At 36.4% G+C, this 1153433-nt stretch overlaps 5 protein-coding genes, 2 non-coding genes and 1 pseudogene across 12 annotated transcripts in view; 6 read left to right on the top strand and 2 right to left on the bottom strand.

Moving 5' to 3' along the window:
- The first annotated feature begins 85179 nt into the window (after positions 1 to 85179).
- LOC149077314 (TGF-beta receptor type-1-like) lies at positions 85180 to 654952 on the top strand. 5 transcript variants are annotated; one of them, XM_089245085.1, is made up of 10 exons: positions 85798 to 85882; positions 420402 to 420482; positions 527626 to 527758; positions 610281 to 610435; positions 636451 to 636687; positions 636797 to 637027; positions 643770 to 643937; positions 649868 to 650149; positions 651503 to 651633; positions 652929 to 654952. In XM_089245085.1, the coding sequence occupies exons 2-10, from the start codon at positions 420476 to 420478 to the stop codon at positions 653052 to 653054; spliced, it is 1470 nt and encodes a 489-aa protein (XP_089101211.1). In that variant the 5' UTR covers positions 85798 to 85882; positions 420402 to 420475; the 3' UTR covers positions 653055 to 654952. The 5 variants fall into 5 exon arrangements, with proteins under 5 accessions (XP_089101208.1, XP_089101210.1, XP_089101211.1 ...); XM_089245082.1 differs by lacking the exon at positions 420402 to 420482 and having other exon boundaries at positions 85180 to 85882; XM_089245084.1 differs by lacking the exons at positions 85798 to 85882; positions 420402 to 420482 and adding an exon at positions 85180 to 85651.
- Positions 243502 to 243608, top strand: LOC149077315 (U6atac minor spliceosomal RNA; annotated as a pseudogene).
- Positions 654953 to 676994: 22042 nt separating the features above from the next.
- Fkbp14 (peptidyl-prolyl cis-trans isomerase Fkb14) lies at positions 676995 to 688621 on the bottom strand. The gene is made up of 4 exons (XM_089245087.1): positions 688263 to 688621; positions 685674 to 685819; positions 681026 to 681156; positions 676995 to 677763 (listed from the first exon to the last, which is right to left on the bottom strand). Exons 1-4 carry the CDS (start codon positions 688454 to 688456, stop codon positions 677596 to 677598), a joined length of 639 nt encoding a protein of 212 aa, XP_089101213.1. The 5' UTR covers positions 688457 to 688621; the 3' UTR covers positions 676995 to 677595.
- On the top strand, positions 685241 to 685312 carry TRNAA-UGC (transfer RNA alanine (anticodon UGC)). Its single transcript has one exon. It is a non-coding gene; the product is annotated as a tRNA-Ala (tRNA).
- Positions 688622 to 692776: 4155 nt separating the features above from the next.
- Positions 692777 to 704256, top strand: LOC149077318 (2',5'-phosphodiesterase 12-like). The gene is made up of 7 exons (XM_089245088.1): positions 692777 to 693672; positions 695964 to 696103; positions 696977 to 697139; positions 697517 to 697649; positions 700820 to 700975; positions 703293 to 703413; positions 703913 to 704256. The coding sequence occupies exons 1-7, from the start codon at positions 692921 to 692923 to the stop codon at positions 704173 to 704175; spliced, it is 1728 nt and encodes a 575-aa protein (XP_089101214.1). The 5' UTR covers positions 692777 to 692920; the 3' UTR covers positions 704176 to 704256.
- Positions 704257 to 714039: 9783 nt separating this feature from the next.
- Positions 714040 to 758675, top strand: LOC149077319 (MAGUK p55 subfamily member 7-like). The gene is made up of 15 exons (XM_089245089.1): positions 714040 to 714234; positions 732710 to 732837; positions 734900 to 735018; positions 738054 to 738122; positions 739226 to 739303; positions 740782 to 740913; positions 741025 to 741106; positions 742129 to 742214; positions 745604 to 745860; positions 748437 to 748504; positions 749465 to 749551; positions 750103 to 750183; positions 751987 to 752189; positions 753331 to 753471; positions 757543 to 758675. Exons 1-15 carry the CDS (start codon positions 714155 to 714157, stop codon positions 757723 to 757725), a joined length of 1794 nt encoding a protein of 597 aa, XP_089101215.1. The 5' UTR covers positions 714040 to 714154; the 3' UTR covers positions 757726 to 758675.
- An 18149-nt stretch (positions 758676 to 776824) lies between these two features.
- LOC149077320 (uncharacterized) overlaps positions 776825 to 1153433 on the top strand; it is a 418271-nt gene continuing 41662 nt past the window's right edge. Inside the window, exons 1-4 of one of the 2 annotated variants that reach the window (XM_089245092.1) lie at positions 776825 to 777195; positions 971953 to 972308; positions 973280 to 974022; positions 1096036 to 1096149. In XM_089245092.1, the coding sequence (XP_089101218.1) occupies positions 777146 to 777195; positions 971953 to 972308; positions 973280 to 974022; positions 1096036 to 1096149 (1263 nt within the window). In that variant the 5' untranslated portion in view covers positions 776825 to 777145. Of the gene's footprint in view, positions 777196 to 891578; positions 892016 to 971952; positions 972309 to 973279; positions 974023 to 1096035; positions 1096150 to 1153433 lie in introns of those variants that run through there. The other variant, XM_089245091.1, reaches the window with a different exon arrangement.
- TRNAT-GGU (transfer RNA threonine (anticodon GGU)) lies at positions 1044012 to 1044085 on the bottom strand. The gene has a single exon. It is a non-coding gene; the product is annotated as a tRNA-Thr (tRNA).

The raw sequence follows: 1153433 nt of genomic DNA on the forward strand, positions 1-1153433 counted from the left end.
CCGCTACGGACCGTCGATCCTAGAGGCGTACATCGAATTAGAACAATAGAATCCAAATAACGCGTGAGCCTTAGCTGCGTCATTCATATTGAAAGGTGTCGTATTTATTAAAAATAAAGAAATAAACTTTTTATACCATGTGTGCTCAAAAACCGAATTAGAAAGTTACTGTCACTCTGTTTTTCTCCTGGGGCCAAAAAAAAATTCTACGTTTCTAAATTCAATATTCCCTGAGATATTTGAATTCAAAAATCGGTGGAAATTTGGTATAGAGCCTCATAAACGAGGGAAAGAAGCATTGTCCGTTAGTTTATGCTGTTGTCTTCCAACTTCGCTCCGATTTTTGTATTCCAATATCTCAGCGAATATTAGAAAAGATGAATGTTTTTTTTTGGCTTCAGAAGAGACAGAAAAGCTTTCTTATTAGGTTTTTGTACCGTTTGTAGGTCTGTTGCTCGCTGTGAAGGGGAGATCGGGAGAAATATTTAAAGGGAAGATCGGATCGTGTTCACGCCGTGAAGTTGGGAACCACAGGAAACCAACTTCAGCCGATCACCACTGTGGCGACGGTGGAGTTCGAACCCGGGGCCTTGTGATGCGAGTCCGTCACTATGACCACTCGATCACCACAGTGGCTACCATACCACCTGCATGCTATATGCTGAAGTTAATCAAGAGGAGGCTACTAATGTCTCTACTTACGCTGAAATAAGGAAGGCAGGGCCGTGTCTCCAGTGGCGGCGAAGCCGGGGTTGATGTGGGTGAACGGGCACCTACGATAATTTATAACTCGGGAATTGGCATATGAATTAATTGAATTGAATTTCCTACTCAAATATGTAGACTAGAACCCACACAAGCTCCATACGCTTCCGACGCCCCTAAGTATTGTATATGGTCGCACACTTGCCGTGTCTGCAATAAGACCTGGGTTCAATTCCCGGCAGATACTAGATGATTTTTTTTTTGTCCGACTTCATTTCTGCAAAATATTCACAGACGTATGTTTCCTTAAAAAACATGGAACTTCAGTAATGTCTTAATGAGGAGAGCGAAATAATTTTCAAAGTGTCTTCGAAGCAAGAAAATCTCCCCATAGCTTTGGGTACAGAATCAGTGTTCGTAAAAGTTTCACGGTAAAGTTCGTTATTGTAAACTCAACGTTATACTCATTAGTGTGAATAGGTAAACATGAATGGGGGTTGTCGTGCTGGCGATGTTCAGGTAACTCCATGTACGCTTCGATCACACGTTTGCGAAAAAATTTAGCATTGGCATGAGCACTAAAATTTAAGTAAAAATGACACACTAGGGGAGACTGCCAAAACATCGACTTGATCTTCTCTCTGTCAAATTCTTTCCCACCACTTCATTAACACGTGCTTTATCTCTCATATCTTTCGGATGGGTAGATTGCTCAGAAAACACACCGACTTTAATTATACACAACGTTTACTTTAGTACTTGACTTGAATTGTAATAGACTAAGAGCAGAATATATCCACTAACATCGCTTCAACTTGTTAGTGAATATTCAAATTTAAATACAAGAAAAGTTAACCGGGCGAATTGCACTTAAAGCAAAGCTGGTATTTTTCTGCGTATTAGTCACATACCCGATGCCCAAGACTGACAATGCGTTACTTGCGCGACAATGCGAACATTGATTTGTTGGAATTTTCAAGATGTTTTTGCATTTTTAATACTCAAAAAAATTCAAATCTTTATTTTTTTTCTGTTTTTTTCCTTCAAACTTTCAATTTATTCTGAAGAAATATTTCCCTTCGTTCAAATTTTTTCAGCCACAATGTGATGCAGGGTATATTCATCTCCACATAATTTTTTTTTCAGGATTTTAGTGCAAAAGTTTATGTAATAAATCACACTTTTCCCGGAGGCACTTTCTCGTGCAAGTCATCTTAAGAACACCCTGAAAGTTGAGTTTCAAGTGTTGCCCCACGCGTCTGACGAAAGCTCCCCTAAGTTCATAATCATCATACTTATACCTCAAAACTTACGTAATCCTTTGAAGCCCCGTTCGCATGTGCAAAGATTGTGATGTGAACGCGGCTTAAGACAAGGTTTACCTCCTTGAGATCAAGAGAGAAAAAAATTCAGTGAGAAAAATCAACCCACACATTTGGGCCACCGGGTCCGAAAGGGTTAGAGTACCAGGTTAGTGTTTAAAAAAAATAGTAGCACTCTGCATAAGGAGTAATATATTACCAGAGCATAAGGCAGGGCCGTAATTAGGGCAAACATTATTTTGCCGCCCCCACAATCTTAAAATTCGATGATTTCATAACGGTGTCATTTGTTCCCACCTAAAACTGCACATCCCCCCCTACGTAGTTTTGGCCCCACATAGGGTATATGCCACTGTATTTGCAAAATATAGCATAAGAAAATTATGGAAACATCTACGTTGCGCTGTACCAGGAACATCCGATAAAAAAGTACGTCCCTTTATCTTATAACTTCTGTATAGAAAATATCACGTTAATATATCCGTTAAGAGAACATCATGTTATAACTATTATAAATACACAATAATATTAAAAAATTGAATTGTTAAATAACAACGATGAGAAAAAAGCGACCGCCTTTTTTTTTTTTCTTAGTTTCCCACCATCGATATTGCCAGGAAAAATTTTAACAATCTGTTACAAGTTTGCCCTTGAAGTTGTGTCCGAAAGTTGTCGACTCTTTTGTGGATTTTCTCATCAAAGTGTCGAGCAACGAACATAATAACGAATACATGCACAAGAAAAATTTAATACAGATATTTCTAGACGAGAGGGGCTCTCTTCCGAACTTATTTGACAAGCACATCAGCTCCGGCGACATGTAAAATATATTTTTTTAATAAAATTATGTTTTTTGCCATCTATTGTATTCGATTTTTGAAATAGGATGTTTTAATTCCCACGTCAACATCTTCCGGCACATGTCAGATTGGAACATTTTCCGCATAGTTTCACCGAGTAAAACTAAAATACAATTTCGAATTTTTCTTCAGATTTCTATGTGTATCGATTTCCATTTTTATTACCTCCTTTTTCTTTCCTTGCTATAAAATGGCATTTTATCGTGGTTTCATTATCTCTTCTTCCAAAAAGAGTTTTTTTTACATAACGATGGAATCGGAGATAAACCAAGGCCACATACGAAGGTTTTTAATAACTGGCTGATGCGGAGATATATTTAGGAAAAGGAGAAAATTCATGCTGGGAATCGAACCCACGTCCTCTGTGTTGCTGGGAGAGTGCTCTAGACCAGTGGTTCTCAACCATTTTTTGTTCATGGCCCCCTTTCAACCATTTCTCATTCCTGTGGCCCCCCTTGCGAACATGAATAATTTTCAACTCCCCCTTCCTTTCTCCTCCCCCCCCCGTTTTCCCATTAGAAGATAATTATTCAAAAATTATCTGAAGTGTAAATATTTTTGAATTTAATTTGATTAATTTTTAATTTATGAAAATAACGAAAAAGCAGAATAAACATAATAGAATACAGTAAAAACAGAATAAATCCCTTGGGGTCACAAAGGGTCTGTATCATCGTAATGTTACTTTTTTGTGAAGTTTATTATTTTGTGTTTTTCTCAGTTTGATTTGTATGTTTTATGTGTTGTGTCAGTCCAATTAAAAAATATATATTTTTAATCAATGTAAACTCTGCGCTTGAAGACGGCACAATGTCATCAAGTTACTCTTTACTGGATGAAATTTTTATTATTTCCAAATTAGTTTTTTTGTGTAAAAGATTATGGTTGCATCGAGAAACGTCAGTTGTAGCTTCCAAAATAAGCATTCTTATAATGATAAAAATCGCAAAAAGTGGTAGCAAGCAGTTTTGTTAATTTTATTCTCTTCATGCGGATAAAAGTAGTAATGCGGGAGTAGCCACACAAATGAATCCCAATTGAAAAGTTCATCCTTCCACATCGTTTTCAACAACAATACATGTATCAAGGATATAGGTTCATGTTGTAACCCTACTATGAATTTAAAAAAATGAACTAAAATACGTGTGAAAATTTTTTAAATATTTGTTTGAACCATTCATTCCAGAAATATCATGTACGCAGTGACAAAACTGTTCGTGTGAACATAATAATGATTCATTATCAGGATTTCAAGCCCAAATATAAATAATCAGATTTTCTAATAAGAAAATTATTAGTTTGTTGACTTCAATTTCGATACGTGAAAATCTGATATTTCATTGGATGACAAGCTACCTTCAAGTGGCTTTTCGGTTCATAATGTGACCGCTCTCGCAGGCGAACGAAGCAACATGCTAGTTGGCTTAAGCACAGCACAATATTTCACATAACAGTCCGTACCATATTTAATATACAGGGCACATAGGTAACGGGGCATATGGCATTTTTTACTGGCGAACCATTGGTCCTAGAGGCATACTTCCAGTTGGAAAAAGCACCCGAATAATGTGTAGTACTCAGATATTTGATTCATGTTGCCAGGGGTTACAGAGTTATTAAAATAAAAATGTTAACTTTTTATGCGGATACCCTGTGCCCCAAAACCCAATTGGAAAGTTGTTTCCCGGTCTCCCACAAAAAAATTCAACGTGTCTATCGATAAGTTCAAATTTTCACTTCACAATTCGAAGAAAGTTGGAAAAAAATAGCATTAAATGAGGGGAAACCATTTTACCCGCATTTAATGCTGTTTTTTCCCAAATTTCCTCAAGTTTTCGAATTCGCATATCTCGGTGAATATTGCACTTAGAAACGTGAAATTATTTTCATACGCCTTTTTAGAATTTTTTTTCTAATGTCCACACAACATTGTTCTTGTAGGATAGGACAATTGCATTGAAATTATTTAGGATGCTGCAGGCCTGTAGTAGGGCAGTTAAAAGGAAGCATTACAGTATCGATTAAAAAAACTTTAAAGATGTGGTGTCAATCTTGGAGGAAGTCCCAATACAGGGGCGGCTCGAGCTTACATGGCACCCGGGTGAGAAGCCTCATGTGCCGCCCCTACTGGCGACCCTGCCAGGAGGCTGATAGGGCTTCGGTGAAGGGCACCTGGAGATAAACCTGATTTTTTTTTTCAGAAGAAAGCAGCCCCCAGTCAGATTTCTCACGGCCCCTTCTATAGTTAATTTATAGCCTGAAAAAGCCAAAAAATTATGAGAATTATCCCGGGCTCTTGTGGGGGCCATGGGTGAGGGAACCAAAATGCACACATGGTCCTTGTAATAGAGTACAGGGGTGGCGCTTGGCCATGCGACCCATCGCGGCCACATGGGGCACCGCTTAAGAGGATGCTAAATCCGGGGTGAATGGGTAAAAAAAAAATTCCATTGGCCAAAAAAAACCAAACTGTCGGCTCTGGAGGGGTGCAAAATCCGTTGATAATTTACGCCAGTGATATTCATACCAGGAAACGATAAAAAAAAAAAAATTATCGTAGAAATTAACGTGAAATTCAACCACCGAAGAGAAATTTAAGAAAAGTTTCTATTCCAGAAGCGACATCTGTGGTTTTGGTGGAATACCGCAGCCAAACCTGTCCGGAAACTGTTGATTACAAATTAACATGCTTAATCTCGAAATCTCAAACAGATCTCAGTATCGCGAGACCTCCCACGCCATGCATGCACTGAGACATCGCTGACTAGGGTTGCCGGATATCAAAAATTGAAACACAGGACATATGTTTCTCGGAGAGCAGCTGACTTGAAACATAGATGGCAGCATTGCTAATAGCGTGCTTTTGTCGGAAAAATCGAGATTAAACATCTTGCCTTCCTATCTGCTACAGATGTCGTCACTACTCTATATATATATATATATATAATCTCGAACTCACTCTCCTTCCACATTCCTAAGATTGTTTTATATACATTAATTTACATCATTCATTACATTTTTTGTCCAAAAAAACCAACTAATGCACAGGATGACTACCTTTATCGCTGTCTAATAGCTATTTGCAAAAATGTTTTATTTAGAGATAACTTCTCTCCAATCAAACACAAATACAAAGCCACAACAGGCAAAATGTCCAACGAGAGGGGGTAGAGGCACCTCCTGTCCCTTTAGACCGATGTTTCCCAAAGTGGGCAATATCGCCTTTGAAGGGCAATGCTATGCCCCCCCCCCCTGCTGCGGACCCACAGTCACTATGCGGTCGTGTGGTCATCGTGTTGGACTGTCGTCCTGAAGATCCAGGTTCGAACCCCGTTGACGGCACAATGGTGGTCGGCTGGAGTTGGTGTTGTGTGGTTATCCATCTTCGAGTCGCGAATGCGAGCCAGTCTCACATTTGATAAAGTCTCTCCGCAGAGAGCAGGCAGACCTACAACACGATACTGACAAAACATGAAAAATTGAAGCATTTCCATTTTTGCTTATGTGTAATGCTTGTTATGTGTAGTGCTGCCATCTGCAATCAGTTTTTTAAAGTATGAGTTGGGTATGAGTATCAACTCATAGTGAATGAAGTGTAATGAATGAATAATTGTAACGGAAGTGTAATGAATGAATAATTGTAACGTTGTAGACCTCTTGCTCTCTACGGGGAGATCTGCTCGCATTCGTGCCTCGAACTTGGGAACCGCAGAAAACTGGCTTCAGCCGACCACCATTGCGGTGGCGACGGTGGAGTTTGAGCCCGAATCCTCGCGATGCGAGTCCGTCACTATGACCAATCGACCACCACAGCGGCTAGTAGTAGTAGTAGGGCCCCTACATAGTGAATTTACAGTGTGAAAAAGCAAAATATGATAAGAATCATCCGGGCCCCCTGGCTAGAGCCTTGCCAGTCCTACCTATGTGGTGGCGATGGAATAGATCAGGGGGCGATAGAAGCTGCGGGTATAATCCGTACAATCCCATGGGGATCACTTGAGTTGGCAGATCGGTGACAAAAAAAAATTCTGATGGTACAAAAAAGTTTGAGAAACTATGAACTTGAAATTTCTTTCGTCATTTCTTTCTTCATGGCCTAGCATTCAGCTCCCGAATTACCAGAATTATTCATAATTACTGAGCGCTGAAATAGTTTTTTTGGGTGCGAGACCACAACTAGATACCGCAATTGGGATCTTTGGCGGGGCCCCTGTATAGTAAATTTATAGTGAAAATTAAAAAAATAATGACGTTCATTCCGGACCTTCCGACTGGAGCACTGTCCGTCCCAACACTAGTTGTGTTCAATTTCTAAATTTTATAATTATCGAGTTCTGTTCAGATACAGGCAACCAAATATAAATTTACCCATGCATTTCTCTATTATTATTAGACGTATTGGGTGCAGACATAGATCTGCACCCGGGGAGTTCCGACAACCCATAAAACTCACTCTTCCCCGGAGCCAGCTTCTTGGTTTCCGCCTAGGTGATTGGTTGACGCGCGGACTCGTAGTTAAGATCAAATTAAATCGAAAACCAAGTTAACTTTGGACCGTTAGCTTCAGGGAACCGGGTTCAAACGTCCGAGAAATTATCACACGGGACTAAAGACACCTAATAGACGTCTTGACTCCCGGTGGGGGCCTCCACTCTGGAAACATCCAAAGCAACCCTTCAGAGCGAACCGTTAAGGATTCCTCTCTCAGGGATTGGGCGATGGTTAACCATCGCATGCGATTCGCCCTTTCGGCAACCATGCTAGTCAGTAATAATTACACAGGTGACTTTAGCAACCCGAGGACTTCCCAACGTAATATATCCCAAGTTCCACTACGCTTACGAGGCCCCGTTCCCTTCGTTCTCTAGGAACGCATCAACTGAATTCAATCTAGTGAGGAAACGAAGTCAATCAACCAAATGAACAGCCTATGTCATCAGAACTCCAGGTGCAAAGTTCCAAAGATTCCCTTTATATAAAACTTCTGACACTGTTGCAGCAGCAAGAATAGGATGCAACAACATGAGAAGGCCAAATTCTAAAGAATGAAATACGGATGATCTGCGCAACAATTGAACACGTTGCATGCGGAAGAGCATTCTTAAAATTCCGTCACTATGCGATAAGCCACAGAAGCAGACTGAGCTTTATGTGGGTTTACTCAGTTATTACTCAGCTATTCCTGCGTATCAGCAGAGGCACGGAGGCACTCTTGAGGGCCAGGAGCGTATGCGGTATCGATGTTTGTTGTGTGTGTGTGGGGGGGGGGAACACATAAGGAATTCTTTCCAGAGGAAATTCTGAGTGTATAACCAACCTGCAAAAAGCATTTAAATCAACAGAAATTGATTAAAATAGCACATAAAAGGTATTTTATTTCGATATTTATCCCCCGAGGGAGGGTCACGTCAATGAGCTACGAGTGGTCGAGAGATTCTCCAAAATAAAAGCTTCCAAATAAGAAATTCATTTTTATTTAAAAATGCGTCTAAACTAAAGAATGCCCTTATTATTCGGCTGAGCTAATTTTATCAAATTCTACTCGCACGATAATCAATATATCGGCTCCTTCATCCGTCATGCCAAAATCACGAATGCGCAATGTCCTTGCAAAAAAAAAAAAAAAAAAAACAGTGGCAAATGACGTTTGAATGTTTACTCTGCCCATGTTACTCTATAGAAGCTATTTTCCTAAAATGCTTTGTTACATTTGACTAGGGTTACACATTTGCATTTCATTCACAACTTAGATAGCAAAACGTGATAAAGAAAAAAAATACAAAATTTGTACATTCGTGGTATGCGGTGGACGATATCAACAGGCCAGAATTTTCGTTCGTGGGGGAGACCGATTTGGCCATCTTTCTCCTTTTCTCGGTAATTTTCTCACATTCCGGGGGGGGGGGGGTAGGGAAGACCAGACACCCCCCCCCCCCCACATTGGATATCAATTTAGTACTTTACAGGGTGACTTAGAGAGAATCACCCCGTTTCAAAATTGTATATTTCTTGAAAATGAACGTGAATAAAAATGTGAATTTACGGGGGAAAATGTGTATACGTTTTATGAAAAAAATTTTTAATGATCGATTTCAACTATAGGATCATTTTGAAATCGAATGATTCTTAATCACCCTGTGTACGAAAATCAAGGAGACCATACCCCTCGCTACACTTCCATGTTGCATAAGGTACTCAGCCAACGAATATCTCAATCTATTCTTGGAGCTCGTGTACATTGAACGGGACCATACACGGTAGGACAATTCAGTCCAAAGCTCACAATTGTTGACACTGCCATCAGATGTCGACTTATCCGAGGATGATGTCACTCCCCGCTATCCATACGAAGGTTTATAACAGCTAGCCGATGCGAAGATATACAGGGTGTTTCAAAAAGAGTCACCCGATTTGAAATGCGTATATTAGGAAAAATACTGAAAAAAGAGACACTTCAGATTAATTTTATATTACATGGCTAACCATACAGTTTTTTTACAAACAAAATTAAAGGTGATCAATATGTCCACCTTGGGATGCACGGCATATGACTATACGGCAGTCAAATTTGTCCCAAACTTTTGCGAGCATGTTTGCATGAACTGCTGCTGTTATGAGTATCTTCAGCTGGAAGGGGGGGAGGCACATGAACGTAGTCCTTTATGAGCCCCCGCAAGAAGAAATCGCACACTGTGAGGTCCATCGATCTTGGAGGCCAGTGATGTTTAACGGAATCGTCAGGTCCCGTACGGCCGATCCATCGTTTAGGAATGCGATTGTTCAAAAATTATCGAACGTCCAAGCTGTGGTGGTGTCCCGCGTCCTACTCGAAAATGAAGTCATACGAAACGGTTTCTAACTGTGGGAAAAGCCAACCTTGACAAACACTGAAGTGGCGGCCGAAGGAAGAGCGTTAGCGCTACCTGTCGGCAACTGCATTAAACTGGAGTTTTGCCCCTTTCCGACTTATACATAATTCGATCAAAACTGATTTAAAGCTGAATAGTTGGTTTATTTATGGATTATTAACAGTTTTGAAGTCCCCGTACCGATATTTTAAAGCAGACAGAAATAAATATGGACGCCTCACCTCCCCACAGCCTCAACCACGGAGTCTACTGATATAATGCTCATGCATATGAATTGGCATCATCATCATCATCATGCACCCCCCCCCCCTCCCCAACCTTTCAAGTTTTTTTCTGGCTATGGAAATAAACACGTTATTTCAAATATATGTTTTGAGTCATCTGCACAATAAAACTGAAGAATGGAGCTTTTAAATACGCAAGCGTTATATACGTACAGGGTGATTCCGAAATTCCCGTTGCAGCATTTTACTGGCAAACCGTTGATCCCAGAAGGCATATTTCCATTTAGAAAAAAAAATGTCCAAATGACGTATGTCAGATACGTCATTCATGTTGCAAGGGGTTTTGTACAGTTATTAAAATAAAAATGATAAATTTTGATACAGAAACACACTCTGTTCAAAAATCTAATTAAAAAGTTGTTGCCCTGTCTCCCCTGGAAATCAACAAAAAAACGTTTCTAAGTGCTATATTTGCAGAGGTGTTTGGTTTTAAAAACCGGAGGAAAAGGTTGGGAAAGAACAGCATAAATTAACTGACAACGCTTCTCTTTACCTCGTTTATACTGCTCTTTTCCAACTTTTCTCAGATTTTTCAATTCAAATACGTCGGTGAATATATGAGATATGCACTTGGAAACGTTTCAAAAAAAAAAATTGCGGCAAGAAGAAATATGGAGTCACCCTGTATATAAATCGTCACCAATCGATCTAATCACTCATTCGATCCAATCATCCGATTTTTACTATACCGGTGTTGAAACTGTTTTTTGTGCTCGCGAGTCTGATGAGGAGGTGTTTTTTCAGCAAAACATCCGCTGATTACTTCAGTAGATTGCATCGAGGCGATATATGACGGCGTTGCGTTTCGATACCCATCATTCTTTTAATTTTTGTTATTTTTCTAGAAAGATTTTCTTCATTATTTTAAAGAAAACAATTTTTTTTTCCACCTCTCAGTCTTTGTCCTTTATTGAAGAAATTCCTAGACTAGAACTTAACTTACATGTGCACGCAATAAAATAATAATGCCCATAAAGTTAGAGTCGATCCGATCATAAGCTTGATGTGGTGTCGGATATTACTTGATCAGAAACCCTGTTAGTGTGTGGAGACATCAAAACTTTTCGTGGATGGCGTTCTTCCCATTAAGAATTTACTGTGTTGGAGGGAAATCGTATGGCGAGATGAAAATGACGTTTAAAAATAAAAAGTAAGTCAGAATTTTTCAATTTTCCCCTTCAGTGATTATCAATATCGTTGTAAGCATCATACTTGACAGCTTATATAATCATTCGATATGGTTGTTTTCCGCGAAGCTAAATCGTATAGATGGAACGGGGCAAATTTGCTGAGACTTGGAATATTAATACTGTATAGTGGAGATACTGGCTAACAATTTTTTGAACAAAAACTAATGTTATTCAGAGTATATAGAAAAAGTATTCAGATTATATTGTATATTCTTCAACACATCGACATAAGAAAAGAGCAATAAACCAAGATGTCAACCAAAACGAAAAACTTTTTTTCAAACAAAATTGTGAACGAATCAAAACTCTCCTATATACGAGTAGAAATGCCCGAAATATATAATATTTATAACTTTTACAAAGATACAAACATTAGATTTCGCTGGAAGCTTTCAAAAGTGCTAAACGGTAAGTTTTTGTCGTTTTAGATTAACACTTGTATCTAAAGACTGCAAAAAATGCAAACGTTATGCCATAATACAGGACGTTTGAACGCAGCTCTTCGGACGGGGGACACTTGACGGGGATCATTACAATTGTTAATTGCGTCTTATTCATTTAATGTATATTCTTTAATAATAAATTTACGAACAATAAAAAATAGCTGTAATTAATTACGTCTTATTCGTTTACTGTTTACTCTAAATACATATATGCATAATAAAATGAATATCAAATAACAAAATTATGAGTAAAATAAAATATTTCATATCACGCACACACATGATCAGTATTACATATCATAATAATATTAATATTAAGTTATAGAATACTTTTATATAGGCCAAAGATTAGAATTTGATTTCGATTTCCTTCACTGGAATCAGCAATAAAGATGTCATGTATCCTTCGTTTCATTACAAGCATCGGCCATTGTAACACGTGTCATCATTGTATACTTCAACATGGCTGAGGTAGTGTTATCGGAAGAGTAGCAAAGAAATTTTTCCCGAAAAGTATTCTATGAAAGTATTTTCTAACTTAATGATATTATTATTTTGTTATTAATATTGATCACATTATATGACACTTTTGTTGATGTGTAAATGTGATTTGTAATATGACATGAATAAATATGGCGTGAATGATGAAACATTTTATTTTACTCATAATTTTATTATTTTATATTCATTTTATTACGCATACGTTTAGAGTAAACATTAAATAAATAAAGTAATTGTTTACAGCTATATTTTATTATTGGTAAATGTATACTATTAAAGAATACTCATTAAAGGAATAAGAAGTAATTAACGATTTTGTAATGATCCAACCTATTGTCCGGCATCCGAACATCCTTCGTCCAATCGTCCTCCTCCGTAACAATTACATACGAATGTATTTGAGTGGAGTTTTGTAACCATCAATAATCCCGGGGGAATGATGATCCTTAATACGAACTACACATGACTGGACACCAAGCGAAGATAATTGGGAAGATTGTAGAGTACGCGCCCGGAAAGTGCGAGGTTGGTGGTTCGATTCCCCACCGAGGAGAATGTGACTTTTCTCTTCCAATTATCTTCGCTCGGTATCCATTCATCTGTACTTCGTATAATTAGCGGAGAGGTTCATCGTTAAACTCTATGATCCTTAATGTTGAAAGTGTTTTCACACTCAATGTTCATGTTTGCAGAATTAAAGTTTGATCTCCTACCAAATATAGGTATTCATAGTCAAGCAGAAATTCATTAAAGAAAAAATAAACTATTGCAACATATATATATACACATTAGACTACAAAAGAATTTTCAAAAAAAGCATTGGGTTCCCCCCTCACACATGAATTTCGCTAAATCGATTCCCAATTCGACTTTCAAATTGGTTCAAGAAAAAAACTACGGGGGTGTAATTGAGTTTTACACCTTCAATTGTCTTCTACTATCTATACATTTTATTCAAATAAATAATTTTTTACCTTAAATTCGCTTTATTGTGTCGAATAAAGGAAACTAGTATTGAACTCAATGGATTTTCTTGTCAATGTGACAAGTTTCAGGAGATAATGGTAATTAACTAAAAAGAGATATAATGCTTTCGAGCTTATGCGCGAGTTCAATGACAGATTGGCTACTTGGTCGAACAAAATGGATTCTGATCCTTGTGCCATCCATTCTAAGACACGTGTCTTAAAACTTATGTAGTTATAAAAGTAAAATTTGAAACTATTGTGTATCGATTTCATTTAATTTAAATTCGCGCTTTCTCCACGTTGTCCTTAAACGAGGGCATTCACTTTTATTGTCAAGTAACGTGACTATAAGACATTGTATTAAAAAAGTAAATTCATGGTTATGGAATTGAAAAGGAGAAGAATAAAATATTACATCGGTGACTTCTAATAAAAGAGCTACTGGGTATTTCTGATGATTTTATTTCACATTACATCTACTGTTCAGAAAAGAATTTCGAATTCTTACGTCAAACTCTTATGAAAAATGCAGTATTGGTAATCAATTTATTATATCATACACGTAATGGATGGAAGGTAGTCACAGGTGTCAACCACAACTTCAGTGCATTCAATAGCTGCTGGAAATTGTGTGATTGAAGATTTTGTGGAGTGAACATGGTGATTTCTTGATGTGAATGCTATCAATCGAACGAGCTCAAACCTGGGAAATATGGGGGATGGGGGGGGGGGGAAGTACTGTGGAAAGTTTTGATCATGCTCTTTTAGCCGTTTTTCGCTTTTATTGTCCCTCGACATGTTCGTATCACTGTTCTAAAGTATCCCCTCACACCTTGTCGAAGGCAGTCAACATTTATGGATGCACCTATAAAAATTGGTTTATAACCGTATTGGTTTAGATTTCTCTTTAAGTTATGATTGAACCCACAGATAATGCACAAAAATATTCTCCGGACAATAATGATGAAATCATCTGATTATATTCTCCCCGGAGTGGTTGCACTGTGTTTGTTCTAGGAGATTCTTCGTCTAGTTCTGCAGTAGCCATCTATTCCTCTGGAGTATGCACGTGATTATGTATGTAAATGTACTCATCTTAGATGGCAAAACCTCCACACAACTATAAGTCCTATTTCGATACCACCAGGTGAATTACAGCCTCATATACCGATGCAACTAATTCATAATGGATACAGTGACAGTTCATGCATGTTAGAGTACGGTGTATAATTTTAAACTCTGAGATTGTTCGCTTGTGTGATCTCATGCGACATTTCAGACACAGATATTGAATACAGACCATGGACCAGGATCGCTAGTTTTCTTGTAGAAACTATATTGCTCGTGTAATTTAATTCTTTAAAAATTCCATACAACACTTTAGTGCCTATCTAGTTTCATTTGGACATGGAACTGATTCCGTAGAAAGTGGCATCATCTTCGGTCAGAGTGAAAGTGCTTCAAAGCTGACCGACGCAGTACAGATGAAAATGCATCGGTCAGCTTTGAAGCACTTTCACTTTGTCCGAAGATGATGCCACTTTCTACTGAATCTTCTTTCCTGGATTTAACTTCGCATGAGCCAGCTACTACTACTAGTACTACTTAACCGCACATGTACATCGTACACATTCCTCTACGGAATTTCTAACGAATCGACACATGCTGGAGAATGCGTATTCTGAGTATGGGTGTGGCCTTAACGTATTTATGTTGTCGAATTCCGCTTGTTTCGTGTTCGTGCTGCCATCTGCCTTCCATTTTCTGACGTGAAGATGGAAATATTTCCTTGTTATGTTAGTATCGTGTTGTTGTGGTCTGCCTGCTGTCTGTGGAGAGACTTTTTTAAATGTGAGACCGGCTCGCATTCGTGCCTTAAACTTGGAAAACTGCAGAAAACCAACTTCAGCCGACCAGGTTGGTTTTCGAGCAGCTTTCATGAGCCAGCTGTCGAAACCTTCGTATTTTTACTATAAATCAGTGGTTCTCAAACTTTTGTCACCCGTGGCTCCCTTGCCCAAGTCATGATTAATATGCGGCTACCCAGAATAGTTTGGTAGATATTTTCCCGTATAAATGAACATCTTCAAAGCACTTAAATAGACACACAAACCAATATCTCCAGCTCTCTACGACGCCTAAAGTTAAGCGACGCCGCTAAGAGCAGCGACGCACAATTTGAGAAGCACTGCTCTAGGCGGTTCCCTTCTGATACCATTCGAGATATGCGAGTTGATTTTAGTTACCATGCAATACAACGATAAAGTACACGCGGATGCTCGCAACAAGCACTTTATTTCACAGTTTCACGCTATTTACGTAAAAAATTTGGTCGCATTAACAGAACTCGACTGTATATATGAAAGTATACATACAGGGTGTTTCACGAGTAGCATCTGAGAGGGATAAAAATTTTGGGTGAATTTTAAAATAAACTAAAATGTGTAAACTATAATTATAGTTAATTAATAATTATAATACAAAAGGGGGGGGGGGAAATTCAGCTGTGGCATTTGCACCTCCGTGGAAAGATAATGAAGCAAAACATTCAAAATTTTCACTGAGCCTCCAATAAAAAAAAGCCGTTAATGGAAATTCAAATTAATTTATACAAATTATTAGAAAAATTATTCCCTTTTTTAGTACCAAAAGATTGATAGATAGAACCGCTCACAACCCCGGACTGATGTAAATCACCTTACTTCAGTTATCTCAAAAGAGGCAGAGTTGTGTCGGAAAAGTTAAAGATTTATAGTAGTGGCTCCCCTTGCTCGCAAGTATCGAATCACTCACGTTGTTCTCTCCATGAAGACAGCCATCAACTCGATGCAACGTACAAGCCATTTGACTTGTGGTGATGCTGTCGGCAAGAGTGTGTAGGTGTTGGTTTCGAATAGCATAAATCTGCCAACACCTCGTTATGTGTGCGCGCCTTTTCTTGGCCTCTCTTCCGCTGTTTGGGAGAGAAGGCTTTGGTTTCTTGCAGAGTAGAGATGTCTTTTAACTGTGTGTCCGTGTATTCTTATTTCGTATATATGTGTTAACGTGCCGTGTGTTTCTTCTAATTAATAAACCGTATATTTAACCGTATCTAGAATTGAACAGTCTTAGTGGAGTCAAATAAAATTTAACTATGGATAAATAGCTACTTCAATTTAAATGTCATTATCACCTCCGGCAACCACATATGGTGCCCACAAACTGGTGACTCAGGACTATCGGATATTACCTTCTGAAACCACTGTTCCAGTTCAGCCTCGTACGTTACAACGAATCATGAATACCTCTCTGCAACGTGGATTTTAATTTCAGTTTCGTGGTGAGTGAATATTTCTCTCTTTCGTAGGACTATTGCCGTCTTCATTCTTTCGCTATGGCAAATCCGCAAGCAACTGCTAGTCAGACTGAACTTTCTCTTTCGGGAACCGAAGTCTCACGTGTTTCATTCCGTGCGCCTCCATTTTGGGAAGCCGACGTTGATTTATGGTTCCTTCAAGTGGAATCCCAGTTTATCACGGCAGGCATTACCGCGGATAAGACGAAGTTTCATTCGGTGATTTCTGTTCTCGACACAAAAATCTTGTCTTACGTGAGTGATTTAGTAAGTAATCCTCCCACACACGATTTATATGAGACTCTAAAGAAACGTATTCTTTCCCGATTTGCTCAATCTGAGACTGCTCGCTTGAAATCTCTTTTTCATGAGTGCGAGCTAGGCGACAAAAAACCGTCCCAGCTACTTTGTGAGATGCGAAACTTGTCGAATAACACAATCAGTGATGATGTTTTGAGCACATTATGGCAGCAAAGATTACCCGTCAGTGTTCAACAAATTTTGTCGATTTGTCGGGATCCTCTTGACTCTTTAGCTCAGATAGCTGATCGCATATTAGAAGCTTCGAGTTTCAACGCTGTCGTTTCTCAGGTGTCTCAACCTCCTCTGCCTTCTTCAGAGTTGCATGAGCTTAAAAAAGAAATTGCATCGCTCGCTACACGAGTCGAAGAGCTCTCTCGTTCTCGAAACCAATACAGAGGTCGGTCGCGAAACAATTCAAAAACTCGTGAGCGGAAAAAATCTTCAGATCGCTCCGATCGACGCAAATTGTGCTGGTATCATGCTCGATATGGTGAAAAAGCACATCGTTGCATTTCACCTTGCCAACACTCGGAAAACTAGTGGGCAATCCTGTTACAGCGGCGGCCGGAGATTGCCACTTTCAAAGTCGCTTATTCATTTGTGATAGAAAATTGAAAATTCGTTTTCTTGTTGACAGTGGTGCAGCTGTGAGCTGTTTTCCTAAATCACTTGCCAAAGTTTCCAAGCCTGACGACCTTTCGTTATATGCGGCTAATGGCACTAAAATTCACACATATGGAACTAAGCATTTTGAACTTGATCTCGGACTGAGGAGAATATTCTCATTCAATTTCTTAGTGGCCGACGTCACAAGTCCTATTTTGGGTGCCGATTTCTTGGAGAGATTCGGTTTACTTGTTGATGTCAAGAATCGCCGGTTGGTTGATAATTTGACAACTCTATACTCTCTTGGTGTCGTTACCACTGGTCCTTCTCTCGGTCTAACTACAGTTTCTGGTGCCACTACATACCATAAAATTTTGACCAAGTTCCCAAATCTCACTGGTTCGGTCTTAAATTCTCAACCCAAACCACATGCCATTATCCACTTCATCGAAACATCAGGGCCTCCCGTCTTCGCAAAGGCTAGACGTCTTTCTCCTGAAAAACTTTTTGCCGTCAAGAAAGAATTTAACTTGCTTTTGAAGCAAGGCATCATTCGTCCTAGCAAAAGCCCTTGGGCTAGTCCTATCCACCTAGTCCCAAAAAAGACAGGTGGTTGGCGCATATGTGGTGATTTTCGTCGGTTGAATGCCGTAACTACTCCTGATCGTTATCCTATTCCCAATATTCAAGACTTTTCTTTCGGTCTGGCTGGAAAAAGAATATTTTCTAAACTCGATCTTGTAAAGGCATACCACCAGATTCCTGTGAAAGAAAGTGATATTCCCAAGACGGCTGTGATTACACCGCACGGTCTCTTTGAGTATGTTTTCATGACCTTTGGGCTCAGGAACGCCGCACAAACATTTCAACGATTCGTTGACAGCATCCTCTCGGATCTCGACTTCTGCTATGTTTACTTAGACGACATTCTTGTTGCGTCAGCTGATGAGAAGTCGCATGAACAAGATCTCGATGTGTTGTTCAAGAGACTAAGCGAATACGGTTTAGTTCTCAATCCTGACAAATGCCAATTTGGACTCAAAGAAATTCAGTTTTTAGGTCATCTTGTGTCAGAAAAGGGCATTTCCCCGTTGCCGGATCGTGTTACCGCACTTTTGGACTATCCATTGCCCAACACAATCGATGAGCTGCGACGTTTTCTGGCACTAATAAATTTTTATCATCGTTTCATGAAAAACGCTGCCTCTACGCAAGCATGTTTGCATGATCTAGTTAAAGGCAAACAAAAACGGGATAAAACAAAAATCGTCTGGTCTGAGGAAGCAAAATCTGCATTCGAGTCATGCAAGGAAATGATTTCCAATGCTGCTCTATTGGCTCATCCTATTTCAAGTGCGCATCTCCTTCTAGCTGTCGACGCGTCTGATTTCGCGATTGGCGGAGTTTTGAATCAAGCAGTTAATGATCAAACTCAGCCATTAGGATTCTTCTCGCGTAAGCTAACTTCAGCTGAACGCAGATACAGTGCGTACGATCGAGAATTGCTAGCGATATATTCAGCAATTAAATATTTTCGACATATGCTGGAGGGATCTGACTTCGAAATTCTCACAGACCACAAACCATTGGTCTATGCATTTTCCCAAAAAAGTGAAAAATGTTCACCTAGGCAGATTCGTCATCTAGAATTCATTAGTCAATTTTCAACCCGTATCAAGCACATTTCAGGCGATCGAAATGCAGTAGCCGATGCATTTTCAAGAATATCGGAAATTGAAATACCTCCTAGTATCGATTTCACCGAGATGGCTCGCGCTCAGGATGAGGAAGAATTGCGATTACTTCGTGAAATGGACTCAGGTCTCGAGTTAAAACCAATGACTTTCGGTTCTCCTGAAGTCACTCTACAGTGTGATGTTTCCACTGGTTCAATTAGACCTTACGTACCGTCAACGTTTCGCCGCGCTATTTTTGATGCAGTGCACAACCTCTCCCACCCTGGTGCCAAAGCTACTACTGAAATGGTTCGCAGACGATTCATCTGGAAATTTTTAGAAAGGGACTGCAAAGAGTGGTGCAAAACTTGCATCCATTGCCAGCGATCCAAAGTTGGTCGTCACACACATTCTCCTATTGGTGCATTCGGATTACCTTCCGCAAGGTTCTCGCATGTCCATATTGACATCGTGGGTCCACTTCCACCAAGTAAAGGAAATCGCTACGTTGTGACTTGCAGTGACCGATTCACCAGATGGCCGGAAGCTATTCCTGTACCCGATCAGACTGCTGAAACTGTGGCATTCGCTTTCCTGTCGAATTGGATCTCCCGTTTTGGCGTTCCAGAACGCATTACTACGGACAGGGGTTCTCAGTTTGAATCTGAACTCTTCCGATCTCTTGCGAAGTTGCTGGGTGTGGACAGGGTGCGTACTACCGCTTACCACCCACAAAGCAATGGAGCCATCGAGAGATTCCACAGGGACTTGAAAGCTGCCATCATGTGTCACGCCACTGAAAGATGGGTTGACGTTCTTCCTACCATTCTACTCGGGATACGCTCAAGTTTCAAACCTGATTTTGGTGCTACGCCGGCGGACATGGTCTACGGAACATCTCTGAGGTTACCAGGAGACTTCTTCAAAGATTCCGGTAAGCACACCTCAAAATCTGATTATGTCACGAACTTGCGTATGACTATGTCAAAGCTTCGTCCTTCGCCTTTGTCCAATCATTCCTCAAAAAACATTTTTGTGCACAAGGACTTGGCCAGATCCACACACGTTTTTGTGAGGGTTGACACTGTAAGGCGTTCACTACAGCAGCCTTACCAAGGACCTTATGAAGTTTTGAATAGGACTGATAAATTTTTTACTTTGCGTATCAATAATGAATCTAAGTGTATTTCTATTGATCGTTTAAAACCTGCATTTTTGTTTAATTCTCTCGAATGCAAAGAATCTAATGTTTGCAAATCATCTATATGTAATGCCCCAGCCTCGCCACAGGGCTTCGTCACGAGGTTCGGACGGAAAGTCCGTTTTGTAACACCTTATCAAGCTTAACGTCCTTCGGACTCGTGGGGGAGTACTGTGGCGATGCTGTCGGCAAGAGTGTGTAGGTGTTGGTTTCGAATAGAATAAATCTGCCAACACCTCGTTATGTGTGCGCGCCTTTTCTTGGCCTCTCTTCCGCTGTTTGGGAGAGAAGGCTTTGGTTTCTTGCAGAGTAGAGATGTCTTTTAACTGTGTGTCCGTGTATTCTTATTTCGTATATATGTGTTAACGTGCCGTGTGTTTCTTCTAATTAATAAACCGTATATTTAACCGTATCTAGAATTGAACAGTCTTAGTGGAGTCAAATAAAATTTAACTATGGATAAATAGCTACTTCAATTTAAATGTCATTATCACCTCCGGCAACCACATATGGTGCCCACAGACTGAAATGGACAGCTGAACCAAATGACTAAGGAGAAAAATTGCACGTTCGCCCAGTGGCACATAAGAGCCGGAGTCCGCAGCCTGGGATTCGAAAGAAATATGGAAAAGACTTGTGGGCAAGAAAGAAGAACAAGCTGGCACGTTGAAGTGGGAGAGATTTGAGTATGGTCTAAATACATAATATATACAAAATATTTATATACAGCGCCTCCACTGCGACGGGAAACGAAGAAACAAAGCCTCCGTCCACAGTGCTGGGCTTACTGAATTACTCATATACATTATTTTACATTACAAAAATTTCCCTTTTTTATACTATTGGGAATGTACATTAACATTACTATGAAGGTAATACATATTAGAAAAAAATATCACCAGCTCATAATACAAATATTCAAGGTTACAAAATTACTATCATACTATGAAATTGTATATACAAACACATTCATAAATTATACAGGGTGTATTGCTTTAATATTATGGTTTAGGAGCCTAAGTGCGCCACTCTATATTGAATCTGCATCTGTTTCAGATTCTACTTCCGAACCACTAGTGGATTGTTCACTACTCCCAGTTATTATCAAAATACTTTCTTTATTATTCATCAAATAGCCCAAGACTTGTTGTAGTTTTCAGTACCAAAAGAAATTTCCCTCCTTCTTTTAGTACCAAACTTTTGGATAAAATTTCGCCGAGATGTCAGAGATTGAAAATTTTATTTTTTGCAACGTTTCGTGTATTTTGAAATTTTAAAACATCTATTTATAGAAAGCAGAAATTCAAAGGTTTTGATGGCTGATCGTCGTATATTCATTCAAAAGTTACGGGATAATTCTGTGGTGTGTTGTCAGAACATGATATCTCCAAAAAATGGCTTTTTGATCTAAAAGTAGGTCTTGCTAATTATAACTAATTAGAAGTGAGATAAATGCACAAATACGTGTGTACAGCTAAACAACATGCTGACGTATGATAGTTTCATTTGTATTTGTGTGTATGATTTATTTTTGATTTTTAAATGACAATGAAAATGCTTCTACAGTCAAAACTTATGCTTATACAGGCAAAAACTCCGCGTATAGACTTTAAAAATTCATAAAAATCGGAAAAATAACCGAAATAAAAAACGGTTTCCACAGATTTAAAGCATCGCCTAGGTCACGGGAATTTTTTTTCTCAAAAGACAGGAAAAAAATTACTGAAAAACAGCCGATAGGTGGCGCTGACGGACACTAGTCAAAGAAAAGATACGCAAATAACGAACTGAATAGATGATAAGGTTTTCATCAACGTACAGAATGTCCCCAAATCGTTCATTACAGCATTATATTATGTGCTGCACATGACCACCATCGCCGGGGTTAACACATAATTTTTATAATGTGTGGTGGTCATGTGGAACACATACTGCTATAATAAAACGATTTGGAGGCATTCTTTTCATTATTTGTCTATCTTTTCTTTGACCTGCGTACTTCAGTGCTCCCTATCGGCCCTTTCTCAGTTATTTTTTCCTTGTCTTAAAAAAATCCCCGTGACCTAGCGATGCTAACCCTGCAAACCGTTTTTATTTCGGTTATTTTTCCGGTTTTTATCAATTTCTAAAGTTTCTACAGACTTTTTTTTGCCCACCCTGTATCTCAAAACTGCGATTTTGGAGTTATCACATTCTGACTAAACACCTCATAGAATTCTTTTCAGTAGAAATAGGCGTATATTTAACGAACTGAAATTATTTTTGGTTTGGGAAGCAGCGTAGAAATTTTTAAATTTATATTTCCTGCAGCTACCCTCTTATGGGAATGAAATACCATTTCCTTCGTTATACTAATTATTTCCCACATTATATTCTAATTTAAAACATCGACAGTGAAACTGCCATTCCCGGGACACTACGCAAACAAAAACCATGTATCAAAATACAAAAACTCATAATATTAGAATTATTTATGACGCATGAATAAAAATATACGATTATAGTTTAATTAAGAGTTACTTTATCATTAGTCATTGAAGTAATTAAGAAAACAAATTGAAAAAAACAACAAAATATCTAGTTAACTATTTATTATTAATTCTAATAGAAATGCTTCACCAACGGATCACGATTCATTTAACTCAACGTATTTTTATCCCCCCCTCAATCCTGAAGTTCCGGTATTTTACTCCATTTTCTCCGGTAACATTGTAACTCAAAGGACTAACAATAAATAAGAAAAGTGTCACGTACGGTACCTTTAGGAGGCAGGAACACTCCCGGATGTTACAAAATACATTAATTTATTTTTCCGACTTGTTAAGAGTAATTGAGACTAAATGATAGAAACTCTGTTCCATTCGATTCCGCTCGAGTTAATTTAATCAATTCGATGGCTGGTAAAAAGGAAGAATTCCTGGCCAATTGTTAATTTTGAACGCGGCTCTTTGAAAACTGTGCGATGTTGGTGGAATGCGCTGGCTTCTCTCTCCCACCTCTTGGGGGGTAAAAAAAAAATAAACAAATACTGCAATACATTTACTTTCACGTGGAGAACGGGTGCATCCAGTAATGCCAAGAATGCCGCTAAATGAACTCGCGTGTTTCTAATACCGATGAAGAATGTGTCGTGGGACCAAGTATCTAGAAGGATAGGTTCGTGGTGAAAGAAGAGGGTGTTTGTATCCATCTAATTTACTTACGTGATGTTGCACATGGTCTGAATTTTCTCAGTATAATGTTTCGTGATCTTATTACGTTGTCCAGTAATTTTGTGTCTTAAGCAACAGCAGGGTATAATACGTGAATATAAGTTTCACCGACAGAACATCCCAATCTAACGGTTTCATCAAAGAGGTTTTCCATGAAGCCACTATGAAAAGGTGGGTAAAGGTCAGATTAAAGTAACGCACAAACTCGTTATGTTGTTTTTCCGCACTTTTTCTTAGATTTTTGCACTGAAATATTTCAGCAAATATTGCAGTTAACAAAATGATTTTTTTTTTGGGCTCTCAAGAGAGACAACAACTTTCTAATTGCAAGTTATAGATACACTGTAATTTCAGTCACAAAAACCGTACAAAGTGATTTTTGAACACTTTTTTTTAGCATTTTCCAAATCGAAACCACAGTTTTACGACGAACGGTTGATAAGATAAAGGTCGAATTAGGACCCTGTATACAACTGCTAAATTACATAATTTTACCTGCACTTCTGGAATTCCCAAAGGACCATGTCAATGACTTCGATTATATTCGACAATATTAGTTCTTAGTTTCCCATCAATGCCATATAATCCACGCACGCACGCGCGCACACACACACACACACATCTCTGCCAAAAATAAAGTCGTAAAAGTTTTTCTGCACGTTCTTAGCACGCTTTAGAAAAAACTGTTCGTTTTGATCAGGGATTTTATGCTTAATATCCACATTTACCTATCAATGGATATTTACTTCCTTGAAGACGATGGCATACATCAATCTGCAAAAACTTGGTTTGAATTCCACGGAATAAAATTCGGGCACGTGAACTATTAAGTCTCTTCCTAAATCCAATCGACAGCCCGTGTGGCTTATTAGAAAGGAATCAGAGGATTAATTCTGCTCTTCTGGGATCCAACAAGAACCTTGGTGGAACACTGATGTGAATCTGGATAAAACAAATGGTGTGAAGACGCTGCATGACCTCATAAAATCAATGTCATGACTGGGTGGCCAGATGTCCCGAAAAGTGCTTTCGAGTCGACTGTTTGTCCCTGTTTACAATTAACGTGATCGAAGATCAAACAAATTATTTTTTGATATTTAGTTGGCAGAAACGTTTTGTTCCGAAATTTCAAACTACCCACTTGAATTTAGTGGACTACTACTTCACCAAACATCAACTCTGGCCATATCGCTATATTGCAATTTACTGCCATTAATGAAATTTAGTGGACTGTCATCAAACTCGAACATTATTCACGATATAGTGTCTTTTTTTTTTATTCGTCTCAACAATATAACTTCATGCTCATACAAAGTAGTTACACAATATTTCTATTGCATTGTAGGTTTGCGTTCGCAATTCGACACTGAACTGAACAAACCGCGTATAACAGCAGCACATCCTATAGATTAGATATTATTTACAGTGGGAGTATTATTTAATAGTTACAGTGGATATTATTTACAGTATGTGACAAGGTTTCATCACGAATAGACAATTTTATTCACTCGTTGCCGTTCAATTCATCATTAAATTTTCTCTCTGAGAAATATTTTTCAAGATGTCTCGGATTTTATCAAGGAATTAGCATTATGTCACGGTTTTTATAGACATTTGTTCCTGTTTCGCAGTTGCATGATCTGGCCACCCCAGTCATGACGATTGATGTATATTTTTTGTTGAAAATGATTCAACAAAATATAAGAGTGTGAGGCTTCAATTGTTTTGCCAGACTGTTCTGTCGTGTAATCATCGTCATGGACTCTCATCGCAAGGAACTAGGTTGGAACCATGTAAGTAGCACAGTGGTGGTCGGCTGAAGTTGGTTTGAAGCGGAAAATTAGAGAACCCGCTCCGATTTTTTGAAAATTATTCTCGGTAGAGAGGCGATTCAACACGATACTTATATAACACAAACATTCAACCACAGGTAGGTCATTTTCACTTCAAACTATGGAAGAAAGATTACTGTACCAGTATAACATGAAACAAGCATAAATCTGGCAACATAAATAAGTTCCAATACACGAAGGTATCGATAGTTAACCGATGCGAAGATAAATCTAGGAAAGAAAGTTCACCTGCTCCTGCGAGGAACCGAACCCACGTTCTTTCACTTGCCGGGTGAGCGTGCTAGACCCACTACACTACAAAGGCAACGGATCCTCTTTCCTTAGAGCTCGTTTACGCTAAACTATAGGCAGCCAGAAGTTACTCGGGCCATAGCTCACATTGCTGACATGATGGCGACTGGCCCGAAGATGATATCATTTTCGGATAAGTCGCGATCTGGTGCTCATCCGACAAGTGAGACGACGTGGGTTTGATACTCTGCTGAGGCAGTTGAATTGTTTTTACTGGATTTATCTTCGCTCAGCCAGGTGTCGAAACCTTCGTAGTTATTCTTTTTTTTTATTCACACAGAAGTGCATATAAATATCTCTGACCCACCAAAATGTTTTCTGTGGACAATTTTTCTATCAGTAGTCTAAGAAATATCTTCACTAAATCTAAAGATACATTATATCTATTTACGGGACAAAGTCCCCATGGGCCGACAGCACCCAAGGATATTCGTGATCCGGCATACAACTGAACCACGCAAATTCCACAAACACGACATCTTGAGTGGCTCCATCAAGAGAGTTCAGTCTATCTTGTCTTGAGATGACGAGGGATGAAGAACATCATCATGGAAGTTAGTTGTTAGTCGATAAAGTAGATGAATGAGCGATAGATAAAAACGGGTGCAATGTATCTTTATGTAATATAGCCAATTTTGTTTTTCCAAAAACAGTCCAGTCTTCAGCAAGATAAAAGCTCTCGCAGGAGCAACGGCTATTGAAATCTATTTGCTATCAAAGTGGATTAAGATGGTACATGGAAACCATTCAGTGTTGTCGGAATCGACAGCAGGGATATTGCACGCCGCACCTTCCCACCATATCACTGCCAGCAAGGAAACATCCAGTGGGATCATCCGTCCATCCACAGCTTCGCTGGTTTCTCATGGCATTGTGCTAGCAAACACGGTCGATAAGATGGAGATCTCAAGTACCAATGTGCCATTGCTTCTGCCAGAGGTTATATCCACCGGGAACTCCTACACATTCTCATTACTCAATACCCCCTGTTTATGGGTTACGCCACGGAGAAGCAGCAGTCAGCTTGGCGGGAGTAGGCCACCAAACACCTACCGTTACCTAAAAATAACCCAATAATTAATACCCAGAAAACTGCTCGGTTAATGCAGGGAAGAATAGCAGAAAACCGCAAAACGGTGGCAGACAAAGACTTCATGCGTGAGAATAAGTAAAATAAAAGGACTCATTAAATACTTACCGCGTATCTACCCATCCCGGCACGATATGCAAATATCTGTTAATTAACCTAGAGGATATTAATTAAGATCATTATCGTGAAAGGTCGTAAGACTAAAATGGTTACTGAACACCTTATCTCTATGGAACAAATTTCTATGCGCTTTCTATTTGGACTTTGATGCATCTAATATAATTCAAGCCGAACACACACTTTCATCATCGTTGAGAATCTCTAGCATAACGTATTGCTTTTTCCTCACGATTTGTGTTCCTGCAAGCGTATCCGCGCGAGTTTCTCAGTGTGGACACACACAGCGAGCGCCGAAACATTATTACATTATAATGAATTCATAACGCGCTGTTTGTAAAGCCGTCGGTACGGCAGCAATCATTCCAGACAACTATCTCAAATGCATGTTTGTTAGGAGATGATGGGAAAATAGGAAATGAGTAGGTTAAACCAAATGTTTAAATTGTTAATTCGACTAGATTCAGGTTATAGCTACAAACGATATATATTCATCCCAGGATATTATATAACCTTAATCGTATTCTCACCATTGGACATCCATATGGGACAATATACACTTTTCCAGTGGTTATATTTGGACGAAATCTATTATCTGTGAAATTTAATGAAAATAAGTTCATTTGATCATTTTTGTCGCACCACGGTCATTTTCTGCACACGAGGGCTAATTAGACTGGGACCTACAGTTTATGCCGATTCCGAACGGCAGGCTTGTTTTTTATACTCGTCGAGGGGTTGGCGCGCTAACCCCTCGATGGGGGACTCGCTGCGGTAGCAAATTTTTCTGTGGTCATGTCGCGGTTTCTGTTGTACCCCTGTGTCAGGAAAGTTTTCTGACAAGGACGAACCGGTTATCGAACTCGCGACACCTCTGCACATCCTTTGGTACTTTAGGCGAGTATCTTATCGACCTGGGCTATCGCGCCCATAAAAATAAGTGATATGTGTTTGCGTTCATGAAATAATTGTTTTACGGTAAACAACACACGTGAATACAAATAATGTACAAATTAAGAAAACAGAACAAAAACATGCATTCTGCCGCTCTTATCGGTCCGACCCAAGAGCATCCAATCCACGAGCGTAACCTCGTTGGGCATTTTGCCTGTTGTGGCGTTGTATTTGTATTTGTATTTTTGAGATAGTAATATTTCAATTTTTTGTATCGCTATATAAAAGCGATTTTTGGCAGTATCTTTATTTGGGTAATTTTTAAATGATATATCATCGACTGACATAAAATGTAGGATTTGGAGTTGAGGAACATTAACACATACAATAGATCTTTGTAAAATTACTTCCTTTTAACCGAATCGCTTAAACGTAAAAAGGGAGGGGGGGGGGGGGGTCATGTCACATTTTTTTCAATTTTTATTTTTTGATGGATTCGTGTAATAGAGACGACAACGCATCGTTTCATGGTAAAATGGGTCAAGTCTCGCCTCTAAATGCTGAGAAAAAATGAACGTTAGAAGTAAAAAGGTGTCTAGTCCAAACGTGACCCCTTTTTACATTTAGTTCTCAAGAACGCTAACAGATGGCAGCATCGTTGTCAGTTGAGTTACTTGCTTTTGTTTCGTTGTTTGTTGTTATTTGACATTATTAATAAAACGTAGTCGTTAGTGAATCATGTAAATAACATCAGACTGTTCAGACTCTTCTTTGTGTCAGGAGGGAAACGTCTCAAAGCAGGGGAAAGAATGTCCCAAAAGAAAAAAGAGGTTTATTTTTCTCTTACCAAATACTATCAGTTTTCTCTTCGCGAATATTTATCCCATACAGTGAAATGTACACAATACATCAATGGTATTAGCTCACGAATCTTCCTACTAAGAAGACCTAGTGTACCACTAATAGTACCCCACAGAAAGGCTTATTCATCAACATAACTTCCAATAACCAAAGGAAAAATGAACGACTTGGATAAAACAAAAAAATACATCCCAATATAGTAAAACGATTTTTGGGACCAGATTTTTAGTGCACCAACGATTAACTCATTAGAAAGGCAACCAGAAGAACGCATAGGAAGTAGCCAGAAATGTCGTTCGAGGGGAGGACCAAAGTGATAGAACAATAGATTTGGCCATCTTTTTCCATATTTTTTTCAGCCATTTTCTCACATTTCGGGGGGGGGGGGACAGACCTCCAAGTTCCCCCCTCGCTACGCCCTTGAGAAGAGGAGTACTTTTGATTCCTTGTCTAATAGAAACTTTGTATAGTATAAAAAGCTAAATAAAGTTTGTTTCATTGCGTGCATTTGTTTATGTGTTTTCCTGAGACTTTACACTAAGGAATTGGGCTCTAAAATGTTTAATTCTAAAAACGGGTCATGTCCATACCAGACTTTACTATCTCGTGGCTATTCTTAAGCAATTAAAATTTTAAATCCTCTCTCATGGCTGCATTAAATGTATTCGCAGTTTACAGACGCTACAATTAAATTTTTTACTAAAAGCAAATTATTCGACAAGATACACGTTTTTTGCTTCTCCTGAAAACTTGAGAAAATGAGACATGACCCCTTTTTACATTTAGTGATTCAACTGTAATTGCCATTACTACGGTAGAAATTGTGTATTTCTTCGGAGTTTGCGGTATATATATATATAAAGTTTTCAAGAATGCGGAAGTTAACAACATTCTGCATTCTTGAAAACTTTCTTTACAATGAAATACATATCCACAAGCAAATTAAAGGAATACCAATGGGGACCTGCTACTCGAGCGCCCTCTTGCCAACCTTTTTCTACACTTCTATGAACAAAAATCCAAATTGCAATACAACTTTGTTGGCTTTTGTTACATTGCATTTTCAATAAATGCAATTTTAGCAGCATTTTCTCCAACATCTATCCTGAAGAGCTTTCTCTGAAGGAAACGACAAAAGAATTCATAATAATGTTCCTGGATGTAAAAATATACAAAAACAGCAATAAATGGGAAACAGGTGTTTATGACAGAAGAAAAGCCACTGGCATTAAAACATCAACACCAAAATATTCAGAAACACACTCATTTCGCAAATTTGTAGATTCGGACACATTTGTAATAACAAACAGGAATTCAATACAGCACTCCTCAATCTTTTCAAAACTGCATCTGGCAACAGTATTGCAACCACCTTCTTCAACGACATTTCCAGAAAAATCGTTAAAATAACAATCTCTCCTTTCTTGCAGTATGTCTGGTGATTTTTTGACTACATTTTTTGGACTTTTTTTTTATTTATTTTTGACTTTTTAACTTGTTTTTGACATTTTTCATAATGCTTGTAAAAATATTCACTGTAATTACATTCCTGTAACTTTGTATATATTTTTTCCTCATGATTCTTTTTACGACAAGTTAATGGTACCAGATGTGCACCAGGAGTGGCGCAATGATAAGATGCTCGTTTTGCACAATAAAATTTACCGTCGAGGTCCATGGGTTCGTTTCCCGGCATAGAACGCCAGAGACAAGTTCTTCACCTACTGGGGCAACCACCGAAAAACCTGCGCTGGTCGGAAATATCCGTATGACGATATATGACCGGAAATGGCGCGCGGTAGAGTAGATACACTCCAGTGATCGTAAACATTCCCATAGGGAATTTGTAACGAATTGTGTGTGGGATTTTCATGCCAGAACATGTCGTGTGTTACGCTTATTTCATGATTTTAGCTTATACCGGTGTTGGCATCTGTCTTCCATATTCCGAAGTGAAAATGCCAAATACCTGAAATTTTCACGTTACGTAAATAAATATTGTGTCTAAGTGTATCTTCTTTTATGCCGATGACTTTTCCAAAATTGGGGAAGTGGGGGGGAGAAATCAAATATAAAATGCTGTCGAATTCGGCAAATGGGTAGAAGGGTGTTTATTGCTAACTAACTCCCAAAATGGCAACATGGCTCGCATTTGCGTCAGGAGAGTTCGAACACCTACTACTACTTCAACGCACATGTACCTTGTAAATATTCCTCTCTGCAGAACTTCTAAGAAATTGGCACGTATGGGCTCTGTACGTAACGTGAAGTTTGTTTCAGAAGAATGCTTAGTTATACGTTTTCAAGAAGTGTTGCCGTTAATCTTCCGTACTCGGGGTAAGCAACTCGTTAAGTTATTTTTGCGTGTGGTGTTATGTGTGTGTGAAACTTTTAAACGTTGTTGCTGCCTGATTGCTCTCAGTGGAGAGATTTTTTTTAATGAGAGATCGGCTCACATTTGAGACTTGAAGTTAGGAAAATCACAGAAAACCAGCATTAGTAAAAATTTCAAACCTTGATCCTCATGATGAGTTCAGAACGATGCCCATACGACTGCACAGTGGTTATCAGCAACGCACTAGAAAACAGTAACCATTCATTGTTTAAGAGATTTTGGTTTAAGCATGGAAAATGGGTCGGCATAATATAATCACACACACTCCAAAGCAGCTTTAAATTGAAGATCAAAGCCTAACCCTTTATTCGAACGTGTTGCTAGCAACACATGAGTTCTTCTTATTTTTCAAATAAAGACGTTGTATGTTTTGAGCTCGTTTCGACATTGATGCGTCAAAGCAACTCCTAAACATTCTATTTTAACTTGTGAGTTGTTCATGATGTTTCTATATTTACCAGCGGTATGTCTCAAAGGTACACTCATGTCTCTTATTTCTTGACAAGCCAAGCAATAATGAATTCTTACCCTTGCATTACAGCATGTGTGGAGGAGACATATTGCTGTGCAATCTTCAAAATTTATAGAAAAGTAAGTACGCAAACAATAAACGTAATTTTTTAACTATTCAAATCTATGGAAGAATCATACAAATATAGTGTGGCCTGAAGTGCAACATCCCAACTTTTTTCAAATATTCACAATACATTTTTTATTTTCTGTCATGTAACAACATTCAGGGGTGTCTCGTTTGCTTAATATAACTTCTCAAAAATTATCCTCCTCTGGGTATTCCATTCTTTGCCATTAAATTAAAGGGTTAAACGTAATAGTGGAAAATGATGTTTTCAAATTGAAATATTGATATTTTCGTACGAAAATATATTGTTCGATATCCATATCTTATTAAAGAATTTTTATTATATACGCGTATAATGGAATCTTTAACAAGTTTGAGTAACACTTTCAAATATTTATCCAATATAATAAAATAATTCGCACAAAACACTGTAGTTATAGTAGAAATATTAATAATTTAACGATTTTTAGTAACAAGCACAAAAATTCTAACCATCCACACAAACCATAACTAGGACGCGCCTGGAAAATATACTCCAACTTACAACAACAAGATGGCACTCCGGTAGTTTCAATTGTCTGTGGTATTTATCTTATTTCTTGAACCTAATGAAACACATGGATGCCTTTCCACTAAATTATATAATTCAATTACCGATTTCGTTCCATTGTTTCCCCCCTCCCCCCTCTCTCTTTCTGTGAATATATATATATATATATACTTATTTATTTTCATTTTTTTTTAACTCGTAAAAATGTTCGATTCCCTAGAGGAAATCGATAAAACAGATCCATGGGTGAAGGAGTATAAGTGAATAAAGCAAAAAGATTAAAGCTCATTTTTCTAACGAACAACCAAATATTTCATAGCTATCTAATTTCTCAACACAAAAGCCGATTTAAAGAAGGAAAAAAGAAGGATTATCATAAAATACCCCTCGTCGGAATCGATTGGAAGACAAGAAATGTAATTATCTAAGAAAAATTATTTTTTTACTTTTTCAAATTCTTTTACAGTGGGTTTAATTTCAAACGCAATCAACAGGGAATGGAAAAATTCTCGGATTTATATAAATCAAAGTACGTTTTTGTTCGCAAAAAATTAACGAATTATTCGTAAACGAAAGAAAAACGTTGCTGTTGCGGTTTATTCGATTTTGAGTATATTTTGATTGTTTTAATCATCTCATAAATTTAGACGATTTGATACCGCAGAAACTGTGCCAATAATCAGCAGAAAATTTGTATGTGTTTCGATAACTATTATCGAAGCACAGGCAATGCGTGTGACACTTGTAATGCAGTTTTGAAGTGCAATATTGTTCGATGAGTAATTAATGAAACTAAATTAACATACGAAAGCAATCTTTATTACCAATCTTTAAAATATATTCACACACAAATCTTACATATAATTATATTTAATGCTTGTAAATGTATATTTGGCGCCTGTGTGCATTTATATCTATGGTGGTAATATTGCAACTCGATTTAATCGCCATTGTGGAAATGAGAACCACGAGGTTTTCCAAATTGCCGCATATATATTACTTGGTTTTATTTCTCCAAATAACAACGATAGAGTGGTCCGAAGCTACAGAAATTCCTCTCTTGATACTAAAATAACAAATAACAGTAATATACGGTAAAATCTTGACAAGTTGAATACGCAGCAGCCCTAGATTATATAGAACACGAATCAAGCATAACTTCGACAATGGATACAATGATTCAGTTCAGCGTTCGAAATCATTAGTGGTTCGAGACCAGTGGTTAAGCAATCCGACCACCGAGAAAAAAAATGTGGTGGTCCGCTGGACCACAGGTTGCTAGTCAGTTTGACACCTGAAAATGTCTTGTTTTTTGCTGAATATGCTAAAAAAAATTCCACGCATTTATGTGACGATATTTTGTTTCAATTATTTCGTAATCAATGATGCTGTTTGAATCTTAGTAAAATAACTATTCAGTATCTTATACTTTCTTATTAGGAAATACCTTTTGTAAATCGTTTTTTGAAAATGTAATTTAAAAAGGTCTCTTCAAACCTCCACACTTGTTTATCGATAAAGCCACAAAATCAACAATAGTGGCTTCATGAGGTTTAACTACAGTTCTAATTGTTTTTTATCGCTTTCTCCACCCCTTGGTGGTTATACCACGCTTCTAAATGACAATATATTTGAAAAAATGCATTATTGTTCAGAAGAGATTTTTCTTTTAGCGGACCACTCATGATTTCTGTGGAGCAGTAGGTTCTCGTATTCAATGGTCCATGGGACAAGTGACTTTTATGCTTCAATTCTAACGCTGCAATGAATTAGAATTTCGGATATAATTATCAATCATTTATTTGAAATCCCGAGTCAGTCCCAATGCACATTAAATGGCGTGCACTGTAGTAGATCTAGCTGTATGAAAAAGAAACTTTTTTCAAACACTTCATACTTTTAAATGTAATTTTAAAAGTACCCATATCTAATCATTATATCTTAATACGTATAATATCTACAATGATAAATAATTCTAATTTTTAAAAAAATCAAGTAATAACGCGAAATTATAATCCAAAATATCATTAAAAAAACTACCACTGACATTTGCCATGATTCATATAGTTAAGTTAAGTTATATATAACTAATATAGGGTTCATTGGCATTTTTAATTTATGAACACAAGTAAAACGATACTTTCATAAATACAATATTATCCTTAATAGATATCTTAAACAAATTACTATTTAATAAGATGAAAAATGAAGGATATAATATTTTAACGCAATGAAGATAGTAATTTCTTTATCGTAACTCACATTTATCTTCTTGCCCGATAAAATATTCTCTCGAAACTTTCCCTTACATATACCTAACTAATGAGGCAATCATTGAGATGAGTACACGGGGGAGAAATTAAAAGTTTTTCGTTTCTGTTTTGGTTATTTAGTGGTAGAATAATTACACTAATATAAGAGGAATCTATTTTAACATTTGCCACCTGGAAATTCATTAACCAGAATACTTATTATTATTATTTTTTTACATTATCCGTTTTTCTCTGGAGTTTTTCTTTTTCCACCCGGCGACGAGCTGCGCTCACTCTACACGAGAGAATAATTATAATTGCCTTTTGCTCTGCCTTTTATTAGAAAGTATGTTACAGTATACTTCGAGATAACTTCAGACAGTAGTGTACTACAACACTCGAGTAAATAATGAAACCCCCCAAAAAAAAAGCGGGATTTGAAACATCCCTATTCAACATTCTTCTCTTTTTTTTCCAATTAATTAAGAATACTTTCCCCCTCCATGTCTTAATTTGGGTCACGCTCCGGAATTTCTTATATGCATAACGCGGCGTAATTAATTGCGGTACTGTACGAGAAAGTATTAGTTCTTGTTTTTTTTATGGGCGTAAGCGTGGTATAATAATTAAAATACGTGTTTCGGTTTGATCGGGGCGTTTTCTTCCGCCTGTTCTGTTCGTTTTTGGTGCTTCAGCTTATACCTAATATAAATTTTACTAGTGGTTATCTATAATTAATTCATTTATTTAAAATTATAAAATAATATGAATATCAAAAAGAAGTGCATGATAAACATGGGAAAATCGAGGAGCTATTCATAGATTAAGACAACCATAATCTTTCTGGGTTTGCGGAAAATGCACCGCCATGTAATTCAGCATTAGGAAAATTGACCGACTAACACTTCACAGACGCATCAAATCGACGGGTAACAGTTAACTAGTAAGTGAGGGAGGAATGACTGAGTGAGAGAGTCGGTAAATGATACAGAAGCTAGTGAACGAGTGACAGAGTGAGAGTGGCTAGTGTAACTGAGTGAGCAAACTAGTGAGTGAGCGACTTAGACATATAGTAATTGACCTAGTGAGTGGAACAGTGGTAGACTGACGGAACTAGTTAGTGAGCGAGTGACAGAATGAGTGATCTAGTGAGTAAATGTGTGCTTAACCTGGTGATTGAGCGCGTGTGGCAGAGTGAGTGACCTTGTCAGTGAGTGAATGAGTGACAGAGTGAGCGACCTGGTGATTTAGTGATAGAATGAGCGACCTAGTCAGGAATTAACAGAGTAAGCGGCTTAGTTAGTGAATGAGTAACAGAGTAAGCGGCTTAGTTAGTGAATGAGTAACAGAGTAAGCGGCTTATTTAGTGAATGAGTAACAGAGTAAGCGGCTCAGTTAGTGAATGAGTGACAGAGTGAGCGACCTGGTGATTTAGTGATAGAATGAGCGACCTGGTGATTTAGTGATAGAATGAGCGACCTAGTCAGGAATTAACAGAGTAAGCGGCTTAGTTAGTGAATGAGTAACAGAGTAAGCGGCTTAGTTAGTGAATAAGTAACAGAGTAAGCGGCTTATTTAGTGAATGAGTAACAGAGTAAGCGGCTTAGTTAGTGAATGAGTGACAGAGTGAGCGACCTGGTGATTTAGTGATAGAATGAGCGACCTAGTCAGGAATTAACAGAGTAAGCGGCTTAGTTAGTGAATGAGTAACAGAGTAAGCGGCTTATTTAGTGAATGAGTAAAAGAGTAAGCGGCTTAGTTAGTGAATGAGTAACAGAGTAAGCGGCTTAGTTAGTGGATGAGTAACAGAGTAAGCGGCTTATTTAGTGAATGAGTAACAGAGCAAGCGGCTTAGTTAGTGAATGAGTAACAGAGTAAGCGACCAAATGATTGAGTGTATAACAGTGTGAGCAACCTGATGAATTGGTGATAGAACCAGTGACCTAGAGAGTGAATGAAAAAGTGAGTGACCAAATGAGCAACCCATTGCCCGAAAGGGATATAACTCTATAGTTGGTTCTAAAATTAAATCTGTATGAGAAAAATTGTAAGTAATAATAGAGAAATTCAACAGCGATAGTCGCACTTCCGTAGAATGATAAAGTTGTTCAAGCTTAGAACTTAAATTTTAATACAGCCCCAATTAAAAGATGACAATCAATGAAATCTTTGTGTTTTTTTCACTAATAATAATTCACTCCGTGAAATTTGGATGAAAACACATTGTGAGACGACCGTGATAGAAAATTCTGATTTTTTTTTTCCACTTTTTTTTTACATTTTTTCAGTCTTGGAAAAATTTTGTGACTTGGTTATGTTAGCACGTTATAAGTGGTAAAAACTGAAAAGAGATAGTGAAAGAAATTTTCAGCCAAAGATATCTCAGTGAGTTTTTTCCCCCGTATACTATGGATAGAGAGAGAGAGAGAGAAGCAAAAACAAAATGAATCCGATTTTGTTTCTTCGATTTGAGAAAATAATAGGTAATTTTTTAATATATCATTTTAATTTTAGAGAATATATTACATATTTTTTCCCTTTTCGGAAGCTCTCGGTGAAACACCCTCTATATGTTTTGATAGAAAACAGTGTCCGTCTATATCGATGATTTTAAAATTCTAATTTGATTTATGATGCGGTATCGATGCTAAAATTTAATAAGACCTGCGGAGAACACTTTAACACTACAGAGATGGATCGGGAGATTGTACGTTGAAAGACGGGCAGAGATCTTGACCCAATCTCTGACCTCATAGCTTTCTCTGGCAACTTTTGAACATTTTAATATTTTAAAGCATGACATAATATTTTCATGATAGAACAGAGTTGTAATAAAGATTTGGTTGGTGTAACCATTGATCGATTAACACATTTTTATAATCATTAATTTTTAAAGTATTCTGTGCAAATGACCTCTCTCGATGTGCATCGGTGTTTAGGGCACTCGGGACTGGGCGATTTGTATTTCCTATATATGGAATGCGGAATTTCTCGCATTCCGCATATAGGAAATACAAATCGCCCAGTCCCGAGTGTCCTCAACACTGACGCATCGTCAGTGGATTCCGGTGTTATATAGCCTCTAGGTTTGCGACACGATCTCCCCGTTAAAAAATCTCGCCACAGAGAGCAACAGTCGTACAGCAATACAATTATTCAATCATTACAATTCACTCATAGTTAGGCAGATGGAAGCACTACAAATAACAAGCACATGACACAGAAACAAACTTCACGTCAGGTTTACATACATACACATTCCAACATGCACCAATTCGATAGAAATTCCGCAGAGGAATTATGGACAAGGTGCATGTGTGGTTCAATAGCCTTTAGGTTTTCAATAGGATCAACGAGTGTGATCTTGATATTTTTTTCGTCGAAGGAAGCATCTGACGATGCTCTTTCCGAAGTGTTTCAACTAAGCTTGTTGATTTCGATTTGAAAAAAAAAAAATTCACATAAAGTAATTCCAATGATGTGGGATCAGTATCTGTAAGCAATGAGTTTCCTCGTAATATATTTTGGGGCCCTTGCCGTCCTATTAACGAGGAAGTGTTCCACGATATTTCATTCACTTTCATCTGCAGTAGCTTTTTCGTTACCGATTGACGGGATATTATTGAAATATCGTATTTTTATGGAAATCAGTTTTCGTTTGGATGTCGGACCAGGTCCTCGTTGATGGCTTCGATGTGGTTTGCATTTACTGTTTCTTTTAGCATTTTGCTAAAAGAAGGCATTGTTCAGGCACAATTTCATTCTGATTCCCACATTCATCTATCCTCAATACTGTTGCTCAGGACCGTCTTAAGAGCATCATAGGCTCCCGGGCCATGTGATTTTTCCTCGCAAATTCTCGGAAATTTCAACTCGTGGTAATTGTTGTGAGGTCGCCATTCTCCCGAGGCCCCCGGGGCGTGCCCGGTTAGGCCCATGCGTTAAAACGGCACAGCTGTTTCTTATTCCATAAAGTTTTTGCCCGGAATAATTTTGATTCTTCTCAGAATTCTCATTACCAGCACCACTGCTTCTGGATTTTCCTCACGAAATGTTTTAAAAGTTATCTCTTCCGTGAACCTGCGTCTTTTTTTTTCCATTTCTACAGCAATCATAAGCACATGGATATTTCTATTTCTCAAAAGAAACAATTTATCGGACAAAATGACAAATGTACTTGACAACAAAAGCTGAGTCGCCTGCTGACCGACACCCACAGATAGGAATGGAGGTGGAAAAAGTCTTACGAATGGGGATTAGACCGTATTAGATGCACGAAGAGACTATCAGAATTTCGATCACATAAAAATCAATTGTGACAACGTTGATACTATAAGACTGCGATTATGTTCTGAAAGATTATTATGTATATTAATATTGAAAGCATTCCCAGAATATACTCGAGTTGTATTGTTTAAATTTCACGAAATCCGAAGTCATTTCACTTTGAACTATTATTGTACAACACATGTTTTGAATTTTTGATATATATATTTTCTTTTCCTATAATCATACTGCGTACTTCGCCGCTCACAATGGTGGCGAAACAACGTAATACAATTTTGTATTTATGATTATTTGTGTGTTTGAATTTATGTATATGTATATATATTTTTTTCCCCATGAAAAGATTGTATCAGTTTATAATTTTTTTTTCATGATCATAACCCCAGTATTGGCAGCCTCTTGGGTAGTGTTATTTTTGCGAATGTAACTGTTATTTAATAAAATAAATTGCAATTGAAAATTGAAATTAAAATTCTTTTTGGCTTCCTGGAAGGGCTTACTGTCTCTTGGGACCACATAGTGTATATTCGTTATATGTATACGTCTATCTATCTTTTTCTTTTTATTCCTTTTTTATTTGTTATTGCCCAGTATTTGTGTATTGTGTATGTATTTGTTTACAATACAAAAAAAAATATGAGAGGGTCAGTGTGACCCCGTTCCGTCTTTCTAGGTATATCCGTTCGTATCTCCATCGCTAAGAAAGATAATAAACAATGAGGTTTAGTACACAATAAGAACATGATAATTCAGGAAAAGTCGAGAAATTTCTAACCTTTTGGTTCATTCTTGCTTGAGATGTGGGAGCAGAAAGAGCACGTCGGGTCACACAGACCCCGTGCTAATTTTATTATCCCAACCCCCCACCCCCGATTTTTCTAGTGTTAATTTTATTTCTCTCGAAACTTTTTAAACTTTCTCTATTCTTCATAATTATTACAATTTTTCGATGACTGTAAACTTAAACCTATTTCAATTGTTGAGTTAATTCCGATTAACTCCATTTAGATAAGTTTCATTGGTCGTTTCATTTAGTCACTTAGATAAGTTTCATTAGTCGTTTCATTTAGTCATTTAGATAAGTTTCATTAGTCGTTTCATTTAGTCACTTAGATAAGTTTCATTAGTCGTTTCATTTAGTCATTTAGAAAAGTTTCATTAGTCGTTTCATTTAGTCATTTAGAAAAGTTTCATTAGTCGTTTCATTTAGATAAGTTTCATTGGGGGCGCGGTAGCCCGGTCGATAAAATACTCGCCTAAAGTACCGAAGGATGTTTAGAGGTGTCGCGAGTTCGATACCCGGTTTGTCCTTGTCAGGAAACTTTCCTGACACAGGGTACAACAAAAAACAGCGACTTGACCGCAGCAAAACATTGCTACCGCAGGGAGTTCCCCCCATCGAGGGGTTAGTGCACCAACCTCTCGATGAGTATAAAAACAAGCCTGCCGTTCGGAATCGGCAATAAATTGTAGGTCCCGGTCTAATTAGCCCTCGTGTGCAGAAAATGACCGTGGTGCGACAAAAATGATCAAATGATAAGTTTCATTTAGATAAGTTTCATTAGCCGTTTCATTTAGATAAGTTTCATTAGCGATTCCATTTAGATAAGTTTCATTAGCCGTTTCATTTAGATAAGTTTCATTAGCGATTCCATTTAGATAAGTTTCATTAGCCGTTTCATTTAGATAAGTTTCATTAGCGATTCCATTTAGATAAGTTTCATTAGCCGTTTCATTTAGATAAGTTTCATTAGCGATTCCATTTAGATAAGTTTCATTAGCCGTTTCATTTAGATAAGTTTCATTAGCGATTTCATTTAGATAAGTTTCATTAGCGATTTCAGTTAGATAAGTTTCATTAGTCTTTTCATTTAGTCATTTAGATAAGTTTCTAGTTTTAAGCAGCTTTTTCTTTGAAAAAAATATCCCTTTATTAAAATCACATTGAAATATATCTGATAGTTCAAGTTTCACGATTGCGTCATCTTCATATATTGTATCTGAAAATATCTCTTTTCTTTCTATACTTCTAATTTCTTTTTTTTCTAATTGAGAATTCTCATGTATTTATTTTTCACATAATTGAATGAAGTTTACGTTACGCAATTGTTGTCAGAGTAATATAAAAAAATGCATAAAAAATAAAATAATAAAGCCATAAATTTCGATTTACTCTCTATAACAAAAATTTTAACTTATTAACAGGTTTCGTAGCTCTTTTTCTTTTCAAGTACGTATTTATTTAAAAACCGATATTCTCAAGGGAAAAATTACAACCGTAAAAGCGAAAAATGCATTTCCGTGAAAAAAGTTAACACGTCATTTAAAGTGATTTATGGCCAAAGCATAAATATCCGATAACTCGAATTCATTATCGATCTTACTCTACTACTCTTGTCTTAATAGAAATTCTTAAATAACGAGCTCATTCGTGTTTTTCATCCCGTGAAGTTCGCTTTTTTTATGTCGATCATGATCTTGTTGTGTAATTTTGAATTTAGGAAGTATCTGATGAATTGTCTATGATTTATTCACGTGCGATTTTCTTTTAGAATGGCCCATTATTGAATTTATTCGACGGTAGATACAGATATTGGATACGAAAGACGAAATCTTTTGCGAATTAGAAGGTACGTAATTTATCATTTCATTATACTAATGATATTTACTTATATACTTGTTTATTTGTAGTGAGGGACGTAGTTGTGAAATTTTAAAAGATAAAAACAGATGTTTCATACACACATGTTAACGTGTATCAGCGTGGATAGTGATTGAATTGCATTTATCCTCTGTATCCATAGTGTGTCGAAATGCATTATGAATTTATTTTTCGGTGTATTTGCCTTTTCATTGTCTTGTCTTGCGTTTTGTGTTGTCCTGTTTTGTATTGTCTTGTTTTGTAATCATGATGAAAATTTACATATGAAACATTGGCATTATTGTGAAACTATGAATGAGAAAAATGAACCTCTGAGTTATTTGAACTTGGTAATGCTTTTATTTTAGACCTACTGACAATAAGAAAATTTTCAAGTCTAGCAAATCTGAGTGTTTGTGTACATGGATATGAAGCAATTTCCCTCAAATTTTGAATTTCCGATGCATGAAACGATAAGAAAAAAACTGCCCCTATTTTTCCCGTGTTGCGGTGAACTATCTCTTTTGATAAGATGTAAGACGTGATAACATTTCATAATAGAAAGACATCAACAGCTAGAAGAGAAAGATCAGAACTTGCTACGACCTAACAAAAAGTATCAATAAATTTTTATTAAAACTCTTCGCTTACATGAATTTTGAAGGCATTCATTCATGTACAAAAGAAAATTATTTGAATTTTCTCTCCGTTTTTTAATAATGAAAATTATTGCATCATAGCTAAAAACTAAATTCCAGAAAATCACTCATAAATGAAACATCGAACATTCATTTATGTATAACGCTTGAGAAACAGTCACGAATAAAAATGTATATGATCATAATACGGAACGAATGCATGAATTACAAATCCTCTCTCGTATGTGTTTCCTCAGTACACAACGAAGCGCCGTTCTATTGAAATAGCTCCACTTCATTCATTTCGTGAGAGGCTAACGTCATTAGCTTGGCTGACAGCGATTACGAGCACTAAACGGAGGATAAATCGGGAAAAACGGAAGATCGGGGGAAAAAAAAAAGATTTATCGCTGAAGGTGTTTCGAAACAGAAACATTGTATCGATAAACTGCAAGACTTGATGACCATCATCGATCCGTAACAAATCGATTCAGAGAGGCATTACTGAGACATAGTTTCAGAAAGACATTCGAGTGCCTCTTTGCCTCGCAAAACGCGTAGGAAGTTCGTTTTCGCTATTCTATTCAGTATTTCCTTGATGATGACAATATGTCTCTAGAGTGGAACAAATTCCTTATCATCAAATGGAAGAAACGCATTCTCCAGTGAACTATTTGCAGAACACTTTCTGAATTTCCCACAAATTTAATTACTAAGCATATATACTCTAATCATTTTTTTTTCTCTCTCCTTGTTCTAAATTAGGTTTTCCTCTCTAATTAGTTATCTTAAAAGTATTGAACTTTATTCCGTCCGCAAACTATAAGAAATAAACGGCATTTTGAGTAAGTTCGACTCTATTATATAAAACAAAATATTTTAATCAAATAACACACCGAAAATTAAAATGGTGAATCGGCGTTAATTAATTTTTCTACTACGAAAGCATTCAAGCCATGCTAATAATGAATAAAAATTGTGTTAAAACTTTATTTGGTTGAGAATGGCAACAAGTAGAGGCTATGTTATTGATTAGTAATAATTTTGCCGGCGTCACAAATGTTTTCCGAATTTTCAAACCAGCGCCGGTATATTTGTGTACCAAAAACGAGTACATGGCCTTCCTAAATGTGCAGCTTGTGAATATTCATGTTTTACAGTCCATCTCTCAAAAGTTTAGACACTATAGGTTTTTGAATGTGCCATGGGGATACCGTTTCACAAATTTTGATTTATTTTATTTTATTTTTGTTGTATTTTACAAAGCGGTGGAGCTTTAGGCTGAATTATATCATCAGGCATATTGTAGAAAAATAACATACTTTAATGTGGCAAAAACTATTATGTAAAATGAATTAAATACAGTAATCGTCAGATCGGCAAAACATCGTGGCAAGGGAAGTCAAAAGGTGAACATCAACAGACGGATGGCATTGACACATCTTGGCAAAATGATGTCTTTGGTTCAGACAAATCGTGGAAAATGGAAACGTCATCAATCAAATGAGAAAAGTTCATGCTTTAGAGAAACATCCTGCAATACCATCTTCTGAGTACTGTGTGGACTATCAATTATTGCTGCCTCCTTCTACTAAAGATTCGAGATGTCTAGAGACAGCTCCCGAACCTGCTGATGGTGGTTCTGCGATTGCTGCCAATGATTCAGTTGGGCATCCTCAATGCTCTGCAGCGGTTTCGAGTCAACCCTGTTTTGTTCTTCGTAGGTCGACACCGGTCGAGAGATTCATTCGATTGTGAAGGGGAAGAATGTTGTGAGAACTGACCCATTCTTCGTCCATCGACACCCCTCCCCCACCCAGAAGGCGATATTGTCCACTTTGGGAAACATTGATGTAGACCGTTGATGAAGCAAGAGAGCATTTGGCTTTGAACTATCTCGATAGCTCTGAAAGTACTGAATAAGAACGATGGCGGACCGTGATGGCACACTGTGATCTTATTATTCGTATTAAAGAAATCGATGCAATAGTCTGGCATGGAGAGTATATGTAACTTAATAATTATACTGACACTACTCCGGCCTATGTAGAGCTCGATGCGGTGGTCGTAGTTCATTGAAACTCGGTATATACGTTATTAGGATCATTGGGGGGGGGGGGGGGGTAACTGCGATAAGAAAGCGCTACTTTTTCACCTGGTAGTCAAAAAGTCAACTATTTTTACTGAATATTTATTTTCTCCCCCATGGTCCATATATCCTACATACAAAGTTTCATCAAAATACCTCCATCTGAATGGGCTCTACATGCGTCTGAGTAGTGTCAGTTTCTTTCATAACCAGCTTGTGTTAAGACCTCGCATATACACACACAACATTTTCCTGCATTTACCGATTCGTTAGAAATTTCGCAGAAGAATGTGTATCAGGTGCTTTGTAGGGTTGGGCAGTAGTAGTAGTTTTCTGAACCCCGCCTCCAGAATTTATTCAGAAATCCCCTATATACCAGTGGTTCTCAATCTTTGTTTACTCGTGAATCAATTTTTACTCTATAACTTCTACGGCAGAGTCTCGTAGGCCTCTTTTTTAATTCATTTATCAGATTTACTACTATGTTTTATTGCCCTGAAGCTGCCGCGGAGGTAAAGCACACGGAGCATGGGTTAAGAACCTCTGATCTGGAGAGTTTGCAAGTATGTGAGTGACGTAAAAAATGTGCAAGCATGTGGATGATTAAAAGAGCGACCCAGAGAGAGCAAGAGACCAGTTCGATGATTGAACAAAAGAGTTATCTAGGGAGTGTGTGAGCGAGGGAGTGACCAACATAGTAAGCCTGAGAGTGACCTAAAGAGCGAAGTACTCTGTGGGTGAGTGACCAAAAGAGTGGCCAAAAGAGTGGTCAAGAAAGTGTGCAAGCGTGTAACTGATAAAAAGAGTGATCAATAAAGTATGTGTGCATGGGAGTCACCTAAAGAACGAAAGACTGGGTCAGCGAGTGGCCAAAAGAATGTTCAAGAAGTTGTGCAACTATGAGAGAAACCAAATTAGCAGCGGTTCTCAACCTTTATTGACTCGCGGAGAACGTTTATATACTTTCTATGGCGGAACCCCGTAGGACTTTTTATTCTAATCAAATTTACTGATTTATTTAATTTCCTCGAGCGGCCGCGGAACATCGGTTGGGAATCCACTGACCAATGCAATAACAAACCGACTTATGCCACCCTGCATTTACGTGGTCTCACCCTGAAAATCTTATGTCATTATCTGTGAATAAACGAAACAAGTAGCTGAATAAATACATCTAGCTTTTTTTCCTCTTATTCGGATTTCTAAAATCATACCTCGTCTTATATTCAGGATCGTCCCATATGCGAGTAAATACGGTACATTTTGCAATAATCAGATACGAGACGCATATTGAGGAGAAACAGTTAATTGTCCCCTAAAAATGCTTTCAAGTATATGAAATCATATAATCGAATTTTCAACAAACTCGAAACATTTTGTTACAAAATTTAAAATTAATTACTTTTTAATACAAAATTAAATAAAGTTGTGTGAAGTTTTAAATGGGAACTTTATTTCCAAAACTTCAATTTTGGCATTATAATATTGTAAGTTTGGAAGTTCTCCCTGCAATAGATTGCAATTTTACCCTGTGCTGTGGAAATTGTCGTTGGTCACGATGGATTGAGACATTTCAGCTACCAGTTATTCTACACCTAAAAATTAAAATCATTCTACACATTGAAGCTAATATTATCTTATAATTTAGAAAGCTACAACGAGATCAATTAAGGAGTGTCGTCTTTTACCTCGTACAGCAACAACTTTGTCCCGATTTTCTTGTAAATTTTAATGGGTTTAATGAGTTTTTAATGGTTGAAACATCTGTTGGAATCGCAGCGGGATTTTTAACGCCAAACAGAGAGAGAGAGAGAGAGAGAGAGAGAGATGAGCCTGAGCCAAATGTTTTGAGAGAAATTAATTTGAGAGATTCTGGATTCTCTCTCACTACAAATTGAATTAGTTGATCAATATTATAAGAATAGAATTTGATGTATAAAAAAAAAAGTTATATAATTTCAAATATTCAAATTATTTATAGCGTTTAGATTTTTCTGGCAGTTATAATACATTGAACTAATATTTATATTTAATATTACTTATCCATAAAATATTTGAAACTATACTATGTAAATGTCGAATAAATACATGAAATGTGTGTGAGGTTCTTAAAATTTTAGGGATTTTGTACGCACACACGCACACACAAAAAGTGCAACACATCGCGGTTTATTCACATTAGACTCAGCTTTTATTTCGGAGGATGAACACGATCGATGTTTTGATAAATTAACGTTTCGCAAAACGCCGTTTTAAGCTACTAATCTCGGTGACAAAAGCTTTAATGCATTCAGAATAAGTCCAGAGTTTCAACCCTCGTGTATTGGTTTTACTATGATTCGAAAACGTCGTCGTGTGGATTTATCAAATTATTCGCAAATCCACAACCAAATAATACGGTATTACGCGGGATTCCAACGAAATAAACACTGGCGCGGCTCCATAATCCGGGATTCCTCTTTAATCCCCCGGAGGATTTTTGTGAACCGACTGAGAGAAAGAGAAATTAGATTTAGCGAAACGCAGATTTTTCGAAAGCGAATGAAATTAAAGTGTATTCATTCGATATAAAACTCCGGAGATTGCGGGAAAAACTCCAGTTAGGAAACCAAGGATGTATATATATGTATAGGTGAGAGAATTGATTTACAGAGAGAGTATAGATTTGACTAATGGTACGAGACCCCGCACATGCATCTTGTGCACTTAACTCCAATGGATTTCCTTAGGAATCGTTACATGTCGGAATGTGTGTTATGAGTGTATGTGTTTATGCGTGGTTGTATTTATTTTTTCGAAGCTGTACTTGCTTTACGTTCTTGCTGGTGCTGTGGGGGAAAAAAAAACACCATTATAAAATTATCGAATTTTAAAGTTGTGGGGGTGGCAAAAATCCTAGTTACGGTCCTGGTCTGAATATAAAAGATCTTGATGTACATATAAAAAAAAAACACACGTCATCAAAATGGAGCAATGTACTTTGTGGTGTTGGTCCAATGTTTATCTATATTTTTTTCATGGAAAATCTTGTCAACAGTTGTCCGCTATATTTTAATATTTAAAGTTGGAAAGCCATTTTATAAACACCCTGTATGCTTAAGAAAAAGTAAATTTATAAATTAGCTTAATTAATAAATTAACCATGTGGGACAATGACTGCTATTTTTTATTTCAAAAAGATTCATTGTGATTAACTGATGCAGTGCTGAAAAGAAGCAACAGTCAAATTGACTGCCGGTTTCACTATAGGTAAGAGATACTAACTCCCGGCCCGGCAAACATCGTTCGCCATACGGGGTTCCCCGAAGATAGCATTTATTTTCTCCACAAAAAAAAAAATCAACTTTATATATCTTACACCAGAGAGCAGCCATTAACAACTCGCGAGCAGCTATTTAGTGTCCCTGGGGTTTATAATAATTACTTCACTTAAGTATTACATTTTACATTGTAATTATCTGGCACTATAGGTATAAAGTATAGTCCGGCCCTACTACTGTTAAATTTTGGCATCTGTCTTCTGGTTTCTCTTACTCCTTCAAAAGAAAACAGTTTTTTCATTGTCAGCACCTGCCCTTGTATTGGTAATTGCATATGATATCTATAATGTTTTATGTTCGAGAAAAAAACAAAACTGAAAAAAAGAGTGTTTTAAGCTATTTCTATCTGCACTCGTGACTTATGTGAAAAAGGCAGCAGTTGATATTAATAAACTTTGACAGTTTGAAGCATTTACCGATTGGATACATTACAGGGTGACGGCTAAAAGCGCTGACCCGTTTTATATATCGGCATAAAATCGTACCATTGAATTGGAAGCAGTTTAAATCACCATTTATTTACTTACCACGATTCAGTGACACTTGCTGTATATACAGTAACCGATACGTGCACTCACATCAATATCTTCAGAGTCATATTTATTTGAAGGGATAAATCTCTCCGGACTGAGACAACTAGTAGAATTCAAGTAGCAGCGGTAATTCTGTTTCTCTGTTGTTACACAGTGCGCTGAAAGAAATTTCAGAATTTACAGCGAAAGAAAACAAGAAATCAATCTCGATAATGGTGACTTTTTTTTTTCCACGGATGTAGGTTGTCATCTCATCCTTTTAACATGGCGACAGCCGTTCAGACCGTATGACAGCTCATCGGTCAAAACCAACACCTATTGCGGGAACAGCTCAATAACTATAGAAAAGCACCGAGGATCCGGATTTTAACAATGCCCCGTCGATCGTGATGGATCATTGCTATTGTTAGACGGCTAATGATACAAGGACCTGCATTTATCCACTGAAATTCAGTAGCGTGGATCTGTGTGAAGACAGAGCGTTGGGAATCGGGAATGGCCGTTTTATTTCTGGAAAAAAAAACAACTAAAATTTGCGATCTATATAACATGTAAAATGACAATTCATTAAGATAATTACATAACTAATTATATATTAGAATATATTATTATATTGATACTGTAATATGTTATGCTAATTGATTAATCAACGGGGCCGCAACTAGAGAGGCATCCTAAAATTTAGGTTTGCGTGTGCTGAGTCAGAAAACAACAGAAACGACTTGGTAAGAAAACCACACGTGGATCAAAATGGTATACCAGCAACCCCGAAATTTATTCGTACCCACGATCGACTAGACCAGTGATTCCCGACGTGAGTGTTAACGTCTCCTTGGGTGCGATGGATGGTTCCAGGGGGGGGGGGGCGGTAGAAGCTACAGGTATAACATAGGATCCTAGGGGTTAGATTGCGTTGGGGGCGATGGCATGGGACAAAAAGGTTGGGAATTTATGGACTACACCATACATGTTCAACCCATGAAACGCGGGCCAGATCAATCACCTGATGTGGCTCGCGATCTCAAATCAAACTTTGTAAGAATGAACTAAAGTGGCACATTCTCAGATCACTTCAGTGAGCCGCAGCACATTTAAAGATCATTCAAGTGGCCCTCTTTTCCCCTTTTCACTGGCTTCATTATTTTCATCTAGCATTTGTATCTAGGAAAAGAAAACATACATAACATTTATATTATTGTACAATGTATTGCATAATATTTCATGGAGTTAGCTTCTCCGCATAGCTTTTCCCCGTGTGGTCATTTAAGTTTCAGTTGATGATCGCACCAATGATAATTGTTTCGTTTTAATCGCCATCTAGTGTCAACTTCATGAAGTTGGAGTAACTACATCTTCATGTTGACAGCAAAAAAATCACTCTACGGTGCGTGTTTCAAGGGAAAAACGATTGTGCCTCTATGGTATAATAGTAAGTGCACCTGTCTCTAGTATGCAAGAGGTCCTGGGTTCGATGAAGAGAAACAACACTTTTTGTCCTGTCCAGACCAGACCAGACTCAGAATTTTACGATGGTGTCTGGCCCTGGTGGTGAGGGCCATTAGCCAACAAAGGGACTGGGGCCCCTTGGGGACCCCCGGTGAAGGGATAGACAAGTGAGTATCTGTATGTGTGATGTGTTAATGTGTGTAAGTGAGGGGAAGGGGTGGCGAAAGGCTCTTTTTTTTTTTTTTTTAATTAATTAAACTCTTATAGCAAGATATTATAAGAGTGGTCGTTGGTCTGCGGTTATTGAAATCTCATAAATTCGTTGTCATCGTAAAGTTACGTTGCAATGCGACAGGTAAAATGGCGGCACAACCTCACGTGTTAGTAGTTAAAAGCGAAGTGAGATAGCGAAGAGAGCTGTGAAGAAGAAACGACATCTTGCTGAAGGTGATGCAATGCGATTGGCTTATTCATGGCAGGGCCATGATTGGTCGGTGGTGAAGGGTGAGGGAGAGAAGGAGAGAGAGCGGGGAAAAATCGTTAGTATGTTAGGGGAGGGAGAGAGGGTGGCAAAGGAAAGTAAGAAAGACAGTGGAGTACACAATGATACAAGAACACAAAAAGACAACAATATAAGTGGCCCGGTTGGGCGTCTCTCAAGAAGAAATGGGTGTTGAGATATCGGTTCATCTGAGGGTACGACAGAAGAGATGAGCATGAGGGAGACGTGAAGAGCTGCCATCTATCGGGCAGTTCGGAGTTTAAAGTCTTTCCCAGTCAAGATCGTTTATTTGAAGGGCTCTTCGATGCGTCCATTTTTCTGCCGGATCGTAGTCTATTATGTCCCGCAGATGTTGGTGTGCAGATGAGGCCATGCGTTCAAACTGGGAGTTATTTAATTTTTTGATATATGAGAAAAGATGGGGTATGTTAAGGTCAGCTCGAATATTAATATTGCGAATGTACCATGGTGCCCTGAGAAGCCTGCGGAGAATTTTGTTTTGTTGTTTTTGAAGGGTAGCGATGTTGCCCTTACGGGCGGGGGTCCAAACGGGGGATGCGTAGAGCATCGTGGGTCTCAATATCGATTTGTACAGTATAGTCTTATTGTTAATTGTAAGTTTAGCACTGGGGAAGGTAATTTTATTGAGCATTCCGAGTATCCCGTTTGTTTTATTTCGAGTTATGGCAATGTGTTCCCTGAAGAGCAATTTCTTGTCAAGGGTGCACCCAAGATATTTGACAGTGTCGGCCGGTTGGAGATTCTGGTTTCCAAAGCGAAGGGGAAGCTGTGGAAGCTTTTTCCTGTGCGTGAACCACATAAATTTACATTTGGAAAAATTCATGATGATATCTGATTCACGGCACCATTCTTCAATGTTCGCAGCCTCGTCTTGCAGGTTCCACAGAGCATATGCTGGATTTCTTGCCCCACAGAGGGCGACAGCGTCGTCGGCAAAGAGTGCAAGTTTTCCGTTTCGGGGCGAGGGAAAGTCGTTAATATAGAAGAGGAAAAGCTGCGGGCCTAGGACGCTTCCCTGCGGGACAGATGCACGAATGTTGCGCTTAGTTGAAAGGGAGAAGTTTTGTTTAACCTGGAATGTACGTCGAGTGAGGTACCAGAAGAAGAACACGATGAAGTGGGGGGGAAAATGGAGGTCGATCATTTTGGACAAGAGTGTTGAGAAATTGCACTTGTCGAATGCCTTGGATATATCGCAGAAAAGGGCTGCGACGGTGTCTTCGTAATTAAAGGCATTGGTTATATAGTCAGTGACCCGAAGCAGCTGTGTGACGCAGGAGTGCTCGGGGCGGAAGCCATGTTGGTCGGGTCGAATTATATTGTGGTCAGTTGTGAACTTGTTAAGCCTAAGGGCAACGACTTTCTCGAACAGTTTGGAGATCCCAGGTAGAAGGCTTATCGGGCGAAAAGATTGGGGGAGAAGGGGGTCAGTGCCTCCTTTGGGTATGGCCTTTACTATGGCGTGCTTCCAGGGTGTTGGGAAGTAGCTTGTGGTGAGACAGCGATTAAAAATATTTTCCATTGAGATGAGGATGGGGGGGGGGGAGAAGCTTAAGGGCTCTATTGCCGATACCGTCGACACCAGGGGCTTTTTTTTTTTCGAGTTTTTTAATAAGGGACAAGATTTCAGCAATGTTGGTGCGGGACATATGGTCAGGGCAGTTATTGATGTGACGGTGAATGAAGGCAGCGCTTCTTTTTCGGTTGTTCCGTGACGTCACTAGTGGTTGGATCCTATTGGGTGAAAATTGATTTTCGAAGGCGTCGGCAAAGGTTTCAGCGATGGCGTCATCGTCAAAGATGAGGTCGTGTCCCTTTTTAATTTTCGTTACCCGGGGAGCCCTGGGTTGACATATGCGCCAGGCTTTCCATAAGTTGCCGTTTTCGGCGGTGGCGTTGCTGACAAATTCAGTGAACCTGGTGTTGACAAAGTCGTCGACATCTTTTTTGATCTGTTTTTGTAGTCTATTAAGCAGGAGCTTGTCGGACCGGCGATGGAGGTTCTGCCATTTTTTGCGAATTCGGTTTTTAAATTTAATTTTTTCAAGAATGTCCCGGGGTAGGCCGTATCTCAGGTCGTTATGGGGAACTTCAGTGGTGGATTGTGTTATGGCGTCTTGGATGCTGGCGGTGAGTGTTTCTACTGCTGAGTCGATGTTAGAGGGTGTGGGGGGCGAGGGGTCAATGGGGGCGGCCGCTTGCAGTATATCTTGAAATTTACCCCAGTCTGTCTGTTTGACAATGCGTCGTGCTCTTGGGATGTTGAATTCGATCTCAAAGAAAACGGGGTTATGTGGCGAAGTGAGAAGCGCCTTCGGGTAAGTTGTTATGTTGAACAGAAAATTTTTGGAGATTCCGAAGTCGAGTACGTCGGGGTTGTGGCGTGTGTTGGAAGGAAAGTGCGTTTCGTTTATGGTGGAATGAATATCGAGGAAATTATTTAAGCAGAAGGAGCGAAGTTGGCGTCCTGCTGCATTTTTTTTTTTACTGAACCATAAGTGACTTTTTGCGTTCCAGTCGCCCCCGGCGAAGACTGGCGTAGTTCGGTTAAAGAGTGTGTCGAGAAGCGCAGTGTCTATTGGCTGGTTGGGCGGCTTGTAGACCGCGCAAAGGATTATGGGAGATTTGTTGATGTAAGCTGTAATGGCCGTGGCCTCGATGTGAGGGGAAGCGGGGAGGGGAAAGGGGTGACTAGAATAGCAATTTTTCAGTAGGATCGCTGTTCCGCCCCCCCGATTATGAAGTCGATCAGTGCGGGCAATGGTGTACCCGGGGAATTTAAGTTTATTACTCGGGAGTAGCCAGGTTTCGCTGAGAAGAAGAGCGTCGACTTGGTGTCTCATGGCTTCTGAATGAAGCTCACGTACTCGATTTTTCACTCCGTTACAGTTCCAAGCCATTATTGTGAACGGCTTGGTGGGGGCGCCGTTATTATCAATCTTTGTTAAGAAGGGTGGAGAGGAGGGCGATTAATGCAGAGATGGTCTCCTGGGATAAGGCAGAGAGCTGCGTACCAAGAGAGTTGACTAGAGGATTATTTTCTTTTGGGGGCGACGGATGGGTGATGGTTCCAGGCAGGGGGGGGGAGGGGGCGGGTTTCGCCGAGTTTGTGGGGGCTTCGCAAGTCTGGGGGGTGGGGGGTCTAACCGGTTCAGCTGCTTGTACTGGGGGGGGGGGGTTTGTTGTAGGGAGTGGTCGCTTTGGACAGAAGTGTTGACATCGCTTACGCCACTGATATTAAGTCTGGGCGTTTGGTATAGGAGTTCATAAATGCATATTTGGTATTTTCGTCGGGCTTCGAGGGTTTCGAGTTTCTCCTTCATTTCTGTAAGTGTGAGTGAGGGTTTCCCCTTCGCCTGGGGGGGGGCGCCAGGCCTGATTTTGGCGTGAAGTTCCGTCTGTTTTTTTATGAGGTCGGTGAGGTTGGAAGGGGGCGACTTTTGTTTTGGTCTGTCTATGTCGATTTCTGGTTGTCGAGTTGATCTGATTTCGATGGGGGCGGCACCGTGTTCATACGTTTCGTCGTCGAAGTCGATTAAGGGGGCGGTTTCAGATAGCGGGGGGAAATCCGCTGCCTGTGGGGGGGCAAGACTAGGGGGAAGCTTGGGTACAAATGTGCGACCGCCATTGCACAAGGCAGGGGGGCGGGCCGGGCAGCCTGGGAACGTGGCCGTGTGTTTTCCTTTGCAGAAAAAACAACGCAGGTAATTATTATTGCCCTTGTGGGTGCAACGGGACGTTTCGTGGCCCGCAGAGCAGAAGGCACATATGGGCAGATTTCGGCAAAAAAGGGCCGTGTGACCGGGGGCCATGCACCGCCTACATTGGATTGGGGAGGCTCCCCCTTGAAAGCGTTCGACCTCTATGGGGGCGCCCTCGATTTCAGTGACATTGGCAAAATGTTTGTTGTCGATATTGACTTCGACTATGAAGAGGGGGAGGAAGCGGCCAGTGGTGTAGTTCCTCATGTTGGTTATTTTTATTGTCTCGATTCCTTGTCCCTTGAGGGCGTCTTCGATTTCAGCTGGTTTTACATTTGCGGGTAGCCCTCTGATGACGAATTTGAGAGTCTGGTCCTGCTGCAGCCGGTACGTATGGTATTTGAAGTTTTTCGAGTCGAAAAACTTCGTGGCGGTTCTGTGATCATTTTCTGAGAAGGTTTTAAAGACAATGGTGCCCCCTGTTGGTTTTGCCTCTGGGGGGTGTTCACATTTTTTGCGGACAGCTGCGAAATCCCGGAGCCAGGTATCGCCCCATCGTGAGAGAATTATAGCTGGGATTTTAATTTGATTTCTTCGACTGGGGGCGGCTTGAACTGGAGTCGGTGTGGCCACAGGGGGGGGGGGCGCTGGTTTCTTTTTCCTTCTGTAGGAAACTTTGGTGAAGCCATCTTGGTCCATTGGGGCTGCGGTTGAGGAGGTGGAGGGTGGGGGCGAGGGGGCCAAGGTTGGTGAGGGCTGGGGAGTGGGTTCATCGGGTGATGTATCACTTGTGATGACCGGGGAAGGGGGGGAGTCTAACGGGGGGGGGAGCGTCGGTTGGGACGTTTGTTATGTCCGAATCGTGCTTTGGGGGCGAGTTGGGTGGGGGCGTTTCCTCGGTGCTGTCGGTTGATATGTTGTGGGAGGCTACTTCATCTGGAGCCAGGGTTGGCTCGGGGAGTTCTTCAGTGGTGGATGAGGACGAATTTGTGTCGTCGGTACTATTTTCTGTGGTGTCGGTTACGCCACTGGAGGTCGATTGAGTTGAGTCTGTCGATTGGGTACTGTCCTCGAGGGCAGTAGAGTTCTCTGTATGAGAGAAGTGAAGTGTGAAGTTGATCGATTCATTGTCGCCAGAGTGGTTTGATTCATCTTCGGAAATTGGGGGCGAATTTTTTTGGGGGCGACTTTTTTTCCTCTTTTTATTTTTTTTCGGAGTTTCGCTGGTCGAGGGTGAGATCCCTTCGATTGGGATAGGGGTGGAGATAATTCCCAATTTGAACGCGCGTGACGTTTTATGAGTACATGAGGCATCTTGGAATCTGTCGAAGAAATCCCTTGCCTCAGATATAAAATTTTCGATTAATGGGTTTTCATTTTTTTCGATTATCTCATCGATTTGATCTGGGCGATTAAGCGGAGTTAGCCTATTAGATAGCTCCGTGTAGCTTGTTGCAAGCGAAAGAATTGCTTCGTCGAACTTACAACTGTTGAACGATTGATAAGGTGACTTATTAATTGTATTCTCCTTGCCTTTGGCCCATGTTAGTAGGAGATTACCAAAATCGATGCGCTGCTCCCTTGTGAGCTCATCGAATGCAAACGATTGGCGCTGTAATTGCGCATAAATGACGTCATCCTCAGTGGTGGCGAAGGGACATAACACACCCATTCTCAAAATAGAGAGCGCTCAAATAAGACCACTTACCTTGTCTTTCAGTGTCCTAGAAAAAAGGTGTGTAATCCATTGCACATGGGGGGGGGAGAAAAACAAAAAGTCACTGGGGGAAAAGGGGGCGATGTAGAAGCGAAGTGGTGATTCTGCGGCTAGCGCACCGGAGAGCCTCGCGGACAAAGTCGCTGCGGCGGTCCCGAGCAGGTGTCACCAGCCTTAGTTCTGAACTACCGTTGGAGAGCGTCGATCTCTATTCGGTGTTATTTGAAGATCTTATGAGATCAACTTGTGGGACCCGTCCGGCCTTACTGTGGCCTAGGTCCCCGGTTTTTTCTCCCTTGGCCGGGCGGAACTTCCTTCGCACCCGGACCCCTACGGGAGAACGTGCGTCAGCAAAAAGCCGTGTCCGTCGGAACTAGCTGAAAAAGAAGAGCGTGACAGTAACGTACGGGTGTCAGCATGCGAATGATTGATTTTGTTGATTGATTTGACTTTTTGTCCTGTTCACCTCGGCATGAGACCCAGAAAGTCTATTGACTTACTGTGCACATTTTTAATTTAATGCAGAGCCAAGTTTTTTTTTGTTAAATGTCAATTCCGCCATCAAAAAAATTCTGACATGACCATTTAGTGATTTGATTTTTGTTGTCAATTGCGAGCATTTTACCTTGTGAGAATCTCCCTTATGTAATTAACTAATAAATTTGATTTTTTTAATCCTGTTAATCCCACTAAGCTTGCGACCAAAAATTATTGTTTCGTTTTTTGTACTTTTGTCATTCCTAGCCATTTTCTTTTCCTCTTCCCCTTTTTCAGGTATTCTTCGCTCTGGTGACAAATCCATTATTATTTAACATCACCTCTTAACAATATTTCACCACATGGTGCCGTGACCAGGATTTGAAAGGATTTTGAAAAATTAAGCCGATCACCCATTTCCTGCTCTGAAAAATATTTTTCAAACCTTAAATTATTAATTAAATATTAAATATTTTTTAATCCTTCCAAGTGGCCGACTGTTAAATTTAGCCCAGCTTGTGACAAGAAATCGTGAAGTGTTTCAAACATTTCCTAAAAAAAGGGCTACCTCGCGCCGAAGTTCGAACAGCAACGCCAGGACTTGACCCCGGGATAACCACCTAACTTCGGGGTGCAAAAGCAAAGTGTTGTGAAGGATGTACATGTCGTCACACAATAATTTAAACAACCTGTAGTTGGTAGGATTCACCTTGACAAAGTTGACAACCTTGACCGTTTCAAGAACGTTTCGCAAATTTGGAGGCAACGGTTTCGATGCAGGGATCTGTCTGTGCAGTGAGCCCATTTCATTTTGGGAGCGACTTCTGCCACGTGTGCACGACGGCCTGAGTAGCAACTTTCCGTGGATTTCCCTCCATCTGTTGTGAGACAATGCATTTTGACCATTGAATTCTTTTTTTAAGGAAATAATGATTAATTGCTCAAATACGTCTTTAGCAGTCGTGACATATAAAAAGATTTACTTTTCTCTTTCAAGTACTTAACAATTACAAGTATCACAGAATACTGCGCAACGTCGGTACTTTCGTCGACTTGGATGGGAAAAAAATATTTGTCAGAGGTATTAAACTCATTATAAGAGCACTTTCCTCTGCATCTGGCAGCATCTTTTCACCAATAGTGTGATTTTTTCCTCGTCTCGCAATACAATAGCTAATGTAGTTCTTCAGTGGTAGGAAGATTCAAAATATGTTTTCACGTTTACAGATGCAAGGTATTTCATTTTGGTGTTTCAGTCCGCTTCCGCACAGATCTAGTTTTTAGCCACTGATCCATAACGCAAATCACGTGAGTAGTAGGTGCTTGGTAGAAAAGTTGACGTAGAAAATTGTGGGACTAACACGCTCACGCCTCAATACAAACGCCCACAACAAAAGTTTAACACAAGACGAATTAATTCTTCACTTTTATGCACAGCCCGGCATGAATCAATAATGAAATCTCAAAATCTAAAACGCCGAAGAAAAGTGAGCCGAGAGGCAGGAGTTCATGAATCCCGATCATAGGTTGGGTGCGGGCGGGAGGCCGAACCTTCCAGCGGACGCAACCCCTCTGTTATAGAAGATTTCATTGATAAGGAAAGGTCAATATATTACAACTGACAATACCAGTAAAAACCTCTACCTACTTTTAAAATTTCTTTTTAATCTTTTTAAATTATTTTCTTCTTTTTTTAGATGGATGACCATCATTACCATTTTCTTTTCGCGTTCCCCCTAACGGCCTCTCGCGTACCCCCGGTTGGGAACCGCTGACCTAAGGCAGCTGTATACAAGTAACTAGAAATTCCACAAGTAAGAAATCAGCTGTAAGGGAGTCATGATTGGTTGTTTTTTTAGTGTCAAGTACGTAGGGTATATTTCCCAACTTAGTTCCATAAAATTTTCGAAGTTAAAGATATTGAGGACATCGATGTATGTGAAACCCATGAGAGATTTGATGTTTGGCGACAATTTTAGCTTAAAAAATGTAGAAAAAGTTTCACAAAGACATTAAAGAAGCATGTGCTCATGGACATACCCTTAATTTTTTTTTTTAAATAGATGCCATTAAAGTTAACTTTCTAAGATTATTTTCTGCCGAAAAATGCAGTTATTTTTTACTGTCGCCCTCTTTTTTGTTCCTCTTTCGTGAAAAAGTCATTCACTTTTTGCAAGCAGACCAATGAATTTGCTAAATTTTATTGCTAAATGCAAAATTCCGTTGATAAAGGCTAAATTCTGTTTAAGGAATATTTTGACACTAAAACACGGAAAAAGCTTTTGGACCGAGTGGAAAAACTTCGACTTAAACAGATATTCCAGTTATAAAAATTCGATTTATCGTGAATTGACTCCATATAGGAAATTCTAGCATATTTTCTAGCTATGCGGGGTGGCTTGGTAACATTTTCGGAACGGACAGAAAGAATGATGAAGCAAATAATATCTCCCGGGGACTGGAATTTCTACTATATCCTGGATGCTTTCTATCTCGCTCCCATTTGAAATTCAACAATAAAATGTCGCTTCCGGGATTTTATAGCTTGCATTTTTATTATTTTTTTTTTGTCATTCCACTTGCTGTGAGAGGTGCCATTATGTTCGAATTTGCAAATGTGCTTCCGTCACGTGGATCTCTCTCTCTCTTAATGCTTCAGATATCTCTGAAAAAAAACGTGAGTGTGAATTCGCATAAGAGCTATACACTTCATCTCTTCAATGAAACACTTCTTCTGTTCTGCAGTGCAGTTTTCTGATCGATGAGTCCCCGTATGTATCACTTTATAAAGCATTCCAAAAATTATGCGAAAGTACTAGTTTAAAACTCACATTTAATATCGATAATGATTTAGAATCTGAGAAGTCATTAGTGTATATAATGTAACTCAAACTGATATAGGAAAAGATTCCGATTGGATTTTCGTTGAGTATATGGATGGATTTCGATAACGTTACGCTTTGATTCTTTTTTGTCAGTGTAGATATAATTGGAGAAAATTTCATTCCGCATTGAACATTGTCAGAGTACACATCAGTATTCGTGCTTTGAAATTCAGTTCAATCAGTTTTACAGCAATTAACATTCATAGGATCAACCCGAAGAATTTCTGTAATTTTTCTCGCTGAGACTTTTAATTAAGAAATAAGTTACGCGCATATCTGTACTCCAATCGATTACTTTCCTTTAGTTCGAAAAGAAATTTCAAATACAGTCAAGTGCCCATACTTGGGTGCAGCGCCCAAACTTGGGGCGATTTGGGGCTTTTTGTTTCAATACACTGGTATCCATGACGGTTGATGCTGATTACGTTTAAAGCAGGTGATGACGTTTGTTTGTTGTTGTTGTGTTAGTATTCCGTGATTAGTTTTAGTAGTGTAGAACATATTTCGGTGGAAAGAAAGTTTTTCATGCGTTTGCCTGAAAATCGGCAAGTTTCTTTTGATGAACTAATACAAATACAAATGCAACGGTTACAACAGACAAAATGCTCAACGAGGTGGCTGAAAAACAATGCCCATAAAAAATATGGATGCCGAATATGTATCTAAACTACATCAAAAATACAGCAACCAAATAAGAACAATAAAAAAAAAACAATAATTGTGATAAAATATAAGTATACTTCCTAAAAAACATTGTGGTTCTCGCATCTAAGTATGAAGAGTGCTTGATTTATCTCAATATCGTATTTCTTTTTAAACGCGCCAATTGCGTTAGAATTCACGATCCCGGGAGATAAGCTATTCCATTTATGAACGGTTCTATTAGAGAAAAACTCTCTGAGACACCCCAACCTAGAATTTTCCTATCGGTGCTGATGTCTCCCTTGTCGAAACAGTTGATTTACGGTGTATTAATGACTCATGGTTGATTCTGTCTATCCCGTCGAAAATTTTAAACACTTCGAACATGTCATTCCGATATCTGCGCTCTTCCAATGTAAACATTTTCAAAAATACAAATACGAGGTTACAACAGGCAAAATGTTCATCGGGGTGGCTGAAAAAAAGTATGCAGTTTTCATGTGGGTGGGTTTGAACCCTTCCCATCTCTGACCAACCCACGTCTTATAACTTTACACGTCTTACCAACCCACCCACAACAGCACTAAAAATCATCTCTGCCTCTACGGGACTACACTAACCCCGGTTTTTCGTTTGCTAAACGAAGGCTCGACCCTTAAGCTATGGAAACAGCTTGTTTCAAAAAAAATCACTCAAAATTAGCTAAATATAAAAAAGTTTATTAAGTGTTAAAACTTTTGCTGCCGTCTAGTCATCTTAATTCGAAACAAAATCGCAACTATCGCTGTCTATATAGGGGTTTTAGTTCAATGGAATAAATGATGAAAATGGTGTGCGTGACCGTATCTGAGGAAAACAGTTCAACATGAATTCGCAATAGGTTATTTAAATATACTTTTTTGCTGAGAAATTTTTATTTGGCCGTAAAACAGGATGACGTGTTAAAGGGTTTAACTATATTCTTTTTCCACAGATAAAGAAAAAGAAAGCTCAATTTCTCTAGTTTATAAAGTTTGCTTAACTGCTTTGTTATAATGTGTATGTAGGAAAAAGCTGTTAAAACAAACATAGATCCATTAAACACTCGAACGCGAAATAAAAGAAAAGAAAAATATACTTGTATAACGTCAATGAATGCTATAAATGGCAACAGGGGCTCCGTTTAGACGGACATTAAAGCGCATAAAACCACCAATTCACTATGGATGCTAAAAAAAACAAAAAAAAAAACGAAACGTTGTCTTCATTATAAATGTTCTAGAAAGATCACAACCGTGTTGAAGCTTGCGATCCAAAGGTTTTTGATGACGGTGATCAGACGCCGCGACATTGTGATTTATGGGAGGTTGAATTCATTTTCATGAGTTTTTCGCTGACTCAGCTCAATAAGAAATGACAAAAAAAGAAAGTTTATGATTTTTACAACAAAGTTACAAATTGCATGTGGCCTAGTTTATCGTTTGAAGAATGGCTTCTTGACGATGCCGAAATCGATTTCGAGTGGACAACGTTGTTATTGATTATTGTTACTTGGCATTGATACCAATATAATACACAGTAAAACCTTGTTAAGCCGTCACCCTAATAAGTCATCACTCCGGTTAAGTCGTCGTTTTTCTTCAGGCCCTTCCAGCTTTCATAGACAAGACAACAATATTATCAAACCCTCGTTTACTCGTCGCTAATTTTAGTTAACTCTTCACTATGAAAAAGTTTGAGAGAAAGGAGCAGATCATTTTTATGGCTCCTATTGAAATAAACAAAACTTGTTAACAGGTTAACATCATTGTCATATGCTTAAAAGTCACCATAAAAGCCTATGAAACAAAACGGAACACTTTAAGTAACCGAAGTTACGCTGGGGAAGAAGTTCATTGCCAACTAAGGTTTTTAAAGCGTTAGGGACCATTCGAGCTAGATCTGATTTCTCCATGGGCCCCACTAATTTAGGGCTTCAAATTTAAACGATATATCTTTGTTGAAAAACCAGACATTATTTCCAAAGTTGAGGTCTTCTAATGTTTACGTTCCCTGCCCAGGGCTCCCCTCAAGTTATAAGTAGTTCCTAAATGTTCGAGATTACTTTGTAGTTGTATCATGAGCTACTGATGAAGAATTAAAACACTAAAATTTTAAATTTCATCTGTATGTAAAATTAATGTGTAATAGTTCTGTTGTGAAGAAAAGCTAACTGTTCTAACAGTTACTCTGATTAGCCTAAATTAAAAATTACTAGTATAAATCAAAGTGTACCAGTATATTTTACCACAGTTAAGTGATAAGAGCTCAAAAAGATAAAAAATTTCCTATTATTATCTTTTTTTTGTAATCTATTAATTTTATTAATATTGTAATTTTGATTCATATTTTAATAAATGTTATATTACTTTAAATAATTTATGATTTTCACAACATTGCGCATTTAAACTGATGGCACTTCGCTCAAGTCGTCACTCCGCTTAAGCTGTCATAATTGTTCGTTAACATGAGGTGACGACTTATCGAGGTTTTACTGTATATGCAGAACATTGAAAGTTAATCATTACAACGGAAATATTATCCATGAAAGTAACAACAATTTTTTCGCCAAAATATTTTATAAACAAATAACGAAAATTCAAAAAAGAATTGGATGAAATCAATACTTACATATATCATTTCATCTTTTTCGTTTTTAATCATTTTTACTCAAGACCAAATAAATGATTTCATCAGGTAAATGGAGAAAAATATATTTTTTTAAATTTTATTTCATTGATTTGTCTCATTTATTCCCTAATTAAATTTTGCATTTGATGGCATTAGGGAACATTTACAAATTTTGAATCGCATTTTTAAACATGTAAAATATTTTTCTAGAATAATAATAATGGAAATCAAATGCTGCACATTCAGTATGAACAGCATGCAATTGCTTGGAGCGTGCAATCCGAAGGTTTTTGATGACGGTGAGATCAGACGCCGCGACATGGTGATTTATTGGAAGTGGAATTCATTTTTTCATGAGTTTTTCGCCGATTCAACTCAATAAGAAATGAGTGAGTGCTCTGTGCTTTTCCTCCAACGTTTTTACAACTGCGGGCTGGCAAAAAGTAACCTAATAGGAGAAATAATATGAGAACTAACAGAAATTAAATAGATAAGAAGAATAATATGCGGACCGGCGAAAAATAAATAAATATATATAGGAAGAGCAATTTGCTGACAGGCAAAAATGCATAAAATAAATTAATTTGCGGACCGGGAAAAAATATGATACGGGAGAAATGACTTGCGGACATGCAATAAATAAAGAGAAAGATTAATTTGTGGGCTGACGAAAATAAACAAATAGGAGCAATAACTTAGGAACTGGTAAAAATATCTAAACAAAAGAAATAATATGAGCAACAAATACGAACAAGGGAAATATTCGAAGATTAGAAAAAATGCCACGAATAAAAGAAATAATTTGCGGACTGGCACAAAATACAAAAACACTCGAAGTAAAAGCATTCCACTACTAAAGATTGCACATTTCATCTACCATATCTAAACTAATGCAGCAGCTGTATGAATTGAGTGAAATGTTTCGCAGCGGTTGGAGAACACTTACCCATATTACACTCGACACGTAATAATAATAATGATAATAACAATGGGTACCGTGATTTCCTGTAATGATGTCACGGATTATCTAAACACTTCTGTTTTGATTCTAAGGTTATATTCTACTGATTTTTATTTATGTATTTCCTTTCACTCCAGTTAAAAAATTAAATTTTATGCTCCACGATATAGTCTCATGTATTTTCATTAATATTATAAAATTCCCAAAGAAAACTTGAAATGTAAGTTAAACGCAATTTAAACGTTTTCTTCAATGTTAGTGTTTTTAATTCCATTGTATGAACATTATGTGTAGCGTATGAAGAGTCACCAAAAAATATTCCTTCGATCATTTTTTTTTAATGCGGCATTATTTACCGGTAATTACAGTAATTCAGGTGAAAATAATTTTGTGAGATTTTATGAGAGTTTTAGATATCTCAGAAAACAATATTTTACTCCGAATACAGTCGCACCCGATATAAAGGACTCCGATTCCCCGAATTTCTTTCTTGAATTCTGACGAAAATAGTTATGAAAACGAATAAAGCCCTCCGATATATAAGGAACTGCTATTAATTTTTTTTCTTATTGCTCGTCATCCAAAAGCACAATCCGAATATTTGACTTCCCTGGATTTGACTCTCAGCAATTCTTTAGAGGCAAACAAAGAAAAGGGAGCAGAAATCTGTTGATTTTTTGTTATAGGCGTCATTAAAGTCATTTGAAGTAAGCGTAGGAAGGTTTCAGAGGAAAATTGGTGTACACCAATACCTTGAAACATTGTGTTGTCCGCATGTTAAATTCCAGTAAAGAAAAGTTACTTCAGGTTTGTTCTTGACAAGCAACGAATAGTTGGTCATCTTAAGAGAAAACGTTTTTCGGTTTGCGGAAACTATGGCAATTCCGAAAGAATTTGGTAAAAATGTTGGACGAACCAAAAAAACTTCCATCAAGCAATTTTCTCACATGCATCCTGACTATATATTCTTAAGTGTATATATATAAGAGGTTGAGTATTTCCTAGAAACAACAGTCATTAAACAGAAACTCACTTACTTTGGCCATGTAATGCGCACAGAAGGCTCAATAGAAATAATGGTAATGCTTGGAAGAATGGATGGAACGAGAGGAAGAAGCAGACTAAGCACCAGATGGATAGATGAGGTGTTGCAAAGCACTGGAATGAAGACCACCTTGGCTTAGAACAGACCACCTTGGAGAGCCATGATCTATAGAGTCACCAGGAGTCGAAGTCGGCTCGATGGTTCCTAACAAACAACAACTGAAGTGCCAAAAGTGATGGGATACCTCTTAATATTGCTGCACTTTTCGCCGGGTAAAAGGAGGCTCCCACTCGATATTAAGAGGTATCGCATGACTTTTGGCACTTCAGTGTATATATACACACACAAACACATATGTATATTTCAATTGCTGTCAGAAATAACTTGTAACACTTGCCTCAAAGAACGTAGTTTTAAAATTTGCCGTTTCGAGTGAGTTTATGCTCTTGATCAATTTCACCCTGATTTAATGATTTCTCGCGATTCGTTAAATCGGGGTTCGACGATATTGAAAAAAAAACCACTAGTATAGAGTGCATAATACTTTTTTCACTCCGTAGTCAAGAGCAAAAATGGGTTCTTCCAGAAAATTGTCTTGTGTGATTCGTGAAAATTTCAAAAACCTTTAACTCGTTTTGAATCGCATCTATATGTGAAGGAAATCCTTCCGAAACTCTCGCACTCTACAGAAACAGAGTGAGAATTAGCATAGAGCTATCGTTAACCTTTTGCAAGTCAGATCGACCGAATAACATCGATCAAAGTATCGAAAGAGGATTTGGAAGTTCATTCACCGCCGACCAACGTGAGTGTTTAATAAAGACAGGCTTTTCTCTCCTTATACCGTAAAATCTTCTGAGAAGAGTGTTATGGTGTGTGTGTGTGTGTCTGGTCCCTATACTTTGCGAACTTTCCGTCACCCAGTTTAGGGACATAAATCACGATATTTAGAGTAATTTGGATCAAGAAACGATAGTCTTGATACACACACATACCGAATGGACACAGAGACCATTACTTTAGATTATCCCGTACTTTAGAATAGATCAAAAATGTTTCACTTCAACATCGTGTCTTCACTGAAATTAGATCGATGGACTTCTATCGATGACGAACTTCATCAATTCTGAAAACCAACTTAAAACTTGACTTTTGAAATCGCAATCGGAATTGTGTGAGAGTTTATTTATTGTTTTGATGCCAAAATTGTTATAATTATTTTTTTTCTAATGTGCATTAAGAGGTTGAAAGGCAATTAACTATTCAAACCCCACAGTGGTGGTCGGCTGAAGTTGGTTTTCTGTGGTTCCCAACTTCAAGGCGCAAATGCGAGCCGATCTCCCCGTTAAAAAGTCTTGCCACAGAGAGCAACAGTCCTACAACGGTAAATCATTCAACCATAACACTTCACTCATAGTTAGTAAAACTGGGGGCAGATGACAGCACTATACATAACAAGCATTACACAGAAACAAACTTTACGTCAGGTTGCAGTACACGTACACGCACATTCCCGCATGTACCGATTCGTTGGGGGGTTCCGCGGGGGGGGGGTGCATGTGTGGTATAGCAGTAGTAGGTAGGGGCTCGGGGATCCATGATGTTCTTAAGTCAGCCACCTCGTTGGGCAATTTGCCTGTTGTGGCGTTGTATTTGTATATTTGTATCACATTGATGAACTATAACCACCTACGCCACCTATCAAATAAAATTGTTACAATTCTTCGATTGAAATTTGCAACCATGTTTTGATTAATAAATCTCATAAAAAGAAACCATATATGATATAAGCTAATATTTATAAGTAATATATTAATTAAATTGCCAAGTTTGTCTCGAAATTATAACAGTTGTTAGTTGTTGATGGTAAATGATTATCAGTAAAAACTCGCTTAATTAAATTAATTAAATATTTTGATTCCAAACTCGCATTCATGAGGCGAAAGATTGTGTACACTTAGCCCCAAAAGCATGCAAGTCATTCTACCAAATATGTGCTATGTAGCACCACGCTTTTCCTCAGCGAAACCCTGTCGTCAAACAAGTGCAACAAAATAAAATACTTAGGCGATATACCAGAGCACACAATAGTATATCAGAAATCATTACATAATGAAGGATTTGAACATTAAAACCATACATGACTATTTAGTCAAACTATGTAGAGGATATTTTAATAAGGTTGAAACATCAGAATATCAGCACATAAGAGACATCTCGCCTTATCCTGTGGGATAGATGTTGAGGTTTAAGCACATACTGGCTTGATATGGGTCAGTGAATTGGTTTAGTTTGGTAAAAAGTGTAAATAGTTCAAATTCTCTCTTCATTGGTAGAAGGTATAGTGTTGCATATATATCGCATTTAATCTTGTAGCATGGGCTGTGAATTTTGCTGTCTTTTATTGACACGCCCTTACACGCGTACAGCCATCTATCACATACAGTTTCTTAACTTCATCAGCTCGTACGGAGCAGCATGGAACAGGGAAGCTTATGGGAGTCTTAAAGACTCGGTACGCCCTGAGAAAATGTATCTACCTCAGTCAGTCAGGCGTAGGCTTCCTGTGATTGTAATCGAAAATATTATGAAAGTTAAGGATAGTCCTAAATCTTCTAAATATGACATAGTGGCCTCTGGGTTCCGACTGAAATTGGCAAACAGTACATACCCCTGAGTCATTCCTTAGCCATCCTGGACCAGTAGTGCGATTTCGCCGTGGTTGTATATTTTAGTCTTTTTTAAATTACTTAGAGTTTAATATTTGCCATATTGTGTTATTAATGTAGGGGGAAAAGAAAGCTTAAGCAGGCAGGAGGGGAAATAAAAATAAAGGAAGGCACTTAACAGGGCAGTGACAGAATGTCACTTCATCAGCCTGTTATAGCATCATTAAGTTTTAATTAATGTTTTTTTAACATTAATTATTCATCATAATGCATATATTACCATCATATTAGTAAATGCGATTATATGTTATTAATTGCGGGGAATTATGATTATTTGATTAAATATATATTATCTACAAGAGCTTGATATTTTGCAGTTGATCAAATTGTTTACACTATAAATATAGTTGCTTATATTTGTTTATATACATTTTTCACAATCCCGGTATCTTCGGTCTTTTCATAACCAAAACATTTTTGAGTCTGGAAAAAGCTGATTTTTCGGTTAAGTAGATATTTCCCTAAGATTTTGGTATTCTGACTCTTCAAGAGTTTGGAAGAGATTATTAGTCACCTTTTCAGCAAAGGTGTGTATGATGGGCATTCCTGTATCGTTTCTTACACTTCTATTTCTGATGAACCAATTGACTCCCAGCATAGCTCTTATTGTTTTGTTTTCATATTGCTTTAATTTAACCATGTGTTGATTGCTCGTGTACAGCCACACTAGTGCAGCGTATAAAAGAATGGATCTGATAGCCATTTTGTATACATTTAATTTGTTCTTGATAGTCAATGTTGATCTGCTTGCAAGTATGCGTTTTAAAGTGTGTTTTGCTACGTCCGCTCTTTGTATTACATAATTGCGTTGGTGCACAAATGTCAGTCGTTCGTAAATTATTATTCCCAAGTATTTAGTACTTATAACAAGTTCAATGAATTTCCCCTAGTGTTCAGTGCCATCTTAAGGCATGGGCCCACCCTCAAGCGAAGAGGGGCCTAACAAATATGAGATCTGGTTGAAATTTTCGAGTTGTTTGGTAGGGCCTCGGAAGAATCAATTGGCCCGGGGGCCCATGATACTCTTAAGACGGCTCTGCTAGTATTTAGTACTTATAACCGATTCAATGAATTCCCCCCGCCAACCACTATTCCGGCATCTGGTGGTTTACATTAAGACTGTCTTGTTTGCTAAGGATAATTGTTATTTGCGAGTTTTATTTATGTTATTTTACCACGCACAAATAACAACTGTTACAATTTTGAGGAAAACTCGATCATTTAACTAAAATAATTTTTTGTAAAACATATATCAACTAATTTCATATCTTATTGATTTTTCTCATTCGTACATATATCAAAATTCAGTTACTAAATTCAATGGAAGAATTGTAACAGTTTTATTCGATAGGTGGCGAAAGGGGTTCTACTTCATTGATGTCTTTTTCACGTGTAATGTATAATGCGGTACGGTATAATTTTTTTCGATATTTTCTAGAAGGCATATTTTTGCTGATGGACTGTTATTTTTACCTGTTTATTGGTTATGGACAAAAGTGCCTAAGAAAGGCACCATTTTTTTCATGGTGAATAAGTTTCTAAATTATGGCCGTTTAAAGTCTGAGTATACCTTCATGTACACAGAGTTTTTTGCTGAGCAGGAAAAAATTCAATGTACAGCACATGGCAGATATCGAAATTGTGTGAGTGAAATACAAGACTATGAGCCCCCCCCACTATCTGCAAAAAAACAGTTAAAGAGCACATTTAGTGTAAGAATAAATATTTTTTCTTCTTGCTGCGATCATCTCGATGCAGGAACCTCAGTTGAATAGAAGCATCCACGATAAGATCTGGCACAATGATTTATGATAACAAATATTTAAATTAGGAGGTTCTACCTATAGGCCCTCTTTCATTTCGCTTTAGGGCTATGATGTTGTTGGGACAGCAGTAGGGACACACGTTTTCTGGATGAATATTCAAAAATTTGTCCGAGTTCTGTAGAACACCCTCATTATCATCAAGGGTTCTGTGAGAAACTTTACGTTGGCAACCCCTGATATAAAGAACAGATATAGGTATATAAAAATGAGCAGTCCGGAGGAATGGAACATTCCGGAGCCGAAACAGCACCACACTAGAGATTCTTCTATTATGGTGTTGGCTGAAAGAGGTATTTCTCGGAAGATGAACAAGGAATCCAGACTTGAGCTGGAGGATTCGACTAAAGAAAGAAAGTCAACTAGAAAAATGTTGATAAAGAGCTAAAAAATCCTTGACAAAAAATCGAAGAGAAAAGGCCTAATATTTTTTTTCAAAAACAATCTTCTCTAGAGATAGGTGGCACTTTTTGGAAGTGCGAGAAATAAGGTGTGTTGAAATGAATTAAGCATTGAATATGCAAAGAGTTGAACAGAACATTTCAACACTGAGAAGTATTATATTTACTCGTGCTTATTTATCCACTCGCGCTTTCCTTTCAAAATTATTTCAATGCGCAAAAATTTTCGAAAGTGAAAACGTCACATAATAAATCTGTCATAAAAAATGCCGCCCATCGTTGCTAATCGTTGCTTCATGCCTTGCATCGGCCCTGTCAACATTAGAAGCCTGTGATTAAGAATCAGAGAGTGACCGTTTGCAGTTTGCCGTGTTCATTTTTGCTTCTTATTGACAATATTTTTTTATCATTTTCATTTTTCCCCCACTTTATTTTTAAATATTTATTTTCGCCAGAGAAGTTCATTTTTGTATACTAACTCTGTCAAAACTCCAGCCCTGTCATTATTACCCTGTACCAGTTTTGGGAGTGAAAATACAGTGTGCCATAAAATAAGAAATCTAAATTTAACACGCCCCCCCCCCCCCCAGTCATCCAGCTTCCAATTAGAAGGTGTTGCCCTGTATCTCCCGAAGCCAACAGAGAAAAACATTCCATGTTTCTTAGTGCAATATTCGAATACAAAACTCGGAGAAAAGTTGGGAGAGGACAGCATAAATGAGGTAAAGGAGCGTTGTCCGTTAGTTTTTTTCTGTTCTGTCATTTTTTTAAATTCAAATATTTTAGTGAATATTCCACTTAGAAACATGGAATTTTTTTCTGTTGGCTTCAGGAGATACAGGGCAACAACTTTCTAATTGGAAATTTGAGGACTGTATACAAATGTTTTTTTTATTATTTTGTCACACACTGTAGTTTCACTCTTAAAACTAGTACAGGGTAATTTTTGAACGCCTTTTGAGCATTTTTTAAATTGAAACAACTTCTAGAACTGACGGTTGATGAGATAAAAGCCGCATTATCACTTACAGGATATCCTGTATAATAGAAAGATACATTGCATGTTGCGGGAAAAATCACTAAACAGGAGTATAGAAACAATGGGGACTTAAATGAAAACTTTCGCTCATAGATAACAATAAAATTTCGCAATGATAAGAAACGAGGTAATAAAAAGAAGGGGGGGGGGGTGCTTGTATTAATTTCTTCCATTTCCGCGCGGAGGAGATGTCTCGTCCCTGATCGTTGAGAGGTTGAATTACGACTAAATTTCAGACGTTGGTTCATAACCTCATAATACACATAGATATTTAAGAACTTGAAAAACTAAATGTTTTTAAATATTGAAACAAAAATAGCATATACTTAACAGGTTAAACGCAATTTCAAACACATTTTTTTTTCTGTCAATTATAATACAACATTCGGATATACGCTTAACATCTCTCTCAGCTAAAGATTTTATTTTCAATATAGAAGTTGTAAACTCTTGATTTTCAGATAAATCAGAATGCAAACGATTTTTAATTGATATCCTCATAATACCAGTATACTCAGCTTTCAAATCCAAATATACTGTATGTGCGGTGTATACAAAACTTTTGAATGCCGAAATATTTTTTAAGGGATTATATTTTCGGTATGCGTCTTGTTAGCTGTATAAAATCATGCTTCAAGTAAGGGAAATTGTTGTACCTTAATCATAGTAAAATCTTGAATCACTTGAAATAGTTCTAATATAGTATCGCATTCCAGCTGATGTTTTTGAAGGGCAAGAGATCATAAATACAGAAGTATTGTTGAAAGGTTGAAGAACTCTGATGTGTAAAACTGTGTTTCGTCTTTCTAAATTTATAATTTCAATCTAAAATAAATTGGGAAATTATAAATTTAAGTACGGTTCGAATCGAACTCAGACTGTGGGCCGGATACAAAGCTCTCGTAGACAATATCTGACCCGTCGGCATCATTCTGTGAGATCTCTGAAGTACATTATACTCTTCTCGAAACATTTACCATTTTATATTAATGGTGTTTTGGCAATTTTGGAAATGATTCCACGACTGTGATCATTTTTGTCGCACCACGGTCATTTTCTGCACCGAATTAGATCGGGACCTACAATTTATTGCCGATTCCGAACGGCGGGGTTTTTTATACTCATCGAGAGGTTTGTGCGCTAATCCCTCGATGTGGGACTCCCTGCGGTAGCAATCTTTTTCTTTGGCCATGCCGCCGTTTTTGTTGTACCCCTGTGTCAGGAAAGTTTTCTGACAAGGACGAACCGAGTATCGAACTCGGGACACCTCTAAACATCCTTTGGTGCTTTAAGCGAATATCTTATCGACCTGGGCTAACGCGGCCTCCACGATTGTGTTCGTTCAAACGTGTGTAGATGTAATAACTGGACATGTCATGATAAGCATCACAGGAATTTGTGTATTTTTCCCCTTTTTCAATCAGGTTCCATTTCTATTGTTAACAAACTGATTTCTTGCGGTGGATTTTTCCTTTGAAATTGTTTTGCCGTCGGTATACATAATACAAAAATAAATTTTATACAGTAGGGAAAACTATTATACTTCTAGAACGGTAACCCTTGGAACACTTGAAAATACTATTAACTAGCTGATATTTTTGGAGTGCAATAGAGAAGGAGTGCTTTTTGGAATGTATAATATTACAAATATATAACCTTATAACTAACTAAACGTTGATTCAGCTTTTTGTCTTTAACATTGAGAAAGATCTCACAAGTAGGCGCATTTTAGTTAGAAAATTAGGTTCTTGTTTGTGCCGTGTTTCTTCTCAACATTGCAAGTTCAGCCACCTACATTTAGTGATTATTATCTATGCAGCCACCGGATGAGCCATATCAAGTGGTCAATTATACCAAACACTGTGAATAACAAGGAAACGTTTTCTTGATATTATGCCGAAGTGAACTCGGTAAGAAAACTCATCTGAAAATTCAACTTTCACTAATTTTCAACTCTTCTTTTTCTTTTAATGACAATTTATATTTGAAATGTTAGTTCTATGCTTTTCTCCTACAAAAACTTCAGCTACTCATTTTCATTTGCTCTTCATTTGGGTATCGCCTGGTTAAATCTGTTTGAAAAAATAAAGTTTACAGTGGAGGGATGCATCCAACGAAAAACGTTTACCAAGTGATTAATTTCCTTAGGAGGAGAGGTGAGAAAATATATTTTGTAGTTCACCATTGTATAATATTCCATTTTATAACATTGTGGACTTTGTATAATATTTCATCATGTATCTGTCATCATCAAAAGGCAGTTTGTGAAGTGGATAGACGAGAATAATGTACTGTCGGATAATCAGCATGGGTTCAGGAAGGGGAAGTCATGTGTAACTAACCTCCTTTGCTTCTATGATCACGTGACTAAGGCTTTGGGTAAGAGCAAAAATGTAGACGTTGTTTACCTTGATTTCCAGAAGGCATTCGATCGGGTCCAACACGGTAAACTCTTGAAGCGTTTACACGAGATTGAAATTGGGGGCAACTTGCTGAATTGGATAGAATCGTGGTTAAGAGATAGGTCGCAACGAGTTATGGTGAACGGGGAATTCTCTGGTTGGACAGGCGTCACAAGTGGAGTTCCTCAAGGAAGTGTCCTTGGCCCCATACTTTTTTCACTTTTTATCGATAAACTCGACCAGGGTATCGATGGGATAACTAGCAAATTCGCAGATGATGTGAAGCTAATGGGGGTAATCGGGAATCAAAGCGATAGGGAGTTGCTCCAGACCAACTTAAACAGGATTGCAGCATGGGCAAATGAATGGAGCATGACGTTTAGCGTTGATAAGTGCATGGTCGCTCATTTTGGTTCGAACAACCTATGGTTCTCTTACGAGGTGAATGGTGTCACTATCCCGGATGCAACTAGAGTCACCGATTTGGGAATTCTCATTGACGAGCGGCTTTCTGAACATTGTTCAGCGGTGGTCAAAAAATCGAATAGAATGCTTGGTCTCATTTTCAAAAAGGTCTCTTCGCGTTCTCCTAAAGTCATTCTTCCGCTTTTTCGAGGCTTAGTTCGTCCTGGACTGGAGTATGCTGTAAGGTTTTGGAGACCATACCTACAGAGGGACATAGACTTGGTTGAAGGGGTGCACAGAAGAGCTACTCGTGTCCTTATTGGAACACGGGGCTTGAGTTATGACGAGAGACTTCATTTCTTGAATATGTTTACATTGGATGAACAGATGTCGAGGAGATATGATCGAAGTGTTCAAAATTTTCTATGGGATGGATAGGATGGACCATGAACTTTTAGTAAACCGCTAATCGACTGCTTTTACAAGGGGACACCAGTATCGATTGGTAAGGGACAATGCAAGGTTATGGTGTCGCAGGGAATTTTTTTCTAATAGGGTTGTCAATAAATGGAATAGCTTGCCCCCGGAGGTAGTAAATTGTAACACAATTGACACGTTTAAAAAGAAGTATGATAAACATGTTGGGGTAAATCGAGAAGCTATTCATACTTAGAATAAGACAACCATAAGTATTCTTTATGGGCATTGTATAATGTTTTATCATGTGCATATATTGTTTATAATGTTTCTAATTACATTTTTAATTGGGTTGCTTTATTTTGGAAATATATGACATCCATATTTGTTATGGGCATCTTTTTCTCAGCCACCTCGTTGGGCATTTTGCCTGTTGTGGCGTTGCATTTGTATTTGATTTTACTTTCTACAAGTAAAACATATAATAATGATGCATTTCATCAACATGAATACGTTCCTATCTCCATTATGGTTACTTTTGAGCTTATTTATTAATGATTATATTTGTGTCATTATTTTGATATTTTTATTTCGATATATGATATGCGTTAAAAATACTCTCATTGTATTATATTTCCACAATATTCATGTATTTTTTTGTCTTCGTAATTTTGATCTGTTCCAAGGTGCAAGACCCAATGCTTGGAACATTTTAACCAGCTCTTTTCCCATTTGAACCCACTGTACTCATTTGAGTACACTTTAATAAGAAAACTATTGAACTACTGCAAATTTTTTCGGAAAAAAAAACACTCAACGAGAAAATACTCAAAAAATGGCAACAAATGAGTTAAATTTCACGTATCATGGTAATGGTGGAGCGGAAATGTAATTCTAATATCACCCGATTTCTCATACAGTATACAGATACTGAAAATGAAGTTGGTGAAATTTTACGGCAAAATCTGACATAGGAAAAAACCTTTGATTAATAATATGTTCCGAGGTATAAGTCTCCCTTCCTATGTAAGAATATTGAACTTACATTTGTATGTACCGTATTTTCATGCGTATAATCTGTGAATTATACTCGTACTTTAAGAACAACGTTACATTTTTTTTGGTGTGGATTATTCATCACATTGTTTTTGTCACTTTTGTTTCCGAGAGGTTCAATTAGACATAAATAATTTCAAAATTAATTTTTAAATTTTTCAAAAAAGATTTACGCATGGCGTATAGATGTGAGAAAAGTAAATATTTTCCTTTCCAAAAACGCGAATAATAATCAGTTCGATTTCGCAAGATTAAATTACTGATGAAATAGATTTTCATTCTCAGATCTTGTGCGACTGTATACGTAGGAAAATATACTTGACTTAATTGTCTTAGTAATCGTTGCAGCTCCGATATTTTCATAGTGAAATTATCTCTTGCTTTCTAACTATCTAAGAGACATTCGACATCATATCTCCGTTGTACTCAAGTTCAGTAACAGCTTCAAATTACGTCGAGGCTAAAGCAAATGAATTTGATAAAACAACTGTAATATTCCCAGTTATATATTTTTTCCCCTTCCATTAAGATCCCAACACCCGAAGAAAAGTGATCAGCAGCAATTTCACCGAAATACATTACCCATTAGTATCCTAGAAACATCGAGAAAAAAAACTAAAAGTAACAAAACACACAAGAAATAATGATAGAACATCTTTATATAATCACGCGGTGTTATTTATCTTCAAATAAATCCCAAAGTGTTTACACACATTTTGGTCGAAAAATAAATATTTGTAATAGATACTTTACAGAGGAAAATGGATATCTCCGAAGCGAATGAAACATCGCCAATTACTCTTAAGGTCACATAAAATCAATTAAGGCAGACATTAGTGGTAAAAAACTTCAGACAGGAAGACCTCTTCTTTGATAGAACTAACGTTTATACAGAAATTTTACCACTTAAAAAAATGTTCCTAAAGCTAATAAAACTTTGTTTGCCCGTGACATTTATTGCAGGTATATATCTTGTGTTATCAGTATTAATCCTTTTCAAAAGAAGAAGAGATCACATTTCCATACCCTAAAAATATTAAAAATCTCATATTTTCTTTTCACTTTAGGTAACAAAGTTCCCTTTCATTTTACTTGTATCATATTTCTTATTATCCGTAGGTAATGGGGGTTATTAGACTTATGATAAGACATAAATTTTTTATAGTCTCTTATTTTTCTCCTTATTGGAAATATAATCGCATTTGTGAAGACAATAGTGTTTTTCGAATAAAATGAATTATATATGATTCCAAATGTATATTGTTATATGAATTGCATATGTAAAATATAATCGTTTATGTAATGTGATAAATAAAAATCACGGAAAGTAATGCGATGAAGTAGTTTCATGGAATGCAATTATAGAATCTAATATAACGATTGATATGGAACTCAAATTATATAGAACGAGATTGATCAGATTATACAAATGCAGCGATACAACAGGCAAAATGCCCAACGAGGTGGCTGAGAAAAAGATGCCCATAACAAATATGGATGTCATATATTTCAAAAATCATATTTTTGAAATATATTTTATATTCTCTGAATAGGATCTAACATGCACAAAAAATTAAAAATTAGAAAATTAAAAATTCATTATTTTGGATGCTTTACGCTGTATATTTGTAATTATTACCAGGAACAGTAAAGATATAGATAAGTTAATGGTCAGAAAATAAAGAGAAATATTTTTTATTTCATGTTTTAAAGAGGGCCCATTCCATAAAATGTAAATACCCAAATTTACGACCTGTTCCGTGTAATTTTGGAACTACATGAATTTAAATTTTAGGACGAAAACAAAACCATTGAAAAAAAAAACAGAAGTAAAAAATTATTTCGTTTTTGTCATAAAATTTAAATTTCTATAGCTCTACAAATGCATGGAGGCGGTCGTTGAAAATTTGGGTATTGGTGTCTCAAATTCAAAGAAAATATGAGTCGGTCACATGCAACTGAGTTTAAAATGTTTTGGTCGATTGGTCGTGGAATTAGCCCTCTGAGAAACATGAGATAAAACATATTTATACTTCTGATTTTGTGACCTTTTACTCATGTCCATAGGGTTTACCTTCTCTAGTAAAAATTTCAAACAATATCGTGAAAATCGTTCAAGGTGTTGCATGTTTTAATTTACGATAATGTAGAATCATACTAGATCTGGATTGATGTAAAAGGTCAAATCGCTCCAAATGTGGAATACAAAAATTGCTTGGCTCATAAATCGAACAAAAAAAAAATATATATATATTTATACACAGTCGAATCTCGTTTTAACGAAAACTTTTCTAATCCTTAAATAAGTTTACATCGGAACAGTGTATCGTGAATTCCGATATTACGAAATGAAAAATGTTTTATAACGAATTGGAAAAAACTAGTTTTATAAAATCAGCAAAAGAGTACAGAACCTTGCGGAAATGATCTCGTAAAATCGGTTTCAGAGAATTAATTAATTAACTTGCTGAATTACAGAGGAAGGAGGCTTGTTCGTCTTTGACTTGTAGAAGTGTGGAAAGAAAATTTAACCAATACGGTGAGTGGAAAGAAAAAAAATGTGGCCCACACACGTTAAAACACGGCACATCTCCATCTACTCTGCCTACTTTTTTCGGACCAAGTTGGAATTTCCAATTCAAACAGCAGTCATACGATCATATGGAAAAAAGACTAGACTTTCAAATTTCCAAGATATCGACGTAGCTGTCTTTACAGGACATTCGTTCAAGATATTTTCCAGAAGCATACATAGTTTCAGGACATTCGTTCCCAAAATCTGCCAGTTATTATACTAGTCTCATATGAGAAAATACTTTGGAATTTGCATGCGCTTTTGGATGCGAAATATTTCAAGCATTTGTTCCAAGCATTGCACGGGTTTGAGCACGCGTATACTTCAGAGGAATACTTCGGAGGAATTTGTTGTTTCATCGCCTTCCACATTGTACAAATAAATAGTTTCAAAAACCATATTTAACAAATAAAACAACGGATTATTTCCTTCAAATATGTTAAGCAACTAAAGCTTATCCAAAAAAAAAGAAAAAAAATTCAATGCCTAATTTCAGTCAGTGATTTGAGTTTCTTTGAGTTAATTTTTTATTCATTCTTATACTAGCTAGAATGTAAATAAGTAATTTTTTTCTTAGAAACGAACTTCGCTACAACGATTTCTTCTTAAATGAATACAAAATCTAATAAATAAAATTCTTAAAATCGGAAATTCCTTCATAACGAAATTTCGTTATCACGAAAAGATTTCTTCAGTTCCTTGGAGTTTGTTATAACTGGATTCGACTGTATATGTGAAATAAAGATTTCCAGATGTCTTGTACTCCAAAGAAATGGCAGACACATGTCAGTACCTATACATTATTACATGAAACGCGTGTTTCACGTACTCATGGTACTGACTTCGCGTATTTGATTAATTAACTAATTAATCATTATTATTTTCTTGTTAAAGGGCATGATGACATGCAATACAGGGTGATTCAGAAAAGATGAAAAAAAAAATATACTTCAAGAGGTGATGGTATACACGCCAATACAAGCAATTGTCATCAAAGAATGCGTGGTCTAACATGAAGCGCAAATGCGCTTGCGCGTTTCGAAACCGTCCGAAAACGTGAAAACGACATTTCTGTTGAAATTTATCGGGAGGAGAAGAACACCTTGCATGCAAATGTGACCTGGGGAAGAAGAAGGAACCGTATGCAAATCTGCGTTCACAGTGTATAAAAGGCGCGGATGCATGCCCTGTGAAATTATTCCAGCGTGCAACCATTCGAACAGTTCTAACGTACGGGGTAATGACTCTCTTTAGTAATACTGAAAAAGCAGACATGCATTTCATTTACGGAGCTGCAAACGGAAGTACCACAGAAGCGGCACGAATGTACGGGGAGCGTTTTCCCTACAGGCGGTTGCTCGATCCGAAACCATTTGCGCACTTGCACCGGCAGCTGTGCGAAACGGGATCCTTTCTTGCTTCCCGATCCGATGCAGGTCGTACAAGAACCGACAGAACGGATGCACACGGTTTCTTCTTCTTCTTCCCTAAGTTACATTTGTATGAATGGTGTTCTTTTTCTCCCTATAAATTTCTACAGGAATGCGGCTTTAACGTTTGGGGTTATGCGGCTCATCGATGTTTACCTAAAATAGGTAAGCATCGATGGGGGGGGGGGGGTGTTTCCGATTTGCTGACTTTTGATGATAAGGGGGGAGGGGGGATTTGGAAAATGCTTACGTCATCAACCACCCTTTATAAAAAAATGAAATATTCTTGATGGTATCTTACTCGGTGCGCCAAATACGAGAAAAATCTGTTGATAGTTTGTAGGCAACTGAAATAACATTCTCCCTAATGATAAATCCCTTTTCACAGAGCCACTTCAGCTATATCTAAATGTTTCACGGATCCTTCAAGTGCTCTGAAAATGTTTCCGGGCCGTTTAAGTGCTCTGGAACTGTGCCACGCATCACTCAAGTGATCCGTAGTTATGCCACGGTTCTCTTAAGTAATCTGGGAATGTTCCGCGGGTAACTTGAGCGATGTAGCACCACACCGGGGGACCGCTTAAGTGCTCTAAAACGGTGCCACACGTCACTCAAGGGATCTCTAAATAAGCCACGGATCGTTTAAGTGTTCTGTAACTGTGTCGCGTGCTACTTAGGTGATCTTTGAATACGAAAGTGATCTTTGAGGCCTACCTGGATGACCTGAAAATGTGCCGCGGGCCACTTAAATGCCCTGGAATTGTGCCACGGGTCATTTAAGAGATTTGTAAATGTGCCGCTAAGTTCATTTTTACAAAATTAGGTTTGGGGGGGGGGGGCAAGCCACATCAGATAACCTTCAGGGCCACATTTGGGCTGCGGGTCAAGGGTTTATCATATATGGCTTAAAGGGTGGGTCGCAATGAATTTTTTAAAGAGAAATGTTTTGAGTTCTTACCCTTTAAATAGCATTGAAATTAACAGAAATTGATCATAGCATATAAAGGTACTTTCTTTAGAAATTTTAATTTTTTTAAAAATATTTTTTGCATTAAAAAATTATTATTTTTTCGTCTAAGGGGGAGGTGCACGAGCCCCCTATGCCCACCCCTCCCGCGTATATTTCTGATCCCACCATTATGCGTTAGAACGTAGGGGACAGTGATGACGAAATTTTGCTGACAAGGGGGGAGGGGATCCGAGTTTTGCTGACTTTTGCTGACAAGGAGGGAAGGGATCAAAAATGGCTGAAAAATTTGCTCACGTAATACTTGAACGGACCCTTTGCGGGGCGGCCGTTTCGAAACGCGCTTTGCGTTTCATATTGTACCCTGCATTCTTTAACGACAATTGTTTCTATTGGTGTGTGTCATATTGTTTTCTATATCACCTCTTAAAGTTTTCCCCATCTTTTCTGAATCACCCTGCATACACAAAACAATCAAAAATTTTTTTTTGATTTCATATTCAACTCTGGCTTAGGTATGAAGAATATTCAGAAATATATTTTTAAAAAAATGTCAAAATAATTAGCGGACAATTTCAGAATTTATCCGCTTATAAATAGTTTGCCTAGAAAAATTACATAAAATCAGACGATAAAACTAATTACGTAAAATTAAATAAAACACCTAATTTAAATTGATTAAATAACAAACTAAATTAAATTAAATTAAGTAACTAATTATATAAATTAGGTCAATGCCGAATTTAATTTCATTCCTAATTATTAATTAAAGAAATAATAAATCATTCAATTGAAAATAAATAATTTCCTAAATAAATGATAAATAATTTCCTAAATAAATGATAAATAATTTCCTAAATAAATGATAAATAATTTCCTAAATAAATGATAAATAATTTCCTAAATAAATGATAAATAATTTCCTAAATAAATGATAAATAATTGATGAATAATTGATAATCAAATGATAAATTAAATAACTAATCATGCCAGACAGAGAGCAAATGCTACCTTAAATAATACGAAAAATGATACGGAAATTTTTTTCAGCATTTCTGAACTCAAAAACATGTCAGGATTCTTATTTTAAAAGATGATAAATTTTGTATGCGAACAGCTTCCGCTGTTTGTTACGGCATTCGTCCTAGCTTCTGATATATGGTGCTCGTGTTTGAGTATTCAGTTCATGGACTATGTATCATGATTCCTGATATAACAACGGATCTCCAAGAAATGAAAATTTCATGTATTTGTTTTACACCGTTTCAAAAGTATTCTCAAGCAAAATATTTATCGATAAAAAATGGTGTTTCTACAAAAGATAGTAATGTTGTTTTAATGTTCACTGTTATCGCCGATAGTGGATATTTATAGGGACTTTATCGAATAATAAAACCAACAGGCCGGGATTACACTATGAAAGTTTAATAAAAGATATTTTACAAAACTAGGAAAAAATGGCCTAATATAATAATAAGCCTATTGTTACATTCGCTCGAATGTAACCGATACGCTTTCTGGTTGCGTTTTAAAAAATAATTTTCACAAAACTTTTAAAGTAATTCTGGGCTTACAAAACGTAGCAAATCCTCGAAGTTATTTTGAAAACGATATATTATCGACAGTATTGGAAATACACACACTATTTTTTGTGACTTTTCATTATTTCTGTACTTGAATCTGTGTTCAAAAAATTTAAAACATAGAAAATTTTGTTCGGGAGATATCGACGTTTATACCTAGAACGGCCAAGAGCAGCCATTTTTGACTGCTATATGCAAATTGTATATATTTTGTTCTTGTGGTGGGGGTTAATGTAAACTTTTGCTTTTAGGTTTATTCCCTACCATTCCCTGACGGCACACACACATAACACAACATATATTCAGGAGGAACATATCAATAAGAAAAAATAAATGAAATAATGCTATTTGTTTTGCATCGTGTTACTGGTCAATCTAAAATGTCTATTGGCAGGGGCAGTAAAAAACTATATATTATTTGGCAATAGCCTCCCTCTGTTATCAAAAAAAGTTGGGGAAACTTATATTTTATTTATTTATTTATTTTCTGATCATTCACCAGGCAAGCTAAGTTTTTGTTTTAATTTGACATTTCATAACTCTTCATGCCGCCATCTGCTTTGAACGCTTCCTAGGAAGCAGAAGTTCATTCACAGTGTGTAGAAATGGCTCTTAGAAAAAGGATGTTTTAGATGTTTCAGTACAAAATAGTCTAATTTTGTCAGTGCTGAATGATATTTCGAACAATAAATCTGAGACTGAAGAAACTCTGGAAAACGAAAATCATGATTGTTTTCTGCTATATCTACCCGAAAGGTGATCCCGTTAGTGATTGGTCTGTATCAGATAATACCATAGACTAAAGGTATACTATTATTTATGGGTAATACCGATGACAAAGAAAGACAAAGATGTATTTTTTTTTAATTGTATATTCTTAAGTTAATCTGTAGTATATGAAATTTCAATAGTGCAAATTTACGGTGGCATAATAGTATATGTTATCTATAGCGTGCGCGAACAACAAAATAAAGTGAATAAAAAGACCGCGATATACATATAAAAATGTGTACATCATCAAAATGAAGCAATGTACGAAGGGATGTAAATGCAATGTTTATCTATCTTTTTTTTTTCATAGTAAATCTCGTCCACAGTTGTCCTCTAAATTTTAATATTTATAGTTGGAAAGCCATTTTATGGTCACCCTGTATGCTTAAGAAAACTCAAATTTCTTCGAAATTAACAAATTAACCATGTGGAATGCCTGTTAGTTTTTATTGTAAAAATTTAGTGTGATTAAATTTATTGGAATAAAAAGAAGCAGCGGTCACACAAAATGACTGTCAGCGGCCCTTTTAGGTATAACGCATAGTCCGGCCCTTCTAGTGCTAAAGGGGGTATCCCCCCCTCCTCCTTTATGCCCCCTCACACGCCAATTCACCTCCCCCCCCCCCAAACGCTAATTTCCCATTCATAGAATATCGTAGGAACAAAACAGAAAAAAATTCTTCAAATTTTAACTTGGATCTATGCATAGGCACATGTAAAAGGACCCACTGAATCCCAGATTTCAGATCAAAAAGTAACTCCGTTGATAGTTCGGTGTTAAACGAACGTTTCCATTTATTTCGTAGAAATGTTTCAGTTGGTCTATAGGTGAATGCTTTCTCACTAGATGGCGCTTACTTGGATTCATACAACTCGACGGTGACTTAATAGGCGTACACTGACGAATAGAAAAATACAAATTCTTGATCCAAACTTCATATACTTGAATAATATTGTCATTAAAGACGTGCTGCATATCGCATACAAATTATTACGTGGCTTATTACTGACGTATTCTGGAAGAAACCTTGAAAATCTCGATAGCGGAAGACAATAATAAATACATACTCCCCTAACATTGCATATACAACATTTTCCCGTCATCAATCATGATTTTTAGGAAAAATGATGAGCACATGTCATACTAACCATTTCCCACGCACAATCATGCTACTGTTTTGCCCTGTAATAGCCTTTTAAAATATATATATGCTAACCGCTTGATCTTAATGGGATGTAGCGTATTGCACCGTCATTATCATCACCGTTACCATAATGATGACATAAATAAGGATTTAGCATTTTAAGAAATGTACCAAGCATAGGCTGGGTTTCTTTATTTGAAACCTGTCATTGTCATCAATCAATCACCACTGGAATTATTACGTTGCTTTGTATTATAGAAGTTTTAATAAAGTGTTAAAAGTTTACGCGAAAAATTTACAGGGCTTTTGATAGGCTCCACCATCTACGAATTTCAAACGGGCTCCTTCATTGATTTTCATCTGAATGTATAGTGCAATAAAAATTTAAGACCTAGTGGACTTGTGGGGAGACACGCATATTGATATTTAAGAACAGGGGTACACAACCTTTTCAGTCCGCGGGTCACTTGTGCATTGAAGATTGAAGGACCGGACACATCCCTCTTCATATACATTATGCTGTAATAGTTATGACTCAATCATAATTAATCATAGCCATTTTAATTCATTTGACGAATTTGTCAAACACATGCTTTTTTTGGTGAATTACTTGCTTTTGACGATTTTTTTGGCTATAATTGAAACAACACGGTGCCTATGTACAGGGGACATGGAAGAGGGGTTCATCTTACTGATCAAGTTCCCAAAGGGTAAGCCTCAAGGAACCTAAACTATAAAATGCAGACACAGAAGTACTAAGGCTGGGAATCGATTAAAGTTTTTTGATTAACCACTTGAACATTTTAATCGATTAATCGACCGATTAACTGAATATTTATTATAACTATATAATGTTAATAAATGCTATAAGTAATTATATATTTCATTCATTTAACTCAATTTATTCGGTAGATGTAAACGAATATAGGAATAGGTTAAGAAACTGAGGCTGCCCGCCTCAAGCAATTTAATATGCTGAACATAATTGCCATAACCTGTAATTTCTTCATTTGAATCTTGTCGTTTTTTTTTTTAAATCGATTATTTTTAGTTATTATTCACCGATTTCGAAACTACTTTCGATTACAATTACATTTAAAAAAATAGAGGAAAATTCAAAAGAAAAATCGAGACAGCAATTAGGAAAAATCAAGAAATTTGTTGAAAGAAAAATTAAGAAATGCGTTAGAAAAAAAAAATGAAGTGCAAAATAGACGAAAAATAAAGAGTGTACAATACAAGAAAATTAAGGAAGAATGTAAAAAATAAAGTAATTGAAGAAAATTTAAGATAGAAATTAGAGGTAAAACTAAATAAGAAATTTGAAGATACATAAAACGAGTAGAAGAAAAATTAAATGAGAAATTTGAAGGAAAAATAAATGAGAAATCTGAAGTGAAGAATAAACGAAAAATTAGGAAAAAACCAAATAAGAAATTTGAAGAAAAATTAAACGAGTAGAAGAGAAAAATTAAATGAAAATTTCGAGAAAACCTAAATAAGAAATTTGAAGGAAAAATTAATGAGAAATTTGCGGAAGACATAAATAAGAAATTCGAAGAAGAATTTAAGAAATTTGAAGAAGAATTTAAGAAATTTGAAGAAGAATTTAAGAAATTTGAAGAAGAATTTAAGAAATTTGAAGAAGAATTTAAGAAATTTGAAGAACAATTGAATGAGAGAAATTTAAGAAGAAGAATTGAATGAGAGAAATTTAAGAAGAAGAATTGAATGAGTGAAATTTAAAAAGAAGAATTGAATGAGTGAAATTTAAAAAGAAGAATAAACGAGAAATGTAAAGAAAAGTTAATTAAGAAATTTAAAGGAAAAATTAAGTGAGAAATTCGACGGAAAAAATAATTGAGAAACTTGAAGAAAAGTTAAATCAGAAATTTGAAAAAAAGTAAAATCAGAAATTTGAAGAAAAATTAAATCAGGGAAAATTAACAAAGAATTTTAAAAATAAACCTAGAATGTAATTAAAACAAATTAATAAGTAATAAAAATCAAGGAAAAAATTTCCAAAATTTCAAAGATAAATTTAATTCAAATAGGATCCCAGCCGATTCAAACACATCCAACGTTGACAAGCAACGTCTATAATGAGAAAATATATTCCTAACACTTACGAAAAGTCTATCCATAACGAAAAAAACAGAGGAAAAGAAAACAGGCCGTTTTTTCCCCCCTTCACCCTCTCCGATTACTCGCCAACGACAGCGAAACACACGCCAACGATTGGCGACAAACGACGCGAGAGTTATCTCTTCCGCCCTCCCCCCAACCAACTATACCTCCAACATCGCTAAAACGGGTGGAGGAGGGGAAAAAGCAATTGTGGAAAGTTACAATGTTATACTCCCCGGCGTTGGCAATACATCCACGCCGCACATTCCTCCTACCCAGCTGAGTAATAAATAATAATAATAAAAAAAATCGCGGAAACATCGCCAAATAAAAGAAAAAAAACAACGTCAGCGGCAACGGCGGCAGTAGCGTAGTGGCCTCGTGCTGCCAAACAAACTTATACAGTGTTGCGAATAAAGTCTCTACGTCCTGTACGACCTCCCCTAGAGAGTTATTGAACACAAAAAGAATAACAAAAATTGAATTATTTACGTTGTGGTATTTAGATGTTTCCGTGGCGGAATATTTCTTTTTTTACCATCCCCCACTCCTCGTGTGGTGGCGACAGTGGCGTACAAATAAAATTAAACTTTACCACGTTTCCCCCAGCTGAGTAGGAGTTTTATTTTGAACGTGCGATCGCAAAGTATTACCAACTAAACTATTCTGAGGTTTTTTTTTTGGGACACGTCTACGACCGACCGTCGTGGCTCGGCTCGTCGTGGTGGTGGTAGTAGTAGTAGTAGCAGCGGCACAGCAGCGGCAGCCAGCTGATATCAGCGAAGTATCTTTTTTGGGAGAATCAGCTGTTTTTCCGCCGAAGTATATCAGCATCAACATCATCGACTTGGACGATGTTAAGACAACGCGGTAATGAGAAAGTTCGGTCTCGTTATAATAATTTGTTGATGATCATGATGATTGGCGAAACGATTGTTGGAGGAATGATTTCGTGTGCTGTGTTTCTGTGATTGTTGTTGTTGTTTATATATATATTTTTTCCTGTTGGGAGAAAAAAAAAAAAAGTCATGACGTCTCTTGTGTTCAGCTTCCTCTGTGCTTGTGGATTATTTGTCTTCGGCTTACCGATTCTGCATACAGGTGAGTACTTATCTAAAATATTCGCAAGTGATTATTCCTGTTAATTTGATGAATTTATGCTATTGATGAATCGGTTTGAAAGACTATGATTGGGGACTCAAATTTACGGGTCAATTTACGAGTTGCCCGATTAATTTACGGGCTAACATTCGCAAGATTAATTCACAATTAACAACACAAGATTGTTGTGAAATAGATCGCATTGTTGAATTGAATTATACATTCAAGAAATTGACTGAATACCATTTGTCCCCCTAGAGAATTTGTATTTATATTGTTTTAATCTAAAATTAGGTCATTAGAATCCTATCTGAAGTATTTATAAACAACTGTTCATATAAATTTGATGAATGCTTGCCTTTGAGTAATTACAGTGTATCGTTGCGTATTACAATTAACGGGTTACTTACTGTCAAATTTACCGGTAAACGTTTCAAGATTAATTTACACTTATTCTTTTAACATGGGTTAACATTAATCACGAGAAAAAATATTAATTTAAGCGGTGATTTTTGTTGAAATGAAAAATACATTAAAGCCTGAATAACAGTCATCAATCGTCACCTCGGGAAACATTAGTTTTCTATTGTATTGATCTAAGTTATCAGAAACCAAAAAAGTAAATGATCGGATATCGAAACTTTAATTTAGTGAATTTGTATAAATTATTGTCAGATTATATTATGGCTGTGCATTTATATCTGAGCACCTATAAATTCGTTGATTGTATTATCTGGTACACGCCTCGGTTAGTATCTTTCATATTTAGGTTAAAACAGCAGTTCTTATTTTATTAGGGGGATCTGTGAAATGGTTTCGGGGGAGTTTATGAGCTTGGAGGAGGAAACAATCAACTAGTTGTTTTAAAGTCATTATGTTGTGAATATTTATGTTGTGTTATGTTTGTGAATATTATTCTTCGAAGGGGTCCGAGGTCTTCATATTATTGGCACAGTGGTTCCCTGACCATCTATCTTATAGGCACAAAGTTAAAAACCTATGAGTTAACCCTTTATCTACCATGTTAGGAAAACTATAATAAGAATAAAATGATAATGGATATAAATAACAATATATATGTAATGATAAATAACAAATTTTGGTTTTGTAAATTATTTGGTAGGTCATTTTAGTTCTAATTAAAGGGAAAAAACTGTTCTTCTAAAAATTAATTAGTGCATAAAATTATCTAACCTAGTTGAGTATCGCCGGTAGATAAATCGTTGTAGAGGCCAACAATGAATAATATTCAAAAATGGCAATAATGTCAGTTTCGTAGGCCTTTGCCTAAACAATCCGGAAACTGCATGCATTTCATTGAACGCCGGCTATGTGAAAGCCTATGAGAACATTTTAAAAATGATAATAGTTTCTGAAGAATGTTGAGCAGATCTTTTAATTTGATAACGGAGGATACATTTTATTTTCGTACAGTGTTGTAATTTTTGAGAAAAAAAATTAATTTAGATGAAAAATATTGAAAATTCACATTATTTTCTAAAATTATTTTCAAATTTTTGATCATTAACTTGATCATATGAGAGCCTACCTTATTCAAAATTGTAACTTATTTTGAAATAAGCATTTTCTTTTACTCTTTGACCATAGCAAAATATATGATTATACAATATACATATATATTAAGGTTATACAGCTGTAATTTTAGCTGAATGCCCATCAACTCATAAATTGTACTGTTCGGTGTAAGTGATGATTGATATCGTACTTAAATATGTTTAATGGGTGAATAGAAGCATAGTGATAGAAAGAAAAGAAATTATAGTTTCTGGAAAATGGTTAAATATCCGTTTTTATCTAATCGCAGTGGATAAGTTTATCTTAAAATGATAATTTTTGATATATTTTCAATTAAATAAAAATATTAATTTGCTAAATATATTGAACATTTTTTTCAAAATTTTGGTTGCTAATTAGGTCGTATAAATTATCTAAAAATTTTTAGTATACAAATATACAGCTTTTGGGCTTCACTTAATATCAAGATATATGTTTTAATCTAAGCACTTGTGATTTATAGTGGTATTGATATAGCTGAATGCTCATTAATTTGCAAATGACATTGTCCGGTGTGGGTAATGATAGATATCTTGCATAATTAACGTAGGTTTAATGAGTTACTGAAGGAATAGTAATAAAAAGAGAAGTGATAATATTACCTGAAGACATGCAAATTAAGTGTTTAGTAATGGTGGATAAATTTTATATCAGTAATTATAATATTTTTGATTAGGTGGAAATATTAATTTCACTGTGGAGAATTTATATTTCTTTTCTGAAATTATATTTCACCTTTTTATGCAAGAATTCGGTCATGCGAAACCTATCTTATTCAAAACTGTAATTTTAAAATGTAAATTTTCTATTTTCATTGTTTGGGCTTCATTTATCAGTAATGAATGCATATGTTCTGATTAAAACGAAAAAATTGAAGATTTGCATCAGTATTTATAGCTAAATTCCCATAAAGTGGTCAATTTTATTGCCTTGTATATATCGTGATTGATATTTTGCAAAATTAGGCCTAAAGTGTGACAGAAAGCCTAGTGAAAATAAAAAAGTGATGACACTTTCTGACAAATTTGAAGTAACTGTTCTCATCCAATAATGGTGGATACATTTTATATTAATAATATAATCCTTGAGAAGTTTTTAATTATAAGTCAAAATATTTATTTACTAAAAATATTGAACATTTACATTTCTTTTCCGGAATTATATTTCATAATTATTTTATGAATTGGGTTATGTAATCTGTCTCATTCAAAATTGTAATTAATGTTCACAAATATAAATTTTCTTCTTTTTATTATATTCTGCCTATTCTTATCTAATCAAATAAAAAAAAAGTTATACAATTTGTGTTAAAAAACAGTAAAAAACAAAATACATTGAAATTTATTGTATAGTAGAAAGATATTGTTAATTTTTTTTCATGTTTCTGTTCAATAACATATGAATAGTTTTCAATTGAAAAAAAATGCAATAAAAAGCCTATCTATTACTATTCTAATTCTAGAAGCTACTATTCTTTTAAATTTCCTATAAGATCTTATTTCAATGTTTTGTGCATTTCATTGTAGCGTCTAATAATTTATTTCAATTTTAGATATGACTTTATTTCAACTATTAATATTTTTATTCATCTCAGGAATATTGCCATGTTAACATAATTAATTTCAATTAAAGACAACTTGAACAAATTAATTTGAATGTTTATCTCGATTCTGCCTTTTTCTTGCAAAATTAATATATTTAATTAAATATAGTATTTAATAAATTTACATTAATTTTTAACGTCATCATCCAGAAGTTACCAATTTTTCTACATCGGTATAGAAAATATTATACATTAGTAAGTATTACCGATGAAATCTGATAATATTTTCACACTAATTTTTGAAAATGAATAACATTGAACGAATTGATCATTTTTACGCTGTAAAAGAAACTCTCACAGAAAATTTTAATCATACCTGAAATATACGATTTAATTCTTGTAATTACCTAAAAATATTCATTTCCATAATTACGGGAAAATCTGAAAATTAAAGATGTGAGAATTATCTGGAGATACCCAGAAACCAAATTGAAATTGACGATCAATTTATGTAAATTTCCGATAAATTCTGTTCGCACTCGGTTCGATTAGTATTGATTTTTTTTTTCTGTCTGCGAGTTGATATTATCTGTAGCCATGCGAAGCTTTTGCGCCATGCTTCCAATTAAGAGATGGCCTTGGTACAGCTGCCACCACTGCAAATGACGTAATGTCCAACATCCAAAAGCTAAACCCCTTCGCTTTAATTACGCAACCGACGACGCTCGGGAGGAGTCGAGTCCTTGAGAGCAGATGATAACATTTTAAGCACTTTCAGACACTTTGTTGTTTGTGCATATTCCATTCTTACACATGTGAAAAAAAATATATATATATTTTTTTTTTACTTTCTCATTTTTATCATTTCAAGCAAATATTGGGATAAGAAATGAAAAAAAAAAAGGGTTACCAAAACCAAATGAATATTAATGCAGATTTCTGATGGATATTCGTTCTTACATCACCGTATAGGTTATATTTTGATTCGTTTCTGAATAATCATGGATTTATAAATTTAAAAAAAAATTGCTGTAAATCTTTAATATTTATATTCTTATATTCTCGTGCTCTCTACGGGTTCTGCGACGATTATCAAAATTCTTACACTCGTTTTACAAATTTTTGTTTTTGTTTTATGGGAAATACATTATTATGTGGGAAAAATGATTATATATTCTTATATTCCAAAGTTCTTTGAGTTCGGGTAGAAATATTCAATTATCGCTTTCAGTGGCATTGACGAGATATCTCGCGTACTAAAAAAAACCTCTTATTTCAGATAGGCAAGCTTGGTCAGATATGTAAGCCATCGCGAGGTCCCGGGCTCGAACCCCAATGTCGCCGCAGTGGTGGTCGGCTCAAGTTGGTTTTCTGTGGTTCCCAACTTTGAAGTGGAAATGAAAGCCGATCTCCCCATTAAAAAGTCTCGCCGCAGAAAGCAACATTCCCACAACGGTAAAATCATCAAACATTACACTTCACTCATAATTCGAAAAACATGAGGTAGATGGCCGCACTATAACAACCATTACACAGAAACAAGCTTCACGTTAGGTTCACAACACGGACACACATATTCCAACATGTACCAATTCGTTAGAAGTTCCGCAGAGGAATATGGACGAGGTACATGTAAGGTTTAGTAGTAGTAGTAAACCACATAGGCTAGCATAGATATTTTCAGGGGTGGGAACTCTGCGCCAATTGCACCGCACTGCGCCAAAATTAGCATCTTGCGCCATCCTGCTCCAATAGTGTATTTTCGTATTTTTCTGCTCCAAATAGCGAATTTAGCTTCAATATGCCCGAAATTTTGGAAAGAACGCCGAAAAATTTTTGTTCCTGCTACTATCGCCTTATTTAAACTATCGGCCCTTCATCGGGCTTTCTATCACGAAACCCCGATAATATCCGTTATCGTGCAACTGAAGACGGTTTGCAATGGTTTTTCAGCTTTAAAGTGTAAATGTGAGTCAGTTTCCGCTTTCAAAAAAAAAAGTCGTCAGTCGAAGCAGCAGAAATTACTATAGTCGATAGTCATTGCGTCAAATCCCGATGTTTCGTGAAAAAAATTTTCATTCCGAGAGTAAAAAGAGCATGTCCGCCGAATCACGAATGTTAATTTAGAAACTTTGCCGAATAACGAGTGTTAAATTGCCAATATCGCCAAATATCGAGTGTCAGATCGCCAACCTTGCCAAATAATGAGTGCTGCATCGCCAAACATCGTGAAGATCCTTCCGAAATTCTCTCCCATATTGCACAGTTGTTTTATTTTGAAAAGGGGTGAGGGTTAACGAAAATATTCTTGTTAATTTTGCTGCTTCAATTTATAAATATCTGCTCCGAATCCTGAATTTGCTGCTCCAAAACTGCTCTGAATCCTGAATTTTCTGCTCCAAAACTGCTCTGAATTCTGAATTTTCTGCTCCAAAACTTATCCGAATCTTGAATTAGCTGCTCCGAATCCTGAATTTTTCTGCTCCAAAATGGACTTTCCCACCTCTGTATTTTGCAAACTTGAAATCTCAATGGAGTACTTTTTTTTTCCCATTCTTCATTTTGTTTCGCAAACTTCTTGATGTCACGGATGCAGATCAATCTTACACTGTAGCGAAAGTTAGTTTCGTGCCCGTCCCCAACTTCTAATAAAATCCAAAATGCGTATAATAATTTGCGTATCATAAAATATTGCAGCAATAAATTATCACGTCTACAGTATCAAATATGTCGTTCATGCAAGGGTAGTAAATGAAAATGATTTCGCAGACCCCTTACAAAGTAATCACGAACTAACAGGGGTCCACGAACCAAAAACTATACTCCTTAAATACAAAGGCCACAACAGACGAAATGCTCAATGAGGTGGCCTAAAGAAGATTTCCATAAAAAATGCTGATGTCAAATATAACTAATATACAGCAACCCAGTAAGAGGATATATGACGAAAAAAAAAACTATTAAAATTACTTAGGATACTGTTTATAAAAAAAGTTTATGGTTTTTTTATCTAAGTTCTTACCTGCACCTGCTGAAAATCGGTATAAAGCGTATTCGATCAAAAAATAAATGACATTATATAGGAGCTTTAGTGCTTTTTACTATGCCGAGGGTTTACTATGCCTATATAATTTATAAGTATAATATTTGAAATTTTCCCCTCATACCCAAGGGGCCGTTCAAGTATTACGTCATCATCGATGGGGGGGGGGGGGAATTGTGTTTCCGATTTGCTGACTTTTGATGACAAGGGGGGAAGGGGGGTTTGAATAATGCTTACGTCATCAACCACCCTTTATGAAAATATGAGTTAGGATTCAGAGGAGCAGAGCTGACGACGAAATTTTGCTGACGGGGGGGGGGGGGGTCAAAAATGGCTAAAAATTTGCTTACGTAATACTTGAACGGTCCCCAAGGGTGCCACTATTTGTAAAAAAAAAAAAACCATCTGGATATTCTTGAAAATCAGTAGTATCAACAGTACTGTAACTACCCATTCCTGTCAAGAATTAGCATTTAGGCTCATTCTTGAGCCCAGAATAGGCCTAAACGGGTCATTCTACCCTCCCACAAGTGGGCCCTGTGGGGGTGCACCTGTTGAACCTGCCTAGTTACGGCACTGAACATCAATAACTTTATTAATGGAAAAATTATGTTTAAAACAAACTGACTTTTCGGTACTTGATAACGGATAAATAATTCATACAAATTGCAATTGAAGGTTAATATTTTTCCTGATAGCATTCTAGAATGAATTTTTCTTCAAAACTAACTATATTCAGAAATTTACCAATAAATGCCACTATAAATTGAAAGATGGAAGGAGATTTTTTTTCTTCTTCTCTTGCTTGTATTTATTACCATTTTTATTAACTCCAGACATTTCCTCATGTTTATTACGCGGCTACATTTTCACACATTTTCCGCCAAAAAAGTTTCTCAATCGTGACGCATAAATGAGCGCTTTCTTCTTTATTCATTTCTTTATTCTCCGTCATGTGTTTCCATCGTTGCTTTAGTTTTTACGATGCACTTGAAAAACAATGTATGTATATCATTTTTACGCACGGACGCTTTTTTTTTTCTGCGAGTTGCAGCAAGATGTTTGTGGTATATACCTATACATACAGAGTGTCCTGTAAGTGCTGATGCGGTCGGCCTTTATCTCATCAACCGTCCGTCGTAAGGGTATGGTTTCAATTTAACTAATGTTCAAAATACGTTCAAAAATTGCGCTGTACCAGTTTTAAGAGTGAAACTATAGTGTGTAACAAAGTAAGAAATCTAAATTTTATCCGATTCCCCTCTGTCCTCTAACTTCCTATAGGAAGTTGTTGCCCTGTATCTCCTGAAGCCAACAGAAGCAAAATCCATGTTTCTTAAAAGTTACGAAAGATTAGAAAAAACGAAAGGATAGCACTCAATATATGCGATTAAAAATGCTTGTATGAAGAGGTGGTATTTTTTCTGCCTGAAAAGTGACTTGAAAAGTGTGTCTCTGGTGGTTAGCGCACTTGCCCGGTATGGAAGGGGATCCGGGTTCGGTTCCCGGAGGAGGCAAATCACTTTTTTTTCCAAATATCATTTTCGGCATAACATCCAGAAAATTTAGATTCTCAGTAAAAATGCTTGTTTACAGACGTCTTATATCGCCTTTTGAAGTTTCTGCCACGAATGAAGGATCACTCTGTAAATCAGCTCGCATTTGCGTCTCAAAGTTGGGAACCACAGAAAACGAATTTCAGCCGATCATCACTGTGGGGTTCGCACCCGAGTCCTTCACTATGATCACTCGATCACCATGGCGGCTCTATGATAGGCAGCAAATCTGCAAATGGAAATCGGCCGAAGGACAATGATTGGTCCTTATCTATATATCTCATCCCAGAAGTTGTAGCCGTGTATAATTTCTTTCCATGTGTATCATTACCGTAAACTGCAGTAACTTTAGGACAAGTATTGCTCTATTCCTATTATTGTATCCGTACTGGGAATGTTAGCAACATGATTTTTGGGGGAAAATATAACTACCCTCAGCTTTCTTACCATGCTCGATTATTTAAATTAATTAATAAAATAAATAAAAGGAGAGGCATAATTTATTTTCTACTCTGAAAGCCATATTAGTCTGATTGCTACCCTAATACTGGTCTGTAGAAATTTTGCAATGAAATACGTAAATTTTTTTGTTTGTTTCTAAAAATTCAGTTTTTCCCCAGTAAAGTTCTTTTTGTTCTTTTGAAGTTTAGGAACTAGACATTGCATTTTTATACAGCTTTCAATAATTACGTTAATCCTTTAAGCGGCAATACGAAATCACTAAACCCCCCCTTTCAAACTGACATGTTTTTTTTAATGAAGTAGGCTTTCTCTCCGATTTTCTGCAGGTACAAAACAGCACAGGGAAATGTGTTCTGTCGAAAAACAAACTTTAAGTAGTATCTGGACTCGTCAATGCTAAATTAAGGGGCTTTAAGTGAGGCGAGATATCTCGTCAATACCACTTAAAGGTTTGAAAATAAAATGATCTGTAATAAGAAAATAATATTCAGTCAAGTTTTAAGCTACTTTTTATGAAAAATACGGATGCTGGAAAGTTGTAAAAGATTAAAAATTCTCCACGTAAATTTACAACGTTTCATTGAAACAAACAAATCGGTAAAAATCATGCAAATAATTAATTAATTCAGATTATATTAAACTCTTATCGTCATGTTGATAAGGAAAGAAAATGAATCACTCTTCATGTTTTTTGACTACAAGAATTTCTTTTATCAAATTCGTTGCAGGGCATGTATATTTTCCTTGCCTTCTTCATACAAGTAATTTCGAATTCAAAGATCAGAACAAAATTGTTCTAAAATCACCAAAATTTGAAGAGCTATGTCTTAATGTTAACCCGTTAAATGTAATGTTTACATTTCATTTCGTAAAAAATTACCTAATTAACATACAGAAATAATTCAAACAGTAAATTAATCATCATAAAACTATAAATTGAGCAATTACATAATTTTTGTTTCCATTTGACGCAATTTTTAAGACGTTTTAACAAAGTTATTATAATCACTAAATACAAGAAACAAGGCGCCAACAATCAGAAACATCACTCAGAATATACTTGGACACCTCAGCGCATTACACTAATTGTTGTGAACAATTCTAGATCAAGAACGGAACGGTGACACGAAAACCTCAGCCCGCAAAATAATTTCAAATATGAAAATAATGCCTGTACTAAAGCTAATCCAGTTTACGGTTACGGAAGATGTTGAAATGACATATGCCGGAACGATGAAAAATGTAAATAAAAACTAGAAATTCAATTGTCCGTCAGCTTTCTGTGTGGGCACACTGATATCGAAAACCTCCCGGAATCCAGTTGGCAGTACTTCACCGAAAGATAATTAAATATTATAATTAACACTGGCCTCCGATTTAGGTGATGTGAATACACGGAGACTGAGGAATTTACTGCTCCGAAATTTAATTTGCTCTGATTTCAGTATCCGCTCAGGTCCGCAGTGAATAAATGATGGTGAGCAGCGGTAGCAGTAGCTTCGACCTTATTAGCTGTTTCGTAGTTCGTTACAAAGTAATTCGGAAATTTTAAAATTCATTGTATATTTATTCAAGCAAAATGTAGTCATGGCCAGAATTTCAACTTCAGAAATAACTAAGGAAGTAAATGATTTTGCAAGTTCTAAATATATTTTTTGTCCATTGGAATGAATCGTGTATTTATAGGCGAAAACCTAAACACGTTTCCGTAACCATGCCACGAGTAATCTATACAGTGCATATAAAATTGGTTGTCCGTGTATGTTCTCCATAGGAATCTACAATTTTAGACCGATCTTCGTAAAATTTTGCATATATACCAAACCGGGTCCTACTTGGCCGATAGGCTACTTTAAAAGTTAGTCATAGCCGGAGAAACGTCCGAAATGTGCTAGAAATTGTCGAGCAGCAATGGTTTTCTGGACTCAACAATAACTTTTAGAATGTTTACTTTGGTTACGGTCGTTCTTAAACCATCCGTTTTAGGGTGGTATTCACCGACATGGTTTAAACTATAGTAACAATTTTTGGATAAGAGATCGACACGGATTGGTTAAAAACTAGAATTTAACCAATCCGTGCCAATCTCTTATCCAAAAATTTTGATTACAATTTAAACCATGTCGGTGAATACGGCCGTACGTATTCACCGACGTTTATTTCACTAAAATGGTTTGTCATGGCTTTGATGCTCTCAGCATGGTGATAATCTGGCCAACGCTGGTAATTATAGCCAGTAGAGAAGTATTTTTAATACATTTATGGTTCTTTCTCATCATAATTAACACTGGATTTCAAGAAACTGCTTTTCCCTCTAAAGAGTTATTTTCTTCATTATTTTTCTTCATATTCTAAAATAAATTCAGTGAGTTTCATATCTATTTTATATGAAATTTTTCATCGATAATAACTTGCGGAATAAATCGTGTTTCATTACGAGGGAGATGTTTTTGTGACTATCATTTTTTTTTGCTTCACAAAAACATATGTCATATCAGTTATTATCGTGTTATACCAGCTTAACTGCATTCATGCCTTCTGGGGTTTGCATGTAAACAGACGAAAATAAATTGTTCATAGTCATAATAGAAACCGATAACAAATGAATCCCATCTCCTTATATAGCAAAAAAACATCTTTAAAATATTTCAGCTTAAAAATGCTCAAATGAAATTTACTCTTAAAATATTTGACTGAAATTTTGTATAAACCAAGATTAAAATGCAGATATTTCAATAACTTTCCAACATGTTAACTTTTTATCGAATGAAATGTTTTGGTGTATGGTATATAAATTAATTATTCCATTAATTTAACGTCAATTTAGTTTAATCTTGCAATAAATGCGGGAAATATTATGTATTTACCAATTCCCTACAAAGATGAATGTTACATACCTTCATGGTGATGAGAAAAAAAATGTGCAGATATCTTGAATTCTATCACTTAAGTATTCACACGAAATTTTATGTGAAAGAAACATTAACATCAACAAAAGGTAATTACCGTATTTTCCAATGTATAAGGGCTTTTTATATGCTGCAATTTTAATGTTTGTTGCTTTGTATACACCTCTCACATAATGTTCATTAAAGAAAGAAAAATTTTTGTAAGTCTGTCTTATATATATACACCTTACTGATTTTTTAGGAAGCTCATAATATCGATGATTAAATTTGGAAAATAAGATATACTCTTTTAGTACATACAGTCAAACTCGGTTATAACGACATCGAAGATTCCACGAAGTTTTGTCGTAATAACCCAGGTTGACGTTTTTGAGGTCTTTCATTTGTAAGAAATATGGGTATAATCCGATGCAATCAAATACTGTGCATGAAATTTTTATTTTGTTTTGATTATAGTGACCACACAATTGTAAAAAATACAGAAAATCGGTATAATAAATACGTTATATCACCGATTCTCATCACAAATATTGCCCATTGTCGGCATAGTTGCGGATATTGCTTATAAATAACGTTTAGTGAGAAAAACAGTGCTACAGCATATCTACTAAAATGTATTTTATAGAGAAAGAAATGTGGGATGAATATTTATATTCATATTCATTATGGCACAATTTTCAATGTAAATATTACCTTCATTTCCAATTCTGGTAAAGATCAGAACTTAAAGTAGGCTTCATTGAAAAACCGGCCAATTTTATAGGATAAATAGTCGGGAAGAGTGAAATATATGCGGAAATGTGATTCGTATACGCCGTGATCATGTCAATAAGCAAGTTATAATGTCTAACATGCAATAAATCTCTTTTTTCAACATAAGTTATATACAGAACAACAGTCGAACATTTCCTGGAAGTGATCAGGTCGTAGCTTAAGCATTTCTCGGAAAACGTCTTCGAAACGGGAACGAAAGCGATGAAAACTTCGTAAATATATACGAGCTGATTATTTTTCATCGATGTTATAAGCAATGTTTATTAACATTACTCTTTATGGAAATCAACCAAGACTGCCAATTACTTATTTATAGCAGAAGTGTCGTTACAACCAAGGTCGTTATAACCGAGTTTGGCTGTATATTAATAAAAAATTGCATTGAAATTTCTCAAAGTTAGAATGGCAGAAAAGAATTATATGCAAGACTTAAAAGTTAACTTTGAGATCTATATAAGCAGTGGCTTTATTAATCAAAAAACCCCGGTATATTCTACAGAAGTAACAAATTAATAATAATGGAGCTATTAAAATATTTGAATTATAATTCAAAGTTTATTTGATAAATATTGATGCAAGGAAATGTGTAATAATTGCATCGAGTATATATTACGGTATTAAGAATTTACTTTTGGATGCCAAACAAGGAAGGTGAGGTCCATAATCTGCTTCGAAGGAAAGTTCAAGGGAAACAACGTCATTATACGTAATATTCTTCCCGGAAGACTTCTTCTGAAAAGCTAATTTGAACAAACACCATGTTTCAGCTACTTTGAGTCGGAGGGAAGAGAAAACAATGGCCTCAGTTGTGGCTGGCTCCGAGGGTTAAAATAATAGCAAAAGAAAAGAAAATATACATACTTACTTACATTATATTTGAACTAACATAATAGCCAGCAGTAGCATTTGGATCTTGTTTTCTCAGGGCGGAAGAAAGTTTTAAGCAAATACGACAAGTGGCACAATGTGTTTGAAGAAAATACAAAGGAAGAGGCTCTTACATCTCATTTTGTGTCATCCCTTTAGGTTTTTAAATAATGTATCGATGACTTATTTTCCGGTGGTTATACAGAGAATAAACTTAATGATAATATGGTTTGTTAAATTTGAAAAGGGGTCATTCAAGTATTACGTCGGCATCGAGGGGGGAGGGGGTTTCGGATTTGCTGACTTTTGATGGCAAGGGAAGGAGGGGAGGAGTGGTTTGAAGGTTGCTTACGTCATCAACCACCCCTTTTTAAGATATGAAATATCCTAAGCTGCTGACAGGGGGGAAGGGGTCAAAAATGACTGAAAATCTGCTTACGTAATACTTGAATGGCCCAAATATATTCATTTGTAACACACATTTGGAGTGGATACATTTCTGAAACAATTACAATAAAAATTGCATATAGGAAGTATCATTTCATATCCCGTTAAGTATATATTTATGGAGCCGATAGCCCTTATATAATCCGATGAATCATTTTTGATAAACATTTCTTGTATCAGTTGCTATGCATCAAGACAGTACTAACAGTTTTTCCCAATACTGTTCTAGATGCATATTTCACGCATCGAAACTCATTTTTATACCCCTTCCGAATTTTTTTAAAGAGTGAAAAAACACCTAGTTTTTTTTTTTTGTTTTTTTTTAATTTTTAAAAATATGTGTGCGTAAAAAAATACATTGATTACGCCGGTGCTATTCCCACAAAGAATGCTGTAATACGAATATATGGGGTTTTAAGATACTGTAACTTTGAGTCACTTTGACGTCTCCTTACTTTCTGTGGAGATTGTTTCAAATGGGAAACAAACTCGCGTTCTTTCTTCGAGGAACTTAACCACTGTGAATTTGCTGGTGATCAAAATTTAGCGACGATCGGTCTGAAATTGTACTTGTAGATTTGTATAGGGAACTTACACTTATTACACACAGACACACAATCAATTTTATACGTATATAGAGATCACGTTTACTCTAATCACACACTGCATACTATTTTCTAGTTTATTTTTATACAATGAAATCCCGTTATAACGAACTCCAAGAGACTGGAGAAATCACTTCCTTATAACGACATTTCGTTATAAAGTATTGTTCCTATGTAAACTTATCTGGGAGGATTAGAAAAGTGTTCGCTAAAACCAGATTTTCGATATAACGGTATTCGTTTAAAACGGGATTCGACTGTGTGTAAATTTATTTTCTTTGTGCTTGTGTTCTCTATAGAAATATATAATTTAAGACCAATCTCCGCCAAACTTTGCCTACATACCAAAAAGGATCCGATTTGAGCGATTGGCTACTGCAGTCGAATCCCGTTATATCGAACTCCACGAGACCGGAGAAATCACTTCGTTATAACGAATTTCAGGTTTTTGTATTGTTCCTATGTGAAATTACCAGGGGGATTAGAAAAATGTTCGTTAAAACGAGATTTTCGCTACAACGGTATTCGTTAAAACGGGTTTCGACTGTATAAAAGTTCATCAGAGCTGGCGAAATTCCCAAAATGGGCTAAACACTGCCAGTCAACAATAGTTCCTGGTCTTCAAGAATGACTTTCGAAATTTTTACTTAAAAACAGTACGCGTTTCAGACATCTTTAATCCTTCACAATGGTTGTAACTTACGCAATGCTTCCGGTATATGGAGGTAAACCTGGGCCGGGTATTTCTGTTAATGCAGTAAAAACTTGTTTCCTCATCTTCTTCAGATTTCAAGAAGTCCATTAAATTGATTGCATGAATTGCAATGGCACGAAATGTGAGAAGAACATTCTAAAAACAATAATTAAAAAGAGTATTAAATATAAAAGGAATTTTAGGGAGACATTTTAATTTTCTAAATTCCATTTACTTTCCAAAATCATTTTTTCGCATAAGACTGTGTAACTACTAAACTTTCAAAATCGAATCCAATTTTACACTACAACCAATTTTTATCCGCTTTCTTATTGAGAGAAATGCACTTATTGTTAATTATTAAAATTTATTAAAATTCAATTCCATATCTGAATTTCATTTTCTCACCCTAAAAATCCGATACATAACGCGATGTAAATTCCATTGTCCACTTATTACCTATTCATGCTTATTTCTCATATTAATTGAATACAATGAGAAATGATCATTTCCTTAAGCAGAGAGCTATACAATACTTCTCCTCTGTCTCTCTATATATAATCACGTTTACTAATCACACACACTACACACTATTGTCTAGTTAATGTTGTATAAACTTGTTTCTCACCCTCTTCGTATTTCAAGTAGCCCATTAATTTGAATGCATGAATTAGAATGACGAGAAATGTAAAAAGAACTTTCTAGAAACAATAATAATTTAAAAAAAAATTATAAATAGGAACGGAATTAGAGAGACTTTTTTTTCCCCTTGTTCAAGTAATTCCGTTTCGATTTCATCTACGGGGAAAAATAATAGAAATAAAACAATGACAAGAACTAATGTTTCTGGTTCCATTACATTGTTTTAACTACTTACTGTTCTTCTTACATTAATCATTACGAAGTTGTTTCATTACGAACGAGTTCATGAAAAAAAAGGGGGGGGGGATTTTTTCGTAATGAAGCCATTAGATGGAAGAATCTTTATTTTAATATTGTGTGTGTGTGTGTGTGTATTATATGTACGTATTTAATGAAATGAATCTTGTGGAGCAATTCTGTATTGTCTTATTTGTATACGGTACACATAATTAGATTCCTACGCTAACGACTGCTAGACCGAAACTGTCTGAGTATGAAAGTGAATTGATGTTCTTATGAGAATGCAATGGAAATTATTTGTCTTTTTAGTTCTATGAATAAACGTACTATATTAATTTATACTGATGCACACACTTATTAAAATTGGTTCAGTTAAACGTATACTATTATATAATTTCAATTTCCCGTATTCCCTGAATTGCTTTTGTTTCTATGCAATTTAATATGAATTTAAATTTTAAATTGTGGAATATAGATTTTTTGAATATTGGTGTTTTGGAAATGTTATGGATATGTAGAGCAGGGGTGCGCACAACCTCCGGCTTGCGGGCCAAATGCTGCCCGGCAAAGTTATTCCCGTAGGAAAGTATCAATAGGCAAAAAAACGATATAATATAGGCTGAACATATTTTACCCTCGAAAAATCGCCAATTGGCTAGAAATGTAGAGCAGATGAAAATCTCAGTAGATTCATGGGAAAAAAACCGTTTAATTTCGTAAATATATGAAACTGGATGAATTGTTTATGATAATTGAAATCGTAATATCTGTATGCCGAAGATAAAGGGCACTATATCATTTTTCGTCAATATTAGGTTGATGCCAAATACAAATACAACGCCACAGCAGGCAAAATGTCCAACGAGGTGGCTGAAAGCAATAATTTGTTGTACTTTTGTTACGCTACACACGGGTATAAAGCACCAAGTCATATTTCAATAAATAATAGAGATATTCACACTTCATAAAACAGGCAAGCTTCATAGAAAGACATACTGAAATATATCTTTAAACGGCTCTCCTGTATAATTTCCCTTTTGTGACGTGCTGCCCTTTACCTTCGGCATACAGATATGATAATTATAATCATATTTATCATAATATAATTTGTAACATTTAAAAATAATCTTGATCCCTGATTTCAGTAAAGGATAGAAATTCAAAAAGTTTCACGTAAGGAAAAAGAAGTGACATTTTTTTCATAACAAATAATTTGAATTTACGGGAATGTCCCGTAAAATCCGAATCATATGGTCACATCATGCATACTGGTTTCTGGATCATTGATCATTGTTGTCGCACCACGATCATTTTCTGCACACGAGGGCTAATTAGACCGGGACCAACAATTTATTGACGATTCCGAACGGTAGGCTTGTTTTTTATACTCATCGAGAGGTTGGTGCGCTAACCCCTCGATGGGGGACTCCCTGCGGTAGCATTTTTTCTGCGGTCATGTCACCGTTTTTGTTGTACCCCTGTGTCGGGAAAGTTTTCTGACAAGGACGAACCGGGTATCAAACTCGCGACACCTATAAACACCCTTTGGTACTTTAGGTGAGTATCTTATCGACCTGAGCTACCGCGCGCCCCTGGTTCCTGGATTTTTAGCGTTGGCAATATCGCATATCTGGTCCACGGTCTGAAAAATGTTATATACTCGTGATGTAGACAATTTCCCAAATACAAATTATATCAGGATCGTAGTGGTATGATTCATCATGAATGCTAATCAACCGATGGAATGAATCGTCTTTTTGACTGAATCATACATTCAAAAAATAACATCAGTTCTCAATGGACTTGATTTACGACACTGGTTTGACATCCGTTAGCTATACATAAGATAATGGATGTGACGTATCCTTTCGGTATGGAAATAGACGTGGATGCCACTCGAAGTGGATCAACGCACTCCTCAAATGAACCCATGAATAAAATATGTAACTTAATAAGGAGCAGACACGAATCCCATTGCATACTTTATTATCCTATCATGATTTATCCACTTTCTTCCTTTTCTATTATTCTACGTTTATAATGAAGCTCCATAAATATATATTTTTTTCCATTCATTGTAGTCATTAGCTATATTATGAAATCTGAATTATCCGGTTTTTATATATATAACTCTCGAAACTTCTAGAAACTCGAACAACGAAGCCATAAAGTCATCTGTAAAGCAATTTATTAGGGATTCCAAAATGAAAAAAATGGGAAAAAAAGCATTATTATATGATCCGATTTCTGATGTTTTGCTTGTTTCGCGAACAAATTTGTTTTAAGTATCTTTTATGTTGCATTTTCATACGTACGCTAACAAACATGCACATAGACTTGTAGCGCAGGTAATTACAGTCTCATTAAAATTTCCTGACTGATGCTTCATTTTTAAATGTCTTAATTTCTTTCCCTAAAAATTCAAAGTGTCACTGAATTAAGAGTTCACGTATCCAACTGACGGCTATGGTTGAAGGTAAAAGCGGCTTACAGCAGTTAAAAATGCGGCGCGACAAGCAATCTGAACTGCACTATACAAAAAAATTATCCTAAATATTATTCCTATTTTGGGTAAATTTCAAATGATTACCAGCAAGGAATGAGGGAAAAAAAATCTCAACTCTTTTTATTTACTGTAAATGAGTGATTTGACTCATGTACATGTCATCATTTATGTACTACTGTTCACGTGAAAAATTCTTAGAATGTTGGCTTGAAAATGCTCAGGACATCCTTCAAAAGAGTTAAAACCACCTACAATGACTAACTGAAGTAATAGTATAGCTAATTTTATGCATTACACATTTTTCATCTCACGGCAAGCCTACGTCATATAAAATGAGGAAAAATTGCCATAGTTAGACATTCAAATTCTTATAACATCCATTTGCCGTAATTTCAATTATCTGAGTTCAGTTCATGTTTAATAATTCATGTTTTTAGAACATCCCACTTTGTAAGATAGAATTTCGGTCAGGCTTAGACTACGTACTCTTGTATGTCCTCTGCACTTACCTTGCAGTTCGTACAAATATGACTTTGTGAACAGAAGTAGTACAGATAAGACCGAATGCATTCCGTCTAATACATCTTTGGAAGGTTTTAAGACGTTATTTCAAAGACGCGTACGCATCCAGCATTTATTTTTGAATTCTTAGATACACAATCACACATGGCAGGTGAAAAGATGACAAATTGTATAATATGAATGGATAATAATCACATTTTATAACAGTAATTTCATACTTTGAGTTTACCAAATCAACTTGGAATGTGGATTAGAAGGTCTTCTTCAACACTTGATGGTATGTAAACAATTAAGATTGGGTTGCTGTGTGTGTGTGTGTTGTGTAAAGGCCAAGGGGTCATTTAAGTATTACGTCAGCATCGAGGGGGGAGGGATTCGGATTTGCTGACTTTGGATGACAAGGGGGGGAAGGGGGATTTGAAGGTTGCTTACGTCATCAAACACCCTTTTTGAAGATATGAAATATTCTAAGCTGCTGACGAAATTTTGCTGACAAGGGGGAGGGGGTCAAAAATGACTAAAAATCTGCTGCTTACGTAATACTTGAATGGCCCCCAATTGATAGTGAAAGAGTTCCTCTTTTCCAGTTGCTAAAGCCATTTACGTCCCATATTGTATCGTCACAAATCGTAGGTACGCCTCCGAACCAGCGCTCGCCAATAAGCATCTAGATGCGCGATTCATGCATCAAAAATTCTCCAAATTTCACTGAAGAGTAAATTTTAGGGTTTTTGTAATAGAGTTGTTTGTTTTTCTTTACATAAGAATATCCCTCTATATTTAACAAAACTATCCCTTAAAATTTTGGAGAGGATTGAAATTACAGTTCTCAAAATTATTTTTTCGGATAAAAATGCTCAGAACTGGCCCCCATAGTCAGCCGATCTCAACCCAATTGAACATTTGTAGGAAGAAGTTGAAAGGTATGTTAAAAGCTCCAAAACACAACCTTCTAATCTGAGACAATTAAGAGCTGCCACTTCGCAGGCATGGGCTAATATTCCTCCTCAACGATTTCAGAAACTTGTAAGTCCATGCCTAGAAGAATATCTGCTGTCATCATCGAAGGCAGGCTTTAACCCGCACAATATTAGTGGTGAGTATAGCAGGGTGTCCCTAATTTTGTGTACCCTGGGTGTGGTTCCGTGTGTATTACCATTGTCAAACATATTTTCCATGTTCCTGTACACATAAAAAGAAATGTAGGAATTTATTTGTAGACAATTTGCTTCCCCCGATTACGAAATCAAACTCATTCAGGTGATCTCAAGAACATTACAGTAACATTATCGGGAAAACGTCTTCCAAACTATGCATTCTTTTTTTTTCCTACTCTTACTGACTGACAATGGAATTATGAGATTGCTAGGATGAACTCAGTAGCCATGAAGCCTTTTAATCCAATAGAAAACCCTCCCGACATCCGTTCTTGTCGAGTTATTCTCTGAGACGAGTACAGTAACTCTTAAGGTATCAATTCATTCAAAAATAATATATATATATATATATATATTCTTCTCTCTGTAATTTCTTATCTCATCAGTTTCTTTCTTTCTTGAATTTCTGACCACTTGTTGTTAAGAAATTGTGACATAATTCTACTCTCGTATTGTCCCTCATATAATTTCGTTGTCAATGATGTCTATTTATTCCATCCATCGATGAGTATCTTTACCTCGTCGTATAATATTTTCTTTTCAACTTCTGGATCTCTCCTTAAAAATTGGCATTAAAGTGTATTTAATGATCACGATGACAGTGATAGCAATGCCAGGAAGAGCTTCCTCTTGCTCTCGTAATTTATTTATTAGTGTTTTTATATTTATATATTCCGTGTAATTCTCATGGGGTTAGTTTTTCCGCCATCATCATCAAACTGTTAGGCCAGGCGTAACCTTTTCCCCCTCATTATTCCAATGGTAAAGGTATAGAGCTTGGTGTAGTGATAAATACACGTTATTTCAGCTTTTAAGGTTTCTTTTTTCAGGAAACATTAAGAACGATGGGAAACTATTCATTGCGTGATTTAGTTTTCTTTATATACTATTTGAAAAAAAAGTCGAAAAATACCTCTGAAAAGTCTTTAAAAAGTTTATTCAGGAAGAGGAGGCAATTTTGTTACTTTTATTGCGAGATTTCTGCGTGCATTTTTCACTGATTGAAACGTCAAGTATATGTTTGGTTTGTGGAGCGTAAAATCTTGGACATGATCATGCTTTGAAACAAGAAAACTTACATTTTCCCAGTTTTATACGTTATTTCTCTGCATGGTACGTGCTGGTGTGAGACGAAGAAAAAATATGGCGTGTGCAAAATTGCAACAGTAAACTCTTGATTTGACTGAGTGAAATTCGAGGATGCAATGTGTGGTTCTGGTGTTCTGCTCTATCAATCATTATAAATACAGTCCACGCCACTCATTTCTATCAAATCGGTACCCAGAGTTTCTCATAATAATTGAACGATAACTATATCTGAAAAATTCCCGTTTTCAAGTACGGTGACTGTACACGTGTACTGGTTGAATGAGAGAATTGTTTTTCTTTGCACATAATTGGTTTCAAGTTCAATCGTTTAACTTTTTTTGAATTTTATTCTAAAACGGGACTTCTTTTTTTGTCTTTGAGTTAAAAATGCTGCATTTGTTCTTTATTCAGCCATTGTGACGCGTTAGAATGAAACTGTCTAATATGTATTGCCAATCACGATATCTTTTATAATGCACGGTACGTTCCATACGTACATTCGCTGGAAAAAGTTTCCCAGAAAAAAAAAAATTTGAATCAGGTCAACTGAAAGAAACTGATCGAAAACTGAACAGAAGAAGTTTTTTTTCTTTTGCCATACGTTTGCCTTTGCTATAAGAAGGGCCTTGCTGAAGCAGCTCCACACGTAATCCTACATGGATCGCGCGGTGAATACTACGGGCTGATTGCTTATGGAAATACGACATTAAGTATGGAAGTGTTTGTCAACGGGGGGGGGGGGGGCTGATAACGATAATTAACGGGGGAAAAGTAAGTTTGGCTAAACCTTACCTTCAGAATGAGCAAAAACAAAAAACTTTCGGTGAAAAAAAAATCGTAACATTATCCCAACTCCTTAATAATTATGAAAATTTTTTCCCATGTTATGATATTAGTCTGTTCTCTTCTTTACAAAAGTGACAACGGTATCCGAATGATAACAATATCCATGATTAATATAAGCGGCGTCGACTGTAGATGATTTTTCTCAGCCCGAATACATCAAGGAAAGAAACACTCTCGATATTAAGGCCCAGACGGAAACGTATAGAAAAATTTCATGATCACCGCCAGGAATCTGGCAAGCACACTGACAAATATACCACAGAGACATGGACATATCTTTCATTTTTCATATTTTTAATCACGTGGATTAGAAACAATAAAGGCGTAATGATTACGATTGGGACTAATAACACTGATAGAAAAATTAAATTTTGAAGAGGACGGCTCTCGCGGCGTCTGATCATCGGAGATAGTCACATGTCCTATTGGACGGAACGAAGTAATGAAACAGAGTATACCTTTCATTATATTACGCACAGTATTGCGACACGCTGAGTAAAAAGTTTTACAAATGCCCGTCGGATGGCGATAGCAGAGAGGAAATAGTGCCCGAGTGGTATGGTGGTAAGATGCTCGTCTACCATCGTGAAGGTTGTTGTCAGTTTCCCGGGTTCGAACCCAAGGGAGGATATAGATAAGATATTTTCCCTAACGAACTCGAGGCGTCCACCGATAGACAGCGCCTTCACTTCCAACCCATCTCACTAATGGCAGTAAATTGTAATATAGCGATATGTCCAGAATTGGTGTTTGGTGAAGTAGTAGTAGAGAGGAAATAGATTATTTTTCTCAACCCACATCAAGAAATGGGACTTTCTTGCCGGGGAGAACGCGGGAAGAAAAAGGTTCCATTGTCTGTCCCTGGGAATGGAACCCTGGCGTTCCGGGTTAGCGCACAAACAGTTATACCACTAAGACACATACTTCTTTTCTCATCTTCAGGCAGAGTGACATGATGTGCACTGAAGTAGAGAAATTCCAGCAGTCTTCTTCAACTTCAGCAAATGCCTGCCAGATGGCGGCAATAAAGATGGTTTTTTACAGAATTTTTCCCCTATATCAAGGAAGGGGATTTTTTGGATAAAGATGCCGAGACGAAATGTCGGATTGGTTAACGCGCTAGTCCGGATAGCAAGAAGATCGAGGTTAAATCTTACGCGGAGACCCTGAAACTTTTTTTTCCGAATTAATCTTGGCATTAATATTAACAGAAGACTCTTTCTTTAATTATTAGAACTCTCCAGTAATGTTGATCTGCTTGAAACGCATTTTCTTTACTTTGACAATAATAATGGTCTACACATATATCGCCACACGGCGATTTCCAACCAGTGGAAGTTGGGTGGGAAATTAGGGCGCCATCTATCGGTGGTTGCCCCAGGTCTGGTAGGTCAAGAACTTGATTATAATGTGTCTTTGACCGAATTCGAACTCTTCGAACTTGATAATTTCCATAGTGGAAGGCGAGTATCTTACCACTAGGGAGCTGCGTGGGTAGGCATTACTGGGTAGTGTACGTTGGTCGTATAAGTGATAGTGAATATAGTCATCTAGCTAGAACGAAACTTATAATTAGTTTATAAGTTTCACGTCAACGTTCGCGTTTCTTCGGCCTGTTTCGTGTGTTTTCACATTTTCGACTCTAATATGATGATTTGTGAACAGAAAGAGAAAATTGAAATATAGTATATCAGTTCGTCAGGGTGCCTTGGGTGATCCTTCTTTTTTGTCGAATATCATCAATCTGTGTGAAAAGGCGATCCATGGGCACGATCTAAAGACTACATAAGAGTGTTGTCGAGTTTCGAGCTGAGTTCTATTTGCTTTCTGGGCTAATTGCATGTACATGTTGAAATCGCAGAAGTTGAGACAAATGTTGTCAAAATTATTCGTATTGTACACATTGGGCTGCCACACACCATTATTCCCATGCTGCCATTTGTTCTTTTGTTACAGAACTTGTCTCTAGAATTTTCGGTATATCCCCGGAAGTAATTTCTTGCATGGTTTCTTTTATCGATTTCCCATGAAACATCAACTAGATAAGACGGAAAAGATGAAACTTTGCGTTGAGATGAGAAGGAAATACGTTACGTTAAGTGAAGTACCAAATGTCGAAATACACTGTTCTATATAAAAAAAAAGACATAGTGTAGGCCTATTCATAACGCACAGTTGATTCAGTGATAAAAAATTCGAATAAGTACAGTCAGGAAAGAAAAAAGTAGAAAGACTTGGAGTCATTTGACCCAAAGACGTTACAAAAAATGGTGCTTCTCGTAACGTCTTTTTTCAAGAAAGGAAAAGTTATAAAACAAGACGGTACGTGGATCATAGAATATTAGATAATGGAAGAATACGTTTAGTGACATAATATATTACTTGATATATACGAAATGATAGGATCGTTGAAAATCAAGAAACAAGCAAGACAATGCGTAACATGATCTGGATGAGAGAAAAAGATCAACGTTATAAAACCACAAGATAAGTAATTTAAACCGAATGGTAGAAGGAATGAAATAAAATACGAGCATGGTGTCTCACTTCAAGATGATAAAAAAAAAAAAAATACTGCGAATACCAGACCCAATACGTCTCGTTACGCATTATTAACATCAGCATAATGAGTTCTCGAAGACATGGAGGAATTAGAATAACGTCTCTGCGATCTCATTCAATTTTTCGCCAGTTTCCAATTGTATTATTTAGGTTATGCTTATTCGCTTTTGGTCTTTTTTCCTTCGTCAGCGATCGTGTTGTGTAATGTGATGCATATCGAAGTAGACAACATTGTTGTAGTTTCAAGTTAAGAATTTCTAGAGGTATAATGTTCCTAACAGTGCTAATGTTCCTAATTTAATGACAGTGATTTTTCTTTTATTGGATTTATCTGAGAACTTCCTGATAGAGAATGATATATTTTGATCGGCCTATCTCCGTGTGTCTTTCTTAAAGAAAAGTGTCTTTCATTCCGATAATGGAAGAACCATGAAAACTTCCGCGAGACAAAACCACTAAATTTTTTTTTGTTTAAATAGAAGAAAACAGCAGCGGGATTATAAAATCGCTGAAGAAAGTGTATGGTGATGATGATGCACTTCAGGTATTAATCAGGTATGCACACAGTCTCTAAAACTGTGTATTTGTAATGAGAAGTGCGAATTTTTATTATTTTTGAGGACAAATATCTGTAAAATAGGATCGTACGTGCTTAAAGGAAGTATCATGAGTAGTATCATGAAGTATCAAGTATTTATCCATTTAATTATTTGCATTTGATTGCATCATTTGCATTTCATCTCTTTCATGTTAAAGTTAATTTTTGAGTGTTAGTTTGATGATTTACATTGAATTTAAGTTACCGGCATGAGTGTTGTTGTAGAAGTTTGCGTTAGTAACCTTCGGGGTCTCTTGCACGGATTAGTTCATTTTGCATTGATTCGTGTGGAAGAAATCATTTCGGTTTACAAACGAACTCCACAAGAACGAATTAAGTTCTTAAACCGAGGGTCAACTGTATTTTTTCTATTATTAATTTTTAATAATAGAATGGGAACTTTTAAATAGAAAGAAGAAAAGTTCTCATTATATCATTCCATTCAATATTTATTTATTTGTGATTAATAAATGAAATCGACATGAACGAGAATGCCGTATTTTCAATATCCTTCATGCTAATTCTCTGGTTATTTGGAAGCGAAATAAAATGACAAAATATTTTTGATTTTGTACAATAAGCGATCCCCCCACGTAGATAACTTTTTTGGCTATTGGCCGAGTCTGAACACAACTTTCTTCACATGCCGTTACATGAACATTCATTTTATCCCTTTCGTTTCTTTATTCCATTTAAAGTCTATGGCTGGACACTCCGTCGGGGTTCCATTCGTGAATTTCACTGGCGTGTATGCAATATTGAAACAAAAGTATTTTGGTTTTGTTATTTCTTTTTTGTTATTCCTTTCTTGGTGTTTGTTCTATTATGTTTCCGCTTTTCCTCTTACTCCACGGAAATGTGATTGTTCTCGTCTTCTGTTGTTACTCATAAAATATTTGTATTTCTTTTTACACATATTTTTTTATCACTATTGCTGAAAGCCATTGTTTTATGGTAGTGCTCTAGAGAGTTATTTCATGCTACATACTGTCATGTCTCTATTTACATTTATAATGAACGAATAGCTGTTTTTGTCAAACCTCATATTTGCTCTTTTCAATATCCCCCTCTTTTCAATATTCACTATTTGAATAATGTTCGGAGGATAATTCTCAATATCATGAATAAAGAATCTACTTTTTATTAATGCGTTAACATTCATTCAGAACAAAAAACGATTGAGATTTCTTTAGCGATGATTTTTCAATGACTGTTTTCAATAAAGTGATGGTTCGGTGATCAATGTTGGATACGATATGGACTACTTCGACAAATACAGGGTGTTCTACAATGGACTCCCTGATTTTAACTAAGAAGTCTTAAAAATCGGATACAGAAGTTACAATTTTAGTTATAAATGTTTCCGATAGGTGATGCTGCACGCACAATCTCTTGCAATAGAAATGATTTCTTTGAACTGAAAAAATAATAGTTACAGAACAAACAGAGAGGAAAGAAAAAATATTTTCTGTGAAACTTTTTTTAAATCCACAAATGTATCTTTCTTGAACTTATTCTCGTTCTCCAGCTTTCCGAATGACACTTAAAGTTCAAATTCAAGTGCTGCCGTCTGATGCAAGCCCTCAAAGTTCATATCCACCATATTCCTAACTCAAAACTTGCACAATCTTTCATGTCACGGCTTTACTCCGTGCGGCCAAAAGAAAATATTCTACAGTGAGAAAATGAATCTCCACAATTGCGGCACCAGGGTCTGAAAGAGCATTTTCGAAACAAAGCATTTCAGTCTTCATAGTTTGTAATCCACAGGAGTGAATTGGTAGTTTAGGCCAATTATTAAGATTATTATAAATCATTATATATCCAAAAAAGCGAATTCCACGGGTTCTTCCGTGGAATTCGGATCAAGAACATCTAGATAAATATTGATTACAGTCGAATCCCGTTACAACGAACTCCAAGAGACCGGAGAAATCCATTCGTTACAACGAAATTTCGCTATAAAGGAATTCCAGGTTTTCACATTGTTCCTACGTAAACTTATTTGATTAGAAAAGTTTTCGTTAAAACGACATTTTCGCTATAACGGTATTCATAAAAACGGGAATCGACTGTATTTTGGAAGTGAGACATTTCCGATTTATTCTGTTTCCAGCATCGCTGGATGCCACATCAAAAATTCTAATTATTTTATGAGAGAATGTATCAAAGTCTCATGAATGCTATTTTATCGAGCATCAATATAACTTAACTTTTTCCCCCTTCTTTAGCGGCAAATAATAAAAATAGATGCCAATAGCCTTATTTTTTTCCAAGTTCATACCGAGCACTAAATGAAAACAGATAATATCTATTCACGGCCAGGGAAGAAAAATGCTCATTAGAATCCTATATAAAAAAAAAAGACTCCGGAACATTATCAAACTCATCATCGTTCTTGTTTGAATATAAAAATAAAATTCACAAAAGGTAGCGAATTTTCATCTCTCGCAGCCGAAATGATTTCTTTGAAATGAAAATAACAATAGTAACAGAGCAAACACAGAAGGGAAAGAAAAATAATAATTTTTTCTTTGAAACTTTTTGATACACAAATGTATCTTTCTTGAACAAATTGCCATTCTCCATCTTCCCGAATGGCCACTTAATTTCTCACCTGTGCTCAGGTGAAGAATTTTCTTTGAGTATTCTTTTATTTCTTCAATAGAAAAGCATGATCTTAATCAAGTTCAGCGAGGCATGTATACGGCACAATAGAGACAACTCATTCTCTTAGGAGCCATTTCCCAAAAGTTCAACATTGTACGGTTTCTTCCCATTCTTTTTCTTTTTTTTTAATAAATTTTATTTTTAACTTTTTCTTTTTCGACTTACTGTATTTCTTTTCGAGTTTTTTTTTCTTTCATTTTGTGCCAGCAAGAAATTTCTGGCGCAAAATCCGTAAAATTTCAAAAATGTAATTCGTGGAGTCCGTTTTTTTTGACGTGACTAGCGAAACGGTACTTTACGTTTTATGGCCCTGTCTCTGTGGAAGTTGCATTTTTAACATGCGTGAGGGTTTGGGAATTTTTGAAACGTTCACGTGTTGTTACATTGATAGCTTTGTATTGTCTTTAGCGCTATTTTAAGTCTGTGTATACGTATATGTTTGCACGCGCACATAGTTTAGTCATACATTCTAACAATGAAATGCACTGGAACCGTTCTTATTATACCCGGGTTGTCCCAAATTTTTCGCACAGCGGATATATTTGCATCCGCTGACTTTAGAAACATACTTTCAATTACGAAAATGACGCGCAGTTACTGAAAATATCTCACATTTTCCAAGGAGTCGTTTACATAAAAAAGGTAGAAAAATAACTCTTTATGCAGACCCTATGTGCTAAAATATCCAATAAGCGAAATGCAAATACGGCTCCGAGTAGTCATTTACAAAAGATTCATATTTTTAAAGGGGAAATATTTGACTTTGAAGTTTTCAGCGTGTGTAGTCAACGGGTGTGCAAAACGAAAACCTTCGCAAATTGCGAGAAATAGACTGAAATAAAAGTTGTAAAAACTTTGCAATTGTCAAAAATGTGATTGTTATTTATCGTGAATAAAAATATAAAATGGGTGGTTCCGTTCGGTTTGTATAGAAATAGCATGTGGATGGGCGCAACAATTCATTTTTTTAAATAAGTATAACAATAATATTTTTTGACAATTATTATTGTTCACAATATCCAAAAAATGACAATTCGAGCCAATGAAAACTTGCTAACACGTTTTAAGTTGCCAAAAATCATAGTGATTTCATATATTTGATATCTCGATGAATATTGCATATGAAAACATGGGTTTGTTTTTGCAAGTTATTTTTCGGAGCATGATCTACATTTCACGAATTGGAAGCTTTGCCACTTACGCACAGCTGCTGCAATTAAGTTTCAATCCGTAGCTTTGTGTTTTTAAGTACATAAAAATGTCGGCTTCGAAAAGAAAAAGTGAATTATTTTATTTTATTTATTTTTAATGTATATATATGTATATATATACGAGCCCTCGAACAAATTTTGAGATTGCACGTCATTTGAAAACTTTAACCGAAAGTGTCCCTCAAGTCAGCGGTGGCAGAGACATTCGCTGTGTAAACAATTTGTGGAACATCCTATACATTAACTCCTACAATGTATTTTTAACCCCATTTTGCTAGCTTTCACCAGACCTTTTTCGACCTCTGTCGAAAATGAGAAAAACGACTATAACATTACCTAAAACCAGCATTTATGACATCTGCATTTTTACGGTAATACGAGTAAATTAAATGACGACGTCACTATCCACACAAAGGTTTTTTGACAACTGGCTGTTGCGAAGATAAATTTCTAGAAAGAGAGAAAATTCAGCTGCCTTTGCGGGGAATCGAACCCACGTCCTTTCACTTTCCGGGTGAACGCCCTAGACCACTAGACTGCAGAGGCACCGAATACCTTAATCTTTCCTTGGAGCTCGGGTGCACAGAAAAGGACAGTACATAGACGACAACCTGACTCAAGCCAAGCTCACAACTGCTGACGCTGCCACCAGATGACAATTTACGAAAGAGGACAACGTCACTATCCGCTATCCATACCAAGGTTTTCTAACAACTGGCTGTTGCGAAGATGAATTTCTGGAAAGATGGCAATGCATGGATAACGGAGAGTGACGTCATCGTTTCATAAGTAGTCAGGTACGGCCCTCCATGCACGGTCCCTTTCTGTGTACAAGAAAGATTAAACTGTCCAAGGAAAGATTAAGATATTCGTTACCTCTGTAGTCTAGTGCGTTCACCCGGAAAGTGAAAGGACTTGGGCTCGATTCCCCGCAGGAGAGCAGTTGAATTTTCCCTCTTTACAAAAATTCCTCTTCGCAACAGCCAATCGTTAAAAACCTTCACTTACGAGTAACTACTCGAAAAGTAATTCATATCTTATCATTTATTTGTTCTGTTACTGTATCTTATGATTTACCGCATCTATAAAGAAATAAAAAACGATGGAATGAATGTATAAAAAAATGATAATTTTCTCAGAAATAATTGATTTCTGATTCGATTCTCTGACCACTTTTTCTTTAAATCACGCTCCATGTCACTTTCCTCGAGCTGCTAATTAACCCCAAGATGACAAAATGATGAGGAGGGAACTCTACTACTATTTAGGGTTTGTGAGATTTCATTCATGGGAACATCATATTTCGTGAAGTCACAAGTCGTATCAAATTTCAGGATCCATCGCCTAAGTCAGGATACGACCAGCTGATATGGGTAATCAGCCGGTTCTGAGGAATCACGACGTAAAAAATTAACAACAAAAAGGGATTCACTCGTTTTCGTATTTCATTATCATTTTATGAACAGACAAGTGGAACCTTACATTTCATTTCTTTGTTACGCCACTGTGAATTTATGTAAGCGAACGAGCACACCGAAGAGACAAATGCCCTGAAGGAAATATGGTAAGCCTAGGTATTTTTATTGTTTTGTGTGTTTTGATACGTTTCTATATGTACGCCTTTGTCAGGCCGGATAGAAACTTTTAGTAGGACGCAATGTGGCCCACGTGATAGGCAAACTTTTCGGTCCGGCGGCCAGATATGTACTATCGCTCGCGTGCCAGAAACTTGTATGTATAGTGCGATGACCATATTATGACCTGTATTTTAGGGACATTTCCGTGATTTTTGACGTCCCAACATTTTTGGAAAATTTCCTGTGTCCTCTTTTGTTTTCAATGAGGCTTACTTGAACTTTTGAAATCAATAATTAAGTTTTTTCACAACTTAATCATAATTATCATAATATAATTTATATCATAATTAATTTTTGTCATATAAAAACATATTCATCTCACATATTTCTCAAACGCATACGTTTTGTTTGGTCATGTTAAAATTTGTGGAAGTTCCGTACTTCCCATATTAACGATTTTTCAGCAACTTTAGTGATAGTTGGCAACTTTACTTCTTGCCCTTTTTTTGCATGTAACTGGTAACTTGTCTTATTTTCTTTGAAAATTTTTTGGCTGTAATTGGCAAGTTTGCTTTCCTTTGAAAAAAAATTTCATTAGTATGTATTCAGCAACTTAACTCGGATTTGACAAATTTTTTTGTCGATAATTTGTGATATTCCGTATGTTTCCCGATTGTCTGTCTTCCGTATTGTCATGAAGGAAATATAATGTCTAGGTATCTACCTGAACACCTTTGGCAGGTCGGATGGAAAATCTTGGTGGGCCGTATTTGGCCCGCGAACACTTAGTATGCATAATAACCAGTTATTTTGGTAGTTTTGATAAATTTCCATAAATTTATCACCGGTAACTATGCATACTACGAAAGCGTCGTTAGTAAATTTGATAAAAACTTAAAAAAATAACACATTTACCGGCGATTATATGCATAATACACACGCTCATTATTGAACATGATAAATTGTTCGAAATTTGTCACATTTGCCGATTTTTATACGTAATCACCATTTTGATTGGTAAATATGATAAATTGGACCCATTGCCGTGATAAGATTTATGATGCGAATGACCGAATGTGTGAGCTAGATCCAAATATATAATAAACTCTGATTTAATGAATTTTTCCAAACGCCCTGAAAATAATCCCTATTCCTAACCCCCATTTGGCGAATTCTTACGTAGGACCTGCATATAACGAACTCCTCTTGAGCAAATTTTACGATCGTATCCAAGATATAACGTAATATCATTCAACAAATTGTTTGATTTAACGAATTTCTAAAATTTTTTTGTGCGTATACAATCAGACCCTGATATGGCAAACACCTATTATGCGAATTCTACAATCAGACCCTGGTATACGGAACTTATATTCAATCAATTTTGTTATTATACCCCGATATAATTAACACTCTAATTTAACAACCTTTAACCAATCACGCCGCTTGAGTATCGTGTATAATCACTGGTAAAAACGATATTTTTTAGTGTTTATAAACTTCACCAACGACACTCGGGTGTTGCGCATAGTCACTGGTAAAAATGGTAATTGCATCAAGCTTACCGAGATGATTGATGATTATGTATAATAACCGATTTATCACATTTCCCGTAGCATATATATCAAAATATATATCCTCTACACATTAGAGAAATATTGTTTCTAACAAACTACATAAAAGAAATATGCAATCGCATAATAACACTGCACGGAAAATATATTTCGGTTTTTATGAGTGTTACATCAAACTCTTAATCACGTACATAATTAAAATAAACAGCAGTGCGATTTAACAATTGTCAAAAATTATGTGCATGTTTTTGTGGGCGATGTCATGCCCTGTAATTTATGGAATCCGGCGTACCTATGCGAAGAATAACACGGTTTATGTGTGTTTTCAAAAGTTCCCTTTTTTGTACTTCTTAAGACCCTGGCATGTGATATATACGCTCTCTTACGCCTTAAAAAACATGCCCCCAACAACATTAGCTAACCATTCTGTTTTGGTATATGCCATAACATTATTCTTTTGCTATTCATCTGCTACTTAACTCCTTTGGGCACACGCGGGTTATTGTTTTCTGTTTGCTGCGGCATAAAGCGGTTGAAACATCGTTGTTTGTTTGGAAACCTATTTTCCTGATAATATTATGAGAAAAAAAACCAAAACATAGTGATAGCGTCATCTTTGTATTATCCATGAGGAGATTACATATTCACTATATTTTCACGTGCCTCAAAACAATGTATCGATGCATAATTCTCCCTAACTTCCAAAAGTATATACAGTATTAATTTTTTATAGTTCTCCCTTTGTTTTTTAAAGACAGAACCACGAGAATCCGTACCAAATTGGAGATAAGTTTGGAATTCGAGGCATATGTAGCAAAAAACTATGGCGGTATAACATGAATATAAATTCTTTTAGCGGAGCAGAAGTAACGTGGCAGAAATTACGATAATGCACTCCATCGGTGCTGTTCGTAGTCTATGGATTATATTAATTTATATTTATAAAAAAACTGAATGATATCGACAAAAATAGACCCTGACGTTTCGCATAAGCCACCAGTCTATTTTATTTACTTCACGTACAGGCATTTGACAACAAATTCGGATTATCTCCATCTGACGAATCGGCGATAAATCTGGTAACCTTGTGCAACCTTAACAGCAGGTTAAAAAAAGGAAGCAGGGGAAAGAAAAATAGAACACAATTATTTGAAAAAATCTATAAAAGAAAAAAAAAACCAGTATAATGTATAAGTGGATAAAATAAAGTGCATTTTCCCGTCTCTTTTCATCCTCACTTTACGTGTTCACTTTCGCTCTTATATGTGAGGGAAAAATCATTAATAGGGAAAAAGAAAAAAACGTGGTGGAAAAATAAGAACTTCGGCTCTAATAGGGTTTCAATAAATCTTCGCGATAGTGAGGAGAGGGGAAAGAAAACACAGAGAACTGGATTTAATTTATTCCACTGGCGTGATCGTAATGGGGTTAATCTGTAATAATTCGATTATGATACTTTGAAATCCCAATTCAAAAGAACGAAGAGTGCTCATTAGTTATCATAATTGATTAATTAAGAATATCTTGAAAAAAGTTTTTTCTAGAAACAACATCTTTGCTTACCATTCACCAGAAATTGACGATGGACTAAAATCTGTAAAGTTCTCTTCCAAGCCCAACAGCTGCTTACGCTACAACTGAGATAATTATGAAATTAGCAGGAAAAGGGAAGAAGACATTTAAGTACTAATTGTTGCAGCTTAAGAAAGCCAGAGTCCTTTTTGCTACTCGATATATCATCTCGGAAATGCATTCCTTTTGAATCGCGCAAACTAAACAAAACAAATGCTGAAGAAAATGGGATTCAGTTTCAGTTTGGAAAAGGGGCAAAGCTGCTCACTTGTCGGGAAACTATCAATTTATCACAACGAGATGAACCATTAAATATGCGTATCCAACTCATGGTAAGGTTCAAGTGTCAGCATCCATCGTGGGATGCTCGTGGCGAACATAAACAGGAGAGTTTTCTGCTTCGTTTTGACGTTCCCGAGTTGCCATTTGTTTTGAACGCCAAGTGCCGTGATCATTACTCTAACCTTGACTGTTCCTTGGAAATCTTAGTGCCATTTGGTTCTCATTGGATAACACTGTTTCCTAATACGAATGGGCATCCTTCCGGCTAAACATACTGTACAGTGAACGAGAATTCATCTTATTTCTCTGGAGAAGTTTCTTAAAATGCAATATTTATTAAGTTATACATTTCTTTGTGTTTCTTCTATTTGATATTCACCGGATGAAGATATTTCCGGTGTATCGATTTATTTTTCTTTTATTATGCGTTTAAATCATGTTATAATGATAAAGTCTTGGCGTCCCCCCGGGAGTAGTTTAGATTTAGTAACAGCTCGTCTTATTTGAGCTCTTTTCCAATGTAGAATAAATTGGATTACTTTGCTATAAAGGCTTTGCTTTTGTTTGTTTGGCGGGAGTCAAGTAATATTTTCTTGTATTAAAAAAAAAAAGCGTTTTTGCATCATTATGTTCGAAATTGAACTTGAATTCAAGTCTTGGGCAAAAAGGTATAATTTTTTTGTTATGAGGTGTTTCAAAAAAAGAACCGTATATTGGTTCAATTGGAGTATATTTCTCTCTATTACGTAAATACATTTTATGCAATTTTTTCTTTCCGTTAGTATCAATCGTGAGTTGTCCTGATTAATGTATTAATGTTCGTTATTTTATCTTAGTTTTATTATTGAAGCAAACTGCATTATAAATCAATGAAAAGTGCATGCGGTAAAACATTTATTCACAACTTGTTTCATTGAATTCTGGCTCAATTTAAACTTCATTGGGGTTTGTGTTTCATTGAATTAAATGATTAATTCACGCTTCATCAGTAGATATTTCATTTAATTCATGCTTCATATTAGCTCGTTCACCCTGATGCGATCAAGCTCCTTTTTAAATAACTATATCATATCTACATGTACAATTAATATCAATTGAAAACCATCCGAAATGTTACATGTATTTGTTTTGGATTTACGTCTTTTAGCATACATATAAATATAATATGCTGTCGTTGTCATCATCTTGGCATGATGCCTGGTACACATAAAGGAAACAACACTCGTTCGTCATAGAATAATGTCAAGACCGGAGATACGAGTGTGAGACGTATTATTTGATGAAGAGCTACATGTTCGGGAATGGGAGGGTTACGAACTCTGTGTAATTGACGCCGTGGATACACTTTTATCAGTTTCTCAATAGGGTTACGACATTTTGTCTCGAAATGATGTTTGGTTTGAAGAGATAAACGCCTGCAGATAAGCTACTATATGTAGTTTACTCGTAGATATACAATTGTGTGTGCTCTACTCTTTATATATTTTCTCCTATTTTTGGAGATTTTCGATACTTGAAAACCATAAAGAGAAATAAGAACATTGCTTATTTTAAGCTTATCTCTTCATGTTTATTTTGAGGTAATGAATGTATTTGAAAAGGCTGAAAATTCAGATTTTTCTCATTCATTCAGCATTGTCTAGTGCGCAAATATTGGTGCTATTTACATTCAACTTAATTAACTTAATTTATATGCACTGATGTGCGTTCCCAGTGAAAGTTTCTGATAGTTTAAATATGAAATTTTCTGAGACTATGACGACTCATTAAGTTTGATGTATTAAAATTAATGCACGTTTTTATCGAAGTTCCCAAACTTATTTTTGCAGGTTTTTTTTGAGTGCCGTGCAATGGACCTTCTAATTAAAACTGTTCATGAAAGTTGAAGAATTCGAAAGTACCACTGGGAATTGAAAACGTTTCGTCCAAAAAAAATCGAATATGAATAATTAATTTTCTTCTAAAAAATTGGTATTGGAAAAATAAGGAACAATAGTTATTTAAATAATATTCCTTTGGAAATATCAATGGTTATTGTATTAACTATGACTATGGAAACTCGTCATGCTTCACGCAGTTTCCTTCAAAACTACTTGCTAATGATATTTATAATCAGTAACTAATTACAGTTGAGTACGCGATTCATTGTTTCTGGCTATGTTATGCTATATGTCCAATCCAGCTGTTCTTCAAAACATCCTTAAACTCAATCTGCACATCAAAAAAGCTTTCGGCCTTGTATTTTGTTTAATGATATTCTCTTGAATTTGGGATTGATTATTATTATAGTTACGCTTTAATTGTTGACGTATCATTAGATTTAGGCTTGATTTACTCGAAGTTTGTGTTTTATTGGATTCAGGCTGGATTCTATCTTTCATCAGTATGTTTTTTTTATTGAATTTAGTTTTAATATATGTTTTAATAGTTAATGTTTCATTGAATTCAGGCTTGATTTACGCTTCATCAGTTTGTTTCTATCAAATCCAAGCCGCATTGAAACTCCATCGGTTTACGTGTCACCATTATCATAATCGGTTGATTCATCCGGGAAACGTGCATTGCTTTACTCTATCAGAAGCAATTCGATCATCAACGGAAAAAAACACGATCTACCTTGTTTATACGTGACCATATACGTACATTTATTATTACATCATAACAATTATGGTATGTAGAGAAAGATGTCCTTTACAATTGTTAATGCACGATTTTCGGAAGACTGGCTATATCTGGAAATTATTTAGAAAAGAAAATTCATCTCTGCCACCTTAGAGCGTAGTAGGAAACATTCTATCTGTTTCCATAGCTTAGAGGTAGTAGAGCACTCGTCCATCATACGAGAGACTGGGATTCGAGTCCCCATGGGGGCAGAGATGGATCATCATCTCCAGAAAAACCAGTCTTCCGAAAATCTTGTAATTATGATACGGCTGCTATTGACACAACTGGCAAAATAAAATGAGCATTATGTTATATTTTCTTTATTTCTCTTAGAATGCTACCATACTTCCGTGAGAAAAATCTTAAATGATCATACACAAAGAAAAGAAAAGATTTTTTTTAAACGTTTTCCTTATTGCAATCCCATTGTCCTCGTTTATGGGATTCGGTCTGCGTCCATCAGCTAGGAGATCATAAACGGTAAAACGGAACTCCATCTTTAAAAAATAAGCATTACACTTAAGTACTATTGTATTTATTTATGTAACCGCAAAGAAGAGTTTCCTTATCGGTTGTAAAGGAAAAATAATTCCTTTTTCGAAGAACAGTTTTGGGAGAGAATTCCCTCTCCAAACGTTTAAGAAATAGCGAGAATAAACGCCTATGGATTATTACGTGAAGTTCAAAGTGCTGGTCACAGGCTTGGGAACACGTTGCTGCTTTCTTCCAAGTATTTGTAGCAAAGGGCCTGCTGATAAATGACGATATGGAAAAATTTGTAGTTCAAGAACTTTCTAAATATATTTCCTTTAATTTTAACCGTTGAGTCTTGAAGCAAATTTCCGATTTTTGACAGCTAATTGCTGGCACACCGCTCTTTCTCAATGCTAGGAATTTGTTCATGGGAAGTTGATATTTTTCCTCAGACCATAATTCGATACATTTTGTCACGACGTGATGTCGGAAATATCCTCCCCTTTTTGTGATTTCGTGAACAGAAAATAGGTCTAAAAAATTCTTCAGTGATGTACAAAATATTGAAATCGCAAGTTCGAGGATACAGTCATGAGCCATATTTTGAACACCCGAAATTCCATATTGAAAAGGAATTGTACATTTGATGATATTACTTCCAGCTGGGTACACAAATTATCATCTAGTACTGTTATTCTTTAGACCAGGGGTGGCCAACTTCTTTCTGTTTGCGGGCCTACATAATATAGCGTCGCGGGCCACATCAGTGGTGCAACTTCGGTGTATAAGCCGCTCCATTATTAATTGAATTAATTAGTTAGTTAAATTAATTTCGTCACTAGAAATGAGAAGTTTGTAAGGAGTTTGTTAATAAAGAAATCTGTTGTTGGAACCGATAGTTCAAATAATGATCATAAATTTAATTTTTTCACAGTACTTTTACCTTTTCATGGGCCACATGCGGCCCAGCTGTTAGCTACCCCAGCTTCATACAACAATACGTATCGGTATCAAAAAATATCATGAAATGTTCGCACATATTAGCTTGGAATTTTTCGCGAATATGTAGCTGATTTCATTATAGATAACTGCTCTCATTAATAATTCATTTGAATTAATAATTAATATTAAGTAAATACTTCATACTATTTATTTAAAAAACGTACTTGTTTTTTTAATCTAAAAAAATAACATTTTTTTGATCTTGTTGGGACGTCTTGGGCCGCCAATAGTTTTGTAGCGATACTTATTACCTACAATCAATTAGCAACCAATATCCAGTAGATGGCGTTAGTCATCCAGGATATCGCTGAGTGCTGGAAATGTATATTTATATATGTATATGTGTGCTAATTGAAAATAATGCCAGATTTGAAATCAGCACTCCAAAATCATCCTAAAAAAATCACTGTGTTCTTCCTGTCTATCCATGTTCTTCCCCATGATTAAACTTACGGGCCTGACGGCTACCTTCACGGTGGAAGAAGCGCTGTACCACTCGGGCACATATTTCATGTACTAGAGCTAATGATTTAGCGATATTTAGCGATATATATAACATTCTGTTTCCTGTGTTATATGGTCATAGAAATATAAATAAACTCATTTGAATGGATTTACAAAGACTTTTCACGAAAATTTGTTCAACAGTGTAATCGGTTATTTCAAATGTGTATCATGAAGATTATGGTAAAATTATTGGATTTAAAACGCACCCAATTTCATCAACTGATTCACGAAACAATGTGCTGAGCCCTAACTATTTTTGTCATGGTATACCCATATTTAAACTATCTGACTCTCAAAAGTCAAATCTGTGGCTTTATAATCGAAACCTGTGTATTCACTAACGAATCATCACTCTTTCAGAAGCAATGCTCGCTGCCGGACATTCATAGACTTTATTCATTTCCTTTGATGTTCATGAAATAGTCAATATTGTATGGTCTAGTTACTTTCATGAGTAAAGTATAGTATCGTTTCGAGGGTTTTGTAACAAGTATTCTGATTCTCAATCGCTTAGCATACCTGTAAGTTTCTCTGTATTATAAACTATATATATACACTTTACATCCATGTTGAAAAGCCAAGCCAGAGATTTCAAAATAATCAATTTATCAAGTGTATAAGAGGTTATTTGATGCCAAAAATATATTCGGTCGTCTCTCGCGTAGAGACTCTATCTCGTTTCAATGAACTCTAAAACTATGAGCAAATCATTAATCAGAGAGAAAAATGATCAGACTGAAAAGAGACTTGGAGAGGATCCATAAGTTTCTGGAGCAGATATAGCGGGCATATTTAGTGTGCGCTAATTGGGAGATGCACCATCCTCAACTTTGTCTCGACTTAGTTCATTTTAAAAATGATTTTCTTCTCCACCACGAGCATTGCGATTACAACATGCTGCACACTCTGATTTATATACTGAATACCGTAATACGTTTCCTGTTGGTTCGTTATGAATTCAGTTTGCTACTATGGAAAAATGCCTATATAACTGTAATTAGAGTCGAGAAAATTTATAACTTTTGACAAATTACTGTTCTCATTGTGTAATGACAGTGCTTATTCAAGATAACCTTGAACTCGGTAACTGGAAGAATGAAGAAGCTCATGTGCGTGGGTTGAGGAGACGAGTCTGTTTTTCACAAGGAATGGAGGGGGGGGGGTATATTATACAACTACGTCAGGAAATTTCTCATACACGTCGTCGATAAATCCTAAAGCCGGGCAGATATACTGCAATATTTTGTGGACAGTAACTCAACGGGCACCCGTATAGTAAATTTATAACACTAAAAAATCAATTAGTTCACATATTCGTTTCATAATGAAAACTGACAGTTCGTATCAATTATATACAGTCAACACTCGTTATAACGACCATGCGTTATTGCGTTTGTTCCATTATAACGACAGGTACGATAAGTACGATGATTCAATCATCACACTTCATTCCACTTCTGGAAAATGGATGATAGCACTGAAAAATCAGACGCAAGACTATGAACGCACTCAGACCGTTAGGTACACACACACTCACAATTCTGGCACATTTCACTCGGTAGTAAATGCTCATGGTGATAAACTGGAGTTGTGCTCGGTTTGAAAGAAAGGAAACTCCACGTGTGGGTTGTACTCTACATGGGACTGACTGATTACGACATTAAGTACGGAAATGTTCGTCAACTGGGAAGAGAACACCTTCTAGCCTCCTACATGGTCTTGCAACGTTATAACGATAACTTAGGGGGGGGGGAAAGAATAAGTTTTGCTAAACCTTATCTTCAGAATGCGTAAAAAAAAGCGCTCGACGGGGGAAAAAATTGATAACATAAACCAGAGTTCTGATACTAAAAAACGATTTTCTTCCATGTTATGGTAATGGAGCACGATCCCCTCTTCTTCCATTCTCTCCCAAATGCAGTGGCGGATTAAAGTCCGTTGAAGCCCCGGGCGCCGAAGAAAATATCGGGTCCCTTAAATTAGAGAAAGTGTGAAGTTTGAGTTTTTCGGGCCCCTTTAGAAGTAGGAGCCCCGGGAGCGCGCCTGTCGTTAAATCCACCTCTGCCCGAATGATAACATTATCCGCGATTTTAATAAGTGGCGTAGATTGTAGTAGCTAATAGACAGAATTACGATCGTAATTACTAATTCTGACTGCACTACCAAGTACAAAAATTCATCAAGACGTGAGAAGTACATTATGAAAAATAACTATAAGCCATTAATTCAACAATAATTCAAATGCTAGCGTGAGTTGTTTTTTTATTCTATTCGAAAGAAAATTCTCAAAAGCAATAATTTTGCAGTTATGACAATCGACAAAATATACTTTAAACAAAATATTTGTACGCGTATAACCGGAGACTGGTCCTTGTTTCAAATGTTGAAAATCTCCATTTAAAAATTGAGCCGCTCTATGGAGCTCACGTGCGAAATAACACTGGTGTGCAAAAATTAAGGACGAGGAGGTTTTTATAATGTAACGTCTCGCAAAAGTGTTCCAAATCGGCACAAATAATAGCATAAGATCTCCAAGACGTAAGAACATGGGAAAAGTAAACGAAAGTTTCCAAAAAAAAAATCCAAAGGATAAAAAGAAACTATTGATAAATTAGCTTCGAGTGCAATTGGACATAAGACAGACACGTCCATGTGACAAGTGACTGGCAAAGAAAATCCAGCTTTTATTAGGGGATACGATCACCCCTGACTCTGCTATGCAGGATTTACATCGTCCGCCCATGCTGAGTCAACGAGCTGTTGAGGCATTACTGCCCATTCGTGTTTTAGCGCCAATCGCAGCTCCGGAATCGTTGCTGGCGGCTGGTGACGTGCGGCCAAGCGTCTCCCTAGAACAGGAATCTTCAACCCGTTGCTCGCGAGCACCACGGTGCTCCTTGAAACACTCAGAGTGCTGGATGCTCATGTTAAATTTCGCGCTCGCGATCAACGTTACAATACATCTTGTACGAATTTGATTTCCAAGATATTAAACTTGCCGAAAGGGTGCTGTTCTTTTGATGATTTGTACATGCAGTGCTCGCGAATAGAAAAAGGTTGAAGACCACTGCCCTAGAGTGTCCCACACACGTTCGATTGGATTTAGATGCAGGGACCTTGCCGGCCAATCCATATGCGTTGGATATCTCCACTCTGCACCAGCTCTGTTCACTGCACGATAAGGTGTAGCGTTGTAAGCCATGAAGAGGAGCTGAGGACCCATAACACCTCTAAAAACCACGCACGTGAGGAAGGAGAACTTCGGTATAACAGCTGGTAACAGTAACTGATGAACCTTCTTAACTTTGAACCACCTTGAAAGATGTGCGAGCACCAACGTGACCTACGTGAGTGACACTCACGAAGGTCACGAGTGACACTCTATTACTTTCGAAGGTCACGGTACCAAGCATGATGCTCCCGAAACGAAAACTCCGCCACCTCCGAACCGGTCCTTTTCAGTGATGTTTGAGGGGTTATTGCGTGTTCACTGCTCTCTCCAGATGCGTATGCTTCCAGAATCGCTAGTAATATTAAATATGCTTCCATCCGTAAAGAGTACTCGACTCCACTTTTTCAGCTCCTTTCTTAATTTTTGCGCACCAGTGTACTAAATAACTTCCACCGAAGGAACTTGCCGCACTTTCACAAAGAGTGGTCTGTCTAATGGTTTTCCAAACTGTTCGTAATGGTTCTTCACAGCACTTTCAATCATGTAGAATCGTTACGGTGAGTAGGCCGACGAAGACTTATTCAGTCGCGATGAAAAATTCAGCGAAAATTTCCCATTAATGTCCTGGAAAGTTCAGTTGTATATATACTGTAATTTCGAGTCGATACCGTTTCTCACAGAAATGAAAAAAAAACAACAAAAAAACTGGGTCGAAGTCATTGAAACGTAAGAAGTAAATGATCGAATGTTCATCTTTTTCTCCGATGAATATCACTGTTTTTAATGGATTTCATTTGAGATTCGTATCTTCCATATTCAACGAATTTATTCTGGTTACAAAAAAATCCATAGATCATATAAAGCAATGCAAAAGTTATATTTCACTCTCATTTCTTTGACCATCTGTATGGTTGCAAGTTTTCTCATTAACAAGTATTTTTCAACTTGATGAAATTTTCAAGCGGAAGGAAAAAAAATGATTCCAGTTTTCATTGAAATATATATTCCTTTGATTTTTTTTTGTAAAAATTAAAGTTATAAGAAGAAATATAATTTTGTGTAGAGTAGTTTTACACACTCTTCTTCCAAATTATAAGAGATATTTTTTATGAAATGTTTGAGATGTTGTTCTTTATTAGTGAGAAATAGCTCTATAAAATAATTACCTAAAATTTAGTGTGATTAGTTGAGGAGTATTTTCACTCCTCAACGAAATTTGAAGGAGTAACTTTGAATCTTGATGTGGGAATCACACACGCATCTACATGGATATTGGCAAACGCTGGTGCAGTAGAAACTCTCGATAGCGGACACCCGTGGGACCAAAATTGTTGTCCGCTATTGGGGAGGTACGATATGCATCGGAAACTCTTTTATACGATTTTCACATTTATACGCCGTTTGGATACGCTTGTCATGTTACTGCAAAAGTGATACACACGAACACATACCGGTGGTGACGCATAATCACAAATTGTCTCGATAAAGGAAGTTTGATTAAATTTCTCTGCATTCACATTACTTTAACATGCGATTATGCATAATTACCAAATAAAAATGGAAAGTTTGATAAATATAAAAAACATTATAACCTTTCTTCTCTTCATTAAAGCAATTAATTATTTTTATCCGTACGTGATACGTGCACTACACGTATTTTCAATAAAAGTCGAATTAAATTAAATCCAAGTGGGAAGAAGATATGAACCGTTATCAGTCTTATAATATTGTCTTTCTTCACACGTATTAACATGTGCGAAAGAAACCAACATTATAAACCATTCGGAATCAGCATTCTGAACAACAGTATGTTCAGTTAATCACGCAATTATCTGTCGGATCATCATATTTTCCAATACGAGCTCGGAATTATACATTATTACCGTATTATATGATATGATAAATCTATCGATATATGATACATGATAAATTCTCGATTTATGATCAAAAATGAATAAATTACAGTTTGGGAAAAAAATTAGAACGTGCGATTTTACTGTCCGCTATCGAGAGTATCCTGTAACGGGGAGTGAAATATATTAAATATATTAAATTCTACGGGACCGAAGATCAGTAAAGTGTCCGCTAACGGGGAGGTCCGTTCGGGGAAGGTTCCAGTGTAAAAACATCAGAATTTTTATGTGTATAGATCAGCAATATATGAAATCAAACAGCTCTTGATTATTCAATAATTCAATTACGTTTCTTGTCTGAAGATCTAGTATTGGAATCATACGTACAGTGCACACTGCTCAATACGATCACATTGAGAATCGGGGTTTCAGATAACAATAACCGATTGATAACTATACCTGAAAAATTCCTGGTTTTAAGTTCTAAGACAAAATGCCCCATTTGGTGGAACAGGCCGTATCGAAACTGGACAGCTCCGTTTTTATTTCCGTACACAACATAAAGAATCATGAATTTTTTTCAATTGTTCTCTAAAACAGGATTTTCCCCTCTTTCAAGACAAAATCATTTTTTCTATTCAGAAACTGGTAGGAGTTGGAATGGAATTGTGTCTGATATGCATCAGAAATTACGATACTGAGTGTAATGCACGGTACGTTCCATAGATATTCTTGTGAAAATTTTTTCTGGCCGAAGAGATGTGAATGCGGTCAACTGAAAGAAATTGACCAAGAACTGAAGAGAGACTTGTAAAGTTACACATCCCTTCACTATGGTAAAGCCATTGTTGAAGCAGCGCTACGCATACATTGGATGATAACGGTTATTACGGCTAGATTTGGACATAGTGAACCTGAGTACGGTATTTTCATCAACAACCAGCCTTCTAACCTCTTACATAGTCTTTCAGATCGGTAACGATAACTTATTTGACGGGGGGGGGGGGGATCTCGTGCAGCTTCAAAAGTGTACAGAACAACAAGTACAGAAAACTTCAGAGAGACGGAAAAAAAATTGATAACATAAATCCTTATACCTATTACGGAATTTTTACCCATTTTAGGATATTGGTTCATTCCATACTTAGTGAAAATGATGACAACACCCGTGATTCTATAAACGGCATCTACTATACTTACTGATATTGTGAAATACTGTTTTCCACTGCATTTTATGTAAAAACATAAGATTTACTATTTGTATGGATCAGAAATGTATGGAATTAAACAGCTTTTGAATGTGTTCAGTAATTTAATTACGTTTTGTTTGGAGATTCAATATTGGATCCATACGTATTTGTTTATATGCTCACACTATCTATTTGACAAAAGGACCGCTAACGGTATAAGGTGATCAATATATCTCTCTGATATGAAATCAATGGCGGTATTTCTGCGAGCTATATGTATGTCAATAACGCCATTCCTATAAGGAAATATTTTCGAGTTTTCTCTTATGGATTTCCGTCATATCATCGGATAAAAACTATCTCTATTTACTCTGACACTATGACAGCAAAATTGACTGCGCAGTGACCTATTAACTCAGAAACAGAAAAATAATATTACAATTTTTGCCTTTGATCGTGACTAGACTTACATTGTACCTCAGCTTTGTGTTTAGGCCTTCAAACTGCGCAGCAGAAATCATCAAACCCTTTCAAAATACCATATCTTTTTTGATGAAATAGGCTTTGTTCTGATTTTCAGCATTTGCAAACTAAAGAGCGCAGGGAAATGTCTTCTATTGAGAAATACGCTTTAATTAATATCTGGGCTAGTCAAAATGCTAAAATAAGAGGCGAGTTATTTCGCCAATGCCGCTTAAAGGGTTAAAAATATACTACACTACAAAGAAGTATTGAAAAACAACTTTCTGAACTGAAAAAAAAAAACCTTATGTAAAGTGGAATGCGTGTATAAAATTCTACATTTATTATTATATAATAATATTCCGAGTCATGCAAACGAGGGTAGAAATCTATTTTTCCATGGATTATTTTTTCATTAAATATGAATTGTTACTGATTCTGAAATTATTTTTCTTCAAATGGGAATTTTCATGGATATATTGTAATTATTTTTTGATCAAATATGAACTTTCATGTACTGAGAAACTATTTTCCTATTATCTATGAATTTTCATGGACATTGAAATCATTTTTTCATTAAATATGAATTTTCATCTCAATCCGGAAATATTTTTTCACACAATGAATTTCCCTCAATTCTTTAATAAAATTCATTTTGTGTGAATCTTAATTTATTTTGGAAATGATTTTTCATTAATTATGAATTTTCATAAATTGCAAAATAATTTTTCCTACCAATTCTGAAATTTATTTTTTTAATAATTATGAAATTATTTTTTAATCATTATGAAATTATTATTTTTTAATCATTGTGAAATTATTATTTTTTAATCATTATGAAATTATTATTTTTTAATAATTATGAAATCTGATTTCTGTCATTAATTTTAAAATTATTTTCTGTCATTAATTTTAAAATTATTTTCTGTCATTTATTGATGAAAGAATTTCTCACCAATTCTCAGGTTATGCCTCATTTAATTCTGAAAGTATTTCTCATTTGATTCTGAAATTACTTTTATCATTGGGTCTATAATGTTTTCTGAAAGTAATTTTGACATTACGTCTTTCACCAATTTTGTAATACCTTTTTCCATTAGTTTTCCTCGGTACTTTTATGAATTCTGCAGCTATTCTGTAAGAATTTCCATCGGTGTTCCAAGACCGATTTCCATAGACCACGTGACCCGCGTGACCTTTAAAACCCCCTGACCTAAAGACCGCGATTTTTTAATAGAGTACAGGGGATTGGAAATAACTCTTGAACACAAGGATAATGATGGATAAAATTACGATTTTTTCAAATCATGAATTTATTCAGTTTTCACCGACATTAAAAACAGCCGCGTCCCAAATATTATATTTTTTGGTCTTTTTTTCTTCATTCGCTTCATGACGTTCAATTTCTCATTAAAAGTTTAAGCCTTACTATAAAAGCAGTGATTCCATATCCACGTGACCTGAATAACGAACGCTTATTCCATCATTAACAGCTGACATCACTATGTCTTGTTCGAAATTGTTCGTATATGATGTTTAAAGCACACACACACACACGTATAACGCGATTATTATTTATGCAAAATGCAGAGCATGACGTCTGTGATTTCAGGTTGAGCATCGGTATTATGGTTGACTACATTCTCGGCATGAATATAAAAACGGATAAAATGTTCAGACAAACAATGTTCCTGAAACAACGAAACTTTAATTTTGTTACAAATCGTTTGATGACGTGACTATCCGGGGAAACACGAAACACAACGAATGCGTGTTTAGACCTCATTAAAACACTGCCTTGTCCTAGACGAAAATAACTATATTCACCACTTCAAAATAATTTAAAAAAGAAAAGAAAAAAGATCATTACAAGGGGCAAAGCCGTATCTCTATTTGGGGCTTTGTAATTTTTCTTTGCCCGAAGTGTGATCCGCGACCCGCCTGGTATGTCATTGCAGACGAAAATACTCAAATAAGTAATAATCGGAAATCGATCTACAGGATGTTACGGATTACCTTTAGATTTATAAATAATGGAAAACAAGAACTGAAATATCACTTTGACTTCAATTGTCATAAAAAATTAATAAAATTTAAAAAATACAAGTAAAAATTGTGTGTGTGTAGTGTGTTTTAACCACATTCATATAGTAAAATGTGTTGTCATTTAGAACGTGGACTGGATGTGAAATTTCAAACTTCAAGGTACAGGTATCCCTCGGTTTATACACGATTTCGCTATAACGCGGTTTTTAAAAATTGATTTTAGGAATTCAAACTTGCAAAATTCGGCTTGGAGTTTTACTTTAATCTTGGGAATGGGCTTGCAAATTGAAGATATATACAGTTTATATAACGTAGTTAAATTCCTTGACGACGAAATATACGTTGGATTCGATGACATAGCTGAAACAAATATGAGAGAAATTATCAGATACAACTCGCCAGATGTCGCTGATGGAATTGAATCCGGAAAAAAAGCAGTTCCGGTGAAACTAGAATTTTCATATTTGCGAGAAATATGCGGCTTTTCTCTTGAAGTTTATATAAGGAGACGAAAAATGCTGCTTGTCAGACGAATCGCAACAATTTCATTAAGAAAAGTTATCAGACTAATCATCCCAGGCTGATAACTTTTCAGACTATTCAGGAAAGAAAACAACCACATTCACTGAAATCAATCAGAATTAAAGAGGGCTGAAAAGGTATTGATTCATTCATATTGCCTAAATTCATAGGATTCATTCATAATTTTAAATAATTAATTCATTAAAAAAAGATTCTTTTTTACGTGGTATTCAGTTGAATAAAACCAACCCCAACTGTGTGCTGCAACCCAATGTTTCCGCCGTTCAGACAGACTTTCGCATATTCCGAGTCAGGTATTCGCCATCTTCACTTCAAAGTATGAAAGACAAATAACATCATCGGTACAACACGAAGTGAGCTTGAGTAGCACAGTGGTAAGATGCTCGTCTTCCACTATGGAAGTTATTGTCAAGGTCTATGGGTTCGGAATCCGGGCATAGAACGTCAAAAACAAGTTCTTTACCTACCGAAATTGGGGTGACCACCGCGCAAACTCCACTGGTTGGATATTGCCGTATGACGATATATGACCAGAGTTGGTGTGAGGTTAAGGGCGGTATTTTTTTTTTCAACGACGTGGTTTAAACTACAGCGACAATTTTTTGATGAGATTGGTTTTTAACCAATTTATGTTGATCTCTTATCCAAAAATTGTGATTACAGTTTAAACCATGTCGATGAATACGGCCCAAAGTGTGACACAAAAACGAGCATAACTCTAACAACATGAATACGCTGTGGCCACACATGCACGCATGCTCAACTATAGTCGAATCCCGTTATAACGAACGCCAAGAGATCGAAGGAATCACTTCGTTAAAACGGAATTTCGTTATAAAGGAATTCCAGGTTACCTAGCATTGTTCCTAAGTAAACTTATTTGGGGGATTGTGGAAAAGTGTTAGTTAAAACGAGATTTTCGCTATAACGGTATTCGTTAAAACGGAATTCGACTATAATTGGAAAATCCATATAGGAATGTTTACGAAGTGCATGCACGGTGAATTAGTAGAAGTTCAATGTTTCGTGTCGAATTATAGCAAATGCATGTGTATCGTACATTTGCCTTAATTCAACATGCATATCGTAATCATGAAATGTATCACATGGAAATGATAAATACCAAACTTTATTCGGGAGAAAAAATCACACCCTTTACACTTTAGAATCATCTTAGAAACTTGCAAATTAATAATCTAAATAAGATGAAAACCGACTGCTAATTCTATTCCATTGGGTATAGTTCCTAAAAAATAAAGATTTTCATGGCAATACAAACTTGTTGATACGTCACCAAAAAACATGGTAGTCTTACATCTTCAATATCTAGGTAAATACTGTATTTTATTTAAAAATACGGGTATTAACATTATATACAGGCATAAATATTTGTGTCTTTAACGTAAACTCTATGTTGACTTCATTACTAAACCACGTCCATGGAAGTATCATATCCTGTATACCCCTTCTATAACACAATTACCGACTGATTCAGATGCTGCTGTACCAGAATCGGTTTTTCAGCTAATAATAATTTTTATTTTGACTTAGTGATAAAAATACATACAATGTAATGGAAATGCTTGACTCTTAAAGGAAAGACTACATAGTTCGGTCTACATAGTCCCTTGCCTAATAATGGTCTTAAAGATCGATATCAGAGATAATATAACCGATTGCAGGAAGGTCAATCCTCTTATGAGAGGAATCCAAGTTCTATCATTATCTGTGACCTTTCGGAATCAAATAAATATATATACTCCTGCCTTATATAATAAATCAACGTTGGATTAAGATTCCATAAAGTGGATTGTTATTTGTATTTTATGATGTATATAATATTATGGTAATGGAAAAAAAGAAAAAAGACCAATCTATTATATGGATCGTGAACGAAACATCTGATATTGTTCGTCTTTATTCGAAATTTCCGATTCGGTTGTTTATGGTGGAAAAAATAGCTATATCTCTGAAGGGAAAAAACCGTTTTCAAAGTGGTCCACATTTATTCGTAGTTCTCGTGCGTTAAAAATTTGAAACATAAAAATGCAAATTTATGTTATTCAATGGTAAAACGTACGTATTATGGAATCACTCTCTCTAAAACCATGTGTTATCAAGTACTTTATTTTTCTCCGCATGAATAACTGATATACAATACCAATGATTACACGTTACGTAAAAGATGAAACTTTGCATGATTATTTGTATAATTTAAACCTTCTTGTTTGGTAGAGAAAATGTCCTAGATGCTGAATAGCTCCAGAAACGATAGATAGTATGTAAGAAACCACCTTGCCATGTGCTCGAAAGTGTCGCATTCGTTCATTTTATGCTCCATTAAATGAAGCTTAGGGTCGAGGTTTCACACGCAATTGCGCTCGAATCACACGCCGTAAGAGTGTTGCCGTTCATTGATTAGATGACACGCTTTTCGTCTTGCTTGATGAGTGTAGTAAGGCTTTATAGACGACCCCTGAAGGATCAATGGCTCGATGCCAGTGACACACTTGGCCAATAAAACAGTCGGCTTGGTGCTATTTATTTTTATTGCGAGTTAGCGGTTTTATCATTCAGGATGTCTAGTCACATTAGAGTTGACTTCACTGCAGGAGGTGCTGGAGCTTCATTCTATCGGCGCAGCATGCGAGGATAGCCCTATTTCACCTCAACATAAATCATGTCATTACATTCGTTGACACTTTCGTTTCAATGTGGATGGTATACTGCATGCGATACAAGCAAATGTAAGATACTTCTACACGCTGATTAAAAAAAGATGGGCTGAATTTTTATGAAGGCGTAGTAGGACATGCAAAACGAAATGTTTATCGTCATAGTTACCTGTAAGAGTTGCTCAACTTTGCCCAGGAATATTAAGAAGACACCAACGATTTCGTTGGTGTCTTCTTCATATAGTTTACCTGGTCGGACATAAAGCGTGAAGGCTTAGACGGGCATAAGGGCTAGAGGGCGCTTACTCGTTGGAAACTTGCTCCATAAACTTGAAAGCGTCATTCTTGTGATTTTATGATTTGACGAAGACAACAACGTATGCCTATGACACTACCCTTAAATATGAAGAGGAGCTCATCACCAGAATTTCGGTCGCTGCTGTGAACTGTGTGGAGTACCTGGTGGGCTCGACAGACTTTTTACGTCTCTTACTTTACTTTTAGTACACCGCCAATCGACTGCTTTTACAAGGGAACACCAGTATCGATTGGTAAGGGACAAGGCAAGGTTATGGTGTCGCAGAGAATTTTTCTCTAATAGGGTTATCAATAAATGGAATAGCTTACCCCCAGAGGTAGTAAATTGTAACACAATTGACACGTTTGAAAAGAAATACGATAAACATTTTGGGGTAAATCGAGAAGCTATTCATACTTAGAATAAGACAACCATAAGTATTCTTTATGGGCATTGTATAATATTTTATCATGTGTATATATTGTTTATAATGTTTCTAATTGCATTTTTAATTGAATTGCTTTATTTTTGAAATATATGACATCCATATTTGTTATGGGCATCTTTTTCTCAGCCACCTCGCTGGGCATTTTGCCTGTTGTGGTGTTGTATTTGTATTTTACAGTCCCTCCATCGCCTCTTGTCAGGAACCTTTCATAAACACCGGTTAGTAAGGACAGAGAAATGCCGTCCAGTTTGCTAACCGGTCGTTGTCTTTTGTTAGTCATTGGGTCGGCTGCAATAGTGCCACCCGACGGAAAAAATCCGTCTTCCATCCTTTCTAATATGTATTCTTTCTTCAGGTTATCGTTCCCCACCCACGGAAAAAAGACGGTCGACATTTTTCTTGTCCGGGAAAATCCTGTGTGTGTGTCACAGGGGCCTGAGGCGTGTATTCAGATTGCTGGTCATTCTTTTGAGCCATTTCTGTAGCAGCTGTGCGGACGTGTCGGACTGTACTCTCGTCGCGAGGATACAGGTTTGAACCCCATAGAAGTGGTCAGCTGAAGTTGGGTTTTCTGCGGGTATCCAACTTCGAGGCGCGAATTTGAGCCTGTCTCGTATTTGAAAGTCTCTCCAAAAGGAGCAGGCAGACCTTCGGTACAATAATTCCAAAACGCAAAAATTCAGTCACTTGTCATTTTTCTCTCAAAAATATTGAAAACAGATGCCACCACCAGTATAACACGAAACAAGCATGACTCTGACAACATAAATACGACAGGGCCACGCATACACACACAGCACGTTCCTCCATGAACCAATTTGTTATAAATTCCTCAGACGAATGTTTACAAGGTGCTCGTATTGTTGGTAGCCATTCTTGTAATTATATTTTATTGAATTTCATTTTGAAAATCCCAAGTCCTTATGCTTTCACCTGATCTCATCGATTTTACCATTAAGCACACCCTGTAGAGCCTTTCAGTTTCATTTCCGACCCGGGAAAACTATGACGATAATTGGTGTGATTTGGTGTGTACTACGGTGTTTCTCCGAAAATGAGACCCGATCGTAATCTTATATTAATTTTTGCTTCAAAAAATGCTTTAAGGCTTATTTTCGGGGTAGGGCTTATATTAGGAGCGTCCTGAAAACTCACGTTAAGGCAAATTTTTTGGTACAATAACTCTATATTTTGAAGACGTATGATGTGTATGATGATTACACAAAAGAAATCGACAAAAAGTTGCAAACGCTGAACTTCATGAAACATTTCTTTTGCGCGTCGTGGTTTAAAATAAACAAGAATTTCAGTTTAAATTTTCAGTATCGAACGGAAATACTCGTCGCTTCATTCGATTCCCAACATCGAACTGTATCGGTTGTTTACTTACGGACGGAATTGCACTATCAAAGTTTGATAAAACATCTTTCACAAAACTCGAAAAAAAAACAACCAATAAGCCTATTGGTTCCATCAAATGTAACTGATAGATGTTTGATTGTATTTTTCACATTTTATCAAAGAGTTTTTGTGAAACTTTTATAGTGTAATCCCATTCTATGACAATGGCATTCATTGGTTAGCTGGAATGTGTTCGAGGCCGGGATTACACTATAAAGGTTTCGTAAAAGTACTTTTATAAAACTTCAAAAATACAACCAATAAACTGATCGGTTGCATTTGCTCGAATGTCAGCTTATTCGCTGTATTTCTCAAGTTTTATACAAACACTTTTACAAAACTTTTATAGTGTAATCCCGGGCTTTGGCACAAGTCCCAGCATTACACAATAAAAGTTTTATTGAAGTTACTTTATAAAATTAGGAAAATGCAACCAATAAGATGGTATTATTGGTTGTTTTTCACAAGTTTTGTAAAATATCTTTTATCAAACTTATATTGTAATCCTAGCCACGGGATGAGATTACACACTAAAAAGTTTTAGAAAAGTTGTTTTATACCAATAAGTGTTGATTACGTTCTAATCCAATACGCTTATTGGTTGAATTTTTCAAGTTTTATACAAGAAGTTTCTAAATATTTTCATCGTTTAATACCAGCCATATGTTGCTTCTTTATTCATCAGAAACGCTGTGAGTAGTAATTTTTTTTCGGTTTCGTTGATAAAATCAAAATCTCAAATGTATCAGTTTACGTAGGCGGTCACCTCTCGTCCAAGGAGGCCTACTTGGGTGTTAACTGAAATTTAATTTTTGAATATATTTTAATTAATTTCAAGTATAAATTTCAACGATATCATTTATTTATTTATATTTTTATTTGATAATAAATAATTAAACCATTTTATAATTTTATATACATAGTTTAATACATCCTTAATGTGTATCGCAACGACATGCTGAATACGTCATATTCACGATTTCAGCTACGGCCAATTTCAAGCGCGTTATTGCTTATATCAGGGGCATCCTGAAAAATCATGCTCGGGCTTATTTTCGGGGAAACACGGTATCACCTCGTAAAATTTGACTCATATTTTTTGAATGATCATGTCAGATAGAAATAAAATAAATCAGCATTATATGAATTTACACCGTTCATGTTGTGAAGTTTACGAGTTAACTCCGTAACTGCATTTAGCCTAGCAGTATCGAAGACCTCTTAGATTTTAGAATGACCGGAGACCGTTCCCATAATTGAAAACGAGACGTTTCGGCGTTGATATGTTGGAACTCAACATAGGACGGAGCTCAAGGGAGCATATCGTAGAAATGACCAACATGGCTAGCACATTATATTTCTGAATTATAAAAGCGACACATCTCTAGCTCCGCATAACGAGGCAAATGGAGTTTAACTAAAGACCACATAAGGCGACGTTCCATAAGACGCTATTGTGCATTAATTTCCCGAGTCCCATAATTGCTACTAAGTCGCGTTCCAACTCGTTAATTCAATCTGATTGCAATGAGGAATTCGTGTCAAGTGTCGAGCTGCCGAGCGCCAGTCTTGCCCCCTCGATTCCGGTGATTTACTGGGGCAAAGTCTGGAGACATTCTCCGTGTAGATCGGAGACATCGAATACACGCGAGGTTCAAATTTCAATGGGCGAGAGTTATTGTGTGCCTTCTATTACTTATCAACTGTATTGGCATATAAATGCACAAATTCAATGCCGCTTGTTGATTTTAATCAATTGTGGTAGTGATCGAGTATTGCTTTTTGAACAGAAAAGAGTTGGATGTTTTAAAAGTGACAGGAAATATTTTTATCGAAGAATACTTTGAAAGTATTCAAATAAATAGGAAAAAAGTATCCGAATAACGTTTAGTACTCAGATACGTCATTCATGTTGCAAGCTGTTGTATTGTTATTAAAATGAAAAATCACCTTTTTAATACGGGCAGCCTGTCTTATAATACAATAAGAAACCTGTTGCCCTGTCTCTTTGATGCCAAAAAAATGTTCATGCTTCTAAGTCCAATATTCGCTGAAATATTCGAAATAAAAAAAAAATCGTTGAAAATCCGGAAAGAACGAAGGATAAACGAGGAAAAGAAGCATTGTTTGTTACTTTAGGTCTGTGGGTACGGGCAGGAGAAAAGGTTAAGAACCAAAGTGTAATGCGGCTGACCTTCCCGCACAATTAAGTTTTTTTGTAATTAATTACATTAATTATCCATTAATAAATCTGTGTGTGTGTGAATTGCAAAAATTAATATATATATATATATATATATATATATTCTATAATATAAAATCACAAACAAACTCGAAAAGGGCCTGTTGCTAAGCAACCGAGTGACGGAAGTGGGTGAAATTTTTCAGTGACGGAAATCTGTTACGGAAGTCGGTTTCGATTCATATATCGATATTCACATTCATATATCGTACATTCATATTCATATATTCATATATCGATATTGGGTCGATATTCACATATCGGGACCCATTTGACCCATCGGGACCATGTTATGTGCATGTACCAAGAGGCTCCTACATCCTACAGCAGAGCCCTTAGGCTGGAATTTAGATTTCGAGCCCCCAAACCAGCTTTTCAGGGGCCCCTCTGTGATTAATTTATAGTGTGAAAAATCAAAAAGTGATAAGAATCGTTGTGGCCCCTGTCAGCCCTTCCTTTGTGGGGGGGGGGAGGTCCATGCCGAGAGGTATATATATGTATAATATACACACACAACAGCAGTGCTCCCAACACAGGGTCGGGGTACCCGGGGAAGATTTCACGTATAAGTAAAAAGTTTTCATTTCCAGGGGCCCTTGATGGATCTCATTGTTTTCTTGCTGCTTTAACGTTGAAAAATTTGCGATGGCGGAAGCAAAAGATATATCCAGTCTGCGGCCCCACCAAAAGTATGCGAATTGGTGTCCCGGGTAATTGGTTGGGGGTCCTGGATTTTATTCGTTGGTAAAACGAATACAAATGAAAATTTTTCATGGCACTGGCACCGGGGGATGACCGACAAGCTTCCAAGTCGGGGGCCCCATGTTTACAGGTTTCATTTTGGGGCCCTGGACGAATCTAATTCTTTTCTGTTGTAGAATTCGCAACAGCGGAAGCCCGAGATAAAGCCAGTCTGGGGCCCCACCAAAAGTATGCGAATTGGTGTCCCGGGTAATTGGTTGGGGGCCCTGGATTTTATTCGTTGGTAAAACGAATACAAATGGAAATTTTTCATGGCACTCGCTCCGGGGGATGACCGACAAGCTTCCAAGTCGGGGGCCCTATGTTTACAGGTTTCATTTTGGGGCCCTGGATTTTATTCGTTGGTAAAACGAATACAAATGAAAATTTTTCATAGCACTCGCACCGGGGGATGACCGACAAGCTTCCAAGTCGGGGGCCCCATGTTTACAGGTTTCATTTTGGGGCCCTGGACGAATCTAATTCTTTTCTGTTGTAGAATTCGCAACAGCGGAAGCCCGAGATATAGCCAGTCTGGGGCCCCACTAAAAATCTGCGTATTGTGTCCCCGCTACTGGATGTGGGGCCCTGGATTTTATTCGTTGTAAAATTGATAAAAATGAAAAATTCTCACAGGGGGGTGTCCGACAAGCTTGCAGGTCAGGGCTTCATGGAAATGTTGGCAGGTTGTAATTCGGTGCCCCTGAATGTATCTCATTGATTTTTGTGGTTTAACATTGTAAAATTTGCAACACATCGGTAGCCCAAGATTTATCCAGTGTGGGGCCCCACTGAAATTTAGCGAATTGAATCTGGGGACCCCCATGGGGAAGTTTTCTGGGGATACTTGATGAATCTAATTTGTTTTTTGTTGCATTATTATTATTTTCATTAAAATTCGCTTCTTCAGTAGGCTGGTGCTTTCACACGTCCCTTTCCCCTTTTCCATAGCACGCTGATGAAGTGGGACCAAATAAACAAGATATGTCCGGGAGAGAAGTGGGGGGGGGGGGGGTTGGCCGCCAAAGGCGGCTGGGGGGCAGAGCCCCCCTAGTATATATATATATATAGGCCAGTAATGAGTGGTCAAGAAAAATAGTAAAACAGAAGGGCAGCAGATATTTTATAGATCGCCAGTGAAACCATATACCATTCTCTTCCTAGAGAGCGAGGGACAGTGAGTGACGAGAACAGTTGCAAGCATGCGAGTGACGAAAAGAGTGACCTGAAGCGTGTGCAAGCCTGTGAGCGACGAAAACTTTGTGCAATCACCTAAATGATCAAAAATGTCATAGAACGTGTGCATGCACGTGCATCATTCACTGCCCGGTTTGAATAGGATATCAACAACAGCAGTTTGACTGATGTCAGGGCCCGGCGGTTGGGAAACACTCCCATAGAGTATGTATATAACCAAGAACATGGCCATATCAGTCGGAGAATGTGTGAGCATGGGAGCGACCTAGAGAGTAAGGAACCAGGTTAGTAAACACAACCAAATGATCTACCAAAAACAACCAAGAAAGTGTTTAAGCATGTGAATGACCGGAAGAGTGACTTGGGGGGACAGAAGCGTATTTGCAGGGCTAATTGAGCTATAGCCCCGGGGCGGAAATTTTGGCGCATAAGTGGTGAAAACTACAAAACAACAAATTCCCGTCTGTGTAATATGACAAAACATTCTGCGACAATTCGAGATATCGGAGACATCTTCAGTATTTGAAAACATTCATGTCTTTCTAATGAACGTATACCAGCCAGTTTAAATTAAAAATAAATCAAATTTTATTATTTTCCACATCATGCCTATCTTGTTCTGTAATGTATGTTGAGGTAATCATTTGATCATTTCCGTCACACCACGGCCGTTTTTTGCACACGATGGCTAATTACATCCGGACCTACAATTTATTAACGATTCCGAACGGCAGCTTTTTTATATATAGTCACAGAGAGGTTGGCGCGGTAACTGCTAGGTGTGGACTGCCTGAGTTGAAAATCGTTTTCTGTGGTCATATCAAGGTTTCTGTTGTACTCCCTATGTCGAGGAAATTTGGGTTGAAGTAAAGATGATCGTGTGATGTTAGTCATCATTTGTAGAAGCATATTTTTTACATATCATTTTATCCGACATTTCTATTGGACGTTTTACTTGATATTCAAATACAGTGGAACCTCCACTAACGGACACTCCCCATTAACGGACACTTTTTTGATCCCCGGTCCCGTGGAATAGGGCTTTGATGTATTTCAGTCCCCGTTAACGGAGACTCAATAGCGGACTGTAAAATCAGGTAAACTCTAATTTCTTCTCTAAACTTTTTATTTTTTCTATTTACTTTTCGTCATAAACCGAGAATTAATCATATTCAAATAAGATTATGTTTAATCCCAAGCTCGTGTTGGTGAATCATCAATTAATTACTTAATTAACTGAACATAACTATGATCTGGGATGGTGAATTCGAATGGTAATGTGTTGGTTTTGTTATGTTGATACACGTGTATAATGTTTTGTTATGAATGTTTATATCCTCTTCACACTTATTTGAATTTAATTTAATTTTTATTGCAAAATATGTGCAGTGCACGTATCAAATACAGGTAAAAATAACCAATTGGTTCAATAAAGAGAAGAAAGGTTATAAAAACTTTCCATATTTATTACACTTCCCAAGTTCATTTGGGAATTATGTGTAATTGTTGGTGAAAGTGATAAATGCAGTGAAATTCAATCAAAATTTCTTTATCTAGACGATTGGTGATTATGCATAACCACCTTTGCACACACACTGAGTAACATATACGTTTAGGAACAAATTGCTATTGAAGCCAAACGTTGTATAAACAAGTTTCCACTGTATATATCACCCCCACCCCATTAGCGGTCAAAATTTTTGGTCCCATAGGTGTCCGTTATCCAGAGCTTCTACTGTATTTTCTGAACATTTTTACTGAATGCAAATACAAGCGTGGATTTTAATAGTCTGTTTGCGTGATGCTCTATACACTTTAATTTCTTTTACTATTCCAAAGTCAAACTCTGTCATTATTTTGTGTGTCATCCTTCTCTCTCGTGTACCTTTTCGCTCATGAATAGGGAGGAAATATGTCACGTCACGCATGTTGCCAACTTTCATTGAGAGTTACTTTGTCGTGAAATCGCATTGTGCGCAACGATTATAATAAAAATGCTTTCGGGGTCATCGCTTGAATTTTCTCACTTCCTTCCTCTTTGAATAGGAAATGAATGTCATGTATTTTGATCATTTTACGGCCATTGCGTGCATATACAGTATATATGCTGTTATATTCTGTAGCAAGAAAATAGTTCATATAACGCGTATTGGGGTCCCGTGTGTTGTTCCTATTCCTCAGAAACCATACACACTCGATATAATGATAAACTTTGGTTTTGAAAAAATGTTAATTATAGATTTTAATACCGTGTATGACTCATGTTTGAATATTTTCCCCATACTACACAAATTTGCTTCTATTATACCTACTACAGACTGCTCAAGTACCACTTTCGCAACTTTCAGGGGTCACATGCATCTTAACATGGGGGAAAAGTTAAAATATCATTAAAAATACTATTTAACCATTGATTTATTAGAACTTTTTTCACATATTTTCGATTAAATATTTTATAATATGCTGGTGTAAAATTTTACACATCTCTGACATTCAATTTGTTCAAAAAATTTCAAAAAATACATTTAAAACATCTTGCGCGCATGATAAAACGGCTCATTTCACATAAAAATGAACTAAAAGATTGGAATTTCATTGACTCAATTCTTATTTAAAATTTTTTTTTTTTTATAAATCAAATATTTATGAAATAGATTTGAAATCTTTTTATTCATTTTATGAAAAATGAACCGTTTTCTTCATTTTAATTTCAATATTGTATGGTTACATTGAGATGTCATGTTATTTTATCATGCGCGCAAACTGTTTTTAATGGGTTTTTTTTAAGTTTTAAAAACTTGAGTATTAGGCTGGTATTAGAGTATAAAAGTTTGATAAAAATTCTTTCATAAAACTTGAAAAATGTAACTAATAAGCACATCTGTTACATTCGAGCGTACTTAAGTAATCCGCCTATTGGTTGCATTTTGATAAATTCAATTTTCAATAAGTTTCAATTTCTATATGTTACACTAAATGCGATTGCGTAATAACTGGTTATTATGCATAATCGCAGAACATTTTAGTGAGTATGATAAGTTTCACTTTTCACTTTCAACCGGTGAGGTAGGTGGTCATTGACAAATATGATAAATAGTAATATATGATATATGATATGATTCATACATGGGTAATATCGGGGTTCGATCGTAAAATTTTTTATCATTATATCGGGGTACGACTACGTTCATCATACATACCAGACTCATTTGGATTATTTTCCATATTTACCAAATGCATAATGACAGTGCATATGCACAATGCATAATCACAGATAAAGGTGATAAATTTTTCACTTTCACCGGTGAATATGCACAATAATCAAGCGTCGTTGGTAAATTTGATAAATATGACGCCTGGTTTAATAATAATCATGCGCTTGAAAATAAGATAGCATTTTGCATTTAAAAAAATCGTTAGAAACATTGTGGCTTTAACGTAAATTTGTGAGCACTTTGCGCTTTTAGCGAATGCGTTTTTTTTTACGTCACCATCAGCGCTTTCTTTACATGTTTACTTGCTTAATTAGACTGGAAAAGGAAACAAAGAAGAAATGCTGCGAATAGAATTTTCGTCGCTGAACACGCTTTACACAAAAAACATAATTAAATTTATAAATTGAGTATGAAAAAGGAAACATCCGAACTAAGTTAAATGGCAGGCAAAACGCGGTAAAGCTTTCTGATTTCTTAATAACTTTCTTGGTTTTTTTTTTTACTTTCTTTTCTTGCTGATTCGGATGCAAATTTCTCTACTTAGGCTGTGAGGGAAAATAAAATTTAAACGATATATTGTTATAATTTTTCAAATTTGTTAATTTCTAAAAACCACAGATAACTGTTGTATTTTAGGTCAATTGATTCGGTATATTTCAATCAGGATGGAGAATAATTAACATTTTACACGTGGATCTTGTTCTGTAACTTCGGCCGAAATTACACTATAAAATTTATATAAAAACACTTTTATAAGACTTGAAAAATACAACCAATAAGCTGATCGGTTACGTTTGAGAAAATGCAACTAATCAGCTTACCGGTTATATTTTGTAACTTTTATAAAATATTTTCAATCATAAAAAAAAGATAAATTATATGAATAAAAGATAAATTGTACATATGCATGAATATATAGCAGGGTGCATAGCAAACGGGGTATGGCTTTTTACTGGCGAACCGTTAAGCTTAGACGTATACTTCCAGCTAAAAAAGTTCCCAAATAACGTGTAGTATTCAGATATGTAATTCATGTTTGAAGTTATTCAAGTTATTTATAACTATACGGTTGTATAGTTATATATAACTTATAAAAAAATCAAATTCCTATACAGTCCCCGTGTGTCAAAAAATCGAGTTAGAAAGTTGTTCCCCTCTCTCTCCTGACGCCAACAAAACTCATTCCATGTTTATAAGTGCAATACTCACTGAGATATTCGAATTCGAAAAACGGAGGAAATGAAAAAACAGCTTTAAATGTGGATAAAACTGTTTCTTGGAAACTTTATATATATAAAACATGCCATTCGTTTTATTCTTCTACCGATCACCGCTCCTACCGGGTTATTCCATTTTAAAATCAAGGAGTCCTTTGTAGGACACCCTGTACATAGTAATTCACGTATGAATAAATGAAGCAATTTCTATTTCCTTCTAATACAAAACCGTGCATATTACGAAGAAAAGGAGGTGAAAATAAATATAAAACTTGTTTGGGAAACGCAAACTTCTACACGATATATTTCAAAGTCAATTATTTTTTTCCCTCCTTATACTTCGTGTCCTCATAACAGCCCACGTCCATTTTGTACTTACATTGTGTCGCGTATGTGTTATGAGCTGCAAAATAGCTGGCCACCCTTGACCCAAGAGCTCGTAAATCTTGGCGCAGTGGCCGTCGTGTTTTAGGAGAGTTATTAGCACGAATTTGCTTACGCCAGCGTATATATGCAAGTACTACTTACTCCATTTCTTTCCCTTGTAAAAGAAAAACGTGTTCTCTATTGTCAAGAGTGGAAAACTCGCGATTTTTTTTTCAAGGCGAGATCTTGGGAAGTGATACTTTCGGCACTTGAGAGCACTTCATGCGTGTAGCTTTATGGTCAACGGAAACAAGTTACAAGTCGTGGAAACTTAAACGCGATGACGTATTTAATGCGTTTATTTATCTTATTCTGCATCTTCTCTTCCGTTAGATGTCGTTTTTATTCGAAGACACATGAATTATTAATCGTAGGCAATAATCATTCAATGTAAAGGGTATACTAACCTATAAAACCTTTCGGGATCATAACTATAGTGTTAATCATATATTCAAGTTCCACTTCACCCTCTCGCTCTCTCTCTCTCTCTGCCTGATAACTCCTTAGTAATCTCATCCTAAAGTCTCCGACCGGAGGCAATTAATCTTTGTTCAGGGTCGTTATAGTATAATAATTATATATAGTATATATATTAGTAAGTATATATTATATTACTCAGACGCATGTACTAAAGACGTAAAAAATAATAGTTCAATTTTCGACCACCAGGTTAAAAAGTGGCATTTTTTTTATCGCAGTTATCTTAGCTCGGAGTAGTATCAGTATAATTTTCACTTGCTGGTGAAAACTTGAACTATTTGTTTTTATTGAATATTTACCATGATCCATACATCCTATATACCAAATTTCATCAAAATACCTCCATCAGAATGGGCGCTACATACGTCTGAGCAGTATCAGTTTATTTGTAGTCACCCTGTACATAGTTGATTACTACTATTACTACTGAACCACACATGCACCTCGTCCATATTCCTCTGCGGAACTTCTAACGAATTGGTACATGCTGGAATGTGTGTGTGTGTCTGTATAGCGAACCTGACTTGAAATTTGTTTCCGTGTAATACTTGAAGTGTGTGGGAAAGAGATCGGGGGAAAAAGTTCCGAAAGATGATTTGGTGATTATTTACTTCCTTATTATTTTAATAATAATAATTATTATTATTATTTTCGATTTACCTTACTACGAACAATGACCCCGGAAGAGAATATCATGTTTTCGTTTAAAAAATGGACCGTTCATTATATCTCAAATAGAGTAGCGTTTCAATAATTTCGAGCAATTATTCTAAAATAATATCTATGTCCTATTATAACCGTAACATCTTACGTCATTATTTACATTACCTTTAGAAACATTTGCTTATTTTCTCGAAGAAGAGTTTGTGGTACCTGAATTTGTAATGAAAAGCTTTTATCTCTCAATTCCTTCTAAATTTATCATTATTGTTTTTAATCATTAAATTTGGAAATCTCTCCATTCAGTGAGGATTTTAAACATGAAGTTTTCGCTTTTAGTGTTAATCGAATAAGTAAGCTAATTTTCTCCTATATTTGTGTGCTGATGAACTCGAGTTTTAAAGATGATATTTTTTTCAAAGTTCGCTGAAGTCCTTTTATGTAGTGCGTGACCAATACAATTCGCAATATATGGTACTGTATGAGTGTTTTCCTATTCCTGAGCTTTCACAATAGTGAAAGCCTCAGAAGAACGTTTTAATCAAGCTCGGTGCTGTACAAGTTGGGCTCATTCAAATTCATATATATACAGTCGAATCCCGTTGTAACGAACTCAAAGAGACCGGAGAAATCACTTCGTAAATAAAACGAAATTTCGTTGTAAAAGAATTAAAGATTTTTTGCATTGTGCCTATTTAAACTTATTCGGGGGAGGAATAGAAAAGTGTTCGTTAAAACGAGATTTTCGCTATAACGGTATATTCGACCGTATATCCTGCTATATATTTTTCCTTCTTTTTGTCACCTAATTCATTTCATGGCTTATACAAGGTAAAACTAACAGTAAGACTATGTATTCGGATCACAGCAGTTTTTAACAGGGGACTAACCACAGAGTTATCACCGCTTTTAGATGTAAAAAATATAGTGGGGGAGGGTTATTATTCTAAGGTTGAAAACGAATAAAAATGCTTTTTAAAGAGTTTTATAGTTTTATATAATTCTGGAGGAGAAATGTAATTTCAGTAATAAAGTCGAATCCCGTCAAAACGAACTCCAAGAGACGGAACACAACATAACGATATATAACGATACCATATAACGAAATTTCTTTGTAAAGGAATTCTAGGTTTTTGCAATGCTATCATGTAAACTTATCTGAGGGATTGGGAAAGTGTTCGTTAAAACGATATTTGCTCTACAACGGTATTCGTTAAAACGGGATTCTACTGTATCATGCTGCAAAAAAAAATCAAATCTGATAGTACTTCAGTTTATTTTAATATATTTTATATTTGTTTTTAAATATTTAATCAAATTTATTTATTTGAATATTTTTTAATTTATTTGAAGGGGTTGGCCCACGCTAAATTTTCTAATTTTCCAAAAAACACATTTTCGAATTTTTAAATTTTCAAATTCTAGACGTTTTTCTGCGTCTAACTGTGTTCAAGTTTTTGTTCTACCAGAACTAGAAATATTTAAAAATATTTTGATATAAACTTCTGGCAGGCATTATGTATGCTAAAGTTTTTCACTAAAATGATCTTTTCTCAAAACCTAGTTTTTTTTGTTAGATAAGGAACATTTTTTCGAACATCACTCACTCGAATATCTTGAAAGTTTGCGCGTCTCTCAACACTATGGTGTTATATACTTTAACACGAGGGTTTTTTTTTTTATAAAAATTGTTTAAGAAAAGCTTATGGCACAAAATATGAGAACACGTGCAAATAACATTTTCCATATTATTGAAGTTGAAATCCGAAAAAAATAATCAACAATTAAAATCCTAAATGGCCGTGTTAAAGTGTATAGAAATATTCGTAGTATTTGAGGGAAAAAATTAAGCAACAAGAGAAAGAGTGGATAAAATTTGCTTAAATGTTTCTTAACGGCAGGAGATTTTTCACCATAGGAAAGCATTTGAAGCCAAGATCGTGCATCACCCGTCTCCCCTCAAAAATAGGTTTTTTTTAATTTACTTTTTAAAATTATTTTCCATAATTTTTTTCAAAATTTTTATTCATTTTTTTAATCTATTATTTTATATGTGTTAATTCCAAAGCCAGGAATTTGCCAGTTCGTGGAGAGGCCAATGTCATTGTAAATTGACCCAGTCAGTGTCCGAATTTCGGGTTTTGTTCAGAATCCCTGGCCAAAGTCCGATAGCGAAAGGTGATGTGAGGGTCATCACCAACTTGGATTTGTTTTTCGTGATAATTATGTCAATGTTAGCTTTGACAACCTATCAAACAGCAGTCACGATACGGAAATCCTTTTTTCTTCAAAATTTGACAGACAAAAATTATAAGATATGACTTATATGTGTATATACATATATAGATAGAGAGATTCAAAACGTAACGTACAAAATTTTAGGGGAAATAGAAAACAAAACAGTGTGTGCGTGCGTGCGTGCGTGCGAGTGAGAGAGAGAGAGAGAGAGAGAGAGAGAGTGTGAAACTTAACGTGTATGCTGTCCTCGTGTAAAGTATCGCTAAATAAAGATTTTTCCCATCCCATTATTGGCTTGTCATTTCTGCAAGGTCTATTTTTGTCCTCCAGGTGATCTCATGTTGGTGTTTCCAGTCACACATTCCTATGTGATTCTACTTTGTTTTTGTGTTTTTTATCTACCCTAAAAGTTTGTACGTACGTTCAAGTTTTGAATCACCCTTTTTTGTATATATATAACTTTATATATAAAATATACTATAACTTATACATATGTTTGTATTATTATTTGTATAGTTTTTCCTGTCAAATTTCTCTTCTTTTTCCTCTCGTCACACGAAGTTAATCCGATACAGCTACCGTGTATACCCATGTATCACACATTAGCGATGAAAAGAAAACGAATTTTGCTCCTACCGTACTGGCTGGCCAAAGCTGAAATCATTTCTGAAAATCCGACTTCAGCCAAAACTCTTGGTCAACCGGTGCGCTTTTCAAATGGCCTGTTCTGTGGCAGAAACATATATATTTTTAACTACTCATATGTTTTAATTGTTACATATCTCAAAATTTGGAAATATCGCATAAGCTAATGAAATCATTTTCGTACTTAATGCGAACGTAGTTCCTGCTGAAAGGCGCATGAAATTAATACTGTCGGAGGGAAATGTATTTGAAAAATTTTCGAGGCAACCAAGTAATATTCTATTGAGAAAAAAGGTTACTTTGCGGGTAAAAAATTATGAATAATTATCTTATTCACAATATTTGTTTGTTGCTGATGTACTTAAAGTTGATTATCCCTGTGAGGATTTTTCTTAAGTCATCTCTAATGAAGTTCCGTAATGAGGTTCAATGTTCCTTTCTATTTATATCGATCTCATGGTTCTCTATGCTTGAATCCTCATACTCATATGGCTAAAAATGGTCGATGGTCCATAACATAGTTTCCCAATCTTTTTTGTCCCATCGCCCCCCAACGAAATCTAACCCATAGAATCCTGTTCTACTCGTAGCTTCTACCGCCCTCCTGCAACATTCCATCGTCCACGTTGGGAATCACTGGACCATAATTTAATCTCAAGGGTTATTTTTGAAAAGTGTCTCCAAAACTCACTTCTTTTTCAACATTTTTTTTGCTCGAGAAAGTGGACTTGTAGAGCCAAATCGATCAAATTTGATGGGATGACGTGTGATGTGGATTTTGCTGACAAATCAAAACACATGTCCGGTCATCATGACAATAGAGGAAAATCAATACAAGGAAGCCATACAAATCAATAAACTGAAACCAGAATTATCAAACGTGTCCGAAACGTATCGCGCTTTTTGATTTTTAAACTTTCTCAACTTTTAAATGCCCCAGATAATACAATCGTATCGTATAAAATCAACAAATCGAATGGCGTAGCACGACTCAGTTTTGGCAAAAGACACGATATTTTATTAATAACCGGAAATTTTCCTGCTAGGATAATTTCTTTTACCACCAATTGCTTTTTGAAATTAATCCTGCAGTTGGAAAATTTATTATTACAGATGGCGCTCTGACGGGGACAGAACTCCTGACGTTTTTATTAAATGCAACATTTGGAAATATTGAAAAATATGTTACTAAGATTAAAAAATAAATACACATTTGAGAGTAGGCACCGAGTTTTCAAGTTGTCTTCAACACCTACATTAAATTATTTTATATTTGTTCTTTGTTGAATCAATAGAGAGCACTAACTTTCCTAATGAAAAGCAAAAATGTCCGATTTATTCGAGAAGCTTTATTGATACTGAACCTTCGTCAGTTTTCAATATACAAACTACACTAACGTTGTAAAATGGCAATTGAATTGTTCTCCGCTTAATCGTACTTTCTGTGATGGAATCGTTGATTTCCGACTAAGCGGAGTCGACTGAATCGTTACAGCTAAACTATCTGTCGATGGAAAATGTAACTATTCTGGCTGTAAATGTTTCTGTTGTTTAAAGAGAAAAAAACCAATATATCATTGCATTCTTGTGAAAACAGCATTATTCTATGCTTTTTTGAAGTATTGATTTTTGTTTTCTCTTTTGTTTGCTTTACCTGTTATTGCAAATGTAACTGAAGCCTTAAATCACCGATGACGCGTCAGAGTTCCCTTAATTATCCGAAGTGGAGGAATTTCTACGACTTCTCTTCAGCGACATTGCGTAACTCTTGGAAACATTGATTTTCTATCGTTAAAGTATGTTATAGAGACACTAGTAAGGAAGTTATTTTGTAGCACTTTGACATTACGTAGCTTTATATTTTCCTAGTTTGGGAAGTAACAATATCTCAGTGTCAGAAGTGACTGACTTTTGAACCGTTGACGATAGAAAGGTTACAAAAAAACGTATATATATATAGTCTGTCCTAAATTGTTTGTTTAGCGGATATCTCTGCAATAGCAAATTTTAGAAATATACTATTATCAATTGCAGAAAGTTTGTAAATGTTGTGCGGCTACTCGAAATGTCTTAAATTTCCCAAGGGGTCGTAAAAAAAATATTGATATATTATATATATATATCAAGAAACATTGACTTTTAGCGAAATATTAATGTGACTCTGAGAAGTCATTCGTCAAAGAACTGCGTATTTTTAACTGACTATTTTAACTAGCGCTGACATACACAAGTCAAAGAAAAGATACGCAAATAACGAACAGCATGCCTCCGAATCGTTTATTACAGCAGTATGTGTTCCACATGACCAACCACCACAGGTGATAACACATTGCAGGTGAGTCACAAATCCTTCTCTCGCACTCAGCATCCTTGCTCACAAACACGGCTTACAACGGTGAACTAGTTGTGGATGAGCAGGGCAAGTTCTTATAACCGTCTAATTTGCATATTACCACCGAAGTTGCCCGGTACCAGCAACATCTATCGGCTGTTTTTTTTTTTTTCCCTGTCAAAACATTTCCCGTGACCCTGCATACCGTTTTTTATTCGGTCATTTTCTGGTTTTTATTCATTTTTAAAAAGTTTCTACGGACTTTTTGCCCACCCTGTACAATATTAACGGAGATATTTAACTTTGAAGTTTTCAGCGTTTATTGCCAATGATCGTGGTCGCCAAAGGTAATCGTGATTCACAAGTTGCGAAACGCAAATTGCATTCAATGTTGCAAAAATTCTGTAACTATCAAAATAATTGTCCAAAAATAAAATTGCCATTTATTGCGAATTAAAGAAAAAATAAAATCGTCACGTTCATTTTATTTGTATACAGTCCCTAAAAACGACAACTTTTGAAACCAATGAAAACTTGCCAACACATTGATAAGTTGCCAAGACATGATGATCTTAAATATTTAATATCTCGCCAAATATTTTTTTTTCGCATTTTAAAATGAAATGAATTACGAAATTTTTTGCAAATGACTTTTCAGAGCGGCATCTAAGTTTCAATAGTTTTATCACACGGGGACTGTAAAAAGTTTATTCATTTCTTTATGTATATGACCCTTCTTACAAATTTTATGATTTTAAGTAACTGCCATGTCATTTGAAAATTTTTTGTATTTAAAAGCATGCTTCTCTGAAATCAGCGGTTGCAGAGATATCCGCAGTGCAAACAATTTGGGACAGCCTGTATATACTGCCTTACTCTAATAGAAATATACTACTACTTCCCCTTCCCCATACACTAAGGCCTCCCATATCGCTATAGGTAATTTACTGCCGTTAAAACAAGTCATAGTGGAAATGAAAGAACCATCTGGTTGTGTTCGCCTCAAGCTCTATAGGGAATAATACCTTGTTGTCTACATTCTTCGCCCGTTTAGAACCTGGGCCCTGACTACAACTTTCGCGGTGACAAACGACCTTCTTACCACCACGCCACTCGGGCTCTAGTAAAAACATACTGTCATATACTGCCATTAGTAGAAGAAGAAATAATATATCGAATGGAGAAACGTTAATTCAATACTTTTTCTCATTGGAATTATATTTTTATCGCCAGTGCTTCAAAATATAAAAAGTGTGCGAGGGTGACTTTACAACCTGTATAGTTTCTTGTTTAATTTGCCCTCATAAAAACATAATGACCGCAGGGCGGAAAGAATGCACGGTGCATATTTTCAGAAGATGCAAATACTCTCAGAGAATAAAATGATTTTTTTCAAATAATATATTAAATCAATAAATGTATCTGGGCATCTTTTCTTCAGCATCTCGTTGTGCATTTTGCCCGTTATGGCGTTTGTATTTTTACTTGCATATAAAGATTGCCCTCCAGCATCACTAAATATTATTAAAATCGCATATCCTTGATACATACATATAGAAATAAAGAAACATATTCTAATGACCAAGTCTGTTTCAACAATTTGGTTTCCAGAACAAAGCGATGCAAATCACAGCGTAATTCTTGGCACGTGGTTCTCCCCGACATATTATTCACGAGAGGCAAGAAAAACAGATAACATCCCGTCTATGGAGACTTCAACACACTTACATACATCTGAATATAAAGAAGGAGACTTTATGGTCTCTTCGCTGCCATTAAAATGTCAAAGACGGAGAAGAAAATTAAAACACCGCTTTTTTCCAATAAATATGGATAAATCGCGGCTTCTCGGAAAGGATTCATTCGATTTGCATATTGTTCAAATGACAGGACAACAGATGTCGCTGAATAAACAATACACTATTACGTAGACGTAGAAATGTGCTGGTGTGTTTAGGGGGTTTATAAATATTTATCAACTGAACACAAGCTAGTTTTTCTGTATATTATGCATAGAGTTACTTTTTTAATATTATAATTTACTGTAAAAAAAATTATTAGACTTCTGTTCCGTCGTTGTTTTTTTATGGATTCATTTTGATTATTGGTCTTTTTTATTCAGAAAAAGTACTCGTACCCTTTCCTACTATCACGTATTTTCAATATTGACCTAGTTTGGTAAAGGGGTTTGAAGATTCTGATTCCAAAGCATGTTCGCTTCAGAAATATCCAATACTTATATGAGAGCTTTGAAAGCAAGAGAAAAAAAGATTAATATGATATCAATGAAATATGAGAATTTGTTAGAATTCCCTTGAAAAAGTATTTTCAGTTGTTTGCTGAGGATCTCGGTTCAAGAGAAGCTGATGCAACTCGTGTTTGTTCGGTTGATTTTATATAGTTCCTCTAGACAAATCTTTAAATAGACTATATAGTAGCAAATATTGAATCTATGTTCAGTAAAGAAAAAATCTATATATCACTTCTATATATGGCTTCACTCTTGTATCAAATTTTCAATATATTAGTGATCATAACTGGGACTCTGATATTGCTATGTGAGTGGAGCTAAGAATGGTACCTGCTTAAATTGATCCTCGAGATAGTATGGAAGGTACCTGCTTCATATGGATTCAGGCTTTTACTATATTCACTTCAAAATAGGGAAGAAAGATGGACATCACCAGAAACAACACAAAACAAGCACAACTCGAAATAGCAACTCGGACAGCACCAGAAACAACACAAAAAAAGCACAACTCGAAATAGCATAAATAAGTCAGGGCCATGCATCACTCGCACAACATATTCACATATTCTGACGTGCACCGATTTGTTAGAAATTCCTCAAAGGAATGTGGGCGAGATCCATGTTCGGTTAAGTAGTAGTTATAGGAAGAAGCAGAATATATATTATACTGGGTGGGCGAAAAGCCCTTGACAAATTTTAGAAATCACCAAGTAGTGAACATAAAATGTGCGGTTTGACCGAAATACTTTCGGCGTAGAGACTTTTTTTATGAATTGAAGAAGTAATTCCACATTTCACTTACAGATGCTGTTACATCAAAAAAAAAAACCCTCGATGCAAAGCATAAAAATCGACTTTGTGTGGTTTTAGATGGCACCATGGAAGGCATGATTCAAAGTATGCCTGGCTATTTGCAGGTGTGGTCCGGTTCTGATATCGCTAGTTGAGTAGCGGCTGGGTATAGAATTACATCTTTATTCTTTACTGCATACGGTAATTTCGCCATGGTACAATTTACAACCATTGAAATTGGATGTAAGAGGTCGTTCAGAATCGATCGCTCAATAGGGAGGTAAGGAATAGCAAACGAACGCGATTTTACATCGGGAAGTATAGTCGCAAACGTACATATGCTAAGTAGAGGGCGCTGTGTATTCTCAACTTCTATTCATCTGCAAAGTTGTCCGACTATTGCAGCCGGTCATTTTCTACAAGATGGCTTCACAGAAACAACATGTGTACGAGACTCCTTTGACCGTGGCATTATAGCACAAGTATCATCATGTTCTCTGTGGAAAGACTTTTTAATCATCGGCCCATCATCGCCTCGCTTGGAAGTTGGGCGTGAATGTGAGCAGAACGCTCAGTTAAAATGTCTCGCCACAATGAGCAACAGGCCTACAACGATAAATAATTAAATCATTACACTTCACTCATAGTTAGAAAAACTGGTAGCAGATGGCAGCATTACACATAACAAGCATTGCACAGAAACAAACTTAACGCCAGGTTTCATTACACGTACACACACACTCCAACATGTACCAATTCGTTAGGGGTCATTCAATAATTACGTCAGCATCGGCGGGAGGGGGGTTTCGGATTTGCTGACTTTTAATGACAAGGGGGGAGGGGGTTTGAAGGTTGCTTACGTCATCAACCACCCCCTTTTTGAAGATATTAAATATTCTAAGCTGCTGACGAAATTTTGCTGGGGGGGGGGTCAGTATTTTGCTGACAAGGTGGGGGATCAAAAATGTCTGAAAATCTGCTTCTGTGATACTTGAATGACCCCTTTATCCATGCCCCGTTTCGGGTCTGGCAAGGTTGAGAGGTAATTTAACCCAAGGACTTTAACTTAAAGGGTGGCCATGTTAGCGATGACTCGCATTGAGTCACGGTTTTTGCAATGGAAAAATGTCCCTAAAATTCCCTTTTAACTAATTAAATATCCCTGAAACGTTTTAAAATATCCCTTTTACATTTATTTTTGTACGGAATTAGTATCCGCGCGAAAACCTCCCGAATTCTCATTCTCCAAAGTTCGCAGCTATGCAGTAGCTATTGGTTGAATGGAATTGTCTTATCCTCCAAACCCAATTAGCGATTAGAAAGTTTTTGCCCTGTCCCTCCTGATAACCACAAGAAAAAAACTGTTTTCCACATAATGTCGGTGAGTTGTGGTTATGATATTTCCTTTACAATCAATTTGTTTTCCAGTGAGTAAATCCGGTGATAATATTTTCGGGCATATTGGTTCGAGCATCTATTAATCCAAGTTACATGCCCGACCGGGTATGTATTTATTTGGAGATTCGTCCCCAGCCCTGATGTGTGGCTTATGTGAAGAGACTTTCCTACGCAATCACAGGAAAGTTTCTTCATGCCGGAATAACTCTCGAACCGTTTGATCCTGGAAGAACACTTTCAATTAAGGAAAAGTATCTGAATAACGTGTAGACCAGTGATTCCCAGCGTGGGCGTTAACTCCCCCCTTGGGGGGACCGCCGCCCGGCCGTTGAGAAACACTGCATTACATTACTTGCTAAAAAATGAATACGTACATTTATATTCATTTGTTTTTTCTTTACAGGTAAGTCACTCCGTCACTTATAGAGGGAAACGTCCTCTTAAAGATACTGTAAGTTTTTTTTAACCACAAATCTCATTCATAAGAGAATATCATATTATTAAAACTTCAAGAATTTTTCCGAATCACTGTAAATTCAGAATTGATCCTGACATAATCGATAATGAAGATACAAAGATTTCCAAGATACGGCTAAAAGTCACGTGATTTTCTCGTACGAATACTAAACTTATAAATGACAGAAGGAAAAAAGAAGTTTAGAACACACACAAAAGGTGCTCAACCTTTATCAGAATGCAGACCACTTCATTGGTTTGTAAACGTGTCGCCGGCCACTTAAGTGATCTGCGACATTGCCACAGCTCACTTAAATGATCTGAAACTGCACTGCGGGCAGCTTAAGTGCTCCGCAACTGTGCCGCGGGGTCACTTCACTGATCTATAAATGTATCACGGGCCTCTTGAAATACCTAGAACTGTGTTGCGGGTAACTCAAATGATCTGTAAATATGCCGCGGGTCACTTAGGCGATGTCTGAACGAGCTGTGGCCGCTTGAGTGATCTGTAAATTCCCCCGAGGGCCACTTAAGTGTTCTAAAACTGTGTCGCAGTTAGCTGAAGTGATCTGTTAATATGCCGCGGGTCACTCAAGCGATCCCTCAATGAGCTGTGGCCACTTAAATTATCTGTAAATGTCCCGAGGGCCGTTTAAGTGATCGGTAACTGTGCCGCGGGTCACATTAGTGATTTGTTAATATGCCTCTGGTCACATAAGTGATTTGTTAATATGCCTCTGGTCACATAAGTGATCCTTAAATGTGCCGCTCAGTTCATTTTTACGAAATTCGGTTTGAGGTCGCAGACCCCCATAGAATGATTCCGAGGTCCACATTTGGCCCTCCGGGTTCATGGGTTTGGATACTGTGGTGTAGAACGCGCGTAAATTTTCCTCGTCTTTCCGAACAGCTACGAACATCTTTCTTTAGCCCTCCAATAAACGCTGATGAATCATAAATCTTCCCAATCCCAAATCTGTATCTGGCACATGACCAATAAAACTGAAAAAAAAACAAAAAATGTAATTATTTCAAACTACGTTTCCGTTCAACCTATCGATATCAAAAATCAATGAAAGAAGGTTTAATAATAGACGATGTCGGAAAGAATTCCATGTTTTTTTTTAATTTTTTCACTTATTTTTCAAATTATTAGAAAAAAATATCAAGGTTGTGAGAGAGAGAGAGAAGGAAAAAAAAACTAAACGAAGTCTAAAAAATGCAAATTTAAATAGCAAATGGGAGAATAATGTTAAAAAAAAATGAATTATTCGGCTCGAAAGCAACCAGCTCAGTTACCTGAGCATCGCTAATTGCTTTTGTGCTGGTTTTTCCTTTTTGCATGTTTCCTGTAATTTAATTTCGCCTTTTTTTTTTAAAGTGGTGGTTCAAATTTCCCATTATTTCTATTATTTTTTTTAAATTATCTGTTATTGTATCCACTGATTTTTGAAACCTTGTTGCAAAATTAAATGTTCTTTTTCCTCAATTTTCGTATTTATTTTTAATTCGAAGTTAGTGGAAAGAATTTTAGATTTTTAGTTACGGAGAATGATACACTGAAACACAACAAACGTGTGTGTGTGAGGAGGTGGAATAAGTATACAGGTTCCGCCAGTTCTATCTAATATTTGATGTTCTCAATTACACACACACACACAAAAAACAATTATTTTTCCTAGAAAAAATAACGTGCAAAAGTATTATTATTTTTCTCATTATGTCACGCAATACAAATGCAAAGGTCAGAACAGGAAAATTGCCTATCGAGATGGCTGAAAAAATATGCCCATAGAAAATATGGATGTCGAACGTTACCAAAATTCAACTACCCAATATAAAATCACCGAATAAAGAGTACTGCGGTCGAATTCTGTTTTAACGAATACCGTTATAGCGAAAATCTCGTTGTAACGAAAACTTTTTCTAATCTTTAAATAAGTTTACATAAGAAAAATTGATTGCTAATTCCTATATAACGGAATGAAATATCTGTTATATGTCGAATTAAAAAACATGTATATGAAAATAAACAAAAGCAAATACCACATTTTAAAAATGATTCTGCGAAATCGGTTTCAAAGAATTAACTTCTTGAATTGTTGGGGAAGAAGGTCTGAACTTCTATGGCTTATGAAGAGAGTTTTAACCAATAAGGTGCGGGAAAAAATGAATTAAAACATCTATAGTACGTCTTTTTAAACGTAGGAATTGTGCCCCCCCGAGCTATTCCGTTTATTCACAACCCTATTAGAGAAAAATTCGACACCACGACCCGGAATTGTCCCTTACTACACGTTACTATTGTCCCCTTGTCGAAGCAGTTGATTGACAGTGTATTAATAACTCATGGTCCATCCTATCCGTCTCGTAGAAAACTTTAAGCACTTCGATAACATCCCTCCAACACTTGCGTTGGAGGGATGTTATCGAATGCAAGAAATCAATTCTTTCTTCACAGCTCAAGCCTTGTGTACCAACACGAGCACACGCGTAGCTTTTCTCTTGCACCTCCGTCAACACAAAGGCTATGTCTCTCTGTAAGTATGGACTAGGAAACCCTACGACTTTACTCCAGTGTAGGACGAACTAAACGTCGGAAAAAGGGAAGAATGACTTTAGAAAACAGCGAAGAAGACGAATGAAACCGAACATTCTATTCGCCTTTTTGACCACCGCTGAACAATGTTCAGAGAACTTCAGCCTCTGAATAATTTTGTAGCTATTATTCACTTCGTATTTATGATAATAATTGTTGGTATTTTCTGTCTTGAGGAATTGCAGAGAAAATTGAAGAATACTAGCATTACACATGAAAAAATAATAATAATAGCATACCTGTTTATAGAATGAAATATCTGATATGATGTCGATGTAGTTTATGAGTGAATACAGTCTCTCCGCAAGACTCTCTAGGAAATATAGGTGATGATTTCATAAAATTCTGACAAAAATTTTGGAATAATGTCTACGCTTTAGTAGTAAACTGAATTGTGTTAACTTTGTTGAATTAAAGATATATGGAATGAACTACATATTGAGAGAAAAAATAAGAAGAAAAATAAATGAGTCGAACTTAAAGAATGAATGACTTAAAATTTAAGGTATGAGTTTAAAGAATGTTAATAGATTTCGAATCTACGAATGAATGGATTGAATTTGAAGAATAAATGACTTTAATTCCAATAATGAATTTATAAAATTTGTGAATAATGAAAAAATTACGTTTTGAAAATAAATGCATTAAATTTAATTCATTTAAATTTAATTCAAAATTAGAATGAATTAAATTTGAAGATCGAATGAACTAATTTTTTATATATTGACGAATGAGAAGGAAGAAAGTGTGGTTGGTTCCAAATTTCTCAATAATATCTCAAATGTTTACTCTTCCTTGGAATGTACTAGATTAATAATTTTGGATGTAATCAAATTCAGAGTATTTCTTACATAGAACAAAAAATTCAGATAAATTGATCAAACTTCTTGAGAAAGTAACGATGTAAATGGAACAGAAAAAAAAAATTTTAATAGATAAGATCTCGTAACATGAATGCGAATATTGTTGTGTCGAATATATAATTACTTTTTTTTTATCGTGATAAATATTCAGTAAATGTAATGCAAAATGCTAGTAAAATTTGTAATGTAAGTCAGAAAATGCAAACTACTGAAATGCATGCTTTTCCCGCCAAGACCAGGTAATTATGACGATACAGCAGAATTTTACCAATTCGGGCTTGGTTAATTCGAATTTTTTATAATTCGAACTATTGCGAACTCCCCTTAATTTTCTATCTAATTTAATGTTAAAATTTCTTGTTTAATCCAAACTTTTTGGATAATTCGTAAGTCAAAAAGTGCCTGTATTTGGAAGTTTTCATACGTTTGAAAATTCCCCCGAGCTCAGTAATGAGAAATCCAAATTTCTGCTCGATATTTAAGAAATTTTGTCTTTGCATGTTTGTCAAACGTATTGAGACTCTAACTGTAAAAGATAAGTCATATGTTAATAAAGAAGCCCTAAAGAGCTTTCTTATGAATGCAGTATGAGTTGCAGGGGGAAAAAATCATGTTTTTTGCATGAGCAAATTTGTTTGGGAAAAATTCTACTGGAAGCCAGACTTTTATTTTATTTCACCATGTTGCTAAACAATAAATTTTTAAAGACTAATTTTGTTTGAAAGTCCTGTTTTTCTTTACTATTTGTTTGATAATAATTTAATGCCCATTTTAACATTGTTCAGTGCATCGAGAATGTGATTTCCATATGTTAGTGGAAGTATATTTCCTTGATAGCATAAAAAGACTGATACGCAAAATTTGGGAAACGGTTCCGTAACGAATGATCGTGAGCCGTTTCCACAAATTAAGCTCTAAACATGGTCACGAAATTCTGCAGCGATGCTGATTCCAGAACAGTGGAATGCTATAGTAACTAAGATTAATTATTATAATTAGTAAAATTAATAAAATTTGGGACACAGCTTCATAACCGATGATAAAATTTTAATAATTGATTTCCTATGTGAATATTGCTGATTAAATTGTAGTAATTTTATAGATCTAGGATACATTAAATTTGGATAATTTGAATTTTGGATACTTCGAACTTTTTGGGCGAATTCTGACTTATAATTAACCAATTTCGACTGCATAGTCAACATGCTATGACATCTAAAACTATTATATCCAATACGTTTCGTCTGTTTTAGTTTTTATGAATGTATGACGTTTAAAAATTGTTGAAATGACGTCACTTACTCGGAAAAACAATTCCCTCTAAATGATACCAAAAAAAAAGAAAACCTCTTGACGTGTTTGACTGTAATTCGCTCGCATGGATTACGAGTATCATAACTATGAATGTAAGTGAAACTTATTATGTTAGCATCGTCGCATTTGTGGTCTGATTAGACTCGTACTTTGTGGGAGATTCTACTTTTTATTTCCTTGATGTTCTTTTTTGCTCGGGATGGAACCGAGCCAGCATTGTCTTCTGCAGTCTAGACTTAAGCCTTTGATGAGCCCTGACATGACTGGATGACACGAAGAAAATAAATAAAGGCGGGGTATATTGGCAGTGATTCATAAGAAATAATATGACACGCTTACTGACACGTTTAGGGACATAACTTCTATTTTTTTCTCATATCATGAGCAGAATTTCAAATGAGGTGGACATCTAATTTTCAAGATTCGATGAGACAATCGCCTGCTACGGCTTAGATTTTACATGCGTTGCATTGTTCTGTATAACCACCCCTCCTTCGATTTACGGATTTTCTAAGTTACGAACCGAAGTATCTTGTGCTCTTGGCGAATTGACCATGGGGATATTTGGCAGAAATGCTACAACAAGCTCCACATTTATCTCTTTCCCCGTAAATATTTTCCCCCTTTCCAATTAATGAAACCAGTTAAAAAGTTAGAAACAACAGAAATGAAACATGATTGAAAAAAAGAAGATAATACATTAATGTATGCAATGCACATCATAGTATGTATATTGTACTAATTATCACATCCACACGCGTTTGGAAGAAAATTTATCTTGGAATCATATTAGAAATAGCTTAGAGAAGCATCAATAGAAAATTAGAAACATCATGAGTATAGAAAATTGGATGCTGCTGCAGAAATGTCAAAATGAACAGCCAATAGACTGGATAAGGTCTACGATTGTTTTGTATCTGTCTCGCACCCTGCATTGGAGCAAACATTGAATTTCCAGTTTCTTGATTTTTTTAGTTATAAATATAATTTTTGAATTTTTACATAATGCCTACGTAGAGAACCGGCGATTCACACACACAAGGGCGCTGTTCTGAAAGTTAATTGTTTTTCGTTCATGTTTTGGTTCATGGAATGCGGTCCGCATCTGATTTACTGTAATTTTAGGTTGACTGGCTCTTCGCTCTTATCATTCGTAACGAGCATCTCGATGAAGGGCCCTCAGCCCTTTTGACCATTTATTTGGTCGAAAGAGCTGAGGTCAGTCGCCTATAATATTTGGTCAGTTCCCTATCGGAAATTAAAAACTCTCATATTATTTGCAATTTAAATTCAAAGTCTTTCAATTTACACTAAATCTGAAGATATTGGTGGAAAACTCGTGAAATTGGTGAATTTACCCAAGAGTACAATGATTCCACCTAATGACTTGGAATGGATTCTGTTCGTAAGTCAGAAAGTTCCTGTATTTGGAAGTTTTCATACGTTTGAAAATTCCCCCGAGCTCAGTAATGAGAAATCCAAATTTTGGCTCGATATTTAAGAAATTTTGTCAAAATTTTGCATGTTTGTCAAAACGTATTGAAACTCTAACCGTAAAAGATAAGTCATATGTTAATAAAGAAGCCCTAAAGAGCTTTCTTATGAATACAGTATGAGCGTAAAGTAGTGGGTATTATCAGATTACGCCATCGAAGAATGTAGGAGCGTGACGTCGTAGGAAAACAAAATAGAACGGCTCACGTTTTCTCATGCTGTGGCGATCAAGGATTAAAAATTTGGAGCCGCTGGAGACTAAGTATAATTTCTTGTGCAACTCTCCTACCTGTTTCTAAAACCTGTTTCCTTGCTACTTTCTTGGTTTATTTTTATTCAGCTTTCTTTCTTTTCTGTTCCATAAGTAATGGAAGGGAACAATGTATCTCGGTGAAGTTCATTGATTCGGGACGATTACTTCTTTTTCTTATGCATATACATGTACATACCGCATACCGGTATGTCTTCACGTCAGACCTTGGCGTGCTTCTCACCCCTAATAAGAATGAATGAATGCCCCGTGGGTTTAAAGACACCGCGACGGCATGGGAAATTTTCTTCTAGGCTTATGTCATATCCGCTAATGTATCTGATTCATACCTTTTGCTGATGTACATGTTACGGTAAATGCGAAAATCGGTTATTATGCGTAATAACCGGTTATTATGCGTAATAACCGGTTATTATGCATACTTACAAATGGTATTGGCAAGTTTGATAAATTTAACACTTTTACTCGCAACTATGTATAATAATACCCAAACGTCGTTGGTAAATTCGATAAATACTAAAATAAATATTTATTTATTTATTTATTCACGTCTCAATAGGCAAGGATTTCCCAATTACTGAGATGGACAAGAGAAGAAAAATACAAAAACACAAATACAACAGACTACAAAAAACAAATACGAGTGGAACAATAGAAATACATACGGAAAAGCATAATAACGAATAAACAATACTCACATATAACTTTTAAGAAATTCTCTCATAGCTGAATAAAATCTAAATTTTAACTGAGATCATGCATAATCAACTGTCATTGTAAATTTGATAAATACGGGGTGATCAAAAACTATCCCGACATATGGGCCCATAAATATCATACCATTCACAGAAACTGAATGAAATTTTGGCATAAGGTATTTTGAGGTATGCGCTCAAGAATGATATGGAAAACAACAGTGTCACTCTAACAGTTACAGTGAGAAAATTTCGAAAATATCAAATGGCAACACCAAGTTTTTTGTATTGGAATGCGATCTCCATACTGAAAAACACTAAATAGCGTTGGAATGGCACCTGTAGCACGAAAATCCCCGGAGCTAGGCAAGGAAAAAGGACTTTGCCGTGACTTTACCAGAGCATTAATGTTCGTTTCATTCGTCACTCCGTTTCTTCGGCTGAGATCCCAGCCTGATTAGTCCTCCACTAATATAGGTTAGGTCATGTGGAAAATTTGTGAAACACAATAAAATGCTTTATTTTATGCTGCTTCTCTGTCCTTATTGGTTGTCCTCACTTTTAGCCTATCTACCGCCGGTGATTTTCATGCTACAGTTGCCGTTCGAACGCTATTTAGGGTTTTTCACAATGGAGATCACATTCCAATACAAAAAACTTGGTGTTGCCATTTGATATTTTCGAAATTTTCTCACTGTAACCGTAACTGTTAGAGTGACACTGTTGTTTTCCATATCATTCTTGAGCGCATACATCAAAATACCTTATGCCAAAATTTCATTCAGTTTCTGTGAATGGTATGATAGTTAGGGGGCCCATATGTCGGGATAGTTTTTTTATAATCACCCTGTACTTCAAATTTATCGCTTTTATCTGTGATCATGCTTAATACCCCTAACGTAATTGGTGAATTTTATATGTATGGAAAATATTCCAAATGAGTCTAGTAATCAATGCAGTCGGACCCCGATATATATATGATAATCTGCAAGCTTGAGTCATACGTTGATATGAACCTTTCAACCCATTCCTTACCCATAACAAAATTTTGTAAGCGACATTGTGAGTGGTTTTGGAATTCAAGAATGGCAGTAAACACTATTAAACCACACATTCACCTCGTCCACATTCCTTTGCGAAACTTCTAACGAACTCGTACATATTAGAATGTGCGTGTACGTGTTGTGAACCTACTAAACACTTGTGAAGTACTGAACACTAGAAAGCATGGCACAAAATTTCCATTTTGTCAGCTGAGACCTTAGAAAACTAACGTTATAAGCGGGATGACGTTAAGAACCATCGACGCTATACTGAAATCGTACTGTACTATGGTGAATATTATTTTTTACTCTTATTACGGTGTTTTTTAGTTTCCATTCAGGGCTTCCATTCGTCCTACTTTTTGGTAAAATATCCTACTTTCTCGGTTTTGTCCCACACACACACGCACGCACGCACACACACTTACTTTTCCTACTTTTTTACCTATTCCTATCAATAAAATTCCGAGTAATTGATTTTAATTGAGCAGGAAATCATCAAACATTAAACATTTTGTAGATTAATGACTCCACCAAAGCAGAAATTGTGTCGTTTCAAGGTTATTTGAGGGGTGTATGTGGACCATTGGGTTTATTAATTTTTCATTTGCTTAGTTTGAGGGTGTAGCAAGTGGAGTAGTCATTAAAAACTTCTGTCTGCATGGGAAAAAAATAATTTTCTATTTACTACTTCATGGTCTTGGACAGTAACTAACATTCATCATGCGAAATTATAGTCCACACATTTTGTGTATTGGTTAAACAACAGTTTACGTTACAAAGCAGTTGGATACATAAGCCTATTCTAAGTTTGGTGATTATGATGCTACCCAATAGCATTCAATTTTCTTCTGTATTTTTAAGGCATGAAGAGGCATTAACAATATTTACATCGCTCAGCAAAACGCTAGAAATGAAAGTGCTTCATTTTTCAAAAACGATGACCCTAGTATTGGACAGTAAAATGTAAAATAAAAACCCTTGGGAAAAAGGATTGACAACACAGTAAAACCATCTGGTTCACCTTGACTTATTTACATTGGGCTTTGTAATTTATAAATTTTGCACTGTGCTTTTGAAAGTGGTCTCCAAAGAGCGTCATTGTTAAAAAAACTTGCATGTCTTCAGAATTTGCTGTGTGCATTGTCGAAGAGAGTTGGCACAGTGGACTGCGGGAGACTCCAAAACATGAATGTGATAATACTACATTCATGTTTATATATTGTCATGAGAGACAGAAAATCTGCGGTTGCTAGTACAATGTTTTCGCCAAAAATTGTTTTTGTAACCAAGTCATTTATGTCATTTTGCTTTGGATTGAATCAATCCTATGGGAGACTATGACAAAAAAATTAATCTAAATTTTTTTTAATAAAAAGAAGTGTATAGATATATTTTTTTTATTATGCTGTGATTTTATATTGCCTAAGATGGGTTCCCTCCCCTTCCTACTTTTTTGTCCTGATTTTTCCTACTTTTTCTATTTTTTTCAGTGGTGGGGGGGGGTCTGTTTTCATTGAATTTCTTCATGAAAAATCAAACTCTTTTTTTTTGATTCTGCTCTTCTTGGTTTCACTCAGAATTGAATCTCGGACCATTAACCCAGCAAGTTTCAAATGGTTATCGTGACTTATCCGAGAATTTCTTTATAGAAGGGCCTCTTCCAACTATTGCCTCTAGGAAAATGACTCGAAAAAGAATGTTTTAATAGTTAGGTAATATAATAATATTCTATTCAATTTTTTGTGATAAGAATTCTTTTAACTTGTATTATACAAATGATGCTTAAACGCTTAAACCTATATGTATCATACCAAGTTAGTATCATACCAACGGGTACACAAATTCGTAATGTAGCCAAACTTTTTTTTTTCATCTGGTATCATACAAAAAGATTTTTAACCATAAACTTTTATCCAAATAGAATATAATTATTTAACCACATTTATGTTATATCAAATGATATTTTAACTTGTATCATACCAAAGGGCTTCTAAACTTGCAACACATCACAAGATTTAAAAACTTCAATTGCACCAAGGTCTTGAACATTTTAATTATACTAAAGATTTGTGTACTTTAATCACGCCAAAGATTCATAAATTCGCATTATTATATAGAATTCATCAACTTATATCACAAAGAAAAAACACGTGTATTACAATGAAATATTTACCAGCTGAAGGAAAACTTTCCTAGGGATATATATAATACGTTTTATTTGCAAAAAATACATATCGAACAATTTTATGAACTCATACTACAACATAATCACAGGTGTTTTTACGTTGTATCGCATTAAATGATCTTGTATACACTAAACCTGTAATATAACAAAAGATTTTTTGTAACCTTTTTATTATACTAAATTACTTAAAATAACTTTTATCTTACCAAATAACTTCTAACGTTGTATCAGAACAAAATATATCTAAACTTTTACTTTGCCAAATGATTCATAAATTATTACCATCATTGTGCCATAAAAAATTACCCTCTGCCGATAGGTAAAATAGCAATCAATAGGAAAAAAACTAGGGTATCTTTATATTTGTGATTGCAGCCACATTTCTGTTATTGTTACGAATTTAGTGAAAGATAATCCAATTCAGAGAATACTAAACAATGAATTGTTGCCATTTAAAATAAATCTTGAAACACGACATAAGCCATTCACAAGTCACACACAAATAACATTGAGCACCACTTGCACTTTCAAAAAGATTCTAATGATCTCTCCAAACACATTTCAGTTACAGTCAGATCGATATTTTAAGTGTGTCCCCATTTTTCAACCGCAATCCTATTCAGCGTAAATCAAAAACGATTCAAACAAGTGGTTTTAATCCGCAACATCCAGGAGAAAAGTAATTGGTATCGCTACATACAAGCAAATAGCACAAGGGTGGTTTTACTTCTTTGAACTTGATTAGTTACATCATCTTTGAAAAATGGCAGTAATTATAAAGGACATCAGAACTGCTTGAATGATTCAAAGTGCTTTAAGAGCTTAAAAGTCCTTATTATCGACTAATTGATGAGACCTTCGAGTTTTACGTTGTATTTACGACGAAACTAATTACAGAAACGATACACGCATCCGCTTAACTTAAAATCCGTATTTATTCCAATACATACACATAATATATACGGAATCAAGTAATGTCACAGACGCGTTCCTCTTTATTCAAATTATTTGTACATTTAAAATAGAAATGCCGTTTGTTTCGATATGTGTATTTCCTCAAATTGCTATTCTTATTGTAATTTGGAAATGTTTCTAAAAGGAAGTTTTTAAAAAAATATATTGTCTAGAAGTTGTTATTTTATAATATTGCCATTTATTTTAACATATTTCCGTGAAATATATCAACTGATGATAATATATTCGGGAAATCTTATATTGATGAACATCGAATACATCCAATATCACTCAAGTCTCATCATTCATCATAATGAAAATTATTTCAAAATATTTTTAAAAATGTTCCTTGTTGCATCACTTCAATGTCGAATTATATTATTTACCTTCGTTGTTTCCCCCTTTAGTTTGTGCTCTTCATGAATGAACGGATTTTTGTGGTCAGTAGTGATAAGAAGCCTTCAGATATTATCATTTCCATTGAATTTTCTTTTGGAATTTTCTCATTTATTGAAAAAAAAGGTTACATTAAATAACGATGAGGAGAATATTAAAGAGTTTGGTAATAATTTTATATGAATATAATTATTTTTGTTTTCAAACAAGTTTAATAAATGAATTATTTTTGTTTTCAAACAAGTTTGATATGGATATATTTTCTCAAAGGATAATTTTTTGTTTTATAAACTGGTATATAATGCCACTAAAGTATTTGTAAATACTCTGTTCATACACAAGTTGTTTCCCCTATATTGATACAAATTTATAAATCCCCTGATTTGATAAAAGTTCAAACATCATCTGATTCGACATAAGTTTATGTCCCCAGTTTTGCGTGCGGCAAGTTGTTTCCCCCCCGTTTGGATTCTAGTTGCGTCCACTGTTTTGATAAAAGTTTAAATATCATACAGGGTTATATATTATATTATACATTGATTATATATTATACAAGATTATAAATCCTTCTCTTTTGATATAATTCTATATATATATAAGTCCAACTGTTTTGATACGAGTTTACATATCGTCTTTGCTTTAATACTGTTTTGAATGCCATCTTTCTAAAGTTTATAAATCGGCCGTTTTCTTAGGATTAAAATCATAGTATTAAAAAAAGTTTGGAACAAGAACTTCTCTAGAAAGTTTAAAAAAAATCTTCAGTTTTTGATATATTGAGATTTAAAAATCCTTCGTCAAGGTCAAATTATAGAAATATTCTTATATGATAGAATTGTTAAAATCGTTTGGTATGATACTTTGAAAATCATTGACATGTTGAAGGAAAAAATCCAGATGCATTCTAAAATTCCAACCTCACAAATGTTTTTTCGAAAAATGAATGAATGAATAAACACTATGAATTCAGTATAACCAATGATAGGTATTTTTTTCTCAGGCGGGAGGGGTTCTTCGACTTACTAGACACGAAGGGTCAAATTGAATCTTCCCACGAACCCCGCGGGACACAAACTGATGTAATTTAGTGAAATCGTAATACAAGGGGGTCAATGGAACCCTGAATTAAACAGTAATGAAAATAATATTAAAGACTTTCATTTATTCTAAAATTATTTCTTTTGTCAATTATCAACTTTTATTGATTCTGAAATGATTTTTTCTCACTAGTTCTGAAAACGTTTTTGATTAACTGCTGATTGAATTAATTAATTTTCAGATTAATTTTAATCTGAAATAACTTTAGACGATTCTTTAATTATTTCTTTCGGTAATTCTTCAATTATTTCCCTTCTAAATATACCTTGAAATTAATTCTTTCAATAACTATGCAATTCTTTTATTGATTGTGAAATAATTTCTACCTAAAATTACGAAATACTCTGATTTATAAGTTACTTTTTTTAAATAATTTTGAAATTTGTTTCAAATATTCAAAAATTATTTGTTTCATTAATTCTGAAACTATATTATTCCTTTCGTCAATTCCGAAATTACTTCTTTAATACATTCTAGAATGAATCGTTTTCCAATGTTTTCAGATGATGATCGGCGGACCACGACGAAAGCTTCTGAGGGCCAACTCTGGCCATGTATTGAATACCACTGGCCTATAGTTAATCGATTGGAAAAGGATGTTCTATAGAAATAAAATTTTGGGTCATACACGATATCCAATTGAAAATTTCTGGGTCGTGGGTTGATAGTACGTGCAGTACCGTCTTAACGCATGGGCCCACCCGGCTCAAGGGAAGAGGGCCTCAGCAAAACGAGAAGTAGTTGAAGTTTTCGAGAATTTTCCAGGTAGGGTCTCAGAAAAATCACTTCCCATGATTCTCTTAAGACGGCCCTGAGTAAGAGATCCCAAAAAATTAGTATACTCAGAGGCCTATGATGCTGTTGACGCGGCCCTAAACTTTTTATGAGGAAGCTGTTGGTCATAAAAATAAGCATATAGCATTTCGAAAAACCCAAATAACAGGTATTATTCTCATAAAATCTATCCGGCTCATTGATACAATCATTCATTTTATGACGTCGAATGTTAGGAAACGATTTTATAGAGATGTATATATTTAGTTTTACTACTAGCTTATTTAATTGTGTGCGTTTCTGTATTTTTATAGCTGGTTTTTTTTTTAAGTGTAGGAAGTAATCCGGTGTTTCTTTCCGAAAGGAAGTATTTTTCCACTGTAGAAGGCCAAAAAGTAGAACGAACAGAATCGGATATTCTCTCGCCTTCGAAATCTCATTTCTCACACAGAAGAGACGAAAAAGTTTTCAGTGATAGAAACGTGATCAATAATCAATCACGATGACGAAAAAAGAGGACTTTGCCCTTCTCACACTAAGTTCTTCCTGGGATTCAATGGGAGCATTACCCTGTCGAGATTCGGGAGCTCTGTATATTTATTACTTTTTACTGGATTCAGAACGTAAAATCCAGAAATTCAGTAACCCTGAGGATTCACGATGAAACCTTATACTAGCGTATCTCGACTAGGATCCGTGGAATCCGGAACATTGTTGGGGAGGGGTCTTCTCCTTCGTTAGAAATAGTTGATGGGTGTGTGCATGTCGGCAGTTGAAGTAACAAATAGAGTGTGAAGTACGAATTGCAGTAATGTTGCGAAGAATATTGCAAAGGTTCCTTGGAATATGGATTAGTGAGTCTATAACCGTTCTTCTCTCTTGCGCCCCCCCCCCCCGGGGTATTCTAAAAGACCACGGGTGAAAACCGAGTGAACAAAGAGCCGTGGCAGGTGATTAAGGGGGTTCCAGAGACCGGTGAGAAAAAACCGATATAACATTTAGTGAAGTACTGTGTAGTAGTAGGAAAAATCTATGACTAATACGAGTATAACGTAGAGTTCTGTTATTGCTCTAATGATTTTTTTACCCCCGATCAGGGTTCCTTAGATCGGTCTTGTTCAATTTGCACATGCTTGAACAAGACTGATCTGGGGGACTGATCACAAGGGACCGAATGAATGAACGCCAGGGTCTCTACCACCGGACTTGCCGAGATCTCTTCCAGCCCAGCTTTGTGGCAGAGTCTGGGACAAAGTGAGTGCACCTCACAGTCTGAGTGTATAGCTAGTGTTGTGTTTGATATTTCAGTGCTGCCATCTATACTTCAAATTGTGAGTGAAGTGTAATGATTGAATATTTGTAACATTGTAGGGGCCTGTTGCTCTCTGTGGCGAGACTTTTTAACGGAGCGATCGGCTCGCATTCGTGCCTTGAAGTTGGAAAGCGCTGTATTTTCACTTTATTTCTGCTAGAAACACATCTCGCGGTGTCCTCATCAACGTTTATTGTGAAACTCTGCTGTAATACATGGATATTCTTTCAAGAGTCCTCTAGAAAGGGTGGCAACGCTTATACACGATTCGCGGAACATAAATAATATTTCAAATATTCTTTAGGACATGAATATCAGTTCAAAGAGTTCCACGAATACCATTTCATTGATTCCAGTGAATATCATTTCAATGATTCCCGTGATTATCGTTTCAGTGATTCCTGTAATTAGGAAAAATATTTAGGACATGGATATATCAGATATTTCTTAGGACATGGATATATCAGATATTTCTTAGGACATTTATATCAGATATTTCTTAGGACATTTATATCAAATATTCCTTAGGACATGAATATCAATGGTTCCTTAGGGCATCTGAACATATTGACTCAATGGTTCTTAGAACACGGATATTCTCTAACGTGTTTCAAGACACAAGGAAAAAAAACTTGAGAAACGCTTTGATTACATGCGGAAAATTCAGAAATTATTTCAATTTTTTCCATCCACATTGAATTGTATGAGACCTAACTACTTGATTCGATAACAAACTGAATTTAGCCATAAAACACTGATAGAAATCTGGACTCGGAACAGTTTAAAATCCTTTAAAATCCATCAACATGGATTTTAAATAGTTCGCAATATCAAAGTTATATTTTATCGAGTTTTAAGTTTGAAACAGTTTCATGCAGAGATTATAAATATTCTAATTGCAGATATATTTCCAACACTCGGTTATCTTCAAAACCGTCTATCTTGCCCCTCTCTTTCTCTCCCTTTTAGTAAATGAAATGTCTCGTTGACGATTATTAAATGCTGGGAATGCGTTCGCGTTCATCTGTCTCCCCCTTATCGTGTAGATTTAGTTTAAACTTTGTCTGTGATTTAGTTGAGATACGTTGTTATTTGCATATAGAAGTAGTCTATTCTGCTTGCGTTAGCAAACTATATGTTACACGTGCTTGTATCGATATCGATTTGTGTTTTGGAAGCGGGGATAAACGATTTTTTTTTCACCTCTCCTCTCCGGCTTTAATAGACAAGCTTTTCATTTGGGAAATTACTGGAATTCCTGTCAAAGTATTGCAGACTAAACATGGCTCGATTCAGACCTGCACTATTTTCCATCGGCCGGAAACTGTCTTTTTTTATTTATTTTTTAATTACTATTATGAAATTTTATTTGATCATACACTCTTTGGTCATGTGATTCCATTAATTAAATGGGCTTTCAATGTTCGGAAGAAAAACCCTTTTAAAATGAAGCGTAATGGGGGTTGGTAGTGCAATGCTGAAAGAAGCGACAGACAGCATTTTATCCTTTTCAGATCCAAACATTCATTTTTCTTGGTACTTATTCGAATGTTTTTTGCATTTTTGATGCTCAAAAATGCATTAAAAACATAAATGTCATTACCAGCGAATTTCTTTTTTTTTCAAAAATTTGCAATTTCCTTAAAAAAATTTTTGTGAAGAAATATTTTTTTTCAAGTGCTTTTTTTTAAACCATGATGACGCAGGATATATATATATTCATCTTCACATATAATTTTTCCATAATTTTATCTAATAAATCACACTTTTCCGGGAGGAGCTTGCCCCTGGAACCCATCTTGGAAAACCCCTGAAAGTTCAGTGCTGTGTAAGTGCTGCTGCTCTCTGATCAAGGCCCCTAAAGTTCATATTCACCATATTTTGAACTCAAAACTTACACAATGATTTAAGTCAGGGTTTAACATACTGAGGTCAAGATAAAATTCTACAGTGAAAAAGAGGCAACCCACACATTTTTTGCACTAGGATATGAAAGGGTTATATAAGAAAGGTATGTTATTTTTTGCTACCGCCGTGCTAGTGTGTTTAGGTACAGTCAGACACACAAGTATTTGGCTTAAAGCTTTTTTTCAACTCTAACAAGAATCTACATATATCCACTTCGGGTTTTTTCCGGCCAATTTGAAACTCCCCATTTACTAAAAGGCTAGCTTGAAAATCGCCAAAAATTGCCAATCGATACACTAATACAATAAATTTTGGAAAAGATTTTTTCCCCCTTTTGTAATGCGCATATTTCATGTTTGAGGATAGTGATGTTTTCCAAAAATATGAATACTTTCAAAAAAATATTTGTATGATCACTAATCATCAAAGTTTGAAGAGATTATGCTGAGAACAAAAAATAGTTATTTTAATTTGCAATTTTAATGATACATTTTTTTTTTGTGTGACACATTATAAAAATTAAATTACTGTGCGTGTGTAAATTAATACATTATATGATAATAGAATAGCATAACGGTTGCTTTTTTGGCATAAGTAGAAATTTAATATTATAAATTATTTTTGCCCTTCTGGAACGACAAGCAATCCCTTAAAGATCACAAAGTGGGTGTATGTGTATGTCCATTTTTTTGGTATTTTTGTGTTGCCATCTGACTTTCGTTTATATTTTGTAACGCCTTCACTAATCCGGCAAATATCAGATCAGGGTTATGCCGGATTACCGAAATATCGCCAGATTACTGAAATCGCCGGATGGAAGTTGAAAAATAAGCCCGTTCATGTTTTACAAACTTCTGCTCCAATTTTTTCTCCTCTACACTCGAAAAAATTTGCCTGTATACGCCGGATTACTGAATGGTCTCTACTGGTGGACGGCCGGGTTATGGGGAGACTACTGTGTTTAGATTCACACTAACAAAATAACAATCATCATGTGTTACCAGTAAAGTCGTAACACCACATGTTCAGTGGCATAACCCCCTTAACGATAATGAACGAGGTTTTTCTTATATCTGTATATGGAAGAAATACACATTCCGAGCTCTATATCACTCTTCCTTCCTTCTTGACTTTCCATTGGTAACCCTGTAAAAGAAAACTGTCTTTTTTCTTTCCTCCACCCCTCAGCATTATCTTTCCATCTCCGCTACGGTTTGATGATTAAAAAAATAGATATTATACCATACATAGGGAGAGGGTCACTGGAGAGAGAGAAAGAACGGAAATCACACATACACACACACCTTTCCTATCATATTTTTTGCTTCATTTCCCCCATGGGTAAATAATAATACACTTTTTTAGATTTATCTGCTACTTCAACTACACGCCGTTTAAATTTTTCCCAAAAGCTTGTACGTAAATTAAATAACGCAGATTCGACCTTCAGAGGGGGAGCACAAAACATTTTGAGAGTGCGTTGGAAACACGGAATTTCCTCCAGAGGAATCTTGGAGTTATCAACCTTCAAAAAGCATTGAAAGTTTAGTCAATATGTGCTAGTAGAATAGACCTCAGATTTAGCGATTGACTAATGGGAAGTATTTTTTTAAAAATGTTGAATTTAGATTTTTGAAATTTATGTTTTTTCAAACTTTAAAAATTCATAAAATTCTAACGAATTGTCTGATATCGCAGTCCGAGGTCTATTCTACTAACACATATCGACTTAACTTTTCTGCGAAAATTCAGAATTTTTGGGGCAGTAGTTTTCTTTAAAACTTACGGATGAGCTGAAGAACTTAAATCTGAGAAAATAGCGTTCAAAATGTTTTTTCTAGTATATATATTTACATTATAATTCACACACACACAGTATTTCTTTCTTTAATTATGAAAGAACAAATTAACCGATTGACACGAAATTGTTAGTATTATATTTGCAATTGAATGAAATATTTTTTGAAGTCATTTTTGAAAATTAGACTTTTTTAAAGTCGAGAGAGTAGTGTGAGACCCCTTAAATTCACCTTGACATCCAATATTTCTTTCTTTGCTGAAATAAAGGGCTGCTGCAAATTGCAGTGGGCAAAGATGTATCTGTAAGAAAAACATTCGTCACATGGCTTGACCATATTTCATTAAGTAATAAACAGGAAGGTAGGATCTCAAATACGGCATAAAATACGGCAACATCGTCGATTGCCACCAAAAACATTGCCATAAGTGTTCCCAAAAACATGACCATAAATCAACAATTTCTGTAAACTTGCTGAAAAATTACAAATGCTTAAGAAATGAAGGACTATTAGAGATCGCTGTTAATTTAAGCGTACCATAACTATCATAATATGATTTATATAAACTATAAGAATTCTTGTGTGCCACCACATCTCGAGTTTAGTAAGCATTACAAATCCAAAATAAGCTTCGTAGCAAAAAAACGTTACTGGTGTATAAAATAGTCAGAGCAGCCAAAAATCTGGAAATTCTGACTGCCAGATCACCAGTCGAATTTTTACTGGTTCTTAGATTCAGAAAGGTTAAGAAACACATTGAAATATAGTATTTTCACTAAAATATTTTCATAAAACTAAATTATAATATTATAAAGAAATTCGTATATTGGATATTAAAATTTGACGCAAAAGATAAAAAAACAAAGCAGAAAGGTTCATCAAGTTACAGATTTCAGCATCGTCTCCTGAAACCCTAGCTTCAATGGAAAATGCATTAAAATGCCAAAAAAAAATGGAATTTCTATATATATACGCATAAAGTTATTCAGATTATATAATTGATGTTTTCTTAAGCTCGGAGGGCTGCAAAGAAAACCCTCCGAAAATGACAAATTGAACGTCCCTCTCTTTGTGGAATCTATAGAATAGAAATTATATTCTATTCATCCATTGTTGAAGTATTCAATGTAAGTGTCAACCAACTCAAAAATATCGCGATATTTGGAATAATTTCTAAGACGCTGTATAAGTTAAACTCGTCTTATCCATCCACGGATTATTTCTTGAATAAATTCCACGCAGTTCGAAATTTCCACGATTCACCATTTTCTGACCTCAGAATGATTTCTATGCATATTATAGTTAATATCATTTGAGGATGCGTTCGGTGTCTTGAATCGAATCAAAATTATTTATATGCTGGCCTGCACTCGATAAATTTTGTGAATTTCAATCCGGAACTGCGTGGACGCTTGAAGATCAGCGCTGTTAATAATGGAAAAGACCACTTTTGTGCGAGCATGCTAACTCTTAGAAAGTTTTAACATGAATTTCCATGCTATTAAATTGATACAGATCTAGGTAGAGATTGATTATCATTCATTGGTAAAATTCTATGCATACTTTGCTGTTTAACTGTCGTCATGTAACCCAATGTCAGAGTTTTCGATTAAGTTATCCAATCAGGGTAGATTGTGTAAAATATTTGAGTCGCCGTCCCTTATTGGACTAAAATGCCACTCAAAATATCATACATTCACTTTTATAAACTAAGCGTGTGTTTGATGAGTCGAATATAAAGATGAACGTGAGGAAGTTCATAAATATATATTCCATTGTATATGACTTATATATCATTGGTTCGATGACATCATCCTTATTGAGTTGCTGAACCATGTATATATATACTAAGGCACTTTTTTTCCCCGTCCTGAAAAAGGAATTCATCTAAATGTCATCGAAGAATCTTTGTCAGGATTTCCGGCTGTCACATACTCGGACGCCTGCCTGAATTACAAAAAGTTTCGATTCAGATACAAACAGTCAGATATTGAGAAGAAGAGTTTCAGAAACAGACATTTTATTTCGTACATTTATACGACAAAAATATATTAGAAAACACTTCTCTCATTTCCTGAACAGAAATGAATCTTATATGCAGTATAGAAAATGATTATTTACAAATAACTGTATACAGTTAACCCTTGGTTTACGAACACCTCGGGTTGCGAACAATTGGGCTTACGAACAACAAAAAAATGATTCGGTTCAAGAACTAATTTTGGTTGAAGAACACGCAAAATGGCCTAAATCCCGGAAGAAACATATTTCGGAAGTCTAAGATTACAAATGTTTTCAATAGAATATGGTTGAAGAACTATATTTTGTGAGTAATGTTCCTGTCACCAGATTCGGCTCCTCTTATCCAGCCCACGCATCAGCAGATCGTTTCAAACTTAACAAAGATTTGGAGGAAAATAAAGTTTTCAAAGATTTTTTGGAATAATTATCAGGCATATCTGTGTCTTTTTTTCTGTTGGCAACTTCAAGCCGTTTTTGTAGGTCTTGATACTTCAACAAGAGCATTTTATATATCTGTGGTGTTTGGTCAGAACATGATATCTCCAAAAAAATTGATTTTTGATCTGAAAGTAAGTCTTACCAGTTATAACTAATTAGAAGTGAGATAAATGCACAAATACGTGCGTACGGCTAAACAACATGCTGATGTATGATATTTTCATCAGCAAATATTAGAACTCTATTAAAGGTGGGCTTGCCTAACTGGTGCTACGGTCTGGTGGAATCGCCGGGTACTACACGAATCTGTAGCATCAACTTGTAGCACGCATGTTTCAATCATTTCATCGTTTTGGGACAAAGTAACACCCTAGGGCCAAAGTAGCCCGTCTTTATGGTAACGGTTGCACAGTTGTGGATCTGTGAAGGCTGTAGACTCGGACATTCCTTGTAGATTCGGGCGCATCTCGTCTCGGATGACAGATAAGATCGACCAAACTCTGAGTGTGATTGTCTCAAGTCCTTGAAGCGGAGCGCGAGGGGATATCCGTTTGCCTTTCGTACGTAAGGGGTACTATTTCTTTTGCAGATGGAGATCCCAGTACTTAAGTGTATTTCTTTTCTTCCGGAACAGGATATTGGTAATCTATGCAAATGAAAATGCGTGATGCCCATGACCATCATAATATCATCTAGCTACCTCGCTACCCGTATACCTATGATTATAAATGCAATGTCGGAGTGTGAATAATTCATACGCGAATGGAAAGTTAGTTACTATACCTCGAACATGGGATATTTCCATAAAAGAGTCATTTAGAAATGAAGGCGTATATAAAAACGCATGCGTGAAATTGCAGCTTAAGTAGGTTTTTCCACGCGAATCAAAGTGAGTAACTCGAAGAGATATAAGTAAATATTCCCTAGGAATAATGTTACGAGATACCCCAAAAAAATAAAAAAAAAGATGTTTTTAGTGAATTAGATGATTTAAAAATGGATATAATGTTGCAAAATATAATGTTACTTTATTATATTGCTTTTCATTTTTAATTTCCGTATCGCTTTTATCCAACGAGCAGTTGGTGCAAGGCGAAAACATTTCAAATAACGCATAATGTTTCGAAGAATTCGGGAAATTTGAATTAAATTAAGATTATATATATTTTATCGTTAGCTATAATATTTTCTTTGTTACCAGGGGAAATGATTTTAATGAAGATTTTTTAATACTGGTGTGAAATAGCATGCTTGATCATTTGAGTCGCACCACCAGGGCCGCCCTTATCAGACGCGAGCCCTGGTGCAAAACATAATTTCGGGCTTCTTAGCCCCGATATTAAATACTTCGTTGGGGAGCGGAATCGAAGTCGAAAAAGTGATGCATTACCACAGAATATATAGGAATGTTGAAAAATATCTCTACTCGCCAATAGAAATTCATAAATAATCAAAGTAAAAAATTCTAGACTTGATGAAAATTCAGAATTAATGAGAGAGAAAAGAATCCCCGGATGTTTTTGATGGAAACTCGGAAATAATGAGAGAAATAATTCCGGAACTAATGAAAATCCAAGGATCAAATAAGTTGAAAAAAAGATAAAACAAATGCATATGTGATATATGTAAAATATTTTTTCGCTTCTATTACCGTTACCCTTTTCTATTCGGGGTTAGTGCCCCCAAATCAATAGGCTAGGTGCTCACACACGCAAAGGGCGGCTCTGCACACAAGGGCTAATTAGACTGGGACCAACAATTTATCGGCGTTTCCGTACGGCAACGTTCGACTCCCTGGTAGCAATCTTTTTCTGTGGTCGTGTTGTCGCCGTTTCTGTTGTACCCCCGCTTCACGAAAGTTTCTGACAAGGGCGAACCAGGTATCGAACTTTCGAAACCTCTATACATCCTTTGGTACTTTAGGCGGGAATCTTATCGGCCTGGGCTACCGCGCCTCAATAGCTTGCATTTAATTACTGTTTCTGATGATGTTCATGCTACATTGAGATTATTGTAATTGATATTTTCAAAAAGTGACCCGGGAAGACCTGGTCACAAGAAGTACCATCTAGCTTCAGATGAATTAAAATAATTACAATGCCTCATCTGAAGCTAGCTGGCACTTCTTGTGACCGACCTTTGGAAATCCCAATTGTCATCTATGGGGTTCTAATGTCATTAAACTCCTGATTGTGGAGTGCGTCAACCCTATCCGAGGTGTCACTTTTGTGAAAGCGCTCTTTCGGAAATTATTGGGCTATTTCTTATTTGCGAATGGTTAAGTGGAAAATTTTTTTCTTAGTTTAAGCCGCTCAATATTTTTGTCGGCTTTGTTGACGTTTTAAACAAATCTTGGTTGGATGATTGTCAGGCATCTGTAACTCTGTGTTCACCCTACTGTCAAATCGTTCTCTAAATCTAACAAAAAGTTCGTTCAGTTTAAAAGAAAAAGCAGAGTTACGGTGGAGGGAAATGTAAAATCGACTTATTAAGAAAATTTGTATCGGGACAGGAAAGCACGACACAGACAGAGGCTTCCAATTTCTCTCTTCTATAGAAAAAGGATCGCATCTTCAACTACCAATTCCACACAAACGAAACCCGCCAGTACGTTTTTCATTCGAACCCTTGAAGAATATTTCATTTTCATTTTTGAAAAAGGGTTAAACTTCCATACAAGACGAGCAAGACGAAAATACCCTGGTTTTTATAACATTTTTACCTTGGTTTTATAACATTTAAAAATTTTCGAACATTTAAAACTTGAAAATGTTTTATAATATTTTGTGTCATTTAAATGGGTAGTTTTGTTGGAAATAATCATTAATCGATTAAGAAAACCTTGAGTAATCAATTTTCATGACATTTAGTTCCAATAACTAAAATTTGATTTTTTTTTTCTGCAAGAATGCATCAATAGTTAGACAGGAATCAGCCATGGCTCACTTTGCTTAATGAGTCGCTCCGCTTACGAGGTCATATTTTTTGTCCCTCAGCAGTGACTCATTAACGAGGTTTGACCGTATTTAATAAAAGTCGGGGAAAAATTCTGTGAAGGGATAAAAAGCAAAAATTCGAAATTTGGAAGAAAAATATTTTGAATTATATTTCTCTTTATGCGGGATGTCAGGGAAATATTTGAGTTCTGGTCAGGGAAATGATCAACCAGATTTTGTTGGCAACACTGAAATATCCATCAAAACATGACTGCTGTTAGTGACGCGGAATATAGACGTTACTTAGCTGGTGTTTAATGGGAGAATTAGTCTTATTTTCTATGAAAACCATGACACTAAAAATGGACAACGCTTCATACTCATACAGACTATTAGGTACATGTGCACACTCCCAGCACAACTCATTTCGGTAGTGAATTGCTTATGGCGATAGACCGGAGTTGCGATGCGTTTGAATGAATGTATAAAGATCATAATCAAAAGCATAGTCCATGCCGCTAATTGGTCACATCGGGACTCGGTATTTCTGATAACGATAAACAAATTATAACTATATCCGAAAAATCTCGTTTGCAAGTTCGGTGACTATACATCCCGCTTGATTGAACGGGACGTATGGTAAACGGATGTTGCTAAAATGTGGCAAATATTTTTCTTTCTTTTTTCAGCGATAACAATACTATGGACTGATTATGACGTTAGAAAGACCTTCTAACCTTCTGCATAGTCTAGCAGCCTGATAACGATAACTTATCAAAAAAAAAGTTTAGTTAAATCTTCAGAATGCGTAAAAAAACATTTTCGACGGGGAAAAAAATTGATACCATTATCCGAAATCCCGATAACTGCAAACAATTTTTCCCATATTAAGATGTTGGTCCATTTCATTCCTTGCAAAAGTAATAACAATACCCAAATGATAATCCTTGATTTCAATATGTGGCGTCAACTATATGTATACAGTCGAATCATGTTATAACGTACTCCAAAAGACCGGAGCAATCACTTCGGTATAACGAAATTTCGTTATAAAAGAATTCCAGGTTTTTGCATTGTTTCTATGTAGACTTATCTGGGGGGATTAGAAAGTTTTCGTTAAAACGAGGTTTTCTCTATAACGGTATTCGTTAAAACGGGATTAGACTGTATCCCGTTATCATACTTTTTTTGAAATATAATTCCCAAAAAGAAAATCATCAAAAATACTCGTTTTCCGTAAATGTAATGCAAAATTCGTTACAACTGGAGAAAATATTTTATAAGAATTCTTATTTTCAATTGCGAAGCTAAAAATCTGTGAGTGAAAATAATTTCTTAAAGTATTACGTAGGAATGTATTTTCCGATACATTTTCGTTATATAATACGCAAATGCGTTATGTTATTTTCACGCTTGTACGGAATGAAGCTTTTAGTAAAAAGAAAGCGCCTTAGACAGGCCAGGCGATCAAACACGGAATCTTGAATGTATAAAAAGTGTCTCGAAGTGACACAATAGTGTTGGGAGTGTCTTTCTACGATTTACATTCCGCATCAATAAGCCTTAAGAATATTCGAGGTTCCATGAATTTGACAGTCGGATGATTCCGGGAAATTTTGATTCCACGCCACTGGCAACAAAAAAAAATCATATAAAATGTTATTCTTTTGTGTTTGTCCACTGAATTCTCACTCATGTGGAATATATTCTATTTTTTACATGAATTTATTCCCTGATATGCATATTTTTTTTATATTCTTATTTATTTCTTTACGATATAGCGTCGATTCATCGATGTCTCGCTTAAGTCGAAGTTTTCACTTGGCTCCAGAACTTTGTTCCGCATTTTAGTGTCAAAATTTTCCCTCTACTCGAAGTTTACATCCCGTAAATCGGAGTTTTCGAGAATGAGAGACATTTTAGAAACAGTATTTAGCAACATAATTTTTAGCATTTGACAATAGAATTTAGTGCAGTGTTTAGTAATAGATTAGTATATTCAAGCATAGCATATTCAGCATTTAGCAATATAATTCAGTAGTTTCATTCGCCCGCTTGCAAAAAGTGAATCTGTTTGAAAAAAAAACCAGGGGAACAGTCAAAAATCATTGAATTTTTTGAGGGAAAATAATCTTCTATCTTATATATAAATGTGAAAGTATGTATGTATGTATGTATGCTCATTATACAAATCTACAGTTTTAGACCGATCGTCGCCAGATTTTGCATATATACCAAACAGGTCCGGGATTGAACCGTAGGCTACTTTAAAAGTTCGTCAGAGCTGGGAAATGCCCGAAATGGGCGAAAAACTGTCGGGCAACAATGGTTTTGGGGCCTCAACAATTACTTTCAGAACGTTTACTTTTGTTACCGTGGTTTCCAACAATGCGTTTCAGACGTGTATATATGCCTTTACAATGGGGTTTGTCACACCTTCAATTCTGTTATTATAACAGTTTACTCCTTTATAACGGTTTGTCACTTTTCCAATCCTCCCAGTAATTGAAGAAAACCCGGGAAGAGCGCCGGGTATTTCTGCTAGCCTATATACAGGGTATCCTGTAAGTGCTAATGCGGCCTTTATCTCATCAACCGCCCATAGTATAGGTATAGTTTCAATTTAGAAAATGCTTAAAACGCGTTTGAATAATATTCGCTGGACATGGGACGTCACTAATAGCAGAGAACAACAACTACGGTGACAAAACTGAGAATAAAAATGTTCAACTCCAGCTGCCAGTCGTTAAATAATTACTAAGCTATACATATATAATTTTTTTACGGGGCGGGCAACGTCGCCGGGTATCAGCTAGTATATATATATAATTCAAGATATACAGAAGACTGGATGTTGTGAAGATATTTAGTATTTGAGATGTTAATTTTTTAAGGAAGGAAAAAACTCATCTCTGCCTCTACCGGGAGTCGAACCCGGCCATCGTAGAGGCAGAGATGAGTTTTTTCCTTCCTTAAAAAATTAACATCTCAAATACTAAATATCTTCACAACATCCAGTCTTCTGTATATCTTGTATTAACAAGTGGAGAGCGACATTCATGTCATATATATATAATTGATTTTCTGTGTGTGTGTATGTTCTCTATACAAATCTACAATTTTAGATCGATCGTCGCCAAATTTTGCATATATACCAAATGGGACCCGACTTAAACGATAGGCTACTTTAAAATTTTGTCAGAGCAGGACAAATGCCCCAAATGGGCAAAAAACTGTCGGGCAACAATGGTTTTTGGGCCTCAACAATCACTTTCCGAACGTTTACTTTGGTTACCGTGGTTCCCTAGCAATGCGTTGTCAGACGTGTTTATGCCTTTACAATGGCTTGCCGCTTTTTCAATAGTCGTCAGAGTCATCATCAGCATCACTTTGAGGGACAGGCAAAGGATGATCTCATGGAAATCAGTTGTAAAATTGCCGATTTTAATGCAGAAATGCGGAAATTTAGTGGGGGTTTCCTGCCACATCAGTCATTTTAAAAATTGTATAGAATTCTCGATTTTTGAAATATTGAATTCGCTAAGAGATATACGAAGCCCAGAAGATTAAATATGAAGGAATTAGCCGGACCGGCTTTTTGAGTTGGATATTCGTACAATAACATTGATTTTTCAATTTTTTATTCATATTTTCTCAAGCATGAAAATTAATGTCTCCGTAATGTCTTTTGATTAAAATTAATTAATTAATGATTTTAAATTAATTATGAACCCGTAAAAGTACATCGAAACATTCCACAGCTTTAATTAAGCATTTTTGGAGGCTGAAAACAGGCAGATCTCGATAACTTGAAATTCGGGGTGGGGGGGGGGGGCATCAAAATACCTAACGTCCCTTAAAAAAGGAAAAAAATGTATTCATTTCTACGTTTCTGGATTTGTTTCTTTCAAGAGTCGCCATATTGGTTAACTTAGACACGGTTTGTATGTCCCTCAAAGAAAGAAGGGGAAATCGCGTGATCCAAAAAGCCTCACTGAAGAAAACCCGGGCAGCGCCGGGTATTATAGCTAGTCTTGTATATACTTAATTTGATTTGTTTCATATATACGAGTTCAGTCATGAATTCGTTTTTAAGAAGAAACCCCAAAGAAAGTGGAAAAAACTCAATTGTGAAATAAAAAGCGATATCGACTACATCCTATCTAATAAGAAGCATATGATCCAAGACTGTGGTGTTCTCCACTAATTCAATACAGGAAGCGATCATCGACTGGTGAGATGTAGAATAATGCTTAACACTGGAATGGAAAGAGCAAAACTATAACAAAAGACAATAACAAAAATACAAAAACCATCATCGATATTGCAAATTTTCAAGAACATCGATATAAATTCCGGTGGGAGCAGAAGAATCGATTTCATTTGTTATATAACACTTCTGAAGATAGGCAAGATGTAACTACGATGAACAGAATTTTAACCACCGCCATAAAAGAAGTAGCTAGAGAGAAAGAAACCAAACCCGTGAGGAAAATAACAGAAGAAACAAAGAAACAGATTTTCTCTCCGGAGAGAATTTCAGATTAAGAAGAATGACCCTTAATCAAAAGTGGAATATGCAGAGTTTTGTAAGACGGTACAGAAGCGGATTACGTAAGATGTCACGAAGTTTAATTGCAATTTTGTAAAGAACGCACTGGAACATAATAGGAGCTTAAAATCACCAAAACGAAAACTGTTTGTTGGGAGAAAGGACATCTTTGCACTAAAAAGGAAAGATGGGACAGTCACAAAAGATGGAAATGAAATTATTAGTATTGTTGAGGAATTTTACAATGCTCTATACAAACATGAAGAACAGGATCGGAACTGAGGAAAGAGAGCAGGAAGAAAAGAAAATGGAACAGAATTTATACAAGTAGCATCTGTGCTGAAAAAAGAGGTCTGCAAGGCTATGTAAGATGCATGAAAAAAGGGAAATGCCCAGGTGAAGATGGGATTTCAATAGACATTGTTAAAGAAGCAGAGAAGAATTTGTCGGTATGCTAGCTACTTTGTTCACGAATTGCCTCGTTAAATCGGATGTGCTTGAAGATTGGAATAACGCAACGATGGTTCTTCTTTACAAAAAAAGGCGAAAAACAGGATATAAAGAATTATCGACCAATCAGTAATTTATGGAATCTTCACCATAGTGCAGACATTGGAATACACATTGGACGAAGCCCAACCACAAGAACAAGCAAGTTTTCGAAGTGGATTTAGTGCAATGGATCACCCATGCGTGCGCCACCCCCTCCCATCCATACACACACACGTGCGCCACCCCCTCCCCCATCCATATACACACACACGCGCGCGCGTGCGCACTCATTGGAGGGCCGTAAAAATATTTGGGCCTTGTCAATCTCTCGAATTTTCGCGTGAGAAAATGAGACCCAAGAGGTCACCCGCTATTTATCATAGCAAATCGCTTATGTGGCCCGTGATACAATTCCAGATAATTTAAGCAGCCCGTAGCACATTTTCAGATCACTCAAGTAGGCCCGTAGCACACTCACAAATCACTTAAATGACCCGCGACACAGTTCCACTTAAGCGGTCCATGGCGCATTTAGTGATCCCTCGAGTGGCATGGGCACATTCCTAGATTACTGAAGTGATCCGCGACTTAATTACGGATCACTTGAGTGACGCGCGTCACAGTTCCAGAGCACTTTTCAACGTTACGGATCCGCAGCACATTTATAGATAAAAAGTGACTCTATAGAGAACTTATCAATAAGAATAATGTTAGTTCAGGTGGTCCACAAACCAGGGAAAGGTTTTTCTCGTTTTTTGGCTCGCCGAGCAGGACGCCATTGAGAATATTTCATATTTTCATAAAGGTGTAAGCATCACTCAACCCCCCCCCCACCCCCAGTCACCTAAAGTAAGCAACCGAACCCCCCCCCCCTCCATCGATGCCGACGTAATACTTGAACGCCCCCCTAATGGTAATAACGGAGACAAAAATATGGACTATTTTCGAGGTTAACGTATCTCATGATGGCAAGAAAGTTTCTAGAAAAAACATTATTAATGACCATGTGATTTTCCGCAGAATATATGGATATAAATTATGTACATGTGTTAGTCCTTTTAGGTTATTAATTGTTGCATTGACAATAAGTAATTAATAGATCATCCATTAATCAATGCCCACAGACACGACCGATAAAATAATATTGAATGGGAAGGTCTGAATCTCTCATACACGGCAGACGTATCACGTTAGATACTAATGATGATATTAAATACGCGAGAGAGGGTATATATATATATATATGTTCAAGCTATAAAACCATTCGTGCAAACGTTGGATACTTGGTTTGACCCGTTCTTCAAATTGTCCGGGTTGTAGGATTTAACTGCAGGACAGTCTGTGTGTACATGCAGGCCTATGTATTATGAAAGTATGCGGAACGTGCATGAAGCGTTTTGGAATCGGGAGTCAACGTGATTTTTTAAAACAGCAATTGAAGTTCAGTCCTGTTACGTGACGGGAATACCCTCGACATGTTTGAAACGGTATTGGAATCCTGTTCCTTGGAGGAATGTAATCTTAATATACAGTGTGATTTCAACACATTATAGCATTTTGGAAGAAGTTCTGTGTGTGTTTAAAATTATTAAGTATTCAGATTTTGTGTATATAAAACCAGCCTTTGTTTATCCATGTTTGTCTCATGACGAAACTCTAATGGATTTTTTTCCGCACCACGGTCATGCTAACGAGGTGTAATCGGATTCTGGCAACTGATGTCTTAAGCAGATCCTGAATCTGGTATGCTTCAGTGCCACCACAGCCGCCCTGGGGGGGGGGGGGGTGCGGACACCGTACGCACGGTTGATTATTGGAGGCTTTCCACACAATTCTTAAATTATTATTTTTTTGCATTAATTTTGAATTATCTTCAATTCTGGCATTTTTCTCATCTTAAAATCAAAGTAAAGAGAAGAGGAAAAGTTCTAAATATTTTTGGTGTCCCAGAATTGTACACGGGGCTCCGCTATTACTTTCGCACCGTGCCCCACGTCTGGTAAGGGCTACCCCTGAATGATACTTATTGGGATTCGGAATCAAAAGAGACTGGTGGATTAACCACTTGTATTCATATCGAATTTTTGTGACCTGGATTAGTCTAAAAATCAAGTTATGCAGGATTTCAAACGACACATGCACGGTTTAGTAGTAAGAACTAGCAAAGTCTACACTCGTTATAACCACCCTACCTTAGGGAGTTATAACGAGTGCAGACTGTATTACTACTAAACCATACATGTATCTCGTACAAATTCCTCTGGAAAATTTCAAATGAAATTGTACATGCAGGAAAGTGTTGTGCGTGTGATACGTGTTTATAACGTGCATATGCTGTCAGAGTTATGTGTATTTATCGTTATAGTGGTGCCGCCATCCACATTTTGCGGTTAAGATGACAGATTCTAGAATTTTCATGTTATGTTTGAAAGTTACGACACAATTTTGATTTAGGTCTGCCTGCTTTAATCAATATACATAATACTACGAAGACACAAATTTATTTTTTCTTATTAGAAGCAGAGTATCGTGACGCCCTAAGAAGAAACATTTCAGACTCCTTCAACTTCAGCGATAGCTCCCTTTCCTCATAGAGTTTGTGAAAACAATTAATAAACCGGCAAAGATTTTCTTTCAACTTTCTTGGATCAAGGGAGAAAAAAACACGCTTTTTCTGCATGAATAAGGGAAAAATATAATTTATGTGATCCCTATACGCGCGCCGTCAATTGTGTTTTCCAACCTTTCCGATGTCGTGGAACTGTTGTAGGGAAAGTAAATTCACTGCGATTCCGCCTCCTCCATAATATATTAAAAATATAAGTTTTGCTTTATAAACTTTACGGCACTCTATATGATACTTATAAAATGAAAGTGAATGAAAAGGATCTCGTAGGTCCTTGCTGGTTGAAGGCTCACATTGGTATCAACTCTTCTGGATTCATCTGTAAATAACAACAGACAACAAATTTCGAAATCAAATTTCTGCGTCCTGAATAAGAACAATCAATTTCTATGTGATTCGATGAGCTGAACGCGAATCTAACATTAAAAGAGTGGATGGGCTTCGGTTTCCTTTGTAATTGCACATTTAGTACATATACAGTACTACAGATATACGGTGAAAAACAATGGGAAAAATAATAAATATGCAAAACGACATAAACATATAGAAACCTCGGCACAATATTAATATACATAAAAACATAACAAAAAGAGAAGAAACATAACACAAATGTATAGATACACAAATATGTTATAGCTGTGTTATTACCTTAGCATGGTAATATGTCCAAATGAAAAGCCGATAGAACATTTACATAGCAATATTCGTGCTCAGCAGGTCTATACCATTCAGAATCGTGTATTTTCATGTCAGCCGCGTTCTCGCTATTGCCCACAGGCACCTCCCGTAAAAAAGTTTTTGCACACTTTACATGGTAATATCTTAAAAACAAAACTGAATAAAACTTTTTCATGGTAACGTTCGTGTTCCGCAAGTCAAAATCATTCGGTATTGTATATTTTCATGTCCGCGCAATCTCATTGTGTTGTCCAGTGTAATTAACTGTATGCAGTCCGAGCGTATTACTGAAGTTAATCAAGCGTACAATATCTCTATTTTATACTCTGATTAGCATGGCCAGCTGAGTAAACTCGACGCAGCTCGTTATGCTAATCTGCATGTGATAAGAAAAGATAAGTCCGTGTCTTTGTCGTGTACCGGGCAGGATTCTCACTGGATAGATTCCCAGCGGAGACCACCAAACTTGTCTTCCCGAGAGTTCGTTTCAGCATCAATCGTCCAGAAATACTCTTTCCACGATGCTAAAGAAAATCATCTCCCTCTTTTTTTAATTTTATTTCTATTGTCAAAAAAATTCTTAAAAAGAGAGAAGTGGATTATGTACGTGTCATGTTATTTCTAAAAAGTGTTTCCTAGAACAAAAGATGAGCACAGGAAACATTTTCTTTTCTCTATCCACCTCTATTAAATCCTTCAAGTGAACGATTTGTTAGCAGCTGAACGATCCGTTTCAACGCTCCGATGATCCAAGTAAGTCATCTCAAAAAAAATGACACTTCCATTTTTTGAAAGGGTATTATGAAAGTTGAAGGGGGGAAAAAAACAATTGCATAATGACATAGTAATGAATTTTTTTGTTCTTTTTGTGCAAAATAATGTGTTCTCTCTAATGCAACAAACTTTAAAAAGAAATCTTTGTCAGTTTATTAATCGGTCTAATAATAACAAAACAAATGTGATCGAATTAAAATGTAGTCAAGAAGAGATCTAAAAATCGGGGCGTGACGGCATTTTGCTTCTGCTAATGAAAAAGTGGTAATATTTTCCCTGAGTTTCCTCACGTGCCCGTAAAAACGGAATTTATAAATACATTAAAACCTCGGTAAGTGATGATGATAAGCCGTAACTCCGGTTAAGTAGTCATTTTTCTTCGGTCGCATCCAACTTTCATAGATAACAATGCATTTTTTTTTTTCCAAACCGTGCCGAGGTCTATCGCCACGGGCAATTTACTACCCATTCAGTTGTGCAAATGTGAATGTGTGTACCTAACTTCGTATCTAGTGGCGTGTACGATTTTTTTCAGTGCTGCCATCTATATTTCAGAAGTGAAACGAGTGAAGTGTAATGACTGAATATTTGTATTGTTTGTAGGTCTGTTGCTCTTTGTGGCGATACTTTTTAACGAGGACATCAGCTCGCATTTGCGCCTCGAAGCTGGGAACCACAGAAAACCAACTTCAGGCGACCACTACTGTAGCGACTTTGGGATTAGAGTCCCCCCCCTCCCCCTCGGGTGCGAGTCCGTCACTATGACCACTCGACCACCACTGCGGCAAATATTAAACAATATTTATAAATAAATATTAATATCTAACATTTATTAGAATTATATATTTATTAATTGTATATTTATTAACATAAAGTAGCTTACACGTCGCGCGTTGCTGCGATCTCAGAAGAAAGGAAATTCAAGGAAATGAAGGAAAGGAAAAAACAAAATACTATGCCAGAAACCACACACATCGTGGGAGTGTACTCAACAACTTCCCAAAGTTTAATGGCGATCATACATTCGTTTTTATATATACAGATTTCCGTTGGTCCCGGTTTCTCATTATCATATAATGCGAAAGCAATATCCCTATGTTGATATTTACATGCCATGTACTACATAACAGGAAAAAAAACTAACTTAGTTCTTCTCAGTGATTCAGCAGTTTCAGCAATATAATTAGCAAATTCTTCATAAACTCATGTTTTAGATACAATTATGTCCCGTATTTAGAATCGTATTTTTCCCGTATTTTTTGTTGACATATGGTTACCCAAAGAAGGTCTAATTTTCTATTTTAAACCATGAGTATATTCTTGTAGTAACAATTCAATAATTTTTCGGTCAGTTGGAATAAAATTACCAAGTCCACCTGCGGATCACCACCTGTGCCATCGTCGTAGACTACTTCTGTGTCGCGGACCATAGGTTGAAAAATGCTGCTATAGAGTATGTCTGGGATGCTCTTGGGTGTAGTTCTTGAACACCCCCCTCCCCTCCTAGAATGATCCAATAACTGAAAACAACGTTGCTGGAGGAATAGAAAGATCTTGACTATAAACGCATTATTATACAGGGTGTTCTGTAAGTGTTAATGCTGACTTTATCTCATCAACCGTTCGCCGTAGAGGACGAAAATGATCAAATGGTGTTAAAAAATTACCCTGTACCAGTTTTGAGAGTGAAAATACAGTGTTCTCTCATATATATATATATATAGTACTTATTATACAGGGTGGAAACTTAGTCCGTTTCATCTGAAATAACTCGTGAACCGTTGGTTATCGGGACATACTTTCATCTAGAAAAATGATCTAAATAACGTGCCCATTTTAAATTTAGAAAGACATTGGTCATTTATTTTTTAGGGTCCATATATATGTACTTAGATACAAAAAATTAGAAGTGCTGCATTTGCGCAACGCTCTGCTAAAAAAATTGCAATTAATATAAATACAAATTTTTAAATGAAATTAACATTTTTAAAGATCCAATCAGTGCCATGGTTTTTAAAATTTGTTTACAAAGAAATTTAATTTTCTATGACTTTTCATAAATTAAATTTTTGACAATTTTATCCTAATTTTTCATGACCATGAACAGAAATAATTTTTTTAAAAATAGAAAAAAATATTATTTCCGCAAATGTTTTTGTTACATGATACATGATGTTTCCCAGAATCATAATTGATAACTATTTTAATTAAATAATTCATATCTACTCTATAATATAAAATCACAAACTCGAAAAGGGCCTGTTGCTAAGCAACCGAGTGACGGAAGTTGGTGAAGTTTTTGAGTGACGGAAATCTGTTACGTTTTTGTGTTACGGAAGTCGGTTACTATTTTGGGTCGAGTTTTCATTTAACACCTGAGGACATCGGGAACCGCTTGATCTGAACATGATAAACTAGTGTCCAGTTTTTTGAAACTTCCCAAATATGTTAAAGTACCCGGTTACCATTAGGGCTGGTCTGATTTATAAATTAATCGATGAATTGTTAATCGCAGTTAATTATTTTAGTTGAGTTAATCGACTCGATGAATACGATTGAAATTTGCGAAAAAATTTTGTAATTCAACCTGATTTGTTTCACGAAACCGATTAATTGTCTTAAATTATGTACCAATATAACCTATAACATTTTAGATAAGTGATCATATTTCAAAATATTTGAATCAATGTTTTTTGATCAAATTTTTAAGCATAAGGTAATACGAGTCGATTAAACAAAAACTAGTCATGATATCAGTGATAACTATCATATCAGGAGCTGATGCTCCTTTCCCTCTAAGTACCATTCGAAAGGAGTTTCTAGCAAAAAAAGAAACAGCATAACTAACCTGAAATAATCGATTTTTAAAAAAAAACGACAATATCCAAGTAAAGAAATTCCAGGATTTTACAAAATATATGCTGAGTGTATAAAAATGCTTCAAACGGGCAGCATTAATTTCATGATCTAATCCTATATTTGTTAACATCTGGAAAATAGTTGCATGAAATTGCAACTATTGATTGAATTTTTGATTGAAATTTTTTGATTTAAGCTAAACTTTTTAATCGATTCGTAGCCCTAGTTATCATATGTATAAAAATAATTGTGCAAATCCGTCATTAATTGGAGGAGAGATCGAGAATGGGCCAATTATTGTTATAAAACCCAATTTAATTTAATGTACAGATTGAAAGAAACGTCACAAAAGAAATTATCACCAAATGTAAATGAAATAACCACAAAAATGACGCAGTAATGTATAGTATTCGTTCAATTCTTTCCCAGGAAAGATCTCACATAAAACCACCTTCAGACGTCTTTACCGAAAAACTCGGAATGCTTCTTCCATTTTCTTTTTGAACTCGTGAGTATCCTCTTAAGAACTAAGAAAAGGTTACAATGTTGCTCTTTACCATTTGAATACTAATACTTAACCAGACTTTCAAAAACATCACAAAGTTTGTATTATTTTACTTATCCATTTTAGTCTGGATGTCTGAGCTCTTTGTTTGCTTTTCAAAATACTCCACTGAATATATATCTTTATTCGTATTTTTTTATTTCTTACCTTTTCTCATAGAAATACATCATCTTCTTCAACTGAATCTTCTTATTTTCCATTTCTTCGAAGGAACAAATCTTCTTCCTCATTGTTTGAAAGTAGCGACAAGAATAAACAATTTGACAAAAAAAAAACAAAAAAGAATTCTTTTTCAGAATAGAAAAGAAGTTTTTGAGGTCACCTTTGGAATAGGTATTCCTTTTTCGTCACTATTTTCTTTCACTTTGTGACACCTTATAGCCAAGAGATTCTCAAAAAGAAGTGCTTTCTCTATTTGTACTTTTCTCCACATTACTTTTTACTTATTATTGCGAAAAAACAAGAAATTTTCTTTCTAAATGAATGCTGAGCGATCCATACTGAGATTTCCCTCCCCCCTTGTAAGATTCCTGTTTCCTTATGTACTTATAATTTCCGAAATGAGCGTTTTATACATTTCTATTCGCTCTTACAATTCGTGACCAAATCACCCAATTCTTTTTATGCAGGTTGTCCCATCAAGACCGCCCAAAACTCTGCACAGCTAGATTCCTCGCTTGGAATATATAATAATTTCCCAATACATAATAATTTCCCAAAGAACTGTACCCCTGTACGACCCATAGTTTTCCAGAAAAATGCGAAAGAAAAGTATGACATCATATCCGGTGCTATATCAAACGATGGCTTGACGTCCTTTCATGGCGCACCCATGTATGTCTCGATATGCGCGGTGGACATTTTCAACATCTTCCTATGTAAACATATGCAAATACTGATGTTCATGTTTCCAGTAAAGTTAATTTTTCCTTTGCACCGGATATGACGTCATATCTTTCTTTCGTCTTTTTCTCGAAAATTATGGGTCGTACAGGTACAGTTCTTTGGGCATTTTTTTAATGTATTCCAAGCGAGGAATCTGGCTGTACAGAGTTTCAGCGGTCTTGATGGGGCACCCTGTATATGATGACTGGCTACTTAAATAACAAGTTTCAAAAAATTAATTTCAATTTTTTGAAATACTATGACATTCATTCTCTGAGTTCCAAAAATTGTTCATTTCATGCAAAAATTTGAAAGAAGAGTGTTTGAATTTTTTTTGAACGAAACGTTGCGCTAATGCATCGTCAGCCAAAAATGGGTTGAGTCAAATGACGCTTAACACATTAGTTTACATACGAAAAATAGAGACAAGCCAACAACTTTATAATTGGAAGTTAGAGAACAGGTAGACCGTATAAATTTTTTTTTTTTTTAATTTTGTTACTCACTGTGTATTGTCACTCTCAAAACTGGTACAGGGTATCATTTTAACGCCTTTTGAGCATTTTTAAAATTCAAACTATACCTCGACGTATGCATTGATGATATAAAGGCCGCATTCACATTTACAGGACACCCTGTATATTACCAAAGAGGTGCCATACGAAGTATACTTTGGAACTATAATTATCAGAAAACTTCGTATTCTAATATTCTATATACTATCACCGTAACCATACATTCCAGTACGTAATTAACGTTCCCGCTGTGGTGGTCGAGTGGTTATAGTGCCGGACTCGTGATGCGAGGATCCGGGTTCGAACCCCACAGTGGTGGTCGGCTGAAGTTGGTTTTCTGTGGTTCCCAACTTCAAGGCGCAAATGCGAGCCGATCCCCCCGTTAAAAAGTCTCGCCACAGAGAGCAACAGTCCTACAACGATAAATAATTCAATCATAACACTTCACTCACTGTTAGAAAAACTGGGGGCAGATGACAGTACTACACATAACAAGCATTACACAGAAACAAACTTTACGTCAGGTTGCACTACACGTACACGCACATTCCCGCATGTACCGATTCGTTGGGGGTTCCGCGGGGGGAGGAGGGGGGGTGTGATGTAGCAGTAGTAGGTAGGGCCTCCAAAAAATGGCTCGGGGATCCATGATGTTCATAAGTCAGCCACCTCGTTGGGCAATTTGCCTGTTGTGGCGTTGTATTTGTATTGTATTGTATTGTATTTGTATTGTATTGTATAAAACACGCTTCGCTAAATATTTGTCAAAAAAACATTTTTTTAGACATATTTTATGGAGGTGTTTTCTTCGAAAAAATGTGTAAGAAAGTATCGAGTTTAAGTATGTCATTTGTTTTCACGATAGACTAAAATGCGTGTTGAAATTGAGTAAGAAGCAAAGAGAAAAGAAAGCAAAAAAAAGAGAGAAAAATTTCTAAATTTATGGGTCTGGTCTAGCGTTTGCAACATGTTGTCGCTTATAAATGCTACTATTTTCCCGATGGGAGCGCAGCAGGGAATCTTCTTCAGAGATAACGACACACAGTCACAGGCTGTTGGCGGAAATCCAAACGAGGCATCTCATGTTTTTTCCTTATTTGTACGTATTTTTGGAGGATAAATTTACTGTCACCTTTTGTCTAAGTGCCACACACACACAAAAAAAACAAAAAAACAGTGAAAACATTTTGTTTGATACTTATTACGAAACAGTTACGCGTTCGTCTCTGTTGTCTAGTGTCAAGTTGAAATGCTACAATGTTAATTAAATATTGTTAGCTAATTCCCCAATTAGATGTCTGGCATAAAAGCAAATGACGATGACTCGTCATAATACGCAGTGTCAAAATTTAATTTGGCTACAAAGGACGTGTGTTCATTTCTTCTTTCAGACGCTGGTGTGATTTCGTAACACGGAAGTTACAGTCTACATATCGAGGGTGCTCGAACTTTTTCCAGATTGCGGGCCGATTTATTGGTTTGGAAACGTGTCGCGGCCGTTTGAGTGATCTGTAAATGTACCGTGAGTCACTTAAGTTGTCTAGAAATATGCCGTGGACCATTTCAATGATTTGAGACTGCTGAAATGATCTCAGGTGTGCTGCGGGTTGCTTAAGTAATCTAGAAGTGTGCTGCGGGCTATTTGAATGATTTCGGACTTTGTAGCGGGTATGTGCTTTGGATGTGCTGCATATTGCTTGCGTGAACTAGAAAAAAGCCGTGGGGCCACTTAACTGATCTGGAAATGTATGTTGGACCATTTAAATGATTTGGGTATTTCGCTGGTATTATCTATTAAAACTAATTAATAATAGCGAAAAATTAGTCGCTTAATTATCTCAAAGTATACTGCGGGTTGCTTGAGTGATCTAGAACCGTGCCGCGGACCACTTAAATGATCTGGGACAGTGTCGAGATTTTCTAAAATCATCTGGAATTGTCCCGCATTTCACTTAAATGATCTAAAAATGTGTCAGCCACCATCAGATTCGGGAAAGGATTTGTAAATGTACCGCGTTTCAGTTAAGTACTCTGGAACTGTGCCGCAGGTCACTTAAGTCATCTGTAAATGTGCCGCTTAGTTTTGAGGAAGTTAGATCTGTTGTCACGGGGCTCCATCAGATGGCTGCGACGGCTAAATTTAGCCTTGCGTGGGTTGAGAATGTACGATCTGCATCAGTTTAAAGTTTTATAACTAGGGCTAGGATTTTTATGTCCCTAAAGATGAAACGTAATGATGATCGGTAAATTCAGGTTTTTCAACCTGTCAGCTACGACGTTTCATCTTTAGGGCAAAAAAATCCGAGTCCTACTAATAACAAACTTTTACTATCCATCACTACCATTAACCCTTACAGCGGCGGTCCCGAGAGTAATGTCTCGTCTTCTTGAAACCCTCTCATTTGGGCAATCCCGAGTCCAGCTAGCTCTGTTCACAGAGCTTTGCCTGATAACATGTCCCCCCCCCCGTCCTGTCAATCAACTGTCAGTGGGCGGAATCAGGTATTTGTTCAAAGATAGATGACGGATGACGGGAGAGTGACTGTTTCTTGTCACATCTTCCCGGAGTTGTATATGAATATGCATACAGAATAAATGACCGAAAAATAGATGGAACATTTATCTTCCTTGTCTTCTTCATTATTACTAGTGTCAGTTTCAGGAGGGAAAGCATTTATCACTACGCGAGAGATCGTCGGAAAAATATATTCTTCTTGAAAACAGGTTGCAATTTCTAGAAGGAAACATTCTGGATATTGTGCTGAGGCGCGAACTCGGAAAGAAAAGTCTTCCCAACTTCGCCGGAACTCGAAACCCGTCCTCTTGCACACCGGGCAAGCATGCTACCATCCACACTACTAGAGACACGACTTTTCCTTCCTTATATCACGAACTGTGACGTGAGGAGCTGAAGCAGAGACATTAGTAGCATCCGTTTATTTTAGGAAATGGCCACGTGTAGGACGGTAGAATGAGGTAGACATGGATTTTTTCACAGCTCAAAATATCACGGAAACAGACATTTTCTGGATATTATGATGAGGTGAACTCGGAAAGAAAAGTCATCTTGTCTCCACCGGGACTCGAACCCAGGTCTTCTTACATACTGTGGGAAAGCATACTACCATCTACACCACTGGAGACACAACCCTGCCATCCTTATTTCACGAACTGCGACGTGATTCGTTGAAGTAGAGGCATTAGCAGCCTCTTTTAACTTCAGCACATGACCCTAACAGGTGAGACGGTATAGAGAGACAGACGGCTTTTTTTTCTCAGCTCAAGATATTAAGGAAACATATTTTCTGTACATTATGCTAAAGTGAACTCGGAAAGGAAAGCCATCTGCCCTCCTCCGAGACTCGGCCCCAGGCCCTGTTGCATACCGGACAAGCATGCTATCATCTACACCAGTGATTCCCAACGTGGGTGTTAACGCTCCCTGGGGGCGATGGGATATCCCAGTACGGGGCGATAGAACCTACGGATATAACATAGGATTCTATAGGTTAGATTACGCAATGGTAGAGAGAAAAACTCTGAAGAAGGGGGCGATAGGACAAAAAAGGTTGGGAAACTATGATTATACACCATTGCAGACACGACCCTGTCTTCCTTATATCACGCGCTGTGGCATGAGGAGCTGAAGTAGAAGGTTTTAGTAATTTACACCATGGCAGTTATATATAATGCGGAGGGTTAGTTAATAAAGTGTTAGTTTTAAATGTGAAATTCACACAGCTGTGGCACATGAGTGTTTTACCTCAAAGTGCATTTAGATAGCTATCGATCGGTAGAAACAATGTAGGTCAACGCAAAAATATCTGAACATTTCGGAAGGCAAAATGGAACAGATTTTACTGAGAATATATTTCTTGTTGTAGTAAATATACGTCGGAGTTCTGAAAATTCGAGATTTTATTTGCGATGGCAGCAATGGTGAGAAAAAGCAAAAAAAATTTATACGTATAACTTTTTTTCGGAACGAAAAGACACGTGCATTCGTATTTCCATCAGTGGGGAAATATAGCTTTAGTCTTCGTTGTGAGAACGTGACATTGGTATTCCATCCACGAGGAGAACGATTTATGTTTCTTCAGACTTTATCTGATCATGGTTAGCGAAATGTAGTGTTAAGATCAAATCAAACCGGAGTGGATGATTCTTATGATATCGATGCATTTTCTTTTTTTTATCTTGATTTTATATCGATGATTCTCTTTGAAAAAAATCTCAGTGAATATTGTACCAATAGTTTTCTGTTTATTTCTGAATATCTGAGTCTGATTTCCCATTTTTTCGAAATTTTCAGAACAGGGCCAATCAAAATCAACGAATAATCATTTTGTAGACATCTTATATAACAGCTGAAAACACAATAAAATTATTTTAAACATCCCAGTGAATTCTAAATCCGATATCGAAACCGAAATCGTAATTTCACATTGATATTCTATAGTAAATACAATAAATTTGGTTATTTCGTGTAATAACCGATTATTGTTTATAATCGCCGACCATTTAGTAAGTTTGATAAATTATTAATCCAAATTTATCTTTTTTACCTTCGATTACGCATGATAAATAGGAGTTGTTGGTAATTCATCACATTTGCCAGTTATTATTGGGTAATCATCTTTTCATTCATAAATATGATAAACTGAATCCATTGCCGTGAAAATATCTGTTATTTATATGATCGAAATTATGAGCCAGAGTCTGAACCGGATATATTGCACTCTGATTTAACGAATATTTACAAACACTCCGAAATAATTACTATAATTTGCTCCTATTTTTCACAAACGTTCTTTATGATTATTATCATTTAATAAATTATTTTTTAACTAATTATAATAAGTTTTGTTTGTATCCAATCTGACTCTTATAATTAACGAACTCCTATTTGCGGAGTGAACCGGGATTACACTAAAAGTTACATAAAAGTTGATTTATAAAACTTATTAAATGATTATATTCTTGGTTAAACATTATAATTTAACCAATGAGGTTATCGGTTACATTCGAAAATGCAACCGATAGCCTTATTAGTTGAATTTTTCAAGTTTTATAAATGAAATTTTATGTAACTTTTATGGTGTAATACCGGCCTTACACACCTTTTACTACTGTAATGAACTGTCATTTAACAATCTTAACCATAACTTAACTATGAACAACGGCGACTGGGTAGTATTATGTATATTCACCGTTAAAAAGTTATAATTTTTTTAGTACTTATTAAATTTACCAACGATGCTTTGGCATATAATCACGTGGTCTGGCATATAATCCCGAATGGTGATTACGCATAATAACGGATTCATCGCATTTACCCCGGAACAGATACACTTGAAATATCATCAGACTAAACGCAGTTTTCCTTGTTTTCAGTTTTTAAAATAATTAAAATACAATTAAACATCATGTACAGATTGAAATGAACTCATACATTAAGAATAAAAATCATCGTATTTGTTTTTAATCTATTTTTTTCTATCGAGTATTATTTTTATACCATTAAAAAATTGTTCCAGTTTCTATATAAACCATATATTTCTTAATAAATACTTGAGTTGTGTCGACGTGTGTGTATGTGAATGGCTCAAACAGCAAATCAAATATTTACGGATAAGATATTTCCGAGCCTCAAGTGTAGATATCTCTCGAAATTATTTCTTACCTCGAGTACTTCTTGCGCTTCGGGTTATATTTGGACGGCTTGAGTGCGACATCAGAAGCTCAAGAAACACACACACTTTTTTGTTGGACAATATTTGCTTAAAAGCTTATTTATTGAATATTTTCGGAACTGATTTCGATACTTCTCTTATTTTCTTGTACCTATGGAATTCGTACCCAAGATCTCAAAACATCATCGAGATTATTATTTTTTCAATTAGTTTAAACGTTTTCAATTTTATAGATTTGGTCGTTTTGGAGACATTGAAGTCCATTTAAAATAGTTTATTTTGTTAAAAATACAAACCACACACAAAAGCCAAGTTACAGTTTGCATATATGATTACAAGATGAAGATAAAAACATGTATATACAAAATAAAAATTTAAATCAATGCTCAAATCAATTTAATGTTAATTAATAGTGGTTTTCAAATGGTACTCACATCACTTTTTTTGAGAAAAATTCTTTATAATAAATCAAAACAAATACACTCGGTTCCGCTTAATCGGATGTCAATGATTCCAGCAAACAATATCCGATTAATCGGGGGGCAATTCAACTCTATAGAAACTATTACGTGTTAAAAAGCTTCTATAAAGGATGTAAAAATAGCAGCCTGACGAAAGTGGGGCTGGTGGAAACAGTAAAATAATAATAACAACGATTAAATTACAAACTTTAAACCAAACTGCAATAATTATTTTATGAATTGGCATATTGAAAATAATTAGCGGTTTCGAGTTTTTTTTTTTATTTTCTATCCATCGAGTTACATTTTCATACCAAATTCTACATGTTTCAAAGAGCAGTTATTCATTTTCTTGTGACTGCAATTGGTGTTTATCGCGCTGAAATTTTGTTTTTTATGAAGTGTGAAAATTTATTGGTAAATTTATATTCCCCCTTTTTACAAGAAAGGATTTTTTGACGGCTTCGAAATTTATTTCAGCCTTCAGAATTTGCACACAATTTGGATATTTTGTCATCAGCATAAATGAGGGCAAAACACGTTTTACTTGAATTTTTGTGTTGTTTTTCCAACTTTTTCTTCGTTTCTTAACGTGTAAAACTGGGATACTTCATTCATGTTGCAAGGGATTGTGAAAATATTATAAAAAATTAAGAAAATTAAAATTATTATAATATAAAAATAGACTTTTTATACGGACACTGTTTCCAAAAACCAAATTAGAAAGTTGTTGCCCTGTCTCTCTTGAGGCAACAAATTTTTTCCACGTTCCTAAGTGCCATATTTGCTGAGATATTTCAATTAAAAAATCGGAGAAACTTTTTGAAAGATATAGCGAAAAATTAACGGACAACGATTTAAGGTCTCTTAAGCCGGGATTACACTATTAAAGTGTCATAAAAGTCCATTTATAAAACTGGAAAAATTTAACCTATAAGGTTGGATACATTCGAGCAAATTCAACCGATTACCTTATTGGTTGCATTTTACAAGTTTTATAAATGAAATTTCATGAAACTTTTATTGCGTAAATCCCGTCTTCAGGCCCATGTTGGGTCAAATATTTCGTCGACATCCCTTACCCATACGAACTTAATTTTTATTTAATATTTTACCACCAGAAAATTTGCTACTCCGTGTAGATTCGGATTTAAAAAAATACACAACCATCATAACATGTAAAAGAACAATATTTTAGGTAAAACATAGAATGGCTCATTTAATGATTTTTTGAATTAAAAAAAATAATTTTTAAATCGAAATTGATGTTTTTATTGAAATATTTGTAGTGTTTCTTTTTGCCCCTCGTTTAATCTGTTCTTTTGCAAATTTTCTCGGATTTTAAATTTAAATGTCTAAGTGAATATGGCACTGAGAAACGTGGAAACCTTTTTTCTTGTTGGCATCATTAGAGACAGGGCAGCATTTTTTAAAAATTGTTTTTGAGTGCAGGGTGTCCCTATGAAAAGTTGATGACCTATAACTAAATGAATGACTTATTCGAGGGGCACACGTTATTTGGATCCTTTTTCTAAATGGAAATATGCCTCTAGGATTAGTGGTGCGCAGTAGTAAGTAGTGGTGTTATTTATGCACCATGATGAGCATAGTATTATTTTTTCATAGAATGGTAATGAATGCCTTTTGGCAGCAATAGACCAATTCTATACATTTATGATGAGAATATTTTTAAAATAAAACATTGTACTAGAAGCACAGCAAACAGGGATTATGGGATTCCACTGCAGCATCGTTGATCCTAGAGGTGTACTTCCAATTAGAAAATGTTTCCAAATAACGTGTAGTACTCAGATATGTCATTCATGCTTCAAGAGGTTGTATAGCTATTAAAATAAAAACCCTAAAAGAAAGTTGATGCCCTGTCTCTCCTAAAGCCAAAAAACAAAAAAATCCACGTTTCTAAATGCAACATTCACTAAAATGTCATACCCTCCCCGTTTGCTATTCACCCTGTATGTATACATATAATAGAAATTTATATTTATAACATAATTCCAGTAAATGAAATCTATATTTTTAGATCCTTCGAAACATTAGTGAACAAACGTCGAACGTAAAATTTTAATTTGCAATCGTATCGAAAAAACATTGTGCTTTGAGAAATTCGAAAGTGTTGTTAATTTTTGTTTCACGAATTAAGAAGTGGACTTCCGGGTGTTATATCGACTTATAGAACTGAACAAAATCAATATTGGAATTCAATGACGTAGCTAGGACGGACCACCATCTTTGTTTATTTGTCAAAACCGATATCCGTACGGGACAATAATGTTATTAGGGATTGTATACGTCTAAATATAAATCTATATGCACATTTATGATAGTCAATTACATTCCCATAAGTGAAAACAAATGGACATGTTCGGATATAATACGCAAAAACGAAGAGATGGACGGAATGCGTTCAAATGCACGGTATTCATTTTTGCCATTAGATATGAATTTAATCGAAGGGATTTCACAGATGCAATACTGTTTTCTTTTGAGACTTCCAATAACTTTATTCGTTGGTAATCCTTACATTTTAGAAATAGAATCAATTTACCTCAGGCATTCCACGCTAAGCTTCAATTAAGTTTTTTTTTTATTTGGGTGAATCCATTTGATTGCTAATTTGCATTATACGTACGATTTATTTTTTTTTACTCAATTCCCTACATAAGCTTTTCCACTTGTTTTTTAAGATAACTTACATACACTTTAACACACTTTCAATATTCGGTAAATGTGCCGTGGTCGGCTAAAGTTATCTGTAAATGTGCCGCAGATAGCTTGAGGAATATGCAACTGTGCCGCGTCCGCTTGAGTGGTCTGTAAATGAGCCGCAGTTTATTTGAATGGTCACTGTGGTGGTCGAGTGGTCATAGTGACGGACTCGCATCGCGAGGATCCGGGTTCGAACCCCACCGCTGCCACACAGTGGTGGTCGGCTGAGGTTAGTTTCCTGTGGTTCCCAACTTCGAGGCGTGAATGCGAGCCGATCTCCCCATTAAAAAGTCTTGCCGCAGAGAGCAACAGGCCTACACAACGATAAATTATTCAATCATTACACTTCACTCATAGTTGGAAAAGATGGTATCAGATGGCAGCACTACACATAACGCGCATTACACAGAAACAAACTTCACGTCAGGTTTGACTACATGTTCACGCACTTTCCAACATGTACCAATTCGGTAGAGGTTTCGCAAAGGAATGTGGACGAAGTGCATGTGTGGTTTAGTAGTAGTTTATGTGAATGATCTATATGAATGTGATAGGGTCTAAAAATGTGTCGCGGATCATTTGAATGATTGATAAATCAGACAAATATGAGACATCCTTTTTCAGACATTTTGCACGAGAAACTTTTTCAGCCAACTCGTTGGCTGTTGTTCCTGTTGTGGCCTTTGTGTTTGTTTTGTTTATCGATTTCGATTTTAAAAATTCACATTTCTCATTAAAAATTCTATACACTCAGTTATGCGGGGTGGTTCAGAAAAACTCGCTAAACCAAAAAGGCAGTTCAGGCATAACGATAACAATCCAAAATCACATAGGAACATAAGTGCGCAAACGCCATCCGAAGCCGCTGCAGGAAGTTGTTGCGTCACACACTTTTAAAGCAATTCGGCATGCGTAACTCGCAATTCTGACAACATTAATACGTTGGGGGGGGGCGGAGCACGCATACACTCAGAACACACATTCTGGCATGTACCGATTCGTTAGAAATTCCGCATGGACTGCGTGCTTGCTGAGGGATCACTAACGAATAGGTGCATTTCGGAATGTGTGGTCCCTTACGGATTTATGTTGTCAGAATTGCAACTTACACTTGCAGAATTGCCGAGTTCTGGATTGCTTTAGAAGTGTGTAACGCAACAACTTCCGATAGAGGCTCCGGATGGCGTTTGCGCGCACATGTTCCCATATGATTTATTGTGTATTGTTACCGTGTGCCTAAATTGCCCTTTAAGTTTGGCTATTTTTTTTTCTGTGAATCCCTATGTATAATCTCCTAGTCTTTAATTTTTATAGCATTACCAGTATGACACGAAAGACGCGTAATTCTGATGACATAAATACGTTAGAGCCACACACTCAGAGCACACATTCCGGCATGAACCGATAAGTTAGGGATTCCGCAGAAGAATGTATACAATATGTATGTACCGTTAAATAGTCTTGTAATTTTGATGTCTTAGTACATAAAAGAAATAATATTCATGTTCCGATGAGGTGCGGTGAGCTTTCCTGCTCGAACACATATTCTGATGTAAGAACATTTAATTTCATTTGTAATTTTCTAGAAAATGTAAACTTAATTGAGCTGCTAAGTTTCTTTAACAGAACTTTCAAATTTATTTATATATATATATATATATATGCGAATTCGCCTAATTTTTTCAAAGTCTGCTTCACAAACTGCGAAAGGTAAATTGAATTTGTAGTTGTAAAAATTATGTAATTTTCAAAATAATTATCAAAAAAAGTATAAGTGCTATTTATTGAGAATAAAAAGAAAATCAAATGGTTGAGGATTTTATTTGTGTACAGTGCCTAAAAATGGCAACTTTTGATCCAATGAAAAATTGCTAACACTGTGATCAAAGAGTAGTGATTTTATGTATCAAATACCTTGATAAATATTGTATTTAAAACTATGACATTTTTGCAAATGGCTTTTCAGAGCAGGTTTTACATTTCAATGATCAGAAATTTCAGCACACGGGGACTGCATGAAAAATTAATTACTTTTATTCTTTTATGAATAAAACCCCTCAAACACATTTTGAAATTTCAAATACAAATACAACGCTACAACAAACAAAATGCCCAATGAGGTGGCTGAGAAAAAGATGCCCATAAAGATATGGATGTCATATATTTCAAAAATACAGCAACTCAATTAAAAATGCAATTAATAAAAATTATAAACAATATATACACGTGATAAAATATTATACAACGCTCATAAAGAATACTTATGGTTGTCTTATTCTAAGTATGAATAGCTTCTCGATTCACCCCAACATGTTTATCGTATTTCATTTTAAACGTTTCAATTGTGTTACAATTTATTACCTCCGGGGGGGGGGTAAGCTATTCCATTTATTTACAACCCTATTAGAGAAAAATTCCATGCGACACCAAAACCTTGTAAACCAGTAGCCACACATCATTTAAAAACTTTTGTAATTGAAAGTATGGCTGCAAATTCCACGGTTGCAGAGATATATGTTGTGCAAACAATTTGTGGCAAGGGCCGCAACTATATGTTAATACAGAAGGGGGTAGGCATGCCCCCCCCCCGGTTGAAACTCTTTGACAGCCTATGCGTATGATAATAATTATTCATAAAATGCATATACATAACATGAAATAAAGTTATCCATTTTGAATATTTTTTTATTAGGCATTTTATTAGCAGCTAGAATTTGATCTGATCATTTGAGTCGCACCACGGTCATTTTCTGCACACGAGGGCTAATTAAGACCGGGACCTACAATTTATTGTCGATTCCGAACGGCAGGCTTATTTTCTATACTCATCGAGAGGTTGGTGCGCTAACCCCTCGATGGGGGGCTCCCTGCGGTAGCAATTTTTTGCTGCAGTTATGTCGCCGTTTCTGTTGTACCCCTGTGTCAGGAAAGTTTTCTGACAAGGACGAACCGGGTATCGAACTCGCGACACCTCTAAACATCCTTTGGTACTTTAGGCGAGTATCTTATCGACTGGGCTACCACGCTCCCAGCTAGAATTTGAAATATTGTATTTAATAATATGTACTTTTCCCCCCGCAATCTAAAAGTTATCGAAACCTAAAGACATTGAGAAAGTTCATTACCTCAGACCTACTTTTAGTTCTTTTTCGTCTTGCATGACCTGATTCTTGTCTGTAAGTCATGGATCCTAACCCTTAATGGCGTGGAAGCGTGTACGTGTGTTCTGGGGGAATAGAGAAAACCACTCTTTTCATCAAATCATCGTTAGCACACAGGAAAAGGGGCTGAGAAATGTCTCTGGAGATGAATGTCCAACAATATAATGATGATGTTACCAAGAATATGTAGGTCGACAAATTTTTAATAATGAATTTGGCTGTAGGTGGGAAAACTTTCTTCTTTTTGAAAATTATTCGAGTAAGATAACGATATTTCTCTGCCACTTTTTTTACTGAAGTTTTATGCTTTTATCCAGAACAATAATAATAATAATAATAAGAGAAATCGGACAAAATTTCTTTTGATATTTCTCTCATTGATGTTCGCATCTTTCACTGAAATCATCAACAAGTTTTACGACATTTCGAAATAGGCCTGCGTCATATAGATTTCTAGAATGCAGGAAGATAACTGAAGATATGAATAATTACTGAATTCGATAAATAATTACTGAATTCGATAAATAATTACTGAATTCGATAAATAATTACTGAATTCGATAAATAATTACTGAATTCGATAAATAATTACTGGATTCGATAAATTGATAATCCTCTATATTTAGGTGTCTTAAGCCGGGATTACACTATTAAAGTGTCATAAAAGTCCATTTATAAAACTGGAAAAATTTTACTTATAAGGTTGGATACATTCGAGCAAATTCAACCGATTACCTTATTGGTTGCATTTTACAAGTTTTATAAATGAACTTTCATGAAACTTTTATTGCGTAAATCCCGTCTTCAGGCCCATGTTGGGTCAAATATTTCGTTGACATCCCTTACCCATACGAACTTAATTTTTATTTAATATTTTACCACCAGAAAATTTGCTACTCCGTGTAGATTCGGATTTAAAAAACTCATTTATAAAACTTAAAAAAATTTAACCAATAAGTTTATCGGTTACATTTGAGGAAATGCAACCGATTACCTTATTGGTTGCAGTTTCTAAGTTTTATAAATTAAACTTTTATAGCGGAAATCCTGTCTTCAGGCCCATGTTGGGTCAAATATTTCGTTGACATACGTACCCATACGAACTTTTTAATTTAAGAACTTACGAACTTAACAAATTTTTTTTAATATTACCACCAGAAAATTTATTATTCTGTGTAGATTCGGATTTTAAAAATACACAACCATAATAACATCTAGAATATTTTAGATAAAGCATAGAATGATTCACTCAATAATTTTTTGACTTAAAAACTAATTTTTAAATCGAAATTATTCTTATTGAAATTAAAGTTTTATTGAAATATTTGTTTATATGTTTTTTTTTTTGGAATAAGAATTTATTTTTCCGGTTAAATATATTTTAAGAAAAAATATTTTTGACGCAAAATTATTTTTTTCTATTACAACTGATTCATATAGTAGAATTATTTTTGGGACAAAATTATTTTTTAACGAAATTAAGTTTTATTTTAATTTTAATAAAATATTTTTTAATTGAAATTAAGATTGATTTTTTATTAAAATTTCTTTTTTTATTAAAATTATTAAAATTTCATTGAATGTTTTTAAACAGGATAAAAAAAATTATATTTTGGAACAAGTTAATATTTTAATTTTTATTATAAAAAGTTCCATGTTATTTTCATTCAAATCACGCGTTTGAAAAATGAAAATATTTAAAAAATAACCACCCTTATCAAAATTATTTTCCAACAATGAGCACCAAAAGTTGCGATTACACCAATTTCTACAACTGAATACATTTACAAATACAACGCCACAACAGGCAAAACGCCCAACGAGGTGGCTGAGAAAAAGATGCCCATAAAAACATGGATGTCATATATTTCAAAAATATAGCATATATTTTAAAAATGCAATTAACAATCAATTTTCTTCGATTTCGAAAATATATTCTCTCAGTACGTACTAAAAATACATAACTAATTAATACTAGAAAAATTGCAGGGAAATTTTAATTCATACAATTCATTCGCTTTCACCAACTGCAAGACCCACATCGATGTTAAGAGTAGAAACTTTTCATTATTTCTTAAAGGATTTTTTTAAGAGATAGGCATCAAAGGAACTGATTATATCTACGATAGTTTCTCTCAGTGCCCTGAATCGTTCATGCGTCTTGTGCAGGAAATACCGTGCAGATAATAAATCACCAATGCATTTAAAAAATAGCGAGAGACTGGAAAAGGTACGTGTTAACACGTATAAACGTCTCCGGAGTCATCAGTGAGTGTTAGGGATGGCTGTGGTATCATCTGGCTCCGGTCCAAGATTAGAATCGCGGAGGAAAAAGTAACGGTTGAGATGGTTAAACTTGGGTCAGACACATTCCCAAAGATATGTATAATTTTCTTTTTGCGAAAAACAAAATTGTTACTTCTCTTCGTGGGATACAGAAACTTCCATTATCCATCCCCCCCAAAAAAAAGCAGATTTCTTTTTTTTATAAGAACCTCTGACAGTTGGTGCCGTTTCATGGACCACGATGAGATGATGAAGAATGAAAAAAGGAAAGCATGAAAAACGAATGAAAACAAAAGATGAAAGGTGACAAAGAGAAAGAAGGATGTGGAACTTGTAACGCTCTCCAGAAAAGTCCCTTGGCTCATTAACTTCTACTTCCATCAATTTTTATTTATTTTATTTTTTTTATTTAGTTTCTCATTCCTCTTGCCTTTGTTGGTTTGGTTTTGTAGCCAATCTTTGTGTGACGAATAAAAAAAAGTATATAAGGAACAAAAAGATTGTTCGAATGCCTTGGAGTAAGTGTTTCATCACGGCGAAAATGGTGGAAAAAGATTTCGTACCTATCTCTCGAAGCCTGAAACTAAAAACACTATCTCTTAAAGTTCCATCGACCAAGTAATTAAAAGTTTAAACTTTCCCGTGTGGACCCGAGAAACATTCCCTGTAAACGAGCCAATTGCTGCTGTTTAATTTCGACGTCGTCGTTGATGTAAAGACTCTTTTAACTGAAGAATTTCAACCGAATTAATATGTTTTTAGGGAACTAAAAACAATTTGTTCTATTCTCGAAACAAAATCCACTGTTGTATCTACGATTGAAATGAATCTACACATATAAAATTACATCATCGCCGATCCGAAACCGCTGAAGTTATAAATATGAAATTTCGTCCGTAGTTTTATTTTATAATGTACAGCAGCGGTTATCAACCTTTGTTGACTCGCAAACTCTTCCTAGTATACACTGAGCAGGGACGTATATATATATAGGCCTCTTTTTATTTATTTTTAAAAAATAAAATTTACTTACTTACTTTATTTTCCTCGAGTAGCCGCGGAGCCCCTCGAATGTGCACATGGAGCCCCACGGGTTCCGTGGAGCACCAGTTGAGAACAGTAGACGTAGAGACTCGCAAAGAAGGAATTTTTAAAAATTCAACCCCCAAGGGAGCTGTAAGATGTAATTTTCAGATAACGAAATCCACGCGAGCGAAGCTGCGGGTGACAGCTAGTTTTAGTATTAATTAGTTATGTATAGGAAGCCACATGTGTGTAGTTCGTTCCGATTTCTTTGCTGAGAGATTTTTTGAATTAAATTTGAAGGATGTCATTCAGGTGCCAGAAAAACTTTCTAAAACTACAAAATTCATTTACTGCTTCAAACCATAGCTGTTGGAGATTTTGGCGAAATTAGTACGGTGACCATACATCCTATTTGGTCGAATGGAACATACGGTAAACGGATATTGGTTGAACGGGACAGCTCTGTTATTCTCTCCCACATAATTGGTTGTGAAATGATCAATATCGCTCCATTTCTTTTTATTCTATTACAAAACTGGATTTTTTCCCTCTGAGCTAAAATCCTCATTGTTATTCAACCATTGTAAGGCGTTAGAAAGTCTCTCGAGAAAAGGAATTTGAATCTGGTCAATTAAAAGAAACTGATCAAGAACTGAAGGGGAGGACTTATTTTTCGTCATCCATTTGCCTTCACTGTAGGAAGGTCATTGCAAAAGCAGCTTGACACACACATGAATCACGGGGAATACTACGGACTGATTACGACATTAAATACGGAAATGTTTATCAACAAGGGAGAGGGAAGAGAACACCTTCTAGCCTCCAAGATAACCTTGTCATCTGATAATGATAACTTAAAGGGGAAAAAATGATTTACTTATATACGTTAGCTTCAGAATTCGCAAACAAAACTCGACGGGGAAAAAAATTGATAACATAAACCAAAGTCCCAATAACTACAAACGATTTTTCCCATGGTATAATAGAGGTCCGTTCCGTTCTTTCGAAAAATGATAGCAATGTCCGAATGATAATATTATCCATGATTTCAATAAGCGGCCCCCGACTGTATCAATATTTAAATTGTAAAAAATAAATAGACTTTTCCTTCATATATGCAATGAATATTCCTACCGATTGTGAAACTGCTATTATTTTAACAACTGGTTTATATTATTTTTGAAGCAGATGAAAACATGCAACAATAGAGCATTGTTCTTAATCGTGTGATTGTACTCAACAAATACAATGTGTCGAATATCTTTGTTGGTGAAGAAAAATTATATTTTCCTGCTCAAAGACAGAGACACGAACTCATTTATAAACCATTAGTCACTCCGAAACTGAGTTCAAATTGAGGATTAAGCTGTGGATGGACTCAACGACTATCATCAGTATATCCTGTCAAGGTTTACTTAGAGATTCGAAATTGTAGCCCTTGCCTTTCAGTTCGATAATAGTACAATGTTTCAGTGAGATTTACAAAGTGTAGGTCAATTTACTCTCCCTCAATGTTGCAAGAATGACGGGTAAAATGTATAGGCTTCATCTCCATTACTCTTCCACGGCTGAAGCACTTCGGTCTCTCTCTGTGTGAGGGCAATAAATCTCAACGGGCGTTATACAACAGCGGCGGAACCAAAAGTTCTCACACATGTGTGTCATGTTGTTGGTTTCCACCAATACGCCCTTACACGTTGGTTGCACAAAAAAAAAAGTAGTGTAAAAGACAAGGTGGAAAACGATATTTATACGAAAAGAATTCAGGAAAAACGGGATTATTGTCTAGTTGCTCTATGACAGCGTTTTTTAACCGGTGTGTCGTGAGAGGATCCAGGAGAAAATAAAATAGGAACGTTTAAGAATCTAATGTAAAGTCAACGAGATCTTTATTGAAGAAAATTTTCAAAAGTTTAGGTTTCCATAGTAGGTTTTTTTTGTTGCACAGGTAGGGTATTTTCAAAGGTAGAGTTTTGACGATTTAATTATTAACAATAATATTTATCATCACGTATTATTATCACGATAATAATAATGTTTAACATATGAATCATTTAACATTTCGAAATAGTTTAAATTTGAGAGAAATGACAGATATAATGGCAATTAAACTATTAAGAATAGATATTAAATTGTGATTTAATTTGGTGAAAAATAGCTATAAATTTCGGAATCGAATAATGCTACATTATGAAATGTTGCAAAGCAAGCAGTTATTCTGCTGTTAACATCGCATTTATGTGAAACCAGTTTATATGTATAGTTAACACAATATTAAACATGAAAACCGATCATATTTAGATTATTTGGAGGGAAGCTGTAAGAGTGTTCTGTCCAAAAAAAAAAAAAATATTCCGTAAATTTGTCAAGCTCAGATATCTAATCTAGTTTTGTTTAATATTCAGGAATTTCAATTATTTTTCATAGTAATAGTTATCAACTCATGATAATAATAACTCATGATCTAGGGCAGTGATTCCCAACGTGGGAATTAACGCCCCCTGGGGGCGATGGAATAATCCAGGGGTGCGGTAGAAGCTACGGGTATAACATAGGATTCTATGAGTTAGATTGCGTTCGGGAGCGATGAGAGAAAAAAATTCTGAAGAGGGGGCGATGGGACAAAAAAGGTTGAGAAACTATGCTCTAGGGGCTAATAAAATTATGATACAAATTGTGGTACCCATCTAGTTAAGGGGCCTCATACTTTTTGACAAGTGAAAAACTATGCTGAATAGTAGAAATATTAAAAATGCTATTTAACTGTGATTTCTTTCAAATTTTTTACACATATTTTTGAGTATATATGCTATCCTACGCCAGTATATATAACGTTTTACATAACTTTAAATACTTAATGTTTTTTATTTTTTGCAACAGCTTGCGCGTATGATACAATAGCATGGCATCAATGTATATAAATAAAGGAAACTGTTCAGTTCGTGAGATGAAATTTTATTTGAAATTAAATTTTAAATTTAAAAAAAATTACATTTATAATTTAATTCCAGAAAATAGAGTCAATGAAATCTCAATCTATTGTTTCATTTCATAAAATAAACCCTTTTCCTTTATTTTGAATAAATTTTTATTCAATTACACTGATGGCATGCTATTTTATTTTTATCATGCGTGCAAGCTCTTTTTAATGTACTGTTTTCAGCGAATACCGCTATACCTAAATCTCGTTTTAACGCAAACTTTTTCTAATCCCCCTAGATAAGTTTACATAGGAATTATGCAAAAATCTTGAATTCTCTTATAACGAAACTTCGTTATTACGAAGTGATTTCTACGATCTCTTAGAGTCCGTTGTAACGGGATTCGACTAAGGTAAAGTTACGTAAAATTATATATATACACGCTTAAGATAGCCTATACATGAAAAAATATGGGTAAAAAAATATCTAAAGTAAATCAATGGCTAATATTATATAATTTTCAATTATATTTACAGCATAGCTTCCACCATGTTAAAAGTTATGAGACCTTCCCCCAACTTAACTGAAGGATCTTTATCAATGTCTTTCTAGTAAACTCACGATTTATGCAGCATTATGCATTACTGTTAGGATGTTGTAAATTTTAAAAACAAGCTTCAAGAGCATAAGAAGTGGAACTTTATTTGGGACTGATAACGCGTTAAACTTAAAAGCGTCTCAAAAATCTCAGTATTTCAACTTCCAGTACTCACTCGAGAGCTCTAATGAATACATTCAAGATGAAATTAGAGTTGTGCTCGAAAACATATTTAAATAATCCAAGTACCTTCTTATGATATTTGCAATTTTTAAGCAACGGTATATCACGATTTATGAACGTTGCCGAGAAACTATTCATTGCATGGTGATCCGTGATGTATCACTAGAAACATCTCTCCTCCGTTTGTTCTATCGACTCCATGAAATAAACCTTAGAATTTTTATACTCGGTAAAATACTCGCGCTGAAATACGTCGTATCCGATTCTGACACGGTTCTATTTCACGGGGAAATATCTGTCATAATGTTGAGTGTCCTTTTTTTAGAATCTTCCTGTCATCTTTGAGATTTGGTGTTGGAAACGTTGGAGACAGTTTACTCAGCGTTGGATAGACTGTATTTTTGGATCCGTGATTCAATTGAGAGGAAAATGATGTGAAACAGTTTCTCTAGAATTCTTATTTTTGACTTTGAAAAGAAAAAAAAAAACTATCTCGCACAATTTTCTGCATTTATGACAGTCCGAAGTTCGATGAGGTAAAAAAAATCAAAATATAGATTTTAAGGAAGAATAGCCATGAATGGAATGCAAAACGAAAGTAATATACATATATATATATATACACACACACACACATACCTCTGCGCCACCCCAGTGGCGCAGTGGTAAGTTGCTCGTCTTCCACTATGAAGGTTGCCGTCGAGGTCCATGGGTTCCAAACTAGCCAAAAGAACATCAGAAAAAAGTCCTTTACCTATCGAACATGTGGCGATCACTAAAAGATGGCGCCGTCATTTCCCCACCCAACTTCGCTAGTTGGAAATTGCTATTTGGCGTTGCATGACTGTGCGGTAAAGTAGCCAATGTCCGAAATTCGGTTTTAGCCAGTCAGTTCCCCATGTGGCTGGAGATCCCTGACCATAAAGAAAGATTAGGAGTCATCGCCAGATTGACGTTTTTTTTCGCGATAATTATGGTTATTTGTCATGGTTAGCTATGATGACCCTAACGATCCAAGGAATCGCAATATAATTACCTTAGAGGAGATTGATATCAGTATTGTAGGGATCTTCCACCGGTTTTTCGGTTAATGTATCGGGATTTGGTCATACCGCAGGGATTCTCAAACTTTTTTCCCAAGCGGCGCCCCTTTTTCCTAATCAACGCTTACTGGCGGCTTCCCAGAACAGTTTGACAAAGAGTCTCTTCGAAAAAACTTTGTTAGGGACGACGCTAAGTGCCACCCCTGGCAAAATTTGGCGGCGCACAGTTTGAGAGCCCCTGCCGTAAAGTATATACAGGGTGTCCTTAAGTCCTAATACGGCGTTTATCTCATAAACCTTTCGTCGTAGAGGCATGATTCTTTTTCAAAAAATGCTTAAAATGTGTTAGAAGATCACCCTGCACCAGTTTTGAGAGTGAAAATATAGTGTGTTGCAAAATAAAAAAAATTTTATATGGACTCCCTGTCCTCAAAAACCCAATCAGAGAAAGTTGTTCCCTTGTCTCTTCTAAGGCCAACCAAAAAAAAAAATCACTTTCCTTACTGATATATTTGAATTCAAAACTCGGAGAAGAGTTGGGAAAGAATAGCGTAAACTAACGAGCAATGATCCGATCCTTTATGCTGTTCTTTCCCAACTTTTCTCCAACAATTCCAATGTCTCAGCGAATATTGCACTTAGAAACGCGAACGTTTTATTATGTTGGCATCAGGAAAGGCAGGGCTACAACTTTCTAATTGTGTTTTTAGGACGGGGAGTCCATATAAAAATTCAGATTTTTTTATTTTGGGACACTCTTGACACTCTTTCTTTCTTTCAAACCGAGCACAACTCTGGTCTATCACCATCTATGGGCGATTTACTACCTAGTGAGTTGTGTCGGAAGTGTGTAACTGTGTGTGTGCGTAACAGTATAAGTGCGTGTGAATATTTCAGTGCTACCATCTATATCTCAGAAGTGAAGTGAGTGATGTGTTATGATTGAATTACATTTGTACTGTTTGTAAGTCCGTTGTGCTCTCTCTGGCGAGACTTTTTAAAGGGGAGATCGGCTCGCATTCGATTTAAATTGCTGTTCATTGGGGAAAAGGAAGGACTCAGCATGCAACTACTTGCAACTCAGTAATAGGGGCACACACTCATACTTCCGGCGCAACTCGATCGGTAGTAAATTGCCTATGGCGATAGACCGGAGTTGTGCTCGGTTTGAATGAATGAACTTAGGAATAATCCACTGGATAATTCGTAATGAATTGGTTGCGTACAGGAACCTGTGTGTGTGTGTGTGCCCCTAACTTTCCGTATTCGTGGCCCCAACGTATTTATGGTGTTTAAGTTACGTTTTTTTTTTCTCTTTTTCTTCTTCTTGTGTTATGCTGGTGCTGCCGTCACTATCCTGAAATGAAAATAGCAAATGCCAAAATTTTCATGTAATGTAAGTATCGTCTTGATGGTGTGCCTGCTCTCTGTGGAGAGACATATATATATTGATATCATGGATCTCTCTACGGCAGGGGTTCTTAACCTATGGGGCTCCCGAGATGGGTCGTTATCTAAATCCACTAAGAACCAGGGACTTTTAGATGGAGAATGCCGACTCAAACGTGATTCGCAGGGGAAAGGTCGTACGAATCCACAAAGCTAAGGGACTCGAGCTATGGGTTATAACACAGACTTGATTGGTAGGGGCTTCCGAGATGAGTTATAAAAATCCACTGACAGCCAGGGGATCCTGAGCTATGGGTCACTAATCGGACTTCCTTGCCAGTGGCATCAGAGATTGGTCGTACAAATTTACTTGCACAGCCAGGGATTCTTGAACTATGAGTCGCGCACCAAAGTTGTTGTGCAGGGGCTTGCAAGATATAGGTATATATCGTTCAAATCCACTTACAGCCAGGGGCTCTTGAGACTATGGATCACGAACCAAACTTGATTCCGCAATGAGTCGTAAAAAATCTACTTACAGTCCTGTTGTAAATGCGCTTATTGCGTCACTGTTTACTTACTGCGTCAAAGCAAAGTCGCATGAGTCGCGAAGCTGATCTTTTTTCTGATTTCGGGTTGCGGCTGAAAAAGGTTAAGAACCCCTGCTCTACGGAAACATGGTCCACTGCTGCTGACTTTTCCGACTTTTTTCACGCGCTAACGTAAGTGCAATTTCCTACGTATTCTTTTAAGGGGAGTCTCATACATTTTAACATGACGAAAAGCTATGCTCTAGTAGAAATAACATTAAGAGTAATATTTAACAATTGGTTTATTTCAGATTTTCTGTACGATTGTATATGCTTCCTTATTTGCCGGTATAAATTTCGCATATTTCTGGTACATAATTCTTTGCAATTCTTTAAAAAAAAAAAAAACATTAGCAACAGCTTGCACGCACGATAAAATATCATGACATCAATGTAATTGAATGAAAATATTGATTCAAAATATATAAAGAAAACTGTTCAGTTCACGAAATGAAGCGAAAGATTGAGATTTCGTTGACTCTCAAACTGGCTTTAAATTATTTTGAAATTTAAAACTTAATTTTAAAAAAGTTCGAGATTTACATATTTCGAATCAATTTTTATTCAATTACATTGATGCCATGCTATTTTATCAATCGCGGCGGCAAGCGGTTTTTAATGAATTGCTTTAAAATTTGTAAAAAAAGTTAGGTATTAGAGATACGTAAAACACTTTATATTGGCATTAGAAAAAATATAACAATCAAAAATATGTGCAGAAAATTTGAAATAACGGAATGATTCAATAGCATTTTTAATGATATTTCTATTAGAACGTAGTTTCTCCATATTTAAAAGGTATGAGATCCCTTAAGTTGACTCCACACAAAAGGAGAAAGTATACAAACCTCTAAATCTAAAGTATACAAACCTCTAAATCTAAAGTATACAAACCTCTAAATCTAAAGTATACAAACCTTTAAATCTAAAGTATACAAACCTTTAAATCTAAAGTATACAAACCTTCGAAATACACTATAGACGATTTTCCTTGCGATCTTCTTCATTTAACGTTGGTCAACATCTCCTTCTGACCAGATCATGGCCCGCCGCTCTGTCTCAATGAAGAGATATAAGCTGGTGGTCGAAGAAGACGTGGACCATGCTGGAAAATGTGTGTGTATATGATGCGTGAAGTTCGTTTCCGTGTAATGCTTGAATAGCGCTGCCATTTCCCATAATTTTTTTCAAACTATGCATGAAGGTTTTCAGCCACCTCGTTGGGCATTTTGCTTGTTGTGGAGTTCTATTTGTATTTGTATAAATGTAGTACGTGAAATAATTGTACTTCTGTGGCGACTTTTTAACGGGGAGGTCGGCTCACATTCGCTCCTCGAAGTTGGTGACCACAGAAAACCAACTTGAACCAACCGTCACTGTGGCATAAATCACCATTCCTGACAATTACAAATAAATTTACATATCTGACGGTACTGAAATTCAAATATAAACTTGTTCTTCTATATCAGTGTTTCTCAAAGTGGGCAATATTGTCTCCTGGTGGGCGATGGAATGGTCCAGGGGGGGCGATAGAAGCTACAAATATAACATAGGATCCTATGGGTTTGCTTGAGTCGGGGGCGGGGGGCGATGAGAGAAAAAAAAATTCTGAACAAGGGGCGATGGAACAAAAAGTTTGGAAAACTATGTTCTACATCTTAGGAGCAACATAATTTTTTTAAATACTTAATCAAATCTATATTTGTTATAATAACTGGTATCAGTTGTTTTTTGATTGAAGACAAAATGCAGAATTACATTATTTACATTCACATGACACCATTTCATCAGCAAATAAATTAAATATAAATAAAGTCACGAAATGGGAAAATTTAAAGTCTAAAAAGAAAAATTTTCCTAAATTTCCTCATCATTTCAAAACTGATTGAATTTCACGTCGAAATGTCAATAATTAGATGCATTAACACACTTTTAATACAATTTATTGGAAACTTACTTCAAAGCATAAAATTAAAATTCAGAAAAAATTGTTTGAAATTTTTTTGAAGGAAAAGAAAACAAACACATCCTCTTGGAGAAATACTTTCTCGACAACACAACACAAACCAAACACATTCCTTAAACGTCTGAGTTTATTTTCAAAGTTTATTTAGTTACTACGCGAAATCTCCGTTAATGATCTAAAAATCCTTATTTTCCCTACTCTTTCGAAATTTTTATTAAAAACTTACTGGAAGAATAAATCTTATAACAAAGGAATTTTGTATTTGTAAGATAATTTCGCTTTTTTTTTGTCTTCCTTTATTTGTATTTGCTATCTTAGAATGATATATGCTATCGAGAAATAAGAGCAAGTGGCGGATGTTTGAATTCCACGAGCGCGCTCCTGAAACATGGTTGCGTAAGAAAAGAGACCACGGAGCGCTTATTACTGAACGCCAGCGGGTGAATTCTTGTGTTAAGACGTATCTAGCCATGGATACTGGGATGAGAGAGAGAGAGAGAGAGAGAGACATGAATGATAGGAATTCTGTTGGTCGGTTTTATATTAAACATCTCTTCAAGGGCGGAGATCTTCGCTAAAAATGTGTGGAACGCGAATCCTTCACTATCAAGATACACGAGAGAGAGACGGGCGATTCTCCTTAAGTGAAATGAACGCGCTGTATCGGGAGGAACATCAAATGTCATGTCCTCGGTGCTTTCGAGAACATGAGGATACACAAAATTTGTATCCGATTGTGTGAGAAAAATATTGTTCTTGAATTTTTTTTTTGGTCGGAAATGGAACCAAAACCGAATTCCCTTCTGCTGAAATATTCCACACACAACCATCATCTATTCAAAAGGATGAATTCACGAGGGATTACTCCCTCTATACAGGGAATTTAAAGTAAAAAGGGACGTTCAAAAAAACGAAAATGACGTTCTTGTTTTTTTTTTATTACAGAAAAATATAGCGAAATTCGCGTAAAATATTTTTCAGAAATCCGCATTGAAATCTGTTTCTTAGCTATTTTTCTTCTGCGATATTTATAATTGAAAATTATGGTCTTGGACGGGAAATGATATTTTCCATTTCAAATTTTCTCCGGGTTTGTTTTTCGGCAGAAACTGATATTCAAGATGACACTTTGCGAACCAAATTTCACTCAATTTACTCGAAATTGTTCACGCTTGCTTCTCATGACCTATTTCAAATAACTAAGCATCCATTGTTTTTTAAATTCATCAATATTTACTACTAAAAATAATTAGTTAATTCTTTAAAAAAAACCAAAAAAAAGTCATTTAGTACGATTATATCTTTCAGTCTTTATTTTTTCCCCCACATACCGTTCGACACATTCTGCATATGAATGTTTGTATGAGTCCTTGGAAGCATGATAAAAAATATGGATGGATCTCATTATAATAGAAAACGCAGGGAACAGATATAGCTCATTTCAGTTTTGCAGTTGTTTTTCAATAAATTATTCATTAAACATAAAAGTGTTCCAAATAATTTGATTAGATTCATCAAAACGCACTTATTGTGTGTGTTTACATTATTTAAAAACACATTAGCTGAAAACATTAAGGAAATATAGTCTTTTGAACGTCCCTTTTCCCCCTTATTAACTACAGTCATCTTCGCAAACCGGGCGAGTGAGCGATAGACCGGTGTTTCTCAACCTTTTTCAGCCCATGACCCTTCTTTGAAACATATTTTCTTTACTGTTTTCTCTGCTGTTTTTTATCCAGATCCTCCAACTTGTATTCAAGAGCAAGGCCATTTTTCTTACTACTACAGTGGAACCTTCCCTAATGGGCACTTTTCTCATCCCCTGTCACGAGCAATAGGGCTTTAATAAATTTTACTCCCCGTTATAGCGGACAGTAAAATCAGGCGAACTCTTATTTTCCTTTCCACAAACTTTAATTTATTAATTTTTCGTCGTAAACCGAGAATTTATCATATTCAATTAAGATTATGTTTAATCCCAAGTCCGTGTTGAGAAATATGGTAAATCATCAATTAATTACTTAATTAACTGAGCATAACTATGGTCCAGGGTGATGAATTCCAATAGTGGTGATGGTTTTGATTGTTGATCTGTGTGAAGAAACCCAACATTACAAGGCTAATAATGTTGTTATGAAAGTTTTTATCTCCTTCACATTTATTTTACTTTAACTTAATTTTTATGGCGAAATATGTGTAGTGCACGGATAGAAGTAATTAATCGGTTTAGTGAAAAGAAGAAAAATTGAAAATTTCTCCATATTTATCAGACTTTCCAACTTTATTTGGGAATTATGCATAATCGTCGGTAAAAGTGATAAAGGTAGTGAAATTTAATCAGACTTACTTTATCGATGACATTTGTTATTCATTTTAACATTATAATGAATTACAACTGATGGCGACAGAAGCCAAATGCGTATAAATGCGCAAATCGTATAAACAAGGTTCCACTGTATAGCGCAGCTCCCCGTTAGCGGACAAACTTTTGGTCCCGTGGGTGTTCGTAATCGAGAGGTTCTACTGTACCCGTTATTTTCCCCTACATCATATCCCGTTCTTATATAAAATTGTATAGATAACGGAAACTTACATCCTCTCTCTCGGCCAATTGAAGCTTTTTCTATCGATACAGTTTCGCTACCATGAGTACAGTAGTTGCCAAACCATTCGTTTTTGAGGTTTTTCTTCCTGGTTTCACGGAAATGCAGTTTTAAACATCAGTCTCGTACCTCTCTTCTTCATGTGGATATTGAACTGCTTACTCTACTGTAGGATATCGTAAAGCGTACAATGTGTTCTAAGTCGATGCTTCCTCTCACATCAATGATACTCACTGCTCCTCCGTTTCACATTGGATATCGCAAAGATGTTACTTTTGTTATCGCTGTCCATTTTAAAAACATAGAATTTCATGACTGATACTTTATTCGACAGTAGAAATTTAATATCAATACTGACGATAGTTTATTGAGAGAGATATATACTATTTATCCATAACGGGGTTCATATAAATAATTTAAATAAGCATACCTATATTATATTTTGGTGAGACTACGATATGGGTGAGGAAAATTGGTTTTTGTTTCTAAAAAAAAATTGAACATTCCCTCAATACATATACAATTTATTTATTTATAGCGTATTTCTTATTTCTATACATATTTTATCGCTCATTTTAGACAAGGATCTTCAAAATAGCCATCACACGAGAACAAAATACCATTAATAAAATACGAAGTTACATTTATACAATGTCGTTTTTTTTGTATATACTTATAACCAAACATATCCGTCACATTATTTCCACGGTGTTTGCGTTTTTGTGAGTTTACATGTGCCAACACGCATGCATATATTCACGCTAGATAGATAGTATGGTGTTTAGAAGAGCATGATGGCCGTATCACGTGACTCAAATGAAGAACGTGTTCCACTTCCCAAAAAAAAACCGCATTATATTCCATGGATATCGTTACACAGTGTCTTTGTTGTTGTTTTCAACTCTATTTTTTTAAGCTTCTGTAAATACGTACGAGAACGTATTTTTATATACGAAAAATATGCATATATATGAAGTTCGAGAAGAGAGTTACTTCGTGGTTTCTCGTTTCAAAATTGCACGTGTGGTGCATATGTCTCACGTGAATAGTTACAACAATGTTTCGTTCCGTTAAAACGTGTTCTATTTATTTACTAGAGTTTTCACGTGCGATTTAAGGTGTATGTTATGGTGAATGTGATAAATGCGGTTATTGTATATAATAACCGGTTATTATGCATACTTACCAAACATTTTAGTAAGTTTGATAAATTTCCCTAAATGTATCGCTTTCACCGGTGATTATGCTTAGTTACCCAAGCGTCAAGTCGTTGGCAAACGTAATAAATCGTACTTCATGATAAACAAAACATAAAAATTCGCGTATTGTATCATTATATCGGGGGGTAAAATCGTGAAATTCTTATCATTATATCGGGGTCCGAGTAAATTCATCACACATACTAGGCTTATTTCGATTTTTTTTTCATACTTGTCAAATTCCCCAATTATACTTGGATATTATACATAATCACAGGTAAAGGTGATAAATCTCAAGTATTTATCAAATTTATCAATGACACTTGGTTACTATGCAGTCTCCGGTAAAAGAGATAATTTTTTTAGTATTCATTGAATTTACCAACGACGTTCGGGTATTACGCATATTCGCAGGTAAAAGCGATAAATTTATCAAATACAAGGCCACAACAGGCAAAATGCCCAACTTAACAAGACGATTCAAGACGACCAATCGTCTTGTTAAGTTGGACATTTTGCCTGCTGCGACTTTGCATTTGTATACATAATAACCTGTTTATCATAATACGCACACGTATTTTCTACCCATATAGCCGTAACACATATATTTTCTACCCATCATCTAGATCAGGGATTTTCAACCTGTGGTCCGTGAGTACATTGCGAGGGGTTCCGTGGTGTTTTCACTGTCTACTATACTTCTAAATTATTATATGCAAATTTAACCGGGGGGGGGGTGTAATTTGTAAGGGAGCGTATTTATGAGATACGCTATCTTCTTTAATCCTTTGCAGTACTATCCACCTCGATATAGGTACTTCATTATAATGGCAACCCGTTATATACGATTAAGGTACGTCCTTGTGTGTAAATTCGGCTTCTTAGCAGAATTTATAAGAACCAAAAAAAACGGTAAGGGACAACCGTCCAAGGGAATTCCTCATTGCGGGAGAGGAGCTATAAATTACGAAATGTCCCAACGAAGGGCCAAAAAAACCGCTAGACCGCGAAAGATTAAAATCCGCGTATCTCCTATATCGCTAATGGACGCACGCGCGTACCCGCTGGAAGGTTAAGAAAACAATGCATTTTAGACTTTATGGGTGGGGCAGCTTCGTGACCTACGGAAAGGGGGGGTTCCGCATCATGAAAGAGGTAGTAGAGGTCATTATTCTGGTCTATAGAAATATGATCTTCCACTATTTTGAGGCAAAGAAACCTATGCGTATTTCTCTGCTATCAGCGATACCATTGTACACAAAATACAATGCGTTTATATAAATGTATGTAAATGCAAGATCTGATACCACAGCAGGCAAATTGCCCAACGAGGGGTGACTGGGGACGAAAGAGAAATTTAAATGTAAAATTAGGTTAAAAAAAACCCTCATAAAATAGGGTTGTTTTTTCTTCTATTTTTTACACACGCGTTACTTTTTTCCATTGCTTATTTCCGTCGTCTTCAAATTGAGGCTTTTATGCAGCCGACGCCGCTTATTAAAATCACGGGTAATGTAAACATTTGGTCATTGTTATCACTTTTCCAAAGAATGTAACGGACTACTTACTATCATAACATGGGAAAAACCGTTTGTAGTTATTATGACTTTGGTCTATGTTATCAATTTTTTTTTCTCCCGTCTACTTTTTTTTTGCGCGCATTCTGAAGCCAAGGTTTACAACCAAACTAATTTTTTTCCCCGCAAGAGTTATCAGATTGCAAGACTATGTTGGAGACTCTAGAAGGTGTTCTCCCTTCCCCCAACTGACAAGCATTTCCGTATTTAATCAGTCCGTAGTATTGGCTGTGATCTATGTACGTCTAGAGCTGCTTTTGCAACGATCTTCCTACAGTGAAGGCAAATGTATGACTAAAACACACAGCCCTTTCCCTCAGTTTTTGATCAGTTTCTTTCAGATGACCGGATATCATTTTTTTTTCCCCGACAGGCTTTAAAATTAATTCACGACGTACAAAATACATTAGGCAGTTTCATTCTAACGCTTCACGATGGCTGAATAAAAATTTTTATTCGCTTGATTTTCGCTTGAAGGCGTGAAAAGAAACGTTTTATAGTAACAAAAAAGCTAGAATGGATTGAATATTTTGCAACCAATTAGGTAGGAAAGAAAAACAGAGTTGCCACGTTTTACCAATACCCATCCAATATGCATCTCATTTGACTGAACCGGACGTATGGTCACCGTGCTTGCAGTCGGAATTTTTTCGGATATAGTTATCATTCGGTTATTGTTATTAGAAATCTCGAGTCCCGATTTGATCGCATTGAAGCGGTGTGGACTGTATTTCGACGAAATGCCAAGAGCCGTGACGTACCACTTATTGTATAGAGGGCGCTTATTATTTTACATTTTCAAAATCGTACTGTAATTCAGAGCTTCCGAGATATGAGTAGGCATAATATGGAGATTTTTGATATTTTTAATGCATGGTAAACGCAGCAGTTGACCTCGTTCTTGAAACTGGTAATTGCGTTAACTAGTTTCAACATTTACTTGATTATTTAAACCGAAGAGAAAAAAAAAAAACACGACAAGAAAACTTTTTATACTTTTCATTACACTTGTTGGTAGTGAACAACGTTCGGGCACAAAGTTCCTGTAGATGATTCCTATCTTTAGTAATTTATTCAGCTGCGTACGTGTGAGCACCTTCTACAGCCAGAAGTCACACTTTTCCCTCCCTTCAAATCATGATATTAGCATTCAGATCTGCGCAATGCGAGCAAGTTACGCCGAAGGCGATTACAACGGCGCACAGATAGCCTGGTAGGCTGGAATCCCGATCTTTGGAAAATTTAGTTTGCTTTATTAATTAACTTTTATTTCATGTTGAAGTTAACTGAATAAATTTATTGAGAAATAGTTTTCACCAGTGCTGTTTTCACCAACACTACCGTTTGCAGAAACTATCAGTGCTGGTGAAAAATAAAAGTCTATCCTTTACATATCAAGTGCTGTACCTTGTGATTTGCTTTCTCACCAATAGATGTCAGGATATATATTTCTTGAGTTTTGTTTTTTAGTTTTATTCTGCTAACTATGGGCTTTCCGATATAAACGTTTCGCAGGATAAAAACAAAATTTAGAATTGGAATAGAAGAATTAGATCATCAATATCAATAAAAGGATTTTTTTTTCCATTCAAATTTTATAGTGAAACACTATCATGAATCACTGCATGAACCCAAGAAATCTATGCTACGACGTTACGCCTGCGTAATTCTTTGCTGAAAGTGAACCATTGAATTGTGAATTTTCTACGACATTCAATATGTATATATTCTGATATTCATGTATCAGGACTAACAAACTGCACACTTACACGGGGAGTATAAATGTAAAATTGGAGAACCGCTCTTAGGGGTGTGTGACAGCTGCGGTCGCACCGAGGCCTCGCACTTACGGAAATAATTTATTTCAGAAATTTTGTATTTTTATCCATTCTGGGGACTTCTGAATTTTGTTGTTTTATCAAGAAAGAAATAATTCTTGAATTGTTTCTTTAATAAATTCGGAATTTTCATCATATTTCTTTCATTTATTCTGAATTTTAATAGGCGCTGAGAGAATTGTTTTTATCTCTCTGAATTTCCATGGGTGCTGGAATTATCTCTGTGAATTATTTTTCTTATTTTCGATTCGTCGATTCGAAATAAAATTTTTTCTGGTAATTGACATTTGTGTTTATTTTCCTTTGCACGTGTTTTTCATTAATCGTGATTGTTGGTGTATTTTGAAATAATGTATGAATTTTTGGATGCCGGATCTACTCTCCCACGGAATATATGAAATCGGGACTAAGGGACCACAAAATTATTGAGACACTTCTGGCCCGCAAACATTTTCTCTCTGGGTCCCGCGTCTGGTAAGGGTGGCTCTGTGTAGTTGAAATTTTAATTTATTAAATGATTGTATTTTGAGATTCGCATGTAAAAATTACATTAAATTTAGATGCATACAATTGTTTACTTTACGTGAAGGCTCGGAAAATCGCCACATTTATAGGGGTTTTTTTTCTTCCAGTTTGTATTTTGATTCGCGTAATACCGCCAGCGGTACGTTCAGAAACTGTCGCGCCTCTTGTGATATTTGCCGGGGTTTCGTATTTCTGTGGGCGCGGTAGCCCAGGTCGATAAGATATTGCCCCAAAGTATCAAACGATGTTTAGAGTTGTCGCGAGTTCGATACCCGGTTCGTCTTTGCCAAAAACTTTCCAGACACACGGGTACAACAGAAACGACGTCATGACCACAGAAAATATTGCTACCGCAGGGAGTCCCGCATCGAGGGGGCTAGTGCACCAACCTCTACCTGAGTATCAAAAAGGCTGCCGTTCGGAATCAGTAATAGATTGTAGGTCCCGGTCTAATTAGCCCTTGTGTGCAGAAAATTACCGTGGTGCGACAACAGTGATCAAATAATCGTATTGCTGTGGATCAGTCAACGTTGCTCAATTTTGAGAGCGTCACAGGATGATTCAATGAGCAGAGGGGATTTCGCAGCTGGCGGTGAACATGATCGGACTACTGTGTCAGGCTACGCAGGCTGAAATTCTACAGATATTCTACTACATTCAACAGGTTATATGGTCTCCGTCTTTCACTGGGCCGTAGCTAGTTTTTTACTTAGTGGATTATAGATAACTTATTTTTGATAATGAGGGCAGTAAATTTTGTTTATGTGTTAGGCTTGTAAAGTCAATGCCGGACGTTTCTACATAAGAGCTTGGATAGTCTAATGTGGCAACGGGAGAACGCTTGCTTATGTCGAAAATAAAGCAGTATCTCCGTCTTTCTCTCTAGGGTCTCCCCCGCGCTTGTTTTATTACAAACAGAAAACACTAAACAATATGAATTGGCCGATTATGAAATCGCATCGAATGCTACCTGTATAGTCAGTTGGCTAATACGCATAGACAATTATCAAATACCGCCACGTATGGTACACATCTATAGTTGACTGACAACTTGCAGCGTTCGAGACCTTGGACTATCCATAATACCCCAAAGAAAGTTGAAATTATCAACCTTAAAATTCAGGATTTTTACGATTACATTACCAAATGACTATTGAAAAAGTAAATGCGTTACCGAAACCCATAGACCCTTGATTTGAATACGACTGAATAAAACCTGAATGCTTTGGTGGTATGCTATTGTTATCAGGTCTGTGATGCACACATATTTATAGCCGCATACATTAGGTACCGTTGACATTCCATATGAAAGTACCATTCATAAATATTGTCTTAAAAATATACTTTAGATAGTCGACGATAACTAAGGTATTTTAACTAGCTTCAAGAAAGCACTAAAGAAATAATTTGAACGTGATATATAAGGAGTATTAAATGCCACGTAAGGTTAAGGCAAGCTAAAAATAGGAAATAAAATAGAAAAACCCATTTTCTTTCTTGCGTAAAGATACGAGGATACAATGTCATATTTATATTCCACTCTTAAAAGTGTCAGGTGTTGCCATTTTGTGAGAGCGTAATTCTTCACTTCCTAGAAGAGAAACAACCAAGCGCATAAATTTCACCTTAGGAAAAATAAAGAAGTGCCTCTCTCTCTCGCTTCGTGTATGAGGTTGGACATTGTTCTTCTTCGAACGCTATTATATCCTCTTGCAAGTACAGTTACGTATACTGCGCGGTGCGAAATTATCTCCGGAGAAAAGCAACCGAATATTAATGAAAACAGTAAAGGGTGTAAATCACAAGATGGCGGGCTTTGCTACCTACGTCCTTGACGCTATTGACTTTGTGTGACTTTTATTTATTTATTTTTTTTCCTGAGAGTTATTTTTCTTTTTTTATCTTGTGCTTGTACTTGACATTAAGTATGCATCGATGGATTCATTTGCGTTCCCGAACTACTACCTTCTCTATTGAATCATTCGTTGATTTGGCAACCACAAAGAGTATACAATCGAGCTTGAGATTAACTTAGTTGAAAACACAAAATGTGATTTACGGAAAATTCACCGCTGAATAATTCACCGTCATGCAACCAACGGCAAGAATAATGCATCGATAATTCATAGACAGAAAGTTCTCCGACTAACAATTCGCTGACAACAGTTTGGCGCGAGTGAGTGAGAGAGTCAGCAAGTTGGTTAGCTACCTAGTTAGTGAGCGAGCGAGTGACAGATTGAATGATTGACCTTGTGAGTGAGTGAGTGAGTGAGTGAGTGAGTGAGTGAGTGAGTGAGTGAGTGAGTGATAAAATGAGAAAACTAGTGAGTGACAGAGTGGTTGAGATTGACTAAGTGAGCGAGTGACCCAGTGGGTGAGTGATAATATTTGCTACCTTAGTGAATGAGGGAGCTAGTGGCACAGAACGAGCCTCTTTGTGAATGAGTTAGTGGCAGGGTGAGCTACCTAGTTAATAAGCGAGGGAGTAAATGAGAGAGCTAGCTACGTAGTGAGTGTGTGAGTGAGCGAGAGTGAGCTAGCTCTAGTAACAGGCCGGTCATGCAGTCTCTCATCCATTTTCTGCGGTTCCCAACTCCGAGGCATAAATGCGAGCCGATCTTCCCATTAAAAAGTCTCGCCACAGAGAGCAACAGGTCTAACATATTACAATTATCCAATCATAACACTTCACACATAATTATAAAAACTGATGGCAGATGGCAGCACCACACGTGACAATCATTACACGCAAAACAATCTTCACGTTAAGTTTACAACACGTTCACGCACATTCCGGTATGTGCCAATTCGTTAGAAATTCCGTAGAGGAATGTGTACGAGACATGTATCGCTAAGTAATGGTAGTATTAGTGGTCTCTTCCCCCACTTCCTTACTCACTCAACCATTCTTTTGCTCACTCACTAACTCACTCAGCCATTCTCTTGCTCATTCACTAACTCACTTGATTACTTATTCACTCACTCATTCTCTCACTTGGGCACTGACTTGATCACTTTCTCAATTGTTCTATCGCCCACTCATTCATAGACTCAGTTGATTGCTCATTTCATGACTAACTTGATTACTCACTGACTCATTTGCTTTGGATAAAAAAAGTTGGGAAACTATGATCATAGTTTCCCAACCTTTTTTGTCCCATCGTCCCCTTCTTCAGAAATATTTTTCTCTCATCGCCTCCAACGTAATCTAACCCATAGGATCCTATATTATACCCGTGGCTTCCACCGCCCTCCCTGAAGCATTCCATCGCTCCCAAGGGGACGTTAACGCCCACGATGGGAATCACTGGTCCACGTTATCGACTCGATTCGCGTAAGCGCTTTTTCTGAAACTTCACTTTTCATGTCCCCGGAGCGAGTGTGAGAGTCATCTCTAACAAGGGGGTCGAGAGAGTTAATTTTTGGTTTAGGCGAACAACTTCTCTGATTGGTTGGACAAAACGCCTGACGACTGGACCGCGCTTCGTGACAGGTTCAAAAGTTAAAAAACAAAAAGCCGAAAAAGTGTTTTGAACGTGACAAATTTGGATTTCAGCAGCGATGATTGACTTGCCTGCGTCGTAGCAAGTTGTATCTGGTATAAATAAAATGAGTCCGTTGTGGGATTTCTGAGTGTGGGAAAGAAGGTGGGAATATGTTATCTTCTGATTTGTATATTTTGAGTGGGATTTTTAGAATGAATAGTTTAATGGCCGGGGAAGGAGAATTCATCACACCTACAAACGAACTTGCATGTCTTCAGGATTAAAAAAGTGCCTCAGTGGTGATACTCTGAGGGTTGTAGACCATCAATAATTGAAGGAATCGATAATTGTATTATGAAATGAATTTCGTGGCACAAAATATACAATGATTTTGAAAATTAAACACGGATGGAAAATTTTCAAAATATTTTTATCCTTTTTTTCATCGATTCCGGTGTTTATGGTATTGGTTTGGTTATATCTCCGAAGAATCTAAACATATATGAATTTAAAAAAAAAAAAACCATTTAATAACTTGCAAGCGGTTTCCGGGCTATCAGGCCGTGGTCTGGGACATTTTCTTCCTAACGTTTCGCCCACATCTGTGGCAAGCATCTTCTGAGGTTAAGCAGACGTACGTCTTCCCCTTCCGCGATAAGTGAGAAAGGACAGACAAAACCATTCAAGTTCAGAATTCTCTTTGACCTTAATCTTCACGTATATTCATTCAATTGCGAACATGTAATTGTATCTGTAATTGGAGATCTAAAGGACGTATGGTTATATATGAAAGACCAAAAGTATGAGTATAGGTCTTTTTTGCCTTAGTCTCAATGAGCAAAGACTAGCTCTCTCTAGAGAAAAGACTATATATTCAGGATAAATAAAAGTTCCTGGATGTCATCGCGGGGGAAAAAGTACTGCCTTGAATTTGTATTCCGGAAACGCAAAGAAACTATAACTCTGTCTCTCCTCCACTTATCCTGGATGCCAGCACTTGAGCCAAAGGATACACATTACATGTTGAAAACATGAGAGTTAAGATACGACGAGTAACAATGTTACGAAGAGATATGGATTTCTTTGTACAATAGAGGAAAGTGAAATGATTTTTGTTTGCTCGGATATCGTATAAGAAAATAAAAAAGGCTGTATTTTATTCCTGTGTCTTACCATACGTTTATGTTATTGATCATTACGAGGTAGCATATGTCTTATACTGAAGACAGCAACATGGGCCGATGTATACACCGGGTGATCCAAAAGTCAGTGAACATTTGTAAAATCATGAACGCACGTCAGATTGCGCGCTTGAAAATTTGGATTCGAGGACTGATGTCTATTAGACCCAATTTGTTTTAATGGTACTATACTAATACATGATGATGATTTTTTTTTCATTTAGAAGATACTTAACATTTACATTGTGTACGCCGCTCTTGTCAGCTGCTCAGTCACATTCCTAACTTCCAGTGAATGTCATGATCGCTGATAAGTCACCTCTCTTACTTTGGCGTTTACTTCTATTTCTTGACACCTCTTTAACTTGGTCACATTTTAATGGAATCGTCGGTGTCGAACTTATACAAATACAAATACAAATACAACACCACAACAGGCAAAATGCCCAACGAGGTGGCTGATAAAGAGATGCCCATACAAATATGGTTGTCATATGTTTCAAAAATACAGCAACCCAATTAAAAATGCAATTAACACAAGTTATAAACAATATATACACGTGATAAAATATTATACAATGCCCATAAAGCATACTTATGGTTGTCTTATTCTAAGAATGGATAGCTTCCCGATTTACCCCAACATGTTTATCGTATTTCTTTTTAAACGTGTCAATTGTGTTACAATTTACTACCTCCGGGGGTAAGCTATTCCATTTATTAACAACCCTATTGGAGAAAAATTCCCTGCGACACCATAACCTTGCATTGTCCCTCACCAATCGATACTGGTGTCCCCTTGTAAAAGCAGTCGATTGGCGGTGTACTAAAAGTTCATGGTCCATCCTATCCATCCCATTGAAAATTTTGAACACTTCGATCATATCTCCTCGACACCTGCGTTCATCCAATGTAAACATATTCAAAAAATTAAGTCTTTCTTCATAACTCAAGCCCTGTGTGCCAATAAGGACACGCGTAGCTCTTCTCTGCACCCCTTCAACCAAGTCTATGTCCCTCTGTAGGTATGGTCTCCAAAACCTTACAGCATACTCCAGTCCAGGACGAACTAAGCCTCGAAAAAGCGGAAGAATGACTTTAGGAGAACGCGAAGAGACCTTTTTGAAAATGAGACCAAGCATTCTATTCGATTTTTTGACAACCGCTGAACAATGTTCAGAAAACTTAAGTCGCTCGTCAATGAGAATTCCCAAATCGGTGACTCTAGTTGCATCCGGGATAGTGACACCATTCAACTCGTAAAAGAACCGTGGGTTGTTCGAACCAAAATGAGCGACCATGCACTTATCCACGCTAAACGTCATGCTCCATTCATTTGCCCATGCTGCAACCTTGTTTAAGTTGGTCTGGAGCAACTCCCTATCGCTTTCATTCCCGATTACCCCCATTAGCTTCACATCATCTGCGAATTTGCTAGTAATTCCATCGATACCCTGATCGAGTTTATCGATAAAAAGTGAAAAAAGTATGGGGCCAAGGACACTTCCCTGAGGAACTCCACTTGTGACGTCTGTCCAACCAGAGAATTCCCCGTTCACCATAACTCGTTGCGACCTATCTCTTAACCACGATTCTATCCAATTCAGCAAGTTGCCCCCTATTCCAATCTCGTGTAAACGCTTCAAGAGTTTGCCATGTTGGACCCGATCTAATGCCTTCTGGAAATCAAGGTAAACAACGTCGACATTTTTGCTCTTACCCAAAGCCTTAGTCACGTAATCATAGAAGCAAAGGAGGTTAGTTACACATGACTTCCCCTTCCTGAACCCATGCTGATTATCCGACAATACATTATTCTCGTCTATCCACTTCACAAACTGCCTTTTGATGATAATTTCCAAAATTTTCGAGAGGGAGCTCGTCAAACTCACTGGACGATAATTAGACACCACTTCTCTACTACCCTTCTTAAATATAGGAACAACGTTAGCCAGTTTCCAATCTCTCGGGACGATACCCTCAGCAACACTACTCCTGTATATCTGTGCGACTGGCCCCAACAATTCATTAGCACCTTCCCTGAGAACCCTGGGATAGATATCATCTGGTCCTGGTGCTTTGCTTGTACATACATTTCTTAGAAGATTTAGGACCTCCACGTCTTCCACTTGAATATCGTTGAGCGTTTTATTACCCCATGCAACACCCGTATATCGAATATCATTATCTCCATTAAAAACCGACGCGAAAAAGTCATTGAAAGCACTACACATGCCTACATTGCTCTCTACTTTTGAGCCTCCTATCGAGAGGGGGCCAACTGTCCCCTTACATCCATTATTGACGTATCGAAAAAATGATTTTGGGTCAGAGCCAATGTTATCTGCCAACCTAGATTCAACTTGCTTTTTACTATCCCTTATCGCTTTCTTCAACAGTCTTCTTTTATCAGTAAACAATGATAGGTCACCTCGTCCACTTTTATACTCTCTGAATGCTCTTTTCTTTTCAAGATAAAGGTTCCGCACGCTATCCGTGAACCATAGACAGGTTTTACTGTATTTTATTTTTTCGAGGACATCTCAGGTGCTCTGAGTACGTGACTCGCGTCGTGACCAAAATTAGTGTCGTTAATATGCCATCACAGTGTTTCCGTTTCGATGGCGGAAAAAAAAAATGCTTGTTCAAGGTATCGCCTTTGAGGTTTGCTACATTATTTTAGCAACACCCCGAGTTGGATATATATCCCAGTGCTCTTCAACCAATGATCCGTGAGCATTTCTTGCCGGTCCGCAAAACATTCCGACTAATAAGCTACATAATTTCAAATTTAATTAAATGTTATGCATCTTCAATATTAGATTTTATTTCTGTCTTAACTGTCAGTAGAGTGTGCGAATTATATTTATTAATTTTTTGTCCGCAAACTATATCTCCGATGTATTAATTTTGCCTGCCCTCAAATTATCTCTCTCATTTATTTATTTTTGCTGGTCCACAAATAATTTCTCATGTGTTTTTGTCGTTCTAAAATTATTTCCCCTATTTAGTTTCTTTTGCCACTTCTGACATTGCTTCTCTCATTTATTCATTTTAGTCCGCAAATTACTTCTCGCATTTATTCATTTTAGTCCGCAAACTATTTCTCCTATTCACTAACTTTTTTGTGGATGTTTAAATGATTTTCCCCACTTTTTTTTCTGTGTGATCCAGAAATTATTACTTCCATTTATTTTCTCTAGCCGTCACACAACAAATTATTCTTTCCATTTATTAAATTTTTGACGAACTGGGAATTATTTCCTCCCGTTTCTCGCTCGTCCGAAAATTATTTTTCTTATTCGTCCTTTTTTTCCCCGGTCCGTAAATTATTTCTCACATTTCTTCCGGTCCGCGAGAATGTTAAACTACTTTCACCGGTCCCCAGCTGTAAAAAGGTTAAAGAACACTGTTATATATACCTCAAGAACAATATAATAAAATCCAAATAAATAACGGGACAAGAGTCCCGTTTTTTTCGATGAAACGATAGGCACCAAAATACAGGGGTAACAAAAATATTCCACCTTCCCCAGAATTGTCCAGAATTCGTTATAGAAAAAGCAAAAAAAAAAAAAAAGGAACTTGTATCGAAATAAAAGATATTTCAGTCCCCACGAACAACCAATAAAAATTGGGGAAATGAACTAACTCCTATCCTAGCTTCTCCTCTTTTTCCTGGTTTAAAGTCCTGGTTTTATTATCTTCGTTATATCTTGAGAAACAGCACAAAAGATACGGCTTATTTTTTTCAACCGGGAAGAAACAATCCGGCAAAAGAAGTTTCTTCAAAAGTGCTCATTTTGATCCTTTTTCGCTTTCAACGTACGATTTTCGATGCTGGCAACAAAGTTGGAGGTTTTCTCCGTGCCGCCGTAAAATGGACGTTGTCCAGAGATGGTCGTTAAAGTCGGAAATGGAACAGAAAGCCTCACTGTTGTCTCGACAACGCAGCTATTCTCGGGAAATACATCCGGACTGGGTCATTATTTTATAGTGAATTCCGGCAAATTTTGTAGTATAAATTCCATTTAATAGGAAACACAAGAGTAATTTGACTTCTGAAATTTGACTATTCTGGGGGAAAAAAAATCTCATTATGCAACGATGTGTTCGTTGATTTTTTTCCATCATGTGTTCGGAATTTAATTTTTTTGAACGTCAATAAAAGCAATCAGAGAATCAAGAAAATTTCAATAACATTGCTCTTAGTTATGCTATTAGGTACGTATTTCCTGATTACTGTTGTATCATAGTACTTATGCAACAGAAAAAAAATTTTTTTCTTTGTCCTTGGGTAAAAGTTGTTATTTCTGTGTTTGGCTTGCCCTGAATAATCATGAAAATGATGGTAATTTCTCTCAAATATTGGTTTTATGGTGAGAGGATCGATATTATTGAATTGGTCATTTACCATTGGCTGATTGCGTGACTGGAATATTGAAGATAACAACAACAACAACAACAAAATTCCCACACTTAATAGTTTAAAAAACTCTAAATAACTTTTAGGATATATAATAAATCTCGTATTGAATGTTTCACAAAAAGAAATATTTATTTTAAATTTTCAAAAATGTTGGTACCTTTTCCATCTTTACTCCCACATGCACTTAATTTTCGCGTTTTTAGCCCTCAAAAGTAATTGACGTGATATTTTTTATGCGTTCTTCCATATGCAGGGTGTATTGGTAACGGCGTATGGCATTTTACTGGCGAACCATTGATTCTAGAGGCATACTTCAAATTACGAAAAATATCTAAATAACGTGTATTACTCAGACATAAGATTCATGTTGCAAGGGGTTGTATGGTAATTAAAATAAAAAAATAGCTTTTTATACCGCCCTCGTGTTTCCAAATACCATGATCTGGCCACGCTCAAATTTGGTCTCACCCTAAATCGGCTCCATCGGGTTGTATGGTTCCATAAACACCTGTAACTTGGTGACTTTTTGACGCTAACAGCGAGAAAAAATATAACTAGCGGTTCGACTAATTTTAAATTTCCGATGGGTGATCACTAGAGCTTGGATTTTTATGCCACGTCATATTTTTTAATGAAAAAATGACATATTTTCGGCATAAAAATCTCACCCTAGTTATCACATTAGGGGCCGTTCAAGTATTACGTAAGCAAATTTTTAGCCATTTTTGACCCCCTTCCCCCCTTGTCAGCAAAAGTCAGCAAAACGCTGACCCCCTCCCCCCCCCTTGTCAGCAAAATTTCGTCATCAGCTCTGCCCCTCTGAGTCCTAACTCATATTTTCATAAAAGGGTGGTTGATGACGTAAGCATTATCCAACTCCCCCCCCCTTGTCATCAAAAGTCAGCAAATCGCAACCCCCCCCCCATCGATGATGACGTAATACTTGAACGGCCCCTTAGTTTTAAATTATCGTATTTTTTATTTTTTAAAAATTATATCATTTTTGACATCTTATATCGATATTATATTATGTCTTTTTTCATGCAAATAAATCAGTTTGTTTTAAAATATTTTTTCAATTAAGTAAATCCAGTGATAATATTTTTCGAGCATGTAAAAAATTGTTTCATGCATCTATTATTTTGAGTTACATGCTTGGTCGGGCGTGAAAATTTTTGAGGATTTGTCCAGCAGTGGCATGCAGTCGAATTGTCAAGAAGTACATGAAAGTTGTAAAGATGATATTTCTCTCCGAGGTGTCTGAGAATAAAAATATCTGTCGAAGTAATCTTCGAATATTATAATTATTTAAATGATGGCCGTTAAGAGGTGTGAAAATTACATGAAAATAATATATTTCATGTAGCCAATAGTTCAGAAAAAGAAACTGTTTATGAAAAAAAAAAAAAAAAAAATCCGTGGACAATAACCAATTCAATCGATATTCAAGATAAAATGGAAGTATGATGTTGTAACAGCTGTGTCTGGGACGTCCGCAAATCTGCAGGAATTCCCCGAGCGAGCGGTTAGCGCACGAACACCTTGGTGAGATATTCCATGTCCGTGCAGTCATACGCCGGAGTTTATGGCACTGCGGGTATCGTTTTAATCCATTGGTAATGTTTTAGTGCCCCGATCATTTTGAAATGCATAAAAGTGTTTTCATTTGAATTTCTCGAAATTCTGATGCTGTAACCGTATAAGCGAGAGCTAGAGTTTTGTGTTCCTTCTCATTCTTGAGCACGTACTCGGAAATATTTGGAATTCAATTCGCATAAGTCGATTTTTGATGCCAATGGGTGCTCGTATATCGTCGAACTTATTTTATAAACACCCTGTATATAGATTTTACGTTCACGCACCAATGTTCGGAATTCTCTAATATTAAGTGGCAAAGTCAAACACAATTTTCGAAAAGCACTGATTTTGTAAATTTATTTGCGAAACAGCCGTTCAAAGCTGAGTTAAGACGTGGTATTGTGTTGAATAATCTTTGTAGGGCTAAATGAGTCCAGTAACTGTGATGCATATAATGATACAATACATACATGAATCATCATGTCAAGAAATTATTTAGTACGATTTGTCATGTTCAGCAACGACGCGATAGTTGGGTATTATGCGTAATCGCCGGTAAAAGTGATAAATACAGGGGAGATTTAAAATTCAACGTACAAACTTTTAGGGGGGGGGGGTAGGAAACACAAATACACAAAACTGAATCACATAGGAATGTATGACCGGAAGCAACAACCTGATCAGCTGGATAATAAACGAAGATGCAGAAATGACAAGCCAATAATGGATGGAAAAACTCTTTGTTTAGCTATACTTTACACGCGGACAGTACATGTACACGTTAAGTTTCACAAGTGCTCCAAGTTCTTACCATCCACAGTTATGGTGATTCTGTTTGCTCCCCTAAAAGCTTGTACGTTGAGTTGTGAATCACTCTGTACAGAAAAATTTATCAAAATGCTCAAAATAAAGGGCTCGACGAGAGCCGAGAGGTGTCTTGAGGTGCCCTCCGGAGAAGACGCCCAAATACCACTCTCTCCCTCTCCTAGGTGGGGCTCGAAGACAGCCGAAGATGGGGCTTTGAGTGCAGGGCACCCCCCCCCCCCATCTCAAAACACCGAAATGCTCGGCGGTTATGCATAGTTACCAGATTTATCAAATTTACCGCGCGTAACGGTTTACTTTATGAAAAATAACGCGATGAATAGGAAAAGAATAAGGCTTATCATAACGGTCGCAATAACGCATGGTCATTATAACGAGCGTCGTTAGAATACAGATATATTCGCCTGAAGATGGGGAAAAAAATTCAGTCGATATTTTTATAAGATGCTAAATAAAAATATCTAAAAAAAAAAAATCAAAAATTGACTTTTCCTCTAAATATTGCTTTATCATTCAAAAAATAATAATAATATTCAAATCCGTAAACTTATTACGGCTATAGTGACAAATATCTGTGGAATTCGGGGAAAAAATAAAGATATATATTCTAATCCTATCCAAAAGTTCCTCTGAGCTTAACAAAAGCAGCAACAGCTAAATTATAATCAGTCTGAACTTTAATTTCTTCGAAAATGGATGAATCGAAAATAGATGATTTTTAATTCGATTAGGAATAAAGGAGCTTAACGTCTTTTAATTAGCTTTAGACCGAAAAATCCCAACACAAAATACTAATATCACTGTGCCTCTCGGTTACTGCATTTAACTCAATTTTAATTTGGGTTTCACGATTCTGAGGTCGAAATAATATTTTTTTTTCTTTCTTTTCGTTTTTCCTTCTATTATTCTAGCAATTTAGCCTCGAATTCAGTGAAGGGAATTAGCCAAAATAATCCAATACAATGTAATTTCCCTTGAGAAAAATTGATTTTTTTTTTCGATCTATATATATTTCCTCCAAATTTAAAATCTCTTTTAATAACATTCTTTTGAGATTTATTGCCTCGGAAGAGAAAAAAAAGAAGAATATTTATTACAAAAACTTATGTTCGGTTGCAGAAGTTAATAAAATTAATGTATTGGAAAATTATTCGGAATATTTTAAGATATTTGGAATATTTTTTCGATGTATCATTTAATAAATGATGAATCAATTGTCCTGAAACTGTATCATTGATTTTTTTTTGATAGTAAATTTCCATATTTAATTACATTAGAACTCTTAATTTTAGAATTGTTGTGAAATATTCATTAAATTAGGTCAGTGTTTCTCTCTTGAATAGTTGATGCATATTTAATTAAATATTTTAGTACTGAATTGATATTTCATTAAGTTTAGGATACATAATTAAATTTGAATTATAGTTTGAAATGTTAATTTTTTTAATTGACTTCGTTGTGCTATAAAATCACTTAACTAATTGAGCTATATAATGAGCTCAAATTTTCTAAACCAGGGTATTTAAACTCATTACACACGTAAATGAATTCCACTATCCTAAATTGTCCTCAATATGCAGTGGAACCTCTACAACGGCTCTTAACAGACACTTTTTTTCAGTGTCGTTCTTTTTTCAACGCATTTTTCCTTCTGTTGACAGGAGTATAGAGGCAAAGAAGAGAAAGAAAGAGCAACTTCCGTAGAGATAGGATTACTATAAAGTTTCATGTGAAGGAAATAGAAAGAAAGCACAGAGAACTTGTTTGTGTTCCACTGGTGTTTGGACGTCATATTACGTCCGTGATCGTGAAGAGGTAAAAAAACGGTTCGAATTATGACAGATCAAGACAGAACATCCTGTCCAATCCATTGGTATAGACATTTAGGGTGCTACTGAAGTGACTTGAGATCGGGCAGATTGCGGCGAGACATTTAAAGTTGTAAAGGTTACCGCGACCTTCAAAGTTTAGCGAATCTCTGGTAATTCCGCAATTAATTGCACAGAATGGCCCCTAAACATTTCGCGCAATCAGACCTCAACGATGGTACGACCATGTCATAGTGGTGTTTTAAATATTTAACGAACAGAGACGAGGTATCTCGTCCTAATGCAATTGAAAGGAATTCATTCAAGCTCTCCCTGGTTTCTTCGCGAAGTTTTTTTTCGTAGCCTATGCACTTGCTCATAGTTGCTATGAAGCTATGAAGTTGCTCTGTTCCCTTCCCGTTGTTTCTATACTCTCCCACACAATATCATTTTCGACAATAGATTTATAAGACAGAGCGCAAAGAAGAAATAGAGAGGAGTGTATGGGAGAGAGAGTATTAAGAGATGAAAGAGAAATCTACTATATATATATATATATACTGCCACCCGCCCCTTCCCATATCTAACATAGGAACACTAGACCTTAACCACAGGATATTGTCTTCAGAAGAAGACTATTTGGCGCGATTGACGATCAACTTATCATTGCTTTTTTTTGTTTTATTTTTTGCTTATGTATGTTATTAATAATTGCACAACAATTTTTAAGAGGGTTGTTGCACGATCTTGGCTTCCCATGCTTTCCTTTGGGAAAAATCTCCTTCCTTTAAGGAACATTTAAAAATTTTATATGCACTTAAGGCACGCGATTTTTTCCCCAAATAAGTTGGATATTTTTATGCAATTTAACGCCAGCATTTAGGATTTTAATTGTTGGTTGTTTTTCCCCTCGAATTTTAACTTCGAATTTTATGCCATTTAATAAAAAAAATTCCCTAGTTAAAGTATGTAACACCATAGTGTTGAGGGACACACCGAGTTTCAAGACATTTGAATGAGTGGTTTTCGACAAAATGTTCTTTATCTAACAAAAAACTTCGTTTTTGAAAAATAGTATTTAGTGGGAAACATTAGAATATATATAATGCTTTCCCAGCAGTTTATATTAAACTATTTTGAAAATAGTTCTGGTACAGGTAGAAGTAAAACTTGAACACACAAAGACGCAGAAAATTTCACAGCATTTGAAAATTGAAAAAAAATCGAAATTTGTTTTTTGGGAAATTTGCGTGCACCAACGTCCTTAATGGGTAAAGTTTTTTTTTTAAATTCTATTTCTCCCAAATGTTGGTTTTGCAGCCCCTGGATTGGCGTTGGCTTAAAATTCTAAAAATCGCCAAATGTTTGTACGTAGAAAGATCGTAGCCCATATCTAACATGGTTACCATAAAACTGGGAGTTGAGAACTCTACTTATTAGACGGTGCGCAGGTCTAGGCATAGGAACAAAGAAACCAGTGTTTTTCAACTTACCACCGATACTTCAAATACACATCGTCCGAATTTATTACCAAAAACCTGTACTTGAAGGGGTCAATGGCTCGGGACAGAAAAGCCCTTGCACAAATTTTGGCTGAGTGGTGCGGTGGTAAGATGTCCGTCTTCTGCGATAAAGTTGACCGTCAGGGTCCACGGATTGAAACCGGGGAAAAACATTGAAAGTAAACTCTTTACCTACCGAGACTGGGGCGACCACCGATAGAAGGTGCCATCATTTCTCACCCGACTCCAATGATAGTAAATTGTCGTATGCCGATAAGACCGGAATTGGTGTGTGCGTTAAAGTAGTAGCCCTTGCACAGAAACAGAGTCTGACATTACAAATAAGCCAGAACTTTTCTCGGTTGGTTTGGTATGGTCCAAGTAATTCCGTATTTTACTTTCAGGCAAATCGGACTGAAACCCACTTGTGTTGTATGAAAGGGGAGAAGGTTATCCACTCCCCTTGACAAAGGCTGAAACCACAACCACCATCTGGATGATTGATGGCAATATAGTCATTTATCAACATTTTGGGGGAATGAAAACTCGCCAATACTTCGTAGACAAAGAAAAATGGAGAGATAGAGAAAAGTCTCCTGTTACATTTTGAAATAATGCAGTGATTATGCCTATGGGGAAAGCCTTATTTCGGACATAGTTAACACTTCAGTTTTTCACAAGTGTTTGTAAAACACTGGCATTGGGAGTATGATAACCCGCAACCTCTCTTATAATTAATAGTTTGAGTTTGCCGATTATATGTGACAGCATGAAAATAAATTGTTAGTGTCTTCATTAGCAATTTTCTATCCCAACGTCAAAATCTCGTAAAATTATCATTCTTAGCCTCAATTCATTCGACCCAATAATCGATCCGCAGCCAAGTATCAGATTCTGAATAGTTATAAGCACGGCGTGTATTGAGAAAATTTCAACGACAAATTCTCAGACATCAGTGATATCGTAACCAGCCGAATAGCCCGTTCAATATTGGGTTAATGGAAGTTATCTTGACGAGGCCTAGATTGAGAAATTTGGGAAATATCTGATTAATAAATTTGAATATACGCGCAGTGAAATGTTTAGTGACGGCTGCATTTTCGAGAAGTTCGTAGAGAGAAATGCATTCTTACACTTACATCATTTTACTAAAACAATGTCAATATTCAACGGGTTTAGCCATCTTACCAGCATTGACGAGATATTCGCCTTTCTAAAATGCTTTCATATTATAAATGATAAGCCCAAATACAGTGCACCTGCATGCCGCTTAATGTGATCACATCGGAACTCGTAGTTTATGATAACAGTCATGGGCACCCATATACTGCAACCGATTTTACAAAAACAAATACAACGCCACAACAGGCAAATTGCCCAACGAGGTGGCTGACTTAAGAACATCATGGATCCCCGAGCCATTTTTTGGAGGCCCTACCTACTACTGCTACACCCCCCCCCCCACGGAACCCCCAACGAATCGGTACATGGGGGAATGTGCGTGTACGTTTAGTGAAACCTGACGTGAAGTTTTTTGTTTCTCTGTAATGCTTGTTATTTGTAGTGCTGCCATCTGCCACCAGTTTTTCTAACTATGAGTGAAGTGTTATGATTGAATGATTTATCGTTGTAGGACTGTTGCTCTCTGTGGCGAGACTTTTTAACGGGGAGATCGGCTCGCATTTGCGCCTTGAAGTTGGGAACCACAGAAAACCAACTTCAGCCGACCACCACTGTGGGGTTCGAACCCGGATCCTCGCATCGCGAGTCCGTCACTATAGCCACTCGACCACCACAGCAGCATTTAAAATGAAATCATATACTGAAACTGGGCTGTTCTCTGAAAAACGGAAAACCTCATTCCCAGTGAAATAGTACATCTCTTAATGGTGTTCACGAAAGAAAAAAAAATACTTCTTAGTTTTTGCTTAAAAAAGTAAAAATGCATTTTTCCAAAAAACAATATATGTACACGTATCAGGAGTCCCATATCACGCCAACTGCACACGCCCCATACAATCACAGAGCCTCCACCAGCTTGCACAGTCCCCTGTTGACATGTAAGGTCCATGGATTCATGAGGTTGTCTCCATACCCGTACATGTCCATCAGCTCGAAGCAATTGGAACCGAGACTCGTCAGACCAGGCAACGTGTTTCCAGTCCTCAACAGTCCAATGTCGGTGTTGTCTGGCCCAGGCGAGGCGTAAAGCTTTGTGTCGTGCAGTCATCAAGGGTACACGAGTGGGCCTTCGGCTCCGAAAGCCCATATCGATGATGTTTCGTTGAATGGTTCGCACGCTGACACTTGTTGATGGCCCAGCATTGAAATCTGCAGCAATTTTCGGAAGGGTTGCACGTCTGTCACGTTTAATGATTCTCGTCTGTCACGTTTAATGATTCTCGTCTGTCACGTTTAATGGTTCTCGTCAGTCCCGTTCTTGCATGATCTTTTTCCGGCCGCAGCGATGTCGTAGATTTAATTTTTTACCGGATTCCCGATATTCACGGTACACTCGTGAAATGGTCGTACGTGAAAATCCAAATTTCATCGCTACCTCGGAGATGCTATGTCCCATCTCTCGTGCGACGACTATAACACCACGTTCAAACTCACTTAAATCTCGATAACCTGCCATTGTAGCAGCAGTAAAAGATCTAACAACTATGCCAGACACTTGTTGTGTTATATAGGCGTTGCCGACCGCAGCGCCGTACTCTGATTGGTTCCATATCTCTTTATTTGCATACGCATGCCGGTACCAGTTTTTTTGCCTCTTCATTTTATTATACGAAGTGTCTGAACGAAATAGAAAAATTCTACGATTGCTTCCAAAATAAATGATTACTAGTTGAACAAATGGCTTTGAATTATTGCGATAAGAAACAAAAACCTCAAATTACTTACTTGACATCATCTTCAGTAGCTGTCGAGTCATCTCCCTTTTTTTCTCGGGTATAAATAAGATAACTAAGGGCATCCAATCCTTTATATTTAATCACGTTTTCACACAATACTGTCGATACAAAACCAAATATCCGTCCTACATTTCTAGAATTTCAACAATTCTCCTAAACAAAGATAGTAGGAAGAGATCTCGATTGAAAACGTTGATAAGGATACATCCACGCATGTTTTCACGGATTAGCATATTCATATAATATTCTCCAAACAAGACCCCCGTTCATTGATTTCATTCTTCGCGGGAAGAACTTCGATTGAAAAAGAAAAATTCCGTTCCTGTCAAGCTGAAAAATATTTTTCTTGTTCTTCTCTATCCATATCTCTTTGGGCGTGAATAAATGTGAGAAAGTGCTGCATACATTTCTGTCTCGGAGAGAAGAGATAAAATGTATTCCTTAACACACACTCTCCGAAAGGCGATGCGCGGGAAAGAAAAGTTCTAACGAAACTTTGAAGGACCAAGAAAAGACAAACTTTTTCCTTAGATATAACGCTTACTTATTTATATACGAATCTTTTTTAAAAAGAGGAGATGATGATACTTGGATGGGCGAGTCATAGTGTACGAGGAAGAGAGAAATAGTTTTTGAAATGAATACTTCAAGTTACGTGTATACAATATGAATGTATAACGAGATTTTGACATGTTTTCATGCCTATCTATGACAGTCCGTGTTTCGTTTTTGATATAGTTTCCTTTATAATAGATAATCTCGGTGTTATTATAATTCGTTCGTAGGTGTCGTTCGCAGTAGATGTGATTGTCCGTATCATAATTTTCAGTGCGAATAACATTGGAGCCTCGCTATAATAATACTTTATATATAGCGATATACATGCGCAACCTATGGCCCGCAGGCTAAGCGTCACCCTTAGAGTAAACTGATGTGGTGACCCGCGACGTCAAAATCAATTCTGTAAATACGTAATAAGTTCCATATTTCTAGCTCACTCAAGTGTGCGGTGCAGTTCTACATAACTTGAGCTGCTGTGTCATACTCTCAGATCACTCAATGCCCGGCGGCATAAATCCATATCACTTACGTAGCGTTCGGCACAGTTTCGGAGCTCATAAGCAACCCGCGGCACATTTCCAGATCACTTGAGTGACCCGCGACACTGTTACAGATCACTCAAGCGGCCCGTAGCAAATTTACAGATTACTTGAGTGGCCTGCGATACATTTTCAGATAACCGCGGCACAGTCTCAGATCTTTGACCAGATGAGTGATCCATGGCCTATTGAAAGATCACTTGGGCGACTGACGGCATAATTACATATTACCGCGACACATTCTCAGATCATTTGAGTGACAAGGGCACATGCAAACATCACTTAAATAACCTGCGGCGCTGTTCCAGATCACTTTCAATTAAATGGCACGCGTCACGTTTTCAAATCAATGAAATGGCTCGCATATATATTATTTTGCCGAGAATAAATACTTATGCACCATATAATGCATTTTATGGTGTTATTAACGATGTCAATTCAGAAAAGATTGCCAACAGCATATTTTTTTCTTTTGCCCTAATGGTAATCCTACCTCTCTTTAAAGATAACCGTGCCCCCACCTGCCCCAATGACATTTCTTCTTGGTCTGCAGAGTAACGTTATATTGAAGTAGTTTCACCGTACTTCTAAGTGTTAGACTATGAAAAGAGAAGGTAATCGCAGTTAATGTGCACTGCTAGGCCACACACACACGCACGCACACAAATGGTACAATCACAATATATAAGTATTCTACAACGAAAGCCTGAGGAGGAATAATGAGCCGAGGTTTTTCATATTCTGGACGGCTTACGGCAATGTAAAGTGTCTGTTAGTTCAGCATTCCAGAGCTTAGATTGTAAAATGACGATGCCAAAATGCGTTTGTCGTGGACTGTGGAAAAATTGGTTGAAAAGGGGTGAATTAGAGCACTCAGATGGTCGATTATTAAGTACCGACGTGAATCCAACCGCGAGAGACCAGCCATTTCCAGAGAGGATCTGAGGAGTTATTGAACTCATCTTGGATCTCTCCTAGAATCTATCTAAAAACTACAGAAAGTAATGTTGAGATATTCCATGGTCTCATGAAATAAATGTCATGAGAGATGCGTCTGTAGTCTATGTTTAAGATGTTCCAATAAAATGTCAGTATGTGATTTTTATATTTTGTTTTGACCAGGCAGTGTACAAAGGAGTCTCCAACACGATACTTACATGATATGAAAATTCAAACATTTGCATTTTTCACTTCAAAATGCAAAAAAATCATACGAAAGAGTGTTCACATAACAATTCAAAATTTTTCTCAATTTTTTTTTTACATTGTATATATAATGTATGTTCTTTCAACTATTTGAATTATAACGTTTTATTCCTCTCTCTTTTTCAGGTGAGTCATACTTGCAAAGTCACGTGAATATCTTTGTTTTATTTCCATACAAGAAGTCAATGTGAGTTGTTTTACCTTTATTGACTCGCATTATGTAGTATACGATCTAAAAATTTCATTTAATTTTGATGGCAAATCTCTTGTTTTATGTATCATACACATAAATCAATAATCATATAACATCAGTATTCATAAATTAGTTGTATTGTGTGGTTCATCATCATCAATGCTCATTTCAATGAATGATAAAATATATAAATTACATTAAAAAGTTTTGTTCTTTTCCGTACTTGATACCATCCCCCTTGATATATATCAATGATTAGTAAACTAATATTTTTGCAGGTTTTTGAATGGCCTGCAAAGATAACAAATTATCAAACAGCTAAAGTGCGTCATTCGAGACCTTTCAAAATTTCCCAGAAATGCTTAAAAAAAAGGCGATGAAGTACATGATGGATCATTGGCTTTTTATCCCCAAAAAATAGGTTATTTCAACAATGAAATATCAATTGGATTTCAATATTTAAAAAAATTCCCAATTATTCTGAAATTTAAAAAGTAATGCAATACAGTCAAACCTCGTTAATGAGTCACTCTTGAGAGAGCAAAAATATGACTTAGTAAGCGGAGTGACTCGTTGAACGCAGTAAGCCATAGCTGTGTCAATTCCTGTCTGAGGACAATTGGGACTTCCAAAAAGTGACCTGGTAAGCGGAGTGACGTGTTAACCGGATGACGCACTAACGAGGTTTGACTGTATATCGTCTTAATTCCCCATTTACTTGGCAATATTCAGTCATGACAACGAAGTAAATCGCTATCAACGGTTTATAAAAGAATAAATCCAATCACGTGTAATAGTGAAGCATCTAACTCTCTCTCAATAAGAACTGTTTCATTTATCAATTTCTTTTGATCAAAAAATGAGAAGAAAAACCCACGAGTGTGTGGGGAAACGTTTTCCAAATTAGATCTCTATCTTCTTCCCAGAAATTCTTAGAATTCATTCTCAGATAAAGATTATACAAAGTTCTAAAGCGTTTCGGGCGATATTTACGTTTCAACTTTATCCAATTTGTTTTTTCGTTTCTGTGGCTTTTATTTTTTCAAATTTGTTTTGTTAGTGTGGTTCATGCAAGCTTATGGGAATATGGGAAGAGACTCGCGAATTGGATATTATTCTTTTCCTTGAAAATGACAAATTGAATGAACGATATTTATAGTTTCGAGTTCTGTGAAGATCAGAACATATTTTGATTTGAATAGTTCATGTCGTTGGAGAGCACATTGAAAAACATACAATAGAATTTCTATTGAAAAGCTGCAAAAACTTGAGATGAGTTGTTCTAATGACGATACGGTCAATTTGCTATAAGTTTTCTCATCTCGAACCGATACAAATACATAACGCTCAGTTTTTGTGCAGTTATACGCTTGGACATGCACAAAAATATTGGGAGGTGGACGCACAGTTTCCTGCAAATCCGTCATGTTGAGCAAAAACTCCGTGAAAAAGTAAAAACTCTGTGAAAAAGTAAAAACTCTGATTTGTTCCTACGTTATTTTTTGTTTTTTTCAATTCTTTTTAGATTCGATCATTCGTTAATTTTGATTCTTTCATTTCTGAATGTGTATAGATTTTTTTCTTTGAGCCGTTTCGACTGCATCCATCGTAATTTGGCACCAAGTATAATTTCGGAATTTACTGTCGTTGTGTTTTCGACGTGAATACGTCATTTAAATCATCTGAGGATACTACTACTTCACCAAACACCAAATCTGGCCATATCGCTATATTGCAATTCACTGCCATTAATAAGATGGACTGGAAATGAAGGCGCTGTCTATTGGTGGTCGCCTCTAGTTAGTTAGGGGAAAATATCTTATCCATATCCTCCCTCGGCTTCGATCCCGGACGCGTAATTACAATCCCCTACTCCCTTAGTAACACAGGAAGCATTAGCATGCCGGCGATTGGTTACTACGAGCAAAAAAGCTAGCAAGACGCCACGAGAGGCGGAGTTTTGTGTGAAACAATTTCAAAGTTCGTTAACGAAAAATGAATCGGATCATTTTTTTTATTGAATCAGTAAATGGTAGCTGGTCCCAGCTTCGCGGGACACTCACTTCGCGAGCCGTTATTATTGTTTTTTTCGGTGCACGTGAACCGCATTTGATTAAATCAGAAACAAAAATGGAAACATTTTTTTTAGTAAATCAAGTAAATGACAGCAAAGATGGGAAAAAAATTTGAATGAGCTGCAGACCAAATTGAACACACAACCTCCGGTACGTGAATCTCGTTCTATAACCATTACTCCAACGGTGGATGTCAGATTCAAGTGCAATTAAATGTATCTATTGCTAAACGTCGCCCGCAGAAATTTCAAGAGCAGTCATTTTGGGCAATCACGATGCGCTAAATTTCTACACTGTAGCTAGAAATGAAGGGATTGTTTATAAACACCCGGGACCGTGACAGCAACCTTCACGGTTGTGGACGAGCATCTTACCGCCACGCCACTCGGGCGTATGTGAGGTTATTGGGAGCATTCGTAAAAAGTGCGTGTCAAAAAAAAAAACCTCTTTAAACTCTCCTACTTCAGAAAGTACCCAACTGAAATCAAAAGCAATGGTATCGTCAGATGCACATTGCAAAGGATCCTACGATATCACTCGGGTTTCAATATCTCTTCCTATCTTGGTGCCAGGTCCGCTGCCCTGATTCGTAACAAATTTTTTTCCGCTATATCTCGAACAGTTCACAACGAAAATAGACGGCATTGGTAGATTATGTTATCTATTTCAAAGACAAAACATGATAATAATGATGTAATTTCTTTACGTCAGTACCTACCACGCGATTCAAGGTACAAAAAAACAAAAAAACGTATTCACGTCAAAACTTACGACCTTATATCAGTGGCACAGCCTACACAAATTTTCTTCGTTTTGTCCATGCACTTTATATTCACTTCATATGTGTGTTGTGCCATGGCCGGCCAAAGCCTCGAATCGGTTCGTTCGTGAATTGACCTAGTTCATTGTAAATTAAGCGCCGAATATCCTAATTGGCGGCTTTGGCCCGCAAGTTCGCGGAAGCGGCTGGAGATCCCTTGCCGACGTCCGAGGAGAAAAGACATGATTTGACTTCATCGCCAAGTTTCCGAATTTTTTGGTCGTTCTCCAACCGCGAACCCTGTGAGACAGTGGGTCCGAGGTGGGGGGCAGCATCCATAAGGCCGCGACTGTAGGAAGCGCCTACAGCTCTCACTTATGGTGATTATATTTATGTTGATTCAAACAAAAAACAAATCATATCGAGCCGCGATACAGTAACCGTTTATTTATTTCAAAACATAAGGAAAAAAATGTTGAAATTCATTCTTTATTTATTATCATCACTTGTTGCCAGCAAGGTGAAAATTATTTTTTCACTATTTTTTAAACTTATTTTCCGAAAAGACCCAGCAGACGAACGCTACTTTATTTGTGACAGCTCCGTTTCTGAGTTGATGACGTCAGGGTTAGTTGATCCAATAGAGCTAGTATATACAGGCTGTCCGCTCTTATACACTCATGTCCATAAATTAAGGATAATGCCAGCTCCGGCAAATGAAGGTTCAGAAACAAAACAAACGTTACTTATTCATAAAGCCCATTTATTAAACAAAAGATAAAGAACAAAAACGATGGTGTATGCATGATACCATTCATAAAATCTACGATTTTTGCTCCCTGGAGCATCTGTAAAAAATATCTCCTTTACAAAAACTTACTATTACATGGTTGGTATGATGGTTAATACATTGTATGTCTCCCATGCGATGAAATACAGTCCGTACAACGCCTAGGCATGCTGAGTATCAAATTATCAATCTGATCTTGGGGAAGATCACTCCACTCAGCAAGCAATGCTCTCCGAAGTTCCGGTACACATGTAGGAGGTGGTTGACGGGCTGCAACTCGTCGGCCAAGCATGTCCCACACATGCTCTATCGGATCCAAGTCAGGTGAGAATGCTGGCCATTCCATACGGGTTATATCCTCAGATTCAAGGCATTCGTTTACGATATTTGCTTGGTAAGGACGGGCGTTGTCATCCATAAACGCAAATTCTGCGCCCATGGCACCCCTAAACAAACGTACATGTTGTTCCAGAATGATGTCCCGATAAATTTGGGCTTTCGTGGTTTCGGTTTGAACATGCAGATCTGTTCTGGAACCCAGTATAATTCCACCCCAAACGAGCAATGCTGCACCACCGTAACGGTGTCGCTCAATGATGTTGTCTTGATGGTAACGGGTACCTGGCGTTCTCCATATGAAAGTCCGACGTGAATCAGATTGCAAGCCAAACCTGGACTCGTCTGAAAACATCACACAAGCCCACTGTGACGATGTCCACATTGCATGTTCTCTACTCCAGGCTAATTGCTGCCGACAGTGAGTTGCCGTGAGCGAAACACATCTGACAGGCCTGCGAGCATATAGACCAATATCTCCCAAACGTCTGTACGCGGTTTGCCTTGAAACTGTGGTACCCGTGGCTGCAGATAGCTGACGAGACAGGTCGGATGCTGTGCTCCGTCTGCTTCTTTTCGCAGTTACTGCCAAATACCGGTCTTCATTCGGCGTTGTAACTCGGGGGCGACCTGTACTGTAACGTCTACTGACATTTCCGTTATCTTGGAATCGTTGCCAAAGCCTAGAGATGACACTTTGGGCAATTCCAAGTTCCTCGGATACTTCCATCTGAGTACGCCCACATTCCAGGCGGCCGATAATTCTACCACGTAAAACTTCATCCACATGCGTCCTCTGTGTCATAACTATTCGCTTATGGCACTGAGCGCCTTACAGAACTCTTGTGAATAATTTTACTTCTTTGCCACCATTCCTTATATACCCCCCTTACACTCTCGTCATTGTGACGTACTATCGCGCATCATCTGGTGGCTTCCTGAAATTTGCATATCATTCTTGCAGATGTGTGTGATAATTCTACAGGTGAAATTTTTACTTTAGATTTCGATTTCCGTGTGATTCTGAATTATCCTTAATTTACGTTTATTAAGAGACAACTTTGAATTAGAAAAAAAAATGTTTCAAATTATGTCGCCCATAAAAAAAATATCAATAAAAAAGTTACAAAATTTAAATTTCTATACGTTCCCTCTGTCCTTTAACTGTTGCCTTGTCTCTCCTGACACCAACAAGAATTTTCCATGTTTCTAAATGCAATATTCGCTCCGATATTTGAATTCGAATCAGAGAAAAAGGGGGAGGAAAGAACAGCATAAACTAACGGATAACGTTTCTTTCCTCATTGATGGTCCTTTCCTCCCGCTTTTTATCTTTCATTTTTGAATTCAAATATCTCAACGAATATTGAACTCAGAAACATGGGAAATTTTTATTGGCTTCAGAAGAGACAGGGCAACAACTATTTAGTTGGAAGTTAGAAGCCAGGGTAACCATATAAAAGTTAACTAACTTTTTACTAATGATATATATATATATTGCATTTAAACGACATTTAAGATGATGGGTGACATCATTTGAAACATTTTTTTGTAATTGAAAATTGTCTCTAAGAGCCAACGGTTCCGGAAATCGTCATGGCACAACGATAAGAGTGAACACCCTGTATATAGCCACGTAACACACGTTGGCGATGAAAGAAATTGAAGCGCCGCCCACCGGCGCCTCTTACATCAGCGCATCGGACTTTGGTCGGGGATCTGCGACTACTTCGCGAACTGCCCGGCCAAATCCGAGAAAAAAGCAATAGTCATTTCTGAAATTCGGACTTTGGCCGAACCTCTCGGCCAATTCGCGAACTGGCCAGTCTTCGGACTTTGGCCGCAACGAATGCACAAATATCAACTTTTTTTTTTTGCAGGCGGTTTATATATGCAACAGAGTTTCCCAATTCATTCCCTTTCTTAATTCGCATTATGCATATCCAGAAACTAGTTATTTTTCCTGTGTTTTATTTTTATTCTTTTGCATTTTTATTCTTAGAACCTGATTCAATTTTCCTTCCACCAATTACGATGTCACGTTATATGCTGTTTAATGTTGATTAAAATTTTGCTTGTTTAAAATGTAGCAAATTTGCGTAAGTTGAACGACTAACTTGATTAGCTATGTTACCATCATTGTTTCTAATATGACCCAAGTTAAGTTTTTTCTTTGGGGGTGGGGAAGATTTAACAGTGAAACTCCTCTCACGGACACCCTCTTCGGATGCGGTCACCCCTCTTTTACGGCCAATTAATAATATCCCCTTATATAATAAAAGTATGCATTCCAATCCCCCGCCCCTGCAACTTTAATACATTATTGAAATTGTATTACTAAATTTAATAGTACAGTAAAACCTCTCATTTGCGGACGCCGGAGGGACAATAAATTTCGTCCGTAAAAGAGGGGTGACCTCAGAAGGGGGGAGGTGTTTCCGTTAAAACTGTAAAATACAGTATTAACAACAACTGAAATGATTCTTTGTTTGCGTTCAAAGTGCATAATTATTGCACAGAAATACACAATTAAATTACAACAGAAATAGTGCACAAAGTTTATATGTTGAATTTACATCTTTTGGAAAAAAAACTGATCAATCGGTATGTGGTGGGTTTTGCTAAATATTTCAACTCCTGCAATCATGGGCCGCATGTGCCCGCGGGCAAATTGTTGGCCACCCCAGTATATCTTTTGATAATTTTTACTTCATTTTTCGCACACTTCGTCATTGACATCATCAGATTCACCACCCAATTTTGTGATGCACACTAAAACGGTTTAACTAACCGTTTGAAGTTGGTGAGTCCGAGTTCTTCTGCAGCTTCTCCACCTTTTTCTTGTGGAATCGTTTGGGAAACAGGCAAATTTTTGCTTCTTGCCGAAACAAACCAATCGTACAAAACTACGTCTAAGCCTACTGCAAATGTACAGGGCTTCCATAATTAAAAGACCCTATTTTAAAGTATCCTACAGGCGAAACCAATCATCAGAAAATTGTGCAATTTTGTGGAGGACTTCATGAAGTGATTGGAATTTGTTTCAGGGGTTGCAGTTCCAGTTTGTTGATTTGCAACTAATTTTTCATCCCCAACTAATTCCCATCACTTCATGAAGTCCACAAAATTTCACACTTTTCTGTTGACTGGTTCCGCCTGTAGGCTACTTTAAAATAGGGTATTTTTAATTATGGACGCCCTGTATTTCTTGTCTTCGGAAATTCATTTATACTAGCTTGATTTCCATTTTGCAGCCATTTTTCTTGGCAATGTTTCTTTTGCTTCAAAATGGTACATATCTGTGCCCTCCTGACATTGAATTCAGCAACAGCAAGAACTTTCATTTTACATTTTTCACTGTTTTCGATGGCATCAATTTTCGGAATCTCGTATAGGTGAGATGGCCTTCTTCAGTGACGTCACAAGCTTAGTGCGAAAGCCTTCTTCAATAAGTGATGTTGGTTTTAGTTCAATGGAACGAATGATGAAAATCATGTCCGTGACTGTATCTAAGAAAGGGCTCGAAATATATTATTCAAATAGACTTTTTGCCGGGAAATTTGTATTTGGCCGTAAAACAGGGGTGACCATTAAGAGGGATTTTACTGTACCTATAGGTGTCTTACGATGGTTTCATACCCTACCCTTAAACTTTATTCAAAGACGTACGTACAGATAAATAGGCTGCAAAATTTTTCTTATCTAATGCTACATCCTAATCTTTGAAAAGTGAAGCTGGATCTGCCGCTTAGAGTGTAACAAAGATCTCCTAAAGTGGAGAACCTTCGAATTTGCATATTTCAACGAACAAATCTCCTTCAGCTTCTTTTTTATTATTGTTGTTTTTACGGTTCCTACGACGCTTCTTCTTTTGCCTTTAAATCTTCATCTCAACCTAGAACTTTTGGAAATAGATCCGGGATTATTATTTCTTCACATCTCTACGGTGGATATTTCTCCAGAGGAAGAGGAAAAATCCCCCAAGAATTAGGCTCTCACAAGTATAGGAACATATAAAACTGGAATAAGAGAAGATGGAACTTTTTATTCGCGGACCATATCCCCCCCCCTTCCTTGCTTTACCAGCATTGCTAATGGGAAACGTGTCCCGAACCTTCAATTACCGTGGTAGAAATAGAAGGGAAAAAAACCCTGTTTATACAGCGCAAAGTGAAAATGCAACCGTCATCTTGAACTTGAACTTTGTGCCGTACCTTAGACTGTACGTCTATGTATGGATTTATTTCCTATCATATGTCCGATGTGCGTGCATGCATGTAATAAATATGAGAGAGACTCTTTTGTAGACGTTCCATATGTTCTATATATATTCCCTATTTCCTAAGAAATGTGATGGAGGATAACTATATTGACAGTGTTGAGCATGCAGTGACGTATCTTTATTTACTTTTTTTTTGTTCCTGTGGGAAATCATGAGTCCTGCTGTTCAAGTTTCATCAATACTCTGCAATCATAAAAATCGTGGTACATTTTGTAAAATGTCCTTGTTTTAGTGGGTACTTGGACCATAAAAATAGCTTTTCGGATCCAAATAGCTGTTTTTTTGAATCAATACATATTTCGATACCTATTTTTTCAGTCACTAGCCGTATTTACAAATACAAAGATGATATAACATGAATGAATGATTGAATGCCAGAACTTAGCCATTGCACTTATCCCGTTGCCGAGATCTCTTCCAGCCCAGCTTCGTGGCAGATTCCGGAACACTTTACTTTGTCCGAAGGTTTTAACAACTGGCTGTTGCGCAGATATACACTGAAGAGCCAAAAAAAAGGGTAACCTGCCCAATATCGTGTAGGGCCCCCGCGAGCACGCAGAAGTGCCGCAACACGACGTGGCATGGACTCGACTAATGTCTGAAGTAGTGCTGGAGGTAATTGACACCATGAATCCTGCAGGGCTGTCCATAAATCCGTAGGAGTAAGAGGGGGTGGAGAACTCTTCTGAACAGCACGTTGCAAGGCATCCCAGATATGTTCAATAATGTTCATGTCTGGGGATTTAGGTGGCCAGCGGAAGTGTCTAAAGTCGGAAGAGTGTTCCTGGAGCCACTTTGTAGCAATTCTGGACGTCTGGGGTGTCACATTGTCCTGCTGAAATTGTCCAAGTCCGTCGGAATGCACAATGGACATGAATGGGTGCAGGTGATCAGACAGGATGCTTACGTACCTGTCACCTGTCAGAGTCGTATCTAGACGTATCAGGGGTCCCATATCACGCCAACTGCGCACGCCCCATACCATCACAGAGCCTCCACCAGCTTGAACAATCCCCTGTTGACATGTAGGGTCCATGGATTCATGAGGTTGTCTCCATACCCGTACACGTCCATCAGCTCGAAGCAATTGGAACCGAGACTCGTCAGACCAGGCAACGTGTTTCCAGTCCTCAACAGTCCAATGTCGGTGTTGTCTGGCCCAGGTGAGGCGTAAAGCTTTGTGTCGTGCAGTCATCAAGGGTAAACGAGTGGACCTTCGGCTCCGAAAGCCCATATCGATGATGTTTCGTTGAATGGTTCGCACGCTGACACTTGTTGATGGCCCAGCATTGAAATCTGCAGCAATTTGCGGAAGGGTTGCACGTCTGTCACGTTTAATGATTCTCGTCAGTCCCGTTCTTGCATGATCTTTTTCCGGCCGCAGCGATGTCGTAGATTTAATTTTTTACCGGATTCCCGATATTCACGGTACACTTGTGAAATGGTCGTACGTGAAAATCCAAATTTCATTGCTACCTCGGAGATGCTATGTCCCATCTCTCGTGCGCTGACTATAACACCACGTTCAAACTCACTTAAATCTCGATAACCTGCCATTGTAGCAGCAGTAACCGATCTAACAACTATTCCAGACACTTGTTGTGTTATATAGGCGTTGCCGACCGCAGCGCCGTACTCTGATTGGTTCCATATCTCTTTATTTGCATACGCATGCCGGTACCAGTTTTTTTGGCTCTTCAGTTTATTTTGGAAAGAGAGGAAATTCAACTGCCCCTGAACCCACGTCCGTTCACTTTCCGGGTGAACGCCCTAGACCACTAGACTACAGAGGCACCGAATCTCTCAATCTTCGAGGCGCAAATGCGAGCCGATCTCCCGTTAAAAAGTCTCGCCACAGAGAGCGACAGACCTACAAACAGTACAAATATTCAGTCACGACACATCACTCACTTCACTTCTGAGATATAGATGGCAGCACTGAAAAATCATACACAACACTAGATACTCACTCAGACTGTTAGGTACACACACTTACAATTCCGGCACAACTCGCTAGGTAGTAAACTGCCTATGGCGATAGACCTGAGTTGTGCTCGGTTAGGAAAAAAAAAAAAAGTTTTAGTAGTAAGAATTATTCACGCACAAGTCCACTTTTAGTCTTTTAAAAACATCCTACAAAAAGAATTAAGGAATTTTAATGAAAAAGAAATCGAACAAAAAGAATTCAGAAACAAGATTTAATGTGAATTAATGCTTCCATATCCAATCCGATTGCTTTTTGATTCAAAATTTGAGAGATACAACCACGATCATTGAGGCCATACACAATCAAGATGGAAAAGTGATTCATGACCATCTAAACTATCCTCCAGACCCACAAATGCATTCGGCTATATTGCTCCGCTTTGCTATAATAACATCAATTTCATTGACTGGTACCTTCCCATGATACCAACCATTTAATTGCGCATCGCTGGCCACGAGAGGGCAACAGAACTAACTCTATAGGTGTTGAGTTGCAACGTTTAATTCCCTCCTGGGTGTGATTGAATTCGGACCAATGTGGCATACAAACGTTGAGATATACATATATATGTTGCACGCATATTTGGGCCCCACGCGATTAAGGCCACTGACCAACATCGAACTAGCTTATGAATCGATTGCCCGAGTTATATCTTCCTAAATAGCCAAACAATTGACCACGCATAGAATGCGTTGAACCGAGTTCTGTATCGATATCTTTCGAGATAACACACTCTTTTATTATGACAACAGATAATCCACCATCCATCGAAATAAACGTATTCGAACTTATTCCCTGGCATTGCATGAATATAGTCTAATAATATTTTCTTATTGAATAGTAATACAGAACTCACACAATGGTTCGTGTGCAAAGTTTCAAGCTGTCTTTCATCCATAAAGTTCGCGAATTTTTTTTTCCACGCTGTAAAGTTCTCAACTATTTTCATGCTGCTGAGTTCACAGCTGTTTTTCACACCGAAAAGTTCTCTCTACAGTTTAAGGTTTTTTTTCATGCTGTAAATTTGTAAGCTATTTCTTGTTGCTTGTTTTCCCATGCTGTCAAATTATCGCTTATATCACTTTCAAAGATAGAGCGAGGGACATGGTCGGTCTTGACGTGAAGCTTTCGGCTGTAAAGTGTCCGGTTGAAAAGCTCTCAGCTATTTTCAATGTTGTATAGTTTTTGGTTTTTTTCCGTGTGGTAAAGTTCTCACCTGATTTCTGTGCTGTGTAGTTAGCTATTTTTCATGCTGTAAAATTTTCAGCTGTTTCTCTTGCTGCAAAGTTCCCAGCAGTTACCCGTGGTATAAATGTCTTGCCTGCTTCTCATGCTGTGATGTTTCCACCTGTTTTTTCATGCTGAGATTCCACCTGTTTTTTCATGCTGAGATTCCACCTGTTTCCTGGCTGTTTCTTTTGCTGTTACGTTCTCGGTTGTTTTCATGCTGAGATTCCACCTGTTTCCTGGCTGTTTCTTTTGCTGTTACGTTCTCGGTTGTTTTCATACTGCAAAGTTCCCTAGAAGTTTTCCATGATACAAAATAATGTTTTAACTGCTTTTCATGCTGTAAAGTTCTGCTCAGCTCTTTTCATACTATAAAGTTCTCGTATTTTTTTAAACGCTGTAAAGTTCTTAGCTATTTTCATGCTGCAAAGCTCTCAGCTGCTTTTAAGTTAAGCTTTAAAGTTACCAGTGGTTTTTTCATGCTGTTTACATCTAGGAAGCTTTACAGCCGAGATCTTAAGTTATCAACTATTTTCAAATTCAAAGCAAATGGTTAAATTTTTTTAATTGTAATATACATTGCAGAATTAATTTTTGTGATTTTTCCTCATATTTGTTTTGTGTACAGCAATACCGTAACATTTCCACATCAGCAGCTGAAACACGCGCTGAAGACAAACACCGAGAACTTTCTTGAAAGACCTAACAGTTCAGAAAAAATGAAAATGCTTCCTTTTTTATATATAAACCTAAAAACCCAGGGGAGAAGTCTTATGAATTGGTTTCTATCGGATATTTCAAATATCCGTATTTAAAACTTCTGATCCGGATCAAAGAGGCCGGTGAAGAAAAAGCTTTAGTCATACATAAAAATTGTAACTAAAAACCCATCCAGCTTAGAATCGACATCTTTATGATTTCCAGAATAAAAGCCGTAGCCATCGTTCAAAAAATAAATGTCGAACAAAAAAATAAGTTTCAACGATAGGATGTGTTTCTCTCATTAAAAAGACGGAAAACCGGAGACGGCTGCTGTGATATCCGTTCGAAGTTTCATGTACATGTCCGTGAATTTGAATCAAATCGGAAAAGAATAAAAATCCGGAAGACTTTTGAAACAAGAATAAAAACAACTTTACCATTTCCCGAAACACTTTTAGATCGTACTCGGTCATTACCTAGAAATAAATTCCCGGAAAAATGGATAACAAAAAGGTAAACGGAATTCAACATGAAATGTATTACTTTACGTTTCAACGTATTACCTTTTTGTACTTTTTTGATAGAACAGAATGCTGAAAATGAAATATCATGGGGGTTCTCTTCATTTTCCCCCGCTATTACAATATTCGATGCTTTGAAGTCTTTGACATGTTTTAACTCTTGGGAACTTCCGCATTTATTTATTTCTTTGGGTGAAATGAAACTTGGACCAAATGATCAAAATAATTCCCTTTAGATAAATAAATACTAACTACATGCACTGAAAAACACTTTCAAAGTTTGTTCTTTTTTTTCCTTTGAGTTAGAGTCATAGAGTCAAGTTACATTTGAGATTCATTCTGTGCAAGAAACTGAGATTTATTTATTTATGCTAAGCTATCAGTTACCCTAGTGGGTTTGGTAATCTGAAAATTTTTGCGATGATTTCCCATATAGGGCCGTTCAAGTATTACGTATGCAAATTTTTAGCCATTTTTGACCCTCTCGCCCCCCCCCCGTCAGCTCTACCCTCTGAATCCTATCATATTTATATCCTATACTCATATTTTCATAAAGGGTGGTTGATGACGTGAGAGCATTATCCGCATCCCCCCCTCCCCACTTGTCATCAAAAGTCAGCAAATCGGAACCCCCCCACCATCGATGATGACGTAATACTTGAACGGCCCCCTATAACATTTGAACACCTCATAACGGGCTCCCCGTTTTGGTTTCGTTTTCAGAAAGCTCATCTTTATCTTAAAGGGTATCTGCATTACACAAGAAATATTACTGACCAAATTTCATGTTAATAGCTTCATCGGTGTCAGCTCGGACATGATTTCCCCATACAAACTTTGGACCGCCTTATTGCCCCCTTAGAGGTTGAAATTTGAAAAGTCCCTCCTTAGTGAGTCTAGATTATAAAATAATATAGATCATAAAATATAAACTACTGATTAAATTTCATATTTATAGCTCCAGCGATGATTGTCCCATATAACTTCTGTGGCCCTTTATGACTCTCCCTTAGGAGTCAAATTTAATTTTTTTTAAAACTTAGATCTTCTTTAATGTCATGAAATAAAACTACTGATCGAATTTCATAAATATTGCTTCAGTGGTTTCGGCTCGGCTTGATTTCTCTATGCAACCTTTGAACTCCCCCACCTTATGGCCCTCTTAGAGGTCGAATTTCAGAAAGCCCCCTTCTTAGTGAGCCTTCAAGTCATGGAATGAAACTACTGACCAAATGTCATATTTCAGCGGTTTTCGCTCGACATGATTGCACGACATAACATTTGAACCCTCCCAATGATCCCTTTAGGGGATCGAAAATTGAAAAATCCGTTTCGCAATGATCATTTGATCATTTTTGTCGCACCAAGGTCATTTTCTGCACATGAGGGCTAATTAGACCGAGACCTAAAATTTATTGCCGATTCCGAACAACAGGCTTGTTTTGTTTTATACTCATCGAGAGGTTGGTGCGCTAACCCCTTGATGGGGACTCCGTACGGTAGCAATTTTTTCTGCGGTCATGTCGCCGTTTCTGTTGCACCCCTGCGTCAGGAAATTTTCTGACACTGGGCCGACCTGGGCTACCGCGCCCTCGTAATGAGTCTTTGCATTAAAAAATGAAACTACTGATCGAATTTCATATTTTTAGCTTCAGCGGTTTCGGCTCGACGATGATGAATCTGTCACTCAGTCAGTCATGACGTGTTATTTTTATATGTATAGATTTTGTGAGCAAACTGTGTAAACAAGAATGGTATTTAACGCTTGAATGCTTACTTTTTTTTCGAGCTAAGAATTTTTTATAGTTAATGACACGCTTTTTATAGCCAGAAAAATTATTTATAGAAAATCTATTTTGAATAATAGTGCCTATACGGGGTTTTAGTGAAGTAATATTACATTCCAATTATATAACTACCTTCTTCGTCATTCAATAACATAGTGAGAAAAAAAATCGGTTTGCAAGATTCAAGGTAAAAGAAATGTAAAGAAAGCATTTTAACAAATTAACGAAATCCGAGCACCACATACTATGCAGCAAACATAATGTTGTCGTTAATTGGGACATGTACCAGCAAATTCGAAATTTAAAATGGAAAGAATATGACCTCATCATATGTGCAAAGGCGATTATGAATTTTTATCTGCAAACACTGCAGTAATAAACGTTTAAGGGTTCACACGAACCCCTAAAGTGAATTTTTCAAAAATAACTTTAAAAAAATATTTAATCGAATTGCAAGTTAAAAGCAAAAACTTTTGTGTCAATGAACCAATTTATTGTTTTTCTTTCCAAATAGAAGATAGAAGTAATGAATTATTAGTGTGTGTGTAAATTGTATACAAGAAAAAACACTTTGAACGTGGTTTTTCCTCAGTTTGCAGTTTTTATGTTCATCTATAAGATTAAAAAAATCAATTCTGCACTAAAAATTCTGAAATTTTGCGGATATATGTTTATTCGACATGCGTTAGTAAAATGAACCTCGAACTTGAATATCTGATTACATGAATTTTTTAAATTCAAAAGAAATATAAATTTCTAAAATCTGAATTCAAAATTTTTTCAAAAATACTTCCCATTGATCAATTGCTATATCCGTGGGAACCATTTCACTAACACATGTCGAATAAACATTTCTGCAATCGGAGGAAAACCACGTCCAAAGTTATTTTTTTTTATATACAATTTAGACTATAATTCATTATTTCTATATTTTATTTTGAAAGAAAAGAACAAATTTACCGATTGACTCGGGAAATCTTTTGCATTTGAGTTTGAATGAAATATTTTTTCAAGTCATTTTTGAAAAATCCACTTTAGGGTCGTGACACCCCCCTTAAAGAACCATTTGCACATTTGCAAAGCTACGCATTTAAGGGTTAATACCAGTGAAATTGGAAATAGTCTTCCGATAGTCCTAAATCCTAAATATGACATAGTGGCCTGTGGGTTCCGACTGAAATTGGCAAACAGTGCATACCCCTGAGTCATTTCTTAGCCATCCTGGACTAGTAGTGCGATTTTCGCCATGGTTGTATATGTTTTATTTTTAAACTACTTAGAGTTCAATATTACCCACATTGGGTTATTAATCTAGGGAGAAAAGAAAGCTTAAGCAGGCTGGAGAGGAAATAAAATAAAAATCTTCCGATAGTGTGTCTTTCTTCTACCTAGCTGTCTTGCATAGTGGAAATTCCTTTCAACAGACGCAGAAAAGTTCTCATCAAAGGCAATGTGGGCCCTTGGTTAAGAACCATTATTTTAGAATTTATTAGTCTAGAATTCGAATGTTTATTGCCCCTGCAATTCCGCGCGTGGTGTTACGGGTTCACACGTCGCATTATGATTTTTTTTTTTGTGGACCTCAGCTGTGGCATATTTTGAAGACGCCATCTATCGCTGGCAGTCTCAGATTCGAAAGCGTAAGTGTTTTTCTTTCCACATTCTTTGGATAGACCCTGACGTTTGCTCTTGCCTTCATGGTGGTAAACGAACATCTTACCGATGTGCGACTCACGCCCGGTTCGGGAGAACTGGAATTCCATGGAAAAAACTTGGTATGATCTTCAAACACTTTTCACATGTTTCTGGCCGCATAGCATGGCTCATTCATTAATGTTCTATTCACCTCAAAGGGAAGGCACTCAACATTTAAGCGTACGTAAATAACTGTAAAATTATATGTATAACTTAATATTGGTTGAGAATGCTTTTCAGACGTATGGATGAATACATCCAATGTTATATCCGCACCAAGCCAGTTGCAGCAAGTACTTCATTTCTAAAACAAGTGTCAGAAGTAGCAAGTGGTCAAATCAACGTGATTAAATTGTGCAATGTGCCCAGTTTTCGCAACCTTCATCTGCAATTATAATTTCAGTTCACAAGTCACTGAGCAATAAAAAACCAGGTAAAATGTAGTGTGCGACCGTATTTTAAAACTCATTTCCTCGAAACTTGCATGAAAAACTAAATTACAGGTCAATGGATGAATAGTTCTTTGATTACTTGATATCATTCTTCAAGACCCGCCGAACGACCCCGGTGTCCCTAGCGGTAACCAGATCGCCACGAGGGAAGATATCAGATCCAACTACTGAATCGAGCAATTTGAACGAGTTCTCTCGTACGGCCATCAATCAAAAGAGCGTATTTCCCCCTACAAGTGATCAGGACGGAAAACTTTTGGCACTTGATTCTAGAGATAAGTTAATCAAGTTAAATTATCTCGGTAGTAAATACGAGATAGAGAGAAGAGTCAATAAACATGGCTGATGTCTCGAATTGGTACCGCGGGAGTAAACAGTGAAGGAATATTAATTTTCCATTCTCTCCTATAATCATTGCTTTATCAATACAATAAGAATAATTCAAACATTATAGTTAATTGGTTAACACAATTTTGTTTCGTTTTTTTCTTTTTTTCAATATTTTGTGATATTTGTACGGCATCATAACGCTCATTATGGAGCTAAAAAACTGGGATCTTTGCTCAAACTCTCACCGATGACTTCCTGATATTCCATGTGATTCATACACACTTATACAGGACGATAGGTAACAGGGCGTATGTCATTTAACTGACGAACCGTTGATCCTAGAAGCATACCTGCAGATAAAAAAAGTATCCAAATAACTTGTAGTACTCAAATATGTCATTCATGTTGGAAGAGGTTGTATAACTATTGAAGTAAAGAATGTTAACTTTTCATGCCGCCTGGCAGTCGAGTGGTTAGGGAACTAGCTTCTCATTGTGCAGGTCTGGGTTCGAATCCCGGTTCGGGCATGGATGTTTACTAACACTAACAAATTCCCTGGACGGATAATGCTGATCCCTTGGGAATACGTGATGATCACGTTATCAAAAAAAAACAAAAAAAAAAAAAACGTTATACCTCCCTCTCAAGGTATCCTTGCATCTGTAATCAATACTCTGATGTACACCTAAACAGTATCTATACCACCTTAAAGCTCTCGATCAATCTGCTGTAAAGACGACAAACAGTTGAAGATCATTCTATTTCAGGGGTGGAGGGAACAAACCTTGTGCAAAAATCGGCATTAAATGATCTTTTGCAAAAATTTTTTTTTTCGAAATTTCCTACTTCGGTACAGACTTTTGGGCATCGATCTGTAGTGCCTAGTAATCGATATTCATAATTAAGGGCTGAAAATTTATACCTAAAAGTCTACAGTCTTGGACAGTGTTTTTGCTGTATTATAAAAACGTTTTTCTGTGACTGGTGCTTTTTTTTGCATAGTGTTCCTGAGTGTTGATTCACATCCAAATTTGCCGTAAATTGCTACTAATGTACTAATGGACTTCACAGACTTCTTCTAAGAATGGATATCCTCAGTTATCCCCCAGAATACTTTTTTTACTCATTCACAGTGGGCGAAAAAAAGTCATGTGGTTGAACGATAATCATGCAATTTACCTCCCACGTACAATATGGGATAACCTTCAGAAGTAACATTTTCCCTTTGATACTTTGTTGCGAGAGACATTCATAATGCATAGATATTGCTGCGAGCTCTCACGATTAATCGTGCTTACCACGTCCATTTTCCCCGGCGCTATCTTAAGACCTTTTTTTTTATGACGTCATTTTATCTCAGTTATCACGCCCAGCAATTTCGAGCATTTGAAGAAAAGAATATTATTATTATTTTCTTATTTTTTAAATCTGATGCTAGAGATTTGACCACTTGCCACGTCCGAGAAACGTGATAAGCCACCATCACGATCATTTCTTTCGTGTTTTTCCTTACTCATGATATAGATACATTCAATCCTATAACTGCTGCTTCGATTCAGTTATCGTGCGTTGCTTAGCACTAAGTAGCTAATTACACGAGGGAATATTATTCAAATATTGATCTTATTAATTTGGGCATTATTGACACATGTTAGGAAGATATTAAAGCATTGCTTTGCACACAAATATGAAGAAAACTACAATAACAGCTATAATGGAGCCATTGCTTTTGGAAGAGATCATTAATAATTGGTCTTTTACTCGTATTTAATGAGTTTTTTGGTGCTACATCGGATCCAATTTTGCTTTGTCTAAAAGTGTTTCTATAATTTTTTTCGATCCACTGACTGTAGGAGAAACGGAATCTCGACGGATATAACGTCAACATGGTACGCCATCGCGGTTGATATCGGAAATGTCGATTGTCCATTGATTAAAAGCAATTATGCCCTTTGTGTCCGATGCATATACGTGATGTATTGTGTTTTGTTGGAATAGTTTTAACACAATTATTACTATTCGTGTGGATATTGACTAATAATATCGGATTGTAGAATAATAACGCTATTAAGAAAAATACATACAATGTTCCTGAAAGTAAGTAAATAAACCTGGAGCGTTTCAGCTGCGTATTGGGTGCATTTGTTCTTGATAACGGAGGTTTAAGGAGGATATCATAAGGTTTTGGAGACCATACCTACAGAGGGACATAGATTTGGTTGAAGGGGGTGCAGAGAAGAGCTACGCGTGTCCTTATTGATACACGGGGCTTGAGAAGAGAGGCTTCATTTTTTGAACATGTTTACATTGGATGAACGCAATTGTCGGGGAGATATGATGGAAGTGTTCAAACTTTTCAACGGGATGGATAGGATGAACCATGAATTATTAGTACACCGTCAATCGACGGCTTTTACTAGGGGACACCAATATCGATTGGTAAGGGACAATTCTAGGCTATGGTGTTGCAGGGAATTTTTCTCTAATAGGGTTGTTCATAAATGGAATAGCTTACCCCCGGAGGTAGTAAATTCTAACACAATTGACACGTTTAAAAAAGAAATACGATAAACATGTTGGGGTAAATCGAGAAGCTATCCATACTTAGAATAAGCCAACCATAAGTTTTCTTATGGGCATTGTATAATATTTCATCATGTATATATATATATATATAGTTTATAATTTTTGTTAACTGCAGTTTTAATTGGATTGCTGTATTTTTGAAATGTATGACATCCATATTTATTACGGGAATCTTTTTCTCAGCTACCTGGTTGGGCATTTTGCTTGTTGTGGCGTTGTATTTGTATTTATTTGTATAAACAAGAGTCCCCTCAGCGTTCAACTGCACTTGTTTATCTTTGGAACGACACCCCCAGCAGGGAGCCAAAACGCGCCAGAGGTTTTTTTGGATTTATTTGTCATCAAGAACGTTTTAACCCATTTTTGAGCGTTCCTCCAATTCATGACCAAATTAAACAAGTTTTTTATTATACGCTATAACTTGTTACTTCAATAGAAGACCGAAAATATTAACAATGTCATAAAGACAAATAAAACCATTTAGAATACACCGACATATGTTTCGGCACTCGTGTGTGCCGTTATCGTCGTGGAAAAAAACAAACAATTTACATCCCAATGAAAGTTACGGATACCTCCCGCTAACGAACATTCTTATGACAGCACCCAAATATGTTTTGTTATCCAGTGACACCACATTCTTCGTGAAAGTATCCAACAACATTCGAAGGCACTTTTCTATAAAAATGGTAATGGAGTGAAATTTAATAACATTTCTTGTTAGAAAGTGTCCTAAAACGGTGAAAATAATAATAAATTTGGACTACATATGTCATTTTCTGTGAAAAGTTATTCTTATGACAAATTTTAAGCATAATTCATGTAATATTCGAAACATGATTGTAAAAACAGGTCACTAAAAAATTATAGTTTTAACTGAAATTAGACATATTAATTCATTTACATGACTTGAACTGAATTAATTATCTATCAAAGACTTTAATGTGGTATTATACCCACAGTAAAGATAAATGGACGTGGTCTACTATGGTTGTGAACCCCTCAAATTATACGAAGGTTTTTAACAGCTGTATGATACGAAGATATATTTAGAAAAAGGGATAATTTAACTGCCCTTGCGTGGTATCGAACCCACGTCTTTTCACTTCCGGGTGAACGCATTTGACCTGTGTTTCTCAGCCGCCGGGCCCTGACATCATTCATACCGAGTCACGAGTGGTTACGTTTCATTTTTCATTGTTCATTTTCCGTTGGTCGTGAGTGTGGCCGAGCCTTCGATCCCAAAAATGAATGAAACCAGGCTGCGGGCTTGAAAAAAGGTTGGGAATCACTGCTCTAGACTACAAAGGCAACGAATATCTCAATCTTTCCTTGGAGCTCTCGTGTGTGCACTGAATTTTCTCTCTTTCCTAAATATACCTTCGCATCAGCCAGCTGTTAAAAATCTCCGTATGGATGGCGTAGAGTGACATCATCCTCAGATTAAATTAAAACAATAAAACCAAGTTGTGGTATTGACAAGAAAACAAGCGAAAGCGCAAAATCCGGATCCGGCCTCTCACTGCCGGAGAAAATTTCCAAGATCCGTGAGATACGGGAGAAAAAAATTCATCGGTCTTTTATCGATGAACTTTTTTTTTTTTTATTTAGATGGTAGAGAGGAAAAACCTTTCAGCTCTTAGAGCACAAAAAAATCCCATTACTGTGATGGAAATTAAAATTTTGATGGTAAAATTTAGAATTTGAATAGGATGAATTTGTTCGGCGAATATCGAGCCACCGAACCCGTACACTGAGTTAGGTAGTTGGACTTGTGAAGTCACAACAATGACTTTCCTTGGGTTTGGGAATTTCCCAAATCAAATTCGGAAAAAAAATAATACCCTCCAACTATATATAAGCAGCACATTATAGTTACAAATTTCAGTTATAATCAGTGACGTTATTTTACTTGAATAAGATTCGATGTAACATATATCTGGAATTACAATTATAATGTCCATGTTATTAAATATTACAATCTACTGCTTGAGATGCAGCGTTGAATTTAGCTTCTTTTTTTTTGGAAAAAAATATGTAATTCGGAAGAAACCTTCACAAAATGTGCCCAAACTTTTTATTGACAGGAAAACACATTATCTACAGAATTCTTTCTAAATGGCCAGTTCATTGGACTTTGATGTATTTGATGTGCATTTTAATATAATTCGTTATGTTCTAGTGTTCGTAGTTCTCAACATAGTGTCATATGCCCCCCATTGCGGTCCTGTGATATTCTAAGGGGGCAACGAGTGAATATCAGAAGAAGGGGGGGCTACGGGTGAATACCCGATGAACGGGGAGCCACGGCAGTGGTGAAGGGGCCCACACAGAGTTGCAAAGAAATGAAGTTTCCAAGTGAAATATGGTAGAAAAATGTGACTAGATTCAGAATTTATCAGAGCAGTCCATAGAACTAGGACCACCTTCACCCTTGTGTCCATGTGGGCATGACCCGGGGATTCATATCTATAATAGTGGGAGGGGACTACTAAACCGCACGCATGCACCTCATTCATATTCGAATTTAAGGGAAGGGCGGTGAGGACTTAAGATAAGATCTGGTATTATTACTTTCGAATGTAAGCTGGTACTTTCAGCTAAGTATGGGGCCCCAGAACATCGTTTTGCGCGGGGACCCATGATATTGAGACGGCCATGCATAAAACACCTACAACAATTAAATTCAGTGAATTCTAATCCAGGGTAAGCGCAGACGCGGGATGATGTGTAGGTAGGGACTTGTTTATTGCGCCTTCCTGTATTTTACGCAGATATATTTTTCCCATATAATTTGGCTCTTGGGAGGGATGTTCAACCCCCCACCCCCTTGGATCCGCGCCTTGTCTAGGATCCCAGAGATTGATCTTATTTATAAACATTTCATTCATAACAAATTTTGTTTTGATTAAGCTGAATTCGATAATTAGAAAGTATTCCACTCTATGATTAGGGGGGTGGGCTGGAATGGACGGAGTGCAGCTCGAAAATGCGGAAGAATGACTTTAAGGGATTGCGAAGAGTCCTTTTTATGAATGAACATACGGGGAGCATAGCAAACAAAGGGTATGGCATTTTACTGGCGAACCGTTGATCCTAGTTAGAGAAATATAGTTAGAGAATTATATTACTAGTTAGAGAAAGTTTCCAAACGTGTAGTACTCAGATATGTCTTTCATTTCTCAAGGGATTGTATAGTTATTAAAACAAAAACTTAACTTTCCATACAGTCTCCCGTATGCCCCTAAAACACAATTGGAAAGCTGTTGCCCTGTCTTTCCTGTGATGAAGAAGAAAAAAATATCTTGTTTGTAAGTGCAATATTTTCACTGAGATATTCGAATTCGAAGAATGGGGGAAATATTGGAAAAAGCAGCGTTAAATGCGGATAAATCAGTTTTCCCGCATTTATAGAGCTCTTTTCCCAACTTCCCTACGTTTTCAGATTCGAATATCTCTCAGTGAATATTGCACTTACAAACAAGATTTTTCCCTTCTTCATCAGGAAAGACAGGGCAACAGCTTTCTAATTGGGTTTTGCGGCGTACGGGAGACGGTATGAAAAGTTCTTTTTTTTTTAAATTTTAATAACTGTAAAATCCCTCAAATCATGAATGGCATATCTGAGTACTTCACGTTATTTAGAAACATTTTCTAACTGGAAATATACCTCTAAGATCATCGATTCGCCATTAAAATGTCATACTCCCTGTTTGCTATGGACCCTGTATATTTAACATAGCGTTGATGTAGAGCAGTGATTCCCAACGTGGGCGTTAACGCCTCCTGGGGGACGATGGAATGTTCCAGGGGGCGGTAGAAGCTACGGGTATAACATGGGATCCTATGGGTTATATTGCGTTGGGGCGCGATGGGCGAAGATACGGGGAGGGAGGGGGAGAGGTTCAATGCCGCCCTAGCGTCAAAAAAGGTAAAACTGATTGATCTAATGTATTTAGATCAGTCGGTTTTATCCGCCCGGACTTTCACGTCTATCTCCGCCTATGTGATGTAGAGTTTTTATATAACACGGAATAACCACTTTTCTCTGATTTGTTCCATTCCTCACTTTCCATATGTCTTAAATAAGAGAAATATCGTAATTATGTGCACGTGGTTTGTACTAGCGATTGCAATGCTTCTAGTCTTAGATTTCATCGATTTTTTAAGTCTGAATTATTAACGCGGTCGAATGTTCGAGTCGTTTTCCTAACCTCTAATAAATGATTCTTGAACGGGAAACATTTCGATATTTATCTTTGGAAGTAACGGAAGCTTGATTTCAAATAAAAAATATATTTCGAATGTGTTTGTTTATCCGAGAGAAAACGTGGTAAAATATAGAAGTAGTACTAATCTTGGAAATGTGGAAGAAATTTTTCTACCGTCTTGATATATTTTTGGAAAACCTTAATGAGTTCTCGATTCGAGTCTCAATTTTCTTGGAAGTTTTAAATAAGCGCTTCTTGTAACAACTTTTCATTAAAAATAGAACTTTAATTTTGTTTAAAAGAAAATCATTACATTTTCTAGAAAGTTTCAACGTGGAAATTTGGGTAAAAATGCTATTGACACAGTAACGCTCGAATGCTTTGCGGGGTTCATTGGGAATTTTTAAAGTTTTGTCGTCTCAGAAATATCTAAACTTTGTGCCTTAAGGTATTTCTAAAGCGCACGATAGTTGAAGAGAACATTCTACCGTGTATGTTTATGGAAATTTTGTGGTATTAACTGGGTTTTTTTTTCAGAACGTATAAAAGCCACAATGTTTTTTTAGAAACATCTCCCATTTCATATTTTCATGATGTTTTTCTGAGGAAGTTACCGTCGAATAAGAATTTATAGTTTTGTGGAATTTTCGTCCGTCAATATAATCCAGCAGTTTGACTGCTATGATATACCGATGTTTCGGCCGTTGTTGCTGTATACCAATGTTCTTCAAACTATTTACAAATGCGTACCGGTAAAAGAACGGTCAAATCTCGATAATTCGAATGTGCAGTGGCCGACAAAGAACTTCGAGTTATCGTTAGTTCGATTTATCGGAAATAAATAAATTAAGAAAATATCAATTTTTTTTCGCGCGATAAAAAATTTGTGGCTTACTTATCATGGAAGAAGTTGGAAGTTTGAGAGCTAGACTAAGTCCCAAGGAGGTCCAGAAATCTCTACTAGGTGTCATAATCTTCAGGAAAACCCACGGGCAATATTATTGCCCACGTAGAAACCTGAGAATCTGATGTTTTTGGATTCTTCGGCATTGAACCCGTTAACCTGATGGTAAAGGAAAAAACCCGGTATAGTAATTTATACGGACCGGCAAAAAATCAATAAATGCAAGAAGTAATTTACGGACTTGCTGACGGCTAAAATAGGAATAAAACTAATTATATAGACGGGGTAAAATATTTAAAATTAAATCTGACATTAATTAGCGGCTACATGAATTTTGGGAGATAAATTCCATGGACCGGCACCGGTACACTGCTATAAACGATTATGCTACTTCATAAATGTTTCGTAATCTTTCCGGAATAAACGCATCGCAACTAAACGGCAAACGCTGGTATTAAAATATAAAATTTCCGTTTTTGATGTTGAATATGCTTGTACGTAACCCGTGTATTGAAGTTTTGCTACAAAGTTCAACTGTTTATTTTTGGAACATGTCTCTATCATGATTAATTCTCTCCATGTGTGGATCTTAATAACGTTCGTCACGGAAAAGAGCATGTGACGGATAGTCAGTTGTTCTAAAACAGAATCGATGTGTTAGTCTTTGGTAGACTGATGTTTGTATTCTTCATCGTACTTCCCGATGTGTATATATATATTTAGACCCTGTTCTATGTTCCTGTTTCGTGCGGCACGCGACCAGAATGGTATTATTCAATACAGGTTGAATAGCCGTAATGGCGATCGAATCTATTCATTATCACATGTATGGGTTTTTCTGAACGGAAATGTTATCTGAAATGTTTCAGATTTTACAGAAAGATAATGTAAATCAATCAATGATAATATACGAATAATACACTGATAATATACCAATAAGTTATACAAATAATAACAAACGAATGTCAATATCTCGTGGAACAGTGAAATGTTTTAATACATATCTTATTGTAATTAACTTTGCAATATTTTTTGTTCCCGAAATATTTAAAAATTAATTCAACAATAATATACGGACAGACTTTTTCTATCTGAAATCATTCGATAGATTTTGTTTCTTCTACAAGAACGTTGAATATTCAGTCAGTGTTTGAATTATGATAATTACTGTATTTCTTTGGAAAAGTGCCACAATATGATTAAAAAGAAACCATTGAAATATATTTATGAGCCTAAAATAAACGTCGCATTAGTGTATACCGAATTAGATATATAACTTTATATAATTACTGTTTTATTAACTTTTTGTTTTTCATAAATATCTGTTATAAAATTCAGTGATTGTTCACAATCGGTTCTGAACCTTTTTAGATGAAATTCAATCGATTTATTATATTCAGAAAATTATACGATAATGTTCGTACTCAATTACTTAGAATTTTTTTTTTTCTGAAACAATCGAGCGCATGCGCCGAATCAGTGTGAGAGAGCAAGTGTCTAAATAAAGATTTCTAAAACGTACGCTTGGTTGCGGATAGGCCAAAAAAACCAGTTACATGGAGAAGTTAACGAATGTCTTTAGCTATTTTATTTTCATCCCATTTTGTTATAAAATTATATTAGGAAAATGTATATTTTTTGAAATGTTTCTAGATCAAAATAGAGAAATTTAAAAATTTTCCACTTCGAGTTAGTGCGAAAATTGCGTTTTCAGGCTAAAAAAAAAAGCTAAGTTTAAAAACAGTGATATTGTGGCAATGCTGCAATTAATATAATTTAATTGGTGTTTCTTGTTTAATGAGTGAATTGTTCAATTTCATTGTTATACAAGTACAAAAAACATGAGAAAAAAGAAAAAAACGGAAATTTACCATGGATTCAAGAAAATAACGGCCTATGCTGGTAAATGCTAATAAAATTAGTATAATCAACAAAATAAAATGAATGGATAAAAAGTTACAAATTCACAATACAATACATTATAAAACTTTGTAAACAGAAGAATGCAATGTATTAAAAAAAATCACTTATTGTGTGTATCAATGCAATTTTAAACATTTATGATAAACAGTGTGTTAGGGATATGTTGGGCGGTGTGTTTTATTTATCACTAGCTATAATACCCGGAGCTATCCGGGTTTTCTTAAATTTCATTCGCTTTTCGATTGAGCATTGAAAAAGTGACATACCATTACAAAGGCATGAACTATCATGCATAATACTGGCAGCATCAAAGAAGTCACAAAACATTGTAAAGCCATGTGCATGTCCGGAAACGCATTGTTAGGGACCACAGTAAACAAAGTAAACATTCCGAAAGTGACTGTTGGGGTCCAGGAACCATTGTTTTCGCTCATTTCGGGCATTTTCCCAGCTTTGATGAACTTTTAAAGTAGCCTATGCTTCTCAATTCCGGTCCTGCTTGGTATATATATGCAAAATTTGGCGACGATCGGTCTAAAATTGTAGATTTGTGTAAAGAACAAACATGCATAAATACACACATACGTGCATACTTTCACATTTATATATAAGATAAACAAAGTCACTAGTCCCCAGTTGGAAATAGTACATCGCACGATTTTTTCAACTCTTACTTATTCTCTCGTGAGCTTTCTTTTATTTTCTACGAAAGTGAATAAATATTCATTGAGACTTTAGAACTCATACTCCAAGAAATGGACTCTCCGACTCCGAAGAGAGCTCTAAATGAAACAACAAACCTGTTATGAGACACTTTATGAAAAATATTCACTACGTGACAAAAAGCGTAAATGTGTAGCAATGCTATTTTATGCGCAAAAGAGGTAGTGTTACAAAAATACTGTAAGGGTTTTTGAGTTTTTTGTTTTGGTTTTGGGTGTTTTTTTTTCGAACAGAGTACGCCTTCGCTCTCTCCTACAGTACTTACCACTTTAGTAGGTATGGTCCGGTAGAAGTATTCGAATAAAATATAATTATCTGAAATACTCTTGAGTCTCTTCGTTAGTCTATTTGACACGTTCATGGGTACACATGAATCCCATGCAACACTTCTCACGATAAATAGTCTATATTTTGTGCTTCTTTAAAAACTTGCATCAATGGCTACGTGTTGAGCTCGTTAATTTCTTCATGGTCCTTCAAATATTCAAGTCCTAGTTTGAAACATGATATTCACCCCTTATTTTCTTTTTATCTTTTTTTTTTCCAGATTTATGTCTTAGTTAGTGACCCTATAAAAATACATGTTTTTTTTTATGGAGTAACAGGTAGCATGTAAGATGCCCATCAGTCGTAATACTTAACAACTTACGTTACGTGCCAAGTCATGATTTTTTCTCTTATTTTACCAGTTTTACAATCGTTTTCTTACAGAGAGTTTCGTTTTTTATTCTTCTTTCTTACAGAATACAAGTTGATTTATTAGGTCATTGATTTTTTTTTTCCGTATATGGTATTATAGTACAAAATGGGAAATATTTCGTTAGAAACACGTGCCGGTAATACCACTAATAGCACTTGAAGTTATCCAAAGTTTCACGAATCATGGACCGGTTGATTAAAGCCAGAAAAATTTAATGATTTTTTTTCCTATTTTCGTTATTGTTATCAGTATGATTTTATTGAAAGGGGAGTGCTGCCATGTAGTTAATTCATTGGTATGGCTTTTGAAAGTACTGTGTATTCAAGAAAGAAAATTAACGCGTTTTTTATATCAGAAAACTTTATGCAGCCTGAAATGGTTACAAAAATGATTTGGTGCATCAAAATATGGTATGGGATGAAAGTTAAACATAAATAATCTCTATATATGCATACATATATACATAGGCGTACGCAGACTTTTTTCGAGGGAGGGTTTCAGATTTTTTTACTTCTGGGGGGGGGGTTGCGTTTTTTTCCTTGCAAAATAACACTACAATCTTGGCTCAAGGGGGGGAGGGAGGGTTGGAACCCCAACCCCTCATTTGTGTACTCCAATGCATACATATATATACACATATATAGACGGTTGTGTACTGCAACAACTATGCACTGATTAGAAAAGCGTGTGTTAAAACGAATTTCATTGGTAGTTCATGATGTTCCATATCTGACTCTCCCAAAACGTAAAAGGAAACTGAAAGAAAGAGGGAAAAAATTGAAAGAGAGAGAAACTCATGTTTTATTTTCCGATAGTTTCCTTTCTGTTCTTTCCATTTGCTGTTTTCTGGGTCAGCCGATATAGTGCGAAATCCATCTTTCTAGAATAGATCGTGGGATGAATCTTTTCTTTCTATGTATAAATAATCAAATTCCGACTCGAACCAGAAATGGCATTGGTATAATGAAGCCATCCTCTCCTACTTAGTCTACGTGCACAAATTTACAGTGCTCATAATTTTTGACATTACCAAGCTATAAAAATGGAGAATGTGTCCACCTATAGAGGGAGAATGACAAATTTCAACAAGTACTATAAGATCCTAAGAATCCATACGGTTCAAAAAATGAAAAATGGTAAATATGACAAACGTTTTTTTTAAATTGTATCGCGATAAGTGATGCATAGCCTCGAAATTACAAAACATGAAAACCTATTTACACTTGGAAATTTGGAACTTAACTTTTTTTTTACCTCGAGAGAGACAGGGCAGCAACTTTCTAATTGGGTTTCTGAGGGCAGGGATGTCGGTATAAAAAGTTAGAATTTTTATTTTAATAACTATACAGTCCCTTGCAACATTAATTACGTATATCTAGGTTGTACATGTTAATTGGATACTTTTTTTAATAGGAAGTATTTCCTAGGATTAACGGCTCACCAGTAAAATGCTGCATGGGGAATTTTTGAATCACCTTGTATAAACAATCCTGTGTTGTTCTTTTTTAAAAGCCGGTACCTGTACACCTTTAGCCAGATCTCCCTGCATGATAATAATTTGTTTGACATATAAGAAATAACGAGAAAAACATAGATTCTTCGATACATCCTTACGCTAGGCACGAAAGCCTCATATAATATCATCAAACTGATATCGACCACATCATCAACCACTTTCTAAGAATTAATAGCCTATGTAAGTACATTTACAAACATTGGTCATATTAACCACGGAAACTATAAAACCGTGATCCGTGACAATATTTTCTGTTCAGCCAGCCCTATTGCTATTACACCCTCATTCAAGATCCTCTATCCGATGTCCTTGGTTCCTTATTTCAATCCGTCATCAAATATATATATTTTTTCTGACAGATTTGTGACTGCACATAACCTTATCACGTAATACCGCATCATAAATGCACGCACAGTTTTATTTTTTCCCATCTGATGTACGATGAGACACTTCTTCCGGGTAGACTGCCATGTTGTGGACGACTTTCCAAGGCCGATTCCATTTTCTTTTCCCGTTCCTTTTCATTTTTTTTTTCTTCATCCACTATTAAAATAAGACAAAGACGTAGGAAAAAAACAAACTAGAGAAAATTATTCAAAACAAGAAGAATTACCCGAAGGTCAGTTGTTTTTTGTTTTGTTTTTTTCAGACTTGGCTAATGTTCTTCAGAAAGAGAGAGAGAGAGCACTTGCTGAACGAGTTTGATATGATGACGAGGACCTTTTTCCTCTTCTTGTTTCTTGAAGATAGCCACGTGATTTCTTTTTTTTTTTGACTCTGGTCCAGAGTTTTTCAGACTTTTAAGATACGGGCTATCGGAAAAGTAGTTTCATGCTTATTTATTGTGTCTGTAGTTAATACTTCTACGCAGTTAACTGACTGGCAAAATGTGTTAAATGTGTTGTTCTCTTTTACATTCTATGCATGTGTATGTTTCTTTTTTTTTTTAATTTTTCGATTCAATTATTGCCTCGAATACTAAGTGTATTGTACATACGTCTCAGGTCTGGAGTATTAACCATTTTATAACAGTGGTAGTTAGTTTTTTTTTACATGGTTATAAAGGCTGTCCTCCTCCTCCTTTGCAGGCCTCCTCATGGCCCTCCGCTCTGTCTCAAGGAAGAGATATAAGTCGTTGGTCGAAGAAAACCTGGGTTCATAGATTCTAAAGTTTCATCCTTTTTGGGAAAATAAACACTCTGCTCCGAATCGTTTGCACAGTAGGCATCTATGCAACCGCGTTGACTTTAGAAGAGTCGAGGAGAGTTTTAATTTTCAATTAAAAACGTTTTCAAATGCCCTGTAGTTACTTAAAGTCTCAACATTCGTTTGAGGGGTCGTATAAAATATGTAGAAATCGACTTTATACAGTTCCCCTGTTTCCTATAACTTCCTATTACTACTACTACTAAACCGAACATCCACCTCGTACACTGTGCGGAATTTCTAACGGATCGGTCTGCGTCGCAACGTGTTGCTTGCGCATGGCCTTAACATATGTATATTGTCCGACTTTTGCTTGTTCCGTGTACTTGCTAGCGCTGCCACCCGGGTTTCATATTTTGAAGTAAAGATGGTAAGTGCTCGAATTTTCATGTCACGTCAGAGTCGTGTTATCTCGATACTTTTTATAAATTTGAGACCGGCTCGCATTCGTGCCTTGAATTTGGAAAACCGCAGAAAACTAAATTCAGCCGATCACCGCTTGGCCGCCAACGGGGTTCAAACCTCGAATCTCCTCGGTTCTACATCCTCACGATGAAAGTCCAGCACGATGACCACACGAGACCGCACAGCGGCTAACTTCCTATTACTCAAATGTAGATCTCGCGCTCTGAAATTTATTTGCAAACACATTAATATTTTTTTAATGTAATATTTATCCACGTATATCACACATTTATGCTTTGGCGAGATAGGAGCACGTCACTGTGTTTTCATTGGCTGGAAAATTATCATTTTTAGGATCTCTGTGTACCCAAATAGAATAAACTTCAATAGATGAGTTTCAATTCACAATGTATGAATGACAATAACATTTCTTGACAAATATTTTACAGAATTTTTACATCTTTGCATTTATTTTACGTTTCGCCGTTGTTAAACTCCACCCTCGATCAATCACGATATAAGCTATAAACTTCAAACTCGAATATCTCCTTTAATATCGCAGTCAAAAATATGAATTCTTTTAAAAATCACTTTTCAGTGCGGGACCTAAATTTCACTAACTGTAAGTTTCAGCATATATATATACACGACAAATTGAGAATAAAATGGAAACGTTAGACATTGCGAGTAACCGCATGCCATTGCACATTCCCGCAGTGCACTGGTCAACATTCTTCGATAACTCCACTCTCAGGTACCTTCTATCAAGCAAAAAAAGGAACTCCCAGTGGCTCCCTCTGCTAAAAATACCGTATTAAGTCTATCAGATAGTTACTTCTAATCGAGAAAATCGCAAAGAAAGTAGGAGCTAAATTACGAACTTTGGTCTAATTTATAGCCTCATTATACAGTAGATGTTAAATTGGAAGTCCAAAGCAAACGTACAACACTTTCTTTATTATGAATCTACGTGGTTTCAGTAAAATGCATGGGTTAACTTTAATGAAGATGTAAAATAATTTTGTTTTGAGTCAAATATCAGTAGCTTCAATAAGTCGCAACTCGCCAATTCACTAGTTATTATGTAAGTAGTTATTCTATACGTGGTGTACTCTATACGTAGTACGGCATAGGGAAATAGGTAGGTGAGATCTGCTTGAAATTTAAGATTTTAATGGCATAACATTAACATTTTAACAAGCGTCAGCTCAAAAAATTCACTCTGCAAAGGTTTTTTTCTCACTTTGTGTAAAAAAAATCTGGTTGGCGCTTAACGCGTTTTTCAACTGGACGGCTCGTGTTATCCATCACGTGACCATAGACTTTGAATATATTACATTTTATTAGCTCATAGAAGGACCATGAAGCGAATATATATGACTTCTTTACTTTTGAAACAAGCATTAAATTAATCAAAACACTCATCAAAGCTTAGGTTCAACTAAACTCGACGAGTTGCTTTTACAATGGCCTTCCCATAGTGAAGGCAAATCCATAGTGACAAAAAAAAAAAAAAATAAGACACATTGTTTTCCGTTTAATTCTTGATCAGTTTCTTTCACAGTTGACCAGATTCAACTTTCTTCTTCCGAGAAACTGTTACAAGGGAATGTATGGAACGTACCGTGCATCATAAAAAGTATCGTGATTCTCAATACACATTAGAGAGTTTCATTCCAGCGCCTCACAATGACTGAATAAAAAAAAAAAATGAAGCATTTTAGCTTAAAGACGAAAGAAAAAGTCCCGTTTTGGAATGAAATAATAAAATATTAGACACTTGCAAACAATTGCACATTTTTCAACTAATTATGCGGAAAGAAAAACATAATTGTCCCGTTTTACTAACGCCTGTTTACCATACTACCCCATTCGTCCAAACAGGATGTATGGTCACCGTACTTGCAAACTTTTTTTACAGAAATAGTTATTATTCGGTTATTGCTGTCAGAAACCCCGAGTCCCGATGTCATCACATCAAGCGACGTTGGCCGTACACGCTTTGCATTATTTAATCCATGATCCATCAGCATTACACAAAAAATATGATTTATTCCTATCCAAATCACATACTTAATTCGATTTATAACGTCATGAAAGGCTTTCTTTCCCCCCCATTTCACATGGGTGGCGTCAAATTTCGTAATCCTTAATAACTGTACGAGTTTAATGAGGGAAGCCGAGACATTAAAAAAACGAAAAAGTCGAAACTCTTTTCTTTCCCCTGCGTTTTCTTTCTTTCATTAATATTCATGCAACGTTCGGTTCATACAGAAAAACATAATAATAAATATAGTAATAATGAAAGCAGTAAGAGAAAATTTGGCTTTTTTTTTGGCAGCAGAAAAAAGGTGAGGTAAAAAAGAAATGGTGGAACCAGCGGAACGAGTAACGCTACTTCTTCACTTTCTTTGATTATTTTTTATATTTATTATAAGAAAAATATTAAAAGAAGTGTCTGGCGTGTTTTCTTTCTATCGGGGAGAAAGAATAAGGTTTTTTCTTTCGTTCTTTATACAAGATACAAGTTAGCGAAGACTAACTAAGAGTAGAACAAGGCGGGGGAAAAAAATGTATGCTACATTAATATTAAGGTGAAACCAAAGGGTGTTCTCGTCGGTAGCTCGCGCCTCTCTTTTTTCGCCCATTCGGAAGAAGAGGCCACTGCGTGATTATAAGTGACGGCTTATTTTATTGTCATGATATTTTGTGTATAGGTTTTTTTTTTATTATTATTTAACACATCGTAACGTTAGTGTCTATGGCATTGTGCGTGTGCTTCCTTGTGTTCTGAGGATTACACGAAATACTTTGTTTCTTTTGTGTTGTGTGACGAGGTGTTTTTTTTTTTTTTTTTACCGGCACTTGAGAGATGTTCTCCAAAGGTAAGATGATTTTGTTTATTTCTTCGATTAGAAAAGAAGCATTAATAGGAAAATACCAGAGGGTTTTTTTTTTTTCAATCTTTTTTACCTCGTGTTGGGTCCGCTTTATTGGATAAACGGATACCCCGCTTAAACGGATAAAATCCTCCGGCTCCGAAATTTCTCCCATAGAGACAATATTAAAGTTCCCCACTTGATATGACAATTTCCACGACTTTTCCTCGCTTCATGGGATATCGCGATTCCCACGTCAACTTTTAACACACATCAACCACTATACACATTGTTTTTATTGAATGAAACATTTGTTATATTAATGGAAAATATTTTACACTAAGTTAAGATTTAAGAGAATATTAAGTATTCAAGCTGTCTTCAATATGTACATTTAATTATTTTTTTTGTTCCCAGTTGAGCCAATAGAGGGCGCAAACTTTACTAATGAAAAGTAAAAATCCTAGTTATTGTGATCATGTAATTAAATATAACTTTCTTTTCATTTTTGATGTCTGACGTATTCGAGAAGATTTATTAACATTGATCCTTCATCATTTATCAATATACAAACTATACTAATATTGTAAAATGGCAATTGTATTGTTCCCCCGCATAATCGGATACCACGTTTAATCGGATATTGTGAGCTGGAATTGATGGTTAAACGGGACTGACTATAATTTATGAGATTCTGCAGCATGACAAAAAACAATTTATGCTCATTGGATTTATTGTAGTTTGATGTTGTTATTTTCCGTTGACCCTGTATGTGAAGAAACCATTGTGTTGACCGGTTGTAGTTTAAGTCCAGGCAGGCCAAATTTTGACAATTCACAAACCCGATGCTGAACTTACGATGACTACAAATCCCCACAGCCCGAATCAGTGTTTATTGGACTGTTTGAATTGAGTTGGGATTTCTGCTTGTCGAAATTTTCATCTCTCGTCAAGATTTTAGCTTATTGATAATTTGGTACTAACGGCATTTGGAAACTCTGTTGCATAGGATTTTTGGCCCGGAACCAATATGCTAATCAATTGTCGATGTGTCCCAGTGACCAGGATGGGTTTGAATTCAACAATTGCAGTATTTCCGGGAATTTGGGATTTAGACGAAGAACATTCTGTGTTGGATAATATATTCTGGACTGAAAAAATGGGTTGGAATTCAATGATTTCAGTAAGTTTTTTTGTCAAGATTTTGGAATTCTGTGTGGTGGGATGTCAGCAGACAATCCGCCTTGACGAATGGAATGTATTCTGGACTTATCAGTATTGTCATTATTCTGAACGCGGTCTGGTGGGATTTTGACTTAGCTGTCGCCGACCAGCAGTGATCAATGGTCGGTGATACAGTCTGGAGTAAAAATCGGTTTGACAATGTAAACAAAAATTTAAAATTTTCTATGAATTAAACCAAAATTTGTGTATTGTTGGGATTTTATCATACCGCCACGTAAGAGTGCAACCCAGAATCCCTGGGTTAATCAATAGTCGATAGTATATTACTGGGTTAGGAAATATGTGGATTAAATGATTTCAGTATTGACGGGAATCTTCGAATTTGGTTACATGAGATTTCGAGCCAGACCTAGTTATTGATGGTATATTGTAGACTAAAGATGAGTTCAACGTCAATGATTTTAGTACTGTGGGTATTTTGCGATTCTACCATGAGGGATTTTGACCTACACCCCCCATCCGTATTAATGACAAGTCAATGGCGTCTTCTGGCCTAAAAGTGGCTTCCAATTTAGGGATATAATTCCTGTACCGTGAAAACACTTCGTCTTATCTGAAAGATGAATTATTACTTTTTGCTTGGATATAATGAAACCTATCGAATTTCTGTCAAATATACATGAATGCGTATGCAACTATCTCCGCCTGTCATTCTGATTTCCCATGTGTTGTGTTATGTTCTTAACGTTAAAAGACAAAATAAACTTATTTATGATATTCATTTAAAGTTATTATTGATTTTTCCAAACATTTTCGAATTAAGGATCACAAAGAAAAATCTGTTCTATTTGACAACTTTTAATTTTTCGTAAACCTATCATTTTCACCGTGATCATCTCAACTCGAGGATTTTGTTCCTCGATAGTTGGAAAGCTTAATATTTCATTGCAAAACTTTTTCAAGACTTGCCAAAAAAATACAACAAAAAAAACAAATACTGAACTAAATGAATTTCACGTGACCGTTGAAAATTTGGCTTTTTTCCATCGATCATTATTTTAACACCACTTACATATAGTCCGATAATGGTTTATTCATGTGTAGCTCAATCTTAAAAATTATCTTTTCTCACTGAAAACAAACAAGAATAATAATATTTTTATTGAAATGAGATCTTGATTATAGTTCTCAACCTCGAGGTGAAGTTTCGCAAAATTCTTAAATGATGTCATTTTAGTTCCTAAATGATTATTTTGTTTTTATTGTTCTTGTGTGCTCCGTTATGTTTGACAAGGAGTGTTTACCGCAACAAATGGGACACAGAAATTATTAAGTTATTATGGTAACATAACACATTCTCTGCAGCTATAACCATAATCGCGTGGCGTGTTTCCTCGGTAATCGCTGTGGCTTCGACGCTGCTTTTGTTTCGCTGTCTAGGTCTGATCCGCCCCGTGAAGAAACTTTACCTTAACCCGGAAGAATATCGAGTTAATTCGTAGATTGCCGGGAAATGTACCGTTTTGTTCGTGCTGTCTGATTGGTTGGCGCAGATGTCATCAATTATTGTGCGTGTGTGTGACTCACCTACTACTCTAATTTTTCTCTCGTCTATTTTGAGTGTTACGAGCACTTAAATACACACTCAATTCAACCATTCGAGTTCAAATAAAGCTGCTCCTATTCAAATGCATTATAATGCTGCTGCTGCATATTATATCTCATATACAGCTTTATTCCGCCGCCGATACTTCGGATAATTTCCTTTCGTCGCTAACACCAGTGGGAACCCCGGTTGGTTTCCAATGGAAACGGATTAAGATCGAGCATCGTAACCAGGTGTTTAACCTCACGCTAGACCTTCGGGAAAATACACCGAAATGCCAATATTTCTTAGGAATACATTATAAGGAGTCTAACTAAGCTTTACGGGTGGTTAAAAGTGAGTAATTCAAAACATATAGGAATGGGTCATTATATATTTTTATGCACATAGTACCACGTAGTTCATATATCCTCATTCCATGGGCCGCGGGTCAAATGTGGCTACCTCAAACCTAATTTTTTAAAAATAAACGAAGTGACATAGTTCCAGATCACTTAGTGGATCCGAAGCAAATTTCCAGATCACTCAAGTGATCCGAGGCCTGTGACGCATTCACATAAAACTCAAGTGACCCGCGGCAAATTTATAGATCATGATGCTAAACACATTTTCAGATCATTCCGGTAGCGCTCGAGTGGCGTGGTCATAAGAAGTTCGCCTACCACAGTGAAAGTTTCCATCAGGTGCCAGGTTTCGATCCGGGGAGAGAATGTGGATAACATATTTTCCCTAACAGGCTTGCGGCGACCACCGACAGTTGGGTTTGATTCACCGAGGATTTCGGCAAATCGTTTACGGCAGTGAATTGCGTATAGCGGAGTTGGTGCGTGGTAAAGTAGATCATTTAAGGGGCCCGCGACACGTTTTGATGAAGTCGCTCGCACACTGTCCTGAATCACTCTTGATATAGTGGACATTCTACTGAAACTTCACATTTCAATCAGGCAAATGATTATCAGTTCCTAATTTACTAACATAACAAATGAAATAATGTTTAATACTATTACAAACGTCGAATTTGTGTGTTATGAAGGATGTGTTAATTCTGTCATTAAAAAATGTTATTATCAGGATGACCATATGACCCACATTTTACGGGCAAACCTTGGCCGATCCACCTTTATGAAAATATGTTCCCGCATTTTCAACGAAGCTTTCTTGAAATTTTAGTATTTACAGAAATCAAGGATTATGATAATTATAACGATAAAGGAAATATTTATCTTTAAAAAAATATGGTTTTTTTTTGTAAAATACTTTTTGATTTACTTGCGATTCGTAGTTCCGCTTCATTTCCTGCCACTGGCTATTTTTCCATGAGTACGGTGATAATTAGCAACTTTTATGGCAACAATTCGAGCTGTCCCGGATTTTCCAATATTTAGGATCCCAATTGACCGTATTTTTCTCAAAGAAATGCGGTCAACCGAATTAATACGATCATCAATGTTTGCACAGCTAGAATATCAAAAGATTTCGGGAAATGTACAAAAATATTTAAATATATAACATAGCCAAAGAAGAATACTCTGCCAATACTCAAAGGCCATTTTGTAAGTACAATTCTCGTCACGATCTGAACCAAAAGTACAGAATATTGTTTTCTTAAAGATGCGCTATAATATATTCGCTATAAAAATATGCGAATGTCACAAGATAATTTCATATTTTAGGGCAAGAATTTTCAAACCTTCTACGGAAAATTGGAAAAAGGCATTGACCTACCACACTACGCAATACTTAGGAACATACTTAGGCCGGGATTACACTATAAAGGTTTTGTGAAAGCTCTTTGATAAAACTTGAAAAATGCAACCCATAAGCTTATCGGTTGCATTCGAGCGAAGATATTTTATCGAACATTTATTGTGGCCATATTATTGAACATTAATGGTGGCCTTATCACAGCTTTATTTGATCATGCTTTGGTGGCCATAAGAAAGTTTTGCACACACACGCGTACGTGGTTTTTCAAAATAACTTACTCACAAAATAACTCCGCTTGAGGCATCCCATTGTTTTGGTATAACGATCAACTCCGTTGTCGAAAGAACATTGCTCGTCACTGTTTATGAACTAAACTATTAGCATTTCTCACGTTTTCGTCGAATCGTTGTGTCCTCATTGCATACCGACGAGCTTTCCTTCCAGCTTAATTTCGTGTAATAATATCAATATAATTATAGACCTCAAGAATTTACCTTCGTAATTTCAAAGAGGGGACCTTTGAGTATTCTGGCATTCAGTCAGCATGCGGGGTTACATTGTATTCCATTCCAGAGAATTTTCTGGTACTTAAGACATCAGAAACAATTTGTACGAATGAAATCGGAAAAATCTTACTTTCTTGCCAGATCATGGGTGATTCACGAAGTCTTGCTTTGCCTGTATCCTAAACACTCCGATTGTCGCGCTGGATCTGAGAGATCCCCGCTCGAGATGGTGTCCCCTCCTAGGAGCAGCACCACCTGATACTGCAACAGTCACCAACACATGGTGCGTATTGTACACTTAAAGGATGGCGGATCTATGAGTTACAAAAACTCAGACTTCATTCGAAGTTTCTGCCGAGAGTAATCAAGCTAAAAACATTGAACATTGAAGGACCGGACACACCCCGCTTCCCATCTCAAGGAGATATCGAAGCGTAAAAATCAAACAATTAAAGATAAAACAATTAAAATATGTGCATAACCCTAACAAACAAAATAAACTGTCAAGTTGTTCGCTTCCAAATTCTAAGGAGAGATGACAGCACTTCTGGAACACATATGAGGCATTAATAAGAAACAAACTTCACGTCAATACACAACGCGTATACAACACATACAGACATGCAAGAAGTCGTTAGAAATTCCACAGATAAATGTTTGCTAGATGCTTATGCAATGTATTAAAAGATGAGTTCCACAAGAACTTAGAGTAAATCATAAAAATAGGTGCTGCAAAAAAACGATTTATTCTTTGTCAGAGTATCTTCCCTCAGATGATATACAATCGTATCGTCCCATTGTTGAATCCACTTTTCAGAAAGCATTTTCTTCAAGCTGTCTCAGTGAACCGTACTCAGCAATAATATCTACCAGTTTTCACGACTCTTTCACTCTTTTTACCCTGTTCTTTCACTCTTTTTACCTTGCTACAACCTCCTTACAGTCCGGATCTTGAACCATGTGATTACCGGCCGTTTCCGATGTTGAAGGAGAAGTTCCGTGGGGAAATTATTAGTTATGCCAGCTGTGTAGGATTCACTGAGACAGCTTCCAGAAAAAGCCTTCCCTCCTTGTTTTCAAAAATTTATTCAACGATGGGACCATTGCATATCGTCTGACGGAAGATACTTTGAAAAAGAATAAGTTATTTTTTACTGTACCTATATATATATTTTTTGATTTGTTATGATTTTACTTGTAGTGACATTCTTTGAAAATGTTTCTTTTCAACTCCCCTCCAGCTTCACGTCATCTTCGAGCTAAATCAACCTAGAGCTCCTTGGAATACGAAAATGACTCATCCGCCATCTTTGAACAAAAGTGTTACGTTGTTAGCTTTTCCCTATCCAGTTTTTCTTTCCACGATTTCAGAGAAATAACGTGGAGTGGAGAACCTGTTCTCTGCTCGAAGATTGACGATGAGCCCGCTTTCTTTCATAGGCAATTTAACTCGACCGTGGGTTGAATTTCAGATATAAGTTCAGAAACGTGCTTTATATCCATAGGCATGCAGCTCTGATATTCTTCTAAATATTGCGATGGGGGTGAAGAACTCCTAACCGTGTATTTCCAGGATAACTATTTAGTGATTCCAGAAACAGAAACGTCTCTGAATGAAAGGGTCGATGGAATATTATATATATTTATTTATTAGTCAGTAATTTCATTAACTGATCAAGTACCGTCCTGACTCCGATTCGTTTCCCGATAAAGCCTCGAAGCCAGAGCTACTAAACATAATTATCAGGTATCGGTCTCCGAAAATTAGCATCGCTCAATATAATCATCATTCATTTCCAACATTAGTCATGGTTGACATCTACAATTACAATCCCACCATGGTTGTTAGATACCACTTCGTAGACATTAATTCTGCACTTAATTGAAGCAGTTACCTATAGATACACACGGTGTAGTTAGATCATTACCGTGCGAAACAATGTTTTACTTAACCTTGTCCGTGATTCCAGAGCATGCATGAAACCCCCCCCCCCCCATGATACAACATCTCCGTAAGCATTTATTACCGTCATGATGGACACGATTATGTAATGCATCAATCGAGAGAACCAGGGAATTCATTAACGACTACGTGCGACTGCTTTACACATGTTATGAGATATGATTCGCTCGTGTTGATGTAAAAGGACACGTATAACATAGACCGAAACGTAGCATGGGAAATTTTTGGAGACGTTGTATAATTATTTCTATTATTTATAACCCTTTCTTTTATGAGAAACGTCACTGTTTTTCTTGTTGTTAAGGAGATGTTACGAGATGAGAAATGTCCTGAAAGTAAATCATTTGTGAAATTTCATGAGTTATGTTATTATTATTAATGTCAGGTACAATTAATTTCTCGGAAGAGAACGCGTAACCATTTCAGTTGGGTGAGTAGTAGCTGCTACGAGAGATAATCGTTGCTCGGATACGCCACGTGCTACTTACTATAAATGAGCCTTTTGGGGATCCGGCACTAATTGCTCGCTACTCGCTAACCTCTATTTTTCTTTCTTACGCTACCCATTTGGGTAGAACTCTACAGAAATAGGAGTGTTCCCAAAAGAAAAATGCTTCCGGAACCTTGTAACTGTGCAGTGCGAGAACTGTAGAGGGTGTTACTACTCAGGTATGAGTGGCAGTTGGTGTAACAACACCCTTCCGTGGACTCGTATCAGATGAAACTCCCGGAAAGAATGATATTTTATGCATATTTTTCTCATCTCATGAACTTTTTTCGTTATTGCACGGTTGTAGATTCAGGTTAATATTTGATAAACAGTAGTTTATGAGAATGTTTTAATTCGTTTTGATAAACATTCCTTGGAAATATCGAAATGGAAAAATAAGTATAATATACTAGTAGTACAATTACTATAAGATTCGTTAGTTATATGGCTATGCTAAATCTCGAATACTGGATAAATATTTATTTCAAAATTAGATATTGATACATGATTTTATTAAGTTCCTTTGATGTTTTTTCTTCTGGATGATGAGGAAGGCATCAGTGTAGATCCCATTAACTACTTTTCGTACAGGCTTTTGGTAACAAATTTGGATGTTTTCTATTTGATGTATCGGCGATAAATTTGGTTACCATTTCCTAACCAAACCGCATGTTACAAAAAAGAAGTGGAAAGAGAAATAAATAAAAGAAAAAGTGAAGGAAAAAATTAATAGGTGGGGAACACATATAGTAAAATAGATAAATAGATGAGAGAGTATACAGTAGATTTCTCTCTCATCCTCACCCTACGTGTTTTCTCTCGCTCTTACATGATTATAAAAGAAAGATACATTAAATTTGTATGTATGTGTGTGTGTGAGGGGAATCACTAATATGAATATAGAGAAACGAGGAGGAAAAAACCAGTTCTGTTAGGGGTTACAATAGAGTTGCAATAAAGTTTCGCGTCGATGAGGAGAGAGAGGAAAAAAAAAACACTCAGAACTGGATTGATGGTTTTTCCACTCGCGTTTGGAAGAAGTGTATTTCGTCCGTGATCGCGTAAAGGGGTTAGAACGCCTAAGAATCTATTACTAAAAATAGATAAGTAGATAATTACTAATAGATAGATAAATACTACAAGTCCGTAACACACTTAGAAATCAAAAAGTGTGGAGAAATTATTGAAATGAGATGTGGTTGTTCGTGCAGATATTTTCTTCACCAGGGCTGGAATACGGTGGGAAAAGAGCGGGGCGAAGACATGTTAATGGGGCAATGGAGGCGGAAATCTTGAGGGGGGTGGCTGTTAAATAAGAGATAAAATTCGTTTACCTTTTTGAAAAAAATTCAAAAAAAAAATATAATGAAACTATATTGAGTTTTACAGTGAAAGGGAGAGAGAGTGATGTTCATCTAGGAAAGATAAATTTTTAGCTGGTAATAGCCTTTAGTGTGTTTGTCGTGTTGGTGATTTTACCATGCCGTTTTTTTTTTTAATCCGTGAAAAAACAAATCTTCAATTGTCGACAGTACTTATGCAACAAACCGTGTCTGGATCATATAATTTTTCTATTGGTTCTCAACCTTGCCTATGAAGCCGCAAAACTTCTTCTAGTATCATACATACATTCAGAACAAATTAAGCATATATATATAGAATACATTTTCAATGCAAAATACATGTCGCTTAGAAAAATTTAAATTATATGAAAAATGGTATAAAATAAAAATAAATAAAACATGGACAACCTTGTTATGAGGCTACGCATTCTTCTCCATAGAATCTTCCGCGGGTTATTTATATTTAAATTTTCTTATCTGTTCGGATCGTTGAAAAAAAAATACAAATTGAATCTTCCCCTTATATCGTATTTATTTATATTATTTTGTGGGGGTAAAACGTCGGTGTATTCCAGAAAGAGACAGAGATCTTATTTCTGGGAGAAACTTTGTTGCTTTCCAAACCGAGAATATGGTAATGCGTTCGGTGTCTGGTTGCACGTTATATATAAAAATAAATATCAGAGAGAACCCGTCCTAGAAACTTTCCAGACCGTTGAAATGGAAGGAAAGAAACAAAGAGGGAAAATAGTATTCGAGAAAAAAATTTAAATTGAAATTTCATGGCCTACTATTTGACTACTACCCCCCCTCTTTAAAAACTGAAGGGATGGGTGATTTTCAAAGTCGTCGTCTCTTTGAGATTTCGACAATTCTCTTATAAGTATCCAGAGAATTGAATATAAGCTTGCAGAGTCCTACGGGAACACTTCTTTTTACTGAATAACCTGGAAAGTGATAAATTTCAACTACACCCGTTTCAATGACTTTCCTCTATCTTTACGTATAGACCTGTAGACATAGATATACATGAGTAATTCGAGATAGCCATAGACTAGAAATGGGCGTTCATGTATCACATTACTCGAATAGTGTGCTACGGATTATATTACATGTAGACGAAATATGAAATGAGGAAATTCTGGATATATTTACATTGAAAATTCGTTTCATAAAAAATGAAGAAAATTAATTTTCTCAAATTAAGTGGATTTTGTAATCAGATTCTTGACCTACGTGTATGCTGGAAATACGTGAAATGAATTGGGCGCATTTTAGACAGCGATATGCACGTATCAATCATGTTTTCCAAAATTGGAAACGGAAGAACATTTTTTAATGCAGTATCAACTGCAATCAAGCTTGGTTGTTACGGCAATTTGGCTATAAAATAAATTATTGGCTGCTCACATCCAATAGACTCTATTGGAATCGGCCTGGACAGTCTCTATAGAATAGAAAATAATTTAACCTCTTTTCGATCGCGGGCGTAATTTTTGATATATTTTATTTTGTCATGGTCAATTTTCCGCAAAAAAAAAAAAGTTCGTAAACTCACCACCAGTGGGGAATGGCACTGTATGCAATATTGTTAAACGTAATAAGACATGAAGACATCGGTTTAAAATGTTTTACTGAAAGAATGAAATGAAATGAATGAATGTTTAAAGTTTTAAAATCGAATGACGTGTAAAGCGTGATTCTAATTTGCATTCCTCCTGCCGTAAACCATTGCGATTTTGCATGAAAACACAAACAGTTCCGTTTTAGAAACGATTAAAACATATTAAACCGTTGTCTTCATGTCTTATTTCGTTTAACAATATTGCATATAGTGTCATTCCCCCGCTGATGGTGAGTTTTTGAACTTTTTTTTGCGGAAAATTGTCCATAATGCCCGTAAAGTATTACCAAGTTTGATAACATTTTGTCCAGAAGTTTTCCTTTTATGGCTCTTTCTAAGTAGAACTTTAATTAAAAAGGACCTGCATATTTGACATCCATGTTTTTTATGGGAAATTTTTTTTAACCACCTCTTTCGGTATTTTATATCTGATGTGACCATTTTATTTGTATTACGTCAAAACGCAAGTGGAAAATGAACAGATGGTATTTTTTTGGCCTGAAATATACTGAGAAATTGAATTTTCTGGATGTTAAATGTCGACATTGATATCTGGAAAGAAAAGTGATTTGTCTCCTCCTGGAATCAAACCCGTGTCTACCCCTTGCATACCGGGCAAGAGTGCGCTAACCAGAGACACACTTTTTAATTCCTTATTACACGCAATAGTAGCGTGAAGCGCTGAGTGGGGTCATAGCAGCCTCCCTTAACTACAGCAATTTTCGCCCCAGTTAGCGTTTTTGTATGAGGTGATGATATTTTTTCGGCCTGAAAAAATTCTTCATCTTATTGGTTAGCGCACTTGCCCGCTATGCATGGGGGTGACCCGGGGTCGATTCTCGGAGGAGGCAAATCACTTTTCTTTCCAAATATCAGTTTGTGCATTTAACATCAAGAAAATTCAATTTCTCATCAAGTAAAATATTTCAAACAAGTTCTGTTTTCTCTCCTCTCCCACTTCACCATCTCGAAGTTTATAGTAACCCCTACCTGCAGATGTTGCTTTTTTCTTTCCCTCTTTTCTTTCTGTATTACTCTTGATGTTATTTTCCCACACATATAATGTATCATGTATCTTTCTACTATATACATGTAAGAGCGAAATAGAACACGCAGGGTGAAGGTGAAAAGAGGATTTTTCAGAAACCTCTCTTATCCACCTTATCTGTTACACTTTTTCCTTTTATTTGTCTTTATTTCCTCCCCATCTTCTTTTTTCTGACGTGCGGTTAAGTTAGGACAAGGTTACCAGATTTATCGCCGATTCATCAAATAAAGATAATCCAAATTTTCTGCTTGTACGTGAAGTGGTTAATGAGTCTTGCTCATAAAAACGATGAAACGCAACAGCCTCGGATGAAGAGAAAATGAAAGAAAAGAAACCTTAGCCTATAATAGATAATAGAGTAGATGTAAAGTAGATATCTGTTTTCACCCTCACCCTATCTGTTCTCTTTCACTCTTATACGTATATGGTTGGAAGATGCATCATATTTGAAAAAAAAAAGATCACTATCAGGCTATAGAAGAAAAGAAGAAACAAAAATATATAGGGTTACAAATTTAAAACAATAAAGTTTCGCGAAGATAAGGAGAGGAGAAAGGAAACAGAGAGAACTTGTTTGAATTTATTCCACTGGTGACGCAATATATCGTTCTTGGTCGTAAAATGCTTAATGTTAACTTCGATGATCCAGGAAAGGAGCCAAATTTCTATATGGAAGATGTAATGATCTTTTCTTTATTGTACCTACGTCTTACGTGGAAGTGGCATTATTCTATTATCAAAATCCTTTTAGGAGAAGGTATAGAATTGCGCAAGTATTTTTGATTTCGCCAAAGTAATACAAAGAGGAAGGCTGTCTAATCCATTCAACAGCTATTTTAGGTCTCTGGACATGGAGTTACGCGATGATATGTGATCACGCGGAAGTCTGTTTTCTATAGGATCTTAGACAAAGAATGTTGTGAACATTGCGATATATTTTTATGCACTATTCGTTTCGTGCATTTCTTTGCTGACTGTGCAGCCGATAACTAATTTTCATAAAAATAAATGAGCGGGAAGATAAGTTAATTTCGGATGTCGTCCTACGTGTAAGGAAAGATGGAAGATTTTTTTTTTTTTTATTATATTAACACTGTTAAATTCTTCTCTATTGAAATCTATTCCAAGACCAAGCAGTTGGCACCTTTACATACAGGCTTTCGGCGCGAAAATTATGAACGTGTAGTTGAACTAGTAGGAAGAATTCTCAAAAACTGATTTTATTGTTTAGGGGCCGTTCAAGTATTACGTCATCATCGATGGGGGGGGGGGGGAGGGGGTTTCCGATTTGCTGACTTTTGATGACAGGGGGGGGGTTTGGATAATGCTTACGTCATCAACCACCTTTTATGAAAATATGAAATATTTTTAATGACATCTTACTCGGTGCGCCAAAAACGAAAGAAACCTTTCGATAGTTTGTGGGCAATTGAAGTAACATCTCTCCAATTGATAAGTGCCCTATAGAGCCACTTTAGCGATCTCTAGTGATGTTTCGCGGATCCAAGTGCTGTGAAAATGTGCCACGCATCACTTAAATAACCCGAGAATGTGCCGCGGGTAGTTTGAGTGATGTAGAACCACACTGGGGGCCATTTAAGTGCTCTAAAACTACGTCACATGTCACTCAAGGGATCTCTAAATGTGTCACGGGTAGCTTAAGTGTTCTGGAATTGTGCTTCGGGTCATTTAAGTGATCTGAAAATATGCCACGGGCCGCTTAAATGTTCTGGAATTGTACCACGGGACACTTAAGCGATTTGTAAATGTACCGTTTAATTCATTTTTACAAAATTAGGTTTGAAGAGGGCTGGCCGCATCAAGTAACCCCCAGGGTCATATTTGGTTCGCGGGCCAAGGAACTTTATGTGATTTATCATTATATGGCTTAGAGGGTGGGTCGCGATGAATTTATTAAAGATAAATTTTGAGTTCATAGCCTTTAAATAGCTTTGAAATTATCAGAAATTGATTATAATAACATATAAAGGTATTTTCTTCCGAAATTTCAATTTAAAAAAATTATTTTTTTTGCATTAAAAAATAACTTTTTGATCGTAGAAAGGGGGCACGGTTGAACCCCCCCCCATGCCCCCCCCCCGTGTACGTCTCTGATCCCACCAATATGCGTTAGGTTTCAGAGGGGCAGAGCTGATGACGAAATTTTGCTGACAAGAGGGGAGGGGGGAAGGGGAAGGGGGGTCAAAAATGGCTAAAAATTTGCTTACGTAATACTTGAACGGCCCCTTATATACAGTCGAATCCCGTTATAACGAACTCCAAGAGACCGAAGAAATCACTCGTTATACCGAAATTTCTTTATAAAAGAATTCAAGGTTTTGCAATGTTCATATGTAAACGTATCTGAAGGATTAGAAAAGAATTCGTTAAAACGAGATTTTCGCTATAACGGTATTCGTTAAAACGAGATTTTCGCTATAACGGTATTCGTTAAAACGATATTCTCGCTATAACGGTATTTGTTAAAACAATATTTTCGCTATAACGGTATTCGTTATAACGGGATTTGGCTGTACTAGAAATAAAAGAAAAAAGATGAGATGAAAGCGGTGTGTGTGGTTTCTGTTCTCTCTCTCAGTCGCCCTTTCCTTGCACTTTTTTTTTAATCATCGAGCCGTAGCAGTGAAGAAAAGATAAATATGTAACGCTGAGGTAAAGGAAAAAAAGAGGATAACTTTCCCTTACAGGGTTACCAATGAACAGTCCCGAAGGATGGGAGAGGGAGCTGTAATGTATTTCTTCCATTTACCCAAGGCTGACACATCTCGTTCCTGATCGTTGAGGGGATTAATATTAACTGCTGTTCGGTATAAACAAGTTGGAAATTTGAATTTTCTTCGCACATAATTATGCACATAATATGATCTGCGGCTATGACCTATTACGATCAGGTAGGAAAACATAAAAACGATATTGAAGGTATATTTTTTGGCAATTTACCAACATTTACCAATCGAAATGAAATTCCTACATGACAATGTTTAAGCAAACTCGCAGCTCTCTCGAAGAATTTGTTTTTGTGCAATGACTGATAATACAGTAATGAGTTGAACAAAAATCTTTTACTGATGATGGAGAAACGTTTCTATCTGATTGCGTACGAATGCTGCACGGCCATCCATCGGTTCATTTGTCAAATAATACGTTAGTAAAATGTTTAACAACTAGAATGTCTGATAATTTTATATAACTAAGTTACTGATCTACTAAACACCGTGATATCCGACCTGGCTTCAATAGACAATATTCTGACTAGGAATGGTCAGAATGATCTGCCTGGATCAGGCTCCTTATGTAGCAAAAAAGTCAACCTACATGGCTTCTATAATGGAACTCTCCCTGTTCTAAGTCGTATTCAGCTGCAACTAATCATCAGGAAGCTAAAGAACTTTGGGTTCGGCTAAATGAAAAGATGGCAAAGAAATCAAGAGTGGAAAAGACAGTTCAGACATTTATCAGTAGAGGGCGTTCCCTCATGCTAATGACAGTTCACATGCTAATTTTTGACAGCGTGTCCTGTGTGACCTTCTCATCTCGAGCATCACGGCAGGGATATCTAAAGAGCTTCAGCAAAATCGTTTCATTCCCATTTAGTTATTAATGAATCCGACGTTCATTTTTTTTTATAAGAACGGCCTCTTGCTGGTGAAGCTCTTTTTTTCGCAATGGAATGAACAAAATTCGCGTTTTTCGTTTGACAAAATTGTATTTCGCTTTGACTTTTAATATTGAAGAATTTGGCACATAAGTGTAGGAATGAAATAGATTATCACAATTATATGGATATTGTGTATTCTAAGCTGGTGCATTTTATTGCAATTGCTTGCATTTATAACTAGAGCTTGGATTATACGCATTTGCATATTTTGGCCTTCTCTAGGATTAATGCGTATAAATGCGTAAAATCAAACAATTTTCAGGAATAAGTACATATTTTTGAGTTATAGTGAATTATAAGTGCATTTTTTTTTCAATCACTATTTTGTATAATTTTTCAAATAAATATTGCTCATAATACTTTCATAACATCGGTTTTTTTCCGAAGGTGGGAATATAGTGAATTAATACACAGATGGGGTTTTTTTTTCAAACTGAGCATAACTCAGGTCTATCACCATTTATGGGTGATTTACTACCTAGCGAGTTGTGCCGGAGGTGTAACTGTGTGTGTACCTAACAGTCTGAATGCGTATGTAGTGTTGTGTTTGATTTTTCAGTGCCGCCATCTACATTTCAGAAGTGAAGTGAGTGATGTGTTATGATTGAATTACATTTTTGCTGTTTGTAGGTCTGTTGCTCTCTGTGATGAGACTTTTTAACGGGGATTTCGGCTCGCATTCGCGCCTTGAAGTTGGGAACCACAGAAAACGAACTTCAGCCGACCACCACTATGGCGACGTTTGTAATACATATAATAGCATATGGCATCCATACTTTTTATGGGCATTTTCCCGGTTGTGGCCTTGTATTTTTTATTTGTACAGTATTTTCCAAATATATCAACCATTTTACTGCAACGCTATAACAGAGATATGTCAGGAATGTGTCCAATTTCTTGTTAGAAATAGTGTCGAAATTCTTTTGTTGCTGTTAATTTATTACTAAGCAGCTACAAGGAACTAGAAATTAAAAATGCCTAAATAATGTATAGGTTGTTTACATATTCAGTATGTATGTGCATGGGAATATATTTTTTTGGAAATGATTATACATTAAGAAATAGAAAATATACATTTTAAAAACATATCTGCCTTTTTTTTGTATGGTGATTTTTTTAATTCATATATTCTTATTTTTGGCACATATTTCTTAATTTTTTAGTGCCTATTTTGGGGGTTTTTTAATGCATATTTATGTTTAGTGCATATAACCCATAATACAACTGAACAATCGACGTTTGGATATACCCAAAATTCCAAAACGAACACGGCTATACGCGTTTCGGAACTATATGAAGTTCCTTCATCAGTAGCAGAAACAAAGAAGAAAGAAAAATATTGAAAAACTCCTTATAGCGGGAGTTACTTGCTGTTGTAGACAAGAGCTAAATTCAAAATAGGCTATAACTATAACAAAATGAATATTATAACCTTTTTTTTCAGTACGAATAAAAATTCAATTTTTTTGAAACTTTCGATATAACGAACTTCAGATATAGCGTCCATTTTCCTAGAACGACGGAGTTGTTATTATAACGAGCGTCGACCGTCACACACACACGCATTAAGTTTAATTTTAAAAGCTTGAATATAAGAATCGCCCCCTTTTTTCTCTGTTGCGGACGAAAATGTCTATCCGCAAAAGAAGGTTCTACTGTAGCACAACAAAATGTAACTTAATTTAAGACTTGGGAAGAAAAACCGCAGTAAAATAGGTAACCAAATGCTATTTTAAGAAGCTACACTAAATCTGTGGTGCATTCATTCATTCTCAAGAAGTAAAAAGCCCATTACATGAATGTAAGATCATATAAGACATGTTTCTCGATAAATTAAGTTGAATTTATCTAAGTGTAAATGTTTTCTTTTTTTTCGTGTTAATATTATTTTTTATCGCAGGTGATGTTATGTTATGGGATTTATTTAATTCAATCGTATGGATCCCCTCGTGACCTAATTCCAAAATATTTGAAAGAATTTTCCCGAAAGAATGGGAGGGGTTTTACGTTAAGCCTTAATATACTTTTGCATTATTCATGATGTTGAATCTCGCAGATGTCATTCTGAGTCATGTCATTTAATGTCGTGTTTTCGAGTAAATTAGTTCCGACTTGAGCTCATTGTGTTTAGTCTTGAGACACTTGACTTCCGGGAAGTCTTCCTTACCCTAAGAAAATGCGGTAGCTGAAGCCTTAACAAAACACGAATCCGTACAAATGAAATCTGTTATTGCCACTGGATCAACAGTCTTTGAACGCGTATAAATACATATATTTATTTGTATAACTACAATAATATGCTAATGAAATGAATTGAGTTAAATTCTCGAGTTAAATTGGTTGGAGGAAAAAAAAAATTCCATGAAATATTGACGCAAACACTACGTGGACCGCTTTGAAGGAGAACGTAAATTACAGTTGCAGGCGTATGTGTACTCGTTTACATAAAATGTTTTATGGTACATTCGGATTTATACGTATGTATATTCGTATAATTTTTGATAATGCTTCGTGCGATAGTCTATGTCTTAAAAGATACCATTCAAAGAGATTTAAGCATTTACTCATTTGATTGCCTGTGTACATTTATATGAGACCAATTTAATTTTGGTACGCACACATTCATTACGATGTATGATCCAATATTTTGCAAAAATATTTACTGTTACCAACAAATGAAATGTTTTTACCTAATGTTTCATGTGATAGAGGATGGTGACCTATATTTAACGGAATAATTATCTTTAGCCGGAAATTGAAATGCTTTCGGTTATTGCTAAAAAAAATTAAAATTTTATTATTTCTATTTTGTTTGAACTGTTAGAGAATTAAATTATTTTTCCCTCCAACACTGCTTTAGATGTTTCTCTAACCGAAGACACAATTTAAATAATGTCTTTAGGCCAGTTTTCTGGCCACTGTGATGCGTTCGTACGAGTACGAATTTAATTTATATGTTGAACCAATTTTTGGACACTGTTTTTGTAGAATGAGAGGATAGTTCATATTGAAGGGAAATAAAATTTCAGTGAATGGTGGCTAAAAAATGAGAGAGCCTTAAGTTGTAACCTTGAATCAATAAAGACATTCGGGAATGTGTATGTCGCTGCCAAAGCTCGGAGTTGTCCACCTCGCGGACTAGCCAGCCCAAGTTGACTCAACCAATGTTCGAAATTCTGACTTTCTCCCAGCTTCTACCGGCCCCTATATGTATCGATCGCAATATGTCCCTATATATCGATACCTATAATTATTATAGTTAGGTATGACAATCCTAACAATCAAAGGAATCTGGATATCGATATCTTGATGATCTATGTATCGGTACATATGAGCCAGCCAAAGCCAAGAGAAAGCACAAAGTTCAGACATTGGCCGGATCAACTGGGCCGGCCGGTAAGCAAAGTGGCCAACCTCAGACTTCGACAGTAACATATACATATGCAATATATTTTTATAGCATTTACTTAAGTTTATATTGCGGTTTATGAGGTTTATTTGTAAGTTTGCAATATCCAGTCTGAAGCTAATCCACAGTATCCAATCAAACCTTATATATGTTAATGCCAAAGCCCGAAGTGAGGCCAGTTCTCGAAATAGCTGGCCACTCCGCGAATTGGATGAAAGTTTTGATCTAAGTCCTATTTGCAGACAGATAGATGGATAGAACCGCTCACAACCCCGGACTGATGCAAAGCACCTTACTTCCGTTACCTCAAAAGAGGCAGAGTTGTGTCGGAAAAGTTAGCAAAGATTTATAGTGGTGGCTCCCCTTGCCCCATGCTCGCAAGTATCGAATCACTCGCGTCTTTCTTCCCATGAAGACAGCCCTCAACTCGATACAACGTACAAGTCATTTGACTGAAATGGATAGCTGAACCCAATGACTAAGTAGAAACATTGCACGTGCCCCCAGTGGCATATAAGGGCGGGAAACCACAGTCCGATTTGCAAAAATAATTCGCGCGTTGACCGGCCAATTCACGATGTGGTTTGGGGGCATCTCAGACCACTAACGTGGGAGTGTGTCTGGTTTTTCAGGGCTTCTCAGACCAATCTTCGATGCTCTGATGTAAGACGACCCGCTAGGTTCCCAAATCCATTTTTTTTCATCGCTAGCGTGTGATACATGGCTATATCTAGTAGCTTCATTGTATTACAGTAGAACGTCGACTATCCACTACAAATAATTTTCCTCAATGTAACATTATTTTGCAAACGTAAATTTTTTTTGTTGCCCTCGGGAGAAATAAGGCGGAAACTTTCGAAAATCTGAGTTTTTTAGAACGGGGTGCTCATATAAAAATTTAGATTTGTTTATTTTGATATGCTCTGTATTTTCACTCTGAAAACTGGTACAGAGTTTTTATTTGAATGCATTTTTAGCATTTTTTAAATTGTGAACCACGCCCCTACGACGAAGTGTTGATGAGATAAAGGCCGCATTAAGACTTAGGACACAGTATATAGCAAGTTTAACTCCCAATATAAAATTGTTAGCAATATTACTTATTCGCATTGGCATCGAACGAAACACGAAACGTGTCTTGCTCTAACTCTCTCACTGTATTAGGATACCACACTGTCTTCAAATAAGAGAAAGCAAAGCATTTTTCTCCCTCAGTGTCTCAACGTGAAGAGACAGTCACCGCGAGAAAACTTTTTTTAGATTAGCTACGGAGTTCAGTGCTCCTATATCTTTAGGTTCCTTTGACGGGAACTATATATAAATAAATGACTTTACTCTTCCCGCTCGTGGAAAACAACACTGACGAGAGAGAGAGAGAGAACAAAATTCGAATCTTTCTATGGACGCGAGTGTGTGAAATAGGAAAGGATCTGATGCAATCTCGGTTGGATTTTATGTTACGTCGCTTGCGTGAAATCCTTTGTATTCTTGCTTCAGCGTGAAATAAGTAAACACAGGGTGCCCCGTAAGTGCTAATGCGTCAACCGTCAATCGTAGAGGTACGATTCCAATTCGAGAAATGCTCAAAATGCGTTTAAAAATTTCCCTGCACCAGCTTCGAGAGTGAATATACAGTTTGTAACAAAGTAAAGAATCTAAAGTTTTAAACGGTGACCCGTTTTCTAATTTTCGGTCAGAAAGTTGTTCCTCTGTCTCCCCTCACGCTAACGGAATAAATTCCAAGTTTTTAAATGCAATATTCGCTGAGAGATATTCGAATTCAAAAATGGAAGAAAAGTTGAGGAAGTACAGCATATATGAGGCAGGTGCGATTGTAAGCCGATCTCTGCATAAAAAAAAATCTCGCTGCAGAGAACAACAGGCCTACAACGGTAAAATCATCATACATTACACTTCACTCATAGTTTGAAAAATATGTCGTAGATGGCAGCACTATCACACGTATTGCACAGAAACAAGCTTCACGTTAGGTTCACAACACGGACATGCACATTCTATCTTGTATCAATTCGTTAGAAGTTGCGCAGAGGAATATGGACGAGATAAATGTGTGGTTTAGCAGCATATATGAGGGAAAGGAGAATTTTCCATTTGTTTTTGCTGTTTTTTCATAAATTTTCTCTCTCTCTCCGATCTTTGAATTCAAATATCTTGCCGAATATTGCACTAAGAAATATAGAACTTCTTCTGTTTGCTCCAGGAGATACTGGGCAACAACTTCCTAATTGGAAAGAGAACAAAGGAACCGTAAAAAATTGTGATTTTTTTTTTTTTTTTTTTTTTTTTTTTTGCGCGACACTGTATTTTCACTCTCAAAACTAGTTCAGGGTAGTTTTTGAATGCTTATTGAGCATTTTTTAAATAGGAATCACATACATCTACGACGGACGGTTGATGAAATAAAGGCCGCATTAGCACTTATAGGAAATATATATGTTTCGCATTTCCGGAAATGTGTTCATCAATTCGAAAAGTAACCACATGCAGCATCATCAGAAGTCAGTGGGACAATCGCAATTGCGTGTTGTTGATGCTGTTGGTAATCCATGTAGTTCAAGTGTGCTCAACCTTCAAGGAAAGTGCGGACCACACACACACACACACACTTCGCTAGTTTGAAAACGAGTCGCGGGTCACTTAAAGCGATCCGGGGGGAATGTGGCCACTTGAGTCGTGTTGAAATGTTTCGTGGCCACTTAAGTGACGTGGAACTGCACCGCGGGCCGGTTAAGTGTCCTGAAACTATACTGCACGTCACGTACGTGATCTGTGAATATGTCGCGGGCCACTTGAGTGATGTGGAACTGTGCGACGAATCGCGGTGATGTGGAACTGCACGGCTGGCCAATCAAGTGATCTATAAATCCGCCGTGGGTCATGTGCTCTAGATGTGTGCCATGGTTCACTCAAGTTCGTTGTAAATATGCCACTGCTCCCTTAAGTGATCTGTAACTATCCATACTTAGAATAAGACAACCACAAGTATTCTTCGTGGGCATTGTATAATATTTTATCACGTGTATATATTGTTTATAATTTTTATTAATTGCATTTTTAATTGAGTTGCTGTATTTTTGAAATATATGACATCCATATTTTTATGGGCATCTTTTTCTCAGCCACCTCGTTGGGCATTTTGCCTGTTGTGGCGTTGTATTTGTAAATGAGCCGCTTACTACATCGTTCAATAAAATTGGTTTCAAGATATACAGTTGACTGGATGTTGTGAAGATATTTATTATTTTAGATGTTACTTTTTTAAGGAAGGAAAAGAAAACTCATCTCTGCCTCTACCGGGAGTCGAACCCGGGTCCCTCGATTGCCGGACGAGTGCTCTGACCACTAAGCTACAGAGGAGACAGAGATTCTCCTTCGCTAGAGCGTATATATGCGACATTCATGTCATAAAATTGGTTTCATTTCGCGGGCCACACCATATGACTTCGAGGGTTGAGCAAATACAGTACAGTCGCTCTGCACTTCCCGATATGGATGGCTGATTGTAACACCAGCGAGAGCATGCGACAAGCGCGGGTGTGACAATATGAATACGTTAGGGGCCACGCATATAATATATACGTTCCGGCATTTACCAATTCGTTAGAAATTCCGCAAAGGAATGTGTACGATGAAGCTCAAGCTTTAGTGTGAACCGACAAAAAAAAAGCTTCGTCTTGCTTTTTGCGCGATCTGTTGAACATTTATGACACTTAATAATAATATGAAATGTCATTATAAGGCTCAAATATTCGCATTACTCAGGATGGTAAAAGTTTGATAAAAATTATTTTATAAAACTTGAAAAATGTAACCAATAAGCACATCTGTTACGTTCGAGCAAAGCTGCATTAATCTTTCAAGCGGCTTTGCACATTCGAGCGAACTTATCTAATCCGTCTATTGGTTGCATTTTTCCAGTTTTATAAACGAACATTTATCAAACTTTTATAGCGCAATCCCAGCCTAGGATTTTTTTCATATACCAATGTGTAAACTACAATAATTTACTTTATACAGTTTTAAGTTCCTCGAAAATAGGCGTATACTTAAAATATTTTATTTTTTTATATAGAAAGATCCTTATTCAAGACATTAAAACCTGTTTTAATGTCTTTTTATTTATAAAATAAATAAATTGTTACATTTAAATGCGGTTTGCAAAAAAATTTATTCTCACAAAAAGAGGCTTTTTCTCGGCTCAGAAAAAAAAATAGTTGAAATTTCTGTCAATAGAATGCGCTGCACGAAAGTCCGGAGTGATTGGAATTGCACTTTTCTTCAATATCTTCTGCGTCTGAAAGGTTCGTAGTGTTTCAGTCGGCGATGGCTGAGGTAAAACAATTTCACTACCAGCCGCAGGATCTTGCCGTAGCCAAAACCCCTGCTAAAACAAAGACTTTGATAGATTGAAAAAAATTTTCACCTATAGCGCTTTTATCCACCAATTATAAATAGTAATAAATAATAGTTCTTTACCTACCACACGCATCATCAGAACATGGATGCACACACCAAACATGGCCCCCGCTCTGTCCCTTGCGGGATATAAGCAGTTAACCTTACGGCTGGGCCATGCTGGAAAAAGGAAAGCCCCGCCAGCCACCAAGACCACGAGCCGAACGCCGGCCTGCATCGAGCTACCGGACCTGCAGTTTAATCCTATTATGGAATCTCTCCACATCGAGCTGTTGCATTGTCCACGTTTCTGTAAAATAGAATAGATCTAGCTATGCATTCCGTGCAGGATAGAATTCAAAATCAGAGTCCGAGTCCGACGGAAAATTCTCTTCGGCAGTAATCTGTAAGTACACCTGTCGGGCTTAAGCTACGCAAACACTAAACGTGGCCCCCGCTCTGTACCTTGCGGGATATAAGTAGGTCACCTCACGGCTGGGCCATGCTGGAAAAAGGAAAGCCCCCGCCAGCCACTAAGGCCAAGGGTTGAACACTGGCTGGCATCGTGCAGAAGTCCCATGAATGAAAATCGCGTAATACAATTCGTGAAACATCTTGAAACATTCAAAACGGAATTCAGACGCTCAATTAACCGAACCGACGAATCCAACGACTCCGAATATATCACTTTAGAATCAAGACCAAAAATTACAAGCCAGCATTCAATGATGACAAGACTCAGGAGTAAAGATAGATGGATCCAGATAGGCCTTCTTCCCTCGGAGATACCATCTACAGCTCGATTACAGCATTCAGATTCAAATGTACATAGTTAATCAGTGTAAATTAGTATGTGTGCTTAATCTATAATATTTCATTATCATTTCATTTTTCTCTTATGTTAATCATGATTGTTTATCGTGCTCAATGTTTTCTAAAAGATTGTTTCCATACGATGTATATAATTATTTCGTTTGTTGAATAAATAGAAGATGCTCTCCGACACGACCCAGCCTCCTAGGAGGTGAAGAGAAGAAGTTGTCTTGTGCACAACAGTTTTGGCCGTGAGCGGTCATCAATCAATCAGTCAATCAATCTGATTTGCATATTTATCCAGTGATTTACTACCATTCAGTGTCCTCTATCGACAAAAATTTGAGCAAAATTTTGTTTATGCACACAAAAAGCACCCTTCGTGGGTATAACTTTGGAAATTAACTTGAGAAAATATACATTGAAAAAATCAACGTGCAAAATAGACCCACATATGTGCATACTGCATATGGTGTAAATAACTTCTACATATTTCTTTACTCAGACATTTTTAATTTCTAGTTCGTTGTATCGGCTTAGTAATAATGTAAAATACACACTACCAAAAGAATTTTGACACTATTTTCTAAAAAAAAAATTGAACACTTTTGACATATCTCTAGAAATAGCGTTACAATAACACGGTTGATATTTGGAAAAATACTGTATTGCAAACATTTATTATATGTGTAACTCACGAAATCCCACCTCCGGGTAGAAAAACTGATGTTATGACAATATTATGAGCAATATTTATTTAAAAAATTATAAAACAAAAGTGAATGAGCTTAAATAAACTTTCAAAAATATGCACTTTTTCTGACAATTGTTTGATTTTATGCATTAGTGCTAAGAAAGGCAAAAGTATGCATATGCACTCTCATATAATCCGGGCTCTAAGTGGTAATGCATGATCACCGGCGCATTTCTCACACAGTAACTATAAACTTTCACATTAAAATGTTTAGGGAGCAATTGCTACCGAAGTCAAATGTATAAATCTTAAAGTCGTATAAACGAAGTCCCACTCTATATCGTACCTCTCCATTAGTAGAAACTCCCTGTTAGCGGACAAACTGTTTGGTCTCATGGACATCTATTATTCAGAGGTTCTACTACATTTACGAATTTATGGGACATCCATAGCATATGACCCTTGATGGTTAAAAAAAAAAAGACTGCAGGCTGACAATATTCCCTCGAGAAAAATACGGAAATTCGATATCCTATGTACGGAATCACGAGAAATGATGCTAGAGGTACGCGAAACCGCCAATTTCAATTAAAATCACCGAAAATTTACTTGATGGCGGGAACTGAAGCGCTTTTGTTAATGGAAGTGGTTTAGAACCTAATTTCTAACAGGAACGTTAAATATGGAGATTAATATCTATATTTTTAGTCAATTAAGTCTTTTCTTTTCATTTTTAACGCAAAATTATCATAAATATACTTATTAAGTTGGGGGATTTCAACTCCTTGATTTCAGTTAATAACTTAATTAGTTGCAGGCAATTCATGTAGGCTATTTTGAATACACCGGAAAAAACGAGATATTTATTAATTAAAAATAGGGGATATATCCCGGGTAATATACAGATTACATGGTTACTTCATTTTCTACGTTTAATAAAAATAATAAAATACATTAACTCGCCACTGAATGTAAATGCCTTAATGCAAAAATTTGAGGACTTCTATAAATTTTATATGGTTTAGTATCATTGATGTTCAATAGATGGCGCAATAAACAACAAAATAAATAAATCGTTGTGGGATCTTTCGTAGAGGCTGCTAGGTTTGCAATGTCTGTTTGATAACGTCAGCTCAAACTGCGCTTGGTAGTAATCGAACAAAATATATTCAAGTGATTAGCCGTGTGTTTTTTCCTTTGAATATTCGATGAATGATCCACCTTCAACAAAAGTTTTTATATAAATATTACTTATCACCTACTCAAAAAAAAAAAATATCGTCGGTGCCCTTAACTTACTCAATCCCATTAATTTGTCCATTTATCCGAACATCTACGGCAGTTATGTCTTTGTTTCCCTGAATTAATTTTTATTCAATGACACTCCAGAGAGGACCGTAATATGATCATTCTAAGGATTTGCATTTATCAGTGGGTAATTGCATTTCTTTTCCTCAGCCAATTGATATCCCTTCACGTAGCTTAGTCCGCTCTTAAACTGAACAGAACACCTGCGGAATGGATAAAGGAAAGAATTTGAAGAGCGGAGATCATTGAACTCTTATCGGTGAGGAGGTCCTTAATGATTCACCTCCATCCTCACGTGTCCTTCATCGGCTTCACGCGTATCTAATCAGCAAATACAGAGTAGCTACGACCATTACCAACACGTTATCTTTTGGGGGGGGGGGGTGGAGAAATAAGGCAAATGATTATTCAGATTTCCGTATGTCATTCGGTCTTTTTTCCATTTGCTCCCCCATTATCTCCGTCAGCGCGTCAAAGAACTATTTTAATTATGCTTGAAACAATGTCCACTCAGGAATAAATTTTCTATTTATAAACATAAACACACATACTTAAATGAAATTGTCGTATGTGTGCCGTGCGTGCTTGGCGTACCTGATATACGTCTTTATCAGCGAAGTATTTTGTTCCGTGAGAGTTTCTAATAGTTTCGCTTCGTTAGTCTTGGGTGTACCCAAAAGAATCCAAACGAAGCACGAATGATGTGGACCCTGATATCATCCATCATACTATCTTAGTTATTGTCATTTTTTTCTTGCACGTGGTATTATCGAATGGAACTGTGCGCAGCTGGTTTATTGTAGGAATTGTACTAGTCTGTGTACACGTTGTTAAAGTTTATTATTGATCGACTTGCCCTTTTAAAGGACACTGAGAGTTTCCAAGCAATTAGTTTCTGAACGAGTTTTTTGCAACAACGTGGCTTTCTTGTGGATAATGTATTAATTATAAAGTGACAAAATTCACTCAGACGATATGAATGAGCGTCTTTTTTTTTAATTCTAGCAAAAAATATGCATTGATTACAGGATGAGGTCTAGGATTTTCCACCCATGGAAAGAAAAAGTGTAATTGAACTTTAATCTGAATCGCACTTGATTCCCGCTTTCTTAATGCAGGGCGTCCACTCCATGCACACATTGTATCAGGGAACGCCATTTACTAGCAGTCGTGTGCTGAATACAGATTACCTGCCACTAATGGATAATTGCTATCCCTTATTATTGAAGTGTATTCGGATCTCGAAAGATTGTGGATGGATTTTGAAGTAAAGCCACGTTGTGGTTGCCTTAATGTTGAATATTATCTCTGGCAATGTGCGATCTGATAAAGCAAATGGAGCTAATTACGTGCTTAGCCTAAGGCTCATGTGCGCCATCAGATACGAAAACTCTTCGAGTTTTATGCACAGAAAAATTCGGAATTTTTGAAAAATTCTGAGAAACATCGCGAATCATTCGCGAATGATTTCGGTTTGGATTTTATGTGTACGGTGTCCCAGAACTCCGCTGTTAAAGCAGGAGAGATGATAGTACACGTCAAGACAAACAATTTTTGCGATGGGACCCACTGTCACAATCCACTTATTTGATGTATATGCTCATTATCGCACTTCGGACTATCACCAAAATATGCCAACCATTATGGAGATCGACGGAGAAAATTTTACGCACGGTGTGGGAGGTGTAAAATATTCTTCCTTTCGGTCACAGGGAATTATAAAGGGTGGAAATGGGATATAAATCCGCTTTCCTCTTCTGTAACTACTAAACCACACATGTAGGTACCTCGTCCATATTCCTCTGCGGAACTTCTAACGAATTGGTACATGGGATATACGTGTCCGCGTTGTGGAACTAACGTGAAGCTTGATTCTGTGTAATGCATGTATAGTGCTGCCATCTGCCACTTATTTTTCAAACTATGAGTGACGTGTAATGTTTGAAGATTTTATCGTTGTAGGCCTGTTGCTCTCTGCGGCGAGACTTCTCTTCTATAAGATACTACGCGTGCGGGAGAAGGGAGGAATTTTCCCTTTTTTTTCCTAGGTTTTCATAGAACCTTCATTTAGAACCTTCATTTTTCTCCCATTTTATTCGCCAGTGGCAAAAACTTCATGTCAAAAGGCAGTGAGTATAACAGCCATTTGGCTGGCCCTATGATCCATTGAAAAAGTTTTAATGAATCGTTCTATCGCCCTTCTCATTTTATCGGTGGAGTTTTGTATATCTCCTACTTTTCACCAAATGGAGTAAGAATCCCATCAGGTTTTCTAACATCAACGGAAGAAATGACGATTTGATTATTGTGTAGAGATATTTGATTGAGAATGATAATAGAGCGAGATCTAAGCGCCTCTATAAGCTCTGATAGAAATAACATTGTGAAAGTGTTATTAAACCAGATTTATTTAAACTTTCAGTATATATATATTTAATTATTAATTATACAAGGTGCACACACACATAGCAACCGGGGTATGGCGTTTTACTGGTGAACCGTTGATCTTAGAGGTTATACTTCCAATTAGAAAAAGTTTCCAAATGGCATGTTGTACTCAGATATCTCATTCATGTTTCAAGGGGGTTGTATAGTTATTAAGTTAAAACAAATAACTTTTTATATAGTTCCCCCGTGTGCCTCAAAACTTAATGGAAAGTTGTTGCCATGTCTCTTTGATGCCAACAAAAACTGTTTCACGTTTCTAAGTGCAATATTCACTGAGATATTTGAATTTCAAAAAGCGGAGGAAAGTTGGGGAGAAAAAACAGCTCTTAAATGCATAAAAACCGTTTTACCCGCATTTAACGCTGTTTTTCCAGGAAGGAGAAGCCATTTCATGTGGATTTTTATTTTTCCCAATGACTGGATACTTTCAAATGAATCGCAATCATCCCATTAAAAACATTATATCACATGCTTCGCGTTTTAAACATAAAATATAATCTGTTGAGAAGAGGACACGTGAAATTATAACTATCAGAAATGGTAGGCGTATACCATCGCCACATAGTTAAAAAGTGTTCACGTGTAATATTTTTTTCGAGCCACCACCCCTTTTTATTCTTCACTGTAACAGGTTCTCAACTAGCTATTATAAAATTACATAGTACTTACTACATGTATATATCATTCCAGGTATGATCTCGGAAATTACTATTACAACTTTGTTTTGCCCTTAAATTGCCACGTACGTGACAGCCGGTGATTTCGCTTATAAATAATCTCTATTTAGGCATTATTATTATTATTTTCAAACTTTCGTCTGGATTGTGGCGAGTACTTCTTGGCGATTTCTCACCAATATTATCGACCGTAAACTTCTAAAAGGCATGATCTACAAACCTTATAAACGTTATTCATGAAATAGTATGCTACTTTGAGTAATAGTCCAATTCCGTTTTAACGAATACGCGCGCGCGCGCGCGTTATAACGAAAAAATCTCGCGTATTAATGAATACTTTTCTAATCCCTCAGATAAGTTTACTTAGGAACAATGCGAAAACCTGGAATTACTTTGTAACGAACTTCGTTTTAAGGAAGTGATTTCTCTGGTCCATTGAAGTTCGTTATAACGGGATTCGACTGTATTTGAAAGGTGTTTTTGCACAGCGCGACCATATCACTCTTAAATGGCTCCCACATCTTGCAGTTGTATTTTGTTCCAATACAAGAATTATTGCCTCAACAGTATTTTCCAAAAAATCTGGGAAAGAGACTGCGAATACGAAAACTGCAAATAAGAAATTCGCGAATACCGATGGCCGACTGTACATAGCGTCAGATGTACGCTATATTGCGTTTGTCATTGTCTTTATCATACATAAATTAAGTCATTCAAAACAATGATCTAACATATACTTTGTATATTTATCGTCATCTGTAATTACTGGAATCCTAATACGTACTAAATGCTACTTTGCCGCTGTGGTGGTCGAGTGGTTATAGTGACGGACTCGCGATGCGAGGATTCGGGTTCGAACCCCACAGTGGTGGTCGGCTGAAGTTGGTTTTCTGTGGTTGCCAACTTCAAGGCGCAAATGCGAGCCGATCTCCCCGTTAAAAAGTCTCGCCACAAAGAGCAACAGTCCTACAACGATAAATCATTCAATCATAACACTTCACTCATAGTTAGAAAAACTGGTGGCAGATGGCAGCACTACACATAATTACCGAGAAACAAAAAACTTCACGTCAGGTTTCACTACACGTACACGCACATTCCCGCATGTACCGATTCGTTGGGGGTGTGGGCGGCGAGGTGCATGTGTGGTGTAGCAGTAGTCGGTAGGGCCTCCAAAAAATGGCTCGGGGATCCATGATGTTCTTAAGTCAGCCACCTCGTTGGGCAATTTGCCTGTTGTGGCGTTGTATTTGTATAAATGCTGTAAATGGAATTTAATGTCGAATCTCGTTTTAACAAATACCGTTAGAGCGAAAAATATTGTTTTAAGGAACACTTTTTCTAATCCCTCAGATAAGTTTACTTAGGAACAATGCGAAAACCTGGAATGCGTTTATAAAGAAATTTCATTATAAGGATGTGATTTCTCCAGTCTCTTGGAGTTCGTTATAACGGGATTCGACTGTATGTCTATGAATTATACTACTACAAGAAAAATACCACCGATAATTAGCTACTGTAGAGTAATTTTTATTAAGAATAACATTCTTAACTTTTCGATAGAATCTCATTATTTTTAAGGCAAAAAGACACACCAGGCCAAGTCATTGCCGTCAAAAAGAGTCCAATAATAATCGATACCAAATGAAAAAAAGAAAGGAATTCGATTCTAAGTATAGAGTTGCATCGATTATTTAATTCGGATAGAACATGTTGTAACCTCGGGAAAAAAAGTAGGTATAGTTCGTGTGAGATCTGAGAAGAAAGAAATGAGAAAGGGTGGGGGAAGAACGATTATGCAAATATTCTAGGAAAAATAGTAACGTGCAGATTCATCAAGCGGACACTGGCCCTTCTCCAAATTGAGTTGGTTCGTGCCGAGGACAGGAAAGGATCGAAACGAAGGAGAGAAAAAAAAAAAGCGACCCTTGCATATGCCGGTGCTCATCATCATCATCATCTCTCTTTACACCAATTTCCAGCCTTAATTTTAGCCGTGAGAGAATAAGAAAACGTGCGAGTGTAGATGGACCGGATATGCCCTGATTCGTCATGCGATGGTCAAAATCTCAAATTTCTTATGCAGGTCTTCAGGCAATTTCCAAGAAAGAAAGAAGGAAAATATCTAATTTCTCCCCTCATGTGGATTTCTCTTGAGATAATAATCTGACATTCTAAAGTTCTATCCAAACTGGACTCTCGTGAACCAGTTAATCCAAAGGTTGACTCATCTTACGTTAGGTTAGACAACGGTGCTGTAGGGGAGTAGTCATTTTTATTTCTGATGAAATTATTACTACGGTCGACGCTCCGTTATAACGACCTCCTTCGTTCCACGGGAAACGGACGTTGTATTGGGAGGTCGTTATATTGACCTTTTGAAAAATCATAAAGTTTAGCTTCTCTAAAAAATTGTAGGAACATTTTATATATCTGGCTGTAAAAAAATTAAATACGTAATAGAGTACATGTCCATTGCATTTACGTAAATACTCTATACGACATTATAATGTATATTGTAATATACTATATACATTAAAATGATAAGCTCACTTGCACTGTATACAGTTGAATCCCGTTATAACGAACTACAAGAGACCGGATAAATCACTTCGTTATAACGAAATTTCGTTATAAAGGAATTCTAGGCTTTTGCATTATTCCTCTGTGAAATTAACTAGGAGATTGAAAAAGTATTCGTTAAAATGAGATTTTCGCAATAACGATATTCGTTAAAACGGGATTCGACTGTATTCTCTCATTGAGAAATTAAGTAAAATTGAGCAATAAAATTTAGAATACGATTTAAAAAAAACTTCAACCACGTGGAGATTCCAAGGTTGAAATGAGTTGAGGGTGTTTGTCGGTACACGCGCGCAAATTTTCCAAAAAGCACATTTTTGAATTTTTCAATTTCCAAATAATATGAAATTTTCTGCGTCTAAATGTGTTCACGGTTTTGTTCTACGTGCACTAAAAATATTTTCAAATTAGTTTAATTTAAACATCTGGCAGGCATTATATATATATATATATATTTTTTATAGCTCTTTTCTCAAGTCTTTTTCTTAGATAAGGAACATTTTTTCGAACACCGCTCATTCAAATCCCTTGGAACTTTGTGCGTCTTTCTACACTATGGTGTTACATACTTTAAACTTGGATTTTTTATCAAAATTATTTAAAAAGAATTTACGGCACAAAATATGGGTAAATTTTGGTGATTTTTGGAAAAGGTGCATGTTGTTGATGTTAAAATTCAAGAAAAAATAACCGACAATTATAAAATTCTAAATGCTCGTGATAAATTGTATAAACATATCCATAGTATTTCATAAAAAAATCAGTACCTAAAATTAATAGATAATTTTTAAATGTTCCTTAAAGGGAGAATATTTTCCCATAGGAAAGCATTGAAGTGCATCAACCTCCCTTAATCAGACTAAAGTGAGAGTAATTCTGATGATTATTAGCAGTAAAATTAAGCTCACAACGTGGCTGTTAGCACATGCATCCATATCAACGAAGATGTTCGTCTGCCGAATCCGCATTTGTTAGCCGAAGCAGAAAAATTACGGAAAAAAAAAAATCTTCGTTAGCCAAAGTATTACTGTAATTCCTGGGCCATTGACGTTATTCCAGGATTCGAACTCCATGGATTATTCCCACAAAATTTAGATGACTTCAAGTTTCCATAGAACGTGGATCAAGGGTTCTAGAGAATAATCGTTTTGTGTCTTCACTAGCAAAAAAAATGCTAAAATCTACTAGAGTAAAACTACCACGAAGCTAGCCTGAAATCACAATTTGTAAAAAAAAAATTTATGTTATCAAACATATGACAGATATTTCTACCACTAACCAGCAATGACGCAAAACAATGACCAAAGAATAAACCGTGTAAACACACATTTATCCCAATTACTCGCCATAAAAATTATCTCTTGAAAATATACTCATTTCATGAAAATATATAAATAATCACCTAATGCGTGTGTATAATCTAAGATGACCTATTTTATTTGGTCAAACACGTAGTTATTCTCGAAATTGAGAAATCTGTAATGAACTCAAATGATTCAGTTATCAAGTTATCAAACAAAGAATTACAGAACAAGCATGCCTTTTGAGAATGAATGTAGTGATGGGTAGGTTTTTGTACGCTTGACTTTTTTAAGGTTGGGCTAGCGAATTATGAAATTACCCCATGGAAAAATAATAATAATTCTTTTTCTATATCGTCTGATTTCAAAATTACCAGAACGAATAAAAAATTCGATTCAGGAAAACAAAATGTTTCTCTCATGAATAAAGAATGAAAATCCAAACTCAATACGTCAGCACCAATCACACTTTCAAAAAATATATTTAAAATAAAGAAAAACTGATTATAATGTTCCTTGAAAAACTGGTTAAAATCCGATTTCCGCCACAATGCGTTGACCTATATCTACGGCAACTTGAATATATTTAAGACATTAATGAGTTCTTCCGGTCGTCATACGCATATCCTCGTCTTGACCCTCGTGGGCCGAGGCCATAACCGCCGCGCCCCTGTGTTGCGATGTCCTTTTATCTCTTCAACACAATAGAATCAAAATTGTGATAACCATGAAGAAAACGCAAATGTGTCTATCAATATTTTTTTCTGTATTATTTACGAGAAAAATCCTTTGTCGAATTCTGTTCTCAAATTGCATTGTGACACTTTGTTTCAGAAACATTATTGAATTTTGTTGAATGATCCATATCGGAAGTAATTCCAGTCATACAGTAAAAGTCTATTGTAACGAGTACGGCATATAACGAGAATCTCGCTTTTACGAGCAATTCGCAAGTAATCGTCAAAGAGCTATTTTTGAAGACACAAAAAATGTTCGATTTTATTCGAGTTATTTTGAGGGAAAATCAGAACACATTTGCTATAATGACAACTACTTTACCACACACCAACTGTCGCTATACCCAATTTACTGCCGTTAACGGGGTGGGTTGGAAATTAAGGTGGCATCTATCGGTGGTCATCTCAAGCTCGTTAGGGAAAATATCTTGTTATTTATATTCTCCCCCCAACGTTTCCCACGTGGAATCTGGGGGTAGCATTCAAGGTGGCAGACGAGCATCTTACCACCACGCCACTCAGGCGCAACTATAACGACAGCCGAAGTTCTCGAATAGCATGTTTTCTTCTCCCTTTAATTAAGAATTATACATGAAATGGACACCGGAAAGTGCGACGGTATTTTTTAATATCTTCCTCTCTTATTCATAGGTTTTTATAAATAGGACATGTCAGTATCTCCCCATAGCTAAGAAGACCATGTGCTGTATCTTATCTTCTTGTTGTCTATAGAGAAGGTTGAAAACGCGGCATTTTATCTGCAGTTGTGTTGGTCACAGACAGGTACGACACAACTTCTGGTTTTGACATCGTTGCTGAAAAAATCCTTCTTCCCTCTCTCTCTGTCTTCTTTTTTGGAATATTCCAAAACCGGACACAGTGCAAACAGGTGTTGATCATCTCCTCTGTCTTAAATGCTATTAGATATATTTCTCTATAGTGCAGTAAATATACTCCTATATAAATACTTACTCTCTGTAAAAAAAAATAGCACATTCATGTCTCTGGTATAAGGGTGACGATATGCTGAACATTCTAGTCATATCCTGGAATTTATTAAATATGATCTTTTGTCGACATTTTTTAATCGGTAATTTTAGAAATCATCACTTGTTTTCGTAATCAATTTGTGTTTTCTCACGTCGGAAAATTTGATCAAAATATTGATTCAAGTATTTTTTAATACGGTCACTTATCTGAAATGTTATGTATAGGAACATAATTTAAGACAATTTAATCGATTTAGTTATATGAATCAAGTTAAATTATAAACTTTGAATAAAAATTATAATCGAATTTTGATCGGATTGATCAACTCAACTAAAAATTTTAACTGCGATTAGTAATTGATCGATTAACCGACCCGATTAATCGATTAATCGGGGCAGACCTAGGATTTATTGATATGCTGTTTTCAAAAATTCCACCATCACATTCTTTACTCAAATGCATCGTTATCATTATTATCTCAATTTTCTTTTACATACTGTTCTGAAATATATTTTTACATAGTGTGTTCCAGAATATATTTTTTAATTCTATTCTCAAGGATATTTTGACATTGTGTTTGCAAATTTATTATTATATTTTGTTTGACAATCTATTGTTCAAATTATGTTAAGAAATCCATTTTCCAGTAATGATAAGAAATCCATTTTCCAGTAATGTTAAGAAATTCATTGCTTAGTAAGTTTAGATATTCATGGTTGAAATCCGACACACAATATATATATAATCCAAGCCGTTTCCTTATTTTAAAATTATATTAAAAAATTCATATTCAGATTTTTAGGTTCTTCTTCATTGTTTCAATACTTTCTTTTCAAAGTCTATTGTTATTTACGTTAAAAAAATTAAGTGATCACAATATAGTACTCAAACATTTATTTTATTATTATTATTTATTTCTGTTGAGTGCCGTAGTAACTGGCAGTTTTTTCTTGTTTTCATGTTTTATTTTTTTTTTCAATACGACTTATGTAGACTGAAAGAATAATTTCATCATGCAGCTACCAAATGTGTAGATTACAAACAGTGTTATATTGTGATGAACTGGATGGTAAAATCCGAAATTATTCTAGTTTCATAATTAACATGATGCGTCATAACAATATGTGAAATGCATGTAAAGAAAATTCTCAAGACCTAAGACCTGTCAGTAAAGGCACGGGCAGCTTTTGATCATGATATTGATCAAAATGGGATTGACTTCCATTTGATGTCTATGAAACAAATCAATTTAATGGGCGCAGACCCTAACGAAAAATAGATCCACGGCGTACATATTTATAAATTTATAAAAAATGTATACACTGGGTCGCAGAGAAATGCAATATATCTCGGGTCACTCTGAAAGATTTGATATTCATACACTTAATGCACATGTTTCGAGAAATACTTGTATATATACGAATGGGGAAGAAAGTTTTGTTCCCCGAAAAAAACATCACTCCGATGAGATACTTTCAATATTTTTTTAAATATGTATATATTTTTCATTCCTTTTGTGAAACTTTTCATCAAATCAAGTTCCATCTTTTTCTTTTATGTTCATAATTCAAACAGACCCTCGGAGAGAAACTTTGCGCAGACTTCTGTGATTCTAACTTCGAAATAACTTTTGAAATTCCATTCATTTCAACAAGTGATTGGAATGCAATTTCTCAAAAAATGTAAAATTAATATGATTGCAAAGAATCTCTTAAAACCATATCAAATATAGAAAAGCCAAATTAATTATAGGTATTTCTGATAAAATCATTTCATTTGCAAATTTGTTTATTCGTAATTAGCAAAGAAAAGGTTTGATTGCTTCTTCATGCATAATCCAATGAAAAATATAAAAAGTTAAATTTCTTGATAATCGGTATTTTGTTAATTCAATTGATATTTTATTTTCAATTTAATTATTTTTAATTTATTAATGAGTTTCTTTAAAATTTAATTCAATAGTTTATCGTTCAATTAGTTTTTAATTTTTTTAGTAATGTAATTGCGAATTCGATTGTAATCTTTTTGGCAATTAAATTAATTTTTTATGATTTTTGTCAATATGGTTGATTGTATTTTAGTATTGTACATACTGTATTTTATTACATAAATATACATATTGTTTTGTTAGAGTTTGTATTTCTTGTTTTAACAATATTTTTTTATGTTTTGGTAGGATATTATTTAGTAAGTTTTGTTAAATTATTATTTTGTATTTTCTGTTATATTTAATCAAATCATCCCATTAATTCGATTGTTTTTTGGTTGATGTCAATGCTAATTCAATTGCTACTACCATTGGTAACTTTTTGCTTATTGAATAATGAGTGCTGATGCTTAATCAATTTGATTATCTTTCTTAAATCTAAACGTTGAGATCGTTTTGTTCATTTAACAGTATTTTTTGCTGCTAGAAAGATGTGTATTTTTATGTTTTAGAAGTTCCAATTTTAATAGTCAAAAAGTTGAAATGTTTACTGAAAAAGTAAATTTTTGGTGCAATTTTTAAATTTTATTGTTAATTTTATATTTGTAAAATACATTGGTTATTTTTCAGTACGCTCTAAAATTGGTAATTTCATTTTGTGGTTGATATCGCCACTGAAACACTGTAGCGATACATTTACCGAACCGACATGACCTTGTCAAAAATAGTAAAACTGTCGTAGCTTATTCCTCCGGAAGTAACATGTATATTAATTGTCTAATGATGATAAGCTGGAGTTACACAGATTGCCAAAAAAAAAAAAAAAAATCTAAAAACTAATTGTTACGCGGGATATTCCTGCATTCTTTCTGAGTACTACTAAATTATGTCATATAACATACTTAATGGTCAACAGAGTAATTTTTTGTTTAAAATATGGTTAGCATTACTAGATCTTTCCCTCCAGTATAACAAAATGATATTAAATGTTAACAATTTATTCGAGAAAATGAAATGCCTTCCAAAATAATCTAAATTGAAAATCTCAATTGTGGAAATGTTCCATTAATTCCAATTAATGTCTCGCTGCCATTAAAGTAGAAAGCAAATCATAGCCAGAAGGTTTAAAAAATTGTATCTTTCTATAAGATTTTCTTTTCTCACAAATTAAATGAAACCGTTAAATAAGACACTCTTCAATGGATAAAAAAAAATTATTAACATAAAAAAGGCCCATAAAGACGAGTAAAATCCTTTTTCAAAAAAAACCCCTGGAAAGCGTTTAATAACTTAACTGATGGATACACAGACATTTTTTTCGCACATGTACTTTATCCGTTATATCATAACATGTTTTTAAATGAATAGAAGAAATAAAAATATATTTTCCCTTCCAGACATGAAATGGAGGACTTGTTTCAAAAGTCGGATAAAGGCTTTTATTTTCATTTATTAATTCGTGTTTTTTTGCAATTTCTGCATCATTGCTTAGAATGAAGAAACAATAAGGTGTTCATACAAAAATTTGTTTCGAATTCATTTTATGAAAGAACTTTTTCAAATTAATCTTCTAAATATTAGAAAATTCACTTTTACTTGTTCACAAAAAACTGTTGAGAGTTGGGGTTTTTTTTTTTTTTTAATATATGTTATTTTCATTATTAAAAATAAGTAGTCGGAAAAAATTTACATTGATTTTTAAATGGTTTGTAACGAATTATCTATATACTTTAAATAATAATTTAATTTTGTTCACGCTAGCATGTGTTTCTCGCATTAATGTAATTTATTTTTATTATTATTAATTACGGTGTATCTCATGCATGGAAAGATAAGAATGAGTACCAAAAATAAAATTTCAGTGAATCGAGTAAAAAACAGATGTATTGATCCGTGAATTGATTTATTTTTTGCATTGTTTCATAATGTTGCCATAAAATATATTTCTGACGAAAATTCATTGTTAAGAAGAGTTGAGAATATCATCGTTATGAAGATAATCATTGTTATGAAGAGTTGTGAATAACCATTACCGAAAAGAGAAGCACAATAAACCACCATATCAATGTTGTAATTAATTAATAAAAATAAATTATGTTTTAGTCAAACATTATAATTTTTTACATTGTTTCATAACATTCGAAAATTTCATAGCAGCAAAAAAAAAAAAAAAAATGTTGAATAAACTATCAAAATGTGAAATAATTATTATTATGTGGGGGCACATAAAAGACCTTTTGTTGTAGAATATGCTTGAAAACACGGTATTGAAAACGTTTTTTTAACAATAAAAAATATTTGATGTTCTATTTCCATTCACTAAAATATTGTTTCGTTCACGTTAGAAAACTATTTTCTCATCATCAAAACATTTTTTGAGCAATAGCCAAACTTCATCCACTAGTTTTCTTTTCAATTAAAATTGCTACAACGACAAAACTCGGTAGATTTAAGGACAAAAAACTTCAGTTATTCTTTCGGATAAGTTTACTGAGAATTCGTTATCGAGCCGACAATGTTATCGAGCATTTCCTACTATGAATTCCTGAAGTGAGTTTGTATATATACTTGATCCAGAAAAGAACGTATGAGACTTTCACTGTTCTGCGAAAGCACTAGAAAATTTTCACTCGCCGCTCTTGTCAAAACATGGGGGAATCTTTCCGATCTGGAAATTTAATTCAGTTTTTACAACCAGTTGATAACACGAACATATCACACAGGTAATCCTTTTGAGTTCCACCTCGATTACTTTAGAGTCCAAAAACTTGAACAAAATCAATGTATACATGCATACGTAATCGAAGATTTTCAGTATAAGAAATAAATCTGGTCTTGAACCGTGTTGGAAACGGTTTATTTCTCAAGAAAAATATATATACATACGTGAAGATTTATAAAAGAAATTGAGAAAGAGAGTTAGGAAAAACATCTTTTAAAATATATATTATTTTCAAGAAAATATTTTGGTACCTAGTGTTTTAACTGACAGTTCTTTCGGCTTATGAGTCTAAAATTTAGAAATCATTGACTAATTAAATTTGTTCAAGGAAATCAATCTGGCCAATATATTAATCAAGATGACTGGATTTTTCATTTCCAAGGTTTCAATGACAATGGACCGATCGGAAACCAGTAATACTCACCATTTTAATCATTATAAATCATTTTACTTATTTGAAAACGGTGAACAATCTTTTAATATTAAACATGTAAAGAAATTCATGATTTATAGAGTTTCAAGCTCTAATATAAGATGTCCCATAAATTCGTAAATTCATAAAAATTTCATAAAAATTGAAGGAATTGGTTTATATGAATGCGAGCTGCGAAAAAAGTTATTTTTACGAACGGTTTTTTTTTCTTTTGGTACAGAAAAAAGAAATAGTTCAAGTTTTTCTCGATAGGGCCAACGCACAATAGAAAATCACTGGAAATATGCAAATCAGAGTCCTAAGAAAAACAGGGTGTACGATTAACAGCGCATTTTTGAATTTCCCTGTTACTAGCGGTTACATAAGGTGATTATTTACATTGCGGTGTTGGCGTTGATGGATAAAGCACTACTGGTGAAGTTGTTTTACCTCAGACATGAATGAATCTTTACGAACGTTTCGGACACAGAAGAGATTAAAGGAATCACTTCGGTCGGACCTTCCTTCAGCGCCGTTTACTGACAAAAATTTGAACTAATGCTTTATTTCTGTGCCTAAAATAATCAACCTTCGTGAAAATGACTTTTTCTCTAACCGCATTCTAATATAGGAATATTTCTTCAATTTTTATGAATTTTCAAACTACTTACGGATTTACCAGACACGCTGTACATCGAATACGTCACAGTTGTATTAAATTTCGAGGCGATAAAAAATTTTAAAGCTAAATATTTTAATTCGAAATATACTTCGGATGCATCCAATGCGAAACAAATCACTACGTTGCATTAGAAAGAAAGATTTCAAGAACATTTAGAAATTTATGTGCATTTTCCCATAAAATTTCTGATTCAATTTTTCCTAGCAGATTATTCGCATTACAGATAAAATTAGTAATACCAAACATTATTTAATATTTGTGTTTTCTAATTATAAATATACTGTATGTGATTAATACTGACTTGAAAATTTCTTATATTCCATTAAAAAATTAATTTCTGAGATTCACGAAATATTCTGTAATAATTTGTTTTTTTTCGTCTTTTACGTAAATTAAAAGGGGGCATTTTTAAAAAAAACTTTGAAAACTCACTTCAGATTGAACTTTTCTAGAGAATTAATTAAATGCTAATTGAATTATGCGTGATTTTTATCAAAAGTAATATTCTCATTAAAAATTTGCGCTATTCAATGTTTTCGTTTTTTGAATCCTGAACAACAAGGGATTATTACAACAATGACCCGATCCAACCAAGTAGAAAACACAATACACACAATGAAAAAACATATATTCCCGGTTTTAAAATGGTATATAATTTGCGTGTTAGCGTTTTTACAGAGCGTAATCGAGATAATATCCGGGTCTTTTGTTACATTTCCTCAAGGGAGGGTTTTCGGAAAATTAATTTAATTGCATCCGTCATTAAATCTACTTAATTAATGTATAAAAGTTTCATCGTCGGGAGAGTAAATCGAGTAGAGCTTTCTGGTGCTCGAAATTTTCTGCAGTTGGTTGTTTTGTGGATATTTCATGCTTTGGTTACTTTATGGATTGTATCAAAATTCAGGGAATACAGATGTGTGTGTGCGTGTGATGGGAGAGCAGTGATTTTCAGAATTTCCAAACTTTCCGTCTCTGATTTCCGAAAGAATGACTGATTGACTCCTAAATTAACGTTTCTGTCCCTCGTCGAACAATGGATGGTTCTTTGGTTGGGAGTTGAGGAGGCTTTCCCGTTGGAGTTCATTATTCGAAACCGTCCAGCGTTTATAAATATTATCTCTTTTCATCGGGGGAACACGAATGATTAATGGACAGATTTTAATGAATGTAACTTGTTGAGTTTTATCTGGTTTCGGGTTTTGTTTCGTACCTGAGTATTGAGGGCACTTCTTTCGATCAATTAATCAGATGTGACCGGAATAATTATATGTTTCCGGCTGTGAGAGATGCGCCAAATGCACGAGTTCTCTCATTATTGAGGAGGAATCCATTTCATTTCTCTTTTTAAATAACTATTTTGTAAATTTTGTGTGACAAGCCTTGAGTACTTTGTGCAACTCTAAAATTGATTGATTCTCAAATATATTTACTTTTCTTTTATCGTCAGATACTTACAATATGCGAAAAGAATAACTTCAGTGGTATACTCTCATTTGAATGACTAGCTGTTTCCCGCGACTTCGCTCGTGTGGATTTGGTAATCTGAAAATTACTCAACGTTGATTCCCTCATATAATATTTGAATGCCTCATGACCCCTCCAGAATCGCGAATAATATTCAAGATTTTGGTTGTTTGTACAAAGATCCCCGTTAATAAATTTTCCTACTGTTTTCAACGCTGCTGCTCTTGAATGTCTTAGGAACCAGAAATGATTTCTCTTTTACGGTCCGAAACGTATAGAAAAACAATGGTTTTAGGTTTTTTTTGACTACTTTAAAAAGTTTTGGTGTTTTTAAGCAAATGTTATAATAGCCTATGCTTTCAGTAGTATCTTGTTCGATATACGTACCAAATTTCGCTAATATTTACCAAGTATTGTATGCATAGTGTGTTCAGCTTTATACACGGTGTTCCATAAATATTAATGTAACCTTTATCTCATCAATCGTCTGGCATAGAGGTATAGTTTCAATTTAAAAAATGCTCAAAAGATGTTTAAAAAAAATTACATTGTACCAGTTTTGAGAGTAAAAATACAGTGAGTCACAAAATAAAATAAAAAATAAGATTTTATACGGTCCCTTTGTTTTTCCCTGTTTCTTCTGAGGTTAACAAAAATATTCAAAGCTTTTAAGGGCAATATTCGCTGATATATTCGAATTCAGGAATCGGAGGAAAATCAGGAAAGGACAGTAAAATGAGTAAAAAGAGTGATGTCCGTTAGCTTTTGTTGCTATTTCCCAACTTTTCTCCAATTTTTGAATTGAAATATCTTCGCGAATACTGCACTTAGAATCATGGGATTTTTTGTTGGCATTTACGAGAGATAGGGAAACAACTTTTTAATCAGAAGTTAGAGCACATGGGGACCGTATAAAAATTTAGATTTTTTTTATTTTGCCACACAGTGTATTTTCACTCTAAAAACTGGTACGGGATGATTTCTAAACGACTTTTAAGCATTTTTTAAATCGAAACGGTACCTCTGAGTTAGAGAGTTGATGTTGGACAGTTGATTTTACAGGGCACCCTGTATATAAAATGATATATCTTGACTCACTGACAGATTCACTGAATCATCATTGCCGGCACAAAACCGTTGAGGTTATAAATATGAAATTTGGTCAGTAGTTTTATTTTATGACGTAAAGACTCACTAAGAAAAGTTTTTCGAAATTTGACCCATAAGGGAGAGGTTCAAAGGTGATATAAAGAAACTACGCTGAGCCGAAACCGCTGAAGTTATGAATGAGAAATTCGATGAGTAGTTTTATTTTATGATGTAAAGACTCACTAAGGAGGGACTTTTCAAATTACACCCTATAAAGGGGGGTCATTAGGCGGTTCAAAGGTTATACAGGGCGATCATAGCCGCGTCGAAACCGCTGAAGCTGTAAATATGAAATTTCGCCACCAGATAATATTTTGGTCAATGAATATCATAACTACGTAACTCAGTTTGAAACTAGATGGACCCCCTCCCCCACATTAAATGTAAGTGTAAAATATGAAAACAACCGGTTAAAGGTATAGATAATTGATAAATACTTTCAAAATATGTTTTATTCGTAATAGTGTGTGTGCGCGCGTGCGTGTGTGCGTTTTTTCAATATATTTTTTTTTTTCGCTTTCAATCAAGATTTCATGCAATTATTTATTTATACGATTTTGAACAATTAAGTCCGTGAAAAAAATGTGGTTTTTTTTGTTTTGTTTTTTAAAGAAAGATAAACGACGCAATAAAACACACCTAATTTATAAATGAAATTAAAAATCAAACGTAACACATAAATGCAATCAAAACGAAACAAACATAAGCTACTGAAACTAATTACATAAATACATATACAAACAAAAAACTTCATGAAATACAAAAATGAACTCCAATGATGAATACAATTTAAATTGAAAACATTATTGAAAAAAAGAAAATGCAAAAATTTGCATAAACATTGAACTTGACCATGAATAAAAGCAAAAAATTTAACAAAATACATAAATTCAATACCAACATCAAACACTAAACGAATACAACAAGAAATATCAACATGATACTCCAATTAGAGAAAAAAGATCACACAAAAGCATACGATAACTGGGTATTTCAAAAACATGACACACAATGACAACTAAACAAAACTTAGAGCATGATAACACACAAAGATATTGTTCCGGATAATGTCTCTCACGAGTCTTTGAAATGAGCAAAAGATGAAACAAAATGCAGGAAGTCACATATTTATTTCACAGAACAGCTATTTACACGTATTTAGAAGCAGAGGTTCCGACGGAACGCGTCTTACCAATAGAATGCGGTCGACAATTAAGATCTCTTCTCGATGAAATTTGAACTGGATAAATCCCGTTTAGTTGCGCCACTTCTATGGACAAAGGAAACCATCTAGAATATTCTCGACGACTCGCGTGACATCTTTACACTTCTTCTTTGGCACCATGACATCGCTAACTTATAGATAGCCGTTCGTTGTTAATGTGTCGAGATTTACAGAGAAATGGATTAATGTTTATTTACAGTCAAAAAATCGCATAACACATGATAAATAATAATTATTTACGTAATTTCCGTAACAATATTATATACAATAACACTTTGCAATCAGTAATAAATAAATCTGTAGCAAAAATAAAATACAGATACTTATTTCCGGAAATTTATCACTATTAAATTATATCAGGGAGTAAATGTTAATGAATTGCTATGCCACATTATATCAAGGTTCATCATTCAATGCCGACGGTGATAATTAATTCATTGATACATAAAAGTACCAACATATAAGTTCAATGAAGACTCCCTTATCCCCATAAAATCATTTCCTTATGTTGTCCAAAAAAATTATAGACTCTATAATACATTTATCTACTGAATTTCACTGTTTTGAGTTCATATACAAAGAGATTACTGCCTCTTTTTTTTATGGTAAATCGACTGGAAAAGAAATAAAAAATGGCGCCCAACCCACTTGATTCATATAATAAAGCTCATCCTGTTTTTTCTTCGCTGGCTTTGATTAATTACCAATCATTGGACCGCCATTTTTTCTATCCATATTGTAACTTCATTTTCAGGTAATTAAGTTCATTGTCCCTCGAAAAAAAAATGGAAAGAAGATTTTTTTTTCAGCTCCTGCTTTTTTACTTTCTGTTTCCATTCAAGGTATTCGTCTATGTTTAAAATGTAATTTTAAAAGAAAATATCGATTTTTTTTTTCTTCATTTTTCATGAAAGTCGCATTTCTTGTGATTCAAAAACAGGCCTTGTTTTGTTTGAAACGCTTAGAACTGAAGTTACGCCCACTTTAGAGTGTTGCGTTTTTATATACAAGTAAACAGTGAATAAAAACTTTAACCCCCTTCGTGTGCAAGCGATTGCAAGAAATTCGGATGATTTCAATTTAACGAATCGGCGATAAATATGGTAACCTTGTCCTTACCTAACCGCACTTTAAAGAAAGGAAAGTAAAGAAAAGGGGGGAGGAAGTAGAAGAAAAAAAAGAAAGAGTGAAACAGTATAATAAGTAAGATAAGAGACTAGGTATAAAGTATATTTCTCTTTTCACCCTCATCCTACCTGTTCTCTTTCACTCTTTTATGCATATACGAGAAAGATTTAGATGGAAAACAAAATCACTATCGGGGTATGGAAAAAACGAAGAGAAAAAAAATGATAGGGTTACAACACAACTTCGCGATGATGAGGAGAGAGGACGTGTTTGAATTTATTTCACTGGTGTCTGGACACAATATTATGTCCTTGATCGTAAAGTGGTTAAACGCGTTTTACGAAGAATGCTATTTTAACATTACCTAAGTTTGAAATATGATTTCTAAAAATCTATTCATTGTATCATTACGAAATTTCAATATAATATTTTTCTATATTTGATTCAATGGCGTATCTGGTGGAATTCTGGCGTATGTATTTGTCCAATTACAGTATTTTATAGACGATATGTAGGAAGAAATTTCAAAGAATTCACACTTACATTAACAAACTTGAATGTAACTTGTGAGCATACCACGAAATCCTTTAAATTTTGGTTCATAACCTTCACCATTACTAGTTAGATGTGCTGCGAGAAGATAACAAATCATTCCATTCATATAATGTTGTGCAATCGTGTTTGGAATATTGCATGAATTTTTGCTTAGAATTTGACATAAAAATGACTTTTTCATAGCAAATAGCATACATAGCAGGGCTCGACAAATCTCCAAAAATTTACATGCCCGGTCTGGTATGTGACTTTAAATAAAATATGCCTGGATGAATATTTTAATTGAACAAAAAATTCTCTAAATATTACCGGAATTACTGATTTCACATTGTGAACATCATTTCTCATTGTTAAAAAGAACGCACAAAATAGTTTCATATAATAGTCATTCGCATAATCGTGTTCAAAAAATGTGATACTTGTACTTTTGGGGCATTTTCCAAAGAATTTTCATGGGGATTGACATATTTCAATAACATCATAGTACGTTTTAATTGATGGCCGTGTTCTATTGCCGCGTGGCTACCGACAACACACTTAGCCAATTGGATCACCAAACCATCCGACTTGCATGTTCACTGGCATGTACGTAGGAGCATCAGACGCAAACCACTGATACTGAACACCAAATTTTTAATGTAAATCATCATCTGAATCTGCCTTATCACTACTGTGAATGTTGATACGATGAAATCCAGCGAAGACTTTCTCAAAAAATCTAATTTGTTTCTTATATATCTTTTGTCAGAAATTTTTTTCAGATTAAGGGTCTAATTTTTCCATTTTTTGGGCTAATGATCCTGATCTTTGCGGGAATTAATGCGGTCACCAATTGGAAATTTAATATCAGTCAATTATAACTTTCCGCGGGGTTTGTGTCTAAAAAGAGAAGTCGGTATCCTTTTTTACTGTTCACTTTGCTCATGGAATCATAGCCGATTTACGTTCCAGGACCGGACTTGCACAGGTGCGAGGGACGAGAGTAGCACCTGGCCTCCGCAAAATATTAAGGACCGTAGAAATATAAAATGGATTAAAATGCATTGACTGTATATACAACATAATCCATTGCAACTGCCTAACAAAGTCCTAGCCTGAAATAATATAAGAATAACTAGTAGCTCCTAAATATAACTATTATTTAGGAAGTACTGTACCATCAACAAAGCTTATTATTAGAGCCCGGATTATATACAAATGCATAAGTGCATATGTGATTGCATATTGCATATTTTAGTAATGTTTATAGTAAATGCATACAAAAACGCATATCTATATATATATAATCACCGAAATACTTTAGGCTTTAGTGTTCAGTGCTTTAATTACTATGCATATTTCTCAGTTTTAGGTCATCTTTTTAAATGTGCAATTTTTTTTTCCATTTTATGCGCATATTTTCCTTTTTTACAGAACCTAAGAATTTTTAAATGCATTTTTTTTCATTTTACGTATATTTTTCAGTATACCTACAATGTATATGTTCTTTGGGCATATCGAAGAATTTTAAGACATATTTTTTATTGCACGCTTATTTCGGTATTTTAAATACATATTTCTACATTTTGAGTGCATATTTCTGAGTTTCTTGATGTGTGTTTCAAAATTTTCTACTGCATATTTTGCCACTTTTTTAGCGCATATAATCTGGGATCTACTTATTACACAGCATGTCCAGGAAGTCCTTATTCATGCGATTTTCTTTCCACAACCGGTTATTGAAACATATCTTCAATTGAAAAGTAGGCTCATTTTTTACATATGTCATATGCGTATTACCATTCGTCCCCTCAGTAAGCTTTCTGAACACGCTCAAAAAAAAAAAACCACCATATTCGCACGCCGTAAAAAACCTACATTCGCCTTATTACGTTATTACGCACCCATACAGTTGTTGTTGTGAGTCGTAAAATTACATCTTGCATCGCCACCGATCAATCGAAATTTTTTTTTGGTTTTTTCACGTGCTCAATTCGGGCATGTGATTGAAAAAAAAATGCATGGCCAGTAAGAATTTTTATATACCTCGGGCAATAGATTCGTCCAGCTCTAATAAGTACATCAAAATTTATTGTTGTTTCACCATTTCGAGGCACTTTCTAGAAAAAAATTGGTATTAAAGTTCACTCCAGCACCATTTTATAGAAAAGTGCCGAGAAAGGTGGTCGGATACCTTAATATCAGCATAAAAGTCTGTTATTGTTAAACTGTTGCCTCTTGATATGTATAACGATAATCCCTCTCAACTACATTTTTTACTTGTTGCGCAGAGTGCTCTTATGTCGAAGTTGTTGTAGTAATTTTTTTTTCATTAATGCGGGGTGCGGGGAATCGCCTCCATTGCCCACTCTTTGTATCTGCCTATGATTGCATGCCAAGTGTGTGTTACGGTAAATGTGATAAATCCTTTTATTTTAAGTAGTAATGGTTACTTTGCCTAATCGCCAAGCACTTTGGTAAGCTTGATAAATTTATCTTAAATTTATCACTTTTACCGGCGAATATGCATAGTACCGAATCGTCGTTGGTAAATTTAATGAGTACTGAAAAAATTATCACTTTTGCCGGTGATTATGCGTAATAGCCAATCATGGCGTCATTGGTAAACATGATGAATTGCACTAAATTATAGTAAAATATAGTAAAACCCCTAATAAAGGTTACTCCTCAGATGCGGTCACCCCTGCTTTACGGACAAATAAAAATATCCTGGCAAGAAGTCTATTTAAAATAATGCATTTTGAACGCTTGTATAACGGTCACTCTCAGATACGGTCACGGACACCATTTTCATCATTCGTCCTATTGGACTAAAACCCCTATACGGACGCCAAGTGTTGCAATTTTGGTTCCAATTATGCTCATTAGATGGCAGAAAAGATTTGAATAACTTTTTTTTCAATTTGTCTACTTTTGAATGACACTTTGGCTTGAAGTTTGTTAATGTTTGGCACCTCTGATGTCCGTTTATAATCTGAAATCATGTGTTGCCAATTGTGGGCCTATAGTTTTAGTCCCCGCTATTTAATATGGCCAGCTTTGGTATAATCATCTAGAGCAGTGATTCCCAACGTGGGCGTTAACGCCCCCTCAGGAGCGATGGGAAGTTCCAGGGGGGCGGTAGAAACTCTACGGGTATAACATAAGATCCTATGGGTTAGATTGCGTTGGGGGCGATGGGAGAAAAAATTTCTGAAGAAGGGGGGGATGGGACAAAAAAGGTTGGGAAACTGATCTAGAGCTAGTAATATCTCTCTATCACTAAGAGAAAAAAAAAGGTCTCAAATACAGTGAAAAACGTAAAATTGGAGTTCGTGCTGTTGCAAATGAATTCATTGCATTGATTAGATACATTTTCTTGTAAACGCAATGACGGAAAGTCATTGGATTTAGTCTTTCAGCTAAAAAAAAACACTTTGAAGGAGTTCCAATGCTCAGGCAAAATCCACCACATTGCGATTAATAAGTTTTTCCATAAGATGTTAATTCAGTATATAAACTTTGTATTTCTTTTGCAATTTTAATTTAGTATCTATGCAATAGTTAGTATTTTCATGCCTTTAAACGCATCTCATATTGTCAGAATTCCATTCATATTCAAATAAAGAACCATTTCAGTACTATATTTTAATACTATATAATACAATTAATACAGGAACCCCCCGCGATAGGGTCGCGATACTTACGGACTATTTTTCCGTAAGTGACCCGGACCAAATTTTTTTCCCCGTCTCTTTTACGGACAATTTGTTCTTTTTTGTCCGGCGAGTGTCCGCAAAAGAGACGTTTTACTGTGCTATATATTCATACATGTATGTATCATTACATCGGGGTACAACCGTAAAATTTGTTATACTATATATACAGTAAAACTTCTCTTTTACGGACATCAGGCAAAAAAAATTCGTCCAGATTAAAGGGATGACCGTAAATCACGGGTTCGAAATGCATATTTTTATTATACAAGGGGAAATTATTATTTGGCCGTAAAAAAAGGGGGTGACTTCATCTGAGGGGTGTCCGTAAGGGGAGGTTTTACTGTACTACAGTATATGCATTTTACTTTATTCGATTTACTTTTATCCCTGGCATAAACGTCTGAAATATTCCTTAAATTTCCGTCCGCTAGGAGTCACTACGGAGCACCTATTTTCCTTTGATGGATTGCTTCCTTTTTTTTTTATTTCCCATTAATGTTTCTGAAAGCATGCATCTGGAAGAAGAGATGCGGAAAGAATGAAATTCCGGGAATGTGTAATTTTATTCCTTTTTTTTTTTATTTTTTTCCCCCTCATTCGAGGATAAGTGATTGAAAAGTTCAAATTGAGGAAACTACTTGAAAAGAATAAAAGATATTTCAAATACCTCTCGATAAAAAAATTCAATTTCCTTATCGAAACGTTTGAATAAAATATTATAGAATTTTTTTTTACTTCGATAAAGATAAGTTAAATTTATATACAATATTAGTGGAATTTTTTTGTGTGTGTGGGAATGTACCGCAAAGTTGAGGAAAATATATTGGTTACTTCGGCAACATTTTTGTGAGTTCAGAGATGGGTTGGAATGTATTTGTGGTGTCGAAATCAAATTATTCTGCCAGTTGAACACCATAGAATTAATTATTGAATAAATTTATACAAATTTGTCACGTTGGAAAAGAATAGACAACGTCTTGGAATAACACATTCTGTTTCAATATTTCCTCAATTTCGCCTCGTTTTGAGCATTTCTAAAATTTGATGTATTTTTGTGTTTTTTTTTTATAAATAAACACTTGGTATATCACAATGAATTAGAAAACATTCAGATCACAGTAAAATTCTAGCAAAGTTTAGCATTTTGTTGCTTGAAGTGAAACTCTGGTTGAATTCAGATTTTTCACTGCAGGAAATTGACGAACTATTCTGCGTGAAATGAGCATCTCACTGATTGCTACATATATACAGGGTGATCACTTTATTCCCGTTGCCGCATTTTACTGGCGAGCCGTTGATCCAAGCGGCATACTTCCAGTTAGAAAAATGATCCAAATAACGTGTAGAACTCAGATGTACGTCATTCATGTTGCAGGGGGTTGTATTGTTATTAAAGTAAAAATAACTTCAGTGTAAAAAAATAACTTTTTTTAACTTTTTATACGGACACCGTGTCCTTAAAAACCCAATTAGGAAGCTGTTGTTCTGTCTCTCTTGCGGCCAACAAAGAAAACTTCCACGTTTCTAAGTACAACATTCGCAGAGATATTTGAATTCTAATATCGGAAGAAAGTTAGGAAAGAACAGCATAAATAAAGGAAGGAAGCGTTGTCGTTCGTTTTTGCCGTCCTTCCCCAATTTTTCTCAAATATCTCAGTGAATCAGGGCCGTCTTAAGAGCACCATAGGCCTCCGGACCAAGTGATTTTTCTGAGGCCCTCCATACTAAGGAAATTTACATGCATACTCCTCGAAAATCTGAGCTATATATCATATTTTTAGCCCCATCCCCCCTTTTCTCTTGAGGCCCCTGAGCTGTGCCCGGGTGGGCCCGTGCGTTAAAACGGCACCTCAGCTAATATTGCGCTTGGAAACGTGAATTTTTTTTTTTTTTTTTGGTTGGTCTCAGGAGAGACAAGACAACTTTTCTCATTGCATTTTGAGCGCAGGTTGTCCGTATAAAAGTTAATTTTTATACTCTGATAACTATACAACCCCTTTCAAAATAAATCACATATCTGAGTTCTACACGTTATTAGGATAACTTTCTTTCTAATTGGAAGTATGCCTCTAGGATCAACGATTCGCCAGTAAAATGGCAGCAAGGGGGAATCTGTATATTTTTTTGAAGTGCGTTTCTTCCTTTTGTTTATTTATTTATTTTTAGATGCACGGGGTAATTATAAAACGTGCCCAAAAGCAATATAGGCTCTACGGATTTGTTTTAGAATTCATGTAACATATGAAAAATAATAATCAAGGAATTTAAACTTGTTTTGTCATACTTGAACTCTTAGAAGTGATCGTTAGTGGGGAATAATAAAAATTACAATTTTTACACGAACCGAATCGAAAAGGGAAATGTTAGTAAAATTTGCTTCGCTTTCTATTACATCGAAAAATATTTATCCCGTAACAACTGACTTGAAATTCACTGAAATATTGGTGCTTCAATTTTGCACTTTTCGAGTGCTGGAATGACCAAGTCTCTTAAAGATTCCAGAACTTCAACAAGAATTTCAATTCGCTTCCTGAAACGTTCCATCTTTTAGCTTAACACAAGAACAGCCGGAACAGTCATTTTGACTGTTTTTGATTTTGGAAACGCTATAATCTCGACAACATTTAACATATACGCTCAATTTTTGGTCACTTTTCATTATTTCTGCACTTGTCTCTGTGTACGAAAATTTGAAGGCATTAGAGGTTTTTTGTTCGGGAAAGATATCAACGTTTATACCTAGAACGGAACGGCCGAGAAGTAAATTGCTCTGTGTGAATTGTATATGTTTTCTTCTTTGGGGCACCGTTGATACATATTTTTGTTTTTATGTTTACTCCCTATGATTCGCGGATGGCATACACAACACAACATATATTCACGAGTAAAATACTGATAAGATAAAGTACACGGTGGGCAAAAAGTCCATATAAACTTTAAAAATTTATAAAAACCGGAAAAATGACCGAAATGAAAAACGGTTTTCAGGGTTAGCATCGCTAGGCCACGGGGAGTTTTTGTAAGATGAGAAAAAATAACTAAAAAACCGATAGGTGGCGCTAATATACGCAAGTAAAACAAAATAAACACGTAAATAACGAACAGAATGCCTTTAAATCGTTTGTTACAGCAGTATGTGTTCTATATGACCACCACCACTGGAGATAACACATTGCAGGCGAGTCACAAATCCAGCAACGGCAGAGTGCAGCAGGTCCACATACACGGTTTACAACGGTGAACTGCTTGTTCATTAGGAGCACAAGTTCTTATAACCGTCTCATTTGCATATTTCCACCGAAGTCGCTCGCACCAGAGCCACCTATTGACTGGTTTTTGTTATTTTTTTCCTGTCTCAAAAAAAAATTCCCGTGACGTAGCGATGCTAACCTTGCAAACCGTTTTTCATTTTGGTTATTTTTTAGGTTTTTATGCATTTTTAAAGTTTCTACGGACTTTTTGTCCACCCTGTAAATAAAATAATGTCATTTGTTGCATCACACACGTTACTCGGCAATGTAAAAATTCTATTCGCGGGTACACACAGCAGAATAAGTTCATGTATCTACAATCAAAACACCATTTTTATAACTTATCTATAGTCTCTGTAATCAACGATGAGGAAGCTTTTTTTTTCCTAATCGTTCACCTGACAAGATCGGTATTGGTTTTAGTTTGACATTTCATAACTCTTCATGTCACCATCTGTTTTGAAAGCTTCCTAGGAAACAGAGGTTCATTCACAGTGCGTATATATGGTTCTTAGATGGCGGATGCGTTAGAACGATAATCATAATTTATCATTTATCAGTACTAAATGATAATATTTCAGACAATGAATCTGAGGAGATTTACGGTGCAAACTCTGACAATGAAGGTCGTGATTTTCTTCTATATCTACAAGAAAGAGGAAGTAATGATTCCGTAAGTTACTGGTTTGAATCAGGTAATAGGCCTACTGATGAAAAAGACAGACAAAGACGCATTTTGTTTTTAATTGTATAAACTTTATAAATTACACAAATTTGTAGTATGAAATTTATGAATTTGTTATAATAATATTTATGAATTTGTAGAAAATGAATTTGTATCAATTTTAATAGCGCCCTATATATAGTTTTTCCTCGATAGTGCAAATTTACGGTGACATACTTTTTAGACGGTTTATAGTTTATAGAATTGCATTTTTAATTGGAGGGGGGGGGTGCAGTATTTTAGAAATATATGACACCCATATTTGTTATGGACATCTTTTCTTTTACCACTTCGTTGGGAATTTTGCCTGTTGTGGCTTTGCATTTGCATAACAATATAAATAATGCATGTTATCCATAGCGTGCATGAGAAACTAAATAGTGTAAACAAAAAAGACAGTAATATAAATACAAAAAGATGCATATCAAAATAGAGAGTTATACATATCATCTTTTTTCCATGATAAATATTGTCCTCTATATTTCTATATTTAAAGTTGGAGAGTCATTTTATATACACACTGTATGCCTAAGGAAAGGGAAATTTATTCAGAATTAACAAATTAACGAGGTGGGACAATGATTGTTGTTTTTTTAGTGTAAAAATTTAGTGTGATTAAATATATTGCATTGAAAGAAGCAGCAGTCAAAAAGACTGCCCTTATAACGTGTAGTTCGGCCCTTCTAGTATAAATACATTTTTCAATTTTTTCAACTCCAATTAATAATTTTCAACTAATTAGGGCATGCATTAATTGTAAAAAAAACGATATTTTGTTATTCATCAGGAAGAATGGCGTTAGCATTTTTAATTTATTCACAATGACTTTCCGTGTTAATAAGACATTTTTCATTCGTTATTTGCTTTTATAAACTTCTCTTTCCTTTTAATTCATAATTACTAAAAACTTTCCGAAGATTAGCTTTTATTTTCATGAGTCAAACATAATTCCCTCTCATATTTACCTAAACATGAACGATATCTCAATGACTCCATTAGTTACCATTTGTCCTAAATAAGTTGAAAGGCATCAACTCACTTTACATGTAAGCCTTCTACATTTTGTTTTTTACGGTGAATATTTATTTTTTTTTAATGTTTCATTTCTGACAAGTAAAACAAAACCAAAAAGATTACTGACATGATTCATAATTAGCTGTCATTCAACTTCCATTGAGAATGAAACTTTAAACATGAACGAGAAAAAAAAAATGAAATGGCCTCACCTCGTTATTGTAATGGAAATATTACGAATTCAAATCACGATGAGCTTTGAGTTGAGATGCAAATAGAAGAGAATATCTTTATACATATTTATTTTTCTTGTAAATGTTAATAGTGTGCTGATGTATTTTTTTTTTTTGTTCTGTATATGTTGAAAGTGAAAATGGTAAATTGTGTCGTCGTATTTAACATGCAGCTGATTATTTTTCCACCAACGAAACGTGTCAACTTGTCCACGAGTTGTCACAAAAGAGACCGACTATCCAAAAACTGGAGGTTAATATCTTAATTTCATCATTTGGACGCACGAAACGTTACCTTTTATTGTTGCTCATATGCTTACACACGATCTAGGTCCCTCAAATGTGAGCACACTATCTATACCATTCACATATGTTTGCACTCGCTCTCAGTCACTCACAAGCCTGCATCCTTTCCGAGTTGCTTGCATTCTCGCACTCTCACATCAGGTCATTAGAATTCTTGCTCTCTGTACAGATCATTCGAATTCTTGCACTCTTTATAGCTCACCCACTAGCTTGCACAATCTCTAGTTCCTTTACATGCTTGCACATTCTCACGGTCACTCTCATTCTTGCACTCTCTCCCCATGTTACTCGCATTCTTGCACTCTTTCTGTGTTACTCACAAGCTTTCGCCCTTTCCAGGTTGCTGGCATTCTCTCCAGTTTACTCGCATTCTTGCACTTTCTCTCTAGGTCATTCACATGATTTCTCATTCACAAAGTCATTCACATGATTTCTCATTCACAAAGTCATTCACATGATTTCTCATTCACAAAGTCATTCACATGATTTCTCATTCACAAAGTCATTCACATGATTTCTCATTCACAAAGTCATTCACATGATTTCTCATTCACAAAGTCATTCACATGATTTCTCATTCACAAAGTCATTCACATGATTTCTCATTCACAAAGTCATTCACATGATTTCTCATTCACAAAGTCATTCACATGATTTCTCATTCACAAAGTCATTCACGTGCTTGCTCACCCTCAATGTCATTCGCATGCTTGCACATTCTCAAGGGCATTCACATGATTGCATACTCCCTAAGTCACTCACAAGTTTGTACCCTTTCCAGGTTACTCGAATTCTTGCACTCTCTCTAGATCACTCACATGCTTGCATATTCTCATGGTCATTCACATGCTTTCGCAATCTTTTGGTCACTCACAACCTTGCACACTCTCCAGGTTGCTCGCGTTGTTTCACTCTTTCTAGGTCATTCACATGCTTGCACATCCTAAAGGTCGCTTCACATATTTGTACAATCTCTAGATCACTCACAAGTTTGTGTCCTTTCCAGGTTGCTCGCATTTTTGTACACTCACTATGTCACTCACATGCTAGCACACACTCTCTAGGTCTCTCGCAAGAGTGCACCCTTTCCATTCTGTGCTTGCATTCTTGTACTCCCTCAATCACATACTTGCACAATCTCTAAGTCACTCACAAGCTTGTACCATTTCCAGGTTGCTCATTTTCTTGCACTCTGCCTGGGTATCATTCCTGCTTGCACATACCCAACGTCACTCACATGTTCGCACACTCTCTAGGGCATTCACAAGCTTCCACCCTCTTCATATTTCTCGCATTCTTTCATTCTCTGTCTCTACGTCACCCACATGCTTACACAATCTCTAGGTTCCTTACATGCTTGCTTATTCTCACGGTCATTCACATTTTTTTTTCACACTCATCAAGTCGATCACATGCTCGCACCACTTCCAGGTCGCTCGCATTCTTCACTCTGTCACTCAAAAAGATGTTACCATTTTTAGGTCATTCGCATTCTTGCACTCTGTCCAGGTTACTCACATGCTTGCCAACTTCAAGGTCATCCACATGCTTGCACATCTTCAAGGTCATTCACATGCTGCACATCTTCAAGGTCATTCACGTGCTTGCACATCTTCAAGGTCATTCACATGCGTGCACATCTTCAAGGTCATTCACATGCGTGCACACTTTCTGGTTATTCACATGCTTGCACACTTTCTGGTCATTCACATGCTTGCACAATTTCTGATCATTCGCATCCTTGCACACTTTCTGGTCATTCACATGCTTGCACAATTTCTGGTCATTCACATGCTTACACGCTTTCTGGTCATTCACATGCTTGCATTCTCTGAATAACTTACAAGCGTACATTTCCAGATTAATCACATTCTTGAACTATCTGTAGGTTGCTCACATGCTCGCACATTGTCAAGGTCAATCACATGCTTGCACATTTCAAGTTCATTCACATGCTTGCACATTTTCAAGGCCATTCACATGCTTGCACATTTTCAAGGCCATTCACATGCTTGCACATTTTCAATTTCATTCACGTGCTTGCGTTTTCTCGATTTAATTCACATGCTTGCACACTTTCTGGTCGTTCACATGCTTGGACCCTTTCCAGATTGCTTGCATTCTCGCTAGGTCACTCACAAGATCGCACCTTTTCCAGTTGCTCGCATTCTTTCGCTCTCTCTGGGTCATTCACATGCGTTCGGAATTTCTAGGTCACTCACATGATTGTACCCTTTCGAGGATTCTCGCACTTCCCCCCCCCCCCTTCTCTCTCTCTGAGTCACTCCCCCTCCTTGCACTTTCTAAATATTACTGACATATACGCTCTCTAACGCACAGAAACTCGAGGTTAATATTTTAATTTCATCACAAACTATAAAAATAATAATATTATTAAATTAATAAAAACTGAAAAAAAAACAGCAAGAAAATTAATATATTTTATTCATATTTTAAACATTTTCATAATTGAATATTATTCTCTGTGATTTTAATAACTTCAAATTAGTTGCAAATGAAATTTCATCAATTGCACTCGTTTTGCGTCTTCTACACACACGAATTAGAATGGCTATGCCGTGAATTCCACAACTGAATTTTTGTTAGTCAACCAGTTTCCGGAATTTATTCATTTCGAAATCCCTCCTTATTATAGTAAATTAGTTTGCTAAAGTTTCTTATTAGAATTAAAGTTCAAAAATCCCTTATGCCTATAAAAACTCTTCAAACTTCCTATATGGTACTGGCGACATCTACAGTTTGACTATCACATTAAAAACTTTTCATGATGGATTCTTAAATAGCTTTTTCTATTTCTGAATGTTTTGATGTCATTATTAGACTTATTGGAATACTATCGTTATGACATTTGGGAGATATTTTTGAAGTAATTTATTCAATGCTTTTCTTCTACCGATCTTTGAGCTAAAAATCATTGATTTTCGATTTTTTTTTGCGCTTTCTTCATTTTAGACATTAATTGATTTGTGTCGTAAAGGTGCCTAAACTGGACATATTTATAAATAATATTGAAACGTACATACACAATTAAAAAAACTGGAATATTAACGTTATGCCGCATTTAAAACTTTAATTTAACACTAGAAGGTCGGGGGGACAAAGACTGTAGGATTTTTGCCGCCCGGGAGGCAAACATGATTCAGCCGCCCCCACAACTTCAAAATTCGATCATTTTAACGCCGTTCTTTGTTCCCACCTTAAACTGCAGCCACTAAATTTTTCTGCCCGGGACAGTTGCCCCCTTGCCCCTCCCCCTATTTCCGGCACTGGGTAGGTTATATCTAGAAAGACGGGAAGGGTTCTGTGTGACCCCATTGCTTTTTCCGTCAATTTTTCAACATTTTAATATTTTGCAGCTTGGCATAATCCTTTTAGGGGTCATTCAATTATTACGGCAGCATCGATGAGGGTGGGGGGGGGGTAATAACATATGAAAGTATTTTCTTCCGAAATTTCAATTAAAAAAAATATTTTTTTGTATTAAAACAATTTTGGTCGTGGGAAGGGGGGGGGGGCTCGCTCCCCCCCCCCTTCCATGTACGTCTCTGATCTCCCCAATATGTGTTAGGATTCAGAGGGGCAGAGCTGATGACGAAATTTTGCTGACAAGGGGAAGGGGTCAGCGTTTTTCTGACTTTTGCTGACAAGGGGCAAGGGGCGGGGGTCAAAAATGGCTAAAAATTTTCTTACGTAATACTTTAACGGCCCCTTATGACAAAATATAGATGGACCACAAAGAATTAGGGAGTAAAAGCCATTGACCTGCTGACATATTTTAAAGGATTCTGTTGTGAATGTATACAGGGTGATCAGCGAATACGTCCTTATTTCAAAATTAAATATCTCTACAACAAAGATCAATGGAATTATGCGGTAAACGGTACGTTTATTAGCAAAACTGTAAGAATGTTGTACAGAAATTTCGAAAATTTAGCTTTTTTTTTTAATTTTTTTAAAATTTAAAAAAATAAAAACAAAACTGGAGATTTTGGGGTTCCGAAAATCCTCATTTGTGTGAAGAGAAACCACTGCATTCGCCTAAAGTTACTGCATGGGCTGCGGTATGCGCCAGAGGCATTATCGGCCCCTTCTTCCTGCGAGAAACGATTACTACTGAACGTTACGTTACAATTGTGGAACAATTTGTCAGCACACATGGCGCATACCGCAGCCCATGCAGTAACTTTAGGCGAATGCAGTGGTTTCTCCTCACACAAATGAAGATTTTCGGAACCCCAAAATCTCCAGTTTTTTTTTTTTTTAAATTTTAAAAAATTAAACAAAAACTAAATTTTTGAAATTTCTGTGCAACATTCTTACAGTTTTGCTAATAAACGTGCCGTTTACCGCATAATTCTATTGATCTTTGTTGTAGAGATATTTAATTTTGAAATAAGGGCTTATTCGCTGATCACCCTGTACGAACGACCTCTCTTGATGAGCGTCATTGTGGAGGAGAAACTCTCGAAAGAATATTTTCTATATTCTCTCTCTTGGTAGGATTTCAGTGTTACCCGCTTCTAGGTTGTGAATATGATCAACGAATGTGTATGATACATTTCTTTCGTGGTTGGAAGCACCTCACGACGATCTTTCCGAAGAGTTTCAACCATGATTTTAGATTTTAAAAAAATTCCGCATAATTCCAACGATGTGGAATCAGTACTTGTAAGCAATGAGTTTCGCATAAAATATTTTGGAATCCTTAACGTCCTATTCACGAGGGCGGTCTCGCGATATTTCTTACACTTTCATCTGCAGCAGTTTCTTACTACCGATAAACGGGATGCTATTGAGATCTCTGGTATGTAAAGAAATCGGTTGACGTTTGTGGGTGTAGTTTGAGGTTATTTTTTGTGGCTCCAATGTGGTTTACATTAATGTTTCTGGTAGTTATTGATTTTGCGTCAGCTTAGGCATTTTTTGGGGTATAATTTCATTCTGATTCGCACATCCATCAATAATGTTACTTACTTCAAGAAGGTTTTGCTTCGGGTAGTTTCTGACACACCTGCTGACCGACATCTGCAGATAACAATGAAGGTTAAAAAAAAGTCTCATGAATAGAGATTATAACGTATTTGGTGCACAAAGGGACTATCAGAAGAATTTCGATCATACAAAAATCAATTGTGACAATGTTGATAGTACGTGAATGTTTTGTAAAATATATGGGCGGGTCAGTATGACCCTCTTCCATCTTTCTAGGTATATCCGTTCGTATCTCCGTTGCTACGAAAGATAAATGAAACTAAATAGTGCAAACAAAAAAGACAGAAATATAAATATAAAAAGATGCATATCAAATAAAGAGTTATACATATCATCTTTTTTCCATGATAAATATTGTCCTCTATATTTCTATATTTAAAGTTGGAGAGTCATTTTATATACACCCTGTATGCCTAAGGAAAGGGAAATTTATTCAGAATTAATAAATGAACGAGGTGGGACAATGATTGTTGTTTTTTTAGTGTAAAAATTTAGTGTGATTAAATATATTGCACTTTAAAGAAGCAGCAGTCAAAAAGACTGCCCTTATAACGTGTTGTTCCGCCCTTGAACATGATTCAGGAAAAGTCGAGAAATTTTAAAACTCTTGGTTCATTCTTATTCGAGATACGCGAACAGAAAGAGCGCACCGGGTCACACAACCCCCTTCCGTCTTTTTAGTTTTAACCTCAGCATTTCAAAATATATTCAAGATCATCAATCAAATATAATTAAACAATCGTTCTAAACAGATATTCAATTGCGTTTTGCACCGAGATTATCTAAATAATTGAATGTACCATAAAAATGAAAGAAAATATTATATGGAATATGCCACAAACTCAAAAAAATAAATAGGACTTACCAAGGTACAGCTCATCTCCACTGGCTCATTGCTGCCAAGGGATGGCCAACAGACACTGAACTAATTTTCAATATTTTGAAATGTACGGGGTTCCCAGCTCAAGATTTTATGAGCAACCCTACACATGAAAAGCCGCAAGAGAAAGTGAGTAACTAGAAGTTACTTCTACGCTACAAAAAAAGAAACTAATTTGATTGGTTCACTAGACTGTGGGAATGGAATAATGTCTACATTTGTGGTGTAATGGCCATTAATCATTATGGCCAACATCATGGTCCGTGTGCCAATCAGTATAAACTGGCGTGGCGCACCAGGTTTAATCGTGCATATGAGAAAGCGGTAAGCAGCAGATGATGTGAAAGCGAAGAAAATTGTGTTTTCTCTGTGATTAAAAAAAAGAATAATTTTCTACTTATGCGATTTCAGAAGTTTAAATATTTTAAAGGAGAAAATGTCGATCGTGGCAAATTTATATAATAACTATTGCCGAACGAACTAAATGTTATTTCAAAACAATTTATGCTGCTGGTTTACTGCTATGAGGAGCAGTCAGTTATACGTGCTTCAAATTCACTAAATTCTTTAAATTTTCCGGAAAAGAAGTAACGCGTATTCATGCTGAACTTCATATTCACCGATAAATATCAAGTTTAAACCACAAAAAATTTCAGAAGTATAATTATTAAAAACAATATTTAACAATAATTATAATTTTAATTAAATTTTTTATTGTTTATACATATATTTCGAATTTTTTTTCTTCAAATTCAAACGATTTCCAAATCAAAATTTGAATTCAAAAGAATTTTATTACAAACTACTTTTTTACTGAAATTATTTAAGTTATTTAACTATGATAGAATATAGTGGCTTTTCATCTTATTGAGACTCATTACTGCACGGAACTCTAGTGTGGATAACTGAATATTATCAATATACCTTGCTGCTATTATTTTATACCAGGTTTTTTTAAAACTCGTCGGTGCTCTGTACCTGCTCCCTAGAGCTTTTAAAATCTGTAAGCGCTTCTCTCTGAGCTTCCCAAAACCTACGCGACACTCTCTGAGCTTTCAAAATCGGCACACACCCCTCTCATCGAGTCCTTCCTATTCAGATAGAAAGACAGAAATGATCCTCATTAGGAAAATTAGGTGCTTTCTGATGAAGGTAGGCATACCTAACAAATTTAACACAACCACACTATTCCGTACCATTAATTTCCTGTATAATTCCTTGAACTGAATCTTGATAAAGGGATTTTGTACAAAGTGGTTTTTGGTTGTGAATGAAAAAAATTAATCTTCACATTAATTTATGTAGAAAAGTTTGAAATTCTGAGGATAAAAAAAATATATTATTCAATTTGATACTACTCAAAGCAAGATAAATCAGAAAATATCGAAATAATTTGAGGTTTTTTTTCCGTCAGATTTTCGCTCATGAATCGGTTCGCAAAGCAAGTAAACAGCTCGAACGAGCCGCTGTTTAATCAGTTGCTTCGTGATATTTCTACTGCTACAGTCTAGCAGATGTTTTTCTCATCTTATCCTCTGACTATAACATTGTATTCTAATGTTATATATAATATACGCATTATATTAACCTTGACAACTAAAAAAAAAAAAACATTATACGAGAAAAATAACACACATCCCATCTGCATACAATGAACAGATATATCTCTCGAAAACTTTGTATATGAACTGATTATTCAGAATTAAAATTCATATTTTGATACACTCGTATAGCACGCAGCTTTTCTTTCTTTATTAGGAAATACAACCGTTACGTCGGGACATTTTTAACTGTCTTATCTATCAAATGGATGTGCATTTTGTGCAATCCTTGATGTGCAATCCTTGTGCATTTTAGGAATAATTCTAAGAAAAAAATTAAATTATTCTGCTAGAAATACTATTCATTGCATTGAAAATTACAAAATTCTCTGACGTAATAATTACTTAAAAAACTACCTATGTATTCATAGCATAATCGCGTTGGAATCATAATTGAATCGAAATTTATTGTTCACGGATCATAGTGTTCGTTGGTTATCATCATAATAGTTTTTCAAACTATTGATGTAGCCCAGGGCCGTCATTTCAACTTTTTCCGGGGCGGGGGGCAAAGCTCATGAACTCAATGTATGTATATAAACTGAAGAGTCAAACAAACTGGTACAGGCATGCGTATGCAAATAAACAGATATGGAACCAATCAGAGTACAGCGCTGCGGTCGGCAACGCCTATATAACACAACAAGTGTCTGGCAGAGTTGTTAGATCGGTTACTGCTGCTACAATGGCAGGTAATCGAGATTTAAGTGAGTTTGAACGTGGTGTTATAGTCGGCGCACGAGAGATGGACATAGAATCTCCGAGGTAGCGATGAAATTTGGATTTTCACGTACGACCATTCCACGTGTGTACCGTGAATATCGGGAATCCGGTAAAAAATTAAATCTACGACATCGCTGCGGCCGGAAAAAGATCATGCAAGAACGGGACTGACGACAATCATTAAACGTGACAGACGTGCAACCCTTCCGCAAATTGCTGCAGATTTCAATGCTGGGCCATCAACAAATGTCAGCGTGCGAACCATTCAACGAAACATCATCGATATGGGCTTTCGGAGCCGAAGGCCCACTCGTGTACCCTTGATGACTGCACGACACAAAGCTTTACGCCTCGCCTGGTCCCGACAACACCGACATTGGACTGTTGAGGACTGGAAACACGTTGCCTGGTCTGACGAGTCTCGGTTCCAATTGCTTCGAGCTGATGGACGTGTTCGGGTATGTAGACAACCTCATGAATCCATGGACCCTACATGTCAACAGGGGACTGTTCAAGCTGGTGGAGGCTCTGTGATGGTATGGGGCGTGTGCAGTTGGCGTGATATGGGACCCCTGATACGTCTAGATACAACTGTGACAGGTGACAGGTACGTAAGCATCCTGTCTGATCACCTGCACCCATTCATGTCCATTGTTCATTCCGACGGACTTGGACAATTTCAGCAGGACAATGCGACACCCCACACGTCCAGAATTGCTACAAAGTGGCTCCAGGAACACTCTTCTGATCTTAAACACTTCCGCTGGCCACCTAAATCCCAAGACATGAACATTATTGAACATATCTGGGATGCCTTGCAACGTGCTGTTCAGAAGAGATCGCCACCCCCTCTTACTCCTACGGATTTGTGGATAGCCCTGCATGATTCGTGGTGTACCTCCAGCACTACTTCAGACATTAGTCGAGTCCATGCCACGGCACTTCTGCGTGCTCGCGGGGGGCTCTACACGATATTAGGCAGGTGCACCTGCTTTTTTAGCTCTTCAGTTTATATATATACACCATTTTTAGTGTATTTTCAAAAGCCGGCGTGTCCCCCCTAAATGACGGGCCTGATGTAGCCGAGTGGTAATAATTGAAATCATTAAAATCATTTTGTTGAGCAATCAGATTTTTATGCCGTGTGATTAATAAATATAGATCATTCGTCAAAATTCGCAATGTAAGCAACGATAAAAATCAGATGTTATAATGATGATAAATAATTAAATTCAAGTATTTACTGATGGTCTGAACCAATAATGATGAATTACTCAGATTTCTTACAATGTCAAGTTAATAATTCGAGTGTGAATTTCCTCCGAATAATTTCTTGTTATATTTCTTTTCAGCATCTTTTAATATCCTACACTGTTTGATCCCTATCATTCAATTTTTTTATTTAAAATTATTTATGGATAACCGGAAGTCATTTTCAGAAGGAATTGTTTAAAAATGCATTTTTCATCCATAAAGTGATTGATTTGCTCAAACATTGAATCAACAACAAACATTTTTAAGATTATTCTTTTGTTTAGAACAATGTGTAAAAAAAAGTCTGAATTATTACTATTAATTTAATTTCAATAATGCTCATTGATCATTTTTATCTCACCACGGTCATTTTCTGCACACGAGGGCTAATTAGACTGGGACCTACAATTTATTGCCGATTCTGAACTGCAGCCTTATGTATATATACTCACCGAGAGAGGTTGGTTTCAATAATGCACCCACGATAATACATCTCTGCACATTAAAGTTAATATAATACTTATGGTATTGATCAGTGGCTCCAGTGCCAGTAACTAGGCATTTGATAATTTACAATTACAATCAAAAACGAATGGTTACGACTATTTTTTAATGATAAACTGAATATTCTGATTTTTTATGAAACCTCAAAATTTGCCATAACATTTCTCTTCGTGAAAATTTTTCGGCAGAATATCAACTTTACATATCGTAGCCTATGATGATGAGTTGAAATGATTACAACGATGGTAAATAATTGTATATTTAATTGAAGATACAATCAAAATAATGATAAAATATTTACATTTCTCACAGTATCAACGCAATAATTTGAGTATAAATTTCCTTAGAATAATTTTATGATCAATTTCTTTTAACATGCTTTAATATTCTATACTATTTGACCACAATACTATTATACTATTATTATACTATGATATTGTTACTCACTATACACTATTTTAATATTCTACACAATTTCATCATTCAATTTTTTTAAATTGTTTATTCAAAACGGGAACTATTTTCACGAAATACTTCTGAAAAAAATTATGCTTTCCATCGATAAGATAAACACGTTGTCTGATTTTTCTCAAACATTGAAATCCCTAACAAAGATTTCCTTGGTTTTTCTTTTGATAATACGTGAAATCTAAATTGTTGCTATTAATTTAATTCCAATAATACACTCACAATGATAATCATGGATATTAAAGTTCATATAATATTGAGATGTTAGAGGCTCGAGTGCCGATAGCCAATCATTTAATAATTTACACGTTTAATCAAAAATGATTTCTCACGACAAGTTATTTTTTGATAATTTTTTTATAAATATTCTGATTTCTACGAACTGTAAAATTCCCAATAATATTTTCCTTTACGCAAAATTGCGGACGTTTTTCTGTGGAACATCAACTTTATACAACGTAGCCTATGGTGATGAATAGAAAACGCGCTATTTCTAAATTAGATAACTAGAGGATTTTATTGTACACACAAACTTGTTTTTTAGGTTCTTTAACCTAAAACTTTAAAAAACATCCGGTTAAATGTAGTACTGTATTTAAAAAATAATAGTATAGCAATTATTTTGTTAAAAAGAGTGATTTTTTTCACAATCTTCCTTTAAAACTCATTTCTTCTCCAAGGGTGAAACCTTGCTTTTCCTGTCGGTGAATATGTGGTTAAACTCTTAAGAAGTTTGAAATGGAATGTGTCGAGATCTGCCAATCAATCGCGAATCGTCCAACAACTTTTCTCCATTGCTGTCCGAGTCTTTTTTTCAAGTCATCTTAACTATTTGTAAAGATACAACTATCAGTTATATAATTGTTTTCTAAAAGGTTTTTGGGGCTCTGTCTTTCCTACTTTTTATACAGCTTAACTTTCTAACTCATTGCGTGAAAGTCGGAATTTCCGAAATCTATGTGGATCTACGCCAAGAACTCATATCGGTGGTTTTTTTTTTGTCCTTGTTCAATGTCCATCTTTGCCGATCCCTAGCTGTCTCTGTTATCTCTGATACTGAGAGCTGGTTGGTCAATGATAATCCATGTCTAAAAGGATTTATTTCTGAATTGCAAGAAAACTTTGAAAATGTCCTATTTTATTTCCTTTTTTGGAATTCTTATCTCCGCAGATGTTAAAGATGTACGTAACTTGATTGGAAATATGTCTCAGTCTTCTCAAAACTAAAGTATAAGTCATCGTACGATAACTTAACCGGTTTTTTTTTTCCTTAGTTGTTTAGTAAATCGAACGGCTGATAATGTAGATATTATATTGTTTACATTGTCTTACATTTTTTTTTCTAGATTATCACATGGATATCAAATATTCGCGATTGAAACATTCGACATTTTTAGATACAGTAATATCTCGACTTAAACTACACCGAATCACGCGATTTTCTGTGAAAAAATGCGCATTTCTGAAATTCAAGCATAATCACTCGAGATTATTGCTGAGATGGTGAAGATTATCATGTGACAATGAAGTAAAGAATTGTTTGTACAACAGGTACGGGAAAACTGGATGAATGAAGAGATATCGGTGTTTTTCAGGGAAGGGAAATTCATCTCTGCCTTCACGGGGACACGAACCCCGGTCCCTCGTTTGCCGGATGAATTGCTCTGCCAACTAAGCTAATAAAACAGCTAAACTCTCCCCCCCCCCCCGAAGCGTGAGCATATGCCCGTAAAGGCTGAGATGATTTCCGCATATAAGAATTGTTTGATTCGATTATAACACGTTTTATGTAACACAACTGCACTGATTTTTTCCTTAGTTTTTTAGTAAATTAAACGGCTGAGATAATGTAGATGCTATATTGTTTACACTGTTACATTTTTATATAGACGCTACTCTATATAAAAATGAAAGCTTTTACGTGATTTAGAAATATCATCGCAAGACTTGTTTGGTATCTGCTTGGTATACTTTATTTCTTATGCCTAACAGATCTCAGAAAAAGCTCAAAGGAACTCAACGCTCTTTTGTAAACGCGCTTTCGTTAGTCATACGAACATCATTAAGCTCGAGAAGATTCAATAAAATTCAAACATCTATTAAGCATCAACTGTCTCATTTAATCGGCATGCCACGTTAAAAACCAAAAACAAAAGTGTTTATGTGAGCATTGTAATTTTTAATTGATAATTAAAAGAATTTTTAAAGCACGTAAGCATTAACATTCATAGAATTTATAACCGACTAGTAATTATAATTTATGTATGATTAACTAATTAATTAATCAGTATATATTATAGTGTATTATGTCGCAGTAAGTAAGTCTGATGATCAATCAACAAAACATTCTTAAGAACACGTGCTCTTTCAATCACCGAGTGGAACGTTCGCTGGCATTTTCGGGCTTTTACCAGTTCGTCTTCAACAAATCTTGGGTTTTAAGGGGTCTTCTCTATCTTATAAAATGAAAAAAAAAACTTTCTATTTAGAAACATTATTTACCCATTGGTTTATTTCAAATTTTTATCACATATATTTTATTGTGTATGATATCCTATGGCAGTACAAAATTTTACAGATATCTCCAATACTTGGCTTTTTACAAATTAAAAAAAACCCATTAAAAACAACTTGCGCGCATAATAAAATGACATGAAATCAATGAAATTGAATAAAAATAGATTGAAAATAAAGGACGCTGTTTAGTTCACAAAATGACGAAAAAGATTCAAGATCCATTCATTGAGTTTTAAAAAAATATATATTTTATTTATAAATTTTCACTATTTTTTTAAAATTAAAATCAGATTGGGGCGATAAAATCTCAATCTTTCAATATTTTTCATCATTTTATGAACTAAATGGTATCCTTTATTTTGAATCACTTTTATTCAATTACATTGATTTCATGAAATTTTGTGCGCAAGCTGTTTTAATGCATTTTATTTTAGTTTTTTTTTTTTAATTAAGCGTCAGAGATATGTAAAATTTTCTACTGGCAAAAGATAACATATGCTATCAAACATATGTTGTAAAAATTCAAGGTAAATCAATAGATAAATAATATTTTTAATATTTCTGCATTTGACAAAGTGTTTTTACCATGTAATAAAAGTTTAATAAAGGAGAGACACTTAACTTATTATACTAATAATCCGTAGATTTTCAACGAAACATTTTATTTCTATAACATATTAACAAAACAGCCATATTCATGTTCAGAGATCACCGTCTACATATTTATCGGGTTGATGTATTACAAATCTATATTTTGATATGGCTTTGGTAAAATACCTATAAAAACAACAGCGAAATCTATTTCCGCGCAAGTCTAAAATTAAAAATTAAATCCTAAAACTGGAGTATTAATTAGTATAATAAAAGTGTAAAAAAATTTCGAACTTGAATAACGCTATGGGAGTGGCTTCGAGGAATTTCTATTGGGAAAAATCCCTTCTATAACTACCATTTATCCAAACTGTAGTTTTCTTACTCTTTCTCCGTGAGCAATTATTGAATACTTACAGCAAAGTAGTACAGAATATAAATTTCCAAAGAAGAATGGAAAAAAAAAAACGAAATTTCTTGCACATTATAAAAATGACTCGGAGCGGAATCATAAGCTCGGAGCATACGCCGCCATGTCTTTAAAACCTCATCAATCAAAACAGAAACGGGTCAATTTCTACTCCTTTTTTTTCCTTTCATTTCTTCTTTTAACATTATCAAATGCGAAACTACAACCATGTATTTGTACGGGACAATGTCATGAAACCATTTTGCCTCTTATTGAACAATCCTTGTTTTTTTTTTTTCTTTTCTTTCTTTTACTATTTAAAACTCAACGAGCTGCTTTTCTGGCGTTCGGAGGATGGATAATAATAACGCTTCAAAACTTCGAAAATCTTAGAAAAAGGCAAGGAATTTCTCTTTATAACTCTAATAATGGTGGTGGTGAAAAATGTGTGTGTGTGTTGAGATTAATATAGAAATATTTCATAAAAGGAAATGGATATTCTTAGAAAGAGGAAGAGAGAAAAAAAAGTTCTGATGCTAAAATTATGGCTATCAAGTTATTGGTTAGTTTTGAACTGACATGTTCGTATCCTTTGATTGATCTCATGATTTATTGAAGCACGTTCTTATTATATTTTTTTTCGTCGTGTACTGTGTTAGGAGTAACATGGGATACACAGTCAAGCTAAAACATTATAAACAACTATATGATGAACCAGTGATTCCCAGAGTGTAGGTTGCGATCCCCTGGGGGAGTCCTGATATTTTTTTTTTTTCGCAACTTAAACACAAATACGACAAAACATTTCTCCCATTACAGTTTTCCCCCCGATCTCGAAATTGCTTCTATTTGTGTATGTTTTGCTGGCGAGCAAATTATTTCTTGTATTTGTGTATTTTTGTTTTTCGTAAATCATTTTTCCAAACTTGTGCACTTTCTGCCGGTCCACAAACTGTTTTTACTGTTTGGGCATTTTTTGCCGACAAACAAATTAATTTTCTGATTTGTGTATTTTTAACCGGTTTGCAAATTATTTCTCCTATTTAAGTATTTTTAGTAGAACGTAAATTATTTCTTTTATTTTTACCGTTGTGTATTTTTTTCTGTTCTCAAATTACTTCTATTAGCGTATCTTTTTCCGGTCCGCAAATTATTTTTCCTATTTATGTATTTTTGTTGGTCTTTCTTAAATTACTTCTCATTATTGTGTCTTTTTGTCGGTCCGCAAGTTATCTACGTATTTTTTGCCGACGCCGAAGTTTTTAAACTCTTTTCACTGATCGCAATCGTAAAAATTTCGAAGAATATTGAATTAGTACGTACCAGAAACTGTGGAAACAGGTGACCCTCCGAATCGTCAAAAAGGACAGGGATGCACAGATGATTGCACAGATCAACATTGCCTTGTGCGTAGAAGAAATTCCGTGAAAGATATCACATGTGGATACAATGAAAGTAATTAGAAGAATGTCAATACATTGGAACCTCCTCTAACGGGCACTTTCCGTTAACGGATGCTCCTATTAACGGACACTTTTCTGATCCCTGTCCCATGGGATAGGACTTTAATGTATTTTCTCCCCGTTAGCGGACAGTAAAATCAGGCAGTCTAATATTTTTTCCAATTTCTAGCTTATTAATTTTGGTCATAAACCGAGAATTTATCATGTTCAACTAAGATTATTTCTAATATCAAGCACGTGTTGATAAATGTGATAAATCATCAATTAATTACTTAATTAACTGAACATAACTATGGTCCGGGATGGCGAATGCGAATGATGATGTTTTATTTATTGATACCGTGAACAAAGCCAACATTACAAAACTGATAATGTTGTTTTATGAATGTTTTTATATTTTTCACACTTATTTGAATATAATTTAATTTTTATTGTAGAATATTTGGCGTGCATGTATAAGGTAAAAATAACTAATTAGTTTAATGAAGAAAAGAAGAGGTTTTTTTTCATATTTATCAAACTTTCCAAATTTATTTCGGGATTATGCATAACTACCCCTAAAGTGATAAATGCGACGTACTTTAATTAAACTTTCTTTATCGAGACGATTGGTGATTATGCATAACCACATTCACACAGTAACATATACATTTTGACATTAAAATGTGTAGGAACCATTCGTGACAGAAACCGCACGTCGTATAAATGTAAAAGTAGTATAAACAAGGTCCCCCCCCCCCCACACTACATCATACCTCCCCATTAGCGGATTTTCACGGTTAGCGGACGAAATGTTTGGTCCCATGGGTGTCCGTTATCGAGAGAGAGAGGAGGGGGGGGGGGGGTTCTGCTGCAGATTATTTTCTTAATCGTACTTAACATTAATGATATCGATATAGCCTTTTGTGAGAAATTATTGGCATCTTTATGGCTACATTCATATGCAAAAGAGCTTTTGATATTACATCAAACTTGATATTCTAGCTTTTGCTGGCTCTTCTTGGTGGAGCTTGATATTTCTAGCTAAGAAAAACTACCCGATATTCTCAACAGAAATGAGAGTTAATCCCAGTTTACCGTCGTTGACCCCTTTTAACCGCATACATCGGGATGGACGTGTTTTGATCATTCCTGCGGCTGCTACGGGAGCAAGAGATAGAGAGAGTGGGATTACTTTACAGCAACTGATTCAAACACCATTTTGAAGGTTAAACAACGATGCCTAATGCTTTGATGTGACGTTTGTTGACAAGCATAAGACGCAATTCTCAGTAATTATCACGAATGAGAAACACGCATTAAGTACATGCACAATGTGTTTCGGATGTTATGAACTTCGTGTATCTACATTCGAATGGTTTACGCGAGTAAACCTTAATGCACGTCATTAGTGCCGAATGCCAACACCTGTCTGAGTTGTGGGTATCCCCTAATTTGATGGGAACACAACCTGTATGAATTTATCCCAGCATTTCGATTAAAATATGTTGTTCTGTTTCCAGGTTGCGTTGGCGCTGTTTCAGTCTCCTCACGGTTGCCTGCCAAATGCAATCTTGACAATTTCGGAACTTGAATCAAAATTCGTTAGAAACCTTCGAATTTCTGCCCGCGTTCCCTGTTCTGTAAGATCACGCCTCATCCCTGTTAAATAAACCATGGTAATGTACTATCTAATGGTAATGTACTTCGACAATTGTCACCTGAACCTTAAACAATCATTTGGAAATGATCGATAAAAGATGAAACAAAATCCTGACACTATCCCTTTAGGAAACGAAACGCATTGTCGATCCTATGGCTTCCCTCATCAGTATATTTTTTGAGTAGAGATGAAAAGAGAAAGGCAAATATCCATTGAATTTAATGAGTTTGAAAATGGCAGTCGAATCATGACGATTTCTATCTCCAAGAATATTGAAGTGCTTAATGCAAGAAGGATATTTGGTGCTCATGAACGTTTATAGGCGTTCTTATGTCCGTTAAGTACAGATGATATTTGGCGCTTTTGAACCAAGATGCTTTATGCAACAACGATATTTGGACGCTTATGAACGGAGGTGCGTAATTCAATGAGACTATTTAGCGTTAATGAACGGAGGTGCTTAATTCAATAAGGTTATTTGGCACTTAATAACCATGGTTGCATAATGACCAAGGATGTTTGACACTTGTGAAACAAGGTGCTTAAAGTATAGAGGATATTTGGCGCTTTTGAACCAAGGTACTTAATGCACCAATGATATTTGCGCTTATCCACGTGCGTCAAACGGCAGTCAGAAGTCTTTAGTGGCAAATACGCAGACTTTACTATCGCTAATGAATGGTGAAAAGCTGGTTCATAGAAACTGGTCTGTCAAACCTCAAAATGCTACTGTAACAACAGATTAAAATCCGGAGCTCTTAATTATCTCTGTTCCACGGAAGACGGATCCCCTTTGCAAATAACGTAAAGGCCACGGATCCCTATATGAAATAATATTCGGTATACAAAGAGCAATGTCAAAATAATTAGTTAATTGTTATTTCATACGAGCTCACGGACCCATTTGAAATCTCTCGAAAGACCTCCGTTGACCCTCCGTTTAAGAACTCCTGGCTCAACTGGTATGGGAAGAATCGAGTTTGTATTAATTTGGTGAGTTCTATGTATATCACTAAGAAATAATTGATGAATAAAAAGCGCAGTCTCATTTTTCTTCATTCGTATCCATAAAAATTCATGAAGTTGATTTTGTTTTTCATTTCGTCAATGTATATTAATGACGAAAAAAGGTGGAAGGTGGTCCCGTCCTTAAGTACAACCATCTCTTTTCTGCATCCAAGCACCGAATGCGAGTCAAACTTTCTTATTTAATTTACAAGAACAAAAAAAGAACGGAGGCTTCAAAAGTTGACCAGAAATTAACTTTTTTAATTTCGCCTCGTTTTTGTTTCGCTCGCAATGAAAGAAATTGCCTTTGTTTTCTTTTTTTTTTTCCAAAGAAAACTCGTCACGCAAAGGCAAGAATTCACTTTTGCGAGTCGTTAATATTGATTCCTCATTAGTCTACGTCACACACAACAGTGAATTAAGTGAGATACGCCCACCGCCAATTTTTCGTGTTTTTCGTCTTGCACATGGTCCACGCGGTCGAAACAATTCTCAACTCTTTGTTTCTTTTCTTCCTAATATTTTATTATATTCTCCTATTTTTTCCCCCCCCTAACCTCAGTTTCTCATTGTATAATCTAACTTCAATCGTTGAAATCTGTTCTTGGAATATCAGATTGTTTTTTTTTTCCTTAGTCTTGTTATTGTTGCAATTGTGCTTATTGTTATTGGCGGTAATAGAAAGCACGTGACGGAAATCTCAAAAAAAATACTTCTATTTTAAATGTGTGCGAAGATGGGAAACCTTTTCGTGTCTTTCATATTTAATGGTGTCTGTTCGGTTTCTTTCCACCATTATTTTTTGCTGGCTATAATATTCGGTGCTGCCTGGGTTTTCTTTATTTACAAGGAGGGTGATTTAAATAGTAACATATTAATAGTAACATATTTTGATGACAATTGCGAGTTTTTTCGGTTACTTTGTGTGACTTATTTCTCAACTTTACGGAATTCAAATCCATCGGTCTGTATTTATGTTATTGTTCCTAAGTTGGGAGAAAAGACTAATTGGTCTATAAATTGGAGTCCGATTATAAAACGGTGTATGTTGTTTGAGTTTTAGAGAAAACAGTCGATATTGATTATTTTTTTGTCAGAATTAGACAATAACTTTAATACCCTCGCCCATAGACTAAACATATTAATTTGTTGCATTTACGATAAAATCCAGCAAATCGTATACTTCTACAGTTCAGACTCACTTTAAAACCTGAAAACTGAGTAGATATATGAAACTGGACATCAAATACAAATGTTAGTTCATGCACCGTACTAATCAGTTCATTTTAGAATGACAATAATCAATTAAATATCATTATTCATCGCGTTGAAATTAGTAAATCAACACCAACAATACATTAATCTCGATATTTGATACGTTCTATTAGGTCGATTTGAATTGTAGTATACGAGTCTTTTTTCATTCATATAATTGCGAGTTTTTTCGGTCACTTTATGGGACTTAATATACTTTTCTGACCAGAAATTTCTAAACGTCAGTCTACTTACCATCTAAATCAGATCATTTTAAAAGGAAAATAATCCATTTAATGGTGAATTATGCAAAATGGAAGTGTGTAGTGAGGTGTGAGTTCCTTGACTTTTGTACACACGGTGATTAAGAACGAATCATCCGATTTCAAAATGATTCTACACCTGAAATCCACCATTAATAAAAATTGTTCATAAAACGTAAACATATTTTCCCCTATATATTCACATATTACTTATTTTATATTATTTATTGTATTATGTGTTTTAATTTTTAAGAAATATACAATTTTGAAATCAGTTAAAGTCTCTCTAAGTTACCCAGTAAAAACACTAACTTGATATCGTCCACCGCATGCCAGAAGCACGAATGTACGAATTTTCCTCTTTTTTTTATCGCTGTTTGGATGCGCCTGAAGTTGTGCCTGAAACTCGAATGTGTATCCCTATTGAAACACACGTTACAAAACATTTTAGGAAAATAACTTCCACATGGGTAAACATTCAAATCCCATTTCGTGATTCTGGTGATTTACGATCTTCGTGATTCTACGATATACTGATTATTCTACAGGTAGAATTTGATAAAATTACATTGCACGACTCATGTTAACTAGCTCAGCTGAATGAAGATATTCTTTATTTTTGACTTTTTTGTAAATAAAAATGAGTCTTATTTGGAAGTTTTTATTTTGGAGAATCTCTCGCGACCCCCATTTCGTTCATTGACGTGATCCCCCGTGGGGTCGCCACCCACGGTTTGCGCACCACTGCCCTAGATTATGGGTTTCCCTATGAATGGAGCTTAGAATCACCGAACTTATTCGGGGTTCTGCACGATCAAACGTCACGGAATCCTTAACTCTTCAAGCGGCAATTAAAAATCACTAACCCCCTCAAAATGCCATATATTTTTTAATGAAATAGAATTTCCTCGATTTTCAGCAGGCGTCAATTGCGGGGTATAGGGAAAGGTTTCCAGTTTAGAGAGAATTCTCACAAAATATCTGGGCTTGTGAATGCTAAATTAAGTGGCTTTTATGAAGGCGAGATATCTCGTCATTTCCGCTTAAAGCGTCAAAATTCCTTTAATGGTTTTTCGAAGAACAAAAATGTATTATTTATTTTGTACAACTGTTACTCGCAAAACTGTTCTTTATTTCGAATTTTAACCAGATAGGATCGTTAAAAAAAAAAAATCAGAGCCGTAATGGATGATTAAACGACTTATAAACGTCAACAACATTATATTTTTTCACATCGAGTTTTGGAACCGGCAGCTAATTCATGAATTTCATTTTCCGTATCATCAGGAAATTATAAGCTGTAAAAACTATGTTCCTTTTTTTTGGAAACTTTTCATCCAGTAGAAGTGAGGAGTCTTGAATTTTGACGAATTCAATTTTGAATTTTTGAATTGCAGAATTTTCACGCGTATATAAGTTACTTTACGGTCCATATTAACGCTTGAGTCCCACCCGGGAACGTCACGGAGATCTTCAGTTGTATGGGGTGGGCTTCCGTGATAAGATCCGGCACGATGTGATTTATGACAATAATTGTGTGAATTAAAAACGGTAGTATGGAAACCTTTTATTGGATAAACATTCAAAATTTGATTGAATTCCGTGGAACAGCCTCATTATTAGCAAGGATTCTGCGGAACAGCCTCATTATTAGCAAGGGTTCTGCGGAACAGCCACATTATCATCAAGAGTTTTGCGGAACAGTCTTATAGCTATCGGGGTTGCTCGAGAAATTTTGCGTCGGAAACCCCTGCCCTAAATTGGCGAGGCAAATCGTTTAAGAATTGATAATTTATATTTTTTCAAATGATTCTTTTTCAAAACACAATTTTTTAAATTGGAACTTTTCTATCTCTCAACACTATCTCTTTAGAAAATTATTTGATAACATGATGGATCTACGGGTAAAAACCCTTTTTTACATATATAACTATAACTCTACAAAAAAGAAATACGAACCAAGTCACGTGTCTCTCTATTAGGTGCTTATTAATATAACACAATAGCATTCCATTCAGTAAGTATATAGAGGAAGTACATATATATATTTTCTATTTATTATACTTTTTTTGGCTTTCTTAATGAATACGAAATATCAATGGAATCAAGCGATTTTCATTTTGTTTCGAATCACGCGATTCGATCATTAAGACATTGATTTACAAGACAATTAATTGTTATCTTACCGGAGAAAAAGTCAAATTCGTTGATTCTTTTCGAAAAATGTTATTACGATTATATTGAATAAGCAAGATGGGGAAAAAAAATTTCGCTATCAAGTAAATGTTATATGTTAACGTAGGCACTTGATTTTCTTTTTCCTGACAAATGCTTTTCGATTTGACTACAACTTATATATGATCACTTTTTTCTGAACCCCTCAAATTTTACAAACACCTAAAAAATGTTTGAAATCGTGTTTTTTTTGGAGAAGGAATTCTCTAGAATTTATTCAACGTCAAAAAAAAACAAACCAATTATTTGGTCATCCGAGAAATTCTAAGCAATTTTTCGTGAATTTTTGAACAGAGAAATAAATAATTTTAACCCGTCAAGAGACGTCGACGAGATATCTCTCACCTCCTAAAAGCCTTATATTAGCATTTGTATTCCCAGATATTTTGTAAAGTTAGATTTCTCAGTGTGAGCCCTTCTTACTTTTTCCTCTACTTTGGACCTGCTAAAAAATTATATGGCATTTTACAGGGGATTTAGTGGTTTTTTGCTATGCCGCTTATTGAGTACACCCTCTATAGTTTTTGACGACTTTGATCAATTTTTCATGAATTTTCAAAATACGGTATTTTTAGAATTTGGCTGATTTTGGAGGTAAAAAGTGCTCCTGACAAATTGATTTTTCTATACAATTCTTTTTGAAGAGGGCGACGTAAATAAAAATTGACAGATCAAGAGACATCCGGTTAGTATTTTGGATACGTGTCTTCTGGTCAGTATTTCGGATAATGCGTATGTTCAGAATACCCAAAATTAATTGTTTACGATTAAAACACACGCACGCACTCTTCCGGCACAACTCAATCGGTAGTAAATTGCCCATGGCAATAGAAAGGAGAGGCTTTCTGTTTGAAAGAAATAAAGGCTCACTTGTGAGTGATCTGGGAGCGTGTCACGGGCCTCGGAAGTGATGCGGAACTGCACCGCGGGTAACTAAAGTGATCTGTTCACATGTGCCGCCCAGTTCATTTTTACAAAATTAGGTTTGAGGTCGTGAGTCACATTAGATGGCTCCGAGGGCCACAGTTGGCCCGCGGGCCGTGGATTAAACACAAGCGCTTTAAAGAATCCCAAGTTTAGTGCAAATTATATGAAGATCGTAACCAAACGTTAGGATAACGATCCAACGAACCAAACGTTATCCTAATCTCACATTAGTGTCCAAAGTAGCAATCATGAATCCGCAGAGTCGTATTCAGACTCTTCTGAAAGCTAATCATATTCCTCGAACTCCTTCAAAGACGTACTTAAATTACCCAAACAAAGAAGCGTACTGGAGCGACTCATCTGCGGGGGGGGGGGGGAAATTATAGTGTACGTTACTAGTTTTCATTCGTGGTATGTACATTCTGCGATAAATCATACGTTACTCAGGGTCCCCCCCCCCTATATTAGTTTAACGTTACTAAATAAATAAGTAACCGTAACGCACTGTTGAACGGACAACACTGACGTAATAGATAAAAATATGTAAAATAAAGATTACGTAAAGTGGGGGGAATATGATAATAATATAGCCGCCCTCCCCTTTCTTGAATAGTTTTTTTTACTTCATTCCCTTCTATGCACAGTTCTTGTGTTTTATCGGCCAATGGTAGGTCTTTGATCCTCTTGTGAACTATAGGCTGCTGTTGTTCTTCTTGAATATAAATAACCCTATTATGTGTACCTGGTCGAGCGATAAAAAGAGTGAATCTTCTCTCGTACACTCAGATGCAAAAAAAAGGAAAAGAAAAAGCTCATACGTACATGGCATACTGAGACGGCATGCTCTGTAACATTGTATCGCGACTGTAACAAGCTTGTCTTCTTTGTTTCGTGTTTAATGACATGTGAACGTGCGCAAGTGGTGAAATGTATATATGTATATTTTCTAAGGATTTGGTTCTTTAGAGATGCTCGAATGTACCATGAAAGATACATGATATTCAAGAGAAAAAAAATATATTATGCTCGGAGAGAGGAATGGTTAATGAGAAACTTCTTCAACCGTTTAAATATACGCGACGTTCCACTGAACGTCTTTCGGAATTCCTAGAATAGTAAAGGTTACAGTAAGGGCCCCCCGTGCCTTTGATGTCGTATCTGGAAAAAGAAATATGTATTGTCTCATGTTTCAGTTGCTCTGAATTCTTTCTTGAATAATAGAGTGTAATTCCGTACGTCCCTGTATACAAGCAAAAGAATATATTATATTTCATTCTTATTGTTTCTAAAATGACGTTTGAACGAACATGCTCGGTGGTACAGCTGAGAAATAATGCCTGATTTTCACGTATTTTTATTCACCAACTTTATTTTACTGAAAAATATTAATATATTTTTGTGCACTGATAACAGCTTCATACTTCATTTTATGGATTTTTTCAATGGTAAATGTATCACTTTTCTTGCAAATTAATTTGTACCTTTATTTTCTATGTACTTATCATTTATTTTTATTTTATTTTTACAGGTAAGAAAATAAATTATATCATTGCTGGAATTTTCCTTTAGAGATGTGGTGAGAAAAATAAATTTATTTTTGCTATGCATAATTTTTATCCACTGAATTTTGATCCAATATGATTTACGCTGGACAAAATACACTGGGATAGACGACTTTAAACGGATATCCTATTGTATCCCTTTCAGACCTTGGTGCCGCAAATGTGTGTTGGTTGCTTTTTCTCACTGTAGAATTTTTTTCTTTTGAATTAACTTAAAGGATTGTGCAAGTTTCTAGTTAAAAATGTGGTGAATATATGAGCTTTAATGCAAGGCCGTAGCTAGTGGGGACAGGGGACTTGAGGGTCTGGTTCCCCACCCCCACGAACGAAATTTCTGGTTACGGGCCTGCTTTAAGGTCTTTCATCATAGGGCAGCATTTAAACTTTTACCGTTGGTGGGGGGGGGGGGAGGTTAAAATGGCTTCCAAAAGAAAGTGCTTCCGGGGAACACTATGGTTTATTATAATTTTGCAGTAAAATTCTGGAATATGAATCATCTTGGCTGAAACAAGTTTAACAAATTGAATTGTACTTCTTCACAAAAAGAATTGAAAATTTGAAGGAAAAAAAATTAGAATTAAGCTAGGATCCTGGATTTTTGATCTGCCAAACTTGAGATTTGCTGCTGCCTCAGCCACTCAGCTGCAAGGGGAAATAATTTTTTCGGGGAGAAAAATCAATTTCACTTACAATTTCTTTTCAATAGGTACAAACCCATTGAAAAGAAATTCCGAAAATCAGCTGTAAAGCCCATTAATCAAAAGTTGCGAGTTGGGTAGGTGACCATCCATGTCCTCCAACTAATAATTCTCACCAGCCAATTTTTCCAACCTGTTAAATAGCTTGCCATCTCAATACTGTGTTCACTACAACTAAACCACATTTGCATCTCGTCCACATTCCGCTGGGGAACTTCTAACGAATTGGTATAAGTTGGAATGTGCGTGTACGTGTTGTAAACTTAACGGGGAGGTTTTTTATGTGTAGGACTGCCATCTGCTTTCGATTTTTCTAACTATGAGCGAAGTGTAAATTGAATAGTTGTAATACGGTACTCACTTCGGACGAGTGTATCATCTTCAGTATAAACCTATCGGAAATGAATTTTTAAGATAGTTGGTGCACGAAAATGTACCAAACAACCGTTTTTTTTTTTTAATTTTCAGATTGTTATGAACATTTATGCGTCTGTGCCCGAATTTTTGTTCTACCTGCCCAGAATTTTTTTTTATAATTTTTAATATAAACTGCTGGCGAGCATTATATTTACGCTAAAAGTTTCCCCATTGAAATTTTCTTTTCTGAAAGCTAGGCTTTTTTTTATCAGATAAGACACATTTTTTCGAATTTTACTCGTTCAAATATCTTGAAATTTCGTGAGTTACTTGGCACTTGAGTGTTACGTGCTTTAACGGTAAAAGTTCTGATTGAAATTATTTAGAGAATTCTTTTGGAATAAAATGTGAGTAAATTTCTTGGATCTTTAAAAAATTTTGGAATTTAAAAAAAACAGACAATCAAATTTCCAAACGCTCTGGTCAAATTTTATAAAAATATTCCCTGAATTTGAGAAAAAAAATGAGTACCGAAAGCATGAGAAACCGTGATTGAATCCTTATACAATATATAATTTACCTTTTCAATGTTTTTTAAAGTTTTAGCATCAGTTTCGAAAAATCATGTGCAGTAAAAAGCTCATTTTTTGAAAGCATGAAAGCTGATTAATATAGCAGAATGAAAAAACAATGAAATAAATGTGATCACTCTGATAATAATAGCAGTGAATAAACCCTAGAGGGATTACTTCACACCCTTAAATACACGACAGAAACTATAGGAACAATGAGAAATTGTATTTCCATTTCAAAGAAAATTAATTTACAAATAGTGCAAGTGATAAGTTCATTTACAACGAGACATTTGGACTTGTTTTATCATGTTCATTTCACCTCAAGGATATTACTTGACACCACAGCTTCGGTAAATTGGAATATACCATTTAATATTACCTATGATTCCTTTGAAAGTCGGCGAGCAAGAAACACCGAACATCTTCGCATATCTGAAAATTTCATCAACTATGTGCTGACCTAAATGTATTCTAGGGTATTTTCCTAAACCTAGAATTTCCACCTCGTTATTATGCATATAAATATATTAAAGAACCATTATTATCAGCGGCGCACAAAATTTTACGGACGCGTGTGCGGTTCCTGTTGAATCTTCCGACGCCACTTACTACTGTTTCAAAACAACACATGAGAAGCCCAGAACCGACATCCGCTGTAAATGTAATTAAGAAACCTAGTTGCGTTTCGCTTTGTTTGTGTCTGTGTGTTTCTCACTTTGTGGTGAACATTTTGAGCGCCAACACCAAAGGTAATGGCGATGATGATGATTCCCAACTCAGATAGAATTACGTTGTAATTGGAAACGGTACAAATTCAAGTTTCCCAAGGTACCGTTTATTCACAACCTTCTGCCTCGCTCTTGCTCTCTGTTTTACGTCCGGCTTTGGAATTACACTTTGGCACCCACAGAAATTTCTCTTGAAGCCTATTTATTCATTGCTGTTCGGATGCATATTGTGTGATTCCTATAGAAGATACTAAGCGTTTCTCAGGTAATATATACACACAGCATGGCACTTCAACACCTAATTACAAAAGTGCGCTTTGAAATTTTTATGAATTTAATTCAGTCTTTTCGTCATGATAGAGCTTTATACACTGCGTAGTAATTAGTTATGGATGATATTTTGGTTTAAAAACGAATGAAACTTGTTATAAATTTCATTATTTTCATGATTGATTGAGAACAATTTTATTAAATACTCTAAAAGATGTCTCTAGGTACATCTTTGAAATGCATACAGTACACACATGCTAAACAAATTGCGTCCCCCAAAAATTCCTGAGTAGAAATTATTCGAGCACAGAAAACGTACAAGACATTACATCTACATTTGGTAATCATGGAATTACTTCTATACGCAGTAAACTCTCGATAATTCGGCATATATCAGGCTAAGGTTATGCCGAATTACTGGAAGACAGTTGAAAAAGATTCATTTAAATAATGTAAACTTATGTGCAGAGACACGCCCAGGGCTCGATTTTTGCATAGGCTAGTGAGGCATTTCCCAAGCTCCTCCTGATTATTGAACAAAAATTAAAACATTATATTCATCGACCTGCGAAACATCTATGACTTTAGTCTTCCTTTAATTCTGTTTGTCTAGGCCACCTCCACTACCTGCCTCAAATCAAAATCGGGCCCTCGATGCACAGCAACATGTTTTCCTCTTCCACACATTAAAGGGAGCAAGCCTGATAACGTCGGATTACTAAACAGGCCGGATTACATCACGCCCAGGTTATAGATAATATGCTGTACAAATTTTTGAAGGACACTGAACGAACGAAAGGTAGATTAAACAACAATTGGTCACTATGGGGAATTAGATGAAACGTCCCGATTTGAACCACTGAATTTGTTTTAGATGGCCGAAAAGAAATTGGATCTTGAAAAGAGGCTCTTGTGGTCGTGTTTCATAAAAATGCCCCATACTGAATATAGATCCATACAATCCATCAGATCCAACAGGTCATTCAGTCCAATCCTCATTTTGTAGACTGGAATTCTCAGATTTAAAACTGCACGAAAAAATGTCAAACTTTAGATTTACTTGAAAAGCATCCATCTCAACATTTTTGATAAATTTTCCCACAAGTCTGAGTTTTTTTTTTAATTTTTCCAAAAGGCTGTTTTTTTTTTAAATAAAACAGTATTAACAAATTTCTAACATAGGTTCTAATTCATATTTGTCCTGTCTTTGTAAAGAAATTCAAAATAAACCAATTACATTAACAGAGCCGGACTGGGAATCTTAGTAAACTTTCACTGTAACTTCAAAACACAAAACAGCAAAAACATATGCCGAACCAAAGCATTCAAAACTTTAGTGGAAAAACCTAATATGTAGAAGTTCATCCACATTTTGAAATTTTCTTTCTCTGCTATCGAAGTTTTTATATATTATATATGCGCATTGTATAATATTTTATCATGTGTATATATTGTTTATAATTTGTGTTAATTTTTTATTGCATTTTTAATTGGGTTGATGTATTTTTGAAATATATGACATCCATATTTTTATGGGCATCTTTTTATCAGCCACCTCGTTGGGCATTTTGTCTGTTGTGGCGTTGTATTTGTATTTGTATATAAAACCTTCCTTATTTATCCGCATCTCAATAAGCACTTGCAGAGATAAAAAAAAAACTCCCACGAATATGATATCATACAAAAAATACAAGAAAATAAAAAATATATATATAAAATAATAATTCGTTAAATTTTCACGCATATTTTATGAAACTGCTATATTAAACAGCTTTACCAAAAATAAAAATACCCAATGGAAATAACTTCTTTAAAACTTGCATAGAGAAATACAGATAAATAAATTATATCTAATATGCGTTTCTCTCTATTAATCAGTGAGTATCATAAACAGACGAACACGTGGAAATTGATCAACTGAAATCTGATCCTTTCTCTGTGGCCATTATCACTTAAATCTGGAAAAAAAACCATATCGGTACCCTTTTCTGTTACCTCAAAAGGCTATTCTCCGATCTATCCGGAAGCCATGACGGTATAATGGAAAAGATGTGAATAAATAAATACTATACCTAGGTGTTGTATTGATATCTCTCTCTGTATAAAAAAAACCTAAAAGCTCTTGTTTTCTAACAATAAAGGATTCGTGTCGTCACTTTATATAGACCACGCACCGGCAACATGGCGGAAACATATGAGATAGACCTGCGCGTGCGCATTTGTTTAAAAGTTAGTATCGTAACCGCGAGTAAACGAATCAGTGTTTTGTACTACTTGTTTCTTGTCAAGTATGAAAGCTGAATAGTTGCTTTGTGGGAATTGACATGTTGACAACGTTGGCGAAAACTTGGAAGGGTGGACTGGAAACTTGTATGTACATATATTGAGTATGCCCTCTATTCTCTCCTGATATCTCGCCTTTTTCGAAGGAGTCGAGAGAGAGAGAGAGAGCTGGAGAAGCGAATGATTCTCCAGGAAATTTCTGGAAAAGCCATAAATCATCTTGCTCCTTAGAGTCAAATTGTTCAAAGGAGTGTAAGAAGAGAGACATATAGTGAGAGAGGTGGTGGACCAAAAGTGGGAAAACAATTCATATGGCCCCTGTAGTAGTAGTAGTAGCAGCAGCAATCTGTCTAATTTCTGAGATCCGTTCCCGCTCCAGTTGATGGGATGGATGAAGAATCGGGAGTAAAGTGAAGATTTGTAATAATTGGCGAGTCGCGTGCAAATAACCCGAAGATGAAGTGTTTCGAATATAGATGGGTGAAAGGAGAGTGTTTCGGGCGTATTATTAATGGACCTCCGTTGGTTTATTGAAATCTGTACTTGCTTTAAATACGCTGAAGAAAGAACATCAAAACTTTTCACGTTTATAATTGAATTTTTGTGCTTTTTCTCCGTATTATTCTACTCATTACGTTTGTTAGAAGGAGCTCAAAAGTCGAACAAACAATATATTTTCCAGTATTTGTACATATATGTGTATGTATGTGTATATATATACGTGGACATCCGTCATAATAAATTCGTTCTTACTCTGTTTTAACCGCTAACTCTTAAAAAGCTGGAATTCAACGTATAATAAGATTGATGAAGGATTCTCGAGAGCCACTGAGTAAACACGGCCTTCACAGCGATGGGTAAAAATTTGATGCTCTGTCAGTTTTAGTGGTTTGAAATATTGCAGAGCACCATCATCGTCAGGGCAGTTGAGCTTTTGTTTTAAACCTCGACGTTTGCGGGGTTAGTATTTCTTGGAATCGCTGTTTGTTTCCCAGTTGTAATGCAATAGTAGTTACCAGACGTCCGAGAAGTCTGTATTTTAAAAGTTCTGCCCTTGTCTGTATCGTGCTTTTGTAAATTTAAGCGAGATGTATGTATATTTCGATTTCAGATGAGAGAAAATTTAATTGCAACGTAAAAATCGTAGCGTTATACGAAAAATTTGAAAATAAAGAGAGCTGGCCACATTTCTACGTAATTGATAAATTCGACGTGATTTTACGTTGGTTCAATACATTTTTTTTTAAAAACTGATTGAACTTCGAAACATTTCGTGAATTGGCGCTCTATTTTGTTGTTGGAGAATTCTCCGGACTTTCAAATAAAACTTTTTGGCGTAAATCAAATTCAGTCACCAAGTCGTTTCTACCCTCATTCCCGTTCTGCCTTGAATTCGAAGCCAATATTATAGGATGTGAAAATTACGCTGAAGACACCGAACGACATAGATAATATGAACAGTTGTTGAACTGGTTCTAAAGACAACTTTACGTGAGGCTCCTTGGAAACCCTATGTTGACTCATCCGGTCATGTATTAGCAAAATTGTGGCGTCAGTATTATCGCTAAGCCCAGTGGTTCTCAAACTATTGTTATCCCTGAGACTCCCTTACCCAGTTCATAGTTCATCTGTAATTTCCCAGAACATTTTAGTAGATATTTTACACCTTATAAAAGAACACATCAAAGAATTAATAATCACGCGAATCAGTACCTCCAGCTCGTCGCGACGTTCATGATAAGGATTGGTGACACCCCTAAGAGCCGGGACGCACACGTTGACTATAGCCAATCATGTTCTCCATTCTGTTTATTTTTTTACATGTAGACGTCACTTGCAGCGTCAAAACCAATTTTTTATTCTAATATGGGGGAACAGTGAGTCCATCCTGCTTTCTAGGCACCTCAGCTTTCTGTAAAAAAAACACACACACACACAGAATATGTTGCCACACAAAAAAGTGACGTATCTAAATTCATTCTCGTTCAAAGAGAACTGTTATGACGGCTAATTTTACCTATTGCAGTGTGGCATCGGCGATGATTGTCTGGATGTCGCGCTTACGTCTCCGTCGGACATTGCTAGCCATGGGAGTTCGTACTTTGCCAGATAAAAATCGTGTTAGCCCTTGTAGAGTATCTAGTGAGAAACCAACTTCACGAAATATCTCCATTACATTGTATCCAAAAAACAAGTATAAATGTCCATTTACCCGTTCTTTTTGCGTGACATATCAATATCATGTGTGACCGAGGAAAAGAAAATAGAGTTTCTATTCTGATACAATGTTCCGTGTAAGGTTACAATGTCGTATTAACCCATTTTGATGTGTATTTACATTCGCGAAAGAAATGTTTGTTCTTGACGGTGCTATGAGATGGATCCTTTTTTAAGATACACGTGTCTGTCGTTTTCGCGAAGAGATAGATAATCTACAACAATACATAATTTCTTATAGGTATGAACAAAATTGGTTCTCGAACTGTGAACTCAAGAAATGGAATTGGGATCCTTAGGCAGCAAGCTTAACCCGAATATATGGGTTATATATATTTAAAGCAATCAATATTCTCTCTCAGCACAAAATTTATTTTTCTCCCTAAAATTAGGAATGAAAAGAACTTAAGGACTAGATTCCTATTAAGTACAAGGCGGTAATAAAATACAGCCCCAGTATTCATTCAATTTGTCCTAAAGAGAGGCGTACGTAGGGCGCCTTTCCCCCCAAGCAGACCAAAAACTAAGGGGGGGGGGTGCATCCCGGCTCTTAGGGGAGTCGCCAACTCTTATCAGGAACGTCGCGGCGAGTTGGAGGTATTGATTCGCGTGATTATTTATTCTTTGAAGTGGTTCTTTTATAAGGTGTAAAATATCTAATAAACTGTTCTGAGAAACCACAGATGAACTATGGAAGAGATGAACTACGAATTGATATTTCGGTGAAAAAAATTAAAGTATCTAAAGAAAACACCCTTTATATGATATAATAACCAATTATGTTAATTTCAATGCTTTTTCAAGGGTGGAAAATAAAAATTTCTCGGGAAGAAAATTTTTGTGCGCCCTTCCCCACCAACTCAAGTTTTTTGTGTCCCGTCCAGAGGTCGATCCTGCGTACGCCCCTGGTCCTAAATGATCATACGATTGTTGCACGTATAGCACCCGGAACACTTTCACAATTTCTCTTCGTGTTTTAGCTCACTTAACGGCTATAAAAATATGTCTGTGCCCATATGTTTGTTCACCTTCTCACCGAAAGGCGTTTGGGGGAAAATATGGGAAGACATAAATAGAAGAAATATGGGTGCAGATAGACAACCTTGAAATCGTTGTCCCTTTCCACGTCCCGTCTGTGTCTGTTTCACGACATACGTTGGGTCGGTCTCACCACAGTCCCTGATGTTCATTCATATACTGTATATACGTTTCCGCAAAGAAAGTATGACGCGTTGTCTCATCAGAAACCGGCTATGTTTGCTTTTGAGATATCCCGTCTCGCGTTGGAGTAGCGTTTACGTACCTTGTAGTAATATGTTCTTACTTAATCCGGAGTTTTCCGTAGAAACTCTTCATTTCTCCGAAAACTAAAGATATTTTTTATAGTATGTAGTCAGTTGCATCATCCTCGTTACCAATAATCACACTATACGTCATATTATTGTACTGTTCAGTTATGTAATATAAAAAGAAACAGCACAGACAAACACAAAAGTAAACATTACTATACTTTTTTTTTTTGGTCCCATTGAAGAGCATAGTTTATCTATGCATCTTGAATAAACTTTTGGGATTATTATTATCTATTACATCGGTTCCCAAATGGGGATGCCTGGACCACTACGGATCCAAGGCCCAATTGTAGAATTATAAAAAGTGAAATTAATGCCAAGTTGAAAAATAAATTAATAACTTTAAAAAGAAAAATTTGAGTAAATTATCGTGCAATAGAGCCGCTGCAATGTTGGTAGACTGCGTAGTAATATTGTTAAGATTTGACATAAATGTTGCTCGTAGTGACATCTTTCGATAGGAGTATGACACGTTGTTTTAGTTCTTTTGAAGTCTAGTAGATGGAATGGATATTGCATCACATTTACTAATACTGGATAGAATAATCACCATTATTCAAGAACATTCTCGCTGATAGACCGCTGTAGTTTCTGCTGCTGTAAACGGGGTCCATGGCAGACACCAAGATTTCTGGTGGGTCCACGACTAAAAGTATTTGGGAACCGCTGAGATCTATTACACTTCGAGTTAGAGGTTTCGGCGAGTAAAAATTAGTATCTTTACTGTAATAAACTTCAGTCTTAATGCACATCTGCAGAATAGTACCTTCGCATTTCACGGGATCAGTAAAAACATGTCGGTTTCATTTTGTTAGTTTTTTTATTCACTTGTTATTAGATGATGGAAACATCCAACGAAAATACTTCCAAGTAAAAGAGAGTTTGGAAGTATGCTTCTTAAGTATAAGGCATTTCGCATCCCAATCACAACGGCAGTATCTAAAACTATGGCATTGTCTGTTGACTGTAAAATAAGATTCGTTATTCGCTTTCGGACATTGACAGACCGGTAAAACCCCGCTTCACATCCCCAAGAAGGGATTTCGAAGCTTTTCCCAGGGAGTGGGTGCGTCCGGAAGTCCTTTGCTTTCTAACAGCAAGACATTCAACACCACAAGACATCCATTGCAATATCGGTGAATTCTGTAGTTTATATCCTTTACGATAAGGGACGTAATATTGTGTCTAAATGCCAGTGGAATAAATTAAATCCAGTGACTGTTTCTTCAACCTCTTTTTTTTCTCATCGTGGAGCTTATTGTAACCATATGAAAAAAAGTTGTGTGTGTGTTTTCCCCCTGTGTGTTCTCCTCAGCTTTTTCCCCTCCTCGTTCTCCATGGCATTACCCCCCCCCCCACATATATGATGAATCTTTCTCGGAACTAATCCTTCTATATCATATACTGTAAAGTGAGAAAGACAACACGCAGGTGAGGGAGGAAAAGCAAGGTATTTTGTACATCTTATCCCTATATAAACCCTTATCGCTTTTTTTTATTTTTATCTTACTTTCCCTTCCTTCCTTTTTTTTAACGCGCGAAGCTTGTTAACAGCTTGTACGCGAAGGTGTTAAAAAACATATGTTGATCAAAGAAGTTTTGATTGCTCCTTTTTTGCACTATGATTTTATATCATTTTCTATAATTGATTATTATTGGTGCCCATTGCTCTTTGATTTTCACTGGATTTTCGATTTACATAACTTTTTATTACGATGGGCTCGCTATATGTAATCTTCGAGATCTCAATTAATGCTGGGTATGCCGGAGATGTTCGGGGGGGGGGCCTGGGGGCTGAAGTGTTTACGTTGCTTCTTGAGACTGAGCATGGGTATCTCGTGGTTTCTTCAGTTTTCCAGTAAAATCTATGGTACGAATCATAAGTGGATATGGGCTTTCTGAACGGTGGTGGGGGCGTCACTGAGGTTGTGTATAGTAAACGAGAGGTAGTGGGTCCACCTCTACCCTTCTGCCTATTCCAGCATAATACGAGGCGGAGGAGACTCCTGTATTCACCTATGGTGCGAATATCATCATCGATGACAAGGCACGAAAGTGAGATCGTTTAAAGAAGGATGGCAGAACGTGAATGATAAACCCCGTTCGAGCCGATCGTCTTGCTCGTGAATTGAACACCACGAATCGCAGTTCATCCAGCCGTCCTCAAACAATCTCACCATTCACGAACATTAAAATCTTTCATATGATTCAAACCACACATGATTCCATCAAAACCGACGTACGTCAAAGCACGTACGCATACGTACGTGCTGCATACGCATACACTACCGGAATGTACAAGGGATGTGGGTGGGCACCAGGGCTGGACAAATCTATGGCCCTGGGGCAAGTAACAATTTTCTTACCAGGCATGTATTTTTTTTCTCAACCACATGCCCGACGCGGAAACATAAAAAATACCCAAAAAATTAAAACCCTTCGTGTTTTTATTATGATTATTGACAGGACGGGATTCTGAATTCTGTCAATTACGCTGCGGCAGTCGCCAAATGACACGGGGGATTTTTGGGGGCGATTGGCAGGGGGGGGGGGCGGCACCGCAACATCACTCACTTACGCTTGAAAAATGTCCAGAATCTGCCCTGATTATTGGAGGTGATGCAAGTGTTTCCTAGACATCTTTCCCCTTTTTGGCATTTCAAATGAGGACTTTTGAAGACGAATTTTTTGTTACTGAAATTACCATAAGACCGGGATCAGTCATTTTGCTGCTCGACTCTCTGAGTGCGTAATAAGGCAAATATGGGTTTCTCTCTACGGCATATCAATACAGCGTGTCCAGAGGGTTTACTAGGGGGTCCGTCCCTAGTAAAATAAAAGACATGTACGAAATGGGCAATCTATTTGGATAATATTTTTCCAATTGAGTTATGTTTCCATAACCGATTGAGAAGAAAAAGGCTTGGGTAAGTACTTCCAAAACACGTTGTGTAATAAGGTTTGTCGACGGTGGCTCCTAAATAATTGTTATGCATATGCTATTAGTTATTATTTAATTTCTAGCTAGGACATTATTATAGGCACTTGCGATGGGCCACGCATTCAATGCATTTTATTTCTATTTTGTTCTTACAGCTCTTAATGTTTTGCGGCCTTGTGCTGCGTCCCTCGCGAGACGAGAGGTGTGTTCCTGGAACGTAAATAGGCTATGATTCGATGTGCGAAATGAACAGTAACTTACCGACTTCTCGTCAGGCAACAACGGAAAGGAAAATTATAAATATCTGATCTTGGATTTTCAATTAGTGACCGCATCAGTTTCATGAGGATCAGCATCCATTGCCCAAAAGGTGATAAATTTGACTCTAAATCTAATGGGATGTTATAACAAGGGGCCTGGGGCGACAGAACAAAATAATTCTGACAAGGGGTGGGCTTGATAAATGAGATTAGGGGAAACTCTGTGCTGGTTTTGATCATATCAACAGTAGTAATAAGGCAGATGCAGGTGATTGATTTATATTGAAAAATTGTATGTTCTATTATGAATTATTTTTTGGAGAGGTATTTGAGTGAATAAATGCGTTACATGAAACTATTTTGCGCGTTCTTTTCTAACAAGGAGACATGGTTTTTACAATGGAATGAGTAAATCCAGTAATAACATTTAGTAATATTTTTCGGCCATGTAAAATATTGATTCAGATCATCAAGTCGTATGCTCGACCGGGCCTGTAAATTTTCGGAGATTTTTCCAGCTCTGGTGGGCACAGCGCATGTGCAATTAACGACTCTGTGTCATAAAATTAAATGAAAAACTTCTATCAGATTACTCGCGATAATGCATTCCATTAATACGTGTTTTGCAATATTTCTCAAATCGTAAAATTTAAATTCACGAAAAAATTCACGTCAGCAAAAGTAATCCAAGTACTTTTTTTTTAAACCTTTCAGCACACAGAACGCAATGATGGCCCATTGAAGAACATTACAGCCTTGGGAATTAAATTCAATTAAGACGAGTAGGAAAATAATATCTCCAGGCATCACTTATAAACCCATCTTATAAGATATACGTACTCCTTGTGTATACGTAAAGTCATTAATTGCCATTTAATAAGCTCTCAATTGAATTTCTTTTCTGGCTTTTTGCCAAAAAAAAAAATTCTCGGTTTTTCTTGTTTTGATAGCATTTTTTTAAATCTTTTCCTGGTATAAATTATGTATCTGGCTCATTTAATGCTTCTCATCCAACATCATTTCTTTTTTTTTATACAGATTTTTGAAACAAGGAAATACATTTTCGGGATAATAGACCTTTGAATAAACTAGAACAATCGCAAAACAACAACAAAATGTAAAAATGAAGAGACGTAAAAGTAATTAGTAATTCGATTTAGTTATTTAGTATTCCAAAGTCATCGCGTGGGGTTCCGACAATCTTTGAGAGGAATTTCTAGATAATTTACTGGCTCTCATATGTCTTGTTGCTGTTGTTATATTCTTTTTTTGGTCGTAATGTAATAATTTCTCTCAAGTGAGCTTTATAAACATTCGCTATTAATATGCATAACCGCAATGAATGAATAAATCATATAAACACAATTACCGGAATATGTACGAAAAGTGCATCGAGAAAACGTAACAGTTGTTTTCCTCCGTATGATTTGAATATAAAACAGTTTTTGCACGAATTATCACTTGTTATCGAATTCAATATTGTATTGATGTTATCGCAATTTATAAATCATTGCTGGTGTTGGTTTTCTTCTTCCTACACATGTTACAATGATGTATGTAGAATTCGTTAATGACTTTTTTGGCTCGACTTGGCGAGTGTTGGGTTTTTTTTTTTAATGATGCTCTTTTTAATGAAACGTTCGTGAAAGTGAGAATACATATGGGTTGCATTTCATTGTCAATTTTTGTTTTTTTTTTAGCTGATTTCACGTGCATGTCGGAAAGTAATATGCTTAAAATGTAAATAGTGTGTTATCAACTGGTGGTGATATAAAAACTCTCTGAATATACTTTTATGGTCAATGTACCTTTATCTTAGAAAACGTTTCTTTCACATTCATTGAGTTCTATTCAAGAGATCATTGGAGAGATTATACAGTTGACGCGCGCTTGTTATAACTACTCCACGTTATAGTGACCATTCCATTACAACGACCGGTAGGATAAGTCCCAAATTTTTCATAGAAGTTTCATATCATGTATGTTTTACTTTCGATATAAATACCCTTCCAATATAACGTCTGTTTCCGATAGGACGAAGGGAAGTCGTTATATCGAGTGTCGACTGTATAATGTAATTGTCAAACATGTAATTGAAACATGTCACTTTGATAAATTTGTAATTCTTTTGTTTTCCTTAACAGCACATTGCATTGGGGAAAAAATTTCAAAAACATTGTATCAAGCAAAAAAAGTTATGTTAGAAAAATAATCATTTTATAACAAAGAAAAATTAAAAATAAAGTTGACGTGCGTTATAACGACCCTCACCGTCTCGTCGAAAATGGACTTTATATTGAGAGGTCGTTATACAAAAATAAAAACATATAGATTATACATTGTATGAAAGCATTTGGAATTTATCCTACCTTTCGTTGTAATTGAATGGTCACTAATGGGGGGGGGGGTGTCGTTACAACGAGCATCAACTGTATTATAAAAATCCTATATTTTTATGACTGAAATTCATTTAATAAAACATCAACGTAACAATTCATCATGAAACTGAAAAAAAAGACTGAAAAACTCGTTATATATATATATATATAATTATAAGAAAAATTAATCATATATTACAGAAAAACCATTTTACTGGATGTAAAATAAATTATATTCCATAAAAACCATTTCAATTAAAAAAACCATTTTAATGTTCATGAATATATTTGAAAAAGTAAATACATTCCAAACAGAATAATTTTAATCCAAAAAAGTCAATAATTACAAAACAGAAAAACCATTAATTATATTCCAAAAATCACGTTATCCCAAAAAGCAGTCATTAATTATAGTCTAAAAATCATTTTATCTCAAAAAAAGAATTCATTAATTACAGCCAAAAAAATCCGTTTTAATGTACTATTTTAAAACGTAATTATAATCCAAAAAAAAAAAAACAAGTGTTTTATTTAAAAAATAGTGTTATTCCAAAAAATATCATTTCATTTCAAAAACAAAATGAATAGGAATATACTAAATTAATTTAATATAATAAATATAACAATATAATAAATATAACAATATAATATAATACAATATAATATAAATATACAATAGTATAATAATATAATTAATATGATATATATATATATTTTTTTTTTAATAAACAAATCACAAAAACACAGACATTTATACAAATACAAACATACACATAGGTACAAACATAAAACACATAAATACAAACACTTTGTAAGGGTTTGTGTTGGTCTAAAGGGGGTTATAATCACATATGTTTCAGACAACAGCTTTTATAAAGATTAGACATGTTATATTGTATTTCTATTTATATATTTACGATTACGGTATACGTTAAAATGTTTAGATTTCTCATTTTGAGAGTCATAATCATGATTATATAATTAAATTACGTATTATGAATATCAGTTAGTACATTACATGTAACACCATTATATATTAATAAATAATATATAATTTATATTTAAATAAGAATGATTTTATTTCAAAAACTCATCAATACCATTACAAAATAAAGCATTGCATCCAAAAACTTATTCTATAACAAAAAATTGTTTTATTCAAAAAAAATAATTGCATTAAAAAAAATGTTTTTATTCCAAAAAAAATATTAAATTCCCCCCAAAAAAGACCTGAAATTTGAATATTAAATGCCATAAACATTTAATGGCACGAAAAATCAGGCATATAATGTCCGATTTATAGTTTAAAATATGATTATATGCACACATGTATCCCTCCGCTCATGTTCCTTTTTTTGTGTAAATGTTTTCGCTGTAAACGGAAGCTAGAAAAAAAAAAGACAACATTGTGTATTAATAGAGTCATGTACAAAAGAGTGGAATTGTATAACTTTCTTTTTGGAACTTAATCCGTGTTTATTTTACGCTTTTTTCGTTCCAGTTGCATGAAGTATAACAGCACAGCTGGTTCTCCTAGCCGAGATAAAAATACAAAAAGTCGTGCTGTGTGATCTTCAGAAAACCGAGTAATCGCAGCGAGTGATCTCTTCTCTTTTTTGGTATTAAGGGTGGAGGGGGGGGGGCACAGCGAGAGTAGAAATTACAGCGCAAATAATATGAGACCAATTAAGAAATTTTAGTGTTAGGGGGATACAGGGGTTGAAGGCGACTGCGACGTCTTGAGCAGAACATAAATCATAGCCTGAAGGACAGCTGTCAAGTCACGGGAACAAAGGTATCCTTTGTAATGTGAAAGGCGGAGTCTATATAATATCTCACCGGGGAAGCGAAAATATACAAGATTATAAACTGCACCCCCCTTATTTTCAGAGTCGTCTAAAAAAATGTTCAAAGATCCTTGCGAGGAGAACTTTCATTATAAGTAATAATATTGTAGGGAAAACTAACTCCTCGGCAGAAAGCAATAAGCCCTTCGTAAAAACGAATAAATAAACGAAGATATATTATACTGGTTTTCGTGAAAAGTTTTCTTTGACAAGGTTTGACCCGGTTTAAATCTAGAATTTTGACTGATATCCCACCCTCTCTATGGGAAGTGATTCTCAAAAAGTGCGCTGCGGCTGCTAGGGACGGCGCCAAACTATGTCAGGGTCGCTGGCGATATTGATGTGTTCCTGTGTAAAGTGGTTCTTTATATGGATTCAAAATATCTTCTGGACTCTTCTGGGAAGCCATTGGATGAACGATGACTAGGGTAATGGGAGCCGTGGGTCGCAAAGGTTTGAGAAGCACTAATTTATGGTCTCGTGTGTATCTGAATATACATGGCAAATAAATGTTTTAAAAAACCCATTATACTAATTTCTTCTTTTTTTTTTTTTTTTGTATTTTATAAAATACATCTTTCAATGTAATTTTAGTACAAAATACGGCTATTTTAGTACAACACTTTTTTTATTTCATATTGTCAGAGCTGCCAATATTTTACGCGTTCAGAAATTTATAAAATCACACTAAAATTGAGGGAATTAGAAATAAAATCAGAGGTAAAAACTACTCAACATTGCTAAGCAAGATTTTATCTGTTTTTAGATAACAATAAAATCGAGGCAAACTGAGTATTTCACCCTTTATTAACCATTTTCAATTATTAAAAAATCTGCTGTAATTAATTTAATTGCTGTGTTGATGTATTATTTCAATTAAAATTATACTAACAGCACTAATTTGCATCCATTTTAGTAAAAAAATAGTTTCAAGACTTTTTATGGGGGTGAACCATTGAGGGTTAGAGTAGAGCCTCGATAATCCGAGGTAGATAGGACAAGGTGACTTCAGATTATCGAATTATCCGAAAAAAAATGAAAAAGGGCTTAAATGTTAGTTTTAGTTTAAAAAAAAAGAAGAAAAAAGACAAACAAACGCAGTACTAGCATACTTACTGTATTTTTATTCTGGAGTAAGACATATAGGTGCAATATATGATTCATTTAAAAAAATTAAGAAGGTGAAAAGGTGTGAAGATGAAAGAGTGATTGAGGGAGTGATCGGGAAGAGTTGGGAACGGGGTTGATGGTGAACGACGCTGAGACACTCATAGCTCTCAACTGCTTTTCCAATGACTTTACGTAAGCAATAAGACGCCAATGCCATTGTCCACCATTAGGAAGAAAATCGAAGTTGCTTCTCTTTCTCAACGACCGCGAAAAAAAAAATAAATGGTCTAAGTCCATTCAAGGGAGCCTAATATTTTACTACACCAGTTACTCATTATAGGGTTGGGGTCTCTCTAGAAGCCCTGTGGAACTGAAATTACTGTAGAATACATAAGTAATATGTAGTATTGCTGGGAGGAAAAAGTTGGGTTGTTGGAGGAAACAAGAGAGAGAGAGAGAGAAGGAAAGAGGGTTTCAAAGAAGGAAATTCGAAAACTTTCAGTGTGTTGGATTACCTGGAAACACTCGAACTTTCGGGGCTCGGATTTTCAAGGTTTTACTGTTTTTACTTCAAATTTCCAGAAATATTCAAGTTATATTTCGGCTCTTGTTGCAAGAGAAATCATTTATCTGCTTACAGAAACTATTCTAACAATATTTCTATTCATCACATGCATTGAGAACTCTTTTGAACTCATCTACTAATGAAAATATTGTTCATATGAGTTCATTCATGAAACTTAATTGGTGTCGATAATACTAGCTATTCAAATATTTATATTTAAAAGTTTATGGTTTTGAAATGAGGGATATCATAATTTTTATCCTTAAAATGAAGTTTTTTTTCAGAATATCTCTGGATTGATTCATATTTTACCTATGTTAATCCTTATCCGGTACTCGAGATATCTCGCCACATTTCTTATTTCATCAATGGCAAGCCCAGATATTTTGTAAAGTTGATTTTTCTCAATGAAAATCTTTTTCCCTATACCCCTTACTTTTCACCTGTTTAAAGTAGCAAAAATATCTAATTCATTGAAAGAGATATGTTTTAGTGATTTCTACTTAAGAGGGTAAGGGTTAAAAATATTTATGATGATAGCAAAATCATGTTATCAATAAAATGTCAAGTTGTATAAAAATACTCACAACACAGTATATAAATATATTATATATATAGTTTTATATTTCCCATAAAACAAAAGCATACATATGACTTGACAGTTTGGCAGAAAAATTTGAGATTAAAAGCACTCACAATGCATTCTTGGCAGAATTTGTCTACATCGTTCCTCTGTTGTTGCGTGATCATAAATGCCCCGAATGAATTTTAAGCGCTGTCAATGAAGGGTTGGTGAACACCCCAAAACAGGTGGTCACATCTGCAAAGAAAATGCAGAAAATTGTTTGGATCTTAATTCACGCAATTACATTTTGCCAATACATAATCATGTTCCTCTCATTAATGCCATAAAACGGAAAATGTTACAGGTAATTGAAATTTCACTTCGTTTTTGTTTTAAGACATTTACAAAAAAATATAAAAACTTGCAAAACAAAAATTCCATCGTTACATTCATGTTTTGAAAATTATGAATGATTGAATTCAGAGAACGATGTAAAATCGATGAAAAAATTTGTGCAATGAATTTATAAATGAGTTTTAGTAGTTTCATTTCGTTATTTTTTGTCGCATCTTCTAATTCTATCATTCCATAAACAAGAGTCAAATGCACAACATCAATAATAAATAATCGATATATATCACTAAATTGTTACTGAATCTGGTGAAAAACGTTCTTTTCTTCTGAGATCATTTCTATTTCCAACTTTCTATCTCGTATTTATAAATGTTTGAAGGAAAAGAAACTTTTAGTGAATATATATATATATTTATATATCTATTTAAAAAAATATCTAAAAATAATTCATGAGAGGGGAAATAAAACCATTAAAGGTCACGACGGAATTCCAAGATGAAGTTGTTCGGAAATAAGGAAAGATTTCTCAAAACTTTTCTCAAACTGAAAGGGGTGTGGTACCATTTAATCAGTACACTCAAGCACACATTAGATATTACATTATTCCCTTTCGATCTTTTTTTCATTCTGTTCTCCATCTTGTTCGGTCTGGTGATCCATCATAGGCCTTTTTTACTTCTCTCATTCCTAAGAGATGCCCGAAAAATTTGAAAGAAAAACACGACGAAAGAGATGAGTTTTAAAAAAAGAATTTAACAAAAAAAAAAGGGGGGCATCCAAAAGAAACAAGTGGAGAAGATTTTGAGAGCTACAATCTGATTCGGATTACTCTAAAAGGGTATTTACTAATATTCTGATGCTAAACATGTTTCGTTATCGTTGCTTCTGATCACAAGATACATTTATAATATATCTGTCATGCACTTTTTGAAGGATTTGTAAGAAAAACAAGAAGAAGATACTAGAAAATTATTCATCTTGAAGAAGTGGAAAATAAAAAAAAATTTAACTGATCGGTATATAAGAGCTTTATAGGAATGAAATCGTAGTTTTATCGTTTTCGTTGTTTGTTATTGATCTTGTCATCATTGAACGAGGAGAAGATAAAAACTTTTCAATGCGATACTTCTCATTCTTTTTTATTCGATATTTGTTGAAGAGAATTTGAAAGATTATTTATATTGATGCCAATGAAAGGTAGTATATCGTAATTAAATGAAACTGATTTACAGGATGTCAGTAATAAAAGTCAAGGTGTTTAGAGCCTTTCGTAAAAGAATCTGTTAGGCCAAACTTAGACCAGTTGTTTCTAAAGTGTAAAAGTGGCGGTAGAAGATACAGTAGATCCTATAAGTTTGCTCAACATGGGGCCTTGGGAAATACTTCTCTTCTGAGAAGAGAGGCTGAAAGGCTGATTTAGCCAATTTGGATTTCTAAAGATAAAATATAAAACAGATAAGAATACAAAATTTACCAGGGGGACCAAAATGGTGCTGTAAGATAAATGTGACCTCTGAAGCAAACAAATTAGAAATGCATGAAAAAAAATAAATACATTTTTGACACCCTACAATAATGTGTCAGCCCAATATTGAAGCTCAAAATAACAAAAATTTCATACCTTCTCCTTCCTTTGCCCCTTCTTCGGTGGTAGAAAGTCTGTTATAGCGCAGACTACTCGCTTGAACCAACACGTAGTAGAAATAAACCCGACGTGCGATGGTGATGATGATGATTTTTCTTCTCTCCCTCACCATCATGCGTCCACTTCATTTCAACCACGTGTTTGTTCAAGCGAGTAGTCTGTGATACAACAGACTTTCTATCACTGAGAAGAATGGGGCTATATTAGCCTCGGAACAATTGTTTGGAGTTTGAAATCTTTGTTATTTTGAGCTTCAACGTTGGACTATCGGGTAAATTATGAATGCATTTGTACAATGTGTAGTAGAAAATGTTGTTGTTCTGTGACACGCACCAGAAATTTATTATGAAATCGTTATAAACACATTATGAAATCAAAATTGTTACTCTAATATAAAATTTCATAACGTTATTTTTCTATATTTCTTACGCTTATTTTACTCCAACAGAACGAGCAAATACCGCAGTCAGGTAGCAATTCTTTCGCGGTATTATACTGTAGAAGCAATCAGTGGATTTCTGATAAAACGAACTAAAGTATCACAAACTTGAAAAATGTCAATCAATGTTGTTGTTTTAATAAAATATGCTTATTAAAAATATAAAACGATGAATGATAAAATACTATAATCATTGCGAAGTTCGCCTGATTGCTTAGTAAAGACATCGCGGATAGCAAGTTGGAATCCACTACGTTACTCAATACTATTTTGCAGTAGAGTGTTTTTTGGTTTCACAAAACCCTCACATCACCTAATTTTTATACGCTAAATTTAGGACAAAAATGAGACTTTCAAAACAAAAAAATTAAATACTACAGTACTACAAGGAAAGCAAAACCTGGCGTGAAGTTTGTTTCTGTGTAATGCTTGTTATGTGTAGTGCTGCCATCTGCCACCAGTTTTTCTAACTATGAGTGAAGTGTAATGATGGAATAATTGTATCGTTGTAGGCCTGTTGCTCTCTGTGGCGAGACTTTTTAATGGGGAGATCGGCTCGCATTTGCGCCTCGAAGTTGGGAACCACAGGAAACCAACTTCAGCCGACCACCACTGTGGTGACGGTGAAGACGTTCACTGAAGTCCTGGGCACATTTAAAAAATTCGTCATAAATCAAGCAATTGAAACCGCAAAAGAGGTGCGGTTTTCACTAAAATATTTTTTTATCGGCCTATAGTTTCTTTTTTCTTTTTTTGTAAATTCATAAAAAGTTCATATTTAGTTCACAGGTGGCACTGTAAACGAAAAATTTAAAATAACACATAAAATGCAGCGCAGACAGTGTATAATTAATGTTTATGACAATTTGCGTTTCATAAACCTGTCACATTTCAATATGCGTTGCCTTTTGTTCTCTGACTCCTCTAGGCCATGATAAACCTTTCGCATTTTGTGCAGATCGCACCTTTTTGACAGTTGGTTGATTTGTTATCAATTTTTAATAATGTGTTTAAAAAGTCGTGGTCTGTTGGAATTTGACTTTCCAGACGTTTCATCCACATCGGCGGGACACATTAAAGGTATTTTCAGTGGTAATTAGTACGTAGGCGCCGTGATCTTCTTATTTGTGTAGAGCCACCTCTAGGCACATCTTAAGCACCTTATGCTTCCGCAGACGTAACGAAAAACGTCTGATATGTTTGGGACGTTGTTCTCATCAAAGTATTGTCTGTTTCAACATTTTCTTTTCCACTTTTTCGTGCTTACAAACTTATTACTAATTTTAGAAACTTTCAAAACATCTAACTTTATCATTTTCTGTAATTTCAAATTGCAAAGATTGAAAAAAAAAAAATCAACGATAGCAATATCGTCGATCAAATTTAGTACGTATTTAACTAAGGAAACGTGTTATTTCTCTAGAGGAAATTTCCGAAAGAGGGAGTAAAAATAGCGGAGAAAAAAAAACAAGCCACAGTGGACATCTATGTAACACTTTAGCAAGATCACGGTCATTGCTACATAAATGTATAAATAAACAAGATAACCAACTATAGGCTTATTCCACGAAAAAGTTTTACTTATTTTTACATTTTTTTTTTTTTTCGCTTATCCTTTCCCCGCTTGACTTCTACGAATATCTAAACTATATCAAAATATAGGAAACGTTGTTGTCCTTCAGACACGCGTTACATGACGTAAGGATTTCGTTGCCATGGTTACTTGCGTGGAAAATCACCGTCATTTCCACCGCCTTCACTAACATCTTGTCCCTATGAAGAAGACCCACAAGTTTTCTTTTTTCCCGGCAAAACTGTTATGCCACGTGGTGACATTGAGCATAAGAAGCGTAACATTTCTGCTTGTAACAAGATTTATTATTATTATCACAACTATGTTTTTCTTGACCCCACTCTCTCATGTAAGTTTGTTGTGTGTGTGTCCGGAAATATATTCTCAAACTTTCAACTTTTCTGGATAGATAGATACATTTCAACGCATCTATATTTTCTATTATTATTGTTATCACTGCGATTTTGACTTCCTCTCGAAACCGTGTTTATTTCCGGCCATTTTGGACTGTGGGTGTAAATATTATGTATTTTTTGTATTTTAAGCGTGAAATTTTCCTCAAAAAATGGTTTTATTCTCAGAAATTATTACAAGATTCTATATTTATTCTCTCGAAAAGAATTTTTTTGTTATTCAATCGGAATTCTCTACAAAAAAAAACAAACTTGCGTAGTGTTGCGCGTAGACTCTTTAATTGTCTTGTTTTTCATTATTTTTGTATTATTTTCACTTGCATTTTTTTTTTCAATTTTTACTTGTATTTTTAAATTTTTCTTGTTTTTTTAATTAAATTAAATTTTTAATTTTTTTAATTTAATTAATTAATTTTCTCATATTTTTTAATTTTTTTAGCAACTTTGTTCGGCATTTCGCCTGTTAAGACCTCAGACTTACCATTGTGTAATCATAACATTTCATCACCAATATCGCGTGAGAATTATGTTTTTCAATGCATCTCTCTAAAAAATATCACGATCCTTTGCAACAATTTTTTGACACAGCACTTTTACGCGGCAACAATACTACTTCAGAATAACTTATTCTTCAGAATGGTTGGTATTAATTCTTCAGCAACAATATTGTTGACAGGAATGGGCAAGATTCCATTGGGATCGACAAGAATTGATCCTAACCCGACATCGAAACCTCACAAAAAAACCAAATCTCTTTAGTGATGTCAAATAATAACGTTTCATGAAGATAATTTCTCTACAACAATTGTACTTGGGCTTTCATCTGGCAATATCTCTGTGAAGTCATTTCTTCGCATTCACGTTTGCAATTTTCTAAACCATTTGAGTAGAAAGAGTTTACTGCATTCGCTGATAAAAAAAAAAGCCTCCATTTCGAATTATTTTTTGTCATGAATTTTTACAGTATATTAGTAAGAGGTATTGATAACACAGTGTACAGAGAAACATTTTAGCAGTCTTTGTTGAAATGCAATAATATATCTTTTGCCTGTCCAATTTCAATTAAGATAATAATAACCCCCCCCCCCCTCCGCCTTCACAAAGGTCAAAGGTCCACCTTTTACAGCTGGAATCTGGAATAAAAAAAACCAGTATTCATAAAATTCATTTTCCATCTGTGACTGTGTATGTTATCACTGTCATAAGCGATGTGTTTTTTCAATATACAGGGTGATTCTAAATTCACGGGGGAAACCTTTAAGAGGTGATATAAGACTACTAAACAAGCGTTTTCGGTCATAGAACGTCGCAATAGCAAATAGTGGGTGATTTTACATAATTCACACCAGTACTTCACTGAAAGTAAATACATTTTTCGGACCAATTTACTGCAAAAAGTGCAGTAAACTATTCGAGGATGCAGGATATTGTAATGTGTTGGGCTAGAATTTCAATGGCTTTGCATATTTTTTATGCATTTTGTATATTTCGCTATTTTTACGCAATAGGTCATTTTTTCATGATTTCCAGTAATTTTTAGGGCATTTTTTCATGATTTTCAGTTATTATTAGGACATTTTTTCATGATGTTCAGTCATTTTTAGAACATTTTTTCATGATGTTCAGTCATTTTTAGGACATTTTTTCATGATGTTCAGTCATTTTTAGGGCATTTTTTATGATCTTCAGAATTTGAAGCATATTTTCAAGTTTTGAAGCATATTTTGCATATTTCAGCCAAAAATATGGATTGATTTCTTCCCCCCCCCCCCCAATATCTTTCCTCTAGCTTCATTTCCCGCAATTATTGGTGATTTTAGTAGTGATTGACAGTTTTACTTACCATTGACATCATTTCTGGCAATGATTGGCTATTTTTCGGCAAAATTAGCAACTATTGACAATTTTATTTTCGTACCTTTTTTCTCATTTCTAACAATAATTGGCTGTTTCCTATAATTTCCCGAGGAAATATGTTCAGCCTATTTATAAAAGAATATTTTTAGGTTTTTGCCGCATATTTCTAGTTTTTATGGAGCATATTCTGGCGATTTTTAGATCAATAAATTCCTAGCCAAGATAATGTGGTAGGTCTTCTCATGGTGCAACCTAGGTAACGCAAATTCTACCACAAGTCGCTATACCGGTTGATCGCATAACCTTAACATACCTCAGCATAACTTTTATGGTCCTTGCACCAATAAAAAACAAAAAATAACTAAAAAAAAACAACCTCGATTGGTTGATAGCACATACCGAAGTAAATCTGCTAAAATCTGGAAAAAAGCATTATATTCATTTTGGTGAAGTGCTGTTGAGCACTCTGAAAACACCCTCTACCGCCTTTGCTGTTGCGATTCGACAGCACATTACATGACCGAAAATGCTTTTTTAGGTGTCTTAAAGTTTGTCCCATGAATTTAGAATCACCCAGTATAATAAACGGCCAATCTTCAAGACATTTTTTATATACGGAGTTCTTCATTAAAAAAAAAATGTCTAAAAGGACACGTTATAGAGTAGATTCTAAGTTGAAGGAAAACATGACAAAAAATATCAGCAAAGGGAGAAAGAGGAACTCATATCTGTGTGCGATAGTAGCATTTCATTTATATCCGCATATGTGAGGAAATAAAAAGCACACTCACTAAAAAGAATGCAGTTAGTAAAATTTACATATCCATCGAGCATAAAATAGCTTACTCCGTGACATCTGTATCCGTAAAAATGCATTTAGATACATGTTATCGAAATTTTTAAATTTTGACGTACCGTAATCTTTCTTGTACTGTATCGGAAATTTTAAACACGCGAAAAAAATGGCAAAAATTAAAAAAAAAAAATTAATCACTTAATAACCTGGTAATGTTTTTTTCAAATAAACTATTACAATAAAGAAAATCGTAAATTTTATTTGATGACAATTTTAAAAATCAAAATTCCCATGAGAAAAAATATTCGAAGTTGTGTGTAAGATTAAAAAATTATTACTAAATTTATTTATTCATTAAAATTATTTATTAATTAAATGAAGTTATACTTAATTATTTATTTAAAAAATTATTCTTTTTTTGTATAAAATATTGCAAACCAAATACATTTAAAGGGTTTTCATGAACAGTCTCATCCCAGAGGAAAAAAACACGATGGAATCACGATTTTGCACTGATAATAATAGCATTAACCTTATACTTCTAAGAAAATATCAGGAATACATTGGCAATTTTTTACATATTTATATACACTTTTCGTGACCTGAAATAAAGTTTTTTTTTTGTTCATTTGCATTATAAGAGTGAAAATATACTTTAAATATATAGCTAACGTGTCCGGGTAAGACAACCAGGACTTTGATTGATCATGACATATTAGTTTGATGATATAGTGTGTTCTTATCTTATTATGTGCGGTTCTGTTCTTCTTCTCAACCTTCCTTCTTATACGTGCAATAGGTTTCATAAGGGGTTAAAATACCTAGCAGTGGGGTCGAAACTGAGTTAATTTCAGATCTCTTGGCCTTGAATTACTTCTCGGTATTAGTAAAGGGTTTAACGGTCTGTGAGACTGGACCAATCCGTCTTGGACCCGATTCATCTTTGGCAATCCTCCTTTTCTTTGTCTTATATATATATTTTTTTTTTCATTCTTGTTGCAAAGAAACTGATTACCATGTTCCAGATCAGTATGTCCAATGAACGCAGTCGGGAAACATGTCTCTACTGATTTCGCATTCATTTTATGGTAGAGGGAATGAAACACACACACGAGAGATTTTTCTAAAGATAATTTCAAATTTTGTTTTACTTTTTCTATAGTATGGAGTTTATTTTATATAAGGTAAGTAATATTAGTATCGAAAATTGAAGTTTTCGCAGTAGAATATATTTTTCTGTCAATCTGGAATTCTCTGTCTATTGTAACTCTTCATGTTTCCGGTTTCGACACATTTTGGAAAAAGGCGATTTTCAACTGAAAGTAAGCGATATGTTGAACCGTGAACCTTCACTCCCCACATCCCATCGTCGCTCTGCCAATTAGATGCATTAGAGCATTGCAGAGCCACCCGCGTGCGATATTTGTGGTCGCGTGCGGGGCGCCACATTTGAGGGAAAGTGGATTTACGGTAACAATAATTTCACATTCAAGAATTCTGAATTTTCATCAATTCTGTAAATCTATATTTTCATCTGGAAAGAAATAATTCTGGAATTATTTATTTCATGAATTCTGAATTTCCATGTCTGGAAAAAATTGTTTTTTTTAATTATAAATTTTCATCAATTTTTGTCTGGAATTTTAAACATTCATCAATTCTGGAATTCTAAACTTTCATCATTTTTGGAATTACGAACTTCATCAGTACTGAAACCATATCTTTCATTTATCATTGATTTTCATCAATTCTGAAATAACTTTGATTAATTCTGATACGATTTTTTTCATTCATCATGAATTTCTATTTATTTTGACTGAAACTATTTTTTATTTTCATCGTGAATTTTCATTAATTCCGAAACTATTTCTTTCGTTTATCATTAAATTGAAACAATTTAATTCATTTTCAAATTTGATATTCTTCTTCGTTTTTCTTTTATTTTATTTTAGAGTTTTTTGAAAATATCGGTTTTTTCTGCCTGATCGGTTTTTCTGTGAGCAAAATTTTATAAAGTTTGTTTTTTCTTCTTTGTGCGAGAGATGGCGCTGTCACTGTTCAATTTCCGTAAAGAAATTCAATGTTTTTACTACATATAATTTCCGAACTCTAAGATATACATTGATACCCAATTTACTTTGGTGAAACGATACTCATGTTTAGAATCAATAAAAATCGTGAATTTTTTTTTTTTTTGTACACAAGTACATGTTAAATAGATTATTATTAATATTATTTTATTTATTCAATTTTTTATCATTTTAAGTTTGAAGGAAAAATATTAATTACCCATTTAGTTTCTTAAAAAAATATTTTCTATAATACATTTTGAATGATTGGAAAGTAGACTAGTTTTTCCTCACCAACAAAGGTTGCGTTAATTCTTTCGAAACCACCGACAATTCTATCTAGTGGACCAGTCCATAGATTTACCAATTCTATAAAAGTTCTTAACAAATTATCCATTAACCAACTCACGTTTCCATTTCTTGTGGCTTCAAAAATGACTAATTCGATTTATACCTTATAACTCAATATCATACAGTAGAAACTTGGTAAAAAAGAGATTCTTCAAAAAATTGCGGTCATTTGGAGATAAATAACTGGAAAATCAAATGTGTATTGTTTGTCAATGCAAATACCGTATCACAGAATGTACTTGGCTATCCACAGAAATAATAATTTTTTAAACAAAACGTCAATATAACACTTAATAGTAATTTATTGTTGATTCTTTATACAGGACTGTAAAAAAATTGAAACTTTCAGTCTTTGATTTTAATAATTTTTCGTCACGGGATGAATAATTATAAGTAAAACTTTCAGTGATTCCACTATTCATTTCTGACCATGTTCACAGTAAAAATCGATCATTGTAGTCTGTTCTATCACCTCTTAAAAAGCTTTGCCCATCTTTTCTGACACACTTTGTACATTGAACATCTACATAATAATTAAAAAAATATCAATCTTCTCTACCTTGAATCTCTATTTGTGATAGAGAAACAAAAAATTGTTTCTCTATCATAAATTTTTTTCAACGATTCGATTATATAGAGGCTGGACTGTAATTCTAAATGAATTCCTTATTTTAGTATTAAAAAGCATGTCATCCACGAGGCATATACCGGTGCTCTTCAACCGCTGGTTCTTGGGAAATTTTTACCGTTAAGCGAAATAAATGCGCGAAATCTATGAAATCGTTACATAATTCCAAATTTTTTATAAAATGGTTTCTAAATTTGTTATATCTTTTGTTTTCGCCGTCTGCAAATTATTCTAACTATTTATTTATCTTCTGGCAGTTCGCACACACAAATAATTTCTCCTATTTATGTAGTTCCTATTTTTTTACGGTCCATAAATTATTCTTATTGTATGTATCTTTTACTGATCCGCAAATTATTGGTTCTTCATTTATTTTTTGTCAGTCCGCAAATATATATTTTTCCATTTATTTATTTTTTGACGGTCCAAAAATGGCTTTCAATATACAGGGTAAATTCAGAAAATATGGGAAAAACTTTAAGAGGTGATAGTACACACCAAAACAAACAATTGCCATCAAAGAATGCATGGTCTAACATGAAACGGCCGCTCCGAAAACGTTAAAACGACATTCCTGTGTTGAAATTTATCGGAAGAAAAAGAACACCTTCTTCTTCTTCTCTCCCCCCCCCCCCCAGATCACATGTGCATGCACGGCGTTCTTTTTCTTCCGATAAATTTCAACAGGAATGTCGTTTTAACGTTTGCGGAGCGGCCGTTTCGAAACGCGCCAGCGCGTTTGCGTTTCATGTTAGACCATGCATTCTTTGATGGCAATTGTTTGTATTGGTGTGTACTGTCACCTCTTAAAGTTTTTCTCACTTTTTCTGAATCACCCTGTATATTTTATGCCGGTCCGCAAGTTATTCGTTAATTTAAATAACTTTTTTTCTCCCCGTTCCACAAATAAGTTTTCGTGTTTATTCATTATTTTACTGCCCACAAATTATTTCCCATACTTAGTATGTGTCGGTCTTCTAATTACTCCTCTGTTTTTAATTATCTTTTACCGGTGTGCAGTGTTCGCCAATACACATCTGGGCACCGAATTCGAGCGTCGAAATTCAATTTTACTCTTCTAAATTTCGTTGAGGAGTGTAAATACGCTTTCAAATTTTAGGTAATTTTTATGGAATTATTTCTAGTGATGAGAAAGAAAATTTTCTTTTTTCATAAAATGCCCTCTTAAAAATTTTTAAGAGTATTGAAATTACTCATCCAAGTTATAGTTGCGTATAACACTTCCAGCTATTATTTTTTTACTTTTATTTATCTTTTGCTAGTCCGCAAATCATTTCTCTCATTCCTACTGATATAAAAAGTTGAAAAATACACCCGGTATCATTTCTTTCACATTATATAATGACGCGTCCATAATTTCGAACGTGTAACATTCAAATATACGGCTTACAACATGAAATAGTAGTGAAGGTGATAAAAACGTCATATCTAGGTCATTATTCTGAGAGGAATGGGAATATCTTCAGTTAAAATGTTCCGAAAAAACCAGTTCATTCTCATTTTTTGTATTTCTTTCATTTTGCTTACATCAAGATGTTTTCTTTATAGTTTTCTTCAGAGGCTTAAACGACAAAATTCGAAATATGTGGAAAACGGGCAGAGCGAGAGAGAGATAGACGTGTCACAGCTTTCGAAAGCTTTTACTTCTCTTCGACTTGAAAGTATGTTCTAGTGCCTGGAGATTTCTAACATGTTTAAGAGAGACGTGACATGACTATGAAACAGGCCGTTCCTTTTTATTTTTGTCTTCGATTTTTTTTCTTACATTTTGTGGTTTTCTTTTTCTTAAATGAGATACGAAGCCTTTGATAAGAGAGATTTGCTTCTTTTTTTTCTTGGTCAGGTCAACTCTTCCTCTTCGTCGAATAATTCCCTTTGCATCTTCTATATCAGGTTGATGTCCCTCCTCCTCAAGAGAGAGAGAGCGACTATATAACATATTATTATATATACACAGTAACAGAAATGAACAACGATCTCTGAGTAGCATCGGCACCCTGAAGACTCGCTTGTGTAACCATCAAATGGACCTGCGGACAGGTCAACAGCCAAATCTACTTGCAAATTAATCTTTCTTCTCGGTTTCGTTCGTGTTTGTGAGTCTACGCGTTTCCGACTGTCACTAGCTGTGTACTATGTACATCGAAATGGAGATTTAAAACTTTTTGGGGTTTTTCCCTTTGAGCTTTAGAAAAATGACCCGTAGGTTTTCATAGAAGTTACTTTCTTATCCGAACATGATGTCCCCTCCGCTATTCATACGAAGGATTGAATACTTCTCAGCCGGCAAGTGAGAGGACGCGAGATTCCCGAATTTATCTTTACATCAGCCAGCTGTTGAAACCCTTCATATGAATACCGGAAGTCACAAAAGATAAACATTAGTACCTCGCATCCTAAGTCTTTTAAACCATCTACCGGCATAAATTCAGACATGCCTCATCATCTTGTAAAGCCATTCAGAGCCACACACCAAAAACATGAGGCCTATATGTACTTATATGGTCATTCGTAGGTGATTCAACGTGTATGATCTCAATGGTAATCTCTCCACGAAATATCTCAATGGTATTTCTGATATCTAAGTGCAGTGATTCTTGATAGGAGTATCTTTGCGTGTTTAGTTTAAAGTAAATCCAGCATGACTAAAACTACTGAAAGATGATGCAGGGCCTTATCCTGCTAAAACGAAAAATAGCTTCAAAAGCAACATCAAATCTGCTAGATAAGGAGTAGCTTGATATTCTGTTCGAAATATGAATTTGTTCACTCCATTCACTCTCATCAATCCATTTACTCTCCTCACTCCAGAGAAGAAGCAGTCAGAATTAGAATATTTTGAATGTTTAAATAGATAAACTTATTGAAAAAAAAGAAGCAACAGATAGTTGAAAGAATCAGAGCAGAAAAAGCAACAGGAGTCTCTGTGACGATCCATGGCAATGAAATCCCATTTCTTCTGCGGAGAACCGGAAACAAATGATTTATTAGTAACGTCAGGAACTTTAGCATCTGTGAGTGTGGGAGAAAGAAAAAACGCCTTAATATAAGAAACTACTACCAGATGAAAAAGGAAATGTGTTTACCCTTTCATTACTATCAGGATAATAAATATTCGAACAATCAACATTATTAGGAGAAAACTATCCATTATAGAAATTCAAAAACGTTTGGTATTTTTTTTTAATACAGACCGGGAGTTTAGGCACTAAAAACTGTAAAAATAGGCAGCTGAAAAGGCACTAAAAATCCTTGAAATAGGCAATAAAAAGGCATTTATAACCAATGGACGAACAGAGAAATAACTAAAAACTAAGGTTTTAATTGTCTGAAAGTTAACTTAAAAATTGGCTGCTGTTACACCATATATTGTTCTTCACTAGTTTATAAATAGTATTTTACATTATTAATATAAATATTATTATACCAGCCAAGCTGATACCATTATGCCAAAAGAAGTGTTCATGATATTTCAAGCCTAGGTCGTAGGTGATTTAATCCAGTGCACTAAATGCGTAACTCGCTAAAATGCAAAATAATGCGAGGAGAAATTAAAGAATAATCATAAGTGAATAATTGTTACTATGATTAATTACATTTTTCAATTGGAACTCTTATAATATCGAAGTGCGTTTGGATTTGGTTTTATTGTCGCAAGGACCAACAAGATCAAAATGCGCCAATCGAAAGCTATGCATAACAGCCATAAAAAATCGTTGTCACTTTCATGGCTGACAACGTTGCTCTCCAGATGTCTATTTCTCGAGCACTCACGCCTTTTTGCATTTAAATGGTGGCTCCGAGGAGTGAGGCTTTCTGATAGGAATTTATATTAAGAATTTAAATTTTTAAAGTAAGCAATATTTTTTTGAAGTTTTTAATGCCTAAAATATCTCAGTTTTATGGAATATAGGCTGTAAAATTTATGGATAAACACAAACGAAGTCGAAATAGGTATCAATTGCACGAAAAAAATAAAAAAATAATTAAAAAAAAAGATTTAAAAATGGGCATTTATGGCATTTTTCTTGAACTTCCCTGCTCAAGTGATTAAAATAGTGCATACCGATGTTCACATTGAAACATTTATCAACTATAAAAAAAATCGGTTCTTATAACAGTTGTTATTCTATTATTTTTTAACGATTTTATCATAGAATAAAGTTCCATGGAGAAAAAAATATAAGAGAGAAATCCATCATTTACGAGTTATCTGTTTGTTACAAAAATTCACCAATTTTCTTCTGTTGGGAATGCTATCGAAAACGCATTTGATTGGTCGAATTTGATGCATGATGATTTTTTTTCCAAGAAATGTTCTTCAACTTCCATGTTACTTATATGTGTTATCCCCTTACATACTGTAATCCTTCCTAAATGTTTTTTTTTTTTCAATTTTGTAAATCCCGAAATGTGTTTTCTGTTCTATTATTCCCTTTTCATTTTCGAAAAAAAGGAAATACAGACAAAAAACTTTTTTCTAACACAGTGAACACGATACATTGGAATATTTTGAATGGGGGAATATATCTGCAGTTACCATCCAGTACTTCGTGAAACGCATGCAATTTTCCACAAATGAAAGAAAAATATATTGTTAAACTTATCCTGAAAAAGATAAGATTCTAATACATTTTTTCATTCAAATATTATAAACGTTTCAGCTTGTTTTTTTCTGGAAAACAAATGAAAACAATACGTTTCCTACGGTATAATTTGTATCTTAAATAGCTATTAGGAATGTCCATCATAAGTTTGTTGCGCAACTTTGAAAACATCGCTATGAATAGCCCTCGTACAAACGTTAATGGAAACAAAGTTTTCACTTCCGTCGCTCTTTTCTTACGAGACAAAAATCACGAGTTATTAATCTATTATTATAATAAACTATTATTATTATTTGTATAATGACCCTCTATCATCATCCATCTCGTGAAATCAAATAGTAATTGCTGATGGATTCGCGGTATATAAAACGTATATTTCTGGGAGATATTACTTCGGGCCATTTTCAGTTTCTTTTTTATAAGACGGGTCAAAATCCTTGAGTATAAAAAGAAAAAAAAAATATTTTAAGACATCACATATTTGTCTTCCTTACGTTCATCTCAGTTTCTTTCTTTTGCATCTTATTTCTCTTCTTTTGTCTTTTTTTTTTTTGTTTTCTGTTTTGGAACTGATATAAAAACTGGTTTTAGTGTAACTATCTGTCATTAGAATCGTGGGTCAGGACCCCCTCGTACGCATTATGGACGACGGCATTACGCAATGCGCGATCCGCATTTTGAATTTCAAAAATGAAAGGGTTAGGGACCGCACTTTTTACCTGTTTGATGTTAAAAAAAAATTGCTGTTTTTTTCACATGTTTTATCTAAATTTTCTTTCCCTTTCTTGTCATGCAGAAACTTTTAAAAACTAATCTAAAACGAATATAAATGGTGTAGGAATACCAATTAGTATTTCGTGAATTTTGATTTTTTTCTTTAATTAAAATTTTATTGTAATTCTATTTTATTTTGCTGTTATTTTCTTTTCTTATATCGTGTTTTTTTTTTCTTTTTTCGTTATTCTATTTCCTATTTCATAAAAATTTGATTCTTAGAGATGCTTCTTGTAAATCGAATTGTAATTGTTTCAAAGGGAAAAGACTTAAATTTGTTTTTGCACTGTGATTATCATTTCATATTCCGTAGATTAGAATCGGGATTCCCATAATTAAATTTTAAACAATTTGGAAAACCTTTTAAGATTTTGGAAAAAATTGTTAGTTATGTGAATACATATGCCGTTTATATAAATCTCTAAAAAATTAGTTTTTATGCATTAAAATCCAAAAAGTTTATTTCTACTCCAACCTCCCCAAAAAGCTAATTCAGTCTATATGTTTTTTATCGGACATTCTACAGACTATACGTAGGAAAATATCATATTTTAAATTCAGACATTGAACACTTATAATCAAAAGTAATTTTTGATTCAATTAAATTGAAAAAAAAAATCCAGTCATAATAATGAATCACTCCCAAAACTTTTGGTCAATTTTTTTTCTGAAATATCATAATTCCAAAAAAAATTTAATTTTCATAATTTTTTTCACTTTTTTCTTATTTAATTTCGTGAAAACTTACATGAATGTGCATAAAATTAATTGAGGATCATTTTAAAAAAAACTCCTATTTTATGAAATTCTTATTTTTTTTGTTTTAGTAGAAATAGGTTTTAATTGAATCTTTTATCTTACCACATTTTGAGAAATAAAATAAGAAGAAAATGATAAATAAATATGTAAATATATAATGATAATAATATTTTTCATGTAAATTATTTGCTAGGTCATTTTAGTTCTAATTAAGGACAAAGAAAATTTAAAAAAAATTGTTTTTCCCAACAATTAGTAAAGGCATTACAAATTATCTATCCTATTACATTGAGCTTTAAATTATCGTAAGTAGATAAAAGGTTAAACCAATTACCGTATTTCTTGACGTAAACATTATAGTCAAAAAATAATTATATATTAGCGTAAAACCCCGGTCATCAACGATGTTTCACTTTTCTGCAATAAAATTTAACTTAATTATAAAAGTTTCCTGATATATTTTACAAACAAATATATCTATTGGAAAATTCTTGAGAAATGATCAAGGCCGATTCTTAAAAGTCGGGATGCAATTAATTGAGTTTACTAATTGTATACTACATTATAATATTTGTCGTAAACTTCTTGGAGATTGCATGTTTCGAAACAAGAATCTACTTAATACTATAAAAGTAAGTTCTGAAAAAACTCCTTTATGTAAATGGCTAATCTAACTGTTAAAAAATATTCGAATATTTGTAAGTAAAATAAATAATTTAATATCATATTCTTTATGAAATTTATTTATGCATCCACATTATTTTTTATACCACAAATTATAACATAATATTTTGCGACTAATAACTCGTACATAGTAAATTTAATGCTGTAATCTTCGTGTAAAATGCATTTCGAGAAATACGAATGAATAACTATATAATATTTCATTCATAACCATTTAGGATTTTTGTTGTTATTATTATTACTACTATTATTATTATTTATTTACTTATTATTTTTTTTGTATTGACTGAGAAATGAATACAATAATCGTTATAATGGATTTTACAACTTGTCTTACTTTATCTCATTTCCACCGCTACGATTTCAATAAAATTCGTCTTTTTTTTGTCACCGTTCTTCTGCTATTCATTGCAAAGTTACTAACATTGATCCTTTTTTTTTTACTTTATTCTCAAATATTGAATGTTTTACGATTTCAAAGGCATTCACAATAAAGAGGAGGAAAAAAAATTAGAAATTATCGAGCGTAGAAAATGAAGAATAAAGAGCAAAAAGATCCATTTCTTGGGTCATCAATCATCTTTCTACTGTTCGAAATTTACATTAACGTTTTAAACTTATTACAGTTGTTTGAACTACTATTTGGCTTTGGGTTGAATATTCCTAGGTTATTCATAATATTATATTTGCCTCTTTTCATTTATTTACAAAAGATGACTTATTCCGGGCTCTAATCGGTGACATTTTCTCTACTAATATGAAATTTAATATTAAAAATTATTTTGAAAAAAATTCTTTGGCATGGAATAATTCCTATTTTTTTCCTTTCATCTAGATTGTTTTGTGAAACAACATATTGTTTAGAATATACGAAACAAAAAATTTAATCTTTAGGTATTGCTAGATGTTTAGTTTTTCAAGAGAAAACTATTCATGGAGTATTTTTAGATTTTATTTAAAATTATGTGTAGTACAGATTTCAACATATTGAGCTCGGTGAGAGAAATATATACTGCGTGTTTTCTGCAAGTGGTAAAAATTTCTATTGTTGGTCATAAAATTCAGGTACTAAAAAATATTAGCAAAAAGTGGTAAATTATCCTATAACCTCTTCGTTCCAGGGGTGCACATATATATCTAACTGATTTTTAACGGTTTTTAATGTTTTTTAATGGTTTTCTTGTACCTGTGTACTGAAAACTTTCAGGTAAATGTGTATCTAACTCAAATGGTTCTAGTTAAGATATCGACCCAAATTAATCAATTAATGAATTAATTTGAAAAATCGTTTTGAAGGACATTTTTACATGCAATAAAAATAATCAATCAAAAAAAAAAAATTTAGCAATCAGTTTGTGGCCGATTCATGTGTGAAGAAGATAACAGTTTCTCTCGCTGACGTAAATGATATAATTTGGGGAAATATTAAAATTTCTATAACGAATCCCTCCTGTTAAAAAAAAATGGCATTCAGTAATATTCTCGTCTCTCTATAATTTACGAGAATGAAGGTATCCGTAACATGTGAAAAAAAATTCCATGAAGATACTGATAGTTGAATTTTTTTGATTTTCGCAGCTTTAACTTGTTAACATCATCAGGCCTCAAAATAATTATTGAGACAGTCGTAAAATGTAGCAAAACTCAAAAAATTAATGTTTTTAATCCTATCCTAATCTTATTTTATTCTCCTCCAGTGTCCATCATTTGTATCAATATTTAAATAAATTTATCTTGTTTCTATAATTCTACTCTTATATATTTCCAATCAATATTTTTTTCCCGACCAAAATCATCCTTCAAGCTTTAGAAGTAATACATAGGATGTAAAAAATTAGTTTCTTAATGAAATACCTCAAAAGCTCATAAACATCACCTAAATTATTATATTATTTAAATTATAAAATCGCCAAATGGATTGAATTCATAATTTTATTCAATACAAAAAAAAATGATTTGTTTTGTAAAACCTTTATAAAAATGCAGATGTGACGAAATAAATCTTTCAAGTGAAATATGTTAGGGAAAAGTGCAACTATTTTCAGAACTGCCCACGGAAACAAGGCCACGAACATAATGCACGTAGGTTTTCGATTCTGCAAGTCCGCGCCTTTACGGAATGGTTGAAAGACCTGAAATTCAAATCAATCCTTACGGATTGGTTATTTAACCAGCGTGCACTACTTTCGCAGCGACTTGAAATTGAGAATTTCAAGTCGCTCCGAAAGTAGTGCAGCTTCCTTCGATAAAAATTTGTCACTATTGTAGTAATATTCACATATCACATATTTATTTAAAAAAATTATAGTCAAATTGAAAAATATTCATGTCTCCCGGAATGGGCCTAAATTGTTTTTTTTTTTTTTTTTTTTTTTTTTTTTTTTTGCTAAAAACGTAGGTTTTCAATTTCTTTTAAAAACAAATATAAAACAAAGTTTCGAATGTTAATTAACATTAAAAAAAACGTATATCTGTCATGTAACATTTAGCCTCCGGTATAAACAGTGAAATTATCAATTTTTCGCAATATTAAGATCTATTGTTCACGGTTTCATTAACTTCTAGTTACGTCTTTAACAAGTTTCTCGTAACGATGCAAAAAAATAAAGATGCATGTAAAAAGGTATTTCAAAACCAATTTCTGTTTACTGGATCCAACTTAATTTTTATTTTATGAAATTTAGCCTATCTTTTTAATGAGAGAAATAAAACTAAATAAAATTGAAAATTGAAACTAATTTTATTTTCTAAAGAAAAAAAAAGATTACAATTATTAAAATGTTAACTTTGAAAAATAATCCAAAATTAATCTTGATTACGTTATCTCTGGATCTTGATAATGGATGAAATTTTCAGAATGTTGTCATTTCGGAATAGGCGTATTTCACATGTATGTAGCATCAACTTATAAGCAGCTCTCTCAACTTGCAACCGAAGTTTTTGGTTAGGCTGGTTGTAAAGGACAAAAAAAAAAAAAATCGATTCGATTAACGAGCGATGATTCTCAAAAGTTTTGCGCTTTGTTTATCTATTTTTCCATTTATTGTCACGTTATCACAACTGAACTGATAGTTTTTCGCTTTCGTCCACACACGCACTGAGGAATTGTGGGTGATATTCTTCCCTACAGTCTCCGGTCAGCGTGCTTTACTCGAAAAATGAACACCTGTGTACGAGCTTGACTGTTTAAGATACGAAACTAGATGTCGCATTGTAACCCCGCATATGGCCGCATGATGTTTTTTAATAAATTCTGGTTCGCCAGAAAGTGACTGCTGACAAACTGATGGAACTCCATTGCATGCCGCAGTAAGTTCTTATAGAGGATACCTTTTAGAGTAGTAGGAAAAGGGAAAGAAGAGTAGAAATTTAGAGTATAGAGGAAAAGAGAAATACCCTCACTTCAAATGAGATGTGTAACGAGTACGTTGGCCGAACGAATTAAGCTCGTTAACCGAAGTCCCACTGTACTTGTAAAAAACAAAAATATTAAATGAAGTTCACTATTGTTTCAAAAAAATATTATATTTTTATCGTTATAGAAAATAGTCTTACTTTATGTTTATTCCTGGACTGTTATAGTTGCAAATTCGATGTTGTTTCCTTTCAAACTTTGGAACATATTTCCTGTCCAGCAATCTTGATCTAATGAGCATGTCGCTCTTTGAAACCACAAATGTGCTTAGAAGCTTCTGTGTAACCTCTTTTACAATTCCTTCCACTGCTTGTGTGTGCTAAGGGATTTTAAATTCTTTTCTATCGCTAGTTCCTGTTTCAACGATCAACTCTAGCTGTTGTTTGCTTAAGTTAGTTAAGGGGTGGTTCCGCTGCTATTGTAGACTGCCAATTAATAAGATCTATGTATTCCTCTGCCTAAAAATTGACTTGCGGTGGTTTGAAAACCCTCTTTGCTTTTATCTCTGTTTGTCGAGCTTTTTGTATCCTTTTGCTTGCGAGACATCTGATATGTTTTCGTGAGTCAAACACCATTCCCAAAAGGAGATGTTCTGGGTGTACCATAAAAGCACTTCTCTGTAGAGTTGATTGAACAATAGCCTTAAGATTATCTTCTAAGTACTTGATGCATTGTACTATCTTAAAAAGTTTTGTGATGCATAAATAATTCTTGGATGACATTTTATTGTAAACCACATGAGGTAGCATAATTATGTATGACAAACTCAGCTAGTTTTTGCAACTGTTGGGTTGGATCAAGTGATACAATATATAAACGTAAAATTTGGTTTGCCATTGTTAGCCATCTTGAATGGGAGATGTTCCTAGGGCTTATGTTTGCCAACTCTTGTGAACATTCACCTGTTAGTACAGCCTGACATATATGCCACAGATATTTCTGGTCGGTGCTCAACTCCTTAAAATCAACCTCTGGAAAATACTATTTATTTTATTGTACTCAACAATTTGTAAATCTTGACAACTTGTTAAACGTTTTCTTATTGGACCAATAAAATAAATACATCCAGAAGTTCAACCATCGAGAGCAGCCATGACTTTCCTAAGAGGCAATTCGTTTAAATGAAGCAAACAAACCACTACTTGTATTGGGTGTTTTAAAGCGTTTTCGAACAATGAAATTGATCCATTAGAGACTCCAGTATTTGATGGGGTGCGATCACAACCAAGAGTTTTAATAATTTTCTCATCAATGCAGTTTTCTTTCATAAATTTTTGTAATGATGACACTATGTCTTTCTCAGAGCCACTGTCTGGAGTTACGTGTCCTAAATATGTTGAATCTAGTTCTTCAACCAAAGATATATGTCCTTGCATAGTTATCCGGACACAATTTCTTTACTTATTGTTTCATCATTTCGACCATCAAAATAGAGTACAATTATTTCTGAGGTGCGAGTTGAACTAATACCTTTACGGTATTTCACCCTTTCGCGAAAAACCTTCGATTTACCGCTGCCTGATTTTCTGGTGTTACAACATTTAAATCTTTCAAAAGGGCATTTGCTAGCTGAGCTCCTGCTCTACTGAAAATGGCTCTACGGTGACATGCTCTAGAAAAAGAGGGTAGATTTTCTGGAAGCCCTTGTTTCACTGAAACACTTGAACTTTCTGGCTTTTCCCATGGTGAAAGCATTTTACTATCAAATACACTTTCATCGCTCCAACTCTCTGACATTGAATCTTTCAATACCGTTGTCTTCTTGTTTCAAAGCTGGACTCTTTATTGGTCTAAGACTTCTATTTACCTCGGATTGCAAAGTTTTTTCCTTTCTTTTACTATGTAAATTATGTTCTTCCCTGGTTTCGAACCCGTGGACCTTGACGGTAAATTTCATGGTGGAAAACGAGCATCTCACCACTGCACCACTCGGGCACAACATTTGGCTGCCTCCGTATAAATAGGGGCACATATTATGGCCAAAAGTTCTTTCAACACCACATAACTGTTTTCATCTTTAAAGGTTCCACAGCTTTAGCAATAACACTGATTACATTAGTGAATTCATCCATGATTTTAAGACGTGTCCTGCATTTGCATTTTCTTTGTTCGTCTGCACAATCATCATTGAGCAGAGTTTATAGCGAGCTATAAATGCTCACACACCTTGCGATCAAGCAACTGAATGCTAGATATTGAGTTGGAAGACATATAGAAGATTTAAACACCATGGTGTTCAGGGGGGGGGGGCATAACCCAGAACTTTAAATAGCATATCGTTACTGCCACGACACTTTCTGACTTCCAGAACCTTTGAACCAATCCAGGAAAATGACTCTCCTTTTCCATTGTTCATAATTAATATGTTGTTCAGATGCGAAAATTATCACTGCAACGGAGTTTTCCAGAAAACTGGGGAAGGCATCGCGAATGCGAAAACCGTGAACATAAAAGTATAGTCCAAAGGGGGGGAACATATTTATCCTCTATGATCCAGTATATATTTGAATATACATGACAAGTACATCACACGGAATACACACTGCAAATACGATCAAGAAACCCATTATACCAATTTTTTTTAGTATATTAGAAAGTATATCTTAATTTAAAGTGTCATTTCAGTACAAAATACGGTTGTACAGCACTTTCTTTTTACTAGAAATAGTTGATTCTTTTTGACCAGTATAGATTAACTCTTGATTAAATTCCGATTTTCGACATGAATCTTAAAAAATTCTGAATGCAATTCGTTATTTATCTTGTTCTTCTAGCAGAGCTTTTTGTTTTTCATTTAACCATCATAAAACACTTTCAGAAAAACTGGTCCGATGCAACAGCAAGATGAAAAAAAATAGAGGACCAAACCAGTCGTTTACTGTCCTTGGACTTGGTTACTTTCTAATGATATGGCAACCAGAATGTCTGCGACACTTTTTTTTAGATCAATTTATTTCCGAACAGACACATTAATAGAAGAAAAAAAAAATCATTAACATTTGCTTGGGGCGTTAACGTCACAACGGATGAGGCATTCACCTGCCGCGTTATAGCATGAAACGCATGTTGTAATAAGAAATAATAATTTTTATATCTATTAATTTCATTTTAATTAAAAGCTTTGAGATATGATATTTTTGCGATGATTCAGGAGATATACACAGTCAAACTCAGTTATAACGACACCTTTACTATAACGTGAATGATTGGCGGTCCAAATTAATTTTCCCTAAGAATAACGTTGATGAATCTTGTTTATAACGTCAGTTAAACGTAATTAACTCCGATATATCGAATCACATTTCGTCGCTTTTGTTTCCGTTTCCCCAAGAAATTTCTAGAATTAGAGCTCATCATGTTAATGTTGATCATGTTTTATTCGATTACATCTGAAGTTGAAAATAAGATTTATTACACGCTTTTGGCACTCCGACCTGCATATATATATGACCCTGCATCATATGACCCGTGTGTAGGACATTCCAGCATTCTTGTAGCTTTACATCTCACCCAATTTTTTTCTTCTTTTTTTTTCAAATACAAATACAACGCCACAACCGGCAAAATGTCCAACGAGGTGGCGTCATCTGATTATATGTTCCGTCAGAAGGTCTTAAAAACGCACACCTTGGTACTAACGTCAAAATTTTGTGGAATATTCGATGCCATTATAACCGAGTTTGTCTGTACACGGGTTATTCGAGACTGCAACGCTATTCACACATTATTGTTTTATATCCGAAAAATCCTGAAAATCAGTAATTCTCTCTACTCGAGAATAAAATTCCCGATTTTCTTAAATACATTTACTCGATATCCTAAATTTCCTTTTACAAGTTTTACTTTAATCTTGCTTTCTTCTAGACATTCATCCTTGAAGTTTTAAGAAACACCAATACAGAGGATGCATAATAATTAGTTTCACAACGAACTGCCCCAAATGCCAATAAACATCGCCTAAATTCTCTCATTTAAATTCTAAAATGGCTGAATGTAATTTGCGAATCGGAAGAATTTTAAGATATCGGAAGGCAATTTTATCGCATTAAAGTTTATTTTTTTTTTTATTCTTCATTTAGAGCTTTCCCGAATGTAAAACTCACGAACAGTTCAAATGTTATTCGTATTTTCACCTTCATTTTATTTTCATGCTCATGTACTTTCATGAGGGGGGAAAAAAATTAGGCTTAATTCAGGTTCTATTGACGAAAGAAAAATAAACGTCTATTGTGTTTTTGAATCCAAGAGCAATGTTATAACAATTCAACTTCAGCATCGAATGGTCGTTGTTGTTGTGAATTTCTTTTCTTGTGATTGGAAAAAGAATCACACGAATCAGTACAATGCTTTGCATTTTAAGATAATATATTAACACGAATAGTATACCCTTACTGCTTCATAAACAAAAAATGCTACTCTAATTTTGAAGAGCATTCAAATAAAACATTTTATGATCAATTGTGTTCCGACTTTTCAGGTATAGAGATAGAATTTTATATAAATGAGTAAGTACAGGTAATTTATCTAGCGTTTCTCTTGCGATTTTGTATACCTGTAACATTTAATATGATGTAATTTAAGTAATGAAATATTGAATAAAATAATTTCAAAAGTGAAAATATTTCGGTGAAAGCTTTAATTGACATTTGTTAGACAGAGGTGTTTCTCTTGCGTTTTGAATGAAAATATCAATGTTTAAGTAATGAAGACACTGTTGAAGTGCTGGATATTATTGAACAAGAAGGCGTGGCACTGAACGAAAAAATTATTAGTGAAGTAACAAAAAGAAAATTTTTTAAGTAACAAATCGGCAACAAAAATATAAACGTTTTTGGATTAACAAATCGAAATAAAAAGAATGATTTGTAAAAAACAAATTTATAGAAATAAAAAAAAACATTTTTGAAGGACCTATTTAAGCGACTACAAATCATTTTTAAAGCACCAAGTAAAGTGACGAAAATTCATTGTTGAAGAACAAAATTGAAGGGCCACAGAGCATTAATGAAGCACCAAATTAAGTGACCAAGATGCATTCTTAAAGTACCAAAGTAACTAAGAACCATTGTCCTAGTACCAAAGTAAGTAAGAAGCATTGTTAAAGCACCAAATTAAGTAACCAAAAAGAATTTTTTGAAGCACTACATTAAGTGACCGAAATGCATTGTTGATGCAGCATATCGGGTAGCAGCAGTGCATTGTTGATACGATATATCAAGTAGGAGCAGTGCATTGTTGATGCAACATATCAGGTAGGAGCAGTGCATTGTTGATGCGTTATATCAGGTAGGAGCAGTGCATTGTTGGTACGACATATCAAGTAGGAGCAGTGCATTGTTGATGCAACATATCAAGTAGGAGCAAGAATGTATTGCAACAACTTATGCGCATGATAAAATAGCATGCCACCAATGTAATTGAATAAAAATTGATTCAGAATAAAATAAACTCTTCAGTTCTTGAAAAGAAGCTAAACATTGATATTTCGTTGACTCTACCTTTTTCAAAATTAAATTAATTTTTTTTTCAATTTTTTTAGATTTTCAATCCTTTATTTTGAATCAATCTCTATTCAATTACGCCATGCTATTTTATCATGCTCACAAGCTTTGTTTTTAATGGGGTTTTTTAATTTAAAAAAATCAAGTATTAGAGGTTATGTAGAACTTTATATTGGCATATACAATCAGAAATATGTATAAAAAATTTAAAATAAATCGAGGTCGAATAGTATTTTTAATGATGTTTCCACTGAAGCATAGTTTTTCTCTACGTTAAAAGGTATAGGGCTCTTAATTAAGTCGAATTTAGAACATAAAAACAACGTGCTAACAAGACTAACGGTTCCGAGTTGGTGTTCCATACTTATATCGATTCATTTCCCGTCACCTGTTGTGATAATTGAAAAGATACAGATAATTATCTGCAAAACAACTATCTAAAACTGTTATAAATACAGCTCACTCCATAATCATTTACGATGATCATATATCAATTGCCAAATTCCTCAATTCTCCACGCTTGAATATCCGGCAGCACGTGCTGTTCAAATAACATGTCTCAGATGATTTTTATTGCCTAAACATCCTCAATGTATTTTATCCATACATCACCATTAATGTCATTCCAACACGAATACAATCTGCAACAACGAGCAAATATAAGTCAACGGAAGTAAACACTAGTCAACATTTATACAAATTATTACAGGAAAAACCTATCATAAAAGACATTAAAAAAAAACAGCATTACATTGGTAATTTCCATTCGTCGAGAAAAGATGATAAAAATTCCGAATTCGACACACGCTGTCCAGAAAAAATATATTTTTTCCCAAAAAAAAACAAAACAAATCTGTTTTTTCAATGTCCATGTAAATGTTTATGATGGAAATACTTTGCATAGCCGTAGCCATCTGCGGTTTCTCGAAAAACAAAATGAAATAAAGAGAAATATATATATGACACACCATTATAATTTTCCACTACACTTTCTTCTCGTAGAGGCTATAAATCCTTTTCGTCCACGATACTTATCGAACATCATTGACCTTAAAAAACAACAGAAAAAAAGAGGAAATGAAATCACCCTAATGTGAAGTTGAATCTTTGTATTAATCTCCAATCACGAGCGTTAAGTGATTTAAACGGGGGTTTCATGCAGAAAAAGAGTAATTTCTAATCAACTATCGCCATCATAAACGACAAGATTGTTGTTTCGTTCCATAATTACCGAGGATGTTATCCTCTGTTCGACAAGAGCGGACAAAAAAAATTTCAAATAAAAAGATGAATATCAAGGTCTAGTTCTTTTTCCTCGGCTAGGGTCTAGTTTTGAAAAATGGCTCTCGCGAGGCCAGACAGAAACATACTTTCACTTCGTATCTCGGCACGTTTTTCGGCTGTCAGTGATGATTTACGCTACTGTCTTACACCACGGCATAAACAAAGAAGTTATTATATCGTTCGTGTGTCGAAACGATGTGATCAAAATGGGAGGAGGGAGAAACAATAATATGTGTTTCGAGGGCATATGGACCTTTTGACTTATGGAAATTGATGGCCGTAAGACTTATTGAATTAGAATGACGAGAAAAAACAAATCTGTGAATTTTGAGTTACTTTTTTGCTGATCCGAATAAATACGAAGTTAACAAAAAATATATTATGTTTGCTATCAATAGGGAAAAACATTTATTTTAACCGTATTTATATCAGTATATAAACACCAAAAATGAATTATTTCACGTCCGTAAGTTTGCATATGAAACCTGATATTTTAATCCTTGAAGCGACGTATCAAAAATCATTAAACCTTCTTTAAAATGCAACGCTTTATTTTAATGAAGTGAGTTTTTTGCCGATTTTTCAGCTGTTTCAAATTAAGGTGTATAAAGGAAAACTGTTCCACTGAGAAACAAACTTTACAAAATATCTAAGCTTATCAATGCTAAAATAAGAGGCTTTTAAGAAGGGGAAATGTCTTTGTCGATCAAAGGGTTAAATATTCGTGAGTTCAGTAGTTTTTCCTGATGAATTTTCTGAAGAAATATCCTAATAAGAAAACCAAAAATTCTTGCTCGAATCATTTTTCGATGAAAAATCCTGACTTCGAACTTTATGCGATCAGAGAGCTACGTTTTTTGAACCTGACCAATACTTTAAGCCGGGTTTTCCTAAGAGCAGGTTACCTGCACCGTGTGCAGCGTAAAAACGCTGATTGGTTAAAAAACGTGAGTTTCAGGTTTTTAACCAATCAGCGATTTCACGCTGCACGCACCGTAGAAAACCTTTTCCTTTGAAAACCCGGCTTTAGCTGTCGATCAAGGTGTTGTTCTTTTCTGATGTAATGAAAGTGGGATGAAGAACAATAATATGCCCATCGAGAACATATGGATAGACCATCTGACTTGTGTAATTGAAAGTGTTTTGTAGAAAAAGATGGCCATAAAATTCATTGAATTAGAAATATCGCGGGAGAAAATCTTTTTCTGAATTTTCAATGATTTTTTGCAAGACTCGAATAAACGCATTAAAGCAGAGAACTAAAATTATTCATACGTTAAACTTTATGAGATAAGTCCCATAATTTTACAGGGTGTTCCATAAATTCGTGAATGCAATAGTTCAAAAATTCATAAGAATTGAATGTATTGGTACATTTGCATGGAGTTTTTGTGAAAAATTTATTCTCACGACAATATTTTTTTGGTACAGAAAAAAAAAATTAGTTGAAATTTTATCGATAGAGAGTGCTGCACCGAAGCAAATCACTAGAAATACGCAAATAATGTTCCTATTAAATGCGGGATGCACCATTACCAGCTCATTTCTGAATGTTTCTTTTACTGGCGCTTACATACGTTTCTCATACAAATACAACAAATACAAATACAACGTCACAACAGGCAAATTGCCCAACGAGGTGGCTGACTTAAGAACATCATGGATCCCCGAGCCATTTTTGGAGGCCCTACCTACTACTGCTACACCACACATTTACACCCGATCACGTACAACCGTTAACGACTCAAGTTGAGCTCCGTCGTAGAGTTGCTCGTTATATACACTTTCACATTAATAATAATATTTCCAGCTTTGAACCCACAGACTTGGCTGAGGTCACTGACATTATAAACAAATTAAACAACAGAAAAGCTAGTGGCTATGATGGTATACGTAACAAAGCTCTCAAAAATCTGCCTTGTCATACTATTTTGACATTCACGAACATTATTAACGCAGCATTAAAATCTAACCACTTTCCAAAGATATGGAAACATTCACTCATTAGAACAATACCCAAATCAGGAACTGACCCGTTACTTCCTGAATCGTTCAGGCCAATTAGCTTTTTATCTAATTGTTCAAAAGTCTTCGAGAGGATTTTAGCTCCTAGATTTCAAAAACATCTGGATGACAATAACATAATTCGAAAAGAACAACATGGTTTTAGACAGGAACATTCCTGTGTCACTCAATTGATTAGGGTGACTGAATATGTAGCCGATGCATTCAACCATTCTGATTATGTGGTGGCCGCCTTTTTGGATATTAAAAAGGCCTTCGATAAATGTGACCACCCCACTTTACTTGCCAAAATGATTGATCTCAATTTTCCCCCACACTTTATACTTTTATTGGGTCCATGCCCCTAAGACTACCCTGTGTTTTATAGGTGGTTTTGTTGGATTCTGTAAGTGTATAGTCACTAATATAAAAGCTTTATTTCTTCACACCTTAATTTTTCTTCTGAGCTCTCTGCAGCCCTCCAAATCACCTGTCATGGGCCCCCCTTTCTCCATTTTCTTCCGTGGCCCCCTTAAAGTATCCCAGTATCACTAGGGGGCCATATGGCCCCCGGTTGAGAACCACTGCTCTGTATCATCTATCACCTCTTTCCCGTTAAGGGACATATTTTTTCCCCTTTCATGAGAACAATTTCTATTCATATGCAACTCTTCGAAATACAAAGTTTAAAACGTATGCCGATGAAAATAACTGTTCCTAACGATGATAAAACTGTTCCTTTCCTTACTTTTGAAACATGAACTTCAATATTTTGTAACATATTTAATATTTCCACCCTCACTATAATGATAAGGATACAAAAAAAAATTCCTGATTATTCTGTCTAATTTCGGATTTCATCAGACCGATCAGGTACACAAATAAATTACTCTGTAACCATCGGTTCATCTAACATCGTATTTGAGTGAGATTGAACCTCAAAATATTATCTTTCGGATTACAAACACACACAATACGAAACTAGTAAATTGAAGTACGTACTCCATTACGTAAACGAGAAACGATTGCGACAACATCTCCAAAAGTAATTCTAGGATAAATAACGACAAAGAGAATAAACCTTCAATGTGGCCCATTATCTAGATCACGCATATAACGCTGACTGTCTGGTCTCTATTCTGTTTGTTGATACCACGGAACAAGTATAAATATCTACCTATACGTATGAAAGTACTCTTTTAGAAATTCGATATAGAAAATGGGAGAAGAATTCCAAATATCCACGGACTTGGAATTCCTAAATCCACAATCGAACGGATACAGAAATTAATTTTCCACGGAAGTCGATACAATTTCCGAAATGTGTCGCCATAAATCGTTCAGCTCCAAAAGAGTATTTACAATATAAATATACACACTGTCGACTTTAATTAAAAACATCTTAGAACAATCGCAAAAATTTTATATACCGTTTCCTTACGGACACGCTACATTGCCTTTAATGTGTAATTGTCTCTTATTGGGTACCATATTAAAGGTGTGCATTCCCCCTAATGGTATGCATACATTTATCCGAGTTTGCGGTTTTGATACGTATCAAGGTGCCTTTGACTCTCCGGGGCAATTCCTGTCGCAAAATTCTGTGTAAAAGATGTACACGCGCCCGTTTTGATGAGTTCGATAAATAATCCGCTTCATTGATTTGATTTCCATTCAATGAAAATCATCATCATTCAATGAAAGTTGTATACATTAATTACATTGTTCATTTACAATCGCCATCCGAATGGTTCCAAATATATTTATCGTTCCAATTAATCACAATTCAATTCATCTTGATTTCAAGTGACTACGTACAACGTGCACCCACTATTAAACTTCATTCGGGAACCGTCGATGGGTAAATATAAATCCTTTTGTACTAAATACGTGTTTAAATATGTACAGGGTGGTTTTAATTAAACTTATTGTATTTGAACCTTTGAAATTACATCAAGGGAACAAAATGCTTCTGTTCAACAGGATCATATTAAATCATGTAAAGGGATTAGGGTTATATTAAATTAAGAAAAAGTGACTTCTCTATCGAAATTGTACCATGGTCGTTTTGATTAGAGTATATAAAACTAACATATTTATATAATTTTTCAATGACCGTGTACATGAAATGCGATTATCTAAAAATCCGTATAAAAACTAAAATAAATTACTTTTAGTTCCCGATCATTAAATCCTTTTATTACAAAAATAGTTTATGATGTTTTTGATCCAAGACCATAATCAACGAACAGTCGTATTCAAATAACCATTAAACATTAAACAATTTCCATTTAAATTATTAAATTTTTCAATAATACGAAAATACCGGGAAATCTCATTCACACACGCAATTAGCGAAAACCATTCTCCAATGCAAAAGCTGTGTATAGAAAATATAATTATCAATTTTACACCTTATAAAACCAGTGGTAAATATTATTTTCAAGTAAAATTGTTTATTTATAAAATCAATAGAATAATGAGAAAATTGTACAGCTGTGTAGGCTTTGCTCGTAATGTGGGTATATGAGAAAAAAATTTTTTTAACTTATTATACTGTACGAAAAAACATTTTCTAATAGGGCATTGGTATGACCAAATTACATTAAAATTACACCAGCGAGAATCATCATTTCTACTGATTACGAAATTTCCATTTTTTTTTTTAGGAAATTCAATATTAATTCATAATCGCAGAATTTGATTGTCACTAAATTCAGTATGATCCGAGCAATGTTAACTGAATTGCTCGGATCATACTATGTCAAATCATACGCAGATGTTTGTATGGTTATTCTCGGAAACATTTCGGATGTTATCGCCAGGAAATCTTCAATTTCAATTTTTATCGCATTGCGAAGATAATTAGCAATTGTATATTTTGGTCACGTTATTTCCCTATTTTTTTACAATGTAATAAAACAGGTCGTTAAAAAAGATTTAAACTCAGGATGAATGTTTACGATTTTGATCATGGCCGTCTTGGTGAGTATCGGTAAAGCTTTTATTGTTGCAGAATAACAAAATACAATTTCAGTTATTGTTTTTCCAATTGGCATCGGTTTCATTTTAATTGAAGGTCATCAAGAAATGTGTGGGGTTTTTGTTATTTAAGAATAGTAGAGTATCAGCAACTTTTTAATTCAATAGAAATTAATGTATTTGTGATTTAGGACTTTTATAACGCCGTAAAATGTCTAGAAGGCAGCTGGAAAACGATAGCTGCTGAATTCAGAATGGTCAACAGGCAATAAATGCTCCAAATTGCAATTTCCACAGCTTAGAAATGAGTGTAAAATCATCATTTGAAAGTAATTGAATTTCAACGGAAAAACCTATTTAATTGGTTATAAGTGCATTAGTGCGTAATTAATTAGTAAAATTTTCATTCATCGTCGTTCTTTATCGCAACCAGAATGTACCGATATTCAGTTAGCGAAGTTGTTACCTACGTGTTTTCTGAAATGAGATGCGACATAATTAACCATAAAATGCAAATAAAACTTGAGGGTATTAAAATTAAAAAGATTTTTTGTTCATATTCTGCAAAAAGTTAGGAATTCCACCATACTCGTGCATGGGGATTTTATCGGATTACAATCGATCTCAGTCCGAGTCGAGCAACTTCATTTTATAGTAATAAGGCTTTCCCGCGGAATATGGCTTTAATCGATTTTCACTCCCCGTTAGCGGACACTCTCGATAACGGACACTAAAATCAGGCAAACTCTAATTTATTAATCTTTGGTCAAAAACGGAGAATTTATCACAAAACTAGCATTATGTTCAATCCCAAGCTGGTATTTGCAAATATCATAAATCGTCAATTAATGACTTAATTAAATGAACATAACTATGGTCCAGGATATGGTGAATTTGAATTTTAATGTTGGTTTTGTTTGCACATGCTGATATATGTGAAGAAAGCCAGAATTACAAGGCTCGTAATGTTTTATCTTGTGCTCACACACTTTTTTTTAAATTTAATTTTTATTGCAAAATATGTGCGGTGCACGTTTCATGTACGGGCAAAAATAATTAATTCGTTTTTAATGAAAAGAAAAAGGTTTCCCCATATTTATCCGACTTTCCAAAGTATAAATATTCACGAGTTGAGGACAAATAACGATTTATAATACACCGACATATGTTTCGGCACTCATGGGTGCCGTTATCAAGGTGGAAAACACGTTCTGTGTCCCAACGAAAAACATGGTCAGAACATCAGGCTTATATTACTGGAGGGAGTATGACGTCATCGGTCTCCGCCTTAGCAGTGCTGAGAAAGGTGTCGCCGACATCATTTGTCGGAAGATCACGTGACTCGTTGAATATCGGTGCATTCCCCGTTATTTTCTAACGGCAAAATTCAGCATCGATAAGATAATTTTAGAATTAAGGAAAGAGAATTCCAGAATTAAGGAAAGAGAATTCCAGAATTAAGGAAAGAGATAATTCCAGAATTAAGGAAAGACAAAATTCCAGAATGAAGGAAAGACATTTCATGGGGAAATTGCCAGGCAGGAACTGTATTATTCAACGAGTCACGTGATTTCATTGCATTCGATGTTGACTTCGCCGCAGCGGCTCGATGCTCCCTTCAGTAATATAAGCTCCATGGTAAGCGTCTGTGGTGGTCAGAGTTGTTTCCTTCACTTCAGTATTTTTATTATCAGTTGTGACGTCATAGCTGTTGTCTTGTGTTGTTAGTGACGTCATATGTCCAGCTTGGCCCCTTCTAGTATTCTTCAAATGCTCTATTCAAAATGAAAATGTGGTAGGGCAATGGAATGGAGGGCGTTGATTTTTTGTCACTTACTAATTGTTCTTGAAAAGCCCTTATGTAAGTGCCCTGAAAGAAGTCTAAAAGATATGGTGATCGCGAACTTTTTGGATCACCTTAGCTTTTGGAAAATTGAATTTGTGGTCTTTACTCCAGCAGTGTGAAGCTGTTGTGGACTTATGGACCTCTTGCTTTTTAACATTTTTTTCCCAACTTTATTTGGAATTATACATGATCACCAGTAAAAGTGATTAAATGTAGTGAAATTAATCAAACTTTCTTTACCGAAGCTATTGTGGTTATGCATAACCACCAGTGTATGGCTTTTACAGTAGAATGTACATTTTAACATTAAAATGTATGGGGTACCAATTGCGACTGAAACCAAATAATCGCATAAAAGAGGTTCTATTGTATAGCGTAACTCCCGATTAGCGGATACTCTCAGTCGTTAACGGACAAAATTGTTGATCCCATGGGTGTCCGTTATCGAAAGGTTCTACTGTAGTTCTAAATCTTTTTTCATTCATTATATATTTCATTAATTATATATATTCATTAATTTTGAATCAGCCCTTTTATTTCTTAATTCTTTCTCAAACCCTGATCATTGCATACATTCTGAAAAAATTGTTCCACTGTTGCCCTTATTAATCCTGAAATTGCTTTCGAGAATTCTGAAATTATTTTCTCATTAGTTGTTAAGAATTTTTGTCAGTTATGAAATATTTCGTTCAGCATATGTATATATATATATAATTTCCAAATTATTTCTTTCACTGAGTCATAAATTTAGTTGAATTCTATCATTTATGATGTATGTTGCACAGTTCTAAGCATAGATATAACTAATATTAAAATACATTATTGCTTATATACAGGGTGATTCAGAAAAGATGGGAAAAACTTTAAAAGGTGATAGTACGCACCATTACATACAATTAAACAACAAAGAATGCAAGGTCTAACATGAAGCTCAAACGCGCTAGCGCGTTTCGAAACGGCCGCTCCGCGAACGTTAAAACGTCATTCCTGTTGAAATTTATCGGGAAAAAAGGAACACCTTGCATGCAAATGTAACCCGGGGAAAAAGAAGAAACCGAATGCAAATCTGCGTCACAGTGAATAAAAGCCGCGAGTGCCAGCCCTGTGAAGTTATTCCAGCGTGCAACCGTTCTAACAGTTGTAACGTACGGGATAATGGTGCACTTCAGTAATACTGAAAAAGCAGACATGCACCTCATTTACGGAGCTTCAAACGGAAGTACCACAGAGGCAGCATGAATGTACGGTGAGCGTTTTCCCCACATGCGGTTGCCCAATCCGAAAACATTTGCGAGCTTGCATCGGCAGCTGTGCGGCACGGGATCCTTTCTTGCTTTCCGGTTTGATGCAGGTCTTACAAGGACCGCCAGAACGGATGCGAACGGTTTCTTCTTCTTCCCCAGGTTATATTTGCATGCACGGCGTTCTTTTCCTCCCGATAAATTTCAACAGGAATGGCGTTTTAACGTTTGCGGAGCGGTCGTTTCAAAACGCGCAAGCGCATTCGCGTTTCATGTAATACCATGCATTCTTTGATGACAATTGTTTGTATTGGTGTGTACTATCACCTCTTAATGTGTTTTTCCCATCTTTTCTAAATCACCCTAGTACATATTCAGTACTAGCACACCTTCAGTACATATTTTAATATAACTTATATTATTATACTACTTATTATAATAACGTAATCCTATGTCTATAATTCTAAGTATATCTCACAGTTCTGGAATGGCTCGTGTTCTTTATTCAATTTTTTTAACGTCTTCCAACGTTTAGTGGTAATTTTTTCAACGCCACAGCGAAACTCTCCGTGGGTCACATGCGGCCCGCGGGCCATGCGTTGAAGGACTCTAGCCGTATGTGACAAATAACCGTGATTTCTTCGGAAACGGTCTATCGAACGTATTCAAGAAATAACTATTTTTGTGTATACCTCTCTTTTTGTTTTTTTCCTTTCAGTATATTTTCCAATCACCTTTACAGCCTCGGGAAATGACATGAACGCTATGGACAATGAAACTATGTATCCAAAGAAAAGGATGAAAATTAGATTTTCAGATTTTTTTTCATGAATTTTCACTTCATCGGATACAAGTGCACGAGCGTGTCATTGCCATATCACCGTTGGCAATGTTCCGTGAGAAAAACCTTTACAGAAAGTATTTTTTTCTACGATAAACAAATTGAGAGAAACAATATGTGTATATGAATGAATGAATGAATGGCCTCCTTCCTGTTTCTTTAATCCGACAGAAAGATAAGACCCATGTATTTATCAACATCTCATGCAGAGAATTTGGATACAGTTTCCCGGCTTCTTTCTCTTGTCGAGGATGTTATTACAAATGATTAATGGCAGTATTCAAATTTATCAGCCATTATATAATAAGTATGGTCATTGAATTTTAAACTACTGAATCCAAAAATGGAATAATAATAAGCGTATTTTATATAACCGTGTGTATTTTATATAACCGAAATGTGTTTCTTCATCGTATGAGATCATGTATCGATTATTCACCACTTTAAATAAGTTTATGTGTATCAGTGTTTCCCAACTCTGTTGACTTCGCGTGCCTCCTCTAGGTCCCCCTTTAGTCAAAGCCCCCCCCCCCCGTAGCGAAGGTCAATTTCCATGCCTTCTCCCCATAAAATCCCAAATGTATTGTTTTTTTATAATTTGCAAATTATAAAAAATTGAAGCAATAAATTACAATTTGACAACACTAAATGTGTCCTTTATTCAATAATAGTAAATGAAAATGTGATCCCGCGGACTGTACTTACAAGCTACTCATGGCCTATAGGGGTCCGCGGACCACTGATCTATGGCATCACCAAATTACCGATTGGTTAAAGAATTACAGTCAGATTAAAGTGACTACAGTCCGACTCCATTATAACGACGTTTTTCGGTATAAACAAGGTCGAGCCCTTTTCTGACGAAAAATATAATCAGACACATGCTGCATGAAGTTATTGTTTCATCATGATTTAGCTGACAATATTTCATCAAGAACAATAAGGTAAATTGATATCATGAATACGGGCAAATTCTCGCCAAAAGTGTTGCAAATTGTTGGAGAAATCGCCAAATAAAGCTTAAAAATGATATTTGGCGAGAAATACAGTGCTACAACAAATCTGCGGTTATTCAAAATGCATTTCTCGGAAATGAGTGAACGCAAAAGATATTTGACTTCAATTTAAATTTTTCTCAAATTCAATTACATTTTCATATTTGTAGTCGTATTCATTATAACGCAAACTATAAATTATGCAAATTACCTTCATCCCTGATTTTGATTGAACCTCAATGGATAATGCTACAAGCTGGATGTAAGCTACATTCAAAATATATCATTTTTGGTGAACAAAAAAAAAACTACGGAAATTACGGTCATCTCAATAATCTTGTCGAGTATCAAACAAGGAATAAGCTTATACGCGCAGCTTTAAGAATAATAGACAAACATTGCCTTAATATTCTGAACTCAATTCTGAATTCCTGAGAATTCCTTGTGAAAACGCCATAAAAACCACTAAAAAGTGTCGTTATGTCTTTCATCGACTTTGTAAGCAAAATTTATTAAATTGTGTATTAGAGTCAGCCAAGAACACCTATTATTCACTATAATAATAATTGTGAAGGTCTCTGTAGAAAATTTTAGTTTTGGCTGGGACGTAAAAATTCACATTCAGCTACAACGACATCAATCTCGAGAGCTTTCCACCTAATAGAAACATCTTTTTTGAATTGCGTTTGGAAATGGACTTCATTATCCAATAACAGTAAAAAAAAGCTAAAATGTTTAGTTTTGTCGATTTCAACACCTGAAAACTTTCATGTAACCGCCATTATTATTTCGAACAACATCTGTGAAAACGAACGCTATCAAGAACGAAATAACGTTTCGAGAGTTCCGTTTCCAGAATGGAATTCCTTGGGAGAAGTCCCAAGACACGTTGGACTTTGATCTTTCTTAAACCATGCTTATATACATACTGTCTTTCTGCAGATGATTCTTTTCTCTTCCAATCAGGACAACGATATCGAATTCGTCGGCTTTACATCTTTTCTCGCCCATTACATATTCTAAGCGCAGTCAATCTCTCTCATTAGAAAACTCCAGAGCTTGCGACATTCTTCTCTTGATCGAAAGGATCTCGTCCGAATTGTGCGATCGATCATATCACGAGAAGATACGGTTTTAGTGAGATGCCATCACATATCGATGTAAGAAACATATGCACAAACACACACATTGATCTTGTCATCAAGTTTCGGCTTCGTTACTCGTTGAGAATTCGAATTAAGCTTCAGTAGGCATTTATATTCAAGAGAAAGCACACCTGATTTCTACTTTGTCTCGCTTTTGTCAATCGAAGGTTTGAAAAATTGGCTGAATTTTTGTTCCTTGTCAAATGAAATAAATCCGTATGAGATATTAAGTTTTCAATACTTAAAAATGTGATTTTTAGACACTTAAATCAATGTTTCATGCGTAATTATTATTGTATTAATTTATTTTTATGAGTTATATTTTTAGTTTGGCTCTTAGAAGCACGCATGCTCAGCCCCGTGGTCCAAATGTAGCCCTCGGAGTCATTCGTTTTGGTTCGAAACCTCAAACCTAATTTCGTAAATTTCATTTTTTTACACTAAAAAAAAACTTCTATGAAGTTTTAGTAAATATATTCGTCATATACGTTATCTGATGAATAATGCATCTTATTAAATTCAATACACACAATTAATTTCATTAATTTTATCTAATATATTCTGATGAATGCCTGTCTCAATAAAACATGATATGGTAATAAATTATCGTACTTTAAAATAAAAAATGAAGAAAAATATAACTGATATTGTTTGTTGTAATTAAATTAGTTTTGAAAATGTTCGTGGCAATTTTAAAGGGGAAACGTCTTGAAACTCTATCTTATCAACATGGAAGATATGAACTTTCTCCGTCGAAGTACGTCGATTTATCTCCGTCATGATAAAACTTGCACAGGTATAAGAATTCACAAAAGGAATGTTCCTAAATATAGGTAGTTTTATCGGTATATTTTTCTCCCTCGAAATCAAATTAGGTTGTATTATGAATATTTTTATCATTCCGAATGATAATGAAAAATGATAAATTGCGTTCAAAAAGATTCATTCTAAATAGAATGTAATTTGAAAATTCTAGAAACGCGATATTCAGAAAGAGTTTATCTTGCAGATTACATTTTTTACAATGATATCTGAATGTATGATGAATGTATAATGGAACCTATCAAAATTTGTGCTTTCTGGTCCCGCGGACGGTCACCGTACAAAAATGCACACATAATAGATAACCATGTATATCTTGATCTAAAATTGAATTGTTGTTACATTGCGTACCTTTCGGTCAGGTCATCAGACTGTGGGTCACTGGTTACTTGCTGGAAACATTTAGTAAATTGCCTATGGCGATAGACCGGAGTTGTGCTCGGTTTGAATGAATGAATGAAATGAATGCTGGAAACATCATTGTGATAAAAAAAAATTGGCAAATGAATACATAATTAGCATAAAACATTGGGACCAGAAACTTTTTTGTTATCGAAAACTTTACTCTACATCCAGTTTGTATCAAAACCATTGATATCCCATACGTCACAAAAGCATAGTTTCAAACCCATTAATACCAAAAGCATAGCTTCAAACCCATTAATACCAAAAGCATAGTTTCAAACCCATTAATACCAAAAGCATAGTTTCAAACCCATTAATACCAAAAGCATAGTTTCAAACCCATTAATACCAAAAGCATAGTTGAAAAAACCTCTGTGAAACTCACCGAAATCATAGTTTGAAACGCATTGGTATCAAAAGAATGATTTTTGAAACCCACTGGTGCCGAAAGCATAGTTTGAAACCCATTAGAACCAAAAATAAATTTTTTAAAACCTTATTGTAATTCAAAGAATAATGATTTAGCATTGTAAAAGCGCATCGCTATCAAAGCCGCTTGTTTATAAACACTTAGTTTTCGTTTTTAAAAATCTTTGTTACGGTAATCCTCGTTTGGTGTGAAAAATTGGTGTTATTGCTTTTTTCAATTTATTTAACTTTTTTTATCATTGTTTTCGCTAAACACATCATTTTTATATAATGGTTTATAGCAGTATAAACTTCAATGCACATTTCACTGAAACGATAGTCTAGACATAGTAGGACTAAGAAAGGTAAGAGAGAGAAATTTGGTTAGTGATCAGAATAAAGAGTGAGAGATTTTGGACATTTTACTGTACAACTGCGTAGTCAGCCCGGTAATACCATAAATCCATTTATAATGTTGACAAAAAATAATGAGTAATTCAGTATAATATGTTACGTCTCAATGTAATTATCGTGAAAATCAGTTACCTGATAATTTATCACTTTGTTTACACAGGTAAGTGCCGAATCTACTGAATAGGACAGTTCTGAACTCTTTTGTGAGCCAAATGGACACACGTGCCTGCAGAAATGAAAGGTAGGTTGTACTTCAGAAATATCTATTGATATAGGTTATAATATTTTATTTTAAATTAGAGGAAATTTCAAATCATATTAATTTCATAGATTTCGTTAAAAATTCCATTTTACTAATTATACTTCAGTATCACCAAATCTATTTTCGATTCTTGATTTTTTTTCGTATAAAGGTAATTGGATTTGTATGAAGAATTTTTCTTTGTCACCTTCAGCGAGCCATGAATCGTATAATTTGCCCATGTCTCAGTTGCTCCAATCAGTCCATCATGTTGTCACATGGTCAAAATGACAAACAAAAGTGAACCTATTATGGAAAAATATTCAAAAATAGGTTCCCTTTCTAGTTTCACGTTAATAGAGCTATTTAATGCTTGAGATTTTTCATTGATTATTCTATCTCGCTTTTTTGATGTCTTTTCTATTGGTTGTCTACCCGTTTTTCACCTCTCATAATTATCATCTTTCGGCACGATCTACGTTAAATTATACGCTAGTTTGTCAATGTCCATCTTAGTGACAAGACGTTTTTTTTTTTTAAATGGCTATTATTTTTTTTCTAGTTTTATTGTCGGCTATGCTGCTGCTGCTGCCTGCGTCATTTTTACCTCGAACTGCACCCCATTGTGTTTATATCAACTAGGTGTCACACATCGTAGCAACTTCAAAACTGATTCAGTATTCATGTGTCGTTGCTCCATGGGTATAGTGATATCATAGCGAGTCTGAATAATCTTTTTACTTCGGAGCTGATTGTTATCAGGAGCGCAAACTCTGTCACTCAGAAATGTGAGAATGACAAAACTAATTGCGTCCAGTTATAGGGATAGAGTGGCCAATTTGCATGCGGAGAAGAGTAGTTAATCTATTTCTTCGTGGACTGTGTTATCATAATTTAGACAAATTGTTGATCCCAACGAGTTCTTCGTAGAAAACTGAAATAGAATACTTGTTATGAGAAATTTTATGCTTCAAATCATCATCAACTTGTGATTTCCTGATATTTATGTTTAATTGCTGTCGAACTTGCTTAATTCAAAGTTCAGGGGCCAAACTAAAATTTCTTTAATGTTTAAAAATGAAGGCGTCATGTTGTATGAAGGTTTTTTACAGCCTGCTGATGCGACGATATATTTAGAGAAAGAAAGAATTCACCTGCCTTTCGGGAAATCGAACCCACGTTCTCTCACTTGCAGGTTCATTTTTTTTCTCTCTCTTTTCTAAATATATCTTCGCATCAACCAGCTGTTGAAAACCTGCGTATGGATAGTGGAGAGTGACATCATCCTCGGACAGATCGTGTTATATATTTTGGAAAGAATCAGTAAACCACAGAATAAACAAAAGGATGAGTAAAGGTTAACCAGGAATTCCGAGAAAATATGAATTTTGCATGTGATATCTCTGAATCAAATTTCGGATTATCCAAAACATTAGGTGAAAATTCGACCTAAATAAAGGTAATTTTCTAACATTAAGTTGAATGGGAAACTCAAGGGAATTCCTCGAATTCGAATTAAGTAAGTTTGAATCAGCCGAGGTCGGCTGATGATAAATTGGTTTTTATTGTCTACCTTTCGTTCTACTCTCAATTGAAATAATATATAATTTGCTAAGATGATAAAATTGTTTACTATATTTTATTATATATGTTATACTATATCTATATTTTACTATATACTTTATCAAATTGTCGTCCTTGAAATGCGGTGAGGTTCCTATAAAACGCAGGTGGAACTCTTCACATTCTGATATTACGATACCGCAGGTCTTTCTCGTCGTTAGATGCAATTTAAACGTTCAAACGAATGTCGACATTTCCAATAGATTTGACCTTGTAGGTGTGATGAACGTGGATAGGGTTGTACAAATTCCCTGCAAAAGAGGGTGAATAGAAGTAACGATATTCATAAATATCCTTCAGAACAGTCATATTTACGCTGCGTGAGTTGTGCCTCTCTGAAAAGACAGTTTATTGGAAAAGGCGTGAGAAGTTCTGAATTTCCGAAACTATGCAGTGATATGCTTTCTTTGAGGCATTACCTTGATACATAGAGGGCAAATGGTAACTTGAGAACATTTTACTACTCAGATTAGGTTCAAGAAAATTGTCGATGCCCAGGGAAGCCTCTGCAGTAAAAAAAGTTTGAATCCTGCTTTACAAAATAATTTATTTTTCTGTTTCTAAGTTTATACGTTTTGGCAATTTAATCAACTTTCAGTGTTTATGAGCTTATATTTTTCTCTTATAACAGGGATTCCCAACGTGGGCGTTAACGCCCCCTGGGGGCCGATTGAATGTTCCAGGGGGTCGGTTGATGCTACGGATTTAACATAGTATCCTATGGGTTAGATTGCATTGGGGGGCGATGCGAGAAAAAAATTTCTGAAGAAGGGAACGATGAGACAAAAAGGTTGGCAAAAACCTACTCTCTAAACTTTCAGAAACATACAAATTTGTCAAGAAATAATGGAGTACTTTTTTTTTCCTCACGTATGTTGAATTGTTTCGTTTATTTTTAATCTCAATGAAAAACTCTTTTCCTTATAAAATGCAAATTTTAACTAGTAAATATTTATGAAACGTAAAAAATTTTCTACTTCATGTGCACCACGAATTTCGTGTCTATCTACTTAGTTTTACGCAATGCGGCTACGATGAGTCTGATTTATCAAGGTTCAATCCTTGTCCTTAATGAGGGGATCTGAGTAATTTACTTTTAGTATAATTACTTATTTAGTGTAATTACGTATAATTACTTATATTAACCATTTTTGAAATACTTTTTTTTTCAAGATCGGTTTTAAAACTATTGCTGTATTGAGACCAGAGTTCGAATATATTCCAGCCGAGAATGTTGTTGGAATTTTGTAACAATTTCAGTCTAAATCGTTATTAAACAATCATTGTTGCTATGATAATTCATGCCAATGTTATCTTCAAAATTATTGCGGCCGAAAGAAATTTTAAAATCAAAATCAGAAAGTAAACGAATTTTCAAATAAAAGAAAAACATAAAACATTCTTAAAATTGACAAATTCAAAAGCATTTTTTTAAAACAAACGCACTTTTTTTGAATGAAAAATCAAAAACGTTTCATTGGCCGTTAAAGGGTTAAATACACTAACACATTTATAAAAACAAAAATATTTTCAATACCAAAAAATCGCAAGCATTTTTAAAATGTCAAGAAATTGTCAAGCATTTTTAAATAGTCAAGAAATTATCAAGCATTTTTAAATTGTCAAGAAATTGTCAAGCATTTTTAAATTGTCAAAAAATTGGCAAGCATTTTTAAATTGTCAAGAAATTGTCAAGCATTTTTAAATTGTCAAAAAATTGGCAAGCATTTTTAAATTGTCAAGAAATTGTCAAGCATTTTTAAAATATGTCAAAAAATTGGCAAGCATTTTTAAATTGTCAAGAAATTTTCAAGCATTTTTAAATTGTCTGAGCATTTTTGAATATAAAAATTAATGAAAAATCCAAAATGAAAAAGTGGTTTTTTTCAAAATTGAAATCATTTTTGAGAAATCATGAAATAAACATTATTTTTAAAACCAAAAGCATTGTTTTGAAGATTTAAAGCTAATGTGGTCAAAATAATTTTTACAAATCATCTGTATAAAAGCAGTATTTATCTCACTTGATTTCATTTGGCTCTCATATACAATATAAAAGCCTCTCTACAACTTAGAATACAGTGTTTTGAAATTTTTCCGTAAAAAACTGCGAAAACCCCTACTCTAAAAGACCACTATCGAATATCCCTAAAATCTCATCAAATGCGGGCCGTATCAATCTCATCAATTTGCACTAATATTTTCAGAAAATGATATCACATGAACAATATGATAACGAAAATTCAATTTTTGCAATTTAGAACTATCTTTCAAGTAATAAAAATTCGTAACAAGTTTGTGAAAGATTTTTTCAGCTCATGGAGGAACCATTCAAAAGATATTGACTTTTTTCACATTCAAACGTGAATCACAGACACTCTTTTTCACATACTCTCTTCCCTGTAGTCTTAAAGTACAAAATTTACGTTCTCCGATTTTCAATCACTCCGGTTCCGAGAAAAAAAAGCACTTTCCATAACCACGGAAACACGATTTGCCGTAAAGTGGTTGAAATCATTTACGTGCCATCAGGAAAAATAATTTTCTTCTCTTATGGACATCTTAGTGGCGATTATTTAGGAATACCTCTCGTCGATGTGTTCGGAAGCCGAAGATGCACTAGAACCAAGGAGACAAATCAACAGGCTCTACCTATTAGAGGATTCTTCATGATGAGTTTATTCGGAACGCAGGGGTTCCACACGGAACTGTTCTCACTCACTTGCATTACTTTAATCAATCTAGAAGCCACTCTCGGTCGAGAATTGAGCGGTAGAAAACCCACTAGAAAGACTTTTAAAATCACCATTGGGAGAAGTGCACATCCATCGATAAAGTTTATTGCGACTTTTGTATCCCAGTGAATGTCTCTCGTATAAGCGCTAAGATATACCTTACATCTAAATGGATTCCGTACCGGAGAGGGTGGCTTTTAAGCGTTCTGTTATCCTTCTACAATTCCCGAAAAAGAAATAAACGAAATGCCGAGGAATGTTATTCAGGAATTCTATCAAAAAAACCTTCGTATAACGCTTTTGCGAACGATCTTCGAGTAAATGTAGCACTCAAAAAAGTCTTGGGAATTTTTGGCTTTACTTGTAAGTTTGTGTGTGCACTTTGTGTGCAGAGCCGCTCTTTGCGTTATGTGACAGGTGTGGCCGCACTAGGCCCCGTGCGCAATGGGACCCCGCACTTACGTACATACATATTTTATTTTTAATGTTGTAAAAAAAAATGCCAAAGTGACTATGATTAAACAATGAAAATGCTTATGAAAAGTTATTCGTTCCACGAACTGGGAGGTAGTGAGCATTTCGGAGGCCCGGAGCTGAACTTTCTTGTGGGCCCCTTGAGCCCAATTTTAAATATTTCGGAGGAAGAGGAGGTGCTTTATATTACAGAATGTAGAGGAATAATGGATAGCATCCTAAAGAAATATGAACATGCAGTTTCCATAATTCCCACAGAAAAGTGAAAAAAATTATGATAATTACGGGTTCATGAAAATTTGAAATTAATGAAAGAAATAGTTCCAGAATTAATGAAAATTAGGATTTTCTGAAATAAGTCTAAAAAATTTTAAGGAAAACAAGGGAATTACTGAAATTATTACAGAACTGATTAAAATTCAGAATGATTATTCAGAACTGACAAGAATTCAGAGTGATAATTCAGAACTGACAAGAATTCAGAATTAATGAAAAAAAAATCAAAAATTAATAAGTTAAATAATGCCACAATTAATGATCATTTGGAATTTATGAAAGAAACAAATATCAGAGACTGAAAACCTTCTGTAATTTCGGGCATCTGTTTGCTTCGGAGTCCTATACTCGGGGCTTGTTCACTCACCTGTCAAGACACCTTTACCCGTGAAGAGGTCGACTAATTATTTCGCACTAGGCCCCGCATCTGTCAAAGGTGGCTCTGGTACTCTCTCCTATTCCGAAATCTATATATATATAATAACATGTCTCTTGAGCGATTGATTCATCATCGCGGAGCCGAAACCGTTTAAGCTATAAATATCAAATTTTGTCAATAGTTTTGTTTCATGACGTAAAGACTCACTAATAAGGTTTTTTTTTAATTCGACCCCTAAGGGGGTCAAAAGGGGTTTTAAAGGTAACATAGAGAAATTACGCCGAGCCGAAACCGCTGGAGCTGTAAATATGAAATTTAGTCAGTATTTTTGTATTGTAATTTTTTTAGACTCACTGAGAAATGAGTAAGAATTTTTCAAAACTCAAATATCTCGAGAAGGGGGTTCAAACGTTATATGGAGCCGAAATCACTGAATCCATAAATATGAAATTTAATCTGTATTATATTTAATAATGTGGATACCCACTATAAGGCCGGGATTACACTTTAAAAGTTTTATAAAACTTGAAAAATGCAACCAATAAGTTTATCCATTGCATTTGCCCGAATGTAACCGATAACCTTAATTGTTCCATTTTCAGTTTTATAATTGAAATTTTATGAAACTTTTATAGTGTAATTCTCGCCTAAGACGGGATTTCTGAAAATCCATCCCCCCCCCCAATGTGGGTCATGAGGGGTTCAAATGTAGTAAGGGGAATCTTCACCGAGTAATTTCCAAATTACCAAATCCACGCGAGTGAATCCGTGGGTAACAGGTAGCGTAGACATGCGTGAACAACTCTTGTCACTTTTTTCGGGAAATTTCTCCTCTTGTCGGAGACGAATTCTGACGAGGAAAAAAAATCATAAAAAATGACATGTTAGGCTTATTATAGCATTTCACAACGAAAAGAGGTTCATGGTTTCAATAGATATTTACCAGGAGTTGATCCAGCTAACGTAAATTTTTTTGTTTCAAAGATATTTTGATATCTCCCTCCCAATTTCTAGGTTAAAGCTGGGTGTGGCTGAAATACAGTATGTACATAGTGTTTGAATAGTATCACAGCAATAAAAATCGGTGCATGAGTGACCCGGAAGAGTATATCTTCCGTTCCTCGAGGGTCAAATAGCTCTTACGCGGATGAAAATGCAGCTTTAAAGTTTCATACCACGATATTTGTTTATTTTGACCTCTTTATACGCAAGGCTTCTGTGTGCGCCGGACGTTATTGACTCGAGTACAGGTCCATCAGATTTTATCTATGATTTGCATAGAGATTCCGAGAACTTCCCCTGGCTCTCTCCGAGGACACTCCGCTTCGCGTAAGTTGTTCGTAAATAATCCGATGAATCAATTACCATAAAAACGCTTGACCAATTCATTTTAATCTTTGGTGCGTAAATTTAAATACAGCGACGGCTGAAACAAGTAATCACTTTCTGTTAAAACGTGATCGTTCTTCACGTGAACCCCAGCGTGTTGTTCATGCGCAATGCATTAATAACTATGTCAAGCTGCTCTTCTAAGATCTCTGTCCGTCCATTTGGTTTTGATCGATGTACTGTCAGTTTTTGAACGAGTAGATCCTAAATTTCGGAGTCGGTTTCGAGTAACCTGTTGTTGTAACAGCTGCTGGTTACAACGATGCGAATTTTTCCCTGCATCCGGGGCTTGCTTAGTTTTACTTGCATACCACTGTTTTACTACTTAACATTGTGTTCATTTTGAAAATGAAAACATCTATATTCAGTTTGATCAGACTTTCTCAACCAATGGTTCACAGGAAGACATGAAAATTTGATTATCATCAGATAAAAATTATTCAGTTCTATGTAAGAAATATTTTTGATACTCACATAATTTCATATAAAAAATTAGACTCATCATGATGTAAGTCAGTGGTCCGTCAAAGCTTTTCAGACACTGTAAAGATGTAGATACCCCCTTGGGGTCAATAACGACGAGAAAAATCGATTTTAGCCAGTTTATTCACGGTTAACTTCCGAACAGGACCATATCAACTGCGTCATGGCCTTTGGTCGAAGCGATGCTTATATGCCCTCGGAAGGGGGGGATTCTACCATATCTGAGGCAAAATCCCAAACCAATTTGGAATCTTGTGTGTTCTGCGAAACTATTTTATTTTTTGTATCATTATTTTAATTTGGTGTCTTATTAGCATGATGCCCCTGTATGAACCCAAGGCTTCCGTGCCATACCGGGATGAGCCCTTGCTCTAAAATGGTCCTATTTCGAGAAGTGTTTTCAAGTTGTTAATTGGGCTGAGGACTTTGTTTTGTGATTGATACTTCGTTCATATATGTGTCACCAACCAAATTATCCATGAGACAAACTTTTCGGATCTCAGATAATTTTCAGTTATTCACCTGAAGGTGTATCATCTTATAGTCTTTATAACGAGAATCCTTTCTTTATGAAGGTTTTTAACAACTGGCTGTTGCAAAGATGAATTTTTGGAAAGAGAAAATTCATCTTCGCAACAGCCAGTTGTTAAAAACCTCCGTATAGTAGCGGAGAGTGACCGTCAGCGTAAATTTTGGGTGACTGTGAATCAAACTGAGTGAATGGTAATGATTGAATATCTGTACTGTTGTAGGACTACACCTCTGTTGCAAGACTTTAACAGCTGGTATTCGCTCCTCGAAGTTGGGAACCACAGAAAACAAACTTCAGCCGACCACCAACTGTACCACCGGTCCTGCTCGAACCCGACAGCGGGAGTAGCGGATTTTCTCTTGCAATTTCGATTATTTGCCTCATATCCAATTGTCCGTACCGTCTTGAGAGATTTTATACGTCACGTTTAACTTTTGAGGATTTGGTCGACAAAAATGCGAAAAAAACAACAGCCAGTTGTTAAAAACCTTCGTAAAGAAAGGATTCTCGTTATAAAAACTATAATGTAATTTACTGCCGTTATAGAGTCGGGTTCGAAGGCACCATCTCTCGGTGGTCACCTTAAGCTCGTCGGGGAAAATATCTTGTGTATATTCTTCCCCCCCGGATCGAACCTGGAACCTATTGTCAACCTTCACGGTGGTGGACGAGCATCTTAATACCACGTCACTCGGGTACAGAAATTGACAGAATTTCCTTTTAAAAATCGTCAAAAATACTTCATCCCAAGAAATTTATTTTCAAAATATGCAGTTGTTTCGTTGTTCCCACAAATTAGTAACGTTAGGTTGATTCTAAATTCATGTGACATAATTTAATTAAGAGCAGGTAATTATAATATTCCTAAACAAGCATTTTTGTTCGTAAAATGTTTAGTCGAATCACCATAGCAAAGGCGGATGGTTTTTACAGAATGCACACACACAAACAACAGCATTTCACAGAAAGCGAATATCGTATTTTTCTGACGGATTTGCTGCGATAAGTAGAATCAACCATTCGAGGGAGCAGGGTATTGTAATGTGGAAGCTTTTCCGAGGTTGCAACTTGGGTAACGCAAATTCTACAAGTGATTGTACCGCTTGATCATTGTTTGGCACAGCGCAACCTTGATGATCCGAGGACCAATAAAAAACAACTGCCAATCTCCTCCGAAGGTACGTACATATGTACCCTCGAATGGTTGATGGCACATATCGCAGCAAATCCCTCGGAAAAATATGATATTTGTTTCTGATGAAGTGCTGTTGTTAACTCTCTAAAAACACCCACTACCGCTTTTGCTATTGCGATTCGACAGCACATTCTATGATCAAAAATGCTTGTTCAGGTGTGTCATATCACCTCTCAAAGTTTGTTCCATGAATTTAGAATCACTCTGTATATTATACATATTTTTAGATTCTACCAAAAACGATTTCTGTATGCACAGTGTGCATGATGAGAGATTTCAAATTCGCTATCACTCGAAGAGAACGAGTCGGCAACGGACGAAAAAAACAAAGGGAGCGGCGCCCTAAAATCTGCATAAAACAAATTCCTACAGCACGACCCTGAACACAAAGAGAAAGAATGTTTTTTGCATAAACATGCTCGAGAGAAACTAAATATGAACACATTTGTATCAGCATACCAACTCGGTGCTATCATCGTCATCATCATCATTTCCCCACCATCACGACCTACTAGAAATCGCGGGCCCCCCCCCCCCCTTCCATAATATCTCCAGGGAGGGTATGTTCCTCATCCAAGAGATCATCGTTCTTTGTGGAAATGGTCTCTTCAAGACAGGTTAAGACTTTTACAAGAGTGCATCATACATAACTCGTTACATGTTATATCATATACATAAGGGAAAGAGATGAACTCTTATGATGGTTCGTCGTCGTTGTGCAGTGGATGGAACCGAGCACCAAATAATAATAATAAACAAATACAAACAAAACATATAATACAAATATGAAGAACAACAACAATCCAGAGGCTGAAAACAATGACTTAAAATAGTCTCATTTGTGGATACATGGATGTTCGCGCTGAGAGGGAGAAATGACTCCCCACCATTATTGTTATGAGGCCTTTTTGGTCATTACCTCGACGATGAGAACCACAATTGCATCTGGGAATAAAGTCAAGTGATGTCGACCGCGCGAATTGTTCATTTTTAATAGAGAGTTTATCATGCACTACATGCAGGAAAGCATTTAAATGTTAAATGTAACAAAGATGTCGTTTTATTTATCTCCCTCCGCAAAAGCGATGAAATCTTGCTTCTGGGAGGAAACTTCATGAAGAAAAACTATGCTAATTTTCTGTATACAGGGTGATGCAAATTGTTCGTTCATAGGGTTATGAACAAACAATGGATATGTTAAGCTCGTATTTATTTTAACTATAATTTCAAGTCAACGTTTTTGTTTGTCACAAAATCACTTTTTGTATGTTTACTTTGAAGTTTTATATGTTTCTGTTGTCAACTTCTTTTAAGCTCAGTATATTTCCGAGAGTTGTTTACTTTCATCGCTGTGAAATTGTGATCGTTGCGTCGGAGCCACTTTGCCGTATGCCTATAAATGCGGGACGGCCGAACATATTGATGCCTTAATTTATCTGAAAAGTCATATACCTGAAAAATAAAGAAATTAACTTTTTATACAGTCCCCGTGTGCTAAAACCCCAATTAGAACGTTGCTGGCCTGTCTTTTCTGAAGCCAACAAAAACTTTCTGCTTTCCTAGGGGCATTATTCAATGAGATATTTGGATTCAAAAATCGGATAAAAGTTTGGAAAGAACATCAAAAATTATGGGAAATAGCGGTGTGCGTTGGTTTATACTTCCCAACTACCGATTTCTGAATCAAAATATCTCAGCGGATATTGCATTTTTGTTTTTCTCAGAAGAGACAGGGTACTACTACATTTCTAATTAGGTTTTTTTAGCGCTCCATGACTGTATAATTTCTTTATTTTTTTTTTATGTATGTGACCCATCAAGTAAATTACGACACTTTAAGAAACCGCATGTCATTCGAAAACTTTTTGTAATTAAAAGTATACTTGTAAAGCCATGTTTACGGAGATAGTCCTATGAAGAAATAATTTGAATCACCTTGTATACTTTTTGAACATAAACCAGAAATGCTTTGTGGGAATCTTCCGAGGCCTTAGAGATTATTGATTCAAGGTAGGTTGAGAAATTGAGTCATTAAAAACGAGGAGAAAGTTCTACTCACTGTGATGAATATAAATACTGTAGCATGCAAGATATAATTTAATAGTAAAGATCATTCGGATAACACTTTTTTTCTTTCTTCGCACGCGTTTGTCACGTTGCTGTCTTTGCATCTATTGCACGCGAATAGATGCATTTTAACCTTAAATGCGTAGCTTTACATGTATGTGTGAAAATGGTTATTTAAACGTTCACTATATACTGCAAGCCAATCTGAACGTGGAAAATTCAGAATCGTCTTTGCACATAAGTTGAGGTGACATTCCTTCAATTTTCTATCTGCTGGTAGATTGCTCGATTAATCACAACGCTTTGTTGCAGAGCATTTGTGGCTGTGATTTCGCTAATTTTTTAAAATGTTTTGTTTGCAATTTTTTTTTTTACCTTGAAGTTTGCAAACCGAATGTTCCTTCTTATTATAGTTAGAATCATAAAAAATGTAGTTATATATATTGACAAAGTAATGTTATACTTCCAATACATTATTTTGCGCGATTTTTGCACGTCTTCAATATGATCCTATATGAGCAATACAATTCGAAATAGATTTTTTAAAATAATTTTTCCGGTTACTTACATACGTGTCATCATCAACTATGAAAACAATTTTCAGCTCAGAAAAAAAAAAGTGAGCATTGAACACTCCAATGGTCACGATTAATCTGAGAGAACCACGCTCGAATATTCTTATGGTCGCTCCAAAGTTTAGTGATATAGTGGAACCTCCATCAGTTCTATATTAATATAATTGAAGTTTTATATTAATAAATCTGGTATTCTATCCCTCATTTCCTGATCGATATCACATGCATTTCTGATTATATGATCCATTTTTGGTCTTGGATCTCGCCGATCCGATGTCACCATTGGTGTTATTCCAGAGGCGCCATCATCGGAATGTTGAGGGTTAAGATCATGTTATCAGTGTGTGAGTCCCCGCCAGAGCTTGTAAATATATAAGAAAACGGAACTGCCAACAATCTGAGGATGAGGTCCGTTATTCATTTCCCGATCGTAGAAAATCTGACAACAACAGAGATTCATCATCAGATCAGAGAAATGCACGCATTATATGATTTCAAATTACCGTGTGTGAATGGGTGGGAACGTTTGAGGAAAACTTTTAATTCAAGTCTGTACAAGCTAACTGCATGGTACACACCTTCAGTTTCTCTTGCGCAAGCGCGGTTTGTAAAAGCACGCATAATCAAAATTCATTCAATCATCAAAGCACTTGTACAATTGAAATGTTAGCGTAAAATTCTCCTACAGACGCTCACACAAGCATGCTTTTACAAATAGATTAAGCATGCATGCTTGTCGAGCTTGGAGTTTCATGTGAAGTCGCTTGTATGCAAGCACAAGGATTGGCGATGATTACAGATACATAGTTAGGACCAGAGCGGTTAATGGTGCACGTTCTCCCGGCAGACAAATCTGAAACACGGTCCACAAATATGGCGATGTTACTCTGCCAATGTCGCATTTGTTCCACACTACGCCACGAAGCTGGCAATAGGATAAGTTCTGGAAAATCATTTATTCCAATGCCACATTTCTAGCTGATAGGAAATGAATAACAGAACTCATTTCAACGATGTTGGGGCCACTCAATTATATTAAAAATATCCATCACATGGATACGAAACGCAGACACTGTATTTGCTTCTCTTTAAGCGCAAACGATCTCGAAAGACACTGCTGACGCGCAATATTATGAACTCGAGTCTTTTAAAAATTTATTGCTGTTGCCAAACGGATATAGTTTGAAAACATTCTTTGCGTAGAAATTATCACGGGTTCGAGGCAATTTCTTCAGAAAGACTTTTGAGCTCGTGCAGAAAAAGAAGATACCATGGTTTGAATGGCTTGGTTTGCAAGTCCTAAATTTTTTTTTTCTGAAAATATAAGGCACCTCCATAAAATTCCATATTCGTACATTTTATTTCTGCCAACGTCAAAGTTTTTGATCAACCAAAATATTTGCCAGTTCTTTCAAAATGGAGTTGCCATGAATAAGACACGAGAGAAATTTCTTATGAAAATCGTATGGACTTCTTTAGAACAACTTCTTTTCAACGTGTTTGAATATCGCAATGGAGATTTTGTGAGTGTATCTTAAGAAAAAGAGACGCTTTTCATGGATCGACTCAGCCGCATGTATCCGCCATGCTCGTGTTAGAAGCGAGAATCGATTATGAGTTCATGTACTGGATTAAAAAATCACTCCCGTTTCCGAGGCATATGCTAAATTCCCCAATAGACGATTTCAAAGCTCTCGTGAGATTCACAAATACCGAAATAACCTCAATATAAAAATATTCTTCTCTCGCTGCCAACACGTAATTCTAAACTACGATTTTATCATGGGAAAATCGTGTCTAAAGTGAAGGGTTACTTTTAACCTTCAGTTTAGACACCTTTTTACATGTTCTGAAGATTAACATTCGTGTTATACAAAGTGCAATCCTTGACTACCCTTACTCACCAAAGACTGCACGTGCACACCTTTTTTTCCTTTTTTTGAAGCCGAGCACAACTCAGGTCTATCGCCATGGGCAATTTACTACCTGGTAAGTTGTGCCGGAAGTGTAAGTATGTGTACCTAACAGTCTGAGTGCGTATTTAGTGTTGTGTATGATTATTTTTTAGTGTTGCCATCTATATCTCAGAAGTGAAGTGAGTGTAGTGTAATGACTGAATATTTGTACTGTTTGTAGGACTGTTGCTCTCTGTGGCGAGAATTGTGGCAGGTGTGCACGTGCACACCTTTTTTTTTTTATACCGAGCACAACTCAGGTCTATCGCCATAGGCAATTTACTACCTAGCGAGTTGTGCCGGAATTGTAAGTGTGTGTACCTAACAGTCTGAGTGAGTATCTAGTGTTGTGTATGATTTTTCAGTGCTGCCATCTATATCTCAGAAGTGAAGTGAGTGATGTGTAGTGACTGTATATTTGTACTGTTGTAGGCCTGTTGCTCTCTGTGTCGAGACTTTTTAACGGGGAGATCGACTCGCATTTGCGCCTCGATGTTGGGAACCACAGAAAACCAACTTCAGCCGACCACCACTGTGGCGACGGTGGGGCTCGAACCCGGGTCCCCGCGATGCGAGTCCGTCACTATGACCACTCGACCACCACAGCGGTGCACGTGCACACCTGCAGCACAACTCCTTCGGTGGCGCTTTACCCATGGCGATAAACCAGAAGGGTGCTCGGGTTTGAATATAAAACTGTGTACGTGTGGCCCTAACGTATTTATGTTACTACGGTTGTGAGTGTTTCGTTTTCTAGTGGTGCTGCCATCTGTTTTCACATTTTGAAATGTACATGTCGGATGCCGGAATTTCATTGTTATAAGTATCATGTTAAACGTCTACTTGCTCTCTGCAGAGAGAAAAGACATATTTTCGGACAGAGGAGGTTTACCCATTTACATTTCAGTCATTTGGTTATATTAGTCATTAGTGGAGAGTATCTCCTAATTATTGATGAATATATAATCCACTTTTACGACCCCCCCCCCCTCACATTTCCGCTGTTAATGCCGTTTACACGAAATAGCTGGTAACCCTTTTTTTTCCTGACTCTGGTGGTTGTTGATAGCACAAATGCGTGGCTTTTGAAGGCATGAGAGAACCGGCAACAATGCGGTAAAGTTTTCAGTCAGATATGGAATCCCGGAAAATTAAATACTGCGAAACTAATTATTCACCAAAAAGACACGCAGTTCATCGCCAAATCTCGCAGCCCTTAAAAGAAATCAATGTTCCAAATTTTTCTCAACAAAGATTTTGAGGAAAAATCCCGAATTTGAATATGAATCTCCCTCGCTGCGAAATTTAAACTTTGTGACAAACGTTCCCTCTTCCATTGAAATGCAGAAACTTCTAAATAAGTTTTTAATAATAAATGTTGAAAAATAATTTTTTTTCAAATAAATGTTGTTTGTGCGTTCGTTTTTTAGCTCTTTTTGGCAATTAAAAAAAGTGAGAGAGATAACGTTGCAAAAGTTATTTCACTTCACGACTGAAAAAAAAGCGATAACTTCTGTCACACATGGGTGCTCAACCTTTTGGGAAGTGCGGGCCACTTCAGCGGTATGAAAACGTGGCACGGGCCAATGCTCGAACTGTGCCACAGATCACTCAACTGACCTTCGCAACCAATCACTGGCGTACGCCGGGGGGGGGGGGTTCTAACCACCCCCTCCTCCCATGCCGAGATTATAGTGTTATTTTACAGGGAAAAAAACGTACAAAACCCCCTTGAGAGAGAAAAAAATTGAACCCCTCGCCCTTGAGAAAATTCTGCGTACGCCTATGCAGACAATAAGCACATAGGTTATTTTGTGCTGCAATATTTTGTGTGTTTTGTGTGCATGAGATTCTGTCTATGTATAATAAAGTTTTCTCCGACACGGTCCCGCCCCTTCACAACCGCAATGGCTAAAATTGGCTAAAAGAGATGGAAGCTCGGCCATGTTCGGTTTGAAAATAAGTGTAATCCGATCTTTAATGGAAAAAAATGGAACGGCAAATCGCTCACGGCCGGGTTTGACTCGTGTCAGGTCTCGGTACCTGCCTGCTACCTTGCGATTTAGAAACACTGACCTAGAACTGTTGCTCGGTTCATTGAAGTCAGTGTTTCTCAACCGCCGGGCCGCGGCCTAGTACCGGGCCCCAACACCAGTCATACCGGGCCGTGAGAGATTCGCAGTTTCATTTTTCCCATTAATTTCTCGTTAACTGTATGTGTTACCGGTCTTTTCACTTGCGCAAAAGAGATATACCGGACCGCGGGCTTCCAAAGGTTTAGAACCACTAATTAAAGTGATCTGGAAGTTTTCCGCGTCCCACGTAAATGATGCGAAAGGGCGCCGTGAATCACATCGGTCATATGGATATATGGCTTCGGCCGTTTGAGTGATCTGTAACTATGCTGGGGATCACTTGAGTGACATGGAAATGGTCACTTAATTGATCTAAAACTATGCCTCGAGACATCTGAAAATGTGCAATGGGCCGCTTGAGTGATCTGAGACTGTGGTGACGGACATGTGATCTATAACTGCGAGTCAATTGGGTGATATGAAATGTGCCACGGGTCACTCTGTGAAACGAGAATTGCACTGGTGGTTTTTTTGAATGATCTGGTAAGGTGCCGCAGATCACTAAAGTGGGCTGAAAATATGTCGCGAGTCACTTAAGTGATATGGTTATGTGCCGCTTAATTCATTTTCAAAAAAAAAAATAGTTTTGAGGTTGCGGGCCACATCAGATGACTCAGAGGGCCACGGGTTGAGCATGAATAGTTTAAAATAATCAATGTTCCGAAATTATCAACAACGATTTCGAGAAAAATCACAGATTTGATACGAATCTCCCTCGATGCGAAATTTAAATTTGTTGACAGGCCCTCCCTCTTCCATCGAAATGAGAAATGCAGAAACTTTTGAATAAGTTTTTAATAATAAGTGTATATGTTGTGTTTGTGCGTAAGTTTTTTTAAGCTCTTTTTGCCATTTGAAAAAAGAAAAAAAAAAAAAGAGATAACGTTGCAAAAGTAGTTTCACTTCACGGCGGAAGAAGAGAAGCGATAACTTCCATCATTCATCAAGGTCAGGAGAAAAACTTTAAAAAAATACGGAGGGGAAGAAAACTCTGTTTCTTTATTCCGCCGACAGATGGGGACACTGTCGCTAGCGTCTCGGGTGAAAACGCGGCCTACGGGTTTCGTTTACTGGACGGAAAGGAAAATGCCGCGATGCGCTCTCTGGTCGAAATTTCTGATGGTGTGGGGCAGCACCAGCGCGCGCGCGCGCGCCTCTCGCATACTACTCACACACACACACTACTCTACTAATAAGTGTGTGTGTGTATATCTGAGAGAGAGAGTAAGAAGATGAGAATAGATAGAAGCTATAACTTGTTGAGTTCGCGTGAGTTTTCTTGTTGAGTTTTCTGCCGTGGTGTCTTGTGAGTTGGTCGCTCGTTCGGTCGGTGGGCTCTTGTTCTTCTTTTTAATGTACTCTCGATCAGTTCGATTTGAGATGCCGTGCGCTCGAGCGCGAACTCGTAGAATTGACTGGAGATAAAAGAAGAAGAAAAGGACTTTTTTAATTTTTCTTCTCCAATGAAGAAGTCACCTAAAGGTAGGAAAGAATAATTCTTGAAATGATGATTTTTCTTCTTTTTTTTTTCCGGAAAAATTCTTTTGAGACGAGCACGTGATTATCTCGTCTTCAAACGACCACACCTGACCTTTTTGGAGAAAGTTTTCAACTTGTTTGTGTTTGGTCACGTGGTTATCGGTGCGATGTAACCGCGATCTAGTCACTTGGTCGTTTCTTTGGAATTCACTTCAATTCACTTTTTTCTCCCCCTTTAATCTGAATTTTCATCATATTCAGTATCGAAATTAGAACTTGGTTAATTTGAATTTTTGATAATTCGAACTTTTACGAATTTCTCTGGAGTTTCCGATCTACCGTAATTTAGCGTGTATAAGGAGGGACTTCCGATTTTTCGCTCTTAAAATTTGGAAAAAGGTTGAAAAATATATTGGCTATAAATACATTTAGGGCGTCTTTAGTTCTTAGACTCATTAGATTCTGTTCTAACTCTGGCAACAAAGAAAATAGGGTAACGATGATTTTAGAACTAAGTATATGTTTGTTCAAGTCCAGGCCTTGTACTATCCATGTATAAGAAACCCTCCTATTTTTTTTTGGGGGGCCCAATTTTTAGCTTATTATACACGTTAAAGGACAGTAATTTAATGCTAAAATTTCTTATTAAATTTGAACTTTTTTCGAGTATTTTGGATAATTCGAAATTGGAGGGGGGAAAATATCACGATTTTTGTATGAGCAAATTTACTTGGGGAATATCCTACAGGAAGTCAGACTTTTTGCTTTTCCTCGATCGAATTGTTAGACAACAAATTATTAGAAACTAATAAAAGTTTGAAATTTTGTTTTTCCCTCTTCTCTCTTTTGTTTTATATAACTTAATATCCATTTTAACATTGTTCAACTGGAGTGCATCGAGAATAACTACCACTTGATACGAGCCTATAGATCAAGGTATACCATCACTCAATCTTTTTGTAGTCATTAAGAGAGAGTATGGTAAAGATACAACAATGAAAGCATATTTCCTTGATAGAATAAGAATGATAAGCAAAATTTGGGACACGGTTTCGTAACGGGTGATCATGAATTTTGTTTCCGTAAATCAGGCTCTGAACATGGGTCAAAAAATTCTTCAGTGATGCTGGTTCCAGAACAGTGGAATAACATAGCAGCTCAGATCATAATTGTAAATTATTAAAGTTTGGAAAACTGTTCCGTTAGTGATGATCAGATTTTAATAACTGATAATTATTATCCTATGTGGATATTGAAGTTGCGCAGTTCGTGGTCATTTTACAGATCCGAGATATATTAATTTGATAATTCGAACCTTTATCCAGTGATTTTGGACCTCGAATTAACAAATTTCGACTGAAGTTCGTGCCTATATGATAAAGGGCTTTTTTCGGGACTCTGGACTTCCATGACTTTTATTCTCTACCTGAGTTTTCTGTTGTCTTCGAGCATTTTTGAGTCAAAAAATAGTATTGAAGTTCCGATATTTCTTGATAAATACACAGTGAAAACATCTCTTTTGCGGACACCAGTGTGGAACAAAAAAAAATTCGTCCGTAAAACAGGGAGGTGACCGTAATCAGGGGTTTCAAAAAAAAAAGATAGTTTTATTATACAAAGAGAAATCACATTATTTGGCCGTAAAAGAGAAGTAACCGCATCTGAGAAGTGTCTGTAAAGAGGGGTTTTACTGTAGCTGGTTATCTTTATGATCAAGTTATTTTTATGATCCTCGACTTCCGTCTGAATTCCAGTTCTAACGACAAAAATATTTATTGAGTACTTGAAATTTCTCTGATGATTAAGATACTTGAAAACAATTATTTGGCGTTTTCCCTGGTATTTTATGGCTAAGAAATTTGATACTTGAACTCGAATCGGTATCTAACAAAGTTAACCGTCTTCCGGTAAACAAATAACCCCACTTTTTTATCAAGATTATGATGACCATGATAACTCTTCCGTGATCTAATACAAGATAGAGCATTGCCAATACTAATCATCCGTCCATAATATAATAATAATAATCATCATCATATAATATATCCAAGGTTTTCGGGAATGAGTCGATTAACCCAAATTCTTCGGACAGTTATTGGTATGTAGATGGAATTGAGCAATTATTTGCTGCTGGGATATGATATGAATATGACCCCTGCTTGAAGCAGGGTGGCAGGGCTCCAGCCCTGGAGCGCCTGGGGTGATTTCTTTTTTAAACATTTTTTTTTTTAATGCATTTGATTCAGGGGGCCCGCAAACATCCTGCCTGGCATTAAGGATGTGTAGGGCTAGATGGAACTTAAGCGAAATTGGAGATGATGATTTTGAAGTGTCATTTTTGCGAATTATTCAGTAAATTTAGCACGTACGTGCTCAACCTTAATGTGGCCCTCTGAGTTACCTGATGTGGCCCGGGATCTCAAACCTAATTTTATAATAATGAACTGAGCGGCATATTTACTTGAGTTACTCGCAGCACAGATCCATATCACTCAAGCTGCCCACGGAATATTTCCAAATGACTTAAGTCATGACCGCAGCGCATTTCCGGATCACTTATGTGACCGAGTCATATTCAAATATCGATTGTGACCTCCGGCATATTTAGAGATCACCTGTGACCCCGTGGCACAGTTTCAGATCATTCAAACGCCCCACGGCACGGCACATTTACATATGACTTAAGTGGTCACATGTCTGGGATTGTACGCGGCACATTCCCAGATCACCTAAGTGACCCGCGGTCCAACCCCACGTCACTATAGTGACCTGCGACGTATTCCCAGATTACTTGAGTGAGTCGCGACACATTTGCAAATCACTCAAGTGGACCACAACAAGTTTTCAAACAAGTGGCCCGCACTATTCTACAGGCTGCTCGAATACCTTTGAATCGTTTTCCTCCAATTAAAATCAAATTAACTCGACGGTGTAACTCTTAACAGACCCCCCCCCCGCTTTTTACGGCCAAATAACAATTTACCCTTGTATAATAAAAGTATGCATTTCAAACCCCTGATTAACGGTCACCCCTCTTTTACGGTCGAATCCCCCCCCCACCGGTGTCCGCAAAAGAGGGTTACAGCGCATTTCTGCCATAAAGACAAAAAAAAATCAAGGCAGTATTTATGAAAATCATCGGGAATTTTCACTTGAATGTCTTATTTTATCTTAATGTACTTGACCTAGGGCAAAATATCAACGGGTTCGTCGACGATAGGGGAAATAATCGCTATGCTGTTACAAGAGGTCATTTCCAAAGGTTAACCACATACGTTTTTTTTTTGTTGTTTTTTTTGTAATTTTTGGTTTCTTATTCAGGGTAAAAACATTATCATAATAGAGAGTTATTTGCCGTTAGCTGGTTGTTCGTGATCCAGCATTTGGTCATCTCGTTTAGTTCAACCTGTGTCAAAAAGATCCCCGTTATATCATCAGGGGGACCATAGGGTTTGGATACTAAAATGCGAAACGCAAACCCTTGCATTTTTTGTGTATCCCATGAAATGACCCTCTTAGGAATAGACGTATATATGCATACGTGAATGTTTCTAACTTGATGAATGTCTCTCTTGGGCACCATTTCTTCCGTTTTATTTTCTATGACTTCACCATCGGGACATCCTGTGGAATCTTATTTCTTAGAACCAGTTATCACTTAGAATGATCCCTGTGAAAAAAAAAAAAAAAACTAAATGGGTAATTTTTCTGAATTTCTCCAACGTGCATTCTTTAGAACTGTGAAAAAATGAAGTGGTGGTTTCTTTTGTGTAAAAGTTGAAGACACAGAGAGCGGTAAAAGCAATTATCATAATCGGAGCCGATGGCTATGAACGGCATGAACTCATTTAATAATTGCATTCGGTAGCACGTGGCTTGCCTTGGCTGGTTATTTCGCACATGCACACACCTGGTCTTGTTTGGCCACAGGGTCGTGTGTTGACTCCTTTTTATTTTCTTTCTTTTACCTTTTTCTACGTGATTGCATTGTTCTGTTAGATCTGATAAAATAAAAGTCGCCGTTATTTTACATACAATAACCGCATTTACGTACGTCTGTGGAATTTCGCGAATTCTACTTCCAATTACAGTAGAACCTCAGTATAACGGACAATATTATAACGGGAGTCGCTTATAACATACAGTTTGAATAATGATAACAATAATAATAAATGATTTTTTTTTTTAATTTTACGAGTATTGCATTTGCAAGCAAGCGATTAAACATCGGTGGTTGTGTTGTTTTGCTTAAACATGGATTCACTGCACGACTCGTCCCAACCGGGAGAGTTTAGATTAGTGTAGTGTATACGTACACACCTTTTTCTATTCAAGCTACGTGTGTTGAAGGCTGTAGATATTATTGGGCGATTCTTATAGAATCGACCCAATGAAGTCGCTACTTATTCCATGTTCGACGCATGTAACCGCTAAACATAAGCACATATTAATCTTTCAGGTTTTTAGAGATGAATAGTCGAATAATTTTCGAATGGCGCAAATAGGTGGTAACACATACGATGCTAAGTTCAAGAACACATTAGCCTCCAAGATCTCCACACCTCAGAAGAACTTTATTTCTTTTTATCGGGGGAAGTTGGGGCGGGGGTTCTTCATTGAACATTGGAAGACCGGAGACACAAGGTGTCGAAGCGTTTCCGAATGATGGGTGTATACCAGAATGTACACATACAAACCTCGCACGTAAACATTACATAATTTAAAGAATTATCTCCCTGCTCCGATCAGGACAATCACCAAAGGAGCACTACAACGTATCACTCAGAATATGAACTATCAAGTGGCGTGCCTTCGAGAAAACGGCAACCATATTCAATGCAAGGTCAGTTATACATCAAGCACATAATTCTGAATGGTATATTTTATAATGTATCTCATTTTGTAAGTACACTACTACACAATAAAAAAATTACACCCTGCAAAAATTATTCGCTTTAAACTCAACTTTCATTAAACTAAGAACCTTTAGCCCCTGTTAGTCCGTTATAATGAGGATCTATACTATAAATTTAGTCCACACTTAGATCTGACTCGTAGAACTGATCTATTTTGACTTATAGGACCCGGTTCTCATCAGAGTTAAATTGTGGAGAAATATATTTTCAATGTTAAATAAGATCCAATTCTTTGGAACTTCTCTGTGAAATCGCATTTTATGCAAGTTCATTCTATTTTTTTTTAAATTAACGATTTCTCCTCAATTTTTTTTAAAGATTTCAGATATAATTTGAAAATTAATTTTATACCTTATGTTATTAATTATTTTTATAGCATGTTAGTTATCACTTTGAAAACATACTTCCAGACTATTTAGAATGGATAAAATCGCAAACGCGTCGTTTTACGTTACGCGGCACGTGTCAGCAATAAAAAACGGCTGATAGTATTTGCGCCAAAGTGTTCAAACATTATTGTCTGCGTACGAGTATATAGTGCAATATATTACTATTCTTTTCCGGTAGAAATAGTTAATTTATCGATAAATATATTTCGTAAATATTTTCGAATCGGAATCACGGACCATCGGTTAGTTTTGGCTCACTACCGTTTTAGATTTATGGCTCCTCTGAGATTTTTTAATGCATCAATGACCATTTCTTAGCTTTATTCGGAGTTTTGACCTTAATGTATGTTAATTTATTTAGCATACTTTTGCGTGGAATATCATACTTTTCGTGTAAGACATGTAGTTCCAATATCCTAAACCCTTTTATTGCCCGTGAGATTCTCCTCAATTTCTTGCATCCTTTCGAATAGTGAGTGTATCATGGGGTATTTCCAGTTCTCTGGTTATACTGTGGTTCACCTCTGGTTAACTATCTCCGAACAGTCTGTATTATGTGGTTTCATGAAAACTTCCAGTAATTTGGAGTCCAAATACATCCTGTATTTATTTTTCCCTCGAAAGTAGGCCTACCAAAGTAAAGTTACCGTATCGAATTAAATTGTATGTGTGTTCTTTCAAAATCCCTGATTTATATAGAAACGAAACTAAGTGGTCTGTTGGGACTAAAAGCACTTGAGTGATTTATCAACAAATCCAGCCATATAAATACAATGAATTCGCTACACCAATTACCTTTCTCTGTGTATCTTGATCAAAGTAGCGCGCTACTTAGTGCTTCTAAGTGCTACAAAGTCTACTACGAAATTCCACAAATGTTGCTTTTTGAAAGTGAATCTCTACTACATAGCTCTGCAGACATTCAGCTTTATTTAAAATTTAACAACGAAATTCTGAGGTGTATAGCTCATTACTTGTACATTTTTACTAAAAAAAACTGCAGATGTACAGCTTTGTAGATGTACATTTCCACTGAAACATTGTTAGGCGTATAGTTTTTAACACTTAGAATTCTTCTGGAAAATTCTACTGTTTTTATAGCCTTTTACATGTAAATTTATAATAAAAAAAATTAGTAGTCATTCTTGCGTGTAAATTTATACTAGAAAATTTCCCAGCTCTTTTATGTGCTTTACTTTCAAATTTCTATTAAAATGAGTTGCAGATATAAAGCTTCTTACGTGTACGTTTCTACTAAAAAGTTTCCAAGTACAATATATATATATATCGCTTCTTATTCATAAAATTCTACGAAAAAATTCCACAGATATACAGTATGTGCCTTTAACATGTAAATTTCTACTACAGATCTACAATAATATTTGCAGCTTTTACATATAAATTCCTACCAAAATAATTACAAGTATTTAGCTCTTTACGCGTAAATTTTCACTAGAAATTCTGAAAATGTGTGTAGTTTTCTACGCATAAATTCCTTCTAGAATTTTCGTGAAGAGATAGATAGCTCTTCACATATTACTTTATAAAAGTAAATTAATATTACAAATTCTCCGGCTATTTTGTTTTTTGCATGTGAATGCCACCACAAAATTCTCCGGGTAGGATATATAGGCTTTCGACCTATGAACTAACATTAAATGTTCCGCGAACATATGTAGCTTTTTATATATTTATAATTTCGAATACGCTTGTAACGCTTATTTCGCAAAAAACCGGACGGAAAAAAAGCAAATGTTATTTGCATTGTTTAGGAAGATTTCGTACTTGAAATAAACGTACAATATCAAGATGTTTTATATACTAAAAAATATACCCGTTTAACCGATTTTTCATTAGAATATACTGCTTGTAATAATCCGATATTCACTTACAGAAAGATATCCAACAGTAAATCAACCCTCACATCCGAAGCATTTTTCACCGTATATAACACGTCAAATCATTAAACCTTCTCTAAGGGCAATCAAATATATTTTTCCCATTGAAATGTAATAGAAATGACTATTTTCCGAAATCACATCGTAGGCGTATAATTGGCATTAAATTCGATAATGGTAGTTCATTATTCAGGAAATTGGGAGCACCGCGGTGATTTCAGAATTGGTTAATGTGTTTCATGTCGAGCAGCTGAAATATATGGCGGGGGTTTTCTTTTCTCTCGAGTTTTTTCATATCTTATCTCCAAGAGAACTTTTTTTTCCATGTTATTATTTTATTTTTTTTTCCTATGCTAAGAGATCCGACGTTTTTAATATTCTGACCTCATAATTTCTCGCGAAGAGTTCTTCTTAAGACGACGACGACTGTTGCTTTCTTTCATCGAGGTTGGAACCGGTCCTCAGATGTCATGGAATATCTATCTATCCACCACCATTGGGCTTCATAGAAGCGATGCCTTGAGCCAAACTATCAAGTTGGACTGATACTATTTTAGATGGGTGGGTCGATGAGAAATACGTATGCATTCGGCGGGAAAAAATATTATTATAATGATAAATCATTTATATATGTATATGAATATAAAGGAAAACGCTGGGAAGTGGCGGCTAATTTCAGCAAAAAATAGTAATAATACAGATAATGATAATTGGCATTCGTTCTTCCCGGTTTATTGAAGCGTAGGTTTTTATACATTTTCTTTTTGTATATTTATACACATTGAAACCTTTTTAGGTGGTCATTCGTGCAGAAGGTATCGAAATTATCTATCGATTTGTAGATTAATTATTATAGTTGGTTGTTTCGTTCAACTCTGTAAATAATCGTAATCAGATTCGTGATATCATTTCCGATGAATTTTTATGTTCAGAACTAAATGACACTGGCATTTTACGGTAATTTTGTGGTTGTCTCTATAATGTATATCCATAGGAAAAGAACGGAATTTCAATTTTTATATTCAATGACCTACCCGAGAGTATCAAGTTTCCCAAGTGTAGGTCATTAGAGTTCAGGTGGTATTCTTTCGTACGTGTGAGTTTTCATCATTATGCTAAATCATGGGTTGGTTTCACAACTTCAAGGAATTTTATTCTTAATCACGGTCTTTTTCGGCATCTTGGAATTTTCTGTAATGTATTTTATTTTCGGCCTATGATAGTCTTCGATTTACGACGTTAATTTTACATTTTATCAAGATTTTTCTAATTAAAAGCACAGCTATTAGTAATATACATTACTAGCAGTTAGGGGCGGCTTCGCTCACGTGGATTTGGTACTCTGACTGGTAAAATTCCCTCCAAAACCGTTTTAGGGGTTGATTTATGAAAAATCCATTCTTAATGTGAATCCCTACATTATAAAATGAAACTACTGATCAAATTTTATATTCATATCTTCAGCAGTTTCGGCTCGGTTCGCAGCCAGGACATGTTATTTTATATGTATAGATATATTAGATGTATCTCATTTTTCTTGTATAGTATTAAAGGATCATTGTGTGAGAGGGTCGGTTCTCTACTCGAGTCTCTCAGCGACATGAAAATTCAGAGAAATGAAAAATAGTTAGGGGTAATCCAGGAAATGAAAAATTATCAGTGAAACGAAAATTGGTCGGGAATACGTCAGTGAAAAAGAAAGGGAATATGATCAGAAGAGAGAGAAAATGTAAAATATTTGGCAGAAGTTAAAGCAAATGTAAAATATTTGGCAGAAGTTAAAGCAAATGTAAAATATTTGGCAGAAGTTAAAGCAAATGTAAAATATTTGGCAAATATCAGAGAAACGCGCCGGTGTATTTGATAAAAATGAGTGAAAAATGCTGTGAGGAGGGAGGAACAGATATTCGATAACCATTTTGGAAAGTTAAGGTTTCGGGTTGTATTTTTTAATTCGAGAGTTTTTGTCAGGAAAAAGTCAGAGAATTTTTTTTCGTTTTAATCAGCTAAAATCAGGGAAATGATCAAACGGATTTTGCTGGGAACCCTGCGCAAAAAAGTTCCACGTCTATATATTTCACCAAGTCTCAACTATTTTGACCTTCTTAACATTGTGGTTAACCACTACCTAAATCCCCGAGATTCTTTGAATTCCATATTACGATATAAAACGTACAGGACAAGCTATTTGACCCGTAAAATTTACTCCGTAATGCTTCATTATTTAAAATGTCGTCATGCCAGAATGTTCGGATGTTGAAAAAAAGAGGAAACGGAAGAAATTTCTCATGTCCTATATAATGTTGGGGGAACTAAATATCTCGTGCACAATAAGTGGAACTAACATGATTGTAAGCAGTGAAACAGAGTGTAAAAGATTGATGATATGAGGTCCTGAGAATATAAAATCTCATGTGAATCATGTAAATTACCAACTTGACCGAAAGAAGAAAATTCACGATGTGACCCGAATCGATATCCAATGCATTTCGATCGTATTCATGTTACGAATGTGCCACATGGCTAGTGTACCCAAGTGTTTCCATGTCACCGATAGTATCCGTGAAGATTAATTCACTGATTATGAGCCTTCCGCAATGAATGAAACCAATTAAATCTCAGACGTATAATAAATACAGCTCTTTTTTTTCATTTCTGTAATACACTCTCTTATTTGCAGTTTCTCAAGGAAGTACTTACTCATCCATCTTGAGCTGTTTGAACTTCAATATTTGCGATTTGCCCTCCACCAGGTGCTCGGCACCCCTTTGCCTTGTTTGAAAGACTTTCCTTTTTTCCCCCTTGAAGAATGTGTGAAACGTTATGAATATTTACAGTAGGAAGCACACGTTTGGTATGTGCACACATGCGGCCCATGCATGCTTACTTCTTCACCAAAATCTACGGCTACAAACTTGCCTCGATGTCTTTTTTGTTTTAATTGGCGGCGAGCTGTGATAGAAATGCAAAAATAATATTTCGTGCATTAAATTATTCTGCTCAGATGATAATGTGTTTAGATGGGGAACGAAAAGGACATATATGCCCAACCCATAGCCCGCGGGCAGAATGTGGCCCTCGGAGCCACCCGATGTGGATGGTGCACAACCTAATTTTATAAACATGTACTAAGCGTATTTACAGATTACGGTGGCACAGTTCTAGAGCACTTAAGCGACCCGTGGCTCATTTGATGATCACTTAAGTGACCCGTGATGCATCTGAAGATAACTTAAGTGACCCGTGGTGCATCTGAAGATAACTTAAGTGTGACACGCGCCACCGTTCCAGATCACTTAAGTGACCCGTGGCATATTTAAAGATTACCATGGCACAGTTCCAGAGCAGAGCACTTAAGTGACCCGCGGCACATCTAAGGATCACTTAAGTGACCCGTGGCATATTTAGAGATTACCATGGCACAGTTCTAGAGCAGAGCACTCAAGTGACCCGTGGCATATTTACAGATTACCATGGCACAGTTCCAGAGCAGAGCACTTTTAGTGACCCGTGGCACATCTAAGGATCACTTAAGTGACGCGTGGCATATTTACAGATTACCATGGCACAGTTCTAGAGCAGAGCACTCAAGTGACCCGTGGCATATTTACAGATTACCATGGCACAGTTCCAGAGCAGAGCACTTAAGTGACCCGTGGCACATCTAAGGATCACTTAAGTGACGCGTGGCATATTTACAGATGACCATGGCACAGTTCTAGAGCAGAGCACTCAAGTGACCCGTGGCATATTTACAGATTACCATGGCACAGTTCCAGAGCAGAGCACTTAAGTGACCCGTGGCACATCTAAGGATCACTTAAGTGACGCGTGGCATATTGGCAGATTACCATGGCACAGTTCCAGAGCAGAGCACTCAAGTAACCCACGGCATACTTCCAGAGCAATCAATCGACCCGCTCCGCAGTTCCAAATGAATCACTCGTGTGACCCGCGGCACGGTTCCAGAGCAGTTAAGTGGCCCGGGAGCTGTTTCAGATGACTTGATTAAGTGGCCCGCGACACGTTTTCAAATCAGTGAAGTTGGGACACATTTTCCTAAAGGTTGAACACCCTTGTTTGTTTTCTGTAATCCTACCTGGTAGGGAAAGGCTTCTGAGATATTTGTATTCCGCTGGATTGAAATTCTTTCGAAATCATTCTAGCATTCAGTGTGAGTGTTTAGGACGATTCCTATTCAAAACAACTGAACATTTTCCGCTTGTTGAGCAGGAATCAGAGGCTGAATCAAGAGTTCGTCGAGTCCATTCTTCAAGTTTCGCTTCACGGAATATCCCTTTTCACCACTGTTTCGGATTTTTACACGTGAAAAAAAAGCCGTCGGCATTGATTCATGTGAGAAAAAAAATTGTTTTGTGTGTGTTGAAATTATATCACTTCCATGTTTCTGGTAGTGACTCACGTACCGCAAGAATGGCGAGTGTTAGTCTGTAGTGTCTAAAGACCAACCCATCAGCCACGGAATATTTGTAGAGGGCTGAGATTATAAGATATTTTTCCACTGATTGATTGACTGTAAGATTAGGCCAATATTTTTAGGGTACCTTACGCTCAACTAGTGGCCTAAGACCTGTTTGTGTAAAAGTGAACAAAGCGGCATATTTACAGATCACTCAACGCACCGGCGGCACAGTTTCCTATTTCTTAAGTGACACCTGCTGTGCAGTTGTGCATCACTTGAGTAGGGTGATCTCTAGATCACTCAAGCGGCCCGCTGCTCATTCACAGACCACTTAAGTGACCTGCGGCGTAGTTTCGAAGCACTTAACGGCTCGAGGTGTAGGGCCACATAACTTGAGTTACTCGCGATACGGTTTCAGATCAATTAAGTCACACTTCGGTGACCCGCGGCATATTTACAGATCACTTGAGTAACTCACGATACAGTTCCAGATCATTCAAGCGACCCGCGGTTCATATTCACATCACTTAATCAGTTCACGTCACAGTTCCAGATTACTTGACCCGCGGTTCATATTCACATCACTTAATCAGTTCGCGTCGCAGTTCCAGATTACTTGACCCGCGGATGATTACAGTGACTCGCGGCACATTCACAGACAACTTTAGAAAGGTTGAACACCCTTGTCTTACGCCCTTGTGTGCTGTCAAAATATGCCTGTATATCTGGCCCAGTGTGTGTTAAGGAAGTTAAACTTGCAATAAAACTTTTTTTTTTTAGAGAAAATTGGAAGCCCCCTCAAATTTCACCACCCTATTTCACGGTCATAAATACAGATATCGGTAAGATGACCAGATATCTTCATAATAGTGTCTAGATTAATGGACCCGCTTATTATAATCATTATTTGTTCATGTTATGGTCGAAGAATCTCTCGGTAGGTATCAGCAAATTAGCTCATTTTGAGCTCTCGTGCTCAACTCATGACCTGCGGGATAAATGGGGCACTCGGAGTCCTCTGACGTGGCCCGCGACCTTATTTTTTAATTTTAGTTTCTAGGGAAATTTAATAAATTATCTTTCTTGTACAAGTGCTGTCCCACTCTTATTTCTACGTAATGGTGGTTAACCAGTTGTTGCGCCTACGTTAGGTTCTTCTATTGTACGTTTTCCATCGTGTGTGCCAATGAGAATGCGTGGGTGAAAATTTCATCAAAAACTTTAGCGTAGATAAGTAAGTATATAAACAAATTAAAAAAAAAAACTACTAAAAGAATTATTTTAAGAATTTATCAAAAATAAAATTTAAGGAACGAACCCTTTTCTAGATATTTTACCGAGGTGAAGTCGGGAAGAAAAGTCATCTGGTCTCCGCCGGGAATTGAACCCAGGTCATCTGGCAAACTTAGCAAATGAACTAACATATGATACCACTACTTCACCAAACACCAACTTTGGCCATATTGCAATTTACTGCCATTAGTGAGATGGGTTGGAAGTGAAGGCGCTGTCTATCGGTGGTCACCTCGAGTTGATTAGGGAAAATATCTTATCGATATCCTTCCTCCCTTGGGTTCGAACCCGGGACCCTGACAACAACCTTTATGATGGTAGACGAGCATCTTACCACCATGCCACTCGGGCACAATATGATACCACTGGAGAGCCATCTCATTTTCTCTACCGCTCTACCTGGGTAGGAGGGCATTTGCTGAAAGTTACTGATGCTTCTATATCAGCCTCTCACGCCCCAATGCGTGAAATAAGGTAAACAATGGTAGTGTCGCCAGTGGTGTGTATGGTAGCACACTTGCCAAGTTTGCGAGAGGACCTGTGTTCGATTTCGATTCCCGGTATAGACCAGATGACTTTTCTTTCTGACTTCACCTTGGCATAAAATTCAGAGAAGACTTCATTTCTTGATGCGTGTATTGGGCTGAGAAAAAACGTCATCTCATTCTTTATAAAAAGAAATTGATTCACTGTGGCCCATGAGAAATTACCAAACGACGCAAAAGGTCGCAAAATTAGTCAAGTGGCCGGCGATTAGTCATGAAGTCACTCGAGTGGCCCGTTGCAGGTTACAAAAAAATTACTTGAGTGGCCCGCAACAGGTTGCAAAAATCACTCGAGTGACGCGTTTGAACATCCCTGACTTTACAGTTTCAACTGATTCGTTCAACATTCAATACGGTGATTTAATTTACCGATATGTTTACTGATTTCACTATTGAGAATATTGATGGATTAACTCCTGACTGATCCTTCTTCAATCTTGAAATTAGCATAAATATCAGTGTTATACATCTTTTAACCAAGTCATATCATTCAGACAGTTTTTCTCTCTAAAATTTTTGTTTTTAATATCATCATTTGAGAGAAAGATTAATTTTTTTTAAAAAAACATTTGAGACCATTTAAAACCGTTTGACGTTGGTTTTCGTTGTGTCCCACATCAGATCCACATCACCAGTCATAATAAATCCATCCAAATATTCAATTCCTGTGTTACAAAAACAAAATCTCATAATCAGGCTCGAAATACGGAACACCACTGATACACGTATTTACCAACCACATATTTAGCAACCGAACGACATGCACGTGAAGGCATCTATATCCATTCCTCCTCCACCACAGCAGCGATGAATGGTCAATAAGCAATTTGATAAATGGTTTCGGGGTCTTCGGTAGTGGCCCTGGCATGATTCGTGGTATCCCCCGTCTCTAATATATCTTTCTCTCTCTCTCTCTCTCTCTCTCTCTCTCTCTCTGTCTCTTTTCCTGGGTCCGTCGTCTCCCTGCTAGGAAACGACTCAACAACATAGAGAGAGGATATCCTTTTCCTCTCTTAATCGGGAAAAGGGTTGGGTCCATGATGTTCATGGAGCGAGTTCAATGGTGTTGGGTTCGAAAAATCCATACACGTTCGGATGTCGGTCCTTCCGCTATTACATCGCTTCCAGTCATTTCGTTTTCTTTTTGTTTTTTTTTTTGTGATACATTATAATATAATATACATACTTCGTTTATATTTGTATGCAAAGGTTGGAACGAGGTTAGTGGATGTAGCAAAAAAATATTTAAAAAGAAAAATGCATATTGGTGTGTATGTGTCTTGATATATACACGAAACTTTTTTCCCCAACCCTGTAATCATCACCAATCAGTTAGGATACAGCAATTTTTCCTCTTCTTCTCCATCATGACCATAACATATGTTCTCGTAGCTGCTTACAGATTCTAATTATGATTCGATGGTTCTTTTCTGCTCCATTTAAAACTGGTTCCTAAAAATGTTTTTTATTTTTATTTTATTAATTTCATGTTCAATGTTTCAACTTTGATTAAAATTAAGGGAGTGAAAAAAGTTATATAACACAGTGATATTTCATCCCATTCATTCAGGAGACATGTTCCGAGATGTGAAAGGACATCGATTCCGTATATTAGGACGATGTTTTTAATATGTATTCTTTTTTTTTCTCTTCTATAACCGATGTATTATCTATTTATAGTTAGCTGTAATTTTTTTGTCGATGGATTTACTATTAAATACATGATTAATAAGCGTGGTAATCAATGGTAGATGATAAGTTCGTTTTACATAGGGGCCGTACGTTGACGCGAATACGTTTATTTCATTTTAAGAGGTTATCCTAATAGAACAACACATGCTCAACCTATGGCCCGCGGGACAACTGGGGACTTCGGGTGTCGCGTGTCCTGCTACCTGATACCTAATCCTGTAAAAATGAACTAAACTGCACATTGACGGATCACTTCGAGTGACACGCACTGCAGTTCCAAATCATTTATAAAACCCCGGCATATTTACCGATTAATTGAGTGACTCGTGGCATAATTCCAGAGCATTTAAATGGCCCACGGCACATTTCCAGATCATTTAAGTGCCCGCGGCATAATTCCAGGGCACTTACGTGGCCCGCGGCATATTTACAGATTACTTGAGTGACCCGCGGCATATTTACAGATTACTTGAGTGCCCCGCGGCATATTTACAGATTAGGCTACTTAAGTAACCCTCGGCATAATTCCAGAGCACTTAAATGTCCCACGGCACATTCCCAGATCATTTAAGTGACCCTACGGCATATTTACAGATTACTTGAGTGACCCGCGACATAATTTCAGAGCACTTAAGTGTGGCCCGCGGCATATTTACAGGCCACTTGAATAACCCGTGACACAGTTACATTGCACTTAAGCAGACCATTGTGCTGTCCCAGTTACTCGCGGCACATTTTCAGATCACTGAAGCAACTGGTGGCACATTTACAAATTTAAAAAAAGCAAAAAACTCTAGGATATGATAAATATATCAGTGTAAATCGGACCTTTTTCATGTCAATTGGTTGATTTGTTAATATTATTCAAAATGTGTCAAAGTCTTCTTGTCCACCCTGTATTACCAATGAATTCTGAATGTTTTCCAATTACCAAAAAGGTTCTATTCTGAATGTAATTCCAAGTAGCGCAATTTTTATTCCGAGCGTTATCTCCAATAAATTCTAAGATTTGTTACAGACAAATGCCGAAAATTTTTAGAATTTATACTAAATTTTTCCTACATAGAATTATTCTAGGTTTAATCCCAAATACCATGATGTTATTCCGTTTCTATTGTTTAATATTGTCCAAAGAATTGAATTACAAAGTTATTGTTCGGATTGTGTGATCCAAACAACTGCCGAAATTATCTCGTATAAATTGTATTATGAATTATTCCAAAATACGTACCGGGTACGTATTTAGAATTATACGTATCTTATCATTCCGGGCGTAATCACAAGATAATTTATATTCTTAATGTTAGCGTGAAACAAAAGTATTCGGAAGTCATATATGGGAAAAATTTAAAATATATAGCAAGCATTGCGAATAATATTTCGAATACATTCAAAGTAAATTCTGATGTTATCTCGAATAAATTTAAAGGGATTTCCGAAGTTGAATCTTGAAAACATTCCAAAAATATCTCTAATAAGTACATTCTAAATACATTTCAAAGTTATCTCAACTGATAGCGTTTGAATAATTTCTAAAATACCATTACGACTCAATTAGCGTTTGAAATTTCTTAAATTACTTAACGTAAATTAACGCTGGCAATTCCTTATTAAATTAATGCAAGTCAACGTTGTAAATTCTTAACTAAATTATTGTTTGAAATTTCTCAAATTAATGGCATTATTTAAATCCCGGAAAATATATACATTTTTTTAATCGAACTCCGAAGTTACAGCGAGAATAACATTATTTAACTTCATCCATATTCATTCATAGTAATTATTTGGTTCTCGCCCATTGTCGAATGTTTCAATTTTCTGTCGATAAAAATGTCATTCATTGATGGATAATGAAATAATTAACGCAAAAGAAAAGTTTCATTATCCATTGAATTGAACATAGCTATTGGTCATCAAACCGGTAAAAGCCGATAGGAAAAAGAACGTTCAAATATGCATTTACTATCTTTCTCTGGACAATATTAAGAACGCGCGTGAAAACACGTTATGGTAATGAGTGAATATAATCCTCATCAGGAACATAAACTCGAGAGAAGCATCAATTCCGAGTATTGAAATGACCGGAATCATTAACAAGTTCCAAGTCCGTCACTTTTCAAGTAAGCTTAGATACACTATTTCGAGTTAGTTGTTCCTTCCCAAAAATAATCAAATGCTTATTTTGATTATTTTTTTTTCAATATTTAGTTCATTATGAGCAGGATGAAGAAAACGATGACTTATATTTCAATGCCCATCATTATAAAATCATTTTTTTCTTTTTTTTTTCATATACAGTGAAGCTAATTCCTTTGAGAAACTAACTAGGGTCTGCGGAAGTTCAGAATGTGATTATCTTAGTGTGATAAATAACTTATTAATAGGTTTTTCTTCTACAAGGAGCTCTAGGGAACAAAATATTTTTATAATTTATAAAGTTTTCGCGGTCGTTGTCAATTGGAAGAGAAGTTTGTTTTGTGGATAAAACTAGCGTCGTGAGTTTATTTTTCCTGAACGATCAAATTAACCAATTATACTAGGGTGAGATAAAGGCGATAAATTTCTAGTATTTTTTTTCAAATTTACCAACGACGCTTGAATGTTACGCATATTCACCGGTAAAAGTGATAAATTTATCAAACTTACCGAGACTATTGGTAAGTATGCAATACATAATAACCGGCTATTTTGTATAATAACCGATTTATCACGTTTATCGTACCATATAGAAGAAAAACACTTTGAACGCGATTTTCTCATGCAGTTTTTGAGTTCACCCATAAGATTTAAATATAAACTACTGCACCAAAAATTATGAAATTTTGCAAAAATGTTCATGCGACATGTGTTAGTAGAATGAACCTGGGAGTTACCAATTTGCCTATTGGAATTATTTTTAAAAAATGTTGAATTCAAATTTTTGAAATTTATATACAGTGCCATTCAAAACTCAACGTACAAATTTGTAGGGGGGAGGTAGAAAACACGAAGGCTAAACGGAATCACATAGGGATGGATCACAATTTTTTTGTACATAACTGTGGATGGTGAGAAGTTTGACCACTTGCAGTGAAACTTAACGTGTACACGTACTGTCCCGGTGTAAAGTATCGGTATATCACCCATTATTGCATAGGGGCCATTCAAGTATACGTCAATAAGTTTTGTCAAGAAAATTGGTACGATTGTCCTTAAAAATTGAAAAGAATGCACAGAGAAACAAAAAAAACCGTAATTTTTTGTGCGTAAGATTGGATTAAATACCACGTCACTTCCAAAATTACAGTGTGTGTATTTTACGGTAAATGTGATAAATCCTGTTATTATGCATAATCGTCAAGCATTTTGGTAGGTTAAATAAATTGATAAACTTCCTTAAATTTATCACTTTTACCGGCAATTACGCATAGTATCCAAGCGTCGTTGGTAAATTTAATAAGTACAACAAAGATTATCACTTTTATCGGTGATTATACATGATAACTAAGCGTCGTTAGTAAACATGATAAATCGTATTATATAATATACCATACATGTATCGTTATACCGGGGTGGTCCGACGATAATCACCACACATATTAAACTCATTTGAATTTTTTTTATATTTATCAAATCACTAGTTACACTAGAGTACACTCTGTGCTTAATCACAGCTAAAGGCAATAAATTTTAAGTATTTATGAAATTCATCAACGACAATGGGTTATTATGCATAATCGCTGGTTAAAGTGACAATGTTTTCAGTATCTATCAAATTTAACAACGACGTTTTGGTATTGCGCATTATCTCCAGTGGAAATTGGGTAATTCAAATTCATAAATTCTTGGCTATTATGCATATTCGCCAATAAAAATGATAGGTTTACCAAACTTACCAAGACGATTAGCAAGTATGCATAATAACCGATTTATCACATTTACCGTATATAACATATATATTCTCTTCAGAAATAGTGTTGCCTACATAATTCTTTTGTAAGAAAAATCCAAAAAAATTGCAAAATGCAATCATAAATAGAATCAAAATCTCAATGCTGATTTTTGTATGTGAAGAATGTAGTTTTTATACCCGCTTATACGTATACTCTTACAATTGTCCAAATACACGTCGGCACCGCAAAACCAAATAAAGAGACCGCAGGTTTATATTCAAAACAAATAAACAAATTGAGATAATTGCGAAAACAAACTAGCCAAAATACCTGCGAAGATCCCTAGATTCCCACGCACTATTGTAATTCATAGACGAAGAGTAATAGCGTGAAACGAGTGTTAGTTTCGTGTTCCGTCACTAGATGGCAACATCGTGGTGATGCATACGCGACACGTCTGTCATTCATCATGTACTCCTTTTCTTTTTTATTACTTTTTACATACTTTCCATCCAATATCTGATTTTAAATTCGAATATTTCATTTTTTTTATGTGTGTATATCAACGAACAAATTTTACTGCTTCAAGGCATCCAGAAATGATGGCTTATTTTCGAGTATTTTGAATACAAATTTCATAAGAAAACAAGATGAAAGAAAATTTTTTATTTTTGTTAATCATTATAAACTTGATTTATTGATGGTATGATTAGAGCAATAAATATTTCAATCGATATTCCATCATATGACATGCCTCTGTAAATATTACAAGTCAAAATGTGATTGATTCGATGCTATTAATTGAATCGGGTTCTATCCTCGATTGACATGATTTGGTGGGTTTTTTTTTTCCTCTTTAAGGAAATAATTTTTATCAGACGGAGAAATAATTTATATCTATCCATGAGGAGAAGACAATTTTTTAAGAATAATTTTATATCGAAATTTTATTAGTTTTCGGAAATAGAAATCGTTTCCCGTAGAAGATGCGTCAGAGTATAAATCAAGCATATCGAATTTGTTTTGCGTATAATTTGAGAGAAATCGGTTTAGAGTTGAATTTGTATTACACAGTCACAATTACTGTAAAATTATTTCTGATCATTCCTCAAAGTACGTTTTTATGACGGCTGTATTAAAAACATGAACAATTTGAGTTAATACAGTAGTATTGACCTGAATGATGCAGTATGTTATCTAACCCAGAGGTTCTTTACCTTTTGTGTTTCACAGTAAAAATTGCAAAAATGATTATTTGAATACTGAAAATACCGAAACTCTATCAAGGTACTACTACTGCTTCTGAGAACCCCACATGCACCTCTTTCATATTCCTCTATGGCAGTGGTTCCCAATCGGGGGCTGACTGGACCCCCCCCCCAGGGGGTCTACGGTCTTTTTGCTAGGGGTCCATGACCCAATTGTAAAAGTGCAAAGGAAAATTAAATGAAACAAATAAATAAATTACTTAAAGCAAAAGTTTTGATTAAATTAACTCGCCAAATAACTGCTGGAATGTTGGTAGGCTGCAACAATAGCCTATTATTGTGAGGCCCGTAGCCAGAAATCTCGTTCGGGGAGGGGGGTGGACCAAAGCGATAGAACAATAGATTTGGCCATCTTTTTCCGTTTTTTGTCATTTTCTCACATTGTGCGGGGGGGGGGGAGACCAGACCCCCACGTCGTCGTCGTCGTCCCTCCCCGCTATGGCTTTGAATATTGTTAAGATTTGACAAAAATTATACTTGTTGCGACAGCGCTCGATAGGAGTACGGAAAGTTGTTTTCGTTCTTTTTGTAGTCCAGTAGATTGAATTGCTATCGCATCAGATTTACTAGTACTGGGTAGAAGAATGTCCCGAGAACATTCTCGGTGGTCGATGGATGTAGTTTCTGCTGCTTATAAATAGGGGTCCACGGTAGACACCAGTATTTCCGGGGTCCATGCCAAATACCAAGATTTATTTGTAAGGGGGTCAACGACGACTAAAAGTACAAAGGAACCGCTCCTCTATGGAACTTAACGCCATCAAGCTGGAATCCAGACCCAAACTTAAGTGGAATTGAACGGTTTCACTACAATGGCTGAACATTTGGAAGACTAAACGCCGGTTAAGTTCCAGTTAAGGTTTTTATACACTTGACTCGCAGTAGCTAATTTGGTTTTAATAGATTTAATTACAACAGTATCATTTATAATGCAAAATTATAGCGAGTTCACACACACATACGTTTTAGTTCATTTTCAACCCCAAACCCAGATTTTTTTTCGTGTTAATCTGAAAAATTAGTTTCACCTGATAGCGACACGAAAATTTAAAATAATTCATTAGAAATTAGATAATAGTCATTCAGCAGGGGTCAGATTTTTACAGATTCGTAATTTGTATGTTGTACGGTTTAATCTTGAAAATTTTCAGTTTTACCCATGTGAGCCCAAAAATGCAAATACTGTATCATCTCGGTTTGATTAAACTAATTGCTCACTAGATAGGTTTCATGAAGTAGAAATTAATTTGTTGCATCTATTCGACCACGGACAAATTCCGTATTGGGAAGTTTTCCCAATAGTACGCATGCCTGCATACTAATTGCTTCGAAATTTGTCGAAGCAATAAAAATCCATCAGTGTAAATTCTGGATAAAAATTACTAAATAATCCTGTAGTTTTTTCTCCTGCATATTACAGTTAACATCACTCATGACAACAATTTGATTGACCCATAAAACGGTATAAAAAAAATACAAAAAAGGATGCCGGTGGGTCCTGTCAGCGTATTTTTAATTGAGGCAATTAAAAACAACACAGCAATTTAATTAGAGTGAATTTTTAGATAAGTTTGAATGGGGTTGAATAAGGGTGAAATATACAATTTGTCTTGATTTTTTTTTTTAATGTTATCTTTAATCCTTTCAGACCCTGATGCCACGAATGTGTGGGTTGCTTTTTCTCACTGTAGAAGTTTTTCTTTTGACCTCTGGGAGTTAAGCCCTGACTTAAAGGATTGTGTAAGTTTTGAGTTCAAAATGAGGTTAATATTAACTTTGGGAGTTTTCATCAGAGGACAGCACTTGAAGTTGAGATTTCCGTGGCTTCCAGGAGAAACTGCCTCCGGGAAAAGTGTGATTTATTACACAAAATTTAGCAATAAAATTCTGGAAAAAATCTGTATGCGAAGATGAATATACCTTGCATTATCTTGGACAAAACTTTTGAATGAAATGAAGTATTTCTTCACAAAACACTTTGAAAAAAAGACTGAACATATGACATTCATGTTTAACTCTCAAAAAATGACGCCGACAAAGAATCAACTCTTTCCTAAAAAATAAAAGAATTGTACTCATATAGCTGTATTTCTTACTTAAATGACCATTAAAAGATGTACTTTCTAAAATACCAAAACAATTGAGAAATAAATTGGTAATAACGTAAATTTTGACAAAGTATTTCTCATGATTTGTCATGTATATTTAAATCTACACGGGACCATGAAATATTCAGAAATTGCGTTAACCAGAGCATGATTTTGTTGTAATTTAGTCCCACGAGCGACCCTAAAAAGAGAAGAAACACGGTTTCTTTCATGTATAGTAAGAAATATGCACGTATATATATTTTTAGGTGGACATACATTTCGATGGTTTTAAATTGATATCAATAACGTTTATTTCAACCGCACACGTTAGAGGATCTAAATAAAAAAGTACTTGTTTTTTATATTTGTTTGTTTCTTTTTTTTTTCCTCCTTTCCACGATGTCCCGGACTCCCGGTTTACGCCGGTGAGGATCCCGGGAGTCGTTCCGGTGATTTATGGATCGGAAGTTTTCACTCCGTGAGTTTTCGAACTCTTTTCTGCGGGAGTGTATCGATTTTATGTGGCCGCCGAGATTCCGCGCATCCGCCGGTGCTCACTCCGAAGTCGAAACTTCATCGGATCAACGAAATCTTCCTTTTCATTGACACAGTCGGCGCGGCTTATTAGAGAATAATGGATAATGTTATCATTTAGGTATTGTTATCACTTTTGCAAGGAATTGAAAGGTATGTGGGTATACACACACCATGTACGTACGATGCAAAAAATTCGTTTCTTTTCTTATAAGGACTTTGGATGATGTTATCGATGTTTTTATCCGCCGAAAGTTTCTATTGCGCATGCTGAAGCTAAAGTCTAACCAAACTTAATTTTTTTTTCTTTTTAGTTATTGTTATCAGACTGCATGACTATGTAGAGAGCTAGAAGGTGTCCTCGACCCTCCTATGTTCGCAAACATTTCCGCACTTAATGCCGTAATCAGTCCATAGTATTCGCTGTGATCCATGTACGTGTGGAGCTGCTTTCACAATGGCCTTTCAAAATTGGAGAAAGCAAATGTATGAAAGTGCTTTCCTTCAGTTCTTGGTCAGTTTCTTTCATTTGACCATATTCCGATGCCTTCTCCCGAGAGACTTCCTCAAGCGATCTATGAAACGTATTTTGTACATTAAAAAATATCATAAAGGCCAGCGGTTCTCAGCCTTTTTTGACTCGCGAAGCGAGTAAGTTATTCATCATTCCATTTCTTAATTATTCATCAAAGTTACTGATTTATTTTTACTATTTAAAAATATTTATAATTATTACTTTTTTTTAATTTTACTGGTTTTTTATTCCCCCTCAAGCGGCCACGGAGCCCCTGTAGAGTGCACAAGGAGCCCCAAGGGCTCCGCGGAGCACCGGTTGAGAACTGCTGCATTGGACAGTTTTATTCAAACGCTTTACTGATTAACAAAAATAGAACATTTTAGCTTAAAAGAAAACAAAAGAGGTCCCGTTCAGAATAGAATTAAAAAAATGTAACCATCGAACATTTTGAACTAAGTGGGAAAAATCCCCGTTTACCATACGTCCCGTTCCCCCAAACGGGATGTATGGCCACCAAACATGCAAACGGGACTTTTCGGATATAATTATCATTCGATTATTGTTATCAGAAACCTTGAGTTCCGGTGCGATCACATTGATCGTACTTATTTTCCTCCCTTCAAACCACCAATACATACGTTTTATGCTGAGAATCCAAATTTTTATTTCTATTTCGGCAATAGATAGCCACGGGGTCGAATGAAAGAACTTGTTGATTCATTTCCCTTGCACTCGATAAGTACCAGAAACACGATGGAGAGAGAGAGAGGAGAGAAAAAACAAGAACTGAACACATTATTGCCCTGTTCATAATCAAAAGCTTTTCGAATACAACTTTTTAAGCGAACACCTTATCTGTCTTAGACACATTATAGATATTTATGTTTACCGGCAATATTATCTCGATAACGCGCGTATTTACCGAGAGCGTTTATATATTATATTACTTTGTGACAAAGTAAAACGTTTACTGTAAACACATGTTCGTACCAACAAGAAGTATACAAAACTCTTTCGCGTAAACGTTAGATAGATACTTAGGACATTCTTATGACCTGCTGGAGTGGCTTTTAATGATTTGTTATGTTCGTAAAAGAGAAAAAGTGTTCATTTTATCGTGTTTTGTGTGTGGCGTTTAACAAGATAATCGCGTGGAAGTAGTTCGTGGGATGAAACATACTCAGCCTAGAGTTGATATTAGGCTGTTATCGTAAGTCGTAAAAAATTAAGAGTGTTTACCTACCGTGTGCCCGATTCATGCATGATAGGTATTTACACAGGCATATCAGTTTGTAAAACGATTTTCTGATTTGTGTTCGATATCGTGTTATTCAAGTACTATATCAAATGTGCTCGGAAAATTTATTTAGCGTTGAATGTCATTCCTTCCTTTCAACAACTGATTTGTTTTTATTACAATAACAGTGATTTTTTTTTTATGTTCAGTGTTTCGTCTCACTATAGTTGAGATTTCATTCCGCAATTGGATTCGTACAGTTTGAGATTTCTTTCCTAACTATTGGCTTCATACAGTTCAGCTTTCATTTTTTAACAATCGTTTTTGCACAGCTGAGCTTTCATTTTTAATAACATCATACAGTTGAAACTTCTTTTAAACAATCGCTTTTCCTGCAGTTCAGCTGCTTCTTTCAATTACAATCGATTTTGCCAAAAAATCTTTTGTCTTAACAGCTCTTTTTCTCTTTTTTCGGCTTTGTACCTTAACAGTCACAGATCGTATAATTTTTTCAACAATTGATTTTTTCCCACTATAATTCCTTCACAATTGATTGCCATTCAGTATACTTTCTCCAACAATTTATTTTCTTCCAATATACTTTCTTCAACAATTGATTTTCTTCCAATATACTTTCCCTAACACAATCGATTTTATTTTACTATACTTTCTTCCACAATCAATTGTCATTTAATATATTTTCCTTCATTGTACTTTCTTCAATAATTGATTTTTTTACAGCGAAGTTTTATTTTTAAAATCAAAATCCAATTTTCAAGAGAGAAGTCTTTTTCTTCCAAAAATTAATTTTTTGTGAGAAACATATTCTTTATTTAATTATTTTACTTAATTCAAATTCACACACACATCTTCCCAAAACATAAATTACCGCATCTATGTAGTTATTCAAAATTAGGTATCGAATAATTATGGTTAATGTACATTTTAAAATAATGAAAAACGCTTAATGTATGAAATAAAGTAAAATAAAATTAGTTATATAATGTAATGAAAGGATTTATTAAAACTAGAATAATAATTTTCTTAGCTTTTTCCATCAGTTCCAGTGACATTAAGTAGAACTGGTAGCAAGCATTTCAGTAAACCCTGCGCAGAAACTATTCCAATCGGATGTTTCCATTGAATAAATTGAAACACAGTAAATACACGCGTGTGTTGTGTTTGTCTGTTGCTGGTACGTCGACCCCAAACTCTTTCGTTCCAAAACCATTTGCTAATTATTTACACATCGCGGTTCTTCTGGTGTGTGTGTTACGAGTCCCAGTTCAGCTCTTGCTTCTCATAAGATTTAGTGTTTTAAGTTTTTGTGTGTGTGTATTATTGTTATTTAATTTTTCATATTCAACATCCGACGCATATGTATACGCCGGTTTGTGGCGCATGGGTGTGTAGAGTGCAAATATGGGATTCTAATCCAGATGGTTGAGCTTTGAGAGTTCGTTTCGCAACATCATGTTTTATGCCTTGTCAAAAAAAAGAAGTCCTGGATCTCTCTTCGTGTTATTTTCTTTTATTTTTCCCAAAAGGGCATACATAGATTGTTTGTTTTGACTGGTTTTTCCTTCTGCCATTCGTTCCACCACCACACGGCAATATTTCTGGCAAAAAAAACAAAAAAATACTCTCGAACACTCCCCAAAAGGATGGCTTATTCTGTAAGATGTATTCGCTGAGCGTGTTATGGACAAAAAACTTTGCTCGCGCTTTGTGACTGTGTGAGAGGTTGCTGAACTCTTTTTATTTTTGTTTTATTTTCTCGTATTCCGCCGTGACTCGTGTGAATAAAATATTTAAAGCTTGAGAAGTAAGAGAAAAAAAAATAATAATATAACACGCTAAAATACAAAGATATTGTTTTACATGTTTTCAGAGCTTCATTAAGATTCATGTGCGGTTTCTGTCCTTCTCTAAACGGAAGCTGTAGTTTTCTGCAGAAATAATCTATGGTCATATTACTACTTGTCATTTCTGTAAGAAATGTTCACAACATGCAATCTGATATCTACGAGCCGTTAAATGTTGAAATCATATGTGGTTTCTTTGGCTTGCACAAATTCATTCATGATTGAACGTATCGTATATATGTAGGTTTTGGTCTTTTTCTTTCCATGGTACGGTTACAAACATGACTCTTTTAGCGATATTTCGTTCTTGTTTAATAAAGTCGAATCCTGTTTTAAAGAATACCGTTATAGCAAAAATCTCGTTTTAACGAACTCGAACACTTTTCTAATACCCCAAATAAGTCTACATAGGAACAATGCTAGGTAACCTGGAATTCCTTTAAACAAAATTTCGTTTTAACGAAGTGATTCCTCCGGTGTCTTGGCGTTCGTTATAACAAGATTCGACTTATATACTTACAAATACAAATACAACGCCGCAACAGGCAAATTGCCCAACGAGGCGGCTGACTTAAGAACATCATGGATCCCCGAGCCCCTACCTACTACTGCTACACCACACATGCACCCCCCTCCCCGCGGAACCCCCCAACGAATCGGTAAAGGCGGGAATGTGCGTGTACGTGTAGTGCAACCTGACGTATAGTTTGTTTCTGTGTAATGCTTGTTATGTGTAGTGCTGTCATCTGCCCCCAGTTTTACTAACTATGAGTGAAGTGTTATGATTGAATGATTTACCGTTGTAGGACTGTTGCTCTCTGTGGCGAGACTTTTTAACGGGGAGACATCGGCTCGCATTTGCGCCTTGAAGTTGGGAACCACAGAAAACCAACTTCAGCCGACCACCACTGTGGGATTCGAACCCGGATCCTCGCATCACGAGTCCGGCACTATAACCACTCGACCACCACAGCGGCAAAAGATTCGGAAACTATGATCTAGTCCATGGTAGTCGCTCTTGTTTATGAGCTTTTTGATCATTTTTGTCGCACCACGGTCATTTTCTGCACACGAGGGCTAATTAGACCGGGACCTACATTTATTGCCGATTCCGAACGGCAGGCTTGTTTTTTTTTATACTCATCGAGAGGTTGGTGCGCTAACTCCTCGACGGGGGACTCCCTGCGGTAGCAATTTTTTGCTGTGGTCAAGTCGCCGTTTTTTGTTGTGTACCCCTGTGTCAGGAAAGTTTTCTGACAATAACGAACCGGGTATCGAACTCGCGACACCTCTAAACATCCTTTGGTACTTTAGGCGAGCATCTTATCGACCGGGCTACCGCGCCCTTCAATTGTTCCATGAATTCCAAAACGAATATAAGAGATTAAACTTATTTGGTTTCTGAACGTTAAAACGAGAACTAAAATCATCTACTGTATTGCAGAGATCACAACAAATCAATCAGAAATTCCAGTATATGGCTTTCACTGCCGTTGACCTAACGAGAAGGTAATTCCAATATAGGGAGCCGTTGGCATAGGTGAATTGAAGACGTCCACATCTGTGGCGGTCATGAAACCAGACATGATCCCCACCGTCTCCACTGTATATATAAGTACGTTCTCCGGAGGGATTGAATCATGTTGGAAAAAGCCGAGTGATACCCGGGCCGAGAAAGGCTCAACAGCTCTCCAGCTTTGAAGTATCAGCCGAACTGACAGACCCATGGCACTCATCTTCAGAGCTGACTGAAGCTTGAGACTTCCTTGGTTGTCCACCGACTCCCGATAACCCCTCAGAAACCTTCACAGGTGTGGTCAAAAGTGCTGGAAGTCTATATTCCACATCACACCACGACTCCTTATCCCGGAAATACTATCTCATCAAGATTCCGTTTTCTTCATTATTGACTCTCAAAATGAATGCGAGAGCAGATATTGAACTCTATATTCATTCATATTTCAAGGTTGATTATTGTATTGTTCCGATTTTCTTGGAATTTAAATGGAATTCGAAACACAGGTCGGAACTAGACATTCCGAAATATATGAAAATATGTATTATATGTAATGTACGTCGAATTCTTACACAGATCTTTGGGTAGAAAACATAAATTCTGGGCGTAGAACGTTCCTTAGAGCAATGTTTTTTAACCTTTTATTTGCCCGTCGCCCCCCCCCCCCCGTCCCTTCGGGCCATATTTTGTCCGTAAATAAGTTCAGTCTTTGGACTCCTGGGATGGACTTCAGTTAACCTAACCTCTTGCCCAAGTTTTATGCAGGGCAGTCTCAACTTAACGGGCACCATTGGAAGATTAATGTTCTTGGGACCCTGCATTTAGCTGGAAAAGTAACAACAACTTTATGTAATTACTTTCGAAAATCGCAGTACCGGATCTCCTCAGATATGCTTTCTATGGGCATAAAGCTCTTGGGCCGTGCTGGCTGGTGCTAACATTGCCATGGTTCTATGAGCAGTTCTTTCTGATTCTGAAAAATGCAACTTTTAGATTTTGGAGGGTTGACTGTTTCTGTGGCTTCCTTAACGACCTGCCATGACTCCTCCTTCCCCTTGATTTTCATCCATGACCCCCCTGCCCCCACCCATGAGATTTCCCCAGGATCACAAAAGAACTAAGGTTAAGAAACACAGCCTTAGAGTAGAGTACCGTGATAATTTTTAAACCGGTGGGGGGGGGGGGGATCTTAAGCTTTTTTTAAAGTCACGAGCAGTCTAAGCTCATCATCAGTGAATGGTTACTCAACTAGCAATTCTCACACATGTTTTAATATCATTATAATGACGATGAGACTTGAATAGTGAGGTTTCGGTTGGGTTTACGGTTAATAGCCCAGAATCCGTCACAGGCATCGAGAACCTCTCGACTACTTTATTGAGCGACGCCACGTGACACCCACGATAAAAAGCAACAGATTGGATATGCCGGTCGTGTAGAAACAAATTATTTTAGACTTCTAAAAAAATAAGAATTCAATATTTTCCTGGAAAAAAACAATTCATCTTCAACAGCATTTATAGAAAATACTATAAGTAATAGTAATATAAAACAGTAATTGTAATATAAATCTTTCATAATAAATCGCGCATATAGGAGTCCTCATTTCCACTAATGGTTATTAAGTTTGTCACCAAAGTAAGCCAGAATACCAAAACCGGAAACCTTCCTCGACCTGGGTTACATCATCTAAAATCTCTTCGAAATCTCCCACCACCGTAACCATAAAAGTCATTTGAATATTTTTCCTTTTCAACAGCACATTTTTGCTGTTGCTATGCGCGTATCGGTTTCAAAAGTGCCGGATAAAACACACGAGATAAATCTTTAAACCACGTTATAAATTCCCTATTTATCAGTAAAAAAAAAGTATTTCTTTTCACCCTCGTTCAACCTGTTGTCAAATGAAGTCATCATCACCCGCCATGCTTTTTTCCCCTCTATCTCTTAACACTTTTAACGATAGATATCTGAAGACCCACCAGAAGCAAAGAAGCAGCAGCAGCAGCTCTTTCTCGAGAGCCGGTTACAAATAGGAATAAAATAATAATAATAAAAATTTCCCTCGAGGGAGAAGAAGAGAGAGGCTTTTACTCCTTTTCCAGGCTATTTACACTTCCATCTCAGGATCACTGTGGATGTCCGGGAAGAACGGGAGTGAAACCCGTTAAGTGTTTCACACAAACGCACGCAGGCCCCGAACTCTCTCCATCTCCTCGGGAGCGCTTGTTGCTATGGCTTGACTTCGCCAATCATCACATTTCTCCCTCTGTTTCCAGGTTTTCCCGTTTTCACCGCTCCCGGATTTCCCTGTTAAACATTGTTTGTGGAGAGAGAGAGAGAGAGAGAGACAAGAAAGAGTATATATACCCGGAAACGGATCATTTAAATACAGTATCTGTTATTCCAAAAAATATGAGCATCGAAATATTGATATTTCAATTTTTTTTCCACTGTAAATATTACTCAGTATTATGCTGAAATATATTTATGAATATTATTTGTTTCATGAATTATTAATTATTTATTTTCATGTTAATATAATTTCACTATAATTAATGAGAAATGAAGAATGGAGTTTTAATTATTTCCTTAGGCGTTATTTAATTTTTTCCCCCGTTTAAACGAATCTTGGTCTTTTCTCCCGCGATATTTTTCAAATATGATCGAATATTTTCGAATAAATATTCTTATTAATTTTTCGAACAAATATATTTCATCGATATTGACCAGAAAAGCTACCAGAACGTCATTTGAATTAGATTATCAATTGTTTACCTTATATATTTATTTGGCAACCCAATTTTTTCACCTCAGCCCTTTATCTACTGACGATGTTTTAAAGTACCAGGTTGGATTATTTTATACGACTCAACTAATTATTTGAGACTCCCATTTTTTTGTCTTGAAACTAAAATGATCCAAATAGTTTGCATTATATTAATTTTTCATTATTGTCATTATATTAATTGTTTATTATTGTCATTATATTTTTACTTATATGTAGTCACCTTATTCTACTTATCATAATCATTCTATTTCATCATAATGTGGTAGATAAAAGGTTTATTGTGTCATTAATAATATTTTTAAATTTTTTTGTATTATACAGAGCATCCTGTTAATACAAATGCGGCCTTTATCTCATCAATGATCCTTCGTGGAGGTATTGTTTCAATGTAAAAAATGCTCGAAAAGCGTTCAAAAACTACCCCGTGCCAATTTTATTTCGAGTGAAATAATAAATTTTCGAGTTTTATTTAGAGTGAAAATAATACAGTGTTTTAGAGTGTATTAGAGTGAAAATACAAACAAATTACAGTGTGTAAAACAAAAAAAATCTACGGTCCTCCACTGTCCTCTTACTTTCAATTAAAAAGTTGTTGTCGCTTTGTCCCTCCTCAAGCCAACAGGAAAAATTCCAAGTTTATAAGTGCGATATTAGCTGACACATTCGAATTCAAAATCGGAGAAAAGTTAGGAAATGGGAAAGGACTGCATAAAAAAAAAATGAAGGAAAGGAGCGTTAGTTTTTTCTGATCTTTCATAACTTTTCTCCGATCTTCGAATTCAAACATGTTAGCGAATATTGTATTTAGAAACATGCATATTTTTTCTGTTGGCCTCAGCAGGTACAGGCAACAACTTTCTAATTGGAAGTTAGAAGACAAGGGAGCCGTATAAAAATTTAGATTTTTTTTATTTTGTAACACGCTGTACTTTACTCAAAACTGGTACAGGGTAATTTTTGAACTTTTGAGCATTTTTTAAATTGAAACTATACCTCTGCGGCGGACGGTCGATGAGATAAAGGCCTCATTAGCACTTACAGGACACCCTTTATTATCTTTTAATGTCAATACTACTACTAATTTTTCTAAAATTTATCAAGAACCGGATCGATCTGAATTTAATGCCCTCGCAAAATTTACTATTAATTATTATTTTTTAATGTTTTTAATTTATGAAAAACATTATACCGGCATAGGATAGCGCATACAATCAAAAACGTGTCCAAAATTTTTTTAAAAAATCAGTGGTTAAATAGTATTTTCAGTTATATTTCTATTAGAGCATAGTTTTTCATCATGTTAAAAGGTATCAGACACCTTTGCATACGGTTTAATACGTAATTTTATTTGGTCCCTTGCTTTCACAAAATTTGTTTATTTTTTGTTTTTTTGTATTATTTTTAAGAAGACACTTGAATTTCTTTTTCCAAATGGATTTCGTGGAATTCTTTTTTCTCCTCAATTTGAAAGAAACATTCTAAGAAAATAGAAAGTCTAACTATTCCCGTTTCTTAAAATACACAGCATATTTCTTCTCTTAATGTATCTTGTGTGTTTTATATCATCTTCGGACATTAAAATACAAATTTTCTCGTAATACTAGCTCAGAATGGATACAAAATAAGGGAAAAAATAAAGTTTTGTTGTTGCAATTTCTTCATGCGGTGTTTTCTTATTCTTTATTCTTAGCATGTGTTGTGTAATCTTATATTTTCGCTTTTGTTTCTCGTATCCTTTACTCATTAAATGCGTTTGTTCGAGGCTATACCCGTGAGAAAAAACAAAACTAATTCTCGTGCTTTTGTTTCGTAGAATTCGGCTGGATATTAATTTCGTTCATTTAATATAAATATGTACATGTTATTACGTAATATAATACTGACTTCAAGCAGTTTTTTTTTCTCCGTCCTGATTAGTTTTTTTTATGACAAATCCTTCATAACAATGGCGAGTGATATTTTTTTTCACAATAACGTTTTGTTCAATTTGACTAATAGTTATTAAAAAGTAGTAGATGGGTTATACTATATAATGAATTTCGTATGAGATTTTTCATGGGGTTGAAATCAATTATAATTACCTAAATTTATTTTTTCTCTTTTTTTATGTAATTTCTTAAACTTACAACATTTCTGAAACGAAATTGGCAAATGAAAATAAAAATTCATTGCGTGGAGCTAATAATTTTTTTAATATTAAAAGTTATGTGAAAAATTACATTTTTTAATAAAAAATTATTGAATTGAAAAATGCTTTTGAAAATTTGTGAACTATTAATATATGAGAATAACTATAAAATCACGTGAAGAAAGATTTTACTAATATAATTTCTTTCCCCTACCAGAGCTGTACTATAAACTGCAGGGTGCGCCTCTCGGTATAGGCTAAAACTCGGGGCCTAGATAGTATTTTTTATAGATTACATGGAGACCAGCTTACCCTGGTCTCTCTGAAGATTCGGAGCTTTGGACGCTGCCTGGTTGCTTGAACTTAGTTACGGCCCTGCATTGTATTATTGCTTTTTTTATTCTATAAATAATAATAATTATTAAGAACTATATTTTATTACTCAGACATGTAAGAGCAATGTTTCTAATAAATATCATTATTTATAATTTTTCCCACAGTTTGATCATTGTTACATTTATTCGATATCCTAATCGAATATAACAGAATTTGGAAAAATATTCTGTTGGCAATTTTAAAGAAAAATTATTCAATAAGCATTCAGGAAACATCGTGTGCAAAATTATTGAAATAACAACTTTCAAATTCAATTACTTTTTTTTTTCAATTTTTCACGTATAACAATATTAATTAAATATTTACTTTCTAAGTAACTAATATTCGAATTTATATCATTTTGAATGCGAAAGAAAATTACAAAATTTTTTAAATACCAACTACTTTTGAGATAATTGATTAAATTGATTCTCTCAAATTGATATAATTGGAAATTGCTTCAAATTGAAATAATTGATCAGTAATTGATAACTAATAATGAAATAACAATTTTATTGAAAATATTCAAGATTTCTTATTAGAAAAAATAATTGATAGTAATTTTTTTTTTGAAAAAAATTTATATTCTCTAATAAGTACAGTCGAATCCCGTTATAACGAACGCGAAGAGACCGGAGGAATCACTTCGTCAAAACGAAATTTCGTTATTAAAGGAATTCCAGGTTACCTAGCATTGTTCCTATGTAAACTTATTTAGGGGATTAGAAAAGTGTTCGTTAAAACGAGATTTTTGCGCTATAACGGTATTCGTTAAAACGGGATTTGACTGTATAAATAACTGATCGGATTACTTGACTGAAAAGAAAATTATAAGATTCTCTAATTAAAGTAAATAATCGATAAAATAAGATAGAACAATACCGATAGAATTATTTTATTGAAGAAATTTTTGGGATTCTCTAATAAGAAAAAACAAATGATTAAATAAGAATGTCGAAAACGTGATAAAATTTCACAATTCTCGCGAAAATTACGCTCAATCATGATCCAGTAGAAGTTTCGAATTGTACCATAAAAATTCCGTTGGTAAAAATCCTTAAGATTTGCATTTACGTGTACGCTATGATTTAAAATTGGACTACGAACCCGATTGTTTGACGATTATGCATAGCCCCATGTTCTAAATATGAGATTCTCACTTGTTTGTCTTATCTATAAAAGACACCGAGTGAAGGGAGGCAAAAAAACAGTTGAAAACTATTCTGATCGAGTTCCGTTGATAACAAGCAAAAAAGTTATTTTATCATCTCCATGACGTTACAATGTTGCTCGATTACAATAAATACTTTTTTCGGAAAAATAAAACTAAAATTATGAGATAACAAAATATTGCGGAAGCGCGTTTTACACACGTCGCTCCTTTATATTCCTCAAGGCCGAAGAAAAGATCATAAAAGTTCTCGCTCTCACTTTTGGGAAAGTTGTATCAAAAAACTTTTTATGATCGGTTTGTCCTGCCATCTAGCGGCGGTTACGCGAAACGAAAGCTTGAGTTTATTTTAGGGAAAGAAAAATGTTTCTATTTTAATCGTTTTTGTACATTGTGTTTGTCTTATGATTTTTTCCTCTTTCTAAAAATGTTTATTTGTTTTTATAATTCAGATTTTAATTTCTTCAGCAATTTTTTTAATGATTTTTCGGATTCCAATTTTAAGAAAATCTATTCAAATGTTTCTGCATATATATATTTGTGTGTATCGCTCGCTCAGCTTTTTTCTATATTTTGGAAACGAATTCTGTAATTCGAACTCGGTCTTAATCATGAAAATTTTCTGTTTTTTTTATGAATTTTTCCAGTTTTATTTATGAATTAATGTGATTTCATGTGTGACTTTCAGTTACTTTATTTTGAAATGTTCAATTACATGATTATTTTTTCATCCTTCAAATTTTATGATTTTAAATGACATCACTCAATTTTCATACTCGAATTCACTCAATTTTCAGACTGTAATCCACTCAATTCTGAAAACCCAATTCACTTAGTTTTCAGAATCTAATTTTCTAAAGTTTCAGAATATAATTCGCTTCGTTTTCTGACTCTAATTCAATCAATTTTGAAAATCTAATTCAATCAATTTTGAAAATCTAATTCAATCAATTTTTAAAAATCTAATTCAATCAAATTTTGAAAATCTAATTCAATCAATTTTTAGAATCTAATTCACTCAATTTTCAGAATCGTATTCATTGATTTTCAGACTTCAACAATATACTTTCCTATTATAATTTACTCAAAATAATTTAAATTATTTAATTAACAGAATTCTCTCTGTTCTCTCTCTTTCTCTCAAAATAACGGAATAAGAAAATATCCCTAACTTCTAGCATTTTAAAAAACAAAAAAAATTAATTCAAAATACTTCTCAAATTTATATTCAATACAAAATTAATAATAAATATTCAAGTTACTCCCATGAAAAATTGATATTTCAAACGAAATATATTCACCGGAAGAGCAACATATTCTATTCCTATAATTAAAGAATACTTGTATTCATATCAGATATAACAGAATAAACTTTTTTAAACTATATAAGTAATTATTTTTAAGGTTATATTAATAGCAAAAAGTAATGACTCAAGTTTCTTCTAAAACATAGTTTTAAGTAATGATACGCATTAAGATAAGATTTCAGTTACATATCGTAAACATAATAAATATTTAAAAATAAAGTAGAGGACAGTTAGATTATTTAATTAATCGAAATCAAAATATTTTTCCCAATATTGTAATTGTAATACTACAATTTTTTTAATTGTTAAAAGAAAAAGCGGTAAACACATTCATTGCCGTAGGTTGTTATTTAATGTCATACTGATACCATTACTATACTGATTTTTGGTTTTTCTGCAATTGTTTTCAACGAAATAGTTATTAACATTCAATTTCACATGATGTTTTAAATGCTTCATAATTAGACATAAGATGGCGTTAACTAATGAAAATGGATTCAGTAGATACAATTCGATAGATTTTCGTTATAATGTGAATCCGATATTATAGATGAATTTATATATATTTTTTTATTAGTGTAATATGCAACCGAACTAGAACAGGAAATGTTCGCTAATGAAAAAATGAGTGAAATTTTTCAATTATTACCATTTTTTTAGTTTTTGTCGTCAAACAAGGCCATTTCCCGGCATATTTCGATTAAATTTTTCTTCTTGTGAATGGCCTAGAAATTTTGAAAATGACCGTGAGAAAGTCTCTAGAACTTTATTTATTCTCGATTGGTTGTATCGGTCAAACCAATCACTGCACGAGAAAGTAATCTCCATCTTTCTCTACTTTCTTGTGAGAAGTTTCATGGTACAATGAATGCGAGTTTCTTCAATATGAGACCATTCGTTGAAAAAAAAAATTAACTATATAACTTTTTTCTTCTCTCACGCATCTTATTTACTCAGATTCTTTTTTTCATTGTGCTTTATTTACCGAAAATTCATCGATCATTGATTTCATGCAAAATTCGAAGTAATATTTCAAAATGACACTACGGATATAACGTTGATAATTAGTGTTCCGGGCTGATCCGGTAGAGAAACATTAATGTTAATAAACTTCGCTTATAACGCCGATGAAAACACAACGATTTCGGATACAACGACATATTTTTCGTAGCTTTTTTCGTGTTTTTTGTTTTTTTCCCCCGTAGAGATCCCTTGAATTCGACTTCATCACCAGGACTGGACCAGGACACCCATAATTCTTCTTCATCCCAGGCAATAGGACGACACAGCGACTGAAAAATTGGTATTGGTGCCTGAAATTTTCTTTGTACTTACTAAATTGCAGGCTGAGAGCAGCACAAAATGTTTGGAATTTATAGCAGCCTATCTGCCAACATGAAAGAGGGTTACTATGCCCTGAAAAAGTCAAAATAAGCATTATTTTGGAGCTCTTCGGGAAAACAAATTTTTTGGCTCCTGCAAAATTGTTTTCGCCTAGATTCTTTTGCGATTTGTCCAGCCCTATTCATCAGTATTGAGCCAACGTTTGCTGTTGTTCCTGATGATAATTTGTTGATGTCTAACGATGAAAAAAAAATTATTACCGGTTTGTATACACTTGTTCTAGCGCAGTATTCTCAGCCAGTTGTTATTTATAACTTATTTAAATATAAATATTTATTTATTTGGCGATTTCGCTGACAATAGGCAGTATTTTACGTCAACCTCTCGCTTGTAATTAAATAATTTCCGCGGATTTTCGATTTCGTTATAACCGAGTTTAACTGTGTACATAAATATATTTCATTCAAGTTCCTATTTCACCGCAGAGTTTGGTTATTTTATTTGAATAAACAATGGAACACACACACATTTTCCTAAAGTTTGATATCAATATTAACTTTGGTGTATCCCTTATCAAATGCCCACCGCGTCTCGAACTTCATTCACGTGAGATAGGTGCGTAGAAGTATGTGGCAAAAAAAAAAACTCTACCTGGAAGCATGATCATAATGTCCTTCAAGAACTGGCGTTAATGAATAATACGTCACCTATTCCGGTGAAGATTGATCGATAGCCTTACTCACTGATAATACATTTAACGCGACGGAGTATTAATTAATTAATTCAGGGTGTGGCGGATAAATTGATAATACTTACCAGTGATGTAGCGCTTTTATGAGGCGAGATTAAATCTGAAAAAGGTGGCGTTAAGTTTTCGTGCCGCTCGCGTACTCGGTTGCACCTATCACCGAATATATTATAGAAATTCTAACATGGAGATTTCATTTTAGGGTGGAAATTTTAGAATTCCTGTAGAGACCTTGTTTTGAAATTAACGAAAACAAAATATGATTAGTTATAGGTTTTTGTATCAACCAATATATTTGGGGGGGGGGGGAGATATTGTGTAGAATATATATCCTTGTTTATCCTAGCCATTCTGAGAATTAGAGCGATCGGTAAAGACTCCGATCACATTCTCATAGCTGCCAAATCTTCCAGATATTTTCCGAAAGGCTCCCGAATTTTTGCTCCATCTCCAGGACTTACAGAACGTTCTTATGTCTCCCGAATTTCGACCGTGATTTCAAATAATCCCTACTTTTGGCAAAATAATTACAGTCGGGGCCCCGCGTAATCGGATATCATTCCAATACACAATATCCAATTAAACGGGGTGTGCGATTTTGTGAATAACAATTCATTTGCCATTTTACAACTTTAGTATAGTTTGTATATGGAAAGCTGATGAAAAGTATCAACATTGACAAAGCTTCTCGAAAAAATTAGACATTAAATAAAATGATCACAACACAAAAGGATTTTTAATTTCCATCTGGAAAGTCGACGCCTTCTATTGGCTCAACGGAGAACAAAACCAAAATAATTTAATGTACGTATTGAATGCAATTTGAATACTTGGAGGCCAGTACCTACTCTCTCTCATATAATTTTTTTTTAATCTTAACTTCGTATTTTTCATCAATTCTAAATGTTTCTTTCAATAAAAACATCATGTGCATAGCGGTTGATGTGTGTTAGCAGTTGACGTGTAAAGCGTGGTATTCGATTAGCGGGAAGAAGTCGCGTTGAAATTATCATGTTATGCGGGGAACATTGTGTCTACGGGAGAAATTTTGGTGCTGGAGGATTTTATTGGTTTAAGCGGGGTATCTCTCCGCGCATTTATCCGAATAAGCGGGGCCGAATCTATTCCTAAGGACTTCACCCTGAAACTTCCGTTGCTTGTGTTTTTCTCCCCGAAATTAAATGGCACGCGTAATATTAATTGTCGCTATTGTGTCAAATCACGAAGAAATGTTTCATTTTGTAGAGGAAAATACAAAATTCACCGAATGGCCAGCGTCAGTTCGGCTTTTCGACAGTCGAATCGGGGAGGAATCGATTTTTTATCTCAACGTGATTTGAGCGCAGTAATGACTTCTCACCTGCTTTACACTTTGTAATCATTCCTCTGAGGAATTTTAAATTAATTGTTACATTTTCGAAACGAAATGAAATCCAACGATTATCACTCGAAATACAAAAAAAATATTTCAAGGCTGATACATTCGCTTCTTTAGTAGGAAAATGATTTAATATAGCGCTCAATCCGCTTCTTAGTAGGATAAAAGCACGTGGTCGGATTGAAAGCTGACGCACGATGGAGGTAATGACGGCAGAGGAAGAGATAGTGATCACATGAGTCGATTTCGATTATTAGACGGAGGTTTCGATGGAGTGATGGACAGGAGCAACTATTTATGTTGTGAAAATTGAGCATGTTTGGTTATGTACTGGTGCTGCCACCTGTGCCTTCCATAATTGAACTGAAAATGGTTGATACCTGAATTTTCGTGTTATGGAAAGTGTCGTGTTGAACGTCTGCCTGCATGCTCACTGCGGAGAGACCGTACTGTAGGCCAATAATTGGCTACTTTTCGCCAACTGGCAAATGTCAGCACTATAGCAAGCATCACATAGAAACAAAATTCGCGTTAGGTTCACAATACGCAATGTATTCTTTAAATTTTACTCATTCTTAAAATTTCACAGCCTTTCAGACTCGAGCGTTCATTTTTTTTAATTCTCAAATTTTTATTATTTTTATTTATTTTTCTGTGAAGAAACAGTCCACTTCGTTGAAATTGTTTTCAGCAAAGATGATGCAGGTTATGTTCATCTTCACATACAATTTTTTTCGAAAATTTTAATGCTAAATTTTATGTAATAAATCCCACTTTTCGCGGAGGCATTTTCTCCTGGAAGTCATCTGAAAAGAACCCTGAAGTTCAACTTTGAGTGCTGCCCTCTAATGGAACGTCCCAAATTTCACATTCATATTTCTCACTCAAAACTTACACCAATGCCTTAAGTCTCGTCTTGACTCCCTGAGGTCAAAAGAAAATATTCTACAGTGAGAAAAGCCATCCCCATACATCTGTGACACCGGGTCCGAAAGGCGTACTGATACTACTAAACCTTACATGCACCTCGTCCATATTCCGCTGCGGAACTACTAACGAATTGGTACATGTTAGAATGTGCTTCATGTGCTGTGCCATATCAATTTTTCTGAAAGATATAGAGGAATATGGACGAGGTGTATATTTGGTGTAGTAGTAGTACTTGGCGCCAATTAGCGATTCCTATGGCGATGTTGCGTTTTTCCAACGGGGAGGAGGGAATCCCTACGATTTTGCTTTTATGAAATTAATGAAAAATTCGAATTTTTTTTTTTTTTTTTTAAGGCTACTTAAAATGGGCTATCTGTATGCGGTTTTGTGTACAGAATTAAGATCCGTTTGAAAAATCTCCAAAATTCCCAGTTTTGAATGATCTGGCAGTAATTTATTCTTATTAGAAACATTCTTGAGCAAATCTTCAGTACCAGAGAGTCTCTTTCGAAAAAGATCAGCAGCTATGATTATCGTACACTTTGAAGAATCGCCGCCATTCATCGGCACACACACACACACGTACTAACTAGAACGCGAAAAAAACATCTGCGTTGGACTCGAAATGAACATCAATGCGTATTTACATTTTGACAAATGATCCATCAAAGCTAACGATTAATAAAGTGGGTGTACACGGGGTGCACAAGTGTCAGGCTCCTCTGAAGCCGCACACGGAAAAATTTTCACGTCTTGTTTACGGCGTTTTAACACTATTTGTCTTCTCGATGTGGACATGAAATTAATTTAATTTTTCATCCAATGACGTCTACTGGGCAACCTCGCTGTTATGGGGGTTTTTTTTCCATTTATTTCCCGGTACGGCATCAGAAAAAGCACTCAAGAACCGGCAGATGGTTGGTTATTACCTCGTATTAAGAACTAGTATTTAAGTCATATGCGTCGGGGTCACGGTAGCAGGTGGAAATGGAACCCCCTCCCCCCATGGCTAATTAATAGCACTTTGGGTGAACCAATATTACGCCGAGTAAAAAACTCAATTAAGAAAAGCATTTTTCTCATACACACCCGAATAGATTAATAGACAGTGAGTTCCAAAGTAGACATTGATTAATGTATATTCCTTTAATATCTAAATAATGTCTTCTCTGTCCTTTTTGGGTGAAGTTCATCCACAATGACATTCTACCAAAATCCATCGGGACAGTATCCTTAAAGAATACTGATCGACTTGTTGGTGATAATCATGAATGTAACCAATATGCCCTGCACTCTGCAGGTATGTGAGAATGTAGACTTTCACATCCGACGTCAAGGTTAAGATTCCAGGCTGAACATCCGTGGTCCAGGGGTAACGTGTCGATGAGATCTTTTCATTTGTCCAGACTGGACTAGAGTGGGCGCCGAATTCACCCTTGACTGTCCTTCTGCCTTACGCGGGGACACCAAAATAAGTGCTTGCCCCGGCAGACAAAGTATCTAGTCGTGGTCTCAATTATCTTATCAAATCTGCTGTCGCATCATCTCAAATATTCTGTGTCGCAGATGTGATCAAAACATTTGGAATTAACAATATAATTGACGGTTTTCCTACCTGGAGTCGTCCCACCTCTGGTGTATATCTCGCCTGAATGATCTCTCTAAAGATCATGCTTCTTGTCATTTCGTTTACCTTGCCGGTTGCGAACAAAATTATGTCATTTAAAATTATGTCTGAATTTTCTCATTTTCGGGCACTCGCCATTTAAAGCAATAAATGTTTAATTTTATATTGTATGGATTAAATATTTATTGCATGTAGTTTCGGTCCTCGAGCCTTCAATTAAATAGTTGAAGGCTCGAGGACCGAAACTACCGAAAAATTTTAATCGCCCCTCATGAAAAGATGACAATTTTGAACCAAGTGTGAATGAAACCAACTCTAGAATGAAAAGGTAATATGGCTCTTTGCCTTTTAATTTAAGAATATGTCAGAATGGTATTTTATGATTGTTCTCGCCTCATGCAGGGCACGATTCACGCTCGCGACTCGAAAGCCTCAAGAAGACCCCCCCGTCCTAAATTTAATTCTGTGCTATTGTAAGGACCCCTGACCATTAGCAGCTGCGATCTTAGTGTTCCGGATTCATCAAACCTCAGAATGTTTTGTTTGTTTGTTGTTTTTTTTTTCATTTTCAGCAAATCTGTCGAAATCAACCACCTTAGGTGCAATAATTTTCTGGTCAATTTAAGAAGGTAGTAAACTTACTGATTGTGTAGTCCTTTCCGGAAAAACGGTTCAACTCACACAAATGGGCAATTCATAGGAATGGTAAACTTAGCGGATTGTACTGTGTGGAATATATTAGGAAGACATCTTATATGGACTTCTCTCGACACATGAGCTCGTCGGTAAATGGAACCATGGGAAACTTAAATAAAAATTATTCATCATTGTCATCAGAAATTTCTTCAGTGTTTTCCTGATGTCGGACTGTAACGCGCACCAAATTAAAACTTCATAAAGTTAGCACGTTTGTTTTCATCTTCACATGAACACGCGTGATGTAAAAATATCACTCAATATCACATCGACTTTTAAACAGCATAATATATGTAATTGTATGCGCATAATTTCATGCCATATAAGTAATTGTTAATTCCATGATCGCAAACAACTACCCGGTGGACTTCCTGAAACGATTAATAAAAGGTAACTCTGACGTTAAAAGTGAAACTTTACGTGAGTCCCGATCTCATTATAATTTCCCATGTAAATTTCCGAAGGGGGAAAATTACTTGTTATATAACCAATGAACGATTAATTCGAGTGTATAGCATGCTGTTCATGTCCATGTTTAAACGCGGGAACGTTATTTTGATAGGGAGAGAAACGGCGTTGAAACGGCAGTGCTTCTTAAGACTTGTTTTGGGTCGAGACATTTGATGTTTTATACGTGTTAGCATTATTCCTTGATTTATTTTAGACAGGGTCTTTCAACAAGTGTGCCCGGAAGTAATATAAATTCTATGATTCATTTTAAAATTCAAGTAAAATATGAAAAAATATCAAAAACAAAACTTGTGATTAATTGAAGTCCCCCAGAATATTGATTAGTGGAAAAATATGAAAGTTAAATTGTGAAAAAAACCTTGCAATTAAAAAATATAAATTACTAGCTAAAATACCCGGCGCAACCCGGGTTTTCTTCAGTTACTGGAGGGATCGGAAAAGCATTGCTAGAGGGAACCACGACAACCAAAGTAGACATTCTGAAAGTGAGTGTTTTTCGCCCATTTCGGGCATTTGCCCAGCTCTGACGAACTTTGAAGCAGCCTATCGTTCAATACGGGCCCTGTTTGATATATATATATATGCAAAATTTGGCGAAGTCCGGTCTAAAATTGAAGATTTGTATAGAGAACACACACACACACAACTTCGGAAATCAATTTTATATCTTCATTTTATAAAAAAAATTGACCCGTTTTCAAGACAAAATTGGTCGACGCGTTTCGGCTCTACAATGGAGAGCCGTCATCGGGACTTCGTGGTTAGAAATCTCTCCATTTTAAAGCCGAAACGCGTCGATTAGTCAACCAATTGAAATTTTATTTGTCTTAGAAGCGTGTCAATTTTTTTGTATAAATTAAAACCAGGCAAAGTTCTAATTTTTGTAATAATTTATATCTTTGGATTAATGCAGTCGGTCTCGCTTATAATCAAGTAACGGATAAACGGATATTCCGCCTTAACAGATAAAATCCTCGCAGCCCAAATTTCTCCCACACAGATAATGTTGGAGTTCCCTCTTTAGACTAATTTTAACTTTTTCTCGTTTAACCGAATACGCATTACGAATCACACAACTGCAAATGTATATTAACCACTATGTACATAATATTTTTATTAGATAAAGCATTAGAAAATTATGGCAAATATGTTAACAGTTGAGAATTTTGGTAAAAATCTAGACTTGGAGAGATTATGGGAGTATTTAAGCTGCTTTTAGTACGCATTCAATTATGTACGTTCTCAACTCAGTTATTACAATTATTTTATTGTATTTTTGTTAATCCCATAGAAGGCGCTAATATTTCTGACCAATTAAGTAAGAATCTCATAAAATCTGCTCAAAATCCATGGTTTCATACATTGTCGTGAAACTGGTGAAATGATCGCCGAAAAAGATTTATGTTTGCACAGCATATTAAAACTTTTGGATACAATAAAACACGGGAAAAAATTTAAACCGAAATTGCCAAAGAGTATGGGTTTACCTGAAGCTCAGTTATCTGACAATATGAAAAATTTGAACGAAGTTTTGTAGAAGATTGGCGAAAAAAAGAACGGGAGCTTGGTTTGATCAGAAAATTCAAGAGAAAATCTGATTTCGACGGTGTTGATCGAGTTGTATTACAATGGTTTCATGATAAAAGAGCTAAAAATTCATACAGGTGGCATGAAAGGAATAGTTGTATGTTTAAGACATTTTACAAACTGTGCAACACATTTTACAAACTATACTAATGGTGTGAAATGTCAAATTGAATTTCTCACCCACATAGTCGAATATCTAGCTTAATTGGATATTTATGTACTGGAACTGTTGATATCTCCGTTCACAAACGGTGCCGACCGTATTTGCGCTTCTCTCCATTACATTGAAAAGCATTTATCCCGTAGAAATGAAGTGAAATTCGGCGAGATATCAGTGATTAAAATCCTTGATTTTTGCAACTCTGTTCATGTCTTGAAAATTTTTTACAGTTATTTAACCACGTGAAAATCAAGAATTTCAATAACGATATCTCAGAGAATTATTATCCATTGAATTTTCTCGGTACCATCGAAAGGCGCAAATTTTACTAATTGGCGACATTTTGATTGGAAGCCTTAGAACAATTCGAATTTTAATATTTTACTTCATAATATATTTTCAATCATAAAAAATGAGACTCAATCATCGCAGCAACTTTTTTTCTGCTGATAATTTTTGATAAGTTACTAAGAATTTTCGCTGGTTTTTTTTTTTTGACAAAAGACAAAAATATTCTCTTCAGGAGACATTTCTGACAAATTTTCAGATTAATCTCCCAAATATTATCCAAAGCAGATTCGGTCGAGCAGCCAAGAAAATGACTTCATACTTCTCTTCTTCTTATAATTAGTAAAGTATACATACAAGTATCAGACAGTTTCGAGTGTCGGAACATCAAATAAAATGGATTGGTTGATGGACGTCCTCTCATTAATATTAATCTATGGAGATAAGAGATTTACGAAAGCAAAGAATCGATCGCAATCAAAGTGTTTGTTTGACTTTGACTTGTCAACTGGCGGTTTTTCTGCGCGCGTGTCCTTTTTTTCACACTCGAGAAATGTGCAAAAAATAATAATAAAAATTATAAATATTATGCAGCTTCCTGTGTAGATTATCGATAGTTTCTTGCATCAGTGATCCATTCATACGTCGGTCCTATCAGTCACAAAGACTTTTTACTTCTTTTGATATTCACCCACATGTGCTCAAAGGGGTGAAGCTCTTTTTATTTTCTCTTTTGTGGGAAAGGAAAATAATAATATTCACTGGCGGATATTCTCTCTCTATATATCCCTATAATTTTCTAAAACCCCGCTTATTTTGAATTCATAGATTCAGATAAAGTTGTGTACAATTGAAATGAAACAATCCGTCAAGGTCAGCGGATTGTTATCTGAAGAACGTCCTCTTCACACACTCGTACACGTAGGGCCTACAAAGTAACAGTTTATACACTCTTTCTGCAATGTCTGCGGCAAAAAACTTTGGTGAAACCTTTTTTTTTATGGTAAAATTAGTCGTGTTACATTCAGTCAGCGTGCTTCATATTTGACTTGGATAACTTTAGTATGCTAGACGAATAGCTGACGTTAACGTTACATAACGCTTGGTTTCAAATGAGGTATTGAAAGTTAAACGAGTGGGTGTGTTTTCAAATGAGTCATAATTATTGCAAAACTCCTCAGCAAATTCATTTTATTTGGTCGCACACTGTGTAAGAAAATATTTATAGAATGAATATTTTATTAATTTCTATACCTTTAAATTTTATTATTTACAATGATTTCAAACCTTGTCCCAATAATAGTATTTCTTGGACAAATATGCAGTAAAATTTGCTTCCAAATTAATTAATGAAATATGACTTGCATCTTTTACCGATGAAACAGAACTTAAAACTTGTACCGATTTGATACGTTTTCCAAACACCGATACCGATAAAATTCTTCTTTCAAACACCGATGCTGATGAACAGGAACTTCGGAAGTGTTTCGAACCTGAGTGATCATGTTCAGTTTCATGTAGGAAATTTTGATTTCTGTACCTATTCTAGGGTGCTAGGTTCTGCTGTACAAATTTCCGTGAGTGTTTGAGCACCCACAGGCTCCGAACTACTGTTGATAAAATGAGCTTTCTAAACATTCAGTGCAGATGGAATGGGATTCATAAACTCCATTTAAATCAAAGTAGGCTTTTACCAGCTCTTAATCTCTTAATGCAGGTAAAGTGGGAATTTTAATGAATTTATTTATTTATGAAAAACAGCTTCTCAGAAAGAGTAGTATATGTATATTATACATCGTCAAAATCCATGGCCCGTGGGCCAAATGTGACTGTCGGAGTCATCTGATGTGGCCCTCGGCACATTTTAAAATCACTCAAGTTGCCCGTGGCACATTTCCGGATCATTTAAGTTATCAACGCCACATATCCAGGTCACTTTCGCGACCGCAAGCACATTTGCAGATTACTTGAGTGTGGTCCTCGGCACGCTTCTAGATCACTTGAGTGATTCGCAGCATACTTTCAGCTCACTTGAGTGATTCGCAGCCGTCAATTTTATAAATCAATTCAGAGACTCGAAGCAAATTTTCAGGTCATTTAAATTGCCGCGGCTCCTTTTGGTTTTATTCAAGTGGTTTACGACACATTTGCAGTTCACTTAAGCAGCTCGCGACATTTTTATAGATCACTTAAATGGCTCTTGGCACATTTCCAGGTCATTTAAGTGACTCAAAGCGCATTTGCAGATCATTTAAATTGCCCACACCGAATTTCAAACAACTCGAGTGGCCCGCTACACGTTTCCAAACCATTGAAGTGGCCCGCACACTCTAAAATCTTGGGCACCCTTGATATAGATGGTACATTTTATGAATGATCAAGATTAAAGCAGTTCTGTGTGTTATAATTCAAATGGTTCAATAGCTAACTCATAAAATATTAGTCTTTTAAAGGTTTTATTTTCAGTATTAACTTGCGTATTTGTATATCCCTTGCGAGAAGGGAAAATATTAGTGATAATATTATTTTTAGTACGAAAATGAAATGATATACAGTTTTTAAAAGTACCGCGTCGTGTTATCTTTCACTCTTTAACCTTTTGTGAACTTCAGTCAACAGTGCTTCAAGAATGCACTGGCTGACAGTCTCTCTCTGAGACAATCAATCTTATTTTGTCGGATGGCCCTTCACCTCAGTTGCAACTTAATCAGTTTTACAGAGGGATGAGGTTTATTTCTCCTCACACTCTTAACATTTTTAAGATTTTACGGCTGCTACTGCTGCTCCTTTGGGTGCTCGTTTCTCCTCTTCCACCAACTTCCTAAAATATCGGTCATCTAATAATGTGTTTTGCGCGACATTTTTTGGCCTGTATAAGACACGACTCCGTGACTTGGTGATTAATCTGTTTCCTTCGCCCTCCGTCGGTGACCTTCGTTTTAGACTTTTCTCTCATGGAGCGGCTTTCAGTGGCGAATTTTCAGAGTCGCTTCGAAAGATTAAAATCTGACTGGCAAAACAGTTTCCTAAAAATTCCGCGGACGTTGCTTTGTTGTGGAGGTTAAGATGTATGGGTCTAGAATGTAAATATGAGACCTGAATGATTAATGGTGTTCATATTAGCATGTAGTAATTTGATGCTACAAACTTCTACGCAAACACTAGAACCACCGATAAAATTTATTCTATGTATCCGTTTCTTCTATTAGGCTAATTAAAGGGCTTATGAATATTCTGATTTTTCGATTTGGGTCTACTGAAAATTTCTGTTAACGTCTCTAGAAAAATAAATAATCACCATAATTGCTGATTTTTTTCCTAATATAGAATCTACTGATACGTAATTATGATTAATATGAAATGAAATTGCAGAAATCAAGATTTTTTTTTTTGTTTTATTTTCAAAATTGACAAAAAAAAAATCGAAACAATTAAATAGCAATAAACGCATGTTTCGACATGAAATATCATTTTAATGTCGAAATTCCCACGAAAAACAAAATTATCATGTAATCAAATGAATGAAAATAACTTTTACGGCACTCGGTTGTTTCTTCTTTTCAATGATACTGTTTCCTTCAATAATATTTTTTTATTTGAGATGACGTTATTGAACTTCATCCTCCTCTTAGAGAGGAGATATTCCTCTCTTAATGGGTAAGATTAATGTGAACCAGCATGGTTTTAATACAGGGTTTTTCACTGACTCTGCTCTGCATCAACTGATTTGGAGAATTGAAAACACAATTATCAATGGACAATTTGCTGTTGGTATTTTTCTGGACATTGTTGGAGCCTTTGACAACGTTACTTTTGACTCTGTATGTAAGGCACTAATAGATTTCAACATTCCACCTATGTTAACTAGATGGATTGATCACATGCTCAGGAAACGAACAATCACTGCTCGTGTTCTTGATGCCCAAGCTGAAAGAGCTATCAGAAGAGGATGTCCGCAAGGAGGAATCCTTTCTCCCTTTCTATGGAACATGGTCTTCAGCTCCCTGATCTCTGATCTAATGAAAGGACCAGGTTATACACAGGCATATGCAGATTTATCCACAATGAGGATTCTTGCTCAACAAATTTTAAACTCTGTCAGCAGATAGGGTGACAAACACCAACTAACATTTTTCACGGAAAAAACCAGAATTGTGATTTTCACATGGAACAGAAAATGGGAAATTGGAAACTTAACCCTCAAGGGACAAGAATTAACCATATGTGGCAGAATGAAATACCTTGGATGTCATTTGGATTCTAAGCTCTCCTGGAAATCCCATATTCAAGAACGAGCTAAACAGGCCACTAATATACTTATGCTGTGCAAAAGAATTATTTGCAAAACCTGGGGTTTAAACCCTAAAACCACTCAGTGGATTTATACTGCTATTGCACGCCCAATGCTGAGCTATGGTTGTGTGGTATGGCATCAGGCGTTATCAAAGACCTCTTATGAAACTGTCCTACAAAAGGTGCAAAGACTAGCTTGCATTCTTATTACGGGAGCCTTACCGAGCTTTCCCTCCATCGCCCTTGAAACCATTCTTAAGATACCACCTCTGAGATGGTACCTACAAGGAGAAGCGTTTAAAACTATGTATAGGATGGAAAGAAATGGTACATGGTGCAATCGACCTTATATGGTATACAAACCTTCTTTCAAGAATCATCTTGACAGCTGTCTACTGAGAAAAGTGGAGATCCCCTCTCTACTAATACCAAAAGACTCCTGTTCCAAAACAAAAAATTTTACTAAATGCTTCACTATCCACATACTCAGGAGAAATGAAGTTGCTCAGATAATTGATAGCATCTCAACAGGAGTTATTGAGTGTTACACCGATGGCTCTAGGATTACTGATACTGGGGCTGGAGCAATTTTCCGAATCTTTGGAGTGGATCACGACTACCATAAGATACATTTGTATCTAGGCAAAACGTCCACAGTCTTTCAAGCTGGAGTATTAGCAATAGCCATACTGGCTGAAAGTCTGAGTACCAAAGGGTATCATGGCAAACAAATTGTTATCTTCTCTGACAGCCAAGCAGCACTATTGGCTCTTGACAACTTCCTCAAGTTTCAACTGTGTGTAAAATACTGCACTGACATGCTGAATAACTTGGCAGCATTGAGCAACAACATCAACCTTTACTGGGTTCCTGGTCACGTAAATTTCCAGGGAAATGAACTCGCAGACCAGATAGCCAAAGAGGCAGCGAACATGAAGCTATCTGGACCTGAACCTTTCTATCCTGTTTCGATGTCAACCATCAAAGGAGATGTCAAACAATGGATAGAAGACAAACACATGCGGCAATGGAACTCAAGGCAGGACTGCAGACAGGCCAAGCTGGCCTTGGGAACCCATCCGAATATTGCCAAAAAACTTATCTCATTGAACAGGAAACAAATTCGACAGGTTATACAGATCATCACTGGTCATGCTAACCTAGCGAAACACCTACACAACTGTGGCTATACAGATTCACCTATTTGTCCTGCGTGTGGAGAAGAAGACGAAACTCCACTCCACTATGTGGGACGATGTCCCGCTTTCTCTATCCCGAGAAGGAACTACTTCGGTGATCATCAGGTGACACTAAGTGAAGTTGTTAATGCTCCCAGCATTTACAACCTGGTAAATTTTCTCAATTACATTAAACACCTAAATGCATGGTGAGTTTCAATTCTGCTTTAACTTGAACTTTCACGCATTACTGTTTAATAACTGCATGTTGAGTTCTCAGCCATATCTCTGAGACCTTCTCTGCTCCTTTTCTAAAAGGGCACCGCAGACAGGAGCAGCCTCAAATTTTCTGACATGGCTTTACCGGTTGCGGTTTTCCATAATCTCCCATATACAGAGATTCAATATGATGTGGTAACAGATACCATAACTTTCGTCCCCGGAGCAGCCACCAAACTCGGGGTATTTCCACAGAATAATGTTTTTCTTCATTCTCACATGACCCACAACTCATGTTGAACCACTTGGTGTTAGAGCAATGGGCAAAATTTGCCTAGGCTTTTCCCCTATGGGACGCCAAATGATGATGATGATGATGATGACGTTATTGAACACCAATCGTTATCATTTCAGATAAAAAAAATTCGATCAATATCATTTCAGGTGAAAATGGTTCTCTTCTTTCTTATCGTTTTATTTCCAAATCGCAGCACTTTTTTTAATCGTTACATCATCATCAGTTCAGATATACCAGTTTTTCTAAATTTCTTATAAATTTCTTAATTAATAAATTCACACAGATAACTTTTTTATCGCTGTATTCTTATCATCACGGATAACAACAACTTTTCCGATCTCTCTTACTTTCTTTTACTCAATAATTTCCAGAACATTCCAGCAAACCAAAAATATTTTTCTAACCAGTATTCTAAACAAAAAGATAAAAATGTTTCCATCGCCATAAAGCTATATTTTCATCAGGCATTCAAATGAAATAAAAAATTTTTTAAACAGAAAATACATATTCAACAATTCTCTCTTCTAAACAACACAACAAAAGTTATTTTATTCATCTTCAACAATACAATCAACAAGATTACAACTCTAAAGTACATACTATCGGCAATAAAACATGATGATTTATCACTCGAAAAATAATCAAAGATAACCTTTCGAGACCACCCTCTGACTTTTGACTCTTGTAACTTGTATAAAATATTTTTCGTATCTATCCACCTTGTGACCTGCATTTAACAGTATGTAAATAATTTTAAAAATAATTTCGCTTTTTTTTTGTCAAGTTATCTATTTAAAATGTTCGACGACAGCTTCTGTTTTGTACTTTTTAATCGTTTTTATTTTCGCTTTATATGGAAAGAGGGGGGGGGAAGAGAAAACGACGACCGCGTGGACGTGAATTTTGAAAAGAATGAAAGAAAACAAAATGGCGGATCAATTAATCATGATCGGGTCGCTCGTTAATTACTGCTATGTGCATGTATTTGTCAGTGAGTGATCCATCAAAAAAAAAAGTGACCCGGAGTTAAAATGAAGATAAAGAAAATTAAAAATAAATATTCTTTACACACATGAAGGACTTCTTGTCCTTATTATTAAGCTTAATACGTGGTGCTTATGTGCCGCAATTAAAGCTAAATGATTTCCATGTTTTTAGAGAGACAACCGCTCTTCATTTTCTTGAATCTTCGCAATTTATGAGGTTTTTTCCCCCTTTTTACTCTTTTGATTATTAAATTGATATCTTATAATTTTCTGATCCTGATAAAATAAGCTCCTCAAATACTATTGCTGACAAAATAAGCTTTGTAAGCACTAGTGCTGATAAAATAGGGTCTTCAATCACTGATGCTGCTAAAATGAGCTTTCTAAGTACTATTCCTGATGTAATACGTCTTCAAAACATTAATGCTGATGTAATACCGATGCTAATGCACAAATATTCGAGAGCGACACCGTTCCCTTCATTTTCTTGGATCTACGCAATTTGATTTTTTTTCCTTTGTACTCTTTTGTTTATTGAATTGATGTCTTATAATTTTCTGATGTTGATAAAATAAGCTTCCCAAATCGCACTGTGTGATGCTAATAAAGCAAGCTTCTCGAGTACTGTCGCTGACAAAATAACGTTTATAAGCACTAGTGTGGATAAATTAGCGGAAACACTGATGCTGATAAAATAAGCTTTTGAAACACTCGTGTTAGTTTTAAAAAAAAAAAGCTTTTAAAACATGGATGCTGATAAAATAAGTTTCTAAGGCCGCTATTATACTATATAAGTTTGATAAAAGTCTTATTATAAAACTTGAAAAATGCAGCCAATAAAGCCAACGGTTGCATTTTCTAGAATGTAACCAATAACCTTATTAGTTAGATTTTTCAACTTTATAAAAGGAATTTTATCAAACTTTTTTAGTGTAGTACCGGCCTAAAACACTGATGCGCTGATAAAATACACTTTTTAAAACACTGATGCTGATAAAATAAGATTTTAAGACACTGATGCTGATAAAATAAGATTTTAAAACAGAAATACTGATGAAATACATTTTAAAATAATGATGCTGATACAATGAGCTTTCTAAGAACTATTGTGGATACAATGAGCTTTCTAAGAACTATTGTGGATACAATGAGCTTTCTAAGAACTATTGTGGATACAATGAGCTTTCTAAGAACTATTGTGGATACAATGAGCTTTCTAAGAACTATTGTGGATACAATGAGCTTTCTAAGAACTATTGTGGATACAATGAGCTTTCTAAGAACTATTGTGGATACAATGAGCTTTCTAAGTACTATTGCTGATACAATACGTCTTCAAAACAGTAATGCTGATGTAATACGTTTTCCAATACCAATGTTGCTAAACAGATCTTATATACATTGCTTTTCATTTTCTTGGATCTTCGCAAAAATTATGATTTTTTTTTCATTTTTACTCTTCTGTTTATTAAACAGGTATCTTATAATTTTCTATCTGTTGAAGTGGGGAAAAAATGTTCGATATGATATGAAGGTTTATGTCTTTTAATTGTTACGTACGGGTGCAGCAGGTGTTATTTTATTATGGAAATCGTGGTTTAGAAAAAAATATATTTCACTATCATTTGAAGTGTTTTTATCCTTCTTCAAGTGTTATTATGTGAGAAATGTTTCGCAGGTTCTCGTTGTACTCCTTTGGGACAGTTATTTACGATATTACGCTCGAATTTGTCAGAATAAGTGACGATAGAATGCCTAGTAGCAAGAACTTCTAGTGGTCTCGAGAATTGTTACAATACCTGAGCCACAAGCCGAGGGAGTGATTCATAAAGTTAGTTTTGTTCTTTTCGTGAATATCTTTCTCTAGAGAGTGGAACGCAATTCAAATTTTTATCTTTCAAGGTTCAAGAATGAATAATGCGTCCGACATAAATCTGTTTTTATTTGACAATTTATTTGCTTTCCCTGGATCCCAAATCCGATATAAATACGCAATTTTCGCCAGTTGGAAAATTGAAAGGATCAAAAAAAGATTATGAATTAAATTTCATACTTTTCTATTTTTATTTTAGGTCATCGGTTATGATATAGATTAGAATTCTCTGTTAATATTCCTCCATTATAATAGATAGTTTTAAAAGTTTTTAATAAACTTTTTTGAACGTCTTAAACGTTTGCATTTTCGAGATATAGCCTACATTTGAAATAATGTTTTTTATATAATAATGTTTTGAAATATTTGCTTAAATATGCTAAATTACATGTTTTTTTATCTTACAGGTGAGTAATGATTCTTCTTCATCACCAGTCTGAAATCCGAAGTATTTGTGTATATTGTTTCTTTGGCAATGAAAGGTATTCTGAAATTTCAATTAAAACTCAAACTTTCATAATTTGGTATTGTGACTTAATTATCTAAATCATCTAAAAATTACGTCGCTGTCTGGTAGCCAATCATACTTCTTTATATTTCTAATATTGCATGAGCTTTGTGTAATGCTAATGACGTCATTTAGAAAGGATAATGCATCCAAACACAGTTCACTTTACGCAACAAAATTGTACAAGTCTGGAACTAGTACAATTAATTACTCGGTAAGTTTTAATGGTATCGTACGAGAGGGAATCGAATGAATAACTTGAATATATGTATTTGACTGTCACAATATTTCTCTTGCCAATAAATAATCAAGATTTTATCAATTTGTGTAAAGTTGAAGTTCATTTTCCCGACGGAAAATGCTTTTTTCTCTCACTTAACGCTTATTTTTCCCTCTTTAAAAGGAAAACATAAAAACATAAGTGGCAGATCTTTTCCACAAGCGCTAAACAAATATGGCAATTTTTTTTTTTTTGCAGTGAAGTAATATCTACTGCATCTAAATGATTTCATAAATTAGTTCGTTTTCGTCCAATAAGAATACCATCAATTTCTTTCGAAGAAATGGAATTAACAGTAGATATACCTTAATATTTTGCATATAATACGTAGATCATAAGCCTCTGCATATAACCTGCTGGACTAAAAATTAATGTGTTTCAAAATTCCCAAAAAATATATATAGTTGGTTTGTTTTTTTAAAGATAACAATCAGCGTATAAATATGAATGAAACAATATAAAAATCAGAAACAACTTGTATTAGAATATCGTGACCAACAATCATTCCAATTCTGTTTAACACGTTTTACTATTAGAATAAAACTATGAGCTGGAAATTTGAAAATGCGGATTATACGCGCTGCAGCGTGTAGGATAATTTTCTCATCATGTTAGCGAAATTTGAATGCACGGATTATTCACAGTAAAATGTAATAAATAAGTTTACGCCAAAAATAAATGAGAAACTTCTCAAGATACATAATATTGTAAAAATACTTACAGCGTTTTTAGTAAATTTTTGACGTAAATCCAAAACAAAAATCACAAATAACTATAAAAGTGATCATACAGATTTAAATACTGAAAATAATCTATATAAATCTTCAAGTTTTTATTTTTTTCTCTACGATTTCTTTCAGTATTAGTCGCTAAAACTTTCTACCGAAAAACATATTTATATTTTAAATTCAATGGTTTTAAGTAAATAGTTAAAAATATTTAAAACGTCCCACAATTTTAATACTTAATCTCTCATCATAGTCTCTCTATCAGTAACTTCTTATGAAAAATATGTCGAAAATAGTTTTAAAACACTGCAATATAACTCAAGGAATTTACGTTTCTTCATTACTTTTAGCTTAACAGTAATCCTTAAATATCCTAAAACTCATAGCCGTCATCCAAGCAATCAAATAGTTTCAAGAGTACGTAAACCTACTCGTTGTGTCTTTGGGGTGTTACGCAAGGCTCAGTTATGGTACCACTTCTTGGTTTTCCATATAGATTATTTATCTCTTTCAAAATCGCTTCTTTTTTTAGGAAAACAAAACTAGAGAGCGTTATTAAACACTAAAAAATATTCTTTTTTTCTGAAAATACTGTATCGAAATAATCGTTTTCGAAACAAATCCGTTTTTAATTCATATCCGAGACTTCAATCCTATTTTTAATCATGCAACGCCGTACTTTGCAATCATACATCGCCGAAACTTTCATAAATATCAACTCCACCAATGAGTATATAGTATCATGTATACAGGGTGTTCTGTAAGTGCAAATGCGACCTCGTCCACAGTCCGTCTTTGTTGTTGCCCTGTCTCTCCTGAGGCCAAAAAAAAAAAATCCAAGTTTCTAAGTGCAATATTCGCAGAGATATTCGAATTCAAAAAATCGGGGAAAAGTTGGGAAAGGACAGCATAAATGAGGGAAAGGAACGTTGTCCGTTAGTTTTTGCTGTTCTTTCATAATTTTACTCCTATTTTTGAATTCAAAATATCTTAGTGAATATTGCACTTAAAAACATGAAATTTTTTTCTGTTGGCCTCAGAAATGTCAGGGCAAAAACTTTCTAATTGGAAATTAGACGACACAGTGACACAGTGTGGCACACTGTAATTTGTTCACTCTCAAAACTGGTACAGGATAATTTGAACGTTTTTTGAGCATTTTTTGAATTGGAATCATACCTCTACGACGGACAGTTGATGAGATAAAGGCCACGTTATTATTACGGGACACCCTGTATATCCGTGGTCACAACGTAGGCGAAGTTTACAACTTATGTCCATATTCTAATACCTTGTGGATGAAAAGAAAGACTGTAAACAGAACAAAAATACGAGTCAGAGAGAGAGAGGTTCTATTTTACGTAGTCTAGTACCTTGTGTGTGTTGTATATATGACAATTATGTTGCAGGTAAGCGTTTCATGATTGGTTGGCAGCAGCTAGGTAGAAGGTTGCTTCGGTGTAGAGGAGTTTTGACCTAATAACACATCTGATGACTTTTTTTAACCCATCCGTCTTAGTCAAGAACGTACCCTCCCAGCCGTACGAACACGACGAATTGATGGCAAGATCATGCTGCAATGGCTTTTTTTGTCTTTTATTTTATTCATCATGTTGAGGTGGTTACTTTCCTGAGGTCATCATGGTAGCGATCGTATCAACTCCTATTTTTCGTTTAATTCCATCTTTTCCTTATACTACATGTAGCTTCTTTATGGCAGGGTTTTTGTAATATTTAGGAAGCCATTAAATCGATCAAATATATAAAAAATATATTTTTTCTATTACTATTATTGTGGGCGTTACAATATATATTATTACGAAATGGAATTTAGTAGGTTATCTTTTTAGGGTTTTGGCTTTTCTGTGTATTGTTATATTATTTTATATACACCCTTATCCATCAAAAACGCGAGGTAGTCCCGTAACGCTTATGATTTAGTTTGATGGGGAAATCAGTTTTCCCATAAATTAGGTGAAGATTTTCTATTTTATTGTACAAAGAAATTCTGTTTTTTATAAGTATTCAAAGTCGGAAGGCAATAGAAAAAAAGACATTAAAAATAAATGAAATAATATTTAGCGTTATATGTCTTGGGTGTATTCGTAACATACTGTAATATCCAATATTATAATTATTCAGAGTGAGTATAAATTTGATTGAATGATGACTCATATTTCAGAATGCCGTTTTTCATATCCACGAATTATTCATTTGATATATAATGGTCCTTATGAACACGACGAATGATGGCAAAATCATGCTGCAATGCCTATTTGTCTTTATTTTATTCATCATGTTGAGGTGGTTACTTTCCTGAGGTCATCATGGTAGTGATCTTATCGACTCCTATTTTTCGTTTAATTCCTCATACTACATGTAGCTTCTTTATGGCAGGGTTTTTATAATATTAAAAACGTCTTTAAATCGATCAGATTTATGAAAAATATTTTATTATTATTATTGTTGTTGCAGGCGTTACATTATATTATTACGAAATGGAATTTAGTATGTGATAATTTCAGTTTTTTGGCTTTTTTTTGTATAGCTTTTATATCGTATTATTATTTTATATACACCTTATTCATAAAAAAATACGAGGTAATCACGTAAAGCTTATAATTTTGTTTGATGGAAAATCAGTTTTGATAATCAGTTCACCTATGAATTAGGTGAAGGTATTTCATTTTATTACACAAGAAAAATTTCTAATGTTTCTTATCGATGGCTTAGTGCACATGTGTGGCAAGTGACATTTCGCTCATTTTTCAGGAGAGTAACTTCAAAGTTTAGCGTTGCATAAAATACGTACATTCACATAGCGCAATCAGTGAATGCTGAAACTCGGCTTCCCTGTCTACTTATACTACTTACCACACTTATGTATTACAATATCTCAAACTAATAGCTTCCAACTCATACACTTACTCCATTTTTGCAAAAAAAAATGTCACCACAATTTGTGCACTAAACCATCGTTATAAGTATTTAAAGTCGGAAGACAATAGAAAAGACATTGAAATAAATGAAATTATTTTTTAGCTTTATATTGGGTGTATCCGTAACATACTATAATATTTATTATTATTATAGCTATTCTGAGTGAATACGAATGAGAGATGAAATGGTAACCCATGATGTCAGAATGTCGTTTTTTGATATTCGCGAATTATTCAATCGGCATATATCGCGTCGCATATCCATTAGATCTTTCGCTACTCAGCTTACGGATCAAAAGCAAGATTTTGTTAAAAGCACAAATCCTCAATACCGTGAGGATCTACATTTAGTGCGTTCACACATGATGTGTATCAACAAACCTTATGTTTAGAATAATGTTTAAAATAATGTTTTTACATTATTTGTCGTCTTCGTATCCGAAAACATATTGCTTTTCTCACTAAAATGTTTTAAAGTATACATTCCGTGACACAATTGACGATTTAAAAATAATAGCAATGGATATCCAATGTGAAAGTCCCCAATATTTTAAGGTTTTTCAGCGAACATTAGCTTAACCTAAAGATATAGATTTGCATTTTTATACCATATTATATAAGACAATATCGAACGTACAGATGGAATTTTAGCGTGCACCTAAATTTTCTATTCGCATAAAAGCTTTCAAAATGGAAGGCAGTCGTGATCTCAACTTATGAGATCGGTAGCTTTTTTTGTTGGCTAAAAACAACTTTTTGAGGCAAAAAAGTCATTGTAATTTTCGTATGTGTGTAAACAATTATTTTTTTCTCGATTTCTATCTTTTCTAGAATAGACGTAGTACTTTTCTTTCGACGGAATACTTTTTAATAATACGTTACTGATTCACAATTTTCTTCACGCATACTCGTACCAGGTAATTTTCTGTTAGAAAAAAAGTTTTCAAACTATAAATTCGTCTGATTTTAATGATTTCAAAATCACATGTTAAGTTATGAAAAAGAACTACAAAAACTGATTTACATACGAGAAAACTTTTTCTCAATAATCGGATTTTTCGTAACACTTTCGGATCTCTAATCGGCGTTTAAACGTAATTATTTTCCCCTCATATAGTGTAAAAACGTATTCTTATATGTGGCCATTACAGTATATCTACCAAGAAATTATCATTCATAGATCGATAGGTTGTAGAAAACGAACAGAAACTATTATCATAACTGTTAACAACAAACAACACCGGTAATAATAGCGGTTGCAAAAACAAAAGCTTGAGGTAAATACTAATATTGATCCCGGTCTATAGTTTATGGTATTTTTTTTTTCCTTTTTCGCTTTTCCAATAATTACAAAACAAAATGAATCACCGTGAAAGGATATTCTCTCCTCGCATTGAAAACAGAATACCAACAACTAGCTCATGGCACGCGCCATCTGAGTCAGCTCACATTCATAACTTGTGAACATTTCTCTCTGCTTTTGATAGAGATAACTGGAGAAAAAAAATTACTGGTTTTTATAAAATATACACAACAGGCTGAATTTTTCTTTTACGAAGTTCAATGACAAAGTTTTTATTTACAGAAAACCAAAGTTTTCTGTGGAACGAATAACATGATTTCATCATTTCAGGAGCTTATTTTTTAAAAGGAACATTTCTCCTTTTTTTCTGGAATGCATTTTTTTTGACGGTTTCTTAACCTTTGGGATCATTTCTGTCGGAACAGGGTTTATTCGAACGGGAATATGTTTGGTAGAAATTACAATGTAAAGTTAGTTGTTTCTACCAAAATGGGAACATATCCAACTAGTCCTTTTCACTCTGGTATTTTCCATTCAAAAAGGAGCATAACAAGATGGGTGTCCTACTGGCGTTAAGGGATTTTTTTCCAGAAAATGATACTTTTTCCATAAGCGCTTTCAAAGTCACATTTTACGGTAGAACCACTCGATAGCGAACACCCATGGGACCCAAAACTTTGTCCGCTAATGAGAAGTGTACGTTAATGAATAGTAAAATACATTGTTAGTCCCGTCGAAATAATTCAAAAAAGTGGCCGTTGGTGAAGTCGTCCGCTAACTGGAGTACCCGTTATGGGAGGTTCCGCTATAGAATGTTCCTGTTTCTTGTGTTACTTACGAGAGAGTATATAGTAAGGGTATTTTCTTTTCGGGAATCAACAGGTGGCTTAAAAATGTCCAATTTTTCAGACTTCGCCAGCTCCAATATTAATCAAAATGTAACTATAAACTATTTTTCTTTCAAAACGGAACTTTTCCAAGATTTAAATGTAGATAACTTCCTTGAATGTTGATCAAGAAACAATGTATAAATATTCTTATACCAATCTCGTATACTACTTGTTGGGCTATTTTCCACTTTTTTAAAGCAAACGTATATATGTACGAGAAATATGTTTTTTACTTCGACTGTAAATTTAGTAATTGTTAAAATGTTCCCTTTGTATGACAATGAGCTTATTTCCAATGGAAGATCGTCGGCTAATTTTTGTTTGAGTCGTTTTCTTCAACTCAGCTTAATCATCTACGAGCGATCTTTGCGATACTTAACAAATCAAATTTTCTATGAAATGAATGATGTGTTGACTTCCTAAAAATTTATATACTGCAATATGCAGATAGGTAATGATTTCTCAAAATAAAAAGGTTCTAAACTAATCTTTCCTAAACATAGTTGAGATGGATTTGTTTGCTCACTAAAGGGTTAAACTGAAAAAATTATATAGTTAGTGAAGGAAATGTCAGGGAAAGTCACGGATATATTTGGTAAAAGCCAAGGAAATATGTAAATATTTGATACAATTGAAAAAGTCTGAAAAATTCTTGAAAGTGAGAAACTTGGAACTTGAAAAACATTTGGGAAAAGGTGGAGAGAGATTTCGAATTGCACTTCTCTAAACTATAAAAGCTTTTTTGTACGCATCCGTCGTGATAGCCGGCTTTTTGGGTATTTTTCATCAAACGCTGATATTATACTATAAATGTTTGATAAAATATCTTTTACAAAACTTGAAAAAAATACGACATATAATCCTATTGGTTACATTCGCTCGAATGTATTGACCCTCGATACGTTTTTAAATCATAGAGTGGCAACATATATCTTTAATATCTTTACCAAATACGTAAATATATGGTAATCTAAATAAATTTCACGCATACATCTAAGAACATGACAAGAATTAGTCATGAATGGTCACGGGAAAAAATCAACGAAACGATAACTTTAATTCTGTAAATTTTGTTCGGATTTAATTGAATTTATTTATTCATCTTAAAGAAAGATTGCGAAGCACAAAAATTACAATTCACACAAGTGTTTTCAATAGCTTGATCAGTGTAAAAACGGCTGAAAGTGTATTGCTTGCGTACTTAAATCCCATTGTTCGGAAGCTCTTTATTTTATTCACATTTAAACAAATAAATCACAATGAATAAACAAGAGCGAAATGTTTTTTGTTATCATTAATTCATTATCTTCTCATCCGATGATGTTGCAGTCGAATTGCTTTCACGTAGAAATTAACTCGATTTTAATCATTGACTGAAGAATTTCCTTGCGGTTAATTAACTTAATTTCATTAATTTCTCTTTCAGCCATTGTTCCATTATGTTTTTGTGCATTTAATTATTTTGTTTTTCAATTATTTTTTTCCGATACAGTTGTTTATATTTTTTTGCAATTGTTTTTTTGCTTTCAAAACCAAAAAGACATGAGTGTCATTAATCATTTCAGACAGATTTAAAAGATTCACAGGTATACATTAGCATATTTTTAAGCGACTTGACTGGAATCCGCAACAAGAGTTGGGAAGACAAAGACTGCAATGCAATTAATATGATTATAAGATGGGGGGAAAAAAAGACATTGATGAAGTAAATTCCTGTGCGTTGTTTAATCATTTGATTCCCATTCCGTCAAATACCAGGAAATGGTCCTGTCGGGAATTAATTTTCCAGCAATGATATTCTCGTTGAATTTGCCTGTTTATATGTTTCGTTTCTGAAAAATTTGGGGAGGGAAAAAAATCAAATCTGTTTGTCAAAATTTTCCTTGAAAATCATTTTGGAAAGCACAAAACAGAAATAATATTTTTCATGATGTAATTCATCACTAGCTTCGAAACCACAGCAAGTTTTATGCCTTTGACTGATCCACTTTTGTTCTAGAAATTTTATTTGTTTATTCTATCAGCTTCAAAAATCCCAGCAAATGAATATTGGTGATTTCAACGTGAATTTTTCTTTCTAATCCCTCTTGAAATTCATATTTATCACTTTACTTCTTAATTTATCATTTAACAGTACAGGGCTAGGCGATTGAGAAACAGTGTTGTAGAGCACCAGACTAACATGGGCCTACATCTCCTTTATCACAAGTAGGCCAGGGGTGGCGAACCCGCATGCTATGGTATCACGAGGGCACGCGTATGCTTTTCAAAAATTAAAGAAATTCTATTCCATTTTTCGAAGAATTTCTCTCAAACTTTTAAACAATACTTTTCTTATGAATGAATGATGATCTTGTAGGTTGCCGAACCTATATTTAGAATAGTAGGCACTCTTAAAATAATAATTATGTGATGACTCTTTCTATTAAACGCGTTTTCCTTCGTTTTTCATCTATGGGCATAGTTGCTGAACGTCCCATGTGTACGAGATTTAGGGTCGTCCGCATGCATTTTGTAATAGAATTACATTGTATATACATGATCTAGGGGGGGGGGGCCGCTAAGCTCCCTTACAAATTTTATTGGGGGGGGGGGAGTGCCCAAGCACCCTGATTCATTAGGTTCCTGTGTCTGTGCTCAACATGGTGTTGGTAAGATGAAATTCTAACGATCATACGCATGCTCGCGACCCGTGAACAGGACGGTCATATGGCCATCGATGGTATTAAAAATCGCAAAGTGGCACACGCATTGAAAAAGTTCATTTCAGTTTTCACAATAATCATTATGTCCGATGATGGGATTATACTATACAAGGAGTTTTATGAAAGAACTTTTATAAGACTTCTATAGTGTAATCCCTGCCTAAGAAATTCTCTACGAACTTTGTCGTGTAAGACTCAAATATCGTTTAAATGGATTGCAATTTAGCTATTCCAGATTTGGTTTTGAGTATTCAGCAATTATTTTTCAACGGATAATAAGAATACAAAATTACGCCAAAAAAAATACGGTACATCTGCAGAAAGAGAGAAAATTCTGCAATAAAGTACTTCTTGTATGGTAAACAAATTCAAAATAACAATATCGCTGTATTTCAAATGGCTCTCCGAGGCCGTCAAACCGTTTGGGGAAGAACGCAAACAATCACAAGATTGTCTCTCTGGGCGGTCAGCGGTCATGTCTGTCTGTATTTCCCATGACTTAATTATTAGACAAACCGCTTAAGTGGATATTTCAGTCTCAATGGTACCTACTTGAAGCAGTTCGAACGCATCAGTGTCTTTTAATTGCGTATATGCATTCGAATAATTCAAGTTTTAAAAAATAAAATTTGCCGTCTATGTTGCCAAATGAGTTAACAACTGCCGTCTACATAAACGTAAAATCACACATAATAATGATTATACTCTTATATAAAACCTACGAGTAAAAAGAGCAATTATACTAGTTTGAAAACATGCTATCCTGTCATCTCGGGCTTCAAAACTTTCAAAAACCGCTCTTTATATTATATCCAGGATAGCTTTTCGTTTTGCTGTCAAGTTAAAGAAAAAAATTACACTTAAAAATGTCTCTTTACCATTGCCGACACCTGTATAAGATGATTGTTGATGAAAAATAGTAGTTAAACTGGCCATTCATTTATTATTTTTAATCAAAAAGTTGTGACGTCCATCTTATGACGTGTCTCAAATCAACCAAATTGTGAAGTCACTCGCTAAAGTGACATTTTTCTCATTCTCCACTGCTTTCCTCTCTGACAGAATAATATCAAAATGAAACAGAAGCTGAATACGTGTCTCATATTTAGCGTGTATACTAATAATAATAATAATAATATAGAGGCAATATAGAAGTATGTGTGTGGGTCAAAACTTGTGACATTTTTACAGCGAGAGCATTTTGTTTTTGAAATGAGCTCAGACTATAGTTAATTAGTAGGATATCAGACTGTCTACGACTTGGCATGCAATTCCATACATCGTCCGCCTCATGCCATAAGCATGAATGTGCAAGTTTCGAAGACGGGGCAAATGACATTTGAATGTTTACTCTACCCATGTTACTATATGAGCGTCATTTCCCTAAAATGCTTTGTAAAATGTGTTTTTAATATGGGTTTCTGGCAAAACTTACGCAGCAAAATAGAGGACCCAACCAGCTAATATACCCCAAAAAGTGAAAATTTTGTCATTCATGCTTTTAGCATGTGGGGACAACATAATTGTAATTGGGAGAAAAAATGTGGATTCATAATAACACTTTCATAACCCCCTTTGGGGCCATTCAAGTATTACGTAATCAGATTTTAAGCCATTTTTGACCCCCCCCCCCACCTTGTCAGCAAAAATCAGCAAAACACTGATCGCCCCCCCCCCCCGTCAGCAAAATTTCGTCAGCAGCTTAAAATATTTCATATCTTAAAAAAGGGGTGGTTGATGACGTAAGCGACCTTCAACCCCCCCCCCCTCTTGTCATCAAAAGTCAGCAAATCCGAAACACCCCCCCCCCCCCGATGCTGACGTAATACTTGAATGACCCTTTTCAATTTTTTCTCAGATTTTAGTATATATCTTAGCCCAATATCTCAACTGGAATGATTCAGATTCATTTTCAATAGAATTATAACAAATGAAAAAAAGAAAATGATTCAAAGGAATCCATGGTGCATCAAGAGAATCTGTGTTCTAAGATGTTACATGTGTAACTTCCTGTAGATAACAACATCCGTTCGCGGTCACATCTTGATGATCTGAAGGTAAGCCATAATTTATCCCGTCTTGGATGCGACAGTTAGGCTGCGAAAGTATATCCTTTATATACTACGTCTTAAAATCGCGGAAAATTGCATTATTTTCATTTAGACGAGTAAAATGAATTATTTTAATAAGACTACGACTTATACAGGCTGTCTCAAATTGTTTGCACAGCGGATATCTCAGCAACCGTTGACTTTATACATGCGCTTTCAATCATAAAAAGCTTTCAAATGACGTGCAATTACTCAAAATCTCAAAATTTGTTTTAAGGTTTTTGTACGAAAAGAAATATAAAAAAAAATTTAAACGCAAAGAAACTTTTTTATCATCGTGTGCTAAAAGTTGCAATAATTCAAATTTAAATCCCGCTCTTAAAAGTAATTTAAGGAAAGCAATTCACACTTTTAAATGAAAAAAAAATTTATCGCAAGATATTAAATATAAAAAATCACACCGTGTTTTGACAAGCATCACTGTAATGGCAAGTTTTGATTACCTCAAAAGTTGTCATTTTTAGGGACTATACACACACACACACACACACACTCAACCATTTCATACATAACCATTCACACACAATAACGTTTACATTTTTGACTATTACTTTGAAAGTTACAGAATTTTTAAAACTGAATTCAATTCAAGTTTCGCAATTAGTGAATAACACTCTCAATCATCGACGATAAATGCTGAAAATTTCAAAGTTATATATAATATATAATAATGAAATATCTCCGTTAATATATTGTATTTCAAAATATGTATTTTTTTAATAATGACTTCTCAGAGTGGTATTTGCATCTCACTTATTGGAATTTTTAGCACACAAGGGTCTACACATATATATATGTATATTAATTAATTTTTCTATTTTTTTTTTAAGTACACGACCCGTTCAGACATTTTGAATAACCGCTTATGATTTGAAAATATTTTGTAATTGAAAGTATGTTTCTAAAGTCAACGGGGTTGTGCTGAGATTTATTTATTTATTTATTCTTTAAAAATACAAAGCAATGGTTGAAATTGAATTACTGCTTCAAGAAAATTGGACAATCCAAAAAATCGGACGTCAGTTTTTTTTAATGTAACTAAATTAATCATTTTTCATAATCATAATCACACAAATTAATTAACTTTATTAAGTTAAAAATAATCAGTAATTATGGTTCGAGGAAACATGATTTACCATTTGACAAAAGAATTGGGAAAAAATGATTTTCTTTTTACGGTCAGGAGAGAACAAAAAAGGAATTCCTGTCGAAAATCAGAATAAAATTTCTGAAAATTTAATTTTTGTAAAAAAAAAAATTTAATTACTAGGACACGTTAGATTCTGTAATTTCCAAAAATAATCGTTTATTACAAGAATGTATAAGAAAGCTACTTAATTTTTTTTTTTTTTTAGGAACGATAATTTTTTGAAAATTAGGAAGTGTAAAGAGTGTCCCAGTAATTTTTAATTTTTTATAATAGAGGAATTTGAATTATTATGATTTTTTGAAAATGAAATTTTCACAAAATTTTGTCCTGATTCTCCGTATGAATTTGTTTTTCTCCTGACCAAAAGTTTCAAAAATTAAAAAAAAAATTAAATAAACAGGATATATTTTTCCACAAACAATGTACGTTCGTCAAAAATATGTTAAAAGTTCATTTTTATCTCTCTTGCGGCTAATTTAAAGTCACTGCCTATCCATCAACCTTTTTTTCGGTGTTCTGTCCTAATGAGTTTAATTTTTACGTAACGCACTTCTTGGCCTATCCACCTGTCGATACGTTTTCGAAAACATTATTTTTAACACTTGATGCACTTTCACTGATATGTCGTCGGTTAATTGTTTCGAAAAACCAGATCTTCACAAAATTTACCATGAAAATTATAGTATAATGTTAAAGTACCGATTGATCAAACAAAGTTTCAAGAGCGGGGAAATATTTCTAAAGATTTAGTAAAGCATTTTCTAATAATTATTTGTTTGTGGAATACGAGAAAATATTGATCATGTGAAACGTTAATTCCCGAAAGTGTGTGGTGCTTACTTTGAACACTTGTTTTATGAGCTTTTTTTCTCACGAATGCTGCTCTTATGCCCAAGCAGCAGATAGGAAGAGAGGCCATGATCAAAATGAAACACTACATTTCATTTCAATCAAATTCAAAATTTAAATTTTCCTCCAATGTCTAATGTTGCAATGTCTATATAATTGCAGGAATATATATATATTGAATGTCGTTCTCACGGAGGGAGATTTTTTTTTTTTTGGATAGAAAATTAATTAGTTCGAATTTTTGTTGATAGAGTATGCTACACAAAAGCAATTCACTAAAAATGTACAAATCAGAGTCCTATAAAATTCAGGGGGTGTACGATTAACATCTTATTTCTAAATTTTCCTGTTACTGGCGCTTATATAAGGTTTCCCATGGTGGTGTTGCCATTGATGGATAAAGCACTATTGGTGAAGTTGTTCTACCTCAGCCGTAAATCGCCAGTTGGAGCTTTATGAACGTTTTGGACACAAGAGAATGAAGAAAGGTTCACGTCCAGTCACTCTAGTTGGGTTGGTGTGAAGGGCCCTCTATCCAAAAATGTAACTATTTTTGTCTACGAAAAAAAGTCCTACTTGGAGAGAACAACTTCTACGCAAACCGCATTCAAATATACGACTCCTACAACTGTTACGAATTTTTTTAACCTACGATTTTATGGGACACCCTTTGTTATAAAAATTGCAAGCAAAGCTTTCAGGGTTAGAAGAATTCAGTTTCATATTGTGATGTTTGTTTTTCATTTCTTAATTCTTGATTGAAAATACCGTGCGGTGTACACAAAGCCACTGCGTTTTCTACAAAAAATACTTTTTCCCGCATCATTTTTGTAACTGTGACTTCAGAAAAAAAAAGTGTCCACAGCAAGAGATTTCATGTGAATCATAAACGTCAATTAAATGAGGAATGGATAGCTGTTACGGAAAGTGAACCCCAGACAAGGGGATTCATTCATTATTTCTCAAACAAGGTGTTGAAATGTTGTGATTAATTGAATCTCATGTCGGAGCAAAAAGAATGGACCCCGTTCTTCTTACCCGAGTGTTATCCGAGATGCTTGAGTATTTGAAAAGGGATGCCATAGTATCTTTCGGCCGGATATGGAAAGGCGGACAAACCATGATGATGATGAGACAGATGACTGGGAGGAACGAAGTTAACTCAATGGCCATAATCAGATAAAAAAATAAATAAAACACCATATTCATGTTGTCCTGAATATATGAAAAGAAAAAAAATTCGTGTTGTATATTGTATATGTGTGTGTGTGTTTTAACGCACGGCATTTTAAGTAGCAATACATCACGCGATGTAATAATGGTGGCAAAAAAACGCTGCATTCTTACAAGAAAAATGCAGCAATTATTTTCCGAAAAACACTTTTTTTCAGAAAATGGATAGATTCTTTCAATTTTTAACTTGCCGTATTTTCCTGCATATAATCATCTCATGGAATTACAGTATATGCTTAAAAAACATGGAAATTTCTTAGCGTGAGCTATACTTGGTACTCACTTAATTTCCCCTTGCCACATTTTACTGGCGAACCGTTTATCGTGGAGGCATATTTCCAATTACAAAAATTATCCAAATAGCATGTATTAAGTACTCAGATACGTCATTGAAATACATTTGCCAGTAAAATGTGGCAAGGGAAATTAAGTAATCACCCTGTATAAGTCGCAGCAGATACAGTAGAATCTCGACTATCCCGCTCGCGACTCTCCGGCCTTGTCTCTTGGCGTCATGACGTCGCCAAACCATCGGATTTGTCACGAAACTTCGCTAACTTTGTTGCCAATTTGGTGAGATTTACAGAGGAATGTGCTAATTTCCATTTTTACAAAAGATCATCACCATTTACAGGTGAAAAATGATATAGTAAATAATAAATAAGAACTATTTACATAGTTTTCGTAGCAATATTTATACTTTTGGAGTTTGTTAAAAAATCCAATTACAAAGTTGTTGCCCTGTCTCTCTTACGTCCAACTTTCTAATTGGTTTTTGAGGACATTTTATAAATTTGTATAAAAAGTTTTCGTAAAATACCTTTTGTATAAAAAGTTAATATTTATATTTAATCCCCTTCGCTTACAAGCGATTGACAAGAAATTCGAATGATCTCTATTTGACGAATGGGTGATAAATATGGTAACCTTGTCTTAACCTAACCGCATGTTAGAAAAAGGGAAAGAATGTGAAGGAAAAAATAGAAGAAAAGGAAGAAAAAACAAATGAAAAAGGAAAACAGTATAATAAATAAGTGAATAGAGACGAAAGAAAATGTCGAAAGCTTGTTTGAATTTATTCCATAGGTGTTTTCACGCAATATTACGTCCTGGATCATGAAGTGGTTTGTCACTGTACAACCCTTTCTGCATGAATGACGTATCTAAAGTCTACACCATAGTTTCCCAACCTTTTTTGTCCCATCGCCCCCTTCTTCAGAAATTTTTTTCTGTCATCTCCCCCCAACGCAATCTAACCCATAGAATCCTATGTTATACCCGTAGCTCTACCGCCCCCCTGGAACATTCCATCGCCCCCAAGGGGGCGTTAACGCCCACGTTGGGAATCACTGGTCTACACGTTATTTGGATACTTTTTTCTAATTGGATGTATGGTTCTAGGATTAACGGTTCGCCAGTAAAATGTGGCAAGGGTAATTATGGAATCGCCTTATATAAGCCTACTGCTACGTCTTATCTGTAGATTTTTTTCCGAAAAGTTGAATAAAAAAGGATTTTTTCTAAAAAGTACCCAATTTTCAAAAAATAGTTTGTCAATGATTTATAGATGGCTAGAGATGTCAATATAGATGTAAAATAATACGACATTTTTCCCCCACAAAAACTGTGATAAACAACGCCTTCTCATTCCTTAAGATTTCATTATTAATGAATGCAATTTTCACGTGCGGATTACACGCCGCTTCACGAACATACGATGATATTTATTGTCAAAGTAACGAAATTTGCGTCTGCGGAATTAATATGCAAGGAATTAGAAGTATAAAATGCAATTCCACAACAGAAGAAATTGCCGGGGGAAAAGCGTCGAGATTAAACAGTTAAATAATTGAAAAATATAAGAAAAGAGAAATATGTAATAAAAGGTATGTATAATATTGCAAAAAAAGCGCATGAAATATGGTTGTCACAGGCCTAAGGACATTAACCCAAAATAAGGATCAATTCAGAAAAATAAACTAAAGTTACTTGAAAAATATAATACCACTGTCATAAAATATATGTCTTACGATAAGTGTGATAAATCCGTAATTATAAATAATAACCGGTTATTAATGAGTGATCACCGAGCATTTTGGTTTTAATAAATTTTCCTAAATTTATCACTTTTACTGAAGATTATGCATAGTACCGTACCCAAGCGTAGCGTCGTTGGTAAACATGATAAATCGTACTGTATGAGTGATATACACTATACATGATAATTCATACATGTATCATTATGTATATCAAGATACAATCGTAAAATTTTTTTATCATTATATCGAGTTCCGATGGTCATCACACACAAACTAGACCCAATTGGAATTTTTTTTATATTTATAAAAATCACCAATTACACTAGGGATATTATGCATAATCGCAGATGAAGCCGATGAATTTCAAATATTCATCAAATTTACGAACCACGTTCGGTTGTTATGCACAATCACCGGTAAAAGTGATAATTTTCCAGCATTTATCAAATTTACCAACGATGCTTGGGCAATATGCATTTTCCCTATAAAAGTGATAAATTTATCTAACATGTGATTGCTAAGTATACATAAAAACTGGCTATTATGTATAATAACCGATTTATCACACTTTCCGTAGCATATACACAGTATATAATTTAAATTCTAAAGCTAATTAACGAGCATCTTCGGGTATTAGAAATTATTTCTTGGATTGATACTCATCAAAATACAGTATAACAATTATATCATTAAAACAGATATCAGGTTCGATACGATTTTGTATTAATTTCATTTGATAAGTTCACTTATGTATCGAATTAACGGCATTGATCATTGAAATGAAATCCTCTTGAATTAATTTCCTCCATTTCTTTAAAAATGTATTTATGCTCATTTAAAATAAAACGATCTTGGGGAAAAAAAACAGTTTTGGGATAGAATAATAATAACAATGGTGAGAAATATATATATATATATATATATATATATATATATGTTTCAAGTGTCAAATGCAGGAGCTTCAAGTGAAAAATGATCTCCTCCGGTCTTTTATAATGAAAGGCCACAAAAATCACAAAAGGAATGCCACTTGCGCGTCTCATCATGGCTTTCATCGTTTTTTTTTTTTTCATTCTAGTTTTCTGGTTGGCAGCAGGTTTGAAGTCAGTAACTCTTCCGATTGGAAAAGTGATGAACAGTTCAATAATAACCATTTCACCGATAAGCTATTTACGTAAAATTTGTTCCTGAATTCAACATAACGTTAAATATATACATAATAAGTTTTGTTTTAAATCTTTTTCTAAATAATTTGTAGATGATTCAACTGTCAATTGTTTCGCTTTCATTGCATTAAACATTAAAATTATTTAATAATGATGATATCAGTATTATCTAATTACTGTTTTAAATATAAGATTTTTTTTCAGTTCCTTATATATACGTCCGATTTTTTTTTTCTTATTTTTAAATCAATTTTTGCCGTATTTGTTACGCTTAGACTTGGGGATTTCAAATGTTTTTGGCTACTCACAATACGAAATTATAATGATAATTAAAACTAAGAAGCTATAAAAATTTTTTTATCGTGATCAGGTTAAAATTTTAGTCTATTATATTTTTAAAGGTCTCATACCTTTCAACGTTGTTAAAAAAACATAGAAACTATGCTGTGATAGAAATACCAATAAAAATATTATTTAATCATTTATTTATTTCAAATTTTATACACTTATATGCGATTGCATGTGCTGTGCTACGCCAACATATTTTACATATATTTTCCTGCAAATTTCCAAGTATTAACTCTTTTATCGGCGGTCCCGAGATATGTATCTCGCCAAACTTGATCTGCTTTATTTCAGCCACCCCGAAATATCTCGGCTTCTAAAACCGCGTTGAATATGTTTTTACAGTAAATCACACACGCGCGTTTTCCAGCCCCCCCCCCCCACACACACACTCAATCAAGAAGTGTTCAAGGTTAGATAAGAGAAGGAGCTACCGAAAAAAGACTGTGTCCCCCCCCCCTTGTTTCAGCACTGTAAAGAAATATAGGTCAGTATAAATCTTAAATATTTCAATATTAAATTCATGTGTCTACAATACAAAAAGATTTTTTTCCCAAAAAAATGGAAACCTATTCCATTTATTCACAACGTCATTAGAAGAAAAACTCCCTGCGACACCACAAGCTAGAATTGTCCCCTAGTCGAAGCAGTTGATTCATGATGGTATTAATTACTCAGGTCCATTTTATCCATCCTTCTGAAAATTTTAAACACTTCAATCACATCCCCCCCGACATCTACGCTCTGCCAAACAGCGTTCAAAAAAAAACTGCCAAACAGCGATTTTCAAAACATCGTCTCACTTCATTGTTCAAGCCCCGTGTGCCATCAAGAAAGCGCATACATATTTTTAGGTATATTTCTACTACAGCATAGTTTTGAGGATTTTTTTATAATATTAAAAAGTATGAGACCTCTTAACGCAAACTCTTAGAATACAAATTCGAACCCTTTACCATGAATTTCATTGTACATTGAATTTTTTTTTAATGTAAGCAAATATAGAATTGCTAGTACTCGATTTCGTAGAGAAGATATTGATTATTTGTTTAATATTGGAATACGTTCTCGTATATACCGTGCCATTTAGAACGTTGAATCTCTCAATTTTCTTCTAAATCTTCGCGAAAGTATAGTTGTTTACTTTAAATTTCAGAAAGGAATACGTCCTTTGTCGTAAACTCAATGATTTATCATTGAACTCTCTCTCTTCTCCTATTCGTTTCACAGTGATATTTTTGTATAACTCCTAAGTACTGGTGATTCCACTCGAAGAAGTTTTATCGTGCGTACAACATGTACTAGTTTTTCCTCAAAATTTTGACTTCAGTTCAAATAAGAAATGAAAAATAAAGTTTTAGTGATTTCTCTCCAAAAAACCAAGACTCGTAGATCACGAAATGTAAATATTAATGCTATTTACCGAAAATAACCCGAATTGATTTTTTTTTTTTTTTAATATCTAAATTCAATCCTGTTTTATTTACCCCATTTGTCGTTTCAGGCATAAAATTTTCGTTTGATTTGGTTATCCGCACATTTTATACACCACTGGCCGAGAGGCAAACAACTTTAACAAACTCTCTAAAAAATATTAAATATTTACTTTCATTCTGAAAAAGATACGATCCTAGAAAGAAAATGTTGAGCGCATTACACACTTTTACTCGTGTTCTTGTTATTTTCAAGAAAATAAAAATCTAACTAGAGCTGTTCACAAGAGATTACGTTCCTTTGGTCCAGAAAAATTCAATATGCATTGTGTTAAATGGATTGTATGGTTTCAGTGGATATTTTTGCCTTTAGACAAATTACACTACGTGTAGGGAAAAAAACGCGTTTTTAAAAAAATAATATAGTTAAAGGATCACTTAGTCATTATTTAGCGGAGGTTTTTTTTTTTATTGTTTTTCACTGAAAAGAAAGTATTCATGAGCTCTAATGCTAAATAAATATACAATTCATCCAAGTTCCATTTGACTTTCTAAGTTTCCAGTAGACTTTTTCTTACCTGTGATGAAATTTTTCAAAAGCGTCTCTCTCTTCTTCGGCTTTCAAAAAATTCCAAAACTCTACATTGGTTAAGAATTCAATTCAAAACAACTTCTCAAACAATGACTTATCATAGTCTACGCGTGGGTAGTATGTCATCGTTTGAAATGAAGTCGTTTTCCAATTTAATCGCGAGTAACAAGTTTTTTAAATTAATTATTTGATTTGAATATTTAGCTTACGCTTTTTTTTTTGCTAACAATTCACTGTTATGAATTGCTAGCGATGGATTTTCAAACAGTTTCATGTAATTCAAGTTTGTGATGGCTTTTCGAGCAATTTTATGTTATGAAAGTTAGTGATGGCTTTCCAAACCATTTCATGTTGTGCATAGCTGGCGATGACTTTATTTTACACATAGCGAGCTATGACTTTATTTTACACATAGCGAGCTATGACTTTATTTTACACATAGCGAGCTATGACTTTATTTTACACATAGCGAGCTATGACTTTCCAAATGATTTTATGTTACCTGTAACTAGTGACGACTACTTCTCAGACAATGTTATGCAAGTTAGGCTTTTCAAAATTTTTTTGTTATTTCTTAGCTACTGTGATGACTTTTCAAACAATTTTATGTTATGTATGGTACTCTTCTCTCGATGAAACCTCTTGAACGATTTTGTTAGGCTTAGCTAGTGATGACTTCTCAAAAATGTTATGCAAGTTAACGATAGCTTTTTAAACTATTTTACTTTATTCGTATCTAGCAATGGTTTCCCAAACGGTTTTATGCTATTCAGGTTAGCGATAGTTTTTCAAACAGCCTTATGTTATGCATGGCTATAGTAATCGCATTTCAGAATATGTTATGCTACCCATAGCAAGCGATACTTTTTGAAACATTTTTATATTATTCATTGCACGTGATTGCTTTCCAAACTATTTTATGTAATGCGGGTTAGCGAACTCTTTTCAAGAAACTTCATGTCATGCAGGTTAGCAATAGCTTTACTGTTATATAAAGCGAACGATTATTTTTCAAACTATTTTATGTTATGCGATACTTTACAGATAATTTCATGCCATTGATAGATAGAATAATTATTTTAAAAAAAAATTATGCAAGTTAACAAAGTTAGCGATGGTTTCTCAAACAATTTTATATTATTTGAGTTTGTGATGACTTTTAAATAGTTTTATGGCAGGCATAGTTAGCAATGACTTTTCAAACAATGTTCTGGTATAGATCGCTAGCGATGTACTTTCGGCACAATGCGAAGGAATACATGTCTTCAAATAATTTTCACCGCATAAGTTTGTTTAATTGCTTAATTTTCGAGTGACTTTTGATTCCATCCGATAATGGATCATTTTCATTTGATAATTATGGTTTGTGAATAAGAAACAAGAGTATGTATCGAAGCTATATTCAATAGTAACCATTGTTTAAATCTATCAGCAATATCGTATTTCTAATTTTCGTTTTATAAAAAACTGTAATACTTTATTTTTATACACGGGGGTCAAACATTAGAAACTAAATTATCTGATACATGAAATTAGAGATTAAAATTCTTTTGCGCATAGAACAGCACCTGCTACATTTAAATTTATAAAAAAAATATATATTTATTTATATTAAAAAAAAAAGTAAAAAAAGTCGAAAGCCAGGTTTTACACCTCGCCCAATCAAAAGCATAACTCTGAGTTGGCAACACCCAACCAGGCATAATTACTTTTTAATGAATCCCTTCGCCATAGAGTTCGCAAGGGCGTTAGTTTAGAAAAAAATTTCTTTTCTATTATATTTCCTTCATTTTATGTCGGGTGAAAAAAAAAAAGTGAATGTTTCTCTTTGATGACGCCATTTGCAAACAACAATAGTATTATTATTATTAGTTGTTGTTTTTTTGTCACGAGAAATGCTGAATTCAGGAAGAACAACCCTAGTCCTGGTACTATATCTTTGTTTAGGTCACAGGGTCTTTATCATCTAACTTCAATGTGTGGTGTAATTTTCTCTAACCGTATACTAACTCCGATTACATCGCTATTGGGCAATTTAATGTGATGTAACTGTTAGGCTATATGTAACCAGGACATGCACATAAGTTTTCCTATTTTAGAATAAAGTATGTACACAGTCAAACTTGGTTATTTTGATATCGAAGATTCCGTGAATTTTTGTCGTTATAAACAAGGTGTCGTTTTCAAGACCCTTTTATTGATGAAAGATGCAATCAAATGCTGTGGAAGAAGCTGTTATTTCCTTATGCGCAAGGTGACCATATTTGAAAACGGGAAAGTGGGATCACATAAATACGAGATATCACCGATTCTGGTGAAAAATATTATCAAACTGTAAAGGAAATCGACAATTATGACTAACTAATAAACCTTGGCGATACATATAGTACTAGAAAATTTGCAGGGATTTAACATGTATTTCACGGAGAAAAGAAAAATTAACATGCAAATAATTCCTGATTCTATAGTAAGGTAGATCTCATCCATAAAAACGGGGGGAAAACAGAACATTTTTTTACGCTGAAAAAAATTGGGAAAGGGCGAAATGACAAAAAAATACGGTAATGTCCCATATACGTGCCACGTTAATTAGGAGCGTGTCGGAGCCCCAAACTTTTCGCAAAATCCATAGTTAGGTATCAAAAAAACCATAAAGCGATGAAAAATGCGTCGTTATATCCGATCTTGTGACATTTCCGTCGGCATTATTAACTTTACTTTCTATAGGTATAAACTTATAGAGGACTTATTATTGACATTATAACCGGAGTTTCGTTACAACCGAAGTCGTTATATCCGACTTTGACTGTATTTTAATGCATTGAACAGTTTCCCAGATGCAATCGGTTGCTGTCCAAGTTGCTCCTTCTAAATGAAATATCATACCTAATTTTTGATCTGTAGGATAACAAGAATTTTTGTTTTTAATATAGTGCTACTAGGCGTCATTATCATAGCCGTATTTTCTGGAAATAAGCGGGATTTCATTATTTTTCGAAATATTCCTTATGCGACAGGGGTATATTTACCCATGGGTCGATAATCAAACTTAGATCACAGGGCTACTGAATCTTCAGATGAATCCTAAAAATCCACATACAATCCGATTGCAAATTCATTTGTTGAGCTAGTGGTTTCAGGGACGTGTCTTACTCATTTCGACGACCTAAGCTAGGACTCGGACATTTTTTTTTTTTTTTTGGGGGGGGGGGTATCTTGAGCTAAACTAAATATTTTTAAGGGAAGTCGACATTCTCACAAAAATGGCATTAAATTGTAACAGAAGGCGCAGCAATGCTGAAAATATGACTCGAGCGCCCGTTGGCTCTGCTGTTATGAAGCCACTGACAGGTTTTAAAAATTTCGGAAAACACACACAAAAACCATTTCGTTATTGAGGAATATTCGACAAGTATTTTTAAACCTCGAAATAGGCCCAAGGGTCGCTAGGTTTATCGTTTTGTTGATTTAGGGTTGCAGGGAAAAAAATGTTAAGATAAATAATAATTTTAATGTGAACCTAAGCATTGAATGGCACTTGGAGGCAGGGCCCGTCTTAAGAGCATCATGGGCCCCCGGGCCAAATGATTTTTCTGAGGCCCTATCAGGCAAACTTGCGAAAATCTCAACCAGATCCCATTTACTACTGGCCCATCCTCCTGGCTCCATCACCGCGAATGAACAGTTTTGGGTGTGAAATGTCGATGATCATTACAATCCGACACTTGTTCCCAATGAAATATTGTTTATGGTCAACATTGATGTCCGTACCTTTCCTTATGCAAAAAATTTTGGTTGAAATTTGTTGAAGTAAACTTTTTTAAAATGTGTAAAAATCTTCAACAGAAGTATTTGCTCGCGAACACCATGTTGCTCACCAAAACCTCCCGAAATATCTCTCTCTCTCTCTCTCTCTCTCTCTCTCTCCGTCTTTCAATTGAACAGTGTATTCAAAAAAGTTATGATTTGAGTTTAGACAGCTTGTCATGGAGTTTTCATATGGGTGCTCTTCAGAGAATGGTAGACTCCGGCTAGGAAAAGAATATTGTAGGAAAATATGAAATCGCCTTTTTTCAATTTTGGAAGCCAGGTCAAATACTACGTTGAATTTCTGAGCAAATCACACCTGCGGCACAGTTTATGTATTATACATAAATTGAATAGATACATAAATAGAATAAAATACCTATTCAATATTTTTGCAGACCGGCAGAAATGGTAAAAATAATTTTAGATCTAGGAAAAAGTAGGTAATTAGTAGAAATAACTGGACGGCTGGTAAAAATACATAAATAAGTGAAATAGTTTCCGTAATACATGAACAGTGTACACAGACTTATGACTTCTGAACCGAACAAGGCCCAGACTCTTTCGTTAATCAACAATTCCAACCATTGCCTCGAAGAGGGACGAGACCATGTCAGAATTTTATTCAAAGACAAAATTTACATGTATAAAATCACATGCATAGAATCTCAATAAATTAACATAAATAAAACAATTCTGCTGTAGAATACAGTTTTAAACTCAGTCGTCTTGAACCGATTTCGAATTGTAGGTCCCTGTTTATAAACCGAATGGTCCAGTGGTAAGATGCTCATCTGCTACCATGAAGCCTAACGTCAGGCAGGTCCGCGGATTCAATTCCGGGGAAGAACACAAATAACTAGTTCTTTCCCTTTCGAACATGTGAAGACATCTGGTAGATGGCGCCTCCATTTCTAGCCCAACTCGATCCGTAGTAAATTGCTGTTTGTCGATACGACTGAAACTTGATGAGTGGGAAAGTTGTAATAGTTCATAAACCAGCCGTGATGCGGCGAATTGATAGTCTATTGATCTCATAACGTGCATGGCTTGATCGTACATTTCTAGATTGTCATTGCGTGATTTCTTTTCCAGTATTAAACATGCAGTTTCAATTTTTCGGCGAATTTTGTTACGAATTTTCGCCGCCGTTTCGAGCAGGCGTTAAGAAAACTGTCATCGCGAAGACGGATCGGTTCACGGATCACGGTTCTTCTCGTACCCAATTCAACTTGACAATTTTATAGATTTTTTGATTCGGTTTCCTTTCATTCCGTGTACACAATATTTTTTCCATTGCTGCATAAAAATCAATGTACTATCTCAGTACTATATCGCTGAATAATTGGGATTTCCCAACCGTGTCCTTCCGTAGGATAATATAGCCTCGGTGTGACGTTCGAGTGCATCATACAAAGCGCCATCCTGCAATTTTAAGGTGCGTCTTCCACAATGGAAAATGAATTTAAAGGATCATGTGTGTATATATTGAGGGTTCGTTGTTGTGTATTAGGAATAAATTTACATACAAGTAGTGTGTTTTATTGGAGTGATCGATTGATATATATATATACTCACCGGTTCGCACAGCCAACTTGTGGTCGGAGATTGTGCGCTCGATTAAATGCCGTTTTGTGACGTCCTCCGCGAATCCTTTGAAGTCGGTCGCGATTATCACGCCGATGACGTGTAAGTTAAGACGGATATGTTATTATCGTGACCATGAGAAATGATCTATCACTTTGTGTGATGTCATTTGGGTACATCGAATACATTCAATTTCTGGAACAAGAACTTTTTTTTAGTTTAAATTTGTAATAGTAGACAATTTCACTTGTTGAATCATTCTCAGTAAAATAATTTATCATAATTCTTTGTTTCCGTCTCAAACATAAGTCTAAATGTCTTTGAAAGTATTTAAATTGGTTACGAATCTCGTATGTCTTTCAAACATTATTGGCTATTTTGTAGAAAATCATACATTCCAAGAACCAATCCATCAATGTTCCCGCTAATATTTAGAATATGCTTAAAGCCAAAAAATCATCTGAATCCAATCAGTAGCCATTTTTAAGACTGGAACCAATTCTTGTACAATTCTTTTTACCTATAGCAATTCTTTTTTTTCTGGAATTTTGGACACAAATACTTGTTTTCACAAAGACCAATCCCGGTGTTGTGTTACTTTAAATAGAGGTTTGACTATGATTTCTTGAGCTCTTATACGTGGTTTCATTTTCACTTGAATGTCCACCGACAAGGTTTGAAGGTATAATACGATTGAGAAATTTGCGAAGACATTGCATGTGCGGAATGATATAAACGTGAGTAGCCGCCAAATCCTGATAAATGTAAAATGCATACGTAAGACAGCTTTTCGATGCCAATTGCATTGTGCACTGAATGAATTCATTTTGTCAAAAACATCAACGACACTCATTAGTACAGTAATAAAATTTCGTAATTTCTAACAGAAATTTATTTTGTTCGCGATTTCAGTTTCGCGTGTCATACTCAAGACCTAGATCTTCTCTGCTTACCAACTGTAGAATTTTTTTTTTTTTTTGCTCAGTCGAAAGCAGGATGTGTGTGTGAAAATGATAATATAATGACTTTCCACATTATTCCGTGGGGCATCAAGGCGAGGTTCTTTGATTGCCCCCCCCCCTGGTGCCCTCCTGAAGTAAATTCATAGTGTGAAGAAACAGTAAATGAAAAGCATCGCCTCGGTCCCCAATGCTGGATCCTTGTCTATGGTACGATCGTGAAAAATGAAAATTATTTTCGTCTTACGACATTGTACCAACGAATGCAATGTAGTAAAAGCGTGAAAATCTGTAGAAACGACAACTACTTGAATTATTGCACGACGACGAGCTTCTTCTAAAGTGTACTTTTAAATGATACAAAATGGGTACTGGAAAAAGCAAACACCATAATAGAACATCTGTTTTTTTAAATATCCACATAAAAAGACTGCGTCAATTTTAGCATATTTTGCGATCATATAAATTAAATATCTCTATAGCCTTCAAAATGACCGCAACTATCGCGTTCTAGGTAAAACTTCATTTTATCACTAAACTAAGAAACTTAGAACATTTAAATATCTTAGAATTTGAAAGCCCTAACAAGGTGAGAAAAGTCATGAAATTTCGACAATATCGAAATTTCAATAAAATCTCATGTCAAAATAACTTCGCGGTCAAATTGGCCACTTCAGTCGTTCTAGTGTTAATTCCTCAGACTAGAGCCTGGGGGGGAGGGGCAACTTTGACTTTTCCGCCCTTAGATGTACGGTGTTTTTGTTCCCACTTAACCTTGTTGCCACTGAATCAAAATTGCCTATTAAAATATTTTTTTTATTGATTTGTGTGTATTGCAAGCAAAATGCTACTTGAAAATAAAATTTCATTTTTTTTTTCTCAAATTCAACTGATTAATTAATTTGGGTCGATACCTTTACCAAGACCATTGGAGTTACGTACACATATGTGTGCCTCAGGTCTTAATTTGAAGAACAGTATCATTAAAAACCATTTAAAACCATTCAACCTGAAGGTACTCATATGGACCTCTGGAACGAAGAGGGGCTAAAGCTTTCCGCCCTCTTAATTTTTCTACCTGGGGCAGTTGACCCTCCTCTAGTTCCGTCCCTGCTTAAATTTTACTTTATAGAAACGCATATAATTAATCGATAGCTGAGATAATCTTCATTGCGTGTACAAAAAGTATCTTCATTTTGATTTTATTAGCGAATTCGTTCACTGGAATTGAATTAATGAATAACTGTGAAAATAAATAAATTACGCCAATGTAAATATATACTTAATATTTGAATACATAATGGAAAAGCAAATTTTTGTTAGTACGTAATTATTTATCGAAATTTTATTTTTTCCATAAAATTCTCTGAAACAATCGATACAAAAAAAAAAATAAAAAAAATAAAAAAATTGCATGTAAAGATAGAGCAAAGAAATCAGAGAATTATAAAGACCGTAAAACACGGAAGAAATTTATGATCTGTTAAAACAGTTAAGCATTATACAAAAGGATCCGAATAAAACAAGTGGAAAAACATTCATCTCGATAAATTCCCGTAAGAGAAGAAACACGCCGTAAGAAAAAGAACAAAGAAACAAAAAAAAAACACACACACAACACAGAATCTCATACGATGATTTCCAACTCTCATTACGTGGAAAACAATAGAAAGCAAAAAAAAAAAGTAAATAAATAAAATATATATTCGTGTAAATTATCGTTTTGAGGTAAAACACAATCGAGTGTCTGTTGGTTTTCAATGTTACTCCCGTTAGACAAGAAAATAAACAACACACACACACACACGAGTGGAAAAACCTCTTCAAGTTCCATTAATCACAAGTTGCTTGTGTTTTATTCATTTAAATTAAACTGACTAAACGAAAACTCTATCTCTCAGTCAAATAATACTACCTTCATGTGTGTGTGTGTGTATTTGTATGCGTTAAAAGTTAGTAGTAGTGTACTAGTATTTCTGTTAAAGAAATTAAAAGTATTCGAGGTACAATACGGATCTTTGTTAAGGGATTTGAAAAGAAGAATCTAGAAGGAGAAATGGATTTAAAAAAAAAAAAAATTTACACACGGAAAAGAAATGGTTGGCTATTGCCAATGATTTTTCCTAGAATTGTTCTAAGGGAGAACGTCTCTCACCTTTAAGTAACTTATACAGAAGCCTAAGAGAGAGAAAAGTAATTACTTTTTTCCTCATTTTTGTTGTTTTTTTTTTTTTTCGGAAGCGTTTTCTTCAATTCATCACTCTTCAATCCAATTATGAAACTTCAAACAATTACAAAAACATTTCTCTCTTTCCAAACAGATCAGATTAATGTTCAGTAAATCTCTCGTTTGTTTTTCAAATGATTCGGAAATTGTTTTCAGAGATTTTTCAGCTTCTGATGAATGATTAAATAATATGTTTTGTTTCCTTGAAATTTTTATTTAACTTTATTTTTTTTGCTATCGAAAATTGGGATCAAGAATGCATGAAATGTACTTTTTTTTTTTTTTTTAATTAAGGGAATTTTATTCTGTTTTGGGATTTTTAATGTTCTTCTCTCAAAAATACTCTAATAATTTTTCTCACTGATATGCATTGACAATTTAATATTGTCAATACATTTTTCTATATCCTTATATTATTAATATATTATATTTTTTGGCATAATTGCAATCTTTGCTAATGCGCTAAGAAAACTCACATATAGTTACAATGGTTTAGAGAGACATCCTTAAACAATGGATTAATTTCAAAATTGATGCTTTCTAATAACACGAGAAATTTTTTATATTGTTATTTAGAGGCATTTTAAATCGAACTGAACACATTTTCTTTTTCAATTTAGAAGATATAATTCGGTAGAATATCACCATTTTAATTCAATTGTATTTGTATGTGTTTATTTGTATATGTTAAATGTAAATAGTAGTGCACTATTATTTCTTTAGTAAAAAAAAATTAAAAGTATTCGTTGCACAATATGGACATTTGTTAAGGGATTTTAGAAGAAGAATTCAGAAAGAGAAATGTGTATTTAAAACATTTAAATTCACGAAAAAGAAATAGTTGGCTATTTCCAATGATTTTTTTTCTAGAATTTTTCTAAGGGATCTATCACCTATTAAGTAACATGTACACAGAATCTAGGAGAGAGAAGGAGAGAAATGTGATCGTTTTTTTCTGAATTTTGTGTTTTTTCTTTATGAAGCGTTTTCTACAATTCATCATTCCTAAATCCAAAATTATGAACAATTACAAAAACATTTCTCCCTTTTTAGACAGACCAGATTAATGTTTAGTAAATCTCGTTTGTTTTACAAATGTTTCGGAAATTGTTTTCAGAAATTTTTCAGCTTTAAAATATAATATGCTTAGTTTTCTTGAAATTTGCTTAACTTATTTTATGCTATTGAAAATTAGGATCAAGAATGTATGAAATGTATTTTTTTTTAATTAAGATGATTTTGTTCTGTTTTAGTATTTCAACGTTCTCCAAAAATACTCTCTAATAATTTTTTTGATTGATATGCATTGACAATTAAGTTTTCATGTTTTTGCGCATCAGCTTATATTATTAATATATTACATTTTTTAGCATAGCATAATTGTAATTTTTGCTACAATGCGCTAAGAAAACTCACATATAGTTACAATGGTTTAGCGAGACATCCCTAAGCCATGCATCGATTTCAAAATTGATGCTTTCTAATAACATGAGGAATTTTGTATATGTCTCCTAGAGATATTTTCAATCAAACTGAACACATTTTTTTATTTAGAAGTTATAAATCTATTTAACATCACCATTATAATTTGATTATTTAATAACGATTTGATTTTTTTGAATAATAATTTCAATTTATTATAATTCAATTTTACTTTATAACGATGATAATTTAATTTTTTATAATAGTATATTATAGTACGCATGTTTTGTAAAAAGTTATTTTGTAATATTTTTTAACTTTTTTAAAATATTATTTTCATAACAGTATTTATAATGAACTTTTTTTTCAAAAAAACTGTTTTTTGATAATTTTTTAAACATGCTTCTTTTTTAACAATATTTACCATGAATATTTTTGCAAAAAACTTGTTCTTATAATCTTTTAAATATTCTTTTTTGAAGTATACATCTCGAATCTTTCTTTTGACTATATGTTCAACTATTGAAACTGTTGTTGTTTATATACTAGGTTGTATTAAATATGACTGATAGTTTAGACCTAATCAGAATAAATGGACCATTAGTATATATATAAACAGATTTTACCATAATTTATAAATAAAGTGAGTGGTTTTTAATCGAAGAAAAAAGCGATTTATTTTTTTGTAAGCAATAAAACATATAAAGCACCCGTGAATAATTTATTTTCAAACAAAAATATTAATGATTATTCAAGTGTTGACCATGGCACAAATACAAAGAACTCGTTTATGGTCCTAGATGATTTTATACAGTTATCATTTTCTCATCACAATCATATAACACACAGATAGTAAAATTTTGTTTTCTCGCTCATATTGATTTATTATCGATTTCCACACAACTATTCAATTGAATTTCAATTTATGAGGAAACTCATGTTTTTTTTCCATTTTTTTTTAAGGCAATAAAAATCAATCTCTATGTACGTGATATAAAAATATCACCAATAAATGAACAACATATAAGAAGAATTTTCAAATGTGCATCTTGTTTTAATAAAATTGCAATCGTATTATTACATTGATGTTTATCCGAAGTCATTCCTAATAATTTTAAGGTATCTAATATGCTTCAAGGTCTCATTATTATTTTTTTCGGATTTTACTTAACTATTGCTTCTTTGAAACCTGTTTAGTTTTGTAATGGGAAACATCTAATTTTCATCCTAAGTTTTTTGTTTCTCTTTGAGGCTTGTCAGGGATTTTTAGTTGATAAGAGAGTATAAAGAAGTGTTTTCATATGGCTGTCTGATTTCGTCTCACTCTCAAGTTGACGTTCTGTCAGAAAATTTCATGAGACGATATCAAATAAAGAAGAAGTAAAAGTATCACAAGGGCGTTGCTTCTTGATTATAACTAAAAAGCTTATCATTTAGTCAACTTTTTTCTGTTAGTTTTATGGAAATTTTCCTATTTTTCTTGCGATTTTTGTTTTTGGCATGTGACTTGAATTAAGATCACTTAATTTCATAAGATATTTTTTTCCCTCTGATTATTTCTCATTAATAGATAAACTCTATAGTTGTTAGTCGATGTTTAGTATTGATGGTACAAGAAATCCAAATTTAAGGGATAGAATTCAATCGACATTTTAAGAATAGTGCTGTTTTACATTACGAACTTCTATACAAAAAATTTTTCGGCATAATGAAATAGTTTAACGGAATGCTCACTTGTTTTAATTTACACCTCATTGGAAAGTATCTCTCTTTATGTTGAATATTCTATGTAGCTTAATGAATGTTTTGATGCAACGATGTAAGTTATATAAACACTGGAGTTTATTTTCGATAGGATTTTGTAAACATGCGTTTTCATTGTTTCAAAAGTTCATAATTTCATCATTTCGAAAGTAAATAATCATTCTTTAATATGTATATTTAATTAAGATGTTAGTTTCATGGTTTCAATCACTTCTAATGATGATTGAAACATCACATAATTTGATTTTTTATTTTAGTGTTCACTTTCATTTTCCGAAAAAGTATAAAACTTCAGAATTCAAGGATGTGTAAACCATTTTCATAATTTTAAAGACACATAATTTCATAATTAATTTTTTTACAAATTGCAATTCCATAATTTTGAAATTGTTCAGTTTTTAAAATTTGTAATTTACTATTTTGGAAATATTTTGTAATTTCAAAGATATTTACCTACTTAATTTACTATACGTCTTTATTTGCATTCCAACATTTTAAAAATGTGCGATGTCAAAAATATGTGATTTTTTGCTTCGTAAATGTGCAATTTTAATATTTTAAAAACATACCATTTCGTAATTTCAGAAATAAACGATTTCGTAATTTGAAAAAGAAGTGATTTCTTAGTTATAAAAATATTTACCAGAGAGTATGAATGAAGTTATTGTTCTTTGAAATATTTCTTTGCATACATTAACTAAATATCCACACTTAAATTTACTTTAAAACTTTGTAGTGTTCTACACACTCATTCAAGAAAAATAAACAAAAAAAAAACTCTCAATCAAAGTATTAATCGAGTAACAAATTTCAAACTTTATCAAGAAAGTTTATGTGAAATTTCTGCGGAAAAATAAATAAAATTTGTTTAGCGTAGACACGAGAGAGAACATTTTTATTTTAAAGAAAATGTCGCTAATGTTTGGTTTTTCCACAGAAAAAGAGTCCAATCCTTCTTAATATTCTTTCCACCAAAAAAAAAATCCAAATTTTTTAAAATATTTTTTTTCCAGTCAATAAACCTGTCTTTCTTGGTTTAAGTATAAAATATTTAGAAAAAAAATATTATTCAATCCTCTCTCTCAGAAAAATTATTTTCGTTATCAAAATTTTCCACCGTATTGGTTCAACGTGATCTTTTTTTTTTTTCATTATTTGATCGAATTTTTTTCTCATTTTAATCTTATTTCTATGAGATAAATTGAATTTAACATCTTCCTCAAGCAAATCAGATATTCTTTTTTTTTAAGATTCTTTCCTTTTGACTTCACCTTCACATTTAATCTGTTCTTATTTAGTTTATCAAAGCTTAATTTGTTTTTATTTATCAGTTATCTGTGTTTTATTTGCCTTTAATCTATTCTCTTTTCATTCACGCTGATAGAACTGCGATATACCTTTCCTGTTATCTCTATAGAAACTTTTCCTCTTATTTTAATTAAATTAAAAACCCCCATGTTTTTTTTAATCAAATAGAACGGTATTTATAACATGCGATAAAAAAAATTTTTTTGAATAATTATTAAGTACAAGAAATGCTATCAAGAACAAAATAATTTTTCCTCATTAATCATCGCTAACTACTTAAGTATTTAATTGTAGATTTTTGTGACAACGCTTGATTTATTTTCGAAAAATAAATTATATAGATCCTATTTTAATAAGGGTGGTTTTTTTTTTTAATTAATTTTTTTTGTCTTCAAATTATCGCTTGTTATCAGTCATCGTTCAACCGTGTCGTTTCTCTGATGTCACGATATTGATGTTGGCCATTGATGATGGATCAATTTACTGTACTGTAATTTCGAAAAGAAATCATTTCGATTAGATTCTTTTTTTTTTTGTTCTTTATAAGTCAATTAATTATGAATTTTATAAATGGCATTTTTATTTGTAAATATTTTTTGTTTGCCAATTATTTTTCATATGCTTAAAAAAATTTGCGCTCTGATATCAGTTAATTTTTGAAGAGTTCGTTTAAGTGTCCAGTATTGTTAATAACGGACTTGATTGTTTTGTAATTTTAGTAAATTGAAATACTTCATAAAATGATCAGATGAGCTTTTATTTGATTAGTTTTTAGTGTAAAATAGCAATTTCCCTGTGGTGCTGACATAAATTTTATTCAGAAAATTAATTGGAAATTTTTCTTTCTTGAAATATGAATCAACTGTGTGTATGATACAAGAAATATTTGAATTTATTTTCAAAAAAATTCGTTTCACATACCACTTTTAACATTTATAACATGAATTTTATTAAAAAATTAAATATTCCCGCGGAAATGCTCTGTATATTCCGTGTACGAATGAAAATATGAATTTCATCAAAATTTCAATCAGTGAAAAAAAAAGATGTAAATATAAAGATTTAGTTCAAAAATATCCACTGAACAGGTGTGATGAAAACTGAAATTTTGTGCAGTATCGAATTATCCAATTATTCATTTGGTTCTCTTTAGTAAATTATCTATTTAATGATCTCTCGTCAAGGTAAGGTTTCTAAACCCGCGCATTCCCATCATATTCATCACATAAAATGCATATTGTAACTCTAACTGTCGTCTTTTTTACAATTTCTCTTCGTTTTCAAAAATAATACTGAAGTTTTCATTCTTTAATCTTTTTTTTTTCTTCTAAAAGCTAAGCCGGTTATATTTAAATCAGAATTCATCCTTCATTGCAGCAGAATATGAAATGAAAAAAATGAAGGCTATAAATTCATACCTTGTTTTATTATTTTTATAAAAAAAAAATTTCTATCAATTAAGATAAAGTTTGGATATTTATTACAACCGTTTTTTTGAAGAAATCGGTCCTAATCCATTTTTGACTGACGTTATCAAAATTTTTGACTGCATTGCGCAACGATTTCTTTCAAAGTTTCATACAAATTTTTGTATAAATTAACATTTTTTTGTAAATTAAAAGGTTTAATGAGTGCCAGTATTTTCAAAATTTGTTTAAAAAGAAATTATGCTTTTTATGTTGTTTCAAAAATGAAATGTTTTTAAAATTTACCGATTTTCGCGATCTGGAGTTTTTTCTTTCCCCCCCCCCCCCATGACCATGAACCGAAATATATATTTTTTTTTATAGAAAAAAAATCGTTTTTGCTTAAATTTTTTTTTTTTTTGTCACATGATACGAGATTTTCCAAAACCATAATTACTAATTATTTCAATTAAATTAATTAATTTATATTAATTAACATTTAAATAATTGTGAAATTACATTAATTACAGAAAAAACCTGTTAAATTGATTTTAAAAAATAACAGTTAAATTAAAAATAACTACCAAAAATGGGTTTTAAAAAACTTCGATTTTTAATATAAAATTCCATATTAATTTTTAGATTTATTTCTAGATTTCTCTGTTTCAGAAGCGTTGTAAAATATTCATTAAATTAAGCCAATATTGTCCTTTTAATATAATTTAGGATATGTTATAAGATTGATTTTGGAGACTTGATTTTTGTTGTGCCCGAGATGAATTAAAATAAATTATGAAATGCATCAAAAGATTTTGCCATACCAACATATCAACATCAAACTCAAATTTAATTGGTCCTAAAAAGTTAGAAAATACACACGTATGGTCCCACTAATTGGTAATTACATTTCTTATATTTTGTGTAATATAACATAATTGAAGTGAATAATATTTCCAATAAAAAATAATTGAAAGAGTTTGTATATATTCCTATATATTTTTCTGACAACTCACCATCGATGCATCCAAAGATATAGACGTTATTGATGTTGGTGGTGAGCTAAAAACAATTTTCTCTTCTTTATTGTTGGTATCTGTTGTGTTTTCCGAGTAACTTAATTGAACTATAACAATTCGAATGTTATTATTATTATTATTATTTTAAATTTATTTTCATATATTTACTATCGCAGCTCCTGAAGCGAAATTGAAATGCGTCTGCGACTACTGTAGCAACAACAGCACGCAAGGGACATGCGAAACGAACGGTGTGTGTTTTGCGAGCGTCACTTTGGAGCAAGACGGTTCTGTAACGCATGTTAAGAAGTCAGTGCCTTTTTATATGTATTATTCTTTTTATTTACATACATAAATCGTAGTCTGTATGTTAGCTATCTTTGACATATTTACAATTAGAATATATATACTTCCCTCAAAAAAGCTTTTGTGCGTATCTAATTTTTCCTATGCCCTGGTGCTGATGATTTTTAATTTCATAACCGAAACTAGACAAAAATGGGATCTGAAGTTTACTGGTTTGAAATATATTCATAAACTCTGGTCAATGCCTGATTCTTTCCGGCTTTCTTGCAGTTAGTTTCTCCGAGAGTTCTCTTGCCATTTTAAATCGCTCGTAAATTCGAAGGGTGGTAGTGTCTGATTCGTTACAAATAGTTTTTTTTGTCCCATTCAATGCTTATAACGATGTCTATATATGGGTGTAACTCTGTCTGGTTTCTATTCCCTTTCTATAAAAGAAATCACGCATGAAGTTTGTTGACTTTGACTAACACAGTACGTATTCCACACCTACAAATTTACAACCACGTGTTCTTTCTAATATTCAAATTTTTACTTTTTTAAAAAACATGTTTCGTCAGTTGAATTTTAAGTACAAAATTTTAAATTTTCATAACAGGTTTTCTCTCTACATATTTGGTTTTTTTTCTTCATATTTACTTCACATTTTTATGTGTTTTCAATTTACAAATACAAATACAACGCCACAACAGGCAAATTGCCCAACGAGGCGGCTGACTTAAGAACATCATGGATCCCCGAGCCCCTACCTACTACTGCTACACCACACATGCACCCCCCTCCCCCCCCCGCGGAACCCCCCAACGAATCGGTATATGCGGGAATGTGCGTGTGCGTGTAGTGCAACCTGGCGTAAAGTTTGTTTCTGTGTAATGCTTGTTATGTGTAGTGCTGTCATCTGCCCCCAGTTTTACTAACTATGAGTGAAGTGTTATGGTTGAATGATTTACCGTTGTAGGACTGTTGCTCTCTGTGGCGAGACTTTTTAACGGGGAGATCGGCTCGCATTTGCGCCTTGAAGTTGGGAACCACAGAAAACCAACTTCAGCCGACCACCACTGTGGGGTTCGAACCCGGATCCTCGCATCACGAGTCCGGCACTATAACCACTCGACCACCACAGCGGCAATTTCTACACGGCGAAGCTCCATTTCAATTCTGAAGTTATCAAATAATATTTTAAATTGATTATAAATTAGTTCAGAGAAAGATAACAAAGAAAAAATTTATTATAAGTTAAACATTGCAGATGTATCAGTGGAATATTGAACTTTTTAGTTTGTTACTCTGCGTTACTAAAACAATCATATTTAAATGTACACGTTGATATATTGTTTGTTATTTTTATAACGCTATAAATAAAGCAGGTATACAGGGTGTCCTGTAAGTCATAGTTCTTCTTTAACCACATCAAACGTCAGTCTAAGAAGTATGGTTCCAGTTTAAAAAATGCTCAAAATGTGTTCGGAAATTACCCTGTACCAGTTTTAATAGTGTAAAAAATTCCGAATTGGGACTTACAGGACACCCTGTATATATAAAACAAGAATATTATAGTATCGATTTCTAGTTCATTATTCAGTGTTAGATAAAACCGATATCAATAGAATATTGATTTCTGTTTTGTTGGTTGTTTAATGAAGCAGATATATATCGGTAATATATCGATTTTCCTTTTTTAAGCGTTAGATAAAGCAGATATCGATAATATATCAGTTTTTTTCTTGTTAGTCCATGTTAAATGAAGCAAACATCAATTTTCTTTTTTTTTTGTCGGTGTTGATAAAGCAGATATCAATTTTTCCCATTTCGTTTGCCCGTATTAGATAAAGCAGATATCAGTATTTCCATTTTGTTTGTCCGAGTTAGATGAAGTAGGTATCGATATTTTCATGTTTCGTTTGTCCGTGTTAGATAAAGCAGATATCGATAACATATCAATTTCCATTTTGTTAATCCGTGTTGCAACAGATATCCATATCTCCATTTTGTTTTCCCGTGTTAGATAAAGTAGATATCAATAATATATCGATTTTCAGTTTGTTAATCCGAGTTAGATAAAACGGATATCGACAATATACTGTACTTTATTGAATCCTGGTCTGTTAGTTCATATTGGATGATTTGAATCTTCATAGAACATTAAATTATCGGCTGATTAGTCCATATTAGATGGCACCCACACAATAATATCTATAGAATATTAAATTCCAGTTTCTTTGTTAGACCATTGTTGGTTGAAAAAAATTCTCTCAATGTAAAGAAAAATGTGTGTGGAATATTCCTTTTTGAGACCCTGGTGCCAAAAATATATGGGTTGCTTTTTGTCTATGTAGAATTTTTCATTTCCACCTCAGGGAGTTAAGCCCTAACGTAAAGGATTGCGTAAGTTTTAAATTAGAAATATGGTGAGTGTGAACTTCGAGGGCTTTCATCAGAGGGCAGTATTTAAAGTTGAACTTCCAGAGGGTTTTCGAGATTGCTTCCAGGAGAAAATGCCTCCGGGAAGTGTACGATTTATTACATGAAATTTAGCAAATAAAATGCTGAATGAAATTGTATGTTAAGAGGAATATACCGTGCATCATCTTGGCTGAAAATTTGAATGAAGTGAATTTTTTTTAATAGCTTGATTGCTTAATAGTTTAAATATCTCTTCACAAAAAACGAAATTGAAAATTTGAAAAAACGAATATTTGCTTCCATCATAGGTTTTAATGCATTTTTTGAGTAACAAAAATGCAAAACATATTGAGAGTTCCAAAAACCGAATGCTCGAGTCTGAAGGGATATTGAGTTCACTCTGTTAGTCTATGTATGACAATTTAATTTTAGTTTGTTAGTTCTCACGTTAGATGATTCAGTGAAATAAGTGAATGATATTATATTATTAAATTCCATTACAAAATACCCTAATCTCTTCTGCATTATAAGCCTTATCAATTATTTAATTCCGTAAAATAAATTTTTCAACCTATAAATCCCATATTTCCACATCAAACGATCTTCGAAATATATTTGAGATACAGAGATTATATCATACTCTCTCTCGTTCCAAATATAATTTTTTCTTCAACTGTAAAACTGTCATTTCCAGGTCGAGTTATAACTTCATGGTCATAACACTTTGAGAAAACACTTTTTTTTTTTTTCAATATTATTTTTCATATATTTCGTTGACAATATTATTCATGGAACTCTCGTACCTCCGGTTGTTGATTCCATTTCGTGGCATTTTTATAGACTCCATTGTCGGTGGTTGTACTCCTTCTTTTTTCTTGGGATTGGAAGTCTGGAACATTCCGGTGGCGACGTCTGAGAACATCATGAGGGTCTGGGACGGCTGGAAATGTCCATTTCTGTCCTGGAAATAACTCGGAATTATTGTGTTGTTTATTTTATCTCGCTGTAAAATATCAAAAAAGCGTAAGAAAAGTCCAAATTTTACGCTCTTCCTGGCCAGGGCATTTGACAGTTATTGTATCGGAAGGCGATACCAGTAGTAAAGTAGTAACATTGTAACAGTCTTACTCTTTCCACCCTATGTATAATATTTATGTATGTCTCTTATACCCGGTATTTCATGTTATCTTTCTTTCATTATATCATCTTTTCTCGTTGTTTACTTAGAGCCGAATATTGAGCTGTCTTTGTGTGCAAAATATACTAGAGTACAGAAGTGTGATTGAGGGGGAGGGGGAGGCACTTTTCTCTAAGAACTCAATGATTTTCAACCACAGTATTGCTGAGATCTGGTCAATTTGAACCCGCAATAATATTTTTGTATTTTCTATTTTATTTGCATTTAAATTTTTTTACCTAATTAAGATTTTAATCATATTTTTGTTCGTTTTTACATAATTTCGAAAATATTCCGTCTTGTTTTCTTTATTTCTAACTAGCTGATACCCGGCGACGTTGCCCGCTCTGTAAAAAATTTACATATATATAGCTTATTAATTATTTCTTAATCAAAATATTACTAATTAAGTAACTAATATTACTAATATTAAGCAAGAAAAAATAACTTTCATTTTTAAATATTTTAATTAAAAACTTGAGGCAATCGCTTGTGGATACACAATATTTTTGTTTGTCCATCTGGTGTGTAGATGTACAAATTTTTGGGATTACCAACACGCGAACAGGCGACGTAAAGCTGTCCGTGTGAAAAAAAGGGCTCAAGTAGGTTGATACCTGCCATTACTAACAACTGGCCTTGCGCTTTGTTGATCGTCATGGCAAAAGCTAAACGGATCGGGAACTGTAATCGCTTGAAAGTGAATGGCATTTCTTCAGTGATAATTGGGGTACGTGGAATGAAGACGTCTTCTCCTTTGGCACAAAATCCAGTTAGAATCGTTGCTTCAATGATGTAATTGTGCAATTTCTTCACGCAGAGTCTGTTGCCATTGCAGAGTATCGGTGTCTCCAAATTTCTTAAAAGCATTATAGGTGCTCCGACTTTGAGGGTCAGGTTGTGTGGTGGTACACCCGGAATATCCACAAATACAGCACTGTCTGTGACAGTGTCAACCGATTTGTAAGATGTGGAGTCTCCCGGAATAATTTTTAAGATTTTTCCGTTAATCTTGTTCACACTGTCATTTTTTGATGCCAGAATCGCTTTCTCACAAAGCCACTCATGGTTTTGGTCATTTTGTTGAATGTTTGGGAAGACTTTGCAAGTTCTTGAACTGAGTTTATAAATGTATATATAAGAACTGGCAAAATCCATTTGGGAACGTTATCAGTCTAGTGCTTGGGTCTACGGGAATTCTTCCATTTCCAAGTTTGATCAACTGATGTGAAAATGATAGCAGTGCTGAGTCATTTTGCAGTTGAACTCGCATGTGGTGGATAATGATAATTTTTTAGCTTCGTGCCAGAGTGTTGATGATTTGAGGCAAGCATTGAGTTCGTCAGTTGACGTTGAAAATTTTTATTCCCAGTTTTGTCGTCGTAGTTGTTGTTCTCTGTTGTTAGTGACGTCATACGTCCAACTTGTGCAGCGAATATTATTCAAACGACTTTAAGCATTTTGTAAATTGAAACTATACCTCTACGATGGGCGGTTGATGGGATAAAGCCAGCATTAGCACTTACAGGACACCCTGTATATAGGCTAGCAGAAATACCCGGCGCTTCCCGGGTTTTCTTCAATTACTGGGAGGATTGGAAAAGTGACAAACCGTTATAAAGGAATAAACTGTTATAATAACAGAATTAAAGGTGCGACAAACCATTTTAAAGGCATATATTCACGTCTTAAACACATTGTTGGAAACCACGGTAACCAAAGTAAACGTTCCGAAAGTAATTGTTGAGGCCCCAAAACCATTGTTGCCCGACAGTTTTTCGCCCATTTCGGGCATTTGCCCAGCTCTGACGAACTTTTAAAGTAGCCTACGGCTCAATCCCGGTCCTGTTTGGTATATATGCAAAATCTGGCGACGATCGGTCTAAAACTGTAGATATGTATAAAGAGCATACATACATACTTTCACATTTATATATAAGATTTTCGTAAATACTTAATTCATAATACACGAGTGAAGCTCATAAAAATTGATATTTTTTCGTTATTTCCAAAGCTCATCGGCAACACTTCATCGGTTTCCTAGATTGCTTTATCATTCAAAAATGCATATACAGTCGATCCCGCTTAGTACGACTTATTTTCGTAGTCTCAACTCCATGGAGGTCCACGGGTTCGAATCTGGGCGAAGAACAGGAACACGTTCTTCAGCCTACCGGACCTGGACGGCCACCAATAGATGGCTCCTTCATTTGCCACCCAATTTTCCATTTCATGAATTTTTTTTCCCACTGGTTAGAAATTGCCGTGTATGGCGGTATATGACCGGAGTTGGTGCGCGGTAAGGTAGTAAATTTGAGTAAATCGTTGACGCTTATCATATTTATCGATACGTACTGGGAATTGTGCATAATCATAAAAGAGTGATAAATATATGGAAATTTAACAAAATGGTCAGCGATTATGCATAACAACCCGGATTTATCACACATTTACCGTAACATATTAATTGGAAATTTATTTTGATATTATTTAACAACTTACAATGTGTGTTATATTTTTCGTAATAATACACACCCAACTTTTCAAGTTATCGCTAACTTTGTGAATCTCCTTCTGTTAATTGAAACACTTGTATACACCGTATATTATCAAATTTATTTGCAATAATAAGAAGTGAAATAAATCCGGAAACTTTTTACGAAATAATCGTCTCAATTCAACTGAAAATAATCTAAATTTATTTTTGCATTTACGCAACTACCCATCACTATTATTTTAATAATTATAAATGGACTCATAATACCAATTAAATGTTCCAATAATTTATAATTCCACCAGACGAAAATCCCACCGTATATTTCCAACTCTAATCCTAATTATGATAGTTTCATCTTTCTCGTCGTTTTGCAATTATTCTGTACAAATTATCACGGCTTCATAACACACGTATTTATTACTCATAAGAATTAACTTCCAATAATTACTGTTATAATTAAAATTATGGAGACGCTCGACGTGACAAATTCGGTTTTTAAAATTTTTTAAACAGCTTATAATTTTGAAATATCTTCACTGAAAGAAGAAATATCATGTTATTACAAAGTATTATTTAAATTTTTTTCTTCTTCTATTTTATGTCTGCGTTTTTCATTGTATGGCTAATACTGAAACTCGTTGATCAGATTATTATTTATTTTTTATAATAGAAAATTCTAGAGGAAAAAAAAATCGCCTTATAATACCCAAAAGATTAATTTTTGCGTTTCATTATTTATCTTTCTTAAAGCGTATTTTTTTCAACAGGAAAATAAAATTAAGTAAAAGATCAGTTTGTACATTCGAATTGAAAAGAATATCACTTTTTGGAAATTTTTTGAATACATGATACGTTGAATATATTAATTTAATGTTTTTGTTTCGTTTTGTCTATTTGTGTTTCTTGTTATTTATCAGCGATGGATTTCGGAAAGTGTTTCTCTTCATGGATCGCGTCATGTTTCATTTTGACATGTTTTTGCTTTTTTTTTTTCTCTTTGTATTTTGTTTTAGTCTAAAATAATTTGATATTTTAATCAGATTTTGTTCCAAAAAATCTGATTCTATGCTTAAAACCTCAGAAAAGTTTCGCATTTTTATTTATTTATTATTAAGAACTAAGTTCATTTTATTGAAGATTGTATTGAATGGTTGTTTTGATTGGTGAGCCCATCGTTAGTCTTTGAAATTGTTTTGGTTGCCTTTAAAATTGGCAAAATGTTCAGCATGGCTAGTGTATCGGCAATATTCTTTATTGAATCGCGGTCTGTTAGTTAATAATGGATGATTTGGATCTTCATAGAACATTGAATTATTGGCTGATTATTTCATGTTAGATGACACACACATACAATAATGTCTATAGAATATTAAATTCCAGTTTCTTTGTTAGGCCATGTTGTTTGGAAAATATTGTCTCATAATGTGAAGAAAAATGTGTGTGGAACATCTTTTTTCTGGTTGCTTTTTCTTGTCACAGTAGTATTTTTTATTTCGACCTCAGGGAGTTGAGCCCTTACTTTAAAGGATTGTATAAGTTTTGAGTTAGAAATATGGGGAATATGAATTTTGAAGGCTTTCCTCCTAGGACAGCACTTTCAGTTGAACTTTCAGAGAGTTTTCAAGATGGCTTCCAGGAGAAAATGCCTCTGGCAAAAATGTGATTAATTGCATAAAATTTAGCAGTAAAATTCTGAAATAAATTGTTTATTAAGATGAATATACCGTGAATCGTCTTGGGTCGGTAATTACGATACTCTTCCCTGCCTTTTCCTGTAATTTAGTGGTTCGTTGAATTGTTTCAGACATTTTATGGTCCTTGGGTTGAAAAGATGTGGAGAAACGCTCTTGCAGACACCTTTTCGTTTGGGTTTCGGCCGCCTTGTTGCCTACTACTACTACTACTACTACTACTACTTAACTGTACATGAACGTCGTACACATTCCTCTACGGAATTTCTAACGAATCGGCACATGCCGGAATGTGTGTTCTGAGTGTATGTATGTCTCTAACGTATTTATGATGTCGAGTTCGGCTTGTTCTGTGTTCGTGCTGCCATCTGTCTTCCGTTTCTGAAGTAAAGATGGAAATGCTTGAATTTTCACGTTAAGTCAGTATCGTGTTGTAGGTCTGTCACCTCTCTGCGGGAAGACTTTTTCAAATGGGAGATCGGCTCAAAGCTCGACCTCGAAGTTGAAAACCAGCGGAATACCTTCAGCCGGCCATCACTATGCCCTCCACGGTTCGAACCTGGATTCTCAGAACAGGAGTCCAGCATAATGCCCACACGATCACACAGAGGTCGACTTGTGGACTACTGAAAATTGTTTTATATTTTCAAAATTTGTTATACTTGACGAAATTTACAACAGTTAATGTCGTATAAAATTTCCTACATTTATATGCTTTGGAATTTCATTTACTTGTCAATGAAACGAACAGATATGGATACAGCATTAAAAAGAAAAAATACGTTAAAAACATATGGCATAGAATAGAATATAATAGGCATTGAATATTCTTATTCTTAATTCTATAGTTAAAAATTAGCTGCAGTCGAACGAATTCGAATTCACATCCCTTCGTATAGTCATGAGAGTGACACATAATGCTTCGTGGGTCGCATTAAGTTAACTTAAATAGGCATTGTTAATTTACGGAATCTTTGATGGTCTATATTTTTTCTACAGCCCAGAATTGGGAACTGTGCCATCATTTCCACTGGCTATGTACACCACATTCGTGACAGAAGAATGTTTAGTACACTAGTTTCCAGTTCAACAAGCGTGAGTTCGAATTCTAGTTAGGGTATGGAGTATGTATCTGTCTTCTTGAATCGGATTCAAGCCGTAGGTGGCAGTCTAATCCATCCTCATGAATATTAAATAACAAAGACGAATAGTTATAAGAAAGAAAGTTATAAAATGGAGGGAAGAATAAAAATGGTTCGACAAATTGGATATGAATTTCTGCATGGAATCTGTTGGTAGTCGGTTGTGAATGCAAGTTGGTTTTCACGCTTACTATGGTTATGCGAAATTTCGAAATTTCTTCTATCGAACAAGTTATGCCATTTGATTTGAGCATTTATAAACATTTGACGCTGGCAGCTGAGTGAGTCACTCTCAGCCTCTCAATTGATAGGCCTGTGTTTTGATTTCCAACTGGAATGTAGGCCTATATGACTTCGGGAATGTGTACGAAATGCATTACTAGACTTAATCAGTTCTGATGAAAATAAAATAACCAAATAATCAAAATTATTCAAGCAGTGCGCGCTTAGGATCCAACAAACCCCATTCCTTATAATGTGGACTCGTCCTCTCAACCCACGCATATGAGTTTTTTTTTTTTTTGTTCTTTCAGTTGCTGAGTTTAAATGCATGATTTTCTTTTACAAGCTTATAATTTTTTTCATAGTTAATGACGTATAAAAAGCTGGAAAAATAATTTAAACAAATATATTTGAAGTTGTGCTGCTTATGCAGAGCCTCAAAAATAGCATATAAAATGAGTTTATTGAAGTACAAATATTACTTTCCAAATATATAACTACGTTCTTTGTGATTGAAACTATAGTAAGGAAAAAAACGGTTTACAAAAACTTCAAGGTAAAGAAATACAAACAAAACACACACACATTTCAACAAATTAGCGAAATAACAGCCGTACGTGCTCTGCAACATACAAATAGTTGTAGCAGTCAATTGGGACATCTACCAGCAAATTCGCAAACACAATATGGAAAGAATATGATCTCACCATATGTGTAAAGGTGATTCTGATATGTTATCTTCAAACTGGCTGCAGTAATCAACGTTTGAAAGATCCTTTTTCATATGCAGAGCTACGCATTCGAGAGTTAAGATCGCTATCTTCATATTGCTGTTGAGATACACACGTGCATTTGGGTTATAAATTTGTTTTTAATGAGTGAAGTTCCTTCGTTTGTAGCCCCCAGCGCAAGTTTCCGCGTGATTTTTTTTTTTTTCAAATGTGTCCTGAAAGATTGGCTCAAAATCAATAACTGATCTTCATATAGAAGAAATGTATCGTGGAAGCCCATTTCGGATGCTAAAAACGTGCAAATGAAGAAATTCTCGAAGACAACAGCAGGGAAGGCAGAGCAAATATAGAGGGCGAAAAACGCAATTTAAACGAGGAAACCTTGATATAAAAGTTTTAGTAGGCGCATTATGTATAAGAAAACCAAATTTGTTTCCCTGCATTCTAATGGCATCATTAAACAAACATTGAGGGGCTCCCGCGCGTCTCTGAGTTCCGGTTTTATGTGTAGCTGAAAATTTTGAAGTTTAAATCCAACTAAATATCCACTTGTTCCTTGAGGATATATCCGCAGACGGGTGACATTGAATAAATGCTTGCTTTGGTTTGTGACTGATTCCGTTGTCTGTATAAGACCTTTACGGAAGTTAACGAGGAGAAGAAGTCGCGCGATGATTCCTTACTTGGTATCGACGACGTCCGAGCTAAACACATTGTATAACATTGTATCATCAACATTCGTGGCCTTCAGACTTTTCTAGATAAATTCAGTCTCGCTTTCGAACTTCCGCCTTTCATCGGGAACGTAGATATTATACATATTATTATGATACAAGTTTATTCTCGGACACAAAGTCTGGAGGCTTTGGTGGTTGTGGTGTTGCAGACGCATCTCTCTCTCTCTCTCTCTCTCTCTCTCTCTCTCTCTCTCTCTAATTTGCTTATTTTGTTTTTCTCTTCTACTAACAAAATCATAATCATCTCCGGCCATCTTACTAATATACCCATACATATAAAATGGCCGTTTCCTCTCTCTCTGTGCTTGTGTTGTTTTTACGTAGGACTTCCGGACTCAAGCAGCTCTTTATTTGTTATCTCGTGTTATCTTTCGTCGACTCCGCCATTTTTAAATGTTGCCGATGACTGACATTTCATTTTTTTTTTTTCGAGAGCGTATCAGAGCGGCTATCGAAACCGTATCGCTTTTCCAGAAAACTCTTGAAAACTCATCGGAGACAAAAAGAAAAATTAAAAATTCAATGGCGTATATAAAAATGAATCAGTGGAACAAAAATGTCTCTCTCTCTCTCTCTGCAGACCCGACCAATCTGGGAAAAACGCCAGAACGTGTGTCATCTCGGAGCGGGCGTATTTGGAAACTGGCTATGTGATGATGAGGATTTGCCGAGGATTTGAGTAGATGGATGTTTCTAGAAGGAATTCCCAGTTTTCAATGCCTTGAAAAAAAAAATATGACGAAATCAACTTAGTGGTGATGCGTCTCACATCGTGTGTACCTGAAGGGTGACGCGTGGTTGATGAGAATTTAAAATTGCATATCCATTCGAATTCATATGTTTAGGTTAAATATGTTATGGTTATGGTACAGGGTGGTTATAAATAAACTCACACTACTCAGACGTATGTAGCGCCCATTCTGATGGAGCTATTTTGATGAAACTTGGTATATAGGATATATGGACCATGGAGGAAATTGAAAAATTCGATAAAAAGTAGTTAAACTTTTTACCATCAGGTGGGAAAGTGGCGCTTTTTGATTGAAGTTATGTTTTTCTTTTTATAATGTCCATATATCTTATATACCAAGTTTCATCAAAATACCTCCATCAGAATGGGCGCTACGTACTTCTTCTGAGTAGTGTTAGTTTATTTATGTCCATCCTGTACCATAACCATTTACATATTCGAATTGATAAGCAATTTTAAATTTTCGTCAATCACACACTTCCAATATTCTGAAGGTCATGTCCGTAATATACTTTTATTATGATAACCCCTTTCCGTACGGAGCGAAATATTCCGGCCTAAAGTAGAGGTGAAATATATAAATACATTACAGCTTCCTCTCTTCGTTCGGGAATCTTCATTGGTTACACTATGAACAGTATTTGGAGAAAAAACATTGAACCGTAATTCAGATTATTATATTGGATGGCCCAAAGCAGGGAGCAATAGTGACGTTTATTTCACTGAGTATAACCATATGTCCCATTTTTAACCAAAAATTGGAAACCTATTTATCGATGCGATTTTGTTTTCATCACGGTAATGTACATTTCATTATTGTTTTGGACGAAATTGGTGACTATTGGCAGAGTGTGCCACTTTCCCTCCTCAAAGAAATATGACTGTATTTGGGTATCTTCACTTTATGAGTTAAAAATGTGTTATCATATGATCAAACAGAATCTTTTTTGCGTAATTTCTTCATCCGCCTCGTTCAGCAGTTTGCGTGTATTATGCCCTACATGTATTGCCCTACTATTACATACGCTCATTTTTTAGAGAAAATTCCTTCAATAGATCGTCAGTTGAGGCTCAGTGATTCCTTAGTGACCATTGATTCAATCGAATAGAATTCGTGTAAATTTTTAATCAGCTATAGATGGTGTTTCCCAGAATTAGCAGGTAGTACTTAGCAGCGTGCTCTTGTAGACCATGCTTACTGTGCTTAAAGTCGGACGGCAATGTTTGAAATCATTTTGCATTTGTACAGGTAAAGTCTGAGCCACTGAATATCCGAACTCCTCGTCAATTTTGGTATTCATAGCTACCAATGGTCAGAGTTCATACCTTGTGGAACAATCTGCGTTTTATCAAATGTCAAATCTGGCTTTTAAAACCTGATTTTATTCAGGAATGAAGGTGGAACGATGTTCCCAAACTCGTATTACGTATAAATGGACCGCGTAATATATCGGCCAAGGATTCGTCTCCTTCCCCCAATATATTTATGCTTGATTCTACAATTATAAATTCAATTTTCCTATATATACGCGGCATTGATTTTTCATGGGGGGGTCTTCATTTCTCTCCCACGGGGGTTCACGGTATGTGCATTCATTACACATAAAAGAAACACAGCTCGTGATCCAGAAACACGATGGTTTTCAGACTTTGTACGCGGTTGAGGAGAAAAACGATGTTATATAAATACAACGGGTACACGTTATTTCCCAAAACGCGGATATTGGAAATATGCAGATATATGTATGTGTATTACTGGAAAAATTGTTTTCATAACCGATTCGGATAAATATCTCAGCTGCTGGATCGGTTTCGGGGCTGTCCCAACAACATAACCCCCCAGTTAGTTCTCATCTCTGGGAATAAAAGCGGTATTGGTTCGATCTCTGCTGCATAATTCGTTATATGCGATTGATCCTTCTTTAGGTGGGGGGGGGGGGGAGGGTGCCCTCCGGTAATACCGTTCTGTGCGTTTTAGAGATCACGATGAGGATTCCACGTGCGGAATACAAGATTCGGATTCAGCCACATTACAGCAGAGGTTATCTGTCATCCGATTATGTAAGAGTAAAACGTGTTGTATGCAGAGGGAGGGTCGTCGGTTTTAATGTATTACACGTTTTAGTCGGATTTTGGCAATATGTATGACGTTGGGATGGTACCCGTGGCCGGATTTACATAACGTATATGAGAACAAGGAATTATTCATGAGCGTTTGGGATGATGTATATCTATCTCGGGCCATGTAATATCTATTATAATGAAATTTTTCATTGGTAAATGAATGGTCGAAGGTTTGAAACGCTCAATACGAAAAAGAATTAAATTACCTCTGGTATATTTGTTCGAGATACTGTTCGTTCTGATTGGGGTTTTCAATGAGAACTTCTGATTAATCAGTCCTGTCAATCTGATTGGCTCGGAGCAATTCGAACAACTGCATTAGGTCGAACGTTAATCCCGCTTGCAACGTTATACCGCCGCTGTTTTTTTTTAATGTCCAATCTGTACCGGTGCCGGTCCGTGAAATATTTCTCCCAATTCATATACAGCTACTATATAATTTTACATTTATTAAATAAAATACCTCCATATATCAATTTCATTTCTGCCCTAGCCATTAGCTTGTGTCTGCTAACTATTTCTATTCATTCACTTTCTGCCGGTCAGAAATTTTTTTTCCCTGTTTATTTATTTTTTTTGCTGACCCACAAATTATTACACATATTCATTCAATTTTGTTCCCAGCCCGCAAATTATTTTGAATTTTTACTTAATTTTTTTGCGGTCCGCAAATTATTTCTCTTATTTATTTATCACTTTTATCCGACCGCAAATCATTTCTCCCGTTTACGCCGGTCCACGAAATTGTTCAACTATTTTCACCGTTGCGCGGGTCAAAAAAGTTCAAGAACACTGTCCAATGGCAATCTTACAGTAATGTCTACGTCTATCAATGTTATGGATATAACTTGGAAAATACTCATTTGCTTAGAAGCAAACGTATCCCCCCCCCCACCTTTCACTATAAAATTCAATTATGTTACAACACAGAGGCTTTTTTATTCCCCCTGAATGAATGAATGAATGAACGCCAGAACTTTGCCACTGGACTTAACTCGTTGCCGAGATTTCTTCCAGCCCAGCTTCGTGGCAGAATCTGGAACACCTTTTTTTCATTCCCCCTAAAGTTTCCCACTTCTTTTAAGATTATTACCCTGGACAGTTGGCCCCCGTAAACTCCATCCCCTATATATAACCACTCTTTCGAGAAATATTGTATTAACAAGTGGAGAGGACCTCTCTACATGCATGTGGGCTTCTGGAGGCATTAACTACTTCACCAAACACCAACTCTGGCCATATCGCTATATTGCAATTTACTGTCATTAGTGAGATGGGTTGGAAGTGAAGGCGCTGTCTATCGGTGGTCGCCTCGAGTTCGTTAGGGAAAATATCTTATCTATATCCTCCCTTAGGTTCGAACCCGGGACCCTGACAACAACCTTCACGATGGTAGACGAGCATCTTACCACCATGCCACTCCGGCACTTACGCCATTAACTAGCTATTACTTGATTGCTGTCAACATCCATGTGCGGACCCATTCAACATATGTACGCTTCAAGGAAGAAAACTCCTATCTGTCTCTATAGCTTAGGTGTAGAGCACTCGTCTAGCGAACAAAAGACTGGGATTCAAGTCTCCGTAGAGGCAGATATGAATTTTTCTTCCAAATATGAACCAGTCTTTCGAGGAATCTTGTATCCATCCCCTATATTCCGGCTGGGAAAAATATCTGAAGATAACCCTTGAAATTAATTTGATCATTTTTGTCGCACCACGGTCATTTTCTGTACACGAAGGCTAAAATTAGACTGGGACATACAGTTTATTGCCGATTCCGAACGGCAGCCTTTCTTTATACTCATCGTGAGGTTTGTGCGCTAAGTGCCCTTGATGAGGGACTCGCTGCGGTAGCAGTCCTTTTTTTTTTTGGTCATTGCTCCATTTTTGTTGTACCCTTGTGTCAGGAAAATTTCTGACAAGGACGAACCGGGTATCGAACTCGTGACACCTCTAAACATCCTTTGGTACTTTAGGCGAGTATCTTATCGACCTCGGCTACCGCGCCTCCCCCTTTGAAATTACACCCATGTTTTCTTCAAACATCAGTAAATTACACTCATGTCCATAAATTGAGGATAATGCCAGCTCCGGCAAATAAAGGTTCAGAAACAAAACAAACGTTACTTATTCATAAAGCCCATTTATTAAACAAAAGATAAAGAACAAAAACGATGGTGTATGCATGATACCATTCATAAAAACTACGATTTTTGCTCCCTGGAGCAATTGTAAAAAATATCTCCTTTACAAAAACTTACTATTACATGGTTGGTATGATGGTTAATAGATTGTATGTCTCCCATGCGATGAAATACAGTCCGTACAACGCCTAGGCATGCTGAGTATCAAATTATCGATCTGATCTTGGGGAAGATCACTCCACTCAGCAAACAATGCTCTCCGAAGTTCCGGTACACATGTAGGAGGTGGTTGACGGGCTGCAACTCGTCGGCCAAGCATGTCCCACACATGCTCTATCGGATTCAAGTCAGGTGAGAATGCTGGCCATTCCATACGGGTTATATCCTCAGATTCAAGGCATTCGTTTACGATGTTTGCTCGGTGAGGACGGGCGTTGTCATCCATAAACACAAATTCTGCGCCCATGGCACCCCTAAACAAACGTACATGTTGTTCCAGAATGATGTCCCGATAAATTTGGGCTTTCATGGTTCCGGTTTGAACATGCAGATCTGTTCTGGAACCCAGTATAATTCCACCCCAAACGAGCAATGCTGCACCACCGGAACGGTGTCGTTCATTGATGTTGTCTTGGTGGTAACGGGTACCTGGCGTTCTCCATATGAAATTCCGACGTGAATCAGACTGCAAGCTAAACCTGGACTCGTCGGAAAACATCACACAAGCCCACTGTGACGATGTCCACATTGCATGTTCTCTACTGCAGGCTAATCGCTGCCGACAGTGAGTTGCCGTGAGCGGAACACATCTGACAGGCCTGCGAGCATATAGACCAATATCTCCCAAACGTCTGTACACGGTTTTCCTTGAAACTGTGGTACCCGTGGCTGCAGATAGCTGACGAGACAGGTCGGATGCTGTGCTCCGTCTGCTTCTTTTGGCAGTTCTGCCAAATACCGGTCTTCATTCGGCGTTGTAACTCGGGGGCGACCTGTACTGTAACGTCTACTGACATTTCCGTTATCTTGGAATCGTTGCCAAAGCCTAGAGATGACACTTTGGGCAATTCCAAGTTCCTCGGATACTTCCATCTGAGTACGCCCACATTCCAGGTGGCCGATAATTCTACCACGTAAAAAATCATCCACATGCGTCCTCTGTGTCATAACTATTCGCTTATGGCACTGAGCGTCTTACAGAACTCTTGTGAACAATTTTACTTCTTTGCCACCATTCCTTATATACCCCCCTCTTACACTCTCGTCATTGTGACGTACTATCGGCATCATCTGGTGGCTTCCTGAAATTTGCATATCATTCTTGCAGATGTGTGTGATAATTCCACAGGTGAAATTTTTACTTCAGATTCCGATTTCCGTGTGATTCTGAATTATCCTTAATTTATGAACATGAGTGTATTTATACATACTAATACTCACTTATTTTTTTCTCGCGGAACCCGTAGTGATATCTCGGAGAACCCCGTTCCAGAAACACCGATGAAGAGTTTAGATCGTATGTGCAACAAATGCTCAAGTTGAAGTTCAAATGTTCAACTCCTTAAAGTGACAAATTCTCTTGTAGAAATGGAATAAATTGAGCTGACAATTTTAATAGTCATTCATTTATGACTGTCAAAATTCTGAGACAAACAAAATTTCTAAAACCTTTTCGATGTCATAGCCTGTGAATCTCGCCCCATTTACATTCCGTACAGTCGGAAGATCCGCATCATCATCATTACATTGGTTCATATACACAAGTTTCTTTCTAGCTAAAATTAACGAGTGCAAACCATTCTTTATATGTCTCATAATACACTTCTTCAAATTCTATATACAGACTCGCTCCGGAACGTTATACGTGTTTGTAATAAGTCGATAACGGGATATTCTGAAATGTAAACGATCTCTCAATATACGGAGCGTTTTCTCCCTGGATTCGTCTCCTCTCCAGTCACACGGAGAAAGGCGTTAAGTGTCTTTGATTCATTGTTTGCAAAACGCCGGGATAATGTTCTAGCGCGTGAGGCGATACAAGTTAAATTGCGAGGCTACACGTTCCCCGGGATTAAAGCTAATGTTCAAAATGTACTCGTTTCAGTTATATACGGAGGAGTACTTTACATATTTTCTCCTCCATTAAGCCATAAATTCTTATCCGATGGGCGGACACTGCTCCGTTAAAAGAATGTTCCGTTTGGATATTCTTTCCTGTGGCTGGAGGGAGTGGTGCGTGTGTTTGTGTGCCGTTTATCCGCCATTTTTGTTTCAGATCCCTGGAAATAGGATTTACGCACGAACCAGAGATTAACTGGTAATACCTTTCTACCTTGTGAGGTACGGGTTGGAAATGATAAGTTTTATATGTGTGTGTGTGTGTGTGTATGTACATACATATGCGTACGTGCGCGATTGTGTCACGGTTCTTTATGGTAATTTGGAGATGACACTCCATGAAGATGTTTCCAACGTCTTAACGTAAGGATTTTTCCATTAACAGCGTTTCCCTGCCACGACCTGCATTAAATGTCTCTTGAGCTAATGTATTTATTTGTTGTTAATCAATCTATTTTCTTCTGGGAAGTGGGAGGCGGGGTATTCTGATGTGCACCTGAAATGATGCGATTAATGTCGAGAGGTGTTGTACGGGTTGGAAAATATGGATCTGATCATTAAGTGTTTTAAAATATATAAGAGATTTAAAAGCCTTGAGCTTTTGTTGCGACGTGTACGTACGGTATAATCCTATATTAATAATTTTAGTCACAGAGAACCACTCGACATGAATCTACTGCATGAATGCTTAGTGGCTGATTCCCTGTGCCTATTAACGCCTATTTATTAGGTGTGATAAAATGTAAAGATGACGAGGGCTGCATGAAAACTCAAGGGTGCGCCACACAATGGGTGTTGGGTCAAGTTACGTGAAGTATAATATAGTATTACGCGTTCGGAAAAATGGGGGTTTCCATATTACGACACTACCGGTATATGCTTGCAGTCCAATTTTCGCTCTCACAACTCTACAGGACCTGAAAGTCGAGAAAGGGGAAAAATTATCAGGGAAAGTGTCGGGGAAAATGTAAAACATTTGGCATAAGCCGGGAAATGTGCAAATTCGTTAAAAGTCGGGGGAAATTCCGTAAAGAGAAAAAACAAACTCTCGAAAAACATTTGGCTCTGGTTAAGATTTTGAATTATATTCATTTCTGCATGAAACATTAGTGTGCCGGATCATCGAAATCATCGAATTACTGGAAGTCAGTTAAAAAATTTCATTTATACAAATACAACGCCACAACAGGCAAATTGCCCAACGAGGTGGCTGCATCATGGATACCCGAGCCCCTACCTACTACTGCTACACCACACCCTCCCCCCCCCGCGGAACCCCCCCAACGAATCGATACATGCGGGAATGTGCGTGTACGTGTAGTGCAACCTGACGTAAAGTTTTGTTTTCTGTGTAATGCTTGTTATGTGTAGTGCTGTCATCTGCCCCCAGTTTTACTAACTATGAGTGAAGTGTTATGGTTGAATGATTTACCGTTGTAGGACTGTTGCTCTCTGTGGCGAGACTTTTTAACGGGGAGATCGGCTCGCATTTGCGCCTTGAAGTTGGGAACCACAGAAAACCAACTTCAGCCGACCACCACTGTGGGGTTCGAACCCGGATCCTCGCATCACGAGTCCGGCACTATAACCACTCGACCTACACCGCGGCCAGTAGTATAAAATTCAGTATAGATAGTATAAAATTCTTCTCATAGACATACAGAGAGAGAGAGTGGCATGTTTTTCTCTTCTATGCTCAAAGAAAACCGCCAAAAAAAACACCAGATAGATGGGCCGGATTAACGAAAGCCTGGATTATCGAGAGTATTGATGGAATCCGGATTATCGTATGTTGAAGTCCCCGAATATTCTGGAGTTGATAGTAACCCGCGTCGTTGAGCATTACCGACTACAACAATACTAAAAATTATTCAATGTCTCAAACCTGGAAGGTACTTCGATGTGTCTTCGCATCAACGTACAATGTACGAAACGTTATAAGCGCTTGTGCCTCGAGTGATTTCATCAACAACCTGAAAGTGGATTTGTAAAGACACTCATTGAAAATTACTGTAATTTCTCGTATGCTATCAGACGTAAACGTGTATTGTTTTGTTGTTGTACATTAAAGTAATTCCCAAAATAATTAGATTGTTAATATCGGAAGAACTTTTTCTGAGTCTACTTGATTTATTACTTCCGGTTGGGCTTTTTACCCGTTCCTCATTTCTTAGGTCATTCTTAAAATACTATCTTGAAAAGCCATCGTGTCCCTGCAAGTTTTGGTACATCGTCACTGTGCGTGTATTGTTCATCTTTAGGATCTCATTTCACTTTCTCATTTGGCTTCCGATTGAAAGAAGTCATATTTCAAATGCCTTTTATACTGTCTCCACAAATCATTATTGTTCTAGGCTTACCAGATTCCGACTTGCAAAATACTGACAACCACCGTGATTTGCGTGTGATTTCTTCAGAATAAGAAGACATCCGGTCACTTCTTTGCTCGCCAGCACCACACAATAGATAAACTTGTCCGTGATTGCCACCATAACGACATAATTTACCCAATTTGAGACGGGAAACTAGTTTTATGACCAGGTTCGTTAACTAGCATCACAACTTACCATTGAAACGTTATTAGCATGTAATGTTATGATTAACAAGTGGCATTCCCCTTCTCATTTTAAATCATAATACTCTAAAAATACCTATTTCTGTTGTTTTAAGAGATGAGGGTGCGACCACGGACGGAACATTAAGGACATACTGACCATCTTGAAACCTTATTATTGATAACTAAACCAGAGAATAAATAGTCCTACTAATACAGAAATTTCAATTTTTCTGTAATCATTCTTGATATCATTAATTGATAACAGGGAATTCTTTTCGGCGGGAAACAGTTAATATTTCGGGAAAAGACCAAACTGTTAATACAGTAAATTTAAACACGCAATGCCATATATGGCATTGATTTTCACATATTTCTTAGGGGACCATACCTCAGGTCTCCCTCGGAGTTGATGACAACCATCGTCAATAGAGTCTAGAGCAGTGTTTCTCAACCTATGTTCCGCGGACCAGAGATGGTCCTATATGATGTTACAGGTGGTCTGCAAGCAGACTTCGATACTGATTGTGAATGAGAATTTATACAATTGCTAAACTGTGTTAGAACCTAATATCCTCGTGGGTTCGATTCAAATATGAACCCTCATACTTCGAGAAACCATATTTTATCGGAAAAATGTGCGGAATATCCATCCTATACATGGAATATATCGCTACTTGCTGCCAAAACATGTAATTCTCAACTAAATTGCTAATTATTGCAGAAATTAAGGGCTATTGCAAATCGAAGTGAGGAAAAATTAGGGCCTTGAATACGGCAAGAGGATATACAGACGACGCCAATTGTCGTCAGAAAAACATTGTTATAAGTCAGTAAAATCACCAATTATTCCTGAAAAATTACCAATGCGTGGTCAGCGCAGGAAACTATTGGAAATCGCAGTGAATTGCAGTTGTAGTATATAGTTCCCGGTAAAAAAAAAAAACTTTGACTACGGCAATTCCAGTAAGGCCTATGTGAGACAAATATTTATAGTCATACTGCAATTATCAAAGCATAACTTATAATTAAGGAAATTATCTGTATTTACAGTTTTTGTAAAGATAAGATAAAAGATTGAAATATATATGAACTTCGTTGCGAAACCGAGACAAAATCGTATAAAGAAGTCGGTCCAATCAAAACTACAGGAATGGCCTGTAAAAATACGAGTATTGTCGTCACATTTCTCATAACGTGCGTCGACTTATTTCAGAAATTTTACTGGATCCCTGGGTATGAAAAAGTTGAGAAACGCTGGTTTAGAGAAAAGGAGCTCATTTTAGAGCTATTGGCTTCATTTATCATATACTATACATTGATTACTCGGTTTGGAGAAATAGTTAAGTAGTTTCCCAAAAATTATTTCGATGAAAAATATTGGATTTCAGTCACATGGTTTCGATATGAATTCCAAATATTTTTTTACTAGCTTCGTTATATAGGAAAATATCTTATAGTAAAAAAAAACCATCTACACACACACGGAAAGTTTTCTTCTCCAGCATCAACTTCAATCATGCATCACCCATCGTTTGTCACGTGACACTTCACTCTTAAACTTATAATTCGTTGACAGCTTCACCATCAAAATCCAATGTATAAAAGTACTTGCCTAAGGTAAAGTTCATGGCTGACCTCTCTCATCATAAGGGGAGAAAATGGAATTGAGGAAAAAAAATAACTGCATTGGCCGAACATAAGCATCATATTGAATTTCATATCATTTACCATCTTGACTTTTTCCCAGGGAGATGAAAAATGGTGGGAAATTCGGTGATTTATGGAGAACTTCGACACCCAAAGCAAGCAGCAGAGGCAGCCGTTTTGGTGCCCCTCCAGCAAATATACGGTTTTGAATTGCAAACCTCTTGAGCAATACGATGTAGTTCATTTATTATCACCTATTTCCTTGAAAAATAAAATTATTTTTGAATCATGGATGTTAATGGAATCTTCAGAAATACGAATAATATTTCCGTTTATAAAAAATTTTTAGTATGAGATGATCCATAATCGCTGACTTCCCACAGAGAAGAAAATACCGCTGGCATAGAGAGTAAGATGACTTTTTTTCTCAGCCCAATACATCAAGGAAATATACCTTTTATATAAATTATGCTGAGGTGAACTCGGAAAGAAAAATCATCAGGGCTCAGCCGCGAATTGAACCCAAGTCCTCTTTGGTAGACGAGAAATATTGATGACGTAATAAGTACAAATAACTATTTATAAAACATCGACATATGTTTCTCCACTCACGGGTGCCGTTATCAAGGTGAAAAAACAAAGGCGCAACGAAAATCTTAGTCGAAATGAGGGAGCGTCTGTGGTAGTGTCAGAGTTGTTTCCTTCATTTCAATATTATTATTCTAAGTTTTGACGTCATAGTTGTTGCCATCTATCTGTTGTTAGTGACGTCATATATTCAGCTTGGCCCCTTCGAATATTATTTAAATGATTTATTGGGTTTTTTTTTTTTGCAAAATAAAGATGTGGTGGAGCAATAAACACAAATGTGACACAAAATCGACGCCCTCTATTCCATTGCCCTACCACATTCTCATTTTGAGGGAAAAAAGCATTTGAGTAATATTCGAAGGGACCAACCTGGACATATGACGTCAATAACAACAAATGGCAACAACTATGTCGTCAAAACTGGGAATAAAAACACTTAAGGTGAAATTAACAACTTTGACCACCCAGACAATCCTTCATTCTCACCACGTTTTTCGTTGGGACAGAAAGTCTTTGTTTTTCCAACTTGATAACCGCACCCACGAGTGCAGAAACATATGTCGATGTTTTATAAATAGTTATTCGTCCTTATCAAGTTGTCAGTATTTTTGGTGTTCGTAGTTTCGGACAAAGTTATTCATTTAGATTAACCAAGCCGCCGAGTTATGCAAACCGGCGTAATTTTCAGAAAAGTTTCATTTTCTTGATGGCTGTCTTCCCCATAGGCTGAGGAAAAAGTCATCTCACTCTCCCTACCGTCCGACCGAGGGGGCATTTACTGAAGTTGAGGAAGGCTATTGATGTCTTCATTTCAACTCCTCAGTGAATGAAATTGGGAAGAAAGGGTCGCGTCTCTTGTGGTATATGGTAGCGCACTTGCCCAGTTTGAAAGAGAACTTGGTTTCGATCCCCGGTGGAAACTAGACGACTTTTCTTTCTGAGTTCACTTCGGCATATATAATTTTGAGAAAAGTTCTCTTTCCTTAAAGGTCGAAATATTTCTCAATGACAGTGGTCTATTTCCTTTACCACGGAAATATTTCTCAATGTCAGTGATGATGACTCGGTGTCATCAAGTCCCGTTGCACAATGTGGACCCGACACGAACAGTCTTGTATTTCAAACGCCGACGCCATTCTGGTTTTTTTTTTTCACATTTCTTAATGAGTGGAAACAATATTTTTTTTTTTGTTTTCAATAATTTCTTCAGTTTTTCCAAATCTTAATAAGAATCTGTTTACGACTCGATGTATTAAGAATTTCCGAAAAATTACCTTTTAAGTGGCTTTACGCTTTCAAAACTCTGTTTTGTCGACTATTTTTTTTCTCCAAAATACCACGTAACGTAACGTGTCGCGATTCTTTACTAATGTCCTAGAAAAGAAAAAGGACATCAGGATGGTCTGTCAATTTGTTATTTTTGTGTATTGTAGTCCGGAATCAACTCGTGTCGACAGTTTGTAACATCCTGGGACTTTCTGTTATCTTTACAGTATCGATTCTTCACAGTCCAAAGTATCGTCTAGACAGTATCGTAGGGATTCCCTTTCACTTCAAACCCAATTGATACATCATCGTTACGGAAATAACATCCTAATGAATACGTGGAGTTGTAATATTTGATCATACGAGTCAAGATTACCAAAATATTTATACCATTTACGTATTTACGTCCCGATAATCACCTCCCGTGATCAGACAAATTTTTTTTCCGTGATTAATTCACATGATAAAGTTTTTGTTATGGTATCATATAGATATAACACGAAACGAACCCCTTTTTAGGGTGTCCACGAACTTCATTTGAGAATCTGTATCATGATAATATTAAGAATATTACTTACTTCTATTGATTCATTCATATGTCCTGTTCTTTTCTAAAAAAATTTATAGGCAATTAATGATTAAGACAATAATTATTAGCAACACAAGAATCATCACTGCTGGTGTCTTCAATAGAAGCTTCTAGGCCTCCAAACTCATCAAAAATGTCTTCTTGGTATTCCTCTTTTAATCCATACTCTACTTTTATAATCCAAAATTTATATATTGCTTCTAATCCCCACGTGGTCTATTCCAGATCCTCCACGGAGGGGGATATATCCCCCACTTTAGGAAATATAGGTCTAATTCCACCCTTCCTCGCAGCAACAACTAATCGAACAAGGGAATCACTCCCGTCGCCAATAAAGATGTATACCACAGATGTAGACGAAACGTCATTATTTGGAGCCCGTTTGGCGGCTAACTATGAAGATCTAAGTCGTTAGCGATTATTTGGCGTCAAGCTCGTGTAGTTTTTGTACCGAAAATCACCAAAAAAAAAAAATGTGGTATACTTTTTTTCAATTATTTTTAATCATACCGTTTTTCATTTTTACCATCTTGACTTCAAATTATTATGACAGATGGCAGCATCAGCAAGAACACGAAACAAGCACAACTCTGACACCATAAAAACTCACCACTACGCTACAAGCGTTGCGGTATAGTGCGCTCACACGGCTAATGAGAGGGCGTGGGTTCGATTCCCCGCAGAATTTAATTGTATTTTTCCCCCACAAATTTATCTTCGCGTCAGTCAGCTTTCGAAACCTTCGTATGAATAGCTAAGAGGGACATCCCCTCTACGGACAATTTAGTCTTGACCACTCGGCAGAAAATTCAATTGAACGTTAACAAAAATTGAATGGAATTATAAGAAATTATTTTTATCAAATTTTTATAAAATATCATAAACATCAAATTTTTACTGAATATGATAATCGGATTAAGTTGAAAGGATTATTTGTTTGTTCATGCATCCCATTGTGATTTTTAAACCTTCTATGATTTTAAATATGAATTTTTACTTCCATATTCTTACATATATAATCCTGTAACACCATTGCTACAAATATGCAAATGAAATTCTACCATATGAACAAAATCATGGAAAAAAAGTATCGTTACTCAAAAACAACGTTTTCCTTTTTCAAGGGGTTGTGACATTAATAGACTTGAAATAAGTTTATCTGAATATAACCCAGTGTAAAAACTGATCTGAATTCCTGTCTAAATTCTACCCTTCATGTCTGCTAAAAAGTACCTCTAGCGGCTAATACATTTTGGCTACACATATAGCTACCAATTTTGGTGTCAATCCATTTAAAGGCTTCAGGCTTTGAGCTACAGATTTTTCTGAACAGTCCAAGTTTAGCTTTAGTGTTTTTCCTTGAAACCCTCTTCGAGAATATCTAATCAGCGTGCGTTCAGCCTGTCGCATCGTAATGAACGTTCAAATGACAAATAGACTAAAGTAACAACACAAGTGCTTGACGGAGTGACCAAGGAAACGACAGCACTACGTGGTTTAGTTCTTCTTGAGTAAATGCTTCGAATATGGTGTGTCAAAGAGGGAAAATCTTAAAACAATAATGGTGTGTGATGATGCGTCCAAAACCATCTCAACGTGGCATGATTCAGTCTGAGTAAACCATGCTTCAGCAAATTAAATGTTTCATCAAAATGCAATTCGAGTACGGGTATCGGCGATAAGACCTAGTATCATAATTTCGATAGCAACCAAGACGAGTCTCGACCTGCTTCACCAGAAACAAACAAAAAAAACTCATCGGCTTCGAAGATGAAAACAGGATATAACGCGAACTTTTATTGTGTCCCCATCACCAAGTCCGGAACATACCGGAATTCTTGGTGTGGAATTTCCGATTGTTCCCTATCACCGAGAAAGTGGAATAGAGTCCACTCAGCCAATGATCGCTTTGCGTCAGATTGTTTCTCGAGGTAATGAAAAATACGCGGTGGTTATGTTTCGAATGAGTTAGACTTTCAAATAAGTTTACGATACATGCAGTCCCATTTTTGCTTGTCAGTGTCTTCGCCAAATCTCGCCAATACCAAAGTTGATACGGTACGTAAAAAACAACTTCGTTATCCGTGAATTTTGATACGATCAAAGAGTTCACCTCATGGATTTGTGAAATGTGTCGCGAATTTACAGCCGTAAATGAATGAATGAAATATTTCACTTGCTGAATCAACTACTTTAAAAATGAATCAAGCTACGTTGCGGTCACGTGGATGCATCCATCACTCGTTGTGCTGTGCCCACACTGTACTGCCACTACAACTATCAAATCCTGCGGCGATGTCACCTCTTGGTCAGCTCTTAAGTACATACGAATACCGTTATAGCGAAAATTTCTAATCCTTAAATAAATTTACATAGCAACAATGCATTGGAAATTCCGATGTTACGAAATGAAAAATCCGTAACAAATTCAACAACAAGTTTCTGAAAATCAACAAAAGAGTACAGAAAATTCCAAAAAAATTATCCCGTGAAGGGTTTCAGAGAATTAACTTGATGAAAGGTTGGGGAAGAAGAGTTGTGTTCTTCTATGGCTTTATGAAGAGAAATAATAACCGATTCGGTGCACGAGGAAAGAAATAAAATCTATGGTACACCAGTATATTTGTGTGTTGTATATTGCGTGTGTATATTTTGGAGGAATTTGTTGTTTCTCCTCGGCTTCCAACCAAAAAAAATTAATTCACGGACTATTTCCCTCAAATATGTTAAGTATAACTTAGCCCAAAAAAATCCAATACTTATTGAGTTGCTGTGAGTTATTTTGAAATTTTACTTTGTTTATTTTTGTTATATCTAGAACGTAAATAAGTGGTTCTTTCCTTGGAATCAAAGTCCGCTACAACGAAACTTTTTTTAACGAATGTTAAAATTCGTAAAATCAGAAATTCCTTTACAATGAAATTTCATTATAACAAAGTGATTTCTTCGGTAACTTTGAGTTCGTTATAACGGGATTCGACTATTCTTATGAGGCAGGAATTCTTTGGGGTGCGGGAAGCAGGTTTTGTGAGTAAAATAGCTAGAAAATGTTTCTGAATGCGATAACTTAAGGTGCTAGAATGTAAGGGTGGACTTGAATCTGGTCTGACATAATGTAAATTCAAGTCCACTGAGGGTGCGGCTCAGGGAAAGGGTTAACAACCAACTGTTTTAAGGTGTGTGACCTTAAAACAGGATAGTTTTTCTTCTGCGTATGGGCGTATTAAACGGATTTCATTTTTTATTCCAATTTTTCCTATAACGTTCAAGTGATCTTTGCTTATCTTTCGTTTCGTATCGGTAGATGAAAGTGTTTCTCAATGTATGGAAACAGAACTTACGTCCCATTTTCCTCATTTCAACAAAATGTTTATGATGTTTCTTTCAATGTTTGTATGTTTCCATTCATCTCGGCACAGAAAGAAAGAAAAAATAAGTCATAAAGTGTCTTATATCCCGAAAAGAAAGTCTGGTCTATGCTGAAAATAACCGCCATTGGCCGGTTAACACAGAAACATGGTAAAAGAGAAGAGTGGGAAAAAGAAAATTGGTGTGGTCGGTGGCTGGAGTCCATATTGAGATTTTCGAGAAGAAAAAAGCAAGTGATCTTAACGAATGGGTGTGTTTTATATATATATATATATATACACATCTATCGGAGTTGGCAACAGTGTTTCCGGCCAAACTAGCAAATAACACATACAAAATCTAGTATTTATAGTCGATGTGTTGTTAGTATCGTCATAATTTTCGGTGCGGCGGAGTCTTCTCTTCATGTGACATGTTAAAGGAAGGCGAATGGATGGAGGGAACGTTCAAGAAAAATTATTACCAGAACGTGGGAGGAGAAAAATCACACATGATACTTACATGAATAAGCTTGATGTTGTTTCTCGGTGAAACTCTAGGGAGAAAGGAACATATGTATGACATATTGCGCAAAATCTATTTTGTTTTCCTTCTGATTCATGCTCGTTTCGACGAAATCTTATTTTTTCAAGTGCAGTCACATCGGTTGTTGATGATCCAAAGTTGAATACGATTTTGTAGTTGATAAATTGGTGGAGATATACACGTTCGAGTCACCTTATTGTGGCCGTATACTGTCGACGTTGCAGATCATTAACATACATAGATATGTGAGGATCTTCTAGAACATCCATGTGGCTATGATAAAAACATCCGTAAATTACCCGCCCCACCCTCATCCACATTTCCCAGACTTGAACCGAATCCAGCGCAAAGAGAATCAACTCGATCACATTGGCTTCCTCCGCGCAAAAGCTATCGAATAGTTTGTTTGGCTGCAAATACCTGTGGCAACCTTCATTGTGCTCATGTAGCTTCTTATTTTATCACCTTTAAAGCATATTTAAATGTTTCCTGGACCCACACAGAACCGTTATTCGGATGTGATATGATTCAAATGTATAAGCAAGAACCAAATACTACATAACTTAACAAATCAAAGTTAATTCATGGCATCAAGTTTTATGCTGTCAAAATTTTCGAGGGGTTATACTTATATATCGGGTCTGTACTTAAGATTCACTCTCATGTTATTGTTTAAGAAAATGCATTGAATTTATGACCAATAGAGTCATTGCAAATTATGTATGAATGTGCCTGCTCTTCAAAATTTCAAGAGCAGGCACTGAAATATACCAAATTTTCAAACATGCCATGGTAGACAAATCTACTACCATGTGGGCCATCCTAGAAGCGTATTAGCCATATTCACCATCTGAAGTTATGTGCGTGCGCGTACGTGCGTGTGTGTGTGGGACGCCTTCAGTAATTTTTTTTTCTTTTCTTTTCCCGGTGGTGGCGTTTACGGTTAAAAATCCCGCAGGATATCGCCGGAGTCACCACACGGGTAATTCATTAGTAAAATTTTTGTTGATGAGTTTCGTACGTACCAAAGTGTACGTATTTAACCAAGAGTGTTTCAGCCCTTGTCGAGAAGACAAAATGTGCTGTATTAGTTAAAAAGGTTCAATAGTTACATGAATTAATAATTTAGTACTTAAGCTCAGAGCTTTAAGTACTTATCGGATCTTTCCTAAATCGTGGCACTACTTCCACTAGTCGAAGCGAGACGGTGCTAAGACGATCCCGCTAACATATAGAAATAGCCAGAAGTTCTGGTGGGTTTGCGCAAAAACCTATCTGTAAGAAACAGTTGGGGGGGGGGCATTCTGAATTGATTATAAACCTTAGATTCCAGTTCAACTGACCATCATAAGCGTAAAATGACCATGCTCTGGCTTGGTGAATGATCCTGACGCCGCGATTGTCGAGTGGACACAGTGACGGTTTTTTTTTCTCGCAAGGTATTGATCAACATCCCAGTGCCAAGTATCAGCATCACTAGTTATTTGAGTCATAAACGCCGGAACCTAGGGGCTCAGGCCCTTTGAGTCGTCCCCCTTCCCCCCCCCCAAAATAATTTCTGAAAAACCAATGCAATGCACCTTCCCTCTCCTGCGTACGCGTTTGAATCCCGTATATATACGGGACGACCAGCAATTTTGATGCCCCCCCCACAATGTTTTCTTCATGTCGGCACCTCTGATTTGAGTTATATGCAATCAACACAGTTGCCACATGGGTGCTCTTCTACTGATGATGGATAGACATAGAGTTCTCATCACTCAAAAAAAGTGTCACTTCCCTGAAATAGAGATTATACCTAAAATTATCTGTATGTTGTAGATGGGGTTATTAAATATAATTATACGAGAGAGATACAAGCGTTATTAGAATTTAATTCTTTATAAACAAATTCGGTCTTCAAGGAAACATTTATTTTCTTGATATTATGCTGAGGTGAACTCGGAAGTAAAAGTCATCTTGTCTCCGCCGGGACTCTCTCGAACCCAGTCCCTCTTGCATACCGGGCAAGCATGCTACCATCTACACCACTGGAGACGCGACCTCTTTCCGAGTTCACCTCAGCATAATATCCAGAAAATAAATGTTTCCTTGATATCTTGGGCTGAGAGGGGGTGGGGGCATCTGTCTCTCTCTAAATTCGGTCTTATTAGGAAATATCTCGAAATCTAATCTAAAAAAAGTAGCATTTTTCTTTAAAAGTGACTTTCAAGTGAGAAGAAAGAGGCCGGATTCATCATGATCCGCATTAAAAGTGGCCCTCTCGAGGGACTCGATTGGCTGACTGTTTTAGCAAATAGGTGAAACTATATGCTCGTTTTTGAAGCCACTTATGTTAAAAAATATGTATATTGGTATTGTTTCTATCGGTGGGAGGGCACCGAGCTTCCTTTATTTAATGGTTCTAGATTTTTATAGAGTCACGAAAGTAATACAATTGGTCATTGTTTCAATGACGTCAGTCAACAAATTGATGGTGGAAAAAAGGAACAAGCAAGTGTTACGCGTACGTGAAAATAACGTTTCTTTTTTTTTTTGGGACTTTCTTTCACTTTCGACTACGTCTCGGCCTTGTTTGAAGCCAATGAGAAAAAAAAAAATTCCAATCTTTTGTCTCATTATTGTTTTTATTATTTTTCCAACGTCAAAGTATATTCAAACTATAACTCATTGAAATCGTCAAACCGTGTCGTTGTTATCAGCAGGTCAGTTGTGCTGTCATCCGATCCTCCATCACCGTATGCACCAACCGCTCCCCTGGATATGATGGTTCGTGGAAAAATCGTTCACTGTGTGATTTTCTGTGGATTTTTTTTTCCCGCTGTGTTGTCCATGGTCACCCCACTAATCGAGCATACGCGGGCCGACTGTCAGTAACAGAGGCGTGTTACCTCAAGGGATTTACGAACGTGACTTGAATCGCATTTTCGGGTCCGAAACCTCTTTTCTGGCCTCATCACCACCAACAGGAATGATTCTTATCCACTTTTTCTTTTCTACTCGTCTTTTTTCCAAAACGTTAAAGCTCCACTGATTTCAGATAATATCCATCGTTCCGTGTGATAATTTCACGGCACTTAGTCCAAACTTATCTTATTGGAAATATTGAATGAGATAAAAAATGAAGAGTGGAAATGTTCAGAATGTTTTAGTTGTGTTGAATCATCTTTGATTTAAATTCCGTTCAGGATTACGATGTTTGAACACTATAATATTCTGGATGGTCTCTCTCCTGAAGTACGACTCGTTAATCATCTACTTAAACAAATTTTCTGTTATGAATTGCTTACCTTCAATGGGATGGCAAAACTAATGTGATCATAGCACGTCAGTTATTTGCCGAAGCTGCCGGTGTCTGAAATCTGGGTAATGTACGAAGTGGCCGGCCTTTTCACAAAGACGCTTGCTTTCGGACTTGGGCCGTAATATTTATACCTTTTTTTTATCTTATTTTTTTTAATTCATATTTCGCTTCAAGCTAAGGTCACACTATGTCAGCCTGGTCCAATAGTCATTCACAAATAATTATTTACAATGTTTGCCTAACACCCCCCCCCCCCCCCCGCTGCAATGAAGCACAAGCGGCATAGGCTGTCTACAAACTGGCCCATCCTTGGGTAAAGAATATTCTATTTGCTTCCAGAATACCCCCCCCCCCCTTGTGTGACTGTTGCCCCTCCAAACTGTACTCGGACAGATTGGAAGATCGGGAAGGAAGGCGGCACTTTTGACTTGGGTTGGAAGCTGGAAGGTACTCGACCAGCCTTCCAATACCTTCCAGCCTCCAACATTTGACGATCATTTCCAATGGTGGAGCGGCCGCACTACTCAGTCCATTGAACGTATTGGGCTAGCTTGATACGCGTGTGGTCATGTTTTCAACCTTTATTCCATGGGCTTTAAACCAGTGGTCCACTTACCCCTTAGGGCAATTTCATATGGTCGGTGCAGCAACGGCCCTTGAGCCATATGACACGTGTGGCCGCACGTGCCAATTCTGAGGTGAAAGGGCGAAAACAAAATTTACTGATCAAAAAAATAACTCGGAGAATTCATTTAGGAATTCTCCGACTCCATTAGGAACGGACGGAAAATTATTTCCGTCCGTTCTAAGAGGTGCTCCAAATCCAAGGTAAAGTGCGAAAAAAATTAACAAAAAACGTTTGAGGGGGGGAGGGGGGAATGGCTGAAATGTGGTTAAATTGGAGCGGTGGACAGGGGCATGCCAAAATATGTCCCACACGGGTAGATATTTTGTCTTGAGTCGCTCCAGGTCCATTAGCTTGGATGAAAAAACTACTAACGTATTGATTATACGTCATTATATGCTGAATAATGTTTTGGTAAGGGTTCCGTGGCATTCACTTTATTGGCGCAGGGTGTCCGTGACTCATCTTATTTTCACGAGTCCATTAAACACGAAAGATTAAGATCCCCTGTTTCATACGGTTAGTCAAAGTAATTTTGAGTGGGAAGCAGAAAATTTTGTACACCTATGGTCTAAGTGTACACAAATAAACATGCCTAGTTCTTCACCTAGGTGTCATGAAACTCATACGTATCCAGGGAACCGAACGTGCATAAGATGGTCATGCGCTTAGTCAGAGACTTAGTAGAGATAACAGAGAAAGAGAAATAGCGTTATCGCGATGTGAACTCGTATGAAAAGTTGGTAATTTTTGAACAGCTAGGTTAACTGCGAAAAAAACTCGGTTTACTTTTACTCACTTTTCAATTTCATTATCAAGGCGTGAAAATCGCTTAAACATTTCTGTGTACTGAAATACAAAATTCTGCACGAGTAACAAAATTTAAACTATTTTCGTAACATTAAGATTCCCAAAAAAAGAAAGCACAATTTTCTACATGAGATCATCAACATTAGATCCATCCAGTCATATTGAAGCATTTAGAAGAGGATAATTTTTTATTATTGTTATTATTAAATAAGAATAAATGCATTTAATTACGAGAAAACAAATACGCACAGACAATGCGATAATTTTTTGTCATGAAAAGACAATTTTTTTTTGCATGCGATCAAAATTCTCCAACATTACAAAATACTAGCTTCACTTTTCTGCTCGAAATGTTCTTCACATTGTTTTATCACAATTAACAATTGTTTTTCCCACTCGATTTCTAATGTCAGATATTTTATATAAGAATTATTTTTAACTCTTTTATTAAGAAAAAAAACTGTCTTTTAATGCGATTCCTTTTAATTACTTTCTAAAAGTAAATTATTTACCTGTTCTTTAGAATTTATGGTTATTAGCGTATTAGAATGGAAGGAAAAATAGCAAATTTATTTCCACATTTTTTGGACGAAAAGTCGTAAGTTTCAGGTTCGATTCTTCTCAAAAAATAGAAAAATTTTTAACTTTTAATTTAATTTAAAAAATATTTTCTTCAAGTTATCTTGTCTAGATTGCGACTTGAGTTTAAAAATGTCAAACATTTTTACATACGTGCACATAAATGTGAATAACGAGTAATGATATTTTTACGTTGATGTTTTCTGAATAAATAATGTTTTAGACACGTTGAAAAATGTTTTGAATTTGCATATGAATTCTTTTAATGGTTCTTGCACCGATAAGGAAAAACTTTATTTCGCCTTATAAAGTATTTTGGATTATATATCATTAAAATATACACGTTTTTTTTTTAAATTACCTGAATAAAAATTACAAATAGTAATAGTGTTATATATGGCACTGCAGTCTGAGAGTAATATATAAAGTACATTTTCCAATTTTTTAACCACCGTCTAGGGGCCGGTATATTTGAATATACTGTATATGTCAAAAGCATGGTCAAAAAATAAAACCGATCACATACCAATTTCATATTTCTCAATTTTTTTTTTTAAATTACATCTTTTGAAGTCATTTCAGTGCAAAATACGAGTATATGAGTTGAATAGTTTTCATCTAGAAGGTGTTGATTCCTTTGATTCCTTGTCGGGGTTATTTTTGAGACCTGCTTGAGTTTTACGTATTCATAGATTTATAAAATCGCACCAATCGTGGGATATTGAATATAAAATTCAACGTAACAACTGTTCAGCTTTGCTCAGCAAGGTTTTATCTGTTTATAAATAACAGTAAAATAAAGTATTTTGTCCCTAGGGAAGTCATTGTAACTAATTAAAAATCTACCTCTAATTAAATGAATGGCTGTGTTGATGTATTGTTTCGGCTGAAAATATGCTTACAGCAACAATTTTCACCCGTTTTTCTAAAAAAAAAAAAAATACCAATTTTTTATGCGTTTTTATGGGAGTGAATCTATAGGATTAATAATTATCACAGTATTAGATAGGAATTACACTGTAAAAGTTTAATAAAAGGTCTTTTAAAAAACTTGAAAAAAAAAAACAACTTTTAGCCTATTGGAGCCGATACGGAGATATTTATTGAAATTTTCAAGTTTTTTGAAAAAAGTTTAATAACACTTTTATAGTGTAATCCCGGGCTTATACACATTAAATTATAAAACTAAAAAAAAAACATTATTTAAAAACTAAAATAATTAACTTTAGTTTAATTAACTATTTAATTAAACTAAAAAATTATTTTAAATAATTAAGACATTATCAGAAATTATTCAATAAATATTTGGAAAATTTGAGTATGGGGACTTTTTTGCACAAAAAGTCCCCATACTCGATTTTTTGTGATCTTTTTCGACGCGCCATCTACTAGAAATAGGTGGCAATAGATACATTTAAATCTGATTCCCCGAATATCTGCACTGCGTTATTTTCTTTATACACTAGTATAAATAGCATATTGCCGTTTTATTTATTCTCCTTGATATTCTATCTTCGTTAATGGCTTTGAAATTGAAATTTCTTTCATCGGAGACTATTTTCGCATTTTTATGATGAACCGGTTACGTGACCATTATATCAGTTCTGTGGCCTTCACTTCTGTGCTATTGGATCGCCAACAAAGCTCGGTATGGCATTATCGAATTGAGCACATACCTTTGCTAACATTACGTTGAAATGGTATTTGAATGGTGGTTGAGATTAAACTGATAACTTCCGTCGTTACGTGAATACTTTATTAACGGTATAAATGAATTGTGTTTCGTTTTGTTCTATAAATTGGCTGCATGTCGCGCATCACGTGACTCGATTTACATACCGTTTGCGGCATGTATATATATAGTATTTACATACACACTAGTGTGTGTTTTTTATCTTTCACATCCATTCTTAGCCGTGACTGACTCGCGGAAGTTCGTCAATGAAAATAACCTGTTCCTATGAAAAATAAAGACTCCTCGTGCATGTTGGCGTTTGTCTGCAACATTATTTTTTCCCGAAGTTTTCGTGACTTAACATGTTTTACAAGAGAATCAAGTTCATTTTTCTTAGTAAAAAAAAAAGTCGAAACGCGCTTAATTATATTGTTTTTTTGCATCGCCTTGGAAATTCAATTTCCACGAAAAAAATATTAATTTTTTTTTTTTGTATGATTATATATTGTTATTATTGAGGTCGTAGCATGTTATGTAACATTAGACGTTCATTTTTCAAATCATTGTAAAATAATTTTATATAGAAATACTGTTGTTGTTTTTTTTTTCGATTTGTTTGAATCATAAACTTGATATTGGATAAGATACAATGAAAAGAAAAGAAAATTATAATTTCTGCCGATGAATCACGTGCAGGGCTCCTTATAGCCTGAAAAGTCAAGGAAATGCTTATATAAATATTTGTAAAAATCAGCGGAAAAAAGTCTGTGAATGGGAAAAGTCTGAAACGTGAAACATCTGAGAAATTAATCAATTTTGATCATATCACTTTCTTCACGAATAAGATAAACTTTCGGTTTTGCGTCGGGGAAAATCGAAGAAATCTTTAAATTTTGGTCAGGAAAATTTTTGAGTTGAAAAAAGTCGTGAACATTTTTAAGTTTTGACAAAGGAAATGTCTTCGGTATTCTTGAATTAAGGTGCAAGGAAAGTCGGGGATGTTCTTGAGTTTGGGTAAAGGAAAGTCAGAGTGGCTGCAGATTTTTCTAGGAACCCTGACATGGGCCATCCCTATTAAGATCTAGTCCATCGATTTGCCACTCTGGCATAGAATTATTAAAGAGTTCTTTACCGTCATGTATCCACATTAAACACGAGAAAATCATGTTACTTACCGCGCATGACCATTATCTCAATCAGCTATGAAATGTGGAAATTCCACTTCAATATAACACGCTATGTCATTAAATTTTACAATTAATACACACTTACATGTAAAATGGAGGGCAACATTAACTGTATTATTATAATAATAACTAGAGTGTCTGTGTACGATTATTTGGCGTGGGCTTCGATCTCGTCCTCTATTAACCACTGTGGGTTTATTAACCGATTTGTTGACTGTGCCATTAGTGCGAGGGAGGGGGAAGCGATTGTTACCGACGTGTCTTCAATTAGAAGAGATAGATGTAACATTGGCAAGGCTTCATATCCATTGTATAGTATTGGCTTTGGCGAGTATATTTACGTAGTATATTGCACGCGTATCCTTCGTTGTTCGGGATGCCTGTGGCACTTACTTCCGCATAACGGTTTCTGAGTGGTACACAGAGGTATGATTTGGACATGGACAGATTCCACTATAAAGTAATATGTCGCGGTTAGGCTTGTCGTATTGATAGTTTCTGTAATATGCGTTCACTGTGGACATGAATTCATGCAAAAAGTACGTGCATCGATATAAAGCGATCGTGAAAATGATGTCCAACCAAGTTCATGCTGAACTGTGATTGTATGACCCCATGATCAAATTTTATTGATAAAATTTTGGAAAAATGTACGGTTTTTTTTTATTGTGCAATGAGGATACAAAATTACACAATGTTTCGTTGAAGGAAATAGAATGCAGTTGTTCATTTCAAAATTAAAATAAACCATAAAAAATTGTCAGCTGGGAAAAAAACAGAATTTTGCTGGTTGTGAATCTTCCTAAAATGGTTAGGGGAGATTGCGAGTGAAATTTCACCTAAATTTTACTGATAATTTCAAAAATAAATAAATTTTCCGTACTTTCGTACGTTGAAAAAATTTACTGGCAGAGATGTTATCTCTGCAGCTCTTTTTCTGCGAGGTTGGAATAGAAATGTTCTTCTAAATTAATTTGTAAAAATTCTTTTTTCAAAGATATATAGTTGATGTATGGATGTGAATGTAAAAATATGTTTTTTTCAACGAAAACGTCGTGACAACAGCCTCTTTTATTCCTTAATATTCGATTATTGGTGAATAGAATATGCATATGCGAATATGCGCTGCTCGGGTTTTTGCTCAAACTAGTGAAATTCGCATCAGTGGATTATCCGCAGGAAAATACAGTATTTAACTGAAGAAAGAAATTTCTTGCACTGAAAACAAGAAATTTATTACACAGACAAAATAAATTTGTTTCACCGATGAAAGAAATTTATTACAACCTTGCATCAAATTAGAGAAAATATGCCGAGATATTGATGATTACTAGGACTCAGATTTCTACGTCTTTGCATATTTTTTTTTGCATATTTTCCTATTTTTACGTGACAGAGCGTAGTTACACAATTTTAAGGCATATTTTGTATATTTATTAGTTTTCGATAAAAAAAAGTGAATTTTTTCCTCGCTATTCCAATCCCGTTTCAAACTGGTTTTTCTGGTTGTGGCCTCTGACGAGAGCTCCTAGGGCTAGGATTTTTATGCACTAAAAATGAAACTTCGTTGCTGATTGGTAAAAAATCCTGAAATTCAGGTTTTTCAACCAATCAGCAGTAACATTGAATTTTAGGAACAGAAAAATAGTAGTCCTGTCAGGACACTGACGTGTGGCTGTAAATAGATTAATCATCTGAATCGGTGTCGGTGATGTTAATTCGTGGGGAAAATTGGCTATAATTGGTAAATGGGGGGAATTTTTTAGCGTTTGTGGGAAATTTTAGTTTTTATCAACTAAAAAGAATTATTTATTTATTTTAGTTTTGTGCGATGTTTTTCTAAAACTAAATACCGTACTTTGCTAGGCATTTTCACCTATAGATGGCAGCACATTAATTCTGAATTTCTAGGGAAAAACAATCAAGAGGGAAATTTTGGCTCTATGAGATTAGTAAAACGAAGAATTTTTGTTCATACAAAACTAAGTAATGGTTCAAAATAATTTACACTGCATCAACACTTCTCATTATCATATTATTTCGCTAAAACTAATGTTATTTGAGATAGGAATAAAAAAAATTTTAGGGCATATTTACAATTTAAGAGAATAGTTGCCTTTTTATAGAACATATTTTAAAAGTTTGTAGAGCATAAAAATCCTAGCCCTAATGATTACAATGCTTGATTTTTCAATCACGAAACGTCTCAAAAAATGTTCATTCAATTATTGAAATGTAAATTTTTTTCGGTTTAATAGAGTCGTAAATTTTATTAATAGGTAATACATTAAGATGCTGCATGAAATTTTTTAATTTTTCGAAACACATTCTACTTTAATTGTTGATCACTCTTCAAATTGTTATTGAATTTCTAAGTAAACATTTTATGCAGAACAATATTGAAAACAAATAAAGAACAAACAGTACCTGACCCGTTTCAGTCACCTCATGGGTGCCGTTATTGGCAAACAATTTCGGTAAACTTTTGACAACGGCACCCACAAAATAGCCGAAACGCGTCGAGTGTTATCTACTTTGTTTTTTATGTCTTGGCACATTTTTTTTTTCAGAGGGGGTGACAAGAATTTTCTTAAAAATAAATTTTTAGTTACTAACCCCTCAAAAAGCACCTAAATTTACCGAAAATGATTAAAATAGCATGCGAACATATTTTCTATACATATTTTAATTTTTCCACATAATATTTTTTTTTCTCATCACCTTGCAGGGGCACGAGCTTTTAGTGCAGTCCCCCCCCCCCCGCATACACCTATGTATAATTTTGCATAATTTTTTTATATATCAAGCGTCAAAATTTTATTATTCTTCAATTTTTTAAATACAAATACAACGCCACAACAGGCAAATTGCCCAACGAGGTGGCTTACTTAAGAATATCATGGATCCCCGAGCTATTTTTTGGAGGCCCTACCTACTACTGCTACACCCCCCCCCCCCCAACGAATCGGTAAATGCGGGGATGTGCGTGTACGTGTAGTGAAACCTGACGTGAAGTTTTTTGTGCTTCTCTGTAATGCTTGTTATGTGTAGTGCTGCCATCTGCCACCAGTTTTTCAAACTATGAGTGAAGTGTTATGATTGAATGATTTATCATTGTAGGACTGTTGCTGTCTGTGGCGAGACTTTTTAACGGGGCGATCGGCTCGCATTTGCGCCTTGAAGTTGGGAACCACAGAAAACCAACTTCAGCCGACCACCACTGTGGGGTTCGAACCCGGATCCTCGCATCGCGAGTCCGTCACTATAACCACTCGACCACCACAGCGGCTTGGCGGACCGAAAAATGAACCGGTTTTTTTTTTTTAATTTTGACATTTTTTGTTGAAACACAACCCTAATACTGGATCTTACTTGAGAGATGTGATCGTGGAGCCATGCTTGCGTTTTTTTTCCAAGATTGGCCGCTCGATGCCTTCACGCACGCGAATCTCGCACTCGCGTTGCGTTAATCGCTCGACGACTTCATCACGGCACATTACGTGACTGTACAACGTGATTATGATTGTTTCCATTTCTTCCCCCCCCCCCCCCATCTGATTATAATCACACCTCAGGAACTTAACGAAATAAAAAAAAATGAATACCCGATTTTTTCTGTGAGCATATTGCGTACATATTATTATCATCATAACCATCACAACACAGTCTCAAGATCTCTCAATTTCGACTCGATTGAGTTGTTATTGTAGTCACTGAATAATAAACAATTATCGCAGTAAACGGATTACGCTTCTTTTCTTTTTTCAACCCTACAAAGTTGTTTTCTCGCATATTGAAAATGGTGTTTATTTTAGTTCAACTCTGATTAAGTATTTCTTTATTTCATACATGAAATTCATTCGAAACATTATATAAAATTTTAATAATTTTAATTTTATTCATATAAGTAGAAAAATAACAAACAAAATAGCACGTGATATTCAATTGAAAATTGTTGAAAAAAAGTGGTATTAAAAAAATTTAGGGTAGAACGGCTGTATTGAAAAATGACCATGGTTGTTCTGATTTTGCCCAACGAAAAAATAAGAAAAACCCTTGAAAAAACCCCCATGAAAGAACCCACCAAAAACTGCAGCTTAAAACTGCACTTACTCGTGAAAGGTATGGTTTCTAATGGCGTTATTGCACTACCATAATCTAAAGAGAAATACATTAATAAATCTATGTATTTAGTGCAGTTTTTTTAGATTATAGGGTTAGGGAAGACACCATGGGAAAAAAAACCCACCAAAAATTACACCCTAAAACCATACTTACTCTGAAACATTACGCTTTCTAATGGTCTTTTTGCATTGTCATACACTAAAGAAAAATGCATCAACAATAAATCTATATATTTAATGAAATTTATTGCAGGGTAGGAGGAAAAAGCCTTGAAAAATTGCATTTATCATAATAAGATGCAAAATGATTTTGCCCCATATGCGAAGATATGTTTAGGAAAAAAAGAAAATTCAACTGCCTTTTCGGGGAATCGAACCCACGTCCTTTCACTTTCTTGGTGAACGCACTAGACTACAAAGGCAACGAATGTCTCAATCTTTCCTTGGAGCTCCTGTGCACTGAACAGGACCTTACATGGACGGTCGGACTTAACTCGGGCCAAAGCTCGCAATTGCTGACACTGCCACCAGATGGCGACTTATCCGAGGATGATGTCACTCCCCGCTTTCCGTGTACGGTCCCGTTCAGTAAACACGAGCTCCAAGGGAAGATTGAGATTCGTTTCCTTTTTAGCCTAGTGCGTTCACCCAGAAAGTGAAACGACGTGGGTTGGATTCCCCAAAAAGACAGTTGAATTTTCTCTCTTTCCTAAACATATCTTCGCATCAGCCAACTGTTAAAATCCCTCGTATGGAAAGCGGTGAGTGACATCATCCTCGGGTACTTTAATTAGTGACTGAATTTTTTGGAATCCCCACAAGTCGTTCTATTTTCTCAAGATGTTATCGATGATTCAAAAACACTATTAGTAATATTTCACATTATTTTAAGAAAAATCTGTAATTTCATAATTTTTGGACTATATTTTTTTAATGCTCCTTATTAGCTTTTATTTCACTACATTCTGATAAAACTTGCTGAGACGAATTCAACGACACCTCATATAAGGTGATAGCAGGCCGCGGTCCCAAGCCATGTCAATTTTCACGCGTGGCACGACAGTTTTCGTACGACTCTATCGTGTTATCCGATAAAGTCGTACTGAATAATCCGGGTAGAGCATGTGCATATGCTTTTGCAAATTTTGGCCTTTTTTAGCATTAATGCATATAAATGCATAAAATCAAAGAATTTTCAGTATAAGTGCATATTTTTGAAGGTTTATATTTAAGATCACTCAATTTTTTTTTTTAATTTTTCAAATAAATATTGTTCCTATAAATTGTTCATGCAGATAATATTGTTCAAATAAATATTTTTACAACATCGATTTTTTTCCCGCAGTTGAAATTTAGTGAATTATTACATATTTATAAAGTATTTTACGAATATTAGCTGTTTTATTGTAAGGCTATTTCTAGAGATATGTCAAGTGTTAAATTTGTTTTAGAAATAGTGTCGAAATTTTTTGTTACTGGTATTTCCGTTATTGAACAAGTGCAACAAACTAAAAATTCCTGAATAAAAAATATGTAGAAGTTATTTGCATATGCGTTGTATATATATGAGGGAATATTTTTTATAAATGAATACATATGCACTACGAAATAGAAAAGATGCGTTTCAAAAACACATCTGCTTTTTTTGCATGGTAATTTTTTAATGCATATTTTCTCATTTTTTGTACATCTTGACTTTTTCAAGATTTCTAGTGCATATTTTGGCATTTTAAGTGCACATTTTGCATTTTAAGTACGCATTTTGCATTTTAAGTGCTTATTTTTGCATTTTAAGTGCACATTTTGCATTTTAAGTACGCATTTTGCATTTTAAGTGCTTATTTTTGCATTTTAAGTGCACATTTTGTATTTTGAGTGCATATTTTTGCATTTTTAAGTGCATATTTTTGCATTTTCAAGTGCATATTTTTGCATTTTCAAGTGCATATTTTTGCATTTTCAAGTGCATATTTTTGCATTTTCAAGTGCATATTTTTGCATTTTCAAGTGCATATTTTTGCATTTTCAAGTGCATATTTTTGCATTTTCAAGTGCATATTTTTGCATTTTCAAGTGCATATTTTTGCATTTTCAAGTGCGTATTTTTGCATTTTTAAGTGCATATTTGCATATTTTGCCACTTTTTTAGTGCATGTAATCCCGGGCTCATCACTAAACACTTTGAATAATAATAATTCCTCAATAATAATTAATTCCGTTGTAATAATTATGAAAAGTAATTAGTTATAATAATTAATAATTATTTTTTTATTATAATAATTAACTCAGTATCATCTTCCCAACGGTATATTGAACATTGTCTTCGCACGTGTTGTTCAGAAGTTATTCGGATTCAGTCTGGCCTATTATGACGCTCAAAATCGTGTCAATTTATGAGACGTATTCAGGTCAAAATTAAATTATAAAAAATAAAATAAGTAATATATAACATATATAAGAAAAAAATTATACTTGATTATTATTATTAAATAAACTCTTATGTATTTTGTATTTAATTTATCAAGCCTGATAATAATATTAAGTGTAATAAAATTATGTATAAAAATATGTTAATCATATAAACAATTATAGAAGATTGTATAAAAAAAAGTTTCGAGTAATCCAATAAATAACATATAATCGAATAAAAAAAATTATTTAGAACTGTCTAAAAAATATAACATTCCAATAAAACAATTATGAAAAATAGTCAACCAAATTATGAGAAACAAATGGAACTGGGAATAACATGAAAGTAATTTAAAAAATTGCGTAAGATTTAATTACAAACCACATAAAATAAATACGTGAACCACATTAATTCATTATAAAAACTTCACAAAATCATTCTTCTGACGTTCAAGGTCTACATAATTTCCTTTTGTTTTAATTGTTGGTTCCAAAAAAAATTTAAAAATTTTTATTAATCAAATTATTTATTAATTCTTATATTCAGAGCTCGAAGCTATATCAAAATAAATTTTTATTTGAAAAAAGAGGAAACTTTAAATGCATATAAAAAAATTTTACCTTCTTTCCAAATATTCACGACACCTACTTTTCCTAAAATACCGCATATTTTGGAACAATTTCCAATTTAATGTTTGAAATTTTCTTTTCTGATCAACTTTGGCATTTTTCAGACAATAAAAACGTTTATTTAATTTGGAAATTTTCTAATGTATTTTATTTTGAATATTTGTAATTTTATAAAAAGCTTCAAGTAAGACATTCGCTATGTTTGTTTGTTTTTTTTTTCATATTTATTTCCCGCAGTCAAAATAATTTAACGTTTCTTATAAGAAAGAGGAGGGAAAAATAAGAAATGATTGGAAATGATTTGTGGGCCTACACAATTTTCCTATTTTGAATTTTGTTATAAAATTATTGGGAGCGTGAGTCTGCGTTTCGTTATCTTTTATATTTATTCCTTTCTTCTTATTAAATTTTACTCTTTTTTTTTTTGTCCATAACCTCTCCTGTGATTGGTTCGTTTGTATTGTTACCAACTCGCTCATTGGTCGAGATATCTTTCTGAGTAAAGTTGATTGAAATCATTTGTTAAAGTTATGGCGTTTCCTTCTGAATCATTATTATTATTAACTTTCTTCGCAAAAATAAAGTTATGACGTTTTTTTTCTACATTTTAGCTGATTATGTTCAATTTCTTTGCGTTTTAATCGAAAAAATAAAATTTTATCATTCATTTTAATCATTTTTTTTCACAATGGAAAAAAAAACTCTATCAATACACATATGTTTTTTAATTCGAATTTCAATTACGAATTTTGAATGAACGTAATTTACATTAACTTTTTTTATTTGTTCTTCCACTGAAGATATTTATGTGGTGTATATCGGTCTATTCAATTTATAGTACTATAAAAATATGTTAAATGTTTATTTATTATATTCTTAAGATGATAAAAAAAAAAATTCTAGTTATTAGAAATTATGGTTTCCGATTCTTGATATTTCATTGAAAAGTATGGAGAATTGAATTATTCAATACAATATATATTTCAAGGAATTCTTGGCTCGAATGGAATCTGGCACTTGAGGGCCCAATGTAATTATTCACGAACGAATTTCTAATCTTCTTCACCTGAGAAATTTAATTAAAAATCTTAGATGAAATTGGTTTTTTTTTTTTAATTTTCGGTTTTTATTGTCGTTTATTATTTATTGGATTTAGACAGCTAATCAAAACTTGCTGGCGTTGAGTATGGGTAATGAATTTTTTTTTTTAATTTTTCGGCCAACTAAAACTTGAATGTAATGAATGTATCTCAAAGAATATGTCCATCTTAGAGTCCCAATTAGTCAGGGTGAAGAGAAACTTTCCAATGGCATCGTATTATTTTTATCATCAACAAAGCATTCGTATGTGTGTTTTAGCATTTTACATCGCGCTTTGGCTCGCGGGGCCCCACGGAGAGTCATTGGTGTCCTCCAGCACATTCTGCCTTGGCAAGAGATGACAGTGATATTTCAGTGCTGTTGGTAAGCTCTTAATTAGCATTAGTCTCATCGACGTTAATCAGGCTCAGTAGTTTTCTGAATATTTGCTATAACTAACTGAACAATGCTTGGATGAAATAATTAACATATGCTTGATACACTATTCTGTAAATGCAGCTACTATGCCTAGAGTTAATAAATTAATAAATATTAATGAAATGTTCTCAAAACTTTCGTGAAAAATGTTCTAAATTATGATAAAAAAATTTTAATCTACCTAATTCTTTTTCTCAGCATATCAATCAAATTTTCAGTTTAATTCCATCTCTTCGTTCTCAGTTCCAAAAGTCGTTCTCAGCCATTTCGTTGGGCATTTTGCCTGTTGTGGCGTTGTATTTGTATTTGTATTCATTTGAAGAAACTCATTTGTCTCAATTTTTGTCAAATGGCAGAATATATCACAAGTTTTAATTTATGTTGGAAATTTTATTTTCCTATTTTTTGTCAAAACATTTTTTTTTTCGAAAAATTTCATTTTTCAATTTTTTATCACATTTTTTTTATTTTTTTTCAAAATTTCATTCCGATTTTTCCTAAATTTTATTTTTAATTCTTGCTTAAATCTTATTTTTGATTTTTATTTTTAAATCTTATTCTTTTTCTTTTTTATAAATGCAGTACTAAATTTAAATTGTTCGAAATTACTTGATTTTTCGTACTTATTTAAACTCCTTATTTTCGATGTATATTCCATTGTTTAGGGGTCATTCAAGTATTACATCAGCATTCATGGGGGGGGGGGGGGTTCCGATTTGGTTTGGGTGGTGCTTACGTCATCAACCACCCCTTATAAAAATATGAAATATTCTTCTTCTTTTGGCACATCTTACTCGGTGTGCCAAAAACGAGAAAAACCTTTTACTAGTTTGAGGCACCTCTTAACTGACATTTTCGTCCCCATTCATAAGTCCTCTTTAGAGCCACTTTAGTGATCTCTAAAAGTTCCGCTCATCCAAGTGATCTGGAAATGTGTCTGGGCCGCTTAAATACTCTGGAACTGTGCCACGCATCACTCAAGTGATCCGTAATTAGGCCGCGGATCACTTAAGTTATCTGCAACTGTGCCGCGGGTAAATTGAGTGATGTAGAGTGACACTGGGGGCCGCTTAAGTGCTGTAAAACTGTGCCACGTGTCACTTAAAAAGATTTCGAAATGTGCCATGGATCGCTTAAGTGTTCTGGAACTGTGTCGCGGGTCATTTAAGTGATCTGTGAATGTTCAACGGGCTGCTTAAATGCTTTGGCATTGTGCCATGGGTCACCTAATCGATCTGTTAATGTGCCGCTTAATTCATCTTTACAAAATTAGGTTTGAGGGGGCAGGCCACATCAGATAACCCCCAGGGCCACATTTGGTCCGCGGGTCAAGGGTTTAACATATATAGCTTAGAGGGTGAGTCACAATGAATTTTTTTTAAGAAATTTTGAGTCAGCCTTCAAATAGCATTGAAACTAACAGAAATTCATTGTAATAACACATAAAGGTATTTTCTTTCGAAATTTTAATTTTTAAAAAATATAATTTTTGCATAAAAAAATAAATTTTTGATCGCCCCCCCCCCCCCACCATACCGCTTACATATCTGATCCCAACAATATGCGTTAGGAGGTGGGGGCAGAGATGACGAAATTTTGCTGACAAGGGGGGGTTCAGAAATGGCTAAAAATTTTCTGACGTAATACTTTAACGTCCCCTTAACGCGCCCTCAAATTTATTTATTCTTAACACGAGTTATTCAACAGCATTTTCAATTTAAAATTCTCTAATTAACGGAAACATCAGTAACAAGAAAATTATGAGTTGGTGAATTACGTCAAATCGCTCAGAAAGAAGAGAAATTTTTGTGAGAAAAAACATTGGATTCTTCAAGAAAAGGGAGATGCGAGAAATTAAAATTTAAAAAAAGTCGTTTCTGGGAAATACAAAAGAAAATTATAAATCCCTATTTTTTTCAGTAAAAAAAATATTCGCAGGATAGATGGCCTTTTTAAATTGTTGCGAACTTGCTCGCTTGTGATACAGCATCTGGATGAAAACTTCGCACGTGTCATTCTGTTTCACAACACGACGAAAAACAACTTGTAAAATCATTTTTGATTGACAATGAAATGATTCGTGTCGAAAGACGTCATTTTTCAAACCGTACGACGTATACAAGTTCGCCATACACTTAATAAAATGCCAAAGGAACCAACAATCGTTTGTTTGTTCATAGCTCACTTGCTCTCGTTGAAGAAACGTTGTAATGTTAAGAAACATTGAAATATAAGCTGTTAACTAAAGCCTGTGTTTATTGTGTTCATTTCATTGTAATATTTCATAATATCGAAGAATGTTCTCTTCAAGAATGCTATTCCGTAACCCTTCAACTGTGTAACATGTTCCGGAAAAATGCATCTAAAATTCATGCCTTTTTTTTCCCCTGTTAATATCGTACGTCATATCAATATAACAAATATAAAAATTCAATAAATATACAAATTCAATTTGGTCTTCTAGCTGAAAAGAAAAACCAATTTATTTTCCTCACGAAAAAAATCGTTTAGTAACAACTATTGTACCTTTCAGATGCCCGCCACAGGCGGGGGGCTAATATAAAGAAATATAATTAAATTACATTTATTCTACGTAAAAAAAAATATTTATTAAATCTATTTTATTAAAAGTTTTTTCATTAACAAAAAATTTCGAAATTTCGTTCTGAGGTAAGAAATTTATTTTTACTAGACTAGAAATTGTAATACAGTAATATGCATAGATAGGCCGTATGTATGGGTCCCTGATGCTTTTCGTACAAAGTTGATAATATTAGGTTGCCCAAATTTATAAGCCTACTCTGAATAATTAAGTATGAGAGTAATTGTGACTATATATTACAAGCATTAAAGTGCTCTCCTGCTTTGTGTCTCCTGAACCTATGAATTAATACAGCCCTTAACATAACACGTAATGAAATACTTCCCATTTCAATGGCAGCTCTATATGTACTCACTCATACTTGGTTCCCACCAAATAATAGCACTGCTCAACACTGATTTTGTTCGCCAAGATATTCCAGTGATTTTCGGCGCAGATTCCGAATCTGGCTTTGTTTTATCACATTGGCTCTAGCTTTTCAGGTAAAGTGAAAATTATATCAAATGCCAATGGTATTACATAAGCGGCATACAAGGCCGCAACTAGGGAGGGCAGGCGGGTCTCGTGCCCCGAGCGCTAGACCCACGGGGGCGCAAATTTCATTCTGAAACCTCTCCTTCAATATTACAAGGGAACGTCAAAATGCGCGCTTGCCCCGGGTGACCAAGCATCTAGTTGCGGCCCTGACAGCATACAAATCTCATTGTTGAAAGTATGCATTATCTAAAAAAACTAGAGCCAAACTTCGGAAAAACCTACACCAGTTTTGAAATAAGCAGTCCCAATTTACCCTAACCATTTCTCTTTTCTCTTACTAAAGATATATATTTCCTGTAAATTACAAATTTTTAGAATTCCAATTTTTACCTTTAGAATGATTTTTTTTCCAATCCATTAAAAAATACTCTTCCGAGCAATATAATATAGTTTCAGTTGAATAAGATAATTAAGATTCATTCTTGAAAAACTTAGTCTTCAAGTTATAACCACTTAAAAATGAAATTGAATTTCGTATATATTATCAATTGCCTACCCATCTATTTGTCAAGTTTGGGATAAATTACTGTCAGAGCGAAAATAACCTCGAATGATGAAGACCTCATTTTTCCACCACTGATTGCATGGGATTGTATTCAACTGTACTTACTTCTCTCTCTCTCTCTCTCCCGTCTCTGTCTGTATGTACTTAATAACCTCGCGATATAATTCGTTTCTCTCTCGCGCAAAAGCATCTCTTGTTGGGTAATAATGAGACTAGTTTCTCATCATCTACGAAAATTAAGTCGTCTTTTGTGGAAAACTGAAGAGAAGTGTTTGAGGGAACACACACACGAACTTATTTCATTCAACAAGCCTTTTCTTAAAGATTTCTCCACCGTCCATCACGACGACGACGATGATTTCTCTTCTCCCATCTCCACAAAAGCTGCAATTATTCACATTTTCGCGGAAAATGAATTTATAAGCCGTATCGAATTTTATTGTTGAGGTTTTTAATAATGATAATAATATTTTCGTCTCTATTTCGTGGAAACAAATGCCCAGTTGATTAGATATATATAAAACTTCTTTTCTTATATTTATATTCTCTTATTCTTAGCTGTGTTCTCGTATCATTTATGAAAATTAACATGTCACTGGCACCCGCTTTTTGGCGCGATGATTTATAAAAGGGAATAACTAGAAAATTATGATTATTTTCAGATTTGTCTCATTCTTTTATTTGTTTCAATTATATTGTAGAGATATATTCATTTCTCAGTTTCTCCTATTTCGCCTCCGATAATTCTTATTATGATTGAGTATTTGTTCTCCGAGGTGTGCGATGTATCAATCTAAAAAATATCGCGAAGAGCTAGTTAGTATATGTGCTCGTATATATACTATTTTGTGTGTGTTTTTGAAGCGATATTTTCGTTTGAGAGTGGGTATGAAATAATTTCTGATTTTCTGTTTTTGATGTTTAATTTGGGATATTGTTTTAACTGATTTATTTCAGATTTGTTTTGACTTGAAATGGTTTATAAATTTATAATGGTTTTTTCGTTCATTATGTGGATATGTAAAAATTTCGTTCCGATTTATTATAATGGAATATTTTGAAATGGTTTTTTGATTTAAAATTTTTACCAAGTACGGTGAGGATATTTGATGTATTAGAGATTCTGAAACTATTTTTTATTATTATTATTATTATTTTACTCTACTTCCGGGGCGCTCAACCTTCTGGAGAGTGGGGAGGGGGGGCACTTCATTGGTTCAAAAAAGGTGTCGTGGGCCACTTAAGTAATCTATGAATGTACCGCGGTCCACTTAAGTGATTTTTATTTATGCCGCTGGAGACTTAAGTGATTTGGTACTGAACCACGAACCGCTTAAGGGCTCTGGAAGTGTGTCACTTGTCTCTCAAATGATCTGTAAATATCCAATAGGTCACTCAAGTTATCGGTCCTCTATAAATATGCCGCGAGTCACTCAAGTGATTTGTAAATGTACCGCGGGCCACTTATGACATGTGGAAATGCTGCGTGTGCTGCTCAAGTGATCTTCATCTATGCCTGGAAGTGCCTTCATCTATGCCCTAACTCAAGAACTGCACAGCTGTATTTGGAACTGAATGAACGCCAGAACTCTGCAGCCGAACTTAACCCGTTTGCCGGGGCCTCTTCCAGCCCACTTTCGTGGCAGAGTCTAGTACTTTGGAACTGTACCGCGGATTCCTCACGTGATCTGTAAATATGTCATGGGTCACTTGTGATCTGGAAATGTGCCGCTTAGTTCATAAGTTATGAGATCACGGTCCACATCAGATGACCCGAGAGCCACATTTGGTCCACTGGCTATGGGGTTGACCCATAGCAACTACAACCACGTAGAGCATATTAGGCTCTACGTGGTTGCTGTCTAGTTTTTTATTGGGCCGGAAAAATTTTTCACTTGTTAATCAGAAATTTTCAATCGATTAACCGACGGAATAATGAGTCTATTTATTTCCCCAACCGAAAAATTCGACCAAAGTGATAATTTAAATGTTTTTAAATGCTATCACTTATCGGAAACATTTTCCATAGAAACATGATATGAGACATCTAATCGGTTTCATGAAATAGATAAAATTAATTTACCAACTTTTATTGAAATTTTAATTAGATTGATTGAGTAGATTAACGCAAGTGAAATGTTTGAGACTGCGATTAACAATTGATCAATAATCGAGTCAATTAAACAGACCAACCTAGTTTTCAAAAATGGCCACAGTAAGAGAAAGAGAGAGAGAGATATTACACACATAATATTATCTAGATCTATTAGATTTCATTTTTACATTTTCATTTCGGAATTTTACCAGAAATCCTTTGATAAAACACCAACGCATTTTTATCTTTTTCTGTTCAATTTAATTTTTTACAATTTTTTTCAGCATTTAAAGTTATAATCTCTAAGAGAAAATATTCATTTTCTTCTAAATACACTCATGTCCATAAATCAGGATAATGCCAGCTCCGGCAAATAAAGGTTCAGAAACAAAACAAACGTTACTTATTCATAAAGCCCATTTATTAAACAAAAGATAAAGAACAAAAACGATGGTGTATGTATGATACCATTCATAAAAACTACGATTTTTGCTCCCTGAAGCAATTGTAAAAAATATCTCCTTTACAAAAACTTACTATTACATGGTTGGTATGATGGTTTATACATTGCATGTCTCCTATGCGATGAAATACAGTCCGTACAACGCCTAGGCGTGCTGAGTACCAAATTATCGATCTGATCTTGGGGAAGAGCACTCCACTCAGCAAGCAATGCTCTCCGAAGTTCCGGTACACATATAGGAGGTGGTTGACGTGCTGCAACTCGTCGGCCAAGCATGTCCCACACATGCTCTATCGGATTCAAGTCAGGTGAGAATGCTGGCCATTCCATACGGGTTATATCCTCAGATTCAAGGCATTCGTTTACGATGTTTGCTCGGTGAGGACGGGCGTTGTCATCCACAAACACAAATTCTGCGCCCATGGCACCCCTAAACAAACGTACATGTTGTTCCAGAATGATGTCCCGATAAATTTGGGCTTTCATGGTTCCGGTTTGAACATGCAGATCTGTTCTGGAACCCAGTATAATTCCACCCCAAACGAGCAATGCTGCACCACCGGAACGGTGTCGTTCATTGATGTTGTCTTGGTGGTAACTGGTACCTGGCGTTCTCCATATGAAAGTCAGACGTGAATCAGACTGCAAGCTAAACCTGGACTCGTCGGAAAACATCACACAAGCCCACTGTGACGATGTCCACATTGCATGTTTTCTACTCCAGGCTAATCGCTGCCGACAGTGAGTTGCCGTGAGCGGAACACATCTGACAGGCCTGCGAGCATATAGACCAATATCTCCCAAACGTCTGTACACGGTTTTCCTTGAAACTGTGGTACCCGTGGCTGCAGATAGCTGACGAGACAGGTCGGATGCTGTGCTCCGTTTGCTTCTTTTGGCAGTTCTGCCAAATACCGGTCTTCATTCGGCGTTGTAACTCGGGGGCGACCTGTACTGTAACGTCTACTGACATTTCCGTTATCTTGGAATCGTTGCCAAAGCATAGAGATGACACTTTGGGCAATTCCAAGTTCCTCCGATACTTCCATCTGAGTACGCCCACATTCCAGGTGGCCGATAATTCTACCACGTAAAAAATCATCCACATGCGTCCTCTGTGTCATAACTATTCGCTTATGGCAGTGAGCGCCTTACAGAACTCTTGTGAACAATTTTACTTCTTTGCCACCATTCCTTATATACCCCCCTCTTACACTCTCGTCATTGTGACGTACTATAGGCATCATCTGGTGGCTTCCTGAAATTTGCATATCATTCTTGCAGATGTATGTGATAATTGTACGGGTGAAAGTTTTACTTTAGATTTCGATTTCCGTGCGACTCTGAATTATCCTTAATTTATGGACATGAGTGTATTTCGTTGATACAAAGTAATTTTAGAGTAAATATTACATATATAATTTTATACTTATTAACTAAGCGGTGCATAAACTTCGGCCAGAGAGTTATTTAAAAACCACATCCTCTCGCAAAACAATTTTTTTTATTAATTTCAACATTTCAAATACGATATATAACATGAATTTAATGTAATATGTACAGGAATTAATAATATTCTGTAATTATAAATCCTCCCCGTAATTAAAATATGCATGCTCAAATTGATTTCATTAGTGTTTCAGCCCTCTAGAAGGTAATTATGCTCCTATAGGGGGCGTGCCGCAGTAATTATGGCTCGCAAGCCGAAAAGTTTGTTTACGGTGTCCAAATATCTATGAATTACATCTCGATTCAAAATTATGGGTTTGAAAACTTTTTTGAGAATTTATTCTGATAAATATTATCAATTACGTGAAAGGTAACCGAGATAATGTCTCTTTCATTCTCCAACCACAATAAGAGCCGTCCCTAACATGCTCCTCAAATTAATGTTTTTATCTCTCTCTTGTTCGATGTCAATGATGAAGACGTTGGATGTTCTCTGTGATGTAAATTAATGCTCATGATTTACATCCGCCCATTTTCGTGGGCCAATGTTCTCCAGGCCGTAGTATTATAATCAAAGGTCACATCCTCTACTCGTAGGTTGTGAATGAAATAATCAAAAAATAAAATAAACTTCTCTCTGAATATTACGTATGTAATTCTTTTCAAAAAAAATGTTATTCTTCTTCATTTTGACATCTTGACCCGAGTGATTTTGAATCACAAAAATTCCAAAGTTCGTGTAGTCTCTTCTTAAAAGAAAATAATGTTATTGTGTTAAGGAAAAATTCTTATAATAACATTATTGTATTAAATACAGTCAAACTCGGTTGTAAAGTTCTCTCGGCTATATAACGTCAATAATTTGCGGTCCGGACTGATTCCCACAGTTGATGAACCTTGCTTGTAACGTCGGTAAAAAAAACAACCGCGTGGATATAACGGCAAAATTTTCGTCACTTTTGTTTCCGTTTCACACTGACGTTTTGTCAAGAAATTCCTAAGACTAGAGCTGATCACATCCGATGAATGTTCGTCTGTTCTGCATAACGCCTAAAGGTTGAATAAAAGATTCCTTACACGTTTGACGCTCCGACATGTTCATTGACATGACAGGTATACAAAACAATCCCGTATTTTGCCCATTTCCCGACTATTTCTCTATAGAAGTGTCCCGGTTTTTTTTTTCCACCGAAGCTTGCTTTTGATTTTCAATCTTTTCTAAAATCAGAAATAAAGTTAATTTTCATTATTCACAAATTGTGTTATCCCCCTCCTCCCGTGAAATTCATTTTAGCAGATTTGCTGTAGTATTGTGTTTTTCGCCCAACAAGGGTTATTTATGAACAATATTTGGTGATTTCGTCAACATTTGGCGATATGTTTGGCGCGAATCAGCCAAGTTCCGTACTAATTACCCCAATTTTCCGTCTAACTCAGCAGTTCTCAACCTTTTTTGACTCGCGGAGCTCTTTTAAGTAAAAAATTCTATGGCGGAACCCCGATAGGCCAATTTTTTAATTATTCATCAAAGTTACTGATTTATTTTTACTATTTAAAAATGTTTGTAATTATTATTTTTTTGATTTTACTGGGTTTTTTTTTCTCGAGCGTCCGCGGAGCCCCTTGAGAGTACAGGAGCACCCGCGGAGCACCAGTTGAGAACCGCTGGTCTAACTTATAACCCTAATCATAATGCAATAAAAAATTCTTGCAAAGTATTTTGTTGGCTATGATATACTTTTTGTTCTTAAAAATCACTTTTTATAGTAACGATACCTCGGTTATAACGACAAAATTTCGTAGAATTTTCAATGTCGTTATAACCGAGTTTGACTATCCATGAAACCAAATTCAATAAAGAAAATATTTTTTTTGTATCTATAAACGAAGTCTATTGTCAGTAACACGGTGATAGATACTTTCTTCTCCTATCATATATTATGTGATTACAAACTCATTAAAAGTCACATCAAGTAAGAGAAATCACGAAAGTAACGATGAGTTTTACTCATTAAAAAAGTTATAAGAAGTCTTTGATAATATCAAGTGAAACTCTGCCAGAAAGTATTATAAAGTCCTCCTCACTGCTTTCGGAACCTCTAGCATTTTTAGATGTTCTTAATTAAGTTGTAGGAAATACATTTTTTTATACATATTACGTTGCCTGTATTCCTTTAATAAGCAAAAATATTATTAATTATTGTAATATTTTTCTTCTTATTATTATTTATAATACTGTGCGTGTGCGTGTTCGGCTTCCCAGCAGCACCTAATCATATTCGGTTGAAAGAACGTGGTTGTGTTTTAAACCGTTTTTAATGACCAGCCACGAATATCACGCTCCACTCGTTGTCCAAATGAGGACGTGGAAAATTATGTGACGCGGCTTTTCTAGAGAGAAGTTTGTCTTCTCCTCCATAAGTGTTACCATTTTAAGAAATGTGTTCTTTTTCTCAACCCTGCTTTTAAATGTGTAGTTGAAATTTAAATTTCGAGAAATTTTCCATCTCTGACTTTAATGGGGGGCTTTCTGAATTCCTTAATGAAGAGGATTTACTCTTCGGTATATATATTATTATTTTAAAAAATTTTGTCAGTACAGTATTCATTCCCACGCAACGTTGAATGGGACGTTCATGATTGTAACATATACTTATTGGTATATATCGACGCGCTTTAATTTAATTTAACGTTGTTGTAAATTGTCTCTGAACGAGTGGAAAGAGAAATGACTGTACTGTATTTGCCGGCATGTCGTGAAACACCGAGGAAGACCAGCATGCCGTGAAATTCCAGTCACACATTCCGGAAAATTCTAAAATATCTGGACTCTTATTTCACCAGATTGAATTGGTAGATTTGAACCTCGTCTGTTCTCTGCATTTTAGGTTGTTTTGTGTTTTTACGAATTACGCTGGAGGTACAGTCAGCCCCGTTTAATCGGAAAACAACGCATACCCCGCGTAAACGGATAAAATCCTCCGCTACCAAAATTTCCCCCATAGAGACAATGTTAAAATTCCACGCTTAGTATGTGATAATTTCAACGACTTTTCCACCGCTTTATCGAATATTGCTCTTCACATGCCAACTGTTATTCACACATCAACCACTCTATACACATGATGTTTTTATTGAATGAAGCAGTCGAAATTCATGGATAATATTGTTATGAAGGGTAGAAATTTGAAATGGCGTGTTAATGCATGTTAGGCGCGCGTGGCATGCGATTGTTCGATAGAAGAGCGAGATTCTGTGAACTCGGAAAGAAGAATTCAAAGAGAAAAGACGTACGTTTGAATGATTGCTGTAGTGTTTAGAGAATAAGTTTCGGCCTCCAAGAGTTCAAATCGTTGTCAATACGTACATTTAATTTTATTTTTGTTCTATGTTGAGCCAATAGAGGACGCTAACTTTCCTAACGAAAAGTAAAATTCTTTAGTATTGTGTAATTAAATATAATTTTAATTTCATTTTTGATGTCTGATTTATTCGAGGAACTACTATATTAATATTGATCCTTCATCAGTTTTCAATACACAAACTATACTAACATTGTACAATAGCAATTGAATTGTTCCCCGCATAATCGGATATTGTGTGCCGGAATCGTTGACATCCGATTAAGCGGGGGACGGCTGTAGTTCGAATTCCACGTTCGCTTTAGCGACCCTAAATCTTGGTTTATTGCTAATGTCAGATGCTAATGCTACGTACTCGTAGATTAGATGAGCTGAATGGAAAAATTAGGGGACGGTGAACTATTTTTGTATGCTTTGATCATGTAGACTAGTGTTTCCCCAAAGTGGGCAATGGAATGGCCCGGGGAAAGGCTGTCTTAAGAGCATCATGGGCCCCCGGGCAAATTCTCGAAAATTTCAACCAAATCTCATTTTTGTGAGGCCCCTTTTCTCTTGAGGGCTCCATGTCTTAAGACGGCACTGGTCCGTGGGGGATAGAAGCTGCGAGTATAATTGGATCGTATGGGATCGCTCGAGTCGGAGGGCGACGAGGGAAAAAATTTTCGAAAGAAGGGAGGGGTGCGATGGAACAATAAGTTTGAGAAACTATGATGTAGGCGATTTTTATGATTTGAATAACCAGATCATCACGTTAAATTTCACTGAAAAACATGATATTGTAAAACAAAAGCGATGAACATACACGAAAACTTGCAATAAAATTTCTGTATTTCGTATCTGGGGGTGCGATAATTAGGTTATAGCGATAAGTAATTGCTTAATTTCCATTACCGTTATCAAATTCTTGGACAAAACATGTTTGCTGTAGTGAAAAATATTATTTTATTCCGATTCGTGAATTACAGTTGGCCCCCGTATTCGCGGGGGTTACGTTCCGGGGTGACCGCGAATAACCGAAACCATAGTTTTTTTCTTTTATATCTTGTTTCTTCAACAGGATGAGAAGAGCAGGGTAACGCAGAGGTATAAGGGAATGTGAAAGAAGAGGGTGCAGCGATTGTTGACGATGTTTTCCGAAAGGACATTGTGATTTCTGTGTTTGCCGTTTCTTCTTCATATCATCAAGTATGTTAGCATATGATGACAAGGCTTCCTCTATGAATTTTTCTACATGTGAAGAGCGTACCATAGAGGGATCTATGCCATGAAAACAATCTATGGCTGATTTGAACGAGCGAAACCCTTCCGTTATGTTACACATGGTAGACATGGCTTCTGCTTCTTTATCTTGATCTTCTTCATCTCGTACCGCTTCAGTTTCAGGAGCAATCGACTGCATTAACTCCTCCTCGGTCAATGCTGAATTGCTATTAATTTAGCTATTCAGCTTCTTCTATATCCATTCATATGAACCCTTGTCCACCCACCTGTTTCGCTAACGTGACAATGTCTTTTACAGTCTCTTCAGTTGGCTCTGTAGAAATGGTTGTGTCCTTTAGCGCACATTGTGGCCAAAGATTGATCCAACCCGAGGTGACTATTTCTCTCTCGGGAGCTGCCACGGCTCTAGTGATGGCAATGATGTCATTAGCGAGCCATCCAAAAATGAGTCATCGTAAACATGCACAACTCAAATTTTTTAAACAAAACACATGAATGACGATTTCTGAGTGTTGCAAAAAAAAAATCCAATTAAGAGAAAAAAAAACCCGCGAATATGAAAACCGTGAATACGTAATGAATGACAGTAATTCAGTATTTAATATAGATTGATATTGATCTTCTGAACCTCGATTTCTACGACATGCTGGCTAATACGGAGGAAAATAAAGTAGTTCCGAAAGCACTTGACAAAGCTTTTTTTTCCATATCTTTTTCTGATGGAAATGTTACCTTCAACCAATAAAATGTAATTTTCCTCAAAATTTGATGTTATAAACACAGAAACAAATTCCATATAAAGTAGGAAAAATGGCAAAAACATATTTATTTTTTTGCATTTTATAAAACTCGAATATACATGAACGCATCCGACGTTTTATAGTATATACGCGACGGCATATCTTATAATTTACTCGAAGAACCGTCACCAGAGAATAAAGCCCTAGGGATTTTCCTAGAAGAGGTGCTTTGAATACTCGAAGGATTCGTTGTCTAAGGAAATGCTATTGGGGAAAAAAGCGCTCTGAAAGAGCAATTTTTTTTTTGCATTCTTGATAGTCAAATACCACACAAATTCACTTGTAGTTTTGTGAGTACTATGCCACGAAAAATCTCTTCTTTTAAAAATATATATCTTCGATAGAACCCCCTGTTTATATTACCTTCACACAAAAGGAACGATGTTAAAATGAAGGCTTTATTGGCTGAAAATTTGAAGTTTTAAAAAAAATCAAAACTTCTCAATCAAACTTCTTGCCTGTCATGTACGAAACGTGCTCTTTGAACACTTTGAATATTCGCCTTCGAACCCCAAAAACGCATATATTAACTCAATAGAGATGCCACCGGTTTAAATGAGGTTGCGGAACAATTGAAAAAATATATGTACGTACCTACACTACACATAAATTTCCACTTGTGTTAGGGTGAACCTCAATAAATAAATAAATATGAGTTTACGGAAAAGGCATGGAGGGCCTTTCAAAAAATCACAAAAGGAGGTGCTTCCTTACCTTAATATGGTATTTAAGAAATTATCAAATCAATCGATACGAAAAAAATTTGAATTGTGCTATTAAAAATGATAATATTATTTCCAGTGCTGTTGTCATATTATCGATATATGACATAACGCAATTGATAAATATGTTTATCAACTATGAATACAATCGAATTCCGTTATAACTCCAAGAGATTGGAGAAATCACTTCATTATAACGAAATTTCGCTACAAAGGAATTCCAGGCCTTTGCATTTTTCCTATGTAAACTTATCTAGAGGATTAGCAAGGTGTTCGTTATAAAACGAGATTTTCGCTACAATGGTATTCGTTAAAACGGGATTCGACTGTATTTGTGAAAATATTGTTCACACTTAAGGGGTAGTTTGTTTCAAAAAATCTATTTAATTTACCAAAAAATTATTTAAAAAAAATTTTTCTAAAATCTCCACCTGAATCAAAACTGAAAAATTGTGACTTTCTTATTCTAATACATTTCTAAATTCCATAAAAATGCAATTGAAAATATTTACTGCCCGAGTTACGATGTGCGAAACTGTATTACAACTCACGTGAAAACTTTCAAGTTTCGAATGGAAAAGTTTGAATGGATATTATATATATAAATATAACAGTAACGTATATAATTGAAGCTTTCTTAATGTTTCTGCCTGTATCTTCGAGGAACTATCGACAGTAGAAAAAACAAATCGAAAGCAGATTGTGCACAATAATTATCAATCCATCAAACGAACGTCAGAACCAAATCTTCTTCCAGTTTAACCAAATCGAATGAAGCTTTTACCGATAAACCCTCGTGGTCCCGCAGCAATCCATCAAATCATGTGACAGAAGAAACTCACACACAACATATATATATATATATATAGTATAACTCAATCCCACATGCAGGAATGCGAATCACAATCCGATACATAACCCACGGTATACGGGACAAAAAAAACCAATCGGAAACACTTTTGTTTTTTTCATTTGTTTGCTATATCCTTGAGGAAATAATTGCTTTTTAGCTCTTTGAGTTCTTATTGTACTCAAGTCTGGATTCTCTCGAGAGTAACGTTGTACTTGGATAAGCTCTCATTCGTCCACCATGGTGCCGTCCGCAATCAGAGATCGAGATTAAGAGCGGGGGGGGGGGGAAACTGGAGACATTTTGTTTTTGTACCGAAAATCCTGATCCTTTTTCTCTTCCAATTTTTCTTTTTGGTGGAGTTTATGGTAATTGATGGAAGATTCTGGGAAGTTCGATTTCATTTCGGTAACGTAATTTCTTTTCGCATCAATTTCTTTCGAGTTCAATTCGAAGAAAAACGTCTATTCTTATGTTTTAACGCAATTCTTAAAAATCGGTTTGAACTTTCTCTTGAATTTTGTTACTAATTATACTTCAAAACTTATGTCCGTGAATCCATGAATAAGTAAAGATATCCGTAAAGAGATAGATTTCGAATATGAATTTTATGATGTATAGTTTGACTAAAAGATTGGTGGGAATCAACTGCGTTCATAGGTATGCTACTACTACGTTGAAAAAGTTCCGAGACTTATTTTATTACGGAAGAATGAATACAGGTGGTGCTTATTCATTTGGTGTTTCCTTCGAAGTAACTACCCTGTGCAATCATGCACTTTCATACGAAGATGTAAATGTGGATATGTGGATTGCAACCTTTTTGTTGTTGTTTTTTTTTCAAACTCTCCGGTGTCTTCGTCGCTGCCCGCTGCACTTCTTTGGAACCTGAGAATCATTGCCCCCCTTAAGCAAATTCTTTATTCAAGGGAAAATGTCACATTGGGCAAGATCGGGGCGAATAAGTTGGTTGCAGAAATATCGAAATGTGAAGGACGGGTACCTAATCTGACACCAGCAGGGACCCGTGAGCCGGTCATTACCCGTCATGGAGCACCCACAACTTTTGCCTTCAAAAGATCTGGTCGCTTGCGTCTCACCAAATCATAAAAAACTCGCAGGTCATTCCAGGTATCAGATTTTTTTACCGTCAAAACACAGTATTCCGATACTTTCACAACCAGCTTATTCCCCTTATCTTGCCCCATGTGACTTCTTTCTTTTCCCTCGGATGAAAAAAAAATAAGGGGCAACAATGCTCAGGCTCCAATGAAGTGTAGCGAGCAGTTTCAATGTTAATTTTAAATGTTTAAATTTCACATAATCACAGTTTTACTGTGATTTGTATATGCTTCTTATTTATGCATTGCTATCGAAATTGGGCGCGGTAGCCCAGGTCGATAAGATGCTCGCCTAAAGTACCAAAGGATGTTTAGAGGTGCTGCGAGTTCGATACCCGGTTAGTCCTTGTCAGAAAACTTTCCTGACAGGGGTACGACAAAAAAACGGCGACTTGACCCCAGCAAAAAATTGCTACCGCAGGGAGTCCCCCATCGAGGGGTTAGCGTACCAACCTCTCTATGAGTATAAAAAACAAGCCTGCCGTTCGGAATCGGCAATAAATTGTAGGTCCCGGTCTAATTAGCCCTCGTATGCAGAAAATGACCGTGGTGCGACAAAAATGATCAATGAGCTATCGAAATTTAATTTTCAATTTATCTCTAACAAACCAATGAAGATTCGAAATCAGCACCCAAAATCATTCTAAAGGTACAAAAATATCTTTGCCAATTATTTACAAATACAAAGACCACAACGGGCAAATCTCCTAACGAGGTGGCTAAAAAAAGATGGCCCATAAAAAATATGGGTGTCATATATAACTAAAATGCGGCACCCGTTATAAAAGCATATAACTCGAAAATTTTTAATAATATAATTATACTACACTGCCCATATAAAATATTATGGTCATCTTATCGGGCATGGTTGATTTCCAGTATTTATTTATACCACAGTTTCAATGGGATTTGTATGATGCTTATGTATTACCATCGGCATTTAATTTTCACTTTATCTCAAAAACCAGACTCAATTTAACAAAACCAATGTCATATCCGGATTCAGTGCCTCAAAATCACTCTGAAATCACTGAAATATCTTTAAGAACAAAACCCAGTGTTGAGCAGTGTTGCTAATTTAAGCTATTTTATTATGTGCAACATAAAAAAAATAATTTTAATTGAAGTTTTCTCGATGGAAATTTTTTTTAATTTTTCGATGTTTTTTGTTTAAAAATTAAAAAAATATATATTTGCGTGAAATCAATGAAAAACCGGAAAAAATCATAAGAAAGGAGTACAAAAGGGGGTGGTGATCATTATTACAAGACTTTACATTGCTTTCCATTTTGTCTATTTGATTTTAAAGCCTATCAGAGTGTGTACCAAATTTTCCCAGAAGTGGAGCTTCGAAAAAGTGATATTAGTAGAATCTATAGTGATTCTCTCGTTTATATATGTGTGTCCCTGACTCGTCTTAAGATTCGTTCTGCGTAAATTCTGAAAATCCTTCCTTTTTCCTCGCTTTGGGAGTTAAACAAGAGTAACAGCATTGGAAACACGTGGCTCTGTCACGTATTTAATCTCTTGCTACCAGATTCATTGATGCTGACTAGAGTTCCAGTGATCATCCGCCTGTATACAGTGTACAGGTATTAGCGTGCAGCTGGTGTGCTGCAATACAAGTTATCCACGCTTTCGTCTAAATGGCGCCTATCAAAGATTACCAGCAGATGGTAGGGACAGCAATCTTCAAGAGAAGAACATCTCTACTCTCGATTTCTCATTGAATTCACTCTCAAAATATTTCGCAGAATTTTAAAGCAGTTAGTTATATTGCATTATACCGTCAAGTAAGAATGTTTAGCACCGAATACACTTGAAAAATGTTCGATTTTATTTCCCCCCCCCCCTACAACTTTGATTCTCAGACTTTTGTGACCCGCGGCTTCCTTGCACAAACCATAGCTCACCTACGGCTACCCAGAATAGCATGTTTATGCATGCTCAACCCATGTGGCCCTCGGCGTCATCTGATATGGCCCGTGACCTTAAACTCAATTTTGTAAACAGGAGTAAGTTTGATTATGAAAACGTATTTCATAACCACACACAGTCGTTCACGATGTGACACATGCCGCTCTTACCTATATTCTGGCACGGCAATGACCGTAAATGTAAATATAGCTCAAAAATTGTTAGAAATTACTTGAAAGACAACAAAATGAAAGTTTCGTGGGTGGTGAAGTCGGAGCTATATAACTTGAATATCATCTAGCATTTATAGATTGAGTTCGATAAACGAGTCGAAGCCAGAAATCAATTAAATTCCATGGGTTTTTTTTCGATTGTGCGAAAATCGAACGAGGGAAAATACCCATTGACCATGGGACGAGCTCAATGAGTCCAGACCAAAACATAGCAAGTAGTTTTACAATATAAACTGATTTGTATTGACTTATCTTGTCTTTTGCAAAGTGTGGTTATCACGCTCTGCTCGCTGGTCAATAGCCGTACCTTTACCGAGAGCTTTTCTGTAGCGTCGGTGCACCATTTTCTGATTTTTTTTCTTCTCGTGAGATTTCACTAACGTGCTTTTTTTCGTGTTTACGCCATTCTGCTTTGTTATACTGCCCAATACATTAATGATTCGATTATTTAGTAGGTATTTTCTTTTTTTGTTTGTTTGTGTCAAAGATTTTTGAGCCAACATAAAAGTACAGTCGGACCCCGATATAACGAACTCCGATTCAATGAATTTCTCGCTTTAACAATTTTTTTTTCTAAAATTCTGATGAAAATGAATCTGTTTCTTTTTTAATAAAGGCGGCAATAAAGCCATTTAGAATGTGAAGGTTAATTAATTTATATTTTTGGGAAGGCTTCAGTAGCCAATTCGTGTACAGTAATACTGTAAATATTGTGCTGTTCGTGTTTAATATTTCAATAAAAGAAATAAAGTTACTTCAAAAGCTTGTGTTGCTTTTTGAGAAACAAAGAATGGTGGATTATCTAATTAGAAAATGTTTTTTCGGTTATGCAAAAAATGACAATATCGACAGAATGTGATAAAAATTTGTGTGTTGGATGTACCAAATGCACTCCTATCAAGCAATTTTTAAATCCATCCTGATTTTATATTCTCAAGTTAATAGATATATGTATTATATATCTATACAAAAATTGGAATATATATATTCCAATTTTTGTCAGAAATAAGTTGTAACAAAGTAAGTAGCTTTTAGAATTTGCCGTTTTGAGTGAGTTTATGCTCTTGATCAATTTGGCCCCTATTTAACGAATAAAATTTCCTGTTTCTTCTGATTCGTTAAATCTGGGTTCAACTGTAAATTAATTTTTGAAAATACGCAATTTTTGTTCATAAGTTTTTTATCATGCGACTCAGTGTTACAACAATAGATTTCATTAAAAAATTCAAATGCAAATTTTACCGAAACATTTATGGTTGTCAAAAGACTTTTGAGCGCTACTGTATCGGCTAGCTTGAAGGAGAGTCACATCTATCTTCTTGTTGAATATAATCAACATTCCTTATACTTAGTGAATTTTGATGTTTAAAGTTACTGACATATCACGGAACGTATTTCTTGGGAAGAAATCTCGTTAGTAATTTGACGTAATATCCATGTCAAACAAGAAATATTAATGAATACAGTGGCGTAGAGACACTTACCCTAAACCCTTCACTGGACTTTAAACATCTGAACGCGAGCCGCTGCAACTAAGAAAGGCTCGAATTTTTTTGTTGGGAAAGTTTATAATTTTTAAGAAAGATTTTAGCTTCAAGACGCGTTTTCATAAATTTTATATAGCTATGCTTTTTTTTTATTATAGCCTCCTAGCAAAACTTCAAACTTTCACGGTTTTAATGAGAGTTTGTGTGTGTTGAAGCAAATAGCAAATTGTTGGTAATACTGATATTTTTTGCGCATATAGGCCTACTATATATTCTTCAGCACCTTATTATGGAAAAATATAGTCGGGAAAGATCTTTTAGAGACTTTTATCATCGCAGCAGTAAAGAAGACAAAAGCAATAATAGAAGTTTGTAGATAGAAAGAAGAAAAATTTACTTTAAATTCCTTCATCAAAGCAAAATTTCGAGTTCCGAGCTCGTGTAAAAGTCACGAAATGCTCGACCGAAAACCTCTTAACAAACCAAAATTACGGCGATTCTGGGAAATAATAATAAAAAAAAATATTTCAGAGGCTTGGTATTTATGTGAACTTGCTTACTTTTCTGAGTTTTAGCCTATTCATTAATCACTTTAGTTGCTCGAGGTGATTAATACGAGTTTATATTTTTTCTTAATGAATTATTAATTAATGAAATTCCAGTGCTCCTCTGGATTTTGGGAAAGCTAATGATGATGATAAAAGAAATTGATATTTTAATTTATTTTCCTGCTGAAGATGGTTTACGAGGAAGTGTGAAATATGACGTTGATGAACCATCGATCATCAGCTTCTACGAGTTGGAAATATCTAGAAAAATCTCTACTTTGAATTATCATATACAAACTTTTTCATGTGAAGAAAAAAGTAGCTTCATGAAGTTTCTCCTGTATGAATAAAAATAGCCATTTTATATCAGAGTTGCTGTAAAAAACTTTTTTAAACTTACTGCTGAATTATGTTTCTGAAAATATTCTTTGCGAAAAATATGGAGAATATATATAGAAGAAAGAGGAAGCTGATTTTTTGATTAATCTAATGAAAATACGGAAAAATTATATCAAATTGGTATAACTTATGCAATCAATGCTGAAGACGTTAGATATGGCAAGAATCTCACGAAAAAAATCTTTCATTTCAATTAAAATTTTGAGAGTTTTTGTGTTTTGTCCTTTCTAGCAATTCATCTTGATTGATTCGATCGTTTTTGATTCTTCTCTTCGGATTCAATATTTTTTTCTATAATTCGGTGTTTTTTTCCGATTTTATCTTTTCATCTTATTTTTCCACTTTTCCTTTTGATTTAGCCATTTCAGTTATTCAGTTTTTACTACTGTCTTTTCCGCCGATTCAGTATAGTACTTTGTTTCAGTGCAGCCTTGTTCTATTCGCATATTTCAATTTATTCTTTTTATGTTCAATTCAGTACTCTTCAGTATCTTTTTTTGTTACAGTTCTCCATTTTCTAGTTCAATCTTATTCTATTCAGTGATTTCTTTCGAATTTCAAAGTTCAGTTAGTTTTTGTTTATGAATTACTTTTTTTAAGTTTAACGTTTTTCTTGTTCCGTTGCTTATTTTTCTTGTAATTCAAGCTTATAATTTTCTATGTTCAGTTTTCTCTCTTTCTCGGTCCGATTTTTTTTCACTCCCTCTCTCTATCGATTTTTTATAAAAATTTGTTTTACAGTGATTTTGTGTTTTTCTAGCATATATATACAGTATAGAGGGTGGTTACTTAATTCTCCTTGCCTCAGTTTACTGGCAAAACGTTGATACTAGAGGCATATTTCCAATTAGAACATTTATCCAAATAACATGTGTAACTCAGATACGATTGAAGTACCACCCGCAGACTCTGAATCATATCCTTCGGGTAGGATTCGATGTAATAGATAAAACTCAGATACACTTATACCTTCAGAGTCAAGACTTTTTAATCCAAATTTGAAAATGTTTTTGTACGAATATAGTTTCCGAAATCGACTGTAGTCTCGACTGAAAACCACAAAATTATTTTAGTATTATAAAATCGATGAATCCATTCGTTCAATTACCTATACCGATTCACTTGCAGTTTTTCAGCCCCACACTTTCTCTATTTAGTTGATTACCATTTTTGTTTTCAAACCTCGAATTAGTTTCTCATTTAATCGGTCTTCTCTGTCAACTTGGTCATTAAGAGTTTAGTATTACATCTTATTCGGTGTCGGTTGCGATCTTGTGCTGGAAAAGAATTCTAATTTATTATTATTATTTTTTTCAACTCACAGAACGTACTGACAGGTTTCCAGAAAGGGCAAAAAAGACTAAAAGTGTAAAATAGAATCACGAGAGGGGCAAAAAACTAGTAATATATATAAGTTGCTAAGCCACGTAACACGCACCTTTTACATTCTTTGAATAATGAGCAAGACGTGATACCATCCACAAAAAAAAAAAAATAAGAGAAAAACACAAAATTTCGTAGAAAATGTGAAAGGAAAAAAAAAAGAGTCTGAATTTATATGTATAAGGTATCGTATTTTCGAGGTTTAACGCCCATGTTAGGAGGTTAAATAATGTCATTCTACCCTTTTTCATTTTTTTTTGTTCCTTACTTCATTTCAATCTGGAATTTTATTTTTCAATTTAAATTAGCTTGTCTTTTTTTCTTCCCTCCCATCTTTTTTGCTTAAATATTTCTATTTTATTTATTTATTTTTTAGTCAGAGAACCTGCTATCAAAGTATCATTTAATAAAGGCACATAATAGCCCCGACATTTTTCTTTTCTTCCCATTTCTTTCAATTTATTTGAAAGGGGGAAAATAATAGGAAAAGAAATAGTTGATCGGGATGAAGAGATCCTATTTTTTCTCCATTATTATTATTTTCCTAGAAATTTAATCACTTATCTTTTGTCATGTTGAAAATGAGAGAAGTTTTCTGTGAGTGAGTGAGGAATATTGAGAAACTAATTTAAAGAAATATTCTCTCAGAAAAATAAAAATTCTTTGGGTCTGTGTGGATACGAATTTTAATCGTGTTTCACAGTAATTTGGGTGTTTGTCAGGATTTTTTTTATTTATTTATGTATAAAAGAAAATTTTTGTGACTTGGAAATAAGGAAAAAAAACGGAAATTTTTATCTAGAAATCAGAGCTACTTTTTCCACTTTTCAATGTCTTGTTAACTTGATTTTTTCTTTTTTATAGAATAAAGAATTTGTGTGTGGGAGAAAATATATTAAAATAAGTATTTATTTCGAACTTTCTAGTAATTTTTTTTTTATTTACCCCTCCGAGGCATCTTTGCATGTCATTCCATGTTCAGATCGTGGAAGTTGACATGCGAAGCAACAAGTTGACAGCGAGGGATAAAAAAAAAATCAAAAGAATTAACTTGTACTTTCGAGGAATTTCTTTGAAAGTAAAATCCAAGTTTGTAATTGATCTGCGTAGAATTACTATACTTATATCTGAAAAAAATATGTTTCCAGGAAAAAAACATTTTTCCACCCTATTTTTGAAAAATTTTCTTTAAAGTTGTGAAGAATTTATATCAAAGTTTATTTTTTCAATATTTATCAGAATATAAAATTGAATTTGTTTTCCTGTGGATTGTAATTAAATGCGAGAAATGCTTGTTTCGTATGTTTTATTTTTTGAAAAATAAATTATATTTCAAATTATACAGATAAAAGGGTATAATTTCAACAGAGTTCGAGATTAAATTATATTCTTTTCAGTATATTTGAATTTTTTTATGTGAATACTTTTAATGTGAAAGGAAGAAAAAAACTAAATTTTTTTAAACATTTAATTTAACAATCAGTGAAATAACTAATTAAGTTTGTATATTGTTGTACGGTATTAAAAGTTGTATTTTAAAGAAATGTGTTTAATTATTGATGGTGTCGGATGTTGTTTGGTTATGATATTGCAGTAACTATTATGGTTATTTTCGTGCTTTCGAGTAGGTTTAGTATATATATATTTTTTTTTCATTATATCACTCACAATTTAAAAAATTAATACGTTATTTGGGTGAATATATGCATTAATCAGAAATAGTTTTTTTTTAGTTAATTTAATTGTTGAATATGTGATAATTGGAATTGTTTGATTGAAATGAAATCTTAGAGATAGGGAGGGAAACATTATTCTATAATATTATCATATTACATATAAAATTTATTACTTCATTTTTTATAGTGGTAAAAATTTCTAAAATAAATTTTGCTATTATGAGTGAAAGTAAACCAACTCGTTAGGCATTATGTACTTTATGGCATTTGTATTTGTATTTGATATCGCAATGTTAATTAAATTAACTTTTGCCTAGATCAGTGGTTCCCAAATCTTTTACGCTGCTGAGCACTTTTCAGAAAGAAACTTCATCACCGAGCACTAATTTTAACCACAACTTACACATTGGTGTCGGGTAACACAGAGCTGCCTTCATGGGGCCCCCGGGTTCAAGTGATTTTTCTGAAGCCTACCAAGCAAATTCTCGAAAACTTCAACCGGATCTCATTTTTGTAAACCCCACCCCCCCCCTTTCCTCATTCGACAATTTTTATCGCACCATGGTCATTTTCTGCGCTCGAGGGCTAATCTAGACTGGGACCTGCAATTTATTGCCGATTCTGAATGGCAGCCTTTTTTTTATACTCACCTAGAGGTTGGTGCGCTAACCCCTCGGTGTGGGACTTCCTGCTGTAGCAATTTTTTTCTGTGGTCATGTCGCCGTTTCTGTTGTACCCCTGCGTCAGGAAAGTTTCTGACAACCGAGTATTTTGAACTCGCGACACTTCAAAACATCCTTTGGTACTTTAGGCGAGTATCTTATCGACCTGGGCTACCGCTATCTCCCCTTCTTCCCTTGAGGCTCCCGAGGAGAAAAGCGATTCTGAATTGGTTATAAACAATATATTACGGTCTAAATCACCATATTCTTGAGAAAAAGTTTAATCATTAACCCCGTGACAATTTATTTTTGAAGTTGCATTTTGTTACATATTCATGTATCGACAATACACGATATGTTTTTATTGCATTCACAGCCATGATAAATCTTACAAAGTATAATTACATGCCCTGTTTCACGTGACCTCGAAATCACACGTAACTAGATTCTTTCCGGTCACATACTATCCATGAGTACCGAGTATTACATATAAACGTGTCATTTCATATATCATTAACATCATCTCATATCAAAAACCAAACGTGTATATGTACAGAAAGAAACAAACCGAATTTAATATAAAACTTTCAGAACCGAAAAGTTTCTTCAAAATAAAACTATTTTTAAAAAATAATAATAATAATAATTCTGTATACTGTAATTTTTCAGAGAAAGAAATTTATACTATAATCTTTGGACCATACAAGAAACTTTCGTGATTATTATTTTATTATTTTATCTTTTACGTGCATTTCTTCATTTTCTATCATTTTCTCTTTCCCACATCCACACTGTATTTCATTATAATCATTATTACAGATATTCTTCTTCTTTCACGTAAGAGAGAAGGATCGAAAATTATTTTCTTGTATATTTTTTTTTCATTATAAAAAAAAATCTGTAGAGGAGATAGATAGGCATTGGGTTATAGTAGTAATAGTTGTATGATGACCATGGCCGGGATTATTATTATAGATATATATATATATACATACATACAGCTTATGCTGCTGGTGGTGCTCCTGAGGAGGTTCGCTTATCCAAGTATGTATCTCTAGGCGCTCTTTCTGCTCCCCTTACTTTTCCAACATCTTGCCTTCTGACCATATGATGGATGCGTTTTAAAATTATGCGCCATGCGTTTCTTGGAAAGCCTTTCTCGTGAATCTTCCGTTGTTATTTTTTTTTTTTTTTAATTTACCTTTTTTTTTTTTTAGATATATTTATATATATATTATTATTATTCCTTGGCCCTCCCCGTCCGACTAACTGACATTGAGCGATTGCCCCACGACTCTCAGGCAGATTGATACCTTTAGGGAACGACCGACCTCTCGAAATTACGACCTTGCAGCATACACACAGATAGATAGAGTATTTCGGCCTCTTTCTCTACATTCTTCTTCTTTTGGGACCTATGCCGACCATGCAATGGCCTTCCCCCCCCCCCCTGAATTCTGGTCCACAAAAAAAATGAAATAGGTTTAGGAAAAAAACGTATTAGATATATAGGCAGTATGAAAAATACCCGGTTAGATACAGAGATGCACACCAGTCTAAAAATTTAAATATAAAAAAAAATGAGCTATGTTATATCCCATGGAACCTCTGGAAAGTTTCGCTACCTGTAATGATCATCATTAATATCTCCCTTCGGAGAACGTTCTGGAATGTTCTCATAGCCATTGCCTTTGGGGTGTATGGACTCTGAATTTTCTTCATCTCCTTTTGTTTTGTTTTTTTTGTTTTTTTGAAGATGTACACGTGAAATACGAAGAAGCGATGAAATGAGAATGTTCGTATCACAAGCTGATTGGAATTGAGAGATTCCCTGCGACTTGCAAAGTCAGGGAAAGTTGGGGAAAGACAGAGGAATGAAATGTGGTCAGGGAAAGTGAGCTTACACCCCTTGAGGAAATTATGGCAGATTTCCTATCGACTTGCACTGTCGGAGAAAATCAGGAAAAATAAAAATGGTTATGAAAGTCAGGGAAAATGTCAAATATTTGGCAAAAGTTGGGGAAATTGTAAAATATTTACATTTCTGTATCTGGCAAAAGCGACAGGGAAAATGGGTCAGGGTTAGACTATCACCTGGCAGTCAAGTGGTTAGAAAGCTGCGGTGAACTGCGCCACTTGCCAGATTACTTGAGTGAACTGCTGCACCTTGCCAGATCTCTTCGGGCATGGCCCCACAACGGTGAGGCTGACAGGACTCCAGTCCTGGGGCCCGGGACAATTACTATCATTTTTTTTTAATGCTATAAATTCACTATAGAAGGTCCCGTGAAAAACCTGGCTTGGGGGACCTCTCAAAAATGTCAGCCAAACTGCCCTGAACAAGGATGTAAGGGGAGGGGCATGCCTTCGGTTGACCCGTGTCACAGTTCCAGACCATTTAAGTGTCGTGTAACAGTTCCAGACCATTTAAGTGTCGTGTAACAGTTCCAGACCATTTAAGTGTCGTGTAACAGTTCCAGACCATTTAAGTATCCTGTAGCACAGTTCCAGATCATATAAGAGGCCCGCGGCATATTCACAGATCATTTAAGTGGCCCGCGGCACATTCACGGATTACTCAAGTGGCCATCACACTGTTCCAGATAACTTAAGTGATTCGGTGCATTAAGTCCGGTGCATTCCTAGATCACCAAAGTGACCTGTGGCATAGTTCCAGATCACTCAAAGGGCCCACGATTACACATTTTCAAACCAATGAAGTAGCTCGCGCTCTCCTCAAGATCGAGCACCCTTGCTCCATGCTTCCTGTGCTATATGTATTCTTGCGTTGGAGATCATGGCGTGTTTATGAGCCGAAAAATAAAGTATCCACGAAGCGAGGGAAATGAACTAAAGAGCATATAAAATACTGACCTCTTCTCAATTTTCCCATCACCCCTGAAAGAAACTATCCAATGAACTATCCGTGCGCACATTTCCTAGAATAAAATATGTTTGAAAAAAATTACTTTCTCTCCGGACTTCACGCTTCTACTTTATTTTTGCAGCTCTTGCGGCCATTAACACTATGTAAAATCGTCAATATCTCATGAGTACATCCTACGAGTTAGGTACATTAAAAGAAAAAGAAAACCCCCTCATATGTATTAGATGTATAATCCGTTAACTTATTACTTCACGTGCACGTTCTTCCCCTTGACGGTTTTAAATGACCGGACGACGAGGGAGGCCGGAAAATTCATTGCTTTTAACCTCCGCCCAGTTCCTTGAGTTTGGTTATGAATTGCGCAGTTTGTGGGAAGTTGTGGGAAATTCTCTCTTATATTTACGATTTTCCTTCTTTGAAGGAAAGAAAGAAAAAAAAATTACGAGGATTTTTTTCGAAAGTTACTTTAAAGCTCGTTCTTCCCATGCTTATTTTTTACCACACGTAATTATTTTTCTTTTCCATAAATTTTCGCTCATGAACGGGGACAGTGTCGCCATTGACACATTTTGCGTGGCCTAAACATTTTTATGCTTTTTATATTCAACTCTTTTTTTCCACAAGCTGGAAAGATATAGCTTAGATGTTAATGTATAGAAGAGCAATGGAAATCTTGGTGGAGATCATGGTTGTGTTAAAAGTATGTTCGGTCTCTGAGTTACGTATAGTGTTTTTGAGTATACATAACTTGAGAAATTTGTAGCCCTGCAGCATGTTAAAAGCATTAATATATGAGCTAATGTAACCAGTATAAATATTCGGTGTTCAGATATTGCAGTAAATTTTTTCTCATCGTGTTTGGCACATAAATATAGCGACGATATTTTCAATGCATGGTGGTCTGAGCAACATGTAGTTCAATATTATGTACTAAACTACAGTTGGCCAACAGCTGTCCCGTGAGGTGATTTTGTGCGGCCCCCGATAAAGTAAAAATAAATTATCAAATTAAAATTAATAATTTACGAGGTGTTAAATCAAATTTGTAATCATTATTTGAGCTATTCTCGTTACAAGAGCGAAAAATACATTCATTATTATTAGCGACGAACATAATTTACTATGTTATCTCACCAGACTGCCTTTTCGAACACACAAATTGTTCATAAAGCTTGGGCAAATGGGTAATTTTTTTCCTCCACTTCGTTTGACAAATTGCTTATTTAGCCAAAATGAAAATTGACGTTAATAATTAGGACAAATGTTTCATTTGTTATATTCAATTGATTGAATATAACAAATGAACATTCAATCGATTGGGTGGAATATTTTTCAGAAAAAACTTATTTTTTATGCATTACATCAGGGGAACGCAACCATATAGACAGTATGTTTATGAAGATTTAGAACCCCAAACCCCCCTTTGTGTACGCCAATGGTCATACTAGTTGTAGGTTCATTGATAGTCTTTTACTATTACTATTAATCCCTTATATTTCACGTTGATTTTATATGCATTATTTCAAAGAACACAGCCCGAAATGCCCATCAAAGCTTCGAAAATCATTACTTAACCCTTTCAGACCCTGTATGCACACACAAATGTATGAATTGCCTTTTCTCACTGTATAATTTTTTTTTTCTTCGACCTCTCTCAGGAAGTTAGCCCTGGCTTAAAGGGTTGTGTAAGTCTTGAGTAAATATGGTGGGCATATATACAGGATCTTTATAATTGAAGTTCCACTTTGAAATGGCCATAAAAGGGAAACTACTGGGCAAAATACTATCAAACTTTTTAATAGTTTACAAGAGGTCATGGGATTCAATATTCCGGGAAAAAAAAGTTCAAAAACTCCAGCGGGGAATGGCAGTGTATGCAATACTGCTAAACGAAATAAGACATGAAGACATCATTTTGAAATGTTTTTAATCGTTTCTAAAACTTGTCACAAAGCATGTTCAATGTGGCATCCACCATTTTCTGAAAGCAAATTAAATCTCGTTATTGAGTTCTCAACAGTAGCTCTTGGCATATCAGGAAGAATGTTACGGACAGAATGTCGGTGTATCACATTTTTCAATTCCGCCAAATTGTTTATCACCATGAACAGTGGCTTTGAGGTAACCCCATAGCCAGAAATCACACCTCCCCGTTAAAAAGTCTCGCCGAAGAGAGCAACAGGCCTACAACGGTATAATTATTCATTCATTACACTTCGCTCACTATGAGTTGGGAAACAAACTCATAGTTTAAAAAAAACTGATTGCAGAAGGCAGCACATACATAACAAGCATTACACAGAAACAAACTTCACGGAAGGTTCACTATACGTTCCCCCCACATTCCAACATGTACCAATTCGTTAGAAGTTCCGCAGAGGAATATGGACGAGGTGCATGTCTGGTTTAGTAGTGGTAACCAGAAGTCACAGAATACATACAGCGCCATTCCCAGCTGGTGGGGAGTTTTTGAACCTTTTCTTTTGTGGAAAATTGAATCCCATTTATTCTGTAAACTAAGCTATTACCAACTTTGATAACATTTTGTTCAGTAGTTTTCCCTTTATGACCATTTCAAAGTGGAACTTTAATTGTAAAGACCCTGTATATATATATATATGAGCGGTCCGAAGCATACAGGAATTCCTCTCTTGAAACTATATATATATATATATATGAACTTTATTGATAGGGGGTTGTTAAGTTAGCTTCCAGGAAAAAATGTCTCCGGAAAAAATGTGATTTATTACATAAATTTTAGCAGTAAAGTTCTAGAAGAAATTGTATAGAAGAGGAATCTACCCTACATTACGTCTTGACTAAAAAAAGAATTTAAACAAACTGAGTTACTTCGCAAAAAAAATTGAAAATTAAAAAAAATAAATATTTATTGGCATTTATGTCTTTAATGCATTTTTTGAGTATCAAAAATGCAAAAAAAACAACTTGAAAATTCCAAAAAATATATGTTTGGGTGTGAAAGGGTTAAAGCAGCTATCTCATTATGAGTTTACGGTGCTCACTACCCAGTGCTTAATTTTTTTATTGTGTCCGATTTCGTACTTGCATGCTAATTACCAGCTCCACAATTGAAAGTCATTTCAAAGATCAGCAACATGTTGATTTGCGTTTGGCACATGTTAGAGTTTCCATGTCTGTTCTCTGCTGATGAATGGCATAGAACAAAGGTTCTTGACCCCTTTTTTTTTCCCCGCGACCCAAAATCAACCATACGATGAACATCGCTAACCATTGGTCTATTTTTAATTTAAATCTTCTTGTTAAATATCTAATCATTCACAAAATGATAGATATTTTATATTTCATTTCACTAATTTAGTTATTGAAATCAGTCACAGTTGTGTCTCTTAACAGCGGAGTTTACAGGGCCCTGAATCAGACAGGGGAGTCACTCAATAACCCAGTTCATGTGTATCTTTCAATAATGAATTCATTCGACTCATTATTTTCCATCTATTGCCTCATTATCTCGTAGTGTAATCATATCTATCTCAAATGATGCCGTTCTGTTTAAAATAAAAAAAATTTTAATATACACATGATTTCGAAAAATATGTATAGAGATGCGCACGCACGCTATCTCTGGCCAAAGTTGGCGTGATTGGGTCAGAGTTGCGTGCAGACCGACGTGTTTGGACGTCAACTTACAAAAGAAAGATCTACATGATCTCTATCAATTTATTAGATTATTTAAAGCAAACAATACTATTGTTTATTTATCAAGTTCATTGTGCTCTGATATTGGGACAAGAATCGGCGGATTCTACGTGAAGTATAAGTCCGAAGATAGTCATCTTTTTCAAAGACGACCCCTCTCGCTGGAAATATAAGCATATAATTTGTGACCGCGTATCATCATTCATCAGAATGTGGGAAATTTTTCAAAATAAAATTTAAAAAATAGTGCTGCGGCACCCATGGATATCGTAAGATCGGGGAAGGGTGCCGCGAGATATTCTGCTGATATATCTTCTTCCTCAAACAAAATATTTTATTTAACCCTTTCAGACCCGAACATTCATTTTATTGGAATTTTTGAAATGTTTTTGCGCTTTTGATGCTCAAAAAATGCATAAAAAGCATTAAATATTAGCAAATCTTTATTTTTTCAGGAAGCTATCTTAAAAAAATCCCGAAAGTTCAACTTTAAGTGCTGCCCCCCCCCCCCCCCTGATGAAAGCCTCAAAAGTTTATATTCGCCATATTTCTAACTCAAAACTTACACAACCCTCTAGTCAGTGCTTAACTCCCTGAGGTCAAAAGAAAAAATTCTACAGTTAGAAAAAGAAACCTACACATTTGTGGCACCAGGCTCTAAAAGGGTTAAACGCCTGTGTCGTTGGCGAATTTGACGAGCACTTAAAATTTATCTGCGACTATACATAATACCCTGGAGCGTAATTGGTGAATTTGATAAATATTAAAAAAAAGTTCCAAATGAGTCTAAATAGTATGCGTGATGAATGCTTTCTGACCCCATGATGACAAATTTTACGATCTCACCCCCGATATAATGATACAATATATGTATTATTACCATGTAGGGATATCATATGGGACGATTTATCATGTTCATCAACGACGCGACGTTTGAGTATTATGCATAATAGCCTTTAAAACTGATAATTTTTTAGTCGGCTGTTTATTAAATTTACCAGCGACGCTTGGGTACAATGCCTAATCACCTGTTAAAATTGATTAATTTAGGGGAATTTATCAAATTTACGGACGACACGGGTAGCCTACTATGCTTCATCCTGTAAAAGTGATAAATTTAGAGAAATTCGTTAAACTTATCTAAAATGCTTGACGATTATGCATAATAACCGTATTTATGACATTTCGTAACATTTATAACGAATTACAACAGCTAAAATTCTAGGTAAGACTCAAGTTTTCTCCCCTCGGTCCACCAAGTCTCAACGATTGTCGTACGTCCTGAAAAGTAGAAAATAAATTTTATAATATTTATTTCGAAAAAGTAAATACGGTAGATCCCGCTTATAACGTCCCCCAAAAAACCATCATGAGGAAACGTAGTAAGCGCAAAAAAAAGGCTTTAAACGATTTTGATCAATAGTCTACGTATTAGTAAAAGTTGGGGAGCCATACTAAGAAAATGAGCTGTACTAAGCGGTAAAACGTTCCAAGTGGAAACTTTACATGCGAGTTCTACTATATAGGCTATATGTTCTTTCAATCTCGGTGAGTTTGAACAGGGTGGTGCACATTTGTAAGCATGTGCGAATGTTTTGAATGTGTGCGTTCTTATGCTTCAGTGTGTGTGTGTAAACCAGTCTAATTGCTGGAGAAATGTACATTATTTTTTTAAAGCCTAGGCTGCCGTATTTCTTGCGAAATCTTATCAGTTGTTTGCTTCTTCTTTCCATTCATTGTTAAAGTATTCAATTGTTGTATTTTTTTGTTGAGGAAACAGTTGGCGGGTTAGAGAATGGTTTTCTTTTTCTTGTTTATGTGTTTATGACTATCCGAATCATATATGCTTTACCCAGAGCCCCGCGGCCCAAATATGGCCCACGGAGTTATCTGATGTGACCCGTGACATCAAATCTAATTTTGCAAAAATGAACTAAACGACACGTTCTCGGATAACTTGAGTGCCCCGCTGCACAGCCCGTGGCACATTTCCAGAAGTGGCTCGCAAAATATTTCCAGATCACGTGAATTATTAGCGGCACATTTCCAGAGTACTTAACTAGCCTGCTAGGTCACTCTAGTGAATCACAGAGCATTTCCACATCAGTTAAGTGACCCGCGATGGTGCTGTTCCAGATCACTTAAGTGCCCCCCCCCCCTCGACACATTTTCAAACCAATGAAATGGCCCGCACTCTCCAAAAGTTTGAGCACCCTTAACATAGGGCGTACTGCTTGCATTTGTACGTAGTCCGGCATAGTCGGAATTATTAGTTCTATAAAAATTCGAATTATTTGGATCGTATTGTAAAAATTTTGAAATACTTTATAAATAAATATTTTTATACTTACATGTAGTTTAAAGCACGTAATTTTACATGTAGTTTAAAAAAATTTGCTTACACGATTCAGAATCAGATATTTTTCCGTGGACTAATTTTTTCATCGATTAATTCCCAGGGTCGTCTACGAATTGTCATTTACTATTACGAGATCAAATTAAACAAGATATCCAAACGTGTTCTAGGTGATTCCGAATTCCTAGAATTGAGAAAATTTTACTAATTTCTGGAAACGGGATAGAGTCGCTTTGTATTTTTATGTATATTTGGCTTCTCTTGAATGTGTACAATGTGTGTGTGTGTGCGTGCTGACTCTCTCCAGTTTCAATGTAATAGAAATTTTCCAATTAAAGTGTCGTTTTCTGAAGCCTCTTCCTCGTTAAGAATGGAAAAATTAATTTAATTTTTCTCGTAGAGAGGGTCGTCGGGAAGGAGGGAGGGAGCGATGGGGGGGGGGAGGAACCCATTTTCTTCCTCTTTAAGTCTCTCAATTTTAATTTTTCATTTGTTTCTTTGAGAGGAAACCTCCGAAGAGGAATCGTCGTCGTCATCGTTTTATGCAAATTAATTAAAAAAATATCTCTACTAATTAACGAGCGTTGAAAAGGGCATTTCCTCAGCTGTGCTTCCGGTTATGTGAGGGCATGTTTAATGGAAGTCTTTTGTTTCGAGTGAAATTAACATGAATATATTGAATTACAATGACTTTTTTTTTTTATTGTCCTAATGAATGTTTATGATGTGAGTTTGAATTGTTATTATGAAGACATCAGTGTGTTATGTATGAAAGAGTTGATATTTTCTATTTGCCTTCATTATTGTATCAAATGTCGAGTCGCGAAATTTTCAAAATAAAATATGAAAATTTTTTATAAGAAATTTAATTAAAAATTCATTTTAAAAATTTCTGGAATTGCATCTATGATTAACTTTAGCCTTTTAGCTTGAGAGCCCAGGGCAAAGCATGTATTCCCCCCCCCCCCCCGATATAAATATGTTGCTCGAATATATGTTCTTTTGGATTTGAACGAGTCCTTAAAATTATGGATGGTTTTGGGAAAGTTCGTCCCTTGCCCACGTGTGGGATATCGGGACCGTTTGTCTAAATTTTTGCAATTTCAGAGCGACAGAGAATGTAGTCTACAGACCTGCCAAAGCTTCCGGATTTTTCACCCTTCCTCCTGGTCTCCGGATTTTGGCAGAAAATTAGATAGAGCAGCCATAAAAAAGTCTTGGTGACTGCATTTAAGCAACTGCAAAGACGTGACTTTGTTTAGGTAGCGTTTATCGGCAATCATTTATCAGGGGGCCTGACCTTGGTTGTCGAAATTTCTTTATAATCGTTATAAGTTTTTTCGTCAGCAGCTTTGTATTTTGAAGTTTTTTAATTGTTTCCTCTGATTAAATAAATGTCTTCAGAAATAAAATATAAAACTGCTTTCAAGAGTTCATATACCCAAGATTATCAATCGGTGATTGACAATCACTGATAGAATCCACGAGAGGAAACACTTATGTTTTATGAACAGTATGTAGATGTGATTTCTCTATTCTGCATGGAAAGACCGACATTGAATTATATTCTGCTCAGGGGCAATACAGAACCTGCCTTGAGGGGGGTGGAATGGAACTTCTTAATTGAGTAAAAAAATCATTTTGTGAATGTTTTTTTGTTTTTTTTTTTGATCGAGTTTATGAATGTCGGGGGCATCTCCAGATTTCTGGATTCCAAAAGTTGGCACGTCTGAGTCTATCTGGATTCATCTATTACAGTGCTTCCCAACCTGTGTTCTACGGAGCCCTTACGACTCCGTTTAAACTTTCCAGGGGCTCTGCGGCACACAGGTCCAAGAAAACAAAATCAATAAATTTAGTAAATAATAAATAAAAAAAAGAGTCCTAAGGAGCTACACTGTAGAAGTTGATTCTAAAAAGGACTCCGTGAATCATAAAGTTTGAGAATGGCTGATCTGTGATAACAAAGGAGCCTATATACACGTACTTTGCTTTGCAGGTGCCCTTTAAAAATTAGGCCAAGGATAAACCTAATGATGCATATATACAGGGTGCATAGGAATGCCCCCTTGGCCGCAAATTACTGGCCGTCGTTGATCCCAGAGACATACTTCCCAATTAGAAACAAGTACCCAAATAACGTGTAGACTTCAAATACTTCATTCATATTGAAAGGGGGTTGCATAGTCATTAAGATTTAAAAAAATAACTTTTTATTTATTTATTATTATTTTATTTTTATTTTTTATTACAATAACCCAGGAGGCATGAAATGCCTTCACTTACATTGGAAAAGTAATAGTAAAATAATAACAATAATAAAAATAATTAGAAATAATAGTCAGAAGGGAAAGCTCTCCGTATATACGGAGCCAAGTCGAAATCCTCAGCGGAAGAAAATCTTGCGTAGGAGACGCATACGAGTTCTGATGTCAGACTGTTCCATATTGTTCTCGTCACTCTGCATCTGAATCCGTGGAAAAAACAATCTCTTCTTGGCGTTGGTATTCTTATTTGGAAGCGATGCCTCCGTAGGTTAGCTTGTCTGTCTATGATCTCGAAGAAAGGCTCTCCCGATGATAGATAAACCATTTGGTAGACTAGTGTGTAGCACATCTTCAGATCTGCATCGATTCCACTCCATTCCAGCCGCTCATGCCAGCAATTCGTTTAGTAAAGGACCTCTGTGGCTTTTCAAGGAGATTTATGCCCTTAATTTTATGGGGGCTCCATACTTGCGCGCAGAACTCATTCGCCATACGACGGTTCCCCGGAGGGAGCATCTATTTTCTCAACTAGATTTTTTAAAAAAATTACATCCTACCCCAGGGAGCAACCATTGGCCCCGAAGTTGACAATTTACATTACATTACAATTAAAATAACGGAACTATAGGATGACACCTTATATTATACCTTGGTCAGCGCCATTAATATGACGTGAGCAGGAATATTTGATGCTCCCGAGGTTATTACTTTAAGCCACTATTTATACGCCGTTATTATCCTTCCCTTACATAGCTTGTGTGCTTTAAAAAATATACATTAATATACATGCGTTTTATCAGTCTTTTAAATATTGAGTATGTAATCCATGTAATCCATTCATATTATTAGCATCGACTGGAACGTACTGACGCAAACCAGTTCAAAATGATATAAATTTATTTAAGAATAATATGACAACGTATGCGCATCACACTTGCCGTATGCCGTACATAAAATGTATGAAATTATGTTAGCTTTGCAGAGACTATGCCATTATAATTATCAGCAAAATCCAGGATGCGGCTCAGTGCAATGCCAAAATCCACGCATGTATCTAATTGCTGTGATGTTTCATTACTTAGTTGATAATGTTCAGGATCGGTGCGCCTGCCTAAATGCATTGATCCGCTTTTTAACGTCGAAATAGATAGTTTGTACAGACAACTCCACTGGAAAAGTGGTTGGCATGCAATTCTTAGACCCCCTATTGCTTTCTACCGGAGAGAATCATCATCGAATTGCAATTGAGGGTGACAATTGCAGGTGACACACCCTGAATGATATCGTAACTGTACAAAGTAAATAAGATCGGGCCTAACACCTACCCCTGGACGACTCCGCTTGGCGCCTGACATTCTCTGAACATGACGCTGGCTACGCGAACTTGATGAACCCTGTCTGATATCAGTACTTGAATTATCCTCACAATTTTATCAGGTACACTCACGGCAGCTAGCTTCCGAGATAATTGAATTTAGAAAACGAAAAAAGGGTGAGAAAGAACAGCATAACACCTAACGGACAAGCTAATTATTTAGCTATTTCGAAATTTTCATAAAGATATTAATTCATTTGCTTTTTGTTTTAAAAATTAGAAATTTAGAATAATTTCAGTGCAATTATCATGATGTGATTTGATCCAGAACCCCCCCCCCTCCCATAGGCCTACACACACACACAAAATGTGGGGCTGACAGTGCTAAAACCCTGCGGCCCGGGACGATTCTCATCATTCTTTGTTTATTCACGCTATAAAATCATCATAGAGGGGCCCCCGTGAAAGTCTGGTCTGCGGGGTCCGCAAAATATCCCAGCCTAGGGGCTCTGCTTTGGGATGTGTGGGGGGGGGGGTCATTGGGTGGACATAGCAGGCATAAACGAGTGAGTTTACACGAGTCGAGTCAAAGATGTTTAGTTAATCCGAAGACCTATGTTCAGTAGCCTACTACCTTTTCGGGTTGGACGATCCTTTAAATTATAGGCGGCCCTTAGACCCTCTTATCCATACCCATTGGGAAGGCAGGACCGGGTTAAATAGCTTGTACTTGCATTTTATCACGATTTCTGTCAAAAAATCTGGTTTTCGGGGACTTTAATGATGACATTGACTGGTGTTGGGTGTGAAATTTAATCAGTGTTTGTACTTCTTCTATGTGATTGCAGGTGCTATCCAAAAGAAAAGTGGTTCCCCGGTGAATACTCTGTATGGTGCCAAAACAAAAGCGATTCTACCACCTCCGTTATAAGATGTTGCAGCGACTACGACTACTGCAACCGAGATCTGAACCCAACACTTCCACCTCCCATGCACATTACTGGTAAGTGTTCAAATAAATTTCTTCGCTACATGAAAATTCTTGTCCGGATTTCAGCAAGTTGCAAAGGGGTCGGGGGGCTGCAACGAGTCGCAAAATATTCCCGATCAAAGTGCATCGAATAAGTATTTCACTGTACCACAAATTGCTTAACGAATTTCTAGTCTCAATTTCTATCAATTTACAGTGGATTCCCCCCCCCCCGCCGCCACTTATAAAGTTTTTTTTTAAACGCCATATGAAATGATACCAAATTGTAACTGGGGAAAACGCTTTAAACGGGAAATCTTAATGAGAATTAGTTGGAGAAAATAAGTCGTACTAAGCGGGAGAATATACTAAATGGGATCGACTTATATACTTTACATCATTAGTCCCGTAAAAAATAGCGTTTTAACCTTTTAAACCCAGACTGGTAAAGTATCAGAAACAATGCAGTTCACCGAGGATGTTGGAGATGCACTCTTATAATGTATATGTTACGGTAAATGTGATAAATCGGTTACTATTCATACTTACCAATCGTCTTTGTAAGTTTGAAAATTTTTTCACTTTTACCGGAAAATATGCATTATAGGCTACCCACAAGTTGTCGTTGGTAAATTTTATAAATACTGAAGACATTAGGCTCTTACCGGCGATTTTGTATAACAACCAAGTGTCGTTGGTAAATGTGATAAATACTTGAAATTTACCACCTTTATCTGTGAATATGCATAACCAGGGCCGCAACTAGATGCTTGGTCACCTGGGGCAAGCGCGCATTTTAACGCCTCCTTGTAATGTTGAAGGAGAGGTTTCAGGATAAAATTTGCGCCCCCCCCCCGGGGCACGATACCCGCCTGGTCCCCTCTAGTTGCGGCCCTGTGCATAACACCCTAGTGTAATTGGTAAATTTCATGGGAAAAATATTACAAATGAGCCTAGTTCATGTGATGAATATAGTCGAACCCCTATATAATGATACAATACATGTTTGAATTATCATATAGTACGATTTATCATGTTTACCAACGAAATAATGATAACAAATTTTACGATCTTACCCCGATGTAATGATGAATACATGTATGAATTATCATGTATTGTAGGGCTATATCATATAGTACGATTTATCATGTTAACCAACGACGTGACGCTTGGATATTATGCATAATCGCCGGTAAAAGTGATTAATTTAGGGAACTTTACCAAATTTACGAAACTGCTCGGCATTAATGCATAATAACCGCCTTACTAGATCATAGTCCGCCACTCTGCGTCAAGGAAGAGATATAAGCAGGTGGTCGAAGAAGACCCGGGGACCATGCTTGGAAATCGAGCATAATAACCGGATTTATCACATTTGCCTTAACAGATATAAAATTTGATGAGTTGATAACTGGTTGAATAATTTCGGAACAATTAAATTTCAAATTCTCCTTGCGGTCCACCTGTCTTATTTTCGCGGATTTCCTCTAATCCGCGAACCCCAGATGGAGAAACACTCAGAATGGGGGAGAATAGCCACTCCATACATTTTCACCTCAATCTGTGCTATAACATAGCTCAAGCGACACTGAGCGTCGCAAGTGTTTTAACTCAGTATTTTAGATGTGTGGGTTCTCTGCTCGAGCTTATAGATTACAGTGGATCTTGCTTATAACGTTCCCGCTTAGAACGTTTCCCCGCTTAGTGCGACTTTTCGTGGTCTGAACTCTTACTCATTCAGATTTCCAGTTTAAAACGCTTTCCCGCTAGTAACGTTTTTTTTTTTCTTGAAAACGTTATTGGCGGGATCCAATGTATTTTTATTTCTGGATTATTTACGTGGGTGTTCAGCTCCGTGATAAAAGATACTTTGCGCAGGGAGGTACCTGAGCACCCACAACGCCCTCGGTTCCGATACCACTTCCAGAGGACGTTCTTGGTACCTTCAATATCCAACCAAGTCCGGGCCGCTTTTACCAGAGGCGGGCCCGGCGCAAAAAGTAATAGTGCGTCTTAACAATTTCCATCCATGCAAAAAAATTTTGAACACGAAATTAAATGAAAACTAACACAAAAATTGATGAAAATTCAGCACCCGAAGTAATTTTAGACTAATAGGAGAGAAAATTACTGAAACTAATGAATATTTTGGACTGATGAATTAAAAATAATTGAAAAAAATATAATTCCAGAATTCATGAAAATCCAGAATTAACGGCAGTGATAATTCCAGAGTTGATGAAAGTTCAGAAGTAACAGTAGAAAAAAAAATTTCAAAATTACTGCAAAAAATAATTTCAGAAGTGGCGAAAGCCTCCGATAATTTGCCGTGAGTGCGGGGGGCCCGATGGGGCCTGACCTTGTTGAACACCCCCTTAGGGCGGTTTTGAACCACGGAAGTCCTCTGGTGATTGTAAATTGAAATACAGTAGCCCTTAAAACAGTGGTTCTTAACGTATGGGCCGTGGCCAAAATATGGATCGCAGGGGAAATTCCAGAAATGGGTCCTACAAATCCACTTACAATCCGGTTATAAATTCATTTGTTGCGCCGATAGTTTCACGGATGCCCTAACGATTTCGACGGCCTATGCTAGGACCCAAAGATTTTTTGGTGCCCCTCCCCCCTTGAGCCATGATATTATATAGTCGATTCCCGTTTTAATGAATAACGTTATAGCGAAATCCCGTTTTAACGAACACTTTTCCCAATAACCCCTCCCCTCCAGATAAGTTGACGCAGGAACAATGTAAAATTCTGGAATTCCTTTACAATGAAATTCCGTTATTACGAAATGATTTCTCCGGTCTCTTGGAGTTCGTTATAACGGGATTCGACTGTATATTTTGAGGAGGGGGGTGGCATCCAATAAGACATAACATTATAACTGAACGCTCAGGAATGATGAAAATATGAGCACACTAAGCAAATATTAATGAAAATTCAGAATTTATGAGTATCTCTGAAATTAATGAAAGAAATGCATAACTTCTCAGAATTAATAAAGAGCATTTCCACAATTAAAGTGTATAACACCATGGTATAACACGCATATCGGGGGCGGGGGACAAAATAAAAGCGCTATATACGGGAAAACGTGTTACAACGCTTTAGATTCTGATGTTAGTAAAATTTTCAACAATTCTAATAGAAATCGAGAAATATCTTAATGCGCTTTATAGGCTACTGTAGACCTACTATATACTGTACACATTTCTCTCTGGAATTTCTAACGAATTGGTACATGACGGAATGTTTATTCTAAGGGTATGCGTGGCTCAAATACATACGCGTGGACATTAATACTATTTTAAGTAGTATTTATATTGTCAGAGTTGTACTTGTTTCGTGTTCTTGTTCTTATCATGTTCTTGCGTTATGATAGGCCTTATGCGTGTTGTAACGAGTCACGATGCAACGGAGGGACGCTAATGTGTTACTCGAAGTGTTTGCTCTGGAACAGTGGTTTGAAACCTGAGCTCCGCGGAGCCTCAAGAAAAATCCTTGGAGCTTCTTGACCGCTCCTGGAAAATAGAATAAATAATTCTATTAATAAACGAATAAGAAGAGAGACCTATAAGGGGGGTTCCGCAAGAGAAATCGATTATAAAAATCGGGTCAAAAAGGTTTGGAATCGCTTGTCTATAATACGAATTTTATATGAAGGGTCCCACACAGGGAGATTCCACTGTAACCCTTTTAGACCCTGGTGCCACAAATGTGTTGGTTGCTTTTTCTCACTGTAGAATTATTTCTTTTCTTTGACCTCAGGGATTCGAGCTCTGACTTGGAGGATTGTGCAAGTTTTGAGTTAGAAATATGGTGAATATGAACTTTGGGCGCTTTCATGAGAGGGCGGCGATTAATAGTTGAACTTTCGGGGGATTTCTAAGATGGCTTCCAGAAGAAAGTGCCTCTGGGAAAAGTGTGATACATTCAAATAGCATTCATAGCAGTCAAATTCTAGAAAATATTTTGCATGTGAAGATGAATAGGTATTCTCTACATCATCTTGGCTGAAAAAATTTGATCGAAATGAATCATTTCTTCACAAAAATAATAATAATGATAATAATTGAAAATCTGAAGCAAGAAAAAAAATTGGAAAATAAAGATTTGTTGACAATTATATGTTTTTAATGCATTTTTTGAGTATCAAAAATGCAAAAACATTTTGCAAATTGTAAAAATAAATGCTCGGTTCTGAAAAGGTTAGAGGGTCGAAAAATTGCTTTTGCACTGGATAGTAATATACCTAAACCGGTCCTGTGGGAAGCCTAGCGTTTTCAATCTGAGTGGATACTAATGGGACGTAGGCTCTTTAATGACGGAATAGACAGCCTACATACCTTTCGTTCCAGAATCGAGCCCAATATCAATCTAATATTGATGAATACTAACCATTACAGTTACGGGCACCGCGTAAATAAATTGAATTCCGTACCGAGAAGAAAAGGGTGAATGAACTTCTCCGCCCGGGACAATGTACAGTTTATACACATGCGAACAAAAAAAATTGAATAGTATGTACTTGGATGGTTTTGTCCGGGGCTTAGAAACATAATATTTAGTTATAAATGTTAATAAGTTAGTATTTGTTCAGAGTGGATGTGTGGTTCACGCCTCATTAAAAATTATTTATTCGCCGGCCGGGTTTTTTACGATTGGCCCGTTTGTTGGTGGAGGCCCCGCCTGATGCGGCCCCGTTGGCCAGGATGATTGTCTGCTAAACAATAGTGGGCTTGTCTCTGAGCCTTCACATCCGGCTTCGAGCTCATTCCTGAATGGCTGGCGCTGCCAAAATGACGCCCTCTTTTACAATTTGGTAAACGTTAACGGGAGGAAAAAAAGTATTAATAATATAGAGAAATTTTCGAGGGATCGAAGTCATATTGCGTTTTGTAACGGGTGCAGATCCACCGTGGAGTCGTTTCTTCTACGGATTATTGACTTTGTTTTTTGTGTGTCGTTTGTGACGGTGTGAGAATGCGAATGCCACATCGAATGCCACATATAGCAGAAATTTGCATAAATGACCGCATTAAAGTGCTTTTTTACCCCCATGAGAGATTTCATTGAAATGCTGTTCAGGAAGAAACGGAATTTTTTGAATTAAGAAGGATCGCGATCGCTGACAAAAAACAAAATTCAGAGATTAGGCTGGCATTAGGCCTACACTATAAAAGTTTTAGAAAAGTTCTTTTGCAAAAGTTGAAAAAAAAAATGAGCCCATTGCTCGAATATAACGGATAAGCTTATTGGTTGCATTTTTCAAGTTTTATGAAGAACTTTAATTAAACTTTTATAGTGTAATCCTGACCTTAATAAAGATCGCGATGGGTGAGAAAAACAATTCAGAGATAAAGCCGTTGTATTAGGCCGGCGCGCATTAAACTACAAACTACTTACTCTTTTTTTTTTTCAAGTTCTGCGAAAGATCTTTTATCAAACTTTTATAGACTATTCCCGGCCTCAAGGCCGGATTAGGCTACATTATAAAAGTTTTATTGAAGTTCTTTTATACAACGTCAAAATGCAACCAATAAGCACATTGTTACATTTGCCTTAATGTAACAGATGTTCTTAATGGTTGCATTTTTCAAATTTTGCAAAAGAAGTTTTATCAAACTTTTATAGTGTAATGCTGGACTTAAGCCGGTATTACACTATAAAATTTTCATAAAAGATCTTTTACAAAACTTGAAAAATGCAACCAATAAGTTTGCTCGCTATGTTCGCTCGAATGGAACCGATACGCTTATTAGTTGCATTTTTAAGTTGCATAAAAGAGTTTTTATTGAAATTTCGAGTTAATGAAAATTCAGACTCGAAAAAAATTTTGAATTAATGAAAAAAGTAATTCGAAAACTATCAAAAATTAGGACCTAATAAAAGAAATAATCTGAGAATTTTTGACTTTTGACAATTTAAAATTTTTGACTTTTTAGAATTTAAAATTTTTGACTTTTTACAATTTAGAATCTTAGACTTCGAAATCAAAATCAGTTCATGCATTAGAATTGTTTATCCACAAACAAAAATTTAGATTTTGTATCGTTTCCTGAATTTAGTACTTTATAATCAAGCGGGAATATGAGAAAACATCCTTTACGGCACTTTATAGTATGTAGGCCTACGTAGTAGCCTATATTCGTGTGTTCGTTCGTAAGCTGTAAAAGTCGTAGTTTCGACATAATATAATCATGTGTCAACATTAAAATACTATTCAGTTTATTTTCATACGGTTTTACAACCCGGTGCGTGTTCTTCACAATCCGGAGTGCGACTCATGCACAAATCTGGCCCTGTTTTTCGGCCTGATGCCTCGTGAATTTTAATGGTTTTAACTTGTAAGTGCGAGCTTAACAGGAACAATAGGCCTACTTATGACTTGAATAATTCAAATTATGGACTTTAATAATTGAAATTATGGACTTCAATAATTGAAATTATGGACTTCAATAATTGAAATTATGGACTTCAATAATTGAAATTATGGACTTCAATAATTGAAATTATGGACTTCAATTATTATTTTCTAATTGGATTTGAAAATGTATTTATATTCGTTCTTGTTTCATTTTATTAATTACGAAATAGTTACCCTTAACGACTGCAAAACAGGGAATAACCACAAATAAAATTCACTCATGTTCTGCAATGTCGGATATCTTTTAAGTAGGCCAGACGTCTTCGACTTTTCAGGCGTCCGCGGGTCACTAAACTCATACTGAGGTGAAATCAATAAGCTTAATGGATATTATGCCGTGAACAGGAAAAAAAAGCGTCATTTCTCTCCACCGGGAATCAAACCCAAGAGGTATGCAAGAGGTAGCAGATGCGATTCCCGGTGGAAAGTTTAGAATTTTAAGATCGAATCCAGATTTATAAGGGCTTAATATAATGTACAGTCATACCTTGGTAGTAGGTACCAAAGAGGTTTCGAATTTAACAGGGAACCTAAAATAATTAAAGACTTTATTTGTTGTGAAATTATAATTTTTTAATTATCAATTGTGGTTAGTTTTGAATTCACATTTGTTCATAGATTCTGAAAAAAAAGTTTCGATCACTTTTCTACTAATTATTCTGAAACTACTTTGAATGATTCTGTAATGATTTACTTCGATAGCAATGAAATTACTTCTTTCAATAATTTTACCTTTTTTTTTTCAAATCAATCATGACATTAGCCTATTTCAATAATTTAGAAATTATTTATTTTATTGATTTTCTCAAGATCATTGATTTTCTCTCACTAATTCTGAAATTATGTTTCAGCGAGAATAAGTCCTAATTCTGAAATTATTTATCCATCAATTAGAAATTTTTATGAAATATGAAATAATTTAAGTAATTCTGAAAAAAAATCCTCCCTTTTTCGTTAATTTCCAAAACTGTTTCTTTTATAAATTCTGAATTATTTTTTTTTCCATTAAGGTATTTTTCAGCATTTTTGTAAATTCTGTAATTCGGTAAGCTTGATGCCGACATTTCTGTTCTAAAATATATATGAAATCATATGTGCCCAAAAAGTTGCCCCCCTCACTTGTTCAGTGGCCTGTGGACTTTCCAAAAGTAATTTTTTTTATTTTCATCGAATGAGTTTGATTGGCCTCCCCCCCCCCCCAATCCTCTTTCGACCTTTTCAGCCATTCTTTCAAAAATGTTTGCATGCCACGACCCACAAAGGTGGGCGGCTGGCAGGGCTCCAGCTCTGGGGCCCAGGACGATTACCATCATTTTTTTTAATGCGATAAATTTACTATGGAAGGGCCCGTGGAAAATATGACGACCTGGAGGCCCGCCAAACAGCCTAGCCTAGGGCCCTGCTCCAGAATGTGTGGCCCATGGCCAAGACAGATAGCTCTGAGGGCCATGCATGAAGACTTTGAGTAAGCTATCCCCTTTCACATGCGTATGTGACTTGCGTAGCCCCCTTGAAATGCGTATCCAACTTCTGCCGCCCCCCCCATGGTCCCCACATCCACGAGTAGGGCCCCTGGGCTGGGATCTTTCGCGTGACCCCACCCCCCCCCCCTTCCCCGTCAGACTTCCCACGGCCCTTCTATAGTTTATGTACATCGTGGAAAAAACAAAAAATTATGTGAATTGTCCCGGGCCCTGTCAGCCCAGTCTTGTGGGAGTCATGCCCCCCCCCTCGTTTTTTCCCCATCACTATCGTTTTGCAATTTTGACTACCTTTTCCTCTGATCTATTTTTGCTTACCCTTGAACGGCCCATCACGTGCCCTCATGGTCACTCGAAGCTTGAAAGGTCGAGAACCATCAGTGTTTTGTGATGGATAGACTCGGCGACTCATCAATATTGCGATAAAATCAACGGCACAGTAAACTCACATAAACAGAAGAAAAGTAGGCCTGCGTATAGATAGGAATGATAATGACGAATATATCTGACAACCAGATAGATACTTACTACGCATTTTGAAGTGGGCGGATGACAGCAACTCTCCGACAGTTTTCTGTTGGTAGGCAGCCGTATCATGGCCGCCACCAGGTGAGTTGCAAAAGTTTTCTTACCATTTACAATTGACGCCATTTCTATGGCGACATGACCCAGTGCGCTACGAGGACCGACAGCTTAATAATGATTAATCGGATCTTGCGAAAACTTGAATCTCTACCATTACGAAGGCCAAGTTTACCCTCTGACATTCGGGTGTAATCGTGATTTTACAATGTTTTTTTACGGAAACTTCTGTGTTTTTTCGTCGGGACAAACAAAAAAAACCCAAATTTGTTGTTGTTGTTGTTATAATGAGTGGGTTTTGACCAGTTATCTTCTCTCGTGATTATACAAAAACAACAACAACTCCCATATATTTGAATGATTGTGTTTAAATGAGCCAAAAAAAAAACATTCACAATATCAAATGAGTATTTTTAATTTGCAAATGTGGATACATGTGGAGTTCACACACGCACACATTATCCACCAATAAAACTTCTGGAAACAGATCGAGATAATCATTTATCAATGGAATCCTTATGTGATTATCTCCGTTTCTCTTGGGTCAGTGTTTTATCTATGCAGTCCTGTTGGACGAACGATTCTTACCCTGTGTCATGCAGTCTTTCGATACAAAGAAGAATTTGAAGTTGGTTTTCCGAGGTTTTGCACCTTCGAGATGTGAATGTGAGGCTGTCTCTCATGTGGAAAGGTCTTTTCTTACCAGTGGGCAGGCAGAATGTAAAGTGAAAATGGTAACTACTTTTTTTAAATTAATGAAATAAATACACAATTTCAAAAAAAAACATTTCCAGAGTTAATTAAAAAATTCAGAATTAATGAAAACACTTCTAGAGAGAATTACTTTCAACATTTCCAGAATTAATGAAAAATAACGACTGAATTTGCTAAGAAATAATTGACAACTGATGAAAGAAAAAAATTAATGAAAGAATTACAATCGGACCCCGATGTAACGATCTTCTACTTTATAAACTCCTTGATTTAACGGAAATTTTTTAGAATTTCCTGTGTACATATTTGTTTTTTTGAACCTCGATACAACGATTTTCTTCAATTTAACAACAAAAATATCAGTTTTACGTCACGAGTTCTTATTTTTTCGAATCCCAGAAAATATGATCAGTTTTCACTGCAATATAGCTTATCATAGCATTTCAAAACAAGAACAAAAATCCACAAAAAAAACTTTTTTTGTAAATATCTTAATTTAAATTAAGAAATACATAATCCCCGAATTATTTAGAACATTTAAAGAATCAATGAAAAAAATTCTGAATTTATGGGGAATTGAAATTAATGAAAGAAATACATAATTTCTAAGAATTGATGAAAACATTTCCAGAATCAATGAAAACATTTCGGAATTGATGAACTATAGTGAAATAAATGCATAATTTCGGAATTAATGAAATTCAGAATAAATGAAAAATAACGACTGAATTGCTGAGAAATAATTGGCAACTGATAAGGGAAATTACTTTAAAAAATAATAGAAATATTAATGTTATAATAATGTCAATATCCTTTCTAGTCTCAATTATACAATATACAGGGTGTTTCATAAATTCGTAAATAGTTTAAAAATTCATAAAAATTGAAGGAATCGGTGTGTTTGAATGCAGTTCGCGAAAAAGTTATTCTCACGAAGTGAGATTTTTTTTTTCAAATTTTTGCCAACAAAAGCAAGTTACTGGAAATATGAAAATCAGAGACCTATAAAATACAGAGTGCACGATTAACAGCTAATTTCTAAATTTTCCTGTTACTGGCGGCGCTTAAGGTTTTCATTGCGGTGTTGATATTGGTGGATAAAATACTATTGATGAAATTGTTTTACTTCAACCACGAATCGCCATTTTCAGCTTTACGAGCGTTTCGAACTAAGACGAGATTGAAGAAAAACTCTGGTCCAATCACTCCTGCCGTACTGGTTTCCCTGGCCCCCTGTGGACAAAAATTTGAATTATTTTTTTTTTTAAATCAAAAACAAGCCCTTCATGAGAATAACTTTCGCAATCCGCATTCAAATATAATAATGGGGTTTTAAACTATTTACGAATTTATGGGTACATTGATAAATTACATACTAATGATAGAAATAATGAGTAGGCGTACAGATCCGATCTTAAAATTAAAACTAAATAGATCTCTAACCATTTTATAAACATTTAGGCTTTAATTTGGATTTTTATTTAAAAATAAGCACAAGCTCTCCGTGCCGGAGCTCGACACGCTACAAGCTCTTCTTCTGTTTTAAATACCACAGAAAGGTAAGCAATGTTTTCGGCGATATAGCTTATCATATCATTTCAAAAAAAACATTCAACAAAAAAGTACTTTTTTTAAATTAATTGAAGAAAAATACATGATGTCACGTCACAGACTCTCAAATGAAAACATTTCCAGATTCAATGAAAAAATTTTAGCAATTCATGAGGAATAGAAGTTGATGAAAGCATTTCCAGATTCAATGAAAAATAACGATTGAATCACTAAAAAATAATTGGCAACTGATAAGAGAAATTATTAAAAATTAATGAGAAAGAAATATTTATATTATAATATTACAGTCGAATCCCGTTTTAACGAATACCGTTATAACGAAAATCTCGTTTTAACGAATACCGTTATAACGAAAATCTCGTTTTAACGAACACTTTCTAATTCCCCGTCAGATAAGTTTTCGTTAGGGCAATGCAAAAACCTTGAATTCCTTTATTACGAAATTTCGTTATGACGAAGTGATTTCGCCGGTATCTCGGAGTTCGTTACAACTGGATTCGACTGTAATATCTTTTCTAGTCCCAGTTATGTAACATCCGATCGATCAATTTCGTATTGATTACAGAAATAAATTATAGGGGATCCGATCCCCTTATAACTAAAACTATATCTAAACATATTATAGATTTTGATATAAAAAAGAACAAACTATATATGCCGAAGCTGAATCACGCCACACACGCGTTTTTAGGAATCCGAATAAGATAAGCAATTTTCACTGCAATGTAGCTTATCTCTCTCTCTCACAGCACTTCAAAAAAAAAAAAAACTACAAAAAGATAACTTTTGTAGTAATAAAAGAAATTCATAATTTCAGAATTAATGAAAACATTTCCAGAATTAATAGAAAATAACGACTTATTTAACAACGCTAAGAAATTACGGAGAATTGATTTCAAATTAATTAAATGAATATTTATATTGTATAATATTAATATCCTTTCCAGTCTGAATTATGTAATATAAAATTGATCAATTACAGAAATAGTGAGTAAAACTCTAAAGTATGATACAGATATATTAAATTTTTTTCTTTTTTAAAGACATTTGGAATCTCAGCCTTACTCTAGATTTTGATTTTTTGTTTAAAATGAGAACAAACTCTATGCCGAAGCTCGATCACGAACCCCATCACGCCACATGCGTTTTTAAGAATCCGAAAAAGATAAGCAATTTTCACTGCAAAATGTAGCTTATCATAGCGCTTCAAAAAAAAAAAGTAACTTCTTGTTTTTTTTTTATTCGTGAATGAAATTTCAAAGGAAAAAAATATATAAAAAGGACTACTTTTTTGGAAGGTACAACTTAAACTTTTCTTTCGGCGGCGGAGGTTCATTTGTTAGAAAATTTGTGATTCGGTCGGGGCCTCTAGAGCCAAAAAAGAAAAAAAATAGAGAGAGAACAATCATTGTATTCTCCGCAGTGGGTGGCTCCCAATTATGGCTGCTGAAGCTGTCATTTGGATGATTGATGACTGCTAGATAGTTTGCCCGATTTGTTACCCCTGCTGACTCTCTCTCTCTCTCTCTCTCTTGTGTTTTAAGGTTAGTAGCTTCGTGGGTTTTTGCTGGGAAACCCACCTCCTCTCTTTCTCTAGGAAAAAAAGAAATCGTCAACCACCTCACCAACCTCAACTACAGAGAGAACTAAGTACGTATTAAACCCACCATTTTACTCCTCAGCTCCAAGACCGAACCACTCGGTCGGTCCAGCCTGTGCACAATTATAGAGTACGTACGCACATGGGGTTATTTCGGTACAACCCGGGCTGCGAGAAATGGCGTTCTAGCCTTCTCTGTGTTCTCTTGTTCCACCCTAGCTCTCTCTCTCTCTTCAAGCTCTTAGAAATGGTAGGAAAAACAAATAAAGAAACCAATAGTTTCATTCCATTTGTATAGATGGAACAGATAATTCGAGCTTTTTTTTTTGCTCTCTCTGAGGACTTTCTTATAGATCTGTTCCTATAGGGTTTACTTGAAGCCGTCTAAAGAAAACTGTGTTTTTATGCGAAATTCGACTTTTTTTTTATACGCGTGCATACAGTTTATATGTAATTTACTTTTTCCTCTCCTCCACCTCACCCCCATTTTCGTAAGAGCACTTTAGAGAGCATTTTTGCGTTTTAGTTAATATATATATATATATGTATATATATTCGGCAGTAAACTGTTAAAAGTAAGTATTTTACTGGAACATGTTTTCGTTATTTCACGAAGAGTGAGATGGAATTACAATTTTTTTTTACCGCAGATTTTGAATAAATTTAGTATTTTGTATTGTTTAGTAATTTAAAATAATTGCTTTTTTTAATTTATTTGTGTTACCTCAGTATTCATTAAATATTTGGGTTTTTTTTTTTTTGTCTCTATTGGATACTTCATGGAAAGCTGATATGGTTAGTGTTATATGGGAAGAGATATATGTTCGGTATTTTCTTTTCTCATACGCAGAAAAAATATATCATCGATTTTTATATTTTTCTCTTCTGGTAAGTGTCTTGAAATTAGACGAGATAGCAGCATATCGACCTAAAAAATCGTCCTTTTTTGAACATTTACCAACATAAATTCTCAAAACTCATCTAGCTGGCCTACTAACAAGAAACTAACAAATTGTTAAAAAAACTACAGGGTGGGCAAAAAAACTTTATTGACCCTTTATTTGACCCGATTCCAAAAATTTCCTGGAAAATTTTGGAATTTTCCACTAAATTTTTGGTATTTTCCACGAATTCTTTGTTTCAAACAATGGATGAAAACCGGAAAAATAACCGATATAGAAAACGGTTTGCACGATTAGCATGGCTAGGTCACGGGAATTTTTTTTTAAGCAGGGGAAAAAATAGCTCAAAAATAGCCGAGTGGCGCTGGTACAAGTGACATCGGTGGAAATATGCAAATGAGACAATGTTACAAGAACTTGCGCTCCTAATCCACGACCCCCTTTCGTCCTCCTTTTCAGGTTTTCGACATTCCTGTTTTAGAGTTGGGAAAAATTATTGTTGTGCCCGTTTTTTTTATTGGTTGGAATGTAGTGGCACCATCTATTGCGAAATTGGGAAAAGTGACGTTTCTAAGGATACGCGCAGGCGTCCTCCTTTCTCAGTTTGCGTACCTGGTAACCCAACTCAAAGCTAGTTCCTAGTGGCACCATCTGTAAGGAAAAATAACATTAAAAAGAGTGCACATGCAGGCGTCCTCCTTTCTGAGTTTTCGAACCTTGTTACCCAACCTACATATCCTACATAATTAGTGATAATTACGATTTTCATTGCATAAAACTCGTTGAACTAAAGTGTTTTTCTGAGCTACTTACTAATAGGTTTCAGTAGCAAGCCACTGTATTAGTAATTCCAACACACACTAATCCCTTTTGTGAAAAATTTCCTATAACGTATGAAGTTATTATATACAGTATATATATATATGATAGTTTCTTCATTGATAATCTTTTTAGAAACCTGTGTAAAAGCATCTTTAGAAAACATAAATAAATAAAAGATTTTTATGCGATTCATAACTGAGAGCTACGACTCTAAAATAAGTCGTATAAAAGAAAAATTTATGTAAATGAAAGTCTTATAAATGAACAAGAAATAACATTATTTTCCTATATCTTCGGCCGGAGTACAGAAAATCGTCTTATAATTGAGATTAAGCATATGAAGGCGAGGGTGCATAAGTCAGGGATCGCTTTATCTTTCGTGGAAAATATGAATCAATAAAATCTCAAAGAAGCATTGGCATACGGAAAGGGAGGGGGGGGGGGCGCTAACTCTTCCCAAGCCGAGATTATAGCGTTATTTTGCAGGAAAAAACGTAACCCCCCCCCCCCGAGAAGAAAAAAAAATGAATTTCCCCCCCCCCCCCCCCCTTGAGAAAATTCTGCGTACGCGTATGCAAAGAAGCATATTAGCCTATTGCTTTAGATACGAAAACTTTAGAAATAAATAAAACTTGATCCATAATCCAAAAAATTCCCTATAATCTGGAGTTAACCCAGGTCCCAAGGGGAGTCTGGATTTGGAATTTTCTACAATATTAATTTCTATATCTACAGTGCATCCCACTTATAACGTTTTTCAAAAAACTGTCATAAAAAGAAACGCTTCGAGCGGGAAACATTAATGAGAATTATAGAGTTTGGACCACGAAAATAAGTCGTACTCAGCGGGAAAACGTTCTAAATGGAAACTTTATAAGCGGGATCGACTGTATTATAATAATACAGGAGGGAAAGGAAGCGGTTTCTTTTTTAGGGGGGGAATGTATCGCCTCGTATACTACTAAGTTCATACACGACAAAACAGCATCTACGAGATTCCAACAAAATTACAAGTCATCACAAGACTTCCAGACGTTCGAGTGTGACAATATAATATCCGTCGGAGTCTTGATTGACATCTTAAATCAACACCGTATCTGGCGTAAAAATCGGTTGTCGGTGGCAGTGGCGGCAGCTTTTTTCCTCGTGTATTCATTCTAACATCGAATACATCGTATGATTCGGCAAGATTTCACAAGAATTTAATAGATGTACATACATGTACTATAATGGTATCAGACGGATCATCTTAAAAAGATTGTCTTTTAGTTGGCATTTGCTGTCTGTACAATAAAAGGCTTCTTCAGCTATTAACTCGGCTTATCCCCGCCGCCCCCCGTCACATGATATTTTTGTGGTATAATGTCACCACGATGAGCTTTTTTCCCCCCCTGAAAGGTTAAACGTCTTTGGCGGACTATAATTTTCGATGATGATGAGTTGTCACTGTCCTCAGCGATCTATTGAGATTAAAATGGAAGATTTTGATTCGTCGTCATTTACGTTATAATCCTTCCTTTTCGGCTTCGTAAATTATCGAAATCAAATGCCGTGATCGGGGTCTTTTTGTTTTCAGGTTGTGACAGGTTTATGGTGGAGAATGTTTTCGTTAAATACGCAAGCACAATGGACCTGCGTGATACATGACAATACATCTGATTGCAAAAATAACTTTTGTTGCAATACCCCTAGCTGCTAGACCTTAAGGAAAGGCGTGATTTCCTGGTTTTTCAATAAGAAACAATTCTTACATAATTAATTCTTACATACATAAATTTCAAGTCAGATTATTATTATTCAGAAATCTCTGCAACATTTCTTCAAGGAAGGACAAGTTTTGGTCTTTTCTTTGGGTGAAACGTAGAAAAGCCTCGTGTTGATTTTTGTAACAGTAGCTACCAGTGGGCCTTTTGAAATCTTGAATGGTGGAACGAGGGTCCTCGCTGAGTGTAGCCTCAGCTGATAGCCTCTTCATCATATATCTATGCGCCGATTCGAAAACATTAGTGCGCTAAGGAAATGACTAATAGGGTATAATAGAAAATGCTTTAAACTTTCTGGTGCCACTTATGGGCTAGAAAAATACAATGGATCCAGGAAAATCAAGTTAGACCCTGTACATGGTGAGGCGACCACGAGGTACGGGAGTGCATAATAGAGACTAGCGACGAAAAGAATTGTATTGTTTTCTCTTCTGGGTAGGACTATGCCCCCTATCAGGCATGATATTATCATAGGTTATGCAAAATAAGAAGTGTGAAGGTCTTTTATGATGATCAAGGTGAATAGTATTGAAAAAATAAAATAGTAAAACACCAGTAGGCCTAATACAGTAAATCAGGGTCCGTAATTGCATCTTACAAAAATACCGACATGAACCCCCAAGTTAGGGTTAAGCAAACAAATATATATATATATATATTGTTTATCTCGCCTTTAGTGCTTCCATTCACATCAACTCATTTATGAAGTCTGGGGGGGGGGGGGGGTACGATGATGATGATGATGTCAATTCATGTACACACATATACATTAGATCTGCCCACTCCACTTTTGACGCTGCCCCCCCCCCCGGGGGGCCAACGTCAAAAGTAAAATGTAAAATGTACGGAAGGCCAGAAAATGTACGGAAACAATATTTAATCTTGTTTTTGTGCATGAGGGCTAATTATGATTACACCGGGACCTACAATTTATTGCTGATTTCCGAACAGCAGCGTTTAACATTTTTTCATTTTTTTATACTCACCGAGGACTTGGTTCGCTTACCCCTTGTTGTATGACACCTTACGGTAGCAATCTTTTCCTGCGGTCATGTTGTCACCGTTTCTGTTGTACCTTCGCATCTGGAAAATTTCTCACGAGGACGAATCATATATCGTACCCGCGACACATCTAAACATTAGAGAGAGAGAGAGATATGGCATTTTCTCAGCCCAAGATATCAAGGAAACAGTTATTTTCTGGATATTATGCTGAGGTGAACTCAGAAAGAAAAGTCGTCGTCTCTGCCGGGACTCGAATCCAGGCTCTCTTGTGGGAAGGAAATAAGGAAGTCAGGGTCGTGTCTCCAGGGTATAGATGGTAGCAACCCCCCCCCCCCTCCCGAAAGAGTTGATTTCTATTGTGTATCCGAGTTTTCAATAATTTGAGGTTGCCTTACTCCCGTTTACTTCGGATCATCGAGACTCTACTGCAGGTATCTTCAACCCATTGCTCGCGAGCACCACGGTGCTTCCTGAAGTACCCAGAGTGCTCGACGCTTGATCCCGATTACGTGCTCACGAGCACTTGATCAACGTCTCAATGAAACACCTTGTACGAATTGCATGCGAGGGCTAAAAGCATCCTGATTTCATGCATACGTATGTCAAATTTGCCGTTAGAGTAAATCTTCTTTTGATGATGGATGCGGGCAGTGCTCGTGACGAGAAAACAGTCGAAGACCTCTGCTCTCTACTGTATGATCCGTGGGTAATACGTTAAGAAAACATTTAAATTTCTTAGTGCGGATTATATGCCGCAGCGTCTTATCTGCAACTTTTTTTCCCGTGTGATGTTTGGGAAGTTGTAATAGAAACAAATATTTTGGCAATTAATTTTTTTTTAAAATAATTTTTGAAGAATGTCAGTAGCAAACTCTCGACTTCTTTTTTTTTAACGTGACGAAAAATCCCTTCCTTTCCCAAACATTTCATTATTGATGGATGAAATTTCCCCACATGCGGATTATACGCTGATATATATTTTTTTTCAAAGTAGCAGAATTTGCATCTGTGGATTTCACTCCACAGCGGATTGCACGCAGAAAATTGCGGTAATGAAAATGAAGATTTTTTCCCGTGAAGTGAAAAGCTGATCACCTTAAGACATTTAACCCTTGAACTACTCTAAGGGTACTTACCACTTTCTTTTTAACCCTGTGACATCTCTTAGGGTACGTCCATAGTGAACCGCTTCTCGCTACTCGCTTTATCGCGGCTGAAGGAAAGGGGGTGGAGTGTTGATATACGTGAAATCATGTTTGAAGGCTAGAGAGTGTAACGTGCAGAGAAGTGATATTGAAACCATATGGGTTGAACTTGAGAACAAAAGACGTCATAAGCTTATTGTTGGGGTTTGTTACAATCCACCGAATAGGGATCAAAACTATATCGCCAAAATGCATGATGAAATTTCCTACATGTGTAAGCGAAAGAGGGTTCTCATACTAGGGGATTTCAATTACCCGGGTATTGATTGGGAGAACCTTTCATCTGGAAATCAGTATGAAAGAGACTTTCTTAAGTTGGTGCTCGAAAATTTTTTGTATCAGCATGTATCAGAAGCCACTAGGGGTACTGCTATTTTGGATTTAGTTCTTACTAGTTCTGAGGATCTAGTTGAACATGTTTCGGTGGGGGAAGAGTTTTCTTCCAGTGATCATCGTATCGTCAGATTTCTCTGTAACTTTTCCTCGGGTAAGGTTGATAACAAAAGACTGGTTCCTTGTTTTCGGAGAACTAACTTTGATGTTTTGCGAAGAAGGTTAGCGGAAGTTTTCAAAGACCGGTTGGAATCAGTAGGGGTGGTAAGTCAATGGGAAGAATTTAGTACGAAGCTGTCCTCTGTTTTGCACGACGTCATACCCTTTGTTCGAAAAAAGCGTGTTTGTACATCACACCCTCTATGGTTCACGGATAGCGTGCGGAACCTTTATCTTGAAAAGAAAAGAGCATTCAGAGAGTATAAAAGTGGACGAGGTGACCTATCATTGTTTACTGATAAAAGAAGACTGTTGAAGAAAGTGATAAGGGATAGTAAAAAGCAAGTTGAATCTAGGTTGGCAGATAACATTGGCTCTGACCCAAAATCATTTTTTCGATACGTCAATAATGGATGTAAGGGGACAGTTGGCCCCCTCTCGATAGGAGGCTCAAAAGTAGAGAGCAATGTAGGCATGTGTAGTGCTTTCAATGACTTTTTCGCGTCGGTTTTTAATGGAGATAATGATATTCGATATACGGGTGTTGCATGGGGTAATAAAACGCTCAACGATATTCAAGTGGAAGACGTGGAGGTCCTAAATCTTCTAAGAAATGTATGTGCAAGCAAAGCACCAGGACCAGATGATATCTATCCCAGGGTTCTCAGGGAAGGTGCTAATGAATTGTTGGGGCCAGTCGCACAGATATACAGGAGTAGTGTTGCTGAGGGTATCGTCCCGAGAGATTGGAAACTGGCTAACGTTGTTCCGATATTTAAGAAGGGTAGTAGAGAAGTGGTGTCTAATTATCGTCCAGTGAGTTTGACGAGCTCCCTCTCGAAAATTTTGGAAATTATCATCAAAAGGCAGTTTGTGAAGTGGATAGACGAGAATAATGTATTGTCGGATAATCAGCATGGGTTCAGGAAGGGGAAGTCATGTGTAACTAACCTCCTTTGCTTCTATGATTACGTGACTAAGGCTTTGGGTAAGAGCAAAAATGTCGACGTTGTTTACCTTGATTTCCAGAAGGCATTCGATCGGGTCCAACATGGCAAACTCTTGAAGCGTTTACACGAGATTGGAATAGGGGGCAACTTGCTGAATTGGATAGAATCGTGGTTAAGAGATAGGTCGCAACGAGTTATGGTGAACGGGGAATTCTCTGGTTGGACAGACGTCACAAGTGGAGTTCCTCAGGGAAGTGTCCTTGGCCCCATACTTTTTTCACTTTTTATCGATAAACTCGATCAGGGTATCGATGGAATTACTAGCAAATTCGCAGATGATGTGAAGCTAATGGGGGTAATCGGGAATGAAAGCGATAGGGAGTTGCTCCAGACCAACTTAAACAAGATTGCAGCATGGGCAAATGAATGGAGCATGACGTTTAGCGTAGATAAGTGCATGGTCGCTCATTTTGGTTCGAACAACCCACGGTTCTCTTACGAGTTGAATGGTGTCACTATCCCGGATGCAACTAGAGTCACCGATTTGGGAATTCTCATTGACGAGCGACTTAAGTTTTCTGAACATTGTTCAGCGGTTGTCAAAAAATCGAATAGAATGCTTGGTCTCATTTTCAGAAAGGTCTCTTCGCGTTCTCCTAAAGTCATTCTTCCGCTTTTTCGAGGCTTAGTTCGTCCTGGACTGGAGTATGCTGTAAGGTTTTGGAGACCATACCTACAGAGGGACATAGACTTGGTTGAAGGGGTGCAGAGAAGAGCTACGCGTGTCCTTATTGGCACACAGGGCTTGAGTTATGAAGAAAGACTTCATTTTTTGAATATGTTTACATTGGATGAACGCAGGTGTCGAGGAGATATGATCGAAGTGTTCAAAATTTTCAATGGGATGGATAGGATGGACCATGAACTTTTAGTACACCGCCAATCGACTGCTTTTACAAGGGGACACCAGTATCGATTGGTGAGGGACAATGCAAGGTTATGGTGTCGCAGGGAATTTTTCTCCAATAGGATTGTTAATAAATGGAATAGCTTACCCCCGGAGGTAGTAAATTGTAACACAATTGACACGTTTAAAAAGAAATACGATAAACATGTTGGGGTAAATCGAGAAGCTATCCATTCTTAGAATAAGACAACCATAAGTATTCTTTATGGGCATTGTAAAATATTTTATCATGTGTATATATTGTTTGTAATTTGTGTTAATTGCATTTTTAATTGGGTTGCTGTATTTTTGAAACATATGACAACCATATTTTTATGGGCATCTTTTTATCAGCCACCTCGTTGGGCATTTTGCCTGTTGTGGCGTTGTATTTGTATTTGTATTTGTATTTGAAAAAAGATCGTGAAAACTCATTGGGGTGGCCATACTGCGCCCGCCTACCTGCATTTACCGGCTCAAACTGCTTTTACTCGCTTTAACCGGAATTAATCATTATTTCTTTTTCTCGCTTGACCGGCTCACCGCTTGCACTTTAAAACGGATATGTTCCTCGTATTCGTTTCGTTATTCGTATTATAGTGGAATAGTAAATCGACGGAGTTTTTGTAACGATTAATTATAGTTATTACTAATCGTTGATTAATTATGACATAATAAAAGCGAAATTGTTAATCATTATGTAATTAAGGAAAATTAACAATTATAGTGAATCCAATTGGAGTTTTTATGACGAATAATTATTGTTAATACTTATAGTTAACTAGATATGACATAATAAAAGCGATATCATTAAGTAATCATTAATTAAGGTTAATTAACGATTATATTGAATCCAACGAAGTTTTTGTGACGGATAATTGTTGCTAATACTAATCGTTAATTAGTTACGACAATAATAAGTGAAATCGTTAATTAATTAAGGATCATTAATGATCATACTAAATCCAACGGAGTTTTTATGACGACTAATTATTGTTAATATTAATCGTTAATTAGTTGACATAATAAAAATGATATCGTTAATTAATCAAAATTTCGTTTGATTTAGTTTTATTGTTAATTAGTTTATTAACTAATTATCGATCACGATTTAATTTTATCGTTTAAGTTTCATCGTTAATTAGTTTATTAAATAATTATGGATCATGATTTTATTTTATCGTTAATAAACTAATTAACGATATAACTAAATTAAACGGAATTTTGTAACGATTAATTCTCGTTTTTCTAATCGAAAATTTGTTGTGGCACTAAAAGCGAAAAATCGCTGATTTATCATCAATTAATTAACTATAATTGGTGATTACACTAACCCATTGCAACTTCAAGGCGAGTTCTATTCATTTCATGTACATTCGTCATTCTTTCATGTTTAATTTTATGATAAATATTTTTTGTTGTCAACAAAAACACAATAGATCCCCACGTGATAGCTCCATGATGCCAACTGCTCATGCAGGCAGACGCTCCCGCGAGTCGTGCACTATAACCACCGCCAGCTAGAATCGCGCGGGATCATCTCGCCTTCTACAACTGCCGCGGTTTAAGCAGTAAAGCGAGAAGCGGGAAGCGGTGCACTATGGACGTACCCTTACATACGTTGTTGGGTTTTGCTATTCTGAAGTACATATAAAGGCTGTATAACTACTTTACGATTGCCAGATGACAGCACAGGTGTGGGATAACTATTTTTTAAAATATGTAGATTAATAGAAATTAAGTTTTTAAGTTTGTTGTTTCATTCGTGTGTTGTCGTAAAATGTTTACTGCATGTATTACGTGCACGGTTAGCTGCTTTTGCGCAATGCTGTAAAACACTGTTTTTGCAAACTGTTTCCTAATAAATGTATAAAACAAATGATGGTTTTCTGGCGGTAAAACACAAATAAATGCAGTAAAACCTCGATAAGTCGTCACCTCCAGTTATCGAAACATTATGACGGCTTAAGCGGAGTGCCGTCAGTTTCAATGTGCAATGTTGTGAAAATCGTATAAATTTAAAGTAATACGAAATTTATTAAAGTATGAATCAAAATAACAATATTAATAAAATTTATAGATCGCGAAAGAAAAAATAATAGCAATTTTTTACCTTTTTTATTTCCTATTACTTTAATTATTGTGGTGAAATGTACTGCACACTTTGATTTATACTAGTAATTTTTAATTTAGCCTAACAGTTGCTCTGTTAGTCTAAAGCTATAAGTAGATTTTCTTCATAATAGAACTCTCTATTGCACATTTATTTTACATATACATAAAATTTAATTTGGTGTTTTAATTCTTCATCAGTGGTTCATGATACAACAACAAAGTAATCTTGAACACTTTTGACTTGGCGGAGGGGCCCTGGGCAGAAAAAAGGAAACTGAAGACCTCAATTCGGGAAAGAATGTCTAATTTTTATCAACAAAGATATTTTGTTGAAATTTCAAGCCCTAAATTAGGAGAGCCCATGCTTTCTATGATTATTTATTATCCGTGCCCGCGCGCGTTGCACTTTGACTTAGTTTAATTCATTAATTTGATTCTTCGATTTACATAATTTTTGATTTCCTTGCACTATGTGTAATCTTTGACGTATCAATAAATTTTGGTTTTGCCGGAGATGCCCTGGGGGGGCCGATGTGCTTACGTTACTTCTTGCGCCTGGGTGTCTCGCGGTTTCTCCAGTAGAGCCCATGCAGAAATGAGATCTAGCTTGAGCAGTCCCCAACGTTCCAAAAACCTTAGTCGGCAAATGAACTTCCCCAGCGTAACTTTCGTTACTTAAACTGTTCCGTTTGGGTATATAGGATTTTATGGTGACTTTTAAGCATATTGCAATGCTGTTAACAAGCTCTTTTTTTAACGGGATCCATAAAAATAGTCTGTTTCACTTTCTCGAATATTTTCATAGTGACGAGTTAACCGAAATTAGCGACGAGTAAACGAGGGTTTAATAACATTGTTGTCTATGAGAGCTGGAAGGGCTGGAAGAAAAATGACGACTTAACCGGAGTGATGACTTATTAGGGTGACGACTTAACGAGGTTTTACTGTATTCATTATCCTTATTATTCAATATTCTTCTTCTTATTATTAATCATATTTGAATTGGTTTCTTTTATTTTTATTGTAAGCGTATATAGTGCTGACGAAACTTTCAAGTACCGGGTTGACTAATTAAACTTGTACTAAATATTTTTTTTTTTGAAAATCTGTTTTTAAAACAAAAACGAGCTAAAAAATGACCTACCAAAAAAATTTACATTACAATTCTTTCTTTCTTTTTTTTATAATATGGTAGAGAAAGTAGAAAAATGGTAAAAGGATGTATACAATAGGGTAAATTTAAAGCATTTGCTTAATTGACAAGCTGATCGATGTCTCTTTGGTCGCGACTTTTCTTCTTCTAAGAAAATTTTTTTTTTTAAATTAAATCGAAAGTTTCAACTCGTATTCACTCGTTTGAAAACTCGTGTTGCTGAAAACGGGAAGGTAATTAATGACTACTTAATTGGTAAAAATGTAATCGCACAAGAGTTAAAATAGGGAGAGTTTAGTGGAAACTGCAAGAGAGAGAGATGCGACGAAAACATACAAGTTTCCAAGTTTTCGATTCAATTAACTCGTGAATAAATTTAAACGCTTCGAAAAGCTCTTTTGCATTTCCCTCTCGTGGTGGCAGTTAGTTTGTGCTTAGGAAAGAGGTGGAGGGGGGGGGGCGCCCTTTTCCCTAGGCCAACGATTCCGTTGAAATGCTGCTGATGGTGGATGATGATATGAATTCATCTCTTAGCTCCTCACAATCTAGCACTTTAATATAATTAGCAGAATCAAGCGGCAAATGAGTTTATCTCTTGGGAGGGAGATGGAGAGAGTGTGGGCTAAAATTCAAAGGATGCCCTCCCCCCTCATTTACAGCTGGGATTCTGATTAAAGCATTTGTATGACTCGATCTACAGTATTAACGTATCCCGCCGCGGCTTGTGACAGGCCCGTGATGGATGAGCTTTAAATGAGTTGTTTGTAAGGACATTGCCGGCCGTGTAAAAGACATCGTCGACGTAGTCATACCACAACAGTGTGGAGTTGTAGCGTTAGGAAAGGAGTCGTCAGTACAATCTGTTTCCATCCCGATTGTTTTTAAGTATTGTTCGAAATTCGTGGAAAATCGCGATTGTTTTTCGGAGGGCGATTGTTTCAGGCCAATGCCTTCATTTGTAAGGGAGGGTGATTTTTTTTATACTTTTGATTCAAACTATGAGAATGATTTCTGCTGCAATGAATCGCTTTTGTTTTCACTGGGTTTTGATTCTTTGGTGACATTTTTCATGCATTTTGAATTACCTACTGGATAGAAATGTCTGAGATATTGTTGGTATTCGTCTCGGTAATCATTGTTCGTTGATATTACTGAGATTTGAATCGATTACCGGGTTCGAATACCTCAAACACATGAATCCTAACGGTGTACCATGCCCTTGTGCGTTATGGAAAGCCATAATTTATGTGTCCTCGAGAATTTTGAAATAGGTTCTTCCAGAACAAAACTTTGCCTTCAAGCAGCTCGTACGGGAATTAACGGGTATTGGGGAAGTCCAAAAGAGACTAGTGTCAGAAATGTTCGATTCGGCTATTGTTTCCCAAAGTGGGAGATATGCCCCCCCCCCCCCCATTGATTGGCTTGAGTTAAGGGGAGATGAGAAAAAAAATTCTGAAAGAAAAAATTTGAGAAAACTCCGGGTTAGGCGGTGAATGTGGAGGGTGTTTCATAAAGACTCCCTGCCCTTAAAATGGCATCACTTCGAGATAGCGATGGATAAAAGTTAAAGTGGTTCGTTAAATGGGCCGGCTTGGAATTTCAAATACAGCTATATTTATAAAATTAGTTACAACTTTAGTTGATAGGTGGCGCTGCAGTACCAGTGCAATGTCTTTTAATAGCATTGGGGGGTTCGGTTTGCATTGTAATGTCTTTTAATAGCAGTGCAGTGTCTTTCAATATTAGTAGGTGAATTGTCCTTCGCAAACCGCAGCGAATTAGCTTCCTAGGGATTTGAAATGCCTATACTTTTTCAATACGTAAATTCCCAGCTAAGTTTCGGTTATGAAACAAACAGAAGTCTCAACAATCTCTACCCCATAGCAGTGTTTGAAAAATCATTTCAGCTGCAGCGCCATCTATCACCCGAAAGTGCAACTATTTTTCAAGCCGGTGCATTTGAAATCGTATGCGTGTTCATGAAACAACCACTTGTTTCGTCGTTACACCTATCACTGTCTCGAAGTCATGCATTTCAAAATGTGGGAATTCGTTCAGAGACACCTCGTATGTGGACTGAATTCGGTGCAGGAAATTTATTTCACTCTTCTAAAAATGTCTACTTTGCCCATGAAGGCCTAGTGTTCGGCTACGAGGGAGTCTCGAAGCTTAACTGTCGCGGAAGCGCGTCTAAAACAGTGAGCCCCGAATGAACAACTCTTTATTTAGACTCGATGCATTTCAGTTACTTTTTACACTCCTACTATTGTCCGTTAATGTACTTTGGCTAAGACTATTTTTTTTCCTAACTCGCAGACAGTCGTATCGGTGGCAGAAATGCTGGCCTGGGTACGACGGAAACAGCTCTCGCTGTGGTATGTCCAATATTCCTGGTGATCTCCGTTGCTGTGATATGGTACTGCTTCTACAACCAGAAGCAGAGGCTCAGACGATACCGAGAAGACGTGGAAGGTCAGTCGGAACATGCTGAACCTCTCGTCGGCTCCACACTCAGAGACATGATGGACTTGGCAACGTCCGGGTCCGGATCAGGTATATATATAGGCCTATATAAAATTCGCATACATTGCTTAAATGAAACCAAAAAAAGTAACGAAGTATAATTCATTTCGTCTTGTTGATTTTGATTGACTGACGCTAGGTCTGCCGCTGTTGGTACAAAGGAGCATAGCTCGCATGATAACCCTCGAAGAAATCGTCGGTAAAGGACGGTTTGGAGAAGTTTGGAGGGGAAAATGGCGAGGAGAACAAGTCGCAGTCAAGATCTTCTCGTCACGAGACGAAAGGTCTTGGTTCCGAGAAGTAGAGATATACCAAACAGTAATGCTTAGGCATGACAACATTCTGGGATTCATAGCTGCCGACAACAAAGGTGAGGAGACCATTATATTTTGACTAGTATATGCTTCAAAATTTAAAGTAAAGATATTACTCGAACAGTACGGTCATGGACTTTCGTGAACTCGCGTATTTTCCTGCATCTGAATAAGGTATGCCTAACGTCGTCTAGTGTTACAAGGTCAGATGGTAGGAAATTGGCATTTGCCGACCTGACGACAGGTGAAAATGGGGGAATAAGTTTGAGGACCGGCGAAATAGTAGATAAATGGGGAAAAATAATTTGCGGACTGGTAAAAATATAGATAAATGGGAGGAACAATTTTTTTTTTCAGGACCCACTAAAAATATATACCGTAAATAGGAAAAATGATTTGCGAGCTGGCAAACAGTAGATAAACGGGAAAATACTTTGCGGACTCGAAAAAATATAGTCAAATCTCGGTAAGTCAAATGTGCAGCAGCCAACAAAAAACTTCAGAGTATGTAAGAGAAACATTTATTAAATTAACGGCGCTGTTGTCGTATTAGTAAAACACGCCGTACTACTGAAGATGAAGAAATCACGAAAACACAAAAGTTAATCATACTGTATTTATTGAATGAAACTATTTAGAAATAAACTAGACGTGCAGACTGTATTATGGAAACGGACGCATACATGATGCTCGTATAAATGAAACGAACTATATATATAAAGTGTATACAACAAGATTATTTTCTGTCAAAAAATGCACTGACCGCCTATCTACTCTTTCTTGAGAAAGTCATTTGCATTTAGACAAATGAATCTGCTAAACTCTAGGGTTAAATGCTAAAATCTATTGCTAAATGCTATATTCTATTGCTAAGCGCTGTATTCTATTGCTAAGCGCTGTATTCTATTGATAAGCGCTATATTCTATTGCTAAATGATAAATTCCATTGTTAAATGATAAACTCCATTGCTAAATGATAAATTCCATTGCTAAATGCTAAATTCTACCTACTAAATGCTTTTAAATTTCTTTCATTCCCGGAAACTTCGACTTAAATTAAGAAAACTTCGAGCTAAAGGAAAATTTTAACGCTAAAAATACGGAAAAAGTTCTGGGACTTCGACTTATACAGATATTCGAGCTATCGGAGTTCGAGTTATCGCGAATTGACTGTAGATAAACGAGAGAAACAATTTCCGGACTTGCTAAAAATAAATAACTTAAGTAGGAAAAATAATTTGTGGCCTGGCAAAAAAGGTAGATAAATGGGGACAAATAATTTTCGGGCCGGTAAAAAGTAGTTTTAAATGGGAGAAACAATAAATACCTTAGGTAGAAAAAATAATTTGCGGACTTGCAAACAGTAGATAAATAGGAGGGAACAATTTGCGGACTGGCAAAAAGTATATGCCAGGGAGGAAGTATTGAAGGACCAGCAAAGTATATAAATAAATTAGAGAAATAATTTATGGACTCTTTCTGACGGCTAAGGCAGAAATAAATATAGAGACGGAAATTTAATTAAATAAAGAAAATTTTGCAGTGGCAACATGAACTGAGAATTGCCTCGCGTACCTCGGGAAATTCCCACGGACCAGCACCGGTCCGAGGACCAGCAGTTCAGGAACGTTTTTATAGGGTACTACTATCTTACTTGTATAGTTTGATGGTAATTAGACCCAAATTCTTATTATGTAGTCCTTTGACGAGGACGGAAGAAAAATTAATTGCTAATATTTGCTTTGTCCTAGCTTTGGACAAAGTGCTCTCTCTAAAGATGAGGTTGACAAATGGTGCTTACTAAAATATATTTTTAATATCTTGCATAAATTATCGATGAGTAATTAATGTTGGATGCAGTTCCCGCACTTGATAACAAAACTGCATTTTTAAATAATCATGAAACAACTTGAACTTGTTTGAAAATTAATTTTTAATTTAATTGCGCATAAAAATAACTTGAATTAAATATTTCATACATAGTGGTAAAATTTAATGTGGTAAAAGACAAGTATTTATTACAGTTTTTGAATTGGAGTATTAAAAAAAGAAATTGAGGAATGTTTTAAAATGATTATAAGTCACATTTTATCAGATCTTGGGAAAGTCTCAAAAGGGTCGCAAAATATCAGGAGCAGTAAAACGGGATTGAAATACATTGACCGCATAACTCGTAATTGTTTTCGTTGCTAATTAAGTCCTAGAAGACTAAATTTCTATAGAAAATAAAGTCCAGAAAACCGTCAAAATATTGTATGAAAAGATACAACCGTGTTTTCAGTAATTTACGTTCAACAATATTCCGACAGATGGCGATACTGCAGTAAAACGTTTGAAGAAAAGAAACCGAAACTGATTAATATATTTCGTTGATCGATTTCGGATATAAAACTTCAAAAATAATAACTTCATCGTGATTTCCCTCTCCCAGTTTTCAAAAATTAATGCTTTTCATAAAATTCTGATGGACTTTCAAACTTTTTATTTAAAATAATTTCTTAAAAGTTCTCTATCTCTCTCCTCTCATTTTAATTTCTTTAGCAAATTCATTTATAATTTCTTAACAGCCCATTTCTTTTAAAATTCTACGAAATAAATAAAATAAATGATAAAATTACTTAAAAATTCCATTTTTTCGAAAAATTTTAAATTATTTCTCCAGTTTTGTTTGAACTTTCTTAAAAAATCCATTCAAATTTCTTTAAAAATTAAACTTTCAGTGAAAACTTGTTTAAATTTCTTTATGTAATAGAAATATTATGTAAAAATCACATCCTGAAAAATTCCATTGAAAAGTTTAAATTGATAAAATTTTATACCACTTCCAATATTGCTTCCAACGTAGTATGATTGATATCCCCTTTACTGCAATGTTTTCTCAAACTTTGGTCACAGGCAACTCTTGGCCAATCGAGGGTTTATCTGCGGCTCCCCAGAATAGTTTAGTGGATTAACTTATTAAAGAACTCCTGCAAAGCGTAAATAGGCCCACAAATTAATATCTACAACTCGCCGCGACAAGCTTAGCGACGTCTCTAGAAGACGCGACGCACACTTTGATAAGCACTGCTTTAATGCATGAACTTCTTGAAAATTAAATAAAATTTCAATTTTAAAATAAAAATTAAATGCGGTTTTTTTTCGTCAAATGCATAATTGGTATATTTAACACTTTCATGGGTCAAAAATTTGAAACTCAAGAGAACAAAAAACAGCGGACATTTTCTCCCGGATCACGAAAAAACGAGTCTAGCATGTGATTATGATGGATCTCTTGTGAAAAATCCGTTAATTTCTAGTCTTCGGCTAGCTGCGTGTGGCAACACTTTTTTGTTTTGTGAACCTTATACCAAAAAAATAAAAAATTACAAAAATTACTAAGTTTTGAACGAACAAAGAGCAAAAAGAAAATCCACTCATTAACTTATTGAGAAATTCATTTCGATCTACCAGAAGCTTGTAATAAGCACCTTTGGTCATTTTGTGTCTATAATTCGTTGTGCCAGAGATATTATACACAATAAAAATAAAATAATAAAATAGAATAGGGGGGGTCTATCCTTATATAATCAATCTCTGTCACGGCGAGAGAGAGAGATGATGTGAAAAGTGTAATGCGAGGTTATTGAAACTTGTATTTATTTATGCATGCAAAACTAGAGAGATATTATAGGGCATGTACTGGAGGCGTTGGCTCGTATATTCTTTCCTTTTACCACGTCGTGGGTTGTAATATCGCGGATCTTTTTCGTTTCTGTGAAAATTATTATTATTATTATGTGACCGCCTTCTGTGTATGTGGTTCGAGTCAGGGTTTTTCGACCTCTTGCGTACAACAAAAAAAATTTTATCAACTTAATTTGTGGATTTTTTTCTTTTTTTTCAACCATACCCGCTTTGCTTTTTTGAGAAAACTTGATAATAAGTTTGGTTTTAGGTATTTCAAGTATCGAAAAAAATACTTTTTCTTTGATTGAATGTGGAATGTACATATTTACTGACATTGTATTTCTTAGAGAATTCGATGTTTTTGAGAGGGGTGTCGGTGCATGTTTTTTTTCAACCCTCTCACTGTCATTGACGAGATATCTCGCTTTGTTAGAAGTCTCGTATTTTAACGATGAAGAACCCAGAAATTTTATAAAATGAATTTGTCAATGGAACACAATCAGAAAAGAGTCTACTTCATAAAAAAAATATTTGGTATTTTACAAGGGGTTTATTGGTTTCTGCTATGTGAGTCGATTGATTCCCATTCTATCATATAGAAAAAATTATCTCAACGAGAACATTCACAAAAATTTACAATTCGCTTTAGGCATCCAATTCTTCTTCCTTAATTCTTACACTTTTGAAAACTTTAATGAGAGCTTTTAACATTTTAATAGTTGGGGTTTTTCCTCCCAACGCAGCTTCAATAATATGCAACGTTTTCTTCAAAGGCATTTTGAGAAATTTGTATTTGAAAAACATGTTCGTTATTTGACAAATAAAAAACAGTTTTGATGAAAAAAAAACCATTTTTAATGGAAAACCTTAGCATATATAAATAATATTGCCAACACCTTATATTAAAATATATTAAAAGTACTGTTATGGAGCAGATGGAACAAAAGTTTTTACGCACAAAAGTTTTATGCAGAAAAATTCAATTTGAATTTAAAAAATGTGTGTTTTAACATCTTTCGCGCACTGACCTCCCCTCCCCCCCCCCCCCCCCACTTCCCTTATATAGCATAATGTTGGTGGCTTGCGTCGATGTGTCACCTACGTTAAATTTAATTTTAAAAAATAAATTCCGAAAATTCGATTCAATTTCAAAGAAATTAGGCATCACCGTATGAAATTCAGATATCAATGAAATTATATTTCAATTATTTCGAATTTGTTCTGAGAACATGCTAGAATGCTTTCCAATAAATATTTGCCAGTGAAAAACAAGAACAAAAAAAAATCTATTTTATATGAAAATACATTTTCTTCCGGAAGATGCCGATACTACAGGTCTTGACCAAGAAATACACCAACCCCGTGCACGCTTTTCTGTAGTGGCTGTCGGTAGTTTTGGCCTGGCGCTTCCAAGTTTTCTGCTGATACGGTCTCATAACTCTATTCGTTCTACAATGATGAGGGGTAAGTACATTGATGTTCTAGACCAGGCACCTTCGACACAGCGCGGGCCCCATTCCATATTTGAATTAGGCCTCGCGAGTCACTAAGCTATACTACACACGTTACCAAAGAGCTGAGTGGGGGATTGCGTGGAAGAACCCTGTTCTACAGCTATGGATCTTTCACATTTTTCGAATCGCGAGCAGTGTATCTATATTATCAGAAGAAAAACAGCGCTCGTATGGAGATTCTGGTATATCTTCATACTCATCAGGGGCGCACACAGGATTGGGGGCCCACAAGGAATGTCTTCAAGAGAGGTTTTGAGTCATCAACTTTCAAAAGTATTTAAATCAACATAAATTGATTAAAATAGTATATAAAATATATTTTCTTTCCATGTTTTAATTTTTTTTACGAAAGTAGCCTAGCCTATATGAAAAATTAATTTTTGGTCATCTTGGGAGGGATTGGGGGCAGCTTACTTATGGGGCTAGCCTCGTTTAACAAATCAAATGAATTTTGTGCAGCACATACTCCTTGGAAAACCCACAATTCGGGAACGAATGTGGGAAGCAAGAACAGGGCTGCAACAAGATATAGTAGAATAGTACATATCCTTTTCGAATTTAGAACACCCCAGAAATATACGGGAGCACTTCAAGAGATGCTCAAGGTGGAAACCCAAATTGCAGGTACGATTGTATAATTTGTATTTTCATCTTCTTAAGAGGTCTTTTTTGAGCATATCGGCGGCAAAAAATTTGCATGAAGTAGATTGAATATGTTTCTTAAATGTCAAATTCATTTTTCATTTTTGCTTCTAAAGATTAGAACACCCCGAAAGTTGTTTAAAAATTGGAACATCTGACTCTTGAAACGGATTATCACATGAATATTTTCATGCAAATTTACATCAACTTGCTCGAATTCGTTTTTCATTTCTTCCCTCGTTATGTATATAAACCCATAATCATTAAGTATTGGCAATACGGGTAGTAGGAAAACGGGGCATTTCTGCAAACGCAAAATTACATGTGCATTTTCTAGGACAGTATGAGGAAACGCGTGTTGATTTCGTACGAATACATTGTACTATGGCCCTCTTTGGCCTTGACCATGGATTCTATGCATCAAGACATTGAATTCATAAATGGGGAAAGTGTTCTAATTCTATGAAGCAAAGATGAAAAACTAATTTGACACTTTAAGAAACACGCTCAGTCAACTTTATGAAAAAATTTTTCCCGCCGATATGCTAAGCAAGAACCTCTTAGAAGATGAAAATACAAATTACACAACCGTACTTTCAACTTTGGCTCTCCATCATGAGCAATTCATGAACTGCTCTCGCATATTTCTGGGGTGTTCGAATTTTTTTGAAAAGGGCGTGTACTTTATCTTAAAGAAATCTTTAGTGGGCCGCACTGTCAGAGGTCGTGCAGTTACCTCTATCATAAAAAGTAGGCTTACAATAGATTGAAAGACACTGATCTAGAATGTAAATGTACTCATCTCCCATCAATAGGAACAGCGAACATCGGTCCAGCAAACAACGCTTCAGACTATATATAACTATCCACTACTGATAACCGTAGGTGTCCTGGATAATTATTGGTAGGTAATATGTGAGTGTATATTCATTCCTCTGGATATTTTATGAAAATTACTTTTTTTTCTCTATAGATAACGGGATGTGGACGCAGCTATGGCTCATCACAGATTACCACGAGAACGGGTCCCTCTTCGACTACCTCAGCCGGGCAACTGTTGACTCAGCCGGCATGTGCAAGATGGCCTACTCCATAGCAAACGGCTTAGCACACTTACACATGGAAATCTTGGGAACACAGGGTAATTGGATCTTTCAATATATAATATATTATCTCAATCTTCCTCTGTTTCTATTCGCGAATTCAGACATTTAGAAATGCAGAGTTATCGTATTTACGTTTCAATATTCGCAAGATGGCTGTTTTTTGTTTCTTTAATAATGTGATCCTCGCGTATTCCCAAGAGATCTCTCTCTGCATGTCCAGGAAACTGACTAGTGCTAGTAGACATCCATGCCCGAACCGGGATTCACACCCAGACCTGCACAATCAGAGGCTAGTTTCCTAACCGCTCGACTGCCAAGCGCAGCTACTAATGTGGTTTCGTGTAAGTATATACAGGGTGTTTCAGGAAGGACTCCCTGTCTTTCAAATGGCATAAAAACAAGTAGTTCGCTTGATGGACATGAAATTTCAAACACACCGGTTTTTGGCACTAGTTACAACTTCAGCTAATAGATGTCACCATAGTCTCGCTGAAATTTTCTTTAAGTCCCCTTCTTTTACTTAAGGCCTCTCCCAGGCCGTGCCCGGGTGGGCCCATGCGTTAAGACAGCACTGCGTAGACATTCCTCTGGGAAATTTCTAAGGAATTGGTGCATGAAGGAAAGTATCCTACATGGGTGGTCCTAACGTATTCATGTTCCAAGAGATATGCCCGCCTCACATTTTGCAAAAGATGTGGGGGTAAATCTGGTCATGTCATGTTAAAGTTATACTTGTTTCGTGTTTTACTGATGTGGCCATTTACTTCCATATTATGAAGTGAATTCTCGTGTAATGAAAGTTTTTGGTGTTGAAAGTCTCCAAGCCATTTGCGGAAGAAAAAAAGCGGGTTTAGGGCTGTTTTTCTGGAGTGGTCGACTTGATTTGTGGTTTTATGGTATGGTGACAAGCATTTAATATTGGACAATTAAAAGCGTTTGACTTGATTACCTATGAATTCCTGTATTTGGAACTTCAATATAGGAATTCATTAACTCTTCAAACTTTTCCTTTTCTCGTGTACTGCACAAATACATACACTAAACATTGTCGTTTCTTTTCAACCTTCTTCACAAGACTCTAATGCCATGATTTCCAACATGCGAACAATATGACTTTTAGATGGGGGGGGGGGGGCAATTTCATTTATTAAGGAAGCAATTATGATGAAAGATGATTTTTTGGAATGAATGAAAATTCATATCCAGCAGGAAAATAATTTGATAATTGATGAAAATTAATATTTGATAAGTAAATAATTTTAGAATTAATGAAAATCCGTATTTAATGAAAATTTATTTTCCGAATTAAAGAAATGCATATCCAATGAAAAAAGTATTTATTCAAAAATTAATGTCATATTTAATGAGGAAATAATTTAAGTATCAATGAAAATTCATATTTATATGTATAATGAAATTATATCAGAGATAATCAGGCTAATTTAAGTTTTCAGAAGATCACATAGAGAATCTCTCCGAAGAAATTTCGAGTTTTGAACCGTCAAAAAGAGCTTCAAACTCACAGAAATAAGTTAAAACAGCATTTAACTTTCTCTAATAGGGTTGTTAATAAATGGAATAGCTTACCCCCGGAGGTAGTAAATTGTAACACAATTGACACGTTTTAAAAGAAATACGATAAACATGTTGGGGTAAATCGAGAAGCTATCCATACTCAGAATAAGACAACCACAAATACATTATGGGCATTGTATAGTATTTTATCATGTGTATATATTATTGTTTGTAATTGCATTTTCACTTGGATTGCTGTATTTTTGAAATACATGACCATCCATATTTATTATGGGCATCTTTTTCTCAGCCACATCGTTGGGCATTTTGCCTTTAACGGCGTTGTATTTGTATTTGTATAAAGAATTTTTCCAATATTTTAACCTTTTTTAATATTTTTTTCATTTTTCGGTCATCTTGGGCAGTATTTTCTCCCCCCCCCCCCGTTTGTGTGTCTTTTATAGTGAGGGCGTCAGGATTTCACAAGATGCTTAGGTGGGGGTATGGCAAAAAAAATTGTAAACACTACTACATTTGTCAACCGTATGTTTACATCAGCCATGAATAAGCATAAGACTCACAATTTCATTTCCGCGGGACGACATTTTCAACTGAGAGACCGGCTCACACTCTCCGCATAATCGATGTCTCTACTGCAAAATGTATGCCTCACAGATCAACTATTCTAGCTGATACAGCGTTTGAGGGCTCTTGCTGTAAAAAAAAGCCTACAAATCAGCGGTGGCGTTAGGTTACGCCGCCCGGGTGCAAAGCCGCATGTGCCGCCTTTAAAGACGACAACTGATGGGAGGCTGAAAGGGATTTAGACTGTGGAAGTCTGGTATAAACCCCGCAAGCCATTGCAGTCCATCCTAATCTTGTTTCTGGTATTACGGTCCCAGGCCCTGTCTGTTCCCTCAAGTTTTCTAAACATCTTTGTTGTCAAGTTGTGAATCAAAAGAGTGTCGCTGGTGTCTTGCGAATATTCACCTTCACAAAAGCCTTGGCTGCCGCCCGGGTGCACCGCACCCCTTGCACCCTTGCTTTGAGCCGACCCTGCTTCAAATGGCTCCCGCCACAGGGAAGAGGCCGTGAGATAAACGACTTTAGTGCCATCTATCAGTTAAAATTATAATTAATTTTACAATCCGGCTTATTCAAAATTCCAGTACCTGCCCATCAAACGTACAACTTGTTTCATCTATCTATCCATCACTGTTTCCAAGTTACCGTGATTTCAAAGTTCGGGGAGTCCTTTCTGAAGCACACCGTATGAAAGTTCTGACGGGGGAAGAAAAGAAACGGTATGTCATGAGATGAAAAATTAGATGGAGCTAAAAACGTTCTTGGAACCATCGTCTAGCGCTTGGACTCATCTTGAACTAAAGCAAAGAGCGTCCACCAAAGACTCCCTGGAATTTTTCGGAGAAAAAAATCTTAAGTGCTCTAGTGTTTTTTTTTTTTTTTTTTTTGCTACTACTCCTTAATTTCCGCCGTTTTGTCTTTTCGAGAAGTGGATTCTCGTTTTATTCCCTTCTGTTTTCAACCTTATCCGCAATCCATCATTGTTAAGAGCTTCTCCTTCCACCAGTCTTTCAAACAGAAAAAAAAGAGGACCAAGTTATATTTCGACCACATATTATCCACTTTTCACCTCTTTTTCCCCCTCTTATAAACAACATGCATTGAATTGTATTTTATAAAAGCTTCTTTTTCCTGTCTTTGTATCTCTACACCAGTCCTTTTTCTTTACCCCTTGAGTGCGTGGTTCTGATGGTTTCTAGGCTGTGGTCAAGCTGCGGTTTACTGAAGAATATTTTTTATTGATTTTTCTTTTAATTGTGTATTGTGCCGTATAATTAATGACGGCAACGAATGCACGTCGCAAATTGCAGCGGTCCATGCAGCCTACGGGCTGTTGGCCATTACGCTTATGACATTGATTTAATTATTAACTATATTTATCGAGAAAATGAAAAATGTTATTTGCCAAAAAATTGACAGCTGACTTTTTATTAATTATGGCAATTTGTTCAATTATGAGAAAACATTCGAAGCCAAATGTAAAAAAAAGTTTACCAAATTGAAAGAAACCGTATGTAATACGACAATGAAATTTTCAGATTAAAGCATATCCAGTCGAGCCCTGTTAAAGCGCCCCTCTTCCCCCACCCAATGTCACGCCTACCCTGCTTAGCTATATAAATTTTCAGTGGGCAAATTTTTCTGTATATAGATATTACACAGGGGATGGGTTCAATTTTGACTCAATATTACTCCAAACTCACACCAGAATTCTGAGAAATAAATGGTGACTTAAACTAAGGTTAGACCAAACGTGCGGTTTGGCCACATTTCATCGACAAAAAAAAGATACATCAAGACAGTCATCGCTGATTAGTCACCAATTTCGATCCAAAAGAAGACTGAATATTTACTCTTAAAGCTACCAAAGCTACGCCATCGGGACCAAAAAAGCAGGAAATATGGTTCGAATTCACGTGTCAACTTGTCGATTGGCTGAATGTGTACACTGTCAACAACATAAAAAAATTAACATATTACCGATTCCAACTGGTATTGGAATTTTACCAATTAGTTTGACGTTTGCAGGATATTTACAAGCACCCGCACATGCATATTACGAGTTGCAATCATTCATTAGTATCGTGCCATGGGCTATCAGGGCCTGAAGCCCTGGAGCCCGAGACGATTCTTCTTTTCTTTTTTTTTTTTCCTCCTCCTCCACACTGTAAATCTACTTTGGAAAGGCCCATGAAAAGTTTAATTTGAATCCCGCAAAAGATCCTAGCCTAGGGGATCTGCTGCAAGATGTAGGGACCATGAGTAGCATCGCATTGCACCATGTTGCGGACAGATGGGAGCACTTCTCGAATCCGCGAAACTCTGGCGTCGTTAATACGTTTGGGCAACGCGCATACTTGCACACGCAACACATTCCGGCAAGCACCAATTAGTGAGAAAATCCCCATCACAACGTTTACAAGAGATGTGCGCGTAAGGTTTAGTAGTAGTATTGCATAAATCTGCTAAACGAATGCAAAATTTTGGGATTTGCGTGCACTTTTTATGCACAGAGTTGTTGTGGTTTTGTGTGCGAGGTTAAACTGCTCTCAAGTTCCTGAAATATGTTGGCGTTTTTTCACGATTTCAAGTCTGGCGGTCATTTTCAAAGATCAAATCAGCATTCATTGCTCCAATTAGTTCTAGTAATCCTTTGTTATTTTGAATGGGATCAGGATCAGATCCATAGATCAGTTCGTTTCTAACCTCTATGGAAACATGATACAAGTCACATTGTCCATCTCGATAGATTCATTGCTCAATATCACTTATTATAATAAATATTGTTGCCAACTTATGGGTTCTTGTAATGTGGATGCTATAAGCATTAAGTTGCGGATATTTCCCCTGAAGGTTCAAGAGCTTGTAATTTGCCAAAGCAAACTTGGTTCTTTCAAAATTTTGACAACAGAAAAAGCGCATACGAGGGAGAGGATTCGCGGAATCTCTATATTGTTTTGTACCCTACTCTCTAGGATAGCTCTGACGAGATGTATTTTCATCATAATTATACTACTTGGTGCATAGCAAACGGTATGTCATTTTACAGGTGAACCATTTATCCTAGAGTCATAATTCCAATTAAAAAAACGTATCCAAATAACGTGGGGTACTCAGATATGTCACTCATGTTTCAAGGGGTCGTTAGTTATTGAAATAAAAATATTAACTTTTTATACAGTCCCCGTGTGCCCGAAACCCAGTTAGAAAGCTGTTGCTCTGTCTCACCTGGTGCCAATAAAAAAAATTCCATGTGTCTAAGTGCGATATTAACTGAGATATTCGAATTCGAAAAACGGAGGAAAGTTGGGAAAAAAACAGCGTTAAATGAGGGTAAAACGGGTTTTCCGTATTTAGAGCTGTTTTCCCCCCTACTTTCCTCCGTTTTTGAATTCGTATATTTCAGTGAATATTGCACTTAGAGACTGCATAAAAAGTCTATATTTTTATTTCAATAACTATACGACCCTTGAAACATGAGTGACATATCTGAGTACTACACGTGCTTGGAAACTTTTTCTAACTGGAAGTATACTCAGGGCCCGTCTTATGAGCATCGTGGGCCCCTGGGCCAAGTGATTTTCTGAGGCTCCTTTAGACTAATTTACATGTTTATACTCTCGAAAATTTCAACAAGATCGCATTTTTGTGAGGCCCCTCTTCTCTTCAGGCCTCCGGGTGGGTCCGCACTGAGTATACCTCTAGTATCAATGGTCCGCTCGTAAAATGCCATACCCACTATTTGCTACGCACCCTGTATATTTCATGTTATCATATCCTTGCTTTGCTTTTATCTGAGAAAAAAGTTTTACTCACATTAAGAAATGTATGATTGTCTTTTTTTTTCTTTGAATGAAATTAACAGGGAAACCCGCAATAGCGCACAGAGATCTCAAGAGCAAAAATATCTTAGTCAAGTCGAATGGCACCTGTGCCGTCGCCGACTTGGGTCTGGCCGTCAGGTACGATTCGAGCACTAACTCGGTGGATATCTGCCCGAATTCCAAAGTCGGTACGAAGAGGTACCTCGCTCCGGAAGTGCTAGACGAAAGTATGAACGTCAACCAGTTTGATTCTTTCAAAAAAGCTGACATCTACGCTTTCGGGCTTGTCGTCTGGGAAATTGCGAGGCGCTGCAACATCGGAGGTAAATTTAAATAACGCAATCTTATTCTCAAGCATTTAATTTATTTACTCAATAATTTAAAAACTGTTTTCCATACTATTGGAATATAGTGACTTATGTGATACGTGCTGTGACTAAACCAATTACTTCTGGGATTTTATTCAGGACATCACTTGGCTCGGAGGTCAAGTGATGTCCTCAGATCCTTATCCGCCAATTTCCATTTTATTTTCGAAAATCGTAGTATCCAATTTCATTATGATGAGGTCCCCAGGTTATACCCTTGTGGGACTTACGCGTTAGGGGAGCCCGCCGAACAGGCTTTCTGCTTCTATATCCCAAGCGATGCAATGTACGTCGAATAAGTCATTTGAGGGGGATCCTTGCTTTAGATGTGCAACAATTTGCCGCACGGTTGCAAAATTTTGTTGTATTTCAAAAGTCTAGACATTCTCTATCCCGCCTTAATATTCATTCAGTCAATGACGATCATACGTAGCATGTTGAGACAGTTGTCTGTCAGTCGTCTTTTAACACTTGAACAATATACTTGCTTTTGAACAATTCACGAAAGCAGCCATTCCGCTAGTACACACAGCATGTCTTAGAACTGCCCAGGTTCTACATGTTTTCCTACAACCCACTCACGTTCTAAGTCTGTCAAAACGCATTGTCTAACCATACCTTTACAAACAAATCACTTCTGAGCAATAATCTTACGTTTTTTATACACTAGCCTCAACATGAACAACCTAGCAACAACATGATGCCATAGCCGATTTTCTTTAAACTGTACAGTGTTTTAATAAATTTTCAACCTAGTCCTCAATTCACATGAAACTCAGAAAACGGAACTTTGCTAACTCGTCTTGCTTAGTCACAAAGCATTTTATAAAATTCGTTGTTGTTTAGAGATTGTTGGAAGATTGTTAAAATTAATTGATTTTTAAAGCCAGCCATAAATTGCTGGTATATTGAAAGGTTTTTTAATGGTCGTTTATCTGTGCTGAAACTATGGCACAGAATTTTTTTTTTGGAGAAGTATCCTACCACAGTAACCGCATCTGAAACCTAAACAAATATGGCAAAAAAAAAACAACCTTTAAAAGACTAAGTGCTGCCAAAAAGACCAGTAATCGAATACCGTTATAGCGAAAATCTATTTTTAACGAACTTTTTTCTAATCCCCCAGAGAAGTTGACGTAGGTACATTTTTAAATAACTTGGAATTCCTTTATAACGCAATTTTGTTATAACGAAGTAGTTTTTACGGTCTCTTGAAGTTCGTTATAACGGGATTCGACTGTATTATACTGATAGCAAGCTGTTGCATTTTTTTTTTCTTTTTTTAATAATGTTTGAATTTTTTTTCAGGGATCTATGATGAATATCAGCTGCCATATTATGATCAGGTGCCATCTGATCCCAGCATCGATGATATGAAGAGGGTCGTTTGCGTAGACCAGCTGAGGCCCTCTTGTCCGAATAGGTGGCAGTCGTTTGAAGTAAGTTTCGTTTTTTAATCAGTCATCTATAACAAGGTGTCCAATCCCAGTCCCGAAAACACAATAAAGGTGGCCCACCAAACATTTTCTAACTAATGTTAATGAAAAGCCAAGTATGTAACTTTCTTTGTGTGCGTTCAAACCCAGCTAAATTTTACAAAGAAGGAATTTCAGAAATATCGAAAGCTTAACAAAATTTAAATAGCTATAAAAAATGCTTATAAATATTTGAAATCTACGTGGAATATATTAAATACATTTATAACATGATTAAAAAAGAATAAAGACGAAAATTGAACTGCTAAAAATTGAAGATTAAAGTATTGGAATAACGCGGTATTCCAATACTTTAATTCAATTAAGTATTAGATTAAAGTATTGGAATAGGTCGGTCTCTGCATTGTCTAATCAAACATATCACTTGTTTACCTGATTGATCATTAGTTTGGAATCTCTTAAATATATTTATTATATATTTATGTATAGGGTGATTGTAATGTAAGTCCCCGTACTCTGAGGAGTTTTTCTCAAAAAACTGCTTATCCGAATGCAATCAAATTTTTAGGATATCTTGATGAGACCATGGGAGAGATATTCATGCGATAAAATAATAGCTCAATTTTCAACCACCAAGTGGCGCTTTTTTTATTGCATTTTCATTTTCCAGTGATCCGTATAGCGTATATATCGAATTTAAATTTGGATACAACGGGTGCTACATAAGTCCGAGTAGTTTCAGTATACTGACACTGCTCAGACTAATTTAGCGCTCGTCATTATACTGACACTACTCCTTCCTACCTATGTAGCGACCGTTCTGGAGGGCATATTTCATCGAAACTTGGTATATGCGCTATATGTTTCTATACTTGGGAGGAAAAGAAAATTCAATTTAAAAATGCCCCACTTTTTTACCCCTGGTTTGAAATGGAATTATTATTTTTTTATTTCATAAATCTCTCTCCCATGGTCTCATTAAGATATCCTAAAAATTTAACTGTATTCAGATTTTGATTCTTTGAGAAAAACTACTCAGAGTACGGGAACGTTAATTATAATCACCCTGTACATATGTTTCGATTAGAATTTTTGACATTTTTTCCTCCACATTTCTTCTAAATAACTTGCAAGTAAAACACTCACAACTTTCGAGATGACCAAATAATTCATCCTTATCAACAGTTTTATTGTCTATCCACCAAAGATTGTCGAAATAAAGTATAAAATACTATTCAAATGTAAAAAATGATATGTTGCTGTCACACATGTTACTAATGCCTGTTTCATTATTACAGAGTCTCCGAGTGATGGCGAAGATCATGAAAGAGTGCTGGTACGCCAATGCAGCGGCTCGATTAACCGCCTTAAGAATCAAGAAAACTATCGCGAATCTGGGTGCACAAGAACATTTGAAGATTTGATCATCGATTTCTTAATCACAGAGAAAGAAAACATAGAAGAAAACTCAGCATAATTATTTGTAATAAGTTATATCACTCACACACACGCATACTTTGAAGAAGAAGATCGCATAAAGTGAAGAGCCAAAAAAAAAGACAATACGTGGTTTTCATTTTGGTTTTTCGACTTGACAACTAAGTGCAAAGAGTTCAATATTTCCGATAGATCTTTTTTTTTTTGCTGGGCTTCTTCAATGATTGACGTTCAAATATTTATTACAGTAAGAAATACAAAAACGATATCTTAATATTTTCTCAGATGCTATTTCATCTTATTTATAAGATATACAGATAATATAAAGAAGGCCAAATCATTCATTTTATTTTGCTTCAGAATCAGAACGGATCATCATTATGGTCAAGAAGAAGTAAAGAGTCATTTTTTTTTTTTTTGTAGGTGTACTTCAAAGCTGTACAGTTTCTCCATTCATTATTATTATTTTCCGTCTTTGTCGTCCGTGTTGTCTTGTAATAATGTGTCGTTGTGTGTGTGTGTGTGAGAGAGAAAGAGGGAATAAATAATAAGTATAGACAATGATGATGGTTTCGTGCGAACCCACCTTTTTATTTTCTGAATGAATTGTGACGTCTTCGTGGATATTAACGTCATTTCGTTCCTATTCGTTTTCGTCAGTCTATTTTTCACAAACTATACAATATGGACGTCTACGTCATCATTTTTTATGTTTGTTTTACTATCAACTCGGCCTTTTTTTTTTCAAAACAAATATATACGATGGTGCTATATTGTGATTTTTGCCAGTTGTCTATTCGTTGATTAATGTTAATTCTTCTCGTAGCAAAAAAAAAGAACTATTCTTAATATATAAACGCACTTACGATTGGTAGCTTTGTTTTTTCTATGGAACTTATAACGTAGAAATCTTGATTAAAAGAAATGTAATTGGATCTACGTCTAACTGCTGCTGGATGATATACTGTGTATTCTCGCTGCAGTGTCTTAATTAATACTGTACGATGGACCTCATTCTGTAAATTCAAGCGTAGTTCAAGCTTTTTTTTTTATTAATGTTATAATTACTTGTAGTTTTTTGTTGTTGTTTTTTTTTCATGTGTGGTTGTTAAATCATCTCTGTAATTATAGCATTGATATCACATTTTTGTTTGTTTGTTTTCATCTTATAAAGTGGACATCTCGATGAAGTGTCGGGAGTTATAAAGAGTCTTTCCTGATGAATTTTTGAATACGATGTGAAAATGTGAGCAACCGTCCGGCATCTGGTCCTCGTTAAAATATTTGTGTCTCTTTTTTGGAGTAATATATGTCGTGTTGCATCCCGTATATAATTAGGAAAAATACATTGAAACAAATATTTTAAATATGATGCATAATTTTTTTTTACTGCAAATTTCAAGGCATTTAAAGATGTCATATTCTCCTCTTAATAAATAGAAAGCGTGTCTTTTGAAAGATATCTTGATCATTAACCATTATGAATAGTGTGATGCTAGTGCTGTAATGATTCAATCGAGTGTGTGCTTTGTTCGATAACTGAGAGTCATCTTGGCGTTATTTGGTGATGTAGCTTGAATTGTCTGATACACAGGGCTGTACCATGGGCTGCAGGGCCGTTGAAGGGGAAAAAGTATCTGTGGGGCACTTAGTCTAATTAACTTACCCTATAATCGTCGGAGCTTGGGCTCAAGTATAATTACGGCCTTTATTATAGTCTTACATCACTTATTTTGAGTTCGCTGACCTTCAACACGATACATGCATAACACGAAAATTCTCAGGCATCATTTTCACTTCAAAATGTGGGAGACAGTGAGCAACACCGGTATAACACGAAGCTCGAGTGGCGTGGTGGTAAGAGGTCATTCAAGTATTACGTCAGCATCGAGGGGGGGGGGATTTGGATTTGCTGACTTTTGATGACAAGGGGGGGGGGGGTTGAAGGATGCTTACGTCATCAACCACCCCTTTTTGAAGATATGAATTATTCTAAGCTGTTGACGGGGGGGGGGTCAAAAATGGCTGAAAATCTGCTTACGTAATACTTGAATGGCCCCCTAAGATGCTCGTCTACCACCGTAAAAATTTACCATCAGGTTCGATCCGAGGGAAGTGTATATATAACCAGAGATATTTTTCCTAAACTAGCGTGAAGCGACCACCGACAGGTGGCGCCTTTATTTCCAACCCAACTCGTTAACTGTGTAGCGATATGGCCGGAATTGGTGTGTGGTGAAGTAGTCGAACACGAAATGCTCACAAGTCAGACAACATAAATACGTTAGGGCCACTCATATATACACGCACACACCCAATTATTTCCGACAAACACTAATTAGTTAGAAATTCCGCGGAGGAAATGTGCACGAGGTGCATGTACAGTTAGTTTATTAGTAGCAAGCATTTCATATTTCTGGGGGTGATCATCTGCGAAAATTGGCGTCTAGGCGAAAGTCTTCATCATGTTTGATCCTGAAGTTGATTGCGTCTTAAATTTTTGTGGTTATTGAATTGATCAAAAAATATCTCTTTGAATATTATTAATAAATCACCAAATGACGGCACAAATATTGAATGGAATTTTTATTGAAGGAAATCCGTGATCCAAAGTATTTTTCATTGACTGAAGAACCTTAAAATTATTTTTCTGATTGAAATATGGAATTATAGACTTATCTATGTTACTTCATGCTACCGTCTTACGTAATTTTTTAATGTTAAAGTTATTTGAGGCTGAGAATATATATAATATCTATCCAAGAATTTTCTTCCAAAATCATCTTTTTTGGGGAAAAAATAACTTAAGAATGTCAATTTGACTGAAAATTGAAAAAAGAAATTGGCATCTCCCTTTCTTCCCCATACAAAATACGCACTCAGGTATTAGTTTTTGAATTTTTTTTTTCCCCGCATTGTACATTGCAACTTATAATATAATACAGTATATTGCTGATACTGCTCGGGGGCTTGTACGGATTGTGTACTTAGATAATAACCTTTTATAAGTGTACCTAAATTTCAAGAATCCACTGATGAATATTCCTTCTCCTGTAAAGAAATTTTCTGTGTTTCGTTTTCTTTTTCCCCTTTGAAAGAAAAAAAGGTTCAATAATTTTCGATTGTAGAAAGTTTGTAGAATATCAATGTCCGTGTTATTGTTATCTAGTCTCTGAACTTTATGTACAAAATAGAAGAAAAAATAACCTGTTTTCATGGATAAGAAATTTGAAAATAGTCTCAGGAAGGATTATATAAATACCATAATTTACTCATCACACATTTCTAAATAATCACTCCTGTAGAAGAGTTTAAAACGGGCTAAAGACATGTATGTGTTCCTACTGTATAACAATGGCGATGAATCTCGAATTGTGTATATTGCTTCTTGATTTACTACAACCCTATTTGTTGTGTGATTGGATGACAGGAGCGTGGCGTAGTTTCCTGTGGAATGTTCATTGGTTGAGTAATGCCGGAAATGGAATGATGTGTACTGCGTTGCGTTTCTAATTTCTGCTTTGATAGCATTCAGTTCGTCGGTGAGTGTTTCATGTTCATGGACACTTGGCAACAGAATGCGCCTGTACAAAAAAAAAATGTGTAAAATAAAACATACAAATGCTCTATTTCTAAAAAAGTTCAAAATAAAGTTGGTATAGTGTGTACAAAAGGTATGGTTCGGCATGGTACTACTGTACTGCGTTTTTCTTTATTACTTTGCTTGTAAGATTCATTGGTCCTTATGTTGATACAGTCTACGTTCGTCATAACGATATCATCCCGCCCGCCGAAAACGAATTATATCGAGCGGTCGTTATAACGAATGGAAAACATATGATAGTTGTTATATGAGAACATTTTTGACTTATCCTTCCGGTCAAGATCGTAGTGGGGGGGGGGGGGGGACTTGTTGGGTCTGGGTTCCCCCCCCCCCAAATGTGACAAAATGACCGAAAAAAAGGAAAAAGATGGCCAAATCTATTGTTCTATCACTTTGTTCCCCCCACCCGAAAGAAATTTCTGGAAACGGGCCTGCTAACGGTCATATTGTAATGGAATAGTCACTATAACTTGGCGTCGTTATAACGAGCTTCGACTGTATTATATATTAATTTTGAATAGTTTAGATATTTATTGGGCCATACTCTGCATAAATCTTATGTTAAATTTTATCCAAATTCAATCTTAAAATGCATGTTATATTTGCTAATTTACTGCTGACTTAAAGCTTTCAATCCTAAAAAAAAAACTACGCGCTTCAATTCATTGTAGGCTATATTTTAAATTTCATATGATGAAGCTGAGAAATAGAACCTATTATTGTAATTTTTTATGTACAGTAGTTTTATTGATTGGAACATAACGAATTTGCCACTTCGAATTCCAAGTTCAAATGAAAAGCACAAGTTTCTTTTTTATTTCACGATTGTATCTGGAAAGTATATTGAGTGTTTCAGTATATCAACGACTTATCATAACTCTACGTACTTTATCATGTTTTACTGACCATCAATATGTATATACATAATAAAGCATAAAAAATTTGGATACTTAACATTTCTTAGTTTATAGTATGCAGACGAGTTATCGTAAGTCACTGCCAAAACAAACAAAAAAATGTCTGTACTGCTGCCTGAATACACACACACAGGCAAAACCTGAGTCTTGACATAACAAATTAATAATCTGTCCATTTATATTACATTAGTATTTGCTGAGATTCTCGGCACAGGTAATTTAGGTAAGGTTGTGTATCCTCAACCGCAGACACGTTTACGCTTAACATTTATATTAAGGAATTAAATCAAAATAACATTCATTATAGAAATAGATGAGACTTTTTTGGAATCTATACAGTTTGAAGCGACAAAGAAAGAACACGTGTGACCAGGCACCTATTTTTCCAATTTACACAGCAGTACTTAAATAATACTTTTAAATTTACTATCACACAAGTCATAGCAACCCTATTCTCAGCCACGATTGGTTGAGGAGAGACAGGATAAATTTTAAGAAATCTTTTAGCGAACCTTTCTCTTCAACCTTTTTTTGAGCTTTGAGCACCGTTTATTCTAAGTATCAGAAGAAGAGCACCCATGTCATATCTCTGACGTACGACACAAATTCAGACCTGTGTATGATGAATGGTTCAAGGAAGACCTTGTAAGCAGGAAATTGAGAACTCTTTGGGTGCGTCTATGAGCACCACGGTGCTCGACAGCAGCAATAGGTTGAAGACAGGTCTTCAAACCGGCTACTGAATAAGTAATTTTATCAAGACACACACAAATAAAACCGGATAAAACTAAATATAGATCCTGAAGCTTAAATTTTCTTTTCTTTCAATTTTGTGATAATTCGAAGGAAAAAAAATCATTATTTAACTGATTCCGTAAGTTTTTCTATGTATAAGAAAATATTATTTAAATTTCTCTCCCATTGAGGGATAACAGAGACGAACCTCTCCTACTGCATTTCGATGTTCTTTTACAAGAACTCAATGAGCACCAGGGTACAAAATAACGATTAAGGGAAAAAACAATTAATTAATTAACCAATAAAGTAGTAGAGTTGTATGATGCTTAAGAATCTTTGAATGTGAGTAAATTTTTCCCATTATCGGTGTCTTTAAAGCTTTATATGTGCGTGCAATCGCTAATTCTCTCTCTCTCTTGAATCTGAATTAATTGTGCTGAATATTGTCGATACTAGTAGTTCTCGATAGAATCACCTACAATGAGTTCATTCGCAACACGAACAAACAAATCTGAATTATATACAGTAATAATCATAAACACCATCTTGAAATTTTAATCGTAAAAGAAATATGAATTCATTTATTCTTGGTTATGAATAAAATATTGGATCATGGAGGGTCTCATGAGGAAGATGTTGCATTGACAAGTTGTAATGGGCGATGAAAAATCGAGAGCTATTCGTACTGAGTACTGTGTATCAAAGGGCTTGTAATGTAGATGTGTTTGTAAACAATGAAGAAAAATTGCTCGTAATTTATGCTGCGTAATTTTATCTCTTAATATAATCACATGAATATCTGTGCTGGTATGTACTGTATATAAATAATGTATTCTCTCTATATACATTTGAGCTATATATGTTATTTCTCTGTCACGGCTAAAATTCTTGATGTTTGAAAAATTCTCTAAATTTTTTAATTCATTTTTTTTCTGATATAAAAAGGTATTTTTAAATCCTTAAAGAAATTAATCTATCTATAAATGTGTATGTTTTATTAAAAGATTTGTTTGCAATGGGATGGGTTTCGTGTGAAAATTGCTAAAATCATGATAATAGTTGGATATGGAAATACGTGTGTTGCTTGCTTTTATGTGCATCTTGCTGATCGGAACAATAACATGAATTTGTTGGTATGTGTATAAAAATAATTTTGGTAGATCACCACCATAAACCATTTACTATATAAAAAAAAATACCTTTCCTAAATTTTATATTATTGTTATTAACATAATAATATGATTATTATTAATGAAGTGAAGTATTTCGCCAGAGATTCCATTCAGCTGTTTTGATTAAAAAACCTCAAGATATTAATTGCCATCGAATTATCTGAATTGGCTTTAGATTTGCAATTATTTTACCGGTCGTTTTTATTGGAAGATAACTGAGACCACACACAGTTGACGAGTTATGAAACCGCTAAATTGACTGTTTCTAACACTTTACATTTTTATTGAAAAATAACAGACCGGTTACCATCGATTTTTATGGATGACGACATTGGCTTCAGGAATGCAAAATTTTATCCACCATTCTTACTGAAATAAAACCGGAAATGGTTGTCATCGGGTTGTGAAAGCGCTGAATTGGCTTTAGGGTTGCAGCTTTTTTAACGAAAAGAGGGAATGAAACTGTCTATCAGAATGTTGTTCCCTAAAATGTAAACGTTTTCTGAATTCTTTTAATTACCATTATTATTTATTTTTTATTTATTTTTTTTTTTTGCATAGGTTTGAATCTCTATGAGCAAATAATCATGATAAATAAAACAAATAAAATTGCGATAATATAAAATAAACATGATCGTAAATTTAATCTGTGGAAAATCGAAACAAATTGAAGAAAAATATAGTTTTCACCTCTATATAAAGACGAATTCAAAATGAATTTTTGGTGTCTCCCATTACCAGGATTAGTACCATTAGGTTATAACTAAAAGGCTAGAAGATGTTTCAGACTTAGAAAGTATTGGTTTCAGACTATGAGGATGATGTGGTTTATTTAAAGTAGGGGGGGGGGGAATAATAAATAAATGATAAAAAATATAATAATAATAATCTCTTACCGATGTGGAAATCAGACCCAGTCTAGTGAGTGTAATACAATAAAAGCTATATTCTGGTAATAGTTAAAATATCTTTCTGTTCAGGGATATCTCGCCGAGTAAAAGTAAAGTTATGTTATACAGAGTATAACCTATAAACTTCGGCATGATTGCTATCATTCATGCCAGATAAAACCAATAACGCAGGCTTCGTAAGGTAACCCTATGACCTGCATATTATGGAACATTCCCGTATTTTCCTAATTTTTGAACATCGCTTCTTCTCCATTTTTTCAAAGAAACCAAACTTTAATTAGTAATATTTACTGAAATCGTGGATAATTTTTATAACTTATAAATTCTATCATGATAATTATAGAAAATTTATATTTATTATACATCTTTTTCCGTTATTTTTTTAGCTTACTTTTCGTTTCCCGCCATTATCAGTGATAACTGGCGAGTTTGCCAAGAATTGGCATTTCTTTGGTGATGAATTTTTCTAATATTATCCAATAGATTTCAATTTTCGGTATTTTTCACAATCAAACATGGTCAGTCTAAGGTTTAGACACATATCAAAACAATTATAAAAGACACATCGAGACAAGCTTTGCTATCCAATTTCAAATCAACACACAAACAGTCAGTTGGAACCTAAATGATACTTAATTGCTGTTAAGTATAATATCTTCAGTTAACTTTCCTTACACTGTGTTGTTTGGTCGTATGTGTATATGTATAATGCGTGTAAATAGGTATATCATAGTTCAATGTATCCTTTATGACTCGGTTTCGAAAGTACAAAGTACAAAGAGTACAAACCTGTGATTTAATAAAAAAAAAAAAAACACGAAATGTTCATCGTGTTAGAATTTCAATTTGAAAATGAACAGAAACGGTTTGGAAAAAAAAAGAAAATATATTATATATATATATGTATATCAATGTGCTTTTTTTTCTCCACTTTCCTCACTCGTGTGCGAATCATTTTTCATCTTAGATTATGTAATACTACTACTCTCGAAGGTTGGCGATCCGAATTAACATCATTGTGTCGATTATAAATATATATATTTCACATATGTAACTTCATTGTACATGTATATTTCATAATGTTAATTATTATTATTATTATTATGGTCATTCACACCTTCCCGCTGCCAGTAATTAAAGTAATATAAAAGAGTGAAGAGGATAGCGCTTATACCGTAAGAGAGTAGGGAGTAATATAAAAAACGATTTTATTTCTCAGAGCTATTTCAAAAAAAATTTTTTTTTTTTTTCATTTGTGACAAAAAGAAAATGTTTTCTAAAAAAAAGAGGAAATATGTATGTGCATATATATTACGTAATATATATGTATAATATGGAATTATTTCTAAAAAAAAATTTAAAAAAAAGCTATTGTTTGATTATTTCTGCATATGTTGCTGCGTATGTTGGCCGTGTTGCTGGCTGAAGTATTTGTAATTAAAAAAAATACATGAAAAAAAAAATATATAGAAAACTATGGCGTTTGTTTTTTTTTTTTTTTTTCTGTTGATCGATTGATTGATTTATGAGATTATTTTGAGAAAAATTCTGTTTTCGTTTTTTTTTTATTATAGAGGGCGCATAGCAAACAGAGGGTATTACATTTTACTGACGGACTGTTGATCCTAAAGCAGCGGCTCCGTGTGTACTTCCCAGAGCGGCGATATCGCCCATTTCGGTACACGCTGACTGAAGTGATCTGTAAATTATCCCTTTGGCTGCTTAAGTGCTCTGGAATCGTACAGCGGGTCAATCAGGTGACCTTTGAATGTGTGGTATGTCACTAAAGTGGTACAGGAATGCACCACGGGTCACTTCAGTCATGTGGAAATGTCCCTCGGATCACTAGTGATCTATTAATATACCGCGGGCTGCTCAAGCACAACACCACTTATAGAACAAGGTCTCCGCACGAAGCTCGTGACGTCATTCAAGAAGGCCGTTTCACCTATTCCCATTTGATATAGCAAGCAGACGCATGGGATATCTTTACTTTTTCTTGCAGTATATACAATGCCAACAGGAGAAATGGCCTTCTTCATTGACGTCACAAGTCTCGTGCGGGGGCCTTGTTCTGTAGGTGGTGTTGGCTCTAGCTGCTCTGAAACTACCGAGAGTCACTAAAGTGATATTTGAATATGCCGCATGTCACTTAAATGATTTGGGAGTGTGCAGCGGACCTTGGTGGGTCGCATTTGGCCCTCGGGCAGGATTTGTGCTCCACTGCTCTAGACCAGTGGTTCTCAACCGGGGGTCATATGGCCTCAGGGGGGCCACGGATGAAAATCTTGCAAAAGGGGAGCCACGGCTACTGATACGGGGGCCACGAAGAAATTTGTGACATTAAAACACACTGACTAAAAAAATGTAATATTTCAAACAAAACGCATAGAATATCTTTTTCATAATTTTTCCCCATTCAAGTAACATTAACATGGTGTTTTTACGACTTGGGGGTGACAGTAGGCCCTGGCACAAACTATAGAAGAGGTTTAAGCAAAATGGAATAACTGTAAAGAAAGAAAATTGTGTGTCCGGACTTTTCATTCAAAGAGGGCTGCCATAAAGAAAACAGACAAAGATTTTTTGACCATTCATTGACATTCTTTTGAGTGCTGGTAATAAATGTAATCCAAGAAGTAGATGGGTGAAAAATGAAAGCTTGTAAAAAAAACCATCGTTTTCATGCAATTACAGACGGAAAGCTATCTAGTTTAGCACAAAGCTATCTTCAGCCAGCACTGAGTGGTCTGATGGGGAATATATTTATAGAAATCGAATAGAGAATGATTGCTCTGGGGTATTTTTTATTGATTTTGAAAGGGGGTGCCAATCCATTGCCTCTGCTGAAAAGAAATAAAGTCTAATTGAGTTATAACGAACTCCAAGAGACCAAATCATACATGAGGAAAAATACCAGCGAAATAAAAAAAATTTTAAAACTACATTGCGCTGTGATAATGTATTGGGACAGGGGCGGCTAAAGCGAGGGTGCGGCGCACCCGGACGGCAGGTTGTAAGGGGCGGCAGCGTAGACTTTACTTAAGACAACAAAATTTAACACAGTAAAAATTCACGACATCACGCTTTTGAGTCATACCATACCTCGACAACGGAAACGTTGAGAAAATAGACAAGGCCTCTGATCGTAACACCAGAAACAAGAATGTAAGCTATCTGGGGACGGTTCGAGACAAAATCTGTACCCGTGTGGGACTTATTTTTTGCGCCTCCTACCTATTGCTCCCTCCATAGCCCCTACCTCCTGCGTCAGGGAATCTTTCGTGGGGCCCATGCCCGATTTTCCACTGTAATGCCAATGTAATGTAATCATACTGTAATGCCTCCTTTTAACTGTCCTACCACTGGCCTGCAGCACACATCCTAAATAATTTCAATGCAATTTTCCCATCCTGCAAGAACAATGTTGTGGACATTAGAAAAAAAATTCTAAAAAGGCGTATGACTACATTTAAAGCAATTTAAATCTGTTTATTAGAGACTCACTGCATCTGCTGATTTCTAAAAAAAAGTGCAATAAATTCTCGCGTAAGTCTTCACTTTGAAATGTCCATAACCCGCTCAATGCGTATCTGTCAACCTAAAATTTATGGTTTTTAGTGTTGATAATACGCATGCAAAACCAATTCAGCGACGCGTTTTCACAATCTGCAAAAACTGCTTGGATTTGATACTTTGAAATGATATCTAAATGCCAAAGATTTGGAGTTCGAGTCAAAATGAAAACGTCAAATAATTGAAATTGTGTGCTTCGTATAAATGAAATATTTTAATATTGAAAGAGCTATATGCATAGAGATTAATCGTGACCGTAGTCAAACGTCTCATAAATATGAAATTTTGTCATAAAACTGAGAGTGAGGCACGAATCCCCTTGCGCACAAGTGGAATTTCGAGGCATTTACGCACAACCGAGCCCGTCTTGGCCATTTTTCTTTTTTCTCCCCACCCTTTCTTCCTTTTGTTTCCTTCCTAAATTTATTAAAGTAAAAAGGACATAATCATTATAAAAAGGACTGTTTTCAGATCCAGTTGCCGAAGTTCAATTACTTTACTGCAAAAATGTCCGATTTTTTTGAGGGGGAAATACAGTCAAACCCAAAGCGGGACCCTTTATTAATACGCTTTGGTCAAACCCCATTAGACCGCAACTCCAAGAGACCCGAGAAATCACTTCGTAATAACGAAATTTCGTTACAAAGGAATTCCAGATTTTTATATTGTTCCTATGTAAACCTATCCGAGGAATTAGAAAAGTTTTCGTTAAAACGATATTTTTCCCGTTATGATGATATTTGTTAAAATTAGAGTTGACTGTATTTCGTCTCAAACTATTTTTTTACGTGTATTTGGAGGCTGCATGGGTAACAGGGCGTATGGCACTTTACTGGTGAGCCATTCATCTGAGAGACAAACCCAACTAGAAAAAGTATCCAAATCACGTGTCCAACTCCGATATGTCATTCATGTTGTAAGGGGTTGAATAGCTATAAAATAAAATAAACAACTTTTTATACCGTCCCCGTGTGCCAAAGAACCCAATTAAGAAGTTGTTGCTCTGTCTTTTCCGATGCCAACTAAAATAATTTCATGTTTCTAAGTGCAATATTCACCGAGATATGCGAATTCGAAAAATTGAGGAAATTTGGAAAAAAACAGCATTCAACGCGGGTAAAATTGTTTCCCCTCATTTAATGCTGTTTTTTCCGACTTTCTTCGAATATTTCAGTGAAAATTTGAACTTAGACACGTTGAATTTTTTTGTTGGAGACCAGGAAACAATTTTCCAATTGGGTACAGGGTGTCAGCATAAAAAGTTAACATTTTTATTTTAATAACTATGTAACCCCTGGCAACATGAATCAAATATCTGTGTACTACACATTATTCGGGTACTTTTTCCAACTGGAAGTATGCGTCTAGGACCAATGGTTCGCCAGTAAAATGTCATATGCCCCGTTACCTATGCGCCCTGTATATGAAATATAATACTGTTATGTGAAATATTGTGTTGTGTTTAAGCCAACACGCACGTTGTTTCGTTCGCCTGCGAGACTACGGCCACATTATGAACCAAAAAGCCACTTGAAGGTAGCTTGTCATCCAATGAAGTATCAGATTTTCACCGTATCGAAATTGAAGTCAACAAACATAATTTTCGTATTTGAAAATCTGATTATTTATATTTTCCGATGGGCTCGAAATACTGATAATGAATCATTATTATGTTTACACGAACAGTTTTGTCACTGCGTACATGATTTCTCTGGAGTGAATGGTTCAAACAAATATTTAAAAAATTTTCACACGTATTTCAGTTCATTTTTTTAAATTCATAGTAGGGCTACAACATGAACCTATATCCGTGATACATGTATTATTGTTGAAAACGATGTGGAAGGATGAACTTTTCAATTGTGATTCATTTGTGTGGCTACTCCCTCATTACTACTTTTATCCGCACAAAGAGAATAAAATTAACAAAACTACTTGCTAACACTTTTTGCGATTTTTATCATTATAAGAATGCGTATTTTGGAAGCTACAACTGACGTTTCTCGATGCAACCATAATCTTTTACACAAAAAAACTAATTTGGAAATAATAAAAATTTCATCCAGTACAGTAACTTGATGACATTATGCCGTTTTCAAGCGCAGAGTTTACATTGATTGAACATATTATTTTTTTAATTGGACTGTGACACAACACATAAAACATACAAATCAAACTGAAAAAAACACAAAACAATAAACTTCACAAGAAGTAACATTACGATGATACAGACACTTTGTGACCCCAAGGCATTTATTCTATTTTTACTGTATTCTATTATGTTTATTCTGCTTTTTCGTTATTTTCATAAATTAAAAATTAATCAAATTAAATTCAAAAATATTTATACTTCAGACAATTTTTGAATAATTATCTTCTAATGGGAAAACGGGGGGGGGGCAAGGAAGGGGGAGTTGAAAATTATTCATGTACGCAAGGGGGCCACAGGAATGAGAAATGGTTGAAAGAGGGCCATGGACAAAAAAAGGTTGAGAACCACTGCTCTAGACCATCGTAAGCATTTTACTGCAAACCACACCTTTTTATGTCAATTAGTTTACTGTTCGTGTTTGTTTTTTTAATGTGTCGTGGACTTTTCACCCACCCTTTATAAAAGAAAACGAATCAGAGAGAAAGATTAACGCTACCATCTGTCGAAATATTGTGGAAAACATATTTTTGAATTGCTTAGTTGTTAGACAGATGGCAGCACCAAAACTTTCTGAAATGGGTAGGGTTACTAAATTCGAAAACAGTCACGAGGTCCGGGGTTCGAACCCCCACCGTTGCCGCAGTGGTGGTCGGTTTAGAAAAAGCAGATGCCAGCATTACCCGTAACAAGCATTACACAGAAACAAACATCAAGTCAGGTTTCACTACACGCACGTTCCACCATAAACCAATTCGTTACGTTAGAGGTTCCGCAGAGGAATATTGACAAGGTACATGTATGGTTTAGAAGTAGTAGTAGTGGTGGTCGGTTGAAGTTAGTTTTCTGTGGTTCCCAACTTCGAGGTGCGAATGCGAACTGATCTCCCCCATTAAAAAGTCTCGCAGCAGAGAGCAACAGGCCTACAACGATAAAATCCTCAAACATTACACTTTACTTATGGTTCAAAAAATATGTGGTAGGAGGCAGCACTATAACGAGCATTACACAGAAACAAGCTTCACATTAGGTTCATACACAGACAAGCACATCCCAACATGTACCAATTCGTTAGCAATTCCGCAGAAGAATATGGACGAGGTACATATGTGGTTTAGAACAGATTTGAAACAGAAAGGAGGACGTCTGCGCACGCACACTTATTCTAATTTTCACAATAGATGGCGCCACTATTCCAAAAACAGTAACCGAGGCAAAAAAATTCTGGGAATTTCAACGGCTATTGGTGAATGCGCGTGGGGAAAAAACACAAGAATACTCATATCAACGAAGAAATATGTGTTTCGAAGTGGAAAAAAATTCACCAGAAAGAATATAAAAATGTATCTGGAAACCTGAAAAGGAGGACAAAGGGGCTAATTTTCCAAAACGTAGGAGGACGCTTGAAATGACATCAAATAGGGGGACGACTGGTAACCATGCTACTAGAGAGAGAAACTAAGGAAGGAGGACAGCTACGCACGCATCCTTGTGATGCCATTTTCTCCAATTTCCGCAGCAGATGGCGCCACTTCTTTTCGTATTTCCCGACACAGGACCGGTTTTTTCTGTATTTTTTGGTTGTCTCGACTTTTTTGCAAAAATGTCCCGGTTTTTCACATTTTTCAACGAAGTCAACTCGACTTTTTATTCACCGATTATTTAATTCACCGCAATATAAAGTGTTGCTTCATTTCTCGCAATAGGCGACTTTTCTCTGATTTTAGCATGAATTAGCAACTTTGCTCACTTTTGGCGATAATTGACAATGTCCCGTATTTTCCCATATTTCGAAGCCGAATATACCATATTTTTCTCGGGCAAATATGGTCGGCCAACACCATCCACCACAATAATTTTCCCCAACTAAAACAGAATCGCTATATGCGATACGGAAATTTCATAAATCCGGTTATTATACGTAATCACCGGCTATCATGCATAGTTACCGACCATTTTTGCAAGTTTAATAAATTTTGTTTTTCCCATTTGCTGGTAATTATGTTTATTCCCTAGCTCGTATTGGTAAATATGATAAATCGTTAATAAATTATTTACATTTACCGGAAAGTTTGCACAAGTTTCAGCCTAAGATCATGGATTCGATCAGTGATGTTGCTTATACATTCGCAGAAAATCAAATTCAACCAGCCACCACGAAGCCGCCAACGAGGTTCGAACCTGGATCCTCACAGATGAGAAACCCAGCACGATGCCCACACGACCGCACAGCGGCTGCGTATTAATACTACTAAACTCGCTTTAGAGAAACTATCTATATCATCCCTCGGGTGAGAACTTGTTACTGTAACAGAGTTTCCTTCATTATTTTTTTTTAACTGTTGTTACACTAGCAACAGTATCGGTAAATTTTAGCTGCTCAACAATCGTTTTGATTATTCGCTAGGGTCAATAATGGATCGGAATATTATATAAATACAAGAGCATGACAAACTCATTAATTTTGAAGATCCTTTTCTTCATCATAGGCTAATGCAAGATCTTTGTATCAATTAATTTTTCGGGTGGGATTCAATTAAAAAATATTAATTTTTTAATTCGGGTGGGATTTAATACTACTAGTCTCTGGATGCTTTTTAAGTTATCCAGGGTTAGTTATGATCGAACTTGTGATTAGGATGGGACAATAGGATGAGGATACGGTTATGAGGTGTCCCCTGGGAAGCAGAGCTGATTGACGCGGTCGTTTCTCTTGGTGGAGAGGCTTCGCGGATGTGGTAAGAGCGGCGGCTTCTCCCTGCAGTTCTTTGATAGACAATTTCCAGGTCAGTGGGCTCGAGACCACTGTCTTCCTCACACAATGTTGGTCGATCTCCAGCGACCAGTTGCAGGTTTGATCTTGAGATATACTTACCAATAATTGGAAATTAAATCTCAAGATTAAAGCATTTATCTCCTAATTATTATGAGATAAATGCTTAAATACCATTTAATGTTATTTTTCTTCCAGATACAGGATTTCCTGTAAGCAGCACTATGTCTTTAAAGTTGAATATTATGCAAGATCTTTGTATCAATTAATTTCGGGTGGGATTCAGTTAAAAAATATTAATTTTTTAATTCGGGTGGGATTTAATACTACTAGTCTCTGGATGCTTTTTAAGTTATCCAGGGTTAGTTATGATCGAACTTGTGATTAGGATGGGACAATAGGATGAGGATCCGGTTATGAGCCTGGGAAGCAGAGCTGATTGACGCGGTCGTCTCTCTTGGTGGAGAGGCTTCTCCCTGCAGTTCTTTGATGGACAATTTCCAGGTCAGTGGGCTCGAGACCACTGTCTTCCTTAAAGATTAAAGCATTAATCTCTTAATTATCAGGAGATAAATGCTTAAATACCATTTAATGTTACTTTTACTGATACTGGATGTCCTGTAAGCAGCAGCACTATGTCTGAAATTTAATATCTTGAGAACAGTTAATGATTTTTTTTTTTTTTTAAATTTTTGTTGCAGGTTCATCAGACAGCCTGTAAAATTTCTGTCAAAATATTACTGAGTGTAGTTGAAAACATCAGCGATAGGTAATGATATGTCGATATAATTCAAATATGCAAAGAAGGGCTCCGAATTTTTCGAATTTTTTAAAAAAACCGACGTTACACCAGATTTGAAGCCATCTTTCATGTGTTCGTTCAGCGTAACTTTTTCCTGGTATACATTACGGTATTTCTGCTATAGAAAACAACTGTCTTCTCCCTTACAGCTTAATATTTCACAGATGAAATTCGAATTCAGCTTCTCAGCCAGCTATAAAATGAATTTTTGCTAGACAGCGGGATTCCACGTAAATCGATACGCGTATGGGATACCCGATTTTAATTTGTGAGAATTCATTTTTTTGAAAAATGTAAATTCACCCACTTACTACGAGTAGTAGGTAATTAGCTTGTGTCTAATGGACACATGGAGCGAGTAATAACAACTGTGGAACAAATATTTCGTAAATTTCAGTGTTTACATATTGTTTTATCTTTAAAAAATACATGAGCACATGTTGCAAAGATTTCGGTATAATTATTTAGTTCGATTATTTCCTACGCTTGTGAGCGTATCGGGGTACTTGGCGATAGGGGTAAGAAAAAAAATTCATTTATTTTTCACTTATATTTACTTTCACTCGCATTAACTCCAAATGCTGATTTTACGCATAAATTTTCATTTGATTTTTTATCTGAATTTTAATATGCTTTTTTAAATTTTTCGTTGCGACTTAATTTATCACAGATGTTTCATAATTTCCACTCAATACACTTCCTCTTACAGCTGGAAACATTTCCAGCACACGATGAAAACAGGGGGTTTTAGGTGAAAAATCGTGCAAGTCACTAAAAATGAAAATAATTTTTTTCGCCGATGAAATAGTAGAAACCAATGCCATTGAAATGGTAGTCAGTCTCTAGAAAGAATCGTTAATTTCTGCAGCGCTGGTATCTCTCAAAAGGTAGTGTAAACATACCTATAAACTGTGTTTTGATTATCCAGTGAAATTATTTTTTTGTGATTTGTGTCTAATGAACAGTTTTTTCTTTCTTTTTTTCATATACTTTTTTTCTTATTTTTTCCGCCTCAATTTAGAAACAAAAGAATTAGTTCACATGCAAGTGTTTGGTCATAAATGCAACTTCAATTTATTGCCTTAATGGATGCAGCTGTATCTAGTTAATTACGAAACATTTTAATGCTCTAGTATATATGGTATACCGATTCATACAGATTACTTCGACTTCAAATCACAGTGTGTGACATTGATTGACTATTTCTTCTTTCAACAAATAAAGCATTCTTTTGGCAGACCCTATGGAATTTTGTAGGGTTCACACACGTTTTTAGCGGAAAATTATCCGGCTAATTTATTTTTATAGCCCATACGAAAGATTCTTAATTAATGTGCATTATATAATGATGGCTTTACAACCATCTATTAATCTCAATAACTGGAATGACGATGAAAAGTCAGCAACTGGTGAAAACATGTTCTGCGATTGTTAATTATATAGTATATGTGGAAACAAACACTTTTACTTGCCAGCCATAGTAAAACTTCTATCAAGAGCTAAAAATTTTTCCAACATGTCTTGTTTGAAAAGAAAGATTAGAGGGAAATATACCTGCATATACCGGAGGTAAATGTCCAGTCCATTTTCTACAATATTGGAATAACGAAATTAATTTGCAGCACTTTCGTTGCGCTACACATAAGTATAGGAGACCAAGTCCTATTTCAATAACGAACAGAGATATTCATTCACTTTATGAAACAAGCGAGTCTACAGAAAGAGATATTAAAAAATCTTTATTAACGGCTCTCCCCTGTAAAATTTACCTTTTGTGCTACGTAGCCCAGTCTATGTACCAAAAAAATGGATTTCCTTGAATAAGGTCGAATATCTATAATTTTTGGATATGTTGTAGGAACCAAGGCCACTAATAAAAAAAACTTAGTTTGCAGAAATGGAAGCTCTGTGCAAGCTGAGTTATACTGAAAACACGTGAAAATTTTCGTACTTTTTTTCGGGTTTCACTTCATATTTCGATTTTTATGCATCAGAGAGCAAAAGTGTTAATTACAATATTATAGAAAACAAAATTTACTACAACTTCTGTATTCATAATTTTTTTTTTACAAGCTATAGTTATCAAACTACAGAGCAGTGAAAATGCTATAATTTTTGCAAAATTATAGCATTGTGCATATTTGCACATATTGGAGAAATATTTATGTAGAATTTCACTGAATATTGGTGATTAAATATTATTAATTTATTACACATTAATTAAACACTAAATATGAATAAATTTTCAAAGTAAACACAAAATTCAAAAGTAGGTAAATGCAAATACAATCAAATATTAAATGTTATTACGTAATGATGTAATAATCGCCTGTTAAAAAAATTGAACATTTTAACAACAATCTCACTTCACAAAAATTTTGATTCATTGCAGTTCTATAATTTAGCTCGCTATGAAGGTCCTGGTAACGAATGACCTTGTCGTCATTCATCGTTTTATATTAGTTGATGTTGAATGGGCCTTTGGTTGTACATCAAGTGAATGGAGTTGCCACCAGGCATTTTAAATTTAATGTGGGTGGGCCCTCATAAATAAAAGTACCTTTCTCTACAAGAAAAATGTTAATCATTGAAGTCATACGGGCTCAACAATCTTTCATGTTACATAAACAGATTTTTGGTGTTCACATTTTTTGCTTGTAGTTTGTGTCTGTTAATTTGTAGTTCATTCATTAATGCTGAATTAAATTTGAGAGATCAGATGAAAAAAACAGGCAGGTGATATGAAAATACGCATTCTCAATGATTAACAAGATGTTTCAATTAATTAGCAGTCAGTTAATTAAAATGAAAAAAATTCAATTTAAATAAAAAAAAATCAGTTTTTATTTTTTTAAACCGTTTTTTGCCCTGCCAAGAAATTAAAAGCTTACATGAAAAAGTGTTGCCATAACAAATATGTAAGATGAATATTTTTAGTCGTCCGTTACATAATTTACAAATTATGAACATTATATTCATCTTCTCCCTCCTTGATTTTAAAGATTACAATTTCTTTAAAATTGTTTGAAGATGAAGTACGATGATATATAATTGCATCGGGTTGTAAGGTCGAGCTGAGGAAAGATAGGTCGTTGACTGTTTGACGAGAAGAAAATATCAAAAGCTCTGGTTTAGGTATCTGTGTAAATAAATGCGATTATGAATTATTTTCATTGGCTCTAGTATATATGTAAATCGTGATATCTAGGAAGCCAAACGAAACAGAAAATGTTAGAAAAAACAAGACACCTCTAAAAAAAATTTGAACAGGTAAAAATATGATAAATCCTAGTACAAGTGCAGGCGAACTTGGATAATGTCACTTGCAAAATTTGTTTTCTCAGAATTTTTGGCTAAATTTTGGTCATCTCTTTCTTTATTCCATGGTTTACTGATCTTTTCCAAAATATATAACATGCATCCAACATTGAGAAAATTACAATCAACAGAATTTTTTGTTGTGGCTCTAAGCAAGAAGAAATATTTTTGTTACCAGTTTCAACACCTAGCTTTTGTCTTTCTGTGGGCAGCTGGAGCTTTACCAGTTCTTCATTAACACCTGCCAAGAGCATATGCAAATGCCACTCTACTCAGGCAATACCAAAGTCTGTGTGAGTGTGGCAATCTCTGCACAAAAGGAATGTTTAGAAGTGGGAGTGCAGAAATCCCAGTCCCGTTGTAAAGTAAAATATGTTGAAATTCATGCCTCTCTAACGTTATTGTTAGCTTATTTTAAAACATGCATGCAGCTTAGCAAAATTTTCACCATGTCCAACCAAGGCTCACACGCTTGTTCAACTCCAAGGGAAAAAAACCGTGGTTGCCTCAAAGATACAGACACTGGTGAAATAGAAAATAAATTCACATTGAATCTTCTAATCAAGAGGATGCAAGCGAATATAAGAAAGCAATATGAATAACATTCGCAGAAGCTACAGATGTTATAAAAATAACACTATTGAAACTTGAAAACCACAATTACAAATGAAATAGTTTTCATAATTTAAATTTTCTACAGGTATGATGAATGATATAGCATTCACAATATACATTTTTATAATTATTGAGTTTGTGAAAGTACAGTTGTCCTATATTGATGAATCATTTATCAAATTTCGGATAATTAAAGTTTTTTGCAGTCCCTTAAATCAAACCAAATTCGACTTTAAATACAGCTCCTTCGAAGTCACTGTGGCATCACTGGGAATGAGAGGGCAGATGATCTCACACGGTCTGCTACACTTCTGAATGTCATAGAAAATGTGAAAGTCCCAAAATCTGACTATAAATATGTGTATCGACACAAATCAATCCATCAATGGAACACAGAATATGTCAGTTCCAAAAATGCCAGGCCGGTAAAGAAATTCTTCCCTTCGATTCCGGCGAGAATGAAGTGTTACCATTTCTCCACAAATTTCCATCTGACCCAATTTATTACTGGGCATGGGAATTTTCAAAGTTATCTCGCGAGAATGAAACTTGCCAGTAGTTCGCTGTGTATATGTGGAACCAATGAAGAAGATCCTATGCATCTTCTTCTGTCATGCAAAAATCTAACGAAGGAGAGGGTTCATTTCAGAAAAGAACTTAAGAAACTGTCTATTTCTTGGCCGCCTGCATTGTCCGATTTGGTCAGATCAAAGGAAGTCCTTCGCATTCTAAAAACATATGTACAAAATATCTTTGTGAAAAAATAATTGGTTTCTATTTTATTTTGTATATACAATGTGTACTTGTGTACATTCTCATTTTCCTTGCAAGTGCTATTTTCGATTCTTGAATAATTAATCAAAATTTTTATTTAGTATTAATTCCTTTTTATTTATTATTATTATTTTTTTTTATTTATTATTATTTTATTTATTTTTTTTTTTTTAATTTTATCTTTTCTCACTATCTCTATATATATTTGTGTATGTGTGTATATGTGTGTGTATATATATATATACTTATGTGTGGGTATATTTTTCTATTCATGTATGTGTATAATTTTTTTTTTTTTTTTTTTTTCATTGCATTGATACCATATGGCATTCACTGATGCAATATTGCGCTTCGAATTGCATTCGTATATTGTTATTGTACATATGGGAAGTGTCCTTGGCCCCATACTTTTTTCACTTTTTATCGACAAACTCGATCAGGGTATCGATGGAATTACTAGCAAATTCGCAGATGATGTGAAGCTAATGGGGGTAATCGGAAATGAAAGCGATAGGGAGTTGCTCCAGACCAACTTAAACAAGATTGCAGCATGGGCAAATGAATGGAGCATGACGTTTAGCGTAGATAAGTGCATGGTCGCTCATTTTGGTTCGAACAACCCAAGGTTCTCTTACGAGTTGAATGGTGTTACTATCCCGGATGCAACTAGAGTCACCGATTTGGGAATTCTCATTGACGAGCGACATAAGTTTTCTGAACATTGTTCAGCGGTTGTCAAAAAAGCGAATAGAATACTTGGTCTCATTTTCAAAAAGGTCTCTTCGCGTTCTCCTAAAGTCATTCTTCCGCTTTTTCGAGGCTTAGTTCGTCCTGGACTGGAGTATGCTGTAAGGTTTTGGAGACCATACCTACAGAGGGACATAGACTTGGTTGAAGGGGTGCAGAGAAGAGCTACGCGTGTCCTTATTGGCACACAGGGCTTGAGTTATGAAGAAAGACTTCATTTTTTGAATATGTTTACATTGGATGAACGCAGGTGTCGAGGAGATATGATCGAAGTGTTCAAAATTTTCAATGGGATGGATAGGATGGACCATGAACTTTTAGTACACCGCCAATCGACTGCTTTTACAAGGGGACACCAGTATCGATTGGTGAGGGACAATGCAAGGTTATGGTGTCGCAGGGAATTTTTCTCCAATAGGGTTGTTAATAAATGGAATAGCTTACCCCCGGAGGTAGTAAATTATAACACAATTGACACGTTTAAAAAGAAATACGATAAACATGTTGGGGTAAATCGAGAAGCTATCCATTCTTAGAATAAGACAACCATAAGTATTCTTTATGGGCATTGTATAATATTTTATCATGTGTATATATTGTTTGTAATTTGTGTTAATTGCATTTTTAATTGGGTTGCTGTATTTTTGAAACATATGACAACCATATTTTTATGGGCATCTTTTTATCAGCCACCTCGTTGGGCATTTTGCCTGTTGTGGCGTTGTATTTATATTTGTATACTGATCTGATTTTTCCTTTTTTTTTTTTGTATTTTGCTGTATTGCAATTTTGAGTTTCTTGTACAGTATATGTTTGTTGATGTTACTTACGTTTGTAAGCCTCGTGGCATACTCTGTGGAACACGGGGAGTTGTTTCTGAAGGATCCAAAAAAAAAAAATACAGCTCCTACTTATGCGAGTCGATTGAGTTAATTATAGCTCCTGAAACCATAAGTGTGGTTCTTGAATTTTATTTAAATCAGATTTACCCCCCCCCCCATGCATGAAATACTTAAAATTTATCACCTTTATCTGTGGTTATGCATAATACCCTAATGTAACATTAATTTGAAAAAAATCTAAATGAGTCTAGTATGTGTGATAAATATGGTTCTAACGATATAAATTTTTTGATCATATCCCGATATAATACATGTGTAAATTATGTGTAGCATATCATATAGTAAGATTTATATATATATATGTGTGTGCTCATTGGTTAAATATTCTGTCTGTCACTATAGCTTAGTTGGTAGAGCACTTGACTGGTATTTGAGGGACCCGAGTTTGTGAGTCCTGGTAGGGGTAGAGATGAAAACTTTTCCAAAAATCAGTATCTTTACGAAATTAGACAGCTTTTCTTCAGCATATATGTATTAACAAATGGAGAGTATATCTTTCTCTAAATATGATTTATCATGTTTACCAATGCAGTGACATTTGGGTATTATGCATAATCACCAGTAAAAGTGATAATTTTTTTAATTATTAAATTTACCAATGATGCTTGGGCGCTATGCATAATCATAGGTAAAAGTGAAATTTGATCGAACTTACCAAAATACTTGGTGATTATGTATAATAACCGCATTTATCACATTTACCATATCAATGCCACTACTACTACGAATGTTTGCAATGATGACACTATGAATACACATAATTTCAGAAAAGAATGAGTACAAGTTTTAATTCACAACCCCCCCACCCCCAATGTCTACTTTTGTCCTGTGTTTTTACTACTCAGCAAAAACACAGGGCTCTTCAACTATCTGGGTTCCAAAGACACAGAAAAGGTGATGAAACAAATATAAGAAATGGGCTACTAAAATCATAATGAACAATACCAATTTATTGTAAAAACAAAGGAAACTTGATACAAGGTGATACAGTGATTACATCGTGCTAACCCTAGTATGACTCACTGGGTACACACATTCTCTAACACAGATTTAAGTCAGTAACGGTTAAGTCATGTTTTATATAAACCAAATACATTTATTTGTTGTTTTTTTTTCTTCATATAAATACAGGTATCGAACCATAAAACAATCCATGAACACACACATATACTGTGACAATTTATTCTATCACACTCACAGGTTTCAAAATATGAACGATAAGCTCACATCCATATATTTCTCTGGAATGTCAAAAAAAAATTTTTTTTAATTGAAGCCCGCCCCATCAAAAAAGATATGCATTTTTTTCAAACTCAAAGAGGGGGGAAAAAACGCCCTCAAATTAATGGAAAAAATAAAATGAAGAAAATAAGTAATGATACTCGCTTCAAGCGAAATTCTCAACAAGTTATATCAATCCAAAACACTGAAACCTGTATAAAAATGTATAAATATAAATACTTTCTTCTCCCACACATCAAAAAGTGTTTTCTTTCTCTCTCAAAGCTGATCTTTCTTTTGAAACGTCAATTAAAGCTCGTCATGTTTAGGTCCACTGAATTCTTCATGCGATATGAAACCATTTTTGTCCTTATCTTCATGCTGGAAGATATCTTCGACAAGTTTATCCTGATCTGGAAGATCTGTAGCTCCTGCTTCCATTGCTGCTGGTATTTGTTTCTTTAGGTAATCGCTCATCTATTTATGGAAAAAGGAGAAAAAACTTTAATTTCACAGAGCTACACAAATAAATTAATATAATCTTACTATGCAGCCCAAAAATCAAAAAACTGAATTCCTCGATAATCACAGCGATAAAGCCACAGCTTATACAGTTGCCACTGTTGTGGTCAAGTGCCATAGTGACGACTCGCATCGCAAGGAACCGGGTTCGAACCTCACAATGGTGGTTGGCTGAAGTTAGTTTTCTGTGGTTCGAAACTTTGAGGCGCAAATGCAATCCTCTCCCCCGGTTAAAAAATCTTTCCACAGAGAGCAACAGGCCTACAAACAGTGAAAATATTCAAGCATTATACTTCACTTCTGAAACATAGATGGCAGCACTGAAAAATCAGACAACACTATAAATGCACTCAGACTTTCAGGTACACACACACACACACTCACACTTCCGGCACAACTCACTCAGTAGCAATTTGCCCATGGCGACAGACCAGAGTTGTGCTTTATTGATTTGTGTGTCAAAGATATATTTCCCTAGGGTCATAACTAGGATTTTTGCTGCCTAGGGCAAACATGACTCAGCCACTCAAGACAAACATTTTCCCGCCCCCACAACTTTAAAATTCAATAATTTTATAATAGTGTTCTTTGTTCCCGCCTAAAACTGCCGTCCACAAAATTTTAAAACTGGGGCAGAGTCTTCCCCCCCCCCACTAGTTATGGCCCTGTACCCCAAAGGAGAATGTTCTGCATTGTTCTGCAATAAGCCCTCGATTGACTGGAAATGTTCTGCAGTTCCCATAATACTGTTTTCTACATTTTTCTTAAAATTCTTCCAGATTGTTCTGCAATAGCACTGATTGTTCTGCGATGTACATCGCAGAATTCGCATATTCTGCTTTAGGGGCCCTGTAATTCCCTTTACTTTTGGACAGGGTTACTTCCGTTATTTCCCTGTTTGAAAACTGAAAGCTCAACCTGTAGACTACGAAAGCTACAGACAAATGTGAATTGTTTCTGAAATTTTCAAGCAAGAGATAATGGAGAAAGCTAGATCGAAACATTTTAAGTGAGAAGAGGAAAGTTATTTTGGACAATCGCACTGCTCACTTCCAAATAACAGATTTTCCAGCAATCAAAATACGCTTTCACTCACCTAATTCAGGATGTATTTATTCTCAATAAAAAAAAAAAAAAACTTTTAATAGAAAATTGGACGTCAAAACATTTCATGAATTTGTGTGGATGATAGAATATAGTTCAACAATATACAGGTGCATATACATACGTAAACAATTTTAAAAAATTGCTAAATGTGGAATAAAATAAAATCTTGCTAAATTGACATCCACTTAAGTCAACATGTTTTTTTATCCCGTTAGATATCCATTTAGAGGTTGCACTGCATTACCAAATTACTCAATTCCTTGAAACTTGCATATTCATAACTTGCAATATTCAACACAGCAAGATGTTGATGCCAACCAAACACCAACAGGAAAAGTCAGGAAGCCAACAATTAGTGATGTTTGCAGCTGGGTTAACATGGAATGGTGTGAAAAAGTGATAGTGTGAAGTGATTGTAAAGGATGGCGTATACCCGGGTTCGAACCCCACAGTGGTGGTCGGCTGAAGTTGGTTTTCTGTGGTTCCCAACTTCAAGGCGCAAATGCGAGCCGATCTCCCCGTTAAAAAAGTCTCGCCACAGAGAGCAACAGTCCTACAACGATAAATCATTCAATCATAACACTTCACTCATAGTTTGAAAAACTGGTGGCAGATGACAGCACTACACATAACAAGCATTACAGAGAAACAAAAAACTTCACGTCAGGTTTCACTACACGCACATTCCCGCATGTACCGATTCGTTGGGGGTTCCGCGGGGGGAGGGGGGCATGTGTGGTGTAGCAGTAGATCCATGATGTTCTTAAGTCAGCCACCTCGTTGGACAATTTGCCTGTTGTGGCGTTGTATTTGTAAAACTTTTTTCATTCAAATTTTCAGCCTGAAAAATCAGTTTTTTTTATACGTGTTAAAGCATTTTCGCAAAGTAAAAATTCAGTAAGATCACTACTTAATGGGTATCAACCGGATTAAAGAATATCTCATTGGTGGTTGTTTTCTCTTAAAACATGCTTATTAACGCTTTGCTACAGTAATAAGCATGGTCCAAAGAAACAATTAGTAAAGCTGGCAACACGTTTAATGTATTTTTCCCCAAAAAAACTGTATAGCAAGGTTGGATAAATAACAAAAATTATTTAGGTAACAGAAAAAAATTTTACCCAAAGAAAAAAGGTCTGAAATAATGCTTCTTTTGACTATTTCAGGGCATAGTGACCCTCTTTCATGTTGGCGGAGATGCTGCTACATTCTAAAAATTTTGGGTCTCGTTTCAACCTGTAATTTAGTAATTACACAAAAGGAAATTTTAGGTGCAAGTAGCAATTTTTTAGTTGTCATGGAGTAATGAGATTTGTCCAGCCCTGGTGTATAGTGTTAAACAAAGTCACATGTTCTGAGACAAACACTTTAGTGTTCCTTGTTTTTTTGGCAGTAAGTCGCTGATTGTATCAGTCTGAGGTTGCAAGAAGCATTTGCAAAAAACCGTAGCTTTTTTTTTACTAAACAACCCTTCTTTTAATCTTTCTAAGAGTACAGCTTATACAATCTGTGCTCATTTTTATGAACTTGAACAATTAGTTAGTAAAATTGAAAGTTTGTAAATGGGAAAGATATTCAAATAAATTGTCATATTTTTCAGGACTCGAAGGACTGTTCATAAAACATGTATAGTTCATAAATTAAAGGTTCGTAAAATCGAGTGACATCCCAGGTGACATATTTATGGCAAACATTACCAATTTAGTATTCAAAAAAATTTACATCAAAATTCCCCAAAAACACAAAATGACTTGGAAAACTCTAGGTTGCTGCCTGGCAGTCGAGTGGATAGGGAACTAGCCTCTCACTGTGCCGATTTGGGTTCAAATCCCAGTTTCGGCATGGATGTTTACTAACACTAACAAATTGCTGGGCGGATCATGCTGAAATCTTTAGAATACATGAAAATCACATTATTTGTTAAAAAATTTGAAAATATAATGCCATAAAATTGCATCAGATTGTGAACTTGCCACATTCGGAAATTTGCTATCGCATCAACCAACTAAATTACCAAAGGTTTTCATCCACTTTTTAAAAAAATAGAGCAATATCAGCCGGATTTACTTGCGATTATTACAACAAAAGAATGTCAAATCAGAAACTTTACCTCTTCCCTAGACAGCATCTGATCATTGTCAGCATCAATATCCTTAAACACATTCACTGGTGCTGGGCCATCTTCAATCTTCAGCAATTCAGCCTTGAATATCAGAGCAGCATTTGGGGGGATCCTTTCTCCTGTGAGGATTAAAAAAATTTAATGGACAAGAACAATTCAGTTTCTAACACAAACCTAAATATACTGCACAGCAAAATTTTACTACAAGAATACAGTGATATCTTAGCTAACAAACGCCTCGGCTTATGAATTTTTTAGCTAATGAAGATTTTTCTGTCTTGGCTAATGAATACGGTTAACAACATTTTCATTGATATGAATACATATTCTAACCCAAAACAGCCACGTGTGAACGGTGTTTCCGCCCAATCATCATCAGAATCACTGCCAAGTGAGCCCAATCAACTTATGTCCACCTTAGAATCTTTTTCCAGATGCACCTCCACTTAACTTTTTCAAAGTTTTGAAGCATTTCATGCAAAATGAAAAATTCAACTAACAGGAAGTCATAAGTGAAGATAGACTTGAAAGTCTGGGGGGTGGGGCACGATGATGTCAGTTCATATATATATCACCTTCAAATTTTGGGTAGTACCTGGAACTAATTAAATCAGTTTTCTATAGAAACCTTTGAGAAATCGTGTTTCAGCTATTGAATCCGATTCCGGGACAAATTATCTTCATTAGCTGAAGGTATCACTGCACTCGATACAGTTTATCTAAAACAATATTTTTTTTTATATCTCACTCAAAATTGCCATCTTTTTTAGGGATAAAGAAACTCTCTGAATTTCATCAATCAAATACAGTAAGATACTGATTATCAGAGCCTTGGTTAACCAAATTCGAGGTGAGGTTACTAAGGTATTTTTCACAAATTGATTTTCAAAAAAAAAAAAAATCAAGTATAGTAAAAACTGAGTTGCAAGGGATTCACATAATGTCTATGCCAGAGTTTCAAAAACTGTATGATGCTACCATAGTGAAGTGATAGTAGCTTCACCCAAAGGAATAAAGAGAAGTGCTATGGAGCTAAGTCAGGTGAATAGGCTGGGTGACACACTGCAATCATAGTGTTTCTTGTTAATGAATTGGTGCACTGCGAAGGAAGTTTGAAACAGAGCATTGTCATGATGCAAAAACCTGTTTCTCACAAATCCAGTTTTTTTCTGTGCATACTATTGTGCAAACTTTTTAGCAGCTAGCTTGGTCATCAGTCGACATTTCACCTTCATTGAAATGGAGGAACCATCTGTTTACTTGCGTTTTATCCATAGCAGCATCAGCTTAAGCGTTTCTAACATCCCAACACAATTTCCGCTGCTTTTTTTCCCTAACAGGAAGCAAAACTTCACAGACCCGACTGTTCACATAAGTCTTCCATGATCAAAAATGAAAAAAAAAGCTAAGCAGCTTAAATGAAAAAATTTATGGACACCACAATGGCACTCGGCACATTGGCTCAGGAGGAGTATCTTTACGCTTACCTAATAGAAGAACTAAACTGAAGAGCCAAAAAAACTGGTACAGGCATGCGTATGCAAATAAAGAGTAACAACCAATCAGAGTACGGCGCTGCGGTCAGCAACGCCTACATAACACAAGTGTCTGGCATAGTTGTTAGATCGGTTACTGCTGCTACAATGGCAGGTTATCAAGATTTAAGTGAGTTTGAACGTGGTGATATAGTCGGCGTACGAGAGATGGGACATAGCATCTCTGAGGTAGCGATGAAATTTGGATTTTCACGTATGACCATTTCACGAGTGTACCGTGAATATCAGGTATCCGGAAAAAATTAAATCTACGACATCGCTGTGGCCGGAAAAAGATCATGCAAGAACAGGACCAACGACGACTGACGAGAATCATTAAACGTGACAGACGTGCAACCCTTCCGCAAATTGCTGCAAATTTCAGTGCTGGGCCATCAACAAGTGTCAGCGTGCAAACCATTCAACAAAACATCATCAATATGGGCTTTCGGAGCCGCACTCGTGTACCCTTGATGACTACATGACACAAAGCTTTACGCCTCGCCTGGGCCCGACAACACCGACATTGGACTGTTGAGGACTAGAAACACGTTGCCTGGTCTGAAAGAGTCTCAGTTCCAATTGCTTTGAGCTGATGGATGTGTACGGGTATGGAGATAACCTAATGAATCCATGGACCCTACATGTCAACAGGGGACTGTTCAAGCTGGTGGAGGCTCTGTGATGGTATGGGGCGTGTGCAGTTGGCGTGATATGGGACCCCTGATACGTCTAGATACGACTCTGACAGGTGACAGGTACGTAAGCATCCTGTCTGACCACCTGCACCCATTTATGTCCATTGCGCATTCCGATGGACTTGGACAGTTTCAGCAGGACAATGGGACACCCCCACACGTCCAGAATTGCTACAAAGTGGCTCCAGCAACACTCTTCTGACTTTAGACACTTCTGCTGGCCACCAAAATCCCCACACATGAACATTATTGAACATATCTGGGATGCCTTGCAATGTGCTGTTCAGAAGAGATCTCCACCCCCTCTTACTCCTACGGATTTATGGACAGCCCTGCAGGATTCGTGGTGTACCTCCAGCACTACTTCAGACATTAGTCGAGTCCATGCCACGTCATGTTGCGGCACTTCGTGCTCGCGGGGGCTCTACACAATATTAGGCAGGTGAACCAGTTTTTTTGGCTCTTCAGTGTACTTACTAATGATGTTCCGCTTGCCATAAGGCAATTCCGGTTACTTTTGGGTACGCCCCCATATATGGTGGGGGGGAGGGGGGGTAATATTCCTCAAAGCAGAATATGCCAAAATCTGTGACGCACGTCGCAGAACAATAACCACTACTGCAGAACAATATGGAAGTATTTTAAGAAAAAGTGCAAGAAAACACTATTATGGGAATTTTTACCGCAGAACATTTCCAGTCAGCCGAGGGCTTGTTGCAGAACAATGCAAAACATTCTGCTTTCGGGGTAATATTTATCACCAAATCTGACATGCATTCAGATTAGGGACAATTTTGAAGAAAAGAAATGTGCAGGTGAAACATAATTCTACAGATGATATTTACAGTCTAATATAATAAGTGCAGCTTAAAATGAGAATCTTTCTTCAACAAGTAGTTGTCAAACATCTAAAAATATAAAAAAAGTATGTTCAGTTTGTCTAATATTTCAGACTAGAGTCCTACTCATTCAACTAACATTAGAATGATTATAATTCTGAGTGTTTTCTACAATTTATAACCTGACAGAGCTAAAAAATAAATAAAACTTGCTTATAATAACAAATTTGTTACAATGACTAGGGATGGGCTAAATAGTGATTTGGTCAAATATAACTGAATATTCGGGTAATGTTTTGGCCGAATATCAAATATTCTGTGGACAGATAAATTTTCTCAAAGTACATCACAATTATAATTAAAATTGTTTTTTTTAAATGAAACTATTGGTAATTTTTGAAATGAATGATATTGAACTTTGATTGTGAAATTTATTATTTATATAAATAAAAAATACTGGTAATTGAAAGATTTTTATTGCTACGATACTCTGACAATCAAATTTAATGACGATACATTATATTTTAATACTACTTACATAATATTATTGCATAACGTAATTAAGAAAATATCAACCATTATTTACTTTCAACTAGTAATGAATCATAAAATTTATGACATTTTCCCCCTCTTTAGATGTTTCTTGCCTCTTTCACAGTAACTTAATGTATCTTGGCTAAGTACATCCTTCAGTTAGTGAACTTGTGTATATAATTCAAGCTCACTTCCACCTTGTTGTAATGCGATTCTATTTTCAGTTTTATGTTTTCCCTATCCTAGAAATTCTCCCTAACATAATGTCTCTTATAGAAAGAGATATACACCACACAATAAAAATATAATCAGTAAATTATTAATTTATGGGAAACAATTCCAATTAATATAATTTTTCAAAACTAGTTTGTTGTACATAGATTTTTGCACAGATATTTGGCTCAATACATAAGCATTTGATGACAGACGTCACTCTCCCTTGTTAATACGACATATACAGGAAACTATTAACCACCTGTCATACCACCATTTGGTGGCCCTCATGCCATTTGCGAGCTATTAGTAGAATGCTGCCACCGTCCATTGCATAGAGCCATTCAGCATATACATATGCTCCAGAGAGAGGAAATTGTATCTGTCTTCATAGCTTAGTTGGTAGAGTATTCGTCTTGCAAATGAGAGACCGGGGTTCACGTCCCCGTGAGGGCAGAGATAAATTTTCCTTTCCTGAAACATCGATATCTTCTCACTTAGCCAGTTTCCTGTATCTGTTGTACATAAGCATTATTCAGCAGAACCTGATATTCGGTAAAAGGATCAAATACCAAACAGCATCCAAATATTCGTCCCACCTCTAACAATGATAATTTTCCCAGTGATAGTGATCTCTCACTATAATGGAAGAAATACATTATTCTGTATAGAGAACAAATATCTAAATCATGCATAATTTCCTTATTAAAAACTCGGATTTTCAATTCATGCAAGCCTACAAAATTCAGAAACATTGGAAGCAACCACATAAAATAAAAATAACCCAAATGATGAAATAAACACAACCTATACTCACCAGCACCAGTTTCTCCATAAGCCAGATAAGAAGGTATTGACAGCCTACGCATTTCGCCGACACACATGTCCAACAGACCTTGATCCCATCCTTTTATGACCTGACCGATACCAATTTGGAATTGGAAGGGCTCTTTCCTTTCATAGCTAAGAAACAAAAAAAAATTTGTTCACACATACATACATATATATACACATATATATGTGTGTGTAAAAAAATAAATATTTTCACATACAGAACGTTTAAAAAGAGAAAATTCTTGTAAAAAGAGTTATTACTGTCACCATAAAAATAGTACACATCAAAAACAAGATCGAAAGCTCCACATCTTTGTGATCTTTTGGAAATGGTAACCTCTTTTCAATAAAGATGAAAAGTTGTATTTAAAATTTGTCAAGACAGAAAACTGGAACACATGAGCATATGCAAATAAGGGAGAAATGGAACAAATAAACATTTAAGTTAATGTGGGCAGCATCATTTATATAAGACAACAGGTAGCTGGGGAAACTGTCAGATCTGTTTCTGCTGCTAAAATGACAGGTTATCACGATTTAACTCTGAACATGGCTTAATGGTCAGCGTTTGTGATATGGTTCACAGCATTTCCGAGATTGAGATGAAATTTGGATTTTCGTAAACCACCATAGCAAGATCGTACTGTGAATATAAGAAATCTGGAAAAACATCAAATCTCTTACAGACATGCGAGCAGAAAAAGACCCTGAAAGAATGAGACCATCAACCGCTTACACGAATTGTTTCACAAGATAGATGTGTAAATATATCTGATTGCCTCAAATCATTACAGATTTCAATGTTAAGGCATCAACAAGTGTCAGTATGCTAACTGAATCCTCCTTAATATGAACTGGATGTGCCTTTCCAGAGTGTGCCAACGCTGCCGCTGCACTGTTGATGACTACTATGCATTTTGCCATACTTCTCACCGCACACCAACTCTGGCCATATTGCTATAAGCAATTTACTGCCATTAATGAGTTGTTTTGGAAATGAAGGTGCCATTTATCGCTGGTTGCCTCAAGCTCGTTACGGAAAATATTTCAGTCAGGAAGGACCTGAAGAAAAATGACGACTTAACAAGGTTTTACTGTAATTATGTTTAGTTAAAATAGGTCACATGGCATAGGTCTAAAAAATTTTAGAGTGGCACAAGCACTGAAAATGGTCTAAATTGGGACATGGCTGAAAAAAAAAAATACTCATCTTTGTTATAAAGCAGAGGTTCTTAAACTTCTGGACCAAACTGTGAAATAACTTGTTTCAAAAGTGTACAAGAGGCTAGTAAATGAATCGCCACTTGCCAAGAAACCAAGTATTATTACTAGCCTACGAGAAGCTGGTATGGTTTCTCTAAATGGCGTTTCTGCTTTTGATATTTTGCTTCCAACCATTTGTAGTAGTTCTTCAAAATCTGTCAGAGTTAGAAGAGTAAAGTATCAGAAACTGAAATATTGTCTACTTTTAATCTTTCAATACATTTTATCGCAAATTTAAGACCATATGCTAATATATTCCATATCCACCAATGTTTTTCTTTCTTTTATGCTCATTAAAAACAATTACTGCATAACTAGTGATGCCACAGGCGGCAACTTCACTGTCCATGATGTAGGCTGAATGCATCTGGAGGCATGATAAAGTTGATAGACGTGTTGCGCAACTTGTTGCTCCACAAAGTTCAGCGATTTGTTCATCAACTTGTATACAAGTGTGGATGTACCTTTAGAGCCATCCTGTACTTTACAGGACAGACAAATTTCCCCGTATTATTTGGCTCTTAGGAGGGGCGATTGTTTATATCCCCCCACTCGACCCATGCCTGAGCAAAGGCAGACATCTTACATTCCAGCTGTGAATGGGACAGAGATGAGCATCTTTTGTTGTAAATGGAGCGGAGACATATCTTCAGTTACAAATGGAGTGGACACTAGCATCTTTAGCTGCAAATGGAATGGAGACATATGCACAGCTGCAAATGGAGCAAACAGACATCTTCAGCTGTGAATGGGATGAATGCAGAGATGTGTCAGAGAAGCAAGTTATTGTGCAAGTGCATTGGATCATCCCGAATCATCTTTTATGGGGACAAGAGAAATTCATCCCCATATTAACTGTCTATTGGGAGGGGGCAATCGCTCCCCCCCCCCCTCCCTGGACTAGAGCTGACTTCGCCTCCCTGTAAATACACTACTAGCGACACGAATAGATTTACCAATTTTTCAAGTACATTTACAGCTGTAGTAGTAAATTTATGGTAAAATTCAAAAAACAAAACCACGTCGATTCTACACATATGAAACTATGCAATTTCTTCATGTATCTCACACAAGCCTCCTCAAGGGTGAAACTAACAGGGGCCCCGGAACGATTCACATCATTTATTGCTTTATCACGATATAAATTATGGGTAGGGGGCGCCGGAGACCCCAGCCTAGGGGTACTGCTCCATGATGCGAAGGCCATGATAACCTTTGTTCATCACCGCAGGTCATTTTGTACGATTTCTAACGGGGCGAGTTGTTTCAAAATTGCGTATTTTAATTATTATTTTCTAAGATTGTTTACCTGGAATCGAATTCGGTTCCATCGTCCAGAGTGCCAACGTAATGCATGCTGAGTAGATCGCCCCTCTTGCTCTTCCGATCGCATAGCTCGGGTTTCTTGAGCACCTCGATGTCCAGCTCGTCGCTCTGGTCAGCGTATGAACAAACGGCGATCAGGCCGAGCACCAGCATCAGCCGAATTATCACAGACATCATGATTACGAGCTGAGGTGTTTATTAGCTGTCTTCAGGCTGACTGGAATGGCGGGTGCTCGCTCAGCTGTGGAGGGGGCGGGGGGTGTCAAGTAATGTTATAAACACACTTCGAGCCGGGACACGTGTCCTTGCACTAAGTGTAAGATTCTGATTGGTTCTTGCTATTATCTGCTTTCCCTGGAACGAATGACGTATGCAGGGAAACAATATTTTCATTCTACTTATACAGGACAAGATGCCTTTATGGCTTCTCCCCCAACAACGGAAAGTTGCAGAGTCGTCGTTGACTCGCCTGTGGTGTGATGCAATGAAATGTCGACGAGATTTTTGAAGGAAAAATAATAAAAATCTATCCATATTTGTGTCATAAGAACCTTTTTTTTAAGTTTGAATTTAAAAAAATTCTGCTCAGTTCATTCGTGATCATAGATTTATACATTTATTCAGATCCGCCTCTGGGTTATGTATATATAACCCTGAGGCGGATCAACCCAGAAGCCTGCGGGCTTTACAAATTTTGCTGCCGTTTCAGTTGAATTTTCTGCACCACTCATTCTTTTCATTCAATTTGACCTTGTCTTTCTAAGTCACTATTTTGATCCCTCACAAGCTTTCACGCTATCTTTATTACTCTTTCGTTCGCTCACTGACCTGATCCTGCCCTTCCCCCCAGGTCATTCTTTTGACCCACTGAACACCCCCGTTCCTTATTCTTTCGGTCACTCACATACTTTCAAACTTTAAATCCCTCGCATGCTGTGGAACCCTCTAGGTCCCTCTTTTGGTCACTCACATGCTTTCAAACTTTAGATCCCTCGCATGCTGTGGAACCCTCTAGGTCGCTCTTTTGGTCATTCACTTACTTACAAACTTTCGTCACTCACTGACCTTATCCATTCCTTTCAAGGTTATCTTGGCTCCACATGCTTTTACTTCAAGTCACGCTTCTGGTCACTCACTGACCCTATTCCTTGCTCCCTTGGGTCGCTCTTCTACTTGCTCACCGACCTCGTTATTTCCTCTCTAGATGAATCTTCTGGTTGTTCAAGTCTTGGGTCTCTTGCTCTCTAGGTCACTCTTTTCACTCACATGCTTTGGAAGTATCCACGTCACTCTTTTGATCATTCACATACTTGCAAACTCTCTTTAGTGACATATTCCCCCCCCCATAATTCTACTTGAAAGCTTTACTGCCTTTCTTCACAGCCGAGTTTTTTTATCACAGCTATCTGCGGCTCTCCTTTAACCAGGCCGTAACTAGAATTTTTGTGAGAGTGTGCGAGCAAACTTCATTGTCCCTGTCCCCCCCCCCCCCCACACCACAATAGAATTCGATGAATTCATAACAGCATGGGTGGAGGTGGGGCGTCAGTGACGGAGCAAGTATATGCATTATATGAATTGGTATCATCATCATTCCACCCCATACCCACCCTTCATTATCGTGCACCGCAGCCTTTCATGTCGATCTCTGCCTATGCATAACAGTTTTTGATCCCTCCTAACATTTGTTGCCTCCTGAAGTTTGCCGTCAGGGACAGTTGCTCCCTCTAGTATCGGCCTTGCCCCCAACCACCTGTGGTGGCTCCCCTTTCACTGACTTTCATCTGTAGCCCCTCCTACTAGAATATCCCAGTACCGCAGGGGATAGGGGGGCCATATGGCTCCAAGTTGAGAACCATTGGTTTATTAGATGCCATGCTTTCATAAGACAAACAATTTAAAAGCACCATATTAGGCGTGCTCATCAATATAGCTACGACGCCGCTGTCAATGGATGGTGACGCCTCTGGACTCTGGTAGCCGCGACACTCCCTTTGAGAAATGATTTCTTAATTTCAGAGTTTCCAGATTCCTGAAAAAATTCCCAGTTAAAAAGTAGATGTGCTTCTATCTAGGAAACAACACACGAACTACAGTTTGACAGCGCGCAATCACCCCCCCCCCCCCGCTTCTTCCATCCAAGAAAAAAACAAGAGTTTTTTTTTTTCACTGAATAAAATGATTTCTCGGAAAAGTTGTAGGTTGGAATAGTCCGGGCTGGATACTCGATATTCTCTCCTAGACTATTTTAATCAAGGATCCAGACTCGTCATTTGAGGGGATCGGGGGCGTTGACACCCCCTCCCAGCTTTTGAAAATACACTAAAAATGGTATACATGTATTTATATACAAATATATATAAACATACATCGAGTACATGTTCTTTGCCCCCCTGGAAAAAGTTTGGTTTGCCTCAGGAAAAAGTTGAGATGACGGTCTTGCAAGGACCCACTATTCCCCGCCCACTACGGTGGGGGCTGATAGGGCTCAATCGTGGGGCCCGGAACAGTAACCATCCCATTTTTTTTTCATAAATTCACGGGCTCCTACATAATGAATTTATCTTGTGAAAAGAAAAAAAAGAATTTTTCTCGACTGGAGCCCTGCCCGCATTATTCTTATGTGATTGCCGTGGTTTTCTATCATGATTTTCTTTCCTTTGCGGAGAAGAAAACACCAAATAGGTGACAAAGCCGTCCTTTGGCTTGTGAGACAGGTACGATAGCCCCAGGCCCCGCGATATAGGGGTTCCCGCACTTACGGTTGTAGAAGTGAAAAATATAGTTACAAAAATTATACAAATACTCCTAATTTATCCTTTATTATGTCTGTAGAAAGTTATTATCTCATGTAAAAATGAAATTAACGCATTTCTCTATAAATTTCGCCAAAACTGGCGAAAACCCCCGATTCTTTGGACGATGACAATGACGTCTGAGAAATATATGGGATATATCGCAAGAATGGTGGAGAACCTTTTCGAATCTTTCTTTGCCTGTATAAAAGAGCCGTTGAAAGTTTCCGCTTTCAACTGCGCAGTTGAATTGAGAAAAGAGGAACTCGTGTGTTAGGGGGCTCCCTGTTTTAGTGTGTTTATAGTTAAAAATCGCTGCTTGTTAATACGTGCAGGGCGTGGGCGAAGATGGGGCCATGGGGCATTGCCACCCCCCCCCCCCCCAGCGTCAAAGGTGAAGTCGACTGATCTAATGTATATGTGTATATATGAATTGACATCATCATCATCGTCTAGGGGCACGGATAAAGATGACCGTGCCCCCCCAGACTTCCAAGTCTATCTCCACCTATGATGCAGGGCCGCAACTGGGGGGAGCAGGCGGGTCTAGTGCCCTGGCCGCTGGACCAGAAGGAGCGCCAAATTCCCCTTTTGACTGCTTCTTCTACGTGTCAAGGGGCGCCAAAGTGCAGGCTTGCCGCGGGTATATAGTTGCGACTTTGAATACGTGTACATAGTTATTTGTTCGTCGATAAAACAATGATTCGGCCATCTTTTTCCCCTTTTTTCGGTCATTTTCTCACATTTCGGGGGGGAACCAGACCCCCCCCCCAAGTCACCCCGTCTAGAACAAAACGTCTAGAACAAATAGGTGAGGACACCTCACGGAGGAAGGATTGGAGTGAATGAAAAGAAAAACATTTTATGCTCTCACGTAAAATATAATAAAAATAAAAATTCGCCACCAAAACATTTAGCAAAAACCTCCGAAAAAAAAATCGCCACCCACCAACGCGAAAAATTTCCCTCCTTTTTCAAACCAGTTCAATTTGGCGTGAAAACCGCCAATCTCTCGCCAGAAAAAAAAAAATCATTGCATTTTTGGAAGAAACAGCTCAAAACTAGAAACTCCCGCCATCTATCAAATAGAAACTACACTATTTGCTTGGAATTTCGTTGACTGTTTTCCCGCTTGGAGTACCACATACTAAAAGTCAGGTCCTGCTCAATAAGTAGGTCTCGGATTTTTATGAGCTAAAAATGAAACGTCGTTGCTGATAGGCTAAGAAACCCATCGAGGAGACATATAATTTAAGGTGACCATACGCCCCGTATTTCCCGGGACAGTCCAGGTATTTTCTGTTTTTTTGGCTGTCCCGACTTTTTAGCAAAAGTGTCCCGGTTTTTCCCGTATTTTGCATGAAGCCTAGTTGAATTTTTATTCTTTATTGAAGTCAAAGATTGAAATTATTTTCAACTTATAAATTATATTATGATAACTACAACTATAAATGCGTATATGAATCTCCCACATTTGTCTTAGTGAAAATTTTTTTTCGTGGAATTCATTTTAATCCACTGGAATTAGGAGTAATGCTGCATTTCCCGCCATTGTGATAACTCCGTTAATTCAACAATATTTGGCAACTTTGTTCGGGTTTGGCGTCATTTTTGGCAATAATTGGCAATGTCCCGTATTTTCACGTATTTCAGCCTTTTCATGACCACTGCCTGTGAGTCACACATATATATATATATATATATATATGACATCCAAAAAAGTCAAAGCCGACAAAGAGGTTGCGGCCGTCCGGACAGTTTATTTACAAAAACGGGCAAGTCTGCCTTCGGAACACGTAATGTAAATTATAGCAAGGGATTTTTCTTCGTGGAGTTGAATCGCGCGATGGATAAATGTAGGCAAGTGTACGTGCAGCATCAAGAGAACGAAACGTTGATGAAGATCTCTTTCCGCCACCAACTCTCGCCAACTCTATCCAAAGAAATGACGTTCTTGCGGTCCAAAACCGAGAAGTTGAGTTCAACGTTACTTCGCATGAAATCCAAGATCGAGAATTTCAACCTGCCCAAATCCAAGAAGTCCAAGAAGAAAGTCAAGGACACCGTTGAAATGGACATCGCGAGATCTAATTCGGTCGAGTTTAAATTGACGTACTGCGGCAAAGAATTCGAAGACAGAGATAACGTCACCAACATTGCAGCGTGGACGCGCGGGTCCCAGTTCTGGATCGATGACCTTTGCTACGATATTGTCGTCAACCCCCCAGTGGTCGCCAGTCTGAAGCTGCCGGCGGTTATCTCCAGCGGTTTCCGAGTCTATCCGTTTGTGTGTCTCGAATGGGCGACGAGGGAAGACAGCGCCTTCACTTGGCATCGAGGCTCTTCGCATGATCAGGTTGGCTCCCACGACAAGTCGCTTCTGGATGGCCATTGGATGAAAGTTGGGGATTCGTTCTTCTATTCCGTCTCCGAACAGGATGTTGGATGCCATCTCAAAGTGACGTGCAAACCTGGAAGTTCGGGAACGTTTGGCAGGAAAGAAGAAGCCGTTTCAAAAACACTGGTTGTTAGGGGACTCGAGCGGTATCCGTTTCATGATAGACACGAGTTTACCCAAAGTTTGACGACCTCTGGGCAGTATGTTTCCCTTTTAATTCGCTACTCTTTTTGTTAAGAGTAGTATCTACAGTGTCATCCCTTTTTGGCAATGTGTCAATTTTTTCCTTTGGTGAGAAAACATCCGAAAGCATGATGAGAAGTTGTCAAGAGTGAAACAGAAGCATGCTTTTAGACGTTTTTCTTGCTGAAGAAGAAAGAATCCCATAGAAAGAAAATGAAAAAGTGATAATAAAAATTAACAATAAAAAAAAAACAACCTCAATCTATATAAAAGATTGAGAGATTAAAAATATAATGTCCTAACCCAGATAAGGAATTGAGATTAAAAATGAAGTAATATATTATACAGTCGACACCGCTGATTAAAATCACAGATAATGTTATCATTCAGGTATTTTTATCACTTTTGTAAAGTACTGAAGGGATCAATACCATGGGAAAAAATTCCCCTGTACGAGGTTTATTTAAAAATTATACTCATATACAGGTGGGGCATGGTTTGGTACACATATGCCGGGCCGCCTTGAAAGCACCATGGACCCCTGGGCCATGTGATTTATCCGAAGTCCTACCAGGCAAATTTACATGCACACTCCTCAAAAATTTCAATTGCAGTAGAACCTCGATTATCCAGGCTAATAGTGAGGAAAATGAATAAGGTTAAACTACAGAGAGTAGGCCTAAAAAAAAGTTATGAGAAATTACTGCTTAACCGTACATGCACCTCATAAACATTCCTCTGAGGAATTTCTAATGAATCTGTACATGCCAGAATGTGTTCTTAGTAAGAGAAAATGGGCCTATATGTGTGGCCCTAACGTATTTGTTGTCTGGTTACGCTTGTTTCATGTTCAAAATGACTGCCTAATTTATATAGTCACGTTATTCGTGCGAAAAAATCTAATAACAATTACACGTACAGAATGATGTTGATCTCTTAAGCATCAGCCAAATTTCTTAAGAGCCAAGTATTTCACCACCCCCCCCCCCCCAAAAAAAAAAGAAAATTGTTGAAAAAAAAAAATATTTTTTTTGTACTTTTCTCTGGAGGCTTAATGATACCGATATATGACAGACATGCTGATATGAATTTTGAAAATTTTGTATTGCCCTCTGACTTTACTTTCGTAAAGAACTATAGAAGAAAAAAAATTTGTCACCAATACCAATTTTTTAGTTGCCATGGCGATCCAGCGTCTGGCATTTATGAAGCTGTCCTGTGCCTCATTCTTCATATTGGAAATTATCCTTTGCTTATTACCCTGGATTCTTGTTTTGAATCAACTTATCTACTTCCCCCCCCCCCTTGCCTCACGATAAAGTTCCATCAAAAGAGAAAAAGATTTGTCTGTGTCACGAACGCATTAAAGTAAAATAAATAAACATTGTGTATTAAAAACATCCATACTTTTGTGTGCCGCGATATAAACCTTTAATCAATTGCTCATCAATTTGCTATAACTAATGTAACTCAAAATCTATTGATTGAATAGACAGTTTAAATCAAGGCAATGTGAGAATAATTTTCATATGAAACAAAAAAAAATTTTTGTGCCACTCAAAGCTTACCCACTTCCTGTCCAAGGCCTCTGTGGTGGTGGGATATACTTCAATGTTCTGTATTTCACAAATAATTTTTCATAACAGCGAGAGATAACTGCAGTGGCCAACTATCTGTGCCAGATTCTACCGCATGAAAAATGCACCACAGTGATATTATCAAGAACTACACCCGAAGATCTCTTCGGCATGTCTATTGGCTAAAATGGGGGGGGGGGGTCCCAGAAGTTCATTTAGGCATCAGAGGGACAATTTGTTGTGTCTGCAGTCAAATCCAGGAAAACAAAATAGTTTGATAAGAGTCTTAGAGAGGCTTTCGCTAAACATAAGAAGTAAAGACAGCACAAGAGAGCAAAAGGAAAAAGAAGTTTTTAACTCTACGATCGATTAAAGGAAAATATTATTACTTTTAGGAAAGCACTCTCATGGCCGATTAATTATTAAAAATTACTTTGAGATATACTTGCCCCATTTCATTATACAGTAAAAACCTTCTTAATGGACACCCGTCAGATGCGGCCACCCCCTCTTTTTACGGCCGAATAATAATTTCCCCTTGTATAATAAAAGTATGCATTTCAACCCCTCATTAACAGTCACCCCTCTTTTGCTGAAAATTATTTTTTATCCGTCCTGTATCCGCAAAAGAGACGTTTTACTGTATTTATCAACGTCTGTAACTGCAGACATTTTCTAATAAAGAGATGTTGATTTTATTTTATAGAATTTCATTTTTTTTTTAATTTCAGGATTCGCTGTGTGTCTTACAACATTCTGGCCGATTTATATGCTGACACAGACGCTGCAAAAAATGAACTTTTTGCTCATTGCCCAGAAGAATACCTGAATTTCTATTACAGGAAGCAGTTGTACATAAGAGAATTATTAGGTAAGATTTTTTTCAAATCAGTAAATTAATTTGTCTTTCATCAGTTACAGGTGTTAATGGAACCTCTTTATGTCATCGTCCTTGTGAAGGAGGGCCATTTCAACAGCCTCACAATCCCCCCCCCCCCCAGGCAAAGCAGTTTTTAATGTCCATGCATTGAAATAGCACAAAACAAAGGGTAACGGTGAAAAGAGCTACTGAAGATGGAAGTGGGAAAGAGAACAGCGATTAACTTACTTACTCTTTTTTTTTTTAATTACTTTTACTTTTTACTACTTATTACTTTTCTCTGAAAATGATCCCTAATTTTTCCAGCATTTTTTGAATGTAAAAATTACGCAAAATACATTCAAATTTTGAATGCATTGTGAATAAAATTCTAAATTTTCTTTTTACTTTATATAAAGAATAATTTTCTTTATGATTAACCACTTGCCACCTGTAAATATATCTCTCGATTAACTTTCATTTTCAAAGTCTTTCATGGTCATTTTCATAGCGACACTTCCAATTTTCTAACTCCAGCTTCATACTTTTTTAATAGAATTAACCATTCCCATAAATTAAAACCCATCCACTGATTGCTTCAAATTTAGTTTCTTTCTTCAAACAATAACCAATTGAAACAACCTGCCACCAAATATTATTGATTGTACAACAGTTTCCGATCTCCTTTTGTAACATTAACCGTCTCTTCTGTCAAACTTCACCACTGCCTCGGCCAAGCAATATTGAAAAATAAATAAATAATTATGATAATATTATAACATTTATCTTGGATTGTCAATATAGTTCCTGTTTTAATTTTTCTTCCCATCATGATTCACGTTTCTCTTGTTTTATTAATTTTTTTAAAATTAATATATTATATAGGTTACAATGGAGATATCGTGTGCCTGCAAGAGGTGGATAGAAAAGTTTTTATCAATGACTTGACTCCAGTCCTGTCAGATGCTGGTTTAGAAGGTTTATACAGTGAAAAGGGCGGAACTGTGGCAGAGGGACTTACTTGCTTCTATCGCATGACAAAATTCAGGTGTTTTTTCGTCAGTGTCTCATAATTAGTTTTTATTTTTCATTTCCTAAATAGCTGAACTGACATTAAGAGTGGCATGTCGAAAAATCTTCGTTGAATAAAATCTGAAACAGTTTTGCAACTGAAAGTAGGCTACTGATAAAATTTAGTTAATTATTATCCTATGTGAATGTTGGTGATTAAGTTGCAATTTGTGGTCATTTTGTAGAGCCAGGATAGATTAATTGGATAGGTTAAATTTTGGATAAATCAAGATTATTTTCAGTGACTTTAGACTTCGAATTGACCAAGTTTGACTGTACTACAGTTTTAAACATGCATCATAAAGGTTAGTTTGTGTATTTCTGTCTTGGTAAATATTGTTATTTTGTCTCTAGGCTACTTCATTCTGAAGTTATTGAACTGACTAAAGTGGCTAAGTCAGAGCCCTATTTGGAGAATATTCATCGAAAACTGATATCTAATGCAAAGTTGAAAGAACGTTTCAATGAGCGCAACTCAATCTTGCAAGTAAGAAAACAAATTCTGAATTCTGATGTTAAATTTGTTACAGCAGTTTAATGAAGTAAATCATATGGGACTGGTTTCTTTCTTTTTTTGTGTGTGTGTATTTTTAAGTAACTCTGGTTTGAATATTAAAAATTGTGTGGCATTTATTGTATATCCTTTGTTTCATTTTTAGAGCATAAGCTGCACTATTCACAGTTTCCATGGTTAAGTAGTACATTAACGCCATGAAGACCATGTTACTCTGCGCTATTCTTACGAGAGTTAGGCCTACTGGCTTGTGCAAAAATGAAATCAGGAAAGAAAATTTTGAAAAATTTCGTCTAACACACTCTTCTAGATTGCGAAAGGAGATATTGGTTCGATTCCCTGCAGAGGCAGTCTAAACTGCATAATTAAAATGCAATATCAATCATTTAAAATCACAAATAATTTTATTGTCAATTAAAAACATCAGATTTATTTATAACTGCGATGAATTTTAAGAAAATTATTGGGATGGAAAGTTTGCCAGAAGCCAGTCATGTGGATAGTGCTGACCATCATCGTACATATCCATACCTGTGATGGTACTAAAATAAAATAGACTGCACCAAACCAGGCAGACTACCTGTAGATATTGAGAGGATGGGCACACGCACCATTACCTGATGCTTCTGTATGTCCATGCGATACTTATTACTTGAGTTACCTTCTTGGAACAGAATATTGGTATTTTTGTTTGAGAGAATGGTAATCTGCTTCAATGTTGAATACCACTAACCTGCTATGTCGAAATTCAGAAATGATTCTTCTCTCTTCTTGATACAAAAAATCATCTTGTCTGGATGTGGAAGTCAGTTGTTCAAATGGTACAATATGAACCTGACCATCCCATTTGACACATTTTTGTTCTTTGGAATTGTTAGGGTCTGTGTATCCTATGGTTGATTGTAATTTTGAGGTATCATTGTGTGTTGGCATCCACTTTTGAAAAAGTTCCATTACTGTTGGTGGAACACAAAATAATCATTGAGTTAGCGATACAGAGGCCACCAAGAATAAACTTGCCGAACGAGGTGGTGGGGGGGGGGGAAGAAATGTGTAAAAATGCCCATTGTATAAACTTTAAGAGCAATACGTGTGCATACGAAAAGGCAGTGTGATGAGAACATAGCTAATTACTATCATCACTAGAAATGATTAATGTAAAATTCATTTAATGATTTAGCAAATAGTCTGTTAATTCGGTCCGCTGTGGAAAATGATGGCTTAAATAAAGATACGAACATTATCCAAAATATTCCGTGAATTAATGATAAGAAAATCAATTTAATGCTCAGTAATTTTACCTCGTTGCAGGCCACACGAAATCACCTCACAGGCCAACTGTTGTCCACCCCTGATCTACACCACTGGAGACACGACCACGGTGCGTGAAGTGAGGAACCTAGGGCCATGTCTCCAGTGGTGTAGATGGCAGCATGCTTGCCCAGTTAGCAAAAAGCCTGGGTTCAAGTCCTGGTAGAGACCAGATGACTTTTCTTTCCAAGTTCACCTCATTATAATGTCCAGAAAATGTTTTTGATACATTGGGCTGTCTGTTTCTCTTAAGAAAATAGATATTTAAGGTTTTTTAAAAACTGGCTGTTGCGAAAATATATTTTAGAAAGAGAGAAAATTCAACTGCCCCTGCGGGGAATTGAACCCACATCCTTTCACTTTCCGGATGAACGGCCTAGGTGATATTCATATTGTATCATTGAACGCCCGGAAAGTTAAAGGATGTGGGTTTGATTCCCCGCAGGGGCAGTTGAATTTTCTCTCTTTGCAAAATATATCTTCGCAACAGCCAGTTGTTCAAAAACCTTCGTATGGTAGTGGAAAGTGACATCATCCTTGTAACAGATATTTAGTTGCCAAATATTTGGTTTGGTAAAATGTTAATTTTAGATTAAATTAAGATTTCAGTGTAACTCAGATTTAATGAACGATTTGAAAGAAAAATGTGAAAAAAATAAATACAAAAATGAGATAGAATGAAAAGTAAATGCAATAGCCACAAATCTGTTTGAGTTTCTTTTGCCTCTTTCACAATATTGAGAATAATACCCTTGATGAGGGATAAATGTTAATCATATAATTCAACAAAAAAGGCCTGTCACCCCCATTTGGATCGTTGTCAATGCTCAGGCACAGTAATACTTCGTCTAGAATGGAGGAATGGGAAATAAAGATAAGAAAAACTGACAAATCAGAATTTTTTTTCAGAAAATAACTAATTCGTCCTTTGCTTCACTTCCAATACAATCTCTGGTGTTTGAGTGTGAGGATCTGCACTGGAATTTGTCCTTTCCCATGTGTTGTGTTCTTCATTTTTATTTTTTTGTGGGGGGCAGAATGTCCAAAAGCAAAGTTTTAACCGTCAAAGATAAAATAAAAGACTTATATTATAAAGTTTTCTAGAGAAACGTAGAAAAATATTTTATACATCAACTATCCATACCATGGTATATATACTTGCTATAAGTACTTAATTTCAAAAATTTCATTTTTTTACTTGAATATAGTGCTTGTTAAATCCCAGTGACCAGATTTAACGAACATTTTGCTAGAAAGAGCTCCTTGTTACAAGTGATTCTGAAATGTGTATATATATATATAGAATGTTTCGTTGGGACTGGGACTTCATGAGAAAGAAAACAGTTACCATTTTCTCGAAATGGGGAACCCCAAGTAGCCCCAAAGGATCAACTTCCAGTCTAAGACATTGGTAACCTATTTTTGTGTGATTAGTGGGATTGGGCACCTTGTACACAAAATACACCGGAGTATGACAATATGAACATATTTACATTAATTTTTTTCCTCATTGATGATTACCTCTAATATTGAATAAATGTAGCAGCAATATTGAACATTATATATTGCTATAATGTTCTGAAAGTGATTATTTTATCATGTAATGTTATTACTTGACTGTCTAATGTATTTCTTTTTATTCTTTTTTGTGCTGTTCAGTGTATATAAATTAAGCTTTGCGTAAATGGGTCATTTTGATTACTGATTTTATTTCATTTGCTATATTAGCCCATAATTTGGAATATAGCAGAGAAAACATTGCAAGTTTATTAAAATGTGTATATATTATGATGAGTATTATGTATTCATCGCTCACAATACTTTTCTTGTAGGTACTTGTGCTACAGTGTTTGGAGGCTCCTCACCAAAGGATTATAGTTGGAAACACACATTTGTATTTTCATCCCGATGCAGATAACATAAGACTAATTCAAGCTTATATTTGTGTAAAATATTTAGAGCAGAAGATGATAAAATATCAATGTGAGGTAATGGTTTTTATTTAAAAGAAACCTAAATTCTGTTATATTTTTGGTTGCTACTTGTATAGTCATTTTTCTTTTCATCAAACTTTTCTTTTCTCTTATATTTATCTTAGCTCTATAACAATGAGAATTTCGAACTACCCAGAATGAGGGACAGTGGTCATTTCGACCGCAATAGAAAAAATTCATCATAAATTATTTTGCTTTACCAAACCTTCTTGAAACAGTGTTTACCCTGTTTCATTGACACAGCTGTTTCAGTGTTAAAGCTTAGTAACAATATGCTAGGTCTTGTCAAAACATTAGAAAATAGTTAAAACTTACAAATCCATAAAAAAATTATTGAATTTGACATTCATAGCATTTCATGTCGAAATGTTCACAATTTAAAACATGCTTGCCCATTCCCACAATAAATACCTATATTTATTGATTTTTTTTCTATTTTACTGTAGGCCTAAGTTCTTGTGGAATGCACCTTATACAAAATATATGTGATTTTGAATACGATTTTGATGAGGCATTGGGATGCACCTTCTGACCCATTTCTAGGGGCATATGGAAAAAGTCTGTCCAGTTTTTCATAAAGTCTGGACAGATTTCTGTTTTTGTGAATATGATCTACTACTACATTTAAAAAGTCCTGGAACTTATTTTATTACGGAAGAATGAGTACAGATAGAACAACCTGTTTATTTTGTGTTTCCTTCAAAGTAACTACCATGGGCAATTATGCATTATGCATTTTTGCAATTTTCATACAAAGATGTTAATGCAAATTGCAAGCCTTTTTTTGTGATATCTTTCAGTGCTTTTGTCGCTGCTCGCTGCACTTTTTCAGAACCTGAGAATCATTGCCTCATAAGCTAATTCTTTATCCAAGAACAGTCACATGGGGAAAGATTAAGGGAATAAATTGGTTGTGGAAGTATTGAAATGCAATGTTTTGCAAAATAATTTGACACCAGGAGGGGAACCTGTAAGGCGGTGCTTTATCTTTTACATGATGGAGCACCACAACTTGGCTTCCCAAAGATTTGGTTGCTTGCATCTCACCAAATCATGCAGACCTTTAAAGACTCACTAGTCCCTTCTGGTGTAAGATTATTTGTCAAAACATCAAATTCCAATACTTCTACAACCAGCTTATTCCCTTAATCTTGTCCCATGTGTGACTTTTTCGTTTTTCCTCGAGTAAAGAATTTGCTTAAGGGACAATGGTTCTCAGGTTCCAAAGAAGAGCCACAACAAAGGCACTGGAAAATATGGCAATAAAAAAACCTTCCAATTTGCATTTACATCTTTGTATGAAAAATGGCAGAAATGCACAATTGCACAAGGCACTGTAGTTACTTCGAAGAAAACACCAAATAAACAGGTTCTATCTGTACTCATTTTTCTGTAATAAAATAAGTTCCAGAACTTTTTTTTGAACGTAGGAGTATAAATTTGTGTAAAGTTAGTAATTTTGTGGAAAGCAAAACAAACTAGTTAATTTTTCACAAAATAAATGAAATTTAAGATTAATGGTTCAGATTTGTTATTAGGGTGTGTTTTTCAGATTCAGAATTTTGGGAGCAGTACATTTTCCGGATCCTCCAGAGGGCTGCTTGCATAGACCCCCCCCCCCCCGTTACATACAGACAGATTTTTGTAAGCCAAAGGCAGCATGCTAAAATCCTAACAGTGTAGATCTGACAAGGGGAGATGGGGACAAGATTGGATCCCCAAATCGATAAATCAGCAGAGGTCTGGCTTAAGATATGGTGCCTTTATCTTATTTTCCATAGACATCTGTTTAGATACTGATCCTATAAACCTTAGAGTAAACCTGTTTTTTCTGCATGGCAAAAACTCTGAGTGTGGAATCAGTTTCAGCTGCATAAAACTTAGAGGAAATCATTGCCCATCACCCAAGGTGTAACTTATTCCCACTAGATTGCTTTAATGGCGATAAATAGAAAGAATAAAATGGATTGAAAGTGAGAGAATTTTCTTAAAATTTGTTATGATATTTTTATCTGGATTTAAGTTTCATTACTACAGTTAAACCCCCTCTTGTTGGTCACCTCTGTTTTACAGACAAATTGTCGTCTCAAGGGTGTGGTTTTTCTGTATTACAGTTTTGACTGCATTTCAAGTTACACCTATGAAAGAAAACTATGTTTCAGATTTTAACTTGAGGGATTTCTTTTATACTGATTTTTTATGGAATTTTTACAATGACATAAATGATCAACTCAATAGGAATTGTTTTCTGTTTTTCAATTACTTCAAAAATGTATTGCTATTATTGATCTATGTTAAATTTGTCTAATAGCATCACGAAGTCGAAACATCACTCATATTCTGCGGAGACTTCAACAGCTGTCCAGAGTTTGGCGTGTATAAATTTGTTACTGAAGGATGTGTTTCAGATGAATGTGAAGACTGGAAGAGCAGTGAGTATTTTGAACCATCATCACTATTTACTTTAGGTTTTGAAATAAGTTCACTTGAGAAAAAAAACCACAGATGGAGTATACACGAAAATCACAAGCTCCAGAAATGTTTTGATTGAAATATTTTATCTGATTCTGTTTCAATGTTTGCTACATCAACTCTTTAACCCCCTCACGTACAGGCTTTTGATAACAAATTTTTATGATACGTATTTGAAATATTGGTGATAAAACTGGTTTCCTTGTTCGCATGTTAGAAATAGAGGAAGGAAAAAAATTAATGTGCAGTATAAATTTCACTTTCGTCTTCACTTTCTCACCCTCACTCTTATTTTTAATATTTTTAACAATGTATTTATTGTTAACAACGCTCTATTTATAACAATGTATTTCTGCGGTCCCTTGAGTATCATTACATAAGAGCATTTCACTGCATATGAAAAAAATATATTGCAATGAAGTTGATGTTTTTGTAATTGCTATCATCATGCTTGTTTAGATGCAGATGAAGCTGTCAAAGGTATGACGCTGCGACACTCGTTAACCCTGAAAAGTGCTTATGGTACACCAGCTTACACGAATTACACCCGTGGGTTTTCTGGTTGTCTCGACTATATTTTTTACGATTCTGTCAAACTGGAGGCAGTGGAGATTGTTCCTCTTCCATCCCACGAGCAAGTGGTTGAACATGAAGCTCTACCAAGCAAGACATTTCCATCTGATCATCTGGCATTGATATGTACATTGCAAATAATGAAATGAGAGAATTTTTATTATTAGTGGAAATTATACTCATTTTTTATATTTAAGTTTTTCTTGAAAATAAAAGTTGTAAGAAAAGGTATGAATCAATGTGTCAATACACATACTTACTGTATATATTAAAAAAAAAACTAATTATTTGTTTGCATAAGTATGAGGAATTCCATTAGATCCAGATGTAAAAAACTAACAGTCAAACCTCATTAAGATGAATACACCTAATACAAATTTTTGCTTAATGCAAAGTTATAATACATAGTTTAATACATAGTATTAATACATAGTTTAATACATAGTTTATTGTAAATATAGTACATACCTGTAAATACAATACATAGTTTATTATTATGATTTGTATCCCCTCCCCACATCCGCATTAGCCAGCATGCCATAAAAATCAGCAGACACCATCTTCTTGAATGTTAGTCTGATCCATTCCTACCATGTCAGGAAAAATGAGGTGCAATGAGAATCACGTGATACTTTCAGAAGATCAATATGCAATATAAGAAATAAGTACACAAATCTGAATAAAATAATATAGTTATTAGAAGATTCATTGAAAGACTGGATATTTGTGGAGATGAAGATTACAAGGAAGAAAATCAAAACTGTCCCCACGGGGGCAGTGATGAATTTTCTTCCTTGTAATCTTCATCTATTCAAAGAACCAGTCTTTCAATGAATCTTCAATGAATCTGTATTAACAAGTGGAGAGAACATTTCTATATGCATAATATAGTTATCCTTTACAGCATAGTTTCCCAAACTTTTTGTTCTATATCGTCCCCTTCTTCAGAAATTTTTTTCTCTCATCGCCCCCTACTCAAGCAAACCCATAGGATCCTATGTTAAACCAGTAGCAGACCTGCCAACTCTCCCGATTTAGGCGGGAGACTCCGGATTTTTCATCCTTCCTCCCGCTCTCCGGATTTGTTAAAATTTTTCCGGATTTTGGCAGAAAATTTGATTTTACGCGAGCTTTCACGTTGTCGTGGCGTCAATGATTACCGTCGTCGTTAGGGAAAACACCCGTAAAGGACAGCCGTAGACATTTCTATCGAGCAGCCGTAAATAAAAGTGTCTGTGACCGCATTTAAGCAACTGGCAAAGACGCGACTTCGTTTTCGTATCGTTTGTCGGCAATAATTTATCAGGGGCATGACCTTGGTTGCCGAACTTCCTGTATAATCGTTATTGTATTCCATTAACAGCCGTGCGGTAAACACGTTTTTTCGTCCGCAGCTTTGTAATTTGAGTTTTTTGTTGTATAATATTTTATCATGTGTATATATTGTTTGTAATTTGTGTTAATTGCATTTTTAATTGGGTTGCTGTATTTTTGAAACATATGACATCCATATTTTTATGGGCATCTTTTTATCAGCCACCTCGTTGGGCATTTTGCCTGTTGTGGCATTGTATTTGTATTTGTATTTTTAAATCGTTTCTTTCGATTAAACATCTTCGGAAAGAAAATATAAAACTTTAAGCTATGTACAGCTAAATATAAAGCTTTTAAGAATTCATATACCCAAGATTATCAATCACTGATAGCATCCACGAAAGGAAACACTTATACTTTATGAACATTATGTAGATGTGATTTCTCTATTCTGCATGGAAAGACTGACATGCAATTAAATTCTCCTCAGGGGCAATGCAGAACCTGCCTTGGGGGGGGGGGGAAGAATGTAACCTAAAATGTTTTCTTAATTTATTAAAAAAAAAACGAACTATTATATGAACTATTTTTGATCGAGTCTATAAGTGTCGGGGTGGGGGGGGGTACTCCCCGTGCAATTCTCTAATTTTTGGTCTGTCAAGTTAAATCTTGAAAACATGAGAGATTAAAAAATTATACAGAAATACTTCACATTCTACTAATTTCTCCATTTAGCTCATCTATCTCAATCTATGAGAATGAATATGTTTAATATCCAATATTTGCAATAAACCAAGATCTATATGGTAGCAAAAGCAAATGTGAAATTCAAACCGCCTTCAACGTATCTATATATATAAAATTGATTTTCTGTGTGTCTGTGTGTGTGTATGTTCTCTATACAAATCTACAATTTTAGATCGATCGTCACCAAATTTTGCATATATACCAAATGGGACCCGACTTGAACGATAGGCTACTTTAAAATTTCGTCAGACCAGGGCAAATGCCCCAAATGGGCAAAAAACTGTCCGACAACAATGGTTTTTGTGCCTCAACAATCACTTTCGGAACGTTTACTTTGGTTACCGTGGTTCCCTAGCAATGCGTTTCAGACACGTATATGCCTTTACAACGGTTTGTCACTTCTTTAATCCTGTTAGTATATGTATAATAGTTTATGCCTTTATAATGGTTTGCCACTTTTTCAATACTCTCAGTAATGAGGCTTTTTGAATAGACGCCATCATCAGCATCACTTTAATAAGGCAAAGGGTGATCCCCTATAGAGATCAATGTTAAAATTGCCGATTTTAATGTAGAGATGAGGAAATTTGGTTGGGTTTTCTGTCACATCAATGATTTTAAAAATTGTATTAAATACTCGATTTTTGAAATATTGAGTTCGCTTAGAGATATACGAAGCCCAGGAGTTTAAATATGAAGCAATTAGCCGGAACTACTTTCGAGTTGAATATCCATGCATTGATTTCAACTTTTTATTTACATCTTCTCAAGCATGAAAATTAATGTCTCCGTATTGTCTTTTGATATTGAACTGCATAAATTCATGTGGGTTAGGACATTTTAAGATTAATTATGGGTCCGTGAAGTACATCGAAAAAATTCCACAGCTTCAATTAAGCATTTTTTGAAGCAGAAACAGGCACAAATAGGTAACTTGAAGTTCAAAAGGGGGGGGGGATCGAAATACCTAGCACCCTTTAAAAAAAGAAAAAAAATATATTTTTTTTACGTTACTTTAAATCTAGATTTGTTTATTTCATGAGTCGCATAGGAAGTCGCCATATTGGTGAACTTGGACACGGTTTGTATGTCCCTCAAGAAAAAGAGAGGGAGATATCACGTGATCCAAAAAAGCCTCATTGAAGAAAACCCGGGCAGCGCCGGGTATTATAGCTAGTAGTTCATAAAACGCAAAGTATTCTAAAATGCAGAGAACAGACAAGGTTCAAATCAGCCAATTCAATTGATTCTCCGGATCTAGATATTAGAGAATTTCCCAGAATCTGTGACTTGAATTCCCTGACATGTCAGCTGATGCAGGGAAATAGGGTAACTATTTTTTACATTAGACAATCTAATTGTAACCCCCCCCCCTTTCCAAACGATCAAAAATTTATTTTTTTTGTTGAGAAAGTCATCTCTCTTATAAGGGGCCGTTCAAGTATTACGTCAGTAAATTTTTTCCATTTTTGACCCCCCCCCCCCCACTTTGTTAAAAAAATTTCGTCAGTACTGCATATTGGGGGGGATCAGAAACGTACGCCGGAGGGAGAGCATAGGGGGCCCATGCGCCTCCTCCCCAGACAGGAAAAAAAATGTTTAATGCAAAATTTTTAAAAAAAAATTTCGGAAGAAAATACCTTTATATGTTATTATAATCGATTTCTGTTATTTCCAATGCTATTTGAAGGGTAAGAACTAAAAATTTCTCTTTAAGAAATTCATTGCGACCCACCCTTTAAGCCATATATGGTAAACCCATGGCTCGCGGACCAAATGTGGCCTTCAGTGGGTGACCCGTGGCACAATTCCAGAGCATATAAGCGGCCCGTTGCGCATTTTCAAATCACTCGAGTAAGTCCGTGCTACATTCACAGATCACGTAAGTGAACCCCACACAGTTCCACGCTCCACTGGCACAAGTGTGCAAAAAATCAACACACAAGAATTTATTCAAAACATAATAGACGTTATGGACAGATCCTATAGAAAAAAAAAGCTGCCTAATGCTAAAAGGCGAACCCAATTCAGGCAAAACATTCATTGTAAAAAGCATTGAAAAAGCAGCACGTTTTTACAGCGAAGTCAGTCAAGGCATAGCTGGTTATTCTTTCATGTGGCAAGACAGTATTAATAAACGCCTAATAGTTCTAAACGAACCATATATTGACAATTGCATGATCGAACAACTAAAACTAGTCCTAGAAGGTACAGGCACTTTCGTTCACAAAAAAAAAAACCTCTATGGACGAATGGCTACGCCCCACACCAGTAATCTGTACATCAAACACTCATCTTTGGACTATGGCACCCAACGCCGAAGACGCTATCAAATCTAGAATCTTAAGACTTTATGATAATCTTCAACCGGCGTCTTTTCTCCGCGACGTCACAGCGGACCTTCATCCCTCTTGGCTTGCAATCCTCAAACGAAAATTTGATAACAAAGAAAACATATCGCCTATCACCTCGGACGAATGCACATCCCCGGATACAGATACTGTGGACCTAGGACAGACATCAAACACTCTGATCTGCAAGCAAACAACCCCGACAAAGCCACTGCTGACCACACCTTCCAAAAAAAGGCAAGTCAAGAGGGCACTCTGGGCAACATCCTCGGAGGAATCATCGCCGCAAAAAGAACAGTGTTCACCGCCTTGGGAAAACGAGGTTACACCGCCAACACGGCATCATCCGATTCAGGATACTCCACAGGCTCCTCAACGAAAAGAAAACCCTCTCAAGCTTTCCCTCAGGAACAGGCACAATCTGCAAAGCGAAACCTCCTCACCTCCTTTCAAGAAAGCCAACAACAAACAATGGGAGAAAACGTTGAAGGATCTGGCGGTTCAGCAACGGTATCAGGACAAGTACCTGATATGAATCCTCGTCCAATAAAATCATGTAATCTAATTTTACAATTTTCTAGAACTTTTAGACATTATATTATGAGCAAACCAGATAAACAAAAACTCGAAGATAACACTAAAGACACTTGGAGTCCAGGATTTCAATACATACCTTACGAATACCTATGTAGCTCACTAAAACCGGGAGACTGGCATTGGATAAACTCAGAAACAGGCCTCACAACACAACAGGCAAAATTCCCAACGAGGTGGCTGATAAAAATATGCCCATAAAAATATGGATGTCATATGTTTCAAAAATACAGCAACCCCATTAAAAATGCAATTAATACAAATTATAAATAATATATACACATGATAAAATATTATACAATGCCCATAAAGAATACTTATGGTTGTCTTATTCTAAGAATGTATAGCTTCTCGATTTACCCAAACATGTTTATCGTATTTCTTTTTAAACGTGTCAATTGTGTTACAATTTACTACCTCCGGGGGTAAGCTATTCCATTTATTAACAACCCTATTAGAGAAAAATTCCCTGCGACACCATAACCTTGCATTGTCCCTCACCAATCGATACTGGTGTCCCCTTGTAAAAGCAGTTGATTGGCGGTGTACTAAAAGTTCATGGTCCATCCTATCCATCCCATTGAAAATTTTGAACACTTCGATCATATCTCCTCGACACCTGCGTTCATCCAATGTAAACATATTCAAAAAATGAAGTCTCTCTTCATAACTCAAGCCCTGTGTGCCAATAAGGACACGCGTAGCTCTTCTCTGCACCCCTTCAATCAAGTCTATGTCCCTCTGTAGGTATGGTCTCCAAAACCTTACAGCATACTCCAGTCCAGGACGAACTAAGCCTCGAAAAAGCGGAAGAATGACTTTAGGAGAACGCGAAGAGACCTTTTTGAAAATGAGACCAAGCATTCTATTCGCTTTTTTGACAACCGCTGAACAATGTTCAGAAAACTTAAGTCGCTCGTCAATGAGAATTCCCAAATCGGTGACTCTAGTTGCATCCGGGATAGTGACACCATTCAACTCGTAAGATAACCATGGGTTGTTCGAACCAAAATGAGCGACCATGCACTTATCTACGCTAAACGTCATGCCCCATTCATTTGCCCATGCTGCAATCTTGTTTAAGTTGGTCTGGAGCAACTCCCTATCGCTTTCATTCCCGATTACCCCCATTAGCTTCACATCATCTGCGAATTTGCTAGTAATTCCATCGATACCCTGATCGAGTTTGTCGATAAAAAGTGAAAAAAGTATGGGGCCAAGGACACTTCCCTGAGGAACTCCACTTGTGACGTCTGTCCAACCAGAGAATTCCCCGTTCACCATAACTCGTTGCGACCTATCTCTTAACCACGATTCTATCCAATTCAGCAAGTTGCCCCCTATTCCAATCTCGTGTAAACGCTTCAAGATTTTGCCATGTTGGACCCGATCGAATGCCTTCTGGAAATCAAGGTAAACAACGTCGACATTTTTGCTCTTACCCAAAGCCTTAGTCACGTAATCATAGAAGCAAAGGAGGTTAGTTACACATGACTTCCCCTTCCTGAACCCATGCTGATTATCCGACAATACATTATTCTCGTCTATCCACTTCACAAACTGCCTTTTGATGATAATTTCCAAAATTTTCGAGAGGGAGCTCGTCAAACTCACTGGACGATAATTAGACACCACTTCTCTACTACCCTTCTTAAATATCGGAACAACGTTAGCCAGTTTCCAATCTCTCGGGACGATACCCTCAGCAACACTACTCCTGAATATCTGTGCGACTGGCCCCAACAATTCATTAGCACCTTCCCTGAGAACCCTGGGATAGATATCATCTGGTCCTGGTGCTTTGCTTGCACATACATTTCTTAGAATATTTAGGACCTCCACGTCTTCTACTTGAATATCGTTGAGGGTTTTATTACCCCATGCAACACCCGTATATCGAATATCATTATCTCCATTAAAAACCGACGCGAAAAAGTCATTGAAAGCACTACACATGCCTACATTGCTCTCTACCTTAGAGCCTCCTATAGAGAGGGGGCCAACTGTCCCCTTACATCCATTATTGACGTATCGAAAAAATGATTTTGGGTCAGAGCCAATGTTATCTGCCAACCTAGATTCAACTTCCTTTTTACTATCCCTTATCGCTTTCTTCAACAGTCTTCTTTTATCAGTAAACAATGATAGCTCACCACGTCCACTTTTATACTCTCTGAATGCTCTTTTCTTTTCAAGATAAAGGTTCCGCACGCTATCCGTGAACCATAGAGTGTGTGATGTACAAACACGCTTTTTTCGAACAAAGGGTATGACGTCGTGCAAAACAGAGGACAGCTTCGTACTAAATTCTTCCCCTTGACTTACCACTCCTACTGATTCCAACCGGTCTTTGAAAACTTCCGCTAACCTTCTTCTCAAAACATCAAAGTTAGTTCTCCGAAAACAAGGAACCAGTCTTTTGTTATCAACCTTACCCGAGGAAAAGTTACAGTGAAATCTGACGATACGATGATCACTGGAAGAAAACTCTTCCCCCACCGAAACATGTCCAACTAGATCCTCAGAACTAGTAAGAACTAAATCCAAAATAGCAGTACCCCTAGTGGCTTCTGATACATGCTGATACAAAAAATTTTCGAGCACTAACTTAAGAAAGTCTCTTTCATACTGATTTCCAGATGAAAGGTTCTCCCAATCAATACCCGGGTAATTGAAATCCCCCTAGTATGAGAACCCTCTTTCGCTTACACATGTAGGAAATTTCATCATGCATTTTGGCAATGTAGTTTTGATCCCTATTCGGTGGATTGTACCAAACCCCAACAATAAGCTTATGACGTCTTTTGCTCTCAAGTTCAACCCATATGGTTTCAATATCACTTCTCTGCACGTTACACTCTCTAGCCTTCAAACAGGATTTCACGTATATCAACACTCCACCCCCTTTCCTATCAGATCTATTTCTCAAAAAAGTATCGTATCCTGAGATGTGTAAGAAAGATTCATCCCCATCCTTTGCCCAAGATTCTGTAATGGCTATAAGATCCAAGCCCTCCACAACTATCATAGTTTCTAAAAAATCTTTCTTAATGGAACATTGCATACCCTTCATTGACGACTTCACAACAACAGGAGGAGCTCTATCTTATAACTTAGCTTTTAACCTAACACCATATCTTGAAAGCTATATTGACAAAGGTTACCAATTACCTATAGTACAAAAAGCTTTAAATCTCGAAGATGTTATACCTAACAACCTTATGCTAAGTAACAACCCAATGAAACGAAGCGAAGCAACATTACGCGCTTATTCAATTAATATTGAAAACATTTCTGGAATGAATATCAATAACGGCTCCTATTTTAACTATTTTTTCACGGAGCACGAGACAGAAACTTTTTCTTAAACCTAATGAATTCTAAAGATTGGAGTACAATACTCCCAACAGACAAATTTAACTTTGAATGGGAAAACAACAGCCTACAGGCGTTCAACTAAGACTAGCACACCCATGGAGAGTTGACGGAGCAGTTGCAACACAAAAACAAACATGGACAACTAACGCTCACGCAATATCTAAAATTGTACATAACAACCCAAAACTTGCACCAACATGCCTTGTCAGACCATGCAGTTTTCTAAGAGCTGATGACACTCAATTATCTTTATGTTTTCAGGTTCTAATCAAATATCATTCAACTATAGAACTAGACCTAGCCGACGCTGCCGGTTACCCAATATATATGGCACCTCTAACTGGAGCACCATCACTCAACTGCCAATTCTGGCATCACATGGACAATGGACAAAACGAAAACATACCTTACAACAGAGCATACTCAGGAAGCAACGAAATACCTATGACCTGTGGACCATCACAAAACGTCAGCATTACAAGAACTGAAGAAAAACTAAAAGAAAGAAAAAAAAAAACTTAAGGACAATTTTATTGAACTATCAACAAAAAAAGCTAAGACCGAAGCTCTAGCTGATATTGTATTTGACGAAATTATAAAAAATGATGAAATTGAATAAAACTATTTTTTAGAGAATATAAATAATTGTCAATCACTTATTGATCATTGTTTCACTTTTAATTTATTTGTGATGGAGAGGACAATCCTCGACTCAACCTGCAGCCACGCAGCATATATAAATACAACATTTCATACAAGATATTCAGGATATCTACGAAGGACCACGTGGTCCTTCTTTTGCCACGCTCCGCTGGCACATTCCGAGATCTCTTGAGTGAAATGCGTTGCGCAGTTTTAGAGCAGTTAAACGGCTCCTCCCCTTCCCAGTTCTGCATCATTCACCCGCGGCACATTCACAGTTCCAGAGCAATTAAGCGGTCCGCGACACATTTCTAGAGCACATGAGCGGCTCAGACATATTTGCAGATCACTTGAAGGATCCACGGAACCTTTATAGATCAGTAACGTGGCTCTATATAGGTCTTATAAGTCCACTATAGAGCCAGATTGCTAATTAGCCATAGGGGAGAACAGGGCCGCAACTAAGATGCTTGGTCGCCCGGGGCAAGCGCGCATTTTGACGCCTCTTTGTAATGTTGAAGGAGAGGTTTCAGAATGAAATTTGTGGCCCCTCGGGTCTAACGCTATGAGCACGGGACCCACCTGCTCCCCTCCTCTAGTTGCGGCCCTGGGGGGGAGAATGTTAGTTCAGGTGCCCACAAACTAGCGAAAGGTTTTTCTCGTTTCTGGCACACCGAGTAAGATGCCATTGAGAATATTTCATATTTTTATAAAGGGTGGTTGATGACGAAAGCATCATTCAAATCCTTCCTTCCCCCCTTGTCAGCAAACCCGAACCCCCCCCCCCATCGATGATTCCGTAATATTTGAATTATCCCAACACAGAATTGACAAGCCAAACACGACGGGACGTATGGTCACGTTCATAATGAAATATGGCCAGCTTGTTCATAGGATCACTCCCATTCATAACCAGTTTCCATTCACGTCATGGGAATTGTTTTTTTTCCTCCCCCATCAGTTTCGACAGATGGCGCTGCGCACATTATTGGCGTCTGTTCAAAAAGAACTATGGGCGCGTCCATGTTTGTTGTGCTAAAGGTAAGGTGGCACTTAGTCTTGTCAGAAATGTTTTCGCCGATTTCGGGAAAATGAATATTATATGCTCGGATTTTTCTCGTCGGATGTTCGTTCACTCGGTGATGTTCGGCGAACATTTGACGCGATAGAGGCATCTACCAGGTAATGTTTACTTTCTTTCCTAGATCAGCTGTTTGAACAGCAAACGCCCATTTATAGAGAAAGACCTCCTTTTCATTTGAGTTCAATCGTGTTTATTTACTGTTATAAGTATACCATGTTGTGTTCATGTTCGCTCAAGTATTTCACGTGGATCTAGTAAACATGATTTCATCATTCCTACGTAGCATGTTGAGAGGTGGAAAAGAAAATTGGGTGCGCTATTTTGAATCATGGGCGTTTTATCACTTCCAATAGGTGATACTAAATTCCAATAATCTAAAATCTTCCCTTCGTAAAATTAATTATAAGTCCAGATTCTATGGGAAATCAAAGCATTGTGTTGTTGTAGCGCTGAATGCTATTGAATGAATAATACAAATAAGAATTTAATGAAAATGGAGAAATGATTCGTATATTGCTCGTGAATGATTCGCATACGCATACCCAAACACTGGCATATTTATGGGGGGGGGGGGCTTAGCAGGCTATAGCCCAGGGCAGCAAATTTGAGGAATAGGTGGCCAAGAACGTTAGTAGAATGGAAGAAGGGTGGCAAATCTGTATGAAAACTCAATGAATCCACCTCTACCCTCCCAGCAAGGGACTAGCGAGTGAACAGAAGAGTGACCTATGGCTTGAGCAAGCATGTGAATAGCAAAAAGAGTGACCTAGAGATCGTGCAGGCATGTGAATGTCCTAAAGAGTGACCTAGAGAGAGTGAAAGCACACGAATAGCCAAAAGAGTGGACCTAGAGAGAGAGTGAAAGCACATGAATAGCCAAAAGAGTGACATTGAGTATGTGCGAGTTTGTGACTGACAAAAAGAAGGAACTAGAGCATGTGTAAAACTGTAAATGATCAAAAGAGTGACATATAGAGCAAAGAACCATGTCAGTTAGTAACCAAAAGAGGGACCTAGAGCATGTGAGTGACCAAAACAGTGAATTAGAGACACAGGTGTACTTGCAGTAGGGGTGGGGGTGGGGGGGGGCAAGCAGGAGCTTTTTTTTAAATCAAAAATTACAAGAATAGTACCAGGGCAACTTCCCCGGACTTCTTCTACTACTACTAAACCTTGCATGTACTTCGTCCATATTCCTGTGTGCGGAATTTTCAAACGAACTGGTACATGTTGGGATGTTCAGGTCTGTTGTGAAGTTTGTTTCTGTGTAATGCTTGTAAAAGTGCTGCCATCTACCACATTTTTTGAACTATGAGTGAAGTGTAATGCTTGAAGATTTTATTTCTGTAGGCCTGTTGCTTTCTGCGGCGAGACTTTAATGGGGAGAATCTGTTGTGAAGAGTAGTCAAGAAAATTAGACTAGAGCAGGAGAAGGGGGGCAAAATTTCTGTAGCCCACAAGTGGTAAGACCTTAAACTTGCCTCTGTACCCAGAGGTAGATTTATGATTTCGTCGCCTTTCTCCAATTCTAATCTAATTTTCTTGATTACTCTTTCATCGTATTTGCCACCCTATGCCATAATCCACTTCGCCCCTGACATCATAAATAAACCTTGTTTCTAAGCCCCTATTTTGTTCACTCCCATGCTTGAACACGTTCTTTGGTCAGGTTTGGTCATTCCTTCAATCATTGGCTGACCTGGTTTCCAGCACTTTAGATCACTTCCATGCTTATGCTCTAGGTCCAGGGCCAGTTCTGGACATTTTTCAAGTGTAAGCGAATAATATATTAGTGATAAAAAATTGTCCTTTTTTGGTTGGCGCCTTTTATGTCCACGTTCTTTGCAGGATTCGAGGGCTATTCCTATCCAGGTCACTTTTATGTTTACACTATCTCTAAGTCTTTCTTTTGGTCTCTCCCATGCTCACACACTCTCCAAGTCACTCTTTTGATCTTGTCCCCTTACTGTCTAGGCCACTCGCATGCTTGCAGACACTCTAGGTCAGGTATTGAAAGAAACATGCTTGACGCCTAAAATATTTGGTTAGTGCCTAGATATTTTCTTGATTTTTCAAACCCTGCTCTAGGTTATTCTTTTGGTCACTCACTGACTTAGCCCACTTGCTCTCTGGGTTACTCCATTAGTCTTTCCCATAGTCTTTAGGTTAATCTTTCAGGTGCTCACTGATCTGGCCTTCACACTCCAAGTCACTCTTGTTATTCACATACTTGCACACACTCTACGTCACTTATTTGGTCACTCACCTAGTCCCTCACTCTCTAGTCACCAAACTTTTTCCATTCTAGTCATTTTTTTCATCACTCATTTTTCAAAATTTTCACCCCCCTCCAAATTGCCACTCTGGGCTAAGCCCCTCTGTAGATGCGCTTCTATGTACATTATAAATGTGATGGCTCAATATACAGTAGAACTCCAATGATCTGGATCAATTAGATTAGGACCAAACCCCAGAGAAGAAAGCAGCACGTCTGGAAGCTGTGAATAATGAGCAGATTGGGGGGGGGGGTCAACTACTCCCCATAACCGATTCACAAATTAGAATCCCCAGCATAAAGCTCAATCTTAGCACTGACATGTCTCAAAAACTCATATAGCATCGAGAGACAGCTTTGATGAGACTCTGATTTGAATGTTCCCTATTTCATAAAACTGATTGTGAGCTTGGCACGATTTCATTCACAGAGCTTAATTATGAACGGAACTGATGCACAAGCCTACAGTGTGGCTGCTATTCATTTCAATACAATGTCTCATTTATCCGTCATATATAAATGTTTGAAAAAGAAATCAATAGAACTGTATCAAAATAAATACCATCATGAAAAGCTCTCAAGGGATTTCTAACGGTTTGTCGGATTCAGATGCTTATGTATTTAATCGTTCGTCATTGAAACAATGAGAACATGATAGCATAAAAAAATGTTTAAAAAAATGGCTTATCCTTTCTCTGGTTTTGTACAACTTGCCATTTGGCCACTGTCCAAAGTGTTGACCTCTTATATAATACAAGGGGTATATCTTGTCGTGGAGCCTCTTTCCTTGAAACATCATATATTTTTCTTCTCTTTTTTTGGCAAATTACCCAAGTATAGCCAGACTTATGCTTATGAGTATTTATGATGAAGGAAACTAGAATTATATTAAAAAGAACTAGAGTTCATTGTATCTTGTGATGTAGGATAAGTCATTTATGATTCAGATGTTTGGAAATTTGCATAGCTAGCAATCTTATATTATGATATTAATGTGTATAAAGCAGACATAAATTATAACTCAAAAATGCATTTGTCTACATAACAAAAATAGTTTTTCTATTGTAATCGTATCTAAGCTCACAGAGACCAAAATCTCTCTTTAATTTCTCTCACTACTTACATGTACCGGAAAGACAGGATACAAAATTACACAAACATTATCCAGGGGTGATGGCAGATATATATATATTTTGGTTTTTATTCTGGATCATAGGTCAGGCAGGGATTGGCAAATCTCAGGTGCCAGGGTGCCATGGCGCCTAAAACATTGGTATCAGCACATAAAATTTCTTTTTGTAGAAGTTACTAAATTACAGGCTGAAAGCAGCATATCTGCCGACATAAAAGTCACTACGCCCTGAAAAAAGTTAAAAGAAGCATTATTTTGGAAATTTTTCTGGCGTCTTGAGTTTTTTGCGATATGTTCAGCCCTGCTGAGGACAACACAAACGTTTTGGAATTTATGTTAAGTGTGCTTATATCAACAGCGAAAGGGGGAGCGAAGTTCCAGAAAAGTTTGAAAAAGATGAGAAAAAAGAATATTTTTTGGATCATTTCTCTCTCTCTGTCACACACACACTCTTTCTTTGCAGCTGTGGTGAGCATCTTCAGAGATGAAGGTTAGAAGATTGCCATCTCAGCTGGGGTAAAAAGTTAGAAGTTTACAGAAAAACAGGGCTAAACAGTAAGATAAGCTCCATTAGACACTGACCATGAAAGCCCATGCCAGTGCTTGAATATGTATAGATCAAATTTGGGTTCCCCCAAAGTGATGGAGGCCCCAAGGTAAATGTTTTACTTGCTCATTCAAAAACGAGGCCAGCATGATATTGTTAAATAAGCTCAAGCAAAACCAGTGTCGGACATTCAGTGATGAGTACATAAATTGTATTTTGTTATTGTATTATTGATACTAGTCACGTGTTCTGTAACTGGGGTATATGGCCATAGTGTTGCAAGATTTATAACGAGCTCGAAAATTAAATGGGTCTGGTTCCATTTTAGATGAGGAAAAATTTAGATATAGGTAAATATATATCTCAGTAAAATTGTAAAAAGAGGCTAGAATGAAATGAGGGGGCCTTCTGGGAAGTTACAAGAGAATAGGGAGTGTTGGGGGGGGGGAAGCTAAAGTGAGAAGCTGTTGAAAATTTCAAGAATTTGCCAGGTATTGCCTCAGAAAAATCACTTGGCCCGGGGCCCCCCATGATGCTGTTCAAATGGCGCTGCCGTGAAATAGGTTTTGTCCTTGAAAGACAAACTGGGCCCTTATAGAGTAAAAGTGTGGAATACATGAAACACACACAAATTGTGCGTATTCTTCACTGAAATTTCGGATTTTTTTGACGCGCTGTTGCGCCATCAGTGGCTTCATTGGGCTTTCAGGCGAATAAAGGGTTGAACATTGTAGAAGTTTGCTTATTTTATTTTTACAACTTCCGTATTATTCAGTCTTGGCCAATGTACCTTTTTTGATGTTGCACACATCAACAAACAAGCTTCAAAATTATATGGAGGATTCTTTGTTGACTATTCTTTGATGTTTAATCCATGGCAGCACTATGGTAACCCCCCCCCCCCCCCCAACATAATTTTTTTTGCAATGTTCTGCGATTACATATTTGAGAAATTTCAACATGCATTCAGAAGCAAGATGCATTGTTTCCCATCAGTTGATGGGAATCAACTTTTTTAATCCATCTTTCATCCCAGAAGAAAAATCCGCTTTTTTCCCCCGTCTTCATACAGCTCTCTTTCCATCTGTAATAAGTGGTGCCCTTCAATGTTTTGCTGATGTGAGAAGAAAGATAACAAACAACTTCAACATGCAAAGACCTGAATAAAGATAGCATCTCTCTCTCCCTCTCCTACCGCTGCTGATGTATTCAGATATCTTCCTGCTTGCATTGAATGATTTTTTTTTTCTTTTCCCATCATCATCATGGAAGGCATGTTTGGGTTGTTATCTGCTTGCTGTTGCATGGAATATTCTTCATCAGGTACTTCGACCCGGCTCAAGAAGAAGAGATGCCGCGCGCACACGCATCTTTCCATTTTTATTTTTTTCTTTTGCCTGGGCGTTTTATTTTTGTTTGCCGGTTCTGGCGGCGTTTAGTCACGCCGTAGATGGGGGAAAAAAAGACGAAACTGGTGTCAAATGAGGACATTACTCTTTTTCTGTCTTTGTTCCTGCATCATCATTACCTGCACGCCCGTCCATCCACTTTTCCACAACAACCCCTGTGCGTGCGCGCAGTGTCACTCATTTTCTACTTCCCGACTGAGAACTGACATTGTGAGCTTTCCTACATTTTTTTTTAGTATTTCCACACTCCTTCCCCCCCCCCCCCCCTCGAATATTGATCAATTCTGGAATGAAATATACACGAAGGATTTTCGATTTGTTTGCTAATTTATGTTAGATGGTGGAGGCCGTGTTTGTTTTCCGATGCCATCTTGTCGTGAATGGAGAGAATAGTACTTTTTTTTACTGGAAGAATAAACATGAGATGGTGTTTTAGTGACAGATGCGAAAACAATAAGATGGGCGGAACATATACGAGTCAGGTGTCTCTTTATGTGTTTGCTTTTGCCCGAGACAGATCTGATGTAGATGTCGGGGTATTGCAGAAAAGAAAATTTCGTATCATTATATCAAAATGATGTACATACATAGATATGTTTCATATCCTTCTATCAGAAAAAAAAAGGTCTTCAAAAGATTGTCTAGTGTGGGGTTCCGAAACATATACATACTTTTTCAGAATTTCATAAATCAGCAGGTGTAAAATTTTTCATTAGTGTTTAGATTGAAATTACTATATTTGAGTCATTCGTGTTTGCTTGAGTTGCGTGAAGTTGTCTCGTGACCACCGAAGTTTTCGCGAGACCTAAAATGTTGGAAACCTCCGTCTTTTCGGGGCATGGGCGGAGATACGGGAGGTAGTATACGCCAAAGATGGAGTCGACTGATCTAATGTGTATATGAATTGACATCATCGTGCCCCCAGACTTCCAAGTCTATCTCTGCCTATGCTTCGGGGCATGTCTGAATATTTTCGGGCCTGATCCTGTATTGATATGAAGGTAAAACATGTGTTTTTCTTTTTGGTGGAGATAATAAGTGGCTATTAGATTGTGGTTTTTCTTTTGCCTTCTTTCCCTAAAAAATGATGAGATATTCTCCAAAGATAGATTGACAATTTTTTGCTCCATTGGACAGTCAAGTTCATCTCTTCTGGTCTAACTCGTGCGTAACAGCGCAGTACTCTATCCATGCCTTCCAGTTTCTTGCTTTTCTTATGTAACTGCTCTATTTATGACTTCATTCTTTTCAGTTGTGTTCTTCACGAATATTTCTAGATTGCTCATGAATGAAAATTTGTTTAAAAAAAAGTGGTACTGTATGTATTTTTAATGGGGCGTAATTTGTCAAGAAAGTAACAATGAGATCATTGAGTCCGCCAGGTGGGTCTGCAAATGGTATCACTCAAATTTTCGCTATTTGAAGAACTGGCTCGGAAAACTCATGGGCTAAACTAGAGATTCTCAAACTGTGCGCCGCGGTGCCCTGGCGTGCTTCCAACCGCTGTCAGGAAAGCCACGGAGCGGTGACCCTGACAAAGGTTTTTCGGGAAATATTCTTTGCTAATCAGCTCTGGGGAGCCGGCGGATCTCACGGATAAACATTGAATAAGGGAAAGGGGCGCCACGGGTGGAAAAAGTTTGAGAACCCCGGGGCTAGACATAATTCTTTTTCCGAATTTCTGATGCTAAAAGAAACAGTAATTGAACATCACACATGTTTTGCTCATTTGCAAATTACTGGAGGCTTATTCCTGAAATGAAAATGAAATGCAAAAAATAAACGAAATGGTAATCTGTGGAAAATCCCTTATCTAGCTACTTTCACAGGAAGTAACTTAAGTATAGCTCACTCTATGGCGATATCCTTCTGGATTTATACGATATTCAACATAAAGGTTTTTAAATAATCCAATACAGTTGGAGGGGGGGGGGGGTTGTGGCAACCAAATTATGAAAAAATTGATATCTTTCGCGTATTGCGTAGATAAGCATTAGAATTATTTTCGAAAGAATTATGTAATGCTCATATCTTTCATCTTCTAGCTCATATCTCATTCAGTGTTTTCATTTCAAGTTCCAGCATAACATTTTTCTTGTATCATGTCAAATTTTCAAGTTTGTGGAATTTGCTTGAGAAAACTCCATGTTATACGCAAAACTACCAAAAGCAGATTTGAATTTTTAAAATAAACGTTTACATCTTCGCGAATATACTTGCTATTTTCACAAAAATGCATAAAAACATTGCACATATAGCTAGTAAAATATTCTGAAAGATACACTTGAGGCTTCTCATAATACGGGGTTGATCGAAAACATCTGTTTTCGCATTTAATTTCTTGATGGTCCCCTAAATGCACTCTTCACTGGAAATTGTAAGTTCAAGCATTTTGTTTATTCGCCCGAATGTACAGAGCAATCCCTCAAGTGTTTCCATATAAATTCAAGTTGTCGCGTGACTCGGCTATTGTGAGTAAAACCATTTTTATATATAGTAAAACCTGTCTTTAACGGAACCTGTATTAAGGGGTGTCACGACCTCTGAAGTAGAATTTTCAAAAATAACTTCAAAAAATATTTCATTCAATTGCAAATAAAATACCAAAAATTTCGTGTCAATCGGTTAATTTTTTTTCATAATAAAAGAAAGAAATAACGAATTATAGTGTAAACGTATACAAGAAAAAACACTTTGAACGCGATTTTCTCAGATTGCAGTTTTGAGGTCATCCGTGAGATTAAAAAAAAAAACCCCAAAATTCTGAAATTTTCCACGAGTGTTTATTCGAAATGTGTTAGCAGAATAGACCTTGAACTTGGATATCTGATCATTTGTTAGAATTTTATTAATTTTTAAAGTTTGAAAAAATGTATGAATTTCAAAAATTTAAATTCAAAATTTTTTAAAAAAATACTTCCCCTTATATTCAATTGCTAAATTCGAGGTTCATTTTACTAACACATGTCGAATAAACATTTCTGCTAAATTTCAGAATTTTTGAGGGAGTAGGTTTTTTTTTTAAATCTTACGGGATGTGTGAGCTCAAAAACTGCAATTTGAGAAAATCGCGTTCAAAGCGTTTTTTCGTAATACGTTTACACTATAATTCATTATTTCTTTCTTTTATTACGAAAAGAACAAAGACACGAAGTTTTTGCATTAAATTTGCAATTGAATGAAATATTTTTTGAAGTCATTTTGAAAATTCGATTTGAGTGGGTCGTGACACCCCTTGAGCGGAAACCAGTCTTCAACGGAAAAAAAAAAAAATTGGTCCCATGATTTCAATACTAAAATACACATTAAAAAACTTGGATTGAACGGAACCTGTCTAACGCGGAAACTGAAAGAAAAATTGTATGCTTTTAACGGAAAATTTCATACAAACACAACAAATGTTTCCCAAAACCAATAGGCCAAGGGAATCACACAAAATGTTGAAGTGCTCAACCGAAATTTGTTTATGCAATCTCTCCTTGCCAACGCGACTTCTGCATGATCCGTCTCTACATTAGCAAAAACTTTTTACGTAGTTGATAGTGTGAGTTTAATAAGTGTATGTATATATATAGTAAGGCAGTTGCTTCCTGAAATTGTTACAAAATCTTTCGAAAAAACGCATTTCTAAAGGAGAAATCAGTGAAAAGGTTGAATTTCCAAATGATAATATGCGGGACCTACAAAATTACATGCAAGCTGCTTTCCGTGATCGCAGTGCTGAGGATTACATAAACATACACGACAACGTACAAACTGAACCTGTCACTACAAATGCAAACACTCTAATTGAAAATTTTAGAGAAAGTCAAAAAGTAGATGATGAGATGAATGTCGCCATTTTTAGAAGAAAAACAGCGTGAAGTTTCATACAGATGCTGTCCAAAATCTTCAAAGAACGGCTGAAATTTTGCTTTATAGTAATTTTTGTATGATTTCTGAGACAAAACTGTTTACTGAAAGTCAGGCAGCAAAGGGTGTGCACTGCATACAGAAAACTGTTATTGATCACTGGAAAAAATAAAAAAATATTTACAGTACTGTTTTTAATCTTTTACTCACTATTTGGCGATGCGAATAGTTAATGTATGTAATTGACTGTATATAGTGTAATGTTGAAGTGAATACAGTATATATGTATTTTTAATAAATAATGTATCATATCAAGGGATAAACATTTAATAATTATTACTTACTAATTAATCTTGCTTTATTTTTGAATCATTTACGTTATTTTTAATTTTTTTTTTCAATTTTATTTCAATTTTTTCGAGATCGTTACATAATTTTACACATTTTGTCAATTGAACCTGTATTAAGTGGAAACCTGTGTTCAAAGGAAAAAAATCTCGGTCCCTTGCGATTCCGTTGAAGACAGGTTTTACTGTATATTCTTCGTACAATACACTGCACCCGTAACATGCTGATTGATTGCTACAAGTATTTATAGTTCGGAGGTGTGTGTGGAACCTTAGAGGTGGTATGGAATTCCTTCAGAAGTGTGGAACGGACTAATGGGAATCTCATAGTATGCGTGTTATGTATTTGAAGAAATTGACCAGGTTTTCGGTACGCGAGCGATTTTCGGAAACGGAATAACCTCGTAACTTAAGCTATACCACCTGAATGTGGTAGTCTCATCTCGCCTCGGCATTAGTTGTTATAGCCTTTTCCGGAATTTTATTCTATCCGAGGTAACAATTCTATGCATCAAGAGTTGTTGTAATTCTTTTAACCCAGGTATTTTCAACCAAGTAAGCATTTTGATTGTTCACTAAAGTTGATCATTGTTAGGGCCCGGTCTTGTACCTTCGGGGCGTAGTTAGAAAAACATCGTTCAAAGGACACATTGCATTATTATTATTACTCTGATTTCAGTTCGAACCAATGACAGTTGCGACGTGGATGATCAAGAGTGCATGTGACTCCTTTTTTTCGAGTCGAATAAAAGTTGAAAAGCCCTTCTCTAATTTGTATGAATTATTACAACGTAGTTGAGCGAGCTTGCTTCACATACATGAAAAGTAGTCAAAAATTGAGGATCTCTAAGCACTTTTAATCAATTACGAATAGCTTATCCGATGTGAATGCCCTTTCTATATAACGATTGTTGGAGAGGAAAAAAAAGATCCAAAAGAATCCTTTAGAGGTTTATGCTTAGAAAAATGGATGTTTTATCAATTAAGGTTCCTGATTAAGATCTTTTTCGACTTGCATAAATATAAATTCTTTTGAAAATAACATGGCGTGACATTCCGCTAGTGACGTGTCAAAACGCGTCTAATATGAAATGAAAATGTCGCCACCCAACTTGTACACTGTTATTTATTTTTCCTCTAAATTTCTTTTCTGCCACCAAGTGTGCATCAATTATAACTCATTAGATTGTACATGGTTCGTTTTTTTTTTTTTTTTTTTCCGCATTCAAGAGAAATAACACCATCTGTGTTCCGTATTCTCTCTTATTTTTTGAGAGTTATATATTTCCACATCATTTGCCAAAACATTTGTCTGTCAGCTGTACCCCTTATGTTGATGTTTTCACATTCTCGAAGGACAGCGTGATGACGCGATCAGTGCCACTTTCTTGTCGTTTCTGTTTGACTTGAATTGACTTTCCTTATTTTTAAATTATTTTTTTTTTGAATTGCCTTTTTGGATGCATTTTATGTTCTCCTGACGTATGGCTCCTAACAGCCGAGCCGCTCCGAGGTAAAAATAAAAATATTGTAAATCAAGTCTTGTGTGTTTTCAAGAATAGTACTGCTACTTATACGAGGTGTATTCCCCTAAAGTGTATGCTTCCTTCCAACCGTATCTTTTTTTTTTTTTCACTCTATATTACTTCTGTATGGTTTTCGGTAAATGGCGTCGGGCATGATTTTCAGCCCACGGCGTTTCTGAAAAGTCTATTTTTGTTACCGGGACATTAAAGTTCGCCCATTTTCTGCTGCAGAAAAAAAAAGGAAATATCCTGGGAAAATAGTTTTCAGACTTGATCGTAACGATAATATAAAAAACAGAAGGGAATCGGAGGTTACGTGCGTGTGGAGATGTACAAGGAACCCCGTTGCACCCCCCCCCCGAAGGCCATCAAAAACTGAAAATATTTCTAAACATATCTGTAGAAAATTGAAATATTGAAAGAAAATACCATTGCATGCTGTATTAATCGGTATCTGTTAATTCACAAGGCTTTCTGAAGGTTAGTAACTCGAAATGGTGTATAGACAGATCCGCACATGGGGAATTTGGCGACGTTTAAGCACAACCCAAGCTCTTTCGTAAATTTCTTCTTTCTACCCCTACTTTCCTTTTGTTCCCTTCTTTAAGTATATAGGAATTGTATGCGGCTGTACACATTACATTTGTTACCAGGGTTTGTACAATTCTTGAAAAAAAAGTTCATTTTCAAGTTTTTAAGTCCTTGAAAAATAATTGCAGTCCTTGAAAAAAATAATCATTTTCAAATGCTTATAAGTGCTTGAAAAATTTTTTTTGTGCGAATTTCTTCCATCGATTTTTGTCCCTCCTCAACTAAACCCCCTCCCCCCAAACCCATCTTCTACTGGGGCGAAAATATTTAGAGCAATAAGGATACAATGACTACGAGACAATGTTCAAAACAGGACATGATCACCCATACCTGAGGTATTTTCTGTGCTTAAAAAGATGTTGCCTGAAATCTGGCAGTAAAACACTGCGCTTAAGATATTGCTTCAAAATATTTTAAACTATTGAATTAAGGAATGTCAGTTGCATATATATATATATATATATATATTTTTTTTTTTTATAATTCATAGGATTTTGAAAATAATTTTAATACTTAATTTCAGTAAAGAATAAAAATTTCAATAGGCTTTGCTGAAAATATATGGAAAATAAAGGTAAATTTTTTCATGAAAAGTTGGGATGGCCAATTACATAAAGAAAAATTAGCATTTTTCAAATTCGAAATTAAAAATGGGTAAATGTTGAATATAAATTTTAAAAAAAATTGAAGTCAGTAAATTTGATAAATATAAAAGAAAATTATCACCTCTGTTCTCTTCATTTGATAAGTTTATTAGTTTGCGATACGTTCACGAAACATGCATTTTGACATAAAAATTAAAATAAGTGTTGGGATATTTTCTTCACACAAAACCAGCATTACGATCAGGTGCTTTAACACATTGGCGACCGGGCAGTTTTCACAGCTACAATGATCTCACAAGGGGAAAAAAGTATCTGCACTATCATCGACAATCGCACTACTCCACGCCTAGACTGCAAGTAGTTCGAAGTTTATCCAAGAGATAGCACGACAAGCCGCAAAAGGAGCCCGTGCAACGGAGATTTCAATGGCCCGTCAACCACCGCTGTCCGCAGTAATACGATCTCCGGAGCCGGTCATCATTGTGTTAATAAAGAATTTCATGTAGTGCACAGCGTGGACAAAATGTAAAAAAAATTTTTTTGCACTTACTGTGCAAGCCTCAGACGTAAGTGTTGAGATCTGGGTTTTTTTCTATTAGTGTAAGAAATGAAGTGAATATTTTAGCATATATATATATATATACACAATGACCGTATTTACATGGTGGATATTTTCTTCTTTGAAGACGAAAATGTGACCCAAGAATGACAATGTCAAAGTATATTTGTTTAAAACTATGAAAATTTAGTTGAAAAGCACGAGTCATCATTTGGACACTTAATTTACCGAGTAAATCCGATCGAGATCAAACCCAAACCGACAAAATGCAATCAAAAGCCTTTGAACTTATTACAGAGGTATCTAAACATTATTTCTGGATTCATCAAGGGTGCTGGTGAAGTACGGTCGAATCCCGTTTTAACGTATACCGTCATAGCGAAAATCTTGTTTTCACGAACACTTTTCTAATCTCCAAGATAAGTTTACATAGGGACAATGCAAAAACTTGGAATTGCTTTATAACGAAGTGATTTCTCCGGTCTCTTGGAGTTCGTTATAACGGTATTTGACTGTGTTGCAAATCTGACCAAAAAATAAAGTTGCGGGTCGATTTTAAGTTTCAACGCGTGCGACCTTCTTTTCAGGGTTCTTTGTCACAAACAAAGCAAAAAGAACCTCGGCATCATAACGATAAAATTTCATAAATTATATCTCTCTACCATAATTTCTATCACGAATGTGCATGAAATGCGATTTCAGTGGCACAATTTCATGGGGATACAGCCCCCTCATAACTTCAGGCTATTTATGGTAGAGAAGAAAAGCAGGAAAATAAAGGTAAGAAGGGCCCCCCGTGCATTGCGGAAGTGTTACCAAATTTACCATATGCGGAACCGTGCCGTGCGGATCTGCACCAAACCGTATGAGAATTAGCTGGGACTGCCATTCATTTATGTAATATTCGAGGTGTTGCGATGACCAAGTTTGAAAGTACTATGTGGTTGCTTAACAGTACAGCAGTCCCAGCTGATTCTCATACAGATACAAAAGCCACAACAGCTAAATTGCTGAACAAAGTGGCTGAGAAAAGATGCTTATAGAAAGGTTTATAATGGTGTCCCTTTGTCGAAGCAAGTCGATTGTCGGCGTATTAATAACGCATGGTTTTATCCCGTTGAATACACATGAACTTTAATCATATCTCCCCAACACCTGCACTCATGTGGCACAAAATGTTAGTAATCCTCGCCTTTAACGTGTAAAAAATGCAGTTGGCTTGGATATAATGTATTTTTTTTTCTATTATATGATGTTCTTGTGCCAAATTCGTTGATTTTGACCTGAAGTCTTCGATGAAATGTTTGGTGTTAGCTTGGATATGGTTAATTTGCCTTTACTGTTGATAACTATAGGCATAAAAACAGTATTCGTTGCGTTCAAGCTCAGTTTCCAGTCATTGTACAATTTTAGAAACATTGGCATAATTATCCACGGCTTTTGAGAACTATTGATATTTCATTCATATGCTCAGTTTCACTGTCCTTAGTTTTGGGGGTTGTCTCATAGGACTAATGAATGAATAAAATTGTGTGTAAAATGATGAAGTAATGAATGATGTGAAGTAACGAAATATACAAGTGTAGATGATCATTGGGCTCATGGCATTTTACTTTAGTTTTTCTTGAATGTTTGGTGATTCACATAAGAATCGTATTTCTTCGATTCTTGTTTGTTTCTATTTCTAGTGGTTATTAATGGCATTCCCTATGATTGGACGTTGGGATTGTTCAAGATTTATTGTTTTGTGTATCGTATAGGAAGGGAAATTATCTTTTGTTTTTGACACTGGATATATACAGGAGGCTAGATCTCTGACTGGCTCCACGGCCTTTTGTTTGCTGAGCCGTAAATTAATTTTTTTATTTCCTCTCCTTTGTGTATGGTATCATGATTTGAGAGCCTCGTTTTATTTAGAAACATAATACTCGCAATTTTTAATCCAGGTGTTTTTTTTCTCCCGGTGCTTCAGAAGGGGGTGTCGAAATATTCAAACACAAAATCAAAGGCCGCAACGGGTAAATTGCTCAACCAGGTAGCTGAAAAATAACGTGGTATGACGTTAATGCCTAGCAAGAGGTTCTTTACTATCACTAAAAGTAATCCTAGCTGAATTAAGTAGCCATCGTTCCACTAAAACGCTCATCTCTTCTTGTTTATTCATGTAATATAGTGAATATCCACAGAAGCAAAACAAATACTTCAACACAATGGGAATGTGTCTTTTAAAAATGGAAATGTGTTTTAAACAGGCAAATCTGTTTTGAACAGGCAAATCTGTGGAACGAGCGTTAAGGAGGATAATAACGTCATTCGTGGGAACGTCTTATAAGAGGGTTGAATGTGTAATGTGCATGTAAAATATGTTGGTGTCTGTTTTTTTTCTTCCGACGGTAGAACGTGTATCCGGAGCTCAATAACCCTTTAAAAATGAATAACTATGAATAGATGGAAATGCTGGCCACATTAATTTTTTGCGATCCTATAATGAGGTTATCTGCAAAAGAGGTAAGATGGAATGTATTTGGTCCTATGATAAGGTGGTCCCGACAATCGGGAAACAACGGTATTTCATTGTTATAACGGTCCCTTACGATAATAAGAAGCCCCCCCCCCCCGTTAATTCGGCTTCTTAGCAGAACTTATAAGCTACACAAAAAACGCAAAGTAGCGGCCCTTTTTTTATTATGGGGAGGCATGCATTATAAATAACGAAGTATACAAGGATGACGTCACTCTCCGCTACCATACGAAGGTTTTAACAACTGGCTGTTGCGAAGATATATTTTGGAGAAAGAGAAAATTCAACTGCCCCTGCGGGGAATCGAACCCACGTCCTTTCACTTTCCGGGTGAACGCACTAGACTACAGAGGCACCGAATCTCTCAATCTTTCCTTGGAGTTCGTGTACACTGAAAGGGACCGTACATGGACGGCCGGACCAGACTCAGGCCAAGCTCAATGGTAGCGGAGAGTGACGTCATCCTTGTATAAGTCGCCATCTAGTGGTCTAGGGCGTTCACCTGGAAAGTGAAAGGACGTGGGTTCGATTCCCCGCAGGGGCAGTTGAATTTTCTCTTTCTCCAAAATATACCTTCGCAACAGCCAGTTGTTAAAACCTTCGTAAATAACGAAGTGCCGGAAAAAACTTCTGGACTGCTAAGGGTTAATCGAGTTGGAACAAGAATTTATTTGGACATTTCTTAAAAATATTGAGAAAAAAAAAATTCGCATGGACCCCCCCCCCCCCGACACTGACTTGATGGGATCCTGAGCAAAAACAGGGGGCCCTATGATACTGACTAAAGCTATTTAGTAAGCCAATGTTTGTTTGTTACTGTTGAAATTTAGGTCGCTGGTGCAAGTAAAATCAACGCCAGTTGCTTCAAACATGAAACTTTGTTTACTGTTCAATTTCAGAACAGGAAAAAATTGAGCTCTGCTTCCAATATGTTACTCATATCGGAAAAGATTGATTTCTTGAAACAAAACACATGTTAATATTCTTGTATAAAAAACACCAGAAATTTTCTCGCCATTTTCCGAAATGCCGTTTTCGGACATCGGCGATCGTACTTATAATATTATGTTCCAGAAAATTTTCGTAATTTGCTTGGACTTAAGTAGTGTCAAGCATGGCCGCAACTGGGGGAGTATGCGGATCTCGTGCCCCGGGCGCTGGACCAGAGGGAGCGAAAATTTTATTCTCAAACCTCTCCTTCAACATTACAAGGGGCGCCAAAATGCGCACTTGCCCCGGGTGACCAAACATCTAGTTGCGGCCCTAGTGTCAAGTTATAAGTAACGTATAGTTAACTGAGGAGTGCCGAATTTTTGATAGTTATTTATGCTGTAGCCTATATATTTTACAGAAAATGACAAATACGCCTACCTACTATTGACGCCGATATGAAGAAAGCAGACGCAGAACCTTTGAAGTGTGCGTCGCATTGTTCCATTAATTATTGGGGGAAGGGCAGCTTAGCCCTCACAGAATTTATGACCTCAGACCCCCCAGGATCTTGCAGCCTGGTAGCACACCTGTGCTACCTACAGTCCTTTTAAAAGAGAAAATTGAGCACTGAATATATATACAAAGGAAATGACATTTTAATGTTCAACTAAATGAAACCGTTCTACAGAATTTGTTTAACTGAATCCTCCTTCCAACCCACCTGTGCCTCTTCCTTTCCCAATGGTTCCCACGAGGAGGAGGAGGTGGCTCTCGGGGCTCTAATCTGAGAATCAACATCGTATTTTCATCTTATAAATTTGCTAGAAAATTAATATAGCGTTTCTTTTAAAGTGGCCAATATCCAGTAGCCGATGGAATGGTCGGGGGGGGGGGGAGGGAAATCGGTATAGGATTGTATTTTGTATATGATCCTATGGGTCGGATTGAGTATGGGGGCGATAAGGAAAAACATAATTGTGAAGGAGGCGATTGAACAATAAGTTTACGAAATCATGATATAGAGTAGCCCTCAAAAAATCATGGTTTAAGTGCCCTTCCTCTAGGAAGGAGGGGGACGTGCGTACAGCTGATCGCTCGTGGTATTTACTGGAACTTTAATGGTTTTTGTGACGGGTCTCTTGATCAAGGACTATTCAAGTCCTTGATCAAGGCTATTCAAGCCTTTCATAAATAAAAAGCACTCGTTATTTAGACATAATTTGATAAGATCTCCCCCCCCCCCCCATGACTTTTGATCACGTATTAGATCGTGGTGTGTTTATTGATGAATACTGCTGATTATTTATCTGGGTGGTCATTGATTCCGGGCTGATAATTGCGAGCTCTTGACGTCGGTTCTGTATGTGAACTTATGAAGTGGGTGTCTTTGAGAAATGTATCATTTTCTCCTAGTAATTTAGTCTTTTACACTTGAGAAAATTTTTTTTTTCTCTCTTCTTTGAAAACATAAGAGGAAGATAGATGACACGAGTCTTCGTCTCCTCCTCCTCCTTAAGAAATCATATGTTTCACGTGTGTAAGATGAAAAACTATTTATAAACTCTGCTCCCAATAAGATGCGAGGAGCAGCCCGTGTGGGCTTTTAGGTGGTGCGAACTTAAAATATATGGAGCTTCAAACAAAAATAAATGAAAATAAGAGCCGGACCATCTTTCTCGACTGTGCGGGCGTCTGTAAACCATGTGTATGTGTGTGTTTGCGCACCAGTACGTCACTCAACTAATAACGCGGATCAAACTTCCCGCCGCACATTGCTGGGTGCTGTCGTTGTGGCTTTTCCGATGCTGTTTTGAGAAGTAACAGAGCTATAGCTACGAAGCTTGATAATTATGGAATGATATTTATTTTGCACTTGAGAGAGAGGAATCGCGTGGAAGTTCTTTATGGACGCCCTTCATCGCGTCATCAATTTATTGATCTACGCTGGGCCGTGATGCTGCGTGAATATCACTGTCATTCTACTTAATGAAGTATTGGAGTTCTTAATTTGCGTGTCGGCGTTTGGGTATTGCGAGAAATTGCCTTTCTTCCTTCAACTTGCCAAAAGAAGTAGAGCAAAGCAGCCCCGCGTGAGGGCGAGGAATTTTATTTTTCGCTAATCCCGGCAATCAGCTGGGACATAATGAAATGTGCTACGAAAACAACTTTTATTGAAACTTTTGTTCCGTTCTTTTTTTTATATAATTTGTAATTTCACCAGTTGATTGGATAAGTGCCTCTTCCTTTAATCTAATCATGAGTTGCTTGTGTTGCAGCAGACCACGTGATAAGACCACTAATGACAAAAAAACACCGGTCATTGGACCTCCTACTCCAGTCATGTCTTCGAGCGCTATCATCTACCAGAATGGCGTGGGGTGCAACGACGACGACGTCTCTTCCCGTGAGTTTCATTTCAGTTCCTCTGGATATTTTTTGTGTTCCAGAATAATCTATCATTCGAATAGTGGAATCATCAATTTCCCCCAGCATGGCTAGCCAATGTAGGCCATTTTCTTTAATTACTATTACATATGGAAGCAGGGCCGCAACTAGAAAATATACTGTCGTTCGGGGCCAGTGTCCATTTCGGTGCTCCTCATCATAATTTTGAACGGAAAAAATGGTCAATTCAATACTATTCTTGATTCACATAGCCCGCGGCGCCGCACCAGACCCGCCTGCCTTTCTCTAGTTGCGGCCCTGTGTGAAGGGTTTCAATATTAATTGCGAACTTTAATGAGTGTATAACAGGTGGCTATTGTGTGAAAAAGATAGGGGAAAGAAAGTTGACATTTGCACAGTTCTAAGTGGTTAATGCTTGATAACGATGACTTTCAAGAGTCATTGCCCAGCGACAATAGTTTTCAACAATAATTGTTGAGTATCAGTTTTTTTAAACATTTTGTCAAGTAAATGATTTTAATATCTTTATCTTTTTTTGGAAAATAATTTGACGCATTGCGGTTGTCTAAATTTAGACTTTTTGGGAAATTGACCAGAATTCCTAACCTTGTTCTGTCCGGGATCGCTAAGTCGAAAAATTTTCTGGAATATTTTCTTAGACAAAACAAAATTTGAGAACACTATTTCTTACTGTTGCCCGAATGTTCCCTTCAATGTGCGATGACCAGATTTCAATATGATGAAACCGAGTTTATCTAGCGCAGTGCTTCTCAAACGCCGGGCCCTGACGTCATTCATACCGGGCCTTCCGCTTACAAAAATAAATGAAACCGGGCCGCAGGCTTCGAAAGGTTGAAAACCACTGTGCAGTGGTTTATTGACCACCTAGCACTGGCAGCAGCCATACCACACTAGAGATATTCTCTTCGGAGCCATGATTCCCAACGTGGGGCAATTTGGTAATCTTAATTATGAAAATTCATAATTGATTAAAAAAAATTTCTTAGAATTAATGAAAAATTCATATTTAATGGAAAAATAATACTCGAATTAAAGAAATTTATATGCAATGGGAAAAAAATGATTCACAAATTAATGCAATGTCTTATTTAATGAGGAAATAAAAAAATGTAAGTATCAATGAAAATTTATATATATATATATATAGGCTAATGAGAAAAATGATCTCGGCTTTTCAGGTTTTGTGCTTCCTCCATGCGGATTCTGTAGGAGTGTTGAGCACACAGGCTAATTTAACATTTCAGAAGAGCACAAAGAGAATCTCTTCAAAGAAACTTCTAGTTTTTAACCTTCGAAAAGTTTCAAATTCACAGAAATACATTGAGAAACAGCATTTAAAGAATTTTTTTCAATATTTTAACTTTTTAAATTTTCGATCATCTTGGGCCGCGTACCCCCCCCCCCCCGTGCAATGCCGTCTTTAACGCATGGGCCTACCCGGGCCTCTAGAGAAGAGGGGGGGGGGGGGCGCCCTCACAGAAATGCGATCTGATTGAAATTTTCGAGAATTTGCCATGTAGGGCCTCAGAAAAATTACTTGCACCTTGGGCCCCATGATGCGGCCCTGCCCATGTGTGTAGTTTGTCTTTTATAGGAGCCATCAGGATTTTACAAGATGCGTGCCAAAAAAAGTTTGGGAAACACTGCTCTAGACAGACGTTTTTTTTTGTTTCAAATTTACGAATTGTGTTACGTTACTTGTACATCAGGGCTTGAGAAATTCCAGGTGTCAGGTCGCCATGGCAACTGAAAAATTGGTATTGGCGCCTAAAATTTTCTTTGTGTAGTTTCTAAATTGGAGCCTGAGAAATGTCTGGAATTTATACTAGTATATCGCTAACACGAGAGAGGGTCATTATGCCCTGGGAATGTCAGAAGAAACATTATTTTGGGCCTGTTTTTCCTCCAGTAAAATAATTTTTGGGTCCTAAAAAATTGTTTTGGTGCCTAGATTTTTAGCGATTTTTCATGCCCTGTTGTACATTGGTGTGAAATGTTTTCGGTGTGGTGGAAATTGAAATTTGTTTTGAAATTTCCAGCTCTTGAGAACTTGCTTGCTTCTTTGGACCAAGTATGCCAAAAAATTAGTCCGAGAGAAGAGGATCATTTATTTCTCTCACAGTTATTACAGAACCGGAATCTTCAGTCTTTAGTACAAGTAAATATTTTCAGATCTATCATAATGAGAAATTTGCAAATTAAGTAAATTATTGTTGCACTTACTATCTATTAAAATGGAATCCTTAAATTTTTTTTGAATTAATCAGAAATTTTAGTTGAATATTTTCATTTATAATGTATATATATTGATATATTGATAGCTGTATAATGTTAATTGATGCTATAAAAATATATTTTGTTCTCTCTCTCTCTCTCTCTCACTCACTCAGGCACACACACACACACACACACACGCACACTACCTATTTGCTAGATATAAACAAATATAGGAATAGATTAAGAAATGAAGGCTGCCTGCTCAAAGCAATCCAATATGCTTGCGAAATCCTGGAATTTATTTTCTTGGATCTTGTCACTTTTATAGAAAATCTGTTATTTTAGATTATTACTAATTTCGAAACTCGTGTCTTTCAATCATACTGTTGCTTGTTTTCCTGTAAACTCTTCCCGAATAGTACTTGCGAGGATATAACTGATGCTTCCAAGAATACAAAAACTACTGTTCATAGTGGAGACAATAAATTTTGGTGTTATCTTTTCTAGAAATTTCATAAAACTCAATTTAAAACTAAAATCACCAGTTTTCATTGAATCAACTTGTATTTCCCTCATTTAACTTTGACTGTGATAACAATATATATTTAGTAGCATTTATAATGCAATTGTTTTCCCAATTGAAGCTGTGTATCTTAAAAATTCAAAACAATGCTTTGGGTGCCGAGTCCTGCCAGCTCTGCTTTGATTGAAAATACTCTTTACAGCTCTGGATTCATATGTGAGCTAAGAAATTTTTGGATGAGAATACATGAGTTTAATTAGTGTATTTAACAGATGCTGCATGAGAATTTTTATGTGGAAGTTTTGGGCAGATCAGAGAATTTAAAATATCAAAATAGATATTTTTTCAGCAATTACAATTTAAAATATGAAATTCTTTATTGTACATAAACGTGAGTTTTATTATTTAACATATCAGGGGTTAAAAAAACTAATTGCCAATAAGTTTTTGAGTGTTTTAATACTGAGTAAGTTTCTGAGGTCAAAAACCTAACCCTGTGATTTTCCATCGCACATATTTTAACTGAACAGCTCTGTTTCACTTAGCACAGGTAATCAGTAGTTTAGACAAAATGGATCATGAAGTTATATATTATGTGTTCTAGACTATTTTTATGTCAAAAAATTCAAAATTGCAAATTATAATTCATATCTTGTTTTAAATATTGTAATAAGTTAATGTTTAAAAATAAAACATGTAATATGTGCAGAGCTCCCACTCATCTTACTTTTCATACTTTTTGGTAAAATGTCCTACTTTCTCGGTTTTGTCCTACTTATAATTGATTTTAATTTAGGAGGGAGTCATCAACATAATGCCAAATAATACAAATGTAGTAGATTATTGCAGTTAATGATTCTTGCCAAAGCAGAAATTGTATCGTTTTTAAAGTTATTTGGGTTGAGGGGGAAAATTTGAAAAAAAATAATTTTGTATTCACTATTCTTTCTTTTATGGTTTTGGACAGTAACATTCATCATTCAAAATTATGGTGCACATTTTGTGTATAGGTGACACATCAGTTTGCATAACTAAGTAGTTGGGTACATAGGCCTATTCTAGGTTTTGTGAATTTTGATGCTACACAATAAAATTCAATTGTCTTCTGTATTTTTAGGACATGCAGAGGCATAAACAATGTATACAATACTCAGCAAAGAGCTAGAAATGAAAGTGCTTCATTTGTCAAAAACAATTACACTGGCGTTGAGTGCTAAAATTTAAACAAATCCTTTTAAAAAAAGGATGGGCAATGCAGTAAAACTATCTGGGTCCACTTTGATTTATTTATATCATACCTTGTAATTTACATATTTAGCACACTGTGCTCTTGGAAGCGGTCTCGAAAGCGTCATTGTTAAAAAACTTACATGTCTTCATAATTTGTGGTGTGCATTGTCGAAGAAAGTTGTGACAGATCGGATTGTGGAAGACTCCGAAAGAAAAAAGAATGTAATATATATTGTGAGCAGAGACAAAAGAATTATCTGTGGTTGCTAGTACCCTGTTTTGGCCAAAAATTATTTTTGTTACTAAGTCATTTCTGTCATTTTGCTTTTGCTGAAATCAATCCTACAGGATATTAAAATTGTGTGATATGGAAATTTTTTTTTGTAATTAAAAAAAAAACTTTAGGGATTTTTTTTATTACGCTATGATTATGTTGTCTAAAAGGGGTACCCTCCCTATGTCCTACTCTTTCTAATTCATTGAGTGGGAGCCCTGAATATGCAGTAGAATAAGTTTTTCATCATGTTATGTTCCTATTGTGTTCATAACATTATCCAAAAGCATTCATTTAGGTTTTTGACGTCAAAACTCAACCCCGGTTAAATTGGTTACTATATTTACATAAATTTTAATCAGACTTAATTCAGTTTTATTGATCGATTAACTGATCTGACCAGGGCCGTCATTTCAACTTTTTCCAAGGGGGCAAAGAATGTACTTAATGTATGTATATATTTGTATATATATGTAAAATTTTTAGTGTATTTTCAAATGACGGGGGCCTGAATCTGGGGGGGGGGCTGACCCCCCAAATGACGGGCCTGAATCTGATCAATCAGACCAGCCCTAGTAAAAAAGTATAGGTGATACTTTAAAAGTGATATCAGAACTTATCAATAAGAAACTGTCGAAAAGTTAAATTTCGTTAGTTGCTCAACTTAGAAAAGAAAAAAAATCATCTGAATATATGCATTTACATGTATATTTTTATGTTCTTGAGGGAATTTCAATAAAATTATCAACAAGATCTAATCCAAATTGGTTATACATCCTCCAAGTTTCATATTATGAATTTTATTGCTTAGGTTCATTTTGTTTTATTTCAAAAATACTTCTTGTTTTTAAATTGTTAGCATCAATTCGTTAATTGTTGTAATAGTTGTAGTGATATATTTCGGGGAGAGAAAAGAAAAGAAATTGATTCCTTTGGCATTAATTTTTAGGTACATGACAGAATTGATGGTCAAGAATTACAACCAGTATATGAAGAATCCAGCAGACTTGCCAAAGATGTTAGTATTGCAGTAAATAATTTTTTGTTTCGTTACTCAAACTAATTGTGGTCATATGGGCAATAATCGTAGCTTAATGATGCTGCTCCATGATTTATTTTCATCAGTTTTTAAGCATCCTGATCAACTGATCAGCTACTTGCGACACACATATAATATAATGTAATTTTATCAAATTCTACATGTACAATAATCAATAAATCAAGTTAATACAGGGAAATTCATAAAGAATCAACCGATTTTAAAATATTTTTTTATATTAAAAAAAACACAGAATGATGAGTTGTTTAGTGAATGCACATAAAGGGAAATGTCTACATTTTCGATTATGAACAACTAAAAACGCTAGTGTGTTATTTATGAAGCTCTTTTGATGAAGTAAAGACACTTAGAAGGGCTTAAAAATATCGAGAAGGAGAGTGGGGTTAAAATATTTTGTTAGGATTATTAAAAATCAGGTTCATGCACACTATAATAGAAAATATTGCTATTATTAAGAAATAATTTGGCAAAACTAGAAATGCAAGGGCAGCTGTGTCACAAGTATGAAAATGTTATGGATATATTGAAAATAATATATACATAAAATTATATTATTTTGAATGTATATATATTTTTTGAATATATTTCTATATATTTTTATGGGCATCTTTTTATCAGCCACCTCGTTGGGCATTTTGCCTGTTGTGGTGTTGTATTTGTATTTGTATTTGTATTTGAATTATATTTTTTTGACGGGGGGGGGGGAAGGACCCTCAAGTTCCCCCCGTCACGGCCTTAGGTTAATTTGAAATCTCATAACAAAACAGCACTTTGCCAGCTAAATATAACAAATAATTTGATTTCATTTATCATTGATTATGGAAATTGAAGCATTCATTAACAGAAAATCAAAAATGTCCTGGAAAATGGGACACATGGTCAATCTATGTAGAAGGTTCGCCAATAAAATTCTTGTCAAAGGCGGAATCACACTTCAAAAAGTTTTTGAAACACTGCTGTAACCAAAACACAGAATTTATTGTGAAGTGGCAGTGCATGTAATTGTGATAGACATTATTCGTCCGTCATAAAAATTATGAAATGCATTTATATTTTTTCAGGTAAAAAAACTTGTAGATGTCGCAACTTCTTTAGATGCTATTGAATTAAGTATTCTGCTTGCTAGGCCTCATCTAAAAGTGAGTCACCATGTTCTTGCTATGTTATTATCTATTCCTCTCTATCAGTTAAGGCTGGCCCCTATAAGGCTATTTTTTTCCAGTCCAACTTTCTGATCTATTTTTTTATTAGATTTTTATTTGTTTGTGTTTCTATCTAAAACAGTTATGATGAGCTTTGCATATAAATTTTAATTAGTATTCACATTATTTTTCTTCAAAGAAATTTTTTCCCTGTTGATCAAGAATGATCTTTATCGATTATTTTGTGTGCCATAGATGAAGTGCACCATGTCATAAAAGGGAAATTTTAAAGGAGAGCCTTTTAAAGAAGTCTTAGTATGTCTTTCTAAGAGCTCGCTTGTTTTATGAAGTGAATGAATATCTGTTGTTTATTGAAATAGGTCAGTGTCCTATACCTATGTGTAGTGTAACAAAAATACTGCAAATTAATAGTTTTATCTCAATATTGATAAAAAATTGACATAGTGTCCTCTGTCTGCATGCAGAGCTAATGCAGTTAATTTTAAATATGTGTGCAAATATGTACACAAGTTTTTACACCCAGTATGTGCACTGGCTGCATAAACTTCAGCCAATTTAATATATAGGGTGATTACTTAATATCCCTTGTCGCATTTGCTGGCGAACCATTGAACCTAAAGGAATACTTCCAATTGGGAAAATTATCCAAATAATATGTGGTTCTCAGATTCAGGTCACAAGGAATCATATAGTTATCAAAATATAAAAAACTAACTTTTTATACAGACATATCCTAGAAAACCCAGTTATAAAGTTGTTGCACTGTCTTTCCTAAGGCCAACAAAGAAAATTCCATGTTTCCAAGTGCAATATTCACTGAGATATTTGAATTCAAATATTGGTGTGTGCTGTTTTTTTTATCAACTTTCCCCTCCAGTTTTTCAATTCAAATATCTCAGCAAATATTTAACGTAGAAACATGATTTTTCTTTCTTGGCCTTAGGAGAGACAGGTCAACAACTTTTTATTTGGGTTTTTGAGGACAGGGTGATCATATAAAAAGTTAATTTTTTTATTTTAATAATTATATAATCCCTTGCAATATAAATGATGTATCTGAGTTCCACATTATTTGTATAATTTTCCTAATTAGAAATATGCCTCTAAGACCAACGGTTCACCAGTAAATTGTGCAAAGGGTAATTAAACAATCACCTGGCTAATTATCTGGCCTGCAAAGTAATTTGTGATTAATGATTTTCATTCATGTTTGGTCCTTGGAAAAAATAATTCAGCTCATAATGTAATTTGTGAAAGTATTTTTGGCATAACATTACCTGTGCGAGTCAAAAATTTTGTCCATTCATGATGTTTACAATCTGTATGAAATGTAACAATTAAGTGCTAGGATTTTTCACAGTTTGATCAAAGAGCAAAAATAATTGTCATGAACTCTTTTTACTGGGTGAAACAAAAATCATAGAAATGTCCTTATTGTGAAATTTTGACTACAGGCTATTCTTCAAGCTCACGATCAGGTAGCTCGTAAAGACTTCCTTCCACCATTGCCAAATGTGCCTTTCGAGGTGGACGAAGATGATGAATGTGTCAAAGTGGTGCAGCTTATCAAAAACACAGAACCTCTTGTAAGTTGTAAACCAATTTTTTTTTCTCATGCTTTATTACCAGCACGTTTTGATTTGCTTATTCGTTGTATTGTCCTTCTGAAAATTTTCATCCAGTTTATTCCTTTGCAGGGTGCTACAATAAAAATAAATGAGGCCTCTGATGCAGTAGTTGTATCCAGAATTGTACAAGGAAGTGTTGCCGACCGCAGTGGTATGCTTAAAAAAAATACAATCAGAAAAATTTCTCTTTCAGCATATTATTTTCTTTATACTGTAGAAGAATCCATGCACAAAACACATCACTCATTTACTATCGTAAAACATCTCTAATTCATTTAGGGAATAATATTTTATACAAATTTTCAATTAGTAATAGAATTTGGGTTTAAAATAAACACTGCCCTGCATTCTTTCCATGTTCTATCATATTAGAAAAATTGAGACATAAATTTTTAATACTTTAAATAATTATGATTCAGCAATGCAAATGTTCTATTCAGTTGGAAAAATTCAAACTGATGTAGTTAATTGAAGATTAAAATTCCCAAATGATGTGTCAAAAAAATTCAAACATAGTTTTTCACTTTAAAGTGTGAAATGAGCAATGCTTTATAAAACATAGTGAATGTGAAAAGTGTCTGGTAGTCCTGTAAATAGTTCAAAAGAGTGCAATTGCAAACCCGCAAAATGATATAGTTGCTACCGTGGTCACGTTTAAATGTGAAAATGTGGTATGCGGTTGGCCTCCTATAGTAGAGGATCCAAAATCCTTCCAAGTGTAAAGCTCACAGATTCTCTGACAGCTACTCATGAACTGAACGCTGACATTAGATGGAGAGATATTGATTTACAGTACTGGGCGTGATCAACAACCTGGGCTTGCGGGGACGTAATTTTCAATCAATTTGTTCATTTCTTAAATTTTAATAATTAATTCAATTGTAAATAAATATTAATGATTTTGAGTTCATTCCCAACTCTTTGTGTCATCTCGTGTTGCTCAATTGAGATCCCGGTTGTGTGACACGTGGTCCATCACAGGTTGCAATAATAGTTTTCTGTGATTTCCCAAAATTTTTACTTTTGGCATTCTTTATGTTTACCACTTGTGGTCTTCAACTAATTGTGTTGTATACATATCGAAAAAAACCATTATTTCAATTTTCATTTTCTTCCAAATAAAAGTTTGGTAGTATTTTGTAAAAAAAAGTTTTGTTTGAATTTCTGCTTCAGGCCTTATCAGTGTTGGTGATGAATTGCGAGAAGTTAATGGAATTTGTGTCAAAGGGAAAAGTCCACAAGATATCCTCACCATATTGGTAAGTTTCCATAAATTTTTGTCTTAGTTCTAATTGATTTACATTAGAGAATATATGATTTTATGAAATACATGGCTGTCAAGGCCATAGTCTACCCTTGCATTATATCCTAACTGTGTATCACGAGGTATCTGAAAGTAGATTTTTTTTAAATTTGATAAATAAAAGGGGTTTAAAATGTCATCTGGGATATAAACGATTTCTCTGTATAGCAGGGGTTCTCAAACTTTGCGCCTCCAACCTCAGTGCCCCTGACAAAGGTTTTTAAAAAATATCCTTTGTTAAACAGCTTTGGGGAGCTGACATAAGCATTGAATAATGGAAAGGGGTGCTGTGAGTGGAAAAAGTTTGAGAACCCCTGCTGTATAGCAAGACATAGTTTAAGAGTTCTACAGTAATTATTTTAGAATGTAGTTCTTTTTCCCCCCTTTTACAATGAAACTCATTGCGTAGTTTTATGTACTTATGGATATATTTATTATTTTAGCATTTATATTAAGTATTCATATACAGTGAAACCTTGTTACAATGATACTTGATATAATGATAAATTTTAATTCTACAACAATATTTAAAAAAAATCTTGTTTGGAATTGTGTGTAGTCAAATGTTAAACTCTTCTCCATACAATGATATCCCTTACTATAATGAGTTTCTCTGTAACAATATTTTTTAAAGAGATTTTGAAACCACTACAACATTATTTTGTTTCACAACTTGCTCAAAATCACTTTCAATATATTTTTGAACCAGGTGACAGCATCACCTGGTCACTAAAAGTGTTATTGAAGTTGTTTGAATCGCTACTTTGTGTGTAAGACACAAAAGTGTTTTGCTGTAAATCTTTTTACAGGGGCAATACAACCAATGGAATTTTATTAATGAACTATTAATTACAATTTTTTTGGGAGGAATTATAAGAAACAATTTTCTGGTGATACTTACAATGCCAATCTATAATCAATATCAAGAAAAGCATAGATTTTGTGGCATGTGATAATAATGTAGCCTCTCGGTATTTATACCTAGTTATAACTATGATCCTCTACAACAGTGATTCTCAACCGGTGCTCCGTGGAGCCCTTGGGCTCCGTGTGCACTTCCCAGGGGCTCCACGGCCACTCGAGAATAATAAAATAAATCAATAAATTTGATAAACCAACAAAAAAAAAAGAAAAAAAAAAGAGGCCTAAAGAGGTGCCCCCCCCCCCCCGGGAGAATCTCCGGATTTCTGGATTTCAAAAGTTTGCACGTACGTCTGCAATATGCATGAAATATGATAATCATATGGTGATATCTCTCATTTTGACACTAATTCATTGCCAAACTAAAGTTGAATTTCAAAACCAAATTGGTGGATGATACGAGTCTATCTGGCTATTTCATGCATGTACAGATGCAGTTCCTAGGAATTTCAAGCATCAAATTGAAAGATTATGGAATTGCGAGGTATCACTGTGTTTGCCTAACATTATTATTCACAAAATCAAATTTTATTTTATTTGGAGATCTTATACAAAACTTTCTTTTTTTAATCGGTTTTTCTCATTCATTTTTCTTTTTTTAAAGAATTCTCTTCCCCACAATTTAACCCAACATTTTATGGATATGTATATCTGAGTTATGATGTGGCACATTTTTATTTTTTTTTAAATAATCAAACATGTTTTTATAATTCTCTTTGTATTTTTTTTTCTTTTTTCATGTTTGAATGTGATTTATGAAAATAGGCAGTAAGTATATAATTTTTGTTTATAGATTAATTTTTTCTTTGTTGTTGCTCGTGCTGTATTGTTCACATGTACAACTTGTAAGCTCCTAATAATCTAACTTCCAATAATCAGCACATATCTGGGTATGATGCAAGCTTTCACCAAGTTATAAAATCTCATAATTCAATCTCATAAATTTTCATCAAACTGGTAATTAATCTTCCTGCTTATTTTTCAGTTGATTTACTGTATATTTCTTAACCAGTGCAGTCAACGCTACTTATTAGAATCACTGATAGTCTTATCACTTTCGCTAAGTACATAATGGACCAATATCATAACTTGGGGAAAAATTTGTTTATTGTTATGGGGACTTCGGTTTATGTTAATTTTTTTACTAATTTTTTTTTGATTTTTGCATATTTTGAAGTAAAAATTGAACCAGACTCATTCCCCCCATAAGTTATCATTATCAATCTACAAGACTTTATTAGGCAGAAGGTTCCATTGGTGACAAAATTTCCTTACTCAGTTCATGCCACTATGATTCATGTACATGTTAGGTGCTTTTACAATGGTTTTCCTATAGTAAAGACATGTTTAAGGCAAAAAAAGTCTCTTTCTTCAGTTATAGGTCAGTTTCTTTCAACTGACCACATTCACAGTTCCTCAAAGAAGAACGAAGACACACCCAAGGAAATGTATGGGATGTACTCCGTACATTATTAAAAGCATCATAATTTGTGAAACACATTAGACAGTTCCCTTTTAGCTCCTCACAATTTCTGAATAAAAAAACATAAAGAGGGGAAGTTCCCCCTTTAAAAAAAAGTAAAGGGATTTATAAGGTTCAGGAGGCAAAATAGTAAGAGGAGTCACGAGAGAGAGAAATGAGAACGATTTGAGACATTCGAAAAAGAGGGAGTGTGAAAGTTTGTACCGAAGAGACAGGACGGTTTCGTTGGAGGTGTTGGATAATAAATTAAATAAAGTGTTGTTTTCTTCTTTTGGGAGTCTAGAATCCAGTTATTTAGTCCTGGAATCATAGTGGAGGTATGGCCGAGGACCTACAACCGATAAGAAGTATGGGGAAAGTTTACTGGGTTAAAATCCTGTTTTAAAAGAATTGAAAAAAAAATGCCTGATTTTATTACATTAAAATCAGGCATAAAATCTTAACATTTTAAAACCTGTTACGTGTGAAAGAAAAACAGCTAACCCATTTCCATACATCCTGTTTGACCAGAACAGGACATGGCCATCCTGCTTACAACTGGGATTTTTTCAGATACAGTTATCGATTGGTTATTGTCAGAAGTGCAGAGTCCCGATGTGATCATATTTAGTGGCATGCAGTGTACAAGCAATTGTCGTATTTGTCCTAGGTGTATGGGAATTTAGTACTAAAATTGAAATATTTTGAGCTGCTTAGAGATGTTTTTGTTGTTGAGCATAAATGTGAATTAGAAATATGTGAATTTAATTTGAATTATTTCTTTTGGTTCTTGCTTTTCATTTTTACCCACAACTTAGTGTAGATATATGATTTTTATGATTTGTTTCAATTTTTAAGTTTTATATGAACATATGCATATCATATTTTTGAACAAACCTATTTTTTAAAATTCTGGAGTATTATATAACAAACCGGTAACAACATGTCTTTCCAATTTCCAGCAATGTAAAGAAGGTACCATAACATTTAAGCTGGTACCTGGTGTCCAACCAAAGACTGAGCCTTCAAACCAAGTTCGTGCCAATTTTAGTTATGACCCCTGCCTTGATCCAGACATTCCAAATAAAGATGCTGGCCTGGCATATCGAAGAGGTGATATTCTGCACATAGTGAGCCGAGATGATTCCGATTGGTGGAAAGCCCATCTCGACAGTGACCTAAGGATAGGTTTCATTCCCAGCATGATGCTGCAAAAACGGTACTTATGTTTTTAGTTGCCTGTTTTTTTTATTCATTGGTATGGATGGTGAAGGACTAGTACAAGGGTAAAGAATTATGTAATTTTTATGATGCTTGCTTAAGGAAGAAAACTGAAATTCACAAGCAATGTCAAAAGTAATTTAAAAGTACAATGAAACCTCCCAACAATAGTCACTTATTGAACTGAGGAAATGGGGCTGCGTTATTGAGAAATTACTGTTAAGAGAGTTTGGAATTTCTGAAAAAAAAATTGAATTTTTGATTGTTAAGTATATTAAAGCAACTCCTAATAATTGGAATATTATATTAATAATTAGAACATTATTAAAAGAAGGCATTATGTATAGAAAACTGAACTAGATAAATTGAGCTATTAAAAATCTGTTTTATCTATGTGTCCATATCAGCAGTTTTGAGCTAATTTTCAAGCACCAACTAAGCTTACTGTGCTTGATGACGTCGAGTTTGTCTTCAAAACTTAGAAATTTTTGATTGGAATTAGTAGATAAAGTTGGCAGATACAAAGTCGCAGCAAAAAAGTGATGATTTCATGAAGAAAAATGTTGTGCCTTGCTGCAATCATTGTATCCTAGAACAAGCATTCTTCATCGCAAGTCACAGCTAGCACGCACATTCTTTGATAGATCAAACTCTGATGCAATCACCTATTTTTTTGTAAACCGCTGATATAGGGAAGAAACAATACTTATTTTTATGTTCGTGGGGTTAAGGAAGAAACAATTCCCGAGCAAATATTGAGCATTGTTTTGTTTCCCCCCCCCCCCATGCTAATACAATATCTTGGCTAAAGAAAATGGTTCAATCCAGAATCACGTTCATTAGCCAAAACATGATTTCCATAGGTTTCTATGGAAAACCGCTTGATTCTTTCCAGATTCTGCCTAAAATATAAAGATGAGTTTTTAAAACACCAGGGAATGTTATAAAAAAAGGGAAAAACTGACAAAAGGCTAGCATAATCAGCTTCTAAATGTGACAAATGAAAACTTACAGGAAGATGAGATACTAAAGATCTTTTTTACACTACACAATGTACACAGCCAGCACCAGTTTTAGTTTACTAAAGGTTGTGTTGACACAACCCAATCGAGTTTGTAGGTGTCCTTATCCATTTGGGTTTGGGTCAGCTTATTTTTGTGTCTCGTACATACAAATGGAAAAGATGTGCTCCTAAAATGTCCAGACTGTTAGGTTTGATGCTGAATTTTGCACCGAAAGAACACATGCTCTGAAAATGTAGGTTTCCTTTTTTTAATACATTTTTCTATTAGCTGAATCGTTCATTTTACATGAAATGGTTGAAAGAATTTCAGAAATATTCAAAGGTGGACATGAGAGTTAATCGAGCTCCAGTAACAGTAATTCTGATAATGAGATTTTGGCGTAAATATTCATCTCATGATACGACTATTTCATGGTAGTGCATGCATTCATGTCAACGAACATGTTTGTTAGCCGAATCCATATTTGTTAGCTGAGGGGGAAAAATCAGAGAAAAATCTTCATTAGCCGTAAAATTCATAAGCCGAGGCATTTCTTAGTTGAGGTATTACTGTAATAGAATTTTTTAGTGGGGGAGGGTAACGTCCACCTCTCTGTATCTGCTTACAGTGTACCCACCCGCTGTATTTGCTTATAATGTGGACCTCTTGGGAGTCCTTGGAGAAGATTCAAGGGTCCTTGAGCTTGGATGAAAACCCATTAACTTATTAATTGGGTCTGTGGTGTTCATTTCATTGGCACAGGTGGTCTGTAGCTTTCATCTTTTTGGCACAAGGGGCATGCAGAATACAAACTGTCAAGAACCCTTGGTCTGGTGGTGTAATGGGTGTGTGTGTCTAGATGGGGTGGCTTTCTGTCCTATAAACAGATTCTTTATAAATTCCTGTCCAGCAGAATGGAGTTTTGATGTATTATTTCATGGCCAACATGGACAATAAAATTGGATAACCTGATTAATTTTTTCCCTCTCAGATTCATAGTTGAACTTTGCTAACTTTAGTGTTGGGTAAGGTAGATAAAAAATTTAAAAAATGATTAACATTTGCCTTAACATAACACCCTGATTGAGTGATAAAAACATCTTTCTGGTTTTTAGTTTTGCTGTTTAACCGTAGAATACTAACTAAAATAAAAACGGATAAAAACTGCTTGTTAACTGTCTATACGTTTACATTTCTGAGATGTAGAGTTCAGTATTCTAGGGCTAATATTTTTTAAATATTGATTTTCTTGTATAAATATATCATTTAGATATCTCCCAAATAGTGGACACTCATTGTTAGTGGGAAAAATGTTCAATCTTGTTGGTGTCAAATTATTTAGTGCTTTCTCAGAATATAAAAAATATGCCTGAATTATTTTTTTATTTTTCTAACTAGTTCTTTTTGATAATAAAATTGTGGGAAAAATGCTTTTATCTGAAGGTAAAACACCACCACCACAATCATGTTTTGTGCAATTCTCATTTTTGAGCATCAAAATTCTTTTAAATTACATTGTTCTTAGTTCTTATGCTTCTTACATTATGGCTTCTCCTTCCTTGCAACTCAGGCGAATGTCAACAGCTTGGCAGAATGGTTCTCTTTGCATAAAAGATGACAGGCTGAATGACTTCTGGGGTATGTATTTTGTATTTTATTAAATATTTACTGAAAATTTTGAATAAAATAAAACTATAACACATGCTCTGTAATCTCAAGGGATTAGTGTTCTTCTAGCAGGTCTGTAGATATACAGACTATTTGTAGATATACAGATATATATATTGCCTCAAATACGGATTCAGCTAACAAACATTTGTGTTGATATTGATGCATTCACTAACATAAAACAATCGTGTTGTGAGCTGAATTTTAGTGCAAATCATCATCAAAATTACTTTCAATTAAGCTCAGAATCTTTTTCCAGTTGTACCTCCACTTCTCTTTCTAGAAGGTTTTGAACCATTTCATGTAAAAGAAAATATTCAGTTGACAGGCTTTTTTTTCCAGTGCAGTTTCTATGTTTTCAGATCATGCATTCTTTTAGCGCAAGACACTTTTTGCATCAAAATGAACAGCTTGGACATTCTCTGACATTTTTGTTTCCATCTGTGTGTATAAGACACAGAAATGAGCTGATCAAACCTCAAAGGGTGGGGATTTTGAGGTTTGATCCTCCAACTAATTCGAGTTGCGTCAACAAGCTTTAAGTCTACAGCAACATCAGTAGACTAAAGCTGTTGCTGGTTATATAGCCTGCATAGTGTAAAATAAAAAGGTTTCTCCTTTAAATTATCATTTATGCAATTTCGAAGCTGTTCATTTCAGCCTACAGTCAGTTTCCGTCTTCTTTATAGTGTTCCTTGGTGTTTTAGAAAAACATTTCTTTAAATTTTGAGACAGAAACCTGTGGGAAATTGCATTTTGGTTAACAAACACAATTCTTGAACAAATTACCTTTGTTAGCTGAGGTGTCCCTGTATATATATATATATATATATATATATATATGTATTCAATATTTTTGGTTTATTAATATGTATAAAAGTTATTTCGTTTTCAGTATGGAAGCTGATCATATATATTTCTCTATTTCAGATCCAGATGCTAAAGCAACTCCAGCCTATCGAGAAGTTTCTCTTCTTTTTCCTTCTCCAGGGTCATACAGGTTGATTGTTTTGATAGGTAATTTTATTCTTTCAAGCTTATTTATATCATTTATAAACTTCATTAGTTTTTTATGAATTATAATGTGTGATCGATGAGGACAGTCGATAGCTTCGAGGATTTATACTTCGCAGATGCTAAGATGTTACTTGAAGTGAAGAATAAAAACTAGCGAACATAATTAACACTTTCATATAACAGTAACAAATTATAACAGAAAACAACTAATTAGAGGAGAAGCACTTTTTAGTTGAAACACATTGGTAATTGCAATGGTATCACGTGCTGAACAGGATGATAGCCAGTGGAACATGTTTTTTCTTTTTCTAATCAAAAGAGAACTACTGCCATCTGTTATTGGCTTCATTGGTATGGGCTTTCTTGTGGTCTTCGCAATATAATATCATGTATTACAGAAAGTGAAAGTTCATGGCTCTAGTTGAATTTTCAAAATATAATGTTATCTCAATTAAAAATGTTTCCCTTAAAAAATTTGAAAATTGGTATTTTACTTTATTTTGTTTTGTAAACTGTGTTGTGAAATCTTTCTTTTCTCCCTGATATTACAGGGGCTCCTGGTGTAGGTAGGAATGAGTTGAAGCAGAGGATACTTGCCTATGACCCTGTTCATTTCAAAACCACTGTACCTTGTAAGTTATAAAGTCACTGGAAAATTATGTACCTTGTCATTTGAGTTACTTGCCAAGTTTCTGTTTATATGGACTAAGTTACTGTTAAATATCTGTTTATAAGGATGACAGATGGCACGCCACTAAAACACGAAACATAACTCTGACAACATTGAGTGTATGGTTAAGGCCGAGCAGATAGTGGAACGAAGAGGTACGCTATACAAGAGTTGCGACCAGGAAGAAAAAAATTTCACAGGGTGGAGAAAGAGACATTCTCATAGAGAAAGAGAATAGAGAAAATAGTAGGAGGGGTTCTGAAAAGTAAGGGTGTGATGATGATTATTCCTCTGTGGAAGAGAGAAGAAAAAAAAAGGGGAGAAGAGGACCAATCAGAACAGAATGGCTTACAGAGGGTGGGTCTCAATGAATTTTGTAAAAAAGAAATTTTGAGTTCTTGAAATCAACAGAAATTGATTATAATAACATACAAAGGTATTTTCTTCTAAAATTTTAATAAAAAAAAAGTTTTCTGCCTTAATAAATTTTTGATTGGGGGAAGGGGGGGGGGGAGAGGGGTGCATAAGTCTCTGATCCCACCAATATGCATTAGTAGATAGGGGACAGAGCTGATGACAAAATTTTGGTGACAAGGAAAGAACTCAGTTTCGCTAACTTTTGCTGACAAGGGGGTCAAAAATGGCTAAAAATTTGACGTAATACTTGAATGACCCCTAATCGAGAATTTGATAGCTATAACTGAAAAAATTCCTGTTTGGTTGAATGGGACGAATGGCAAACACGAATTGGTAAAATGACTTTCCCATGTTATTGGATTGGATGCAGAATGCTCATTTGTTCCATATTTTTAAAATTCTAAAATGGGACTTTTATTTCCTCTAATTCTGCTTCCCCCTGCCATTGTGAGGCATTAGAATGGAACTGTATATTGCAAATTAAGATACTTTTTTCATTGCAAAATATGTTTCATAGATATCTTGAGAAGTCTCTGGAAAAGAAATCTGAATCTGGTCAACTGAAAGAAACTGATCATGAACTTCAGGAAAGTTTTCGTCAATATTTGCCTTCCTTTTAGGAAAGTTATTGTAAAAAAGTGTATATGGATCACAGTTAATACTTTGGACAGATTACAACATTGAGTACAGGAATGTTTGTCAACAAGAGAGTGGGGGAAGAACACCTTCTAGCTTCCTACATAGTTTTACAGCCTGATAACGATAACTTATAGGGGGGGGGGGGGAGTTCGGTTAAACATTAGCTTCAGAATGGGTGGAAAAAACCCACTTTTGGCAGGAAACAAATTACATTATTTGATGTCCCGATAACTATAACAAATTTTTTCAAATGTTATGATATTGGTCTGTTCTGTTCTTTGAAAAAAATGATAACACCTGAATGATATATATTTGCCTTCCTTTTAGGAAAGTTATTGCAAAAAAGTGTATATGGATCACAGGATGTATATGGATCATAGTATATGGATAACATTATCCATCATTTTAATAAGTGGTGTCTATTATATTATAAAAATAGCTTTCAATGTATTTTATGGATAGCAAATATTGTTTGAGACATTTTTTAAATAAAAATGTGGTGTGGTCAAGAATGTCAGATGGCAGATTGTTGGAAAATTTCGGAGTAAGAAACATGAAATGATTTCTCTTCACTGTTTTATGAATAAATGGTATAAGTTATGTGTATTAATCGAATCCGCTTATTTACAGACTATTTATTCAAAGGGGATCATGAATGTACAAAACTAGAGGGAATTGAAACTTATTCTTATATTTTGTTGTTACATAGACACGAGCCGATCTCCAAGGCCTTGGGAGGAAGAAGGCAAAGATTATTATTTTGTTAGTCGAGAAGTAATTGATGAGGGAATGAAAGAAGGAAAATTCATCGACTATGGAGTGTACAGAGGAAACTTGTATGGAACTTGTCTGGATACAGTTTACACCATTGTCAGGTCTGGCAGAGTCTGCATACTCAATCCTCATCCTCAGGTGAGTTCAAACTTGTAACGTTTCTCTGCTAAGAGCAACTTTGCCAAAGCCGAAATAGTTAAAATATTCCAGTTCATTCACATGTGATGATGATCCAGTATTATAAATAAGTAATTAATCTGGTAATTATAATGTGAGCTGATATTTCGATTAAAAAGTCTTGCCACAAAGAGTAACAGGCCTACAATGGTACAATTATTCAATCATTACACTTCACTCGTAGTTACAAAAATTGATGGCAGTACTATACATAACAAGCATTACACAGAAACAAACTTCACATTTGATTCACAACACATGTATGCACATTCTGGCATGTGGCATTCATTTGAAATTCCTTGGAGAAATGTGTATGAGATGCATGTATGGTTAAGTAGTAGTATTATAAATCTGTACTTACATGCTGCATTAAATTTTTCTAAAACATTTTATGAAACCCCCATGTTGATGAAATTCAAATAGACAATCATCAACTTTTCTGTAAAACACAAAAATTGTTCCCATTTCTTAGTAATGAGGCAACAGTCATAAAAATCTGTCAATGTAATGTGAAGGCAGCAAAATTCTAAACATTTCAGTTTATCCAGTCAGTATGTTTTAAGCAGTTTTGGTGTTTTAGCAAATTTTTGAGTTCAACACCAGTTAATAGTCTATAAGGTTTTCGCGGCCATCATTTGATAAAAATTGTTTTTTCGGGTTCAAAGACCGTCGTCCGTTTGAGTTTGTTCTCAACGTTTCCCCAACACTAGTGGTTGGCATCATCAGGAGAATTGATAAACTGGATCAAAGTCAAGTTTTCCGGAGTCTCAGGTTGTATTTATGCACATAAGTGGCCAATCAGGTTCTACCAGCATAACAACTGTTTACAATACGCTGCCAGCCATAGAATCAACTGACCAATCGCAAAACAATAGTGTAGTTCAAGCCACTTATGTGCATAAATACAACCTGAGACTCCGGAAAACTTGACTTTGATCCAGTTTATCAATTCTCCTGATGATGCCAACCACTAGTGTTGGGGAAACGTTGAGAACAAACTCAAACGGACGACGGTCTTCGAACCCGAAAAAACAATTTTTATCAACACCAGTTGTTTGTTTTAAAAGAATCACACTTATGTACTTTTCACTCCTACATTTAGACTTTGAAGTTGTTGTGCACTGCAGAACTCAAGCCGTATATAATATTTATCAAGCCACCACCTTTTGAATTGCTCAAGGAAACAAGAAATAAAGCCAACGCTATTTCGCCATATGATGAAAACTATTCCAGAGGCTTCACTGTAAGTTATTATTATCTTATAATTAAAAAATGTATTTAATATTAAATAATTTTTAATATTAAAAAACAGTTTTTTTGATTATTATTTTAATTTTTTTGTGTTCTTAATGTTCATATGAGAAATATTTGATGTGTAAGATAAATTAGAAAAAAAAGAAGCTTCTTAAAAAATACACATGAAATACCTTTGAGCTGTGTGCAGTTCTGAAAATGCTTCCGCATGCACTAATATCTTACTGCATAGTTTGTGGAAATTCATTATATTGCATGTAAATAGTTATCTTTTGCCATGTGTCATGCCATGGAGCCGCAAAGCAGAATATGCCAAAATCTGTGACATATGTTGCAGAACAATTAGTGCCACTGCAGAACAATCTGGAAGAATTTGCAGAGAACACTGTTATGTGTGAGAATTTTTACTGCAGAACATTTCCGCAGTTAGCCGAGGGGATGTTGCAGAACAATGCAAAACGTTCTGCTTTGTGGCCATGCAGCATAACTGAACAAATCGCAAAGAAATCTTGGTGCCAGAACAATTTTTTAGGTGCTAAAAAAAATGTTTACCCAAACAAAAAGTTCCAAAAGAATGCTTCTTTTGACTTTTCAGCACATAATGACCTTTTCATATTGGCAGATGTGTTGCTATAAATTCCAAAACCATACCAGTCAACTCTCCAGATTTAGGCTGGAGACTCCAGATTTAGGCTGGAGACTCCAGATTTAGGCTGGAGACTCCAGATTTTTCATCCTTCCTTCTGCTCTCCGGATTTGTTAAATTTTCTTCAGATTTTGGCAGAAAATTAGACTTAACACGAGTTTTCACGTTGTGACATCAATGACTGCCGTCATCGTTAGGGAAAACACCCATTGAAGACAGCTGTGGTCATTTCCATTGAACAGCCGTAAAAAAGTCTTGGTGACCGCATTTGAACAACTGGCAAAGACGTGACTTTGTCTACGTAGCGTTTATTGGCAATCATTTATCAGGGGCACCTTGGCTGTCAAAACTGCTGTATAATCGTTATTGTATTCCATTAACAGCCGTGCGGTAAACACGTTTTTTCGTCAGCAGCTTTGTATTTTGAAGTTTTTTAAATTCTTTCCTTTGATTAAATATATCTTCAGAAAGAAAATATAAAACTTTAAACTATATAAAGCTAAATATCAAGCTTCTAAGAGTTCACTGAATCCAAGATTATCAATCACTGATAGCATCCACGAAAAGAAACATATGTTTTATGAACAGTATGTAGACGTGATTTCTCTGGAAAGACTCTGGATTTTCGTGGAATTATATTCTGCTCAGGGGCAATGTAGAACCTGCCTTGGGGGAGGGGATAATGGTCTTAATTGATTAAAAAAAAAAATTCAAAATTATTTTTTGTGAATTTTTTTTGGATAGAGTCTGTGAGTGCAGGGGGGGGGGGGTACTCCCCTCCCCTTTGGGAGAATCTCCAGATTTCTGGATTCCAAAAGTTGGCACGTCAGCAAAACATTTTGTGCAAATGTCAGCCTGTGATTTAGTAACTATGCAAAGAAAATTTTAGGTGCCAATACAATCGCCATGGCGACTTGCAATCTGGAATTTGTTCAGTCCTGCCATACAGAGTTACAACTGGTCTGAGCAGGTTGAAAAAAATTCCAAGATACTTTGCATGTCACATTCTGTTATAATTATAGCAGCATCTTGAATAAATGGATATATATATAAATTCCCTATTTCTGTTCAGTCCGACATTTATCTCATTCATATTCAGTCCTTTAACATGTATACCTGGTTTATACAAATTACAGTGGTCCTTTGCAGTTTGCAAACATAATTTGTTACACGCTATCGATCTAAGACACTCTTATTTACCAATACAAACTTCCCTATTAGAAACAATGACCTATGGTCAGTTGATGGCTCCATATATATATATATATATATATATGCCTGCATAATGATACTCAAGGTACTGGAAACATTTTTATAAATGGAAATTATTAACACTATAAAAAAATGCATCAAGACTTGAAGCATCAAGGGAGTAATATAGACAATTATATTGTTATTGAGGGTATCAGTATATAGGTTTTTATGTAATTTTTTAATTTGTTCTTCCATTAAAATAATGAAAAGAGCTCCAAAAAATGCTTGGGCCTAGCGCTTGAAACAGTTAAGAGAGCCCTGCTTCCAGTGAAAGAAAGAAAACCACCTGCACTGCGCTTAGATTTACATAATGTTTGACTGACAATGTGTATATGAAAATCCTCTCATCAAGGAGGCTTTGGTATTTGTATTTGCAAGATATTGCTAGATTATCAAGTCAAAATTTCTTCACAATTTTTGCTCATTTGGCAAAACACTCCTTAACTAAATGGTTTACAGAAACTTTGCCCCAGACATTTCGCTCCTAGCACATTTTGTCTTACCTGACCATGTGAGTGACTGTATGAGTGACCAAGTGAGTTGGATGCTTAAACCCTGGCATTTTGCCTGCCTAGACCATATGAGTGACCAAGTGAGTTTGACATTCAGCCCTTTGTATAAATATCATGAGAGCAGACCTGCCAACTCTCCGGATTTAGGCGGGAGACTGGATTTTTCATCCTTCCTCCTGCTCTCCGGATTTGTTTAAAATTTCTCCGGATTTTGCACGAGCTTACACATTGTCATGACGTCAATGACTGCCATCGTCGTTAGGGAAAACACCCGTAGAGGACAGCGGTAAAAAGTCTTGGTGACCGCATTTAAGCAGCTGGCAAAGACGTGACTGTGTATGTAGCGTTTATCAGCAATCATTTATCAGGGGAAGCCCTTGGTTGCCAAAATTCTTGTATAATCGTTATTGTATTCCATTGACAGCTGTGCGGTAAACACAAGTTTTTTCGTCAGCAGCTTTGTATTATTTACTGTATCACTTATATGGCCACACTGAACTTATCACTTGGCCTCTCACACATTCAGTCACTCATACGGTCAGCGTACGTGAAATGTCAGATGCAAAATTTCTGGGGTCAAAACGTTTGCCTCAAAATTTATGTTTCCCAATCCAAATTACTTGCAATCCAAAATGTAACTGCATTCATAGTGTGGATTTTCAATATATACAGAGTTTAAGTTCCACTTTGAAATGGCCATAAAGGCCGTGAAAGGAAAACTACTGGACAAAATGTTATCAAACTTGGTAGTAGTTTACAAGAGGTCATGGGATTCAATTTTCCGAAAAAAGTTAAAAAACTCGCCACCAGCGGGGAATGGCAGTGTATGAAATATTGCTAAATGAAATAAGACATGAAGACATTGTTTTAAAATATTTTTTACCATTTCTAAAACTTGTTACAAAGCATGTTCATGGGGCACACAATATTTTCTGAAAGAAAGTTAAATCTCATTACTGTGTTCTTAACTGTAGCTCTTAGCATATCAGGAGAAATATTATGGACATGTTGGTGTATCACATTTTTCAATTCTGCTGAATGGTTTATCATCATAAACAGTGGCTTTCGGGTAACCTCATAGTTAGAAGTCGCAGGGGTTGAGGTCTAGTGACTGGGGTAGCCAAGAAATGGGGAAGTGTCGGCTTATGATTAGTCATCTGTGAAATGGTGCTGAAGTAAGCGATTTTGTATAACCTCAAAAACTATTTTGTTTTAGAAAGAATTAAAAACATTTTAAACTGATGTCTTGTCTTATTTTGTTTAACAATATTGCATGCAGCACCATTCCCCGCTGGTGGTGAGTTTTTGAACTTTTTTTTTTGCGGAAAATTGAATCCCAAAACCTCCTGTAAAGTATTAAATTTTCCTTTCATGACTATTTCAAAGTGGAACTTTAATTATAAAGATATGTATATAAGAAAATTGAGAAAAGTATTCATTATTGTGTGTGAAGTTCAGACATGAGCCTATTTCAATTCCTTTCTGACTGTAACTTGACTAACGTATCAATATGTTTTGGTGAGTTTGTTTCCCAATTCAACTTATAACTATGAGCAAAGTTTATTTGTTTGTTTTCGTTAAAAATATACAGAAGATAAAGAAAAGAACAGTTGCATCAGATTTTTTTTTTTGTTCTGTATTGAAACAGGATAAAGAGCTCCAAAATGTTATAGACAACAGCTGGAAGATAGAAAGGGTTTACGGCCACATGTTTGACTGTGTCCTCGTCAATGAGGAGATAAACAAGTCTGTTCAAGAACTTTTGACCATCTTGAGGTTGGTTGAAGCAGAACCTCATTGGGCTCCAGCAGAATGGGTGCTATCATCTTGAAGATTAACTTCAGCGTTAAACAGTATTAAAAAGAAACTACAAATGCAAATATGATTAGTTAACTAACCTAGACATGGATAACTATGCAAACAAAAAAAAGTACATTCGTTACATGTAGTAATTTATCCCGCCCTATATATATATATATGTATATGAAAAAGAGATTTTTGTATCTTTAGGCATTTTATTATGTACAGTAAAGAAATACTTAAGTCATGTTTGTAAATCGTAATTTTTCAGATGATTTTTAAAAAGAAAAAGTATATATATATATTCATGTTGCAATAAATTCCTAGAATTTTTTCTATTGTTTTTGAGGTTATCGTTATGTGTACAAAAGCATGTGCTTAATTTTATTGTACTTGTTTTCTTGTTCAAACATTTTAATGTGTGGTGTGTGATAAAAAAATATGAACCGGTCGTGCTGTGTATAAGAAAGCTCTGTACTTTTATTAAATATATGAAGCATGTACTTTTTTATGTGATTCATGTGAGGATGTGCAATTCATTGGATTTTTTTTTATTGGAGCTCTGTGTGTGTGTGTGTGTTTTTGGCATTTCTCTTTTTTAAGGCATCTATAATATATTCTTCCTCTTATTATATTTTTTTTCCGTAATCTATATTGTCAACGTTTACAAATTTTATGAATGTATATATATAACTCTTTTATGTGTGTGTGTGTGTGTTTTACATTTTCTTTCATGTTGATTATCTGTAATATCAATTTGTTCAGGAAAAAAGAAAGTTATATTGCTAATGTGTGCTGACATGGTGTATCCTGACACTGACGGGCAACTCTGTGGTGTTTTGTCAGAACATGATATCTTCAAAAAATGGCTTTTTTATCTAAGTCTTGCCACACACACAATTATAACTAATTAGAAATGTGATAAATGCACAAATATGTGCTTACGGCTAAACATGCTGATGTATGATATTTTCATTTGTATTTGTGTGTATGCTTTATTTCTTATTTTTAAATTACAATGAAAATGCTTATATCTCAAAACTGATTTTGGAGTTATGTTCTAACCAAACACCACAGAATTGTCAGTTCTGTTTGTATGTTGAGGTGGATATCATTTTTTTTCAACGAAGTCATAATTATATCCAAAATCTATATTTAGTACAGTGTAAACTTCTGTGACTGCACAAGCATATCTCCTTATTTTATCAGTTGGAAAGAAAGTAGACAAAATTCTATTCTGGTTACACGTGGTCTGTTTCAAAAGTTCTTGGACTGCTCCCATAAAAAATATGATTTTGCATGCACATATTTATTTTATTGCTCAATATAAACTTGTTATCCATCTGTACAGTTTTTTTGAAACATTTGTATAATTTATTGAATAGTCTTATATCAAGAATAGTCTTTTTTTTAACGTGGTTAGAAACCTTCATTATATTTTGTTAAATGCCCTCTACATCATCATAGTCTTTCTTTTTAGGGGTATTTTAATTTTTTTCATAAGGAAAAATGGGTCTACCAGTCCAGAACGCAAGCTTATGCCGGTTCCTGGTTATGCCATCACGTGGCTCAAAAACTGACTCTTGAAGTCCTATGGGGGGGGGGGGGGGGGGAGAAAAGATTGGTGTGAAGTGCAGTTTTGTGTTTGCGAATGAGAAGAAAAATTAGATATAATCGGAAAAAAATCCTGTTACAAATATAATTTTGTTCTGAGCGACTTTGAATTTGCACTGCATTTTTCAAGAAAATGAACAAAGTCTGTGATGGTGACATCACATCTACAAAAATGCCATTGGTTTAGAAAAGAAAAGTCCGCCAGAGGTAAGGTGTTGGATATACAGGGTGGTAAGGAAAGTTCCTCCTACTTCACCGCACACCAACTCTAAGAACAACGTAAAGAAATTATTTCTGTCAAGGAATTTTTTTGAAAGAGACGACCCTCTTGAACTAGCAAATATTCCAGAAAAGGATTTATCGGGAAAAAAATCCACCATGTCAATATCCATATATGCTAATTACGCTACTATTAAAACACACATGTATCTCGTCTACATTCCACTGCGGAACTTCTATGCTAATTTCACTGATAAACAACAAAAGTTGCACTAACACGTTGGAGAGGGGAAAGAAAGTCAGTCCTACTACTTTTTGAACAGACTGGGTTCAGGTCTCATATGTTCAGCAATCATCGAGCTTATGTTTCTTCCCATATATAGTAATGTATAAATGTTTCATTCACATTACACCAGTAGAGGAAAACCACACCCACTCATTGAATCACTGATTCATGAAACTGTCGTTGTAAAGATTGATTGCATTTGCAGGCATTATCTTGCATTTTGTTATGTCAGGTTGAAAGACATTTAAATATATTTAAGAAAAGAGGGGGGGGTATAAAAAAAAAAAATTCATGCTTAAAAGACTCTTAAATTTGTACCCAGTCTATTTGAATATATATATGAAGGGTGTCCTGTAAATAGAGGTACAAACTTTTTTTAAGGGGAGGTAGAGAACATCAAAGAGGAGTGAGAATTGTGCATAAGAACCCATGATCTGCTGAAGTGGAAGTATGAGTTTTTCCCAAATCTAGCAGTCACTAGAAGTATGCAACAATATACGAACAGGGAGTTGGCAGGAAAAAAAATAGTATATTTTCCCTCCACCACACTGTCATAAACATTAGTCTATCAGTGTACGATCACTAAAGCAGAATATGTCGAAATCTGCGATTTACATTGCAGAACAACTAGTGCTACTACTGAACCACACATGTACCTCATCCATATTTCTGCTGGCGGAAATCAGTGCTACTGCAGAACAATCTGGAAGAATTTTAAGAAATTATAGAAAACACTATTATGGGAATTTTTACAGCAGAATGAACCAAAGCATTCTGCTTTGGAGCGCGCAATTATGTTAATGGGTTCCTATGCACGTCGCAATTGTTTTGATGTTCTTTACCACCTCTTAAGAGTTTTTGCCTCTATTTACGAGATGCCCTGTATGTACCCAACATTGTAAGCGAAATGCATAGAATATGAATATTTTAATCTTTTTCTAATGTTTTCTTTCACTGAAGTCTCACTGTACACACAAGGCGTGTATTCTTATTTTATTCCTATTGCTGAATGCATTTGGTTCATTATAATTGAATTGTACGGTTAATGTTTTGAAAAGACATCATAATTTTAGTTTGCATTTTATATTAAAGTTTTGGTTGCTATGGGTATTTCATGCATCACCACCACAGAAATTCATTCATCTTTGCATTAGCCAGCTGTTGAAAACCCTTTGTACAAACAGATTTAGCTCATTCAATTTTTTTGAGGGAAAATATGATTTATAGAGACATGTTCTCACACAACACGTAATTCTTGTCTGTTATAAATAGCATTTCGAGGCATCTTGGAATTTTCAATATTTTCTTGTCCGGGATTGGAGCAATACCGAAGTTTCTTCTGTTTTTATCATTTGATATCTTCCCAAGGTTTCATATTTAGTAAATCTGTTAAAATTTTGTTTTCATAGAGAGGTGGTTATATATATATTACAGAGTTATATAATAGGAAATTATATATATTAGAGTTTTTGTATATGTCGTAGCAAATCCATAGGCCATTAAAATACCTCATATTATTATTGTAGTCTCAAAATTCATGTCAATGCCAAAATTAGTATTAACAGGCAGATTATATCACCTGTAAATTTATTTTTTGACATTTAAACTTGCCTGGATAAAACAAAATTTTGTCTCATGAGGCAAGTTCTCCGAGGTATTCTTAGTTATTACCAAGTACAAAGTTGATAATCTTCTAATGTATTGGGATGAAGAGTTTAGAATGCACACAGGGAAAGAGTAATCTAAAGTAAAAGTGAAATGAACTAGTTTATTCATATGATCTCTCTCTCTGAAAAGCTTAAAGCTTTTTCAATCACAACGATTGGTCATTACAATGTCTGTCGGTGTGAATGGGGTACTTTTAATGTAGATTGAGATACAGTGAAACCTTGATTTAACAATACTCTGCGGACAAAAAAAAAACATTGTAGGGGGATTATCGTTATATCGAGAGGCAATATTATCATCAATGTTGTACCAAAATTTTTGTTTTGGCTTGTTTCTGAATCGGCGTTATTACCAGAAGAAAATGAGTTTTAGATATTTAATATCCACCGTAAAGAATTGTAATTGATCAGATGTTTAATAACATTTGTTTATATGCATTGCCTCTGTAAAGTTGTTTATCTCGAAAGAGCTGTAATCTCAAAAGTGTTCAACACTTTTTGGTGATCAGGTGGTGAAAAATACCGATTTTATTAGATGCCATCGCAAGTACAAAACAAGCGATTAAGTTAACATTGAATTCAAGACGATTTTGAGTGAAATATAAAAAATATCATTGTAGAGCGCTTGCATAATGTCTTGAAAATATCGCTACAGAGAGATTTACTATAGTAAAGGATATTGCTATATCGAAAGGAAAAAAACAGACTAGGCAATTCCAAAAACATTTGAAAAAAAAAATTGTTATAGATGGATTTATCGTTATACAAAGTAAATATGTCGAGTATATCGTTGTAGCGAACTTCCATTGTATTTTATAAATTTTACCTTGAAAGTGTTCCACACTTTGGTTTCTTCTAGAAGGAAAAAAAACCATCTAAAAAGTTCAACATTTCGATTATGATACAAATTATCAGTGCCACACCATGTTAACCTGCACAAACTGAAATGGTGTTATGTAGGCTATACACAAAAAATCAAATACATGCTTCTGCTTTTGTTTCGTAAAATATACTGTGTAAAATTCATGCAAGTTTGATGTTGAAATTTTCTTTTGAAATCTTTCCTTAGAAAGTGGTTTGAATCTGTGAAGATAAGTACTTTTCCCAGTGCCGAAAGATTAACGCATGGGCTGACCCGGGCACCTCAAGAGAAGAGGGGCCTCACAAAAGTGAGACATAGTTGAAATTTTCGAGGAGTATGCATGTAAAATTTGCCTAGTATATATATATAAGGCATCAGAAAAATCACTTGACCCGGAGGGGGATAGGGGATATTGATCTTAAGACGGCCCTGACTTTTCCCCGATATCTTTGTATATCTGCATAATCTTCTCAGCTAAAAAGATGTGTTTGCTCAAAGTGGACGAGTACTTCATTTATGCAAATGTCAAAACAGCACATGCTTTATATATATTTTTCTTCATATATATATATTTACTTCTAAGACACATTTTATTCAAGATATTTCTCTCAGGTGCTTTGTTATTTTTAAATGTTTGAATGTGTTGTCGTTGTTGTCTGTTTGTAAACTCATATGTCATTTCGTACTCTTTTCTTTTGCCATTTCTCCTTAGTATATATATTTCATGTTTTATTTCTTATCTCGTAACGAATGCTGTAAAGTAAAAAAGAATAAAAGAACATGATTGTATATAATATGATAACACCCTTTGTACAAATTTCATCAGAGATAACTATATGAGATCTTTTCTTCCCATAAGCTAAGTTTTTTTTTCTGTTTGTCGTTTACTTCACTGACATTTGATTTGTGCATGTAGTGTATAAACCAGGGGTAGCTAAACCGCTTCTCGTGTGCCACAAGGGGCACACGCACGCTTTTCAAAAATTAAAGGGAATTCTGTACCTTTTTTTTCAAAGAAATTCCCTCCAACTTCTAAACAATCCTTTTCTTATGACTGATGGTCTTGTAGGCTGCCAAACCTACAATTTAGTATGGTAGGCACTTTTAAAATAATAATTAGGGATCATTCAAGTATTACGCCAGCATCGATAGGGGGGGGGGGAGGAAAGGGGTTGGATGATGCTTACGTCATCAACCACTCTTTATGAAGATATGAAATATTCTTAATGGCATCTTACTCGGTGCGCCAAAAACGAGAAAAATCTTTCGCTAGTTTGTGGGCACCTGAACTAACATTCTCCCTAATGATAAATCTCTTACAGAGCCGCTTCAGCGATCTCTAAATGTTTCACTGATCCTTCAAGTGCTCAGGAAATGGCCGGGCTTCTTAAGTGCTATATGGAAATGTTTCCGGACCGCTTTAGTGCCCTGGAACTATGCCACGGATCACTTAGGTAATCTGGGAATGTTCCGCGGGTTACGCGAGTGATATAGAGCCACACTGAGGGGCCGCTTAAGTGCTCTAAAATTGTGCCACGAATCGCTTAAGTGTTCTGGAACTGTCGACATCAACTATTTCATTTACTGGTCATTTAAGCGACCTGTAAAAATGTGCTGCTTAGTTCATTTTTAGAAAATTGGGTTTGGGGGGGGGGGGGGGCAAGCCACATTTGATCCGCGGGTCAAGGGAGTTCTTACCCTTCAAATAGCACTGAAATTAACAGAAATCGATTATAATAACATATAAAGGTATTTTCTTTCGAAATTTTAATTTTTTTAAAAAGATTTTTTGCATTAAAAAATTTTTTTTTTCGTCTGGGGGTGAGGGAAGTGCACGAGCCATGGGCGGAGATACGGGTTCATGCCCCCCCCCCCCCAGCGTCGAAGGTGAAGTTGACTGATCTAATGTATATATGAATTGACATCATTATCATCGTGCCCCCCAGAATTCCAAGTCTATCTCCACCTATGGCACGAGCCCCCTATGCCCCCCCTCCCGCGTATGTTTCTGATCCCACCAATATGCATTAGGAGGTGGGGGCAGTGCTGACAAAATTTTGTTGACAAGGAGGGGTCAGAGTTGGCTAAAAATTTGCTAACGTAATACTTGAACGGCCCCTTATAAGAGAGATGACTTTCTATTCAATACATTTCTGCTCGGTTTTTTATTTTTGGGCGTTGTTGCGCTGGACGTCCCATGTGTACGAGATTCAGGATCATTCACATGGGGGGGGCCATGAATTTTTTGTACAATTACTTTGTATATCAGTGAATTCTTGGGGTGGGGGTGGTTAAGCTCTTTCTACAAAGTTTATTTGGGGGGGGGGGGTTTCAAGCACCCGAGTCCTCCGGATCTAGTGTCTTTGCCCGCCTCTGTGGTAGTCGAGTAATCATAGTGACGGACCCGGGTTCGAACCCCACTGTCGCCACAGTGGTCGTCGGCCGAAGTTGGTTTTCTGTGGTTCCTAACTTCGAGGAGCGAATGCGAGCAGAATGCCCCATCAAAAAGTGTCGCCAAAGAGAGCAACAGACCTACAACGATACAATTACTCATTTAGTACACTTCACTCGTAGTTCGAAAAATAAATAGTACTATACCAAGCATTACACAGAGACAAACTTTTAAGTTATATTCACAACACACGCACTCGCTCTTCCGACATGGCTCAGGTCTTTGACCACTAGCTTATATCTCTCCCTTGGAACAGAGCAGCCGGCCAACATGGTGTAGGTAAGATGAACTGCTTCCGATACACATACACGCGCAATCTGCATTGCGATAATCGAATTTATGACTCAAAAATAAGAACAATTTAGAACTTGGAAGAGATACAAACTAAACTCATTTTTTAAGAATAGAAGACAGGCATGCATTATTATGTAGGAACGTAGAGAACGCTCATGCCCCGTAAAACGGGACGTATCGTTACAATTCGTAAAGTGGCACTGCTTGGAAAAGAATTGGCACCCCTGGCATAAACTATTGTTCTTCAATCTTTCTCTATTTTCTGATAGACATAGATGTGAAAATAATTTGTAAAATGGCGAAAAAAAACAGGAAAATTTTCTACTAGACCGTAACGAGTGAACTGTTTGTGGGCGACTGTTGATTGCGATTCAAATAAATGTTTCGTTTAATCCAAAGATGAGAAATACGGTAATACCAGCTAAAAAATTTGAGAAGAAAGGAGTAACAGACGTGGAAGTATTCAATGTTCGGAACCGAGGGAATTCGAATTGAAGGAAAGAAAAATATCTAAAATGGACGAGACTGTAATTTTTTTTTCCTGTCAAACTGAGCACAACTCTGGTCTATTTCCATGGGGAATAGGCACCGTAACCTGGGGAGCTGAGGGTATTTGACGAGCCCTTCCGCTAAAGTTGCTCGCCCGAAGTTTGGGTCATGGAATTTTTTTTTAAAAGACTAAACACATCCCGCTTCCTATTCCATTGAGATATCGAAGCATTCCCGGGGTTTTGTCTGAAAATGTTATTAAATATCTTCAAAATAATAAATGAAAACATTATACATATGTAACATGCAGATTTGCACGTAATCAATATTCGGCAATGGACGAATATACGACGGCAATGGACATAATATACGATTAAAAAAATCAACCATAAAATCAACATTATTATCTTCGGAAAGTTCTTGATTCCATCCGAAGGCGAACACAATGGCGTCCGGGCGCGCTAAATAGCGTATCTTGGCGCTATGGTCACAGTCTGGTTGAGGTATATTTCTGAGCAGTCCGATGGTTCGTGAAATCTCACGGAGATAGTGGATGGTCCTGGAGTACGCACGACGGAAGTCGTATGGACTCGGGTATAAAACGGTCCAGTTTTGTTGTTGTACCTTGCTTAATACAGGAAGATATAAAGACTCCTGGTGCTTCTTCGAATAATATTACATTAAGCCCTAGACAGGTAGCATGGACATCAATAACCGAAGCATCCAAAGCCTACGGACCATATAGCTGAAGTGTAGGCGCGTGACACACATCGTACATCTACGGGTGGTAAATAAAATTGTAAAATCGCGAATTCGACAAGATGAATTGCCGCTAATGTATGATCTCAATTTGCCGGTGTGTGATTTAAACGTCCTTCTATACTGGTCTTTGATCCGGATAAGAGAGCTTTAAATGTTATATCACGCTTATCTTATAGGTAGAGTTGATTTGAATAATCGTAGAATCAAGAAGAGGGATTATGATTGATTGTTTGTCTATGAAATATAATCTCAATTGACAAGTTGATTTATTAGACGTTCTTCAAACCGATCTGTCGATACGAAATGCCGCGACAGGCGCAACGTCACTTTTCTCTCAGTAGATGGGCATCAGCGGCAAGATACCGCAGATCGTATGTTCTAGTAGGGGGGCCGTACAAGTATTATGTCATCATAGATCGGGAGAGGGGGTTTCCGATTTGCTGACTTTTGATGGAAAGGGGGGTTTGGATAATGCTTACGTCATCATCCACCCTTCATGAAAATATGAAATATTTTTAATAGCATCTTACTCGGTGCGCCAAAAACCTTTCGATAGTTTGTGGGCACTTGAAGTGACATCCCCACCTATTGATAAGTGCCCTACAGAGCCACTTTAGTGATCTCTAAATTTTTCGCGGATCCAAGTGATCTGGAAATATGTCGGAGCCGCTAAAGTGCTCTAGAACTGTGCCACGCATCACTCAAGTGATCCGTAATTATGCCGCGGATCACTTAAATAATCTGAGAATGTGCCGCGGGTAACATGAATGATGTAGAACCACACTGGGGGCCACTTAAGTGCTCTAAAATTACGTCACATGTCACTCAAGGGATCTCTAAATGTGTCACCGATCGTTTAAGTGTTCTGGAACATGTTAAGTCCCAGGTCATTTAAGTGACATGAAAATGTGCCACGGGCTGCTTAAATGTTCTGGAATTGTACCACGGGACACTTAAGCGATCTGTAGATGTGCCGCTTAGTTCATTTTTACAAAATTAGGTTTGAGGAGGGCAGGTCGCATCAGATAACCCCCAGGGGCCATATTTGGTCCGCTGGCCAAGGGACTTGTGTGTTTCCCAAAGTGGGCAATATCGCCCTCTGGTGGGCGATGGAATGGTCCAAGGGGGCGATAGAACCTACTGATTCAACATAGGAGGATCCTATGGGTTTACTTGAGTTGGGGGGCGAGGAGAGGAAAAATTTTTTGATGAAGGGAGCGATGGAACAAAAAGTTTGGGAGACTATGGCTTAGAGGGTAAGTCGCACTGAATTTATTAAAGATAAATTTTACGTTCATAGCCTTCAAATAACATTGAAATTAACAGAAATTGATTATAATAACATACAAAGGAATTTTCTTCCGAAATTTCAATTAAAAAATTTTTTTTTTGCATTAAAAAGTAAATTTTTGATCGTGGGAGGGGGGCACGAGCCCTCCTTATGCCCCCGTGTACGTCTCTGATCCCTCCAATATGCGTTAGGATTCAGAGGGGCAGAGCTGATGATGAAATTTTTGCTGACAAGGAGGGGGGGGGGGTCAAAAATATCTAAAAATTTGCTTACGTAATACTTGAACGGCCCCTAGGGTCCGGGCGAAGACACCTAACTGGTACATAGTCGTCATCAGCACCTCGTTTACGTTTCGTGCTAACCCATTCTGAATGGATATGATGAAATTTTTGTCCAGGAATTGGATTAGCTGGCAAAGTCAGCTGAAGTGAATTGGCCCTGAAGTACGCGTTCCATTATCCGGAATGTGACCGAAATGGAATTGTTTCGTGTACGCAGGAACCACAGATTCACAGATAATGCTGTAATGTCCCGACTTGACCACAGAGACATTTGTCATTGTTGGACTTTTTAAAGCGTTCTTAATATGCTGGTAACTTATCGTGCTCTGTAACCATACTAATCTTTTCTCGCGACCAAATGAAACGATGCCAGCGAACAGGGAGTTGGATTCCATATGCGTCCTTCAGTAAGCAATGATCCCACTGTGCTTGCCACTTCCGCAGCAGTTCACTCTTTAATTGGTATTTAACGTGGCTGCGAGGCAATAAGTGTTGTTCCTCTGTGGTCGAAATAGTAGCATCCTTGGCCAGGCGATCAACCTGTAATCTCTGCATTATCTTTAACCCACGTTATACGGATCGAATGATGGGCGCAAAATAGCGGTCGAGTCCTACGAATATCCTGGTGTGTCGTGCGGGGGTCGCAAATAGCAAGCGCTGTCTGAATGTATAAAAACCAGGGAGCTTTGTTGTAAGGCCAGAGGGTCGTGAACTGAAAAATGTTGGGAACCCACAGGGGGTATTTTTGTACGCATGTGCGTAACCCTTTTCTCTCGGTACGGGAGAAAATCGCTATTTTTTCGGAATAAATAAGGTAAAAGGAATTGAAACAAAGAGAACAAAAACTTCCGCCATTGGATATCAAAAAATGTCTTCCCTCTTTGGGCGGATGCTCGAATCATATACAGTTACGTTCTTTATTTTTCTGACATTTATCTCGAGATAAATTTGAATGGCGCATGAACAGAAATACGCAGAATATAATAATAATAGTAATAATAGAAAATTCTGTGTTTTCTTGTGAACCTATTTCCTAGTTGTGAACCTTTTTTTTTTTCCTCCCTTGTTTCCAAGTGAATACCGTAAATACACCGACATGTTTCTGTGTCATAAATTTCCTTCAAGAATCGCTGAAATGCTTTGTTATATCTCTCTCAATTGTTGTTGAACAGCAGCAGCAGCAGAAAATAAAAAAAATTCTGACCTATGGAATTTACAAAAAGAGGTATCTCTTAAAAAAGTGGAACCATGATTGAAAGGGCATTTCTTTTGTGTGTGTGTGTGTGTGAGTGCTGTGAAATTGTATTGTGTACCAGTTTAAAAATCCTCACGTTGAATTCCTCAAGATGATTTTGATGTCATAAAATAACTTAATACCGAACACGCAAGGACAATGAGAATGTTGATCGCAGTAGATTTTGGTCACTCGGAATGGTCGCCGCCGCCACCAAGCGCAGAGCTCATAATACGCGCTATTGACCTATATTACGTGTCATGCATTTTTACTCGCAATCTTGACCTCCATACTGGCAAGAAACGAATGAATTATCTTAAAAATTTTTTGAATTATGATCCACTGCAGCGGTTCTCAACCCTTTTTGCTCGCTTATCAGTCAGTGGCGGATCATGATTTTGGGAGGCCCCAGGCGCAACCTGATCTGGAGGCCCCCTATCAGGGGCGGAATAAAGGTAGGGGCTGTCACCCCCCTCCCCCCCCCCCCCCCCCCCGAGAGCAGAAAAATTAAATGGAAAAAAAAATGTTTTCTACGTTTTTGACTGAATAACAAACCAAGAAAATAAATTTGCTTAAAAAAGGGGGAAAATTCAGAATTTTTTCCAAAAAAAATCAGAACCGTCCTGAAAAATTGAACACATGGTCACAACCACCCCCAAATTTGCGTTTATCCACCACTGCACCCTTTTAGCCCTAACAAGAACGAGATGGTTCACTAAAATGAACAATATTATGAAAATCATAACTTTTTTTTTATTTTTGCATCACCAAAACCATAAACACAAAAATAAGATAAGGAAATATAATGATATTCTCTGGTACTAGATGAAAAATAATCACACTCCCATTAAAAAAAAAAATCACAGTAAAATTCTGCATCATATTTTTAGTAATCTAAGATGTCCGCCCTGGTGCCTTCAGCCACACGGCAAAAATGGAGATCCGTCATAGTTTTAGTAATTTAATATTACTGATTAATAAAGATTTGATAATATCTCAAATATAATATATTATATAATATAATATATAATATATTTGATTTGATATAAAGATACTGATAATATTTAATAGAAAAACATTTCTTCAATAGAGGGAATAGAGGGAAGAAATTATATCAGAGTAAATATAAGAATTATATTTTTAATGGAAGAAATTAGTTCAGAATGAATAAAATTTAATGAAAGAAATTATTTCAGAATGAATTAAAATTATTGTCAATGAAAGAAATTATTTAAAAATTTTTTTTTAGAAATTATTATTTTTTATTTGTTTATTCTATTTTATTTTTACTATTATTATATTAATTATTATTATTTTCTCTTTCAGCCACCTCGTTGGGCACTCTGCCTGTTGTGGCCTTTGCCTTTGTATTATTTGTATTCAGAGTGAATAAAAATCTTCTATATTATGTCCCCCCCCCCCGTTTCGTTTAATAACGAAAAATGCCACAGTATAGCATTGTGACCCGCGTACTTTATAAAATGTTTCAATATGGCCTGCTATGCCTCAAAGGTTGGAAGACCCCTGCAGTAGACTCTCGCTAATCCGGTATGTATTAGACCACGATGTGTCAGATTTTACCGAAATTGCTGGATTAACTTTGAAGAAACCCATTGAAATAATATATGAAATTTCGTGCAAAGACATAGTCAGGACTTGATCAGCAATTAAGAAATATTAGAACGTGTTAAGGGGTTAGGGCATCAGGAGAAAAGTGACACCACACCACCTAAATATCCTGGACTACTGGACGTGCTGGATTAGAGCACGACCGAATTCTCGAGAGACTACTGTAGTTGAATTGAAATGCTCAAATAAAAATTTATCAGATAATTTATATATTTTTAGTTTTGCTTACCGTTATTTTTGGAGATTCTGCAATCTAAATCCTAAAGGAAATCTTGAGGATCGGCATGAAAATTTTTTTCATTACAATAACACACATTACAATTACATTAACAATAAACACTTTTCGGTCAGACACAAAGATGTTGTCTACTCAAGCCTCCTTGACCAATCCAAAAATGTAGCTCTTTTTTTTAGAAAGAAGGAAAAGAAACCCCTTGATTTTTTTTCAGCCGGGGAGGGAGTGTTAAAAGAGAAACAGAAAAATCACGTGATTCAGAATGCATGTCATTCAGCATTCATTTCCAACCCCACTTTTTTTTGTCACATGGTCGTATGGTTACAGTCATAGATTGCAAATGTATATGTTGTTTGAACCAGCTTATAGTATTTCATTCAAACAAGTGGGAGACAAAATCACAATAAGAGCTCTACTACAGCTTTGTCTACTACATTCATTTTAATTAGTACGAGTGTCTCTTCCTGTCGATGTCGCCGCTTGCCGATAGCCATCTTGCCATCCATTATACTGTATACAAAAGCTTACACCAATGCTGTCGTATTATCGGCGCCCATAAAAGCATTTAATACTGTGGAATGAGACATCTGTTTATGCCTTCACTCCAATTTTCATTTCGGACAGACATTAGGACCTGCTGTTCTCACCCCTCCTCCTGCTTGTGCCCTTAGGGAAATACTGTTTGAAAATGACCCTCCTTGAATGATCGCTTTACAGTGTCTCTTCTTTCTTTGTCGGGGAAGAACTGGCCCTTGAGAGCTGCGTCTTGTAAATTGTTCTTTTCTTTCAGTTCCCGTTTTTCTTCCATAACTCTAAAAAAAAGGGAGAGCAGATACTGTACTTAGTTCAAGAGCTTTGTTGATACGCATGTAAATTCATATGTAGGACGAAGCACACAACTATTTGGAGGCCCCCCCCGCTCTGCCGAGGCCCCAGGCGCGCGCCTCATGCGCCTGTGCGGTAATCCGCCACTGTTATCAGTCAATAATTTCCGTGGCTTGTAATGTCTGTCCCCGCAGGCCTCTTTTTTAAAATTTATTTATCAAATTTACAGATTTATTTTATGGTTCTAAATTGGCAGCGGAGCCTCTGGGAAGTGCACACGGTGGGCTCGGCGGAGCACACATTGAAAACCCCTGTTCTATTCATTTGGTTCATGGCCTCTATACTGCAGTAGCGCCCATAAGCTACTACTTCACCACACTTCAACTCCGGCCCTATCGTTATACTGCAGTTCACTGCCGTTAACGATTTGGGTTGGAGATGAAGGCGCCATCTAGCGGCGGTCACTTCAAGATCGATAGGGGAAAACATCTTGTTATTTATATTCTTTACCTGGTTCGAATCTGGAACTTGAGAGAAAGACCCGTAAGGCAGCAATCTTGACCATGATCGCTCTATTTTCAGACTTAGCAAAGAAGTCGAGGCGCACTAGCCCAGCTAGATAGGATGCTCACTTAAAGTACCAATATTTCGATCGGTACCCGATTCGTCCTTGTCAGAATCTTTACTGACGCCGAGGTACAACAGAAAAAACAAAAACCGGCGAAAACATGGCAACAGAAAATGCTTGCTGACGCAAGGAGATCCTCCCCTCACCGAGAGGTTAGCGCACCAATCTCTCTGCGAGATATGCAGAAAAAAAAAATAGAATGTGTCGAACGCTGTCGTTCGGTTCGGATTCGGCTAGAAACTGTAGGTCGCGGTCTAATTAAGTATGCAGAAAATGGCCGTGGTGCTACAGAAATGATCAAACGATCAACAAAGAAGTCTGAATTCTTTACTTCCGCGTACCATGTACTGTTAATGTACGCGGAAGTCAATCAGCGCAGATACTAAATCTTTCAATAAGTATTTACAATATTACCTAATTTATTTATTGCCAATCCGCAAAACTACAGTCGAATCCCGTTTTAACGAATTCCAGGAGAACGGAGAAATCACTTCGTTATAACGAAATTTCGTTGTAAAGGAATTCCAGGTTTTTGCTTTGTTCCGATATAAACTTATCTGAGGGATTAGAAAAGTGTTCGTTAAAACGAGATTTTCGCTATAACGGCATTCGTTGAAACGCGATTCGACTGTATATCTTCAGCTTTTTATTTCCTGCCGGTCCGCAAATTATTTTCTCTTACTGACTTAATTTTTGTCCGTCCTGAAATTGTTTTTCCGAATATATATACATTTTTTCTGCCGATACGTAAGTACCATTTAATTTTTGCCACGCTGCAAATTATTTCCCCCCACTTATATATTTTTAACGAGGTATGTATTTATTGCTGGTGCGCAAGTACTTTCTCTCATTTATAATAAACTAGCTATAATATCCGGGTACAAAAATGGGAAAGAAATGTTACGAACTTGTTTACGCATAATCAGACCAAATTTTAATATAATAATAATTATTAATTAACATTAATCTAGCAAAAATACCGGCCGGGTTTCTTCAATTGCAGGGTAGATTGAAAGGACAAACCATTATAAAGGAATGAACTATAATACTGGCAGCATCAAGGAAGTGACAAACCATGTGCATGTCTGAAACGCATTGTTAGGGAATCACTACAACCGAAGTAAACATTCAAAAAGTGACTGTTGGAGCCTAGGAACCATTGTTGCCCGACGGTTTTTTGCAAATTTCAAACAAAAAACATTTGCCCTGCTCTGACGAATATTTTAAAGTAGCCTAAGGTTCAATCCCGGTCCTGTTTAGTATATGTGCAAAATTTGGGGACGATCGGTCTAAAATTGTAGATTTGTATAAAGAACAAACATACATACAGACGTAGATACTTTCACATTTATATATAAGGTAAATGAGATAATAAATAAATAATTTGCCGGTCTGAAAATTATTTTTCTCACTTATATATTTTTAGCCAGTGCTCAAATTCGTTCTCTCACTGATACATTTTTAGTTGATTATTACCAAATTATTTCTCCGACTCACTTATTTTTTGTCAGTCCGCAAAATATTTCTCACACTCTTTTTGTTGGTATTCCGCACAAATTGCTTCTCTCACTTTTTTTTATTTTCTGCCATTCCGCAAATTATTCCTCCTATTTATTTAACTATTTCTCCTATTAATACAAATACAAATACAACGCCACAACAGGCAAATTGCCCAACGAGGTGGCTGGCGAACATCATGGATCCCCGAGCCATTTTTTGGAGGCCCTACCTACTACTACTACACCACACATGTGCCCCGCCCACACCCCCCCCCCCCGGAACCCCCCAACGAATCGGTACATGCGGGAAATGTGCGTGTACGTGTAGTGAAACCTGACGTGAAGTTTTGTTGTTTCTCTGTAATGCTTGTTATGTGTAGTGCTGCCATCTGCCACTAGTTTTTCTAACTATGAGTGAAGTGTTATGATTGAATGATTTATTGTTGTAGGACTGTTGCTCTCTGTGGCGAGACTTTTTAACGGGGAGATCGGCTCGCATTTGCGCCTTGAAGTTGGGAACCACAGAAAACCAACTTCAGCCGACCACCACTGTGGGGTTCGAACCCGGATCCTCGCATCGCGAGTCCGTCATAATCATTGACGGACATAATCTATTGTCTCATAATCATTTTTTCCGAATCGCATATTCATTGCTGCTCCTCAAATTCTTTCTCGCACTTATTGCCGGAATCGCAAATTATTTTTTCGATTCACATATTTTTATAACTAGTCCGCAAATTATTTTTCTGCCATTTATTTATTACTTTTGCTACTTATTTTTTTCCGTCCTCAAATCATTTTTTCCGATTACGTATCTATAGCTGTTCCGCGAACTCTTTCTCGCATTTATTTATTGCCGGTCCGCAAAGTATTTCTCACATCTGTTTCCTTTTAGCCAGTCCACCAACACTGTGTTCCTCCTATTTATTTATTGTTTCCCCTACTCACTAAATTTTTTTTTGTCCATCCTCAAATTATTTTTCCCAATTATAAATTTTTTGCCGGTACGCAAATGCTTTCTCTCATCTGTCTTTTGCCGGTCTAAACTATTTCCCCAATGTACATATTTTGGCCCATTCCGCAAATTATTTCTGACATTTTTTTTATTTTTGGCTAGTCCGCAAACTGTTTTTCACGTTTGTTTATTTTTGGCCAGTTCGATACAAATACAGTACACGTTGTTTGTAAACACATCAAAAAATGATGTGAAAAGAGGATGTCAAAAAAGGATGGAAAGGTAATATAAAATTCCCCATGAAATATCTTACAATAAATGCTTTTTTTCGCACTCTCATATGAGCAAAATCATTGAAAATGTCATCAAAATCTAATTTGTGAGTTATCTCAGCTTCAATACACAATAAAGTTAAAGATGAGAGTTTTTCCTTGTAAAAGACGAGCGAAACCGAGTTTGTTGAACTTAAGTTGAGCGAACTGATGATTTTTATCCTTTTTTTAATAAGAAGAATGATCTTCCTCTGGAACAATTTGATATTGGTAATGTTGCCAATAATCACTCAATGCTGTCGCAACATTTGAATAACAATAATTTGGAGAAACGTCTAGCGCTGTTTAATATTTGTGCCATTGTGTCAGAAACCCGAACCAAGGATGAAAATCGTTGCAGTTCGCCTGAAAAAGTGTTCGTAAGATCAGATGCATAAAGTTTTGCAATTTGAAAATATACAGAATCTTCATGAAGATTTGGGATTTCATGTTGATCAAATATGCAGACTTTCTTGTCGTCGTTTCATAAATCATTTTACAGTCAAAAAGTTGTGAAATTAAAGAATTGAACAGAAGATTGAAACATATATTTGTAGGAGTTAATATTACAATAGATGCGTTGTACAAGCTGTGTAAAGTCTATTACTGATTGGTATAATATTAAAATTGATATTTTACATGGTTTGCTAATAACGGACATTTTGGAAATAGTATTATGTGATTTAGGGAAAATAATTTGATTTTTCAAAATTTTACCAAATAAAATTTATAAAAGTTTGAGTAAAATGTATATATATTATTATAAATTTGGGACCCCCCTAAAACATTTGTAGGTTGGGGGGAGGGACCACGTGAATGCCCATGTTGCCCATGCAGAAATCGGGTCCCACCTAACGGTCCAAGTGTGTATCCAGTGTTGTGCGTGAATTTTGAGTGCTGCCATATCTGTTTTTTAAACCTATGAGCGGAGCGCAAAGATTGAATATTTTTACCGTTGTAGGTTTGTTTCTCTCTGTGGCGATCTTTACTTCCTTCGGGTTGACATCCACGTCTTGAACCAAATTTCGTAAAAATAATTGAAGCAGCACAGTTTTCTACATCACTCAAGCAGCCCACGGCCAAATCCATATCATTTAAGTGACCCGCGGCATATTTACAGACCACTTGAGTAACCCACGACACACTCAAGTTGTCCGCGGCCCATTTACACATCCACTCAAGGGACCCGCGGCCCTTGAGGGGATGTGGAACTACTGGAAAGTTACAGATCACGAGTGATGTGCGACACAATTCCAGATCACTTTAGCGGCCCACACAGGATATACAAATCACATAAGTGACCCGCGGCACATTTACAGAAGCGTAAACGATTACACGTTTTCAAACCGAAGTGGCCCGCACTCTCCTGAAAGTTGAGCAGACTTAACACAATTTATAAACGCCTTCAACAAACTCCAGGGTTAGGCTTTTTTATCCCTCGTGACGACACTAGATGGCGCGCGCGTTGACCTAACTCGCGCGTGGTTTCGTTTCGGTATTTATTTTTATGTTCTTTTGTTCTAATCATCATCGCAAGTGGCAAAAAAAAGAGGGAAAAGGTGCGCAGCCTTTTCTTCCACCATTCTTCTTTCTGATGATGATACATGCACTGCATTCATTTCATTCATTCATTTGTGGAGAGCGGCTTTTGAGTGTGTGCGTCAGACGCAGGATCTTTTCATGTTGTGGGGGCTGCCGGGTTTTGTGGATACGATAAGTACATGCCGTCCATGTCATGTCGTGTTGTGCGTGGTGTTTTGCCTCAATTGTGGTTGATAACTCGCTGACATTCTCATAATTTTGATGTACTGCGCATAATTTACTTTTTTTTTTTAGTTCGACCGAATTAGTTAAGATTTTGCCGCTGTTGTTGTGGTGTTGTTCGTTATTGTTGCTGCTGCTGTTGTATTGTTGCATCATGGTGTGGCGAAAGAGACTGAAGAAGATTGTCATTTTCCGGTGTGGCCGGTGAGTTATTTTATCATTCGCGCGCCTTCGTTAAATTGCAATTATGATGATTAATTCGATAATTATGTTCAAAACCTGGTCGGATCGTGTGATCCCCTTGGGTAAAACATTAGAAAGTAATACGTGTTTGTGTCTGTGCTAACTGTATTGTGTTAACACTTAATGTGCACACTTAATGTGTTAATTGAATTTAAAAAAAAAAGATGAAAAATATTTTGCATCTGGGATTATTATCATGTATCATGGTCGTGATACATGAGATCTCTTTTTTTTTTGTGAATCTTCAATAATTAAAGAATTTAGTTGGTTCTGAAATTATTACTTTCCCAAATTTTTAATTTTCATTCATTTTCCATATCCATATTGATTCCTACTTTTAATTAATTACAGATATTCATTGATTCCCAATTTTCATTAATTCTTAATAAAAATTGGGAATTAATATGGATATGACGAGTTAATGAAAATTGGGAATTAATAGTGATATGAAGAATTAATGGACCACCACAACTTTTTTCTCGGTGGTCCGATTGTGTAATCACTGGTCTCGGACCAGCGGACCACCAATGATTTCGAACGCTGAATGAATATCTGTAATTAATAAAAATTGGGAATCAATATGGATATGAACTACAGATATTCATTGATTCCCAATTTTCATTAATTCTTCATATCCATATTGATTCCCAATCTTTATTAATTACAGATATTCATTGATTCCCAATTTTCATTAATAACAGATATTCATTGATTCCCAATCTTTATTAATTCTTCATATCCATATTGATTCCCAATCTTTATTAATTCTTCATATCCATATTGATTCCCAATCTTTATTAATTCTTCATCTCCATATTGATTCCCAATTTTCATTAATTACAGATATTCATTGATTCCCAATTTTCATTAATTACAGATATTCATTGATTCCCAATTTTCATTAATTACAGATATTCATTGATTCCCAATTTTCATTAATTACAGATATTCATTGATTCCCAATTTTCATTAATTACAGATATTCATTGATTCCCAATTTTCATTAATTACAGATATTCATTGATTCCCAATTTTCATTAATTACAGATATTCATTGATTCCCAATTTTCATTAATTACAGATATTCATTGATTCCCAATTTTTATTAATTCTTCATATTCATATTGATTCCCAATTTTCATTAATTACCGATATTCATTGATTCCCAATTTTCATTAATTACAGATATTCATTGATTCTCAGTTTTCATTATAGTTATTTATTTACAATAACACCAGAAGGCATGAAATGCACTTATACTGGAAGATAGTTCTTATAGTTCTGGGGATATCCATATCGTTTCTTCACTTTTCATTATTTTTGGGTATTCATTTTCGATTTCTTAAACACAATTTTGAAGTTAAAAAATTAAAGGCATCGCCGAGGAAAAACCAATATTACAGAAAAACAGCCACTTACATTTGCTTATATATATATCAAAGTTTTCAAGTCTATAAATCAACTATCTCTCTCTCTCTCTCTCTCTCTCATTGATTGAGTGGATTATTGTATTTGAAAACTGAAGCATTTCATAGAGAATTAGTTAAAAAAACTCGTACTCTGTGTGGTAAATGCAGTATATTAATTTATTTATCATCAATAACATTGATGATAACATTATTAACAATATCATTTGACCATACAAGAGAATGGGAAGAGGGATGAAATTTGATACAAGTTTTTCTCGTTATAGATAAAATCAAAAACCGTGTTCTTTCGACTCAATTTAAAATCACTGTACCACAGTTAAGTATGTTAAAAGTGTAGTTCTATATCCATTTCAAACAAGAGCGAAGGACTTTTTATTTATTTATCTGTGAAATCACTTGATCATGATAGGACCGATATGATGGGTTCAAATTTTTATAGTTCTCGATAGCAATGCCCTTTACCTTTTTGCAACTGTGGACCGGCGAAAATTGGATAAATAATTTCTGTGCCGTGGAAAATAGAAAAATAATTTGTGGATCCACAGAAAATGAACATGAGAAAAATAAAAACACGGGTTAATAGTAATATGCTGTATTAATGTATCGGCAGAAAATAGAGAAATAATTAGTGGACCGGCAAAAAGTGAGTAGGTAGGAGAAACAAATTTTCTGACCGACAGGGAATATATACAGGGTGTCCCATAAATTCGTAAATATTTAAAAAATTCATAAAAAATGAAGGAATGAGAAGGTATATTTGAATGCGGTTTGCGAAAAAGTTAATTTCACGAACGGAGTTTTGTTTTTTTGGTACAGAAAAAAATTTCTTTCAAATTTTTGTCTACGGATGGCACTGCACGAAAGCCAATCACTGGAAATACGCAAATCAGAATCTAATAAAATGATTGACAGCTAATTTATGAATTTTCCTGTTACTGTGCTTATCATTGTGCTGTTGACGTTGTTGGATAAAGCACTATTGCTGAAGTTGGTTTATACTTCTGCCACAAATCGCCGGCAGAAGTTTCACGACCGTTTCGGACACCGAAGAGATCGAAGTCCAATCACTCCTGCCGGACTGGTTTACGGCGTCCTCTATCGACAAAATTTGGAACAAATTTTTCTTCTAACCTAAAAAAATTCTCCTTCATGGGAATAACTTTTTCGCAATCCACATTTAAATATACAATTTTTTTCAATTTTTATAAATTAACCAAATATATAAACTAATTGATAAACTTGTAAATAAAGTATTTACAAATCTAAATAAAAATGTAATATCCGTATAGGCGATAAATATGATAGCCTTGTTCAACGTTAAAAAAGGAAGAGAGGGGGAAAAAAAAATAAGGTTGGGAAGGAACAGTACAGAGGTAAAAAATTGGATAAGGGAGTATTAGTGCAGTGCCTTGCTTTTTCGCCTTCGCTTATAAACTTGTTTTGTAGTTTTTTAACTTGTTCTCTTTCTAATAATGGAAGGATTAGTTCTGAGAAAGATACATTATATATATATATATATATATATATGTGTGTGTGGGGGGGGGGGCCTGTAGAACTAGGAAAAGGAAAAAGCTGAGGAGAACTGCCACCATATCTGTTATCTCAGTTTCTCGTTATCAATAAAGCGTTATCTCTTTGAGCTATTACGATGTAGTGGGGAGGGGGACGGCACTCACGCAACTTTGTTTCATAGGGTTACAATAAATATTCGCGATGAGGAAAAAAGAGGTTGAAGAAACAGTCAGCTGGGATTGAATTTATTCCACTCGCATTTGGACGCAATATTACGTACCCGGTTGGTAAAGGGGGTTAGCATGAGGAACATGACCATTCTACAATGGAACCTCCCATAGCAGCTTCTACTAACGGGTACTTTTTTCAATTACATCGACGGGACTCAATTTTACTATCCATTAACGGACAAAAAAATTTTAGGTCCCATGGGTGACCGTTATCGAGAGGTTCTACCAAAAAATATCAAAGTAAATGAACGAGGTGGATATGTTTCTTTTTGGTAGCGACGACAATAATGTAATCACAATGTAATAACACATTGTAACTACAATGTGTTACAACTTTACAATGTAATTTTTACCAAAAATATTCCTGTTTAAATAATCTTGGTTGCATAATCTGACGGAGCTTATCCCAGGTTCAGAAACCGTTGAAATATGAATTTAAAAAAAAAGGAGATGTTCCCTCTTGAAAATAAGCTTCTCTTATATTAGCTTGCTTCATTCTACGGCCCTCGGGCTGAGGATGAATTCCTGTCAGTCTTCGTCCTTGTGTAAGCCATGCTAAAAATATTACTTGGTCACTTTACCATTCAATATCAGGAAAAAAAACGTGAGAGCGTAATGTGATTCGCCCCGATGCCTTCTTGAGACATGATTTATTACCAGGATGTAAAAGATATCCCAGTTTAGAAAACACCCAACATGAAAGAGCAATTTACACCATCTTCAGATCATGTTGGTGATGTTTTAGACGCCGTTTCATACACTCTTGGCACGACAATTTCACGCGTTATTTCCACGGGTAACAATTCCAATGGACATTTAACGCATATTCTTATAATGGATGTCCGTCCATCTTGAAATTTCCGGTTCGGATACCATCAGGTAAAAAGGTGGCGTTCGGGAAAAGTCTCTTCTCCCATGGGGTCATGACAAGTCACCGACTGTGAAGGTCTCTATCTTCATTCAGTCCACTGCTTACCGGTACCACCTACTGTATACGCAACTGCATCGTATTATTATTATTACTATTACTATTATTCCTTTTGCTATTTCCACGTCAAACAAAAGACTTGTTGATTGAAAAGAAAAACCACTTTCCGTTCCAGTTACTCCACTGAAGTCAGTGGGACGAACTGTATCATAGATGGTACATGTACGCGGTTACGGTCTTTTTTTTTTTCCTCTTTTTATTTCAATGGTTTTTTTCACGCTTTTGTGCGGATTCTCTGTTACTTTCGCAATGATTCTCTCTCTCTCTCTCTCTATTATTGTTATTATTATCATCTATATATATTTCAGCAGGAAGTTGTTATCTTTTCCTCTGTATAGATTCATAGAGTTGAAAACAAAACCCCCTTGGAGTTTCAATGGCATCCGATCGGGTCGTAGAAGGGAGAGAGAGAGAGAGAGAGAGAGAGAGAGAGAGAGAGTCACGTGCCCATTAACAAATCTCGAAGTTCATTGAAATAACAAGTTTTAGTAGCATGTGTGCTGGTGTTTTGAATACGGTATAATACCACTGCCGGTGGTATTATGAATGCAGTTTTGAGGAATTCACCCACTTATGAGAATGAGAGCTGGTGCTCACAAAAATTAAGAGAGGATTCCTGATTCTTTTCATATTTCTTATGAAATTGCGGGACGAAATTCAATTAAATTCGTATGCAGAGTAGTAAAAGACCACAATTTGTACTAGATCAACCTGCTTATGAAATTCGGCAAAAGTCTACAAAACCAGCTACAGTCGATGTTCGTTATAACGACCTTTCCATTCTAACAACCATTACGACAGGTCTCAATTTTCTTTCCTATTTCTGCCATGTTATTTTTTATCCAATATAACACCCAATAAATGCCATTAAATCCCCTACAACGACCAAACTCAACTCAGCCTTTCGTTTTTTGTTGGCAAAAACCGTCGTTGAATGTGTTTGATATTCATCTTTGATGCTTGAAGAAGAAAGGGGGGGGGGGGAAATGTTGTAACTTGTACGGAAAACCCTGTAGTTATGTTATGCCCTCACTGGAAACAATGCGAAGCATAGCAAGGCGCGGGTTGACTGGATGATGTTTTTGCCTCCCCCTCCCCTTCACTTCACACCCATCACCTTATCTAAAACAGGGATATAGACTTGGTTGGGGGGGGGGGGGTTCAGAGAAGAGCTACGCATGCTCTGGTTGGTACACAAGGATTCAGCTATGAAGAGAGATTTGATTTCTTAAATATGTTTACATTGGAAGGATGCAGGTGTCGAGGGGATATGATCGAAGTATCAAATGGGTAGATAGGATTCGCCATGAAATATTAATACGCCGTCAATCGACTGCTTCGACAAGGGTACACCAGTATCGATTGTTAAGGGACAACTCTGTGGTGTCGCAAGGAATTTTTCCCTAATAGGGTTGTTAATACAGGGTGTGTGAAAAATTCGGTAGAAACTTTAAAAATTCATAAAAACCGGAAAAATAACCGAAATAAAAAACGGTTTGCAAGGTTAACATCGTTAGGTAACGGGATTTTTTAAGACGGGGGGAATAACTCAAAAAACAGCCGGTAGGTGGCGCTGATGTTCACAAGTCAAAGAAAAGATACGCAAATAACGGACCGAATGCCTCCAAATCGTTAATTACAGTATGTGTTCCCCATGACCACCACCACAGGAGATAACACATTGCAGGCGAGTCAAAAATCAAGCAACGACAGAGTGCAGCAACTCCACATACACGGTTTATGACGGTGAACTGGTTGCGGATTAGGAGGGCAAGTTCTTGTAACCGTCTCATTTGCATATTTCCAGTCGCTCATACCATCGCCACCTATCGGCCGTTTTTTTAAGTTATTTTCTTTTCCTGTCTTAAAAAAATTCCCGTGACCTAGCGATGCTAACCCTGCAAACCGTTTTTTATTTCGGTTATGTTTCCGGTTTTTATTCATTTTTCAAGTTTATACGGACTCTGCCCACCCTGTAAAAGGACACGCTTAGAAAGAAATACGATAAACATGTTGGGGTAAATCGAGAAGCTCTATCAATACGACAACCATAAATATTTTTTATGGGCAGAGTGTTTAGTTTTCGTAACTGCACTTTTAGTTTGGTTGTTGTACTTTAGAAATATATGATATCCATATTTGTCGTGGGCATCTTTTTCTCACCCACATCGTTGGGCATTTTTCCTGTTGTGGCCTTGTATTTGCATCAGTTGTCGAATCATTGTTCGAATTGCTGCTTCCAATACATTTTTGTCTCAGTATGATTCGCGATTCATTCGACCAATCTCACGCAGCATTATATGGAAATTACTATGTGGCACACACAACTTCTGACTTATAAACCGATTTTTGGAACGGAACCTGTTCGCAAGTCGAAGTGTGGTCGTATTTGGCACACATATAGTTCTCTATGTCATCATAAAGAAGCGTATTTAAAACATTATCACGAGTCTCTCTACGTGTAGGAATCCATTAAAGAAAAAACACCGGTGCCAGCGATGGAAAGCGGCAAAGAAAGGAAAGTCTTTCAGAATTGCGTGGTGGGAAAGATTACAGAGGGGAAAAGACTAGAGGATATATATTATATAATAATGGCTATGAATCACGGTCTCGCTAACCAAGTGTTTGCTCTTAGATAATGACCAATCTCTAAAATGTAGGTATCTTGATCCATCCATCCACACACACACCCCAATGATACTTAGGTGTAAGTTTTGGGAAGTGGTGCCCACCCCGAAACTGTCATATCATGTCCTTGAAAGTTTTGCTTCGGTGGTTAAGCGCACAGCAAACACCACGTGCACGCACACACACATATCTCCCCATTTCCTTTGTTCATTGTTACCGTGTACATGTATGGTGATGATTGGGCGATCTCTGCGACATGTGAACGGGAATTGCATACTTCTCATACTATCCGGGGGCCCTGTGGAGGGTCTGAAGACACACAAACATTGATGCGTACAGAGGCCTTTTTATATTAAGGCATATATATATATATATATATATATATATGCTCAACCCATTGCCCGCGGGCCAAATGTGGCTCTCGGAGTCATCTGATGTGGCATGCGATCTCAAACCTAATTTTGTAACATTGAACTAAGCGAACACATTTAACGATCACCATAATGATCCGCGGCACATCTCCAGATTACTTAAGGAAGCCATGACATATTCACAGATCACTTAAGTGACCTGCAATGCAGTTCTACATCACTTAAGTGACCCGTGGCACATCTAAAGATTACTTAAGTGACCCGTGGCACATCTAAAGATTACTTAAGTGACCCGTGGCACATCTAAAGATTACTTAAGTGACCCACGACATTTTCACACATCACTCAAGTGAAGTGTGGCACAGTTCCAGTTCACCTAAGCAGCCTACGGCACATCTAAAAATCACTCACGTTTCTCGCGACCAATTTACAGATCACTCAAGTGACGCGTGATCCAGTTCCAGATCACTTAGTGGTCCGCGACACGTTTTCAAACCATTGAAGTGGTCCGCACTTTAAAGGTTGAGCACCCTTGTATTAAGGAGTAATAAACCAGGTGGTAAGGCTATTGCAGAATCATGGTGGATTTATTGAATAATGACTGGTTAGTGGATAGCAATTCCACTGGATATTTATAGAGGCATATAAGGTACCTTTTCGCGCGTAGAAGAATACGCCATCATGGGTAATGTACTTCCTCATACCCGTTAACCAATTGCAGGTTTAGTTGTTCTTAATGTGTTGAAGAAATATAATATACTGGGGGTTATAGCAGGTAGTGTATGCTTTCATTATAATGTCTCGTTTTATTACCGTACTAGTAGGTGCCGAGACGTGAACCACCAAAGGTCAATTGAGGATCTTTATCGTTCATTTCAAATCAGGTCATGTCATAACATTTCTGGATTTTTGTTGAGTTGAACATTTTGATATGAGAAGTTATAATAACCGTCTATTTCGGTGGTTTTCAACCGCTGGTCCGTGGGAACTCTCTGCCGTCCGCGAACCGTTTCGTCCAATTCGTGTAGCCGCTGCATAATTTTATATTTGATTGATAAATAATGCAATACAAGGGTGATTATAATTAAAGTTACCGTTTTCTGAGTAGTTTTTCCTCAAAAACTGTTTATCCGAATGCAACCAAATCTTTAAGGATATCTTAGTGAGGCCGGAAGAGAGATTTATGGAAGTAAAAAAATACAGTTCGATTTCCGACTACCAGGTGAAAAAGTGATGCTTTTTTTATTGCATTTTACATTTTCCCATTTTCCATATAGCGTATATACGAAGTTTCCAAGCAATACGTCCTCCAGAAGGAGCGATACATTGATCGGAGTACTATCAGTATACCGACGGGTGCTACATTGGTCTGAGGAGTGTCAGTATACCGAAACTACTCAGACCTATGTAGCGTCCGTTCTGGTAAACGTATTCCATTGAAACTTGGTATATACGCTAAATGAACCATGGGAAAATGTAAATGCAATCAAAAAAGTACCACTTTCCCCCCTGGTGGTCGAAAATTGAACTTTTTTTTTTATATTTCATAAATCTCTCTCCCATGGTCTCATTAAGAAATCCTACAAATTTGGTTGTATTCGGATAATAGTTTTTGAGAAAAACTATTCAAGAGTGTGCGGGAACTTTAATAATAATTACCCTGTATAGTCTAATACTGTTTAATATGGACGAGGTGCATGTGTGGTTTAGCAGTAGTAGTCTAATACTGTTTAAATATTATTGCCGGTCCTCAAATTATCTCTCCTATATATACAGTAAAACCTCGATAAGTCGTCACCTCAAGTTATCGAAAAATTATGACGACTTATGACGATTGTTAAGGGACAACTCTGTGGTGTCGCTAGGAATTTTTCTCTAATAGGGTTGTTAATACAGGGTGTGTGAAAATTCGGTAGAAACTTTAAAAATTCATAAAAACCGGAAAAATAACCGAAATAAAAAACGGTTTGCAAGGTTAACATCGCTAGGTAACGGGATTTTTTTTTAAGACGGGGGAATAACTAAAAAAACTGCCGGTAGGTGGCGCTGATGTTCACAAGTCAAAGAAAAGATACGCAAATAACGAACAGAATGCCTCCAAATCGTTAATTACAGTATGTGTTCCACATGACCACCACCACAGGAGATAACACATTGCAGGCGAGTCAAAAATCAAGCAACGACAGAGTGCAGCAACTCCATACACGGTTTATGACGGTGAACTGATTGTGGATTAGGAGGGCAAGTTCTTGTAACCGTCTCATTTGCATATTTCCAGTTGCTCATACCATCGCCACCTATCGGCCGTTTTTTAAGTTATTTTCTTTTCCTGTCTTAAAAAAATTCCCGTGACCTAGCGATGCTAACCCTGCAAACCGTTTTTTATTTCGGTTATTTCTCCGGTTTTTATTCATTTTTCAAGTTTATACGGACTCTGCCCACCCTGTAAAAGGACACGCTTAGAAAGAAATACGATAAACATGTTGGGGTAAATCGAGTAAGTAGGGGTAAGTGGAGTTCCTTCAGTTTTAATGTGCAATGTTATGAAAATCGTATAAATTTAAAGTAATATGAAATTTATTAAAGTATGAATCAAAATAACAATATTAATGAAATTTATGGATTGCCAAAGAAAAAAATAATAGCAATTTTTTATCTTTTTTATCTCATTACTTGAATTATTGAGGCGAAATGTATATATACTGTACACTTTGATTTATACTAGCAATTTTTAATTTAGACTAACAGAGCAACTGTTTGAATAAGTAGCTTTTCTTCATAACAGAAGTGTCTGCATAGAGAACTCTCTCATAACAGAATATTGCACATTAATTTTACATATGCATCAAATTTAATTTCAGTGTTTGAATTCTTCATCAGTAGTTCATGGTGCAACTACAAAGTAATCTCGAACACTTTTGACTTGGTGGAGGGGCCCTGGGCAGGGAAAAGTAAACAGAAGACCTCAATTTGGAAAAGAATGTCTAATTTTTATCAACAAAGATATTTTGTTTAAATTTCAAGACCTAAATTAGTAGAGCCCATGCTTTCTATGATTATTTATTATCCGTGCCCGCGCGCGTTGCACTTTGACTTGATTAATTTGATTCTTCGATTTACATAAGTTTTGATTTCCTTGCACTATATGTAATCTTTGACATATCAATAAATTTTGGTTTTGCCGGAGATGCCCGGGGGCGAAGTGCTTACATTGCTTCTTCCGACAGAGCTTGGGTGCCTCGCGGTTTGTCCAGTTTCTCCAATGGAGCCCAGGAAGAAATGAGATCTAGCTTGAACAGTCCCCAACGTTCCAAAAACCTTAGTCGGCAAATGAACTTCCCCAGCGTAACTTTCGTTACTTAAACTGTTCCGTTTGGGTATATAGGATTTTATGGTGACTTTTAAGCATATGGCAATGCTGTTAACACAAGCTCTTTCTTTAATGGGAGCCATAAAAATAGTCTGTTCCTCTTTCTCAAACTTTTTCATAGTGACGACTTAACCGAAATTAGCTACGAGTAAACGAGGGTTTAATAACATTGTTGTCTACGAGAGGTGGAAGGGCCTGAAGAAAAATGACGACTTAACGAGGTTTTACTGTATATATTTAGTTGTTTTTTGTGCGATCCACAAACTATTTCTACCATTTCCGCCGATTCGCAAAAATTTGCAACTATTTTCACCGATCCGCAGTTGCGAAAAAATTGCAATAACATTGGTCTATTAACTTCCTTTGTCTCGAGGCATCAAACAGGTAAATCCTTTCGTGTCGGCTACATACAGGGTGAATAAAAAGTCCTGGACACTTTTAAAAATTAATAACAAATTTACCAATTCACATAAAAAGGTGGTTTGCACTAAAATACTTATCATTGGCCTAGAGTTATTTTTTCTTCTGTTAAATCAAAAAAATAATAATAACAATTAAGATTTCACTCACAGGTGGCGCTGTAAAATGAAAAACCACATAAAATGTGACATACAGGGAATAATTTATGTTTATGACAAAATTTGTGCTCGTAAAACTATCAGATTTCAGTAGGAGCGCCCTTTTAAGCTCGGGCTATGTCTAAACGGGTGCTCGTGTTGAAATTTGGTTGTTTTATGTAACGCGAATCGTCATGAACATCAATTATGTTTGTTATGACATCACTCTCCTTTGTTAATACGACAAATACGGAAAACTGGCGATATCAATGTTTCAGGAAAGGAACATTCACCTCTCCTCTCACGGGGACTCGAACCTCGATCTCTCGTTTGCCGGACGAGTGCTCTACCAACTAAGCTACGAAGACACGGAATTTCCTCTCCTTGGAGCGTATGTATATGCTGAATGGCTTCGTGCAATGGACGGTGGCAACATTCTGCTAATAGCTCGCAGATGACATCAGCGGCACCAGATGGCGGTATAGGACGGTGCCATCTGCGAGCTATTAGCAGAATGTTGCGACCGTCTAGGGGAAATTCAATCTGTCTTCACAGCTTAGTTGGTAGAGCACTCGTCAGGCAGAGATGAATTTTCCTTTCCTGAAAAATCAATATCTCCTCACTCAGCCATTTTTACGTATCTGTCGTAATACTGTGTTGCATTGTATGTGTTATGTTGAGTTTTTCGTTTTACAGCACCACCTATGAGTGAAATTTAACCGTTTTTTTTCAAATTTTATCAAAGAACAACAAACTTTCAGGCCACGGCGAGTGCTTTAGTGTGCATGCCGCATCTTTTTATGTCAACTGGTTGATTTTTTTAATTGATTTTTAAAATGTGTCCTCAAGGACTTCTCGTCCACATTGTATTTCAATATCACTGTCGTCCGAAGCAGGAATAAAATTAGTATCAGTCAACACCACGCAGACATTAATCTACGAAAGTGAAAAGATGAAATTAATTGTTTTCTGAGTAAGATTATATAAATTTGTTTAGCGCTTTGACTTAAAAAAAAGGCAATTTACTATAAGATCTCGTAACTGGCTTGTACATCTCTATCCTCATAGGAACAGAGATGTCTGATTGCGGTTTGTTGTCTTAATCGTATGAATTAATCTACCTTTCATAATGTGCGATGATATTCGAAACACGTTTTCTACTTCCGCTATAGCAATGTTCTTCAACCTTTACTGCAGCTGCGGACCGGTGCAAATAGTTGAAAAATTTCGCGGACCAACAAAAAAGTAAATAAATAAGATAAATCGAAGGGCTTACTACAGCAAGAACGGGTTAGTTCAAATTTTTCTTCGATTGGGCCAAGATGTCAGCTCCCCTTGTTTGTCCCTTTCTTACACCCAATGCTACGATGGTGTTAGCTCTACCTATTGAGAAGCACAGGAACTAACAGATGGAGTTACCTTTACCTACCCTACTATCATAAAGCGAAGGATATGTATGTATGTATATATACAGTATGATATATGTATGCTCCCCGAATTGGAATATCTCAGTGAATATGCACCTTGGAAACGTGGAATTTTTTTGTTGGCATCTGGAGAGACGGGGGCAACTACCTTGTAATTTGGCTGTTGATCGCAGGGCGTCCGTTTAAAAGTTAGCATTTTTATTTTAATAACTGTACAACACCTTGCAAAACATGAATGACACATCTGAGTACGTTATTCGGATATTTATTCTAATTTGACGTATGCTTCTACGATCAAGGGTTCGCCAGTAAAATACCATATGCCCTGTTACCAATGTAGTTATAATATATAGAATGTATTTTACATTTATTAAAGTCAAGATTATATAGTAGCTACAAGAATTGCGCGAAATGTTTTGTCGACCGGCAGGAAATTCCCACGCACCGGCATCAGTCTGTGGACCAGCGATTGAAAAACATTGCTTTACACGATTTGTGACTTAAGTGACCAGCGGCACATTTACAGATCACTTGAGTGACGTGCGGCGCTGCTCCGGATCGCTTAAAAGGCCTGCGACATGTTCCCGAACCAATGAAGTGGGCCGCGGCACATTTCCGAACCAATGAAGTGGCCCGCGGCACATTTCCGAACCAACGAAGTGGCCCGCGACACGTTTTCAAACCATTGAAGTGGCCCGCACTCTCATAAACGTTGGGCAGCCTTGGCCTAAATGGACGGCATTCAAAATATTCATCCAGAATAATGTCTCCGAGCCATCGGACCCATCTTTTTTTCCCCCATCAAGAAACATTCTCCAATCATATACGATTCTGGAACTCGACCCATTTAGTTTTCACGCGTTTGGTTTTATATCTGGATTCTGTCGTATAATTACAGTATAACCTTTATTATTATTATTAATTATAATACTAAGAATTCACTAGCACGGAATGGAAATACCTCATTACGAGGATGGATCCTAACCGTTTAGCCTATATACGACAACAAGACAAGCGACATGGAAGGCAATTACACCCACGTTATATCGCGCGACGGTTCATAGACCTACCTAATGAATCTTGTCAGTTGTGGTAGGGCTTTGTAGATCGAAGATAAAAAAGATGATGAGATCGACGATAGATAATATCGGCCTTCATCTTTCGTTAATGTGGTAGTTTGTATTCTTGAGGGAATCTGTCACTTCAAAAGAAAACGACCGCAAGGATTAGAATAAAAAAACGACTGCTTATATACGTGAGGACTGAGAGAGAGTGTCAGTAAATCCTCAATTATACGGGAATGGGAAAACTTGTATCACACATGACATCAAAACTTGGATGTCACACTTTGTATCTTCGATAATACATATTGTTTTCCTATATTGTGACCGACTTTTACGATGGCCAGTCATTAATCCTCCCACGGCATTCGTTTTTTGTTTATGATCTCGGAAATTATTTCTCATAGTTTGGGTTTTGGAGCCATTGGACGTGCATCAAATGATCCTTTTCTTTTGAATGAATGGATGGGAAATAAAATTTACGAATGATATTTCTCAAAAAAAAAATGCGCTAGAGTCATTGAGCCGACGACAGTTAAATCAACACCATCTATAGCAGAAGGACTCTGCACGAAGCTCGTGATGTCACTGAAGAAAGTCATCTCACCTGTAGCCATTGGATATACTACAAAAGAAGGTTAAAGATGACGCATGCGTCGGCCTGCTATATCCAATGGTTATAGGTGAGACGTGTGACCTGCTTCAGTGACGTCACGGCACTCGGATTCATCTGATGTGGCACTTGACCTTAAGCCTAATTTTTTAGAAACAATCTAGCGGCACTTTTACAGATGACTAAGTGACCTGCTGTGCAGTTACACATCGCTCAAGTGCACAACGGCACAGTTCCTGATCGCTTAAAGAACACGCGGCATATTTAGAGATAATTTGAGTGACCTGCAATGCAATGTCACACCACTTGTCCACGGCACATTCCTAGATCACTTAAGTGGCCCGCGGCACATTCTCAGATTACTTAAACAAACTTCGACACAGTTACGGAGTCCCGAAGTGGCTCGTGGTGTGGTTCCACATCTCTTAAGTTACCCCCGCGGCACCGTTTGAGGTCACTCAAGCAGCTGGCGACACATTTACAAATCATTTAAGTGACCCACGGCACATTTACACGTCATTTAAGTCACCTGCGTCACAGTTTTTTAGCATTTAAGCAGTCCTCCGTGTAGTTCCAGATCACATACGTGACCTGCGGTGCTGTCAAAACGTTTTCATACCAATGAAGGGGCCCGTACTGTCTTAAAGGTTGAGCACCCTTGCTTTAACCTCTCCTTCGACATTACAATGGAGCACCGAAATTCGAGTTTGACGCGATTGATCAAGTGTAGTTAAAGTCCATTATAACGACAGTTGACAATGTATAACAAAATTTGCAGCAGGAATGCAGCAGTTTCCGCAACTGGAGTGCATTCGTTGAATTATAAAAGTGTCCAATAACATTCAAAACAGATGAAAATGATTAAGACCTATTTGCCCTTGTCCAGTTTTGGAAGATCCTAAGAAAGGAGGAAGACAGGGGGGGGGGGGGGAGGATTTTTTACACAGGGAGAAAATAACAATGATGTCAAAACCAGGGGTCGCGCACCACTTGCTCAACCAATACACCTACAGACAAAATTTTGTGTTTTTCCACCTCCCACATACATAACAAGAAAGTAAAATACAGCGAATGATCCTCTTATCAATTGGGAGGTACTGACACATGCCCTATTTATAAACACCTGTGAATAGGGTGGAGAGATTTAAAAACAAAAATGTCACTCTTTCCGGTGCACTTCATGTACAGTCCGTAGAAACTTTAAAAATGAATAAAAATCGGAAAAATAACCGAAATAAAAACGGTTTGCAGGGTTAGCATCGCTAGGTCACGAGAATTTTTTTAAGGCCGGAAAAAAGCCAGTAGGTGGCACTGGTGCGAGCGACTTCATGTATGCAAATGAGACGGTTATAAGAACTCGCGCTCCTAATCCACCACAAGTTAACCATTGTAAACCGTGTATGTGGACCTGCTGTTGCTGGATTTGCGACTCGCCTGCAATGTGCTATCCCCTGTGGTGGTGGTGGTCACGTGGAACACATGCTGCTGTAATAAACAATTTTGAGGCATTCTGTTATTTGCGTATCTTTTCTGTGACTTCAGTAGGTAAGCGCCCCCTATCGACTGTTTTTTGAGTTATTTTTCCCCATCTTAAAAAAATTCCCGTGATCTATCGATGCTAACCCGGCAAACCGTTTCTTATTCCGGCTATTTTTCCGGTTTTTATGAATTTTTAAAGTTCTACTTTTTTTGCCCACCCTGTATAATCCTTATAGAAAATACAAAAGTAAACATGCTTCCCGAGAATTTCTGTTGTCGTTATAACGAATGTGTTCTGATTTTCGCGAATATTTTTGGTATCTTTAACATTAGCTGTTGACTAATGCGATTTCCCTTGCGAATTACTCGTAATCGCGAGATTCTCGTTATATGCCATTATTCGTTATAACGGACTTTTACTGTATCTAGTGGCGGCCCTGCTGGCTGGACGTCTAATCAGTGGACATTTTAACCCTATGGCATTGAGTTACTCTTCTTATTCTTGGTGTCGCATTTCCCAAAAGCCATCAAGTAAGAAATTGACACGACTTCCGCCAAACATCTCAGTCACTCTATTTCAATGCTCTCCATCTGAATGATTAATTAACATAGGAAATTGTAACATTGGAGGGGGGGAAGGAAGAATACGAAGCTCATTTGGATAGAATTTTCTTCTCGAAACACCATATTTTGAGAACCAAAACGCCTAATTTTTCTCTATTGATTCAATTAATATGAATTAAATCATAAATGTTCAATTTATGTGGACTTCGGAGTTATCTGATGTGGCCCGCGACCTCACACCTAGTTTTAACCAAGCGACACTTTTACAGGTGATTTAAGAAAGCCCTGGCATATTTACAAATAACTTGAGTGACTCTTTCGGCACAGTTACAGAGCACTCAAGCGGCCCGTGGCATAGTTACAGATCACTCAAGTGACCCGTGACATTTACAATCACGTGATTGAGTGGCGTGTAGCACAATGCCAGAGCAATTGAGCGGCCCGTGGCACAGTTCCAGGTCACACAAGCGGCCCACGGTACATTTTCATGACTTTAGAGATGAGCAGCGTCATATTTACAGACCCCCCTTTAGTGACTCACGGCTTAGTTCAACGTGACTTAAGTGGCTCGTAGCACATTCTCAGATCACTTAATGACTTGCGGCATACATACAGATCATTTTAGTGACACACAGCATAATTTCGGAGCACGTGAGCAGCCCGCGGCACATTTGCAGATCACTGGAGTGACCCGTGACATATTTACAGATCACGTGATTGAGTAACGTGTGGCACAGTTTCAGATCAATCAAGCAGTCCAAGGCACATTTCCATAAGACTTTATAGACCCGCGTCATATTTACAGGACCCTATGGTGAAACACGGCTTAGTTGCTCTGAGACTCGCAGCAAATTCCATACCCACGGCCTGGTTCGACATTTATTTAGTTCCATTGAGACTCACAGCACATTCCCACATTACATACCAGCGGCCTGGTTCCACATTTACTTAGTTCCACTGAGACTCGCAGCACATTCCCACATTCCATACCCGCGGCCTGGTTCAAAATTTAATTAGTTCCACTGAGACTCGAGGCACATTCCCACATCACATACCCGCGGCCTGGTTCCACATGACTTAGTTCCACTGACTCGCAGCACATTCCCACATTCCGCACCCGCGGCCTGGTTCCACATGATACATATACTTGTAGATCACTTTAGTCACCCGCAGCACAGTTTCAGAGCACTTGAGCGGGCCGGGACACATTCTCAGATCACTTAAGTGATACAATCCCCCCCCCCCTCCATCCAACGATTAATTAACATAAGGGAATTGCCGAATTGGAGTGGGGGATACGAAACCCATGTTAACCGAATCCTCTTCAAGACACCTTATTTTGAGAAAGAAAACGCCTAATTTCTCTCCAAAATAGATGAATTAAACGTTCTACAAAAGGACGCGTTTTATAAAATAATGTGAAAGAAAGGTATAATTTTCACAAAAATAGATTTTTATTGTGAGAAATTGGGTCGTCGCCGCCGTTTTATTCGGGAGTCACTGCCCTGAAATTATTACGTTTGTGGCCTCTTCATTATTGTTCTGAAATTTCATCATTTTTTTTTGCACCCATTTAAAAATTGCCGATCTCTTTAATTTAGCGGTTAATTTTCTTCTCTATAACTACTGTGTAACCTTCAAAAAAACGAATATAACTATGATATATTTATATATAAAAGGTGGTTCTTCTGCCATTATTCCCTTCGAATAATTATTGATATTTCTATCGATGATGTGATTAGGCCTCGCCCTACATCTTGCGTATCCTCAGTGGTGGTCCCCCCTTGGGCGTGACCACGTTTTGTGGCCTGTTGTTATTGTTATTGAAATGTTTCATTTTATTATTTTGTTTTTTGGGGCCTTTTGTTGTTGTTATTGGGGAAGGGCAATTCTGCCGTCTTTGAATTGCAAATGATGTATTTCGTGATTAGAGGGGGGGGGGGGGAGGATTGTGAATGGAATAATTGAAGGGAATCGAAAAGTTTAGTAATGAATAAATTTTCTTGTGTGTGTGTGGATATTGTGATTATACTCTATTGCCGTGTTTGAAGAAAAATGATGCACTGGGGTTTATAATTGGATTTTTATTTTTGGTCATTATCGTCATGGAGTGTCATGAAGATTCACGTTTTTTGTCTCGAAATAATATAATCATTGAGACAGGATAAGCTGGCCATTTTTCTACTGAGGCAGAAACGGGACGCTCAGCCAAATCTACCTGATCATCGCCGGTTGTTATCGATATTATCGAACAGAAGTTACCGTTAACAGAAGTAAGTTGACGGTATTCGTTGAAACGGGATTCGACTGTATTGCTTTTTTGCTTCAAAATAATTATAGCGTCGAAATTCGGGTTTGCCACATGCTACTACCTATACCAAAAAAAAGGCATTTTATACAAATACAAATGCCACAACAGGCAAAATGACCAACGAGGGGAACTTTGACCTTTGAAGACCGGACACACACCCCGCTTCAGATATCGAAGCGTTCCCGAAGGGTGGGTGTATCCGGAAAGTTTTATTATAAAAACAAAACATTGTCGCCTCATACGAAGGCAACCAAAATATATATATATATATATATATATATATATGTATGAAGACGATCGTCAATCTAAAATCATATAACAGGTGATTAAACTCGAAACATAAAACGCCAATCGACAATCGAAATTATAAACAAGATTATGCGATGATAGCCCTCCCATAAGAATCTTGCCATCGTCAGTTAATCGAATGATTGTCAATAATCTAAATTACAATCCAAAACAATTTTTACTCAGAAAAAAAAGGTCCAAAATAATGCTCTACTGACTTTCAAGGCATAGTGACTCTTTTTCATGTTGCCAGATATGCTGCTGTAAATTCCAAACATTTGTGCTATACTTGACTTTGTTTGCTATACTACTATTGTTTCATACTTATCCTGCAATTTAATAACTACACAAACAGCGTTGCCAACTTAGTTATTTCCCAAACAGATCTGGTCTTTTTTCGGCCATTTAGATGGAAAAAATATTCATCTAATTGTTTTCCTTGTTGTTTTGCTATTTGTTTTTCTAGTCCTCTCTAAAAATTTTGCTTTGTACTAGTTGTCTATTATCGAATTAGGTAAAAAAAACGGAAATGTCCCGGGAAATGCATGACGTATGGTCATGAATGTATTGGCTGTTTTACGACCGGTTTCTAGTTGTTTTTGATGATGAAAACTAGTTGGGAAATTTTTGACTGCTGTAACACTGTACACAAAGAAAATTTTTGGCGCGCCAGTACAAATTTTTCAGTCGCCATGGCGACGTTGCGCAGGGATTTGTCCAATCACGACCATATATTTAAACTCTATATTGTCTTTTTTGGCATCTGCCAAATCAAAAAATTACGAAAACTCATTTTTAGAGAAAATAACTGTTTTCAGTGTTATTGCGAACTCTATCAATTTGAAGTACTCGTATATACATGGATTCTTTACAAAGGTTTTTAACAGCTGGGCTGATGCGAAGATATATTTAGGAAAGAGAGAAAATTCAACTATATCCCTGCGGGAAATCGAGCCCACGTCCTTTCACTTTCCGGATGAACGCCCAAGACCAATAGACTACAGAGGCAACGAATATCTCGTGTGCACTGGACGGGACCGTACATGGACGATCGGAAAATTCAGGCCAAAGCTCACAAAGAAAGAGTAAGATATTCGTGGCCCCTCTGTAGTCTAGTGGTCTAGGCGTTCACCCGGACGTAGGTTCGATTTCCCGTAGGGGCAGCTGAATTTTCTCTTTCCTAAATACATCTTCGCATCAACCAGCTGTTAAAAACCTTTATACGGATAGTGATGCCATCCTCGGATGCATTCTTTATACACCCATTTCTCTTTCACCACAGTGTGTGTAGCTCAAACTCTCCATATATATATATATATATATATACACGATGATGAAACGTCAAATTTAGCTCTTGAAATATCCGTTTATGTCGAGGGGTTGATTGCGACATCCATAGGCGTACCTCAGCAGCAGTTTCATTCAGCTATAATCCTCATCCGCCCAACTAGATAGATCCTTCTGGAAATATGGCGGATGAACAAGGGGCCCGACATTAGGAAAAAAAAATCAAATAAAACAAATTAGGCGGCACATTTTTGTTTTCTCAGACGAATGAGACCATCCGCTTTTATCCCCAACGTACAGGATGATTCTAATTACATTAAGGGTTCATCCTAATTCCAACTCACGGAAACACAAGCCATCATCCTCTCAAGTGAATTTTTCTTACAAAAATTATACGCAATATCATTTCTTGTATAACGTTAATTACAGTGAATACAAAAAAAAAGATCTTTATATAACTCGGAAATAATAATAAATACTCCATATTTCTCCATAAAAAAAAAATATGGTTTCGGTCGTCTCGAGTCCGGTCAGTAATGGCGGTCACAAAAGAAACATGGCCGGAAAAACTGGAATAAAGAGAATTTATCCGTTATTTTATTTTTGTTATTTATTATGATCTCATCCAATTTATTATTATTATTGTTTTTAATTGTTTCCTCACGCACGGAAGTCCTATTTAAAGTTACGTAACGGCAGGACAAAGACCACGGGGGGGGGGGAAAGTGACCCGTATATTGACCACACTATAATAGGCAGTCATCATGCCTCACTGATCCATTTCTTTTATAATAAGAATCTCGTAACACGATATAATTGTTTCATTGAGAAGATGGCGAGACAAAGGGAAGATTCTATTCAGTAGGGAATAATATTGTTTTTATAGACTTCAAAGTATTTTATTGTATTGCTTTGTATACAGTCTGTCTCTGAATATCAAAAAATTAAAAAAAAATATATATTTTACTGAAAATGATTTACACAAAATGCAAAATTGAAATGCAGTTTCTTAACCCCTTGAGCGAGCGCCACGCTCGGCAACAATCTGCGACATCACGGTATAGTTTGCTGGTGAAAAACATGGATGGCACTGCACGTAGTCAGTAACTTGTATGTAGGGCTACCAACCATCCTCTTTCAGGAGGACGTGTCCTCCTTTATTATGTAAATTCAAGCGTCCTCCTACGTTTCGAAAAATTCTCCCTTCTGTCCTCCTTTTCCGGTTTCCTGAATTCTTTTTCTTTTTTTTTTCCTGGGGAAATTTTATTTTCTCTTCTCCCCTTTGGAACATATATTTCTTCATTGATATGAGTGTTTTTGTGTTTTGTTTTTCCCACGCGCATTCACCAAAAACTGTGTCGAAATTCCCAGATTTTCTTCTGTTTCTGCTTTTTTTTTAGCGGTTCTGTTATATATGTAGTTGGGAAAAGCTATTGTTGTGGCCGGTTTTAGTGGTCGGAATAGTGGCGCTATCTATTGGGGAGATTCAGACGGATGACGTCACGGGCGTCCTCCTTCCACAGTTTGCGAATCTGGTGACCTCACTTGTACTATGATTTTTTCGAGCGAACAATACCGTGATGCCGCAGATCGTTGTCGGGCGTGCTTCTCACTGAGTTAAGAAATTTCATTTCAATTTTGCATTTTGAAGTTTTTATAAAACACGTCAGCGAGAAATATATTTTTTTTAGGTTTTTATAACTGAAGAACTAGCACATCACACTAATCGATATACTCCTCCTCTAATTCGCGAAAATATTTGATAGTTTTCTTTAGCATTGCTAAAAATTGGACGTCTATTAACCAGCTTCTACTGCGTTCAGGCAGGCTTGGGCATTTTGTAACCCACTTCCCACGAGATAGAACACTGGGCATGGGAAAAACACACACCCACACACACACAAAGCGTGTGAAAATTCATGTAAAGAAGAGTATCCCTTCACAAAAAAATGAACAATACTAATAAGTAAAATGCACAAGAATAAATAAAACGGAAAAATTCTGAAATGAAACCTATAAAAAGCACAAAAAATAGTTAACCATATTTCAAACATTGTACGTTTTTTAAAAAATTAGAATAATATAGTTCTTACTGGTAAAAACCGGCTGGCATTGGGGGAATTGTTGGAAGAAGAAACAGAAGTTGTATTAAAAGATATCATTAAGCTGTTACACTAAGATACAAGTCGCCATCTGGTGGCAGTGTCAGCAATTGCGAGCTTCGAATTGAGTTAGAACTGACCGTCCATGTGCGGTCCCGTTCAGCACACACGACCTCTAAGGAAAGATTGAGGTTCGTTGCCCTTATAGCGTAGTGGTCTAGCGTGCTTATCTGGTAAATGAAGAGCAACGTGGGTCCGATTCCCCGCAAGGGCAGTTGAATTTTCTTTCTTTCCTGAATTCATCTTCGCGTCAGTCATCTATTGAGTTTAATTTTCTAAAATCATTCGTGTCGCATCAGCCAACCGTTGAAAACCTTCGTACCGATTGCTGAGAGTGGCATCATCCTCGACTAAGATCATTGTCTGAGAAATCAGTTGATGTTGAACGAATTGTTGAGAAAATCAACTGATAATGATATAGTGTATTTTATAATTATGGAAATAATCAAAATGCTTGCTTGCTTGCACACACGCACGCACGCAAACACATACCATGGCCTCCACACGACCGGGACTGACAGGGCGCTAGTCCCGGGCCCGGGACAATTCTCATCATTTTTTGCTTTTTTACCATGTAAATTAACTATAGAAGGGCCCGTGAAAAAGTCTAACTAGGGGCCCGCAAAAAATTTCAGCCTAGGGTCCCTGCTCCAGGATGTGAGGGCCATGACACACACACACACACACTCTATTGTAGAAAGTATTTCCTATAAAGAGGTCAAAATCTTCGAGTTCAAGCAAAATCAAATACACCGTCGATGTAAGGGAAATCCGAAGCACTTCTTTCATTCGAACCACTCCCCGCTTTGGTATCTGATTCGAGTTATTTTCGAGTTGGCAACTTGTTATTTTTTCTACGTTTTGCTCTATTCCCCCCCCCCCCTCTCTATTTATTGGATAGTTACGTATGTGTTACTGCCAAATATGTACGCATTTAAGTATGCATCTTAATTTAATTTTCCGGCCCGGTGTGGAAGCTCAAAGCCGTAAAATAGTGTAAATTTACCCAAGACAAGCCTCTAGGGGTTCAAAGTGTGCGTGTTTTTTCCTCCCCACCCAATTTGGCCCCTCACAAAAACATGTCCATTTTCCATTCCAAAGCTATAATGGATTATCCAAGCAATCAATGCATTTCTAGTCTGTGTCCATTTCGATCCGATATCTTCGTTACTTCCAGCTCGTGAAAAAAATAACCATTCTGTGTTGTTTCTTCAAATGGATCCGATCTTTTTCCCACAGGGCTTTTTTCTCTAGTGAAAGTTTTTGCTCTGGATTGGTCTGTCCTCCCCCCCCCCCCGCCCCCCAACGTTTATTATTTTTGCGAAAGTGCTATATATTTTGTTGTTGTTGTTGATGCCGAAGACGATACGAATTTGCAATTCGATGAAGTTCAAGATTAACCAAGTTTCCTTTTTGGACGATCCATTTTTCTTCTTTACCTTTCACAAGAACAGCTCTGTTTTCGGAATCCATTGGAACAATCATGTTTCATGTTAACGCGCTACCAACCATGCGTCACATTGCATTTTTCTTCATTACACTGTCGTAATATAACTATTGTGTCTTTCTGAATCTCTGGGTAATTCAATGGGCTCTGCAAGAGGAGGAAGTACTTCTTTCATTCGAACCACTCCCTCTTTGGTATCTGATTCGAGTCATTTTCGAGTTGGCAACCTTGTTATTTTCTACGTTTTTTTTGCTCTGTTTCCCCCCCCCCCCCGCCTATTTATTGGACAGTTATGTATGTGTTACTGCCATAGCCAGAAGTGTGGCCAATTCGTGAAATGGCCGAGAGGTTTGGCTTTAAGTCCGATTTTCAGAAATAATTCGGGCTTTGTCCGACCAATTCTCGATGTGGCCGGAAATACCTGGCCAAAGTTCGATGTGCTGATTTTAAGACGGTGCGGTTAGGTGTCAAATACCTTTTTCTCATCGCTAACGTGTGATACATGGCTATATATATATACACAGCTATAGCTATATGTGTAATCACATATAGCCATGTATCACAATCCACAGTGTGTATTGGATTAACTCCATGTGGGGCGAGAGAAGAAAAAAAGAGTGATTTTGAAAGAAAAACAATTTATATATTTATACAGCCGAATCCCGTTTTAACGAATACCGTCTTAGCGAAAATCTCGTTTTTACGAACACTTTTTCTAATCCCCCAGATAAGTTTACATAGGAACAATGAAAAAATCTGGAATTCCTTTGTAACGAAATTTCGTTACAGCGAAGCTATTTCTCCGGTCTCTTGGAGTTCGTTACAACGGGATTCAACTGCAATATAGACATAGTTTTTTCTGTCAAATTTGAAAAAAAGAAATGGTTACCGCATCGTGACTGTGGTTTGATGGGTTGCCATAACTAACGTGGACATAACTAAAACGAAAAAATACGTCAACTTGGCGATGACCCCCGAATCATGGTAATTGAACTTTGCCAGGACTAGGCCACTTCGTGGGCTGGCTGTCGAAAGCCCGAAATTCGGACATTGGCTTATTTCGTTGAATATTGACCGACCAATTTGCGAACTGGTCAATTTCGGAGAGGTAAAAAAATACAGATGTGAAGGCAAAGGCCAAGTACGGAGGCCCCCAGAACATAACTTAGCCCAGGGCAAGTGCCGTCTTAACGCATGGGCCCACCCGACGAACGGGGCAGTCGAGTAAGAGAGGGGCCTCATGACAATAAGAACTGGTCAAAAAAGTTTGTCATTTTCCTGGTTCTTGGATATCAAAGGGTTGAGAAACGCTTCTATACAGGGTGTTTCAAAAATAATCACTCGGTTTGAAATGCGTATGTTACCAGAAATATTGAACATAGACACTTAAGATTAATTTTATATTACACGGCTAATCATAAAGTTTTTTTTACAAACAAAATTAAAGGTGCTCAATATGTCCACCTTCGGATGCACGGCATATGTCTATACGGTAGACAAATTCGTCACAAACTTTTGCGAGCATGTTTGCATCCACCGTTGCTGTTATGCGTATCTTCAGCTGGAAGGGGAGGCACATAAACGTACTCTTTTATAAACCCCCACAAGAAGAAATCGCACACTGTGAGGGTCCGGTGATCTTGTAGGCCAGTGATGTTTAACTGAATCGTCGGGTCCCGTACGGCCAATCCATCGTTTAGGAATGCGATTGTTCAAAAATTCTCGAACGTCCAAGCTCCTGTGTGGTGGTGCCCCCTTCCTGCTGGAAAATGAAGTCATCAGAATCGGTTTCTAACTGTGCGAAAAGCTAATCTTGACAAACACTGAAGTTGCGGCCGAAGGAAGAGCGTTAGCGCTACCTGTCGGTAACTGCGTGAAACTTGAGATTCCCCTCTTCTACCTATACATTATTCGATCAAAACGAATTAAAAGCTGAATAGTTATGGTTTTTTTTAAAATCGGATGATTCTTTTTGAAACCCCCTGTATATACGGCAGTGTTTCTCAACCTTGCTGAAAACAAGGACCAGTAAAATGTCTTAAACAATTTGAAGAAACACTTGTGTCCCGTATTTCGGGACATTCCTGTATATAGTTTCCGTTGTTCCGTTTGCCCAATACCACTTACAGAACAAGGCCTCCGCACGAAGCTCGTGCACGAAGCTCATCTAATGGCAATAGGAGATATGACCTTTTTCACTGACGTCACAAGCTTCGTGCGGAGGCCTTGTTCTATAGGTGGTATTGGTTTGCCCCGGGCAGAAAAATCTCTCATTTCTGTCGTGATTACTAATATCAATTACACCGGGTGAATAATTTCATCATCAAGTCTGCCTGCTGACCACCAATGCCATCGTCGCGGACCATAGATCGAGAAACGCTGCTACAGAACATAAAATAAAAAAAAAGGAGTAGTTTTTCTGAATCTGTCATCAATTGATTGTCATCATCGTCCCAGACGCGATATAGAGATCGTCACGATCATTAACGATATCGTTAAAGTGATGGATGGTACTTCGATGGGCCACCAGAATAGAAGATCGGCGATAGATAGCCTTATCGCTCATGTGACAATTAAAGTCATCGTTGCTGCAAGATTTTGATATAGTATATGTCAGGTGTCTCTTCCACCGTATTGCTCGCGCGAGCATACTATAAAACCCAATTATGTACTCGATTTCGAACACGTTAGGTCCCGATCGGTACCTCAATCAAATCATATCCTTGAAGTTGTAATCAAGAATTTACTTCATGCTCGCTATCTGATCACTGCACGGGTGTTTTTTTCCTTCAATCGAACTCGCCGAGGGCCCGTTTTTGGTTCAGAATGATCAAGCAACGACATACGGAGACAACTGGTTTCTTGAAAAAGAGTGTTCAGGAATTTAACTGCCCTGCTCACAGCCCTGACGTGAATAATATTGAGCATCCTTGGGATGAACTGGAACGTCAGCTGCAAACCAGGCCGCAACGGGCAAAATCTGTGTCAAAACTAGTTTCAAATCCCTTGTGAGAATGATGAGCTATTTTGATTTAGACACTCGAAAAATTGATGGATAGTATTCCTGAGAGAGGGTCAGCCGTGAATGCAAACCTTACATTGAATACATGTGAGGAGGAAATTTGCGATCCCGTGATTAGTCACAATTAAGGCGTCTGTATAGTATAGCTATTTACAGTGGCTACAGTCATAATGAGTGACGAGGTGGAATGTACCCCATTGGCGGAGTTTTGGCGAAGTTTAAGATAAATGACCGCAGGAAAAGATTGCCACCGTAGGGAGTCCCACACCGAGGGGTTAGAGCACCAATCTCTCGGCGAGTATAAAAAAAAAGGCTGCCATTCGGAATCGGCAATAAATTGTAGGTCCCGTTCTAATTCGCCCTCGTGTGCAGAAAATAGTCGTGGTAGCGACAAAAACGATTAAATGATCAATTGTCAGCCATACAAAGGGCGTGGTGGACCGTGGACCGAGAGTGACAGTAGCAAAACTAAATGATGAAATCGAGCTGCAAATGCGACACATCACGGTCGATCATCCACCGACAGCGGTAGAGCATAACAACGAACACTCCATCCTCTTCAAAAACGACAGAAATTTTCTCTCCCGTTATAAATATTTGTCGTTTGAAGAGGTTATTAACTGAGCAATGCCACAAAAAATTCGCGGAAGCATCTGATACCTCAGGAACGAAACGAAACAGGAGAACGAAATCGTTATTGGGAACATGAATCGAAGTAAAATTTCGAATCAGTTTTTTTTTTTTTCGTATAAGATATACATTAAATGCAATTTTCTTTTTGTTTTGTACAATAGAAAAACTGAAGTAAACAATCACAAATAGGTCAATTGAAGACCTCCCACGAGAAACCGAACAATTTCGAGATTTTGGAGATCGAAGTTCAAGTTCTCTAGTTCACCCTCTTACTTTAACTGAATGAATTGACGAACCTTCTTGGAATAATGTGCTCCTCCTTCCATTCATAACATCAAGGTTAAGCCCACTTGCGCTCTTATTTTGATGGATGGAGATAAAACGTATAGGCAACACTGAAAAATGGTTATTTTTTGCTCTAAATCTTTCTCGATATGGCGATTCTTTGCTTTTGAGGCACATTACGTAGTTTTTGTTTTGTTTTAGCTCACTTAAACTAACGCGGATCGTAATTTTCGCTTTAAATCTCGACCCTTGAATAACTTCCTTATGCACTTGAGTTCTTTTTCAGTATCTAAATAATCTCTTGAATTTTCATGTATTCAAGTATTTCCCAACAATGCCCTTCACATCAGCTGTTTTCTCAGCGATGCTCTTGGTGCAGCTGCTTTTCTTTCAAGAATTCTCTCAATATCAGCTGCTTAAGACTATATTCCTAGTAACAGCTTATTTTACTTCAACGATTCCCTCAATATCATCAAGCTGTTGGTTGTTTTTTCCGAAATGCTCTTATAGTAAAGCCAGGGCCACACTCGTGCCAAACCTGGCCCAATAGTCATTCACGAATATTTGCTTCCAGTATTTGTCTTTCTCTGATGCAAAGAAGCAGCAGCGGTTAAGGCTGGCTACACACTGGCCTAGTTTGGCCCAATATTCCTTGGTGAATATTTGCTTCCAGAACACTCTACGTGTTGTTATTATTGGCGTTCTTCGACCAGTGTGTGTGTGGCAAGACGGATTAAAAGATCGAGAAAAAAAGGTGGTGCCTTTGTGTGTGTGTGACTTAGGCTGGAAGCTTGAAGGTTCTGGTCGTTGCGTTCGACTAGTCTTACCATGCCTTCCAGACTCCAACATTTGACGAGTATTGCCAATGGTGCGGTGGCCACACTACTTGCTCCTGACCAACATTGGAATGTATTGGGCCAGCCTCGACACTAGTGCAGTCCTGGCTTAAAAGCTCTGTTTTTCTTTCATTGATTCCCTCAATAACAGCTGCTTTTCTTATATTTCCCTAAATACATTACCCCATTTTTCTCAACAAAGCTCTTAGTAACATCTGATTTTACTTCAATAACTCCCTCAACAGCAGCTGATTTCACTGCAACAATTTCTTCAGTATCAGCTGATTTATTTTACTTCAACAATCCCCTCAATTGAAAAGCTTTCAGCTTCTTTTCTTGAAGCATTTCCTGCGTTTGTAGTAACATCTTTTTTTTTCTTTTTTCCAACAATTCTCTCATTTTCAGCCGGCTGGTTTTTTCCAAAAATGCTCCCAGTATTAGCTGCTTTTCTTTCAACAATGCTCAAAGTATCATCTACTCATCTTTCAACCTTTCCTTCAATACCAGCTGTTTCGCCCAACAATGCTGTTAGTCTCAGCAGCTTTTTTTTCTCAAGAATATTCTTGGTATATCAGCTGCTTTTTTTTCAACAATATTCTTAATATATCAGCTGCTTTTCTTTCAACAATTTAATCAATCAGCTTATTTTCCCAACAATGCATAAAGTATCAAGGTTTTTTTTCCAACAATTCAAGCCGTCAATAAACTTCTTTGAACAATTTTTCTAATAAAATGATCTTCGTATTAGTTTCTTTTTCCATTTGTGCCTTTCGTATATCGGCAGTTTTCTTAAATTATCCTTAGTATCAACTGTTTTTCTAAACAATATTCACAATAACAGAGTGATTTTTTTCGAAGGAATTTTCCTCCCCGTTATTGAAAACAGGAACCCTTTTTTTCAAAGAAAAACATAGATAACAATAGCTTTTCAGAAGCTCGCTCTGACCTCTTTTGTTTAAAAACAATTGAAATTCCTATCGTATTTCCATAGAGAACAATGGCATATGCAATATAACCTCTATAGAAAAAAAATTAAAATTCCCAATTCATATTCAAAAATAATTGTTTCTCAATAAAAAACGTTTCTGTTGGTCTTTAACCAGTTTATTCAAAAACCAATATAGTGTGCAGTGCAGGGCAAGACAAATCTATTTCCCGACATGCCATGGGATTGTGAAAATTTCGGTCGGCATGTGTATAAAAAAGAAGTCATACACTTCCGTTTTTTTCATTCTTTTCATCGACGATTATGCAAGCGTTCCTTACACACATGCGTGAAATTTCACAGAAATGCCTTCTTTGGCAGTCGTGATGCAAATGTGTGTAATTAGTCAACGTATTTTTGATCTATTTTTCTTTTCCTAAAGTTTAGCAGCCTGATGTGGCAATGGGCCCTCATGCACAGCAGCTGGGCTCTTCTTTACTTAGCAACTTCAGAGCAGCGATGTGTGTACGAAAGACGTACGTTAAAGATTGGCCTACTCCTAAACATTTGTGTGTGTCAGAAGAATGAATTATTGTTGCCTTAACTATAGAAATAGCATGATAATAATAATAGAATAATAATAAAATGGAATACTAACTCATTCATCAATATAGAAATGTCCTCTACACTTGTCAATACAAGATTCCATAGCTTAGATGGTAGAGCACTCGTCCGGCAAGCGAGAGACCGGGGTTCGAGTCCCCGTGGGGGCAGTGATGAATTTCCTTCTTTGTAATCTTCATCTTTACAAATAACCAGTCATTCATAAATGTATTCATCAATGGCTTAAACATTGAGATGAATGAGTTCGAATTCTATTCAATTTTTCGTATTGTTAAATTTTGTGGAAGAAAAATGCGCATAGGTATTGCTTAAACACGCTGGGACTCTTACTTCAACAAACACCAACTCCGACCCTATCGCTATATTGCAATTTACTGCCATTAATGAGATGAGTTGCAAATGAAGGCGCTGTCTATCGGTGGTCGCCTCAAGCTCCGTTAGGGAAGATATCTTGTCTATATCCTCCCGCGGGTTTGAACTTGAGACCGTGACTGTAACCTTCATGGTGGTAGACGAGCATCTTACCATTTCACCACTCCGCCTTTGGGATCCCCTACTGTACTTATTGGATGAAAACCAATCTATTATAATTATTGAAATGACTTGATTTTAAACCGATGTGAACATGAAAATGAACAACATATGGTACGAAAAACTATATATATATTTTTAGTTTCATGCTGCATACCCCGGTGTAGCTTTTATACACCAAAATATCGGTTACTATGTATGTAAGCTTGTTGGATTAATTGATTTTGCTACAAAATTGAAAACATTATGGCCAATATAATGACGCATAGAATTTTTCCGGTATTCAGCATAAAAACAAGACATTTATACATAGTTTCATACTGTATGTTGCAAATTTTCACGCTGCACATCGGTTTAAAACCAATAATTATTTTATTTTAAGAATTATAAGAGATAGTTTTCCTTTTATTCAATGGATGGCAGCAGGGGGGGGGGGGCTAACTTGACGCCGTTGTATAATAGCAAAGTATAAAGAGTAAAATGTAAGTCGTAATTCATCCTTTTTCATCCTTTATCTCATCAATCGTTTGTCGTTTGTAGTAGAGGTATGGTTTCAATTTAAAAAATGCTCAAAATGAGAATCAGAATCAGAAGTCACCCTGTGCCAGTTTTATTTATTCATTTGTACAATATTGTTTGGCCGAGGCCAATACAAGAGGGTATGTGCGGTGATGGAATTTGACATAGCGATTGGTTCTACATACAAAATCAGAGATTGAAGAATACTCTACAGAATTTGATGACCACCGCTGTGGTGGTCGAGTGGTCATAGTGACGGACTCGCATTGCGGGGACCCGGGTTCGAGCCCCACCGTCACCACAGTGGTGGTCGGCTGAAGTTGGTTTTCTGTGGTTCCCAACTTCAAGGCGCAAATGCGAGCCGATAAAAAGTCTCGCCACAGAGAGCAACAGTCCTATAAACAGTACAAATAGTCAGTTATTACACTTCACTCACTTCACTTCTGAGATATAGATGGCACAGCACTAAAAAATCATACACAACACTAGATACGCATTCAGGGGCTGTACTACCTCCTCATGCTTATTCTCATCCGATCTGAATTATAAGCATCGGTTCATAAGCATGACGTTAAGAATAATCCGAAAAACGATACCAAGGAAATATCCGTAGGCTCACTCCTTAACGTCACGTGACGTGAAAGAGGGAAAATCAAAGAAATCGCTTTCTACACAGGGAAAAGCGATTTTTCCCTTTGGCCGATCGACCACTGACCAATCAAAATTAAGCTTGGGGTATACAACTACTACTATACATTTACTGAATTTTTTGTTCAACGACGGTGGCAACGCAATTCAGTTTTACTAATTCTTTCCTCCATGTAATGCACGTGCAGAACATTTGTTGTTGTTTTTTTTTCACATTCTTTAACGTTAAAAACGGAAGGTGTTAGCGGGGCTATCAGCTAGATACTTTTTTTATTTTTTTTAAATGGGGAGGATGGAAAATAAGAGTATATGAAGAGTTATTTCTATAATTAAAATATATTTTTCAGCGTGTAAATATTATTCAGAAAGATATTTCAGCATTATAATTAATTGAAGTTCTTTTTAAGCCGTACCTCTCTCTCAAAAGGAACTACCAAAATCACATTTGGATAAAAATGTATTGTCCTCCATTGCCTATTTTGATGGACGTGGGTGATTATTACTTTGCTTCATTTATTTTATATATATGTATATAATTTTAGGATAATATAATTATAATCGAGAAATATACCGTGAAAAAAAAATCTCGAAAAGACTCGAAAAAATGTAGCTGTAGAGGGAATTATCGTTATATCGAGTATCGTTGTAGCGAGGTTTCACTGTATACTACACTTGGATTTCTAATTGAATCCGTCCAATCAATTGTAAAAAGCCGACGAAATTGCAGTTTTCTTTCAAGGAAAAACACCACTTAAGTCATCGTAATAAATTTCCAAGTCCAAGAAATAAATTTTTCGTATTTTCCACTCGCCATTGCGAGTGGAAAATACGATCATCCGATGCTTAAGAAGTGGGTCTCCCCTATCCTTATCGTCATCCGAATATTCGGAGAAATACGATGCTTGTTTTCGGAGGGAGAATGCTGCTAGTACGGAAATTTCCCTTTCATGCTTATATTCTCATAATCGGCGCGGATACGGATCGGATTCCTGATAAGCATGAGGAGATAGTACAGCCCCTGACTGTTAGGTACACATACTTACACTTCCGGCACAACTCATTGGGTAGTAAATTGCCCATGTCGACAGACCTGAGTTGTGCTCGGCTTGAAAAAAAAGAAGAGAATTTGATGAAGGGTTGTGCCAATGAATAATTGTACGCGGGGGGGGGGGGGGTAATTAAATTTGAAGCAATCTGTGGATGCAAGAAAGGGTTTCAATTTTTTGAGAGTGATTGAATCTATTGGAAAAATGTGAAGATTTGATTAGAATGTGGGTAGTGCCAATATTGAAATAGCCGTGGATAATTCTGAAAAGTAGGGATAGGCGAGCGATATATCTACTGGAGCTAAGTGGGAGGATATGAAGTTGGCGTGTGATGGAAACGGAGGAAGAAAAGCAGTTTACAATAAAGCGGATAGATTTATTTTGGATAGATTCCAGCTTATTGTTTTGTGAATGGGGATCCCAAATTTCGTAGGCATAGAAGAGGACAGAGAAGATGTAAGTTTGGAAGTGTCGGAGGTGGCGGATGGACTATTTGAGGTTACGACGAAGGAAAAAAGTTTTTGTAGAGGCATTTTTGAAATATGTAATCCGTGTGGAAGTTTCAACGAAGGTCGACAGAAATTATCACACTCAGGTATTTGTAATGGGAAACCTCTGTGATTAAAGAATTTTTAATTGAGCAAGGGAATTTGAGAGGAGATCTTTTACGGGTAAGTTTCAATGAAGACTGTTTTGGAGATGTATAGGGGTATTTGTGCTAAGACGAGCACCATTCGGATATAGTGTTAAAGTTGTGCTGGAGAGGATCTTGGTCGGATGTACTGTAAATTCTTTGATAAATAACGCAATCATCGGTGAAAAGTGTGATGGAGCAATTGATTGATGATGGTAGGTCATTAATATAAATTATAATAATAGAGGGGAGAACCGATCCCCGAGGCGTGCCAGACTTGACCCGGATTTAGGAGGGGTTATTGAAAGTGAAAATACGGTATGTCACAAAATAAAAAAAATTAAATTCTCATACGGTCCCCTCGTCCTCTAACTTCCAATCGTAAAGTTGTCGACGATTACCGCCTCTTTTGAGAGCCCCCCCCCCCCAAAAAAAAAAAAACTTCAATATTCACCGAGATATTTGGGTTCAAAAATAGCAGAAAAGTTGAAAAAAAAAAAAATAGCAGAACGAACAGCATAAAGTAACGTACAAGGCTTGTTTCCCTCATTTATGCTGTTCTTTCCCAACTTTTCTCCCATTTTGAATTCAAATATTGCATTTAGAAACGTACATTTTTTTTTGGCCTCACGAAAGACCATGCAATGAATTTTTAATTAATTTTTTCAAGATAGGATGTCCATATAAAAATTTAGATTTTTTTTAAAATTTTGTGACAAACTGTATCCTCACTCTCAGAAATTCTGAGAATTTTTTAAAAATTGAAATCGCACCTCTACGACGAAGGGTTGATGAGATAAAGGCCGAATCAGCACTTAGAGGGAGCGCTGTATAAACATGAAATACGATCAGTCACACAGAAAATGTCAGGAAGTTTCCCTCCTTATACTTTTTTACCTTGCCTGTTCGCAAATTATTTTTCCCGGTTCGCGAAAATGTTCAATTAATTTGAGCAGTCGGCAATTTGAAGAAAAAAAAGGTGTAAGAACACGGAACACAAGGACCTGGCTTTTGTGCCAATAGGTAACTTTATCCTAGAGATGTAAAATTCTCGAGAATAAGTTTTAGGAGAATAATTCTATTATAAATAACTTGAGAATATTCTTATAAGTTCTTGATGAGAATATTATTATAAGTTCTTGATGGGAATATTTTCCTGTTATTTATATAGTCGGTCTATTATACAAGGTGTTCTGTTAATAGACCGACAAACTCAGAGGGTTGTTAGCAGACATCAAGAGGAACAAAAATTGCAATGGAACATGGTGTCGCAAACCACGTTGAGAGGCTGAAAATCGCATGCAGGCTCTGAGTCCAGAGGAGGCGAAAGGTGGATGTCAGTTGATCGCTGAATGCGTTCGTTTCGAAGTTTTAAACTTTGCTGTCATCTAGTGAACATAATCCGAACCGAAATTGCAATTAGTATTGTCCGTACAAGGTTTTTTTTAGTCCTATGGAACGAATGATGAAAATAGTGTCCTTTTCTTTCTTTCAAACCGAGCACATGAAAATAGTGTCCGTGAAACCGTATCTGAGGGTGACGGTTAAACAGGAGTTCGAAACAAATGATTTAAATAGGCTTTTTTGCCGGAATATTTTTATTTTGACCGTAAAACTAGGGGTGATTGCATCTGAGAGGGGGGTGACCGTTAAGAGGGATTTTACTGTATGTCCAATGATAACACTGATACCATTTGAAGTTACATGCCCCGAGCGAGAATGCAAATTTTTGGAGGTTTTTTCAACTTTTGTACCGTACAATGATTGAAATAATATTTTTATCGTATATAAATCATACGCATGAAGAAAAACATTCTTGAAACTCGGTCATGACTTTTAACCTTCAAGTGATTTTAAGGAGGAAAAAAAAATGTATAAAAGTTTAAAAATACTATGTTTTCATATACAACAGCCATATGACTTCATTTCATATGCGTGCACATATTTCAGGCAGCCGTGCTGTTCAGGAAGTTTTTCAATAGGCGTTTTTTTCATGAGATAAACTCTGTTGTTTTTTTGTTGTTTCGTACCAGCCAAAGTTCGTACCAAAACCAGAAAATTGCTGGTTTTACCCGAAAAATGATAGTTCTGATAACTATGACAGTGTTCGTAGTTGAGATTGATCCAAAGTTTTCTGATATCTTTTCTGGTGGGGAGGGGAAATAAAAGTATGGAAGTATATGATCACATGCGTACATGGAGGTTATTCTCGTATACTTTATAATATATATGTAGACCAGGTCACTAAAATCTCGCACGAACAGTTGCCAGGAACTGATAAACGTATTCAGTTTCTTAGATAAGCCATGATGTTGAACATTTGTGATTTTGAAGATATGAGAGAGAGAGAGAGTAGGGCTTCGTCTCTGTGAAGATCATGTCCCCAAATGGAAGTTTGAACACTGTAGTGGTGGAAGAGAAACTACAGTAGACTCTCGCTAATCCGGCACATGTCAAACCAGGGTGTGCCGGATTACCGAAATCACTGGAACAGTTGGTTGAAAAGCCCATGTAAATACAGTAGACGCCGCTTATTTATATTGGAATCACACGGATAATGTTTTTATTCGGGAATTGCTATCACTTCGCTAAGCACGGAACCACTATGAACGGACCAATGTCATAATATAATTATAACACGGGGGGGATTCACTTACAGTTATCAGGACCGGTTTATGTCATCATTTTTTTACGTCGAATTTTTTCGTTTTACGTATTTTGAAGCTAAGGCTGAACCAGTCCAATTTCTCCCTATAAGTTATCGTTATTAATCTGAAAGTCTATGCGAGAGGTCAGAAGGCTCCCCTTAATGACGAAAAATTTCTGTACCAAGGTTCACAGGTTCGGGCCGTAATAACCGCTATGATTGCAGTAATCCACGTAGTACGTGTGGTGGTACTTTCGCTATAGCTTTCCTATAATGAAGACATGTCTAAGGCCGGTATTACACTGTAAAAGTTTTGTAGAAGTGCTTTGATAAAACTTGATAAATACAACCAATAAACTGATCGGTTGGATAAGCTTGAATGTAACCCATCAGCTTATTCGTTGTATTTTTCAAGTTTTATACAAGCACTTTTATAAAACTTGTATGGTGTAATACCGGCCTAAGAGAGAAGATCCGCCCTTATTTCAGTTCTTGGTCAGTGTTTTTCAACTGACCGCATGCGCAGGATAAATTGGGGTTGATCTACCGAAAGACTTCCTAAACAAGAGATCTATTATCTGATCTCGTACCGTACGTTATGGAAAGTATCGTAATTCGTAATACACATTCAGGGCCGTCTTGAGAGCATGAGCCCCCGGGCTAAGGTTTAACTCGGCACCACGCCGGATTTTTCTGAGTCCCTAGCTGGAAAATTCTAGAAAAATTCAACTACGTCTTGTCTTTCCGAGGCCGATTATTTCTCGATTTTGAGGAAATAAGACAGACAGTTCACTACAAACTTGCAGCACCTTGACTGATACCGAAATTATTGCTCAATGCATGTTCGACTCGGATGACGAAAATACAGCAGAAAATGCTCCAGAGGAATTGGAAAAAGTAACAGTGAAAAATGCTGTGTAGGTGAACGATAGGCTACTGTAAAAGTCCGTCAGAGCAGGGCAAATGCCCGAAATAGGCAAAAAACTGTCAGGCAACAAATGTTTTTGGGCCTCAACAATCACTTTCGGAACGTTTACTTTGGTTACCGTGGTTCCCTAGCAATGCGTTTCAGACGTGTATAAGCCTTTTAGCCGGGTTTTCCTAGGAGTAGAATTCAAGCGCTGCGTGCATCGTGAAAACGCCGATTAATTAAAAACCAGAAATTCAGGTTTTTTGACCAATCAGCGTTGTAGAAATCTGCTCCTAGGAAAACCCGGCTTTACAATGGTTTGTCGCTTCTTTAATGCTGCCAGTGTGTGTGTGTATAATAGTTTATGCTTTTATAATGGTTTGCCACATTTTCAATCCTCCCAGTAATGAAAACTTTTTTAAGTGGACGTCAGAATCATTCATAATCAGCGTCACTTTGAGGGTCAGTCAAAGAATGATCCTATAAAAATCAGTGTCAAAATTGCAGATTTTAACTGCAGAAATGCGGAAATTTAGTAGAATTTTCCACCACATCAATAATTTTAAAAATTGAATTGAATTCTTGATTTTTGAAATACTGGGTTCGCTTAGAGATATATGTACGAAACCAACAAAATTAAATATGAAGTAATTAGCCGGACCTACTTTTGAGTTGGATATCCATGCAATAATATTGATTTCAACTTTTCATTTGTATCTTCTCAAGCATGAAAATGAATGTCTCCGCATTGTCTTTTGATATTCAACTCCATAAATTCATATAGTTTAGGTTGTTTCAAAATTAATTATGGACATATAAAGTACATCGAAGAAATTCCACAGCTTTAACTAAGCATTTTTGGAAGCAGAAACAGGCAGATGCATAACTTCAAGTTCAAGTGGGGGAAGGGGTATCGAAATATACCTAGCGTTCTTTAAAAATAGAAAAAAATATTCATTTCTACGTTTCTTTAAATCTAGATTTGTTTCCTTCATGAGTCCCGCGGGAAGTCGCCATATTGGTTACCTTAGACACAGTTTGTATGTCCCTCGAAGAAAGAAAGAGGAGGGAGATATCACGTGATCCAAAAAGCCTCATGGAAGAAAACCCGGGCAGCGTTGGGTATTATAGCTAGTATATAAATAATGATAATTTGCTGACTTTTTGACGGCCAAGACAATGTAAAAACCAATATGGATAGATGGTTTATTATTTAATCAATCTAAAAATTAAGGAAAAAGTTTTATGGATTTGTTGAAATTTTTCGTGGAAGACACTGAACCGTGGACCCAGCGGTTGAAGAACACTGTCCCTATGACTTTCGCGTTCATCAAACTGCATCATTTTGACTTGTTTGTTGCCATCTGAAAATAATAGGGTCATGGCTAATGATTAAAGTCTTCTTTACACGTTGCTAGTGGCAAGGTAAAAAACGCAACTACCAAAGCCTCACTTGGAGACTTTACAACTACCTTATCTGCGGCTTGAGATTTGTGGCACCCAACCCTCTTCTACTGTCGGAAGATCTCGTTTCACCAGTTGCGGAATGTTGCCAATGTTGTTAACTGTAACCCATTAGCCTACAATTCTCTTGGCGACGTGTAAAGAAAAAACTACGCTCAGAATATTCGGATGCGTAAATTAAGTACATGCCAATAAGGAGACACATTAGACCACAACGCTTGCGACTGACCAGACTTATCAGTCTGAATCAGCTCCAGGATTTCGATCGTATATAAAGGCTTTCCATACATCTATTGGGTAATTGAACAATGGGATAGTGTGTTTGTTGCTTTCATTCTTGAACATGCAACAGTACAAAACAAAAATTATTTTCATAAACAAAGGCACGTTTTTCCAATATACGGGGTGATCATGCGGCTGCTTTTGCTAGATGCATTCAAACTCGGTCAATAACGACCTAAATTGTAACGTCAATAGTTGGCTTTCCGTACTGATTCCCATAGATCAGTGGTTCTCAAAGTGTGGGTCACGAGAGATTCTTCCGAAATGAAAACGTCCGAGTGAGAAATTTATTTTTGTTTTTCGCAACGTAAACTAAAAAAACGCCCCCCAACTCTCTCTCTCTCTATTTTTCTCGCTCAGCTAAACAGCTACTTAATATTTTATCATGTATAGTCTTTAGTATTTATAATTGCATTTTTAATTGGGTTGCTGTATTTGAGAAATATATGGCATCCATATTTGTTATGGGCATCTTCACATGAGGCAAAATTTGTTAGCTCTGTTCTATCCCTTGGAAAAAAAAAGCTGGAACAGCCAGAAAAATATTACGGAAAAATAAAGGTGATATCTCTTATCACCAAATAGTACTGTAGTTTCTACGCTTTAACGCAGTGGTGCCCAAACTTTTTGAAGTGCGACCGTGCGAGACAGCCACGTATTGGCATACAATGGATAGTACACGCGTATCAATGCGCAATACAGAAAAAAGACGTAAAAAAATTTGGAATTAAGCTTTAATTCTTTGAAAATATGGAAAAAACATGAAAAGATGATTTAGGGCAACAATTTGGTTACATGTAAACGATAAAAAAAAGTACTGTTTAGACATGATGCATGAGTTTTAATAGGGCGTGTGGTCTCCTCGCTGCACACCTGTTTGCCATGGATGCGATGAGGTTATCGATCAGACTTTGTGGAATACTGTTGCACTCCTCAAGAAGTGCAATCTGCAAGTCTCGGACAGTAACAGGCGGCCTTGGTCGCGCAGCAATGCGTCGTCCGAGCATGTCCCAAACATGCTCGATTGGATTCAGGTCAGGAGAGCACGCTGGCCATTCCATACGCTGTATTTTTTCAGCTTCAAGCATGTCCTCCACCAGACGAGCTCTATGCGGTCGGGCATCATCATCCTGGAAAACAAAGGAATCTCCAATGGCTCCAGCGTAAGGGATGACATGAGGTCGCAGTATCTCGTCTGCATACCTTCGGGCCGTCAAAGTGCCATTCCGAATGATTTGCAGGTCCGTACGTTCCGCCTATGCTGATTCCACCCCATACCATCCAACCAGCTCGTCTGTATTGTGACCTTTCACGAACGAATGCGGGGTTATTTCGAGTGCCCCTGTCCCTCCATACAAGAACACGTCGGGTGTCACACTCCAGACTGAATCGGGACTCGTCTGTAAACAGCACTTGGCTCCAATCATGTTGCTCCCAATCTGGATGTTCAGCAGCCCATCTTCTCCGGGCCGCACGGTGGCGTGGGGTCAACGGAATGCAGACCATTGGCTTATGTGCGTAGAGCCCTCCCTCATGAAGCCGATTACGTACTGTTTGGCTGGACACCCTTCGTCCTGTTGCCAAGAGCAACCGTCTTTGCAGCTGCGTAGCATTCTATGTTCTGTTTCGACGGGCTGTTAACCGTATATACCGGTCATCAGTTGCTGTAGTGGCGCGTAGCCGACCTTGCCCTGGTCGACGTCTAACATTTCCTGTTTCTTGGAATCGATTCCACAGCCTTGCAACAACACTTCTGGCGACTCCAACAGCGTCCGCGACACTACGTTGTGTTTGCCCGGATTCCAGTCTGCCTATAACACGCCATGCCATGGATTCCGGTAAATCACGTTGTTGAGACATCCTCAAGTCACCTTGTCTCAAAAAAAAAAATACTGCGCAATCGAATTTCACAGTTACGGCAGTAAAACAGACGTTTCTGCAACATCCCGATTTCTGCCCTTATCTCCTTTTTCTGGTTTTTGACGTCATGAACTTTGATTTGCATATGAAGTTTTCTTCTTCCGTTTCCTGCTAGGCTGTAAATTATGGATGATTCATTTTATGTTACTTATACATCTTTGCGTAATTTTGTTAAAACCATGTGCTCCCCTTATTGTTTTGAGCAGTGTATTTTACTAATGTTGGAATAAAGCGTATTTATGCTATTGTGTAATTCCGAATGCTCCTTGAGTCTGACGTTTATAAAGGTCTAGTGAGAGACGTTTCAGCCAAGGTCCAAGGTTTCGAATCTAGGGAAGAACATTAGAAACAGATTCTTTACCCTTTCTTACTGGGTTGACCAACGATAGATGGCCTTCATTTCCTACTCAGCTCCACTGGTTGGAATCGGCGATACGTGACCACAGTTGGTGCGCATGAATGTAGTTTCACGTACCGACGGAAATTTCAGAAATATTTAAATTAAGAATAGTAATATATTAAAATACTATTAATTTGCCGACCAGCAAAAATTAATTAAATAGGGGAAATAAATTTTGGGTGTGAATCTCCCTCGACAAAAAAAATATATATAATTACGATATGATATAGTAAAAATTAGTAAGACCGAGACAAAAAGTAAGTATGAAAAATAATAAATGAATAGAAGAAATAATTTGCGGACCAGAGCAATAAACAAATGTGAGGAATATTAACTAATAGGAACTAGTTAGCGGGAGAGAAAGTTTTCAGACCGGCATTAAATAGATGAAAGAAATAATTTGCGGGCCGGCCAAAAAATATGTAATTGAGGGAAAATAATTTGCGGGCAGACAAAAAACAAGTATGGGGAAAAGTAAATAAATAGGAGAAATAATTTGTGAACTGGCGAGATGAGAACAGAAATACGGTAAGGAACCCGCGGCACGCTTCCAGATCACGTAAGTAACCAATGGCACAGTTAGGCAGGTGCGAAGGGTACAATCGCAACGGGTGCTAAATTTTAGGGTCCCGCAAAACTAATTAAAAATGCTTTCTTTACATTGAGAAAAATACATTGATTACATTTACATTTCGACTTCTTATCAAAGCAATATCTTAAGACTCTGTCCAAGACAGGGGACCCCCGCGATCTAGGATTTTGACAATCCCTCTCCCGAATCCACGGCCTGCATCTCATAATTTTATGCCCTAAGCAAATACTATTTTCGGGGGGGGGGGGGGCTCTTGTACAGTTTTCTTTGAGGCAGAGGCGTGCGGCGGGATTTGCCTGTAAAAAGCAGCCAAATACTGTGCCCTGTAAATTTGTGGACTCGTGCCCCATTTGCTCAGGGGCGCTGCACAAGAACGAGAGCGCTGAATTCTCTCACTCTAACGAGGTACTTATTTAACACTACTCGGGGGGGGGGGGGTATGGGAAAAATGCATACTTGTCACACCTGAAAGAGTATTTGGTTGTAACTCTGAGTAGATAATTCGTCGTCTAGCCCTGACCACATTTTGATATGCTGTGCACAGATGTTGCAGAGATGGCAATGGCACCTGCATTTTGCAGCAGAATGGGTCCGATGCTTATGCCAGAGAATAGCATAGGCATCGGAACCTGGGGGCTGAGTCCTATTTCAGCTCTCCTCAAGGATCTTGGAAAATAATTTCGGAGGGCCGCAAAGCAGCTGTTTTCGCACCTGGCCGCAAAATAGTTTAGCCCGTCCCTGGTTCCAGATCATTCAAGTGGCCCGCGGCACATTTATAGATCACTCACTGTACCAGATCACTTAATTAGTGACCAGCGAAACATTTTCAAATCAACGAATTGGCCCCGCACTCAGCTAAAAGCTGAACACTCTCGGTTCAATATGATGGATTGGGTGACCTCTCATCGGGTCGTATAAGACTAGGGTATAAGATCAGGGCGTATATGACAACCAGTAGCGAAAAAGAAAATTCCAATATTCGCGATTCCTGCAGAGCTTTAGGTGCTGAAGGACGGCGAACAGCTAGAGCTCTCTAAAGGATATTTGCACGGATTGTGCTCATTTTGAGCCATTCTGTGAACTCGTCTTTTTCACGGCACCAAATTCTTTCTGGGCTTTAATTTTGTACTCGTATTTATAATAGACCAAAAGTCGTTCGAGTCAGTTCTTCTCGAAAATAAAAGAATCAGTATTTCGTGGTACCGCGATTAATACGGCAAGTTGAAACTGAATCAACCTGTGTGTGTTTTTTTTCTTCAGCAACACATCGCTCTTCCGCACAGCAGGAGGCCAAATGAATGCTTTTAAAGTTGGCTCAACAATAGACCTTCTATTCTCATTTCTTCATTTCCTGTAGGTAATATATGTACCTCGACGGGTGGGATAAGAACACACACATATAAGACATGAACGGGTCTAGAGACATGCGTGAACATTGCATACGTGTGGAATAAGAGATTCTTTCAAGTGAGAATGGCAATGCACATTGAAATGGTAATTTTCTCAAAATTATCACCAATGCTAAACTCTCGAAGAGACCATTTGTGATAGCTAAAAGCAATCTTGAAATTACAGAGGGGGATTAAAAAAATGAACGCATATGAAAATATTCTAAAAATCGTAGTTTCTGTATTCATTCGGAAAGCGAATTTTACCGAAGATGCTCCTGAATGCAAGAATCGATGTTTGAATGGCAAACTCACAGAATACACACACGCACTGATGTGTGTGTCTCGAAAATTACTTAAATTCTTCTGTATTTTGACGACTCTGTACGTACCTTATTACAATAGAGAGAGAGAGAGAGAGATGAGATTTTTCCTTATTTTTCCAAAGAAAAAAAATTATAAACATCAAATGGTAGAAAAAGATATGGTCAGCTATGCGTGTACGCCGGGGCTGGGTAAATCCCAGGCACAAGGTCGCCACGGCGACAAAAAAATTAGTATTGGTGCCTAAAATTTTCTTTGTGTGGTTACTAAATTGCAGGTTGTGAGCAGCGCAAAATGTTTGAAATTTATAGCAGCACTAGCGAAAATATCCGGCGCTTCCCGGGCTTTCTTCAATTGTTGGGAGGATTAAAAAAGTTACAAACCATTATAAGAATAAACTGTAATTGGTACAGGGTGACTTCTGATTCTGATTCTCATTTCGAGCATTTTTTAAATTGAAACTATACCGCTGAGACAAACGGTTCATGAGATAAATGATGAATGAGGAGTTACATTTTACTCTGTATACTTTGCTATTATAAATAAGAAAAACCGCGTCGAGTTAGCCCCCTCCCCCTGCTGCCATCCATTGGATAAAAACAAAACTATCTGTTATAATTCTTAAAATAAAATGATTATTGGTTCAAACCGATGTGCAACATGGAAATTTACAATATACAGTATTTATTTATTTATTTATTCATGTCTCAACAGGCAAGGAACGCCCAATTACAGAGATGGACAAGAGAAAAGAAATATAATACTGTCAGCATTAAAGAAGAGGCAAACCACTGAAAAGGCACGTGCATGTCCGAAACGCATTGTTAGGGAACTACGACAACCGAAGTAAACATTTCGAAAGTGACTGTTGGGGGGGGGGCCCAGGAACCATTGTTGTCGGATGTTTTTTCGCCTCTTTCGGGCATTTGCCTAGCTCAGACGAACTTTTAAAGTTGCCTATGGTTCAACCCCGGTCCTGTTTGGTATATACGCAAAATTTGTCGACGATCGGTCAATAATTATAGATTTGTCTGCAGAACAAACATGCATACTTTCACATTCATATATGATATCTGCCTGCATGAAAGAGGGTCATTGTGCCCTGAAAGCATTATTTTGAACCTTTTCCCTCGGTAAAAATAGTTCTGGAGAATAGATTTTTTTGTGATCTGTCCAGCTACATGGTGTACGCACTTTGTGAATCACCTGATTTGAAAGTGTGCACCTAGTTTACACGATTTCCCCTGCTGTTAGTTGATTAACAGCTATTACTCGTAAAATTAACCATTGCTATTAAAATTGCGACAATACCAGCAGTAGCCATCATAAAACAAAAAATAAGATGCCCCAGCACGAATGGCGTAACCCTTTACGGTCACTTGTCTGATTTACGACCATCGACGCCGACTGACCCGATCATTTTGTTCTTGTTGCATAGACCTAGAAACGATCAAAGGAAGCCATAATCGATACATATCAGCAAATCATATATCATCATCAATTCAACGCCTCCGTGCCCTTGTAGCCGAATAACATAACGAAGATCATCACCATGATCATCGCGCTCTCGCAGAAAAAACAACCATAATTCTCAGTTGTATTGATGCTATCGCACATCTTCCACACAAGCCTGTCTCTTTTTCCTCGTGCCAGCATCATGTTAAGTCAAGTAGAAAGTCTCTGGAACATGTTCCGATCTCGTAAGATAATGGTTCCGGTGGGAGGTACGGTTCTTGTGGATTTTTCCCCCCTGAAAAATACGGAACTTGTAAATAGTTAGCTCCATGTTCCCGAGAAGATAGTTATCCAACAGAAACATTCATTGGGAATGAATAAGAGATTATTACATTCTGTAATGTACACGTTACACACACACACTGGTTCTCTCTCATGTCCGTTATGCACGATTTTGGGGTATTTTTTTTTGTGGAAAACCCTATGATGTTATGACCCAAAAATAGAATTTTCTTATTGTGCCGATACGAAGCGAATGATTTAGTAGAAGACAAAGAAAATCCCACGGAAGTTCGTGACCACGTGCTCGTGACTTCATTGTGGAGTCTGTAAGAACAGATCTGACGTTGTACGGCACGTCATTGCGCCAAACTACGACGAACTTCTTCATTTGGCAAGCAAATCAAACATTGAATTCGAAAAGTAATAGCAGTTTGAATTTTATAACGCTGATAAAAAGAGGCCCGTTCAAGTACTACGCCAGCAGATATTTGGCCATTTGACCCCCCCCCCCCCCGTCAGCGAAATTCCGGCAGCTCTGCTCCCCCCCCCCCCACACACACACACACACACACTCCACCTCCTAACGCGTTCCCAGACGATCAGGAATTTCTTTTTTTGATGCCAAATGTATTTAATAAAAAAAGATTAAAAATTTCGGAAGAAAATACTTTTACATGAGTTATTCTAGTCAATTTCTGTCAATTTCAATGCTATCCGAAGGCCGGGAACTCATAATTTATTTTTAAGAAATTCATTGTTGCCCACCGTCTCAGCCATGAACCCATGGCCCACGGACCAAATATGGTCCGCCACCTAAAACCTAATTTCGTAAAAATTAACTATAATCGACACATTTACAGACAGCTTAAGTGACCCGTGGCACAATTCCGGAGCATTTAAGCTGCCCTAACTTTTTCAGATCACTAAAGTAGACCCGTGGCACATTCACAAATCCCTGGAGTTATCTGCGACACAGTTCCAGAACAGTTAAGTGGTTCGTGGCATATTTAGAGATCCTTTGACATGTGACACAGTTTTAGAGCACTTAAGCGGCCCCCAGTGCACTTCTACATCACTCAGGTTAACCGTGGTACATTCCCGGAATACTTAGAGTTCCACGACATAATTACGGATCAATTGAACGACAGTTCCAGAGCATTTACGCGGCCCGGATGCATTTCCAGATCCCTTTAAGGATCCACGGAACATTTAGGGATCACTAAAGTCGCTCTGTAGAGGACTTATAGATAGGAAGAATGTTACCTCAGGTGCCCACAAACTAGCGAAAGGGTTTTCCTCGTTTTTGACACACCAAGTAAGATGCCACTAAGAATACTTCATATATTTATAAAGGGTGGTTGATGACGTAAAAATCATTCAACCCCCCCGCCTCCACCGTCTTCAAAAGTCATAAAAAAACCCCGAAACCCTCCCCCCCCTATCGATGCTTGAATGACTCCAAAGAGCGTCAATTTGACAAAATATTTCTCCAGTTTGGCTAAAGCTTGTTTTGTCTAATCAGCCATATTAGTAGTAAGCCAATGATGACAATAATCTCTTTTTCCCTTTCATCAGGGTTTAATGCAGCGGAACCAGAGGTTTAGGCGCCGGAACCTGGAGGACTATGTGCTTTGAAAAATGAAAAAGGGTTAAAGTCATTATATCTAGAGCCGTCTTAACGGCATTTTGAACCCCTTGGGCAAAGTGATATTCTGGGGGCCCGCCACCTGACAATAAAATGCTATCCAAGAACAGAGGCTCCAGGTCACGCCCGGGTACACCCATGCGTTAAGATGGTTCTAAATGTATTTCAATCGTCCTCTTCCGATACATTATCTGGACCTGATAAGACACTCATATTTTTCATGCTACATATCTATAAACTGATAAAATTTCGAGATTAGGCTAGGTTTAAAAGCAGTTGAAAACAAATAATGGGCCGTAAAAGACTGAGTGTACTATGAATCATAGCACATCATCATCATCATAAATCATAGCATAACGACACCGACACCCTGATGCGATAAAATAACCTGTAATCTTCGCAATTCTTGCAGAGTTTTTGGTCTTCACTCATAGTTAAAAAAACTGATAGCAGATGGTGTCACTACACATAACAAGCATTACGCAGAAAACAAAGTGTTCCGTCAGGTCCACAACACCGACACGCACATTCCAACACGTACCAATTCGTTAGAAGTTCCGTAGAGAAATATGGACGAGGTGGGGGCATGTGCGGTTTATTAGTAGCAGTAAGAGTTTTTGGTGCTGAGCGGTCGATTTTGATGTCGTCTCATATAATTCCGAATATTCTGCTGTAGGAGTACCTTAAAATTTCAGCCCCTAGCATCAGGGGTGCCATGGGATTTCCATGCAAGGTGATGCTCTGGGGGGGGGGGGCCTCCTACCTAGCTGAAATACCTGCATACCAACTCATATGCTTGCTCTCGAAAATCATAGTAGGTACACAATTTCATTAATAAGAGGCCCATGCTTAGTGACGGACGTGCTGAGCCTGTATATCGATGTAGTCTAATAATTTCGACTTCAGGGAAGCAGGCTCAACCAGACAGTGATTGAGTTCAATTGAGTTCAGTTAGTATATGATCAGGGGGGTGGAGAACACTTCACGCATGTGTTGTCTTAATACTGTCTACTGACCAATTTGTTTCGTCACCTGGAAGAACAAAAAAAAGAAATCATTAAGGTAACGCTTCCTGCATCTCAAAGAAAGGCGACCACGTGTAAATTAGGCCTAACAGGCTTATACATCATCAAAACACACCGAAGAAGCAATCTGTGAACTTGACATTCTCTGGGATCGGGTAATTACGCACCTTTTCTTTTGTCTGGGTGATGATGATGATTGTGCACCCAAGAACAATGGCGAGATTTACTTGGGAGCAGAACAGATGTGCACCAATCTCTTCTTCCCTTGATGAAGCAGACTGATTTGCGTCGTTTCCTTCCGCAAAGTCATTCCTTATCATTTATCGGGCACTGGCGTTACATCTCTCGTGTTCCTGAGAGTTTCTCTCTCTCTCTCTGATCCTTCTGCCAAGGGTTCCTGATTCTCAGCTGGAGGCAAATTTATTCATTTTCCATGAACCATCCTTTTTCTAATTGGCATACCATAAATTTTTGTATCATTTGTTTGTAGGGTTGGAATTCTTTGTTTCGGTGAGGCCCTTCTTTTGACAAAGTCAATTGGAACTACATGTGAACTCGATTATAACGACCTCGGTTATCACCTTGAACACCTTGGTTTTCACGTAAATAATTGGTGGTTCTAACTAATTACCATAGAGAACAATATTAATGAACCTTGCTTATAACGGCAATGAAAAACGCAACGACCTCGGATATAACGGCATATATTTTTGTCGTTACTTCGTATTTGTCATAATTAGGGCGATAGTATGACAAGGATCATTTTGAAATTTTGCTCTCTTCTCGACTTTTTTAATTTGAAAAAGCCCCTTCTTTTCAACGAAGCCGACTTTAATTCATAGCCCTTACTAAAATCAGGGATGAAGATAATTATCATAATTTATAGCTTACAGTAAAGGTAAATATGACTATATAAATATCAATATTAATCTTGCATACTTGTGTGTGTGTCAATGGCGTCTTAACGCACTCGGGCACGGCCCGTTGGTCTCAAGCTCCATAAAGACCTTATAAAAGGTAGTCAGATTTTGACAGTGAGTATGTAAATTGGATAGCAGGTATTTCCCAGAAAAATCACTTTTTAGGGGGTGGGGGGCGTGATGCTGTTAAGACGATCGTGAATTTTTTTTTATTTCCCCCCCCCCCTCTCCGAAATGCATTTTTAATCATAGCAGCTTGCTGTAGCACTGCATTTCTCGCCAAGAGTTATTTATACGGAATAATTGGCGATTTGGCCGACAATTAGCAACGTTTTAAGTGAGAACTGGCGATGTCCCGTATTTATGTAGTAATAAAAGTGATACTTATGAAAGCAATTTATCGGCAAACGTAAAAATATGTTAACTGGTGCTTTCTCGCATAAAATTAACACTGGTACGCAATGCATAAAACCAAATAACGTATGGTATTGTAACAATAATATGTTTAATAATATGTTTAATAATATGTTTAATAATATATACATAATAATAGAGATAGAGAGAGAGAGATAGATTATAATATCCAAAAAATATGTTTTTTCTCAATATTATGTTTGTTTCTACGCTGCATATTAATTCGGAATCAACAACTAACTTCTCTTAAAAAATTATAACAGATAGTTTAGTTTTTTTATTTCATAGGTGGCAGCAGAAGTCCCATATTTTTTTGTAATGTATATTTTTGTGTGTGATAGAAATGTGCGCATAAATATTTTCTAAAATCTTAGAGAATCAATCGCCGAATTTTTATCCCTTTCAGACAATTTACTTAATAAAAGTCTCGCATATAATACAGGGTGATTATATATATATAATTAAAGTTCCCAGAATAGTACTCTGAATAGTTTTTCTCAAAAACTACTCATCCGAATACAACCAAATTTTGAGGATATCTTGATAAGGTATCCAATAAAAAAATAGTCCAATTTTGATCCCCCAGGTGAAAAAGTGGCGCTTTTTTACAGCATTTTAATTTTTTCCATTGTCCATAAAGCGTATATACCAAGTTTCAATGGAATGCGTCCACCAGAATGGATTCAACAAAGGTCTTAGACCAATGTAGCGCCCGTCGGTATACTTACACTACTCAGGCCTATGGACATATTTTATTAAAACCTGGTATATAGGCTATATGGACCGCATGGAAAAAAAAGGAAAATGCAATAAAAACGAGGCCAGTTTTTCCACTTTCTCCAGACCAGCCGAGACTCCCGCTCAGTCCCTCCTAAGGCACGGATTTCCCACTGGTGTTCCTCGGAACCGTGAGGTTCCGTGACAGCCTTTTGGGGGTTCCGCGTGATCAAACGCCACGGAGACTTAAGAATCCAGGAATCCTTAAAGCTTTCAAATAAGAAAACTTTCTTGTTACTGATACTCGCAAAGCTGTTCTTCGTTTAGAATTTTAACGAGATAATATTCGTTTAAAAGAAAAAAAATCCAGACCACACACTACAATGGCTAACCTAGACAGTATGCAAGCATGTGAGTGGTTAAAGAATAACCAGGTGAGCGAGGGACGAAACAGTGACCTAGAGGGCATGAAATCATGTGGAAGATAGAAAGAGTAACCTAGACACAGAGCCATATACGCTACGGTGTGTGGGTGGGCCTAAGCAAACTAAAGTGCAGGGCGGCAAATTTGGAGAAATGAGTAGTCAAGGACACCAGACTAGACTGGGCAGCAAAATTTGAATGGCCCAAAGGCGACAAAACTATGGCGGGCAAAGGCAACAGATGGGGGGGGGGGGTCTAAAACTATGTGGGCCTTGTTAGTTGTCCGAATTTCCCGTGTGGGGAAATAAATAAGACATTTACCCAAGCAGCCCTTGCTATTTATCATCGCACCTGATCTAATTACCGTGGAGTGCCCCCCCACCTCAAGCACCCGAGAAGCACTTCTGGGTTACCAGAAGTTACTTCTGAAGTACCCATGCGTTAAACAGCCCTGGGATAATTTATTATAGAATCAGGCTTTATCTTCCCATACTTTGCGAATATTACTAAAATTAACTGTTAAAGTTTTTCTAGCAAATTTAAAATTCAATTCATATTATTGGCTTACAAATATCTATTAATATCATACTGTATTTTTTTTTTATTCAACACATCAATCAAAAACTGGTCGCCAATCCCAATCACAGCAGTTGTGTTTTTTATGTGTTTTTGAGAGAGATAGATTAATGATGTTTCTTAATGTCCACCGAATCACGCATCTCCAATGCATATTGGCAAACACCGCTGTGAGAATGCTTCCGTGTATACAGAGGTGTGTGTGTGCCTGCGCATAAAAAAAAAAAAAAAATCACCATATTGTGTATGAAAGGTAGCACATGTTATTTTTGAATTCCGCATATATATCGAAATTCTGTGAGCAGAGAAACAAGTCTGTGCAGGTGAAATGAAAAAGAATGTGCCCCCCACACCCTTCCCAGCCCCAACCCCATTGTGGAGCCCACGGGTGTGTCGAGACGGCAGTAGTGACACACTTTTTTTTTTTTTTTGGGTAAATATTCAAAAATTTGTTTGAGTTCCGTAGAGCGGCCTCATTATCATCAAGGGCTCCACGGAACAGCCTTATAGCTACCAAGGGTTCCGCGTAAAACTCTACGTCGGGAGACCCTGCCCTAAGGGATATATAAGCTGGTTAGAGTCTCAGGAGACGTAGGCCACGGTGGGAAACACTTTTTCATCTGGAGGTCAAAAATTCAACTATTATTTAATGCATAAATCTCTCCTATTGTTTCATGTCCTGAAAATGTTTGCGACGTTCGGATGAGTAGTTTTTGAGGAAAACTGTTCAGAGTACGGAAACTTGCATACACCCTGTATATAATTTTTGTGGAAAAATATATTTTTTTACGTTTTTTATGATAAGAAGTATTTTCTTTCTTCTGTGAATATCATCAGGTTTTTGAGTTTTCCAGAACAGTCCAGCTGCAGTATATGAGGGCCCATTTAACCGCACCGGGCTGCTAAATATAAGGGCCATGGAAAACAGATCAAAATAAGTTGACTACACATTCGCACCATGGCCGCCAAATAGAATTTCACACGTGTGGTATTTTTTATGTGCCCGCTTCGGGCATGTGTGAAGAAAAATACATGCTCGGTCGAAATTTTTACATGCCGCGGGCGTGTCGGTGGGGGGGGGGGGCGTCAACAGTCGGGGACTACCACGGCGGGCTCCAGCCTTGGACTCCCAAGATAATTCTTACCATTTTTGCCATTTTGTTGCTTTCCACACCTTAAATTAACTATAGATGGGCCCGTGAAAAGTGTGACCTCGTGGCTTGAAAAACATCTCACACTATGGGCCCCTTCTGCATGATGGGGGGGAGTCACGGGGACTGCTGTGTAATTCAGAGGTGTTCAACGCATGACCCGGGAAAGAAATAATAAATAAATAAATATTAATGAAAGAAATAATTTCAGAATTTTTGAAACAATTATTTTCAAAATTAGTGAAAAAAGAAAACTTATATATAATTCCGCGTATAATTTCTGATAGAAATTATTTCTTAGTCAATAAAAAAATGATTGCATAATTATGGGAAAAATGATTTCAAGATATGCAGAGAAGGAAAACAATTTCTGAATTTTACCGAAATAAATGATTTAAACAATCATTTACAGCGATTTCAGATTTAAATTATTCTCAGGATCAATCAATCGAAAAAATTTTCAGAATTATAGTGAAAAATATTATTTCAGAACTAATCAAAATTGATTATTAATAAAAGAAATAATTTCAGACTATTTTGTCCCCGTTTCACTCGGGAGCCCTTTCTATTAATATGTCACTAAATTAGATGAGATGGTTGCCCGCGGGCTTCGTGGGAAGTTTCAATTCGGCCCGTCGTATCTAAAAGGTTTAAGACCTCTGGTGTAATGCTACCTTAATTGCTGAAATTTTAAAGTATGCTCAAAAAAGAAATATCGGAATATGCGGCCAATACACAGGGTGTCCTGTAAGTGCTAATGAGGCCTTTATCTCATCAACCGTCCATCGTAGAGGTACGATTGCAATTTTAAAAAAATGCTCAAAAGGCATTCAGAAGTTATCCTCCATCAGTTTATAGAGTGAAAATACAGTGTATTGTAAATTTAAAAAATATATATATAAATTTTTATACTGTGTCTCATGTCCTCTAAGAAAGTTGTTGCCCTGTATCTCCCGAGGCCAACAGAAAAAGAAAAAAATCCCGATGTTTCTAAAGTGCAATATTCGCCAAGATATTTGAATTAAAAAATCGGAGAAAAGTTTCAAAGAACAAGAACTAATGAAAAACGCTCCTTTCCAAACTTTGCTCCGATTTTGGAATCCAAATATCTCAGTGAATATTGCAATTAGAAACTTGGAATTTTTTTTGTTGGCCTCAGGAGAGACAGACCAACGACTTTCTAATTGGAAATTAGAGGAGAAGGGCACTGTATAAAAAAATTCAGATTTTTTTTTTATTTTGTTACACACTGTATTTTTACTCTCAAAACTGGTACAGGGTAATTTTCGAACGCTTTTTTGAGCATATTTTAAATAGAGACTATACCTCTATGACGGACAAATGGTGAGATAAAGGCCGCATCAGCATTTAGGGGCCGTTCAAGTATTACGTAAGCAAATTTTTAGCCATTTTTGACCTCCCCCCACCCTTGTCAGCAAAATTTCGTCATCAGCTCTGCCCCTCTGAATCCTACCGCATATTACTGGGATCAGAGACGTAACGGGGGAGGGGGCATAAGGAGCACGTGCCCCCTCCCACGATCAAAACTTTATTTTTTTAATGCAAAAAAATATTTTTTTTAAAAATTGAAATTTCGGAAGCAAATACCTTTATATGTTATTATAATCAATTTCTGTTAATTTCAATGTTATTTGAAGGCTATGAACGCAAAATTTATCTTTAATAAATTCATTGCGACCCACCGTCTATAAGCCATACAATGATAAATCGCATAAAGGCCCTTGGCCCGTGGGCCAAGTATGGCCCCGGGGGGTTATCTGATGCGGCCTCCCACCTCAAACCTTAATTTGTAAAAAAAATGAACTAAGCGGCACATTTACAGATCGCTTAAGTGTCCCGTGGTACAATTCCAGAACATTTAAGCGGCCCGTGGCACATTTTCAGATGTGAACAATGATCACATCAACACTTAAATGACTTAATGATCACTTAAATGACCCGGGACACAGTTCCAGAATATTTAAGCGATGCGTGGCACAGTTCCAGATCATTTAAGCGGCCCGGACACATTTCCAGATAACTTGGATTCGCGAAAATTTAGAGATCACGAAAGTGGCTGTGTAGGGCACTTATCAATAGGGGGATGTCGCTTCAAGTACCCACAAACTATCGAAATGTTTTTCCTCGTTTTTGGCGCACCGAGTAAGATGCTGTTAAAAATATTTCATATTTTCATAAAGGGTGGTTGATGACGTAAGCAAAATCCAAACCCCGCCTCCCCCCCCCCCCATCGATGATGACGGTCATACGTGAACGGCCCCTTAGAAGAGAGCTTGTATTTAGATTCCGTCTTACGGCCCCCCCCCTCAATATTTTGCGGCCCGGTTCCACAGCACCCTATGAAACCGCTCAAGCCTGGTCCTGGGAAGATAAGACTCGAAATAACCATCTCATATTCTTGCGAAATTGCTTTGTCGAAGTGATTCGATTGTTTCCAGCACAGATGACATGAGAGAAATGTACGTATTCTCATGTAATGAGTGTATCGCGTATTCAACACACACATGGTACACGTGAACCCATCATTATATTCAAATTGACAATTCTTCCCTTGATTTTTTATTTTATTTTTGACATTGCCTCGTCATGCTCTGAAGACATCCCCCCCCCGTTATAACCGAGTTGTTGTTATAACAGAATACTGATGAGGAGTCTTTTTTTTTTTTTGACGATTATTATTAGCGCATTGTTGTTATTATCGAACTATTTTTACTTGACAGCGATTGGCAGGTTCAGCAATAACAACGGAATTCTTGTCTTGTCATAATGAGCCGGACTTGACAACAGTTGTTTTGCTTGTTGTTGTTGTTGTGTCTGGGACTACAACCAATGATGCTGATGTAGGGCTTCGGGGTCTCTTTTTGGTGGATTCAATCACTGGTTCCTAAAAGGCTATTGCCTTCCCGTGGGAATTTCAAAGTTTGTTAATTCTTTTTTATTATTATTACTATTTTTTTTCAACCAAAGAATCCATGCCCAACACTTACCTTCATGCCCCCCCCCCCATATTGCTGCAGGCATTGTCGTCTTAACTCGTGGACCAAACCGGGTACGACCTGGGGTCCTCAAGGGCAAGAAGGGAGGGGGCTGCACGGTCATGAGATCTGGTGAATATTTTCAAGATTTAGAATGTGAGTTGGTAAGTAAACACAGGGCCGCAACTAGATACTTTGTCAACCGGGGCAAGCCGGCATTTTGGGGACCCTTGCAATGTAGAAGTAGTGGTTAAAGGGTGAATTCGGCGCCCCCTTCTGGTTCAGCGCCCGGGGCACCAGACCCGCCTGCTCCTCCCTAGTTGTGGCCTTGAGTAAGCATTTCCGAACATGTTGGGGGGGGGGGGGGAGACTCAGAAAAATCTCTTTTCCCGGGGAGCATGATACACTTCATATGGCCCTGGCTGCAGGACCCCTTGGCATGTATCTTTTATGGAGCTCGAGTCAGATTTTATTTCTACAGGCCCTTACTAGTGATTTCACGGTTTAAAAAAAAAACGATAACGATCGTCTCGGGCCCCCGGGCTTACGTACCGAACAGAACCAGGCTCTGCCGCTTGCGCAATTAAAGCACATTGCCCCGGAAGGCGTGGCAAGTGTCGGAAAAATTTTATTCATTCTCTCAAATTACAAATAGCATAAATACACGCAGATAAAATACATAAAATCAAGAACCCTTGTAAAATGATATGAATCATCGTGACATGTGCACACAAGTGCAACGAGTCTAGCCCCTGGGCTGGAGAGCTAGCCCCACCCTCACCAAAGGCAGTATTTTCTTTCCCAGATGTAGCAGGGCTGTCTTTATAATATAAGGCCATGGGTCAGGGCCGTCTTAAGAGTATCATGGGCCCCCCCCCCCCGGGCCAAGTGGCTTTTCGGAGGCCCTACCTGATAAATCCAAGAAAATTTCAACCGGATCTCATTTTTGTGAGTCCCCTCCCCCCGCCCTCTTCTCTTGAGACCTCCGGAACGTGCCCGGGTGAGGTGGGCCCATGAGTTAAGGCGACACTGCCATGGGTCCCCGGGCGAAACCACCCCATTTCATTTGAAATACACTCAAACACTCGACTATAACATCATCGAAGTTTCCGTAAAGCTTTGTCGTTATAATCGAGTTTGTGGCATTTTCATCGAAGTTATAAGCAAGGTAACCGGGGGGGTTGGGAGGGGGCGTAATGTGACCCCTCCCCCAAAGACAGCACTATTCCTGAGGTATTTTTTTTTTTTTTTCCTCCTTCAAATAATGTAACTTTTACTTTAAGTTTACGGACGTTCATAATTGGCAAAATATGACTTTTTCATGTGAAGTTTTATATTTGCCTAATAGATGGCAGCACCGTTTCCAACGTTTTCAGAATTCAGCATTTTAAAAATGTTCCGCAATTGTTTCTCGTTCTACAAAAGCCTCCTAGATGGCAGCATCAACTTCCTCGGCTTTCGCTTTCAACACACGATTGCGTGTTAAATAAAGAGAGCTGTGTAATTAGTTAAATAATTATATTTCCCCAGAACAGTGGCGGATTAAAATCAGTCGGGACCCCTGGCGCAAGAGGAAATATTTGGCCCATAAATTAGAAAAAAGTGTTAAGTTTCTGTTTTAGAAGTCTGCCCTTTAGAAGTCGGGAGTCCCGGGCGGGCGCCCGCCGTTAAATGCCGCCTATGCCCAGAACTATTTTTATTTTTCTCATTTACCAAGTAGGGCCTCAGAAAAACCATTTGGCCCGGGGGCCGATGATGCTCTTAAGACGGCGCTGGGTAGAGGGGGAGGGAGAAAAGGGGCCACTGCCCAAGTCAGTGAACATTTAAGAGGTGGAAAATTTGTGGGGGGGGGGCGGACAGAAATACCACAAAATCACGCTGCGAATGAGCGGTCAAAAATCACGTTTGCCCTCTCATAAAAAACCGTTTTTTAGTATTTAGTTATAGTAATATATTTTAGTTATTTTTTTTATATTCTAAATTAACTATGTACAACCCCATGCCACATGAATGGCCATAGGCGTACGCAGAATTTTCTTGGAGTTAGAGAAGTTTCAATTTTCTTTTCTTCTCGGGGGTGGTTCTTCTCGGATGCCATAGGGGGTCTCGCGATTATGGATTATGAGACTTGGTTCTTTGGTCATGTCATAACTAGGATTTTTTGCTGCTCGAGGCAAACATTATTTTGCCGCCCCCAAACATTCAAAATTACGTAATTTTGTAACGGTCTTCTTTGTTCCCACCTAATCTGCCGCCCCATAAATTTTGCCACCCGGGGCAGTTCTCTTTCCCCCCCCCCCCAATATACAGGGTGCATAGCAAACAGAGGGTATAGCATTGGCGAACGGTCGATCCTAGAGGCATGCTCCCAATTAGAAAAAGTATCCGAATAACGTTTGATACTACGAAGGGGTTGTATGTAGTTATTAAAGTAAAAATATTAACTTTCCATACAGTCCCTGAAACCCAATCAGAAAGTTGTTGCCCTGTTTGTCCTGATGCCAACAGAAAATATGCACGTTTCTAAGTGCATTGTGCACTGGGATATTCGAAAAACGAAGGAACGTTAAAAAACAGCTCTAAATGCGGAAAAAAATCGTTTTACTCGCATTTTAATGCTTTTTTTTTTTTTACAATTTTCTTTCGTTTTTCGAATTCGAATATCGCAGTGAATATTGAAGAACTTAAAAACGCAGTTTTTTTTGGTGGCATCAGGAGAGACAGGGCAAGAACTTTCTGAGGGGGTTTCTGGGCACACGGGGATGACTGGGAACATTGTATGAAAAGTTATTTTTTTTATATTCTAAATTAACTATGTACAACCCCATGCCACATGAATGGCGTAGCTGAGTATCAAACTCTAATTGGTCTGGACCCTAGAATCATCGGTTCACCAATAAAAAGCCATACAGCCCCCCCCCCCTAATCCCTCGTTTGCTATACGCCCTGTATGTAAGTACAGTGCAAATCAGGGCCGAAACTATAAATATAGAAACAAAAATTTGCTCTGTCCATTTGACCCCCCTCTTAATATTGAACGTAAAAACAGTATATTCAGCCAGGGCTGTCTTAAGAACATCATGGGCCCCCGGGCCAAGTGATTTTTCTGAGGCCCTATCTGGAAAATTCTCGAAAAATTCAACTACTTTTCGTTTTTCTGAGGCCCCTCTTCTCTTGAGGCCCCCCGGGCCGTGCCCGGGTGGGCCCATGCGTTAAGACGGGCCCTGTACTCAGCACGCTTCCTGATCTTGCGTCCGGGACCGTTCACCCCCCCCCCTCCGCCCTCCTCTATTTCTGGTGTAAAATGAGGCGCCGACATGAAGAAAGCATTGCGTGGGGGTTTGGGTTCCCCTTCATCCAGTGAATACGGGATTCCTAATCATACACAGAAGGTGAAAGGTTGCTTTGTAATATTGATTCATAAATAATTCGGGGGGGGGGGTTAGGTTCTCGCCCTATTGAGTATAAATAAGAGTAACATATTGCTTATGTTGTATGAAGTACTAATGCTCAAAAAGTCAAAAAGGCAGATACTTCAAGCTTAGCAGTCCCCCCCCCCCTCCCTCCGACCCAGAGTAACACTTTGCCCGTTAGCGGTACTTTAGACGGCTTTGCTCATATGTTCGGGGTGCCTATATGAAGGGGTCTCTAGCTTCAATTCTGTGTAAGAAATTTCGATTTATGAGGGTTGTTCGGGTACATGCTGCAAAATGCTTTGGGAGCAACCGCAGCAACTCCGACTCCGACATTACCAGATCGGGCCAGGCTCCGACATTAGAGGAGATATGAGAGCTTTATACCTCCTCTAAAGGCCCTGCGCCACTGCCGGCCAGTTTATTGGATGGTATTTTATTAGATCAGCCATTTCTTCAACCTGTATTTCGCGCGCACCTTGGTTTCCCCCCCCCCTTCCCCGAGGTACCAAGAGCGCCAATACTTGGGTGGTGTCCGATTTCGTGCTCGCGAGCACTTGACCAATGCTTCAATTAAACACCCCTGTAAAAATTGCATTCAAGAAATTTACAGTTATACGAGGTTGATTCCAGTATGATAAGGTTGCCGTAAGGGTGCATTTTGTTTGATGATAGGCAACGAAACTCGAGAAAGGTAAGGTTGAAGACTAAGGTTGAAGACCACTTCCCCCCAGTGCCGTCTTAAGGCATGGGCCCACCCGGGCGCGGCCCGGGGAATTCCAGTGAAGAAGGGCCTCACAAAAATGAGATCTGGTTGAAATTTTCGAGAATTTGTTACGTAGGGCCTCAGAAAAATCAATTGGCCCGGGGGCCCATGATACTCTTAAGACGGCCCTGCTTCCCCCTCGGAACAGACCAACGAGCTAGTAGGTCCCTCTCAAATCATTAAAGAATGTCATTAATATTGCGTATACGTAGAATAGTTTTAAAATACAAGTGAGCGGGTTTAAGAGGGTCATGAAGCTTTGATGACCGCGAGTGGCTCAAAAGGGGGTATTCATTCACTTGCGTAAAGGGACATTAATTTCAACACTTCGGATTCGAGACTTTTTGTGTCGAAATTGAATTGAGAGGCTTTGTTGTGTATGCTCCATCCAACGTTTCACTATTTAACTATGTTTCTATTCTATTCATAAAGTTCATAAAAGAAATGATGAAATCCGGGCACTCACTGTCTTGGATTTGGCTGTCGGCCATCTTCCTCTGGCTGTTTCTTTCATCTGAGATCTTGTCTTTGTTCGATCTCTTTTGTTTTTATAACAAATATATATTCTCTGAAATTTTAGGAATATATTTACGTGACAAATCGATCCACTCTGAGACACGATTTGATGCAAAAATATATACTGAGATGGAATTGGGACGATCCGCCTTCGCAACTCGTGGTTCGTCGAGGTAGAGCTACTTCACACTTGCTCAACCCATTTCCTGCGGGCCAAATGTTATCATCGGAATCCTCTGATGTGGCCCATGGCCTCACACATAATTTTTGTAAAGATGCGGTACACAAACAAATCTGTTTTAAGCAACCCACGGCACATATATCCAGATTAACTTTTAAGCGACCCTTAGCACATTTTCAGATCCTCGAGCGTGACTTACACATTACTTAAGTGACCTGCAGCGCTATAACAAATCACTTAGTTAAGTGGCCCGCGACCGCGATCCGTTTTCAAACCAAACCGATGACGTGGCCCACGATCCGTTTTCGAACCAAACCGATGACGTGGCCCCGCGATCCGTTTTCAAACCAAACCGATGACGTGGCCCCGCGATCCGTTTTCAAACCAAACCGATGACGTGGCCCTCATATCATAAAGGTAAAGCACCCTTGTTCTAACTTGCTCTAACTAAAGACCGTAACTAAAATTTTTGCGAAGGGGCAGGGAGTGAACATGATTTCGCACCTTCCCCCCCCACCCCCCATTGCAAAATTCGACAATTTTATAACAGTATTTTTATTTTCCCCGTAGAAGTTTCCACCCAAAAGGAAGGTGCTACCGTCGCCCCCTCTCTAGTTCGGACCCTGCCCACGTTTTCTTAGAATTTTGTAATTATTCAATAATTATTTCCGTAAAAAATTGAATACGGGACGAATCGAGATAGTTCTTTGAAATACGGGACTTCTGTCAATTCTAGTTTTACCTTCACAGATAACCTCCGATCCACCGAACAGCCATTCATTTGGAGCCAAATTAACATACGAAAAGAAATCTTTTAATAAAAAGACGCTAGAGAAAATCTTCGAGAGAATTAATGTTCGTGAAAAAGTGCCTAAATCCTGGAAAAAAGGAGAAGAAGAATCTCCATTTACTATCCCTACACAAAACACAGTAAATAGGGCGGAAACTAAGAGTTTGGTGTTTGGAGGAATGATCGACGCTCATCGGCACCACAGCAACTTCTCCATTCAATACGCATCCATTCAATCCATGGTCGGACGATGTACGTACATTCGGAAAGGAATTGGAATGTTTCCAGATCAAGATTGGTGAGATGAATTAATTGCCTCCCTTTTGTATGACCAAAGACTGGTCTTGACTTATTTCGGAGAAAAAGTGCTTTTCGGATGCTTATTTCCGCGAGAGAAAATCGAAATCATAAATATCCTTAGTTATCCCATCGATTATGTACACTACCTGACAGAGAAAAGGTTGCACCACGAAGAAATACATTGTGAGAACAACAACAAGTTTCAAACACGTGATCATAATATTCTGAGATTATGATTATATTCATCCAGTCGTCAACCGAAGTATCATAAGTATCATACTACAATTAATTGATTTTGAACTAATTTTTTGGAATGTATCATGGATTTTTGGTCCACCCTGTATACCGCATAAATTTTACTGGGTTTTTTTACACACCCTGATAACGTTTATAGATGAGATATGCCGTGTCTGCTCAATTCCCGCAACGGGAGAGCTTAGAATGGTGTGGAGCTCGATTTTCCTTCGGTAATAAATGACATACAGTATTGCAATGCTCAATGAAGTATCGCCTCCACTTTGCATTGAGGAATAATCGCCTATTGAGATATCTTGGAGACACCTTAAGACTGATTCTTCTGCTACTGTTCAACGCCATACCAATTTTGTCAAAGAGGTAGTATGGTTAGGATTGTCATCAGCATCAACGGCAAGTATGGATGCTGGTCCTTCTTATTCTGTTGAACGCCATACGAGTTTGTCAACGTAGCAGTATGGCTAAGCTTTCAATCAACATCTAGTGTCACAACTGAAAACAAAAATTTGCTTTGCACCCGGAGTACCAGACCTCGCAGCTCTTTCCTAGTTACGGTTCTGTCAATATCAAGAACAGATCATGCAGACATCGGTCGTAGGAATTGTGCTTATCCTACAGCCACTTTTAAAAGCCACATCAATATGTCAACTTGGTAGTATGACTTGAATTACTATCAGCATCACTAGCAGATTCTTAGTACCTAGAAACAATCACACTACTCTATGTTTAGACTTTGTCAAAAGCTGTTTCTAAGATAATGATCACGCTTCCAATCAACAATAAATCAAAAAATCATCAGGAAGTCTGCAAGTTCTTCAGGTACTTTCTTAGTTAGTACATTTCTTAGATTGTCCCCCTGTAAATTAGAATTCTGTGGAACAAAAAAGAGAATGCGCTTCCCCCCTGCCAGCGAAACCGCGGAATCTCGTTAATGGTCAACTTCCATCACATTGAAACACAATGGTACGCTGTCAGCTGAATCCGTAGCAAATTATGGCAGTACCCAAACACATTGTCCTGTGCTTCGAATTTCGTTGTGTTTCCTATTCATTCCTTCAATATGCCGCATTCTCTTCTGCCAGGTAGTGTACATGACAGGTTATCGAATCGATATCGAGATCTGTTTCCCATCAGATACCGTTGGATGCAGTGAAGGCAAACAGTAAACCGGAATCCACGTAATGCGTGTGTTTAAGAGGACAAGGACGATGATTTAATTGCTTTAACGAATGCATCATTTCACCATCGATTTCTGTCGAGGTCATTGCACAGGTGGGAGCCACGAACAGCAAAATAAAGACATAGATATGATGTTATACGAAAGCTGCGTCGTCATTTTTCCTCGCACAGGTGCTTTAGTATTTGTTTCGTTCATGTTGGTTTTTTGAGTCACATCTCGGCTCGACATGATTCATTCCCTCACTGAGAAATGTCATTAAAATTATATAAAGATGTATTAACTCCAATCCAGAGGTCGAAAGTCTGCAAATACGGCTGTTTTAAGCAGTTTTTCATGAAGGAAATATTCACAAGTACAGTAGAACTTGGTTAATTCAAATTTCGGATAATTCGAACTTTTATGAACTCCCCTTGAGTTTTCTATTTAATTTAATGGTATACATTCAAAATCTGAATCTTTTTGTCGCCATCAAGATTATGGAAATACCGAAAAGTTCAGATACGTTCGTGAAATATTTCCTTGATATTATAAGAAAGATAAGCAAAATTTTGGAAAAAGTTTCGTAATGGATGATCATGAACTGTTTCCGTAAATTGAGCTTTGAGCATGGTCAAGAGATTCTACAGTGATGCTGAGAGAATCCAGAACACAGTGGCATAACGTAGCAGCTAAAATGAATTACTATCAATCAATATGTTTTATTTTTTTAAAAAATTTTTTGTATAATATTATACATTATAAATTTTTGTTGTAATATTATACAACAAAAAAGGATAAAAAAAAATTGCCAAGAAGCCGACATGGCTCATACTGGCAATCACGGCATTATAGAGTAGATATTAACAGAACATTCATTGCAATTATAACAAATAATAATGACATGGTAATTGTAAGTTATTAATATTTGGGAAACAGTTTTTTTTTCTCTCTCTCTCTCTCTCGTGATCGATGATAAAATTCGAATATTGAACAACTCGAACTTTTTCCAGTGACCTAGGACTTCGAATTAACCAAGTTCAACTGTATATAACTTTTCATTCAATTTAGTATGTAATTAGGAAAGTAGCAAGATGTAAATTTTAAATGCTTGTGAAAAGTTATACCAAATGCGTCGATAATATGTGATATTAATTAATTCCATCGCATCGTAAAAGTAAGATACTGCATTTTTGTGTAAAAACCTGGATTTTGATACCAGGAAAGGAGTTAGGAGACCGGGAAAAGAATGCATCGGGGAAACGTCCATAACTACGGGCAAAGACGATTAGCGAATTTACAGCGTGAACTATAAATCTATACTACATTTCAGAAATTAATGTAAAATGAATCAGTTGGCGTGTTACAGTGCGGTTTGCAGTAAAACGCTTGTCACAAATTTCAAAATTTCTCTCACAGATTCCACTGCACCTTAAAGCATGTAAACAACATCAACCAAAAATTCCACAAAATACCTACAGTAGCCTACATATAAGAAGCTTTGTTTACCCTCATTTATCACAATGCAGTATATGCACCTTCTAGTGGCACGAACCCACATCTAAATGATAATTACACTCTATGCGTTTGCCAACAGGGATAGTATAGTAGTATAGAACCGAGCACGCCCAGGCTCTATCGCTTTTGCGATATGAGCTCATTGATCGTGAGATCGTGGGCGTGCCGGAGAGGGATACATTAGCCTGAATCAATGGTTTTCAGCCCGGGAGCCGTACAGTTCCCTTGCAGTCCTGAGTTATATTCTAGGAGGGAGGCGAGGAACGAGTGAAAATCAATCAAGACGTAGGAAGCCATGGCAGGTGATTAAGGAAACAAGAAATTTCTTCTAGAAAAATTTTGAGTTACCAACCATCAAAAAGCATTTAACCCTTCAATTGGCAAGCATTGAAATAGTCAGAGGAGCAGAATTTTTGAGAGTGTTATATATTAATTAAGCAAATGTGAGGTATCCTGACTGCTGTTTTACATGACAAAAGAAAAGCAAATTATTGTCAATAGATAAAAAAAAATATGAGATGTTGAACTTCAGGAAACACATTGTTTTTTAAATATACATAGATTTGAGTAGCATAAAAGGGTCATTTATAATTAAGCTTCAATACCGGAACGAGGTCAAAATATAAAACGACTTTACCAGAAAAACATAAGAAAACTGTGTTTCTTTTTGAGAACAATACGGCTCTCAAATAAAGCGTCAAACTGAATGAAATTGATTAAAATAGCATATACAAAGGTATTTTCTTTCGATATTTTAATTTTCTTACGAAAATATCTGAATTTTTTTCAAATATTTCATCGACTTGGAGTGGGAAGGGGGGCAGGAGCTTTCTATGCCCCTCCTCTGCTTACGCCTCTGCCCTGAAGGAACAGTTCAATTCATCAGTATGACTTAACCGTGTTGAATTCGAACCGTGTAACACAATTGGAGGAAACCATTTTGAAAGTTGAGGAATAATTGAAATCAAACGAGGAATTCAAACTGTAAATGTGAAGCAAAGTATCATATACTTTGATAAAAACAAAAAAATAAAATGTCGGCTTTATATTTTGCTGATGGAGAACGGAACCTCCCCAACAGTCGAAACGGTAATTTGCCACTTTGCAATGATAGTCTTTAAGATTCATCAATTCCTGATCCATATTTAATTAGCTCCAACTCCCTAATCCTAACAACAGACACGGCAGTGTTTCATTATACGGGACAACGTGAGCTTCCCTTTCTTTCTTGCGTCTAATGATGCCCGATTCGGAATCGAGTTTTGAAGCAATGGCCTCCTCGTTCATCATTGAGAGCCATCCGAGACATCGGCAATTACAGTGTGTGTGTCTGTCTAGCCATCTATTACATTTTTTTTTTCAGTTTAAAAACGAATACAAATTCATTTCATTACAAACATGGTTTTTTTTTGTTTGGGGGGGGAAAATCACTTTTTCTGCCCAAGAAAAGTACCCCGACAGCTTTTTTGCCCTTGAAGTAATTTCCGTGTTGTAGGGAACCCTCGAACAAATCTTCGGAATTTAAGGAATCCTCTTGAAATAACAACCGTTTTTCTGAAAGCCCTCGTTCTAAGGGAAATCCTTAAAGCAATCTTCATGTTTCAGGTAACATTTGAAGTAATCTCTCTGTGTTCTTAAAAACCCTTGAGCCTTTGAAGTTACATGTTCTGGGAATTACCGGGTAAATACCCATGGTGTTGACTAGCGGTTGTGGTTCCAAATCTGTTTGCATATCCATGGTCCAGACCAGTGGTTTCCAACCTTCCACGCTTAGGAATAGCCTTGAAAACATCCATCGTGAAAACCAGTTTTTCCAAATCTGTTATGCATATCAATAGTCTAGATCATGCATCTTCAACCCTTTTGCTCGCGAGCACCACGGTGCTCCTTGAAGCACCCGGAGTGCTCGATGTTCGTGCCTGATTTCGTGCTCGCGAGCACTTGATCAAAAATTCCAATTAAACTCCTTGCACACATGCATTCAAGGATTGAAATCATCTTGATTTCATGCATTCGTATTTCAAATTTGCCGTAAGGGTGCTCTTCTTTTGATTATGGGTACGGGCAGTGCTCACGACTAGAAAAAGGTTGAAGACTAGGTCTAGAGTCTAGACCAGTGGTTCCCATTGTTTCATGACTAGTATTCCAGAACAAATACCCATGACCATTGGCGCTTACTTTTCGCGTACCTCTGAATAAACTATCAGGTACTCCTTCAAAGGTACGCGAACCTCAGATTGTCAACTGCTGGTCCAGATTATAGACCAGCGATCATTATTTGAACTAACTTCACACAACTTCTTATTTCTAGTGACGAAATTAATTTAATAACCAACTAATTAATTCAATTAATAATGGAGCGGCTTATACACCGAAGTTGCGCCACTGATGCGGCCCGCGACGCTATAGCTGACCATGATGTTGGCCCGCGAACAGAAAGAAGTTGGCAACCCCTGCTCTAGACTGTTGGTTGTCGGTAACTTCTGAATCGACTTAATTGTCATCTTTGATTCCTCCACTTTATACGTCGATCCTTAACCACCAGAAACCAGGCTAGGCGATTGCCTTCAACCACCAATAACCACATACACACATCTCTCTGGATTATTTTATTTTTTAATGGAAGCTGCGTGTAATTACATGGCAGCAAGCAATATGATGGAAGGGGCCAGTCGGCTAATGGCTCTTTTTTTTTAAGTTTCTCTGGAAGAAATGTGACTCACGGGAATAAAATGGGGAAGAAAAGCTGTACTTATGTATTATTATGACCTAAACTATTTGCAGGTGGCAGTTAAGAACCCCCCCCCTCCCCTCATTCCTCAGGTCAGACATTTTGGAAGGACCTCTTGTTTTCTTTCTTTGTCTTTTGATGGTATAATTTCCTTTGTTATCTTCTAACCTCTACCATGAGTTGTCAAATGTCCCCCCACCCCGCCCGGAAAAAAAGTACTGAAAACATATTAAGGCATCGTACATATATGGTCAGTTTATCACGGGGGGGGGGGGGGTTCTTGACTTCTTTTCTTTTTTTTCCAAAAATCATCAAGATCAGCTTTGGATGTTGATAGCCGTGGGACTGGTTGTCCTTTGAAATTAGTGAGACCACAGTAACGCAATAAATGAATTTTAACTGTAGAATTCACACGGCTCATTTAGAAAGCCCTGTGAATTAAGTTCGGGTCGTGACCAATAGCTCAAAAGTCCTTTAGCTGTAAGTAGATTCGTATGGCCCTTCTCGGAAGCCTCTGCGACCCAAGTTTGGGTCACAGCCATAAAAATGTGAAAGAGTACAAGTACAACGCCACAACAGGCAAATTGCCCAACGAGGTGGCTGACTTAAGACCCTCATAGATCCCCGAGCCATTTCCCCCCCCCCCCGGAACCCCCAATGAATCGGTACATGCGGGAATGTGCGTGTACGTGTAGGGCAACCTGACGTAAAGTTTTTTTTGTTTCTGTGTAATGATTGTTATGTGTAGTGCTGCCATCTACCATCAGTTTTTCTAACTATGAGTGAAGTGTTATGATTGAATGATTTATCGTTGTAGGACTGTTGCTCTCTGTGGCGAGACTTTTTAACGGGGAGATCGGCTCGCATTTGCGCCTTGAAGTTGGGAACCACAGAAAACCAACTTCAGCCGACCGCCACTGTGGGGTTCGAACCCGGATCCTCGCATCGCGAGTCCGTCACTATAACCACTCGACCACCACAGCGGCATGTGAAAAATGTAATCAACGTCTCAATTTTAGACAACGGTGTATCCTCTTCATGCCGGAAATTCATGCATCTCACCCTTATGCAGCGGCTTTTAACCAGGGACCCACAAGTCCTCTTGAGGTCTTTGGAGAAGTTCCATGGGGTCCATGATTTTTTATGACAAACCAACTTCATTGTTTTCATTATGTAATGTTCTGTAGACGGGTCCAGTCCATGTGACGTTCATCGTATTAGCAAAGGGAGAGAAGGGGGGGGGGGTCTCTGCCTTTTGTATTTTGGTAAAGAGGGTTCCTGACTCTCCTCTTATTGGCAAAGAGGGTGCCGTTGCCCTCGTCTTATCTGCAGAGATGGTTCTTGCCCCCCGTCTTATTGGCACAACAGGTCCGAGGGACATGAAAAGTTTAGTACCCCGGCCTTAATGGTACCACGAAGCTAAAAATTCCGATTCCCAGTGGTCTCGATGTAAATTGCACATCAATATCCTCGGCTGGAGTGACGCACTTGTTTGGTAGCGCCCACGAATGGAATTCGCAGTGAGAAATTGGCAAATGAAGGATTAGAATCGGACCACTGACCGTTGGCCATTGACCACGATAAGATTCAAAAAATGCTGGTCTATACAAAACTCTCACGTATAAAATAAGGGATTTTCACAGTCATTTTTATTCAAGGAAAGACATTTTTATGGTTTCTTATTGTTATAGCGCCGCTCTCTCTCTCCCCCCCCCCCAACATGAGTCACAAAATATTACAAAAAAATATTAAACTTACGAAGAAAAATTGTGATATTTGATAATACCAAAACAAACAAAAAAAGACACTAAAAAGAAACATTTTATACTTCTATCTCGTGAACAAAAAAAACGACTTCTTCAGCATTTTAACTCCCGATTTTTAATATTTTTTTTCCGGTTTTTATGTATTTTCCCATTTTTACCTCAAAATACCCTCGTTTTTTTTATTGGTATTTTATTTGCCTTAAAATAATACATTTTTCCTGTGTTTATGGAATACGATCGGAAACGCACTTGTGTCGCCACGTGATAAAGATGGCCGGGAGACGCCATCTTTATATATATATATATGGCGGAGATACATACATATATGTATATATAAAAATTTTTTTTTAAAGGAAAAAGGGAAATTCGAGAAGTGAAAATCGTCTTTTTCACGATTTCTTCCCTTATTTTTTTGTGTATGAAGAAATACCCGAGGAAAGTCTTTTCATAAGTTCTTATAAATTCCAAAAAAGAGAGAGAGAAAAATATATAAAAGAGACGAAAAACGGGAAAATTTGGAAAAATATTTTTCGATTTTTTTCCCCCCCTATAAGAAAATGGCGAGAAAATCGAAATATTTTCCATTGAATTCTCTCTTTTCTGCGATTTTTTTTTTTCCTCTTCCTAATTCTTAATAAAGTGGAGGGAAAAGGAATTTCTCTCTCTTTCTTTTGAAGGAATCGCCGATTTCGTAGAATTTCTTTGAAGATGGATTTTTCCATTCTTGAAGAAATTCGAGAAAGTTTTTTTATTATTTCTTTTAAGATTTATTTATCACTTTCTTTCTCAAAGTCTTTTGTACAGGGTATTTGAGTTCCGATGGAGTACCATCGACGTGTCTTCCGATTTCTTTCGAACCGGAATTCCAGCTTGTCCGCAGCCGGTTGGCTCCGGGTATAAGGCTCATGTCAAACAGGTGGGGAGGGGGGAACGGGGGCAGTAAATTACTGAAGATTTCCAATAATTCCGAAATTATTTATTTTATCAATGATCAGCAACGATTCTGAAATTATTATGAAATTATTCGTGCTGGAGATTATTACTTTCGTTTGTTCTGAAATTCTTTCAATAAATCTGAATTTTTAATTGGCTTCTTTATTCTGAATTTTTATTTCTGAAATTATTTATTTATTTTAATTGTTTCTTTTTTCTCATTTCTTTTACTAATTGTTAAATAATTGCTCATTAATTCTGAAATAATTGCTCATTAATTCTGAAATAATTGCTGCTTAATTCTGAAATAATTGCTGCTTAATTCTGAAATAATTGCTGCTTAATTCTGAAATAATTGCTGCTTAATTCTGAAATAATTTCTCACCAGTTCTGAAATAATTGCTGCTTAATTCTGAAATAATTGCTGCTTAATTCTGAAATAATTGCTGCTTAATTCTGAAATAATTGCTCGTTAAGTCTGAAATAATTGCTGGTTAATTCTGAAATAATTGCTCGTTAATTCTGAAATTATTTCTCGTTTTTTATTCCTTTCAATAATTCATTTATTCCTCTCTAATCTGAAAATTTTCATAATTCAGAAATTATTTCTGATCAATTTTGAAATTATTTCTCTTCCTTATTCCTTTCAATAATGTTAAAATAATTTCTAACCATACATTTTGGAATCTTTTCTCACAATGATTCTCAAATAATTTCCCGTTAATCTTGAAGTTACTTTTCATCAATTCTGAGAAATTGTCTCTCATTAATTCTTAAACTGTAGTCTCATCAATTATGAAATTATTTGTCTTTTTCCCATCCTTTTGAATAATTCTGAAATTATTTCTCTTCTTTCATTCTTTTCAATAATTCTGAAATTATTTCTCTTCTTTCATTCTTTTCGATAATTCTGCAATTATTTCTCATTAGTTCTGTAATTATTTCTAATTAATTCTTCATAATCTCTTTTTTCAATAATTCTTAAACTATTTCTCGCTAATTCTGAATTATTTCTCATTATTTTCTACTAAAAGTCTTGTCATAATAGGAATAATCTCAGCTGGTGAGTAGTTGAAACTTAATCGAATCAATATAAAAAATCTAATTACATGAAACATTGAAAAACTGTTTTAAATAACAACGTGTCTCCGACCATGTGAAATTATTTGTCCTGAATTTATATTCCATAGCAGCCATATTCCAAAATAAAAACCGATCCTCGTAATTTGAAGAAGATAGAAATCAGAGGCCATGGTCGTCTTAATAATACACTAAAACCCCTCTCAACGGATAACCCCTCTGATGCGGTCACCCCTCTTTAACGGCCAAGTAATCATTTCCCCGTATATAATGAAAAAGCTGTGCTTTTTCTCCAAACCCCTGATTAACGAACAGACCTCTTCTGCGGACGAATTTTTTTTTGTCCCACCGGTGTCCGCAAAAGAGAGGCACTAGTATACGAGTCTCTACCGCATAATATCACGTCCATGGAATTTCCGGTGCTTCTATACTATTAAAAGAGGGAAAATAGCGTCGACCGATGACCCTTCTTCAGTTGTCCGCGATGACAGACGCAGATGTCATGGTGGCATCTGTGCCACAATTTTAGTTCCCCAAAAGAGAAATGAATCATTCATTCCGGTGTCCACGAGAAAAAAACCGAAAATATCCACTTAAAATCTCTTGCATACTTGCTTATACAGAAATTTTTACACCGTGTGCTTGTACATATTAATTTAAAGACACCAGATGTCTTGGAATTTTTTTTCTTTTACTTCCGTCTCTGGTTTATTTAGTGCCAGCTGGTGAGCAACTTGTGCAGGTGAGTCCCTAGAGAAAAAATAAATTGTATGAATTTTATTGTCTTATAATTTGAATTTTATCCCTAGCACGTGCATTAAATTTCGCCATCGCTTTAAATCAAGGGGGAGAGTGCGAGCCGCTTCATTGCTTTGAAGACGTGCCGCGAACCACTTCATTGGTTGAAAATGTGCCGTCGGTCACTTAAGTGATCTCGGAATGTGCCGCGTATCACTTTAAGTATGTTGAAACGTGCCGTATGCAGCTTGAGTGATCTGAAACCGGGCCGCGGTAACTTGAGTAAAGTGGAACTGCAACGCGGGCCGCTTAACTGCTCTGGAACTGTGCCACACGTCACTTGACTGATATTTAGAGGTGTCGCGCATCACTTGAGTGATATGAAGAGGTGTCGCGCATCACTTGAGTGATATGCAGAGGTGTCACGCATCACTTGAGTGATATGCAGAGGTGTCGCGCATCACTTGAGTGATATGCAGAGGTGTCGCGCATCACTTGAGTGATATGTAGAGGTGTCGCGCACCACTTAAGTGATCTGGAAATCTGCCGCGGGTCATTTAAGTGATGTGGAACTGCATTGCAAGTCACTCGAGTGGTAGCAGCAGGAGTCCTAATACGAAGTTTCTCTATTTCGAGAAATATCAATGCGCATTTCCTCAGAGAATTGGTATTGTGTTACCACTCAAGAATTAAATGTGCAGTTCTCTAGAACATAAAATATATCCAATTCAGCTTTTTCTTTGTCAAAATTTCGTGTTTGACACGCCAAATAACATGGGAAATGGACTGTTTTTGTTTCAGACGCAGAGACTTTTTTTTGTCCAGTGTGTTATCAGCGTTAAACCATCGCGAGATGACCATTTAAGGCCATAATGTCTCCAAGACTCTCGACGTGAATAATAATTGATGTTATCACATGATGGAAAGATTCTTTTTTCGTTTTTAACCGAGCACTTTGACTGTCAATGGCGGCTGTTCGCGGGAAAAAAATGGAGTTAAAAAGTTTGTTATTTACGAGCAAATGGGCGTCTACGAGCAGAGATAAGAAATTGAATTTAAGCATAGGGTAACAAAAAACAAGAATAAAATATCCTTAACCATAACCGTGTATATTCGAGATTCCTCTGATAAATCTCACGGGTCATTAAAAATATTCACGGTTTTTTCGCTCTCATAAAGTTCCACCTATACTTATGCTATCAACGCATACAGTAAATATTCAAAGAATGCTGTCGTAATATTTTTTTTAAAAGTATTTTAATATTACCTAGAAAATATTCCCCAAAAATCGCCGTATCATTAAAATCGTTCGAGCGAACGCACCATAAAATGAAAAATAATAATAACACTTACGTATTATATAAATCAGATCCTAACGTGGTTAATAACTCTCCCCGCCATTTTGAACATAAAGACTTGGTGTGAGGTCTTCTCTGGAGAATAAAAGAGAATTCTCAGGTTCTGAATTCAATGAATTCATACAACAACAACGCCATTAAAAATGCGACAACAACAATTCTCAATAGGCGTTAACGTGAATTTCTCTCTCTCGTATCCGTGTTATTATTTGCGATATTCCAACATTTTTACGTCATTCCATCACATTAAAGATGTATATGGAGGGAATTATTACCAAAATTATTCTGAATCTAGAGAGTAATTTTTCTACTATGCATTGAATAAGGCCGGGATTGCACTATAAAAGGACAAACCAATAAGCCTATTGGTTGCATTCGCTCGAATATAACCGATGCACTTTCTGGTTGCATTTTTCAAGTTTTCTAAGAACTTTTACCAAACTTTTATAGTGTAATCCCGGTCTAACTCTCCTGTACACCAGTGAGAAAATGTTCCGTGAGTGCACGGGTGAGAAAATGATGGAAATGATCTGTGAGTGCCGGGTGAGAAAATATTCGTGAGTGCATGGGTGAAAAAATGTTCCATGAGTGGACGGGTGAGAAAATGTCCGTGAGTACGCGAGTGAGAAAAATGTACCTTGAGTGCACAAGTTGGGTCTCGCAGACCCATACTAAATTACGTATGAGAAGTCTAAATCACAAGGGATATAAGTGCTTGCGCAAGTGTTAAGTCTACGGGGTTTATACCCCTTGCGCTCTAAACCACCGATGCTACATAAAATATTTATACACTCTTTCTTTCTTTAATTAGCATTTCAATACATTTATCATTACATGATTTTAGCTACAACATGAGCATAAAGTGAATGTAATTAACCATTGATATACTATTTTGTATAAAATTTCAAATTAACAGTTTTGGATTATTCAGAAAAAACAAATCCCCAACGAAAAAGGCAAATACAAGGAAAATACGAAATGTATTACGTATTTTCCTTGTATTTGCCTTTTTCGTTGGTGATTTTTTTTTTCTGAGTATTATTAGGCGAAGTTTTACCCACTCTTCCATAGTTTTGGATTACTTATAAAATCATATTAAAGAAGAAACTCGGCGATAAAAACAATAGGTTAACCGTTGATTCTACAAATATTTGACTCTGTGCCCCATCTACTATTATTCTGTTAACACAGTCGCTTGTCAATTTTAAGATCCGACAATCTTTAAGAAATTTCTTTTAAGTCCATTAGAGTTCGTACAAATTGAACATTGTGTGTGATTGCATAATATTTAACCCGTTATAACCTGACGGTACTTTAAAGTATCAGGTTAGGTAATTTGTTTTAAACTAATTGTTTCAAAAACATAGTTTTTTGCCTTTAATTAAAACTAAAATGACCTACCAAAAAATTTACATGATAACTATTTATTATTATCATTATCACATTTATATATTTTTATTTCAATTTATTATAATTCTTCTTAATCTACTTTTCACAATGTCGGATATAAAGGGTTAATAATGTAGAACTCTTTACGTTATTATTTAATTTTTGACGATGGAATCGCAAGAGCCTTCAAATTTAATTGCATTCAAATTTCATACCCAAATAAATGAGGTACGTTATTCACGGAAAGGCGATTTCCTTCTACAATAATTCATCTCCGAATAAGTAGTTAAAGCATTTTCCACATCTCGTCGACGGCCGACAAAAATGTCATTTATTTTGTTGAGGGTCTGCGCTTAATGTTGGTCGATCCATCATAAATATTCTCCGGAATCAATATCAGACGCTCAATACCGCGGAAACAATTCAATTCGACGTATTTGTTCTCGCTCCTCGTTATGAGTTACGATAATGCAAAACCATATCCGACGAATCAATTTGATTTTTAACCGATTATGCACTATACATACTCTCTCTCTCTCTCTCCGCAATACAATTTGGAGGTAATGGCGCATTGTTCTTCTCTTTTGATGTCAGAACTAAAACGCATGGCCGATAGAGGCACGTATTCAGATAGAAGGAGAGCTGGTGTGATCTCTCCCATGGCCTACACCAACAGACCGAATGCAATAAATAATTTGGAGAAATAATGATTCTGCCCTGCGAAATACGGGACGCATAGTCATTTTATAACCTTCGTTTTCAACAAGTATCCCCTCCACGCATCGCCCTCGATCAATATAAGATAATATTGGCTGGAAAATCGCTGACGAGCAAATCTTTGCCTTGCTGCTTCTCTCAAAAAGCACGGAGACGTAGGACAAGCCCATAGTAGAAAACGGCGTTATTTAATTTGCATTAGAGTGAGTTTAGAGCTTCCGTTGAGCCTATTACAACAATATGCAGTGACCAAGTGAAAAATATCTCGTGTTAATTGATCTATAATTATTCCTCTAATTTTCCTTCGATGGGACTAATTCGAAATCCCCAAATTACTGGAATTCAATTAAAAAGCCCAATTAAAAATTATATAAACTTCTACGCAGAGACATACTGTGATATGTTTTCCTTTTCTATGCTCTAAGAGAACCCGCTTAAAATACATCATATTAACGCACGGCCGGATTATCACGCAAGTCTACTGTATATAATAATGTAGCATTAAGTTAATTGTTTTTTCTCATCCAAGATACGGACTCCCTGAAATCTGTCCAAGGACCCTTGTTTTAGTGAAATGAGCAGTTAGATATTTCGAACGTTGTGAGATATTACTGACATTGCAACTCCAGTGAGTGTCTGAAAGATGTGATCTCGCAATTGTAAAAAGCTTCGGAAGGTGGAGGGATTATACAGGGTAGTAAGGAAAGTCAGTTGGCGGCATTTTACTGGCGAGCCGTTGATTTTAGAGGCAAAAGTATCCAAATAACGTATAGACCTCAGATGCATCATTCATATTGCAAGGGGCTGTATAGTTATTGAGATAAAAAAAATTAACTTTTTATACGGACACCCTGTATTCAAAAACCCAATTAGAAAGTTGTTGCCCAGTCACTTCTGTTGATGCCTCTGAGGGAGACATTCCACTTTTTAGTGCAATATTCGTTGAGATATTTAAATTGAAAAATTTGAGGAAGGTTGGGGGGAAAACAGCATAAAAATATGAGAAAAAAAGAGTTTTCCGTTATTTTTTTTAATGCAGTTTATTTCTAAACTTTTCTCCTATTTTTTAATATTAAATTACTCAGCGAATATTGCACTTATAGCCGGGTTTTCCTAGGAGCAGGTTACCTGCACCGCGTGCAGCGTGAAAACGCTGATTGGTTAAAAAACGTGAATTTCAGGTTTTTAACTAGTCAGCGATTTCACGCTGAGCGCACCGTAGAAAACATTTTCCTTGGAAAATCCGACTTAAGAAGTGGAATGTGTTTTGTTGGCCTCAGAAGAGACAGGGCAACAACTTTCTAATTGCATAAGAAAACAATATTAGAACTTATTACTGTTATATTAGTATGCATGGTTAACATTGAAGTTTCTTTATCCTGGAATAACTCGTGAACCGTTGATCCTAGAAACAGGCTTCCAGTTGGAAAAAGTATCAAAATAACGCGTAAACCTCAGATACGTCTTTCATGCTGTAAGGAGTTGAAAGTAATTGAAACAAAAAATGAACTATTTATATTTGGTCGTAATTTTTGAATTCAAATATATTCAAATACCTCGGCGAATACTGAGAAATTGAATTTTCTGGATGTTAGCCGAAACCATTCAATTAAATTCTCAGTATATTTCAGGCCAAAAAAATACCATCTTATCTCGGCGAATGTTGCACATTAAAAACATGGAATTTTTTTTTTGTTGGGCTCAGGTGGACAAGGCAACGACTTTTTACTTTCAACAAGTTTTTCCAGACAGGGTGACCAAATAAAAAGTTGATTTTGTTTGGTTTGAATTATTTCTCAACCCCTTGCAACTTGAATGACGTATATCTAAGATCTACACGTTATTTAGATATTTTTCCCAATTGGAAGTATGCTTCTAGGATGAACGGTTCGTGAGTTATTCCGGTACAAAGGAACTTCCCTATGCACCATGTAAACAGAATATTATTTTGAAAAGGTGTCCGTGGCCATAACATTATTGGTACCGGGGTTCAATGGACTTCATCTCATTGGTACGAAGGTTCTATGGACTTCATCTCATTGGTACGAAGGTTCTATGGAGCACAAAGGGTTAAGGACCCGTGTTCTGAAGAAACAGTCTTGAGAGCATGCGAAACCCATACAGAACGTATCTTGAACCATAATCATGACTAGCCTTGTCCCTTACTGATACTGTCAAATGTATGTGATATCAACGACTCGTTTTGATTTTCGTCTAAATCACAAGAACGGGCCAAACTTTTTGTTGGTTGTTTTCGACAAGATACGGCCATTTATGTCTAGAGACTCTGTGTAATGGATACAACTAGAGTAGACTGTTAAATACCCGAGGTTATATTAGGGGCCTCTAAACGGCATCCGCTTTTAAGCGAGAGAGTAAAAAAGTAGATCTTTTTGAATTTCCGGGAAAAATGGTCGAGTGAATTTTTAGAAACAGTTACGAAATAATTCCGGAGGCGTGCGCGTGTCGAGAGACAGCAGCTGTTTCACAAATTCGTCGGTGTTTCACCCTGTGAAGTTTGTGCGAGACAATTTTTGGTGTTTTTTTTTTTTTTCAGAGCGTTTGTCATTTCCATCGAAAGCCATTATTCATAAAGCGACTGCAGGTTTTCAATGCAGAGCACAAGTTAGTTCCAACACTCGTCTAGTAGGTAATAATGTCACGAGTCACTGGGGCGAGGAAAGGTGATCTCTCTTTCTCACCACCGTGACTCACGGCGAATATTTTTCATTGCCATTGATCCTCAAGTGAAGTTATTGCCCTCTCTCTTCCTTAACTTTCCTCTCTCTCTCTCTCTCTCGTCACTACTTTTTTTTTCCCACTTTCATTATTATTATTACGGGTATTATTTCGGTTGTTTCTGTATGAATGGAAATGCAGGTGGTTCGTGTCATCGCTAATGGGATAGGTGAAATGCGTGTGATGTGTATGTGTGGTGTGTGTGACCAGCTGGGCTCCTCCTGAATATGTATTTTTCATTAAACCGTTCTTGAACACATGAAAGAAACGCAATTATTGACCACTTAGGTTATTTTCGTGTTCATTACATAATGTAAGCGTGATATAAGAACTGCTTCTTGATATTCAGCAAGCTGTACGTGAATGGAGCTTGTAATATCACCGAGACTATTTTTAATAGCACGTCATTCACATCAATCCCGTTCACCAGTCGCTGTCGAACGGTGCTTGTGCAGGTTATGCTTTGGATTTGCTTGCTATGCGTGAGATGAGACTGCTGCGATTGGACACATCGCTGATGAGACAAACGATTTTCATGCTATTTAATATGTACAGTAAAACCGCTTTTGCGGACACCCGCGGGACAAAATAATTCGTCCGTAAAAGAGAGGGCGACATCAGGGGTTTGAAATGCATACATTTATTTATACAAGGGGAAATTATTATTATTAAAGAGGTCACCCCTCTTTTACGGCCAACCGGTTTTCTGCGGTTCCCAACTTCAAGGCGCGAATGCGAGCTGATCTCAACGTTAAAAAGTCTCGCCACAGAGAGCATCAGACCTGCAAACGGCACCAATTCAATAATAACACATCATATAGATGACAGCACTGAAAAATCAAACACAACACTACATATGCACTCAGACTGTTAGGTACACACACACAGTAACACTTCCGGCATAACTCACTAGGTAGTAAATCACCAATAAATGGTGATAGGCCTGAGTTGTGCTCCGTTTGAAAGAAAAAAAAAGCAGTTAAGTGTTAAGTGATCGTGTTCGGTAACGTTCAATTCACCGTGTGTTTGGCGACTGTTGGCCACAGTATTTGGTGAGTCATATGCAGTGTTGCATATCGTATGCTACTGTGTACTATACATTTCGAAATGACTCATGGCGGGGGTTGACGTATGATAGCTGAGTAGATGTACACTCATTTCGGAAATTATTGAGCATAATTATATTTCTGGGAGAATTTCAGAGGAGAACCGCATCAAAGATTGCACAAAGTGATAGGGGTGAAGGACTTGAGTGAAACACGCGTAAAGAATTGATTCCACCATTTTAAATACGGTGACTACAAATTACCACACACCACCTCCGGCCATATCGAAATACGGTAATTTACTACTGATTGAGTTTGGTCGGGAATGAAGGCTCCATCTATTTCTGGTCATTTTAGGTTCGGCAGGAGAAATAATTTTCTATCTATGTCCTTCTCTAGGATCGAACCTGCGGACCTGATGGCCGCACGGTGGTCTTCACGGTGGTAGATAAGCATCTTACCACTCGGCCGGTGTAAAGGGATGGTGACTGGCATGCCACGGAATATCGCGTATGTGATCACAAAAGTGGACTTGAAATAAAATTTAAAAAAAAAATCGAAATTGTAAAAGTGATTGTCACAACCTCAAGTTAACTAATTACTGTCTTCTTCATCGGTCCAAATTGCAATTTACAAGTCCACTTGTGACGATATTGCATCCAAGAAATTGAGTAAGAAGAATGCTAAATCGGTCCTACATGAGTCCAGGTCAGGTTGTGGTGTGTACGGTTCACTTGCATAAAAAATTCATGAGCCTGCAGAAAAAAGCATCTTGAACACAAAGTGACCAATGATGAGGCATATAAGGAGGTTAAAGTCAAAGTGGTGCAAGTCACATTTGCAACAATTCTGACTGAAGTCCAGAAATGCAATTTAGAAGGGCTAAACTACTGAAACAAGAAAGGGCCCAAAGGTATCATCCTCAAAAAGTTTCGAAAAAATTACCACTAATTATACTCTTTAAAATATGCACAAAAATATAAAAATATCTGGTGGAGTTATTAAGGGTCACTCAAAAAAAAGTAAATATTAATATTTTGCACGCCAATAGAGGCCAAGAATAACAAAAAAATCCCACAACCCTAGAGTGTTAGTGACGCCATTCAAACAACACATGATCAGGTCAACACCGTCTATAGCAGAAGGCCCCCGCGCGAAGCTTTGTCGTCACTGAAGGAGTCCACTTCACCTGTAGCCATTGGATATAGCAGGCCGACGCATGCGATATCTTTGCCTTTTTTTGCAGTATATCCAATGGCTATAGGTGAGACGGACTTCTTCAGTGATGTCACGATCTTCGCGCGGAGGCTTTCTGCTATAGATGGCGTTGATCAGGTGGAGTATACACAAGGAAAGGTGGAGGGAGGGAAGAGAGAAATAACTGGTTTCTAGAAGAGAGAAGCTGGAGGGGGGGGGGAAGAAAAGGAAACGCGCGCACGAAAGCGCTAAATTTGTAAAAAAAGATTATTTTTTTGCTTATGCCTCATGCTATTTTTGTCTCCCATAATCGCTCTCTTTTATTATTTTTTCTCCCCTCCTCTCTCTTCCGTTCTTTTTCCTTCTCCTCGCTTAGTATCCAATAGAAAACAAATAGAGGAGCTAGAGAGTGAGAATTTTATAGATATCGCCAAGAAGCTCGAGAGGCGATGAGTAGCGAATTGTTTGAAATTTTCAGTAATTTTTTGCGGCTTTAATAGTTGAACTCTGCCGCTAATTTTTTGTTTTTATGCGTTCCTGGATGAGATGGAAGTACTTCAATTTTTTCATGTTTTTTTTAGGATGACACCTTTGGACCTTTTCCTTGTAAGTCTCAGTCATTTTCATCAGTTCGCCAGTAGATTGCGAAATCACGATATTTTTAACATTGGATTCTATGAAAACATGGGACTCTAGTAAAACTTTCTTTGCCCTCAAAATCAGGTTTAATCGACTCTTACAACACTCTGACTTTAACCCCGGCCCCCCTCCCAATATAACGATTGATAGTGCTTAACCTGATCTAGATTACATGATATTATTATGTATATCATCCATATGTTGTACGGCACTGCAGGGAAAAAAAATTGTTCTCCCACCAGTGCCAGAAATCGGTTTGATATAAGTTGCATCGGCATAGGCGGTGATAGACTTGGAAGTCTGGAGGGGGCACGATAATGATGATGATGATGTCAATTCATATATACATATATACATTAGATCAGTCGACTTCACCTTTGACCCCACACCCCCGGCGTATTTTCGCCCATGTGCATCGGATACACGAAGCTCAGGTATAAGCATCACTGTATAATGCTCCCGAGTAAAGATTTACATGACTTTTTCCAGCTTTACTTGATCCCCGGCCCTGAAAATGCATTCTAGTTCATATTTTCCGAGTGGATAAAAGCCGAAAGAAAAATGCAGTCCAAGGGGGGAATCTCTACGTTCGAAAGATGAGATTATGTTTTATGTAGCATATTGTTATGTAGAGAGCCTGCATGAATTTGTACATAGGGGCACATTCATGCATAATTCAAAGACGGAAAATACCATGCATCTCTATGAATTATTATTCATCACGGTACCGTCACTAAAGCATGGACACTCTGCACCTAATAGTACTTGCTATTTATCCGAGTCGGAGATACTGAATGCATAAGGATTGTTTATGCGATACCCGTTCGAGTGAATTCATTAAGACATTAAAGGTACAGGGTGGTTGTAAATAAATTGACACTACTAAGACGTATGAAGTGCCCATTCTGATGGAGGTATTTTGATGAAACTTGATATATAGGATATATGGACCATGGGGGGGGGGGAATAAATATTTAAATATTCAATAAAAAAAATAGTTCAATTTTTGACCACCAAGTGAAAATGTGGCGCTTTTTTTAATCGCTGTTATAATTTCCCATGGTCCAAAAAAAATAAATAAACGTATATACCCAGTTTGAATGAAATACGTTCACCACAACGGGCGCTACATAAGTCGGAGTAGTGTCAGTTTAATTAAACTGACCTAGTCAGCTCCTGACCTATCAGCTGATACTACTCCAACTTATGTAGCGCTCGTTGTAGTGGACGTATTTCATTCAAACTTGGTATACAGTGGATCACGCTTATAATGTTTTTCAAAGAACTGTCATCGAAAAACGTTATATGCGGGAAAACACCTTAAACGGGAATCATGAAAATAAGTCTTACTAAGTGGGAAAACGTTTTAAGTGGAAACGTTATAAGCCGGATCGACTGTACACGTTATTTGGACAATGGGGAGAAAAAAGATAACTATGATTAAACCCGCCCAACTTTTTTACCTACTACTACTACTACTTAACCGTACATACATCTCGCACACATTTTTAACTTTTCACCTGGTGGTCAAAAACTCAACTATTTTTTTTATTGAATCTTTATTTTTCCCATGTGCCAAGTTTCTCATCAGAATACCTCCATCGTTTTTTTCATCACATTATTTTTTTTTTGTCGCACCACTGTAATTTTTTGCACACGAGCACTAATTAGACCGGGACCTACAATTTATTGTCGAATTCGAACGGCAGAAATTTTTATACTTACCAAGGGGTTGGTGCGCTAACCCCTAGATGTGGGACTCCTCGTGGTAGCAATCTTTTTCTGCGGTCCTATCGTCGTTTCTGTTGTACCCATATGTAGGGAAAGTTTCTGACAAACGGGTATCGAACTCGCGACACCTCTAAACATCCTATGGTACTTCAGGGGCGTATCTCATCGACCTGGGCTACCACGCCCAAAATACCTCCATCAGAATGGGTGCTACATACGTCTAAGTAGTGTCAGTTCGTTTATAACCACCCTGTATATCTACTACTACTTCACCAAACACCAACTCTGGCCATATCGCTATATTGCAATTTACTGCCATTAGTGAGATGGGCTGAAAGCGAAGGCGCTGTCTATCGGTGGTCACCTCGAGTTCGTTAGGGGAAAATATCTTATCGATAACCTCCCTTGGGTTCGAACCCGGGACCCTGACAACAATCTTCACGATGGTAGACCAGCATCTTACCACCATGCCACTCGGGCACCCTGTATATCTGACGGTGTGACTGAATTGGAATATAGAAGCCAGAATGCAATCATGTCTATGAAAAATTCCCCCATGGACATTCAGATGGGCGTCCATCGTCTTGAAGAGGTGACAGATACCGTTAGGACATTGGTTGGTCCAGATCAGTGATAGATTATGCATGAAGGTGCATGAAGTTTTATCATGCAAGTGACGCATCGTGCTTTCACGTGACACGATTTTTTTGCACGACAGTCAGTGGATGGAAACTTTTTTCTGCGCATTAGGGTGCAGAAAAAAATCCTACTGGTGAGCAATTATAATACATCTGAATTTCTCTGGTCAAATTATATTTACGTTACATCTGCGCAACGGTGTAACAAATACAACTGTAATGTAAACACGTGAGTAATTGACACCTTCACTCCTACTCTTACAAGCTATTGGCAAGAAATTCGGATGATCTCTGTTTGACGAATCGGCGATAAATGTGGTAACCCTATCCTAACCTAACCACATGTTAGAAAAAGGAAGGAGAAAAAATGTAGAAAATTAAGAAATTAAATGAAAGGAAAACAGTATACATCTGTTATACTATACTCTCTCTTATCCGTAATACTTAAAGATAAGAGAGTAAGTGCGAAGTAAATTTCTCTTTTCACTCTCACCTACTCGTTCTCTTCCGCTCTTACATGTATATAATACAAATACAAATACCACGCCACAACAGGCAAATTGCCCAACGAGGTGGCTGACTTAAGAACATTATGGATCCCCGAGCCATTTTTTGGAGGCCGTACCTACTACTGCTACACCACACATGCACCCCGCCCACACCCCCCGGAACCCCCAACGAATCGGTACATGCGGGAATGTGCGTGTACGTGTAGTGAAACCTGACGTGAAGTTTTTGTTTCTCTGTAATGCTTGTTATGTGTAGTGCTGCCATCTGCCAACAGTTTTTCTAACTATGAGTGAAGTGTTATGATTGAATGATTTATCGTTGTAGGACTGTTGCTCATTATAATACAAGGATACATCACGGAGGCAAAAAAAACTACTGTTTTTTACATAGGTTATTGCAACAAAGCTTCGCGATGATAAGGAGAGAGGAAAGAAAACAGAGAGAACTTGTTTGAATTTATTTCGCTGCCGTTTGGCCTTGATCGTAAAGTGGTTAAGTCGATGAGCATTATGTTAAGTCGACACTCATTCTTAGCCTAGTCCAATAGTCATTCGAAAATATTCACTTCTAACGTTCGCCTCCCCTCCCCCCCCCTACTGCAATAAAGCACCGCAGGCATAGGTTGGCTACACACAGGCCCAATGTTTCTCTAAGCGAATATTTCCTTCCAGAACACTCTCTCCAAGAATACTGTGGTTGACTATTCGCGTTCTTCGACCAATGTATAGAGGGACACATTGAAAGATCGAGAAGAAAGACGGATACTTTGACTTGGGGGGGGGACTGGAAGGTCCTGGTCAATGCTTTCGACCAGCCTTTCGATATTTCCCCTCTCTCCAACATTTGATGATCATCACCAATGGTGGAACAGCCGCACTATTCGCACATGACCGACCTTGGAACGTACTGTGGGGGAATCGGCTTAACCAAAATCTTTTCATAGTAGAAAAACAACTTTTAATTTCTACGGTTGTCACACGATTTTTCAAAAATACAATTTCTTTCAATGTTGTTATTAGTGTGTGTCCAAGTCAGTTCTAATTTCTAAAATAGATGGCAGCAGAAAAAACATATCAAGCTAGCAACCTGCTATATACGCTATATAGTTGGTTGGACACTTTATCTTCGGCACCTTCTTGGCAGAGCAGTGCCGGCTTCCACTTCCTCACGACTTTCTATATTATAGTCTCCCATACTTTTTGTTCCATCGCCCCCTCCTTCAGAAATTTTTTTCCCTGATCACCCCCAACTCAAGTGAACCCATTGGATCTTATGTTAAACTCGTAACTTTTATTGCCTTCTCCCTTGGACCATTCCATTGCCCACCGGGGGGGGGGGTGATATTGCCCACTTTGTAAAACACTGCTCTACATCAAGGGTTCTTGATCTTTTGTTTTCCGTAGATCCTTTGTTCCAGTAAAAAAAGATGAAGTCCACAGACCAAATTACAAAACGATATTTGTAAATTTTAAAAAATGTGAAAACAATGAGACAATTGTTTTCTCATTCGCTGAACCCCCCCAATCAGGACCCCCATGGGTCCGCAGGCCCATGGTTAAAAAGCCCTGCTTTAGATGAATCCAAAGCTGCTGAACTCTCTCTAGTACATGTGGGCTTCCAAAAAATATTTATTGCTAATTTTTCAAACTAGAAGTGAAAGACGTATTAGCTCTCTATATTTCTTCTATGACATGGTCGCTGTTTTTGAAGATCTGAATGAAAGTCATATGGTGAGAGACTGAAGTTAAACAAATGAGTGATGCGTTACGACATGTATGAAAACTCATACCGTTTTCCTGATGAAGCATTTGCACATTGCTCGCATCATAACATTAAGCATTGCCAACCATGCTAGGTCATATATTCTTGATAAGCTGATGCCACCAATCTGGCCCAATAGGTTCCAAGGTTGGCCATTGACGAGTAATGTGGCCGAGAGACACCCAGGCTCTATCACACAAAATGATTCCAGCGCATTGCTCCATGGCAACTTGGGTGCTTCCGGAGATTTATTGAATTTTAAAATTACATTGGCCGTAGTAGTATGGTCGCTCCATCATTTGCAATGCTGGAAGGCTGGTCGGATCTTCGCCTATCCCCCTAAGTCAAAGGAGCGCTACCATCCTTCCCGATCTTCTTTCAATCCGCTTGGCCACACACTGGTAGAAGAAGTAAAAGAACGCTAGCAGTCACAACACGCGTTGATGTATTACTGTAGTATCCATGGAGAGTGATCTGGAAACAAATATTATAGTTAAGAAACATCGGGCCAGGCTGGGCCAGTGTGTAGCCAGCCTTTGCCGTCGGTGCTTCATTGCAGCAGGAGGAGGCAAACATTGGAAGCAAATATTTGCAACCACAGGCTGGACATAAGTGTGGCCCTAGCCATAGCTTTCAGCAGATTTCTCAATATACCATCATAATGGATTAAATGCCTATGTTGATTTTTTTTTTTTTGTGTGTGTGGCAAAATTAATTGTTGATTCTTGAAACTTGGTGATTACTTTGTTTAATCCAGTCATACCGAAAACCATACAGTGGAACCTCCCAATAACGAACACCCTTGGGATCGGGAACTTTGCCTGCTAACGAGGTGTCGGTTAATTGGTAGGAAAAATACATTGAAGAGAGCAGGTTGACTTAATTAAAAAAAAAGGATCCGTTAACGGCAAGTGTCTGTTATGAGAGGTTCTACTATATCTTTCTATCCGTTTCAGTAAATCCATTCGAACATTTGATCAACATTTGTACGTGGAGAAGATAACACAGACTTTCCTTACGAAACAACCAATTAATTCGTTAATCCAATCACCGAAAGAGAGCAATACCGATAGGAATTTCAATCGGTCGCAAAAGCCTCTCTCTCTCTCTGTCTCAGTCTCAATAGCGAGAGATTCCAGAAAACGCTCAAATACCATTCCTCGAATGTAATCATGTCAAGATACGCTACGTACAGTATATCGGTTGGCGTGAAATTGGCCAGTGAGCGGGACCCGGATGACTGAATTCCAAAACATTTCTCGGAATTGGATAGTGTTTCGGATTCGGAACCGAATTATCGCCAATTCGAACAGAAACGCTGAGAATTCGGGTTACGGATAATTAGAAGATGGACGGAGTCGCGCACAGAGTCGAGGAGAAACTCGTTCTATTCTCAAAGCGTAACAAATGCCAAGAAGCAAGAGACAACAACTCATGCAAAGGTCGAGTTCGTATAAATCGAATTTGGAATGTTCGATTCCTCCACAGTCTTGAAGGTAATTAACGCTGGAAATGGAGTATTCATCTCTCTTTTACACGGAAGGGCTTCCACAGAAACGATTTCTCATCTCCGATTATATTGTGCATTGTTATTATTGATAGTACAATTACAGTACGAATGGTCCGTTTTGTCATCGGACGCGTATATCCCATATTTTCGTATCCGTGGGTTGCTGAATCCCGAAGTGGGTTTTGAATGGATATAAAGTGTGTGAGAGAGAGAGAGAGAGAAAGAGAATTGTTAGTTTCCCGGAAATTTTTTGGGAATTCAGCGGAAAATTTTCGCCGCTGAGAATTGGTTTTTCCGGTAGAAGGACAAAGAAGGAATAGAAATTCTATGCGAGAGAGAATTCCTAAAGGGGTATTTGCTTGCTTTCGAAAATATCCGAATCAGCTGTTTCGGGTCGATTTCACGCGGTTGCCTGTAATTCCATTTGTTGCAAGGATCAAACAGCGTCTTTGAGAAAATTTTGTTCAAATAAATGACTCGTGTGGGCTTTCATTGAATGAAATGCAAAAATGCATTTATAGCTCTATAAGATACGCACCGTTAACATTTCAGGAAATATTCTGTTGCCATTATCATCATAATCTTTTTGCATAGTATTGAATTGTTAATGATAAGCAGATGAATTATTGTGAGTTTTTTAAATAACGTGGTCTTCACGTATTCCCAAGACATCTGCATGATCAGTCCAGCGAATCGGTTAGTGTTCATCCATGCCTAAAAATCGTGAATATAGTGTTTAAAAAAAACCGTATGTAGATTATGTTATGATAATTATCGATATAATTTATGGCAAAAAAAATATATATATTCATTTCACATATTTGTCAGGTTCAATGTTTTTCCTCTCTGCAGTTTTTCAACAATTTCAATAAAAATTAGTGATTGTGTCTACTTCCGGCAACATTTTTTGTGACAATCGCTTGTGTCCCGTATTTTACCGTATCTAAAAGATCTCAGTTTACCGTATTTTTCTCAATGATACATGGTTATTCGCTCATTTGAATGTTGTTTTTTTTTCGTGAAATGCATTATGTTTACTGTGATTTGTAGCAGCCCTATATTTCCAGAACCTTCAGCGATTTTAGAAGTAATCAGAAAATTGAATTTTTTTAGGCAATTTGGAAAAATCCCAATTGCATTTACGATCGAAGTTTTCCACGATGATTTATAGTGAACTTAAGTATGAATGTATATTTTTAATTGAACCCATATTGATATTACTAATATCAATTACAACTTACAACTGTTGAATAATTTTTCATTCAGTGAGAATCAAATTATCGAGTCAGCCCTTGCGGAGCACTCATGCCATATCGTTGCGGACCACCTTTGGTCCGCGGACTATAGGTTGAGAAACGCTGCACTAGACGAACGCAAAACTTGAGCGAAGGGGCAGCTTAAGCGAGGGTGCAAGAGGTGAAGTGCCCCTGTGCGCAATGTTGTTAGGGGGCTTAGATAGGCTTTAGTTAGATATCTAAATTTTTAAAAATTTCCAATGGTAAAAACTTAAATGACATTACGCTTTTGAGTCATACTTTGGCGACGAAGATGTTGATAAAACTTGAGGGGATGGACAGGTTGTGATCATTTGATCATTTTTGTCGCACTACGGTCATTTTCTGTACACGAGGGCTAATTAGACCGGGACCTAAATTTATTGGCGATTCCGAACGGCAGGCTTGTTTTTCATACTCATCGAGAGGTTGGTGCGATAACCCATCGATGGGGGAACTCCCTGCGGTAGCACTTTTTTGCTGCGGTCCAGTCGCTGTTTTTGTTGTTCCCCTGTGTCAGGAAACTTTCCTGACAAGAACGAACCGGGTATCGAACTCGCGACACCTCTAAACATCCTTTGGTACTTTAGGCGAGCATCTTGTCGACCTGGGCTACCGCGCCCTACAGGTTGTGCGATCGTAGTACCAGAAACAAGAACGTACTCTTTCACAAGTGTGCCTTTTGGTGCCCCCTCCCACACCCCACAAATTTTTCCGGAACTGTTAAATTAACGCGAAGACAAAAAATTGTCTTCTTACCTGTCTGGTTCTGAGCTCCGGAAACGAATTCGAAACAAATTTCTTTAAAAAAATCCCGCTCGTTATACTTTTTCTTTACGTTCTAAGTGTAAAAACTGGAGGGGGAGGGGGGGAGTTAAGTTGTCTGGCGCAATTTGCGGTATAATGATATAATAAGAAAGAGAAAGAGACAAAAAAAATACAAATATACGGAACAGTTTTTTAAGAGCGGGACGTGTGGTCAAGACAGCTTTATGCAGTTTAAAATATGCGGCTTTGTGCTAAGAAAAATCAGTTTGTACCAGTGTCATCTGGGCTGTTTGTCAAGCCCTGTCAGACCTTCACCAGGACTGTTTTTACGGGTGGCACATGAGGATTTTCACCCAGGCGGCAGGTAGGCTTGGGACACCCCTGCTTGGGGGATTCCACCGATGATGAATTCAGAGGACGGGGGAGGAGTATTCGTTGTATTTCTTTGATTTCTTATAACCAAGGAGAACTCCCCGGTGGTCACAAACCCCCCGAGGGGGGAGGGGTGCGTTGGGAGGGGAAGAGAAAAGAAAAAAAAAGTTGGAGAGATAGAGAGTATGGTGAGAATTCGCGAAGCAAAACCACGGTGAACGAGATCAGTGCGAGTGAACCTACGTAGACGCATCTTAAAAAACACTTTGAACCTATATGGTTCCATTTAAACCTATATATATCCATCCTTACAATTCACCAGATTTGAACTGAATCAAACTAGCACCTCGTAGAGATAGAAGGCCTCCGTACGCTGCTCGTGACGTCAGCAAGTAGTCCATTTTCCCTCATAATATTCGCAGGGAAAAGAAATTCCCTACTCGTGCCAGTTGTGCGGAAAAGAAATGATCGGACTCAGAATTGGCGATTTCTATACCCCATATCCAATCACCATGCGGTATTTGTGAGCCAACCAGGAAGATTCTGGGCCAAAATTACAAGAAACGAAATAGAATGCTGTGGTTCAAAATGTGAAAAACTGGCTAGGTAGTCTTAATGGCGTTACCGATGAACTTGGCAACCCGTCCGGAGGCCTTACATCTTTAGGAAGTGCTGATCAAACACATTTGGGATTTACTAAAAACTCTTTCATTCTCTTCATAGATAGCAGCTACTGAGACCAGACTGAGGCCATTTGCCACTTTCCTTTCCAATACGGTGACAAATGGCAGCACTTCTCGAACACACACGAAAAAGTACACACCTCTTACATTATAAATACAGTGGAACCTCCCTTAACGAACACTCCTCTTTGCGGACATCTCCCGTTAGCGGACACTTTTCTGATCCCCGGTCTCGTAAAATAGGGCTTCAATGTGTTTTACTCCCCGTTAGCGCACACTCTCGATAGCGGACAGTAAAATTAGGCAAACTCTAATTTGTGAATTTGTTCGTAAATCGGGTTTTTATGTTTTTGTTCATCATAATTTATCATAAATTATCATATTCAACGGTGATTATGCATAATCAAGAGCTCGTATTGGTAAATATGATAATCCGTCAATTAATTACTGATTAATTGAAACTATGGTCCAAGGATGCTGATTCCTAATGGCAACGTTGGTTTTGTTTGCACATGTTGATACGTGTGACACGTGATGATACGTTAAAGACAAAATAACTGATAATGTTATAAAAAATTTCATTCCTTCTTCATTTATTTTAGTTAATTTTTCATTGCAAAATATGTATAGTGCACGTATCATGTACGGCTAAAAATAATTAATTGATTTAATGAAGAAAGGTTACAATTTTTTCCATATTTATCAGACTTCATTTGGAAATTACGCATTATCACCGGTAAAAGTGATAAATGAAGTGAAATTTAATGAAACTTTATTTATATATTGAGACGATTGATGATTATGCATAACCACCGGCGTATCACTTGTACATACAGTAACATATCGGAACCAATTCCGACCGAATCCAAACGTCGTATAAATGTGACAGTCGTATAAACGAGGTTCTACTGTATATTGCACCTTCCCAATAGCGGACAAAAGTTTTGGCCCCCATGGGTGTCCGTTATCGAGAGGTTCTATTTTACGTCGGAACCCCGTATAGAATGTACAAGCATACACTATTTATACACTTTCCGACCTGCACCTGCTTGAAATTCAAAGAAGAAATTGCTTTTTCCTCTCTATATGCCTGTTCCAACTTTTTAGCACTATATTGTGCCACTCTAGGACCTTCTAGTTGCTGTCCACTCTACATAAAGCCATTATGGTGGATATCAGCTGGTGTTCACAATAATGGGACTCGATCGTGTATTAATCGTTGCAATAAAAATTTCGAGGGAAGGGGATCAATCCATCAATTCATGTCATTAGTTTACGACTTCCGTTATTCGAATGTTTTTTATTTTGGGGGGGGGGGGGATTTACCATTACTTCAAGCTATAATTATGTATAAAAGCAATAATGATTGTGATGAGCAGACCAACGAAACGTTTAGTTTCGTCAATAAAAACGCTGTTTATAACTTAGAAAAACACGAATTGACTATTCATAACACGCCATTATCATAAAGTATCTGTTGGTTTAACGATCTAAAGGCAAGGTCCTGCTCATAGCTGTAGTACTAAAGATGAAATAACAGTCTGAAATTTCTGGTTTTTTTTTTTATATGTAGTACATTATAAGAATATATTCGAGACGTTTGAATGTGTTTTTCATGCTAAACAGGATTGGGGACTCGCGAGGAGAGTACGACAAAACCAGACCATGCATGGTTATCATCCAACGCCAGCTGCATTTCTTTCTTACTTTTATCTACGTTTTCTTGGACATGTCACGTGGAGACTGACTTTTAAATCATCTCGCATAAAAACACTGACTCTGTCTCTTTTTTTAAGTGTCTTTCTTATACCGACGGTGAATTTCTAGAAATGTCAATGTTTAAACCTGATTTGATCCATTCGAAATCCTTCTATTGGAAATTTCTGGAATTATAAAGAGCCGTATAATATTATATATAGATAGTATATATTGCATATAGAGACTGTGTAAAGATGTTTTATTCTGCTATCGACGAAATATAGATAAAAATTCGTTTTGGACATTCTACTAATCATTTTTCGGATTCACCAGCACGGGCATCTCACAATCCGCCAATTTTGTTGCTACTCGTGTTACAACTACGGTAGAAAACTTTTTACGGCAAGAAAACACAAAAGCACTTTTTAATTTGTCAATACTGGCTGGACCAGTGTTTGTCAACCGCCGGACCCTGACATCAGTCAAACCGGGCCGTGAGTGATTCATCGTTTAATTATTCCCCATTCATTTCCCATTAGTCGTGTTTATGACCGGGCCGATAGCTTCCAAAGGTTGAGAACCACTGGGCTAGACGATTTCGGCCAGGGTTTTGAGTTTCGAGTGCAGTTTGTAGTCAATTAGGCTGAAGAGTAGAAAACCTTATAGGTTGTATTCTCATAGAGAATTTCAAACCGTGTCATTGAAATTGAGGGGAGATTGTGGGGAAGGTGAGTACACTTCCACCCAATGTGGTCTTCCATGACCTGCGTCAAAACTAACTCAGCGGTTGTCAACCCGGGACTATATGACCCCCTTGTGGTCCTGGGGAATTCTAAGGTAATTAAGGGGGACTATAGAGCACTTAAAATAATACCAGTATAAAGAAATAAAGTTTTTAAAAGATATATGGCGGGAAAATGTGACTAATTTTTCAAAATTCAGGGGAAATAGCCATAGGACCAGGGCCATCTTAACGCATGCACATAGAGAGTGCCATCATAAGATTTGTGGCTCTATGATTTTCGAGAGTAAATATGTAAGCTGTTACTTTCATCTAAGTCCGGGGCCCTGAGACACAACTTTGTCCAGGGGTGCGCTCACAACTATGCACGCACGCGCACGCATACGTCCGGCATGTACTGATTTTTTAGAAATTGCGCAAAGGGATGTGTGCGAGGTGCATGTACGGTTAAGTAGTAGTAGAGGTAGATAGAAGCTGCAAACGTTAAATGGTTAAATCAGTTTAATCATTCACTCACAGCATTTAGGAGACTTATTCTTGGTTTGATGAGCAACACTTATCTAATTGAATTGTTTGATGGCTGAAAACAGAAACTATTTATCAATTTCCAGCTTATTCAGTGGGCTGAAAAGCGCACAAGTTAATTCTTTAACTTGTGACCACACACCCTGTACCAATGTCAAAATCCATTGAAGTTTTTTTTTTCTTTTTTTGGACACCATGTGCAGTAGTCCTGCAGAATATCTCATCACCACCTCACTCCTGCACACAAATTATCACAACTATTGGAATTTTGCAATTTTCTTTGTATGACATTGCACTACATATAGGATGTTAATAAAATAACTTTGCCGATATACCCCCTAGCGGCCAGCAAAATCAACGAATGCGTATGAAATTCCAGATATAGGCGTTTCGCGCTCGAAAATAAAGACGAAATGTAAAACAGTATGTCTCGGGGTTACGGTTACAGCAACAAAATTTCGAAAAATTCCAATGGAAACACTCACTTTTATGCACTGCATTGCAACGTGATTGGCGCAGTAAAAAATCATAAATTGCTTCTGAACGGTATTTGTAGCATGATAAACGCCGGCAGCGCCAGACGCAAACAATATGGAAACAACCAATGCAGATCACATTTCTGCCGCAAGAAACCTCCTACCGAAGGGTTTGCTCACCAACCCCCTCAGTGAGATCTTCTTTCTTTGCCTGCGTCTTGTGCCAGCGTTTACGGTGCTACAGGTACCGTTATGACGCCATTCATGGTTTTTCACTGCACTGATCGCTTAGCAATGCATAAAAGTGTCATATTTGAATTTTTTTTAAATTTTTACTATGGCCGCAACCGCAAGAGCTAGGGTTTTGTTCTATTCATCATTCTCGAGCTGATACTTTGAAGGACCCTTTCAGTGATCTCTCGCTTACGCATCAGTGCAAGGGAACAAGAAAAAAAAAAGAAAGACACATAAGTGAGAAAGGCGTATAAGTGAATAGCACTAGTTACCTCTACCTTTGACCAGGAGTGCAGGAAATTGTCTTATAACATGAGAGAAACGTAAAATAGAGTAAGAAGGTGTATGAGAGAGAGGGAGAGATCACCGGCTCTCGAATTTCTCCACCTTCGAGTTCGTTTATTTTTACGGGCTCTAGGGAGCTTGTATATCGGCAAAGTTATTTTGCGACACCTTGTGTTTCGAGTAGTGTACTAGGAAATTATTTAGCATCCAATAAGAAATTACTGAAAAAATTATAGTCTTCAAAGGTGCAAAATCAGAAGTATTAACTAGGACTGGTCCGATTTTATCGATCAGTTGTTAATCGCAGGTAAAATTTTTAGTTGAGTTAACGAACGCAATCAATTCGATAAAAATTCGATTAAAATTTCTATTAAAAGTTTAATTAAAATTTGATTTATTTGATTAAACCGATTAAATTTCTTATTTATTATGTTCCTATACAAAACATTTCAGATAAATGGCCGAATTTAAAAATATTTGAATCAATATTTTGATCAAAATTTTCGACATGAGCAAAAGTCGACTCAACGAAAACTAATGGTGATCTCTAAAATTACTGATTAAAAAAAAAAAAAGGTAAAATCCAAGTTAAGAAATTCCAGGACATATGACAAGCATGTTCAGCGTATCGTCCCTTTTATACCAGTGACATGAATGTGCAAATTTTAACTTTTGGGTTCATCAGCTGGTTGGGATCACTTATTTTCCTATCCAAGTTTTTCCAGAAACGTAAATGTGTATCCCCTATTGAAACGCATTTTACAAAACATTTTAGGTGAACAACTTTCATAGAGTAACATTCAAAAGTCGTTTCCCAAGTTCTAGAAAAATTGGCACATTCATGTTTCTGGCAAAAACGGGACGATATTAAATACCTTCAAGCGGGTGCGGCCTTAATTTACCAATCTATTTCTGTATTTGTTTATTCAGTGGATATAGATGTGTGAAATAAATAGAGAGAGAGATCATTTTGATCGTTTCTGTCGCACCATGGTGATTTTCTGCACACGAGGGCTAATTAGACCGGGACCTACAATTTATTGCCGATTCCGAACGGCAGGCTTGTTTTTTATACTCATCGAGAGATTGGTGCGCTAACCCCTGGATGGGGGACTCCCTGCGGTAGCAATTTTTTGCTGCGGTCATGTCACCGTTTTTGTCGTACCCCTGAGTCAGGAAAGTTTTCTGACAGAAATGAATAGAATATGTTTTTATAGCATCTCAATTAATATTACATAGTTACCAATACTACGTTTGCTATGGATGAATAGAATTTGAAAACATTCGATTAATAGATTAAAATTTTTGGATTTGATTAATTGATAAAAAAATTGAATCGATTCCCAGCCCCCTATAGTACGCATATTAACTCATTACATTCTTCTCCGAAAGAGAACAATCGTAAATTTTTTGATAAACCACGATACGGTAGAATAGAAGTTTAGTGTCTGGAACAAAAAAAACAACAAGAACAACAACAACCAAAAATCGATATTATGAGAGAGATGGGGGGACTCAATGGCTCCGTTCAGCCAAAAACGAGAGCCTAAATTCACAGTGTATCCACTGACGTTATCTCATAACATTAACCATGGGAATTTTTACGAATCGGCGCAGATTATTGCTTGGGTAAAACTTCTCTGTACAGTATCATACGAGGCCCATAATGGTTTTTTGAGAGACGGAAGGGCCATCGAAGTTGCTTGGCAATCCTTATATATAACATTTTTTTTTTTCTTCAGTCATTGCTCATATATGGAACCGATAACCCTCCCCTCAAGTCCTGCTGCGACAGCAAAGTATATGTCACTGCTCCGTCTCAGTATTAGTAACTCCCGACAAGTACTGGCGACAAAATTCCTAGTGTCCTTGTCGACGCGAAGACATAAGGGTATTTTCCTACAACGTATAAGAGACTTGTTTACACGAAGGCTTTGGACCCGTGTTCATTTCCTATTAGGGAAAGCTATACGTCTCCATTTTGTGTCGAGCCTATCTATATAAAGCCCTCTGCCTATTGAAATATATAGGAGGCATCCTAATCTGTTCCCTTTTCCCCTCGCATGTTCGGATCTTCATCAGAGTTTGATTCTGGAACGCACATTGCGAATTGGATTTACGATGGTTTCGCGAGAGACAGGCTGGGTTGATAAGGCGGACATTTTGCGACGATCCTTCCTCGCTCCAATTAGTTGTAGCTAATTAATGAATACTTTGAGGGGAGAGTTTTCCATCGGGCTGCGGTTTTGTTCCAGGACTTAATTGAATTCGGGATTTTATCGGTGACGCGTGATTTAAAGTATCCGTGAGTCTTGGAATTTACGGATCAGAGTCGTGGAATTTTCCCCCGGTGTGTCGATGTTTTAACGACATAATATTTCTCTTTGTACGTTGAACATTACGGAGAAAGTTTTACCGATTATGGTGGAAGGGAGGCAAATGAAGATCGACTTTATATGAAGTTACCTTGAATAGGTATAATGAGACTGCCTTCGTAGGAATGAGATTTTGACCATAATTGATATTTTACACAATATGAATTCTTTGATCGTCTATAAAAAAAAGTTCCCAGACGGAAAGATATGCTTTATTACAACCCTTAAATGCTCAATTTTCCATGGTTAAATTAAGAGCCGGAAAAATAATTTTCATCTTCGAACCCGATGCTCGCGTGCACCACGGTGCTCCCTGAAGTACCCAGAGTGCTCCATCGATTTTGTGCTCGCGAACACTTGATCAACATTCCAATTAGACACCTTGGAGGCATTTAAGCATTGAAATCATCGTCATTTCATCCATTCGTATGTTAAACTTCCCGTAAGGGTGCTCTTCTTTTAATGATGGGTATAGGTAGTGCTCGCGACTGGAAAAAGGTTGAAGATCCCTGCTCTCTCTACAACAAATAAAGAGTTGTCGTTAATTGGTACATCTACCAGCAAATTCAAAATGTAAAATTGGGAGAATATGACCTCACCTTATGTGCAAAGACGATTCTCAATTTTTAAGTTCAAACTGGCGACAGTAATGAACGTTTAAAAAACCTTTTGCACACATGCAAAGCTACGATTTTTAAGGGGTTACAAAAAAAATAATAAGGGAGAGTTGACTTTTCTCTATAGTGCAATACTGCTACTACTACGCAACCACACCGTCCATATTCCTCTGCGGAACTTCTAACGAATTGCTATATGTTGGAAAGTGCGTGTACGTATTGTGAACCTGACGTGAAGTTTGTTTCTGCGTAATTGTCTGTTACGTGTAGTGCCACCATCTGCTATCAGTTTTTCTAACTATGATTGAAGTGTAATGATTGAATAATTGTATCATTGTGTGTAGTCCTGTAGCTCTCGGTAGCGAAAGTTTTTAACGGGCAGATCGGCCCGCATTTGCGCCTCGAAATTAGGAGATATTGCTGCAGGAACTTATCAATGATGTTTATATCTCAATTCAGGGCGATACCTACTATACCTGACAGCAAATCCACTGTTTGCTCCGTGTGCATGCACTGTCAGGGCCGCAAAAAGATACTTAGTGAATCAGGCTAAGCTCACATTTCAGCGGCCCTGCCCCGCGTAGAAAGGGGAGTTAAAAAGTAAATTTGTTTTTTTGGCTCCCCCCCCCGCCCCTCCTGTAGCCCTGTACGTAGTGCGGTTACGTCGTTTTCAAAAAACAAACAGCAGAGCCAAACGGAAGTTGAACATGTGTGAACTTGTGCAACCACCACAGTGTCACCATGGACTAGCCTACGAAGACATAGCCTATGAGGCATTCTTGATTATGGGCATTGAGCCAATTACTGTACCTGATCATAAGGGTAGATGTATCCGGAAAAATAATCAGCCCCACATCATTTGACGCAGGGAAAGCTATCCTGCCATTCTGCTGTCGAAGAGAACAATACATGATGATAACTAAATTGAGCCAATTACTGGCAATTGATACCCAGCAATTTGCCTGATTGCCAGATGCTAATCTTTTGGTGAAAAAGACTGCGCTTTTTTTGAACGATTCTTCCGTGACACGAGCTCGGACGCTTTTACCTTGTGTCGTCTTCTAGAGACTCGCAACCTTTTTGAAGCGTTGTTATTACTAGAAAAACAGTCATATAAAGTACTATCTATAGTACCTGGCGCTCTGCCCGGGTTTTCTTCTGTGAGGCTTTTTGGATCACGTGATTTTTCCCCTTCTTTCTTTGAGGGACATACAAACCGTGTCTAAGTTAATCAATATGGCGACTAGAAATGAAAATATATTTTTTTCCTTTCTTAAGGGGTGCTAGGTATTTCGATTTCCGTTCCCCCCCCCCCTCGAACTTCAAGTTATCCATCTGCCTATTTCAACTTCCAAAATGCTTAGTTAAAGCTGTGGAATTTCTTCGATGTACTTTATGGGCCCATAATTAATTTTGAAACAACCTAAACTATATGAATTTATGCAGTTGAATATTAAAAGACGATACAGACACATTTACATTTTCGAGCTTGAGAAGACGTAAATTAAAGTTGAAATCAACGGGGGTTATTGCATGGATATCCAACTCAAACGTAGGTCCAGCTAATTACTTCATATTTAATTTTCTGGGCTTCGTATATCTTTAAGCGAACTCAATACTTCAAAAATCGGGAATTCAATATAGTTTTAAAAATTATTTATGTGGCGGAAAACCCACTAAATTTCCGCATTTCTTCAGTAAAATCGGAAATTTTAACACTAATTTCTATGGGGATCATCCTCTGCCTGTCCCTCAAAATGATGCTGATGATGATTCTGACGTCTATTCAAAAAACTCTCATTACTGGGAGGATTGAAAACGTGGCAAACCATTATAAAGGCTTAAACTATTATAAATACACACTGGCAGCGTTAAAGAAGTGACAAACCATTGTAAAGGCGTATATACGTCTGATACGCATTGCTAGGGAACCACGGTAACCAAAGTAAACATTCCGGAAGTGATTGTTGAGGCCCAAAAATATTGTTGCCCGACAGTTTCTTGCCCATTTGGGGCATTTGCCCTGCTCTGACGAAATTTTAAAGTACCCTATCGTTCAAGTCGGGTCACATTTGATATATATGCAAAATTTGGTGACGATCGATCACACACACTAACACAGGAAATCGATTTAATATATGAAGTCATACCCTTGGGCAATTTTCATCAACTCATGATTTTTTATGCGAATTCCTCGTTTCCTAATGACAGCTAAGACAAAAAAAATCTCTAGATTAATAAATGACAATAACCTGTCATGTGTAATACTAATATTAGTGCAGCTCTAATGCTAAGGCCACACTCTTGTCCAGCGTAGCCCAATACGTTCAAAGGGTTGGTCATGGGCGAGCAGTGGGCCGGTCCACCATTTGTTAATCACCTTTAAATGTTAGAGGCTGGAAGGTATTGGAAGGCCGGTTGAAAAGAACGACCCTTCCAGCCCTTGCCCCAAGTGAAAGGGGCCCGTTTTCCTTCCCGATCTTCCAATCCGTCAGGTCAACCATGACACCAAATCCTGTAGCAGAGCCGTAGGCTGAGATCTTCGGTGGGCATGCAAACCAGACTGTTCACGGACCCCTTCTATAGAGAATTTTTCACATGAAAAACAAGAAATGATGGTCATTGTCCCTTGTCCCAGGGCTGGAGCTCCATCAGCCCCACCATTGGGGGGGACCCATGAGCCACATATTGGTCGAAGAACGCCAACAGTCACAACAATAATTGGGCGGGAGTATCCTTGGAGAGTGTTCTGGAAACAAATATTCGCCAAGGAACTGGCCAGTGTGTATCCAGCCTATGCCGCTGATGCTTCGTTGCAGCAATGGGAGGCAAACATTGGAAGCAAATATTTACGTGAATGACTATTTGACCAGCCTGAACATGAGTGCGGCCCTAGCTTTAGGTGAAATTTTAGGGTATTAAATGTTGTCGATGCTCAATATATCGTAAAAAAGAAGAAAGCACGGCCGATCCAGTTCAGGAATAGAATTCTAAATTTTGCTTCTGCTTTATGTGATCTCTCATCACATCTCTGTGATTTTCTTGAATACACACAGGATATGTTGAAGTACATAACGTAATGTGTGTGTGGGCTTAAAATTTATTTATAGCAGGAATGGGGTAGAATTTTATGTCTTGATGCCATGTTTTCTTTCCAGACAATTTGCGGGGTCAAGAAATATCTTAATTGACGGTGTCTTTTCGACACGGCCAAGGTAGAACGAGAGAGCATTACCGTTTCTTAGCGTGCTCCACATTCACCGGATTAGCATAAAAATACTATATAGGATCGATCCGCGGAGAGGGAACACCGTATCATTAACCTCAAATTCGCTCAGAGGCCAACGGCCACTCCCTCTGGACTCTAAAAGCTCAGGTTTTTTGTGGCAAATAAAGGACTTTCTGAGACATAACGGTAATGGCACTATTTTCTTTTCTAGGGGGGATAGAGATATCACTCGCCGTATGTTTCTTTTTTATACTTCAATTTTTCTTCGAGGAGAGCCAAGGTTGGGTAATTATGCAGGGTCGTCTCAACGAGTTTGGGGAGAACCCTGTGTAAAATAAAACCAGTAAAAAATGTTTCCCAGCTGAAACTGAATCGATTTACCATTAACATTCAGCAACATGAGAGGAATTTATTTGCGATATACTCAGTCAGGCTATTTTAGTTACTCTACTACTACTCAACCGCATCATGCACCTCGTACACATTCCTGTACGGAATTTCTAACGAATTGGTACTTGCCGAAATTACGAGTTGCTTACGAGTTGAATGGTGGTGCCATTCCTGATGTAACTAGGATCATCCATTTGGGAATTCTCATTGGCAAGAAACTCTCAAAGCGAATAGAATGCTAGGATTCATTCTCAAAAAGGTCTCTTCACATTCTTCTAAAGTGATTCTTCTACTCTTCCCGAGCTTAGTCCGTCCTGGATTGGAGTGTGTCGTCAGGTTTTTGAGGCCATACATACAGACGGACATTGATTTGGTCGGGGGGGGGGGGGGGTTGCAGATGGAACACGGGGCTTAAACTATGAACATAGACTTGATTTATTGAATATGTTTACATTGGAAGAGTGCAGGTGTCTGGAGGGGCTATGATCGAACTGTTTAACTAACTAAACAACCCGGTCGCTGCGTATGGATTCCATTTTGATCCCAGTTGCAGTATATGAAAGGCCATGATCGTACCGGGCTGCTAAATATCACGACCGTGAATTAGGTCCAAAAATACGTTGAATATACATTTGCATCATCTTCCTTGCTGTAAAATTTCAAGCATTGTGTGTAGGGTCACTTGCATCATCGCTGATAAAAAAAAAAATACATGCCTAGGGCATGTGGGGCAATAGATTTGCCCAGTCCTTGTAAGCATGTAAATTGATGAAGACATTTCTAGCCAGGAAGTAGGGGGGGGAGCCTCAGAAAAAACACTTTGATCGGAGATCCACGATGCTCTTAATACTGCTCTGCATAGAGCTATTTCCGAATGAAACAAAAACTAAATAAGGAATTTATAGAAAGTTCACCCGCTTTCCCTAGAGCAACTATGGCACGGTGGAGGAAGTTTTTAGTACCATATATGATAAAACAATTGACCTTTGGATGCATGTGGAAGAAGCACCATACCCATACATACTCAACCCATGGCGGGCGGACCAAATGTGACCCTCGGAGTCATATGATGAGCATATTTCTCTATCACTCGAGTGGCTCACGCCACATTCCCGGATGATTTAAGAAACCCCCCAATCACACACATTTACAAATCACCTGAGTGACACGCGGCACATCTTCAATTAACTTAAGCGACTCGACGTATATTTGCAGATTAATCGAGTCACAGACGGCACATTTCTAGATCGGTTAAGCGGCCCGCGACACATTTACAGTTCTTTCAAGTAAAGGTTCTCGCAGCAGAGAGCAACAGGCCTACAACGGTAAAATCATCAAACATTACAGTTTACTCATAGTTCGAAAAATATGTTGTAGATGGCAGCACTATAACAAGCATTACACAGAAACAAGCTTCACGTTAGGTTCACACACATTTCAACATGTACCAAATCGTTAGAAGTTCCGCAGAGAAATATGGGTGGTTTAGTAGTAGTTCTTTCAAGCGTCCCGAGTCATTTTTATAGATCACTTAAGTGGCTCTTGGCACATTCCTAGATCATTTAAGTGATTCTAAGCTCATTTCCAGAACATTTAAGTAACTCAAATTGCCCTCGGCACACGTTCAGGTCACTTGAATGACTCGCGGCACATTTACAAATAACTCAAGTGGCCCGAGGCCCACATTCAAACCAATGAAGTGGCCCGCAATCTCTAGAAGGTTGAGCACCCTTGCAATGAATCGAACGGAATCAAGGAATTTCGCGCTTTATCATCCAATCTGTATTTATTTATAGTAATGCATTCCAAGCGGAAGAAGCTTCAGACACGCGACGACATTGAAGCGTCAACAACGAACATAATCCCATTAATTAATCATTCATAAACTTCAGGCTGTCTCTCTCTCTCTCTCTCTCATGAGGATAAAACTTCGTCAATGTTTCGTGTCGGTGTCGTCGTCGTCACGCCATTGATTCGGGATGTTTGTCGTATAATCCTTTTGAAAAATTTTCCGCGAACATGAAAGATTTTGTCTTTGGAATTTAAGCCTATTGTGAATGCTATGACTGTAGGGAGAAGAACAAAACTCGAATTGGTTTGGGTTAGCACAGTCAATAAGAAAACGTCTAGGCATGATATCATTCTAATGAAATATTGCACAAACTTCTTGGGTTGCACTCCTGAGTTGTTTTGTAACTACAGTGAAACCTCGATATAACGTTACTATACGGACCAAGAAAAAATATCGTTGCGGAGAAGTTATTGTTGTATCGAGAGGTAGCATTATCACGAACCACCACCGAATTTATGCTGTTATTGGCATGTATCCAATTCAGAATTAATGGGAGGAATAATTCTATAATCCATCAAAATTCAGAATTAATGGAAAAATGATTGCAGAACTGATAAAAATTCAGAGTTGATGGAGGGAATAATTTCAGAATCTGTGGAAATTCAGAATTGACTGAAAAAACAATTTCAGAATCTATGGAAATTCAGAATTGACTGAAAAAACAATTTCAGAACTGGGGAAAATTTTCCAAATAAATGTAAAAAATAATTCCAAAATCATTCTATGCAGTGAGTGCAGCGGCCCACAAAAAGAACGGGGCTTGGTGCGACACCAGGGCGGCTCTGCTGTGGTGTTGGTAGCGATGAACCTGGAAAGCTATGGATTCGAATCCTACTTATTTTATGAGAGAACATGCTGTCCCAACAACTGATTTGAGGGTTCACTCGAAATGTCCAGAAAATCTCAATCCTATGCTATGAGTTTGCTAATCATATGACGGGGGGCTCCCTACTAATATTTTCTCATCACGACGTCTTACATTTTCATTAGCACAGCATGTACAATACATTTCTTCTCATCAGCCGAGGAATTTAATCTTCTGTGGAGATTATATTGTTACGATAATTATGTAAATAGTCATTATTTATTATGTATTATGTCATTTTTCGCCTGTAAATAATCATTAATGCATTTCTCTGTAAATCTCACCAAATTTACGACAAACTTGACAAGTCTTGTGACAGCGATGATTTAGGGATGCCATAACGCCAAGAGTAAAGATGTCACGAGAATAGGGTAGACTTCTTTCGAAGCTATTCTCGCCCGTATATAAGAGCCACCAAAGGAGAACTAAAAGATTGAATTTTGTTGAGAAATCTTATTTGTAGATGTCTCTCGGAGTTAAACGTGTATATATAATAGCTGTCTGTAAAATAAATTTGCTTTGTTCTTCGAACTGCTTTGTGTTAGGCCATCTCGAGTGCTTGTGAGAGACATTACCTGGAACAATATCCACTATTACATTTTCGTACAGGCTCAAAGATAAGACCTCACTTTATACTATCCGTTCCTCAATGTCTATCGGCTTTTTTTGGCCTAATATATGTGCCATTATATCACAATACTTCCCCCCACCGAATATAGAAATTTAAAATACAGCTACTCGAGATTATGGTTATTAAATCTGTTACGGAAGGTGTATTACCTTATATGCGTATACAAGGCGGCTTTTTATGCTTAAAATTTTGATAATAACAAGAGCGAGGATCTTTCAAGTTAATCTCAATGGATGGGATCGTTATAAGTGAATTATATTTCTTTCAATAGAATTTCAAAGTTTATTCCCAAGATCAGAGGACGTTGTATATAAAAAAAGAGGCCAATTCACTTCTGTGGGAAAAAAGTGTTAAACGTGGGGAGATTCGTGAGTCATATACAAGGGGTCATCAGGACATGATGGACGATTATACGTGAAGTTGTAAAAAAATGGAGAATCGAGTGCTCCGCACTGTGCTCGAGAAGAACAAAGGATACTCCACCATTTGACCTGTCAAGGTTAACCGTAATAATCTTAAACCTTGCTGATGACTCACGCCCTTCTCTCTCTCTCTCTCTCTCTATCGACCTGTTGCCAAAAAAAAAATTCTTCACAATTTTTTTTTCAATATCTCCAAGCTATTGTATGCTACTGATGCGGCTCGATGCGCCACATAAAATTAACAAAAAAAGAAGAAGAAAAAAATATACAGTATATTTTTACTACTGTAAAAATGAAGGCTAAAAAAAGACTTTCTACTACTGTTTAACACTAGAACTACCGCTTGGTCATTGTGACCGGTTCTAAAACTTTGAGATCGCCATTTGGAACTTTATTCTGTGAAATTTGAGAATTTCACTCCGTAACTTTACCTAATCCATTAAAAGAAATCTTTTGAAGCAAAAACGAAAAATTTAAGTCTTTTCGCTGATTTTCAACTGTTAGTGCAACTAGTCGACGAAAAGATGCTCTCAAAACGGCTGCGTAAAAAAAAAAAAAATTCACTTTTTTTCCAGTTGTCTTTTGTGAAAGATAGATGGTGATCAAACTCAATGTAAATATAGCGATACCTCGGCTAACTCGTTCCGAAAACGGCCTCGGCTTATGAACGTGTGTTCATAAGCCGAGGCATCACTATGCAGTGAAACCTACGTAAGACGGAAACCGTATGTGACGAAAACTTGTCTTCGACGGAATCAAGAAATAGTTCCTTCATTGATTAATGTTTTTACGTGTGTGTGTGTGTGTGTGTGCGAGCACACGTTTGTGCACCTTTATAAAATAAAAACCTGTCTAAAATGGAATAGTCAAATCCCGTTATAACATACTCCAAGAGACCGGATAAATCACTTCGTTACAACGAAATTTCGTTATAAAGGAATTCCAGGTATTTGCATTGTCGCTATGTAAACATATCTGGTTGATTAGAAAAATGATCGTTAAAACGAGATTTACGCTATAACAGTATTCGTTAAAACTTGATTATTACGTTAAAACTGCATTATTCAAGTCCATTGATACGTTTTGCACAAATTTCATTATATGATACTATAAAAAATAAAAGGTGTTATATACAATCAGTGAATCTGGGTTCGAACCCGCAATCACCGACAAAGTAGTGATTAAGGGAAGGCAGACAGGCACTCCACCCCTAATTAACAACGTACATTACAATGATCTCACATAATACAAGCAAAGCTGTCAATAGAAGAATAGAAAAATAATAAAAAATAATATATAAGTAACAATCTATCTATCTATCTTCTATATATATAAAATTGATTTTCTGTGTGTGTGTGTGTGTGTGTGTGTGTGTATGTTCTACAAATCTACAATTTTAGATCGATCGTCGCCAAATTTTGCATATATACCAAATGGGACCCGACTTGAACGATAGGCTACTTTAAAGTTTCGTCAGAGCAGGGCAAGTGCCCCAAATGGGCGAAAAACTGTCGGGCAACAATGGTTTCTGGGCCTCAACAATCACTTTCCGAACGTTTACTTTGGTTACCGTGGTTCCCTAGCAATGCGTTTCAGACGTGTATATGCCTTTACAACGGTTTGTCACTTCTTTAATCCTGTTAGTATATGTATAATAGTTTATGCCTTTATAATGGTTTGCCACTTTCTCAATCCTCCCAGTAATGAGGCTTTTCGAATAGACGTCATAATCATCATCAGCATCAGTTTGAGGGTCAGACAAAGGATGATTCCCATAGAAATCAGTGTTAAAAATGCCGATTTTACTGTAGGAATGCAGAAATTTGGTGGGGGTTTTTCGCCCCATCAATAATTTTAAAAATTATATTTAATCCTCGATTTTTGAAATATTCAGTTCGCTTAGACATATACGAAGCCCAGGAGATTAAATATGAAGTGATTATCCGGACCTACTTTTGATTTGGATATCCATGCAATAACATTGATTTCAACTTTTTATTTATATCCTCAAGCATGAAAATTAATGTCTCCGTATTGTCTTTTGATATTTATTTTCATGAATCCATGTAGGTTAGGATATTATAAAATTAATTATGAGCCCGTAAAAAGTGGATCGAAAAAATGGATCGAATCCAAGTGGATCGAATCCACAGCTTTAATTAAGCATTTTTTCGAAGCTGAAATAGGCAGATTGATAACTTGAAGTTCATGGGGTGGAGATTTATGGAAATACCTAGCGCCCTTTAAAAAAGGAAAAATATATATTCATTTCTACGTTTCTGTAAATCTAGATTTAATTATTTCATGAATCGCGAAGTCGCTATATTGGTTAACTTGCACACGGTTTGTATGTCCCTCAAGAAAAATAGAGGGAGATATCACGTGATCCAAAAAAGGTTCATTGAAGAAAACCCGGGCAGCGCCGGGTATTATAGCTAGTAGAGAAATAATAACGAATAAACTAGAATATATATGCGTACGCCATCTATACGTCATTTTAAAAACTTCATCATAAAAATTGTCTTTAAAAACAAAATCCAAATCATCTCGGGATGATGAAGAGCAACGCTGAGGATTTAAAAACCTACTTCTACGTAGAGGGACCCTGTGATCGCAGTTGGAAATTTCGTTGCTTAACAAGATTTTAAACACACTATTAATATGCTAGGAGAGAGAAATAAAGTTATTCACATTTTCTTTTCTAAAACTAGGATAGAGAGTCGTTTATGTTTCGTTGCATTTCAGGACTGAGCGAATGTGCAGGGTGTTTCAAAAGAAGATGGGCTAATTCCTAAACTAATAATCTATTGTTTGTCTTACAAATACTTGGGGGAAAATATGACACGAAGGGGGGACAAAGTGCTCTCGAGGGTAAAGCCAAGGAGGTGAATCGCCTTTTATTTTAGAAAATGCATTTTGCGGCCGCAAGCTCAGGTTTTGTGTCAAAGGATCCACTAAGTGGGAGGTAGAAGTTGTACAGTGGCCTTAAATACCGAATTTTATTTGACACTACTCTATTATTTGGGCTTATTATACAATTACAGCATGGTATATTAACCAGAGGTCCAGGTACCTCTTGGGGGGTCAGCGAGATTGATTGAGAGAAAATTCAATTGAATACATTTTTTCATACACTGAACAAAATTAAGTGTATTCATAATTCCATCGAGGAATTTTCAGCTTCGCCATTTCCTTTCAGTATGCAGTTGGATACAGACATTTATTTCTCAATTGCTGTCACAACGTCTTGTTTTTGCTCGCTATGTGCATGTTGGAGCCATCAAAGAATAATTCTTATTTTGTCAGCATCTTTCGGAAACTACAAAGGCTATCGATGTTTTCGAAATGATAAAAACATTTTTTTCACAGACAAAATATTGATTGGAAAGAGAAACTTCGTTCAATGGAGCCTCCTGCGATGCTTGATAATACATCTGGTTTTGCAGCTTTGGTGAAAAAAGAAGCTCCCCTAGTCAGCATTCGTTGCTTTTTTTGCACAGATATGCACTGGCAACAAAGACTCTTCCACCAACTCTGAAATTACTTTTGTCAATAACCATAAAAGTTGTTAACTTTATTATCAGAAACAGGTCTTTGAGTCATCGAACTTTCAAAAGATTGTGTTTATGTAAAAAAAAAATTATATGGCGGAAAGTGTTTAAAATACACACACATATAACGTGGATTTAATGTTATTTATCGCTTGCACGCACACATTTTTTGTTCTTTCGACAACATCTGATATCTTCATGAATTTTAAATCCAAGAACTGTCTCGCCACTGATTTTTATCCGTAAACAAATTTTGATAATGCGGAAACATGTCCAACTTTGAAAATATACTCAGCCCCTTGCGCTACTGCTTCAGATCAGCATTAATGTTTGAAATTTTTTGTAATGTAAATGTTTTGTAAAAGATGTTTTGTCAAACTTTTATAGTATAATGCTGGCCTAAAACAAATTTTACTGCGTATTTCAAAGGTGTCGAAGAAGAAACACATACTCTTTGCATGACTTTTCGTAGTTTTTACTTTATTATATTTTATACGTGAAAAAGTGATTTTCAGAGAGGAGGGGGGGGAGGGGTCCATGATCTTCACTCTGCTGACACAAGGGCTCCGAGGAACTAAAAAGGTCAAGAACCCCGGAATTATAGTCAAACCTTGCTAATACTCGATATAACGATAAATCCCTCCACAACGATACTTTTCAAGTCTTGTTTGGAAATGTCTATACTATAATGTTAAACTGCTGCTGCTCTCGATATAACGATAATCCCCCTGCAACGATACTTTTTCCTGGTCCTTAGAGAACCGTTATATCGAAGTTCCACTATATATTTAAGAATTTCCAGAATCTATGATTCTCGAATTTTCCCCTCGATGTTTCCCGGCATGCCGGCTAATGCGGGACAATATGGTAGTTATGAAGCCCTTCGAAATCAGTTCAAAGCTACTAGTTCCATGTCCACTTACCTCATTCGGGAATTGCAAATTCCCGCAAAAGATCTGAAATGATGTACGCTCGCTATTAGCACAAAAAACAGTTTTGTAAACTAAAACACGTAATTACATGATCCGACACATTCACGCATTTCACGCTCCCACTTCTCTCAACACGCTTATAAATTAGAATATACTTTCCAAAACATGCTAAGTAATTATCTTCAGAATTTTCCAGAATAAAAGTCAAATTCTTGTGGGGATTATAATATAAAAAAAAAAAACACAAACTTTTTTCAAATTCGAATTGAAGAATCATATCCAATTTCTTTCTATAAGTATACGCTGCATCCCGGAAATTGAAAAGAAGGATCGAGCATGGGAAGCCGTAGGGCACGAATAAATGGTTTCAGTCTCTTTCTATATCTCTCTCGTGTGTATTGCGCAAAAATGGGATCGACGCCTAATTAAAGCTTAATGGCATTAATATATCGCAATTAAATTTGCATTAGGTCTTCCTTCGACATCCGGTGAATTTTCCCTTCAGAAAATTAGATTTTTTTTTAAATGCATACTAGTATAAGAGGAGAAAAAAATGTTTCATTTTTGAGATGGAAAACGTCGTGGAATCGCTTCTCCCTCGTGTCCCGGAGAGGGTTTAAATTAACTGCAACGGAACACACTGTTTCAAGGAAGGACAAGAAACGTTGATTGAATCAATATCGCAAGAAAAATTCCTCGACGAATTAAAATAGGGAGGACCGTTCTTTTTTAAATTTTTTCCTCCCACGAACGGTTTGCTTTAGGGAATGTACTTTATACCGACATGTCTTCGCAATTCGTTTTTCTGAGTATTCTCTTGGAAATATTTATTCTATTTGAATAATTCCTCTTTACTTGATATTGACGGCAGTACCTTAATTTCATCGCTCAATGTTATGAGAGTTGACAGAGGGATTATGTTTCCGTCTAATTTGTTGAAAGTATGAAAATAAGTAATGCTTACCTGCATTGCGTGCAAGATCTTTATCTTATTTTAGAGATGAGATAATTTAATAATTTATTCATTTAATTAAATACAAATACAAAATATTCTGGGGCTAAGCTGGCTTGTGAACCCCCCAGAAAGACAATACTTTTATATACAGGATGTCCTGTAAGTACTAATGCGGCATTTTCAGATCACATGAGTGATATACATACCTGCGGTGCATTCTTAGATCACTTGAATGAACCGGCATATTTAGAGAGCACTTGAGTGACCCGCGGAACAGATCCAGATCACTTAATGTGACCAGCAGCATATTTATAAATCACCGCGGCAAAGTTCCAGAGCTTTAGCGACCCGTGCCGCATTAACAGACCATTTAAGTAAGCACAACTTAAGCAGATCACTTAAGCGGCCTTTTCTTTTTTTAAACCGAGCACAACTCAGGTCCATCGCCATCTATGGGCAATTTACTACCTAGTGAGTTGTGTCGGAAGGGTAAGTGTGTATTTACCTAACAGTTTGACTGCGTATCTAGTGTTGTGTCTGATTTTTCAGTGCTACCATCCATATTTCATAAGTGAAGTGAGTGAAATTTAATGTGTTTGAATTATACAATTGTACCGTTTGTAGGTCTGTTGCTCTCTGTGGCGAGAATTTTTAAGGGAAGAGATCGCTTCACGCATTCGCGCCTCGAAGTTGGGAACCACAAAGAACCAACGTCAGCGGACCACCACCCTAATTAAGTTGCCCGCGACGAGTTTCGAAACCAATGAAGTGACCCGTGATATTCTAAAAGTTGGCCACCCCTGTTGTAACTAAAGCGGGCAGATGCACGCCATCCAAATCCAGTGTCTGCCTGAAAATTACGGACCATAGGCGGAGATTGACTTGAACGTCTTGCGGGGCACAGTCATTATTGCTTGGGGGGGGGGGGCATCTTTTACTATGGGGGGGGCAATGTCCCCCACGGCCCCCTTACCTTTCTCCGCCCATGTTACGGACGGTTTCACCTTGATTGGGTAGCAATAACACCAGCCCATTTCCCTTCTCATAGCGAATTGGATCTACTAAAAGCAGTTGATCCAACTCGTTATCAAGTTAGTATATTCCTAATTCAGTGGCACCTCTCTCTGATACATCATTCGCCATATTCGAATCGATAAGTTATTTGGACAATATGTCAATCAAAAATCACATCAAAAATTTCAAATCAGGGAAATAATTTTCGATATGAGCATGTATTTATGGCATCTTATGAGCAATCTTTATGGCCATCGTATAATATTTTATCATGTGTATATATTGTTTGTAATTCGTGTTAATTGCATTTTTAATTGGGTTGCTGTATTTTTGAAACATATGACAACCATATTTTTATGGGCATCTTTTTATCAGCCACCTCGTTGGGCATTTTGCCTGTTGTGGCGTTGTATTTGTATTTGTATTTGTATTTAATTAATATTGAGATAAGCCTTTAAAAATGATTTTAGAAAAAAAAATTTGTAATATAGAAGCAATAATTACTTATCAATTTAAGTGATTTCTTAACCAAAGGGGGGGGGGAAATCATAAATCTTTCCCAAATTGTAATTTCTTATCTATTTTTGTGGCAGTTTTCGATTTTAGGGGAATTTCGATCTCGAGGTGTTCTCGATATATCGATGTTTATGCCTGCATGCAGTAGATTGAGTGAGTCTTTTAACGAACTTTTCGTTATCTCTCTCGGAAAAGGTGCAATGATTAACGATCATTGTTCCGCTAATTATGACATTAGCGGAGAAATCCCTCTCTCTCTCTCTCGGTCGTTATTATTCCTTCTCCTGCACAATTTGTATTTTACGTTATAATGATTTGACCCAATTACTTAGTTAAGCCAAGGCTCAGATACGAGAGAGAGAGAGAGAAAGAGTAGTTGTGTGTTGCTGCTACTACTTATTACTTATTAGCATTCCGAGCGTGGTTTTGACGTTGTGGCCAACGTATTATGATGGATTTTCTCATCTCCGTCACGTGATATTCGCTAAATTTATTGCGGCCGTTAAACAACTTGCTTTGTCGTGTGTATAAAGTGAAAATGAATATGCATGAGAGAGATGTTGATCAAATCTCATTGAACGAAGCTTATGTACGTTGTATGAGTGATTCGATCTCGAGAGGAACTCTTCCGAAAATACGTGCATTATTTTCTCCATCACAGTATATGTAACCTCCTTGGAAAGGTCACCATCCTATACGGCTGATATTTCTTACTCGGAATTTTACTCCTTTTTTTTTTTTTAATTAATGACTTCTACTGAGCGGCCGCATCGTTGAGGGTCCGGTATTCGTACTCTGTTCTCTTATTTTACTGTATTTTTATCTATTATTTCCGTATCAACCTTAAAAATATATATATATAATTTTTTCATGAGTAGTATTACAGAAGGGTCGCTGTTACCAGAGGCAGGTCCCCTTTGCGAGGTGAATAATTTTTTTCGCTTATTCCTTATCTTATTATGCTATAGTTTATTAAGCGGCACAACTAGCCAACACTCCCATACCCGCTGAAAGGGCGTAAAACAGTAGTAGGTAGTAGTTGTTACCAGATGAGAAGTAGTTGCATCAATCCTTCAGGAAGGTTCGAAATCAAATTAAGTGATGGAAACCTTACTACACCTAATTCTTCAGGTTTACTTTTACAATCCTTAGAGGTAAGTTCTTTCTCAGAGGCACCTTTTGCTTTCGTATCATAAATATCACAAATAGTACTTTAATAATTACCTTGAAATCTCTCTCGAGGGGTCAGCTGAACAAAAAGGACCAACTCCCAAGTATACAAATTTTCTTTGGTCGGGAGAATTTTCCCTTCACACATTATTTAATCTCTATTCAAAGGCTACCTAATGGAAGGGTCACTATTATAAAGTCGGCATTACACTATAAAAGTTCTTTAAAAATATCTTTTACAAAACTTTTATTTGCGTTCATAGCTATATTTTGAGGCTGGGTACCGACTTTAGACAATAAAAACACCATATTACTCTGCATAAAAGATTTATAAAACATATTATAAAAGTTTTGGTCAGCTTGAATTAATTTGTGTTGTTAGCGGTAGTAGCGATGGATCAAGTATTCCTACCAATCGCTACAGCAAATCTATCATTTGCATCATTGTAATGGCTTCGATTTTAAAGAATAGGAAGAAAAAGAAGCTTTTATTTCCTTATAAGCCGTTTGTTTCTGTTTTGTAGTCAGCATATCTCGGGAATCATGTAGAAATTCGAATCTCTGTGATATTCACATAAAGTGAAACCTCGATATAACGATACTCTTCAGACTAAAAAAAATATCGTTTTGGAGATATTATCGTTATATCGAAACGAAGTCTCGCTTCCGAAAGCAACAGACCCTTCAACGGTAAAAATATTCAATCATTAAACTTAACCCCCCAAATTCGAAAAACACCATTGTCATCACGTGTCACCTCTTCCTCCCCCTAACCAGATCATGACCCGACGCTCTGTCTCAATGAAGAGAAGAGGGTGCTTAAAGAACACCTGGGCCGTGCTGGAAGCTGTGCACGTGTGTTGTGAACTTAACATGAATCCTGTTTCTGTGCAATGCTTGTTATATATGTAGAGCTGCCATCTGTCGTCAATTTTTCTAACTACGAGTGAAGTTTAATTGTTGAATAATTGTATCGTTGTAAGGCCTGTTGCTCACTGTGGCGAGACAACAGGCTTTGAAGTTGGGAAACACAGAAAACCAACTTCAGCCGTCCACCACTGTGGCAACGGTCACGTGCCACCAAATATATGCTGTTGTTGACATATTTTCTAAATCTGCGTCGTTAGTACCTACAGAAAATACAATTTAAAGTATTAATTCGCCACAAAAAAGCGGGGAATGAATGAGTTGATTAATGGAATTCATTTAGAGGTGCATCGCTACTGTAATTAAGTTTACCGTATTGCATTTACGTGTCTTACAGAGAAAGTGGAAATACCAAAAACTTCATGAGCAATTTCGGTGATGCATGTGATGCGAAACGTGTTACAAAGCATGTTCAATGTGGCGTCCATCTTCTGAAAATGATGTGTAAAACGCATTTGCATAATTCTAATTTGCATTCCTCCTGCCATAAGCCATGTAGCCATTGCGATTTTGCACTATCCCACAAACAGTCACGTTTTAGAAACGATTAAAAACATTTTAAACCGATGTCTTCATGTCTTATTTCGTTTAACAATGTTGCATTACAGCGCTATTCCCCGCTGGTGGTGAGTTTTTGAACTTTTTGTTTTGCGGACAATTGAATCCTCTGACCTCCTGCAAACTATTACCAAGTTTCAAGGAAACATTTATTTTGTGGATATTATGCTGAGGTGAACTTGGAAAGAAAAGTCATTTTGTCTGCTCCGGGATTCGAACCCAGTCCCGGCGGAGACAAGATGATTTGTCTTTCCGAGTTCACCTCAGCATAATATCCACAAAATAAATGTTTCCTTGATATCTTGGGCTGAGAAAAAGCCATCTATCTCTCTCATTACCAAGTTTGATACTTCAATTATAAAGACCCTGTACATCTAGGTTTTTCTGTACAGTCGAATCCCGTTTTAACGAATACCGTTATAGCGAGAAAATCTCGTTTCAACGAACAGTTCTTTAATTCCCCCAAATAAGTTTACATAGGAACAACTCAAAAACCTGGAATTCCTTTATAACGAAGTGATTCCTCTGGTCTCTTGGAGTTCGTTATAACGGGATTCGACTGTATTATAACGAGCTGATTTCATAATTTAAGTGTCAATAAGAAATTGATATTTCCTTCATGTTATCACATAAAGCCACAAAGAAAGGAACTAAATACCGAACGCGCTCGAAAAAGGGAGAGTGTTATATCATCACACACACACTGTTATTCCTCATACTAACCTTGTAAAAGCTCTTATTAGTGCAAGGTCTGGGTCGGAAAGAAAACAAGGCCGTCTTCAAGAAAAGATAGGGAGAGAGAGTATATAACATATTGCGTGGAGAGAAGGGGGTAAGTGAACGCTCGGACCAGCCGCCTAGCGGCGCTGCAGTCGCTCTCTATTCAGAAGACGGCGTTTAGCACGAGAGAGAGAGAGAGGGAGAGGGAGGGAGAGAGCGACGTCGTCAGTCATCATTCCGCTTTTAGTAATTGTACGGAGCGGGACACGCAGTCAGTGATCCTGCAAAGAGTGTTGGTTGTGTGTGTGTGTGTCGTCTGCCAAGAGCGAGAGTCAGTGATGTTATTATTATTATTGAAATAATCAGTGAGTGGAAAATCGCAGAGATTCGCCGTTGTTTATTAATTCTTAATCTTGTGGTGCCGCGGGGGTTTTGTTTATTTATTATTATTTCCTCTTGAAAACTGGATGGTTTTTTTGTATACAATTGTATACGCGTATTTTGAATGCTCGGAAGAAAAGTTTTTTTTGGATATTGATGCCGATATCGTCGTCGTCGGAGGTTGAAGATGAAACCGGCCAAAGTTGGAGCAGCTGTTTCTCCGGCAGTGGCGAGTTGGCAACAGCCCATCACCAACAGCTCCCAGATTCCGTTGCCTCTGAGGTAAATATTACACACAAAAAAACAACTTTTTTTTGTTATTTTATGTACGTCTTCTATAGTTTGTAAACATTGTACGGCGCGGGGGGTCCATGGTGGCGTGTGTGCGCGTCTTGTTTAAATACACTAATAATAACAAACTTTTTGAAGGGTTGTTTCGTCGAATCTCTCTACCGGCCTTGGGTGATTAGGCCAAGCACGCTAGGCCCGTGTGCGTAATGTGGCCCCTCGTAGTACCATGTGACCTTAAACAGAATTTTGTGAAAGTTAACTAATCGGTTCACATTTCCGGATCATTCATGTCACCCACGGCGCAGTTTGAGTCACTTGGCCCGCGGCACATTTACCTATGATAAGTGACATGCGACATTGTGCCACGGGTCACCGGAATTCTCTGGAACTTATTCAGATTTTGGGTGACGGATCACTGTGGCGTAGTTTCAGAGCACTTTAGTGGCCCGTGGTACACTCACAGATTATTTTAATTAACCTGTGACGTGTTAGATCACCTAATTAAGAGGTTCGTGGCACGTTTCGAATCAATGAAGTGGCCTGTTTTTTCCTAAAAGTTGAGCACCCTTACACTAGGCTTTATATGTTAATATTTTTAGTGGGCTCTCTTTGTATTGCTTAGCCTAGTTCAGCGGTTCTCTACCTTTTTTTTTTTACTCTGAGCCTTTCAGTACATAATTTTTATATCGGAGCCCTTTTTGTACATAATTTTGAATCCTGTAGGCCTTTGTTTTCATTTATCTATCAAATTTAGTTATTTATTTTATTTTGCTTGAGTCACCGCGGATCCGTGTGCTCTCTAATAGGCGCCGTTATAAACGGGATCAAAATATATGTACGTTGATTACGTTTTTTAATTTGAATGTAACTGGTGAACAGGCTATACTTTCATCAAAATTACATTCAATTGTAAATATGACGTATAAAAAATACGAGACACGCCGACGTAAAACAAACAAACACAGTGACGGGAGTCACTCAGCACCTCCTAGAGATAAATCCATCTCTAGGAGGTGTTGGGTTACTCCCCCTTCCGTATTTTCTTATGAACTTCTAGTGCAAAAAAAAAGAAAAGAAGAAAACCATGCATATGTTACGGTGAATATCATATTATTCCTATTTACCAATCGTCTTGGTAAGTTTGATAAATTTATCACTTTTATTGTGCATAATAACCAAATGTCGTCCGTAAATTTGATAATAGTTCATCGCCTCTGTCTGTGATTACGCATAATACGCCTGTAATTAGAGAATTCGATAAATATGAAAAAAAAACCTAATGAGTATAGTATGGGTGACGAATATGTAATCAGACCTCGATATAATGATTACAAATTTTACGATTGTACCCCGATATAATGATACAATACATGTATGAATTATGTATAGTATATCGTATATAGTACGATTTATCATGTTTACCAACGACGTGACGCTTGGGTATTATGCATAAAAGGCATATTAATTTAGGGATATTTAACAAATTTACCAACGACGCTTGGGTACTATGTGTAATCGCCGGTAAAAGTGAATACTATAGAGAAATTTATCAAATTCACCAACGCCATTAGGGTACTATGGCATAATCGCCGGTGAAAGAATAAGGATTTTTTGGGGGAATTTATCAAAGTTACCAAAATTCTCTGCGATCATGCATAATAACCTGTTATTGTGTGTACCACTTAATCATGGGCCCATAGGCTATGTAGCCAAATCAATACACCGAGCCAGAGGGCTCAAACTTTTCTCACACACGGCTGTCTTGACCTTGTCATCGTTTATGCACGACTTCCCAGAATGGTCTAGAAAAGAATCACGTCAAACCATTAAATAAGCACACACACGTTAACTGCTCGTGACACACACTTTGTAACTTTGACGATGGGGGGGGGGGCAATGTCCCCCACGGTCCCCTTCCCTTTCTACACCCATGTTACGGACTTCTAGTACACACTAGGACCTTCCTATACCAGTAGGATCATAATCTTCCTTTTCAAAAAGTATTTTCGTAGAGAGCAGACAGATCTAACAATATGATACTTACATGTAAATTCAAGTATCTGCCATCTTCACTTCAAAATATGTAAAGACAGATGGCTTCATATGCAATAGCACGAAACAAGCGCAACTCTGACAACATAAATACGTTGAGGCGGCTACACGCGTAACTGCAAGCGTGCATGTTCAATCTATTTTTGTGCAAGCATGCACAACTTCCCGTTCGCCTCCACACGGTACAAGCATGCGTGCACAAGCACCAGTTTGTACATCGGAGCAATTTACAGAAAATATTCCCCGACAAACATTTCGGCACATGTGAGGGACCGCGTCATTGATCAGTTGAGAAATGAGTGAGTGAGTTACTCACTTGGACAGTAATTTGTTCATTGACTTGCTCATTCGCTCACCTGGTCACTACTTTGCTCCCTGACTTGCTCATTCGCTCACCTGGTCACTAATTTGCTCACTTGTTCATTCATTAACTCATTTGCTCACGGACTTATTCAATAACTCAAATGGTCACTTTGTCGCTCAGTTGCTCACTGACTTGTTCAATTGCTCATTCAATCACTCACAAGCAGAGCTTACTGAAGCGTGAGAGCTGATACGGGTGCCCGCATGGTTATGCTTGCGCAAAAGTGGGGCTTGAACAAGCAGGCATTAAAAAATTCGCTCAAGCCGCTTGTACAATAACGATGCTTGTGCAAAATGATCATAGAGACACTCAAGCGTGCTTGTACAAAAAGATTGCACATGTATGTTTGTCAAGCTTGCAGTTACGTGTGTAGGAACCTTTAGTGGCCGGCTTCACATGCACTCAGAACACATATTCTAGCATGTAACAATTCGTTAGAAATTCCGCAGGGGGAAATGTGTACGAGGCCAAGTAGGGTTAAATGGTAGTAGAGAGTAACACGTGGTAGGACCATGGCCACAACAAAGGAGAAATAGAACTCTATCACAAAGGGAAGGATTGTAAGTAAAATGAATACAAAAAAATATTGACTCAGGAATCAAACTTTGAAAGAGCCCCGCTCCTGGATATGATGTTTGAAGTCCCTAGTCAAGTCAGGTAAGACCACAAGAAAGCCACGGTTGAAAAAAAAAGGTCAAGAAACCATAGGCAGCCCAGACAAGCTCTGTCCATTGGGAGGGGGTGGAGGCGGCACTAATTTTTTTTTTTCACAACCGGGCCATAAAACGCCTAATCTCGACAGCAGTGAGTTTACCTATTAATCCCACTCTTGACCTGTAACTTGGATGATGAAGCCTTCAAGTGTGAGGACTCAACGCACATTTATTTCCATTTGTTTTACTGTCGAATAATTATTTACTTGGCAAAAGTGATAAACAATGGGTTTTATAATAATTCCATCAGCTTAAAAAGAACAAATTTCCACTAATGACTAGACTCTTTAAAGGGCTAGAATAACTTTAACCAGAGAATTGTTTCGAAATCATTTACTCTAAACCGGGAGGTCCACTTGGGGATATACATACACACACTCACACAGTATACTACTAAGTCGCTGATGCTCCTCTTTTCGCTAATGACTTTTAATTGGAGCATCTGCGCTCGAGATAACAAGGTGCAGAGAGAGAGACTCTTGTCGTTGTGGAAGGGGAACGAACGGTACCTTAAATACAATTTACGAGATTAACGCTATGATGATGATTATGGTGGTGGTGTTGTGGATGTTATATATACTGTAGCCACAATAATTTCTATCTTATGGTCGAATCTTCCGGCACGTATCCGAGTTTTGTCTCTCAATGCTGTGAGGATTATTTCAAATGTCAAGTTCCGTCTTATCCCATGTTGTTGTTTGATTTAGGTTCCATGATTTTCAGTTGGAATACTTCTTAGCTTCTTAGTTCCCATCTTAGTGCTGCAGTTTTATGGTATCCTTTGCAGAAAATGGAATTTCCTCTGTAGGAAAAGAGAAATCCTGGAGACAGGGCAACCATTTTCTTATTGGGTTTTGCGGACAAGGTGATCAAATAAAAAGTTCATTTTTACATTTTAATGACCGTACAACCCCTTACAACCTGAATTACGTATCTGAAGTCTACTCTGTACTTTTTCTAATTGGAAGTATGCCTCTACTCTCGGATCAACGGTTAGCCAATAAAATGCGGCAAGGGAAATAAAGTAATCACCCTGTATATTTTTCTTCTGTTTGTTTTTATCTTGTCCGAGTATTTTTGAAATGCCTTTGTGTCTGTTTTTGCCAATTCCACGCTCAGCAACGACCTAATCGTTTGCGAGATGTGATATTGCATGCGAACGGATATTGCAGAAAGGCCGCAAAACTGGATGTTGATGAAAGCTTTGAATTGAAGTTATGTTTCATGTTATTCCCCGTCCTTATTATGATGTTGATTTCAATACTTTGGTTGGTAGGGTTCAATGAAGAAGTTGGCTTCGTTTTGGTTGGTTTTCGTGACCGATAGCAGCTGATTCCTCGCTACCACCAGCTGTTTTGTTGCTCCCGATTTTGACGTGTTTTGATGCGGGAAACGGTTAACAAGTCACGTGATGGGAAGAAAAGGCTGCGGTTACGGCTTTAGGTCTTGGAAAATCATAGAGAAGGGGAGAAAAAGAAGAGGGGGGAGTGAATGATAAATGACTGCCGCATAAACTTCCGAATAATAAGTTGGGAATGAACTTCATGAGAGAATAAACCTTTTTACCTGGAGTGGGGGGGGGGGGAGACAGAATTTTACCATCTTTGATAACTGAGGTACAGAATTGAAAAATAAATAAAATATAAAAATGTTTATACTCACAACAATTTCAGGTGTTCTTGTTTTGTGCGCCACCTGTTGAACATAGATAACATTATTTGTTTAATATTGAACATAGATTAAATTTGCTCCGATATTTTTGTTTGAATTGCGAGTTAATTTGTCGTTTATTCTCACAGAGCAGGGTTTCTCTTATTGTTGTGTTCCACGGACCCCTTTGTGCCGGGGGTGCGAACCCCCGGGAATGTGCGACGAAGGGTGCGCCCGAGTGGCGTGGTGGCCATAAGCCCACCGGTTACCACTCGAGGATTTATTAGGATGAGGACCCTACAAGAGTGGAGAAGTTGGATACCCGTGTACTCAGGCCAATGGGGCCCTGCACGTGAAGGAGAAAGAGTCCCGCGTGGACTGGCCACAGGGGCCCTGTACGTGAAGAAGACGGATAACTGTGTAGCCACGCCATAAGGGCCCTACACGCAATGCAATGAATTTCTGAGGAGCTGTTGAGAACTGACATTATAACGAAACGGATGCGCTGTAAAGGCCAGTGTTGTGAAGCATCCAGATGTCTGCAAATATGTTGTGTGTGTAACTATTTATTGTTTTGACATACAATGAAGCTCCAGAAGGGGCGGGAGAATTCGGTCGTGGGGAGTGATGTGGGTTTTTGGGTGGTCGAGTGGCGGCTGTTGGGGCTGAGGATGTTTAGTTGGGGTTGGGGGCGCAAACGTCCTGGTGGTGCCGGGCGGAGATGCAGGGCTATTGCTGGGTTGGGAATGTGAGGGAGGCAGGGTGACGAGAGATTTGGTGAGGGGCGCTCTGGGGGGTTGGATTTTCTTGGGGTGGCTTCGCTTGGCTGAAACACCAGTAGGTTTTCTCGGTACGTCCGCGGTCTTATGACCACTGTGCTTAAATTGCAATAGCGATAGAGCCTGGACGTGCTCGGTTCATTCTGTATTCTGTCACAGTCCCAGCTTTGAACCCGGGGAGGATATAGATAATTTTCCCTTACGAGCTTGAGGCGACCACCGATAGACAGCGCCTTCTCTTTCTCTCTCTCTCTCTCTCTCTCATTTCCAACACATCTTATTAATGGCAACAAATTTAATATAGTGATATGGCCAGAGTTTGTGTTTGATGAAGCCATAAGACGAAGGGCAGGGGCCCGATGGGAATCGACGATAATAATAAAAAATATCTATATATATCGACCACAAACCTCCCTCTACAGAAAGACTCAGCACATAATGTAAAAACAATGAGTTAATTGTTTCTCGTCTACGTTCACGGCCCACCGTCGAAACGAGAAAGACCCCCCCCCCCCAGATACGGCGGAGATACGGGGGGGGCATAATGCCCCCCCAGCATCAAAGGTGAAGTCGACAGATCTAATGCATATATGTATAGATGAATCGACATCGTCATCATCTTGCCCCTCCCAGCAAAAATGACCGTGCCCCCCCCCCAGACTTCCAAGTCTATCTCCGCCTATGTACAGATAGTTCCATGGAACCCAAACGTTATCAATATTTTCCCAATACAGATGCTTTATTAAAATACTGTTGAACAATTTCATCGATATATATCATTACAGTGGCACCTTAATTGACACAAAGAGCCCGTGAAACACAAAAGATCAAGAACCCCTGCTCTACAGCGAGAGAGATTTTATTAATCTGAGAAAGTTCTAAATTTGTATGAGAAGAATAGGGTCTTGTGCCCTCAGTAATAAACCGTAAAACAATGGTTCCCAACAGAGGCAAGGCCGTCTTAAGAGCATCATGGGCCCCTGGGCCAAGTGGTTTTTCTGAGGCCCTACCTGGTAAATCCTAGAAAACTTCAACCGGATCTCATTTTTGTGAGGCCCCCTTTTCTCTTGAGGCCCCCGGGCCGTGCCCGGGTGGGCCCATGCGTTAAGACGGCACTGAACAGAGGGCCATTTGGCCCCTTAGTGTTCCTTGGGAGCCACGGATGGAAATGAAGTGGAAGGGGAGCTATGACAGGGGGTTAAAAGGGCCACGCGAAGCTGTGAAAGAAAATTCAGACATGAAGAATTCAAGCTTTTAGCTAAATATAGTGGGGGAAGTGTGAACTTATTTTTTATTTTCAGAATTCATCTGAAATTTTCATAGAACGAGGAGGGGGGGGAATCTTAACGCATGGCTCCCTAGGGGGATCGTAGGAGGTGCTGGCTACATGATGAGATCTGTGAATGTTCCAAACATATAGTACTATGATTTTTAAGAGTAAGGATTTAAATATTTAAGCTGGCTGTTACTTCTTCGGCTAAGTACGTGGCCCATAGAATTGATTCTTGCCCACGATAGTGATATGGTCTAGCTTGGATTCCCCCCCCTTCCCCCACCCCGCAAAAGGGAAGCCCACTGCTCTGAGGTCTGGAGACCAACATTATTTACAATTTTTTTCATTAAAAAATTACCGACAAATTAATTCAATAGGTAGAAAGTGTGTCGCTTCTAGGGGAGAATGAGTAGAGGAACTGAATTATATATATATATATATATATATATATATATATACGAGAAGAAAATATGGTCCAAAATACAAGGCCATAGCAGAAAAAATGCCCAGCGAAGTTTCTGAGAAAAAGATGCTCATAGCAAATATGGATGTTATATATTTCTAAAATACAGAAACCCAATCAAAAATACAATTACAGAAACTAAAGACTATGTGAAAATATACATGATAAAATATAAATATACTGTTCATAAAAAATTATGGTTGTCTCATCTGGGTATGGATAGAGCTTCTCGATTTATCCCACAATATGTTTATCGCATTTCTTTTTTAAACGTGTCAATTGTATTAGAACTTACTATTCCCGGGGGGTAAGCTATGCCATTTATTAACAACTCTATTAAAGAAAAATTCCCTGCGACACCAAAACCTCTAGAATTGTCCCTTACCAATCGATACTGGTGTCCTCTTGTAAAAGCAGTCGATTGATGGCGTATTAATAATTCATGATCCATCGTATCCATCCCTGTTGAAAATTTTGAACACTCCGATCATATCTCTCCCCCGACACCTGCGTTCTTCCAGTGTAAACATATTCAAAAAATCAAGTCTCTCTTCCTAACTCAAGCATCGTGAACCGACAAGGACACGCGTAGGTATCTCTTCTCTGCACCCCTTCAACCAAGTCTAGGTCCCTCTGTAGGTATGGGTCTCCAAAACCTCGCGACTTATCCAGTTCAGGACGAGCTAGGGCTCGGAAAAGCGAAGGAATGGCTTTAGGACAACGTGAGGAGACCTTTTTGAAAATGAAACCGAACACTCTATTGGACTTTTTAACGAAGAGGGAGTCGTTTTTTTTTATAAGAGGAGAGTCACGGGCAAAAAAGAAGTTGAAAAACACAACATAAGAGCTCTAAAAGAATAAAGCAGTTATCATTGGAAATGCAAAGTTATTGTGTAATAAATTATAATAATTATATATAGAGAAGAGAAATAGATTTTCCACCACACATTCCACGAGCTCTACGTTTTAATAAATGATGACGTTAAAAAAAAAATGCATATTACAGACATGTCTTCAAAATAAACCGTTCACGTTATAAATAACTTAAAAAAAAGAAAGAAGAGCACTCACACAATTTATACTATTGAGGTTGTGTATGTGAAGAGCGTTTTTCTCTATATTTATAATAACATAAAATATGCGTGTCATGTTTTGCTGCTCGGCGGCGTCCCGTCATTTCCAAAATTAATTCTACCTATTTTTTTTTTCCTCCCCCCTTTCCATCCATATCATCATCAGCCTTTTACGTGAAGTCTTAACGCTCAGATTATGAATCATGGTATGCCCAAGTTGTGTGTGTGTGTGTGTCCCTGTTGCATTATTCATGACCAATGGTAGGGGAAAAAAAAACAAAAAATTGGGGTTGGTGAAGAGAAAGAAAAAAAAAATTGGCGGAAAAATAATTTGATTGCTTTTGTAACACGATTCGATCAATTTTTCTTTTCTTTTTTTCCCTAAGCTCTTTACATGTGATGAACAGAATTCCTGTAATATATTACTTCGATCTTGAAAATGGTAGTTTTTTTCCTATCCACCTTAGAGAGAAAGAGAAAGGTGTGCCTCTTGACGCTGTTCATGTAAATTACCCGAGGAAATCATTTATGTGTTCATTATTATATTGGCTATAGAAGATGGCATAGCCGTATTTACCGTGGGGCTTGGCGGGCTGTAGCCCAGTGTGGCTAGTTCGGAGAGGTGGCAAATTTGAGGAATGAGTGGTCCAGAAAATTAGTAGAATGGGAGAAGTGTGGCGAAATTGGCATATCCCACAGGTGGCAAAACCATAAATCCGCCTCTGCCTAGAGAAAGAGATTTAAGGACCAGGTCAGTGTGCTACCAAAAAAAGAGAGGGACTTAGAGAGTGTGTGAGCATGGAAGTGACAAAAAGAGTGGCCTAGAGAGTGAAAGACCAGGCCAGTGAGTGACTAAAACAGTGTGCAAGCACGTGAGTGATCAGAAGTATAACATAGAGAGCAAGGAATTCAGTCAGTCAGTGACCGAAAGAGTGATTTTTAGAGTAAAGGACCAAGTCAGTGAGAGACCAAAAGAGTGACCTGAATAGTTTTCAAGCATATGAGTGCAAACAGTATGCGAGCAGCATGTGCATGACCAAAAGAGTGGTCTATAGAATGTGAACATGGGAGTGACCAAGATGAATTGGGAACAGGTCAGTGTACGTACGATCAAAGGGGTGTCTAAGAAAGTGTGCAAGCATAAGAATGTCCAACGGGGCGAGAAATAAGTGTGGTATAGTCCATGGTGGCATGTTTGATTAATGAAAGTGGTCAAGAAAATTAGTGGAATGGGAGAAAGGTGACAAAATTTGTATATCCCACAGGCGGTAAAATCACACATCCTCCTCTGCCTGAAGAGGAAGAGAGAGACTGAGGGCTCAATCCAACAGTTTGCATTACAAAGTAGTTGGATACATAGGCCTATTCTAGGTTTGGTGATTCTGATGCTACCCGATAGCATTCAATTGTCTTCTGTACTTTTAAGGCATGAAGAGGAATGAACAATATTTACAATTGCTCAGCAAAGAACGAGAAATGAAAGTGCTTCATTTCTCAAAACGATTACATTGACATTGAACAGTAAAATGCAAACAAATCCCTTGGCAACGCAGTAAAACCATTCGGTTCATCTTGATTTTGCACTATCCTTTTGGAAGTGGTTTCGAAGGAGCGTCATTCTTAAAAAAAAACGTACTGTCTTCATAATTTGCTGTGCATTGTCGAAGGGAGTTGACAGACTCTGCACTTTGGAATACTCCAAAGAAAATAATGTAAAATATATTGTGGGAGAGACAGAAAAGGTTTCTTTGTGGTTGCTAGTACATTGTTTTGGCCAAAAGTTGTTTTTGTAACCAAGTCATTTCTGTCAGCGTTAATCGTCTAGGATATTGAAATAGTGCTCTGAAAAAATAAAATAATAGTTTTTTCAAATAAATAACAATTTTTAGGGATATTTTTTATTATGCTATGATTATGTTGTCTGGGAGGGGGGAGGGAAGGTTGCCTCCCCTGTCCTACTATTTGGTTCTTCCTTTTCCTACTTTTTCTAATTTTTTTGAGTGGGATCCCTGGAGATAGTTGAAATTTTCAGGAATAAGCAAGTGAATTTCCCAGCTAGGGCCACAGAAAAATTCACTCGGCCCGGGTGCCCATGACACTCTTAAGACGACCCTGGGGGACCTACCGGGTGGGAAATAAGTGAGATATAGCCAAGGGTGGTTAGTTTGAGGAATGAGTGGCCAAGAAAATTAGACTGGAGTGGGAGAAGGGTGGCAAAACCACGGATTCGTCTCTGGAACATGATCCTGAGTTTGTGGGCTTTTGTTCTTTTAAACTTGTTCAAGGTAATTTTCATTTCGGAAGCTGATATTGTGAAGAAAGTAGTTTTTTCTTTCTCCTTGACGTCTATGACGGAAGGATATGAACCCAACGTTAGTAGGTTGACAAACTGCCGCTACTCTTCAAAAGCAATAAAGTCAGAGAGGAGAAAAAAAAATGTCCCAAGAAATAACTAATGGTTCGACAGCGGCACAAATGTGCCACCCACTTATCCACAAAAAACGTTCTTTTATATATATATGTGTGTGTGTGTGTTTCAACCTCTTGAGAGAGTTCTTATTAGCTTGACATGTTATAAGCTCTTTCGTTCGAGTTGACGCGTAGGAGTGTGACATGGTCTAAGTTGATTGCATGGTTATCGTATGTTATATTCCAGACGAGAGAAACGTGTTTGTGTGTAACACAAAATCTTGGATTCAGTCAAGTGATTGGTATTAACTTCACGCTGTGCCGAAATGAAGTCCGAGAGGCGTGAACTGTCACACAATCCTCCTTTTCGATATTTTACGTCTTTTGGTTCGGGAAATGATTGAAGACGACGTTTTCACGCCGAGATCCACTAATAAATAAGAGGTAGGACTAATACTTCAGAGTTAGGAGAGTGTTTCATGTTTTTTAAGCAATATTAGCAAAACTATTCGGTGTTGCTTGGAATTTTCATATATAGTCGGCCCCGCTTAGTCGGATATCAACAATTCCAGCACATAATATCCGATTGTTGGGGGGGGGGGAGGGAGGGGAGCGATAATTCTCAATTGTCATTATACACCGTTAGTATAGTTTGTATATTGGAAACTGATGAAGGATCAATATTAATAAAGCTCTTCGAATAAATCAGACATAAAAATATAAACGGCAAAAATGAATGGGAACCACATAAAACCAACTTCAGCCGACCGCCACTGTGGGGTTTGAACAAGGGTCCTTGCTATGCGAGTCCATCACTGTACTGTGAGACTGTGACCACACGACCGCGCAGCGTGCTATCACGACACTGCATGGCTTCTGTGAAATATGCCACACCTGCGTTGTGTGTGTGTGGGTGTGAAAAACACCGCCTCTCATTTTATTTTCAAACTTTGAACAAATGCTGACTCCGCATTGTAAAAATAAGAGGGTTTAAGAACGCGAGATACATCGGCATTGCCGAAATGAAAGGTGTGCATCAAGAATAGACGGAATTCAGGCGAGATATCTTGTCATTGCCGCTGTAAGGGTTGATTAAGTTCGAAATAAACAATTAAAAAAATTATAAAAATGCCAATTCGTGATTCCCCAAAGTCATGTCTGTTCTCGAAGCAGTATTTTATCCGACCATGTTAAACTAATATCCTGCGAAATTTTCGCCATGTTTAGTTGACATTCTTTCAATATAATACTTATCTTCCATATGTTCCAAATAAAATAAAAATCTACTGTTTCATGTCGGAGGAATCACATTCATTCCCTTTTTGAAGATGATATCAATATCACTGTCATCATTCATGAAACTGAACACATGTTCAAGATTCCGCACTCTTTGTATCACCACTTCAATAGATGTCTTGTTAGGCATGTGTAGACCACTTCATTGAGTGATGGTGGACATTGCAAATGAATATCTCTGTATTTAGGTCTCACAATGAGTTATTTACAGACCTTTGTTACTTAATGAACGTAACGCTAATGTTTATCTATTTGTTCTTCTGAAACAGAGGATTTATTCAGACAGCATAATGAAAAACCTGATATAATAACATATTCATATGACTATCAACAAAAGATGAGAATATAAACCTCTCTTCTTTGATATGGAAAATGAAAGTGATCTCATAATGAATGATCCCTTTTGTTTTCTTCTAAAAAAATTATTTCAAGAAGATTATTTTCAAGTGACGAAAACTAAAGGGAGTAAAATTAATGACAAAAAACGTGTTTATTTTTAATGAGTGTAATAAATAACCATTAGCATTTCGTTTGGATGCTTCCGACGAAAGCTGATAGTGTCAACGGTGAAAAGTTTGTAGATATCAAGTCTTCCCTACACTCTAAATATCCATTAATGAAGAGATTAATTGTTCAACATACGAATTTTTCTGTCCTTTCAGCACGTGTTTATCTTTTCATAATTACATTGTAGATACTTTGAAATAAAGACTCTTTTCATATCGTGAATAACGTATAACCGTTAGAATATATTGAACAATGCGTCTAAAGTAGGCATCTTCAACCTGTTGCACTCGAGAGGGAAGGACAACGTTTGTGTCCAATTTCGTAGCCACGACGCCTTCAGCGACATCGTAATTTAATAACTTCAGGAAAGATTAATTCAGCGTTTAGCTGGTCTTTGTGTTTGAGCAACACTTCTTGAGAATTCGAGTTCAAAACCAAAGGAAAAACATATTATGTGAAGGAATTGGGGAAAAAAAACCAACAGTTTGTTATTCCATTAAGTTTCCGTGATTCTTATTTATTTGCAAACATGACCATAACTATATAGTGCTAGTAGTGCTAGTGCACGCCTTCAACTGTGGTGTCAGAGCCCAGGAGGAGGGCTGTGGGTGCTCGAGAGACCACGGTAATTTCTGACATGGGTCCGAGCACCTCCTAGAAATGATTTAGAAATAAAAATTTCCTATATAACACTAAAGACGAGCGCCCATATGTTCGAAACACTTCCGACGCCCTTGAGTGCATTAAGACGAACGCAATTATGAAAACAAATACGAGGAGAAAAGAGCACATGTCAACGGCTCCGTTCAAAGAGGCAGAAACTCAAAATTCTATATTTTGAGATATGTATCTGCATTTTAAAGATTCATTTTTCGTGGAACTGAATGGAAATTAGCTCAGATTAAGGTGGTCGTATTTAGGCCTATGACAACCAATGATTTTATGGGCTCTAGAAATTTTTATATTTTCTCTAGAAATATTTGTTTTTATTTATTTTATTTCTCCTTTCTCCAGCCACCTTGTTGGGCAATTTGCCTGTTGTGGTTTCTAATTTTATATTTGCGTGAATTAGGGAGCGTATAAGCAGAGTTGGAAGTTGTTATTCTGCAATATTATTTTTCCACTGTTCTCATAGCATGCATAACTCAAAAATGTAATTTTCTGAGTTGCTTTTTTGAGCTGGGACATCGATATGAACATTGTCTGGAAATTTTTCTAGGTGAAAAACTAATTTCTTAAAGACGTCTGCTCTTCAACTTTTCCTATCCTGAACAAAAAAGTGTCAGTTTTTTGCCAAAAATTATGCCTAGACTTGAAATCACAAGCGAAAACTTGAATTGATAGCTGGTAAATGTCATGGTCAAAAATTTGTTTTTCTGCATTTACAGTCTTGATAGTCCACGTGTTCGATTCTTCAGCTCTGTAAGAAAAAGTAATGATTATGTAGTATAGTTTTAAAAAGAGAGAGAGAGAGAGGAAAAAAAAAAGATTCTCAAAGATGACTCACATTTGCGTGACGTCACATTCAAGGGCTTTGAACTGGTTTCAAAAGAAGTAGTAGTATTATATGGGAACCATTTTTTTTTTGGTATAAAAAGACGTATAATTATTATCATACTTTGCTTCTATCAATCATATTTCAAGTTCTTTAATACATGTATATACATACATTCAAAATTTGGGTTTCTTCGACGCCGATTTTTTTCCTTTATTCGATACGAGGCGTGTTGACTCATGTTGCTATTGAAATGTAGTGTAAAAAATAAAAAAGAAAGAAAAACCGCCGTTATAATTAGTTTTAAGCCGCTGAAGTTGTTTTCATGTTCTTTCTAATAATTATTATAATACACACACACACAAACGCTACCTACGTAAAGTTATATATTTCTGTCCCTTTTTTTTCTGAAGAAAATTTTCCCATTCTATTTATTTGACATAAAGAAAAGGAAGGTCACATTAAAATATAAATTATGCGTTATTTTCTTTCGAGAAAAATCGCACAGAAATCCGAGCGAGATTTCTGAAAATCGTAATTATCGTGCTCGTAATGTCTTTTAATATGGTTCATTTCCATGTAAATTTATGTAAAACTCAACTCAAATGTGAAAGCTTTTGTGTATCGTTGATAAAAGTTCTGTACATTTTCTTTTTGTATTCCTCGTGTTGATGATGGCGCCATTAACGTCCATTAAGGCTCATGTAATTCGTGTCGAAACGTACGGATGAGAAAAGGAGAAGACTTTAATATAAACACGCCGAATCCGAAAAAGAGAAGATTTATAATGTGTGTGCATTTTTTGTAATATTTATTTACTTAAAAGATTCTCTAAGGATTTAAAAGGAGGATTCTTTCTCTTGAACGCCAAATAACATCATCCGTTTTTTATGTTTGTGTTATCTCTCTTTCTCTCGCTCTTCTCTCATTGCTCGTTAAGAACATCGGAATCTAGTAATTCCTCTTAATCCCTGCTCCGTGATTTGTGACGATTACTAGGGATTAAGCGTGAGGCTCGCTTCCAGAAGTAGAGTATTTAATGTAAGGAAATCGGAGGGAATATAAGATAAATGGGAGCTCATGCGTTCAAATTGATGCGCATTCCGTTTATTTATTTATTATAACTATTTCGAGTACTACGTCTACTTCGTAGCATGCCATTATATTGTATGGAATGTACGCAAACATTGTTCGAATTTGCTATAAACGCATTCCAGTTATTAATCAGCGCTGCAGGAATTGTTCACACTTTCTGAAATTGCTCGTGGCTACTAAAATATTGAAAGATGTTGTGTATTTTCCAATGAATATTAATGACAAAAATACTATTATTTGTAATCACGAGCAGAGCTCCTGGCATCCTGAAGAAGGACCCCTCGATCATGAATTTTAGTGGACTCCTTAAATCGATTTTCTTGTAAATTTATGATGTGAAAAAAAAATTATGAATTTTCTTTAAAATCTGTTGTCAGTTTTGAAGTCCCGAGGGAAATCGAGTCTCCTCCGATGACCACAACGATGCTCAACTGAAGTATTTTTTTTTAACCACAGCGGCCAGTCAAGAACTGAGAGCCACATTTTAGGGGTGTGTGACCAGTACAATCTCCCCGTACCTCACGCGGGGGTGAAATCAGATAGAAATCTGGTCGACTGCAGCTGGTTTTCTCCGGGGTGTGAACGCGAGCTGATCTCTCCGTTAAAAAAAGGTTTACGCCACCGAGAGCAACAGACCTACACCATTACAAATATTCAATCATTACACTAAACTCATAGTTTGAGGAATAGATGGCGATATTAAAAAATTCCCGCCCAACAGTAGGTACGCACTGGCTGTTAGATACGCATATGCATTGCCGGCACAACTCATTCGTTAGGGATTTGGTAGCGGCGGTAGTCCGGAGTTGAGCTCGGTTGGAAAGGAAGAAAGACAGAAATTTAAAAAAAAATAATAAAGCTATCTGTACTTGAATTATGAAAATGTTTACGAGCATCTCGAAATTTTTTAAAACTTATCTTCTAAGGGAAAAAAGCCCCGCGTTCATTCACACACGGCTTCCCGCGTGTGGCGAGAGTGGCTCTGAGTTGACCCATAACTTTTTTAACATAGATCAAGTTATATAAAGACACCCACGAGTGAGTGGGATTTGAATGTTGACCAAAAAAAAAAAATTTAATGCATGATTCGACTGAATGGTGAGTTATTAATGACTATAAATGAAACTCAGCAAAGATTAATTGATCCTCAGAGTGTTATTGTGAGTCTGGGAAATTTATCCACGAGGATTCACTTTTCTTCCGGCTTACATGCACGTGCTATGTATGTATGTAAGAGAGAGTTATAGAATCGAAGACATATTTTTCATATAAATAACGAATCAAAACAGGCGACTCCGGAAGGCGTTAATAGAGAATAACACGTTTCTCCTTCACCCGATTTCGACACTTGAGAAAGATTTCATTTATGAAAAAGAAAAAACTGAGAGAAAGGAAATAATTTCTTTTTTTTCCCTGTTATATACGAGTGTTAGGAAAGAGGCTTCCAATCGACACCCACGTCTTAACCGACGAAGGAACGGCCACTTGCTGATTTTGCCCTCGTTTTGGCATCGACCTACGCGCAATTGGAAATTAAATTATAGATCGGCGATGGCAGTTTTATGTCTCTTTCCTCATTATTATTATGATTCTGTCTTTTTTCTTCTCTCTCTCTCCTCTCTCTCTTCCCGTGCTTTAAGCAATGGCCGACCCTTTTCTTTCACGAATTGTAACAGATAACGAAATGACTAATAAAAAAAAACAGTTGGGAGTGGAAAAGTCGTATAATAATAATAATTTAGAACTATTTACGACATTTAAAATACTATTAACCGGTGGCTTCTGTGTATGGCAAGCTGTTAAAGATGGGCCACTCTCAAAACTAATCAAATTTGATTTATATTTTTCTTCCTCCCTTTTATCTTTCATTGAATTCCGAATGATTCTTTTTCAGTATGACGTTGTTGTTTAGTTGCTCCCCTAGCTCAGAGTTGGTGAGGGGAAAAAAATGGGATAGGCTGTGTACACACGGCCTCAAAATTTGACGTGAATATGTTCTTTTTGCCCTGAATCAAGTGGTAGGTAATAACGTAATTAAATTGGTATCATCAGATTTTTGTGTCTTTAGAATAGCTAACAGATGATACCAATGTTGTTTATGTATTGAGAACTACTCGGGATAGGACGTAAAACGATTTCGTTACGAAAGCGGAGCCGCGAGCCTGGTGCCCAGACCGGAAGAGGTATTAATACCAGAGGCGCATCATTGGTTTGCCTTAACGAGATCTACCCGCAGACATCAAAAACAATGATAAATATTGAATACTTCTTGAGATACGAACGTTTAAAGTTCGTTTGCGAATGTACCCAGTACCGTCAGATTATTTAAAAGACGCATTCACGTAAAAACAACACAACAATTTATTTGGTAGAATCGTGGCTTTTTGAAAATAGAATGAAATTATGGCATTCTTTAGATTCCGTAAGGCCATAATTTAATTTTTAACGACATTCCCGACTTTCTTCAATGAACATCATTTTTAGGGTCTCCTCTAAGGCAAGGTTTCATAACCCTTTTCAGCCGTGACCCAAAATCAACAACGCGTCCTACCTCGCGGCCCATCGGTTTATTTTTCATTTGAAAAATCTTATTGAATATATTCCTGATTGAAAATAGACCTAATGTTTGGTTTCGAAATCAGTGAAACTAGCCAATGGCGTCTTAACAGGGACTGAGCCGAGGCTCTCCCCCCCCCCCAAAAAAAAATATTGAAAGCTTTAAAGCTTTACTGATTCTCTCTCTATCTCTATCTCTCTGAAATGATTCCTTACAATAGTTCTGGACTTTCATGTATTCTGGAATTACTTCTCTCACGAATTGGGGTATTATTTTTCTATTAATTATGAAAAAGTTTTTCGTAGTTAGGGTAGCCCCTTAGTTCGACCGGTTAAGCCAAGGGGGGTTGCAACCAGAGGTCTTTGGGAAGGGGATCTGTGGGCTTGGACAAGAAAATAATTAACTTATTCCTTTTACATTATTTTATACCGAATATTATTCTGGTAAGGGGACCCGTGGCATTAATTTTATTGATAGGGGGGGGGGGAGAAGTCCCCCCCCCTATCTATGCGGCTTTCGCCTCATATTCATAAAGGGTCCGTGGAGCTGAAAAGGTAAAGTATCCCTGGGCTAAGGTTTGAAACTCTGGAAATGATTAAAATCTCGGTTCTTGCTTGGACGTATTCCGTTCATGCTGTGGCAGCAATTGGAACCCTGACTAATTGATCCGAAAGTACCCAAAAAATACAGATTCGTCTTATCTAAAAACTCCTTGATTATATGAAAATTACCAGAAGCGGCTTGGAATAGCATGTTTGATTCCAAATAAATTTGAGTATTAAGTATATGGTATTTTTTATGGAAAAATAGGAGAAAAGTTTCTCTTCCCCCCCCCCCCCACTCTCTCTATTTTTTTTATTATTGGTACAGGAAATATCTCTGTGTTGTTACTATTTTCGATTTATTTCTACTGGTGAATTGTCTTTCTTTCTGCGGAGTGGAATAGGAGGTCGAACACAGCTTCATCAAATGACGGAAGTCGCAGGTGAAATATTGCGGACAAGACTGGGCGAAAAAAAAAAATACGATATGAAGCATAGAATATCTGCCCATATTCGCTCGAACACTTCCCCAAAAACCCTCCTTTTTTTTGGGGCTCCTTTTTCTGTTTCCAGAATCTTTTCGTGCTGTCATATTTCGCACTCAATCATATTGAGGGTAGAGACAGAAAGAGTAACAAAATTGAACACCTGGGAATTCTTGCGAATCTTTCCGAAGAGAACAAGAGACTTTTTCTCGACTCGAAACATGGGGAAAAAAATTGTCACTTTTCTTTGGAATTCAGAGAAGGAAATGTTAGGACTGCTCAATACGACAGAAATCGAAATCTTATAAAAAGAGAAGAGTCTTCACATCTTGTCATCACTTGGAATTTGAGGATCCGTTATTGAGGTGGTGGTGGTCGTTGTCATCTCTCTCTTATGTCGCCGAAGTGTCATGTTCCTCTTTTTTTTTTTCTTATTCTTGATATTTTGACATTGCTCAGGAGAGTTTCTTTTGTTTCTCGAGAGTACCGGGCGTTGTCGAGGTCTTCTGACCACCTGACAGGCTGTTGTTGTTTTGTGCCCGTCTTTCGTTCATGTCCCTTACTGTAACTGGGAGTGGTGTAGCTAGTCACATTGCATGACTTTTATAAATACAAATACAAAGGCCAAAACAGGTAAAAAACCCAACGAGGTGGCTGAAAAAAAGTTTCCCCCCCATAAAAGATATAGATGTCAAATATAACCAAAATACAGCAACCCAAAATAAGAGCAATTATCATGAGAAAACAAATACGCACTAAAATAAAACTATGTAATACAAAGACCACAAAGGAGGAAAATTGAGTCAAAAGGAGTCAAACTTGAATAATTTACAATTTAAATTATTCAAAGATGAAAGTGGTGTTTTTGTTGTTGTTTTTTAACGTCAGATTGATAGTCCTGGGTATTATTGGACAAAATTCTCTGAGTGAGCTCGACATTTGTCAAAATAATAAAAAGGTTACTTAATAATTAATGTTTATTAATTAATTATTGGTAATTCTAATTTATTTATATATAGACTATATTTTTTTGCGAAATAATATCACAAAATTTATAACAATCGTAATTTTTTCGTTGCTTAGCCACCGACAGGGCGTTGCTGCCCAACCCCAGTAATTCTCCTGTCTCATTAAATGTGACCAGCGTAACTTCAAGGATCTATTGATGTGGCCCTTGGATGCAAAACGTTGAATACCCCCCCCCCCCCCCCCCACTAATATACAGAGTCAAGCTGAAACAACAAACCATCTGCCTGATACAGTATGTTTAACGTAGTAATGTATAAAGGTAGGCAAGAAGGCCCAAATTAAACAGAGGACGATGAACTGTGTTTGTGTGTCGACACGTTATCCTGATCATTCTCATGAATTCTCATGTCATGTCCCTCATGGCATTTTGCTTCCTACCACCTCTGCAGACAAAGTAAAGAATAGGAAATGTTTAGTAATGTTTTCCCAAAATATAAAAAAAAATTCCCGTATGCTAAAATACTGTGTTACGGAAAGAAGATTTATTTTAAGGAAAAAAACAGTCTCGGAGTAATTTATAAGTACTTTATAGAAGGCTGTGTAGTACTCTTATTTTTGACACTACGTCGTAACTTATCATTATACATACCTCGTCATTTTATCAATTTCATCACAACATCGTGACTTTTGAAAGACTCCATAATTTTTTTAATCAGTACAGCCGGCCCCGCTTAATCGATATCAACGATTCCAGCACATAATATCCGACTAAGCGGAGTATCCGATTATGCGGGAAACAATTTTACAACGTTAGAATAGATTGCATATTGAAAATTGATGGAGGATCGATATTAATAAAGGTTCTCGAATAAACCAGACATCAAAAGAGAAATGAAAATCATATATAATTACAATGATCATGATATCTAAAATTCTTTACTTTCCATTGGGGAAATTAGCGCTCTCTGTTAGCTCAACAGAGAGCAAAAATAAAATAATAAAATGTACTATTGAAGACAACTTGAATATTTTGAGACCAGTACCTTCTATCGAATGCATTTTTTCAATCTTAACTTTGTAAACTATTTTCCTCAAAATTCCAAATTTTCCATTCGATAAAATCATTATGTGTATAGTGGTTGTGATATGTATTAACAGTTGACGTGTGAAGCGTAATATTCGATCAAGCGGGCAAATGCCCTTGAAACTATCATATTAAGCGGGAAAATTTGATATTGTCTCTATGGTAGAAATTTCGGTGCCAGAGGATTTTATCCGTTAAAGCGGGGTATCCGTTGTCCGATTACGTTTTATGTGCTATTCTTTCCCTCAAATTCAGTGATTTTGCGTATTTAAATACCTCGGGGGCATGTTGCAATTAAAAAACATGGTAATTTTTCGTAAGGCTCAGGAGAGACAGGGTAACAATTTCCTCTAATTGGGTTTTTTTAGAACAGGATGACCAGATAAAAAGTTAATTTTTTTTATAACTATCAAACCCCTTGCAATATGAATGAGGTATCTAAGGTACACACATTATTTGGATATTTTTTTCAATTGGAAGTATGCCTCTCCAGGATAAACGGTTCGTGAGTTGTTCCATGATGAGGAGGGGGAAGGTGCAAAGGTGTTTCCTATGAACTCTGTATAACATCATTTGCAGGTTGAAACCATCACAAAGTGATCAATATTTCACCTTAAAAAATAACTTGTTTATTCACCCGAATTTTTAAGGTGACTTCTTGGTTTACCGAAGATTTCAATTGATCATCGGGTGGATGAACAGTTTATTTGGCGCTTCACGAAATTTTTATCTCATCCGGGAGTCAGTGGTACAAGTGGACGAAGACAAGTTATTTAACTCCATTTCAATCACATATGCATTAGTCTGTCAGATTCCATTCAATTCCATAACTTCAACCCCGCCCGCTCGTATTTAAATATTTTTTGTTTCAATTGCAGAAGTCTCATAAAAGTGATCCCTTTGCAATATTAAAACTTCAAAACACACACACACGATGAAGTTGTTTAAAGAGAACTTCCGATTCCCATGATTCCGTTCCCACGGTTTAAGAGAAGAAGAACAAACTCGGCACAATGACGACTCTGCTACAACCACCCCCACCACCACCAAACAACAAAGAATAGTCATTCGTTAGCGCGTAAGAATACATAACAAAACACATAAAAATGTTCTTAACGAAAACTGTTGCTTGTATGTGTGTGTGTGTAGAAGGTAGTTTTAAGTTCAAAAGATTTAACGCGCTCCTCGCACGCGATATCATCCTCCTCTTCCTCCTCCTCCTCGTCCTCCGGGAGAACGTCTTTGTATCACGTCATGCGTACCACAGAGAACGTACATGCCGTACGCAATAACGGCTAATAAAAGTTTTCGAGAACATTCCAAGCAGAAAACACTCGGGGAGGAGGGGACCGAACCACGCCCCTCTCTCTCTCTCTCTCGAGACACGGAGAGTATAATATCACCAGTTTAGAGTCTTTATTGCACTGAAAGAGTTTCTTGCATTTGTTTTTACGACTTTTCTGTCGAACGGAAAATAAATAAATAAATAAGTCAGTTTGTCATAAATTTATGGTTCCCACCCTCCAATCAATTTCAGTTTTATTTCTCGGGTGGAATTCTTTATAGAGAAACTTGCCCTTTTTTCCTTTATTAGTACAGAGCAGAAGAAAAAAAAATTAATGATCTCCTAAAAGATGGATTTTTTTCCCCCAGTCCCGGATAAAAGTTCCCTGGAAAAATGACATTTTCCTTCATATAATACAATATTATCGTTACTTTTCCCTCTGGGAAAGAAATGGAAGGAACTACCACCAATATAATAATTAATCTCCGTTAATTGCTTTGTTCTTATAATTATTTTTTTTTGTAACTTTGACGGCCGGATTAACGGAGAAAGAATTAATTAATTCAATTAGTGTTCTTAATGGTAATAAAGTACTCGCTATTATTTGTATTCAATGGTTTTTTTTCCCACCCTCCTCGTGTGCGTGTTCTTGGTAGTTCCTTTATTTTTTTAATTTAATTTGGTTTTGTATTAACTCCCCATGACTTTAATTTGTTGGTTTGGGATGTGACGTATGATTTGACGCGTTGCGACTGTGCCGTTTGAGACACTCCATTTCGCTTTCGAATATTAGTTATTTCTGGTTTAAAGTGGGGGAGGGGGGGAGCATAAAGAGCCGTGAGAAAAATTCAGGTGAAAAGAAATATGGTTGGGAAAAAACGCCTGACTACCTTGAGAATGAAGCAAAACTGTCCAACCTGGGCCATCTTAACGAATGGGGCCCACCCAGATACAGTCACCAGGGCCCCAGCCGAGAATGGCACTGAACCTGATTCCAATAGGTGGGTCTACATGATGGTATCTGGTACTACAATTTGTGAGATTACGCCACCCCCCCCCCTCCCCAAAAAAAACCCCGCCATTTTTCAAAAGGGCCCTATGGTGTTGAGACGGTATTACATAGAACCAAACCCCCCCCCTTTCCCGCAAACACTCATTGAATCAGGGGCCGACGTCTTAACTTATGAAATGTTATGATTCGCTCAAAAAATAAATCCAATAATAATCCAATAATTAGAAAGGATCTCGTTCCTTGAGGAGGAAGGGGTCTGTCGGTGGGCTCCTGGATAAGATAAGGTGTAGAGAGAAACGATGTGTCACTCTCTCCGTTGTTCATACGAAGTACGAAGGCGGAGAGTGACATCGTTTCTCTCTATATGTCGCCATCTGGGGGCTAACGTCGTAAGAGCTATTAGCTGAGCTAGGAGGCTGCTCACGCGCAGTCCCGTTCAGCATTCATACATATGCTCAAAGGAAAGGAAATGACTGTACTCTGTAGCTCAATGGTTAGAGCAATCTCCCGGACTGTGAGAGATTAGTGAATCGATTCCCCACAGAGGTATGTGAATTTTCTTTCCGAACTACATCTCGATCTCTGCTTGGTTATCCAGACTTTTGTACTTCGTAAGATAAGGGTGTTTCAAAACTCCCTTCCCTCCCCCCCCCCCTTCTTCACAGAAAAGTTTCTTTTTCCATCTCTCCCTTTGCTATTCCAGTCCATAGAGTTCCATGCACTATCTGTATAGTTACCGCCTCTCCCCCAGGGGCAATATAAGCCCACTTTTGTAAACACTTCCTACTTACTGAAAATAGTTTCTCTGTTTTTCTCTATCAAAAGAGAAAGATATTTCCGATCAAATTCTATTATTAGTAAATCGCCGTAAATCGGAGCTGTGCCGCAGTGATCTCTGAATATGCCACGGGTCATTAAAGTGATTTGGAACTGTAATGCAGGACACTTAAGCGATCTTTAAATGTGCTGCTGGTAGCTTAAGTGCTGTGGAACTGTGTTACGGTAATCTGAAAATATGGCGCCCTTTAAAATGATATGGGAATGTGCTGCTATAAACTTTTATGGTTTGGAACTGTAGAGCGGGGTCGTTTAAAGCGATCTGCAAATGTGACGCGGGGTTCATTTTTACAAAAATTACGTTTGAGTTCACGGGCCACTTGATCTGGGAATATATCACAAGTCACTCAAGTGATGCGGAACTGAACCGCGAGTTTTGCTAAGGTGATCTGGAAATGTTCCCCTCAATTCATTTTTACAAAATTCGTTTTGAGGTCGTGAGCCACATCAGGTGACTCCGAGAGCCACATTTGGCCCGCGGGTCATGGATTGAGTATGCATGTATTAGAGGGATTGATTATTTATAACTCTTATATATCATTTGTTTTTCTTATCCTCCTCCCTCAAGTCTCATATTGTCAGAGGGGAAAGATTCGGGAAGATCTCTGAGATTAGGGAATTTCCGCTGAGTTCCAATCGTCAAATCAATCAAAGTTGCTTCGGAAATGAAAGAATAATTGAGCACATTTCGTGCGTTTCGATCCGTTTGCTCAACTGGAACGTGAAAACAGATTTATCCATGATAGTAATTTCTGAGAAGGATGTCACACACACAATATACGTTCCCAGCATCAGTAATGACCACGACGTTTCCACGAGAAAGTGACATTCCGTAAGGCAAAGGAGGAGACATTTACAGCCTCTCTCTCTCTCTAACCTTCTATAATAATTATTTTGCTATTGTCTCTGTCTTCCTTTCTCGATCCTATTCTCGTCTTTATTATTAGTCGACGAGATTCTTGTTTGCTCTTGACCGATTCCCCCCGGTAGACGGACATGCTCCGAATATCGAATTCGATCCATGAACTCGATCATTTGTCGAGCATGACGAAAAACCCATGTCCTCGGGATCTTCTCGTTATCTCCCAGAATATTCATAAATGCGTGTCCGATTCTTCGTGATGTATTTGTTTATGGAAAAAAAAAATCATGTTTTATATTAGAGGACAATATTATATCGTGAATAAAAGTTCAATAGGTTTCCGCTGTTTTTAGATTTAATTGGTGTCTTCGAAAAGATTGACGGGAGTTGAAACATGACCCAATGCGGGGGTCCACTGAATACAGTAGTACACTGCTTATTAAAACAAATCACGGGTAATAATATCATTCGGGTATTATTATTGTCACCTTTGTGTGCAAAGAACGGAACGGATCAATTTCATAACATGGGGAAAAATTCGTTCATTATGTTGTCAGTTTTTTTCTGTCGAAAGTTTTTTTCTTATCCATATTTTGAAGCTAAGTTGAACCAGACTCATTTTTTTCCCTATAAGTTAACGTTATCCATCTGCAAGACTATGTAGGAGGTCAGAAGGTTCCCTTATTGTCAAAAATTTCTGTACTCTGGTTCACAATGTCCTGATCGGATTATAATAGCCGCTATGATTCCATGTGCTTTTGCAGTGATTTTCCTATCGTGAAGGAATGCGTATGGCATTCTTCAGTTCGTGATAAGGTCTTTCAACTGGTCAGTTCTATTTACAGTTCGTCAGATGGAAGACTTTCACGAGTGAATCTTATCGAACGTGTCTTTTGTTATAAACAGTACCGCAAAAACATTAGACATAGACAGTTCCAATTCCAACTCCTCGCAATTTCTGAACAAAAAAGGGGATTTTAGCTCGAAAGGGGCCATTCAAGTATTACGTAAGCAGATTTTTAGCCAGTTTTTGCCCCCCCCCCGTCAGCAAAAGTCAGCGAAACACTGAACCCCCATCTCCCCCCCCCCCGTCAGCAAAATTTCGTCCGCAGCTTAGAAAATTTCATATCTTCAAAAAGGGTGGTTGATGACGTAAGAAACCTTCAAACCCCCCTACCGCCCTTTTCATTAAAAGTCAGCAAATCCGAAACCCCCCCCCCATCGATGCTGACGTAATACTTAAATGACCCCAAAGGGGGGAAAAATCCTGATTTGGAAAAATTAAAACAAAAAAAAACATGATTTAACACTTTCAAATCTGTTATGCTGGATAGAAAAAAAGTTGTCCCGTTTGTGACCAATCGGGGCATATGGTTATCGTATTTACAACAGGGTTTTTTTTAGATATAGTTATGCATCGGCTATTGTTATGAAACCGAATTCCGATCTGATCACATTAAGTGGCGTGCACTGTTTTAAAAGAAAAACCTGAAAATCCCTGTTAATATATACAGTATGGTTATTAATCTTTCTGCCGTGGCATGAGAAATATACAGGGTGGTCCGGAAGTCTCGACTTCTTTTGAAAAAAAACATATATATTAAAGAAAGCTATCAAAGATGGAGACAAACAGCTTGAAGCCTATGAAATAGAAGGTTTCAAAGTTTTTTTTACTTACTACGAAATTTCTACATGTGCACCGTCAGTGACGTGGAGTATGCCAAGCCTATGCGACATTTCTTGTCATGTTATTTGCAAACATGGGTGTTACCAAGAACGGAAGTAGAAAAACAGGGTCTCCCCACCAAAATAATTTATTGATTTTATTCATGTTGGGCTGTTGAAACTAAATTTTTTAACTGAATTTGATGATTTTTTCATACCTGCAATTGCATTTAACCACTTTACGATAGAAGGACGCAGTATTGCATCTTAACGCCAGTGGAATGAATTCGAACAAGAGTTTACTCTGTTTTCTTTCCTCTCTCCTAATCATCCCGAAGCTTTGATGCAACCTTACAATTTTTTTTCTCTTTTGGTTTTCGTATACCCCTGATAGTGATTTTTTCCCTCACATATGATGTATCTTTCTTATAAGAGTGAAAGAGAACAGGTATGGTGAGGGTGGAAAGAAATCTAACTTTGTATCTACATTCTTATCACCTTATCCTTTATACTATCTTACTCTTTCATTTATGGTTTTTTTTTCCTTCCCCTTTTTTTAATGTGCGGTTAGGTTAGGACACAAGGTTACTATATTTATTGCCGATTCGAGAGCATCCGAATTTCTTGCCAATTCGCTTGTAAGCGAAGGGTTAATTCTGGGTGATTCAGAAGTTCGGACCTGTTTTGAAAAAAATGGGAAAAAAGCTGTTTTAAAGATAGATTCAAACGGCTTAAACCATTTAAAAGGGAAAGTTTTAAAGTTTTTTTTTTTGTACTTCCATTCTTTGTAACGCCTATGTTGCAAATATCATGGCAAGAAATGCTATATAGGCTTGGCACCCTCCCGCCAATGAAGGCGCAGATGTAGAATTTTTGCCACAATTAAAAAAAATAAAATTGAAACCTCTTTCAAATGCTATGTATATTTTTAATAGCTTTTTGAAAATATTTTTTTATAATCATGTTAGGACTTCCTAACCACCCTGTATATTGAAGGTAATTTTGAGTGTATCGAGAAGAGTTTAACATAGAATATAGGCAATTTTCCAATCAAGATAAAAATATATATACAGTATATATATATCGTTGTGGAGGGTCTTATCGTTATATCCAGTATCGTTGTAGCGAGGTTTCGCCGTATTCGAAAAGACGGAAAAGCCGATCGCGTCTTGGGAGTTGAAACATGACCCAATGCGGCACTGAATGGTCGAAAACAACCCCTGAAAATCCCTGTTAATACGGGATGACTATTAATCTCTACCGTGGCATGAGAAATATGTCTCGACGTTTCTTTCAAGTTTGGCATGTCTCGAGTTTTCTATTTATGAGCTTCTCGCGTTCGAAGGAGCGTGTCTTCGTTTTTGGCTCCGTCGACGAACCGATGTCCAGAATTAATTAAAGTACAAGAATTTCCCATCAATACTGAGAAGAAACCGCGATGTAACTTCCTTTAAATGGAGTTCGGCTAATTGAATTACGTCGCTAAAATTATGTGTTTTACACGGGCTAAATGGCTAGCGTGTAATTTAATTCATTTTCATCGGAAGACGTTAATGAGGTAGTCCGTGACACGCCACTGTCTTGTTGTGACGGGAAGAAAAGGGGGAAGGGTGCGAAGGGGTCTAACTATTTATTGCCGAGCTTCAGGTCGATATAACGTATACTTACTTACTGGTTTAAAAGAAGAAGAGACAGCCTTTTTACTTTTGTGTGTGTAGAGCAAAAATTTTTCTAATTGCGCGCTCATGTCATGCCAAAAAAAGGGCATCGCTTAGTTTTCGCGCCGCTTAATTTCAGCTAACTTTGACCCAGAATGGGAAGAACATCTGCACACACACACATACACAGACTTCGCTTAATGACTTTACGTAAGAAAAAAAAAATAAAAAGTAAAAATGTATGTATACTATATAATGACTCATCAGGATGGGGGTAATGGCATGCGAGCGAGTAGAAAATGTGGTCTTCCGCTTCCTCTTATTACAGGTTTCAGGTTACTTCTCTCTTGTTTCCCTCGATATCTTTTTACCTCCAGTTTTTTTTAATAGCAAAAATGTAGAAGGAGAAAAATGGGCGTAGGTACCCTCCGTACGTGGTTTATTATGTGTGTGTGTATATAGTAAGTACCTTTTATGATTTCCTGACATAAACTAGTTCTCTTTGAGGCGACGCTCCTCTCCGCATATTACTCTTACCTTCTCGGCTTTTTCTTGATGGAGCAACAAAAAAATTTGACGGAAATATCGTTTTGAGTGAATTATTATTAACGTGGGATAAACGCAATTTGCGTGTGGATGTTTCAGCCTCCACTCCCTTAATTACCATTATTTTTGCATGTTGCATGATATAACGATGAATTGTTACACTTTCTAGATGATTCATCTTCTGAGAAGGCTCAACAAGTACGGTGCGGGTTTCGTACAGTGCTAATATACCCTAAGGGTGGTATTCACTACAGTCACAGTTTTGGGATTGGAGGTCGACGCGGATTGGTTAATGATCCGAATTTAACCAATCCGTGTCGATCTCCTATCCAAAAATTGTGACTCTAGTTTAAACCCTTGTCGGTGAACACCACCCTCAATTGATTCAATTCGCAAGGCTACTACCCTTACGTTTTTTTACTTTTAAACCGTACACTACCCAGACTCTATCGACATTCGTCAATTTTAGCCATTGTTCCCAGTTAAGGGACTGGGCTACGTTGGGGAAAGGCAAACGGATAATTTGAGGAAATTATTCGATTTTTCCAAGTCCAGATTCGAATACAGGTTTTGATATAGATAATCTCTAATTGGACCGTTTCAGTATACAACCGGCTTCTTCAATTTTTTCGCTCGAGATATTTAATTCTTAGATCGCTCACACCTAGAGGTTCCCATCATTATAGAAAATTTCAAGCCCTTCTTAAAGAGAAATTGTATCGGAAATTCATTCCTCCCCGTCCAACATGGTATCGCACGCCTCTCGCGTACGATAAGGTACCCGTCCTGTAATACCCATATCCTGAATCTGCATTCAATCTCCGTGCTCACGCGGAAACATCCGAGAATGTTGTATGATTAGGCTCGTGATAAACATGCTACTAAGTTAACTCGAAAAAGCATGTCATTTTCGAGCATATACAACCAACGAGATTATTGGTAACATTTCCCGGGGAACTTATATCCGATTTCGTACTTGTGTGATAATAAGAAAATCCTCAGCCAAAATGTTTGTTGTATTATAGTTTGAGCATGAAAGTTTGTTACGGCTGCGATATCCTTGGGGTGTGGGAGTCTTTTGATGTAGGGCGTACACCAAGGGATCTTAACATTTTGTGTTTCATTGCGTTCCTTTGTGGTAATAACAAAAATGTCAGGTGACCCCCCCCCCCACCCTTATCTCATCCAAGCTCATGCATGCTTCCCCCCCCCCCTCCCCGAAACCTTCAAGTGGGTCCTTGAACCCCTGGTTAAGTATCACTGGCATATACGGTGCTTATGATTCAAAAAGATTGACGACTCTTTGTAGAAAATGACTAGTGTGATGCGAATCAAAGATTAAACATATAGTTATTGAGTTATTCAAGAGTCACGATATTGTGATGAAATCAATAATGACGAGATCACGGTATGAGGTGATGGCAAAAATAAGTATGCAAATGTTCTGGTGATAAATTACTCTTAATATACTTTTCTTCTAAAATAAATCTTTTGATTTTCTTTCCTTGATACTTCATATAAAACAGAATATTTTCCCTTTTGTATATTCAATTACTCATTTCAATGTTTTCTTAACCATTTCAAACATCTGCTCGCACGTTTTCAAGCACTTTGAATGAAAAGGGTTAGACTGCGAGAGAAAACAGATTTGCAAAAAATCCACGTGAAAACTATTAAGTGACGACAACATTATCAGCTCCATTCCCAAGAGGTTAAAGAAAAAAAACGGAAAACCAACATCAATTTTAGGATTAATCTCGCTCTCTTCCATCAAGGCGTTGAAGTGCCTCACCTGTAATAACACCAACAACACACACCTTCATAAAAGGCGCTATTCTTTAGGTGCCAAGACGGACACCTGCATAACTTTTCCACTGATATCTTTTTGTACTGAGCGCTTTTTGTAATTCCGAGATTCAAAAAACCGGCCTCTTTATCTTTTTTTCTCCGAACCTCTCGAAAAAGCTGAGTACTACATAGCAGTAAAAATCAGGTCATAACTCCCGTAACCTTCTCTTATCCAGGATTCCTCGAGTTTTCACTCTTGTTTCTGAGGGAAGATTCCTCCTCTACATTCCTTATCTATGAATGTGAGGAAAACGAAGGACATGGACCTGTCAAGACTCGTATACCGAGAGGAATGGGAAAAGAAACAGATTTGCTGCTATTAAAACCTACTACAGTACCGGGCAAAGTCTCACTACACTCTCTACTTTTTTTTTTGGTTCATACATGGCCCTTAATTGTGAACGTGAGGGTGTACATGAGGAAAGAAAGAAAAAAAAAAGCTCTTTGTAGAAGAATTCTTGTATGGTATCTTTTATACTAAATGAAAAAGTCATGTCTCTCGTATTTAATGTTTTCTCTTTTTTCTATCTGAGAAGTCATATATCCATTTATCCACACGATCTCTCCCTCATCAAGTGCAATGTCTTCTTCCGAATGTTCATGCAGCTGCTGATGTCCGTCCTGATAATAGCCTCTCTCTCTCTCTCTCTCTCTTTCTCTCTCTCTCTCTCTCTTGCCCTCAATGGAAGAAACCCTGCAATCTCATCCGTAGAGAGGTCAGTGGTTTGTATCAACAAGGCTTAAATACAGTTTTTAAGAGAGAGAACCATTTGATGCGTTTAATGGTCAAGTTCAGTGGAGATTATTAAGGAGGTTTTTTTCCCCTCTTTTTGATTTTTTTGATTTTTTTCACGGGTCTTTAAGAGGAGATATACCGTGAAAGAGCCTCAGAGAGACATGGAGAAACTCCTGAGGAGGAGAAGAAGAAGAATATACTATATCAGGATCTCGATTAAAAGACCTCTCTTTCATCTTCTATGGGGGCTAATGTGCTTTTTTTTTCTTTTTTGAAAACGGAACTGTAATTTTCAAAACTGGTGTTTTATGGCTTTTCAAATTATAGTTTACATCCGTGGTATCGGTTGGTGGTAATGTGAGCCGTTGAACTGACCAAGATGGATATTTCTGCTGGAGCTATTATGTCTGGCCACATTCGTGTGATTTTCCTCTTTTTTTTCTTCCTTGGGATAAGATCAAATATACGAGTATATCAAAGTCTACAATTACAGAATTACTAAATGTAAAAATAGTACATCCATCAAAGCTCGATTTATTTTACGGAACGCCAATGAATAGGCCTATGAGAATCCTCGATAGTTATTGAAGGATCAAATAACATCATCTTGATGATTCCTTGCCCTCTTTTTCTTTTTCGGTTTTTTTACATTGAACGAGATTAATTGAGGAGCGTATTTTCAAAAGGGGGACATTTCCACTTCTACTGTAAATTTAGAAAAATTTACAGTAGAAGTAAAAAAAACCCCTTTATATCTCCGAAAAGGACTGCTTTACAAAAATAGAGAATATCCCAACAGCTAGCAAGCATAAGGGAAGTGGTGTAGGAACATTAAAATATTATGTCTCTTGATCAATATCCAAGGGAGTTATCTACATTAAAATTTTGGAAATGTTACGTTATTACTCAAATATGAGCCGGTTCAAGTCTAGGAAAATTTCACAATTTCTATACTACCTGTTGATTCTACATTATTTTAACTAGCCCAGCACCCTTACTGCCTTTTCGTCAACAACAAAAGAAACACATCCATTCTACAGTGGAACCTCCCATAACGGACACCTATATTGACGGACACAATTTCGAATTGCATCGACAGAACTCAATGCATGTTCCTGTTCATTAACGGACTCTCTTTAGCGAACAATATTTTTGGACCCATAGGTGTCGGTTACCAAGAGAAGGAAAATACTGAAGTGTACGAAAAAGGTAGAGATGTTCCCTTTTTTGATAGAAACGACTAACTTTACATTGTAATTTCTACCAAAAATATTTCCGTTTGAATAATCTCGGTTGCATAATCTGACAGAGCTTATCCCAAAGATTCATAAACCGTGCGTTTCGAAAAAAAGGTGGAAATGTTAACTTTTGAAAATGAGCTTTTCAACTGAACTAGTATTGATTATCCATTGGTTGCGAAGATTTATTTACTAAAAGCGGGCATTTTCTCCTATTTCATAAATTAGTTATTGAAGCAAATCAAAAGTTCTGCGATTTTTTTGCCTACGAGCATATGTTATGTACCTGACCGGTAAAAATTGTTGATGTGAGGCAGAGATAAATTGTGCATCTTTTAGTTCCAAGTGAGATTTGAGATTCGGATGGTATCGTATTTAAAAAATAAACATTACTAAGGGAAAAGACATTTAAAGAAATCATTTTCCTGGGGTTATATATGGAATAGAGGGTTCAAAATGAAGAAAAGTAATTCGATTTGATCAAAAACTAGATTTAATGAGTGTATCACAATGAAAATTGAAAATTTTATCGTTTGTTTTTGTAGTTGATGATGCGGTGTTGTCATAGTCTATTTAGAAGAGTCATAAATCCAATCTTCCTATTCTGCCCCAACACAATCAAGGTAGTCTCACAGACAACAAGACATTATTTCTGGATCTTTCCTCTTTTATCTTACTAAAGTCTTACTTAATCATGGAGAGATATTCCAGTCCAACTCGTATTACCCGACACACCATCTGTGAAAAAAAAATCGCGTCCCATCTAACCGGAGAGAATCGCTAACTAATTAGCACAGCACAATGAAATGAAACACTTGTGACGTACATTGTGCTTAGTTTCAAATTATTGGGCACATTGCCAATACAGTAATTAATAAAAACTTTTGAAAATTTTCCTAAGTAAATTTCTGGAAGTGGAAAAGAAAATATTCTCCATGATCATTGAAATTGTTTATCACTGTTCCATTTGGAGGCCGTATCTTAAGGTTGAGAAAACCTGGTATTCCATATTACAGTAGAACGCTACAGTAGAACTTAGTTAATTCGAATTTTGGATAATTCGAACTTTTACGAACTCCCCTTGAGTTTTCTATCTAATTTAATGTTTAATCTTGTTTAATTCGCGAACTTTTTTTTCAAACTTTTTCTGGATAAATTCAAATTTGGGGGGGGGGGAAATCATGATTTTTATTTGTATGAGCAAATTTAGTTTGGGAAAAAATCTTACGAGAAGTCAGATTTTGCTTTTCTCGAGCAAGTTGTTAAACAATTAATTTTTAAAGATTAATAAAAGTTTGAAAATTCTGTTTCTCTCTACTTCTCTGTTCTTTCGCTAATTTAACACTCATTTTAATATTGCTCAGCTGAAGTGCATCGAAACTGCGTAACACTTAATACCGATTAAGCTTTTCAACCTATATATATCTAGGTGTAACATTCAAAATCTTAATCTGTTTGACGTTATTAAGAATATGGAAAGTAATGGCAAGTTCAGATTTTAATACGTTAACGAAAACATACTTCCTGGATAGCATAAGAATGATAAGCAAAATTTGGAAACAGTTTCATAACTGATGATCATGAAGTGTTTCCGTAAGTTAGGCTTTGAACATGGTCAATAAATTTTGCAGTGGTAATGATCCACTTCAGAACAGTGGAATAATGTAGCAGCTACGATGTGAATTATATTATAATTATAAATTATAAACATTTGGGAAACAGTGTCGTAACCGATGATAAAATTTTAATAATTGTTAATTTTTATCCTTTATGAATGTTGATGATAAAGTTGTAATTCATAGTTATTTCGTAGACCAGGATAGATTAATTGGTTAATTCGAACATTTTTTTAGTGACTTTGAACTCCGAATCAACCAAGTTCGACTGTATATATTTAGGCAGATTCAACTATTACAAAATTCACCCCAGAGAATTCCAGAAAATTGACGCGAAAAAGTTGTTCTTAAACTCTTTTTTTTTTTGTTTGGTAGAGTCGCGAATTGCTCTCTTCTCTAATTATGAGTTTTCTTTTATCCTAAATTAGATAAAATGCGGTTTATTGATAATTTTCTGTTTCTACCCACTTATACACACACACATGTATATTTTTTTATCCATTAATTTTCCCTCTTCTCATCTTAGACAACGTTAATTGCCGTCGGACTAATTGTTTCTTTAGCTGAGAAAATGATTTGCAGTCTTTTTTTTTCTTCCCTGTTAATTACTCCACCCTTTGCATCGTCTTTTCTATCGGAGCAGTTTTTTTTTTTCTTGTAGGAGTGAGTGCACTGCCTTTCGATTCGAACCTCGAACTGTTTTTTTAAATTTCATACTTACTAGTCACACCCGGAATTGCTCTTTATTTTCGCCCATTTTTCTTGCCGTCGAGTTTTGCTTGTCATAAAACTCGAGTCCCGTTTTTAGTTACTTATTTTCTCTCTGTCTCTCTCTCTCTCTTAAAAATACATGCTCTATACGTGTTTCTATTCTTATTTTGCCTTACTTTACTCGAGTGTCATGGCTATGGCCGTGCCGTATCTTATTGCACTGACTTGTCTCATGAAGCACTCTTTGGGAGGTTGCAACGACTCTCTCGCGTTGGAGAGAGTTTCGTGGCACGTTCTTGAAAATCTTTAAATGGTCCGTTTCTTTTGGTGGAATGATGCACTTCAAGACACACACACACATAGAGAGACGCTATTCCGTACTATTTTCAGTTTTGGTGCTCCTTATTTTATCCTGGTACTTCTCCTCCTTGATATATACTTAACTCGTATATCCCCCCTTTTTATTTTTATGGATTTTGAGTGAGTTTTATTTTATTGTTCTGGCCATTTTATAGAGCCTCGAACAGTTTGGAAGTATTGAACTACCAGGTAGACAAAACAGCCATGTTGTTTTATTGTTGAAAAATTTTCTTGGAGGCGATCTATTGCGGATATTGTAAATTCAGGTTTCGAACATTTCGTGTTACTCACGGAATTGACCCAGACCATACGTTGTCTGTGGCGCTTCCCTAATATATATTGTAAGTGAATCCGTGGAGATGGCTATTGGACCGCATCGTATCAGGATGATACTTCCGAGTGTATAGTAGGTAGTCAGTCGAAACCGTGGAGTAGTAGAAATGCAGTTTGGGGACCGATTTCCCGGCAAACAAATAAAAATATCATTTATGCTCTGAGTGGTATTCAGCTGCATTCAATCATATTTCTTGTACTGGTTCGTAAGGCAATTTGAAATTTCGCAAGTAAAATTTTCTGTCAAAATTTGAACAGATACGGGGCATAGCTGATTCCTCTCGCCGCAAATTACTGGCAAACCGTTCTGATCCTTCCAGTAGGAAAATTATCCACATAAATGTAGGCCTCAGATATGAGTATAAAACGCGTTTTACGCATTTATGCTGTTTTCTCCCAAACTTTTCTGCATTTTTTTGAATTCAAATACGTCAACAAATATTGCACTTAGAATCGTAGAACTTTTTTTTGGCTTCAAGAAAGACCGGGCGGTATTTTCTAATTGGCTTTTGAGTACCGGGTGTCCGTATAAAAGTTAATTAATACAACCCCTTGTAATGCGAATAACGTATCTGATTTCCACACATTATTTTGATCATTTTTCTAATTGGAAGTACGGTTCTAGGATCAACGGTTCACCTGCAATTTGCGGTACGTGCTGTTAGCTATGCACCCTGTACAACTGAAAACCATCCTTTTGAATTTGATTATATATGTTACGGTAAATGTGAAAAATCCGGTGATTATGCATAATCACCAACCATTTTGGTTTGGAGAAATTTAAAAACTTTTGTTCATATATTGAAAATTTGTCACGTTTACCGGTCATCACGTAGGATTCTAGGTCATGTTTTTTTGTGGATATGATAAGTCGCCAGTACTCAAATTACCGGAATTGTTATTAAACTTGTCTAGGACAGTGGTTCTCAGCTGAATATGAAAAAAGCTGGATCCAAAATCAACTAAAGGATCAATTTCGTAATCTATGGATCAGTTTTGTTTTAGAAATTAGTGAAACCAATGGGGCAATACGTTCATTTACTCGTACAACAAGACTGAGAATTGATTTGTTCGACCCATCTTGGAACTACCAGTGACACAAGTTTGAGGTTAGACCGTTAGGTTGAGAACCTCTGGTCATATCCTAGATTTCATCGGTAATGGTGGTTTCGTTTGACCATGTTGATATATATGAAGAAAGCCAAAAAACATTGCTGAAAATAGGAGTGTGAATTATACAAGCCTGAAAATAATTGTCATATTTGTATCTTTTTCATACTAAATTTAATTTTTATGGCAAATGTTGTGTGTGTATCACGTGCGAGCAAAAATTATTAAATGAAGAGAAGATAGGCGATAGTTATTTTCCATATTTATCAAACTTACCAACTACATATGGGAATCACGTACAACCGCTGGTAAGAGTTATAAATATAGTGAAATTTATAAAATTTATCGAGACGATTGGTGATTATGCATGGTTACTGATTTATCACATTTACCGTAACATATAGGCATATATTATGGGCATCTTTTTCTCAGCCACCTCGTTGGGCATTTTGCCTGCATTTGTATATATAATATACCGTATATTAGAAAAATTCAAATTTTTTTTAAATTAAAAAAATTCAATTCACTGCGTATAATATTTTCGAAATCTGTCTTAGATTCGTAAAACGAGGTGATTTGAATCAATTCATTTCTATTCTGTCTCGAGCAAAAGATTCTCCACATGCTGCTCGTAAATCGAATGATAAACAAATCCTTGACGTTTAAGAAACAGAGCTCGGCATTATCCGCGTTTCATCAAGGCGTCATTTAAATTGCTAATGGCCGAAACCAGTTGCAAGCCCAATCCTTTCTCTCTCTATTTCTCCCCCCCCCCCTCAATTTCGAACAGATTCTGACATCACTCATGGATTCCGTTATAAATGGGCGAAAACAAAACAGAATGCGCAATCATTAGAACTGTGTATGTCTCTCGATCTCTGATAATATTCATCTCGTTATTGTTATTACAATAACAATGATAATAACTCTGAGAAAGTGGAAACTAGTTCTCTCCGTGGTCGCTGGAGGCTGTTTTATTTAAAATGGGCTAATTAAAAAGCTGGTGCCTACGTCATGTATATGCCCGGCAATATGACTGAGACAACGGATAATTAAGATATGCAAATAAGCGTTTGTTTTTCTTCTTTTCATTTCCGTTATATCTATCTATGATTCTAAGAGTTTGTTCGGAAGCTTTATTGCAATATGGAAATGCACCAATATACATATATAATGCTGACTATTGTAAAAGAGTTCAATTTTCAGTTCGTCGCTGGTTTCCACGGAACGAGTTTTATTCAAACTCGCGTGAAGTTCTCTTTCTCATTTACTCTTCGGTTCGGAATTCGAATTAACTCAGTGTAAAGTTCAAACCTTGTGCACGGGTTCGTTATTGAGAAGAATTCTCGAGAAACGAGAGTTTTCTGTGGTCGTTGTCGCATCTATTTGCATACGGTCGAGCGCTTGTGATAACGAATTCCATTAGTTTCCCGGGTTTCGAGAATTTTCTCTTGATTTCAAGATTATCATGTTCTCAGGAAGCTAAGTTTTGACTCGTTACAGGTACTTTTCTTGCGATGGAAATAATATTGCGTCGTAAAAGCAAGTTTTAAGCGACAACTTCGAGCTATTTTCCGGGCATTTTCTAAATTACGTCCTTGTAGAATTTAGCTAGTTTGGAGACCACAAAAATCATCCTTCAGACTTTTGATGGCTTCCACACAAGAGCACGATTTCCCAAATGAAGATTTTTGAAGAGAGCTAAGCAAAATCAAATTAAGATGGTATGATGGTCAGTATGATATAAAAATGTGGAGTTATAAATGGAACCCTTTCCCTTTTTCCTGAATATCACTCAATGGATACTCCAACTAGTTTCATAACATGTTTTTGAACTGTAGATTTTGTAACGTTTTAAAACCTTTGCTTAGTTTCCAGTAATCAGTTTTGGGGTTTCTTTGATTTCGAGTCAATGACATCGTTAACCGGTGCAACAGGTCACTCACACAAACAACCCTCATCATCTAGACCAGTGGTTCTCAATCTTTTCAAGCCCGCGACCCGGTTTTATTCATTTTTGTGAGACGAAGACCCGGACCAATGGCAAATGAATGAGGGAAAATGAAACGGCTAATCACTCGCGGCCCGGTATGAATGATATCAGGGCCCGGCGGTTGAGAAACACTGCTCTAGACAAGTGGTTTCCAACCTGTGGTACGCGTACCACAGGAGTACCGTGACAAGTCATTCAAAGATAAGCGAAAAATAATTGTCAATGACATAAAAAAAATGGAACGAATGAATCACCCTATTTTTGAGAGGTACGAACGAAAGCGTTTCTAATCCTTCCTGGGAGTATGCAAGGCTTCAACGCCTTTCAAGGGGTAATATAGCTAATTTCAAAAGATGCTCTCTCTCACGCCTTTTATGCATTTCTATGAGTACGAAATTATATCCCGCGCATTTGCATTAGGGGAATGGGGACAACTTTAAGCCTAAAATGTTGGGAACTGAAATTCCCTGATAAACTCGGTAACAACGACCTGAGTTGTAACGGCTCCTTGGTTATAATGAAAATAATTAGCTTTATGGGGTGAGAGAGAGAGAGACACGGTATAGAGAGTAATGTTAATGAACCTATGAACCTCGCTTATAACCTCGATGAAAATGTTACGATTTCGGATATAACGACAGATTTTTCGTCGTTATATGGCGTTATCGATACCTAACGATGAAAAAAAAAGGATTTCTAAGAAAGTTTTGTGCTTCGACATGCTTCTGATTGAAATGACCCGTTTCCGGAAAATTGCTGTATTTTCGACGAAAAATTCACTTTAATTATTAATCTTTACTAGAGTCAGAGATGAAGGTATTTTACAAATTGTGTAAAAAATGAATATGTTAATGAAGTAAATATTCATCTCACTTATCCATTTGCTTTGTTACATTTTTTCTCGCCCATGAAATACATTTTAAATCACTGCATATTTTCTAGTACTGTATTTCTCGCCAAAGATATTTCGTTAGCCATATTTGGTTATTTTTCTGACAGCTAGTAATATATTTGGTGAGAATCGGTGACATCTTGTATTTATGTCCCCCAATGTACACCTTTGTTTCGATTAAATATGGTCACCCTTACTAAGTTACCATACTAAGATAACAGCTTCTTGCTCAGCATTTGAATGCATCTGATTACATTTTTCGTTAAAAAGTGTCGAAAACGGCAACCTCGGGTATAACGACAAAAATTCCCGGAATCTTCGATGTTGTTATAACTAGTTTGACTACATCAAAGCAAAACTACCAAAGTATGAAGCTCAACAACAAGTCAAACATTCACTTACAGAAAATGAGCAAAACTTTTAGGATGACTAAATAAAAATAATAACATTGGAAAATCCCTTCTCTTCTAGTTAGACTTCTATTTGGACATCTATAGGGCATTTATGGCTAAAAGCTCTAGTGCATGTGGACCATCAAGTTACAGCCCATATATAAGTTTCACCATACTGGTTGATGACCACGTGCTGGTTGGTATTCATTGCTTGTATTTCGTCTTTCTCTTCTACCGTTCGATGCAAGATAACTTTATCCATCTACTAAAGTTCGAAGTTCGAAATGGCGTTTCCGTGATTCACCTCAGAATCCGAAATCGATTTCCGAACCTACCCTCCTTCATTTTCCGGGGTATGTTTATGTGTATCTCTTTGGAGGTTGCACAAATATACTAGTACGTAGTCTGATTTTATATCCATCAAACACGCGAAGAAGTTATAACTAATTTGAAAAGCGCGCTATATTTAGCCGTTCGCCTGCTTTGGGAAAACTTTTGGACAGTTTTGTGAGAGTGTGTTTGTGTTGAGAATTGCCTATTTAGAATGGCTATGAAATGTGCTTTAAGAAGGAAAAATGATGGCTTGTTTTGTTGCATATGGCCTGGCCTCACGCCATCTCTGGTTTTACCTGAGATTTGTGCGTACTTTGGAAACTCTGACCGAACTTTTGTTTCCTACGAGTTTAGCAACATTTCGATTAATATTTTAGAGTATGTTAATGGGATTGTATAGGTTTTTTTTCTCCCAGAAGCATGAACAAAGCGTAAGCCATTGATCAGCGGATAATGTCACTGATCCATCCACCGCAAATCGTATGTACGTATAAATAGTGAATAATGACCGATGACATTATCGGATACACAGGGTGGACATAATTAAAGTTCGCCTATTATCCGCAGTTGTAACTATTCATCGGAAAGTTATGAAGCTTTGGAAACGCCTTAATGGGATGGGGAAAAAAATCGCGAGAGAAGAAAAAAAAAAGTACTCATATTCATCACCAGAATGTGTTTTCTATACAAATTATAGTGAATGAACGTATGAATTTTTTGGGAACATGTAACCAAACTGCTGAAGCTTCACGGTAGGAAATCTAATCTAAAATCATCTCCAACAGAACTATTTTCTATTCTAATTTCTTCACTAAACAGTACGACGGTGTTTTTACAAGAACGTGTTTTGCTGGTGGATCTCTTCTACGACACGGTGATTTCGCACATGTAATGTGCGTATAACGTTTCTAAAGTTTCATAACTTGTTGATGAGCAGTTAAAGCTGTAGAGACATTTTGAGACGCTCCAAAAGTTTTATAATTTTCTGATGGGCAGTTGAGAAAATATAGACGTTAGAGACGTTTCTCAAGTTGTAGACATTTAAGACGTTCCCAAAGTTCTGCGACTTTCTGATGGGTAGTTGAGGCTCCTAACGTTAAGACATCCCTTTTAAGTTTCGTCATTTTCTGATGGGTAGTTGAAGCTGTAGACCAGGGGTCTTCAACCTTTCTCGAGTCGCGAGTACTGCCTACGCCGTCATCGAACTGAGAGCACCCCTTCTACAAGGTGCTTAATCGAAACATAGATCAAGTGCTCGCGAGTACGAAATCGGACACGAGCATTGAGCCATTTTGGTAGTTCGGGGGGGGGGCATCATGGTGCTCGCGAGCAACAGGTTGAAGATGGCTGCTGTAGACACTAAGACGTTTCTAAAGTTCCATAACTTTCTGATGGGCAGTTAAGGCTGTAGATATATCAAGACGTTTCTAGTTTCATAATTTTCTGATATGTAGTTAGAGTTATAGACATACGCTCCTCAAGTTTCGTAATTTTCTAATGGGTAGTTGAAGCTATAGACCAGGGATTCTCAAACTGGCGCCGCTGATGGGTAGTTGAAGCTGTAGACGTTTTTATTCCATGACTATCTTATGGATAGTTGAGGATGTAGACATTAAGCCGTTTCTAGTTTAATAATTTTCTGATTGGTAGTTAAAGCTGTAGACATTGAGACGTTTCTAAAATTTCATAATTTTTGTCGAATATAGCTGAAGCTGTAGACACAGCTCGGAAGAGAGGAACTTTAATTATTCATCTCGTTCTTGATTAGCGTTAATTAAAACTGTCCTATTTCTTACACATTGACATCAGAAGGTTTTTAGTAGTGATTTTCAGATCTGCATCGACAGTCGGACTCACATTATGACATGGTCATCCATACTTATCTCCATCCAGTTGATGAAATTTTGAAAAATTGAATTTACTGGAAGGATTTCCGTTATGTTCCAACGTTGAAATACGTTTATCAGTTTATCGATTGCATCATCGATTATTATCAAAATTTATAGCTGTTTATCGATTTCCAATCAATATGCATCCTTGTGTAAATAATCCCGCATTGGAAGAATTCGGTTCGTTTGAATCGAAATTCCAGGAACAAGCAGGTAGAGAGAGAGAGAGAGATGATCAGAATTGTTTCTGCTTTTGTTTCATCCCTACCACATACCTCGAGTGACATACACAAAATTTTATAACAGCTGTATTTTATATTTAAAAAAAAAAATCAACTTTCTGAATTCTCAGAGAGAATTTCGAATCCGAGGAGAGAGAGAGCGAGGGAGAAATATAGGCAAAATTCCTGATTTCCTCTCTCCTATATATTAGCGACCATTCATTGTACGTGATAAATTGTTTCGTACTCCCTGGAGTACTCCAAGTACGGTCTTGGAAAAGGAATCGGTTTATTGATATTTGTGGCGGAGACGCTAATGCATCGGCTTTTCTCCGAAACTGGATTTTCCGAGGCTTATATATGTGTGTGTGTGTGCGGGGAAAATCGGAATTCCTCATGTCCTATAATAACTGTTTCCGTCCGTCTCCGTCTCTCTCTCTCTCTCTCAGACTCAGACATTGGTCGTTGTATATTGATATAAATTGAATTTCAATTTCCACCGGAGCTTTGCGTGCTGACTTACGAGTTATATATTTTCGAAATTAAAATTTTAAGGTTCTGAAATCCGTATCTGCAGTTCGACGTGCGATAAAGAACAAACACGGATTCGGAAATCGCTAATAAACAAACCGACGGCAGAGGTCAAAGATTGGGGGGGGGGGTGAGAGTAACTAACATCTAGGGGGGGGGGGGAGTCGATGAGTCTTGCTTGGAATGGAATCCTTCGAGGGTTTAGAGTGCGTACTTAGTTTGATACGGGAGAAATGTGCAAATTAGTTTATCGGTAAAGCTGAGATATATATAATTCAGAATAAGAACTTTGCGCTTTCATCACGTGTTTAGTGGTGGTATTATCTCCAACAAAGGCTGAAATTGCGACCAGACGATGGAGCCGTGTACGGTTGGAACAGTGTGACTATCTAGATGTTTCGGAAGTAAACTGGGTGAAACCGCTCGAGAGATACGAGGAGTACCTGGAAGTAACAACTTTTTTTTGGGGAGTGAGGGGGTTCTGTTCTCACTTGCGTGTATGTAACTACCCTCCATATCACTTGGCTGATCAACATTCTTCAGAAAATGTTTGTATAGTCAGAGAGTTATAGAGAAACCAGCGCTTACTTAGGATTTTACAAAAGAATCATTGAGTCAGAGAGGTTTTCCAAAAATGTTGCTCTTGGTTCAACCCCTTAACGATCAGGGACGAGATACCCCGTCCAAACGCAAATAGAAGAAATTCATTCCAGCGCTGTTCTTGTTTTTTTTTACCTCTTTTTTCATCATTGTGAAGTTTCATTGTAACCCATTAAATGGAAGTTGCCCCCCCCCCCCGTTCTTTCGATGCATCTTTTTATTATACAGGGCGTTCCTTAAATAGAAGTCTAAACCCTAAGGGAAGTACAGAACATCATTAGGGTTGAGAATTCCATAGGAACCCATGACGTCATCATATACCGCTAGACAGTGCTGGAGGGGAAATATGGGATTTTTCCTCTTTTTTTCCCCCGCCAACTCCTGATTTTTCTTCATACCGTTCGTATGAGGAAAAATCATATATTTCCCTTCCAGTGCCGCCTAGCGATGTACGATAACGTGATGAGTCCCCATGAATTCTGAATCCTTTGATGTTCCCTACCTCCCCTTAAAGTTTGTACCTCTATTTATGGGAAACCTCATATATTTATAAGACAGAGAGAAACATAACAAATAGGAGATTATAAGAGAGAGAGACAGAAAAAAAAATGGTGAGGGCGAAAGTGAAATCTACTGCACTAATCTTTTTTCCCCCTTCTATTTCTGACATGAACAAGGAAAACAGTTTCAGTTTCATCACCGATACATTTAATATAGATCATCCAAATTTGTTGCCAAAAGCCTGTACGGGAAGGGGTTAAACCATTGTGATATATCACTTAAAGGCAAACCACTATCTGGGAGTCATATGGATGAGCTACGTACAGAACGAACTTGTATCAAAAAAGTAAGCGTTGTTATAATGTTTGATGGCGTCGAACAATCCACAAATCGGACGCATTCGTTAGAGTTTCCTCTTTTCGCAAGGACCTTGCCTGAACAAGTGATGCGGAGGATAGTCACGTACGCTCACCTAGATAGAACAGACGGAAGTACGTTTCCCTATTCCGGTCAGAAAAAGGAAAATCCTTTCTTTTCGGCGTCTCTCCTCTATGTGCAAAACAGTTCATGAAACTTTATGCGAAATGATTCACGGGAGCTATTCATTTTCGAAGTTTCCCAACAAAAAATCCCCAACGAATAGCTCTTTAAGGATTCATCTTCCGACAAATCAGTTTCTCAGTCGTGTATGTAATTCATAACGAGACTAGTTTTTCGCTTCGTGCCTTGTTATTTAATGCACGAATGGATTCCATATTTACGCACCTTTTTGAATAATATTGCTCTGCGTGATGTGAGGGATCGAGATTGGCAAATGAGCTCACGCATTTATCTCTCTTTTTTTTTTTCTTTTTTTCTGTCTACATTTATTTTCTGTATTCAATTTTTATCTCTTGTTTCTTTATGGATGAGCTACTGTTTTATTTTAGAAGCGGACGTGTTAAAAATAACATTAACTCGGCACGACATTCATGTTTATGCATGTGTGACACCGTGATTGAAATTCAGCGTCAAAAGAATATGACGTTGAGCGCATCACAGCTACGAGAAGCTTTAGTTTTCCCCGCTTGTAAAATACGACAATGGTGTTTTGATTATTGTTATTTATATATAAACAAAATGATCATGCATGCATGTTGCACATTCAGTCATTAATTATCTATATATATATATATATATATATATATATCATTGATTTTCTGCCCGTGTCTGTATATATTTATTATGTGTATAAATCTACGATTCTAGACCGATCGTCGCCAAATTTTGCATATATACCAGACGGGATCCGTCTTGAACGATGGGCTATTTTAAAAGTTCGTCAGAGCCGGACAAAAGCCCAAAATGGTCGAAAACCCGTCGGGCAACAATGGCTCTTAGGCTTCAACAATGAATTTTGAAATGTTTACTTTCGTTATGGTGGCTCCCTGACAATGCGTTTCACACATACATGTTCTATTCCTTTGTTTTGCAACTTCTCTTATACTCCCAGTACGTGGAGAAAACCCGGGTACCGCCCTCTATAATAGCTAATCCATAAATATGTTGAACTGTTTATTCCTGTAGAGTAAAATTTCCGAAATTTTTGAAGCTGTCCGTCATGTTCAAAGATATTCGCTGGTAATCTCACTTTAAGTTGTTAGGATTCATGTTCCCTCAGATATGCCACGTCACGCTAAACAGTGTCCTCTATAGGTAAAAAAAATTATATATTCGATGCAATCAATCAACTCTTGTGTTGTTTTCAGTTAATAGCATATTGACTATTACTGGACCCCACACGCACCTTCATAAAAATTCCTTTGAGAAATTTCTAATGAACCGGTGCATGGCGGAAAGCTCTGTGTATGTGTTGCATACTTAACGTAAAAATGATTGCTTTGAGAATGCGCGTTATGTGTTCGAGAAGTGCTGTCATCTGTCTCCCAACTTCAGCAGGGGACTGTACGGACTGCAGTACTGACTATACGTAGTATGCGTGGATTTTAAATGTTGTTGGCCTAGTTGATCTCTTTGGAGAACCTTTCTTCGAATGGAAGACCGGTCATTCTCGCCTCGAAGTTTGAAAACTAAATTACAATGCATTGAATGCTACGCCGAAAAATAAAGTTGCTATACATTATCCCTTAAAGTTTGTTCTATTTAGTATACGGAATCACGTTTTATAAAGAAGTCTCGATAATCTAAGGTTAATGAGACCGAGGCTACCTCGGATTTCTAAAAACTCGGATTATCCGAAAGAACAATAAAAATCGGCTTTCAGAAAGAGTGGGGGGGTTGGGGCGTGATCTAGGTATTCATAGTTACTCTTACCTATTTTGTTCTTAATTCAACGGCTTAGTTCATTAAGATTAGGATGGCGAAGACCGATGGCTTCTTTATAAGTGAGGCTGACAGTGGCTCGCATATCCTTGAGGCGATGTGACAGTTATTATTTACTTTTACAGTCGAATCCCATTATAACGAATTCCAAAAGACCGTAGAAATCACTTCGTTATAACAAAATTTCGTTATAAAGTAATCCCGGGCTATTTAAAAATGCCCATATGTAAACTTCTCTGGGGATTAGAAAATTGTTCGTTAAAAAGAGATTTTCGCTATAACGGTATTCGTTGAAACGGGATTCAACTGTACTATAAATTTAGTGTAGAGGCACCTGTGTAAAGTTCTGGCGTGAGGGTCCAAAGAAGACCACGGCATAGGGATCAAGACCCCCTTGAAACTGAAATTACTCGCATTTGTTGGAAGAATCGAAAATGACATTAAGTGCGTTCTTGATGAAAAAAAAGATTTGAGAAAAAAGGAATTTTGGAAATTCTCCTCGGATTATGCGAAACCTTGAACTTTCGAGACTCTACTGCATCCATTTCCTTTTTCCCTCTTGATACAAGGACTTATATAAGAAAGACCAATAAATACTCACAACCAGTATGTGGGTACATATAAAAAGTATTTCCTTGTACATGCCATCATATTCAGTCACGTTTATTCCGAGGAAAAAATATTCAATATCATTCGCAAAAGAGCCAAGTTCAATGTACGTTTGGATCATATTATAATGAACCGTTGTTACATCATCACAAGAAGCACCGAATCGTGATTTTAGAATTCAGTGAGTGCTGCTGCTGTCCGTTATCTAAAGATCATTTGAGTCCTTCCTGCTGCTCTTTTCTATTCTACCAGTGACTCTTCTTGTGTATACGTTGTTTCTCTTTCTTTCCCCCCCCCCCCGTTTCTATTATTTATTAGTCGATGATCACAACAGGAAGATAATGAGTTGCCGTGTAATGCAGAAGCATGTCCACCGTATGTTTGACCTTCCCAACTTACCGTCTACACATTCTTAATTGTTGGAGAACAATAACGGTGAATTGTGCTTCCCATTGAGTTGTTATTTCAAATATTGCATTGTTTTGGATCAGCGATAGTCTTTTACAGATATCTGACTACAAGTATCATTCAACCGAACCGAAAATCTTTTAGTTATCTGTCTAATAATCAATGCACAGGGTGATCACAAAGCAAATAGACACTTCCGACATTGATAATTCACAGGAGAATAAATATCGTATATACAAGATGAAAACTTAAGTCAAACAACTCGTGAACCAACTAAAGCGACTAGTTGGTCAGAGAAACATATTTTCAATTAGAAAAAGTGTCCACTTTAGATAGGACCTATGTCATTTTTTTTACGCATACGCAAATACCAAATTCCATTTTTATACTGTTCCTCTATCTTCTCTCTTCCAATCAGAAAGTTGTCGCCCTGTCTCTGCTTAGCCCTGTTAGAAATTCCACGATTCCTAAGTGCAAAAAAGTATTCACCTTCAAGTTTTCTCCTAATATATACTGTGTTATTTACTTCATTCTCAGTGGTTTTTTGTCTAATGTCTCGGCTAGTATTGCACTTGAAGACATGGATTTCATTTTGTATATGTGTGTAAATTGCTCGTTCAAGTATGCAGTATGTGCGTTCTTCTGAGTAATTACATAGATATTCTTTGTGAGAGCCTGCAGATAAATATGCGATAATCTAGTTTTTGGTAGTACAGAATCTGGTAAGATTCACCTGAATTCTCTCTCAACAGTTTTTGGTGTGTATCCAATGAAAAGGTATACGGGCAATTCTCTTTAAGTGAAACTTTTACTTCGAGATGCTCAGCAATCGACTAATGCCGGGGGATTCAAGTCGTCCTTCCTTTTCATTCAAGATTTATTATTGTTACTGGCATACAGAAGTTTGTGAATAATTGGACGACAATCTGTCTCGACGTTTCATAGACCGTAAATATGGTACAGACAAGTTGGCAACCAAAAAGTCTGTCATATTACTTTTTCCTATGAGATTTTCGTTGATTTATGAGTGTTCCCCTCAACTTCTTTAAATTTAACGGAGCTATAAAAAACAGGATCATAGGAGCTATACCGAGTGTTGATGAAAATGCTCTGCTGTTTCTGCTGTATGTTTGACAAAAATGTAATCATCACGTTGATGTCTACCGTTTGATTTGAAATTCGCACTTTGTATATAGAAAATTTATGACGCTGAACAACAAAATTTGAAAAAAATGTATGCTTCCGAAACAAAAATAGTCATTTCTTGAGTAATTCGGTGCGCTTAACACGAATTTGACTTTTAAAAACTGTTTAACAAGGCAGTATCTCGAAAACGAGAGCCAACAGAACTTTTCCATGGTGATATTCTTGTTCAGCAAGTCAAAATCATTCGAAATTGTATATTTTCATTGTCGGATGAAATTTCATTGTTGTACAGTAATTTACTCAAGTGTAAACTTTACTTCACTCCAGTGCAAAATGACTGGAACTTTACTACTCTCAAAACTTTGCTCCAGTATAAAATGACTTGAATATTCATAATACAAACTGATGTGAATAATTTATTACACACATACTGTACGCATGATGCTTATTTTCCTATGAAATTTTGAAAGTGTCACATTCTTTGTGTTCACAGTTTACGGTAGTTTCAAAAAGAAACACAATATCGTTTTACCCAGGGAAAAATAGAAATTGAAATGTGCAGAGCTCTTTCCATTATTGTTCAGTCGAAAATACGATAACAGAAACGAAAGGAGAAATCAGATATTTCTCAAGACTATTCTTAAATCAGCGATTTTTCTTAGAAGAATTTCTCAGCTGAAAATCTACTGCGAAATCGAAATAAATCGCGAAAAGAAGATATATATATCGCGAGATTTATATATAAAAGAATCCGTTTTCTTAGGGGGGAAAAAAAGAGGAAAAGTTGGAGCTTATATCTCTCTCTGTATATATATATATTGAGTGAAAAGGAAAAATGTTCAACAAGGCCTTAGGAAATTGACTTTAATGTTCGACAAAAATCCAGGATTTTATTTCGGGAAACTCGATAGCAATTTCAAAGAGTGATCGATGGATATGTACCACTAAATCCCGATATATATATGTGAGTGTTTTTTTGCTCTCATGTTTGTTTGTTTGCTAGAAGGGAAGAAAATTTTCTTTTTTCCCCATGAACACATGTTGCTCGCTCGACAAATGCATTTCCCTTCTCATATTATTTGTAAACTTGTATCTTAGAAGAAAGTAATGGAAACCATCAATCTTTGGAGAAAATCACATTATAACATGAAAATAATACAGTTTCCTCGGAAGAATAAGAAAAGTAAAATAAAAGCGAATATATGCATCGACACTGTACAAATTACACTGTGAGTGCAATTTTTGCTCCGTATCGGAAATTTAAAGATCGAATCGCATATTTCTCTCTATTTAATGTTGTATGATGTGGCCTATGTTCCGAAGGAAATGAGATATTCGTATGCAAAACGAATGATATTTTGATGCTATAACTCGCTTGTAAGAAGTTGCTTTGCTATGTCGCATTTAAATTCATTCGGAAAATTCTCACACACACACAGATTCTCACACAAAAACTTACGAAAGCATAATTCTTAAAATACCAAGAGCATATGATTAGCTATTTCCTAGCTTTTGTTGCCTAGCGCATGAATTTTCACTACCAATTACTTATTAATCACTACCAATTGTAAGACAAACAGGAAGAGTTTAAGCCATTTGAGTGTTTGTTAATCGTAATCTATTGTTGAAAAAAGCATAGCTTTCAAGTCGGTCACTACAAAATCATGGTTTTTAATCCATCGAGTTATTAATCACTAGCTGTAATAACCGGCGCTTCCCGGGTTTTTTTCAATTACTGGGAGGATTGAAAAAGTGGCAAATCATTATACAGGAATAAACTATCATATGCATAATACTGGCCAGCATTAAAGAAGTGACAAACCATTGTAAACGCATATGCGTGTCTAAAACACGTTGTTAGGGAACACGGTAACCAAAGTAAACATTACCGACAGATTTTTGCCTATTTCAGGCATTCGCCAGTTCTGGCGAACTTTTTAAGAAGTTTATCGTTCAAGTCGGGTCTTGTTTGATATATATGCAAAATTAAGCGAGAACCGATCTAAAATTGTGGATTTGTATAGACAACACACACAGAAAATCAATTTTATATGCATGGATTGCTATTAAAGATCATGAAGTTTCGCAACTATTGTCAACAACAACACAGGGCCGTAACTAGGATCTTTGCCCCCCCCCCCTCCGCATCTTTGAAATTTGATAATTTTGTAATGGTGTTATTTTTTCCACCTAAAACTAAATTTTGCCGTCCGAGTCCCGCCCCCTTGCCCCCTCTAGTTACGACCGTGAAGAACATAGGTCTTGAAACATAGTTACTCAGAGCATTAGTTTTGTTTCGTGTCAATGATGACCGAAAACAAGTTTTCGAATTATTTTTTACTAAAAAAAAAACCAGTTGAATCAGTGTTAACCGAAACCAAATTCGAATTATCATTAACTGAAACCAAATTTTTATTGTTGACGGAAACCAATTTTGCTAATTATCGTTTTTTTGTAACCAAATTTTTGTATAATCGTTATTTGAAACCAAGCTTTTAGATTTTATTCGTGACTGAAACCAATTTTTTAACTAATTTTTAACGAAGCGAGTGCGTTTTTTGCCTCGTTGTTACAATAAAAAAGGTTTATGAATATAAATTAAGAAAGACATAGTTTTCGAAACCATTCCTATCAAAAAACCTCCAAAATTCCAATTCCTATCAAAAAGTCTTCAAATGAGAAACTCTAAAATTTATGTAAAAAAAAATGAATTTTTTTTTTTTTGCATCTAAAAAATTAAAAAAAGAAAAATCTTATGCATATTTTGCTTCTTTTTTTCCTTCCGTATCCAGCAACAATACTTTTTCCTCTCATCAACCGTCGCTAATTATTTATCCCCGACTCATTATAAATTTTTCGGTGAAGTCACTGTCAAACATTCACGCATATTAAACACTTATAAAGGGGGAAAAAAAATCAAGATTTTCATGGTGCCAATTTTAATAACAATTTTTTTGCTTTTATTTTGCAATTTATTTATTTTCTTTCAAGAAAATATATATTGAGGTGTGGGGAAGGTCAATGCATTTTTGAATATATATTTTCACCCTCCATCTTCCGAATATGGCAACGGTTGTGAGATCAATCTCTCTCTCTTAGAAGAAGGAAGTGAAGGAGGAGAAAAAAAAAATTTGAAACAATGGAATATTTTTTATATTTTTTCCGCATTTTTGAATTTGCATTTTTTGTTTTTTTTAAAGCTGATACAGTAACGATTCAAGTGAGGAAGGAATACATAAGAGAGAGAGGAGAGAGAGACTCCATGAAAGATTGTAGCAGAGCTTTTTGGGTATTATCTTGAGCGATAACAAAAGAAACAGGAAAATATGTCCTCTTATATGCAAATACGATTTTTTTGTTTTGTTTTTGGAATAAATTATTTCGCGTTCTATGTACATTCATATGTACATCTCCAAAGAGAAAGGGACTAGAAAAGTACGGCCTTTGTTTCTCTCTTTGCATACATTTTTTTTTCCCGCTTTGTAAATAGTTTTTCGTGTATTTTTGGAAATGGAGGTAATTTTGAGGGAATGGGGACCAGTATTTTGTACATTTATTCATTTCTTTTTCTTGTTTCTTAAGATAACGCTTCTCTCTCTCTCTGATGCTTCTGTGATACCCCCTGAAACGGAATGTAAAAGAATATGTCAGTTCGATTTGGAAGAATAAAAAATATTCTCATTGTATGTTTTGGATCTATTTCCGTGAAAATTCTGGGAAAAATTGGTGAGGGTTTTTGTTTTCGATTTTCTTATATTTGCGTTGTTATATTCTTTCTATGTTAGCGTAGGATGATTTGGTGTTTTGTTCTGTAAAATTCATTTCCATGTCCCATGTTTTATCTATTGTTTTGTGATGAAAAACATATTGGAAAGAATAACGATAATGCACCGTTTTGTATTAGCTTGCTTGCATGCTATGCTAAACTACCGTCATTGTTCGGGTTTAGTTCATGCCAAATGCATGGGTTGCGTAGATATTGATGAAAATTTTCTGAACATTACAGAAACCTAATAATACGTTTTTGTATGTTTGAATGCATGAATTAATTTTTGGTTCTCATTTATCTTTCTTCAATTCATCGAAAATATTTTGAACTGATGTCTGGTTCTTTGTGCTCGTGGGTGGGGGAGGGATCGTTGGAATTCGCTATATAATAAGTGGATTTTTTTTATCAAAGACACATCGGATTTTCATCATCGGACTTTTTAATCTCGAACCAATCAGCATTGTTATTTTTTGATTACACGACATTGTTACATCAGAAGTCTTCCCAAACAAAAAAGAAACCGAGATGCTCTAAAATCTTGAGTTATGGAAGATGACGTCATAGGGAACAGTTTCATAAGTAAAAATATTTTTGCAGGTTTGTGTATAAGTTGGTAAAGTAGAGAGAGAGAGAGAGAGTATCTCTCATCTTTTATCTCTCCCAGCAAAGCATTTACAAAATACCTCGTCCAATTTAGTACACTGTGTTTCGGCAAATACGAGACATCTCGCCTCTTTAAAACCATTTTATTTCGGCAATGACGAGCCCGGATACTTTAGAACACATTGCTTCTTCTTTACATACCTTCCCCCCAACGTTCAATTTGGGATAGTGTAGGAATATGCGTAGAGTAAATAATTAAAAATTGAAAAAAAAGTGGCATTTTATACTGATTGTTACTGATTATACTCGGTTATTTTCACTGTGCCAGTTACAGTGTAAATTAGTGACATTTATAAAGCCGTCGAAATGGTTATGGCCAATAATGTTCAGCCGGAGCCATTTGTCACGTACAGTACCTTATTAAGTATCGTTTTCATAGAGAGACAATAGATCAAACACTTGGCGCCCATTAAGTTCTCTGCTTGAATTAACGTGTTTTAATTAACATGAAGTGGACTCTTCCAATCATTCTGTAGTTCACGATAGTTCCATGAATATGTGGAGTTACTAAGGTCGTTACAGAATTATGAGGTGAGCACATCAACAGTCAAACCTCTTTAAGTGGATACTGTTGAGACCAAAAGCATAATAACCAATTAAGCTGTTTATCAACTTATCCAGTCATTCAAAATTCAGCGGAATTGCTTTATTAACTCGTTCATCATATATACTTTATTAAAATATCATGTAAATATAGGTTTTAAGTCATAATTTTCAAACATGCTTTTTGCACTGAACACGCAAACATGTGGAGAAAAAATTATGATTAAAAAAAATTATTATCCACTTAAAACAGCGTTATTAACTTTTGAATTTCGAGATTTTGGACTGAAAATTAGCATACAATCAAGGGATTTCACCCACTAAAAATTATATCCATGTGCCGTATGCGACTTTTCTTCTATGGGAAGGGGGTTAATGATCTGGGACTGGAGAAAAAGTTATCTGCTGAATAAATAGGTTCATGCTCTTATGCGTTATCCACATACAGAGGTCGAACTGTGTTTTGAAGGTAACTACGTTGACGGATTTCGAAGATATTGTCTCTATAACAATAAAGTAAAACTTTCTCGGGACGTATGTTAGACGGTTGCGTGTAGTTTCAATGCAAGATAGGCATGCAACTTTGTAGCTTGAATAATTGCTCAAAAAAAATAACTAAATTCATTTTTATTGAAGAAATTATTAATATTCGGAAAACATTGTTATATCACACCCAAGTTTGAAAAAAGACATTGTTGAATGGCTCTTTTAAAAAAAAACAACAAATTATTATTCTTTCAATTGGATGCGGTTGTTCATATTTTCCAAAAAGGGATATCAAATCCAGATAAGTTTACGTGATGGATTGATCTCAATAAATCTTGTTCAGGTGAAGTATATTTTACACAAATAATTCAATCACGGACACATAAATAAGAAAAAAACCCCAAATTATTCCATAATTCATTGAGTCAAGTTTCCATTTCTCCAGACGCATTTGTTACTTTTCTTTTTTCTGTATGGGTACTCTAAAGTTCTTTTAGTCGTGCGATATGTGAAAGCGATCCATCATGTCCAGAGAAAATGCCTTTGCAACGTGAAAACTTATACGTAAATTTTTTTTCCTCTCTATTCCCTCAATACCTCCACCGATAAAACTGTCAATCAAATGAAGAAAGGTGAAAAAAAAGAGGATCTTGAAGATGATGGATCCTCCCCGTGGAATGGATGCTTTTTGCACATTATCATGCGATATGTCTCTACCATTTTTTTCCCTTTGAATGAGCTGATTCTGTAATGAGCAGCTTCTCTCACACTTTATCACCACACAACTTATACTTTCTTAGAACTAACCCAAAATAAAGCTTTCGCTCGTACGGAAATAACTAAAATAATTTTTACCCATGTACATTTAACGGTACGAGTGCCCTGAGAGAGTAAACAATGTATGAATTGTATTTATATATTTGTGATTATGTACGCGAAATGAGTCGTACATTGATCGTATCTATGATCACCAGTATGGATCGTATGATCCCATGGTGATTTTATTTGTTCTCCGAAATGTATATGACGTGTGAATAATAAATAAAAAAAAAATAAAGCAGCTTTTTTACTTCGAATTTTATTTTTAATCTCAGTTTGATGCTCTTTTATAAATCTATGAACATGGAAAATGCCATCAGCTCTCACCGACAAGGAATCAACTCTTTGTAGATAAAAAAAAAATATTCTGTTTATATGGTTGTATTCTGTACTCAAATGACCGCTAAAAGATGTACTTTACAGAGAAAAAGAGATATGTGTAACGTGAATTTTTTTTTCGCCATACGTTTGAGATGTAGAGGGTTAGCAAGATCTAAGTTTCCCATTTCAGAGAGCTCTAGAGTTCGTTCCACTTCGCCAAACGAAACAAAATTTTAACCACAGGTAGTTCAAATTATGCGCTTATCATTTATCAAATAAAAGAAATAGTACCTGAAGTACGCATATAAATATATATATTGAATGTAAAAACTGCTCATCATGCCCCACCCCCCCCCCTTCATTTTAAACAACAATGTGCTCTAATTGCACAGGACAGCATTCGTCGCCATGTTCTGCATATTTCGAGGCTCACTACGTTCAGCTTTGGAGAAGATGGTCCTGTGATTAGAGTACATTGTTCAAAACGAACGGGAACATATATTGAGCAGTTTTATTTGTTGCGTACTAAACATTTACGTACATATACATACGTTAAGCATATTCAATATTTATACGTATGCTGCAGCACCACCTATCAATGGATATTGTACTTTTCTTTCATTCAATAAATGGCAAGTACGTCGTTTGAACTATGTGTAGTTCAAATTTTGTCTCATGTGGAGCAGTAGAACGCACGTCAGAGCTCTCTGAACAGTGGGAAACTTATTTCTCCTAACTTTGTATATTCAAATATACACGGGACCATAGAGGGTTAATCTTGGAAGGAGTTAATAAAATACTCGCATCAGCAAGTATGTCATGTGGAAAATTTCTTATGGTTATAAAAACTTTCAGAGGCTTTTCTATGTGAGATACGTTCTAGTGATTGGTAATGGTAAGCAGTCATTGTTAACTTCTGTTTCGACGTGAATGGATAAGAAAACACGCCATTAATAGACAGTTTTTTTTAATTATTTACATTATAATCTTGTAACATGAAACAGACCACTGAAAGCGAATCGTTTAGAAATAGCCCATGCCGTGGAGAAGAATGGACGAGCCAATCATCTCACATGATCATGATTCGCTCGTGAATAACCCTAATTATTATCATTTTTTATATCTACTGGCTATTCAGAGCGAAAGTATGAGAAACATCTCGTTGTAATTACCATTCCTTAAACAAGCTTGCGGTAATAATAAAAAGAAGAAGAAAAGGTATACACTATATAGATTTCGCCTTCGAGATAAGCATGTTGAAATCGTTTTCCCCCTTCCACGTTTTATAGTGTCCAAAAATGGGTGCCTCGTGTGTTATTTCTCTCGCTGGAAGCCCAAAGGACCCTGCCCTGCGGCTTTAGAAGAGTGAAAATAACCTCCTCCTCTTCCCAACGAGTCTCTTATTAAAACGAGAGCTGCTTGCTATGATGATGATAATAATAATAGAGAAAAGAAAAAGGGCTACTTTCCCCCCCCCCCTTCTGTTCAGCACGTGAAAAAAGAGCGTGCAGCATCGCGTGCAGGGAAGTCCCCATCACTTTGAACCTTTTCCTCTACTTTTTTGCTGTTTTATTTGATGCATGACTCACCTAGGCCGTATGTACGGACATCAGACTGGCTTTTTTTATATACCTTCAATGAATCAGCTTCCTCCATTGCCGATATCAACTCTCTCTCTTTCAATGCTTGCTCCTTATTTGAATATTGCTTATTTTGTCTATTTCAAAAAAGAGATGTCTTCTCTATTTTCTCCTAAGAGTCATGTTAGTCTATATATAAAGCTCTCTCTCTCTCTCTTTTTTGTTGTCTCCGCTATTGAATAGCCTGTTACAACTGTCATCATGAATCATGATTGAATGAGTATGCTGTAAAGTGAGACTGATATGATATTCATAGTAGTCGTTTGGATATTTTTACAGATAAAGGCAATGACCAAACTGTTTTTTGCGTGTGGAATTGAAAATATCCAGTTTTGTCTGGACATATTATTGATCACTTTTCTGATTTGCTTGAAATATGATTGATTTTCAAGATTCTTTCACTCAAGTCGGATGGTTTTACACATACATGTTGATGTTTGTGACTATTCAAGAGCAATGACATTTTCGTTTAGGAATGTTATTGGTGAATCAATTTAGAATATTTCAGAGAATAGAAAAATAAAAGTAATGCAATTTGTTTTTTGGTTTTTTAAGTTGTTGATTGTACATGACGTGTAGAATATGCCGTAAAATTGATGTGTGTTAATTCCCCCCCCCCCGCATATTAACTCGAGAATATGGAAGTGAGGGAAATCCAAATATCGATATGCAAATGAGAACTGTTTAGTCAGTGGTCGTCATAAATTCCTTTAAAAAGCTTTTTTTGGAGACAAATTCGATTGCGTATCATTGAATTTTGAAACAGCGTTTAAAATGTATCTGTAGTTATAACAATGTCTTATGGTTTTCAACTCGATTTGTCACAAAGTTGTTGTTGTTGTAGCCGATGTCACATCTCTCTCTCTCTCTCTCTCTCTCATCCCCACCTTATTTGAATATTGCTTATTTTGTCTATTTGAAAGAGAGAGAGAGCGAGATGCCTTCTCTATTCCTTCCAAGTTAGTTTGTATAGTCTGTTCTTTTTAACCTCCGCTACTGAATAGCCATTTCTCCGTTCCAACTGCCATCGTGAATCATGATTAAATGCTTATTCTGTAAACTGAGGCTGAATCGTGGACAAGCATCGTCTATGTGCATTGTTGCCGTTCCGATATTTTTATTTGTATTTATTATACAGCAATGACCAAACTGTTTTTTGTGCGTCAAATTGAAAATATCCAGTTCTCGACATATCATTAATGACCTTTCTGGTTTGCACGGAATGATTCACTTTCAAGTTTCTTCGATTCAATATTTATTCGTATCATTTTACATATACAGTCGAATCCCGATTTAACGAATACCGTTATAGTGAAAAAAATCTCGTTTTAATCGACACTTTTCTAATCTCCCAGATAAGTTTTCATGGAAACAATGCAAAAACCAGCAATTCCTTTATATTACGAAGTGATTTCTTTGGTCTTTTGGAGTTCGTTGTAACGGGATTTGACTCTACATCTAGATCTTGTTTGTCGAGATCATTGACGTTTACATTGTGCTATGCATTGGCGAATCAATCTAGAATATTTTGGGGAATTGGAAAATTAAAATATTTTTTTTGCATCTTGAATGTTTTTTTCTTCTTTTCAAGTTGATTAATAATACATGCGTGTAGAATATGCCATACACGTGCCGTAAAATTGATGTGTGTTAATTTCCCTCCCGCATAGTAATTGAAGAATATGGAAGTGGGGGGGGGGGAAATCCGAATATGAATATGCAAATGAACGGTTCAGTTAGTATGCGTCATAAATTCCATTAAAAAGCCTTTTTTGAAGGCAAATTCAATTGCGTGCAATTGGATTTTGAAACGGCGTTTGAAGTGTATCTGTAGGCATAAAAAATGTGTCTTATGGTTTTCAACTACCATTACAAAGTTGGCAATGGCAGTTTGTTGAAATTGTTTTTCTACTACTCGTAAATTTATATTTGTAATACTGTAGAACCTATCTTTTACGGACACCGGTGGGACAAAAGAATTCGACCGTAAACGAAGGGTGACCGTTAATCAGGGGGTTTAAAAAACATACTTTTATTATACAAAGGGAAATTATAATTTGGCCGTAAAAGTGGAGTGATCGCATCTGAAGGGTGTCCGTCAAGGGGGGAGTGTTACTGTATTTCTGAAAATCAGAAATATTTTGTTTCCATTAGTTACTCTCATAAACTAGATTTCTTGTGTTTTTTCAGAAATACTAAATAAAACAAAGAACTCAGCCACAGAAAAATGTGTTAACCTTTAGGTTATACGTATGGTTTAACTATGTCAGTTAATAGTGGTTACGGTAGTTTACAGTAAAAATATAACGCAAATTTTGTAAAAGCTGAATTTGCTGTTTCGGTGTATAATATGAGTGATGTGATGCTACAGTACGTGAACATAATACTGCATTAAAATTCAGGAGGGAGGAGCCTTTGATAATAATCAGTACGAGTAGGCTGGCTGTCCAATATATTCTAGAAGGTACTTTCACATTCACCCTATAGCCAGGACTAGTCACTCTGTGACTTTCATCAAAAAGCTGAGGTGAAGTATACCGTGATACGGTTGTTTGTTCTTGCAGCTAATCTATTCTTTGACAAGGGTACACCAGCTTGTCAAATAATAAAATAATTTGCGCTAAAGGCATTTTTCAAGTACTACTGCATACATTTTATTGCAGAAACTCCTCTCAATTTTTGTTTGTTTGTTTGTTTGTTTGTTTGACCATATATGAACTATCTTCGAAATGAACCAGTTTCCTCCCAGAAAAGCGACGTTTCCTCTCGATTTTCTGTCATATAGGCTAATGAAGTTGTTTCAATGACTACAGGATGGATGTTCGAGGCCTATACTAAAATTTAGTGTTGGAATTATCTGTCGAGGTGAGAGCGGGGAATTTCTCTCCTCGACATTTCGCCCCTGGTACTTTTCATACCCGGACATTTCGCATGTCCTGACCGTATGAGTGACCAAATGATTGGGAGCATATGAGTAGCAACTGAGTGAGTGACCGTATGCGTGAGTGTCAGTGACTGTATTGTCGAGTGAATGACTACATGGATGATCAAGTGAGTGAATGTGAGTGACTTCGGATGAGTGAATGACCACATATGAGTGACCAAGTGACTGTATGAGTTTATGAGTGACCGTATGAGTGACCAAGAAAGTTACCGTTTTCTCGATCAAGTTAGTCGCCACACTCACTTTGTCTCTCATACGGTCACCATTCACTTGTCCACTCATACGGTCACCATTCACTTGTCCACTCATACGGTCACCACTCATTTGTCCACTCATACGGTCACCACTCACTTGTCCACTCATACGGTCACCACTCACTTGTCCACTCATACGGTCACTCATCCATTCAAGTGGCCACTCATACGGCCATCAACTTGATTACACATACAGTCATTCACTTGGTCACTCATCCATTCAAGTGGCCACTCATACGGTCATCAACTTGATTACACATACAGTCATTCACTTGGTCCCTCATCCCCGACTTATTCATTCTTATGGTCATTTACTCTTATGGTCACTCACCCACTCTAATCACTCACACGGTCAGGGTGGGCGAAATGTCAGCCGCTTCTTTTATTGCTTCATTTCAGCGGGCAACGTGTACGATCTTAAAGTGCTTGTCCAAGGAGCTCAACAACCAACTAATTCCTTTTCCGGGATTTACACCCAAATGTTGAGCAATTCGATCTTCTCTTTTTCGTTATCGCAACACATAAGGAAAAGAAAAATAGAGTTGGCAGGATTTCACGGCATTATAATAAAGTTCATACCTTACGGGCTGTTGTGGCGTGTTCCAGGCTTCTTTAATGCAGACGTTTCGTCCACTACTGAGGTGACATCTTCAGTGCAAATTTCAAAAGCGAGGAGACGAAACGACCTCTTCGGATGACCGTTATACACTGACGCTTTTTTACGGCGAGGTTGATCCTTCCGCATCTCCAGCAAAAGCGTCAGTGGTTAACGGTCATCCAAGGAGGTCGTTTCGTCTCCTCGCTTTTGAAAACTGCACTGAAGATGTCCACCGCAGTAGTGGACAAAACGTCTGCATCAAAGAAGCCTAGAACACGGAATCAAAGCCCGAAATATAGGGTTGTTTGTTATATCAACCTCAAGTTAAAATAAATAGCCGTTTTCATACAGTAATTCTCAGGGCCGCAAGTAGATGCTTGGTCACCCGAGGCAAGCGCGCATTTTGATGCCCCCTTGTAGTGTTGAAGGAGAGGTTTCAAAATGAAATTTGCGCCTCCTCGGGTCCAGCGCCCGGGGCACGAGAGCCGCCTGCTCTCCCTAGTTGCGGCCCCGGGAATTCCAAGGCGAGAAGGAATTCCACAAATTATACTATTCAGTGTCCTGATTAATATACGGATTCTCAGTGAAATGTTCGCAGCGATGCCGTTGCACATACTCAGAAACTCGACACTAATTGTATTTTAATCTGTAATAAACGGGTTATTATAATATAACGACGGGGCTTTCATTCAGTTTTCGGTTCAACCGGTTTTCAGGTGGCTGTGGTAATGACAAATGACGCCAGCACATAAAGAGCACGTACCCATAACGACGAGATTGCGGTTGACATATTAATGGCAGGGTTAGAGATGAAAAGGGACTGGCTTGGCGTTGCGTTGCGATGCCGCTGCTGCTTCTCATCCAAAAGCGATGGCCATTACTTTGATCTTGTGTATTTCTCCGCACCCATCCTCTCTCCTGTGATTCCCGGGCATCCTTCGACGTATTCTATGCATTGACACCATTACCCTTCATTACAGACATTTCTCGCCGTGCAAGCATGCATGTGTGTATATCTATCTATATGTGATACACACGATGCATTTCGAAACGCGTACCGCCTTTCTGTTCGATGTAATTCTCGTCGCACGCTATCCTCACGTCCTCGTCGCTAATTATGTTATCAAACGGCCTGTGAAGTGCACCCCCCCCCCACACACACACAAAACTCCTCAATTAAGTACTGTATGGGTGGAGAGTACCTTCTCGTGAAATGCGTTTAGTGTCGAAATGTCTGTGACATGTCCGTAATTTTCCAAGCTCCGTCGAGACTCTTTAAGGGGATGCGCTACGGTGTTATTAAAATTTAGTTCTAATGAGGAGACGGGGACCTGAGACTATATACAAATATATATGCGCGCACATATCCTGCTGATAATAACACTAAAACAGTACACCGGCGGTGATACATGAGTATCGGGAAAGGTAGAGGGTATGAACTGCAATTCATACACCGTATATCGGCTGTACTTTGCTTGATCAGCCTCTTTTGTCCTCTTAATACCGCGTGGGTTTTTATGGTTATTAGTAATCTATTCTGACAGCGTGTAATGGTGATAACAACGTTGAATTACTCTGTGGGGAGTGGTTATTAGATGTACTGTATTCATTATCTGTGTGTACGAAGTGTTTTTTTCTGATTTGTTGAATTTTGTTGTGGCAGAACAAGTATAAAAAGATGAAAACTAAGATTTCCACTTGCCACAGCTGTGACCATCCTTCTTATGAAATGGCTTTCGCACAGAAGATATGGTGAAGATGGACAACCAGAAAACTTGTGATTGCCCCATTGGAATTTCATCAATAGTGATTAAGAACATTTTCAACTCAAATGCTCTGAAAGTCAAATGCTCTAGAAGTTTCGGACACTAAATGACGACGATTTCTCTATTTATAATATCATACATAAAAGTGTTTATGTATGATTCTTCATTTCATCGATAGCAGGAAAGTCGACCAACGTCGTATGTTCGTTTGTTTCTCAACAGTATTTTTCCGAAATCCTTGAGATACGTCCCGAGATAGGGATAAGCTTCCATCTCTATCATTCTTTGCATCAAGAACAATCCAGTTTCTCGAAAGTCACGTGCCCAACCGTTGTCACGTTCATCCTATACTATTCCTTTTTGCTAACGAAAGTGGAAGAATCTGTGATATTTCTTCCCAAGAAGATAGCGTCAACGCATATACAGTTGCGACCTCCCGATAAGCGACGCCCATTGAGACCAGGGCCTTTTGTCCCATAAATAGATATTTCCTTTATTGAGAGGTGAATGAATTCTTGTTCAAAGGAACACGGATCAGGATATCTTGTCCTCCGTGCCTCAAGCGGAAGTTTGACCGTATACTTATGGAAACAAAAATGAGCTCAGTGCTCATTTTTGGTTTCCTGAAAATCTGTAACAAACTCTATAAAGCCCAGAAAATTTTCGAATCAACTACTTCTACTATTACTTTACCGTACTGTACACCATGCACTGTAGGCATTCCTCTGAGGATTTTCTAACGAATTGCAGGAATGGTTGTCGTTATTATATATGCTTGGTCGTAACGTATTTATGTTGTCAGAGTTATGCTTATTTCGTTTAAAATTGGTTTTGCCACCAGTCTTTCATATAGTGAAGTAAAAATGGAAAATATCTGAATTTACATATTATGTAAGTACCACATTGGTTTGCCTGTTCTTGCAGAGAGACTTTTTCAAAAAGATGAGCTCGCATTCGCAACTCGAAGCTAAAAAACTGTGGAAAATCAACTTAGTCGACCACCACTGTCCCACCAACGGGGTTCCAACTTGGATTCTCACGATGAGAGACTAGCACGATGCCCATACAACCGCATAGATCAGTGTTTCCCAACCGTCGGGCCGCCACCCGGTACTGGGCCCTGGCATCGGTTAAACCGGGCCATCAGTTGTTCACCCCCCCCCCCCACCTTTTCATTTTTAACCACTTATTACCTATTAGTCGTGTGTATGACCGGGCCTTCCGCACACAAAAAAGAAATGAACCGTGCCGCGGGCTTTCAAAGGTTGAGAACCACTGGCATAGCATTTTTGTATTCTGATACTCTCAGGTGACCTACTTATTATTCACTGTTCATTAACATCCATCCAATCAACACTACTACCACTTTACGTATATCACCTTCGGTCATATCGACACACAGCAATTTACTACCGATCCAGTTAGGTCGCAAATCTTTCTCTATTGAGAAAGTCAGGTTATACTTCCGCACCCATCTTGAGCATGGAGAGGATTTTGTGGGAAGGAACATTGAAAGGCGCCATCCATCGGTGGTCGCTTTAGGTCTGGTAAGGAAAGAACTTATCTATGTCCTTCCCCGGGATCGGGCCACGGAACTTCCGGTAGTCTTTATGGTGTTAGATGAGAATCACTGCGTTACTCCAAGAAGTCCTTTCTCTCTTTCAAATCCCGCAGTAATCCAGTTTGGACAGTTTACTACCGAATGAGTTGTGCCGGAAGTATATACGTGTATCTAACAGTCTCAGTGTGTGTGGTAGTGTTATACGTCAATTTCAGCCTTGCCGTCTGTTTTACGAACTATGATTGAAGTGTAATGATTGAATATTTGTATCGTTGTGTGTGGAGGCCTGTTGCTCTCTGTGGCGAGACTTTTTGAGGTGGGGGGGACGGCTCTCATTCGTACCTTGAAGTTGGGAACCACAGAAAACCAACGTCACCCGACCACCACTATACTGCCGGTGGAGTTCAAAACTAGGTCCTCGCGATGCGAGTCCGTCACTATGTCCACACGACCCACAGCGGCTCCAAGAAACACTGTTGATCAGTGATCGATTAATGTAAAAGAGATAAGATATAAGTATAATCTCAGTTTAAATAGATTGATATGGTTAAGATTGAATATTATTGCCGTGAGAGGACGACCACAAGAAATAAATATTGATGTTTTTGGTGTTCGTTCTCCCCCATCGCCACTGTCTACTAAACTTTCACGTAGCAATGAGTGCTTTCAATTTGTTCATCTTGACAACCGTCGACATTTGCCCGGGACGACGACAGCTAGGAATGCTATTTGCGAGAGATCTTCCGGAAAAGGTATGTTTGCGCATCAGCAGCTGAATCGTAAATACCATAAAATGCGCATTGCCATTTCGGTGTCGCCGGTCCGACGTAGTCGTGAGATTCCCAATGCAGAAAAATTCATGATGTTGTGGTTACGATTTCCGTTCGCGTTTAAACTTGGAATATCTCTTCCTAGAATTGCCACCGTGTATACTGTAATATTATATCCGTTACTCACGATATCGATTTCTCTCTCGCTACCGAAGCGATGAAGTCTGGTAATAACGACGAGCGATATATGGGTTCCAATCGCCACTTTATGGCCGAATCTGCTCCCTAGTTCAAATGTTCAAGGATGCGACGAAATAGCTTTTCTCATCTAAGTGATTTTAAGAGGGGAAACTTTTTTTTTATTGGTTAATGTGTAATAAAACCCTGGAATAATCTTCTATATATTGATTATGATATACAGGATTTTTATAGTATATACCGCTATATCAACCGAGATTTTAGTTTCTCTGTAATATATATAAGATAATAATAATAAAGCTCTACCTTGTGTCCCTAAAAAGTGTAGCTTGACCTTATACATATTATACACCATGTTCATCCGAAGGTGTTTCGTCACGGTATAGCTCAGTCTCAAGCCCGAAACACCCTGCACTGAACGTGACGTGAATATCACGTCGCGTCAGAGACTCTGAATTCTGTGACGTGGGATTCCGACGAATCAGGATTCACAACATGACGTGAATCACGTCACGTCAGTGTAATGTGTTTCGGCTTCTAAGAGTTTGTAGATCACATATCAAGGTCACTTTCAATATTTTTTCGAACTCCAAGTTACGTATTTTTCGAAAGAAGTGCCTCTGTATGTCCATTTTTCAGTACTGGCAGACCTTCAACACGATGAATACGTAAACACGAAACTTCCATCATCTACCACTTTCACTTTCAATATAGAAAACAGATGGCTACACTTCTTAAACACTAACCACGCATAACACTTCTTGAACACTAACCACGCATAACACTTCTTGAACACTAACCACGCATAACACTTAAATTGCAAATACACTGCTGGCCACCCAAATTGCAACACCAAGAAAGACAAGAGATATCGCAACAATATTTATTTTGTAGATAACATGTTGACCAAGCATCAAATGATTAAATTTATAGACTTCTGTGAAGTGTGGTTCCTGCCAAAATCAGTAGCCAGAGTAGCCGCCATTGTTGGAGATCACCGCTGCCACACGCCTCAGCATTGATTCAAAGAGACTTTGGATGTGTTCTTGGGGTACAGCAGACCAAGCAGCTTCCACGCGTTGCCAAAGTTGATCTGGTGTGGCAGCTGGGGATGTAATCTGGGTCAATCGTTGAGCAACCATGGACCACATGTTTTCTATCGGCGAAAGATCCGGAGAGCGAGCTGGCCAGGGAAGCAATTCAATCTGGCGATTGACGAAGAACCTTTGGACAATGCGTACCACGTGTGGTCGCGCATTATCCAGTTGAAATATGGCTGTGGGCAAGCCCTGAAGGTAAGGAAGGACAACTGGCTCCAACACCTCGGAGATGTAGCGCTGGCTTTTTAAAGTACCGGCAATGCGTACTAGAGGAGTGCGAGAGTGATATCCAATACCGCCCCATACCATAATACCCGGTGCAGGACCAGTGTGGCTGTGCATAACGCAGCTGTTCAGCATCCTCTCTCCACGGTGTCTCCAGACTCGAATCCGACCATCGTGGTGTTGCAGACAGAAGCGTGACTCGTCAGTAAAGACAATTTCATTCCATTGTGCCGTCCACATCCTTCTTTCATCGCACCATTGGCGGCGGAGACGTCTGTGGTTCTGCGTCAAGGGTAGACGAAGCAATGGACGTCTTGCGGACAGACCACTCTGCTATAAACGGCAGTCGAATGGTACGCGCACACACTGGATGATGGGGTACAGACTGAATGTGCTGTGCTATGGTTCGTGATGTGGCTGAGCGATCCGTCACTGCCATACGCACAATACGCCTGTCATCACGTGAAGTGGTGCTCTGAGGTGGATGCGATCGAGCACGTCGATCCGTCGTACCCTCCTGCATCCAACGATCACATATCCGCATTACAGTTGTTTGGTTTCGTCCAACACGACTACCGATTTCCCTGAAAGATAATCCACAATCTCGGTAGGCCACTATCCTTCCTCTGTCAAACTCGGATACTTGATCAAAAGATGATCGCTGTTTTCTACGAGGCATAATTGATCGTTTTTTTGAAAAAACCACAAGAAAAACACAATTGCCGTACTTCAAATCGTCGAAATCTCCAAGCCTTAAATAGCTCTTTGAAGTGGCGCCACAGGCGCGCGTGATGTGCGTCTGCGCTGAAATTCTAATCATTTGCATATCTCACCTTCGCTAATGCATGTTGTAAATTTCATATTATTTGCATGCTTCCTTCAGGGTGTTGCATTTACGGTGGCCAGCAGTGTACCTTAGAGCCTCGCATATGCACGCACAACACAATCAGGTATGTACCAGTACGTTAGAACAGTGTTTCCCAATTTTTTTGATATCGCGTATTCCCTGTTGCGTCAGAAGGGTCAATTTCGACATCACCACAAACATGTGGTACTCAGGCGTACAGTCCCTTCATTTGGAGCGTTCGGCACACAGCACTAGCAGATATTGTCTTACCAAGTGATGCTGCAATCATGGATATGATTGTTATGGAGGGTGGCTCGTCGATTTCACTTGGCTACTATAAAAATATCCTGATAATCAAGGAGGGGGGGGGGTTCGACTGAGCAGAAGTGTGTGGTTCATTGTTTTACTTGTTTCAAATTGTTTCCACCCCCACAGCAGTTACATCCATGGTTGCAGCGTCACTTGGTAACGAAATATCTGCCAGTACTGTGTGCCGAAGGGTCCACATGAGGGGTCTGTACGCCCGAATACCAATTGTTTGCGTTCTACTAACCGGCCGTTGTGCTGACGTGTGGGCATAGTGCTGAACTCTCATCATGAGGGTTCAAGCTCGAACCCCTTTGACGCACTGTGGTGGTCGGGCGAAGTTGGTTTTCTGCGGTTTTCCCAACTTAAAGGTGTGAACTTCCCAGTCTCCCATTTAAAAAAGTCTTTCCGCAGAGAGCAGGCAGACCTTCAACATGATACTTACACACAACATGATAATTCAAGAATTTACGAACTTCATTTCAAAATATGGAATGCAGATGACAGATGTTTCCATGGCGGAACACGAAACAAGCACAACTCTAACAAAATAAGTACGTTATGGCCATGCATATATACATACACTTAGCTCAGCTATACATGCGCTCACACAACACGTTCCAATATGTATGTTAGAAGTTCCTATACCTAATACACACCACCTAATATACATTCAGAGGAATGCGTATTAGGTGCATGTTCGGTTAAGTAGAACAACTACTAACTGGCCAATCCTGAAGGGCAAAATTAAAGTAGTGTCGTTATAATTATTTATGCCGTCGCGTGCTTAACTTTTGTAAGCTAGGGTGTAACTTGAATATATATATTTTTTTATTGCATTAATTCCAATTTCATAGCACAAAATATATCATTCATGTAATAGTAGTAAATGAAAATGATCCCTCAGACACTTTACAAAGTACTCACGGACAGTGCCGTCTTAACGCATGGGCTCAAATAGAGAGGGGCCTCATGAAGATGAGATATTGTTAACAATTACGTTAAAGTTTACGCCCCGTCGCCGGGCCGGGGCGGGTAAGTTACTCATTATACTGTTAAAATTTTCGAGTGTAAGCATGTGAATTGAAATTCAGTAATTTATAACCATGTAGAGCCTCAGAAAAATCACTTTGCCTGGGAGTCCATGATATTTTTAAAACGGCCATTCTGATTGATAGTCTGGGGGTCCGCGAACCACAGGTTGAGTAAACAGTGTATTAGAAATTCCTCACATTAGTCTTCACACGGGGAATGTACGCGAAGCAGTCAGAAACAACACCGTTTACTTCCACTGTAATTGAAAAACACACACAATTATTTATACTTTGGAAAAAATCCACGGAGATATATTCGATGGCTCGTTATTCGGAGTTGCTGCTTGCTTCATACATAATGAATCAATTACAGTTACGGACACTTCTCAGATGCAGTCACCCGGTCTTTTACGGCCAAATAATAATTTCTACTTCTGTATAATAAAAATATGCTTTTTCAAACTCCTGATTAACGATCACCCGTCTTTAACGGACGAATTTTTGTTTGTGCCACTGGTGTCCTCAAAATTGAGGTTTTACTGTATTTACCATGATACTTTAATATACATGGGAGATGGTTCACGAAACCAGGACCTTCTTAATCCGAAAATTGAAGCATTGGTCATCAATCATCAGCACAGCACATAGTGTTATTTGAAAAACTTGTGAATTTTGGTTCTTTCTCACCTATACAAATACCATACCTGAACGTTATTTTTCTTTTCACCTCTACGGTGCATCCACATGGAGTAAGCCTACATCAAACGAAATTCTCTCCGGTCACGTATACGCTCTCTCTATAAATAATTCCGATATGAGTTTCTTGAAAAATAATAAATTCCTGTGAACTTTCACTGTAACCTTTAGTTTCCTCGGAATGAGTTGGAAAAAAAAAATTGAACTTCTAACATTTATAACTTTCTTCTCCGTAAGGCCTTTTGTTATGTTATTTCCGATATTATTTATGTCGTTTTCAGTCACACAAACGAAGTTAGGAAGGAGGTAGATGAGAGAAGAAGAAAAAAACATCCAACTTTGACATTCCTTTGGGCTCCTATTGTCAAAGGGATAAGGAAAGAGATGGGGGGGGGGGGGAAAGAGAAATTGGAAAAATGTGGAAATACATCAACGAGGCCTAGGTCAGTCAGTCCATCCATTTGTAGAAAATATATAAAAGAACAAATCGATTGTACACACACACACAGTGTTTCTGAAGGTGGCTTTATAAATCATTGCAGACATTCCTGACAGGAAACGTTCTGTCCTACATCCATTCCCGTCCAAATTTCTTTTCTCTAGTTTTTTTATTTTTCGCTTCCCATTGAATTGAAATTTATTTTATTTTTAATATAAAAATCGTTTGTCCATTCTAATGACTTTTTTTTTTCTTCTTCTTCTATCCGTTTGAAAACATATTTCGAGGAAATTCGATTCGACGGAAATGGAAATGGATTTTTTGTTTCAAATTAGTGAATTTTTTGTTTTTATTTGTGTATGATTTATTATGATTTGTTTTCTTTCTCTCATAGGTAATTGTATAATAATATATGGAGACATTTTTTTTTTCTAAATCTTATTCCAAATATTTTGTGGATTGATAATTTTCAATTTGTTAGAGTTTTTTGGTGTTGGATTTGAATATCGTAACGTTATGGTTGATGGAAATGCATGTATTCGAAAGAATCTTTTTTTATCTCATAAATATGTTAGTAATGTGATTAAGTTTTACTTGTAAGCTCTCAGGCTACAGTGATAACAGTGTGATTATTTTCATCTTCTGTTTGTACAGTAGACGCCGCTTATTAGAATCACGTATAATTATATCATTTGGATATTATTATCACTTTCGCAAAGTATGGAAACGTACCAATTATCATTACATAGGAGAAAAAATTCGCTGATAGTTGTCAGGTTTTCGGTTCATGTGGATTTGAATATCGTAAACTTTTCTGTCGAAATTTTTTTTTTCTTTTTGCATATTTTGAAGCTAAGGTTGGACTATAGAGGAGGAGGCCAGAAGGCTCCCTTGTTGACAAAAATTTCCGTACTCAGTTAACAATGTCGTAATCTTGGCATAATAGCCGCTATGATGCATGTGTGTGCGTAGTGCTTCTTTTGCAATGGGCTTCTTATAGTGAGGAAATGTGTAAAGTAACAAAAAAAAGCCGATTTCTTCAGTGATTTGTCAGTTTCTTTGGACTGACAACATTCGTAGTTCCTCGGCCGGGAGACTTTCACAAGGAATCTATGCAACATATAGTACAGTATAAAAAGTATCGTAATTCATGATATCCATATAATAGACAGTTCGATTTAAAAAAAAAGAACTCCTAGAAATGGCTGAATAAAAAAGGAGAATTCCAGCTTAACCCTTTCAGACTCGATTTTTTTTTTTTTGGAATTACCAAGATATTTTGCATTTTTTATCTCAAAAAATACATTAATAAGACAAAATGTCAGCAAATCTTTATTTTTTTTTCCTTCAAATTTTCCTTTTTTTTTGTGGAAAAATAATTAATTTCATTCAATTTTTTCAGCGAACACGATGCAAGTGTATATTCATCTTCACACAAAAAATTTCCAGAATTTTATTTCTAAATTTTATGCAACAAATCGCACTCTTTTGCAGGAGGCACTTTACCCTGAAAGCCATCTTAAAAAATCCTTGCAAGTTCAACTTCAAGTGCTGGCCTCTGATGAAAGCTCCCAAACTTTATATTCAACATATCTATAACTCAAAACACACCTAATCCTTTAAGTCAATGTCTTAACTCTCTCAGGTTAAAAAAAAATTCTGCAGTGAGAAAAAGCAACGACCGCGCATTTGCGTGTGTAAAAGGGTTAAAGGAGAAAAAATAATCCCTTTTTAAAATGACATGGAAACAAAAAAAAAAGACACGGTCGGCCATTTTGGAACCAGTTGTATGTGAAAGAAAAACGAATTTGTCCCGTTTCCGTGCGTCTTGTTCAACCAAACAGGATATATGGTCATCGTACTTATACTTGAGTATCATAGTTTTCAATCGGTTCTTGTTATGAGAAACTCCGAGTTCCGATGTGATCACATCAAGTGCCACGTACTGCATATTCCGTACTGTGGCTAGCTGAAAAAGGGTAATTAGCTTTTTCACTATTGGTGAGCGGAGACTGCTTGGCTTTATCGTAAGACGGTATCGATACAAGATATTGGTTTTGATTATCTCCCAGATAAATCAGGGTCGCATTCAGAGTCGGACATTGAATAAACGGATTTGGAACCTGCGACGTCTAGAAAAGTGGACTGACTCTCATCATCTTCCATCCTAGAACAAAAAAAAACAACTTGTTTTTGCCTCTCCGCGTGATGTCTAATCGTTCAAAGAAAAGCAGAATGGGGAACAGCGATTGGCTCTGGCGATAATACTGACGTCTGTCTTTTGCTCAGAGATGACGTATGAGTCAACCTGGACAACCCATAGCTTTACGTATACGCTTCAAAATGTTAAGACGCCCTAGAAAAAATATCACTTTCATTTTTAAAAACCGCGCACAACTCAGGTCTATCGCCATGGATAATTTAGTACCTAGGGAGTTGTGCCGGAAGTGTAAGTGTGTGTACCTAATACATGGGAGCAATCATAGATTATGCAGTCCAGGTTGAAAGTGGAGAAAGTCATAGCGCAATGTTTGAGGGTCTTGCCATTTGTACCAGCCATTCTCAATGCATCTCCGAACGTAATGTTCTATTCGCGCCCATTTATGTCTGTCCGGAAGATATGATGTGGAGTTTACCAGCGGTACAGATGATCCTCTTACGGGCTGCGATTTTTTAATGCCTAGTTAGAGGCATTCATCAAGGCATGAAAAGATTTGGCCGAAAAATATGGGCAGCTGTAGCTCACGTTCAGTAAGCGATTTCACGAATAAACCATCGGCCCATTTTCTTCCATATCCTGATAGAATTCATGCTTCGTCTAATATCGGCAGTGCAGTAAGTAATCAAAGCAAAATTCTACGCAGAGGAATGTGTACGGTGTACGGTTAAATAGTAGTAGTAGTAATCAAAGCAACACGTGGCACCATTCGTTGCTATAGATCGATAAACCCCCCAATTCAGTGGCACTCCAGTTTGTAACATATCGGTTCTTGTTTTTTACGCTATTAATATTTCCATTCCGCCAAATACGAAAACATAATTATAAAATAATTTCAGCAAAATAGTTCATGTGATAATTTTTTTTTTTACTTATTAAATAATCTTCTTAGAACATCGTAATGCTTTCGTGTGAGGAGTTCACTAGAGGTCGAAGAATATTTCGGATTATTTATACTGTATCGTGGAGGTTCCATCAAAGAAATATTGGTATTCTTATTTTAGTAAGGAAAAAAATCATTCTTGTGTAGAGGAAAGGGATACTTACGCGTATATATCCGCTTAAAAAAAGGGTTCGGATGTAATTTTCACATTATTTACAGCTTTTGATGCTTCTTTATCAACTTTTGACCTCTCATTTTGTTGATTTGTTTTGAATGTCCCTTTATAAATCTAATTTTAGAAAAATATTTACTTTCATAGTTTTCTAGGACACTTCTCTGAGGCACTTTAACCCTCAAGTGCACAGGACGGGTCTGTGGGATTCATGTGCACATGTTATTTCCCTCATTTTCTGACAGGTTGTAGGTCATCTAAGCCTCGTCCTGGCCCATCGGGCTATACGACAAGATCTGTCAATCTTACGCTGAGTAAGTACCAATCCCGCTCAGAATGTTTTGTTTAAAAATTAAATGTCCCTATATGCGTACAGTGCGGTTGCATAACGGTGCCATACATCGTCATCATTGTGTCTCCTCTCCCGGGGGCTCTAGCTTATCCCCAACCTAAACCAAAAACCATACCAGGGGATCCTACTGGGTGCCCATAAACCATATTCTCTACTAATTCAATGGCGTTAATTCTTCTTAACACTTCTCTAGTGTCCAAGGGATCAAAAAAAAAAAAAACTGCACTCAACATGGTGTTCAATATCTTACGCATGAAACGTACATTGTAACATTTATAACTATATCACAGTGGCGCAATTATGCCAAGTTTGACACATAGCATACGTGACAGGTAGTAGGAACAATTTTTTGTTGTGTTGAAATTCTCGCTAATTTTCAATTTAAACGCGTTCATCTACTGCATCTACTGTGCCAACTTTTGGGAGGGGAGGGGGATGTTCAAAGATTTATCCGTATCTTCTGGGACCGTCAGACCCAGCCCGTGCAGTCAAGCAACATTTTTATTTTTTTTTCAATACTAATTGATATGGTTATTTTAAAATGGCTAAAAGTGAGATGCGATATAGTCCATTCCGCTCAATGTGATTACACCCAGACCCGGGATTTCTCATAGGAAGAACCGAAAAATAACTATATCCGAAAAAATGTTGTTTGCAAGTACGGTGGCCATACATCCCGTTTGATCAAACAAGACATGTGGCAAGCGTGTATTAGTAAAACGGGATAACTCTGTTTTTCTTTCTCACACAATTGGCTGAAAAATGGGCAGTCGTGTTCCATTTCTTATAATTATTATTAAAAGGCGGAACTCCTTCCCCCCCCCCCCTTTTAAGCTAAAATCCTGTATTTTTTCTATTCAGCCATTGTGAGGCATTAGAATGGAAATGAAATGTTACAAATTACGATAATTTTTTTTTCAATCTACAATAGGTTTCATAGATCTCTTAGGAAAGTCTCTGTGAAAGAGGTATTTGAATCTGACCAAATGAAAGAAACTGATCGAAAACTTTTCTTCAGTGAAAGAAAAGACCATAAAATGCAGCTTCACACATACATGGATCACGGCAAACACTACAGCCCGATTACATCAAGTACAGAAATGTTTGCCAACAAGGGAGGGAGACCCTAGAGTACACTTTCTATCCTCCTACATTCTTGCAGTCTAATAACGCGATAACTTAAAAGGGAAAACAATAAGTTTAGGTAAACCTTAGCTTCAGAATAAGCAAAAAAACTTTGAATGGAGGGAAAAACATTATTCGAAATCCCGATAACTACAAACGAAGTTTTTTCAATGTTACTATATTGGTTCATTCGGTTCTTTTCAAAAATGATGAAAATACTCGAATGATAACATTATTCGTGATTTTTATAACCGATGTCGACTGTATTTTCATATTATAAGGTCTATTTCGCATAAATTAAAAAAAAATCATTTTATTGTCTTTATATCATTTAGTTTCTGCTTTGGTATGATGTTATGAGTAATCCTCAGAACTGTTAATTTTAAATTTACTACAAAATAGTACAGCAATGAGGTTAATTACATTCATTTTATGTGCATATTGTAGGTAAAATTATGTGATAATAAATGTATCAAAACACTAAAAAAAAGGAAGTGAATAGATATTTTATATAATACATCAGTGTCTATGAGACCCAACCCATGCACTTACGAGGCGTTTTCTCACACGACCCGTGCACTTGACGATTATATAACTTTCTTGTTCCTTATATAAAAACAATTTCATTGCTTCTTGTTTCCTTCACTCGGAGAAAAATGCTCCTGTCTAAATTAAATTAGCTTTGGCAAAGTGGGAATATTTATTCAGTATTTGTTTTTATTTGCGTGGTATCATTTGTCCGCGTACTCTGTGTGTTTGTGCCTCGCGGACGTCTACATTTCTGACGAGATGAATAATCAAGATTCCAGAATCCGAATTTTTGCGTTTGTGAGCACAGGCCTATTCTGAAACGCAAGCGGCACTTGTGATAAACACGAATAGGAGCATATTTGCGTTCTGGGCTTGTGAAACTATTTTCCAAACTATGAATGGTTAATACTAACTAATCTTTGTCTAGTTCCACGGATTCGATTCCAGCCAAAGAACATCAGAAACGAGTTCTTTATCCCCGATCTTGAGGCGACCACCCCGATAGATGACACCTTCATTTCCCACCCAACTTCACTGGTTGGAAATTGCAATGCGGCGATATATGACCGGAGTTGGTGTGCGGTGAAGTAGCTATTCAGTATACGAGCACGTGATTGTTTATACGTATATGTTACGATGAAGATGATAAACCGGTAATCATACACATTCGGCTGTTATTATTCATAATCATTAGTCACTTCATTCAGTTTGTTGAATTTATCACTACCGACGATTTTGCGTAATTCCCAAACAGGGTTGATACCTTTGATGAGTGTAAAAATAAAAATATCACCTCTCTCTGTTCTCTTCATTTAACCAGTTCATCATTTTTGCCCGCACGTGATACGTATTTTGCCGCAAAAAAAGTTCAATTAAATGAAAATAAGTGAGAAAGAAGATATATATACATAATATATATAAGAATTATAATTCTTATTATAATTTTACTTAACTGATAATAATTATCAGTTTTGTGATGCTGGCTTTCTTCACACATATCAACTATGTACAAACACAAGACCATTACCGATCGAATTCGTCATCTAAGCTAGACTGACGTTTAATCTTCCGGTAAATTCAAGAAATTAATTTTGCCATATTTACCAAAATGAGGTGGGGATTGTACATAATCACCGGCAATTTTTTTGTACACGTACTTAGATGTAAAAAAAAAAGACTTTCCAAAATTTATTAATCGATATTAAAGTAACATAAATGTTTTAGTAAATTGACAAATGCGTTTATTATGGATAATAACCCGCAGAATATAATATGGCTATTATGCATAATGGCCGAGCATTTTGGTAAGTTTGATAAATTTCCCTATATAATCACTTTTTCCGGCGATTATGCATAGTACCCACAAGTGTCTTTGGTAATTTTTACTAATACTTATTAAATTTATATTTTTTACCGGCTTTTATGCACAGTACCCAAGCGTCGCGTCGTTGGTAAACATGATAAATCGTACTATATGATATGCTATACATGATAATTCATACATGTATTGCATCATTACATCGAGGTACAATAGTAAAATTTGTTATCATTACATCAGGGTCCGACTATATTCATCTCACACACATATTAGACTCATTTGGAGAATTTTTTTCATATTTATCAACTTCACCAACTACACTAAGTGTATAATCACAGATAAAGGCGATAAATTTCAAGTATTTACCAAATTTAACAACGACACTTGGTTATTATGTATAACCGCCGGTAAAAGTGATAATGTTTTCAGTATGTAGAAAATTCACCAACGACGCTTGAGTATTATGCATATTCGCCGCGGTAAAAGTGACAAATATATCAAACTTACCAAGACCATTGGTAAGTATGCATAATAAACGGTTATCATGTATATTAACAGATTTATCGCATTTACCCTAACATATAAACGTATTGTATGTTGAATGACATGTCGTTGAAATGCACGAATTCTTCTAAGAACGTTCGCGTACTTCTGAATCAATAGTAAAAGAGACTTTTCCGTGTTTTATTGCGTAAACATACGTATTTTACGTAATATCAAATATGCGTGTGTGTATGCGAACGCTTCCGCAGTCGGACTGTAAGAAGGTACATTAGAATTCCTACTATGAGTCACCCGCGAAGACATCAACCTCACTCACTTTGCTGCCTTCGAAAAATATAAAACGCTCATTCTCGGGGTTACTATAATGCATATTTACCAACCATTTTTTCTCGTTTTTTTCCCCTTTCAAACCCAGTGCCTTTTATTTATATTTTTTGTTTATCTCTTCGAATGTGGCAATTGCATCGTAAATTTTCACCTGTATGAGTTCTTTCTTCTTGTTGTTCTAGGTATCAGCGAAAACAATGGCCGAGAGAGAGACTCGGATTTCAAACACTTCGTGACTCTTCCCACCATGACTCATAAATAAGGGAATTCTGCACAATCGAGTTGTTCCGATTTTCCCCTCTCTCCGTCCATAAAAATATATAACCAGTTATAGGAACAATTTCTAGATAAATCTTGGATTCTTTCGTTCATATTTTAAACACGCTTTTATAGGATTATAGTCTGATCAGTTTTCCTACTCTTAGATTGGAATCATTAAAAACATAACCTTGGAAAAAATTGCATTTTTCAACTTTTTTTATTGAATCAGTATTGTTCGGAAAATTCTCTCTCTTTTTATTACTCAGAATTCTAGGCATTTGAGTAATATTCAGCATTTCGGGCAATGTACAAGTTTCACAACTTTTCTTTCGTGAATCATCTCACTTGCAGTTCCAGCCTTGTTTTGTTTGTTCCTTCCATATTATGGTTTTTATGAAATTTACGAACAAAATGAGCTTTACGGTATATAATTAGCATTTTGATGTATTGCTGTTTAAGTAATGTTCAAAAATTGTCCTTGTTAATACGCAGCATAATTCGAGAGGCCATTTTTGCGGCTAAAAGAAATTCTTTAAAACGCCATATTTGTTGCCATTGTTCGAAAACTAATTGTTTTGGTCAGTGTTTGAAAAGTAATTATTTTGGTCTGCTTTAGGAAACTAATTACTTTGGCTTGCTTTGGAAAAGATGTTTGCTCTGGCTAACGTTTAAAAAGCAATTATTTTGGCTAGCGTTCGAAAATTACTTGCTTTGGATAGCGTTTAAAAGATACTTGATTTGCCTAATATTTGAAAAGTAACTGTTTTGGCTAGCTCTGGAAAATTACTTGCTGTGGATAGCGTTTGAAAATTACTTGCTGTGGATAGCGTTTGAAAATTACTTGCTTTGGATAGCGTTTAAAAGATACTTGATTTGCCTAATATTTGAAAAGTAACTGTTTTGGCTAGCTCTGGAAAATTACTTGCTGTGGATAGCGTTTGAAAATTACTTGCTGTGGATAGCGTTTGAAAATTACTTGCTGTGGATAGCGTTTGAAAATTACTTGCTCTGGATAATGTTTGAAAAGCAATTTGTGCGACTAGAGCGTTTGGAAAGTAATAGTTATTTTGGCTAGCGTTTGTGAAAAATATATATTTTTTTTTCTGGCTGCTACTACTACTACAACTTAATCGTACATGCACTTCGTACACATACTTCAGCGTAATTTCTAAAGAATCGGTACATGTCGGAGCGTCTTGTGGGAGTGTATGTACATGCATGGCCCTTAACGTATCCATGTTGTCGCAGTTGTTCGTGTTTCGTGTTCTTTCTGGACTTGCCAAATTTCTTCCATATTTTGAAGTAAATTTGTTAAATGCTTGTACTTTTATGTGATGAAATATCGTACTGTAAGGTATTCCTATTGGGTGCGGATAGACTTTTTCAAATGGTAGACCGGCTGGCATTCGCGCCTTGAAGTTGGAAAACCGCCTAAAATTAGGCGAACACCATTGTGCGCCAACGGTGTTTGAGTCTATATCCTCGATGAGAGCACAATGCCCACACGACCGCACATCGTTAATTATTGTTTTCACTGCGTTTGAAAAGTAGTTATTTTAGGTAAGGCTCGAAAAGTAGTTGCTGAAGCTAAATGATTGTTGAACCCACCATACCTTAAGAGTCATAGTTTCTGCTAGCATTCTCCAAATCATTATTATACGAGCTCATTTGAGCCCATCCCCCTCCCCCCTTCTGAAGATCGGGGTTCTGAAGCTATCCCGATGGTCCCCAGCCAGGTTATGGTATTAAATCATCACACTTCACTCATTGTTCGAAAAATAGATGGCAGCACTACCGCAAGTATTACACAGAAGAAAACTTCACTTTATATTCCCAACACGGACGCACACATTCCAACATGTACCAATTCGTTAGAAGTTCCGCAGAGGAATATGGATGAGGTGCCTGTGTGGTTTAGTAGTAGCTTAGTTATGGACTCGACTGCCCGTTGACGTTTACCTAACAAAAAAACTATAACTTTGAACTCTTTTTTTTTCAAATTACTATGGTTTTTCTGTTTTTAAAGTACCAAGAATCATAAATAATACAAACAGAGCTAGCTAATTGAAGAAACTAGTATTTGTACTTGGTTATTGCTATGCCTTTATATAGATATATAGCATACGCCTCACAAATAAGCTGTAGTGTGTGGCACCTTTCGAATTATTGAACTCTGTGCTGAGGGCACATGTGCTTGTTATCACCGTGTGAGAATCGCTGAGTACCTGCTGCCTGTGATTTATGTTCCCGAACGAGACCTTAAAACCCTAAAATCTCGTGAAAAGATTACGAACGAATATAAGTCTGCGGATTACTTGCTTGTTTGACAGCGCATATGCATATTGTAATACGCTATAGTATAATATTAATATTACAGTTACGTTGCAACTTTGGTTGTTTTTACGTTGGTGAAACGGAAAGAGGAAGCGCTGACTTCAAACTGAGATGAATATCTTCAAGGACTCGAAAGCGGTGGAAATGAATAAAACATAGAACTTTATTTTACAACGGCCGGCAGAAAATAAAATATATAAGAAAACACTAGAAATTTCTTTTGCGAAGCTCAGCGAAGTGTGAAGTGCTTGTTTTTCCTTTTCTTGTGTATTCAAATGAGTTGTGACGAGTTCATTTTGGCAACGAGGGGGTTGAGAATGTCAGTAGTAATCCTTGTTAGTCAAATTTTAATAGCGTAATGGGTTCGCTTGTTTCTTAGAAAATCTATAATCTGTTCTAATATAAATCTCTAGGTGTTTTTAGTATTTCTTCTAAAAAAAAAAAATTGCTTTTATTCTTTGCAGAAGAGGCTCGAGCAAATCTGACAGGAGCCAGGAGTCGGACGCGGCTGAAGTAGATTCTATATCGAAGGATCGCAGATCTTCCAGTAGCCGTCGCTCCAGTTCCGATAGGGCCAGTAAACCATCATCTTCTATTTTGGGCTCCACGTCCTTTTGTTGCGCATCCGGACAAAAGGACGACAACGTCTCTGAGACCAGAGTACCCGTGAGGCCACCGAAAAAGAAGCCCGCCAAGAACAGTTCCAAGAAAGATCCGGAGCGTAATGGAACCGAAACTACTCCGGTGACAACAAAGAAAGGAAACGCCAACTCGCCGAAAAGCAGCAAAAATGCAAAAACTGAAAGCGATGCGGTTAAAGGTAAGGACCGAATTCTAGAATTATTTATCTCAATACAAATACAAAGGCCACAGCAGGCAAAATGCCCAACTAGGTGGCAAAAAAAGATGCCCATAACAGCCCCTTTCAGACATTACTTTTTTGGGATTTTATGTAATAAATCACACTTTTTCGGAGGCATTTTCTCCTGTTTTCATTTCAAAACCCCCTGGAAGTTCAACTTCGTTGCCCTCTAATGAAACACCCCCCCCCCAAAGTTCATATTTACTATATTTCTAACACAAAACTTACCCAATCCCTTCAAGTCCGGACTTAACTCCCTGAGGTCAAAATTTCTTCCAGTAAGGAAATGCGACCACCACATTGGTGACAAAAAGGTCTGAAAGGGATAAAAAATAAGGATGCCAAATACAACCAGGATGCTGAGAAATGCAAAAATAACAACTATTATGAAAAAACTAATAATTATGATAAAATATAATGCATTGTCCAATAAAAAATTATGGTTGTCTTACATGTAAGTATGGATAGCGCTTCTCATTGTGCGATTCACACATTATAAATTTCGTTTATTTTTATTCATTTTTATCAATTTTATTCCATTCATTTATTAATTTTTTAATTCGTTTTATTACATTTATTTATTAAATTTATTTTTATTCATTTTATATCATTTATGTATTAAGGGGTCTGTCAGATTCAAAATTCGTTTTCCGTTCATTCTCAAAATTCCAAATCTAAGAAACGCACCCGATGAAATTCGATGAAATCATAACTTTGACATTTCATTTCATTTGTGCAAAATCAACTAATTATTTCACAAATTAAGGATCGTTTTCACAAAAATTAAGAACATTTTCACAAAACGGGACCCTATATAAAAAAGTCTGGACAGACCCTCTCTTATTTATTCATTTTTTTTAATTCCCCTTTTTTTTTATTTTGCCCATATACTCTCGAGTTGATTGCAGTGCATTTGATTCATCTTACAGAACGATCAAGGGATAAAAGCCGCCATGTTGTCGATTCGCCGTCTACCCGACACTCCGTGCCATCATCATCATCTGCCAACACTGTTCTGCCGTCACCGAGCAAGAGAATGTTTCGACCAAATGGGAACAGGATAACGGAAACGAGGAAATCAGCTTTGGAAACCCGGTCATCCCAGGAGAGTAACGGGGATTTCGAAAAAGGATCTAATGTCGTCAATCCAGAATTCATCCGGGACTCCAAATACACGGATGTCATACGAGAGATCCAGAAGGATCCCGGAAATTCTTTGGCGAACAATCTCATGTCCTCTACCGTGGAGAGCAATAAACTCTACGGAAAAGTGACGAACGTCGTTGGGATGCGTTGCAAAAACGATGACATCAGGGTTGTGAATGGCGCAGTTGACATTACTGCCACTTCCCCCGTAGGAGGAACAATCGCTGTTGGCAATGACAGCAAAACCGTCAATATAATGAGTGGTGCGACGACAGAAATCGCGGACGTCAAAATGAACAATTTGGAAGAACACTGTCAAGAAAGTGTGGAGTTCAAAGACTGTTTAATGGTGAAAAGTTGCGACGCAGACGAACTGGATTGCCCGTGCTGCGAAAACGCTTCCCAACCAATCACGGAAGAGCTTTTTGTGCAAAAGGAATGTGATAAACTAAATAGACTTTCAACTCCTTCGGATTGGTTAAAATGCTCTGCTGATGCCATCGGTGATTCGACAAAGGATAATAAGGTAATAATTCCCTTTTTTCAGTGCAAGATCACAATACCCAACTTAGATAGTGTCCAACACACGGCTGCCGGTTTTCAAAATTGGGCAGCAAGGAAACTGTGACAGATATAAAAGCCATTCTTGCGGAATGTAAATGTGCAAAGTCAAGAATTTCAGATGCATCATTCATGTTGCAAGGGGATGTATAGTTATTAAAATAAAAAAAATTAACTTATTATATGAACACCCCCCCTGTGCCCAAAAACCCAGTTAGAAATATTTTCCCCGTCTCTCCTGATGCCAACAAAAAATTTTCCACGTTTTGTAACTGCAATATTCGCTGAGATATTTGATTTCAAAAATCGGAGGGAACTTGGAAGGGAACAGAAACTAACGGAAAACTCTTCTTTTCTAATTTTTCCCCGATTTTTTAAATTCAAATATCTCTGCCAATATTGCACTTAAAAACGTGGATTTTTTTTTTTTTTGGTATCAGGGGACAGACAGGGCAACAACTTTTTAATTAGGTTTTTGGGCATATGATGTCCGTATAAAAAGTTAATTACTTTTTATTTTAGTTAATGACTATGTAACCCCTTGCAACATGAATGACGTATATCTGAAATTCCTAACTTCGCAAAATTACATACCGCAGGAATGACTTTTATATCTGTCGCCGTTTTCTTGCCGTCCCATTTTGAAAACCGTCTATCGATTGTGGGACAGACACTGTATCAAGGGTATACAGGTGAATGTGACCTGCTCTGCCAAATGATAGGTGGGATAGAGACGAGCCCAACACTGGAACATGAAACACCCTACCAACATTTTCCTATCTCTCGAACCGTTTCGCAGTTATGGTGGGTAGTCGATTATGGAAAAAATAAGCGTGGAGTTTGAAAAAGCTCAAATTTGTGAATTTTCTGAAAGGCCTCCATGCTCAAACTAAGCACATATTTGGAAGGAGCAGAAAAAATCCTGTAAAGGTGATATCAGTTTCATCTAATTATCTGGATTTAGTGGCGATCTGCAAACGCTGCAAGTGTGGTGAAGTTCAAAATCGAATTGTCGCTAAAATTTTTAATCGCCAATTCCGCCAACACCCCCCTCTAGCTAAAATCGGTGAAATTTACCAAAAACTTTTCCATTGCACCGGCTTTCGAGAGAACGACTCTTCAGTAAACCATATCGGTGATCTAGTTTAGGAGAAATTTGTCCTTTTACAGTAACAGCCCGTTATAACCAATACGGCTTATAACTAGAATCTTGATATAATGAGTGATTTGCGGGTGATTGTTAAAGAGCTAATGTTACGAACATCCGCTTATAACGACAATTTTTCCCGTAATTGTTAGCTGTCGTCGTAATGGACTTTTACTGTATTTGCAATACATTACTGAAAAATCTGCGTTCGTCGAAGTAATTTTAGTAAGTTTTGGTGATTTTTCCCTTCACCAGAGTCTCTCAGCGCTTGTAGCTCACCCTTGAATATGGATATCCTGTAGGATTATCCCATTATAGGATTTTTTGAGCAAAATCAAATTGCCGCCAAAATCTGTAACCGCCAATTCTGAATTTTCGATGTCTGCTGATTTTACTGATGTATTGCAAACAAAAGACTGAATTTTTCCAGACTTTCGAATGCTGGTGAAATGGAAAAGTTTTTTGTAAATTTGATCGATTGGCTACTAGGGTGTTTGCGGAATTGGCGATTAAAAATTTTCGCGACAATTCGGTTTTGAAAAACTTCTCCAATCTTTCAGATCTTGTAGCTCGCCATTAAATGCAGATATTTCGATGAAATTTATGTCACCTAATAACATATTTTATGAGCTTAGTTTGCGTGTAGGTCTTTTAGAAATTTCACAAAAATTTGCTTGACGCTTTCCACAGTCCATTGTCCACTGTAACACGAAAAACGGTTTGAGATAGGACAGGGTTGGTAGGGTGTTTCATGGTTTCATGTTCCACTTGGGCTCGTCTATATCAACCCCTTTCTTTTGGCAAAATAGATCCATTCGCCTTTTATATCCATTCTTTATGTGATATGTCTTTTCTCGCATATTCGAATTTTCTTTTCAGTTTACACAACATGAACACATCTTTGAAATCAACGAACATAATTAAAATTTTAATCTGTTTTAAGCAGGACAAGCTGCCTCGGTGCCGTCATTATTTTTCACGAAACTCTTCAAGAGTTAAAAAGGCTTTTAATTAAAATTCAGGATTTTAGATTGTCAGGAACGAATTTCGTCAATTAGTGGTCCTTAATTAAAAAGTTTTTTCGCTGCTTTTCGTGTCATCACCGATTGTCAGTCTCTGAAGATAACAAAGCGTTAACTCCGCTTGTCTATGCACGTGTGTGTGTGCACAATGTGCCCCCCCCCCCTCCCAATTGTGTATGTCTTATTAACCACGCATGATGATGTTATCAAAACGGAAACTCAAAAAGACGAAAAATATAATCCTCTGTACCCAATTAATGCATTGAAATTTCGACAAACCAAAATCTCCACAACTGATGATTCTGGATTTTGACTTGTCGAAATGTCAGTATTGCTGGGATTACGAGGGTGTCATGAGAGAGTTTAGGCTTGTCGATAAAGTCAGAATTTAGGCTGTATTGTCGAGATTTAAGCTTGTCGAACTTTCGGTATTGTCGGAATTCAAAGCTCGACGGAATTTTCGAATTTACGCTTGTCGGAATTTAGGATTGTCAGAGTTTTTCGGTATTCTCAGAATTTAGTGACAGTCAAACTTCCGATATTGTTAGAATTTAGGCTTGTCGAAGTTTTGGTATAGTCGGAATTCAGGTTGTATTGTCGGGATTTAAGATTGTCAGAATATTATATTATATACAGGGTGTTTTGTCAATGGACCGGCAAACTCAGAAAGGTGTTAGTAGACATCAAGAGGAATAAAAATTGCAATGGAACATGGTACCGCAAACCACGTTGAGAGGGTGAAAATCACGAAAAACTCATGTAGGTTTCGACGTCACGTGGGAACGACAAAAAGTACAATAACAACTACATAAAGATTTATTTCAATAATTATTAATCAGAGTTGTTGGCAGTGGCAGCCGCTGACGTCATTGCACAGTCTACAACGACGTAAAAACGATTCCCGGACGCGCTCGAAGATACCAGGTATGCTTTTAACGTCTGCCGCGGCGACGACAATTCTCACTATGAGATCCGCAGAGCGTGATCCTACCTCAGCGCATGCGTTTCGCGACTCTGCTTACGTAAGATATGTTGAGCAAACCCACGAACGCATTCAGCGATCAACTGACATCCACCTTTCGTCTCCTATGGAATCAGAGCCTGCATGCGTTTTTCGCGATTTTCACCCTCTCAACGTTGTTTGCTACCCCATGTTCCAGTGAAATTTGTGTTCCTCTCGACGCCTACTAACAACCCTCTGAGTTTGTCGGTCCATTAACAGAACACCCTGCATATATTATGTATCGGAATTTAAGCTCGTCAGAATTTCAATATTATTGGAATTTTAGGCTTGTCGGGATTCAGGTTTGACGGAATTCATGCTTGACGATGTTTTGATATTCTTGGAATTCAGGATTTTGTCAAGTATCGATGTTGTCGGAATTTGAGATCGTCGAAGCTTCAGTATTGTTGTTATTTTGGAACTTCGAGGGATTGTGTGACAGGAACTAGAATTAATCAACAGATCGATCAATCGATAGCTTATTCGTGACTTGGTTCTCTTTTTAGTCTAAGAGAATACGTGTCTCAAAGACAGCGAGTGTCTTGAGAGATTTGTATTACGATGGTCAAGACTCTTTTTTTTTTCCCCCTATATCCTCGAGCTTTCTCATAAGAAATGCACGGCAAGAAAAAAGCAGTGAAAGTGAATCAACTGAAGCGAGGAGAAGAATGTTATTGCGATGAAAGTGAAGATTGAAAAGAAGAAAATGAAGACGAGGTCATGTGTTATGTCATGGCATCTGGAACCACAGAGAGAATGACCTTTGATAGAAGAGAGGAATCGCACCGATACCTTTGAGTGATTTTCACTTCTTCTTTAATACCCCTTTTTTTTCTCGTCCGTCCACCTTTTTTAAAAGAGTCTCCATAAAAATAACACCGCTTGGGGTGAGATCGGATCGAAGCAAACAAAAGAAGAAAATTGTGCATCCAAAAGGTCAACGGGGTTGGAAAAAGAAGTTGAGTTGTGCAAAAAAAGGGCATCTCCAGGATGCATCCAGGAGACACAAACATATAAATCTTTTTTTTATTATTATTAAAGGAAGAAAGTATTTTGTTTTGTTTTTTCTTTTCTGTAGATTCTCTTGTGGATTAAATTTAGTGGTTGTAACTCCACGTATTTGTTTGGAGCCGCTTTTTTATATCCTGAAATAATTCAAATCCTGAAATAATTCTGATCTAGGGATTTATGGGATCTCATGTTTGTTGGTTTAAGGCAGTGGTTCTTAACTTTTTTTTGCAGGGTCAAAGAAATTTTATTGACATTCTCGCAATTCATACATCACGGAATATTTCCTAGCTTGTGGCCCTTAATCGGCTTTATCCTACCACTGGTTTAAAGCACAGTCAAACTCAGTTATAACGATCTCGGTTGTAATGGCACCTCGGCTAGAACGTGAATAATTGGCGGCCCAGAATGATTCCAATATAGAATAATGCTAACAGACCTTGCTTACGACGGCAATAAGAAGCAACTAGCTCGGATATATCCACAAATTTTTCTTCACTTTTGTTTCCGTTTCACACACAATGCCCTTTTCCAAAGAAATTTATAAGATTAGAGCTGATCACATCCAGGGAATGTTTGTTTATTACATTTATGCCTGAAAAACGAACACTGTTTACATGTCCGAAGCTCCGACTTACTCATTGATATGACCATTATACGTTCATCATACGTCATACCATCATATGTTTCTGTATTTTGCCGTTCTCAACTTTATCTTGTAAAAAAAATTTTCAACGAAGCTTGCTTTAACTTCTAATCCTTATTAGAATCAGGAATGAAAGTAATTTTCATAGTTTATGGATTGTGTTATAATGAATGACTATAAATATTCATATCACGCCACTTCGTAAAAGATTTTTTTCCCCGTGAAATAAATTTTGAAGAAGTAAAGTAATTATTATGTAAAATAATAAAATTATATTAATTAATTATTAATATAAAATAATAAATCCTAATCATAAAAAATAAAACTTCATGCGTAGTATCTGATTGCCTCTGATTAGAAATTTTCGTTAAAAAAGGACTGGAAAGTGTCAACTTCGGTTGTAACGGCAGAGAAATTTTTGATGTCGTTATGTTCGAGTTTGATTGTAGTATGTATGCTGAGCTCATTACCCGCGGGCCAAATGCGGCTTTCGGAGTTATCTGAATTCAAAGTTGACATTATAAGTAAAAAAATCTGTGTTGGAAAGATATTATACATATTGTATATATGCATGCATATTATTATTTGTTTTTGTGGCTCGCGATAGGCTAACAAATAACTTTTGCGGGCCGCTATAAAATCACTTTTGGAGCGCACATTCTGTGGAATATCGAAGAGTCATGATTTTAAGGGAATGGTTTTATATACTGTTGGCATTCGAGTCAACCCATAGCCCGCGGACCAAGTGGAGTCATAAAGTGGCCCGTCGCCTCTCAAACCTAATTTTGTAAAAATGAACCAACTAGCATATTTACAGATCACTCGGATGAAATATGGGAAACGGTCCTGATTGCTCAAGGGACCCGTAGTATACTTGCAGATCAATTTAGTGACCCGTAGTATATTTGCAGATCACTTCAGTGACCGGTAGTATATTTGTAGATCGTTTGGGTGTTCCGTGGTACAGTTCCGCGGAGCACTTGAGTTGTCCGCGGTGCATTCCCAGATCACTTAAGTGAGCCGCGGCAAATTTACACATGACTTGAGTAACGCGCAGCACAGTTCCATATCACTCATGCGGTCCACGGCACATTTCCAGATCACTGAAGTGTTTCGAGACTCTTTTTCAAACCAATGAAGTGGTCCACACTCTCCTAATGGTTGATAGTGAACAAAGCCACACCTTTGTTCGCTATGTGCTATAAAAATGGAATTTTGATATCCCGCGTTCTTTCTTTCAAGTGGTCTATTATTATGTGTTGTTCGCAGCTTATGGATAGTTTCTCTCGAGCCCATATAAGGCAGGCTGCATCGCTTGTAGTATCGCACTAGTGAAATGCACCTTAGTCCGGAATCACACAATAAAAGTTTGATAAAAGATCTTTTACAAAACTTGAAAAATGCACCCAATAATCGTACCGGTTACATTCGCGCAAATGTAACCAATAGTCTTATTGGCTGCATTTTTCAAGTTTTATAAAATAAATTTTATCAAACTTTTATAGTGTAATCCCGGCGTTAGGCTAGGATTACACTACAAAAGTTCGATTAAAGATGTTTTACAAAATTAAAAAAAAGAGAACAACTTATATGAACCAAACCCATCGGTTACATTCGCTCGAATGCAACCGATTAGTTTTATAAAAGAACTTTTATCAAACTCTTATATTACAAACCCAGTCTTAGAAATATCAATGCCAGTATAATTATTATTTCCAATGATAAGGGCAATGGAAATGAACATCAGTCCTCAAAGGTTTTGTATTTAATTTAATGAAAATAAATTGTTTTAATCTTATGCCCACAAAAAAGTAAGTTTAATCTGCCAAAAAAAAATCGTTTTGTCTGTTAATTGAATTAATCAAATTCCAATATAGATAAATGATCGAGAATTCACTGAATAATTGCTTTTCTCTTTTTTGTTCCCCCCGTTATTACCGAAAAAGTGCTCGGATTCTTCGAATTCCAAAAAGGAAGTCAGAAGCAAAGGTATTGGTGACGGGTTTGTAATTAACAAGTTCCACGGTAACTCATGGAACTTACGGACGAGGAATAATAACAAGAAGTAAGTCGAACAAGTTTAATTTGTAACATATGGAGCCAATTGAGTGCAAAAATTAATTTTCTCTTAGGAGCCAGCTCCATAATTAGTTTCGTAGTTTTGGATTTCGTTCCTAATTGGGCCGAGCCGCCAAAGCACTCGCACGCGCTCGTGTGTGAGCCGCACACTTCAACAGCCAGCAAAAATCGTTTAAAATTTTCTATCGTTGAAAGTTATCGTTAGAGAGTGTATTTACTCCCCCCCCCCCTCCCCCCCCCGTAAATAAAGTAAAGGCTTCTTCGCTCGGAAGAAGCAGCAGCGGAGAGAGAAAAGACTTTGTGTCTCTTCTCTTTCAAAAAGGTTTTTAAAATCGAATTTCGGTTTCTGTCAGCAGCCTCATTGATAACATTACGCTTTGGTTTCTTCGGGGAGCTAATCTTATCCCTCGTCGAGACGGAATCAGCTCTAAGAGAGTTCGGGACGTTTATCAGTTCTAATTAGCGTCCTCGCTTTTCAAGAGGATGCCACTTAATGAGGGACTTATCTCAGAATTTCCTGGTGACATTCATTCGATTCGTTTAAAAAAAAACCGTCTTTCGTCTCCCCTCCTTTGTGTTTATTGGGAAAGATAAGAAAATTTTATTTCGCTTCGATAGTAAATGTGTCGGCATCAGCTCAAATTGTATATACCACGCTGTAAATATAAAATAAATTATGCTTTTTTTCCCCCCAAGGCTGACTCTGAAGCACTGAGAGGAACTATCAAGTCCTTACTGATCTGAAGAGTAATCAAACTTATGTCTCGCGCTAATTCAACCAAAAAACATTGGACCTTAGAGCGTATCGTTATTTCAGTGTGAAGAGAACTCAATAATTCTCAGTAACTTTTCATATTCGTTTCGTGAGGATTTCAAAATTTTCTTGGTTGGTTTTTGTGCCGGAAAACTCCGTGATTCGGGCTAAATCGTAAAGGGAAATAGTGCTTATCGAATCAGAAGTGAAAAATTCTGATACTTTTCAGCCCCATAATTTCCACTTAAACTTTCGAGGTAAATTGAGGATTTTTATTCAGATCTTATCGTCATTTTGATAGATATTTTCATATTGGCTCTCCAAGATGTTTTTTTTTTTGCACATTATGTTTTTTCAGTCCCTCTTCATACAGCGATACACGACCAAGATGCTCCAAGAGAGACTGGGAGATTAAGTTGCCAGTTCTTCCCCTTACACACGGTACTATAATAATAAGATTTTAAATTCCAAAACGACGGTTTTTAGTTTAACCACCTTTTCGCAATCGCAACACAGGGCTATCTTATTAAGTTCGGGGGCGCCCGGGGTCCGAAGATTTCTTGATTATTATTGAAGCGTAAATTTTCTGAATTAATTATTGTGCAATAATTTTGTGTGCCTTCCCAACTCTAGCCTCTTTTGACCCACCCGCCTTTGAACCAACCCGCTAAAATGCCATTGCACGAGAATAACATGAAATATTTCAGTAATCGCTATACTAAAGTAGAAAGCATACTGGCACGCCAAGTCAGCCGGTCAACAGGTAGCGCACAGCCTCCCCCCCAGCTAAAAAGTCTCGCCACAGAGAGCAACAGGGCTACAACGGTATAAATATTCAATCATTGCACTTCACTCACAATTTGAAGTATAGATGACAGCACTGAAAATTCGCACACTACACCAGATATGCACTCAGGCTGTTAAATGTCCACACTCAACACTTCCGGCACTACTCAATCAGTTGTTAGTTGCCCACGGCGATAGACCGGAGTTGTGCTCGGTTAGAAAGAAAGAAAAAGAAGTCGCACAGGTCCTCCCTCTCTCTCTAGTCGACAATTACTTCAATATCCACACTTGAGTGGAGCCATCGAAATACGCGGATTAGGGTCGCCTGGATCAGTGTTTCTTAACCTTTTTTGCCCATGGCCCCCTTTGAACCACATTTTTTTTCTCGTGGCGCCCCTGTGTTCCCCAGAGTTTTTTACCCTCATCTAGAAGCAAGATCTTTTATACGTATTGAATTGATTTTTTCAGTGAATTTATACTGAACGAAAATTTTGCAAAGTAGATTGCCCTAGGTCAGACCACTGACCTAGAATTTATTGAGCTCCCCAATAGTCCGAGTTCTATTCAAGAGCGTCTCAACATCATGGGCCCCCTAGGCAAAGTGATGCTATGGTAGTCATATACTTAGCTGGAAATAAACAGCCTGCATATTTCCTACTTATTTTCAAAATTTATTGTACTATACAAAATATCATAAGGTGGGGTCACGTATGGACATGAGATTCCCCCCCCCCCCCCACAAGAGTGAGACTGACATAGTCGCAGCCCGGGACCTTATATGGTTTTCATCATTTTTTTGTTTTTCATTCTATAAATTTTATATAGAGGAGGGGTTTGTGAGAAATCTAGCCGGGGGCCTGCGAAAAACCCCCATCCTAAGGAACTCCGGGTGGGTCCTTGCCCTAAGACAGCCCTGATTTTATGGGTGGTTCTGTTGGATTCTGTAATTGTATAGTCATTAATATAAAAGCTTTATTTCTTCACACCTTAATTTTTCTTCACAGTTCTCTGCAGCCTTCCTAACCACCTGTCACGGCCCCTTTCTCCATTTTCTTCTGTGGCCCCCTTGAAATATACCAGTATCACTAGGGAGTCATATGGCCACCGGTCCAGAACCACTGGGCTGGATAATCAGCCTTGCAGTATTTAAGCAACATAAATAACCCCTAGGAAGGAGGGTCTAATAAAGTTGTTGGAAACAAAAATCTTATCTAAATTCTTATTTTTGGAAATCGATCGAAAATGAACTGTTTGCTAATTCTTCTGAAATATAGTTATAATAATCATTGATAAGCATCAGTGATGGCTACAGACACGGCTGGATCTGGGAGGGGGGGGGGGTTGCCTCGGGCAGCTATCTTGAAGGGCGACAAATTTTATGGGAAATAGGAGATTCCGTTAGGTTTTTTACAAGAGGGGTTTCATAATTACGTTTACCCTCCTCCCGAAAAAATCCTTGTTATGTCCCTGGCTACCAAATTTATTTTTTTTTTAAATCTAAATTATCAAGAAGATACAAAAAAAAATAAAATGTGTAAAAATTCTTAAAAATAAATAAACGGGTTTTATTCCAGTTTTTTTTTTTTTTTCAATTGAATCACGTGAAACAAATTCAAAAGAGTTTTTTTCTTTGTTTTGTTTTTATTTATCTTAAAAAAAAAAACTATTTTATCAGTAAAAAAAACTTTCTATACAAAAGGTGTCAACGGTGGGGGGAAAAAATGTCCGATCATCTTTCAGACATTTCATTCCCCCCCCCCGCTTTTATCCCTATACATTGAATGGCTAATGGATGCCTCTCGGGGAAGGGGGGGGGGACAGAAAAAAATTTAATATATTTGTATATAGTTTTTTAACCCTTAAAAAAAAATCCCGTTTTTTTTTTCCTGAAAAAAAAATTTTTTTTCTTCTCCATCGCGTCGCCAACAAAAGCAAATGGCGTCAAAAAAAACTCACCCACACACATTGCTATACATAAATATCTTTCAGGAGATCTAAAAACATTTTTTTTTTTCGGACTTTGAAAGCAAACTTTGAAATTTTTCACCGGTTTTTTTTGTTTTTTGTTTTGAAAGAATGACTAAAAACGGTGGAATATTTGTATTTTTAATTTATTGTAAAAGCGTGTCTCAGTAGAATCGAACATTACGTTGTGTATGGTAAGAATTACGTGTTACGGTAAATACAGGGTGATTATAAAAAAACTATCCCGACATATGGGCCCCTAACTATCATACCATTCACAGAAACTGAATGAAATTTTGGCATAAGGTATTTTGATGTATGCGCTCAAGAATGATATGGAAAACAACAGTGTCACTCTAACAGTTACGGTTACAGTGAGAAAATTTCGAAAATATCAAATGGCAACACCAAGTTTTTTGTATTGGAATGCGATCTCCATTGTGAAAAACCCTAAATAGCGTTCGAACGGCAACTGTAGCATGAAAATCACCGGCGGTAGATAAGCTAAAAGTGACGAAAACCAATAAGGACAGAGAAGCAGCATAAAATAAAGCATTTTATTGTGTTTCACAAATTTTCCACATGACCTTGTGGAGGACTAATCAGGCTGGGATCTCAGCCGAAGAAACGGTGTGACGAATGAAACGAACATTAATGCTCTGGTGCACGGCAAAGTCCTTTTTACTTGCCTAGCTCCGGGGATTTTCGTGCTACAGGTGCCATTCCAACGCTATTTAGTGTTTTTCGGTATGGAGATCGCATTCCAATACAAAAAACTTGGTGTTGCCATTTGATATTTTCGAAATTTTCTCACTGTAACCGTAACTGTTAGAGTGACACTCACTTTTGTTTTCCATATCATTCTTGAGCGCATACCTCAAAATACCTTATGCCAAAATTTCATTCAGTTTCTGTGAATGGTATGATAGTTAGGGGCCCATATGTCGGGATAGTTTTTTTATAATCACCCCGTATGATAAATCGGTTACTAAGCATAATCGCAAATCGTCTCGGTAAGCTTAATAAATTTGTCAGTTTTACCGAGGATTATGCATAATTACACAGGTGTCCTTGGAAAATGTTGAAAAAAATTTACCTATTGATATTTTGATCAAATGATACGTAGTACTATCGGGGTGATCGTGAAATTCATTGAAATTTCTTAAATAATATTTAGTTGTATCGAGGTCCTATTGTAGCATTCGTTAGATTTGAGGAGGTTTTTTTGGTGGGGGGGGGGAGGGGAGAGAAGCTGATTGCATGCGCACATAAGAACTTATAAAAATTCATTAATCGAAGAATTTATCAAATGAGAGTTCATATCGCGGTACGATCGTAAAATTTGTTAAATGAGATTTTCTTTAAAATGAGTTACTGATCGTAAAATCAGTATATCGGGGTGTGATTCCAGAATTCATCGGGGTATAATCGTTAAATTTTTTAAATAAGAGTTTGTTATGTCGAGGCCCTATTTCAGAAAATAGTCCAGTAGGAGTTATTTCGGGGATGTTCGGAAAAATTCCTTATATCAGAGCTCATATATCCGGTCTAGGCTCTAATTCACCTATATCCAGTCACCTACATAATAAATCTTATCATGACAATGCAATAAATTTATCATGTTTATCAATACGAAATATCAACTATGCGTAATGTCCGGCAAATATGATGAATTTAGTAAGATTTGTCATATTTACCAACGACGTCATTATGCATAACCACTGGTGAAAGGTATAAATTTTATCAAACTTACTAAGACGATTGGTGATTATGCATAATAAACGATTTACCATGTTTACTGTGACATATGCATAAAAATAAACAATACGGGTCCTGGTTTACGGACTGAATTTCCGAATAGGCTAAGAATATGCCACCGTCATCAGTAAGTAAAGGTCTTTCTCTAGAGTGAGTACGTATGTGTGTATGTCAGGATGCGTGTTCTCATTAAATGGTGGATTTTATTTTCCGGTTCCCATCCACGGGACTAATCCTCTGCTAACAAGGCATCGCGAACCACCAACTAAGTAAGTAACCAAAGCTGCTTCCTCTGTTCTGAGTTTTAGAAGTAATAGACGTCCTTGTCCTTGCTTCGTGTTGGTGGTTGGTGCTTCTTCAACTGTTGTTAGTCTCTCGGGGGGGGGGGGGGGTAGTCTCTTGTTATGGGTATTATTCCTACAAATTGTCATATAGTGACGCTACTGAACTGACACATAAGTCATATGACTTTGTCCTCTGGATTTGCGGGAAGGAAACGTCGTTTCTGCAACTTCTTGCCGCAAAGTTTTGCGGCGTTCAGTAAACGTAGAAAATAGAATGCCTTTTATGTTATCCCGAAAGTTCTGAACACTTTTGGTTGGTGCCTGTTGCAACTGCCTTTTATGTATTTTTTATTTACATTTTTTTTTAATTAATTCTAAAATGATCATTTTTATGGCAACATGGAGAATTCGAAAACCCTCTGAGATTCCCAGTTTTGCTTTTACCGTAAGCGGTACGCTTGGAAGAATTTTACAGGGTGTTCAATATATCTGACCGAACGTGGTATTTTAGACAGTTAACCTCCCATAACGGACACCTTTCTGATCCCCGATCCCGTGGGAATAGGTCTGTAATGTATCTCGCTATCCATCAACGGACGCTCCTCGTTAGCGGACAACATTTTCGATCCCATGGGTGCCTGTTATCGAGAGATGAGAAATACCAAAGTGTACGGGGAAAAGGTGGATGTGTTCCTTTTGATGGAAACGACAAACTTTTCGTTGTAATTTCTACCAAAAATATTCCCGTTTGAATAATCCGGGTTGCATAGTCTGACAGAGCTTATCCCAAAGATTCATGAACTGCTAAAAAAAGTGCATTTCTGAAAAAAAGTGGAAATGATCCCTTTGAAAATAAGCCTCTCTATCGAACAATATTCAGTCTGAAGCGAGCGCTTCAGAAATAGATTCAGATAAGTTCGGTCATGTAAATTTGTTCATTTTCGGTCAAAATTATGTGTTACTTCTCTAGCAAGATGTTTCTGTTTTACTAATGCGAGAAGTTGGGCTTGCTTTTATTGATTTAGGGCCATTGCTTCCTTGTTTTGGGGATTCCCGTGCTAGGATGAATTTATCAAGTGGAATAAACAATGCAACATAGAAAAATAGTTAGTATGACATACTATGAACTTTTTGTTTAAGGGAATCGAGCTACGAACTTGTTAATCGGGGGAATGAAATGAGAACTGACCCAGCATACAAGGTGATCTCCCTACTTGTTAATCCTGGAACAATACTAAGTCTCTCCTATATTATACTGGGATCTCCGAAAATTGATGAACCAATAATCCTAATCTCTTCCCCCTTCCATTGTATCATTGTATTTTCCCTTCTCGAAGACCAAACAGCGTGAAGTGGACAGCAGTGCGTTGGGAGATGTATAACCGAGCACCGAGGTGTACCTAGTCTATATCTGATTATGCCCCCCACGATACGCTGGTTGCTGTTCTCGAGCAACTGGTCAGTCAGAACGGACATCATCCTCTCATCCGATCACACCCTTCTTACTTCGGACAATGGGAGAAGGGTTCAATATCATTACGCCACTGTAGCAAAAACAGCAGACAGGCAGAGGAGGAGGAGGAACAAAAGAAGCAATGGAGTAGGTACATGACACATCCTCCAGCAAATTGAAAAAGCACCACCGGGAGGAAGATCTAGATAAGTTTTCTATTAAAGGTTTCCCTTTTTTTCTTTTCTTTTCTCGCTTTCTTCGCCGCAAAGAAGCAGGGGATTCCATGTTTTTCCCAATTGCACTTCTGGGAACTTTCCTAATCGGATTATTGTGTATACGTGTCACGTCGTTGCCTTGCTCCGAAAGTAAGGTAGGTGCGAGATAGAATTGGTGGATATATAGCCGCTCTCTCACAGATACACACGAACGAGTTCGTAGCCCAATCAGGACCTATCTCTTGCACCGTATTCAAGAAGCTCATTGGATCGGAAACAAGTAGAAACATGTTCGAAACAACTTCCTAATACTTTTGGTCCCTTTTGAGGTGGAAAATTCCAACTTGCTCACTCACTCATCAACCTTATCCGTTTCTAAACCATCCAATAGCAGCTTATTTTGCTTTCTCCGAAGCAGATTTCACCTATTATTTATAAACTACTACCAATAAACCGTACTTGTAAATCTTTTGTACAAATTTCTCTGGGGGAATTTCTAGCGAATTATTAGTTGATGAAATTCTTCTGCGGTATTTATAAATTGCCACACTACCTAGCCGTGCATGTAACTCGTGAGCATTCCTCTGGGGAATTTCAAACGAATCGGTACACGCTAGAGAACGTGTGTTTTGAGTGTATTTTAGGCCCTAACGTATTTATTTTGTCAGAGTTATGCGGGTGTCATGTTCTGTTGAGCTGTCATCTGTCTTTTATATTTTGAAGTGAAAACGGTAGACGCCTGAATTTTCGTGATTCGAGTCTAACACGATGTCCACACGACCGTGTAATGGCACTTTACCAAGACTATAAAATTATGTTGCCAATCACAAGATAAGTTACACTATTTGCAGTATGATCCCATTTAGCTATATGGGGGTTTCCTTCTTTTTGTCACGCTGTGCCGTTTACTGCAGCACAATCTGTAAATTTTCGGTTTCTCAAAGCTTCATAAGTCAAATGGCCTCAATGTCCTCTTTTCGAAATTGCTATTGGGAAACGTGTGCTCCATTCACTTGAGCAATGCCCACCGTAAGCTATGATACAAAATCTTGCTATTCGTTAGCAACTGTCGGGCATTGTGATAGAACTTCGACGTATTAGAAACGTTACAATTGTATTTCAAAAATTGATAGCATCGAACACTGATTGAATAGACGTTACTTATTTTATCACCATCTAGGGAAAAATGAGCGAGAAAAGACTGAATCAGACATAAAGACGTGATCCCCCCCCCCCCAATCCTTGATAATGCAAGGGTACATGGATAGATTGACTCCCAAATGCCACATCATAGTACAGATCGCTTCCAAGCCATAAAATTTAGACCTAGAAACAACATACTTTGTAGGTATTGGTGTAATCTCTCAATACGTCAACTGAAAAGGAGGGGGAGGGAAAGACCTGGAACACCTTTCTGGTACCTCTTTTATTTCTTTTGGAGGAAATGGAGGGTTGTTATACCACAGGAACCTCCTTCGTAAAATGTAATTCTGTCGTCTACTACTAATAAAAAAAAAGAGGAGGAAAAGTTTTTATTGCTGCCCATGGATTTTTTTTCCGGCCCTAGTACTTAGTTATGAAAATTCGTGAGAGGGTCTTATTGACTATAGGTTTTTGTAACTTTCTCATGTGTCTCTCTTCCTCGTGGAACCTTGGAGGTGCCTCTACGCGAGACACGTGACTCGACACTCCAAGATGGCGTGTGACAAGAACGTGCTGTTTCCCGATAAAAACTTTAGTACGTTTTCTTATACGACGACGCAGAAGAAAGGTATATCCTAACAAAAAGGTTTCCTTTCTTCAACCGAACCTGCACGAAAGTGAAATTATTGGAACACTAATAGATACTGCATAAAAGTATGCTATCGTTGATCTACTTGAGTGCTTGGATCTTGATTCCTGTGGTATTGCGTGCTACGTATCATACGTGCTATCGTTAATAATAATAATAAGGTCAGTTGCCATTGTTTTCAATCATTGTTATAATCCTTGATAATCTACTTGATACTCGTTGTGCATTTGTTCAAATAGTTTCACGTATTTGCCGATCGGTAAAAGTGGAATAAGTCGAGAAAAGCCGTCGTAATACAACTTTCTAAGCCTTTAAATAGGCTCTACTCTATGTTTGTGTTATCATATGAAACTATTGTTAGAAGTTGTTAACCAAAATAATGTTTCTCCAGTTTTATTTGATAAAATAAGAGAGCTTTTTAAATAGTTCACTAGAAAAGTGCTAATGATGGATTTCGTGAGAAATCGGGTCGTCGCTCGAGTTATTTACAGACGGCAATAGTTGACCGTAAATGAAAACTTTTCGTGTTTTTCAGATTACTAAAATAAACTCGGTGATAATTGCATTTTCATGATTTTTAAAAAAGCACCAGTTGGAAAGCTGTTTGGCTATTAACCCAATCAACTTCAACATTATGGTGTTTCACATTATTTTGGTTTTCATTTGGAATATTACTCGAAAAAGGACTTATTAAAGATGCGAAAAGGAAACATTACAGCATCAAGACGAAAGAAAAACTTCTTGTTGAGCAATTGTATTCTTTAGGAACCGTTGTTGCAGGTTACGTTGACCGAGATTACATGAATAAAACCCCGGAAGCGTTTGTTGAAGAATCGAAACCATTAGTGACTTAAAAATTTTCGAGAGGGAGCTCGTCAAACTCACTGGACGATAATTAGACACCACTTCTCTACTACCCTTCTTAAATATCGGAACAACGTTAGCCAGTTTCCAATCTCTCGGGACGATACCCTCAGCAACACTACTCCTGTATATCTGTGCGACTGGCCCCAACAATTCATTAGCACCTTCCCAGGGTTCTCAGGGAAGGTGCTAATGAATTGTTGGGGCCAGTCGCACAGATATACAGGAGTAGTGTTGCTGAGGGTATCGTCCCGAGAGATTGGAAACTGGCTAACGTTGTTCCGATATTTAAGAAGGGTAGTAGAGAAGTGGTGTCTAATTATCGTCCAGTGAGTTTGACGAGCTCCCTCTCGAAAATTTTTGAAATTATCATCAAAAGGCAGTTTGTGAAGTGGATAGACGAGAATAATGTATTGTCGGATAATCAGCATGGGTTCAGGAAGGGGAAGTCATGTGTAACTAACCTCCTTTGCTTCTATGATTACGTGACTAAGGCTTTGGGTAAGAGCAAAAATGTCGACGTTGTTTACCTTGATTTCCAGAAGGCATTCGATCGGGTCCAACATGGCAAACTCTTGAAGCGTTTACACGAGATTGGAATAGGGGGCAACTTGCTGAATTGGATAGAATCGTGGTTAAGAGATAGGTCGCAACGAGTTATGGTGAACGGGGAATTCTCTGGTTGGACAGACGTCACAAGTGGAGTTCCTCAGGGAAGTGTCCTTGGCCCCATACTTTTTTCACTTTTTATCGATAAACTCGATCAGGGTATCGATGGAATTACTAGCAAATTCGCAGATGATGTGAAGCTAATGGGGGTAATCGGGAATGAAAGCGATAGGGAGTTGCTCCAGACCAACTTAAACAAGATTGCAGCATGGGCAAATGAATGGAGCATGACGTTTAGCGTAGATAAGTGCATGGTCGCTCATTTTGGTTCGAACAACCAACGGTTCTCTTACGAGTTGAATGGTGTCACTATCCCGGATGCAACTAGAGTCACCGATTTGGGAATTCTCATTGACGAGCGACTTAAGTTTTCTGAACATTGTTCAGCGGTTGTCAAAAAATCGAATAGAATGCTTGGTCTCATTTTCAAAAAGGTCTCTTCGCGTTCTCCTAAAGTCATTCTTCCTCTTTTTCGAGGCTTAGTTCGTCCTGGACTGGAGTATGCTGTAAGGTTTTGGAGACCATACCTACAGAGGGACATAGACTTGGTTGAAGGGGTGCAGAGAAGAGCTACGCGTGTCCTTATTGGCACACAGGGCTTGAGTTATGAAGAAAGACTTCATTTTTTGAATATGTTTACATTGGATGAACGCAGGTGTCGAGGAGATATGATCGAAGTGTTCAAAATTTTCAATGGGATGGATAGGATGGACCATGAACTTTTAGTACACCGCCAATCGACTGCTTTTACAAGGGGACACCAGTATCGATTGGTGAGGGACAATGCAAGGTTATGGTGTCGCAGGGAATTTTTCTCCAATAGGGTTGTTAATAAATGGAATAGCTTACCCCCGGAGGTAGTAAATTGTAACACAATTGACACGTTTAAAAAGAAATACGATAAACATGTTGGGGTAAATCGAGAAGCTATCCATTCTTAGAATAAGACAACCATAAGTAATCTTTATGGGCATCGTATAATATTTTATCATGTGTATATATTGTTTGTAATTTGTGTTAATTGCATTTTTAATTGGGTTGCTGTATTTTTGAAACATATGACAACCATATTTTTATGGGCATCTTTTTATCAGCCACCTCGTTGGGCATTTTGCCTGTTGTGGCGTTGTATTTGTATTTGTATTTGTATTTCTATTTATGGCTTGCTTGATATATGATTATACTTCCACACTTCCCATGTTTTAATTTCCATCTTTTATGTTTTGTTTAGCTGTTATGCAAAATTTAATGAACATTGAACTTTTCAGTCCCTTGGAGTCACAAAGTGTCTTTTCTTCATACCGGGTGCATAGCTAAACTCCTAGAGCCTCAAATTACTAGCGAGTTATTGATCATGGACACATACTTCCAATTAGAAAAAGTATATAAATAACGTGTAGACCTTAGATACGCCATTCGTATTGCAAGGGGTTGTTTATTCATCGAAATAAAAAAAATAACTTTTGATACGGACACCCTGTGCTCAAAAACCCAATTAGAAAGTTGTTGCCCTTTCTACATTTCTAAGTGTGATATTCTCTGGGGTATTTTTTTGAATTCAAAATTGAAGAAAATTAAGGAAAAAAAACCCCAGCAAAAACTAATGGAAAATGTTTTTCCCTCCTCATTTATGCTTCCTCCACATTTTCTCAATTTTTTAAATTCAAATATCTCGGCGAATATTGCACTTGGAAATATAGAATTCCCTTTGTTGGCTTCAGAAGAGACAGGGCAACAACTTCCTAACTGGGTTTTTGAGTACAGAGTGTCCGTATATAAAAATTTTCAACACTTTTATTTTAATAACTATACGACCTCTTGCAACATGAATGACGTTCTGCACGTTATTTGAATACGTTTTCTGATTGGAAGTAATCCTCTAGGACCAACGATTTAGCTATGCACCTTATATGTTTGTATTTGTGTATTGTGTATATTTAGTTAGGGGCCGTTCAAGTATTACGGCATGATCGAGGGGGGGGGTTTCCGATTTGCTGACATTTGATGACAAGTGGGGAGGGGGCGCGCTGAAATCCTCGCTAAAATATTTCAATATTTTAGCGAGGTATTTCAAAGGATTAGAGAAGAGAATCATGTAACTCCTCAGATTCCCGTTTATCAAATTCTACGGGCAAATGCAAGTTTTAGTGGTCTTTCAAGCAATTTTTCGCAAGATCAATGTATATTGACATTGTCATCTTGAAGCAGGAATTCAGAGTACGAAAATTCCCGTTGAGGTATAAATGTGGTCTTTAACTGCAGTCAACTCTCGGATTACGGACGTCTTGGTTTGCGAACAATTCGGTTTATGAACAAGAAATGATTCGTCTTACGAACTAATCCCGGTTTATGAACACGCAAAACGATCTAAATACCAAAGGAAGCATATTTCAAAAGTCTGAAATTACAATTTTTTTTCCGACTGAATTCGATCGAAGAATTACATTTCAACAGACTAAAGTTCCCGCCACCAAATACGACTCCTCCTTATCCAGCCCATGGATCATCAGGTTATTTCAGACTTTATGAAGTTCTGAAGAAATGAACTTTTTCAAAGATGTTTTGCAATCGACAGTACCTGACAGAATCAACAGAGAGTCAGTAACTTCTGGAAACATTATTATATCATCCTACATCACATACTTCTTATTAGCAAGTGCCTTACAGAGCCATCAATTTGGCTTGGAGTGTATTTTGTGGAGAGATCGTGTTGCAAGCGGAGATTTTGAGGGCTTTGACACCGTTAGAGGATACATATTCACGGAACCAGACTTTGACCTGGCATCGTTTTCATTCCGTTTGCATTTCACGTGTTTCGAATTATGGTAATTTTTCCACTGTTGGTTTAATTATTACTTTTGGTTATGTACAAGAGCTGTTGTAGAAGTTCACATTAGAAATCCCACAAGTCCCAGGAACGGATTAATTAATTTTACATTGATTCCTATTTGAAAAATTATTTCTGTTTGTGAACAATTCGGTTTACGAACACACGTCAGGAACGAACTAAGTTCATAAACAGAGGGTTGACTGTGATAGCAGAAAGCCTCCGTGTGAAGCTCGTGACGTCACTGAAGTCGCCAATGAAAAGGTGCGGCATACTATAATACTGTATAATACTACTTTTTGACCACTCAGTGTATGTTGAAATTACAATGACAAATGCTTGTATCGAAAACATTGCATCGAAATTGGTATCACCCCAAGGATCAGAAAGTGATAAAATGATGCCTTAAAAACACGGGCATATACTGTACATTCAAACTTTTATTCTTCACTTACCTCGAGGCTTTGCGAGGAAAAATTTCCCAAATTCCCTGTTACTTTTTTAATTCAGAAAACTCAGTAGAAAAATATGAAAATCCGAAATTTTTCTTGTAAAACTCGAGGACTTTGTATCAAGTTTTTAATCTAAATGTATCTATCGTATATGAAGCATGGAGATTTTTCTTTCTACAAAAATTTTGTGTAAGTTCTTTTTTTCTTTTATTATTAATTTATTATAAGCCCAAGAGTTGAAGGAGGAGAAAATGTATACTTATGTTGCTTTAAACTCTTTGGACTCAGCGTGGGGAAAAAAAAACGAAGGGGGAAAAAAAAAAGAAGCCAGCGCGAAATTTGAAGCTGAATAGTTGTGAATTGCTGGCTCAGCCGATGATTGATTGTGCCTTAAAGTCATAGTCGACTGCTCTTTAACAAGTAAAGCGGCTGCTTCTTGTTAATAATAATAATATAAGAAAAATTTTACCCTTTTTTTTTTCGTCCTTTTGTACAAGAAAAAAAAGTTGTTTTTTTTTCATGTTCTGAAATAAGTCCCTTGTTATTTTCTGTGCGTCAGTGATTTTTTATTGCTATCTAAAAATACATTTTTTCATGATGATGAAAAGCTATGATTTATTGCTTCTGAGAGGACGGGATATCTTATCAAAAAATGAGATCTTCATCTACGATTTTTTGAACACGATAAATGTCGTAATATGTTAGTGAACGATTTTTAACTGATCAACATTTAAAGTTTCTCGAGAGATTGTGAATATTAATTGAAGCCGTTGGAGAAATTCCATTGTGTATAGTTCGTTGAAAATGATATGTGGAATGCAATTTAAGAAAGGAAAAATGATGCTATCAATACATACTAAGTCAGGGGCAATTAACAATAAAAACTCTCAAATAGGACGCCAATATGTAGGAACCTAGAAGTAGAACAGTATCAAAACTCATCGAAAATACGATGTATTCGCACTGAAGTTTGGGGAAGAACTGAACATACGTGGTTTCTTTTCTTTTCTCATAAGAAGCATATCGCTTTGGATTACTTTTTATACATAACAGCTCTAACATATATTAAAATCTAAAAAACTGTCAAAGTCATTTTCGAGAAAATTGATGTATGAGGTTATCATTTTAAGCCAGGGTTCTTCAAAACTTCAGACACCACGGGCTAGATTGAAATTGCCCACGAAGTCCGCTGGTCACCAACACCTACTGATATATTTATAATAATTGTAAGATGGAATCCACGCCCCCCCCCCCCACAAATTTACAAGGATTTCTCATATAATTTCCACTGAAGTCCTAATATATGCGGCCCCGAGTCAAACAGGGACAAAAATAATTGAAGACTTTCATTAATTCCGAAACAATTAATTTTATTATCATTTTTGATTAGTCCTAAAACAATTTTTATTATCTATTATAGAAAAGTTTCTGATTAGATAAAGATGTTTAAATACTGATTAATTTCGATCTGAAATCACTTTAAATGATTCTGTATTTCTTATTATTTTTTCTGTAACTCTGTAACTATTCATTGTAGGTTGAAATCATTTCTTTCAGTAATTATGAGGTTAATCTTTTAATAATTGCAAAATAATCAGAAGTTATGAAATCATTTCTCTCATTGATTTATAAGCTATTTTTTCACTAATTCTGAAATTATTTGTTTCAAAAATTCTGGAATAATTTCTTTCAATATTTCTGAAATTATTTGTTTCAAAAATTCTGGAATAATTTCTTTCAAAAATTCTGGAATAATTTCTTTCAATATTTCTGAAATTAATTCTTTCAAAAATTCTGAACTCTCATCAATTCTTTCAAAAATTCTGAACTCTCATCAATTCTAGAATTATTTCTTTCATTAATTTCAGAAAATTACTTCTTTCAGTAATTTCAGATACTAAAAATGAAAATAAAAAAAAAGCTAAAAATTATTTCTTTCCTCAATTCTAGAATAAGTCCTTTTTCAATGTTTTTAACCTTGTATCTAAAAATTACCGGCACGCCACGACGACCAGCTGTTAGAGCCAAACGTGACCCGCGGGCCATGAGTTGAAGACCCCCCCCCCGGTTCTAAGCCATCGATATGTATTATAGGATGACATTTTTTTTCTCAGCGTCTCTAAATTTGTATGAGCGGTTTACGTACAGGGAACTACGGTACCTGCAGCAGCCAGTCGATTTCATTAAAGCTATCTGAACCTTCAAGACAATATTGATCCAGTTATTAATATTCAACTCGAAGTAAAATATGGATTTTTCGCTTTTAATTTTGCACACGGTTCATTACTTTGTAAAAGAATTATGGAAGCAGAATTTTTCATTTTAAGAGTAAAACCACTAACATCAAAGCATGAAAAACTTTAAATTTGAAAAATATCGATGAGAGGAAAGGCAAAGTAAATAGCACTGATGAAAAATTAACCAAGGGGAGGGAAAAAAAAAACATCGACGCACATGTAATTACGACATGAAACTGGAAATTTATTTGAACATTCAACACTTACTGAACCGTATATTTATTTAAAAGGAATTAAAAAAAAAAAAACATTTGCCTTATTAGAAGATTTTAAAAAAGTATTTCTTAAAAATTAGTACGTTTAGTGAAACGTTTTAAATGTTTATTACTCTCTCGTGGTTTTTAAAAATCGTATCTGTTCGTAAACTCCGAAAAGATCGCGTGGTTTGCTCCAATCAATCGAAATACGCTTCTCTCTCTCTCTCTCTCTCTTTTTGGGAAATAATTACAAATATCTGATGTTTGGAGATTGGGGGCGAGTATCCCTCACACCCCCCCCCCCGTCTTCCAGAATACAATCCATTCTAGATTCTTCCCTCTACGTATAAGGACGTATGGATAGCGATCGGCCATTTTTGACTTGAACTTTCATTATCAAATTCAGTTATTGGAGAAAAATGTGCTGTTTTTTTTTAGTTGCAGCAGGATGGGAAAAGCAAGAGTAAGAGACACATATATTCTCATTAAGGCTGAGATCATGAGTTTTGTTGCCATCTTTTTTCTTTCAGGTTGTTGGAAGATAATGTTTGTGAAACATCAATTTTCGCTTATATATGCGACAATTCTTTTTTCTTGAATGGGGAAATATTTTTCACATTTCTGAAAAATATGTACATTTTTTTTTCCTTTGAGAAAGATAAAAAATAAATCGCATAGAACCTGGAAGCACAATCAGCACCTTCTATAGCAGTGAGCTTTGACGTCACTGAAGTCGTCCGTTTCACCTGTAGCCATTGGGTATAGTCAATACCCCATAAATAAGATATATATTATCTATAGGGGGTGCTGGTGTAGCAGGTCGACGTATGCGAAATCTTTACTTTTTTATGCAGTATATTCAATGACTATAGGTGAAATGGACGACTTCAATGACGTTACGAGCTTCGCGTGGACGCTTTCTGCTATAGACGGTGTTGGCACAACTCTCAGCCCGTGGGCCGAATACGTCCCGCCATGACATTTGACCTGGATCGAGAAAGTTGTCCCTGTAGAAAAGTGTCAATGCACACAACACGATAAATACCTAGGCGGACTATATTTATTTTATAACAATACGAGATATTGTTATAAAGTTGTCAATTACAGCAGAAAAATTTGTCAAAAGTAAGTAAAGTTTTCATTCATAACCAAAAATTTTATCAAAGTCAAGTAAAGTTACTCTTTATAGCCAAAAAATTGTCAAAAGCCAGTTTAGTTGCCACTTACAGCCGAAAAAATTGCCAAAGGTAAGGTACTATTTAGCCAAAAATTACTGAGCCGAAAAAATTGTCTAAATGCAAGTTACAGTAAAAAAACTTATCAAATTCAAGAAATGTTTCCATTCAAAGCCGAGTCATTTGTGAAAGCAAATATATTTTCATTAGTAGCCAAATATTGTAAATATTTGTAAATATTGTAAATAATATTTGTAAATAAATTGTCAAAGGCAAGTAAAGCTGCCACCCATCACCAAAGTTGCTGAAAAATCGACAATCGCTGCAAGTCGAAATGCAATTCACCAAAAACAACGTTTATACCGTATTATAACGTGTGTAAGGAACATTATTCGTCTCATAAAACTCCTTTTGCCAAAAATGGGGAAAACGGAAAAACCGTTTTACCCGCATTTAATACTATTCTTTCCCAAATTTAGTCCGTTATTCGAATTTGAATATCCCTGTGAATATTGTACTTCGAAACATGAAATTTTTTTGTTTGCATAAGGTGACACAGGGCAAAAACTTTCCATACAGTCCGATAAATGCTACCATCAGAATAGTAAAATACACAAAGATCAGCCAAACTTCATCAAAATGTTACTCTATGCAATGGAGTTGATCAGCAAAATCAATAGTAGTAAAAAAAAAGCATGCGATAAATACAAGTATTATAATGGACACAAAAATGAAATCACTTATGTACAATACACCAAAATGCTACATAATACATAAATGAGAAAATCATAACAATAAAAAAAAAGTCTAACATACAAAAGAAGTAATAGAAAAACAAGTGTATTAGCCGAAATTATACAAATTGGTACACAAGCAACAACTGTTAAAAATTTCAAGCAAATTTTATAACTTAATTAATATTATTGCTCAAAAAATACTTATCAATATCATACTATATTTTTTTCTGTGGCGCATTTACCAAAAACCGGTGATCAATTTCAATCGGAGAATCACAACAGTTATATTTGATAGGACGTTCTTACATATTATAACATACAGGGTGCATAGGTAACAGGGCGTATGCCATTTTACTGGCGAGCCGTTGATTCTAGAGGCACACTTCCAGTTCGAAAAAGTATCCAAATAACGTGCAGAACTAAGATAAGTCATTTATGTTGCGATGGGGTTGTTTATAGTTGTTAAAATAAAATAATTAACTTTACATACTCGACCCGTGTGTCCAAAAATCCAATTAAAAAGTTGTTGCCCTGTCTCTCTTGAGGCCAAAAAAAATCCACGTTTCTAAATGCAATATTCACTGTGATATTTAAATTTGGAGAAAAAAACAGCATAAACTAACGGACAACGCTTCTTTCCCTGATTTATGCTGTTCTTCTAATCTGCTGATGTTTTTTAAAAGACACTATCGCGTTAAAATTCAAAATAATGAACAGCTTTGTGAGTATTAGTAACAAGAAAAATTTCTTCTTTGATAGCTCTCCGGGTTCCGGGATTTTTAAGAGTTCTGTGGTGTTTGGTATACGGAACCCCAAACCAGCTGCCACGAAACACCAGTTGGAAACCAGTGGAAAGATACTCAAGTTTCCTAAATATTTATTGGTGTAAGCAAACATAATACCATATCTAAGGATACGCAAGTTTTCTACGTATTTAATGGGGTAAGGAAGCATAATATGCGTGCATCGGATACGCAAATTCCTTACGAATTTGTAGAGATACTCAAGTATCCTACGTGTTCTGAAATTAAACGCACGTGCCTTCTACTTGTGTTTTATTTCTTTTCATTTGATGAGATATTTTATACACATTGAGTTTAACATGATGGACGCGCCTAGTTTTTCTCTCTCTCATTGTGTCAGTATTTCCTGTTATCTCTGTGTTTATAATCAAAACAGATAAGATTGAAGAGAAATCATTGAGTTTAATTGTGATGACTGACTGCTTAGGAAAAATAAAAAGCAGCATCTCAAAGACAAGCTTTTCTTAAATGCGTAGTTAAGGATTCGTATTAGGCGCACACACGCACACACACGTGAAATAGTAATTAAACTTTTATGATTTCCTCTCTCTCTCATTGAAAAAAGAAGAATAACCTTGACAGCAGTAAATTAATTCAGCAGATTGATTGCATCGGTAATTTATTTTTCCTTTTTGGAGTTTTATCGATGATTTTCGTTCGTGTTTTTTTTTTTCCCTTCCGCCCCCAACAAATTATGACTATATTTTTATTTTCAATTTTTGTCCTTCCTTTTTTGAAAGATTAATGAATCTCCCTCATGATGAGGCATTAAAACAACATTAACTCCCGATTGATTTATCACCGTTGACGTGTTTAGTCTTTTCTCATAAGTGATTAATTTCGTTTAGCAAACCTTGGAGCACGTCACTACTCACTCTGTTCTTATCAACGCGAGCCACCAGCTTTTTCCTGGTTCCTAATTTTTTTTAAACAACAATACTCCCTTCTATACAAATGGTGTGTATGTGACAAATTTTTGATCATTACTGTGTATGTGTGATTTTTATTTTTTTTAAAGATTTTTATGTAAAAAATCATTTTCTCTCGCATGATAGCCATGAAGCAATTAATTTCATCGTATTTGAGCATTTTGTTTTGGTACTGTTAATAGATAATATCCGAGGCTGTCTAGCAATAAATTTCCTCTGACCTTTTATGAGTTTCTAGAACCTCAACTTTATACATGATGTCGCAGTTCACAGTATGGAAACGGTTATCTGTCTTCATACAGGCGCGCTCCTTCTCATGCAGCTACGTGTAATCATTTTCTGTAAGGTCAGGTTTTAATGATGAAACCACCACGGACTTTTATGTCAAATTGCTTTTTTTTTCAAGAGACGGAGGGCCAAGTTATAGCCAGCACTCAATGGAAAAACGCGGAAAGTACGATAAGACATATCTCTAGTTTTATTGCTCGTGTATCTGTTTTCAAGCACGAATTTCTCGTGGTCTTTCTTGACGCACCACCACGAACTGAATCTTTAATTCATATTTGTGGTATCTCATTCTACAATAGAAACACGTGGAGGTGGTAGAAAGGAGAAAAAAAATGTAGCATTCCATACGGAAACATGAATAAGGCGTTATGTCACGTCACGAAAAGATTCCCAACGTCCGTTCAGTTCTCATTGTGATTTCGTGATGCAACGCAAAAGTTGACTTCTCAGTGATGGAATCGAGGATCCATTTTTTTTTTCACGCAATTCCGTTCACTTCTAGGTATCATCCACAAGTGAAATCTTAGTGTGTGTGTGTATATATATATATAATTTCAAGTCATTGAGAAGAGATGAACGAACGAACCTCATCTTTGGAGCACTCCTTAAAACGATCCCCATAGCTCTGAATCTAAGTAGCGAGAGAGTAATACCACGTACCACAATGGAGCTGCTGCTGCTGCAGTTACCATAAGAAGAGTATAAGGCGAGAGAGAGAGAGAGAGAGAAGGGAAAAAACGATTTATAGCTAAAAGTTATTTTCAAAGCAGGTGGGGTGAGAAAGTTATCTGGATATATATATGTGTGTTTGAGAAAAGGCTTTTGTATGTGAAAGTCGGCGGCTGAAGAAAAGCAATTTTCTTCTAGATATATTTTTTTAATGCAAAAAAAAAGAGTAAAAAGGTAGAAGAATCTTTGAAGCTTTTTAGGGGTCGTTTCCTCTCTCTCTCCTCTCTCTCTCTAGAGTATATGAGGAATGGGAATCAAAATCATCGTGGGCAAACCCCAGAAGCCATTACTTCTAGCTCCAACCCCACACTCCATGTGAGCGGAGCCATCAAACGCCGGCAGTTTCCATACCTTAAGAAGTTAACGAATATTAATATATGTAAGAAAGAAGTAAAAACCACACGCGCACACCACACACCGTCTTTTCTCTATGTATGTTGCATGTAACGATGTAAAATTTCAAAAAATGAAAAACGATGTTTTCCCTCCACTTCCCTACCCTTTTGCATTATATTCGGTATTAGAGAGAAAAGTTCTCTCTCTCTCTCTCTCTGATCTTAATCGTAGCTATTTTCTTAATGTTTTCGTTTTGTTCTTTTTCTCCCCAAAATAATTTCCGAATTTCACAAAAGACTAGGAAGGTTCTTAAAAATCGGGGAAAATCCTGGATATTTCCCTCCGTAAAAATAGTAGAAAGTTATCTTTCCAAAAAGAGAAGAAGAGCCCCAAAACCTATTCTTTCATCAATTTCATCGCTAAAAGAACAACAAGAAACATTAAAGTTTTATAAGATTTAAGCTCTTAGTTTATTTTGATCTCATTCTTTTTCCCGTGCACTTCTTTTCTTTCTTCCCGTTTTTTTTAAGTGATTAATTGTAATCCTACTGATAGAAAATTTCGATCTCAAAGGGTTTTACTTTCGAAAAGTGAGCGTCACTGATGAATAATAGATGGAAAGCGTATGGTTACGCTCATAAATTTAAATTGCTTACTTAATATGAAGCTTGAGATTTTTTCGTGAGGAAAGAAGTTTTTCTCCGGAAATATGTGTATTTTCTATGTATTTATTATTTATTATATTATTATGAGTAACTAATAACAATGTGCCCGGAAGGAAAAAAAAAACTTCATTTATTATGAATGATATGTTGATATTATAGCTCTTCGTATATTGTTGATGTTTGTTCAGAAAATTTTTTTTAAGATTGCATTACATTATTAACACTTAATACCCGGTTATGAGACTAGGATGACCGTGTTTTTGAAATTGGTATCATACGGGCGTAAAACAAAAGAATTTTTGTTCGACCAACCCGCCCTGTATTACGCGCAGTAAAATTCAAGTTCAACGCACAAATAAGTCTTGGAATTCGAGACCCGTTAAAAAATTACTGTAATGCAACTACAAAAAAAAAATTAGGGAAAGAGAGAGAACCACTGCAGGGTATTGTTCCATGCGATTTTCCGCTGACATTATCATTGGAGTGATGACACAATTTTGTGATACTTTCTGGAGGGGATAGTAAGGTATACAGGGCAGTAAGGAAAGTCCCTTTTCGCCGAATTTTACCGACGGACCGTTTATTCTAGAGGAATACTTTCAATTAGAAAAATTATCCAAATAATGTGTAGACTTCAGATACGTAATTCATATTGCAAGGGGGGCTGTGTAGTTACCGAAACATAAAAACATAACTTTTTCATACAGGAATCTTTTCCCAAATAGCCCAATCAGAATGTTGTTGCCCTGTTGGGGGTCAGCAAAAAAAATCCGCATTTCCAAGTGCAATATCCGCTGAGATGTTCGAATTCAAAAATGAGAGATAAGTTAGGAAAGAACAACATGAACTAACCGGCAATGTTTCTTTCCCTGAATTATGTTGTTCTTTCCCAACGTTTCTCCAGTTTCTGAATTCAATTGTCTCAGCGAATATGGCACTTAGAAACAGGGACTTTTTTGTTGTCCTCAGGAGGGGCAGGGCAACCACTGTCTAGTTGGGTTTCTGAGCGCAGGGTGTTTGTTTGAAAAGTTAATTTTTATGTTTTAGTAACTATACAACCCTATTGCAACATGAATGACGTATCTGAATTCTGCACGTTATTTGCATTCTTTTTCTAATCGAAATTATGCCTCTACGATAGACGATTCGCCAGTAAAATGTGGCAAGGGGAATCGCGGAATCCCCCTGTGTAGTAGGCAACTAGCTTATGACAGTTTTTATGTAGTGGAAGTTCTCTAAAATATCACGGACGATCATTCACATTGCCTTTGGTTCTTGGGGACGCAGAGTCATTCAGAGAATTCCGAGTGAACTATGACTCGGTAACATAAAAATTGAAGGGCTTGCAGCAAGAAAGAGTAAGCTTCACTTTTGTAATTTTTACTTAAGTTCACTTTCTTCTTAAAAAAGGTAACTCTAGCAGTTGGGTCGTGTGGACAGAGCTAACATTATCGTAGTATTGGGGGGGGGGGGGGGTTGCTGCTTCTGGATGTTTTTTTTTTAACTTCTGAAAATTGCCAAAAATGGAGCTAAACTCCTTTAATGATCATTTGTGCTGTAATTTGTTTCAGTAAATTTCCTTTAGTGGTGAATATGTCGGAAATTACTTTTTCTCACTTGATTTCTCTCCACGTCTCATCGCTAAACGTTTGCTAAGTTTTGCAACTTCCTGAGTAGTAGTAACGGCTGTAAACAGCTCAGAAAAAGAAAAAAAAATTATGGATACCTCTACAAGGAAGTCATTCAAAAGTATTGGCAAATAAAAATAAAATACAAAACGGAATTAGTTAACGTGAACATTCCTACATAGTATCATCAACAGTAATGAGCTGCGATGGTTTCCACATGGTCCATAGGCACAAGTATCTATCCTATTCAATATACAGATAGCGGACTGTCATTGGGGAGGACGGTTTAATTACCCGTATAAGTTTTCGTTCATTTATCTGCGGGCCATCTTGATTTTGGTCATTATCTCCGTTCGCTCGGGTCATTGAAAAACCCTTATGCTCGACATCAATTACCTGGAATCCCTGACGGATAACGGAAGAAAAGTAGAATAGTAAAAAAAAAAAAAATTGGAGAATTACCGAAATAATCCTTTGTTACGAGATCAATAAAAATTCTTTTTTCTTGTCTGAGATCGATTAAAATCTCGATTGCGTTGCGGGAGAATTCGGCTGCTGACTGATTTCCAATAGAAACGATTTCCTTTAAAAAAAAAAAAAACTTCCGGCCATAAATTCAGTCAAGTTTTTCCTTTTAAAACTTTGAAAAAAGAAAAAAATATATTAAATTTTTTTTTTTTAATTCTTCCTGATCTTGGTTTTTTTTTTTTTTCGGCTTATCTCAGTCAGTGAAAAATCCTCCATTGAATGAATTCAATGAAAGTTTTGATGGAAGTTAGAAGGGAATAATTCCATTTCCACATACACCATTGAAATTTTAATTTCAATTCCATTACCGGAATATTCAGAAACCAAATTACAGATTTTTTTTTTTTTTTTTAAGCTTAATGTCAAAATTCGTATAATGGTTCGAATAATTACGATAATATCCGTTCGGAGTAATCGGATATACTTGATTGACATTAGCATAAGCTAATATTATATTTTTTTTTTCGTCGGAAAGAAGTTAAAATATTAGCGTATCTCGAGAGAATGTATCTTTTTTGGAACATACAAGTGCAGCTCACTTGAAACATTGGTTGATTCTCATTTTACTCTTGTTAATGTGGAAATTTTTATTTTTAGGGGAAAAAAATCTTACATTGTGCGAACTAATGTGGGATTTTTGTTCACTGTCAAAAAATGTTCAGCTTAGTCTGAGCTCGGTTCGAAAGTAAAGTAAAATGCCAAGGGAAAATATTCCCCTCCGCCAACAACAATGTGTTTCTTTATAATAATCTTTCTTGAGAAAAGTTTCACTTGAGTTTGTGAGATATATTCGTACAAGTGCTCTCCCTCGTTGACTTTTGGAGCTTTTCCGTCACGTATTTATTATAAGGTAATCGCAATAAAGTTTTTTTTTATTTGCAAATGCATATAAATTATAATACAAAACACATAACACAACTCAATTCAAGAGTTTGATCTCCGAAAGTGATTATCTATCCAGGGGCAGATTCTTGAAAATCACACTGTAGTACTTTTTTTTATATAGATTGTGTCTTTTTTCTTTATACTGTGTATAGATATAGGGGAAAAAAAGTGTCGGTATTATATATATGGCATATTATACAATTATTGTTATTATTATTATTATTATTACAATTTAAGATATGATAGGAATCTGGAAACTATATTTTTATAGAAGTTTGATTCTTGTCGTTGCACGACAAATGTATTTAAAACTAAATATCATGTGTTCAAAAAAAAGGTATTTATAAAAAATGATATTTGGTGGCAGTGTGGAATAGTCAGGTGACAGGTAGGTGGTTCAAAATAAAGAAAGCTACCGAAAATTGATCAAAACCAAAATCTAATGAGCCCATGATAATGAAAAATTAAAATTTATTAATTTGTTTTAATAGTAGGTGGTGGTTGTTGTGTGACAGTCTATTTACAAGAGTCACAAATGCAATCTTCCTATTCTGCCTCAGACAAGGTTGACTCACAGAGAACAGGACACACACATTATATTTCCGCGGACCTCTTTCTATCTCTATCTTCCAAAACTTTCCATCGTTAGAAGATATTATAGGCAAACTCTTATAGTATTCCATATTACCCGACTCACCATCTTCGAAAATATAACGTTTCATTCTACCGGAGAGAATCTAGAATAGAGCTAGCTAAAAAATGAGCGCAGCACAATAAAATGCTTTTCTTGTGATGTGAATAGCTTTAAATTATTAGGCACTCTTCCAATGGTTACTAAAGATTTTTGAAAATTTGGCCTGAGTTATAATTTCTGGAAGTTGAAAAACAAATCTCCTATAGCAAACGGTAATGACGGCGACACTGATTGTGAAACATCATAGGGTTCATTTTGAAGTGTGTGTGTGTAGTTTCATCTCTGTTCCTCTTGATGGCCATACCTGAAGGCGGAGAAAATCCGGCATTCCTTATTAGCCGACTACATTCTAATCAATATATCCCTCAGAATAAATAGAATGACTTCACATTTATTTTTAACAAAACCAATACCCAATGTTCCTCAGGGTTTCGCTGTTATAAAATTAATAAACTGCAAAGTTTAAAAACATATTATTTAGGCAACCGGAGTAAATATTCTTGGAAGTCATTATTGGAGGATGACAGACAACACGGGAAATCCAGAAGTCATTTTTGCCGGGCAGTTTTTCTGATCATTTCGGACATTCGTCCTGCTCCTAAGGAACTTTTGAAGTAACCGATCATCCCTTTTGAGTCTCGTTTGGCATATACTGAATATAGAAAAAATTTTTGGTGATCGATTCAACATTGTAGATTTGTGATCGCAAACCTGTGGCTGCTGAAAGTTGGACCAACTGAAATCTACTTCTCTATCACTGAGATTATTTAAGTGATTCTTTGGAAAATAAACTTCCGTAATCCCTTATACTGTACATGTAGATAAATATTGAGGGAAAATATACATTGACAGGAATCATTTGTATTGATATTGATTACTACATGTGTTAGGAGCAGAATAAATTTGGAACTTTATTTTTAAGAAATTTATTATGGCAATATATGAAAAAAAATTTCTTACACAATTATAAAACGTGGGCCACATCACTAACCACCAACAGCAACAGTAATATATGACACAACAAATAAAAATTAATAAATCTTCAGAGCTAAATCTTATAATTAAACAGTAATTAAAGCACAGTACACTTTATTGAAAACAGGTAAAACAAAAATTCAATCAAAGTGGCAGAGACCAAAAATAACAATTATAAATCGTTCACATACTCAGTTTTCAAGTCCCACGGTTCTTTTGTAAGAGCCATAAAAAATAGATTGAAGGTTATTATAATAAAGTAATTATTATCAAGTGCCTCTTAGAGAAAGAAAGAAATAAAAAAAACTACAAAAGAAATCTTAAGAAGCAAAGTAAACAATCTTTTTTTTCTCTTGAGCTGTTCCCTTGCCGGAGGCCTAAGACGTTCACCTCAGCTCATTTCTTTTGAAGGCCTCTTTTTCTCCTTTTTTTATGGTTTTTTTCCCTCCCACTTACTCTTTTTTTATTACTATTATTATTTTATAATTAAGGCTTCCTCTTAATTTTTTTTTTCTTTCTTTCAATGAAGTTCATGTTTTGTTGGCAATGTTTCCACTAATGAAGCTTCTTTTCTTTACTATGAAACCTTCAAGTTGAGATCGAACTTCTCTCTCTATGGTTTTCTTTCCCCCACTCTTCTTTGGTCCTTATCAAGCAACTTAATGAGTAACTACTGTTTCATGGCGTGTTTCAAACTTCAAAAAAAAAAAATACTTCTGTTTATTTTTACTTTTTTTAGGAGCTAAAAAAAGGTCTTTGAGAGCTTTTTTTGTGAGACATTGCCGAAGAAACAAAGCATTTTTCCTCTGCTATTTATTTATTTTTTCTTAAAAAAAATCACCCCTTTTGACCCAGCCCGAGTCTTGTCTGAAGTTTTTGATACCGTTCTAACAATGTACCAACATGCTAACAATGGCCTCCTTCGAGAAAAAATAAGAGAAAAATCTAGATTGGAAAAAAAAAATAAAAGAACACGGTAAAGTATTGAACTGAGAAACACCAATACACACACACAAAAAAGATAAGTTATGTAAATAGGATATTTTTCTTTTCTGTTCCTAACGCCATCTTTGTTTGGACTCCCTGCTAAGATTTTGATAAAAGCTCGTAAATTTAGGATTATCTTCAGAGTTCCGTGTTATTTTCTTCTCCTTTACTTTTGTTTCTTCTCTTTAAAACGACAAAGAACTGGAGATAATGAATCTAGTTCTGAATTGTAAAAGTTTCCGTTAAACGTACAAAGTGCATGTGAAATTATATTTTGGAAGTTTAGGATTTTTGAGACCATTGTTCGGAGGGAATAAAATCAAGAATATCAGCTGAAATGGAAAGATATCACTTGGATAAGTATCACTTGGTACTTATCCTTATACTAACCTTGGTACTTGTCCTATCCATACTGCTTGACGATTACTGTGGAACGGTATCATTTTTCGTCATACATTAACGATGGACATCCTTCAAAGAAATGAATACTTGGCATATGTTAAATGGAGAATCCTGAAGTATCTTTATTATGCAAAATAGAACAGACATTGCCACATGGCAAAAAAAAGATAGGCAAAAAAAGATAAGCAAAAGAGAAAAAGATGCTCCTTACAGCAATTGTTCTAAACAGTTACGGAAAGTGTTCGCGTTTTGCTTCAGTATGTAGTGTGACCTCCTCGGACACTGATGCACATTTGGCATCGGTTGTGCACATGGGCAGAAATACCGTAAATCTGGCTCATGAACGGAAAAGGTTGTGCATGTGCACCCCTGCTCTAGAGAGTCAGCGAGTTCACTCGCGAAGTTATTTGCCTCAGTTCAACAGCACACAACTTGAAACTGCCCTGGCTGGTATTCGATTCCTTTGGGGAACCCCGATTGTTTCGAAGCAAATAGTTTTCTCTAGGGAACGATAGCAACTGGAATTGCGTATAAAACCAGGATAGTATCATCAACCTTATCTTTCTAGCATAGATAACTATAACGATCGGTTAAATAATGTCTATCCGCGTTGTTTCCGCAGCACAGCGTACGGAATTGATTTCGCAATTCTCATCGACAGACATATGTTGACTGGTTCTGATTGCGTGTGCACATATATATATATGAGTATATGCGTTTGCCAAGACCAAATACAGTATTTCAATTACCATCATAAAGGTAGCTTAGATTCGCTATACGCAATTCGGGGCAAGCATAAAGATATATATCTATATACAAGCATAGGCCTATCGCTCGAATAGTCTCTTTTGTAAGGTGGAGCAAGTAATTCCGCGAACTGGATACATCAGTAATAATAATTGTGTCGTGCATGTGTTTATGTATATATATTGTGTGTAATTTGGGGGGGGGGGTCGTAGTCGATATTCGGTGAAATGTATGCTCTTAAATATTGATATCCACTCAAGCAAGGTTTCAGAGCCCTCGCTTTCATGTGACAGCTCGTATTATGTTTGTGCTTGGACTGAATGGGGGGGGGGGGGTGATTTCGATTGATGCGTCTATTCCTGGATATTATTTGTCGAATAATGTGATGGATATCGAATAACGGGGTTGCATTTTTGGGTTGCTCAATATCTTTCTGGAAATACAAAATAAAAAACACTCACTCTTTTCAAAAGCTTTTAAACGCAGTGTTCAATGAGAGAGAGAAGAGACGAGCACGTTGACAATGCATGATTAATCGCAAATTACTAGATATCGATTTTCGACGGGAAAATTAGGGGGAAAAAAACGTTCTGGAAAATGGAAAAATATATTGAGAGAAAGAGAGAGAATTTCCTTTTCCACTTCTTTTTTCTGGCGTTTTGTGTATAGAAGCGTGGCTTAATTGCTCCCTAAAGCGGATGACGTTTTGTTTAATGCGTTAAGCGTGTCTGTCCCTCTTTTTTTAATCACTTGTTACGCTTCTTCCCTCTTCTATACCCCCCCCCCTCCCCCGTTCTTGTCATTTGATCATGATTTTTCGCTAAAAAATTAATTTTATGCGTTTCTTTACGATAGAGTTTGTAAGAAAATAGTTTCACTCCATTAGATAATGCTATTTTGACACGTACCAATATTTTACGTACTAATAATTTTTGTGTGGAGCTTGTTATTGATAGTTCAGTTTCTCTGAAACCGCTGGAGGTTGTACGCCATTACCATGACGGAGAATAAGGCTATTTGGTATTATACAAGTTGGACGAGAAGTCCTGGACATATTTTAAAAATTAATAACAAATAAACCGATTGATATAAAAAGATCCGGATTAAACTAAAATACTTATCATGGCCTACAGTTTTATTTATTTCTTGGGGAAAGAAAGGTTGGTAGTATCTGCCAGGAATCGAATCCCGGAATACTTAGAATCTAGGTAAGTGCACTCACCATTATACCACGTGGGCAGACTTTTCTTCCCTTTTATCACACACAGTACCGTGATTGGCTGAGTAGCGACATAGTAGCCTATCTTAACTTCAGCAATTCACCTAATATCAGATAATCTCTTGATTTGATGTGTCATGGTACAAGAAAAATCGTCTATCTCTAGTGTCGCCTCCTGGAAGACGATTTCTGAAGTTAAGAGAGGATACTGCTATTGAACCACACACACACGCACCTCATCAATATTCCTCTGCGAGATCGGCTCGCAGTTGGGAACCACAGAATAGTTAAGAGACGCTACATATCTCTACTCAGTCCATCACGATACTGTGCATGATACAACGAAAGTAAAGACAGTCTCTGTGGTATGATGGCGTGGTATAAGTGCTCAGATCAAGGATTCCAGATTTCGATTTCCAAGACAATCGATTTCTCTTTCTCAAGTTCACCTCGACAAAATATCCAGAAAATCTTCTGTTCATGTGTCATAAAAATGTAATAAAATCATAAAATTTTATTTGCGCGACCAAGAAAAGACATTTATTATTATCAATAAGTAATTGTTTTTATGTGCTTCATTACGTCATCAGTCATTACCCATATTTTCTTATACAATTTTTGCTGCATTTGGTCGGTATGGACGTACGTAATATGCATGCAATTGAAAATGTTCCCGAAAAAGGTACGTACTTTCCTGTCTTGTGAGGTGGATGTCGATTACCCACCAGAAACCAAGAAGCTTCAAGAAACCAGATAATTCATTCAAAAGCGAGCTCCTCAACACGTATGTATAAAGGTTTCCCGCAGCCGCGGCGACTCATCAATTCATCGTATCGGAAAAGGCGCCCCCTGGTATCGGTTTCCTATAACGAAAATGCACTGTAACGTCTTGTAGTATGTCTGAGACGGATGAGTCTGGATGCGAATATAAAGGAAGAAAATAGCGTCGTGTCTGGGAGAATGTCCTGGAAATCTCCCGTCCTAATTAGGTAGATAGAAGGCCGATAGATAGTAAGAGTTGGGTGGTGGGAAGTGTGGTAAAGAGAGAGAGAGATCCCAACAGAGAATCCAGGACAGCAGATCGTGCTCAAGTACAGAATTTCGGATAAAGACCACTCCCTCTTTTGTCATGGGGGAACTACGAAACAGTCTTTTGCGGGGCTTTTGTCCCGGAAAACTTCCTTTTGTTGCCTTTAAATGCCTAAATCTTTTCTGTTGTTAGGACTTTTCATGGGATAGAGATTGGACCAGAGGCTTTAGTGAAAGCGCCAGATAAGACTGCGCGCAGTTTCCTAACAGCGGCGAATAGTTAAAACACATTTTCTGTGGAAAATGCGTCTTATCAGAATTGCATTCGGTCGACTTGTTTCTCGAAATATATCTTTTCCGTTTATTATGTGAATTCATTTCCTGTGTATGCCGTGTGTGTCTGTGTATTAGAGATGAAATATTTACCCAAAATATGCGATGAAATATTAAATAATATTCTTCTAAAAAGAAGTTCTAAATCATGCGAACTTCCAGAGATTAAAACTAAATTTCATATTATTTTCTCTGTAGTTTCCGTTTCTCCTTTTACAGGATTTAATTTCCTCGGATTCAATTCATTCTGTTTGCAAAGAGGAAGAGAGGAAACTCTTTGCGCCATGTTTCTTATTGGACACGCAGCTTATCAAAATTGTTGCAAAAGTTTCATGTCTGATTGCTGTGTCAATATCTTATCTCGAGGAAGCAGTTTCGTTTCATTTTTTTCCCCAAAGGTTCTAGGACTTATGTTAAATAAATATACATGAATAGAAGATACGACTGTTCTCTAAAGCGAGGATATATCAACTTGAGTTTTCTTTTTCCCTTTTAAAATTGGGTGAAGAATGTGTTTTTTTCCCCCTTTTTCTCTGGTAAACTTATGAATTTTCTGATATGACTTGCCATAAGTTCAATTTTCCAATACGAAACATTTGAAAAACAGTCATTCTTTTTACATTATTAAGAACGAAAGTAAGACTCATGCTTGGAGTATCGTTCCCTTTCGACATAACTTATGAAATATTAAATATCGATCTTTACGTGAAATGATTTTGCTTTACTTATCGAAAGTAAATATTCTTGGATAATGGCCATTCGCCATCCCAGTTATGCCAAAAAACTATCTACTTCGCACTGGAATTTTGGATTGCCGAAATGTTGTCGAACCTTTCCGGAAAGGCTTGCCCACGCATGAAATACACATATTTGAAACGGTTTTTTTTTGTTTTTAGATTTGTTTTTCTTGTAGTACGATCAAAAACTATGAATGGCTAGCTAACCAAACATATCAGTAAAAATGGTGTATTTTAAAACACAAAAATGGCAAATGCCCTATTCACATAGGTGTATGAAGAACTACCGTATCTCTTAAATGTAACCCCTGCAGGGTTGTTAGGGTATCGTGCTGGATTCACATTGCGAGGATTTAGGTTCCAACTCCGTTGGCTACTCAGTGGTGATGGTAATCGGCTGAAGTTTGTTTTTCTGCGGTTTTTCAGCTTCCAAGCGCGAATGCTATCAGGTATTCCATTTAACAATGTCTGTCCATAGAGAGCAAGTAGATCTTCAACAAGATACTTACACAAGATGAAAATCCCCACAACTTTCATTTTCAAATCAAAATATATATTCGATAATATCAAGTCATCCGAAGACCATTGTTTGGATTCAGAAAATTATTTTAGTTTCCAGTTGTTCAGAATCGAAATTCCCATAAAAGTAACGAAAAAGAGGCTTCTCTTTGCTTAACCTTTAAACCACTCCTTAACCTCCAGAACTTTTCCTGCCAGTTTTTATCCCTTCTCTCTTTTCTATAAACGCGGTATTGTTTTTCTTTTATTGGACACAATGAATGCTTTTACACAGTGTGTGCAGCATTTTTATCATTTCTAAGAGATTTTGACCTCTTTGTGCCTTTCTTCGAAAGCTGCTGCGTGTGTTTGTAGTACATACTGTATATACCTAAACTTCACTCTCTCTGTTGTTAGAAAAAAAGTGTTTTTTCTTGTTTCTCCTCCATCCAGCGGTGAAGGTGACAGCTGTGCTGTTTTAAAAGCAAGACAAGAGTGAGAAGTTTGAGTTAGAGAAATTTTTCTTATATTCTAGTGTATGGAGAAAGTTCAAAGCCATGATGGAAAGGTTGGGAAAACTTCTCTTTTTTTTTTTGGTTTGTTTCACAAACTTCACCATCCTCCGTATCTCTTGTTCCGCATTTAATCATCTCTTTTTCCTCTGAGGGCGATCTTTGCCGCCCTTTCCGTGCTCAGTGGCTCGTGCTCAAGACATTGGTTCATCTTAAAGACTCCTGCCGTTTCAGAAATGAAGTAAAAAGAAAGAAAAAAGACACGCGTTTTCAGAAAACACATCCCAACCACCGCTGCTCTAGTTTGATGTCGTATAGTCGTCGTCGTTGTCTTTTTGTTACTGTTTTTATTCATTTCCCTCCTTTTTCCTTTAATTCTTCGGGATCCTATTTTTCTTTTGAAAGAGTTCCTTTCTTGTTTTTACCATAGAAAACAGGCTCTGCTTCAAGCAATGACATTTTTTTTTTCTGCAGTTTCGAAGGTTAAACGCATGGTTTAAAAGTCGGAATTTTCCAGGTTGTAACTAGATATTTTTTCGGTTTATAGGCCTGAATGTAGGGTTCCCTTCTCTCTCTCTCTCGCTCTCTTTGAAGTTTCACCTCTTATTCTACTTTCTGGAACTTTACCAAGAGACCCGGAAGGCGTGAAATCCAGGAGCAACTACAGCGAAGAAATATTTGAAATCTGTGACGTTGAAAAAAGTTCCCATATGGTTTTAAAAAGCTTACGTGCCATCGTTATTTGATCATTTTGTTGCGCCTCCTGTCATTTCATGCACCGGAATCTTCAGTTTGAAGTCAATTAGAACATTTTTCCTTTCATGCTTCTCACGACACGAAAAATCCAGACCAGAATTGGGGGCGGGGGGGTTGTTGTTGCACCGTCCAATCTACTAACCCCAAGCATATAATTTCATCTTCTATTAAGATGAGTCAAAAAGGATTTTCATTATTTCAGTTTTTTGCATTATAGTTTATATCTGACAAAGGTTTTCAACAGCTGGCTGATGCGTAGATATATTTTGGAAAGAGGGAAAATTCAACTGCCCCTGCGGGGAATCGAACCCACGTCCTCTCACTTTCCGGGTGAACGCTCTTGACTACAGAGGACATCTATGTACGGTCCCGTTAAGGACACACGAGCTCCAAGAAAGGATCGAGATTTTCGTTGTGTCTGTAGTCTAGTGGTCTAGGGTGTTCACCCGGAAAGTGAAAGGACGTGGGTCCGATTCCCCGCAAAGGCGCAGTTGAATTTTCACTCTTTCAAAAGTATATCTTCGCATCAGCCAGCCAGCTGTTAAAAACCTTTGTATGGATAGTGGAGAATGACATCATCCTCGGAGCTTATTTCTTGCCTAAATCATAAACACTTCACTAGACCACTTGGTGCCGAGCTCGATTTATGATTTCCGAGTACAGCATGTGGGATTACAGTCGGCCCCGTTTAATCGGATATCAACAGTTCCAGCACACAATATCCGATTATGCGGGGAACAATTCAATTGTCATTTTACGACATTGGTATAATTTGTATATTGAAAAAACTGAGGAAGAATCAATATTAATCAAGTTTCTTGCATAAATCAGACATAAAAAGTGAAATGAAAATTATATATACTTAACTATACAATGATCACGATGCTTGAAATTTTTACTTTTCATTGGGAAAGTTAGCGCTCTCTATCGGCTCGAACTTTGTAAACTATTTTCCATCAAAATTTTCAAATTTATTTTCAATAAAAAATATAATGTGTGTAGTGGTTGATGTCTATTAACACTTGTAAAGGTTAATATTCAATTAAGTACAATAGCATTATAGTCAATGTTGACCCGCGACCACAAATCTCTCTGCTGGGCCAACGAAAGAATAGCGATCACTCAAGTTGCCGCGGGACATTTTCAGATCACTTGGGACGATCCGTGACATATTTCCAGAATAATTAAGCTGCCTCGGTGTACATTCTCAGATCACTCAACGATCCGTGGTATACTTCTGGATCACGCGCATGGCTCGCGACACATTTACAAATTACTGAAAATGCTCGTGGCATTGTTTCGGATAACATGTAGCCCGCGGCGCGTTTCCAGATCACTTAAAGGCACGTGGCTTCCTTTTGGATCACGGACATGGCTCGCGACAGATTTCCAGATCACTCAAAACGGCGCGTGCTGTTATTTCGGATAACACATGTAGCCCACTACACATTTCCGGACCAGTTAAGCGACCCGCACTCTCCAGGAGTTTTATCACCCTTTGTCTAGTTCCTAACTTTCCGAATGTTATTTTTTTTTTTTCAGGCACAAGACATACAAGGCAGTAAACATGCTCCTAAGCAAACATTTCAACATCTAATTGAATAAAAAAAAAAAATTCAATGATAAAAATGCACAGACTATTTTCGTAGGGGTCTCCATGTGCAGATTTCTTTTGAACTTGAATTTATCAGATGATCACTAAACTCAAAAAAATTTGTATAAATGAAAAAATAACCTTAGTGGGGGGTTGTTTTCACAAGTGTAAAAGCATCAATAAAACTTCCATAAAATGATGAAAGAAGAAGATTCTATCATCATTCTCACAACATCGCAAAATAAGCTCGCGTGTTCATTGATTATCTTCCAAGATTCTCTTTTTACTCTGCGACGACGAAATTCTCTCGAGGGAATTCGCCTCAATGAGATTTAAAGACATAAAAATAAAAATTCATAATCGTGAAATTTTTTGCTCGAGGCTAATTTTTTTTTTTTTTTTATCCCCCTCCCGTACCTCTTACAAAATTCATTCAAAGCCGATTTTCTTCAAAGCTATACACACACACACGGGGGGGATCAGATTTTCCTTATATTTCATTCACTTCCCTATCAACGCCGGAGGGAACTGGAGTCCCAAAAAGAAAAGTAAGGACAGGATATCTATCCCGTTTGGTATACTGATGGAAGAAGAGACGAAGTCAACTTATATATTTCTTGATATTTACTTTTGTACCTCTCCCCCCCCCCCCCATTTTTTTTTTCTTCCTCGTGTTTTGGGAGGATCGTCCTTTTCTACGTTGAAGACTCAGAAAATTGAATTATGCGACCTCTCGTGAAAGTGTCGCTCTCTTATAATATACAAGGTACGTGGTACTTTGCTTGGAAACTGAAAAGAAAATATATGGAGGGTATAGAGGGGGGAAATATATATATCGATGAGAGGTTTTTTTTTAAATAAAAAATAAAATAAATTCTTTTTATCGCCCTCAGAGCTGCAGTATCTTTCTCTCTCTCTCTCTCTCTGTAATATTCTCTTATACCACCATCAGGGCTTTGTTCTTCCGAATCGCCCTAGGGTTCCAAGAAAAGGAGAGAAAACTACAGTATACCTTTTTCACTGGAGGAAACTGTGAAACCAAGCTCTTTTTTTTAGTTTATATATATCTTCTCAATTTTTTTTTTTTTTTTTTTTTTTTGTCTAACACACACACACAGAAATTGGCTTTATAGTCTTCCGCTGAGAAAAGCTGCTTTTCCTGGATCTTTTCCTCTTTAAATTTCCTCTATGCACTAACATAAGGTTTTTTTTTTCCTTTTCTTTCTTTCTCCTCAATTCAGGTTGCCATTCTCTACAAAATCTTCAAAATGAAAAGGGACGTTCACTTATTCGTTGTTTCTTCATTGTGTTTTTATTTTTCTAATACGATCGTGTTCTGTGTTATTTGCGTGAATATTTTCACAGCAAATATTTGATGTGTCCCTTAAAAAAATATTCGAGTTTTTTTTTTTTTTCGGTTGAAGATCGGATTGGAATGATGCATATAATTACGATGCATCACGGATTTTGTGTGATCAATCAGTCTCTTTATAGTTTCTTCAATATAGGGGAGAATAGGTATCGGGCTACTTCTCTTCGCGTTCTCCTAAAGTGATACTTCCACTTTTTCCGGGGCTTGGTTCGTCCTGGGTTAGAGTATTCCATCAAGTTTTGGAGACCATACCTATAGAGGGACATCAACTTGGTCATAGATAATTAAATTTTAAGCCATAGTTTTTTAAATTACCTAACGCTGCTGGTAAAATGATCTCTTTACTAATTTTCTGAACATTTTTTGTAGGCATTGCTCGGATCCGAAAAAAAAAAATCGGTTTCTAAAAGGTAATTAAGGTAGATTTTTCGATTCCATATTCTTCACACAACATTCGTACAGGTTCTAGCTTTTTCAAAAAAGTTCCAACTTTTTTTTTTCACTTATACCTAAACCATTATATTGTCATTATCAGCTTATGTCATCACTTGACGTTTTCAGCATCTTTGAAAATTCACATATACAATAATAGAGCGTTGGGCAAGTTCTAAAACACCAAAGTGCGTGGAGAAATGAAATTAAGAAATTTCAAATTTGAATTAAGTTCTTTTGACCAAAGCTGAAATTTCTGACTAATAACATTCATTGACAGACACGCAGGTGCCACCATTGTTCCCACTTTCCCCAGCAGCCCGAAAACGGCAGTGGATATCAGTGCCACTGTGCGGTCGTGTGGGCATCGGGCTGGTCTCTCATCGTGAGGATCCAGGTTCGAACCCCGTTGGTGGGACAGCGCTTGCTTGCTGAATTTGATTTTCTGCGGTTTTCCGAATTCTTTGCGTGAATGCGAGTGGGTCTCCTATTTTAAAAAGTCTCTCTGCAGAGAGAGCAAGCAGTCCTACAACATGAAAATCCAAGCATTTACCATCTTTACTTCAAAATATGGAACACGGATGGCAGCAAGTACACCAAAAGTCGGACAACATACATATGCTATAAATGTACACTCATACAACACGTTCACGTACCGATTCATTAGAAACTCCGCAGAGGAATGTGTACTAGGTTTAGCAGTAGTTAGTGGATATACCAACAATACATCGAGAAAGTACAAAAAAGATAAAAAATGGCCGATGCAATTGGAAAAAGCTGAAACGGAATGTAGGTGAAGAAAAAACGTGAAAGTCCCCGATTGAGAAAATAATAAGTTGTTGGCACAAAAGTGTCCGGATTAGAAAGATTCTACTATATATAATATGAGTAAGCAATGCTGAATTGATGTGGTCTGATGTGAATCTAAATCCAGGCTGGGAATGCCGGTGAAACGATACGAAAATGCAATTATACTACAAAAATGCATCGAAAGACTCTGATACCGATTCCACAGCGAGAAAATAAATGACATTACCGTGCTTGTCGATAGTGGTTAGTAGATAGTCAACACTTAGTATGTCACTGTATGAACAATAGGAAACTCATTGAATTAATAACATCTAGTTATGTTTGATAGAGCATTACCATTTGTGAACACACGTGATTGCATATATATATATATATTTATAGGATTTTAACTAAATCATAGAAAGAATAGAAATTTTGCTTCAAACTCGGCAAATCTGTTGTGGATTCAATTCTCAATATTTCTCGGATAATACGCAGGAAAATACGGTGCGCTTATGATGCATTTAGTACGTTACTAACCAGGCCCGTCATTTGAGGAGGGGGGGGTCAGGGGGGCCTGACTTTTGAAAATACACTAAAAATGGTACATATGTATATATATATATATATATATAATTATAGGTACATTGAGCACATGTTCTTTGCCCCCCCCCGGAAAAAGTTGAAATGACGGCCCTGTTACTAACACCCCGCCGCCCCCTCCCGCTATATCGACAGATAAGCTAAAAGAACAAATAAAACGAAATGTCCTGAAAAGTGGTGAAAAATTCCCGGATGATCGAAAAATATTATCGACTAACGCCCATAGCTTAACAGCCCCTGCTGCGGGCAACAACCCACTGTGGAATAGAAAAACAGGAATGTCCTCATAAAATTCTGAATACTTTTTGAACTGCACGTCCTTAATTAAAAGTCACCCAACTGAACAGGAATCCAGTTTTTACGGTAAATGAACTATTTATTTTTTCTACACCATTCTAAAAGATTCCGACCCATTGGCCAAGGCATCGATAAAGGTGATGTCAATGCGGCCGCAAAGCCCAAATCCAAAGCTGCGAAGTCCAAAACATCCAACGGCTGTAACTACTGTGTCTATTATAAGGTGGGAAGGTTTGCTTTTACACTAATGATTGCGTGTCTTATAGTGGTTTTTTTTATCTCCCGTTTTTCCAGCTGCTATTATCACCTTCAAAGGTGTATGAAATTTCCAATTATTCCTTCGAATTTGTCTGAGTCTTGTTTACTGAGTCATAAATTACGAAGCTGTGGGGGGAAAAAAACAATGTTGATAACAAGACCGTGAAAACGAACCCGAAAAGTATTGTCTGTTTTTATTACTACAGCTTTTAACGAGACTTGTTTTTGTTGTCTGTCCTGTTCTCCACTCTGGTACTTTATTGTTCAACTGCATAAACTAGTACATTGATAAATGCAGGACAAACACTCACTCTACTGCTCTAGTTCAAGATGTACTCAGGGACACATCGAGGAGAATTTCTCTCTCTCTCGCTCTCGGGGTGGGGGCCTCGTATACCGAAAGCGGCTCATTGTTTTTAGTAGAGGTGGGGGAGGGGGGTCTTCTAAATTGAGGCCGTGTCGGTGACAGCGACTTGGAGATGTGCCGACTGCTGTAATTGATGACGGCGAAGCGTACTTTCTCGGCTGCTGGGAAGCTAGAAATATCAGAAAAACCCGTTAAAAACGGTAAGAAAGAGAAGAAAATAAACACGGAAGGAGAAGTTATTCACCCTCCAAGCTAATATTATTAGATAGGAACAAGGGTGACGCGAGGTCGACAACCAAATAAACACTATCCCAGAAATTAAACTCATATATACACGGAGGGAGATATGTTTCAGAAATATGGAAATACACGGTTCACGTGTAGATGCCTCATATTTTTTTCTACTGAGTTTCAACGGGGGTGTTATGGTGTGTCACCTGGTCTGGCCACGATATGTTTTGCTGCGCCGCGAATAAGCAAACTCGCTATCTATTATATAACATGAAAATTTATATATGTTACGACCAAGTTTGGAATTGCGGCCAGTTCGCGAAGTGGCCGAAAATTTTGGCCGAAGTCCGATTTTCAGAAATGGCTAGTGATTTTTCAGGCTTTGGCCGGCCAATTGGGGAAGTGGCTGGAGTGCTGTGTGCGGATATAAGACGGACTTTGGACGGTATGGACCAAATCCATTTCTTTCGCTAACGTCTGATACCTGGCTATTTAAGTTGTAGCTGTATCGGATTAGCTCCATGTGACGAGAGGAAAAAAAGAGAAATTCGAAAAAAAAATATATTATATGTATAATGATTATAAGCATATAGATTTTTCTGTCAAATTTTGAAGGGAAAAAATGGTTACCTCATCGTGACTAAGATATGATGGGTTGCCATAGCTAACGTGGATATAATTATTACGAAAAAATACGCTAAATGGTGATGACCCCGAATCGTCTTTTCCTTTTGGACTTTGGCCATGAATTTCCAGCAGCTTTGCGAACAGTCTGGACAAGGACGAAATTCGGACATTGGCCGGATCAATTTACAACGAAATTGACCGATTTTCCGACCGGCCGATTGCGAACTTCGGCCGTAAAATATGCATAATAGAACTTTTTTTTCTTGAAGTGGAGAGACCGGGTCATCTTTAATGGTAGGTTTAAAACTGTGCCTTGCCAAAATCTTACCATTCCATCATGTTTGTTTCAAGGTAAGACAGTAATCTGGTTGTTCAGTCTGTCTTTAGCAAACTAAATAATGAAATTTCTGAACATACAGTGGCGTAACGCACGGAAAAGGGTATTGGATATTCCATTGCCTCACACACGACGTCTCTAATTTGTTTCATCTTTCACCATGAGTCCAACAATCGAAGTCCGACATGAAAATTGACAATTCCGAATGGTTTTGGCGTGCTGTGTGTGAGCACGAATATTTTTCACTATGAAAAAGTTCCATCGGCCTCTATATGGCAATATCTCTAGGAGTGGCAGCAATACCATGTTAAAATTGAATGAACTGTAGTGCTGTAATACATTTGTTTGGTTTTATACAATTTTGTTGTATTTTATGTATTTGCGTTGTGGGCTTATGAATTGTGTCTCTCCATATATTTGCGAGGTTTCTATACAGAGTGAATAGCAAACAGTGGGTATGGAATTTTACTGGCGAACCGTCGATCATAGATCCATACTTTCAATCAGAAAAAGTTCCCAAATAACGTGTAGTACTCAGATATGTCATTCGCGTTTCAAGGGGTTGTATAGTTATTAAAATAAAATAAATTAACTCTTTATGCAATTCCCCGTGTGCTCATAAACCCAATCAGAAAGTCGCTGCCCTGTCTCCTGTGAGGCTAACAAAAAAAAAAAAATTCTGTTCCTAAGTGTAATATTCACAGAGATATTCGAATTATCTCAGTGAGTATTGAAAGGCGGAATTTTTATTGTTGGCTTCAGAGGAGACAGGGCAACAACCTTCTGATTGGGTTTTTGGGCACACGAGGTCGATATAAGGAGTTCATAATTTTTTATTTTAATAACTATACATTCCCTCGAATCATGAATGATATACATCTGAGTACTACATGCTATTTGCAAACTTTTTCTAATTGGAAGTATGCCTCTAAGATCAACGGTTCGCCAGTAAAATGTCATACCCCCCGTATATTTATGTCGGTTTTTCTTCCCATATTTATTTTCTTGATTGGGGGTTTTTTTTTAATATATTGTACTGCTATTATATGCATAAAATGTGCAATTACAAAGAAAACCGGTGCCAATCCGGCCGGTTTTTTATGATTAGATTCGTGTTCAGCATACCGATTTACATAGAAATTGACTGTTATTATTCAGGGCTGACAAAAAAAAATTTCGAAATTTGTAGTCTAATGTTACTATTAAAAGACAAAATGTTTCAATGAGAAATCAAGGTCCAGCTAAACGAAACCATATTTTATATTACAATTTTGTCATAAGACTAAATTATTTTTTTGTTATCTTCTACTTGATTAGAATTTTTATTTTTTCCCCATCGGTGCTTAAATGCAAACGAATGAACCGGCCGATTCCTCGAGGCATCTAAGAAATCCAAAGGACATCTTTGTTCGATAAGATTACAATCCATACTTCCGACCGTGAAATGGTTTTTTTTCTTCCCCCGCACACAAAAGAGTTAAAAATGAAAAACAATGTTTGTTCAATAAATGTTTTTCGTGAATTCATTTTAAACGGATTCCGCCCCACCCCACCCCCAACCTCGTATCCAGGATCCATCCTTTCCGGGATTTCCAGGACATCGCGTCTTTTCCTATTTCAAGAAGACTTCAAAAGCAAATAACCGTTATAAAAATAAGAATAATAAATAATCTTGAAGAGATAAATAAATATATACGTATAAAGTTTTGGAGATTTAGCATCAGGCAATCTCTTCCAGGCCGTGCATTCAAATAAATCATGGCTTAAGGGCAAATAATGGGGGCACGAATATATATTTTAAATATGAAAAAAAAAATTATTTTTTTTTCTTTTTCATGGATAAAGTTAAGATACGGTATACATCAATACGTTAAGATGTATCGATTCGTTTCCGTCACCGAACATCAACGAGGCGGTTCATTATTTTCATGAAATCTCTTCTTCTTTGAGTATCTCCTTTATTTGTAGCCTGTACTCTTTTTTTTTTTTTTTCATTAGTTTATGCACCCTTTTTTTTTTTGTGGATTTCATCTGGAGAGGATTTCGGAAAATGGATGGATGAGCATTCGTTTTTGTTTCGAAGAATAATATCTCTTTAAAAGAAATGCATGAATATTCCGCTCTAAAAATTGAATGCTATGTTATTTAATACAGGGATGTACTGTATTTGTTTTCTTATAAGTTTTTCGTACACAATTTGTTTTATGCTCCAAAGTTCTTAATCTGAGTGTGTGTGTGTGGGGGGGGGGGGGGAGTGCGCGCGCCGCTTATGCGGCCTTTATCTCATCAACTGTTAGTCGTAGAGGTATGATTCCAATTGAAAAAATGCTCAAAATGCTTCCAAAAATTACGCTGTACCAGTTTTGAGAATGAACACACAGTCTGTCATTAAATAATAAAATCTACATTTTTATACTGTCCCCTTGTCCTCTAACTTATAGTTTGAAAGTTGTTAACGTGTATCTCCTGTGGCAACAGAAAATATTCCATGTTTTCAAGTGCAATATTCGCTAAGATATTTGAATTCAAAAATCTGAAAAAAGTTATGAAAAAACAGCAAAAAGTAACGGACAACGCTCCTTTCCCAACTTTGCTCCGATTTTTGAATTCGCATATCTTGGCGAATATTGCACTTAGAAACTTCGAATTTTTTTGTTGGCCTCGGAGGAAAAGGGCAACAACTTTGTGATTGGAAGCCAGAGCACACGGAGACCGTATAACAATTAAGATTTTTTTTATTTTGTTATGTACCGTATTTTCACTCTAAAAACTGGTACAGGATCATTTTTGAGCATTTTTTTAAATTTGAATCATACCTCTACGACGAACGATTGATGAGATAAAGGCCGCATTATAGCCAGACTTACAGGACACCCTGTATAGATTGACTTTAGTGGCATGGGCGATGATACGGGAGGGCATCCCTTCCCCTCACAGCGTTGAAGGTAAAGCCGACTGATCTAATATATTTGCGTATATATGAATTGACATCATCATGCCCCCCCCCCCCGCAACCCAGACTTTCAAGTCCATCTCCGCCTATCTTCAGTAGAAATGTTGAGCCCAAGAAGTGAATGCGTCTAGGCTCTATAACATGCGATCTTCAACATACCGTCTTTGCGTATTATGAGAAGAGCAACTATATGGAAACTCTTACATACACATATACTGAATCCTAGATACAACATACGAGTTCTTGAGCACAATTTGAATACGGTGGTCAATTGAAGAGTTGATCTATGACTAGAAACTAAGGAAACGGGATGAGTTTCAGTAGTTTTGTATGATTCAGTGAACATCGGGGCGCTACTGAGCAACAGGTTGAAGATTAATACTTTAGAGCAGGGGTTCTCGAACTGTGTGTTTGCGCCGCCAACCTTCGTCATGGTTGAAGATACTCTTTGTTAATCTGCTCTGGGGAGCCGCGAATAAGCGTTTATTGAAGGAAGGGGGACGTCTCGGGTGGAAAAAGTTTGAGAACCATTGCTCTATAGAGCAGAAAGAAATCTCAGCGCACGAACCGGAAAATATTCCATGATATGATTTTGATTACGGTGTTGGTTTCTCATCGTGAGGATCCAGGTTCGAACCCCATTCACGGCACACTGGTGGTCGACTGAAGTTGGGTTTTTGCAGTTTTCCAACTTTGAGGTGGGAAGCTAGCCAGTCTGAAATTTGAAAAATAGGTAGACATTCAACACGATACCTACATAACATGAAAATTCAAGCATTTGCAATTTTAAATTCGAAATACCGAAAACAGAAGGCAGCACAGGTGTCGAGTTTGCGTGTGTGTGAGAGAGAGTGGGGGGGGGGGAATGTATTGGGGGAAGGCTCGGAGTTTTAGGCCGGATACAAGTTCACGCACCGTGGAGGCATTCAACAAGCCTCTACTAACATCATCAGCATCATAACCGGCTACAGAGGAAGGGCAGTGGGGATGATCTCTTCCCCCCCCCCCCGCGTCCAGTGAAAAATTGTATTATTGACATAGGCGAGAGAACGTAGGTGGACATTCTCCCCCCCCCGCTCACACCCTAGGTCATTTCCCCCCCCCCCCCATTCGAGGAACCTGTTTTCGCTTATGATCGTCATTCGACGATAAGTGAATCATACAGCCCCCGCGGTCTTCGTCTAATGTTTTCCTGCATTTCTCAATTTTTCCTAATCAATTCTCGATGATTTTACCCAATCATCGTCTCTCTCTTCCTAACATCCCCCTGAAAACTCAATTTTCAATGGATGCAATTGCATTTTACATCAGGGAACATTTGTGCATCGAATCGCCGAAATTCAAATTCGGAAAACTGCTATCTTATTAAAAAGACGTCCGAAACATATTCCTTCCCATCTTGATTAGGAAAACCGAGCGGAAGAGTCATTCTAGAAACTGAGAACACGAGTCCTCTTCAGAAGCATCGAATACTGATGATGGTAGAAGTGGAGGTAATAGAACCCCGCGGTTTATACGAGTCCGCCGGTATAAATCCTCTCTCTCTCTCTCTCTCTCTTGTGTACTGAAGACTCCCAGATGGAGTCTTATTTCAAGACCATTCATTCAAGTCTCTCTCTCTCTCTAGCTCGCCAGTCCTCGCCTCCACGTTTAATTAAAACTCGGCGTGGCATTACACATACACACACAACGCCATGACTTCATCCAACGCTGGAAAACTACCGGTGTATAATTATGTAAGTATATATCATTTTCAAGAGTGGAGCTTGGAGCATATCTAGAGATCCCTATGGAGTTTTTAATTTCCGCTGAATCGGTGTGAAACTCGATTCGCGAATTCCGTAATCACCGCGGCAGCTGAAAGCGACAGAAATGCGTCCGTCGGCCATTAGAATGGATCGTTTTATGCTTTGGGTGCTCTCTCTCTCTCCCAACTCTCGTCCATCCCTCTGATAAATAATCGTACGATTCTATAAACATACAAATAAATAAATTCAGGAACCGTAATTTCATTTCCGAATTTCCTCTTATTTCGATTCGGTGGGAAATTTGTGGTTTTCATCGGTATGTGAATGCATTATCTAGCAATAATAATTATTCGATAACCTATGTATAATTGGAAGTGTGTGGTTTCGATCTAGAGCGCATGCTGCTGTTGGTACTGTCTCAGATCACTTGTTCGTATTCCTCGTCTATAGCCAGGCCCACACTCGTGTCAAGGCTGGCCCAATAGTCTCTCGCAAATATTCGCTTCCAATATTTCCCTTCCCTTATGCGAAGAAGCAGCAACCACATAGGCTGGCTACACGTCGGCCCTGCCTGATCCAATGTTTCTTGGTTAATATTTGCTTCTCTATTTCACTCTCAAAGGAAATAATACGTACGTTAGCGCGTGTTGTGATTAATGGCGTGTTTCGACCAATGTGTGGTCAGACGGATTGGAAGGCGGCAGCACTTTTGACTTGAGTTGGAAGCTGGAAGGTAGTCGACCAGCCTTTCCAATACCGAAGGAAGTTTTCAGAAGGCACTATAGTGTTCAATTCTACGACGCAATGGATAAAATTACTTATTGGCACTGAAAGCCTGAGCCTTGTACGTTTTAGTTCGGTTGTCTGAGACCTTTTTCCTCTTTGTAAACCGCTGAAATTAAATGCAAGTTTTCGCGAACTGGCCTATAAATGGGAGAAATAATTTGCGAACCGGTGGAAAAAAAAAATCATTGGAGAAAATTTCCTGACATCATATTTTATATCTTTATACTTTGCTATTATAAATACGAGAAACCGCTTTAAGCCAGGGCATTTGCTGTCACCTATTGAATAAAATCATTCAATAGTACATCTAACCGCTACGCATAATGAAAATGAACATCATGTAGAAAGAAATTATAATTTTTTTTATTCTTCATGCCAGTGTAAATTTTATGCGCCAAAATACCGGTTACTATGTTTTTTTATGTTCACAAAAAGTAATTTAGCGGCGAACGTGAAAACATATTAACTGACGTATTGGCGCATAAAATACATTTTGTTCGTTTTCGTTCCGCATACCGGTTTAGAAACAATAATCATAACAGATAGTTTAATTTTTTGTTGATAGTTGGCAGCACAGGCTCCCGAATTTTGGTGATGAATGTTTTTCCGATATTTTTGTGTAGACCAGAAATGTGGCATAAATATTTTCTACAATTTTAGAATCAATCGCAGAATTCTTATCGCTTTCGAACACTTGATATACGGTATAATATTTTTACGTTTTTTTGCAAACTAAGAAGTCATTTCTCTCCTTCCATGAATACCGATAGGATATATTATTTCGCTGGAAGTGGAGTTTTCTTTTCTTAGCGTTCTTTCCTGATCTGAAAAGTCAGCGTAGTTGCAGTATATGAGAGCCCGTGACCACACACCGGGCTGCTAAACATGCCTCGGGCATGTCGGGAAAAATATTTGTCAAACCGTGCAGCAGAAAATGCTTTATACCAGTGGTTCTCAACTTTATACCAGTGGCCATGTAACCCACTTTCGGTTTTGAGATATTCCAGGGGGCCATTGGCGAAAATCAGATGGTAGGAGAGCCATGGCAAGTGGTGGGGGGGGGGGCACATGGAGCTGTGAGAAAATAAATCTTTCAAGTGAAATATGATAGTGTGGAGGGGGGGGGGATGTAACTCTTTTTAGAATGCAAAGAGCTGTCCGTAGAACTATTGCCATCTTAACCCTTGGACACATTTGGGTTTGGTCAGGGGGGCCTCATATCGATAGAGGGTCAAATTATGAGATTTGATTTTCGAGTGTAAGTATGTAAATATATAAGCTGTTACTTCACTAGCTAAGTATGGTGTTCCAGAACATCACTTCACCCGGGACCCATGATGTTGAGACGGCCATGCATAAAACCCCTATAAGAGGGAGGCTCACTGAACTCTAACCCATCCACCAAGGGTGATGCGTCAGAACAGGCGATTTATTATGCAGATTCATTGGATCGTCTCGTATTTTACCCAGACCTATTTCTTCCCACGTTCGTAATTCGGCTCTTGGGGGGGATGTGATCATACTCACCTTCTGGATACGTACCTGGCCCAGGGTTCCAGTCATTGATCTTATTTATCAAATTTTTGTTCACTGTGAATTTAGTTTTGATTAAACTCAACTCAATTTTCGATAAGTATAAAGGATCTCGATCTTGGACCCTGGATAAGACTTGGAGGGGGGGGGGGAGTACGAGAAGAAAATATGGTGCAAAAGCTGGGCCATGGACCGAAAAACGTTAAGAAACACTCATTTTTTATGCCATATAACTACCCATTTCTTATATTCATTACACGGGTGTTCGGGCAATTATTGTCCTATGCTCACTTAGATCTACGTAAATTTATCACCAGCACCAGCTGTACAATAATTGATAATATAGCAGAGACTAAATACGTTCGCCAACTCATCAGTACTAGGAGATAAACAGCTATATCTAACAACCATTATAGCACAGAATAATAATAATAAAAAAAGGGCTGCAGCCTCGGCACCCATCTATCCATCTACCCGTTTTGTATGTTCCCTTTCAATTTGTTCCCTTTTGTAGAGTAATTAAATATCTCCCTGGCTTTATTGCAGGTGGTTTCACAGATAAGAATTTCAGGAGCCGGCAAATTTACTTTGGGAAAAGGAGGGGAAATGGGTATCGAGAGAGAGTAAAGGAGGGGGGAGCTTCATTAGTCGAATGGTGGTATGGGATCGAGTGGGAAGAGGATAGACATTGTCATTTCCCCCCCCCCTCCCCACCGCCTCCATTCCCAAGCAATGACCGGAATCCGGGAATCTCTTTCCACTGTTTTCGACATCCAAACCGGGGGGGTGGCACAAGAAGGATCACGTTAAAAGAAACCAAAAAAAGAAGAGAATCAAGAATAGAATTTGGTGTATTGTTTAGCAGAAGTTTTGTGTTTGAAAATAGGTGGTTGGTTGAGTTGGCGTGGGAGGATTGTGTGGCGGCATGGTGTATACTGTATGTGTGTGTGTGTACGCCACTCCCGGAAATTACCCGGCTTGTCTCGGTCTGGACTCCCCACTTTTCCAGATCCATCCTCCCCCCTACTTTTCCCATCAAGTACCCGGAGAGCAATCTGCAAGGCCATTAATTACCAAGCTTTCGCAATGGTTTTTGGAGAAAATTCAATAATACAGCTTGACAGTTCTGGTTTACGCGGATACCATTTTCGGAGTGGATGGGATTTGATTGTGTGAAAGAGGCGAAGAGTGAAGAGAAAATGATGCACTGAAACGACTCTATATGAGTTCTCCCGAACTCAGCTTCACTTTTTTTTATTTCATTTTGCAACAGAAAATATACGGTTTTAACCTTAATTTAGTTTTCGCGCGGAACTGATAAGTTCCTCGAATCAAAAAAAAGAAAAGAAATTGCCTTGAATACCGCTAATCGAGTTTCATTTCAGCTGTTGGAATCGATTGCGATGTTGTTCTTCGTGGAATTTTCGATGCGTGGCATGATTAGCTTTCGCGATTAGTTATTTAAACTGGATCAAAATGGAGATGAGTGGATGGATCATCACGCGACAAACTTTCTTCAGAACTGGGGGTTGGGCCTCTTCTTCACCAGGATCCAGTCCTTTAAGTTCGTTTTCTTAATCTTTGATCGAAGACGAAAGTTTATTGTTACTGGTAAAATTTGGATGTTCTTAAAGGTGAGGAGGTGGTTGGTGGCTGATGTTTCGGGTTTGACAGTTACATGAATGAATGAAAGCAAGGGGCTCTGCCACCGGACTTATCCCTTTGCCGAGATCTCTTCCAGTCCGTGGCAGAGTCTGGAACAAAGAATGTGCACCTAGCAATCGAGTGTGTATCTAGTGCAGTGTCTGATTTTTCAGTGATGCCATCTATTTTTCAAACTGTGAGTGAAGTGTAATGGTTGAATATTTGTAGCACTGTAGGCCTGTTGCTCTCTGTGGTGAGACTTTTTAACGGTTAGAACGGCTCGCATGCTCTCCTCGAAGTTTGAAACCACAGAAAGGGAAATTCACCGACATGACAATTCACAGACAAACAATTCCTCGACAAAGTTCGTCAATGAATGTACAAGTAAGTGATTTATATCAAGTGAGTCACACAGGGAATCGGTGAGTGAGCAAACTGTTTTTCGGTGAAATTTCCTGTGTGAATTTTCTTGCCGTTGAATCTGCGTGGCGATGAGCTGTTGTCTGTGAATTTTCTTGCCGAATGAATTTGCGTGGCAATGAGCTGTTGTCGGTGAATTTCCATGTCAATGAATTGTGTGGCGATGAATTGTTGTCGGTGAATTTTTCGTAAAGCAACGAATGCTTCAGAGAGATAAGAATTCTTTCCAGCATGACTCATCATCGTGGTTTGCATCTCGGAATACCAAGGTAAATAGGCTTTGGCATCACACATCTTTCAACGTCAAGTTTCCATTCCCAAAACTGGCACAAAAGTGAAAAGCTCTCTTTCCTCTTCCCCCATATCTTCTTCGTCAATTTAATCTCTTTTCCATTAGGCCTCAGAAACAAGAGGGCAGAGGCTGGTGCCATTATACGGTACCATGTCGGTTTTGTTCCTACTTTTCCGGTGGGCTGCAGCAGGAACGAAACAGCTACATACAACGAAGTATGTACGAACGGGAAGGGTAGGTTACGAGCTTCCGCAATACTTACAGGTTTTCCGTGAATAATAAACTCGTTCGCACACGGAGTGAATGGGTGAAATTCTCGCTACACGCGTACCCTTGCCATGCACATTATCGCGTTCCCTCCAGTTCTCCGTCGCAGATACCAGATGAGATGCACATTTTTCCGATAAAGGATATTGCTGTTGAAGTTGCACCCCCTGCCATATCCTTATCTTTATAAGATGCGTCTAGGAATTCTATTGAAGTTATAAAATTCAGACGTATATCCCCCACCCTGAGGTAATGCAGTATTCTATCGCACTTCGTCTCCAGATGGGTCTTTCTTGGAGATGTTCACTTGAAAATTTGAACGCTTCTGCATCACGCACGCATAAGCGCAATTGCTGTACCACGTAGTACGAAAAATGAGTTTGATGATAAAAATTATCGGCTTCCTGCGTTGCTTCAATTGAAGACCTTAAGAATGAAAACAAACATTTTCACATGTCACCTTGTTTGCTGGTCCTTAAAATCATAATGGTTAATCGGCCTCCATCACCCTGGTATTGGTTTCCTTTGAAAAGTTTGCATTTGTTGTTGGTTAGACATCATACAAAGCTGGAACAAAAGAAATAGGCATTTTCAACATTTCATAGGAAAATAAATATTGAAGATGAGTAAAAATCAGTCATATCAATTCTTATCTTGTATCTCCTACTTTTTCTGGAGTAAATTATTTGCAAAATACGGGGGGTAGGACTGAGTTGAACTGAGTTTGGACGTCTTATTGGATTGAATTATATTTCTTGGCAGTTCGTCATATTGGATGAAAAACAATATACAACGAATGGGGAAAAATTCGATGTTAATTCGAATTATACCTCTTCTCCGTCTTCCCGTGGAGTACAGTTTGGGTACAACTACTCTTTATGTTCTACCTTATAAATTTGCGTCATGGGCTCGAAAATCAGTGATGAAGACAAGTGATGTATTACATTTTTTTTAATTGTGTTAATATTGGAACTGGTCCGTGATACATCGTTGAGGAATTCGCAAAATTGAGGGGGGGGGGGAACAGAAAAAAAAACATCGATCAAGGAATTACTTGATTATAAGTACACCGGTGGGACAAAAAAATTCGTCCATGAAAGAGGAGGTATCATCAATCAGTGGTTTGAAAAGCATACTTCTATTATACACGTGATAATTATTATTTGCCCGAAAAAGAGAGGTGACCGTGACTGAGGGTGTCCGTTAAAAAGGGTTCTACTGTACTCGATCGTACAATGGGGAGTCGTCATTATGCAACGGTAACAATAACTCGTGATCGTTGTAACGAGCGTCGACTGTGTAATCCAAACTCATGAAAGCGATTTTCATATTGTTTATAAATTAGCTATAATACCAGGCATTGCCGGAGTTTGCAATATTCACTTAGATATTGGAATTCTAAAAGCGGAGGAAAGATGAGACAAAAAAACAGTATTTATAGATGCGGGTAAAACGGTTTCTTCCGTTACCTAAAACGGTCGTTACCTATTACTTTGCATAATGGGAGCGTTGAAGAAATGACAAACCATTATTAAAAGTGTACACATCTGAAACGCAATGTTCGGGAACCACGGTAACGAAAGTAAATTTCAGTAGTCCATTCTAAAAGTCATTGTTGAGGACCACGAACCATTATTCAAGTCGGGCCCCGTTAAGTGTAGGCCTATATGCAAAATTTGTGGCGAGATCGGTCTAAAATTGTAGATTTGTACAGAGAATATACACACGGACAGACGCACACATGCAGAAAATCAGTTTTATTTGAAGCAGTTATATTATAGACAATGAATCTTGCATCAATGTAATATTTGTTTTCTTATTGAAATGTTGAAAGTGTTCATTTCTTTTGTTCTCATCTCGGTCTTCAGAAACATACATCATTCAAAATCGAAATTGCTTCATCGTTTTATGTAATTTTTGAATTATAGTCGGCCCCTGCTTAAACGGATAAAATTCTCCAGTAATTTCTCATAAAGTTTCTGTCATAGAGACAATGTTAAAGTTCGGTACATAATATGATAATTTCAACTTTTCCCAAACTTAATTCAATATTACGTACCACACGTCAACCACTATAGGCATATTGTTTTTATTGAATGAAACATTTGGAATTAATGGAAAATATGTGACTATGTTAAGAACAATATATATATATATATATATATATATATATATATATATATATATATTTGAGAGAGTAGGTACTTCTCGCCTCCAAGTTGTCTTCAATACGTACATTTAATAATTTTATTTTTGTCCTCTGTTGAGCCAATAAAGGGCGCTAACTTTCTTAATAAAAAATAAAAATGTTAGATATTGTGATCATTGTATAATTAAGTATAGTTTTCATTTCATTTTGGATGTCTGATATATCGAGAAGCTTCATTCATCAGTTTTCAATATTGAAACTATACTAACGCCATAAAATGGCAATTGAATTGTTCCCGCATATTCGGATATTATGTGCCGAAACCATTGATATACGATTAAGCGGGGCCGACTGTGCTTATTAGAACAAAGGGTAGTATATGCGTCCCTAAAAAAAAAGAATGCATAACAAGTACCGAAGAGAGAACAAAATGATAAATATCTCCGTCGTGAAAACACCCACCTGCGAAAGGAAATACATGCCATCTTCGAATCGTACTAATAGAAAAATTCCGAAAAGGTTTCGGAGGGCCCCAGCCTAAGTTCTAAGCGTGGGTTCAGGATTGAAAATGATTGATTCTGAGAGCACTTTAAGGGTAAACACCGCTCAATGAATAACTGAGTAAACACAAAAGGGTTTTCGCTTAGAAATGACAGTTTAAAAAGAGGGAGGAGCTAACCCACACGTGAAGGGAAAAGAGATAAAAACTTCTCATGATCCGAAAATAATGGCGCTCACTCACACACACACAATGTTTCGAACAGAAAAAGAAAAGTATTAATCGGAATTCGAAAAAAAAGTATCGTATTATGCAACAGGTGGCCACAAAATAATTCTCTTTTTCTTACCTGTTTTCCTCCCACCCAGACACGTTAAAAAAGAGCAAACAAGAGCAGGCTGGTTCGTTGCGGTTACGGTTTGGAAGCGTCAAGCTGTCTGGTAGTCACCATATTTGTGTGTGTGTCTATATACACTAGTGTTGTCACTTTTCTTGTTCTTTTTCGCATTGTCTCGTCCTGTTTCTTCCGGTTAAGCCAGCGAGATTCAAGATCCACCCAATTTCTAACCCTTCATAGCTTTTGTTTTTCTTCTTACCTCTTTTCTTTTGCGGTAATATATCTTACCTAACACAACATAAAACCTAAAAAAACATGAGGTGGATCTCTGAAATGTTTCGACTGTATTAAATGAAAATTGGATCATGTAGATTTGTTGAGCTGAGGATCGTAAAATGAAACCGGATGGAGAGGAGTGCAATCTAATGGCACGAACTGATTGGCCTACTCGAAGCATTCAGCCGAACCCGATGTCAGTAATGAGACGTCTACATATGCTTACTCGCTTTGACCGTGGTGTAATGAATAAAAACGTCGGACTTTCGCATTTCTTCTTCTGCACTTCTCCCCCTTCCCTCTGCATAACCCGGTTGTGAGCGCTGCGCCACTGCATTCGCTACACAAAATCCAAGAGGCGCAACCCAAGTCTTTATTATGATGTACCGACTGCCCATGGGTCCTCTCAAGTTTGGCGTTCGTCTAGTGTGCGTTGAATGAAATACTTCGTGACATCCGCACACATTGATGTGAAATTTCAGCAAATCCCTCAAAGATAATGCATAGCACGCAAATAAACACCTTACTGATTTTGAAATTAAAAAATATAGAAATTGAAAAAAAAATGGCCTAAGTAATAGCGTCTTTATAGCTTTACGCAGAGAACACGAAATTAATCTTAATGTAATCATTTATATGACATTTTTATTCCTTTTAGGTGAATATTTCAATGCGCCACATGATGTTGCTCAGTTTCTAACATTTAGATTAGGCAACACTGCGCGTGTATGCTCTTCACTTCTCTCTTACCCTTAATATACTAAAAAATTCTTCCTCCTCTCCGTCTTCCCGTGAAGTACAGTTTGGGAACTACTACTGTTTATGCTCTCCCTCATAAATTTGTGTCATGGGCTCGAAAATCAGTGATGAAGACAAGTGATATATTCCATTTTTTTCAGTTGTGTTAATATTGGAACTGGTCCGTGATACATCCATGGCCCCCACATCCGGAAGTGGGGCCCTAGGCTCGGATCTTTTGTGGGGCCCCGGGTCAGACTTTTCACGGCCCCCTTCTGTAGTTAATTTATAGCGTGAAAAAAACAAAAAGTGATGAGAACTGTTCCGGGGGGCAGGGGTAGGGGCTAGGGCCCTGTCAGCTCCACCCTTTGGGGGGGCCATGGATACATCGTTGAGGAATTCGTAAAATTGAAGAGAAAAAAACATCGATCGAGGAATTTCTTGATTATAAGTAAAAGGTGGGACAAAACATTCGTTCATAAAAGAGGAGGGTTCAGTAATCAGTGGTTTGAAAAGCATACTTCTATTATATACGTGAAAATTATTATGTGGCCGAAAAAGAGGGGTAACCGCAACTGAGGGTGCCCGTTAAAAAGGGTTTTAGTACTCGATCGTATATGCACCTCGCATACATTCCTCTGCAGGATTTCTGACAAATCGATTCATGGCATGCTGCCATCTTGTTTTCATATTTTAAAGTGAAGTTGGTAAATGCTTGAATGTCCTCGACTAAGTATCGTGTTGTATGTCTGCCTGCTCTCTGCGGAGAGACTTTTTCAAGCGAGAGGCCAGCCCACATTCCCATCGCGAAGTTGGAAAACCGCAGAAAACCAACTTCAGACGAACACCATTGTGCCGCCAATGGAGTTCGAACCTGGATAACATGATGATAGTCCAGCACGATGCCGTCACGCCTGCACAGCGGCTTTTCTTTTTCCAAAATTTATATGAAAATTTTTTCTTTCCTTGCGAAATACTGGTCTAATTTATTTCACTCTCACTCTTTACATCGAAGAAAAAGTTGGGCAACGAATGTCTTGTTTTTATCGTGTCCATCACTCGTTAATTATTACGAGACTATTATGATTAGTAGGAAACCGGCTGGCAATGGGATGTCGTCTTCTTACACGAGACATCGTTCTTAAACTTGGTACTCTCTCGAGCGGCGTTTTCTCAGCCTTGAGAACCACACGAAGGATGCGGAATGAAAGAAAAGGAGACATCCAAAAATAAAGATTCAGGAAATGCAGGAAGAAGACTAAGGAATGAGAAAAAAAGAAAAAAAAATTTTTTTTTTTTTTTTGTTCTGGTTTTTGCGTGAGTGTCACTGGCTTCTTTAGTTGTCACTAAGATGTTGATGACCGGCCTTGCTCTAATCTTGAAGAAACTCTCTCTCTCTCATGATGATAAGCAATCCGACTTGGCAAGATTTTTTCTAATGACTCATCCTACGAAGATGAAGAAGAAAAAAGAAACATGTAGGGTTTTAGTGTTTTTATATTCAATGTTATCTCAGTGATGTTATGAGATGTTTCTTTCTTCTTTTCTCCTGGAGAAGATATATGATCGTGGCTGGTGTGTACATGTGTGGGTTGTAATCCGTCCGTGTCCTCGCTGATGTTTTATTTATTTATTTATTTATTTTGCTTATAAATATGCATTGAATTATGTAATACTTGCGTCAGACATCTTCAGTAATTGGGGTATGAACAAGTGTAATCTCTAAATCGCTCTTCATTGCGTGCGTGTACATATGGATCTTTCCTTCGAGTAGTTTATTTTACTCTGGCATTACTTATAGGCCAGTATTTTCAGTATTTTTTCTGTAGGACGTACTCATAGGTTATTAAGTGTTGATCTGTCATTAGTTTTTGATCTGAAAATTATTTCTATTGATAATAATAAACAATGGAGGAAAAAGTGTTTCATTGCAAAAGAATTCTCGGTGGCTATTTGTTAAATGTTAGGGTTTGGCTAATGAGTTAAAATGGAAATTTGCAGCCAAATTGACCCTCTCTATAGTGACGATAGATATTCATATTTTAGTGAAGTTGTGGCATTTGCAAATCGACAATCGCTATTTGTCGAAACTAATCTATCTATCTATCCATCTCTCTCTCTTTCTCTTCCTCCCTCCCTCTCCCTCTCTTATTTACTTTACTCACTAAAATTTGAATGAAACATTTCTGTGCAATCGTGATCGCTGACGGAAACGCTGACGATAATCATATTTTTGAAATCCTTAACCAGTCTCAACTGGCCAATTAATCATCCTAAAATGGTGAGGGTGTCCATTTTTTTATTTTATTTTATTAGACGTGTGTGACAGTTTTATTTATTGTTTTTCTAACCCTAAAACACCTTTTTTTTTTTTTTTCGAACTCATACTTTTAGCTGATAGTTAATGACACGTATGTAGAAAGCCCGAAAAATCATTCAAAAAAATCTATTTCGAATCGTAATGCTTATACAGGGCCTTACTGAAGACGTGCGAAGCCTAAAGAAAAAAACACACATAATGTAAATGTATTAAAGTAATATTACTTCCTAAATGTGTAACTACCTTTTTGTGATTCAAACTATAAAGTAAGGGGGAAAAAATCGGAATGCAAAACTTCAAGGTAAAAAAGAAAGAAATGCGCAAACACACTTGAATAAATTAGCGAAATCACAGCCGCACATGCTTTGCAACAAAAAAATAAGGGAGTTGTTGTCGTTAATTGGTACATCTATCAGCAAATTCAAAATATGAAGTGGAAGGAAATTACCTCAGCTTATGTGTGCAAAGGCAATTCTGAAATTTCATCTTCAAACTGGCTGCAGTAATAAACGTTTAAAGAACTCTTTGTACATATACAAAGCTACGCATTCAAGGGTTAATTGCAAATAGTTGAGTGAATTCTTTGCATATTATGAGCACAAATTTTTAGTATCGATCAGGCTATTGTTTGAGACCTCTCTAAACCAGAGGTCTTCAACCTTCCAGATATTGCGGGTCAGAAAAGAAACATTATGAGGCCTCAGAGAAAATAAGTCATAGTGCGGTATCTAGATGCATTAAGTGGCATCTTAACGTTCGGGTCCAACGGAGCCTAGATCTCAGAAACAAACAGAGATCATTCTGTCATTGGAGAATTTTATTAATTCTGAAAATATTTTTCCATCACGTATATGAATTTTTTCACTGAAAATGAATTTCTATCAATTCTGGAATTTTTTCATTAAAAGGGAATCTTTATTAATAATTTATTTCATTAAATATAAATATTCATTGATTCTGAAAATATTTCTGCCAACACATTTCTGGAAATATTTCTTACTCATTTGGGAAATATTTCTTTCCTCAATAATTCTGGTCAATCCCTTACTAATTCTGCAATTATTTCTTTCAATAGTTCTGAACTTATTGCTTTAAGTAATTATGAAATTATTTCTCATTAGTTCTGAAATGTTTACTTCTTTCACCATTTCTGGAATACATTTCTTCATTGGATTTTTTTCAGCATTTCTATGAATTCCATAGCTCTGTAAGTCTTCTCGTTGGCGCACCACTGGAAAAAGCTCCGAGGGCCACACACGGCCCATGCATGCATTAAAGAACCCTCCTCTGAACACGTCAACTCATTTTACGCTCACCCTGTATAATTATTGTTACGAAGGCTCCCCCTGAAAGACACACATGAAAAGTACACACAATCAATTCAGGCGACTGGATCGATATCAGAGAAACAAATTGCTACGGAACATTATTTGGTTACGCCATAATTATTTCTTATCATTATTCATCCTCAAATTTCTCCTACATTATTTCTAATCGAATTTTAATGAAATAAAAACAAAATTTCTTTTTTTCCCCCCTCTTTTTATTTCAAAATTCAATTTCTATTTTTATGGAGCTAATTATTTCTTCTTATTTGAGTCCCGTCCAATTCCATTAGTTTGTATTTTTTTGCGTAACTAATTAATTTGAAGATAATTTCCACTGCAGATAATTATCATGCATCAGATGGTTTTTCATTAACTCTTTTTTTCTCCCTTTCAAAATAATCAACTTTCATTATCTTCTTTCTTATGAACAAAAAATGAAACATTTTTAATGAAATGCTTCTTTTTCCTCTCTTTTAATACGAATTTTTCTTATTAGTTAATGAAATCTTTAATGTCATTCCATTTCAAGTTCGAGAATTTGAGCCGGTTTCTCGTCATCTGAAAAAGTTTGTCCGCAGAGAGCTGGCGGACCTTCAACATGATATATTTACATAACACGAAAATTCAGACATATGCTATTTCAATTTCAAAATATGGAAGTGAGATGGCAGCACCACCATAATATGAAGCGTACACAAGACAACACAAATACGTAAGGACCACATGTGTATTCAGATCACACATGTTTTTGAAGAGATTAGAAATACATACAGCTCGCGACTGAATGTTGTTCCAGCTCTTTGTCTGTGACCTAGACAGAGATTTCGCAAGTATGCATGTTTATTAACAAAATTGTGTTCTTATTTTCTTTCCTGTTTCTCCTCAATGTTGCAAGTTTAGTGAACCTGTATTTAGTAATTATAATCCGTGTAAAAACCTGATGCAACATATCATGTGCTCAATCATACCAAGCACCGTGAATAAAGTTATTAATATTTTTCACAAATTGTTAAACATCGTGTACCTGAAACAGTATAAAACTTGAAATTTCCCTAGTTTACCTCGGAATACTCAACTTACGCCAATTTTTAACACTTCTGCTTTTTTGGGTATAAATACAATTTACATTTTAAATTTTAGTTCCATACCTCTCACAAAAACTTCAGCTACCCCAAATTCTTCTCTTCCATCCACCTTTAGTTATTTCCTGGTCGAATTTGTTGGAAAAAGTTCAAAGTTTACAATGTAAGATGCGTCCAACGCAAATTTTTTACCAAGTGAATTTTCTCGGGCCGAGAAGAGAGAAAATATTGTATTGTCCATCGGTGCCAGATATAGCAAATGTTGGTATCACGGATGCTCTATCTCTACTGCAATCACCTAGCATCAAGGGAACTGATGGAACTAAAGATGTGAAAACATTCCATTTTCCTTTCTACAAGTATAAATACAAAGGGGCCGTACAAGTATTATGTCATCATCGATGGGGGATGGGTTCCGATTTGCTGACTTTTGATGACAGGGGGGGGGGGTTGGATAATGCTTACGTCATCAACCACCCTTTATGAAAATATGAATTGGATTCAGAGGCGCAGAGCTGATGACGAAATTTTGCTGACAAGGGGTGGGGGGGGTCAAAAATGGCTAAAAATTTGCTTACGTAATACTTGAACGGCCCCAAATTCCACAACAGACAAAATGCCCAATTAGGTGGCTGAGAAAAGATGCCCATAAAAATATCGATGTGAAATACATATCTAAACTATATCAAAAATGAGAAACCCTGAAAGAGCAATAAAAAACCAATAATTATGATAAAATAAAAAGATACTGCCCATAAAAAATTATGACTATCTTATCAAAGTATGGATATCTTCTCTATTTATATCCCAATATGTTTGTCGTAGTTCTTTTCAAACGTTTCAATTGTGTTAGAATTAAACTATATAATGTAGAAAAACTATATATGCATTTCTTAATATATATTATATATTAATAGTCATGTTTTGTCATTAGTTTGATATTTTATATTTAGAAAAACACTCATTATATTATTTTTTCAGTAATATTTGAATTTTTTTGTCTTTGTAATTTTGCCCTTTTTCAACATTACATGTTTAATAATAATTAAATCCCGGTTCAGGCATGGATGTTTACTAACACTAACAAATTCCCTGGACGGATCATGCTGATCCCTTGGGAATGCGTGAGGTTCACGCTATTATTATTATTATTAAAGGCACAGTCCCCTTTGTTGTACAAACAGTAACCCACAGTATACCCCTTGTACCTTGGAACATCTTTTTCCTTTTGAATAATCCATATTTCATTATTACAGCAAAAATGAAATGCAATTTAAATATCACTCGATGTCTCATACAGTATAGAGACACTAAAAATGAATTTAGTAGAATTTTATGGTAAAAGTTGACCGAGAAGAAATAAAAGTTTGAAAAATAATGTTCCAAGATATAACAGTCTTCGCTGTATGTGCGTTAAGTAGTAGTAGTTCATGCATTATAGCTTAACTTTTGGGCATGAGTGAGTATACTTACAAGCAGTGTGATTACGATTATACAATTTATTTCTTTTCCGTATCGATTAGCTTCAAGCTCAAGAGAAAAAAATTCAATCGATTATTTGTACGTATCCTCGATTCCCCCCCCCCACCCCCACTCCCGTTATCGGATACTACTTATTATTTTCTCCCGTTCGAAATCAAGTTTGAGGTTCATTGATTCAAGTTCGAGAAGTTCTCAAAACTATATCGAAGAGAATGGGATTTCCTTTTTATTTTCCTTCTATTCTTAGGATGATAATAATAATAAGAAGAAAATAATATCCGAATTCTTGTCGATCGTTGAGTGGAAAGGCGATTTAAGCGATCCTAAATCTCCGGGTCACGTCCAATGGGTAACAGCGATTCGATTGACGATCGGGTATCGAGATTGCGTGGGCGATTAAGAATCTCCGACCTCCATCTTGATGGTATAGCCCCCGTAACGGAAAAAGAAAAGGTAGAGGAAAAGAAAATGGACAATTACTCTGGGGCTGAGAATGGGGAAAAGCCGGAGGGTCATTTTCGGACATCGATCAATCCCCTACACCCGATACTTTTCCATCCTTGTGTTTCTTTTTATTGTTCCTGAACCCGAATACCAGAAAAACGGATATTTCTTTTCTTAGGAAAAGGAACTGGAAAAAAAAAAACTCCAGTTCTTTCTTCCTAATGACGAAAAAGAAAAGAATACAATCTTCAGTTTTATTTTTTCCTTCGTTTATGCCTTTCTGTTCGGTGGTTACTGAGCTATGCTTTTGATTGAGATAATACGTTACCGTGTTGTTTTCCAATGTTGATAAAAGATATTCTGTCTTAATATCAGGGAGAGTCATTGGATGATTCTGCTTTGTCCGTCCATGAGGAACGTTGCAATTTTTTTTTTTTCTCATCTATAAATGATGCTTGTGTTTATATTTAGTAGAAATTTTCTGTCTGTTCAAATTATTCATTTACTTGCTAGAATACCCGGTGCTTTTCCCGGGTTTTCTCTATATACTGGGAGCATTAAATAAGGGATAAACATGTCTGAAAGGCAAGGTTTGGGAACCACGGTAGCCAAAGTGAACCTTCCAAAAGTCATTGTTGAGGCCTATGAATCATTGTTGCTTGACAGTTTCCCGACCGTTTCAGGTACTCCCCCCCCCCCCCCCCCGCTTTGACGAACTTTTAAAGTAGCATATCGTTCGAGTCGGGTCCTGTTTGGCATATGCGCAAAATTCAACGAGATCTGTCTAAAATATACAATTTCAGACCGATTGATTTTCGGTGTGCAGGGAACATGCACACAAAAAATAAATTTTATATACATACATTCTTATTATTGGTAATTAGGATCACAAATATGGGTGCAGAAGCTTTTCAGCTCTCGGGCCATATTTTCCACAAGATTACTTTTGTAGACCGTATGAGAGAGTGATAAATTTGCACCGGGCCTCATGAAACCATAGGGCAATATCGCTTGGCCAGTATTTTAAAATTTTCCCAGACTAGTATTGCCAAGAAATTCGAGAAGCTCCTATTCTAGTGAATTTATAGTGTAGGAAGTAGAAAAATTCAGATCCCCACATTGGCTAGACTTCTAATATATGAGCCTTAAATATATGTTGACAATGGGCTATCTTCAAAAACCAAATTAATTCTTAGAAGGCTAAATGTGAATAAGTACAATAACGATTCGAACACACTGCATTTATTTTAATGGTGCAGAGTTATTCTGTGTACCGTGATAATTTACCAATTTTTTTTTCCTTGCCATGATTTTCATTCAAAAAACGTATCTTCACTTTTTCCATGCGCCAGAAATCAAAAGAAATTGTTTAACTTCTTGATGTCGATTGAGTTTAATAATTGATTGTTATCAATTTAATATGGGTTTTTAGTAACGCAATGAATTGAAAGGTTAACAATAACAAATGATAAAGGTTTAGGCCGGCATTACACTAGAAAAGGTTTAGAAAAGTTCTTTCATAAAACTTGAAAAATGCAACCAATAAGATCATCGGTTGCATTTGATCGAATGTAACCAATATGCTTATTGGTTAGATTTTTTAAGTTTTATAAAAGAGCTATTATCAAACTTTTATAGTGTAATCCCGGCCTTACTTAATATTTATCTAAACAGCCTCGAAAATATTTTGTGCCTTAAGTAATGAAATTTATATAATAGGAGTTTTTAATTATCAAAAACCACTATTATATAAATTAAATATTAACCCTTATTATATAAATTAATTATTAACAATTAATTTATATAACCCCTATTATATAATTAACCATTATTAAACATATTTTATAGAGTGAGGTTGCTTTTACTCAGCCCAAGATATCGAGGAAACATTTATTGTCTGGATATTATGCTGAGGTGAACTCGGAAAGAAAAGTCATCTTGTCTCCGCCGGGACTCGAACCCAGGACCTCTTGCATACCGGGCAAGCATGCTACCATCTACACCACTGGAGACACGACCCTGCCTTCCTTATTTCACGCACTGTGGCGTGAGGCGCTGAAGACAATTTCAACAACAATTTTTGGTATACCGTGATAATTTACCAATTTTTTTTCCTTGCCATGATTTTAATTCAAAAAACGTATCTTCACTTTTTGCATGCGCCAGAAATCAAACGAAATAGTTTAACTTTTTTTTCTTGATGTCGATTAAGTTTAATAATTGATTGCCTCACGCCACAGTGCGTGAAATAAGGAAGGCAGGGTCGTGTCTCCAGTGGTGTAGATGGTAGCATGCTTACCCGGTATGCAAGAGGGCCTAGCTTCGAGTCCCGGCGGAGACAAGATGACTTTTCTTTCCGAGTTCACCTCAGCATAATATCCAGAAAATAAATGTTTCCTTCATACTCTATAAAGTTTCTATCGCCACATTTATTAAGTTATGGAATAATGCTTTCTGACGAGTATAAGATTGCTTATTTGCCAATACTATAATGCTTTTTTTTTTCTCCTCTTTCTTTTTATAGGTGAGTGATGCCGTTTTCTTTGATATCGATGCTCATGCGAGATGTGTACGTATCATTTATTTTGGTTAATTCGACATTCAAATAGCTACTCCAATGGTCAAAGATTAGAGTTTTTACAATTCGTACAGATTGTAAATTTAATTAATTATACAGATTAGATTTTTCACTATGAATACAGGTCAGGCTTTTGCTTATACAAAATACAAATGTAAGGCCACAACAGGCAAAATGCCCAATGAGATGGCTGAGAAAAGGATGTCCGTAACGGAAATGGGTAGCATATATTTCTAAAGTACAGCACAACCCAATTAAAAGTGAAATTATATAAACTAAAGACTACGTATACATGGTAAAATATAACACACTGCCCATAAAAAAATATTTATGGTAGTCTATAGAATGGATAGAAATTGCACTTTCAATTGGGCTGCTGCACTTTTCTTATTTAAGAATGGATAGATTCTCGATTTACCCTAACATGTTTATCGTATTTCTTTTTAAACGTGTCAATTGTGTTTGAATTTACTACACCCGGGGTAAGCTGTCAAATTTATTAACAACCCTATTACAGAAAAATTCCCTGCGACACTGTAGCTTAGAATCAATCAATACTCGTGCCCCCCCCCCCCCTGTCAAAGAAGTCGATTGATGGTGTATTAATAACTCATGGTCTATCCTATCCATCCCGTTGAAAATTTTGAACACTTCGATCTTATCCCCCCCCCCTTTTCCCGACACCTGCGTTCCTCCAATGTAAACATTTTCAAAAAATGAAGTCTCTTTTCATAACTCAAGCCCCATGTGCCAACAATGACACGCGTAGCTTTTCTCTGTATACCTTTTCAACCAAGTCCATGTCCCTCTGTAAGTATGGTCTCCAAAACCTTACAGCATGCTACAGTACAGGACGAACTAAGCCTTTTTTTTTCAGAAAAGCGAAAGAATGACTTTAGGACAACGCGAAGTGACTTTTTTTTTTTGTAAATGAAACCGAGCACTTCATTCGATTTTTTTACCTCCGCTGAACAATGTTCAGAAAACCTAAGGCCCCTTTCACACGGAGCGGATGCGGATGCGGATGCGGACGCGGATGCGGAAGCGGGTCCGCATACCCTTTCACACGAGCACTGAAGATGCGGGTGTTTCGCCCGCATCTTTAGGTTGAAATTCGTGCATAAAAACTATTTTTTCGCAATTTTTGTAACTGTTTTTCTCCTTCACCCCTGATTCAGTGCCCATATGCAGCCTAGAGGCATTCTTTGGTGGTTTCATCTAGAGCCACATAGAATATGGGAATAAATATGTCTTAATTCCGATCCTCACAAGTAGTCGATGGGAGAAAATGTCTTCAAATATTTTCAAAGCATTTTGAAAAAAAAATCCGTCTTTCCGGAAAAATATGAAAGAAAAATTCCAAAAACATCCAATGTTCGAAAAATCCAATCCAAAAACATCCAAAACTAATATGTTCCTAAAAAAAATTCAGGAGATATCAAAGAATTTGCAAGTAGAAAAAAAGGGGAGGGGTGGGAACGTTCAAAATGTCTGTGCTTAGAAATATTCACATCACAATTCTGTCTTAGGCCGGGATTACAGTATAAAAGTTTTATAAAAGTTAGTTTATAAAACTTGAAAAATGCAACCGATAGGCCGATCAGTTAAGTTCGCTCGAATGTAACAGATGTGTTTATTGGTTACATTTTTCAAGTTTTATAGTGTAATACCAGCCTTAGGCCGGGATTACACTATAAAAGTTTTGTAAAAGCTCTTTGATAAAACGTGAAAATTTCAACCAATATTATCTTATTGGTTGAATTTTTTGAATGCAAAATGTATGTGTGTGTGTGTGTGTGCACCGGTTGCATTTTCTTGAATGCAACCGATGCGCCTATTGGTTGAATTTTTCAACTTTCATAAAAGTTCTTTTATAAAACTTTATAGTATAATCCCGGCCGGATTACACTATAAAAATTTTATAACAATTATTTAAAAAAAAGCAACTAATAAATTTATCGGTTGCATTAGAGCAAATGCAAGCGATAAATTTATTAGTTGCTTTTTTCAAGTTTTATAAAAATACTTTCATAAACCTTTTATAGTGAAATCCCATCCTTAGATTAGTCATTTCTGAAATATAAAATTTCATTTTTTAAGTTTATAGACTGAATATTGAGTAAAATATACTTGTAGGTATCGGGGAACCACCAAAAATATTCAAGCGCTAGGGTCTTCAAACGACTTAATCCGGCCCTGAGTGAACACCGTACGTGGATAACGTTGTTTAATAAAAGTATTTTTTTTCAAGTTTGAAAAAATTAAAAGATTAAAAATTTAAAAAAATAACAAATATTTAAAATAATATTTCAGATATTTATAATTTTTTAAATAATTTTAAAAATTTAAAAAGAAAAAAAATTAAAATTTTTAAATTAAATTTAAAAGTTATTAAAGTATGTAGTCAATTAAATATTCGTAATGAACAGAACGGCTTATAATTTTGGTCCCGTCAGTGGCCGTTGTTGACAGGTTTTATTGTATAAAATTGTGAAATATGGACGAAAGGCAGTTAAAGTTGCTATATCTCAATCTCAGAAGGAAACAAAGGGATAGACGTATGTGGGTACATCGTATTTGATGAACAGGGACCCTCATATGGTGTTTTTAAGGGTATTTATGGCAAATAATTAAAAAAATTCCGTGAAAAATCACCTTCAAAAAGTAGCCAAAGATGCGGACGAATTCGCTCCGCATCCGCATCGTGTGAATAGCTCCGAATAAACCTATTGTCAAAACTTCTATGTGCGGATGCGGAGCCCGCACTTAGGTTTTGACACATGCGGACGACGTCCGGACCCGCATGAACATTTCCTAGGTGCGGAGATTTTTCGGCTCGTCTGAAAGGCGCAGTATATTCCAATTGTTAAAACTTCTTCCGGACCCGCATCCGCGTCCGCATCCGCATCCGCTCCGTGTGAAAGGGCCCTAAGCCGCTCGCGAATAAGAATTCCTAAATCGGTGACAATAGTTGCATCCGGGATAATAATGTCATCCTACTCGTAAGAGAAACATGGGAAGTTAGAAGTGGATACGTTTCATATGCTGTCTAAAATTGTTTGCACAGCATATAAGTATCTCTGCGTGCGCAACCCTTTACTTTAGAAACATACTTTCAATGGCAAAAGTTTTCAAATCATGTGCAGTTACTTAGTCTCAAAATTCATTTGGATAAAGAAATTAAGAAATTCAATTTTTATGTCCGCGTGTACTAAAAGTTCCAATTATTGAAATGTACAGAGTGTCCCACAATTGACTGACGGTTTTCAAAGTGGGACAGCAAGAAAACACTGACAGATATTAAAGTCATTCTTGCGAATATAAATGTGCGAAGTCAGGAATTTCAGATACGTCATTCATGTTGCGGTTGTTTAGTTATTAAAATAGAAATTTTAACTTTTTATCCTGTGCACAAAAACCCAATTCGAAAAATTTTCTGCCCTGTCTCTCCTGATGCCAACAATAACAAATTCACGTTTCTAAGTGCAATATTCGCAGAGATATCTGAAATCAAAAAATCCGAGGAAAGTTGGGCAAGAAGCGTTGTCCGTTAGTTTTCGCGGTGTTCTTTTCCAACTTTCCTCTGTTTTTGAATTCAATTATCTCAGTCAATATTGCACTTAGAAACGTGAATTTTTTTTTTTTTTTTTTGGTGTCATCGGGAGAAGCAGGGCAACAGCTTTGTTATTAGGTATTTGAGCACAGGGTGTCCGTATAAAAAATCAATTTTTTTAATTATATAACTATACATCCCCTTGCAACATGAATGACGTATCTGAAATTCCTGACTTCGCACATGTATATTAGCAAGAATGACTCAAATATCTGTCACCGTTTTCTTGCTGTCCCTCTTTGAAAACCCTCAGTCGATTGTGGGACACTAGATCCCGTTCTGCAAATTCATTTGCCGAAAATTATATATTTTTAAGCGCAATATTTTGTACCGTGACGTATTAAATATATAAAATTGATATGGTTATAACCAAAGCCTGTAAGTTCAGGCAAAATGCCATAATATGGCATTTGTTTTGGCAGCTATCACTAATCACAGCTTATCACTGTGTTTACCAAGTTTTGATTGGCTCAGAAGTTGGCATTTTGAGGGGGCTGTACACAAGTAACAACAATTCGCCGCACCGAAACTCACCGATAAAAAAATTCGACGCTGAGAAAATTCGCCGCTTCGTGATTCAACGGTAAGAAAAATTCACCGACCAACAATTTATCGACAAAGTGACAGTGAGCGAAAAGATGAGCAGGTGAATGAGTTAATGGGAAAAGTGAGTAAATAAGTGAGCAAGTGAGTGATTGATCAAGTGAGCCAATTGGTGAGTGAGTGAGCCAAGTAATTGGTGAGTGAGTGAGCGGGCAGGTGAGCAAATGAGCAAGTGAGCAGGTGAGAAAACCAGTGAGTGAAGGAACATTGAAATACCATCCACACACTGCTTCACATCTCAAAGATGAAGTGAGTGAACAAATGAACAAGTGAGCGAGCAACTGAGCGAGTGAGTTAGCGAATGAGCGAATAGTGCGCAGGTGAGCTCGCGAGTAAGTGTGTGAGTCACGTACGGTCACTACTCAATCATTCGCTCACTTGGCAACTCATCCTCTTACTCGATCACTCAATCGCTTACTCACTTGATCACTCATAAGGTTTCTCACTCGCTCACATATTCCCTCACTTGCTCAATCACTCGGTCGGTGGCGAATTGTTGTCGGTGAATTTTCCGAGCGGTGACTTTTCCGTCGATGAATAGTTTCTCGGTAAATTTTCCTATCAGCAATTTGCGTGGCGATGAGCCGTCGTCGACGAATTTTGCGTAAATCCTTAGAAACAGCCAAGTTCGAAGAAGATGGGCCTTCAAGATCAGCCTGCAGATGGTTTGAGAGTGCTTTTTTATGGCCACCCTGTATTTCTTTAGCTGAAATGAAGTTCAATTTTGCATCAAGTAATCTATTACCGCTTTGGCGTGGGAATATAGATCCCCTTAATACGAAACGAAATTCATTTCAGGAAATTTCTCGTTTTTTTTATATTGCCACTAGATATAAGGAAAAATATATATTCCCTCCTCTTTTTTCTCACCGAAATCTTTTCCCGAGAAAATTCCTGAAAAAAATTCAATTTCAATTTATTTGTGTGAAGTAGGAGAGGAATATATATATTTATATATTTATAAAACTCAATTTATTTTCCATTGTAATTTCAATGCACGCGATATCGTCTCTCTCTCGCTTCCTCGGCAATAATATCGGGATATTGCTATTATCATTTGTTGTGCAAACAGGATGAATTTTCCCCCGAACTTTTTCCAGAAGAATAAATCTATTCTCTTTGTATAATGGGATATTTCGGAGAAGCGGATGTGTATCGGGAATTTTTCATCAAAATAATTTCAACACTTTATATGGATCTCTATGAAAGAAGGGGGGGGGGGAATTTGCATATGTATATATACGGAGCTTCTACATTTTTCTTCTTCAATTCTGTAAAGTAGACTAATATGTTGATAAAAAACACATTGCCTATGAGATGTACCGGGTGGTTCGAAATAAAGTTTAAGTGTGTGTATTTACCTATTCATAGCCCTTTGCAGATGAACGTAGAAGATGCACGCCATGTATACGTCACTTTAAGAATTTCATCTTATTGAAAAAAAACACTTGAAATCATCACGAGATGGTTGAGCAGGCTACTACGCTCATCATCTGTGGATGATGGGAGCGCTTTGAGGGTTAATAACACCGGTATTTTACGCAACGTGCCCTCTGACAGCGTTAATGAATTTCCCGTGAAGCTAACTTCTGTGTAGTACACGAGAATATTTTGCAGGAAACTACATTACAGGGGACAACAATCGCTTGAATTTCAGTTAGGGGGTCGTCCAAGTCATACGTAAGCAAATTTTCGGCCATTTTTGACCCCCCCCCCTTTTGTCAGCAAAATTTCGTCATCAGCTCTGCCCCTCTGAATCCAACTCATATTTTCATAAAGGGTGGTTGATGACGTAAGCATTATCCAAACACCCCCCTTGTCATCAAAAGTCAGCAAATCGGAACCCCCCCCCCTCCATGATGACATAATACTTGAACGGCCCCTTAACAACATTTTATTGTCATTTTCATGCATATAAATTCAACACAAAGGCGTAACACAACAACGCAAAACATAAACTACACACAACTGGAATGCAAGGGTTTGATCTCTCAAGAGACCTATGTCAGTCCAGGGTAGTTCCATGAAAACCACCTTGTATTTTTTTCATTCATTATTTCATATTTCATTCATCATTTTCCATACTGCAATCATCATTTCGTATTCCATTCATAACATCGTATTCCATTCATAACATCGTATTCCATTCATAATATCGTATTCCATTCATAATATCGTATTCCATGCATCATTTCATATTTCATTCGTCATTTCATTCGAATTTTACTCAATTTCATTGATGAATTGATTGATTAGAATTTTTCGCTGTGAATAAATGCACTTATATATGCATTCTTCTGTGGTACAAACAATGCCAATCCAGAAATGATGCCAACGGCAGCAAAAAATGTGGCGTCGTCTGATATGTTACATAAAATACTAAAATACTACCCATGTCCATAAACGAAGTAGACTTGAAAGTCTGGGGGGGGGGGGCATGATGACTATGTCAATTCATATATAGGCATATACGTACATACGTTAGATCAGTCGGCTCCGCCATTGAAGCTGTGGGGACAATCCCCCTTTCCATATAGCCATAACCCCTTTATAACGATACTTTTTCCTTGAATCGCAGAGTATCATTATATCGAGGTTTCACTATATTTACAACTAATATTTACGAACACATACTACTTCCAGGAGCTGTACTCGTTCGTAAACTAGACCTGGCATTTTTTTCAATAACATTTTTTTTTCTTTCGATGTCGCTGATCGTTAAGATTCCAAAGACGTTTTTTAAGACATGAGAGGGTTTTTTTTTATGTGCGAGTATGTCCCGGGAATTCTTTCGTCGAAAAATTATGTCGCTACTGGGTTTCTTTTCTTTTTTTGTGTGTCTTTCTTTCTTTCTTTATTTTTTTCATTTCATTTTATTTTATGTGCAGTCTATAGAATGTGTGTCTTCTTCATACTTTTCTTTTCTTATTTATTATCTGTGTTCTCTTATGATATGGATACCGAGAAGAGAAGACGGTGATAGTGTCGCTGCCGCAACTGCAACTCGTGTTGAGCAACTTCTATTTTTAGGAATCTTCTCTCCCCGTATATCTATCTCCTCGGCTTCTGGAAATTCTTGTTCGCTCTTTTATGATTATCTCTGTCTCCTCCGCTGACCCGGAAAGTTGGTCGAGTCAAAAAAGAAAAAAAATACAAAAATATAAAAGAAAGAAGGAAGGAAAGAAATGGAATTTTTGTAACATTTGGAAAAACGAGCAAATTAGCGAACGATGATGGTGATGATGTTGTTGTTGTTTCTGTTGCCGTGCGTCTTTACTCGGCAATAAATGCGATGAAGTCAACTTCTCGGTCGGGAGTTGAGGGTTCGTTGCTACATTGTATGTATGTATGTATCATCCGGGAAGTTACGCTGTCTTACAACGTTTTGATGAGGTGTTGACAATGCTTTAATAGGAATAAGGTGTTGCGAACATATTTTTTTATGTGTCCTGGCACAGCTGGGCGGGGTTTCTTGTTTCTAGAAGGTATTATTCTGCTTTTAATATTCTAATGTTTTTTCTAACGTATGACCTTCATACATAGAGTTCCTATGTTTATTTTGGAAGATATTTTTTCTGGCATCGTGTTCGGGAATGCTTCGTTGTTACCTGAAATAACTGCAGTGAAACGTGTCTGAGAAGTCCACACTCCATTTCTCAGAAAACCTGCTGGTTTTTCGGTAAAATTGAAATAACACACAAGGTAGAACGCCGGACCAGAAAACTTTATCTGTATTTTTTATCGTACTTATTACTTTCTTTCGTGATTTCCTTTGGAAATTATATCATTCATAGTATCGCTGCTTCTGTACGAACATCTCCGCAGAGAGCAGGCAGACCTTTAACGCTGTACTTACATAATACGAAAATTCAGGCATCTGTCATTTCGCCTTCGAAACGTGGAAGACAGATGGCGGTACCTGTATAACATGAAACAAACATAAATACGTTACTGCCACCGTAGAGACAATCCTTTTAGCATGCAGCAAGCAATTCTTTAGAAATTCCCTGAGGAATGTTTATATGGTACGTGAACGGTTAAATAGCAGTAAAATATGGGTATCAAAAGTAAGTACCAATTTTTTTTCTACATGAAATTTTATTTGTGTATTACATGATGTGTTTGTAACAAACAAAAGAAATCGAATAGCTTTGATGCCACTGAATTAGCACCGCCAACAATAACAAATCGCAACCATTGCTTTCTAAAGTTTTGTTCAGAAATTATTTCACTTCCTGAAATTTAGGCGAGGAATCATTATTACCTCTCTACTGCAGTAGTTCCCGGCCTATAGAGCGCACTTGAAATTTTTTCCTTGGGTGATGATCAGGACTTTCTAAATTTACCGTTGAAAATCGCTGCTATGTAAGCACAGAACGAAACGATGAACCTCTCCGCTAATTATACGAAGTACAGATGACTGGATAAAAGTCACAGTTCTGTATATGGGGAAACGGACCACCAAACTCGCACTTTCCGGGCGCGTGCTCTACCATTAAGCTGCAAAGAACAGTCACTTTCTTTCCTGAAGACACTGTGACTGAACAGGGCTCGCAATAGACAGCCTGCTAACTCAGCAACAGCTTTTAACGAAATTAACCTCCAGATGGCGACATAGTAAATTCCCCACAGAGGGAAAATTCTTTCTAATAAGTTATCTTCGTTGGTATCCAGTCATCTTCGTTTTTGTAAGTACAGTCGGCCCCGCTTAATCGGATGAGGATTAAACGAATACACCGCTTAAACGGATAAAACGTTTCGCCACCAAAATTCCTCCCAGAGACAACGTTAAAGTTCCCCGCTTAATGTGATGATTTCAACGACTTTCCCTCCGCTCAATTGAATATCGCTTCACACGTCAACTGTTAATACACATCAACCACCCCATACACGTAACGTTTATATTGAACGAAACATTTCGAATTAATCGAAGATATGTTACTATGTCAGGATTTGAAAAAAAAAAAAAATTCAAATACTCAAGTGTTAATATTGACCCTTCATCAGTTTTTATATACAAACTATACTAACGTTGTAAAGTGGCAATTTAATTGCTCCCTGCCTAAGCATATATCATGCGATTGAGCGGAGACGACTGCATAACAAAGCAGCTGGGTCAGAGCCACTCTGTACCGTTTGAAAAAGTATTATTTCTTTAGACATGATTGGAAAACTATTTTTTTGTCAGAATTGTCAAGAAATCATTGTTTCACGCAACGCTATTAGAGGCCGTTCAAGTATTACGTAAGCAAATTTTTAGCCATTTTTGACCCCCCCCCCACCTCCTTGTCAGCAAAACGATGACCCCCCTCCTCCCCCTTGTCAGCAAAATGTTGTCATCAGCTCTGCCCCTCTGAATCATAACTCATATTTTCATAAAGGGTGGTTGCTGACGTAAGCATTATCCAGACCCCCCCCCTTGTCATCAAAAGTCAGCAAATCGGAAACCTCCCTCCCCCCCTATCGATGATGACGTAATGCACAGCCCTTAGGCTTTCCAAGGAATGGGTATAAGGTGGTAATTCCTCTTAGGACACCGTGGTGATATCTATCATAGAGTTTGCCTTGCCAGGGGGTGGGCCAAAGGGAGCAATTGCCCTGGCTGAAAAATTTAGGGAGGGGCGAAATTTTGCGTGGGAACAAACACACCGGTTATGAAATCATGGGATTTCACAGTAGTGGACCGGACAAAAAAAAATCGTCTCCCCCACCCCTAATGAAAACTCTATTAATGGCCCTGGCCTTCCCTTACATCTGATGTCTTATGTGTGCCAACAAACATGAATGAGGGGAAAAAATGTTCCAAACTTTTTTTTTACATCGGGAATTATTAGTAGGATCATTGTTGGTAAACTATTACACACACACACAGTGCTTATGGACACTTTTTAAATTATATGCAACAATGCGTCACTGTCTATTTTAGGAAACTCTCGGTTAGTGGATAAAATGATTTTAGTACCCATGGTTGTCCGTCATTGGGAGGTTCTACTGCATTTCTAAATTTGTTGAAAAACAAACTGTTATTAGCAGAAATATTGTGGGAAAACTATTAGTGAGAATTGTTAAAAATACTGTTAATAACTGTTGAAAACTGTCATTAGTACAAGATTTGTTAAACAACCATTGTTGAGCATTTTCTGAAAAACTATTATTAGAAAAAGCCTTGTTGTGAAAATCATTGTTGAAAAACTATCGTTAGGTGAAGAATTGGTAATTCGTTGAAGCACCATTGTTGAAGCAATAAAATAGATGAAATTATGAATAAAATATGAAATAACGAAAACGAATGTAAGAAATAAAATGTTTTTGCGATTATTACGATTCTCAAAATATTGCCACGTCGAAACATTGTCCTGAAACAAGTTCCAGCTTGAAATATTTTGCTGAATCGATTGATAGAAGTGTTGTAGAAATATCCTCTTGAAGGGCTCAGAGTGATATAAATTTCGGGTTCGATATCGCAATGAGCTCGAGCTGCGACAATCAAGTAGAAGCGAGATCTAGAAAAACTTCGAATTATTAATTGCAAAAGCTGCATTTTTCAGTGAATGCATCATGAATTTCAGAATTTGAATCTGATTCGGTAACTACAAACGTTGTCACGACGATACGATCATCAATCGTCGTTTTAATTGAATTAAATCTCATTCGAGTTCATAAAAGAATTTAAAAAAAAATACAGCAATAGTCGCAAAATCATTTCAATACACTGTGTGTTATAAATGTTACTCTTTTCAAACACGTCATGGGGTATCGTAACGGAAGGAGGATGGAATTTCCAATTAAGATGGTGAGATTTTCTTGGAGAATTTTCTTCGGAGAGAGGGAATTCCCTGGAGTTGCAAGAACGCTTCTCCCGCGACGTTTCCAGCTCAAAGGATAATTTGAATATCGCCGAAGTGCATTTGACTTTGATGGAGATGAGAACGAACTTGGCTGGAAAGAGAGAGAGAAATCGATTGTGTAACTTCGCAAGGTTCCGAAACTCGAACTTTGTCAGGAGCCGCCACCACGTCGTCAAGTGCCCTTTTCTCTTTTGTATATATTCGTTCTTATTCACCAAAACGGAACTAACGATTAACTCGTTTGTTGTATGTGTCCACTAAGTGTCTATAGATCGTTGAATTCGTGATCGCGGTGACTGTTGAACGTTAGAAGTGAGGTTTTCCCGAGTCGAGGTAGTCACTGACTTAATCACACGCTATTGTCTCATACTGACATTTGCCTGAATTCCATTCGAAAAAAAAAATTATTTCGTCGTTTTTCACTGACACATTCTAGTTATGTACCTACATTTAATTAACAAAATTAATTTCGATGATGTGTGAGAAAATTTACGACAAAAAATGAAGTTTGTGTGATGAGCACCGATTGGGATTTTCATTTTTTTTTTCTTTTAAAGATGTATTTGAATTTTTTTTTTTTTTTGTTTTGCAAAAACGGATGTGAATTGCTGCTGTTAGCATATTTTTAATTGAAACAATGCGTCAACATAGCAATTTAATCGACTAAATTGATTTTTTTAAAAACTACCTGAAATGCTTAAGTAAGGGCGAAATAAAATGGTGGCCTTTACATTTTGCTGTTATCTGTAAACAAAGAATGGCTTGTTATGCTGCAAACATCATCCCTATGATGAAAAACATCGTGAAAACATGATCATATTAAGAAACTAATGAAAGTATGATTATTCACAACTGAGGTTTCACACATGATGGACGAAAAAATTCCGAACATGCATACGTCATTTTTAAACATGCCACGTCAAACATCTCATACGGTGAAGAAAACGCATTATGAATCAAAAATCTAAGAACTGCGGTGAGAAATCTGTTGCAGTACTTATGATTACGTACAACCAAATCTTTTTCCATTCTTCACTTTGACAATAGGAGACTGGCACTTGTTTTATGATACAGTAAAACCTCCCATAACGGTCACCTCCGAACAACGGATACATTTTCTTGGAACAGAACGCATCCCATTGCATTAGCATTAAGGTTAACCTCCGAACAAGGATTTCTTGATAACGGCCACCTTTGGACATGAAAATGAAAGAAAAATGATGCCATATCAGAAAAAAACATAGTCCTCAATATTTTCTCTGAAGGAGTTTTTCTTCCTCAATGTACCAACATGAAAATAAGTATGGATTCTTCCCTAAATCATAGTGGCTGCTGGAGACATCATTTCTGCACCCCTTTGGCGTATAAACCACATCAGTAAAAATGACCACGAGAACTTCCAGTCAGATGGAATGTATCGAATTCGGTTTTAATTTCACAGGCAAAAAGCATTTCTTTCTTATGTTTTTACAACTATATTCAGCCACCTCAGCTACACTCAACGATTTCCAAAATGCCGGTCCTTGGCCCCGTGGTTTCACAAGTAGTTGCTAACGGTGAGCAAGATCTTCATGATAAATTCGCGTGTTTTCAATGCAAAATAAATATCAAGTGCTGCAAGAGACAGCTTCTTTTTGAGTGACTACTGTATGAATTTTTGCAACTTTGCTTGAAGTAAAAAAATTTAATTTTTTTTTCTCAAAAATTCTGAATCCCCTTAACAAACGGTAACCTCCCAATAACGTTACAATTTTTCGGCCCCGTAAGTGACCGTTGTTGGGAGCTTTCGCTGTATTATACTTGCTAGCGATTCCATCTCTATAATCCATGTACTATAGGGATTACGTAACATTTAGTTCCGTATGTTAATTTTTATACCTTTCAGTCCTTGTATCAGAGCCTTTGCTTTGTTGCCGAGTGTTTTGTTCCACACCGTTCTTGCGTGATTTCCACCTAATAACACTGATTAAATAGAGTCTTAATAGACTTCTAAAGCCTTAACGCGACACTACCAATGCATTGCACTACAAGAAATTTTTTGGTTTTTACATAATTTCAGGATCACCATACATGGAAAGCACTTATGGCTTACATTATCAGTTCAGCCACTTTCCTCTTTTCTTTGCCCATAACGAAATGAAAACTCGATAGATGTCGAAACATTCCAATGGGGGAATTTTTAGAAAACATGTCAGAAGAAATGTTGAATGAGGTTATTTCCAGAAACTCCCTGATTCTTATAAAATATTCAGAAACCTATACATCTTTTTCTCCCTTTTTCTTCTTTATTTATTCCCCCCCCCCCCATCCATACATTCCCATCTTGAGCCATCGTTGACGGTTCCGTTCCCTGTTGAAATGAATTCATGTGAAGAAGAAGATTTCTCTTCTTTTTTTCCCATCTCTACAAGTGAATGCCTTCACAAAATGGCCGATCAACCAGCCCACTTCACCCATCAGTTCGGACTTGACACGCCGTAGAACTTGTACGTTGGCAAGCATCGATCCGGGGATTCGATCAATTCATCAATCACCCACATACTAGTCTCTTTGGCGAAACGTTTTCTATTTTCTATTGTATTTTATTCTTTCAAGAATCTTAAAGACAGCAAGTTACTGGCTTGCAAAAGTTAAGCACGCGACGGCTTATAGTATAACATAACGACACCACTTTGACCCTCTGGTTCGGACGGTTAGTGGAACACAATCGACTGGTACTCTGGCGTGTACATTCGCTTTATGTGTAACCCTCAGCTCATAGTACTGGCAGATATTGTCTTACCAAGTGATACTGCAACCATGGATCCTCCTCACATGGGCCTCCTCACACGGGAATACTCAAATCGAACTCGAGTAGCCTCAACCCTTGGGTGTTGCGTTGACTTGAACGAGTCGAGTTGCCCTTTATCCTTCACACGGTGCCAATAAAAAAAATAATCTCAAAGTCCGGGAAATGGGTAAAAACGACACAGTGTTTAGTTTAACTTTTTATGTTCCTGTACCTCATGGAACCGGGATAGAAAAAAAAATTAAATTTCTAGCGATTCTAGCAGCGATGATGATATTATTATTATATATATCTGTATATATAAAATTGATTTTTTCTCTCTCTCTCTCTCTCTCTCTGTGTGTGTGTTTTCTCTATACCAATCTACAATTTTAGATCGATCGTCACCAAATTTTGCATATATACCAAATGGGAGCCGACTTGAACGATAGGCTACTTTAAAATTTCGTCAGAGCAAGGCAAGTGCCCCAAATGGGCAAAAAGCTGTAGGGCAACAATGGTTTTTGGGCCTCAACAATCACTTTCCGAACGTTTACATTGGTTACCGTGGTTTCCTAGCAATGCGTTTCAGACGTGTTTATGCCTTTACAATGGCTTGCCACTTCTTCAACGCTGTCAATATATGTATAATATTTATGCCTTTATAATGGTTTGCCACATTTTCAATTCTCCCAGTAATGAGGTTTTTTTGAATGACGTCATAATCATTATCAGCATCGCTTTGAAAGTCAGGAAAAGGGTGATCCTCATAGAAATCAGTGTTAAAATTGTCGATTTTACTGTAGAAATGCGGAAATTTAGTGGGGTTATCTGCCACATCAATAATTTTAAAAATGTATTGAAGTCTCAATTTTTGAAATATTGAGTTCGCTTAGAGATACGAAGCCCAGAAAATTAAATACGAAGTGATTAGCCGGACCTACTTTTGAGTTGGATATTCATGCAATAACATTGATTTTAACTTTTCATTTATATCTTCTCAAGCATGAAAACTGATGTTTCAACTGCATAAATTCATATAGTTTATAGGTTGTTTTAAAATTAATTATGGGCCCATAAAGTGCATCGAAGAAATTCCACAGCTTTAACTAAGCATTTTTGGAAGCTTAAACAGGCAGATGGATAACTTGAAGTTCAAAAAGGGGGGGGGGGAATCGAACTAACTACCTAGCGTCCTTTAAAAAAGGAAAAAAATGTTCATTTCTACGTTTCTTTAAATCTAGATTTGTTTATTTCATGAGTCGCGCGGGAAGTTGCCATATTGGTTAACTTGGACACAGTTTGTATGTCTCTCAAAGAAAGAGGGAGATATCACGTGATCCAAAAAGCATCATTGAAGAAAACCCGGGCAACGCCGGGTAATATAGCTAGTTATAAATAATTGTTATCCTACAATATTATCTCCGCTATAAAAGACGAATTAGAAGGAATTGTAGGTACATTCATACATTAAACAGATTATTCACTGCAGACTATTCGTTTCACCTCAGGGCCTTCGTAAGAGCATCGTGGCCCCCGGGAAGAGGGATTTTTCTGAGGCCCTTTACTTGGCTAGAAACCTGCCTAAAAGTTATATTGCTATAGTCACAAGCGGAATCGACGAGTGACCTTCACAACAGTTACATCAATTGTTGTAGCGTCACTTGGTGAGATAGTATCTGCCAGTAGCTTTTGTGCGCCAAAGGGACTGCACCAAGACCTCCTATAACTACAGATGGCGTTGACTGTACGCAGTGCCTCAACTAGATGCTTGGTCACCGGGCATTTTGACGCCCCCTTATAATGTTGAAGGAGAGGTTTCAGAATGAAATTAGCGCCCCTTTGGGTCTAGCGACCGGGGCACGAGACGCGCCTGCTCCCCCCCCCCCCTAGTTGCGACCCTGACCGTACGCCCGAATACCACGTGTTTGTGTTTCACTGACCGAACAATCCAGAGTGGGAAGATTAAAGTGGTGTGCCGATGTGTTATATAAGCTGTCGCGTCCTTTACTTTCGGATCCCGGTGTACAATTCTCTCATCCAAGGACATTTTAAATTTGCTTATTTCAAGTTCTTCTCTGTCAATGCTTACTTAATTCATGCACGCTTCCATAAAATAATCTTCATCATTGCAACCAGCCGTTGCAAAAAAAACAAAAAAACAAAGACTAATAGCGGCAGGTCATGAACATCGACACTTCGAGGCCACTTCAGTTACGTTATTTTATTGCGGTTATTATCATGATGATCACTTCCAGCTTTAAGGCAAATATTCCATTGTTTTTCCATCCACGTCGTCGTCGTCAAAGGAGTATCTACTTCATCTCGATTTCCACGGTTGTGCTTGCCTTTATGGTGGCGACAGCTGCTGCAGCATCCGACCCCAATAAGTGGAAAGTAGTTGATGATGATACTTTTGCAAATTCACTTTGCGTTTCTTACGATGAGTACACAAAGCATCAAGTGAAGTGCCCACTTCTGTGATATTTGATGAGTTTCTTGGTCCTTGATTCTGCAGGATGCTATGACATTGCTTTGCTGGCTACTTCATCGATACTCTTTTCTTCTTCAGCCGACGATGGGAAAGAATGGCAGGAAACTCTCTCTCTCTCTCTTTCTCTCGCTCTGTGGTGGCATCAAGAGCAAAGAGTCTATCTTTCTGTGTGTTCACTAGTTACTCACTCACTCAATCCACTCTCTTCAACTTCTTGCTGAACCGCTATGTGACAGGAGGCACTTGACAACACACGTACCATGATGAACGGTCGTAGCCATTTATTCCCTCCATCAAGTTTCCACCCACGCTTAACAAGAAGATTAAACGGAACATAATTTATACTTCGTATAGAATGTTTGAAGGAAGTACATAAATAATGTAGGCGAGGAAAAATGAAATTTCGCTACTTGAAGGAGAAAGCAGAATGAGAGGAGACACGCTTGTTCATATTAGCCACTTGACATGAACCCACTTCCCGGTTCTCTCTGATCGATATGAACACTTTGGTGCAAACTTGGCAATTGTTTAAGCTGTTATATGATGTGCTTGTCACAAGCTTCTTTTTTTTTTTCGCTCAAGCTTTTGGCAGCATGAATAGATGTCGCTAAACTTGACGCATATTCCAAATGCATTTGAAAATATGCAATATGAGCATCAAGAAGTCGTTCCGATCACCTGAGGAAAAAGTAATAGATACGATAGAGGGTTCCCATCCACCTAGAAAGTTAGGAGAATCAAATATTCGACTATAGTCAGAGACATATGCAAATATTTCAAGTACTTTATTAAACCCAAATAAGTTTACGTAGGAAAAATAAGTTACGTAGCACACTACCAATACGGTACTCACATAACACAAAATTCAGACGTCCGTCATTTCAGCTTCTAATCTGGAAGGCAGATGACAGCACCACTTTAACACGAAACACGTATATTGCCGTCCTACGCAGAAAAAAACGTATCGCAAAACAAAAAAAATCTAAACTTAGATACTTCCTTAGAATTTTAACAGTTTTTGAAATACGAATAATTTCTTTAGTATTATTTTACTATTTCTAAATAAGGTACGGCCTCCATACTGAGGAAAAATGTCAGGTCGCTCACCAACATTAGTAAGCTGGAAAAACGTAAAAATGAAAAGAAAAAAAATTGAGATACGCCCTTTAAGAGGGCAGTATAATTCTGACGAAATAAATACGTTAAAGCCACGTGCATACATACACGCGGCATGTTCCGTCGGGCGCTGAATCGTTAAGCCGGGTTTTCCTAGGAGTAGATCTTTTGCGCCGTGTGCAACGTAAAAACGCTGATTGGTTAAAAACCTGAAATTCAAGTTTTCTGACCAATCAGCGTTTTCACGTTGCTCACAGCGCAGAAACTACTCCTAGGAAAACCCGGCTGAAGAGATTCTTTAGACTTTCGAAGAATGTTCACGTGTGTATGTGTTTACAGTTAAGTAGTAGTAGTAGTATTAAAATGAGTGAGCATTAAGGCCTAGTATATAGGCCTATAGCATGGATCTAGCGAAGTCTCAAAATTCTGAATTTTTTATTGTTACGTATATATGTTTTGTTTTCTTTTCTACAATATTTTATTTTATTTTGTTATACGCAATTCGATCCTGTGTTTTGTCTCCAAAAGGCTTTTTCCCCCCCTAGAAATTGAAAAACCTCCAATATAATGATTGGGACCTAGTCCCCCGAATTCTTTAAGACAACACTGTCCCAAACTTCTATCGAAAACTACATACTGTAGCTAAGCCCGTTTTCGTATTGGTTTTTTTAATGATAACCGGAATACAGGATTACACAGCAGAGATGCTATATCTCGTCCTTTCAAATATCATTTTTTCCCCTATCTCTCTATTTTCTTTTAAATATTGTAAAAATTTATAATTTAATTGTAAACTTTATAACTTATATAATTTTATTTTAATGACTGGGGACAAATAAATCATGTTACGTCACGTCATATATAGCGTCTTAACCTACGAAAATCTAAAAAAAAAAAAATACTCTCAATATCGTATGTTTAATAATTTTCCACGTCTGTGACATTTCAAGTATTTGAAGAGAAGAAAAATTTATTTTCCCGGCCAAATCCTATAATATAATAATAATAACATTAAGATAAATATCAGAAAACAAAATAATATTTTTCTCTTCCGCCCCCCCCCCCAACATTAAAATTTCGTTTTTCCTCTCCCAAACTCACATTTCAATTCGGCTCGAATTTCTTTTTCTGTACCTCGTAAAACGAATATCAGATTCCAATTGCATTTAGTCTTCATTTATGTTAACGATATTTTTTTTTAAAGAAAATGTTATTTCTTCATGGAGTTTTTTTTTTTTTTCCTTTTTCTTCTTCGGTCTCTAATAATGTCGGATTTTGAAAGTTGATTACGCCTCTGTAACTCGATTCCGTATTATATATATAAATACACCATCGTGTATTATTATTATTATTATTTTAAATAATGAAGAAAAAAAAAGATCGTAAACGAAACATAAGATCTCGTTAGCATCAAGAAACCATTAAAGTTCCAAGATATTTCTTCCACCGTGAAAAAGAAAATTAAACGAAAAGAAAAAAATAAAATTTTTGTAATAGAATGACTCTTATTGGGATAAGAAAGTGGAAATAAAAATACATATCTTCCTGTTATCTTTATGGACCTTATAATTTGTGTGTGTCTTTTATTTCTTTTTAAAGTCTCGAGATGTGTTTTCTTTAGAATGGGAATAATAATAATAAAGAGAGATGGCGAATCGTCTCGATGTTATTACATGGCTTTACTTGTCCGTATTTGTGTGTTATATAATCGTGAGATATGTTATATGGGATTATGGCAGTCTTGGAAAATGTCTTACCGTTTTATGTTTATTTCTAGTTGTTTCTCTCTTGCGCTCTCGGGAAACGATGAATATTATATGCAAGTTCGTGTGAAGTTTTATGAATATTTTATACGGTTTTCGTCATTGTTTTCCCCTTTGGCTTATGGGTATTAGGGTCTGGAATCTCGATATCGTCCAATATCTTGTCAGAAAGGATGTTAGCATCTTATCTATACTTCGTCTAATATTTCTATATCAATGCGCTTTGACGTTATCTTAAATTGTCGCGTAAAAAAATATTGAAGGAATCGAATACATTAAATTTTGTTTGCAATGAGTTTTCATGAATTTACGACATCAAGTTGATAACGAGTAAGTCCGTAAGCTTTGATGACGATTGCCATAAGATGCTGGGAAAAAGTTTAAAGACAACCGAAAACTTACCATGTCGCAAAAACTTGTTGGTGTACATGAAAATTTTAAAGTTATAATCACAAGTATAGTGAAACGTTTTACAGTGGAAAAAAAAAGATGAATGCTACACTGTCTCAGAAAAAGAATTGTTGAATTTATAATAAAAGTCAAAACCTGGAAAAAAGTCTATAAGGATACTGCAAAATTATGCACAAAATAATTTTAATAATTTAAGAAAATCACCCTTTTTTTCTTTAATCTTTATCGTTCTGGTTGCCATCGATCGAAATAAGTCATAAATAACTTGCTGTAAAATCTTCTTCCAAGCCCGTTTGATTGCTGCTATAAGGTCATATTTATTTTCTTACTTTACGTACCATTTCTATACACTTCTTTTCCCAAAATGCCCTCTAAAATTTCCATGTGCCTACAAGCACAAGTTTTCAAGATATAGCTGTTTTTCGGTGGTCTTTTCACTTTTTTCCAGCACCTTACGGTGAGGGAACTAGGAACATGCGGAAATGGCCCTGCGTGCCAGATTTTAGTTTCAAAAGTCACCAAGTAACGTTGTGCCACTGGTGTTGGCTGATTTTTTTTTTCCTGCACAGTTTTCAAAACGTGCTCAATAAGATTTTAGTACGAGTGTTTAGTTGGTTGATTCATTACGCAGATCCTTACGGAATGATCCTTGAACATGAACCGGAACTTGCGAAAGAAGCAGTGGTCGTGATTGTACTAAATATTCCATGTCTATGGAACCAATGGTGGTATATACAGGACGCCCTTATTAAACCCGGGGACATTGACTATACGAAAATGGCTCCTTAGCCCCGATTTTATATACTTTGTGGGGGAGAGAAATTGGCATCCAAAGATTCATGTATTATTACAGAATATATACAGGAATGATGAAAGATAACAACTCAAAAAAATATATTTGTATATGTAGACGCAATTGAATAAATGTAAATTAACACAAAATTTAACATTTCGGATCAATGAAAATTCAGAACTGAAGAAAATTTTAAATTGATGAAAGAAATAATTCCAAAACCAATGAACTGATAATTAATGAAAATTTAGAATTGATGAATTACAAATAAGAGATGATTGAAAGGTAAAATTCCAACACCATTAAAAACTCAGAAGAAAAAAATCCTCGAATTGAAAATACAGAATTAATGAGAGAATGAAAGTCCAGAATTGATGGAAGAGTAATTACAAAAATTGAAATAAATTTTATGTATCAATTCTCTCATCAATCTCAAAAAAAAATTAAGAAACAAAATTGATAAAAGGTACTTGATATATAATATATATTTTTTCACTTATATTACTGTAAGTGTGCCCCCTCCGCCAAATCGCGTAGCCCAGTGGATGTGTGCCCAGAGATGGTGCAGTTGGAAACGGGCTCACTGCTCAATTCTACCTTCTTTTAATCATCGATGTTCCTTTGGCCAGGGAAAATTATAACCTTCATGGCGGGATTCGGGTCTACGGCTTTCGAAATCCATACGGCGAGATGTGATACAAGATCTATCTACTAACCCGTCCAATTAAAATCCTCATTCAGCTTGGTTAATTCATTTATATGAGCTGATATCCCTTCAATCTAACATCCTGGATACATGGCCCACAGAGCAGTTGCCATATTCTCTTCTTCTCCCCGTACCTATAAACGGGCATCAAGAGTTGAGAAAATATAAACGTTAAAATTATAAGTATTTCCAATAAATTTTTGACTGAAGTGCTGGAAAAACTGGTACAACTACCTAATATCGTGTAGGAGACACTCGTGCACTCAAAACTGCTGCAATATGATGTGGCATGGACTTCACTAGTGTGTGAAGACATCCTGTAGTGAATTCACACCATGATACTCTCAGGGCAGGCAGTCCACAATACCATAACGGTGAGAGGTGATTTTGTACATCACGTTGCAAGGTATCCCATATGTGCTCAATAATGCTGGGGACTTGGTGCCCTACGGAGGATGCTGAAGTCAGAAGAGTGTTCCTGGAACCACTCAACAGCAACTTCCGGCGTGTGTTGTGTGGCATTGTCCTGTTGGAATTCGCAAAGCCCGTCGGAATGCATACAGGACATTGAATGGGTGTAAATGATCGGAATGTTTACTTGCTGGTCACAATTAAGAAACGTCTGTAGCCCTATCAGGGGGTCCCATATCATGCCAACTACACACGTCCCATGCCATGACGTCCCATGCCTCTACCAGCTTAAACAGTCTCTTGTTGACATGCGAGGTGCATAGTTTAATGGTGTTTTTTCCATACCTGTACACGCCCATCAGCCGGATATAACTGAAAACGCAACTAGTCAGACCAGGCAACGTGTTTCCAGTCGCCAACAGTCCAATACTCGAGTGGGCCATCGGCTCCGAAAGCCCATATCAAGAAGGAACCGTTGTACGCAGTTCGCATGCTGTTGATGTTGACACTTGTTGATGTTCCAACATTGAAATCTGTAGTGATTTGAGGCAATGTTGTGTGTGTGCACGTCTATCTCGTAAAACGATTCTTGTCAGCCTGGGTGGTCCCGTTCCTTTAGGATCTTTTTCCGTCCGCACCTTTGTGGGAAATTTGATGATTTTCCAGATTATTTATATTTACGGCACGATTTTGCTACGATTGAGCGTAAAAATCTAAGTTTCATCTCCACCTCGGAAATGCTGTGACCCATCTAACAGAGCGCTGACTACTAAGCCACGTTCAAAGTCACTTAAATCGTAATAACCTGCCACTTTAGTAGCAGAAACCAACCATGAGTTATATTGATTGGTTGGTTGTATTTCTCATTCATTTACATACGCTCGTCTTGTACCATTTTTTCTGGCACTTCGGTGTATTTTATTGTAATCTTTCTTTACTGTGGAACTGAATGAGATCATCATGGAAGACTGATTTCTAAAAATTATTTATTGGCAAAAGTTACAAAAAAATACATACTTTTTTTTCCTGTGTTATTCATTTTAAAGTAATTTCCTTATACGTAAAAATATCTAAAATTAAAAAATTGAAATTTATTCAATTTCGAGCGATGGGTCCTTCGAACGGAGCTCCAAGTGGTTGTGTGTGTGTGTACATAATATGTACAATGTGTGTGTTTCGTATTCACTGGTGTGTTGCGGAGCGGGGCGTTCTCCTATTTCCAACGCGATCGCGTGTTCTCCGTGACTATGGCTATGTATTATTTGTGCTTTGAAGTGGAATGTAGAGCAGTTCCTGTTCTTTCTTATGTTTTGCTATTCACTGAATGGAGGAAACATACAGAAGAAGAAAAAAAAGAGCTAAAAATATGATTAAAAAAAAAAGAAAGAAACGGTGTATGTATATCCGGAATTACCCTCCTCGTGTACCTTTGTTATAAGCTTTCATCATGGAAGAATGGATGACTCATTCATTCATGAACAGGGCGTCTAAATAGATTATTCTCTCTCTATTCGAGGCTCACGGAATATTTTTGCCTTGACGTTTGTTTTATTATACTGTATACATTCTTGGAGGTTTCTTTGTTCCCGAAACTTTCTTATAAAAGACCATGAATATTTAATTTTTCTTTCTTCTGGAAATAAAATATCTAATTAACCTAAAAGCGTTTATATCAAGGATTCTACGTATGCTATAGCCTTGGTCAATCACCTAAACGAGCGTAATTCACTCAGATACGTGGGCCATTGCAAACGTTTTTTGGCAACAAACTAACTTCAATAGTTACAGGATTGGAAAAAAAAAAATTGTAAGTATTTTCTTCTAGTATTAGTTGAGCGTCGCATTTTCTCAAACCACTTCCTCAAATGATGTTGCAACTGCTCATCTGACAATTTTGTCAAATTTTGAATTGTCAACATCGCATCAATCACTGCTTTTGCATCTGCAAATCGCTTTCCATTGAAGTCTTCCTTGATTCAAAGAAGGAAAGGAAGTCCCAAAGGGCCGGGTCTGAATTTTAGTGTGGGCGAGACAACAATTGAATATACAGTTACTCTCTAAAACAATACTCGATGTAATGATGAATCCCTCTACAACGATATTTTTTTCGAATCTTCTTTGAAATTGCCTATAATCTAAAATGTTACACTCTTTTCGATACAACGATATTTTTTACTACGATAAATCCTTGTATAAAGATAAAAGTAGAACCTCTCGATAACGGACTCCCATGGGGACCAAAAATTTTGTCCGCTAATGGTACGATATACAGTGGAACCTCGTTTTCACGACTTTCACATTTATACGACGCTTCTCTTTAAGCACAATTCTCGCAACTGGTTCCTATACCATTTTAATGTTAAAATGCGTTCATGTTACTCTGAAAGTAATACACCGGTGGTTACGCATAATCACCAATCATCTCGATAAAGAAAGTTCAATCAAATTTCACTGCATTTACCACTTTTAATGGTGATTATGCACAATTCCAAAATATAGTTTGAAAGTCTGATAAATATGGAAAAATCTATAACCTTCCCTTCATTAAGCCAAATAATTATTTTTACCAGTACATGATACGTGCACTGCATATATTTTGCAATAAAATTTAGATTAAAATGAATGTGAAGAAGATAAAAACATTATTAACATTATCAGTCCTGTAATGTTGGCTTTTTTCACACGAGGCAACTAACAAAACCAAGATTACCATTCGAATTCTCCCATCCTGGAACATTACGTTCAGTTAATTAAGTAATTAATTGACGATTTATCATATTCACCAACACGAGCTTGGGATTAAACATAATCTTATTTGAATATGATTAATTCTCGGTTATGAGTTTGCCTGATTTTACTGTCCGCAATCGAGGAGTGAAATACATTAAAGCCCTATTCCACGGGAGCGGGGATCAGAAAAGTGTCCACTAACGGGATGTGTCCGTTAACGAGGATTGTCCGTTAGGGGAGGTTGCACTGTAGTTTTTGATTGTATTTCGAAACCACTATGTCTATGTTTTTTGTACTTCACTTTAAAAAAAAATCATTTTCGATATAAATTTAAATTCATCATCAGTTTGTGTCCTTTTGAGAGAGTTTAATAACATCGGTATTTCGCGCTACAGTCAAATCCCGTTATAACGAACGCCAAGATACCGGAGGAATCACTTCATTATAACGAAATTTTGTTATAAAGGAATTCCAGGTTACCTAGCATTGTTCCTATGTAAACTTATTTCGGGGGGGGGGGATTAGAAAAGTGTTCGTTAAAACTAGATTTTCGCTATAACGGTATTCGTTAAAACGAGATTCGACTGTATATATTAGTCCTACCCGACAAAAAAAAAATTCGGAAAAGCAGTTTCACTCTTTTCAAAATTTTATGGGGGAGGGGGAGTAATTTTGTAAAATGAGGGGCATCTTTTTTTTATGAAAAACGGTTAAGTGGCTATTAAAAAAAATATCTAAAATTTCAAGGAGTATTTTCACTCTTCAACGCAATTTGGAAAATTAAAACTGAATTTTGATGAGTGAACCACGCATACCGTAGATACGTATTACTACTACTGCTACTGCATGCCCCCGGTCAATATTCCTCTGCGGAACCTCTAAGAAATTGGTGCATGTGAATGTGCGTGTTGTCAACCTAACGAAGTTTATTTCTGTGTTGTGCTTGTTGTGTGTAGTGTGTTGCCATCTGCCGTCAATTTTACTAACTACGTGTTAGCTGGTGATTGAATAATTTTACCAGCTTATATCCTCTATGAGAACAGAGCGGGGATCATGATCGGCTTCGGATCCTCGCGATGCGAGTCCGTCAATATGACCACTTCATCACCGCAGCGGCTGTATATGCGTATTGGCGTACACTACTATGTACCATGCCCCCCAGCGTCAAAGGTGGAGTCGACTGATCTAATGTATATGCGTGTATATGAATTAACATCAACATCACCTTTGCCCCCCCCCCAAGACATCCAAGTCTATCTCCGCCTATGCTATTGACCCCTTCGAAACTGTTGATGAAATTGCTGTGAAGTACTCAAAAGTTTTGGGCAGGAAACTATTTTACAGGTTGAAACATCCAACTGAATTTTATTCATCAACCAATTGGTTAATTTTTTTTTGACTACTACTACTAAACCGCACATGCACCTCGTCCATATCCCTGTGCGGAATCTCTAACGAATTGGTACATGTTGGAATGTACGTGTAGTGAAACCTGACGTGAAGGTTGTTTCAGTGTAATGCTTGTTATGTGTAGTGCGACCACTACAACGGCGATTTTTTTTTTTTTTTGGCCTCGAATAAGTACTTATAAATGCATTTTATCGTGGTATTCAGCAATTCAGAAGAGATGCCAACAGCAGCACAAATTTGGCGGCACCCGAGTTGTAAAGCTACCTCTCGATAAGCCCTTACACAACGATGTGTTTTCTTGGTTCGCAGAGTATCGTTACGTCGAGGTTTCACTTTACATCATATTTTCTTGCATATCATCCGCAGATGCGAATTTCGTTACATTGAGAAAGAAAAAGAATATCATCCCATACACCGCAGTGGCACGTAATCCGCATGCGAAAATTCCATTCATCGATAATTACATTTTAAGGAAGAGAAAGCGTTATTTGCACACACACACACACGCGCGCACGCACGTTTCTGTAGAAAAAACGTGAAAATTTTTACTCATTTTTAAGCCGGTCACAAGTCTTTAAAAAAATTACAAATTTATTTTGAAAATACAGTAGGGATTTCGGATGTTTCGAACTTTTACGAGCTCCATTTGAGTTTTCTATCTAATTTAATGTTAAAATTTTTCTTGTTTAATCTGAATTTTTTCGGAGGAAAAATTCTACAAGAAATCAAACTTTGCTTTTCTGTATCAAGTTGTTAAACACCCAATGCTTAAAGACTAATAAAAGTTTGAAAATTCGGTTTTTACCCTACTCTATTTTATTTTTTATTATTATTATTTTATTTTTTTTGATAGTTCCATGCGCATTTTAACATTGTTCAGCTGGAGTGTATCGAGAATATGTACCACTTGATATCGATTGTTATTCGACCTATGGATCAAGGTGTGTACCATTCAAAATCTGAATCTTTTATCCGGATTAAGACTGGAAAGTACCGGAAAGTACAAATTTTTTAATACGTTAATGTAGTACGTTTCCGTAAAAATCAGGCTTTCAGCAGTCAAGAAATTCTGCAGTGATGATGATTCCAGATCAGTGGAATGATGTAGCATCTAAGATCAAAAATTATAATGATAGATTTATTAAAATTTGAGAAACAGTTTCGCGTAACCGAAATGATAGAATTTTAATAATTTATAATTATTATCCTATGTGAATTTTGATGATTAAGTTTGTAGTCATTTTACAGATCCAGGATAAATTAATTGAATTAATTGGATAATTCGAGCTTTTTTTTCCAGTGACGTTTGAATTCGAATTAACCAAGTTCGACTGTGCTTATTTGTATTTTAGCCTCTTAATAAGAAAAAATCAATCAGTTCAAAGTCAAAAAATGCAGTCAAAAAATCAGTTCAAAGTAAAAAATGCATGTCAATCACAGTGCAGTCCATCCCGCTCTAGACAGTACAGGTACTGTAGGACTGTACAGCCCACTCTAGAAAATTTCGATGTTTTTTAAAGTGGGATTCATGAAATATATTGAAATTCAACATTCCAAAAAAAGTCAGAAGTTCTTAGTAAAGTATGGATCCTTTCATTCCCATGATGCAACAGTCCTCTTAAACCTCTGGCTTTGGTAGTTACTCCTAAATTGTTGCTCAGCATGAATGAGACTGGCGAATTTCACAGTACCGTTCTCAAGTAAAAATACATCAGTCCTCGAGTGGGATGGCAGGCACTGCTCCATAATTTCGGATTAGAATGGGAACCATTTGCACCAGCAGCACCTTGAAATCCGGCCATTTTAGTAGAAGCTTGCACATCTTTGTACACCCAACTCATCGATTGCCATATTTTATTTAAATTTAACGCATAGATGCCCAGCTCTCATGTATAATTATGTTAGAAACGGATTTTTAACTCTCTAACGTAGATTCAGTATAAGAAGCTTAAAAGTTAAATCGGAATTTAATGATGGGGGAAGAGAGAAATGATTCCCTGAAATACTCAAATTAAACTGAATTATTTCGAGATGGCACTTAATTAATTTGTTTGGTATTTTTTTTCCAGAAAAATCATTATTTGAACTGATTTTGGGTGAACTTAATGATCACGTTTCTCGTCTTCTATCAGAGATTTGATACTAGGAAATACTAGGCGCGTATGAAAAGGGAGAAGAAAAAGAGACCATCAGATCTCGAATTTCTATCTAATGATGTCTCTTTCTTTGTATATCTTTTTTTTTCTTTTTTCTTTTTGAGGAAGAGAAAAACCTTTAACGAACACGTCGTTACTGTTCTCAAGTTTTCACACAAACAAGTCTTTCGATCGATGATAGAGAAGAAAGAAATGTATTTTCTGTATGTAAGTCGTCTTTCTCGAAGTTTGAATTCACATTTATTTTTTCTTTTCTTTTCTATAAAGTTTACGTTGAATTCTGTACATAGAATGAGCTCTTATTAGGACAAAGTACGATATCTTATACTTGAAACGACAAACTTATGCATTTTTATTCTTTTTGTAATTGCTGTACCTATACGTGAGAGGTTTTGTAGATAAGTTTCACCTAGAAATCGAATGAGGGAAAACGGACTTTGGAAAAATAAGGTGTTAAGATACCGTTTTTTAACGTGTATTAAGAAACCCCTTTTTGCCAAAAATTGGGTCCCAAAAAAAAAAGTGGGGGGGGGGGGAGGTTTCTTATACATTGATAGTATAGATTATAGTATCAAAAAATTCTCAATTACGTGCAATTCACAATGAGAGTGGCTGATGATAATGAGCTAGTTGATGCGGCTGATTGTGGTGTACAATATTAGATGAAAGTGATGACACTTTAATATTGGTCTATATGATAAATAAAAATTATCTTTATATATGTATATATCTTAAAATAAAAATATCTTTCTCCAAAATTTTAAGCCCAAAAAATCAGGGGGCTTCTTATACACGAAGGTTACTTATGCACGTTCAAATGCGTTGTGCAATGTATTTTTGCAGTTTGGTCAGAATGTACTGAACAATAAGCCGGGTTTTCCTAGGAGTAGAACTTTTGCGCCGCGTGCAGCGTGAGAACGCTGATTGGTTAAAAACCCGAAATTCAGGTTTTTTTTACCAATCAGTGTTTTCACGCTGCGTGCGCTGTAGAAACCTGCTCCTAGGAAAACCTTTCTATAGCCATGCTTTTATACAATATTACATAATTTTCAATATTACACTATGAAAGTTCTTTTATAAAATAAGTTTGACTTAGTCCGGTATTACATTATAAAAGTTCTTTTATAAAACTCGATAAATGCAACCAATAAACTGATCGGTTGCATTTGCTCCAATGCAACCAATAAACTGATCGGTTGCATTTGCTCCAATGCAACCAATAAACTGATCGGTTGCATTTGCTCCAATGCAACCAATAAACTAATCGGTTGCATTTACTCGAATGCAACCGATTGCAACCAGTACGCTTGTTGGTTCCATTTTTTAAAGTTTTTAAAGAACTTTTATCGAACTTCAATAGTGTAATACCGGCCTTTACTAACGAACAACACTCCTTTTCCCTCATTTTTGCTGTTTTTTTCCCAACTTTTCTCCGATTGTTTGATTCAAATATCTCAACGAATATATTGCAGTTACAAAATTTTTTAATGCTCAAAAGAGACAGGTCAACAACGTTCTAATTGGAAATTAGAAGACAGGGGGGGGGGGGGTCGTGTAAAATTTAGATTTTTATTTTGTGACATACCATATTTTTACTCTCAAGACTGTTAAAAAGGTTGATTTTTGACATTTTAAACATTTTGAAACCATAACTCTACGACGAACAGTTGATGAGATAAAGGCCGCATTAAGACTTACAGGGCACCCTGTATAACTAAATTTTATTCTGTGTATCACACATTTTTCTTCGTGGGGGAAAAACAGTTCACTATGTTATTTCGAGATATCATTAATTTAAGGAATTTCCGTTTTAAAAATAACTAGAGCATATTTTCTTCGCAAATATTCCGTGTATACGTAACAAATAACGTTCCGTTCGAGCGTTTCGAGCTCAACCTTATATATATTTCACGGTCATTTAAACGGTTACAGATTAAAGTTAAGAATGAACTCGTGAAATTTTAATCTTTGGCAGATTTCGAGGAGGGAACAAGAGTAGCCTCTCCATTTCCCTCCCACGCTTATCGCGATTCGTGATGGCTGCTGGTGTCGAGATTTTTACGTGCCCGCGTTTCGCAATTACGCACGGGAACGGGGAGTGGCACATGTGGGAATCTCTCTCTCTACCCTCTGTTCCAAATCTCTTTTTGATTAAATTTGTAATTACGAGTTTTCCCAACTGTATATATGGTGCACCTTTCCTCGAGAGGGTTGTTCAGGCTTCCTGTTATTAAGAGTTATATGGAAAGAAGGGAAAGAGAGGAAACATTTTTCGGATTCTTTTAGGACTGCGTCTAGTATGTTTGAGATGAACCCTCTTCGAGATGCTCTTCCCCACACTCGAGGATTGAAACGTCTGGGGGAGAAAACTGGAATTTTTCTGGAAATATATTTTGAAAACTTTTGATATTTTCATCGGAAGGGGAATTTCGCGAAAATATTTCTAAATAAGGGTTTTCCCGCGTGATATTTACTGTTAGTTTCCGTGTTTTCAAGTCTTTCGTTACAGCGTATGAATTATTCACACAGGAAAATGTTATATTCAAATCTAAAACTTGTCGATTAATGATAGCTGATAATTGAATATTGACGTCGTTTAAATTAGGACTGGAGATAGATTAAAAATTTTAACTGGTTGATCAAAAAATTTTAATCGATTAATCGCTGATTAATCAATTTCTTTTTTGAATATTTCCAAATACTATTACTCTGTAATGAATTTTATTAGCTAACTTTCTTCTTGATGCTGCAAAACAAAAATATACTTTATTCTTTTCATTCACCTATTCGATAGATGGAACGGAAGCAAGTTGCTTTGCATCAGGCCACGTCTATTCGCTAGATGTAAATAAATATTGGAATAGATTAGAAATCAAAGCTTGAAGTAATGCCGAACATTTTTGCCGGATCCTGGAGTTTTTTTTACTAGGATTTTATCTTTTTTTGGAAAAACCGGTCATTTTTTGTACAGTCAATGATTGCGAACTACTTTCATTCTTCGTACTGTTACTTTATAACTACTTTGTTACTATATAAAAATGGTACTTTCTTTCAAACCGGGAACAACTCCGGTCTAACACCATGGACAATTTACTATCGAATCCAGTTGTGTCGGAAATGTGCTTGTGTGCTGTGTGAATTTTTAGTGCTGTCATCTATATTTAAAATTGTGAGTGAAGTGTAGTGATTGAATATTTGTGCAGTTGTAGGTCTGTTGCTCTCTGCGTCGAGACTTTTTTTTAACGGAAAATAGGCTCGTATTTGCTTCCCGAAGTTGGGAACCAAGGAAAACCATCTTCAGCCGACCACCACTGTGACGCCGATGAGGTTCCGAACCTAAATGCCTGGGGTGGGGGGAAGGGAGGAAAGTTAATTTTTCCCGAATACGAAAACTGCTATTCACAGAGGAGACAGCAAATTTGTTCATGTGTTCTAAAACCATCAAACCCAATTTAAAACTAAAATCGTCACCAGTTTTCGTTGGATCAACTTCTATTTCTCCATTAATCAAAATATTGATTGAAATATTTCAAAATATGGTCACTTATATAGGCGTACGCAGAATTTTCTCAGGGGTGGGGTTCAGATTTTTTTTTCTTTCTGAGGAGGTTTTTTACGTTTTTTCCTGCAAAATAACACTATAATCTTGGCTCAAATGCCCCTTGAGCCAAGATTATAGTGTTTAATTACCTTTGCGTATGCCAATGGTCACTTATCTGAAATGTTATATCTAAGAATAAAATTTAGGGGGTGGGGAATCTCCTACTTTTTAGCATACTAAGAAACTTTCCTAGGTAGAAATGCTATTAAAAATATTATTTATCCATTGATTTATTTCAAATTTTAGCCACATATATTTGATTGTGTATGTGCTATCCTATGCAAGTAAAAAATTTTACATATCTCTAATACTTAATTTTTTACAAATTTGCAAGAAAAACAAAAAAAAACTCATTGAAAACAGCTTTCGCTCATTATAAAATAACGTGAAATCAATGAAATTGAATAGAAAATTATTCCAAATAAAGAAAACTCTTCAGTTCATAAAATGAAAAAAAAATTGAGTTCCATTCATATATACTTGGGTTATTAAAAAAATTTTCAAATTTAATTTTGAATAAGATTGAGTAGATAATATCTCAATATTTTTCATCATTTTATGAACATTGAACAGTTTCCTTTATTTGGAATAATTTTCTATTCAATTTCATGCAGTTTTATCAGGCGCAAAAGCTGTTTTTAATACTTTTTTTTTAATTTTTTAAAAAATTAAGAATTTGAAACATGTAAAATTTTGTACTGACATAGGATAGCATGCTCAATTAAATGTTTGTGATAGAAATTTGAAATAAATCAATGGATGAATAATATTTTTAATAATATTTCTACATAAGCATGTTTTTTTTTTTCCATGTTAAAAAGGTAGGAGAACCCTTAAGACCCCTAATCGGTTTCGTCGAACAAATCGAAATAAATTATAAACTTAATAAAAATTTTAACCGGAATAAGATTGTTGTGATCCTGGTTGCTGCGAAACCAATACTTTTGTGAAATAAATATGGTCAGACCAAGTATTTAATTGGGTTGTGAGTATTGATACTTCCCCTTCGGGAGAACTTTCGAGAGCCCGCATTTAGCCCGCGGGACGGAGTTTGTACGCTCCTGGCACAGGCGGATTTTTTCCGCGGTCCATGATGACGGACACTGGCCGTTCGCGGATTATTCCTCGCATGGATGCGAATCTGTTTCAGACTATAAGGCTTTTAAATCAGTATAATTATGAAGTTCATAATTTCGATCACGTCATTAAGGGGAGTTGCCCTAGAAATTATTATGCGATCTAGAATTGAATTCTTCCAATTATAATGGCACGAGTAACTCTGCTTAGCAGAATTCTTGAAAAAGATTGGAAGCACACACACTTATATGGGCTGGCGTTTTTCCAATTAAACGTGGAATATAAGGGAGAGCTAAATACCTACGCACATTAAATACCATTCCACATACGACCGTCATTTAGAGTTAATTTTATTCTACCTCGCGTGTATGTGTGTGGGATTTTTTCTTCTAATTTAATACTTTCTTGTTTTACTGTGGTGTCCATCAAAGCATAAAGAACATTGAACTCAGTTTTTTTTTCTGGGATTTTTTTCCTCCGACGTTAATGAGCAACAATCCACCCCCCCCCCTCCCCACACTTCTTTACGATTTTTTTACAGACATTTTTTAAGGACTTTCTCAGGACTATTTTTTTCTCCTGTTTTTCGTGAAAACGATTTCGCTTACGAAAAAAATAAAGAAAAGACACTTCCGGATAAATTGCCTATTTGTTTTTCGGGTGCTTAGCATTTAGCGACTCAAGTGTCGCAGACACTAAGCTCAGCTCAACTCTTGACGGACAGGGGAATAAGAGGAATCTCTCTTTTCTTTTGTCCCTTTTGTCTTTGTAACCTAAGTACAATTCGATTGCACTCGTAAAAGTTTGAGAAAATCTCTTATCTCAAGAGAAACGAGAACTTTTTAATGTGGGTAACTCCTCTTATTTATTTTTTTTTTTTTCTACTCAAGTCCGTGGTTGCTCAGAGGCTTCTTCAAAAGCCATCATGTCAATAGTCTTTTTAGAAATGACATTTGTTTTTTATCATAACCGAAATGTTATGTTTTTCTTAATTTATGGCGTCGTAGTTCAAATTTGTGATTGGCTCGTGATTATCCATTATATCTGTTTAGGAATTATTCAACTACTGGCTATAATACCCGGCGCTGATCGAGTTTTCTCCAAAAAAGTCGAACAAAAAAGTTGCTGAACCATTGGGAAGGCATATACATGTCTGAAACGTATTGTTAAGGAACCGCGGAAACCAAAGTAAACATTTCAAAAGTCATTGTTGCGGCCCAAAAACCATTGTTGTCTGACAGTTTTTCTCCCATTTCAGGCATTTGCACAGCTCGGAAGAACTTTTAAAGTAACCTATCGTTCACGTCAAGCCCAGTTTCGTATACATGCAAAATTTTACATAGATCGGTCTAAAACTGTAGATTTGTATTACATATTTTGTCGAAGTAGGATGACTATTTTATATGAGTATGAGAGAATCAGACTCGGACTTATATTTTTTTTAACTTACTGTATTTCCGAATGAAGTGAGTTGTGTCCGGTCCTTCAATGTTAAATGCATTTACGAATGTATATGTATATGATAAATGTAGCTGCTTAACCATTTAATTGGCAAGCATCGAAATGTCCAGATGAAATTTTTTTTGAGGAATTATATTAAACAAAATCTACTCTTTGGAAAATTCAATGATTCGGCTATTTTGGCTTTTGACAATTTCTAGTCCACTGCCACCAAAACTTTCAATTTGAGATTTACCGTTTTCCCCGCAATAGCCGACATGCCGCCAAACTCGAGGGACTCGAGATTTTGAAATTTTGAGGTCTGGTTTGTTCCCGACATACCGGGAAAAGCGAGGTTTAATAAGGATCATGTTTTGCATTCAGCGGTTTCAATGTATTTTTACAATAAAGATATTTAAGAATTTTCCAGAAATTTGAATTTCCCTGCATGCCATGTAATGTGGGGAGGTGGGGGGGGGGGAGAAGTAAAGATATAGCGCTCCGTTTATTTGAGAAACCCGTGTCAAATTAATAAGTTTAGGAATGAAAAAAATAACTTCAGGTGCCTGTATTTTCTTAAATTGGGAAATTTAGTGAAATTGTGAAAAATCAACCACGTGGAAAGTGGGAGTGACCACCATGTGGGAAAATAAAACAGAGGCGTGGGCGGAGGGATATCGACATCACTCCAGTTGACGCGCGCCCTGCTTCCAGTGAGGGCGCTACTTACCAACAGGGTTTTCCGTGAAATGGCAAAACGATCTATTCCTTTCATTCTCCAAGCATCAAGCATCAAAGGTCAATGTCAATGACAGATTTTGTGTCCATTTCTTTGCAAAAAAAAAAAAAAGCAACTAAAGAACGATGATCCGAGCTGAGTTCGGTCGCTGTAATGGAATGAATGAATTTTACCGGTCGTTATATTGGATAAAAAATAGCATGGCAGCAATAGGAACAAATTTGGACCTGGCGTGACGGTCATTATAATGGAAGGGTTATCACAAAGGACGGCCGTTGTAACGAGCGTCGACTGTATTTCGTCCGTGATCGTAAAAGGGTAAAAGTTCACTTATTCACAGCTGTTTATAGCCATAACTATTCCTCTGAAAGTTACGAAAACGTCTTTGAAAACGTCTTAATGTGAAGAAAATCTAGGAAAAAGAGAAAAAAATCACTTTTCCCGACATCCACAAGCAAAGCGTGTTTTCTGCTTAAATAATAGCGCACGTACGAATTTTTCGCAAACGTGTGACCAAACTACTAAAGCTTCATGGCAGTGTTTGTTAAAATCTTTAGCAGAACTTCTAAACATTATGACGTTGATTTTACAAGAATGTGTGCTGCTGGTGAAATTTCTTTTACGAATTCGGTGATTCCACTTCTAAATGCATGTGGAAATTTTCGGTCATCAAAGAGGCTTCCCGAATTCCCTTCATTAAGGCGTTTTTTCAATGTTCCAATAATTTTCTGATGAGTTAAGGAAACTTAGAATACACTAACTTTAATAATAGACACCATGTATGACTTTCAATTACTTCCTTCTCATTTTTTCTTGGTTCCGAACACATCCCACGGACCCAATTGGTGAACTCTCCGCTGTAAAAACAGTTTTTGAAAACACTACTGTAAATTATCATTATATCGATATAAAAAAACAACATAAAACTATGAATCGTATGATAATTCAAATTTTCCACCTGAGAACCGGATGTATACTTCATCATTTTCTAAAAAGGAAACATAATTTATTAACATGATGGTTAACATGATTTATCAACATGTCGACAAGGTTATTAAATTAAAGAGCAAAGAACAAAAGAACTTATCTTCTTATCCTCAACAGAAAGATTAAGTCTTGATCACATACATTTATATTCCATACAAAAAAAAAAACCACGTTGTATTTATTATAAAACTCAAAAAATGAATCTTTTCTTTTTTCCTTTCTATCATGCGTTTATCCTGACATGAATTTATATGATTGTCTTTGAGAAATATCAGTTGAAACACGTTTTAAAATCCATGATTTATTCCAATGGAAATCTATCACTGAGATAGATAAGGTTCTCCTCTTTTGTTTCGAACTACCCCTGTAATCGTAGTCTATCTCTTTTTACATAGGAGAAGAAAAAAAAAAGAGATAGAAGAAAGAAGAGAAACACCTTCATCATTTTTCTTGGCGAGAAGATTAATGGCCGTTCGAGATCGGACGTGAATGAAATATTAGAATGAAAGCAAAACTCCATTCTATACATATAATGTTATTATTATCTTTCTTCTTCCCCCCCCCCTCCTTTTCTTATGAAAGAAGAAAAGCTTAATCACATTGAAGAAAGCCGCGTATATCAAAATACTGTAAATACATATCGTAACCTTCAATTTTTTGTGCTGTTGAAATGGAAAAATAAAAAGAATCGCTGAAATCACGTTATTATGCGAGTTTTTAGGATGAGGCTGCTTTAGGATTTTTTTTTTCTCCTGGCGGAATGGGTTTTTAAAGGGATATAATCGTTTTTAATAAATTCTTGGCTAGTGATCATCTTGAATGGAATTTGTTCCAATTATTTTGAAACGCTCTACCGAGCAGTTGTGTATGGTTTGACTGAATAATGACGTGAGACGGTATGAAAACCTCCTCCTCTTCCTAACCAGATCATGGCCCACCGCTCTGTCTCAATGAAGAGATTTTAGCAGGTGGTCGAAAGCCTGGACCATGCTGGATGTGTTGGGAACCTAACGTGAATTTGTTTCAGCGTAATGCTTCTCGTGCGCAGTGCTTTCTTTCTTTCAAACCGAGCACAACTCAGGTCTATCACCATTTATGGGCGATTTACTACCTAGTGAATTGCTGTCAATTTTCCAATTGTTAATGTTTGAATAATTGTACCGTTGTAGACCTTTTGCTCTCTGTGGGGAAATTTTTACTGGTGAGAACGGCTTGCATTCGCGCCTCGAAGTTGGGAACCACCGAAAACCAACTTCAGCTGACCACCACTGTGCAAAGGGTGGGGTTCGAACCCGGGTCCTCGCGATGTGAGTCCGTCACTATAACCACTCGACCATCACAGCGGCGGTATGAAAATCAGGGCTTGACAGATCACAAAAGAAAATTTAGGTGCCAGAAAAAAATTTTTAGGAGACGAAAAAAAATTTTTTTCAAAGAAAAACAGGCTCAAAATACTATTTCTTCAAACTTTTCCAGGACATAGCGGTCCCTTTCCATGTTGATAGATACGCCGATTTGAATTCTACAAAAATTTGTGTTGTCTCGAATCCAATTTAGTAACCACACATTGGAAGTTTTCGGCGTCAATCTTAATTTTTCAGTCGACCTGGCGACTATGGCGACGTGACACCTGGGATTTGTCCGGCCCTGATGAAAACAATTGTTTTTTTGTTATCAATATGGAATCGCATTCGTATTGTGCAAAGCATTGGAGAGAAACATAAGCCTTTCAGACCGTGTGGGTTGCTTTTTTCTCGCTGTAGATATTCTTTTTTTTTTTAACCTTGGGTAGTTTAACTCTTTATTTCATTGACCCATAATCCTGTCAGGGCTGAATTTCTGTGGTTAAAAAAAACCCATCTATAGCGATAAAAAACGATCCCCCACCTTCGTGTGCACCAAGTATGGAAAAGACTAAAGATTTAAAATTTTATCTTTCGTTTATGGTTCGGAAATATTTCTTAATTCAGGGAATTTTTCTGCAAAATTTTGCTTAATTAGAAACATTTACGAATACAAATACAAGGCTGCAACAGGTAAAATGCCCAACGAAGTGGCTGAGAGAAAGATGCCCATAACAAATATGGATGTCATATATTTGTAAAATACTGCAATCCCCCCCGAATTAAAAATCCTTGCTTTCAGATACCGTGGTACTGGCAGATGGATTTGACTGCATTTGATGCTTAGGTCTTAATCTTCACACCCGCTCCCCCCACCGAATAAACCGTCACTTTTGAAAGTTGCTATCAAAAGTTTACATTATATAAGTCTTTGTCTTATTTAGCCGGCATTACACTATAAAAGTTTTAAAAAGTTATTTCATAAAACTTGAAAATGCAACCAATAAGGTTATCGGTGACATTTGAGCAAATGCAACCGTTGCCCATATTGGTTGCATTTTTCAAATTTTATAAATGAACTTTTATGAAACTTTTATAGTATAATCCCTGTCTTAGCCAGGCATATTAAACTTGTTGCTCACTAAGGGCGGGATCACACAATAAAACTTAGATAAATGATCTTTTACAGAAGTTGAGAAAAACAACCAGTAAGCCTATCGGTTACGTTCGCTCGAAAATATTCGTAACCGATAACTCTTATTGGTTGCGTTTTTCAAGTTTTATAAAACAAATTTTCTAAAACTTAGTATGATGCCGGCCTGAAAAAAACTGGAAAATGTTCAGGGAAAGTCAGAATGTCTTCGGGAGTTTGTTAAGGGAAAATGTGATCAAGCATATTTTGCTAGGAAACTTGTATTACATCTCTACACACTTGACGGTCATGGCTCCCACAACCTGGAGCAGGTCCCCTAAGCTGAGTTCTTTTGCGGGGCCCCGAGATCAGATTTTCACGGGGGGCCCCTTTATGATGAATTTATAACGTGAAAAAACAAAAAATGATGAGAATTGTCCCGGGCACCAGGGCTGTATCCCTGTCAGCCCTACCCTTGTGGAAGGCCATACTGACAGTTCCGATGCTTTCATTGTGATTTCAAAATCGAACTTGTAGCATCGAATTCAATAGAGTGAGAAGTAATTCTGTGGTGTTTGGTCAGAACAGGATGTCTCCAAAAAATGGCTTTTTGGTCTAAAAGTAAGTCTTGATAATTTTAACTAATTAGAAGTGAGATAAATGCACAAATACGTGTGTACGGCTAACATGCTGATGTATGATATTTTCATTTGTATTTGTGTGTATGCTTTATTTTTGATTTTTAAATGACAATGAAAATGCTTATATTTCAAAAATGTCATTTTGGAGTTATCATGTTCTGACCAAGCACCACAAAATTAACGTAGTTACCAATCTCAGATAAAATTCCTTTTGGCTCGTTCCACCATAAAACGTCCTTCTGAGAAAACGCATAGCCAAGGGACTTCTCATTATCAACATGCTATTTATTTTCACACCCATAAAAAATTCTATTCCATGTGATTTTTTTTTCCACCATTTCTATTTCTTTTTGGGCGGATTCAGAAAATTTCATTTATAGCTAGAAAAATCGCAACTCCGCATTTATATCTACTATAAAATAATTTGCAGCACAAAAAAATAAAATAGAAATCGAATAACAATTTATATACGTAGTATATTACAAAACCCATCATCGATCTAGCTCTATACGTGGGAATTTTTTTTTTTTCGTAATACTTCTCAGCATGATATACGGAGCCCAAGTCAAGAAAACCACTGTCATGAGGCTGAACGCAAATAAAAAACTGTCATTTCATGAGGTGCCTCTCCTCCCCGTTCTTTTTTTTTTCTTTCTTATATTTATTTTTAATATTTCTTTCGGCCGACACATCTTTTAGCGAGAGAATTCCTCAGAAAAATCCTGTATGTGTATAATAACAAAAAAAAAAAAAAATATAGAGAAAACTCAAAATTCCTAACACGTCTCCGTCATTCCTTCAACATACCGGATATTGAAAATTCTCTCCTTTTTTTTTTTCGTATCCCGGATACGTCTGAGGCGGTACATACATGCATACATATGTACAAAGCTCCACAACTGCGCTACATATTTCGTTTCGAGATATTACTCCACTTCTTTGAAATATGGCGTCTTCTATATATTTTTGAATAATGGAAATCCTAAGGATTAGGAAAAATTCCCTTTTATATCGGGTATTTTCTTCTTTTGTAAGGATTCTTGTAGTTGTCTTTTGTATCTTGCGTGTGTGTGTGTGTATCTGTGTATTGCGTTTTTCCTTATTTCTCAATTTCTCTAGTATTATTTTTTTTTAAGATGTACAGCGTATGGGTAATGTACACATACCGGCCAGTGAACTAGAAGCTGATATATTTTAAGGGTACGGTAGCCGGGATAGATAAGGTACACGCCTAAAGCAGTGATTCTCAACTTGGGGGGTCGTATGTACCCTTTGCAGACCTAGGGTACTCTGGGGGGGGGGGCGTCATAGGTGAAAATCAAATGAAATGGAAGCTACGAAAAGGAGTAAAGTGGGCCACAGAGAGATGTGAAACATTTTGAGAGAAGATGTGTCTACACTTTCAGAGTCCAGCACAGCTGTCCGTAGAACTAGGTTCCATCTTAACCCGTCTTTCGAATGGTCCGAAGTCTACGGGAATTCCCATCTTAATCCATGTCCTCATGTGGGTATGCCTTGGGTTTCTCATGTCCATAGCGAGCCTATAGATGATGAGATCTGGTGCTATACGATTTTCGAGTGTAAATACGTAAGCGTTCTGACGTGTTTACACCCAGCTGAGTATAGGGCCCAAGAACACATCACTTTACTCGGACACCCATGATGGTGAGATGGGCATGCATAGAACCTCCCCTCCCCTACAAGAAAGAAGCTCGCGGACGTGGTTGCCAGGTCGATAAGATAAAGTACCAAAGGATGTTTAAAGATATTGCGAGTTCGATACCCGGTTTGTCCTTGTTAGAAACTTTCCTGACGCGGGGGTACAACCGATACAAGTGGCAACATGACCACACTAAAAGATTGCTAAAAAAAAATGATCATGTTGCAACAATAATTATCAATTATCAAGTGGTCGATAAATTTTAAGTAATGTGAGTGGAAACTGTGTTTATGAAGATTACTTGAATTACCGACTCAAAAAATCTATATGATTATGTTGTTTGGTTGTAAGAGCAGCGTGAGGAAAAAAAGAAGCCCTCAGTTTTTATGAAAGCCTTTCTAGCAGGACCTACCATCACTTTCAGGACAGAGACTTCAGCAAGTATCTTGTAAAGTAAAGCTAGGGCCACACATTAGTGTCCAGCCTGGCCCAATAATAATTCAGAAATAGTTGCCTTGTGGTTCACCCCCCCCCCTCCCTCCTTCCGCTAAAATGAAGAACCAGCGGCATAGGTTTCCTACACACTGGCCCAATATTCCTTGGTGAATATTTGCTTCCAGAGCACTCTTCCGTCCGTGTTATGACTGTCAGCGATCTTCTACTAATGTGTGGCCAGACGGATTGTAATATCGGAAGGAAGTCGGCTCCTTGGACTTTAATTGAGAGACTAGAAGGTCATGGTCATCCTCTTTGACCAGCTTTCCAGTAACTTCCAGCCTCCAAATTCAGAAATTCTGTCAGTTCAGTCATTCTGGCCCTGTCTCGCCTGTGAGTTATAGGGGAAAATTACTCCTAAAACATAGGAGAATACAGCAATGTCTAGTATACGGATCATACTAATAAGAGAATCTCGAACCCGTCAAACATGTAATAATTTTTTTTTTCTATCGTTACGTATCAATAGAAAACAGACAAATATTTTCTTTCATGTGTGCTGAACTTGTATCTACCTCCATTGATTTTTTTGGAAAACACCATTAAATGCAAGCAAAAGCGTCGGAAAAGTGTCGCTATATCCTAGGTAGTTGCATTTTACCTACGTTAAGCAAGGGTAATTACCATTATTCTTTATGGGAATCAGTCAAGACATCCAGTTTGCAGCGTTGCATCCGCAGTGTCGTTAAAACCGAGGTCGTAATAACCGAATTAGACTGATCGTATCCAATCATTTACGTAATAATTACCGATAAAAAAAACAAATTTATATGTATTTCGAGTTATAATTTCTAAAAATTCTGTTACGAATTCATTATTACAATTGTTTTTCCTTCCCAACGATCCATCGATCAATTTTAATTAATAAATTAATTCATCATCCGGAAAGTTACTCATTGTCAGTTTTTTTCCCCTTCACGTGGAATGTTTTATAGCCAATGGCTTTTGTTGATAATGTTTTCCCTTCTTATTTGTGTTTATAAATACATGAATTCCGAAGTAACGACCCTTCGAGGAATCGGGACCCTTGCTTTTATGTGTGCGCGCCCCATTGTCCGCGGGAAATTTCGCTCACCTTCTTTATTCGCTCGTTAATTCGTGTTTATTGGGCGCTCTTTTGGATAAGAATTTAATCAAATTTATCCTTTGGACCGTATTAAATAGTCTGTAAAGGGTCGAGGCGAGAGAAAAGAAAATATAATCAGAATTCGTTTTGAAGATCCTTTTGTTCCTTCGCGCGCCATCTTTTTTTTTATTATTATTTTCTCACGCACATCTGAATGCAATGAGGAATTCCGTCAGTTTCTCCTCAGAACACAGTGGCGAATTTTACGACTCTGCAAAGGAAGTGGAGTAGTAAGTGGTGGAGAGAGAGAGAGAGTTCGGGCCGTTTATACATACAATACCAAAAGCTGTTTTTATCGGCGCCTCCTTTTTTTTCCCTTGCTTCAAAGGAAATAAAGCTTTCCCCCCCCCCCCTCCCGCCATTGTATTTTATTTTCCTTTCTGGCTTCCTTATTCCAGAACCAGCTTGCATTTATTCTTCCACGTTATTGTCATCGCGGCTTATGAAAGCAGTGGCGTAAAGAAAGGAAACGAGCAGATATACGAGAATTCCTGGAAAGTGACGTGGAAGTTATCACTGGCATAGGAATTGTATGTGTTTTTCGGAAATTGTGTGAAAGCGCATCGGCCCCGAACGTGCTTGGATTTCGTAAATCTAACGCGACGAAATTTTCACCTAGAAATTCAATTGTTTGGATAAATTCTGGATTCGGGTATGGCGTGTGAAAAAACATACACCTCCTCCTCCTTCTCCTCTTACGGAATTTTGACGACATCTACGTTAAAAAAAAAAATGTCCTCAGTTTTTTTCAACAGGTGATATTAACGTCATGGGCTATTGATTATATACCAAGTGATTCGACAAGTTCTGGATAAAGTATGGAAGAAGATAGACGAGCCCAAAATGTATATTTATATATATTTTAGCACCAAATGCTAGTCCGTATCGGCCATTTTTGGTTCAGTTGACACAACATCGGTTATTTTACGAATAGCGTCATTCCTGGCTTGGATTTTCCACGTGAATTCCGGACTGATGTCAAATATGAAACTAAAGAGCTGCTTGAAGGTTATTCATGCCCAATGCCTGTGACTACACAACTGCCGAATTGCCAAACGTTCTAGCGTGTGCACCAGCAGTGACTGTGAATCTAACAGTGTTGACAGGCGGTTTCCCATTCAGAAAAAAAACTCTCTGCAGGCAAACTCTCTGAACAGGATACTTACAAAATATTAGGCACCGACAGATGGCGCCTTCGTTTCCATCACAACTCGGTCGGTAGTAAATTACTGTATGGCACTATGAACGAAGTTGGTGTGCGGCAAAGTAGAGTTAGTATAAAAATAATTAAAAAATCATAACTCTGGCAACATAAATAAGTTAAGGCAACGCATACATACAAACATGAACACGCACAACGTTCCGCCATCTTACAGTGATGGCAACCAGTCTCCCATGTGATAAAGTCTTCCCCGCAGAGAACAGGCAAACCTTAATACGGTTCTTGAAACATGGACTGGACCTCCGTTCGGTTGGCCAGACCCCAACACGGAACTTGCCTAACATGAAATTAGGAAAATTCGTCATTTTCACTTAAAATGCAGAAAGCAGATGTCAGCATCAGTATAAAACTTCTTACAAGCGTCCTCCACCCTTACCGCATTTTGAAGCTTGGTTACCTTGAAAACAGGATGGATAAAATCGACCACCAAAAACTTATACCATGTGATTCCTTGCCAAAACTAACATTGAAAAGTGTTTTCAGTTTTCCGATTTGGCCAATAATCAAGGAGTTATAACGCTTTAAAAATTTATTGCGTCACTTCGGAATCCTGCCATATTCCCCGAACGTACACCAAACGTATAATTTGGCATGAGCCAAGCGTTAAGCTGCTAACAATGCTATTTACCCTCAGAGATATCGAGACAGCTAAAGATGGGAATACCAGTTTTTTTTTTTCTTCCCTTTGCAATTTTCAAGAAAGGGAGAAAACTAATCCGACTTAACAGTGAAGGAAAGAAAATTAACACATTTTGGCAAAAAAAAAAGAGTTGATCTTGGTTGAACAATTTTTGAAATAGATCTCACTTGGCTAACACTTTACAAATCCGGTGATAAATTTGCAAGAGGTTATGTGTAGCATAAAACGCTACACGAAGAGGAAAAGCGCCAATTGGGAAATATGATCAAACTGGGTCTCTAACGGAATCGAACATTTCAGCTCATTTTCAATAACCTGCAACCCGCTGCAAGGGGGACAATTTTACTTCCGCTGGGTGTTTGGCGAGTAACCGACCGGCAGCACGTCACAAAACTCCAAAACGTTATAACTCCTTAAATATTCGTCCGATCCTAAACCCCCCTTCCCCCCCCCCCCCGGAAAAAAACTTTCCCATATTATTTTTTGACAAGGAAACACGCGGTGTAGTTTTTGGGCGGTCGATTATCTCCACCCTGTATAATTTGATTATGAGTCGTGTTAATATCAAATGACAGTATAATACATAGCTTGGGCCATTATTCAATAGTCATTGCCAGGTGGTGATTTTTTTTGGATACTGACAGCTGAACGCGCTTCCTACTTGAGGTAGTAGTTGGTGCAGACCCGGAAAACAAGCAATCTACTTATTACAATTCCGATTACTCAACGATTATCACTGGATCCAATGATCGAGCAAACAAGATACCATTCATCAAGGAGAACGGCTTCTTCTTTTCCATGGTATCTATCTGGGTTATCTATGAATAAGACATGAAGATTCCCTCATATCGGCGTTGTGAGTCGAATGAAATTAAATGACAATAAAATAGATGGTATCGCGAGAAAACTTTTCTTTACGTAATTAGTAGAAAAATTCTTATCTTGCCCATGTACACCGGAGTTTTTTTTGAGAGAAATTAAGAGATCGTCTCATTTTTTTCAGTGTTTTTTGGGCGTGTTTACTTAGTATTTCTGGGCCGTTCTCATTAATCTTGACGGGAGTTATTTGGTAATAAAACGCAGTAGGAGTAACACATATATACAATGAAATGCTGATGGATGACCCATACACGCCCATCAAGAAACCTTGTCCGCATGTGGTGCCATCTATTATCTCATCTCAAGGATTAATTCTTTATTATTATTATTATTATTATTATTATTATTATTATTTTTTTTTTTTTTTTTTTTTTTTTTTTTTTTTTTTTTTTTTTTTTTTTTTTTCATCAACGGCAGCTTCCATTTTCATGAACCCGTGGGCTTCTGTCTTCATTTTCCTGTCCATGGATCGACCGCTTCTTTCATTTTTTTGTTTCTCATCTAGCCATTAGGCGTGGCAACTGAAGCATGATCACTCATATATATTACGGGAACTCATATACGCTGTTATATAGTATATTGATATTATTTCCCATAACTATTACCCTCATCATGAGCATTTTTCCTTTTTTCGGTGCATTTTACAAGAGTCACAATATGTAAATATTTTCAATCTCGTATACAGGGTGGATGCTATCGATATTGTTGAACGATTCCTTGGAAAAACTAGTATAGAAAAGTGTAATATATCAGTTGTTTTTTTTTTATTTAACCAATAATTCCTGAGTTACAACGCTTTAAAAATGTTAGTGATTTAGTCACTTCTTAATCCTGCCAAATTCACAGAAAGTTACGTACACCAAACGTATACAACTTGGCGTTTTTCAAGATGATAACAATGCTATTAACCCTCAAAGAAATCGACAGCTAAAGCTGGAAAACCAGTTTTTTTTTTTCCCTTGCTTTCCCTCAAAAAATTTAACCCAATTAGTATTATTAAAATTTGACTAACCAGTGAAGGAAAAAAATTATCACATTTTGGCAAAAAGTTTTGATTTTGGGAAAACAATTTTTCAAATATATCTCGTTTGGCTCACACGTTACAAATCTGGTGGTAAATATAGTGGGGCGAAGGTAACACGGAATAACAAGGTTAGCATCATTCTACACGAAGAGGGAAAAGCGCCGATATAACTGAACTTGGCTTCTAATGGGATTGGATATTTCAGTTCATTTTCAAGTAGCGGCAACCCACTGCATGGGGGGATTTTTTTTTTTCGTTGGGTGTTTGGCGCGTAACTGACCGTTTACAAAATTTCGAAACGTTATAATTCCTTAAATATTCGTCCTATCCTAAAACTGAAAACACTTTTCCGCATTAGTTTTTCACAAGGAATCACGTTTGTAATTATTGGGCTGTCGATAGTATAACTGGTTATTGTGTATAACAACCGGATTTATTACATTCATACCTCATAACATATGGACATACATGAAGCGCATCTATTTATTGGCTATTGCTCTGTCCGAGTGATGCGGCTGCCTCAGTTTCGTTTTCAAGGGAATCTGCCAGCTGTTCCGATTGCATATCAAAAAAAGAATTAAAGCAGTTTTGTTGCAAGAAATAAATAATGCAAGTATTGTTTACGGAACATGAATCTCAAGGAAAAATAAAATAAAAAAAACTCCTACGTTTGGAGTTTGTGTTTCATTTGTACGAGTGCCCCGGATGTTGTTCCTGCTTCTGCGATTCCGTTCATTTCGAGATGGAAATGCACAAGAAAAAGTCGAAGTAAGAGTCGTCGCTGTATAGTAAGTATGAAATGCGCGCACGGAAACGTCTCGAGAGATGAGATAAAAATGAAACGGAATAAAAATAAGTGCACTTACTTATGACGGATGCGGCGTTTGTGTTTTAAGGAGGGAGAAAAAAAGCTCCGCAAAACATAAGATATTAATATGATCCACCGCCCAACGCTCCGTTTTATTTTATTTTATTTATTTCTTCCGTTTCCTTGATGTACTCGAAGCTTCCGTTCCTAATGTGTTTCGCTTTTTCACAAGAAAGAATTCAAGTTTGGAAGAATCCATCCCGCTGTTTCGTTCGGTGTAATGTTACATTCCGGAATGAATTAGTACTCGCACGAGTAGTCCCTTTGTGCGAGTGTGTCCGAATTTTCAACGAATGCTACCTGCGCTAGAGAAATTTCGGTCTTAGGTTACAGCCGTGGCCTTCTCCCATTCGTCTTGCGTCGAGTTTTGTAAGAGACATAACATCTGTGTATTCATTTCTTTCAAGAGCTTTTAACGTCTTCATAACAATGATTTTAGAAATATCGAGGAGTATTGTGAAAATTTTCTCCGTTGGTTCACCTCCATAAAAACGTACAGGATTTGCTTTTTTAAACGGATATAAAATGTAAATTGGTGCTGTTAGCATACTTTTAATTTAAACAATATACCATCACAAAAATTTAACTAATTAGAGTGGGTTTTTTTTTTAACTAGTTAAAATGATAATTAAGGAAAAGAATATGAAATTTATCTTTATTTCATTGTTATCTATGAACAAATAAGATCTTCCTCAGCAAAGTTCGGTAGTTGTTTCCATGAATTTTATTTCCGATTCTATCAGTTTGATGCGGTTTTATAAATCTTTCAACTCGTAAACGTTCAGTAGCTCCCAAAATATAATCTGCGGATTATCTGTTAAAAAAAAGTGGTTAAACATGTTGAAGTACGCGGATTATCTACCGCTGCAGACAATCTGCAGAAAATTATGTAATCAGCCTGATGAGTATTCGGATGAGTCTGAATTCGAAAGTTTATGATTGATTGTAAATTTGGTTTTGTGTGAAATAATGCTATTGTTTCGTAAATAAATTTCATCAATTAGCGTACCAATGGATAGACTTATTAAAACACAAGATAAGTTTTTATTATTATATTTTTAAAATCCCGCGGATAATATGCGGTCACAGATTGTACGTTGTTTTTTTTTTTCTTTCTTTAAATTCCGCATGGGGATTATGCGCCACCGATAACCCCGGAAAATACGGTTGTTGTATGTTGTACTCAAATCAGACTAAAAGATATGCTTCCTAAATTACCAAAAAAAGAGAAAAGAAATTGGTATGATGGGGGATTTTTCCCCCATGTATTTGCCAGGATTTACCCTTAATTTCTCCAAATTTTATCTTGTTTAAGACATCGCTTTATTGGATATTTTTCTGCTCACAGTACGAAGTGAACACTGCTTCAAATCTCTGCCAAAGAAAGCACTGACTGGATGTTAATTATTACATTTCAGTAATCTTTAATATGGACCGCAAAACGCGACTCTTCAGCCAAGTAGACGTGTGATTATTGCACTAATCTGGAGCACATGCACCTCCTGTTGCACGAAAACACGGAAGAATGCTCGAACTTTCTTAATAGTCCTGAAATAAAAAAGTAAATGATACGATAAAATAATGAATGAGACTCGAATCTCATTTTTCTTTTTTGAAGGAATTTTTCTCACGGTGAATCATGCCTTCAGTGTCATCAACGTGATCATCCCGTCTAATTGCTTATCTTACGCTTGTCTCAAGTTTTGTCACGTTTTTAAACTTGCTCTTATACTCCCTAAGCAAAATGTCCCGATCCATCAGCTGGGATATTATTCATGAAAAATATAAATTCACGAAAGATATTATTCATTTATTTTAAAACCGTATCAGCCGGTTCATAGATAAAAACTTCCGTACGTGACCCTACCATTATTCTGCATCGCTATTCAAAAGACATAAAACTTTTCCCTTCTTCATTCGTTACAAAATGCTGCATCAAACAAGCCCCCCTCTCCTCTTATAACCATCTATTTAGCATCATACTCCTCGAATTTCGTATACTTTGATCGAAGAAATTTCGAAATAAATCTAGATCAAACTTTCACGTATAAAAGTCTCGGTACCCAAAGGGAGATAATGTGCCATTATAACGTTCGCTTCCAACGTCTATAGCCGCCATAGCCGCCCCTTCCCGTTCATCCTTGTCCTTCCTCTGGGATACTGAGCATCATATAGCGTGAGAAGAAAGCCTTTGTCTTCGCCGTCGTCCAAAACAAGGGGACCGAACCTATACTCATTCCACACCCCAGTCGTTGCTTTTCCCCCAGCTCGCCAGTCCTTTTACAGGGAAGCCCCCCCCCCCCTCACTGAAAGTCATCACCATTACCACGTTTCACACGGTGACACTAGCTTAATGTGAGGACTTGGCGGCGCGGGAATGCATTATCTTCTTCGCATTGCGGCGATTATCGCTTTCCTTCATCTCTATCTCTTTTGCTGCAAACTCTCTCTCTCTCTTGCCATGGTGAGATGGTGGAAGATCGCGAAGAAAGCGATTTTCTTCTGTTCCTTTTGCATCTTCCAAGAAGAAGAAGAAGAAGAATCCTCCCGGGCATCCTTGGAAGATGCTATCGGGTGAGAAGGATGTGTGACGCGTCGTCTTGAAGATCATCCATCATGCACATCTTCTCCTTTCTACCATTCACCGCAAAAGAAAAGAGAAAAGAAAATCATCTTCCCTTTTGCCGCTTTTTCTTTTGTTCTTTCATATATTTTTCTTTCTTTTTTTTATACTTCTCCATTCATTTTATTTGGGCGTTTTCTTTTCTCCTTTTATCCTGTTGTTATCGGAAGACGTCTCGAGTTTTTTGCTTTCGTTTTCTTTCTTTTTTTCTTTCCAGGTTTATCTTTTCTTTCTTGAGTTTTTTTTTTCTTTTGTAACTTTGTCTCGACGGTTGACTAAGCGTTATATCTCCCAGGCATAAAATGGATACGGTAAAAGTAAAACATTTTCTCCCCAGTCAGAATAATACTGGTCTGGGTTTTTTAAGAAGCTGTGGTGGGAGGGGGGGGGGGGGAAGAGGAAACCCCCCCCCCCCCCCCCATTACGAAAAACTTTCGAAATTCTTATAAAAATGGATCCAAATTTTCACTTGTTTCTTCTCTATTTTTCGGGACTGAAATTCTGTGAAGTAGGATTTTTCATTCGAATGTAATAGTCTGGATTTGTAATGATCCAATATTATTGAATTTGATTAGCGAAGTGTACTTACGTATACAGTGATGCCTTGGCTAACGAAGTCAATTCGTTCCGTAATCACGTTTGCTAGCTGAAATTTTTTATAGGTTTCTATGTTCATTGTTAAATAAATAAAGATGAGTTGTTTTTTTTCTAAACCTCAGACTGCTATAAAAATAAAATAAAAACTGACCGAAGGCTAAAATGAACATCTTCAAAATCGATAGATGAGAATCTACAGAAAGTTGAGATACTGAAGATCTTTTTATTTTACACTAATGTACACAATCAACATCAACTCTAGTAGACTAAAAGTGATGCTGTCGCAACCCAGTCGAATTCGTAGGTGTCCTAATCCCTTTTTGATTCGGGGTCTGCTCATTTCTGTGTCTGTCTAATACATGCAGATGGAAAAGATAATCTCTTGGAATGTCGAAACTGTTCAGTTTGATGCTAAGAGTCTTGCATTGAAAGTATGCTGCTCTGAAAGCATAGACTCCTTTTTTTTCAATGCATTTTTTATTAGCTGAATCCTTCATTTTGCATGGAATGGTTCAAAACTTTCAGAAAGAGAAGTAAAGATGAATCTGGGAAATGATTCTGAGTTGAATATAAGTTGAATGCGACAATAATGCGACAGTAATGCTGGAGCTGATTAGGGCAAAACTTCAGCTCACTACATGGCTGTGCTAGGTGAACATGTTCCCCCATCAACTAAAATGTTCCTTAGCTCAATCCGTATTCGTTAGCCGAGACAGAAAAATCACGAAAAAATCTGCGCATTAGCCGAAAAAATTCGTAACCCGAGGCGTTCGCTGACCGAGTTTTCACTATACATTCGAACCTTCGTAAGTAAATACCAGCTAAGAAGACGAACCATTTTAAATTGATTTTTTTTTCTAATTCCGTTCTATTTCAATACATATTCAAATTCAAAAATCGGATAACTGTATAAAACAGCTGAACTAAATTGAATTCTCAGTCCGAAACCTTCATAAACTTTGAATAATACTTTCGAAAGCATGCTGAATAATTATATTCATTTTCTTGTGCTATTATTTGCAAACCTGAAAAAAAGCATTTATTTTAGGTGTGTGTAGTAGAAATTTATACATAAAAACCTTATTTACGTAATTCTCTGAATAGATTACGCATTGCCCAAATGTAATGAAAAAATTTCACTGATTTTTGCTTGACCCAATGATTTGCTGAACCGCGGTAGTGGATGTCATGACATCCAGATTATACGTTTTAGTCCACGATATAGAGGTGTTTACTGAGAGGGATTCGATAACATATACCGTGACACTCTATGGCGAAAGAATGAAGAAATAAAAAATGTGAATGAGTACCATATTATGAAAATTTTGATTCGTGCATGTTGTCATACACCCCGCCCCCGTGTAATTAAGAATAATTTTTACCACGTGTTGTTCGTCTTAAATATATCATGAAAAAGATTTAGTGGTTTGATAAGTTTTAAAACAGTCTGTGATTTTTTCTTTTCTCCAGATCCGTGATTTAGAAGATGAAGTCCAGAACTTGAGGCAGGAACTCGTCAATGAAAGGGAAAAACTCAGGAATCACCAGCAGAGAATAGCGGAGCTGGAAAATGAAGCGAAAACGGTAATTTTTATTGACTATAGGAAAACATTTCTTCTCATTTTTATATATATTGTGTTATAAATGCTCACATAAAGCACCTAAATATATATATATACATACTACTATAATTTTAATAGATTATTTCACTTTCTTCTATTGTTTATTTTTTAAATTTAATCTTAGACGGTGTCTAGCATTGCTAAATTTCACGAGATCAAAGCTTAGCTAATTTTCAAAAACAGATTATTTCTCGTAAAAGAAAATTAAAGAAAGAAAAGAAAAAAATACCTCCTATATTTATATATAAATACTATACGTACACAGAAAAAAGAACATGTGTCTAGAATATAAGCTGAAGAGATTTCCGAACACTGTTGCCGTAAAAGAATGAAAAATAATTGAATTTTTATTAAATTTAGTTATTATATGTTTGTTAGTACGTGTTTTAGTAACAAAAATACGCTCATAACATACAGTATAAAACACAAGTACAAAATGTATTTCTAGGTAGTTCGTAGAATTCTACTGTAAGCTAACCACTTTACGATCAAGGACGTAATATTGCGTCCTAACGCCAGTGGAATAAGTTCAAACAAGTTCTCTCTGTTTTCTTTCCTCTCTTCTCATCATCGCGAAGCTTTGTTGCAACCCTATGAAAAAAAGTAGTTTTTTTTTACCTCCTTGATGTATCCTTCTACAACAGTCGAATCCCGTTATAACGAACTCCAAGAAACCGGAAAAATCACTTCGTTATAACGAAATTTCGTTAGAAAGGAATTCCAGGTTTTTACATTGGTCCTACGTAAGCTTATCCGGGATATCAGAAAAACGTTAGTTAAAACGAGATTCAACTGCATATACATGTAAGAACGAAAGAGAACAGGTAGGTGAGAGTAAAAAGGGAAATCTACTTCGTACCCACTTACGTAATACTTACAGATAAGAGAGACATTATACACACACACAGAGATAAGAGAGAGAGTAATACATAGTATAACAGATAATTATTAATTACGTTAATTGCATTTTTAATTGGGTTGCTATATTTTTGAAATATATGACATCCATATTTTTATGAGCATCTTTTTCTCAGCCACCTTGTTGGGCATTTTGCCTGTTGTGGCGTTGTATTTCTATTTGTATAAATGTGATAAATCGGTTCCTATACATACTTACCAATCGTCTTGGTCAATTTGATAAACTTATTAATTTACCGGCGAGCATGCGTAATGCCCAAGCGTCGTTGGTAAATTTTTATAAATAATTGAAATTTATCGCCCTTATCTGTGATTATGCATAATAATGTAGTGTAATTGGTGAATTTATTTAATAAATATGGAAAAAAATCTAAATTAGTCTAGTATGTGTGATGAGTATAGTCTCACACCCCGATATACTGATGCAATGCATGTATGAATTATCATGTGTAATATGTCATGTAATGCGCAATTTATCATGTTTACCAACGACGCGACGTTTGGGTATTATGCTTAATCGCCGAAAAAAAATGTTTTTTTAGTACTTGTTAAATTTATCAACGTCGCTGTGTGGGGTACTATGCATAACCACCGGTTAAATTGATAAATTTACGGAAATTTATCAAACTTACCAAAGTGCTCGGCGATTATGCCTTACAATCAGTCATTATGTATAATAACCAGATTTATCACATTTACTATAACATATGTATGCAATACGAATATTTCCAAACAATTCCTCCCAACTTTTTTCGAATGATAATTATGTGCTGAAATCCGTTTAAAATATACTATGGAGAGAAAGAAAAACATTTTCTCAATTTCTTCCTCATTTATTCACTTTCTGAGAAAATAATCTTCTTTTTTTCAATCTCACGGCGGATTTTCGCACCAGAGGCAAATGCTTTCCTTCTCAGGAGAAGCTGGATTATCACGAGTGAAAATGATGCTCTTATAAATGATGATACGCCTTACGCGAGGAAGAAGATCATTAATCCATTTTCTTCACTATTTTTCTTCTTTTTTTTTTGTTTCATTTCCTCTGTGTCATTATACATGTTATCGTTTTAAGATACGTATAACACTCTGCATACTTTCCTTCTTTTGGAACATTTTCCGTTTTTTATCGATAAGCTTTTCCATATAGCCTATATTAATTTTTTTTCGGAATTTAAATAATGTAAGATTAATTTTCTCAGCATTTCTTTTTATAATAGTGTATGTTAAGGCAACGGTGTTTTATGGGGTAGGCTAGCGCGTCTCAAGCCCAACGGAGACTCCAAATCATTGAAGATTTTTACAGAATGATGCATTTTTAAATTGGAATCAAGGGGGTGGGGACCCCCACTTGCTCTGACGTCGAATCGGTAAGACTACCCTGTGTCTAGCATGACCTTTGCACGTCCTATATTTGTCATATTTTTTTCAGCCGCTTTGTCGTTGTGATAAAAATGTCGTTTCCTTTTAATTTTCGATGAAGGCAACTTGAATTCGTTATCTTTACTAGAATCGTATATCTTCTCCCTTATACCAGAATGTGGGAATTATTGGGAGGGGGGTGGGGAAACGACGTATGAATGACTCTACCTATAATACTCTATGGAGGATGTAATCCTAATGTTTTGTAACATGTAACAACCTAAAATGTTTTGTAACATGTAACAACCTAAAATGTTTTGTAACATGTAACAACCTAAAATGTTTTGTAACATGTAACAACCTAAAATGTTTTGTAACATGTAACAACCTAAAATGTTTTGTAACATGTAACAACCTAAAATGTTTTGTAACATGTAACAACCTAAAATGTTTTGTAACATGTAACAACCTAAAATGTTTTGTAACATGTAACAACCTAAAATGTTTTGTAACAACCTAAAATGTTTTGTAACAACCTAAAATGTTTTGTAACAACCTAAAATGTTTTGTAACAACCTAAAATGTTTTGTAATATGAGACAACCATAATTTTTTATGGGTAGTATATTTTATCTTAATTATTGGTTTATTATTTCTCTTATTGGGTTGCTGCATTTTTGATATACGTATTTTAGATATATATTTCGACATCCATATTTTTTATGGCCATCTTTCTTCATCCACCTTGTTGGACATTTTGTCTGTTGTGGCATTTGTATTTGTGCTTCAATAGAGATACATATGCACGTTCCTGGCAAAACTTGGATACCAAAATAAGGGATTCAACCAACTGATAAAAGAAGTGAAAATTTGTCTATTCATGTTTCTGACATAATGGGGGGGGGGGGACGACGACGATATATAGTGTGAATAACAACTGTAAGTATCGAACTCACATATTTGTCGTATTCAATGTTTCTTAATATAACAAATATAATACATGAAATGCAGAGTATATCCCATAAATTTGTAAATACAGTGCTTTAAAAATTAATACAAATTGAAGAAATTGGTATATTTGAATGCGATTTATGGAAAAAGTTATTCCTATGAAAGAGGGGTTTTTTTTGGCACAAAAAAATAAAGTTCAAATTTTGGTCCTCTATAGACCTGATGGACCTGAATTTTTCTTCTGTGTCCTAAAAATTCGTAAAGCTTCAGCCTGTGATTTGCGGCTGAGAAAAAAACATCTTCACGAATAGTGCTTTATCCAACAATGTCGACATCACAATGATAACCTTATGCAAGTGCCAGTAACTGGAAACTTCAGAAATGAGTTGTTAATCGTGCACCCTGCTCTTTATAAGACTCTGATTATTATATCTCCAGTGATTTGCTTTCGTGAAGTGCCTTCTATTGACTAATGTTGGAGCTACTTTTCCTGTACCTAAAAAAATTCCTCTCTTCGTGAAGATGACTTTCCCCTCAAACTGCGTTCAACTATACTAATTCCTTTACCTTTTATGAATTTTACGAACTATTTATACGAATTTATGGGACACCCTGTATAAATATTTATATCCCAGTATTAAAAACACGTTTACTGCATGGTTTGGCCGTGATTGGATGTATTGTGTTTGAATTTGAATTAAAAAATATGTTTAGCTCTTAATTTTTTCCTCTAATTGGCGGGGTTTTTTTTTTGGTTGCGGTTAGCAGTTTTAATCCGGTAGGCATTTTGGCGAAATAGAAATTTTCTTTATTATTCCATTTTTGTCTGGATGACTATAGTAAATAGGTAGTAGAAAAAATATGCAAATCTTTAAAAAATGATGGCGGTGGATTCTCTCATGGAAAGATGACGTTGAAAAGAAAAATCCTACTTTAAAAAAACTGTATTGAGTTTTAATTAGGTCCATATTTAAAAATTTTTCAAGTTAGTTAATTAGAGGCTAATTCCAATAACAAAATAATCTCCAAAGATAAATCTTTTTTTTCCCCAAAATCTAATGACCCTAACTTCATCAAAAAAACAAAGTATTTTGTATTGTATTGTATCGTAAGTTAATCTTCTCCCGAGATGTAGCTACATAAAAGACAAAACGATAGAAAGTAAAATAATATGACCTAAACTTTGTTTGGCACACACACATCCTTTACCTGCTCTCAAAATTTGCATTCAAATCTGCTCAAATAAGTATTAAGTCCTTATTCTCACAAAAAAAAAATGTTTTTAAATAGCCTCTGAAAAGAATTTAATATCCATTGATCATTATTAAAAGGGGGGGGGAATGAACATCCGGGGACTTTTTGACAGTTTTCTGTGGATTCCCATTTCGACTCTCGTCAAACAAGAGAAGAAGAAGAAAAAAATGTTATCCTAATTAACCATTGTCTCGGATTAAATAAAATTTAATGTTCTCAACTATTTTAATTAATTTATTATTTTTAAAAATCCTTTTTTTCCCCTCCTTTTTGTATCGGAACCGAAATCTTTCCCGGAGAATTACTTTAATTAGGAGAGAGCGCATTCCTCTGTCATTTCGGACGAGGAATTAAGGATTTTTGTTCGTTCTTATTATAGCCCTTTGAAATCTTAGTTTGTTTCGCTTCTTTTTTTTTTTTTTTTTTTTTGAGGAATTTTTCACATTTATTATGAAGAATGAACAGAATCCTATTTGCTCGGGGGTTTTAATTTTGCTGTTTTCTGAATTCAATCCTGGCATTTCTTAATGAGGTTTTGTGTCAGTGAGTTTTGTTCTTTGAAAAGATGTATCTCTCCCATAAATGAAGGAACGTTGTTCGTTTGTAATGCGGTTCTTGTTATTATTATGCATTTTTGACATAATAATCTGACTCGTGTCCTGACAGCTCGGGAATTTTCCTCGAAGTTGTGGGAACAGCCGAAACAAATTCATTTAATTGTAATAAAAATATATATTTACGCTTTGTCGTCGATGGAGTAAATAACTAGTGCGGTTGATATTTAGAAAAATTTGTAGATTTTAATATCTATTCTATTTGTTGTTTATTTAACGTGGAATATCTTTTCGAATTTTTGATTAGAGTTTTCTTTTTGAATGTCTTGTAACAATCCTATTTTATTTATTTATTTTATTTTATTTTTTTTTTTGAATATGGTAGCGCAGTGTTTCTCAACCTTTCTGAAAACAAGAACTTGCAAAATGTCTGGAAAAATTTGACGAACCACTTGTGTCCCGTACTAAGAGACATCCCTGTAATTTTCGTTGTTCCGATTTCCCCCCCCCCCCCCACCCGCAAATTTGTCCCGTGTTTCCAACGATACAAATTTGAATTTGTAATATTTAGTCAAGTAAGCCGCGAATACACATTGTTTTTATAATATAAATTATATTAAGATAATTATGGCAAAAATTATAAATATTCATCTCACATATTTGTCCGGTTTTGTCCGCAATTTTTTTTTTGTCCGTTTTGTCCGCTATTTCTGACAATGGTTTTGATGACAATATGCGATGTCCAGTATTTTACGGATTATTACCGTATTTTTTCAAAGAAATGTGGTCATCAGTTCATTTAAATATTTTTGTTCGTGAACAGCACTTTTGTCGGATCTCCCCCCCCCCATCCCCGCTTTCCTACTGTAACCAGCTTCATTCAAAATAAAACAGTGATTGCACGGTCATTTCCTATCAAATAGATTTCTTGATTTGTTTATTACTATTCCTATGCGTATAAATTAGTTCTCAATAGAATATTGATTTTTGTTGTTTTTCTAAAACGCTCAGCATGTTATTGGCTTGATAAGGGTGGAAGTCCTGAACACATTTCAAAAATTAATAACAAAGTAACCAATTGACATTAAAAAAAAGTAGTTTGCACTTAAATTCTTTCGTGCCCTGCAGTTTTTTTTGGTAAATTAAAAAAAAAAGTTCAAATATCGCTCACAGGTGGTGCTGTAAAACGAAAAACTTGACATAACACATAAAATTCAATACAAAAAGGGCGTAATTAATGTTCATGGCAATTTGCAATTCATAAAACTATCATATTTCAATACGAGTGCCTTTTAGATGTATCTAAACGGGTGAAAGGGTGCTCATTTTGCAATATAATTAGTTTTATGTAACGTAAATTGTCAAAAATATCAGTTATGTACTGTTTTTGTTACTGTTTACGTGTGTGTTGAGTTTTTTTTTTCTATACAGTACTGCCGCTGAAATTTGAGAACGCTTTGTTTTTAATTTATCAAAAAAAACCATAAAAATAAATTCTTTTTTTCTCAACTTTACTCCGTTTTTCTAATTCGAATATCTTAGCGAATATTGCACTTGACATCAGGAGAGACAGGAAAACCACTTTCTAATTGGGTTCTTGAACACAAGATGTCAAAAAGTTAACATTTTTATTTCAATAACTATACAACCCCTTGCAACATGAATGGCATATCTGAGTACTATGCGTTGTTTGGATATTTTTTCTCGAGGGGAGTGTACCTCTGTGATCAACGGCTCGCCAGTAAAATACCACACACACACTCTGTTACCTATATACACACTGAATAAATATCTTCTTAATTCTTTCATTTTCCTTCCTCTCTAGTTCTTTAACGCGTCGCCACAGGGAAGGGGGGGGGGGTCGTACCCACGGTTTGAAAACCACTACGGGAATCTTCCTACTGTAGAGTGTAGACTACCCTTTTATACATTAACGTTATAACTGAGTTAGACCGTATAAATTTTATTTATTTATTTATTCGTTTTCATTCAATGCATAAATTAACTGCGTATTCGTTATTAATTTTCTTTATTTCGTCTCTCATGTAAAATATCTCTAATTTAAGTCGTATTAAGTGTTCAAATAAAGATAATTTTAATTTATTTTATTTATTTATTTTTTTATTTTTTTTTTTTATTTATTTATTTTTTTAATTCATTATTATTATTATTTTTTTTTTTTTTGGTATTTTCAATGAAATTTTTTCCTCTAATACGACGCGACGGGATGAATTTGAATATTTCCAATTAATGTTTTCAGGTTTTTCTTCCAAGTTCTATACAATTCGACAGAGTTGAATTCCGGTTACGTTGTGTAAAGATAGGGCTTTGCTTACAGAATGCAGTAACACACCACTTACGCAATTTTTCCTCTGTCGAATTGCATCAGAGGCTAAACATCAGTTTGACTCGAGTACATGACATGAATAGCTTGTCGCTCATTCGAAAAAGGAAGACTTAAAGAAATGTGCTTTGAAACTTTATAAAGATTATAAAGGAAAGTTTTCCATACTTGAAAAGATTTTTGTGAATATGTAAAGATTAAGATCTTGCATAATACTGGATTACTTATTCAGTCTTTACTTCCAGAATAATCTTTGTAGGTTTCAAAAAAAGTAGGATTTCAGAGGGTAATTTCAATACTGTGAAGGTCGTGGCGCTTTGATATCCCACTGACACGCTTGTCATTCATATCATCATCGCTCATGCGTTGTGGAAGGGATGTCAGGAATGGATGTACATTTTTTTTTTTTTTTTTGGATGATTGTATGGTAAAAATACGCTTCGCACTTGGAAAAGAGCTGAAGTAAAATATGAGGGGATGCCTTGTATGAATTGAGGGAAGACAGCGTACTTCCTATTTCCTGTGCTTTGCTATTGCCTCGTGTGGGTCATTTAAAACATGATAATACTGCATGCATACAATTTTGTCGCTTGACTATGAGAAATTGGCTCCCATGTGAGTGTTAATGTTTACTTCTTTGTTATACAGACCCAAGTTGTTTGCACAGCAGATATATCTCCAACCGTTGACTTTAAAAAACATACTTTCAATGAATTACAAAAAGTTTTTAAATATGATGTGCAGTCACTTAAAATCTCAAAATTTGTTTGAGGGATCGTATGCGTAAAAAAAATTAATTAATTTTTCTTTTATTTTAATTTTTTAATTTTTATTTTTTAATTTTTCAATTCTAACTTTTTCTTACAGTCCCCATTTGCTAAAACTTCCAATTATTGAAAGATAGATAGCTCTCTGAAAATTCATTTGCAAAAAAAGTTCATATTTTGAAATGCAATATTTTTCGAGGCATTAAATACATAAAATCACTGTGTTGGCAAGTTTACATCATCTCAAAAGTTGTTATTTTTAGGGAACTGTACAAAATGGAATGAACTCAATCATTATGGTTTTTTTTTATTCACAACAAATAGCAATTATGGTTTTTTGTTATTAAAATATACGCTCGCAAAATTTCTGAACCCCACCCTCACTCATTGGCGTCAAATTCTGAAAACTTCAAAGTCTCTCTGTTAATATTACATCTAAAAATATGTAATTTTATGTAAATGACTTTTCAGAGCGGGATCTACATTTTTATGATTGAAACCATTTTGAAATGCACGCGGGGTCTACACAGAAATTTTATTTTTCTATTTTTTATGCATACCGACCCCTTGGGAAATTTAAGACATTTTGAGTAACCGTTCCGTCATTTGGAAACTTTTTCTGGTTGATCTAAAGTGAACGTTTGCGCAGAGATATCTGTTACGCAAACCATTTGGGACAGCCTGTAGAGTTAAAATCTAGCTCATCGTCGAACAGCATAAGAGCAATGTATTCAATCCCGATGCCCTGTTGTAGTAGTGTTGATGTCTGCCATGGATATCTCATTGTATCACAATTCGGTATTGTGATTGAATTCCAATGTGCAACTGTTTATTTAAACACAACTCCGGGTGACCAGATAACACGGTCGAGTTCATCAATTACTACGGGAACAGTGGAAATGATAGTCCCGTTTTGTGCGTGTGTATAGATATGGAATTCCCGAATTTGAAACGCGTGTTTCTAATCGTCCGTGGCGTTTCATTGTGATATTCCATTATTGTTTGGAGATGCAACGCTTAGCGATGATATTGAACACTTACGTATTGGCTATGATTTGATATCGAAAAATTAACATAAAAAAAATTATTTATTCTAATTTATATCATTAGAATAAATTTCAGATGCTCTTAGTACTTTTTTTCTTGTGACTATACGCAGCTGAATACCTCTCTCATGAGCTTCAAACAGTCGGTGGTGAGTTCCAAACAATGTGACTATGAGCAGTCACATACAGAATAGCTTGTACTGCACCTACCAATTTAAATCAACGACCCAATCAGAGCATTCGCGGTGTACCTACATCTGTTGCGAACTGGAAGTTGGGCAATTTGTATATCATGCACTTTTGACTGGTGCAAATGTGGATTTATTGAAAAATTTTGAGAGCCTCAGATGCAATGAAAGTTTTCGGTATTGTGTGAAATTTTCATGTGTTGGATTGTTGGCCCCTATTTTTCCATGTATAACGCAGAACGTACGGTAACTGTCAATACCAACAGCAGATATAAAATGTTTAAAAAAAAATTTAACGTAGGAATTTTAGTCAAAACACTTCTCAAGTACCGATTGATTACAGCAGGAACGACTTTGACAGATTTTTCCAAACATTCTTATTTCCTACTTTAGCTATGTCACATTTGGTGTGGTTCCACTTCTCAGATTCAAGACTAGAACGAGTAGGTATTATCTACTAGGGCATGTCTTTAGCTGAAGAAAAGAGTCATTGTGCACATACTGTTTGTGAAAGACAATTTATAAGCATCAAAGACTACTACAACTCACCCGTACATGCACCTCGTACATATTCTTCGTTTCGTGTTCGCGCTGCCATCTGGCTTCCATTTTCTGAAGTAAAGATGGAAAATGCTTGAATTTTCATGTTATGTCAGTATCGTGTTGTAGGTGTGCCTGCTTTCTGCGGAGGGACTTTTATAACTGGGAGACCGCGCATCAGACTGCCAACACCCGTAAAATACATGATATTTCACTGGACATAGATCTGGAAATTCCAGTCTCACCTACGCACCGTCTTTGAGCAAAAGTGTGACGTCATTATTATCTCAATATTCACACTCACTGTTTCCTAGCTTGCTTTTTTTTTTTTAATGACTTTCGAAACACATCAGTTGGAACAGCAGGCCAATTAGATGCTGCGTGTCCGAGTGGCGTGGTGGTAAGATGCTGGTCTACCATCGTGAAGGTTGCTGTCAGGGTGCCAGGTTCAAACCCGAGGAAGGGTATATATCAAATATTTTCCCTAACGAGCATGAGGCGACCACCGACAGACAAGGCCTTCATTTTCAACCCAACTCATTAATGGCAGTAAATTACAATATAGCGATATGGCCAGAGTTGGTGTTTGATGAAGTAGCCAATTGGGTATATGTTGATACGTATCATGAAAGTCTACCTATATCGCCTCAATTTCAAGTAGGAGTACCGATACGTTTGAAAGAAATTACCGAATTTTCAAGATGCTCTGAAGGTTTATTTTAAATATATACTGCACATTATATTCCTCATCTGTGTATGTTTCTAGCTATATAAAATTGCAAGCACGTCCACCCTGTATAATCTCATATTTATTGAATTTTGTTTAGGGCTTAATATTTATTCGCCTGCTATGCGGTCTTTACCTTAATGCAGATCAGGATGTAATCAGTTGATCTCTCCATGATCTGTCTACTTTCTTTTTATCGAACACGAAATGCAGTCTCTTCCTCGCTTTCTTACGCATCTGCGAAAGAAACAAATATTCCGAAAAATAGAAGATCCTATTTCCTATGATAGCCCCATATCCGATATATCGTTTCCTCACCGTATCAAGAGCGCACCCGATAACATCCTATCACCATAACGTACAGGAAGATCATCATATCCTTCTGATAAAACCCTGAGCCGTGGGAAATGTTTTGGACGAATAATCTGGAATTTCTCCCTAGAGAGAGAGAGAGAGAAAATGCGTTTTCCAGGACCGTTAAGACGTCAAAAGTCGGTGCGGGAGCCATGAAATGTGAGATCCAGTTTTACATTCGCTTTTTGATGTTTAAGGGCGCTTGACACGCGAATCGCTCGCTCTCAAAATGCTACTGCTCCATTTTGAGCTATCGTTGCGCCCACCATCCATCCATCTAGCAACCATCCTTTGTATGCATCAAGAACCAAAAGTGAGTGAGTGAGTGATGTGTATACGCATGCAAAAGAGGCGGCGCTTTTGTAGGCATAAGTTTTCTTGGAATGCTGCTCCCATATAAAAGTTCCACGAACACTCTCCGGAAGAAACTAGTGGAAAAGTGTGGCTATTTCTCGTTCGGCCCCATTTTTAAAATTCCTTTTCCTAAAGAAAACCCCTTCAAAAAGAAGAAGGCAATCGTCTAACTTGTACGACCCGTTTGTTTCATGTTTTCTTGCAGCTACTAAACTTATGAGCAGGGAAAAACTGTGAAATGGCGTTGGGAAAGGCCATTTCCCGTTGTCTTTATATGCATATATTACCGGAGAGAGAGAGGGTCTTTCTGGAGAATTTTCGTGAATTGCGAATTTTCCAGACTTTTATTCACATTTCTAGAAATATTTTCTTATCCTCGTGAATTACAACTTCATGGGGCAGTTTGTGAGCTCCCCTTTGTTCAGTCAGCCCCACCCCTTGATAATGAGATTTATCTAGTAGTTACTACAGTGAAACCTTCCATAATGGACACTTTTAATGGTTGTTCAACTGGGCTATGTATTTTGCTATATAGGCTGTCCCAAATTATTTACAGAGGATCCGAAGGGTTACGAATGAAAATATATCGTCCCTGATCGTTCAGGGTTAATACAGTTTTTTTCTGCACGAAATTGTTTAGCGGTGGTCGGAAAATCGAATAGAATGCTCGGTTTCATTCTTAAAAAGTACTCTTCGCGTTCTCCTAAAGCAGGCATCTTCACCCGTTGCTCACGAGCACTACGGTCTCTTCTGAAGCACCCAAAGAGCTCGATGATTGTGTCCTATTTCGAACTCGCGAGCACTTGATCAACGTTCCGATTGCGCACCTTGTACTAATTGCATTCAAGAACTGAAACCATCCTGATTTTTTTCATGCATTCGTTTGTCAAACTCGCCGTAAAGGTGCTCTTCTTTTGATGATGAGTATTTGTCCTTAGTTCGTCCTGGACTAGAGTATGCTGTAAGGTTTTGGAGACCACATCCTTACAGAGGGACATAGACTTGGTTGACGGGATGCAGAGAAGAACTAGGAGTGATCTTGTTGCCAAACAAGGCTTGAGCTACGGAAAGAGACTTGATCTGTTAAATATGTTTACATTGGGGGAACGCAGGTGTCGGGGGAATATGATGGAAGTGTTTAAAATTTTCAACGGGATGGATAGGATGAACCATGAGTTACACCGTCAATCAACTGCGTCGACAAGGGTACACCAGTATAGTTTAGTAAGGGACAATTCCGGGTTTGTGTGTCGCAGGGAGTTTTTCTCTATTAGGGTTGTTAATAAATGGAATAACTCCGGGGGGGGGGGTCGTGAATTCTAACACAATTGATACGTTTAAAAAGAAATATGATAAACATATTGGGATTAATCGAGAAGCTATCCATACTTAGAATAAGACAACCATTTTTTATGGACAGTGTATTACATCTGATATCTATGCACTTTATAGAAGTATACTTCACTATTATGAAAAGTTTTCAAATGACGAACGGTTACTTAAAATTTCTTAAATTTCCGTAGGGATCGCATACATAATAGAATAAAGAAATTAACTTTTTATACAGCCCCCATGTGCTGAAACATCAAGTAGATACCACTCTAAAAAAGTCATTTGCAAAAAAATTTCGTGCTTTGAAATACAATATTTATAATAAATATTAAATGTCTTGTATATTAAATGTCTTATATATTAATGTCTTAAATATTTATAATAAATATTAAATATTTATAATAAATATTAAATATTTATAATAAATATTAAATATTTATAATAAATATTAAATATTTATAATAAATATTAAATATTTATAAAAAATATTAAATCACCATGTAATTAACAAAATTGAATTTTTATACTACCCCTTCCCCCCCCCCCTTCATCTCCTTGACCAAAACTAAATCCTTTCAGGGACGCGAAATGAAAAGCTTGCTTGTTTAGCCTAATTGGATTTAGTGCTATCGCATACGCTGCGCCGTCCGAAGCTCTGGGTATTTGAATTAACACGAGTGCGACCGGCCGGCCGGCGTTGAGAGTCTTAATACCGATGAGGCCAAGTGACCAAATCCCTTCCGCAGATGATAACGAAGTGCCTTTAATATACTTAATTGCCCTTCGCGGCAACGGTCATCTGCCTTAAAGCTCTTCCGAACGCACCCTTGTACTACTCCCTTAAGTTTTGTTTGTCTCCTACCCCCAAACGTGAGCGAGAGTGTCCTTCTCTTGTGAGACAGATTAATTGTCCACTTCTCATTAATGAACTTGACATAGCCGCAGGAGGTGGGTAATGCCCTGACATGGCAAGTTTTGCTGGTCATTCCCTTCATATGAGGCGGAAGTGTTTGCTGTTCACCGAACTTCCTACTCATTTCCGGGGATGTAAGGAGCAAGCGAACCATCTTCTAGGATTACGGGAGTGGAGGTGGGGGGGGGGGACTTTGTATGTCCGAGCACTTTACCTTTCCGGGGATTATCCTCGAAGGGAACGTGATCCACATTACTCTGATCCATGAGTGAAACTGAATTCGTGCGAAATTCAGACTAATTAAAGTTATACAGAAGAGAATAGCAATTCATATGTTTCATATATTCAGTCTCTACAAAAAGTTCCCGGACTTAGTTACTTTGTGATTTTGTTTGTTATGCCAAGTATTGATGACATTAAATACTATGGAAGATGCACAACCTCCTTCCCACAGACCAAATGCGGTTCACCATAAAACATATTTAAATATTTATCCACATTTTATAAATACAAATATACAAACACAAAAGTCGAAACAAGCAAATTGCCCAACGAGGTGGCTGAAAAAAGATGTCCATAAAAAATATGGATGTCACAAATATAAGTATAATACAGCAACCCAGTATAAAAGTGAGTATTAATTACTCAAAAGTAATTAACACTATATAATACACTGTCCATAAAAAATGTTTGTATTATTCGAAGTATAAGACATGGTCTGATTTTTCAGATTCTCTCTCTCTCAATCCATGGACGTTGTTCAAAAGTGACAAAGCAAAATAATCTAAAGATTAATAAACGGCAATAAAACTCACTGCAAAATACAAATAACAATGCTCAATATGTTCGGTGTGGCTGACATGAAATTTCATAATATCTAGTGTCGGCATGTTCGATAGATGGCGCAAAAAACAATGAACCCCAGTTTACTCTGAAAACCTTTTTTTGCAGGTGGTCTATAATTAAACCACTTATTCATTATAAACTACTACTACTAAACCACGCATGCATCTCGTTCACATTCCTCTGCTGAATTTCTAACGAATTGGTACATGTTGGAATGTGCGTGTAATGGCCGTATTCACCAACACAGTTTAAACTACAATCGCAGGTAAAAGGATCGACACGGATTGGTTAAAATCCTCAATTTAACCAATCCGTTTCGATCTTCAATCCTTTCACCTGTGAGTGTAGTTTAAACTGTGTTGGTGAATACAGCCGTAAGAGTCGTGAACCTAACGTTAAGTTTGTTACTTTGTAATGCTTGTTAAGTGTAGTGCTGCCATCTGAGATCAATTTCTCTAAGTATGAGTGAAGTGCAATGCTTGAATTGCAATTGTTGTACCGTTGTAGGTCTGTTGCTGTCTGTGGCGAGGCTTTTTAAAGTAGAGATCGGCTCTCTCTCTCGCATTCGGGAGCTTCAAGTTGGGAACAAATTATAAATTCGTTATAAACTAGGAAAATAACGCGATATCTCGGTTTCGACTCTTTGCAAAAGAAAAAAAAAGCAAAAGTGTGCTCGTCATCACCATCATTATCATCACGGGAATCTCTCTCTCTCTCTCTCTCTCTCCATCCTTTGGAATCACCCGAAGCAGTGTCACATCGACTGCAAACTCCATTTTAAATTTATGTCGTCGGGTTTCTATCTTCGAATTTTTACATGAAAAAACCATATATAAGAATGAAAAAAAACAACAACCAAAAAACAGCATTCCTCGGTCCTTTCCTTATCTGCACACGAAGGGCATCGCGAAACTCTTCCACGCCGTATATGTCCTTTTGCAAGTGTTCTACTGCTCAAGGAGTCCTCTTTTCCACCCCGATGGATGAACTTATGGATTATAAACCTCACTATCCTCGTGTCCTGTTGGCACCGAGGCTTTCCTGCCTTTTATATAAAAAAAAGTAGGGGGATCATAAATTTTGTCCCGGGACTAAGTTTGATAACTTCGGGCTATTATAGAACGGTTCGGAATATCAGAGGGAAAAAAATGTATAAAAACCGGCTTCATATAGGGTTTTTTTTATTATTATTATTCTGTCCCTGCTGTTGAGAAATGTATCCTCCCCCCCCCCTCTTATACAAGCCAGAATATTTCTATACAAATATATATGCGTATAACGTTATCACTGACAAAAATTTATGTTCTTGGAATTCTCCGAAGGTGATGGGTAATGGAGTTTGAAAACCTCGTGATTTGTGACTTTACGATGGCTTATGGACAAATATTCTTTTCTAGTTTCCTCTGGAAGATAAGAGCTGCTGCTGCTGCTTGGTATTTTTTCTTCAAGACGCGTTTTTATTGTGCTTAGCCTTTTCCCGGGGAGTGAAGGTGTCTTGTTTTTCTGGTCTCTTTTGAGAAGGATTTTTACCTTCCAAAATATATATTTTGTTTTTTGTATTGCGTCTTTTTGGTTGAGAATTAAAATACCGGTGGGGGGGGGCGGGGGGGGGTTTAATGGAGGTGATAACATTCGTGAGACTTAAAATACTTATAGTAGGAAATGAACCCTCAAAGGGAATTTTCGTGAGTTCCCATTGGTTGTCGAAATTGGGATTTTAATGGTTGATATTGCAATGATAAAATTTTGCTTGAATATCATGATGTTACATTACCTTCATCATGAATGTATCATTCGTTTTTAGGCCAATGAATAATACTCGACTGCGCACATATTCAATGGCATAAATATACGACAAATAATTGCCACCTGCTCACATATCTTTGCCATTAAGTGGGTGTATCTAATGAAACAAGACCAGAATCGAACGGTTGTTTGATACACATATAAAATGATTTGTAAACATTCTGAGAATGCAACTAGCATTCATTTCACAGATCGAAAACGCTATTTATCAGATTTAAAAATATACAGTAGAGATACGTGTACTACACATACTTTGCAACAAAACATTAAATTAAATTAAAATAAGTATGAAGAAGAGAAATCAGCGTTCACAACAACATTATCAGTTATATTGGCTTTTTTCACACGTATCAACATATACAAACAAAACTAACATTATCATTCGGAATCAGCATCCTGGGCCATAATTATGTTCTGTTAATCAAGATGGATTGCCATATCTACCAATACGAGCTTATGATTATTCGTAATCCCCGTTGAATATGATAAATTCTCGATTCATGAACGAAAATTCACAGAGTTTTAGTTTAGAACCGAGCACGCCAAGTCTCTGTCGCTTTTGCGATATAAGCTCATTGATTGTGAGAACGTGGGCGTGCAGGAGAAGAAAATTCACAGAGTTTGGAAGAAAAAAATAATAATAATAATTTGCCTGATTTTGCTGTCCGCTAACGGGGAGTGAAATACGGGACTGGGATCAGAAAAAATATCCGTTAACGGGAGGTGTCCTCGAATGGGAGTGTCCGTTGAGGGAGGTTCCACTGCATATAGGATTGTCGGCTATTAAACATTATAGTGTGTATGAAACTGATCACTTTTTGAAATATTCGGTCGCTGATATCAATTGTACCTCAACTCGAGAAACAGTGCCACTATACCTAACTGAAGTAAAGAGGAGCATCAAGTGTGCCGTTGATACGATAGATTAACGTCGGCTGAGAGAAGGTGCGTGGGGATCCACCGACATCCTACAGTTGAGAAGTTCACTCTTTAGATTAACCAGGGACCTATGAAAGTTTTGGCTACTACTACCTTAACCGCACATGTAAACATTCTTCTGCGGAATTTCTAACGAATTGATACACGCCGGAATGGGTGTTCTGGGTGTACGAGTGGCCCTAACGTAATTATGTTGTCAGAATTTTGCATGTTTCGTGTTCCAATGGCACCACCTATCTTCGCTATTTGAAGTGAAAACGACCGATGCCTGAATTTTCGTATTATGTAAGTATCGAGCTAGAGATCTGCCTGCTCTCTGTAGAGAGACTTTTTCAAATGGGAGACCGGCAATTGTGCCTCGAAGTCGGAAACCCCAGAAAATCAACTTCAGTCAAACTTTTGTCTAAAACGTCAGCGGTGCATGGTGCTACAAAGCCTAAAATACAGTATTTAGGTCCTGTCGGATTTCAGATTAAATGTGATTAACATCAGTGACCGAAGTCTTTCGATGTAGTTTCCTGATTATTTGAAATTCAAGGTCTATATTTATGATATAAACAGGAATATACATTGACGATTGGAGGCGAGTAGAGATGAATCCGTTTCCAAACAGTTGACTGAGAATATCACAGGGCTGGAACTATGCAAGGTCAAGTTAACGCAATAATGCTTTGAGAATCGTAAGAGCTTCTCTGTAATGTATTGGCCACCTTTAATATATCCCAGACTTGAACAATGGGATTATTAAACACACCAGAGCATGGGTTTCCAACTGGTGTTCCGTGGAACCCTGGGGTTCTGTTACAGTTTCTTTGCGGTTCCGCATGATCAAATGCTTTAGAACCCGGAGAATCTCAAAGAAGAAAACTTTCTTTTTATCAATTCTCGCAAAACTGTTCTTTATTTTGAATTTTAACGAGACAGTGTCTTTTAAAAAAAATCAATACATTGAAAAAACAACATAAATCAGGGAAAGAAGAATCATTATCCGTTAGTTTATGCTGGTTTGTTTCCCCCCCCCCCCCCCCAACTTTTTTATTCGATTTTTGAATTCAAATACCCCTGTAATACCCCACTTGGAAACGTGGAATTATTTTTGTTGGCCTCGGTCGGCAGAGACAGGACAACAACTTTCTAATTCGGTTTTTTGAAGACAGGTTGTCCGTATAAAAAGTTATTTTTATTTTGATAACTACACAATCCGTTAGAACATGAGTGACGTTATCTACGTGTATTTCACACGTACATATTTGAATTACAATGGAAAGAGTGTTATAGACCAAAACTGAATGTTTCTATATTCCGGTCTACATTTACAATTATTGGAATTATAGACTGACGAGAGCTCAGTTTGAGCATTATACTTATATTAATTTACTATTTGCAAAAATTAACTGTTAAAATTTTGAGAAGAATTTGACAATTGAATAAATATTATTTTAAAAAAAATATTTGTTAATATCATACTATATTGTGTTTTTGAATGCGCCACACTGTTCGAAAACCAGTAATCGATTTCAATCGCAACAGTTGTATTTTTGATAGGTGGCAGCACTTGTTCCAGTTCAGTGATGTTTCGCATGTAATACAATATACATGTAAAAATACTGTGGACACTCATTTTTAACATTTTTCAGAGAGAAGGTACGTTTTTACTGATAAAATTTTATTTTTATCCGTTTATAGGTTATAGACAAAAAGTAATAAAGAAAGGCACCATTTTTTCATGGTGAATAAGTTTGCAAAGTACAGGCGTTTATAGACTGAAAGTGACTGAGAATTCTTCCCCATGAATGCTTTCTACTGTTTCTGAGAATGCATTACAGAGTTTTTTTTGCTGAGCAGAGAGAAATTCCCTATATTGTACAATAAGGTGGCGTTTTATTTTCACCATTTCGCGCAGGTATCGAGATGTCAAAATTTTGTGCTCAGAGAAACAACGGGTCTGTGTTGGTGAAATAAAAGAGAACGCGCCCACTGTCTAGAAAGAAAAGTTTGAGGGCAATTTAATGCTGGAATATAAAGTTTCTCCTTTCTCGCGAGCATCTCGGTGCTAGCCCATGGCCTCCCACAACCCAGAGTCAGGCTCCCTAGACAGATGTTTGGTGAGCCTCATCTATAATGATTTTATAGTGTAAAAAAAAAAATAATAATAATGTCCCGGGTCCCCGTACTAGAGCCCCACCAAGTCTACCCTTATGGGCGAGGGGGAATTCATGGTGCTCGCTTTAAACCATTGAAAATGTATGCTTGGTTTCGTACGCAGAAATATTCTCCGGCAATGCGGATTATAACGCCCTATGATTCAATGATTGGCATCATGATTATTTCTGTTGAAGAATATGCCAGAGTGTTCTTGTACGAGAGGTTTTTTTTCTGTGTGGTGATGGTTATAATCAAACCTCTTGATTCGTCAATACGCCTCTGTATTACCTGACAGGGTTCCAATATAGTGCCAATATTGTCAACGCATAGACTATGGGGCTGTTGTAAATTTTAAGAGCATCACGGGCATCCCTGACAAATAATGCTGATGTTTCCTATCTGGTTGAAAATTACACAGCCTACCAGTTTTCATACTTTCTCTTGAAAGTCATACGGATCTCATATAATCATGAGACCTCCTATACATTCAAGGCCCCCCGGGTGAAAGCCATGCGTTAAAAAAAAGCACCGCTTATCACTCTACAAAATGTTAGAATATTCCCGATTTTCAAAGATGAAGAAGAAACATCTTATAATAGTTCATTTGAATTCCTGCAGATGGCAGAACACTACCACACCTGCAAATTTCTTAAACGCGAAAACGCTCAATTAAAAAAAATCATACATACGCACTAAAATTCAAATTTTTGAAGCAGAAGCTAGTTCATGAATGTCATTTTTTCGATTCACCAGGATACAATAAGTAGTGAAAAAGATGGGAGGAGGGGGGTTTTTTGGAATTTTTTTTTTATCCACTAGGAAGTGAGGATTCTTAAGAGTGCAGAATTTACGTGTACTTTACGGGACACCTAGGGTCATCTTAACACGTCAGTCCCATCCGGACACGCACGGGAACCCATGGCCTTCACATCCTGCAGTAAGGACTTGCACTTTGCCGCTGTGGTGGTCGAGTGGTTATAGTGGCGGACTCGCGATGCGAGGATCCGGGTTCGAACCCCACAGTGGTGGTCGGCTGAAGTTGGTTTTCTGTGGTTCCCAACTTCAAGGCGCAAATGCGAGCCGATCTCCCTGTTAAAAAGTCTCGCCACAGAGAGCAACAGTCCTACAACGATAAATCATTCAATCATAACACTTCACTCATAGTTAGAAAAAAAACTGATGGCAGCACCACACATAACAAACATTACACAGAAACAAACTTTACGTCAGGTTGCACTACACGTACACGCACATTCCCGCATGTACCGATTCGTTGGGGGGTTCCGTGGGGTGTAGCAGTAGTAGGTAGGGCCTCCAAAAAATGGCTCGGGGATCCATGATGTTCTTAAGTCAGCCGCCTCGTTGGGCACTTTGCCTGTTGTGGCGTTGTATTTGTATAAATTGCCCATAGATGGCGATAGACCTGAGTTGTGCTCGGTTTGAAAGAAGAAAAGTAGGGATCCTTGGAGATCCGCCCCGCACTTCGAGGCGCTAATGCGCGCCGATCTCCCCGTTAGAAAGTTTCGTCCCAGAGAGGAACAGGCCTACAACGAAACAATTGTTCAATAACAAGCATTACACAGAAACAAACTTCACGTTAAGTTTATAACACGTACACACATATTCCAACATGTACCAAATCGTTAGAAATCCCGGACGAGATGCATGTGTGCTCTAGGAATCGCAAGCTGGTATTTTTTGCGCCCCACCCCCAGGTCAGACTGTTAACGGGCCCATCTATTATGAATTTGTATATATAATTTGTAGTGTGAAGAAAAAATTATTTTTTCAGTGAGAGATAATCATATCCTCCGGGCTGGAGACCTGTCAGCCCCCCCCCCCCTTCTTTGTGAGGGCCATGTGGGGACCTCATTAACACAATGATTTATGACAATAAATATTGTCATAATTATTGTGATTATCACCACCTGTTTTATTAGAAGGTGGTGCCTAAGCCCACTTTCATTTTTCCCAGGCACTATGATGCTTTTCGGACGGCAATAAGTGTTTTTTTTTCGGATAAATATCCAAATATTTCTTTGAATCACGTGGAACAGCCTCATCCTCATTGGGGGGGGTTCCGTGAGAAAATTTACGTTTGAAACCCCTGCACTACGGGGAACCCTGCTGTAAAAGAAGTACAGTAATGTCACCAAACACCGGCACATTTACCAGAATTATGGACAGCAGCAGTTGATGTTTGGTAAGCAATACGGCATACACATTTTTTTCATGCTATAATCAAGCTAATTAATCTTATATGCCAGGAGTGTCCTGCACCGGAGTGTGTGCTCGGGTAAGGAAGTAATTATCATATAGGTATCAACAACTTACTTACGATTTCCCATTGCTGATAAAAAAAAAAAAATTTACTCAGCAATCAATAGGTCTAGATTGAGCCTAGTTTTTGTTTGGCTTTAGGACATCTCCGTAACAATCGCATTAGAGGGAACCATGCAAATACTTTCCATAAAGCATATTAATGCAATTTCTATCATAAATAAAGAATGCCATATTGCATTATAATCAGCTTCTATCTCTTTTCAAATGAGTTATTTGTGTATACAAAAAAAAAAAAAAAACTACAGAAATTTGAATAAAATTCCTTTTTAAAAGCAATAAATGCATATATAAGTCTATACCGATTATGCAAATGGGAACATGGTAGCATGATTATAAGGATGAGGGAGGGGCAAAAACAAAACAAAAAAACGATAGCGATGTCATTCAAACAAAAGATTAAAAGAGAAGATTTATGGTGAATTTAAATGTATGTGAATATATATATAGGCTACATACATGTGTGATTAATGATTTCTCATAAAATATTCATGAATGAGAGAAAGAATCTCGGAATTCAAAATAAAGCTTTCGTATCTATTTCCCTTCCGTTTGAAAATGATTAAAATTTATGTTAAAATAGATTTCGATTTGGAAAAAAAAAAAAGAAAGTGGGGGTAATGAAAATCTGCCGTCATTCGGAAACATTTATTGTTGAATTGTATACGTTTCCAGTGCCCCGAATAATTCCACTATTTGTACATCGAATTTCTAATAGAAAATTAAAGAAAATCTCTGTGTGAGATTCGTTATTTGTTATAAAGAAATTTTTCTCGGTTGGCAGAATTCCAAAATCTCTCCCGTGTTTCAGCTTGGACATTCTTTCCACAATTTGGTATTACTTTCCGGGAAAGTCATCCAATGAGATATCTATTAGGGTAACTTTGAAATTCTGAGTTAATAACAACATTACAGATGCGAGAGGAAAAAAAAAAGTAAGTGAGGCAAGTATGCAAGAGTAATGCGGAGCAGGTATGTGAATAATTTCAGGCAGGTACGCAAATAACGTGAAGCAAGTGTGCGAATGATTTAAAGCAGGTGCACAAGTAATTTGAGGCAAGTATGCAACTAATTTCTCAGGCAGGCGCTCAAGTAATCCCAGGCAAGCATACAGATAATTTCAGGCAGAGGCCCAAGTAATTCGAGGCAAGTATGCAAATAGTTTCAGGCAGGTAGCCTGAACGTTATCAATTAACGTGAGACAAATATTCAAGGAACGGGAGGCAACTTCGCCGGTTATGTGATTCAAGAATGCAAGTAATGTAAAAATATGCAATAATGTGAAGCAAGTTTGCAAATAATGTGAGGCAGTTTGCAAATGATTTGAGGTAGTTTGCAAATGATTTGAGGCAGTTTGCAAATGATTTGAGGCACTTGCACAAATAATGTGAGGCAAATATTCTACTAATGTGAGACAACTACGTAAATATGATCCAAACATGCAAGTGGAACATAAATATTTTGAATGTTCTTAGTTTTTTAGCTCTGTTTATTTTTTATTGGATTACAATTTCATTTTATTATACTGCTACTATTGCTGGCAACAACCCAGGACTACATTTGCTTCTTTCAAACCGAGCACAACTCAGGTCTATCACCATCTATGGGCGATTTACTACCTAGTGAGTTGTGCCGGAAGTGTAACTGTGCGGGTACCTAACAGTCTGAATGCGCATAGACTACCCAGGACTACCGCGATTCACTGCCTTCTGTTCCCGGGGGAGTGGGTTTAAACGGAAACTTTGACAACATCCGTCTCAAGGTCGCCACAAGAGTGACCTGGCACTAAGCCCCCATTACCCAGATCCGCAGGCGGGCCTACCCCGGGGCCCGAGGGTGGCATCCACAACAGGGACAACTGACCGCCACCACCCGCAGGCCCGCTCACATCCCACGCAGTGTTCGTCACCATACACCATTACCCTCGGGCCAACACCAGCTCTGCTGTTGCTCGTGCCCAGCCGGCACTGGACCCGGCCAAAGGAATTTTTTTCATCCATGAAGGACCCCTCTGTGATCTCTGCTTGTTTCACTCATTACCTCGTTCATTCTTTACCCTTGATCTGCTTGGCGTATGCACTAAAACTAAAACGAGATTTGCCTATACGTGTGCAATATAAATTCGCAAGCATTTGTACCTGTACAATGAGCAAGACCAATGAGTTATAGAAACGAATTATTTTTTGGGTTTATAAGAATCGTATGATTAGCTTGAGGTTTGATCTACGCATGCTTTATAATTCATGACTGTTAGTCTTCATAAATGGCTCGACATATCTGCGCATTTCAATTGGCAGACACGTTGTTGCGCTTTAAGCTTGTTGGTGGGGTCTTAACTCATAATTTTTTTATAGCCAGCACCAAAAAAAAATTCTCACTAATTCCCTGTGACAAAGATATCGGACATGTACCGGCATGCGAATATATAACGTACAGGTTTGTGGCCATCCTCTATATTAATTACTTAGTTGGCTTTCCCGCAACAACCATAACGACGCCAATAACATAATCAAAAGCCATTTGAGACGCATACGATGGGTTTTATCATAATTATATTCTTTCTTCTTCTTTTCAAATTTAATTCCGTGAAAATTCCGCCAAGCCCCCTAAATGAGAAATATCCTCCCTAATTGGCCTTCTATGCTAATTACGAAGTAATAACCTTTTAATGCTGCGGCCATCCTGAAAAGCGCCCGCAGCTTAATGCTAAGTAGCATTGAGTAAGCTAAAACACACATCATTTCCACGTGAAAAATAATATCTTCATATTTTTTCTTTAGTATTATTATTATTATTATTATTTCACTTAATTTTCATAGTACACGCACGCGCGTTTTTTCAAGTAATTTTTTTTTTTTGGCTTGTAAGTAAATCTAATTTTATAGTATATTTTTCCTTAAGAAAATGACTTTTTGATTATCTCTCTCTTGTGCTTTAACAGAAAATGGGTGATGCTAGAAAAGTATGTTAATAGTCTTTTTTCCTTTCTTTTTTTTTTCTTTTTTTTATTCTCTCTGAACTTCTTTTACTAAATTAAAACTGAAATGAAAGCTTGAATCAAGGAAAGAAGAATTCTGAGCCGGACAAATGTTGTTTTATGCAAATTAGTTCGGAACAATTTCAATAATGATGCTGACGCCTTTTATAATTTCTCGGAAGACGTCCTATTTATGTCCTATCTCAGTTTTCTTATATGTATTTTTAAAAAAAAAGTCTATTGTGTTTATTCTAATGAGACTTCTCAATTTCTTCCGATGAATTCATAGCTTGAATTTCCGTAAATATTCTGTTGAATGTCGTTCGTAGTGCGGGGCTCGAGACACTTCGTTCTAATGACTTTGTTTTCGATTCACGGAACTTATACAGAAATTTTCCGGTGATAGTCATGATTAGAGAATGGATTCTATGCGCTAAAAAAAGGTGGCAAAATATGCACTAAAAAACGATGAAATATGCACTGAGAATAAAGATAAATCTTTGTTTAAGAATGCCGAGATATAACATAAGATTGGAAATATGTACGAAAAATGAAAGCACATCTATCCAACAATGTTGAAGTATCGAACTGAAAATGGAAAATATCCGAAAAAATATGCATCTGAAAGTGCCGAAAAATGTAGAAATTCCTAAAAATTGTCAAAATGTGCATTTAAAATGACCAAATGTGCATTTAAAGTGTCAAAATGTGCATATAAAATGTCAAAATATGCCTTTAAAAATTCGAAATATGCATGAAGTAATAAGAGATACTAACCCCCGGCCCGGCAAAAGGCATGAAATAATGAGTATTCTTTAAATAGTCTGAAATATGACCAATGAGAATATCCAAAAATACACGTCAAATGAAAAAATATGCATTTAAAAATGCTGAACTTTTTCCCCCTAAAACGAGAAAATGCGCGCAAAGAAATAGAAACGAAAGAATGCCGGGCGATTGCTGTAAGCTTTGGAAGCAGACAGAATATTTTTTCTTTGGAGCATGTATATGCGCAATGGCTTCGTGCAATGGACGGCGGTAGCAGTCACTAATAGCTATTAAATGACACCAGGGCCACCAGATGGCGACACATGTGTAGAGAAAGATCTCCACTTGTTTGTATAAGATTTTCGGAAGACTTGGTTGTATCTGGAGATGATGATGAGACATAGAAAGAAAATTCATTTCTGCCTCTTTCATGTAAAGAAACACGCAGAAAATGAATTTTCATCCTGATAGCGACATATATAGGCCACCAGATGGCGACATATGTGTAAAGTATATGTCGCTATCTGGTGGCAGTGATGACATTTACAAGCTAGTTGTTGATTGTGACACCATCGATTGATCATTTGATCATTTTTGTCGCACCACGATCATTTTCTGCACACGAGGGCTAATTAGACCGGGACCTACAATTTATTGCCGATTCCGAACGGCAGGCTTGTTTTTTATACTCGTCGAGAGGTTGGTGCGCTAACCCCTCGATGGGGGACTCCCTGCGGTAGCAATTTTTTTGCTGCAGTCAAGTCGCCGTTTTTTTGTTGTACCCCTGTGTCAGGAAAGTTTTCTGACAAGGACGAACCGGGTATCGAACTCGCGACACCTCTAAACATCCTTCGGTACTTTAGGCGAGTGTCTTATCGACCTGGGCTACCGCGCCCATCGATTGCACGGCGACATTCATCGCATACATGCTTCAAGGAAGAAATATTCTATCTGTTTCTATAGTATTGGGGGGGGGGCGGGTAGGGCACTCGTCGGCATACCACTGAGGCAGGCATGAAAATGTTCTCCCTAAATCATCATCATCTCCAGATCTTCCGAAAATCTTGTATTAACAAGTGGAGAGGGCATCTTTCTCTACAAATACACTATATGCACTCTTAAGGAAGTGGTCCTCAAAATATTCGTGACGGCTCCTAGGGGTCGAGGTGGTATTGATGATGTGCTTGTTCAATGGTTTGGAGTATTTCTTTGTTAACCTATTCTGGGGAGCCTAGGGACCCGCGAGTGACGAGCATTCGAGAACCATTACAGCGGCAATGAAGATATAGCTCGCTTAACTTTATGCCTTGTATTTTGGCAATCACGAGGTATCTCGCGCCCTTGAAAAAATCCACTTATTTCCTGGGTAGCTCTGAAAAATTAAATTAACGAAGTTTCTGGCGGTGCGCACTTTCTTCAAGAGGTTCTTAACCCCAAGAGGCCTCTTTTGGTGAGTGCTGGCCACTTCATTGGTTTGAAAACGTGCCACGGGGACACTTAATTTATCTGTTAATGTGCCGCGGGTCACTTTGGTGATCTGGGAATGTACCACTGATTACTTAATTGAAGTGAGATACCCCAGATCACTTGAATGATCTGTAAATTTGCTGCGGGTCGCGAGTGATTTGGGAATGTGCGGCCGACTACTTAGGTGATCTGGTAGTGTGCCGTGAGCCACTTACATGAAGTAAAAATGTGCCGCAGGTAACTTAAGTGAACCGTAAATGTGCTTTGGGTCACGAGAGTCATCTGGGAATGTGCCGAAACTCATCTAAGTGATGCGGTACTTATTTAGGGTCACTTAACTTAGCGGCACATTACCATATCACTTGATTTTTTGAAATCTCGAGCCACATCAAATGGCTCAATCAATGACAGGTGTTTGGGGTTGAGCATGTATGGTTTAACGTGTATAGGTGCCGCTCGGCGATGGTTGATAGGTGAACGGCTTTGATCTAGATGCATGCACGCACGCATCTTCAGGTTATCAATCTCTCTTCAGAATATGATCTTCTCCTTTTCAAGAATTGGAATGAATGGCAATTTCTATTCTCCGTAGAAGTTAGTAGTAGTAGTAGTAGTAGTAGTAATGACGATTTGATCAGAGAGTTTAAGGGAGAAAGGGGGGGACAAGCTGGAAGATAAACAAGCTTGTCAATTTCGGAACCGGCTCATTTCATTCTCTGATCTCTTCGAAAATTACTCGCTACGGAGATTTAATAACCTTTCGAGCTGAGCTTCTCGAGGCATTTCGTTCGCCGCCCATCTTCGTTTCCGCCCGAGGATCTCTAGATTTCGCGTCTCTGGTCATTCATTGCTCCTTATCTTACATCTTTTCCTGATAATTGCTTTCCTTGGGATTATTGCTCGGCATTAGCGAAGCAGATTATTTTGCTCTCTCTCTCTCTCTCTCTCTCTCTCTCTGTCCCTCCTACCCAATTATTTTCGAATAGCGATGATCCTTGTCGAATTTTATGGCGCAGATACATAGCTATGAACGCTTCGGAAATGATTGAGCTGCTGATTTGAGCTCTGTCTCTCTCTCTCTCTCTCTCTCTTATTGCTTATTCATTTCTTACTCAAATTACAGTCAATCATTTACGAGATATTTTTGTCAGTCGATTTGTATTCATATCTCCATTGAAAACGGCTTTTACATCCTGCTTGAATATGAACGATCGGTTAGTGAGGCATGTCCGTGGCTTTTCAACCGTAGTTGAATTGTTCTTACGTTAAAACATGATCTTTCATTTCTGGGAAACAAACAACATCAAAACTAACGATAATTTTTTTTTTCTTCTGGAGTCAGTAAAAAAATAACTTTTCTTCCATCTGCAGCATGTAAGGTGCATGTAATAGTTATTTTTTCACTTATTTCTAAATATATTATACAGTCAAACCTCGTTAATGAGTCACTCTCGGGAAAGCAAAAATATGACTTAGTAAGCGGAGTGACTCGTTAAACGTAGTAAGCCATAGCTTTGCTAGTTCCTGCCTGAGGACAATTGGGACTTCAAAAAAGCGACCCGATAAGCGAAGTGACGTGTTAACCGGGTGACGCACTAACGAGGTTTGACTGTATTTCTAAATACAATGGCCGCAACAAGCAAAATTTTCAGCCATTTTCAGCCAATCCAGCTATGAATCGCTGCAGAAGAAGGCTGATTTGAATAAATGAGAATTGATGAATTCTGAAAATCATTCACGTCTGATATTCCTCAATGGAAAAATTCCTCAATAATCTGGACACACTGTGTATGTTGAGTGCAATCACATGCCTCGCAGTGGTGTATCTGTGACAACAAACACGGTTCCCGTAGCGAAGAGAACTTAGAGTGAAAGCATTTAACCATTCATAAATGCTTCATATCAACGATCCAACTTGTGCTCGGATCCAATTAACACGTTCATTATGGAAAGATTGGTGTCGGATATCTCTCGTATATAGGAAGTACATACTCCAAATGAAATGCGCCGCTTTCTCGTCAACATGAAGATATAGTGGAGGAAATAAAAGAAAAAAAATGGGGAAGATGGAAAAGGAATTCACTCATGAGTGAGTTTGAGCATCTTCGGAGATTGATTCAGTGATAGATATGCGTTGAGAACCAAGGAAAAGGTTTTTGGAATGATGCCCAATATGAAAAGAGCAAGAAGAACTTTTTTTGCAAAAACGGCGCCAGCAACGAGGGTGGTCTGGATAAAATCGACGAAGAGAAGAAAAAAGATTTCTCAACAACAACAACAACAGCAACCAGAGCTGTCAAAAAATCCGGCAGAAAAACAAGAAACATCCAGCTATATACATTTTGACTGAATAATTTATTGCTCCTGGAGAATTCCAGGGGAATCCCGTAGAACTTTTAGGTGCATGAGATTGAAACGGAAAGGGGAAAAAACTTCGGACGGCTACTGCGGCGTTGATATGGAATCAGAAATCGCGATCCGGCGATTCCGATTGAGGAGGAGATTTCAAGGACGAGGTACTGTGTCGACGTCGATTATTAGAATCATGGGTAGTGTTATCATTCGGGTATTGTTATCACTTTTGCAAAGAACGGATCGAACCAATACCATAACAATGAAAAAATTCGTTTATTGTTATCGGGCTTTGTTATCTTTTTTTTTCGTCGAAATTTTTGTTTGCGCATTTGGAAGCTAAGATTTAACGAAGCTTATTTTTTTCCCCGCAAAGTTGTCGTTAACAGCCTGCAAGACTATGTAGGAGGCTAGAAGGTTCCCTCCGCCATGTTGACAAGCATTTCTGTACTTAATGTCGTAATCAGTCTGTAGTATTTCACTGTCATTCATGTATGTGTGGAGCTGCTTTTAGCCTCCCTATATTGAAGGCAGATGTATGAAAAAAGAGAAAAAAAACCCTTTTTTTTCAGTTCTAGATCAGTTTCTTTCAGTTGACCAGACTTGGGAATATGGACGAGGTGCATGTCTGGTTCAGTAATAGTAGTAGTTGACCAGACTCAAATTTTTTTTTTCCTGAGAGACTTTTTCAATATATGTCTATGAAACGTATTGTGTACATTAAAAATAAGTATCGTAATTCGGGATACACATTAGACAGTTCGATTCTAACGCCTTACAATTGCTGAATAACAAAAATGCAGGATTTTAAATCAAAGGGGAAAGGAAATCTCAAAAAAAAATTTTATGATTGAACATTTAGCAACCTGTTGTATGGGAAAGAAATGTTCTCCGTTTTACTTATACCCGTTTACCATATGTCCCACTCGAACAAACGGGATGTATGGTCACCGTACTTTCAAACGGGACTTTTTGGATATAATTATCAGTAAGTTATTGTTATCGTCCTCTCCGTTTCCCCGAGTGCCTATGTGATCGCACTAAGTGAAGTGGACTGTATTTGGTGCAAAGAGGCAGGTGGTACTTCTTCCTAAGCAGGGTTCCCAGAGATTTCATGTAAATTGTATGAAAAGTTTTCGATTTTACGAAAATTTATGAAAATACATTCACAAAAATTAACCCATAAGTAGATCGTGAAGACGCATTTAGGCGTTTGTAACATTAAAACGCCAATGAAGACAACCGGGGTTTTTAGAAAGTGAACCGGGTTTTTGGAAGTGACGCGTTATCCGGGTGACGCACTAACGAGTTTTGACTATATATTCTTGACTTGTATTACTTCAAATACCTCCGCTGAAATGCACAAAAGGGAAAAAAAAGATGCACAAGGAAGCAAACAACAGTAAGATCAGATAAATCTTCAAATACTACCGGCAAATACACGGAGCGTTTGTTTTCGGTTTTTCCCGACGGGGATAATACGTTTTTTTTTTTGTCCTCCTAGACAAATTGACACGATGCGGTTAGAAGAAAGCGAATTCCATTCAAGGATGGACGCCCAGTGATGGTTGGCATGAAGACAGCAGTTGACAACGTTAGAAGATAACGGTCAGAATCCTAATCTAAGTATGGACGTGTCTTAACACAACTTATCCACGCAAACAACCACTTGACACTTGTACGAGATAAGAAAAGACAACTAATCTTGAATAGGACGGAGAAAGAAAAAAAATCGAAGACAAGCAACATTGATAAAGAAGAATAAGAAGAACGGCTATGACGAATGTGAGGAGCATGTAATATATATGAAAAGAATACGAAGAGGAGTACGTGTGTATCTGCATCAAGTTGAATCTCACAATCTACGGGGTCCTTGAACCCAACAGCATTGTAGTTCCGGAAGCACGGCTCGTGCCAAGTCTCTCAATGTAACATTTATTATTTTTTCCGAAATCCATTTATTCATCCAAAAGGCACTACGAGAATTGAGCAGTGAGATATCATCATTGCAATCACCCTGTTATTATTATCTTTTTTTTCCTGTTTCTTATCAGCACCGGAGGAAAAATATTAAAGTGAGTCATTCTGACCTATAACCTCGTCAAGAGATAAGTCGATGAGTTTTCCGAAGGATAAACTGTTCGACCATCTGTCACATAAAGAGATGTCACATCTGCCTCACTTCATTATAACTGAGAAATTGAATTCAGAAATGTCGACTCCTACGGAGGTTTCAACAGCTGGCTGATGCGAGGTGAATCCAGGACAAAAACTTCAGCTTGCTCTGCTGGGAATCGAGCCCGTTCCCTTTCATTTGTCGGTTGAGTCGGTAGACCACTGCGCTACTTTGCATTAGTAGCCCTCACAGATCGTACGAGGACGGTCATTCGATCATTCTTGATAATTCTTGTCACACCACGACCATTTTCTGCACACGAGAGGTAATTAGACCGGTGCCTACCATTTATTGCCGAATGGCAGCCTTTTTTTTCCGCACAGAGAGATTAGTGCACTAATCCCCTCGGTGTGGGACTCCCTGCGATAGCAATCTTTTTTCTTTGGGCGCATAGGGGGAGATAGACTTGGAAGTCTGGGGGGGGGGGGCACGGTCATTATTGCTGGGGGAGGCAAGATGGTGATGATGTCGATTCATCTATACATATATGCATTAGATCTGTCGACTTCACCTTTGATGCTGGAGGGGGGGGCAATGCCCCCCCCCCGTATTTCCGCCCATGTGTGGGCGTGTCGCTGTTTCTGTTGTACTCCTGACAAGGACAGAACCGGGAACAGAAAGTTTCTGACAAGGACAGAACCGGGTATCGAACTTGCGACACTTCTAGACATCCTTTGGTACTTCAGGTATCTTATCAACCTGGGCTACCACGCCCTTGGATGAGAAAACAATTAACCCATTGCATTGTCATAAGCTTTGACGGCTACTACAGTCGAATCCCGTTTTAACGAATACCGTTATAGCGAAAATCTCGTTTTAATGAACACTTTTTCTAATCCTCCAGATAAGTTTACATAGGAATAAAATGCAAAAACCTGGGATTCCAAAAATTAGATTTGCAAAAACGAAGTGATGTCTCCGGTCTCTTGGAGTTCGTTAAAATGGGATTCGACTGTACTACTAAACCAGACATGCACCTCGTCCATATTCCTCTGCTGAACCTCTAACGAATTGGTACATGATGGAATATGTGTGTGTAGTGAACCTTCCGTGAAGTTTATTTTTGTGTAATGCTTGTTATGTGTAGTGCTGCCATCTGCAATCAATTTTTTGAAAGTATGAGTGTTTCCTCAACTGAAAAACTCATGAAGTGAAGTGTAATGAATGAATAATTTTACCATTGTGTAGGCCTGTTGCTCTCTGCGGCGAGACTTTTTAACGGGGAGATCGACTCGCATTCGCGCCTCGAAGTTGGGAACCGTGGAAAACCAACTTCAGACGATCACCACTGCAGCGACGGTGGGGTTTGAACCCGGATGCTCGCGATGCGAGTCCGTCACGTGCTTTGACTGCTGGCATCTGACTGAGAATAAGGACTTACCTGGCTGTTAGGCCGTAGTCTGCTATTTCTTTGCAATGTTTCGCTCACAGCTGTGATGGACATCTTCAGAGGTGAGGCTAGTACTACCGAGTGCTGACGACGACAATCTATAGCAAGTGAAACCAGAAAAACTGATAAGAAGGGCACCATACTCGGAAGTACCAGACTCACCTCTTAGGAAGCCCACCACAGTTGCGGACGAAACATCGCGAAAAAAAATAGTAGACTACTTGATGACAGATTGGTAAGTCCTTATTCTCAATTAATTTTTACATTGCTATATACAGAATTTATTCTGTAAAGGAGTTCATGGCCTTCATTTTATAGGCACGGGGGTGCATCGACTTTGTCACTGGCGCAAATTTTTGACGCAACACAAAGCGTTGAGAGCCCGTAGTCGACACGGGGGTTATGAGGAAAATAAAAGAGAGAAATTTCATCAGGAAATCGTTAAAAAATTATAGTGACGCGCCGGGTTCGAACCACACCGTCGACACAGTGGTTGTCGGCTGAAATCGGTTTTCTGCTATTCCCAATTTCCAGGATCAAATGCGAGCAGATCTTCCCATGAAAAAGTATCTCCACACAGAGCAACAGGCGTACACAACGGTACAAATATGGTTTAATAGTACGTGGTAGACTCATGATAGAACGAACTTTCTCGAATTTCTAGATTGAGTCACGAAATCTTCTAATTAATGGACAGTTCTTGTAACTATGGACGTTCCCAAATTTTCCGAATGAATTACGACAACTCGCGCTCCACGAACAAGATCCGATCGGAATGTGCTCGGAATTCCAATCTCTGTAAGAAATACGATTTATCTATTTTCTTCTTCGAAAAGTATCCTCTTATACGCACCGCGTAATAATCAATTGCCGAACCCGAGAATGATCAGTAAATCGGAGGATGCGTCTTTTTTTTTTTTTTCCTTTGGCCACTTCCGAATGCGGCGGACTGGACTGTGGCACAATCTGTCATCCGAACAGTAAATCATGTCAAAATCCTCTCAGGTGATTCATCTTCTTCTCTTTCTCCCGGTGCTGCCGCTGCTAAAACTCCGGTTGTTATCTGTAACTGGTTCGTTTCATTTTCATCAGTCGTTGTCGACGATCTGTAGCTACTGGTCATTAACGAAGAATAATGGACCTCTTTGTGTGAGTGTGTCTTTCGTTCTCCACTCCCATAAGCTTCATTCACCAATCTGTAAGGATAAAAAAAAAAATTCGTTTTCTACGTGTTGCCTTTCCCTGTGCAGCTTAGCTTTTCCGGAAAAAAAGAAACTAAAGGTGTGAGAGAAGAGGGATTATTGATTGATTCAATGTCTTTCTTGACAGTATTGACACATATTCATAGCACATAACATTGCAAACGTGGTATCTCCGAGAGATAGTGGCGTTGTCAGTTCTTGTTACTGAGAAATAATGTCATTTCATTGGATGAGGGGTCGTTCAAGTATTACGTCAGCATCGATGGGGAGGGGGGGGGGGTTTGGATTTGCTGACTTTGATGGCAAGGGAAGGGGGGGTTACGTCATCAACCACCCTTTATGAAAATATGAAATTGTCTTAATGACATCTTAACATCTTATTCGGTGCTCCAAAAACGAGAAAAATCTTTCGATAGTTTGTGCGCACGCGCGCGCGTGTGTGTGTGTGTGCGCGCGCGCGCGCGTGCACTAACATATTCTCCCTAATCCCTTACAGAGCCACTTCAGCGATCTCTTAATGTGGATCACTTAAATAATCTGAGAATGTTCCGCGGGTAACTTGAGTGATGTAGAACCGCACTGAGTGACACTTAAATGCTCTAAAACTGTGCCATATGCCCCTCAAGGAATCTCTAAATGTGCCACGGATCGTTTAAGTGTTCTCTGTGTCGCGGGTTACTTAAGTGATCTCTGAATGTGCCACGAGCCTACTTCAGTGGTCTGAAAATGTGCAACGGGCCACTTAAATGCTCTGGAATTAAGCCACTGGTCATTTAAGCGATCTGTAAATCAGCCGCTTAGTTCATAATTGGGTTTGAGGGGACAAGCCACATCAGATAACCTTCAGGGCCACATTTGGTCCGTGGGTCAAGGGTCTACCATATATCGCTTTAAGAGTGGGTCGCAATGAATTTCTTAAAGAGGAATTTTGAGTTCTTACCCTTCAAATAGCATTGAAATTAACAGAAATAGACTATAATAACATATAAAGGTATTTTCTTTCGAAATTTTAATTTCTTTAAATGTTTTTTACATTCAAAAATTTTTTTTCGTCTCATGGGGGAGGCTCATGCGCCTCCCCCATGCCCCGTCCCGCGTACGTTTTTGTTCCCACCAATATGCGTTAGGAGGTGGAGGCAGTGCTGACGAAATTTTGCTGACAAGGGGGGAGGGGTCTGAGAGTTTTGATGACGTTTGCTGCCAGGGGGGTCAGGCATTTTAGTCGATTTTAGCGATAATTCGATTTTATACTTTGCCAATCTCTCAGCACTCTTGTAGCTCTCCATTAAATACAGATATCTTGATAGAAGTGGTGTCACGTTATAGGATATTTTCCACAAAATTAAATTGTCGCCAAAAAATCTGTAATCGCCAATTCCCCACACAAATTTTCGTCGAATATCTACTTCGAAAAAAGGCCGATGGCTAAATTTCTCCTGAACTAGAACACCGATATGGTTTATTGTGGACTCTTTTGGAAGCTGATGTAATGGTCAAGTTTTTGGTAAATTTGAGCGATTGCAGGACAAAGGATTGTAGAAGGGTATTTACGTAATTGGCTATGAAAAATTTTGGTGACAACTCAATTTTGAACTTTGCCAATATTTCAGCGCTTGTAGCTCACCATTAAATCCAGATATTCTGATGGAAATGGTAACACCTTATAGGATATTTTTTCTGTTTCCAAATATATTTGTCTCAGAAACTTGACAAGTTGCGTTTATCAGACTTGACACATTTTTCTTCCATAATTGATTATTATATATCATAACTCGAAAACGGTTCGAGATAGAACAGGGTTGGTAGGGTGTTTTATGTTCCACTAGGGCTAGTCTATCACACCCCCCCACCCCAACTTTTGTTTGGCAGAATATGTCACGTTCACCCTGTATAGACGGTATTCTATGAGAAAATTTTATCTTCAAAATGAATACTCGTACTCTTGATGCATAAATGTGAGGTCTTAATTAATAATATAGACTGCGAATTCCGAAAGCATCTGGCTTGTCCACAATATATATCTTCCTTTCACACACACACACACATTCGGGAGTCGAGCCGAAAATTATTCACAAACGCCTGAAACTCCACCCAAAACTCGTTGGCTTTGATGGACGCGTCCAGAGTCGAGAACATGCTACATCTCGTGCGATGAACTAATACGTAATCAGAAAATGTTCGCAGCCTCGTTCCCGCGATTCATTTCAAGAGGCAAATTCTGTAAAGGCTTAAAAGAGAAGAAGGAAGGACAGAAAGAATAAGAAAAAGTGCTAGAAAAGAGAGATCAGGCAAAATCTTTGGGAAAACGTTGAAAGATGAAGTTTAATTACACGCGCGAGAAAAGCACAAATTAGAGGAGTAGAGGGTAAAAAAAAATTGAGAGAGAGAGATATATACAACGGATGAGAAAGAGAATTAATTCTAATTAATGTGCCGCTGCAACTTGTGGACATAATCCAGAGGGAAAATTACCGGAAAATTTTGCTTTTAAATGTACTACTTTCATGACACGTGAAAAAGGGGGGAACGTTATCTGCTAGTTGTCGCACGATTCATTAATCACATTCGTAAGTCTTGCGAGGAAACGTTTTCTTTAAACCTTTAGTTTGAATCGAACAAACAAATTATCCATTGCTGGTGAGTTACGGACAGTTGCTGCCCGGAAACAGTTTGGTTAAGAGCTCAGTTTTGTGTTTCCGAGTTTGAAAATCACATTCGTTCCTACCTAAAATTATCTAAATTTTCCTTCTTTAGCCGGGTTTTCCTAGAAGTAGAATTTCAGCGCCGGCTGCAGCGTGAAAACGCTGATTGGTTTAAAAATCTGAAATTCAGGTTTTCTGACCAATCAACGTTTTCACGCTGCGCGTACCATAGTAAACCTGCTCCTAGGAAAACCCGGCTTTTCACGCAAAGTCGAATCATTTTCAGACCTAAATTTTCCCTGTTTCTATCTGCAGTGACGCAGTTTGAGCTATTTAATTTGCCCGTAGCTTCAACAGTCACTATATTTTAACCCTCAAATTCATTCATTTACGTCATAGAATAAAGCATGTCATAACTATCTAAGTACTCTTCATTTCAACAATGACCATATCTTAGCTACATGAACGCTTCTCTCTTTCAGCAATGCTTCTTCCTATCATTGATAAATCTCTGTATCAACCTTGTCCCTTATTTTTATCTGCCTAACTTAGTTTTAGCTCTCCAAAAGCTCTTCTCATTTCAAAAATGACTATTTTAACTGTATGAATGTTTCTCATTTCTGTCAATGCGATGGTACATGTTTTAAAGATCTAAATGCTCTTTATTTTTAATAATCAACGACGACGACTCGCTCGTTTTTAAACGATCGAAATGCTCTTCATTTTCATCTGCAATGACTCAGTTTTTGCTAAGTGTTCCTCATTTCAACAGTTACTCAAACAATAATAATTCCGTAGCTATTGAGTGCTCCTTATTTCAACAATTACTCAGACAATAATGATACTGTAGCTATCTGAATGCTCTTCATTTCAACACACACACAATGACTCTATTTTAGCTAAGTGCTTCTCATTTCAGCAATGACTATTTTAGGTAATTGCTCCTCATTTCAGTAATGACTCTTTTAGCTAAGTGTTCCTTATTTCAACAGCGACTATTTTAGCTGTCTGAATGATTTTCATTTCCACCGACAGTGATTCATTCTTAGGTATCGAAATGCTCCTCATTTCCGTCCTCAATTCTTATCTACATGCATTTTGCCTAATGTAAATACAATACCAAATGCATTGTTGTCTATCTGCAACGACTCATTTTTATCATGTAAACCATTCCTATCCATGACGACTCGTTTATAAACATTTTTATAGGTATTTGTATATTTTTCAGTTTAATTATTTTCCGGTCTATACCTGTTCGTTTCACTTACTGTACAGAAGTACCTTATTTATGTCTCTTTTCTAGTATCTTAATGTAACTATTTGTGTTACTTCTCTCCGAATATATTTTACCTTACATTGCCATTTCTTTCCATTAGTCTTTACGATATTCTGCCGTTTTCCTCCTTAACCCTTCACTCCTCTCGCTCTTCCTTGGCCGTTGTTCAGAGTACTCATCTGAGAGAGAGAGATAACGTGCGCTCTCTCTCTCGGAGAATCTCGAATCTCAAGAGATATCTCCATAAGCCAATGCCTTTTCTTTGGGAAAAAGTATTATGTAGTAGTATATATAGGCACACAGATGCAATGAATCAAATTCTTATGAATAATTGCAAAGAATAACCGTTTCTAGTGGTTATGCTGACTATGTAAGGTATCATTATCGTTCAGATAACAATTATTATTGACGCGTGCCATTTCTTATGGCGTATTTTTTGCCCGATGCGGTACTGCTAGATGAATTGATAGCAGTTTTATCTTTAAGTATATACGAGGGTCGTTTGATCAGTAAGATTTAAAAAACGGTGTTTACCTTTTTTTGGAAAAATGTTTTTATATTTTCCAGCATAGTCTCTTTGAAGCCCCAAAAAACTTTTTTTTCAATGAAGTTCAAATTCCTTTATCCCCTCAGAAAATTGCATTCTCCGTCACTCTCGAAAAACGCCATTTGCAGCTGCAATGGCCTCTTCGTTTGATGAACATTTTTCTCCACCAAGCGAGACTGAAGTTATTCAAGCAGGGAAAAACGCCAAATGGGCCAAATCTATAGAATTTTGTGAATGAAATATTCGTGCAAAGCCTAATTCGTGCAATTAGGCCATTGCAATGGTGCATCTGTGAGATGGGGCTTCTTTTTCGTGCGTCAATCTTGGCCGTTTCATTTGCAGCTGTTGTTTTGAATTTCTCAGAAGTGCGGGATAATGTTCTCCAATTATTATCTGACCCTTCTGGAAGTACAGTATAGTACAGTACAGTTCTGTAGTCTATATAGATTAGGTCTTGAGAATCAAAAAAATGTGGCCCTCTCTTTTTCAGCGGAGAAAACAGCCTTTGCCTGATTTGGTGCTGTTTCAACAGGTGGTGCAGGCTTCACCACAGCTTTGGCGGCTGTTTTGACTCTATTACATAGTGAGGAATCAATATACTGGAGTCAAAATTGCCGTGCCCTTTCACCCATGGTAAAAAAATATACTGAAAGTCTCTCTCTTCAGGATTATGAGTCAATATCTATAAATTTTCTTTTGAAATGTCTTTTGCATTCGCTGTCGATCAAATCGTCAGCAATCGTGGCAACCATCTCACTAAAAGCTTTTTCATTTCTCACGGAAAAGACTGCGAACCCATGCTATTGAAATGCCCACAAAATCAGCTTCGAGGATGGTGACCTGAAACCGGGTGCTCAGAAAACACCTATAGCAAAAAGGCTCCGCGCGCAGCAAAGCTCGTGACGTCACTTAAGTAATCCATTTCACCTATAGTCATTGAATATACTGCAAAAAGGGTAAAGATTCCGCATACGTCGGACTGCTATATTCGATCGTTGCAGGTGAAATGGACGACTTCAGTGACGTCAAAGCTTCGCGCGGAGGCTTTCTGCTATAGAAGGTGTTGGCTCAGGATGTTCTTCTTCAATTGATGTGCGGCCCGTTTAAATTCGTTGATCCAAAAATAAATGGTCATTAATGATGGTGCAGAGTGCCCATGAACTCGATTCAATCCAGCTTTGATCTGGGGAGCTTGTAAATATTTTTGATTAAAATGTGTTTTTTTTTTTCACTGTACGACTACGTTTACCAATTATAGTTTCTAGAATTGCTACACCCCGAATTTGGAACGACGCCAAAAAATAAACTACAAAGCTTTTTGTGCTCTAATTTGTTGATGATTCTGGGTTGTTTAGGTCCTATACTAAGCCCCCTGATTTTCTTGTACGGTCTCGCATTTCTGTTGATATAGGCATACTTGTACAGGATACGCTTCTTTAAATCTAGCAATTGAATGCATATTATCAAAGGGTTCTCTAGGCACCCTAAAACAGGACCCCCCCGAACTTCTTGTATATGATCATTTTCCCATTTATCTTCTCTGGCACATGCTTTCTGAAATTCTATCTGAATGTACATGGCTCGGGGTCCTTTGCGTCCCACGCCAGGGGCACCCGATTTATCTTTTTATTTCTATTTATTTATTTTGTACATTCTCGCACTTTTGTATATATATATTTATACGTTTACACGTTATTTTGAATCTCGTATTTGATTGCATATCGTTCAAGGGTTCTCTAGGTGTCCTAAAATATTGCCCCCCCCCTCCCCCCGAACTCGTATAAACTGATTCTTTTCGTTATATATCTGACCTCGCTCGTGGTTTTTTGTAATTGTATATGAATGCACATACATGATCAGGAGTCCTTTAGATCCCATGATAGGGACCTCAATTATCTATTTTTTTCCGTAAATGACAGAGCTTGGTCCGTTATGCTCTGTTCTGTCTCATAGAGAGACTTACCATACTTATTTCAAACAACCTACACAAATTGTAGCTATTGGATCTTCCACCCAATGCTTTTATATCCATACCCGTATACAATGTCCTCTCCTTATATTCTTCATTTTATAATTCACTTCCGTATATGCTCTCAGGATAAAAGCAACAAGCTATAATATAACGATGTCCTCCGAGGTACGATTTTTTTTCTACTTCCCCGTCCCTATTATATATTTCCGTACCGTACCTTCTTACACGGATTATTTCTGTATCCGGCTTGTTGTTTGTACAAGAGCAGAACGATTTTGATCGCTATTGCTTGATGGGGAATCGCTGTTCCGGATCATGCAGGAAAAAGAAGTCTAGTTTCCGGAAGCACTTATAACTGGAGCTCTGGGGAATAAGTGCCCACTTTGTCTCATCTACGTACCTTTTCCTTTTTTCTGGTCAACAAGTAAGAAGAGTCTCGGTGACGGGATTCATCTGGGGGGAAAGAAGATGGAACTCATATGTTCGAGAAAAAGTGCTGTCCAAGCTTTCATTACAAAATGCTTGTGATTTCTTACGTACTTGCTTATGACATGTTCATTATGTAAGTATTATTTTCTGTACGATGCGGCCTCTCTTGTTTGCAGTTGGTGTATAACGTAGCATTCTGCCGCTGTAACCTAACAGCTGGATCGATACCAAAATTTCTTTGCGTTTATTATTAATCATTCGGAGAATTGAATGGTTTCTCAATTCAAAAATATCTACATCACACGATGGAAGTCAGTTTTACCCAGAAACGAAAATAATTCGTCAAAAATGCATTTATTTCATATTCTAGGATCACACTTTTACTGTTTTCGGGATCTTAATATTAATTTCACTATAAATTGGCGTTGAAGACGATGAACTTGATGCTCAACCAATGACGGAAAGGTTGTCACCTATTATGTTTCACAGACATTAATGCTCCAGTTTTTTCATGCTACATCACGTCCTTTACGACTAAAAATTGCATGCATTCAGCTCTAGATAAGCCAGGAACGCGTAACTAATTACTCAAAATTGCTTAAGCAAAAAAAAAAATCATAAATTCTCCTATATGAGTAGGTTTATCATCTCTTATTAAAAGAGATGGAACAATTTCTGTACGGCTGGAGTACCGCTATGTTCTGGAGTAGTATTTCTCTTGAGTTTTGCAAAGCCTGACTCACCAAAATAGTCTTCAAAAGAGCCACTTCGTGGCATTGAATAGGCACACATCTCAATATGGACAACTCACTGCGACGCCCTAGACAAATTTTGGTGACTCCCCTAGGAACCGCGACGCACATTTTGAGAAATGCTGTTCTGGAAAATTCCGCATAATTTAGTTACAGGCCTGAATTTGTTTGGTTTTGGCTTTCAATGTCCCGGATTAGTTTCAGATGTATGTTCATATCAGAATATAGCGCAAAATGGCCTCTATCGAATTAGTTTTTATAACAAAATTTTATCGCAAAAATCGTTCTTTGAATTATGCGTCTGTAAATTCTGATATCGCTCTTACTATTGCTTACTGGCCGAGAATGCTCTGAACTGACCATTGATTTTACGATCAACTTTCATATACTTTGTGTTTCCGTAAAAAAACACCTAACATCGGTCTGACCGATATTTTACCGAGATGAGCTGGTACAACCCGTGGCAAAAAGTGTTGATGGTGTTGTGACACACAAAAGTTGTGTCTGGTGGTGTGACACACTACCAATGGTACGTTTAAAATGCAAAAAAAAAAAATTACAAATAGTTTTTTCTCCCTCCTAGTGACAATTTTTGTATAAAATCAATCACTTTAAATACGGAATAAATGGAAAAATCGTAAATTTATTCCAATGTGACCTTGACAGTCGATTTATGAACTGGCAACACTCGGGGAAAAAAATGTTCGATCAACACTTTGATGGACAATTGCTGTTCGATCACACGCTGTTTCAAAGAAATATTTTGGCTCGAAATACAGGGTGGGCAAAAAGTCAGTAGAAACTTTAAAAATGAATAAAAACCGGAAAAAAACAGAAATAAAAAACGTTTTGCAAGCTTAGCATCGCTAGGTCACGGGCATTTTTATAAGGCAGGAAAAACCTCAATAACAGCCGATAGGTGGCGCTGACGTACATAAGTCAAAGAAAAGATACGCAAATAACGAACAGAATGCCTTCAAATCGTTTATTACGGCAGTATGTGTTCCACATGACCAACACCACAGGTGATAACTCATTGCAGGCCAGTCACAAATCCAGTAACGGCAGAGTGCAGCAGGTCTACATACACGGTTTGCAAAGGTGAACTGATTGTGGATTAGTAGCGCAAGTTCTTATAACCGTCGCATTTGCATATTTTTACCGAAGTCGCTCGTACCAGCGCCACCTATCGGCCATTTTTGAGTTATTTCCCGCCCCCCCCGTCTTAAAAAAATTCCCATGACCTAACGATACTAACCTTGCAAACCTTTTTTTATTTCGGTTATTTTCCCTGTTTTTATTCATTTTTAAAGTTTCTACGGACTTTTTGCCCACCCTGTATGTAGATAACAGAATGTTTTGCGCAGGAGTAGGATAACCAGACAATTTATAAAACGTGAATGGAACGGCGTTTTCTCATCACTATAACTTTTCTGAAGCACTAAGAGATAACTCCCAAAAGATATCTTTCTAATGATCTCAAGAAAAGCTGATAATTTCCATGTTGGAAGACGCAGTTCCTTAAAAGGTAGTTTCGGGATTATTTAACTATGCTCAAAGTTCGGTGAGCGTCCTTTGGAGAAAATACCAGCGGATTGGCGATGCTTTTCACTGCTGTAGCTAGATTATTTGTCGTCTTGTAATGTAAAGTTAGTCGAATCCCAAAACCATTTATGGACTCTAGGAATTAAAATTTCTTCTACAGTATAATGTCCATATAGACTTCCAATTTCACAGTACGCTTCACGATGTAAAATTTTCCTAATATCCTGGCTATTATGCACGTTCAAACGTTAAACTGGGAGAAAGAACATTTTTATTATATTTTTATGCGTTTTAAACGTATCATTAAGAGTTTTTATACATGAGCGAACACACCTTTTGCCACCGGTTGTAGGGACTTTAAGCATCGTAACTCTTTTGAACGCCTGGGGCTTCATCATTTTTTCGCAGAGTTTCCAATTTATTACATGATCAGTAATACTGGTTGAATGGCAAAAGTTTGCTGGGAATAAATCTAGATAATCAGTCCATCGTTGTCAAATTTATCGGAACTTAAGCGCTCCCTCGTTCAATCGCCCGGTGAAAAAAACTGACTTTTTTCACCAATTTGCTTCGGTAAATCTTAGATTTCACCGGTAAAAATTGGGAATCTACCGGTCTTTTTTCGGGTTTTTATTTTAACACACACACATATATATATATATATATATATATATGGATGGCGTAATACACTCTGCGATGCATCAATCCAAGTAACTAAGAAATATGGCCCTCGACAGAGAAAGTTCAGCCTTAAAAGCGTGAATGAGTTATATCCCTGTACATATTTTCCGCTTGCATGGAAATACAGAAAAATTGACCGAAAGTCCAAATGGACAGTCACTTTTTTTTTAATGGTCCATGATACAAAAAAATATATAAACAAAATACAAGTATAAGAAGAAATAACATCTATATTTTTTTGTTGGTGTCCCGACGGCGCCGTCCATTGTTCCGTACGGCAACTGGATTTTTGCTGCCGTTTATATCCTTTATTGATGCGGAAGATCTTATTTTTTGTCAGCTGCTGCTCCTGTCCAGCTTATTTCTCGTCCTGGAGCTGCGATGTCCTCTTTTATCCTTTCCCCCCCCATGATGATCTCCTCCTGTCATGTTTGGCATCCTGGATATAAACGACCAGGATTCCCGTTTTTATTCTATTCTATCTCTTGCTAACCATATATATATTGATGTCGGTACTTAACTTCACTATTTATACACGTATATTGTCATGTTTCGAAAACAATACAATCATTTTTCTTCACCCACTGAAATTGTTATACGTAAGCGAGATTATAACACTGTAATATTGTGCAGTCGAGTCATATTAATGTGACTACCACTTGATATTCAGAAGAATTGGTTTCGTACGGGCAACAGTTTGATGTTCTGGAAGTGATAAAATGAGATGGTGGAATGTTATCACAAATATATGAAGGCAAGTCGTTTACAATCCATTCGAGAATTGCTGCGAAGAATATCGGTGGAAGATTGAACCTGATTGATGACCGATATATACTCAAACGCGCTCGATTGGGTTCAAATTTTCAGAAGGGGGAAACTGTTTCACCTGATGTGGGGCTTTCGTAGTCTGGAAGTAGTTAGGTTTTTCCACTCTGGCCCACATCCTCTGGATAACTAGCTTAGATCTCGTCTGCATGCATAGCAGGTGTCACAGACGACTAGGTGGTTGATAATCAGGGAAAGACCAGGGAACAGGTCTTGGTAATACTCTTCTAACAGTTTTCAGACAATTCCAGGATTCAACTCGGAGACAATTTCTAAAATGATATGTTATCTGATCATAGGAAATATCACTGCTTCTACAACGTGGAGTGGTTGACTATACAAGGTATCCCGTAAGTCCTAATTCGGTCTTTATCTCATCAACCGTTCATTGTAGAGGTATGGTTCCAATTTAAAAATGCTCAAAATGCGTTCAAAAATCACCCTGTACCAGTTCTGAGAGCGAAAATACAGCGTATCATACAATTAAAAAAGATTACATTTTTATACAGACCCGCTGTCCCCCAAATTCTAATCAAAATGTTGTTGCTCTGTATCTCCCGAGGCCAACAGAAAAATATTCCATGTTTCTAAATGCAATATTCACTAAGATATTTCAGATCGAAAATCGGAAGAAATTAATGAAAGAGCAGCATAAACTAACGGACAACGCTTCATTCCCTCATTTATGCTGTTCTTTCCCAACTTTTCCCAATTCAGCAAATATTGCGGTTAAAAATATATTATTATTATTTCCGGTTGAGCTTAGAAGAGACAGGACAACTTTTTCATTGGAAGTTAGAGTTGGGGGGGGGAGTGTAAAAATTTAGATTTTTCATTTTGTGCTACACTGTATTTTCACTCTCAAAACTGGTTAAGGGTGATTTTTTAACACATTTTGAGTATTTTCAAAATTGGAACCATACCTCTACGATGAACGGTTGATGAGATAAAGACAGAATTAGATCTTACTGTATACCCTGTACATACATACAGTATTACTAACTAACTAAACCACTCATTCACCTCATCCATATTCCTCTGCAGAATTCCTAACGAATTTGTACATGTTGGAATGTGTGTACGTGTTGTTAACCTAACGTGAAGTTTCTTACTGTGTAATGCTTGTAATGTGTAGTGTGCCGCCATCTGCAACTTACTTTTCTAACTATGAGTGAAGAGTAATGAATTGAATAATTGTACCGTAGTGTAGGCCTGTTGCTCTCTGTGGCGAGGCCTTTCTAAAGGGGAGATCGGCTTGCATTGCCCACTCGAACATACACTCGAAAATACAAAATTATTTTTTCCGGAATTAAAATAAATAAATGACCATATATTACACGATATTTCGCATGCTATAAATTTCGTCCGTGGATTCATTTTCATGATCACATTTCAATGTAATTTAAGACAAATAGAGGCCGTGACTTTGAGACTTGCATCCTTTTTGTTTTCTGGTCAGAGGAAATGCCAGCTGATTCCAATCAGAAACGGTCTTGACAGACTGTGATGCCGTTTCACAATTCGAGCAGCAGATGGATCCAACTGTTCCGAAATTTATCTCGGGGCTATCAAGTTTAGTTCCAAGGATTTCTTCGGTTTTCCTTCTTCTTCTTCTTCATACAAAGGCTGATATTCTTACGAAACATTAAAGCGTGTAAGAAAACATGAGAGAGGAAAAATCTCCTAGATGTTTTTCCCCTCCATCATCACATTTTTGGCGCCAAGGAATCCCTTTTCCGATGTCATGTTCTCTCTTAAAATAACCTGCTTTTCTTCAAACACCGGAAAAAGGGGTTACGTCTTTTGAGATACCGTTAACACGGGCTAGTTTGCACCGTTTTCGAGGGTTCATTAGGAAAAACTCATGACAGGCATAGCAAATATGTAAAATGATTTCTGAAATTGATGTTGGTATATTTTAAAATGATTTAAGAACAGAGGTGTCTGTTGCCACAAAAAGTGATCTTAATTTTTTTCTAAATTTTTAATGACTATTTTTTCAAATTTGTGCAAAGTAATCCATAGTAGCGGGTTACTTTGCACCACCTTATATTTGATTATTTCTTAGCAAGACAATGTTTTGGATCATTGTCGACCCACTTCAGCGCCGCCGTTGGGGGAAGGGGGGGGGGAGGTGTGACAGTTGCGGTCCCCCAGGCAATGGGCTCCTCACTTTTAGTAATAGAGCTAAAAAAAATATACGTATATCAAATACATTTTTGTGATTTATCAAATTACAAGGTGTCTGAGTTTCAACTGATTTGATTCTGGAATTTCAATTAATTCTGGAATTATGTCTCTCAATAATTCTGAATTTCAATTGCACATACAATTATAGAAAATTATTTCTTTTTCATTAATTTTTTTTATTTTTATGAATTTCGGGACTTTCTCTCTCATCGATTCTGTGATTTTTCCCTCTCGTCAATTCAGAATTTTCATCAAAATTCTGGGATTTCTTCTCTCATTAATTCTTCATAATCTCCGGTAAAAGTGCTAATATTTTTTGGTATTTATCAAATTTACCGTTGACGCTGAGTATTATGTATATTCACCGGTAAAAAAGTGATAAATTTATCAAACTTCCCAAGGCGATTTGTAAATATGCACGATAACTGGTTATTATGTATAATAACCCCTATTTTTCATACTCACCGTAACATATATATCGCGAACTGTGCAAGTGTTACCACGTTTGAATTACCTTGAAATGATAGGTCCCGATCCAATCCAGAGGGTGACGCAAATAGAATCCAAGTAAGGCTAAGTGTCGCAGCGCACGTGAATTTGATAGCGATTGCTTGCAGAAGATAGGAGCCTGAAATAGCTAAATTTAAAGGTAGCACAATTTTGCATATACCTTGAAATTATCAGTCCCGACCCAATCGATCCACCTTATTACATAACGAGACGGTGACGCTACAAAAACAATACAAGAAATCGCGGCTTTGAACGAAATCATTCACATTAGCTAAAACCAAATTTTTTAAAGAAAATTAAAATGAAAAAAATATGTGTTCTAATAATTTACCCACCTTATGTGTATCTCTCTCTCTCTCTATCTATCTATCTCTCTCTCCCTATCTCTCTCTCTCTCTCAAAATGAGAGCGATGCAAGGAAAAAAAAAATTATTTTCATTATTTAAAGCCTTCTCCTTGGAGCACGTGTGCTGTTCACACTTTCGAGACGGAGTTTTTATTTTCGTTGGCCCTTTACACCTGAATCACATTCTTCTGAAGCCAACAATCAACCTTGTCACAAGAGAAACAAATTTGCGGTGGACATTTGAAGGTTATGTCCATTGCGACGGACGCCGAGTCTGAAAGGGGGATAACAAGGTATCAAGATGAAAGGGATAACAAGGTATCAAAGTGAAAGGGATAACATAGATGTTAGCTATGCTCAATGATAGCTGACTATAAGCCAAGTACCACGGGGCTTACTGCAAAAAACCGCGACTTTACACGAAATTTTACACGAAATTATTCACATCGGCTAAAAGCAAATTTTTTAGAGAAAATTAATGGGGATATTTTTTCCCATAATTTACCCACCTTACGTGTATCCTCTTCCCCCCTTCCCTTCATAAAGCATTTTTTCATGTTTCTTCCGTTGTTATAATCAAAATGAAAGAGAGGCAACGAAAAAAAAAAAAATTTTTTTTTTTTCATTTTCATTATTTAAAGCTCTCTCTCTCTCTCTCTCTCCTTGGAGCACGTGCGCCTTTCACACTTTCGAGCTAGAGTTTTTTATTTTCGTTGGTTTTTATAATCTAATATATTCCCTCAGTGAAAACTTTTTTTCTTTTACAGACTTCTTTTTTTTTCATAGTATTTATTCATCACTATGGTCGGGGGCCTCTCTTTGGTATCTTTTACAACTTCGCTAATTTTAGAGGCGGAAGAAGTCAAGGATGAACTTCTCTCCTTTGAATTTTTTTTCCCTTGAAGTTTTAAACTGAAACATGGCCTTTTTTTTTTCACTCTTTTCCGATGAAATTCTCACGAGAGGAAAAAGAATTAAATTTTTTTTTTTTTTCGTTACCTTTTTTTTCGATATTTTTGTTCTCACCTGTTTTTTTTACCCCTTAAATAACATTGTTTTTCTCTCTCTCTCTCTTCAAATGCACGACGTTGGAAGTTCTCATGTCCTGAAAGTTTCTAATGTTAGTTTTCATGTTTTATTTTGAAAGAGTTCTTTTCTCCACGCTACTTTCTTGTAGTAATTTGAATGCACCGTGAATCAACTGATATTATTTATTTTGGTTTTTTTCTCATATATAAAATGTGAGAAAATATGTGTTTTTCGAAATTTTCTTCGCATTTCTATGAATATTTTTTCTCTTTGTGTTTCTACATATAGATCGATATCTAGTCGAGTTCATAAATAATAATTTAGAATGCAATGAGATACTGAATTTCTCTTTGTTTTCTGAAAAATCTTTCTCGTTGAGTCGAATGACATCTTCCATCGACTTTTTCGGTGACGTCAATCGAAATTTCCGCGATACTGTGTAAATCCCGTGATAGTTGGTTAGTTTTGTTTTCAACTCGATTCAATTTATCTTTTGAAAATCATTAAAAATTCGTGAAAAATATCGTCTTAAATGATAGACAACAATTAGATTGTTCGATAGAGGACAGTGTTTAGTGCTTCAAAGTTTTTTCGTTCAGTGTTGTACAAGGTTACATACACATTCGGACATGGATTTTTTTTTCTTCAAAAAATGATTTTCACATTAGAATTGATAAATGTTACTGTAAAACCTCTCTTTTACGGACACCGATGGGACAAAAAAATCCATCCGAAAAAAGAGGGGTGACCGTTAATCAGGTGTTTGAAACTCATACTTTTGTTACACAATGAGAAATTATTATTTTGCCACAAAAGAGAGGGTGACCGCATCTGAGGGGTGACCATTAAGAGGGGTTTTACTGTATTATACATTAGAAATGGCAACACAATTGAAAACTATTAACCTTTTAAGTGGCATTGACGAGATATCTCGGTTCCTTAAAAAGCCTCTCATTTTAACAATGACAAGTCCATGTACTTTGTAAAGTTGATTTCTCAATGAAACACTTTTCCCTAGACCCCCTTTAGTTTTTACCTGCTTGAAATTGGAATAAATCTTACTTTATTTAAGAAGATATGTGCTTTTGGAGGGGGTTCAACTTAATGGGTTAACATGAGCACGTAATTCTATTCTCTGAGATCGTAAAAAAATGTTCCGGCATGTTTTTGAATCTGGAAATTCGAGATGATTCCAAATAGAGAGAGGTCGTATGGTTGCATGAACACCACCAAACTTTATGCTTGCCGAGTTAGCTGTGTAATCATGTTCGAATTAATTGAGGAACTTATTTTCAAAAGGGGAAATTTCCACTTTTTTCCGAAATGCACTTCTTAACGGTTTATGAATCTTTGAGATAAGCTCTGTCAGATTACGCAACCGTGATTATTCAAACGGGAATATTTTTTGGTATAAATTGCAATGCAAATTTAGTCGTTTCTATCAAAATTGAACATATCTACCTTTTTCACACACTTTCGTATTTTTGTATGGGACCTAAAATTTTGTCCGATAACGAGGAGTGTCCGTTAATGGATGGTAAGATACATATGGAGTCTCGTCGATGTAATTCAGAATCGTGTCCATCAGTGGAGGTGTCCTCTAACGGGAGTGTCTGTTATGGGAGATTCCACTGTAGAATGATCGTGTTTCTTATGTTGATGACAAGAGGGCAATTGTTTAAGGGTACCATCATGGGCTAGTTGGAACTTTTGGAAACAACGGGTGACTAAGAAATTTTGAATTTTTCAGACTTGATCAACTTAAATTTTGATCAAAAGGTAACCTTTCCACTAACTTTCTTTCAAAACGAAACATTTCCGATATTCAAATATGGATAACTCTCGTGAATGTTTATCAAAAAAGTCATAATATAACCATTAAATATTCCTCTACCATTCCTACTTGCTACTTGTTGGGATATTTTCTCCTTTTGTAAAGCAAACGTTTTTACTCCTGTAAATTTAGCAAAAGTGGAAATGTTCCCCGTTTTGAAAATAAGCTCCTCAATCTTTTTCATACTTTTTCCACGATCTCATTTTCAATCTTCTTAATCAAAACAGCACATAGAATGGATAATGACTCTGAATTCCATAGAAGGAACTCATTAATCTACTATGAGGAAATTGCGAAACACTATATATTTATATTTCAACCATCACAATCATAAAATCAATATACGCGTATCTCGTTTATGTTTTCGCGCCTACTTTCGGCAACTCATTTTCTCGTCGTTATGTAAATGTGGATCATTTCATTCTTGAGGCGACGAACATAATAATGACTTATTTTACTTGCAACTACTTACCCTCTCATTACCCATAATATCTGGACACTTTAACGAACTATAGACATGGGTTTATATTTTCATTCGATAGGGAACATCTTTAAAGTTGAGAAATAAATTAGAAGTTTCTCGTAAACAAGTTTCTCCCGAAGACATATTGAGCCACTTGATCTCCGCCGAGCGCTACAACGCACAGTGGCTTGTTTCTATATTTACGTACATTTCCAGGCGTGTACTAACTACGGGTAAGACTTGATGAAGTGTGTTATCTTCTAAAGAAGTCACTCAGTAAGATACATCTTATAATAAGACAAGGCGGACGAAAAATTCACAAGAAAAACGTCTGCTTTTTTCCCCCTTTTTTTGTTGAATTATGTCAAAAAAAAAAAAAAAAAATTCAAATGAACAAAGTATGTCATCAATAGAGCCCGCCAGGATAATATGCAATTGCGTTTTTTGCAACTCCTACAGTTACTGATTATAAATCCCTTTAAATCATCGAAATTTCAGAATAAGTGCTATTTTTAGCTCCTTTAATTTTTACAAGAAAATATTTCACCACTGAATATTTCATTTTAAGTTCATTTTAAGTTACATTTTTAACTGCATATTTTTGTACTGCTAAATGCATGTTTTCTCACTTTTTGTGTACATTTTTCAGTTTTCCTGCATGTTTTTCTTTTCTCTTTTCTTCAAAGCTTTTAATATGCGTATTTCTTTCATTTTCCTGCTTTTTTTTCCGTTTTCGTGCAAAAATTTTTTTTTTTTTTTTTTGTAGATATTTTTTATTTTTAGGTCAAACTTCAGAATTTTCAAAATTTTGCCTCATGGTTTTTCTAGTTTTAGCGCATATTTTCCCTCTTTAGGCATAGCTTCAACATTTCCATGGGGCAGGCATATGAAAGATTTTTAGAGTATAATTTTTATTCTATGCATATTTCGGTGTTTTTAAAGGCATATTTCTGCGTTTTTAAACACACATATATATTAACAAATTTCATGAGCTCAAATTTCATTTTTAGTTGAGGGATTTGCTTCCATTTCTCGCACGTTTTCGATTTCATACCGTATCTCAGTATCTTTAAATGAAGATTTACCTTAATTTTAGTGCATATTTCCGCTATTTTACTGCATATTGTATCACTCTCTTGATGCACATAATCCGGGCTCATCAACGTCAAACGTTTTTGCGAAACTGCCTCGTTGATAATGCAGAGGAAAAATATTTAGCTGTGGGCAACATAAAAAAAACTGCTTGGCATGGTTCTTGTGGCCTTAGAAAAATAAAATGAACACAAGCCACCACACAAGAAGATGAGGCGCATTCGTAAAATTCCAGCATTGTGTCAGGCTCTGAGGCCTCAGCCAAGGACAATTCTCTGAAGAATAATAACATGACAAGTCTTTTTTTTTTTTTCCTCAACATGTATGACACATTTTCTGAATAAGCTTAGGGTTGAGGTGTTCATTCATCGTATCTAAAAATACATAAGCTTAATGGATGAGAAGTCATCGAGCTCAGTGTTGTTGCCAAATTCGGAAACACAAATAAACACGTCTGCAACATTTTTTTTTTTTCAGAAATTCTTTCTTATTTTAGAGATTGAAAAAAAGTTGTTTATGATTTTACGTTCGTCATGTTTATATGCATGCAAGCATGTGCTTGTCATTTTTACAGTTTGATTGGTTGGGGACAGATTTCGCCTGATTACTTTCTCTAATGTATGGAGGTTCTTAGCCTTTTTCTGCCGCGCCCCAAAATCGACAACAAGATCAGTTTTGCGATCCATGGGATGTTTGACCTGGATGATATATATTCAAATAAATTTCCAAATTTCTTCAGGAGATATCAAGCAAAAACTTTATTCATGCTGTATTAAATTTAATTATGTACCGCGTCAGCTTATACATGGGTTGGTTTTTTCTAGATGGGGGGGGGGGACATAGTATACATGAAGGGTTCTAAATTTTCTAGGACTGTTCGTTCTTCGAAATTAGTGAAATCAGTGACGCAATGAGTAGCAGACTGTAAGTTGATTCTAAGGACTCATCTTGGAAGCCTCTGCGAATGAAGTTTGGGTCGTGACCCATTGTTCAAGAGCACCTGGTTATAAGGTGATTTGTACTGCCCATCTCGGAAGCCCCTGCTAATCATGTATAGGTTGTGACAAATAGCTCAAGACTCCCTGATTGTAAGTGGATTCGTACGACCCTTCTTGGAAGCTCCTATGAATCAAGTTTGAATCACGACCCTCAGCTCAAAAAGTTGGTTCCCAACTTCGAGGAGCGAATGCGTGTTGGTCTCCCCATTAAAATGTCTCACCACAGAGAGCAACAACGGTAAAAAATCTTCAACCATTACACTTCACTCATACTTCGGAAAAGAGGTGGGAGATGGCAACACCGAAACGAACTTTATGTTAGGTTCACAACACGCACATTCCGACATGTACGAGTTCGTGTGAAGCGCAGCAGAGGAATATGGGCGAGGTGCATGTGGTTTAGTTGTAGCTCAAAAAGTTGGTTTTCTGCGGTTTGCCAACTTACACATGCGAATGTGAGCCGATCTCCAATTTAAAAAATTGTCTCCGTAGAGAGAAGGCAGACCTTCAACAGAAAACATAAAAAACACGAAAATTCAAGCATATAACATCTCCAGTTCAAAATATTGAAGAAAGATAGCGGAACGAGCAAGAACACGCAACAAACACAACATAAGTACGTTAAGGCAACGCACACAACACGGATTTTAACGGCCCATCTATAAGCCCCTGTGTGAATCAAGCTTGGGTCGTGACCCATAGCTCAAAAACCCTTGGCTTTAAGCAAATTCATACGACCCTTCTGGGAAGCCCCCTGTGAATCTGAAGGGGGCAGTACAGGTGGCTCAAGATTCCCCGGCTGCTAATATATTTAGACCCATTTCGGAAGCCCCTGCGATCCCATAGGTTAAGAACCTCTATTTTAGAAACTCGAGCAAAAGTCGACAGCAATGTCGTCACAAAATATGTCGGACAGTTCTCTGACATGGAGGGTAAATGATCACATACTTGGTATGGTATATGAATAGGACTAGAAGAACGGTTTTTTTAAGAAACCCAGATAAGAATCTCGGTAAATTTCTCAATTATCTCTTTCGTACGCCTCGAGAATAACCTCTTCTTTTTTTTTTTACCTCTTGAGATAAGCATCGGCCTAAGCAAAGCCTACCTCTCTGTTACCTGTCCTCGATAATATATCATGGCAATGGTCCCGTGAATTACGCAAAGAATTATGAAGAGTGGCGAAGAATGTCTGCTGATGGTATGAAATGATGACGAGGATACGTATAAAATATATGAAACGGGGCCGAAATAAGTCATCCCGATTCTTAACTCGTGTGTGTGTGTGTGAAGTCTTATATTTTAGCTTGAGAAATGTGTACTATTTTCTTTTCCCGGTGTCATTGGCTTGAGCAAAATTCATTTAGGGCTTAAAATATTGCTATGCGTGTGTTTTCTGTGTGAATTCTGGCTCTTATATTAAATCATGAGTTGGGTCAAACATCTAAGAGAGGGTAAAATATGTTTTCATGCGTTCAAATGAAGGAATAAACGCAATTATGTATTCAAGCCGACATCAATCATGTGTAGTTGTTATGGTAAATGTGATAAATCGGTTATTATGCATACTTACCAATCTTAGTAAGTTTGCTAAATTTATAACTTTTACCTGCGAATATGCGTAATACCCAAGCGTCGTTGGTAAATTTGATAAATATTAAACAAAAGTATCACTTTTACCGAATATTATGCATAATACCCAAGAGTTGGTAAATTTTATAAATACTAAAAAAGAGTATTACTTTTACCGGAAGTTATGCATAATACCCAAGCGTCGTTGGTAAATTTGGTAAATACCAAATAAATTATCACTTTTATTGGAGATTATTCAATGAACCAAACGTTTGGTAAATTTAATAAATACTAAAATAATTATCGCTTCTACCTGTGACTATGCATATTAACTGTCGTTGGCAAACTTGATAAGTACTTGAATTTATCGCCTTTAGCCTGTGATTATGCGATGGTATATTATTATACCCTAGTGTAGTTGGTGAAATTGGTAAATATGAAAGCATTCCAAATGAGTCTAGTATGTGTGATGAATACAGGACCCCGATATAATGATAACAAATTTTACAATCGTACCCCGGATGTAATAATACGATACATTTATAAGTTATCATGTAAATAGCAAGTATATCATATAGTACGATTTATCATGTTCATAAACGACGCCACGCTTGGGTAATTATGCATAATCGCAGGTAAATGTGATAATTTTTGTTTTGTTCTTATTAAATTTACCAGCGACTCTCGGGTACTACGTATAATCACTGGTAAAACTTATAAATTTAAGGTCGGCGATTGTGCATAACAACCGGATTTACCACATTTACCGTAATATAGTAATGTATACATAGCTCTTTTTAAAAACAATATAATAGTAGGAACCAAATTCTTTTCAACACTTTAAGTTATGAGGACGTATAAGAAATTTTTTCTATCCGCTCTTCAGATGGCAGACTCTTCGATTGGTCATTAATAAATTGTCTCCATACTATCTTGTGTGTGTGTGCTGGAAAACCAGCGTGAGTTCAGAAGGGGAAACCCGAATGCAATCAACCTTCTTTGCTTCTGTGATCATGTGAGCAAGGCTTTGGGCAAAGGCAAAAATGCCAATGATGTCTCTCTTGATTTCAATAAGGCATTCGATCGAGTCTAGCATTTCAAACTCTTGAAGCGTTTGCATGAAATTGGAATTGAAAGCAGTTTTTTGAATTGTATTGGTTCGTGGGTGCGAGATAGGTATATACACAGCGGGGATAGCCAACGGGGGATTTTCTGATTGGACAGGTGTTGGCGGAGTCCCGCAAGGGATTGCCCCCAGTCCCATTCTTGTTTCGGTATCCTTTTTTTTTTATGGATTTTTTTATTTCATCTTTACATATATATCTCATATATATATTTATCTATTTTATCTTTTTCTAACAAACTTCGCTGAGAATTTTGTTTTTTGCGGCCTTTGTATTTGTATTTTCTAGAGAGGAAAAAGTTAATATTGATTTAATTCCATTAATTACAAATCGGTGACTATTCATACTCACCGATTTATATCATGAATAATCACCGGTTGTTATGTATAATCACCACAACAGACGGTATGTTTAATGAATTTTCGTAAATTCCCCACTTTTTAACCGGTAATTATGCATAATTCACGAATGAAGTTGGTAAGTTTGTCACGCAGTTCCCAGAAATTAATGAACTGCTATCTGTTTGAATTTAGAAGGATATGGAAGAAATCATGTGAAGTATCGCTTAAATTCAACCATTTATCAGTTTCGCCCGTACGTGATGGTTGCACACACACATATATTTCACCATAAAAATTAAATCAAATGAAAATAAGCTTTATAAGTATAGAAAACGTTAGCTAAATGTAAAATAAGTAAATGTACTATAACGTAATGTTAGCTTTCTTTGCATTTATCAACATTATTGAACGTAATCAAAATCACTGATTGAATCCATCATCCTAGACTGAATTTTGAGTAAAATGTCTGGTAAATTTAAATAACTCATTGATGTTCACATTCGCCAATACGAGCTGGGGGATTATACGGTAAATGAGATAAATTTGCTAAATTTTTCAATTTTACCAAAATGGTCGGCGATTATACGTAATCACCGGATTTATCGCATTTACCTTGACACATATGCTTTTCAATTATGATTTTTTTTATTTTATTTCATTTCTTTTTATTTCTTATTTTATTTATTTATTTATTTATTTATTTTTAATAACTGTCCAATAGACTAATCCATGGTGTACGTTATAAATATGTTTTAATAATTAATTTATTTACTTTTTATTTTATTTTATAAATCTTTTATTGTTATTGGGTTTTTTTCGGAGGGGGGGGGGTTATCAAATTCCGGATCTCTTTCAAGCGTACCTTGTACAATATTTAATGTAGTTAGTCATGACATGGGAATCAGAGTCACGAATCAGGCACACAATCAAACGAACAGGGGACTGACATTTGAAGTTTACTCCCATTTTGTGCTGTAACGATAACATCGGAACTTGGTAAAGACAAAAAAAAAAAACCAACGTGTTTTCGGATGCAATAAGATGATAATATAAAAAATGATAAGCTATTG

The sequence above is a fragment of the Pholcus phalangioides genome, unplaced genomic scaffold (genome assembly GCF_987345545.1).
Source record: "Pholcus phalangioides strain wild (caught in Gottingen) unplaced genomic scaffold, Ppha-v1.0 ptg000015l_1, whole genome shotgun sequence".
Taxonomy (NCBI): Eukaryota; Metazoa; Arthropoda; class Arachnida; order Araneae; family Pholcidae; genus Pholcus; species Pholcus phalangioides.

Coding starts and splice junctions, on each gene's coding strand:
- LOC149077314 (XM_089245082.1), top strand. CDS start 85,810: ATGACGTCTCTTGTGTTCAGCTTCCTCTGTGCTTGTGGATTATTTGTC. Junction 650,150..651,502: donor GAGGCGCTGCAACATCGGAG/GTAAATTTAAAT, acceptor ATTTTTTTTCAG/GGATCTATGATGAATATCAG. Junction 651,634..652,928: donor ATAGGTGGCAGTCGTTTGAA/GTAAGTTTCGTT, acceptor TCATTATTACAG/AGTCTCCGAGTGATGGCGAA.
- LOC149077319 (XM_089245089.1), top strand. CDS start 714,155: ATGCTCGGATTTTTCTCGTCGGATGTTCGTTCACTCGGTGATGTTCGG. Junction 732,838..734,899: donor CGACGACGACGTCTCTTCCC/GTGAGTTTCATT, acceptor TGAAATTTCCAG/CTCTTGAGAACTTGCTTGCT. Junction 753,472..757,542: donor ACTATTCCAGAGGCTTCACT/GTAAGTTATTAT, acceptor GTATTGAAACAG/GATAAAGAGCTCCAAAATGT.
- Fkbp14 (XM_089245087.1), bottom strand. CDS start 688,456: ATGATGTCTGTGATAATTCGGCTGATGCTGGTGCTCGGCCTGATCGCC. Junction 681,157..685,673: donor TTATGGAGAAACTGGTGCTG/GTGAGTATAGGT, acceptor TAATCCTCACAG/GAGAAAGGATCCCCCCAAAT. Junction 677,764..681,025: donor AGATGCTGTCTAGGGAAGAG/GTAAAGTTTCTG, acceptor TTCCATAAATAG/ATGAGCGATTACCTAAAGAA.
- LOC149077318 (XM_089245088.1), top strand. CDS start 692,921: ATGGATAAATGTAGGCAAGTGTACGTGCAGCATCAAGAGAACGAAACG. Junction 693,673..695,963: donor AGTTTGACGACCTCTGGGCA/GTATGTTTCCCT, acceptor TTTTAATTTCAG/GATTCGCTGTGTGTCTTACA. Junction 697,650..700,819: donor AGCGCAACTCAATCTTGCAA/GTAAGAAAACAA, acceptor CTTTTCTTGTAG/GTACTTGTGCTACAGTGTTT.